We start from the raw sequence: 1,153,433 nt of genomic DNA, 5'->3' as shown, positions 1-1,153,433 counted from the left end.
CTAAATCCATCCCTGCCCTTGCAATGCAAGAATCTAAAGTATCCATGACAGATGGACATCCAACCTGTTTCAAAACCTCCAAGGAAGGAGAGTCTACCATCTTCTGAAGCAGTCTGCTCCACTGTTGAACAGCTCTTGCAGACAGAAAGTTCTTCCTGATGTTTAGTCGGAATCTCCTTTCTTGTAAATTAAAGCCATTTGTTTGGGTCCTACCCTCCAGAGCTAGAGAAAACAAGATTGCTCCATCTTCCATGTGACAGCCCTTTAGATATTTGAAGACGGCTATCATATCTCCTCTCTTTTCTAGGCTAAACATACCCAACTCCCTCAACTGTTCCTTATAAGGCATAGTTTCCAGACCCTTGATCATCTTGGTTGCCCACCTCTTCACATGCTTCAGCTGGTCAGAATCTCCTTTCTTGTAACTTGTAGCCATTAGTTGCAACTCCCTTAACCGAGTCTCCTAAGGCTTGGTTTCCAGACCCTTGATCATCTTGGTTGCCCTCCACTGCACGTATTCCAGCTTGTCAATATCCTTCTTATATTGTGGCACCCAGGACTGGACACAGTACTCCAGGTGTGGTGTGATCAAGGCAGAATAGAGTGGTACTATTACTTCCCTTTAATATACTATGACAAACTAGCCCAATTTGGCTTTCAACCATTGCACTCGTGTCCCGATTGCACATATTTCTCACAGGTACCTGGTTGACCACTAGTACAGGATGCTGAGTTAGATGGGGCTTTGAACTGAACCATCAGGGCTCTTGTGGTTGTCTTGTACTCCAAATTCATGCTGTTCAATGTCACTTTAACTGTCAAGATATTCATCTTGGAACTTGTAGGCTGGTAGCTAGGACTGTGCAACAGGTCTTCCCCTTTCTGTCCCCTTCCTGCCCCTCAAGCCTGTGGAGCAAATTTTTAGGTGTGGGATGGGAGCTGCAGAGGGGGGGGGGAGTTGTGTTGCCCAAGTGGAAGCCTTTTGTGCAGGCAGAATGGCAGCATTAGATAATACAACCCACAGTTTTTAGTTTGAAATCCTGAAAATTCTCAGCTGGAAATCAGAACACAGAAACACCCAACTGAATTTCGGCCATCAGGATTTGTTGGTCAGAGGAAACGGCCTGAACCGACTTGAAAGTTGTGTGAGAGAAAGAAGAATCCTGCTCTTGAGACCTCATTGTCTTTCTTGCACGAGAGGTATTCCTTTTATTTTTCTTTGTTTCATTTTTCCATTTCATTTGCCTTCAAGGCATTATGTAGAGTTCAAAAAGCATGTGCTGCATGCCGATTGAATGTTTGTGAGTTGGGGAGTGGGAAGCTTTCTGCAGGAAATGTTTAACTTGAAAACAGTATTGTCATTTCTTATACACGTTAGCTTGGTATTATGCTTCTGGTAAACAGTTTTAGAATTACTTATGAAGGCACTTGAATGAATGCCTTAGCACATTTTAAATTATTTACCAACTTTAAATAATATGTATGACAGAGAATAGTGAACAACTAGCAAATCAATAGCAAAGCAAGTTATAAATTTAGTGTGGCGCGCAAAACACATCAACCCAAAAATGTATAAATGGAAGTTCGAGGCTAGAAACATGAAGCTCAAAAGCAGAACTAACCACATCACCCAAAAGTGATTATGATTGGCACTGGAGCAGAAACCCAATAGATCTAATGGGGAATATTAATTTGTGGAAGTGGTGTTTGTTTTGAGCTAGCGCTAACTCTCCTTTTATATATAAGGCTGTCTTTCAAGACTAGGTTAGTGCCTTTCAGAATTAACACACACTATTATGTACTGCTGCTAATTATTCCAAGTTGAATTTGCAAGCATTCATTTTGGTCTTTTCATCTCTTCACATCTCCTAAGCAGAATGACATCCCGCTCTAACAGCGTCTCCCTGAAGTAAAAGCCCCAAGAAGGTCAGAAGAAAAACAAAGCATGTTAGCCTAAACGAAAATGAAGATAGGGAATTAAGGAATCGCTTTCTTTAAAAACAACAGCCTTGCAGCTTAAGCTGTAACAGACATGAAAGAGCAAGAGAACAAGATGTTCACCTATGTATTTACGAAGAGAAGAATCACTTTCTTTCCAAAGGGATTATTTATTACAGTCCCAGAAACTGCCGTGATGCACTGACTGCTTGACACGGTTATAGAAAATCAATGGGATTCAATCTGAGAAAGTTGTGTTGCATACATTCAAACCTGACAGTTGCATAAATCAGTATTTCAGGCTTTTTTTCTTTTTCTTTTTGAAAACCATCAACTCTAAATAAAACTAGATTCAATTGTATACTTCCCCCCTCCTTCCTTTAAGGCTGAGGTTGTGACTGATATTTCATTTTTCTTCAGAAAGGCCTCTATTACCAATTGGCATTCAGCTGCCCTGTATGGCTGAGTGATGAAAGATCTTTCTCTCTTTATATATATAAAAAAATCTGATTAGGGAACCTGTCTTCAAAGCATTTTCACTTGTTCAGATTTCTCTGTTTTAGAGGACACTGAGGTGAAAACTTCTTCTAGAGGAACTGCACAGTTACAGACATTCCTTCACCTACGGGTAAACTCAATTCCCTCAGATAGCCTTTGCCCTTTCATGTGGCAAAATACTATCTTGTCATTTCAGTATTTTCTTTGTACTATTACGGTAGCAGAGAGAAGTACCACAAATGCGATGCTATTTTAAGCTTAACCGTATACTTAAACCCATAGACGCATGGTCTGATATTAGTATTTTCCAACTAACACTGACCACAATTGCTGCCATCTTATACATAATGCAAACTTGCTGCTATGTCAGCATATTCCTTGCTTTTACTACTGCTTCCCCAATTTTATGATTGGCCATTTGACATGATTACAGTGGGTGGATCAATGTCAATAGCTCTCACAGTACCAGATGAGATTGTGTGACATACCTAATCGAGGGTATGTGCTTGAATGCTGATATTTTTTAATACTGATACAAATAAATATCAAGAGCAAACACAATGACATTTTTAGACTTTATAAACTAATTCAAGTACTGTATAGGGATAAACATGTAAAAAATATGCATATATTTTTTTGTAAACAAAGCTTGCGTAGAACTTTCACAGTCAGATGAGATATGTGAAATCTCAATGTGACATATATGCTCAAGGGATCTGAACTGACCAGGAATGAGAATTTGGGCTCAAAGCAAATAGCTCAATGAAGATGCTGACCAAGCGAGCAGAAGTTTTGAAAAAGGCAAAAATCATGCTAGTGTCACAATTAAAATGCACCTTAAATTTTCAGATGTGATTTGAGCAAATTTGGCAGTGCTAATAAGCAGAAGAACTAGAGATAACCTAGTAAGTTAACATTTGTTAGACACATTTATACTTAACCATATAATGTTCTTAAAGCATGCTTTTATAACATGTATCTGACCTCTTTATTCTATCCTTTATTTTTTATTTTAATTTTAAAGAGTAGTAAATAAAGTTGTGTTTTTAACTCAGTTAACCTGAAAACCTGTGATCTTTGCAGGGCAAAATGTATCAGCTTTAATCAGAAATAGTTCAAGCCTTAGTGACTGCCTGGGTGGGTGTGAATGGGTTTTGCTTACAGGGAGGCTAAGAAGTAAAGAAGCAGGCTTAATCTTGCTAGGATATTAGAAAGATTTGCAATGTTGGCCATCTGGATTTTTGCTACTTTAAACTTTGGGCCTATGGAAATGCACGTTGTCCCCATGCAGAGAGCAATACTGACACCATTCAAACTAGATCTTCGAATAGAACAATGCCGTTTTCATATTCCATTTGGCTTTCTGGATTTTGCGTGTTTAGACCCAGAGACCTCCCCCTTAAATAAACACACATTTGACTCAAATTTTAGTTTTGGTTTTTGGCAGAATTTAGGCCACAACTTTATTGATTACAGAAAAGTGAGTGGTTGCATAGGCTCTGGTTCGACTAGCTCCCTACACCCTTGCAGGTAGCGCTGACCCAGAGCTCTATCATAGGTCAGCCAAGGGTGAACACCTGAGGCAGGTGAAAGGCCTGGGAACCGACCCTGTTCACTCCCCAGATGCTCCCCTGGACTCAGGCACGGGCACAACCCCCTTTCGGGGGTTGACCAAACCAAGTTGAGTCCCTGGATTCCTTTAACGGAATACCCTTCAGATAGGGATGGTGAGACCGTTCTCCCATCCCTATCACATGAACCAGTGCCTATCCACAACCTTACAAGTTGTGACGAATTGCTACATGGCACGCGAAACCCAAATGGCAACAGCCAATCAGCCAAGTGGGGAAAATTCCTGCCGTGCCCCTGTCCCAACGACAGATGACACACGAAGGCATAGCAAGCTCAATCGCAAAATGCCCTAAAAATAGGAAGAGGTGGGCGGGTGTTCTGATGCATGAGCTGAAAGAGGAAACTCTGGGTCACGTGCAAAGGTATATATAGGTCCCTCGATCCGTTTAGACTGCACCCCATTGGCCAGATTAAACCCAACAATGAGGGACCTACCAATCGGGTGTTGTGGCTGTCCAATATACCCACCCACAACCAGGAGGTCAGTCTCCAGGTCCCACTGCAACACGTGCCCTCTTTTAGGGAGGACACAATCTATGGGAAAGAACTTTCATTTCCCAGAATATGCAACTATAAAAATGTTTTTTCTCAATACCAATTGGGAGAAGGCGACATGGGGCAGAAAAGCCAGAGGTGGGGGAAAAAGAAGAAACAAATGGAACAAGAAGACCAGGAGGAAGAAGCCAACTGGGGAATTCAGAGAAGACTTTAACAGGAGAAATCCAAGGCAGCAACATGTAAATTCAGGCCTCTATTTTTCCAATTTTTGCCTGGCACAGACAGACATTTGATTGTTTTTGCCTGGCCACAGAGCTCCATGAGGAAGAATGAATAGTTTAAGCTAATTCACTCATTAATGCCATGCAGAAAGACACCTTCAGCATTTATAAATTTTCTAGTATTGCTGTAGAGGGCCAAAAGTACAGCTACAATATTGTTCTGACCACGTTTTAATGTCCCAGTGCCCATTTTGACAGCCCAAAAATTGTTCTGTGACAAGGCCTGCTTGCTTCTTATCAAGTGCTCAGAAACTGTAGAAACTGATGGGTCATTTGTTAGGGCCAAGTATGCACAGGCTGAACACTGAATTTCTGTAAAAAAAAGAGGAGCACTTGAGAATAGATCGGTGCTTAGAATTCTAGACAAAGGGCTGAATGAAAGAGCACAGCTAACAGAGGACTTAACCGTTCACAAAGTCATACAGATGACGGTGCAAACTGTGTTGATCGGAACACAGATTAGGGAGCAAAGGCAATTTGGGGATGACCTCTACTCTGCAAAACAGAAGAAGCAGTTTCAGCAGCCATTTTGGAAAGAGCAAAATCACTCTTCATGTGTCTGTAAAAGCAGAACAAAAGAAAGCCGCAGTAAAAAAAAAAAGCAATTTAAAAAGCACTCTGCAGCAAAAAGGCCTTCAGAGAAATGCACACATAATACCTGAAAGCCTTTGTGGTGTGGGTGTTTGAACAGGACCTGGGAGACCAGGGTTCAAATCCCCATTCAGCCATAAAGCTCTGGATGATACTGAGCCAGTCACCTTCTATCAGCCCAACCTACCGCATGGGTTGCTGAGGGGATAAACTGAGGGAGTGCATTTATGGCATCGCCAGCTTCCTGGAGGAAAGACGGGTTATAAATGTAATAATAAATATTTAAAAAAAAACAAATATCAAGCTGACCTTCTGGGACTCTGCCTAAATAATTATGTTATATTGACAGTAATTGTACTATTCTGCTTGAGTTATTCAGAAGTATTGGAGGGTGTTAGAGACTTCCAGCAGAAACAGGAGTGGAGATTGCTGGTGTTTGCTTATTTGTCCCATGGACAGAACAGAAATCCATCCAAAGAATATGAGCATTATTCATTGTTGTTGTTTTCAGTCCACAAACAATATGCACGTAACTGATGATCTCCACAACTTTTTCCATTGTATTTCCTTTGGAATGAGTGGTCTGGAATAGCATGATAATAACAATTCCAACACAGTTGTTTTACATACATTCTCTCAGAAGCCAAACTGTAGTGAAATGAAAACACTGTTGCATGTGACAAACTTGGGTCAGAACAGAAATCAAGGCCTTCTTCCTTCTGTAGAAGCCTTTGAGATTTAGCCATGAAGGGGGGGCACTAGGGGCGCATGGGAAGATGGCCGACAATAACATCTCTCCGACCCACACGAGGTAATTATGAGGCTGTTATGGGAGTATGCAGCCTCCCTTGCCCCCCCAAGGGAATGGGGGGGACTGCCCTTGCCTGCTGTGCCCATATACCACCCCCGAACTCGAGGGGGTGTGGGCACTAGGCAGAAAGCCCTTGTGTGGATTTCGGCTCTCCTGGACGCTGTCTCTGCACTAGCTGCAGCAACTTGATAATAAACAATTAGGAAGAAGCAAATGCACATATTTCAAGTGAAGAATGGGGAGTAAAGACTGCTAATTGAAGGGACCTCTGTGAAAGAAGAGCGGCGGGTTGGATCAACAGGAATATATCATGAGAAGACACATCAAGGCTCGGTATGTCGGCAGCGGGACTGGATCGGGGGGGGGACTTTTTTCTCTTTCTTCTATGTGATTAACCAATAATCCCCCCCACAAGTCAGAAACATCACTTAAATGACCTAAGCTGGATGATTTAAAACTGTGTGAAAATGAACTCTAACCAAAAGCATGTTTTAAGGAGATCGAGGAAAGTACAAGAGCTTTTGGGATGACGCAGTAAAAAATAGCGTCGCCATTTTGGCAAGTTCTGTTGAAAGATTTACGCCTCGGGAGGAGGAATGGACTTGTTTTCATACTGCGGGCGAACGTCCTCAGAGGACTAAAGAAGGCGACAGATTTGTGAAGATTAATGATGGAAAGAGTGCTTTTATTTATGGAAGCGATGATATATGGAAACCATCTTGATATGGTTCTTGGATGAACGGAAAAATTCACACAGGACCACAATTGGTTTTTACCTGCTTATGGAGATTATTATAAGAGGTCACAAAGAGAAAGGAAAAATATATGAAAATAATAAGATGAGATGTGGGAAACAGCAAGATAGGACTGGATAGAATTATGAACATTATTTGGACAGATTTGTGGACATTAACGCAGCAGCAAGAAGATGATTGGATCCCCTTCGGAACTTGAAATATGGGTATCCCCAACAAAAATTTAAAATTCGGCTTTGTAATTTGGAATTTATGTGATGTGATTTGATTTGATTTGATTGGTCGGTTAATAAAAATTATTTATATATATAAAAAAGAGATTTAGCCATGAAGGAATTACCATGAGATGTTTCCACAGTGGTCATTAATTTAATTGCTGTTTCTTTAAATGAAAGGGGGAATATATGTGAATCGTGCCCCTGTATGGTTTATATGGCGGAGAGGGCACTCAATGGCGACAGTCCATGATGGCTCTCATCTACTTCCACGGCTGGAGAAAGCAGTGATTCTGATTACCAGCTGCTGGAAGCCACAGGAGGGCAGAGTCTCCTTGTGATCCTGCTTGGCTTGCTGGTTTTGCACAGGCATCTGGCTGGGCACTGTGAGAACAGGGTCATGGACTAGATGGGGCCCTTGGCCTGATCCAGCAGGCACAAGATGGAAATGGAATGAGTTACATCTGGTTTCCTCTTACTGTTCTATTCTTGTTTAAGAAATGCAACAAAGTTATTGCCATGTTTCCAAGTGGTATGCCCTCTTAGCCTTCCATGATGCTTTCTGCTCAGCCTGGCAGCAGCTCTTCAGGATCTTGAGCAAAGGTCTCTGCCCATTCTCCTACCTGAGTTCTTTTTAACTGAAGTTGCTAGAAACTGGGGTTTCTGAATGCACAATGTTCACAATGCCACAGAGCCTCAGGAGTCAAAACCAGACAAATTGACTTTCTACAGATGTGTATATGTAGCAGTGAGACATTTCTAATCTTATTGACCATCTTGATCCTAAAGGAATACCTTCAGAAATATTTAAAGTCCTAGCCCTTGGTGTTCAAGAAACAGATAACTAAGAAATGAAAGACATATACTATGTTGTTCATCTGAAAAGTCAATACTTCACTAGAGATAATAGACTGTCTTTCACTAATTCTCCTTCAATGCAAATTAAAGTGACCTCAAGCTTAAGATTTATAGACAAAATAAGACTACAGTGAACATTGTCAGGCTAGGCAGAAGAAAGTCATGGGTTGGATTTTTAAGTGTCTCTGACTTACACAAGGATTTAAGGATGTGGGTATGCTTATTTGCTCTACTCTTTCCTGATAATTGCCATGTACTGGTGCATCCTTCCTCAAATACATGCGCCACACACACTTACAGAGTGGTGATGTAACTTAGTAGTTAAGGACATGAACTATGCATTAGGGGACCCAGTTCAGTCATGAACTCTCCAAGTTGCCTCGGGCCAGCCACTCTCTCTTAGCCTCAGAATTGCTGACAGTAAGACAGAGATAATAAGTGCATGCAAGAAAAGTGACTGCCTTTATATCATATATTATGGAGCCTCCAAAGATTAAGATGTCTCACCTTTTCAGCATTCCGTCATTACAAAGCATGAAAATTATATTCATGGTAAAAATAAAAAATAAAGATTTCTCCTCTATCAGTATGAAAACTGGCACACAGAACCTATCTTGTCAGATGCATAACCTCAGAAAATTCCAATGAAAACTTCTTGAGTTATTTGCTTTGAAACAACAGGCATTCCACACTTTGCAGCTATCTTTCCTTTCACTGGAAACATGCTTTCAATTTCTCCTTTTCTTAACCAATGTAATTAAGACATAATATTAATTGATGGATAATTCAGAGTTGTGTTTTTCAGGTTTGGGCCAAAATTCATTGTGGGGAAGTAGGAAGCACTTTTTAAATTTTAATTTCTTAGCCACCTCCTACTAGAAACAATTTCTAGGCAACTACCCATAAAAATGAATAGACAATGTAACTGAAACATGCCAGAAGTTTAGAAAGTTGCTTGAGTTTTAATTTGTTTTAAAATATTCTATTCCAGTTTTAACCTTCTGCATGTTTTAAATTAGGGTTGTAATTTTTAGCAACAATTTTATTGTTTTATCTTTTTGTAAACTGTATATAAATTTTAGGAAATAAATAAATGCAAGATTTAAAGCAACAGAACAGCAAACTGCAATACACCTCTAAATCACATTACCCTATAAAAATGTCTGTATCATAACCAGTAATAACTAGTTCTAAGATAACCAACAGAACACAAAATTAATAAACGACCTAACAAATGCCATTGCAAACCATCAAATTCCTGAGAGTAGAATAACCTCAAGCTGTACCAACTGAAGCCTATCTATCCAACAAAACTGCTCTGGGCAGCGATTCCTCAGGGTCACCTGCTGTAGTGGTGGAATCCAGGTCCTGGCATATATAAGTCATTTCCCCCTCAAAATGCCTCCAAATATCAGAATGCTGCTATGGGGTGATTGTACTTGGAACACTGTGTACAGTTCTGGTTGCCTCACCTAAAAATAACCCCTCTGGAATAGGGCAGCCAAAATGATCAGGTGACTGGCTGGATAAACTTCCCCTTGGAGGAAACATTAGGGCCTTTTAGTTAGCAAGTAGCGGGGGGGGGGGGATAATGACAGAGGCGCACAAGATTATACTTGGCTCCTGCTTGTGGGCCGTCCAAGGGTACATGACTGCCACTGTGAGAAAGGGATGCTCAACTAGATGGGCCTTTGGCTTGGTCCAGCAGGTCTAATCTCATCTTCTGACATTCACTGTCTCCTTTGGGCCAGTATGTAACAGATCCCCAAATACCTAGAAAAGTGGCTTATTGCCAGACGGACATTTTCAAGGTGGACAATGTTCCCAACGCAGGTGCCACTGTGGGTTAAACCACAGAGCCTAGGACTTGCCGATCAGAAGGTCGGTGGTTCGAATCCCTGCGATGGGGTGAGCTCCCGTTGCTTGGTCCCTGCTCCTGCAAACCTAGCAGTTTGAAAGCACGTCAAAGTGCAAGTAGATAAATAGGTACCGCTCCAGCGGGAAGGTAAACAGCGTTTCCGTACGCTGCTCCGGTTCGCCAGAAGCGGCTTAGTCATGCTGGCCACATGACCCAGAAGCTGCATGCCGGCTCCCTCGGCCCATAGAGCGAGATGAGCGCCACAACCCCAGAGTCGGTCACAACTGGACCTAATGGTCAGGGGTCCCTTTACCTTTACCTTTTTATGTTCCCAAATGGCTGCCATCAGACAAGGAGGCATGTAGCTACAGAAATCAGTAATGGGAGAAAAGAAGAGGACTGGTGTGTGGGTGTGTGGGAGAGAGAGAGAGAGAAAAAGAGAGAGAGGCCATTGGTCCATCTAGTTCAATACTGTCTATGCTGACAATGACTTTCCAGGTTTTCAGACAGGGATCCTTCCCAGCCCTATTTGGAAATCCTTGGCACTGAGCCTAGGACCTTTCCCATGCAGAGCACAGGCTCTGCCAATGAGCTTTGGCCCTTCCCTATACGTGTGTGGGTATGTTTTGGAAAGGAGCTGACAAACCAAGGAAAATATCAATATATGGAGACTAAGGGCAGGATTCACCTAACCAGCCCTTCAGTGGAAGCTCTACACAAGGACTTCTGCTTGCAGAGGGGACTTTCTTCCCTCTCCTCCCCCCTTTCACCCCCCAAAATTAGCTTGGGAAGTCAGGAGGAATGTGGGGATTTATTTCCTCTGGTAAGCTGCAATGCTTGTGCAGACAGAATGATTGGAAGAATGTGCCGTAACCCTAAGTTGCAAGTGGGCACAGGATTTAAGCCTGTAGGATGAGTTGCATGGAACATGGAATGGAACTTAAAGAAAAATGCCTTTTCATTTTCTATACTTTCTGATATATTAGTAAATTTGTGAGAACCAGAGCCCTCCTCTTTAATTGAACAGTGTTTTGTTTTGTTTTATATATAAAAAAATCTTAGAATAGGCATATCAAATGATAATAATTTTATAAAATGGTGAATTGTGCGGACAAAGTGAGTATGGGGAAAAACATTCTCTTGCTCTCACAGCAATAGCACTGGCAGCCTTCCAAAAAACCTCCACACAAATACACAACCCTGACTGACAGTAGATCTGGAACACAGAACGGAAGGCCTTCTTCACACAACAAATCATAAACATATGGGAGCTATTGGAATATGACGCTGTTGCAATGTTGTTGTGATGGCTACTTGTATAAATGACTTTAGAAATATTTGACAAATCCATAGAAGTAAGTCTATCACCATCTAGTTCATTTATTTACTAAATATTCATACCCCATCCTATCTGTGAGCTTATATAAATTTGTTCAAAGCTATAGCAATCACTGCTTCCCAAGAAATCATAATCAAAGACTTCAGATTCTGTGCCTATTTACCTGGGAGTAAATCCCATTGAACACAGTGGGCCTTACTTTTGAGGAACATGCAAAGGATTAGGTTGGACATAAATGATACAAACGAACAACAACAATAGCCACAGGCATTGTTTTCCCAGTCCACCATTCTCTTTCTCTCCCATCACATTGCCTAATCAAGGACAGTTTATATCTATAATTTATTATGCAATTTATATCACATTAAGAGAGGCCCTAGAAGTGGAAGAGGCTTTCTTTCACCCAGTCAAAGGCTCAGTTTGGCACACACACCAAGTATTTCTATTGTTTACTTGACTGGGGGGGCAGCTGCCCCTCCCTGCCCACCCCCCTTGGCTAGGCCCATGGCTGACAGCAACAAAATGTGCATTTTTTCGACTTTGCCTGGAAGGCAGTCTTCCCTTCATAGAATCATAGAATCATAGAGTTGGAAGAGACCACAAGGGCCATCGAGTCCAACCCCCTGCCAAGCAGGAAACACCATCAGAGCACTCCTGACATATGGTTGCCAAGCCTCTGCTTAAAGACCTCCAAAGAAGGAGACTCCACCACACTCCTTGGCAGCAAATTCCACTGTCAAACACTCTTACTGTCAGGAAGTTCTTCCTAATGTTTAGGTGGAATCTTCTTTCTTGTAGTTTGGGACCATTGCTCCGTGTCCGCTTCTCTGAAGCAGCAGAAAACAACCTTTCTCCCTCCTCTATGTGACATCCTTTTATGTATTTCCCTTTCTCCTCTCCAAGTTTTCCAACTGCTCTTTTACTTTCCCTCTTGCAAATAAGGTGGGGGGCCTTTCTTTAGAAGACTCACACAGCTGCGAAACCAGACAGGAGATGCCATCTTTGGCTTCATTGGGGATAGGGGAAGGAAGAGAATCGCACACTTTTCGGAATGGGCATGCAAGCAAACTCCATTCTCCTCATTTTCTTCCTCTTCCTCCTCTTCCTTTTCAGGCTCACTCAGTCACTCACACAGAGAGCAGGGAGAGCTGTTTTGTTGGAAGCCTAGACAGTAAAATGGCTGGCAGGCTAGAAGCCTCAATGGTGTCCCCTGGAGGCTTTACCTGGAGCACAAGTCCTTGTTAACTCCCCTAGCTATGGCACTGCAGTGGGGACCAGACTATTATTGCAATGCACATATTTATCAACATGCACAGATTGCCTTTGCTGAATCCCACTGCTTAGGTTCAGGGCTAGTATACTTTAGATTAGTGGCTACCGTTGTGTGGCAAGGTCCCAAACCCTCCCAGGATGTTGGAATAAAGACACATGAAACAGTATTTTGGGTTAATGGGCAAAAAAGGACACAACTTTATTGGTTACAGAATGTGAGTGGTATTGGCTTAGGCATTGGAAACCACACGACTATATCTGACTCCTGCCTGTCCGCAGGAAGCCTTGGAAGGGTTAACCACCGGTAGGGGGAGCCCAGCTGATGCACATCAACTAGGAACTCCCCAGGGTCACCACTAGGGGTCTTGCCATGGCCCTAGCCCACCATCTGGGGCTTCAGACAAATACCACGCCCCTCATAATCCTTTAATGGAATACCCTTGAATTAGGAGGGGTAGGTGATGGCCACTATCTCCCCACACCTTCAACCTAGTACTCCAATGCCTAACCGCCAAACCTTAGAAAGTTGTGACAATTTGCTATGAGGTAGGCAAAAAACCAAATGGCCAGTGCCAATTTGCCAAGTAGAAAAAATTCCTACCAGGCCCCTTCAACAGACGACCAACCGAGGTCCATAGCAAGGTCAAGAGATAAAGAGCCTAACCTTAGGGAGGGAGGGCAGGAGAACTGAGCGAGCAGGAAGGAAAAGGGGTGAGTCCTCAGCCGTGGGCAGTTTAAATAGCCCGTGCCATGCCCCCGGACTTACCAGATTGGTTGGCCAAGGGATGACCCCCCCAAATGGCGCAGGGGCTATCCCCCCTCCCCCCCCCGTGCGCGTGGGTCGGGCTTGCTCCCAGCCTGCAATGTCATTTCCCTGGGATCGGGAAATGGCTTTCCCAGACAACACAGGATGGCTTCATGCTCTGCATTTTGAGAGTGGCTCATCATGTACAGTTAAAAGCAGAATACTGACAATGAGGTACCTAAGTTGTGCTAGGTGCTGGATAACTTAAAAAGATACCTGCTAGCAAATAAAAAAATGTAAGAGGTGGGAAATGGGAAATAAGGGAAGAATAAAAGAACATCATCCCACACAATTTTAAAAATGCCGTTAACGCAGATGAAGATTCTTGCTAATTGAGAAGGACCATAGCTCAGAGCTAAAGCATATGCTTTTTAGACAGAATATCCTGAGTCCAATCAATGGCATCTCCGGGAAGGGCTGCAAAAGACCCCTGTCTCAAGTCCCACTGCTGGTCAGTACAGACCGTGCCAAGATAGATGAGTCTGTGGTCTGACTTGGCGCAAGACAGCTTCCCAGCTTCCTTTCGGTTCAGTTGGGAAAGGCTAAATAGAAAGGGTGGGTTGAGTCTTGAAAGAGGAGCCCATAGCCCAGAGGAGCAACTGAACTAGATGGCCTTTAGTCTTATACAAGGCAATTATTATATTACTGGAGGAAAGAGAATATACAAGACCAAAGAGCACATGAGGTTTGATAATGGAGGGCAGCCTCTTTTCACCTTAGTGCATACATTTCCAAATGTGCAAGGATAGCAAGAAATCTTAATCCACATTTTTAATAAGCTTTGTGTGACCTATTACTGTATTTTTCGAAGGGTGATTAATATTCAGAGTTTGAGACTGAATTTATTCTTGCTGATTTGTGTGCATATTACAAATTCACCTCCTGAAATCCAATCTGCTGAATATTTCCCCTCTTCATTATTATATAACCCCCATTTTATTGGAACTGGGTAGGCTGCTGCTTTGCTCAAATGGATGATAAATCTACTGTATAAAATTCACATCCTGGGTTTCTGAGTTTTTAGTAATAGGTTGCCTTTTCATTTAGCGGAAGGGAATGTTGACTCTAGAACCTGCAGATTTACATCTAAGGTTTCCACCCCCTAATACATATTATTAGTGGTCTGAGATTAGAGAAAGGGATGAGAAATTAATCTTATCTGAGGTTTTGAGGACGAAGGCTAAAGGAAAACATTCGATTTAGAAGTGTTACTCTTTCTATCATTTAAAATAACACAACATATGCTACTATAAGCTACTGATGTTGGTGCACACCTTTGTGAGATCACAGATGGGACATGGGGCAAATGTTTAGCAGTTATAGGTATTGCTTTCCAGTTCTTAGATGGCTTCCATTAAAGTACTTCTATTACACACAGCAAGTTTTTACTTGAACTGATTCCAGAAGGTGGTATTGGGGGACACCTGCTCAGGCCCGTGGGCCCTGGGAGGTATGAGGTCTTGTCTCCAGTGCCCATAAATTCTCTCACAAACTCCAAGTTTCAAACAAAACATTTTCAAAGTTACAGTTCTCCCTCTTCTTTCTCCCTCCTCCCTCTGCTGTGGAGAAAGGGGAGGAAATCCCTGTTTCAGGCTACAAAGGCAAGCACACACACACACACACACACACACACACAAATATATGTTTTACTATCCGGAGGAGAAAGACTGTTCTTTTTGCAGTCAGTTTGGGAGAGTCAAAATGTCTTCAGGATTGCTCTCCTGTACTATTTCAGACACATGGTTTAGATACTTATGTATGTGTTTGCCTTGTACATTTATGAACATTTATTCTATATTTGAGACCTTAGAATTCTTATAACAGGCCTCAGTTTCTGCACTTTGTCATAAACTGGCTTGTGAGCACTTAAGCTGCTGCACGAAAGTTGGATTCAGGAATCTGGGGATTTAAGTTCCTTTTTGTAGGCAGCATTTTTAAATCTTTACTTGTCATTTAAAATATTTATATTCTTCATATAACATAACAAGGTGGTATACAGCATTAAATCAGGGCAAAAGAAAATGAAATGCTAAAAACGAAAACAAAATGACCCCCAGCCCCTATCCACAATTCCGTTGCTCAGGAATGTCATTGCAAATAGGTCTGTTTACACTAACTGGCAGAACAACATTACTGTAGGTGCCATCCTGATTCCTCAGTATGCGGACCATCATGGAGTATGAGTACCACTGCAGTGAATTAGGTTTTTTTAAAAAAACAACAACAAAACTTAAATTCCTTATTTTAGCTAGCAATATGACGCAATTCTGTAATTTGGAATGTGTATGAGCAGATGGCAAACCTTTGCTGGAACAGGTACACATGAATATCACACCTCTTAATATTTTCTTATGCAAACTGTACACATTGCCAAGTGTGTGTGTCTATGTGTGTGTCTGTGTGACTACAGAAATTGCAGTTCAACTTAAGGGATACCAGCTATGTGTTAAAATGAAAAAGAAATGTTTCCACATGATAGTAAAAGAACATTCAAAGCACAATCTAATTGATTTTACTTGCAAGTTCTGCACACCATTGGGGAGGGGACATCTCTGAAATGTGAGATATCTCAAATTTACTGTGTATGTGTTTCAGTTGAAATATCCTTTGAAGATATCACAATATACTGAGCACAAGTATGTGAAGGTGGAGAGGACATATGTCTTGAACTTCAAAATAGGTACCTGACTGAAATAGAAGGAAATTTTGTGGGATCCTAATACTGATTATATTACATAAGAATGCACATAGCTACCAATCCTGGTCTATTTTCGACCAGGTTCTACTGTACCTAAACTTGTTATCATTCCTGCAATCTATCACACTACTATTTTATTAAACCATGCATTTGATAGTGTTTTGTGATTTTAGGTTTCTTTAGGCCATTTGATAGCAAAAGACAGAGTAGAAATGTTATTATTAAATACTGAAATTATATTCAGTGTGACTTCAGTGAAATTTTCCTTGTCTGCATCTGAAACTACACACATTTGAATTAATTTAATTAGAATGTGACAGCCTGAACTATTCTGGATTATTCATTCATTCAGTCGATCACAGGTGTTCATGAAAACCCTGACAACTTCTGATATAGAGCAATAGGACCCTATCTCCTGCTCCTACCTGACATGGTTTTGGGTTCATTACACGTAATCTAATCTGTACTTAGAAGCAATTGTGCTTAAAATGTGTAGATTCTGCTCTGTTTCTGAAGGATCTAAGAGAAAGCCTATCTGTTCTGTTCTGTTCTGTTCTGTTCTGTGTAACTACTGTTCAATGATATCCCCTCAAGCTTCAAGACACCAATTATGTCCCATGTTGGGTCTAAATTGTTTGCATTTCTCATTTTAAGCAGCAGTCTAGCAGCACTGTTCATTTAATTCCTTTTTAGTTCTATAGCATCTAATTCTAGTAAGTGACAATTGTGTTGCAGGCTTGAAGTTATGCAGTGTAATATGCTGTCAGGTAACGTTTGACCTCAGAATGATGAAATCCACCTTGACTTTTTACAGTAAACTGTTGTGTTTCAAGAGACCTCTAACGCTGGCACTGCTTTGCTCATTTCCTTGTACTTCCTTGAGTTTTCTTTTTGTTGTTTCAAATTATCGAAATATTACTAGGCCCAGCTGCAGGCTTGGGGACCCCTGGGCAAACTGTGTTTCTGGGTGGGGTGGTCTGTCTCATTTTGCTGCCTGAGGTAAAACAGGAAGGTGCTACCCTGTGCATATGCCACACCACTCACTCCCTTTGCCACACCAGCTGAAGCCTCATTTAGCAGCATGGTGTGGCTTCTGTGTCCTGGCAAGATCTCATGAGAGCCAGCAAGAGGCCTCTGAATGATTTTGTGGGGTCCTCACAAGATTTCGCTGGAATCCACTTCTCCTCACTTCTGCAGTGGCGGTGGAAGCGCTCACAGAGATGCCGCCTGAGGCGGCTGCCTCATGGATGGACCAGCCCTACTGCTGGGCCTCCCCAACATCTGCCACTAGTTGTGTTGCCTCCTTACCCCACATATGCTCACTCAACCACTTTGATCTGTGGAAATTGCAGTGTTACACATGCCGCTTAATACTCATTCTACATTTGTAATAAATCGACATTTTACTGTAGCAGTATCTACACCGTGAAACTCCCTTCCTATTAACACCAGGCAGGTGCCTTCATTTTACACTGTTTTAGGCACCTGCTTAAAACATTTTTGTTTAGACAAACTACCTAGATATGTAGAACACTGATGTCTGTTTTAAAATGTTTTAGTTTATTGCTGATGATAATTTTTCATAGTTGTTTTTAACTCTTTTCACCAGTAATGTTATTGTTTTATTCTTTTTGTAAACTGCTTTGAGGTTTCTTATGATCAAGCAGAGTATAAATTTTATGAAATAATTAAACTTTTTATTGCTTTCTGTTAACAAGGAAAAAGTTAAATATTGATACTGTAAAATAACAGCTAGGGTGGCTAGCCCCTCCTCCTCCCCCAAATGAAATGACTTAGCCGTGCATGCATGGCGACATACCTTACTAACCATGGGAATAGTTAGGGCTTAGTTAGTCTTTAACTTGTGGGTCAGGACCTATTATGGGGTTGCAGCCTGATCTAAGGTAGATTGCAACAGCAACACTATGGTAAAAAATTAGAAAATTAGAAATGTGCCCCAAATGCATGTTTGTGCTGAAGGCAATTTAAAGGTTGCATACCACCAGGACACTTTTCACTCACTAATTTGGAGATTAAAGATGAGCTTAGACCAGACTATGAAGTACAGTGGTACCTCGGGTTACATACACTTCAGGTTACAGACTCCGCTAACCCAGAAATAGTACTTTAAGAACTTTGCTTCAGGATGAGAACAGAAATCGCACGGTGGCAGTGCAGCGGCACCGGGAGGCCCCATTAGCTAAAGTGGTGCTTCAGGTTAAGAACGGACCTCCAGAATGTATTAAGTACGTAACCAGAGATACCACTGTATTGAAGTATTTACTGGTAGCACCTTGTTTGGCATTGTAAATCTCAGACAACATGAGCCAACTGGGGTGGGGGCTGTGTGGCGGCCCAGAACAAGTTGTCCCCTCCCCACACCACTGTCTACTTTGATCTTATATGTAATGTTCCTGCAATTCCAGCATTGCAGGGGGTTGGACTAGATGACCTTTCCAACTCTACAGTTCTGTGAATCACTTAAACCTGTGGGATAGCCTATCTCTTGACTGACAATATCTAGTTTCACATCTTTTCCCCAAGAATTCCAGCATGTTAAAAATACACAGATGCACATACTTATCATGTGCAATTCGTTTTCTTTGGAGAGCTATTTGACTTCTTCAGCTGATTTCCTTTGAAACCAATCAAAACATGTCTGTTATTACACTGATGTTCTGATTAGTAAAATAAAGTGGAACATGCAATTTGAGAGTGTGTTTCTTAAACTGATGTGTCATAAATGCACACACTGATGATAATTAAAGTCAGGAGGAATCATCTCAGTCATGAATGATTAACAACCAGGTTCCCAACAGAACCAACATCCTTGCCTCATAGTTACAATACTTTGGCAATGGCACTATGAAAGATTTCAATGTGCAGTAGTGTGCAAGAATTCTCAACACTTCCTCTTTGTCAAACACTTTCTCTTTCCCAAGCAAGTAGGCAAACATGCACACTCAGGTTTACATTAGAGCCAAAAGGAAGTTTTGTGGTCATTTTCAGATGGTGTGGAATATATTTTTGGATGTGCTAAGGAAAAGTCAACCATCCCAAAATATGTTGGCCAATAAACCATTTCCTTTGCACCTCTGAGCTTTCCTCATCATAGTTTAGACAGATTCATAGGAGATCCCTATAAATGGCTATAAACCACATAGGTAGTAGATTATCAAATGTGTGTCTCCAGTAATGTGTATGTGTTTTTCCGATATGACTTTTCCGCTGCTAATGCCATTTCTTCCTGTAATGAAAGCAATTATGACATGGAAAGAAACCATTCCACGTAGACTCCTCCCATGCAATCATGGGCATCCAACATAACCAAATGAAACGTTTGAGGGAGATGAGTATGTTTAGCCTGGAATAGAAGAGAATGACTGAGAGGAGATATGATAGCCATCTTCAATTATCTAAAGGGCTTCCATATGGAAGATGGAGCAAGTTTGTTTTCTCCTACTTCGGAGGGTAGGACCCAAAATTCAACTAAACATCAAAAAGAACTTTCTGACAGTAAGAGCTGTTTGAATGGACTCTCTCACTGGAGGTTTTTAAGTAGGTGCTGGGTGGCCATCTGTCTTTTGTGATCTAGTTGAGATTCCTGCCTTGCAGGAACTAGGACTAGATGGCCCTCAACGTCCCTTCTGATTCTACAGTTCTATGATTCCCTGATTCTCTAATTCCAGCAATGGAGGATCCTCAAAAAAGAAGTAGCAACATGTTACCAGAATCGTTATAATCTGCAAACCAACCATCCATTAGTTAAAAATACCAATTAATGGTTTGACACTGTGCTGTATCATTAACATCAGGCTGCTTTTCAATCAGGGATTTCTCTCTCTCTTCCCCCCCCTTCATCAAAATAGATTTACCAGTGTTCATTAACATCATCCTGTTTCCCAGTCGATTTTCATTCTGATAAATGCTATCGACCATTGCAATTTTTATCTGTGTGACTGTTTTTCACTTCTCAGTTTCACTGAATTCTGCTTTTTCCTAAAAAGGTTTCTGGTGGGAAAGAAAGAAGGAAAGGGGTATTTTTTTCCAATCTTGTGTGTGGAAGACTTCTTTATGTGGTCTCCAGCTAATAACTTCACTTCCCATCTCTTAAACATCCTGCTCTTTCCTCCAATGACCTCTTTTTCCTGATACACTTTTCATTTGCTGCCTTTTCATTTAATATCCTTTTTAATTTGGTTTGCTTTCTCCTCGGCCTGTGTTTACATTGCACCTTTATTCTTATCCTTTGCTAATATTATGGATTTCTCTGTCTCCTCAGTCAGACATCCAGAATGGGTTTTTTATTTACAGCGTATTTATCTCTCAGACTTTTAGATAATTGACATATGTTAATTTGTTTTCAGATCTTTTTGAGGTCACCTCTAGATTTATATTCTCTTGGCAATCTTCCCTGCATTCTACTGACACAAACACCCACAAACCATATTTTTCTTTAACTTTATCTCATTCCCTTACTTACCCAGTCAGCTGTTGTACCTTAGGATTCTCATGTTTGCAGCCTCTTTGCACAGACCTGCAATAAGGACACTTTGTGGACCATGAAGCTGAATGGAGCCTACCGTCCATGGATCGTGTCCAGTAGATGCTATGAAAACCCCAGTATACGTCTGGTTGGCCTTATTCAACGTAGTGGATTTAATGTGTGAGAGCATTTTTCCTTCTTTTTAGCAGCTATTGCTACCATGAGGATTCTCCCAGTCCAGTGCTGCCATCCTTAGCTGTTGTTGTTTTTCTAATCAAAAGAGCCCCTGGACTCTGGTCATATTTCAGTGATGCAGAGAGATAAGGGTTCAAAGAAGGAAAATGCATCTGCTGCTACCCCAGCAAGTGTTTGGTCATTTCATGAAAAAGCAGCCTTAGCAAAACTCTAGTATCAGAATTGTGTGGACAGCACTTAACTAGAGAGAAAGGTTGACATCTTCTAATTTCACTTTTCTTCAGGAAACTAATACAAAACCTTCTCTATTCTACTCGCCACAGCTAATGCCTTTGAAACAGAAAGACAAAACAGAGTTGGTGTGTGATGCAGGTTCTCAGGTCTTGGGAAATGGCCTATTTTGGATGGGGTTGAATTCCCCTGGAAAGAACAAAAGCACAGCTTGGTTGTGTACCCCTTGATCCACCTCTGTTGCTTGAGGCCCAGGTGACCACAGTGGCCATGAGTGCTGACCTTAGATATATGGGCAAAAGAGGAACCTCTCCAATCCACTCTGAATTTTTGTGGAAACTATATCTAGGATAGGAATATATATATAGCCAATAGAAGAGAATTCCTTGCCTAACACATTTTACAGTCATAATAAATTTCTGTACAAAGTTCTACAAAGGGAGATAAAGAAGAGGTCTTGGCTGGGCTTCCACACTATTTGAGTACAAAATTTGTGATTCTGGCTTTATAAGCAGAAATACCAGAGTCCTGTCTTACTGTAATTATATTTGGAGAGTTTTAAAAAGGTAGACTCACTTCTCCCTAGATGTTGATTGATTCAGGCTTTTACCCATTTTCCCATCTTAGCATCTCAATCACTCCTCCTGTCCCTACTAATTAAACCTCATGACTGGGCTGATAAAATATAAAAAGGAGACACTATTAAAATGCATGTAGTAGGTGGTCTGTGCTTCAAGTAAATAAATAAATAAATGCACCAAAGAGACCTTATCAACTGCATCTGAAGCATAAAAAAAAGCTGAGACACCTCATAATTTCCATGCACTCTTAATCTACTTTGTGCAAATTACACACTCAGACTTTTCTAAATTTATTGTAATTAGGCCTATATATTACAAAGGGACTGCTCGCACAGCTCCTACCTAATCTCTCATTTATATGCAGAATAGCAGAGCTAAAGAGTTTAGGATTTTCACATGTAATGCTCTTTTTACCTAATCAAGTTATGCAGCTTAGTAGCTTGCTTCCCTGTGGTTCACACACATTTTTAAAATAAATCAGCATAGTCCTAGCCAGGCATTAATGCTATTTTCGGCAACCTTTCTCTATTCGCTGATTGTTCACCGGGGACACAGTAATTCATCACTCAGAAGTAAATGGTGCATGAGTAACCCATTTTAAATAATCAGTTTATAAGAGAAGCACTACAGAATCCAGATTAAGTTTAAATGAAGTTATGTATTTCTCCATTTTCTTCTTTAAACCACATAGCAGTGCCATGGGTAGTGGGAAAGGATGTCTCTGCCTGGGTAATTCTCTAGATTACTCTAGATTTGTGAGTTCATGTTTCAATCACTGGATGAAGTTTCCATTTTTCTGATGTTCCATGAGATTAATGCTGGTTCACTTTCTCTTTCGCATTCGTCCTGTCTCGTCATACCAATCCCAACACACTAAGTGTGCTAGGGAGGCAGCAATCCCATAATATGTTACTTCATCTTTTACATTAATGGAACATAGCCAGATGTGTTATGGGCTGGCCATTGCTGATCTGGCTACACATCTAAGCTTTTAGCCATCAGGAGCCCATGCTGCACCAAAAAAAAAAATAGAACTATAACAGACAACATTGGCTGGGAGAGTCATGGCATACCACTGCTTGGAATTTTGAGACGCTCTTGAAAAATCTAACCAGTTGCATAGTTGGGTAATTTCAGCCTCTACACTTCATAGTCTTATGCCTTCCCTCCTTGAGATTGTAATGTGTAGCACTATCCTTTTTTTTCAAAATGTAGTAAGCTATCCCCATGCTGTTTTTGGGCACTCTCATGCTAATTTGTTGATTTCAGACCCTGGACTTCTTACCAAAGTCTTGTCTTGATAGCACTACTATCATCAACATTCACTGATCAACCTCAGCCCATAATTAAAAGAGCTATGAGTTTATATGGAATTGCACCTGCAGTGCCTCGTATTTTAAAAATCCATAATACTAATTAAATAGTCATTTTAGCTTTATATTATATTTATTAAGACCAAATAAGTAATCATAAAGATGGCTTTTGAGTCAACCAGAATTTTAGTTTTGTTAGGCAGAAGCACTTATGCATTTTTACATTTGTATCAAGCATTCTAATAGATATAAGTTATTCAGAACTTTTGAGAAATTCACTTTTAGTATATAAATGTCCCTTTTCACTATGCAACACAGCCATTATTTTATCCATTAACATAACAACATAAATTTTGTAATGCCAAAAACAGACTTGCTAAAAGATTTCCAACTCTTGGGCTTTTTGAACAAGACCAAACCACGATCTGTTACGGTTATTCAATGTTATGTTTCAAACCAGGGAAATAAATGTGTAACATGTAGGTGTGTGTTATTCAAACCTGCCTAAATGAGGTGGAAGAACTATCAGGAACCTGGAATGGATCAGAACTGTATACACTCTGATCCATCTCTATGTGTGTGTTAATATATATATAAAAATAAAAAAATTTTCCAGTAGCACTTAGAGCCGGGCTCCCCAGGCTTGCGGATAGCAGCCTGCATCCCGAAGCCTGGGGCCTGAGCAGCCTGTTCTGGGGCTTCCCCCGCCCCAGCCCTGCGCCTGGAGGGGAATTTTTTTTTTCCTTTATTCCCCCCCCCAAAACAAAACAAAACTAGGTGCGCCCTATGGGCCGGTGCACCCTATAGGGCGAAAAATACGGTAAGTTTGTTCTTGGTATAAGCTTTCGTGTGCATGCACACTTCTTCAACTGAATACAAAGAACTTTTACCAAGAACAAAGTTAGTTGGTCTCTAAGGTGCTACTAGACAATTTTTATATATATATTTTGACTGTGTGTTAACAGTTGGACCAGCTTATGAGTGGGGATTCAAATGCCACTGAAAGCAACACAGGGCAGACAGCCCAGCAGCCACATCCATTCCACTCACCATTTGGATACACAACAGATTTACACCCAGTTTCAATCCAGCTATTGATCTGCAGAAAACTGCTTGTGAGCTGTATTGCGGTGACTTATTTTGCTTAGACTTCCTTCTGTGCCCGATTCCTTGCAATAATGTCAGGTTCTCTACAGGCTCCCATAGGCGCTTTCATAGTTGTCACCATTTGCAGCAAGACAAATATAAAAGACCTGCTTCCGAATGCACTGTAGTTTCTTACTTGTCATAAAGAAAAATAATACAGGCTTTATGCTCCAATATTAAGGACATTATCTTGCATTCTCCCTAGAGATAAGGTGATCGGAATGCAGGAGACACACAGAAGTTCCCCAATTTGTTTGTTTCCTGTGATTTTACTTGATGTTCTTGCTTAGGGAGGAACAGAAAAAGCCTATCAATAAATGATTTTAATTCAAGACTTAAGGAAGCTTAAAAATATATCTGTATTAAATGTATAGATTAGGGTTGTCAAACTCAAATGGACTAGTGAGCCAAATTCACCATCCACCACTTATTCAGGAACCACACCTATAATTATAAATTAGTGATTGAAAAAAATATCAATTCCATCTGATTTCAATCACAAATGATACATGAAATGCTAAAATTAGATACTAACCTCAATTAGATGCTAAAATTAAACGGTTGCATCTGTTAGTCACTAAAATTAGATACCGGCTTCTATTAGATATTAAAATTGAGAGCGTGGGGAGAAATTGTTTACTGCAGCTGTAGCGAATGATATGTTCTTAAACATTGTTTGGATTTTGGCAAACCGAAACCTTGAAGCCTTGAGAAGGTTACAATAAATTGCAGCACCACACCAGGAGTCCAGATTGGCTGTATACCCCTCACACCAGCAAGCCCACTGCAAGCCGGGATTTCTCTGGCTCCTGCTGTGGCATAAAGTAGCAGCTGCTGGGAGTCAGACCTTTTGTCCTATGAAGACCATCGTCAGCTTCCTGGTCCCTCAAGGGGCACTACATGCTACATTGAAGACCTGCTAAGTGCCTGCTGTAGATGGATTCCCCTGCCCTGTCATGCGCAGCAGGCTGGGGGTGATAACCTGTGACTGCAAATCCCCACCAGCCCCAGTGGACATGGCCAGTGGTCAGAAATAAGCCCAGTAACATCCGAGGGGATCACAGGTTAACCCCTTTCCCTCCAAGTACACAGTGCAATTCTGTACATGTTGACTCAGAAGTAAATGCCATTGCATCCAGAGGGCCTTACTCCTATGCAAGTATGTGCAGGATCAATACCATAATCACTTAACACTGCAAAGACACCATTGATTTTGCATCTCTTTAAATCTCACATGATTTCAAAGGGACCAGGGATATTGTTAGAATCTACATATATGATATTGGAGTCTTTTTCTTCTTCTTAAGCATAGAAAGCCAGCTGAATAGGAAAAAAATGACCAGAATGTTTTTGCAACCTAGCTTGATCTGCAGAAACTAGTGGCTGAAGATTTTCATAAAACATAGATAAGTTGATTCACTTACAAATGTCTGCGAAGAATATTATTTTATAGACAAAGCAGCCGATAAAACAAGAATGAGTAACTGATTTGTTTGATACATTTTAACTCTAGTTGCATCCATGGGGACTATTCACGATAGGCAAAGGAACCAGGGTTGTCTTGCCTCATAAATAAGGCAGAACTAAAGCGATGGGTCCCTTTCTTTCACTTGTCAGGCAAACCACAGTCTGGCTTCACAGCCTTGAAGTTCTCCTTTATGAAATGCTGCACACACAAAAACAGGGAGGAAGAATAAAACTAATATATCTTTGTTTCCTTTCCATCACAACAATGGTATCATTAAGAGGTTATCCTCAGTAGATCTCAGAGATACAGTGGTACCTCGGGTTAAGTACTTAATTCATTCCAGAGGTCCGTACTTAACCTGAAACTGTTCTTAACCTGAAGCACCACTTTAGCTAATGGGGCCTCCTGCTGCCGCCGCGCCACCGGAGCACAATTTCTGTTCACATCCTGAAGCAAAGTTCTTAACCTGAGGTACTATTTCTGGGTTAGCGGAGTCTGTAACCTGAAGCATATGTAACCTGAAGCGTATGTAACCCGAGGTACCAATATAGTACAAAGGGAGACAAGGAGGAAATCTGCAGGCTCCACTATGTGGTCTCCACTTGCACAATAGATGACATGTTCCAGCCTACTATAGCTTTGAATTGCCATTATTGTTTTATGTAAAATGATGCCAGCAGAGAATATTAGAAGTAAGCAGACTTACAAAATTTCAGGCAAGGCAGGAGTCTCTTTCCCGGTCCTACCTGGAGATACCAGGGACTGAACCTGGGATCTTTTGCGTGCAAAGCATGTGTCCCATGACTGATCCATGACTCTTCCCCAGGAGTAGTTTAAAGATAACTAGCCATGTCAAGAAACAAGAGGACGGAAGGAGACTTGGAGGAGGAGAGGAGAGAATTCAGACCCCAAAATGCTCCCTCTATTAGAAACACAATTGAGTCTGAAATGTTCCCCTCGTCATAATCTACTAACGGAGAACATCAGAACACATTTCCTCAAGATCAGCATTGTTACCCTGAAATATATTGGGATCAATTATTTCTTAAAAGCACATGAGTTAACTTTTGCAACTCTCCACCCCCAAACTGAATTCCTCAACAGAAGCAGTCCAGGCTGTGGAGACTTCCGGTCAGCGCCAGCGCTTAATGGCGGATTTCTCCCGGAGCTCCCGAGGGAGATCTGCTTCGTGGGTTCGGGTCCTGCAGCTACGGCGGAGCGGGGACCCTGAAAAATCACAGGCGCGAAGCCTGTGAACCGGAGACTCGGCGGGCACCTTTGCGCCCCCCCCGACGCTGGGAAGGAGCCTTTTTAAAGGCTACGGAACAGCTGAGGGTGTGTGGAGCGGTGCTGAGAGTCGCTTTTACCCAGCCTACGAAGTGAAGCCGCGTCGCCATTAGCGGAGAGCGCTGATTTCTTCCTGAGAATTGGACTAATGAGAAACAACTTTCCGTGAGTAGGATCAAATTTTAAAGACTAATTGGACGCTAAAATTAAAGAAATTGGGCACCGAGACGGACAAGCACTAAAAAGGAAGTCTGCTTTCCGTTCTGCAGTAAGATTAAAGCAAAAGACATTTAAGCTGTAACCTTTGAAAGGAGACTGGTGGGAATTAAGGAATCCACCACCAAAGAAAAAAGAGCTCCCTCCCCCGAAGGCAGGAGGGGGGGGAAGAAAACCTTACAGTATCTTCCTGCCTGTTTAAAAAAGAATTTGGACTGTTTACCGCTGCTCTTAAACCCGGGATCGGACTGCCGGAGAAAAGAAAACCGGCTAAGGACTGTTGCTACATGAAAGCAAAAAGTAACTGAGATATTGACTTTGGCTACTCTCAACTTAGAAACATCTTACTTTGTTACACTGTAAAGTCTTATGCAGGATACCATGGCTTTGGATCTTTTAAAAACTATTTGAAAGGGACTTTGAGGACTCGGAGGGCTTTTGTTTTTCTTTTTTTGGAAAGTGTGGGACTGATTTGAAGGCAAAAATCTGCTCTGCGCCCTCTAGAGGATTTGTGAATAGTTTCAGCAACAAGTGGACTTCAAAATTTTAGAACCTTTGTCTGACAGCATAAGAGTGTGGGAATGACCTTGACTAAAAGATTTTGTTATGGCAGATGGTAAAGAGAAAGAGGAGACACAGGAAACAACTTTGAGATCTGGCAGACAATACAAAATTGATCTCTCTATGCAAAGAAGGGCTTCTGTATCAGGAGCTTCTGGAACTGCAGCTGTCCCAAAGACAAAAGTGAAAACTATGCTTTCAGAAGAAGCACTTGCTAAAGCATTGGGGAAAATAAATGACTCTTTGGAGGAACTAAAAAAGCAAGGAGCAGAAACTAAAGTACAAGTTGCTGAAACAAATAAGAAAATTGAAGAAATCTCGGGGAAAATTGATTTAAATACAAAAAGTATAACTGACCTTGGAAATAAAGTGAACTCTAATGCAGAAGCAATCGGAAAAATATTGGAGGAATCATCTACTACACGACAGATAGCTGAGGATGCTAAAGAAATTGCAACTGCTGCTGAGGAGAAGTTCCCACCGGTGTTCAAGAAACTAGATGAGCATGATTTGGCACTGTCTATGCTGGATATGCAACGGAAGGAGAGGAACTTAAGGATCAGACTTGTGCCAGAAAAGGAAGGAGATAACTTGGTGGACTTTTTGACAAAAGAATTTTCTGACTTTTGGAAGCAGGAGCTGGACAAGGAAGAATTTAAGATAGAGGGCGCATTCAGACTGGGAACAAGGCAGAGGAAGAACAGAGCGAGAGATTGCTTAATAACTTTGAGATCAAAGGAGGAGAGAGATAAAATACTGAACTTGCATTACCAAAGAACCCTTCAGATTGAAGACTTTCATATTGAGATTTTTAAAGATATTCCCAAAAATATTCTAGACGCAAGAGGCCTATATAAGGACTTGGTGATACTGCTGAAAAGGAACTACATACCATTCAGGTGGGAGTTTCCTCAAGGCTTGTCTTTTAAATATAAGGGGAAGAAAAGAAGAATAAAGACAGTGAGTGATAAAGACAAGTTCTTAGGAGAACACGAAGAAGACCTACAGAAGGAGGTGTTTCCGGGACAAGGGCTACATCCTTCAAGCAAGGGACCATTAGACACGGATACGGAATCACCGACAAAAGAGGAACAACAATCAGGAGCTGTAGGAGGAAAGAGTAAATAGCCCCATCATGGCTCTGCAACTTCTAACCTGGAATTGTAATGGTCTAAATATCCCCAGAAAAAGAAAAAATATATTTCATGCCTTAAAAAAAGACCAATTGGACTTGATTTGTTTACAAGAGACGTGACAAGAGCACATAGAAAATTACTTATAAATAAAAGATTGGGACAAGAATTTATATCCTCAGATAGAGTAAAAAAGAGAGGAGTGGTGATCTATGCAAAGGAAAGATTGCAGCCGAAATTAATTTTTAAAGATGATCAAGGAAGATATTTGGCAATTGAAATTCAATCTCAAGGAGAAAAGTTTTTGATAGTGGGAATTTATGCACCAAATGAGGGGAAAGCTGAGTTTTTCAAGAAGTTGCATGAGACTTTGATGGACTACATGGATTACAATTTAATTATGATGGGAGACATGAATGGAGTAGTTTCGACAAATATGGACAAATCACAAAGACAGGTAGTTACAAAAGACGGAAGACTACCAAAAACCTTTTTTGAAATGACTGACAATATGGACTTGATTGACATTTGGAGAACAAAACACCCATTAGAAAGAGAGGGAACCTTCTTTTCTGAAGCCAAAATGACATGGACTAGGATCGACCAAATTTGGGTCACTAGCGGAATGGCATCGAATATAAAGAAAGTGGAAATCTGCCCAAAAACCTTCTCCGACCATAACGCAGTAAAGATGGTGATGAAGCAAACAACAACTGGCTCTTTCAGATGGAGAATGAATGACACCTTATTTGGAGATGAGGAGATTTGCAAGAAGGCCCAAAAAACTTTGAAAGACTATTTTGAAATCAACTTGAGGACTAAAGTAGAAAAAAGAATAATATGGGACGCAAGTAAAGCCGTGATGAGAGGATTTTTGATACAACAAAATACACTAAAGAAAAGAAGTCAAAATGAGAGGAAAGAGAAAATTTTGGAAAAGATAAAAGAAGGGGAAAAGAAACTAAGATCGAAACCAAAATCGCAAGAGATTTTAAGAGAAATTAAATTATATCAAACACAGTTTATGGAACTGATGAATCAAGAAATTGAATGGAAAATTAAACAAATGAGACAAAAGACTTTTGAATCCGCAGATAAATGTGGCAAGCTATTGGCTTGGCAAATAAAGAAGAGACAAAAACTCAACACGGTAACAAATTTAGAAGTGGATGGAAAGAATATATCTAACCCAGCGGAGATTAGGAACTGTTTTCAGAGCTACTTTAGACAACTGTATACACAAGGGCCGCAGAAAGAAATGGATATAGAACAATTCCTCAAGAAAAATGGGCTGAAAAAGATTTCCCAGGAAAGTAAGACTATTTTGAATCAGGAAATATCAGCACAAGAAATAGAAGGTGCCATCCAAAGTATGACGTTGGGCAAATCTCCCGGACCGGACGGACTGACTTCCAAATACTACAAAGTTTTGAAGGAAGGGTTATTACAACCCTTGAAGGAAGTCTGTAATGAAATTATGGAGGGGAGAAGGGCACCAGATACGTGGAGGGAGGCCTACATCACACTTATACCAAAGACAGAGACTGAAAAGACCCAACTTAAGAACTACCGACCCATCTCGCTACTAAATGTGGATTATAAAATCTTTGCTGATATTTTAGCAAAGAGATTGAAAAGAGTTTTGATGGAGGAGATTCACGGGGACCAAGCGGGCTTTCTCCCGAAAAGGCACTTGTCGGATAATGTAAGGAATATAATTGACATTTTGGAAAAGTTGGAAGTGAATATAAACACTAAGGCAGTTTTGATATTTGTGGATGCCGAGAAAGCCTTTGACAATATATCTTGGAGTTTTATGCTGAAGAACCTCCGGGGGATGGGGGTAGGTCAAGGGTTTGAAAATCGTATAGGTGCAATATACTCTGAACAGAAAGCAAAATTAATTGTAAATAATGTGGTTACAGAAGAGTTCAAGATCGAAAAAGGGACACGTCAGGGGTGCCCTATCTCCCCACTACTTTTTATATCGGTCCTGGAGGTTTTGTTAAATATGATTAGGAAGGACCAGTTGGTTAAAGGGGTTCAGTTCGGAGCTAAACAATATAAATTGAGAGCATTTGCAGATGACCTGGTACTTACATTACAAGAGCCAGAAGCTAGTACGAAAAGAGTTTTGGAAATAATTCATGAGTTTGGTCAAGTGGCAGGATTTAAATTGAATAAGTTAAAGACTAAGGTATTGGAGAAAAATCTAACACTGTTTGAAAAAGAAAGGTTTCAGAATGTGACAGGGTTGACTGTGGTAAAAAAAGTGAAATACTTGGGGATAAATATGACAGCTAAGAATGTGAATTTATTTAAAGATAATTATGAAAAAACTTGGATAGAAGTGAAAAAAGATTTGGAGATTTGGTCAAATATGAAGCTTTCCTTGTTAGGTTGAATTGCGGTTATAAAAATGAATGTATTGCCAAGAATGTTGTTTCTGTTCCAAGCATTGCAAATAATAGACAAGACGGATTGTTTCAAGAAGTGGCAAAAAGATATATCTAAATTCGTCTGGCAGGGCAAGAAGCCCAGAATAAAATTTAAGATACTAACGGATGCAAAGGAAAGGGGGGGATTTGCCCTGCCAGACTTCAAACTTTATTATGAAGCGGCAGCTTTTTGCTGGCTAAGAGATTGGCTACTTCTTGAAAATACAGATATCTTGGATTTAGAAGGTTTTAATAATATCTTTGGGTGGCATGCATATTTGTGGTATGACAAGGTTAAAGCACACAAAGGTTTTAAAAACCATATTGTCAGAAAAGCACTACTAAATGTCTGGACTAGATATGAAGATTTGTTGGAAAACAAAACTCCAAGGTGGTTGTCGCCAATGGAAGCTAAGGCAGTTAAAAAGCTAAATATGGAGTCTAAATGGCCAAGATATTGGGAAATTCTGGAAAAGGAAGGGGACAGACTGAGATTGCAGAGTTTTGAGAAACTAAAAGGGAAAGTGAGAGATTGGCTGCATTATCATCAAATAAATGAAGTGTTTAAAATGGACAGTAAAATTGGCTTCCAGGTGGAAAAATCAAAATTGGAGACTGAACTGTTAGAATCCAGCACTAGAAATTTGTCAAAAATGTATAATTTACTGCTGAAATGGAATACACAGGAGGAAACGGTTAAATCAAGTATGATTAAATGGGCTCAGGACATTGGTCATAATATTATGTTTGCTGACTGGGAGAAGTTGTGGACCACCGGGATGAAATTTACGGCATGTAATGCCTTAAGAGAAAATATTATGAAGATGATCTATAGGTGGTACATAACCCCAGTCAAGCTTGCAAAGATTTACCATTTGCCTGATAATAAATGTTGGAAATGTAAGGAAAAGGAAGGTACATTCTTTCACCTCTGGTGGACGTGCCCGAAGATTAAGGCATTCTGGGAAATGATCTATAATGAACTGAAAAAAGTATTTAAATATACCTTCCCTAAGAAACCAGAGGCCTTTCTCTTGGGTATTGTCGGCCAAGGGGTGTTAAAGACGGATATAACTTTTTTTATGTATGCTACAACAGCAGCAAGAATACTCATTGCGAAGTACTGGAAGACACAAGATCTACCCACTCTGGAAGAATGGCAGATGAAGGTGATTGACTACATGGGCCTGGCAGAAATGACGAGCAGAATCCGAAACCAGGGAAGAGAGGCAGCGGAAGAAGAATGGAAAAAATTTAAGGACTATTTAAAGAAATATTACAAAATTAATGAAAGCTAAAATGATGTTGGACTAGAAAATAAATGGTTACTATTAGTAATGGATAAGATAAGGAGAATAAGGAAGATCAAACTAAATTAAAATAAGGGAAGATTTGCTGAATAAATGATTAGAAATTGGAATACAGAAAAGGGAGGCATGAGGAAGTCAGAGAAGCAAGGTATAAGAAAATAAGATCTGAAATGGTACTTGTTTTTGTTTTTGTTTGTTTGTTTGTTGTGTTTATTGTATTGTATTGTTATGTCTCTGTTGTTACAAAAAAATTCTTTAATAAAAAATTATATTAAAAAAAAAAAGAAGCAGTCCAGGCTGTGAATATAACATGATTCTACCCCCAGAGCCACTATGAAAGCCAGGTCTCAGTGGAAAACTTTTTTTTAAAAAAATATCTACATAGAGCTGCAGAAAAGTCCAAAACAACAACACCACCACCACTCGCAAGATAGATTCCTATATATAATAGTATTGCCACATTAGGATGAACTAGAGGATGTAAGAACCAGAAATACAAACTACAATTTACATCCAATCTTAATCCAAACCAGTATAAGGAATTAGATTATATGCCTACCTTAAATGAAGCCCTTAATTTAGTCCTGAATAACATATCTTATTTATTTCAATGGGATCTAACTATAACTATCTCTAACTATTCTTAGGCAAGAATGTGTGAAAACTCCTGCAGTGCTAATCCTGAATTTGCTGCCATATGTCTGAAAAAGAGCCTAAAACTGCTGTGTGCTGCACTTTCTTTCTTGGCAAAAGCTGTTTAGTGTCACCATTTTCTGGTAGGCCCCTCAGACAACAGTTAACCGTGATTTTAAAGTGTGAGACTGATAACAGAAAAGGATAGGTGGTAACAGCAGTAAAACCTGCATCTTTTCCCTTATCACTGTGACAGTTCTTTTTACACTTCACTTCACTTCAGAGTCAGACCACGTTCTTGGTATTGACCTTGTGTGTGGGAAATATATCTGTGTTTGGGGAAAGAAGTGTCAGGCAGAAATGCTTAAAAGAGTTAAAAGGGGGCCTTTTAGAATGTCTGGAAATAATACTATCTGAAAGTCACATGTGTATTAAATCACACAAGTCAGCAGTATTATAAATGAGCACTATTTTCAATTTAACTTACATGCCAGTTCTTTTTTCCCCCTTTTTTCACGTGTGGGTTTCTTTTATTTAAATTTCTGCAAATTAATCCTCTTATTTTATCATCAATAAGAGAGCAGCATGATGTAGATGAGATCCACAAATAAGCATGGGTCCATGGGTGTAATCTGCAATCTTTGACTGGAGAGGGGTGTGGATGTTTGTGTGTTACACACAGGCAGGCAGGCATATGCAAGGTGACAGTGCAATTAATTTTTAAGAAGCTGTCTTGGTCAGGCAGCCAAATCAGGAAGATAATTGAACCCTCAGCGACCTGCCAAAAATGGCTTGGTGGGTCGCAAGTTGTGTAAGCCTAGTCTAGGAAACGTTCTTGCACTATCACAATTTCCATAGAGCAGTGACCCAAATAACATAATTTTGTAACCTTGTTTCCAAGCTGCTGAGCTGCACTCTGGCTTTGGACAATGCATCAGGAGTGGCACCAAATTCACCCATTAAGCTGCCTGTTTGGACTCCCATCCTCTTTTGACTTCAGATTCATTTCTCCTGTGACTGTTCAGTACCTTGATGATCTTGACAATTTTGTTTTTCCTGCACTTTATGCTACTGCATAGCGCTGGAAGATCAGCAGAACTACCTGGTTGCCTAAGCAATGTTTTGCCTGTAATCTTCATAACCAGGCAACTAGCTTGATCTTTAAGGAAAACAACAGTGCAAACAAACACGGAAGAAACATATTGAAAGCACATTGATTGGGGGGTGGGGGGTAGGAGAATTTAACACACAAACTCCTAATCCTCTTCCCAAATTTTCTTCTGACCAATTGGCTCAGCCATATATTACAGTGAGATTATTAACCTGTGAATCTACATACACCCATTCAAGTGACTTCTGTAATTTGTCCACAAAGCCATTATCAGTATGCAAGTGCTGAAAAAGAAGAATGAAACATGCCCCTGACCCAAGGGCAAGAGAGAATTGGTATCACTGACTTATTCCCTGCAGTCAAAATTTTAATATGGTACAAATTGGATACCATTCTGTGATTCATCCATACCAGTTCTGTGTTGCTTTAATGGGCATCTTTACATTTTATAAATTAACATCTTTGCAATCCAAGCTGAGACCATATGCGAAGTGCTCACATTTCCCTAAAGGAGTCCATCTGTAGCAGCTTCTGTTCAACCCCTTCATCAAATCTTGCTGTGATTACATAAACCATTGCTCTGGTGCAGCCAGTATCAAACAAACAGGCTGCAAAGCCCTGCAGAGTTCTCTCCCTTGCTTGTTCATATATCAGGCAGTGGATTTCAACTCTGTTCCCGATTGTATCATTTCCTAATCTGTTCCTCCAGTGCTTCAGCCATACATGCGAATCCAGTATTACAATCTCTCGATTTCTGCCACCATCTTTCCACCAAGGAGACAAACAAAGGGAGCTATTTCCTTGCAGCTGCTAGAAACTTAAACACCCCATTGAAATTCTGATAGTCAGAAATGCACAAAGAACTTGACAGAACTTGAGAGAGAGAGCTGTAATACTGATGGTGTGGTCTCTGTGCCACAAGGTTAGCAACAGAAATCTGAGCCAAATTACCACCCTCTTAGTGATACTTTCCCCTCCTCCAGTTGCCCATATAGAAGCAAAACAGTGTGTGAAAGGGCTGACTTTTGTGGCAAGGAATGCTACATTGTGTGAGGGTCTTTCACTTTCGGTTCCATTATTAAAATAGCACTCCCCAAAACCTATGGCTAATGCCCACTGAAGTTATATCTGGGCTGCATATAGCATTCCTCATGATTGTATGCTGGGGGGGGGGAATGTTTAACCCTACACATTAGTTTGGCTGTGTGGTGTTTGCCTCCTAGGACGGGTCATAAGGAAAGGGTTAAAATGGGTGTGATGTGATTGGCCAGTGAGAATGCAAGGGGTGAGTAAAAGTTAGAGTGGGAAGTTTTGAAAGTCAGTTGAGGTTTGGGAGTTGAGAGTTGAGGTTTGGGGGTTGGAGAAGTAAGAGGGAGGAACAGGCAGCGGGTTGGTCAAGTTGTATTGCGAGAGAGTGAGAGGAATTGTTAGGTTGAGTCAGATAGATAGTTGGAATAATCAGTTTGGAGTTGTTAGGAACTAAGATTAAGAAACTGACAAGAGAAAAATAAACCGAAACCATCCGCTTGTTCCTGCATTTAAAAATAAACTTGATTATTTGTTAATGTTAACAACTGTCTGGACTCCGTGTGTCCCTGTAAGAAGCGGGGTGGTGGCAGCAAAGAAAGCAATCACAGTGATGGCACAGGGTCAATAGACTGTCAAACGTCCGGGGACCCTGTGTGATCGCCACAGGCTGTTTCCTACTTTACATAGGAACATGGGAAGTTGCCTTCTACTGAATCAGACTGCTGGTCCATCCAGCTCAATATGCTGAATGGCACCAGCTCTCCAGGATTTCGGACAGGAAGTTTCTCCCAGCCCTACTTGGAGATATCAGGCATTGAACCTGAGGCTTTCTGCATGCAGAACAAATGTTCTAGCACTCTTTCCCTTACAGAACAAGGACTATCAGTGTGAGGGGACAGTCCTTTGTTTTGAAGGAGCCTCCACTTGAAAGGCTGTAGGGTTCAAGTCTAGTTTAGAGGGGATAGAATCTCAAACACTACTCATGTTGCTGGCTTGCTGGAAATCTCCTCTCATGACCCTATTTCTCGCCCTTCCTCTTCCAGTCCAAAAACATAACAGACAAAGAATTCCACAAGAGGTCACAAAAACCAAGCAAAGGATTAAGAGGAAAGTGTTCCTTGTTGTTGCATTGCAGCTTAGGCTGTGCTTTTTTGATGTTTTGCAATACAGTATCTGGGTTGCAAATAAGCATAGTTTATTCAACTGACAAGGCTTTTAGCAGGTTTAAAGCTGCCATTCTTGTATAATTTGACTCCTTTTTTGCTTTTCTATAGTGGCTACTGTTTCTAGTTTAACCTGCAGTTGAAAACATTTGTTTTTCACATATGCTATTTAAGTAAGAAGATGTCATTGTCTTCTAGATTTCACAGGTGTTCAATTAATACACATAGCAAAGATATAAATAAGTAACACCTATTTTTGTTGGCTTTGGTTGGTTAGAGAAGAGGCATCAGGAAATGGAAAATTATTTGTAAAACTGTAATTTTAAAATCACAGGTGTATATTGCTGAGACACATCTGGCTACAAACGGTTTTGTTGTTTTATGTCATGGTCGGTTAATTACCCTGAAATAAATATGACAACAATTTACATATTTCAGAATGTAGTCCACTGCTGTGAAGGGTGAATGTACGCCTGAGCAACAGTGTTAAAGGAAATGAGGGCATGATCACCTAAGCATCAAAAACTACAGGTATGTAATGAAAAATCCTTCCTGGACTGATTCACATGGTGGAATATCATGAAATAGGAGTAATCTCACCACCCGGCACTCCTGGTGAGATTTCAAAGCCCTGCAGGATTGCAATATCATACAAGCAAGGGCACTACCATTCATATCACACTGATGTCAGGGAATTGAATGCACACCAGACACCCAAAAATATTGGATCATGACCTTGATTTACAACATTCTCATGAACCTGCACTATTGAAGACATGTCCTGTGTTGCTCAGCAGTGTGAGCCCAATAGGTGAGATGAAGTTGTTGTGGGGGATAAACCTGCCATGCAGAGACAAATGTAGATATTAATCAGACAGACAGAGAGAAATCAGGATTGGTCTGACAGTTCCAAAACAGACAAGTTACCACAAGAGTTATTTGGTGTTAAGATGTAAGGAATGTGTGGGGAGAAAAATGCTAGCTGAAATATACTCAGAGTCGAGAGTGGATTTCATGCTCTTTATTCAGCTCATAGTGGTGAGGAGGAATGGAAGTTCCCCCAGAATGTCTGCTTTATATACATTATTTACACAATGAGCCCCACGTGATTGGCTAATTTGGGGATTCTCCTGTAGGCCAATCAGGTTGCAGATTCACTTCCACCTGGAGCTGGATTGGGTGGCTCCTGTGGACCAGTCAGACTACTGCATTTTGGATCCTATTCAACTCACTACATGACACTAGCTTTGTCCCCATCACCACTCCCTTTACTCCCCACAAGTTGTGTGGTGAACTTAGGAAGAAGTGAAGAGTCTCCAGTACTCATGAAGGCCCCCCCTTTTTTTAAGGAAAAAAATTTCCTTTAAAAAGGGCCATGGCCGAGTGTGGATTTGAATCCAGGTCTCTCAGTATTAACTGAATACCCTACACCAGTGGTGGCCAAACTTGGCCCTCCAGCTGTTTTGGGACTACAATTCCCACCATCCCTGACCACTGGTCCTGTTAGCTAGGGATGATGGGAGTTGTAGTCCAAAAACAGCTGGAGGGCCAAGTTTGGCCACCACTGCTATACACATTACTCTACACAGGCTGTGCTACTCTTCCCCCAGTGGTTACTTACAGCTATGCATGTCACAGAAAGCAGCCTGAACATATGATCACATGAATATTAAATGACAAGATCTGGACCAGGGATCTCAGCCAGATGGAGAAACTCCATAACATCATTGCTTTTCTACAACGTCTGTGGCTATATTTAATATTTGTTTTATTTATTTTGACAGCTCAGTCAGGCATCCGTCAATAATTCTTCAGGGACAGGAAAGGAAAGAGATCTTAATTTTCCTTTTAAAACAAGGATTTAAGGGATGGGTATGTGGTCAAAACTGAGCAGTCAAATCCATACTTTGACAAAGAGCTGCAGTCTTTAACTTAGGAGCACAGATAAAATCCACAGATAACATGAGACATGTTTTCTTTCCATGTGGGAAAAGAGAGAGTTATGTATTCCACTAGGCAACTCAATAGTTGTGCAGTGGGACTTCCCAGTCTTTCCATTGTGACTCTCCACTAATCTGTTCTGGTGTGTTGGAAAAACCACGAAAACAGCAGGTGGGGAGAAGAGAGGGGAGATTGCTCTATCAGGCAGGGAGGAATGTTTGCACTGATGAACCAATTTCCTTAGTGCTGCTTTGAATGCAACCCCTTGATTTTTAAAATTCACAATAGGGAGCAGATTGTGGCTGAAACTTTTACCCCTATTACCTGGAAGTCAATCTCACTGAATTAAATGGAATTTCCTTAGTACACATGGTTAGGATCACAGCCTTAGCATATCTAGGCTGCTTCTGCCATCAAACAACACTTGAAACAAGAAAAGCAAAGAGTTACCGGTCAGGAAAGCTGCAATTAAATGTCAATGAATGTGTAAATAATGTGTATTGCAAAGCAATTTATGTATCTATTTTTACACACAATGTGTGCATGTTTTGCTTTGGGTTTTTTTTAAAAGAAAAACAACCTTTCACTACAGAGAACTAAGATGAAAAGTATTCACAGCAAGATCTGAACAGCAACAATGGGCTCAAATGGTAGAAGGCAATCCACTAACAGTCTGTTTTCAATGAATTTCTCTGACACTCGTATGAACAAATATGCCTTGGGTACCTCAAAAGCACAGTAAGGGCCACAAAACCTGCTCCCACCCATGATAATTCCCCAAAATGTTCTCTTTCCTTGCTAATTGAAATGCAGTTTATTTTCTTGTTAATTAAAGAATAATAAAAAATAAAAATGGGGGAGAATTCTTTTGGCACAGCACCATGCCACACATATTTCTTATAGATAACTTAGCATGCTCCAATAGCTAGGCAAACTCTGAGAGTCTTGTGTCAATATGAATGTATGAATTACAAAATACCCAGTGCGGGGGGGAGCACCGCCCCCGGCAGCACAATCCCGGAGGGGGGCCATCGCGGCTGCCCCCGTCTGCACTGGGTGTCACGCCCCTGCAGGTGGCATGCCATGCCCCCAGGACGTGCACCAGCCACGCCCCCGCTTGCTCTCCGCCCCCCAGTGCCAGACCATGAAGCATGAAGGAGCATGAAGGAGATTATCCTTGAGAAGAGCATTCCACAGATGCAACACCAAAACTTAAACCATTTGGATCCCTTCCAGTCGGGATTCAGGCCTCATCATGGGACTGAAACTGCCTTGGTCGCACTGGTTGATGATCTCCGGCGGGCTAGAGACAAAGGTGAGAGCTGTTTCCTAGTTCTGCTGGATCTCTCAGCGGCGTTTGATACCATCGACCATAACATCCTTCTGGACCATCTTGAGGGGCTGGGAGCTGGGGGCACTGTCATACAGTGGTTCCGCTCCTTCCTCCTGGGCCGTGTTCAGAAAGTGGTGGTGGGGGATGAGTGTTCAGACCCCTGGGCTCTCACTTGTGGGGTGCCTCAGGGTTCTGTCCTCTCCCCCATGCTTTTCAACATTTACATGCAGCCGCTGGGAGAGATCATCAGGAGGTTTGGGCTGGGTGTTCATCAGTATGCGGATGATACCCAGCTCTACCTCTCTTTTAAATCAGAACCAGTGAGGGCGGTGAAGGTCCTGTGTGAGTGTCTGGAGGTGGTTGGAGGATGGATGGCGGCTAACAGATTGAGGTTGAATCCTGACAAGACAGAAGTACTGTTTTTGGGGGACAGGAGGCGGGCAGGTGTGGAGGATTCCCTGGTCCTGAATGGGGTAACTGTGCCCCTGAAGGACCAGGTGCGCAGCCTGGGAGTCATTTTGGACTCACAGCTGTCCATGGAGGCACAGGTCAAATCTGTGTCCAGGGCAGCTGTTTACCAGCTCCATCTGGTACGTAGGCTGAGACCCTATCTGCCTGCGGACTGTCTCGCCAGAGTGGTGCATGCTCTGGTTATCTCCCGCTTGGATTACTGCAATGCGCTCTACGTGGGGCTACCTTTGAAGGTGACTCGGAAACTACAACTAATCCAGAATGCAGCAGCTAGACTGGTGACTGGGGGCGGCCGCCGAGACCATATAACACCGGTCTTGAAAGACCTACATTGGCTCCCGGTACGTTTCCGAGCACAATTCAAAGTGTTGGTGCTGACCTTTAAAGCCCTAAACGGCCTCGGTCCAGTATACCTGAAGGAGCGTCTCCACCCCCATCATTCTGCCCGGACGCTGAGGTCTAGCGCCGAGGGCCTTCTGGCGGTTCCCTCATTGCGAGAAGCCAAGCTACAGGGAACCAGGCAGAGGGCCTTCTCGGTAGTGGCGCCCGCCCTGTGGAATGCCCTTCCAGCAGATGTCAAAGAGATAAACAACTACCTGACATTCAGAAGACATCTTAAGGCAGCCCTGTTCAGGGAAGTTTTTAACGTGTGATATTTTACTGTATTTTTGGTTTTTATGGAAGCCGCCCAGAGTGGCTGGGGAGGCCCAGCCAGATGGGCGGGGTATAAATAATAAATTATTATTATTATTATTATTATTATTATTATTATTATTATTATACCTTTTCCATCCAGCTGTTCCATTAGAAGCCAAATGAGAACTAGTTTTCTGAGAATTTTCAGAAAGGTAGTCATATTGGTCTATTATAGCACCTTAGTCTTTGTTAAGACTAAACAAAAAAAAAATGGCATAAACTCCACAAGTTGTCACAAGACTCTAGTACCTGTGAAGTTAACAAAAGCAAGACTCATGTGCAACACATTTAATAGTCTGATGAGGATGTGAAAATTGTATATATTTGAATTCATGTTTCTAATGTAAAAAATTGCCTCAAAATTTACTGCCATTTCTTTGATTGTTTCAAGGGGAGGCATCAAAAATGCAATAGAATTATCACATGCTGTATACATGTAAACCAATTTGAATGTGAATTAATTTAAATTAAGTGAATTGGCTGTCAGAGGACCATATTAGTATCATCTGGAACAGGTTAGGTCATGTCTAAACGTAACTGGGACTGCAATGAAAACTAGTTTGACTGATGTCTGAAAAGCATTTCACAGATATTTTATGAGTCTCTAACAGAGAGATTCATCTCAGATGCAGGCCAGGAAAAACAAGGAAGAGTTCACAACAACAGAGGAAAGATAGGAAAAGAAGTAATTGTGAGTAAATTATGGAGTCTGCATCTTGTTTATATGATTGTGAAAGGAAAGTGATGGTTTCAACAATAGCAAAGGCTATGAAGTATGATCAAAAATACTGTTATTCCATCACAATGACTTGGGTCAAATTTACCTTTTTGTGAGAAAAGAGCTTATATCAACACTTACAGCTCAATGTCATCTCTCCCCCCCCCTTTTGCTTACACTGTAGTTTTACAAAACTATGTCTTAGCTTTTAGGGTGAACTGTACATAGATTTTCAAAGAAATTCAGCCACCTTCAGGTATTCAGGTTAAGTAAATACCCGAGGTGGGGCATGGGCAAGCTGTGCCCCGCCCCCGTCATGGTCCCATTCTCTCTCATTATGTTCATCAAAGGATGCGGTTGAAGAGAATTCAAAAAAAAATGTAAAAGGGCTGTAATATTCATCATATCCCTCTTCAAGCCTATGATGGTGATGCTATGATGTTCGCCTGTCTGTTGTGTTTTGTTAAGTTGCTTTTAACTTGTCACATAGCATCTAAAAACTTCAGGTCTGTGTGCTTATGATTAGTGACAGACCAGATTTTATACCTGTCTACTGGTAGTTGTCATATTATTGTGAAAATTCAGTTGTATCAGTACAGACCCCTTCAACCCTTCTTTAGAAATACATCTGAATCCATATCTTTCCATCATTCAGTATCTCAGCTTTTCTTTCAAATCCACCTCTGTATCTATACACACACACACACACACACACACACACACTTGGGGTCTCTCTTTTTTCCACAATCATGGAAATCAGAAACCATTCACAGATGATTAAATCTGTTGGTGAAATAATAACCAGTGTTTATGAAACACCAGTTTTGAAGATGTATAAATTGTATTGATTGCATAGTATGGCAATATAGCCTAATAAAATATGATTCTGCCTCCATTCCACTTTGCTGCTATTGACTGACCTTACTAGGGTACACAAAATAGTTTCTGCTATGAAAACTGGAGCCTGACCATGGAAGTCTATGCTGTGGTAACAGCTTGAATAGATTAGAAAATTGTAATCTTTATAAGGCTGCTGATTGAATGGGAGTAGCACATGCCCAAACAAATAAATGTTCTCTGTATAATATATGGCCTTCTATATGTAACACAGGGATGAATGAAATCCCAATACTCTTCCCCAAACAATGGGAACTGGCTTTGAGCTGTATCCCTTTTCCCTGGTTCCAATGAACAACCTGCAAGCTGTCCCTGCATGGATTAGCCTGTTAATAAGCTGTGGTTCACTTCCACAGTCCCAAAGAAACAGCAAAAAAACAGAAGGTATATATGTAGCTCTCTGGAATAGCAGGATTTAATGATTTCTTGGTAGGTCAGAACGTTGTGCAGGCTATGACACAGGAAAAGGTGCTTAAAAGTCTTGTTATAGAAACACAGGCTCAAAAAACCACTAAGCCTCATTTGTAAATCACAAAGCATAATCATCAACTTAGAATAAAGTTTCATCTTTGCAAATCGAAACAATATTCAGTAGCCCTAACTTCTGTGGTTTGCTATGGCTAATCCCATCATTGCTGTGTTATGTAGTACCATATGACAAAATTCTCTGGCTGCTAGCATAATTTAATTCATTCAGGCTTCTTTTATGAGGTTGTTTTAGAACACAAAAGAAACTCTTAATGAAGTCTCCTGTGGCATACTAAATGAAAGAATACATTTGTTTGATTGTGCAAATGAGAAGTTGCACTCTATGGTCCATTTCACTCTTGTTTTCCTTATTCCCCACTGTTGCAATATTGAATCTATTATATTACTTTTGTCAATTTGGTTTTGCAATTTAGTATACAGCTGACCAGATAATCTCTAGTTATTTTAATGATAGGTCCTCGGATGTTGCAGTCAAGATATGAAAGCTTGCTGAGCCATACATGTTGTTGTTTTCCCCCAAAAGAAAACCTAATGTAACTTTATTTTAATAGCTATCAATATATTTGATAGTGCTGGGAGCATTTTGTGTCCAAGTTGAACTCTGGTGGGTATTTTTGTTACTTTGCTCTCATCTTGTAGGATAAAGTTTATAGGCCAAAGGGACAAAGCCTTTCTGCTCATCAGAACCCATTAATTATGCCAGAGGTTTTGATAGATGAGCAACAAAGTCCAAACAAACATAAAGCTACACACACACAAAAAACAACAACCCACAAACATATACAGACACACCTTATTTGTATTTTTCATTTATACTTACTACATTTATATACCACAGTTTTCTCTAAGAAACTCCAAGTGGTGTATGTGGTTCTTCCCCATTTCAATCTCACCATGCTAATCTTTTTAATTAGGCTAAAAGATAGTCAATTTATAACTTTGGAAATGGAACCTGCATCTCCATGGTCCAAATCTGACACTTAAACCTGTACACCACACCACAAATTCACTAGGTGGCTTTACGCAGGCCACTATACCTTAAACCCAATTTTGCTATATATATACCCACACCTCCACATGCCATATGCCTGCTGGAATGACCAATATTTTGCTAGCTATTAAAATAAAACAAAAGCAAGAACACATACAAATCCAGAAAGAAAAATCAGGAAAAGTAACTTCACCAAAGTCATGTTATTCCCTCAGACATCCTGAAATGCCTTGTGAATTTTAACTAAGATAAACAAGTATGCTGAATGATGGACTTCTCTGAGGACAGCTGCCCATTGTGGTACCACTACAGAAAAAGTTGCAAAATTTGCATCATCTTCCTTATTTTGCTATGAAGCTTGCAACAGTCCAAAACAGAAATGTAATGGGAGAGAGAAGGGGAACAACAGCCAATGAGGCAAACAAATATCTCTGCTGAGCAACCATGAAGTTCAAGCAAGCATTAAATGCACCAAAGGGTAAAAATAGGGGCCACTTGCTACTGTGGACTTTCATATGTCCTAATCAAATAGTTTGTCCCTCAACATTTCCAGTTTAGCAAAAAAAGAACCACATGAGAAAGGGAAACTGAACAATAAGACCTGTCAAGTTGCATTTTGTGTCAAGAGGTATGCTCAGTGATGACACCTGGGCTTAAGTGCTGTCTGCTCGCATCAGTCTGATCGTGCACTGCTTGAGAATCAGATTAACTGCCGAGGTCAGAATTGCATTTGTAAGCTCCACCAGACATCTGCCATAGGTACAAACAAAAGCAGCACCAACACAGGAGGTTAATTTCTAAAACAGAGGTGCTGAGAAACACAAGAACCCATGAATTGCTTTACTGGGTATGACCAAAGTCCATCTAGTCCAGCATTCTGTTTTCAAATCTGAACAGAGCAGTGACCAGGCCCATGCTCTGGTAGTTCACCAGCAGCACATGACAGTGATAGACCTTCCGCTCTTGCTTATCCCCCTGAGGATAGGGAAGGGCCAGAGTTCAGTGGCAGATTACATGCTTAGAATGCAGTCCCTGGTTAGTGTGATATCAGGAAGAAGCACTCAGAGATCAACTCAATATAAGGCAACTTCATATATTTATCTTTGACATTGATATTCAAGATACATACTGCCAGTCCATTCACTGCCAAGTCTAATTGCCACAGAAGATCATAAACTCAAGAATGGGTGAGCTGCCTTGGGCTATTCATCAGCTAAAGCAGTTGGTACATGTTTGTGAGGACTCTGCTACCACATCATATTGGCCTATAGTGATCTGTGCACGCAAAGCTAGTAGCTATAGAAGTCAGTAAACCCTGGAGTATGTAATGAAAGGCAGCATACAAATTTAGAAATAAATACCTCAAAGACAGGTCTTTATCCCCACACACAAACACATTACGAGGAAAGCATCAGAGATTAGAAGCTGCTTTGACTTTTTCAGCCTCATGACTGGGAATACTCAGCATCTCTTAAAAAGCTAAAAATTCCCCTCCTCCAAATTTGGTATGTGGGCCTTGACCAGATTTGATTGTGCCTCATCACCTAACATTTTGAATCAATATGCAAACTTGAGGCTTCTTCAACTTTGTAGCACCTGGGCCTGTTCACCTCTTCTTTCGCAGTTCTTTCCCTCAGACTTTCCTTTTCTACATTTCTCTGGACCAACACCTCTGTCTTCATTCATTTCCCATTTTCTCAGCATGCTACTCATTTCTTTCATAGAATCATAGAATCATAGAGTTGGAAGAGACCACAAGGGCCATCGAGTCCAACCCCCTGCCAAGCAGGAAACACCATCAGAGCACTCCTGACATATGGTTGTCAAGCCTCTGCTTAAAGACCTCCAAAGAAGGAGACTCCACCACACTCCTTGGCAGCAAATTCCACTGTCGAACAGCTCTTACTGTCAGGAAGTTCTTCCTAATGTTTAGGTGGAATCTTCTTTCTTGTAGTTTGGAACCATTGCTCCGTGTCCGCTTCTCTGGAGCAGCAGAAAACAACCTTTCTCCCTCCTCTATGTGACATCCTTTTATATATTTGAACATGGCTATCATATCACCCCTTAACCTCCTCTTCTCCAGGCTAAACATGCCCAGCTCCCTTAGCTGTTCCTCATAAGGCATCGTTTCCAGGCCTTTGACCATTTTGGTTGCCCTCCTCTGGACACGTTCCAGTTTGTCAGTGTCCTTCTTGAACTGTGGTGCCCAGAACTGGACACAGTACTCCAGGTGAGGTCTGACCAGAGCAGCATACTGGGACTTTCCTAAGTCCCAGTTTTCTCTCCATCTTTAGGACCTTAACAGCTCAACCCAGAGCTCAAACAGTGATGTGCATCTACCCTTTCCTAACTCTCCAACATGGTTTCCATTGCTTACTGCTTTGCATTATCCCTCATTTTAGTATTTTTGCATGATTCTTATATATTTAAATCCTGAATACCCTTTCTTTTCTTTAAAATCCTCAAGTCATTCTGCAAGCATCATCATCACCACCTACCGCTACCTACCTTAGATTAAGGTGCTAGTTTTACTTTAATTTGTCCTGAACCTGCTCCTTGGACAAATTTTTAAAGTGCTTATATTCAACAAGCCAGAAAAGTAACTTGTGAAGCTTTTTAGCATGATATATTCTATGCAATCTAATTTAATTCTTGTCTTTGCAGTCATTAAATCTTCTAGTGTATTTTCATAAGGCCTGTTTGCAAACAGGTGTTCCTTCCTTCTGTGAACATTTATGGATAGCTGCATCCTTGCATTCGCCACACTGGGGGCTTTTGTTTTGAAAAGTCTGTTTTGTTATCGTCACTCAGGTGAACTGGCATCAGGGTTCTGTCTACAAGGTGGGGGAAAAGAGCTTTAGAAAACAGACATGGATTCAGGCACTGGGGTTAACACAGGATCAAGCTTACTTCATTGTAGTCGCTCACAGCAGTGCATGGATCACAGTAGGCTCCCTTATTATCTGCTTTACCTTCCTCACCATCAGAATTCTTGTTCTCAGAGGCAGCCCAATCCTCCCAACACGGGCAAGAAACAAATTCCACTTAAGTATATGGGGTCTGATAACAGCAGAAACCTCAAAAGAACGGGGCTGTTGGTGAGAATTAATAACACCCTACTGTGTGAGTGAAGAGCTACATGAAATAGCCCTTTGTTAACTAAAGAACGGCAGTCAAGATATTTAGCAAGGTTTGAACAAAGACTTGAGTAAAAAAGAGAGAAAAGAACTAAAGGAAAGACAGCAAACAGGTCTTGCAAAGCAGCATGTTGGAGAGTATAGACTCGTCTGACTGCTCTTTGGATTTTCTTGAGTTTGTCCCAGTACTCCCCAAACCCTGCTAGATTCCCATATTTCTTGCACTTCTCTATCACCTCAGCTGTCTCCCTGTTGCAGAGGACCACCAGATGAGCGCTATGCATCTTCACCTCTATGCCTTTCTCCTTTAGTGCGTGTACTTAGCAGAAGAATAACAATAACCATGATCACAACAGGTATAACCAAACAAAACCACCACCATGAAATGTTAAAGCTAGTTGCTTGAGTTAGCTGAAAGCAGAATTTGAAGCAAGTTTAGAGGAGAAATATATGATGAATTCCACCAAAAGTGACATTTGAAGCAAATTTGGAGCCTCCCTCAAATGATTCAAAACATTAAACAGTTGTAATAGGATCACCAACGTTTCTCAGGCAGATAGTCTCAAATCCATAGTTTGGAACTCATGGGAAAAGATGAAGTATATTTCTGAATAACATAGTTATTTGACAGAGAGGTCATTTCCAAATTGTGTTTCCTATCTCTAAGGTTCTGATATATAAAAATCAAGTGTTCAACGTTTTGCTGCCTGATCCTGATAGTATACAGAGGCAACATGAGGCTGATGCCCCCCAAGTTATTTTATGCCTGTACTCGTGAAGAATAACTGCTTGCATACACAAAAGCAAATAAACTGTTACATTTCTCCTTAGCGCTGTAAAAACCTGGGCCATCTGTAGCTCATCCTTTTCTTGGTCAATAATAGATGAACGAAGCCCTGAATACTGAATGGATAATCCATCAAAGACAACCAAGGGCATAATGCTTTCTCAAAGCAATTTCACAATCAAGGTAGGAATTGCACTCATTTGACCGCCTACCTTGTTTTATTTCCCGAAGCATAAATTGTCACATGCAAAAGCATTAGCCTCCTGAGGGACATGATGCTGTAATCCCAGCTCCTTAATTAGAAGAATGGGAGAGTAAGAATTAATGACGTTTCAAGTGACATTGAACAAATTTTAGGTAGGCTGGTATAGTCTCGTCCACAAAGCCTAAAATAATACAGTAATTGGAGCAAGACAAGCAAAGATGAAAACACAATCTTCATTTCATTTAAAACAAGAGAATTTTAACCAAATACACTGCTGGGAAAATTGAATTTACTGCCCTGGCAGCAAAAGCTAATAGGGTCAAGTGAAGAAATGGAAAATTGTATTGTGACACTGTGCATGGCAGCTTTGTTATTCTAAAATTGACAAATATACCACTTTGCGTTTTCAAATCAGAAACATAAGACTCGGTCCTTCAACACACTTGCTCAGGAACAGTCCAGAGCTTTGAAACCCATCAGTAAAATGTGCATTGAATGAAAGAGCAAGGCCTTTTCCGCTGTCTTTCTGAAACTTGAAGTTGGGTTAGTGTGTATCACGCAATCTGTAGATGTTTGCATAAAAGAGTAATCATACTATGAATTTTTGAATTGATACTCATTCTGTCAGGAGATTCTAGAATAAAAGGAAGAAGCAAAAGGAAAAAATGCAATTCTTCATACAACATGCAATTGCCATATTGGCTCAGATATAAGCCACCTTTTTTTTTCTTCCAAATTCTGACTGTGAAAAGTTAAAGTGCAGCTTGTATTTGGAACTGAGCGCTGCACACCCACCTCCTGGCACTACCGCCCTGAAAGGGGGATGGGGGCGGTCAGCGCCGGCTTGGGCAGGTAGCGCCGGGAGGCAATATTGCCAGGAGGCGGGCACGTAGCACACTTGGTACTGAGTGCTGGCGCTGGCTTGGGGAGCAGGGTGCCAAGCACCGGTGCCAGCCACCCCCCATTCAGGGCAGTAGTGCCGGGAGGTGGGCTGCACTCGCAAATAAGCCTTGAATTTTAAAGGTGTGGCTTATTTGCGGGTACAGCATATATTTGGGCCAATTCTGTAATTTATGGAATTGACTAGCACAAAACATGGTGACTATTTATATTAAAGGCGGGGGGAGAGATTAGTCACATTAATGGACAGGCCTACAAACAGCTATAAGGCATGATTACAAGATGGACCCTCCACATTTAGAGGAATGCTATACACCTAAAGGTCATTGTCTTCATGCCGTGATTTTAAACTTCCTGGAGTCATCTTGCTGGCCACTTGGAAACAGATTGGTGAAGGGTTCTGGACCTTTGGACTGATACAGCAGGCTTCTTCTTGTGTTCTTTTTTTGGGGGATAGTAAGTTCAAAGTTCACATTTTTAGGTCAGTTTGTGGGGAACAGTGCAGCTGCTGCTTTTTGGTTTTCCCTTTCCTTTCCTGCCCTGCTGCTTTTTCATTCTGCTTTTCTCTATTCTAAAATTCTGTCTGGTCTACCATCATGCACAATATGACTGGCGAGGTCAAAGGAAGGCCTGGTTATGGGAAAGAAGGCTGGATTCCCAGCCTGGCTGGCACTGCTGCCTTCCTTCTCCCCAACTGGCCTGGAGATTTACTGCTGCTGCTGCTGCTGCTGCAAATCAGATGGCTGTTAGGATGCAGGAAGGGCAGTGCACAGATGAGGCATGTGGGCAGAAGTGGTGGCCAGCCAGCCTGTGAATCCACAGCTGATACTAACACATCTCAGGCAGCGAACATGAGCCAGCATCATGCAGGATGTACCTCAGAAGCAGCAAATGGGCTCAAAGCATCAACACCCCCCAAATCCCTAGGTTACACTTTACCCCTATTCCTGGCCTGCTCCCTATACTGATTGACTATATGTTTGAGGTGGGCAAAGAACGAACAAACGTCTCATGTACTGGCACATATGGGCCAACTCTGGCCACTGCCCACTCCACAGAAAGACAGAGGGGTTTTTGTTATTGTTTGGCAAGTTCTACAGGGGATGGGGGGTTTGGCAAGGTCTGGGGAGAGAGGGGGTTGGCAAGTCTTAAGGGAGTGAGGTGGTTGGCTAGGTATAAGAGAATGGGTAGAGGTTCAATGAGTTCTAAGGGGAGTGTGTGTGGGGTTTTGGACCACCAGATATGTACCATGCCAGCATCTCAGCGAGGCAGAGGGAGACATGTGTGCCAATCTATGAGGGGTTAAGTACCACCTATGAATTATTTTTAGTGTTACTTCTCTGTTCCTCACTAAGATGGATTTGAAAGTGGGGCTGGTGCCATAGTTTGGTGCAAGCGCCAGCATCAATAGTGCAGCCAATTTCCCCACATCATCCTGGTGCCATTTAAGTTGTTAAATTTTGCATCCAAAAGAAATTTGTACAAAGATGAAAATAAGCCTCTTGATTTAGTATTCTGCTTTTTAATTAATGTTTCGAAAAAGGTTAAGTGTCAAATAGCACTCTCTGAGAAAGATTTGCTATTTGTTAAGTTCTGGAATTGGTGGTAGAGTCTCCATGGGAGAGTCTGGTTTCCTCTTTGGTCTCTTAGTTGCTCTTTAGAGATTGGGATTCTATTTACATAGGGATTACAGAGAAGTTTTATACCTTTGACACTCCATCCCCTGATATCGTAACTATAGCATTTATTGAATGTTGACTAGTATACCAAGGGTAAGTGTGGAGATAGTTCAGGAGCTAAGCAAGGTGGCTTTCATGTCCAGCATTTGGAAGTCATAAATAAAAATCTGTTTTGACATTGGGACAGGATCTAAATTTGTTTTCAAAGAACCAAAGACCATGTAATGTTAGACCATCTATTATTTCAGGTCTGGTCTATGGTTTATCCTCATCTTCCACAAGAAGGGGAATTGCATGGGAAATTTAGTTTGTGTTATAATGTAACTCTAGATTTTGAATACTCCATCCGCCACATTTTGTGTTAATGAGTAATAGTTTTGTTGCTAGCCAAGCTTTGTGGCAGTGGTTTTTGATGAAGGACATTTTTTCCAGCTTTGCCTTGTCGTACTTTATTAAGTTGCAAACTGTTAGAGAAATCATTATATCAAAAGCCTTACAGCCAGTAAATTAATATAATCTCCCGCTACTTACTGACAGAATGTTTCTGAAACCTTGTGATAATGGCTAGGGGTTTAGCACTTTTTTTCAAAGAATGGTAATTCAACGAAGCTTAAAAGATATTTTACAGAAAGGCCCTGTTTAACTAAAAGATAACTGTCATAATCAAAACTGACAGCAAAAAATAAATCACTTGTGGAGATTATCAATAGTTTTAGAGCATTGACAGTTCAACTGTCTAAGTGTGTCGTCTACCAATAAGGAATGTGGAAGGAAGGAAGGACTCTGGCCACTATCCAGTAGAAGGTAATGTGCTCCAGGAGCAGATTTAGCTGCTACAGGATTGTGTAAAATAAATACCATCAGGGCATGTATCTGTAGAACTGATTCATGGGAGGACAGGATAGAGCATGAAAGTAGTGTGTGGATATAGTCTTACTAAGATGAAGACTACTGAGCAATACTGGCAAGTGGCAAGGGATCATAGCTCAGTGATAGAGCGCATGGTTTGCATGCAGAAGGACACTGATTCATTCCAAAGCAGCTACAGTTAAAGGGAACAGGTAGGAGGTGACATGAATGACCTCCTCGGAGTCCCTGAAGGTCTTGTGCGTAATGTAGTAAGCAATCGAGGGTTAGATGGGCAAGCAGCCTGGCAAATTAAGCTGGTGACTATGCCGAAATGGCTAAAATGACGAGAAGAATCGGAAATCAGGAAGACCAAAAATTTAATAAGGAATGGGGAAAATATATAATTTACCTTAAAAACCATTGTAAACAGCTAAAATCATTAGTAGGATTGGAATAACACTTGTAGTTTAATGGTGAATCTTGGACATAATGGAGACGTAAAAGATCCGGGTAATCATAAAAGATGCAGGAGTAAATGATTAAAAATAGGACCCACAAAGGGGCGGAGGGATATGTGATTGTATAACTTTAATCTGGAAAACCAAATGAATAAATTTATATAAAAAAAGACAGGCAAGCAGCCCTCCCTGCTATAAGGCTGCATTCTGCGTGCTGGGCAGCATTGCGACAAATCAAGATTAAAGAGGGGGAAAGTAGTACTTCCCCACTCCTCTCAATAAAAAGTGTTGTTTGAAGGCCTTTATTGGTCCTTTAGATGTTATTACCAGGATCCAAAGAACCTTGCAACTAGTTCCCTAAGGTAATGCAACAGAGTGTGGGGAGCCAGATAATGCACCCCCAACCTTCCCACTCATGAAGTCGACATTACATGTGGGATAATGTCTGCATAGTGTTCCTGTGCCATTTTTCAAAATTATTTGCAAACATAGATCAACCTTCATGCCAGCATTTTACAATACATAATACAGGATAAAGTGACAGAAGGTCATTACCAGCATGCATGCAGTCAGCCCTATGCTATCTCTGCTTTTGCTCTTTCCCCTTCTCCTATTTTGTTTTCCCCTTTATAAATATTTTAATGTGAGCGTTTGTGATTTCTTTTATTGATCATGGCAAGTCAGCCCAGAAATGAAGATGCAAAACATGATTGCCTGTGCAAATGGGATAGAGCAGTCCAGAGAGACTCCTTGTGGATTTCCTTTTCCACCTGCAAATAATGTAACAGAAGGACCTTCGTGGCAGATCATAATGAACACAAACCAGGAAGGAAATGACAGTCTCCTCTTCTGGTCTCCAGAGCAAACAAAAACCACAAAATGAGTGTGGCTGTCTAAGTGTGGAATTGATTGGCCTGCATGGGGGGGGGTGAAAACAGACAAGGCTATATCCATCAATATCCTCCACTCTCTTGCTCTCACACACTGCAGTGCACTGGCTTCAATGCTCCCTGCCTCAGAAACTGAGAATAATCCCATATCGCTGCCTGCCTGTAAACTTACTGTGTGTCCCATACAAAGTGAAAATGGAAATATAACTGCCCTTAATCCAAATGTCCAGGTTGAACTGATTTGTGAACCAGATTTGTTCTAGATTGGCAGGAAACAAAACTTTTTTTTCTTTCCCACCCCATTTTCCAGGGTGTTTTTATTTCCCCCCCTCTGCTGCATATTTCTGTCTCTTATACCAAAACAACAACATTCTCTAATTCCTTCTGTTGCTCCTAATTCAAATACTGCTTCTGAATTCATCATACTGTAATATTTCCTTAAATAGTGCAAAAGAGTCTTCCATTCTCCCACAAAGCAATCATCATTAGAGTCTCTTATTTTGGCTGTTAATTATGCCAATTCCGCATAGTCCATCACCTTACTCATGGGTAGGCAAACTAAGGCCCGTGGGCCAGATCCAGCCCAATCACCTTCTAAATCCGGCCCGCAGGTGGTCCGGTAATCAGCATGTTTTTACCGGAGTAGAATGTGTCCTTTTATTTAAAATGCATTTCTGGGTTATTTGTGGGTCCTGCCTGGTGTTTTTACATGAATAGAATGAGTGCTTTTATTTAAAATGCATCTCTGGGTTATTTGTGGGGCATACGAATTCGTTCTCTCCCCCCAAAAAAATATAGTCCGGCCCCCCACAAGGACTGGGGGACAGTGTGGACCGGCCCCCTGCTGAAAGCGTTTGCTGACCCCTGACCTTACTTCTCTTTAGTGGGAACTTCTTCTTCCATCTTTGTGCACAGAGAATCCTATCTGCTTTTGTTACATGCATAAACAACTTAATCATCTTTTTTTTTTTAATCCCTAGAATAATCCCTAGAATAAAAGCTTCAGGTTTGTTTGTTTTTTTGTATAATCACTTGAGCATGCACATATAATTGGGCAAGGTAAGAACAGTCATTCTGATAAAATTCACTTGAAAAATAGAAGCAGTAGCAGAATCTCCCCCACAAACTGGATAGATCCCTACACATAAAATATTACCAAACTTACACAGCACCCCAGGTGTAAATGAATCAAGACACACAATATTATAATTAAACCAATCAATCTATAGATTGGCCCTTTTAATTTCAATACATAATGAATTAACACAAGATAAATGTGAGGGTGCATACAGAAGGAATCTCCTATTTAACCTACTTGTTTTCTCTGCTCCTTTGTCAGACAGCTAGTCTTCAGGTTGTAGATCAGATCCTCAATAGTGATTGAGCGCTTGGAAAGGCTGGCCTGAAAACAAAAAAAACAAACAGTATTTCCACTTCCTGTTTCCAAGTGCTTTGATTTAACAGTTTGGTTTAAATTGTATATTTAAAGGATTTCTACATCTGCACTTCAGCAAAGTTTCCAATGCAGTTTACCAAATCAGGTAAAATACAATTTTAAAATATAATGCATTACATAGTGTTAACATAATACATTAAAAAGTCAGGGGAATAGAAATGTGGTTGTTTGGAAGAATAACTGTGTTGGTGCCAGGTAGGCCTCCCCAGAGAGGGAATACCCAACATCAAGCGGTGGGTAACTTTTCAGCAATTTTTGCAAAGACATTCCAAAACCCCTTTTTGCTTTCTCCTCTCCCCTTTGGTTCCTTTTTCTCCTTTCCTCATTGCCCTGCCAGTGTCATCATTTATCACACTGTCATTTTATTGGAGCTGGGGTGTTCTTTGGGGTTTTTGTTTTTTTTTTGTTGTTGGGAGGAGTTGTTTCTCTTGTAGTTGTTGGTTTTTTTTGTAACTTTATCTTACATCTTGCTATATATGTGGCAATTGTTCAGTTTGATTGTGTATTTTTTTAAATGCTTGATTACTGTTTATGATTTCTTTTGTTATTTTATAGTTAAGTATCATGCGAAAGGCTGGACTGGATGAATCCCTAGCCGGAATTAAGATTGCCGGAAGAAATATCAACAACCTCAGATATGCAGATGACACAACCTTGATGGCAGAAAGTGAGGAGGAATTAAAGAACCTTTTAATGAGGGTGAAAGAGGAGAGCGCAAAATATGGTCTGAAGCTCAACATCAAAAAAACGAAGATCATGGCCACTGGTCCCATCACCTCCTGGCAAATAGAAGGGGAAGAAATGGAGGCAGTGAGAGATTTTACTTTCTTGGGTTCCATGATCACTGCAGATGGTGACAGCAATCACGACTAAACAACAACAAAAACATTTCATGTTGTAAGCTGCCTTGAGCATAATTTGAACTGTGAAAAGGCGGCATACAACTAAAACGATGTTTGTCTGTCTCTATGTAACCCAAGGTTTTTTAGCAATGACGTTGTGATGTTGCCTTTGCTCTAATAGCCTCTCAGTCACATACTTGTTTATTGAAAATGGGCATTGCTTTTTATCAATTATGTCAAAGTGATTTATAAAAAGATAAAACAAGTGAAGCAACAAACAAAATAAAGAGCCCATAAAAACACAATTAATAAAAAGAGCTTAAAATATTGAATATATTCCACACAAAAACCGCTTATGTCCCTTTGGAGATGGCAGTACTGAATCGGTGGCGCATGCCCTTCTGGTTTGCACTCTTTATAAAAACTTGAGGAATGAGATTATCTCCCCCTTTTATTGTTCATTCCGGGTCACCCATCCACTGTCACACTGTCCTTTCTCTTGGCAGAACAAGATGAGCAGGTGACAGCAAAGGTTGCAAGGTTTCTAGGTGGGGCAATCAGAATAAGATCCACTATTTGACTATTGATTCCAAACCCTAAAATGTATTTTATATAATTGACTTTTTATTTCTATCCTTTGTATATCGTATTGTTGTTTTATTGCTATGGCCGGTGGCTGATGCAAATAAAGATTCATTCATTCAGTCGTTGAATATAAGAGTAATATTTTTAAATGGCCGGATGGATAAAATGCTAATAAAAGGTTTTTGCCTGACATCTTAAAAACAGCCAGGGTCAGACATTTTTCCCTGGGAAAGCCATTCAGTAGCTGGAGTGGCACTGCTGAAATGCCCTTTTGCAGTAGATGTGCCAACCCTGATGGAGGAGGTATTTGGAGAAGAGGATCAGCCCTAGAGCTCAGCATGCGGCAGCTTGGTAGGAGAAGAGACATGTGTCAAGTACTTGGATATGAAGCCATTTGCGTTGTTTATTTATTGATTAGATTTTTATCCCACATTTCCCCTCAAAAGAGCCCTGGGCAGCAATCAACAAAAGAGTAAACACAATACGAAGATTTCTAAAGCATTTAGAGCTTGAAAGGCAAGCACCAGCACTTTGAACTGAACCTGGAAGCCAATAGACAGTAAAATTCTTCTCCCCACGCTTTGCTCCCGCATATTAGCTCTGGGGGCTCAAGATGCGTTCCCTGATGGAACAATCATAACAGCGCAACACTGTATTCCACCCTTTGTTTTTCTGAAGTCATAAATTAATCTGCATTATCTTTCTAATTATCTCTTAATCATCTGCATATCTGTAAGGCATCATTTAACACTTGTTACTCTACCGCTTGAAAGTAGCATCGCCGTTGTTAACACGTGTTTTCTAGTCACATAAATATTTAAGTGACAAATCGGGAAATGTTAAAATCACAAATAATGGCACATACAAATCAAATTAACACATAATAAAATTGCCAGCTATTAATGGCATGCAAGGAACACAGCATATTATTAATCCAAATAAAATCCATTAAGTTTTCAAAGGGCTTGCATTCTGCAATACAGGGTTGAGCACTTTCTTCAGGTGGGTGAGATACTTCTGTTTTTTCCTTCCACACTGTGATCAGTATAAGAGATCTGACTACCTGTATTTTGCACACATCCTACCTATTTTTAGAGCAACATTTGCCGAGCCGGCTTAAATTAACTGTGAGCAGGCCCACATAGCCCTATAGTGTCTACTCTGGCAGTTAACATTTCTTATCACCTGTCTAAGAACATAAGGAAAGCCCTGCTAGCTCAGACAAATGACATTTGTTTATTTATATATTTATTTAAAAAATATCCTGCCTTTCCCCCAGAACTGGGACTCAAGGTGGTTCACAAGCATTTAAGCAAACACAGATAAAACATAGGCTGGGTCTACATTGATCTTCTAAACGTTGGAAAAAATAATGTTCTATAGTGCTTAATAGCAGTTTTCCATTGCCAGTGGCTTGCTGCTCTGCATCGCCCTCTGGTGTCACATTTTAATAACGCATTTTAACATTATAAACACCAAGTGTAGATCTGCCCATAGATTTGGTGTTTGTGTGTGTGTGTGTACAGTGGTTTTTTCTCTGGGGGGACGTAGGGGTACACATACCCCCTAAACATGGCCTCATTGAGGGACACTATTTCAATACGAGTAGGAAAATGAAAGTATCCCCTAAACATTTTTTTAAAGAAAAAAAGCACTGTACAGAGAGAGAGTAAGAGAGAGTTTAAAAGTAATTTAATTATAATGGAACTAAAATGATGGAGGGGGACTCTGTTAAAATGCATATAGTAAAAATCTGCTATCTATTCCAGTATCCCATTTTACACAGTAAACATAGTGAAGGTCCACTGAAAGTACCAGTTTGGGCTGGTTAACCCCCCCCCCCAATAAAAATTTGGGGGCATAGCCAACTAAGTCATATTCAGGGGTAGACACACTGAAATCAATAGACAGGTTAGATTAAAGCCCAAATATTTCAGTGGCTCTATCCTGTGTATGACTTGGTCAAACATCACCCTAAGTATTTTATGGATGGAAATCCTATTCCACCAAAACTGGTCATTTCAGTGGAGCTCTGCTGGACGTCCTCCTGGCATTAGGTATTGAAGAAGGTAGATGGAATTTATGGTATATGGTGAGCAACAAAGATTAAGGGACTGCCAAAATACATATCCATAGTGATTAACTCTTTGTGCTCAAATGATAATTGCACATCTGCGTTGTGTTTTTGTGCAAATGCATAGACTTTGGTCTAGGGCTAGATTGAAGTTATTTGGAATTTGTCTGGTTTTGAGGCTGCTGCTGACATGCCATTGTCTTTTGCCATTCTTGATTTTCTTTCAGGTAGCTCCTGAATCTTATTGAAATGACTTGGGGTCACTTGTCATGCATTATGGAGAACAGTAATTCATTCGTGTGTCAGAAAAAGTTAACCCAACCGTCATACCCCTGTGTGGGATTTGTGACTGGTGAAGTGAACATTTCAAGACACCCATTGTTGAAGAAAGCCATGAGCCTCAGGGGAATGGTCCTATTGCCACTTTCTGCCAGAGTGTCGTAGGCTTTTAAGCACACATAAGCTTATTTCTAACTAAGGCTGAAGAATCACCTAGGATTTCTAAAAATAAATATAAAAATCATTTTCTCTGTGGTTGAGTAACACGACGACTGCAAAGAACCAAGCACTAACTATGAACTATCTTCAACAAGGAACTATTTGCTCAAATAAAACAGCACAGATTAAGTTTGCACATGTTTGATCATTTTGCCTACTTAATTCAGCTTCCAAAATTCAGGGGCATGATTCATCCCCTTCCATTCACACAGCTCTAAACATGCAGAAAGAGATTTGAAGGCAGCCTTGAAACAGCTTCCCTGTCTCCCCACCACCATGGCCAGATGCACAGATATTGCCCGTACATTGTATTGTGTTTACCTTTACAAGTGGGTAACTTGCTGGAAAAATTAGAGGAGTGTCAAACCAGAAGGTTTATAGAGAATGAAAAATATTTAAAGAATATTTAAAAATGTACTGTACGAACAATAAGATACATGCAGAAATAGAGTGATACTGGTAACCAAGAATTACATAAAATATAATAGTGGAATACACACACACACACACACACACACACACACAAAATAATAATAAGATGAATCTGTGCAAGGAATACAGATAATATAAGTAGTATAATGAGAATTATTGGAAGTTACACATTTTAATCTGTCATGTAAGTGTAATATATTGTATTTGTTTATGTTTGTTTCTTTATCTTTTCTTATTTCATCGTTTCTATTCATTTGTATCGTTTTCTGTTTTATATGTTATGTAATTTGTGTATCTTTGTCTATGTGAAAATTAATAAAGATTTTCTAAAAAATAAAAAAAATACAAGTGGGTAACTTGCAGTCAGATCCAAAAATCTGTGCACTGCAGAGCACTGATGCAACTTGAGGGGATTTCTAGTATGTCACATTTAGGAATAAATGAGAATACGATAGGAAGAGCTCAAAATGTGAACTTCTCTTGACAATTTGAGTTGGAGCTCCTCCAAACCCTCCAAAAGCCCTTTTTAAGTCTGCCCCAACTCAAACTGGATCTTACATTCTGCCTCCAACATTTCCATTTTAAATCTGAGATTATAAATTCAAGTTCCACCATCTCTGACTGCATATGAATATGATGCTTTTTCTCAGCCAAGGAACCCTGTATTCAGTTGTATTATTTGTAGCTGGGAACTGTAGAACTTGTAGATAAATCGCATGATCTGAGATGCAAATGATAGAAGTCCTTCAATATCTGCATAGTTACCCGCTTCCCAAGGGCTTGGGGGAAGTGAAGGTGGGTTGGCACCTAAATCAGGCTTTTCAAATGTTCCATTAAACATTCAAATAACCTATGAAGGTTGTCCAAGTGTTTGACTGGAGCTGTCAAACGGCCTCATTTACTTTGGGGGTTAGGAATGAGAAGCAGCTTGTGTTTATAGGGATATTCCAAGCTTCCACATACAGCACACAACAAGCCAAGAATATGTTCTACTCACAATTGGTTCAATTTAGAAGCCACATTAGGTGACAGTGTGATTAAATTCTAAGGGAAAGCTGGCAAGTCATGATACTTGCAGATACCAGCTAGGGGTGGGAAAACAGTTCCGGTTTGTGCCACTTTCACAATTTTCATTCTAAACTCCATTCCATCTCATTTCTACAGCCTTAAAAAAAATCTGAAAAAACCCAAACCAAACCAAACTAAAAGAAATATCTTGCTTTTACGAGGTGGTCAAAGAACTGCCCCCTTTTCTGTCTGTCTTTCAAAGCAGCTGTCTTGAGCAGCCAGCTAGCATAGCTGCTGCCACATTAACTGATTTTCGTGAGCGCACCTGTCCCAGGTTGTGATGCGTGGTGATGATGCACCAGGCCACTGGCTGTTGCCATGAGTCCAGTCTGGTATGAAGAAAGAAGAAAGAAGAGGTTCAGGGCACTGGGAGGACTGAAGTTCCTGTGCAGATTAGGTGGGCAACTTTCCAATGTGGATTAGCTGATTTCCAAATCAACCTGAAATGAGCTGGGGAGAGTGGGTACGGGGGGGGGGGAGGCATCAATAGTACTAATACTAATTCTGCTTTTCAAATGTGTGTCCTTAGACTTGCTTAAGTCCTTAGAGCCTGTGTATAAATTTCCCATAGTTGGCTCTGGAAGTGAAATATTTATGGATAAAAATGGTTCTGGTCTTGTTTGCAGACTGTTTTGTTACAGCTGAACATTACAGAGCCCACCCCCAGCCTCAAATGTGTGTGTACGTGTGTTTGCCAATGTTTTCCTTAATTATAAAGTAGCCCTTTGAAACATGTCACATTTTTCTCCATTTCAAAACGCAGCGATGAAAAATTAATTTTTAGGACAAAAATAAAGTAGGGCTGTTTGCACAATTTCACTTGTCTTTACTCTTTGAGTTAAAAAAGAGCAAATTCACTGGTTGATTGTGGATATGATTTTCTAACACAATATTTAAATAAAGTCACTAATTAATGATATAAAAATACCTGTTTGCTATTAAGCAAAAGCAACCAGATGCTGCACACATGTGCCAATTAACATTTGCAACATTTTTTGCAGATTAGCATTCCGGGGGGGAGGAAATGGGCAGGATCCAATTCCATTTTTTTTTTTTTAAATATTTTATTTAGGATTTTCTTGTTTTACAGAAGTGTAATGCCTCGTATTTTTTTTTTTTTCCCATGTAACATTTTTACAAATCCGTTTCATTTGTTGAGGCATTAGGGGGAGAAGAAAAAAGAAAGAAAAGAGAAAGGGGGGGTGGAGAGAGGGAAGATGGATGGGGGTGGGGTCGGGTGGCAGTGTTTCTATTACGCTTAGTGTATGTAGAGTTTGGTGTCAGCGTTGTTTGTGTTGTTCACTTGTGTTCCTTTGGTAGTGAGAGAGTTTGGGGTTGGCGTAGGGTGTGATTGTTTGTTTGTGATTGGCTGTGGTGATCTTTGTTTTCGTGTGTGAGTGAGGTGGGTGGGTGTTTTGGATCAGGTTAGCCATATTGATTTGTATGCTGTTGGTGGATTATTGTCATTGTCTTGTTGGGCCGTGTATGTGATAAAGGGGAGCCATACCGGGGTGAAGGTGTCTTCTTCGGTTTGTCCCCGTGTCAGTTTCAGTTTATTAGTTAATTTTTCCAGTAGGGCTGTTTCCCATACTATTTGGTACCATTGGTCCATGCTTACTCCTGACAGGTCTCTCCAGTGTCTGGTTATGGTGTTTCTGGCTGCTGAAAGTAGGTGGGTTATGAGTTCTTTGTGGTGTAAATGGGCATTGTTGTCTTGGAAGATGTTTAGTAGGGCCAATTCTGGGGTGATATCTAATACTTGTTTAGTTATTTTACATATTTCTCGTATGACTGTTGCCCAGAATAGTTGGATTTTGGGACATTCCCACCACATGTGGAGGTATGTGCCTGTGGAGGTGCACCCTCTCCAGCATTTTGGTGAGGTTCCTGGGCGTATTAGCGCTAGTTTCCTTGGTGTTAGGTACCACCTGTAGGTGAGTTTCAGTGTGAGTTCTTTTCTTTTCGTTGATATGGATTTAAAGGGAGGTTTAGACCACATTCTGGTCCATTGCGTGGGGTTAATCTCATAGCCTATGTCATTCTCCCATTGTTTTTTGATTGCGTCTAGGGGGTTTGTGGGGTTTTGGAGTATTATTTTGTATATTGCGGATACCGTCCCTTTACTGTTTCCCTTTGTTGTTAGGAGGAGGTTTTCGAAGGTTGTCAGGGGCCTAGTTGCTGCTAATTTTACTGTTGGGTTGTTTAAGAGGGCATGTAGTTGGTGTTGTGTTAACCAGGGCATTTGGGTGTCTTCTAGTTTGTCTTGTATTTCTTGTGTTGACAAAGGTTTGTTATTTTTATAAAAGTCTATTAGGCGATATAAGCCTTTGGTTCGCCAGGTTTTTATCTGGAGGTTTTGTGCTGCATGGTGGAATAATGGGTGGTACGCCAGGGGGATTAGTGGGGATGGGGTTGGGGATAGTTTGCCTATTTGTGTTTTCCATGCTTTGAGCATGGTCTGTGTGTACCTGTTGAGTGTTGTGGGAATTTTCTTTAGTTTGTTTGGGAGGAGTGGGTATGCTGTGGTGCAGGTATTTTCAATTGTGTCCCTCTCTAGGTGTACCCATTGTTTTGTCTCATCTTCTAGTATATATGGGATTATATGTCGTATTTGGTTGGCAATGTAATACGCTTCTATGTTGGGGATTCCCCATCCTCCTTCTGAGGTGGGGAGGTGCAGGCATTTGGGGCTTATTCTTGGTTTTTTATGTGAGAAGATAAAAGAGTGTAGTTTCCTTTGCCAACTGCGGAGTTGGGTTGGGGGGATCCAGATTGGGAGGGTTTGGAATAGGTAGGTTAGTTTTGGGAGTGTGATCATTTTGATCATGGCTATTTTGTCTGAGAGAGTGAAATTCATGTTATTCCATCTCTTTAGGTCTTTGTTAATTTGTCGCCACAGGGGCTTGTAGTTGTGGAGGTGCAGTTTATTGAGGTTTCTGGTTATTTGTACCCCTAGGTATCTGAACTTGGTGTGGCAAAGTTTTATTTTGGTGACCTTCGTGAGTTCTTTTTGGGTGTGAGGAGGGGTGTTGAAGCACATAGCTTCTGACTTTGTGAAATTTACCTGTAGGCCCGACACCATTGCAAATGTGTTGAGTTCTCTGATTAGGGAGGTTGCTGTGCTTATGGGGTCTGGTGTTGTGACCGATCCAATTCCATTTTAAGCTATTTCAATTCAATTTTCCCCACATCATATATGGAATAATGTCAAGCTTCAATGTGCAATATGGACAGTATGAATGTTCATTTTAATGCTATGTTTTTGAGCAATGAGGAGTTCCTCAATTGTTGAATTTTTGCTTGTGACTATAGTAAAAAGGTAAAGGACCCTGGACAGTTTTTATAATTTTATAATGAATGATTTTAGAGTGTTGTTTGTGTTGTACTTTTGTATTGTTTTATTGTTGTTAGCCGCCCTGAGCCCGGCTTCGGCTGGGGAGGGCGGGATATAATTTTTTTTTTAAAAAAAAAAAGTCCAGTTGAATTCGACTTTGGGGTGTAGCATTCATCTCTGCTTTCAGGCCAAGGGAGCCTGCATTTGTCCACAGACAGCTTTTCCAGCATGTGGCCAGCAATACCGCTGAACAGGCTCATTGGAAGGTGAATTTTTACACAATCAAATAGTGTTTCAAGAAAAATTGCTCCATCACAAAAACCACCATTTCTGATGCCAAACACTTGTTGCAGCTCTATTTAAATAACTGCCATTAAAATTAAAGGAACTTAAAAGTCCTTAACTCAGTGTTATTAATTGCAGCATTAGTTGCAGTATGAAGCTTATTCTGGCGCACATCATAAGCAAAATTGGTCTGACCAGATTAAGAAGAGAACCACAAAGTTATGAATGTCTCAATAATTAGACATTGTTAACTAGGAAAGCAGAACAGATGTTGGGTGATTGCTGCAATATGCTCCTAATTTCCCACAACTATTTGCAGCAGTTCCCTGAGTAACCAATACATACCAGCACATCTACACATTGATTAAGATTGCATTAACTGTTGTTACGTGTGTACCCTGCCTTAGGAACATAGGAAGTTGCCTTATGCTGAGTCCTGCAGAGTCTCTTTCAGCCCTACCTGGAGATGCTGAGGTTTGAACCAGGGACCATCTGCAGAAGCTCTTCCATCAAGCTCTGGCCCTTCCATCTCCGTCCATAGCCTTCAGAGCAGCTTATGTTCACAACCATGAGTTATTACTTGCAAGACTCTCATTCTGAGTTTTAAAATGTATCTTCTTCATTTTTGTTTACTGTCTTCTGGCATGTTCTGCATGTCTACAAGGGCAAAACCAATCATAATTCCTAAACAGTATAGAAATTGCAATACCCATTTGATTTATTTCCCCTCTGCTTTCATCAACTCTTCTCCACATCTCGTAAATAAGGTCCCAAATAATGTCCTAAATAATGTCTCACTCAGGGATGCTCATATGCCACAATATTTATCAACATGTATGCATGAAATATATGTTTGGTTCAAAATAATGGTACTTTGATCATTTATTTATGTTAAGAGGTGGTCGTTCCACCCCAGTGTAGCATCTGCGGTTTCATTTACGGCACAGAAACAGAGTGATTACTGTATTATGAGGTAACCGCACTCGGGGGTATTACAAAACATGAAATACAACTGAGTTGAGGAAGTTCTCCTAATTTTCCAGGCCTGTGATTATCTCATAGGAGCTCACAGCTTGCAGTTACCAGATGTTTCACAATATCAGTGGCTCTGGAGTTGCTTCCGTGTTATAACAAGAAGATTTTACAGCACAGACGAAGGCTGGCATTTTCTCTGCTGGAAGAAGACAAAATTGGCAATTTAGAACAGCGGTTTTAGCTGAGCAGTTTGGCTAACATCAATTAATCTAATTTATTAAAACATTAAGGAACCAATCACAACCAAGGCCTACCATAGTTCTTATATGTGCCATGTATATCTGTGGGTTAATATTCTTTCATTCAAGCTACAGCAGAAAACATATAGGATCTAAGCCTAAAACATATAGATGCCCAACTTCCGTGGGATTATTTGTGTGTGTGGACTTTGCCCTCCAGTTAGGAGCTGATGGGGCAGGTTCTATATTAAAGTGAGGGCTTCACAACTATGAAACAGAGTAACTTGGGTGACAGGCGTTACATACAAAATGCAAAAAGCCAAGATTGCATTGCAGTGATTTGGTTTGCGTGTAAAGCTAAGCCAAAGCCTGGCTTAGCATGAACAAGTAAACATGTGGGCTTCTAAAGGGAAAATCACAGCCAGTTTGCTCCTTCTCCATTCCTGCTGCTGTTGCACTGCTGTGAGCTAAGATGTGCTTTGGCTTAGTCAGTGTTATGTCTGAACCCAGGCTCATGGTTTATCTTGTTCCAGACAAGCCAGAAGCAGTTGCCAAGGCTTGTTCTACGGCTGACCACTCATTGGGGAGAGAAATGACAAAGCATTGGGTTTGGAGGTAATGCAGAGCCAAACCGTGGCTTAACTCACAGCTGTGTAGCAACAGCAGGACCAGAGGGGTCATGATCTCCTCTCAAGTAGTTCAGATGTTTCCTCATTTGCAGTAGACCATTCTTTGGCTTAGCATTAGGTGCAAAAGGGCTTGCCTCTCACAACTTTAAAAAACCAATTTCTTTATCTCACAAGAGAGCATTTAACCACACCTTAATTAAAACTCAGTTCTAATACCAAACATACATTTGTGGTGATGTATATTGATCTGAGTACTAGTTACATTGTCCACAAATGTTACCCCAGAATGTCCTTCCACAATATGCATCAGCAAGCAACAGGTCTTAAAAATTTATGACAGCACAATCCTAAACATTATATGGGATTACGTTTCATTGTGTTCAGTGAGACTTACCCTCTAGTAAACGAGTTTAGGATTGCAACTGGTAATGGGCTTTAAAGAGAGTCTCTTAACTCTGCAATTTATTTTAAAGCCAGATGTTTATGCACGTCATCAGAATAGAAAGAGATTTTAAAAGGCGTATTTTATTGTGTATAAGGTCCTAGCATCAGGCTGAAAAGTGGTGTAATGGTACAACATAATTGCAAGTAAAAAAACCCAACCACTTAGTACTGAAGCAACAGTAGATCAGGGGAAGAATAGCTGACAATGGGTGTGCAAAAATGTGCAAAAGAGTGGGAGGTAGGTCTTTTTTCACATAACTCTGCTCTTTCAAAGTGGCAATTTTCACAAGGCAAATTGAACATCATGAAAATTTAGCACAGCACTAAATACATTTAATAGGACTATTCAAGGTTCATAATGCGGTGTGCAAGCTATAGAATTACACAGAAGAATTACCGTGGCAGTATAATTCTGAATACCACATAACTGAGACAAACACCAGGGGAAGGCCCTCTCCTTTGTGCCCAGCTTGTGGTCATCCAAAAATTTCTTAGTTGGCTAGTGGTGGTAAGAGAATGCTGGACTACATGGAACTTGGTCTGATCTGGTCAGGCCATGCTTGAAAGTTCTGTGTAAGTGCCCACATGAAAACAGCCACACTTTGCTGAGAGTTCAGGGATGTCCTCTGGTCAGTCAACAAATGGATTATTTGTCCATTTGCTCTAATTTGCCATCACAACCAATTATTAGTGACCTGCTTTTAAGTAGATATTTTGGACAACCAAGCGATTGTGAGGTACTTTAAATCAAATCCAGGGGCCATTGGGGGTGCCACTGGAATCCCACTTGTTTGCTAAACTATTTCTACAATGGATGATCTCTCATTGAAATAGAAGTAACTGCCTCATGATACTAAATTTGTAAAATGTTACAAATTCTTATTGATTAAAGCTCATTCATTAAACAGATTACTGAAAAATCATAATGACTTAAAACCCTTAAATTACATGCAGTTCTGATACCTTAACAAAACCTAAACAAAATTGAAATTAGTGCTAGTGCTGTCTGTTTAGATTATAAATAGGTTTCTTGGCAAGCGTGCATCTAATAAACATAATATATGATGTGTAGGGGGAAAGGAGTATGAAATGAAACAGATGTTCATCTTCAAACAAATACATTCAATATCACATTTGAAGCAAGCATTCATCATTCCTTCACCGAGAAGAATCCCACTGCGGTTAACCACATCTTTAAGAACATAACAGTGATATCTACTTACAAGGCAGCTACATTCATAATGGAAAGGAGTAAAAGATGGAAACAGCTGCAGCGGAGGTTTAGTGGACTTCCACAGATTGAAAAAGGAAATCATGACTCTACTTAGACAGGTTTTATTTGGCTATAATCAGGTTTGGCTGTTCTGCTCCCCAGGGAATACAGTAATTATGGCTCACTAGACTGAAGATAATTACTGCATTCCAAGGGGATTGGCACCTGCTCTCCTCTTTCATGCTGAGTTTAAGAAAAGAAGAATTTACTGCTGGATCCAGGACTGGATGGATCCATAACCTGTCCTGATTGTGTTCTGTGTACATAGTTAAATACCAGTGGTCAGGGATCTGTATGAATGAAACCACTCCTCAGTATGAGCAACTTTTCATTTATTTATTTATCGACCTATCAACTTTTTATCCTGTTATTCTTCCAAGGTGCTGCCTATTGTGTCAGCTCCCTATTTTATCCGCTCAAAAACCTGGCCGTGAGCGCAATCAGGGCACATACACTCAGTGAACCAATACCTTTTTAATCTACATACATTTTCCATACATTCCTGCCTGTTCTCTGAGATCTGCTGGAGGAACAGTGCTAACTCATGGCATCTCTTTGGCAGCTGCAAGAAATGGGGCATTTAGCACAACAAGGATCTACATGGTAGAAATTCATTGACTTAGTCAGGTGTTTTCTGTGTTTAGTTTTAGACTACTTGAAAGGAGGGAGACCTTTCTAGGCCAGGAGACCCAGGTGCAGAAGACAAGGGCAAGACTACTGTATCATTTATTTATTTTTATCTTTTAAATATATTGTAGGCTGCTTTGATAACTTCAGTTATTTGCAGAGTATAAAAGTTCCTAAATAAATAGTATTTATTTATTTATTTATTTATTTATTTATTTATTTAAGGAGAAGGGGGTGACAGAGGACGAGATGGTGGGACAGTGTTCTCGAAGCTACCAGCATGAGTTTGACCAAACTGCGGGAGGCAGTGGAAGACAGGAGTGCTTGGCGTGCTCTGGTCCATGGGATCACGAAGAGTTGGACATGACTAAACAACTAAACAACAACAACAACAACTTTGCCATATGACCCAGTTTTGTGTTCTTCTTCCCTTTGCCTTTTATGCTTTTTACTTTTGATTTTATCATTTTCATGATGTTTTTATGTACACTGATTTCTTGATTTCCTGATATAGAACTGTTTGTATAAATAAAGTAATAAAATAAATTCATAACAAGGCCTTCATTTCCTTGTTTCAGTACTTTGAGAAGTGCATGCAACTAAAACAAAACACAACAAAACACAACAAATACTGAATTGTATAATGACATTTTCTGTTGGCTTGAGCACAATAGTTAAGGACAACAGCCAGTCTTTCAGCAGTAACTAGTGACTGTTATTATGAATAATAGTTTTAAAGGAACAGCTTCACCTTCATAATTATGCTTAGGTCTGAAGAAGAACCTGATAATAAGTTGTTATTTTTATGCATTACTGGAGATGCCCAAATCAATGCCAAAGAAATAAACAATGAAGGAAGGAGGCAATGAAAAACCTAGACTGAAGATTTAATTTCAGAATAAATATGAAATCTGAAAACAATGGTGACCTTGAAACCCAATTGCATTTAGGCAGCTGGAAAGGACTTATTTATTTATTTATTTATTTATTGAGCATGGAAGGGTATTGTTCATCAGTGAATATTTTAGGATTGTCAAGGGAGCTAACAAAGCTGCAACAGGCGGTTAGCAACTATGCTGGGAAGCAAGAGGTACTAAAAGTTGATTGTTAGTGTTCTGCACAGAACGTCAGCTTGTGTACCGCAGAATAGTAATACTGCAGGGCCAGCATAAGTGGGTTCCATCTTACCCACCCAGCTATCCTAATCCTTAAACTACCCTTCCCACCAGCCACCCATTCCTGCTTTTATTGTAAATTTTACTTACTGGGTGGCGAAGTGGGAGAGGTAGTGGGAGCCAGTGATGAGAAACAAAGGAAGAATCTTCTTGTGGCCATGCAAGGCAGCAAAAGCATTTCATTCAAGGGAACTCCAACAAGCTTTTCCTGTGTCAAACAATTGCAACTTTTCACGGATTTAACAAATTAGAAGCCAGCACTTCAAAAGCCTTCAGAACCTCTAATGATCTTTATGGAATCTGCCTTTCTTTTGTCCCAACTTCTTCCCTTACAATTCTACAGAATGAGGATCACTTTACAAGGACCTCAGTGTGGTTGATTTTCCACCATGACTGTTCCCAAGCCATTCCTGACATGTGCTGATTCTTTTGGGATGTGATGCATCTCTCTAAGTGATAGGAGGCGTTAGTAGTAGATGGCTGGAAGTAGTCATGTTAAAATGAAACTAAAACAACAGTAAGGCAAATTGAAGGAAGGAAGGAAGGAAGGAAGGAAGGAAGGAAGGAAGGAAGGAAACCAATAGACCACCACCTTATAAAGGAGCAATATAAAAACAGTGAGTGGAAATAAGAATAAAAATGAAACACATTAGCAAAAGCAATCTCCAAAGGAAATAAGTCTGGGGCCAAAATGATATATCAAAGCAAGACCTAAGTGTGAGAGCAGGCTCATGAGGAGACAAGTAATCCTTCCGATGTCCGGCCATGACAGATTTAGATTGAAAATGGCTTGGAGCCACTGCAGTTGACAAAATACAGGCAAAATGCCCAGTCCTGTTTAACAGTTATACTTGGGACTAACTGCACTTTCTTCAAACAAAACCCACATATAGCAAATTTCAGTAGTCTAATCTGGAGGTTCCCATGGTATGGATCATTGCTGGCAGATTATCTCTGTCAAGGTTGAACTCCAGCTGGTGCATAAGCCGAAGCAGTTCTCCAGTCTGCATCTCCAATGACCAAGTTAGATCAGTAAGCACCCCTGGACTGGAGGGTTGCAAACCCATTCAGCACCAGGTTGAGTACCATCATCATTATTTTTATTAAAAGAATTTATACCACCATTCGTTTCCAAAAGGAAATATCAAGGCAGTTCCCAGACAAATAAAAGTCAAGAGCAAAATAACAAGAATAATGGCAGTTATAAATATGCAACTATTCATAACAAAAATACATAACAAAGGAACTACATTAAAGCAACACACACACACACACACACCAAGCCCATTAATTTAGCCAGTCATGGTGCCTATTGTGGGTTGCTACTGAAAATGGCAACCATGTGCCAAAACTTCCTTTCTCAGTAATATGCATCTGCTGCCAATTCATTTCTTGTCGCAAACTTTTCGTCGGCATAATGTAATGATGGGAGAGAAGCCACGCAGATGGTCTCTGGTACAATTCCTGGCACTTCTAGTTTAAAAGGCCAGGTAGCAGGTGATGGGAAAGACCTCTGCCTGTGAGACCTTGCAGAGTCGCTATCAGATAGGTTGACAATGTACAGGGTAGACAATATTGGGTAAATAACATGACCTGGTATAAGGCAGCTTCCTATATTCCAGGTTGAGGGCTGTTCCTAATGCCACATTCTATGCTTAGCAGCATTTGTGCAGACTTGTGGCTCACAGAACCCTGACTATTGTTCCTACCAACGAATAACATTAAGCTGTCATGGGAAAAGAGAAAGGGCAATATAATTATGGGTGCATTGTTGACTTGTCTTTCAACCTCCCTCTACAGCAGGACAACAGCGTTTATTCATTGTTGTGCTGAATGAAATAGCAAGAGCAGTAATGCTGTACCAGACTTTTATTATATCAGATCTGCAGCGTGAGGATTGTTTGACCTGTACAATAACAATGATGTACAAACCTCCTCGCAGAATCTATTGTTCCAATTTCTAGCCCTTGATGGGTAATGGATTTTGCTGGTTTTCTCTTTGACATTTTGCATCACAAAAACAAAGGAGAACTTAGCTCATTAAAATCAAGAGTCCTCCATTCGGAAGGAATGGCAAATTACTATAGTTTGGAGCTTTTTATGTTCAGAGGAGTTCCTCCTGAAGTTTATCAGAGTTTTCTATTACTCAGAAGTTAAGTGCCAATTGGCCACAGATGCTTAAAAAGCAGTGTAAATCCAGATATGTCAGTATCAATTACTCGATCTTGAGCTCAGCTAACGACATTAGCATATAAATTTGTTAATTGGGATTTTTCAGTATGTTCGGGTGTTTTGTGCCACTCTGAAAGTGCACAGCTGATAAACGTCAGATCCAAACAGTCTGTTGCCTCTGCAAGAAACAATGCCTACATTCTGAATCTTTGTAAAAGGATGTGGCTGTGTTCGATTCTCCACGCAACATAGGATGTCAGGGTTAGGACCCGTTGTCCAAAACTCAACAAGTTTTAGAAGTAATTATGGAAGAGCTGGACTATAAAGCAGGCTGATCACCGAAGAATTGATGCTTTTGAGTTATGGTGCTGGAGGAGACTCTTGAGAGTCCCATGGACTGCAAGAACATCAAACCTATCCATTCTGAAGGAAATCAGCCCTGAGTGCTCACTGGAAGGACAGATCCTGAAGCTGAGGCTCCAACAATTTAGCCACCTCATGAGAAGAGAAGATTCCCTGGAAAAGACCCTGATGTTGGGAAAGATTGAGGGCACAAGGAGAAGGGGACAACAGAAGACGAGATAGTTGGACAGTGTTCTCAAAGCTACTAACATGAGTTTGACCAAACTGCGGGAGGCAGTGGAAGACAGGAGTGCCTGGCGTGCTCTGGTCCATGGGGTCACGAAGAGTCGGACACGACTAAACAACAACAAACAACAACATGGAAATTTACAATATCTGTAATTGTAAATGTTTTAAATCCCGGAGGGATGAGTTTGGTTTGAATATTTTTAGCCTGGGAGTGGGTAGAAATTATGTCTAAAAGCACTGGTGTGAATCAACAGATTCCAAATAAATTTTGCTAGCCTGATCTACTTAATATCCCTCAGTTGTCTACAAAACAAGAGCTACCAAATTTACTTTGAATTACATTGTAGGCAAGGTTTGGGGAAACTTTGTCAGCACCAGTCACATTCCCTTGTAGGAACAATAAACTGCGCTGTCTTGGTTTCAAGTGGTGTCAAGCTTTTAGTCTATAATTAATCTGCTTTTGATTACTGCTTGGTATGGTAGTATATTCTATTAAATAAATTTTGTGGGTGTTGATGTATATATTATATATTGCCTGTATTATTGTATTGGAAATCACACCCAGACTACAGTGTAATGAAGGGCAGTTTCTAAGTCTGGGAAATAAATAAAGGTAGGTAGAGATGGAAAGGAAAAGAAAAGCATATATTGTCAGCATCGTTGCTTCCATACTGCTAAACATGTTTTTGTACTAGAGCATAATGAGAATGTTCAGATTTCCAGGAAGTTAAATCATTTTCACAAATGTACAGGAAAGAAAGTAAATGTTATCATTAGAGGAACTCCATAGGAAGCTCCACTCCAGCTTCTGATTGGATTCCATAGGTCTATATATCTAATAATGAACTTCTCACTCAAAAGGTTTCATGCTGTGGAATCGTTGAAAGCAACACAAACGTTTTCTTTAATGAGGACATGTTAACAAAGAGCCTGCAAGGATGATTCACTAATCACCAAGGATACTTCTGTATCTACACACATAAGGAAAAGGAACGGAAGATTGAATTAGAGGTGACTCATGTTTTACATGGCAAGAATATGTGTCACATATATACCACAACATAAAGTGTAACACAAGGATGTGCGTTTCTTTTTTTAAATAGCTCTTAAAAAATTTTTTTTGAAAGTACGCATTAAAAATAGAACAGATTCAAAGGATGAGTTATTAACACAACAGGCTTAAGATAGTTCAATAGCTATAAATACTAATAATTTTCTTTCTCCTTTATATTTCTTTTACAGAGTTTTCTTTACAGTTTTTCTTTACAGGGTTTTGAGATGAAGAGATAATTCAAAAGTGTATATTGGGGTGGAGGAGCAGGCATAATCCTTTCTTGTTATTGGCATATGTCTGTCTTGAGGGGCAATGGAAGAGTGCACCATGGGAAAACAAAACTCTGAGGCAGTGTGTATGGAGGTCCTGGGCTGCCCAGATGATAAGATTCCCCTCTTGGCCTCACTGATGTAGTCTAAAGGAAAGCAAAGCAGTACATTTGGCACCAGCTAGGCTGCAGGAGTTGCCGAAATGAGCAACTGTCCACTCCGGATTTGTATTGGGTTTACTCCTTAGGCTTTTCTTTTCCTGAAGATACTGCACAAGGCAGTGGATAGATGTCATTATTCAGGGTTTACTCCTGAAGCCTATCTAATGAATGAGTATAATCATGAAGCTGCAGAGGTTTAGGATCAGAGCTTTCCTTCTCCTAGATGGGCTCCCTTCCCATGCTGATGAGCGCTCCTTCTGCCACTCACTTCCCTCTACAGCATGTGCAGAAACCACCGTCTTGATGTTTGAACCTTCTATTGGTCTTGCCCACTTAATCCACTGGAGCATGTCTTTGCATGCAGGGGAAATCTCTAACTCAGCAAGGGTTTGAGACCTATATTCTACCCTCACCTGGTTTAGCTGGCCCAGCAAAGCCGTTTCCCGGGGTTTTGGTGCTGTCGCATGCTGATAGCTTCTAGGAGCCACAGGTGAGAGCTGAGTGCAAAGTGGTGAAAGAATTATCCAAGAAGGAGCACAATGTTTCTCCTCACCAGAGGTACTGCACCTCCTCTAAAATCTCATTCACCTTTATACCTTATTAATCAACACACAATTCCCATGTTTTGTCAAATAAGTCCTTTATCTTTTGTCCCCTTGTCACCCTTAGTTTTTGTGTTAATTTCTCTAAAAGAGCACATTGCTAAAGGTTTTGGCACCACTGGTCAATATTTACTGTATATTTTGAAGTATTTTCCCATTCTGAGCTATTACTACTGCTCGTGCTGCCCAGAGAAAATGACTCAACAGCTCTTTATGACCAAGAATCTAGAAACATATTTAGCAACACAAATGTCAGAAATAGATGTATCCGTTGACCAGTAACCTCACTGATCTCCTGCCATGACAACTTCCAAACCCCTTGTAACAGAGGGAAATTCCACCATGTGTGGAGGCATGTGCTGACTATACCACAACCTCTTCAACATATAGGGAAAATATAAGGGTTGGTTAGAACTACCTTCCTTGGTGTCACATACCATTTGTGCAATATTTTCAATGACAGCTCCCTAGCAATGGCAGATGCTATCTTAGAGAAACCTGTTTCTAAAAATGCATGTTAGGAGGCCCTGATTGGCACCACTCTTGGAAATGCTGCACTGTGACCAAGACTAGAAGGCAATTCACTCTTTAAGGGAGAGATTCACTGAACCAGCCCCATCAGTGAAAGCCCTGTGCAAGTACTTCTGCTTGTGCAATGGGGACCCCCTCCCCCTGAAATTGGCTCTGGGCAGGGTCAGGAGACTCCCCAGAACAGCAGCAGGCAGTGGGGGTTAGCAGAGGACAGATCATTCTATCTGGCAAACTGTAGCACTTGCATAGTGGAACAATGGGAATAGCATGGCATTGAACTCTACCACATGTATGTATGATCTCTCAAGGTGAAGTGTATGGCTGTTGAGGGTGAGGCCAGTGGATGCAATCTCACTCCCATTCCATGTGCACGGTGTACAGGTGGACGTATAACATATGAATGGCTCTAGGATCCATTGTCCAAAACTGTGGCCCATTTCTCTTCCTTGTAAAATAAAGCAATGGCATAAAGGCAGCAAATGTATGATGCAGTATCAGAAATTTCCAGGGCTTTTTTCCAGCTGAAACTCACCGGAACTCAGTTCTGGCACCTCTCAGGTGGGTGCCATTGCCATTATAAGAAAACAAGGAAGGTGTTCAGGGCAAGTTCCGGCACCTCTTTTTCTAGAAAAACAGCACTGGAAATTTTATTGCTATAAGTTGTATGGTAAAGATGAACGCATGACTGTTGTGTTGAGTGGCAGTCTGATGTTTAGTGTTTCTGGAAATATTCTCTTATACTCACATTTTGCAGATGAATCTACAGATCATATAGAATCATAGAGCTGTAGAGTTGGAAGGGTTCCCGAGGGTCATCTAGTCCAACCGCCTGCAATGCAGGAATATTCAGCCTTTCTCCAGTGTGATTCCAAGCCTTCCAAGAATACACTGTGCTGCATCAGTCAGGAGTGGAGGTTTCCTCTACTTCCTGCCCATCACGGTAAGAAATTTGGCTTTTTGTTGGCACTAGGTGGGGGACAAGTGATGCATACCATAGAAAAAATCAAGTACTTTTTTCATAATTAAAGCAGGTATCTCCTCTCATGATAATGTTTGAGAATATCTATTTTAAAACTTTATTTTCAGCCAGGAAATGTTAATACCATCCAGCAGGGCACTTTATGTCCAATATTTCTTTTCTCATCAGCCAAAATACTTTTGGGAAAGTATTACATTAAACAATTGATATATCCATTCTAAAAGTACTTAGTGCCCATTAAACATATGGGTTTCATTCTGCTAAGTGGGGGGGGGGGGAGGGAGAGAAGAATCTTCTGGTTTAAAAGAAAAAATAAGATGGTAACAAATTCACTCATTGACCAAAAAAGCATGAAAATTCTAAGTTGAGTGCTTAAAACTAGATAATGATGTCACCAGGCTGCCTACCATCTAAATTTTGCACCCCCTGGGCTCTGTGCCTTATGTGCCTAAATATGGCACTGCTAGGTGGATAAGCATTGCACAGGGAGGTAGTCACCTCTGCAAAGCCCCATTACAATCAAGAGAACCCCTCAAAGGTTTCCAAGCATTGGATAGTAATGCTCAAGAATCAAATGGATCTTTAAGGTCAACCCCTTAGTGTTGTTCACCCATTTCCACTATACAGTCTTGTAGATTGTGCTCACTTTTATCTTAGCCTTCATACATCTCCCCACTGGTCATTCGGTTCCAATTCAAGCTCAGGATACTATGAGAACCATGGCTACCTAGCTGAACACTGGCCTTCAGCTTCCCCTGTATGTTTTCAGTTAGTGTAGATAAATTAGCACAAAGTAACAAACTTGGGCTGTGTAGAAGAACAAGCAAATGGGTGATGGTGCCAGTGTCTGAGGCTGCACAGAAATCAGCAAAAGAAAGGAGGAGGTGGATAATGTATTTAGGAGTTAACAAACATGGGCATAAAATTTGAATTAAATGGAATTGGGATCTGCTGTAACATTTAATGTAATCCCTTCCTTCTTTATCACTGTTTCTTATATATAATGCATTGGCCACCAGACTATTAGAAGGTTCTGGTTGGTGTGAACCAGTTTCTACAAAGTATCTGGTTGCTGATGATTTCCTGTGGGTTTGGGGTCCTTTGTAGACTTGGTATATGAAGGAAATAATTCTGACAGCCCAGGCTATCATTTGTGGATATGTGGCAGGCCTCGGTTGTGACACGGGACCGATAAGGATAGGTCTAGTGTGGTATAAGGTTGGTGGGCACCCTCCAGTTACGGCATGTTCCCCACTTACCCAACTGCTTTGCCTTTTCACACGTTTTAACTGGCAGGGCACAACATAATCAGGCTACGTAAAATGATTAAATTAATGTACTGAGCATTAATATAGTGAGCGAGTTTTTATAAATCTATTGAAGAATACAACATTAACCTTTGTTATGTTGTAAAAAGAATCATTAGAATTTTGCTGATGAATATTTAGCTGCCTCTAAGTCAACAATAAATTTGAAAAGTGCACATTACTCTACAGGAAAATAGGAGACTACATAACTATAAAAGGAAATAAATACCCCACTGATTGCCTCCTTCCTTTTGGTGTATAGTTATCACATTCTGTCTCTCTATATGCGGCAGGAAATAATGAGAGGGTTTATTTCTTGAGTGATTAAAGCCACAGCTGTTACTGCTTATTGAATTGCTTTAACCCACAAACTGAATTAAGGAGCATGATTCTTTGTTTTATGCCACACGCCTTACATTGCCTTGTGGATATTAAGGGCCAAACTGCACATTACATACAAATACATATGACAATAGATTGAGGGTTCTTTTTGTTATTGTTTTGACCAGTTGCTTTTCCTTCCTGCAAATAACCCCCTATCAGGTTTTCCAGCAAAAATAAAATAAAAATAAAAATAAATTGCTTGCTGTTATGTACATTAACATCTATGGTATACAGTGGTACCTCGGGTTAAGTACTTAATTCGTTCCGGAGGTCCGTACTTAACCTGAAACTGTTCTTAACCTGAAGCACCACTTAAGCTAATGGGGCCTCCTGCTCCCGCCGCGCTGCCGGAGCCCGATTTCTCTTCTTATCCTGAAGCAAAGTTCTTAACCTGAAGCACTATTTCTGGGTTAGCGGAGTGTGTAACCTGAAGCGTATGTAACCTGAAGCGTATGTAACCCGAGGTACCACTGTAGTTTGGCCCTAGGAATGCAGGTATTTTGGCTATGCAACAGGGTGGGGGTGTCTTACTATAGACCAATCACTTTGACCAGATTGGTTGACCATTTGCTTGCACAAGAGAGGGGTCCAGATCTTTTCTTGCCATGGTCAGCCTTATTGTCAACCTGGGAAGGTAGCCCATCTAGGAGAATGAAAACACTGATCCTTAACCTCTGCTGCTTTGCAGGATATCTTCAGGAGAGGAGAAGGCTAAGGAGCAAACCCTACACAAATCTGGAGTCCCTAAGACAGTTGCTTCTTCCAGCAACACCTGCAGCCAAGCTAGTGCTAAACGTATTGTTCTGCTTTCCTTTGGACCACATCAGCAAGGCCAAGAGATGGGTCTTGCCGTCAGGGCAGGCCAGGACCTCCATACACACTGCCCAGACTGCGCACTGGGGAAGCCACTTCAGTGCTGTTAATGTAGCAGTTTGACTTCACCCCCAGAGGCACATTTCATTGCCTCTTGAGACAGATGGATGCCAACAATAATTTAATTTATGCCAACAAGGGCTCTCAAGACAGCTCAAATTGACCAGATCATACAGAAACAAATCCATATGAAACAATGTCGGGTACAACTGAGAAGCCCTGCTCATAGTTGTTATCTGCCTAGTCTCAGAACATAAGCAGTGCTCTGCTTGACCAGGCCAATGACCCATCTAGTCCAACATTCTGCCCTCATAGAGGCCCCCAGATGCCTAAAAGAAGCCCCAAAGCAGGGCCATGTGGCAGTGGCAGAGCATAAGCCCATGCCGCCTGGGGCAGGTGAGCGGGGCATGCCGGGGGGGGGGTTGCTCAGAGGGAGCCTGTTGTGGGGGCGCTTGGTTGTGCACCCTTAAAAAAGGGGCCTGGGGCTATGGTCCCTTCATCTCCCCTCCCACACTGCGCCACTGCCTTCTGGGAAGTGACACCTTGTGAAAAAGAAGCCTTCCCAGGGGAACGATATTAGAGATGTAACTTCAAATCCCATAACACAACCATCACTTGGCATTTACTGCATTGCTCCCATTGGCTTTTCCTCTTTTCTCCTCCTGCTTTGACACAAAGTGCTTTCTGTGAGAGGTGCAAACTTGAATAAAATATTGGGGGGGGGGGTCAGGTAAGCCCCACCCCACATAATCACATGCACAAAAACCACTTGAATGGCCCATCAACTTTGAGGCAATGAATTCTGTATTTGCCTAAGCAGACAATGAGGCAGCCTTACTGTCATTGCTGACAGCAGTCCTCTCTCTGTTATCAGGGATCTACACTTTTAAATAAAAGCTTTGCAATGCTACCAATATTAAGGAAGAAGTGAAGATTCCTCTTCACTCACCCAGTTGCTCCTGGTGAAAAGGAGTTGTAGTACAGCAAGGTATTGATGTAGACTAAATGGTCTAAAGGGGCACTCTTTGGATCAGGGGTCGGCAAGGTTTACTTCACCTGGGCCAGTTCTGGTGAGTTGGGCCCTGAACTTCTGGCCCAAAGGCCTGCCATGGTAGCAAAAATGGATGGGAGCTGGGCGAGAGTTTAGTTTATCCAGAGTATTATTTGCTGGTGCACTATAGGAAACAACTACTTCTAGCATGCCGTAATTTTTCAGAAACGCTTCCAGTCTTTCTTAAGCAAAGTATAGCTTGACACTTGCTTTTGAAACCCAACAATTACATAAATGAGATCTGAGATTAGTTGGATATTCAGATTCTATAAAAAGTTAACAGAATCTGTGCTGCATTGCGTGTTCAAAATCATCGAGGATAAATAGCATGTATTCTCTTGGCCTAAAGCCATGTCCAACCAACCAGTTAGAGTCATACTGATCTTCGAAGTAAAACATGTATGCAAAAACTGTTGGCTTGTTTCAGTGGTAGGTGCTGGCAGTAGCTGGACTCAGATTTTGTTTGTTCTCACAGCTACACTAGAACCATTAATTAATTAATTAATTGTGGCCCTTCATCTGAAGATCGCAGGGCAGTTCACAACATAAAGATACAAAATGAGGACACAAAATACATAATAAAACAAGAACAAAAATAAACCAATAACCCTCTTCCCACAAGCACATTATAATTATCTATTGCCTTTCTTTCTTTCTTTCTTTCTTTCTTTCTTTCTTTCTTTCTTTCTTTCTTTCTCCAAACATTTATTAGGCATTATAGATACAGACCATCTTAAGACATTCACATACAAAAATTTTAAAATATATACAAAGAAGCAGCCATATAAAATATATAGTAACAGAAATTTTCATTGGAGTGTCTTCCCACTAAACGGTGCCATTCACCACTCTAGGAGATACTATTGATGGAAACTCAGCCACCCTTGCAGTTACATCTAGGTTAATCTCAGACAGGTAGAATCTGATATTTTCACTGATTTTTTATTACACTTATATTATTTTTTCCTCCTGATGTTTGGCTAACTGCTCCCCTCAGCTTAACAGAAATTCTTGGCAGTAGTATGAAGAAAACACACTCACATTCACACTCACACATATTGCAGTCTCATACATGTGGAATGTTGTTTCTCATTGCAATGGAGTTTAGTAACCAAATTCAGTGTGAATAGGTAGACTAAGCAGTTCACACATGCACAGTGAAAATGCTGCTGCTGCTGCTGCTGCTGCTGAGCTTTGCTCAATAAAATCTGGCAATGTCTGGTTTTTCTACACACATGAAAATGGCCAAGTAGCCCAGAGGTTAAATAAACACTCATCTGAGCAATTTTTCCTCTGACCATTTGGCATCCTCCACTGAGGATGGTTCAGAATGTTTGTATAATAAAAGCCAAGAAATCATTTACCGGTATTTCCCTTCAGTGGAATAATAGCCTCAGAAAGAGGTTAGCATCTGACTGAAAAACTGCATTTAAGGTTTCCCTACATTCTAACAGAGAATGTTAGAGAGATCAAAAGCTCTTGTGGGGCATATTCATAAAGAGAAGCACAAAGAAATAAATGGGAAGTCCACCAGGGAAAGAAGACAAGTATATGTAACTAACCCTTGCTGCTTTTCACTGGCTCTATTATAGCATTATTACAGTTATTGTGACCCTTTTAATGAAGAAAATGGGACTCACATTGCATTTGCTAATCCGCTGGCAATTCTGGAGTTCATCCTTCTCTGCTGGTGGTTATTGTTATATACAAGGGTTTTTATTAAATCTGAATGAAATTCAAGCCAATCTGCCTCTAATAAGACCTAATCCTCCATTAGCTTTCTCCTTGTTGAGTCATTTATGCCTATATAAAAAGCCTGCATACAATATTTCAGGAGGGCTGTTGAGGCAATATATGTGCCAGAATTTCCTGGGAAGTTAAAAGTATTTTGATAAGATTAGTGATATTTCATGGAGTGGTGTGCGTATGTTCGTACAACTCTGAGGTCATTTTTATGACCATCTACCAGCATGGTAGCAGCTGCTTCCTGCGTGGCAGGAACATGCTCATACTCAAAGACCATGGAGTTATTCTGAGCACCATTACCCCACACAGCTCTCTCACAGACACTGGGAAATGGCCATGAAAAGAAGTTCTGAGCAGCCACCCAAATATCTTCTGAGCTAAATTCTAAGGGATTTGTGGGGTTCATATTTCAGTACTTACTGGAATAGTATCTCCCACCTTTCCACTTACCAGAGTGGTATTCAAGCCAACTAACAACATTCAAAGATAAAACTATCACCAATAAATAAACCATTAAAAACAGTAAAAGCATGTCCGAGGGTGGCAGGCTACCTTAGGGACTACAGGGTAGGTTTCCTGGCCCACATAGCTTTGCCCACTTAACACTTTGCTGTTGTTCTGCAGCCCACAGCAACCACCACTTTCTTGATCTGACCTCCTAGGGAGGACTGGAACCAACATAAAAGATGCCCCTAAGACCCATCCTTGTCTGGCAGTCAGTGGCAGTGAAAACCACTGAAAGATCCAGCAGACCCATCAGGAATGCACACTCTTGCCCAGTTCCTAATGTAGGTTATCAGTCAGTATGACCATAATCACCTCCATCCCAAACTCAGGACTAAAGTTAAATAATCTATTTCATGAAAGAATACCAGACACCAAGATGTCACAGCACATTTGAGCACCTTACCCCAGAAGGAGCATTTGAAACATGCCTATAATTATCTGAATTTGCATGTGATAGTACCTGGGTGGGACCATAAATACCCAAATTTAGACTGGGAGAGTACATTCTCTCTCTTCATCCTAGGTCCTGGTTTGTTACTGGATCTGAGAGCAGGTCTCAGATGTCACTAGGGCAGAAGGGCATGCTGTCTTGATAAGGTGAGGGCAGAGGACCTAGATCCCAGTATTTATACAAGCCTGGCTAAGCCAGGATTTCATAGTGTCTGTCTAAAGCAGCTCAGTTCTCATCCTCCACCAATGAATGTAATACACTGGTGGTGTAGTAACAAAAGGAGGGAAGGGCATAGGGATATGGGAAAATCTCCTTCACAGCCTTTCTGTGGGAACTGCACAGACGCAACTCTCAGCCTCTGCCATATTTGAAAATTTGGGTGGAGGCAGGGAAGAATCATTTTTCTATTTTCTGTTATTAGTGGAAACCATGCCCTTATCCTGACCTGTCTCCATTACACTTAAGGAAACTTGATAGAGAGTGATATCTAAATCAGACTTCCATGCTGAGAAGCAGTATACCGGGAGTGAGAGAGGTAATATGCTAAAATGTTGACATAAATAATCCCATGCTTCCCCTAAACTACCAACTCTGCAACCAAATAAAGATGTCTTGTGGCGTCTCTGATAGATGTTTAGCTTCCATTTTCAAAGAATGAGCTACAGAAATTGAGTTCGGTTAGAGAGGAAAACATCATGTCATAGTTCTAAGAGTCAAACAGGATTACTGTAAAATACATTGTATCCAATTTCAGTACACTTTGCATCTAGATTAGCATCAAATTAGTTTTATTGACCAGTTTTATTTGAGCAGTAAAAATTAATCATTATTATTGGTCTTATTTTTATGATCCCACAAGTAGTGAATAAAATACCACAAATAAGAACATATTTCCAAATTGCAGTGAAAATGGATGCTAGATAGAGTTTTGCTATTTTGACCTGCCTCCATACCATCCAGATTAATACTATTTAGGGAGATTTTTATTACAGGGAAGAAATATTGAGGTTGGGAGAGATGCTATTTTGTAATCTCCCCTTAAAGGGGGGGGGGGAGCAGCTCCTTGCTGGAAATAAGATGCTACTTCACATGAAGCCGGGATGGTATTAATGTAAATGTTACAGTGGTTATTTACATACCGAACATTTCCTCACCGGTTCTCATTTCCTTTAAAGTTCAAGTATTTTTGAAATGAAAAGTCCCAATAATTTACAAGGAAAATAAATGTTTGTAAGCTACTCCAAAAGCACTTGAGTCAGAATTCACTTTTATTTTCTATCAAACTTATTTGTTACAGTTGAGGCTTTATAAACTGGAAGATTTGTTTTAAATGGTAGATTCTACCTGGATGAATATGACTGTAGTGTCTTTGTTGTATAATGTCAATGTAGCTGATTGAATGACTGAACTCAAAGAGTGCTCATTAATGGTTCCTCGTCACCCTGGAAAAAAGTGACAAGTGGGGTGATGCAGGGTTCTGTCCTGGGCCCCTTGTTGTTCAACATCTTCATTAACTACTTGGATGAAGGGATTAAGGGGATGCTCATCAACTTTGCAGATGATACCAAACTGGGAGGGGTAGCTAATGCCACAGAAGAGAGAATCAGGATTCAAGATGACCTTAACAGATTGGAGAACTGGGCCAAAACAAACAAAATGAATTTCAAGAGGGACAAATGTGAGGTTCTGCACTTAGGCAGGAATAACCAACCACACAAATATAAGATGGGGGACACCTGGATTGCCGATAGTAGATGTGAAAAGGATCTACGGGTCAGTGGAGCTGTGTTGCTTACCTGCTCTTTCTCCAGCAGGCTCACTGCTGCATACTGGGTCAAAGAGGGAGAGCACCAAGGCAGTGGAGAGGTTGGCACAGTGAAAATGTGCTGGCAGAACTAATGCAGTGATTCCGCTGACACCTTTGCCAAATTTGCTATTCCCCATCCTGGTATGCAGCAGCAAATCGGACAGAGAAAGTTTAGGTAAATGTGCCATCTGTGAATATGGATGCCGTATACATACAGTACATGCAAATCATTTGTTATGGAGAAGTGATTGCTGGATCATGCAAATAGGGCATACTTGCATATGGATGTACACCCCCCCCCACAAGGACCTGGGTACAGCAAGGCTATTATTATTCCTATTACAGTATTAATATTACAGGCAGTGACCATTTTAGGTACATCCAACTGATGTGTGGTTGCCAATGCGTGAGTCCTTTTGCACCTGGAAGAAGGCAGAACAGGGGTAGAGGGGGGCGGAATGGGGTGAATGGAATGGGAGAGAGGCAGAACAGAGTGTAACACGGCAGGGCACACTGATACATGCTCTGGCAATGCACAGGGGGGCTGGGAATGGAACCCCCACATGAAATGGTTACTGTCTGTATTATATTTCTTTGTACCCCACCTTTTCCCTGAACTGGCTCAATGCAACTTACAGATAAAGATAAGAACAGTTAAAAAATAGAAAAAAACACATCATTAAAATACAATTAAACATTTATCGAATTAAAACTATATACATATACAGTGGTACCTCAGGTTAAGAACTTAATTCGTTCTGGAGGTCTGTTCTTAAACTGAAACTATCCTTAACCTGAAGCACTACTTTAGCTAATGGGGCTTCCCGCTGCTGCTGTGCCGCCGGAGCATGATTTCTGTTCTCATCCTGAAGCAAAGTTCTTCACATGAAGCAATATTTCTGGGTTAGCGGAGTCTGTAACCTGAAGTGTATGTAACCTGAGGTACCACTGTATAATATTTATTTAAGATATATTTACAATAAGATATAATTACAATAAATACAATTAAGATATAATTACAACAAAAACAGCACAACACCAGTCATTTCATTAAAAGCAGTCAGTTCCCCAAAGCTGGGTGTCATCAGCCAACTGGTGACACTGAACCATGAAATTCCGGACAACCTCTCCCAGTGGTTTCATGTAAATATTAAATAGCTTGAGGGACAAATTAAGGTGCACACAAGCTCCATGCTCTACGTGAAGCCTACATACTTGTAAAAGTATGAACTAGTCCTCAGACTCACAGTATTATTTTGGGGGGTTTTTTAGTTATTAAGTTGTTTATTCATTCTTATGTGTCTGGGCTGCACCAGACTGCAACTGGGGTCTCAGGTGGCTGAGTGCTTCTCCATACAAAATGGAAAGGAATGAAACCATGCCCACAGAAACTATCACGTGCCCAAACCATTCTCTCTCACATTTTTCATGTGGAGAGAATACTCCTGCATATAAAAGCATTCAAATAAACAAGTCCCACATGCAGCCTAAAGTGGTATGTGACTCCAGACACAGATTTAGTACCTCAGTAAGAATCAGACCTAAAAAATATTCTAGACATACCAGTCATATTCATGCTGAAATGAGGTTCCGTCCTGTTGTTCTTGGCATCCATCTGTCTTGAGAGATAATGGAGTGTGCCTCTAGGGATAAAGTCAAACTGCTGTGTTAGCAGCACCAAAGTGACCTCTCCAAAGCACAAGCCTTGGCAGTGTGTGTGGAGGTCCTGGGCTGCTCACAGTGGCGGAGGAAGGGGGCGCGGTGGGGGTGGACCGCCCCAGGTGTCACCACTGAGGGGGGTGACAAAATGCTGGGCGGCACTCACTGTGGGGCCTGCAGTGCACCAGAGCCACACATCTCTCCTGGGAGAGACTAGGGTGCACGCAGGCTCCACGCTGCCCAAACGGTCCGCCCTCTGCCTCCCCCCCCCCAGCTGTAGGGCAGCTGAGTGGGAGGAGGTAGACAGACTCTGGAGGCCCCACGGTGCACCCCACCCCTTGGCACACTGCCCCAGGAGCACAAGCAGCTTCCTCCGCTGCTGACCAGACAACAACAACCCCCTCTCTGCCTCACTGATGGCGTCCAAAGGAAAGCAGAGCAATAAGTTTAGCACCAGCTGAACTGCAGGAATTGCAGGATATCCAGGTGCCATCCAGCTGCCTTAGGGACTCCACTCCAAATTTGTGTAGAGTTTGCTCCTTAGCCCTTTCCTCTCCTGAGGATACCCTGTAAGGCAGCAGAGGTTTAGGATCAGAGTTTTCCTTCTCCTAGAATGGGCTACCTTCCCAGGTTGATGAGCTCCATCTGTCCCTCTCTTCTCTCTACAGCATGTGCAGAATCTGCCTTCTGGACTGTTAGCCCCACTATTGGTCTTGTTCGCTCAATTCACCAGAGCCTGTCTTTGCATGCAGGAAAAGTCCCTAACTTACCAAGGGTTTGAGACCCATTGGCTACCCTCATCTGGTTTATGCAGCCAGTCAAAGCTGTTCCCGGGGTGTGGTCACCATTGCATGCTGACAGCTTCTAGGAGCCACAGGTGAGTACAGGGTGGAGATCAAAGATGCACAAACTACCCCAGAAGGAACATGGCATTTCTCCCCTAACCACCTTCCCCCTAACACTCCATACACTCCTTCCTGTACAACAAGGTATCAAAGAAATCACAGGGTCAAATGGGAGGAGCTCACAGTATGAACTCCTCCCTGAGCCAGCAGAAAATGTGACTGCTACGTGCATGCCAATTGCCAGAGGAGTGGGCGTGTCAATCTGTTGAGTCTTGTGGTATCTTCAAGTTTTTAAGGTGACACAAGACTCTTTGTTTCTTCTACATGCCTGTGTTTGACATCGTGAACATGCTAAATTGTTAACAAGAAATGAAGGCTTATAAATACACACTAGGGAGCAACTTCCAATTGAGCCTCTCTAACCACAAGTCTACTATGTGTGCTGATCTCTTGGGAGACATATGTCACAGAGCTCATGGAAAGACTACAGTGTATTGGAAGCTCCTTTCACCATGTCTCCACTGGATCTGCAGCCTTTTTGGAGAGTTTACCTGCACCTTATATCTGTCTCCACATGTTCCCCTCACCTACCAAGGATGTCACTTCCAATTGAGAGCATGCTCATATACCACTGGGGCTATGCTGTCTGCAGGTGTCTGCTGCTGTTTGTCACCATTCACCTCAGCCCCCTGAGAATGTCAATTCCAATAGAGAGGAAGAATATATCTGCATGAGGTAAGGATTTGATATGATGGAGATGACAATGAATGCTGTGGCTGGCATACATTTTGCTAAGGCTGCTCAAAGGATTTTTGAAGAGAAAGGGTTTCTTGTTTTTGATGGATATTTATATGCAAAAAAACCTGCCAAAATACTTGCATATGGATGACAAGTTCCAGTCTATTTAAATGCATCGGTCAGGCTTCTCTTCCTTCCCACCCGCTGCTCTTAGGATAATTATAATTGGTATGCTAATTTGGGTTATGAAATGGCCACTTTAGATAGATATTTCACAATCCCACTATATAATATCAATAGATTGGGGCATCATTTTAACTGTTACTGTGAATTATGAATATTTACTTGCCTATTAGCTTAATTTCAACTCTGCCTTTCTATCCTGAAGGATCCCCAAGGCGGCTTACATAAAATAATAGCAATGTTGAAAGAGTGATCTATGAGTAAGATAATTGCAAGGATTACTGAAATCTGTATGCAAAACACTTTGAGAAGCTACTATATCAATATTAAATAGAAAGTTAAATCCTATGTTAGGTTATAAATGTGGGGAGTAAGTCTAAAGCCCAGCTTTCGTATTTATAAATTGCTGCACATGGGGAGGCTTGGCTATTCCACCAGCACATGGAAATCTGTGTCTTGGAACAAATCCGATCAGGTGTTATCTTCTCCATCTGGGCACATCCTTGAAAATGGTCAGCTTGCTCTGTATGGAGTGATTTTTAACCATTCCAGACTGCCCTAATTATGGTCTTCCTGTGAATCAAACACAGCCCTCAGCCACGTGTAGCAGCTTTGGTATGCTCTTATTACTACTACCTATTTGGGACTGCTAAAACAAGGAGGAAGGTGGTTGAGCTTCTGTGAGTCTCCTGCTACCAAAATATCAGGGGCAGAACTTGGTCTCTCAAATTTCAGTGGCACCCTTGCGATGCCAAAATTAACCCCCCCACACCCCACCTTCCATTCTGTGCAGGCACTATGTCATAGTTGCAATGTCCTACGGTGCCCCCTTTGGCTTGGCACCGCAATGCCCTGCAGTGTAGCCCCTTGGCTTGGGTCATTAAGCTTCTCTGCAGTCTCCTTAAGGTCCTTCAGTAATCCTTTCACACATTTGTCATCTAAAGGTCCAATGACATTTGTGGCTTGTTTCTTGGTTCTGGTGCAATTAATCTTACAAGGAAGAAGGAGCCCACCGGAAAAAAAATATACACAATATTTGTCTTTCTCTTGAAAGCTTCCTTCATATATTTTCTTTTTCAGTACTACAATGAAAGAATTCCAATTGTCTGTCAGTTTACAGTGTATATTTTTCCAGTCATGCATAGTGTGTTATTTTACTATGGCTGGAGATTTGCAGATAGCTCTAAACTCAGCTGCTGTAGGTAGGGTTGTTTTCTCCCAATATTATGCAATTAAAGTATGATTTCATGGCTTTACAACATCCTCCTGTCTTGTTGCTGGAGTGGCAAGTTGTAAAGCCAGAAAATCATTGTGTGTTCGTTCAAAACTTTTTTGTAAAAAAATTACTACTTTCTTTTGAGATATATTTTCAAGAGAAAAGGAAGGTTAGTCACTTTCAGGGGCTTTAGTGGTCTACAAATGTGTAAAGATAATCTGTACTAACATTAATTTTCTGACCCTTCTACCCCTCCTCAAGTTGATTACAGACAGTTTTGAACTATGTGAAAAGGGTTAGAAAAGAAATGACAGCACTATAGCAGGCACTTTGTTTTCATGTAAGAGTAGAACACAGCCACGGTTTTGTATGAATAATTATACAAAATTCAGAGCAGCAAATATTACACAGAGTAGGTGGAAATCTCTTAAATGTAGGTATGTTTTGCTCTGCTCTACTTTTTCCTTCAGCTGAGTATTATCATACTTAAAATTATCTGTTGAATATCCATTTCTCACAGAGAATTCTCCGGAGCTTGCAGCCTTGTGGAGATCATGGTCATGAGAAAACTAAACAGATGAATTTTCAAGAAAAAGATAACACAAGAGACAACAAACTTCCAGAGAATAAGATAAAATCATATAGTATGCATTTCTCAAGTTAGTGCAGGCAAATACTTCATACCACTGAACAATTACTACTGCTGCTCAGCAGTCATAGCCCTATCAAACTCAATAGTGCTGTTATATGCATCTCAATCTCTGAGTGGCGAGAAGTTTCTGGTGTTTCAACACATATTCTGGGTTTGGTCTTTTCCATATTGGGCTCTACAGTCACCTGTCAAGGAGCTGTCAAGGAGCCAGGTTATCCACCAGACATACATGGAAGGCACAGAATGCTATTAGCTTTTTATTAGCAGAAAAACAAGACAGCAATGTCCCCAGTTCGTCTTAACAAAGGCATTGCTGAAACTAAGCTCCAGGCATGCCCTCTCCTCTGGATCCCTCCCAAGCAGACAAAGGTTGTGTTGAGACATGGGCTCCTCCGTTGGGCCTATCTGTTGCGTTGCTCAGCAACATGCAAAATCCTCCTTGAGTAAGGAGGAGGAGAGTCAGCAGGACTGGGGACTGTCTGCACTCATGCTGTGACACTCACCTTCTACTCCTGTCCTGGAGGGTCCAACTTCTCCTGACACACACCTCCTTGATCACTCAAGTCTCCTGCTTCTATCAGCTCTCAGATCATCCCTTCTGCTGACTGCTCCTCAGTGTCCCACCAACAGGCTCCCAGCATTAAGTGTCATCTTCAGAGCCCTCCTTAGGGGGCTCTTGGGCTAACAGCTCCCACCACCACTCCTTTTTATTCAGCCAGTCCCTAACACCACAGCAAGCATTGTAATTCTCCAATGGTTTGACCTCATCCTCAAAGGCTCACTCTTCTGTTGTCTCCCGAGACAGAAGGATGGCAACCAACTAACCAGCCAGCCAGCTGTGCATGAGATAGAAGGGCTCACAGCACCAATGCATCAACACATTCTGCTTTCCCATTAGGTTTCCTCAGTGACATAGCACACTAGATTAATCAGAGACATCAAACCAAATTTCCGTACCTGGCTAGTCCTACAATTACTAGGAGTGATAGGAGGAGGACTGGTGCTATGCAAGTGCCCCTGCTTTTGTGCTTGCACAGAACTGACCCCCCTTCACTTCACACTTTCCCCTCTCACTCCCAGTAAGCAGCTGTGATTCTCTTGATGAAAGGTCAAGTGCACAATCACACCCCTTCCCACCAGCTTATACTGGTAGATATGGATATAAGTTGATTGAGAATTTAAAGGCTTGGCCATCAGGCCTGGGGGATGCAGGGGCAGGGAACAGAACCCATTTGGAGCAAATGTGTCTTGTTCACCCCTAGGTTTAGGGCAGATACCGCAAGAAGGTTTCCATCAACACCTGTAGTGTTGATAATGGGGAGGGGGACAGAATGAACGGGTATGGCATGCCCTAATTCAAGGAAGGGATTTGATGACACCCATCCATCCAAAGAGAGTGTGCCATCAGGGAGAAACCAAACCAAAGTGACCTTTCCAGGGCACAAGTCTGGTCAGTGTGTATGGAGGTCCTGGGCTGCCAAGATGACAAGGTCCTTGCCTCGGCCTTGCTGATGGGGTCGAAAATAAATCCAAGCAAAACATTTGGCATCAGCTTGGCTACAGGAGTTACTGGAAGGCACCATGCAGCCATCTTAGGGATTCCACTTCCGATTTGGGCAGGGTTTACTCCTTAGCCTTTTCCTCTCCTGAAGATCTCCCACAAGACAGCAGAGGTTTAGGATCAGGATCAGAGTTTTACTTCTCAGAGTTTTATCTTCCCACATTGATGAGCTCCATCTGCTCCTCACCTCCCTCTAAAGCATGTGCAAAAACTGCTTCATTTACTGTTGGACCCAATATCGGTTCTGTCCACTCAATCCTTCGCATGTAGAGGAAGTCCCTAACTCAATGAGGGCTTGAGACCCATTGGCTACCCTCACTTGGTTTAGCTGGCCAACTCACAGCTTCTAAGAACCACACGTAAGAGCTGAGTGCAGGATGGAGACCAAAGGTGGACAAACAACCCCAGAAGGAGCATGACAATTCTCCCACCAGAGGTATTACCCCTCTCCTACCACCCCATGATTATGGATAGGCCCCTGTATTAGTAGTGTCTGGCACAGTGTTAGTGATTGTCGCAGGTCCTTTTATGTTGAATAAAGTTGTGGTGCTAGCTAACTCAAAGATAGACATGACTGCAACACTTGAATCTCTGCTAGATTTGCAGGAAGCTGGGTAATACATTCCCCAGCACTTTGGGCACTTCTGGGGACTTCAAGCACCAGAAAGAGAAATGCTGTACTGCCATCACCATTACAGGCCTGGTAAGTGATGAAAGAGTTCTTTCCTGGCTTGACTTATTGTACTATTCAAGTAAGATAAGAACTAAAGGGGAGAAATTGGGCCAATTCAGAAAATGGTATGTTTATGAGCATATCAAATTTCTATTTCAAAGTACCTTATTACAATATTTGACAACTTCACTAGTTGCCAACAAAATTTGCCTAGCACAATGTTATGGAAAACAGAGAATTTCTGCCTGGCTACAATTCTAAGGAATTTTGAAAGAAGTTAGCACAGTTTAGTTGACTAGCATAATCCTTATATTTTAGCTAAAATCAAATTTAAGTTCAAATGCAGGGCACCAAAATTACATGACGGCATTTTGCTGTATCATTAATTGTTTGCACTGTGGGAGAAGTCAGGAAATTAGGCAGCAGCCATTTTTTTTTATTTTTGTTCCTCACAGAACCTGATTAAGATTTCTTCACATTGCCCTTTGAGAAATGCAGTATGTTTCTGAACCTTTGAATGATTAGCCCACTTAGATATCTTCCCTATTCCCCAAAACAGAGAAATAGCACCAGTTTACAGAAGCACTTGGTATGTATTTCCATCTCAATCTGAAGCTTTCCTTTTGAGACCACTTCAAAGAAGAAATACAACCACTGTGTCAATATAGTTCATCAACACGTTAGTGTGTATTCTGTATCCGACTGAAGTCTCATTTTCAAGCCCACAGCCATATAAAATTAAACTTAAATAAAAGCAAAAGGTCAATGCAATTCTCACAACGTAATGAAACGGAGGAAACCACAGAGGAAAGAGCAGGCCAGAATGACTCTGCTTTCTATTCCCAAAGGCAATGCAGGTTAAATTAAGTATCGGCACGAGGCCTGCAGGTAGCTCACTTGCTATATTTCACTAGCATGCTGGCTAGCAAAATTCTTTCTGGAGGAAACAGATTGCTATCACCTATGTGACCGAAGGTTGAGCCAGAAGCACACAGAAGACAGAGAAAGGTAATTCCATTTATTACCCACCTGCCAATGGTTCATGGAGCAAAACCCAATCACTGATGCATAACATATTCAACTAACAACATAAGCGCCAGTTTCAATCAGACAAGCTGACATGCAGCAACTGGTCAGGGGGATTTTAACTTAGGCATTAATCCTGGGGGGAAACACATCAGTATAGGAAAGGAAGTTCTTAGAATATTTCTGAATATCACTGTGTGTCAGTTTCTCATGACACTTGTTGCCAACATCTCACAGGGAATCAATAGGGTAAGAGGGTGGGTCTTTGACTCTTACCCCTACTTTCCCTTGGGGCAGTTGTTCAACAGCCATCTAACAAAGCCATGGAGCAACGTGTCCATTGCATTGCTGACAGCTGCTCTGAAGTGTTGCTTGGATTGGTTCAGGATACATAAATATTTATTGACTTTGGGGTAAACAGCTCAGCTTTGACATGAACAGAGGGGAGCTTGTCCAGCTGTAGTTATATGACTGTGCCATATACTTGCCTTATGGAATCATGAAGATTGCATGGAGAACTCTAGTCCCATTGTACTGGCAACTGTACAAATTCATAATCATCCTATTCAAATAATCTGTATTGAGAACTGTTTCCTTGTATGTATGCTAGATGGCGCAAGAGCACACAAACGGCTTTCGGTGTGTCTGGATTAAACGTTCTTGCTGATCAAGAACAAAGAAGCATGCAAGGTTGTTCAACCATGTTTTATTTCTGACAAATGACTGCAAAAATCTTTCAGCAATCTTTCTCTATAGGTTTATTTCGAGTATCCACGATTATTTTATTTGAAAAAATTAATGGTTTGTCAGCTTTTTCTTTGCAGACTTGTGAACAATAACAAAACAAGACAAAAATGAACAGATCAGCCTTCAATGTTGCCATGTTACTGAATATATTGAATAGCAAAACAAAACAAAAAGGCAGACTTCTCTAACAGCACTCTTACAATGAAACCATTATTACAACTGTGGTCTAAATTCCTCATCTGATATGCTAGTGCTGTACTAAACTCTTATCACAGAAAATGCAGAAATGTGTGAAGTTTTCAAGGTCATGGTCTTCCCACTGCAAAAACATTATGATTGGTAATGCAATAAAAGAAACAAACAAGCAAACAAACAAACAAAAGCCGTTTGGACCTGAGATCCCAACTTATATTTCCAGGACTCCTGTCACGGATGTGCGAACTAGTACTTTAGTGCTGTACCAAAATCCTGATGAATTTAGAACTGTAAAGAATTATTGACATGAGTTGAATGGCAAAGTTCAGAGTCAGATTTTCAGTGCAGAATTTGATGGAGTACATAAACAAGGAATTCTAGTGACCAGTTCTTTATAATATGTAGTGGCAAACTTAGGGCTGTTTCCCACCTTAGAAGTCACCTAAGAATGATGCTACATCATCACCTAGTGGTGTTCCAAATTACTTATGGGGCCAAGAAATAGATAAAAATAAAAGAGTGTCAGTTGGCAAAAGCATGCCATGCTGCTGCCACCATCAGTAATCCCCAAGGTTCCCTCCTATTTCACCTATTTCCTCTGTAAACTTAAGAAATCCTCTCCAGTTTCATGACCCATGAAGTGGGTGTTGAAAAGGGAAATGGGCACTGTAGCTCAGCAAACATGGATATCCTTTGTTTCTTCTCACTTGGCTACTTAGCCCTTGATAATTTGCAATGAAGCATGAACTGGTTGAAAAGTATTTGGGTTGAGGTGTTTGTGAAAGATCTGTTGGTGATGTCTAACCTGCAAAAAGCTCATTTACTGTCAGGGGCTGGGCAGAGGAAGAAGAGGAATGGTGGAGACCGCCTCCCCATCCTGACCCCTCCAGGGAGGAGAAAGAGGAAGACAGTATAGATTTACAACATGGGTTTGAGGGAGGTCACAGCTCAGAGGCAGATGAGGGAGGAAGTTGGGAAATCATGGGAGAGGAGAAGCAGGCAGAGCTGGAGCGGCAGCAGGCTGACATGTTGTCATTAGAAAGCATTCCAGACTCAGAATCTCCCAGAACCTGGTGAGCCTTCAAAGTAGGAGAGCAAAGAGCTTGAAGACAGAGGGCACCTAGCAGCACCCATAGAGATGATGACAATGATGAATGAGGAAGTGGGAGAGAAGGGGGGAGAGTGGAAATTCACTCGGGACAATGCCATTATCCAAGAGGCTGGGTTCTATAGCCTCTCTCTGTAAAGTTTGAAATAAAAAAGGGCAGTAAGAAACTTTTCCTTGTCTTTACACTTTCCTGGGCAACCAGCCGGGAGCTGCTGACAGAATCCTGACATTTTCATATTTAACTCATCACCTGATGCTAAAAGCATGCATACACACACACACACACACAGAGAGAGAGAGAGAGAGAGAGAGGTGACTTAAACTTTCGCAATATGCCACATGCTCTTCTGTTAATGAGGTCAGACAAAACATGACCAAAAGCTATGCAGCTTTTTGGACAACACATTGACTTTGTGCTTTCCATGAGTCAGTTAAATATGGACTTGAGCAGGATACAAGGCTGTTTTAGTAGGAAATCTTAAAAGTGTCTAGATGTACACCAAATGCCACTGTTCTCCTGGAAACAGGCCAGCACCCCTTAGATGTTAGGGAATGGCCGGCTGTTCTTAGACTTTGGCTCAAAACCCACATTCATAAGAATGTTTCAAGTGTATTAAGACTCATACCAAGTGACAGCTATGATTTATGGACAAAAGCGATCTGATCTCTTCAAAAGCCTGTAGCACTGCTGGGGCTGAAGCTGAAACCTAGTCTACTGGTCTATTTCAGGACTCAGAGACCCTTCAGGCACAGACATAGAATGGACCAGGGCTGTTCAGCAAAGGCAGCAATAAGAGCACAAAATCCCTCTGGGTTGTATCAGCCACAATACTCAGAGTCTAACTTCCTATCTTTATCGGGTTAAAATAGTGTTATGTTTTGCCTTCTGTACTTTAGACATCTGATCCATTGATTGATCTCTGGTATCCTGAACTGGAAACCTCTCACTCTGGGTCTGGATTCAGGCATTGCTGCTAACAACCCTGTCCTGGCTCTGAGGGAGCTTTGACCACTTTTTATTTCAAAGGTGCACAGCTAAACTCAAGCTCTTTGCTATACTGGGCGAGTCTTCCTTCTGCATATTTGAAGACAGGAAATGAAATTCAGCAGTCTTTACGAAAGGCTGCAAAATATATTCGGTTTAATCCAAATTTAGATTGATCACAGCTCTTTTCCGTCTCAGCAGTTCAGCTTTGTTTAATCTCGCATTCCCCAGAGGGCTGCCTTTAGTGGACCTTTGCTCAACATCTTTCTCTACCTTGCAAATGAAGCTGCAGATGGACTGGCAACCTTTCTGATTACGTTTGAAAAGGTAACTGAAGGCTTCCCATTCCTAACACAGCAGCATGAGAGGAAAGAGGAAACTACGGTGACAGTTCTAGCACCACTTACATGGGAGTAAGCCCTACTAAGTTCAACAGGACTGACTTCTAAGTAGACATGGTTAGGGCTGCACTGTAAAATCTCAAGCATTAGCATAGTATCCTGTGGGTTTGGGAAGGGTACACACTGTGTGATGAAACCTTGCAACAATTAACATTATTTCAGTGTAGCAAAGTACAGTTGTACCTTGGAAGTCAAATGGAATCCATTCCAGAAGTCCGTTCAACTTCCAAAATGTTTGAAAACCAAAACGCAGCTTCTGATTGGCTGCAGGAAGCTCCGTCGGATGTTTGGCTTCCAAAAATAGTTCGCAAACTGGAACAATCACTTCTGGGTTTGCGATGTTTGGGAGCCAAAACGTTTGGGAATTAAGCTGTTCAAAAATCAAGGTACAATTGTATATAAATAAATAAATAAATAAATAAATAAATAAATAAATAAAGTATTATTTGCAGAATATGGATAGCTATCTTTTCAAAATGAGAGCAAAAGCATCAAGTGAATCTGAGAACAATCCTGGTTGTGATCCAGAATTGCCATTCAAACAGAGAAGACTGGAGAAGACTCATTTAATTCAACACCAGTAGCAGAGTTTGTTTGTCTCAAATTAGGCCTAATATAAATGAGATTACCCATCCAAAGCAAGCTCACACCTCTCATTGAGTTTGTATATATACTTAAGGTACATATGTAAGAGGATAGTGTTTAGTTATATTTTGGGAACGATTCATGTTTTTATGCAGCTTCATTGTTTTATGCTTTCTGGGTGTCCTATGATCATATTATAAAGCAGTTGTGTTCCGTGTTGTAAATCAAGCACTGCTAGGAGTTGTTTCTTTTTGTTTTCCAATCTATTTCTTAAAAATAAAAAATTCAGTATGGCACAAGCAAATTTTTATTCTGAAAGAGTGGCCCACAGAAAAAGGTTTGAGAGCCACTGGTTTAATGAATATTCAAAGACAACAGCAAGGAAATAAAAATAAAATAAAATTGTGGGGCAGGTGATGGTGAAATGGACTAAAATGTATGGTAGCTTTGGTCATACTGCAAAGGGAATACTAAGACCAAAGTGAAATTCAGCTATTGAGAAGACATGTCAGTTTCTCAAGTGAAACTGAGTAAGGGGTAAAAGTAAATCAAGTTCTGAGCATGTATCACTAGCAGCCACACTGGTCTGAGAAATGCTGCTGTGCTGGCACAAAAGGGGGACATCAACTTGATTTAAGACTCATTATGGATTACAAATGCAGTAAAAGTTTCAGGATAAGAGTGTCTGTCTCTTACCACAAATGTGTATTGGAAGCAATGAATCCACAGCATAGAATCATTGGCTTTGCTAATGAAACACACATGCATAGGGAGTGCCTTGGCATTGCAGTAAATTGGTTTCTCCCCCACTGTCTTCTTAGGGGACAGAGAGAATCTTCATTATGGTATATGAAGGTATAACTCCCACTGTAGCCATGGAAACTTCCTCCATTTTGTTCCACAGCTGATCTTAGCCAAAATACTAATGGCAAAACTGAGCTGTTATTTTGTATATTCTTGTGCTGTTCTCAAATAGGTCAGGAAAGTCATGATACACTAGGGCAGCATTTTATACAAATACTTTATCTTGATTCATGTGTGTCTGAAGAAAACAGAACGTACTGCTATATTCCAAACCAATATTAATATACTGAGCAAAACAAAGCCATCCAGTTTGATTATGTCTGTGTTTAGAAACCATCCATTGTAGGCAAAGAATATGTCCATATAATATTGGTTCCCCACTTAGTTATAGTGAGAGTGATTCTTATAACTACCAAATAGGAGCCCAGAAATGAACTCTTTACAGAATGAAATTTCTATTTGAGCATGTTCTGAAGGTGAGAGACTGGGAAAACCTTTTGTTCAAGCTTTCTTTCCCAGATGGTCCATCTGTCTATTTGTTTGTTCAGTTCTTAAATTTGGATCCTGTATTCATTATCAGCCCAACAGACTCTTGGAGTGACTCACAATAAATAATATTACACAATAAAAACAATAAAATCAGCAGCAGCAATGAAAACAAAACTGCAGTTCAGTCCATAGAATCATCAGGAAATGCACCAGTTTAATTCTTTCTCTACTGTCCCAAAGGTCTACACTATTCTAAAAACCACATGAGACCTACCAAGGCATGGTGCTACCTCCACCCTGAGGGACAGAGTTTCAGAGGGAGATTGCTACCACTACAAAAACACTTTCTCTTTGAAAGCAGTTCTTTGAATTGGACCTAAAAACAGTCCGGCAACACATGCAGACCTTGAAGATATGTGTATTTTGATCACTTTGGATAGCATTTGTCAAAAGTCTAGTCACATCATTATAACACAGAAATGAGAATGGCAATATTTCCGTACAGTGACCCATTATTTTCTTCCCTTCATGTGATGTATTCCCTTTATTGAATACATCACATGTAGCAGTTCCACTTGAGACTGCCAGCCTATTTTTCCAGTTCCCAACCAGACATGAAAATAGGAGGTTCATTTAGTCCGTTGTAGTTCACCATACTTGGCTGCTGGTTCAGTGGATCACAAATTCTGCATGGTATTGATTTTATTTTATTTTACTTTATTTTATTTATTAAATGCCTATCCTAAATCTAAGATTCTAGGAGTCTATGATACTCTTCCTCCCCAAGGTGCCCAGGGCTGCAAGGGGTATGGACCAAAGATGGGAACTGGTTCTGTTAAGTAGCAGATTCCTATGTTATATCACTAACTGCTTCGTAAGAAGAATTTCAAAAACAGCTTGTAATAAATTACCGGGGATGGGGCTTGAACTATTGAAGAGAGAGAGAAAAGTCCAAAATTCTATACTGCATAGGCCATTTGATGCACCTAAAATGGTCTTTGCATCCCATGTTTGCATGCATAATGCATACATGGCTGGTACTTGCCAGGTTAGAGGTCCAGAGCTGTTGACAGAAGAGTAAAGCCCTTTGCCAAAGCAGATCATGAAGTCACAGTGAAGAGGTGCTGAGCAGTGAGGCTTATAAAAATATCAAAATAAAAGTCTAGAGTTTTACGAGAGGCAGATTCTGGAAAAGTACCTACAACAATTCATTTTGATTGCTGTTTCTTGGTCTACAGAATAGTTTTTTACCATGTTGTTCTTTAACTTTATTGTTGCTTCTCAATGGAAGGGATATTGGATAATAAAATATGTGCCATCTGACTATGAAAGCAGGAGAGCAGATGTTCTCCATGGCACAGATACCCATATTAACTACTTTCAAAGGTCATACTGCCCTAATAGTACTTTAAGGCTGCAATCCTAAAATGCCTGGGAACAAGTCTCATTGAATTCATATGTAGGATTGCAATGTACAGTAAGCATTTAATACTTCAATCCTGTGCACACTAACCTAGAAGTAAGGCCTACTGGACATTAGTTACTTACTTCTGAGTAAACATGCAGATGATTGCACTGTTGGGGGGAAAACAAGACTCAGTTGCAAGGACTCCTGAGGAGCACTGAAGCTAACACATTTTTTCCATACACTGAGCTCTGGTTGTTATAATAAATTTAATGGGCTCTGTGCTAAAAGGTCCAAAGGTCCAAACCCCTTTCCTTTGGGGGGGGGGAACAAATGAAAGAAAACCACAATGCTTAACCATCAGCTGCTGACAACCGTGCTACAGTTATTAAGGTATACAGCTATTCTCTTGAAATACACACCTTGGTGCAATGTATCTTCCTTAATATATTCACAGCAGGCCTTTTCACTTTGCTTTGAGTAATGCATGACTTGTGTGTGAAATGGGGCCCTGGTAGAGAACAAGTGCCAGATAATTCACTCCTCCAAATCTCTCCCCCTCTTGCTCTACTTACTTCTTTCCATGTCCCACCAGAAGTGGAAGAAAGCCAACCTTTCAAATTGTCCTGAGTAGGCATTTGAAGTGCAGAATGAGTGGGTGAGGGTAGTATCCCCTCCTCTCCTGCCCACCAAGTCTTCCCATAAATAGGTCCCAGTTCCCATATTAGCATGGCAAGGGAATTGCAGGGTAGACAACCAGGTGTTTCCTGTTTTAAAATATTTTTATTCATTTTCCAATACAAAATTATACAATCAAAACATCTTATTTATCACCAATTTCTCCTTTGGGACTTCTCTCAACTTGCCTGGTAATCCTCCATTTTGCTTACTTCTTCCACATTTCTTAAATTAATATTGCACTACGATCATATTTTACTTTTTATCTTATTTTTTTAAACAATATTTCTAACTTATCTTATCACAAAACTTCCTTAAAACTTACAAACGTTATCTGATTATCGCAGGTGTTTCCTTTGTATAGTTTAGTTTCACTTTATGCATCAACAATCAGAGACACAACAGTGGGTATAAGGAAGGACAGGGCAGGCAACAAGAGGTGACCTTGAGAGGTGACAGTTTCCAGTATGTAGACTTCTGTTCACTAGACCACAGTTCACCTGAATTCACATGCTCAGGGATACAGTATCTTTGGCACAAAGGATGTATCATTAGACAGAAAAAAATGGAAGCCAGAGACCACTGCCAGAGACACAGCAACTTCCATGGGTGCCAACTCAAATAAAGTATTGGGCGGGGCAGGTAAGTTCCGCTCCACATAATCAGTCATGACACGGCACACACACACCATTTGAATGGCAATGACCATCAACTTTGGGGGCAGCCCCCTCAAATATTTCATTGGAGGAGAAGGGACCTTGGTCCCTCGGAGTTGGTTCCTATGGCACCTTCATATCACTAAAGAAATACTTTTTGGCTGAGTTCTCACTGGGGTGCTGCACCTGTGTCCATGCTGTATTTTATTATGATCTAGTTGAAATTCCTTGGGGTCTCTTCCAACTCTGCAATTCTATGATTCTATGATTTTGTACCACTTGGGACTGCTGGTGATTTTATCTCCCTACTTGTGCATCTTGTATGAAAACAATTAAATAATATGTTTTTTGGCTTTTAAAAAAGAGCACCACCACTTTGGCTTTCAATGAAAACATAACAGATCCACAGAGTAACACACACAATTATTTTGGCTGTTGCGGGTAATTTATGTATATACAGTTTGGTTACTTTCATTATCTTTATAAATAATTATTTCATTGGAAATCCTGCTATTCTTTACATCTGAGATAATGAATTATGAAACCTAATTATGCATTGTACAAAACTAATAAAATCCCTTTTAAATAGGAAGACTTTTTCATTTAATTTTCATAAACATTTTTGGATCATTTTTTAAAAAGCTATATACTGAAGAAAGAGTAATGAAAGATAAAACTTTTTTCCATTTCAAAGATTCATTTAGATTTGACTATAAATATAATTCTTTCTATTAAAGTCTGTAAAAGGAACACAATTATCTATTCAGATATAATATTTTATTGGAAGCTGATCGTGAATCTGGATTCTACATAATGTGTGAAAAACAGAAAATGCAATATCGATGTTTATTTTTAATTGTATGCATTTTCTACAGAGTGGGTTTTTGGATCTTTCTGTGGTTCTGTATGAAAATGTTATGACATGCTGTTGCAGTATTATGAAAGATTCTTCACAATGGGGGGGAATTCAAAATGTGCAAAGCATGAGAAAAAGATTCTTCAGATTGAGAAATTAATTTTTTAAAAAATCACTATACATGTTCCAATTGCTAGACTTTTATCATCCTGAGAAGGAACAGGCCGAGCGAGTTCAGCAAGCCAATAGTGAATTTGGCTTTTTACACACTGAATAAATTCTCTCTCCTGGAATCTCTGAGAAAGCATGAGCTGGACATTTTGAAAGCCACTAGTCAGAGTCTCAAAGAGAGAGAGGTGATGGAATTTAGCTTTTATGTAGTGTTTTAGCATATGGTGTATGTTGATCCAAAATAAGGCAGTGTGCAAGTGCCTTTTAAAAGGGGAATTTTCAAATAGTACAGGTGACTGTAAATTGTGCGAATAGAATACATCACTGAAACACACCTGTGCCTTGTCCTTGTGTGTGTACTCACATGTCTTGCCTCTTAGAGTCACATTCCATGACATTTCCTACAGAAAGTGGAAGGAAATCCTCACAGCACAACTTTTGCATAACTTTGCTGCACATTCCCCATAGAATTATACGTACATTGTGTCTAGCTGCGTATAGTATGGTTGCATCTTACATGCATTTAACTGGCACAAATTTAACCATACGCAGCTATAGTTTTTCACAATTACATTCATCAAGCACAGGCAAAATGCATTTTCATATCTTACACCTCATATTTTGAAAAGGGAAAAAGAAATGTATGATTAAAGACTGGAATTTTTCTATTTCATGTTATTTGAAAACATATTTCTTATTAGTGAAAATGGGACCATATTTTTTAAATCACACCTTGATTAAAATCCATCAGGGCTACCAGAAGCCTGATAAATTCTCTTTGGGGCTAGATTTGTATGCCATTTGCTGGTTGGTCACTGCTGAGTTAAAGTTAATTCAGCTTTAAATATTCAGCTGAAAATGATAAAGGCAAATTATTTATTTGAGCAGCTTGGTGTAAAGCAGTCACCCATAAATATTTTTAAAATATAATGCTGAAATTTAATACTGTTGCAATCTGTTAATTTATTGGAATCAGGTACTTTGCTGCATTTTTTTAAAAAAATATGTTGTTATTGGTTTTTTAATGAAATAATAAAATACAAGTGCAATTTGGCAGTTTCATGCTTTATTTTCAGAACCACAGATGTGTTTTCTAGCTCAACATCTGTCTGGGTTTTTCTTTTAGTGCTAGTTCATGTTTAAAAATTTATAACTTATATGATTTCATTTTAAAGAGAGAGGAAAATGTTTTTCAAAATTAGATTCTTTTCCCTAAGTAATGTTAAACATATGTTTTATACTGTCATTAAACTGAAATGTAGAGGTGGAATCCAGACCAAGTTTTAGAGAGCAAAGTATGTTCAACTCTCATTGAAATCAGTGGGACCTGCAAAGTACTTCACTATGGCTGGATCATGGACCAATATCCTACCCCATGGCCTAGTTCACATCCCACTTTAAAGCACAGTTAAGCTTAAATATGGTTAAAATGGTTTGAAGAAGTGTAATGTCTGAAGTAATGTCTTGAATTATGGTGCTGGAGGAGACTCTTGAGAGTCCCATGGACTGCAAGAAGATCAAACCTCTCCATTCTGAAGGAAATCAGCCCTGAGTGCTCACTGGAAGAACAGATCCTGAAGCTGAGACTCCAATACTTTGGCCACCTCATGAGAAGAGAAGACTCTCTGGAAAAGACCCTGATGTTGGGAAAGATGGAGGGCACAAGGAGAAGGGGACGACAGAGGACAAGATGGTTGGATAGTGTTTTCGAAGCTACCAGCATGAGTTTGACCAAACTGTGGGAAGCAGTGGAAGACAGGAGTGCCTGGCGTGCTCTGGTCCAGGGGGTCTTGAAGAGTCAGACACAACTAAACGACTAAACAACAAAAATGTCTGAAGTCAGGCTTATGGTGTGTCTTCAAACAACCCAAGATCTGCAACCAAGGTTGTTCTTGGTTTGCTGCTCATGGTTTGAGGGAGACAAACCAGAAGCCCAGGTTCAGACGTAATGCTCAAACATACCATGGCTTAGCTCCCTTTGGCATGGCAACAGGTGGAGTGAGGGGAGCTACAAAGCGGCTGCAGTTTTCTCCTCAGGCAGCATCATGCTGCACAGTAACCTTTAAGTGACATGAGAAAGAGGCCAGTATATAGTATTGGTACGCTATGAAGAGCAACTTACGCCCAAAAGCAACAACTCTTCATGAGGCATGGAACGTACATTAGGTGCTGTCATATTAAGTTCTGTCAACCTGAGAAAATACATGTTCATTAGACGGCTAATTTACAAAGAAAGTGTTTGGAACATGACAGTGGCTGAACTACCTTGCTATTCATATACTCAGACCTTTGGTATCTGATATATAGTAGCCACATTTGCATCAAACCCGCCCCCAAAAGAGAACAAAAGAGAAAACAGAATTGTATAACTTTTGCCCAGGCTGATTAATATGAATAGATACAGATGCTAAAATACTGGGGGAAACGGTGGCCAGGTGACCGGTGTGTCTGCTCCGTCCGCTATCCAGGAGCTAACCCTGATCTCCCTTCTTATGGTTCCTTGACTTTATCTTTAAACTGAGCTTGCACTAGACAGCCCTTCAATTAGTGGGCTGTCTTTCTGAAAGAAGGACATATTTATTATTACATTTACAGCCAACTCCAAGGAGCTCAAGGTGCATAGATGACTTTCTACTTCCTCACATTATCCTCACAAATACCCTTTGAGGTAGGTTAGGCTGAGAATGAGTCAGTGGCCAAAGGTGAGCTTCATGTCTGTGAGCTTCATGGCTCGGTGGAAATTTGAACCCTGGTTGCTCCGGTCCAACACTTTAACCACTACACCTCACAGGTTTTTTTATTTATGTAAAGGTTTTTTTGTTTCAGACACTAGGGAAATTTATCTCTGTTCATTGTTATACAAACTAACATGTTCTGCACCCCACAGTCCACTGTCCTTCAGACCTTGTCGGGGGCTAGAATATATTTTTTTGGGGGGGAAATGAACAAATTCCTATACCCCACAAATAACCCCGAGATGCATTTTAAATAAAAGCAGACATTCTACTCATGTAAAAACACCAGGCAGGCCCCACAAATAACTCAGAGATGCATTTTAAATAAAAGGACACATTCTACTCGTGTAAAAACATACTGATTCCTGGACCGTCCACAGGCCAGATTTAGAAGGCGATTGGGCCGGATCTGGCCCCCAGGCCTTAGTTTGCCTACCCATTCCATAGACTAATGTGCTGATCAGAACTTGACTCACCTGCCAGCTTTCACACTACAGAATGTGTGACACAGCTCTTGGCTCAAAAACGTATCAGTACACATTTTAAAATATCTGTTTAGAGAAATAAGAATTGCAAAGAAAGCATATTTTGAAGTGTGTATCTTCAGAAAAAAAAGTGTATATAAATGTGTAAGTAGAGAGACAGACCAATTTCTTCGTTCTTTTTTCTGTATTACTTTCCATGAAACTATCCTTATGTTCCTGCTCATATTTTGTGATCCAGTGAGGATGCCCTTTCCTGATGGTTTCACATTTGCAAGGGATTCAGTCTGTGGCAACCTGAGAGGTTTGTGCGTTTTAATTGCAAGATTGCCTTTTTTATAACAATTACTTGAAGTATCCAAGCAAAAATTTACTTAAGACCCCTATTAATGTAGATTTTGTTGAAATGTTTGTAGTACCTAGAAATTATTCATAGTTTTGTTTATGTGAAAGTAAGAACATCAACCACCTGGTGGCTGTACAAATTTATTCTGCAAACATACAGTTAAATAAGCAGTACCTATCGCTATGCTTTTGAACTGCTAGGTTGGCAGAAGCTGGGACAGAGCAACGGGAGCTTACCTGGTCGCACAGATTCGAACCACTGACCTTCCGATCAGCAAGCCCAAGAGGTTCAGGGTTTAGACCACAGTGCCACCCGCATGTGGTGGGAAGGTAAACGGCATTTCCATGTGCTCTAGCTTCTGCCACAGTGTTCTGTTGCACCAGAAGTGGTTTAGTCATGCCGGCCCCATGACCCGGAAAGCTGTCTGTGGACAAACACCGGTTCTCTCGGCCTGAAGCGAGATGAGCGCTGCAACCTCATAGACGCCTTTGACTTGATTTTATTCGGGGTCAAGATCGACCGGGGGGGTCCGGCACACTTCCCTCTGCGCAGCTCTGGTCTTCCCCCCGGGACCTTTGACTCAGCAGAGCATAAAACACAGCGGAAGTAGAAGCTTGAACGTTCTGTCGTGTGGTAGCAATAACTCAGGCTGAACGCTGCAGTGTCCTTATCTTAAAGTCTTTATTGCTGTACAAATCAACACATCGTAAATCTTCCCGGTGAGACGCAACTCATGTTGCTCCTTTCTCCTTGAAGCAAACACGCAGACTGAAAAACACACAGAGAAATCCACGCCCCTTCCGTGTTCTCTGCCCGCCCTCAGAATGTGAGGCGTCATCACTCAGAACTCTTAACCCTGTCAGTTCTGAGCCCCCTCAACACCCCCTCTCGAATCACGTTCTGAGAGGACTTCTGAGTGTTCAACACCTTCCCAATTGCCTTCCGCCCCTTCCTGGCATCGTTGTTAGGCACCTGTTGAACCTCACAAACCTCAGGTTCGCACTGTGCGAAACCAACCCACGCATTTGTGACCTGAAACCTTTCAGGTGGAATTCCTTTTGTTGCCCTTGAAGACCGCCTGGGCACAAACTGGGGTTCTTCTCCTGACCCACTGGGGCCAGCATGTGCGTCTTCCTCATCAGAAGACTCCCCCTCTGACTTGACACGTCTGTGAGCTTTCTCCATTATGCGCACAGGAGATGAGGGCTCACTCTTGGACACTCCCTTCACAACCTGTGGAGACGCCCTACTCTGTTCAGGGACCTGGTCTCCACCAGCAGGTTCAGGCTCTGGCTCTCTTTCCTCCTCAGCGTCAGACAGACAATCTGAGTGAACGTCAGAGCGCACTTTGCGCCTAGCCCAGCCATCCTGCTCAAAGAACTCAGCCTGTTTACTGACCAGAAGCTTGGTCTGATCACCTTCTGGGTATGCGAATCTCCACCCCTTGGTCGCGGGTTCATACCCACAGAAGATCATTTCCTGGTACTTTGGACCACCTTCTTGCTGCAACCACTTTGGTACAGGCACCATGGCCCTGCAACCAAAAGTGCGAAAGAAATGCACAAGCGGCTTCTGTCGATGAAGCAGGAAATACGGGGTGTCACCTACCACTGAATTGTAGCACCTGTTCATCGTAAAATTGGCCGTTTTTACCGCCTCCCCCCAAAAACTGTGAGGCAAACCAGAGTCATCCAGTAGAATTTCGGATGCTCGAACCAGGGCTTTACTCCTCAGCTCTGCCACGCCACTCTTCTGAGGAGAAGTCACCTTGTGACGTATCCCCCTCTGGCGAAAGAAACCCTTTAGAGCAGACCCAGTGACCTCAGAACCACGGTCAAACTGGAAACCTTGCACCTTGGTGGAGAACCTCTGTTCCACCTCTGCAACCCAATCTTTGATCAGTTGCGCTGCTTCCTCCTTCGTTCTCAGCGTGAACGCCCATGCGTTCCTTGTAAAATCATCTGTCAGCACCATCAGCCACTTGGCCTTGCCCAGACTTGGCTGTGGCATACTTAAAAGGTCTGCATGCACAAGCTCAAAAGGCTTTGTGGTGACCCTCTCCACTCTGGGATCATTAAACCCCTTGTTTCTGGCTTTCCTGCAAGCCTTGCACTTCAAAGGTTTACCACATTCTTTTACCTTGCAACCTTTGGTGCACTCTGATAACAACTGGACGTCCTCACAGGACCCATGTGACATCCTCTTGTGCCACACGCAAGCACACGACACATGAGTGTGGTCAGTGGCTTTCCCCTCACCCTCGAGAGGTGATTCCAGAACAAAGAGGTTGTTCTGATTTCTTTCAACACGTACCAGTTGCTCTCCACCTCTGGAAATTGTACAAACATTTTTTTCAAAACTCACAGAATATCCCTCCTGTAAAAGAGCAGGTACAGACAGCAAGCAATGCTTTATCTCAGGGAGAACATAAACCTTCAATTCAGCCTGTAAAAAAGAGACAAACAAGTTAGAAATATGGGTTACACGGCCCTGTGCACCTGTAGCAAATCTAACAGTTTTCTCAGTTGAAACAGCTTTGCAGTTCCACATTTGTCCATCAGGTGGCGCTGTTACCAAATGGGCATTCGCAGCTGAGTCAACAACCCAACGTAGGACCCTCCCCCCTCTGGAGTTGTCCTTCTTTGTTGCCTTAGCAACTGACTTCCTGCTCCCCTCGACCTTGGAGCTCTCGCTGCAGGTGGTGTTGTCCAAAACCGCCATCGCCGCAGACAGTTGAAAAACGCTCTCCTCCCTTTCCGGCCGACCCTGGGACTTTCCACGCTGGCCTCTTCTCCCGGGCTGGTTCCCATGGGAAACGACCTTGGGCGCATCCTGCCTTGGCTCTCTCGCTCTCTGTGGGCAGTTGCGTCGCAGGTGTTCAGCCGAGGCACAAACAAAACATCGCCTAGTGCCTTTGGTCTTCTCTGCCCTCCCAACCTCTCCAGCAGCTCTCCTTGAGGCTTTTCTGCTGTTGGGAAAATGGCTTTTGGCTTCTGCTGTGGTTTCTCTGCAAACCCCTCTCAGCTCCTGCCAAACAGCCTGGGCACTCTCAAGACCCTTGGACTGGCCTTCCTGGCCTGCACCCCCAAACTTGGGTGCACAGCCTCCAGAGGAACAGCTAGCCTCTGCTTTCCTCTTCCCAGCTTCCAGCAGCTTTCCAGCACACGGCTGCCTGTCTCTCTGGCGTGTCAAAGCATCGCAGCAGCTTTTAGACACGGCTCCAGCCCACTTTGGGCTTCTAGGGCGTCCCACAGCCCCTCCTTGACGCTCTGGGCGTTCCCCAGCTTCTGTGCAGCTCTTGGCCCCCTCTGGGCGTCCCTCTGGGCTTCTTGGGCATCCACCAGCCCCTCCTGGGCATGGTGCTTCCTCAGAGCAATTCTCAGCCCCCTCCAGTGGTGTGGCTCCCACTCTCTTCAGTGCCTGCCAACCGACCCAGGGCTTGCTCCCGTCCACCTTATCAAAAGGGACGGAGTACGATTCATGGCTGTCTGCCATCTCTCCCCGGGGGCCCAGCTTACTCACGATACAGTAGCACCTCCCGGTCCGGCAGATCCTTCCCAGCGAGCTCCTCTTGGCTGGCTCCAGCTACTCCTTAGCTGGCCTTTGGCTGCTGGCCTCTTTGCCTGCAGTTTCTCTTTCCCAGCGTCTCATCGGCTGGCCTCCTCACACGCACGAACGTTGCTTATCTTTATTGCTGATCTCCATAACCTATTCGGGGTCAAGATCGACCGGGGGGGTCCGGCACACTTCCCTCTGCGCAGCTCTGGTCTTCCCCCCGGGACCTTTGACTCAGCAGAGCATAAAACACAGCGGAAGTAGAAGCTTGAACGTTCTGTCGTGTGGTAGCAATAACTCAGGCTGAACGCTGCAGTGTCCTTATCTTAAAGTCTTTATTGCTGTACAAATCAACACATCGTAAATCTTCCCGGTGAGACGCAACTCATGTTGCTCCTTTCTCCTTGAAGCAAACACGCAGACTGAAAAACACACAGAGAAATCCACGCCCCTTCCGTGTTCTCTGCCCGCCCTCAGAATGTGAGGCGTCATCACTCAGAACTCTTAACCCTGTCAGTTCTGAGCCCCCTCAACAGATTTAACCATCCAAGGGTCCTTTACCTTTACCCAAGCAGTGCTAGATATAACAAACTATAAATATTTTAAATAGTTTTATTCATGATAACGTCTATTTTGGCAGTTATGGAATTTCGTTATGGCATTTTGCCACCAAGTAGGTCAGTGTGGGGTTTGATGGTTGTCAGACATAATCTCAGATCATTACTGATACATAGCCTGCTTCTGTATTTCATGTTCATAGCAGTTATTGCTGAAAACCCTGATTCAAAAAGATGTGTACTAACAAATGGCAGAAACACAGCTTCTGCTTCATCTTCAAGCTTAAGATTCCCAGTGATAACATGAAGCCAAAATTCAGATAACTTCACCACAAAAAAATTATCTTGTAGGATCTTTTCACATGCCAGTTAAAAGAGTTGTTATTTTTGTACAAAGACAACTTTGTGACATCAGCTGCAAATGGTTTCAAACCCACTTCTCTATATCTTCAGTAGGAAAGTAGGATACAATATTTTTTCATTTAGTGAACTCAAATGGCTGGTGATTGTTTACTTCACCTTAGCTTTAATGTCATCTCTTTTATCTTCAACTTAAATAAGAAATTATCTCAAGCATTGTTGCTTGGCAAACCCAAACTGCCCAGAACTCATTTTTTCTCATGAAAGCTATGGCATGTATAAATATGTTTTTGTCTCTACCTGATAGGCTTAAATTCAATTCATTCAGATTACCAAACATGTTAATAAGGCTTGCTGAATTTGTTAGCCAATCTGTGTTAATTAAATAATTTGCAAGTCCAGACCTTTTCTTTGAAAAAAGTACATATACTTCTTGTTTTAACTCAGAGTATACACCACATAACTCCTTGACAACCAACAAGCATGTGTACAAAGTAATAAGTGTACATGTTCAGAATCCATCTCTGAATATAGGTTTTCAAGCACACATACACTAAATTGTCTGGCTTATTTATTTATTATTTATTTCACGAGATTTATATGCCACTTGATTGTAATAAAACCTCAACATGGTTTGCCAAAAGAATAAAATAATAAAATAATCAGTCAAAAACAGTTAAAAACAAGCACTGAAAATACTCAGAAAAATAATGAAAATCAGCAATAGGCTAAAAATAAGATTAAGATACATCTCTCTATTCTACATGTCTGATGTTCAGTTACAAGTGTCAATACAAAAAATTATAATATGACAACAAAACAAAAGATTGTAAAAGGAGCCCCGGCCACTAGCTGAAAAGGACACGAGGCAAAACGCCACATCTGCGCACACATGCAGAGTAGTTTGCACTTCTGCACATGTGCGAAGCACAATTTAGTTCTTCTGCGCATACGCGAGCAGCAAACCTGGAAGTAACCCATTCTAGTACTTCTGGGTTTGCCACAGATGTTCGTCGGAATGGATGCTAGATGAGGTGGATGTTTGCGGAGGTATTACTGTATTCATCGTGCCAGTGAAGGATTCCAAGCTATAATCATTTTCGTTCTGCTTATAAAGCCCACACACCCTCATACAGACTCCGCAACCCACTTATAGGTCATGACCCACAGGTTGCTGCCTTAATGTGACCCCTGCTGAAACTATTCTTCTTCGCTTTTAAAGTAAAGCCAGCATCAAGATGTAAATGTAACATTATGCTGGAATGTAATTGTTTCTCTGAGCACCTCTTACCCTAACAGATTTTTATAAAGTTCTAATGCTCAGAAGCAACGCATCTCAAACTTTAATCCTTGCAGTAAAGGTAATATCTCATTTGTGCATTTTCAGTACCTTGACACCAAAAAAGGCTACCAAAACTGTTTCAGAAGTTCTTTGGTCAGAAAAAGATAACTGTCAGATGTGAAAGAGGTTTACAAAGCTATGTGTGGCGTAGAGATAGGGTAACCTTTCTCATTTTATCATAAAAGCCAAAGCAAGTCAGAAAGACTTGCTTAATAGTAATTGTTGTTGTTGCTTGTTTCTTGCTATCTAAAGTGACTACAACACAGACTGGGTCTAGACTAAGTAAGCTTAACTAATGTCACATTGATTTCAGTGCAAACTAAGTCATGATTAAGGACTGATCTACAGTTCTGCTTGTCCCGTGCCTAAAAAGCATTGAGTCCAAGCGGTTTTGGCTCAGCCACTTTTCCCTGGGAAAACCTGCTCTTTAGCGCTGAATTGGAACAAAGGGCAATCCATGGAATACCCAATGGCTGTTTGTTCTGATTTAGTGCTGAAGAGCAGGTTTTCCCAGGGGGAAATAGTGGGGCAAACAAAAATGAGGATGAGCTGTAATTTTGAAGCATTGACTTCAGCAAGAAATAAGATCAATTAACATAGCTTAGATCCAACCCAATTTTGCCCTCCAACCAACCACTGCACCAAACTACTGTTTTTGAACTAGACAACATTGTGTATTTCCTCCCTCTGGGAAAACAGAAAGATTATATATTGTTATGAACCTGGGTCTGTTAACCAACACCAGACAGAGTGACTCAGGTGGCTCACAGCCTATAGGCTCACAGCATACCTATATACAAGAGTAAAAATAGGAAAGAAAAACTAGCAGTACACACAGATTCATCCTTTGCAGCAAAGACTATGCCAGATCTCTTAAATGATCCTCACCTGCCACAAATGGGTGACAGGTCATGTTTGGCTTGGTGGATCACCCAAGTTGCGTGGCCCTGCTTCAGAGCTTCATACGTTTGTCAGAGAGCAAAGGGACTCCTGCGCTCTTGCTACATGTCTATCTGTTTCCTCTGAATGGACATTTTCTTTCTTTCTTTGATCATATTGAAGAAGCGCGCTGCCTGAGGGGATACATTAGTATTCGGAAAGACTTGACAGAAACTAGAGTAACTTAAAGTCATTGATATATGTATTATTTCTTTTCTTACAAGAAAAACTGCACTATTGATGATTTTTTTAAAAAATAAAAATTGTTCCCATTGTTTCCAATGAGTGTGTGAGTGTGTGCACATGCATGCATGCCTACTCCAGAGCTGGCATACATATCCCCAACATTTCAGAGGTGTGTTGGGTACAAATCACACACACCCAGTGTGCCCCATTCTACCAGTCTTGAAACTCTGACATCATTAAAAGTATAAGAGGAGAAGCCTTACCGGAAGAGGAAGAGATCAAAAGCATCCCCAGGTCCCTGGGATACTCTCCCAGCGCCTATGGAGTCACCCTCTGCAGTAAAAAAAGGATAGATAGATAGATAGATAGATAGATAGATAGATGATAGATAGATAGATAGATAGATAAATAAATAAATAAATAACCTTCACCCCTTAAGGCTAGAACATGTTGGGAAAAGTTTTTCTTGTGAATGTTTTCTTTTCTTTTTTCTGACTTTGTTTTTGAAGCTGATAAATATTAGGATATTTTTCTAAGCCGAACAAATGGCTTCTAGGAAATGCCAAATACCAGCACCGTCAAGAAGCTGGAACAGAACAGCTAATTAAAGCAATTAATTGCTACCATGCTGTGCTTTTATAGTAATTTTAAATGTGAGTTAAAAATAATAACAGCAATAAATAAATACTTTAAATTTGAAGGGAGGTAACCTAAGCTTTTGTGTTCTCCAAATTAATCCAAGTGTTGTCCAAATGGAACAACTTTGACATTTCATCATTTTTCTCCTCTCTTTCCTCCCCTCCCCCAATTATTACTTTCTTACTGAATTTTAAATCATCATTCCAGAATTGGATTACTAATATCAGTTGAACAATTTTATGATTGTAAATTCTTTGGAATGATTACATTATTAATAAGGTACTGAATTTTAAATATTATTACAATTAATATTTTGTATGTACTTAAAAACAAAAGTCAAATATGCTTGTAACTATTTGTAGCTAGTTATTTTAGCTTCTGACTTGGAAATCAGACTTGCCCTGTTTGCCCCCATTCTGGACCTCTCAGTGACTTTTGACATAATCAAACATAGTATCATTCTAGATAGCTTATTTGGGATCATGCTTTAATAGTTCCATTCCTTCCTGACTGTTCAGTTCCAGAAATATACCATGCAGAGAGCCTCCTACTCTGTCTGGTGGCATTTATATTATGGGGTTCTCAGGGCTCTGTTTTGTCTCCCATGATATTTAGCACCTACACAACAGAAATGATCTTCAGAGAAATGAAGATTCATTACTATGCTAATGGCACACACAGGTCTGTGGGCATCCTAATGAGGTAGCTAAAGACTAACAGACTGAAACCTAGCCCAAATTATTATTATTATTAGTATTATTAATCATTTTTATTGCGTTTTTTCTCTTATAACAATGTCTGCAATCATTACATTACATTCAAATTTCAGTTCCCCCCTTTCCCTAGTGAATACCCTCAACTTCCATCCCTGGTTTATTATCTCTCATATTACAATCTGCTCTTTGTATATACTTCCATATTGTCATACTGTTATATTTCTTGTTCTTTACAAATAAAATTGCAAATGTTTATTTAAATCCTGCCAATGACTCTTGTGTATTTTTGTTGTTTCTGCAAATATGTTGTAAAAGGTTCCCATTCTTTTTCAAAGTCACTATTGTCTTTTTCACGTAGTCTGTCTGTTAACTTTGCCAACTCTGTATAATTCATCAACTTCTCTTGCCATTGTTTGTTTGATGGTATTTCTCCAGTCTTCCAATTCTGTGCTATCAAGATTCTTGCTGCTGTCATCGCATACGTAAACAATGTTCGATTTTCTTTCGGTAGTTGTCCCAAAATTCCTATCAGAATAGCTTCTACTTTTTTGGAAAAGTCATTTTAAACATTTTTTTTCAATTCATTATATATCATTTCCCAAAAGATTTGGATATTTCTACATTCCCACCACATATGATAAAAGGTACCTTTCCCTTCTTTACACCTCCAACAGTTCTTCTGCTCAGTTTTATACATTCTTGCCAATTTTGTTGGTGTAACATACCACCTGTACATCATCTTCATCTTTTAGCAATATACAATCCGTAAATTTCAAATCCACTTTCCAAAGTTTGTCCAATCATCAAATTGTATGTTATGCCCTATATCCTGCGCCCATTTAATCATTACTGATTTAACTTCCTCATCTTTAGTTTCCCATTCCCTTAACAGTTTAGAATTATCATCTATGACATCCCTTTGGAATTTGGAAACTGTATAGGCAAATCCTTTTTTATTATCCTCTTTGAACATTTCATTCAGTTGTCTATGATGCAACCAACTCTGAAGATATTCCTTAATTTTCCTTCCTGTTCAATTAATAATTCTCTATATGTTGGCCATATTCCTTTCTTTGAGGACATTTTAAATGACAATGCTTCAACAGATGATATCCACCACAGAGTTTCGGTTCCAGTAACTCTTTATATTTTCCCCAAACCTTTAATAGGGACCTTCTTATTATATGATTATGGAATCCTTTATGTACCTTTGCTTTCCCATACCATAAGTTTGCATGCAACCCAAATCTATTATCATGTCCTTCTAGATCTATTGCCTCCTCTTTTTCTAATTAGATCCAATCCCGAATCCAAGTAAGACATGCTGCTTCATAGTAAAGTTTAAGATCTGGAAGAGAAAAGCCTCCCCTTTCTTTTACATCTGTAAGTATTTTATATTTTATTCTTGGCTTTTCCCCACTCCAGATAAATTTCAAGATATCTCTCTGCCATTTTTTGAAGCAAGCATTGTGTCACTTATTATCTGTATTGATTGGAAGAGGAACAACATTCTCGGCAATACATTCATCTTTATTGCTCAATTCTTCCTAAGAGGGAGAGATTCATCCAATTTCATATTTCTAGATTCCTTTTTATTTCTTTTTTTATAAGATAGTTATTAAGATTTTTTAAGATATTACAATAAATTAAAAAAAGAGAAAAAACAGATAAATAACAAAAATACAGAATAAAGAAAATTTAGAAACACATAAATTTTCAATTGCTTATTTTCCTTTAACTTGTTTCCCGGACCTCCTCATACCTCCCTTTTTTGTATTCCATCACAAATTATTAGTTCAGCAAATCCTTACCATTATATTATTACCTATTTATAATCCTTTTTTTTTTCATATTCTCTTAAAGCATTACAGCTGGAAACCACTTAATTTCAGTCCAACATCATTCTAACACTCATTGATTTTACAATATTTCTGTAGATAGTCTTTAAATTTCTTCCAATCTTCCTCCACCGACTCTTCTCCCTGGTCTCGGATTCTGCCGGTCATTTCTGCCAATCCCATATAGTCCATCACCTTCATCTGCCATTCTTCCAAAGTGGGTAGATCTTGTGTCTTCCAATACTTTGCAATAAGTATTCTTGCTGCTGTAGTAGCGTACATAAAAAAGTTCTATCCTTCTTTGGCACCAATTGGCCGACAATGCCCAGAAGAAAGGCCTCTGGTTTCTTCAGGAAGGTATACTTAAATACCACCTGTATATCATTTTCATAATATTCTCTCTTAAGGCATTGCATGCCGTGAATTTCATACCTGTGGTCCACAACTGTTCCCAGTCAGCAAACATAATGTTATGTCCAACATCTTGTGCCCGTTTAATCATAGCAGATTTCACCGTTTCATCCTGTGTATTCCATTTCAACAGCAAGTTATACATCTTTGACAAAATCTTAGTTTTGGGTTCTAACAGTTCTGTTTCTAATTTTGATTTTTCCACCTGGAAGCCAATTTTTTTGTCCAAATTATATGCCTCCATTATCTGATAATAATGAAGCCAATCTCGCACTTTGTTTTTTAGTTTCTCAAAGCTCTGCAGTTTTAGTCTATCTCCCTCTTGTTCCAAAATTTCCCAATATTTCGGCCATTTGGTCTCCTTATTGAGCTTTTTCTGAGCCTTCACTTCCATTGGTGACAACCACCTTGGGGTTTTATTTTCCAATAAATCTTTGTATCTTATCCAGACATTGAACAATGCTTTCCTGACAATATGGTTAGATTCCTTTTTATTTCATTCCATTTTTTCACAATTAGCTTTATAAATATTGAGAATTTTGTAGTCAACCAAATTCCCAAATATTTTACTTTTTTATGGACTTCTATATTTAAAGCTTCTGATAGCTTTTTCTTATCTGCTTCTTTCAATTTTTTAAATAATAATTTGGTTTCGCTTTTATTAAGTTTAAAACCTGCCACCTGCCCAAACTTTTGAATCTGTTCTAAAACTCTGGGGAGAGAGTTCTGTGGTTGTTCAACGGTAATAACCCAATCGTCCGCAAATGCTTTCAATTTATATTCAGTTTTCTTTAGTCTTATTCCTATTATTTCCTTATCCGCTCTAATATTCCTTGCTAAAACCTCCAGAACCAGAATGAATAGCAATGGTGATAATGGACATCCTTGTCTTGTTCCTTTTTGTATTTCACTTTTATCTGTTATCACCTGATTGATAATTAATTTTGCATTCTGTCCTGAATAAATAGCTTGGATTCCCTTATTAAATTTTGGACCAAATTCCATTTCTTCTAAAACTTTTTTCATGAAATCCCAAGAAACATTATCGAAAGCCTTTTCTGTATATATAAACATCACCGCTGCCTGCTTTTCATTTCTTACCTCCAGGTATTCAATTATATTTAAAACATTTATTATATTATCTTTCATTTGTCTACCTGGGAGGAGTCCTGCTTGGTCTTGATGTATATAATCTTCCAAAATTTTCTTCATTCTATTAGCAAGAATATATGCAAGCAATTTATAATCATTATTTAATAGTGAGATCAGCCTATAATTTTTAACTAATGTTATATGTGCATCTTGTTTTGGTATTAATGTTATGTAGGCCTCTTTCCATGTTTCTGGGATTTCCCCTGTTTTTAGAATCTCATTCATTATATCTTTTAGAGGGATCACAAGCTTTTCACTTAATTTTTTATCATACTTTGCCGAGATTCCATCTGGTCCTGGGGGTTTATCTGTCTTTGCCTGATTTATTGCTTCTGATATTTCTTGTAATGAGATGCCCACCTTTAATACCATTATCTTTTCATCTTTTAGTTTTGAGAGATTACTGCTTTTTATATAGTCTTCCATCATCATCTTCCTTTCCTGCCCTTTTTTATACAATTCTGTAAAAAAATTAGTTAAGGCTTCCCTTATTTCCCTTTTCCATTATACTTTATTTTATTTATGTGGGTTTTTTGCTCATTTTTCAGAAAACGGTAGTTGACTTCCTGTTTGGTTTCTGTCTTCGCCAAATTAGTTTTTAAAGTCCAAATTTCTTAGTTACAAAGTCTTAAAGTTTTGGCAATAATTACCTTCCTTGGAAAATCCGCTTCTTTTGGTGGCGACTTGTGGCATCAGCTGCTGGACTGTGATATTGCCGTGAACAGACTCAAGCCGCTCTTGGCTCCCCCTCCCCCACTCGCTGCTATCACAGCGGCCTGCAACGAGTTTCCCTCCGTTTCTGCTGGTCCTCTCGAGACCCCACTCTTCTGTGGGGCTTTATCAGGGGAGCGTGTAGCCCAGGCGCTTCCCCCTCATGTCCTAGCAGCCTGAAACGGTCACCCCTTATTGCAGCGATCCATTTTGCATCACCATTTCTCCGCAGTCAGACCGGAAGCCCCGAAACCTAGTCCAAATTAGACCAGTGCATTGTTGTTCAATGACCAAGAATTGAAATCCTACCTATTCTGGGTGGAATTGCACTTCCTTTAATACAAGGGAAGGCGGAATGTACATTTTGATGTGCTGGTAGATTGCTGTGGACCAGGAAGGATTTTTTACTCCAAATTGTTTAACTAAAGGAGCAAAAAAATGATTTCACTGAACTCATTTTGTTGCTGCTTTTTGGGGTACCCAGGAGCAGATTTTTGCATGGAAGGAGTATAAGCTTCATAAGGTTATGATACACAAAACAAATCTATAGGCTCAGGATTCTGGTAGATCTCAAAGTTCTAGCAGAAAACAAAGTAGACCCCTACAAGCCTAGATTCTGCACACTGCTGCTGTAAAAGTCAGGGTTAATAGCTGAGGAATGCTAATAGATTGGACCCAGCAAACAGATTCTTAGATCTGAACTAAAACTGAACTGACCTGAAACTGACCTGTTTATCTCGCAGCCTTGTTAATAGGCTGCGAGCTTGCATCTAGTCTTTTGTCAACATTGGGGGGGGGGCAGGAAGATGAACTTTTCCCATTGTGTGGATTCCTATCAGTACAACAAAGCCCCCCCACATTGCTTATGAAACCAAGTGTCTTACACAGTTTCTACACTTCAACAATGGAAAATCAAAGGGAATCACCTGGGGGCCTAAGCGACATGGGGACACTTTCCTGTCTTCAGCTAAGTAGCTGCAGAGAAATCAGCCTTTTAATACTTGGTGGGCAGTTTCCTGTAACTCTTTGCAAAGAAGGAATCTGTTATATTCTTTCCATCAGAGATGAAAGAGAACGCAGGGTGTGTGATGATTGCCTCTGAACTGGATTTTCTGTTTCATCTGATTCTATTTAACTCTGAGGCCAAAGACACAGGTTCAGTATAAGGCAGTGAAAGAGATTTCATTTAAACACTGGAAAAAAAACGTAACAGAACCCAGCAGGTTATCATGGGAGAGACCCTGTTAACATTTCATCTCTTATTCCAGGGCACCGATGACTCATTTTCAATACAATTTTTGTTATCACAAAAAAGATATTTTGATGTTGTAATTTTATTGTTGTTGTTGTTGTTGTTGTTGTTGTTGTTGTTGTTGTTTTGTACCCTGCCCAGCTGACTGGGTTGCTCCAGCCACTCTGGGTGGCTTCCAACATATATAAAACATAACAAAACATTAAAAACTAAAAAAGCTTCCCTATACAGGGCTGCCTTCTGATATCTTCTAAAGGTAATATAATTACTCATCTCCTTGGCATTTGATGGAAGGGCATTCCACAAGGTGGGTGCCACTACCCTCTGTCCCTCAGAAACAATATTTCTGACTTGCCAGGATTCAGCCTAAATCCATTAGCTGCCATCCATCCTCCAACTGCCTCCAGACACTCACACAGGACATTCACCCCCTTCACTGGTTCTGATTTGAATGAGAGGTAGAACTGGGTATCATCCACATACTGATGGGCACCCAGCCCAAACCCCACGATGATCTCTCCCAGCGGCTTCCTGTAGATGTTGAAAAGCATGGGGGAGAGGACAGAGCCCTGAGGTACTCTACTAGTGAGCACTCAGGGTTCTGAATACTAATCGGCCAACACCACTTTTTGGACATGGCCCAGGAGAAAGGAGCAAAACCAATGCATAACAGTGCCCCCAGCTCCCAACCCCCCTAGATGGTCCTGAAGGATGTCATGGTCAAAGGTATCAAAAGCTGCTACAATACCCAGCAGAACCAGGAAACAGCTTTCACCTTTGTCCCTAGCCCGCTGGAGATCATCAACCAGCACAATGAAGGCAGTTTCAGTCCCATGATGGGGCCTGAATCCCAATTGGAAAGGATCCAAATGGTCTGCATCCTACAGACGTGCCTGGAGTTGTTCAGCGATCACCCACACATTTATCTTGCCCAAGAATAGAAGATTTGAGACTGGGTGATCATTGGCCATAATGATCAATGGCTATGATAAGGGATCTCTGAAAACGGACAGGAATTAAGGCCTCCCAATGATAACGCTGAAAGCTCACCCTTGCCTCTGAGCTGATATCAGGGGAGGAGAAAATCAGGTTCTGAGAATGCAGACCTGTAAAATGCACCTTGAAACCCCCCTTCTTGGAATATATTGGTGAATGCACCAATTCACGTCCACTTCTTGGAATATAGTTCAGTAAAGAATGACTGCTCTGCAAGGCCCACCTTTATCACGAAATGACTCTTTACAGAGACAAGAATTTGGTTTCTGTACGAACATGTTCTTGAAGCTCAACCCCTCCCAATAGAGACCCATTTAGCAATAAAGTAGCAGGTCTTTCCCAGGCTCAGGGGCGGAGGAAGGGGTGTGTGGTGGGGGCAAAACGCCCCGGGTGTCAGCACTGAGGGGGGTGACAAAATGCCGGGTGACACCGTGGGGCCTGCAGCACGCCCAAGCCATGCGTCTCTCCTGGGAGTGATGTGGTGGCTTGGGTGCCTGCAGGCTCCACACTGCCCCAAACGGTCCGCCTAACACCTCCCCCTCAGCTGTAGGGCGGCTGAGTGGGAGGAGGCAGGCAGACTCCTCCGAGGCCCCATGGAGCGTCTAGCCCCAGCTCGCCCCGCCCTGTTGGCAGCTGGCCCCACCTCTGGGCGCAGGACACACATACCACCCCAGGCGTCCGATAGGCTTGCTCTGCTGCTGCCCAGGCTGAAGAAAACACCTTGTGTGAGGGGGTGGGGAGCAGTGGACAAGAAGAGCCAGGAGTTCATACAGCCAACACAATGGCCTATGCACTGAAGTCCAAAAACTTGCATCTCTGCACTGACCCTTGCTAACAGAATGGAACATAAGTTTGAACATAAGAAGGGCTGTGCTGGAACAGCCAACCGTCTTTAGATACAGAATGCTGAGCTTGACTGTCCTGCACAGAATATTAATGTGTTGTCCCCACAACTACCCATCCAAATAGTAAATGTTGTTGGATCGGAAGTTTTATGTTTAGATTACACCTTGCTTCAGAAACTATCAACACAGGATAGGTTGTTAAACCATAGATGTGGAGGGGCATTTAGAAATGTACAGGAGTGCGAGTGGTCAGGAAATGACCATGCACATGCTCAAGTACACAAGAATGTCCCTCTTTTCATTTGCAAAATGTGTCAGGGTATGACAACATGATGAAGGCTAGCCAAAAGACAAGAGCTTTAAATGCAATGGGGGGGGGTCATTAACAAAATCAGGAAAGATTCATTGTCTTAATTTCAGGTGCAATGTTACAGCCTTCACCTTGCTACTCAAATAATGGATGGAACTTTAAAAACATATTTGAAAAGACTCTGCAATTTGTTATTTTTGTAAAAACAACAACCCACCTTAATAATCTGTCAGCTTTTCATTGTATTGCATCTTTATGCCACAATAGAAGTGTATGCTGCCTTTATTAGTATTGTAGAAATAGTCCCTCTGGAATTGAACATGAGCTTGCAATTGTGCTAAATAGACTGTTTAAAACACCTGGGGGGGAAGGGGGGGATAAAAATATTGCCTGAAATTTGTGGCTTTGGGGATGGGTGGGGTTAGGCAGATTTTCAGTGGGGTAATCATAATTGTCTTTCTTGGCTCTCAGAAGATGCTCTGCAGATAAACCAAAGCTGGTGAAGGAGAAACACAGAAGGTCAAAAGGTTAATTCCACTTAATGCATTGTGAATTTGAGAGGTGACTCATATCTGTAGTCTGTATTTTTTTTTCTTTAAAAAGAAGAGCTTGGAATGAAAAGAAATGAGACTTTCTTTTGTGGAGATCCAAGCCTTTGAGAAATGCTCCTGGAAATATAGAATAAAGAAAGTAAGAAATGTTGGCACGTATTCTCACTGACTTCTTCATCGTGACTTTCCTCTTCCAAGAGCAAAATCTGATGTGTGTCAATGCAAACAATATTTATCTGATAGACTAATCTCATGTGCCACAGGAACAGCATCACACAGGATCAAGCATGAGAGCTCTGCAAGACCACAAAGGTCTGGCGCAATCCCACTGATCTAGTGGACCACTTCCATACCAGTTGTATCTAGGAGCTGACAGACACTGCAGGACAAACAAGGGGTTCCCCAAGTAAGACAATGGTCCCCTGCTCCTTGAAGATGAGGTTGGCTAGGCGAAGGAGGGAGCTGAAGCAGTTCAAGACAGGGTACCAAGAATCTTCTGGTCCTGGAAAACAGGTGAGTGGAGAGACCCAGTTCCATGCCATAAAGTTTTCTCAGTCAGAGGAACATGAAACTGAGAGAAGCCAATAGGTTTCCTTCTATGCTGCCACCCATCCATTCTCCTCTATAGATATTTGCTGCATCTTCAGGAGTGGGGGCGGAGGAGGGCTTTGGGCAGTGCAACCGGTTCTGCTGCATCGGATGGCGACACTAGAAGATGCTGCAGGGCTGTGCAATTATAACATAGTGAACTGAGCAGAACAGAAGGTGGGGGGGGCTTGCCAAATTTAGGCCTTGTACAGGGTGCTGCTGGAATTCAAAAGACCAACATCTGCCACTAGTGGAGGGGGGAAGGGAAGTGTAGGCACAACATGGCAGTACTCAGACTTGAATGTCTGATGGGAACATTCAGCACTGGCATGGAAAGTCTGGTCTGATCAGAAGGGACTACATGACAAGCAGCTCTCCATGTTGCTACAGAAGTATGGAGAAAATAATTTGAATATCTAAGAGCTGAGGGAGAGCTAGCTCACATCACCAAGTTCACAGATTCACTTTTTCTCATAGAAGAATTTCTGCAGCCACACCACACTGACATTTCCCTGTGTTGCTGTGTATGGAGTTCTATGGAGAAGCAGGGTTTCCATGTCTAAATTGCAAAAGGGGAACTCTGCCATGTTAAAGTTGTGGAACTTCACATCTGCCTATCTAGTGTCCATCCATGCCTGAAACCTTGCATCTGCACCTCTGGCTTGATAGAGAATCATATGCAGAAACATCAGCTGTAAACTGAAAGCTTGATATACCAGTCCCATGCATGTTGCCTGAATAAAATAGGTTGATTACTACTGCTAAAGAAATGTTCAAAAATGGGAGCTGGATGTCTTCTGCAATCTCTTCTCCTGAAAAACAGCTTATCAATATTGTTCAGAGGATTCAATGGGCTGCAAGTACATAAACTTGTAAAATTGGATTTCAGAACCCTGAAAACAAAAGGAAAAGCTAAGAGGAATTTATTCATAATAGAAATTCTAAACTAAGAATGTAACTCCGATTTCACATGCAAAGAAACCCTCAAATTTCCTTCATTTTAACAACCTATGTTTTCTTACTATTCTAAGCATGCAAATATGCAAGGATTCCCAAAGCAAACATGTCATTATCTTTACCCTCTAGGAGGAAAATGATATAGTGTCTCATTCTTACAGACAAGAAATTCCTTTCACTCCATTACAAATAACAAGTAGGTTTTCAGGACATCACTGCAAAATTTGCATCCAACCTCAGATAACCAGTCCAGTTAAAATATTGTTCACCTATGATGAGAAAGGAATATAGTATTGCAGAAGGGGCAAAAAAGTCATACGTTGTAGAAACTACCTGAAATGACGGGCATTTGGGAGCTTCAGTAAGGTAATAATAAACACACACACACACACATACAGTAATAAACTACACACATAAATTCTGAGGAAAATAATGAGGGGGAATTCTCATCTCAGTTCAGAATTGAGTTCAGCAAACTGAGGTATTATCAAAGACATATGTGCACAAACACCTACCTGAGAAATACTTCAGCTGTTTTATGAGCTCAGATCCTGTTTTGAAATCTTTGGTGCTCCTGAGGTACCACCCGAAGCTCCAAATGTCGCTCCACAAACCACTTGTTGCCCATTTACTCTCCCAAATATACTAAAAGTGGTACACCATGACACCAACAATGATGTCTTGCTGGTAAGGCTGATAATGTAAGAAAACAGATAATGTAAGAAAACAATAACCTAAAAATGCGTATAACCCAAAATATAAATTAACATAAGTGTTTCTTTTCCAGGCGACAACAGGCAATAAAGCAAAAGCAGCTATCATTGGAGCAGAGACCATTCACGTGAAATATAAGCTCTGTTATGTTTCTTAACTAGTTTTTGCAGATCCATTTCAGATTGAAAAAACTGAATATGAAATTTATTGAATGAACGAATGAATGAACGAACGAATGCATGAGAGCCCTCTACAGAAAACTTTTGGCTCACACTTTGGAGCTGCATGACATGAAATAAATAATATGTAGATAATTGCTCCAGCTCAGCAAGAGAGATCCAAGTGCATTAGCAAATTTCAACCTGTGTGTTGCCATGTGGATGCCATCTAGGTGCACAGCCCAGTCACAATGTTCATCTCTCTCAGCTCTGTTGGACTGGCTGGGGATGCTGTTTGATGTGAAGCAGATACGCACCCCCAGCTAGGATGTTTGACTAGCTGAGCATGGTGACCTATTGCTCATCACAAATGGGAATCAAGAAAAGCTGCCTTCTATACTCAAGCCTCAAAAGTGTACAAAAATAAAGTAGAGTGAAACTGCAACCAGGGCAAACTTCGCTAACCAATGAACTCTGAAAGAAACCATCAACAAACTTGACATTGCATGGCAGCTGGGCCACAACTATAAACACAGGGGGGACAGGGACAGAAAATCACAAGGCATTCCCTCATGGGAAACCAAGCAAATTATGCAAAATGGGAATAGAATAACTTTTGATGTGAGGGATGTAGAATGCATGTCTTAGAATAAAATAACAATGTTTTATTATTCATAAAACATGAGAACGTATTGTAATCAAATTAAGGCTTGCCACAGGCAAAGGAAGAAACAAAAGAGATTATTCACTAATGTCACATGGTAGTAGGCATACAAGAACTTGTTATCAAGGGATGGGGCAGAGAAGCAAAACATTTTAGTGTGGCTGGCTTGTTGCAAAAATAATACTGCTTGAGTTCTATCCTGATCCAAATGCACGTTCAGTTGAACTACAGCCCTGTGTCAGGTTTTAGAATCATAGAGTTAAAAGGGTCCCCAAGAGTCATCTAGTCCAACCTCTTGCAATGCAGGAAATGTTAAGGAATTGTTTTAATTCACACAGAAATGGAAGACGCCTAAATGTGTATTACTGTATTGCTAACTATGGGGAAATTCCACTGCAATATTCTAATGGACTCTCAGTTTTTACTGAGTTGATAATTCACTATTATTGTTTTCTGCTAGCTAACATGTGAGTGTTTAACCTTAGATCACATGAGAGGTATTGAATTGCAAATTCGCCATCTTGGAAGGGTGGTGGCAGGAGTTTTTTGTTCCCTGACTTTGTGAGATTGAGGGTGTAAATGAAGCTCTTCAGGAAAACAGCAATGTGCAGCCTGGAACGCAGGTTGTGGGAAGAGACAGACCTCTGCTCCCAGGTCTGTTTGAATTATTTCATATTTTAAGATGCCAAACCTATGACTTGAAGTGCCATATGTCTTATGGAGTTATTTGGCTGTATCTTAGATGCTTTCGTTTTGTTTTGAAGAAAGTTCTGCAAGTAAAGTTTTAATTAAACTTATGAGCCTTGACAATGAAGAAGAGCATTGGGTTTTTTGCTGTTGCATCCCACTGTTGACTCATGTTAAGATTCTGGTCCACTAAGACCCCTTGATCCTTTTCACATGTACTACTAGTAAGCCAAGTGCCCCCCCCATCTTATATTTGTGCACCTTACATTTGTCCCTATTGAAATTCATTTTGTTAGTTTGTGCCCAGTTCTCCAATCTGTTACGGTCATATTGAATCCTGAGTCTGTCTTCTGCAGCACTAGCTACCCTTCCCAGTTTGGTTGTCATCTGTAAAGTTGATGAAGCATCCCCTTCATCCAAGTAGTTTATAAAGAGGTTGAACAACAATGGGCCCAGACAGAACCCTGTGCCACCCCACTTGTCACATTTTCCAGGATGATGAAGAACCATGTTCCCCAGCTCTGTGTAGTGGCACCAGAACAAAAGTATACTGGGGGAGGGAGCAGCACAGAAGAGGCAAAATCTATTTCTGATGGGTGAGGCAAGTTTTGTTACGTGTTTGATTTCTTAAAGGAATGGAAAATACTGGGGTGGAGGTGAGCTATTGGACTGGGAGAGGTCTTGACTTCTTTGCCCTCTGGTGCTGCCTGTATTGTCAGCATCTCTCCTTTTGTTCATTTATTTGCTTATTACTTTTTAATTCTCCCAGAAGCACCCAGTTCAATATGTCTGGGCAATTTAGTGTCCACTTTCTGCAACTCTCAGATCCCTATGTTCAATCCTCCTTCAACTGAGCTTCTGTCTCCTGTTCACCTCATTTCCTCTTGCATCTGCTCTTCAAGATCCTATGAGGGAGGTCTCAAACTCTACCCTTTGTACCCTCTGGCCAATCCAGAGCTCTGCATGTATTCATCATTCATGCCAGATGAGTAAATGGATGCTACTCTTGTGGCACATGGGCAGTGGGAGTCAGACCCAAATTCTATGGTCTTTATAAGCCCCTAATGCATTATTTCAATTGAAGAGGTGCGGATCATAAAAAAACCCTAGTGCTGAGCTATTCCCTATCACCCTATCATTCTCACTTCTGTTCCTCTCCTTCCTATTAATAGGATATCACCCCCTTCTGTACTTAATGGAGAAAGGAAATGCAAGAGAGGCAGATTTTTGCTCCAGGCCTAAAAATCACCAACTCATGATCATCAGCTTGCATTTGGGTCTCAGTCGGTTTGACAGTGTGTGAAAATGACAAAGAAGGAATGGTCTGCTGGCATAAGCACAACATTAAAATGGAGCAGTAGTTCAGCAAAGCAGGCCCCACAACAAAGTGATGATCCAGGGGAAGCCAGGGATGGATACCATTATCTGATCAGAAAACAATATCCTGTCCTAACCAGAGGTTATCTGGCAGACAAAGTACATCAGCAGGAGCTGTGAAGTTCAGCAAGGTATCTGGCAGTGAAGTATTCATTGCTTAGAGGCCACAAACTAGGAGAGTTTCTTGTTAATGATGCTATAGTAGCTTTGACCTTGCCTCCAGGAATCCTGATTTTGACATGGGTGTTTGTCTCTCTTCTTCAAAACTAGTTCCAGCCGCAGCCAATAGTCTGTGGAGGCCCTCATGCCTTTCCAGCAGCAGGCTTTACTTTAAGGACGTGGTTGCACAGCAGAAATGTGAGCAACCTGCTCAGTCCTGAGGGCCACATCATCTCCTGTGATAACATTCGATTTATCTGGGAGCCTATGTGTCTGTTTCACAGCCTGATCCTCCTGAACCATTCATCTTCGGCAGGAGCCCGACCTTCATAACAATGACAGTAGTGAAAAGGTAATAATAGACTGTTTTTGAGAGAGTTCAGTCTCTCACTTAAGGAAGTACCTTTCCCTATCAGAAAAAAGTAAATTTTCGTTGTATTGAAGGTGTACATTATTGACAGTGGCAGGGTGAAGCAGGAGTGGGGCCAGGCTGTCACTTCTGCTCCCAATGTCACCTCCGTGGGCTCACTCTGCTCACACATATAAAAACTCCACACAACTCAGATTCATTTGCAGACATAGGTGCTCAACACAGAGACATTGGGCTGTGGATCTAGGTCAGGGACATGATATTGTGGTAAGGCCAGTGGCACACCACTGTTTCATCACATGAGCAATGTATAAGCAGGCCTTTTTCCTGGCAGAATTATTATTATTATTTTTCTTACACTGAGTTTATTTTAATTCATTTGTATGTATTTTAATTCTTATGTAAGGTGTTAGTTATTCCCAGGCACTGCTGCTGATAGGTTTTTTTAAAATCATATCACTTATTTCTTCTTACTGAACTTCCTACAACTTAAACAATTGCCTCTCTCTGCAATGGAACATATCATAATGTCAAATTCCAATGTTATTGGAAGCCACCCCAAAAGAAAAATCATTTCCCAGATATGAACAATGCTTCCATGAAAACTGCACTAATTACTTTAGAACAATTATAAGCAGCATTCCACATTTATATATATATTTCAAAGTAATGAGCGCTGAGCAATGAACTGCATGGGACTAATGCACACTTGGAACTTTCCTAACCTTTAGAGCCTTTGCTGTACTTATGCAAACTTTACCTTGAGCAAAAGCCAAAGTCCAGAAGAAGGAAAGATAGAAGAATTGCAAATCGAACATCTGTCTGGGCCCTGGGGTGCAATTATGAAACATGCCACCTGTCACCTTGAGTGACTGTGTCCCACAAGCACAGAAAATTAAGAAGACTGGAAGAAAGTCATATGTTGGCTGAACAAAAACCGACAGTCTTGAAGACTAATAAACAAATGCTCTAATTTGATCTAGGTTTTTTTAAGGAACAGTTTGAACAGTGAAACACTCTGCATATCAGTTTGCCCTTCAAATTCAACAGCACAGAGAATTCTTATAGCATTGCTCTTGGAATACTTTAAAGTTGGGGGGAAAGCAAGTCAGCAGCAAACATGAGAAAATATATAAGAGTGAAATTAGATACCTCCTCATAACTGTGGGGTGGGCGTAGCAGTCAAATCTATCTTGTCCATGCTCCAATTTTGAAAAATTCATACACACACTCCACACAAAAAATCACAGCATGCCAATGTGGAAACAAGCCTTGGTAGCAAACACTGGAGCTCTTAGCATCCGCCCCACCCCCAACAGTGACATGTGTTACCTGTGGGAACAAAGGTGGGCTCCTAGGACTGGACACACTGCGTGGGATCTGCCTGTCTGTGTAGCACTTTCTTGTTCCGCCTCCCTTCCTTCCTTCCTTCCTTCCTTCCTTCCTTCCTGCTGCTCCATGCAGCACAAATGATATTGCACAAAGCAGGAAGGGACAACTTGCAGCAGGCATTATTGCTACAGTGGCAGTTTAACCATCAATCTTTTTTCATCAGGGAACTCTGGGAATTGTAGCTCTGGAAGAGGAAGAGGGGTCTCCTAGCAACTCTGGGCACCCTTAAAAAACAACTGCTTTCCAAATTCTTTGGTGGAAGGAATGACAGTATCATAGTGCTTTAGATGTATTGTGTGAATATGGCCCCCAGTATGCTATCATGGTGGCCACAGATTTCATTTGAGCTTTTCCTTCCTTGGAAAAAGTAGTTAAGAAGCTATGCTGTTGTTATTTTTAAAAGCCAATAGGCTTTCCCCAATAGGAAAATATGTGACAGTACCACAATCTCATACCACAATCATTAATGTGTGATATGTAAAATAAACACCTCTGTCACACCATCTGGATATAGCCTTAATTAAATATAACCTTGACTCAGCTTGGTTTATTTTCAACATCCAATAATTCTCTAATTAAAAGCACATACCTTGCAAAAATTTCAACTTGATGTTCTTTGTGTGTGGATTGGAATATTAAAGATGATTGTTTTCATAATTTTTAACTGTTTTGAAACTTCAACTGAGAGAAATCTTCTTCTGCATAAATTAATGGTTTGCAATGTTTTCCTTCATGATTGTATGTTGTACCATGACAACAGAGGATGACTGCAGTCCAATACTGAGGTAAATGGTATCAGCCCATTTGCCCATATCCAGCTCTTGTTGCACTAGAATGTATATGAGGAGGTGCATTTAAACGCTATTCATCTAGTTGAAAGTAATACTGTTTTGTGGCCAGTCCACTGCTATGTCTATGTGACTTCTGTTCATAGAATGAGGGAGGGGGCACCATCTTGTGCCTTGCCTCAGGCAGTAAAATGTCTTGGACCAGCCCTGCTTCTGAATAAGTATTTAAAAATTTATATTTCACCTAATTAAACTGACAGTGGTATCTCCAAATGGATTGCAATAAGACAATTCAATGAAATACAATAAATTTATAAAATTCTAAAGAAGGCAGTTTAAAAATCAGCAACAGAAATGAATGTAAGCTGCAGGGTAGAATATAAAACAACATCCATGATTATATGCCATATCATTTCTAAATAGGCGAGTTAGTAGTTTTAAAAGCCAGGTGAATATTTTCCGAAAGAACTTTTCTGGGAGGGAATTTTTTTAGCATTGGCACTTTCACTCAGCAAGCCCTTGCTTCTCATGCCTCCTTTATCTAGGTCAGGCATCCCCAAACTCGGCCCTCCAGATGTTTTGGGACTACAACTCCCATCATCCCTGGCTAACAGGACCAGTGGTCAGGGCTGATGGGAATTGTAGTCCCAAAACATCTGGAGGGCCAAGTTTGGGGAGCCTGACCTAGGTACTCTGTGGCCAAATGACACAGTACTGAAAGCCAGAAGGGGCCAGCGGGAAGAAGCAGGGCTAGCTCCACTCCCTCGATGATTCCAAAAGCAATGGCAGTGCCTCCTAGCAAATATATGATTAGTGGTGTGTGGAAGGACTGGAAGCACAACTTTGAGCACAGGGCCTCCTTCATGGGGCTGGGAATCCTGACTGACCAAGGTTCATATCTCCATAGAAGAGGGAAACCCGATGAGAGTTGAAGTGGCTCTGTTCAGCTGAGCTAATCAAGGGCTCTTCACTGCCAAAGGGATGGGGTTATCCTCTTCACGTCTTAGGAATGAAGAGGTGAACAGGACAAGTGACTGCTTGCACACGTTTATTCACATTGTTCTAAGAAGACTCAAGATGTCAGGATGAGCTGTAAGACTGAGCTGTGAAGCACGAAGTATCCTGATTCCATTGGCAGCTAGCCACCTGCACACACAGCAAAATAAGAGGGAGAGACAGACAGGCTCTTTCAGTTGTCTTCCTTTGACCCACTTGCATTTTATACACTTTCTCTGTAGAATCCCATGATTTTTCAGTCAAAAAGAAAGGTATGATATGATTATAATAAACAAAAATAAAATAATACAACCAAGCATTCTCACTGTCTGCATTCTGTCTGTAGACAGAGGATATTCCCCCTCTTCTGTAGAGGTTTAGTATATTTTCAACTATCTGATAACGCCAAGCCTTCTCTACATTTTACAACTGATTAATTTCCAATTGCACACTTGCTGGCTGTGAGCTACTGAACAGACCAATTAGAACTGAGGAAATTAAATGTGTTGATGTTGCAATTGGTGCTACATAACATGTATTAAATTAAATATGACCTTTGGAGTAGCAAAGTGAGTTTTTCTGCATAGCTGAAGGTGAGCAGATGCAACATGCAACATGCTCTTACTAATTTACTTCAGATGCATGCTAGCCAGAGATATACTCAAACTTTGTATTATTTTCAGACACCTTGCGTGTTGTGTGAACTTATTAAGAATGGTAAATTTCACAAACAAGTAGTACCATCAAAGGGGAGTAAAGTGCCATTTATCAGTGTGGTAATTCTCTTTGCTGTATAGGGCTCTTGGAGGGAGGGATGGGAGACGGATTAATTCAAATGCTTTACCCTACCTGTGTCTCAAGATATATTTCCATACTGTATAGACAAAGGATCCTAGGACCACCTTTAAATTCAATGCAAGGGATAGAGTCCCTGTTGTGAGGGATGTGTGACAAGGCCAAAAATGAACAATGTATGCTCAGAATATTTTTTTTTTCTTTTTAGCATAATAGCTTTTCATAGAATCATAGACTTGTATAGTTGGAAGGGACCCCGAGGGTCATCTAGTCCAACCCCCTGCAATACAGGAATATCAACTAATGCATCCAAGACAGATGGCCATCCAACCTCTGCTTAAAAACCTCCAAGGAAGGACAGTCCACCACCTCCCGAGGGAATAAAGTTCATCCAGACCTACATTCTACTGTATATGTTGCCAGCTTAGTGGATTGTGGGAAAGCTGTTAATCTAAATTTCCTTGAGTTCAGCAAACATTTGACAAAATCTCTGATGGTTAAATATGGGCTAGATGGCAGTACCATCTGGTGTGCTTACAGCTGGTTGGAAAACTGTGCTCATTGATGGTTCTCATCAAATTTGATGGAGGTTTTGAGTAGGATGCCACAGGGCTCTGTCCTGGGCCTGGTACTCTTAAACTTTTTTGTTAATAACTTAGTGAAGAGAATCCTTATTGAATCTACTGTACAGATGACACAAAACCAGGTGGAACAGTTAGCACTTCAGAAAACAGGAATCAAATTCAAAATTACCTTGACAACACAGAAAATGGAAGCAAACACAGCAAAACACAATTCAACAGAGACAAACACACATGGGGGGGGGGTCAAAATCAAAGCCAAAGCTATAGGATGTGGAATACCTGGTTTGGCAGTAGAACATGTGAAAAGAGTGTAGGGTTGTAGTCATTTGCAAGCTGAATGGGTCAGCACTTTGAGGTGGCTGAAAAGAATACTAGGGTTGACACCTGTCCTGTATAACACAGGATTGTCCCATATTTCAGTGTAAAATGCTACATCCTGTAGTGATATAGTTTGGTCCTGTATTTCAGGTCTTCACTTTCTGTCTCTCTTTGTGCCAAGTTAGGAATTCTCTCCAAATGCATGTGTTTGAAAGGGTATGTGAAATGTCATGTATTTAAACTCTGGATAGCCAAGGTCAGACAGATTTACAAATTCATGTTTATGTGTGTGTGCACATAAACAGAAGGGACATCCTGTTCCGCTGCAATAGATTGTAATGGATTGTTTTGAATTCGCTTTAGCACCAGGTGGGGGAGAGAATCACCCCCACACCTGTATTTTGCCATAACAAAGGTGGCAACCCTGATACTAATGTTATTTTGGCTGCAAATTTATAGAACTATTGTTTCCAAGTCACAGGAAGTAAAAGTTTCATTTTATTATGCGGTATTTAGACCTCATCTGGAGTCTGTCCAGTTCTGGATGTTGTACTTTTAAAGGGTATAGACAACTTAGAGCTGATTCAGAGGAGGAAAAACATACAGAAAGCAAGTCCTACAAGGAAAGGTATGTTTAGCTTGGAGAAGACATGGGCAGGCGGGTGGTTGTGGGTGTAATAATACGATTGACATGTTTGAATGGTTGTCATATAGAAGAGGATTTTCCCCCATGTGCTGCCACAGAAGGCAGGTTTAGATCGAATGAGCTTGAGTTACATGAAGCTACATTTTGGGCGAACATTAGAAGAAGTTTCTCGAGAGGCATTTGAACCAATGACAGGAGTGGTGATGGGCTGTCCCTTGCAAGAGGTATTCAAGCAGAGGCCAGACAACCATCTTTTGGTAATGCTCTAGGTTCTCGATTTTCTGCAGCAAGCGAAGAATTGGATTCAGTGACATGCAACGCCCCTGTCAGCTCAACAACTCTGACCCAAATACAGAACCTAAACACATGGCAATGGGCTACATGCCGGAACACATTTTTACTAACTGGATGACAACCCTTATCATATGCAATATGTATTGTTTCTGGAAATGAAAAGATGGAATTGTGCTCCAGAGCTAAAGGCGCCATTTTATTGGAAGTCAAGATTCAGAATCTCCTCAAATGACTACAATCTATCTTGTTGTGGCAAATGTTTCTGCTTGAAATTTAATGAGTGCCTATAGCCACATTGATCCTGCCTAGGCCCCAAAATTCCACAATGACTTTTGAACGGCTTCTCTTACATTTGCAACCAAATAATAAAGGGTTCGTAAGCCTGGCAATAGAATCAAGGAAGAAAAATATTGGGGGTTTGAACCTTAGTCAATCAATGTGGCCTGAAAGAATCAAAGTCCAGACTCTCAACTAACACTGAGAGTAAGGTGCTTCTGCACCCTAATTTGAACTGTCGAACAACAGCAGCAGCAGCACCATGGCCCCAGTTTCAAGGAGGTGGGGAACAATGGCTTCCTCAACAATAGCTACAAAAACAACATCATCTACCTTTACAGTGAGAATTTGGCAGTACATATGTGTCTTACTTTCCTGGAATGCTAAGCTGCTGACCTTTGATCAGAAACGCTTTAAAAAATGTTCATGGAAAAAGCAATGCACATCTTTAAACCACAACAGAAACATGCCTCAGCACTCTGCACATTGCTGCAGGTTATTTGTATTTTTAACCTAATTCAATTTTGAAGCCAAAATATCAAAAGAGACAAATGCAATCTTTTTTTATTAGACCCCTGTTTTCCAAGATGCTATCTGGAAGTTTGTGTGCTCAGAGACATATATAATAAATGTCAGAGACTTTGTTCAAAGTAGGTTTTTTTCGCAGCTGTTTTCCTTTTTATAAAAAGGGAGAGAGAACAAGTATAGCATATAAATATTAATGAGAGACACACACTACAAAGAGCTAAAAGCCATTCTGTGGTAGTTTTCTGCCATTACAAAGAGTACACAGCCTAAATATGAGAGGTAGATTATTCGGAGTTCTAAGGTTTTGTCTTTCTTACTTTCTCTTGAATATATAGAGAGAAAAGTTTCAACTTTCTTTTACATTTGGAAATGATTGGGGTGGGGGGAGAAAGAATCATAAAATTATAAAGGCAATATTAAATAAAAATCTCCCACATATCTATGCAACTTTCAATAAATTGTGCACATGTTTTAAATATGGGTACAGATTGCTTTGAGAATACAGTTATTTATAGGAGGCCATTTTGTAGGAAACATCATGAGCTGTTCCTTGCTGTTTAGCCTGTTTGGAATGAGAGTGCCTCATCACCCGTGGAACACACTTTTCATCAATAAGGGCACATTTTTCCAAAATAATAATTCATATAAGCAGCTTTTTTCTTCTTGTTATCCATGATGAAGGCTCCAGATGAAAAATTATACCAGACATGATGAGCCCTAGTTTCTGCAGCAGGATTAGGCTCTGTAGTATAGTAATTATGCAGATATTTTCACTTTGACCATAAAATCCAGAGCCTCTAACTGAAGGTGTATTTCCCCATTTGGGGTAAAGAATATGCAGGCAGACTTGCTGCTGAACTGAGAGGAAATTATTGTTGAAGCAAGGTCATCTGGGTCCTGGGAAGAACAAGCTATTTGCATTTGTTACTTAAGATGGCTGTTTGGAGTTATAGAAACAATACAATAAGACATGCCCCACAGTTTCTATTTTCTCTGCTTCACAGGTCAGTTTGGCCAGAGATGCAGCTTTGCCCCTGATGGAAACACCACTGCCTCTTCACAGGGCACCACATGAGACGTGGTGGGCTTCCTATGTACTGGAACATGGTTCACATTTCACTTTCCAACCCAAAAATGTGTACAAAAATTACATGTCATTAGGGGAAATTGCTTGGGCAAACCTGCATTTAAAAATGTGTGTGTTAAGAGAAGTGCACAGAAATGGCTGTGTGAATTTTCATGTGGCTTAAAAAAAACGAGGCAAGGTGATGCAAAAATTGCATCACCTTAAGAATGAGAAAATGAAGAACCAAGAATTAGTTCCCCCATCCTTAAATGTACTGTCTTGAGTTGTGCCACACACCGAAGTTAAGAACTTGCATAAGCACACTCAGACATGCTTACTTATTTTTGAAGCTGTATGTTCCTTGTGATCCGGGAACCTGGGGGACCATCTTGTACCTCGTATATCTGTGCACTAAGATTGTCTTCAGGTGCACAAACTTCCACATTTAGGTGAGTAGCAATAGGGAAGGTGGGGTTATTGGTTGTGGTGTCCCATCAATAGATCACCTCTCTTGCTGATGCCCAGTCATGGCTTTTTGATGTCAGACAAGACCTCCTCCCACAACAGACCTTTAAAAAGTTTGCTTCATTAGTTTGACTGCATTGTCTGCATTTGCTGTTGTTGTTTTCTGCTGTTTTAATTTGGTTATTTTAAATAGAAGGCAATGTTGCTGTTGCTATTTTTGTCTTATGGTTGTTATGAAGATTTTTACTTCACTGCAAGGTGCCTTGAAGGCTGAACTGATAGGATGGATTGATTAGATTTTTCTAAACAAATAAATAAACAACTGACTACTCCCACTCACCCATCAGAGAGAAGGAAGATGAGAGGGAGGGAAAGAGAACTCAAATCCTACCATTTCTCTGGCTTGTGCAGTCCTGGAAAGTGACAGTGATAGTTTGTTTTCACTTTTAAACAGTATAGCAATGTGGCATTCAGTGATGATAAATTCAAAGCCCACAATTGTTGCATGCCCAAATGTGGTCATATTTTGGTATTTTTGGGTCTACTTGTAACATTACATCAGAGGATACAAATATGTTATCCTAAATAACACCCTTAAGATGTGTGAAATATAATATAGAACTTGTTTACTGTTTAGGGAGGAAAATGCAGAGCCGTGGAACGGCTTCCAGGAATGTGTCTTACACATTACTGAATTCGCTGGATAGCATCAGCTATCATGAATAGAATCAGCCAACATGTGTCCAGCACATCATGGCATAGTTAAAATTGGCATTAGCAAACTTAACGGTTCCAACAGTTATTCCATATCTGGTGGGGTTCCTGGGAACTATAGCTCTTGTGATGGGAAGGGATTAGGGTTCCTTAACAAAGATTTCTCATCTCCCCTCACAAAACTACAGTTCCCAGGATTCTCTAGGGAAGCCATGGCAACTAGACTGATATAAGCCCTTCGAATGCAGTTCCCTGCCATATGCTGGAAGTGTCATAATGACAGCCCCTGTTGTGACTCCTGAAAAAGCATGCATTTCGTTTTAAAGGCTATGTGACAAGGAGTCCCAATATAATTTGTACTGCTTTTTAAAATATAGATGCTTTTCATTCAAAATTAACTTTGATGAAAAGTATATCAGTGAAAACCAAGCATATGAGAAAGTGCTGCAATAATTCTCAGCTCAGAGGTGTGGTAAGCCTGAGTGCACTTATGCTGGTAACTGCCAACTTCAAACAGAAATGAAACAAAGAATGTATAACCCCTGCAAGCTGTGATGAAGGAGAGAAGGCAACATAAATATGAAATAGAAGGCCATGGCATTTCCCCCCAAAGGCTTCTGCTGATGCAGGTACTTTGAAAATCTGGCCTAGTTCAATTGTAAAAGAATTATACAGCAGACAATAGCCATTCAAGTTCATAGAATCATTGAGTTGGAAGAGACCACAAGGGCCATCGAGTCCAACCCCCTGCCAAGCAGGAAACACCATCAGAGCACTCCTGACATATGGTTGTCAAGCCTCTGCTTAAAGACCTCCAAAGAAGGAGACTCCACCACACTCCTTGGCAGCAAATTCCACTGTCGAACAGCTCTTACTGTCAGGAAGTTCTTCCTAATGTTTAGGTGGAATCTTCTTTCTTGTAGTTTGGATCCATTGCTCCGTGTCCGCTTCTCTGGAGCAGCAGAAAACAACCTTTCTCCCTCCTCTATGTGACATCCTTTTATATATTTGAACATGGCTATCATATCACCCCTTAGCCTCCTCTTCTCCAGGCTAAACATGCCCAGCTCCCTTAGCCGTTCCTCATAAGGCATCGTTTCCAGGCCTTTGACCATTTTGGTTGCCCTCCTCTGGACACGTTCCAGTTTGTCAGTGTCCTTCTTGAACTGTGGTGCCCAGAACCACAGTTGGACCAGGAGCAGTGCAAAACACTCCCCTCCCTTCTCCCACCAGGCATGTAACCCTGGCAGCAGCAATCCATGGCAACAATCTGTCCTCTTAGGCTGCCCAACATGCAGTTCCTGCCTAATGGCAACTTCAAGCCTTGTGTTTGGGGCAATCTAAGATGGCGCCAGGCCACAGTGGACCAGACCCAGCTACTGGCTCATCTCCCATTCCATAGTGCTGCTACTGCCAGCTGGGGATATGTCCAGGGTGAGGAGGACAGGTGAGTGAATGGTAGTTGCAGCAGACGGCAGTACTAGGCAACGGGAGGGGGGCAACAATGCAGTGGTGCCAGAAGCAGCACAGCTTTGCATGAGGTCCACTAAGTGTGGCAGGGCAGTGATGGGCTTCTTTGACCATGTAGCCATCAGCGGTTTTCTGATGATGCTGACCCCTAACTCTTGCCCTTTGTGAAATAACTATTAGAAATGCTTCTTGAAAAATATCAAATTCTGTATAAAATGGTTGTCAGACTATCAGTACTGTGTCAGACAACCCCAATCTCAAGCATCCTCTTCATGCAACCTTGCAACCTTACGAAGCAGCGCTGGGCTGGAAGGCAGTGTGAGTGCGCCATTTGGGCACATGGCTGTGGTTTTTTAAATAATATTTATTAAAATTTTCCAATCAAACCAAATTATATATTCCAATTTATACAAATTATCCAATAATCAAGCAAACCCCAAAGTTATGCCTAATTATAAATTATTATTATTATTTAGCTGACTTCCTATGCTTCGAGATCAGAGAGAATCCTAATCATTTCATATTTCTACTGCATTTCAAAATATTACAATAATTCCCTTAATACATTCTGATGTTAATCCTTCATTATTTTCAACAGCCTCTGCATTCATTCTGCAAGTGAGTTTAAGTCCAAATAAAATGTTTCTGTGTGGATTTTATGTCTTTACTCTTCTTCTTTATAGGCCAAATCTGTAGTCCAAGATTCCCCTCTGTAAATTCACATCCTCTCTTCACAAACTGGTATTTCTGCCTAATCAGTCCAGGAGCCTTCCACTGCAGGTAGCTGCCTGGACACACAGTCCAGATAAAATCAAATCATGGTGTCTGCCCAATGTTGTTCCTTAAAGGTAAAGGTACCCCTGCCCGTACAGGCCAGTCTTGCCAAACTCTAGGGTTGTGCGCTCATCTCACTCTATAGGCCAGGAGCCAGCGCTGTCCGCAGACACTTCCAGGTCACGTGGCCAGCATGACAAGCTGCATCTGGCGAGCCAGCACAGCACACGGAACGCCATTTACCTTCCCGCTGGTAAGCGGTCCATATTTATCTACTTGCACCCAGGGGTGCTTTCGAACTGCTAGGTTGGCAGGCGCTGGGAGCGAGCAACGGGAGCGCACCCCGCCGTGGGGATTCGAACCGCCGACCATGCGATCGGCAAGTCCTAGGTGCTGAGGTTTTACCCACAGCGCCACCCGCGTCCCAATGTTGTTCCTTAACCAGCTGCTATTCAAACATTAGCTTTTCCTGAGGAGGGAGGTTACCAAGTAAACTGGAAGTACAAGTATTGAAAAGTATCGAAAAGCTATTGTGCTCACCAAGGACTATGGGTGGCCAAGTGCGCAGCACAGCGTGGCCCTACTTGACAGCGGGGGGTAGCGGCAGCGTGGGCTGGGTGTGGGTCCTGTTCACCCTCCGCGCCCCGCCCCAGGCACCTGCCACATGCTACACCACTGTTCCTGGGGAGAGCATTCAACAAATGGGGAGCCACTCCAGATCTTACGTTGCCACCATCTGGCATGGCAAGGAGGAAATGCTTACCCAACCTCTCAGCATCTGAGTTGCTTCTGAATACCAGGAAGAGAAGGGGCAAGGTAGTATGGAGGCGAACGAAGTGCAAACATACCAACAGAGCAAATATGATGCTCCTGCTGGTGTGTTTTTATCATGCTTTGACCTTAATTTCCTAGTAAGCAGTAGTTGCTCACTTGCCAAGAGGTCAGGGAAAAGCCTCCTGCTGAGCGCACCATCTGCTGCTGATTGAATCAGAAGAAGGATGAGGAAGAAGAGGAGAAGGAGCTGAGCACATGTGCTGAGCACATGAATGTTTCTTCAAAGGTTCAGCAACCCTTTCCTATTCATTGTCATGTTTTAATGGTATTTTGCTTGTATCATTGTTTAAGCTCACAGAGATCTAACATTCTACAAAAATTGCACTGAATGACTCAGAATGTTAATTAGCAGAAGCAAGTCAGAGGATTGTCGTTTTCAACAGTAGCATCTGCATGGAATGAATTCAGGAAGTGCCACACATAAAAGAAGAACCAGTAAATGTTATAGCTCAATAATTAATGCTTTCAGTTTTGGTATCTTTTTTCTGGGGTGCTTTATCTGCATTTATTCTAATTAAAGTTTTTCTGAGTGCTGCAAATAATTGGGTGTTGTTATTTTTTTAAAAAAAGAAAGCTTTAGTCTAATTATAACAAAGCCTTTCTTCAGGAAGTTCTTCAGTGTGCAAACAGTAAAGGTGATCTTCAAAGCTTTGGAGATGAAAAATATCTAATGCTCAGATAACAGATCAGCCAAGCAGGTATCAGGACCAACCTGAACATGAAACAATGTGAATCACATTGAGCTGGGGTTGTTGGGCAGTCTCACATTTCACGTACCAAACAGGCAATAATATGGTTCCACCAAGAAGCATATTGATTCACAAAGCACAAGACAGAAGACAGAGGTAAAGGGGAGGGAGATGGAGGAAAGGGTGAAAGCAGGGCAAACATGTGATTACTGTGGAACCTCGACTTATGTACAGCTCTGCTTACGTACAATTCCAGTTACAACCTTCAGTAGGTGCTTCGACTTATGAACTTTCCTCTAGATATGAACAGAGGCCTTGCCAGCAGCCCGCAGCTTGCCTGGCCAGCTGCGGAGCTGCACTGAGGCCTCTGCCACTGGGGAGAGGACCCCCACCCCACCCCCGAAGCTGTGGAGGAGGTGCCACCTGCAAGAGGCACAGCAGGGTGCACTGCAGCCCCAAACCCCACCGAGGAACTAACCTGAGGAAGCCCAGAGAAGAACCTGGCCTGGCAAGAAAAAAAGTGACCCTGGCCAAAGTGAATCAGCTCTTTACTGATCCTTGCCCCACCCCCAGCTTGTAGCCAGGTAAGCCCACCCACCCTCAGGGCACATAAGAAAAAAAATAATTTTTTTTTTCATTTGCAATGCTGTCTTATTTATTTTATAGTACATTGATTACTGCCTTCATTTTATGGCTCTATGGTCTTGTTAGAAAGTAAAATCCATGTTAAATTGCTGTTTTAGGGTGTGTTTTTCATCGTCTAGATTGGATCAATTCACTTTCCATTACTTTCTATGGAAAAGTGTGCCTCTACTTATGTACGTTTCTAGTTATGACTGGACCTCTGACAGGATTATGGTTGTAAGAAGAGGTTCCACTGTATTATTGTTAAACACAGTTTGGCTTTGTTACCATAGGCTGAGGGGACAAGGGGCTTGAGTCCAAGGTTTCAGTAAAGCATATACCCAAGTTCCCCAGGTGGTGTTCTTCCTTTCAACTTGCATCCAAGTCTTGTGTGGTCAGAGAGAAGAGGAGAATGCAAATATCTATACCCTCCAGCTTTTCATCACTGAAAAATGTGATATACGCAGTAAGTGCCACACTTTTTAACAGCAACAAAAAGACGTGCCAGAACTGCGTACCCTTGAGTAGCCTCGGGGCAGGGGGGAACCACTGGATATACTCATATGTACTTTTAATGTTCTCTCTCTCGGGGTCATTGCCTGAGTCCCATTACATACTGCTGAAGGATCATAGCCACTTGCTGGATATAAGGTACAGTGGTACCTCGGGCTACATACACTTCAGGTTACATACACTTCAGGTTACGGACTCCACTAACCCAGAAATAGTACCTCAGGTTAAGAACTTTGCTTCAGGATGAGAACAGAAATTGTGCTCCGGTGGCGCGGCAGCAGCAGGAGGCCCCATTCGCTAAAGTGGTGCTTCAGGTTAAGAACAGTTTCAGGTTAAGAACGGACCTCCGGAACGAATTAAGTTCTTAACCCGAGGTACCACTATATTAATTTACCCTATAAAAGCTGCTCTACAGTGCAGACTGCTATAGTAAACGCATCATAACCCAGCTTTCCCTGATAGGTGATCCAGTTTGTGTTGATGTATTAATTTGATTTATTGATTTGTGATCTGTGTTTCTTTGTTATGTGTATGCAATTTTATTGTTGATTTAATAATGTTCACCAACATGATATTTTTTCATAATCTTGATGATACAGATTTCTTCTCCTTTTTTTGCAAATGAATAAAGAAACACATTTTCCCTTTTTTAAAGCTGGTTTTGAGCTGGTTGTTATTGTAGAATGAGCTGCAACTATGTTTAGCAACAATTACTGTCTGGATATAATTTAGGGGGAAGAATGGATGGGAGAAAAAATAAAGGTAAGCAGAATCCTGTCATTTTGTGTCTATGGGTCATAGAATCATAGAGTTGGGAGGGACCCAAGGGTCATCTAGTCCAACCCCCTGCACTCCAGGAATCTCAGCTAAAGCCTCAATGACAGGTGACCATCCAACCTCTCTTAAAATACCTCCAAGGAAGGAGAGTCCATGACCTCTCATGGGAGTCTGTTCCACTGTTGAACAGCTCTTACTGTCAGAAAGCTCTTCCTAATGTTTAGTCAGAATCTCCTTCCTTGCAACTTGAAGCCATTGGTTTGGGTCTTACCCTCCAGGGCAGGAGAAAACAAGCTTGGTCCATCCTCCATGTGACAGCCCTTAAGACAGGCATCCCCAAACTTGGCCCTCCAGCTGTTTTGGGACTATAATCCCCATCATCCCTGACCACTGGTCCTGTTAGCTAGGGATGATGGGAGCTGTAGTCCCCAAACAGCTGGAGAGTCAAGTTGGGGGATGCCTGCCTTAAGATATTTGAAGATGGCTATCATATTTCCCCTCAGTCTCCTCCGGGCTAAACATACCCAACTGTATGGCCCTCAATTGTTTCTCATAAGGCTTGTTTTACAGACCCTTTAATATCTTGGATACACAGTAATCTCACACATTGCCCTGAAAGCCAGTATCCATGTATGTTTTACCCATGCACTTAGTGAGTGCATTCAAATCACTGCCTCCAGCATCACTGCCTGGCCTGCCTCGCCCAGTGTGCACAGACCGTTATCAGGATAGGAAAACAATTAAGTGCACCTTTTTGTATGGGTGCGTGTTTTGATGTTTTAAATTTATTGTTTTGTATTTCAATACTGCATTTTACTTCAGACTTTGTAAACTCCCCAGGGAACATGTATTGATGGATAGCAATTAAAACAAGCCAGGGGCAGAAAAATACCCACGACTAGACAATGTGTGGCATTAATTTCTTGCCCCTACTTTTATTTTTCCCATGGAACTCTGATAATTGTAGCTCTGTGAAGGAAAGTGGAATCTCCAGTGCTTAACAAACTACAGTTCCCAAGATTTTTGGGGGGAAGGCATGACTATTTAATGTGGTATGATAATCCTTTAAGTATATAATGCGGATATCACTCATTCAAATAAATGACTGTCACCTGACAGGTCTTCAGATAGAGGACTGTCCTCTGTAGGCCATTCTGCAAAGGCCCTTCCAGCGTAAAAGATGATGAGTGTCAAATCTCTTTTAACTGGAAATGTAAGACTGATACAATGCAATGCAAGGACCATCTGTCCTGGAACAAAGCTGTTATATTGTTGGGTGTTTCCATAATTGAAAGAGACTCCTGAACTCTGGCTGACCTGGTGTAAACCCATAGCCATTGTCAGTATAAAAAGCCCTATAACGTTCTCATGAACCTGTGTGTACATGGCACTGTAGCACGCCACTTTGAAATATGAACTTTGCAGCATCTGGGCAGCTTGATCCTCAGCTATTCTGACCAGTGTGAAACTCAAGTGAAGATCAGTGGTGGAGAAGAAGTTAAAAGTCATTTTTGAGCACCAAACACTTTATCCTCACAGTATCTTTTGATTGAATTAAAATATATTTTTTCATATTTAATTAGGGGAGGCTAGATAGTTTTGAGGTTCAAGTCAGATGCTCGTCTCAGTTACTTGTCTATTTTCATCTGCTGGTTAAACGTACAATAATTTATCAAGTTCTGCTAATGTGTGATGAGGGAGAGATATGTGGGGACTGGGATGTGCTGAATATCTTGGTAATTAGGTGAGGGGAATTAACTGCTGAAAATACTTAGCTAAAGGAAATGTAAATGGGAAGGTAGTCCTGCTCATTCTCTCCCATCTACCTGCTGAAATGTCTCCAGAGTGTATTTTTGTTGGTGAGGCGGGGTAGGGGGGGAGGATGGTGATATCTCAAAAACACTTAACATTTCAATTCCAATAAAATAAGAACAGATATGAAAATAAATTATAACCCCATGAGTGCACTTGTATGATACTTGTGCTTGCAGACACAACTTTCTCATAGTTACACTTACAATTTTATTTTGTATGCACCTAAAAATGTAACTAGGGATGCGGGTGGCGCTGTGGGTTAAACCACAGAGCCTAGGACTTGCCAATCAGAAGGTCAGCGGTTTGAATCCCCACGACGGGGTGAGCTCCCGTTGCTCGGTCCCTGCTCCTGCCAACCTAGCAGCTCGAAAGCACGTCAAAGTGCAAGTAGATAAATAGGTACTGCTCCAGTGGGAAGCTAAACGGCGTTTCCATGTGCTCCTCTGGTTCGCCAGAAGCGGCTTAGTCATGCTGGCCACATGACCTGGAAGCTGTACGCCTGCTCCCTCGGCCAATAAAGCGAGATGAGCGCCGCAACCCCAGAGTCAGTCACGACTGGACCTAATGGTCAGGGGTCCCTTTACCTTTAAAAATGTAACTGTGAAGTGGACCACACAAAAATAAAGATGTCTCTTTTAAGGGGGGGGGAGTGGTTTCTGGGATATATAGGAATGGTTTTGGGGGGAGGGGGACCTGTTTTTAGGAGTTGTTTTAAAGAGAGGCACAAGTCCTGCTGCCAGCTGTGTGTGCCATTCATGCTTGGCAGAGCACACGCATGCCCAAGTCCAGAATGAAAAGTAAAAACTAGGCCTCACATGGCTGTTCCCAAGTTTAATTCTAACAGACCAATCAAAATAAAATGCGATGGCGAATAGCCCACTTGGATCCTTAGCAGATCAGCTGGTAAAGTGACTGGGCAGAAGCACCACAGCCTCAGTGTAGCAACTGAGGAGGACTTTGGAGACAGACAGACATTAGTGGACATGCTGCATGACTACACTCCAAAGTGGATTATCTTTTTTCTTATTGGGGTAATACCGAGGGGTGCTGAGTGGGACTCCTTCAGGGCCTGCATTTCTCCATGGGGACTCTGATGGTTGTGCCTGACAAACATTTGGTGTAATAACAAGTAGCCCATTTGCTTTCAACAGACGATGGCGGGCTATGAGCCTAGCAAATGAAGTCCAGCCCTTCCTTGCTGCTAAGACAGACTATCAATGAACTCAGTTCTCAGTTAACACAAATTGGTATCATGCATTTTGAAGTCATTCATTTACAAACTGGCACTTTAGTTATCTGCTGATAGCAAATGTTGGTTTCTTTGTCTGGTGTCACCTTTTGCACCTATTTGCATATGTTCTAATGTGTGGTGTCATCTCATCTGACAATTATTCTGCCACCACTGGCATTTCAATGCAAAAGTGTCAGATAGCACTCTTTGCAATACAAGCTGAAGTCCACAGAGTTCAGCAACCTGCACACAATCTCCTGCCCTTTCTGTTCAGCCTCTTCTAAGCTCTGACGTTTCCCCTTTTGAAACAATCAGTCTGATATTTTTCTTCTTCCTTAGTTTACCAAGATTGCAATACCCGAATTGACAAGATAGCAAATCTGGAACATATCACTTCTTGTGTAGTACCAATCTGAATGAGATCTGGGGAAGTAGTATGCACTGGAGCAATACATGAATTAATTAAAGATGTGAAATCATAAAAGGTTATGGCACCTCCAATTCATGTTGCGAAACAATGTTGCTGTCTTTGACATGAATTTCATCTCTCTCTCTCTCTTTCTCTCTCCCCTTCGCTTCTGCCACCATCTCACGATCTGCTCCATAAAAATACCACCTGCCAGGTTCTAGAGTATTTACAGATCTACAATAAATACAGCCTCTTTCTTTAAATTTGCTAGCAGATGCTGAACTATTCCAAAATTAACTGATTCTTTGTGCTTACTTTAAGCAATTATAAGTGTGGCAGTTTTCTGAAGTGTTGAAAGATCTAATTTTTCATTTGCATAATTGTTTCTTCTAGTTAGACAGCAGTTTAAAATCAAATGCAGCAACAACAAAAATGTGCAGCAAATGGGAGTGCAATAAATAAATAAGAAGCTATCTAGTTGAAGTGTGACTAGTTAGAGCTATTTACAGACAACCTTGACTCAAAAGAAGTTCAAGAAGAACTGCAAAAAGGGGGAAACCAATATTTAATTTTCTCAGTTTTCACTTGGCTGCAGGTTTCAGCAAGCACCAGATGTGTGGAGAAAGTGCTGTAGCAAAAAATAACCCTGCAGAATTACATCTCCCCTTGTCCTTAGAAACAATTCCACACACAAACCAGCCTTTCCAAACCTCCAGATGGTTCAGGCTGTAAGTCCCATCCATCCCAGCTGTTGGTCAGGGATGACGGGAGGAATACTTGGAGGGCATCAAGTTGGAGAAGGTTGTGTTAAACAACAAGCTTTTAAAATGTCTGAATTATAGCAATTCAAAAACTGGTGGACCCATAGCCATAAATAGGTTAAAACACAGATAACCAACTTTTTCAGAGCACTTGTCATATTTCAGATTTTGAGAGAGTGCTGGGAGTGCCAGTCACGAAAAGCCTGCCATGGGAGTGTGGCATAACACAATATTAGAGTACCGTTATTACTGTTTCTCCTGCTCCCAATCCCCAGACAACCTCATGTTTCCCATGTGAAATCAGCTATGCCCTCCTGGTGCTGACTGTGGAGAAACAGCTTTTAAAGCCACAAGAACTCTGTTCCCCCCATTCATCCCTAACTAGAAGCCTAAGCTGCCATCCTGTACCCAACTACAGTGGTACCTCGGGTTAAGAACTTAATTTGTTCTGGAGGTCCGTTCTTAACCTAAAACTGTTCTTAACCTGAAGCACCACTTTAGCTAATGGGGCCTCCCGCTGCCACTGTGCCACTGCCACGCAATTTCTGTTCTCATCCTGAAGCAAAGAGGTACTATTTCTGGGTTAGCGGAGTCTGTAACGTGAAGCATCTGTAACCTGAAGCGTCTGTAACCCGAGGTACCACTGTACCTGGAATAAAGCACCACGTTAAAAAAGTAAGTCTCTAGTTCTCCTGGAAAGAAAGCTGTGCAGTGAAATTGTGAAAGCAATTTCTGTGAAATGAACCAATCTGAGACCAGGTACTCTCTAAGAGTCATTTTCTGCTAGTTCTACCGTGGGAGGATGTCAAATAATGTGTCCCTGTCTACACTGGCAACCCCTGGGTTAAGCAGGTTGCCTAGATGATGGTGGTAAGCATGATGGAAAACTTATTTGCCCTAACCGTGGAGGGGAACAGCTACATTGTATAGCTCTCTTCTTCCCTGTTATGATACCTTGATACCTCATACCTAATGTACCAAATTTTGCTGTGCCAAATTTTTGTGAGGTTTGTTTCCGTATGAAAACTGCTCATGGGGAGGAATGGTTGCAAAAATCCATCATATCTCACACATTTCTCCTGGCTCTTGGCAGTCAGTGTTCACTGTGTAAGTGCAATTTATTTTATTATTTGAAGGTGATTTTTCACCGCATGGTTCCAGATAATTAGCAATTACAGAGTGAACATCACAGCATCACAGCGTCAGAATTTGCTAGGTGATGACATCACTGGGTGCAAACTAAGCCCTTCCACAGGGCTGGCTCTATCATTAGGCAGTGTGAGGTGGCTGCCTCAGGCATCAGAATTTGCATGGCATGAAGGGGCAGCAAATGGTGAGCTATTTAATGTATTATCGTTGCATTTTTAGTGTCTCTAAGGAGGAGACCCACTTGCTGGACTTTCTGCCTCAAGTTCCAAATAACTTGACTGGCTTTGGGTACTATGCAATTTAACTTGGGTGGTGAGATTGAGTGCCATTGTTCTGCTTTAGGCAGTTAAAGCACAAACACTTATGACTTGTTTAAGTTCAAATGCTGTCGTTTTAAAGGTTGTTTTAAAGGTTGTTTGTTTTTAAAGAAAAACAACAAGTACAAGCAAGTCTATCCACCACTCGACCACATCTTAATTAATTTAAGGTAAAAAGAGACAAACCCCCGTTTGCTCGCCTAACAGATGATGGAAGGAAGGGAATCCCTTTTACTTTCCCCAACTAATGTAACTGGACCTATTTGCCTGCAATTTGTCAGACTTCATCCACTCTTGAGTGATTGCTGTGCCTGTATATTTCATACACTTCGGTCCAAAATGGGAAATGTTATAACCATTTTTGGGGTTCCCACTATAATGAATAGGGCAACACAAAGCTTCATTTTCTACGGAGTGACTCGGGAGCTGAATTACTGATTGGCGAGATCACAGAGCTACTTGGAAATAGATCATATGTATTTAAACACACAGAGAGAGAGATACAGATACAAGGCAAATTTTGGGACTGGTAGACACTCCTAGTATATATCTAGATTATAGATGCCTCACCGTGTTAATTCTCACTGGCTCTTTTGTCATGCCTCTATCTTTCAAAGTTTCAAGGATGCACTTCCCCACTTTCCCAAAGTTCTCTTCAGTCGTTTGTGTCATCCTTCTTACCTATCCAAGGTCTTCTTTAACTCTGGGGACTTTTTGCTATCTTTTCTCAGCTATCATTCCCAGGGACTGTGAGAGCCTTGATTCTCAGTCAGCAGCAGCAATTTCTGCTTACAATGAAATATAACATTCTTCTGCTCTTTTTATTAAGTGCCTGCCTGGGGCACAACTGCAGATGGCTGCTCCCCTTTGCGGTATGGCCCTAATGACTTTACAGAGTCCAGCTGCTAAAAGTGCACTGGCTGGGAAATTAACCTTTTCCCATCCTCTTGACAAGGAACATGCAGGTTGCTGAATTAAAAATATGTTGTGGTCTGTAGAAAGCAGAGGCTAGAGGAATGCTGCTTATAGTCCATTGCTCAATTTCCACTGGACAGTCCTAAGAGTGTTGTTCTCACTAGCAAGAGCAGCGTAACCTCCCAGCTGGCTTGGGTGGGGATGGGACCACTGCTTAATCTTTGCAGGAGGCAAGGCAAACAAACAGAATCACATGGGGCAACTCCTGGCCTAAGCATCCTTCATTGGTTTGAGACCAAGACATGTGAATCGAGCTTATGACTACCCCTAACATAATGGAACAACTGTCAAATAAATAGAATATTAATTAAAAAATGATAATACACAATATTAAAAAAATATTCCCAGCAATGAAAATATGGAAGATAGATTTGATAATTTCTTATCAATAATGAATGCTCTTCTCCCTCACCTATAATGCTAATGAGTCTATTAGCCATATATAAATTAATCTATATCTCTTTCATGTTTCTTTTGCCTGTGTTCTCTCATAAGTGTGTTCTGTCGTGTGTGGTGTTTATTTTTTTTTAAAAAAATCAAAGATCAATGCTGAAACAACTCCACTAAAAATTGCATTTAAATGTATATTTAAATACAAATTTCTAAATATATTGCCTCCCCAAAAAAACCCCACATATTTTTAAATGTGTTTTTACATGCTTTTCAATATGAAAACTATGTTGGACAATTTGGGAGGAGCAAAAGCAGGTGGATAACTTAAGTTTCAATTTGCACATTAGTCTGGGAGGAACAAAGGACAGTTTCTATCATATATACTCTGTGTGTGTGTGTGTGTGTGTGTGTGTGTACACTTCTCAAGTCTCCCTTGTCTCCATACTCTCCCTAGCTAAACCACACTTCCTGCTAGTTTCCATTCTAGTTTCCAAACCATTCTAATGCCACCCCACCATCACATTATTAGACTTACCATTCCAGGGGTGGTAGCACTGGCAAGTGGTGGTAACGCCGGCAGAGGGTGGTGGTGGTGGCAGTGTGTGGCGAGGGTATTGGGGGCAGCATGTGGCGGCAGGGGGTGGCACAGCAGTAGCGGGGGCTGTGGCGGGGGTATTGGTGGCACTAGCGGCAGAAGGTTGGTGCGGCGGTTGCAGTGGTGCACAACAGTGGAGGGGTGGCAGAGTGTGGGGGCTGGGCACCCGCAACAAAAATGTTGTGGGTGCCTGGGCCCCCTGGAGTTGGTGCCACTGGATCATTCCAGTATATTTGCTCTGCATTTTAAAGGCAACTTGTGAAAACAGAAATCAGCTCAAAGCATTCTCCTGAGATGCTATTTCAACTTTTCCAGATTGTATCACCTCCTTCATTTAAATGCTTCTCTACATATTTTTTCCCCTGTATTCTGCCAAAGTTTTGACATTTTAAACCAACCGCCTTTATGTGCTAGCATATTTTAATACTTCCCCAGAAGCAATTCTTAGCATTCCCACTAGACTCAATTGGCTGGGATATATCCAGTTACTTAAGACATGCTTGCAAATGCTATGTGAAGCTTTAAACAGTGTGTGGCTTTCTTAGTACCGATGTGCTCCAAGTCCCTCTGATACACTTATTGCTGTGGCCTTTGACCTTTGTGGCCCATCCTTTCAGCATGGATGCTGTTGCTAATAGTTTGAGCCATGAAGCCTGCAGCTCAAATCTCATATTGGCCAAGAAGGCACTAGATGGCCTTAGGCAAACCACTGTCTTGCAACCTCAGTCCCCTCCACCTGCGACAGAGGACAATTGTATAGAACCACCTCACATTCCTGATCACTGGTCAGCTGTTTGGAGCTGATGAAAGTTGGTGTCCAAAACATCTGGAGAAGATCTTCATCACTATTTTAAACCATTTTCCTCTTCATGAGGTCAACAGTTTTTTGCTCAGACATCCCTATTTTGAAACCATGTGTCTGGACACACTTTCTCCAGCCACAGTAGGCACTGTAACTCTCCAACAGTTTGACTTCAACCCCCCCCCCAGGGCACACTCTTCCATTGTCTCCCAAGTCAGACGGATGCCAAACAACCAACCCCTGCTTCCTAGCCTATCAGAGAGGCTTTTACTGTTTAAAGGTTTAGTGGAAGTGGTTTCAAAGCCCTGAACCATCTTATATTCCTGTAAGTAATATACTCAAAAAGCATGATCAGCATACTAACATGAAATAATTTTCAATTTACTACCATGTTACAAATCCAATGATACAAACTTGGAGAATACAGTGGTACCTCGGTTTACAGACGCTTCTGGTTACATACGCTTCAGGTTACAGACTCTGCTAACCCAGAAATAGTACCTTGGGTTAAGAACTTTGCTTCAGGATGAGAACAGAAATCATGCTCCTGCGGCACAGCAGCAGCAGGAGGCCCCATTAGCTAAAGTAGTGCTTCAGGTTAAGAACAGTTTCAGGTTAAGAACAGACCTCCAGAACGAATTAAGTTCTTAACTCCAGGTACCACAGTAGTTTTGAAGTATATTTGAAACATACTTTAGCAGATCACAGCCTATGATTAGTGTTGGAAGATACCCTGAGTGGCTGGGGCAACCCAGCCAGATGGGTGGGGTATAAATAATAAAATTATTATTATTATTATTAGTCAATATTTAACGAATGAGAGGAAGCTTAACACTTTCACCATTTCCTTGCTTCAAATGTGCATAGAGCTGGAAGGGAGTCCAGGGACCCTGAGGATCATTTAGTAGGCTAATCCCCTACCATGCAGGAATATGGAGCTGTCCCAAATGGGGATCAAACTTGCAACCTTGCCATTATCAGCTCCACACTCTAACCTAGCCTCAAGACGGCTGATTCCATTAATCTTTGTTACATAGCTTCTGAACCAAAATCAGTCTATGAACTCCGGTAATCAAACTCATTTCCCCGCGGCATAGGAACATTAATTATACTTGTTTTATCTTTATGTGACCTTACCAGCCAATCACTGCCATTCATCGAAAGTACAGCATTTTGAAGTGTTTTGATGCTTTATCAGTTATTTACAGGTTACACTTAAATTTTTGATACCTACAGGTCTGCCAAGTGCCACACAGTGTTTCTAATATTCACACAGTTTGACAAAAGCAAGAAAGGCATACCCTACTTATCTGATGTGAATTAACCTGGAAAAGATGACAAAGAGCTGATCTGATTCTGTCTTATAATCTGTATACCATTGACTATATACTGGTGACTATATATTTTTTTAAAAGCTTTTAAAAGATTATTCCTGAGTACATTGCTGAGGCTTTAAAAATGTGATTTCACACACGCTCTCTCTCTCACACACAGAGAGAGAAATTTAGCTTGCATTCTGCAAATGTAGATAAACATTATTGGCTGCTACTGCAAATCTTTCCAAAGCTAGTTAAAGTTTGTGGAAGGGCAACAGAACTCCTGTAAATTATTCTGCTTGCTCTGCCCAGCTGCTTGGACTGAACAGGCTGGTGAAGGGAGAACTGTGGGAACAAGCCTGGGTTTCCTTTAACCTTCTCGGTTGAGCTGTAGCTTAGAATATCCGGGGCTCTGGCTTACAAGGAAGAATCTTAACATACTGCAAGGCTTAATCATAGAAAATAGATAGATGATAGATAGATAATAAATCGCATTTGGAAGAGCAAGAGGGAACAGTGACGTTTCCTTTGCTACATTACAGTTTCACATTAAGATCAAAACATACAGGTATAAATTGAATTAGTGCCCTAAATTAAAAGGACGATGCTGAATTTAAAATTAAGGGTAAGTGTACTACACGGGAGGGGGAACTATTCAGGTTTTATTGATCATTTTTCAACTTTATGGTTTCATGTTATTCTTTTAATTATACAATCCAATGCATATGATAATCAAAACTTTCTAAAAAGATCTCTGCTTTATTCCTAATTGCTTTTTTTAATCTTGCGCTATAAAAATACACATTAGCTTTCATACTCAATGAGTCAGAATGAAAGATTAATGGCTCTTCTGTTCTCATGAAATATCTTTTAAAACATAATGCTTCTATTAAATATTGTATAACATTGTTAATTACCCAGTCTCAATGCACATTATGCTGAAAGAGGATTATGGGCTGGTTAGGAATATTTTACCCTGTTGCAGTACAGATCAGGCCTGTTGACTCAATTTTTTCATAAATTTTTCATCTTTCATTAATGCACTGCAATGATGCCATCCTTGTCTTACTATAAACAAAATAGAAATGATGTGTAGAAAGGTGATCTTAAGATGGTCCTCATTATGATCATTCATTGTATTCTTTTAATCACCCACCATCAGTCAAAATACGTACAATAGATGCACACTTTCTTTTTCGGGGGGGGGAGAGTTTGTAGTCTGTAATCCTGGGTCTTGGCCATAAACAGCTTATGACTTAGCATGTCAAATGCAGAACAGGAACCATGATGGTCTGTAAATCTCCCTGTTTCTGCACTCCAGGCAAATAAGTAAGCAGCAAAGGCAGGAAGTTTACAACTCCCTGAAGAGCTTCTGTCATGACTACAGGGGCTGGTACAGTTTCCTAGATCACAAATGTCTGGATCTGAACTGTAGCATAGTGAGAAATTCTCTGAAAGCATTATTTGGGGGCATTGCGAACTGTTATTCTCGCCAGGGAACATTCGTGAAATACCCTCCTCCATTTTTGCTGGCCCATTTTCATGTTGCAAATATGTGAGAGTGTGGAACATTTTCAGTATGTTTATTTCAGGAGCGGGAGAAAACATTGTACGGTATTTTTAGGTCCCCAGAAAAATAAAGGAACTCAGTGTGTCAGTTGATGTAAAATGTAAAGATTTGTGGAAAATATCCAAGTTATGAATGATGTCCAGCCTAAACAAAAAAAAAAAATCAGTATTCTGTGTGCTCCCTTATCTTGAGTTGTTCACACTCTTACACATATCCTTAACAACCCCTTGTTCATACCAGTCGAGAAAGAATATTGGGATAGTAAAGGGGAGAAGTGGATGGTGACAGGTGGGAGAGAGTGAAGCAACGTTTGTTGAATGAACATAGAGGTGAGTCATGCTAAAGCTAAACTTGTGCTATTAGCAAACCATGAGTACTTGGGGACACATGCTGAGAAGATATTTTGCCATGTGTTAATGGGATTCAAACACACGGCTATGGAGAGTACAAAGGTCACTTAACCCAAATTTCTCCCCATTTACCATTGGTGTCCCACATAATCCAGGGAACAGACATGAGTCTATTAGGAAGATAGGTCAGAACGTGGCCTGCTACATAATGATTGCTTGTGTTGCTGTTTCATATTTTCTCCAAATGGTGTTCCTAAGATCTTCTCTCTGGGACATGAGCTACATTTCTGGCAGGTAAGGAGGATTGTCACATCCTGCTGAGCATTCGTTCAGCTCTCCCTTACTTGCGTGCCAAGTGCCTTCTAGCCATAGCACAAAAGAGCACCCTCTTTGGTTGCATTAGTCACGGTTAGAAGCCAGAGAGGTTACTGAGTAGCCAGAGTGGATTTCCTTTCCATCTCTGAAACTATTAATACAGCACGACATTCTCATTTGGCATCTCAGCCAGTACTAATCTCTTCTCTCTTTAAAAAAACAAAATCCTCATTTGAAAGCAATCCAGCACTGATGGCCTGTCTTCCTATATGATTTTTTTTATTAAAAAAAATCTGTGTGTGCTGAGTTAGTTAAATGACTTCCTTTTAATATTCTGCCAGCAGGGGGGATAAATTATTTGAAATGGATATGTGAAATATTTATCTATTCTGTGATAGTCCAATCAAGGTTCCAGAAACACAAAGTTTCACATGTTGCCTAGAATCTAGAGATACTTGAGGAATTAGATTTTTGGAAATGTTGATGTGAACATGACAACATCCCAACCAGAATATAATTCTTTTAGATTTTGCTTTTCTCTAATTTTTGTGATGCTATTCTCAGCATAAAGAATGTGCTTATAACTTTATATTTGGAGTATACATTGTATACTCTGTTAGGAAATGCGTTCAAAAACATGGGTGAGATCCACCTAGCATGGTCCAACAGCGGAAGCCCTATGCAAGGTTTTCTGCTTGCACAATGAAGCTTCCCCCTCACCCCCTGGACATTCCCACATCCCTGATATTGCCTTGGGGGTGGCACTGTCAGGAGAACCCTGAGAACGGCACATGGAGGGAGAGAATGGGGGTCATTAAATCTGGCAAGCTGCAAGGATCCAGCCCCCTCACCTCTCTAGGCAGTGAACTCTGCTGCTTTCCTGCCCCTTCTGCTCCTGCTGGCCTCCCTGCTCTGCAGCTGAGGCTTCTTCCTCCTCCTCCTTCAGGCAAAGACTCCTCTCCTTCCTGCAGATCTGCTGCAAGAATCCAGGTAGGCAAAAGGGGGGATCTCTCTCTTGGCCCCCTCCCCAACTGTGATCAGGTGAGGCCCCTGGTGCTGCTGCAAATGGAGAAGCTAGAGGAAAGGTCCATATATACATACTTATATAGGGGCCAAGCCCCACCCCCTCCTTAGGAATGCACCAATCGGTACCCAGGATTTTCCTGCTCTGCCTTTCTTGCCCAATGGCCCAGCTGTATTGGCACCACGGCGTTCTAAAAGTGTATTGTTATCCCTGAATAATGACCCACATGCCTTAAAATGGGCCTAGGTTGTTCTTTTCTCTCTCTTTTTTCAATTCAGATTGAAGCTGATAAGGGGAGAATACATCAAAATATAGCGCTTCATTAAAACAGACAGGCATGCAGACAGACAGACAAAGAGCTGATATAGGATAGGTTGTGGTTAGCATTGTGTGTGCACCACTTTGCAAACAAGTAGCAAGAACACAGTGGATGCAGAGTAAATGTACACAACCGGAGAGTGGGGGTCGGGGATGGATGAGTGAATTGTGGGTGTGTGGATTAGGGTTGTGGGGTTTGTGTGTGGGTGATAAAGAGAATGGATGAGTCAGAAGTTGGTGAATGGTAAGAAGAGGAGTAAGAGAAGGGAGAAAGAAGGGGGTGAAACCTATTGCCATCTCTGTTCTATGATATTTTCAGCAATGGCTGACATAAACCACGAGGTGAACCTGAATCACAAAGGTTGTTTATGGTAGTGAGAATAGCCATACACCTTATCATCCAAAAGCAAACACATGGAATTGTAACCACTCAGAGACTAAGCTTTTCACTATTTGTTACAACACAGCTCGTCACCTGGAGTTTTAGCTCACCAGTCAAATCTCAGCAGAGCCTGTTCTACACTTAGAAGGTCCGTTTGTTCCTGGGGGGATGTGAAAGACTTGCTCTGCTGAAGGGGGCAAGTGTTCTGTCTGCATAAATAAACACACCTGCAGTACCAAAAGCCAACTTATTTCAGAGAATCTTTATAACTTCAGAGCAAGGTAACACTCCGTGGTCAAAACTGTGCACCTGGAGACCTTTTCAATGGTAGCTTTGCTAATCCATTTTGAAAAGTGGAAGTACTTGATTGTTTGCTGGAATGCTGAAGGGAGCTTGAGAATAATTGGGTCCAACATCCATACAATGATTCATACAGTCATTCAATTTAAATCATTAGCCAAAATAGGCTTTTGCCTAAGGAAGGTCATGCCTCAATAAAGTCTGAATGCCACAAGACTATCTTGTTATTCTCACTGCAATGATCTAACACAGCTATTCTTGTAGATTCTTCCACCTAACTGGTCAATCCCCCCCCACACACACACTTTTCACCACAGCTCTAGTGAAGCATCTTTTTTTAGAGGTCTGAAGTCTGGACAGCATGGGGTCATGATAGCAGTATATCATCATCATCAAAAATAAATATTAATAATAATAGTTGTTGTGGTGGTGGTGGTTGTGGTTGTGGTTGTTTTACCCTGCCCATCTGGGTGGCTTACAGCATATATAAAAACATAATAAAACATCAAACATTTTAAAAATATGATACAGAGGATACATATTTGCTGTGCATATTATGCTCCTGTGTTTGTTTGTTTTCAGGCATCCAGGATGTCTTCTAGTAGAACACAGGAAAAAGACAGACAAATTGCACAGTATTTCATAGCAGAAATCTTTATCCCTTTAGCTCCCATTGGCCAGCTGTTCTGGGCTATTAACTAGCAACCTGCCTAACAAATGGTGGTTGGTGCACATAGGAACTCGCTGGGTGGAAGGCAAGGAGTCCACAATAGGTGGATGCAGAGCCACTGAGAGGACAGAGCCAGCTAATTCTAGCTTTGACCCCATCCTTCTGAGGGGAGACTAAAGATGAAGAAGCTGGATTCATTATAAGTTAGAAGGCAGGCAGGTTGGAGGCAGAGTGAGATTGGTAGGACAATGTTCCAGTTGCCCTTATTCATTTCATTTTCAATTTGCATGCTGCCATTCTATATACACAAGGCAGTCTGCAGCAATGAAATATACAACAAAGAACACATACCATATAATAATCTGATCCAATACAGAAAGTTACAATAAAATATAACTTTAAAATAGAATGACATATAAAACAAAGTAATATTCAGTAATCTATTAGAATAGAATAGTACACAATAAATAAACTCTCAAAACATCAGCAAATTCAGCAAATTAAACAGAAATTCACTCTTAACAATTACAATAAATAAAAGCAACTAGAAGTCACAATGCATAAAATACCACAATACGTACAAAACCATGTAACCTTATTCACTATGCTCCACTGCAAAGGAATGGTCAGTGGATGACCAGAAGCCCAACAATACATTGGGGTGGGGTGGGGTGGGGGGAACGGACAAGGCATAGTGGCAACAGTGGGAAAATAAACAATGACAAATGGGGAAATGAAGGTAAGGGCCCACCAACGCAAAGAGCTGCCTTGGCTGAGGTTCACTTCTATGGTGTAGAGATGGACCCAATGGAAGAAATCTTAATTTGGGTCTGCCAAGGGCAGGAGTTGGACACACCCCTGAAGACAGTGCAGACAGATGCTAAGTTCTGGGACCAGTAGGAGTGATGATGCAGCCCACCCCACAGGGACATGCAGCCATGCTTGCAGCCCCTTGCTTCCCTGCATCACTCCACCGTGTGCCAGGCGCAAAGACTGAAAGGTGGGGAGCTTCACTTCTGACAATATTTTCAGAGATCAGGAAAGAACCACAGTGAAGAACCACAGTGTGGCAGCTCCCATCTCATGGCTGTAAGAGAGGGGGAAATGATTCAGAAAGATTGGTAAGAAAGCAGATAAATTTACTAAATTAGAATGAGTGTGTGTGTGTGTGTGTGTGTATTTATGCATGTATGTATGTATTTCCTCCAAAGGAACCAACACCAAAATTAGGTTCAGTTTGACTATGGAGTGCCCTCTAATGAATATTGGAATTCAGATTTAGTGTCTCTGAAATTATTCCCACTACCAGATAATTGTTTAATTTGCACCACTTAATTGGAATTTACTTGTTGAACATTACAGAAAAAGGCTTTCATATGGCCAACTTGGACTTAATTTGCTTCACTAACTTCAGATTGTTCTTAGGGGGAAATGAATGAAAGTGGCACAAGCTAACTTTACAGCGCTGGGGACTTTTAAAAGTGCCTCACACTGCCCTTCAGAGATCTTTCATTAGCTGTGTGGGTGATTTGTCAGTCAATTAAAAGTGGGTTGTGTAGCAGTGAAGTAATAAGCCCAACATTTGTTGGCATTTCATTGTGTGATGCCTGTATTGCGATATTTTGTTATGTATCCTCTGAACTTTTTCAGGATTGTGTCGCCTCAATAAAATAACTTCTAATTAATAATCCCATACCTTCGGTTTCACTCTCACCACAGTCTCAAAGCAGCTATACTATGCCTAATTTTCACCTAACCCTCAAGCAACCCCTTTCCTTATAAAAATAGTATTCCATTATGTGTAGGGCCTTTATTGTTGGGGAAATAACTCATGATTATTGTTAAGTTGTGGGCGAATATATGACGACACAGCGATTCTTCAAACAGCTCTTGTTTATTCAAAGGCCAGAACAGAACTGAACTGAGGAGCTCAGTCAGCCTGCGTATATAGAGCTCCAGAACAAGGTAACTGTTGCAACTTTCTAAAACTATCCAATCACTGAATGTCACTTTCGATCCTTCATTTGCATACAAACAATCCAATCACTGAACGTCACTTTCGATCCTTCATTTGCATAACTATCTACAGTATCCCCCTGCTGACCCAGGGTGAGAACTTCAGTACATAAAAATTATGTTTTGAATTTGTAGGAAGGGGAGATTTACTGCAAGGTTTTAAAAATAGCTTTTGGATGTGTCATAAGAGTATAGAGCAATGCAGCAAGAACCTTCTGGGCTTCTAGGTTCACCCTCTGAATCAAAGTACAGATATAACAGTAGTAGCAGCATCCCCTTTCATACCTGCATAATATGTCCAGTATCTCTGCAGCAGCATTATACGTTTGGGCTAAGATCTGTTATAAGAAAATCCTTGGGCTCACTTGGATTGCCAAACAAAGACGCTAGCCAAGAGTATAGGAGCAAAACAGCAGCCAGTAGGCCTGATCTTTTGCAACAGGACTTCCACCCAACATATGGAAGAAGCAGGAAGACGCCTCAAACAAAGGATGGCTCCAACTTTTATAAGTTTTCCCTTACACCCATAACACCCTTAGTGAAGGATCATGCATACATCACAAATACATCATGGTTATGTCACATTATGGGAGGGGGTTTCTGGCAGAAACCTGATAATCAGGTTTGCCCCCATCTCTCCTTTGCCCTCCAGCTCACACCCATCAAGTGATACAAAAGAAATACCTACAAGTTCCTGGGCTTCACAGTCAGGTAATCACACTTCTTTGTCCTGGATGGTCTGCTATTGCCCATGGGATGACTACCTCTCTGGCCCTCATTTGCCAGGATGCCAGTGATTATCTCTTTCGCAAGAGGCTGCTGAGTACAGTGATCCCAGGTTTCATGAATTATGGCTGTCTTTACCCATTTCCGAAGTCCCCCCCCCCTTCAGTAGCGATCTTTTCCCTGAGTAAAATGAAGTTGGAATGGTATCAATCCGACGTAAGGATGATTTTATATGAATATTTGAAGGTTTTGCTGCAAGAGGGAATGTGAACAAGATAAAGGTAAAGGTACCCCTGCCCATACGGGCCAGTCGTGACCGACTCTGGGGTTGTGCGCTCATCTCACTCTAGAGGCCGGGAGCCAGCGCTGTCCGAAGACACTTCCAGGTCGAAGCTGCTCCAGCGAACCGGCACCAGAGCAGCACACGGAAAGCCATTTACCTTCCCTCTATAAAGCGGTACCTGTTTATCTACTTGCACTTTAAGGGTGCTTTCGAACTGCTAGGTAGGCAGGAGCTGGGACCGAACGACGGGAGCTCACCCCATCGCGGGGATTCGAACCGCCAACCATGCGATCGGCAAGTCCTAGGAGCTGAGGTTTTACCCACAGCGCCACCCGCGCCCCTTCCATGTGAACAAGATACAGTGTAGCAAAACTGGTGGGTTTCATGGGGATATTCACAAAATTGAATGGTGTCAGTTTGGGGGATGGAAACAACCCCCCCAACACACGCACCCCATTATAAAAATTCTGGTAACAGATCTCCCTACCTTCCCCATCCCATGAACTATTTCTTATCACCTGCCTCTCACACGAAGTACATTCTTTCCTCCACCTCACCTACAAAGCTACTCAACACACATTTGCCCCTAGACCCCCACTCATTTCCTTCACCCGTGTTATACAGTGGTACCTCGGGTTAAGAACTTAATTCGTTCCGGACGTCTGTTCTTAACTTGAAACTGTTCTTAACCTGAAGCACCACTTTAGCTAATGGGAACTCCCGCTGCCGCCGCACCACCAGAGCACGATTTCTGTTCTCATCCTGAAGCAAAGTTCTTAACCTAAAGCATTATTTCTGGGTTAATGGAGTCTGTAACCTCAAGCAGATGTAACCTGAAGTGTATGTAAGCCGAGGTACCACTGTATATGCATTATCAGTTAACTATCTGACACATTGTCCCTTTAAGAGAAACAACTGTGACCCAGGAGGCTAGCTCCAAGGTGTGGCATGGCGGGAGAATCTGGTTACTAGTCTATGCAGGCTCCAATGCCTCAACAAGAATAAAGTTTTCTATGCCATTAACTCAGGGTTCATCCACACTTCTGTTTGCCCTGCCGCTTTCCCCAGGGAAAAGCCGCTCTTTACCACTGAATTGGAGCAAATGTCAATCGGGGTTTCTGTTGATTAATGTTTGTTCTGTTTTCCTGGGGAAAGCAGCAGGGCAAATGGAACATTGCTCGGAGCTGTACAAGCAGGAAACCTCTCCGTTCTGTGCTTAAGTGTGGACGAGCTCTCAGGTTTGTAGTGGGTTTCTATGTAATCAGCAGAGGGGAAAACATCCTCACCCTTTCACTAACACTCACTCAGTCATTCACAGACCTACACTCTAGGCTTACGGGCAAAGGAGAATTCAAACCCACCCACTCAATGAATAATTATGTGGGATCTAAGACCCAGGGCCCAGATAAACATCCCGTCCTCGTGTAATTTGTCTGCTGCTAGAACTAGGAGCCGTTCAGCATCCGCTCTGTACTTCGAGGGGAGAACTTGCTCCCTCTGGTCTGCTCCTGGGCTCCACATTGAGAGGCCTGGTCCTGTGGCTTTGATAGGGCTGTCATTAACTTCCCTGCCCAAATTCTCTTTATTGAGCGGTTGCTCTGGTTGCTCAGGTCAGAGTTCCTAGGAAGGAATTGTGCCCACAGCTGCAACTGGGGTTAGTGCTGTGGGGTGGTTTGCCCTGCTCATAGCAACATTTTGCTATGGAAATTACAGGATGGGCACATCTTTAAAGTTGTTAAATGTAACAAATATTATGCCTGAATGTATCCTTTCGACTTGACAGCTCAGGGAAGATACCTAGCTTTATAAATCATATAAAATCAACCCCCTTGCCAAGTTCCTCCATTCCAACGCTATTTTGCCCTTGGAAAAAGGACTGTTTTCCCTGCCACCTCCCCAAGCGTGAAGACATGTATACACACCTCCTACCCCTGGAAATGCCCAGAGGTGACAATTGCTGGGCTCATTGTTCTCCAAGGGAAACCAAATCTCATCACTGGACTTGCCTCAGGCTCCAGACATGCAAAGGAAGTTCTATTGTACTTTTGGGTGGGGGTTACTTAAAACATGTTTGTCTATGCTAATCTTATATTTGGGTGTTGCCCTGACACATTTGTCTATGTTAATCTTGTGTAACCCTCCCCTTTGTGACATGTCAGTGATGTAAAGATGATGTATCAATGATGCTGTACGAACTGTATTCTGGGATATTGTGGGAAGTTTTAAAAGTCGATGTCGCCCCATGCTCTGGGTTCACTTGTTGCTGTTGAACCTGTTGCGCAACAATAAAGGATCTCAGTCTACTGACCGCTGTTTTGCTCCAAATTGCTTGGCTGGAATTTCCTTCTTTTACTGACCACATGGACCCACAGGGGACATGTACCCCGACAAGCTGGGCTGTTGAGTAGTCTCTCAACCCAGAATTTTCCTTAACAGATTACTAATGTACACTTAGGGCTCATCAACACTGCTTTCCCCTGGAAAAACCTGCTCGTTACCACTGAATCAGAGCAAACATCAAACAGGCAGATTGACATTTTCTTTGATTCAGTGGCAAATAGCAGGTTTTCCTGGAGAAGGTGGCGGGACAAATGGAAAACCCCTCGAACCCATGTCTAGAAAGCACAGGGCAAGCAGAAACGCTCTCAGCCCTCTGCTTTCTAGGTGCGGGACAAGTAGAAGTGCAGACAAGGCCTTAGACTTGTTACAGCTTTTCTGGGAAGGTGCTGGAGGCAATGGACTGGGATCCATACAGGAAAGTGGGTGGGCCACTTCCTACAGGGGGCTGAGGCACTGAAGCAACACCCCCAAGGGAATCCCTCCCTGTGGGAAGTGGGGTGCCCGCCCACCCACTTTTTATGAGGCAGGGAGGATGGTGCCACCACCATTAACTTTATTCCAGAATGTAGGTTGGAATGGGGCATCAGCCAACCAGCAAGTGGGCCCTTTGATGACCAGATCCCTGCCCTATGCCATGCCAGACCCTATAAGCTGTAACCAATAAAGTTGTAGCCATCTCAAAACCACTTTGAGCCTATGTGTAGTTATTTGCTCCCACACACCATGCCTTGTAACTCACTGGGAACACGATCAGTGAGCCATCCATAAATATTCTGTATAGAACATATGTTCATAATAAGTACAAAAAAAGCTTTTAGCATTTTAAGGCTTTCACAAGGGACCAGGCATGCCAATTGTCTGATGCAGAAATCTCCTTTGATTTTACAAAGGTTTGGAGTATGAAAATATATACTGTTCTGTGTGTGAGAATCTTCCCACCCTCCCTCATCACTTAGTGACTTCGGCATTTCAGAGCACTAATGTCTAATTGACAGAGATATAGCAGGCTCTAAATCCAAGTGGATGAAAATGAATACAAAATGTCTGCCGATGTTTTCCCTGGCAATAGGCAAACTACCATTTTGTTTAATAATACTTTAATGACAATGTGCAACCTGCATCCAAATGTTGAGCAAATATTGCTCCATTTGCTGCTGAGATTGATGTAATTAGATTACAGAGATCATCATGGAATTAGACGTAGTAGCCTGACCTTTCCAGAAATTCTCTCATTATTCAGGCAAATTAGGCTGTATGGTAATCTTTGTTCTTGATATCTAAACCAAAAGATTATTAAGTAGTTTCAACTAAATTCCATCTTTATAGTGTTTGGCACTAAATCAAGTTTACCTTGAATGTCTGCTTTTCTCCCCCCCCCCCCATTTATTTAATGGAGATAATGGAGCAGATACTGCTAATCTTTTTGTATTTATCTACTCCTAGTCAATTAAATACAAGCATTTTATTTAGTTTATTGTCACTGACCATCATATGTCTTCTTCACTAGAATCTTTATCACGTTGCACTTTTATTCAGAATTTAGCTATCCTAAAAATGCAACCCCTGAGCTCTATCTAGTAGTTGTGTGCATGGAAGGCACCTTGTGGAACAGATCCCCTCCAGAGGTGGTTTTAGGATACTGTGACCAGCCCTATGGAGCACTGTACTGCAGGGGGCGTCACAACAATGCTATAGAACAGAACACAAGAAGCAAGGGGCGCTAATTTTTTGCATAGCACAGGGCACCACTGTCCTACCTCCCAGTACTTCCTAAAATCCCAGTACTTCCTAAAATTGCCACTCCTGAACAGTTGGGTCTGCATAGCCCTACTATTCAAGGGGTGTGCAAGAAGAGGAAGAGGATCAAAAGAGTGAAGCTGACACCTGTCTTCTATTTGCACAACTTCTGGATGTAATCTCTTATTTTCATCTTTACTAAAACCACACAAAATTGGTTCATGGCCAGAATGAAACACTATCTGCCACTGCATGTGAAAGTCAATGAAATGAAGTAAATGAGGGGAAACTTGAAAAGCATTGATGTCATACTACAAATGGGCAATCAGACAGGAAAAACACCATGGAAGATATGTGGTGGACATGTAAAAGGGTGTTGGGAAATGATCTATAATGAACTGAAAAAAAATGTTTAAAAGTACTTTCCTCCAAAACCCAGAGTCCTTTCTGTTGGGGATAATTCAGACTGAAATTCCCAGGTGTCAGAAAAGGTTATTTATGTATGCAACAATTGCAGCCTGTGTTTTGTTAGCCCTCAAATGGAAATCGAGTGAGGTCCCGACCAAAGAAGAATGGCAACTTAAGTTGACAGAATATGTACAACTTGCAGACTTTACATATAGAATAAGAGAACAAGAAGAACATACGTTTAAAGAAGATTGGAAAACGTTTATTGAATCTATGGAAAATAATTGTACACAGCTGAAAACGCTGGCAGCATTAGATAAATTCAACAGTGTAAATAGGTTTTGATGGATGAAATAATGGAAAACTGATTGGTATTGTTTTTGTAAAACATACAGGGATTTAAGATATGAAAAATGAACCATGGAAAAAGAAGAAGGGGAGTCATTGATACTTCAAGGATGTAAAATGAATATTTGAAATTGTAAAACAGAAAATTTACTAAAAAATATTATTTTTTAAAAAAAGAAAAGAATAACAGCATGGGTGGTATTTAAGTAAGTTTTACTCTGAGTAGACCCATTGAAATTATTGGACCTAACGGTCATTTTTATTTATTTCAATGGGTCTACTCAGAGTAAAACTTATTTAAATACCACCCATGTCTTTTGCATTACTACATATTAATGAATGAGGAACAGTGTTCTTTGTGGTAGCAGTTATACATCTCCTATAATCTCTTGTTGCAGACTAAAAGAAACTGATAAATGAGGAAAATGAGGATATAACCTGGGAATTAGCCAAATGCACTTATCTGGCATTGGAATTTACAAGTAAGTGCCAAAAATAATTGTTTCACAAAACTACCATGGGAAATTTAATGTACCTGTTAATTATCTAAAGAAGGGTGAAATTTGGTTACTAGCCAAGCACACTTGCTATTTCCCATAAACTCTGTAAGAGTGTGTGTGTGTAAGCGAGTGCAAAACATTTGTTTGATAGTGATGTTACAGAATGTATTCAGTTGATTTATCCTTCTTAAAAATACTCAAAGCTGCCAACAAGCTTTAAAGTACAATGCAATGCAGTATACAATACAGCTACACAACAGAAACAGAATCCCGAGTTCAGTATAGTGTAGTATCCAAACTAATCTTAGCTACTTATATTCCTTAATCAATACAAACTGTAACATAAAGAACAATATTAACCAATTCTACATTTCTAAGAAATCTCTGAATAAGAACAAATTACAGTATTTCCCAAATACCCACATTCTGTGGCTAGTCAAGTGAAGGAAGCATTTTGCAAACATTTCACAGCCTCCACTGTGAAATGCACAGACACACACACCCATGACAATGTTTAGTAAGGAGCCTTTTTGGCATTTTGATGGGTATCATGGCAGAGAGAAGATGCAACCAAGACACTTTCAGGGAGATGACGCCAGTTCGTTACCAGGCAATGGATGGCAGTGGCAACGCTCCATTGTGAGACTCTTGTCAACAACCCTTCTTCATTCTAGGATCCATGACATCATGCTGTAACCAAGCAATTTCAGCTACATGACTACATGGAATATTACATGGAACAAGCTACATTTGCCCTCAAATATACAGTCATATAACCAGATCTGACTGGCTGCATGATGATATCATGGCTACCATAAAAACGAAACCATATTTTTCAAATAAACCATACCAGTGAAGCTGCAAACTGGCCTAAAAGGTACACATTGGAGATCTTTTGGGAAACAATTCAGGAGTCTCCTTCCCCTTCCCCACTTTTGCCCAATTATTTCCAAGAAAATCTTTGGCTCAGTCTTACCTGTGAAAGAGATGCATCACTTTCGGAAGAGTACCAGACAACATGGGCCATGACTGCATCCTCCTTGCCACCTCCCATACACTACACATTTTGCAAGCTGTTGTATTAATGTGTTGCGTCAAATGACTGCAGTTGCAATTCAGTTCACAGTTTAGTATGTGAGTGCCAGCCAAATTCCACAAATAATGGGGCATAAGTACAAGCCACTGTGAGCTGGCTGGAAGCCCATGTCTTTTATTTTCTCAGTTTCTTCAACTACCTTCTGCCCAGTAAACATCTCCAACATACAATTCTCACTATGCTTGTATCAGTGGGAGCCAAATCAAGCTTATTGCTCTGTAATGCTGGATATGGTGCTGATTCTCCACTTCTGTGAAGCAACTCGACTTCATCCCAGAAATCAAATAATGTCAGATTGAAGTAACTCCTTGACCGTGTAATTTAGATGAGCTAATTTATACATTTGTGTGTGCGTCCTTGCACATGTGCACCATCTTCCAAAATGTAATATATATGAAAAATATATGTGAATTGGTAACCGTGAGAGAAGCCAGCAATGTATTCAGTGCAAGTGGAGTTCTCCCCTGGCACATGGGCTAATCTCTACAAGAGCAGGTCAACTTGGCACCCAAACAAGCCTCATTTGCACAGTGCTGTTTTTATCAGAGAGGGGATGAAGATGTATTCCTCTGATGTGCATGACCTTTTCCATTCCCCTTTCCATGCAGTCCCCCTGGAGCTCCTGGAGATGACATCTGCACATGCGCACTTTTCTATGCATGCACAGTGGCTGCCTCAAATGTACAAAACATTCTGAAGTACAATGTGAATGTGGCTTATGTTTTCCAGTCGGTTTGAAGCTGGAAAACATTTTAAAAAAACAACAACCACAAGACTGATATGGATTGTAAAACAATCATTTAATTCATATTCATTTTTGTTAAGTGGTCACTTCTATGCTACTAGGCTGTTTAATTTAGCACAATGGTGAGACTTCTCTGTTTTTCTCTCCTGGGATTTGCTGTGCCATCCATTCTAGTCCCTCAAAAAGAGGCCTTGTTTTCTCCTGTTTCCCATATATCCCCACAGCAACATTAAAAGCTATTCTTAAGCAGCTGAGATTGTGAGCCTCAGTCCTTACCTACTAAGGCAATATGGAGGAGCCAGGGAGGCCACCTAATAAAACCTTACAAGGCAAGACACAAAATATCAATAACATCTTATAAGTGCACCTTAAATTCATTTTAAAAGATAAATTGGCTACAAAAAAATTATTGAGGGTATTTTTATCTCCTATAAAGTCTACATTAGGCACAAGAGACAAATAGTTCCTAAAGTGTTATTACTTAGAAACGGCTGCTTTCTCCTCATTTTGACACATCTGGGGCATGCAATTATTCACAAAGGTCATTTTCCACAGAAGGAAAGGACAGTGACCAAAAGGCAGCACTTAGGCTACAAATACACTATGACAATTTAATCAATGAGAAAGCCCCAATGTCAAGAACCATCTCACTCCTGGGTTGACGAAGACTGACACCTCATCAGACCTTTGGAAAATTGTCTATGGACACAAGAGGCCTGCTGAATCCCAGTGCAGCTGTTAAAGCACGAAGAGATTCAAACGCATTACAGATATAAATGTTGAACTAGAGTCTCCTCTTGATGTTAGACTTGTAATTAGCTTGGGGAACAAAAGAGGATCATCTGTGGATGGCAGTGGCTGCTCAGCTGTGGCTCATGTCAGAAAGAGTTTCCCATGCTCAAAGGCACAGTGACCTCTACCTGCTCTTTGCAAGCAACATATGTCAGGATCTTTTATTTCATTGCAAAACCATACTCCTATTTATCATATATACAGCAATTTCATGGCACATTACAGAGTTTCATAAAAAAAAGAGGCAGGGAATTGTCCCAAAGGACTTGCAAACTTAGGTCAAGGGGAAGTCTTGAACAAGTGACTAACTCTCATCTTCAGTTCGCCACCTTCCTTACAGAGTGGATATGAAAATGAATTAGAAAAAGACATGGTTGCTCTTAGAAGCAGTGCACTCAGATAAACGGATAGCCACTCATGCTACCACCTCTTTTTAGCTACCTGGAAGTTCAGGGAAGCGAAGAAGTTCTAACAAGAGTCTCAACCCTGTGGTTTGAGGCTACAGTTTCCTCCTCACGTGGTTATACATAGGTATGTGGCTGTCCATCAGGGCTGGCACAAGCCACCTTGGCACTTCAACTAGAGCATGTGAATGGTTTTGTTCTTTAATCATTTAGTCATGTCCGACTCTTCATGACCCCATGGACCAGAGCACGCCAGGCACTCCTGTCTTCCACTGCCTCCCGCAGCTTGGTCAAACTCATGTTGGTAGCTTCAAGAACACTGTCCAACCATCTCGTCCTCTGCTGTCCCCTTCTCCTTGTGCCCTCATTGTTTCCCAACATCAGGGTCTTTTCCAGGGAGTCTTCTCTTCTCATGAGGTAGCCAAAGTATTGGAGCCTCAGCTTCACGATCTGTCCTTCCAGTGAGCACTCAGGGCTGATTTCCTTCAGAACGGATAGGTTTGATCTTCTTGCAGTCCATGGGACTCTCAAGAGTCTTCTCCAGCACCATAATTCAAAAGCATCAATTCTTCGGCAATCAGCCTTCTTTATGGTCCAGCTCTCACTTCCATACATCACTACTGGGAAAACCATAGCTTTAACTATATGGACCTTTGTCAGCAAGGTGGTATCTCTGCTTTTTAAGATGCTGTCTAGGTTTGTCATCACTTTTCTCCCAAGAAAGTAAAATCTCTCACTGCCTCCATTTCTTCCCCTTCTATTTGCCAGGAGGTGATGGGACCAGTGGCCCAGATCTTAGTTTTTTATGTTGAGCTTCAGACCATATTTTGTGCTCTCCTCTTTCACCCTCATTAGGAGGTTCTTTAATTCCTCCTCACTTTCTGCCATCAAAGTTGTGTCATCTGCATATCTGACATTGTTGATATTTCTTCTGGCAAGCTTAATTCCAGCTTGGGATTCATACAATCCAGCCTTTAGCATGATGAATTCTGCATGTAAATTAAATAAGCAGGGAGACAATATACAGCCTTGTCGTATACTCCTTTCCCAATTTTGAACCAATCAGTTGTTCCATATCCAGTTCTAACTGTAGCTTCTTGTCCCACATAGAGATTTCTCAGGAGACAGATGAGGTGATCAGGCACTCCCATTTCTTTAAGAACTTGCCATAGTTTTCTGTGGTTGACACAGTCAAAGGCTTTTGCGTAGTCAATGAAGCAGAAGTAGATGTGGATGGTACATTTCCCAAATAATTAACATGGGAAGATAAGCCTGAGCAAGGCACATTGCAACAAGAGCTATGGAGCTGGCCTTGGGCTGATTTCCATTTCTCAGTCTAACCTAGCTCACAGAGTTGTTGTGAGGATGCAATATGGGAAACTTACACACATTGTAGTCTGACTACTTTAGAGGATTGGTCAAAATACTTCTAATAATAGTCATACTGGGACTCTTGCAGGACAGCTGCAGAGTAGACACTCAGTAGACCAAATCTACAAGTTTCCAATTCTGCCACCTTTAATGGCATTCATAATCGTCCCCCTGAGGTGCTGCTTCATATAGTCTTCTGACAGGGTTGCCTCTGCTCCTGGTTATATAATCAAAACATCTAAAATTTGTGGAGAACTTGATCTTATAATTCACAAGCAGAAAGAATGGGTGAACCTGACACTTGTGTGTTTATGCTTAATGGGACCAAACTTTCAGCCCGTACTTAGGAATGATGACCCCCCCCCGTACCATTTTTCTTTCCAAAGTAACATGAGAAATTCTTCTAAGAACATAAGATGTGCTATACAGTGCCTAACAAGGCAGTCACTCTAGCTCCCTATCCTCTCTGTTCTTGAATTGCGCTCTCTCTCTCTCTCTCTCTCTCTGTGTGTGTGTGTGTGAGAGAGAGAGAGAGAGAGAAAGAGAGAGGTGTTACCTTTACAACTCTATTAGTTTGCTTTAACTTAATCTAGACCCATAGGAATTAGGCGGTATGGATAGAAGTGAAAATGGTTTTTCCCATCCTGACATATATTTGTAAACTAAGCGATAAAAATTAACGTAAAGCCTAATAATTTATGTAAGATTGCTTATGAAATAGAAATCCCCAGTGATGCAGTATCTCTTTATTCACTTTACTAACAGACCTAACAAAATAGTTTACAAGGTTTGTAGCCTTTAATCAACAAGATCTGAAACTAATGTTCCAATAAAAGCCACACAACGTAATTTCCCTTTAGTCCTCCTTTTTAAGAGAATCATGAATTTTAATCTGCCTGATTCATCTCTCCTTAATTTGCTAGACTAGTAGTGTCTATATTTTGATAATAGAAAACAGTATCTAGCTATTAAAGTTGCATGAAATAATAATGAAATAATAATAATAATCTATGTACTTTTGTTATGATGGTATTTTTGTGTTTTTACATTGTAAACTGCCCTTTGATACTTGGATGAAAAGCATGATAGAAATTTAATAAATAATAAAACAAAAATAATAATTTTTCAGTTAGAGGTATATCTGGATATAGACATACAGAAAAGGTAAAATGTGGTTTTATCTCTTAATAGAAAGCAACAGATTTTAGATATACATTAGCTAATAAGTGCTCACAAAATATGTGATGTGATAACTTCAGGTCACATTATAACTTAAGCATGTGAAGCAGCTGTTGATAACGATACAAAAAAGAAAACTGATATTTATTTGCAACTTTCAAACCTCAGAAGTTCAAGACTGAGGTGGTGCTCTGTCTGAATTTACAGAAGGATATGATGGTGCTCAGGACATATTCTCCTATTCTGAAAGCTGCTCTTCCATATTCCATGAATATGCCCTTCTGGAACATGGTGGTAAGGAACCATTCTACACGTTGGTAAGGAACCTAACAGTTCCCTCCTTCAGCCCACATTCTTTTACCAGCTTCTCCACAAGAATACCATGGGAGACTTTGTCAAAAGCCTTACTGAAATCAAGATTCACTATGTCCACAGCATTCTCCTGATCCACCAAGCTTGTAACTTTATCAAAAAAAACTTTATCCCCAAAAAAATTGAGATTCGTCTAGAATGACTTGTTTTTTAAAAACCCACAGCATCCTTTTCTACATGCTCATAGACAGTTAAATTATCTGTTCTAGGACCTTTCCTCATATGATGTCAACTACATATTGATCAGGTGGACGCGGGTGGCGCTGTGGGTAAAACCTCAGCGCCTAGGACTTGCCGATCGTATGGTCGGCGGTTTGAATCCCCACGGCGGGGTGAGCTCCCGTCTTTCGGTCCCAGCTCCTGCCCACCTAGCAGTTTGAAAGCACCCCTAAGTGCAAGTAGATAAATAGGTACCGCTTTATAGCGGGAAGGTAAACGGTGTTTCCGTGTGCTGCGCTGGTGCTGGCTCGCCAGAGCAGCTTCGTCACGCTGGCCACGTGACCCGGAAGTGTCTTTGGACAGCGCTGGCCCCCAGCCTCTTAAGTGAGATGGGCGCACAACCCTAGAGTTGAACACGACTGGCCTGTATGGGCAGGGGTACCTTTACCTTTACATACTGATCAGTAGTTACCTGGGTCTTCTTCTTTTTCCCCTTTTGAAGATGGGAACAACATTTGATCACTGCCAGACCACAGGGACCTCACCAGTTCTCCAAGAATTCTTAAAGATTATAGACAGAGACATTGAAATTACACCCACAAATTCCTTGAGTACCCTTGGATGCAGCTCATCAAGCCCTGGAGATTTGAATTCATTTAAAGTAGCTAGGTGTTCCCTTGCCACCTCTTTAGCTATCTTGGACAGCAGCTCCCTCCATTTATTCTGTTATCACCTGGTTGGGCAGTGTTTTCCTTTGGGGTGAAGACAGAGGCAAAGTAGGTGTTGAGCAGTTCTGTCTTCTCTCTGTCATCCAATAACATTTATCTGTTTTCTCCATGCGGAGGACCTACTAGTTGCCTGCTCTTCCTCTTGCTTCAAGTATAGCCAAAGAAACCTTTATTATTATTTTTAGCCTTTCTTGCAACCCTAAGTTCATTCTGAGCTTTGGCCCACCAGACTTTCTCCCTGCAATTGTTGGCTACTCATGTATACTATTCCTTTGTGATTCCCCTTTTCTTCTATTTCTTATACATGCCCTTCTTAAATCTCAGCTAATCTGTAAGCTACTTACAGCAGTTTCTTTTGATGCCTCCTTCTTTTTTTTCTTGTTGGAATTGTCTGATTTGTGCCTTCAGTATTTCACCTCTAAGAAACTCCCATCCATCTTGGACTCCATTCTCTTTGATCTCACCCAGTAATTCTTTACACTTTTTGAAATCAACCTCCTTAAGGTCCAGAATGCATGTCTGACTACACTTGGCTTTCCCTTGCCTCTGTATCATGAAACCCAAGAGGACACGAACACTTCCTCCCAAGGTTATTATATATTTAATATTAAGGTACCATGGTGCTACCTCTCCCTTTGTACTGTTATCTGTGGGTGACCGAAGAAGAAGCCCCAAACTTTCTTTTTTAAATAAATAAATCTCCAGTCCTCTTAGAAAAAAGGTTATGAAGCAAAATGTACAGGTACCTTACTAAACAATTTCTGTGAAATGAATCAGCTTGGCTACTCACAACTGTCACTGTTTTTAGGCAATGGCATGTATACATGTGACGACAGGCTGCTGTGTGCTTAGTGTCTGATACATCTGCATTTATGACAATGGAGACATAGATGTATATTTGTTCTATGGAAGTTTGGACAAGTTCCAATCTGGCCCTCGGACTGAAATAGGTTCTCCATCTCTGCCACAGACAATCTTTGTTAAATGCATGGAGCTTCGTGGCTGCTTGGAAATGTCAAACAATTCAAATTCCTCACTCTGTACACCACACCGGCCATACGGAAGTTCTGTCTGCAATGTGTGATCTGGAATAACCATTCGCCCTGGTACAGTCAAGCAATGAACACCCATTTTTAAACCAAGCATGTATTTCCCATTTTTGGCAGGTTTGCCAAGGAATGTCCCCTAACATGTTTCAAATAAGGGCTTCAGAACCTATCACCGGAATGTATCCTAAATCTCAAACTCAGATCACAAATCTCATTGGGCATCAAGGAGATACATTTTATTATTGCTGCTAACAGGCAGAAATCAGTAACTATAGCAACAAGCGGGTTAAAGAAGGAAGTTGTGAAACTGGACCTGTAGGTCTAATTTAACTGAATTCTTGTGCTTTCAGGAGTTGCTGCTCATATTTACAGGGTCAAGCTAGTTCAGTCCAGGAATAACAATTAAGGAAATTAAAATATATTAGCCTATATATAGAATTTCAGGGTAGTTAAATTAGAAATATAGCTCAAAGCAACCAATTCATTTTCTTTCTCCACAATTCATGCCAATTTCCCTTAAGAACAAGGGTATTTTTTAAAAAAAAAACCACAGTGGCACTTTCCCCAGTTGTACTTGGGGACAGTCATTCTGTCTCTCTGCTAGTCCAATACATTTGGTGTTTTTCCCCCTTTTCTCGTTGATCTGTCAAACCAAGTTGCACCTTTTCCTAATTCAGAACCAGAATGTCCAATTATCCACTATTTTACTGGTTTGACTGGTCAGACTGCATTTTGGCAGGTTACCAATATGGTGTCTGAAAAACTAGTAGACTCCAAATTCTGGCCTTTCAGTTTTCTAACAGATCTGCTTTCAATCACTCTCTGGTGCTTTTATTGTCTTCTTGTACATGGTGCCCGGAATTATGTCATCGTTGAGATCTGGGCTTCATCAGCCAATTCTCCATAATGAATGACTTGCTGCTACCCTGCAGCCTTCAGGTGATGTTGGTATAAAGCAGAACAGAAAAATATACCACTCCTTTGCTTGTTCTGATTCTGCATCCATTTGTCTTCTATATTCTTTGGTTTGAGCATAGTAAACACTACAATGAACACTAAAACTCTCTTTAGTCTTTAAATTATGGTTATTTTTCAGTGTAGAACAGGAACACATCCATTTTCTCAACAAAAGATGCAATATACTACTAGCTAGAGCCACAGACTCATTATTTGAATCTACAGAGAAAAACTCTTTATTTTCTTGAGCGTATTCCAATATTTCAGTGCTTCTTGCAGCACTTCCAGTTTCTGCTTAATCCAGTCTTCTGCAGAAAAGAGATCTGATTATTTTGTGGACTGAACATATGGATTCAGAATGCAGTGTGTACACAATAAAAGGGAAAGACAGGGTTTGCCATTAAATTTGTGTGGGTGTAATGGGTTCTTCTCTGTTTATTTCTGTTTCGACATTTTTCTCAACAGTGTTTAGTAGCATGTTAATATATTTGCTGTACATAAACACCTTCGTACATTGACAGATCCTGCTGTCCAATGTATTTTCCTTCAGATGTCCCTTTAAAATATTGAATAGTTAGTGAGTATAACCATACTGGGGAATACAAATCTCTGAAAATTTCTCCACAAACCCTTGCACCTCAACAAAAAGTAATATGGTCATTGATCATTATTTAAATAGCTGATGGACTGGCTCTTTCACTGAGCTATAACTCAGAAGAGCCCCCATTAAAATAGCAGGCTAGTATGCAATTTCACATAGTGCCAGGCTGTCTAACATTGCAATTCCCTATTTATTATGGCCAGCTTGCTACTGAACAAGGTCCTGTGCTATTGTGCATTTATCCTCAGGAGGACCTAACAGACTGCCTTCTCCAATACGTACCTTCCTGTTCCTGAAGCTCTTCCTCAGAGTCCCTGTTCCATCTTCCCATGCCATGTTAAGTATGGTAGAGGATTATAGCTTCTTTTGTAGCAACATCAGCATTCAGAAAGGCCATTATGGAGATTTGCTCTTTGCTATTGGTCTCCTGGCAAGAGGTGAAGGCCATATTATTTCTGAAAGCATTTAAAGATCCTTGAATATGATAGTACTTTGCTGCTTATTTGGTTGTTTTAGTTCACAGCTCTTAATAATTTTATAATAAATTAATTGAACTCATTTTGATGTGGTTAGGTCACAATCTTACACCCATTTACCTGGGAGTAAGCCTGATTAAACTCAGTAGGACTTCCTTCTAAATATATATGTGTAAGATTGTTCTGTTAGGCACTTTGAAGGACCTTTGCTGCAAAATGTAGCCCACACAAAGAGCTGGTTTGCACATCACTAAGCCAAACACTTGGCTTAGTGACACTGCATGAATGTGTGGGTTCCTGGAGAGGAGCTTGCAGATATTTTGTCCCTGTCCAGTCCTTTTTGCTGCCTCATTGTGCTAAGATGAGACTTGGCTTAGCATGCCTTTCAAACTGAGACTCATGGTTAATCTCTCTCCTCACAAACTACAAGCTGTGATACAGGTTTGTTCTTGGCTAATCGTTATGGCTAGTGAGGAGAGAGCTTAACAATGACTCCCAGTTCAGATGACACATTAAGTCAAACCTTGGCTGAATTTCGTGTGGCACAGCAGCAAAAAGGGGCCAGAGAGGAGCAAAGTGGTTGTAAGGTCCTCTCCAGGTATCCACATATTTGCATAGTTTTGCTAAGCCAAAATTCAGCTTGTCATGCAAACCAGGCCATAATTTCATAGCTACTATTATAGAAAACAAATAGCAATTGGCTAAATATATTCAACAAGTTGCTGCTTTCAGATCCTTGATAACTTGTTTGATCCCCAAAACATAAAGCACATATATTCAATGCACTGCTATAAGCACAGCACTTTAGCCACTGGTCTTCTTGAGAGCTGTTATCTCACAGAATAGGCTTTCCTGGGAGGGCAATTTGAATAAGACTCACTTTTAATTTACTCACTCACCCTCAGGGACTTCACAGTGTGTTATGACTTCCGTATGGTGGATTTTAGATTTTGGCACCAAGAAACACTGAAGGCCAAAGCTCTCATGAGCTTGGCAAAATAAAGAAGAGTCAACAGATGGACACCTCAGGTAACATACTGAAATCAACATGGTTGATTAATACACAAGCGTTCAGCTATGCTAGGGATGAATGTCAGACCTTCAACATCAGCACCATGATAACTTGACAGATTTTCATTTTCACTAGGGAAAAATGCTAATCGATGGAGTTAATTCACAGATTCTGCTAGAAGACCTATTTCAAAGAACCTTTGCAAAGATTTATTTGCCATGTGCTGCTCAGTTCCTTTGTCATTTCAGCCAAAGAAGCAGAGTCCAGCCTATCCATTTAAAAGAGCCCAGGCTGAATAATTATATACTCCAATTGTTCTCCATCTGCTGCTAGCTTGATCTACAAATGTCGTTTCTTGTACCAGAAAAGTCAATAGCAGATATTCAGCTGTTCAGTCTTTCCATCTGGTTAGCTGAAACTTGCTAAGGTCTGATAGTGGAGCTTATAACAGCATTGTATATAATGCAGACAGAAAGGCTGATTTATATTCAGCTAAGGGTTTACCCAGACAGTAATTTCTAAGGGTGTCCCTATCCAGACCAGTGTCAGACAATGGCAACGTCAGAAGTGGGCTCACTGCTGACCCCTACAGCTCTTTGTCCTCATTCTCCTTGCTGTTGCTGCCTATTCACCTGCTCTCTCCAATTGTGCTAGCCATGAGCAGAGCAGAGGACACACAGACCGCCTTTCTCTCTCCTTCTGCTTCTGGGGTTATCTGATGGGAGAGGGCTCAAGCCCAGCACTAGACTGGGGAGGGCTAGAAATGCGGATTGAGTGCATCTGCATCTGGGTGCATGCTCGTGAGAGTCTATGTGTGTGACCGCATGTATGTTTATCTGAGTGTTGTATGCCTGTAAGTCTGATGAGTGTGTGCTGAATTGTGTGTGTGTGTACATATGCATATATACATATCCATTGGCCATATTCACTACTGATCTATGACCCTCAGAGGGGGTCCTCAGTGAGGCTGTCAAGTCAGAAAAGGTTGGGTGACCCCTGTTCTAAGGCAAAATACTGAATCAAATAGTGCCACTGCAAAAACAACCTATTTGCTACTCTAGGGCACTAATACCAAATTGGAGACTCTTTCCTGGCCAACAGAAGAAAAGAATGAATGAAAAGAGAGGTATCCATTGACAGCTGATGATGAGGTATGTGGTGGTGACTAGAGTGGCTGGGGAAACCCAGCCAGATGTGTGGGGTATAAATAATAACAATGTTGTTGTTGCTGTTGGTGATGATGATGATGATGATATTATTGGAGGATGTGGCCTTACTGTGGAAAACTAGCCATGTTATCAATATGGCTCTGTCACTGCAACTCATGCAGAAAAAAGGAACACTTTGCTTTTGAATAGTTCTAGGATTCACACATCATCCTCAAACACTAGCATCAACATTTAAATTGTAGAAATGAGAGAATATTATAATATTATTATTATTATTATTATTATTATTATTATTATTATTATTCCTTGTATAAACTATTCTTGTTCTAAATGTATGTGAAGTATTTATTTATTATTATTTTATATATTGAATTTATATTCCTGGAGGTCTCAGGGTAGTTTACAAAAAAGTTCACAATATATAAAATCACAATAAAAAGAACACCCCCCCACTCAAAAAAAAGAGCCACATTTTAAAAGGGTATAGGATGTTCAGGTCACCCAAAGGCCTGGTTAAAAAGGAACATTTTTGCCTGATGTTTAAAGGTGCCTAAATGAAGGTGCCAGGTGAACTTTCCTGGGGAGAAGATTCCACAGATGGGGAGCCACTGCAGGAAGGGCCCTGTTCTCATGTTGCCACCCTCTGGACCGCTCAAGGAGGAGGCACATGAAGGAGGGCCTCAGAAGATGATCTCAGGGTCCGGGTAGGTTCATATTGAAAGAGGCGGTTCTTGAGGTATTGTGTTCCTGAGCCGTTTAAGACTTTATAGGTCAAAACCAGCACTAATCGGTAGCCAGTGCAGTCAGACCATGATTGGTCTAATATGCTCAAACTGTCTTGCTCTGGTCAGCAACCTGGCCACTGAATGCCGCACCAGCTGAAGTTTCCGAACCATCTTCAGAGGCAGCCCTATATGTAACGCATTGCGGTAATCTAACCTTGAGGTTACCAGAGCATAGACTACAGTAGTTAGGCTATACCTGTCTCTATAGGGGTGTAAGTGGGCCACCAGCCGAAGCTGTTGGAAGGCACTCTGGGCCACTGAGGCCACCTGCACCTCGAGCGACAGCAAGGATCCAGGAGTACCCCCAAGCTATAAACCTGCTTCTTCAGAGGAAGTGTAACCTCCCACCTATCAGGTCTAGGGAAACACCCGCTAACAGTGCCTCAGTCTTATCTGGATTGAGCTTCAGTTTGTTGGCTCTCATCCAGTCCATTACTGAGGCAAGACACTGGTCCAGCACTTCCACTGCCTCACCTGCAGATATAAAGGAGAAATAGAGCTGAGCGTCATCAGCATACTGCTGACAATGAACTCCGAACCTTCGGATAACCCCAGCCAGCGGTTTCATGTAGATGTTAAACAACACGGGAGATAGGATTGAGCCATGCAGAACCCCACATGGAAGATTCCATGGGGCTGAAAAGCATTCCCTAAGTAACACCCTCTGGAACTACCATTCAAGTAAGACTGGAACCTCCGCAAAGCAGTGCCACCCACCCCTAGTTCAGAGAGTCGCTCCAGAAGGATACCATGGTTGATGGTATCGAAAGCTGCTGAGAGGTCAAGAAGAATTAACAGGGACATGTTTCCCTTCTCTCTCTCTCCCCCTGTCTCTCTCTCTCTCTCTCTCTCTCTCTCTCTCTCTCTCTCTCTCGATAAAGGTCATCATACAGGGAGACCAAAGCAGTTTCTGTGCCAAAACCAGGCCTAAACCCCGACTGAAATGGATCCAGAAAATCAGTTTCTTCCAAAGGCGCCTCAATCTGGTCTGCGACTACTCGCTTCAAAACCTTGCCCAGGAAAGATAATCATAAAAATATTCACAAGATAATCATAAAACCATTCATAATCATGGAATACTTGTAATCTGTTTGAATCTGTATCTTAAAATCTTAAAACATGTTCTTAAGCAGCTACCACCACAATCACCCCCCCCCCCAATTCTGATTGTTAAACTGTTTTACTGTGTTACTGCTCATTATGCTATGTGGGTTGGCTATTTTCCAATCATTTCTGATTGGGTTTCATCATTGTCAGCTGTCTTCAGATAAATCGGCCTTCACTCAGTGTGTTTCATGAGCAGCTGAGCTGAGTAGGGATTTGAACCCTTGCCTCCCCAGTCCAAGTTCTACATGCTAACTGCTGTACAGCTGTTCCCCATCCCAGAGATTGTTGGGAAGCCATAATGAATTCTTGCAGACTTTGTTGTTGTTATTACTACATATTAAATTTGTATACCACCCTATACCCATGGGTCCCAGAGTGGTTGTTTTGACATGTTCACCATAAATGCCTCTTGAATGAAACCCTGCCTTATGTGGTATTGATCAGAATGTTTAGGTGTTGCTGCTTGCGTAAATGAAAACACTCCCCTTTCCCCTTGAATTTGCATGTAGAGTTCTCCAAGAACTGCAAATTTGTCTCAAGTGAAAACAAGAAAAATCAGATTTGATTAAGACGTGACATGTGAGGTGTTGACACACGATGAAAATATACTAAAGATGGTAATTAAAGTGTTCTTATTAAACTGCCTACTATGGCTGTGCTTTGCAGCTTAACTGCGGAAATGATTGCTACAGGTGCTCTGAATGCAAGAAGGCAAGAGAAGCAGCAAAGAATTAAAAGATGAAAATCCTCATGGGAAAGCATTTCTTTACTTACTTTTTGGTTTGTGCTATTACGGAAATTTCTAAGGTAATATTTACACGTTTCACTTTATCCTCCTTTCTCGTCAAACAGTAAAATTTCAAGATATATAATACCACTACCACCTCTAGTTGCAAAAGCTCCATTCACTATTTCTGGAAAAATGAGGAGCTTAGCTCTCCTTAGAGCTGAGCAGAAATTTATCAGAAAACTTTTCCCTGAGGGAACTTCTTTTTCTCATACCACCCCCTAGGAAAAGCAGCAGCTTTTGCAGAATATTCTCTTTATATTTCCCATCATTTGTGTATATCTATGGGGCAGTTGCCACAATACCCTGGTATGATGCTAGATGTGGGGCATCATGAAGGATGCAAAATGGCGGCCAGGTGGCCTCCAGTTGCTGTCATGTCTATACATCTCCAGTTTTCATTAGCAGTAAAGGAATGGCATTCTGAACCTACACAGTTACATTCTGCTCTTTATTTTGTCTTTTCCCCAAGTTTGTGGGACAAGGTTCAGCACTGAAAAGAGTCTAACTTCAGTTAATACCTCACTAGCCAAACAACATAGCTGTGTAGGGGCTTTTCAGCCACCTACTTCCTACTACAGCTAATGTGACAGATGTCTTTGGTATGATTGAGAGTTGTTTATTTACCGTATTTTTCGCTCTATAAGATGCACCAGACCATAAGACGCACCTAGTTTTTGGAGGAGGAAAACAAGAAAAAAATATTCTGAATCTCAGAAGCCAGAACAACAAGAGGGATCGCTGCACAGCGAAAGCAGTGATCCCGCTTGCTGTTCTGGCTTCTGGGATAACTGCACAGCCTGCATTCACTCCATAAGACACACACACATTTCCCCTTACTTTTTAGGAGGGGAAAAGTGAGTCTTATAGAGCAAAAAATACGGTAATTAATTTATACAGTGCCCTTCGTCAAAGGTTCACAGGGTGCTTTGTAGTGCACAATAAAACTGAAAAATGTGTGCCAGTGTCACTGCAAACAATAAAACATCTAAATGTATTAAAATAAAAAATCACAACTCACAAAAACAATGCAGCACCAAATAAATTGGTTCAAGTGGTGCAGCACAAATCACCAGGGTATTCCAAAGACCTTGATAAAATGATGATGCTGATGATGCATTGAGTTAGCTATGAAAGGTTGGCATGGAGTATAATTGACATATCTGCAGGGGCAGAGAGTAGAGTAAGTGCGGTACCAAGAAAATGAGGTCCCTATTCTGGGTCACTGTGCAGTGGGCAATATCAGTTGGAAAGACCATGAGAAGTGTCTTCCCCACTCAGATAGGGAGGTGTCCTCTTTAAATAATTTTGAATGTTTATAATTGACTCTACCCCATACCAGAGGCTTTCATACTTGCAATGTGAGACCCAGATTCCCTTCTTATTCCTGCACAACTCATCTATGTTCTGGTAAAAGGTTAGATTGATGTTGTTGTTGTTGTTTAGTCGTTTAGTCGTGTCCGACTCTTCGTGACCCCATGGACCAGAGCACGCCAGGCACCTCTGTCTTTCACTGCCTCCCGCAGTTTGGACAGACTCATGTTTGTAGCTTCGAGAACACTGTCCCACCATCTCGTCCTCCGTTGTCCCCTTCTCCTTGTGCCCTCCATCTTTCCCAGCATCAGTGTCTTCTCCAGGGAGTCTTCTCTTCTCATGAGGTGGCCAAAGTACTGGAGCCTCAGCTTCACGATCTGTCCTTCCAGTGAGCACTCAGGGCTGATTTCCTTTAGAATGGATGCGTTTGATCTTCTTGCAGTCCATGGGACTCTCAAGAGTCTTTGATTGATGTAGTCCCTTTAAAAACAACAACAATTCAAACCATTATTTGTTATAGATTTTGGCTAGCACAGAAAGACCACCTTTTTGCATTCACAATGTAAAGGTGGCCACGTAAATATTTACATTCTCTTTGCACAGCAACAAGTGGTGCACAGCTTATCCTGATTCATGCACATTGGAATAATAATAATATTTTGCTGTATATTCAATTAAAATTAATTATAATTTATTGATCTGGTATAGATTCCTTATATAATCTAACTTACGTTGACCTAAACCTAGTTTGTTCACTCCATAAAAAAGCAGGTGTCTGGTGCATAAACAATTCTCCTTATACCTGCCATTATATTTGCTTTCCTGCTAATTAAATTCACTTTCTCAGGATGCTTTTATATAATACATGAATAGCAGGTAAAGTCAATTTGTGAACCCATTGTCCTTGATGTTGTGCAGAAGAGTTCCCAGCTGGAACTGATTACGCTCAATCTTCTTTGTGTTATCCAGGTAAGAATAATTCAAAGGCAAGTGTAAATAATTGCTGCTCTCCTTTTATTTAAATCCCAACTGGCTGTGATATCAAACAAATGCAGATAAATAGCAGAAGATTGGTCACATTGTCCGAAATGAAGTTTTTCACTAGTAAGAATAGTCATATCTATGAGCCAGAGTTGACTACAATGAATGAGTGATGTACTGTTGAAAAGCATCTCAGTGGAATGGATTGCTTATTTCAGAATAGTATGTAGTAGGATGGACAGATAGATGGATAGATAGTTTCTTAAATTTGTATACCACCCTATACCCATACATCTCAGGGCAGAGCACAACACAAAGTTACAATATTCAAAGGACAAAATGCATAAAAAGTAATCAAAGCACAAAATACATAAAAAATAATCAAAGTACAAAATACATAATAAACAAAATACATAATAAAAATAAAAATAATCAAAACATTATAAAAATAATCAAATCAATTAACAGTACTAATTTATAAAGGTAAAGGTACCCCTGCCTGTACGGGCCAGTCTTGCCAGACTCTAGGGTTGTGCGCTCATCTCACTCTATAGGCCGGGAGCCAGCGCTGTCCGCAGACACTTCCGGGTCACGTGGCCAGCGTGACAAGCTGCATCTGGCAAGCCAGCGCAGCACACGGAACGCCGTTTACCTTCCCGCTGGTAAGCGGTCCCTATTTATCTACTTGCACCCGGGGGTGCTTTCGAACTGCTAGGTTGGCAGGCGCTGGTACCGAACAACGGGAGCGCACCCCGCCGCGGGGATTCGAACCGCCGACCATGCGATCGGCAAGTCCTAGGCACTGAGGTTTTACCCACAGCGCCACCCGCGTCCCTACTAATAAACAATACACTCCCTAACAAAAGCCCCTAAGCAGTACTCAAACCCACAAATACAAAAATCCAAATTAACATATAACATTTAACAACAATTTAAAACAACCCTACCCACCAAATAAAACAGCACGCACCCAAGTTAAAACCTCATCCCCTTTAAAACAATAATTTCAATACAAGGGGGCTGCCCCCCACCTCCAGGGTGGCAGGCTTTATAGAGCTGCCCCGGCCAGTGCTGCCTGCCTGCCCAGGATCCTGGTCCTTGCAGGACTCTGTAGTCCTCTCAGTGCGGGAGATGGCAGTCCCCAGGCAGCTACTGCAGGGTCCAAGTCCAGATATATATACAATCATATGTCACTAATGAGAAATTGCCACTAAACATCATTTAAAATCTGATTTGAGGTAGATTCAAAGGACACTGAATAGAATAAGCATCCATAGGAATCTATAGGAAAACAAAAGTAATTTCAGTGACATAAAGATGTGGTTTTCTGAAAATCACTGTTTTGAGTTTATCCATGTGGATCTTTTAAATTCCTGTCATGCTCATTGATCTCAGTGAAAAGCAAGTTATTTTTCACCACACAAGCAATTCTCACATATTTTATATGTTATTTTAAAGTATTGTTATATGCATGAATTTATTTAAAATATTAGATGTATATTACATGTACAGTGGTACCTCGGTTTACGAACTTAATCCATTCCGGAAGTCTGTTCTTAAACCAAAACCATTCTTAAACCGAGGCACGCTTTCCCTAATGAGGCCTCCCACCGCCGGTGCCCTTCCACCGTTCGGAGTTCGTTCTTATACCGAGGTAAAGTTCACAAACCGGGACACTACTTCCGGTTTTGCAGAGTTTGTAAACCGAATCATTCTTAAACCGGACTGTTCTTAAACCAAGGTACCACTGTATATACATTAAAATATCCAGCACCTAAAGATACATACATAAGACATATAATCTGCATTAAAATAGCTAAAGATATTTATAAAATTGTGGCAAAAAAAGATGTAGCACTGCATGGGGATTGACACTTTCTCTCTCCTGTGCAGATTTGGGAGCACATCTCGTTGTTGGCAGCCTCCCATTCCTTTATGCAATGGCCATAGTAAGCCCCAATTCTCTGAAGGACTGTGTAGCTCCCAGAAGTGCAACATGGTGACACCCATTTTATTGTATATACAGCCCTCTGTGCATAGAATTACATTGGAAGTGGTGTACGGTCACTTCCTGCACTATTTCAAAAGTGTTCCACCCCAGTGTTGCAGACGTGCCATGGTTTGAATCTGCTCTCAGCTATACCTTGTTAAAAGCAAGAAACAACAGAGGTCCTATTCAATTCAAGGGGTTTTGGGGGGTTTGTTTGGGTCTTTGCCTCTGTGTCTGTTTTGTGTGGGTGGGTGTTGCCTGTGGAGGTCCCCAAGTCACCCCTCGAAATAATTCACAAGTCACACGTAATTTTAGTTTTAGTTTTTGGCACTATTTTGGCCACAACTTTATTAAAATACAAAATCTGTGAGTTGTTGCTTAGGCATTGGTTATGACTATCTGTCCCCCCGCCTGGGACAGAACTGACTATCCGAACTCCATCGGACGCCAGTATGAAGGGAAAGACAGTGTTGGGGATCAGCTGAGCTGAGCGTCAGTCCCTCACCGCTCACCCAACCAGCTCCCCAAGACTTGCTGGCCCTGGTCCCATTTCAGGGATTGGACGAAATCGTGGCAAGCCCCAGGGTTCCTTTAACGGAATTCCCTTCCAGCACCATTGGAGGGGCAGGCACAGCCTATCCTGACCCCTCCACCACCAATTTTTATAACCAATGCCTAACCGCAACCTTAGAAGTTGTGACGAATTGCTAAGTAGTAGGTAAAAACCAGATGGCACCAGCAAATCAGCCAAATGGCAAAATTCCTACTAGGCCCCTGCACCAAGGCAGACGACCCCATGACAGGCAAAGCAAGGTCAACCGGAACACAGGGCGGGCGGGCGGGTGATCCGATGCTCACTGCGAAAGAGAAAGCAGAAGCAGTGAGCCCCAATATTTATAACCTATGATCCCACCCCACAATTTGCTACATACAATTTGCCCCAGCAACCCGGTCAGCCAATTGTTGCGCCAGGCACTAACCATTAACCTGCCTGGCAACCAAGGGCTGGCCTGGTGGCCCCCACTGCAACCCGCACTCTCCTTTTAGCGAGAACACGCTTTTTAAGGATTTCCTTAGATAGAAGTAGGAAGTGATGTTACTACCATGGAGTCACTTGCTCTGGCTGGCTTTGTGAGCCAGAGCGATCTACATTGCATGGTTTGCATGTTAATGCGTCTGATTTTGAGTTATGACAATACATTTACTAATTGTCCTATCTTTAATTATTAGCTGTAGGGTGTGGATTTCACTGCTCAGTGATCGCAAAATATGCCCTCCTTCTGTGTTTGTGATGAACTCCTGGAAGAAAGCTCACTCTGGTGTGCTCATTTTGGAGGAGACAAAGCCCTGTTGTTGGAAGATCTCTAGGATCAACTCTCTTGATTCAGCCTTGCACATAACCAAAAAGAAAATTCAGTATGAATTAGGTGGTTTCTTTTCAGGCAAAAGATCTGAGGAACATCAAGGAAAGCTGAAAGGGTTTTGATAAAGAGCAGAATTTATCAAGGAGATTCTTCACATCCTTAGGCATCCCCCAGGTTTTGATAAAACAAAATTCAAAGCTGGTGATTTCCCTTCTGGCAAAACACGTGATGAAGTCAAAATAGCTTCAACAACTTCAGTTATTTCGATGTAGAAAGCTGCTTCATAAGAGCCTTCCCAGGGGTTGGCTGTTCTCCAAAATTAAATGGGGAATAGTAAAAGCTAAGGGAGTGATCCTATGCACAAGAAACTGACATAAAGCAAGCCAGTTAAGCCAGATCTAAACTCCATTCAGCAGTGGAGCTGCTACTTCTCTGCCTAAGCCTGGGAAACAGAGACAAAGATTTTAAAATAGTGTTCTACATGGGTTGCCAGGTCATGTGACTGAGCTCAATATGCTTAGCATCTAGCCTAAGTCCTTGTCTCTGGTCCTGCCCAGTCACGCCCCGTGACATCCCTTGGGGGGACTTTACTAGGCTTGGTTCAGTCACCTGAGGTTGGAAGATCAAGTTATATTGGCATATCTTTGCCTGAGCAAAGGGGACTTTACACCAGTTGAGCCAGGAATCATGTGGTTGAGCCTGAGAGCCGCTGCATCCTAAGCTACTCATCCCATTGGATTGTCCCTTAAATCTTTTGTTATATTGCTCATGGGTCATATAGTGTATATAAATGAAAGCAAACATTAAGATTGGTGCTGTTTTTCTAGAAAAAAAGGTGCCGGAACTCACCATAAATGCCTCCCTTGTTCTTTTATAATGCAAGGGTGCCCACCTGAGAGGTGCTGGAACTGAATTCCAGCTGAAAAAAAGCTCTGATTAACGCAAATAACTGTCTATTTTAAAAATGTTAAAATTGTTTCAGAAAGAAAAGAGAAACCCTATTTTGAACATCTTTTTTGATTTAAGAAGGTGTATAATGTAACGCGGGTGGTGCTGTGGGTTAAACCACAGAGCCTAGGACTTGCCGATCAGAAGGTCGGCGGTTCAAATCCCCACAACAGGGTGAGCTCCCGTTGCTCGGTCCCTGCTCCTGCCAACCTAGCACTTCAAAAGCACGTCAAAGTGCAAGTAGATAAATATGTACCGCTCCGGCAGGAAGGTAAACAACATTTCCATGCGCTGCTCTGGTTCGCCAGAAGCGGCTTAGTCATGGTGGCCACATGACCCGGAAGCTGTACGCTGGCTCCCTTGGCCAGTAAAGCGAGATGAGTGCCACAACCCCAGAGTTGGTCATGACTGGACCTGATGGTCAGGGGTCCCTTTACCTTTACCTTATCATTGTAATGTATGCATTTGCAATAACACATGTGGCATGTAAGAGTAATAGCTGTGACACAGAGGCATGGTATAGAGTGAGTTTCTGTTCTGTATGGGCTTCAAAGCCTCATCCAAAATAAACTTGATTTACCATTAACTTGGCTTTTCATGAGTCTCCCCACAAAGAGCTGAAGACAAAACAACTGGTGTGTCAAAAGTTCACTTTACTCATCACTGAGTTACAGCTCCCCACCACTTCCTTTCACATACCTGGGAATGAGAGTAAGGGTTCAGTCAGAATATGTGAGCTCCAGACACTTTTGAACCAAGAACCTACCTTTCTAGAAAATAAGCAATGGTCAAGGAGGAGTAAACAGCCAAAGGTTTTTCTTTCTTATTCCCAAGAATAAGAAATATGTCACACATATCGTTTGCCTCTGGCTTGTAGCATGGTGAAGCTGCCCCAATAAGAGCTCTCACTCTTGGCTGTCCTTCAGATTTTGGAGCTGTGGAGGACAAGAGTAAATGTACACAAGGACGTCCCTACTTCTTACAAAAGGTGACTGTATCAAGAAATTGGTATCAAAAGCATGACAGTCCTTGAGGACTGTCAAGGGATCATAATAACAAAAATAGAACTGTTCCTGATATTAAAAAAAATCTGTTGCCCTGGGCTGAATAATTTTGTTACTGATTTGCTCTGTGAAGGAGACAAGAAGCTTTTCCAGAATTTTCATTTCTTGCCAGTTCATTCCTGTTTGTGGTACACAGATATGTAAGCATATCAATTCTCCCTCTAATGGTGTTCAAATTAGTACAATGTCTGCCTGCTTACTTAAAAAATATTGTCATTGCAATAATGTTCCATGCATCTGTAGCAAGTCATTCTTTCTATCTGCCTTCTCTTTCTGAATTACCTTAGATAAGTGAAGATGGTTATGATATATCCTCTCAGTCTCCTCTTTTCCAGGCTGAAACTACCCAATTCCCTCATCTGCTCCCCCTAAAGCTTGATTTCCAGACCCTTGACCATCTTGGCCACCCTCCTATGCACACGTTCCAGCTAGTTAATATCCTTCTTAAATTGTAGTGCCCAGAATTGGTGTCTAAGGAAGAAAATATTAGGCGTGATTAGAAAGCTGCCAGTTATTAATAGCATTTTCACACAAAAGGTGAAGTATTGGTATTTTTAAAAAACAAACACAAAAGAAAACTTAAGCACAACATATCTAGGGGCAGCTTTATCTATCCCTTGTAGTAAATTCAGATGACACACTTGTAAATGTCATCAGAATGTGGTGTGATTGGTGTGCCTTTACAAAGGACAGCCCTCTATTTGAAGGTTTTGCGAAAGATAATGAATGGTGCACTTGAGGGAGTCCTCTATTTGAAAGGTTGTCAGTCCCAAGCAGGGCTGGCCCTGCCCTTAGGCAGTTGCCTCGGGTGGCAGAGGCTGGCAGGCAGGCAACAGCAATGAAGTGTGTTGGAGTGCAGAGCTGTGTTTGTGAAACTTGACTGCCTTGGGTGAGCCTGTTGCCATCAGGTGTAATGGAGAATGCTGTCCCATCACTAGTGCTGAAGTAAGGTTTTACTACCAGTGTGGTTGGCTTCAGTATATGAAATTGGGGAGGGGAGCCATGTGGTTCCTCATTTCAGGCAGCCAAATGACTTGAGCCAACCAAGCCTGGTTCCTGGTCTGGTTAAAAGATAAGGAACCCAAAGGAAGGGGAGCACGTTGCCCATTTCCACTAGACAGCGGACTGAGCATGCACCAGTGTTACAGGGTCACAGTCTTTCCCACTGTGATCAGAGGAATTGTATTTCTATTTACATTATAGTGATTGTTTCTAAAATTTTATCTATACGTATAATGTAGTGTATGCAAAGTTTATGCACATCTGTGTCTTCTTTTGTGCTTTTTATTGATGATGCACAAATGATTCTATGAAATACCAAACTTAGCTCTGGTGGCTGATGCCCTGGGGGAAAGGCAGGGTGGACTAAGTGGTGCCAGAGCCAATGAGAGGTGGAGCTAGAGCCAATTGGTTCTAGTTTTCTCCCCACCCTCCTCCATCCTGCGATGGAGGAGGACGCAGCTGACAGCCACCCCTTGCAATGGATGGATGTGTGCAAGCAGGTGGGGGCTGGCCAAGGGCAGACTATGTTGGGGGGGGGGCTGCCTCATTTGCCGTCATGCACCAGCCTCCACTGTAACCCAGATATTCTAGTTTGAAATAGCCATATATAAGAATCTATTTCCCTTCCCCTTGTATTCCAGTGCATTGGAGTGAAAATGGGATTTTGAGAAGTATTGAAATATAGGTGAGATAATAATAATAATAATAATTGTTATTATTGTTATTATTGTTATTATTATTTATACCCCGCCCATCTGGCTGGGTTCCAGCAGCTGGGCGGCTTGCAACAGAAGACTAAAATATAATAACCTTAAAAGCTTACAAACATTAAAAGCTTCCCTAAACAGGGCTGCCTTCCTACATAACTAGGGCCACAGAGCTTAGGTTTCTTGGAGCCCATTGAAATCAATACACTTTGGCCTACCTATCTGCATTTGACTGTGATCTAAATCTGGGGGGATTTTAAAATTACTCTATGGGATAACATAATTAATCCAGGACAAGTGATTTATTGGAAATGAAATATTTGATCATCTGGTTTGTTTCACTAGGCCAGGCCTGGAGAATGATAACTGGCATTAAATTAGCACCCCTGGGATAATACTGCTTTTCTTTGTGCTGTATTAGTGAGGGCGGGGAGACACAAACCATGACATTGTCTTTACGAAGTGAGTTTATTGGTTTGGATGCATAATGGAAGTCGGCAAGCATCCAGTTTGACAGAGCGGCATGCAAGTTAATGCCCCAGAGCCCCTAGGAGCTGAAGCCCCCAGAGCCCCTAGGAGTTGGCTTCTATGCCCAAGCAAGAACAAGTTAAGAAAAAAAATATTTTTGATGGAATTTGAAACTAGTGCATCTTACCCAATATAAGGTATGTGGCAAGTAATTGACCTAGTTTAGTTTCCCCTTTTGCTTTTGAATTTTGGTGCTGAAGGAGACTCTTGAGAGTCCCATGGACTGCAAGAAGATCAAACGCATCCATTCTTAAGGAAATGAGCCCTGAGTGCTCACTGGAAGGACAGATCGTGAAGCTGAGGCTCCAGTACTTTGGCCACCTCATGAGAAGAGAAGACTCCTTGGAGAAGACACTGATGCTGGGAAAGATGGAGGGCACAAGGAGAAGGGGGCGACAGAGGACGGGATGGTTGTAAAGTGTTTTCGAGGTTACCAGCATGAGTCTGACCAAACTGCGGGAGGTAGTGGAGGACAGAGGTGCCTGGCGTGCTCTGGTCCATGGGGTCATGAAGAGTCGGACACGACTAAACGACTAAACGACTAAACAACAACAACAACAACAAAGTTTCCCCTTAATAATAAATTCCATATACAGTGGTACCTCAGGTTACATACGCTTCAGGTTACATACGCTTCAGGTTACAGACTCCGCTAACCCAGAAATATTACCTCGGGTTAAGAACTTTGCTTCAGGATGAGAACAGAAATCTTGGTCCAGCGGCACGGCAGCAGCAAGAGGCCTCATTAGCTAAAGTGGTGCTTCAGGTTAAGAACAGTTTCAGGTTAAGAACGGACCTCCGGAATGAATTAAGTACTTAACCCGAGGTACCACTGTAATAAGACTACTTCTGAAGTTGACACAAAATATGATTTTAGTATCCTAAAAAGAAAGAATTCAAGAAATGACCAGTGATAGAAATTTTCACCAATTTATTTCCCTTCAGTGAGTATAGAACAGTCCACCCAGCAGTCAATTTGGTATCCAGGAAGCTATGTTAATCTCTAATGTTTCCCACAGTGGTTAAGTAGCTTGTGAAGTTCTCACTTAAGTCACTGATTTCTCCACTGCATATTTGTTTTATGTACATTAACTTTCAGAGAAATCATCTGAGCAAACATCATCAGCAGAATACAAGAGGACGCTCAGGACGATGGAGACATGTAAGTTTGTAGTAAAGTTTGTGCTTGCAGAATGTCCTAGGTTCAGTCTTGAGGCATCTCTCATTAAAGGATATCAGGTAGCAGGACCAGGAACTACATCTGCTTGAGAATGTAGAAATGGGCCAGTTACTGCAGACCATGAAGGCCTTCACTGGGGCCCTTGCGGAGGAGCCCCAGACAGAGCTTTTTATTCTTATTTTTAAAAAGCCAGTCTATAGACCTCCTAGAAAAAAGTTATGAAGCAGAACCTGCAGGTACCCTTTAGGAGGCTTCACATTGGTTTGCACTGTGGAGCAGTTCCGAGCACTGCAATGGCCCATCTGCTTCCACTAAAATTGGCTGGGCAGTCAACTTTTCCTCTCCTGTGGCAGGGATGGCTGCCTACTCACCTTGTGGCTTGCCTTCCTGCTTTTTCCAGCACCTAAATTCATTTTAGGGGTTTTATTGGGGGGGGGGAATCTGTTTATTCTTTGTTATATAGCAGCAACGTCAAACTCCCAATAGACTGTGATCTACTCACAGTATAAAAAAACTGGCAGTGATCGACCCATTGTTGTTGGATGGACCAAAGCGGATCAGCTTTTTTTAGGAAGCCAAAGTTGTTCAGCTTCTTCTAGGAAGCCAAAGTTGTTCAGCTTTTTACTAAAATATTCCCAGTTCTGTGGCAAGCCACACCCTCATAGTAGCCATTTTGTGACAAGCCTTGACCCCTGGCAGCCATTTTGGGACTGGTGCCCACAATACTCTCTCAAGATTCCTCTGGGCCCAGAGATGCTGGCAACCACTGGAGTAGATAGCATTGAACTAGAAGGACCAACAATAGTGCCATCTTATATGTGTTTATAGAAATACACGATAAACAGTGTTTCAGGCAGGTTACCTGTATGGGTGAATCATAATAAATGTTCAATGACAGAGTCAAGTTGTGGAGGTTTCATTTATGGAAACCATGACAAGCTACCCGGAGTTTATTTTATAGGATCTGTGATTCTATTATTTTGAAATGGTAAAAGGCAGCATGTGGAGGCTTAATTCCACCTTTTATTTTGCATATATCAGCATCAGAAATGAATGTTTCCTGCAGCCCTAAAGACTAGAACCTTTCACCACCACCCTTTTTTTAAAAAAATGTTGAAATACTAAAGTAATCATGGTCTGAACCACAGTGTATGCTACATATAAAAGATACAAAATATGAACAACTCTGCCAATAGTATGGTATTGATTTTCTTTTACTTATAGTTTTCCTAACATCTATTCTCACCTCAAAAAGAAGAAATATATATTTCACTGTCTGTTTTTAACATTCAATCTGCCACAGCAAACTACCCTCTCTCAATCTCATTTTCATCGCCATAGTACCCTCCTTGCTCCTGGACAAGTCACTGTGCATGACAGGTCATTAACACACCCAGCTTAATCTACACAAGGCCATGGCTGGCCTTATCTACACGGACAAATTGATTAGTTGCAGATGATGGCTGATGGCAATCAGTCAAACTAAATTAGAGCTGGAAAACAGCTTAACACCTGCTGGGGATGTGATGGCAAAAAGCTGATTTCAGCATCAGTGCAGTAGAAAGTGTTTCTCAAAGAAGTCCATGCTCTTTGTGTATCTTTGGAAAATTACCTTTGCTGAAAATAGCTCTGAAAAAGGAACCCCTTGAACAGGTGCCAGAACAGGACAAAAGGCCCTATGTGCAACATTAATGAAAGTTCTCTTGAAATAAGCTCCCATCACATTTCAAAGATGCTTTCAGGTCTCTAGGGGACAATATGTTTAAACCCCGTGAGGTTTGCTTGCTTTGAGTGCATATCACAGATGCCTTCGGATTATTACAGCACATTTCATTTAAAAAGTAGTTTTGTAAACATGGTTCAAATTGCCTGAAATTTCTGGAAGCCCAGTCCAACCCTGGCAAGTGGAGTTGCCACCGGGTTTCGCTTAACTCAGGCCTGTACAACTTATGACCTTGCAAGGTAAGCTCAGCCTTCCAGCCATGCACTGTAGTCTGTAAAAGAAGGCTCCTATCCAAAACAGGAGCAGACCAGGGAAACAGCACAATGCATGTACAGTGATGCTCAGTGTTCGGGGAATGGGGGTTCAAGAATTATTTCACAGCCCTGGGCATTAACAGTGCCATCCTATACATGTCTATTCAGAAGTATGGTAAGTATCTCTGAGGATTGTGTTCAGGATTGTAGCCTGGCAGACACTAGGCTTCCTGACAGGATCCAGACATCATTCACCAGTGAACTAGACTTTTGTGCACATCCAGTGACTGTGGAATCCATCCTGTATTGAAGCCTAGTGTTATTTATTCATATCGTCTTGGTCATACCTAGTTTTGCCATGTAGAGGACGGAGGTGGGCTGACCTTTTTCCCTTCATGGTCTGCTACCAAAATTCTGCTGCTGCAGATGCTACCCAACCATATCCTTCCCATGTCTATGGACTGGCAAACAATGGGAAAGGCACCCCCTCTGAAGTTCATTGTTGTTTTAGGGGCCACCAGCTGCTTTATATACCTATATGCATAAAAAGTAAGGTGTGGTCATGCTTTGCAGTTCACGTGGGCACCTGCTGCATGAACAATGTTATTCGCCTCACGGTTCACTGTGGTTGTACATAACATACATAATTTATATGATTAATTGCCTATATTACATAATTATGTTACCATTATGTTAAAAAAGTTGTTGCAGTGCAAAGGAAACACAATTCAAATGGTGGGTTGGAACCTAATCAATGTTTTAATGCTTGCAGACTAAAGACCACTAACTCAGCAAAGACTGATCACATTCACTGGATTGATTTCTGTGGGACAAATAAGCTAACATCAGCAATTTCCACTCCGTTTCCATTTTTGTTGGAATTCTCTACTTCCCTAGTTGCGACCCTTCAGTAGCCTGGCAGCTATATGTTGCAGTTACCAAATGCCTACCCACCCCTCCTCCCCCCTCACAGATTTTGCAGTTCTGAACAGACAGCAAAGCAGGTGGCTTATGGAGCCCCTACTGGGCCATCAGACAGGACTGTTGGGTTTTCTTGGCTCAGTAGTTTACAACTTGTGGAAGTTAACGCTACAAATTGTCTTCATAAATACTTTTTTCTTATTCTGTTTAACAACTTTTCAGTGCAAGTTGCGGGGGGTGGGGGGTGGGACTTTAACATATAGCAGTAATATGGTTCATCTTTCATGGGTATGTTCCGTTCAGGTTTTTCACCTTATTATTGATTTCTCCCCCCAAGGGAAAAGCACATTGAGATGTTTCTTCTTTCATATCTTTTTTTGAAAATAGAATTAGCTTTCTTGTTTTAGGATTCTCTTTGTCCACCCATTAAATATTTGATTTCCTCTCCGTCCTACTGGCTGGCCAAATGCAGACATGACGGCGAAAGCAAATGGAAGATGGTAAAGTCAGCAAATGCAAGCATGTCAAAAAATACAAGTTTGCTTCTTGTACTGAAAAAATAGCTTGGCGAGGATGAAAATTGTTCAGATTTCCTGTAATAACATTAAGAAAATAATTATGGTTTAACATGGGAAACTGTGAGGAATAAAAAGTCGTATACACAGTTTTAACTAGAGATACTACTGAAGTTCAGAAACAATGGGTTCAGAATTTTTCTAGCCCATAATGCCCAGATATATTCTGAGAGAGCTTCCTTACCCTAAAATGCATAGTATGCTCAGAATTCAAATCAAGGCTGTTATGAGTATGTTTTGATTTGGGGTCTGCATTGCCTGCATTCAACAGACTAGGCATTCAAATGTGTCAGTTGCTGTTGTTGCGTGACCACTTTAACCTCTGAAACTAGTGATGGGCAAGAGCATCCACACCAACTGTTAGCATCAAATTAGCCGGGAATCAGCCAAGCTCCCCATCCACCCTCAAAGAAAACTCTGGAAACAGCACAGCATATTCCAAGCCAATTCCATTCTTATTCCTGACTGCATTGGTTTGGCTTGGATAAAAGGTCCTTCAACCAGCTGAAATGCTACCTTCAGCAGTTCACAGGACTGCTAATATGAAGTAGGAACTCCATGTAAGGAAAGAAGTACCCACTCTCAGTTTGTTATTTTGCTCATTTTCTCACTCCCTCTATGCTACTCTGTCACACCCAGCAGCAAAATCTGACAGCTTCTTGGTCACCTGATTCGTTTGCCAGAACAAGGAGTGCCAGTCAATTATCTTGGCATTCTGGTGGATGACAACATCACTCATACTCTGAAGAAAGAAAAGTCTTAGGGCTGAACTGATCTCCCCTCATTCCTACTCCACCAAACCACTGCACTAAAAGCAAATACCATGATGTTGAGGGAGATGCACACCTGCGTATTCCCTTCCACATTCCTGGAAGCTTCTGGGATATAGTGGGAGACTCACAACATGACAGTCCTGTTCTGCATAGCATCTGTTGCAAGGACAATAGGATTCCCCGTGGGGCAGGCATTTTTAGTGGCATCCCCACAAAAACCACAAACAAGTGCTCCACCTGTTAGTTGAGTTCAGATGGGCCACTTGCAGAATTTTTCTCTTTCCTTGTCTTGCAAAGTGACTGGAAGCCAGTTCTCATATTTGGCAATAGTGTCCTTGCAACCCCAGTCACGGCAGTCTCTTTGTCATGAGATGCTATGAGCACATTCCTTTTAGCAAGAGCATCTAATTGCTTTTTATTTCCCAATCACCAAAAAACATGTGCAAATTTTGTTGATGGTTTCATTGCACTTTTTTAAAAAAAGAAGAGAACTGACTGACTGTAGAATACACCAGAGTAATGTTGTCTTTCAGATTTAGACAAAAAACCTTTAAAAAAATTAAAATACTCCTGTTTTCCATCAAATACATGTATAAGTGTATGTATAACATGGTCCACATGGCTGACAAGTACCCCAGAGGTTGGTAATTTTTATTCAGTAGCTATTGCTTCAGTGATACATCCATATTAATTTCAACATGCTGTTGTGGGGTTTAGAAATTAAGTGTAAATTGCCAACTAGAAAATGAATGCTGGAACTCAGATTTATGGGGAAATTAGATGAATACAGCTTTGGAAATTAGTGGGGGAAATATGTTATTAATGTTTGCATAACTGTCAGCCATGGATCTCCCAAGGGGGCTCCATTCTAGCCCCTCACCCCCTTCACCCTAGTTATTATTGCTCATCGCAGACAGCAGCAATGTTTTGGATGGGACTTGAGCATGACTTGCCCATAGTGAGCGGCAGGTGGCAGCCGTCTTGTATCTGCCAAAATACAATGGCCAACATTGACATCAGGTGTTGTGTTTTGGGAGATATAATTTGGCAGCTGACCTAGTATGCCAGGTACAGCTCCTGCCCCCCCCGCCCCCAAAACCTCAATGCGTGGTTACCCAAAGCAAGGCTTCAACAGTGGTGGCAGCTAAATTGTGGAGTTCCCAAAGAGTCTCATTTCATCTTAATTTATGTGGTTTATGCTGCAATCCTATACACGCTGACCTGGGAGTAAGTTTCTTTGAAGGGTTTACTTCTTAGTAGGACATGCATGGGATTGCGCTGATAGATGGGAAGTTAATACAGTATTTCAGAGATAATTTTCAGCCTTGAATTGCACTGTGTAAGCTGCTGGTTTGGGGGTTTTCTTTACCAATATTGTTGGTGTTTTTAACTGTATTATTTTTGCTCCATCTGCTGATTCCCACTTATGAAAACGGTGAACAAATATCTTTTGCCACAGCTCCAATAAAACTTGATAAGGACATGTGGGGCCAGGTAAGATTGCTCCAGATGAAAGATTCGTGGAATCGTAGAATCACCAATTAACAAAAAAAAGTTAACTTATAGAGAATTTGTGGAGGCCTTGCAAGTTTCCAGGTTGCACAAAAATCTTCTTTAGCAACCATGAGTCAAGTGGTCTGAAATATAGATCAAAGTTAATGACTGACAGAACCAGAAATGTCATATCCACTTCATAGACAGCGTAATGTCACCTGAAGTAAATGTCAAACTGCTTCACCCTTCACTTAAACATTGCAATAACTTCATACCAGAAATATTACTAACCTGAAAGAACAGAAATAAAGTCTACACAGAGCAGAGTCCAGGGGGTTCAATATGACACATCATCTAGATATGCAGGAGACCTGCTTATTTTGAGGGTCTCCAATTTTCACTCATAAATTGTTGTTCAGCTGCTATTTCTCAGTCAGATGCCATTTTATGTAGCACCTGCCCTTGCAGAATACTTTGCATCATTTCAAATCAAATACAGTGGTACCTTGGGTTACAGACGCTTCAGGTTACAGACGCTTCAGGTTACAGACTCCGCTAACCCAGAAATAGTACCTTGGGTTAACAACTTTGCTTCAGGATGAGAACAGAAATTGTGCGGCGGTGGCAGTGGGAGACCCCATTAGCTAAAGTGGTGCTTCAGGTTAAGAACAGTTTCAGGTTAAGAACGGACCTCCAGAACGAATTAAGTTCTTAACCCGAGGTACCACTGTATAGTCTGGACAATTACAATGTCATTTAGTTCACCATATTGAAATGTTTAAATGCAAATAAGGCTAAATATTAACCAATACATTTAGAAATTAATTGGCTGTATGTGCCTGGCGGCAAATCTCTGTATGACTTCACCCAGTGATTTTATACAGAAGCTAAAAAGTATGAATGGCAAACAGCCTGTGTCACAAACAGCCAAAGGATTGCAGTAGTTCATCAACACCACTTTCTGGGGGTGATGGTGGCTGCCAGCTGTGGCCACTAAGAGGAAATCTGCTTCTGTTACCTGTAGTGGTAGACCTAAAAAGAACCTTGAAAAAAGGACTGCCATTGGCAATAGCCACCCCATGAACTGTGTTTCCCCTTCAAAACTGATCCCCCATTTCAGTGGTTTTTGAATTTTTGCACTCCCAATTTCAAGCTGGAAATTATCAAGTAAGGACATTGGTTGCAACTAGAGTTGGACTAATCTGTCAATTCTGGTTCTCCAGGTTGCTCATTACCCATTCTTAAATACAGTTATTCTGCAACACTTTGCAATAATAATAATAATAATAAAACCTTTATGAAAATTCACCAGCATTTTAGCACTAATTTCTCCTAAGAAACATATTTCTCTATGTTGTTTTGACTACCAATTTTCCCTAATATAAATGCACTATTATATGTTATATTCACATGTGTTTTTACGCTAGTAAAGGTAAAATGTAAAGGACCCCTGGACGGTTAAGTCCAGTCAAAGGCGACTATGGGGTGCAGCACTCATCTCGCTTTTCAGACCGAGGGAGCCATCGTTTGTCCACAGACAGCTTTCTGGGTCATATGGCCAGCAGAACTAAACAGCTACTGGCACACGGAGGACTGTGACAGATGCCAGAGTGCACAGAAACACCATTTACCTTCCCACCACAGCAGTACCTATTTATCTACTAGCACTGGTATGCGTTCAAACTGCTAGGTTGGCAGAAGCTGGGACAGAGCAACGGGTGCTCACCCTGTCCTACGGATTCAAACCGCTGACCTTCTGAACAGCAAACCCAAGAGGCTCAGTGGTTTAGACCACAGTGCCACCCGCTCCCTAGTATATGCATTCTTGTACACATTACACTGCAAAATTTGGACAAGGTGAATTTAAAAGAATGACTGTGTGTTGGTTTGTAAGTAAGTTTGCCTTCAAATGCAAACTGAGCCAGATTTCCACGCCATTGTTTAGAAGTGATCCCTTTGCAGCGCTTGCTGCTGTTTTCTGCTCCTTTGACAAAGAAACAGTTTGACCTCTGGGAAAGCATTTCCAGCATTCTTTCTTATCTATGCCGGACTTCCTTTCTGCCAAGATCACTCACAGATTTTAATTGAATGGAAACCAGAGTTCTCATCCTATGTGTCATGCCGTGGGATTTCGTATCACTGAATTTCAACTCTGGTTTCACTGGGACCTGCCAAGTATCACCGGCCTGCCAAGAATTGTCACCTTCCCACTTTTCTATCTGCATCAGCATTGTTTGCTCTTTTTTTTGGAGGCATCTTCTCTGATTAAATTGACATCATTCTACCTTTTGTGATTCCTGTGTCATTTTCTGTTGATGGCATCAGGTAGCGGCAATGTACCAGTGTCCTTGTGGAAGGGGCAGCTGCCATTGATTGGCTAGCTGTATTAATGCAGGCCTTTCAAATGTCATGCAAGTTTGGCTTTGTGCTAAGTGCCGGCTGAATAGGTGCCAGCAAGATAAGTTATAAATCACAGACAACAGGCGGCACCCTTTCTCTGCTGCCAATGTCACTTTGCGCCATCTGAGGAGCACTGGGGGAGAAGAATCCATTGAAGCAATTAGTTTTCACTCTGCCAGAGAGATTGTTTAACGCGCAGCAATTGAAGTCTCAGGTTTAGTACATCACTGATGCACAGGGGGCCATGCAGCTTCAAGGAAGCTGAAAGCCTTTTCTTTACTGCTGCACAATGCAGCTGAAGTCTCAGTGGGACTATCAGATTTCGTGGTGACATGCATGGTTAAATTATATTTATCATCCACATGGGCTTTACATTTCCCCCCTTCCAAAGAAAACAGATGATTAAAAATGGTCATAACAAGCGCTGGGATTTACGGCTCCAATATCTGTCACTTGGGGTAGAGGAGGCATATATTAAGTCTACAACAGCACAAAGTGGAGTGGCAAATGCTGACACATCCCACAGGGAAATTATTTAAGGTCACAGCACTTCCTGATGACAGATGTTACAGGTAAGTTGTGAATTAAGCTTAGTAGGCTTGACAACCAGTCTTTATTGATCAACAGAGGCATCAATGTTTTCTCAACCAAAATAGATACAGTGGTACCTCGGGTTAAGTACTTAATTCGTTCTGGAGGTCCGTTCTTAACCTGAAACTGTTCTTAACCTGAAGCACCACTTTAGCTAATGGGGCCTCCTGCTGCCGCTGTGCCGCCGGAGCACGATTTCTGTTCTTATCCTGAAGCAAAGTCCTTAACCCAAGGTACTATTTCTGGGTTAGCGGAGTCTGCAACCTGAAGCGCATGTAACCTGAAGCGTCTGTAACCCGAGGTACCACTGTACAGTGATCGTGGCGTAAAACCTCATTTTAGAACACCCATAGGAATGAAAGAGGTCCACTGGATGAAACCAGGATCCTGGCCCAGTATCCTGTTTTCACACTGGCCAACCAGATGCCCATGGGAAGCCTGCAAACAGGACATGTAGGAACAGCACCCTCTCTGCCTGCAATTCCAAGCAACAGGAATTCAGTGTCATACTGGCCCTAAGAACAGCAGAGCATGGCTGTTGTGCCTGGCAGCCCTGATCACCTATCTTCCATGAATTTATCTAGTCTTCTTTTAAAGGTATCCATGCTAGGGGCCACCACTCCCTCTTGTCTGTCTATGCACTGCACACACAAAAAAAATGCTTTATTTTGTCTGTGTTGACTCTTGGAACAGTTAAAAAGGTAATGGACCCCTGACAGTTAAGTCCAGTCGCAGATGACTCTGGGGTTGCGGCGCTCATCTCGCTTTACAGACAGTTTTTCCGGGTCATGTGGCCAGCATGACTAAGCCACTTCTGGTGCAACAGAACACCAAAACCAGAGCAGCGCACAGAAATGCCATTTACCTTCCCGCTGGAGCGGTACCTATTTATCTACTTGCACTTTGATATGCTTTCAAACTCCTAGGTTGGCAGGAGCTGGAACTGAGCAACGGGAGCTCACCCCATTGCGGGGATTCGAACCACTGACCTTCTGATCAGCAAGCCCAAGAGGCTCAGTGGTTTAGACCACAGCGCCACCCGCGTCCTGTCCTTGCAACAGTTAGCTTCATTGCATTCTGAGTATTATGAGAGGAGAGAAAATGTTGTAACCTTTCCTCATGCCATGTTGGAAGTTAATGGAAGTTAATGACAAATCTTTCATGTTGACTTTAGTGGGACATGTGTAACTAATTTGGTTTGGATAAAAGCCTATGCATTTTTTCTCAGATGTACATTTTATTCATCATCTCATCTTGAGGTCACAGTCTGTGATGGTTGGAAATTGGGTTATATTTGACTGTTATGTTTAGCAGGACTGATCTACCTCTAATCACCCCTAGGTGAGAATGTAGTTCCCCAGCCCACATTAACAGATATAGCATAGTTCAACATGGCTTGTATGAGCCTTACTGTGCAAATCCATATCAGAATCAGTGGTGTGAGTAAAATGCTCTTTCAGATGAGAGAAGGGCACATGCAAACAATGTCAAGACAAAATGACTGATTCCCTATCAAGTACACTGAATGTGCATATGGGAACTGTGTAAACACACAGAATTATGGGCTCTGGCATGTATGGAACATGCACATGTACAGTTATGCTGAACACAAATAGATAAGAAGTGTGCTCATTGCCCTCTTGGTGTATATTTGTGTATACAATTAGAACTGTACAATTCTAAGGGCACTTATAATATATTCCACAAACAAAGAGTAGGTAGATAACTAAAGAAAACAATTGACTATGAAATAAGAGCAGATTTACTATTATTTTTAGATCTAATATTTATATATTTTATTATTAATATTTTCACTGTGGAGTTGTTCCTTATGAGGTATATTTTTATTACAGCCTTCCCAGTTGTTGAAAGAACAATTCTCTCTGTGGTGCTCTGTATGATGCATTCGATGCTGTAATTAAATTTGCAAGCCTCCTGTGTACTGAATTTCAGGTTTTTTGTACAATAGTACAGTATTTGTGTCATTTAATTTTGCCTTTTAAAGAAATGAAGTTTTTTGAAACTGGCAAGTCAAAAGTCATGCAAAAATTATTTACTAGATCTTAAAACATGGACGTAGCTTTTAATGCTGAACGTCACATTCTTTGGCCACCCGCTGTTAAATGTGAACAAAAGGCTGATTTCACTCAAATAGCTTTCATTATTGGGGCTGCCAAATGCCTATAGTTGGCCTGGAATCTGGACAGTATAAGAATACACTGCAATATCCAGTAACCATAGTAACCATCGTACAGGATGTATAAGGTCCTGCCTTTTAGTTATAAACATCAGGGGTGCTGCTCATAGTCCAGAGGGTTAAGAGAATTCCCTCACCCTTTCCTCACTGACTTTCCTTCTTTTCTTATTCCTCCTTGCTCTGTTGGAGCCTTGGCCTTGGCATGAAAGGGCTCTGTAGGCAACATGTCTTCAGCATGTTTAGAAAGAAAAAGTGGCATCAATAATAGATCAGAGTCTTAGAGCTGCTTTGGACATTACAGCCAAACACTGCCATACTGCATGCCTTCTCTTCTGCAGTCACGTGGTGATGCCTGCTTAAAACTTGTGTAAGAAAAGGTTCTTGTGTAAGAAAGTTGCACAGGCTGTATTCTGTAGCCTGGCGAATTAGCTTGGAGATAGTTAGTGAGTAGCTCATGACTCCCCAATGAACTTGATGGCTGAGCAGGAGTTTTACCTCCGGATCCCTCTGCCCCAAATCCAACATGCTACACAGAGTCTCTATTATGAAAGCAAGATTGTCCAGCATCTTGGTAGCAGAGAGATGTCTGTATGATTCTAAGTGACCAGGAGCATTAAACAGACCACTTACAAACAACACCTAACAGGCTGGATCCAAAATCACCTTAATTGCCAGAAACTGGAAAAAAGAATTTGTGCCAACAAAAAAGGAATGGCAGGATAAATTATTAGATTATACTGAATTGGCCAGATTAACAGAGACAATTAGGGGACAACCTAGACAAGAATTTCAAAAATAATGGGGAAAATGCAGAGAATAGTTTACCAAACAATGCCCCAAAATATACACCTGGACTTGTTTCGATTAATTTCTATAGGAGACTTTGCGATTTTTAAAGTCATAACTAGGAAAAATTGTAATAATCACATATAAAAGAAACAGCACACAAGAAGTAAATAAGGAGGCCATTTACAAGATAAGGGAAATTTTATTTTTATGGTATGTTTTCTTTGTGTAAGGGGATAGGAGTTTAATTTTGATAATTAAATTGTCAATGGTGGTGGGTTTGTTTGTTTGTATGTATAAGTTATTGTGGACTATGTTGTAAATAAAATAAAATTTTAAAAAATAAAAAATAAAAATAAACAGACCACTTATTAATATGCAGAACAATGAAAGAAAATATTTCACATGCATGATAGAAGCTTTCATTTATGTTCACCAAATAATATTTTGTTTGTCCTGTTTTCTTGCCCCTCCCCTCTCACTAGTTGCATTATATTTTATCTGACAGCATAACCATCTTCTGTATGTAAGGATCAAGGCTCATTCTGATATACTTTTCCTGTAGTAAACTGATATTTCTAAGGAGATGGACTGGAAGGAATGTATAGTAGCGAAGGCAGCCATCAAATGTCTGCACTTTGGGATTCACTGAGCCACATCACATTCTGTGGAGCAATAAGAGGACAAGCTGAAAAATTACACTGAAGCCACAATGGAAGTGCTTAGCATAAAGTTTAGTGCCTACCTCTCCTGGACAGGCAGAAATCTGCATGTTGTATATTTATCAAGGGTCACTGAAGTTAGATGCAGATTTCAGTCATTCCAAGGAAAAATAAGTTAATTTATACCAAGCGAGGGCATGCATGTGAAGGGCACACTTACAGAAATTGCTGCATGAAATATAGATGAGGGAAAGAGCATGATATATAGATGTTCAGGCAAGAGATGAGGTGAAGGTCCCAGGGTGATGCATTGCTGCAGCCAAGTGTGAGACTGCATCAGAGATGATAGGACTAAGAAGTGAGGAGCCAGGCAGGGAAATAATTTAGAGTGGGAATCTTGGCCGTAGTGATGGTCAATTTACGTGGGCCAGCTCAGACACTGAAAAGCTGAACCAGAAATGCAGTTGGTTCCACTGAACACATAAGAAGTAATCCGTGCACCAGTCATATAGACATAGTGATGTGTGCACAATTTCTGTAATGCTTCCTCTTTAGAAAATGATAACACATCCTGTTATATCATCCAGATCATGTTACATGTATTTATTTACCTATCTATTCCTGCTATATCTAGACAGCTGTAGTCCACTCTCAGCCAAAGTTCTCTGCAAAATTAAGGAGATGTGTGCATTTTGCAGAATGATGCAGTTATGTTTCTTGTATTGTTTCTGAAAGCATGAATTACAGTTGACTTCAATGTCTACGCCATACTACACACATATAGCAAGACACCAAGCTGTTGCCTCAGACCTGAGCCTGGAGCCTGTATTGGTGTGCCATGCTTTCCCCATTTCTTTGTAGCTACCCAACACAGGATCTGTTGAGCAGTGGAAAGAAGATAGCTAAAGACCAAGAAAACAGATCCTTTGTTGCGTAGCTACAAAGAAATGGGGAAAGCATATGTGTGTAGTATGGTGTAGAAATTGAAGTCAACTGTAATTCATGCTTTCAGAAACAATACAAGAAACATAACTGCATCATTCTGCAGAATGCACACATCTCCTTAATTTTGCAATGTCATTTCCAACAGTGTCCGGGCAGAAAAATGGGGGTGGAGACGCTCCTTCAGGTATACTGGACTGAGGCCGTTTAGGGCTTTAAAGGTCGGCACCAACACTTTGAATTGTGCTCGGAAATGTACTGGGAGCCAATGTAGGTCTTTCAAGACTGGGGTTATGTGGTCTTGGTGGCCGCTCCCAGTCACCAGCCTAGATGCTGCATTCTGGATTAGTTGTAGTTTCCGGGTCACCTTCAAAGGTAGCCCCATATAGAGCGCATTGCAGTAGTCCAAGTGAGATATAACTAGAGCATGCACCACTCTGGCAAGACAGTCTGCGGGCAGGTAGGGTCTCAGCCTGCATACCAGATGCAGCTGGTAAACAGCTGCCCTGGACACAGAATTGACCTGCGCCTCCATGGACAGATGTGAGTCCAAAATGACTTCCAGGCTGCGCACCTGGTACTTCAGGGGCACAGTTACCCCATCCAGGACCAGGGAGTCATCCACACCTTCCCGCCTCCTGTCCCCCCAAAACAGTACTTCTGTCTTGTCAGGATTCAACCTCAATCTGTTAGCCGTCATCCATCCTCCAGCTGCCTCCAGCCACTCACACAGGACCTTCACTGTCTTCACTGGTTCTGATTTAAAAGAGAGGTAGAGCTCGGTATCATCCGCATACTGATGAACACCCAGCCCAAACCTCCTGATGATCTCTCCCAGCGGCTGCATGTAGATGTTGAAAAGCATGGGGGAGAGGACAGAACCCTGAGGTACCCCACAAGTGAGAGCCCAGGGGTCTGAACACTCATCCCTCACCACCACTTTCTGAACACGGCCCAAGAGGAAGGAGCAGAACCACTGTATAACAGTGCCCCCAGCTCCCAGCCCTTCTAGACGGTCCAGAAGGATGTTATGGTCGATGGTGTCCAAAGCCACCGAGAGATCCAGCAGAACTAGGAAACAGCTCTCACCTTTGTCCCTAGCATGCCAGAGATCATCAACCAGTGTGACCAAGGCAGTTTCAGTCCCATGATGAGGCCTGAATCCTGACTGTTAAAATCCCCTAGGACAACCAAACTAGGTGTCTCCAGGAGAACATCTGCCATGACCTGAAGCAGCTCGGGCAGGGAATCCTTGGTGCAGCGGGGAGGTCGGTACACCAAAAGGAATCCTGTACTGCCCCTATTGCCCAACTCCCAGAACATGCACTCAGAGAACTGGGCCTTCCCAATAGGATGCCTATCACACCTGCTTTCTGTTCTGTGCTTCCATGCTGACCTGGCAGAGTCCACTTGGTTCCATTTTCTGTATCTGGAAGGCTGACATTCTAGGGGCACTTGTTTTGTATCTACTTCAAACTATGTTCCAAATTCTGATCTTCAAAAGAACACCTGGTATCATGCTTGCATTTACTTAAAGAGTCACAATAGGTCCTTGACAGGTTTGATATGTGCGAGTGACTCTGTAGCTAATTGACATCTCCAATGTAATGCAAAATTTCAGTTGAAAGGTAGCTAGAACTTGTTAGAGGGTTTTTTTAAGTACTCAGCTGTCATGGAGGGTTCTTTCTTTATTCCTGTGGTGAGGGAATAAGGGAGAAGCGGAGATTCCTGGAGAAGCACCATTGGGGGTTTATTTGCACAAGCCGAAAAATTACTCCCTAGCTTGCAAGTAGTTTCTACATGCTGGGAATTGCTGTAACCCCACAGCTTCTTTGTCTAGGCACTTGCTCTGTCTCTAGAGTGTACACTGAGCTCTTGATTCCCACATACATTGAAAGGCAGAAATGTGCATTATTGGTTAAGATGACACCTGGCTGGGCTGTTCTCCCCCGTCATATCTGCGGCACCTTCTTGCTTCTTCTTCAACAACAAAAATACCAAGTGCATATTGTGGACATGTGTCAGGGCTGGAGTCAAGAGCAGGCCAGCAACCAAACAATAAATCAACTGAGGACAGTGGAGTTAATTCGAGGAAACAAACCACAGATCTGGCCCAGTGGCCTCAGCAACTCTTGCCCCGATGAAGCAGCTTCAAAGACTGCTTTCCCAGTGCCCACTAGGATTCCTCCTCTCCAGGGTCCTTCCCATGCAGTCTCAGGCTGTGTTCATGCACAACCACACTTTGCTCTGCCTGTTTCATTTCTCGGCATGTTCTAGGAGACCAGGAGGAGGGGAGCTGGCTGCTGCAGGAGGAGAAGACTCTTTGGCTTCTTCAGCAACCTGCCTCTCTGTCTCCTGGCCCCACCCCCTTCCAGCCCCCACTTCTGGCTTGGAGTCTGAATTTAGTTCTGCCACAGCCTCTTCTTGTTACTTTGCAGGGAAAGAATGTTCTTTCTATATATTTGAGCGGGACGTTAGTCTTTCATCTCTAAATGTGTTGCCATTTCCACAAGGAAATGTCTCCTGTGCTTGGATATTAATGTGAGTCTGTTGGGAGGGACTTTAGATGATGATGATGATGATGATGATGATGATGATGATGACACTAACTAATAACAATAACAATATTTATTTTATAATTTAAAAAAGCTACTCATAGCATTTGAGGGTTTTTACAATTCTCTGTTAGTGATTTCTCCATATAGACCCCAAAACTATAGTACCCATGGTTCCTGGAGAAGGAGGCACTGCTTATGCACTCCTGTACTAAAAATGGTCTCACAGAAAAAGGGTTCCCTTCTCAATTATTTCTGCATGACTCCAGATCGCTCATTTGTGTGTAGCTTTCTTTCTTTCTTTCTTTCTTTCTTTCTTTCTTTCTTTCTTTCTTTCTTTCTTTCTTTCTTTCTACTGCTCTCTCCTGGGATACTTTACTTAGTCACCATCTTTCCACTTTCCTTCACTCATAAATCCATATGATCACAGAGATCATCTGGGTGCGTCGGGAAGTCTGATAGCGCATAAATTGGTTTAGTCTGTTTTACCTAGGGTGTTATAAAATTGATGTGAGGCCTGCTGAAGTCTATCATGTGATAATCCCAGGCTGTTTCAATATCCTTAGCTTGCAATGTTAGCCATTTTAAGGGCTGTTGTTAAAAAGATTCCTAGGATTCATTTTATTAAAAAAACTGATAGCTTCATTCATATGTGTTCACATTTCAGGCTTGTCAGTAGATTCTGGTGAAATATGGTGGTTTGAAACGGCTAGCCTGCGGCCAACTATCAAATTATTACTCTCCAACCGAAAGCGCAAAATGGCATTTTCATAGATAAGGGAGACTGGGCCAATATCCAGGCTTTAGTTTGGCATCATACAATGATTAAAATGTGTGCTAAGAGGAACAGAGTGCTGCTCATCACATTACTGCTGCAGAGTTCATGCTGTGACTTTAGGATAGAGAATCCCAAATCTCTGTACAGCACTGACCAAATCTCTGTGCTCAGTTCTACCCTGCCAGCCTTCGGAGCTTGCAGGGACAGCAACCTGTTCCATGCCACCAGCTTTCAACATCCCAAATGCTAAGGTCTGTAAAAGAACAAAGGCAATCTGCCCTTCTATTTGTCCTTCTGTGAGTGTCAAGAAAACATAACAAACTACACCTCCCAGGATTCTTTTGAGAAGCCGTCACTGTTTATAATTCTATGATACAACTTTAAATGTATAGTGCAGGTGTATGGTGCGGAAACTCTTAATGCCATTAAAATAAAACAAAAAAAGGTAAAAAGTATCCAAGGATGGTTCTATTAAAATCTTAATACAGCCATGATCTCGGGCAGGAAGTGGGCAGTTTTGGGGGAGTAAAGGGCCACTAAGAGAACATGAGCAAAGTTGTTGGGGAGAGCAGGGCATTTTTTAACAGCTGATGGGTGGCACTCTGTAGTCTGTTCACATGGGCATGCACATGAAGAGGCCGTTGCTGCAGTCCCAGCCCCAGACATTGCCGTGTTCCTGATATCCAGGCACTGAGTGTGGACACCTGTGAAGGATCTCCTACCTGCTTTTGGTAGGGACTGCTTTGTGGACTCAAAGCGTACACGTCAGGGAGTTGGTCTAGCTTGGGCATGCAATATGTGCCCTACATTTGTGTAATGCATGTAATAGGTCTTCTGAGTCTATGGCAAAGGAGAATTTGAAGAAAGGCCAATCTCTTTTCTGAATTGTACAAATTATCTGCTGTCGTGACTCCTTTGGCAATGTCTACATTGCTAACCTCAAAAAGGCAGGGGGTGAGGGATGAGAAAATATGCATAAAAATTCTTTCTAAGAAGTTATTTAGACATGCCTGATTTAGCTGATACATTATTCAAATAACATCATTTTCTATTTCAACTTTCTCTTCCATCCTAATGGTATTTGTGTATTATGTAACTGCTGTATACTTTCTTTTTCCTAATAAGAGGTCTAGTTTTTCATTCCCCCTCCTCTGTGTCTGTATTTAAAACTACTTCAGGTTCAAGTTTTTTCTTGAATACATGTAAATATGTGTCTATCTTAATATTACAAAACTTTTAATCTTAAAACTCCAGGTGAATGTTCCTTCCTGTTGCAGTTGTACAAGACAAAATATTCCTATAAGGCAAAATAAAGCCTTATTTCCCAGCTCCTCTCCTAAAGCAAGTAGTATTCCAGCTAATGGGACATCTGTTCTTATTCTCTATTTGTGACCAGTGCAAATTATTTGTTGTCTCGCGTGGGGGAGAATAAATACTCCCTTGGGCGCTATGGGGAGCACTATGAAGGATCATTCCCTAAGTTTGCTTTGGCACCAAAACCTATTTATTTTCATGTTGACACAGAAAATGTAAAATCTATAATACCCTTTTTCCAGTGTTCTGATTATGAAAAATGCTTATATATTGTCAAAAAATAATCTCCTTTCCCCAGGCAGCAGTGGTAACGGCACATGCCCTGCTAATAACATAGCTTACTTCTACAACTTCCACAGTCCACCTCTACCATCTGAATCAGCAGCTCAAATAATGGGACCTTTCAGTGTGCACTAAAAGTCACCAGATAAACTCACGCAGGTTCATTGTGCCTCTTTTGAAAGACCCTTGACTTGCCACAGCAAGAAACATTAAAGACTGGAGTTGAACATTAAAGTTACAAGAAAGTTAGAAGAAAGGAGATTCCGACTAAACATACGGAAAACCTTTCTGACAGTAAAAGCTGTTCAACAGTAGAGCGGTCTCCCACAAAAGTGGTGGACTCTCCTTCCTTGGAGGTAGTAAACGGAGGTTGGATGGCCATCTGTCCTGCATGCTTTAGCTGAGATTCCGGCATTGAAGGGGGTTAGACTAGATGACCCTTAAGATTCCTTCCAACTCTATGATTCTATGATTCTAACACATTATTCTGTGTTCCATTTAACCTTTTTTTTAAAAAAAAAGCAACAACAATTTTTAATGAATTTTAACAGGTAACAAACATGAAACATGATCTTCCAAGATATTGGTAATGTTGAGTACCATAATCTTCATAATGCCAAGATAGTCATAAAGATTACAGTACAAGTTAGTGTCTCCACAAGGTCTGCTGTGACTGGGCAGGGCAGGGAGGGGGAAGCAATAACATCTGTATTGTTATTAATCAACAAAGCTTCTAATTACAGTAACAAATAGCAGATGCTGGTGACTATGTTCAAAATTACAAAATTCTTTGTCCTTGTATGCTTTTTCTTCTCTTTTGGAAAAAAGATATAGTGAGGTTTGCAACTTCCCTCTTGGGCAGGAGGAGAGGCTCAACAGGGGAACAGTCAGCGGGCATTTAACCCTTTGAGCAAGGTTGCCAGGGGCCTGGCAAATTGATTTTGGTAGGCACATCTTGTCTGCAAAATACCAGATGACACTCAATCAACTAGGTGCCCCCCACCAGACAATGTGCAAGTATTGACAGAATGGCTGTGTTATTAGGAAGAAAAGAAAGTTCCTATATTAGTTTAACTTTTAACAATTCCTTCCAAGGAAGACTGGGAAGTCAAGGCACCTGCAAAGAGACAGCAGAACATTATCACCTCTAAATGAACATTAGGCTCCCCATAGCATCCTGTTACATTGAATGAAGAATTAGAGCATCAAGTTGCTTGTGAAGTGAAAAAGTGCTTTAGAGTAGCACACAGTCCAGTCCCAATGCATTTCAAATTTATGCCATTTCTTTTGAAGAACAAAAAGGAAACAGATAAAAAATGTAAGCACCTCTGTCATTATATTTTATATTCTATTTTCCAAAGTTTCATTTTTCCTGTGTGTGTTTTTTTGATCAAAAATGCACTTATGAAAGAATGATCACACAACGGAGTTCGATGAATTTTATATTCAAGGCCACACTTACAACAATAGGACAAAATGTCTTTGGCTGCTCAGTTAGATTGGAAGGTGTGGGCAGGGGGCTTATGTACACATACAAACCTGATGCGGGAAACACAGTGGTAGATTTGGGTAGGATTGATACAATCCAAGATTGTTTTAATGAGACTGCAAATAGAGACAAGCAATCTCAGGACTTTGTGCTTTTTCTACCCTGTTCTGTAGCGATCCCAACCCACAAAAAATGGAAATTTCCCAAAACTCTTTGAGGTGTGAAGGCTGCTTCTTACCTTAACATTAACAGAGGTTTGCTAGTAGCTGATTCTTCTTCACTCACAGAAGTGAAGACCTCTCTGTCAGGACTTAGCCCTGACCAGACTTCAAACTTGACAGCTTCTCAGAGGAGAAATAAGGGGGAAAGGGGGGCAGGACCCTCCAGCAGATCTCTACACTTGCACTGATCCTGAAGAGTCAATGGATCAAGAAGATTTTTCTTGGCTTGCCTTGCCTAAACGCTTCATCCAGGTGTGGAAAATGAGGCCCCTTTGCTGTTGTGCCAGACTGAACCTCCCCCCCCAAAAAAAATATTTTAGTCGGCTTTGGGTAGCTTTATGGCACCGACTTTTTGTTTGTTTGTTTTGGGGTTTGTTTGTTTTTAAAGAAAAAAGCAGTTCTGCTGCTATCTTTTTATTTTTTGGAATGTGTTATACAGTATGTTATTTTGATATAATTATATTATAAAGCATCTTGCGTTGATATCTGTGAAATAAATAAATAGCTGACTACAACACATATCAGAGAACACTCTCTCACACACATATATATGTGCACATGCTACAGCATTTTCAGGTTTGCATGCTGAGATAAGGGTTAAAATAAGTTAGTATCGATACTCAGCTGTAGTCCAAGATTAACATCCATTAACTCAAGGAATTGCCCATCCCTGCACTGTGGCCCCCATTGCTCATTTCAAGAATGCACTTCAAATTTCTTGCAAATTGACTTTTTATGTCATGTATAGGTTATAATTCTTTTCATGAGCTGCTAGTTGCAGAATTTCCCCTTTCTAGAGTATGTTTGCCTGAGTCTAAGGGGGGGAATCTTGTATTTTATAAAAAAAACAAATAAGATAGCGAAGGGGAGAAGAAATGGTCTGAGTCAAGAGAATGTTAAAGAGGTGTAATTGCAGGCTGCTTCAAACAATATATTAGATGCATATTTTATGTTTGCAGATAATCATTTGTAATGAATCCGGTGTCAGCTGCTTTCACAAATAAGCAGCTGTCATGGTTGAGGGGCGGGTTTTGGCAGCCACATGAGTGAATAGCAAACACTGAAGGAAGATAGAGATGCTTCCTTCTAAATAAGGACCCAGATAACAATAATCCTGGGGCTCAAACAGACAGGATCAAATTATTTCCTCCACCTCTGCCTTTAGCTTCAGACACAGACTAATACAGGCATAGGCAAACTCAGCCCTCCAGAGGTTTTGGGACTACAACTCCCATCATCCCTGACCACTGGTCCTGTCAGCTAGGGATGATGGGAGTTGTAGTCCCAAAACATCTGGAGCGCCGAGTTTGCCTATGCCTGTGCTGAAGGCTCAACATGATTCCTACCCTGGTGACTCTAGCCATTAGGAATCAAGCCTGTGGCTGTCTTCTTCATAGACCTCCTCTTTCATAGCCCCATCCTTATAGCCTGTTTGTTTCTTGGTCACATAACAGTGTGAAGGCATGTTGGGAAACTGGCCTTTTTAATACAGATACAATATCACAACTCAGTGGGCTTTCAGCGTTGCCTCTTGTTATGTAAATTTGTCCCAACGAAAACACAGCCTGCTTATTATAGGCAAAATTTTCAACCAATTTTTGCCATTGCCAAAAATTATATTGGGCCTGGCTCATCTGATCTGAACCCCCCTGGGCTTGGCAGTGTAACTGTTTGCAGCTTCCAGAATAAGAGAGTTTGTTCTGATTTGTCCCTGTTTTGTCTAATCCAGTCTGTCCACCCATCTGCGCATCCGGCTATCTGTCTGGATTCATATGTTATGTACTTCGCCGCCTACCCTTTTAAACATGTAATGAGCAAACTAATTGAATCATCCATGTAAATTTACCCGGACTGAAAGACTATTAATCATAATTTCTTTCTTTTTGTCTTAGAGCCTTTGTTCTCTGTGGTGTATGAGAGGAAATTAAATGCCTACCATTCATGGAGAGGAAAATACGTTCTATGAATGGGATGCCTTTGTCGCTTCCCTTCAAATTATCTTAAAAACAGCCACCACGTAAGAGCTGAAACAAGTGCATCTCCACCTTCTAAGAGGAGGGCCTCTTCATGGCTTCAGTTAGCCTGGAACGAGAGCCTGGAACGCTCTTCAGGCCTCTCCGGGTGGAGTGAGTTTCTGCCCTAGGGAAGGGATAGAGGACAACTTTTCCTAAGCTCCATATCTGATTATATACATCATACATAGACACAATTCTGGAGATGGGAAAGACATTGTTCCAACCCTATTTACCTACCCCAGAATACTTACACGGAAGGAATGGGTTTCTGTGTAGTCAGTTTGAAACTGACTCAAAACCCTCCTTTTTCTTCTTTCTCCAAGAGAGCATTTCTAAAATGCATTAACTTGAGGTCTTGAGCCAAAACCCAGCTGTATAAACAAGTGCTCAAAGCTCTCTCCCTTATCAGTCCATGAAGGCTGGTAATGACAGATGACCTTGTCCATTCCAAAGTGGAACAGGGATGACACGTCTGGGCCTTATCTTACATCCTGACCACAAAGATCACACTCTGACTCACAGACCTAGTCCGGGAACAGTGCCAGGAGAGTTGGTGACCTTCTTACCCCAAGATAAGAGTGCCGGAACTGGAATACCCTTATATGGTCAGGAGTACAGGAAGGAAAACCCTTTTATGGTTAAGAGTGCCGGAGCAGGAACATCTGTGATGTCAGCCTGCATATATAAGCTGACGTGGCTGGATTCCTGGGGAAGGAGGGAGAGGGTGCCTGGAGGATATATATACTGCATGAAATTCCTCATTTCTTTGGACTTGCTGTGGACTGACCACGCAAGTGCCTTCTGCTATCCGGAGAGCAGAATAAACTCTTTCTTTGAATCAACCTTGGTGTCATTTGACTTCCTTCCTCCCTCCCAGGAGCAACTCAGACCCAATCGGTGAACTCCAATAAGGCTACAACATAAGGAGTGAGGGGAATGAGCAGGTCAGCTCCTGCCCCCCGCTCTTCTGACCTCCATTTTCTTTTCTGTTTTCACATGCAGACACACACTCCATATCTTATATTGCTCTTTGCCATAGCCACGACCATTACTCAAGAGTACTGTACGCCGTACTGGCACTTTTCCCCCCACAATTGTTAAAAGTGTGGCACTTAATGTAACAACTTCATGGTGGAGTACCAGCATCATTTTTTCCTTAAAAAAGAAAAGCACTGGCCATGACTTACAAAAGCTGTAAGAACATTCCTTTTCTGCCAGAATTTTGCAACGAAGAAAGTTGTGTTGTGTATCTTTGAATTCTGCTTTGTTGTTGGATTTAAGTATTTTTAACTGTTTTGGTGTCATTTGATCTCATATTTTACAAGTTTTATTGTTTTAATGTTTTTTTAGCTTACCGTTAATCACTTTACAGTGTAAGGGAGAGATGGCAGGCACTAAGATCCATGAGGATCAGGCACCAGCATTAAGCGCAGCACTGAGCTCTTTTCAGAATAGGAGGGGTGGCTGCCTTGCATCTAAGGACGCAGAAAACACCCATGATTTTCTTCTCCAGTCTCACTGAGAAAATGTCATGTTTTTGGTGCTTCCTAAGTATCACAAACCCAAAGCAAGTTTGGGACTATTGTTGTTACACCTACAAAAAAGAGTTTACTGAATGCAAAACATGAAGACAGTTAAGCAGATGAAATACATGACAATGAATATAATAATAATAATAATAATAATAATAATAATAATAAGCACTTGATTTGAAAATAGGTATCCTGAACATCAAATGCCAGGCAGTGTGAAAAGATAGAAAAGCAAAGGTTTTGCACATTCCCAGTTGTAGCCTGCACAAAGCAGGAGGACTGGCAAGTCCAAATCGTGTATGAGGTGCCCATCACTTGCCTCAAAAGAAAATATATTTATCTCTAGTACAGTATGTCAAGAATAGTATTGCCAATCTACTTTGACAGACGGCAGATTATTTTTCCAAGAGACTTTTTGCTCACGTTTTCACCTGTGCAGATAGAAGTCTTCTACAGACAACCCGCCTGAGGGTATAAATTAAAATGTAAACCGGTGAAATATCAATAATGCTGTCAAAGAAACCTCTATTTCTCCCACCAGGATACATACTTTTCATTTTTTTAAAGAAACATGGCTTTGGGGCAATAGCTTTTGCCTATGGGCTCACTGATGCTATCAACATTCATTATACTGGAAAATTAGTATTGCCCATACCTGTTGAGCAAAGGGTCTCTGAGACTCCAAGGATGTTCAAACATGGATTGGTAAGGTGGTTCCCACATTAACCTGTGCAGATGGTCCTGCTCTTACAGTCCCAAGCCAAAATAGTGACAGTACCTTTGTTGTTGTTGCTCCTCCTTATAGCTGGCTATCAAATCAGCAGCCTCGACCAAGCCCAAAGAGAATGCTAATTAAAAGGGCAGGATGTGTTCCAGTTGTTCTAATCAAAGGGAGCTTAATCCCTCCATAAGCTGTTTGTCTTTGTTGGAGGAAAGTCTGAACAACCTTGTTACTTTTGATAACTGTAAGCCACTGACTCATAGCCCCCTGACAGCTAGCTGAGCATGTAATAACATTCCTCTGTATTTGGGGACTGGCTTAGCTGGCTTTATAACAGATTATTGAGGATGTTAAAGTGAAATGTTAGTCTTTCTTTAAAGCCCTGCATTTTCCCTAGTAATTAAGGTGTTGGAGATATATATATATATATATATATATATATATATATATATATATAACACAATAGAACATCAAGGTCACCAAACTGAGATATAAAAGTCTTTGGTTCGTGTAAATAAAGTATTAGCTGTAGGCTTGTCCTGCAATGTTAATGAGAAGCAAAGGCGTCTTCCATTATGAGTGCCTCATGATTTCACTGAACATTAATTTTTAAAGAACAAACAAGTACCTTTCATGTTAGAGTAGTTGCTAAATAAAAATTAAAGTAGCTATTTGGGGGGGAAACCGGAAAAATTAAGAAGAGATACACAACATAACACAATCGTCCTACCCTTAGCATAGCACTTGTTATTAAACTTTCATCCTCTTTATACAGCAGAAGCCATCTAATTGTAGTAGCAATGGGTGTCAAAAGGTTCCACAATCAACTGAAGATTATCATTCTAGCATTTCCATCACCTAGGGATGGACAAATCTCCCACTTTCAATTTCTCATTTTTACAGTCTTTGGTTCTCCCCATTGCTACACTACCTGGCAATTTTTAAAAAACACAAAAACTCTGCATAAAAATCTGTATGCATTTGCATTTCACTTAATATGTTGCTGTTACCGTTGCTGCTCTTTATTGCCTGTTTCCGGGTGGGTTGCGACAATTAAAAAACTATGTTAAAGGGCATCTTAAAACAATTTACAATCAAAAAGTAAAGTGAGTCCTAAAAATAAACAAAACCGGGTGTCAAAAACCAGGGTAAGAGGTGTGCCTTCAGCATTTGCTGGAAGCTGTATAATGAAGATGCCAGACACACCTCAATGCATGTTGGTTTGGGGTGAGTGAATTAGGTAGATTCACATCAGAATGCAAGTGAACAGCAAATGCAAGAGAAATTATAACAGCAGCAGCAGGAGCAGTAAAAATTCTCAGGAATCCCTGAGATCCCCAGGTGCTCACCAGTTTTCTAAAATGTAGAAGTTTCTCCTCAAGTAAAACATCTGAACAATTTTGAAAGAAGCTGAAACATTTCAAATAAAATTACCAAACTTACTTAGTGGGTTTTTACCTAAGACAAAATAATGATTTTTTAATATTCAAATGAATGGCAATATAATAATAGAGATGTTCATGAAGCAATGACTTTTTAAAGATGCTCTCAAAGACTATTTCCGTGGCAGATCTACATCAGTACCTGCCCTTAGAAATTATTCATATAAAATAGCTATGTGAAATTACACTAAAATCTGTTCATAATAGTGCTGTGAGGGTTTTTTTAGCTTTTTGATATTCCATTTGGAATAAAAGCATTAGATCAGATTTACTAATAATGCACATTTGTTGAGATAATGTAATGTTCACTCTAAGGAGTTAATGGAGAATTAAATGAACCACTCTCAGCTAATAGTTATCTATAGAAAACATATATTATATTTATGACTGAAGTATTCTTATTAGCTAGTTAATAATGATTTTTTTAACCATGGAAATTTAACTAGGAAAGAAAGCATAGAGGAAAATGGTACTGAAACAATTAGGTGGATTTAGTATTCCTGAAGCCACAATTGCCAGTTAAGTAAATTATGAATTGCCACTATCAATGATGTCTGCAGCCTGCTTCTCTTGATACATTTTAAAAACAAGAATGCACACTCAAGCCATGCCTCCATCTAAAAACATGCCCAAAGGCTATCTGAGAGCAGCATCAACTTGCTTCGAAAGACAACTTTTGAAAAGCACACAGATCTGGCACATACAGACCTCTGGAACATGGACAGGGAAAGAGAAGGGAAAGAAAGAATTTGTTCTCTTGCTGGAAGCATTTGAAGGATGATTTGCTGCCTCCTCACAAAGATAATCTTAAGTGGCTGTAGGACCAGCTTTCTTGCTGAGGTAGTCTATGGTTGTGAGGACCATACTTCATATAACGCCAGAGATCTGTGATCAGTTCCCCCAGGATTGGATGCAAGGGGCACATCTGGATCAGGGCCATGGTGTGGTGAGGGGTGGGGAGAGAAGAGGTGGGGTTTAATTCTTCATGCCATACTGATCCTCTCATGCAAATCCCCCCACTGGCAAATCCCAGTGCTGACGCTGCCGGAGTGACCCCACCCCTTCTGGAGCAAAGTGGGGCCACACCGAGCTGCCCACCTGCCCACGCAGGGGGCAGTCTGGCCAGCCGGTGCTACCCTTTGTGGGTCTTCATGCTGTCCACCAGGCCAGAATGTGCTGGGGGCATCTGGTTTGTACCTGCACAAAAATTGTGTGCCTGGGGCCACACACACCCCTTGGCACCTTACAACCTACACCCCTGGCTGTGGGGAACAAGTCCCTCTTGAGATGGCTATGCTCATATGTAAATATGAGAATAAATCGTATTTCTTAAAGCTATGACAGCCTCCACCACCTCCACCATTCTCAAAGGAACACAGGCCTTGGGTGAGAGCCTGGAACCTCCTGGGATCTTGCTACCACTTGTTCTCTTCACATCTGGACACCTCTTCAGATATCGTGACAAACTTTTGCATGATTGCTCCTGAGATCAATGAACATGTTTTCTTCTATGATTGGCTACAATTGGATGCTATTATAACTTTGCCTCCATGGATTACTGTTTTGGGGCAATGACAGAGGAGGAGAGCGCAATGCATCCTATGGTCTGGTCCTATGTGGCCATAGGATTGCATTTTAACCTAGGATCCCAATATTGCATAGTAGGGCATTAAAAGTCTGCCCTCTAAGTGACAAAGTAATTTCTGACTTCACTGGTATGTTTATATATACATTTACATGAAGGAACAAAGGAAGAGTCCTACGTAAAAAGACTTTTCCTATAAATCTGTTTTACGTACAAACTTGGGTTTTACGAGTAAGCACATATGTATACTAGCAAACACTACCAATAAAACATACAATATAAAGCTGGCTCTTGAGTGTTACAGGCACTACAGTAATATTACAGACAGGGAAAAGGAAATCTCTAAAAAGTTATCTATGCTGCTGGTGGCTTTCTATTTTGTAGGTCATTCATAAACAATATATAGGGAAGCCATGCATCCCCAAACCCATTATATTGCAATGCACCTTGTAAAATTTTTACTTGTTGAGCTAACTTTTATGACAAAGCCAATTTCCACACTTTGTCCAACCACGCCATGTTTGTGTAAGAGGAATTAGACTTCCAATTATGTGCAGTTTCCATGCGAGTTACTACTAGAAGTAAAAAAATCAGATCCTAACTTGGCAATATAATTCACCTTTCAGAAAAGATAGGCAACTGGGCTAATACTGGTTCATGGTAAATGTGCTGCACTAGTGTGCATTAGTCGCACAGTCACCATTTCACCAGCAGTGTGGATGCAGGTTCTTGTTTATGTGCCATAGTGTGTCTTTGTTTTGTGGTGCCACCTGAATACCACTTCTTTGAACATAGTCTCTTGGATTCTAGCCAACTAGGTTCTAATAGGCTGTTTCAGCCCCTTCAACTCTAACAGGATCTTCCAACTGCATTCCCAAACTTGCCTCCTATACAGTGGTACTCGGGTTACATACGCTTCAGGTTACAGACTCCGCTAACCCAGAAATAGTGCTTCAGGTTAAGAACTTTGCTTCAGGATGAGAACAGAAATCGTGCTCCGGCGGCGCAGCAGCAGCAGGAGGCCCCATTAGCTAAAGTGGTGCTTCCGGCTAAGAACAGTTTCAGGTTAAGAACGGACCACCGGAATGAATTAAGTACTTAACCCGAGGTACCACTGTACTTTCTTCATACCCTTCAAGTTGCTAAGAATTTTTTAAAACAGCAGGTTGTGGATAACCAAAGCAGTTCCTGTCCTGTTGCTATCTGGTCATACAGACATATGCTCAGATGATGTTAGAGAGTAGAGATCTAATGGGATCAGCTTTCTGGACTGTCTAGATTTTTTTATAAAGATTTAATTAATACAATAGATAAAAACCTAATCTAAATTAAAGCAAAAACAGAGAAAAAAAGAAAGAGAAGAACAATCTACAGTGGTACCTCGGGTTAAGTACTTAATTTGTTCCGGAGGTCCGTTCTTAACCTGAAACTGTTCTTAACCTGAAGCACCACTTTAGCTAATGGGGCCTTCTGCTGCTGCTGCTGCTGCTGCTGCCGCTGCGCTGCCGGAGCACAATTTCTGTTCTCATCCTGAAGCAAAGTTCTTAACCCAAGGTACTATTTCTGGGTTAGCGGAGTCTGTAACCTGATGTGTATGTAACCCGAGGTACCACTGTAATCTCAAAGGGAGCTCTTAAGGCTTGTGACCCACAGAAAGTGGTGGGTCCTTCCAGCTGTCACCTGGGAGCTCTCCTTTCTTCTAGATCTGAAGAAGTTATGACTGGCCAGTACCTCATCTAACTTTTCCAGAAGCTTGGCCCTTAGCATCTGCAAAGTATGTACAGTCTATGACTAGTCCCTCACTATGACTGCATTTTTTTTAATAAAAAGGGGTTATAAGGCTGAATAAAAATAACAAGTGTCAGAATGGAAGGCAAAAGAAAAGGGGACAAAAGAAGAAAATTTCAAAAAGCCTCTTCTTGAACTGAGCATCAGGGATTCCAGACTATACTGAAAATGCTAAATTCCTGGGCAAGTATGCTTTTGTGTGTGCATGCACACACACACACACACACACACACACACACACACACACACTACCTTCCAGATGAGCAGAAGAAAATGGAAGCTTCGCAATAGAAGGAGGAATATATTTTATTGATGTCTCCCCTTCATGCGCTCACTCGCTCAGATATATCCAGCAAAGACAAAGAGGGCTGCACTAAATTATCAAAAACAAAACTGAATAATTTGTGAAACAGTACTGAATAAGAAATATCCAAAAGTGCCCAACAGGTTGCAAGCCCCACACACTGTTCACAGAATATCCAGTTGTTACAAGAATAATTTTTTTCATTCTTTCTGAATGCTTTCTTTGTCCAGCATAAAAATCCTTGTATAGCATGAATGTGACTCCTTCTGAGTAAGGTATCTCAGGAATTTGAAGAAAAGCTAAAGTAGTTTTGATGAGATCTGGAAGTGTTTGTGCAAGGCCTTCCTCTTCCTGTTCCTCCTCTATTCCATTGGTGAATGGCTTCCCATAATATTTTTCAATGCAATTTCACAGTGAAAACATCAATAATAAAAACAATCCCATTTATTTTGTTGTTGTTGTCGTTTAGTCGTGTCTGACTCTTTGGCCCCATGGACCAGAGCATGCTAGGCACTCCTATCTTCCACTGCCTCCCGCAGCTTGATCAAACTTATGTTGGTAGCTTTGAGAACACTGTCCAACCCCCTCATCCTCTGTTGTCCCCTTCTCCTTGTGCCCTCCATCTTTCCCAAGGTCAAGGTCTTTTCCAGGGAGTCTTCTCTTCTCATGAGGTGGCCAAAGTATTGGAGCCTCAGCTTCAGGACCTGTCCTTCCAGTGAGCACTCAGGGCTGAAGCAGGCGTCTTTTAATTTTGTGACTGCTGTCACCATCTGCAGTGATCATGGAGCCCAAGAAAGTAAAATCTCTCACTGCCTCCATTTCTTCCCCTTCTATTTGCCAGGAGGTGATGGGACCACTGGCCATGATCTTAGGGGTTTTTTTATGTTGAGCTTCAAACCATATTTTGTGCTCTCCTCTTTCACCCTCATTAATAGGTTCTTTAATTCCTCCTCACTTTCTGCCATCAAAGTTGTGTCATCTGCATATCTGACGTTGTTGATTCTGGCAAGCTTAATTCCAGCTTGGGATTCATACAATCCAGCCTTTCGCATGATGAATTCTGCATATAAGTTAAATAAGCAGGGAGACAATATACAGCCTTGTCGTACTCCTTTCCCAATTTTGAACCAATCAGTTGTTCCATATCCAGTTCTAACTGTAGCTTCTTGTCCCACATAGAGATTTCTCAGGAGACAAACAGTAGACGCCACCAAACTCAAAGCCCAGTTCACATATTGTCTGCACATACCCTGCTCAGTCTTCCATCAGTACATCATAACTGTTCCTTGAGTCTGCCAGTAGTTCTTTAGAACAACGAGCAAGAAAAGAGAGGGTGTATTTGTCAAATCTCATTTCTTTTCCCAATAATATGATTGAAATGAGTGTCATTATTAACATAAAATGGGAATTGAGCTCTTGAGCTGAGAGGGGCAATCAGTAACAAAGAGCAGTAATAAGATAACAATCATGTTATCATCAGGTGATGACTCCCTGATTGTGATGGATTAAACAATTGCAACGTTTTATTACTTCTCTCCACTTCCCTCCTGCAGAAATATCACAGCGGCAGTCATGACAATTTCCACCCCCAATATAAATTTGACTTCCAGTGATGGTAGATCATTTATTCAGTGTTGTTAAACTGGCATCTTAATGCAGGTGCTCTGTCGCCATTAACATGCTTAATGACCACAAAAGGAATATAGAGAAGGATCAATTAAAAAGAGGGAGTTAGCCCACCCACAGCTTGAAAACATATGTGGGCCACCACTAATGAAATGGAGTTCTCCAGGGTCCTTGTTCTGAAGCTCAAATATGCCAGACAGTTAATCAATTGAGATAGATGTCAACTGGAGCTTGCACTCTGCTGCATCACTCTTCCTCAAAGGGTAAAAAGGAGAGGAGGGGGGAGCACAGTTAGGTGGGGCAAGAGTGAAAAGGGTCCATCAGCTGCAGTAACTAAGGTCATTTATTTATTATTAGTTACAGTTTTGTGTCAGCTACATTGATTCCTCAAGAAGTATGGCTAAAATGGCAAAAGGAAAGAGAAGAGATTTTTATCTTCATTCCCTGGGGTTATGCAAGTGCATTTTGAATTATCCGCGGGCTAAACATCTTTGCTGGCAAAGACACAGCAAGCAGCTTGTGTTGTTTGCAAAACATCCATTATCCCTTCCCGCCAACCATCCCAGGCAGCTTTCCGAAAGCCAGCACTACCCCAGCGGGATTTTCTTTTGATCATTTTGGAGCCTGTTGGTGTGGTAAAGTAACAACAAGATCTTCAGGTACAGTAGGGAGAATTGGGACCATGTACAAGCTGACTCGGACAAACAAGCAAACTCCATCTTGGTGCATCATCCTTGTCCTCATGCCGTCCCCCTAAGATCCCAGGGCAGGTTGCCACAGTTTGAAATATATTATAAACATTTTTTTAAAAATGTAACAATTACAAAAAGAATGCCTAGGACATTTGTGCTTTAGTGTGTGGGCATTTCCTAAACTTCTATTCCCTTTTCTCAACTGCTGCCTTCAGGCTTGACCCTTGTCTGGCTTTGACTGCTTCTGGCCCTCTGAGATTCCACGGTTTACTTTGATCTTGCTGGGTCTGATGATGCATCATCTTGTGCCCCGTCTGATCCTTCTCCCCCCCATCTCTGCCAGCTTCTGGTGCCCTGTCTCAGCCACTTGCTCAGCTCCTGGAGTCCAGTAGGCTGGAGCTTGACCCCTGCAGTGGCCTTGACACTTCAGAGTTGCCACAGAAATGTCAGCCTTGAGCCATAGCCTACTCCCTATGCATCCCTGTCCCGTTAAAAAAAGAGATTGGAACAGAAGAGGGAGGTATTTTTTATTTTAGTTTTTTTATTCAAATTATTTTTAGGCTACTTTTCTGGGCAAATGTCTTTCCAAAGCAGCTGACAGTTAAAAAGATTATACATAAAAATAACAACAATACAGAAAAAATTAAATCCTTACATCCTTACATTCAGCAACACTCTGCATAGATTTTCTTTTAATCAAGCTAGAATATAATTCAGTAGCCAAACCATCATCCAACTGAAAGAAGTAGGCCTGGAAGTTAAGATCTTCTTCTGAGACCAGGGATGAGGTAAGTGCTAACTGTGGAGGGGGCCTTCTAAGCTGTAGAACCCCAATTGTGGAATTTAATTCTTTTAAAATGTTTTTAATTGCTGGTTTTAAACTGCTTTTATTGACTATTTTAATATTTCTTACAACCTGCTGTGAGCTTTTGTTACAATCAAGCGGAAGACACATTTTTGATAAATAAAATAAAAGTGAATTACACCTCACCCACCCCCAGCTGTATGCCTGGCAACTGCTCTGTTCTCTTCTAGGTAGCAGGCAGAAACTTGTCTATTCTTCCAGGTTTTTAGACTACTTTTCATATACTTTTTAAAACACTAGTAGTTTCACTAAGTGGCATATTTGGATGTTGTTTGTGCTTTTTTAAAATTTGCATTTGTTTTTGCCTTATTGTACTTACTGTATTTCGATTGCACAGTAAACTGCTCTGGGGTATATATAATGTGAAAGGTGGCATATAAATGTCCAAATAAATAAATTTATTAATGTATTTAATTGTATTTAAACCACATTATAAATTGTATTAAGGGACTTAAACTGCCAAAATGCTTGTTCTCAGTGATTCGGATCCACCTTTTGCAACTGCCTCTGCTGTTAATGGGTTAATTAATGAACAATTATGCCAATTGTGCAAGCCAGCAAAACAGCAATGATTCAGATCCAGTTTTATTCCGGTCTGTGATTTTGAACATGATGCAAAATATTTTAATATTTATAAACCATCTTTCAACACAGATTCACAAGGTGGTGTACACAATCACAGAACCACAGAGTTGGAAGGCTCATATAGTCCAACCTCTGCAATGCCAGAATCTCACCTAAAGCATCCATGGCAGATGGCCATCCAACCTCTGCTTAGAAACCTTCAAGGAAGGAGAGTCCACAACCTCTCTCAAGAGACCATTCCACTGTTGAGCAGCTCTTACTATCAGAAAGTTCTTCCTGATGTTTTTAGTCACAATCTCATTTCTTGAATAAATACTCAATCCAAAGAAAACTATGGGTGGCATTCAAGTGTTACTCAGAGCAGATTCATTGAAATGAATGGACCTAACTTCGTTATGCCCATTAATTTTAGTGGGGGTGGAGTAGGATCTGGCTGGCCCTCCTGGTCAATCACAAAGGAGCTGGTGCCCTGGCATTTATATCAGTGGTGTACTCTCAATGGTCTTCCTTCTTCTTGCAGTGCTCTCTCTCACACACACACACTTTGGTAAGGTGGGCTAAGGTAATTGCCCACAGGATGCTGGGAATGAATTTTGTTTGCATGTGTTCGAATGGCCATCTGGACTCCATTTTTCACCTCTTCTGTGTTCCCTGGAATTGTAATTGGCGTGTAATTGGTGTGTAGTTTGGTTATTTAACTTGCTGCTGTGGTTACTTGATCGTCATTTAATGTGGGTAAGTGAGTGGATTTAAGGAATGTCAAGGTTAAGCACCCTAAGGCAGCCTTGTGTGAAGAGCATTTTCCAGCCACCTTTCATTATTCTAGTGGGTGCCCAAAAGCCAAGTGGAGATGGGGTGCACAGGTTAGGTATCCATACCCATGGCTCCCCTGGCAAGGGATGGATAATTTTGCTTCCCATCATTCACTCTGGATGGAGACTTGCCTGGCTGGTCAGTTGAGAGGTGTGTCTCTAGCAGCTTCTACTTTCAAAATGTGGTTGATTGGCCACCAATGTTAATGCTATGTAATAAGTATTGCATAGCACACACAGAATGGCAATGCAGCATCAAAAAATTGAAAGACACCTTGCTGTCTTGTTGCCTCATTTAGGTATTGATTTGGAGGACATTTACAAAACAAAAACAAAAAAACAAAGGCAATTAAGCCTATTACGGATAATACTGTAAACAGTTCTGGGCGTCACAATTTAAGAGGGATGTTGACAAGCTGGAACATGTGCAGAGGATGGCAACCAAGATGATCAAGGGTATGGAAACTAAGCCTTATGAGGAGCGCTTGAAGGAGCTGGGTATGTTTAACCTGGTAAAGAGGAGACTGAGAGGAGATATGATAGCCATCTTCAAATTTCTGAAGGGCTGTCACGTGGAAGAGGAAATAAGCTTGTTTTCTCCTGCCCTGGAGCGTAGGAGCTGAACCAATGGTTTCAAGTTTTAAGGAAGGAGATTCCAAGTAAGCATTGGGAAGAACTTTCTGATCCTAAGAACTGCTCAACAGTGGAATGGTCTCCCTCAGGAGGTTGTGGACTCTCCTTCTTTGGAGGCTTTTAAGCAGAGGTTATGTATGATCTAATTGAAATTCCTGGATTACAGGGGGTTGGACTAGATGACTCTCAAGGTCCCTTCCAAGTCTACTATTCTATTATTATATGTATAACATTCTTTCAGATTCATTCTGCCCCAAACCCCCCACCAATTCTGCTTATACACAAAAACAGAGAATGTGGTACCAATGTAGATACAGAGGTGACATATGAAAATAGGGACAGGTTTTTACAAATCCCTACCTGGACTGAGGATTAATAATTTGTTTACTTTGAAAGTTTTTCATTTGACTTTTCTATGGAAAGTCATCCTCTTGCATTCCAATCACGTTCCCTCCTTCACACTCTTTCTTTGTATTGGCTTAACCTAATTAGCGTTCACAGTTAATGCAATAGCCATTGGTGGTGATGGGCTGTGAGCCCCCTGGAAAAAGCTCCTGCCGTCTAATCTCATCAATGTCCGCTATCAATCCAGCTGTGTATGGCAATCATTGCCGAAAGGTCATAGAAGTCCTTTACTGCAGTTTGCCCGTTTTGCAAGTAGCTTCTTTTCTAATCGCCTTCCCCAACCAACATCTTCTGGAATCTAAACCTGCATGCAGAGCATGAGAGGCCAAGATAGGAACCAGAGGCAGTTTATTTTTAAAACAGTATTATTGCATGACGATGGGAGTAAATCATCTGATAAGAGTTACAAACACTCTGCCAGCACGATTTCTTTCCTGCTTTTCTAACCTGCAGTTGAAAAAGGAGTCTGGCATATACAAACAGTCATTGTAGAAGTAGAAATAGCCTCTCTCTCTCCAGGACATTTGAAGGTCACAGATGAGATAATGAAGAAAAGATGCCTACCAGGTGCCGACTGGAGAGCAATGATTAAGAAAGGACAAAGTCTCCAAATGACAGTCGCAAAATGGAAAAGATCTCTCCCTCAAGCGTTGGGAAGCATAAAAAAACCCCCAACCCTATTAAAATACTTTAAATAAGCAGAAATGACTTCGTGATGAGCCACTGTCTCACATCAGACCCCAAAAGAAGTTTTGAACTCTCATTTCTGCCTGAGTAAGCCACCTTCTCCAATAAGTGATTAAAGTAGCTACTTAGGCACCAGTGAAAGGCAATTAAGCGCTAATGACTGCTGCATTTTTAAAAGATATACATTTTAATGCTTTTATTCATTATTTATATTGGAGTGCCACGGCTTGTATAAGTTAATTCAAATGTTTTTAAACACCACACTGAGGAGCAAAGCCCAACAGGTAAGTGAAAATGTCTCCCAGGTGGCGATTCCACGTTCCACCAAGAGTGCTGTTTATTTGTGTGCTCATAAAATGAACAGACTCATGATGGGCGGAGTAAGCAAAGGTGAGGTTTTTGCACTGGACACCTAGGAGAACACAGTGTATCTGTGTGATCGGGAAACAATCAAGCATTTTGTCACCTCTGCAATTCCAGCCAATGAGGCCTGGCCCCCAAACTGTCAAAGGTCAAGAGGACCACTTTTTGTCCACTCTGCACTCTTATTGCAACAGTATCCTCAAGTTCAGCACTTTTTCGGGCGGGGGGGGTGGAGTAAAGGTGTGCATTCCTTCCTCATCAGGAACAAGGGGGAAATCAAATTAGCTTTGCCCAATGATTGAAGTAGAAATCAAAGGTTGTCACAGGGTGGCGGGTGCTGCGGATCATGCCAGGAGGATGCAGAACCCAGAGGACACCAAAGGGCAGCCCCCACCATTTCCTCCCTAGTGGTGTCAGGAGATCAGCAATGCCTCCTATTCACCAAGAGGCTGCTGTAGAGGTGGCATGGGGGGGGGCTGTCTGGGAGGCAGCAGAGCTGGCATCCACAGAGCAGGCCACAATCATTGCTGCCACTGCAGCAGTGGCAGCAGCAGGCGGCAATGTATTCCTTCAAACTCAAATCTGCTATGATATACATTAATCTTGGGAATACATCAGAATTAGAATCTGGTAACTGATAAATTGCAACAAGGCAGGCTGGGTGCCTTATCTCTACTAAGTATAGGAGCAGATTAGTTTTGACTTTGCAATTAGGCATAGTAGGAGATTTCCCCCCAAATATAAATACAGTGAAAGTATACAAAAATAAATATTATTTTCCATCTGACTGTAAGTTTCATTTCATTTCTGAAAATAAAATTTTATTCTATGTTTTTTAGGGTCTCTAAAGGTCTTAATCCGGCCCATCTTAATTGATTTCAATAGGAGTGAGCGAGTTAACTCCCCACTGATTCCAGTGGGCCTTAAATGTGCTTAACTTTGATTGGCTTGTTGCCTCTCTATATTCTGAGCACTGTGTATTAGAATACTGCTGCACGGTACTGTAAATTACAATTATTCAACCTGTCATATAAAATTCTGTTCAAACCGTCATATTACTTCTGTATATGCATGTGCACAGCTATAATCAACCAAAATTAAAATGTGACAAAGCTGTAAAATGTCTAAAGTCATTTTTGGAACTCATGCCTCATTTCACAGGAATACTTGATGGATTGTACAACAAAACAAGAGAAATTTCCATATAATACATGACAATAGATGTTGATTCTACCTGAAGGATTCTAATATTCTCCAGCAGAGATAATAATATTTTTGGCAGCCCATGTTACAACTATCTACTGAAGTCTGGCTCCACAGACTCACCCACATGAATGACCCTTTGCAGGACCAAATGAGGGGACTGGGTGGGCCATGGTCTGCAACAGGGCTGCAGAACTTGTAACCCACCAAGCCAAATCCAGAATGCAAACCTTATTTACAGCCTGAAAGGTACTTGAAAACACCTTGATTGTGGCAGTCTTGGGCAGGCAGCAAAAAAGGAAGTTTCTTCAGCCTCTAATTGGCTTGAGGAACTGGATGTTTGTGAATCGTGATATGAACTGACATGATCTGTAAGGCTGACCATACCATTAGGCCAGCCTCAGGTGGCAGGTGTTGGGTGGCAAGGTGCCAAACTCTCCCGGGATGTTGAAATAAAGACACATGAAACAGTATTTTGGGTTAATGGGTGAAAAAGGCCACAACTTTATTTGTTACAGAATGTGAATGGTATTGGCTTAGGCATTGGAAACCACATGACTATATTTGATTCCTGCCCATCCACAGGAAGTCTTGGAAGGGTTAACCACCAGTATGGGGATCCCAGCTGATGCACATCAACTAGGAACTCCCCCAGGGTCACCGCTAGGGGTTGTGCCATGGCCCTAGCCCCCTCTCTGGGGCTTCAGACAGAGACCATGCCCCTTGGATTCCTTTAATGGAATACCTTTGAATTAGGAGGGGTAGGTGATGGTCACTACCACCTCTCCCCTTCAACCGAATACTCCAATGCTTTGGAGGACAGGATCATGCATGCCGTGTTACCTGCCTTGTGCACCTGAAACTAGCAGAGGGAGGTCTTACATTGGATTTTCTTCTTGGAATGTCTGCCTATGCATTCACCAACTTGCACTTTGTATTGGGCAACAATATTTATTGTGTCAGCCCTGGATCTCCCAAACTAAAGTGTTATGGTGAACTCCTAACCCAAAAAGGCTCAGCAGACCACTGCTGTACCAGAGACATGCTGAGCATGCTGGCAGAGGCAGAAGGATATGTTTGTGGGGGAAGCAAGTCATTGTGTCACCTAGAAACTGGGGCCAATTCCATAATGTGACGGCAGTGAGATTGGTTCAAGATCAAAGTGATCTGAAGCTGTTGCAAGCTCTCCCCACCTTGGAACACCCTTTCTACTGGCTGCTGCTGGCAAAGGACCCACAGGCAGAAGAGAGAGCCCTGTACCAGAAGAATAAATGACAGGCTAAATAACTGTAATTTACAGTACTGTGCAGTGGTATTCTAATACACAGTGTTCAGCATATACAGAGGCAACAAGCCAATCAAAGTTACAGCCATATACAAACAATGATGTTCAAATGCAGAACGTGGAACTAAGAAGTCACCCAGAATTTCATATGGATGGTAGTACTTTTTCGAGCCATCATCATCACTAGCAATTTCAGAGGTCATATATATACAACACCCACATAGAACTGCCACTTTGTCCACAAGCACTGCCTCCAATGTATCCCAGTTGTGAGTCCAATTCTGTCTCCATAGGCTCTGGAGGCAATTGCATAGGGTCACAGTCATGGACAAACAGTGAAGTTCAAATGCAGAACATGGAGCAATACACAGACTCAGCACATAATGGAAGAATATCATGCTCTGAAGTAATTGTTGGGAGCATATTTTTAGTGCTTAACACAAAGAACCACAATTCTTAATGCCTTTCCCTATGACAGTAAAATTGCTATAAAAACAAATGTTATAAATAGGTGTGATCCTGTGCTAAAGAGACTGCTTTAAATTGAGTTGTATTCAATAGAAAGAGCTGGATGTTGAAAACATATTCAGTGAAGCTTTTATTCTCTGAAAACTTTCACTACCATTAAATAAATATAATGTTGATAAATTTTGAAACAATGAGGGGAATCTTCCAGAGGTTCAATGAATTGTTCACATTCCAGATGTACCTTCTGCATGTATCAGTAGATTCCCAATGTCATTCTGTCAAATGCGGAAAGGTTGTGCTGGAATTAAATACTCTTGTTGAAACAGAACACAGGAGAGGAAGTTGATTTAACCTGACAGTTCCCAAGAAATAATCATTCTGACTTGTCAAAGATGGTGCATGCCATGACCCCTTTGTTTTTCAAAGTGAAAGCAACTACAAAAAGGAGGAGTAAGATATCGTAAGACATCCTTAAAATAACAAAATTAAGCAGTTCAAAATGTTTTCCAATATTAAAATAAATAATGCTATGGAAAGCAAATAGAAAGATCCATCTGTACCATATTGCATTTGATGTGAATTGGCTGAACAGGCATGACAGCATGGAAAATTCACAGTTATTTCAACACCTCAGAAAGCAATGGTCACAGCAACATGTTCACAGTTCATTTTTATGAGGGAATGAAAAGTAAGTTTGGCTTGGACTGAAGCCTCTCACAGGTCCTAAGGTCAGAAGCAGCTGTGTATGACAGGCTGGGAACTGAAAAGATTGGTGGTCTTGAAACCTGGAAGTAGTGTAGAATACAATTCTAAATTCAGGCTTAATTCACACATTGCTACAGTCAAATGATAGCCACTTATCTGTGGGTTTTAGACAACTTGCTCTGGCAATATAGGGATAGGACAAAATAGCACAGTTTCTTCCTGTATGAGCATTGCCTTCAATGGGGTGGACAAACAGTTGCATGGAAAGGAACCACAAAGTTGCCTCCAAACCCATGGCTTCTTCATCTATAAATTACTGAACCAGTGCAGAAAGAACTCACTTGTAAGCTGCAACCATGTGTGAATTTAGCGCAACTCACCTCTTTAATGCAGTTCTTGCAGGTAAAATGCTCTTTGCAGAATTTACAACCCAAGGGAGATAGCAAGGGCCAAATAATTGAGATGGCTGAAATTCACAAGTCAAATTCACAAGTCCAGCCAGATGGATAAATACACTGTCGATGGAGCAGGGTTGTCTGAAGACATTTTGCTGCCTGCAACAATCATGGTGCATAGTATTCTAGCACCAACATGATTCACACTGTTTATGTCCATTAAACTTTAATTAGTTTAATGTTAAGTAAACATCCAGTGCGCTTCCAACGCCATAAGTCTTATCTCAGCAGAGAATTTCGTGCAGCGGTTGAAGAAGGCAGGAGAGTCAGTACCTTTCAATGAAGAATCCTGGAGCAAGCACTTTGGAACTCAGGAAAAAACTTTATTTACAAAAGAAAAACCCTGGCGATAAAGCACACATGCTTTTATCTCCAGCATAAAGAAAACTTTACTCTAAACTTAACTCATATCAGCAAACACGCCCATGGCCACAAACTGAGTCTGCGAGTCAGGTCAAGGGGGAAAAACACACGGGTGAACTGACTATTTATACAAACTAACTCACATTCCTGGATGCTTAATGACTTCCAGCTGCTCAGTGATTAGAGCGACTTGTTACCTCTTAACCCTTTAGTACCAACAGTTTATGCTGCCTGTCTCCACTTCCTGTCTCTACTTCCTATAGGGCCAAATACGTCTTTTTTTTGCACACAGCAGTCATCAGACAAGATGTTCTACAAACTGTATTGTACCAAATCTTATCAGCAGTTGGATTAAAATCCTGCTAATAACTTTAAGTAATTAATCCTGGACAATCCGTCTAAATACTTAAGGGCAGTAAATAATGATTATGACATTGGTTATAATGTAATAATTGGTAATAATGATGACCATTGTTTATGTAGTGTGGGTATGGAGCGTTATGAGAAGGGCAGCCTAGTATGTACAATATTTGTAATATGAAAGTGAATAAGGAGGAGCAGATTAGTGAAAAGCAAGCGATCCTACTTGCTGTCCTGGCTTCTGGGATTCAGAATATTTTTTTTCTTGTTTTCTTCTTCCAAAAACTAGGTGCATCTTATGGTCTGGTGCGTCTTATAGAGCGCAAAATACAGTGCTTTTTTGGTCATCGCCAGGTATAGTTTATATTGGGAGCACAAATGCTTTCAATTTTCTTTATTGGTATACAGGCCTTAACAATCAAATACAGTATATGTTATGATCATTTATCAAGACAAGCACATAAAAGAAAAACACAATGATCATGTACACAAGTTTTGCCATTTAAAGTAAGAGTATAACAATGCCTGTGAGCGGTCAGAAATAGTTAAAATACAGACAATTGTGACTTCCCTTTAATAGTAGTGCCCTGGTTTTGATGGTGACAACGAGAAAGTTTTTTTGCAATCTAGCACTGCAACTGAAACTTAGGGCTTGCATACCCTCCAACATTTCTCCAATGAAAATAGGGATGTCCCCTTCCTTAATGATAATTTTACTATTTATATTCCACACATCTTACTGGGTTGCCCAGCTACTATGGGCAGCTTCCAGTTCCTATAAAACAGAAGGAAATGTGAAACTTTTTTTTAAAAAAAACAAACACCAAACTTCTCTGTACTGTACAGGATTAGCTTCAGACAGCTCAGTGGCCAGATAACTCCATACCCTCCAACATTTCTCCAATGAAAATAGGGATGTCCTAAGAAAAAGCAGGACATTCCGGGATCAAATCAGAAACCGGTACAGCTTCTCTAAATCAGGGACGTCCCTGGAAAATAGGGACACTTGGAGGGTCTGGGCTTGTCCACACCTCTGTTAGCCCTGCTGCTTCATCCCTGAGAAAACCCACTGAATTGGACAAAACAACAATCAGGTTTTCTGCAGATTGCTGTTTGTACTGGTTCAGTGGCAAAGATCATGTTTTCTGGGGAAAGCTGTGGGGCAAATGAAACACTACTCAGACCCATGCCTAGGAAGCATTGGACACATGGGAAACCTCTTAGATCAGAGCTTTCTAGGCATAGGAAGAGCCCTTAGAATTCATCTGAATTTCTCATCAGCTGATTGTTATGATCATTTAGGGCAATAGAGGGAAATATGTTAATTGTTCAGATATCCTGGTCCCAAGTTTTTCAGGGCTTTATAGCTCAATACTAAAACCTCTAACCGTATTGCTACTGCCTTATGGCTTCTTTTCCTGTTTCATCCCCTTGCTAATCCAACCCTAATATGAGATGGAGAAGCAGCACTTAGTTATAATTTTCAATGGAGGAGGAGGGCCTAATTGGATGGCCATACCAGACCTTAGCAGAATGGGGAACTGGCTGAAGAGCCTGTTGTTGGAGGTGTCGCACACCAAACATTTGCCGTCCTGAAAGGTGCCTCAAATCCAGTGCTTGAGGTTGCTGGCTTACCTTACCTCACAACAGAGCCCAAATTTAAGTTGGGTCATTCTTGGAAAAGCCCACAATAGGGGAAGAAGGACACGCACATGGCATTTCTTTGAAACTACAGATGAACTTGTGAGCTAGCAGATTTAGAACTTTGTCCCAGGTTCAAGCGTAAACTTTGAACATTACAATTTCACTTCTTTCCCACTATGAATTTCAGGTGAAAACCATCAAATGAACCAATTTATATGAAAACATTTTTCACATTGCCTCATGTTTCCCTGCTGAGACAGTTTTAAATTCTAAAAATACATTTTCTTACATTTTTCATAGGGATACTATGAAATTCTGCAATCAAAACAGATCTCTTGATATCTCTCTTGCTGTTATAGCCAAGCTACTATATTTTTCTTTTGACTTTCTTCTCAGTGGTATCTCTCTCTGTGTGTGTACAAATATCTGAGTAGTATATACGTATATACTTTTAGTTCCTTTTTCTATTGTAGCAAGTGAAACTTCCATTCTTTAAGCATGGCTTCTCCCACATACAAATCTGATTCAAGTCTGTGAATGTATGACAAAACTCCCACAGCCCATAATCCAGCCTGGAGGTTTGGTTCTTTCTGTGCGAGAATGCTGTTCTCTATTGTGAGGTAAAACATATTTTTTAAAATAATAATAATAATAATTTTATTAAGTCTCCAACAATATTTCAAAGCATTTATCATTATATACATTTTTTAAACATACAAAGTTTCTTTTTTTTTATAAAATTTTTATTGGTTTTTCAACATATAATATAAAACAATACAAAAGACAAACACAAACAAACAAACATATAAACATGTATAATTTCATAAATTTTTTCATGTACTCAATTTCAGCGACTTCCCCATGCCTCCCTTTTCTGCATCCCTGTTTTGAGCTTTTTTTTTTCAGCAACCCCTGGTCCAGATTACTTATTAATTCCTTTCTTTAACCTCTTTCTTTCCTCTTATCCAATCATTTATCGCTGCAAATCTGTTATGCTTTACCCATGACATTTTAACACTCAATAATTTTACAAGAATTTTTAAGATAAAGTTTAAATTTCTTCCAATCTTCTTCCGCCGTCTCTTTCCCTTGGTCACGGATTCTGCTCGTCATCTCTGCTAGTCCCATATACTCGATCACCTTCGTCTGCCACTCTTCCAGTGTGGGTAGTTCTTGTGTCTTCCAATACTTTGCTAGTAAAACTCTTGCTGCTGTTGTACAAAGTTTCTTCTTGACTTCCCATCCCTCCTTTCCTTGGTGTTTATTTTTTACTCCTTTTTATTAGCTGTTAGCTATAAGATATACATTTTCATTATCTAAACCATTACATCTTTCATTAATCCACTGCTTATATTTCAAATCTGCCCATGACTTCACATATTGGTGATATTTTGATAGATAATCCATAAGGGGTCTCCATTCCACTTTAAACTTCCTCATTACGTCCTCTTAATTTAGAAGTTTCGCCATTTCAGCATATTCCATCAGTTTCATAAGCCATTTCTCCTTTTTTGGTAATCCTTTCTCTTTCCACTTCTGTGCATATAGAGTTCTAGCCTCAGCTTCAGGATCTGTCCTTCCAGTGAGCACACAGGGCTGGTTTCCTTCAACACTGAATTGTACCCATGGTTGTTCTGTTTGTTGCTGCCATTGCAAAAAAGGAGATGTGGACATTTAAAGCTGATTTGTAATGAATCTGGCCTAATGTTGTCTCTTCTGATTGGCAGTAGATTTCAGACAAAGGTCACATTTCATAGAGTCACATGGGATGTGAGCTTAATTGTGTAAATTATGACTGTCTAACCAGCCTTAGGACTGTGGACAGTGAGGAGGGGGAGTTTAGACTTGGTTTTTTCCATGGTGCCAACAAAATCGCTTGTCTTCAGCTGCTGTTTAAATTGCAAGGGACACTTGCTTAAAGGACTAATAGGAGCAGAAGGCCCAGGAGCATGGCACCATTGCAGCATATGACTGATAAATTAAAATTGGAGCACAGAACCAAAGTACATCCCACAATTGAATGCTACTGGAATGTGCAGGAGGGATGGGGCAACTGGAGAAATGAGTTATCATGTTATTGACAGCAGGAATAGCATGCTGTGTGGTGGAGTACTGCTGCTCATGTCGCATCCAGTCAGTTGTGTTGCTGTTGCTTACTGGAAGGTAGAGGGGAAAGTGGGACGTAGTGGGGAGGTCAAGGGACAGGGGAGGGGCTGATACAAAAGTGAGGAGGTCCAGTTACATACACCTAACACACACTTGGTCACACTCAAAGCTATTTTTCATGGAAATAAGAGGAACGTATTCAATTCTTAGTAATTCCACTCAAGTTTCACCTTCCATTTTCTCCATAGAGTCCCAGAGAGTTAGGTGAATTATGGTGTGGGTCTGGGGGCAGTGGATTTCCATAGTTTAAATGAAGATTGGGTCATATATGGCTTTAGCAAGCATGAACTTTTAAAAGTAAAATGCTCTGGCTGCTGTAAGCCAACTCTCTCTGATTTGTATTACTGGCACCAATCACAAATTCTTAATGAATCTGTCATATATTCTTTATGAATCTATAACTTTAACTAAACTTTCAAGCTACGGAAGACCTGTGCAACATTCATTTGGGTTGTTACACTTCAATAACACACTTTGCTTTTTATGCTGTGTATCACCTGATAAGTGAAGGGCACTCTTTATAGAATGTCTTTGCTCCAAGCTACCCATTCACTCACTGCCTGGCTTTCAACATAGTCAAGAGCAAGGACTTCACAGACAACATGTGTGATCTAACTTTATACCTGCAGGGATGAATAGAAGAGAATAGGTTATGCACTAATGATTCTTATTTTTAATATTTGAAGAAGACCATGAACCTATACATGCTCAGTTAAATATTTTATTTGATGTTGTACAGACCTTAGGTAACTGACTTGTATGTTTTTGTATTTCAAACTAATCCTCTATATCGTTCCCAGTTATGAACAGCAGTTGCTCTACATATGATCAGAGTATTGGCTTCTAAACTAACTCCCATTCTAGGTCAGAATTCCACCCAATTTCCACCCTTATATTTTAAGTTTTCATAGCCTTGAACATTTCACAGATGAAGAAGGCTCTTCTCACTGCAGGAAGATACAGAAACAAATATGGGTTTGAGTTTAGGTTTACGTTTGAGACGGAAACAGCCTTGGTCACATTCACTGATGACCTACACTAGGAAGTAGACAGGAAAGCAAAAATCAGTACCCCCAGCAATGAGATCCTTGGCTAGTTTGGAACCTGGGGGCACAGTTTTGTAGTGGTTTTGATTCTACCTGTTTAATGTACCTAGAAAGTAGTGCTGGGTGAGTAATGTTCAGCCCCTTGGTTTTCTTAAGGGCTCTGTTTTGTCTTCTATTCATTTTTGCACCTACATGGAAGGAATTGTCTAGACATTAGGAATTGGGTTTCTCAAGCACTGATCTCCACAGTGGCAAAGCAAGTCTAGTCTCAGCCCTGCAACTTCTAGTCCCATTAAAATGGGGGTTGCTGGTTTCTCACTGACCAGAGTCTGGGGACTGACAAAATGTCTACAATACGGGCAGAAGTTCAACTTGCATCAGCAGTCTTTCCTTAGGGAACAGCTGGGACAGAACTCCACCAGTGTCCCCTTTCATGGATTCCAGATGCCTCTCAATGCAGAGGAACTGATTAATCAGTTCAGTCCAAATCAACTTGCTGGGATTCCAGGACCTCCTTGGAATTGATCCATGAGGGTTGCATGCAGCCAGTGCAGTCAGAATGCACTGGCACAATCAGACATAGTTCTTTTCCCCTGGCATAAACATGAAATTCTATTATAGTTTACTTTTGAACTATTATATTTTATATGTTTTTTAGCTTTCTGTGTTTTATCCACGTTTGTTTTAATTTTTGTGAGCTGCCTTGAGTCTCATTTCTGGGGGAAGGTGGGATGCAAATAAAGAACAACAACAACAACTGAAGTTTGATAGCAGTCATCCCTGCTTTCCCTCAGATGCCTTTTAGAAATAGTATTGTTCAGACAGCCTGTCCTGCACACACCCAGCCAAGGAAGGCAAACAAATGATAGTTCATTCTTTAGGGACAAAAGCACACACAGCAGCTCTTAAGGTGCACTGGATGTACTAGGTGTACTACGTAGATGGCGGGGAAGTTGAAACAACAGTGGGACTGTGTCCCCGCCCCTCCCAGGCTTATGTACTCTTGTCTGATGGAGTGTGCAAGTGCAACCTGAGGCTTCTCATGCATGGAAGTCGTCCCTGCTGTTCCATCTTCTATTTTTTTTATAAAAAAAAATATTTATTAAATTTTCCAATTTTTTAAACAAACAAACAAAAACATAACAAACAAAAACATTAAAAAAGGCATACAAAACTTGCTTTTCCATAACAAATTTCTCAGACCTCCCCATAATTCTCCTCCTCGTATTCCAATTAAGATTATTTGTTCAGCAAATCCTTCATTTAAAGCATTACAGCTTATATTATTACCTTATTTTTCAAACCCTTTTTTCCCATCTATATTCATTTATAACCTTACAGCTAGAAACCACTCAATTTCAATCCAACACCATCAACATTCCTTAATTTTACAATGTTTCTGTAAATAGTCCTTAATTTTTTTCCAATCTTCTTCTGCCGACTCTTCTCCCTGGTCACGGATTCTGCTCGTCATTTCTGCCAATCCCATACAGTCAATCAGTTTCATCTGCCATTCTTCCAGAGTGGGTAGATCTTGCGTCTTCCAATACTTTGCGATGAGTATTCTTGCTGCTGTTGTAGCATACATAAAGAAAATTCTATCCTTCTTTGCCACCAATTGGCCGACCATGCCCAAGAGAAAGGCCTCTGGTTTCTTCACGAAGGTATATTTAAATACCTTTTTCAATTCATTATATATCATTTCCCAGAAAGCCTTAATCCTGGGGCACGTCCACCAAAGGTGAAAGAATGTACCTTCATTTTCCTTACATTTCCAACATTTATTATCGGGCAAATGGTAGATTTTTACAAGCTTGACTGGGGTCATGTACCACCTATATATCATTTTCATAATATTTTCTCTTAAGGCATTACATGCCGTAAATTTAATCCCAGTGGTCCATAACTGTTCCCAGTCAACAAACATAATATTATGACCAACGTCTTGTGCCCACTTAATCATTACAGATTTGACCGTCTCATCCTGAGTATTCCATTTCAGCAGCAAGTTATACATTTTTGACAAAGTTTTAGTTTTGGATTCTAGCAGTTATATTTCCAATTTAGATTTTTCTACCTGGAAACCAACTTTCTTATCCAAATTGTAAACCTCCATTATCTGGTAATAATGAAGCCAATCTCGCACTTTATCTTTCAGTTTCTCAAAACTCTGCAATTTCAGTCTGTCCCCTTCTTGTTCCAAAATTTCCCAGTATTTTGGCCATTTGGCCTCCATATTAAGTTTTCTCTGAGCCTTAGCCTCCATTGGTGATAACCACCTTGGAGTTTTATTTTCCAAAAGATCCTTATATCTAGTCCAAACCTTAAACAATGCTCTCCTGACAATATGGTTTTTGAAAGCTTTATGTGCTTTAACCTTGTCGTACCACAAATATGCATGCCAACCAAAAACGTTGTTAAAACCTTCTAAGTCCAAAATGTCTGTGTTCTCAAGAAGCAGCCAGTCTTTCAACCAGCAGAATGCTGCTGATTCATAATAGAGTTTAAAGTCTGGCAGGGCAAATCCACCTCTTTCCTTTATATCAGTTAGTATCTTAAATTTTATTCTAGGCTTCTTGCCCTGCCAGACAAATTTAGAAATGTCTTTCTGCCACTTCTTGAAACAGTCCATTTTGTCCAATATTTGCAAAGTTTGAAACAAAAACAACATTCTGGGCAATACATTCATCTTTATAGCTGCAATTCGACCCAACAAGGAAAGCTTCAGATTCGACCAGATTTCTAAATCTTTTTTCACCTCAGCCCAACATTTTTCATAATTATCTTTAAACAAATTCCCATTTTTAGCTGTCATATTAATCCCCAAATATTTCACTTTCTTAACCACAGTCAGACCTGTTTCGTTCTGAAACTTCTCTCTCTCAATCGGTGTTAAGTTTTTCTCAAGAACCTTGGTTTTTAACTTATTCAATTTAAACCCGGCAACCTGGCCAAATTCTTGAATTAAATCTAAAACTCTTTTAGTACTAGATTCTGGCTCCTGCAAAAGCTCTCAGTTTGTATTGTTTTGCTCCGACCTGTATCCCTTTAACCATCCGGTCCCTTCTAATCATATTCAGCAGAACCTCCAGGACCGATATAAAGAGCAGAGGGGAAATTGGGCATCCCTGTCGTGTCCCTTTTTCTATCTTGAACTGTTCTGTAATCACATTATTTACAATTAGTTTGGCCGTTTGTTCTGAATATATTGCACCAATACCATTCTCAAAACCATGGCCTACCCCCATACCCTGTAGGTTCTTTTTCATAAAGCTCCAAGAAATGTTGTCAAAGGCTTTCTCTGCGTCCACAAATATCAAAACTGCCTTAGTATTTATGTTCACTTCTAGCTTTTCCAGAATGTCAATTATATTCCTTAGATTATCAGAAAGATGTTTACCCGGAAGAAAGCCCGCTTGGTCCTTATGAATCTCCTCAATCAGTACCTTTTTCAATCTCTTAGCTAAAATGTCAGCAAAGATTTTGTAATCCACATTTAATAAGGATATGGGACGGTAGTTCCTAAGTTGAGTCTTTTCAGTCTCTGTTTTTGGTATTAGTGTAATGTAAGCCTCTTTCCACGATTCTGGTGCCCTTTTCCCCTCCAAAATTTCATTGCACACTTCCTTCAAAGGTTGCAATAACCACTCTTTCAAAAGTCTATAGTAGCAGGAAGACAACCCATCCGGTCCTGGAGATTTGCCTACTTGCATATTTTGAATGGCACCTTCTATCTCCTGGTCAGATATTTTACAGTTCAACATAAGTTTACTTTCTTGTGAAATTTTTTGTAATCCATTTATCTTCAAGAATCGATCTATGTCCATTTCGTTCTGTGGCCCTTGTGCATATAGTTGTTTAAAATACTTCTGGAAGCAGTTTCTAATCTCAATTGGGTTATGTATATCTTTTCCTTCCACTTCCAGATTCGTAATTGTATTTAATTTTTGTCTTTTTTTCAGCTGCCATGCTAGTAGTTTCCCACATTTGTTTGCTGATTCAAATGTCTTCTGTCTCATTTGTTTAATTTTCCATTCTATATCCTGGTTCATCAATTCCATGTATTGTACCTGAAGTAACTTTATTTCTTTCAGGATCTCCGATGACTTTGGCTTAACTCTCAGTTTTTTCTCTCCTTCTTTTATTTTCTCCAGAATTTTATCCTTTTTCTCATTTCTACTTCTCTTCTTTATTGCATTCTGTTGAATCAGAAACCCTCTCATCACGGCTTTACTGGCATCCCAAATTACTCTTTTTTCAACATTAGTAGTCAAATTTATTTCAAAATAGTCTCTGTTGTTCCATCTTCTAGCCCCTCCTGGTTCTAGGAGACAGTAGGGCAGGGGATGGTGGGGATTCAACCGGCCTGCCCCTCATCTGAACAGCCTCTTCCTCTACTCCCCATACATCCTGCACCTCTGTCTCTGACACCAAGCCCCATAAATCACTGCCCTCCTCTCTGGATCAATCTCTGGGCACCTTGCCTCTGTCACACACTTGTCAGAGCCCTGCCATTCCCTGACATAGGGCTTTGGGATCTTACTTATTTAGTTATGACCAAGCAGTCTTCATTCATACGTTATAGATGGTTTTTACTGCTATTGTTGTGGTTTTATGTTGCACACTGCCTTGTTAAACTTCCTATGAAAGTGTGGTGTATAAATATCTAAATAAATATGACTACATTAATGCATACATGATTTGGGGCCCAGCATTTTACTTGTACAGTAAGCCACTCAAAGTGTGGCTGTTTGACTGCAGGGAACTTGTTTTAATGTGAGAAAAAACACCCTGTTACCTATCGCTGAAGACTCTTTCGCCTGCAGTATCTTTACTCTTCAAATGACTGAGGGCTGCAAAGAGCTCCTCTTCATCTTCAAGGGACTTCCAGAGAAGAATTTCCCAGTGAATTATGCACTCAGGAAAGAGAAAAACAAGTTGTCGACTGCAAGGAAAACATTGGGGCCTAATTTGAATAGTAGAATGTCTGGCATCTGGTGGGCGGGGCTTGTGCATTCTGCTCAGGAATTGGCCCCTCCCTTCAGTGTGTGTTCAGTTCAGTTCAGTTCAGTTAGAGAAGCCAACTGTCACTCTTGCCTCACGATGTTGTTTCAGCTTCTCTCAGACAGTATGTTATTGTGTTACAGTTTTCTTTATTATTGAATATTTGTTTGACATATACGTGAGCCGCTAACTTTGCTGACAGGAAAAGAAACCCCACTGAAGAACGGTGGAATATCCTAAACTGGGTGAGTTAGGGGATATTCCCAGTCTGACAGGAGGATTGGTTTTTTTAATCAGGAAAGAGAAAAACAAGTTGTTGGCCTGCTTAAATCTCCATGTTCATCTTTTATTTAGGTCAAATAAAAGATCAAATATTCAAAATGAATTTAAACTATATTAGAGGTTTGAGTTCTGATCACTGAAATATATCTAGCATGGCACACAGCGTGCTGCCAACTTTGGTCAGGCCGACAAGGTCTAATAGTCCTTAGATCTTGCATATGCCATAGATTCTTTCTGAAGCTGAAGAAAGCAACATAATTAGATGGCCTGATGGGCACAGATCTGTGTGCCTTCCTGAGGGAGGAAATAAGGCCATTGGGTCGAAATCTGGATGAAAAGTAACCAGGAAAGGCTAAAACTGATTATAATGTTTCTGCAGAGCGGGGGCAGTGAATGTGTTTCCCCACTACCATTCAAATATAATATATGGACGTATTTGAATGACTATTTCATTGACATATTGAGCCCCTCTCTACTGTCTACACTATCTGCAAGGACAATTATATAATTCTGTTCCAATGGCTACTACTGGATTTTTGTAGTTTAGCATTTCAAGACCGCAGTAAAAACTTGAGTACAGCAGTTCTGAGCCCATATATAGTATACCTTCCCCCCTCATAATGGGAGAGATGGGGTATTGCAGACCTAAGTATATACCATGTGGTGTTGTTGCAGCTGCTGCTATTATTTTTAATTTATGTATCAACTTTCACAAGAGTCTCAAGCACACCATAAAAGCAATTAAAATAGTTTTAAAAGCAAAACAAAAAAACACCAAAGGTAGGTTTAAAACCAATAGACAATGAACACCTAAGGCTGAAATCTTTCCATCCAGCTGGAAAAGCTTGTTGTAACAAAAATGTTTTTGGGAAGTACAAATATTGGCCACCTGCTGAATCTCATCAGGGATATTTTCCCACAAAACAGGGGCAGCCACAAACAGAAAGCCCTGCTTCAATGTATGTAATGTTGAGAGGGCTTTTGATATTTTAGGTAATTCAAGGAGAAACCCTCCTGCAGAACACAGTTACCTACCAGGTAACTGTGGGTTAAGGTAGTCTCTCAGATAACCTGAGCTATATAGGAACTTGCATGTTAGCACCAAAAGCTTGAACCTGGCCTGATAACAGATTGATAGCTAATGCAAATCCCACAGACAAGGTGCAATATTCTGGCAGTCGTTTTCCCCAACAAACCACTGCATTCTGCATAAGCTGCAGCCTCTGGATCAATCACAAGCGTAGCCCTACATAGAACACACTGTAGTAATCCAACTTGGAAGTTACCAGTGCATCGACAACTATGGTAAAGCTATAGCAATCCAGGCATCAAATTCTTGCAATATCAGCAAGGCAAAGGAGATGGTGTTGGACATTCAGAGGAAGAGAGGGGAACTAGCCCCGTTGTATATCGGGGGGCTGTATGGAGACAGTCTCTTCCTTTAAATTCCTGGGAGTTTACCTTAGTGAAGACCTCACTTAGAAATTCAGTACAACCCAAGTGGTTAGGAAGGCCCAACAGAGACTCCATTTCCTCAGGGTCTTGAGAAAGAACAATGTCATACAAAAATTTATTATCTCTTTCTACCGGGCCACAATAGAAAGTGTCCTTTCATACTGTATTACAGTGTGGTACGCTGGTTTGACAGCCACGGACAGGAAGTCCCTACAGAGGGTGGTGAATACAGCTGTCCCCGGAGTTTGCTAGATGACATCACGGGAGACTGCTGCCTCAGGAGAGCGAGGAAAATTCTTAGGGACGACTCACACCCTGGCCAGCACTTCTTTAATCTCCTACCTTCGGGCAGGAGATACAGAAGTATAGTCAGCCACACCAACAGTTTTTATCCATGGGCTGTTGGGCTGCTGAATGGAAAAAAAAATAGTGGTGTAATTGACTTCTGACAAGCACACAGAGCATGAACAAGACTGAATGTATGGGGGTGGCCTGTTTAATTTCACTGCACACAGGTGTTGTAATGACAATAAAGGTTTATTATTATTTTTTATTATTACTGTTGCAATCTTCTTATAACGTCTAGCTTGAATAGAAATGGGCAGTTCAGAGTTTAAAAAGCAAGTCTTGGCTGACCCTGAGAAACAGCCTGGTGATCTGACCTTCCTGGAAATGACCCATAAGTTGACTTTACAGGATGGGACTGCAGCCTCTGGGGAGCTAGCTGAAATCTTCTGTCTTCTTGTTACTCTCATGTAAATAGGTAGTCTCATGGGGGCCACCATAGCATATAGTCTTGCTGCTCTTCCCCAATGTGCATTAGGCCTGATGGTCTAAGCCAACTGCTGAGAACAGCAGCGAGTGGAGATGGCAGTTCCTTACTGCCTGCGGCTTGTACAATTTGGCAACAGTGCAGCATTGCCAGTGTTGATGGGCCCTTCATGTGTGAGGCCCTGAAAAAAATTGCCCCTTGGGGCCCCCTAAAAAAGCCCTGATTCCAGCACATGTCAGTTTCATTGAGATTTTTCATTTTTGTCCAACAACTGAGAGTATATATATATATATTTTTGAGAGGAATACATATGAAGTGTGTTTCGGAAGAGAAATAGGATGAAACCACCCTCAGGTATTAATCCATCTTGCTCACTCCTCCCTCACTCCTTGCTACATTAATCAATTTTATTTGCATAAAATGGATTGGTTGATTCAGATTCTGGAAAATCCTCTATTTGATGTGCCTTCATCTGCATGAGCAAAATTTGCATGTGCATGTTAGCACATTTTCCTGCCATCACATTCATATAAATTCCCACCTGGAAGCGGTGCCTGCCCCACCAGATGAGATTTTACTTCCTCCATGCAGCAACATCTACAGGGAAGATTTTTTAAAAAAAATAAAAGAATAAAAAATCTGATTGATCTCTAGAAATAGGCAATGAATTCCAATAGTGTTTTCACTAGTGAGAAAAAGAACTGTCTTGGCATGCTAGGGTACCCTAATGAGGAGCTTGTGTATGATCACAGATGTCACCATGTGTGCTGGTCACAATTATCTCCAGAGATCTTTAATAATATATCTTCTGCTTCCAATGCTTCTTTCTTACTATATTCAGAACTGCTACCAGTTTGAAACCAAGTTCAATTTGACAGTTGGATACCAGGAGCTATAAAAATTTTAGGAGTTGTGCAAGTTATTTAGTTAACTGTTAATATTTTCCTATCAGATACCCCTGATGCTAGGCATTATTTAGGAAAAAATGTGTTGAAGCCAATAGTTTGGAGATGTCTGTGACATAGCTGCTATCTGCATCCAGTTAGGCATCATATTGCTATCCAGTATGCTCAAATATTCCATTGTGCAGCAATAAAAAACTTGAGTGTCGTTAATACTCTATCAAACCTCCAGTGCAAGACTAATAATATATAATGAGATTTGGTGTATTAGCAGCTGTTATGTCATTATAGTTTGCTAACGCAGTTTGAGTATGGTCAAATAGGTTTGGGCTTATCTCACAGGTAAAGCTAGAGACATAGAAGGATAACCTAGTGCAGGGGTCATTAACATCATGCCTTTCTGATAGTGCTAAACAACAACTCCCATTATTCCACACTGGCTGGGGCTGATAAGGGCTAGTGCAACACTCCTCCAGCTTGGTGCTCCCCTCACCCCTTGGCCATGCTGACTGGATCCAATGGGAATTAAGTACGAAACCTCAGGAAGCCACCAGGTTAGGGAAGGCTGGTTTAATGCAAACTTTCCCCTCCTAAGGCAAATTACCATAGAAGCCATATTAAAGAATATTCCTATTGCCAATATGTCCACACACACAAACACATGACCCTACGCCTACCAAGCACTCATGCCATCCCAAATGCAATTCTCAAGTCTTACAGCTGCAGAGATGGAGTGGCTAGCAAGCTGGACAAGGATCCCACTCCCCATTCATCCATGAAACTCACTGGGTGCTTTTGTGCCAGACACTCACCACATCTGCACCATACATTTAAAGCACATCAGCTATAAAATGAGGAAAACATTGTTGGGTTTCAGCAATCTTGCATGCCTCCAGTCAGTAGAGGGCAGTGTTAGCACTAACAGATAGTCCAGAGAAAATTCTCTTTGTGATGTTTCCAGTCAAACTCCCAAGCGCCCCCCCCCTCTCTCTCTCTCTCTCTCTCACACACACACACACACACATACACACACACCCCACCCAACATGGCTTGAGGCAGTTGTGAAACTTGCTTCCACCATGTAGGCTATGCATCTGAAGCCATTTTTCTTTCTTAATAGTGTGACTTATGTGTGTTATATTTACTCTTTGTAAGCAATGCTAGTGATGTGTGAATGAGACAGAATGTGTGCTGGAGGGACCAGCTAGATCCAGCTTCCATGCTATTAACTCTTTTATATAAACTATAAACCAGGCTTCCTCAAACTCGGCCCTCCAGATGTTTTGAGACTACAATTCTCATCATCCCTGACCACTGGTCCTGCTAGCTAGGAGTCATGGGAGTTGTAGGCCAAAAACATTTGAAGGGCTGAGGTTGAGGAAGCCTGCTATAAACCAACCAATATGATTATTTTTTCAACAACAACAACTCAGAATGACATCTAGCATTCTTTATAAGAAAAAGATCCAGCAGTTTCTTCATGTACTGTGTGAAACCAGCTTTGGAACTTGTGTCCAGGTGTGCCTATCAAATTGCTGGACTGGTGCATTGTCTTCCATGCCAAAAAAGCCCAGTTTGTTGCACCTTTTGTGCATCTTGGCAGCTAGTTGCCTAAGTAGCATGTGCCATGGACACACTTGCACACCTTACGTAACCTACATTTCACAAAAAGTTCAATTTCTTTTTTTAAAATATTGCAGTTGGTGGAGATATGTTTTTGTGATGTCACAGCATTTCAGCTGGATTTACTATTGTTCAACTGAACCAGGCTGAAACCTGAAAAATAGGGCATTCCCCCAACCAAGGCTGCCCCAGGATATGAAATTATGCATGTTTGGAGGGAAGCAAGAGCTCTAATGAGCCACCTCTGCCATCCTGGAAATGTTACATCTGTTGTCTTCACCCTGATAGAAAGGCAGCACGGTTACGAAACATGTGGTCCATTAACTTCAGTAGCTGCCATTTGCAAAAGCAGTGCCAGCATGATGAATGGAGCTGAGAGTACACAGAAAATAATGATAACTAATGGTCGGGAGTGCCTAGGGACTTGTTTCTGTGACTTGATGTCTCCAGGGTGAAAAGACAAGGAGAGTTTGTATAAGACACAAAGTGGAATTTTTGAATCTGTGATGGATGCATTAGCACCTTTAATGGCTTCATTGCTTGCAGTGGTTCTGTGGCTTGTCAGAGTTGACACACAGCCTCCTTCACCAGAGGTGTGCAGAAGCAATTTAATGAAGTCGGCACATGCATGCAGTATCTGTGTGGGTGGCGGGGGGGGGGATTGCTACTGCTGCTAAAAAGATACATTGCTCTATATTTTCCATTAAACAATGTCAGCCGTTCTAAAAAACCAACACAGCAACTAGAAAAATCAACATCCACATTGTACTGACTTTTCTTTTTAATCAGTTCAACAAATCTTTGCCAAACATTTGCGGAGCGTGCCATCAAAATGCCACTCAAAGGTGGGGGAAAGTGTCACTTTAAAAGTAAATGTCATTTTAAAAGCAAATATCATGAAGTAGGGAAAGGCACTAACTTGGTGGCCAAACTGTTGGCTACATGGAGAATGTGCATGAGCAGACATGGCAGTCAGGACAAAATTCTATTGGAGTTCTCATTTACATCAGTTGCAATAAGCAGATGGGCTACAGAGAGCCAGAGTGATATAGCAGCATGTCAGTGTGGAACGTAGAGTATTGGGCTTAGAATATGAAAACCTGGGTTCATAGCCAGTGTGGGAACCTGTTCACATTGGATAGACGAGCAAGATAGCATGGAGCAAGAAGAGCAAAAAGTTTGCAAAGTATCTGAAACACCCTGTTTATTCTACATCAGCCAGAACATGAGGACCTTTGACTGTTCCAGAAATCACCATTATCAGCTGAAGTTCATTTAAGACCAAATACAGTGGTACCTTGGGTTAAGTACTTAATTCGTTCCGGGGGTCCATACTTAACCTGAAACTGTTCTTAACCTGAAGCACCACTTTAGCTAATGGGGTCTCCCGCTGCTGCCGCGCTGCTAGAGCCCGATTTCTGTTCTCATTCTGAAGCAAAGTTCTTAACCTGAAGCACTATTTCTGGGTTAGCGGAGTCTGTAACCTGAAGCGTATGTAACCTGAGGTACCACTGTATGATTTCATTCTTCTTCACGACTGTTATTCAAAGGCTCAGAGATCTGTGGTGTTTTGAGACTTAGGTCAACTCATAAGGTAAAAAAAAGAGAGAGAGAGAGAGAGTCCTGATGGCTCACACAAAATGTCCCTCTACTCCAATATTCTGTTTTCACCAAAAATGGCTAGTCAGATGCATCATAAAACACTCTTTTAAAGGCTCCCCTGCCCTCTGTTAGACCTAAGCTGGCTCAGCTAGCAGTAGCACCGCTGCTGAACAGAGTTTAGATCTGTGTAATTTTATGCCAGTTTAATTCATTTCGGCTTCTTATGCGTAGGATTGCTCCCTGGTCTTCCTTTGTTTTGTTTTTTAAAAAAAGCCTTCCACATTTTTAATTAGTAACTGTGGCATTATGATCTGGAGAAAGACACTTAATTGGGCTGCCTGTGGTTTGTTTTGCATGTGTTTTTTATTCAGATTTTAATTTTTTTCCTATCTAAATTATGTTGAGTTTAATGTGGAGAGGTTAACATATTTAATTCATAAAAAGCATAATCTAGCCAAAATCCAATATTTTTAAAGACCCACTGATTTTAAAGAGAGTTAAGCATGTGTTTAGCTTCCCCCCATTGAAATCCAAGACAATTAAAATAGTTTAATTTTGGCTGGATTCTGCCCAAATTAAACAGCACACCACATCAATGGTGGGATGGTGGTTTTTATTGGAAATCCAGACATGTTGTCCATCATATTGCAGTTTATTCCCTTTGCTTTTTAATATAAAAAATAAATTTACATCAAAGCAATTATTCTATGGTCACTGATGCGATTTCATTATAATTTTGAGCTGAGCAGCCAAATGATAATGAAATTCAGAAACCTGCCCAAAACTCACAAATTACTCAGTTATCTCCAAGAATCATTCTGATTTTTTTCAACTCCATAACCAATTTCATCTTAAGGATTATTTTATTAAGAAAGGCAAATACTTAACTCACATGAGATGATGGGAGATGTTACTAATAGAACTTTACTTCTGTATTCTTACACCCCCCCCCCTTTTTTTCTTTTTTACAATGCAAGGTACAGAATATCCTGTAAATTTTTGGGGGGTTGTTGTTTAATTTTTTAAAAAAAATAAAATAAATCATAAACGAGTGTGAACTGAACTGAAGTTTGGAAACATGAGAAAACAAAACTGATAAATTTCTCAGTCCCTAGTTGTTCCAAAGTTGTCACTGAACTTTTGCCTCAAGTAGAAGGTCCAAAGTGAATGTTTGAGGTCCGCCACCAATTAAACCTCTCAGGCACAATTGAAACATATGCCTGGCTGAGTTAAAAAAAATTCATGTGTGGCCTTCCATCCTTAAACATGACCTTTCGCCTCTACAGCTGCAGCAGGAGACCACCAGCCTGCAGTATAGACCCCTCATATGCCAACTGTGAAACTGCAGCCAGGCTGAAGCACTGGGCCCAGGGTTGCCCCTCTGATTTCACAAGTGGCATTTGGGCAGTGGAGGGGAGGCAGCAGCAAAAAGGCAATGCAAATACAGTTGTACCTCGGGTTACATACGCTTCAGGTTACATACGCTTCAGGTTACATACGCTTCAGGTTACAGACTCCACTAACCCAGAAATAGTGTTTCAGGTTAAGAACTTTGCTTCAGGATGAGAACAGAACTCATGCTCAGGCGGCGCGGTGGCAGCAGGAGTCCCCATTAGCTAAAGTGGTGCTTCAGGTTAAGAACAGTTTCAGGTTAAGAACAGACCTCTGGAACGAATTAAGTACTTAACCCGAAGTACCACTGTAACTGGATGGATAGGCAAAACTAAAAAAATTCAGAGGACAGAGGTTACCATTATGAGAAAAGGAGACAGAAAGCACGCTTCCTTTTTTTAAGGAGCTAAAAACAAAAACAGAACACTTTTGCTGCTGCTTCAAGCAGCTGTACAGCTGTAAACAGCAGCCCAGTAGCCAGTCAGTATCCTTCTGCAAGATGGAAACAGCACTTAATGCTAAGTGTTAAGATTCTGTCACACACAGCTTGAAAGAGGCGGAAAAGACTATTTCAGGAGGGCTATGCCCTGTGCTTCTTTAAAACAAAACTTCAGGTTTTTTTTAATATTCCTGTCATCATTGCTGAAAGACTCTGCCCATTGATTCCAATGACACAAGTCCAAGACATCAGCAAAGGCTTTAAAGATACCCCTTCCCTTCTTCCCCTGCACCAGATTGAATAGCAACATGGGACTGTAGCCAAGACATCCCCCTTAATGCAGAACAATATCTCCATCATTCTGCACATTGCAAATATAGGGATTAAAATGCCTCTGGCAGCTGGAGCCAAACTGGATGGGACCTAGAAATTGATTAGAGTTCCTGACTTTTTTTTCAAGGCATAAAAGCAGCCCTGAATTGTGTGTGTGCAAATTAGATTGTAGGCTTCCAGCCTCATATAACTTTAGTATGTTTAAATCTAATTAGTGCATGAAGGGGTTAAAACCATAGAGTAAGCTGTCCTGCCAAGCTTAGCCTATGTTGTCACTTCCTTACTTGAGAGGAAATGGGCTACCAAGCCTCTGCATACAGACTTTTGTATGTGAGGAGTTCTGAGCATGACTAACCAGCCTCTTTTGTTTCAGACCGCAATGAAGTCTGAAACTAGCTTTTTTCTCTATCAATTGTTTAGGAACTTTTAAGTTTAGTGGCCAAGAAATGTTTGAAAGTAAACAATTCTATGACTTACCAAATGTGTGGTCTGTCTCTGTGCTAGGGAAGTGGACATTTTGGAACTCATCTGAAGAGCACATTTTAAAGGTTTTACAGCCTATATTTCCATGTTTTTCTTGGCTGCGTGTTTTGCGATGTTAAATCTCTGCTGGGGCTTTCTCACCAAAGAGTACTTGCCCCAGACTCAAGCCTTGGCTCCAGGATTCAACAGAAGCGGCAGGAAAGAAAGAGAGAGGCTTAACCCACCAATGGCATCTCCGATTTAAATTCACACGTGCACCAAAGCTGCTGTCAGATTCAGAAAGGAAGAAAGTCAGGCAATATGGTAGTTATTGTGTGTGTGAATTTAAATCGGGGGAGCCAGTGTGGTGTAATAGTGTTAGACTAGGACCTGGGAGAGCAGGGTTCGAATTCCTAGTCAGCCATAGCTCACTGGGTGACCTTGGGCCAGTCACCATCTCTTAGCCTAACACACCTCACAGGGTTGTTGTGAGGAAGAGAACCACAGTTCACCACCCTGAGATCCTTGGAAGATAAATGAGGGAAAGAAATGTAATAAATAAATAAACCCTCCCCCAGCACGGTATCCCCGAAGCAATCCAAGACCATTGTGGTAGCTTTTAAGTCTTTAAAATGCCAAATTACAGAGCTCCTATGCACATCTGGTTTTGTCCCTTAGGTTGGGACAATGAGACTGTGATGTATGAATATGTGAAAATGCCTTATACTGATTTGAATAATTGATCTAGCACAATACAGTGGTACCTCAGGTTAAGTACTTAATTCATTCCGTAGGTCCATTCTTAACCTGAAACTGTTCTTAACCTGAAGCACCACTTTAACTAATGGGGCCTCCTGCTGCCGCCGCGCCGCCAGAGCACAATTTCTGTTCTCATCCTGAAGCAAAGTTCTTAACCTGAAGCACTATTTCTGGGTTAGCGGAGTCTGTAACCTGAAGTGTATGTAACCTGAGGTACCACTGTATTGTTTATTTGTGGAGTATTTTAACTGGAGGTGCTGGAGGTTGAACCTGGTATATTACAGATGCAACACATGTGCTCCCAATGACTCATTTTCTTCCATTATCAGAGCATGCTAGGAGCCAGATGTGACATTATTGGGCCTTAGGCTTTATGTTACCTATTTTCAAATGTATAATGTAGGGTATTTGGAGTTCCCAAAATGCTTCCATGGGAAAAGGAGAGGAGAAAAAACATCCACAGTGCTTTTTGATAAATGCATTGATAAGAAGAGCCAAGCCAGCACATAACATGATACTAATTGACTCTGGACAAGATTGATCAAGTTCTGTCAAAAGCTGAGAATACTGTTGCCGAAGTCAGGTTGACCTTTAGATGTACCTGATGACAAATGCAATTCTAATTCATTTGCCTAGAACATCACTCTGCTAGAGGACATTTTCTTCAAAAACTACTTCGTAGTAAATAACTGAAACACACGTTATATTTCATTGCCAAATAGCATTAGTGATATATCTCTGCTTTAAACAAATGATTTATATTCATATTGTTATGAATTTTGGGTGGGGCGGGGGGAGGAAGTAGGCTGTAGGCAAAATCCTTCTATCCTTTTGGTCCACCAAGTGTTAAAATATAACCCAGGCTAGCTTCCTGTGTTGAGGTGATAGCCTGGGTGATGGGCCATTAGGGAAGCAGAGGAAAGGGACCCTGTGTGAGACTGCAAATGGGTGGAGCTCAGCAGATAGTTAGAACTCAGCATAGGCACCAGCTCCTCAAGGCTGAAACACTTTGCTCCCCCATTATGGTTTTTTTAAGGGGGCCAGGCACCCTCAATGTTCAGAGGGCATTTGATTCTGCCCCCTGGCTCCTCACGTTGTCACGTGCATGATGTCAGGACGCTGTGTCGAGCCCCCTCGATCATCTTGAGAAGCTGGTGCCTCTAAAGCTCAGAGATAGAAGGACAAAGCCTGAGTTTAGAGTTGAAAGTGTCAGTGATGTAACATAGAAGTAAAGCAACTAGCTGGGGAGACAGTCAGAGCACCATTTGAGAGCAATGATAGATTTCTGTTTGAATCAAAGGCTGTGACTATGGGATAAACAAGGCCCTTTGGGGGTGTTGATGCTGTGAACCCCTCAATCATAGGTTCAGGTTTTATATGTGTGTAAATAAACCATATATAATAAAGACACCATGGTTTCCATTGTGCCTCATTCCAAAAGGAAACATGAACCCTGGGTGAGCACCTGGAACCCCAGGAATCTTGTGCTACTCAGAGATTGGGATGGCGTGCAATGATATCACATCATATTATATTACACACACACACATTATTTCATTGTCCCCACTGGTATGGGACAAGCTATTACAACAACAGATCCATTGTGAGGAGAAAGCACTAGAAATTTATGAGGGTCTGTCACCTCTCATTTATACATACACAAGATTAACTTTTGGCAGCCAGCCCCCAGACAGACAGTGCTAGTTAGCAAAGCATCCTTAGTATATTATTGGAGTGTATGTATACACACACATATACACATACATATATCAACTTTCTGTCAGCCAGTTAAAAACCACAGATTTCTTTCTTCTTCAGCCCTAGTTGAGGTGTCTACCAACTAGTAGGTGCCACCCATCAAAACCCACCAATGCTCACTGGAAGAGTGTCATCAGCTAGCAAAACCTTTACCATTTGCTATCCTGTGTAGCATCACTGTTTTCCCAGGCAGCTGTTTCTTCTTTCCCCATTCCAGTTACTGTATAAGCAACCCTAGCCAACTTCAGGCCATTTGGTAAGCAAGATGATGTCACAATGCTACATAGCTAATAAGATTTGACTGTGTAATAGTATTAATTCTAGTAAGGGAAGTCAGTTATGAGTGAAAGCAAGAGAGGATCAAGCAATTCTGCAATTTCATAATTTCAACACTGCCAATGATGTTCGCAGAGTGACAACCACAACCCTCTGAATAGTTTCAGCTCAACCACATCTTCCCATTGGACAGCTCTTCCTACGATAAATACGCACAATTTATACATTTGTTGCTTTTGCCAGACAAATTGTATGCATCCCAAACCCTTCTCTTTTCATTATTATTCATTTTACTCTGTGGCATAACATGATCCCTCACAAAATATAGTATACTCTAATTAAGTTCAAACAGAAATAGTAAACATGTTATGTGGTTTTTTCCCTCAGATACAAGTCCCGTCCCCCCATTTCCACAGATGTGGAATCTATCAAATTATTTGTGGCAAACAAACACTGGATTTAGTTGACAACTACAAACAGAAAGCTCAGACTACAAAGGATATGTGTCTTGCAGCAGAACAGAGCACACACCTGTCAGTAGCAAAGTCTGCAGGATGGTACCACACAGTCTTGTCATCCTCGCCATCAAAGGTAAACTATTAATATGTAAGAGGCAATAACAAAGCAGCTTCAGATCAAATTAATTATTCACTCAATGCAACACACTCTACAACTCTATTTTTTAAACTAGTAAATCTGCAAAGGGAATACATTTTCTCGATACCAGATTAAAACATTTATGGATGTTAAAAAAGAAATAAAGATAGCTCTTTAGCAATTTTTTTAAAAAACACCTGAAAAAACAACAGTCTTTAATGTTTACTTCCAACCAATTCGTAGCACTAAACCTTTTAGTTAGGTAATTTTAGATTCTGGACTTAGTAGTCTCCAGACAAACACCCCCTTTCTTTAGATGGCCATGTGTGTTGATTCACTTACTTCTATTAATTCCTTTAATAGTGTGTGTGTGTGTGTGTGTGTGTGTGTGTGTGTGTGTGTGTTGAAACACTGCTTAATACAAACCACAAGTGTTTGTTTTCTTTGTGGTGGTAATCCAGGAAAGTGCTTCTATGTTTAATGATTTTTGCCTGAAGCAAAACTCTATGTATATTGAGAAAGTTTTGCTAAAATGAAACATTTGTAGGGATTTTGAGGGAGGACAGATGTCATTGAAGAAAATTAGCAACATTTACCCAGGGAGGGTCACATACTCTTATGCTATCCAGTCATGTTACTTAATGCTATTGGAAGTAAATTTGGAGGCGTCTGTGCTAGCAGAATATGTGTAGAACATTCCCTGGGAAATTAAGGGAAATCCAGTAACACAGACGAAATTTCTCAGGGGGTGGGGAGCTGCACACACCCCTACAAACATCAAACCAACATTACTTGTGATTGCATTCTATAGGTATGGCATTGTTGCAATTGGTATGTGGAGATGATTTGAAAACCTCTTGCACAGTGATTGTTCCATATATTAGCCCTGACCATGGCTAATAACAGATTTGAAAATAAGGGACCAGCAGCCTCAAAAATAAGGGATCAGCAGCCAAAATAAGGGATCAACAATTACTTGGACAAAATACATATTTTGTTGCATGCAAATGGCTTTAGATACCTATTAGGTCCATAAATTACCATATAGCATATATTCAACACACAAAAACAGCAACAATTTGTTGTTGACAAAGCACAGCTGGACATAGAAAGGGCCCCATTACCTTCAGTAGCTTATTTAAGGGACATCATCAATAAGGGACAGCAGCGGGACATGGCGCTGGGATAAGGGACTGTCCCGCCAAATAAGGGACGCTTGACAGCTATGGCCCTGACATACAGCCCAGGTATGGTGGGGTTCCATGTCCCTAGACTGGAGGGAAGAAACTCTCCTTTCAATGAAAGTAATATGCTGAGCTCCTCTTTAAGCTACAGCTGTGTGGAACAGTTGCCACAAGACATCTACAGCCTAGTGCTGTTGCTCATAATTATAATTACAGGACACTATCCTAAATGTCTGAATTACGGAATACTTTTCTACTCATTTCCAGTGTAGGAAGACCAGCTTTTGTTTCTTCTGTTCATTTCTTATATTTCTTACATTGCTGCAGACCCATTCTTTTTTCTCACTTTCTTTTCTGTACACTCCTACCTTGATATACAAGATGCATTGTGCAACTTTTATGACCCCATGGACTTACACTGCTGAATTGGCTTTCAATAATAATGAGTCTGTTTCAGCTCTCTCTATATCCTTTTATTGCTGTTTATGCTGTTGTGTGTGGTGGACTGAAAACACTAATATGATCTATGCCATTGAAGATTTCATATATACCAAGGGTTAGTTCTCACTGAAGTGATAGAACTGTGTATTAGACTGTAAAACTTCAGATTGAAGGTAAAGAATATTCTAAACAAACAAACCAGCTACACTTCTTCAGGCATTATCACCAGAAGAAGGAACACAGGAAGACCAGGGAGTGGGAGGGGGGTGCCCATTTTGCCCCACCCTGCAGCCCAGTGGCTCCGTATACGATTATTGTGAACTTCTGCCTGGACCTTCCTCACTACAGAGATTCACTGTAATCATGGAAGGAGCTGGTGAAAGTCATGCATCCCTGGGGGAGCAACATGTATATCACTGATGTCCCACTCTACCCATGTTTCTAAGGGTTCTCAATTGACCTGGCATGTTAGGGTTATGTTTTTATTTTTTAATGTGCAGTGAATTTATTTGGAATAGAGGAGCCCAAACTACAGACTGAAATGGTACAGCCCCAACACGTCTTTACTATCTTGGTGAGAACGAGACTCAGCTTAAAACTATTCAAGGTGTTTGTCTTCTGAAATGTCCTAAGGCTTTTTAGAACAATCTACAATCTATACGGGAAACAATGCAAAGGAAGATATGTGTTTGCTAGGTTGCACTCTGATTCTCATATGCATGTCCATCGCATAATTTATCATTGTTTAAAGCACAAGTGCAAGTAGATAAATAGGTACCGCTCCGGCGGGAAGGTAAACGGCGTTTCCGTGTGCTGCTCTGGTTCGCCAGAAGCGGCTTAGTCATGCTGGCCACATGACACGGAAGCTGTACGCCGGCTCCCTCGGCCAGTAAGCGAGATGAGTGCTGCAACCCCAGAGTTGGCCATGACTGGACCTAACGGTCAGGGGTCCCTTTACCTTTTTTAATATGCAACATTTGATGGCTTGCAGCTGAATGGGTAAACTGCCTCAAGACATTTTGGGGCCTGAAGTCAAGGGAAGGATGGAATTTGAATCATACCTCATTGCCAATGATGGGACAGCATTGTGCTGCACCTGAAAGTAGCAGAGTCCCTGCCCGCAGGCTCATAAATTGAAAGGACACAAGGAGAAGGGGATTCAGAAGGGAGAGGGAAACAAGCATCTCAATTCTAAATGTTACAAGGCTCTTATAATGACCACCTGGGATGGAAATTGACTACTCACTGTTGAAAAAACAGGCCTTGTTGGCCCTCTAAGAAAAAAACACTTGGTGATCAGAACTTCCTGAAAGTGGTGGTAATATAGTTGGAATTTGTGGTCTTTACAGGATGGGTCTTCTCTGACCACCTGAAAGTAAAGGTGGCCTCCCATGCTCCCAGTAAGGCAAATAAACGCTACCTTATCAAAGGGCTTTCTGCGTGCTAAATCACGGGCCTCATCACAATGATGGCACCATGCCCACACACATACCGTATTTTTCACTCTATAAGACGCACCTTTTCCCTCCTAAAAAGGAAGGGGAAATGTGTGTGCGTCTTATGGAGCGAATGCAGGTGGGAGGCTCTGCTCAGCACTCCCTTTAAAGAGCCGCACAGAGCGTATGTGCGGCTCTTGGGGGCTTTTCCCCGAGGAGGGAGAAGGGACTGACGGGCTGCCTGGCTCCCTCCACAGGCTCGGCTCGGCTCTTTAAAGCTCTTGCTCACTTTTCCAGGAGGTGGGGAAGAGACGAAGGGCAGCCCGTTGCTTTTATAGAGCGAAAAAATGTATACTAATAGACACCACCCTTTTGCATATGCAAACTGTATTACAATGGCTACTAGAGACATAAAATATAATTATGCTAACAATCACAGTGAATGCTTTTTTTAAAAAAATCTCAGCGCGTATACTTCTGTCCCAAATCATATCCCACAAATATATTTTCCTTTACTCCTTCTTGCTACCATAAAAATAGCTGCTAGCTTCTTGCAATATATAAATATTTGGATGACCTGCGAAGGGCACGCTTATATGTATTGCCCTAGAGGCATTCATCTTGTATTTCACACAAGTACTGCCGTTTTAAACATCCCTTATCATTTTCTACTGCTAACAAATGAGGTTCACTGACACAAAGTTGGCAAGGAAGGAGTGAGGATAGAAATGTCCATGATTCGGTGGTAGGGGTGATTTCAAAGATCTATTTCTTCTGTCAGTACACACCACCAATTGCAGTAATTGATGTTTCAGCCATTACACCACCGGCTTTCACAGACAATGTAGATAATTAACCAGGCTCCACTTTTGGATGATTATTTCTATCCTCCGAGGAACTTGACGGTATAATGGACAAAATGTCAAGAATAATTAGGAATAATGATAGTGGCAGATATGCTGCCAGACCTAAAATAGGGTTTTGCCTTGTCTTGGGGCAGTGGGGAGCATGGCTCAGGGACATTAGAATTCAATTCTGTGGTTTATATGTTCCTTGGGAGATTGTTAACATTTTTCAGAAAATACAAAGTGGAAACGAGAGTGCTCTTAACACATCTCAAAATATGTTTGAATGAAATTAGTCAAACAGCTTATGCATGTCTTTAAATTACTAAAAATGTCCTGTGTTTTTTGTGGGTGTGTTTTACAAACTTCAGGACATGCTACCTTATTAATATATTATTTATAAAGCACACATGCACACAGGTCATCATTATGCAACCCTTTGCATCAAAGTTGAAACCTTCCTTCTGTTCTGAATCCAAGAAAATATTGTTTTGCTTTTATGGAATGCAGTATAATCTGTTTATTCAGCCACCATGCAAAAGTGACTATGTTACATAGTTTAAGTATCACTTGTATTCTGCAGGGTTGAAGGACAAGGGAAGAACAGTAAAGATTCTTGGCCCTCTTCTGATGCTCCTGGTCCACTGAGTCTTACTGGACCTCTGCATTTGGGAGGTCCCACTGCCTTATCACTGCTGTGTCTTGAGAGATGCATCACAACAGTTGCACAACAACGGTCTTACCCCTTCACTGGTGAGCCATTACATTCTCTGACGTGCCATAGCAAATTATTGTTTCTCTGTGTATGTTCTGAGACTGGCTTTGTATGTCACCTTGTGAGGACACCTGTCCAGAAAAATGGAATATAAATACTTTAATAAATTAAATACAAAACAAATAGCTGTCAGGCCTCATATGGTAGCTGACCCATGCTGGAATCCTCTATCTGCAGTCTGTCCTTAGGTCTAGCTAGAGGATCAAATCTAAGCAGTATAAGCTCTGGGCACCTGTGTATGCAGGGTGATTTTGGCCGGTGGCAAGGGCACAAAAGAGCAGTCAGGAAGGTCTGAAAGAGTAGTCAGGAAGGTCCATGACGTCTCTCAAGGTCTCGCAGGATCTCACAAGGGGAATGAAGGGTGAGATCTTAAAGGGCCATTTTGCCCACCCTTGGTGTTACGTTACAGCCTCACTGGGCTATTTGAGTTGCTGGTTGACAGGGCCAAAAAGGATTTTGTTCCCTCAAACTTGCCCCTCGGCTAGGGTTTTTGCACTTTTCCCTTGGGGACCTAAGGTCTACGTATACTAGTGGAAATGGCATTGGGAAGGATCAGCATAATAAAGGTGCGGGGGAGAGAGAGAGAGAGAGAGAGAGAGAGAGAGAGAGAGAGAGAGATTGGCCATGGGGCACATGCAAAGCTGAAATTTCTCACTCCTGTCACATTTGAGGCCAAGGCTCAGCACTAGGTGACTCCCATGGTGGCTGTTGGGTTTTTCTCTACTCTGAAGGAGAACTAAGGATGGTTGGAATGTGGAGTGAGATCCCTCCCATACTGCCATGCCATCCACACTTTCTACTGTAGTCGATAAAGATTTGGCCAATCCTGTATCCTGCCTAGTTATTTCAATGCTGTCACAGAGTCTCAAATTGTACCTGCCAGGGCAATCTATTAGCTACCCCAACCCTCAAAAATATATCCTCAGATGTTTTGCTGAGCAGCAACCTCTCAAGAGGGATTACAGTATTCAATACATTTAACTATTGTAGCCTTAATAATTATTTATACCAGTGTACTAAGGTCAGTAGCTAGGCTGAGAGGTCTCCCCTGGTTCATTTTAAAACAACAACAACAACATATTGCATTGGCCATCTTACAATCTGCTTACAGGGAGGACGATTTTAGAGGTAAATGATATATGTTTGTTAAAAAGTCAACTATTTTATGTTCAAGGATTCTTATGTTACTCTGGCATTACTCCATTGACAAGGTTCTCTTTCATTTGCCTGTCCCAAAAGTTCCTAATTTTGCTGCTATTGACATAGCTCTTTCAAACGCTCACCCAGAAAAGAAGAGGAGGACTCTTTCCCCAGTTTTGAAGCAATCAAGGTTCCATACTGTTTTTCATCAGTTGTTGCCCCTGAACCCAAGTACTTCGCAGCTGCATCAGGTGAATATAGATTTAGGCTTTATGGGCACAGCACAAGTTTGTGAAGCTGATGTTGCAGAGGTAAGAGGCTTTCACAATACTTCTATTTTCTTTTCTCATTTGAATAATCTCACTCATTGTTTTGAGAGCTTGTCTTTTTAAAAGACCCATAATCTCATTTAGTGATTAATAACTATCTCCTTGACTTTAAAAAGAGTATCAGCAGCTACCCAGATGCTCCTGTTGGCTGTCTTAATGACTCACACAGTGCATTGCAGGCTAATGCTTCTAACTTGATTTCTGTTAACTTCTTGAGGGCTGGCAGCCTTTTGTCATACCTTAAACAAGGAGGAAACCTATGAACTGCTAGAGGGTTGGCATCCTTTTCTTGTGTTCTATCAGAAAAAAGTCTGTACGGTAGTATTCTTCCTACTGAGAAACACAAAACATCAAACATGTTGTCTCACAACTGCTGAGGATAATAGGGAAATGGCTGGTTCAGTAATCCCTAAAGAAAGATACCAGTTCAATATTTGATAGGATTTTCTTTTCTTTCTGACCATGTCACATCTTCCTACCTCTCTAATTAATGCATTTTACCTTCCTCAGATCACCCTCTGATCTCTCTCCTCGCTATTTCTTCTTCTTCGCAAGGGACAAGGTATTGTACTTGAACACACACTGGAGTGCTAGCCCTGGAATCCATTCATTGCTGTGAACTTTCCTTTCCTGCACAATTTATCAAGCCCCAAAGTAGGCCTAGTGGTAAATACACAGCAGCCAGCTGCAACAGCAGCCTGACTAGGGCCCTTTTCCCTCTGCATGACATCACTGAGCCCCCAATTTCTTTATCCTTCAAGTGACAGACAGTGAAGTTGAGCAAGAACAGAGGAATCACGCTTAAATGTTGTTTGAGACAGTATGGGGCTGTTGTTTCAATACTGATCTAAGGGGCTTACTCACATAAGTGCATCACTTTATTTTATAATTGCTTAAGGCGGTTGCCAACAACAAACACATGCATGCACAATGCCTGGTTTTATGATGGCTAGTTTTTTCAACATGGGATGGCTCACAGCAGAATACGTGGACCAGCCTATTCGAAATGTGCCCTTTCTGAGATGATACAAAAACTCAAAGTAGTGTTTTATTAGATGCAGAGGGGCAGAACACCTAGAAGAGACCACAGCTCATCAAAATAGCTGCTACTTTATGCCGCTACTTTACCATCAGGAAGCCCCGGTGGTCGGTCTGCAACTCCTTTTGTCCCTCACAGCCACACATGGACCCAGATAACCAAAATTCAGCCGGTGATTCTGGTACTTGCATAGATAGGCCACTTCCTTACAATTCTTTTCTTATATCAGGTGGGATTTTGCCATGGCAAAGCTTTTCAAAGTCACAGTGGCTGATTTTCAATGGTACAATACCTTTCAGGATTCATTCTTGACATGCTCACTGGTGAGAAACGCTTGTGCAAAGAACATAAATGCACATCCAAAACAATCAAGACATGACACCTGAAGAGCATTACAATAATCTTCCAGCATAGTTTCATAGTATACAGAGGTCCCATTAAAATTGCTTTATATCATCAGTAGTTCTTATTACCAGTGGCATAAACATCCACACATTTTTAATTGTTACTTCTAATTCCTGGGAATGGTCTTGGCAACAAACCATCTAATTATGACCTTTTAAAAAGTATAGTTGAATGGCTATATTGATTAAGTGGGTGGCTTCTGAGTTAATATAACTAGAGGCTGACTTGGCTGAAACTCTGGTTGCTACAACTGCCAACAAAAATGATGCCCGTGGTGTGAGACCTGCTCCTCTATCAGGCTTGATTAGTCAAAGGCCCAAGAACAGTAGATTAAGCATGCAGTTGGTTGTTGTGCTTGACATAAAACCCTTGGGATGCATGATGCAATACCTTCCATATTGAGAGAGGCATAGAAATTATGTCTCTTTTTTAAAAAAAAATAGTTGACCTGGAACATGTGCTTCAGTGGTTTCAGCTCATGAGTTCAGAATAGGAACCATGGGATGATTGGGAACCTTTAGGTTATCAATAGAAGACATGCTTCCCACCATTAAGATCCTAGATATTCAGGCTGTAGCATACCCAGCTCAAGATTTTAGGTGACAAGGCTTGTGAGATTTTGGATATCTACAACCATCAGAGGAGACAATAATGGGCTAAATGAACCAATGCCATAATGACCCTGTTCACATGAAAATCATGCTTCACCTATGGGCCTTGGCCTGCTGTCTTCACTCTGAAACTGCATGCATTCAGGAAATAGCTTGAAATGTGAATTAAGCTTGTTCAATGTGAACAAGGGTCTCCCTTCACAAATTTGGTACCCGGGACAAGCAGGATAAAGCCATAGGACTATTAAGTTGGATGTAGAATCATAGAATAATTTAACTGTAAAGTTGGAAGGCAACATGAGGGTCATTTAGTTCAAGCCCTTTCAATGCAGGAATGTTTTGCCCAATATGGGGCTCAAACTCACAAGCTTGAGATTAAGAGTTTCATGCTCTGCCAACTGAGCTATGATGCATATCAGGTTTTCTTTGCCATTTGCTCAACACATGGAGCAAACATGATCCCACTCCCACACACCCAGTGTCCACAAATTCCAATGAAAGTGTGAAGAGTCAGGTGTAAGCATTACTGGGGGCACCTGCCAAGGTCCACACACCAGCAGGGGTCTACTCTTCCCCTACTACAGCCCTCAGTTCTTTCACCACTCGTTTTGCCATTGCCAACGACTGGATCAAAAGCAGAACAGAAACAAATGATATGAGAAGGAGCAAGTGATGCAGCCACCTGTCCACTCACCTGACATTTTCCTCTCGGCAGCAGTAGGGAGAGAGTTCAGAGGCAAGTTGAGAGTGAATGGTGGGGGAGAGGAGTGGGACCCTGAGGGTACCCTGCTCAAACAAACTGCCATCCCTCACTATACCTCAGGCAGGTACTGTTGAAGACGAATAGTTTTAAAGCTGCTTCACATGTTCATTTACTGCAGGGGTAGGCAACCTAAGGCCCGTGGGCCAGATGTGGCCCAATCACCTTCTCAATCCGGCCCATGGACAGTCCAGGAATCAGCTTGTTTTTACATGAGCAGAATGTGTCCTTTTATTTAAAATGCACCTCTGGGTTATTTGTGGGGCATAGGAATTCGTTCATTATAATTTTTTCAAAATATAGTCTGGCCCACCACATGGTCTGAGGGACGGTGGACCAGCCCACGGCTGAAAAAGGTTGCTGACCCCTGATTTACTGCAGCTGTTATATTAGAGACCACCCTACAGACCATGTGAGCAAAAGCCACACACAGGAACAGATGAAACTGCCTTATAGCAATTTAGACCTCCCCCCCCCCCCCATATCTAGATCAATACTGTCTTTTCTGACTAGTAGTGATCCTTCTGTGCCTCAGAGGAAGACCTGGAGGAGGATCTCAGAAGAAGATCACTGGAGCTGCCAGAGAACGAAGCTGGGACCAGCATGTGCTTTGCCATTGAGACCATCCCTCCCCCCACCCCCTCTCCACATGCCAACAATTCTCAGACTGAGCATTTAGATTCTCCTTGAAGAATATATGTGGGGTAGTACAGCGATATTCACAAGGTAATACTGTTTTTCCCCCTTTTCTTTTGAGGAATGAAGGAGCAGCTGGCTTGCACAATGGTGTCATTCATTCTGCACTTGCATGGCTTGCAATGTTTGTTCCAAGCACTGATTCATAGACGTCAGCATTGTTACAGATCAAAGAACTTTGCTGGGAAGAGAAAATATTTAATTTCTCACTTTCCTACAAATTAATCTGAAAAACCCTTGGCTAATTATTACTCTTCTCCTTTGACTTTGTCATTCACAGGAATAGCTGGAGATGATAATTAGCAGAGATGAATTAAAGTAATAGGAAAGGCTGAATTCTGCAACAGCTGCTGGGATTTAAAATGGGCACAGTTCTCATTCCGACACGATGGTAGTGTGGTCAAGGAGTTACACTCTTCTTGGTCAAAACAAATAGATTAAAACAGATGTTTAGCTAAAGAATTTAAATACAGGTGCCACATCATATCCATTCTGCATTTGTAAGAACTTGATTGTTTTGTGGGGTAGCATCTGCACTTTGGAACTCCCTGAGTCTTGAGATCAGGAAGGCATCTCCACCACACTCCTTTCCTTGCCTGCTGGGAACATTCTTGTTTAGACAAGCCTACCCAGGACTCAGCTACACAGCTGCAAATAAAACATTTTCAGTCTGTTTTAAGTGCAATATACACTGTGATGGTGAGCCCTGTGGAAAATTCAATGCCTTTTTAAAAAGGCTTTTTAAAAAAGCATTTTCAGAACGGTTTTTATATGTGTGTAGATTCCACCCCAAATGCTTAGAAAGTGGAGGTATTTTTATTTATACTACAGTGGTACCTCGCAAGACGAAATTAATTCGTTCCGCGAGTTTTTTCTTCTTGCGAGTTTTTTGTCTTGCGAAGCACGGTTTCCCATAGGAATGCATTGAAAATCAATTAATGCGTTCCTATGGAGACTGCCTTCAGACTAGGTCCAGGGACAAAGGGGAAAAAAGCTTGCCGTGCTGGCGGTGGGGAGAAGGGCTTTTCTCCCCACCGCCAGCCTTCAGAAGGCTGTTCTGAAGGCTGGCGGTGGGGAGAAAAGCCCTTCTCCCGCCGCCAGCCTTCAGAAGAGGTCCGAGGACAGAGGGGAAGATGCGCTGCGCTTCCCCGCTGTCCCCAGAGATTTCCCTATGGGCTTTCGTCTTGCGAAGCAAGCCCATAGGGAAATTCGTCTGGCGAAGCACCTCGAAAAATGGAAAACTCTTTCTTTTTGCGAGTTTTCCGTCTTGTGAGGCATTCGTCTTGCGAGGTACCACTGTATTTAACTTTTGGGTGTTTTAAAGTAGGAAGGTCAATTTCTTGATTTTCTTGTTTTATCTTTTTGTAAACCACTCTGAGAGGTGTTTGTAAAAGAGAGAGAGAGAGTGCAACGCATAAATTTTATAAAATAAATAAATATACTAACCACCGTGGTGAGTAATTGGTGAAAACTAAGGTGAGATATGAATGGTTGGGGAACTTTATGGATACTACTGCTGAAATTCCAAACACTTACTGATCAGGTCGATTGAAAAATGGGCCTCCTTTTCACAGACATTTCACCCATATTGTGAATGGCTTGATCTCTAACTTGGGAGAAAGCTCAATTTCTTCTGAGTTAAACTTTTGCCCCACTGGCGTTCTTGGGAATGCGATGGGATAGAATTCCTTCTTCTACCCTCGCTGGAAAGGAGGGACATGTTTGGAAGGTTCTGCTAAACTTCCTGCTTCAATGGCAGCAGTGGAACAGAGGCAAAGAATGAAGTCTAACATATTGCACAAGTCTTGGGAAATGTAGTGTCCCCCCTTACTACTGACACCTGGGATACAAGACTTTTTTTTTTCAGACCAGATTTTAAACCAAGCACAAAAAGAGCTGCTGAAGCCATAATGCTCACCTCAGCCTTGAAATTCAGCAGCATTATTAGTAAAAGCAAAAGCTGCTCAGATTAATGTTAGAAGTGACAGTGTGAAAAATCTCAGGGAGTATTCAAAATTTTATGTAGACAGTGTGCACTTTCAGCACTGTCATCCTAGATGCCTGTGTTTCTGACTGAGTCTGCAAACCCATGCGGATCTTATTAAAGAATGTTACTGTTGAGCATATTTGCAGAAAACATATTGAATGCAGATTTTTCAAGCGATTTGAGTGCCATTTGCTAGGTTTGCTGTGACTTCCTAGGAAAGAGTTTCTTGGATTTGGAGAAAAGCTTATCAAAAGCATCAGCTAACTGTGCTGTAGCAGAGAAAAGGCAAAATTAGATGTTAGGAAATGTTTGGAAAGAGGTAGCAAATAAAACTGCAAGCATCATAAAGCCATTATATAAAGGCATTGTGTGGCCACAGATGGGATGCTATTCACAGCTATTTTTAAAAAAGAATCTGAAAGAGCTGGAAAGGGGAAACTAATAGCCTAGTCCCATGTGGAGTTAGATGAGCCTAATTCTGCATTGTCGAATGATCAAGGGAAATGAAGCACCTTCCTAATGAGGAAAAGATAAAGCATTTGGGAATTTTTTGTTTAGAAACAAGAAAAGTAGTGGGACATGATAGCAGTTTATAAAATTATGAACAGTGTGAAAAGAGCCAAAAGAACACTTTCTCCCTCTCATATAATTTTCCTGCTCAGTGAAGTTGGCAATAGCTTCAGGAGAGACAAAAGGAAGCGATACTTTACAAAACTTATAATTTAGCTTTGGAACTCACAGGTACAAGAGGTGATGGCCACTTACCTGGGTGGCTTTTATAAAGGATTAGATAAACTTACGGAAGAGAGGTCTGTCTCATGTTAGTTTTAAAAAACTGCCCGTGATTTTGGGACAGTAGGCTGAGAATGGCAGCTGGATTGCTATTGTTGCAGAGATGTGGACTAGATGGATCTTTGACTTGACTTGCATGCATCACACTTCTTACAGGTGAAACTCAGAAAATTAGAATATCGTGGAAAAGTTCATTTATTTCAGTAATTCAACTTAATCTCTTTTCTGATGAGAGCAGCTTTTGCATCTCATTTGGAAACCAAGGACCCAGAGTCTAGAGGTAGAATGGGGAGGCACACAATGCCACATGCTTGAAGTCCAATGTGAAGTTTCCACAGTCTGTGTTGCTCCACTGTGCTTCATTAAGACCAGGGTCAACACAGCCGTCTACCAGGAGATATTGGAGCAGTTCATGCTTCCTTCCGCAGACGAGCTTTATGGGAATGCTGACTTCATTTTCCAGCAGGACTTTGGCACCTGCCCACACTGCCAAAAGTACCAAAACCTGGTTCAGTGCCCATGGGATTACTGTGCTTGATTGGCCAGCAAACCCGCCTGACCTGAACCCCATAGAGAATCTATGGGGCATTGCCAAGAGAAAGATGAGAGACATGAGACTGAGCAATGCAGAAGAGCTGAAGGCTGCTATTGAAGCTTCCTGCTCTTCCATAACACCTCAGCAGTGCCACAGGCTGATAGCATCCACGCCACGCCACATTTAGGCAGTAATTGATGCAAAAGGGGCCCAAACCAAGTACTGAGTACTTGTGCATGCTTCTACTTCGCAGAGGTCCAATATTGCTCTATTTGCAGTCCTTGTTTTGCTGATTTCATTTAATATTCTAATTTTCTGAGATTGTTAATTTGGGGTTTTCATCAGCTGTACGCCATGATCATCACAATTATAACAAATAAAGGCTTGACATATCTCGCTTTGCATGTCATGAGTCTATCTCATATATTAGTTTCACCTTTTAAGTTGAATTACTGAAATAAATGAACTTTTCCACGATATTCTAATTTTCTGAGTTTCACCTGTAGTTTCTTCAACATCTTCTTAGCAAAACTCTTAAAAAGGTTAGGAGAAGTTCCAACTAAGTAGTCAAGGACATGATCCTCAGTGTGTTTGTTAGAGCAGCAACTGCCTTGTTAACCAAATTAACTGCCCACACTATGGACGAAGATCAATAATCAGTTCTTCTGTTTCCTATTAAGAGTGCTCTGTAAAAGCAGTTTTCTCGCTGCAAGGTCTTCAGTGTAACAAACAGGGCTTGAACTACACAAAGAATGGAGTCCTTTTAAAACTTCTTGGCAGGGACAGGCTATTAATTAATTGGATAGTTTGGAGGGAAGGCTAATTACCTAACCTAGAAACAGCACTGAAATAATTGTGCAACTTTTAAGACCAGAATGGGAACTGTCAGTCTTGGTCCCAGGTTAGCTCTTGGTCCAGCAACCATGGGATTGTATATGACGACAGTCTAGGAAAAGCAGTTACAGTACATGGCTATTTCTACCACTAACCTTCAATTAATAAAAGAAAGAAAGACTTCTTCCGCTGCAAGTATATTGGAGGAGGGAACGTTCTCTCTCTTTTTTTGCTTTGTGTTTTTTTTAATGAGCCGGGAGCTGCCGTGTTCAGCCTCCACCTCTTCCCCGCTGGAGGAGCTGCCCTCCAGCCGCTGCCCACCTCCTCCAGCCCCGCAAAGCAAAGCTGGGTATGTCGCCGGCAGCGCCGTCCTCCCTAAAAAAGGTTGGCAACACTGGGAAGTGGGGGCGCCAGAGGGATCTTCACACCACGATGCCAGATATGCTTAAGACGGCCCTGCTAGTGCCCACCAGTAACTCTTGTGATAGCAAATTCCATAGTTTAACTATGTGCTGTGTGAAGTATTCCCTTTTGTCCTGAATCTTTGCCCCTGGTTCAGTCTTACTACTTTGTCCACACCATTGAAAAGAGGTTTTTCAGAGTTACTTTGCTATAGTTGCTGTCTGCACTTGGTGATAATTGATAACTGATTCATCATTTCAATACAGTCTCTTTTCTCAGTGCCCCTAATACTTAAAAAAAAAAAATCCTATTGAGACTGACAAAAAAAGAAGAAGTTGAATTTGCACCAAAGGTAATCTTTGTGAATGTTCAAAAAATAATAATAATCAGAGTGAAACACAAGCGTCAGGTGATACCAAACCTGGCATTATTATTGTACCCTTTGCTTACTGGATATCCTGAGCTTGTGAGGCTGAATGAAAATTGTGTCCCAGTTCTCCATGATATGTGTAGGGAGTGAAATTGGTCAAGGGTTGTGTGTGAAATTCTCTGACAGTTTATCTTCAGACATTCTTTTTTTATACTGTAAATTTTGGGTCACTGGGTGCTGAACGAACTCTGTTTGTTCGTTCATATTGATGAAGGAAGGAAGCAGCGGGCTAAGAGAACCGGAGTGGAAGGTATAGGAGCTAATGCCATAATTTCCCTCCAACAAAGTAAAATAATATTAAACAATATTAGAACTGGATCTAATATTAAAACTGGATACCCTTATGGCTGCCATTTTTTGACTGCCACTGATTATATTGGTCAGGCATAGGCAAACTCCGGCCCTCCAGATGTTTGGGACTACAATCCCCATCATCCCTGACCACTGGTCCTGATAGCTTGGGATGATGGGAATTGTAGTCCCAAACATCTGGAGGGCTGGAGTTTGCTTATGCCTGATATTGGTCAATACTGGCCCAAAAAAGTTAGTGACCTCAGTCAGAAAGGGAAACCATAATAATTCAAACTTGCCCCATTTTTTATTCCTTTCATTCTCTTATTCCGAATAGGTTTGTTAGTTTAAACCATTATGGTAACATGACATATCTATCCCTTGTGTTTGCAAATACATCCTTGTGGGCAAATTTGTGTTGGAATCTAGGGTTGTACTAGATGATCCTTGGGGTACCTTCCAAATATACGATTCTATGAATCTCAGAAGTCTGGGGGTGGCTGGATAAGATTTCAAATAGATCAGACTTTCTTACCTTTCCCCCTATGGCTAGCCGAAAGAAAATAAATTGTGCAAAATAACAAAAGTGTAGAATAATCCATCATGCAAATCTGCTTACATTGTGTATTATAGACAGCTTGAAGAATTCTACTTTAGTTGTCACAGACTCTGGGTGGAAAGTTAAAACAGGTATCCAACACCCTGCTTGCAATGTTCAGTGCCCTGGTTATGCATAGAGAGCTCTGTCCCACCAGAGCAGTTCCCAGTTCTGCTTAAACCTCCCCAGTTGCCATTTAGGCTCATCCAGACTGGCTTTTGTGCCGCATTTCTATGCACAGGTTCCTATGCACCTTAAAACTCCCACTCCAAGCTTTTTTGTTTGCCCCAACACTTTCACCATGAAAACCTGCTCTTTACTTCTGAATTGGAACAAATGGCAATCCATGGGAACCTCAAATTGCCATTTGTTCCAATTCAGTCTTAAAGAGCTGGTTTTCCCGGGGAAAGCAGCAGGGCAAAACAACAAGCACTTGAGCACACATCAGGAAGATGCGGACCTGTTTCCCACAGTATGTAGCCAGATGCATCTAAAAGTGACCTGAACACAAACCTTTCAATGTGAAGGATAGTCCTTGGGTGTCCACAGAGCCACAGAAGAGGCAGGAGTCCTGCAGCAGCTGGGAGCCTGAGTTCATTTCTCTATCACCACCCTTTCTACCAGAACTGAGAGGAGAGAGAGAAGTGAACAGGCACAGAACCTGAGGATTTACATATCCAAATGGTCACAAGGGAATATTAACCCTGCTCAAGGGTTAACCACGAAAATGTCACAAGAGGAATGAAGCCAGACATACTAGCAGTTGACCTCATGTCCCCAATCCTCCAAACCTACATGGCAAGTAGAAAGTCTGAAGGGTGGATCTTTTCATGTTGAACTGAATGCACTCACGAATCTTCCATGTGTTTGAAATCTCTGTTCACATGAAGGATTGAAGGCATCTTCAGGGAAAACACCCAGGGTTCACCTCTTCAGACATTCCCACTCAATCTACAAAGACTGGGTGTGCTGTTGGGACACTGGGGGCTGGGCTAGTGGAAACAGCCAAACAGGGCTGTCCACCTGCATTTAAGTTTTGCAGGAAAGTCCTTCTGGAACCTTTGGAATTTCACACAGCTTAGAGATTGGGATGGTGAGCAACTATATGTAAAAATGGACTCTGAAACACAGGCAAACGGGAGCCTTGACTGATAAGTATTACTAATATGCCAAGGAGGTCAACATTAGACTGAACCCACAAGAGTAAGAAAACTGTTTTATCCCCCTAATACTTTAAGTGGGTACTGCTGAGAAATCTCACAGTGGTATTTTTCAAAGAATAATAAATGAAGTGTTTTTAGTGCTCCTATAAATAGCCACTTCCTTACTAAAATTTGCTTTGTGTTGTTTCTGTCTGCTACTCTGAATGGGTCCCTAGAGACACAGAACTATCTGTCACAAGTGTGGCAGTATGGCAGCCAGAACAGAGACAGATGTACAAATCTATCAGGCTCCATTTGAGCACCCTGCTTAATTCTTTATAGGGCTGCTGGTATTTTTACCAGACAAACCAACCAACAGAAACCTCTGTGGGGGCTTGCTCAACTGAGCTACCATAACTTTACAATTCTTTATCAGACTTGTATTCATATATTAAACTGTTGATATGCCATTCAGAATGACTTAGCGCCTTTAAGACTTGCTGATTTTAATATGAGAGATTTGATAATTGTTGATAATTCCCTCATTGAAATCTATAGGACTTATGGCTGGATCATAACCATTTAATTTGTTTATTTAAAATTGGCTTGGATCCTTCCTTCCTACACAGTCTTGTCTGGAAAGAGAGGATCCCATAGGGAATTAGCAGCCTTGCACCCACCTGGTTCTTAGATAGACATGTGTCGTGTCAGGCACATGGGACAAGAATCACTCTTTTATAATATGTAGAAGTTACCCACCATCACTGGAGAACATCTTCAGCTTCTGCATGAATCGCTGTTCAGAGTGTGCCTCCTCTGAAAGCAAATACCTACTGCAGACGCACTTCCACTGGAAGCTGACTGGAAGAAGGTGATGTCAGAGTAACAAATCACTATTTTGCATGGTTCAGCAACTGTTCCCTTGTACATTACTAGTATGTCTGACAACACAGTGTGGGAATTAATCTGGCCATAATTTCAAAAAGCCTCTGGGCTTCTATGCATGACTATGACACATCCACTTCCATGGTTTTATGTTATATGTGGAACATACACTGCAAACAAAACATGAAATGACTTTTACTTCTCAAGCCTAATGGATTATTTGGAATTCATGTGGAATCCAAAGGCCTAGGTGAGCACAAGAACACAACAGATGACCCAACAAGCCAATATGTACAAAATGTACAGTTTGGACACCCCTGAAGATATCATCATTCCAATTTGACGTGACAGCATCCGAGAGCAAGGCTCAAGTTTTGCTCTACATTTTTAAATGGTTGGATGCAATCAGGGGTGCCAGCTTCTGGGGGCTGAGCCCTTTTGGGTCCCCCAAATATTTTTTGGGTGGGAGCTGGGTGCCTCAGTGTCCAAAAATGCAGAGGCGAAGTGCAGAGCCGAGCGAGTCACAACTCCAGTGGCTCCTTTTCCTCCTGCTGCTGCTGTGGTGGTGAAGGATGGTTGAAGCAGACTCACACCAGTGGCGGCACCAGGAGGAGGAGGAAGAGCTGCTGGTAATTGAAGTTGTGTGGCTGCCACATTCGGCTGTGCCCCCTGCTCCTCCCAATGTCCTGACATCACACGCACAATATTTGGATGTCACGCGCACAACACTGCCCCCTCCCCAATTGCTCTCGCAAGCTGCTGCCTCTGGATTCAGTTTTGAATTAAAATGACAGACTGAACTGTTCCAAAATGCACCAATTTGGGCACCTCTGGATATATTGTCACCCAATTTAGCACAATACTGCCCAATTTGGAATCTCAGTTCCAAACTGCACCCCGTTTCAGGGTGGCAGTGAATAAGATGGGTCAGGTGACTACTTCTTATAATGCAGTTGTAGTAGTAGCTGGTGGATAAGCAGCAGTCACTTGGCGGATGGATCTGGGTCAGGAGTTCCCTGAGCCAGCCCAGGGTGCAGGGACAGGGTGTACAAATTACATTTTCCATTTATAAATCTCATGTTTTTTGGTTTCTTAGAATTTCCAAGTAAGGCTGGATGCTTTCAATTAGTTCATTAAAAACAAATATGCTGTTGGCTGAAGGTTGCAATTCACTAATTTTACTTGGGCATGAACTTTCATAATGAGCAAAATCTCCAACGGTCATTTACAATCCTTTAAAGCACCTTCTTAGTTCTACATTGTTAGTATTTACTATCTTTTTTTAGCATGAGCTGAACTTTCCCCTATCATGAGCAATACAACCCTTCCTAGCCAGGCTATCAGGAGACTTGCATCTAATGGATTCTGACATGCTCAAGAACAACTCTTCATCTGGTCCCACTGCTTCACATAGTCCAAATACACACAGTGAGTTCTGAGTTCCTTTCCTCTGTGAGAAGTCTGCCAAAGTTTCATGGACACCTCAGCAAGATAATTTCTAAGATCTCTTTGGGGAATTAAAAAAACAAAACTGCCCTATGAACCAGAACTTCTGTAGCAGTGCCATTCTTAGCAGGAAGGATGTAATCCTCTCTTATTGCATGGTACAGGAAAAGCCTTTGTAACATGAAGCAAATTAACTAAGCCTACCTTTCAGATACCAGAATAGTTACTATGTTGATCCTTCAGATGGCTTTCCAAAATAGCAGTGGGAAAGCCTCCCAGAATTAATTGCCACATTTGTTGCACAAATTGAGACCAAAATGTTCTGCCACTTCCCTTTGGAGCAGAAACTATTATTATTTTGAAGTCCTTTAGGGTCGTCTCCAAATTACCAAGGTTAGTTTTCATGATTAAATAACTTGGGACACCAGAGTCAAAATTAAATTAGTATTAGTATTAAATCAGACATGTTAGTATAGGTAGAAAAACAACAGGCCAAAAAATAAGATGGTACAAAGTGGTGGTGCATTGTACTCTCCAATATTTCCCTGTCCTATTCAATAATAATGATAATGACAGATAATAATACCCTGCTCATCTGACTGGATTGCCTCACCCACTCTGGGCAGCTTCCAACATATATAAAACATTAAACATTAAAAACTTCCCTATACAGGGCTGCCTTCAGATGTCTTCTACAGCCTTCTACAAACATTGTATAGTTACTTATCTCCTTGCCTTGGAGGTTGCATAACTCCATAACCTCCAACATTTCTCCAATGAAAATAAAAAGGTAAAGGTACCCCTGCCCGTTTGGGCCAGTCTTGCCAGACTCTAGGGTTGTGCGCCCATCTCACTCAAGAGGCCGGGGGCCAGCGCTGTCCAGAGACACTTCCGGGTCACGTGGCCAGCATGACAAAGCTGCATCTGGCGAGCCAGCGCAGCACACGGAACGCCGTTTACCTTCCCGCCAGTAAGCGGTCCCTATTTATCTTCTGTCATTCTGGGACTGTCCCTGGAAAATATGGACATTTGGAGGGTCCTGGTACATGTGCTGGAGTCCTCCTTGCTGTCCCTCAAGTCCCAGGTTCAAGGGCCACAATGGACTTGAATTCTGACATGTACTTATTCCTTGTTGGTTGATCTATCAGTGGATAGTAGCTTTGACTACATGGTTCTTCCATTTATAGAAACAGAACACTTATGAATATTAATTTGATATGGTTGGTCCCAGAGGCTGGACCAGTCAGCTCTTGGCCCTAGGTGCCCAGAGGCCAAACCAGAGTGACAGGACAGTGTTTTTCTGTGGAAATTGAGAGGCTTCCAGGGTATATAATTCTCATCTCCATTTTACAACCCTCTTTTCTGAAAAGCAGTCATTGCAATGGAGAGAGATGCTGGGAATAGAATGACCAAGTTGGGGTGGAGTAGATGATATCTTGAAAAAAGTACCTCTAAAACCTGTGTTGGGCCTGGAAAACTACTACATGCATGTTCTGCTTACTAGCAGTGAAAGGCTTTCGGCTTGTCATTACAAAAAAAATGTGGAGATAGATGGACCTCAGTCAGATCCAGCAAGGCAGCAGGTCTTAAAAGCTGGGCAGAAAACTGGAGAGGTGTCTCCTGTTAGCAAGGAGAGTGTCTGCCTCATCTCAGTGGGGGCAGGCTTGGGCCCACAACACTTAATGCACAGCTTCTAATAGTTAGGAGCTGTGCATCTAAGCCAAGCAGGAACCACCAAAAGGGACTCCCCCCAAGACCTCAGTGATCAGGCAGACATATGAGAGATCAGGCAGTCCTTAAGATACCCTGTACCCACGTTCTTAACAGCTTTGTAAATTAATATAAGAATCTTGAACCTGACCTGGTAGCATATAACAACACATATGATATAATAGCAAAATGCTATATTTTTGTGTGACTTTGCTGGTAGCATACAGGCAGCCAGTGCAAGCTTTTGAGCCCTTGAGTTGTTGGTCATAGTCCATCCTTATGCTGTCTAGCTGCAACCATTTTGTTTCCAGACCCAGGCACAAGGGGAGCCCCATATGGATGCATTGCAGTAATCAAGTCTTACCAGTGCATGAATCACCATGAACAGGCAACCCCTGTCCATGGGCAGTATTGGGTGGAGGGGGACACACCACCATACCACAAGGAGCATGCGGTCACTTCCCCCGCCCCCACATTGTTGGACTCTGCCATTAATTTTATTTATTTATTTATTTATTTATTTATTTATTTATTTATTTATTTAATATGTATACCCCATAATTCCTGCTTCTGGTTCCACCACTGACTTTGTCCAAGAATTTGACTCCTAGTCACTCCTAGCCACTGAGATTACTTGAGCCTCAAGGAGCCTTCAAAAACTACTTGTTTCAGAGGGAGAGTATTGCCATCCAAGATAGGCAAAAGGCCAGTCTCCTGGGCACAGGAGAGGCACTAACCAACCACAGTGCCTCTATGAGAACAAGGCACCTCTCAGAGAACAAGGGTGAGTTCATAGTGAGTTCATAGAATCATAGAGTTGGAAGAGACCACAAGGGCCATCGAGTCCAACCCCCTGCCAAGCAGGAAACACCATCAGAGCACTCCTGACATATGGTTGTCAAGCCTCTGCTTAAAGACCTCCAAAGAAGGAGACTCCACCACACTCCTTGGCAGCAAATTCCACTGTCGAACAGCTCTTACTGTCAGGAAGTTCTTCCTAATGTTTAGGTGGAATCTTCTTTCTTTTAGTTTGGATCCATTGCTCCGTGTCCGCTTCTCTGGAGCAGCAGAAAACAACCTTTCTCCCTCCTCTATGTGACATCCTTTTATATATTTGAACATGGCTATCATGTCACCCCTTAACCTCCTCTTCTCCAGTTCCGGCTATTTATACAAAAATAGAACTGATCAAAATGATATGAAAACTTCGGAAGATACATAGATAAGTTGTTTCATCAGAGGAATTACTTCTGAATAAATATGCTTAGGAACAGGCTATACATTACATGTCTTTTCAATACCATGTCAGGTGCTATCTCCACCCCATGGTTTTGCAATAAGAAGAAGAAGAGAAATGGCTTGGCAAGAAAATGCATCTAGTAAACTAAATGAGAGTGCCATGTCAGTTTGGCACGAAGATACTATTGGATTGCTCCTCTGATGAATGAATAAAAAGGTTGCTCTTTTCTGCAGCTCAAATGCTGCACCTGAACTTATTGAAAGAGCTGCAAAATTGAAAAAAGGAAATGCTGGACAGATTTCAAGGATTTAAAAACCCCTGATTTCAAACCAACACATTTCAGCAGCATGTTTTCTGTTTACACAGCCTGCTTTTCTCTATTAGACAAAATGGATTCACATCCAAGTGTTGGCCAAATTTTGTGTACACAACTCCATTTTATGTAATTAAAGGGCTAGATTACACATTCAATGAAAAGCGCATGCTAAGGTCCTCCCTAAAAGTATTTTTTTTAAAAAAAAAATCCAAATGATACAATAAAATGAAGAGGATATATGGAAGTTGCAAATTTGATCAAGAGAATGGTAGGGGGAATTGCTTAACCCTTCCTCCTCTGGACTTTATCTACTCAAAATGCCCCCCACCTGCAGGCCACACATCTATGACCACTCAGATTCCAAGGAAAATATCACCACCACCTCTGCCATTCTGTGGTGTTAAGATTCCTCCTGGGTTAGAAGTTCCTGACTGTGTTCCTGACTTCCTCCTGCGCAACTTGTTGAGATTCCACAGGCTGCTGGACCTGAGGGATTTTAGCATTTCTGGTGAGGCTGCCAGTTCCACAGTGGCTCAGGACTTTATGGCCTCCATGACAGCCATTGGGCTGTCCCAACATGTCATCAGCCCAATGCACATGACTGGGAAAACTTTGCTGTGGTTTTCCTTGGTGGGACAGGAGGAGGGTGACCGGAAGGCAGGAAGTCTTACCACCATCCCCATGTCAAGATGAGATGATGTACCAGACAAATAGGTTTTGTTTTCCTGGGCATTTGGGCAGCACCAGTGATTAGATGTTTTTACTCTGTTTGTTTTTAATATGCATACGTATTATTATTTTTTACTGCATCACTGTATTTATTTATTTTTATTATTTTGGGACTTTCTGTTATGGGAAGCAATTTGTGACTTCAATAAACTAAAATAACTTCTGCTACCAGTAGGAGCTGGAGAGTTGTTGTTTTGGGAACCTAGAACTCCAAAAACAGGACAATTGCCAGGTGCTCCACAATCTTTTCCACATAGTTCATGTTCTAGATTGGGCTTGGCAGACCACATTTGATGGAAAGGGCATTTCTCAGCAGAAGTAATAAGGATAAAGAATATGCATTTTCCAGCCTTCTAGGCTTGAAAAATTCTGAGACGTAATTGCAAACATAACACAGCTTTCCTTTTATTTAACGTTCTTAATCTTCTGCAGATTAGCACACCCTCAAGTTATGCAATCTCATTACTACCATCATTAAGTATTATTTTACCCTTCCATTTCCATAATAATGATTAAAGTATGAACACACGCAGAAGTGAATTTGTATCTACCATGTGCTTCCTTGTAACTCTTCAGAAATACAGCAGCAGCAGATAAATCTTTCGCCTTCCTTCCCTCTCTGTATCTAGAAAAGTGGAATAACCTTTTCATGGGGGGAGGAGTAACAGGCATGAGCAAACTCCAGAACAACCATTTTCCCTTCAGTTGTTTTAGTTTGATATAGGGGGAAATCCATCTGCCAACAGAATTTCGGCCAGCCGTTATCATCGATCATCAGCTCATTCAATATGATTCAGCTGACTATTTAGCAAAACGCACAATATATTTTTGTGCATATCAGAAACTGAATCTGAGACCTTCCATATCTTAAACATGTCACTAAGCTAAGACCTCCCCACTTGAAGCTTTCATGTGCACAGAAGGAGAGGGGGGGAAATGTCTGATTAGTTTATAGTCTGCTTCTGTTTATTCCCACTGCCTGCTATGAAGCTCATCTGTCCCTCAGCACAGCATACTGTACTAGGATAGGGAAACTGATGCTGTAGTTACTGCATGAACAACAATTTAATTAAGTGGCACTTTAGAAATACCCATTGTTAAATGGTATTGCACTTGGTCATGTTTCACGTTGTTTTGACAAATGCGCTGGGAGTCTTGCTTTGCAGCTAGTTATGTTTCTGGAACAAGACCGGTTAAGGAAACAGGAAAAGATTTTAGCAATCATACAAGGAGTAATTATGCAATCATTTCAAAGTAGCCTGCAAAAGGCAGACTAAAATTGTGAGGTTTTTCAGCTGCAGCGCAAAATCTGAATGAAAACAATATATGTTTGTGAAGGACATAACATTTTCCTATACACATTTTACACAAAGAATAATTGAAAGTATATATAACAATAGGGATTATTATTTTATGACACATTTTACCACCTACCTCCACAAGGTAATGTGAAAAATCTTCCTTCTTGAAAGGATCATATAAATGACCAAGTTAGGTTGAGCATCTGTACAGTATAGGCAGAATATGACTTCTACTTTGCTACTCATCTTTTGACTGAAGAGGGGAAGATTGCTTTAAATTCTCTACAGATTGTTAAAAAGGAAACACACAGAAATACTTCTCCAACTGCAGAAAGAGAAGAGGAGACATCTGTTGGATAAATGATTTTTAGAGACAATTATGTGTGCTCATCCAGAAATAACAAACACTATACAACATTGGCTGCCATGTTGTAAACTATGAAGAACAACAGAGGTTGTAAAATGGCCATAAAAATAAAATGTGGTGTTGGGTCAGAAATAAACTGTGTTGTTGGGTGTGTGTGGGGGGGGTGTATGGATGGGGAGGGGGGGCATATTCAGCACTGAGTACTTCCATAATTGTTATATTTCCACCCCTGTCCATAATGGAGCAGGAAGGAAGATTCAACATTTAATGCCACAAAAGGTGGCACATTTTCAGCTTTGAGCTTCAAACTCTTTTTATATCTATATCATAATGCAATGAGACCATGTTTCAATCCAAAATAGTTTTATAAATCAATCTAATATGTGCACCTGTTTCCCCACAAAACACTTCAATGGTAACAAAATTTATACCCTAAATAGGAAAGGTCAGGTTTCAAGCATAATTGAACTGTTGGTTTCAAATGGCCCATTTGCCTTTAAATGGTCCACCCCACAAACTCTGGAGGATTTCATGCATGCTCAGGGCATTTCAGCTGTTAGTTTGGACCTAAGTTCTCACCTAAACTCTCACATTCAGAAAAGATTACTGAGTCAATGTACATGAATATTTTGCCATTGTAGAATTGCCACTGAAATATTGTCTAAAATGAATTGGAAGGTTTCTGGAGTGATACCAACAACCTTCAAGAACAGTGAAGTTGTTCTTTTCAGTGCATTCCAGCTCTTTCCTCCCTAGCTGTTCACATCAACATGGCCTCAATTTGTATCCGTTTTTGTACACACCAGCGGCATTGACAGGTCGGGGATGCCTTGTCCCACTGAAATATGTTCCTACCATGGCTAGACACAAATTAGGGAAAATTTAAAGATGGTCTAATTAAATTAGTATGCATACATTGTGGGATTATTTTTTTACTTTTTGATGCTCTGAGAGAGGTGGCAATCAGACAGTTTCCCTTGAACAACCTAAATACAGGGAAGGGTGACGGTTAATTATTAAGTGTACACAACTTAACATGGCATATGCATGTTAGGGTCTCCTAAAAGTTAGTGGGCGGTTCCTTTGCAATTGTTGCAAACATTTCTGGTTTTTTTAAAAAAAACGAATAGTGGAATATACATATTTTTATAACTACATGAGTTATTATAGGTCATAAGGTTAGTTAACATGGACAAAATATTGCAGTCAGTGCATATGATTAAGTCATGCTATAGTCTCTTTTATGAACATTTAATGCATGCTGCAATTCTCATACATGGAATTGTTTACCAGAAGGATGCTGATTTCAGTGGAGAAGATGGTCCATGAGGCCAGCTGGACTTTGTCTAGCTGCTATAAAAGCTCCTGGTGTGGGATATTTGGGGGGAAGTAGAACTCTCTGAAGATTGGTAGTTTTTGGCCACTGCCAACCATCAGCCTCTTCTCCATTAAAAACTTCTGCTGATTCTGCAAAGGCAGTAACTTTGAGCTGGTGAGACTTAGGTGGAATCTCCATACTTATAAAAAACACAGTGAAAATGCTTTTTTTAAAAAAAAAACATTTTGAAAAATACATTGAATTTTGCATAGCTCACTGTCACCATCTAGTGTCACATTTGCATATTGCACTTTACAACACATTTAAATAGTTTTATTTGCCTTTGCTATGGAGAGCTGGGGAACATTGTTGTTGTTTAGTCATTTAGTCATGTCCGACTCTTCGTGACCCCATGAACCAGAGCACGCCAGGCACTCCCATCTTCCACTGCCTCCCGCAGTTTGGTCAAACTCATGCTGGTAGCTTCGAGAACACTATCCAACCATCTTGTCCTCCGTCGTCCCCTTCTCCTTGTGCCTTCCATCTTTCCCAACATCAGGGTCTTTTCCAGGGAGTCTTCTCTTCTCATGAGGTGGCCAAAGTATTGGAGCCTCAGCTTCACGATCTGTCCTTCCAGTGAGCACTCAGGGCTGAGGAACATAGATGGGCACAAAGGTTGACTTTCATTTCCTTTAATAGGGATTTTTTTTAGTACTGCAGGTTTTATGCTGAAAGCCATGTGATTCTTATAAAGAGTGCTTTTGCATAATACGCAAACTTGCCTGATTCCCCCCCCCCATTCACAAATATATTGTACAGTGATACCTCTGGTTATGAACTTAATTTGTTCCAGAGGTCCATTCTTAACCTGAAACTGTTCTTAACCTGAGGTACCACTTTAGCATGATTTCTGTTCTCATCCTGGGGCAAAGTTCTTAACCTGAGGTACTCGTTCCGGGTTAGTGAAGTCTGTAACACGAAGTGTTTGTAACCCAAGGTGTTTGTAACCCGAGGCACCACTGTAGTGGTCTAAATTAAATTAAATACTAAATTTAAATATTAGTAATAAATAAAAAAATTAAAAACCTAGATTGGCATTAAATGCTCTTGTGTGCACCCCGCCCCACCAGCTTCCTTCCTTAGTGAGGAAACCTGGAAAAGGCTCTGTTCACCTCTTTTAGCTTTTACTTCTACAAGTGATAATTCCAAGTTCCAGCTCTCTGTTTCCTCATCCTTTCCTCAATACTTTGCTGGGAATGAAATGAACACACACTTGAACTGTATCACTGCCTAATACATGTAAGTTATAAATGTCACCTAACAAAGCCTTTGCAATAGAAACTGGTCATGATGAAGCATCAAATGCATTTAATTTCAATGACTTTTATATGCAGTGGGGGAAACTAAATGTTAAGGAAGGAGACTGTATTTCACAAGCGGCTGAACCAATGTCTTCAAACACTCATATCCAACACAAACTGGGGGGAGTCCTCAAGCCACAACAGTCCATTATATCTGAAGAAAAAATAAGACATACGTTTCAAATTTAGCACTCAAAAGGGAGGTGAAAGGTACAAAAATTCTATGAGCAAAATTATGCTAATACTTAGCACTAAGAATCAATCTTTCAAAGTGTTTGAAGCACTAAATGTCTGCTGAGAGCAATAGAGCTTTTTCATTAGGGCCTCTGAGCATATAAAACTTGTTCCTGGTGAATACAGGGGAATTGTGTTTCACAAAGCATATGCAGACGTTGCCTGGAAAGACACTGAGCATCAAAACAACTTCACTCTCATCGTATGTTGTGCAAACATCTCATTGATCACCTTCCAACACCAGCTTAAGGCGTTTTTATTCATTTGGGCCATTGGGAGATGGAAATTCTGGCCCATATATGGATAACAGAGTTTTGTGTTCTGAAGTGTAGTGCTATATATATTGCTTTAAGGTTGGTTTTAGAACTTTATATAAATGATACATTTATATTTTTAGGTATTATGTATTCTTTTGTGTGGAAACTTCCACACAAAATAAGAACCTAGTTAGAAAGAGCCTCCTCTCTTTGCTCCTGTATTTTGTGTGTGGATAGGCTTGTGCCCAATCATTGCTCCAGGAATAGCTTAGATTTCTTTATTGATTTCAGTGAGCAGCCCTCACTTCTGCCCTGGGGGAGAAAGGCAAGGGCTGTATCCAGAGCTATCCTGTCCAATTTGGGCATAGTACCCATATTCAAGGTGCATTGAATCCCAGGATATTCTGGATTTCTGTGGGCAGAGACAGGATGGAGAAACTAACCAGACAATTCCCTCAGGTGAGGACATCACTGTCTACTCTCTGCCCACTGCTATGGACTTCAATACTGTACATATTTACCTGTGTGCACCAGGCATATTTGACTTGAAAAGCAGTGAGAAAAAATGAAATGCTGCCTTTTAAGATGGTAATGTATGTACAGCCAAGGTCTCTGCTGAAACCATTTGCTGAGTAGCAGTTTTGTCCTCCTCCTGGAAGCAGCCATTTTGTCTAGAGAAAAGGCTCCACCTGAAAGAGTAAAAGGGGTACTGATTACCATACACATTGCAAAATAACTTACACTTAATATTTACCTAAGAGGGCAAATTAAAATCTAATGCATTTCCAAAGATTAAATAGATTTTCACAAAAAGAAAAGCAAGACCCCTATATCTTCAAGAGGGCTATGTCTGTTACAGTACAGTGGTACCTCGGGTTAAGTACTTAATTCATTCTGGAGGTCCGTTCTTAACCTGAAACTGTTCTTAACCTGAAGCACCACTTTAGCTAATGGGGCCTCCTGCTGCTGCCGCGCCACCTAAGCATGATTTCTGTTCTCATCCTGAAGCAAAGTTTTTAACCCAAGGTACTATTTCTGGGTTAGCGGAGTCTGTAACCTGAAGCATATGTAACCTGAAGCATATGTAACCCGAGGTACCACTGTATAGGGAAAGAACAAACAGCAGAAATCTCTCCAAGAAGAAAAACTATATATTTAAATCTATATCTTGCCATTTACAATACATCTGCCTGATATTAGTCAGAGTATGGGACTCAACATGGAGAAAGTACAAGCCACATTTCGGGCAGTTTGGACAAATCTTACCTTAGTGAGAAATGAGCCACTGCTTCAGGATCAGCCAGGGGGAAGCAAAACAAACGAAACAATGAACAAAAGTTCATGGTGTAATGAGGTCTGTGCTGTCTGTGTCTTCCTGCCTCCTTCTGCCGCAGCTGATGGGAGACAGGAGCCAAAGAGAGTGGAGAATCACATGTCACCCTGAGAGTAGCGGTCTGGATCACCCCTTTCAATTCTTAAGTTCATGGTGTTTGAGAATTCTGCTTCCTGGGGCGTGAGCCAGAGTAATCTCCTGCAAGAAGACATGTATTCTAGCAAGTAATTTAAAAACATGTTTTCAAATTGTTTCCGCTGAATGAACTACCTATTTTCCCCCTCAATAAAAGGAAATGCATATCCTGTCATACTAGGGGCTTTACCCATTTGCAAAATGGAATTTAGTATTTAGAAAGAAGTGCTGGATTGACAAATGGGGGCGAGGATGACAAGTGTTTATTCATAGAAAAATAAACAGCACAAGCTTTTCTTGCTAAACTTGGAAGGTGAGATTACTTCAGTCTGAACTGATCTGTTTGGCTGTCAGGTTTGACAATGTTTTTGCAGTTCTGGAGACCTCTCTGGTACTGGCCTCAAAGAGGGAGAGGAAGAGTCATTAGGCTGGAAATACCTACCCTGATAGAAGAGGAAATTTGTATCAGGGAAGGCCAAATTCTTCACTGTAGCCCCCATTCACCTACAACTGGACTTGGAGCCACAAGTGTGCTTGGCTGCACAACTGATGATCATGTTATGGAGCACCTGCACACAGCTTAATATACATATGTGCAGTTATAGGACATATGTGAGACATACACACATAAACTGAATGGGGGGGGGGAATCCTAAAGAAATGAAATGTGGATCATCTCTATCCCTCCAACTTGAAAATGCCTCCCTGTCCCTCCAATTCATGATTAAAACTGTGCTTAGGGCTTTCCCTATACCTTGGTTAAGATTTGATAGGGAGAGTGGATCCAGATACATTTGCCTAGGAGGAGAGGATCAGTTCTCTGAGCCACCAGTTGGTCACCCTTGCTGTGAATGATTAGCCTGAAGGTTTGTGATGTCCAGCCAATCATATCTATTTGTCACACATTTCTGAAAACAGAAAACATCTGGCAAAAGTATATACACAGTGCAAAAAGCAGTTTGAGCATGCAGAAGGACAATGGCCTAAACAGCTTATATAGACTCCTTATCAGATGCAGAATTTTAAGTCCAAAGCCAGATTGTTGCAGAACGCAGAAAACTGAAGGAGCAGTTGTTTATGAAAGACTGACAAATGTGTGGTTCATATCCAGTTCTTTTACAATATTTGTGTGTCTAATAGCTGGCTTGAAATCTTACCTTGCAAATTTGATTTATCTTTCACTATACCTGAACCAAGGTATATCCTTCCCATGGTCAGTCAATTCTTGTTCTAATGAAGCAGAGTGTCGCCTATAGATTGCCACAATAAATTACCTACTTTCCAAGCCAAACGCAGCTCTTTAGCCATGCATTGTGTAGTGTGTATTTTAGAACCTCAGCACAAGATATAAGGTGGTGATGAGATGCATTGGGCCAGGACCAGGCCCCTAGGTGGACCACAGCCTGTGCAAGTCTTCTCTAAGACTTATGTGGGCATATAAAAATCATTAAGTACAAGATTATTGACTCATAACCCAGTTAAGATGGGGTTGAGTTATACCAGTTTGAAACTTGGGAGCAGAACTGCTGTCGGCTGACTGGCCTAAGCCTAGCAGAGGGAAAAGGTAAAGGTGAAGGGACCCCTGAACACTCATCTCGCTTTATTGGCTGAGACAGCTGGCGTGCAGCTTCCAGGTCATGTGGCCAGCATGACTAAGCCGCTTCTAGAGAACCAGAGCAGCACATGGAAACACCATTTACCTTCCCGCCAGAGCGGTACCTATTTATCTACTTGCACTTTGATGTGCTTTCGAACTGCTAGGTTGGCAGGATCAGGGACTGAGCAACGGGAGCTCACCCCGTCATGGGAATTTGAACCACCAACCTTCTGATCGGCAAGTCCTAGGCTCTGTGCTTTAACCCACAGTGCCACCCGCGTCCCAGCAGAGAGAAAACAAGCCTTTAAAATAGAATTGGAGTTACACCAATCTTTGGCCAGGGCACATGACAAGCTGAATGCACAGGATCTAGTCCCGTCACACTGTGCCCCCTTTTCAGGAATTATGCAGTCTTAAGATCTGTTGGCTCAGCTCAGCTGGCTGATTTCCAGCTGAGACGGGATGGGAGAGATACACCAGAATATCTTCAGCTGAGCCAACGATGAGGGAGTTAAGCTGTCATCCAGTTGAATCTTGTTATAAGACTAGTCCCCAAATTGCCAAGCTTAACAGGTTGTTACTATGGCCTAAAACATAACTTTGTTCTTCGTTACTTTTTAAGCGTGGCCACTATTCTCTTATTATACTGATCACTTCACTGAAAGATAAGTGGTCCTCCACAAAAATAAAAATGCCCTTTGAGTTATCAATTCTTGCTTCTATTTTTAAATCTAATATCCAATTTAAAGCACATTGCTCTCCAGAGGATTCATACGCAGGAACCTCAGGGCTCAATTCACTCCTTAATTTGTTCTACGCTAGCTATAGGCTTGTCACAATCATATGCATATCTCAGAAGAGGCATTGTCCTTCTCAGTGGACCTTTATAACATACAAGTTTAAGTATAATTACGTGTGTCTTCCTGTTTCTGTCCTTGTCTTGCACTATGGCTCTTCATGTGACTTTTGATTTTCCACCTCTATCACCCTCCAGTTGAACTGAGCCTTATGAGGCACATCTGGTGGTGATTTTGAGGGCAACTCCCTCTCTTGTTCTGGTACTTCCTCCAAGTCCATGGACTTATCCCTCAAAGTGAAGAGTCAGACCCCAGGGTCACGGGACACCTGCTTCTGTAAACCTCTCTGTCCTTTCTCCCTTTCTATTTCCTTATGCCTACAGCATCTGCAAGCTGCTTCTTGCTCTCTTCTTTCAAATCCTTCCTCAAAACTCACTTTCCTTTGACTTAGCACGTAGGTCTCTCAAGCTGCAACTAAGGCTAAAATCAGACAGCACTTAAATAGCATGGTTAGCTAAGGGGACAGAACTCTCCACACCACACACACACACACACACACACACACACACACACACAGAAGTTAACATTGGGAAGGGGCACAGAAATGTCCCCTTTGATGCTAATGATTCCCCCCTCCCGATGTTAATTGTTGCTGGGAGGTGGGTAATCAAAACTGTGGCTGGTCCTGATGAAAATCCTCTTGCTCCTAGAATTATTTTAAATACACACAGATGTTGTTGCTAATTATACTGTTAAAACAATATATGGTACAATGAAGGATACATATTTGTGCATATCCATCCCTTGTCCCTTACTCAGTCTTCCTTCCCTGTTGTTGAAATTTGGGTGGTGAGTGCCAAACAGGGACCTGAATCTTATACACTGTGGCACTATCAGAATGTTCTCTATCTACATGCATAGTCCTATTTAAGAAAAAAACAAATCCTTTCTAGTTTCAGCAGTGGTAGCATTTCACTCTGATACATAGCCCTATGTTCATCCTTGGACATAAGGACAGCACAAGGATTATGCATGAGCCCTGCTGGGACTTCAAATTAAAAGTATTTGACTGAATGGAAAAGAAATGCACATGAGTGAGGAGATCAAGAGCAACAGATGGCAATACACCAGGAGTGTAACTAAGGGGAAATTTGACATTCTTGGAAGATAGCATTAGAATGGATGCCAAGTGTAACCTAGCAGAGGATATAAAATAACCATGCTGAGATGAAGATCTTGGATGCAAAACAAGAGTAAATCAAGATAATACAGAAGAGCAGAAGACACTGAGAGAGATCTCTCCCACAGCAGGTGGGTTAGTGGCAATGAGAGTGAAAACATCTGTAGTTCTCATGCACCCTTGTGATGCTGTCATATAAGTTTATGCTGTTTCATCTGAGTTAATTACATGAATTTCAGGTAACTGCCGATTTATAACTGAATGTATGAGCTGACTCCAATGAGAAGATATACAGTCTTGAAAAAAACAATTGGGTCCAAATTAACTGAAGGAGCACCTCATCCCACACATCAAACTGTCTGGTATTAAGGTCAGCAAGAGAGATCCCTTGGGCAGTGCCACTCCCTCTGTGGCTTAAGGGTGAGATTGTGTGAGATTGTGTGAGATTGTGATCCTCAGGTGGAGGAATGATCTCCCCCTTGTGACACACAAATTTACCCCAGAGTTTTGGTTAGGGGTTGTATTCCCTCCTCCTGCATTGATGTTCCTAACTGCTGTTTTGTTAACTTTGTTATTGGTGAATTTTGCAGCTGTATTTTATTCTTTTAATGATTATTGTTTAAAAAAGCCCAAACAATTAACTTGAGATCAAATAATAGGATGTCTGTAAAGTTAAATGCTAAAACTCACCATCAGTCATAACAAATTTATTTTTCTGTCCCTTGAAAAGCAAGGTTATTTAAAACAAACAAACAAAACTTACAAATTCTGCCTATGCAGGCATTTCACATTTTCCCTAGTTGAGGTATTCTATAAGAATAAGCAAAAAGGCATAAAGTTCTAAAACCAGACAATGTTGATATGCAGAGGTTAAGCTGGCACTTTCTACACCAGAGGGCAGGGGATAATGGCATCTCAAACTATAACACCTTGCATTTCACAACTCATTTTCTGCCAGTATATGTAAGCTAAAGGGAAGAACCCAGCTGATAGAGAGAAATAAGATGCATACACTCATATCTCCTTGTGGGCTTTTAAAAATAAACTCTTGTCTACATTCTGCACCCTGTATAAACACAGTTTTTCTCAGGGTATTTCTCACACTGAAATTAGAAAGAGAATGACATCAACATTTAATACCTCCCTGAGGTATTTTACCACAGCAATAAAGTATAGCAGTGATGCAAGAAAAAGCTTGCCTTTGCTTTCCTGTGCTGTTTGCCTAAAGGGGATCAAATTGCAGCATGTGTTTTATTATGTGGAAACACACTGATCTCAATAGCAATGTGTTTTTCCGTTTGCCTACGATTTTAAGAAAGATGCCTTCTAACTCTCGGGACTTTGCAATTTGGAATTAGAGGAATCCACTCATGAAGGCTGTGCCTGTATACTGAGGGCGTACTTGTGTATCACATCATTTTTTGACATGTTTTAGTTCTGCTAGGGTTAGTGCTGGATTATGAAAATATTTGCAATCCAGCAGTGAATTTTGGGGTCTGCCTCCTTGCATTTATTGGACAACTGCTGAAGAGGGACATCAGAATCTTTATTGCTCAACCATTTGGCCATCTATGCATATGACAGGCCTGCACAACTTGTGTACCTCAACTGAATGCAGCCCATAAGATACATACTGATGCCACCTCGATTTTTGCAACCCCATGCTGGCAGCAAAAAGCTTGAGGATTATTCATCCCCTTGTGGGATGAATTTGATATGACCTGGCACAAGTTGTATCAACCTGCACAAACATCATACATTGAAGATTGGGAGGGATCATGTTCCCTCATCATCGACTCAACATGCCAGGGAAAGGATGAGACCCTAGGATAAGACACCTGCGTATTATGGCAATCTCTAAAATGCCGCGCATGGGTGGGGGAGCATGTCTGAATTCAGCAAACCAGGGCAGGGGGAGGCTAAACAAGGGTTGGGCATTTGGACCAGTAGGAAAATAATTCAGACTTAATAATAAACTGAGCATCCAATAGTTGTCTCAAAAAATAATATGAATTCTATACTTAAGGGGCTACGGGGAGATCTTGGAGATAGTGAGAGAGTACAGCAAATCCTGATCCATCCTAAGAGTGAACAGTATGTTAAAGACTACAGAGTGAGGGACAGAGTCTAAGATTTATGTTATCCTGAAAGTATTTGTGAGCATTTAAAGCTTTTTCGACTTGTGGTGTAATGAAGAGAACGCTGGACCTTGACTGGGGACACTACTCAAATCGCTACTCAAATCTCTACTCAAACCATGTCTACTCAGAAATAAGTCCTTTGACATAAACAGGGCTTACTCCTGGGTAAGTGGGAGTTAAGATTGCAGCCCTAGTCAAGGAACTATCTGGATGGCCTTGATGTCCCTATTTCTATCAGCCGGGCTAAACCCCAAAGGATGTTTGTGAGCATAAAATGGGATAACTGTGAATTCCTTGGAGAAAGGGTGATACAAAAATATGATTGCAGATAAATGAAGAACATGCCTCTCTGGAGTGTTTGAATAAGGTAAACTTTACCCTGCAGCAACACAGCAATGTTACAGGGAACACCTGTTACCTCTTATTATAAAAGAATATCAGCTGGTCTGAGTTTTATTCTTTCTTTTTTCAAAAAAGCCAGCTTGTTACCGCGTCAACTGTTTAAACCATAGACTATACAATTTAGCAAATCTTTCTTTCTAGGAGAAACTGTTAAAATGGGTTATTGAACTCCCTCTCTTGTTATTGTATTGTTATAATGAATGTAATTTAATTAAAGCCAAGTTGGAGAGAGAAAGAATGCCATCTATTATTTATTGACCATGTTCTTCTGAACTCGTTATTGAACTCACAATGAAGTGAATTATTAATCAGACGACAGCAAATTAATATGTTGCTAGGTGCCCATGGTAACGTTGGCATCAGCAAAAAAAGGATGACACAATAGCAAGAACGTAAATGATGAGAGCCGTGGGGTTTCTGACATGAAACAGGGCCAGACCAATATACTTTGCTGCCTGAGGCAAAGGACAAGATGGCGCCTTTCTCTGTTTCTTGTACAGGGGCTGAACAGACAGCCAATTGAATCCCACTTCACCCCTAGTGGCAGCCTGGCTTGGGGTGGGAGGCAGACATCTCTGTTCTCCAGCAGAGCAAGGCCTGGGGGGTGAGGAGAAATTCCACAGGACTTGTTTTTCTGTGTGCCTTAAGCAGCATAAAGCTCCTTTCTACAATGCTGTAACATGTCAATACCAAAACATATTCTTAAAGGGCACTTGGCAGATACACTAGCTGACCAGGAAAGCATTTGTGACTAATGCCCTCTAAATGAATGCCAATCAAAAAACTATGTATAGTTTATTCAGTTTGCAGTCCCAAATGTAACATTCGTCCAGCTGAGGTTCAGCTCAGAGGGTTTTCTGCTGGTTCCCTCCCTGCGAGAAGCGAAGTCACAGGGAACCAGGCAGAGAGCCTTCTTGGTGGTGGCTCCCTCCCTGTGGAACACCCTCCCTTCAGATGCCAAGGGGGTAAAGAACTACACAATTTTTGAAGACATCTGAAGGTAGCCGTGTATCAGGAAGTTTTTAATGTTTCATGTTTATTATGTTTTCATATGTGCTGGAAGCTGCCCACAGTGGCTGGGTAAACCCAGCCAGATGGGTGGGGCATAAATATCATCATCATCATCATTTATTCTTGTGGCACAAAAATACAGCAAAATGCATTTTTGCATGTAGAGTTGTCATCTGTCATGTTTGAAACACTTCAATGAATTTAGTCTATTTTTACAATGCAGCTTTGAATTATTTTTGAAATAGCAGTAGTTTTATAGGGTTGCCTTATGTCCAGTTTATCTTGGACATGTATGGGATTCCAAGGGCAAAATCACCATCTGGGAGGATTTTAAAAAATCGGCAACATGTCTGGGGTTTTGCAAACAGAACCAGGAAGTGTGTGTGCACGCAAGTATCATTCTTTGCTTTCTCCTATATGTTTATGTACTGTGAAATAACAGACTGTGTTATTTCATGGTGAGGATGGGAGTGGGGCGGTCCATGCATTAGCTATCCTCTTTTTTTGCTCTTCAAAATATGGCAACCCTACAGTAGTAGTAATAGTTGGCTTAATTGTGTATGATGCTCCCATTCGAAGCATAGCATCTTTTTAAATCAAAGCAGAACTGTTGTTGTGCATCACATATGCTATTGGCTTAAGTGTGCATCCTCTTGTGCATCCAAACCCTCCTTTTTCATATTATTATTATTATTATTAGTAGTAGTAGTAGTAGTAGTAATCCTTTTCACAAAAAGTGACCTGAAGCAACTTACAGAAACATTAATGATAGTATTTTTCAAACCACTCAAGAGAAATGAATATACACTTTTGCATTATGATTGCAAACTCACAGATATTTGAGACACCTCTAATTTTTAGAGGTTAGGCAACAGTAGGCGAGTTCTTTACATTGCAGTTGTTATATGAATATTTGCAAAAAAATGTCTGGCTGATGGCATGTAGACTATAAGAAATGCAGCAAAGCTGTAGTGTTCCACAGTTATCCCTGTAGCGTAAATAAGCAAAGTGGGTTCAAGGCTGGATACAATGCAAACTATAAATCATTCTAGAATGCTCAGTAATAAAAGTCTGCCTGCACGTTTACCATGTCCTTCTCTCTGACCTTTCATCTTCTGCCCAGTTATTAAGTTCTATGTTGTGATGATTATTGGGTAGCTATCCTCTTCTGTGAGACAAAGAAATGACATGGATGGGTTTTTTTTTTCTGGGGGGCTTTTCTGCTTATTTTTATGTTATGTAAAGCTTTGCTGTTTATGGGTTAATTTTGTTTATGGCTATGGCTATGTTTTGTGATGTACATGGTTATAAAGCGTGCACTGCCATTGCACAGCAAGATTCACAGGAGGAGCAGGAGCAACTGGGCTCCACCACGGGAGTCAATCAAAGGGCCCAGTTGGTTCCTGGAGGCAGGTCCAGGCCCAGGCCCTGCCATTGCTGTTACCATCTTCGCTAAAAGATCAGAGAGCACATCCTGGTATTGTGTGGATGTCTTTTCCCTGCTCTGGAGAGGGACAAGGAGAGGAGGAAGAAGCCAAAGAAAATAAATAGGAAAGGGGATAAGGAGGTGGAAATGTGTAGGGCATCCATTAGCTAGTTGGTGTGCTACACTATTGTAGGAAACAGGGTCGGGCCACTGCACCAGGCAGATATCCCACCTGTCAGTCATCTGATGTTACTATGATAGCTGATAACCTTTCTTGTCCTTTCAAAACTCTGTGGAAGATAAGCCTTTCTAGTCACTGTCTTGCACAGTGCTTTGCAGATGACTTGGTAGGCACTGAGAATCCTCTGACCGCTATCAGACTGCGCCAGGTTTTTACCTGGCCTCCACCTGACATCATACACGGCAGATGGACCTGGCTTGGTGGGCCTAATGGCAAGCCTAATTAGGTTCATTTCTTGGAGACTCCAAATGGCTATAGCATCTTAATATAATACAATAAAACTTTATTTTTAAAAAAAACACATCAAGCAATGCACAATGCTAGTACAGTTGGCCTGCCACTTTGCATCTGGGAGCAAAAACAAAATCACACAAAATCAGGACTCACACATTCCGTGTGGTGGAGGGCTGCTTACTGGGCTCTGAGAAGGTCACGGGAGGACCCAGGAACTGTGACCTTCCTTGTGGCCTCTGGGATACCAAGCGAGGAAAACCTGCTGGGTGTGGGGGTAGGTAGGAAATAAATAAAAGGAGATTGAAGAACAGCAGATCTCTCTCCACCTTCATTCATTCATTCATTCATTCATTCATTCTCTCTCCCCCTGCCCTGCCCACCATCTGCATAAGGTTGCAATCATGGATGTAAAGTAGAACTTGCAAGCCCACTGAATATTACCAGTTATAAAACACACACCCTAAAGTCCAGATTGAGTAACAGTTACAATATAATTAAACCTACCCAAATTCTGTGGAGAAGAGAAAACATTTTTTCCTGGTGTCAGAAGTGGATCGGCAATAAATCACACAGAGTATGTGAAGTTAACTTTTTATTTGAAGAAACAAGGTCTGCTCAGGAGTGCCAAGCCTAATGAGTGCAACAAATCTTCTTAGTAGGTCTTGCCCCTATGAGGCAGTTGTGGAGCTGAAGGTCCCCACCTTCCACAGCTCCCTTAGTCTCCTCCTGCTGCAGAGCCTTGCCTAGCAAACTGAGACTATGCCAGTGAACCTGTATTTGCTTCTCTTGTTTTATACCTCTTCTAGTCCTTGGAGATCAGGGGGAAGGGAGCTTGTCACAGCAGAAAGGGAAGACACCCAGGCTTCTTCACCAGCCTGACTCACCCCTGCCTTTTGGCCGCCCTTCTCCTCTGCTTCTGTCTCTGATTCTGGACTTCTCTCTGGCACAGACTCTCACTGCTCACTAAATCCTGTTACCTCTTCAGCTTCCAACGCCACCTCCCCCCCCCAGGCTTCTCCCTCTGACCTCTCATCATCATCCTACCACGAATTCTTGGGCTCTGAGCCTTCTTCCCTTGCAGGGTCCCCAGCTGGTGCTTCCCAACATTCCTCTGTGTCCAGCCAGTTCATGACACCTGTGCCAAAATGATAGCAAGATTTGTACTACCATTCCAAAGACTGGATGCTATTAAAGAGAATGCCTGTTCTCTGATCTTCACCCTCCATGCTTCTTTTGGAGATGGGTCAACAGGAACAGATAGCCTTGTATGGCAAACGCAGTGTCCAGACAGGTGCATATGGGAAGAGGTGATCTTTAATGATTGGGGCCCAGAACTTGAAGACCCCCAAATGGTGGAGTGGGATCCAATAAAGGATCTTTGAAACTCAATAACGGATCTTTGAACCTCTGCATTAGATGTTCAGGGAATACCTTGCCTTGAAAGCAAAAATGTCATCAGAAAGCAAACGGGCTTGTTTTTATGCATCTCCTAATGCTTTGTGTGACACCTGCATTATAAATTTATTGAATCAACATATTTGCATACAAAGGAGAATAGAAAACTAAATGCTAGGGCATCAGAGAGCACAGTGAAAAAGAGGAGAACCGATTGTTGCAAGCATTTGGCTGGAACAAAAAGTGATCGTTGAAGCCCTGTAAATTTGCATTCTGCTGTCGGAATCAGCTGTGGTACAAAATCACAGCGGTAGTTTTTAGTTGCTTCCTTCAAATCTGCCAGATGAAGGGGCTGGCTTGTGATCTTTCCCCAAGTCAGGGGAACCCCCCTGCTGCTAAGACAATAACTCCAGTGCCAGCACACCATTCGGAAAGCAGTGACAGCCTCGCTCAGCAGTGTCTCTGCTGGTAACGGGGGTCAGCAAGCATGATCACTGTTGAGGAAGGAAGCAAAATAGAAGTCAAGCTTCATTTGCTTCTTACAATTAAGAAAAGAAAATACTCTTCCAGAAGGAGAAAAAGCTAGAGAGAACATGTTACATGGAGAGGGAGGAAGGGGAGGACTGGCTGAAAGAGACTTTGTTTTTTTAACTGTGTTGGAAATGATTGCCACACAATATTTTGTTATTTTGAACATGCACTAAAAGTTATCAAATATATTCTAAGCATGAATAACAGCAGAATACCTCAATACTTGAAAAGACAACCAGGTTCTTCAAGAAAGGAAGCAGAACTGAGCCAGCTAACTACAGACCAATCAGTCTATTAAGTATTATTAGTAAACTATACGCTGCTCATTTATGTGATAAATTAGTGGAGTGGATGGAAAGAGAGCATATTCTATCAGAAGCACAAGCAGGTTTTAGAGCAAAGCGTTCAACTATAGACCAGGCCCTTATCCTTCAACACCTGGCAGACAAATACTCTAGAAAAGGGGGGTCTTTATATGCAGCTTTTGTGGATTTTAAATCGGCTTTTGATCTAATACCAAGGGACAGACTCTGGGAAAAGCTTGGCGCTACAAACATAGATAAACGCTTATTACGCCTTATCCGTGGTCTATATGAAAACACCAGGGTGAGGGTAAGATGCGATCGGTCAGGCCATCTAACTAAAGAAATTCAAACGCACTATGGGGTTAAACAAGGATGTGTCCTCGCGCCAACGCTATTTAATTTTTATATCAACTCTCTAGCAGTAAATATGGCGAAAGAAAATGCCCACCCTCCCAATCTGGCAGGTATGCCCCTCCCGGTGCTTCTGTATGCGGACGACGCAGTCCTACTCTCCTTTTCCTGCGTTGGCTTGAGGAAGCTTTTGAGATCACTTGCTGACTATTGTCAAGCGGAACAACTATCAATAAATTACAGCAAATCTAAAATTATGGTGTTTTCAAAGAAAAGAAGGAAACACATATGGAGAATTAATGGTCAACCTATTGACCAGGTAGCAACTTTCAAATACCTGGGAATAACTTTTCAGGAAAGGGTCTCGTGGCACCAACAGATGAAAAACGCCATTGCCAATGCAGGAAGGGCCAATAAAGCCCTTACAAGATTTTTTCACGGGAAAGGGGGTAAATACGTTCCGGCGGCCTCCCAGGTTTTTGCTGCAAAAATACTCCCACAACTCACTTATGGATCCCAGGTTTGCAGTTTTAAAAATTTTGCGCCTATGGAGGCATTTCAAACAAAATTCTATCGGTGTTTATTGGGGATCCCCCCCTGTGTATCTAATATAGCTGTCCGCTTAGAAGTTGGACAACCACCCGTTAACGCGCGGTTGTGGATTCTAAAGATACACTACTGGTTAAAACTTATTTTTTCCCCGACCGGTTTGGCTCCTTTAACACTCTTAGACACCTTTCATTCTACCTGGAAAGCTTCCCTGTTTGAAAAGATAAAAAGCTTGGGATTCTCCCCGCAGATCTTGATAGCGGCAGGATATGAGAGAGCCAGAAGTCAAGTGCTTCAACGCATTAGGGACATAGAACTGCAATGTCATATGGGCAAAATGGATAAATATGCCACAATTAGAGACTTTGGGAGAGGGTTCTCACCCGCAAATTATCTGGCTGATTTACAAATACCTAAGTACAGACACTCCTTTACCCTGGCCAGATTTAACGTTCTACCCTCTGCCCTGCTGCTAGGCAGATATGAGGGCAAACCATATGAGTCACGTGTTTGCCCATGTGGCTCATCGGAAGTGGAAACAAATCTGCATGTATTGCTGCACTGTAGTTACTACGAGGATCTACGCCTGACCTTTATTGCCCCAGTTCTACAAAAGCTTAAAAATGAACCAGAACTCCAACGTATGAGAGCCTTGGTAGAAGATAAGGTTCCTGAAATTACGATCAATGTTGCCAAATTCTGTGTAGCCGCTATTAGGCGCAGGAAACAAGAGCTTTCCAATGCCAATATGCAGGCGAAGGCAAATACTTAATTTTATTTATGCTGTCTAATTTTAAATTGCTGTTATGGCCTAATCTGTATTGAAATTGTCCTTTGTTTTTTCCGGTGTTATGCTTTGCTGACTAGCTGTACGAGTTAATCTGGTCTGTGACCGTTTTTAATAAATTTGATTTGAACCAGGTTCTTTTTGCATCCAGGAGGAAACAAATAAGAAAATAGTGACTTTGTTGGGTCAAATCAAAGTCCACTGAGTCCTACATTCTGTTTTCAACAGGTAGGAAGAGTGCAGAACCAGAGCTAAAACCCTTGCATGTTATTTGTTTACAGCATCTGCTAATCTCAGGTATGCTACCTATGAATGTGAAGGTTTCACTCAACCTATAAAGGCTAATAGCCTTTGAAAGAGCTCTCATCTTTTTTCTTTTTCTTTCGCAAGCCACCTAACCTACAGGCCATCACCACATATTTTGTATAGAAATTCATAAATTAATAATACACTTCACATTTTCTCTGTCCTGAACTTCTGACAATTAATTTCACGGGTTGATTCAGTGGGGAGAGGGGAGATATGCCCCTTGCTAGTTTCTTCAGGTTGTAATTTTATGGACATTGATTGTGCCCTCTCTTTAGTCAACTTTTTGTCTAAGTGTAAATAAATAGATAAGCTCAATACATTTCACAGTCTCCTCCTAGGAAACCCTTGTTCAGCTTATTTGCCATTTTTTGTACCTATTCCATCTCTCTAATAGTCTTTCTGAGCACAGAATTCAGATTTCCCTGGCCCAAGCCCAACAGCCTAGAGACATACATCTTCCAGTAATTGTTTTAAAATAATAATAATAATAATAGATTTTATTTATATCCTGCCCTCCCCAGCCGAAGCTGGGCTCAGGGCGGCTAACAACAATAAAACAATACAAAAGTACAACACAAACAACACTCTAAAATCATTCATTATAAAATTAATTCAAATCAACCATTGGGCCAGAGCTCTGCGAAGATTGCCGAGGGAGGGAGTCAGGCTGTGCCCTGGCCAAAGGCCTGGTGGAACAGCTCTGTCTTGCAGGCCCTGCGGAAAGATGTCAAGTCCCTCAGGGCCCTAGTCTCTTGTGACAGAGTGTTCCACCAGGTCGGAGCCACAGCCGAAAAAGCCCTGGCTCTAGTTGAGGCCAGCCTGACTTCTCTGTGGCCTGGGACCTTCAAGATGTTTTTATTTGAAGACCGTAAGTTTCTCTGTGGGGCATACCAGGAGAGGCTGTCCCGTAGGTACGAGGGTCCAGGGCCGTATAGGGCTTTAAAGGTTAAAACCAGCACCTTAAACCTGATCCTGTACTCCACCGGGAGCCAGTGCAGTTGATATAGCACCGGATGAATGTGATCTCGCAGTGAAGACCCCGTAAGGAGTCTCGCTGCAGCAAGTTATGTTTATTTTATTTTATTTTATTGGTATACCTCTTCATTGCAAATAGAACCTCTAAGCAGTTAACAACAACAACCTATTCATTTTAGCAAATGAAAATAGTCTATAGTCTTCTAGCAAGTGGTTGCATTATTTCAACAATCCAAATGTGGGGATCCAAGAGATTTTAATGCAGTTGTAAGCTAGTCGTGTGGTGTGAATTTACTAAAAGGAAGCAATTTATAAGGAATCACAGCTAATGGAGAAATAAAAGAGAAAAGCTTTAAGTCCCAATTTAGACGTAGCTACAGGAATTTTAGGAGCCAGTTGGAGTAAATAGATACAGTTCCAGAGCTTGTGGCCCGTGTTCACATGCTAAAATGCACGGAATCAGGAGCAAGCAGTGTGAGGGAAGGACCTTAGGTCAACGGCTTTCTTGTGAGATGAACAGAGGCCAAGGCACAGAATGCAAAAGGAGCAACTGTAGTACAGCCTCTTAATAATTGCTATGTGGCCTCACATGCAATCAAACTGAAAGCAAGCCCCCCAAAATTGGCATTAGCCATTAATTTTAATAATGGGGGAGGGGCGCATACAGGAGTAAGATGAATGTGTTTTCTTGTTGCCATTTGTAACATTCCTGTTATGAGGAGGTCGCATTCAACATATTAATGTGTTTGCCTCTGTTCTAATTTACGATTCCCTTCGCACTTTAATGAGATCTGCTCCTCAGCCCATAAAATAATTGTTATGGTAAACTGACTTTTTAGAATTAGCTACACACCAGTTGGTCCAGAAACCTATTCCTCCAGACTATTCATGCACAAAATACCTTTGTGGAGAGCCCTTTCCAAGTGTGTAATGACTGGAGGAGCTCCAGAAGTCAGCCTGCGGAGCCTCTCTGCGTGACTGCCAGGAGACTGGCCTTCCTGCTTCTTTTCTCTGCGATGCCATACAGTCGAAATGACTGAGATGCAGAAAGACTCACACAGCTCTTGACCTGACAAGGAGACGAACTTCAAATCCTGGTGCCATTTCAAATACAGATAATAAGCCTCATCCATGAGGAGGCAGCCCTGCCCCTCCTTCAGCCATTGTTTTTATTTTCAAGAGCCTTTTGTGAGGAATCTGAAGGGACAAGATAGGTTTCCGTAACTTCTGCACGAACACTATTGCTGTCTCGCCCCCGCCCAACCCTGCAAGCTGATTTCAGATAACAGCAGCCACACTGTGGTTTGCATCTGGCAGCTTCCATTTGGGTTAGCAGGAATATTGGCTTATGACATCAAAACCGATTCCTTCCTCGAAAAAGACACAAACAATATGGATTCCTTATTCTCAGAGCACATGAGAATATCGCACGGGCTGGAAAAAGACTCCGCTGCTATGTGAGCTGAGGTGTTCTGTTTGCTTGAGTGACACAAATATTTTGTGATAATTTGATAGAAAAGAATCAATCATTTTAAGTGCAGGGTGTTTTCATTTACTGTCATGTTTTCTACAGTTACTCACCATTGGAACAGGTAAGCACAAGGAAGGTGGGATATGAAGTAAAGGAAAATAATATATATCATAGCATCTAAAATGGCAGAAAGAACCAGTAAAAGCCAATTAGGGTGAAATACATAATTATTTATTTAAATTGTTTTTGCATGAAAAGACTTTCAAATACATGAAATATAATAATAATAATAATAATAATAATAATAATAATAATAATAATACAATTCATTTTAAAATACCACTCCATTTTAATGCCATTAAAACTAAGTCATAAGCATACCTGATGGTTCACAAGCCATCACAGCAGAAAGCTTAAGGATGAAGGTCTCTGCTATATGGTAACCAAAGATGTATAATAATACTTAGCATTTTAGACTATTCCAGCCACTTAATATAAATCATGGGTGGGAAAAATATAGCCCTGCAAAGGTTCCTGACCATTAGCCCTCCTGCCTAGGGCTAAAGGGAATTGCAGTCCAACAACATTTAGAGGTTTTCTACCCCAACACAAGTTTTCACAAGAATCCTTACATAGGTCCCGTGATGTAGGCTGTTATTATGCCCATATTGCAGATGTATGGTTGAGGCTGAAAGCAGGAATTTTGGAGAAATTCAGTTCATATTCAAATATTAACTTATCCAAGCTGCACTTCCTAAAACAAACAACCAAGCAAAATGCCACCATGGTTCAAAAACTGCATTTCTTTGCAGTGCAGTTCTCCAGCCAAGTAATGTGTTCAAGAGTGCATAGATCTGCATGCATTTTGAAGTGTGCATATGAATGCTTATTTCCCTTAGGAAATATATATGCTTGTAAATCTGCTGATGGAGTTTCAAGAGTTTTTTATTTTAAAAACATCATGAATTGGTGCAGAAATGTAGAGAACTGAATTTATGAATGGAAAAACGAGAAACTGAGATAGCCAAAATTGAGAGAATAGTCCCTCCCTAGCTGAAGGGCAATGGCTTGACCAAGACCACCTAGTAAGCTCATAGTGGCTGCTTACCCTATTCTGGGTGGGTAGTGGTAGCAGCCCCTCATGGGATGACCACCATTCCCAGATGCCAGAACTCAAGTATGCAGCCAACCATTGCAGACCACCTGACTGGCCACATTGCAGGGTGGGATTGCCCACCGAATACACTAATTCAAACTGCCCAATCCTGGGCACCTGAGGGGGCAAAACAAATCCCACTTACATCTGAAATCAATAAAGTTGTGGGCATTTTTATCCCAGAGCATTGTCTTGTCAAGTTTGCTCCTTAGCAAACACCTTAGCCTCTGCACAGGGAAGGGCGGCACTGTAACTGTGACCACAACATAGAGAAATTTTGAACAAGGGATAAAGTGATAGTAGTCACACTTGCTGACAAGGGTCTGTATACTTAAAGCTATGGTTTTCCCAGTAGTGATGTATGGAAGTGAGAGCTGGACAATAAAGAAGGCTGATCGCCGAAGAATGGATGCTTTTGAATTATAGTGCTGGAGGAGACTCTTGAGAGTCCCATGGACTGCAAGAAGATCAAACCTATCCATTCTGAAGGAAATCAGCCCTGAGTGCTCACTGGAAGGACAGATCCTGAAGCTGAGGCTCCAATACTTTGGCCACCTCATGAGAAGAGAAGACTCCCTGGAAAAGACCCTGATGTTGGGAAAGATTGAGGGCACAAGGAGAAGGGGCAACAGAGGATGAGATGGTTGGATGGTGTTCTTGAAGCTACCAGCATGAGTGTTGACCAAAGTACGGGAGGCAGTAGAAGACAGGAGTGCCTGGCATGCTCTGGTCCATGGGGTCACAAAGAGTCGGACACGACTAAATGACTAAACAACAAGTCACACTTGGGAAGAAGGACTTATGCACAAGTGAATGCTCAGACACTGCTGGTTTCATGGCTAGTAACCATAATGTTAATGCACCCACAAAGGAAGTGGGCATCACCTTGAATTTAACCACATCATCTGACATAAGCACCCACTGAGATTCCTGGGACCTGCTTTGTTATGGGCAGTTCCAGGATGGCTAGACTAATGTTTTAATTGTCATATCAATCATGGCCCTTTCTGAGGAAAATCAGCAATTATTCCAATGATAAGCCATGAGTTCAGAGCGCAGCCCCCCCAAACTGCATTATATCAGTGCTACCCAACTGTGTTGTAGATACTCTTGGACAAGCCACATCTGCATGGCTCACCTCTGTGGCCGATGTAGCAGAACAGGCATAAAAACAACCACATTGTCAGAATGGAGCCTGTGAAGTATGTAGTCTTGCCCAGAACATTCTCAGTATATATATGTCAGGGAACTGCCATCGGAGCTAGAGGAGGAGGCAAGGCTCCCGAGCGATGCTGGAGAGGGGCCCAGCATGGGGAGAGGCAGCCCATCTGCTGGGGAAGGCAATCAGCGTAACACCAGGGGTGAAGGGGGGCTGATGGGGGAATCGGCGAAGGGGCTCCAGGACTCCTCGCCGGAGACCAGCGGGGAGAGCACGGATCCTCCGCTGCCCACACCCACCCTGCGCAGAAGACTTTTGCGCAGGGAGAGTAGGAGGAGACTTGGCGTCAAAGAACTTCTGTGTTGGAAGAAGTTCAAGAAACGCCCACTGACGGATTCTGCTAGTGACTGAGCAGCCACAAAGCGAATGGCTGTCCAGACAAGAAAGGTTTAACCAGGCAACCTAGCCCAGAGTGGCAGTAACTTACGCACGAGCAACCCCTATAACCATTACAATGTAGGTTTAGGGAGGAAGCCTTCCAAATCTGTGAATATGAACAAAGTTAATAAAATACTCTGAAAACTGAGTTGTAAAAATTAAACTCAAATGTGTTATGCCCCCTGCTTTTTAAAGCGCCTTCCAGCACTCAAAACAAAGGTGATTCAACCGAACATCTGAAATGTTGCTTCCTTGAAGTGTTCAAAAATGTTTTAAACCTATCCAGTGTCAATCTCCTCTTTGCAAGACTCAATGTCAAAATGTTACATAGGGAATAAAGCCCACCATGAAATAAATCAAACAACTCATTGGGGTGGGGTGGCGGGAAGAACCATATCAAAAGCAACCTCAGGCAGGCAAGCTGCACAAACAACTTCCTTGAAAAAGAATTGTAAATCAAAACAATTATAAAAATAGCCTTGATGTGCAAAATCAAGTTCATTAAAAGCAGATGAGGGAGAATGAAGCCCATCTCTCTGTGTTGCTGATGCACACACACACACACACACACGCCAGAATCGCTCTATTTTTTCCGACCATCCATTAATTAGTGGGGGGCAGGGAGCTGCATTTGAAAATCATCAAAGGGGCAAGAAAATTTCGATGACATTATTCTGGGTGGTTTTTACTTCTGTTGTGCTTTACTTTTGAGGCAGCTGAGAGATTTTCTGAATGTCCTTTACTTCATTCTGCACCATTACTGGGTGCCTGCATTTCTTTAAATGATGTCCCTGGCTAAACCTTCCTGTATGGATAAGAAGTTGGGGGGTGTTTCTGTACTGTGCCCTTGACAGGTGTTCATTTTTAAAAGTGAACTTTTTTTCAGTTAAAGCCCAGGGGAGATGTCATGAGGCAGTCCCCGCCCACCCCCCAGTACACCAGTAACCTCTTCTTGGCCTGACCTGTATTTGAAGAGGTGCTAATCATGTCCTAAATTCAGAGGAAGGTGGTCATGTATTAAATAGTATTGAAACCAAAGGGTGATGGTATTATCAGTAAAATATATACCGTAAATAAAAATAACACCGTACAATCAACTCTCAGGCTACTTTCAGACATGGGGTTTATTGCATGAGTTTTACTAGCACTTCCATCCTGATTTCTAACATTCATTGTACACCGCAGCACCTCTTGTGACATCCCCCTGTGCCTTTCGGATCATGTGCTAAATTTCATCCACAAAAGGACGCATGGTGTGACACAACATGCCACTCCCCCACCCTTTCCTCACATGCGCACTTCTTTTTCCCCATGATTCACCGTACAGCATGCCACCCACAATTTTGTTATGTTACCAGTGGAGGCATGTTCAGAGGCCTGCCACGTACATGACAACATCCCCATTTTTGAACACCAGGCAGGCAGGCAACAGAAAAGGGGACTTTATGAGCACCTGGGGTGGTCTCCCATACATGACTATGTTCATCTTGGAGTTATGCAGGCCTCTTATACAGGCTTCCAACATCCAATTGCAGAAGAAGGGTGATTGCCCCTGAGCCTGATGCTTTGCATAGGTCCCATTCTGGATTCCCGTTCATTTCTTGGCCCAATTTAAGCTGCTCACACTAGCGTTGGGGCATGGGCCCCAAACATCTGAAATACTGCCTCCTTCCCTACTAAACCTTTCAAGTGTTAAGAGCCGGGGGGGGGAGGGTAGTTCTTCTACCTTCTGCAGTGGACATTCTCTGTGGCAGCCCCTTAGCTATGCGTTTGACACTTAAATTATGTAGTTTTTGTCATATGCTGAAGAAAACTCACCTTGGCTTTTGACACCTGGGATATTTTAAACCTACCCTATTCTCTTGATTGTAGTTTGTTTTAACTGATTTTAATATTGTATTTTAAATTGTTGTAACCCACCATGTGAAGGTAAGAAATCTAGATTATGCTGATGATAAAAAATCAAAATGATGGTGTTGGCAGTAATTTTCTAAGCCTCTCCTTCCTTCAGACTGCAGTCTCCCTCTGCAAATTGCCCCATCTGCAATTAGATTTAGGAGACAAGAAAAAACCTCATCCATCCCCATCACAGCCCAATTGCTGCTTGTCAAGGATTTTCAGGGAGTGGTAGCTGAGAAGCCTCACTTGTCTATGCACTGCATTACCCCCACCTCCACAAAAACAAACAAACAAAAAACAGCCCTTGTATGGCAATGAACCTTTGGAAAAAAAATGTTTTATTGCTGCTAATGGGAGCCTTTTCTTCAAAGCCTAATTGCTGAGTGGCAGCAATTTGTGGTGGGGTTTCAGTTGGGGAGGAATGAGTTAAAATTCCTCTTCTTGTGCCCAATGCCCCCCACCAAACTGCCCCACAAGAGGCAATTAAGCTTAGGAAAAAATTCTGTTGGCACCAATATGAACTAATCATAAAAATCCAATGGCTGAGGACAGCGGACAGCTGGGGAGACAAAAAAGGAAGAGAAAATGAGAAAATATCGAAGAAACAAAGGGTGGAGAGGGTAAGAGAAAGCAGGAATGGGTGTTTGAGTTACTGAGAGAGATAATTTAGCTATGTCCAATTTTTTGCCTTTGGCCCCATCCAACATTTGGAAATATAGCCATCTTGCTGGGAAGTTCCACTTCCCTCAGTAACTGCCTCTACCATGATGACATAATTGCACTTTCAAAGTCTTAGCAGTTGCAGAAACTGAAAACAAATGGTGTCTCCCCCTCCCTGTCTTTCGGAGAATTAACACAAACACAGCAGCATGCAGCCAAACTCACTTCATTTTGATGCTTTGCTGGTTTGTTGGTCCAGAATATCAAAGCAGGCTTAAGAGCTTTTACTTTGAAAAGGCGTTCTTGGAGGCTTTATGCTGTTGCCAATGTTCCTGTTGAAATGATTGTCCTACTTGAGTGTCAGTGTCAGATTGAATGGTTAATTGCACAGTTGTTTGGGAGCAAAGAGATGTTTTGTCCTGGATGCTCCCCTTCTGGAACAGTAAGCTCAGAACTCTCCATAAACAGACACTTGACATATTAAGAATGCAGACAAATTCATTTACTTTGGGGTTTTTTAAGGAAACATATACCAATTAAATCAGTGTTCATGCATGCATATGATTTGTAAGCTTGCCAATTTCAGCCTCAGTAATGGTCAGATAATATTTTATGAATGGGTAGTTAAGCAACAAATAACCTCAAGATTCTGGTAAGTAAGATGTTTAAATGACTGGGCTCTGAAGATTGGCTGGCTTAAGCGCTCTGCAGTGCAGGGCTGCACAAAAAGATAGATGCTAAACAGGCCAGCACACCTCAAATAGTTGTGCAGTAGGGGGGATTTCAAGGGACGCAGGTGGCGCTGTGGGTTAAACCACAGAGCTTAGGACTTGCCGATCAGAAGTTCGGCAGTTCGAATCCCCGTGACGGGGTGAGCTCCCGTTGCTCGGTCCCAGCTCCTGCCAACCTAGCAGTTCAAAAGCATGTCAAAGTGCAGGAAGGTAAACAGTGTTTCCGTGCGCTGCTCTGGTTCTCCAGAAGCGGCTTAGTCATGCTGGCCACATGACCCGGAAGCTGTATGCCAGCTTCCTCTGTCAATAAAGCGAGATGAGTGCCGCAACCCCAGAGTCGGCCACGACTGGACCTAATGGTCAGTGGTCCCTTTACCTTTAGAGGGGATTTCAGCAGGTGTGTCTTGTATATTCTACAGAGTTATTAAACCTGCAGGAACGTTGTCCTCCTTTGCCTCTGGCTGCCCTAATAAGAACATAAGAAGAGTGCTGGATCAGACCAGTGGCCCATCTAGTTCAGAAGTCTTTTCTCACAATGGCCAACCCAGATGCTCAAGGGAAACCTGCTTGCAGGACCCGAGTGCAACAGCACTTTTCCCACTGCTAGGATCATCTTTATTTAAGAATTTTTGTTGTTGTTCGGCTTTATGTTTTAGCAACGTGCTCCTCAAATTCTCCTCAGGTTCTGCATCACTTGCTGTCGGTCTGCATTCCTTTTGCCAAAGTTTGTGTTCCTCTTCATTCTCAAGTCTTCCATGTTACAATTATTATTAGAGAGAGAGGGAGGTTTAGCTTTCCACACCAATGGTGAGTTGTACCCAAAATGAGAAGAGTTCCACGGCTAAAGTCCTCATGTTCCTCCAGGCAGTAAATGCTGGTGTTATGAGCAGGCACATGGGAATATATATTCAAAACAGGTCTGCTTTTCACACCAATTTCAATGATGGGTTTTTAGAAAAGTGGTTCCCACTTCTGGTATGTTTGGTCGTAAAAAAAGGTTGCGTGAAAGGACCCTACCTGCCTATTGTTCTAGGATCCAAGCTTAGTACATAACAGGATTCAACCTTATATTGTGAAACTTAGGTACTTCAGGTGAACTCAGACAGGAAGAGCTTTAGAGCAGACAAAGAGCCAGGCATACTCCATCAGGCCTGCAGTGGCTTCCTACTCCCACTCAACTCTATAGGAAGCTCCCTGTTCAAGTACTTTTAGGGTTGCCTTATGTCCAGTTTATCCTGGACGTGTCCGGGATTCCAAGGGCGAAATCACCATCTGGGGGGATTTTTTAAAAAATAGGCAAAATGTCTGGGTTTTTGCAAACTGAACCAGGAAGACCTCAGACACTCTTACCTTTTCTCTATATCTATGGACGCAGCTATGGACTGTGGGAGGCAGTGGAAGACAGGAGCATAGCGGTCAAGTGTCCCTTATTTGGCAGGACAGTCCCTTATCCCAGCGCCATGTCCTGCTGCTGTCCCTTATTGATGAGGCTTCATTTGGCTGCTGGCTGGGCTTTCTGCCTTTGGCTCAGAGGGGCTCAGAAGTTGAACATACCTGTGCCCAGAAAATCCCTTATTTTGGCTGCTGGTCCCTTATTTTCAAATCTGTAAGTTGACAGCTATGGACAGGAGTGCCTGGCGTGCTCTGGTCCATGGGGTCACGAAGAGTCGGACACGACTAAACGACTCAACACCAACAACAACATGGATGCACCTGCTCTCTGGACAAAGACTTGCTTTGCAAGCAGAGCCAGAAAGTGTGCCTGCAAGGATCGCTCTACCCCTTTTCCTTTCTCTATGGTGCATGCTGAGATGGGGCAGATCAGCTGATGCCTGGCTCTCCTGTAAGGTCAGGAAAAGCCCCCCCCCCCCTTTCTGGTTCCCTTTCATTCCTTTGGCCATTGCATAATTTCAAGGTAGACGAAAGGCGGGATGTTTCCCTGGTGAGTTGCATTTGGGGCAGGAAAAGATTCTGCAGCTGGTTTGGAGGCAGGGCATCAGGATGGTGGGAAGGTGGTGGGAAATCCTCCCCTGCCCCTTTAGACATAGCTGTCAACATAGCCCTCGAAAATAAGGGATCAGCAGCCTCACCTGCCCCGGAGACAGTCTACGGGATATCTAACAATCCAGGATAGCAGCAGGAAGCAGCGGGAAACGGCGCTGGAATTAGGGAATTTCCCGCAAAAAAGGGGAGGTTGACAGCTATGCCCTTTAGAACGAGTCTCTCTCTCTTTCTCTCTCCCTCCTCTCCATTTTCTCCAATTGATTATCACCCTCCCCCCCCACTACTGTGAAGTTTTGCAAAGCGGGGGGGGGGGTGGCTCTTAAGCTTGCACTCCCCAAGGTGCGAAGTGCTCAGCGTTGCTTCTGCGCCCTGCCTGCCTGCCTGCCGGATTTGCCATGTCTAGCAGCTTGCAAAAAGAAGAAAAGTTTGGCTTGGCTTTGGTTTTGTTTTTTGAAAAAAGGCAACCCTAACTATATAGGGTTTCACTGTTTAAAATGTGTTTGGGAAGGGTGATACAGATTTGTAATGTTGTATATTATTATGAAAATCTTCTGATAAAGTAGTTTAAACAAAACTTTAGTTCCCACATTTTCCCAAGGAGAAAGCCATGGTAGAATTGGGGTTCCTGCTTGTGGGATTTGGGAAAAAGTTGATAGGGTTTTTGACGTTAAGGCAGATTCAAATATCCTTAAAGTGACTTGCTTCCACATCTTGGTTCATCAGACAAGGATCACTGAAGTCCTGTGACCAGGTGAAGTTACTCTGGGCTTGAAAGAGCCTTACAAATTAAATTTCAAAGAGCCACAGATGATCTTCATCCCATGCTGTCTCTTAAAGCACAATGCAGAGTGTTGTTGAACTGCAGTCAGCCTCATTATAGAGTCCGGGGCTGACAAAACAGGCATGCCTTTTGCTTTTCTGCCACTGTGCAAGTTTTGTTCTGGGGATAAAACAATTGTCTCTCTGCTGCTGTCTCCTGTCCCTTTTCATTTGGCTCTTGGGAATATAATGCCACACGGTGGTCCGTTAATTATGCATGGTCCCCATCAATAATATAGTGATAACCTCAAATACAGATAGGAGAACTGCCCTAGGATCCCAAGATTAAGCATTCAAAATCTCAGGCCTGGAATGTTCCCTTTAGAAAGAACGCACATACAAAGAACTTTGTACTATAAAAAGAATCCAATCTATACAACCTGTCCAAAAAGGAGCCAACCTATACAAAGCAAAATAAACCACGATCCTTTAAAATTTAAATCCACAGGTCAGAAAAATATTTCACAAAACTGTACTTGAAGTTCTTTGAAGATGAAGGACTGCACAGTTAACACAAACATTAGGGAATAAAACTGGTATTTAACAATGTAAAATGTCCTTTGAAAATTGGGAGGTGGAGGCAGTGATGAGGAGTCTGCCTCAATATGTCAATGGACTTCAACTTCCATGATTGATTGCCACAGTTGGCAGGGGAGGTCTTGGTGGTGGTGCTGCCTCTGCTTGCTGCTCAGTTGGTGTTGACTTGTGCAAGGCCTGTTCATTGGTGAATTCCCATTTGTGAAATGCTCTCCCTGGTGAGATACGTCTGTTTCCCTTGTTACTGACTTTCAGGAGAAATCTAAAGACGTTCCTGATACATCTTGGCCACGGCATCCTTGAAATTAGTAGCTCTGTTAGGGTATGCATTGCTTTCAAATATTTTAGGATGGTTTTTAATTTTTAAAAAAATGTTTTAGATAGGTTTTTATTTTATTTTATTTTATTTTTTAAAATAAATATTTATTAAGGTTTTACAAATCAAGAAATTCATCATTTCAGATAAATCATTGCCATGAATAAAGTTCACATAAAAAAAACAGAGAAAAACAAATATATATAGCAAAAAAAAAGAAAAACAGAAAAAAGAAAAATCCACTTTTTTAAATTTACAGAGTTCCATACCCCTCTGTCCTGACCTCCTCACATCTCCCTTTTTTGTATTCCTCTTTGTTCCAATCAAATTCAGCAAATTCAAACCCTTATTTAAACCATGCTTAAATTATATTCTTCTAATTATTATGTCCCAATTTTTCATTATTTTAACCCATTCCTCATCTTAAATACTATGACATAATATTAATCTGATCATAACCCCTTCTCCTTTTTAACATTCTTCTTTTCATTTCATTTAACCAGATCCCACAAGCCCTGTTGCCTTCACTTCCCACATCATATTAACACTCAAACATTTTACAGTATTTTTGTAAATAGTCCTTAAACTTTTTCCAGTCCTGTTCCATCAGTTCTTCTCCCTGGTCACAGATTCTGCCAGTCATTTCAGCCATCTCCATGTAGTCAATCACTTGCATCTGCCATTCTTCCACGGTGGGTAAATCTTGTGTCTTCCAATACTTGGCGAGAAGTATTCTTGCTGCTGTTGTTGCATACATAAAAAATGTTCTGTCTTTCTTTGGCACCCGTTGGCCAACTATGCCCAAAAGGAAGGCCTCTGGTTTCTTGGGAAAGGTAAATTTAAATACCTTCTTCAGTTCATTATATATCATTTCCCAGTAAGCCTTAACCCTTGGGCATGTCCACCAAAGGTGAAAGAATGTTCCCTCAGCTTCTTTACATTTCCAACACTTGTTGTCAGGCAGGTGATAAATTTTTGCAAGCTTAACTGGGGTCATGTACCACCTGTAAATCATTTTCATAATATTCTCCTTTAAGGCAATGCATGCCGTAAACTTCATACCGGTGGTCCACAACTGCTCCCAGTCAGCAAACATAATGTTATGACCTATGTCCTGCGCCCATTTAATCATTGCTGATTTAACCGTTTCATCCTGTGTATTCCATTTCAACAGCAAGTTATACATCTTTGACAAAATCTTAGTTTTTGGTTCTAACAGTTCTGTTTCCAATTTTGATTTCTCCACCTGGAAGCCAATTTTTTTGTCCAAATTGTAGGCCTCTCTTATTTGATAATAATGAAGCCAATCTCACACTTTGTCTTTTAATTTCTCAAAACTCTGCAGTTTCAGTCTGTCACCTTCTTGTTCCAAAATTTCCCAATATTTTGGCCATTTGGCCTCCATATTGAGCTTTTTCTGAGACTTAGCTTCCATAGGTGACAACCACCTTGGGGGGGTTTTATTTTATTTTAAAGCATATTGATGCTTGGCAGCCTGGGCTCTTTTGGGAGGAAAGGCAGGATACAAAATTAATTAAATAAAATTGGTTGTGTCAGCTGGAGTGATAGAAGTTGGGAGTCCAGCAACATCAAGAGAACCACAGGTTCCCCATTCTTTCTTAAACTGAAAAATGTTCTAATGCTAAATGCATACAATGTTAATTGTACTCAGACAATATTTTAGATGTACCAAATCAAAGGAATGCATATAGACAACTCCCAATTTATGCAGGTTTTGCATTTCAAGTTTGCACTAGTGGGACATCCCTGTGCCCACCCTTGCAATGCCAAAAACAAGTGTGCTGAACGTACTCAAATGGGGAGTCCCCTGTATACCACACAAAGTTCTGCTCATTTGTGTTTCACCTTTGAGGGGTGAGCAATACATTACGCTAGATTTGAATGTAACATTTGCCCTTTATGTGTGCTGGGTTACAAGTCATGCATGCCCTCAAGCTGTAGTAGTTGTTATTCTGTCAGAGTTCTTCACTGCAAAAAAAGTCCCTTACAAAAATTAACAGCCAAAGGCATGCCATAAAAAGAACAAGAACACATTTCAATAAAATCATTACAATGACACAGCAAAATATTAGCGGTGAGTTGCGATATGAGCAAATGAAGAACCAGACAACTTGTATAAAAGATTAGAAAAAAATTCCATGCAATGTGTTTTTTTCTTCTTCTTTTTAAAAAAAGTTTCTACCAAATGTGCCAGCAGATGAAGCATCTATTGCCCCACTTGGTTTCCCTCCCGTATACAATGGAACAGTCTAGCCTTCCTCTGTGGCCAGCATGGAAATGCAGTGGGAAAGAAGAGGTAAGGTGGATCTCTTTGTTTCTCTTTGGATGCCTTTAAAAGATGATTGGACAAACTCATGGAGGACAAAGCTACAGTGAAGCAGGAAGGAGGATTATAGGTGGGGAGACTTCTCTTGCTTGAAGGCTTCCCATGGGCATCTGCTTAGTCACTGTGGAAATGGGATGCTGGAGTAGATGGCCATTGGCTTGATCCAGGACTCTTCCATTCTTAAGTTCCTCTGCCTTTCCCTTCTGAATGTGGAAGAAGGGGCTTAACTTCCTCCATGATCTGCATGGAAATCAAGCGGGCTGGTGAAGAAAGGACCAACTGAAGTGCAGTTCCTCTGTTCACTTTTCTGCAGGGGATTCCTTGTTTCCTGTGGCATCCAGGCAAGTCCACATCACAGTGTAGCTGAATGTAAGGTTTGCAATGGGGAGGGTGTTTTGGAGAAGAGAGGGTGGAGGGGGACAAGGGGGGGTACTGTCCCTTCCTTGCCAGAAGTTTCCACACAGAAATTTACAGTAGCAGTTCTTCTTCCTCCCATGCCAGATCTAGATTTACCTTGCGATTGTGGCTCTGGATTCCCTCATGGAGGAAAGCTGCTCAGACAGCAATTGTAATGTGAGGAGCGGAACAGCCACTTAGAGAAGGATACCTCCGCAGTTGCACTGTGGGGCGCTTTTCAGCAAAGATAAGGGCTGCTCCACCAACCTCAGGCTGCCTGCCTTCTTCTACAACCAACCCAGGTGGTGGCCCTGCCTGTCGGCTTCCTCCTGCTTAGTCTCTGTGTTGCCCTTAGTAGGGAGGAGGATGAGGACCAAGCTCTTCTTAGTTGGCTCTGTCGGTCATTTACTCTGACTTTGCCTACTCTTGACTTCTCTGCCTTCCCTCAGCCTGAGGGTGACATTTCTACATGGGCAACCTTCTGGGGCGACATACCAGTGGAGGGTGGAGCAATGGCACCCAGTGGGTGGAGCAAAGTGAGGACTGCGCAAGCAGGGAGCAAAAGGGGGCAAGTCTTTGACCGTGGGCAATTTAAATAGCCTAAGCCATGCCCCTGGACCGACCGCATTGGTCAGTCCAAGGGATGATGTGGCCGAGGACTCCAATGGCGCCAGGGCTATCCCCTCCCTGCGCGTGGGTCGGGCTTGTGCCCAGCCTGCAACGTCATCTCCCTGGGAACAGGAAATGGCTTTGTCAGAGTTTGCATACCTGAGGGAGAAGTAAAGTATGCATACTTGCATACTTTATCAGTTTGCGTACATGAGGGAGAAGTAAAAACTTATACTCTTGACAAAATAAAATATAGTTGACTTGTTATTTATTATTTATTTATGTATGTATGTATGTTACTGTTATCTTTTTCAGTTGGAGAACGCAATCAATCAATCAATAATAATAATAATAATACCCCCCCATCTGACTGGGTTTCCCTAACCACAAAAAAGTCTATTACAGTTTCTATTTTCCTATCAGTTTGCAAAATTCTGCAGACTTCTGAGGGGAGGAAAAGGCCCTTGTGTTCCCCTGCTGAGAGGCAGCTCCTGGAAGTGACAGGAGCAAAGCCTCCAGATAGAGCCAAGCAGGCTCACTGTTAATCACCCCTTAATGCCTGGCTCTGGTTCATGTGATCCTAACAAGCATTTGAATGGTCCCTTGGGCTGATCTGCATGTTCATCCTCTGCCGGGGGAGGAACACTGCCCTTTCTCTGCCACATTGTTGAATTCCTGTCAGGATGTAAACTAAGGGCTTATTTAGAGATATATGGGATTTACCCAGCAGTGTCGGGATGCCAGAGGGACTGTGCCAGCCTATTGGCTGGAAATGAAGGTGTATTCACCGAGCACGTATAGAGGGCCAACTGCAGATCCTGTTGAAGTCCATGGCACAATTCCCACTGCCTTTAATTGGATTTAGATCAAGTTCTTGGCGTGCTCCCATATTAAAGCTGATCTCTAAATGCTTTTTCTTAATGAACAGAATTTATTCAGAAGCTCTTCTCAAGGTTTAAGATTACCAGCAAACAACCTTCCAAGTAAACTGAATGGTTTATTTAAAAGAAGAAAATATTCTCTTTCATCTTCCATTCAGTATGTGAGTTGGCTTGCAACATTACTCTTCCTGATTCTCTTGAGTGATTCGTGGGCCTGAATGGAGAAGAAGTGTGGTTTCAGGGGGCCAAAATCATAGATAATACAATGAAACTGTTGCTGGACTTCAGAGTTTGAATGCTGATACAGTACAAAGAAAGCTGCTTAAGTGTAGATAACACCTAATATGAAGGAAGACCTAAGCTAGATGTCTCCCTGATAGCTACATTTCTATGTGCAGGGAATTGTGGGTATGCAGTTGTCCCTGGACTCAGAATTAGTCTTCCACATGTTCTGCTGTAGACTCATTCTCAAACAACACCACCAACTCCCAACAACTGCTTTCCCAAAGACCAGTACAGAACCAGGTGTCTCTCCCTTCAAATCCTTCTTTAAACCAATTTCCCCCATGAATACACATACCTGAGTCTTTATTCACAATAAATTCCACACATATGCAACTGTATTCACTCAGTGATAGTGATGATGCTTATTAATAGACATTATTGTGTTCTAGCTCCAAGTCTTGTCAGCCAGCCAAGTTCCCACAACAGTTCTGTGTGTGTATCCAGCTGCAAAAATGACTTAGGATTTGAAAAGCCATTGCATTGAAGAGTACTTTCTATTTGTCATCCTGTTCCATTGGTCTCAGGTATTTGCCCATTCTTTTTTCATGATCAGCTGATGGTATTATGTGATCAAGTGATTGGTACAATCATCATACAAAAGCATGTACTAATATGGGTAACATTGTTCCTACTCTTAGATGCTGTCAAGGGAAAACATGGGAGAAATTACCTGAGTACACACTGCCATGAATACATCATATGACTTTGTTCTACCAACATTGTCACCATGTGTTTAATTTTTTTGTTCCTGTGTGTGCTCACATATAATAGACAACCAAACTATGATCAAATTTTAATATTTTTCTCCTGGCTTATTGATGTTCCTCAGCATATGCTACCAGGGTCTCAAAGTATTCCACTTCTGGTCTCAAAATATTCCACTTCAAATGAACATGATATGTAGAAGGAAAACAATTTAATAACAGGTTGCCAAGAATCAGATAATAATTCATGTCAGATAACAAAAGCATCCTTTAGTCAGTAGTGTGGCATTAGCCCCAATATTGTTTCAGAAGCCTGGCAGCTGTAGAAAGGTAATAAAGAGGGTGGAAAACCTAACAAAAAGAGTAATTTGAAGGCTCTACTCAGGCAAAATATGTGTATGAATTTCAAGAGAAGCTAAAAGGATTTCTGTTGTGATAGGGGACAGGTGGGTGGTGCGTAACGTGTCTCTAAATTGCCACCAATTTTATACCTGAAATGGACCAGGTGAGACATCTGTAGAAATTTCTAGAAAGTTAACCTAATATTTATAAAGTTCATGAAAATTCTGACAGGGAGCGGAAATGTTTCACACCTCCCTACCATGCAGTTCGACTATGGATAAAGTGACCCATAATTTGTTTGGAGGAGGATTTTAGAAATGGATGAATGGAGCACCATCTCTGATTTCCCCCTCACCAACACTCACAGGTTGCCTGCAGTAACGCCTCCAGGCACATCAAAAGAGAGGCAGGCAGAACGTTCAAATGGAAAAAGAAGATTGGGAACGAAGGGAGGACTGAGAAGGCAGGCAAGTCCACTGTACCCATTAGTGCCCCTTTGACACCCACAATGTTCTGGCAAAGCCAAACAGGCTCAGTTCATCCTGGTCAGCAACTTCTGCCGGTTACATCTTTTTAAATATTGCCTTCTCCTATAGCCTGAGCCATTGCCATCATTTTCTTTAGCTGCCACACTTAAGGTCAGGATTTCTCGACTTTCTGCTTGTTTCCTCTGGCTGTGCCACAGTGATTCCCCTCCCCCTTTCCTTTAATAAGGAAAATCTTAAGGAGGCATCAGGCCAAGAACTCCCACAAGACAATCAGGAATTCAGAACATTTATTGCAAGAGCTGAATAACTGTAAATAACGTTGAACTGGCAAAGCAGTAACAAGGATAACTGTTTAGATATTTATTCGGTCAAAGTCATCAAACACCCCTCACAAACTGACATAAGTACTGCAATAAGCAATGCACCCCTAACCCATTTTATGCTTGTATATTGTGGAGGAAAGAAAATGTGAACTGCTATATACAAAATAACTTCGGTTAGTTTTGGTAAGAACAAATTAACCATCAATATTAGCTACCTTTATTTTTCTGTGTGTTTATTTTAAGACTGATGTTTAACTGTGGAATAAGATAATTTTTTCTTTTGTACTTTAAGGACTCCCCCCCGCCCATGTTGCATGCTATTTGTTTAAATTGTCTGTCATGCCTTAAGAAAAAAACGCCTAAGAATGTTCAGATTAGGATTTATTAGACGTGCAACTGAGATCTTATTAACATTAGGAGTCACTTTGCTGGTTTGATTCAAGTGACACAACACTGGTACCTGCCAGGCATTGACCAACTATGGTAACAAACAGTTAAACAGCAAGAATTAGAGATTGAACCCTTTCATTTCCCCCAACTAGCCTACCAGGAGAATGCTTGGTTACATCATGAAGGCACGACACATTAAATATTTTGTGGCTATGATCTAAAAACACTTGTGTTACTACAACATCAATGCAGATGAAGATCAACACAACCGCTGCCATTTGAGCAATACAAACTGTCTTAGGTATAGACACACACAGCCCAATTGTTTTAAAAAGCAATTGTTAGATATGGATTTACTGGGTACAAAATAACTCAAGAAATGTTCCCGCACAAGCTCCATTGATATGAATGGGCACTTAGGTATCTCCCATTCAGTTCGATGGGGCTTGTATATTGGAACCACTCAGCAGATTGTTCCCCTTCCCCTCCACCTAATTTTGACTAGTATCACTCTCTAGCATGATTGCAGCCAATAATGTCCATTCAGCTGCTGTCATGGTTTGTGTTCTCTTTTTCTCCCCTTTGCTTTGCAAATCAGAAAAACAACAAAAAAATAATAGTGGCTAAAATCTCAAAGCCCTTACTTCAAGTGTTATTTCAGAATTGGCAATAATTTTATTGGCAAATTTTTGTCATATTAATAGTAAAATAAAATATTTCCCTCCCCTCCCTCTTTTCCTCAGTTTTTAACACAAGTGTTTTGAGCTCCTTGGAACATTGTGTGTCAGACAGACTACCAACACAGAAACACCATCACCAAAAGAAACAAAATGATAATAAAAAACAACAGGAAGCAAATGAAATAAAGTAGAAAAAAGCAACTGTGAAACACAGAATTATGCTACAGTATTTTTTTAGGTGACCGTTATAAGTACACAAAAGTTATTAATAATAATTGATTCTATTTACAAGTACTTGAACACTGATTGACTTAACAAGTGTCCACTAACGTTGTTAATAGCACAGTAGGTTTAATGTTTGCAATTTTAGTTGTTTTGTTTCAGTAAAGATGTCAAGTATAGCAGTCCCAGCACAAGATCAATGGTAACAATAACACAATTTCCTAATTGGATATGCTTTCTAAGAATTGCAATCCACCGTCTCTCTCTCACACATTCTCTCTCTCTTTCCTTTTCTCTCTCCATGTGAATCTTCTACTGTTTGCAGCAGCAAGTCCAGGGTCAAAAAACAAAGGAACATAAACAAACCCCCACCCGTTATCCCAAGCAAATTGAAAAAATTAAGATATTTTGCAAACTGGAGAGATTCTCTGTAAGAGTTTGATTATTTCTATTTAACAAAACCACACAACTAGTAGAAATGCTCTTTTGTGTTGCAGTTCCATGGAGCTACCACAAAGTTATGCATATCTCTGCTATGTGACGCATAGTTCTAGAGGTCTACTCAGTACATAAAGCTCTGACACACACACACACACACACACACACACACACACACACACAGTATTAGCAAGTCTAACTAGGCTAAAGTCACTCTTCCAAAGAAGCTTTCCTTATAGCTGGTTCTCCTTCGGACTCTCCACTGGTCCTGATGCTTGTTTATAGGATTTCAAGTTAGCCAAAGGAATGTCAGCCATGGCATTGCCAGGGTTGAAATGGCCTTCCCCCGAGCCAAACTGCTTTCGGTCACTGAACTGGTTTCTGTTGCTGTCTTCTTTCCAGGTTCTGGTCAACGTGTGGCCATTCACCAGTTTGTCTTTCTTAACCCATTCCTTCTGAGGTGCAAAGGTGGAGAGTGGAGACTTTGGCTGCTGGTATGAACCCAAAGAGGGAGGCATCCAACAGTTGTCTGAGTGACCCAGGACCAGGCATTCTTGAGTGCACATCTCAGTAGCTTCAGCTAATCCTCGAGGGCCAAGAGGTCCATCTGTGGCGAGATGTGGGCACAGGCAGCAGACAGAAGGGGTAGGGAGTAGAAGAAAGAGAGAAAAGGGGTGGTTAGATTTTTTTTCTGTCTTTTAATAAAAAGTGTTACTTATTCATTTAAATATATACGTATATTGCCTGCCTGACTAATCTATTCACCTGACTAGGACCATAGGGGTATAAGGTGGGTAATTAACACCAGCAACAACAATTCATAAGCTGTGCAAGCAACTTACAATTATAACAGCAGCCCACACACAAAAAATCCGTATGAAGTACTTTATACTATGCTTTGTCCAGTTCTTCAACAATAAACCATGAAGACCCTCAAAACACCAACTAAACCATGTGAGGCAAAACAGGGAGGGTGAAGTTCCTCACCCTGCTTTACAGTGCTGAAGGCTCTTGCCAGTTCCTGAGAGGGCGAGGAGCTCAAGGTAGCACAGGCATGGCAGGCGGAGCCAATCCAATCTGCCTGCCAAGGTGCCCTCACTTTCCTGGGCTCCTTGTCTATCACTTCTTCCCCTTTCGGGAACTAGCAGCAACACTCTGCATTGGCAGGTCAGGCACTCGTGACACCAATAGTTCCAGGCTTACCCCTAAGCTACACATTTGTGGCTTCAGAGGGAGTATAACCACATCAAGATCGTCCACCCAGTCTAGGGAACCGCCCACTAACAGTGTCTCAGCCCATTTATCTGACCTACTTAATGGAAAGATTTTCTGGAAGCATGAAAACAGAGAAGTGTTCTTTTTTAAAAAAAATGCATTTCTTTTTATTAGTTAGAGAGGTCACTGTACAAGTCCGTTTTTGAATAATAGCTGCATATTGCTGTGAGCATTGTTTTAGAAAGCGTGAATTGTGTAAAAATGCAAGCAGAACACAGTTTCTCCCACATCCCAACCCATCCTGAATTTCTTGCTTAGGACTGCTAGATAGAACCATATTCTGTCAAAAGGACCCACGTGTCAGCGATCACGTGTCAACTGGACGTGTCCAGAATGGTTGCGGCCTGTATGTTCAAAGCGCGAATCTAATGTAAGTAGATCTGACAGATAATGTGTTTCAGCTACAAACTTCATTTTTTTAATATCAAAGCTACAAGCTCCCCCAACCTCCACACATTCTGTGCCAAGCCTACGTGTGTGCAAGGGGTACACATAATAGGTAAAGGTAAAGGGTAAAGGGACCCCTGACCATTAGGTCCAGTTGTGACCGACTCTGGGGTTGCGGCGCTCATCTCGCTTTATTGGCCGAGGGAGCTGGCGTACAGCTTCCGGGTCATGTGGCCAGGATGAGTAAGCCGCTTCTGGCGAACCAGAGCAGCGCACGGAAACGCCGTTTACCTTCCCGCTGGAGCACTACCTATTTACCTACTTGCACTTTGACATGCTTTCGAAGTGCTAGGTTGGCAGGAGCAGGGACTGAGCAATGGGAGCTCACCCCGTCATGGGGATTTGAACCGCCGACCTTCTGATCGGCAAGTCCTAGGCTCTGTGGTTTAACCCACAGCGCCACCCACGTCCCTTCACATAATAGGTACTCTACCTTTTAAAATAAATAAATAAATTCAAAGCCTCTCAAGTGGGAACATAATGTAAAAGCCTTGTTGCACTTTTTTCAAACTCAGGCAGGAAATGCCAGCCACCCAACAAATTCACATAATGGGTTCTGACACACATTACCACCAGTGCAGACCCACGCCTTTTCTCTGCATATTTCTCAGTGGAGTCAAACTGCGGATGAGTTATTGATCTGACCAGTGTGGATATGGTGAGAAACCAAGGAATGCAAAAAGGCACCATTGAAACTGACTTAGCTCTGTATTTTTCAATGCTATCAATCATCTCACTCACACGATTCTAAATATATATATTTCAGTTGCAAATTACCAACAGCAAAGGCAATTTCTTTAAGGCTATTCATTCTCTTGTTCCTAAAGAAACAAAGTTGCTTTCATTACCGTGTGTACAGACAGTCAATTGTTTCTTGATTAAAATCAAGTGACAGGAAGGTGATAGGAAGGAAATTACTGATTTATTTGGAGCACGAAGTTAACTGATAGTCAGGAAGGCTGCAGTCAAAAGTGCTTTAAAGGGCAACCCAAAGCAGAGAAGAAGAAAACACAGAAAGAGGATCTGATCACTGTCACATCAGCAAAAAAAGAGGGGGGGGGAAATGATTTTATGGAATCCCAAGTATGGAAACCAGGAGGAGGGGCTGGCAGAATTTTTTTTTGGGGGGGAGAGTCCCTACATTCTGTAAGCTGCTACCAGTTTTATACTACAGCAAATTTGGCCTTTTTATTGAGGGAAACAGACAAGTAATTTCAAGGGAAGCCAGCAGTCGTATTTGACCTAATCCTACTAAGAATAGCCCCATTCAAATCAATGCACTTAAGTTAGTTAAGACAACATTGGGTCTGCTCTCAAGTATGACTTAGGTACAACTTCAAATGAGCTTCTTCACTAAAGACTGGCAAAAAGTCCCTGGGGATTTGCATACAGATGCACTCCTTGGTGATTCTGGTTTGCAGAACTTTCTGTACAGCATTACACAATGAGCATATCAACAGAGGGTAATCCGACAGCACCAAGCATGTTTAAGGGGGGAAAAGAGTCCTGGCTTCATGTGCCTCGTTTTGCGCTTCCGAGCGCAATTCAAAGTGTCGGTGCAGACCTTTAAAGTGCTAAGCAGCCTCAGCCTTGTATTCCTGAAGGAGCATTTCCACCCCCCGCACCATCGTTCAGCCCAGACACTGAGGTCCAGCTCTGAAGGCCTTTTAGTGGCTCCCTCACTATGAGAAGCGAGGTTACAAGGAACCAGGCAGAGGGCCTTCTCGGCAGTGGCACCTGCCCTGTGGAACGCCCTCTATCAGATGTCAAGGAAATAAACAATGACGACTTTTCATCTGAAGGCAGCCCTGTTTTGGGAAGCTTTTAATGTGTGATGTTTTGTTTTAAAAGCTGCCCAGAATGGCAGAAGCAACCTACTCAGATAAGTGAGGTACAGGAAATTTATTTTTTATTAAATTCACTTGTGTTAAACCCAAGGAAGACAAGTGGGTATAGCCTGAAATAAATTATTATAATTATCACTATTATTTATTAAATTTGTATACCACCCTTCATCCAAAGATCCCAGGGCAATTGACAAGTCAAAAATACAAAACAAGAATACAAAATACATAGTAAAACAAAAACAACCCAATAACCTGCCTCCCACAAAAACAAATTAAAGGAAATGTCATTAAAAACATACAATAATTTGGGACTGGAAGTTTCACTTATTTTTTAAAAGAAGGTCTAAAATTCTGAACTTTACATTTGAATCCCTGAATTTTAATGGAAGAAGAAAAATCCTTTATGTTATAACTCCATCCTGGCCTTTCCTTGTGTCTTTGAGTCCTCCCTGCTATAATCTGACACAGGTATTTCACAGAGGGAGGGGGAAGCAGCTAGTAAAAGGGAGTATTTCCAGCATATTGTTAGCATTTCGAAAGGTTAATCTATAGGTTAAACGCTGATTATTTTCTTTTCTGCTGACAACAGCAATTTGCTTTTAATTAGGTTTTCTCATTTTTTTCTGCCTGAACAATAATACAATCCTATCTTGCTGACCCAAAAGGGAATAGTTTGGCAGGGATTAAATCTTTCAATGCACAATAAAGAGGGAAGAGGAGGAGGAGGAGGAGGAGGAGGAGGAGGAGGAGGAGGAGGAGGAGGAGGAGGAAGAAAGCCCATCACCCTCATTCATGATAAACTGACACATTTCGTGAAATAGACACGGCTCCATTTCAAAGCTTTCAGTGGAATGAATGGAAAGCCTCAGCACCAAACTTGCATGTTTCATGACCTCATCCAGAAGCTAAACAAACTAAACTCAAGTTCAAACACAACTAACATCTATTTTCGTTTGGGCTTTAAATGAGTAATAAGCCGTTTTTAAGTCAGAATGAAAATATGCTTGTGGCCCTTTAAGCCATGTCAAATTAGTCTCTTGAGAGATTTATTTCTCATTTAGTTTGCTTTCCTCAGTAACAGCTCCCGAGATCTAAGGCACTTAATTTTGGTGTAGGGTTTATGCAAGCTTTGCTAGCTGATAAGTTGGTAAAGTTTATATGGGGCTTTGGAACTGTTTGTCAGAAGAGCGATTTAAATGCATATTCTTGGTGATGAAATGCATTATCTGCACATATTCTCAGGGATGTGCCTGGAGCAACCCATTTTAAGTAGATGTATATTTTTCTTCACTCCCTGTTCCCCCGTCAATTATAATACTGGGGACATCCAGCCAATATCAGAAACATTTCTTTTGCTAACGCTGCATCAGTGTTAACCCTGGTTAGTGCTAACTGTGCATTGCCTGGCCTCATGCAACAGAAATGTTTCACAGCAGCAACCCTCTCTAGTGACAGATGGGGAATTTTCAGTCCCCCCCCCCCCATTGCTACAGTTCTTGTGGGAAGGGGAAACCTTCAAAATATTGTGTGTGCATCGTCTGGAATGGGGTGGGTGGGTGGAAATATAGTAATATTTTAGTTGAAAATTGAAGGACTTGGTATAATAAGGGGGTATAATTGCTTATATGAGTCCCATTAGAAAGTAAAGCACCATTCTCCAGCCTAAGGTTGCTACTTGTATTTCCTCCTTTTGGAGGTGACACATATCACAAAGACATATCCTCCAACATTTCTCCAATTAAAATAGGGACATCCCATTCCATAATGATAATTTTACTATTTATACCCCATACTTACTGGGTTGCCCCAGCTACTCTGGGCAGCTTCCAACATATATAAAAACATAAGAAAACATTAAACATTAAAAAAAAAAAACCCTTCCCTATACAGGATTGCCTTCAGACAGCTCTGGAGGCGGATAACTCGATACCGTCCAACATTTCTCCAATGAAATCAGGGCCATCCTAAAGGAAAGTGGGACATTCTGGGATCAAATCAGAAACCGGGATGATTTCTCTAAATCAGGGATGTCCCTGGAAAATAGGGACACTTTGAGGGTCTGGCACAGGTTTGCATAAGATAATTTCTATCTATAGATGCATATTGAGAAACAATGACTGTAATTTCAAAAGAAATTAGTACATCTTGCCATAGTGGGAAAGACCTGCCTGTGTACGTGCTTGATCTGTCCAGATGCTGAATTTCACAGAATAATAAAATCACAGAATTGAGGGCCATTGAGTCCCATGACCTGTGATGCAGGAATCCTGCCCACAACCTTCCCTGGAGGGGCTTGAATTACCAACATTCTGGTTAACAGCCAGACACACTGACCCATCGCACAGTTTCCAGGTCCCTCTTCAGCCTTAAACCTGACTGGACTCAGCAACTGTTTCAAATCAAGGACACCATCAAATAGAGGACTGATGTCTGAAAAGTGGGGCACATCCACCCCATGCCCCGCTGCTTTTCTGAGGGGGCGAGGAGGACGCTTTTTAGTGTGTGTGAGAGAGAGACTGTTAGAAAGGAGGCTGCTGGAGCACACAGCACTAAAGGCTAAGCACTCAAGTATCCATAAAGTGATAACTTGTCCATCTAAATAAACCACCACAGATTTTCTTTTAAAAAATCATTTCAGTCTTCCAAATAGAGTCAAGTCATACACTAAGCTGGTTTCCAAACAAGTATTGATTCCACCCACGTTATAATACAGATCCACAGGATACAGAATGTGTTGGTTATGTTCTAGGCCAGGCATGGCCAAACTTGGCCCTCCAGCCTGTTTTGGGTCTACAGTTCCCATCATCCCTGACCACTGGTTCTGTTAGCTAGGGATGATGGGAGTTGTAGTCCCAAAAATAGCTGGAGGGCCAAGTTTGGGCATGCCTGTTCTAGGCTTTATTTCAGAAATTTCTAGGAGCTACAGCTAAGAGAAACAGGTTGTGACACACACACACACACAGTCACACACAGTCTCTACCCTGGAACATAACAACGAACCATCAGCAACACTGCAAGGGCCTTTTGGGAACCAAACTTTTTTCACAGTTACTCAGACACAAGCCTCGTTGGAGGAAAGAGCAAATCCATGCACATATGAACCTGCCATGGACTAAGGCAGAGAACTGGTCAGTCTTGCCCGTTGCAACCTACTCCAGCTGGCAGTCTCAAGCAAGAGTTTTCCCAGTGTTTCTACTGTACCAAAGACTTTTTAACTAGTGATACCAGAGACCAAAAGCTAAAACCTCCTTGATGCAAAAGGACATGCTCTGCAACTGGCATCTTCCCATCCAGGGTGAGTTCATCCTTTCTGCTCTAATTACACTGCCCCTTCCATCTCAAATCTCTTCCTGGTCGGCACTGTAAGATGAAGTGAGAAATTATGATCATGAGTGGACTAAGTAAGATGAGAAGGGATGCTTTCTGGAATGCACACAGCCTTGGTTTTTTGGCTTTGTTTTTTAATTCCTTTGCACAAAGAAGAAAGCATAATGTTGACTTAATGGTAATTATCTCTTCCCTGCACTGTCACCAAACAATGGCTTTCTCCCAATTTTCTGAAGTTGTTTCATCACCACATACAATGACACCACTTTAAAGCTGTTCCTGCTGCTTTTAATTTTATAATTACATTAATTTGTTTCCCTTTTCTTCATAAAAACGTCACTGAGATCTCTGTATCGAGTTTTTTTCCTCCCACACGCTGAAGTATTTCATTGAATTCTCCTCCCCTCCCAATACCATCCTTCCCCCACCCCACCCCAAATTATTTGTTCTCCAAACAATCCAGAATAAATCTGGTTATCAGTCTTGGCTGCTTGAATATATAATGACGCAAGTGCTGATAAAACTGTACAAGCCATCTGTCTCCAAATTTAAATATTTTGAAGGCAAACACAGTCGAACATAAGCAAGAACTCCTTAAAATTGCCTTTGTAAATATTTATATCTGATTGTGCTCAAAAATAATGCCTTTTGTTGTTGTGTTTTTATTCTGTTAATAGCTGTCAGGCAGCCTCACATTCATGTTGCCTCAAAAGCAGGCAGGTGGAAGACAAGAGAATAATCTGTGCCAGTCAAGTGCCTGCTCTTTCCTAATGGTGGAAATTCTGAGTGGTCTTTTATCTCATTTTATTATACCCAGAAGCTAAACTCTTATTCCATTGATTAACTCACTGCCGCAATTAGTGAGTAGCTTCTGGCAAGCTGACCCACCGCATTTCCACCTCCTGCTTCAAAGGCCTTTTGTTCAAAGGCTGGATAATTATCCTTTGACTCAGGAAGAGTCAAGACCTCAACATTACCAGCTCGCTCCTGCCCCAAAATAAATCCCACTCAAAGATATATATATATATATATATATATATATATATATATATATATATATATATATATATATATATATATTTGTTGCTAGGTATGAGGAAGCACATCCTGGATACAAACAGCCATATAATTCCATACAGCTTTGACCGGAAGGTAGCAAAAGTCATTTTTTATTATTATGACCTATTTGTATTGGATTAGATTGTTATAAGATATGTGAACATAGCTGTATACTTTGTCGTTCCTTTAGCTTCTAAGCTACCTTGTGTTCAGCAATATAGGAAGCTGATATTCAAATTAAAAGTGGAAGTGGTGTGATGGTGGATATTGGGGACCCACTAGCAGTGACCTGAAGCAACGCCTAGGCTGAAAAGGTTAGCAAACTGGACAAGGACAACGTGCTGGGATTTGAAAATGGCCACAACTTTATTGAGTCCAGATCTTGGTTGGATTGGGCTCAGGCTTTGGGTGTAAATCCCTTTGAGACCCGCGGGTGGATGGCTGAAGCATGACATGGGTCCTTTGCGAGATGCAGGTCTACATGGACAGCCCTCCTAAGCCCATCTGCTGCACGCCTTGGATTTTGGACACAGACCTCCAACTAGACCCCTCTAATAGGGTACCTTGCTCTGAAATGTTAAACTAAGGATTCCAGCCCCATTGCCTATATCTGCCATAGTTGTGACTATTGATATGGGGAAGGCAAAACCTCAAACAGGGCCAATCTGTTTGCAGGCATATTCCTTCCCATCTCCAAATATGGGAACCAATATAGAACCACAGCAAAGCCAATAGCACATAAACCTAGGAAGGAAAAGGTTGGAAGACATAATCATAGCATAACTAAATAGGGTGGGAAAGATGTTCTTTGGCAGACTGCTGTTGGGCACAGCCAGCTTTTATAGGCTGAGGGCGGACTAGAGCAGGGGTCGGCAACCTGCGGCCCATGGACCACACACGGCCCACAGGGGTCGTTTAAATGGCCCACGAGCCACCCCCAAATTGAGCCACCCCTTGGTGAGTCCCCACGTGCTACACTAAACCAGTGCAGCGTGGAGCGTGGACTTGCTTCCGCAGCGCTGGAAATCGCGCATGCGCAGATGCCGAAAATCGTGTCTGCACAGATGCGATCTGGCCCACAGGGCAATCTCCGCGGGAGTGAACCGGCCCAGGTGAGGTAAACCTTGCTGTCCCCTGGACTAGAGTGAAGCCTGCTCCCCTCCCCTCCACTCTCAAGCCCCGCCTACTTGCCCCAGCTGGCTTGGCCAGGGTTCAAATGACTGGATTAAGTTTTACACATTCAGCTTTACGTGCTTGGAGATATATATATATATGGACGGATGTCCGAGGGAACAAAGGCTTTGGCAATCCCACCTGCCCTTGCACCCAGTGTGTTTTGACTAGACACGTTTTCTGCTTTATGTGCTATCCCCAGCTTAAGTTGAGAGTTTGTCTGTATTCCAAACTCTGTTTGGAAGCTTTTGGGAGAGGTGGCTGCCAAATGAGCTGGCAGATGAGTGTCGACCTGTGCTTTGAGGATTGAGCCCTGGGTCACGTGGCCAAGAAGAATGGAGATTAGAATATGTGGAAGTTTATCCCTGCCCTGCCTCCTTTTCGGGACTTATGCTGCCTTTAATTCCATTTGTTTAAGTTCCACCAGCTGAGCCAGGGTGTGGCATTTATGTTGGCCGAGGTCCAGGAAAGCCCAAGATCTGCAGAAAATCATGGGGTGTGTGCATAATTCCTAGTAAATGACTGGTGGGCTTAATGCAACTTGGAGGGTCACAAGTTGTGGCAGCTTGACTCAGCAGAACTCAGGGAGGGGAGGCCTCTGAGTCTAATCCTGCCATCTCTTCTTCAACTCCATTGTTATTATTAATATTTATTCTAGGTCCCATCCTATGTTAATATGCATGATTAATATGCATGAGAGGCAAAGGCTGAGGGCAAATCCACTAGCACCTTTTCCATGCTCCAAATTAAAAATACTGCTATAAAAAGGAGTTTAGTTCACGGGCGGAATATCAGTGTTATGTTCTAGATGCAGGCAGTCACCTTGAAAAAAGTGGCGGAGGAGAAACCAAGCAGGATTCTGCAAAACCTTTTGTTAGCAAATAAATGGGGATTACAGTTTTACACATCTCTCCCACAGATTTTATTCTTCGGTCACAGACAAAACGTCAACATTTGGAGATGGAGATGGTCCAAATACAACACACAGGCAGCCAAAGCAGCAGATTCTCTCCCCGGGAGAATATGGTTATTTAGACAGACTTTATAGCTCAAAAAGAACAGATACCAGCACATCTTTGTAAATCCGTACCTTCTATTTCACGACGTGGACCTCATCCATCTTTTTAACTGCTGAAGCTACTGCTGAGGAGAACATTACCACAACTAATTCTGTCTTTTCCAAATTAGCATTTTTGTCGCATTCCCCATCTTTTCCAAATAAATTTTTAAAAAATTTATGCAAGGGATTGAAATGAACCTTCTGCATTTGACATATTTGCTAATAAAAGCAGAGCACCCACAGCACTGGATTAATACCCACTTTATTAACACATATTTTCTGTTATTTAGTTGAGATGTTTTAGCCAGCTGCTAGGGAGATAAAATGAATAGAAATTTATTGAGTTTGCTTATGCTTTTTGCTGAGAGAAATGCAGAACTATCTAGACTAAACACCGAGAACTATTTGGTCATCCAATAGACATACTGAATGCATCTGAGTGCTGCAGATGGAAGTGGTGCCATGCTTCCTTCACTGACTGGAAAAGTTAAAGGGGCAGGATGGTGGATCCCTCTTCAGGGAACAGGGCAGTCACTTACAGACTCCTTGTTAAAACCGTGTTTATGGAAGATAAACATACTCATCTACGAGTGATCGCCAAAGAAGAAGAAGGCAACCTAAGGCCCGGGGGCTGGATGTGGCCCAACTGCCTTCTCAATCCGGCCTGCGGACGGTCCAGGAATCAGCATGTTTTTACCTGAGTAGAATGTGTGCTTTTATTTAAAATGCATCTCTGGGTTATTTGTGGGGCATAGGAATTCGTTCATATTTTTTAAAAAAATATAGTCCGGCCCACCACATGGTCTGAGGGACGGTGGACCTGATCTAGAAGCTTTTGAGTAATAGACATGCAGGTGTCAGTGTCTGCAGAAACTACTATAGTCCAGTGGTTGCCTAACCATACCTTCCACACTACACAGGTATTTGAATCACTACCACTTTGCACCCCTGGACTGCCACGGTGTGAACACTTTGCACATCTCAGTTGCATTTGCCCTGAATGCTGCTGTGGATGCCTGCAGATTTAAGCTGATCAACAGGATAGAACTGATCACCTTACATCTGGGCAGTGCTTTTTTCCAGGGGGCACTCATGGGTATGCCATACCAAACCTTTTTTGTTGCTGTTAAAAAGGGTAGTGCTTGCTGTAGCAATTTCATGGTGAGTACCGACACCTATTTTTCTAGAAAAAAAGCACTGCATCTGGGATAGACTAAGTGATCTTTGCTATTTTCTTAAATTATAAAATAAGTATGATAGATTTTGTTGCATATGTTGCTTAGACATTCATTTGTCCTAAGATGTTCTAAAAAGCAACAATCACCTGTTGTGTAATTTCCATGTTATTTCACATATATTGAAAGTATATCAATTTGTTAAAGCTAATTGCCTGCAGTATGTATACAGATTCCAACATCAGTAGCACAAGAGCTGCAGAAGTTGTCACAGCAGCAGAAATCCAACATTGGATCTCTCTCTGATCCATAGAGGAAGAGATCCATGGAGGAAGAGATCTACCACTTTCTGTTTTTGTTGTTGTTCGGTCGTTTAGTCGTGTCCGCCTCTTCGTGACCCCATGGACCAGAGCACGCCAGGCATTCCTGTCTTCCACTGCCTCCCGTACTTTGGTCAAACTCATGTTGGTAGCTTTGAGAACACTGTCCAACCATCTCATCCTCTGTCGTCCCCTTCTCCTTGTGACCTCCATCTTTCCCAACATCAGGGGCTTTTCCAGGGAGTCTTCTCTTCTCATGAGGTGGCCAAAGTATTGGAGCCTCAGCTTCAGGATCTGTCCTTCCAGTGAGCATTCAGGGCTGATTTCCTTCAGAATGGAGAGGTTTGATCTTCTTGCAGTCCATGGGACTCTCAAGAGTCTCCTCCAGCATCATAATTCAAAAGCATCAATTCTTTGGTGCTCAGCCTTCTTGATGGTCCAGCTCTCACTTTCATACAACACTACTTGGTAAACCATAGCTTTAACTCTACGGACTTTTGTCAGCAAGGTGGTGTCTCTGCATTTTAAGATGCTGTCTAGGGATCCAATATTTTCTAGGCCCCTAAGATAAATATATTATTCTGTCCCCCCACATCTCGGAATCATTCTTTAAGGCAGGTTGGCTAATCCCTGGTCCAGCCAGGTGATTTTCCCTGGCCTTCAGAGACACCAACATAACATCTCCCACCCCCCACCAACTATGTTGGGTACTCTGCTGTTATATGGTGGACAGCATACGTTTCTGCTTCAAGGGAGTGGGGTGGAGAGAGGATTTAAGTCATGGGAAATCGTTCTGTGATTGCCAACTGGGCTCATGGGTTTAAATCCCACTCCCTTGTTGCTGTCATTGCACTGTGTGTGTGTGTGTGTGTGAGAGAGAGAGAGAGAGAGAGAGAGAGAGAGAGAGAGCGCAATACAGTGGTACCTCAGGTTAAGTACTTAATTCATTCTGGAGGTCTGTTCTTAACCTGAAACTGTTCTTAACCTGAGGTACCACATTAGCTAATGGGGCCATGATTTCTGTTCTCATCCTGGAGCAAAGTTCTTAACCCGAGGTAATATTTCTGGGTTAGTGGAGTCTGTAACCTGAAGCATATGTGACCCGAGGTACCACTGTAATTCAGCAACTACAGTTTTTGGTTGGCAAAAATCCTTTGGAGGGAACCTTGAAGGGCAATGTGGCCCTCAGGCTGTAAAAGATTAATCATCCCAAAAGGAAAAGGAAAGGAAAGAAGAAAGATGGACTCTACATAGTAGTTGTATTGTAGTTGTTCAAACTTCAAGAAATGAACTTGACACCTGACCTATGCAAGTAACACCCCCAGGAAATTCCCAGACTGCAATACCAAGATCAAAAAACGGACACAGAATGTTCTGGTCTTCCTTGCCTCACACCAACCACAGTTCTTGCTGTAGGCTCACCAGGCAGTAACTTCACTTAAGTTGAATCTGGCAAGTGCCAATGTAATACACTATTTAAGAGTGCTAGACAAGGACTGGACAGGCCCAGGTTCAAATTCAGATCCCCACTTAGCTAATAAAACTGGCTGTGTGGCCGCGGGCCAGCCACACCTTCTCAGACTAGTCTATCTCACAGAAATGTAGTGAAAGTAAGATGAGGAAAAGGCAGGAAAATTGTCACGAAGGCAAGATCCAAAATACAGTGTAATGAGGGCAATAAACATAGTGTTCTACATGCACAGTTGCCTTTAGTGAATAATTTAAAAAACCTGCTAAACCTGTTTTACCAAAGATGACAGTGAGACAAAGGAATGTGTGACTAAACAAAGGGCAACAATGCTTTAGCCGTATCACTTTCAACTCTCTTTTCTTAAAAAAAAGGACTGTCTCTTTCTTTCCAGCCAAAATTGCATTTCAAGAGTTTTATTGAGACATTGGATATACTTCAGCTATTTTCTATTTTAAAATGCTTCAAGGGAGCTAAAATCCAGTCCTGCTGAATGGATGACATTACATCAATGTCAAGGAAGGCAGTGCTACCTCCACACTGAGTTCATCAGCGTCTCTAATTCCCTCAAACACCTGTGCACCTCAGTGGCTTTATGATTATGAATAGTTCCACTGACTAGAACAGGACTACTCATACCTTTAAAAAGTTACTTGCAAAAACTTCTATATTAGTACACATATTTTCCCACCTTGAAAACACAGTTTCCTACTGCTGTCCCGATGAACACTCTTTTATCTTCACATTTTCAGTCCTGATGTGCAGAGAACCATGGATCTTCTGGTGGAACTCTCTCTTTTTCCAACCGTGAAACATGCCTTAAGAACACCTTTGATGTTCTCTGACTATCTTTATTTCTCACCCTTCATATTTTTGATTTGGTCACAGTGCTCAGTGGATGAAGTGCACTGCAGGTTCTTAGCAACCATAGGGTAGCTACCAAGCATCAGTTTAAATTACACGCAAAGCATCTGGTAATTAATTTGAGGTGAACACTTGTGTGAATGACTTCATTTGCACCTACTGCCAATGAAGGCAAACAAATGCCAAAAAAATAATAATAAATCTCATAGTTTTTAATGGGACTTGCTTCCAATGAAATGTGATTAGAATGAGAACCAAAGGCACATTCTTACCTAACCCAAAAGCAATGGGCAGCTTTTTAAATAAGATTCGTAAAGGAAACTATGAATGTACAAGATGGGGCAAACCTGGATTTATTGCGACATTTATCAGATATCAGCTGGCTCAACTGGCGATCTCCTGAATCCTAAACTGCTCACCCCACTGGATCTTGCCGTAGGATTGCCCACTATGTTAGCTCCACTGATTTCAATGTGACTACTCTGCATAAATGTTAGTTGAACACCACCCAATATTTAGGTCCTCAAAGAGCTTCATAGGTCAAGCTGTTTCAACTGCAATAAATTGGCAATTGAAGCATCAGCCAGACCTGCTACTTTTTAAAAATCACATTGAGATTTCCCCATAAGCAGTGAGTCAGCATTTCCTATTACATTGTTCTCATATATATTTACCTTGAAAAAACAACAATGGATAGCATACTTAAAACCTCAGAAACCATGAACTAAACTAATTTTAACTTGATGAAACCTGTTTTCCAGATGACTAGAAAGAAAGAAACAGTTGAGAAAAACATTTGGAAATGCAATTTGGGAAAACAGGAGATACTTTCTATGGATTTAAGCAGTAATTTATGTTTTATACAAGCTCCATGTTATATAAAAAAAAATGAAGATGCTAGTTATGGTTTACAGATATTTCCCACTGCCTACTGTTCACAATAGTGTGATTATTCAAATCTTTAAAATAATAATAATAATATTTTTTAATCCCAAACTTGTGCCCCCTTCAAATAGCTCTTTGTCTTGTGCCAACAATGTCACCCTTAAGAGACAGACTAATCTAAAAGTGAAGTTGTGAAAAATTTAATTGCCAAATTTAAACTGATGATTATCCATTCACTGGCTGAATTAATGGATTAATCATCAACTTCCAGAGCCTCAAAATGATTTAGACCTAATCATACGCAATCAGTGATGAATACACTAAAATGATCTGTTGGACATCATTGTTAAGGGACCATTATAGAGTTAAATTTAGAAATTCCTATTATTATGAGCTGGGGTCAGTCTCTATACACTTAGACTTTTATTTCTTGTTATTTTAGCTCAGTATTTCTTTCCAGCTATAAAACAGCATGACATTTGGCCTGCAATAACAGTAAGAGTTTGATTTTTTTTTAAAGGGCTCCTATAAATTATATGTACCTCAACACTCCCTAATCTAACTCTCTTTTTACATATATGATGAAGTTCTTTATATCACAGTGTATAGAAAATTACAGTAAGAACAGACATTCCTGATTCTGACCCTAAAAACTCATAAGAGGATAGCAATATCTCAGGTGCACCCAGTAAGTAAAACAACATTGGAACAGGCCAGACTAGCGTAAGTACTACTTCATTATCTGGCAGTCATGTGGTTGCTGTTTTTTTAAAATACAGTGGACGCTCAAGTTGCAAACGTGATCCATATGGGAAGCATGTTCGCAACCCGCAGCATTCGCAACCCGCAGTGCCTCATCTGCACACGAGCGGGTCGCAATTTGGCGCTTCTGCGCATGTGCAAAGCACTATTTAGCGCTTCTGCGCAAGTGCCAAAACCCGGAAGTACCGTATTTTTTGCACCATAACACTCACTTTTTCCCTCCTAAAAAGTAAGGGGAAATGTCTGTGCGTGTTATGGAGGGAATGCCTACGGGTGGCATGCCTATGGATTTTCCTCCTCTAAAAACTACGTGCGTGTTATGGTCGGGTGCGTGTTATAGAGCGAAAAATACGGTAACCTGTTTTGGTACTTCGGAGTTCAGCGCGGTGCGCAACCCAAAAACACACAACCTGAAGCGTCTGTAACCTGAAGTATGACTGCACTGATGATGATAACAGCAACATCTACTTATTTTTCAAATGCTGCTTTTTGAAACATAGTATTGGGCAGTAGTTTTTTTCTAGAAAAAAAAAGTTGCAGGCACTGCGTACCCTTGATTACCCTTAGAAAAAAAGCACTGGAGGCAGCCAGGTTCATCTGTTACAGTTACAGCAAAAGCAAGCAAACTAAATAATCTTGTAGGTGTTATGTACTGAGTTGAATAGGATCCAAAATGCAGCAGTCTGATTGGTCCTAGAACAATGCAGCAGTATGATTGGTCTGCAGGAGCCACCCAATCCAGCTCCAGATGGAAGTGAATCCACAACCTGATTGGCCTACAGGAGAATAGAAAGAGAGAGAGAGAGAGAGAGAGAGAGAGAGAGAGAGAGAGAGAGAGAGAGAAGCCTTGTTTGGGAGAGGGAAGAGGCTGTCTGTTGCTAATGGTGAGCCCCAATGCTAAGAAACTGCTGGAGGATTTGTCTTCCCCCTTAACAACTTCAGTGAAATGGCTGCCCCAAATTTGGCTGCCCACAAATAGTGTGGGAATTTCAAGAAGGCATTCTGTGTACAGTACAGTGATACCTCAGGTTACAGATGCTTCAGGTTACAGATGCTTCAGGTTACAGACTCTCCTAACCTAGAAACAGTACCTCGGGTTAAGAACTTTACCTCAGGATAAGAACAGAAATCTTGCGGCGGTGGCGCAGCAGCAGCGGGAGGCCCCATTAGCTAAAGTGGTACCTCAGGTTAAGAACAGTTTCAGGTTAAGAACGGACCTCCAGAATGAATTAAGTTCTTAACCAGAGGTACCACTGTATTTGCCTGATGTGTCATGGGAAGCAAATCTGCAGTTTCCACATAGGAGAAATGCTTGAGAATTTCAAGGAAGTTGAAACAGTTTGGACAACATGCCAATTTTTTTCAAGCAGGATAGAGCCCTGTAGAGTAATCAGTCTTGGGAAGACACTGCAGTTCTGAAGGCAAATACAATAGCACCATTTTATGTAATCTCATTCCACTGTCAGTCATTCCCCCCCCATTGAAATTCCTAATTTGGATTCAGAGGTTAATGAGATGGAGGAGTCCTTTGACGTTTGGAAAGTGTAGAGTGGAATTTCAACCTTAAAACTGGAAGGAAGAGGCAGCATTATACTTGATTTCCTTTCAGGTTTCAATGTCTTGGTTCAACCTGTATGTTCTAATCAATAAATACCCTGTATATTTTCAGCTGCACAGAGATGAATGCGCTGGATAGAAATATCACTGTTTGCCCTCTACTAAGAGAAAAACAAAGCAGCAGTCAGGTTCTTTTTCTATCCCATTTGCTGACATTGGAAGATGGGTGGTGATTGAAAGATTAAAGGCCATAAGAAAGGCTTTCTTGAAAGCACTTGCAGTTTGAAATATTAAATGGCAAAGAAACACATTCCTTCCACACATTAAATGTACATTATTTTCAGTGCTAATTAAACAGTTTCTGAAACAATTAGGGGCAAACAAACAAACAAACAACAAACTTAGTAAGTATTTGGCAGCAAGATGTCAAAGAAAACCTGAATTCCCTTAGCTCACATATGAATAAGAAAGCTCAAGGAAATCACATAGGCCTTTCAAGAGTGGGTTTGAAAGCAACCCCCATTATCATTGCTTTTGTAAGAAGTAAGCATTTTTTTAAAAGACTCCTGCAGAAAGGATATGATGGAACTGCTGCCTGGTTCCTCATGCAATGAGTCATAGAAGACAATTTGGGTAAAGAAGGACTTGAGTAAAAAATAAAAATAAAAATTTCCTTCCAGTAGCACCTTAAAGACCAACTAAGTTAGTTCTTGGTATGAGCTTTTGTGTGCATGCACACTTCTTCAGATACACTGAAACAGAAGTTGCCAGATCCTTCTATATAGTGAGAAGGTGCTTGCTTTTTCCTGTAAGACCTATTGCAGTCGTTAAGAGTCGTCAACAGGCTCATCACAGCTATCTGCCAATCACCCATTCCCACCACCCTTCTGAGTAATACCCCTCCCCACCTTCTCACTATATAGAAGGATCTGGCAACTTCTGTTTCAGTGTATCTGAAGAAGTGTGCATGCACACAAAAGCTCATACCAAGAACTAACTTAGTTGGTCTTTAAGGTGCTACTGGAAGGGGAGAAAAAAATTGTTTTGACTATGGCAGACCAACACGGCTACCTATCTGTAACTTGAGTAAAAAATGTTAGGAGAAATCCAGCAGGGAACATCCAACTGAGCTGAAATTTCTCTAGGGGGAAAAAATTTCCTGTCAATTTTGAGAGGAATTTTTCTTGAGCAGCTCTTGAACTGTTAGGGAATTGTAGGCCCTGGAAAATGTTCAGCAAAATGGCCTCCCCACTTTCACTATCCATGAATTTTTGGCACAGCCATGAAGCTCCTCAAGCTGTCTAATCATATTGCAATATTGGCCCCAACTCTTTCCAGTCCTCTCTTAACCCATAGCTTCCTTCGTCTATGGCTATGAACTAAGAGCAGAGTTTTGTTCAACAATAAGTGAGCCAAAATTTATGAGATGCGGATTTTCTGAGAAAAACATTTGGAGAATTTCCCCTCACTCTCCACAGAATCTTCAGGAAAATTCCCATCCCCATTCCACCACTCAGAAATAAGGTGGAGAAATTTTAGGTGCAATTTTGGCTCAGCCCTAGGAAGCAAAGGCTGGATGTATCCTCCAACATTCCTCAGATGAAAATAGGGACATTTCTCACTCCCCCTGCAACTAACCCTCCTTGAGCCCCATTTTTGTCCCCCCACCTGCAGAGCATTTCCTATCAGAGGAAAGGCAAGTCCCACCATCACGACACCAACATACCCTCCAACATTTCTCTGCTGAAAATAGGGACATCCTATTCCATAATAAGAATAAGAATTTTACTATTTATACCTCACCCATCTGACTGGGTTGCCACTCTGGGCAGCTTCCAACATATATAAAAACATACTAAAACATTAAGCATTAAAAACTTCCCTACACAGGGCTGCCTTCAGATGGCTCAGGAGTCAGATAACTCCATATCCTCCAACATTTCTCCCATGAAAATAGGCACATCCGCTACATTCTGGTATCAAATCAGAAACTGGGATGGCTTCTGTAACTCTGGGATGTCCCTGGAAAATAGAGACTCGTGGAGGGTCTACACCAACAGGACACAACACACATGCCCCCCACTCTTCTAAGAAAATCCCTTCATCCAGATCGGATCTGATCTGATTTGATTCTTTGGCAGGTTTACAAAATGAAAAACACACACCAATAAATGAATTTTAGAAAGGGGCAAGATTAGACATGGATGCACAAAGCATCTTTTTTAAAAAACAAAACAAAACAAAACCTCATGACTCCATGCATTCCACTCCCCCTTTTTCCTGCACAGAGCAGCCCTGCCCTCTGTCTTCCCCTCAGAGCCGGCGTGTCATGTGGGGCTGGACCTCAATGGCAGCAGCCCCTCCTCCTCCTTGCCCCTTCTCCAGCAGCTACCACAAGCTGCCCAACCTTGCTATTCAGCTACATCCTATATAACTAAGAGAAACCTCCAAGTCCTGCTTCTCCCAAAAATTCACTAGCTTGCCTTAGGCAAATCATGATCTGTCTGTCTCTGTGATGTCTCCATCTGAATTATGGGTATAATAATATTGTCCCACTTTGCATAGAGGAAAGGATGCAAGAGATAAGGAATGTGGTGTGCTTTGGAAACTCAGAAAGCATTATTTCAAAGCCATTAATTATGATTCCTAACAGTTGTGGGCTCTCACTATGCATCTAAAGCCAAGTAAAATAGATTTATAAAGTTTTGATCATAAGGGCTTCCACTGTGAACCTTCTTACAATAGTACCTTGCCCAAATGTTTAAGTTCTGTGTCCTCGTTTCTGCACCTAGTATTCAGTCAACAGTTACGGTAATTGCAATATAGTAAGAAGGTTAATACTTGAGAAAGACACTGTTGTGGCTTTGGAAATAGCGGCAGCTGCTTGTGGGATTTCAGATTAAGTACAGGGGGGAAAGACGGATGTGGGAAGCGCTGGTGGCTTCATGCTGCTCAAACGCCATAACTGATTAAGGAAGCTGGAGGCATCAGCCAGCACAAGCGCCTGCTCAGCGGGTCCTGCAGCAGAGGGCACTGCCCACCAGAGATGCTTGAACATATTGGATATTTACAAACAAGGCAAAGGGCCAAGACTCATACACACACACACACACACACACACACACACACACACACAGAGGGGGGGGGGAACTGCAGCAAAAACAGCTGCTACAAAAAACTAATTTATGGTGGCGGGGGTGGGGGTGGGAAGCTGATGCCTTTCAGGTATTTTCACTTTTAGCTATTTGACGTTAATCATTAGCTTTGTTTATGTAAAAGAAGACTATGGCCAAGCAAAACAATACTAAGTGAGCTATAAAATCTACTTAACGAAACCTCAGCTGTCAGGCAATGCTGAAGTTTGAGCTATGAAACTGAAGACGTAGCAAGAGACGGAGCAAGCGGATGTCCAATAAGAGGGAGTATAAACATAGCTCTCTATTTGCAGTTGACAATTTGAGGCCAAATCAGAGGTTTTCCCTTCTCTGGTATTTAAAAAGGAGTTATCTGTAGCGCACAGGCCTGACTTTGACTCATCTTACGCCACATAAAGCAAATACAGAGATAAGTGTGTTAGAAATTATGGGCTGGGAGCCCCCAGGCATCCCAGGCTCCTGGGGGATCAGGCAGTTTTCACAAAAAGCACCATGCACAGTGAAGATACTCTATTTTGTTCTCGTTGCCTGAACAAAAACCCTGAAATGATAAAAGAGATGGGACCGGGGGGTGGGGAGAGGAAGTTTTGTCACAATAAACAGTGAATAGTCCAGAATTATAAGCTACTTAATCATTTTTAAGTAGAGAGTGAGCCAATACGTGATGCTTTTGTCATTTGAAAGAAGACGTTCATATAAATCTGAAGGCGTCCCTTCAAAGGGCCCCAATTGCCACTTGTGGGGATTTAAAAGGTTTATGTACCAAATATTACACACACACACACACACACACACACACACACATGCCTTTTTGAGAAGAAGGTTGCAGAGTGGCTGGGGAAACCCAGCCAGATGGGCGGGGTATTATTATTATTATTATTATTATTATTATTATTATTATTATTATTATACAATGCAGTTCCAACCTAAACCAAAATTCAAATACAATTTTTTAGTTCCTCCTTAGGCAGAACCCTCAAATAATGTAAGAGGAGTGCAAAGAGATTGGCTAGGGATAGCCCACTTCTCTGGAGGCATTTGCACACAACCCCTGCTGTGTTCTTGGGTGTAAACACCTAAGGGAGCAATGCAAAATGAGAACTGGCCCTAAGTGGGGCAGGGACAGGGGGTCAAGCTCTCAGACACTACTAAATTGTTAGTAAGCCCTTCCAGTTTACCCTAGGAAATTTCTCAGCAGGTAAATCCAAGGATGATGCCTAATATCCTGCTTTGAAATAGCTTAAGGTCTGTGTCCACCTACAAAGGGAACAGCAGATCTCGTTTGTCTAGGTGTGTATTTGTGGAGAGATGTTAAACACGTTTGCTGTATTTAAAAGAAAGCAGCAGCCATAGAGTCAATTCCGTTTTCCAGCAAGCCTTGGATTTCAAACAAGTATTTAAGGAATTCATACTGTGCCTGCATTCACATTTATCCGCCGCGTGCTTATTCTGACAACAGCCTCAAAATAGATATTGGGCTCTTTTCAAACTTTGAGAAAAATACTCCAACAACAGGTAGATCATGGGGCTCAGGAAAGAACAAATTCAATAGTTGCTCTTCCCATGACTGCGCAGATAGAAAATATGTATTTTCCCTGAGACAGGGGAGTGACTATGGCTACTCAAAATCGCAGTAGTCGGTGACTTTTCTTTGAGACATGTTGAGTAAGCTCCCCCTACATGTTCCTCATTTCATCATCTGCGCCTCGACACAGAATCTTTCCAAAATATCACATTGGGTTGTTTCCTGGGGCAGCTACACTGAAGTGCGCATCTAGTCAAGCTATTCAGTAGACAGACCTTTGTTACATTATATAAAACAGGAAATAGAGTAGAGTACTAGGAAGAGGGTTGCTGAATAAGTGTGGGTGAAATAGGCATTGTTTCCTTTTAGGTTATAATCCATGCTTTGAAATTAAAGCTCAGGGGCAGCATATATTTATTTAAAGAATTTTTACCCCATTCTTCAGCTGAAAAGGCTCTCTGAGCAGCTTACATATTAATATAAAAGGGGGGGGGTCAGAGGAGGTGAGGAGCACCAGACACCAGTTATTACAGGAAGGAGGAGGAGAAGGCAAAGCTGTCCTATACTCTAGTTAGGTTGCAGAAAGAGGAAAAGGCAGCACTGCTGCCCCAGCAGAATGGCTACCAAATCCAATACTGTACATGCAAGAAGGAAGGCCAGAAGGGTTGTATTCAACATAGCACAAATGGGAACATGTTGGAGAAAGGATATTTCATGCACAATTGGATGCTATCGTCTTTCCCCCATGAACTCCGCAACTCTACTCTGGGAGTTCCACAACCATCCAGAGCAGATTTGGCGATGACATGGGAAGAGGGATGGAAGGGGAAATGCAGGGACGTCCCCTTGCTCTAGTGCAGGGGTTGGCAACCCAAGGCCCATGGGCCACAAGCAGCCCACGGGGGTTGTTTACTGGCCCATGAACTGCCCCCCAACCGAGCCACCTGCTCGGCAAATCCCAATGCGCTACACTAAACCAGCACTTCCGTGGCACCAGAAATCTGTGCGCAGACACAGACACTGAAAATTGCATCTACGCTGATGCTGTAAATCCCGTGCATGCACACACGATCCAGCCCACAGAGAGATCTCTGCTGGAGTGAACCAGCCGAGGCTCTAGTGCTAATGCTCCCACTCTGGAAAGACCCCCCCCCTTTGGCTCCCTCTTTGATGTCCTTCCACTGGCAGAGGTTGGGAGCGGGAGCATACAAAGCTGCTGCATACCTCAATGAGGTGCAGAAGGGCTATTGATCATGCCTGGGTATCTTGTAGCATACACAGCCTGTACACCCGGCAGACCACCACTGGGGATATGGAAAGGCTTCACAGGAAACAGATGTTGTGCATACCTCTGCACATGCATGAAGGACTGGATCGTGCCCTTGCGGTTGGGCAATTCCATTTCAAGAAAAGAAGTAGCAGCACATTGGAGGCAACAGCTTTCTTCTCGCCCTTTCCCTGCCCTCATAATATACCTAATTAATCTTAGAATAATGTACTGGGCTCTACAATTTTTAAAATATTTATATTTCTCTTCTGCAGTTATGGGAAGCAGCCATCAGAAAAGGAAACGCCGGTTAAATAGCCTACCTAAGGCTGAAGCTGATTCCTTATTAATATTTTTTCAGAATCAGTGCAAGCAACGGGACCTGCTCACACACCACCATCACAGACTCGGTATTTCATTAGCCCAGAAGAAGCATCAAATCGTTACTCAAATATTAAGGTCATGCAACTCACTGCATTTGTGTTTTCAAACAGCAGCATCTGCCGAGTCAGCTTGCTATTAACACCCCTGCGTCTACAGAGGAGATTGCTGACACATGAATGGGGTGCTTTGTCAGTCTGGCACAAAATGTAGATGAAGTGCAGAGAAGTGAAGCAGAGAATTCAAAGGGGCTCTTGATTGCCTTCTTTAAAATGCCAAGAACTTAAGCTGCCCTTTCTTATCTTCCTCTGCATGCATGTGACACTTTAGGAGGTCTGCCTTATCGCACTATAATTCAGCAATTGTTCACTCCATGCACTGCTCCCTTCCCTTGCAAAAGGGCAGCATGAGATATATAATTCTGGTAATGAACAGCTGCATAATTTAGGGGTTGTTCAACTATGAGGGCACTCTTCCCAATTTGTGTTTCTTTAGCAGATGCCAGGATTTCCCAAGCCTATTTAGGGATGCATTTCTCTCTCTCACTACCTTCAATCCCACAATTGAGAAGTGCTGGAATTTCTCAGAAAGCAAATTCAGACCCATGAGCACAAGCTACGCCCCAGGAATACAAATGCCCCCCATTATATGTCTGCTGACAATTGATAGACACTGCAAATTCTCAGAAAATATTTTTTCCTGTAAATATTTTTAAATTAATTTTTCATTAATAAAAATCCAATGGAGGCCACATTAATACAATGCCAAATCACAATATAATCAAAAGAGCCAATTAAACAGTTCTGAATTAAACATTTTTGGAGTCAGAAAATAAATTTGATCATGTGAAATATAAAAGCAAGTTTATCTACCTGGGACTCAGCTACTGTACATAGTTGCAAGTATGACATTATAAGTGTGTTATTAAATGTGACACCAGGTGGCGATGAAGAGCTCAATGGCAAATTGCACATATCTTTTTATAGCGTTTTTTCATAACACTTTCATAGCATTTTTTTATATCTGTGTAGATTCAGCTCAGTAGTCTGAGCTAGCCCCCCACCCCACCCCCCACCAAAAACACCTCCACACTTTTTGTGGGTAGCTAAATTAGTGTTGAGGCATTTTGCCAAATATTGTGGGAAAGCTAAATTTTCTATACAGTTTTATTGGGCTCACTGGATGTTGGATGACACCCTACTGTTAGTTTTTATTGGTGGATGAAGGAAGCAGCAGAGAAAAAAAGAAGAAATAGCACAAGAGATCAAGCCCACAGTTTTCTTCAAAAATGTTAAAAGGATATAAAGCAATACTAAAACTGGATCCACAGTTGCACCAAAACATTCACTGATGGTGAAATGGATGAGGCCACTTCAGATTTCACCAAATTCAGTCCAACTGTCCAGGGAGGAGCTTGAGAAAGAAAAACTATCAAAAATTGGCCGGAAAATTGTTTTCTGAAAAATCGTGGTTCAGATTTAGTATCTAGCCTTTATTCCGAAAGGTGATCTAAAAATACTGCTCAAGTCCTCGTGCCGCAGAGAGGGAGAAAACCAGTCCCTTTCTCTAGCACACATTATGCAGGACCAGACCATGCATTCACCTCCTAATGATGGAACACTTGTACAGTCGTACCTTGGAAGTCAAACGGAATCTGTTCCAGAAGTCCATTCGACTTCCAAAACATTTGAAAACCAAATTGTGACTTCTGATTGGCTGCAGGAGCTTCCTGCAGCCAATCAGAAGCTGCGCAAACACCATCGGATGTTCGGGTTCAAAAGAAAGTTCGCAAACCAGAACAATCACTTCCAGGTTTGCGGCGTTTGGGAGCCAAAACGAGTTCCAGGGCGTTAGACAACCAAGGTACGACTGTATTTTAATCTCCCATTTCTTGCCTTGTCTTCTGCAACCAGCAAGCAGGAAGAGAAAGAGTTGTACCCTCATCCTCAGCAGAAGCAGCAGGCGCAGTAACTTCTAGTTGGAATATTAGTACAGTACATCACTTCAGCAGGCAACTGTTTTTATCCTCTGGTAGGCTAAGTAAACTCAATTATGTTTCTTAGAGTACTACCTACAATTGAGCAGTGTGTGTGTGTGTGTGTGTGTGTGTGTGTGTGTGCATGCACCCACCCACCATGTTAAGAGCTGCTGTTGTTGCCATGGTTGAGGACAGAGGTACTTCTTTTCCTCCATCTCTCTGTCAGAGTACAACCTCAAGCACAACAAGGCAAGCCAGTTCTGGAGTAGAAAGATCTAACTTCTGTCCTGCTAGGTGAGGTCATCAGGAAGAGTCAGCTTTGGATCAATCTTCCTTTAATAAAAGCATAGGAACAACTCAGATCTATTTCTGCTTTCTTAACACTGCATAGTACCAGCAGCTCAGCAGTCGGTGTGTGGCAAATGAGTGCACTGCTTCCCACCCCCCAAGCTGAGCCTCAGGATTTTGGGGGGAGGAAATTGTCTTTTTAATTTGTGACAGCCTCCATTTCAAGAATGACATCTTGTTTTAAGGACTCCATGTGTTTTAAGGAGTCTCCCTGCGGAGGACTCCCTGGTCCTGAATGGGTAATTGTGCCCCTGAAGGACCAGGTGTGCAGCCTGGGAGTCATTTTGGACTCACAGCTGTCCATGGAGGCGCAGGTTAATTCTGTGTCCAGGGCAGTTGTCTACCAGCTCCATCTAGTACCTGTCTGTGGACTGTCTTGCCAGAGTGGTGCATGCTCTGGTTATCTCCTGCTTGGACTACTGCAATGCGCTCTATGTGGGGCTACCTTTGAAGGTAACTGCAATTAATCCAGAATGCAGCAGCTAGACTGGTGACTGGGTGTGGCCGCCGGGACCACATAACACCAGTCCTGAGAGATCTGCATTGGCTCCCAGTACGTTTCCAAGCACAATTCAAAGTGTTGGTGCTGACCTTTAAAGCCCTAAACGGCCTCTGTCCTGTATACCTGAAGGAGCGTTTCCACCCCCATCGTTCTGCCCGGACGCTGAGGTCCAGTGCCGAGGGCCTTCTGGCGGTTCCCTCATTGCAAGAAGTGAAGTTACAGGGAACCAGACAGAGGGCCTTCTTGATAGTGGTGCCCACCCTGTGGAACGCCCTCCCACCAGATGTCAAGGAAATAAGCAGCTATCCTATCTTTAAAAGACATCTGAAGGCAGCCCTGTTTGGGGAAGTTTTTAATATTTAATGCTGTATTCTTTTTAACACTCAATAGGAAGCCGCCCAGAGTGGCTGGGGAAACTCAGCCAGATAGGTGGGGTATAAATAATAAATTATTATTATTATTATTATTATTATTAAGGACAGAAGCAATTTAAGAACAGGACCATCTGAAAAAGTAAGTGAAAAGGCAGGATGAGGTCACAAGAAAAGTCTCCCCAAGTCTGCTCACTCAAAACTCTCCCTGACCAAGGGTAGATTTTCATTATCATATTCACCCTCTAATTACTTAAGTGATTCTAGGGAGAGAGAGAAAGCAAACTATATAGCAGCATGACCTTTAAGGGTCTTCTGTTTTTAATTGCTGTATAATTCTAATAGTATTGTTTTACTGTTTGTTTTAATTATGGATACTGAAATTTTAATGTTTGTGCAACTTGGGTTGTTCTTATTTTGTAAACCGCTTAGAAGCCTATTTTGGCATTAAAATAAAATAATAACACCAAGAAATAACAATAGTAATGTGTGAACTGGCTCCTATTCACGCAAGGCCAATCTTCCAAACATTCAGAATACTGAGGTAGCTAAAGATCTTCAGGAGCGAAGGCGTGTTTCTTATTCTAGAGCTTCAGCAATGGTTCTCGGCTTTCTAACAAGGTTACCTTGCATTCCCCATCTGCTAAGAGGTGAAAAGTTGCTTGGGCAAATGTTTAGACAGTTATTGGCAATTGCATTCACAAAGAAGGCCTTGAGTGTATGGTCATAGATACACTTCTCAGGTGCCCTGAGGAGGACAAACCAAACAAATGGTAATTAAAGTGGAGAAGAAAATTCAGCCGGAAAATAGTCTGCTCATTAATAGCATTCTATCACTTCCAATAGCACTTTGGTTATATTCCTTTCTCAAAGATGCCTGTTTGCAATTTGTTCTTTTATGGAAGATACAGGTTGCTTTACGACATGTGGTGCAGTCGAACACAAGTCTCCCTCACAGGACCTCTCACATAAACACTTCTTTAATTTATGGCTAAGGTTGCACTCCATTCAGATGGTGAATAGCAAGCGGAAGAGAGAGATGTGACAGTACCAGAAATTGTCTGCAAACTGCAAACTGGCAGTCACTGTGATTTACTGATGGCCTGAATTATTTTCCACAACTTTTGGCATATCTCTATTTGCCACACTTGGACAGCTAAAGCTAATGGTATTCAATTAATACTGATAAAAAAATATTTCCTTCTCTCTTTTTTAAGAAGGGACATAAAAATTTGAGCCATATAAAATTCCCAGGAAAGATAGTTATACTAAATTTTGTGCTACAAAAAGGATGGAGGCTAGTTTCAAAAAGAAAGCAAAGAAACAAAGGCTACACTACTTAACTTGTATCACACTCCACTGGTCATTATTCACCTTGGGTTATCTTCTATGCAGCGTATACAGCCAGTATAATATTTATTCCAGACAACAGTTTTTCAGGCAAACTGAATCTCCCCCGTTGTAAATCATAGAAACAGCCAGTGTTCATATTATGTTGCTATGAAAAGCATCAGAGAATGTGTTCTTTGAATACCCATTCATTCTTCAAATACCACCACCAAAATTTGATGTGTGATTGTGTGTTTCTGTGCATGCTATTTTATATAAATAAAAATCTATGACAAACTTTTTTCCAGTTGCAAGTGAGGTGGAGGTTGGTTATTGCAAAAGTAGCAAAACGTTCATGAATCAATATGAGTTTTTGACACTATTATATAAATCCATCCATCACAGCATAGCAATAACACAGCAAGTTGTGTGTATATGACTATGCTATGAGAGCCAGATTTATAAATCTCCTCTATTAATGTCCCCCCACCCCCTGCACCACAGATTCTGGAGATGTAAGGGCCTTGCTGGATCAGACCAGAGGCCTATGTAGTTCAGCATTTTGTTTCCTGCTTGCAAACCACATACCTATGGGAAGCCTATCGGCAAGGCATAAGGGCAATAGGTCTCTGTGCATTGTTGTTCCTAAGCAACTAGTATTCAAAGGCATGGTGGCAGTGAAGCTGGATGCAGTATATAGACATCATGACTAATATCCACTGATAGCCTTACCCTCCATGAATTTGTCTAATGTTCTTTTAAAGCCAACTGGGTTGGGACTATCACCACGTCTTATGGTCCAAGATCCCATTATTTAACTATGCAATTTTTCTTTCCTGAATGTCTTTCTGTTCACCATATCAACACATGCATAATTTTGTACACCTTTACCACGTGTTTCCTCTCTGACTATTGCAATGCATTGTACATGGGGCAGCCTTTGAAAATAGTCACGAAAATGCATCCGGTGCATAGTGGGATGGCAAGGTTGCTAACCGTGAATGGGCAATCCAATTGGGCAATTTAATCATATCACAACAGTGCTTTATCGGCTACACTAGCTTCTAGATTGTTTCCAGGCCCAATTCAAAGTGCTAGCTTTGATTTTTAAAATCAAATTAATGTGTTGGGATAAAGATGCCTGAAAATTACCTTTACCCACATTCAAACCCTGGGAACCAGGTCAGATGCCATACTCTGGGTGACACTGTCAATTGAAGTAAGAAGATTGCCAGGCAGAGGGCCTACTTGGTGGTGGCACCCCAGCAGTAGCACGAATGCCCTTCCAAGAAAAGCTCACCTGGTGCCTTTTTATGATTACTTCAGTACCAGTTCTCACATGCTGGTAATCTCACGGTCATGAGTCTGAGCCCCATATTGTGCAAAAGATTCCTGCATTGCAGGGGGCTGGACTAGATGACCCTCATGGTCCCTTCCAACTCTACAATTCTACAATTCTATGATAGTATTGTGAACTTTAACATGTCATGGTACAATTTCTATTTATTGGTGTTACATGAGAATAAAGCCATACAGTAACTTCTAAACCATTAAATCATTTGCTCTTGCTTATGAATGGTTTCTAAGATAAAGCAATGTAAGAAAATGCCTTGACAGGAACACCTGCTAAGAATAAAGAAAAGTGATGACTGAAGATAACTCATTAGACTGGTGCTCGGTAATCAAAAAGTCATCCAGAGGGGAAAATAATGTCCCCAGAACTTAAAATATATTTGTTGAAATAATACCATGTATATAAGATGACAACAACGTCTCTTCACCCCCATCTCTACAAACACGAATCTAATAATATTTCACAAATCCTGTTGTCTTAATGATAAAATATGAATTTGATCTTGTTACTTATGCTTTTATCATTGCTGTTTTGATCCAAATGCTATTTGTTACAGAATTCTAATAAATATTGACTGAAATAAGGGGGAATGCTAGTATTGAACACTCCTAATTATCTCAGGATGCCAAGTGCTGAAGGGAAAGAGCAGGAGAGCATCATCATCATCCCCACTGGGGCCAAAATCGCTGTGATGGCCAGCAAATGGCCTGCCAGAATGTTGCCTGGTCTGCCTGAGCCAGGACATTTCTTATGTCCTTTTGAGTAAGTCTTGTTGTTGGAATAAATGGGAGTTGCACATGAGAACAATGGTGCTCTTAGCACTACTTCCAGTCATTTGTTCTGTGTTGAGTCCCCCCCCCCCATTAGAAGAAGAAGAAGAGTTTGGATTTGATATTCCTAAGGAGTCTCAAAGCGGCACACATTCTCCTTTCCCTTCCTCCCCCACAACAAACACTCTGTGAGGTGAGTGGGGCTGAGAGACTTCAGAGAAGTGTGACTGGCCCAAGGTCACCCAGCAGCTGCATGTGGAGGAGAGGAGACGCGAACCCGGTTCACCAGATTACGAGACTACTGCTCTAAACCACTACACCACACTGGCTCTCTCTTAGATATTGGACTGGTTAAAATTGACACCAGTGCCCCAGGAAAGCCATTTAAGGTTCACCTCCTCCAAAAACTGTGACTCTTCTTTCCCTCAGTAGATACTGTGACAACAAATGAGTGAATGTTACCTATATTTCTGCTATGGGGGGTGGGGGTGGGGAATCACTCTACAACTTCATTGCAGAGAATTGGTCACAGGTCGCCTATTACCTACAATCTGTTACTTAAACAGAGAGATTAAAGAAACCTGACCAGGATTTTTGTCCATACATTTATACAAGTCTCAAAATGATATATTTCAGCATTAAACATCTAGTCATTTCCACCCTCAACTGTTTGCACACACAAGCTGCTTCTACTTAAATCTCATTCAGTTGTAGTCTATTGGTCTCCTAAAACACAGGCCTGTTATTAGAAGGGGGTTTGCAAAAGCACAACCTTTTGAGTATAGGGACGTATAACATGTTAATTTATTAGCTCTGAAAACAAAGCCTTGTGGAATTAGACAGTGTTTTGAAACTGCCTCTGTTCTTTTCTCCCTCTTTTCCCTGCCTTTGTGGCCTGCTCTCCAGATTTCTCTTTCTCTGCTTCCCCAGTGCCTCATCAGGCTTCTATAGATCATGAGCTGTTAAAGATAATTTTGTTGAAAGGCGCCCTGTTACTTCTGGGCCCTGCCTTGAGAATATGAGGCTGGTATTTGCCACAAAGGCAAGGCTGTGGTAGTATGCACTGGATTTAATGGAAGACAATTACTTTGGAGGATTGTGCTGAGGGATTAATACCTTATCCCAGAGAAGACATTTGAACAAACTGTGCATGGAGATGAATTAAAAAGATGTTCAAATCATTATTATATTTTCCAGAGTTGTTCAAAGGTCAAACACATCCTAAACCTTAATGATAATGAAAAAGCAAGTTTGAAAACACACACACAACCAATAGTGTATTTCCCCTGGCGATCCAGCAGGAAGAAAAAGAGACAGAAATAAAGGCATGTTCCATATATAGATGCTCAAGGATTTTATTTGGTCCACACTTTTAACTGAACCAATCTGATTTGTAGCTTCAGGACTGATATGGGGATTAGAATGTAGATATCCTTAAGTTTTTCACACTTCTCTGAATTCTGCAATATAGTTTTGGGCTCAAACAGCATTCCACAGTTCATTTATACATCTCCCTGCTCTCTTAGCTGACCTGACACTAGGAATGCATGAGCATCCATATGTTGACTAGGGATGGATGATAAATTCAGTTCAGCTTTCACAGGCCATTTAATCTGAACTTCCCAAAATAATACATGAACCAGAAATTCAGAAAAGTTCTCTGAATTTCCAGTGCAGTTCTCCAACCATTTGGACAAATATGTGATAATAGTGGAAATTGCTTGCAAAATGTGCATATGAGGCAAAATTCCATACTAAATTGGGAGTGAATTGGGAGAAAAATGCACACTAAAATGCGGGTGATTTTTAATTTTTTTTATTTTTTATTAGGACATTTTAAAAAAAAGAATCATCAGCTGATGCAAAAATGCGGCAACTAGAAAAATGAGAAACTAAACTGGGCAGATTCATAGATCTATTGTGTTCATCTTGAAAATAGTTGAGCTTTTTTGAGTGTTCTAATTTAACATTTATAAAAGGGGCAAAAGCCCCACCCAGTGTTGCTTCCCCTTTTCCTAAGCCTAAGAACAGGGGTAGGCAACCTAAGGTCCGCGGGCCGGATACGGCCCACTCGCCTTCTCAATCCGGCCCACGGACGGTCCGGGAATTAGCGTGTTTTTACTTGAGTAGAATGTGTGCTTTTATTTAAAATGCATCTCTTGGATATTTGTGGGGCCTGCCTAGTGTTTTTACATGAGTAGAATGTGTGCTTTTATTTAAAATGCATCTCTGAGATATTTGTGGGGCATAGGAATTCATTCTTCCCCCCCAAAAATAATAATAATCCAGCCCACCACATGGTCTGAGGGACGGTGGACCAGCCCACAGCTGAAAAGGGTTGCTGACACCTGCCTAAGAATGTATCCTTAGAGAAGGGAAAGGTGGCTGTGAAGACTTCTAGGGTTTCTGTTTTGTATGGCGTGAACACAGCCCTACCTCTGTAATTTCCCTCCAGGAGAGGGCAAGTTCTTCAATTTGGGGGTGGGGTGGGGAGGAAGGGGAAGGAGTAGTAGAGGTAGCTGAAAAGATTAAGGAAAACACACAGCCTTGTCCACCTTGCTGAAAGGAAGCAGGAAATTGCTGAAAATACTGCTCAAAAGTATTCATGGTGGGGCACTCCCTTTGCAAATTTTTCTGCTCAAACGCTCATGAAATCTCTAGTCTTCCTATCCTCCCTTACTATTTTCCCTAGAAACAGGTAAATGATTACCACATCACTTTCTTGAAGAGTCAGACCCACCGAAGAATGTCTCCCTCTTTCACAAAACTATGACAAAATCTCACTAGTAATAATACTGACTTTAAAAAAGAAAGGAAGAAACTATGGACAGTTGTGAACAATTCCACCAAGCTACATGTCAGAACTTGAATTTCTGACCAGAACTGAAACAGGGTGGAATTAACCAGATGTCAAAATTATGGAGCAATTTCTGAAAACCCTCTCTGGCAGATGAAAAACTGCAATTCCCAAGTTGTCTTGCAGAGAGGCAATAACTATGATGGAACTATTAAAGTTAGTGGTTAACTGAAATAGTGGCACCCAGTTGTCAATTCTTGACATTTCTTAGCTCATTGGCAAAACCTCTAATATTTACAGTTAAAATATTTTGTATCATAACATTATGTGACTAATCACCTGTAGCTCTTGTTTTCTGTTCCCTATGAATACCTTATAATTTATTATTAGATCAAAATGGCCTGGACTCTTAAATAACTGACTATCCATTAAATAGCAATTATGACCTAGTGTCCTGTCCAGATCAATACAAATGTACATACCTGCTGTAAAGCAGCTTTTCTAACCTGGGAGGATAATTCACCATTTTGCAGTCTGAAAGAACTAACCAATTAAACAGTGGGTGAGGTCAAATTTTATTGATTGCAGATTCAATGAAATCTCTTGTGTTGCTTTTCTTTTCTTCCAACCCACCCCCTATAATTGGGCTATGCTTTCCTTAAAACACTTTTTTTTATTATTTCTAGGGGCAGAACAAATACTGCAGCAGAATATGAGTGGTCTTGCAACAACATAATGATTCATTGGCATAAAGATCAATACAACTATAAAACCTTGGAGCCAGAAAAGAAGAGGGTAAAGGGAATGAACCTATTTATGGTTAAACTGCAATAGAATTTTTCAGATGCAACTCTTAATAGGCATTTGCTAAAGCTCATATGTCTACAGATCCATGAGAGGAGTGCCAGTTTTACACCTGGGTCAGCTTACACCTGCACATCCATACCAGTGATTGGATGCATGTGATAGTCAATGGGTCATCACAGATATAGCACAGTGAGAGCTTTAACATCAACTTGCTTCACCTCATATACTTTTTAGCGTAAGCAGTGCGCACAGACAGCATCATATAGCTGGTCAAGTGATGTGCATGCTTATGTAGACTACTCCTTTATCAATACTGAAAGCTGAGGAAGAGAACTTGTATGCATTCTCCTTGCAAATCATATTATATCCATTTTTTTAAATGCATGAGCCTGACACACACCAGGGTGTAGCTAATGTCTTGAAGCTCTCTCAAACGAGACACTATGCGGGGAAATGAGTGCATAAAATTGGGTACAAGGACTGGTGTGGCAAGGCTACGTCAACAATTTGACATTGACACTGGGTACATAAATTAGAATATTTTCACAGTTTATTCCTGAATTATGATGACTTATTGTTGTACCGCACCACTGGTGTACACAGATTTTTGTCATGGTGTTGAGCCAGATTAAACTATTATTTCAGAACCTACTTTCACCTGGCAGCTGTCAGAAGGGAGGGAAAAGATGATCAGTTCAGCAGCCTGAATGGGACCAACTGGTCCTGGACTTCTCCTTTACAGAACATGTCAGTGCATGCACAGTCTCACACATGCATCTTTCTTCTTGGCTGCTCATGAGATACTGTGAAAGTACTCTAAAACCACTCAGTAAAATCACACAAAAGCCACTGGCAATATATCTATCTCACTTCTCAAATTACACACTATGCTGTGTTATGGTCCTCTCACTCTTGCTACAAATCCTATTTTTGTTTTGTATTTTTTTCTTATTCAAATGCATGTTTAGGCTTTGCCAAATAATTTATTGCTAGTTTGCCTTTGTCTAACTCCACAGCCAGCATTCTGGCTTTCTTTGGTTTTCCTTAAGAACACTAATATACAATTTACTTTCCAGCACATTTCTGAGTACTAACAATTAGTTTCAGATGCCTGGCTCTTTACCTGCATGTAGATGATTTGCTGTCAATTTTTTTACCTATCTGTCTCCAGAAAATAAGTAAGCATACACATGGAAATGCCAAGCTCTTGGATAAAAGCCATATGGAAAAATTTAATAACTAGATGGCTCAATGAATAGATCTAAAGGCAGCAGTGTTTGAATTCTCCATTGCAATTGACTGAAAAGGCTCTAGTTTCAATTGAATGGGGAGGTAAGGAATGTATATAAATATTCAAACTGTTCAGAAGTGTGTTTTTTAACACAACAACAACAACAACAACAATTTGTCACCCTAAGGACAGATTGGGGTTGTGTGCTATTGGTTGGAGGTTTTCAGTAGGAAAGGTAATTTGCTGTTATGTTTATTCCCAGCCCTGTCTCAAAGAGTGTCAGGGACTGACTGGATGATGAGGCTCCAGCCAGCAAACTCCCTAGGGAAGCCTCAGAAGAGGAAGGCTCAGGGCCAGGGGAATGGTAGCAGGACACTGAAGACAGGCCAGAGGATGAAGATGGGGCAGGTTGGATGCTGAACAGGCAACAGGCTTGAGTGAGAGAGATGAAGAAGAGGAAGTTGAGGAGAAGGTGGGGGCTGAGGCTGCAACAGATTCACAGGAGTCTGCCAATCCTACTGTATTCAGCACCTCTACCCCCTTGTCTCCAAGGGCTCGGAGAATTTTGCATGTAGCGGAACAAAGAGCACAGAGAGTGCAGCCCCCTCCCCCCCTTCTTGAGAGAGTTTAAGACTGCTGGGAAAACAGACGGATGGGGAGGAGACTTAGGGGGAAGCGAGAAGCCCAGATTGTCAGTTCCTCCAGCTCCTTTACTGGGGCCTGTTATGCCATAGGTTTCTCTGTTTGTATTCTGTTTCCTTGAAGAAAGAATCCACCTTACTGCTCGTATATGAGCCTCTGTGCTGACCTGCAGCTGAACCAGCCTTGACAGAGTTACCATGGTTGATGTTTCATTTTAACAGATACAACTGGGACACCCACACCCACAAAACACAAGATGTAAAATATATTGTACTAGAGTACCTTACATGCTTCATCCTTTACAGTTCCAATTTCCAACTTGTGGAGGAAGCAAACAAGGATTCTGGCTGATTCTGGGGGTTTTTGTATGCTGTATCTTGGCCTCAGGTCTTACAACAAAGTATACAGGATTTCCTTTTAGCAGACCAGGATATCCAAATACTCCTTTAGTTTCTCTCTCATCTCCCCACAGCCCCATTTTCAGTAGTCCCATTTGGGCTTCTACTTCACAACAGAGGAGATTGTTTAGGTTCTAACCTCGTATCCCATCTGCAGTGAACACAAACTGCAGAGAGATGATTGGCTGTCAAATTCCTATCTGTCTCCAGAAAGTAAGGAAGCATATAAATTGAAATACCAAGCTTCTGGCAAAATGTCACCTGGCTCAAATTTAATAGCTAGGTAGCTCAATGTGGTGAATAGGAAGGAGAAAACCTGGCAAGAAGGAAAATCTGCTTATTCAAATCCAGTGGCACATCTGACTGTCACAAAGGAAACGGAAACAAAATATTTATCTTGCTTAATAAATGTCAAGATTGCTTGCCATTTCTCTCTTATTCTAACTCACAGATTGGCATGAGTATCTGAAATTTGTGCTAAGTACTTCATGCCCACCTACAGCTACCTTAAATCTCAGAATTCTGGATGTATTTTAAAGCAATTAATTACAAAGATTTTATCTCAAAAAGCATGCCTAGAACTCACTAAAAATATAAAACCATGCAAAATAAAACTCTATATATTTGGCTTCGAGCTACCAACTCGCATTACGAAAACTAAAATCCCTTATTAGTAAATAAAAGAGCCACATCATTATGCAATTTTATGCTTATATTTATACACATGCTACATATGATCCCAACACATGCTATACAGTATGTCCTTCTCTCTCTCGCTCTCTGGAGATACAATATTCAGACTCAAAACAGTTGCATACCTAGCTCACCAATTCTGCTATCACCCCAACTGCTTGTCTGAATCTCTCCTTAGCAAAAGCCATCCTTTTTGGAATCAATCAGCATAGTGTACATCTAACATACTAGAATACATCAGTAAGAGACTGCCTTGCAATATGTTGAGTTGTCAGGAAAGAGAGCTATGGTAGGAACAGCTACCAGTGGGAAGAATTGCAGTAATTGAGGAAAAGGTCGTGTAATGAAAGGAATTCTGTTTCATTCAATTATTCACTATGGGCTATCACTATAATCATGTGCATATTAAGACACCACATTCTGTAGTTGCAAAAGCTGTTCCTCCTCCTTTGATACTATCATTAGTATCATCATTGCAGCGCCTACTGTGATGCATTATTTTTTCAATGGGGATTCAGCAAGAGCATCTTCCATGATATGCAATTATAGCTGTTAGGAGCATAGCTGTTCAAGAGCAATGCATTCTTAGCCAAGGTTGCCCTGATCTTTATGTCAATCCCAACCTCGCTGTGAACCAGTCAATTCATTTCCACCTATCCTGAGGCATTAAAGAATACAGTCCCAGTACTCATGTCTTAATAAGAATGAGAGCACACACATTTTCACCCTGTTCTTCTGCAGAGCTGCATTTATGCCTTTCTTTGATGTTCCAAGCCTCATAATGACTGGTAGAAAGTATTCAGACATACAATAGCAGAAACAGATATTTAATTAGCACTTTAAAGCAATTTGTTTCACAGTTATGTGAGTTTTCGTAAAGATGTATGAATGACTACTAGGCTGCAATATTTAATCACCATTATAAAGCAAGTAAAATTGTAATTAACTGATCAGTAGGGCCCAGTTATAATCAGTGAGCTGACTGTTCTCTTCTTTCCTAGTACTGACTTTTGAGTAGACGTCTATAAGACTGAACCATAAGAGTAATATGAAGAACACACCTGTTATTTTTTTGGAAGCTATTTTTGTTCTGGCATGTTGCTGTACTAGGAATGAAACCAAACCATCCTAAATACCTTCGCAGAAGCTTACGGAAAGCTTGGCCTATCACTCAATAGATATAAAAAAACCAAAGTGCTGCATCAACAAGCACAAAACTACCCCTCTGCAACGCTACGAATCCAACTTGGTGTAACATTGGAAGATGTCAATCATTTTTCCTACTTAGGCAGTTATCCAGCACTGCCTGAGCTCTGTGAGTGCAGCTTTCTCCCAACTGGAGTGTAGAGTGTTTGATGACCAGGACATTTGCATGGAAACCAAAATGCTTGTTGACAAAGCTATTGTACTACCAACTTTACTGTACACTTGTGAAACATGGACCACTTATGAACGCCATCTCCAACTCCTTTAAGTATTCCATCAATGGTATCTCCCCAAAATTTTACATATCACTGGCAGAACTGGAACTGTCTTGCTGCTGGGTAGTAAGGGAAACCTCTGACTCTTCTTTGTCTCACACTGAGACTCTCAGCCTCCAGCCCTGGAAGGGCCTCATGACCCCCTTGATCACTTAAACCCCTTGCTTCAAGCACCTCCCAGCTTGCCACTTCCCCAGACTGCTCCCCCCATGTCCCACCATGATCTAGGGTCTAAGTCTTATTCTTCTGTGTCTTTCCTGGGGGGGGGGTTCTTGGGCAGGTGATGCCCACCAATCTTCTTCATCTAGCCAATCCCTGACACCTGACAACCTCAGTGGATGGAATTTATATTGTAGAAGGTGGAAACACACAAAAGTTTAGTGCTTTGTAAAGTGGCCTCAGAGGTAGTCCTGTTTATCACATGTTCAATAAAGCAACCTTTCTGCTGTTCTCCGGCAGCCTGCTGTGTTGCATGACTATGAGGAAAGTGTGCAACCATGTGAATAGATGCACAAGGAACCCATTTACAAATATTACACACTTCAGTTTACCTCCGTCCCATTTGTAATAATAAAGTAATACATCATTACTCTGCAACACCACTTTCATAATGGGGACACATCCACCTTGTCAATACAACTTAGGCACAAAGCTTCCTTGAGTCTTCTGTAAACATGTGAATTGCAGAGACCGTATCATCAGAGTTTACTTTACACATGATCACTAGATGTAGACCATTTTCTGGCTCATAATCTCCCCAGATCACTAAAGGGGGATTGCAGTAACAGAAACAGATTGCACTAGTGAAACAATCAGCAAATACAAGTGTGTGCCAAGTACAAGTACTATATAGAAGAGTATCAGATTAGCAGAGAAAAATGAAAATGTTTCCCTCAAGGCCCCTTTTTTCAGTTTCAGCCAGGCAGCAAAAACATGAGATTTGTTGAACCCCCTGGTGGGTTGAAATAAAAGGTGGGCCGTGTTTGGCTTGATGAGTCACAAATTATGTAATCCTGAAATAGCCACTATCATGCGATGTCATAATACAGCTTTGGGTGAAGGATAGCAATTAATAGTAGTTCAGATAGTTGGTAAAGAGATGATGAAATGTGTGTGCGTGAGAGAGAGTCATTCACTGCCATTATACCTGTTTTAATACTTTTTTATATATTAAGTTCCTATCATAATGGTTGTAAGCTTCAGATGATGTACTTGACCAACATCTAAAAATCTCAGTGCTTCCACTTCTTTGTTGAAGTACATTTCACATATCCATAGTACCTGAACCTTCTATTTTCACCAGATACTATTTATTGGAATACTTGACCTGCAAAGCTCAGGAGGTCTATAATTACGTTGCCTTCAGAGGACAGAGGAAAGAAAGCCTATTGGTTGCATAACCCATGCAAAAACACACACAGCTCCTCACATTAATCAGCAGTGCACTGAGAGTGGTACATAATTAATTGTAATTCTAATTAAAATTAAAATGCAACCTAATATAGGCAACATAATTAAATTGCTTACGAAAATTAAAAGTTTAATTTTAACATTAAAGAGTGACAATAGACCATGTTAATTTTCAACACGACCGTTTTCAGTGTGAGGGTAGCATAAGAACATTCATGTGGGCAAACTGCTGATTAAAGAAAAACTACTGTTTAAATTAATTGGAAAAGTTATAATCACTGCCCATGTTTTAATTCAGAATATGCTGCATGAAAGCAATGCCCTGAATGCAAGCAGTGCCACAATCGAGCATGCAATTAACTGCCTTGAAGTTCCATTTATTTTGCTGGTGTTTTAGCATGCGTAAATGTGAGCTGGATCATGCCTGTGTGTAAATTGCAACAGCTGAGCATATTCTAAAACAAAACCTGCAAGTATTTGAAACCAGAAACATGTGTTTAAGTAAAATGTCAACCCAGAGTCATATTCTGCTCAGATTTAATTGAATCCAACAGTTATTTCTTACTTCACTGATGCAAAGGATACTAGAATTATAACCTACACATCTACCTTTATGTTTATTCAAGCACAGAAATACGCTTGACGCATTTTACAGTATCAAATGGAGACAGAATCACATGAGTTTCAGAGGGCAAATGATTTTGTTTGTTTTTAACCATAGAGAACGATAAAGACTAGAATGGAACACAGTCCGAACTGTTTGTAAAAATGTAAAGCTGTCATTGGCCATGATTCTCTCTTACATACTTCGCATGGAATTAAAAATGGGAAACCAGTTCAGCTTTAGAGCAGAGGTAGAGCTTTAGAGCTAAAAACAATGCTTTGTGCTTCCAGTTTTGGTTAATTCCTGTATTTTTTATACCAACAGCTCCAAAACATTAAGAGCAAAACTGAAGCTGGGAGGTTAATGTTGCAGGTTCTCAAATCAACAGTTTAACACATGCATGTTTAATAATTCAACACAATAAAGGAGTAGGACTAATAACAATATTAATGAAAATTCTGCAATGGGACAATCAAAATTCTGCATTAAAAAAATCTGAATTTTTTAATCTGTTGAAATGATGCAAATTGAGATAAAATGCCTAATTGTGGATAATTTCCCATGTCTGAGTCTTACATATTTTTTTCTGCAGTTTTTACACTATTCCAAAATTCACTCTGAGCTTTCTTCTGTCTATCTTAGTAATGAGAAAGTCAGTGGTGTACATGGGGCACTAAAACCCTGCCCCAACCACAGGAAACTTTATTTAGCCATTTCTCTGAGATATCACTGAGCATTTTGCCTATGCGCTTTCAAGTGCATCAGCACAACCACAAAGACTAGAAACTAGGGATGGGTGGCTATTAATCTGCTGCCTTGTAAGTCATTCTTTGCAAGCACTCACAAAACCTTGATGGGTTGGCAAGAATGCTGGTAAGTACCCTTTGCCACTTCACAAACTTGATTTCCCAATCAATGTCACCTCTGATTTCAACAGGCATTCAGCAAAGTGCAATGTTGGAGTCCTCTCACTGTAAAATGGAGTTAACCACTTGACATTGCATGTGGGAGGACACATTTTTGAAATTATGCAAAAACACATTGGAACTAATGGCAGGCTGGTAATTTATCATTCAGATACATTCCCTTATATGTCAACCATATTAAGAAAACAGTGGTTTCTGAATGTGCCCTCAGATCCCATCAGTTCTTAGAGGAATGTTCGGGGCTGCTGCCCCATACATTCAAACAGTTGCATGTTAAAGTTGTATTTTATACTCCTTACTCTCCTGTGATGCATTGCAATCAAAAATTTGAAAAGCAGGGAGTTTGTTTGTACAGCATTCCCCCACTTTGCAGCATGAAATAGTACATTCTGCCTCCTCAGGATTCTTCCACTTTACCTTGCTGCATATTTGAACCACATTGACTCATACTATGGAGTAAATACATTATACATGTTATATATGTTCCATATTTATATAAAATAAATAAAATTCAACTACACATTTAGCTCAAGTTGCTTTTTCTACAATCTGGTTCCTATGTCTTAACAATCCTCCTTTGGTGGTACTATGAATCTGGAAGGAAGCACAATCCATGTAGGAATATAGGAAGAGGGGCAACATTTAATTCTTTATGAGGAGCAGTTTCAGCATTGTATGGTTGGATGGTACTATAATAAATCAAACTATTTGAGCAATCCATAAAAACACATGACAGTTACACTTTTTTCTGTGGGATAGAGAGGTCATCATTCATAATAGTGAAAACATCCAGAAATGTCCCTAAAAATAAAATAGAAACCCCCTTAGGTGTCTTTCCTGAACAACAATAAAAATATTGCTTGCTGTAAAATTTGTAAGAAGGCTCTGTCCTGTCAGCTTGGGAGGAATGAAGATGAATTGCCGTCAGAGAGATGCATTCAGAAGACCTGCAGTCGGGGCAAACTGGTGGAGCCTCCATGAAGCAGGCATTTTTCTTCTACCAACTAAACTTATGAAGTCTTGACACTGGCTCAGAAAGAAAATGAAATGTGAAAAATTAGCAGTGGTTTCTCACTTGCATTACCCCCTGATAGCTCTGCTGTATTAGAAAAGCTTCTAACTGCGACATGTTCAAGAATGTAATAAGTGGCTTTCTTTCAGAGCTAGCGCATAGTATCACCCAGATTCAGCATGTTCTCTCTTCTATCACATACATAACACCAGTGTTTTTTTCTGGGAGGACGTAGGGGTACACATACCCCTAAACATTTTGTGAATCTTTGTACTTTTGTCCATTTACTGTATCTATTTTTCCCGATTTGACCTATAAAATGGTGATTTTCTTGAGTCAAAATGAGAGTACCCCTAAACATTTTCTTTTAGAAAAAAGCACTGCATAACACAACACGACATGCGTTATTTTTGATCAGGTTATTTTTAAACAGGGTCATGCATGCTTTTATCAGATTTATGGCCATATATTTGAAATCTCCATGCCCTTACCTGAGCGACGGAGAGGTTCATTCCTGCTTTCAATTCATGTTTTGCCAAATTCTTCTTCTTTTTTTCGTAAGCCTCTAAAGAGGCTGATTCTGCCTTATGCCATGAGACATCTTTCTGTAATATAGCACTAATGACTATACGTAACCAAGCAGGGAAGGTACTTACAGTATTACCGTTTTGGCCTGAATATGTCTCACTTTTTTTCCAAATTCCGACCATGAAAAGTTAAAGCGTGGCTTAAATTTGCGACCTTACGAAATTTGGCTTTTACGATATCACTGCTGAAACAGACATACGGTAAAACAGAACAGGTGTGAGTGCCTGTGGAATTTTAAGGGAGTGGCTTATATTCGGGTATTGTCTTTTTTTCTCCCCCCCCCCATGAATTTCAAAGGTGCAGCTTATATTCAGGTGCGGCTTATATTCAGGCCAATACGGTAGCTTTTCCTATGGATGTTTTGTTTGTGGGAAACCCAGATGCCAACAAGGAATATGGCAAAAGAACAACATTCAGAGGTACTATAGCAGGTACTATTCAGCAAAGCTATTCGTATGTTTCTTGTGGGGAGGACATTTTTATTTATCATGTAAGTTTATCATGCTTTTTTTAAATCAATAAAAAAAAACTGTGACGAAAAACCTTCAGAGCCACTGAATTTTTCCAATTCAATCTGTATTTTGGCTCCATTAGAACTGAGTAATTTAACCATTTATCACACCTCAAACTTGTGGCAGAGACCAAATACCTAAAAATGTACAAAACAGCTTGTTATCCAATATTAGATTTTGAGAAATGACTTGACCTTTGTCAGATTAATAAATAATGAATCCTGCTTAAACAGTCTGAAAAACAGTGCTACAATATCCATGGAGCATTAAATCTCTGTACAATATTCAATCATAAAAGAGTCAGATCCTCATGCCTTTAATGGCATAGGTCAAAATGAGAGTCTTTACACAGTACAGTGGTACCTCGGGTTAAGTACTTAATTCGTTCCGGAGGCCCGTTCTTAACCTGAAACTGTTCTTAACCTGAAGCACCACTTCAGCTAATGGGGCCTCCTGCTGCTGCCGCGCCACCGGAGCACAATTTCTGTTCTCATCCTGAAGCAAAGTTCTTAACCCGAGGTACTATTTCTGGGTTAGCAGAGTCTGTAACCTGAAGCGTATGTAACCTGAAGTGTATGCAACCCAAGGTACCACTGTATATCAGAAGGAGCGTTTCCACCCCCATCGTTCTGCCCGGACACTGAGGTCCAGCGTCAAGGGCCTTCTGGCAGTTCCCTCACTGTGAGAAGCCAAGTTACAGGGAACCGGGCAGAGGGCCTTCTCAGTAGTGGCACCCGCCCTGTGGAACCCCCTCCCACCAGATGTCAAAGAAATAAACAACTATATGACTTTTAGAAGACATCTGAAGGCAGCCCTGTTTAGGGAAGTTTTAAATGTTTGGTGTTTTACTGTAATTTTATAATTTGCTGGAAGCTGCCCACAGTGTCTGGGGCAACCCAGTCAGATGGGTGACATATAACTAAGAAATGATTATCATTATTATTGTTGTTGCTGTGGCTATTCTCTTCTATTAAAAATCAGTACATTAAAAGGAAGTCAATACAGCATAATAAAGCGCATGCAATGGTGACCTGTAACAAGATGCTGCAGAACTAGTAAGCTGACTGGATACACACACACACACAGACACACCACATACTAGAAAAGCTGAGTTTCTTACTGGTGCTTTGACAACAAGGCATAACACAGGGATTGAATCCATTTCAAATTACAATATTTTTATGAATCTGAAAAATATTGTTCAATTCTGCAAATTGTATAGAGTTTTTTTTTCTTTTACTATTTTGTACTTAGCAATAAAAGCAGCAACCATTTTAGGCCCGTCCGATATGTGCACAACATACGCGCATCACACCAAACCCAAAAGTGACCCCAAAACATCACAAAAAGTCACAAAAAGGGACAGAATGGGGCAGGGCGACAGTGGAACTGGGTGTCTGCAGGCTTTTTCAATGGTGTTCCAAATATAAGTGATTTCACTTAAATGTGCAGTGCCTTGGAACGTAGCCTCCACATAATTTGGGAGTTGCCTATATATAAATATATTCTTGCAATACACCCCTTATTGTCTAATTCTATTTTGCATTTTTGTGTCTCTTATACATATTCCACACTATAGTGTGTTATTAATATTCATTTGTGCATGCTCCTCCTTCATTTGTTGGAATAAACAGCGCAATTCTATGCATGCTTATTCAGAAGTAAGCACAATTAAGTTTAATGGCTTTACTTCCTAGTAAGTGCATATGGGACTGAAGTCTACACAAAAAACGCAGAACTAAATCCAGGGAAAATAATTTCAATAATAAAATCATTTTGGAATTGTTCCTCTGTCCACTGAAGTTTGTGAGAACTTTATTAAGTGTTATTCATGAGAAGATTGATAGCGAAGGCTTAGCTGTTCAGAAAATAAAAGTGCAACTATATGTTTCTTGGACACATTCTTGGGTACACCCACATTTTGAATAAGGTCATAGCAAAACTCAACCAGTCGAACTGGCACTGCCTGAACTATGTTCACCCATAAACTCTCTGCCCCATCTTGGTTTGTTTCTTCTTCCCAGTAGGTAGATACATTTGGAAACGTTTCTCAAAGAGCAGGCATTTTGCAAACCATTGATATACGAGTAAAACTGATATAAAACTGCATTGTGTTTGTAGGTAATTTGTGCCCCAAGATGATTAGTGGACATCATCAAAGAAAGGATTTCCATTTGTGAGAAGGATGCTATTTTTATCCAGAAGGCTCTTTCTGTGCCATCCTCTGCCTGACACAAGGATGCATCAGAAATCAGAAATGGCTGTTTTACATATGTCCTTGCTTCAGGTGCAGAAGCAGCAAAGTAATATTGATACTGGAACAAAGGAGCTGAGGGGCTGGAGGGGGCTGTTTTGTAGGAAGATTATTTTAATGGCAAGTTGCTAATTCAAAACTACACTTCTAATGCGCTGCCTCCATCAAGGTCATATGCAAAATGGCTCTCTCACTCCAGATGCTGGATCCAGGAGAGTGTTTATTAAAGCCAGAAATCCAGATCCTCAGAGGGACAGACTGCCTTTCTGCTGCCTGTCAGACTCTTCGTCTACTTAATTTGAATTTGAAATTCAAAGTTAAATGTGACATTAAGAGAAATTTAACTTGGAATTTTATTATAGTTGTTGATAATGTAACTGTTGGCTTTAAAATTAGGTCCTTTTGTTTTAAGATAGATTGCAACGGTGTTTGCCAAAAAGGTGAATTTGCCAATAGATCTGAACAGGAGCTTACGGCCAATAAGTCTTCCAAGTGACATACAAAAGTGGTGCCCTCTTTTGTCTTCCTTTTTGGTGATGCATTTCTTTCCTTTTTTGTGATGACCAAGTGGTCGCTCTAACCATAGCTGTCAACTTACAGATTTGAAAATGAGGGACCAGCAGCCAAAATAAGGGACCTGCAGCCTCACCTGTTCCAGGCACTCCAATCTTCCTGTCCTCCTGCAGTCTGGTCAAACTCATGCTGGTCGCTTCGAGAACACTGTCCAACCAACTTTGTAACCAGAGGTTCAACTGAATAGAATCTGAATCACATGCACCACAAGGCCTATGCAGCCTCAACTTAAGATGGCTCCCCAGCCTGGCTTTGCACTGCAAAGTTTGCAGCAGCACGTGCAACAAAATGGCGTCCAGCATTCAAAACCCCCCTCAGCTTGCATTAACTAGCCACACACAAGGCATGCAAGCTCCACCCCCCCAGTCGTTCTTAGACTTCTTATTGGGTGAGCAACACAGCCAAGCAACACAGTTGGAGCCTCCCTCCTCCCTGGCCGGCAGGGAGGGAGGGAGAGGAGCTGCTTCCTTTGAAATTTAAGGGACATCATTTAAGGGACATTTAAGGGACATCCACCAATAAGGGACAGCAGCGGGACATGGCGCTGGAATAAGGACTGTCCCTTCAAATAAGAAACACTTGACAGCTATGGCTCTAACTCCTAGCAAGAGATTATGGCAATAAAGAGTAATTTATTAGCATGTTTGTTTTCAGCCCCCGCCTCTCTGATTTCACTTACTGACCTCTCAGCTCTTCCTCTCCCCTCTTTCAGCTTTGCTCCCTTCACCTGCCTCAAACATGACTCTTCTTCTCCCAGTGATGTCACATAATTCTCCTTCTCCCTATTGCCATTAAGCATAGATCAATTCATTCTCCAGAACTGCTGGACATCTTCCCAGTAAAGTTAACAACTTCCTCTTCTATTTCCTACCTAGCAAGGCAAAATAATGTTTTTCTCCTCCTTACCTCCTTGCTTCCCCTCTGCTTCAGATTAGGAGAATGAGATAATATGTATGTTTGGTCTGGGAGGGCAAATCCCTATTTATTCCTTAGCACAGCTAGATATGCTACAGTTTGATTCACTCTCTTCTTAGCCTGTTCACACATTTTCAATGAACTCAGGAAAACTCACCAGAGGCCTTCTTTTCACTAAGGAACACTTGAAGAATAGCCTATAGGCAACACACAATAGGCTTATGGCCTCCCAGCTTGGCTCTTGCTGTTAGATAATTTCCAGGCATAATAACAGATGATGATGATGCATAGTAACTAACTATGGCAGATACCAAATGATAACCTTCAATTATCACATCTATAATGTAATGCCCTGTAGGAGTTCACTCTTAGCCCAACAATTAATGCAGCCTGGGGCAGGGGGGGCGGGGGTCTCCAATGGATACCATATGGCTTCTTGATATCACAAAGTCAGTTAAAAGATCCCCAGCCAATTATCTAATTTCACAATTTGTCTGCACATTTAGACAAATATCTCCTAAAACTGTGACGCAATCTCACTGATAGCAACACGCTATCATGATCAAGAGCTAAAAAGCAGTTTCTTCAAATAGCACTTTCACTCCATTTCCCGTGAAGATCTCCTCTATCTTAACCTTGCCAGTAGGAGGAGATAATCAACATAATAACAAGCCCCTATTGTGTATTTTTGCTAAGTCAGTGGCATACTGATTTAGTTGGAAAATAGTACCAGACTGCATTCAGGAGAACAGAAACTACTACAAGCCCACAATGGCTTTCTCCTTCATAACAAAAGCTTGAGCAGTAATCTCATAATTATACCGCTAGACTCCTCCATTCATTCCAAATTTTGCCTGTTAGAAGTAAAATATGCCCAATGCTAAGCACCCCTTTTCTGTATTAAAATTATACACACTGCATCGGGATGTAATTACTTACTTTTAATAGGGGGATAAGGTAAAATAAAATGACTTCTCAGTAATAAGAACTGCTGATTTCCTTTTGAGTTTTTTTTTTTAATAAAAAACCCCCTATCCTGACATATACACCACACCTGTTCTGGAGAGATATTAGTGAGAGCTTGAAAAACCTTGCACATGGATCTTCCTATTCAGCTTGCATTGATGAATGAATTGAATCTTCAACTGTTAGAACCACTAAAAGACAAATCTGCAGTGGGCAGCAGAGGAATATTATCTACAGGATGGCAAAGTAGGTAGGGATTTTCCAAGTGTATCTTTTAAGAATAATTACAGAACAGATTTTTCCAATAAATATAGCTTGGCTTCAATGGAAGCAGAGGAAGAATTCCCAGTCAAGCAACATGCTAATGATATGATTTTCTGCATCCTTCAAGTGTTTTAAGCACAGCGTTAAAGTCCTTTTAAAAATATTTAGGACTGACTCTTAAGAGCCACCATGGTGCAGTGGTTACTATGCTGGAGTATGACCTGGGAGCCAGTAGTTCAAATCCCCACTCAGTCATGAAACTCACTGGGTGACTATGGGCCAGTCACTTCCTCTCAGCCAAACCTACCTCACAGGGCTATTGTGACTTTTGAGAGAGAATAGAATCACAAAATTGTAGAGTTGGAAGGGACCCCAAGAGGCATCTAGTCCAACCCCATGCAATGCAGGAATCTCAGATAAGGCATTCATGACAGATGACCATCCAACCTCTGCTTAAGAAACCCCCAACTTATAAAACCTCCAAGAATCCACAACTTTCTGAGGAAGACCATTCCATTGTCAAACAGTTCTTACCATAGGAGTGAACTCCTAGGGGCCGAGGTGTCTTTGGGCACCCAATAAAATATGCACCACGCTGAACTTCTTGGAGACAATTTAAATGTGATGAATAAGAAAGAAAGAAATATTTTTTTGCGACCTGACTCACTCCCTGCTCACGTGGGAACTCTTTGGAGTCTGCTTCAAAGAAGCACGTAATAATAATAATAATAATAATAATAATAATAATAATAATAATAATAATTTATTATTTATACCCCGCCCATCTGGCTGAGTTTCCCCAGCCACTCTGGGCGGCTCCCAATCAGTGTTAAAAACAGTACAGCGTTACATATTAAAAACTTCCCTGAACAGGGCTGCCTTAAGATGTCTTCTGAATGTCAGGTAATTATTTATCTCTTTGACATCTGATGGGAGGGTGTTCCACAGGGCGGGCGCCACTACCAAGAAGGCCCTCTGTCTGGTTCCCTGTAGCCTCACTTCTCGCAATGAGGGAACTGCCAGAAGGCCCTCGGCGCTGGATCTCAGTGCCCGGGCTGAACGATGGGGGTGGAGACGCTCCTTCAGGTATACAGGACCGAGGCCGTTTAGGGCTTTAACGGTCAGCACCAGCACTTTGAATTGTGCTTGGAAACGTACTGGGAGCCAATGCAGATCTCTCAGAACCGGTGTTATGTGGTTCCGGCGGCCACTCCCAGTCACCAGTCTAGCTGCCGCATTCTACATCACCAGATTATTTGTATGTATGTGCCAACTCCCCTGTAAAGCAATAGGGGGCTGAGATGAACCTTCTCAAGTGCTAAAGGCATGCAGGAGGCAGTTGTGGCACTGTTATTAAGTGAGGTATTTGGTACTGTTTATTGTATACAGCACAAGAGTCTTGCTTGTGAGTGTCCCAGAGGCATCTTCTCAGCCACTGGGAAAGAATTAGATGCGCCTTTGGCCTGATCCTCTTTTTATAGGATTATGTTATTGTGTCACGACCCACCTTGCAACATTCAGCTGAAGCGCAGGATATAAATACTTGATTTTATAGAAGAAATAAGTAGCTGTCTTGGAGATGGTGCATCAGAGACAACAACCTTAACCTTTTGCCCATGCTGTGATTCCTACTGCACTTGGATGGGGGGGGGTGCTATCTGAGATCTTTAAGAACTTTGAGGTAGATGCCATCTGGACCAGGTAAATTTATATTTAAAAAAAATATTGATCTGCCCTAGAACTTCTGTTACAGGAACCTGTCATACACAGTGAAGATGGATAAAAAGAATTCATTCATCTTCTCTGCAGTCACCTTGATAACTTTTACTCCACTGTCATCCAACTAATTCTTAGACAGTTTCCTGATTCTCATGGATATGATTATGATTATGATTATGATTATTATTAATGTTTTAAATTATATACACTTGGATTTATTTTTCCAGATGCCTTAATGTCTGCTTGCATTTCTTTTATCAAGGTTCGTGTTCCTTTCTTGCCCTTCATTTGGGCAATATTTCTATTTCTGAATTTGCTTGTTTCTTTTCAGGAATCTACACAGTGCCATCCATCAAAAAGATCCCAGGTGGTTTCAGTAAGAGTTTAAGTAAAAATATAATCATCATAAAAGGAAACAGGACAAACCACTAATTAAAAGGATCCATATACTTAAAAGGCCTGAGCGAATAGGAGTGTTTTTCCTGGCAATGCCTAAAAACAGAGTTTTCTTTGGGTGGGCATCCCTGGAGATGAAGCTCCACATCTAAAACTGCCACCTAGACATATAATCTGGAATAAAGTCCAAACAAAGTGGGACTTGCTTCTGTATAAACATGAATGGGATTGCGACACACTGTTTTATAACTCACTTTAATTTGCTTATTAACTTGAACACCAACTGGGATTTGCCCCATGGCCGAGTGCACATTTCGGACAGCCCTGTGTTCTCAGTTGAAGGACTCTGCTAGAGTTTACTTTCTCTTTTAAGAAGTATACAACTAATTGCAGCAGCATAGGTTCCTTTGGAGTCCCTAGGCTACATTTAGGTTTTAGAGGAGACCTGGTGCGTCTGTTGTTCCTCCCTTCAGATAGTCACATACTCTCCTCATTCCTGGGAGCACAAATTTCACAGTCTGACCACCTCATTTCATTAAGACTTACATATTCTCTACATTTCATTTCTTTCTCTTTCCACTGCTCACACCCAGCTGTGAAGTTCTGTCACTCACCGTCTCGGTCTGACTTCCTCCTCAAATTCCTGAATGCTTATATATTTGTTTAGCTTTCCTCCCATGGCTTCCACCAGCTTGTTTTCGTAGGCTACTGACCTTCCCAGATAGTAGAATCATAGAATTGTAGAGTTGGAAGGGATCGCAAGGGTCATCTAGTCCAACCCCCTGCAATGCAGAAACCTTATTGCCCAGTGTGGGGTTTGAACCCATAACCCTGAGATTAAGATACTCATACTCCATTGACAGAGCTGCTCGTGCTGTCACCACACCTGGCAATTTCCAGCCATGCCATGTTTCCATTCAGTACAAAGCCAGAGATGGCTGAAGAGAGCTTTTCCTATCTTTAACAGACTCTTATCCTATCTTTAAAAGATATCTGAAGGCAGCCCTGTTTAGGGAAGTTTTTAATATTTAATGCTGTACTGTTTTTAACATTTGATTGGGAGCTGCGCAGAGTGGCTGGGGAGACTCAGCCAGGTGGGCAGGGTATAAATTATTATTATTATTATTATTATTATTATTATTATTATTATTATTATTTACTTTGAAGGTTGACTTTTGACAGATTTGGTGGATGATAGATTCCTGCTCCCCACCCTTCCATGGAAGGAAATACAGTAGCTTGTGGGAGGTAAGGTTAAAATGAGGCCCGCTACTCAAACATTGGTAAACATGCCATAGGTGCCAGCACACAATAACTGCTAACGGGAAGCAAAAATAATAAAAAATAATAATAAATATTTTTATAGAATATAATTTGAATTTCCTTTCACACGACTAACCAGAAACATTCTCCCTTCTTAGGATTCTATTCTTGCTCTTTATATCAGGAGAATATAATTGTACATCTTCCAAAATGAACTGAGGGCTTAGGTCAAACTGCAACTACATTTTAGCACTTTTAAAATCAAGTAGCAGTTCTGCAAAGTATTGCTTATAATATCATGCATGCCAAATTCAAATCTGGGTGTTGTAAGAAGATTCTCCCCCTCCCCTTTTCCTGTGAGACATTCCAATTGTGTTGCACAATAGACTTCTGTTTCCTAATTGCTCTCTGTAGAATAGATTACTGAAGCCAGCTTGAAAGGATCTTGCTAACCTGTCAATTAAAGTGTGACAAGTCATAACACAGAATAGACCAAGCTTCCCCAGCCTCAGCCCTCCAGATGTTTTTGGCCTACAACTCCCATGATTCCTAGCTAGCAGGACCAGTGGTCAGAGATGATGGGAATTGTAGTCTCAAAACATCTGGAGGGCTGAGGCTGAGGAAGCCTGGAATAGGCCCATCTTGGTTGATTCTGGAATTTGGGCCTTCACCTAGCCCTTCCTAATCAACTTATGTAGAAGTTAGTGAGCATTATCTTGTTTCAATGGGTCCTCAGTGCTGGTTAATTAGTCCTCCTTGATTTAATCACATGGGATTTCCACCCAGTCAGGGGTCACATAATGAATGGAATCATGAAAGCAAATCAGCTTTTGCTACATCATGATGTCATCACAGGTGAGTTAGGTCAACTGAGAGCGAAGCAAAAGAGGACAATGTAAAGGCAGAAGCTAACGTTTTCTGAAAATGCCAAACACACATACAGGAAGAGAGGCATTTATCATGATGCTCCAGGAAGCATTGTTAGCAACAACAGCACAGCCCTACAGGTAGTTATTCTAGTCTATATGTTTTAAAATAAAATACAGACAAAATGCATGAATGTGTCTCATTAATTCAGCATATTCTTTCAGCTTTGGCTTACCTGTTCATTTTTTAGCCCCCTCAAGAATGTGCAAGGGATGTCACAAGTCCAATTTTCTCCATCTCATAGAACAGAATAATGATATATAAGCCTCCTATTTCCTTTTCCATGTACATTGGCTGTATTTCTGACTCATCTATGGCAGCATGAGTGGCAGTTCCTATTGCCAAAGTTGTAGCACTGCAGGTTCCCCCACAGCAATATACCACTTAATGCCACACATAGTCTGGCTGATTGATGTGCCACCTCTGGAGGAAAGAAAAAAATCCCCAGTCATCTTCGTTTATTTGAAACAGTTGGCTCTCTCCCTTCAGACACTTGTCAACGGCTCTGGAAAGATGTTTTAACTGGCACTCTGTCAACCAACATATCTAGACGGGTGAGGCTTACTAACTGTGAAATTTTGTGGCTTCCCATCCTAGCAGGACATAAATGACAAAAAATTCAAAGAGCCCTCTGAAGAGCCCAAGTTGCCCAGCTCACAAGGATGAAGAGGCTCTCTCACTCTCACTCTTTTGACATATTTTAATTGCAACCATATGAGATGTACACATAAGCTGGAGGCAGTGAATATGATTGAAAGGGCTGCTGTGAAATCCTCCACTTCTGGCCTGGCAAGCATGTTCTGAATAGTTGTGTATCTTTACAAGAGCAGAGGCCCGTTTTTAGAGTCTCTTTTGATTAAAGACCATCATCACGTCTCATTTCTTGGCTTTTACTTTATAGATCTGGTGTGGGGAATCTTTGTCCCTCCAGATGTTGCTCTCTCACTACCTATGGCCATGCTTTATGGGGTTGGTGGGAGTTGGAGGGCCAAAAGTTCCTCATGCCTGATGTAGATGAACACTTTCTTAACACATCTTCCTTGTGACAATAGGTTTCTTATACAACATAGAATCGTAGAGTTGGGAGAGACCCTGAGGATCATCTAATTCAGCTCCTAGCAATGCAGCTGTCTCATATAGGGATACAGCCTGCAACCAGGGGACCACCTATAGGGGGCAGAAGCTCCCTCATTAAGTGTGGGTAGGGGGCTAAGCCTCCAATATTGAGGGGGCCACCATCCCCCACCACCTGCCACCAACAGGTGAGTACTCAGGAGTGGGACGTGTGGAGGGGTGCGGGACGTCATGTCTGTGATGTCACACAATGCCAGGTCCCCTCAATGGGGGGGGGGGAGTTGGTGTGCCCACCTGCAACTTTTGTGTTATCACCACCATGCCTTAACCCAGAGAGCTATCCTTTCTGTACTACTAACACTCTGCCCCTTGGTGGCCAGGCCTTTGGTCTGCCCACAACAGAGCCTGATAGATTGCTAAGGCTAATAGCTGGTGAATTATTCAGTCACAAAAATAATATTCCCAAAAAACTGATAAGACGTATATCCATAGCAGGAATTTAAGCCCACACACCATAAGGTGACAAAACCCAGCTTTCTTGATTTTTTTTTCAGTGCCTCATATTTCACACCAGTATGAAAATAACGAATATATCTACTCAATGAAAATAATAATAATAATAATGAGCCTTCCAGTCATGCTATTCATATATTTCGTTCATTAGTAAGAAATAATTGGCTAACGAATAACACAGGTAGCAGATATTGAAATATATTTCTGAACAAAGCTAAATTATCCAAAAATTGTGAATATATGTACCCATTTTGTATTTTAAACTCCTCTTTATAGGACTGATTATGGAAATGATATGACTTGAAAACCCCCAAGAAAGAAGCAGAGAACAAAACTGTGTATTTAAATGAAAATGGATTTGAACATATGAAATGCTGAAATTGTTATTCACATTTTTTTAAAGTAATATTCCACAGAGGATTTATAGTGCAGTCTTCTTCTAAAGAAACAATCCATATCTGTTCTGTTTAACAGCACTCAGCAAGTAGATGCACAAATATGGCGCTCTGCTTCAGGCTTATCACCATTGCAGGCAAAATGAATAGAATTTAAATACAAGATCCAGATTTCTTTGGTGGGTAGTTGTTGTTTCATTACTCTAGAACTGGAAGGGGGAACCTGTAGTCAACTGTGGCTGGACTCCAACTCTCGTTCCCACTGACACTTGCCCATCCTAGCTGAGGCTGGTGGGAGTGGCAATTCAACAACATAGGAAGGCTTTCCAGTTTCTTACATTCAACCCACCCACCTCCACCCCCCTTTTTTTGCAAACTTCAAAATTCTTTTGAGAGTTCTCATTGGGTGAAAACATCTGACAAATTTTGAGGTTAAAAAAAAAATACATAATGTCCCCGGGATGCCTGACAAACCTCATCACTGTCACAATTTAGCCAAAAGTAGAGCCTTACAAAGAAATTTACCATTCTGATGCTGATTTCAGATGGGTGTGTATGTGTGTGTGTGTGTGGGTGTGGGTGTGGGTCTGCTCCTATGAGTTTCTTTTTTTACATTTCCCTTGTTATTTATTATAGTGTTTTTTAATGCCTTTGTCTTTTACGTTGCCCTGAGCATTTCCTTGAAAAGGCAACAAACATTGTATGGAAAACAAATCCCTCTGCCTTTGCTCTCAGCAAGGAAGTGGCTGGCCCTGGGGGGTTACTCGACATTCAGTATCAGAAGGAATCTGTCATCCTCAATGACTTCAGTTGTTGCTAACAATATCAAGGGGGGTGGGGTGGCACTCAAAGGGAATAATGGGCACCTTTGCTGGGAAAGTAGATAATGAAATCTGCACCATCCTGCTAAATGGAGAACAGCATTTTGCCACATTTCCATACTTTATGAGAAATACATGAGAATTCTCAGAACTGGTTGCCTGGCCCATATAGATTTCCAAAGTTGTTAGGAAACAGCTGGTTCACTTGGAGATAAGTTGACAAGTGCAAAGTAGATTTTCACCACAGAGATGTTCAAATATGGTAAAAAATTGTCTCTATGGGCTCAGAGTGCCAACCGAATTAGTTGTCATTTGCACAGTGTGGTACATTACTTTTTGGTAAATGGTCATCATCACTGTTGACACATTCATAGAAAAGCTATTAGATTAGGTGTGAGCAACCTGACACCTAAGGGTTACACAGAAACAGGAAGCTGCCTTATATTGAGTCCGACCATTGGTCCATTGGGCTCAGTATTCTCCACACTGACTGGCAATGGCTCTCCAAGGTTTCAGGCAGGAGTCTCTCCCTTGACAGACTGATGGGTAGGAGGAGAAAGAGGGGGGGAGGTGTCTGAGCAAGAGAAAAGGGTTGGCAGAAAGAGAGAGATGAAATATTATGACAATTCTTTGTTCTGGACCTGTCCATCACTGGCAGGCAACTCCCAAAGGCTTATCTGCCAAGGTGATTCAGCCCACAACAGAACACATTTCCTACCCTTGCAGTAGATGGCTATGTTAAAACCCAAAAGGCATGTGCAGCTAATCATGATATGTGGCACTCTCTTTCTCTTTCTCTTTCTCTTTCTCTCTCTCTCTCTCTCCACACACACACACGCCGCCACTTCTCCTGCTGTAGTCATATCAAGACCCAGCAGTCAGAAACGATAAATCTATAGGGATTCCAGGGTGGGTCTGTTCATTTGATTTTAATTATGCTGAGAGCTCTTATTCCTCTCACTTCTCCTTGAGAATAAATTTACACGATACAAGCCTTCCTCCAAGTATCTCTCCATCAGTATTTTCAAACTTTAGAACCCTTGTGCAGATTCCACTTTAAAACTGCAGTAAATTATACAAGAGTTCTTAAATTGTCACTAAATGGGTATAATTGAATCCTCAGTTAAAAAGATGGTGCCCATTCCAAGGACAAACTACATGTTAAGTAAAGGATGGAGGAGAGAATTATATCAAAACCTTGCCACTTGGCTATATCCCATTGTAAAGAGCATGCATTAGCACTTTGGTATGTATCAAAAGGTGCTCAGGTTAACAGTGAAAACAAGAATGGGTATCTGATTCATTCCTGATAGACCATCATATGATGAAGCACTTGGATGTGTGAAAAATACTGGAAATTTTCAGGAGATCATCAGGAAATGGAAAAGCATAGAACGTTGCTAAACACGCAGTTACTATTATGGGGAAAAGATAAGTGGACAATCCGAAAGTAGTTCTTGTCTTAGTTGTCAGGGGTACAACATATGCAGCCATCTTGAAGCTGTTGCGTAATACTGATAGGGACACAGCAGTGTTTTTTGTGAGCCTCAGTGAGGGGCATTTAACAACACGTTGGGTGATAGTCCACATTGCTTCCTTACTTGGTAACACTGAGGTGGAAGCTAGCATACTACTGACAAAAGCTCATCAGATTTGTATTGCATATAAAAAGGTAAAGGTACCCCTGCCCATACAGGCCAGTCTGTCTGACTCTAGGGTTGCGCGCCCATCTCGCTTAAGAGGCCGGGGGCCAGCGCTGTCTGGAGACACTTCCGGGTCACGTGGCCAGCATGACGAAGCTGCTCTGGCGAGCCAGCACCAGCGCAGCACACGGAAACGCCGTTTACCTTCCCGTTATAAAGCGGTACCTATTTATCTACTTGGACAGTAGATAGATACAGTGCTTTCGAACTGCTAGGTGGGCAGGAGCTGGGACCGAACGACGGGAGCTCACCCTGCCGTGGGGATTTGAACCGCTGACCATACGATCGGCAAGTCCTGGGCGCTGAGGTTTTACCCACAGCGCCACCCGCATCCCCAGTTGTATTGCATATACTCCAGTCCTAATATTTTTTTACTCACTTTACCAATTATTGCTTACTAAGAAGTATTGCAAACTGACTGAATGGGACTAACGTATGAGTAAGTAGACTTATAATGTTACTTACAGAAAAACTGGAAGGTTCCTCCCCAGTTTGCTTCCCTCTACAAACGGTGCCCAAGTGCTTTTCAATGAGAGTGAAAATCCCATAATAAAATTCCAATAGTTGGTGCTTGCCAGAAGTCTGGGAAAACAAAATTGTATTTTCCTGGTACTGAAACAAGAACATTCCCGGGGAGAGCACTGAACAGAAAGGGAGACGAGATCTGTTCTCTGGATCAACATCAGAGGTGGTACACAGAGGAGGACCGCAGATGGCAATCCCAAATGGCCAGGAAAACAAATGGTGATCTCAGGGTCCAATAAGATCCATGTAGGGAAAGGCGGCCTTTAAGTGTACAAGGCAAATAAAGCTTTAAATGCCAAACCCAGAAACAAATTACAAGTCAGTGCAGTCAGGCCAGAACTGGTCTCATGTCCATCCCTTCTTGTCCCAAGTAACCAACTAGCCACTACCCTCTGCCTTTCCTGTAGTTTCTAGACCAGGCTTTCCCATTTTATGTTTTTGGCTTACAACTCCCATGATCCCTAGCTAGCAGGACCAGTGGTCAGCGATGATGGGAATTGTAGTCTCAAAACATCTGGAGGGCTGAGGTTGAGGAAGCCTGTTCTAGACCACCTTCCAAGGTAGAACCATTTACAATTCACTGCAGTAGTCTTTTTAACTGGATTGTTATGGACATACGTAATCCAGTTTCACAGAAGGTGCCATGCCTCCCTTCAGAGGATTCCCACAGGGTTCAAAAGAGCTCACACAGTCCTCCCACTGCCTTGAAGTCCCTGTTGCCCTGCCAGTATGCAGTGCAAAAATGCCTGTGGCGGGTGGGGAGGAAGACAGAGCTCTACGTAACAGAAATCCTCTGCGGAGCTCTACGTAACAGAAATCCTCTGCGGAGCTCTACATAACAGAAATCCTCTGCGTATGGTTGCTGCTCCAGCTGTGGTTCATGCGTGTCCCTGCCTTTTCCAGATCATGGATATTTTTAAAAGCAACTTTGTGCAAGAGACACCAAAACAGGCTCTTGCCTCCAGCAGCTATTGTAATCAAAACAAGAGAGCAGACACTGTCTTTTCTGACACAAGGCAAAACTGGAAAAAATGCCTGCTTGACATTTTATAGTTCTCTCTTTGCAGCAGGCCTTTCGTACCTGCCCACCGCTTTCCCCCTTCACAAGCAGTTTTCAAACTCGGCATTTGACTTTCTAGTACTAATCTGTCTATTGACTGGCCAGATAAATGCTTGCCCTCAATAGGTTCTTTTCTAACAAATTAACTAGTGAATGCCTCTGGTTATCTAAATAAGGTGTTGATTGATCTTGTGGAAATAATTAATCAGGCTCCATCTGATATGATCTCTGGCCACGTCAGAACGTTCTCCTCTCATTATGCTTACCTAAAGGAGAATTTAAATTTGCAGCCGGTGGCAAAAGGTAATGGTTTCTGAGAGGAGCCTGTGACTGAATTTACAAGGAGGAAGTCAGATTTCGTTGTAATAAAGCTTTAAATGAGTCCAATTACATTTTAGTTCAAACAGCCTTGTTTCAAATATTATTCTGTCCATCCAGCAGGCTTTAATAGAAATCAACATCAGATTTTCATACGTTGGGGAATAAGATGTCAGCCTTCTGCTGAGAAATCATATGAAGCAAGAGTCTTTGGTGGACAGGCAGTTAAATTTGTGCAAAGCATTAATTGGAAAGAGAATGCTTTTAGAGCCATGCTCCCTTCCTAATGGAGTCATTTAGTTAGACAATTTAAGTAGTGCAGTGTTATGTACCAAGTAACTAATTCATCATACATGCAGAGTTACTCTGCTGATAAAAGAAATACATATGTAGCAACTGGTAGTTTTCAGTCATCCACGTTGAGACATAGCTGAATGGGTTTTGTTGTAAGCAAAAAAGATGTGTAGTCAATCAATGAGTTAATATTTATAATCTAACTGTCTACCAAACAACAGGCCTCCAGGTAGAGGACAAATAAAATTAACATTCAACAAAAATAAGATTTATATATATATATTTTAAAAAAGAGGAAAGCAAATTGTGGCAAATTACCTTAGGATGCTTAAGGGTGGGAGAGAGAGAGAGAGAGAGAGAGAGAGAGAGAGAGAGAGAGATTACAGCACTCAGGCCCCCACTTCCTTGCCTCACCATCACTCACCACCCTGTGAGGCTCTATCCGGATTTTTTGCCTTTCCCCTCCCTTGTTCAGACAAAGGCAGTCCTAGTTTTAAAAGAGAACCCATAGCCCCAGTGGTGCAGACACTCTTGGGACTACCTCACACAAACAGCCTCACTCTGAAGAAGAATCCCCTTCCTTGGAATGAGGCTGAGAGGAGGGGAGTCCAGCAGGACTGCTGCCATGAATACAGGGCAATGGCAGCTAACAATGCTTGATGCTTCATAACATTCAAACCATGAGCTCTGTAATTCATATACAGGTGACTATTGTACTCTCCCAGATACTGTGGGTGATGGAGTGGGTGGGGTCTGAAACATACCGCAGGGTGAAGCAGGTGATGCCACAAAAGCAAGAGCTGGCAATCTGGAGGATGAAGTAAGGGTTTTAAACATCTTGGCCTCAGCAGCAGAGGGAGTGAGGAGAATGAGCCTTTTGGCTCCACTTCAGGCAGCAAAATGTCAAGTTGGCACTAGATGGAAAGGGGGAGTATTGTCTAAAGCCACCTTAGAGAAGATTTGAATTGGAGGTTTCCTGGCTCAGAGATAATTGCTTGAATCACTACACTATTTGTTGTTGTTGTTGTTCTTGTTGTTTAGTCGCAGCTTGGTCAAACTCATGTTAGTGGCTTCGAGAACACTGTCCCACCATCTCATCCTCCATCGTCCCCTTCTCCTTGTGCCCTCCATCTTTCCCAACATCAGGGTCTTTTCCAGGGAGTCTTCTCTCCTCATGAGGTGGCCAAAGTATTGGAGCCTCAGCTTCACGATCTGTCCTTCCAGTGAGCACTCAGGGCCGATTTCCTTCAGAATGGATTGGTTTGATATTCTTGAGGTCCATGGGACTCTCAAGAGTCTCCTCCAGCACCATAATTCAAAAGCATCAATTCTTCGGCGATCAGCCTTCTTTATGGTCCAGCTCTCACTTCCATACATCACTACTGGGAAAACCATAGCTTTAACTATGCAGACCTTTGTCGGCAAGGTGATGTCTCTGCTTTTTAAGATGCTGTCTAAGTTTGTCATTGCTTTTCTCCCAAGAAGCAGGTGTCTTTTAATTTCGTGACTGCTGTCACCATCTGCAGTTATCATGGAGCCCAAGAAAGTAAAATCTCTCACTGCCTCCATTTCTTCCCCTTCTATTTGCCAGGAGGTGATGGGACCAGTGGCTATGAACTTAGTTTTTTTGATGTTGAGCTTCAGACCATATTCTGTGCTCTCCTAGTAGTTGTATTGATCAGCACTGCATGCATGAGCAACAGGTGATATCTGTTCTTCTTTGGGAACATTTGATTGATCCATACCAGTAACGTATGCCTATACATCCTGGTACAAAAGGTCATGGCCTAATTCAAAAGAGCTGCTTACAGATATTAAAATTCCAGTTTTAAATATTCCCTAGCCTCTTTCACATAGCTGTTTAGAACAAGGCCCATGATGGCTCCAGATCACTCCCCTCTGAAGCTGCTTTTTACCCTAAGGAAAGCAGCTGCTGAGCTGTTTTAGATCTGCCATTTGAAGGAAAGCATCCATTTATATGTTTGATGGTATCAAGTGCTCTCTGGCCTACATCACTTTAGCCTCCAGGTGGAGAGATTAGAAAGTTCTCCATGAATAAAACTGCCTGCATTTAGAAAGCTAACATGACTTAGGAGAAGAGCTCAGCTCAGTTTTCTCACCACTATGCTATCTAGTGAGGTTTCTTGTTCAAGGGGAACATTCAAAATTGTAAACAATTGCTTGTAACTAGAAAAAAGCTAGAAGCCATTTTTATTACATCAAGGTTTTGAACACCGAGGTCTCTTCTGTAGCTAAATCTATGCTGCATTTGAGTGTTTATTTGATTGGAAGGGGTGTTAATTATGCTTGTTTTTACATGTCGTTCTTTATTTTAGCATAATTTGTTAGTTAGCTGCTTTGATTACAGGAAGGTCAGGATACAGATAAATAACTAATGTAGGGTTTCTTTCATATCCATTTATGATTGGTATATTAACATCATCAACCAAGCATTACGAGATTATCATTTGCTCAGGAGCTCCTCAGCTGCATATGATAGAACTCTATTGATTTACAGTGGTGGGTCCAATCCTAAAATCAGCACCTACCAATTTATTTGCATCATAAAGTTCTTAAAGCACAATGAGTGTTTTGATCTGACAAAGTTACTTATGAGAAAATAATTCAGTGCTATTATAATATATTATACTGATATAAGAGAAGCACCTATATGTAAAATGAAGGCATAACACTATTTGTTTTTATTAAAATGGTTATATATTTCATATGCACATATATTTTATCACCGGCAACTGGCAGAAAACAGGACTAGGCAGCTTCGCTCTCTCCATTTTTGCATGCAAATGGAATCTCCATTTCTGTTTTATGTTGTTTTAGAGAGAGTGGTTGGGAATTAATTAATTCATAATTGTGTTGATTAAAAAAGTTAATTGTCATTTTAATGAAACCACCAACTGCACAACTGATGGGCAATTGCAGCATTAAAATCAGCCACCAGACAAAGCCCATTCAGTGCAGCAACATAATGGAAACACTTATAGCAACAAGAAAATCACAATTAGAATTTATTAACAAGGTCAGAATAGCCGTTAATGTGTGTATGTGTGATGTGAATATGAAGAACTTCTCCACTTTTTCAAGAAATATACTTCAGATTACCCTGAACGGAGGGAGACTCCTGCAACTTTGAACAGCCTAGACTCTTTTTATCATTCAGTTTTGACTACATTTTTACTGTAGCAAGGTTCCACAGTTTAGAAACAAAGTCCTGTAATAAGGCCTGTCCTTCTCCTTAAATGTAAGCTTCTGTAAGTCTGAACTGCCTGTGTGCTTGTTAATATGGATGGTGGCAGCACTACACTGGAATAAGAAAGAATGGGTGCCTGGCAGCCTGTCCTACCAATGTATCTTCGTGCTGCCTATAAGTGCACCCACGGAATGGCATGGTGGGACCCACCACTTATGCTGCACTCACTGGAGGGCCCCCCCCGTATTGCAATGGAATCAAGTTTACCTCTGGGATATATTATATCAAATTAACAATCTACCAAACTAATCTCAAATACTGTCGTACCTCGTTTTGTGGCTGGGATCCGTTCCGGAGCCTGGCCACTAGCCAAAAAGGACACAGGGCAAAGTGCAGTGTCTGCGCACATGCACGGAGCAGTTTGCACCTCTGTGCATGTACGAAGCACGATTTAACGCTTCTGCAAATGTGCGAGCGGCAAAACCAGAAGTAACCTGTTCTGGTACTTCCAGGTTTGCTGCGGAAGTTCGCCGGAATGGACGCTAGACAAGGCGGACATTTGTGGAGGTATTACTGTATTAGGAAAGTGTTCAGTCTTCAATGAATTTAAATAACTTTGGTATATCTGACCTCACCTGAACCAGGAAATGTGCCCTCAATCTGCACCATATACAGGATTTGATAACTGTATGCTGACAAAGCTTAGGCTGAAGTAACAGACATGCCAGTACAATTAAAATTATCATTAATATTCATCCCAGAAATGTAGGCATTTGAGAGTCACAATCATTGGCAAAATTGCTGCTGATTACCTGAATTTTTGATTTATTAAACCTAGTTAGTAGATGCAACACAGATGTCACTATTAATACCATTATAAAGTAGGGTTCTTACTCATAATGACATGCTGTGTAACACGGAGCAAGTTAAAATCTATCTGCAACACAATGTATTGCTCCCAAGTGAGCAGTCAATGTGTTGCAAAAATACTAAAAGTATGATCTGCTAGTCTTAATGGTACATCACTTTTTAATCAACTTGTGGAAACAAACGTACAAATCCATGTTCTGAAGCAGGCTTTGACATGGGTATCCCTAGCAGGTCAGTAAACACGTGCACTAATTGATGCTACACTATACATACCATTCACAGCTTCTTCCAGCAGCTGGAGCCAGGCACATGGGCTCCTTTAAAAAAATGTCTTGGATCTAGTTTTTCCCTGACACACACACACAACTCCCCCATATTCCCATCAAGCAACTGATCTGTTCAACTACTCCCCCCAAAAACACTGGCAGCTCTGCATATTCACTGCAGAACTGGGATATAGCTCTAGTGGTAACCTTTCTAAACTTCCATAAAATATATGCATCTCATTTGCCTTGTACTCCTAGCTGGGGATATGGGAAGGTCCTACAATAGGGATTCTTAATATCTTAATAATGATGATGATCACACCAAACTCAAGTCCTTATTGTTGCAGCAGCGGACATGGAAAGTAAAGGATAACAAGGAAGACCAAGGCAGGAGCAGAGGAGAAACCCTTTGGCTACCTTATCTCTTGCCTTTTCACCCATTTAAAGAAAAGTCCAATTTCCCTGCTTTCAGCTTGTGAACTCCAGAGGCAGTGTTCTTTCTTGCCACACTACTGCCCGCCCCCCAAGCCTTGGCATGTCGTTTTTGGATTGCACTGGCTTCCAAATGAAAACCTGGCACTCACCATGATTAGCTTCATTAATGTGCCTCCAGTTAAATCTACTTGCAATAAAATAAATTCCTCTCATTCTGCAAAGTCACTATCCCCTTGAAAGGGTCTGACAAGTGCTTGCATTCAGCTCAGAAGTGAGATCCATATTTTACCTAGAGCAAGAAGAAATATTGCCCCAAGCTATGGAAGCTGATCCTTTAGGGAAAGGGGCACTGCCCAACAACCTCAATCATAAGCCAGCCCCCACTTGTCCGCTTTCCTGCAGGGGGTGATCCTGGCTGTCATCTTTCTCCGCCTTAGTCTCAGTGTTGTGCCCATAGAGAAGTTAGCACCCTCCCCCCCCCAAATGAAAACAGAATCTCACAAAAATTCAACTCATTCTTAGTGAGAATCATTTTCTCAATCTGTCCCTGCTTTCCTCATCCTTTCTCCAATTTCTCACTTGCATACAAAGTATTAGGTTCAACAGGGGACAATATATTTGTATTCACTAATGGCATGCCATCCTGCTTCGTTCCAGATTGCTTATATAACTCTTCAAGAGGTAGAAGCCAGTCCAGTCCCATTGCTGTGCCCTTGAGTGATATTCATTGAATGCAAACAGCCTGAAGACAAACCTTCCACGATTCTTGCTTCCTTGTATGTGATCCCAATCTAAGGGAAACATAATTTCAAGGCTTTGCCACACATCACCGGCTAAATCATTTATTATGACACTTATAGATTTCATAAAAGGGGGGAAATGCTAATTTTAATGCCTGTTCAAGTTCCAAAATAATAAAGTCAACTCCCTGCGGTTGTAACTGATTTCTAGCACAAAACAGCTTCAATCTTCTCCAGCAATCAGTTTTGCTTGAAACCTTCACAAGATTGACAGTGATCCTTTAAGGAGGTAATACAGTGTTTTAGAATTCCTGGCACTTTATCCTTTTTTAAGGCTAGGTGGTTAATTGAATTGGCTGATTCAGTTGACTGCATTTCTCCCCCCCCCCCCAATTAAGTTTAATCTAGGGTTGTACACAATCACCCCATGCCCTGAAAAGGACTGGATAAAAAAAGAAAAAGTAAAGCACATGATATTCATAAAATTCAGCAGCTAAAAGAGAGAAAGAGTTAAATGCAGATAAGGGTATAAAACAGTAGATAACACAGTCTTCAACATTTTCCCACAGCACAGATATTGCTCACAATGCTGTCTTTAAGGGGGAAAAGAGCCTGTCATAAAGCTAAACTTGTCTTTTTATTAAGCTACAGAAAAGATGCATCTTCATACACCATCTGCACTGAAACAAAGCAAGCAAGCAATTCTTTCTTGCAGTTACCATACATTTTTTTACTATCTGTCCCAAATTTTTAAAAACCCACAATGAGGGGCTGGTTTGGTGCAGAATGCTTCCAAAAATAATCATTGCTTGTGTGTGGGGGGGGGGGATGGTGGTAAATGTATAGATTTCAATTCTTTTTCATGTGTTGTAAATGGGAAAATAATTCCAACTCCTGCAGCCTAACATTCCATCCCAGATGTGTTCTGACTTTTCTGGAAAAGCCTGCATACTGAGTGTTCTCAAGGATGATTGCTGTGGAAGAATTACCATTTGACTAGTGCACTGTCACTTCCTGGAGGAGCTTGACAGGAGAAAAAAGGGGACCCCCACATTTATTCATTTCAACTCTCAGCAAATGTTTCTTCTTCCAGGCCGTCACATACACAGGGACCCTTGGGTGGGCAGGTTTCACTAGGCCTGTGACTTAGTATATCCTGGGGTCGTTCTCTATTAAAGAGATAATAATCTGTGTCTTGGCTGCTAACCTCAAAGTTGTTTTTAAATTGCAGAGGGTCACATTTCTTGGTTGTGTCTAATCCTTCCTCTCTTTCTATCTTTTTAAAAATATTGTATTTTTCATTTTTACCTTTTACAAATATTTTAACAAAAGCAAAAAAAACCAACAATCCTGAATCTTTACAAATCTAATTTATCTTCTCCTCAACTTCCCTCCCCTCCTTTCTGTGGTTATTATTTTATATTTTCTTACTCCAGTTCAAATATATTTACCAATTTTTCCTTAGCGTCCCCTTAATTGTCTCTTGCTGCATGTGTTTCTATCAGTCCCACTAATGTTTTGATTGTTTTACAATGTGTCTTCAAATAGTCAATAATTTCTCCCCATTCTGTTTTTAGAGGTCTGTCTTCTTGATTTCTTATTCTTCCAATGAGTTTCGCCATTTCTGCATAACCCATCAGTTTTAATTGCTAATCTTCCTGTGTTGGAACAGCTCCTTCTGTGCACAGCTGAATGCAAAAAGGTTTTCCATGCGAACAGGACCACCAATCCCTGGAGTGCTGTGTGGCATGGCCAGGGAGGGGTGTTACCAAGGATGGGGCAGATCTGGCCTCCACGGAATGAGCTGCAGTTGTTGCTACCTCTGTGCCACCGGCACCAGAAGCCAGCGATTCAGTGTCTCACCTTGCCTCGTGTGTGGACTGGCCCTGAGTGGTCCTATCATATCTCATGTGAAGAGAACTCTAGTGATCAGGAAATCTTGGTATGTATGTATCAAACGTGAGGCTTATATTGCAAGTCGAGGTCCCCAAGCCACCCCCAAATAAAACACAATTGACACATAATTTTTGTTTAAGGTTTTTGACATAATTTTGGCCACAACTTTATTAAAATACAAGCAATGTGATTGGTTGTGACTATCTGCCCCTGCACGGGGACAGACTGACATTTGCACACCCGCGAAGTCAGAAAGGGAAAACATTTTGGGGAGAGAGACGGGACTGGGTACCATGCCCTCACCTCAACCCAAATGCTCCCAGGGGCTCTTGCGTGGCCCTATCCCCTTGACAGGAGTTCGAACAAAAGCATGGCGAGCCCCTGGATTCCTTTAATGGAATACCCTTGCAGCAGCAGCATTGGAGGGGCAGGCACAGCCAGTCCATGCCCCTCCACCAACCAATTCATAAACCAATGCCTAACCACAACCTTACAAGTTGTGATGATTTGCTACGCAGTAGGCAAAAACCAAATGGCAACAGCCAATCTGCCAAATGGACAAAATTCCTACCAGGCCCCTGCCCCAAAAGCAGATGACCCCATGACAGGCATAGCAAGATCAAGCGAACAACCCTGAACATAGGGAGGGAGGGCGGGTGATCCGATCCACGCAGCGAAAAGAGGAAGCTCAAGGCTGCGCGCAGGGCATATATAGGCTATGGCTGGCAATCACAAAATGGCAATATATAAATCTCCCCAGCAACAGGTAGAACCCATTTGTAATGGTGGCCATTATTCTTTTCCTGCCCAGCAACAGTTGGGTGTCTTCTTAACCCCCACCGCAACAACTGCTCTCCATGAAAGAGAACATGCTTTGTGGGGGAGGGAGTGGCTGCTCCCATCCAGAAAACTCGAGACCCTAAATGGTGTATCTCAGCAGACGCATGTGAGATTTGACAAACGCAAAATGCGTTTTTAAAAATGCAAACCACTTGTGCACCCTAAGGACGGAAAGGTGGACTATAAGCTTTTTAAAAGAATAAAATAGAACTGCTCATTTCTTTCCAGGGACAAATTAGAATTTGAACTAGATTATTTAAAACAAACAGGCAAACCAAATCCTGAATTATCTGAGCCCAATGGTCAAACAGTGAGGATCAAAATTAATAAAATGGTTAATTGTCTCCACACAGGAGTGGATAAAGTAAGAGAAGGTACTGAGGTACTTTCTGTTCCTCAACAGCAGTCATGGCATATCTGCTTCTGGTGTAACATGTCCCAAAAGCCAGGAAGTGTCCATATATTATTCACACCGCTGTCTGTGATTCCAGATGAAGAAGGGATTTTGTGGTGTTTTTTTTTAAAGGAATGAATCCACATACATTATTGCCACTGGAGCTACTGGTTCCCTCCAGGAAATGAACTGGTGCTACAGTATTTGGGAATTCAGTAGTGTAATGCAGAAGCAGTAAAGAATAGGTTTTTGTGTGCTACATTCTCTTCCCTCAACAGATGGCTGGTTAAACTCTGCACACACGGGAAATCAGTTTTAGATTTCCACTCAGGCCTCAGAAAATAAACTGCAACAGCAAAGCCTCAGGAAAAAAAGCAATTTCTCCTCCTACCTTCCTTTTTTCCCTGACATCATCAATAAGCATTTTAGCGCTCTTTCTCTCTAGCACACGCAAATCCAAAGTCCTCAAAGGCTGTGTTTTCTAGCATGTAAAACCTTTAGTGTTTTGTTCACAGGACAACTTTCTTTGAAGTGCTCCCCATGTTTACTTTGTGCCTAAAATATTAAAATAATAAAAAAATTCTGCACTAAGGCAATTCAGATTATGCAGCAAGAAAATCTTATACCCTGCAATTTATATAAATTGTGTAAATTAATTACAGTTTGTAAATTTGTTTGTTTTGAATAATTTACCATACTAGGTATTTTATGTAATTTGTTCTTATTCTACTAGTCCCTGTGAGGGCTGAGGATTTATTCAGTCTTGTAGCTGTCACCCTCTGGCTCTTGGGATTTCAGCAGGTCTTGTGCATTCATTTATAACATTTGCCATGAGGGACTCTCAGAAATTCAAAATTTGCACCCAGGGCCAGAAGCTGCGCTCCACTCCAAATGTCAGTTCTGTGACATCAATGCATAGACAGAGCCTTGCCCCAAATGCAATATTCCTGAAAGTGCCTAGAGAAGAAAAGTTAAAACCTTTCAGTAATCAATTGGAAGTAACTGACCTTTTGACCTACCCATATTTTTAAGGCAGCTTATCAGAGATAGGAAACATAATAATATTTTTAAAAAGCAAAACAAAACAAAAACCCACACATTTAAACACAGCAAACTGCTGCAAAATGCTTTCAGAAACAATGCGAAAGCAGGAAAGTAAAACCCCTAGGTGGCTGTCACCAATGGAGGCTAAGGAAGTTAAAAAGCTTAATATGGAATCTAAATGGCCAAAATATTGGGAAATTGTAGAACAAGAAGGTGGAAATGTGAAATTACAGAGTTATGAGAAACTGAAGTTTAAAGTAAGAGATTGGCTACATTACTACCAGATAAATGAAATCTTTAAACAAGACAGGAAAATCGGCTTCCAGGTGGAGAAGTCAAAGTTAGAAACAGAATTGTTAGAACCCAATACGAAGAACATGTCAAGAATGTACAACTTGCTGTTGAAATGGAATACACAGGATGAAATGGTTAAATCAGCTATGATCAAATGGGCACAGGACATTGGTCATGACATTATGTTTGCTGACTGGGAACAGTTATGGACCACCGGTATAAAATTTACGGCATGTAATGCCTTAAGAGAGAATATTATGAAAATGATTTATAGGTGGTACATGACCCCAGTCAAGCTTGCAAAAATTTACCATTTGCCCAATAACAAATGTTGGAAATGTAATGAAACTGAAGGTACTTTCTATCACCTTTGGTGGACGTGCCCAAGGATTAAGGCCTTCTGGGAAATGATATATAATGAAATTAAGAAGGTGCTTAAGTGTACCTTTCACAAAAAACCAGAGGCTTTTCTCCTGGGCATGGTAGGCCAATTGGTGTCAAAGAAAGATAGGACGTTTTTTATGTATGCTACAACAGCAGCGAGAGTTCTACTAGCAAAGTATTGGAAGATACAAGAACTACCCACACTGGAAGAGTGGCAGACGAAGGTGATCGAGTATATGGGACTAGCAGAGATGACGAGCAGAATCCGTGACCAAGGGAAAGAGACGGCGGAAGAAGATTGGAAGAAATTTAAACTTTATCTTAAAAATTCTTGTAAAATTATTGAGTGTTAAAATGTCATAGGTAAAGCATAACAGATTTGCAGCGATAAATGAATGGATAAGAGGAAAGAAAGAGGTTAAAGAAAGGAATTAAGTAATTTGGACCAGGGGTTGCTGGAAAAAAAGTTCAAAACAGGGATGCAGAAAAGGGGGGCATGGGGAAGTCGCTGAAATTGGGTACATGAAAAAATTTATGAAATTATACATGTTTTTATGTTTGTTTGTTTGTTTGTGTTTGTCTTTGGTATTGTTTTATATTGTATGTTGAAAAACCAATAAAAATTTTATATATAAAAAAAAAACAATGCGAAAGCAATAGCTATCAAACAATATGGAGTAAACTTATATGTGTTAAACAGCATGGATCTTCCAAGCCTCTTTTGCAGCATAGTCCTGGTGTCTTGGAAGCAGGTCTCCCAGCTAAGTTTGCACAGGACTGCAGCCTGAATATTAGGCTGGGATTAAGTCTTACTCGAGGGACGCGGGTGGTGCTGTGGTCTAAACCACTAAGCCTCTTGGGCTTGCCGATCAGAAGGTCAGCGGTTCGAATCCCTGCGACAGAGTGAGTTCCCATTGCTCAGTCCCTGCTCCTGCCAACCTAGCAGTTCGAAAGCACATCAAAGTGCAAGTAGAGAAATAGGCACCGCTCTGGTGGGAAGGTAAACGGCGTTTCCGTGCGCTGCTCTGGTTCGCCAGAAGTGGCTTAGTCATGACCCGGAAGCTGTCTGCAGACAAATGCCGGCTCCCTTGGCCAGTAAAGCGAGATGAGCACCGCAACCCCAGAGTCGTCTGCGACTGGACTTTACCTTTAAGTCTTACTAAATTCACTGGAGCTTCTGTTTGAGTAGACATGCACCGGATTGCGCTATAGAGCAATGTTATGCTGAATGGGCAATTCTCTGCAGGGATGCAGTCTCAGACCAGTGCCCCATATGGTGATTGAGTTTATGTATGGGGATAACACAATTTGCAACTTTGAAAAGAGGGCAGACAGTTCCACATAAAATGTCAAGCTGGCATTAGGCAGAACTAGGGGACAGAGGGCAGCTTTGGAAGTGCTGCCCAAGTAGGTGTCTGAAAATCTACTGCCTATTCTAGGAATGCCTGTGTGGCTCCCTATTATTATTATTATTACTCCCCACTTTCCCCCCTGACAGTATTTAAAGCAGCTTGCAGCTAAAAACTCAAATTTCTAAAAACATAGAATTTTTTAAAAAACCATTAATATTAAAACTATATAAATATGTTTAAAACGTACAAGTAATTACAATAAAAACAGCAAAACACCAGCCCTTTCATTAAAAGCAGTCAGTTCCCCAAAGCCTGATGGAACAAGGTCTTTACCTGCCAGCAGAAGGAAATTAAGGAGGGAGGCAGGCTAGCTTCCCCACCAAGGAAGTTCCACAGTCTGCTTTTTATTATAAATAAAGCAACTATTACAATTCCAATTATTACAAAGAAACTAAATGTATCTTCTTTCAAAGGAAACTAAATCCAACAGCACAGTGCTTTCAACCTCTCACCACTCAGGGCTCTCTTTCTCCCTCCTCACCTCTCTCTCACACAATTTGTTTCCCAATTGTTTGGTTTTGCTATGAGTCTGGCTTCTAGGGCCAAACGCCTCAGTTCAGAATGAATTGGTCCCATTGTTGCAAAATAATGGCCTTCCATAGGAACGCTATAATCAGCCAGGTGCTACAATTTCCTCTCCACTGCTTGGTGAGGAGGGCAGCTCCTTGAGGATGGTGTCGTTGCTGAAGATGAAGGCAGATGCTGAAGAAACGATAAATCACTGCAATTTAAAATGTGCTAAAGCGATTAAGAGAGAAATATGAGGTGTCTTTGCTTCCAGAAGTCTAATGGGTGTCTCCATTAGGGTCTCCAAGGGCCGAGATACAAACCAGGCCTATGACAGACTTCAAAGGTATTGCAGTAATTCAGTGAGTTTTGTTTCAACTTGCACTTCTGAAAAATGAACCAAAGGAAAACTTCTCCCTTCACCCCCTTTCCATGTGCTGCCAGTGAAGGGATGCTTGATGAATACGAGCTTTGCGAAAATTCCGATAGGAAATGCCCCAATCTAAAAGCTCTGGGATTTATGTGCAGATCAGAACTTTAGCTGGCCGACCAATTTCTCTGGACGCCAAAATGAAGCTTTTTAGATACATTATCGAAACATATAAATTGCTAAGTGTTCAAATATGTATTTAAATACATATTTTGAGATGGCTTGTAAATGCAGAAATGCAATGAATGAAGTAAATACCACAAAAAGTGACACGCAGTGGAGCAAGACACATTAGCCCAACCCTAAGCTAGAGTGCTGAAGTCAAGACTTCCTGCATAGTTGCCCCTTGATTCAGATTTATATAGCATACAAGTGATACTGCCCTCCTGAGAGGTGTATAACATGAGTGCTATATACACAGGCTATAAAGCTGACCTACAGAAATGGAACCTCTATATGTTCCTGGAGTGAGTCAGTAGCAAAGACAGAGGAGAAAGCAAACATATTGTGTCAAGCGCATATAAAGGGTTTCCAAGAGCTTGATCCTAGCTATGTTGCTATTTATTTATTTATTTAAACATTTCTAAACCTCTGTTCCTCTGATCCCATGTCAGTCTCCAATAATCAACAACAATGAAATCCAGCCAAAGACAATGAAAACTAAAAAGCATGAGCCAAAACAAACAAACAGACAAACAATACCACAAATAAATGTAACCCCTTTAAAAAAAATCTGGATAAATAAGGAAGTCCTGGGAGAGGAGAGATGCCAGACCATCCCTAGAGGACTGATTTGCAGTCGTTGGCCTTGATGCTGGACTTCTGGGTAGGAGGATAAATTCCCAGGCTATGGTGTCTGCTTTTGTGCACCCCAGCCAGGATCAGGAGGAGGCAGGGGGCAGCAGTCAGGACAACTGCAGAGCAGATAAGACTTGTCCCATTTTCCTGCTCTATTTTTGCTGCTGCTTCTCCTGAAAGGAGAGGAGAGAGTCTGGATCAACCCTGGAAAATATGCCCACCACTGATTTACAGCAGCTGGCCCAAACATGGGACTTCTGGCTGGGGTGCAGAGATTAAAAATACAAACACACTGGGTTGATGTCAATGATTTTTGAATTAGTGATAGGTTGTCCATGTTGAGTTTTTGCTTTTATCTGCTAGTTAAGAGTATATGTTTATGTTTGCTAATGTTTTTTGTTTATTAGCCTTGAGGAAGGGCTTGGGGTTTGTTGTATGGAATGGTAAAGTGTTATATGATCCCACATCACCCCCTTTTCTACAGTATAATCTATACATGCATTTCCCCCCAATTTAAGTCACTTGGAGATTCTTTGGGAACAAACAGCTAATAAGTCTCATAAACGCATCATCATCATCTGGCATCAAAGGATTGTAACACTTAGAGATGTGTTCTTACTACACAACTGAAGCTAGGGAGTTTATTCCAAAGCTGGGCACCATTACAGAAATGACCCTCCTTACAGAAGTAGGTTCTCCTGAGATCTATTGGATTTCAAGGTCAAGCCTTCTTCAAGCTTTCTTCTAATCTGGGGCTTTTAATTTCAAAGGGGTCATGTGTGATACTTCCATACTCATCAACCTCCAGTGTATAAACAGCAGCTGTATGAAGTGAGAAGTCACCAGTAGAAAATCAGTCTGACTGTTTCAGAGAGCTGCCTTCAGCTCACAAGAAGATGGCAATGGTGTGTTGTTTTCCCAGATTAGTAGAATGCCTGATCAGAGTTTAAGTCAAGCAATAATCACGGAATCCATTAGTCCAGATGTTATATGACCAAAAGAGCTTGCAAGGCTTTAGGTAGGATAGGTAAAGGTAAAGGGACCCCTGACCATTAGGTCCAGTCGTGGCCAACTCTGGGGCTGCGGCGCTCATCTCGCTTTACTGGCCCAGGTAGCCAGCGTACAGCTTCTGGGTCATGTGGCCAGCATGACTAAGCCGCTTCTGGAGAACCAGAGCAGCGCACGGAAATGCCGTTTACCTTCCTGCTGGAGCGGCACCTATTTATCTACTTGCACTTTGATGTGCTTTCGAACTGCTGGGTGGGCAGGAGCAGGGACCGAGCAATGGGAGCTCACCCCGTCGCGGGGATTCGAACCGCCGACCTTCTGATCGGCAAGTCCTAGGCTCAGTGGTTTAACCCACAGCGCCACCCGTGTCCCTTTAGGTGGCATAGAACCTACATATATTAAATACTATGTTCTCTTATACCCCTTACAATCTGTTAAATCAACCATGAGTGCCATCTTAAGCCCACCATACAAACCTCATAAGAGTATAAGAAGAACCTGCTGGATCAGGCCAATGACCCATCTAATCCAACATCCTGTTCTCACAGTGCCAACCAGTGGGAAACCGGCAAGACGGATTCAACCACAAGAGTCTTCTTACTACCCCCAGCGGTGGAGTCAGAGCACAGCCATTATGGCTAGTAGGCATTGATAGCCTTCTCCTCCATGAATATGTCTAAGCCTCTTTTAAATCCATCCAAGTTGGTGGCCATCTCAAGTTACAACATGCAAGACACAATAGTCATTTCTTCAAGGAATAGTCATCTTTTTGAAGCAATCTCTAATGAAGGATTATGGGGACTCTCAGCAAGCTACTGTTCTTAGGATTCTTTGGAGCAATCCATGACAGTGTCCCTTTTCCTCATTGGCCTCATTTCCCCATAGCTTCTGTGCACAGGGCAGATTATAAATTGAAAACAAAGTGAAAGATAATGAAATCTGCATGTATTCTATCGTGTCCAGAACTTCCGATGAGATATTTACACTTGTCTGGCAGTCACAGATTTGATCCAACCGACCTGTATTTCCCAGAGTACCTGGGAATATGGAATGATTATTCAACCCAGTTACCCTGATCAGCCAACAGATAAACAAATAAACGTGTGACCCTACAAATGTTTCCTCAAAAGTGCACTCCATTGACTACATGAGGCCTGTTCCCAGGTAAGCGTGTATAGGATTGCACACATAGGATCAGATGGTTCAACCAGGAAGAGGGATAAATCTCCCTTCCACACAGTACTGAACTTACATCCTTGTATTTTTTTTATCTGCTTCAACTTTCCTTTCATATTGATCAGGATGTGTTCTCTTGGATACTATAAGCACAGTGAATCCTTAGATACATCATTATGCTCCACAGCTTGGCTTGCTTCCATAGAAACAGAGGTAACACTGTTCTACAGCAGAACATTTTTGAAAGGATTACGTTTCCATTCCTTTTTTAAGGGGAAAAAACCTAATGTAAATGGACAGCCTAAGGAAATACATAAAACTGCACTTCACTGTTCATCTCACTGAGTGGGGAGGGCCAAACAGCAATTTCAACAAAAAAAGAGGAAGCAGATGAATCCTGCATTATTTGCACATTCAACTCCCTGCTAAAAACTAAGTGAGAATTTAATAGTAGAAGGGGGAAAAATAATAAAGTTTCTTACACAGGCTGTTGATCTTCAGTGTTTGCTGGTACAGTACCTTCAGATACCAAAGCTGAGTGGTGAGTAATGGGGAGAAATGTATGGAAAACTACCTGCACGTACAGCTGTGCCTCCACAATTTCTGTAGTTTGCCTCCAGCAAGTCTGTAGTTAGTGCAAGAAAAGCTGAGCTATGAAACTCTTTACCACAAAGAAAATATCATTCCTTTTATGCATAAGCCACTGTGGACATACTCCAGAGCTAGACTGGTCTGCCCCATATTACAAGTGCAATATTTTTCTTTGGCTAGAGAAATGCAATCAAATATGCTGCAGTACAAGGAGGTGGTATTGTCAGGTGTAGGCACAATAAACAAAGAGAAAACAAGTAACATTCAGGAAAGCGTGATTGCTTTACAGTTCATATTCACCGCTGCTCTTGCAGTAAAATGAAAAACAAACACTTTGAGTTGTATCTTCCCAGTAGGAATGTGACAGACAAGAGTGACTGATAAGGCAAATACCATGCTTATGTGTGTAATGGCAGAAACCAAAGAAACAGTATCCTGATGAAATCATGTAACACAAGTACATAATTCCAGGGGAAATCTACTGTCAGCAAGAGAAACAAATGCTGTAGCCTGCTACTACTACAGCCTCAAAATGGTATCACCTTGTAAATAAATTGCAGCATTGTTTTAAGAAGCATAAAGCATAAGTCACAGAAGGATGCTGAAGGCATGGAGCAAAATGATAAGCATGGCTGCGACAGATGTGACTGTTCCAGGGTCATTATTGGATAGTGCCCATGATGAACAGACTTCCACACAAATACACACCAAATGCACAAATAACTTTTGGTTGTAAAGGTTTTGAATGTAAGATGCTATTTTAAAGTTTATGTATGTGAAAACTTGGGTGAATACACACATATTTAGCCATGTAGCACTTAGGTGGCAAACTAGCTGAACCAGAAGCCATTAAAAATTATATCTGACCAGTTTCTCAAATCCATTTATCCTCTATTGTAGTTGTGTTCAGAAAGCTCTGACACCAATTTGCTGAACTCATCTGGTAGTACAAAATGTTCACAAACATTCTATCTGCTTGGGGAACAAAGCTATTTACAGCCCAGGTTTTTATGAAAGAAGGGAAAGCTGCTGGTTGAACTAGACTTAAAACATTGCAACATCACTAAAAATAATACGTTTTTGTTAGTAATGTATATGGTTTCAGATACTATTGGTAACTGATGTCCAAAAACCTTTATTTCATACATGCCACTTGCACAAACCTAGATCATTGTGATGCACACCAAGAGTAATGTCTCTTGAATTAATCTCAATTAATTTGTGGCATTAGTTTCAATAGTATTTAGTTATGACTAATGGTAGCAAGACTGAGGCCATTAAATACTCTGGAATACACTTTGGTCGGTGTAATTAATAGGGACTCAAAACCCTTCATTATCTCCTGTTAAATCAGAACCTGATAATCACTGAGTAAAATTTAAGGCTGATTATTATTTTGCCTTTGAGTAGCATCACTTAACATGTTGTTAAGGTTAATATTTCCATTGTAATAGGTTCTTGTTTAATGGTGACACACCTGAACTGAACTTAGATTTATATCAAAGATAACATATAGGCAAGTACTCCTATGGAATTCATCCATCTGATTCTTAAATACCCCCAAATGTGCAACTTTTATAATTTTGCAGGGATATAACCATCTCTACATTGCTACTCTTATCAGAACTCATGGCCTCTCTCAGAATTTGTTAGCTGTTTCATTTGAGGAGGAAATGAAACTTTGCTTTCAGTTTTGCTTCGAGCAAAATCTGAATACAAGTAGGGATGTTTGGGACTATCCAAGAAGTCTTGCTAGCATTGTTGAAAACATGTTTTGTTCATATGGTAATAAAACATGTTTTATTCATATGGTAACCTGAAGACCCCCGTCTCCACGTCACATTAGCTTTTGGTGAAATTTCAGTGGCATCTCCTGAATGTTGGTATAATATGATTTTAAGAACCATCCTGCATGAGCCTCCAATCTGCCTTAAGAGATAGAATGACAGATAGAAACACCATTGCTAGGTTCTAAGCCAATATGGTCACTGTTTGGTATCACCAAAAAACCCATACAGTGGTAGGGACATGAAAGTTTGCTTTGCATCCTAGCCTCTATTGATCCTTGTTTTATTTGCATCCTTGTTCTATTGATCAAAAGTCTGCAGGGGCTTACTCAGTCACTGATTGGCTGTTTGATTGATATCACACTGGTGAGGTCTTCTTTTAGATTTTTTATCCAATGAAACCTTTGTGTGTTTCCCATCTCCCAGACTATTGACTACTTAATAAATGAGGCTGAAATAGTTCTACAAATTTCTCTGCTTATGTGTGTGTGTGTGTGTGTGTGTGTGTGTGTGTGACTGGTATATTGTACATGAATCATGCCCTAGCATGTTACATATGTATGACCCAAGCTTCTCCAATGTGACCTCATTATAACATGCATGAAACCCTTTCTTCCAATTTACTGCACCTATGCCTGTTTTTTTTATCCTGCTACAAAAAATACTGTGAATCAGGGCAGTGTACCTACCTTATGTTCATCGTATCAGCTCCTTTTAGTAAACTCTACCCTCCCAGCAAACATTTTGCAATGCAGTATGACTACAACAGCTGTATTGCATCCTGATCCCAAACACTGGGCTGATTAATCCATCTGCAGTGCCAATATGACATTGCTAAAATGGCAACATAATGTCACGTTTTGTGCTTTCCCTCATCCTGAGCACTTATTTCCTGGCACAGCAAGTCTTAGGTTCAAGCTGTTAGCTTGTTTGCAAAATGGATTTGTGGGAAGAAATTGGAGGGAACAGAGTCAGCTTAGTGATGCATCGTTGGTGTGGCATCTGGCACTGTAGAACTCTGATCCTAAACACATAATGGAGAAACAAATCTGACTAGAGCAATACTCTGTGCTTTCAAGTAATGTCTGTAGGGGTTGGGTGGGAATAATGATATTTAGAATGTGAGGCTTTTTCTGGCGCAGCTAGAAAAGTACCAGAAAAACTTTGCCTACTTAATTTCTTTGTCAAACTACTGTTAAGAGTGCAGGGAGAAAAGATGGAGAACCCTTAAAAACAATAATTCTAGTGGAAAAAGAATACTGATTATTGTGCCGCTTGGTGGGTAAATGCCATATTTCTTCTGTTTGTTGGTTATAGTTTGGTAGGATTTGAAATTACTTTACAGTAAAGGATTTCAAATGTCTACTTATGAATAGGAAATTGAGAACAATGACTAATTATTGTTGGAACAGTGAATATGTCATAAAATTGGAGCCAGCACTCACTGGAATCAATATGTGCCTTTCCATTAACATCAGCCATGTCACAGAAGGTTGAGAATTATAATTTCCAATGGATTCTTTTTTTAAAAGAAAAAAAATGAATGGAAGAATTATAGCATTCTTGAAACCTACAGAAAAGAAAACTACTGAATATCAAGACCCTGCTTTCAAAAAGAAAACCTCAGTGATCTTGACACAAGCAGTTAATCTTCAGTACCCACAGTTAATGATCTGTACTTGAACGTTAATGTTCTGTACCCAAGCCTAATTGGGATAACTTAGCATAGCTTGGGAGAGAATCATGTATTTAATGTAAATAATGGAGCTGGCCTACATTCGAAGGACCACTTCTCTTTTTCAGCTGCTATGCTGCCTTCCATTTTTTCTTCATTGCACAATAAGAAACCAACTCGACACATTCAATTGGGGAACCTGCTTGGTTACGTCCTCATGCAAATGTTTCTGAGGGAGAAATCTTATGCACAAGAAGCTGGCATAAAGGATGTTCTCCTTCATGGAGAGCACGTGTTGCGGTGGGGTCTGACAGGCCACCCCTCTGTTGCTGGGTGGGGTCATTTAGATGGCCATTGGCAGTGACTGGGCTGTTTGGGTTACTGGGCAAATTTTGATGTTGCCAATTTGTGGGATGGACCAAAAGTTTTATACACAGGGCACACAGCATTGAGCGTTCCCTTTTGCTGTGTGCACCAGATCACCCACACACCCTCCCTAATCTAGGGCTATTGCGTTGACCTTGCTATGCCTGTCATGGGGTCATCTGCTTTTGGAGCAGGGGCCTGATAGGAATTTTGTCCATCTGGCCGATTGGCTGGGCCATTTGGTTTTTGCCTACTGCGTAGCAAATCATCACAACTTGTAAGGTTGCGGTTAGGCATTGGTTATCAATTGGTTGGAGGAGGGGTAAGGATTGGCTGAGCCTGCCCTTCCAATGCTGCTGTGGAAGGGAATTCCGTTAAAGGAATCCAGGGGCTTGCCATGCTTTCGTCTGAATCCCTGGTGTGGGGCTTGGGCCGCGCAAGCCACTGGGAGCATGCGGGGAGAGGTGAGGGTCTGATGCCCGGCTCCATTTTCTCCCCAATATTGTTTTCCCTTACTGCCTTTCGCTGGAATCCGGAAGTCAGTTCTGTCCCCAGGTGGGGACAGATAGTCGGAACCAATGCCTAAGCAACCACTCACATGTGTGTATTTAAATAAAGTTGTGGCCAAAAACCTTAAATAAAAATTCTGTGTGAATTGTGATTTATTTAGGCAGTGGCTTGGGGACCTCGACACGCAAAGCAGACCAGTGTAAGTTAACCTGCAATGGTGTCACACCATTTCCAAACCCTATTCATCCAAGTGCCTGCTGCTGCTGCTCTGCCTACACCTGGTACAGGCAAAACAAGTCTTTAAGATAGTATTTTATGCTGGGTTGCCAGGTCACATGACCGAGCTGAATGGGCTCAGGATCTAACCTAGGTCTCCCCTCTCTGGTTCTGCCCCCACCTTACACCGGCCTCTGCTCTGCTGCACAGCTCCAGCTGAGCTGGGATAAGTCAATGATGCTGTTGTATCATCAACTGAGTCAGGATTGGGAACTTAATGCCAGGAAGCTGTTTGCTGAGCTGGAGATCTGCTGCATCCTAAGCTGCTCATCCCAATGGGTCTTGCCATAGGACTGCTCGCTAAATTAGTATATTTTATTCCTCACTATGGCCATTTCTTCACATAAACCAAATGCTGGAACAAGGCATGCCCCTCAACCCCGATTCCTAGCTCTGCTCTTAGTTCTCCCAAGCTGAACTTTTTCCTCCTTCCTGATGCAGGAACTGTGGTTTGAGGCAAATGTGGGGAAAGGGAAAGTTCCTTCCTCCCCACTCTCAAATGCAGCTCTTGGTTTGAGAGGGAAGTGCCAGCCACATATTGCTTCTTACCCACAGTACTGGAGCTGCTCTTAGGAAAGACCCCACTTTTGCTCATGGCATCCCTAATCTTGATACAGTGGTACCTTGGTTCTCAAACTTAATCTGTTTTGGAAGTCCATTCCAAAGCATTCCAAAACCAAGGCACACTTTCCCAAAGTAATGCAAAATGGATTAATCTGTTCGACTTTTAAAAACAACCCCTAAAACAGCAATTTAACATTAATTTTACTATCTAACGAGACCATTGATCCATCAAATTAAAGCAATAATCAATGTACTGTACTATAAAATAAATCAGACAGTATTGTAGATGATAAAAATTAAAATTATTTCCTCCCCTTACCTGCACTGATGATAGCTTTTATCCATTTCCACAGTCACACAATCAATCAATCAATAGCTGAACTGGGTTTCACACAGTCACAAAAACAAATTAACCGAAAAAACCCTCAAAAACAAAAATGCAAAATAAATAGCAAAAACAAAAGCGCCAAACTTAATCCATTCCGGAAGTCCCTTTGAGTTCCAAAATGTTCAAAAACCAATGTGCAGCTTCTGATTGGTGCAGATGCCCCAGAAAAGATAGCCAACAGCCATATCGGACGTTAGGCTTCCGAAAAACGTTCAAAAACTTGAACACTTACTTCTGGGTTTTTGGCGTTTGAGAACCAAAGCATTTGAGAACCAAGGTGCTACTGTATTGTGGCAATTCCTTGCCAGGGGAAGTGAGCAGGTTTTGTCTACATATACAAAGTTTTACATGGGGCTTAAGTTGCCAGGCATTTTGGGCTCGTCCACACTTCTGTTTCCTCCATGCCTAGAAAGCACATGTCCGTTGAGCTTTCTGCTTGTCCTGTGCCTTATGCTATGCAGTAGGACCACAACTTATGTGGGGGTTATGTTACTGGAGGTTGAGTGCAAAGGCAAAATTGCACAAGGTTAGAATGACCCCTAGAAGCACCCACACTGTCCAAGATCTCGTGTGACTGGGGCAGTCCAGTATCTTGCAGGAGCCTCCCACAGCCAGGTAAGCAAGGCGGAGGGCTTAAAAATAATCTATACAACAGGTAAACCCTTTGCAGAAAGAGCTTTTCAACCCTCCGTCTTGTTCCAGGGCTCTGGAGTGGTCACACAAGGCCTCTGGAGGCTCCTGCAAAATATTGTGAGTGCCTCCAGAGCCACATAAGCAAGGCCCTCCCACCCCTTTTTTGTTTGTTTGTTTGTTTATTGGTGATCTGTGTAAATCTGTGATCACATAAGTAAAATCTGCGTAAGTTGCAGTCCCACTGTGCTTTAAAGTGCAATGGGCACCAATGGTGCATTCTTGTTGGACTAGTTTATCTAGTGCTGGGTTGGCGTAGTAGAGGAAAGGAGAATATAACGTATCCCTGCTAGATAGTCCCGTGATTGCAATTTGCTTTAGCTGTTTGTAATACTGAATTTTAAATTGCTGAAACCCACCCTGGGACTTGCTGAAAGGTGGGTAATACATGTAATTATTATCACGAAATAGCAGTTATTTCACTTTACAGGGCTATGTGTGTGTCCAGTGATTACCATTAGCTGATAGAGCCGAGCTATAACTCTGATAAAAAATAGTCAATAAGAGTAGAAAATGAGCTGTCCTAGATCATTTAACCTCATCATCAATAACCTGAGTTTAAAAGTATGGGCTCTTTCACTGTGATATCTGACTAACTTGGAGCCAGTGAACTGACATCAGGCTATTAATTAGTATTTAGCTCCAATCTTTACAACACTGGTGCATGACTAAAACTATCCAAGACTTTCATTGAATTAAGAGAAGACACCTGCCTAACAGCTGCAAGACAAGGTACAATGTCTATGAAGTTAATATTTGTGAGGGAGAAAACAGAAGGCACAACTTCTGTAGTGTTAAATCTTCATTAAAAAGAATCTGTAAACCTGAAATATTATTTAATTGTACATGTGATATCCAGTTAGTTTTTGAGTGATAGAATTTTGCTGCCTCGTGTCAAGTGTGAACAGCTGCTCATTACTGTGGACCACAATTCTCTTTTTAATTTTCTCTTCACCATTTATACCGCTTGAACTCTGAGCATACCCAACTGTTTTGCCACTGTTCTCTGGGTTGCTGTTAATGAGTCTGAAGGAGAAATGCAGTCATGTCCTATGCATAATTATGTATATATCCAAGTATGTTTCTTTACTGACTTTACTTTTTTGCTTCGGGGGGGCACTTCTTGCAATATATTTTTAGGTGTACAATAAACCCATGTTCCAGTTGCATGTGGAACATACTGGGTCAATGTGAGATGGAACAATATAGATTGATTAATATACCAACGGATATACAGGCAATGCCTGATTTGCAAGGAGGTTGCACATGAAGTGCACATGAAGCAGACATAAGCCTGCCCCACCTTCTTCTGGGTCTGAAAATGGCCTGCACGTTCACGGTTGCGCATGCTTTGAACGCTTGCAAAACAGGGTTGCCTATAAATATCCAGTAGTAGGGATTTGCTGCAGCTACCAGTTCATGTTGTTGTTTATAGCCATCTTCAAATATCTAAAGCACTGTCACATGGAAGTTGGAGCAAGCTTGTTTTCTCTTGTTCCAGAGGGTAGGAGCCAAACCAATGGATACAAGTTACAAGCAAGGTGATTGTGACAAAACATCAGGAAAAACTTTCTGGTAGTAAGAGCGGTTTCTCAGTGGAATGGACTCCCCCAGAAGGTTATGGACTCTCCTTCCTTAGAGGTTTTGAAGCAGAGGTTGAATGGCCATCTGTCATAGATATTTGAGTTGAGATTCCTGCATTGCAGGGGGCTGGACTAGATGAGGTTTGGAGTTCCTTCCATCTCTACAATTCTATGATTCATGACATACCTAGTTTTTGCAATCTGGTGATACATGAAAAGCAACTTTTCCTGGAATTGAGATACAAAATTTCATGTAGTTTCTTCAAACTTGGGAAACTTTGCAGAAGAACAGTTTGTGTAATATGCATTTGCTTTTGGTATAGCAAAATATATTTTATTCCACCATAAACTAATTAGCTTGCCCCAACCCACAGGTCCTTGGGAGCAGCTGCTGAATGTGATGATTTTTCCATCTAACAGATGGTTGTTTTTTTTCAGCTTTGACAATGCTGATCAGGGAACACAGGAAAGGAGGTATCTGGAATAATGCAAGCAAACAGGCAACTGACACTGTCAAGAGTCCACAACACCAAGCCTATTTATCTAACTAAACATAAGAGTTTGAATACAACGATCCTGAAACAGCCATAATCATAGCAGAAGGCACTTGCAGAGAACTAGTTATATCTAACTACAATGGGCTTGAATATGAATGTGAAATTAGGATTGTGCCTGTTCTTCTTGAAAGTCTTTTGGCTCCCCGTACAATTCCTAAATTGCTTCATCTGAAGAGTGTCCAGAATAACCTTGAATTTCACTGTAGGTGACATTTTGGTGGAAACTATGTCAATCCATGCTTCTGTTTTCATATCAACTGTGAGGAACCCTGCTTCTGCAGGTGGAATGCAGTTTGTTCATGCAAAGTAGCATTTTACTTAAGTGTGGGGTCACTTATGTTTCATGAACTGATTCAGCATACTTGCAATAAACAAACAAACAAACAAACAAACAAACAAATAAATAAATGGTAGTTAATTGAGCAACTTATCTTGAATTTGCTATGAGTTACTGAATTGGAATTTAAAGAAGCTGTCACTTGCAGATTTTCCCTTGTGATATTATTAGGAAACAGCAAACTGAGTACTTTATTTAAATAATGAAATCTCATTGTTCAGTAGTAAAGGTCACTCTGCTGTTATGTCTAATGCACACCAAACAAGATCCTATTTTGATCTTGCCTTCACCAAAGATAATCAGAATTAATTCATTTTAACTTAACACAAATTGGCACTGAATAAATGAATTTATATTATAGAGATGGTTGTGGTGTACATGAGAGGCCCAACAATTATTCTCTCCATGTTGATGTTTGGTCTCAAAAGTAGCACTGACTCTCCATGCAACTTCAAATGTGATGGTGCTACACAAGGGCCCCAAGTTCCCCCACACTTCAATCATGCCCAGATTTTACACCATCCAACATGAGACAACACAAACACATCCATGATCTTGCAGCATATGCATGTTGGAACCAGCCAATAATAAGAAACACAATATAATATAGTGGTTAGAAAGTTGAACCTGAACACTGATAGCCAGGGTGAAAATCTAGACTCAGATATGAAGCTCATCTCACCTCGAGCTGTGAGAAATGTGGAGGGAGAAAACCATATATACCACTTATACCACTCTGAGCTCCTTGGAGGAAATATATACAGTAATAATGACAATGATAATTGAGAATAGTAATATCAATTAAAATCAATGCTAAATGTTTGCATGGTGGCTTGTAAGGGCATACATTATGGCAGCTACTTAAAAAAAACAGGGTGATAATAATGGCGGTGGTGATTTATCAATTACATGGTATTAACCTAGAAATGCAAGGTAGAAAATGTTTTGGGAAAGTTTGGGAGTATACTTTGAATATCTTTTACTTTACTTTCTTTTTTTTTGACATTTATAGGCACATTAGCACAGTATGTTCTTATGAAATTAGCAGATAGATATAATTTATCTGTCTTCCAGGAACTGCAGAGTAATCAGGCATCAATAGATTTACGGACTAAGAGTCGCTGTGAGAGCTAGACAAAAAGATTCTTCTCAAATTAACTTCTCCCCATGTTCCTTATGTTAAGTATGATGGTATCATTGACATTCTAATTATCAGAGAGTTCCATCTGCAGTATAACACTCTATATCATATTTTAAGTAGTAAAAAAAGTTATTGAGTGCCTTATGGATGGGCAGCAGTTCATCTATTCTTTATACCAGAGTTTTCTGCCAAGAAAAATGAACAATAGAAGAATAATTCAGAACAAAATGTCCTGCCCTGGAAGTAATAAATTGGTCACAAAATACTTGTATATTAACAGCCTTTGTATCCCATAACCTGTCTCTCTCCCTTTGCATATAGAAATATTTTTTTCCCTAGAATGAGAAAAAAACCACACCAAACAGTTCAACATTCTACATATCGGCTGGATTCTTGTTAATGCAGGAAGCTACAACACACATGCATAGATTTCAAGCTATTATGAGGTGAGTCGTGTTTAAATCTGACCTAACAAATGAAGAACACATATTGCAAAACAATTTGAAGTAATGCTGAAGTGCCCAGTTGTATGAGTTTATATGGAAGGAAAATACCAACATGACTTCTTCACAAAAGGCCAGGTCTGTACATCTTACTATCTGCCCCATCGAACGCAGCCCACCCAAAAGTTTCCAGTGAAACCATTTTGTAACAGAATTCTTCTTGCAAGACACTGAAATGTCAAACAAAATATTAGCTGGCAATATGGTATGCAAAAGGACATCATTTTTTCACAAACTAATCTTTATAGCATGGATCGATTGGGCTTAAATGTTCCCAATAAATAAAATAAATTTACTTACTATGTTTAGGAGACTTTAGGACCCTGAACCACAGCAGAAAAGATAAACCTGGTATGACTCATTCCAAGTGGTCCACATCACAAGTACAGACACTCAGAAAGTGATTGAATAAGATTTTGCCACTGGCTTTTATCAAAGCTGGCAATGCAGTACAAAGGTCTTATCATATTACATGCTTTTGAATTACATTAATTGCCTTTTTATCATATTAGCCAACTCCCCTCTTACTAATACCATGTGAAAGCCAATAATAGGCTAAAACGTTTAAAGGCTTATTTGCATCCTTCAAGTGATCAGTGGGGTTTCCCTCCCCCATTTCAACAAGGATATTAATGCTCTCAGGCCATATGTAGTCAAATACCTTTCATCACATATTAGCTGATTGTGAAATTCATCAAAACAAAAGGCAGATCCAAATTTGGTATACATGTTCTCATCCTTTAAGTCATTTCTGAAAAATTAGAGGCTTCACCATAACGAAGAATGCTCCCCCCCCCCAAACTTTGATCACAAAGCTCTCGCTCTAAATTAAATACATGACTGAATTAACTTTTCAGTGATAGCCAATATTAGAATTCTGACTGATCCAGAATGGTGTCTTCCAAGGGAAAACAAATAAATAAAAAATAATCTGACGGAAGAAAATTGATAGCACCAGACACAATCCTATACTCCTTTGCGACTAAGTTCTGCCTCGTAGCACATTTCATATTATAGAAACAGAGAGGCTGAAAATCCCCTGAGCATGTTAGTCATCAAAAGGCTGTAGGGCTCTCTGGCAGCACTCCCTATGACACATAGATGACTGAGACTTAGATGCCTGTTATGTCTGTAGGTTTCTGAATTCTGGGGAAGCCTACATACAGAACATATGCTTCCTCACTGCAAACATCCATACTAATGGGTCATCAGGGGCTGAAACACAACTCCATAGCCTTTTTAATCACATGATGCTTCTTAACATGACAAACCCATGTTCTAGTAGTCACTGAATATGTACTTGTTTGAGCTGCATAATTTTTATCCAGAAACTATTTGGCTCTCCATTTGGGTCTTGCTATCGTTAAGACAGCCCACAAAATTTGCAAAACAGAGGTCTGCTCACATGTGCATATTAATGACTTCCAAGTGCTGACTTGCATGTATGACTGTGTCATAATTGCACACCAAACAACACAGATAGAATTTTGTATCACTGTATGTAACCTGAAATACAGTGTTTTCATACATTCTATTACAAGTTGCATCCCTAATATTTTCCTCTCGCCAGACCATTTTGTCCAGTAGGATTCGCTACATGTGAAGACATCATGTAATGAATTTCCCTATTTGTGGTAAGGGCTGGAGAAAGGCACAGTGAGGTGGCCCTCACTGAATCAGTGGGTTCTACTAGAAGACTCTACAGAAGGGTGGATGAGAATAAAGCATTGTTTCCTCTGACTGGAAGTGTTTTTGCAGGGTCTCTAGGAAAAGTCTTTCCCGTCACTAGAAGTGTCAGGGACTTAAACTGGGATTTTCGCCTGTCCCTTACCACTGAACCACGAAAACTCACTAGTCCTGCACATGAATATACTATGTAAAATCTAAATCTTAGATCATTTCAAAGTGGAAGTTGTTAATGTTGCATTCTTTGAGCAAAATTCTATAAACTGAGGTCCACTTTTCACTACAGAGAAGACAATAATCTGCTTATTAGTATGATTCTGAATATCTAGTACAGCTACAATGGGAATTCATAATCTACCTCTGTTATGATTACTTTTTAGGTCTGCATTATCTAATCCCTGTTGTACTATAGGATCCATGCCATCCAAATGGGCAGAGAGATTTCTTACCCAACCTTCACCAAAAGGTCCCAGTGCGGGTTCCAGCAATAGAACAGACAAACCTTGATCTGGACAGTATTATAATGTCAAACTCCAAAGTTTCTGCTATTTATCTTGCTTCCTGATATAGTGCATAATGCTCCTGCAAATTACTAGTATCTGATTTGACGATAACTAGTTGGGTCCCAGAGAGACTCACCCATACTCACTCACTACCACATGAAGAATTAATATTTATCCTTCCTAAACCTTTTGGTTGCTTAGCAGAAACGTTAACAAAAGCAGTCCAAATCCCCAAGCACCCTTGCCTGGAAAGATTAATAATAATTCATTTTGATCAGAATGAATTCAGTTGGCTAACGGTGGTTTCCATGGTAATCAGGTGGAAAAGCAGATTTCATCAGTTGTAAGACATCATTAGAATTGTCCTGCACTTCTAATTATGACTTGTAGGGCTGGCTTTTACATACTGTAGCTAAGAGGCACACAAAGAGACAGCTTTCAGCCGGAAAGCGTCCACCAGGAGAGAAATTAGAGTTTCCCCCTTCTAATCAATCAGGACAACTAACTTTTTCTCTTTCTTTCTTTCTTTCTTTCTTTCTTTCTTTCTTTCTTTCCTTTTTCTAAGCTAGGAATATTTGTAAATTAGGGGATTTTTGCTAAAGGATTTCATATGGACCACAGCTGAGAAACAGCTACTATAAATCTTTCTGTGGTAATAATTACACACACTTTCTTAATACAAAATCATTTGCCTTCTGAAAGATATCATACTCCCCACCCAGAGCTCTTACGTCTGTCCTGACAATCTTAGGTTGATTAGGAAAGTGAAATACTAGTCCTAGATAACCTTGCTCACTCAGTAGCCACCTTCCTTGGCTCCTTTGATCTCAAGTAACAGATCTAATGAGACCAAGTTCAAGAAGGTACTCTTTTCTAAAATGTGTTCTCACACACCATCACTCAAAGCTGAACACATACAAACAGGAAGATGAAAGAGCCAGTCAAGAGTCTCCGAGTCATACAAATTAGAGCTTGCCACAAAAATTTCACCTTAGGAAAAACTCAATATGAACTTGGGGGATTCCTCCTCAGGCAAAACATCTAGGGGATTTTGAAGGAAGTCAAAAGGATTTCTAGAAAACTAACAAAGTTTCCTGACACAGGAGAAACATCTCCATACATCTCTAGGATATATCCAAGTTTCAGTGAATAAGCTTGCTTGTTGCTACAAACGTTTTATAGCCTCATATTCATTTTTGCAATTAGGGGAAAACATACAAGAAAATTTGATGGTTCGAGATTTTGGGATTCAGGGACAGACTGAAATTGCAGAGTTTTGAGAAATTAAAAGATAAAGTGCGAGACTGGCTTCATTATTATCAGATAATGGAGGCTTACAATTTGGATAAGAAAGTTGGCTTCCAGGTGGAAAAATCCAAATTGGAAACAGAATTGTTAGAACCCAAAACTAAGACTTTGTCAAAAATGTATAATTTGCTGTTGAAATGGAATACTCAGGATGAGACGGTTAAATCTGTAATGATTAAATGGGCACAAGACGTTGGACATAATATTATGTTTGCTGGCTAGGAACAGTTATGGACCACAGGTATGAAGTTTACGGCATGTAATGCCTTAAGAGAGAATATTATGAAAATGATATACAGGTGGTACATGACCCCAGTCAAGCTTGCAAAAATCTATCATTTGCCCGACAATAAATGTTGGAAATGTAAGGAAAACGAAGGTACATTCTTTCACCTTTGGTGGACGTGCCCTAGGATTAAGGCTTTCTGGGAAATGATATATAATGAATTGAAAAAGGTATTTAAATATACCTTCTTGAAGAAACCAGAGGCCTTTCTCTTGGGCATGGTCGGCCAATTGGTGTTAAAGAAGGACAGAACGTTTTTTATGTATGCTACAACAGCAGCAAGAATACTTATTGCAAAGTATTGGAAGACGCAAGATTTACCCACTCTGGAAGAATGGCAGATGAAGATGATCGACTGTATGGGATTGGCAGAAATGACTGGCAGAATCCGTGACCAGGGAGAAGAGTCGGCGGAAGAAGACTGGAAGAAATTTAAGGACTATTTACAGAAATATTGTAAAATTAAAGAATGTTGAATGATGTTGGATTGAAATTAAGGGGTTTTCAGCTGTAATGTTTTGAGATAAGGATTTGCTGAGTAAATAATTTGAATTGGAATACAAGAAGGGGAGGTATGAGGAGGTCAGGGAAATATGTCATTGAAAATTAAGTATTGAGAACTGTATGTGATTTTTTTTCTTTTTTCTTTTTTCTTTTTGTTTGTATAAAATTGGAAACTTAATAAATATCTTTATAAAAAAAAGAGAGATTTTGGGATTCAGAACAAACTAGAAAATACAACCCAACAACATCCTAATGGGGTCAAATGGGCAAAGGTTAAAGTATGTCCTTGATACAGAAATCTGTTCATAAAGACAGATTAATTTCCTTCTCCTAGTGCTTATTTCTGGGTGATCTCTGCCCCGGGATCTCCGACATAGCCCACTTGCCATCGGTATGGATCCGGAGACGTTGCTTTGTTTCAGTGCACAATAAAATAAATATTAATTAGAAGCAGTAAACAACAACTCCTGAGTTTCAATCAGATTGCCTCAGAAATAAGCCAAGCAATTTTCCAGAGAATGGGAAAATAGGACCACTTATTTCAGATCTGCTCCAAATCTGGTTTCAATCTGGATCTCACCCAGATAGGACCTCAAATCTCATCCTACCTACTCCTTCACTCAGCCCAAACCTACTGGCAAACCTATTAGATCTACCGGCACAAGGGAGGTTTGTAGTAGGTGGATTGCCAGCTGAACCTGTGCTCATCTTGGACTAGGCTGGCCAAAGCCCTTATCCCAGCTCAGTCAGACACACAGTGTGTGAGTCTTCCATACTGGCTCAGACTAGGCCAGGTTAAGTCCCAAAACAATGTTCTCTAGGGGAGTGGTGGGGATAGAAAGGGGATCAGACTTGCCCCTATTCAAAACTACATTCAGTTTGGTCACATGATGTAGCAACTCTATTTTAAAGGCCTGTTTTCCCTCTGGCAGGCTTGGCGGGCTCAGTTGGCAGTAGTCCTGCTACTGAATGCAGTTTGGAATAGGAGCATAATTTACCCCAGCGCAACTTCCACTGGCTTCCTATAGCTTGGATGGCTCTGCTGTATTATTAATTTGCTGCTGAGTGCGAAGACGATAGCTGGGTTGATGTGTGGAGGTGGGGTTTGTGGCATACCGACTGAGAACTGCAGGATGGAAATATTTCCCTAGCCTTGAATTAAAACCCAACAGCGCCAATAACTTTTAGAGATGAGAAGTACAGGTACTGTCTTCTCCATCATTAGTGTGCCCAGAATTAGTCTTATCAAATGCTGCTTGGCTGCCCCTATGGTACACCTAAGACAAACCTCCACCCAAATTCACTTCAAATGTTGCTTTTAGGTAAAATTTAAGTGGCAACTCTGATGCTACAGCCGACAGGTGATTCAACAGCAGCAGGAACTATTTTCGCAAATTTGTGCTGTCAACATCTCAAGTGCTTTTTATTTTCTTTAGAAAGAAAAAAATTATCAGAAACATCCATTAAGAGAGCTTCATTGCAGTGCCCAGCTGGTTCTCAAGCATAGCGGTGGCCAACATATGATGCGCATGCCAAATCAGCACTTAATCCTTATTTTAATGGCAAATTCAAGTGTTGGCTGCTGCCTGTTTAGAATACAAATTATGCTCACAAAAAAGAAAGCAGCTGTAAATAATTATATAAAAGACATTTCACTGAGACAGGCTGTATTTCAAATATGGTGATGTATTAACAAGAAGCAATCTCTACAGTTCTTCTTTTTCTTCCCTAGAGGAGAAACAAAACAAAACAAAAAGATGGTGGCTACAGCCCAGATATTGGGATCCTGGATTTCTTTGTAATTCAGGAAACAAACATAAATTTAAAAAGGGAGTTAATAGACTTTTGGGGACCAATCCAAAACAGGAGCCAAGCAGTTGGCTAAACTCAATCCAGTTTTCGAACCAAGTTGCACATTTTCTTCCATTTGTTGTTATTCATATTTCCCCAGGTGGTTCATGAGAATCAGTAATGGCCACTTTTCCAGCTTTTGTGCAATGAATCAGCTGGCAGAAAAGAATAATAAAAACTGAGAAAATGGTATTGCTAAAACCTGAAGGCATGCAGTCAGTTCCAGGTCTTCAGTTGTCCTTTGCGTCACTGTGCACTCATTTTAGTTTGCAATTGTGGAGATTGGTGAGATTCAGAAAGAAAGGAATTATCAATAATTGAAACATCATAATGGTGTCTAATGGCTATAAGTGCACAGGCTTTCATATATAGAGCTTGATGAGGAATTGCATGTGTAAATGGAAGGCAAGCACACAGTCCCCCAATATAAGCCATACATTATTGCTTCAAAAAAGCCGGATGCCTAATAATCAGCTGTTCCTGAGCTGGAGTAGCAGTGTGGATATTGTCCTCCCTGACGGCTGCTGTACAACTGATTTCTGCTTTTTGGAAGGAAAAAAGATATTATAAAGTGAAAAGACAGGTGTTCTGTCCCTGCACATCAGAGACAACCCAATACATTTGGGTGTTTGTGTGTGTGTGTGTGTGTGTGTGTGAGAGAGAGAGAGAGAGAGAGAGAGAGAGAGAGAGAAATCCAACTGGAATTTTCCATGTTGTTAAAATCATTTTAAACATCTGACAACAAAAATTTGACATTTCATTGCCCATCAATGGTACATGATCCCACCCGTATTTCTCACATTCTCACTATTCTAAATGGCATATAAATCAGGTGGATTAACGGATAGGATAAATGCCACCAGTTTGGAAATGAGGCATGTCTCTATCAGAGCTTCATAGCCTATTAGATTATTTCTGAAGATAGGGTTGCCATATTTCAAACAGTGAAAATCTGGACAGAAAAGTTGTTGAGCAAAAATAGCACGTTTGGCAAATCTGGACGTATGACAACCCTATCTGAATACAACTTACATTTGTAATTAATAAATTTAAAAATAACCAAAATAAATAATCTTAAAATATACACTTCTGCATTTTAATCTTGAATTTATTATGCAACAGGTCTTCAAACTCAACTGTGAATCTCATCCTCCCAAATTATCTTACCCCAAACCCACTGAAACCCTTATCAAGTCCCAGTCTAAATATGGAGGTTTTCCTCACCCTTTAAATAGATGTAGAAGCCACATATTAAGAGAACTCTCTCAGAGGAAAATGGAGTTTCACATGACAAAGGCATTCCCAGAATTTCCACAGTCTCCAGAAGAACTGCAGGGTCTTTTTCTTTCTCTCCTCAAAAGACACAGAGGTGAACTTCAGGGAATAATATCATTCACCATACTCTGTGGGGAAGTCATTGCTATCTCTCTCACTTTTGACAATTTCACATTTGGTATCCCTTATATCTGAGGCTAGATGCAAAATGATGCTTTATGTAACCAAAGGCCTGCCATCTGAGGTCGGAATATTAGGACCCCCAATTCACTAAGATGCTTCAATGCTGCAAACTACTAACTTAATTCTAGGGCTTCATCTCGCCCTACTTTTGCATCCCAACCACTGCTCCTGAGGTTTGGAAGACTTCCCAGGCCAGCATTAGACATTTCACAAAACAGTCAGCAGAAATCATCTGACACTGGCTTCATCTGAAGACAGATTCCTTGGAAATTAAAAGAACAGAACAGAACAGAAAATCTGTAGTGCGGCATTAACGCAAAAATAGGAAAAATCCCTAAAGGTTGAAAAGCGTTTGTGCATCTGTAATGCAGTATTAAACTTTTCAAACCCAATTCATTAGCAATCAAAAGTCATAATAATCCAATGGATGTTTACAGGCATACAGAAATTGATTTTGTGGCTTCTGTTCAGTTCATCTCAGACAAGTTTCCTGCTTGGCAGGGGGTTGGACTCGATGGCCCTTGTGGTCTCTTCCAACTCTATGATTCTAAGTATCAGTTCTTACTGGCCTCATCATTTACACAGCTAATACTGTATAAATAAATGTTCTGGCAATGTTGGAAGTTAGTGTGCAGACCACAATGGGATATTAAAATACTATCCAGTTTTGTTTTGTTTTGTTAGAAAGAGGGAGAAACTTAATGGATAGCTCTAAAATTCATTCATGGACCTCTCTAACACCAGTCCTCCATGCTGATATTTCTCCAGCTGAGCTGTTTCCGAGGACACCACAAAATTTGTTTTCCACACAAAGGGTGTGGAAAATAAACTCTTGTCCTATGCACAAGAAGTGGGAGTAAAGCACATTGGTGTAAGTTACACTGGTATAAAGTTACACCGGATCCAAACCCCATTCAGCAGCAGAGCTGCTGCTGCTCTGCCTGAGCCTGACAGAGGAAAAACAGGCCTTTAAGATAGTGTTCTTATGCTGGGTTGCCAGGTCATGCTCCTACCACACCAACTTCTTAGGCCGCAGCTCACCCAGGCTTGTCTCAAGTCGGTTGCGCCCAGGGCTAAGCCAAGTTACACCAAGATACCTTCAGCTGAGCTGGGACTGGGGACCTAATGGCTGGCTGAGCCAGGTATCCACTGCATCCTAAGCTGCTCATCCTGGCAGTTCTTACCACAGATTGATCATGGTACCACAAAAAGTGCATTGGTTTAAAAGTATATACAGTGGTACCTTGGTTTAAGAACAGCTTACTTTATGAACAACTTGGATTATGAACGCTGCAAACCCGGAAGTAGGTGTTTTGGTTTGTGAACTTTGTCTTGGAAGCAGAACATGTTCCGCTTCCTTTTGAGTGTGTTCCATTGGTAAATTGACTCCCCTGCTGCTATGGGAAAGCACGCCTTGGTTTAAGAACACTTTGCTTTAAGAATGGACTTCCGCAACAGATTAAGTTCGTAAACCAAGGTACCACTGTATGCCCCATTACTGATGCAAAGGAGCTAAATTCAGTCCCAGAGCCTACATTTCATGGCGAAACAGATCAAGCAGCACTAAAGGAGGGGCCATTGTAGGTTAACACTAAAGAGCAAATAAATAACTACAACGTAATCTTCTCAAAGTTATTTAAGTTATCAAGTCGCTTTATGAAGACAAACAAAAATAATTTTAACAACATAAATAACATAACACGTTTTAGAAAAATGCTCACCATTGTTTTCTAAAGGAAGAAGGCAACAAAATCTAGAGCTGAGATGAAAAGTTCTCCAGCAAACAATCTTGTCTTGCCTGGAGGAATTCTGTCTCAAAAACCAGGATCTCCTACCTGAGTGAAAGACTTTTCTCTAGTACATGGGAGGCTACCAGTGTTACTGGCCTCAAATTTCCCAGGGATGAGAAGGTGACAAAAAAAAAAGCGAACCGGCTGTATAACAGACTATTGGTTGGGCAAATATGTTGTGGGCTTTTATATCTTTAAATTAACAATACAGTGGACCCTCCAGATACAAATTTAATTATTCCGGGGGTCCCTACTTAATCTGAAAAGTCCGTAACTGGAGGTACCGCTTCTGCGCATGTGCGCAGCGCGATGGAGCGCTTCTGCATACACTTCCAGGTTTGCTGTGTTCGCAACCCGAAAGTTACATATCCAGAGTACGTAACTCGAGGGTCCACTGTATATTTTACAGTATATTAATAAAACAGGATAGATAAGAAAAAGTCAACAGACCATACAAATATCAGTAGTTCCACCTGACAAAAGCAGCCGGAATTAGAGGACCTGTCCACAACAGCCTACTGATCAAACACCAAAATATACTCCCTGCACATTTCCCCTTATATCTAAGAGGTCACTGGTTTCCTTTTTTTGTTTTTGTAAATGTTGAAGAGGCCTAATTCTGGGAAGAAGTCTAATATAAACTGATGCTCATCATTCCATCTTTTTAACAGAAATAATAGAAAGGAAGTTTCACAGGAAACAAATTCCAGAGTTGCCTTGTAATTTTTAAAAGCTACATAATTAACAAATTACATTTAATGCTGCAAAGGAAAGCAGTGAAGAAGGATGAAAGTGCCACAATTATAATCACATTAGAGCATGAAAACGAAGGATCCAGCTTTGAACCCATTATGTCACTGGCAAAATTATCATTAATGTTGACTGGTTCAAGATAGGGCCTTAAGAGAAAAATAGCTGATGCTATTCTGAAATATATAGAAGCTGAGGGAAATCTCTTTGAAATTCAGTGCTTAGATGCTGTAGCAAGAAAACAATGTTGAAATAAAAATCCTTTTGGAGTTTAATTTTGCTAAGTTCTTTCTAAAATTGTTTCTGGAATCTACACGATGTGAACAGCCTTCATCGGGTATCTGCCATGAATGCATTAAGACGGTGACAGGAGAACAGAGCCATGCCCTCCATATCTGAAGGTCTGGAGGGAGATTCCAAGCATGTTGAACTCAATGCTCTTGGAAGCCTGTCCACAATCAGGAGTCCTGCTCAGCCATTATTACCGCAATTTTCCATCTATAGGACGCCGCCATGTATAAGATGACCCCTATTTTGGGGCCTCAAAATTTAGAAAATAGGGGGAATTGAGCTTTGGGGGAGGTTTATTTGGGGGGAATGCTGAAAATCACTCACCCACTAGAACGCAGCACACAACCGCTTGCGTCGCTTACAACTGCCGCATAAAATATTGGGCTCGGGCTTCGTTCCAGCGGGTGAGCAATTTTCAGCATATCACGGAAAGAGGAAGTGTGCAATTTCTCTTCTCCCACTTCTACAGATTGTTTGAAGCAGATCTAGGATGGAAGCTCTCAAGTTCAAATAGTCCCATATAGGGGTAGAGGACCCCAAGCCAGACCTGACTTTTCCTTGGCATGCTGGTTTCCTATGAGTACGGAGTTTTCTTTCATTCTCTTGGGGAAACATTCAAGTACAAGATGCCCACCTGCAGCCTGGAGTGGTGCAGTCCCAAAAAACCACCCATGTGATCCTTATGAAAACAAAAAAATATTAAGTTTGTGTCCCACCTTTCCTCCAAAGGAGCACAGGGCAGCAAACTTCAAAATATTAAAACAATACAATTTAAAATTACATAAAGACATATTTAAAACATATGATAAATACTGTCTTCAAGGGTACAGGGGTCAGCAAACTTTTTCAGCAGGGGGCCGATCCACTGTCCCTCAGATCTTGTGGTCGGCTGGACTATATTTTGAAGGGAAAAAATGACCGAATTCCTATGCCCCACAAATAACCCAGAGATGCATTTTCAATAAAAGGACACATTCTACTCATGTAAAAACACGCTGATTCCTGGACCGTCGCGGGCCGGATTCAGAAGGCCCCCAAGCCTTAGTTTGCCTAACCATGGTATAGAACATATTATCTAAAGCAGGAGGTCACTACAGCATGGACAACTGAGGCCAGGGTATTCCGCCATAGGTGGCAGACCAGCTTAAGCTGGACAAAAGTACTCGTGGAATACAACCCTGGCTAGAGCTAGACACATCAAAAAAGTGTTTCAAGAAAATACGTTGTAAACCTCAAAGCGAGAAAGCACATTGGTGAAAGACGGTGTCAGTGTTATAACACATATAAAACTCTCCACCCCCCATGTGCCGAGTCCCCTGTTTCTGTGGGGCAGTGCAACCCCTCCTAGAACAGATTGTACAGCTAATTCCAGGACAATATATAGAATGGCCCTTACAGCATGTGGCTATAAGATAAACCCTTGATCTATTTCAGCAAATCCAGTAACTTAAGAATTTATGTACTTAATTGAGGGAACTGCCTTATAAATTGTTTATGGGAAGACATATTAGGAAAATCTCTTATAGGCCCCGACTTTGTAAGAAAGTGCCTAGTAAATTGTTCATTTGAACAGTATAAGTTTCTCCTGATCCCAGAAATCTCATGAGAAAATTTGTTGAGCCATGGAGGGTTCCTTCAAATCACCTAGTCTGCAATTTTCTATTCACTGGCTTATTGATACCAGATGGGATAACCAGAAATACAGGTGTTTTTGGCAGAGAGCGGGGATGCAGGGGGTGGGATGTTATAAAAACTGGGGGGGGGGAGCATAATTTTGTGGAGTTTTGGAACTATAAAAGCCTAACTTAAAGCCATTGCTTTTTTCATAACCGGCAGGAGCAGACACTGTAATATTGACTGCACCTGCATTTGTCCAGAGATTAAGGAGAATGAGTTAAGATGACAGGTTAAAACCACTGACAGTAAAAAAGAGCAACAACAAAAAAGCAGCTTAAAAATTCCATCTATGACCAGGGCTCATTTATGTGTACAGGTTTATATATAGCATGGATGAAGCCGTTCCAGAGGAACCGTAAATTGAAGTAAATTTAAAGACGCATATCTAGTATTTTAGCCAAAGGGGAAATAAATGTTTGGCAATAGCTTTGTTGTGAGGGATATGAAGTTATTTAAGAAAGAAAGAGGTACACAGGAAGTCCTATTTGTGGAGACAGAAAAGATATTATGAAGCATGAGTTCCAATATGACTTTGTTTCAAAGCAGTCATCCATTGCAAAGATCCATTGCAAATACCTTGACCACCAATCTGTCCAGAGTAAACACATCTCAGCTTGAAGGAGGTATTTCTCATTGTTTTTCGTGTGCGCTATTTTTAAGGGAGCAACCCCATGCACAAGCAGCTAGCATAAAACAAGTCAGTGTAAATTAAGCCTGTGTAAAGTTACACCAGATCCATAGGCTGTTCAGCCGCGGGGCTGAATTTATAGCGGCCTCTGCTAAGCCAGGATGAGCAAGTTATGTCAACCTATCTTTGGTTGAGCTGGGAGTGGGGATTTAACACAAATCAGCGGCTTGAGTCAGAGATTTGCTGCATCCTAAACTGCTCATCCCAGCAGATTTTGCCATAGAATTCAGCTTACCTATTTCAACTGACCACAGGAATCCTTACCCTGACATCATACAGGTATATATCTTTAAAACTTTCACCGATATTTTCAGCTGAATCAAAGAAGTGTGAAGCCTTTTTAAAAAGGAAGGGGGAGGGGGAAAATTAAAACGAACCAGTCCTATGTTGCATACATCACTCTCTGGCTGGCTGTTACCTTTCTTTTTCTTTCTTTTTTAGAAAACCTCTTGGAGGGCTGCCGGGCATTCCGGCAGCCCTCCAACACCTCTCTCACATACCTTCATTTTACACAACAGATTCAATTTCTTTCCTATTCATGCATCAAATTTACATGATTTTTGTATTTCCTCCCTCATTCATGCAATTTCCATTCGCACTTAGTGAAGTGGGCGCTGGATCCTATGTATTTGAATTGTATGTTGTTATCTTGGAAAATAAGAGCTGGGTGGGCTCTGAGTGCACAGCAAGGCAGGGGACAGCTGCCACTATATACAGTGGTACCTCGCAAGACGAATGCCTCGGAAGACGAAAAACTCGCAAGACGAAAGAGTTTTTCGTTTTTTGAGTTGCTTCGCAAGACGATTTTCCCTATGGGCTTGCTTCGCAAGATGAAAACGTCTTGCGAGTTTGTTTCCTTTTTCTTAAAACCACTTGAAGAGGTGCAGTTGCGACTGACCGTGCTTCGCAAGATGAAAAACATCGCAAGACGAAAAGACTCGCGGAACGAATTAATTTTGTCTTGCGAGGCACCACTGTATCCAGTTCCTGCTTTCATGCCTGGGAGAGTGGGCCTGCTGCAACCTTAAATCAGCAGAGAGGGAAGCCCACCTGCCAAGGACCTTGGGAGCCATGAGGTCTCTGCTGGGACTGGGCATGTCCTCCCACAGCCAAGTTTAGAACTTTATTTTATTTTGCATGTCCAGATCAGATTTCTGTCTACACTGTACTTGCTCAGGTGTATTTTTTAAAAAAAGGAAAGGAGGCTGTTTGGGTAGAGGAATCCCATCCTCACCAAGAACTGCTGGCCCTTCTTTCTGGCAACAGCTGCTTCTGGGGCTGTAGCTATTTCTCCCCAGATTCAAGCAAAATAATTCAGATTTTATTTTTAAGAATGAAAGAGAAATTCAACTGGAAAAACACCTTCAGAATTATTTCTTTTTTATTTAATTTTTTATCAGGTTTGACAATTTAATATTCAACACATTTGAGACATAAAAGAAGAAAAATACAAAAAGTGAAATTTTCCCCACCCCATGACTTCCCTTAACTTCCCCTTCTGGTTCTTTAAATATATGCTACTTCTGCTTAATTTTATCTTACTTTCTATGAATCCTTTTTTTTTTTACCGAATGCTCTTATATATTACCATTTTTATATCAAATTTTCTTTCAAATTACACCTTACACTTAATTAATTTCCATATTGTTGTTTCTTAAATGTGCGCTTATTTTCTTAATTGTAAGCGTTCACTCAAGCCCTTCTAGTGAGTCCAATTATTTACACTGTTTCTGTAGATACAACATAAATGGTTCCCAGTCTTTTTAAAAATCTCTATTGTCATTGTCTCTAAGTCTTCATGTAAGTTTCGCCATTTCTGCAGAAACTTAGCAGAAAAACCTTCAGAATTATTTCTGATTCATTTTAACTTATTAAATCCAATGAAATATTTGCCCCCCCCCTTTCATGTTAAATGAATACATGCCCTACTGTAATCTGGGTTAGATTACTGCAGTGTGTTGTATGTGGGGCTGCCTCTGAAGATGGTTTTGAAACTGCAGCCGGTGCAGGAGTCCACTCACCTCACTTGGTGGGCGCCACTGAGAGCCAGCACCCCTTTGCTGATTGCATTCTCAAGGGGAACCCCCTTGGCCTGTTTCCCAGGCAGCAAATGAAGTCCATGGGCGGAGCTTGCTGCTGGGGAAAACAGACTCCATCTGCTCACTCAGTTGGCAAATCATGAGTAGGAATAGAATCAGCATCTTCCCTGAATCTTCCAATATTCAGCCATGTTGACATTACGTTTGCAAACTGGTCTTAAATGAGATAGTTATATTGCAAATACATCTTGTTTGCTGGATAGAATAAAGGCTCATGTTCATTCTCTCAGTATGAAAGCACAAAAGATAAAAGTTTTTTAGAGTACAAAATAATGTTTGTTTGTTTAATATACTGCCCTTCATCTAAGGATCACTGGGTGGTTTAAAAGTTATTATTATTATTATTATTATTATTAATTGTACTATGCCCATCTGACTGGGTTGCCCCAGCACAAAAACAAATAGCATAGTAACAAACAAAACCATCCCCCGCCCCCAGCTTAAAAGGACATAGATTGTTTAATTAGCCAAAGGCCTGGAAGAAGAGGGATGTTTTTGCCTGGCACCTAAGGATATGTAATGGAGGTGCCAAGTGAGTCTCGCTGGGGAGAGCATTCCACAAATGGGGAACCACTGCAGAAAAGGCCCATTTTCGTATTGCCGCTCTCCTGACCTCTCGTGGAGGAGGCACATGGGCCTGATATAGTGATGATGATTGTAGAGTCTGGGCTGATTCATATGGGGAGAGGCCGTCCTTGAGGTACTGCAGTCCTGAGCCACTTAAGGTCATATTATATTGCCAGCTCTGATAAAAACTTGCATTTATATGAGCAGCATTTCCAGCTCCACAGTGTGGAATTGATAAATAAAAGAGAGAGTGATGCCCTGCGATACTATCCCTGCACAGACAGTATAGTGCCGTCCCAGGGTCCTTTCATTCCATTTGTTGCACTGAACAGAGGATAGTTGAGGCTTCTGATTCAGAGACATTTACTGTATTGGTATTTCTGGTTGGGGTGGTGACATTTAGAAAGGAACAGCTGGAATTTGCATCCTATTTCACACATAAAGAATCAAAATGTTGAACCAAATGAGGATTCAGTGGCCCCCAAAAGTGTGAAATACTATTTTCACTGCAACCCGAGTAGCTTTAATTGCTTCACTCAAATACAGGAAGGAGGAAGCTTATATTTATTGGGAACGCCACCCTTTAGCCGCTACAAAGGTCTAGCACAAACTGTATTTTCCTACAGCGGTCCATTCATTTATCCACATAAAACTCTACCGTAAATACTATGCAATTCCATTGGATTCTAATAGGTTTGCCTCTTTTGTGACCCTGTCCCCTGAGGCGCAGGAGTCACAGGAGGTTAATCTGGTTTTGTGATTTCTGGTTTACTCCAAAGGCCTTCTATCTTTATTCTTACGTGGGTTTCCTAAGGGCTGTGCAGTGAAGTGGATACAGGAGCAGGCAATAGTTTCTCCGAGGCTCAGGCATAAAGCTGAAACAGAATGAGCTTTGGCCACTAACTCTGTTGCTGCGTCTGATAATAAAGGAATGTGATTGGGTCATAAAGACTTAAACACGAAATTGAATCATTTTGTAGCAAATACTTACTATTTCCAAGTAATTGGAGCAGAGCAGGATGAGAATTCTGACTCGGAATATTTGTTACCTGAAAGACGCAAGCTCAAAAAGGGCAGGGAGATGCTCCCCCCCCCTTCATTCCTGCTTCGTTTCCACCCACCCTCTGCCTTCAACATTAATGAAGCTTCAGTAGAGAAGAAAACAGAGCCAGTGTCCTGGAAAAGGGCCCCCAGATAGAAAGAGATTTTAAAATATATCTACAAACATATATTTGAAAAGTAACCCTCCCCCCCTTTACAAACTGTTCTGTCTCCTTTGGTATACTGTGTGCATCTAACATCTACCAATGTATCTGTTTAAAAAAAAACAAAAAAAGACCAAAGCCAAAACCAAATTCTCTCTCCCACCCCCTCAGTAAGCAGTTCGGTCTTGGTTGGTCCATGCGATATATTAGCAGCCACAGATTTGTGTCTCAATAGTTATTTACAATGAACAAGACTTCTGCAGCAGCATCCCGTGGGGGGGGGAGGGATGGGTCTTCATCAGGCAAGTCAAGAAAGAAATGGTTCCCTGAAGGTAGAAAATTTGAGGACTATGGCTATAGACTACCGACTTCTCTTATGTTTAAGTCACTTCTGTGTTTGTTTACAAATTTAAATAATGTCATCTGTATGTTTGGGACACATTGGACACATTGGGACACATTACTCAAATGTGTGACCCTGTGCCACCTATCTCACCAACCCACCTCAGTATTGGGCATTATTGCATTGACATAAGGATTCATTGACATATGAATTCATGCACTGACATAAGGATGCTGTAATGATGAAGACTACTTGGATGAAGGAACCGAGGGGATGCTCATAAATTTGCACATGACACCAAACTGGGAGGTTTATCTACTGCTGTAGAATACATATACAGAATTCAAAATGACCTTGGAAGTTTGGGGAACCGGGCCCAAACTAACAAAATGAACTTCAATAGTGACAAAGTGTAGGATTCTACACTTAGACAGGAAGAACCAGATGCACAAATATAGGATGGGGGACACCTGGCTTACTAGCAGTACATGTGAAAAGGATCTTGGGGTCTTGGTGGACCACAAGCTGAACATGAGTCAACATTGTGATGCTGCAGGAAAAAACAACCTAATGCTATTCTAGGCTGCATCAACAGAAGTATAGTGTCCAGATCAAGAGATGTAATAGTACCACTCTATTCTGCCTTGGTCAGACTACACCTGGAATTCTGGGCACCACAATTGAAGAAGGATGTTGACAAGCTGGCATGTGTGCAGAGGAGGGCAACCAAGATGATCAAAGGTCTGGAAACCAAGCCTTATGAGGAACAGTTGCAGGGGCTGAGTATGTTTAGCCTGGAAAAGAGGAGACTGAAAGGAGATATGATAGCCAACTTCAAATATCTCAAGGGATATGACATGGAAGATGGAGCAAGCTTGTTATCTCCTGCTCTGGAGGAATGGCTTCAAGTTACAAGAAAGGAGAGTCTGACTGAACATTAGGAAAAGCTTTCTGACAGTAAGAGCTGTTCCATATTGGAATGGTCTCCCTTGGGAGGTTTGTGGACTCTCCTTCCTTGGAGGTTTTTAAACAGAGGTTGGATGGCCATCTGTCATGAATGCTTTAGCTGAGATTCCGGCATTCCAATGCTAAGATTCTATGCTTCTATGCATAGGCCTGTTTGGGTGAAGAAAATGCATGCACACCAAGGGGGTCAGGAAAGATGAGATACTCTCAGTCTCCACAGTGCCTGAGGATGCAGACCTGGATAAGTGCACTGTGCAATTGGATAAGTGTACTGCCTAACCTGGTCCTTTTCTGGCATTTTGCAAGCCATCTGTGATTCAGTTGGCCTACCTGTTGGTACAACATCAGAGAGGCAAAGTCTAACTGCACAATGCCATACCACATGATGATGATGATGATGATGATGATGATGATGATAATAATAATAATAATAATAATAATAATAATAATAATAATTTATTATTTATACCCCACCCATCTGGCTGGGCCTCCCCAGCCACTCTGGGCGGCTCCCAAAAAAATACTAAAATACTGTAATACATCAAACATTAAAAGCTTCCCTGAACAGGGCTGCCTTCAGATGTCTGATGTCAGATGTCATGAACCCTGCACTGTGCAAGAAAAAAGACACATTTATACATAACTAGTGAATCTTTATGAAATCAGTTAGAAAAGCTGTTTTACAACTTGTTTACGAAGAATAACAGATATTTCAAAGTGATGAACCTCAGTTTAAAAGCCAGTTTGAAGCATTGCTCTTGTGGTCAAAGTGGAAACTGTTCCTTTGGACTTACTTCATCAATCTGTGAATCATTACCTTAGTATTTATGTTAGTTTTCTGAACATGTTTATAATTTTACGCCTCACATCACTAGTCCTTTCTGTGGTTGAAAATCATTCTGAGGTCTGAGTGCAAATAGCTCTTCCCCTTGGGCCCCAGTGTTCCCACTTCAAGCTACGTAATAACTGGCGCAGGAAGAGGTAGCTGCAATGGTTGGAAGATCCTGTTAGGAATCCTTTTTACCAATAGGAACAGGACCCAGCAAGAAAGTTTAATAAGATTTGAAAGCACAATGGTAACTTCTCCCAGGCGGCCTCTAAAACAGATTTTCAACACTACAGTTTATCACTGAAAATAATGTAAGCTAATTAGTGTCACTGGATATCACTGCAGTATTAATTTCTATAACTTATACTTGCATAAGATAGTAAGCTGATGATACATAATAGTGTAACAGCAAAACACAGAAACAAGATTAAAAGCCTACGTAAAAGCAATTGTAGGAGTGGGGAGGCAATTTTCATTAAATATCAGCATGGAAACTGTTGGGATGGTAAGATAAATAATTGCAATTATAATAAAGCATTATAATGTGTTTTCCCTTCACCTTTGCTTGATTACATTATGGCCTGGTTATCACAAACAACGAATAAGGTGGCAAACCTGTGGCTGGACTGCACTGCTCCAAATTTCAGGTGGGATGTACATAATTTAATGCTGCTCCATTCGAAATGCACATCCTCTCACTCAGCCATCTCCCTTACATGCCAGTTTTTCATGTGTTGGTATTCCTTCCTCCACCCCAAAAAGGGTAGCATTCCATCATGAAAATTCCCAAATTCAGTATAAAGTAGTACAATCCAGACACATGCTTACTATCTCGTCCATGGCTTATCAGAATTATTTTTGTTTTAAATCATACGTGGTTGTTTTTAGTAGACACCCTGTATTTTCGTGAACCACTACACAGTGCAACATTTTCTATTACTACTCCACAGGATAGCATGCTTTTTCAAAAGATTCAAATTCATTCCATCCACAAGATTCTCTCTTCCAAAATATTATTCAATTAATTATCCTTTAAAAGTGCATTCTCCCCACTGCTGAATGGGATTTGGATCTGGGGTAACTTTACACTGGCTTGCTTTATGCTGGCTTCTTATACATAGGATTTGGTCTTTTAGCAGCAAGGAGTCAGAAGTGAACATAAGACAAGCACTTTTCAATACTTTTCTCAAAACCACAGTTAATGAGAATGTTAAATTGTTCTATTTAGTCTATCTTCCTTCTCAAATGAAATAACACAATTGAAATGGAAGAGTGCAACTCCATTTAATTCCATTTTTAAACAAGTAGACCATATCGCAGAAGCAAGTTTTAGTTCCCCAAAGATATACCTAGTGCTGTGATACTAGATAAAAAAATTAAACTAATCAAACCTTTATAACACTACAGTTGTACCTTGGATCTCAAACGTCTTGGCTCCCGAACAAATCGGCTCCCGAATGATCAAAACCCAGAAGTGACTGTTCCGGTTTCCGAATGATTTTCGGAAGCTGAACATCTGGAGCGGCTTCCGCAGCTCCCAATTGGCTGTAAGATGCTCCTGCAGCTAATTGGAAGTCGCGCCTTGGATTTTGAAGAGTTCTAGGAGTCGAACGAATCCCCAGAATGCATTCTGTTCGAGAACCAAGGTACGACTGCACATTAATGCAGAAGTTGTTGCAGTAATGGTTGCCATTAATTTGATTCTGAATTGATTTTAGAATGTATTTTAATTAATTGACTGTGTGATTTTATGTACACTGTGCAATATTTTTACTTGTTGTTAGCTGCTCTGAGCCTGGCTTTGGCCGTGGAGGGCAGGATATAAATAAATTATTATTATTATTATTATTATTATTATTATTATTATTATTATTATTATTATTATTATATTATCCCTGCTGTGCCTCTGGTCTCTTTGGACTTCCTCACATCCTCTTTGGGCTTCAGGGAGGGTCTCCTCATGAGCCACAAGGATTCTTCAGCTCTTTCCCTCAATTTCCTGGCATGATCCTATTTATTTATTTTCTAGAGCCATGCTTATATGCGGTCGGTTGCAAATCGGTCCCGCGTAAGTGGGGAAATGCCTGAACTTGGAATTGGTTCTGGGAACAGGTTAGAGCTGGGTATAGTTGTTTCAATAAGATAGTTGTTACCTCTATGCAGTCCCTATTAACAGCTGGGCCAATTGTAGTTTATGGACACTTTTCATAGGCAACTAATTATAGTGTGTATTACAGTCTCAGATTCACAGTCTCCAGAATTGGAGATAGTTACCCATCAGCCTATGGGTTACAGTTAGGAACTCCTGGACATAACTGACATTTGGGGATTAAAGGTCAAAGCTGGGTCCAGCATAACTCCCAAAAAATAAACCTGCATTTTCATGCTACCCAATATAACGCAGATTGAACGCCAATCTCTAGATCAGCCCTACAGACAAAAAATTCATCTAGATTAAACCCACATGCAGTCTACTATCTCCTCCAGGTACCAGTTTAAGACCTCAACTATCTCTAGAGTAAGAAAGAAAAGAGAAATAGGGTGTCATCTGCATATTGATGGCACTGAATGCCAAATGTCCAGATTAACTAGTACCATATTGGCCTGAATATAAGCCACACCTGAATATAAGCCGCACCTTTAAATTCAAGAAAACAAAACAAGACAATATGCGAATATAAGCCGCTTCCTTAAAATTCCGCAGGTGCTCACACCCATTCTGTTTTACCGTATGTCTGTTTTAGCAGCGATATCGTAAAATCCAATTTCTGTGAGGTCGTGAATTTAAGCTGCACTTTAACTTTTCATGGTCGGAATTTTGGGGGAAAGTGAGGCTTATATTCAGGCCAATACAGTAACTGGTTTTGTATAGACATTAAACAATAAGGAGAGCAAGATGGAAGTTTGCAGGAATCCATAGAACAATGGCTAAGATATCAAACAGCCCTCCAGCAACACCTTCTGAGAACACACCTCCAGAAAGGACCTGTACCAGCATAACACTGTGCGCCACTGAATCCATCTGCAAGGGTACCATGGTCAATGCAATACCCTGTAGCTGAGAGGACCAGCGAAACCAGCAAGGATGCGTTGTTCCAGTCCAGTTCTCAGGATAAATACAGTACTAGGACAACCAAGAATCGATGCTTTTGAATTATGGTGCTGGAGGAGACTCTTGAGAGTCCCATGGACTGCAAGAAGACCTCTCCATTCTTAAGGAAATCAGCTCTGAGTGCTCACTGGAAGGACAGATCGTGAAGTTGAGGCTCCAATACTTTGGCCACCTCATGAGAAGAGAAGACTCCCTGGAAAAGACCCTGATGTTGGGAAAGATGGAGGGCACAAGTAGAAGGGGACGACAGAGGACAAGATGGTTGGACAGTGTTCTCGAAGCTACAAACATGAGTCTGACCAAACTGCGGGAGGCAGTGGAAGATAGGAGTGCCTGGCGTGCTCTGGTCCAGGGGGTCACGAAGAGTCGGACACGACTAAACGACTAAACAACAACAACAACAACAACAGGACAACCAAAACTATTCCTACCCTGAAACTGAGCCCAAGACCACATAGGCTGGTCCATACTTCTCCTGCTCCTGTTGAGGTATGCCATCAAAACTCCCCCTTCTTGTGCTGCTTCCAGTTCCCACGCAACCGGTTGGTTTTAGCTGTATATAATATCAGGGCCGTCTCAAGAATATCCGGCACCATCTTAAGCATATCCCAGACTTGTCTACCTTCTTTTAGGGCTGGAGGAGGCGGGCAGCGGCTGGAGGGCGGCTTCTCCGGCAGAGAAGAGGCAGAGGCTGGACATGGTGCCTCCCGGCTCAGCTGGCCGCTTTGTGTCGCAGCACACCGAGCAAGTAAGCCTGAGATGAGCGAGCGAGGGCGTGTACGCCGCTCACACCGAGCGTTGGCTCAGTTTTTTCCTTTTTAGCCTTCTGGCGCCACGCAGAATTTGGCACCTGCAGACTAAAAGGGAAAAAAACCGAGCCCACACTCGGCGGGAGCGGCGTACACGCCCTCGCTCGCTCAGCTCACTTGTTCAGTGTTCCCCGGACTCTCGCCTGGCGCCCTCCCGAACTTGGAGCCCTGGCGCTCCACACCACTAGCCTCTATGGGTAAGACAGGCCTGGAGAATATAATATAATGTAATGTAGATGGAAACAGTTCTCAAAGTCCTGGCATGCCAAAGAGACCTATGCAATTCTATGGATGCTCATCAAAAGGAGAAGGTCTTATGTAGCCTGGCAACTGCCACTTCAGCAGGTCTTGCAATTTAACTTGAAGAAGTGAAATAACATTGATGATGGAGACATGTGCAGGCTGTAGTTCCTTGGCTAATGGAGCATAGTCAGTTTTGCCATATTTACTAATCAACAGTGATTGGGGGAAGACTTCAGTGCAGCCATCCTCATCCAGGAAAAACAGCAGGTTCCTTCAGTAGTCTTTTGCATGTGTGTGAAACAGCCACAATAATTTTCAAGGAAGATCCTTGCAAGCTGCCGGGCTGTTCCAGCAAAACCACTTTCCTGCACATCACGGAGATTTAAAGCCAATGCAAATTGGCAGGTGCAGAAAGTCAAGGTAGCCAGTCCACTAACTGAATACATTTAGAAGTGCAGGCATTGGCTCCCCTTCCCCCTTTAACAGGGAAACGAAAGGTGTGTTGAGAATTCCTTTCCTCCTGGGCTGCAGTTGTGTGGGGGATTGTTACATGTCACGTGTCCGTTTACATTCCAGCACTGATTATTGGAGTCTTGTGAACGCAAAGGGAGACACGCTGTTTCCGCTCTGTATAGCTTTTGCTTTTACAGCTCTTTCTCCGAGGAAGAAAGACAGAGAGAGGAGCCATGTTTTCTTTGTTCTGTTACGTTTGATTTAATTTGCAATAAATTAAGCTTAGATTAAGGCTGAGCTTCTGTTTTGAATTCTGCTTGTCGTGTGCTCATGTCCTTGGATATGGGCCACATCAGCATGATGGGAGACCAGAGTGATGAATCCCGGGTGACACTGAGTTGTGGGGAGGCATCACGCCTTGGCGTTATCATCCAACAAGGTGATAGGAGAACCAATATAACCCTGTCTATTCATTTGACATCCCTACTGCAAATATTTATTAGTACTAGATGTAGAAACTGATGGCATTATATATGTTTTCTTGTAGGTTAATGATTGCTATCGGGGGAGGGGCTGTTTTTATTATATATCGACAATAATGTTGCAAGAAAATATTTTTGTAGCAGTTTTGGGATCTTGAGGAATTAAGGATTAAAATTTTTGCACATCTTGATCTTCTAAAGATCCAGCAACAAGCTAGCATATTGTTATACCTATTATATTAAAAGACTAGAGTACATGCAATTGTTCCCTTCCACATCAGTTTTAATTATCTGATTCTCAGCTGATTTTGGCTGTGATACATAAGCCACAACCTGGAGTACCAGGTGTGATTCTGCCACAATCCCAGCAACCCACAGGGAATAAGGCAAAAACCACCTTCAAGTTTATGATTTGAGATTTATTTATTTGTTATTTAGAATTGGCTCTGCTTCTCCAAAGGGAGCCCAGAGTAGGTTACAACAAGAACTACTGTACATATGGATTTGTTTATTTATTTTATACATTAAATTGGGTTTTTTTGTCAAAGCAGTGTATATTAATAATAAAAAATCAAAACTAAAAACTTAAAACAATATAAATCAGAAGAACATAAAAGGGTCATGTGACAGTATATTATTATAATTATAATTATTTTTATTTATAATTTATAATTATTTTATTATTCATTAAAATTAAAGAGAAACAACTAAAAGTATAGAGGAGGCAAACAATAATTTTAAAATTAAACATTATTAAACATTAATGGAGGTAAAATATATAAGGGTAAGCTTGTGTAAATAAACATTTTAGGTTGTTGTCTAAAACTGAACACAGTGGATGCTTTTCTAACAAAGGGAGGCAATGAGTGATGCAATATAGGTGCTGCTGCATTATAGAATCATAGGATTGTAGAGTTGGAGGGGACCCCAATGGTCATCTAGTCGAACCCCCTGCAATGCAGGAATTAAATTATTCATTCCTTGTGGCCAACTGGCCACCATATGGATGTCGTATGGGACAGTGAGGATTGCTTCTAAGCATAGCTAAAACAATTTAAACATAATTTCAACCACACTAAAAGGCAATAGTGCAAAGCCTTCCTTCAAAGCCTCCCAAGGCCTAGATGTATAAAAAGCTTTTGGAAGGAGTTAAAGAGAGAGGCTGCCTGATTTCCCCTGGGAGGTTCATAACAAGGGTGCAGCCACCAAGAATACCCTGTCTTGAGTCCTGGGCCAGCCCCAGACATTTTGGCACCTGAGGCGATTCACAAAATGACACCCCTCTTCCCACCAGGGAAGAAGGGGTGAGTGAATATCTACATCAAGAATGAGGGTGGGAGGAATGAAAGATCTGTGGCCCCTGTGGATCCTGCCACCCAAGGCAGTAGCCTCATCTTGCCTCATGAATGGGCCAGCCCTGCGTGGGTCCTTGTTCTCCATTATTATTATTATTCCTAAATCTTTCTTTCATCTATGAGCTCACTGCTTCATCTCTTTATTGTTTACAGTTTGTTAACAGTTCCTCCTCCCCTGCTTTCTCTTTGCTTTTCAAACAGATGGCAAGAGTAAGTGTTGTACATTTTTTAATGTAATTGAAAATTCAGCACATCACCATATAGCCACATCAGCAGGAGTATGGGACGCAGCTTTGATCCTATCTAAACTGTTATTCTAGAGAGCCTGTATTGCTGCATGGAAGATGAGCTGCGACGTTCAAGGAGTACATTACACATGCCTAGCTTAGGTGAACACAACCAACACAACCTTTTCAGACTTGCTCCGCAGTCCACATCTACTAGCCTGACAGTATCTCTTAGATCACAGTAATGAAAATGACTGATCAATTAACCAACCTGTGATTTAAACTACAAATGCTACAAATTAATAGTGAAGAAGTCATGGATGATCTAAAGTTACATTAATGCTACTTACGCTTACTGTCATCTAAAATATACCGTAACTGTCAAAAGTTCTGCGCAGGGAGCATTAAACATGAAACTAATGCCATCCCCCTTTAATGGCTGTAGCTGGGGATGAAGAGATTTTCTCAGATCTCAAATTCAGGTGTCTCCTTGAATTCATGCTGAGAGCAGAAACATGCATTGCTTCTCTTGATATCCTGGTCCTCATTCCCATTTATTTTGCAGTGATATGAGGGACATCTTACATGTATGGATGACTCAGTACAGCATATATAAGAACTTTATTTTCACATCACACATGGTGGTTTTCAGTTGAGGACATCTGTACATCCAGTTGACTTTCATCCAAAGTACAGAGCAATCTAGTGCTGTATATGAATGCATGTGGGAGCCACCCCCTTGAGATTTCATGGTACTTCCCCATTTCTTAAACAAAATCTGCCTATAGAGGAACCTTCTGTTCTCTCTAACATGTGAGATTTTGGAACAGGTGAAACGTTAAAAGGTGACTCCTTTGAACATGTGCAGCAAGGGAAGTCGCTTACAGGTTTGGAATGGCTAACTTTATTTTATTTTTTTTAAAGTATCGCTCCCAAGTCCACAGCTTTCATTTGGATTGTTGAAGGGATAAGGCAATTAGGCATCTGCAGGAGCTAATTTTTCACCCTGCAACCCTTTTTCAAAGAAGAACCACTTCTCAGTTCCAGACCTTTTAAAAAAATAACACATGCAATACAATCTCAAGAAAGTCACACACAGAGAGATAGAGAATATTCCAAAGTCCCTGGAAAAAACCTACCATTTAGTTTCAATCGGGGGGACGGGGTGGGGAAGGAATGCATATTTTCACACATTTTCCTGCCTATTTGAGTGATAGGCACTTTACTAACTTATAGTCATTTTCCATTTTCCATTTCAGGGAGACCATTCAGTGTCTCATAATGCTGGAGCCCACTAGTGAAACTCAGAGGACAGTTGTTCTGCAGCTACCCTTTTTTGATCTCTCTTGGTGCAAAACCATTCACGTTTTCCAACATGACTACTACCTGAAGCTAAAAGTATTTCACATTAAAGAGTTGAATCTCCTGTGCTTCTGCTGTATAGCACTCACCTTAAAACACACACACACGCAATGTAGCAGCACAAACTTCAGAGCTTTCACATATTGCACAGAAGTGAGTTAGTTTCTTCTAAGTGGCTGCCTTTCCAGAAGGACTGACCTGGAGCAATGCATTCCATCCAGCTGAGTACCACAATAATGCACACGCTCCCAGGACTCAGCTCAAGGGATGGTTCTGCGTCATGCCACTAACCACAGCTGTCAGCAAATACATTAACAGCAAGGAAGGAAGGGTATGGGGTGAAGAAAAATCATTAATGACATGCGGCATGACCCCAAGACAAGTCTCTGTGGCTGCACACATTTGCAGATCTAATTTGTGGGCTCTTGAGTCAGATAAGGCAAGCAAGCCAGATGCAGGAAAAAAAATGTAAGAACAACAAATATATTTGTCAGGCTACCTCAGTTTGTGTATGGCTTTAGAGGCCTAGATTCTTTACTGATTTTTATTTGATGTTTTTAATATAATTTTAAATGTTATTCTTATTTATTAATTCTTCTGTTTATTTACTTGTTTGTTTATTTGTGAACTCTCTAGAGCACCTCCATTTAGGAGTGGAAAGCTAAGGTATAAACTAAGGTATAAACCTTAGTGACAGGGCTGGCACCAGGTTCCAGGGGGCAGACGCAAAACATGAAGCCCCAGGCCACAACTGCACAGTATTTTTCTTCTTCTGATCACTCACCACTCATATATACAGCCACATGGGAGACCGAGATTCCAGTTCCAGTTTGCGCCTTCATGCATTCTTTGAATCCTGACAGAGAGCAAATAACATGGAAAAGCAAATAACTAAAAAAATCTCAGAAAATAAAAGAGAGAAATGCAAGTTCCAGGAAAGCCTGTTTGGGGAGAGCACTCCATATCTGGGGTGCCACCACTGAAAAGGGCTTCTCTCCAGTGACCAAGGGCCTCACCTCATAAGAACAGAAGAAGCAGCTGCTGGATCAGGCCAATCAGTTCCAGCATCCTGTTCTCACAGGGGCCAAACTGATGTTTGTGGGAAACCCAAGCAGGATTTGAGCACAAGAAGACTGTCCCATCCTGTGCCTTCCAATAGCTGGCACTTCAGCTATGTCATCTGGCAAACATCTGGAGAAGGGCCTTTGGTTACAATCTTAAGGACTGGGCACATATACTGTACACAGAAGGAGGCAATCCTTCCCAAAGTCTGGCCTTAAGCTGTTTTAAGCTGTAAAGGTTAATACCAGAAATTTGAACAGGGCCCATCGAGGAACTGAAAGTCAGTGCAGATAACTACTGGTACAATCTATGATATCTAGCAGTTCCCAAGAATATTCCTACTGCTTACTTTGGATCTGCTGCAGTTTTTGAACCATTTTAAAGGGCAGCCTCACTTACGTATTTTTAAGAGAAATGCTTTTACAAAAAGTAGACCAGGATCATCCTGCAAGTATTGCCCTGCTCCTTGATGGCACCTGAGCAGCTAAGCCAATGGCAGCCAGAGAGACAAGGACAACTTTGCTTGCTCATACGCACTAAGGCTCAGGAGATCTGCCACTTGCTGGATAACCACACAAGGCTGATTGTCTGCTTATATACTAGTACAGTCATACCTCGGGTTACGAACGCTGAGGGTTACGCATTTTCGGGTTGCGGACCGCACCAAACCTGGAAGTACCCAAATGGGTTACTTCTTGGTTTTGGCGCTTGTGCATGCGCAGAAGCGCAAAATGACATCGTGCGCATGCGCAGAAGCACCGAATCATGTCACGCACATGCACAGACCCAGCACTTCAGGCTATGAACACTGCGGGTTGCGAACGTGTCTCCTGCACAGATCACGTTCACAACTGGAGGTATGGCTGTATACAATAATTATAACACTTATTAGCAGTAGAGTTTTCAGAGTTAACTGGTACACATTAACTATCCTAACTGAGATGTTTACTTGGGAAATACCCATCGTTGCACAACCTGAGAGAAAAATCAAGAACAATAGGGAGCCTTGGCAACCAATCCAAAACAAACCTATTTATGAAATATTTATTTATTGGAACTTGACTTCAAATGACCTTAAAGTGTGCTACTTACAGAAGCATTTATGATGTGTCTTGAAATGAATAACTGAAGTCTAAAAGAGCACTAAGATCCTAAATTACGTATTTTGAGGACTCCTAAATCTATCTCACTGCACTTTTTTATAGCTCTCCACTTTATATCCTCAGAGATTTAGTGAACTATGCGCTGCAACTAGTCTAGTCTAAAATTACAACCCTTGCATATACATATTTTAAGCAGCATCTTTTATAGGGAGTCACATATATACTTTTTTTCTAAAAAAAGAAATCAATAGATGAACTTGCTAAAACTGGATTAAACCATAAACCTAAATATGAGAGGTGAGAGGAAGATGGAAAGAGGCATAGAGAGGCAAACTGTTGGATAACTTATAAAAATTAATGGCAGGGCCCATTGCGGAGCTGCTGCATTTTCTAATTTCTGGGAATAGCTGAGAGGTTTTGTCAGCTGGCAGCAATTCCAGCAGATGCATGTTGCAGAGAAGTCTAATCTGCTGTTCTTTCCAGTAAGAATTGAACAGCCAGGGGACTTCTTTAACAGCAGTGACACAATGGTGTCAAGTGTGACGGTTAACAGCGCTACCACAACAACTATGGCTATTAGGAAAGGGAATTGCAACGGCAGAAGCTGAGCCAGAGTTCACAGGAAGAAATCAGATTCTTGGGCCTCACTGCTCAAGCAATTCCCAACAACGCTGGTCATTTAAAGGAATACCCAACTGCAGCCTACAACATGTGACTCTATGAAAAGCCAGCCCATGGCTACACATATACACAGCGCGAGAGATATGCCATTTTAGTTACTTGCAGCTCACCCTTCTGCTACACTTAGGCCAGAGTAATACAGAAAATACAACCAGTCACGCCAAATGATGCAGTAAAATGGAACAATGTCATGACACCATCAAAGAGGCACCCAAAACCAGCAGAATAGGCTATAAGGAAATCACCAATTAAAATGTTAAAATGCTTGGTCAAATAAATACGTCTTGACCTGGTGCCAGAATGATTGCAATGTTGGTATTAGCCGTACTCCTGTGGGGAGGGCAATTTCACAAAGTATAATTCACTGGTAATACATGTACAAGCAATGAGAAATCACCAGGTGTTTGGGGTGATCCCAGAGTAAAGTTTATGACTGACACCACAGAGGGGAACTCAGTAAAAGTGGTTTTCTCATATTTTACACTAGATGCTATAAAGTGCAGTGAAGAAATTTCATGCCAGAGAAGCTTGGCTATTATTTCTGACAATGCATTTCACTGCCTTCCATCGCTGGACTTTAGATTTTTCTCTTGATGCAATAAATGGCTATTAGCCTTGAGAGCTACATGTTCATAGCTGGTGTATCCATTGCCAAAGGACAGACAGTGTTGCCTCACTGGAAGCATCTAGCTGGTCACCCATGGAAACAGGATGTAGAGCTAGATAGATCTTTGGCATGATCCAGCAGGGCAAGTTGGGTGCTAGGAAAACAGAGCAAACTGCCTTATGCCTTTGCAGGCCAATGGCCCATCTGCCTCTCTGGAGTCTTTTGCAGTCCCACACAGAGACACTGGGGATTGAACCTGGGACCTTCTGCATGCAAAGCAAGTGCTCCATCACTACGTTATGGCCCTACCTGGCAATGTTCTGGTGTTGTGTGAGGCATAGTAGCAGACAGCAAATATAGGATAGTTCACCCAAAACTGAATCATGGCATGAAGAGCCCTCCCACCAACAGGCAGGGGCAGAGGAAGGGGGTGCAGTGGGGGCGGGTCGCCCCAGGTGTCACCACTGAGGGGGATAACAAAATGCTGGGCGGCACACACCGGGGGGGGGGGGGGCCTGCAGCGCGCCTGAGCCACGTGTCTCTCCTGGGAGTGACATAGTGGCTTGGGCCCCAAATGGTCCGCCTGCTGCCTCCCCCTCAGCTGTAGGGTAGCTGAGGGGGAGGAGACAGGCTGACATCTCGGAGGCCCTGCAGAGCGTCTGGATCCAGCTTGCCCTGCCCCATGGGCGGCTGGCCCCGCCCGGGTGCAGGGCACGCGCACCCTCCAGGCGCCCGTTCGGCTTGCTCCACCGCTGCCCACAGTTCGCACACAGTCTGAGTGTGCCAGCTATTCATGGATGGGAGCGGCCCTCACAAAATCCGTCCACGACAAAAATGGAGGTCCACTTTAAATAGTATGTGCATGTTGAAGAAGGGACCATAAGCCCAAGATTTACAGTCCTATCTCACTATACACAGAACCTATACATATGTTTCGTTCCACCGGCAAGATATTGTCTGTGCTTGCCCCTTCATTTACCTCCTAATACTAGCACTTGCTTCAACTTTCAGTGCTGCTGCCAGTTTGTTCAAGAGAAATACACACAGAGGCCAATGAGCAATTCACTTATCTTTTCAAAAAGTTTGTTAGCATCCTTGGTATGTAAGCACCGATAATAACATAACAAAGATAACTTATTTGTAAATAATTCTGCTATATGGAAAGAGAAAGCTGTTTGCGTGTCGAGGTCCCCGGGGCCACCCCAATAACTCACACATCACATAGAATTTTTTGTTTAAGATTTTTGGCATAATTTTGGCCACAACTTTATTAAAATACAAATTTGTGAGTGGTTGCTTAGGCATTGGTTGTGACTATCTGCCCCCACCATGGGGGACAGACTGACATTCCACACAATGCGAAAGTCAGAATAGGGGAATACACTTGGGGGTTACGCAGAGCAGGGAACCTGCCCTCACCCCAAATGCAACCAGGAGCTCATTGCTATGGCCTGAGCCCCCTTGACAGAGTGGACAAGCAATAGTTAGCCCCCAATTCCTTTAACGGAATCCTTTGCAGCAGCAGCATTAGAGGGGCAGGCACTCAACCTACCAAGGGCAGCCACTCAACCACTGCCCCTCAACCAACCAAACCATAAACCAATGCCTAACCGCAACCTTACAAGTTGTGATGATTTGCTACGCAGTAGGCAAAAACCAAATGGCCCCAGCCAATCAGCCAGATGGACAAAATTCCTACCAGGCCCCTGCCCCAAGAGCAGACGACCCCATGACAGGCATAGCAAGGTCAAAGTGAACAACCCTAAATATAGGGAGGGGAGACAGGCAATCCGATGCACGGGCGAAAAGAGGAAGCCCTAGCCTTGTGCAAGGAGTTTTAGCATTTCTGGCTGTCAATCAACAAATGGCAACATTAACTTCGTCCCAACAACAAGGGAAGCCCCAATCGCATCAGTGGCCAACGATCAATTAGCCCGCCCCCAACTTTGGAGTGTCCTGGCTGCCCCCACCACAACACGTGCTCTCCGTGAAGGAGAACACGCTTTGTATGAGTCAGTGAAGGAATGACTCATTCCTCAAGCCTACCTTCAAATTCTTTTGCTGAAACAACCCCGCCCCTCGCCCCGGAGATAGCTATTTTGTCCTATAACTGTGGCTAGTTTTCACCCATAGCAAATTTCGAAGGTCTTTGGCTATGAAGAGCTTCATTACATCAACAAGAAGACAAAAGTCTTGCTTGTGATTTGTGTGTGATATTGGTGGCCTTATCCCAACTTCTGCTTTATCTGATCTGCCACTTTCAAGACATTTTTAAAAATTGGTTTCCCCCTGAAATGATAAAAAAGTTCCTTCCTTAAATGATCCCTGCCAATCAGGGATCGCGCTGAGATAATATTGTTGGCTGTGTGATTTTGACACAAAGTCAAATGAAAGTGGAGACAAAGCTTCACACTGCCTTTCTAAATAGGCAAAGGTTTAATCCTCTTTCACAGCCCAACCCCAAATTGGTGAAAGACATTGTCAAAGGAAGAGAGGGACTGAAACACGCACATGCCCTATTTTGACTTAACCTTCTATTGCCGTGCGCAATTTGTGAGCGATCCTATAACTGTAGTGTGCAGCAGTCCTATTGACATTGCTGATAAAAATATAATTGCTGTCATTTAAAAACCTATAATACTGTATAGGCTATATAGGCCAATTACCTAAACCTGCTCTTGTCTGGACTGATTTCACCAATATAACACCAACAGAATTGGTGGATTACAGGTAGGTAGCCGTGTTGGTCTGCTGTAGTCCAAACAAAATTTTTTTAAAAATCCTTCCAGTAGCACCTTAGAGCTTAGCCTTAGACCAACTAAGTTTCTTAGAAAGCACGTCAAAGTGAAAGTAGATAAATGGGTACCGCTCCGGCAGGAAGGTAAACGGCGTTTCTGTGCACTGCTCTGGTTCGCCAGAAGCGGCTTAGTCATGCTGGCCACATGACCCGGAAGCTGTACGCCGGCTCCCTCGGCCAATAAAGCGAGATGAGCGCCGCAACCCCAGAGTCAGTCACGACTGGACAAAATGGTCAGGGGTCCCTTTACCTTTACCTTAGTTGCTACTGGAAGGATTTTTTTTATTTTGTTTCAAGAATTGGTGGGATTTGTTCACAAGAGAAATTCTAGTTTAAATACTTGCTTAGCTACGATGCTTACTGAGGAACCTTGGCTAAGGCACTCATCTCACAAAGCTTAATTCTCCTGAAAATAACACCAGAGGGGGATATATCAGAGTTCAGTGAACCTCTAGGATAGGACAGGTGAAAAATATTTCACTGTTTTCCATTCCCTCTTTGTTTGGAACAGAAATCTGAAGCATTGAATAATGCATGTATATCATTTCACATGTATGAATATATGCATGCTAACAATACCTGTGTATGAATGAATAATACATTGGTAGTATTCACACAACTCAAATATTGTGGATAACAAGACTTAAAAACAAAACAAAACACCAGACTGTTAAAAATCCTTCCTTATAGGTCAAAATCTAAATTAGGTTTGACCAGTCAGGAAGCAGAATATGAACAGTTCGTAGGACTAACCGGCTCCTCAAAAATTTCAGCTCAGTGTTGTAGAATGTGTTAGAAGGCAAAGAGAATAGACAAATTGCAATGAGCAGCCTAAATAATGGCCCAATAGAAACCAATAATTCAACTACAGCCTTGAATAATGTGTCCAATTCTGACTGCTGGACTGGAGAAGGTTAGAGTATAAATAGAAAAAATATTTTCATGTGTAAATCCACATCAACAATTCCCTGTATTAGAAATGCAGAGCACATTGCTACAATTTACACAGATAGCGACCTGTTTAATAGGAAGAGATCAATTACTCAGGTTATGCTTCACTTTTTCTGCTGTAAATATAAGATTCTCTAGTTGCTGGAATGTGTTTGCACAGGCCAGTAAGCAAATTCAGAAAGTTGAAGTCAGGGAGTCCCTTGCTTTGCAATGCAAATCAGCCTATTAAGACAGAGGCAGTCACAGTGTTATGAAGCCAAAAGAACAAAGAAAGAGAGCACCTGCTGTAGTTTCATAGTGTGATCAATGGTATTCACCTTCCCGTCTCTGCTTAACTAGAATGCCTATCAAACCCAGAAAATGGAAAGCTTCAAAATGTTATCCGGTCGGGTTTTTCTTAAAAGGTAGAGTCTCTCTTCCCACCTCCACCCTGGTAATAGATATCCCTGCTGAGCAGAACTAAGGAAGGAAAGTGGAATGATAAACCCTCTGCCCTTGTGGTCCTCCTGCTACCTTAGAATGGAAGCAGGGTGTTAAAAAGCATTTGGTAAATATTATCAAGACTAACATTGTTTTGTTTTGTTTGTTTGTTACACTTATATATCCCAACTTTTCATTAAAAAATGCCCATGGCAGCTAACAATACATCACAATAAAACTCTATAAAAATAAGAGTGAATTAAAACAGAAAACAAAAAACCCCACATGACAGTCAATTAAAAACATAATTAAAACAAATGAAACAGATTAAAAACACAGAGCAGCATTAAAAAACAAACAAACCACCTCGACATCCCTCAGTTTTCCCCACATTGTGCACCAAGGCACCTTAATGTGCCACAAGAGGAAGTATGCTGTTAAGAGAGATAAATTCATCCAATAATCAAAGGCTTGCGTGAGTCAAAAGCACTCAGCCGCAGCAGGAAACCTCCTCTAAGGGTGAATAATTCTGGTGTCTATCTGCATCACATGGGACTGAATTATCCAACCACACCTGATGCAGAGGAACAGCAGAGTACTTACGGAGAGAGATAGGATGCCCATTGCAAATTTATGAGTCACTGCTCTGGGCTTACCACCTTGCACTGAAGTGGCACACATAGGAGAAAGATTTGTGCAGAATCACAAGAGAGAGAACCTAATGCTTACTGTTCCACACCTAGAAGTTTTTGTTTTTGTTTTTAAAAGGAGAGTGAAGGGTTCAGAGACTAAAGATGACACTAGTTTGATAATGGCCCTTCTTAATAATGGTCCTGCTGGGGCTGTTGTGAGTAACGCTGCCAGGTCGCGCCAGCCCATGCCATACGACTGCAGCTTTAAATTCCACAAGGAAGTAGGAGACAAGACAGCTGTGGTTTCTTACTTATCCACATCCCCTTTCTGCAATAATAAGCAGGATCCTAGGCATGCCCTGCAGGGCAAAGAGAAGAAAGGCAGGTGACAGGGCTGAGAAGGAGGAGAAGCTGCTGCTCTGACGTCTTCTGTGTCCTTCTCTCACTGCATACATGCACATCCCTCTGTTCTGCAGTCTTTCAGTTCTTATGTCACATAACAAGTAGTGGCAGAGGGCATCAAATGTCATGACAAAAACACTGAACTAACTGCTTTGCAGGGCAGGGGGGTTGTCTCTTCATGCACTGCATAAAATTCAAGTTATTGATTTCAGTTTCACCTCAGAATGATCAGAATTTGGGGGAAATAACCCAAGCAAACAAACAGGACAATACATGCTTATTTTCTGGTGAAGACATCACATGGCCACGTTTTCTGTTTTCTTGAAAATGGTTGTGGGGGATGAGCAGGTAGTTAAACATGAAATGTAGTACTGTGTCCAAATTTCATTCTCTCGTCCCATGCAACATACAAAAAGTGCCAAACAGCGAAGGTAAGCCTACAGCCTCACTTAGCTCAGGTGAGAAATTGTGAAACGGTTCCTTGTTTGCAGCCAAATATTGTTGCACGCTGTCTGGATGCTGTGCCGAAATCGGCAGCTCCAGTGCCTTGCTGAAAGACAGAGGCCTTCAATCTCAGCAGCTGTATATCTGTCATTACTCTCTTAAGTACCAAAATTCCCATTAAAAGAAATAAGATGCCTCTGGGTGTAAAAGTCTGAATAATATTACCTAGATAAAATACTGTAGCCTCCAACCTCCTCCCTCCCTCCCTCCCCCACTGAAATTGATTCATGGTGATTGAAAATGTCCAGTGACACAATTCTGAAGCCAACAAAATAGGATTGCTTAGAAAGCGTGTTGATTCAGAACTCCAAATACATATTTCTTTCTTGCCTAAACCAAGGTGGGAGTGACATATTGTTCTTATAGAAGGAGCAAGACCTAGAGAAAATGGCCTAGTGACCAGAGCTGGCAATTCAGAGTTCAAAGTCAGCTGAAGCATAACTTAACATTTTTGCTCATTGAAATAGCTGCAGGCTTGATTAAGTCTCAATCTCTCCATTTGGCCAACCATTTTAGGCAAACTATGCTTACCTGTCAACCACTTGATGTCATAAGGTGTCCGACACGGTAAAGTTACAAGCGTGTCACACACTGTGGTTAAAAGGAAGTTGGAGCCCCTGCACAAAGACAGTTGGTGAAGTTCCAGTGGCAACTACAGAGACAAAGGGAAGGTGAAGCCTGGGTATGCCAGGAATTGCTTTTGGAGAAGGTCACAGCTGGCTACACGTGTGCTGGCCTTGTGGTGCAGTATGGAGAAGAAACAATTTGAAGTCTCTGAGCAGGTTGCTTCCACTTTGCCAGGAAAGACCAATGCAAAAAAGAGGATTGGCCTGCCCTGCCCCAAGAGAATATTGCTTTTGCCCCACCCATCATTGGGCTGTGGCCCTCAGGTTGGCCATGTCTGAATCTAGCACTCAGGCCTAAAGAGCTTCTCCACCCATTACAGAATGTAGCTGTGGAATCCATGTCATGACTGTAGTGCATGGTGTAGTGGTTAAGAGCGGTGGACTCGTAATCTGGTGAACCAAGTTCGCTTCCCCGTTCCTCCACCTGCAGCTGCTGGGTGACCTTGGGCCAGTCACACTTCTCTGAAGTCTCTCAGCCCCACTCACCTCACAGAGTGTTTCTTGTGGGGGAGGAAGGGAAAGGAGATTGTTAGCCACTTTGAGACTCCTTAAGGGGAGTGAAAGGCGGGGTATCAAGTCCAAACTCTTCTTCTTCTTCTTCTTCTCAGTCTGAGCAGCTGCTGAGTCCCAGCCAGAAGAGGCAAGACTAGCTAGATCAGCCAGTGACATCGAAGGCAGAGATGCTGGCCACAGACCGAGGCCTCATCTCCAAGGCCAAGCCTCAACCAGAGCCTAAGCTGTGGGCCTGAGGCCCTTGGGTCAGTGACCCAAAACAGGGATCAGAGCAAATTACTTTCCTAGAGCTCTCCAAAGTACTTCTGCTCTGGCCTGCCTCACTGCCTGACTCCGGGATTTTTGGTTAAGGTCAGGACAGCACACTTCTTCAGAATCAAAGCATTATTTTATTTAAAGGCATGTATCTAGTCCTTGTGGGTGTGAGGGTACGTTGCATGGGCAATACCCAGTACAAGTACTATTTTTTCTAGAAAAAGAGGTGCCAAAACTCACCATGAATGCCTCCCTTGTTCTCTTATAATGACAATGGTGCCCACCTAAGAAGTGCCAGAACTGAGTTCCAGCTGAAAAAAGCCCTGCCTGGTACATCCACAGCCAAAAGAGTTAACATTTCCAGGGCAACAGGCAGTGCTTCAGCTCCTTGTGACTCCTCAAGATTAGCAAAAGTGAGTGAATGGTGCAAAACATGGAAAAACAGTGACATCATTTGCACAATAGTTAAAGAGAGTATTCAGCTGCTTCTTTTTGTTCTTTTTTGTATAAACTTTTGAGGAATTTTTAAAACTTAGGTAGAAATCAGGATCAAGTATCTCGGAGCAAGGAACAGCTTTGGACTATGCAGTCATTGTAAGTATCAAACTTTTAACAGGAAAAAAAAATGCTAATAAGCCTAAAGTGCATGATTCCACAACATATTTATTAAATATTCAGTACTATCCTTCATCCAGGGGAAAATATATTTCACACACTTCCTTTCCCTTGGCAGTAATGTGTCAGGAGCTAAGTGCCAGTGGGGGGGGGGAGCAGAGCCCAAACTGTCTTCCACCCACACCCAGTCACTAACACCACCTACCAATAAACAACCACCCAAGCTTGCACCATGGCATGGGGACCTGAATGTGGGTATAGGGAGGCTTAAACCTTTTGCTTCCATTATATTTGACCTCAAGCTCCATTGGGAAAAACAAATGAGTCTTTTTTCCAGATAAGGACCGCAGCTTTGGTCTTAGTCCCAAGCCAGGCCCCAAACCAGATTTGGTTGCTGCATTTCTATGCTGGCTGCAAAGAAAGAGAAGTCCTTCCACAGGAAGTATGGAAAATGCGGAGCAGAGGTGAGCCCAAGGAAAAGAGGCATCGCGAGCCAGATGGGAATCCACCCCAGGGCTGGATCTTGCCCATGGGCCAGGAGCTCCCCTTCTTGATTTGTGGTCCAAATGTGTGTTTACACTAATCTAAAACTAGGGACTTGAATCACAATGGTCTAGATTCAGCCAAGTGTTCTATATCAGAATTCAAAGGACACCAAACTTCCAAGAACTTATTATTTTCAGGCAACCTAAGTTTTATATTTGGGAAATGTCCAAGATCTTTTCATGCCACTTAGTTTTGGGTGGCGGTGCTCCCTGTTTTCTTTCAGTGACAAGCTACAGTCTTTCTTGTTGCTGCTAAAGCAATGCAAGGCCCATAGGAGAATATTTCAGAATACAAATGAATTCTGAGCAATGTCTTTCCTCTCCAGTAAGTGAACAGTGGGGAACCTTTTCATCCAGAGAGCCTCGTTCATTCATGGGCGACTGTGCAGGGACCATGTGCCAATATGAAAGGGGCTAGGAGTGGAGATGGCACTCAGATTAAAGGCAAAAGAGATGGAACTTTGTCCTGAAAGCTGCTTTCAAGCCATTCAAAGCCAGAGTTTGCTACACACACATACACAAATATGTATTTCCCTCCCCAATCCAGCCAAGCAAGAGGCATTCTCACAAATCACGGGGCTGAGGAGAGTGAGAAGTGCCTTCTCATGTTCGGCCTTGACCCTGAGGTTTCCCACCTCCTCTGTAGCAGGACAGTGCTGCTAAAGCAATTCACAAGTGCATTTTTACATCTCTAGTGGGCTTATACCCAGTGCTATTTTTCTAGAAAAAGAGGTGCCGGAACTCACCATGAATTCACTCTTGTTCCCTTATAATGGAAATGGTGCTCATTTGAGAGGTGCCAGAACTGAGTTCCGGCAAGTTCCGGCTGGAAAAAAACCCCCTGCTTATACCAAGGCAAAAATTCTGTTAAAGTAAACAGAAATGGAAAGAAACCTGGATTGATACTCTGTGATCCAAATTCTAAGTCTTATTTTCCTTGTAGATTTTCAAAATACCCAATAGATGAATTTCTACCTAGTTTTCAGTTGCTGCGCACAGGCCCAAGGGTTTTAGAGCTCAAATCTTAATTGGTTGTGGGGGGGTCTCTGCTTTCTTCTGTTTAGCCGCCATGCATTGTTCGCTCAGTTGCAATTACACTACTTAGATTTTGATAAAATCTTTCTGAGATAAGCAGGAAAGGGACATTGCACTTACTGTGCATTTTAAATCAGCAAGAACACATTCACCTCCATCCTATTTATGAGCATCTATTACCTCAGTCTGGCTGAAATCTCAAACTCAAATTATCACATCAAATTTCTTGGGAGAAATGCAGTGAAAGAAAGGGGAAAAGAAGCAAGACATGTATGAAAAAGAACAATTTTTCCTTCTGCACAAAACCCCCACAATAAACCCCAAGGGTCTGGAAACTAAGCCTTACGAGGAGCGCTTGAAGGAGTTGGGTATGTTTAGCCTGGAAAAGAGGAGATAGGATAGTCATCTTCAAATATCTTAAGGGCTGTCACATGCAGGAGGGAGCATGCTTGTTTCCTCCTGCTCTGGAGGGTAGGATTTGAACCAATGGCATCACGTTACAAAAAAAGAAATTCTGACTAAATATTCAGAAAAAAATTCTGACAATAAGAACTGCTCAACAGTGGAATGGTCTCTTGAGAGAGGTTGTGGACTCTCCTTCCTTGGAGGTTTCTAAGCAGACGTTGGATGGCCATCTGTCATGGATGTTTTAGCTGAGATTCCTGCATTGCAGCGGGTTGGACTAGATGACCCGTGGGTCCCTCCCCACTCTAAGATTCTATGATTCTACCTTATATGTAATTTCTGCAGAGATCATGAGGTTGAAATAAAGGTAAAGGTAAAGGTACCCCTGCCCGTACGGGCCAGTCTTGACAGACTCTAGGGTTGTGCGCCCATCTCACTCAAGAGGCCGGGGGCCAGCGCTGTCCGGAGACACTTCCGGGTCACGTGGCCAGCGTGACGAAGCTGCATCTGGCGAGCCAGAGCCGCACACGGAAACGCCGTTTACCTTCCCGCTAGTAAGCGGTCCTATTTATCTACTTGCACCCGGGGGTGCTTTCGAACTGCTAGGTTGGCAGGCGCTGGGACCGAACAATGGGAGCGCACCCCGCTGCGGGGATTCGAACCGCCGACCTTTCGATCGGCAAGCCCTAGGCGCTGAGGCTTTTACCCACAGCGCCACCCGCGTCCATATATATATATATATATATATATATATATATATAGTAATTGTATATTGTATACAAGGGACGCAGGTGGCTGTGGTCTAAACCACAGAGCATAGGGCTTGCCGATCAGAAGGTCGGCGGTTCGAATCCCCGCGACGGGGTGAGCTCCCATTGCTCGGACCCTGCTCCTGCCAACCTAGCAGTTCGAAAGCATGCCAAAAAGTGCAAGTAGATAAATAGGTATTGCTCCGGCGGGAAGGTAAACGGCGTTTCCGTGCGCTGCTCTGGTTTTGCCAGAAGCGGCTTAGTCCTGCTGGCCACATGACCTGGAAAAACTGTCTGCGGACAAATGCCGGCTCCCTCGGCCAGTTAATCGAGATGAGCGCAGCAACCTTAGAGTTGTATGCGACTGGACTTAACTGTCAGGGGTCCTTTTCCTTTACCTTTATATTGTATACAAATTCAATGATAATCAAACAAACAAACAAATGGGCCACTGGTCTGATCCAGCAAGCTTTATGTTAACTCCCAAATTAGACTTGAATGTTTACTTACGGGGAACTTGGTGCCAACTTAGACAGGAATAACACCCACCATCCCTGAGGAATTTTACAAGCCTTATCAAAAGTGCCCCACAAAATTTGTTCCATGCTTTACCCGAATAAAAACTCTCAGATTAGCCTTGAAATTTAACATCATCTGCAATGCTGTTCCTGGGTGCTACTTCCTGATTCTTTGGGTAACATCAGAAAATACAGAGGAAGTGGTGCAAAGATTAATATATCATTATGGCAAAGGATAGTGACTAAAATCTGCCATCTATGGTGTTGTTTTTAACCAGATGGATGGTGATATTGCAGTCCCACCCTCCATTAAGAACAGATGTTCTGACAGCGACAAGAGAGGACACATTCAATTTAGTTGCTTCTCTCAAATCCCTTGATACTCTCGCTCTGTGATGGGAGATGCTTTGGTTCCCTTCTTCCTCCACAATGAAAGAAAATAAAGAAAAACACCAGGGATCCCCATCCTGTTGCAGGATCCCTCTGATTATGCTATTAAAAATCTGTCACTAGATTTGGATTTATAGCTTACAAAACCAGTCCACAGTTGCAGTTGTAATATCTAAGCAAGTTGGAAAAGCATCTCTTTGTGGGTAACTTTTGTATACCACTGTAATATTTAATATAATGCCTAGGGATGCCAGGGATGCTGTGTATTTCAGATAACTACGTGCAAACTGTTGCACAATCGAGCTAACTGTGCATACAGAAGCACATCATGGTGTCACCATTCTTTTCGATAGGGAACATGATGTGCAATTAAACACTCTCTAGATAATAATGTGAATAGCAACAATTATTTGGAACTGCACTGCGAAAACCTCATTTTGCAGATAAGAGTTCCAAATATATTATTCAGATTGGGTGTATAGGCACAAATAACTGTGGAAATAAAGGAGGTTGTGTACATCCTTTCTGTGGAGCAGTATCCAAGTAGAAAAAAACACCATTGTCCCAATCTAGTGAGAAGCTCTCCTGCCCAAGTCCCAGTCATTTCCAAGGTGCTTCTACAATAGGAAATTTATGGACAGATTGTTCCCTTTAGCTCTATGATAGCTGTGGCTCTTCAGCTGTTGAGCTGGAGTTAAGCTATTAGAACAATCTTTATAAAGGTGCACTTGAATTAAAAATCCAGCCAATTTGGTAATTTCAAAGTGACTTGAATCCCAAAGCACAATTATTTTATTAAAATCCCATATGTGGGAATCAAGGAAGCCTCTTTGGGAGTAAACAAGCTATTACTATTCCTTATAGCCCTCTGTAACAGAAATTGCACTGATACTCCATGCAGTCCTTCTCCAAGGAAAAAAATGTATATAAATCATTGCAACTTAGAAGTAAAAATACACATTACTCTCCTACTGCAGTCACTCATGCAGGCTACTTCTATGTTGGGGAAAAAGTGTTATCTTCAAAACTGATTTTTGAATATGAAGTATACTCCAAAGCAGTAGTTTTCAAACTTTCCATGCTTGGGAAATCCTTTCAACAAATGTGTTTGCCAAGAGACTACTATAAATTTGCAGGAGAACTAACTTTTATTGCATTTGATCCCGAGGTAACTTTAACTGTGTATGTAGTTATGTAGTATGTAATTGAGAGGTGTCACCACTGTGTATAGATGTGACAGAATTGGTAGGAATTGCCTCTGTCCATGATATGGATGATTATCATTGGATCGGGGATGTGTGTGTGTGTGTGTGTGTGTGTGTGTGAGAGAGAGAGAGAGAGAGAGAGAGAGAGAGAGAGAGAGAGAGAGAGAGAGAGAGAGAGAGAGATTTGTGTGTCTCTCTATGATAGGTTTTGATTGGTATACCCCATACTGACCATCTGAGGAACCCCAGATAAGACCAAGGACAAGGTTCCCTGGAACACAGTGTGCAAAAACCTGCTCCATAGGAAAGATTGATTCAATAGGCTGCAACACACAGAGGAAAGACCCACAACATATTATGAAACAAAATGATAAGACTATCTTCATCTTCATACATCATTGCTGCACTTTTTTGTTCTTTACTTGCCATTATCTTCATTCTATACAGAGGTGGCCTCTCTACAGAAAAGACTTGTGGGCAATATCATTTTTTGTGATGTGACTACAGAGGTTATTTGTACAGGTAGATAGCCTTGATGTGAAGGAAATTGTTGCAAACACAGATCATATATGGTTACTTATAAGGTTGGTTTTGAAGTAAAACTTTATTTATTTATTGAAATTTGTCAATGTTTCCTCTTCCTGTCTCTTAAATAATAACTGTAATAAAGACTCCTATCTTATTGTTAGCTAGCTCTTTTCATGGACCCTGAATCATACCAAATATAAAAGTGAATGCAGTGCTTTTGAACTTGTACTAGAGTGAATTTAACTACAGAGCAGTCCTTGGTGATCTTCATCCGATTCCACCAAACTGTCTGGAAGCAACTGTATGGCAACCCACATCCACATCTGTGGACCATAGTTGTTTCATATGAGCAGCTGCCTGACAAAGATCTGGGACAGAAATATAGGCCTGCACATTCAGTGTCTGAATACTTGCATTGCAGTTGAATCACAGTGGTGTGTCTGGCTGTCAATATTTGCAGCAATGAAGCAGTAGCAGTGCTTAACCAGTCATGTGCAATGAAATTTTCCGTAAGGGAACAGTTAGGGCCACAGGTGCCAGCTTGTGAGGGTGATGAGGAGGCTGACATCACACATGTAAGCATTGTGCCTCCCTCTCTAGGCAGGGCAGAAGCTTCCTAGGCTTTGGGAAGAAGGTGGCAGGACTCCAACAAGATACTGGAGCCCTCCTGCCTCCTTCCCAAAGTCGGGCGGCAACATTTAGGGGACTAGCCTAGTCCCCCATGTCCACTGACTGCACACCACTGTGTTTAACCCCTCTTCCAGCTCTTACTTTCCCTTCCAACCCCCACCTCTCAGCCGCTTTCCTCCATGATAGAGAAAATATGCCTTTGAAAGCCCTTCTGGGGTAACAGAGGAGGGGAAAGACTAGCCAGTCATTTTTTATGACTGTTTGATATTAATTTCAAATGGTTTTAGGTTATCGTACACAGCCCTGTTGTTTGTGAAAGGCAGCATACAAATACTTTTCTAAATAAAGATATAGTGGTGAATGGGTAAAGGATTAAACACTCCCTCTTTCCCACTTCTTCTCTACCCCTCACCAAACTACTTTGCAGGTTTCCCACAAAGAGCCAAGCTCCCTGACCCATTTCTAAGGCCTAACCACAAGCAGACTGAATCATCAACCCCAGGGGAAATGGTTGTCTGCTCTTACATATCTAAGTAGCATATTTGCCTTTGAATTCCCTCTTCCCAATGACTTGTCACACACTGTGGTCTGTTAATACTGAGGAGGAAACACTGCCTGCCCTCCCATCTCTGCCCCACCTCTGCTAATCCTGCTTGCATTTATGTGAATGGAGCTATTTGCTATTTGAAGAGACCAAAGGATTTGTTTCTGCCTTTCACATTGTATTCCAGATTACAATGTTTATTCACCATCATCTAGCTGTACATTTCTGATACTAATTTAGAGACTTCTTCTGAATAATTTCTTGTAGAGATTTGATTTGGTGTTTTGGGATTTATTTTTTTGCATTGTTATTCACAGTGTCGTCGTAATTGTTAACATATGTAGCAATCTGTTTAAAAATAAACACGTGGCACATCAGAAGGAAACAAGCTACAGAAAATAATGTAATGGGGAACAATTTGCATTTAAAAGAAAATGCTTTGTAACTGTAGTAGCAAGCAAGGCAGGGTACTTTTTCATATTGTACCCAGAAACACAAAATTTCAAAGGATTGAGAAATATAATCACTCTTGACATATGTTTATATTAGCATGCACCTATTATTACTGAAAGATTGTGGGTCATATTTGCCTTTATACTTGTTTTAACCCAGGGGTCAGCAAACTTTTTCAGCAGAGGACTGGTCCACTGTCCCTCAGACCATGTGGGGGGCCGGACTATATTTTGAAAAAAAAATAATGAATGAATTCCTATGCCCCACAAATAACCCAGAGATGCATTATAAATAAAAGCACACATTCTACTCATGTAAAAACACCAGGCAGGCCCCACAAATAACCCAGAGATGCATTATAAATAAAAGGACACATTCTACTCTAAAAACACGCGGATTCCTGGACCGTCTGCAGGCCGGATTTAGAAGGCGATTGGGCCGGATCTGGCCCCCGGCCTTAGTTTGCCTACCCATGTTTTAACCTATCAGACGGTATATACAACAGAAAAGATCCAGACTATATTACTATATTTTTAAACAATACAAGAGCTATTATAAGTCTCTTAAACTGTATAACCGACGTATAATGGGTGAGCTGGACTGTGCATGCCCAATTGCTCCTTCCTCCTTCAAATGCATAGGTCCAATTGTGACATAATATTTCATTTCAGGCATAATGCCGAACCACACTTAGGTGAAGAGATGGGGACCCTATGGACCACCAGATGTTGTTGGACTATAACTGCTATAATCCCCAACTATTAGCCATGCTGACTGGGGCTGGTGGGATTTGGAGTCCCACAACCTCAGGCCAGGGTTCCCCAGCCCTAGTTTAATGGTACATTTCAAGTATGTTCATGCCTTGTGCTAGAATGCTCCCTCTCCTCTCTCCTTCTCTAGCATGGCTGCAAGGAGCAGTCTGGCAGTAGCCAAGGATTAATCTTGGCTTGTGTCAATGACTAGTTTACTCAATAGTTTAAACTAACCAGTGTCAGTTGTAACTGCAGAAAAAAGGCAAGTGTGTGTGTGTGTGTTAGCCCAAAGGTTATCAAGGATCATTCCCACAGCAAACAACTATGGTTTGGTGCAGGGATAGGCAGATGCGGCCCATTCTCAATCCAGCCTGCAGACGGTCCAGGAATCAGCGTGTTTTTACATGAGTAGAATGTGTCCCTTTATTTAAAATGCATCTCTGGGTTATTTGTGGGGCACAGGAATTTGTTCATTCCCCCCTCCCCCAAAAAAATATATAATACATGGTCTGAGGGACGGTGGACCGGCCCATGTCTGAAAAAGGTTGCTGACCCCTGGTTTAGTGGTTCATCTGAATGAAATCAATGTGTAGATAGGGCCTATGCATCTATATTAAAAAACTGGGTGGTACCAGCTTGTGGAGTTGATCAAGGCAGAAACCGGCAACACAGAGGAACCTGGCTTTTCAGAGTTCAATTACATACATTACATTACTGAAATGAACCTGTACAATGCAAGCTGGCTGGCAGCCCCGTAAGCAGACATTTACATATAAACTAACTCTTTCCTGATGTTCATGGAAAGATCATCTGTAGCCCCTTGAGCAAATGGGAAATCTAACATGCATAGGTTGACCATGACGAATGGGCAGGTCCAGTGAAAGTAATCTTCACCCATCCCATGCACAGCGCATGCAGCTGACTGTTTTGCATGATCATCTGCAGAGTGATAGATTAAACTGTGTAAAACCACTCTAAAATAGTCTTAAACTTTCCCAGCCTTGTCTTAAACCAAGCCTTTTCATTATATCAAATGCTGAGGAACCAGGGAGATATAATAAATTTCCCTTCTCCCGAACCTTTTCTTTTGAGCAGTCACAGGCTCACTGCTTCATCTGCATCCACTAAGACTTAAGAAATAATTTTCCAGGCGCTAGAACTCTTTTGAAAAATGCTGGCAAATTAAATAATTAGATATACACTCGTGGCTGACAGTTTAATTTGTTTTAATGAGGACCGTAATATACCTGTTTTCAACACAAAGGAACATTGTGCTTTGACAAAACCCACATAATGTTGTCTCACAAAGGAAGAAGAGGAAGGACAATCATTGAAAGAGGAACAATAGAAATTGAAAACATGGCAAAGATCATTTCCAAGTGTCATTATATTTGTGTGCATGAAGCTGAAGAGGTTGCTGGGGGCACAACACATTTATTTTTTTTACCCGTTCACAAAAGGGAATTATCATAACGTGGAAGGGAGAAAAATACTCCCAATGTTCTGCAGTTCTTTCTCCTATGTGTGAAGAATGAAGACCTAATCCCTTTCTAGCTATTATTCTGACTGCTTAAACACCAGTACTTTTAAAAACACACACACACAACCATATTTTTGACACAGTTTTACTCGTTGCAAATAGCAGAACGGTGTAAATTGCCATACGCAGTTTGTTTCTACATTATCTGTGATGGTTGCCTAGGCAACTGACGCAAGGCCAAATTTGACAGAGTTCGAAATCTGCACAGTTAATGCAGAGAGTATAAACCAGGACACAATTTGACCTAAAGGATTAAACCGATTGGGTACAGATAGAGGATGCTGAAACAGTGCCTCTAAGGGAGACATGTTTAGCACACTTGCTGCTGGCTGAGCAAAAGAGAGGTTCCATTTCATATTTTCCACAAGGGATATTGATTGTTCATAAACCTTGTGCTGACTATGAAGGTCAGTAAGGAGTGAATACATACATATATAAATTGGTGCATACCTGCAACAAGTGGATAGTGAGCTGCCTGTTGGCAAATAATAGCTTGAATAATACTCTTGGCCAATACCCCTCAAACACTATAGTAGTCTGCCATGAAGTGTATCAGTGAATGAGAGCCATGTGGGAGCTCATAAAGCTGTCACAACTGCCATGCATTCAAGGACTCATTTGCACAGAAACCTCACATTGTGTGCAGGGCCCCCACCACCCTGCCCCCTATGTAAATAGGATCTTGAATATGAAGATTGGGGAAAGACTCAAAGGAACCATTGTGATCCCCATCTCTATATGTTCATTTCTGTGCTTGATGCACAGAGTTCATGTGAGATGTAGTCTGAAACACAACACACTTCTGTGTGTTTTGACATCATGGGAAACTGTGGTTAGTTGAATACTGAAAGCACAAGCTGTTGGTTTCCTCTTCTGATGCACTAAAAAATGAGAAGAGAAACACATAAATCTAAGCTCGCCAAGGCTTGTAGCAGAGTAAACTGTGATCTCTCAGTACATCTGAACAGACCAGGCAGAGAACACAGAAAGCAAAAATGGAGCAACCGAGACTGCATAATAGTCTCTCTCTCTCTCTCTCTCTCTTGGCAGTAACATGTGAATTCTTGTTAGAATTCTGAGAAATACTGTTGTCATATTTTTTTTAATGGTTCTAGATCTCATATTTTGAAAAGACAAATATAACTATGTGGCAGTAATATATGCTAAGGAGGCTAAAACCAGAAGATGAGTATAAAGAAGCTCAAATTAATGCTTTTTCTAATCTGTCTAAGCCTGTTTAGAAGGCTTCCCCGCCCCCTGAGACTCAGTAGCTTTCACGACTGAAGAGAGTGGTCCCAGAATAAGAATTCTACTCCACCTCTTCATTTGTCCTTCCAGATAACAAGTAGTAAGGGGTTTTGGGGACCCCTGGACACACCTCTGAGCAGAACACCCTATTTTTCCAAATATACAACATATCAGAATTAGCAGAGACCAAGATCCTCAAAGCATACGGCTCTTGGGGCTGCCCCCCCAATAACATGGCTTCCATGGGCTGAAACGTCTCCAGCCTGCTTTCTTTCAGCATATGCAAGGAGCTGAATTCTGACAATGCTGATTAGCTGTGGCTGTCCTGCTCCCAGTCTGCTTCACCACTGAGCAGACCCTAATCTTTTTCATTGAGAATAATGAAGAAATATATAAGGCTCAGGGAAACAACTGCATAGGCACATTTCCCACTCCCTCCAAACTAACCCTCCTCAAACAAACCCCTTTTCATCCCCCCTCCCCACAGGGCATTTTCTATCAGAAGAAGGGGCAAGTGCTGCCACTACTGCAACAATGGGACACAGCACACAGGTCCCCCACCATTCTGAGAAAAACCCTCAACCCCAATTTGATTTGACTTGATTCTTTGTGAATTTACAAAAAGAAAACCACACACCAATAAATAAATTTTAGAAAGGGGCAAGATTGCACACAGATGCACAAAGCCTTTAAAAAATAAATAAATCAAGACTGCTTGCTCTTGGCTCCCTCTTTCTTCCCACCCAAGGTGTCCCTGCCCACTGCCCACCCATCAGAGCTGGCATTTCTTGCAGAGTTGGGCCTCAGCCTCAGCTCCTCAGCTCTCCAGAAGCCATTAAGTGCTGCCCAAGGGAGGAAGTGATGGAGAGGCCATTGGGAGACAACGGCAAGTGACTTCCAGGTTCGCACAGAGAAGCCAATTTCAACAGAGCCCAGGAATGGAAGTGTGTAGCTGTATTGAGGCAGCACCAGGTGTTGAAATTTTTCACCCCCTAATAAATTTTGTGCCTGGGGCAACCGATTCCCCATGCTATGTCAGTAGTCACCATCACAGACACCACTTGGGACAAGTACCAGCTCATCCTCCTCCCTGAGCTCAGCAGCAGATGCACTGGCGGGGAAAATAGGGACATTCCAGAATCAAATCAGAAGCCAGGATGGGTTTCATAATTCCTGGAAAAGCGGGACATTTGGAGGGAATGCAGTTGCTATCCAGCTGCCTTCAGTTTTAGCCTTCAGTTTTCCCAGCTGCCAGGCCCCTCAGTTTTGCTTCCAGCAGCAGACCTTATCAAAAACCCTTAGTGGGGGAGCACTATCGCCTAGCCTGGATTCATGAATAACTTCACACAGTTCTGACCAGGCCCTGATCCTGTGTTGCCAGCTAAGCAGACTGCTCCCCCTCACCCCCCAAAAGCCTGACCAATGAATTTATTTTGGGGGTGAGCAGGAAAGAGTTGGGTGGGTTGTTGAAGATATTGTTACTGTTCCCTCAGCAATTTTTTCCCCAACTGTACCCACCAAAACTCCCTCCCCCTCCCTGATTCTGGACCTTCCATTACCTACTAGGCTGCATTCCTACCAGAAGACCACTTAGCACAGCCATGTGGCTCCACCCTGGGCTCTGTTCCTAGGCATTATGCTGGTGCTGTTTGTTTTGTTTTATTACTCTTATTATATATTTCAGGAGCTGGCACCTCTACTGACTAAGTGGAAATAAAAAAACAAAACAAAACAAGAAGACAACTTATTTTACAACCACATTGTGAATTAATAATTTTCTGTTATAGTATATTCACCAGGGGACTACAGGGTGAGGGATACTAACTCAAGGAGCTATTTTTGACTCTGAAAACCAAGTATTTTTACTCCTGAACCTTTTGTTCACGAGTGAAATAAAGGGGGGGGATACAGGTAATCAGAAAGAGTCTGAAAAAAGTTTTTACCACAATTTTCTCACTGAAGAAAAAGAGTCAACTAACATCTTGAGTTTCCTTCCTGCATTTTCCATAACTTTTAAGCTGTGACTGGCCAAACATAACAAACTCTGCTTTCAGTTTTAGTATCAGACATTTTTTATTAAAAAAATATCTAATGTTTGGTTTTAACATTGCATTATTTGGAGGCTTTACTGATTTTATTGTATTTGCATTCTGAAGAAAATCAACTATGAGCTCTCATCCGATAGGAAAAGCAAAATGTAAATGGATTTTATTAGATAAGTATTCCTTCCTACTCTGGACTATCTTCATTCAAGGGCTGTGCATTCAGAAACTAACGAGGGCCTTCGTTAAATAATATGAACATGACCAGCTTAAATCTTGTTGGAAATGAAGGTGACTTAAGCAGCCCAACAGTATGCAAAACTGCATCCTGTGAAAGGGAGCTCCTACAACCCAAACTTAATGCACACTGGCCACAATCTAACAAAGTGAGACACATTGAAATCAATGGACTTAAGCATGCCTGACTCTGAGTTTGGCCTTTAGTTTTCCCTTGACACACTTTAATTACCATTTAGGGTACTTAGAGAATGGATTTCCCCCACTTATTCAATGCATCAGAAGGTGTGGAATGGCAGCTCTAATCTACATAAGTGATTGTAAGTACAGAATCAAGAAGGCAGTTATTACTGCAGATCAATTATTTCAGAAAAAGAATAGCACTGATTATGTACTTTTGTTCAATTCTTCTCAGTCTCGCCTAAAATTTTCTCTGTGTTTCTGAAATGATTTGTATACGTTTTAAGGTGCTGTTCCTCACCCATAATTATGGCCCACCTATAGTACAATATTGTGTATATATACTAAGAGGTATGTTTCACTGAGCTCATTGGCGCTTGTTCACAGGATTGCAGATATAATAACTTGCCACAGGAGTAAACAAAGTGCTGACTAGGGATGGACGATATATCGATATATCATTCCAAACCAATCTGAAGTCCATATCGTGATACTGGTTTCATAATTTTTGACCTGGCAATATAACATGAATCTAGATGTGTATGTGTGCTAAGAAAAAAATCACATTGTGGGAAAAACCGTGAAGCCAGCAGATGACTCGACAGAGCTCCATCCTTATATCAGACATCGTGATATATTAGTATATTGTGATGTTTAGCTAGTGATATACCCCGATGTTGAAAACCAGATATTGCCCAGCCCTACTGTTTGCCTCTACATAGTTCCATCTTTATTTCAGATATTGTGATATATTGATATATTGCAATGATTAATGGTGATATATCACAATGTTGAAAACCAGATATTGCCCAGCTCTACTGACAACATCTGCAGGGTACACCTGATGCACTGTGGTTTAAAAAACATTTTAAATAGTTTTGTCCACTTCCCCAACTATTCTAGACAACATATAATCCGATTAGAAACATACAACAGCTAGATCAAGCCTTTTGGAAAAGCAACAACAGTAACATTCAGTTCCAAAACAACAGCACCTCCTAAAGGGATGTGCAGTGCGCTACTTAGTGACACTCACCATGTAATCCAATTTAGCCACATGAGTATAGTATATACACATTACTAGAAGTGTATTTTTTAAAAATAACAGCTTATTACGACTATACATAGCAAAGAAAAACAAGCAAAGAAACAATAAAACCTTGGAGCATATATACTTATACATTTGGTTACAGAAAGCATAATAGACAACAGAAAATCTCCCACAAATATACAACCCATAACACACAAACACTTAAGAAAAACAACCAGGGAGCCATATTGTAAGTAATCAACTAGCCAAGCGTAACAAAAAGAAAAAAATCAACTCAGTCTACAATATTATTTCATAAAGTCATATGAGTTGATGGAGGAAGCTTGTTTAATAAAACAAAACCATTTCACATTAAACATCCCCCCTGGACCCTTCATTTCCCTCAACTGACAAGTATCAAATTAGCTGCTACTAATTTCCAGTTTGGAGCTACCACCATAAGAGTTGCAATAAATAAAACTCTAAGTATTGTTTGTCTTCATAATCAAAAATGGACACAAGGAGTGTTGTTTCCTAACTGCAGAATGGCAGCAACCCCTGAACATCTGCCCTGGACTTTGTAAGCACTGCCATCGATTCCAGGGCATCTTCCAGCCAACAAGACCCCCCCCTCTTGGCCTCCCTGATGTGGTTCAAAGGAAAGCAGAGCAAGACGTGTGGCACCAGTGTGGCTGCAGGAATCGCCAAATACTGATAACTTTTTAAGGAATGTATGCTGTACTTCACTAAATATGTGCTCTGAATATGTTAAAACTGGTATTTTGTCCATTAGAATTCAACCAATATCCTGAAAAAACCACCAACCTGGTATTAGTTTTCATCCTATAATGTAACTGGTAATTTACTGCTTAAGATGTGCTAAATGATAAACACTGAGTCCTTCATATGCCTCCTGGAGATCATTAGGAATTCATTGCACATACAGTCCTACACCAAACAACTTACAATGTGTAATATCCTTATAAAAAGAAGACTTCGCTCCAGTTATTATTTTTTAACTATACTAAAATGCAGATCTTAACTTTTCTCTGGAGAGCAGTAATGCTAACGCTCCTTTTCATAGAGCTGCCAAAATAAAAGCACACTTTGATCCATATATTATCCACAAAGACAGGACTTTGGGGCTCCTTCTTCCCTTTTGCAAAGAAGATCTATATTTGTTTGTACAAGCTTTCCTTTAATACTATAACTGAGGTATCAGGAGCAGGTCACAACACAAAGAAAAAAAAGTTCCTTCTACAAATGAATATTTTAAAGAACAAACTGAAATCATACCAGAGCACTACAAAGATTCTCATTCAGACCATAGAAATATAAGAATAATCCTTGTGTCTACAGATGTGTATATCAAGATAGTTGTGAAATACTGTATCCGAATAGGCTTGGTCTAATCATGGTAGTGATTATGGTTTTCTACTGCAGCAGACACATCCCTGATCAGCAACTAGTTTTCTTGAAGTGCCATCTTGTGAAGTGAGGGTTTGTGGACAAGTAGCTCAACCCCAACTCCAAAAATGGATTGTTAGAAAGTTCTGTTGCTTGCCACAGACACAATTTCCTAATTGTTTCTTTTGCATCTACTTTGGCAAAAAAAATACATTGGTTTCCCCGAAACTCTTGATGCATACTCTCATCCTAGTACTTACAGCTTTCTGCATGAAAAATCCTCATATTATTGCATGGATTACTTGCTTGTGAGAAGGCGTTTTCAGGGATCTGTTCTCATTGATCATTCTTATCACAGCAGATAAGAAGACTACGCAGGCTATGACACAGTAATAATGAAATATCCATGATAAAAGTTATGTGATAATGGCTTCACAACAAGCAGTCTTGTGATAGCTGCAGTTCATCACATAAGAAATTTTAAGTACTGCCATATTTACCGAATGCAAGAACTAGCATACCTAGTCCCCCCCCCCAAAATAAGCAGGATTCTGTTGCTTCCTGCAAGGTGGGGTTAAGCCACTCAAACCAACCACTTTGAGGAAATAAAGTCGGGCTCATGTTTAGTGTTTTATTTGGGATTCAGAAATCAGTTGTGTTATTTTTTTCTTTCTGTTTTAAATCTTCTTCTTTTTTAAAAGTTCAAAGCCACTGCAAATGTGTGGAGAGGGGGAGATAAAATGTTTTAAATGAATAAAACTGAAATAGCCAATCAACAAACACATCGTAGCTGTTTACCTCTCTTTTAAGTGACTTCAATTCATGGAACAAATTTAAATAACTGGCAAATTATCAACATCTTAATATAGGAGCATCTCTCAGAAAAAAAAGGGTAATTGAGAATGCAAATCTATACCAGCTTACCTGGGACTTATTTCTGAATAGATATTTATATGCTTACTACATTTATAGCCCTTTCTCTCTCTCCATGAAGCTCTGCTGGTGTACCTGGTTCTCCCCCACTCCATTTTATTCTTGCAACATTATGGTCATACAGTGAATTTAATGGATGAGTGAGGATTTTAATCCTGTCTCCCAGGTCCTAGTCCAGCACTCTTAACCACTGTGCCAAACTGGCTCACTGCAGAGGATTGTACTGTTAATGTCCTTTGTCTGCCCCATTTGCAATAAAACAGGTCTCTCCTGTCTCTCTCTGTAACTCTCCCGCGGTTTGACTTTACCTCCAAAGGCACACTCTTCCATTGTCTTCTGAGGCAGATGGATGCCAACAACAGAACCAGAATACCCTCAAAAAACAAAACAAAACCTTGAAGGCATCACAGTCTTGCCAGTTGAGACTTGTCTAACCTGATTAAGCTTTAGTCAACTCATGAACCAGTGATCAATAGGGCAAACTTTCACATGTCTGTGCAGAAGGAAGTCCCATTGAGTCAGTGGGCTGCCTAGATGCAGAACAAGCCTATGCATGTTTACTCAGAAGTAAGTTCCACTCTGTTCAATGCAATTTCCTCCCTAGCTTGGGACTGCATCCATATAACAGTGTTTCTCAAGCTTAGCTTAGAGTAACTAGAAGCTGAACTTCTAAGCATAGTAACTCGGAAACAAATTCCACCGAATTTAATTGGAATTACTTCCAAGCTAACATGATTAGAATTGGACAGAATGTCGTTCCTGTTTTTTTTAATGTGTCACATTACCCTGCATTTTCTAGGATACTCTACACAAATTATTTGTTTTCTCAAACCCAAAATGTCATTCAAGGGTCCTTTAAAGCACACTAAATTGCAAGTAATATGAGTGTCACAACAATTAGAGGACTGGTATAGCTAGAGCCTCATTTGCACAAGTGTTCTACAGAGGGAGAAACAAAAGGTTTCAAGATGTTACAGGGAACCAGGCAGAGGGTCTTCTCGGTACTTTTTTTGTACACAGCTTTGCTCAATATACACATTTTTGCAAGCTATTTACCGTCAGGATGCATTTTTGTATGTTCTTTTCACTACTATATTCATTTTTATGCACACTTTCTCCTAATATGTGCATTTTTCTAAACACTAGTTGGAGAACTGTATAGCAGATTTTAGATATCTGCAAATGTTGAAGGATGGCAGTGCCTCAGTTATCAGATTGTTTCAGAAAGTGTAAATTAGATAAATTTGGCTCTAACAGAGAATTGAATCGAATCCTTCCCCCATCCCTAATGTGAAGTGATTTTCATTCATAAGTCAAATTTATTGGCTGTTAATCATTTACTTATTCATGGTAGTCGTCCTTTCCCACACAAGGGGCCTCCAGATTATTTGAAATATTAATCTGAGCATTTTCAACATTATTCCAGGCTGATACCTGAGAGGCAAAGTAAGTAGAATGTCTGCAACATGAAAGTGTTTTCTGTCACTCGTCAGTTTTGCATTGACAACACTGTCTCATACTCTAGAAATAGACTGATTGCATATACTGTACATTGGATTGCAGGTGGGATGAGGATTTCAAAATGAAATTTTATCTATTTAAACATTTATACACACACACACACACACACACACATATCTAGCTAGATATATATTTAGAAACCACTCACAGAAAAGAGAAAATATCCTGAACTTTTAAAATGTGTACATATTTATCAACCATGAAATATACTTTATTGTGCTAAAAGATAATGTTTTGTATGGCATTTTCAGGTAATGCTTACAGTGAATTTTTATGCTGACCGTAGGTTTGCTATTTATATAAAAGGTTGCTTCTTTTACAGTTCATCTGAGATAGAACCATTCAGTTTTGCTTCATTGTCTCAAAAGTCAGAAGCAGAACTGCTCACTTGTACAAAACAAGAAAGATTCCCCTTAGGGCAGAGTCAAAATAGAATTGTGTAGGATACACACACACACACACACACACACACACACACACCCCGAAACCAAACTCCAAAGGAATAAGGACTCTTTTTCACACACAAAATATATACATGGGGTGCTGGTTTTGATTTCATGGCTGTGTCATCTGAGACATCAGCTTGGTGACTGAAGGCAGGTGGCACTATGGCTGCAGATTGGGAATGACTGCATGGTGTCTCTCAAAACAAATGAGATGGGAAGGTGATGCTCTAAATTACCATCAGGTGCCACTCACAGAGGACAGAAGCCTCATTATGGATGATGGTCACTGATGAGAACCAGAGCTCAAAGACATTCCAAAAGGATAAAAGGATATGCTTCACACATTGAGTTATGAATTGCAGGGGCATGTTTTAATTAAAGAAGGGTCTAAGGGTCAACTCTGAGATAATCCGATAATCACCTTTAAAAGCTGGGAGAGCCAGAAGCCCAACCATGAGTTTTACATACAGCACAACTCTAAAACCACCCAGTATCTCAGGTGAAGCACTTATAATCTATTCAGCCTCCCCAGTCATCTTGTCCAACCTCCTGCAATGCTTCTCAACTAAAGCATCCATGACAGACGGCCATACATGTACCAATGCCTACTATGCACTGAGCTCAAAAAGTTATCTTGGCACTGAACAAATCCCAGGAATGGGATCCAAAATGGCAGTGATTTTCTGGTTGACACTTAAGCGAGTTTAGGAAATCAACTGTGACATGGCAGTGCATTCTGTTGGAAAAGCAAAGTTCGAAAAGACATCCATATTCCTCCTCTGGTGCAGCATGCACTGAAAGGCCCAGTAACCACACGCCAAACCCTCCGACACTCTACTCAGGCCAATTAGGGTTGCCGCATCTTTTATAGACCAGTATAGGAAGCTGCCTTATACTGCACCATTATTGTCAACACTGACAGTGGGTCTCCAAGGTTTCAGACAGACAGGAGTCTTTCCTACCCATATCCAGAAATGCTAGGAACTGAACACTGAAACTTTTGCATACAGAGCATGTGTTCTGCCATTGAGCTATGACCTTTTCCATTCCTGCCTGAGCATCAAAGGTTGCTGGAGGCTAAATCCCAAATATTCTTGAGGTCTAGTGACAACGGGCCTCCTTTAGATATCTTGCATTTAATAATGGCTGGGAATTGGCTGTCGCTCAAAAGGAGAAAACCCAGCAGTCCTCCATGAGCAAAGAAAAGAAAAGCTGTCAGTTTACATTCATTTCTTTTAACAGGAGTATAAAGTATGAGCCTCCACAATGAATTTTTCAAGAAATCAGCCGAGTTCTTTACCAGCAACAAATATTAAATCCTCAAGCTGCCTCTTTAACAGCAATTACAGAGAAATACCACCAAGAAGCTGTCAAGTTTGCAATCTTTATACTCATTTTAACATTTAGTAGAAGATGGGCCACCAAACCAATCTGTCTTCTTCCACCCACAGCCACTGCAGTCTAGGGTGACCTCAATCCAAACTAACTCTTCCTTTTGTGATTACTGCGCTGTCAGATGCTGAGTGAACTACAGGATATATGTGCCAATACTCCTTAATAGCTTTAACTATGTAAATATTTTTACATCATAATGTCACTACTTGCTTGTCAGAATTAGGATTCATTCCTGCTGAAAGCATCCATACGTATGGTAGACTCAGTCACCACAGGAGACCAACTATGTAAGCTTACTCGTTCTTAAATAGCAGCTACGAGGCCAAAGCTTGCATAGCTGGTTTTAAAATGGAAAGATTATGCAAATGAGCTGTCCACCTCCTGTCGTGCAGAATATCAGATTTTTTTCTCAGCTTATATCTCTCCCTCATCCATGAAGTTATTTTAAACTTTTGCGAGTCGGTCATGATAGGTAGTGGTAGGTAACAGATCTGATGCATGTCAGGTTTTGTTTTCGCTGAGGCTGTTAAAAGCAAGCCCAAACACTGTGGTCTTACGGCACTACAAGAAAATGCTTGAGCGCAGGCCTTGACAAATTTCCAGACACTAGGAATACCCCTCCAGTAGCACCTTAAAGACCAACTAAGTTAGTTCTTGGTATGAGCTTTCGTGTGCATGCACACTTCTTCAGATACTGAAGAAGTGTGCATGCACACGAAAGCTCATACCAAGAACTTAGTTGGTCTTTAAGGTGCTACTGGAAAGAAATTTTTTTTTTTTTGTTTTGACTATGGCAGACCAACACGGCTACCTTTCTGTAACTAGGAATACCCCGTGCATTCTCTTGTTTCTTGAAATTGATGCATGGATGGTAAAGAATGCACTTTCAGTTGATGGTAAAAGATCATGATACAATAGACAAGGCTGTTTCAGAGGTAGGGGCTGTTTGGGGGTGTCAAAGCTAGAGATGTGTGGAACCCCCCTGAGAAATTTCATTTAAATTTTTTAAAAATAGCAATTAGGTCCATGGCATACCTGCATTTTTACATACAACTTTTTCTGAAATCTCATTCAAATAACCAGCAGTTACACAGTTCACTGGCCCTTTTAGCCACAGGTTTATTGTTAGAGGTTTGTGTGCAATGTGAAACTTAATTTCACAATATTTTATGCAAGAACAGTGCTTGCCACTTGACAGTATACTTTTTGTCTTCATTTTGAGCTTCACAGTAATTTTTTTATATATTTAAGAAAAGATTTCTGGTAAGGCTTATGACATACCATTTTGATACGGGAAAGCATATGGTAAGAAATGGATTTTTGCATATCCTAGGGGGAACATTCGATTTCATTAAAGCTTTTTATTAACGCACCGCTTGTTAGCTATATCTAGACATGCTGGGTTAGTGATCATATTCAACGTAATGGCATGCCTACCATAGGGAATTTGGGTACTGCATGTGCGATACAAAATATCTGAGGGAATGCATAGAAATTGCTGTAGCTACACCTCCAGGGTGCATGCTGATAAAGAAATAGTAGTTTTATTTTTTAATAAAATAAAATAAAATACTAAATTGCCTCATTTGTTAGCAGAATGCTTTGGGGCTTTTCTTTTCCCAACCTAAATGTTGAGGAGGGTGGAGTATAAAAGCACTTCAACTTTCAGAGGATTCATGTCCTCTTCCTTTTTATACACTGTGTGGAATTCAGCCAGGTTTAAGTCCCATTAATTTAAAAGGGAAAGATTTTAGCACACTTTCTGATCCAACAGTGTGTATGTGATCAAGCCTGCATGGACATAGCCCATAGCTTCTGATAATGTAGTGTAATGTAAAGTTATTTTCCACAGCATATCAGCCATTATTTCCTGGCATTTATTGCTCTTTCCAACACACCATTTGGGCTCTGGATTCATCTCTCCATCCAGAGGCAAACATCATTATTTAGTTTAGAACACAATCTCTACACACGGCCTTTAACAGGTATAACATCTCGGTTTCACAAAAAAAAATGATGCAGCAATTGAAATGTGGTGCAAAATATGGCAGAAAACATACATAAATTTGATGATGATCTTTAAAACCCATTAACAATGCATTATATATATTCAGCTACCCATGGATTAGCTCTAAAGCTATGCTGAAAGGTTTTATTCCTAAACAGAAGACAAAAATCCACCGTTCCTATATTCTGGAGATTACTTTCCTCAAAGGTTATTAAAACGTATCACCACTAATTCTTGCATTATTCAAAGCTCTGCTCTCTGTTTTCCTTTTGGATTACATGTCTTTACCCACCTTGTAAAAATGTGCAATAAGCATTTTGCTGGAGCTGTCATGTGCATACAGTATCCTAATCAGAAACATTACCAGTTGCCAAGTCAAAGATCCCTTAACACTCTTCACAACACTAATACAAACCTGTCCAGTATCAGAACTCAGATCTCTTATTTTATAAGCAGGAATCTAAACCTAGTTCAAGGCTGGGAACTTCACAATGCAAGCCTATGGATGTTTAACTGAAAGTAACTCTAATTTCATTCAGTAAGGCTTACTCTCAAGTAATTGTGCATATGAATACAGTCTTAATAAGCTTAAAAAGCAGGTTAATCAACTACAGTTTTAGCTGACTAACAAATTAGGAACACAGTTAATTATCTATATATATATATATTAATCTAGGGTTGCAGGTTAGGGACATGTGTTTATTTTCTGAGGTTTTCTAGAATGTGGGATGAAATAGAAAGCAGGGTCCTTAGGGTTTCCTTCCAACTCTACAATTCTATGATTCTATGAAAGACAACCTTCTTTGTCAAATGAAGACATTTCTTAAGTCAGTGCTGTGGTTATGGCAAGCTGCTGTTTTGCTAGATGCTCAATTGGTGAATATGCTTAGAGCATGGATGCCAGAGCTTTTAATATACCCATTTTAATGTGGATAAAAATGATCTTAACTGCAATACTATTATTATTTTTTAATAGACAGTTTCAGCAAAGAGCTATTTCACATCAAGGCTGGAGTCAGGCGTAGGTCAGCAACAAATAAGTCATCTGAGGCCCATGAAATTAACTCTTTATTCAAGCGGGGGGGGGGGGGGACAGCTCTGGCCTAGGCCTCAGCAACTTTTTCTAGGATGTCCTGCCCTGATGAAGCAGCTGTGAGGACTAAAGGTCCCTGCTTTCCCCAGTGTCCATTAGGACTGCTCCTCTCTTTCCCATGCTGTGTCTGTGCACAACCACCTTTTGCTCTGCCTGTTTCATTACTCTGCATTTTCAAGGAGACCAAGGGGGAGGGAAGCCAGTCACACAAGAGGGGGAAACTCCCTGGCTTCTCTTTCTGCCTTGGAGTCTGAACTGCGCTCGGCCATAGCCTCTTCCTATTCACCAAACGCCATCATTACTTCTGCTTCTGACACCTCCTTCTCCCTCTGACCACTCATCCTCCCACCACCAGGATTCTGGGCTTTCTTCCCCTTGGGGTTCCCTAGTGTGTTTCCCAGCTGATGTCCCCCCAGCACACCTCTGCATCCATTAGATGTCATCTGCCCAATAGATGTCATCTGCCCTCTGCCTTTATTTTTCCATATTATAATCCAGAGTCTAAATTGGAAAAGTACTCTTCAAATACCCACATTTTAAAACTTTTTTTTTTAGTATGTTTTACTCTGACTCTGCTCCAAGAAGTGCAGGCAATTAGGTGTCCTTGGTCATCTTCTTATCTACACCAGCAGTCCCACATTTTAGGTTAGGTTGAGAGATAATGCTCACTCAATATTGTCCACAAAACTTTATGCTGAGCAAGGATTTGAACACATTTTTCTCTCATGCCTGAATGCAACATTCTGTCCTCTTCTCATCCATACCTCAATGTGAGTAAATGTTAAGTTGAAAGAAACCACATAAGTAAACATAACTCCCCACATTACAACTGCAAGCACACCTATTTGCAGGGATTTCAGTACTCAAAGTAGAAACCTAATCATGGCTTGAAGCGACAAACAAGTGTGAAGAGTTACCTCGGTTTCTGCCTGGCTCTCAGCCACTTCAGGTCTGGGGGTGTTGAACATCAGACCCTGAAACAGGCAGACATTCAGATGACTCTGGATTGGCCCATTTTAGTATACAGTAAATACCAGAAGCCATTTTACCAATGGCTGTCAATGGCAAAAGTTTCTTCACTTCTATCTTGATCATGATGCATGTTGATTCCATTGACCAGTAGAAAGCTGAAGGCTCAGAACTGGCTATTCTGAGTCAAATCAAGTTGATTAATTGATATAGTTAGATAGTTTAGTGTCATGCCATTATTTTTGGCCAATCTGATTTTGGCCATTAACAGGGGTGAAGGTTGAAAGAGAAATGAGCCCAAAAAGGGAGGGGGGCAATAATAACAGGAGAGTCATACAGAGATTTCCAGAGACTATGGATAATGCATTTCATTATTGTCAATAGCTATTGATGGTGCCTCAGTCACAGTCATTTTACATATGGTGCCTGTTATGATTGGTGTTGACTACTAAGTCAATAGAAAGTTATCACTCAGGCCTGCAGGTCTCCTTGCCACTGCTGTGTAATATTAAAATGTCATTACTGAATCCCCAACTTTTTGCTTTGCCGTAATATTCTCTGTTGATCACTTGCTTGAACTGAAATTTAAAACTGTCACCCCTTGCAGAAGTGATTCAGCTACACTTTTAAGGAAAGTTAAATTAAATATTCCTTCAAGGACTGCATTTCAAGTTCAAACTGACTGATGCTCCTTAAGGCAGAAATATATTTAAGTTGCAGCTGAAGTCCCCCCCTTTTTTTAAAGGGAAGAATTTTAAAAATTCTCCAGGTCTATTTATTAGGACTGAGCAAACAGTCGCAAGATGCATTTATTCTGAGCATCAGAATAGAATATTTCCTCTGTCCAGCAAGATTTTGCTTGGCGCTGTTAACTATGGCTTCAAACATGCAGGACATGTTAAAGCAGCAGCAATTTAGAAACCGGTTTTGATTAATCACAATGCATAGCCAGAAACAAGCCTGCTTCAGCTTCTGAATCGGATGTACATCCCTGCTATTAGATGTACACAACAGTTTTAATTGTAAATATGGGAGCATTAATCTGCAACAAAGCTGGAGAACTTGCGACCCAATATGCATAATGCAGCTTTTTAGCTCCTTCTCAGCTACCCTACTTTTTTTAAAAAAGTTTTTTAAAATGTTAATTGAAGGCGTGACAGGGTCCAATTTTTAATTGAACCAAATGGTATTGGGAAGGAGGATTAACTATTACCTCAGCAGCTATCATCCTAGTGGTTACCATCCTATATACATTAATATTAGACTGGGGCAAAACCATTGATGACCATGGGAGCTTTCCTGCCCACCACAATGCTAACTAACCTGCTGTTTAAGGTTCTTTTATATACAAAAGTGACATGGTTATTAATGCTAATTTGAGTGCCATCTAGTTTGGCCCTTAATGCAACTGCTTTAAGACAGATTTTTCACAAATGTTCATAGTAGTGATCTGGGGAAAATCAATACTATAGTGGTGGCAAGAGATGAAGCTCTAAGCCTTATCGGCAAGTCTGAAAAAATGAGAGATCACTGGGTCTGGATAGCATCTACCTGTGTGTACATAAAGAACTAAAATGTAAAGACTGCTGATCTTCTAAGAAAAATATGTAATTTGTACCTAAGATCAGTGTCAATACCTTAAAACTAGAAGATGAACAATATAGCACCCAATCTGAGAATGGATCCAGGGGGAATCTGGTAAATTACAAACCCGTTATCTTAACTAGAAAACATTATTAAATATAGAATTACCAAGCATATGGAAGAATAAGTCTTGCTGTAACAGAACCAGCATAGCAGATAAGAGTGGGATGTAGTGATAAGGTAGTTTGCCCAAAGGGTACCTGCAAAGCCCTTTCAAGGCATAGGGGAAGATAGTGGCTTGAGAAGCCCCTCTCATTCAAGTGCCTTCAATGGGGTTTCTGAAAATTAGCCAGAAGCCCAGTTCAAAACACTGCAGGAAATGGTTGGCGAAAAAGGACACCTGCAAATAAACTTAAAATTACTTACTTACTTACTTACAATTAATAGCCTTCTCTCCTACCAACAAAACATTTTTATTTTTTTGAACTAGTGGGGATTATCAGAGGAAACAGGTTGAATTGATGGTGCCGGGAACCCTGAATTCAGAACATGTCTCATACAGAAAATCCTACCTATAAAGGTAAAGAAGCATCCTAAATGAAGCAAGAAAAAGTTACTTATCAAGTGATCATTTTGCTTTTCAGTTCAATCATAAGCAAATTTTGTTACAGTTTTGACTTCTATAAATCTTCAGATCTGCTTTTCCGTGCAAGATGCATTTGTCTAAGCTGTTAAAATACCAGGCATATTTCCACACTTGTGAATTTTTTCAAGGGGTTAAAAAAAAAACCATTTTATTCTCTCTCACCTTTCTTTCTACTTGAAAGCTTAAGTCACCACCTAGTACTAAATGTGGTTGTGTTGTAAAATTACTTGCTGATTAAACTTGGCTTCTGGCTAGATAAGTGTCATACCTGAATCATGAAACCAGGACTTAGGAAACTAATTACAGAACAAACATTCTTTTATCTCCATTTATTTCCAATGATAAGCCCAGCAAGAAATAATTATTGTTAAATTATGTTTACTAAAACACAGACAAAAACTATCTTCTACCAAGGATATATCCTGGTATTAACTGATTGATTCAGAGAATACAAATCAGGAAAAGCTAATGCCAATCTGTCTTTGGGGGGGGAATCCAACCCCCCTTTTAATCTGTTGCTATTAATTACAATAGCAATCAATAATTGTTCCTCATTGATCAAGCCTCTTGTATTGTAAGTCAGACAAGAAAATGAGCTACACACACAATGGGCGGTACAGTTCTTTTCTCCCTGGCTGCCTAAGAACAACATGAGAAGAAATTGAACATTATGGTCATGACTCGTGGGCCTCAGGAGAAAGAGCAGGACTTTCTTTTCACACCATCTGTGTGCGACTGACAAAATCCCCATCACTGTGAAGGAGGGAAGGACCAGTATACAGTGGTACCTCTGGATAGGAACGGGATCCGTTCCAGAGCCCTGTTCGCATCCTGAAGCAAACCCAACCAGCGTCTGCGTCTGCGTGGGTCGCGATTCGCCGCTTCTGTGCATGCGTGTGACTTCATTTTGAGCGTCTGCGCATGCGCGAGCGGCGAAACCCGGAAGTAACGCGTTCTGTTACTTCCAGGTCACCGCAGAGCGCAACCCTGTTATGTACTGAGTTGAATAGGATCCAAACTGCAGCAGTCTGATTGGTCCTAGAACAATAGGATCCAAAAGGCAGCAGTCTGATTGGTCCTAGAACAATAGGATTCAGAATGCAGCAGTCTGATTGGTCCTAGAACAATGCAGCAGTATGATTGGTTGGCAGGAACTACCCAATCATGCTCCAGATAGAAGTGAATCCACAACCTGATTGGCTTACAGTAGAATTCCGGAATTAGCCAATCATGTGCAGCCCATTGTGTAAATAATGTATATAAAGCAGATACTTTGAGGGGACTTTCATTCATTCCTCCTCACCACTATGAGCTGAATAAAGAGCATGAAATCACTTTGCGACTCTGAGTATATTTCACTGGCGACGAAGGTGGGATCCCGCTGAGCTGACTGCCACACACAGCACCGCAGCACCGCCACCTGCCGCACCGCTGCCTCGCACCGTGTATCCAGGCTTCAGCTCCGGGACACAAGGAACTCAGAATGGCAACCGACAACAGCTTCTCGCCATTCAACCCAGCATCTGGAGACTGGGAAGCGTACGCCTCCCGTTTCACCTTCCTCCTAGAAGCCAAAGGGGTCATCGACGAAGAAGACGCCAAGAAGAGGGCGATATTCTTCAGCGTCTGCGGAGAGGAGACGTTTGAAATTGCCCGGGCCCTCCTTGCGCCTGAAGACGTCGCTACTGTTCCATACAAAACAATAATGGAACAGCTGAAGGGGCACTTTTCGCCGCAGCCCTCAGTGGTGGCTCGTCGAAATGCCTTCTACGCAAAGCGGCAAGCCCCTGGGGAAACCATAACTGGGTTTGTGACCTCTCTCCGCCAAGCCGCCCGGTTCTGCAACTTCTCAGAGCTGGAGAACATGCTTCGTGACCGCCTCGTCGGTGGCCTGAAGGATGAGAAGCTGCAACGACGCCTCTACGCTAAGAAGGACCTAACGTTCCAGGTCGCTCTGGAGGAGGCCCTGGCAACGGAAGCTGCCGAGAGGTCGACGCAAGAGGCACGGCCGAGCCAGCCGTCCCAACCGAGGGTCCACCACGAAGACCTCACCGATGACTCAGGATCCGACAGGGAGGAGGTGCACCGAGTACAGCAGCGCACTCAAGCAGCCCACATACCACAGCTGCCTCGACGAGGAGGGAACTGCGCAAGCTGTGGAGAAAGTCACGAGAGGAGGACCTGCCGTTTCTGCAACGCAGAGTGCAGGCAGTGCAGAAAATTGGGACACATCGCCCGGGTGTGTCGGGCTCGGCCCACCCGACGCCAGGCATCAGATGACCAATCCAAGAGCCCCAGGTCCCGGGGCCCAACGCACCAAGGCAACTCGACAGAGCTCACGGACTTCCAGGTATACCAGTTGCCCCACCCCAACGTAGAGAAAATTTATGTTGACGTACAGATAGAGGGGGCCCCATGCCGCATGGAGCTTGACACGGGTTCAACTCTATCCATAATCTCGGCAAGGACCTTAAGGAAACTGTGTCCTACTGGGGGTCCCAAACTCAGGCCGGCCCCATTCACCCTCCGGGACTTCCAAAAACGTAAGGTCCCCACAATGGGGGTGGGGACCTTCAGGGTGCAATACCGAGGGCGGACGCGGCAACTGGACTTGCTTGTGGTCAAGGGCCCCTACATTAGCTTACTGGGATTAGCATGGTTTGGACCACTGGGGCTAGCCGTCACCGGGGTGAACCACACTAGCTTACAAGTGGACGTGGACGCCATATGCAAGGAATTTCCGGGGGTTTTCGATGGGAAATTGGGACAGTATACGGGCCCCCCCATTGCTCTACAGCTTGACCCCGCAGTACGACCGGTCAGGCTCAAGGCCCGCCGGGTCCCGTTCGCCCTGAAACCTCGTATAGACGAGGAATTGGACCGGCTCGTGAAGCAAGGAGTGCTGGAGCCGGTGCCTAATGCCCCCTGGGAAACCCCAATCGTCACGCCCGTCAAGCCTAATGGTTCAGTCCGCATCTGCGCAGACTACAAATGTACCATAAACAAGGCCCTCACGGCCCATGCATACCCAGTGCCAGTGGTCAGCCATGTTCTTGCCACCCTGGCTGGGTCGAAAATTTTTGGCAAGCTGGACTTGGCCCAAGCATATCAACAGCTGCCAGTAGATGAGGCCACAGCAGAGGCACAGACGATTGTGACGCACAGAGGAGCATTCAGGGTAAAGCGGCTGCAATTCGGTGTCAGCGTGGCACCAGGCATATTCCAGAATCTAATGGACTCTCTACTTAAAGGGATTCCTGGCGTCACCCCCTTCTTCGATGATGTGTTGATTGCCGGGCCCACACCAGAGGAGTTTGAGGACCGCCTCCGCACCGTTCTGCACCGTTTCCAGACGGCGGGTCTCAAGGTGAAGCGGGAAAAATGTCTACTAGGAGTGCCTCAGGTGGACTTTCTGGGATTTATGGTGGACGCAGAAGGGGTCCACCCAACTGGGGACAAGGTACGGGCCATTTGTGATGCCCCAGCGCCCAAGAACAAGACTGAACTTCAGGCCTTCTTGGGACTATTGAACTTTTACCATTCCTTCCTTCCCCACAAGGCGGCGGTAGCAGAGCCCCTACACAGACTCCTGGACAAGCGGGCCCCTTGGGTGTGGGGCCAGCGCCAGGAGGCCGCATTCCAGGCAGTCAAGGACTTGCTTGTCTCAAACTCGGTCTTGGCACACTTCGATGAGAGGCTGCCGGTGGTGCTAGCATGCGATGCCTCGCCCTATGGAATTGGCGCTGTCCTGGGACACCAACTCCCGGATGGAAGAGAGGTACCGGTGGCATACTTTTCCCAGACACTCAACGCAACCGAGCGGAACTACTCGCAAATCGACAAGGAGGGACTGGCAATCGTGAAGGGAGTAAAAAAATTCCATGATTTCTTGTACGGGCGGCCCTTCACCGTGGTGACTGACCACAAGCCGTTGCTTGGCTTATTTGCCCCTGAAAAGCAGACCCCCCAAGTGCTGTCTCCTCGCGTCCTCAGGTGGTCAATTTTCCTTGCCAGCTACCAGTATGCACTGATTCACCGTCCGGGGAAGGCGATGGGCCATGCGGATGCCCTCAGCAGGCTACCACTACCGGAAACAGGCCCCGACCCAGCACCTGCACAAGAGGTTATGAGCCTGGAGCTGCTTCCCGACCGCCCCATTCAGGCACAAGAAGTTGCACACCATTCCAAGAAAGATAGGGTCATCTCCCGGGTCCTGGACTGGGTGTGGAGGGGATGGCCCAGCAGCAGCCCCGGGCCAGAATTCGCCGGCTACACAACCCGCAAACATGAACTGTCGGCCCACAAGGGGTGCCTGTTATGGGGAAGCAGGGTCGTTGTTCCCCAGCCCCTCCGCAAAAGGGTCCTCACAGCCCTACACGAGACACACCCAGGGGTAGTAAGAATGAAGGCCCTTGCCAGGAGTTATGTGTGGTGGCCGGGGATCGACGGAGAGATAGAGGCCTGGGTCAAACACTGCCAGGCCTGCCAAGAATCCCGCCCAGATCCCCCAAGGGCCCCAGTCCAGTCCTGGGAGTCCGCCCGAGCACCATGGTCACGCCTGCATGTGGACTTCGCTGGCCCCTTTCAGGGGAAAACATTCTTCATAGTGGTGGACTCCTACACCAAATGGCTGGAAGTCGCACTGGTACCGTCCACTTCTACGTCCGCAGCCATCCGGGTACTACGCAGGCTGTTTGCAACCCACGGGCTCCCTGACACTCTCGTCTCAGACAACGGGACTGCATTTACGTCAGGAGAATTCCAAACCTTCACAGCGCAGAACGCCATCCGCCACATCCGTTCGGCGCCATTCCATCCTGCCACCAATGGCCAAGCAGAACGCATGGTGCGGACCACCAAGGACACCCTTCGCCGCATGACGCAAGGGGATTGGGAGTACCGCCTTGCCACATTCCTTCTAGCACAGCACAGCACCCCCAGCTCAACAACTGGCCGGAGCCCCGCTGAACTACTAATGGGTCGGCGCCTTGCAATCAGATTGGACCGCATTCACCCCGATAGAGCTCAGGATGAGGTAGTGGTGGGGGAAGGCAGGAACCCCCGGACCTTCGAGGCCCAGGACCCAGTGTACGCAAAGAATTTTGGGGCAGGCCCAGCATGGGTACCCGCCACAGTCACCAGGGTCACTGGCCCCGTGTCGTACGAGGTGCTAACAGATGGGGGGCAATGCTGGCGCCGCCACTGCGACCAGATACGGCGACGATTCCCGGGAGAAAACCAGGAGGAGGAAAGGTCAGAGGAGTCCCAAGGGAACAGAGGGGCAGTGAGGCCCATAGAGCACGAGGGGCCAGCAGGAGAGGCAGAATCAGTAAATACAGGGAGGACCTGCGAGGCCGAAAGGACACCAGAACCAGAACCACGACTGAGCGAGCCGGTTGCGCCAGACCAAATAGCCCCATCACAGCCAGCATCCTTGGAACACGAGCCAGAACCTGAACCCCGGACCAGGGAACACCCCAGGCCGCAACGCACACGTAGGCCGCCAGCGTACCTCGAGGACTATGAATGCGACCTCCCGGGCAGGACTGGAACTTAGAGGGGAGGGGTGTTATGTACTGAGTTGAATAGGATCCAAACTGCAGCAGTCTGATTGGTCCTAGAACAATAGGATCCAAAAGGCAGCAGTCTGATTGGTCCTAGAACAATAGGATTCAGAATGCAGCAGTCTGATTGGTCCTAGAACAATGCAGCAGTATGATTGGTTGGCAGGAACTACCCAATCATGCTCCAGATAGAAGTGAATCCACAACCTGATTGGCTTACAGTAGAATTCCGGAATTAGCCAATCATGTGCAGCCCATTGTGTAAATAATGTATATAAAGCAGATACTTTGAGGGGACTTTCATTCATTCCTCCTCACCACTATGAGCTGAATAAAGAGCATGAAATCACTTTGCGACTCTGAGTATATTTCAAACCCGAAAACACTCAACCTAAAGCAACTTCAAGCCGAGGTATGACTGTATTGCAAGGGTCCCTGAGAGATGCAATGTATAAATATTTTGCAAAAAGAGATACATTGAACCTCTGAGGCATGTTGGACAGGGCGGTTGTTATTGCTCCTAGCACTGCAAAATGGGCCAGAAATGTAGCTTCTTTTTTCTCCCATTTAAGGGAATAGTAACCATTTGTCATGTAGGATGTATTCCAGAAGACTCTTGAGAAAAGCACTAACCCTGTGTTATGCAGTAAGCTTGGATCCTGCAGGAAAAGACCAATCAGGCTCCAGGAAGGAAGCAGAATCAGCCAATCAGACGGGACTCATTGTGTAAATAATGTATATAACAGCCTGAGGTTTGGGGGGCAATTCAATCACTGCTTTACAAGCTGCAATAAAGAGCATGAAATCACTGCAGGACTCCGAGTATATTTCACCCTGGTAACCCCAAAGCCTGGTATAACAAGAATTATTTGCCTCCTCAGCTGCGTACTGGACCGTGGCCCAATTTCACAGAACTCCAGATGCTTTTCACTTAATTTGCATTCCAAGCCCCAAATTTAATTTCTCACTCTTATTATTTATTAAATTTCTATAACACGCTTCATCTGAAGATCACAGGGCAGCTTACAATATAAAAACACAAAAAATACCATACTGGCAAACAAAAATAATAACCCTGCCCCCAACAGTTTAAAAGGACTACACATTCTTTAAAACCTTCAAGGGTTTTTTGTACTGTTATTGTAACTATTTTTAGCTGTTTTGTGGTATGTTTGTAAATTTCCTTGAGACGTATGTAAAAGGCAGTAAATAAATAATAAAAAGCAGATAGTCGTACATCTGCATAAGTATATGTTGGATGAACTCGGAACCAAACTGATGGACTTTTGATTCAGCATGAAGATGGTTCTAATCAAAGATGTATGAAACTTCCGCAAGAAACTTCACTGTCTTATTGACATTCTGTTAACCTTATTCAAAATCTTAATAGATTGGAGTAGGAATCTCAAAATTTGGCATTGGGTGGAATTTGGTGCTAATGCAGAGATCTGAGAAAAGCCCTTCCCCCATAAATAATCAGATAATTTTGTACATTTCTTCACAATTTATAGAGGTGATTTGTCCTAGAAAGTCATTCAAAAGTAAAAGACGAGGGCTTTCTGCTTTGAAGAAATTTGATGGTAACTTTAGTTCAGCAGGAAGTATTTCTCGTATTTTCATGTCATCTTGGATGGTAACAAGTCTTTTGAGGTCCATTTGTCCTTTATATGCCCACCAGCCAAAGCACACTGATGAGATGAAGAACAGATCAAGTTTAGGGTCACAATATTTAACATATCTGAGATTTACATTCCCTGTCTCAAATCTGGGCACTCTACATAACTGAAAATCAATCAATCTCTTGATGTCCTTGTGAATTTCACCTGTGGAGTTACTTAGCAATTGCATACACCTGAAACCAAGAAACCCTCATTCCATTGTACAAGTATATCTTACTATGCAGAAACCCTTCAGCTCATTCACTTTCAAGGAAGACAGTATTGAAGTAATATGCAATCCAAAAAAGCTGAGGATTGTTCTGCTCTTCAGGTCTAACATGTTTTAACTGTGGGTTTTAACCTACATATCAAAGTAGTATCTAAATTACTTATTGAGCACATAGCCACTTGCTGTTTTAAATATAAAACGACTTAGCAAATTACTTTTCATAAAACAGAGACGTGGTTCCCGCAGGCACAAAGAGGCGCACCAATGCCTCCTATGGCTCATGTGAAAGGTCTCAGTAAATAGCCCCTCAAAAAATCCATAATGCACAAGAGACTGTCCCCCCCCCTGCTCAATTCATGTTTGCAACACCCTCTTGAATATGCCCACATTTAATTGTTTGCCAGGAATGGATACCTTTCCTTCCTTCTGTTCTGAACAGAGGAGAAAGTCAAAGAGCCTCTCTGGGAGCGACTGAGGGAATGAGGTGGCAGCTGATGAAAGTGGGAAGGGGATATGCCCACACTAGTTGGTGGCCCTGTCCTTTTCTGCTCTTTCAGATGTGGAAGCCATTTTGTGTTATACTGTGTTCCGACAGCACCTATTTTGTATTATTGTCATGCCCTGCCCCACCCCCACAGCAGCCATTTTGTGACTGGAGCCCACGGCACTATCTCAAAAATCCAAATTTGCCCAGCAGTCAGAGAAACCTAGTGACCCCTGCCTTAAAGCAAAAATTTTAAAATATTCTATCAGGAAGGGCAAAAATCCCTTAATCAATGAACTTTATAAAGTAAACCTACAATGTAGTCCTTTGAGGATGTTCCCATCTACATAGAAAAAATCAGTGTCCCCAAATTTCAGCTAGTTACATGTTTAATGAACAAAACAAAACACTCTTCTGGAAAGCAGATATAAATGCCCATATAATGTTGCCTCTAAATCCTTTTTTTAAAAATTGATATTGCTGTTTTCCCTAGCCAGTGCAAAGTGTTGTGGTAAAAATATATGTCCCATGGTTGGTTGGTTTCTCTGCAAACAAAAAATTGATTTGGGGAAGCAGACTTCAACTGTAATCCTAATCCTCTAGTGGTGATAGAGCTAGGACAGCCCACAATGTCGGCCCCCAGGCCTTAGATTGCCTACCCATGATGTGGAAGGAAGGAAGGAAGGAAGGAAGGAAGGAAGGAAGGAAGGAAGGAAGGAAGGACCTTCCACCCATGAGCAGGCAGGGCTTCAGATGCAGCAAAGGATCTCATGCTCTACAACTCTTGCCCCCTCATTGCCCTTCTGCTGCATGCTCAGTGCCCTTCTGCTGACACCACAAACATGATTTTTTGGGGGGAGGGCATTTTACTACACTGAGATATGTTGAAATTTGGCCAGGAGTAATAAACTGTCTACAAAATCCATGTGTACAAGGATTAATTTATGACCATCCTCACCATCCTGTTGGCTGAACTGCAATTAATGCCTTCTTTCTGCTAAATGGCCAGCTTGGATACTTGGGAGAAGCTTGTTCACACCTTCACGTTAGTAGGGAAAACGTTGACTAACCAGATATTCTGACAGAAAAGGGGCACACAACTGATTAGGTTTTCATGAAATTAATCCATAATTCTACCATCTGGAACAATGCTAGATTAACCTTTGAACTTCTGAGTACGAAACTTTGCTGAAATCAGTAGGGCATCTTCAAGAATAATAATGGAGAGATGCACAGCTGTCTTTGTAGACTTCTAAATTGCCTTTCACTTTGGAAAGCAATTCCCAAAAGATAATTAATGCAGTCTCAACTTGCTTTGCACTTCTGTCTTATTAAAGAATTTCTGCTCATTGTGGTTAGAAAAATGCCCCTGACTCTGGAGGCTAATCTACACCACAGCTCTTAAGTTGTCAGCCCCAAAATATGCAAAGTTCTGTTTTGATCTGCCAATGCTATGGAGTACATTGTGAAGCATAAAGTATGTGAGGCAGCATCTCAACATGTCCAGGAAGTTCTCCAGCTCCCGCTGTGATGCTGCCTTGCATGTTCTGAGGTTCCCATGTGATGAGTGGGGGGAGAGAGAGCAATGTGGCGTAGCAGTTAGTGTCAGACTAGGGCCTGGGAGAAGGAAATCAGCCCTGAGTGCTCACTGGAAGGACAGATCCTGAAGCTGAGGCTCCAAAACTTTGGCCACCTCTTGAGAAGAGAAGACTCCCTGGAAAAGACCCTGATGCTGGGAAAGATGGAGGGCACAAGGAGAAGGGGACGACAGAGGACGAGATGGTTGGATAGTGTCTTCGAAGCTATCAGCATGAGTTTGACCAAACTGCGGGAGGCAGTGGAAGACAGAAGTGCCTGGCGTGCTCTGGTCCAGGGGGTCACGAAGAGTCAGACACGACTAAATGACTAAACAACAACAACAACAAAGGCCCTGGGAGACTGGGCCACGAAGCTCACTGGGTGACGCTGGACCAGTCACTGCCTCTCAGTCAAACCTAAATCAGAGGGTTGCTGTGAGGATTAAATGAGGAGGCGGAGAACCATGTACATCACCTTGAGCTTCTGGGAGAAATTGGGGTGTGGGGTTAGAAATGCAGTAAGGAAATGAATAGAGCGACTGTCCTGTGAGTAAATGTGCTGCTTAGTTTGGGGCTTTTTAGCTTAGAGAAAAGGTGAGTAAGGGTACATACAAAGGCATATGCCATTATAAAGGCATACAAACCTTTGCATGGCGTGGAGGAAAGGCTTAGAGAGAAGTTTTTCCTCTGTCTCTCATAAAACAAAACTGAGGGAAGCTGAATGTTGGAAGAGGCAGGACAGACTTCTGCAGGCAGCATGGGAATATGTTCCTGCAAGAAATAGCCGTAGCCAACAAACTGGATAGTTTTAAAAGGGGACTGGCAAATTCATTGATAAGGCTATAAGTGACCACTAGCTCCCTCCAGTATTGGACATTTGGTTTTTTTCGCCTCAGGATGCCTGTTGCTGGGAATCACAGCTGAAGAGAGGGCAGCTGCACTCTGGTCTAGCATGCAGGCTTCTCGGATAAATCTGGTTGGCCACTGTGAGAACAGAATGCTGGACAAGAAGAGACTTTGGCCTGATCCACAGGGCTCCTCTAATGTGGGCACCTAGAAACTAGTCTGCTAAAATGGATTAAATCCTGATGGTGGAGAAGCAGGAAGACTTTTCTAAGAACATTAATGCTTATTCTTCCATCTATTCCTGCTCAACAGGCCCTACAACCTCAGTTTAAACATTAATACTGACAAAGGAGACATGGGGTTATTCTGAAAATGAGATATTATGTCAGATATGCTGCCCTGGTCATAAATATATTTCTCATCAGCTGGGGATAGCAGTGATGGGTAAGTGAAAGGGGCAACGCTTCACAGTAGCTTCTTCAACAGCATTTCCTTATCTTCACATATTCCTGCCAATTGAGCACTAAAGTATAATCTGACAGGTGATAATTGCTAGCAGAGCAATTTCTACAAGCAACTGGGGTGCTTATTGATGATTCTAAAAAGTTATGCATGTCAATTAAGGCAGAGAGTTCTATTGACTGAATATGAGTTGAGATTGATTTCTGCCATCCTGCTTCAGGCTCATGGTGAATTGTAGTCCTGAAAAGGCTAGGGAAATCTAAATGCAGCCTTCAAGCCTGGTCATAGTTTCATATGCACTTTACGAGTTATAATAGCTACAAGTGGAGGCCACTTTAGATCATTCCTCATAGGAACTGTCACCATGTAGAAACTTCATGTGTGCATTTAAACGCTAGATAGATTGGGCAATTTAGCCATCCTTCTGCAGAGGCATTGAAATGGCCACAGGAATACAACATTTATTAGGGGACAACAAGAATACAGGAAATAGTTTGATTTGCAAGAGTTCAAAACCTAAAAACTGGGAATAGAGAATGTGCAGGAGATTCTGCAAAAACATGATGGTCTGAATAACAGACAATGATATTTATTGTAAATTGTGCTTATGCAAATTTTCAATATTTTTCTCTCTAATCATAAGGACTAGTAGCTCTTAAAGAAATTTCAAATTGCCAAGATTCCAAGGCAAGTACCTAACCTTACACCAGAGTCTCTGCAGCATACTAATGGCTGTGCAGATTCAAGATGTATGGGATTTTGCAGTAGCTTCCCAGGCATTTAATAAGATTTATTGTACAACTCTGAAAATAATTTGGCTGTAAACTGCTAGGCAGAGAAATTTTAGAAAGTTTTATGGAAACAATATTCTTTGCTTTGTAAAAAATAAAAAGCCACTGTCAGAAGCAATGTTTATCTTATAAACTGACAAATAAGCAGATCAAACCATGACAAACCATGGTGTTCTTTTAAGACTCTAAGTGTCTCTTGGAGACCAGGACTATCAAAATGTAAGGCAGGAAGACCTCTCTCAGGAAATCACGCAGCTGGTAGGGGAGGGAAGGATGTGTCCCTTCATTATTTTCTCTGCCAAGCTGTACGTGTACAATTTTCTCCTTTCCACCTCCCTCTAATCAGTTAAATGCCGGTGGACTGTATACTCGCCCTTACACTGACTAATGACTCTGGGAAGTTCCCTAAGGCTGCCTCCACATTCTTTCTTAAATCATGTCACAGGGTCTAGAGAGTACTTTTTATTTTTTCCTTTTATGTGTCTGTCCTATGACATTGGGAGAAGACGATATCACTGCATGAGACTGCCATGCTTATCTTCTCTTAATGAAATTTCTGGAGGTGTAAGCAAGCCCTACCACCATGGCAGCCATTCAGGATCAGCTGCCGTTTGGCTCCTTTTGTCCCAGGATTGTAATCTATAAAAATCTATTCCACCTGGCAGAGAAGAGGCAAGAAGGCCTGCTCCACCGGCTCAGCTGGAAGTAGCTCTCCCACAGTGGCAATGGCACTGCCTGAATGTGCTTGTTTTTCTGATCTTTCCCTGTTAGATCATATGCCTGTGAGCAGGGGCTGAGTTGGTGGTTTAAAATCTTTGCCCAATATATACAAAATGTGAAGCATATAGTAATAGTAATGACACCCATGGTGACGTTGGTGTGCCCAGCCTACACAACGGTTTCAAGATAGGAACCATGTGCATGGCATCTATTTCTATCCACACTTACTCACCCAGCCCCATGCCATAGTAAACTGTTGATACAGCTGTTGTTTCTATGCCATGGATGGACGGGAGTCACTGACTTTCCTAGGATTAAGTATGGATGAGTATGTTCTGGATTGTGGCCAACGTGTTCTGTGCTTTAGGAGTCCTCAACCTTTTTTGGCCTTAAATCACTATATTCAAGACACACATAAGGAACATCTATGACTGCTGCTGTAATGACTGCTCTCTGCAAAATTCAGCATTTCAATTTAGAAACACATTTAGAGTTTGTAGTAAAAAGGGGTTGCGGTCAGGATGTTGTACTCCATGGTCCCATTACTATCAATCAGATTCCTTTATTATAAATTTGCCACAAGAGAGAAATTAGCATTATATAAAAACCCCGGAATCTATTTTATTAGACTCTCCAAAAAGTATATCTTAAGTTATTCAATTCATGTGTAAAAAAGGAACACATAATGCTAAAAAAGTTAGAAATATACAGGTATTCATCATATAAACAATAATACTTGACACTTATATAGAGATTCACATATGTTACCTCAGTAACCCATTCTCTGTGAAGTAGAAAACATTACAATCCCTAGTCCCAATCCAGAGAATTTTACCATGCTTTAAATCCCACTGAAATCAATAAGCCATGTGATAAGTTCCAAGAACCAAAGGACGGTCTGAACATGTCTCTTGAACTGCAGCTACTTGTGCTACATGTTAAACCTCACTTGAAAATGGCAGGTGTTCAAATTTGTGCTGCAAGGATCTGTCATAGAAAGTTTTAAATTTCAAGGTGGGCCACCTCTGCAGTAAAATGTAAAATACCGTAAAAACTAGTGTTGCTGTTTTGTTGTTGTTTTAGAACTGTCATATTTTATTGTTAGCTGTCTAGAATTTATTCTGAAAAAATCAATAAAGTGTTAATTGGTTTGAATGGATGTAGTGGGTGAAGATAGATATGAATAATTGTGTGTGTGAGGGAGGGAAAAAAAGAAAATGCATAGAATGTGGAATAGAGTCAGAGTACATGGTGCATATGTGCAAATGAGAGGATGTGAAGAGATTTCAAACAAAAATATATATACCTGTGAACTGTTGCAGGACATCACTGCGGTCTTTAAGTTGCAAACATTCAGTGATGCTATTAGGGCCTACAATAATGTCCAAGGAGCCATTTGCTCACCGGAGTAAGTGAGAAGCAGACATCATGCAGGATTGAATCTGGACTACAGCAACAGTCCCATACCCATTTACCTGGGACTAGGCCCCACTGGACTCAATGGAATGTACCTCTGAGTAGACATGTGCAGGTTTGCATTGCAAATTGAGCCCCAGTAAAATCAAGGGATAAGGTTGTCATATCTTAAGTTTCACTTATTTCAATGGGAGCTTTCAGCTAACATGTTCTGGGACTCACCACATAGTTTAGATTGTCGTTCCTTTGAATATTAATCATGGCACAGGCTCTGTTTCTAAAAACTCATTAATACAAGATTGTCATCAGCACCATTTATAGGTCTTCTGTATCTTAAATGGAAAAAAAATATGTTTTGTAGCCTGGCAACGGGATATGTATACAACATTGTCAATTAAGATAAATGCATATGTTCGTATGAGAAAACACATTCATTATTGTATTCTTTATACTTTCTTCCCCGTTTGCAATAACAGATGTACAGATGGGGTTCAACCAACTGAAGTACTTTATGTTAATTGACTCTCTATAAATAAGCAAATATTTCTTCTTGTTATAAACATATCATAAAGCTTTGCTTAAAGTTTCCACATGACTCCAAATGCATGCATTAAACAGCAATGATAAAAGGTTTTTACAGCATTGCCATTCCCTATCCTACTCTATCTGTTCTTAAATCTCCCTGTCTTTTACATAAATTGGTTCTGCAATAAGCATTCCAATGCCCTTGCTCTTCGCTTTAGACAAAAGGGAGGGGAAACCCTACAAACTCAAGGCATATCAATCAAAAACACTGAAGTCAGCACTAAGCCTAATAATGAAACCCACATTTTCATAAATCATTTCCCACAGGTTGCAGGTCATTTTTAAAAAAGACCTTATGGTTATCACAAAAAGCTGACGATTTCTTGGTTGTTCATTCTTCTTCCTTTTAATGAAAACAATAGAAAGCGTGTCAGCATACAAATGAAACCCCTTTTGTATTAAAAATATTCTACAATATTTTATTGTACAAAAATTCTACAACTAACTGTGCCCTTGAAATAAGGTGGCATTATCAGATACACACACACACACACACACACACACACACACTGACAAAAGGTCCTAAGAATGTAAGAAGAGGCATGCTAGATAAGATTTGGTTTGCTGTCATCACTAAATAGCTGTCACAGCTGAGAACCTGGTAGATCTATCCTCTGTATGACAGATCTAGAATAGCATTTGATTGGCATTCAATGATTATATGTAAAGTTCTGAACAAAGGTAGTTTTAATAGAAAAAGCTTACACCTTTAACACTGAAATATTGCCTACTTGTAATAATAGTAATTGTAACTGACAAACTATAGCCCACCCTCCTAACTATTTTTTTCCTTCAACATCTTGTTGATGTATCTGCATCCATGCGCCAGAATCCATAGAACCATAGAGTTGGAAGGGAGCACAAGGGACATCTAGCCCAACCCCTTGAAATACAGGACTCTTTTGCCCACAACCCTGAGATTAATAGTCTTCATGCTCTACTGACTGAGCTATCCCAGCTCCATATATGAAAGGCTGAAATGAAGCAAAAGACAAAGAAATGGAAAAGAAAGGAAAACCCTTATCTATGCCTGCTGAATACTGACATTGTAACATGATCATTGAAAACAAGGGATTCAACAGACTATTCACTCTTTCATGTGAGATACAGAATTTTTAAAATGGTGCCAGGTGTTCCACCTGTTGCAGCTACAATACATTCTGAAGTTCTGAGGAATTCAACCCAAAGAAGAAAACCTAACTGTAAAGCATCATCCACCAACGGGAATTTTCATATGAAACAATTGTTGTTTGGCAGCCCAACTACACTTAGCCATGGAGGTTGCTGAGTGATTCAACCCATTTGCAAGGTCCCAGACAAAAGAGATTATCATTATTGCAAAACTCCTACCTTGAATTGTCATTTTGCACTCCCTCGTGAGTGTACTTTGCAACAGTAAGGAAATGCTATACCATGGGTAGGCAAACTAAGGCCTGGGGTCTGGATCCGGCCCAATCACCTTCTAAATCCAGCCCACGGACGGTCCGGGAATCAGTGTGTTTTTACATGAGTAGAATGTGTCCTTTTATTTAAAATGCATCTCTGGGTTATTTATGTGGTGTAGGAATTTGTTCATTCCCCCCCCCTTCAAAATATAGTCTGGCTCCAACAAGGTCTGAGGGACTGTGGACTGGCCCCCTGCTGAAAAAGTTTGCTGATCCCTGTGCTATACTAACATTAGAAGTGGTTGTATATAGTATGTAGCCTGGCCTCCTCATGTTTACGGAGTCATTATCTAAGAACATGTCATAAACAGAGGCTGATTTGAACATATCTTGTACGAATGTAGCTCATTTTAACTGAATGCACACATTACAAATAGGACAGTTTGGATGCATGGGGTGAATTGGCTTGTTTTATTCTTGTTTTCTATTATGTATTTTGTATTTCTTTCTTGCATTTTTATGCTGTGAACTGCCCTGAGATCTTCGGATGAAGGGCAGCATACAAATTTATTATTACTATTACTATGTTGAACCCCAAAGTCAAGTTCTCTAATTTGACTATGTCCCCAAGACTGCAATAATATATTATGCATCAATATATATAAGACTGTGCTGGATTAGAGTCTGTATCCTATAGGAATCTTCAAAGTATCTTTCTAGCAAATGAAACTTCCTTTGTTTAAATAGAATGATTAGCATCAAACAGCTGAACTCCTTCTTGTTCCTCAAGTACTGCTAACTTGAGGAAGTTTGCAATAATTCAGATTAATTTATACATCCCTAAAGTAGTACAATTCAATAGATATGCGTTCAGAACATTTGCATTAATGTTGCCTTGCTGATGACAAGAGAGAACATATGGTACACAGTAGTTACACTGAACATCAGAACCTCTAACTGAGACACTTATATTTATGATTCTTGTGTCCCATGAAGGAGAGTTGAGGGACCTCTGTAATATACTTCACTATAACTTATCCTTAGGTTACCCCAGCTGAAAAAGGAAATGATTGCTATTAAAAGCTCCTGTGCTGACAGTTGCACCCTCGTAGCAGCATAAACTATTGCATTATGCCGGCATAACTCTTAAAGTGGCGTGACATACAAGTGCTAAGTGCAAAAGTGGGTCGTACCGGAGGCATGGCTGGGGGAGAGGCGAAGCTTAGTCAGAATTCCACGTTTGCTCAGAGGTTCCTTCTACTCCAACTGCAATGTTAACAATACACCTGCAATATTTTTAAAGGATTTGCAGCACAACTCTAACCATGTTTACTCAGAATTGCATCCTCTTGAATCCAATTTTTCCTTGGATATCACTTTAGGCAAAATCAGTGGCAACTCAAGAGCATACAAATCATGTAAATTCACACCTGCCCTGCTGCTGCCTTTCATGCCCTCTGCCTTTTCCCATGGAAAGGGATCTCAATCAGCTAAGATTCATCTAAAACAGGCTGGCTGCCTGATACATCACCTATTCCAATTTATGTAAACTCCACTGGACACTTTGCTGATGTGGCTTCAAGGAGCCTCAGCCGTACGTATTAAGGTGTCTTTTATAAGACAGAAATAACTTTTCGTAATGTGACTGATCTGTGGCAGCCCCATTAAAACAAGAGATATGCTTCCACATTATCCTGACAAGGGATTACATTAAATAAAATGCTTTTGACTGACATGAGTTTCCCATTACTCAGTTTGTCCTTTGCTGCCAAAACAGTAATACAAACAGAACACATTAGGTTGGATGCTCCTGGTCCCCAGACTCCTTCAGGATATGTAGGCAGTCATGCTGTATTGCTCAGCTGCTGCTGAGACTTTGGGACGTTCACGATCTTTTGCATCATAAGCATAACAACACTCATCTTAACTGAAAAGTGAAGAATGCCTCTGATATTTGCAGCAGGGGCTGTTGCTGTATTTTTAAGATGCGGGACATGCATTGTTTCACACCTTCACCAACTGGCTGCTCCAGCAGGACACAGACAGCCCCAAAGTCCCCAAAGGCATAGCCCCAGCACATAAGGCTGCACACTTGCCCCTTATTCAAGGCTTTCCATTCCTCTTCCCCTGCAGCTGCCATGACTAGAGCTTCTCCACTTGGAGGTATTCAGACTCCGAGCACTCCAGTTCTACAGTAAAGCCACAGCTGCCACATGGCTCCTAAAACAGACACGACCCCTTTTAAAACAGAGGCTTCACTTCTCAAAAGAAGCTGCAGTCTTATTTAAGGCATACTCCAGGTTTCTTGGTTCTAGGCTCCCTTGGTTCCACTTGGAGCTATCCAAAGTTCTGCCCATCTTGACTCTGGCCTCTCTTTGCTTGACCCTGCTTATTCAGATTTATCTTCTACTTTGGCTGACCTTTGTTTTGCTGGAACTTGACCTGGGGTTGCTTGGCTTGACCTGATGTTGCTTCCTTAATATGGTGCTAGCAGTAGATGGCCTGGTGTCCCCAGCTAGAACGCAGTCCTCCAACTTGGACCACCGCCTGGGACAGAACACAGTGGTTCTTCCCAGGCAACAGTCATTCTCAGCCCAGCTACCTGGGATCCTATAAGAGGAGCTACCAGGTATTGAACCAATGATTTTCTGTATGTATAGCATGTACTCTGCTACTGAGCTAAGGCCCCAACCACCACACCCGATAAACGCACCACACTTAACACTTAGTCTACCTAAAGGGCTACTTTCTAGCCATTTCAAGTTCTCTATGGAATGTGATCTCCAATAATTCTGTGTGTGTAAACACTGTACCAAAGGCTAAATATTGTATGAAACGAATTTAGAGGAGCACAGCAAGCTTTGAGGTTTGCAGCCAATTACCTCCCCTACATTTGGAAGGCAGCTGCAGTAATGATTCCAGAGATTAATGAGCAATCAGTTCTAAATTAAACCAAGAACCTCCATCGAAAATCTCTTTCCCTTCGGATCTGACTTTGGTACACTGGATATGAGTTACACCACTCAGACATGAAGCACAGTAGTAGGCTTTTCACTTGCTGAGGAATGCTATTAGCCATGAGAAAAATTGCTTCTGAAACATTTCCTTCACATTTTTCCCGTCATTTGTTTTCTTGAGCAATTTGAAGGGAAATGGGCCATGATGAGCTTTGCAGTTTCTGAGACAGTATGCTGAATATGTCTGCTGGTTCTTGATACAGATACTGCACTCTCCTTTCTGATGTCGGGACAGACTGATGTTAGAAACTTTTATAAGTTGTCATGACAGAACTAGATGTGGTAGTTAGGCTATGTGCTTAAACATGTTTCACCCTCAAATACGTAAAAAGGGAAGGGCGGGTCTCCATTTTTAACAACAAAGGGATGGGACGGTGACTTCAGATATACTCAGGTAAAACTTCCACACATAGGGGCAAGCTGGAGGTGATGCTATTGGCACAATGTCTAGTGGATATAAGGGTTTTTAAAATAAATAGCTATGGGAAAGGGTGATCCAGATTGGAAGTATATTAAGGTGTTGGCTTTAACACTTTCCTCCACTGTAGTTTCTATCTGGATTGCCCCTCCCTTTCACAGTTATTATATGCATTGGGACGAACGTTTCCTTCTAGATTGGGGCTATAGTGGCACGAGAGAGTTAAAGCCAGGGCAGGACTCCTATTTACCTTTTAAAAATCCATGTAATTAGGAACTGCATGAATAAAGTCATGTCGAGTTTGTCGCACAGCCCACCCCCATTAAATTGCCACTTCAGCTGTCACCCAAATTGAAAATTTCACTCCTTATTGGCCAAGGGCTAAGAATCTTATGCAAATTGGTCTGCTGGCTGCCTACTGAACCTTACAGTTAAAAGGAGGTCTGTAAAGTCTTATTTGAGCTAACTGTATTAAGCAAAAATGCCAATGCATTTCCCTCTATATTTAAGTGACTTCATTCATTTGACTTTAGGGGATACTCAGGGCAACCCTCCCATGCATTGGAAGAATCTGTGAGGTAGACTGTGGGGCTGCCCAGGACAGCGCCTCCCCTTCCTCTTCCCCATCACTGCAGACATGCTCCTAGGACTCAAACAATGTTTTGTTCAATAAAATGTTAACAATTGCCTTCAAGGAAGAATGATTGTTGATTGTTCTAATGGCACATTTTGTTATTACAAGTCAAGATTCCCTTTGTGATGTGATACTAGCAAATAATTTACTCCATTATAATTCAGCACTTGGGTGTATAAACAAGAAAAATGAAGTGGAAATGAGGAACACATCATAAGCGAGTTCTCAATGCCTTTGCCAGGATGAATGCTCGTCTTATTTTATCACCATCTTGTTAGTGAGATTAGTCTGTTAAATTCAAATAAATGAAAAGTAATGGAAAATGAAAAAGGAGGCAAAGCACCCGCGACACCTCTTAGGAGTTTAATAAATACCGATGTTGCACATTGTTTATTAATTTCCTTGGTTGGATGTAGACACCTTTTTCAGTGGCAGGCATCATACTGAGGATCTTATATTCTTCATTTCATGCCCAGTCAGCAGAGCATGAGATTCTTAATCTCAGAGTTATGGGTTCAAGGAAAAGATTTTGGGTTATGTATCACAGAGGGTTGGACTAGATTACCCTCATGGTCTCTTCAAACTCTAAAAGTCTATGATTCACACGCATCTGTAACTGAATGTGGCATGGTTCTAAAGCAAATATTATATCACCAGTATTGGCTCTTATTAAGAATACCAGTCTTAGTTTGCAAACACACAAAAAACAACAATCCATTGCAATCCCTCCATGCCTTTAGAGAGGGAATAGCTTATTAGACCGTTGACAGCGTGAGAATAACATGATAGCAACACCATTGCCTATGAGACAAACACCAAACTGCTTTGGCAGGTTTTTCAAGCACTACAGAAAGGTGCAAAGCCTGTGAACGAATACAACTAGTGGTGTGCAAATACTCCCAGAAACGTTTTGCAAGGCATCAAACCAGATGCCTCCAAGCAGGATCTGAGTGGGTCAGCACTCTCCCCACTTGCAATTCCTGGCAATTGGTATTTAGAGGCATAATGCCACCAGTGAAAGTACAAGACAATGTGAAAATCCAAAGCAAAAAAATAGTGAGAACCAAGATAAGTAAGAAATGGCTACAGAGCAAACTTGGATGTATAGCATTGAATTTTGTATCTAAAATAGCAGGCAACCTACCAGCCACATGTTATTTCTGAAAAGAGGTTTGATCCCACCCACTCATGGTTTTAAACAGTCCCATGCAGAAGTCCCTGGTCAGTCATTCAGCCTTGGGGGGGCTTGGGGGGGACGACACAAATTTGCAGACTTGCTCACAGCTATATCACTACATGCTGGAGAGCCCATAGCTACAGTAATTTTGCATATACATGGAGTGTATTAATCTTTCCACCCCTTAAAATAATGTTCACTGTGACACATTCTCCACCCATTACCATGGCATTTCATCATGCAGGGGTTGAAAATGAAGTCACCCCTTCATATCAGCCAAAACTGGGACTTTAAGCCAAATGAATCTGTGGAAATGCAGGAATATAGACCCAAAGTGAATTAAATCAAGAGATAAAATCCTCTTAAAATGAAACTTGGGAGCCAGAGTGCCGACTGCTTAGCATGCTCTCCCCTCCTTAACAATGCATTAACTCGTTTTATCTGAAATTGTTCAAAGGCTGTAAAATGGCTATCTTGCTTCTTGTTGCTTAGACAAAAAAAAAATTATCTAGGGACACACTAACACATTAGCCCCTAATTGCTGTGACATCACCAGGATGAGGGGCTGTACAAATAGCTATATATTTTTGAGCAATAAAAAGAGATGAAGACAATGCAGCTTGAGAGAGCGCGAGAGCTTACAAACGCATTCATTTTTCATTTTACAAACGCAGGAAGAACAATTAATCCCCAACCTCAGTGAGTTAAATAATGAATCTGGAAATAAGAGATACCAAGCAAAGCATATAAGGCTAGGGAAAATCTGGTAAGTTGGACATGATCAACCTGGCCTCATTTCTCCAGCCCCCCAGCTAAAATCCAGTAGGTGGGAGGGCTGGGGGTGCTTATTGAGTCTGCACACTCACATACACTCCCGCCCTATTGAAACAACTTCCAAAGGGGCCTTTCTTCCAGAGTCTTGGAGTAAAGGGATGCCAATAAAACAGAGCTTTCCAAAATTTTCGTAAGTAAGTGGATTCAAGTAAGTTTCATGGCTAACGTAAAAAATACACACAACCCCCCAACAAACCCTATACTCCTGACCTATGTCCATGTATGGGCTTGTTTCAGTCATAGAAATTAAAATATTATAGGTCAGGCATGCAGCCTGCCACTTGGCCCCTCCAGAAAACCTGTTTATTGACCTTTCATCCTGATCTGCTTGCACAAAGCTTAAGCAGAGGTTAGAATATATCTGGTATTTATTCATATTCATTCTGATTTGCTTGCAAGGTGTATCTGTGTCTTCCCATTAGTCATTCACTCATCCAGTACTTTTCAATGCATCCATTTCCCAAACATATAAAGTCTGGTTCTTTTTTTAAAAGTGGACTGGTTGCACTATGGCAACGGAGCCCTTTAATCTGCTTTAAACAGTCAACCCTAAAGTTGTGGTATGTACTTCACTCGCTCCCAGAAAATGGTGACCGTCTGAAGGCACCCATTCGAATGCTACCTACTTTCTGTACACACTGATTATCTATGATTAGAACATCTCATAGGAGCCAACTCCTAGGGGCCAAGGTCCCTTCTGCCCCCCGCCCCATAAAATATTTGAGGAGGCTGCAGTGACGTAGCGTGGGGGGTGCAGGGGGGCCGGCCACACCAGGCGCAACATCTGGGGGTTAGGGTTAGGGGGTGCAAATCCAAGGATTAGGGGGCACAAATTACTTGCCTTGCCCCGGGTGCTGACAACCCACGCTACGCCACTGGGAGGCTGGGCCTCCCCAAAGTTGATGGCCATTGCCATTCAAATAGTGTGCGTACACTGCATTATGCGACCAATTATGTGGGGTGGAGCTTAACTCACACCCCCCACAATATTTTATTCAAATTGGCACCCCTGAAACATCTCAAGCATTTGCTTTTGTAAGAGAATGAGAATAAAACTTGCAGAGGGAGAAACAGCAAGCAGGAATGGAGATGTTTAATCCTTCTCCCACATACTGCATTTCACCACTTGACCAGAATCCTTGCTGTGGAAAAAGGAACTAGGAGTGCAGAAGACGAAAGCGGGGTTGGGAATCCCGTGTTTTCTGCCAAACATGGATACAATCTGGATGTACCCCAAAATGGGAACTTGGAGAAACCAACGGAAGGTGCATTGCATGGCTTCTAGTCAAAGCACTAGACTCACATATCTATGCTCTCAAAATGACCAAAGAACCTCCTTTTCTGCGCTCATCAAAAGTGAATGCCAGCAGAGGGAATTCAGGACATTGCTCAAAACTCTCATGCATTTCCACCTATCATTATTACTGCACACCACTGAAAACCTCCTAAGAACATCTTTTTTTTTTCTCTTGATGAGAAAAAGAAATTTGCATCTGATTAATTTGTAAATATTTATTTAGCTTCTCTTAACTATTCTGAAAGAGGCATTTAGGAATCCATTAACCAAGGCCAGTAATTGCAAATGCAGACTGTCCCCCAAACACCCATTAATGCCGTTTCCTTCTGTGTCTCTTCCCCTGCCCCCCTCCTGCTCCAGTAACACTTTAATTTATCTGTGCCAAGCTTTTGTAGCTCCTCTTGAGGTTTCTGAAATGGGCTCTTTATTCTGACAGAATTTCTTCTGGCAGCTCCATCAGTTCCACAGTCTCCTAACTCTCTCAGCAAGGTAGGGATTCAAAGCTACCCTGCAGTCACTCATATTAATTCCACAGAGAAGTGGCAAACTCAGCTGGCATGGCACTGCCAAGGCTTGAGTGGCATCATTCCTGCTTCAGCTAAATCGGGTTCCTGTGGGGAAAGATCACTACCACGGTAGCGAGGAATGCTGCTGCTAATCTCCTCTAACTGCTGTTGACCTATTGCTGCCATCCCTTCCCAAGTATATAATAAATCAAGCGCTTTTTTTACATGAAAAATGAAGTAATTACTCAGTGAATTCAATGGCTAATTGCACTCCAGAACCTCTGGGAGATATGGGACAAATCTCTTGTCAGATTTCAAAATAGCTAGAAAGGGTATAATGAAGTTAATAACGCCTTAAAATGGTGACAGTTTGAAAAAGGCTCTGAGAAAACACACCATTTATTGTCGCAAACGGATTCCACTCACTTCCTGCTAGTCCACCAAATTCATAGCACTAAACAGGGAGGGAATATTACTTGGTTATTTAGTCTATTTTTTTGCATGCCCTTCATCACATGACCCCAGGGTGTGTTCCAAGGTGTTTAAAGCAATTCACAATAGTAAGATAAATAATCAGTATTTGTTATTTATTATGTTATCATAAGGAGCAACAAGAAATGGCAAGACATTTATATCTCACATTCTAATGGTGAGTAAAGAAAGAAAAAATAGGATCACACTAACTATGCAAATGAGCAGGTGGCGCTAATGGGAACCTTCTGGATTCTCCATCGTGTCTGGGATCACCAAGGCATTGCTGCTATTCCAGTGGTGTCCTTGAATGTGTCGGTTAATATTCTCCCATAAAAGTGAATGGTTGGCATTCACTTCTGTGGAGTATTATAAAGCAATCCCATTGGGTGTCTTGCTGGAGCATGAGGGAAAACAGGAAAAAGCCTGCCCTCTATAGTAAGAGAACATTTATGGATAACATAAGTAAAAATCAAATTAATATTCTATTATAAAGCGAATAACCTTGCAATTTAACACAAAGGTTGTTAAAACAGCCAGCTGAAACCCACCAGCTTACTCTCTGATTCTTATTGAAACATTATCCTTATTGACTGAAGGCTGTGTGTGTTGTTTTACATGAATCAGTGGAAACTACTTTTGATTATGAAACTATTTAATTGTTGCCGATAAAAGAGAGCATCAAAAAGTGCTTGCAAATGACATTCATACAGTTTATCTTTAAATGTCCAGCACAACCAGGGCTCCTACAGGCTATTCCTCAGGGAATTCTAAAACTGCTACAAAGACAGCTTCTCTCTCTCAATTCTCTGAATGCTTTTTAGTGCAGTTGTAGAATTCTCCAAGGAAGAACCTGAGGGACTTGAAACACCTTGGCCATTTAAACCAAATTATATTATATTTTTACAGGCATATTTGTTACATGTCTGCGTGTGTTTGTGTGCTTGTGTGTTTGTGTGTGTACTCGTAATAAAGGGGAAATTCAATTTGGTTCAGCTGAAAATGAAATAGAAAAACTGATTAAGTTGTCTCTTTTCTCTGCCACCATGTTGTATTTCCCAAAGGTGATGTGTGGGCCTGATCAGAATAACTGTCTCTGTGTGTGTGTTATAAAGCACTCCTTTCTTCCTATCTCTTAGCCTAGAAACACCCTAATAACAAAGATGACTTTGTATGCTGAGTAGGGTATCATAATTGAAATTGTGATTTAGCTGCATTGTAGTTTACACACTGGGGAAAGTATGAAACACAACCTTCTAAACGACATCACTAACTGGTTGCCTTTTGAAGCATTTGTGTGAAAACAAAGATTTAGAATTGCTTTCTTCTACCTTGCCCTTCAAGCCCTGGAGTACTGCTTCTTCTTTTAATTTACTTTGTCTCTACTTATTAACATGTAGGCAATGTCCTGTGCTCCCTTATAAAGGACATCTTTAAATCACTTGAGATGCTGAAATGAAAAACTCGACCTTGTCTTAAGCACAGCTCTGCACCCTTTGAACCCCCTTTGCCTTGAATTCCTAGCATATCTCTGGTTTTAGGCTCAGGTGGTAATAAGACACTGAGTTCAAGAGACGATAACACACCGAGTCTGACCCACAAAGGATAAATTGAAATTGCTGATAGAGAGCTGTTCAACTTCTGCATCCTTTGAGAGGGACAGAGGGTGAATTTCCATCTCGCTGTCAGACACCTCAAAACAAGCATCCTTATCTCAATGGGTTACTTTCTTAAGCTCTTTAAAAGTTATATATGGAAAACCTGAAATAAGCCGATTAGTCATCGTTGTTTGCAACCAGATATCAGCACACAATAAGGATGAAACATCACCAAGAATAGAAGGAGGGGGAAAAAGGGCAGTGAGCTGTCAAGTTTTGAAATTATCAGATATTTATCATGCAAAGGTCAAGAAATGCCCATACACACACACACACACACACACACACACACACACACACACACACCCCCCACTCTAGCTAGTAATCTGGGAGTTCCCCTGCTTACATAAGGGGAACATGTTTAACTCAAAATTGCAAAAACATAAAAGTAATAGGCATCCCTCATTTTAGAACATGCATGCATGTTCTTTCCTGATCATTTGGATCATTTCAAGGGGTCTTCCCTATGACTAATATTGAATATAAAATGTTTGAAAGTACTGAACAAGTAACTGATATCAATTAGACTGGTTTTTTTTGTTTTTTGATGACTGATCTATATACTGGTCAGGCCTGTCTTCCCTTCCAAATGTCGGTTGGATCAACAAAGGTGCTTCAGGTGAGCCCAAGAATTTGAAGGTATTTTTGACTCTTTAAAATAGCAGATTGCCACAACACCTCACAAACTGTTTTTTACATTTCCCCTCAGTTTTAAAGGTCCTTCCTACATGAGACTTATCCGAGTGTAAACTCTACACAATTAACAATTAAACAAAAGATGGGCTGTTGGTGTGAGCCCACTGGATTGGTTAATAATATTGGCCAGGGTTAGACTGATGCAGAAAAAGTTGCCTGAAGGGGAAAAAATTATACCCACTAGAATAGGAAGGATGCTTTTCTAGAAAATGGGAAGATACATGATGTCTTTCCTCCTTATTTCTGAGTAAAAACTGGCTCCAAACCATTGTTGAATAAAGTGACTATGGCTATGGGGTTCAGAGCTCCCTCCAATGACCCTTTTATGGGGTTGGTGCCTGGAGAGGGTTCTGAAAACCAGACTTTGTATCATGAGAAGAAATCCTCTTCACCTTTCAGTTGCCTTTACCTTCTCTGACAGCAGGCTCCCTCTGAGACAGACCATTGTTAATCCAACTCCTTTATTCTTCCTATCCCTTCAAAAAACCAGCACAGCTACAAATTAGTTAGCAATGCTCCAGAGTCCCGAGTAAATGTACCAGACCAAAAAGAATCCATCTATGGGATGGGGGTGGCGGATCATAGTGCTGGATTCAGATCACTTTAAACTACCATAAGATGTGGGACTATAAAGTCTCGTTTAGGAAAATATTTGTTTTCCTAATACATACAATATAAGGAAGCAACTCCTGTTTCATGTGCACATCATGAAGTGGGACACTTGGCAAATTTTGCTTATGAAACTTACTAACAGAAATGAGCTTGGTGTCTCTATCCTCTTTACCTCCGATTCTGCATGAACACATAACTTCTACACTGAAGTTCCATAATGGGGTGTGTTTGCAGGCGCAGAATACTTCAATTGAAAAAACTGACCTGAAATGGCTATTCATAATCACCACTGCCACATAGATGGTGAAATCGGGCAGCTGTTTCAGCTTTTGCAATGGTTTGTCTGGTCCAGAGGGGCCTTAGCATATGGGGCAGAGGGAGGCTTCATAACTTTTCTCCATTTTAAATCTTTCTAAACAACAAAAAACAACAATAAAAACTAAACTAAAAAAAAAAGTTATTTAAAAAACCCTGTCAGAGCAGTCCTCCTCTCCACACACACACACAAATTCATAAGTAAAACCAACATGCCACTGGATTCCCAACGTGCCACTAGAATTAGGCACAATACTTTTAAATCTGAAGGAGTCAAAGCTTACTGCTGCCCCCAGGAGGTGACAGCTTTTAAAACAGATTTCAAATTGGTAGGCGGTGGGGAGAAGGAAGCTCCACCACACTGTGTTCTGGTGAGAACTCTCTGAATCAGAAGGAATGCTTTGGCCCCAATCCCTGTGTGTGTGTTTTGGAGGGAGCATAACAGGTTTCTAGAGCAAATCCTAAACCCTGGCAAAAGGAAACCCACTCCAGTCTTGAATACAGTGGTACCTCGGGTTACATATGCTTCAGGTTACATACGCTTCAGGTTACAGACTCCGCTAACCCAGAAATATTACCTCAGGTTAAGAACATTGCTTCAGGATGAGAACAAAAATCGTGCACCAGCGGCGCAGCAGCAGTGGGAGGCCCCATTAGCTAAAGTAGTGCTTCAGGTTAAGAACAGTTTCAGGTTAAGAACGGACCTCCGGAACGAATTAAGTACTTAACCTGAGGTACCACTGTAGTCTCAGTGTCTTCTTTCAACCCCTCTGCTGTCCCGAAGATTGATAAATTGGTTGTCTGTATAATATAAAGTGGGACCCCAAATTTTTAGCTGTAAACCTATTCAAATAGCCTTGCCAATCTCCTCAGAATGTCTTGGTTCTTTTGTCCATAACTTGCACCTGGGCCCTAGGACAATGTTGGCCCCAGTCAAAACCAACCAACTGCTCATTTTCCTCATAACTATACTGCTCTCTGTGTTATTTTATGACAGACTCTCCCTCTTCATGGTTTTGTGTTTGCAACTGTTCTGTGACATGGGAGTAGCCTGCAGTAAATGGCATGGGGCTAACCTGCAGCTGCATGCAGAATTCTTCAATAAGTGATAACTCAGCTTCCAGTCTACTATAAAAATAGCAGGAATTTTATGCTACAGCTGATTTGAATAGATTTCAGCATAGCACTGCTCTTGTGGATTTGGGGTACTATTATATATTCTACAGGCAACCAATTTTAAATCCTCACATTGGATGTAACCTGAACTGATTCTGCAGTACTAGAAAGCAAACAGACTAAGGATAAAATCCTCCAATACTTTACTTTGAATGTATTCAAATGCAGCAACAGGGTACAGTAATACCTTTATTAAGAACAACTAAATTGTCACAAAGAACTGGGGTTTTGAGTTCTCCACAAGTCTTTATTACCTTGGATATTAAAGGGTGGGAGCTGGACATGATGGGAAAACCACAAAGTCAGCAGTTTGTAACATTCTTAAGAATACCCCGTGACTGGGATAGCTCAGGCGGTAGAGCATGAGACTCTTAATCCCAGGGTTGTGGGTTTGAGCCGCACATTGGGCAAAAGATTCCTGCATTACTGAGGCTTGGATGACATGATCCTTGTGGTTCCTTCCAACTCTACAATTCTGTGAATCCATGAAGTGCAGGATGCGTTAAACTGATGCAAAACAGAAGGTACCAAACACGACAGATACAAAAGTGGAAGCTTACACCATCCTCCTGAACCACTGATAATAAGAAGACAAACAAACAATAATAGCTGTCCCCACATTGAAAGTATAAAAGAAAGTGATAAATGGAATACATTTATCCCTCGTAAGGCAGACAATAAAGAGAAATGTGACAGTCTCCAAAGCTGGAGATTAATTTCAGGGAGTACACTGAGAGTCAACACAAGCCAGATTTGGGTGATATTAGCTTCTGGTTGGATGGCAACAATCATTTTAGGGTTGTTACAAAATACAGACCTTGAGGCTTTTCTGTCAATCCAAACTTTGTCTCTTCCTGAGTCCTTTCTGTAGTTTTGCCTAATGTCCAGCCTGGAAATGAGCTCTGTTCTTCTCAGAAGCTTGCTCACAATTTTGGAGACATTTTAGTTGGGCTAACAAAGGTACCCCCCTATTGGTTCTTTCGGATTCCTTTCTAATGGAGCAACACAGCAACCTTCAATTTTTAACGATTATGATAAACCAGAGGAACATTCTCAGAATTAAATACTTTTACAGCACAACCCCACACGTGTCTACTCAAGAGTAAGTTCCATGGGGCTCACTTCTAGGCAAGCAGGCATAGGATTTGAACCCCAATGAGTGATGCCAGTGGAGGCGAGTTAAGAGTCAAGAGATATCTCCCTTTGAAGTGTGCTAAGGGCTTTTGTCAGTTAGTTGTTCGGCTCATGAACCACTGATATGGCACCTGTTGCTCAGGATCAACTGTGACTTTCAGTTGCAGAGGTGAAGTCCCTTTGGGTGCAACTGCACAGTATCATAAGTGGCATGAGTCACATTCTCTTGCCTTTCACAACTACACACAGATTATCCTAGCTTCCAAATAGCTTAAGCAAGATATTTCAGCACATTCTTCATTTATGAACATATCGTACTGAGGAGGAACCGTACCTCAGCACTGGTGTGCATGTTTTACATACAAAAGGCCTTGGTTCCATTCTCCGATAGCTCCAATTAAAAGAATCTCAGGCTGGCAGCACAGCTATCTACCAGGAGTTACAGCGGACAGATGAGGCAGCTTCACCAGCTGGTCAGAGATTGACCCATTTATTAGTATTTTTCGTTGTAGACTTAATATGCTCAACACGTTGTCTGTTTTATTTAACCTGCTGCTATGAAAATCCTTTCTGCGAACTGCTGAAGAGTTCATTTTGTTAATCCTCTAGGAGAAGTTTGTCAGATATTCTAAGTACTGGCTCCAAGCTATTGGATGGCTTTGAAAAGAAAAATATTCATTGGATCAATAATTAATCAGTGTTTTCTGGGGCAATGGGTTTTGCTGTGGGTTTTTTTAGAAAAGGGGGAGGAAAAACCTTGTTAACTTTACCTGGCCTTGGCAAATGAGGTTAGAAAACCTGCTCCAGGAATAATATTTGACTTTTAAGTGTCTGTTTGCTTTTAGGTTAAAAGTTCTGAACCTCCTATGACAACATGGTATCAATGTGCCCTCCTGTAAAAACATTGCTGCAATAGTTGTTTCTGAACATTGTTTAATGGAAAGATTTAGAGGCTTTTGGATGAGTGGAGGGATGCAAATCAGCTCCTTTGCAATGATCACAGTCTTGAATTCCATGCGCAATTATGGGCTTATTTCACGGATTCCCAAGACAATGGTCCATCATCACATGAGAAGTTGGCTTTCTATAATTAGCAAATGTGAATGATTCATTGGGTACCCACAATCTATGTTCCACCTGCAGAACACTGACCTGCAATCACAGTGGACTACTTACATCCCAGAAATGTGACTGCATATTAATGATAAGACAGATTCTGACCCAGGTTACAGTAATCAATTTGTGTACCGTATTTTTCGCTCTATAAGACGCACCAGACCACAAGATGCACCTAGTTTTTGGAGGAGGAAAACAAGAAAAAAAATATTCTGAATCTCAGAAGCCAGAACAGCAAGAGGGTTCGATGCGCAGTGAAAGCAGCAATCCCTCTTGCTGTTCTGGCTTCTGTAATAGCTGCGCAGCCTGCATTCGCTCCATAAGACGCACACACATTTCCCCTGGGAGCCAGTGTGGTGTAGTGGTTAAGAGCGGTAGTCACGTAATCTGGGTAACCGGGTTCGCGTCTCCGCTCCTCCACATGCAGCTGCTGGGTGACCTTGGGCCAGTCACACTTCTTTGAAGTCTCTCAGCCCCACTCACCTCACAGAGTGTTTGTTGTGGGGGAGGAAGGGAAAGGAGATTGTTAGCCGCTTTGAGACTCCTGAAGGGGAGTGAAAGGCGGGATATCAAATCCAAACTCTTCTTCTTCTTCTTCTTACTTTTTAGGAGGGAAAAAGTGAGTCTTATAGAGCAAAAAATACGGTATGTAATGAGGGACAAATCATAGACATCTTTTGTCCTGACTTTAACTGGTTTCATTATTTTTGGGTGCTTATAAGCTGCCTTCAGAACCTGGTTCTAGATTAAAGTATATATGCTTTATATGTAAATACATGAATAAATAAAATAGGATTGTAAATTGAGCTGTAAGGTCTAGAAGCCTTCATCAAACAATCATGTTAGGCCTTAAAGCACCAGACTTTGGTAACCTTGGACCATAAATATAGGGTTGTTGTGGTTATTGCCCTCTGCTTGGCACCCTGTGTGGGGGAACCACCAATAGTACTGGGAATTAAAAATGTAGCAAATGTACAACTGTAGCCAACATACAAAAACAGTCCTTTCACCTGATGCAGATCTGACTCCATCATCATGATGTACTTGAAACAATACTTTTAAATTAGATGGACCATTCTGGAATTCATGTCAAATACAAACAGATAAAATCAGTGTTCTTTAGTGATATAAACAGTGTGTGTGTGTGTGTGTGTGTGTGTGTGAGAGAGAGAGAGAGAGAGAGAGAGAGAGAGAGAGAGAGAGAGAATTGCAGAGAGCTCCATTGAGCAACTTGCTCCAATGAGGTGCGGAGCTCAGTGGAGTCCTTTTATTACAGCACAGCCAGATCACCTTTCCCAAGGACTGGAAGACCTTCAGTTAGTTCCTTCCAGTCTCATTGCTGGTGGACAGGCATTTAGCTGCCTGGGCTCCCTGGTGTGGAGGTTCAGGGGTTATGCAGGACCATCTGGTTTCCTCTGGTATCAGTTGTTCTGCTGGGGCCTTGTGGGAGTAAAGGTTTATGCCGCTGCTCAGCATGGGAGTTGCAATATATACAGTCACAAGTAAGAAATAACGCGCTGTCCAGAATTCCTTTTAGGAGTGCTGATAACAGACAGGCAGCTTATATTGTAGTAAATGAATTACGGCAAGCTGATACAGATCCATGCATGGCAAAAGCCACACAGTTTTACCCAGTATCTATCTCATTAGCATAACAACAAACGCGATGGAGTCGGCTTGGCCAAAGCCCTCAGTGGGCAGAAACTCTAGCTTTATTGCAAATGAGATCAAGCAATTACCAGACTGTATGCTTGAAAATCTGGACTTCTTTTACCTTCATCCATAGGGCTATTGGAGACCAAGTGTACTCTGTCTTCCTTGCTTACATTTTAAGGTTACCAATTATTCTCTTACTAGATATGAATACTGTAAAGATTAACCTATGAGAGACAGGAGCAGTTATTTTAATTAAAATAAATGAATGCTTTAGCCTGGATCTCTTTGATCATTGCCTTGTTAACAAACTGAATAACAATGAAGTCTTTGAAATGCAAAACCTACTGGGATTTGTACAGCTAGCAATGTCCAAACTATAGCTAAAGAACCACTAATCCGATGCATCTTTTTTCCTTCTTTTTGTTTCTGCTGTTGTTTTTTTGTACTCGGTTTTATCTTAAACGTAAATGTTATCCAGTGCAGTTTCACATTAAGCAGCATCAACACCTTTTTAAGTCCTTTGTTACTGTCAAAGGCTAATCTGCTTTGCTTTTTATCCTTATTTTTTTCCTGCCTGACAAGGGGACAGAGCAGCATTGTGCGAGGAAAGGTGCAACAAAATGAGTTGGTTGCTCTCGCTCATTAGCGTCACAGTGCTTGTCTAGGTGAGAGACAAAGGTGTGTGAAGAGGAGCATTACTATCCTAATGACACAAGAACACTCTACAGAAATTTGCCTTTTATCAGCTTCGCCACTTACTTGCTGTTCCCTCTTTAAAAAGACTATATAGAAGGAGAGAGAGGCAAACAACGGCCTACTCATAAAAGCAACATTTTGTTAAGGGTTGTTTATTTCTTCTGTCCCTGTGAGCTTTGCATTCTGTACTTGGAGATGCTTACATTTTCCTAGCAACATCTTGAGATCACAGGACAAGTTCTTTATAATGTTTTTTCCTCACATGGAGTTCAGTGAACTGTGATTTCAGCTAGATGTAGATTCAGGAGTACAGTGCAGGCGACAGCAGAAATCGCAGCTGATCAATTAAGACACACACTTCTTTAACGAAGGGTTTTTCCATTTAGAAAGAAAGGCAAATAAGGCCATGATACTGGTATATAAATTCATAAAAATGTGGGAAAAGCAGATAAAGAGGTGTTTCCCCCTCCCCTTTCTCATAGTAGAAAAACTGAAGGTTGCCCACGTGAAGTTCATTTGTAGCAGATTCAAGACAGACAGAGGCTTGTACTTCACAAGGTCACTTATGCATTGCCACAAAAGAGGACACAGATTTGCACATGCCATTTTATATGTATAGATGAGGGGGAAGCGCACAACACTATAGTGAGGGAGTCTGCTCCACTTTCGCCCAGTTTAAGTGCTATATAATAATAGCAATAATTTTATTATTTATACCTCAGCCATCTGGCTAGGTTGCCCCAGCCACTCTATGTATCTACTGAGTTAATGAATGCAGGAGCAAGGAGTGAGGCCATGAACCACCCACAGCATCTCCTACTCATTTCCAGACTTCGGTACATGCAGTGTGAACTATTTTAGGGAGTGGGGGCTCTTGTTCCTATAGCTGTCCACGGGAAGGCTTCCACAGGATCTGGAAATACAAACCAGGGTTCCAGATTCCACAGAAGCCTTTGTTTGTATAACTAATCTTTACAGTCATTCATTCTGTACACATGGACATCGGGGAGGACCTGAACAGGAGCCTGTGACACCAGGGCACATCTACTTGCTATAGCATTCTTCCTTTTCCCACGTTCACCATCCCGAGAGCTATAAGCCTATAGGCCCACTAAAGTGTTAGCTGCAGACACGGTGTGTATCTAGCCTGCTGCCAGGACTGGAATGTGTGGTGGTGTAGCGCCACCTCCCTGACACTGGCATTGTGGCTGCTTACCTGGATGGGACTCTGGTGAGTTTGAACTGCATGGATGCACCAGTGGGAGCAGTGCCGCCAATCCAGTGCGCCCACAAGGCTCCTCCACCTGTGCTGCTGCCCTCCTCAGCCCCACCCTGGTAAGCAGCAGCAATACCAGTGTCGAGAGGGCAGTTGTGCCCCACTCCACTATGGTCTGCTGCTATCCAGGTGCTAATTATTACTGGAGAATATCAAAGCTCCTTTTCTCCCCTTTAAAGTTTTGTTTTTTCTTTAAACCAGATTTTATGCCCTTTAAATATGCCCTTTATATGCGGATTCCCCAATGGTACTTCTGCAAACAATAACTTATGGATATCAGTAGGTTGGATGGGTTTTAATTGCATTGGACACATTCATGTAGGGTTGGTCCGTCAAAAACTACTGGTGTTCCTTTAGGCCCTATCTCAGGACAAAAACTCATCCAGCAGTGGTTCAACAGGTTCCCATGGAGCAAGATATGCAAAAACAGTTGATATATGATAATTGCATTATCACAATGCAGTTGGACTAGATGACCATTGTGGTGCTTTCAAACTCTACAGTTCTATAACTCTACAAAAAGATTGAACACACACAGCTGCCAGAGAGTTAAATGGAGGAATCAATGTGAACACAGACCAACAGTTTGCCTCTCTCCTTCCCTCTTATTTCTGTTATTCATTATAAAATTGAGCTCTTGCATTTATTATGGGCTGATTTTGCTACATGAAAAGTGCTCTTTGGTAGACGTCAGATCATACTACCATCTTCCCTTGAATCTTTGGAGAAAGAACTAAAACACAGTCTGGCCACAGCCAGGAGTTTAGACAGGTTTCATAAAAGGATTAGAGAAAACTCAACACTTATTAGCCACCATAGTCAAATGGAAGCTCCATGTCAAGAGGCAGAATATCACTTGCCATTTGCAAGAAGGCAGAGGCAATAGAAAAATTATGTTGAACTAAATAGACTTTTGGTAAGGGCTTCTTATATTCTCAATATAAGCACAAATGCAATTTGAAAACACGCTCCAAGATACTATTCCTGGAAACAGTGAGGATAAATATCATGATAAATTCACCAACTAAAAAAAACATAAATGCAGTCAACAGGTCCAACAGTTAATGTCAAGAACACTGGCAGGTTAGGGGCAAAATTCCTGGCAAGGCTGTGTTTGCAAAGTTGGTAATTTCAGCTGGAAATTAAATTTGACCTGAACCACATATCAAGCTGTCAGTTCCATTCACCTAAATTAAATGTAACCTACGCTGCCGGAACAATGAAAATCAGCAAATTAGTTATTAGGCATTTCTTACACAGTCACTAAAGCACTTTCAGAAAACTCTTGAGGCTAATCTTATATGGAAAGCCACGAAGGACATCGCTTAAAAGTATATGTGCGGCGGCTGCATTGATGACAGTTGTCAAAGGAAGCAGCGAGAGAGCCTGAAAACTTTAACTACATTTCACCTTCGTAAGAGCAATTAATCTCTATTCCCACAGGAGCAACTAAGAGGAGAAAAAGGAACGCAGAACTCCCTTTGGGGGGAGGGGGCAAAATAACTGCAGCACACATTAAAAATGCAAAAGGCCATTAGGGGTGATTAAAGATTAATTCTTTGTCAAAAGACAGTGCTTGGGATCATTAAAGGTCATGACTTTAGCCTTAATTGTTTGGCTTATTGTTTTTATTTAATTAGCTTGCTTTAATGAGTCTTTGGTTATTGATGTCTGGGTCATTGGAATATTAACCAAGACGAGGCTCTCGTTGGCTGGCTTTGGTTCGACAAAGAATGCAGAGAGCACAACAGAGAATAGGGAGCAGAAGCAACATGGCAGGTGTAGAGAGAAAAACTGGCATGTAGAGAAATCAATTGTCCATTTCAGATCTTGAAAATACTCTGTACCAAATACATTCCTTCAATAGCCGTGCAAGATAATCCACTATATTTTGATATATTCTAGAAAAGGTGTGGCAGATCTGCATACCTCGTTTGTTTGTTTTTTAAAGAAATGGTTCTCCGAGCCTGCTAAAATACAATTCCTTGGAAAATAGTCTGGTAGACTTGGGTCAAAACTAGATGAGATGAAGAAGATAAGGATAAATAATCAGGTTTCATTTCTCTCTAAATTTTGATAGCAAGGCAGGGTAGGGGGCTGATGTGAGAAAGAAGCTCAAAGGCCTAAGCAGTCCCAGACCAACCGGTTGCCCACAGGAAGACCACAGCATGAGCACAATGGACCTCTCCTGTTCATGCTCCCCAGAAACATACTATTTCTTATATTAAGGATATATTAAGGATAATATAGCCATCACAGCTCATAGCCATTGATAACCTTACTGGACTCACAATCCTGAAAGAGGAGGATTTAACCCTTTGTGCTTGTGCCATTTTCCTGACGGAAAGCATTCCCCAAAGCTGCTTTTTGCCCCACTAGGCAAAACTTAACATACAGGCTATGTCCACAAGAGTTTTCCCTAAGATGGCAAACAACAGCTTGCTAGAACAGATTTGCATTGGGAAAATGGTACAGGGGGAAATGTTACACCCCATCCCAGGTCGGATCTGGTCTCAGTGATCCTGTTGCTTTGTACTTAGTCAGCTAATTATACCTTTGATCAAGATAGGCTCCTTCAAAATGCTAAATGGAGAATCAGGATGTCTGTCTAAATCTCAGAACACTTTCTGCCTGGAAATGTCTTCATTCAGTGGTACTAAGAGTAGCTTCTAAGTACATCTAGTGTTTGGGGGTCAGTCCTGGCTAGGCAAAAGCACAAAATGAAATCAACTGCTAAATAAAGGCTTTCCATGCTGTTGATTATAGCATCCCCTGTTAAATCTTTAACAGGCTACCCAAATGCTTTCAGCATATGTTGAAACATGTACAAAGAGATTAAAATCAAACAGGGCAATTCTTTCAGAGATGTGCTGGATCTAACACAATATACGACACAAGACAAAAAACCCTCATATGACTTCTTAGGAAAGCATTTGGCACAGATTTACATGTCTAATCTACAACCAATAGTCATGCAACAAAGTACATCTAGAATTAGTTTGGAACCTTTGGATCTTTAGTATTTAGGGGTCTTTAATTTTGATTTACATCCTCCTTTTCATGGAAGTTCTTCCAGTCTCATTCTTTCGTATTTCATTTCTGAAAATCTAGATTCCTTTAAAATCATTGCTGGAGACAAGCAAGTAACTCATGTCACTTCAGTTATTAAAATATAGATATATCCTACTTGATGTATAATATATAAGTAATAAATTATAGAACAGTTTATCTCAAATTGAAATCTCAGAATCTAAATATCAATACCTTAGGTTGTCAGTATTTCTCAGTGTTTTTAACACTGCTTTGAAAACTAACTTATTAAAGACAAAATGATGAGTTTCAAATAAGTGTATCAATCTGGAGGTCTAAGACATCAGAATTTCAGAGAACAGTTATGTATTCATGAGATTAGAAACTTCATAAGAATACTTATGACATAATCCTTCCTTCCTTCCTTCCTTCCTTCCTTCCTTCCTTCCTTCCTTCTTTCTTTCTTTTTCTTTCTTTCTAGAATCTATCAAGCAATGACCATCTCAAACTGTGGCAGCTTGCAATACTGACCAAATCTGGTAATTTTAATTTAGACTTCTCCTTTCTCCTCTCTTATCCTCACACACTCAGCGTCCCATTACTGAAACTTGTTGATACAATGGACCATATGATATAGCTAGGAGTGCTTGTCTCTACTTTCCCCCCTTGGAGACAAACTAAACCTACCACAAAGATGCACAAAGTTTAAAGTATACAGCCCTGGGAATTAGCTATGAAGCTTCTATTACCAGTAATGGGAATTCCATGGCTCATTCCCCAACACAGCACTGGAACAAGCCCTATTTTCTCCTGATGTTTTTTTAATTGATAACCACATGCTGGCCAAAAGGCTTGATTAGATGTTGCTCTGATTGCTATGCGATGCCATGATGCATTTTTGCTGCGTGTTTTGTTCGTTGTTATAACTCCCATTCAGTCATAAAGCAATTACAAACCCCCACAGTGTTTAATATCCACAAAGCAGGCATATTCTAGCACGAGAGCAGAGCCAGCATCAGCACCCGGTATCCTTGGGCATCTCCCATGGCCCAGGGACCCTGGCAAAGCCTAAAACTGGTGCCAGTCCTCAGCTGCCCAGAGAATGGGTATTTTAATTTCCCATAATAAAACGAGCATTAAAACGGTGGCTACACTTAGCTACCCAACATGGATTGAAATAAAGATACAGTACTCATCACTGCCAGGTAAGCCCAACCCGACTGACTGACAGAGAAAGGCAGCGGTGCCAAATATTGGGGGGCAGGCTGCATAATCGATCACATGACATGACACGCACCCATTTGAATGGCATTGCTCATTAACTTGGGGGGGGGGATAAAGCAACCTCAACATCTAGGAATGGGCTCCTGGAGAAAAGGCCTTCTGTCTAGGGCACTCTCTTTTCTGGATAAAACCCTACATTAGAGAACCACAGCCAAATATTTGACTTGTTATTTCCTCTATTGATTCATTTCAGCTCCAGTCCATCCATAATACTTGTTACCTCTCTTGTCTTATTCACTCCTTATCAGCAGCAGAATATACTAGACCCCTCCAGATCTTGTGTGGTCTAAACCACTGAGCCTAGGACTTCCTGATCGGAAGGTCAGCCATTCAAATCCCTGTGACGGGGTGAGCTCCCGTTGCTCAGTCCCTGCTCCTGCCAACCTAGCAGTTCAAAAGCACGTCAAAGTGCAAGTAGATAAATAGGGACCGCTCCGGCGGGAAGGTAAACGGCGTTTCCGTGCGCTGCTCTGGTTCACCAGAAGTGGCTTAGTCATGCTGGCCACATGGAAAAACTGTCTGCGGACAAACGTCGGCTCCCTCGGCCAGTAAAGCAAGATGAGCGCCACAACCCCAGAGTCATTCGTGACTGGACTTAACTGTTGGGGGTCCTTTACCTTTATTAAGTGTGATGACATTGAGCAAGACCATGGCTCCATCTCCTGGCTGTCACACCTAGAGCACAACATATGTGAGGATGAAGCTTATGGGTGAACAGCGTAACATGTGTCTGCTTTAATGTGATTGGAATCCTTGTGTGACTGGGGAACCCAATGCACATAGGCTTTCTCTTGGCAAATATTGTGCTAAATGTGCAACAGGAATGCAACCAGGAGACACAGTTCAATTTCCCACCTGAAGAACACTAGTATTTTCTGCCCTTAGGCCTCTTTCTCCGTGGTTCTTCAACTTCATTCCACACTCTTCTTGCTCTTAGCCATCTGCTTCCTCCACTTATAATTCCTTATAATCCCTACTTCTCAGCACACCATGATTTTTTCCTACTACTGTGATCTGGGGCCTCCTCACCTTCTCACATCCTCTACCTCCCATTGCCACATTCCACTTTCCTTCCAGCTGAGATTAAGCACATCCGCTTCCCATTGAACTTCAGGCCCCTAACAAAGCCTTTTCGTTTTCAGGAGGCATTGTAGCTTTTTCTGCTTTTATGATTAATTTGAATTGATTTTTTAAAAATTTTTTAATGTCCACTGATTAAAGAGTTTGGTACTTAAGTGGTATATATAAATAACTTAAATAAAACAAAGGCAATAATATATTTTTAGCCACCTGTCTTGCTCTTCTGCTGATGCTGTGAAGTCTTTCCTGGGCCTTGCACCAAGTTGTATGAAAAAGGTGCAAGACCAATACTTTTCACTACATCAGTTCTACATCAATTCTTACTTTACATGAACATTCAGAGAAGACATAATGACCTTGTTTGTCTAGAACAAAACTGTTCAGACAAGAAGAGATTTGATATTCAATTAAGGTGTAAACTGTATTTGCTTTTGCTTTTTTGCACACAAAGTTGTACATCAATGTAAATCCATCGTTTTTTGCAGGGACCTTTCTTCTTCTCTTCACAGATTTTTTTTTTCTATTCCTGTTGCTTAAATGAGATAAAACCTTATTTGTTACGCAGCTTTGCCTAATCGCTCTCTAGTCTAGTCTCTTTCACTTTTTCTCCCCTTTTTTGTGGTGGTGGTTTGTGTCTGTTGAAGCATCACTGTAGGGAAATAGCATTATTATACCCATGAATCTTAGGTGGCATTTTTGCAAAGGCTCATCCATTATTACCTTTCATTAACACCCAAATAATCCAGCACAATTAGCTCTGCACATCCCCTTGAGAACATATTCAAAATGCAGCACTCCGTCCTTAACTACAACAGCTTGCAATCTATGTTGGGGGAAATGAATTAAGTTCATTCTGAAATTATCTACAAACACCTGGTGCCAGGGCTTATCTTGGATTCACTCATTGTTTTCTATAATTATCAGAGCCTAATCACAATTATAAAGGGACGCGGGTGGCGCTGTGGGTTAAAGCCTCAGCGCCTAGGACTTGCCGATCGAAAGGTTGGCGGTTCGAATCCCCGCGGCGGGGTGCACTCCCGTCGCTCGGTCCCAGAGCCTGCCAACCTAGCAGTTCGAAAGCACCCTCGGGTGCAAGTAGATAAATAGGGACCGCTTACTAGCGGGAAGGTAAACGGCGTTTTCGTGCGCTGCTCTGGTTCGCCAGATGCAGCTTGTCACGCTGGCCACGTGACCCGGAAGTGTCTCCGGACAGCGCTGGCTCCTGGCCTATAGAGTGAGATGAGCGCACAACCCTAGAGTCTGTCAAGACTGGCCCGTATGGGCAGGGGTACCTTTACCTTTACCTTTAATCACAATTATGCAAGCCTCTCAAAAGATACCCCAGAATATATAGTGGTATTTCTGTGTATAGCTAGCAGTTAGTGCGTAGAATTAGGACCTGGGAGACCAGGGTTCAAATTCCCACTCAGCTATGAAACTCACTGGGTGACCTTGGGCCATTCACCATCTCTCAGCCTAACCCACCTCACAAGGTTGTTCTGAGGACTGAACGGGAAGAGTAGAAACCATGTACGCCACCTTGAGCTCCTTGGAGGGAAGGCAGGACAGAAATCAAATAAATCAATACCACATGGACTGCAAAGCTTCCTTATTTTGAGGAAGTGCTTCGCACTTACTCAATTATATATATAAATAGCTTATGTAGTCTGATGCAGAACGTGGTGGAAAGTGCACTCTTCTACATGATTTGAGAAAATACCCCAGAAAGAAATATTTCTACATGAATAAAATGCTGCCATTTTCCAAATTTGCTCATATTACTGGATTGTTAAGGTTACCAGCATTCCTAGTAAAATACCTGGTAAACCAGCAGCCTAAACACTTATAATTTCATTGAAATGCCCTAATTGCAGTGACCGACTCTGCTCACATCTCTGTCAAAATAGAAACAATTCCTTTAAAAAGTTAGGATGATAATAACATATTGAGCCAGGAGAAAATGTTTTATTTATCGAACTGATTCATTGCTCTTCCTCTAGGGCAGGGAGGTGGAACCTGTACCCTCCAGATGCTGTTGTGCTGCAACCCCCCTGGGGTGTATAGGGTGTTAGGGGAGGGGTAGTACCTCTGGTGGGGAACACATTGTGCTCCTTCTGGGGCAGTTTATTGACCTTTGATTTCCACCCTGCACTCAGCTCTCGCCTGTGGCTCCTAGAAGCTGTCAGCATGTGGCAGAGGCTGCACCTTGGCTTCAAGTGACCTCCTAAACCAGATGAGGGTAACCGATGGGTCCTAAATTCTCAGTGAGTTAGGGATTTCCCTTGAATGTGGAGAAGGCTCTAGTGGATTGAGTGGGTGAAACCAAGAGTAGGACCAACGGTCAAGAAGGTGGGCTCCACACATGCTGTAGAAGGAAGTGGGGGCAGATGGGGCTTGTCAACCTGGGAAGGCAGCCCATCTAAGAGAAGGAAAACTCTGATCCTAAACCTCCACTACTTTGTGGGATATCTTCAGAAGAAGAAACCCCCCACAAATCCAGAGTGGAGTCCCTAAGACGGTTGGATGGTACCTTGTATGCCTCCTTCTAGCAACTCCTACAGCCAAGCTGGTGCCAAACGTATTGCTCTGCTTTTCTTTGGACCACATCATTTGCAAGAGGGGAGTCTTGTTGTCTGGGTAGCCCAGGACCTCCGTACACACTGTTCAAGCTTGTGCCCTGCAGAGACCACGTTGGTGCTGCTAACACAGTGGTTTGACTTCAAACCACCCCAGAGGTACACTCCATTTCCCTAGAGACAGATGGATGCCAGCAACAACCTTCATGATTCTTGACTACAGTGGCTGAGGCAACTGGGAGTGGAACCCAACAACGTCTGAAGGGCAACATGTTCCCTGCTCAAAAGTTTTAAGAGGCGCTTAGATACCATTTTATCCTCAGAGCAACCCTATCCATGGCCACAGCCACTCAATGAGCTTTATGGCTCAGCAGTAGGTATTAATACATGGCCAGACAGACCAAGTGCAATAATCTACATAGCACACTACACTGTCTCTCTTTTAGTATTGTTTCATTCTGACCTGTAGCTGTGATAGAGATTCCTCTTAAGAGTAACACTCATCAGGAATATCTATCAAAACTCAGCAAGGTCAAGATTGATACCTGTCTGATTTAATATATATCTATGTATGTCTTTACAGGAGAAATAAGTTGTTGGCAAAGCTATCAGGTATAATTTGTACATATTGCACTGAGTTATTTTCGTCTAAAAATAGTCAGGTTTACTTGACAGCTCTTTCATTGTTAAGGCAGTCTGAATGACAATCAGGCTCAAATGTGTTTGATTACTTAATCATTAGCTGTGTCTGTATGACTCTTCATTTGTCACCCCATAATGAGAAGCGGGCCACTATTCATACTAAAGTTACTGCCAAGTTCTTCCCACATTTTCTAGCCACTGCCTAACCTTAATAATACCCATAAGATACATTGAGTGAACTAGTTCCAACATGTCACAGTTGCCGGTATGGGACCATGAGTTTGCTGGAAAAATCATTTGCAATAACGAAATGAAGAACATTTAGCTAGGAGATGGAAAGAGAAGCAAAATAACAGCAGCAAAAATAGAAGCCTTTAAAGAATCCATATGTGCATTAATTATGCATTAAGCACAACAGGCAGCGCGGTTTCGGCGCAATTACAGAACACCTTAGGTGGTGCTATAATGCATACATTTGCAGACAAACCACTGCTATGGTTGAAACAAGGAGTTTTGTAGGGATCCTCTCCCCAATCAGTGGTTTTTTTGGACACACACACACACAATAATAGGTTCCTGTTTCAGACTATCAAATGCGGCAGTATTTGTCCTACTAACTCAGGGAAAAGCCACAACATTTATACTGGAAAGTCACGTGCAAAATAAGGAGGATAGCTTAATTTGCATAGTAACACATTGAGCTCTAAGAGTGGTTCGTGTAGCTAACTTTTCACTCCTGAATGAAGTTAAGCATCCCTGAAGTTCAATTATTTCACTGGGATGATGGGTACTGTATCATATTTTTGGATTATCAATGCTCCAAATCCGAGTAATGGTCACCCAGCCACAAGATGCATGTTCGGCTTGCTGATCCCTCTGCTGATTGCTACTACCCAACAAAGAAACCTTTATCATTCCTTTCAATCAGCAGAAAATTCAGGGGTAGGTGAAATTCAGAGGACGTTGGGGGGAAAATTATCCACATTTTTATTTTTTGAAGTACAGGGGCTTAACTTTGGTGGCGGCAATGGTCACTAGATAGATATACTGATAGGCTGATAAACAATTTGACATTTAGTCACTACTTTTCTCAGTGGCCATTGGCCACCATCATCCATGCCCCAGAATATTTCGGTTAAGACAAAAGCAAAAACATGGCTCTATTATTTTACAGTGACACAAGGCAGAAGTGCAGATATCCAACAGTTCCTAGTTCTAGCCAAGGCATGTTGTGATACTCTGCTTCCATATATGTAAATAAACATTGAAATACACCATGATTCTAGTGCACTGTACCTCAGCATTTTAGTGACATTATTATAAATAGTAGTCTTAACTACGGTACCCAACTTCACCCTCAGGTCCCGGGGTGGGTTGAAACATTACAGTAGATAGCAAGGGTTAGAGACAATTGAAATGAATTCATTCTGGTGTGAGATCACCTCCTCCTCACTAAAAATGTGTACATTTCCCATTCATCGTGGCTACCGCAGACAAAACTTTGCCATCTCCTTGGTTGGACAGACATATATCTAGTAAACACTTTGGTCCTCTAGGCCTCTTCAGTACCTCAACATGAATGGATTGCTAGCAGAGAAGTCCCCAGGGAAGTGTGCTTGGTGTGCCAATCTAAGTGCTCTGAAAGATGCTGCATGAAAACTACTCCTGAGAATGCAGCAGAGAGTCTCAAAACTGAAAGACAGGAGGGCATCTCAGCTTTCGACAATTGTCAGCTATTCTCGGCTAGTTGGAACAATTCTCCAGCCTTTGCAGTTCTCAGCTGCTGTCAGCATCTTCAAATGCCACAAAAAGATTATTTCCACCTGTGTAGAGTATCAAGTTCAACTAGATCCACGGAAGGTTGGGAAAGCAGAAAATAATTCAACCCATCCTCCTTGCCACCACCCCATCTCCACTGCAGGGCAAGGTAAGGATATAATGAAACAGCTGCTTTAGGAGGCAGAGTCTCAGCAATGCATGGGTCCAACCCTGAACACTCTCCTTCTCTCAGCTTTAATTGCAGTGAATGATTCTTGTATTTGTGCGCCCCCCCCCCCGCCGCTAGCAACCAAATCAGCCTTACAATTCCATGGTATTAAGTATCTGATTTATTGTACAATATGGTGGGTAGTAATCATTTCGAATTGAAAATAGCCATTATACCATATGCCAGAGAATGGAAGGAGGGAGACAGCTGGAAGACAATAATCACCAAGTAAATAACCATATATGTCATCTTCCTGAAAGTGAAGGACAAGGGCATATGTGCCAGGAATAGTTGGAATAAGGACAACTCATTGCAATATGGAGCTCAAAATATACTCAGCACTTGCGTGTCAGTAGCAGGTTCATTTATCACTCAGTTGTCATTGTATTGGAACAATACTTCAGTATGCAGAAACCAAAGTACCAGTGAAGGGTCTATGCAGCTGGAATAGGGTGGTCAGTCTACTGAGGATTAAATTTTGAGAGGGTGAAGCCTGATGAACTGTCACATTCCGCAAAGTGACACAGAGCATTGGGCTCAGGACATTGGTCATAACATTTTGTTTGCTGATTGGGAAAAGTTGTGGACCACCGGGATGAAATTCACGGCATGTAATGCCTTAAGAGAAAATATTATGAAAATGATCTATAGGTGGTACATAACCCCAGTCAAGCTCGCAAAGATTTACCATTTGCCTGATAATAAATGTTGGAAATGTAAAGAAAATGAAGGTACATTTTTTCACCTTTGGTGGACGTGCCCGAAGATTAAGGCATTCTGGGAAATGATTTATAATGAACTTAAAAAGGTATTTAAATATACCTTCACTAAGAAACCAGAGGCCTTTCTCTTGGGCATTGTCGGCCAAGGGGTGTTAAAGACGGATATAACTTTCTTTATGTATGCTACAACAGCAGCTAGAATACTCATTGCAAAGTACTGGAAGACACAAGATCTACCCACCCTGGAAGAATGGCAGATGAAGGTGATTGACTACATGGGCTTGGCAGAAATGACGAGCAGAATCCGAAACCAGGGAAGAGAAGCAGCGGAAGAAGAATGGAAAAAGAGCATTTTACCAGAATGATCTTCCAGAATACTGACCAAGAGTATATATTTGGTAAAATTAACTTCTAGGCCCGATTATTGCAATGCAGTTTATGCGAGGTTACCCTTGATCTTGTTTAGGAGGCTCCAGCTGTTGCAAAACGCTGTGGTTAGATCATTGGTAAGACCACACTATCACCAGAGCTCCTGGGCTTGGTTCAAGGCTCCCATATTAATTTACAAGGTCTGTAATGATGAGTTCAGGATACCATAGGAACCACCTGATCTCTTATTACTGTATATCCTTGCCCTATCACTGAGTTCTTGGGGAGAGGGACTGTTAGTGGTCCAGTTTTATGGAACTGCCTTCCAGTGGGGGCAGACTAGCTCCTCCTCTGTTGAACTTCTGGCACCTACTGAAGATGTTTTTATTTCAGCAGGCATTTTAATTGAATTCTGATTTTATAGTTCTAGCTCATATTTTATTTTATTGTACTGAGTTTCTTGTGTGCCGCTTAGTTATAATTGGAATTAAATGGTAAATAAATAAATAATAAACAAATAAATATCTAACAATCAATTGCAAACTAATGTACATACATGAGGAAAAACAGCCGTCTACAACAAAAGGTGTTTGTGTTCTACAAGGATGTCTGCTTATTTGGAAAACTAAAAAATAATATACAAATTGTAAAGGTTGTGATCCTTATGGGAACTTACATAATTAAACCACAGTTGATCAAGGACTACTGTAGTGAATTTGACCATCTGGGTCACTGTGGTCAGGGCCTTGACAAAATAATTTTATTGTTTCTTAAGAACTGTGGATGGTCTCCTGTTTGGGCAATTAACCTGGAGAGACAGGGTCTTACAGCAGGTCAGTGTTTGTGCTTATGCCGGGAGAAGGAGGTGGACTTTAAGTAGCTGTTAGAAACTGCAAGCCTTTTACACATTTATGGAAAGTGTGCTGATCACATGTTGGGGGGGGAGTGGGATCACAACGCGGCCCCCATTCTCAACCTCCATGAGTTGATACTTACACAGTTGGCAGGCAGACCAGGACTGATGATAGCATATGCAATCCTGCTCCATCCCACAGAAATTTAGCATGCAGACATTCAGAACATGAGCAAAGGAATAAGGAAAGGCAGAATTTTGAGGTGGAGTTACTGAGCAGTGGGAGTACAGTCTTGGAGGGTGATGTTCGAGGAATTGCTCCCTAGGGATCTCTCCTCACCCACCCTTAGGAGGCTCCTTACTTCCAGCAGTCTTTGCTTGTATATTTGTAAATAAAGAAGAAACAAAACAAAACAGTTTCCTGAACACTTGGCCATCCAAGAAAATGAATTGTGTAACTTCTTGTTGCTTGCTTATATTTTCATCCTTTCCTCCTCCCAAAATATGAGACATTTCATATAGATATAAGCAGTGATCAGGTAGGTGGACAGGTATGCATGGTACAGGGAGGTGGGGGGAGGGCATTAATATTTGTGAATTTTTACCCTTATTATTACAATTATGTGCCGGGATTAAGACATAAAACAAATTGGATCCACAAGCTAGATTAAGTGCTAGAATCTTGTCTTTATTTATATTACAACTGTGATGCATTTTTGAAGGTAGGATATATATTTAATAATAAAAAAATATGTGCAATGGGTTATGAGCTGAAAATACCAGTGTTCTTTGGAAGGGACCCCGAGAGTCATCTAATCCAAGCCCCCGCAATGCAGGAATCTCAGCTAATGCATCCAAGACAGACAGAGAGCTCCTCCCCCACCACTTACATGCGACTACACCCCGCAGTCTTCTTGCAGCAGCCTCCTCCTTCTTCACCATGCTGTTGCACCCACCATCCTGCACAAAGCAGTGGCAAGTCCAAAGAAATGAGAAATTTCATGCAGTATACATATCCTCCAGGCACCCTCTCTCCCCTTCATCCAACCACGTCAGCTTATACACGTAAGTTAACATCCATGACCATAAACAGATATTCCTGTTCCGGTACTCTTGACCATAAAAGGTTATTCCTGTTCCTATACTCTTATCTTTGGGCAGGAGGTCACCAACTCTAAGAGCACTCCTGGCGCCGTTCCCAGGTCTCTTGTCAGACCTGACAAGGTCTGTGCGTCTTTGTGGTCAGAATGTAAGACAAGACCCAGACATGCCATCCCTGCTCCACTGGAACTGGCAAGGCCATCCATTGCCGTCATGGACTGATAAAGGAGAGGGCTTTGAGCACTTGTTTATACAGGTGGCTTTCTGTTTATACATTGATCAAAGAGCTCAAGTTAATGCATTTTAGAAATGCTCCCTTGGAGCAGGAAAAATGAGGATTTTGGGTCCCGTTTCAGACTGACTGCACAGAAACCCATTCCTCCCCCCTTCACAAGGAAAGAGTCATTTGCTGCCGTTGCATCAGATGGTGGCAGCAGGGGCGCTCTCTGATGACTTCCCCTACAAAGCCTCCTCCTTCCTCACCATACTGTTGCACCCACCATCCTTTCTCCCTCCCGGGAGCAACGCAGACCCCACCAATTGGTACAGTCTAAGAAGGCTACACTTGTAGCAAACGGCAGCACTGCAGGCACTTTCTGGTTAACCTCACGCACAATGCCTCACACTGTGGATGAAGGACCTCTTCCACAGAGAGAGGCAAGGAGGGCCTGCATCACCCCCACTTTCTTGGGAATGAGTGAATGGGACAGAAGTGAAGCGGCGGCGGCGGCTGTGACAGCAGCCAGCAACATTGTGTGGTTGTAGTAGGCAGCTACCTGGGATGGAATGGAACTTGCCTCTGCTTATTTGCTAAATATGTTAACATTGAATAACAAATTCAAACTAAGTTAAATAAATAAAAAAAATCATTGAGACATTGCTCCCGCCTCAAGTCAGAGCAATGGAATTCCATAGTTAATTTACAGCTTTCTCCTGGATATATGGTAAATGTTTTTTTCAGGAATTCAAACACTGCATCATGAGCAAGCAAAGATCTGTGAAACCTGGTCATCTTTCTTTCTTTTTATTTTGTGCAGCTGCTTCTGCCTTCCAGAATACTGGCATCACATGTTTGGGACACTTTTCATGGTAAGCTGGATATACAGATATATGAATCTTGCAATTCCCAAAACATTGTGCATGAGCAATCAGCTTAATCATGCATCATTCTCCATTCTGCTTAAATGCTTATTGTTACCCATTCATGAGCACAGACTTCTGGCTTAACTGCTCAATGTTACTCATTCAGAAGCATTGGCTTCTGGTTTAATTATGCTCTGGCTTAATTGTACGCCATTCCCAATTCTAAAGCACAGACCAAAGCAGTATAATGCCGATCTGAATGTTTGTATCACAACTGACTTAATTGTACAAGATGAGGAAAATGCTGGGAAAAGACAAGAAGCACTGGCCAAAGGGAACTTAAAAAGAAAACACTAATTAAGCTGAGTTTTGGATGCCCTATTTCTTTGCAACAGGTTTGTTTCAAAATAATAATTGCGTTGTGATTTTTAAAAATCAATTCCACATAATTTGTCCAGAAATTGAATAACCCACATTTTACATATACACTTTGCTTGGGCACAGTATGTTTACTACAGCTAATATGATCTTGCACTACTTCATAATTTCCAGCTCCCTGCTGTTTCTCCACTACTCACATGCATTGATTTTGTTTTCAGCAGGTGTTTAAAGAAACAAGAGACAGAATTCTGAAAACAGATTGTGTTTCATTCTGTTCTCATAAATGCATATATAGTCCCATCAAAATTAGCTTCAGAAAAAGCCAGAAACAAGCAAACATCTCAATTACATAAATGAGAAAATGTACACTTTGAATGACCTTGGAAAAAACTCCACTCCATTCTAAACGGCCATCTGGCAAAACTTTTTGAGACTTTACTTTCTTACTAGGTATCCCACAAACCACCGTTGGTCATAATCCATAGCCTCACTACTCAAAGCTCAGTTGAAGGGGCATGGCATCGTCTTTGTTGAATTCACTATCAGCCACAACCAACCAGTTCCAGTAAGCGTAGAACAATATTTTTCCATGATCAGCTACTGTGGAACAGAGGAACCAGGTTGCAAAAGATGACACTGTGTCAGACTTTCAATGTGCCCTTCATGAACTAAGTTTCACAATGAATCTATGGCAGGCATAGGCCAACTCGGCCCTCCAGATGTTTTGGGACTACAGCTCCCATCATCCCTGACCACTGGTCCTGTTAGCTAGGGATAATGGGAGTTGTAGTTCCAAAACATCAGGAGGGCCAAGTTGGCCTATGCCTGATCTATGGCATATGTACTAACAATGAAATCACTTTCAAAATACTGACAGTAGAACTGCTTAGGCCAGCTCTGTTGTATTCAATCTAACCATCAAAGTTTTAAATATTTTTGCATTACTCATGTGGCCCACATGCCATTGTCATTGTCATTTCTGACTCATATTTGTGTCAATGCAAACTACTGAGGTCTCCTTTCATTGAAAACATCCTAGCACTTTAAAGACTGACAAATTTATTATGGCATAAGCTTTTGTGGGCTCAAGCCCACTTCATCAGCTACATGATAAATTATCCACTGAGTGAAAATAGCATCCACACAAAAGGAAAAAGAAACCAGTCCCAAGGCAGGTGGCAGTAGCAGCACCTCCTCTAGCCTCAATTAACTTAAACTGATCCAAAATAATCTGAATAGATTGTGCTGTGGAAACATCCATAGGATGAGCTCTATCTGTGGTATCCAATTCTGTGTGAATCTGGGCTTTTCAAATTTGTCATTGATGATTCTGTAACCTCCATCTTCCAGCCCATTCATTGCTGGCAAAAGTCTTGCTGGATGACTAGCAGAGGACACAATGGTGGGAGAGAAGTACGGTACATCTTCTTTGGTGCCAGCATTGCCACATCACTCCATCACTCAGCCAGATTCATATCAAGATCTGCACCAACTTACATTCCACCTTCCTGTTTCATTGCCTGCAGCTTTCCAGAGTACCAGGAAGCCCAGTTCTTCTCATCCTTTAATAACTACACATGTTAATAATGCTGCATAAAAGATTGTCAGATTTTAGACAGGCAGGCAGGCAGACGGATACAGACACACACCTACATACAGAAAGAAACATCTTTCTAAATTGCCCTCCTCGGCAATCCCCATACTCTCCTCTCAAAATTTAAGTAGGAAAGTGATTTTTAAGGTTTTCTATTCGCTAAGCGTAGCAAAACTTCAGAGATTAGTAGTAAGCAAAGTCAAGAGGACATTTCCAGCTCAGGAGCAGATAGTGTAGGACAGAGGAGGAAGTACACAGTGTGTTTGTTCCCACATTGAGCTGTACTTTAGGGCCTTCATAACCTTTCTAGTGAAGTTGCACTAACTGCTAATCAATAGCAATTATTTTCTTCACCATAGAAACAAGATTTAGTTAACCCCTTGAGTGTATTATCCTTCTGAAACAGAGCATGCTGTAAAAGGAAAGTCAGTCCTTCATGAGGACACAACGTAAGCCGTAATACAAGAATGTCTCTTCCAATACTTTTCAAGTTACTGTGAAAGGAAGACTATATAGCGTGTCCCCTATTTGCCCCCAACCTCAACAGTAAGGCTGGGGCTTCTGAATGAGAAGGCACTAACTATGCTAGTGAAGATTCAAGTGCAACATGCATAAACTAGACATGTTTTTACTGTTAGGTAAAAAATAATAATCTACTTGTTTCAAAAGGGATAGAAATCTCTCTTCAAAACTTGAACAAATATTCAAAATTGGGTACGCTACCATTTCTTCTCCTGGCTGCTGCTGCTACTTCATTCCTGGATTAGTCACACCCGGTCAGGGAACATTTCACAAACAAGATGACATCACAGAGTTTCATAATCAATCAAATTTGGTTACCTGCTGAAATCAGTGAAGTCAACAGCAATGAACTAGTAAACACATGTTGTCCAAAATTATTCAGGTGAAAATACATTTCTCACTCCTTCTCCAACTGACCCTCCTCAAGCCCACATGTTTTTGTGATCCCCCTCCCCCACAGAGCATTTCCTATCAGAAGAAGGGCAAGTGCCACCATCATCACACAAATGGGACACAGCAAACTCTCAAACAGCCCTGAGAAAACCCCTTAATCCTGATTTTATTTTATTTTTTGGTCTATTTACAAAAAGAAAAACACACACCAATAAATACATTTTAGAAAGGACAAGATTAGATGCAGATGCACAAAACTTTTTTTTTTTTTTTTAAATAAAGACTCATTGTGCTCTGCTCCACTCCCCCTTTGTTCCCTTCTCTAGGTAGCCCTGCCCTCTGCCTGCCCCTTGGAGCTGGCACGTCACAGGGGTTGGGCCTTCGTGGCCACAGCCTCTCCTCCTCCTCACTTGCTCTCCAGAAGCTGCTATGAACTGCCCAGGGTAGGAGGCCAGAATCCGTGGCCATTGAGAGTCCAAGGAGAGGCCATGGGATGCTGCTGTTGCTCAGGACAACCGTCGGCCCATCCTCCACCCTGAGCTCGGTGGCAGCAGCACTGGCGTGGGAAATAGGGACATTCTGGGATCAAACCAGGAGTTTTGACGTCTTTCATAATTCCAAGAAATGTCCCTGGAAAAGGGACAAAAAGTGCTGAAGAATAACCAAAACAGATGGTAGTTTTCAGAACTGCCAGGAGTGCTCCTGGGAAATTTCAAGTAGTTATGGCTAGGCTGAGAAAATGGTTTTAGTGTGTCAGTTCAAAGTATAACTACTACTGGTCTTGGTTATTCAAGAACAACCTCAACATGACATCAACAATAGTACCAGCAGGTTAACCCAGCTGAGTCAGAGAGAAGGCATTCCTAGCCAAGAACAAATATCAGGGCCTTTGGTATTTATGCTAGCATTGCAGGGGTGCGCCACATAAACATGCCAGCTCAAATATTTAGGTTTAGGGTATAAAGATCACATCAATGAGCAATCAACACAGAAGCTGTTTTGCAAGCAACCTGGCTTTCAGTTTTGTTATGCTTTGTATAGCATTTGGCTGGTGAGAACATGGTGGATGTTTAGAGTACCAGTACTAAAGATGGTTTTTTGAGTTCTTTGTCTTACTTCACATATTCTAACACATTGGAAATTAAATATGTATTAATTTTTTGCAATGATATTTTAGAAATTCATTTGTCATTTATCACAATATGTCACCATATGGGAATACTTGAAGAATAAGATGTATTAATTAGAGGGGGGAAATAAGACATAATGAGTCTCTGAAACAGAAGAGCTCTGAATAAAATATTTCAAAGTAATGCCAATTATGCTAGTTATGGAATAGAATCATTCATACAACAGAAGCTGGAATATATTTCTGCAAAGCCATACTTGATCAAACAAATTATGGCTATGTATTTGTTCTTCATGAGACAAATAAGGATCAGGGTTGTGAAATGACAGGCCGCCCTGATATTGCTAGCCCAACAATGGAAAGAAGAAGAAGTCCCCACAGCGCAGTCAGTCCCAGAGATGCATTGGAGAAGGACATTGAGGAAGACCCAGAGAGAGGTGTGTCGTGGGACAAGTAGGCAGCGTGGCCTCAGAAGGGCAGAGTACCAGCAGCAAGGCACAGGTCACCCGAGCCAAGTGCTGGAGTTAGCCACTTCAGGATTGTTTAACCCTCGAAAGGGTTGAAAGCGTCTAGCGCTTTGGCTGCAGCGGATACATTTCGGAGGAGTGCTGGGCAAGGGGCGCGATCGCCAGAGTTGCCCCAGCTAATTATCAGTGCTGCTTGCACCTGGCCGGCACATTATAATAAGCACTTTTACAGCATTAGTTATAATTAGTAGTAGTTTTCTTTCAGAGCACTACCCTCATTGGATACTCATATGGTTGGGAAATGCTTGCTTTTCTGCGAGAGTGGGGTTTGCATGTTGTTATTAGCAAGAGGTTTATGGGTGAATTTCGCTGGTATAGAAAGCGCTCCATTTAGCAGCACAGATCAATGGTCAAAGACAGATGTGCTGATCTGCTCCTTGCATACCTGTATGGTGTTAGCATGTGCACTTGGATAGCTCAGTCTGGGCATTATGAGTCTCTTAATCTCAGAGTTGTGGCTTCAAGACCCACGCTGGGCAAAATGGTTCCTGCATTGCAAGGGGTTGGGCCATCAGACGACCATTGTGGTCCCTTCCAACTCTACAATTCTATGATCCTTTGTAAAACATGGGTGTGTGGTTCCCCATATGGAACAACCGCACACCCGACATTGCAGGCAGGATAGCTCAACAGTAGGAGCATGGTACTAATTATGCCATACACAGGATATTACTGATACCCACATAGGATAACGTATCATTTCTGGCGCTACAGGCAGAAATAGCTTAACGCTGCCTGGCTTGAGCGGTTGGCTAGAGCGTGGTGCTGATAATGCCAAGGCTGCAGGTTCAATCTCTGTGTGGGTCCAGTTGCATATTTCCTGCATTGCAGTAGGTTAGACTAGATTGTCCTCAGGGTCCCTTCCAACTTAAGGTGTGCTGGGAGGTTGGGCTAGATTATCAAGGGGCCCCATCTAACTCTAGCTATAGTTTTAAGAAGGGACACAGATAGTCTCAACACTCTAGGCATATACAGGTATGCATGAGCTTATACATGTTTGCGTGCGTGTATGTATAGTGTTCTATATATGCGTATAGATGCGAACTTAATATACAGATATCTGTGTATATTGGGGATGGGCTAGATGACCTGGGCTCCCCTTTCAACTCTTTAATATTATGGAAGGAGACAGATATTCTAAACATTATGTGCGCTGTTTGTATACAGGCATACACATGTACACATGTGTATTGTATGTTACGTATGCTGCATGCATTCAAATCATGGTACTTGGGTGGTGGTTTTAGGCCTTTAGAATCCTTTAGTCCAGCAATCGAAGAAGGGCTGGTGTGGTGACTCACCCCTTTTGCAGTGGCGTTATCAGGGTTCCATGTTAGAGGGGTCCTGAGGGGAGTCTCTGACCACAAACGCACAGCAGTGGGCCACACAGCTCCCCTCAGCAACAGGAAGGGGGCCAGCAAACACACATTTTGCAGTGCCCCCATATTCCCAATTGACTCTGTCTTGCCTCAGACCCCCAGCGAGGGGCTGAGAGGGATACACGCCCAATGCCTAAGCCAAGTTTTCCTACAAGATGGCAGCCCTCCTGAGTCCCTGTAGCAGGCAAGCACAGATGCAGACCTCCTTCAGTGGACTCCTTTGCCTCAGCCCCCCAGGAGGTAGGGCTATCCTGGAAGGGGAGAAGGCTGGTGCCAGAGAAGGCAGAGATAAGGTTTCCAGACAAGAAACTGCTGGCCAGAGAGCTCTTGAGTGGAACCACTGGCTGACACTTGGGGAAAGAGGTGTCTAATACCCCAGTCTAGAGAGGCTGCCCTAATGCCCCGGCAGGTGTCTCTCTGCCATTGCTAGCGGTAATTATTAGAGTGTGTGGTAAGACTTAATCCCTAGTAAAAGCTATGAACGTAACATTACATTGACTGGGGCCATTTGTGTAAAGGAAGCGAAGGGTTGGGGGAAGGGGCCTTGGAACTTTTGGTGTGCTCAAATTGTGATCAAGATTCTATTCCATTTCAGAAGCAGATTCCCATGGATCATTATGCTGGAGAAAGCCTAGCCCCCAACCCCTTGCATGTAGGACGGGGGAAGCAACCTAAGGCCCACGGGCCAGAAGTGGCCCGCAGAGGTCGTTTGACCGGCCCCCAAACTGAGCTGCCTGCTCTCACACTGCGCTAAACTGGGACTCACTTCCGCAGCACCAAAAATCATGTCTGCAGAGACGCAGATGCCGAAAATCACAGGCACACGTGTGATCCAGCTCACAGAGGGATCTCCACGGGACCGATCCGGCCCAGGCAAGATAAACCTTGCTGACCCCTGATGTAGGAGATAGTTGCACTTTTATGTGGCTCTTGTCAACACTTGGTTTATTACTTTCTTTAACAGTCACAATCTGCACCCAATCTACTATATTTATGATGGAAATCAATTTCCGTCTTCCATAGGATCAAGGAGGCTTCACAAATGCTCATATATACTGCCAATGAGCAATGCAGCTATTTCCTGATTCTCGTTTAACAGATCAATTGTACAGAAATTGTTGTTTGCTATTGGGGAGATTGTAATTTTACTGTAATAATTAAGGAAGATCCATATTAATTTATAGCTAAGATAAGAGGAGAACAGTTAGTGAATTGAGTGCTTGGCACTGCTGTTGCCCCTGCTTTAATTTTCTACTTGTTATTAGAGATAAAACTTTCACTAAGACAAGCGCATAAAGCATCTAAGTGGAAATTAGAACTAGTGGTTTTTTTGTCATTGTTTTTTTTAACCATTCTCCATCTATAAATGAGAAAAGAAAGTGCATTTGAGAATTATCAAAGGATAATTTAATAGTGATATTTTCAAGGGAGGGATTTGGGTGCCCTTACCTGACTACTGAGGTGGCTAAGGGCCTTTGTGAGTGCCCTTCCCTTTCTTTTATTCTACAAATCATCTCACTTGTGATCTCTCTGAACTCTACAGCCTTCCAGAGGGCATTCATTTCCTGACACACCCACCCCACCAGCCTCCTCAGCTGGCCATTCTTCTAAGCTCAGCAAACCAGGGAGACTGTTCACTCTACACCCAGCAGGTATCTGTTGTTGTCATTGTTGTTGCTGTTGTTTAAAATAAAAATAATTATTTTACTTAAAATACTTCTGTGGAACATTTTCAGATCACGAGTCATAAGCAGCTGGGAGTGCTGGGGAAATATTTAATAGACAGCAAAACACACACCACCCTTACCACTTCTAATAATGCTAATAATTGCGCTCAACCCTGCACCCACCAAAGTCATAAATAAATTCTATAATGACCCAGGTATGAGCCAGAAAAACAGAAGCCTATTTCACAAAGGAAGGAAAGTTGCAAGAAATTGGCAGGCAGGTTTTGATACAGCATTGCAGAAAACAAGTCTGAATGCAAAAAGGCTTTTTCAGAAATGTGAGTTCTTTACCATTTCTGAATTAATTTGTGTTTTAAAAAATCAACATGAAAATTTGTTTTCAATTATGTATTCTAGGCTCATTTTTTCTCAAGATACATAATTTTAAAAGCTTTATAATATGTTTCTTGAGCCAAAGTGTGAATGCTTCTGGATAACTATGTTTTCAACTGCACATTAGTCCAGATAGTCTGGGTCAAGTCAGCTTATTGTAGAATTCACAGTTATTGAATCCCTGAAGAATCCCTATATGCATATTTTTCTGATATGGAGGGAGGGTGGAAGGTTCCTAACTATGACAGAAGTCAAAGGATCATCTACTAATCTATTTATAATTTGGATCAATTAGCCAAATACCAGCTTGAAATGTGCATCCTTTCTCATGGTCTTCATTCTGTCATCCAAAAGCTTAAGGCAAATAACATGGTCATTAAAAAAAGAAATCCAGTAATGATCATTTAAAAAAACAAAATTCCGCTGACAGCAATGCAGCTTCACTGTGCCACTTTCAGACCTTCAGCCTCCAGTAACATCACCCATAGAAATTTGGGAGAGCGTATGCTGGGAACTAAACTAATAACATGTGTGACCCAGGCTACCAAAATGTATATTAGTTGCCCGATCAGTGTGATGCTTCTGTTTAGAAGGGAAGGGTCGCACATATCAGGCAAGCGTATGATTGTAGGCAAAATTTGCCCAGCTTACACTTAATTTGTGTGGCATTGTTTATTTATTGATTTATGTCCTGCCTTATTCCTGACAGGGACTCAAGGCAGCTTACAGATAAAAATAAGAACAGCTAAAACATGATGAAAAAACAATTATAAAAAATTAAACATTGATAGAATTAAGCAATTAAAACATTTGGCGTGCAGAGTCTCCAAGGCGTGGCCCAGGCTTCTACCATGAGAAGGATTCTAACACCAACTACACTGGTCCAGTTCAGATAGTCTATTTCTAGTGTGCCTATGGAAGCCGTTGTCCACATGTGTTTATGGCAATGATCTCTCAGTCTGTGGACTTCATAGAATCCTGAGTGAAAGTGGTAATATTTACAGTCATAGATGTGAACAACGCGTTATCTGGAAGCTTATCTAACATCCCTTTTCATACCAAAGACCCAGGGTTGCCCCTAGCAACTGGTGACTTACATTCTTATATTCTTTAAGAGATATAAGTATTAGATGGGATTCCAGCTGTTATGTTTAAATGCCAACATAGAGGTTTCCTTCCAGAAAACCTCATCTTCCAACTACTGGATGAGAGAAATGTGGTGGAGGAAGAAGGAGAAACACATAATCGTACACATGTCTACTCAGAAGTAAGCCCCACTGAATTCAAGAATATATACACAATAGACAGTATGTATAGGATAGCAGCTGGAAAGGAAAAATGTCACATGACAAATTACACAGATGACAATGCAATCAGCCATTGCTGAATAACAAAGTGTTAACACGGCAAGCCTATCTTCATAATGACATATTTTCTTAGCAAATACTCTAAACAACTGCAGTAAATGTTCTAGTATTTAATTGAAACCAAGTAATTGCCAAGGTAATCACAGGGAGTAAATGTGTTGTTTAGAATGCTCCTTTTATATATAAAAAAGTGTATTTGCTAAAATGACAAAATTCAGCAGTCTATTATTCGATGTAGCATTTGAGGGAGAAAGAGGAGGATCAAGACACTCATTTAACTCTCAACCTTTAGTTTCAGCACTTGTTTTCTTGTCGTTATGTGTGTGTGTACACACACATATTATATATATCTTGGGAAAAGGCATGTATACTTATAGAATACTCTGCTTATAGAATATTCATAAGCGAACATCTTCCTTATATAGACTGAGTAAAAAATAGCATCCTTAATCATCTGAAATGTAATATTTTTCAAGAACATTTTGGCTAAGTTTCTTCCACGCATTCTGCTGCATGAATAACACTAATTACTTGGCAGTTGCTATTCAACCAAAATAAAGCTTTTCAAAAAGATTCTAGACCTTATTGAGTATTAAAAGCTATTAATGAAAGAATGGAGCGATTTGTTTTCAAGATCAAATTACAGGGCAATCCTGTCAGAAGTCTATTCATTTTAAAGGTGCATACTCCCAGATAGACAATTTGCTTAAAAAGAGGAGATGCAAAGCTGTATAGATTAGCGCAGCTGTGACTATTGTAGACATCCCAGGATTACTGGCCAAAGTCAGAGGGAAAATAACATCCTAAAGGCAATACAAAAAAAGGTGTTTTGTCTTTCAAAAGCAGAATAGCCACTGAGAAGCAGCAAAATTAGGAAGTGTTCCCAGTGTCACACATAGCCCTGAAACAGCCTACACACATGCTTTGGAAAGTTTCCACTTACTCCTTAACCACCTCAGAATTGATGAGAAGAAAGTGAATTTCCTGAACTCACACAGGAATAGTAATGGTCACCATTTAATCTCTTCACTTCTCGACCGTGCAATATGAGGAAATACTACTATAAACTTAGGAGCCAGGATAAGTTGGCTGACAATTGGGCAATGTAGTGAAATAGGAGTATTTGACCACTAGGTTCTCCAGAGCCCAATATATGTTAAAACATAGGAAGGGGGTGGGGAATTCAAGGAACACACACATATGGGGTTTCCATTGCGCTGGTACCTTAGGCCTAGTACATGCAAATGTGGGAAGTCTCTGCCTGGGCTCTGTACCACACACAGACAATTTCAGGAAAAGGGAGCATGCAGAATTTCCTCAGCAGACAGGATATTATGGGAAGGTTTTCCCTGGAGCAGAAAGGAGACCTGAGTATGTACAAATAAAAATAATAAATTAATAATTGTCTAGTAGCACCTTAGAGACCAACTAAGTTTGTTCTGCTATAAGCTTTTGTGTGCATGCACACTTCTTCAGATACACTGGTTGATGGACTTCCATTTCATGTGTTTCAGTGTGGTGCCTTCCATGATTCTAGATTAAGGTAGGTAGCCGCCTTGGTCTGACGCAGTTGAAGAAGTGTGCATGCGCACAAAAGCTTATACCAGAACAAACTTAGTTGGTCTATAAGGTGCTACCAGACAATTTTTTATATTTTATATTTTTATTTCGACTGAGTCAGACCAACACGGTGACCTACCTGAATCTGAGTATGTATAAATTGGCATAAAGACTCAGCAGGTGTAAAGTACACACTATATTCAACTAACTTATGGTAGCAGAAGCCAGTGCAAGGATTCCCACTAGCACAACAGGGCTTGCCCCCTCAACACCTTTCCCAAATCTGCTCCAGAGGGTTGGAAGAACCCCCAGAACACCATGCAGGGGGAGGACAAGAGAGACTGGTCCACTGGACAAGCAGAAATGCTTGCACTGGTGGAACAATCTCCTTATCACTATGCTGAATGCAATCCTATGTTTAGAGGGACAGCAAAAACTAAAGAAAAAGAAAGATGTAGAAGGTCAAATAGGAGGGTCAATATTCCTTGTGAGACTGCTAGGATGTGTGTCTGTGTGTATCTATATCTATATATATCAGTGACAATCCAAATTAAGAATGTTTACAGAAACACCATGGAAATCTTGTTTAGAATTAGAAAAGAATTCACAGTTACAGTGAGAGCATCTGCGACTCATTAACTGAAAACACTAATAGGCTCTTGCTTTCCATCATACATGTCTGCACAGAGGCAGCTAGACCAAAACTGCAAAGTAATCTGTTCTGTTTTGGAATCATAATTACATATTGACAAGTTAAGCTGTGAGACTGAAATCAAGAGGATTTAGGCTATAATGTGAATATTCCCAGGAGGAAAGCTAAAGGGACATCCATTATTTTGTCAGAAGCTCACACTCTTTTTCAATTTCCCATTGTTCTATGACATGATATCCTGGGAGAAAAGATATTCTGGAAATACAAAATGTGAATTTATAGTGTCATTGCTCACATAACTCACTTTTGTTCTGTAGGTTTGGAGAGGAGTGGAATTTAGTGACAGAAATCTAAATATCCACAGATCATTTTGAACTATTAAATGAAGACAGATTAAATTTTCTCAAGAGAAAATGCTCACTGCATGTCAAGATATTCCAGGTCCCCAGTAGCATCTCATGCACTGATCTCAGGGAAGCAATGTCAGCAGTCCTGAATGTTCAGAGACAGAGGGAGAGAGTCGGTCTCATGGAGAAGAAGCAGATTGTGTACTTTTAGATGGAAGACTGGTCTTAGGAATGCAGACCAACTGAGGAAGTATCTTTAGTCCCCAGGGGAGTCTGCACACAAATACCCATAACTTATCAGTCCCTTCTGATCCATCTCTTTGCCAGGTATGCCAAGAAGAGTGCCAATGAAAGCAAGTCTGTACCGGAGTGCAGCCATTCTCCACTGTGGAACACGGTTTGGAACATGGCCTTCACTCGGGGGTGGGGGGAGCTTTCATTTTTGGGTTCTGTGTTCACCAGAGTGCTTTGTCCGCTTGCCCTTGGAGCTGCCCAAGATACAGCAGATCCTCTGTCTCTCTTTCAACAGTTTCTCCATAACTTGCCAACTTACCATTATAGAATCATAGAATCATAGAATCATAGAGTTGGAAGAGACCACAAGGGCCATCGAGTCCAACCCCCTGCCAAGCAGGAAACACCACCAGAGCACTCCTGACATATGGTTGTCAAGCCTCTGCTTAAAGACCTCCAAAGAAGGAGACTCCACCACACTCCTTGGCAGCAAATTCCACTGTCGAACAGCTCTTACTGTCAGGAAGTTCTTCCTAATGTTTAGGTGGAATCTTCTTTCTTGTAGTTTGGATCCATTGCTCCGTGTCCGCTTCTCTGGAGCAGCAGAAAACAACCTTTCTCCCTCCTCTATGTGACATCCTTTTATATATTTGAACATGGCTATCATATCACCCCTTAACCTCCTCTTCTCCAGGCTAAACATGCCCAGCTCCCTTAGCCGTACCTCATAAGGCATTGTTTCCAGGCCTTTTACCATTTTGGTTGCCCTCCTCTGGACACGTTCCAGTTTGTCAGTGTCCTTCTTGAACTGTGGTGCCCAGAACTGGACACAGTACTCCAGGTGAGGTCTGACCAGAGCAGAATACAGTGGCACTATTACTTCCCTTGATCTAGATGCTATACTCCTATTGATGCAGCCCAGAATTGCATTGGCTTTTTTAGCTGCCGCGTCACACTGTTGGCTCATGTCTAGTTTGTGGTCAACCAAGACTCCTAGATCCTTTTCACATGTAGTGCTCTCAAGCCAGGTGTCACCCATCTTGTATTTGTGCCTCTCATTTTTTTTTGCCCAAGTGCAATACTTTACATTTCTCCCTGTTAAAATTCATCTTGTTTGTTTTGGCCCAGTTCTCTAATCTGTCAAGGTCATTTTGAAGTGTGATCCTGTCCTCTGGGGTGTTAGCCACCCCTCCCAGTTTGGTGTCATCTGCAAATTTGATCAGGATGCCCTTGAGTCCATCATCCAAGTCGTTATGATTGACAATGGGGCCTAACCAGCCTAAATATGAGACTCAAAAGTTATTTTAACTGTTAAAATAACCCGTCTTACATTTCTTGTTAATGTTGGTTCTGAACGCACTTTAAGATTATGATTTGTTGTGTGTAAGTGCAGTCCTTGCATGGGTAAAGCTCACTGGCTTCAGTTAGGCTTACCCATATGTGGCAGTGGCTAGAACTGCAGCCAAAGATAAGAACAAATAGCAGAAAATGATTGACTTGAGAAATTGCTTGCAAATAATAGGTCGTCATACATCCATTTCCTCAAGCATACATGGTGCAATGGGATCTTTATTAATGAATCAATTTAACACGGCTCAACTGTCACCAAGGATCAGTTCTGATGTAATATTTTCTTCCAGGCGAACGCTTCTGAAATCATTTCCCTTGTTGCTGAAATGTCGCATTGAAGTGGATAATTCACATAGATTTTTTTCCAGAAAGTATATGTGAGCAGACTAGATCCCAGACATTCCTGCTGGAAAAGCTTTCCTTAAAGGTCCACATGAATCTTCATCTTCAGCGAAATGTTTCCATATATTTTCATAGAATCATAGACTGGGAAGGGATCCTAAGAATCATCTAGTCCAGCTCCCTGCAGTGCAGAAAAATGGGGCAATTTGCAGGGATCAGCGGAATCATTCCAAAATTTTACATTTCATTTGAATTTGAATGTGATGTTTTACTTAAGACCATAAGAAATGCCTATGCTGGGCCAGACCGCGTATACATCTCATACACCACTTTATCTCCAACAATAGTCAATCAGATGCCTTTGAGAGCTCACAAGCAGGGCATGGCGGTAATATGTGTTGCCTCAGGTTTCTCCCTAGCATCCAGGATTCAGGTGTAAACTGCACCTAAACATAGACATCATAATAATAATAATAATAATAATAATAATAATAATAATAATAATTTATTATTTATACCCCGCCCATCTGGCTGAGTTTCCCCAGCCACTCTGGGCGGCTCCCAATCAGTGTTAAAAACAGTACAGCGTTACATATTAAAAACTTCCCTGAACAGGGCTGCCTTAAGATGTCTTCTGAATGTCAGGTAATTATTTATCTCTTTGACATCTGATGGGAGGACGTTCCACAGGGCGGGCGCCACTACCGAGAAGGTAGTGCATTGCATTGCAGACTTCAAGTTGACTGTAAATTCTCATTTCCAGGTGAAACTATCTAAGGGAGAGCCTATCACAGCTTCTCCTGGTAATAATCACCACATGCTAAACATGTTTTATAGTATTCTTTCATACCCTGAGAATATAGGACAACCACCTTGACCACACTACTAGCTGTTATGTCTGTCAGTGGATGCTTCCTCCTGTGGCTTTAGAGACATGTGCCTCCATTGTTGTGCTAATGAGGAATAACAGTGAAAACACCTTACCATATATATGAACAGTACACATGATCTTACCTAGGTTCCCCACCTCCACCCCCACACTTTATTTCAATTTTGTTTCAGACTTTTCAACTGTTTCAGTTTCTCCATTGCTTAGTGGCTTTGGCATACCAGTTGTGGCATTCTTCTTGCTCAGATTCCTGAAACAAATTCAGGAAACTAACAGCACAATCGTCCTCGCATCTATTCAGAAGTGCCTGCTACTGAATTCAATAGGCAAGTGGCGTTGGGATGCCAGCCTACCTCGGTTTCTCCTCAGGTGGTTTGCTTTTGTTGTGCCACGCAATTGCAGGTGGTTTAAGTTTAAGCAAAGAACCACTGAGTAGAAAGGGGGCTATTAACCTTTCCTTCTCACCCATTTGTCCATTTAAATTGCCCCCTCTTTTCCCCTTCCTGTTTTTTAAAATTGTGTTTATATCTTGTCTTTCTTCCATGATGGAATCCAAGGCATTCTACCTGTGACTCCTAGGTGGGCATCCATACTCATACAACCCAGATTGCTTAGCGTCAAAAACATGGTGTCCTCAAGTGCCTTCAGGCCAGCCCCCACATTTTTCATCTCTCAGGGAGAAAAGCAGTTGGGGTGGGGGCAAAGTGCAGGCAGACAAATGGTCGGAAGGAAAGGGATAATCTTCCTTTCCTCCACAAGACTTTCATTTAACCTATTCTACATGCTAAAAAGACAAAAATAATTAAAGATAGACAAGAAGAAGAAGAAGAAGAAGAAGAAGAAGAAGAAGAAGAAGAAGAAGAAGAAGAGTAGTAGTAGTAGTAGTAGTAGTAGTTTGGATTTGATATCCCGCTTTATCACTACCCAAAGGAGTCTCAAAGCGGCTAACAATCTCCTTTTCCCTTCCTCCCTCACAACAAGCACTCTGTGAGGTGAGTGGGGCTGAGAGACTTCAGAGAAGTGTGACTGGCCCAAGGTCACCCAGCAGCTGCATGTGGAGGAGCAGGGAATCGAACCCGGTTCACCAGATTACAAGTCCACCACTCTTAACCACTACACCACACTGGCTCTCATGAGATGTGTACCTTAGAATTACATTGAAAATCCTCAAACATTTGCATGAGCAAACATTATAAAAGACTTGGGCTGCCATCCTACAGTCCCAGGGAAGGAATCCCAAAGGCCATAGGGACCCATCACCTCTCCATCCTCAATGGAAGAGATAGAGGGCTGCCTTAGGAGACAGAGGCCCTATATCAGATGCCTTCTCACTGCAACTGTAAAAAGATATGCAGCCAGTTTGTCTCTGAAGTTGGCCAGAGCAAAGTGATGGCATTTCAGAGGCTCAAAGTAGGGGGACTTTTTTATTTTCTTTTTAAAAACAGAATGGGAAAAAACCATGGGAAAATAATCATGCCTTTATCCCTCTCACCCACATCACACTTCTTTGGATCGTTCTGTTAATCTGTTTTTATACAGAAGAGGATGGGGAAGATGAATTGTTATATACATAAGATTTGATTCCATTACCAGAACTCTTGAATTATCTTTCTTTCTCCATACCCTTGAGCTAAGCAAAGCCAAATCAATAGTATTTCCACACAAATTCAAGGAAGCAGTGAGGTAGGGAAGAAAACTGAGCAGGTGGTCTTGGAATTTTACCAAGTACACAAATTAGTGTAAAGTAAAAAGACTTAAAAAGATAAGGGCCAGAGGCCAGGAGCCCCTGAACACTAGGTTAAGCACAAACATGCTGAAGCTTCCGTAATGTTTGGTTCCTAAAATGAGAGGGCCATGTCTGCCTGAAAACCACACTTTCTGATCTAGGCTGCCACTTGAAGCATGTTGACTAGCAAGTAAGGTTCACAAAATTCTTCCTTCCAAAGAAACATACTTTAGGATTGCACTGTTGGAAGATCCCCCCCCCCCGTGCTAAGGTATGTAAACCATTTGCAGTTTGGTGGGGTTGGTTCCCGCAGATTAATGAATGACTTTCACACAATCATGTGGGTCATGTTGGAGAAGGCTCTCACAGATTTCTAAGATGAACGTGGCACCACAAAGTGTCACCAGAATTGTGAAAAGTATAGCAGGAATGCATCCTTAAAAATAGAAGCTCACAGAAGTGCCTCCCTTCCATTACACATGCAGAAGCAAGACAAGAGGTGGATTTTCTGCAACACTAGTGACAGCATATTCCACCATGCCTGAGGGCAGCACAGGTGCCCTCTGTTATTTAACATCTAACTGCCACTCTTTGCCCCTCAGAATCTGCTACCTGAAGTAGCTATTTAGCTCTATCAAACAGCTGGCCATAAATTAGGAAAGATTTGCTCAAGCCAAAACTTGCATTTTAGCTGTTCTAGGGTTGTGTTTTAACATTTTAAAATGTCATTGGCTTTATCTGGCTTTAATTTAGCCCTTGGATTTATTTCTTTTGTTCTTTACAAGCAAAGATTACTGGTAATTGTGCAAATGCAAAGGGAAATCCTTGTGTGCATGAAGAGCAATTTTATTCACTAAAAGGAAGTAAAATATACTTTGCCCACAATACTTTTCACCATGTCCAATATAAACATGTTGGGTTTGATTATTAATTTTATTCTAGTTAAACAACTGTATTTAAAATCTATCTGTACAAGGCCTTTCATGAATATATGTTTTTCCACTTCCCGTGTGGAAACCACATATTCAGTATTATGAATAAGTGTTCTGAATCGGAACCATCATCAGCCTATTGGTGAGTCTGGGGGACAACTGGATGAAGAGACTGTTGTATAGCAATTCAATTCAAAGGTAAATATCAATACATGTGTAATGCACAACTGTTTAGAATGGGCAGCATGATACACAAGAAAACTGACTGTGTTTAATAATAAGTAAGCAATGAACAACTTCCTGCACACAAGTGTCGCATGGTTGGGATGCTTGCAGGTATAAGCCCACTGAATGCAGTGAGAATGGCACAAATACTCTTGCACTATAAGCACCCCAAAAATATGATGCCAGTGTGCAGGAAGGCAGAAATAATAATGAAAATAAAGGAGAAGGTTTTGCATGTCCCTGAAAGACACTAAGCAAAGTGAATAGTTTGAATTAAAATCTTACATAAAGTTGCCTATGTACAAAATGTACTGCACCTAATGGTTCTTACATATGAATAGCTGAGCAGAACTGCAGCCTTGGCTCTTTGCACATGAATTTTAGTAGCACCTTGAGCAGTCTTTCCCTCCCTCCCTCCCCTCTCTAATACACTGATGCAAAATTTCCTTGATCAGCATAAACCGTTCTTTCATGTATTGACACTTGCAATTCATTACTAGTGTGCGATTTCAAGGTGACTTAAATTTTAATAGCTTCATGTTTTTTAAGATTTGAAAAGTCTAGGGTGAATAAAAACCTCAGCTAGGTTTCATTGATTTGGAGGTTCACGGTGTCTACCTATAGAACCCACAAGGCACAGTATGTAAGAGTTAATACCTGCAACTTCCTTGTGCTTCTCCATAGCAACTGAAATAGAAGAGATAGAATTACTTCTGTATTTATTACTTCTGACTGTTCCACTTGAGTTTTACAGAGTGAGGTACTGGTTTTTAATGTGGGAAAGGGTATACAGAAGATTAAGATTTTACCATTTCCCCCTCCTAACATTGACATCTCACATTTTGCATTCTGCAAAATTGTTGCAAAACTTTAAGAGAACTGTAAAGCAAGGCCTTACTTACACATTGAATTCTCCATGACCCCAACCGACTTTCCTGTTCCATTGGCAGCACAAGACTAATAAACATCTCACCTCAAGGCTCCTAAAACTTGATAGTGGTTAAAAGTGTTAGGGGAGGCATAGTGCCTCTGGAGGGAGACATAATGTGCTCTTTCTGGAGTAGTTTGTCCACCTTTGGTCCCCACCCTGAACTCAGCTCTCACCTGTGGCTCCTAGAAGCTGTCAGCATGCAAGAGTGGTCCCACCCCACGAATGGTTTAGACTGGCCAGTTAAACCAACGGTAGCTGATGGGTTTCAAACCCTCAGTGAGTTAGGGACTTCCCTTGCATGCAAAGACAGGCTCTGGTAGATTGAGCTATTAAGATATGATACCATCTTAAGGGCTGCCACATGGAAGATGGAGCTTGTTTTCTCCTGCTCTGGGGGGGTCGGACTCAAACCAAGTGCTTCAAGTTACAGAAAAAGGAGATTTCAATCATCAGAAGAACTTTCTGACAGTAAGAGCTGCTTGACAGTGGAACAGACCCCCTTGGGCAGTTGTGGAGGTTTTTAAGCAGAGGTTGGATGGCCATTCATGCTAGATGCATTAGCTGAGACTCCGGCATTGCAGGGGCTAGAATAGATGGGCCTTGTGGTCCCTAATTCTATGAGCAGGCGAGACCAACAGTGGGTCCAATGGTCAAGAAGGCAGTTTCTGTAGCAGGAAAGTGGGGGACAGATGGAGCTTGCCAACCTAGGAAAGTAGTCCATCTAGGTAAGGAAAGCTCTGGTCCTAAACCTCACCTGCCTTGTGAAGTTCCTAAGACGATTGGCTGGTGCCTTGTTTGCCTACTTCTGGCAACTCCTGCAGCCAAGCTGGCACCAAATGTATTGCTCTACTTTCCTTTGGACCAAATCACTAAGACCGAGAGAGGGGGATCTTGTCTTCTGGGCAGCCCATTCACACAGCCCAAGTTTGTGCCCCAAGGTCACTTCAGTGCCGCTAATGCAGTGGTTTGACTTCATCCCCAGAGGCGCACTCCAGTGTCTCTCGAGATAGACAGATGCCAACAACTCTACCTATTGCCGTTGGTCATAGGAATACTACATTTTATATATATCACATATATTTCACACATATATAAATCACATCTCTCTCTCTCTCTCTCTCTCTCACACACACACACACACACACACACACACACACACCATCTTGATACAACTAAGTCACAACTCCCATTGTCAAAAAGTACTGTCTGCTGATTGGATTTTTTTCATGCATAGTCACTAGCACAGTAATTGTCCCTGGGCAATATCACAACTGAACAATTGCAGCAGAGTTGCTATAGGGCCTATGAAAGTCTACTGTATGCTTTTTCTTGAATGTTGCTTCTTGATAAGCATAGGATATCAGCTTGAATAGTAGTCATGCTTCTTAATTTCCAAATGCTAGCAGTAGCATGCACACACCCCACCCCCTGGGAAAAAAGTCCCCTCCATGCAGCAACATCTATTCAATGTCCTGGCTTTTCTGTGTCCATGCCAGGATATTTTTCTGTGCAGATTGTGAATATTGTATTGAATACAGGAATTTCTCTGCTTCCAAAGGTATAAGGTTCAAAGGACTTCAGAGCACACTTCAATTTTATGAATGCCCCCTCTTGCTTCTCTATTCTATAGCCCACTTACCCTTCGATGAAAGAATGGCAGTGGTAAGTCACAGTAATCACTATGGGGGGCAGGAGGGGCTAGCCAGGTTTTCTGCCCCGGGTGAAGCCTCCAGAGGAGTGCCATTGAGGCTCCCAGCCTATGTGAGTGCACGCGTGTGCATGCACCCATGCATGGGGGGGGGCAAACTGGGTCTTTGACCCGGGTGAAATAAAGCCTAGTTTTGCCCCTGGGTAAGTGATGGCAGGCAGTGGAGGCAGCTAGGAGACTAGATAGTTACCCTTCAGCAGACTAGATGTAGACCCCCGACTGCCAGGGATTCCACCCTGATATATATTATCACAGCCACTTTTATTGATAACATTATTTCATATCTTCTCTTGTGAAAAGCAGTCACCACAGATATGTAGGGTGGTGCTAAAAGGACCATAGTTCATAAGAACCAGAAATACATCTTTCCCCAGTTTTACCACAATGCATATATTACTAACATGGGTGACTATTTCAGAAATCAGATCTATCCCAAAGTTGCTAATGTTTCATAATTGTGGACTAAAATTTGCCATGGTTACATAGCATGTGTGTTGCCTTTGAATTTCATACTAGTGACAGAACCTAAAAATTAGGGTATGAGAAAAAATGGATAGAAAGAATGTAGTCAGCCATAGAGTAATTAATCACAATTTATATACTGGCATGTGTAGTAAATACTGTAAATGAAAGCCTGTTCTAAAGCAATTAGTTTTAAATCAATATAAGACATTTTGAGGGGTGGGGGGCACAGATTAAACTCAGATACTGCATCATTATTAGTGGTATAGCATTTATATTGCTATTTATTATCAATAACTGCAGCCTAGTGACATTTTCCCCCCTACCGATGCTGATGTCAAACATTTTCACTTATTTCAACGTCAGCACGGAAGTGCCTCTTGATGATATTTGGCTTGCTGCTACCCAGATTAATGGGATAATGTACTATATGCTTAATGCAAAGTTTCACAGCAATACCAGCCTGGGACAGGATGTTAGCCTTCACAGAACAGCTTTCATCTTTGGCAGATATCATTTTGAGTGATTGCTCCTTTTAATAGCAAGGGAATGGTCACCTCTTGAGCATTACTTTGTTCGTTGCAAGCCTCCAGAACTCCCACAGTTCAATCAGAATTAAGTAGCCTTAATATGTTTGATGTTAAACATTTTCTGAAACTACAAATTACATCTAGAGCCTCAGCCTGCAAGCCTATGAATGAAGCCTTCATTGCTTCTTTTATCTTTCATTCTTCATGCAGAATAACTGTTTAAGTACAAATGATGTCCCAGCTCCATACTGCCCCACAGCGTCCTCCAGGGCTTGCTGAGTTAACACATGTTCTTAAAAGTAATCCTTCCCACCTCCTCAAATTCCTCCACAGTATTTGGACCTCCCCGCCACCTCTTAAATACTAAGTGCTAATACACGAGCTCATAAAGTGAGACATTGAGTAACCCAGTCACCACCTCCCACGCTGTTCCAAATACCTCCCCAATGCTTTGGAACAGAATTGGAGGGTTCTGGGGGGCTTCAAGAGGGGAGGAGAATTTGCAGAATTACCTTTCTCCCCATTCCACAGAATGAAAAGTTGCCTCTGTCCACCAGGAATGCAGCGCAACTGGATACAGCTCATAATATTTACGTACTAGACTGCAGAGTCCATGAAATGGGGTGAATAGCTCACCTTAAGTGGTGGAAGTGCAAGAGCCAGTGCTCTGCCCACCCCACCACTTCTGATGCCAAGAGGGAGATGCATGGCGACAATGCTTTGAGGAGTGCCCTGGCTCTCACCATGTTTGGCGAGAACTGGGGCGTTCCTGTGCACCAGGCTGCTGCTCGGCTTCCCCCCAGGGCATGGAGAAACCAAGCAGCAATGCTTTGAGGAGCAAAGAATTGTAGAGTTGGAAGGGAACCCAAACATCTAGTCCAATCCCCTGCAATGCAGGAATCTCAGCTAAAGCATCCGTGACAGATGGCCATCCAACCTCTGCTTAAAAACCTCCAAGGAAGGACAGTCCACAACCTCCCAAGGGAGATCATTCCACTATCAAACAACTCTTACTGTCAGAAAGTTTTTCCTGATGTTTAGTTAGAATCTCCTTTCTTGTAACTTGAAGCCCTTGGTTTGAGTCTTACCCTCCAGAGCAGGAGAAAACAAGCTTGCTCCATCTTCCATGTGACAACCCTTGAGATATTTGAAGATAGCTATCATATCTCCTCCCACTCTCCTCTTTTCCAGGCTAAATATACCCAGCTTCTTCAACCATCCCTCATAAGGCTTGGTTTCCAGACCCTTGGTCATCTTGGTTGCCCTCCTCTGCACACATGTCAGCTTGTCAACATCCTTCTTAGTGGTGCCCAGAATTCCAGGTGCCAGGTGAAGAATACCTTTTTTTATTTTCATTAGCATCTTAGTTACTACTTTTCAATGTGTTTTTAATCTGTAATGTGATTTGATTGTATTTTAGATTGTTTTGTAAACTGCCCAGATAACTTTGCTGAGTGGGTGATGTATAAATGCTGAAAATAAAATATGTACCAAAGGCACAAATCATTTTTCTCTCAAGTTTTGCTAAACCCATTAATACTGGTGAGTTTTGGCTCCATATATGCCCTGGCACCTTGGTTCTCTGCTCTGTCTGGTGCATTCTCATTAATTCATTATTGCTGGGACTGTCAGCAGAGGTTCCCCTAAAATCAAAGACTTGGACTTCCCCTATCAGTGTTAAATTGCATTTAATTATCATTAGAAAATCTAACAGAAGTTCCAAGCATCCCTGAGAAACTATCATTAAGCCGGCAGTACAGATGGTCCCAAGATCTGGGATAACTCTTTCTGTTACTCCTAGACTGAAACAGTTGGCTAGCCAGTGCAATCTTCGCAAATGCAGCATTCTCTATACTCTATTATCTACTGCAAGGGAGCATAAGATAGTCATTCCCTTCCCCTCATGAAAGCGAGGGAAGGATAGAAACAATGCAAGTGGGAGTAATTGTATCAGAAATAACACAACATGCTGATGTTAACAGAACCACTGTAGCTACCACTGAAACAAAATCAGACGTAATGATGTTAGAGAGAAAGTCAGCAGAAATTAATCCTAATTCTGGGAAATAATGTGTCAATGCAAGACAAGAAAACATTCAGGACTAAGAACACCACCTTTACTTGAGTAAATTACAGTATGGCCGTATCTTATTGAGAGTCCGTTTTCTGTGTGTAGTTCTCACAATGCCGGGGGAAAGGTTTTTCATTTTAATGTGGCAGGGAGCAGTGACATGGGCAGTCAACAGATGGATACCTGCACAATCAGCCCCAGCCCATGTGAATGTGTCATATTTATCCAAGCTTTATGAGAGTCATTGGTGGAAAACCAGCTCCCACACATCTAGGCCAACTTATAAATGCCCCCTAGATTTCATCCTGATCCATTTTACCATGCAAAGTAAGTGCTATCATAAACTAAACTGTCCTGCCAAAGCTGGGCATCTTAGTGGAAAGACCTAGTGAAAGACCCATTAGTGGAAATTATTAGTGGAAATATTAAGCATGATCTTAAGTACATTGAACTCTGTGGGACTTTAATGTGCATGACTTTGGTGAGACTTAACCCCAGCATTGTAAACTCAGTTTCTGTACTTGGTGCTGCCTACTATTATGTTTATGTACTTATGAAAATGCCCACTTGAGTAAAATCTATATTATATATAACTGCCATATGGCAAAAGCAAGAGTCCTAGCATATCTTAAAGTATAACACATTTCTTGTGACAATACATTTGCTAGACTTTATAGTGCCATGGGAATCTTAGCTGCTTATGCTGCAACAGACTAATATGGCAACTCCTCTAGAATTTGTAACTGTAATGTAAAATCAGATTGCAGCTAATGGTTTGGTAATGGCAGGCAGGAAAGAACAAGTGAAACCTTCTTAGTCTTAACAAATTGATGCAAACCTATCAGTGTGAGAAGCCTCTGAAAGTGTTGCTCAGTGAAATGTCTGCCTATTTGTAGCAGCACCTGATCACTGTGATGGAAACGGGGTCTAGTCCCCCAAAAGGAATTAAGGCCCACACCAATTTAGGAATACTTCCACAAAACCATGTATTATGACACTGTGCACCACTGGTAGCAGCAGAGAAGTATCAAACTCAAATTAGATTATGAATCACCCTTGTTCTTTCCCAGAGGCAATAAGGTAAGGCAGGTGCACATTTGCAACACAGCAGGGTATTTAATGCCCACTATCCATGTAACAGGTCAGCAAAGAAACGTACTTCCAGCTGTGAGCATGCATATGGCTTTTTGCAACTCTCTGTCTCAGGGCTCTTTGAAACAGGAGCCAGAAGGATATGATGGTATAATAAGGAAGTGGCAAGCAGAGACTAGAGAAGCAACATTTCATATATTTGCCTTTTGTCAGGTGCCAGTGAATAGAAATGAGAGTCCAAAGCTGCCGCTGAAATTTCTCCTCCATAGACAACAACACATTACATTGACACCAGGTAGCTTAACTTGTAGGCTTTTAACAGAACCCCAGAGATCCTTTTTAATTATATATAAAAATAACAGAGAGAGCCTATAAACCACTGCCAAGACAATCAACAAAAGGAGTGACTCAGATTTGAAGAAAGCATGCTCACCACTAAATTGCTAGCACACAGCAAGCATGCAACATGGATGGAACCAAGTTGAGTGGACTGGACTGCGAAGCTAAATTTATTATCTTCATATGTTGATAAAAAACAACAACTAGGGATTACTTAAATGCTGGGAGAAAGGGAGAAGATGCTGAAGCTATACAGATGAGAATACTATTTATGTCCTTCTCTCTCTCTGTCTCTTTCTCTCTCTCACACACACAAACTGCAACTCCATGTCAAATAAGCAGTGACAAAAAAAGTCATTTTCATGCTTGACATAATTTCCCTGTGGCATTGTGCCACCTCCACAAAGTCATCCATAACTCTTCTCCTGCTTGAAACAATCTCTAACATGCCAGTCTCCTTAATGACGGAGGTACCCCCTGACGGTGCTTAACATTTAAGAGTGCTGGAGCACCACGTTTGCCCAAACAACCTTTTTCCATTTACCGTACCTCAAAGGCCTTCTAATTTTTCTTCAGAGACAGAAATCCTTTAAGCCCATTGTATCCTTAGGCTACAAATTTACTGAGATTTAGGTTTCCAATAAGAGCGTTGAGATGAATGCCACCTTCTCATTTATGAATCAATTTTTGCCCATCGGCTTTTCAACGTTATTACTTTTTATTTTATTTTGCACTCAAAGGGCCAAACCTCAGGAATATCTATATGCTGAAAAAAACACAAGAGGACAAAATTTGAAACCTGGGCTGAAGGAAACCTGTGACCCATTTTCTCCTCAATAACCTATGTTCTGACACCTTGCCAAATATGTACTCTGCATTATAATCTCTTTTCCTCATCTGCAGTTCTGTTTTAACATCAGCATTCCACCACAATCACAAAAATTTATGTCGTATCAATGGCATGTACCATAATATTATGCTTGCAACTTGTTAAAAGGTTTCATTTTCCTTATCTGATGCAAACAACACAATCTAGCTGACTCCTCCATCTATCTTTAGGAAGGATTTGGTTTTAATGGAGAAGACTTGGCAGCTGGCAAAACCTTGTAATAAAATGATAAGACAATAAAAAACCAAACATTTGCTTGACTGGAAAAGGCTGCAAATCTCCATGGTATGGAAAGAACTCCTTCACTCAGCTGCATTTCCATTTAGGAAGATTTAGGAGAGATAAAAGAAAATACTTCTTCACATGCCACATGGTCAATCTATGGAACTCATTGCTCCAGGAAGCAGCAATGGACACCAGCTTGGATGGCTTGGAAAGGTAGATGAATGCAAGGCCATTTCTCAGGCTAGATTTGAAAGATGCTTGCCTTTTTTTTAGGAGTCATACTGTTGCCTAAACAGGCATGAAACTTTTAGCTCCAAGATTGCAAGGGGTGAGGTCCCCTCCCAACAGCACACACACCTAACTTTTATTGGGGTGTTTTCCTTTCAACTGCAGGTTACAAATTAGCCCCTTTCTTGTATTAACTGATTGTCAAGAGTGGGGCTGCACTGCTTGCCCTTCCCTGAACGCCCACTTGGTAGTGTGAACATCAGATACAAGGGAGGATATGGGTGAACCACCACATGGCCCCATGTTGCAGTACCCACATGAAGTACCCTTCACGTGATGAAGGCATGAAGGGGGTGATTGTAACACAAACATATATGCTTAAAGTGGGGTTGAAATGGAGATTGAAATGCAGAAGGACATACTGTAAAAGGCATATGCAGACATTAGATTATTATGCTCTCAAATATTATCCCCCATAGTGCTCATGCAATTATTTGCCTGATCTCCAAAACATCCACTAATTACTAATACAGTATATTCAGCATTCAAAACAAAGTTATGGCGGAATTCAACATCATGCTCTTCCAGTTGTTTCATTGGTGCAAGCTTTTCAGTCTCTGCATTGCTGAACACAGCAATAGTTTCACAGACTTGATAGCTATTGTAGTAAACAATAAAATGGAACTGTGGTGTCACAATGGTAGATGAGGCCATGATAGTACTGGTAAGGGGTTTAGCTGTTGCACTACTCTGTGGAAAGCTGCTTAACCCTTTCCCTCCATGCTGCTTATTCACTCAAAATCACCCACCCAGCTGCTTTTCTTCCGTTAGGGAAAAACTATAGGAAACACATAATGTTCCTCTCCTTCCATAAATGAAAAAAGCGGCTGAGGGAGGGAAAATCTGAGGAAATGAGTAGCAGGAAAGGAAACAGTTCAGCAGCTCACCACCACCGCCCCTCCCCTGCTTTCAGTTGCAGTTATTTTCTTTAAACAAACAAATAAGCAAGCAAACAAACAAAAACAAAGCATTGAAGGAAACTGCATAAGATGTAAAAGCATCACATGACCTCCGACCATGCTCTGAACCCCTCCCTCTTCTCATCATTAGAATGCGCGCTGGAGTTAGATGAGCAAAAGGGAAAGGGATGAATAAAAATTACCAGGACTGCCAGATCTTGTATCTGAACACACGTGTTGCATAGTAAACAGGAGGAAAACCCATTTTCAAAGGTTATCTGAAAGCATGTTAAATAGTTGACTATTCAGCGAAGCGAAAAATAGATCCAGCGGATGAAATAATAAAACTCCTGGGACAACAGATCCACACACTATTTAGCAGAGAATGAGGTTCTGTATAAAAGGCAACAGAAGCAACATTTCCTATGGTACTTATGGAAAATGATGGCATGCAAGCAAAGACTAGTGAAACATTAAACTATTCAGCAACAGCTGTTTAGAGCTTTTTCTTAGAAGATGCACACAGCTGCATTTCAGGGTGGTAATGCATCTTTATTTTATTTCTTTCCTGAAGCTGTTTCCCATGCAGGATTTCAGAGGAAAATATTATGCTCTCTTGAAAAATATATTAAAGCTGCATTGAGAGCAGTTGTTTTGTTAAGAATGTGCACTCCAATGTAATGAAACCTTACACTGATTTTTGTTCAAATGCACTTTACAGGTTTAGCAATACACCAGCACTTAATATTCAAAATGAATCTGCATGTGTGTGTGTGTGTGTGTGTGTGTTCAGATAAACTGCTTAGAATGGTAATTTATTATAGACTCGTACATGGTAAATCTACAAGTTTCGCCGCCTTTCCATCAACAAAGAGGGATATTTAATTTAATCCTTCATCCACTCCTTGTCTGAAATAAGCAGATAGTAAGTCTTCTTCTCCTACAGTTATGCACTTAAAATAATGCCACTGTCAAGTGCCACCCCAGCAAGCCAGAAAATTACATGCTGCCACACTCTTCATGTAGCTTTTGACATGCTAATATTTTTATTTCATTTTATGACCATATAACAGACTTTTTGCCCTCCTATAAAAACATTGTTTGACAAGAACTAAAAAAAAATAAATCCTAGGAAATATATTACATAAAGGGGGGTTCGTGAATAAATAATCCACCAGTATGGGGAAAGCAGACATTTCTACTTGTGACTATATCTCTCTAAAAATTTGGGAAGTGTACAAAAAGCTATAAAGGACTGAATGAGCCCAGGGATATTTTTACATCATGTGCCTGTCAAAGGGGTGGGAAGTTGAAACTTGTAACTGAACAATGTCCCCCCCCCCCAAATTAAACAATATTTTCCTGAATTATAGCAGAGGTGGGCAACTTCCATATACTTTGAGACTATTTTAGGCTCCAGACAGTGGCCCAGAGACTGGCGGTGTATTTTACTGCAGAACCTGACCTGCTCCCAATAGCTTAGACAAATGTTGTTTTTAAAAGGCTTCCTTACATATCTTTGTTTGCTTTCTGCAAATTGCTGCAGCACTGCTTGCAAAGTGTGCAGGGTCATACCACTGTATCTGTAGATACATGGAGGGAGCAGATGCCTTAGCCAGCAGCAGCCTTTTGCTCCAAGGTTAACATCTCTCCTAATTTATCAAGTGAACTGAAATGCCTTGAATTCCATTACAGACAAGTTCACACTGGAGTCTGTGAACCAGACCCCACATGTACAGAAGCCTCTGGCTAGCTGTAATAGCTATGGATTCTAGAGTTGCTGCTGGCACTTGGGGAGTATTCCTGCTCAATCCCTCTACTTCCACCACTCTCCATCTTCGTAGTGACTGCCTTCTTTGGGCAGCAGAGAGGAAGGATGAGGAGATTTTTGATGACAGGATTTTGTCCAGCAAGGATGAGCAAATGGTAAGCAAGCTAGAATGATGAGCAGTTGGTGAGTGAGAGTTAATGAAATACTGTCCAGGACCAGATGTGGGGAGCTGGTGACTAGGATCAGTGGCTGTGCTGAAGAGACTTTGGCAGGCAAAATGTGGAACGATGGGATTTATTTACAATAGTCTTAGAAATTAAATACAGGTGTTTATACTGACCAGCTCTCCATCAAAAGGTGTGCCCCCTTGGCAGCTGTGGGTAGGTATTTTAGGGCTGCACTGAAATTGAGATTGTTGCATAGCTCCAATAATAACAATAACAATAACAATAACAATAACAATAATAATAATTTATTTATACCCCGCCCATCTGGCTGGGTTTCCCCAGCCACTCTGGGCAGCTTTCAACAGAATATTAAAATACAATAGTATATTAAATATTAAAAGCTTCCCTAAACAGGGCTGCCTTCAGATGTCTTCTAAAAGTCTGGTAGTTGCTTTTGTTTTTGACACCTGGTGGGAGGGCATTCCAGAGGGCGGGTGCCACTACCGAGAAGGCCCTCTGCCTGGTTCCCTGTAACTTGGCTTCTCACAGCGAGGGAATCGCCAGAAGGCCCTTGGCAATGGACCTCAGTGTCCACGCAGAATGATGGGGGTAGAGACGCTCCTTCAGGTATACTGGACCGAGGCCATTTAGGGCTTTAAAGGTCAGCACTAACACTTTGAATTGTGCTCAGAAATGTACTGGGAGCCTGTGTAGATCTTTCAAGACCGGTGTTATGTGGTCTCGGCGGTTGCCCCCAGTCACCAGTCTAGCTGCCACATTCTGGATGAGTTGTAGTTTCCGGGTCACCTTCAAAGGTAGCCCCACGTAGAGCGCATTGCAGTAGTCCAAGCGGGAGATAACCATAGCATGCACCACTCTGGCGAGACAGTCTGCGGGAAGGTAGGGTCTCAGCCTGCGTACCAGATGGAGCTGGTAAACAGCTGCCCTGGACACAGCATTTTCCTGCACCTCCATGGACAGCTGTGAGTCCAGAATGACTCCCAGGCTGCACATCTGGTCCTTCAGGGGCACATTTACCCCATTCAGGAGCAGGAAGTCCTCCACACCTGCCCGCCTCCTGTCCCCCAAAACAGTACTTCTGTCTTGTCAGGATTCATCCTCAATCTGTTAGCCACCATCCATCCTACAACCGCTTCCAGACACTCCTACATACATGCCTACAGACATATGTACAAACACCTCACAATTGAGTTACAGCTCAGCTTATGGACAAAGCAATACTGAAATGCTTTTACTTTACCGAAATGTTCTGACATTAAGGTAGAATTAGTAGAGTGGAGTTATCAAAGAACTGACAAGTCTGAAACCAAAACTTATGTAAAGCACAAAAAACGGAATTTAACGTGCAGGCACCTTTTGACAGGCAACAGGTTGATAAAAGCTTAATGGAAGGGTGATGCCACCAGCAACCTGGCAGTTGGACTTCCAGAACTCCCCCTTCTTCCAGTCAAGGCTGTGTTGCAGCCTCCCCCGGCATGTAACATGGAGATTTTGAAGCCTTCTAAGGACAACTGTTCCTTTCAAACTCATACAGTTGGCAGAAAGATTCATGGACATATTTGAGCCATAAATAAAATAACTTTCTGACTTTCAAGCTGCACTACAATTTTTCACCGGAGAAGCAAGAATTGCCCAGACAGCTGCCAAGTCCCTCAGAGATGCAGTTTCTCTGGTTAACTCATTCCTTCCACAGGTTTCACACTTGAAAATCAGATGCCTCTTTTGCTGTTCCATACAGCCACCTTCAATTTATGCCTTCAAAAGCGAAGACTCCTGTCAGGTGCGGTACTTGTGAGACAATGTTTCACAGTCAACAAATAAGCATGTGAGCAGGAAGTCTCCTATTTAAGCACTCACTTCACCAGACAGCCTTAGGCAAGCTATTTTCCCAGCCTCAAGCTCCAATTGTGAGCAATAATATAATTTAGGGTATTGTTATGGTTAACATTTATTGATATGGTGCTAGCTATGCACATGGTTCTGTACACAATTAAAATAAGAAATGCTAAACCAAGGGGCACCCAATCTAAATCAATGGATATAGAAAATACAATAAAAATTAATAGTTTAACATATACACTTCGAAAGTCATTCTATCAGGCATAACAAAACCAGCTAACCAAGGCTTCAGAAAAAGCTAAGTTTTCAAGAAAAAAAATTAATATATGGAGAGAGGGGGCAGCCCACAAATGTTCCAGAAGGCAATTCCAAGCATATGGAGCAGCAAGAGAAGAAAGACAAAGATGCAATAAAGAACAAAAAACCCTTGGATGAGGAGGAGAGAGACCAGACCTTTAGCACGACCCCAAGGCTGAAAGATAGGAAGGAGACTGACTGTGAAGAGGAGTTTATGAAGCATTCTAGAGTTAGTAACCAGCCGGTGGAGAGGCTACAGAAGATGAGAAATTGCAGAAGAGGGCCCAACTCCAGGAAAGTCATAACAACAGTAATAAGCCTGCAAGCTGTGGTAGGAATTACTGAGATAATGTACATATCAAGTGCTATGAATCATCAGATTATTATTGTTAAACCTTAATTTGATAATGAATAAAACATCATCCTATGCACACTTAGGTCACAGTAAGACCCATTCAAATCAATGGGGCTTACCTCTGGGTAGGTCTGCATAGGATTGTACTGCTAAATGCCAGAGAGCTGCTCTGCACATTCCACTGAGAGACAAAAACGATACATACTAGAATAAAAACTAGTAAAGGACAGTGTTAAAGAAGCTTTGTTAGCTCCTTGCTCTCGGTGTAAAGATCAAGCTTGAGTTGGAAGGTGCATTTATCATTGTTTCTTAGATGGATACGTCAGATTTCACTCTCAGTATCTGTGGCACAGTAGGTAACCTGTGGTTCTTTAGCTGTTGTTGAGACTCCAGCTTCCATCAGCTCCAGCCAGCATGGCCAGTAGTCAGGGATAACAGAAGCTAGAGGTGCCAGCTTCCGAAGGAGAAGGGGGGGACAACATTGTGCAGTGTGTGGCATTGCATGCATGACATCTGGATGTTGGTGGAGCCGAATACAGTGGCAGCACAGCGGCTGCACAGGAGCTGAGTGGTTTCAATGGCCAGCAGCTCCTCCTCTTCCTGCCGCCACCTCCAGCCAGGGGATGCTTTTGTGCTCCTTTTCCTCTGTGGCAGGAGAAAGAGGAGGAGGTGGTGGTGGCAGCCATTAAAGCCTCCTCTGTTGCTTTTGAACATTGTGGGGGGTGGCCCAATCCCAAAAAGTATTGGGCGGGGCATAAAGGGCTCAGCTCCTAGGAGATGGCCCCCCTGATGGAGATGGGCTGTCCCCGGAGTCTGCTAGATGTTATCGCAGGAGACCGTTGTCTCAGAAGAGGGCCACGGGTTAGCAATCTCTCATCTAAGAGATGTCTTTTGCGTTCTATTTCTATTGGTAGTCCAGTGTGGATGAACCAGTCATTCAAACATCAAACAGAGAGCTGTAAATAAAATAGAAATAGAACAGAAATAGAAATACCTTATTGTCACTGTACCACTTGTTTACAGTGGGATTAAACGAGCCCCCCCCCAATCTCTCAGTCCTTGTTACACTCTGTGTGCTGTCGTACAACCACCAACCCCAAACGTCAGCTGCAATGTTGCTGTCTTCTATTCAGCAGCCTCATGACCCACGGGTAAAAACTGTTCTTTAACCTGTTGGTCCAGCTTATCATGCTTTTATATCTCCTGCCCGAGGGCAGGAGATTAAAAAGGTGCTGCCAGGGTGTGAGTCATCCCTGAGAATGTTCCTCGCTCTTCTGAGGCAATGGTCTCCTGTGATGACATCTAGCGGACTCAGGGGAGAGCCCATGATATTGTGTGCTGTCTTCACCACCCTCTGTAGGGACTTTCTGTCCATGGCTGTCAAACCACCGTACCACATCGTAATACAGTATGAAAGGACACTTTCGATTGTGCACCAATAGAAGGAAATCATCAGTTGCTGTCTAACATTGTTCTTTCACAAGACCCTAAGGAAATGAAGTCTCTGTTGGGCCTTCCTAACCACCTGGGCTGTATTGACCTTCTAAGTAAGGTCTTCACTAAGATAGACTCCCAGGAATTTAAAGAAAGAGACTCTCTCCACACAGTCCCCCACCTGATATACAACGGGGCTAGCTCCCCTCTCTTCCTCCGAAAGTCCAACACCATCTCCTTTTTGCCAATGTTTAGGTGCAGATTGTTCTCTGAGCACCATGTGGATACCTTTTGAACCTCCCCCTGTATGCAGATTCGTCTCTGCCTGTAATTAAACCCATTATGGTTGTGTCATCAGCAAACTTAATAATTGAAGTAGAAGGGTCAGATGAAATGCAGTCATATGTATACAACAAATACAGGTGCTTCAGTGAGATGTTACACTGCAGAGTGCGGGGTAGATGAGCTCCTTTGGGAGAAAGGGTGGATTATAAACTCAATAAACAAACAAATAAATAAACAAACAAATGGACCCTGTGGAAACAATGCAGGGGTGGAGGAGGAGGAGTTCGTTTTGGAAATGTAGAACGCTCCTTTGAATGCATGAACCAACTTTCATTCCAGCAGCTCAGTTATAAACAGTAGCCAGCTGGCAGTGTTTCGGTGAATTTTGAAATCTGATCCTAGCCTGCCTCACAAGGTAATTAAGAGGATAAAATGGGGTAACCCACAGACACGTCTTCCACAGATAGATGGAAGAACAGTGGGATGCAAATGGCGGAAGCATGGAAGTACCATGTAGCACAGAGCCTGCCATTTCCATGCCAGCGAGGCTCATTCTGTTATAAGGACAATTGTCTTGCCTACTAACATGGGTTTAATGTAAACAACAGACACCTTAGTGAATTTTGAAATCCTGCAGGAAATCCTTGCCAGAAAATGAAGGAATGCAGCATGTCCTGTATACCAACTCTCCAAGCTTAAAGCACTGGCAAGTAGCACTCCTATAGAAGTTGTTGGCACCTGTCTGTCTCAGGAGACAGTGGAGGAAGTTTGATAGATGACATTGCCAATCCTGCTGTGGAAAACGTACTGAGGCTGTGCTGCCTCACACTGCTGTCGTACTACGGTGCATTCTGTTTTACATCCTTTTCTGCTCCTCCTAAAAATACCTTTGGGGTGGGGTGCCCCAGAAGAAATTGTGCTCAAAACACACAAGAGCGTCCTGAATGCACACATGAACTTTCATTTTGATATTCAAATCTTGCATTGCATTGCACATTTCCCTCTCTACTTCAGAAAGAGTGCAGGGGCCAAGCTTCTATTTGAACTAGAAATGTAGATTTGGGCCTTGCTCATCATCAGCTGACAGTGGGGAGGGGGGTTGTCCCTGCAAGGCACACCTGACCTTAGCTTGGCTTAGTCACTGCAGCGTACTGGGGCAGAGGGGGGAGGGGTGTGGCAGCAAGGTTGGTGTGGTGCTAATGTGTTTGTTGGAGTGCTGAATTGGCCCATGTGGGTGCTTCCATTGCATCAACCTCCTCACTGTTGTGCTCATCCCTCTTTCCATCCTGGTAGATTGCAGAAAAACAGCCAGAAAATCAGGTGAGATGTGCAACCTACCATGCTATCTGCTGCTGCTGCCCATTAATATCAAATTTCATTCCATTATGCCAGTCATTATCTCATATCAAGTAATTTTGCTACAAATTGTAGGGCCATAGCAAACTCCCCAAAGGCCTTTCTGAGAAATGAGAGGTCCGTCAGGAGAACAAGGCTGGCATTGATGGAACAGGCTCAAATGTTTATTATTCAAGCTTGTAAAGAGATAAGCAAACTCAGGAATGCAGATGGCCGTGGTGTAGTGAGGCCACGGCAGGAAGGAGGGGGGCAAGACCTTACATGGTAATAGGAACTTACTATAACATTCGATTTCCCAGAAATCAGGTGGTTTACAATAAATCAGGTGTCATTGTATTCTGCAAATGTATAAAAAGCTGGCTTGCTTAGAATTCGGGGCCAGACTCCGAGCATGAGCTGGTCTGTGCCTTTGTGTCCAAGCAATTGCTTCACAATATAAAAAAATCCTTTTTCCTGCTGTCATTTGACTCTTGCAGCATCCTTGATGCTCCTAGTAACAGATAAGCACCTACCTAGATAGGTAGGTCCTTCAAAATGAGCATGTTGAATTCCAAATGTGTGTGCTAAACCAAAGGAGTCGCCTCTCTCAGCCAATAGGCTCTTTTAGTGCTGTGATTTTTGGCAAGTCGTTCTGTTAAATTTTGCATATATCCAACTTGCAACCATTTTACCAAGCTTGGATCTTGTAGACATGTATGTCATGTATCAAGAATATTTTGGTGGCTCTCTTAATTTCTCTTGTACCCCTGCAGTCTAACACAGCGTTTCTCAACCTTGGGTCCCCAGATGTTGCTGGACTACAACTGGTCGGACCAGTAATCAGGGATGATGGGAGATGTAGTCCAACAACATCTGGGGACCCAAGGCTGAGAAACACTGGTCTAACGTATCAAGGCGAAACAGGAGCCCAGTTCTACACAGTATTGTAAGTAATGAGAACACCAGACTAGTGAATGCAAAATGGTGGAGTGAAAGGTACTATTGGGTGACGCAAGGACATTTGGTGAAAACTGGAAACAATGCAGTACTAATGAAAGAAAGGCTGAAATGTTTGCAGATTGAGGTTAAAAGTCTGAAACAATTTTGAGAAGTACTTGCTTGCATTAAAAATGTGTGGAATCCCAAGCTACATAAGTTTTTATTTAAACAATTACTTTCCGTTCTGCTTCCATAAGGGCTGACCATGTAGCCCTGAACAAGAACAATTTTGTAGTGGTACTGCTGACGTGCCCAGTCTCTCAAGTTTTTGGATGAGTTTTCAAGGTTAGAAAATGCATAGGGCATGCCAGTTTGATAATCTTTACTTCACCTACAGGTTTTTTTTTAAAAAAAAGAACAGAGACTTGGACAGTGGAAAATATCCATTAAGAGGATTCTGGTTAAAAAACAAAAAACAGCTCATCTAAAAATAAGCCAGGATTGCAGACCTGTAAGTATTATGTTGTGACTTGCCTTAATAAACTGCTTTAATTTATTTATGTTAGTTATTGTGGGGCCAGCTGCTTGCCCTTCAGCCAAAGAGTAAATAAAACATAATAACGGTAAGGTACTTTGGCAGTTACAGTACCCCTTATTATTTATTGAAGACTTTCATTACTTAGCTAACTTGGTTTTCCATATAGGAAAATGTCTCCCAGACATCAAAAGAACTTCTATTCACCAAATGCCACCCAAACAAAAAACTGAGATGCACAATCTAACATACCTCTCCAACTAAAGAGGTTAATCTACAAACGCAAATATAGGGAAATGATCTTCCCTTCATTTTATTTATTTAACCAATCTATATAGTCTATCTTTCTGACATTTATATCATTAAGGCAGCTTACAAACACAACCCGCCAGGGGTGGGTTTCTGCATGTAGATGTTACACCCTAGAAGTCAACATTTCCTTCATCCTATGCCTTCGGTCAAGTGGCTACTATTCAAGCTTTCTTTCAAAATCATGTTGTGGGCGAATGGCGATACTAGAAGCTCTGAGTTCGAGGGCAGTGACATCACTGACAGCAAAAATACAGAAATCTGTGGGGCTTTCTTTAGCACAGCGGAGCATCACTCAGGCGCCAGAGCCCAGTAAAGACAGGGAGGGAGAGGCTACAGTGTTTGTGTGTGAGAGAGGAGGGGAAGGTCTGTGTGATAAGTATGTGTGTTTGTGTGAAGTGGGGTAGGAATGTTTATTTCAGTAGATTTTTTTCAGTTTTGGTGTGTTTGGGTATGCCTGCAAGTTTGCAGACCCACTGCCACCCACCAAATGCAGCCTTTGGAGCCAAAAAAATGTTGTCGACCCCCAATGTAAGCAATGCCTTCAACCATTAGGTGATGCTGTTCTTTCTCCTTAACACTTAGCTAAGGTTCAGTATCATTCCCAGGTTTTGTGTTGGGAAAGTTCCTGTGAAAGTGCAAATCTGTGCCAGACGCCTGTGATATGAGAGTACCGGTAATTTGCATGCCATGTAATGAAGTTTGTTTCTCTAAGCAAGTATAATACAATAGCACTTCAGCTTCTGTTCCCATAGCTCCCTCACATCAGAATTGGTTGAGGAAGTGGGATTATATATAGACTTTTTAAAGAAGGTACCAAGATAACAAGCTCAGTCCATCTCTTAATCTGAGAAGCTTTTAAATGTCAAAATCTAAAGAAACATTCAATAAAATTGAAGCATCAAATGCTGATTTATCTTAATCTGAATGTTATTGGAGGAGTGCTGAATCATTGATTTTGAATTATTTATTTGTTGTTGTTGTTGTTGTCGCTGTCATAGAAAAAAAAATACAGACTGCAGTACATAGCACATACTGGTGGGTGAAACTTAAGACCCAAACTTTTAATTTCATAAGCTAACCTTGAACTGACTTTAAAATTGCTGGTTACACTGAGACTCTTCTACTAGCCACCCACCAACACATTTTTATTGAAAGGCTGCAGCTATAATCCATTAGTTAATGACTAAGCTGCACTTGCCAGATCACATTCACGCTCCCAAGGACTGGAAAGTGGCCGGATTTTCAAGGGCTTTGCAGTCAGTAATGATTGAGCCAACCTCCTTTTGTTCAGTGTTTGCAAAACCAATATGCTTAAAAAACAACACTCGAATTTTATTGGCTTCTCTATTGAAAATGCAAGCCTTATCTTCTAAGGCCATTGCTTTGTCACAGTAAATTTATTTTCTTCTCCTGAACTGCATTGTGCATATTATGTTCAACTCTCCCTCCTCAAACATGGCTTTAACCTAGGTAGAGCTACTAACTTCAAGATTTGTTCAAGATAAAAATCAATCAGAGATATACCAGCAGAAGATTTATCACCTCAGCAGTATGGTAGAAACAACTATTACTCAGTTAAAGCTTAAATGTCAAAACTAGTCAATTAGCCCAAGTTACTGTGGCAGTGATGGCGATGTCTCGTTGCCAAGTGTAGCTTTGCGTGTGTGGGGGGGGGGAGAGATACTACAAGACGGTGATAGAAAACAATAAGCAATGATTCTTACTTCAGAAACCACAAACCCCCATATCCTACTGTAACTAAACTTAAAGGTAAAGGGACCCCTGACCATTAGGTCCAGTCGTGACCGACTCTGGGGTTGCGGCACTCATCTCGCTTTATTGGCCGAGGGAGCCGGCATTCAGCTTCCGGGTCATGTGGCCAGCATGACTAAGCCACTTCTGGCGAACCAGAGCAGTGCATGGAAATGCCATTTACCTTCCTGCCAGAGTGGTACCTATTTATCTACTTGCACTTTGACGTGTTTTCGAACTGCTAGGTTGGCAGGAGCAGGGACCGAGCAACGGGAGCTCACCCCGTCGTGGGGATTCAAACTGCCGACCTTCTGATCGGCAAGTCCTAGGCTCTGTGGTTTAACCCATAGCGCCACCCACATCCCGTAACTAAACTTAAGTATGAACAAATGAAATAAATATATATATATTCGCTGAATTAAAGACTGTATGCTCCTTGGGGCAGGAACCTGTCATTTAGTGCTGCAAAGCGTGATGCAGATTGACAGCCCCATAAAAATAAACACATTCCATCACCATGGAATCTCAGAGCACAGAAACAAATCACTCCCAGGGGATGATCTGAGACATTTTGCAGTCAACGGTGGTTCGAAAATAGTATAGTAAGAAACCCAATGTTGAAAATTTGCTGCCTTTATGAGCCTTTTGCTGTCTGGGGGAAGCTGCCTTATCCTGTAGGGATGACACTGCCCAATTCAACCAATGTGAATTGTGTAGCAGTGGGGATTGAGGCAAGTTCACCTTGTCAAGCAACAGTGAGAAAACGTGTCCTCTCTTGAAATTACCTCTTCCACAAAAACTAATCCAAGATAAAAGAGCTCTCTTTCCTTTGTATCTTGTAAGTATCTGTTTTGGATTTATTTTTCTCCTGCAAATTCTGGCCTTCATTTAGATAAAATTATCATTGTGTTTACATCTCACTGAAATCAGTGAGACAGGTTTGTCACAACCAATTTCAATGAAAATTAGGGACCACTAACTTTATAGTTGGGCATCTGCCGTCAGTTCAAAAATAACAAATGCACAGATGCTAATGGTAAATGCCATTTTAGACCCACTCTTGTGGGTCATAATCCACAAAATTACAACCACTGGTTTAGGGAGCAACCTGATAGACCAGAAGCAGGCATAAAGCAAGCCTGGTGAAAGTTAAAGTAGCACCAAGTATACCAGATCCAAACTCTGTTCAGGAGCAAAGTTACTGCTGGCTGAGCCAGCCTGAGCCTGGAGGGGTGGCAGGGAGTCTATTTTGGAATTATTCTGGAATTACACCAGAGTTTTTGCCATCTTAATTTATGGGTTGCCATGTCACAGGGACTGAACCTGGGACCTTCTTCTTGAAAGACAGACACTCTGAGACTCAGCTATGGCCCTTCCCTTACAGCAAGAACATCTCGGTGTATGGTAACCAAATACTCTTCTGAAAAGACAGATTCATCCAAATCATTTCATCCATTCCACAAACTGTTTTTGTGAGGAAATTCCCACCTTCCTTTTCTCCACACCCCCAGCTGAAGAAGATAATACATGTTTATTGGTATTATTAGTGTTGCATTAAAAAAATGCTACTGCTATTGCTACTGCTACTATCATCATCATCATCATCATCATCGTCATTATCCATACTGATTTCATTTTTTTTCTTCCAGTCTCGAATAAACCCTCTGAACTAAAACAAAATAAGTGCCAAGAGCTTTAAACACTGATTGATACCAATTATTTATTTATTTTACTTCAGATAAGCAGGGAAATTTATTTGCAAGTTTGTTCTACAAGCTTTCTCTAGGATTGTCACATATATAGCCATAAATATAAGAATATGTCACACTATTTAAAAATACTGGCGTGCTGTTGATTTCTTTATGATTAAAAATATCTGCTTACAGGAGGAGTTGTTTGATGATGGCTATTAAAAAAACACACTTACAAGACTGCTATGAAAGCTATAGACCACGTGAGTAAAATAAACTTTAAATCCAAATTGCAAGAAAGCCAGTGTAATTTACACTGGGGTAAAATGCACACTGGATGCAATTTGCCTGTATTCCAAATTCCATTCAGCAGTGGCTACTATTGGCTGAGCTGGCCTCAGCCTGGCAGAGGAAAAGCAAGCCTTTATAATGCTATACTTTTTGCCAGTGTAACTTCTGGCATTTTGCTAGGTCACATTACTGAGCAGAATTGAGTCTGGAATAGGCATATGGATCTCTATCTCCTGTCCCACCCCGTCATTCCGCTGAAATCTCCCAGTGTGAAAGGAAAGCATCCAAAGTACACCCCTACCTCAAACACACCGTACCTAACAACAGTCGTACAACCTCTATATTAGCACAAAAGACCAAGAGCAATAACCATTTCCAGAATGAGTAGTTAAATACTTAATACTTAACTGATTGGTTCAAAATTGGGAAAGGAGTACGACAAGGCTGTATATTCTCTCCCTGCTTATTTAACTTACATGCAGAATTCATCATGCAAAAGGCTGGACTGGATGAATCCCAAGCCTGAATTAAGATTGCCGGAAGAAATATCAACAACCTCAGATATGCAGATGACACAACCTTGATGGCAGAAAGTGAGGAGGAATTAAAGAATCTCTTAATGAGGGTGAAAGAGGAGAGTGCAAAATATGGTCTGAAGCTCAACATCAAAAAAACGAAGATCATGGCCACTGGTCCCATCACCTCCTGGCAAATAGAAGGGGAAGAAATGGAGGCAGTTAGAGATTTTACTTTCTTGGGCTCCATGATCACTGCAAATGGTGACAGCAGTCACGAAATTAAAAGACGCCTGCTCCTTGGGAGAAAGGTGATGGCAAACCTAGACAGCATCTTAAAAAGCAGAGACATCACCTTGCCAACAAAGGTCTGTTTAGTTAAAGCTATGGTTTTCCCAGTAGTGATGTACGGCAGTGAGAGCTGGACCATAAAGAAGGCTGATCGCCGAAGAATTGATGCTTTTGAATTATGGTGCTGGAGGAGACTCCTGAGAGTCCCATGGACTGCAAGAAGATCAAACCTATCCATTCTGAAGGAAATCAGCCCTGAGTGCTCAATGACAGATCCTGATGCTGAGGCTCCAATACTTGGGTCACCTCATGAGAAGAGAAGACTCCCTGGGAAAGACCATGATGTTGGGAAAGATGGAGGCACAAGGAGAAGGGGACGACAGAGGACAAGATGGTTGGACAGTGTTCTCAAAGCTATTAACATGAGCTTGACCAAACTACGGGAGGCAGTGGAAGACAGGAGTGCCTGGCGTGCTCTGGTCCAGGGGGTCACAAAGAGTCGGACACGACTAAACGACTAAACAACAACAACTAAATGTATACCACTGTTGGGGAGCCTGCAGCCTCCAGATGCTCCTCAACTCCAAATCCCAGCCATTTACATTCAGTGGGGATGACTAAAGAGGAAAGGGTGCAACACTGAAAGTGTTCATCCTTTACTTTTACCTTTTATTTTATTTGTTAGTTGTTGCTGGCCTCCTGATTTTGCAAGATAGAAAGTACAGACTGACCAATGTGCTAAGTCCATCAGCTTCAAGTGGATGCTAACATGGAAGGACCAGCTGAACCATACAGTTCCCCTCTGCAGATGCTACTAGAGTAGCATAGACTGAACTTGTCGACACTGCAACATGCCTCTGGAGGAAGATCACACATTTGTTCTCTTCCTACCTTTCCTAAACATCAGTGTGGGCCTGGGAATTTCAGATGACCTCCTGGACTCATAGATGCCACCACAGCTGAGCTGCAGGAGCTGCCCAGACCTTGCAGAAAATGTATGTGCATCTGTTTCCCAAGTTTTTCTGTAACGTTATGACCTTGCTCCTTCAAGAGTTTTCTGAGCAGTAAATGCAATAAATGATCATGCTGTGGGAATTGCAAGCAAGGTTAAAGCACCATTACCCACTGGCTTAGTGACAGTGACAATATAAACCAAAGTTCTTCACATGGAAGGATTAACTTCCCCCTTTGGGGCTGGTCATATGACCAATGTAATAGAAGACACTCTCAAACTTTAATCATAATTAAACCACTGCCACAAAGATATTTCTACTTATTACTGGAAATTGTATTATGATTTAACTCCCCTGACATCATTTCACTAAACCACTACAGCATTAGGTTTATTAAAATGTGGGATATTTAGCAGCTACATTTATTCAAATAATCTGTAGTGTAGTGGGGGGGGCAGTGTAGCCTGAAGGTGGCTATTTTAGACAACTACTAAAGACAATTTGTAACAACAGTAAATTCCTTAGTTTTAAAAATCAATACCAAGGAATAATAAGGCTACATTTTAAATGTGATGTCCAGATACAATCTTCTAAGGACAACTGGGGTTTTCTCCCAAGCCTGATCATCAACATGGCAGCCATTATTTATGTTGCTTACTACTCTCAGTAGAAGTTAGATAAACCTTTACTTAGCTTCATATCCAAACGCTGATGGACATAAATATAATTCTACCCCCCCCCCTTCTGGCTCTTACATCAATGGAATTATTGTGCATATTCATCTGCCATGGATAGGAGGCCCTCTCCCTAAAGCAGTTCCTACACTCCTTTAAATATATGCTATTCCTATTTATCTCTTTGAAGAAGAATGAATCACATCTGCTGCTCGCAGCTATCAAAACGTAATTTCATCAAGCAGGCTCAGGAATGTACACATTTCCACAGCTCTACACTAGGAGGCAAGTTTTCCCCACACACCAGCCTGCTTCACTCTTAGCTGAATTGTGTGTAACCAAAAGATGTTTTGCAGCTTACCGCCATTGTCAGACAGTTTCCTTACATCACAGTTAAGAAAAAGCAACACACATACCAGTGTTAGGCTGAAATCCTTCACACGGGCTTCTGATACTGTACTGAGAGCCTAATGTTGATTTAAAAGTGGTTACAGATATTAAAATAGCGTATTTCCAAAGTTATTCACATAACAGTCTCGACATGATTACCCCTCACTAATTTGATTACCAGATATGTAAAATCATAACACTGGATTGTTTCAAATGGCCATTTCAGTGAACAAAAGCTATGTGTGAATAATAATAATAATAATAATAATAATAATAATAATAATAATAATTTGTACCCCACCCATCTGGCTAGCAATTATCATCATCATCATCATCATCATCATCATCATCATTATTATTATTATTATTATTTGTACCCTCGCCCATCTGACTGAGTTGCCCCAGCCACTCTGGGTAGCTTCCAACATATTTAAAAACATCCCTTCATCTTCTTGGCAACTGATGGGAGGGTGTTCCACAGGGTGGGAGCCACTATCGAGAAGGTTCCCTGTAACTTTGCTTCTCACAATAAGGGAGCTACCAGAAGGCCCTCGGAGTCCAGGCTGAATGATGGGGGTGGAGATGCTCCTTCAGGTACACAGGGCTCAGGAAAGACGCATGTCTATTGCCTGGCAGTACCCATTCTGCTTCTAGGCCCACTTGATGCATGCAATTCTGCATAGGGCCAGCCCACATTATTATTTCAAAATACTGGAGAGGAGTGGCTGGAGTGGCATGATCAGTATCCAATATGCAACCTGAGAGTTGACCATGACTTTCAGGCCTACACATATTGCTTATGTCTAACTTAAATCCCCTTAATTTCAATGAACCCAATACAAGCATGGCAAGTCTGGCTCTAGCCCAGGCCAAGTTTTACAACCACTCGTATTCAGCTGGAACACCCGGAGAAAGGACAATTCCATCCAGTGAGTAAGATGGATAGGGGCAATATCACCGTCATGCACAGCTATTAAATTTCAAATTAATTTGACACAACTATTTAATTTGGGGGCAGGGAAAATTGAGATGATTCCATATATCACATCACTCTGACCATATTTTTATTATTACTGTTAACCAGAAAAATAAGTATATCAAAAATTTAGAATGTTTTCCTGAAAATTTAACTATGTAACTATGAAAACATTTCCACTGGAAAGTTTTCTTATTATTCAAATACATATGGAATGCCCTTCTTCAAAATAAATTGTATATATTTCCAACATGTTTTGGCAGTAAAACAAAATAATTCTGTCTTCTGCACATTAGATCATAAACACAATGTGAAGCTACAAATTGCAGAACAGATGCAATAAAGTCATATTGTCAGTAAGCAATTAATCATGGGGTGTCATGCTATTTGCTAAGGCAGTTAATATTTTATGCAATTTTGAACATGCAAATTTGAGATAGTGAAACGTAATGCACAACATTAGTCAAACTTCTGTGAACATTTCCCCCATTAAGATCTGAACAGAAAATACAATCAGGAATAATATTTCTAAAATCTGATCATAACTTAGCTAAACAGAAGAACCTTGACTTCAATAAGATTGTAGATCTTTAAGTCAGGAGTGGAGAAATTGTTGATGTTGAGGGCCACATTCATGTAGGGCTAAACAGTTAGGGGCCACGTGCTCCATTTCTGGTCTCTCACCAATTATACACTCCTCCCCTCTCAGATCCTTAATAACAGGTTGGCCTTTGGGTTGCTCTGCATGCCTGCTTACCTCCCAATCTGTCATTCTCCTAATAGCAGCCACCACTTTTGCAGAGAAGAAAGAGAGAGAGAATGAGAGATAGGTTGTTTGCTGTGAATGGAGTTACTGTGGAGGGAGCAGGTCAGGTGAGGCACCCACCTTGAGCAGCAGAAGCCCAAGAAGTGGCACCTGCCTTGCCTCCACTGCCTGCTCCACTGCATCCAGTGCCAGCAGTGGCACCAATCTCTGGTGAAATCTTTCAAGATCTCACAGACTGCATGAGATCTCATGAGATCTTGTGAGAACGCAGAACACAGAGCCGCAGAACAAAAGGGAAAGAGGTGTGGCACTGGCAGCATGGCAGGACCAAGAGGGGATGACAGCAAGGGGGAGGTGGAAGGCTGTAGGAAAATGGGATGCGCCACCCCCGGGGAGGCAGTTACAGTGGTACCTTGGGTTACAGATGCTTCAGGTTACAGACTCCGCTAACCCAGAAATAGTACCTCGGGTTAAGAACTTTGCTTCAGGATGAGAACAGAAATTGTGCTCCGGTGGCGTGGCAGCAGCGGGAGGCCCCATTAGCTAAAGTGGTGCTTCAGGTTAAGAACAGTTTCAGGTTAAGAACGGACCTCCAGAACAAATTAAGTTCTTAACCCAAGGTACCACTGTACTCAGAGAAAGGGGGTGGTGCCTAACAGGAGAGGCCACAAGCCAGATGAAAGGCACCAAGGACTGGGTGTAGCAATTTCCTATACCCAAATTAACTGTATTGGTCTACACCAGGAATGTCCAAAGTCTGTTTCGGGGGCCTAATGTGGCCCGCTGGTCAGTTTAATCCGGCCCCTGTGGCAGTCTACATTGGGTAAAATCCTAAAAAAAAAGGTCAACAACTTTGGTCGGCCCTCACACATGTTCACTTCATCAAATCCGGCCCTCTGTGAAAAAAGTTTGGGCACCCCTGACTCTACACATATACTTCTGGTGGTGATAACAGTTCTTAGTAAGTGTGGTGTTCCTAATAGAGTGGTACCTTGGTTCTCATACGTTTTGGATTACAAACATGTCAAACCCGGAAGTGCATGTCCCGATTTGCAACCTTTTTTTGGATTAAACCCCTTTTGGGGACAATTTTTTTTGGGGGGAGGCCCGATTGGTGAAAGCACACCTTGGGTTACAACCTGTTTTGGTTTACAAACAGACCTCTGGAATGGATTATGGTTGTAAACCATGGTACCACTGTACTACAAATAAGTCTGCAATCAAAGCCCTTCTTTCCTACCTCATACTTAAAGTAACCTAGTGTAGCTAATCAGCTACACGTAGAAAGCATCTCAAAAGATTGATTCACAAAAAGAAGCAGCACCCAGTTGTAAGACATAAGCTGTGAGGTCAGGCTGGAAACCCTATTTCAAAGAAGAAGAAGAAGAAGAAGGAGGAGGAGGAGGAGAAGAAGAAGAAGAAGAAGAAGAAGAAGAAGAAGAAGAAGAAGAAGAAGAAGAAGAGTTTGGATTTGATATCCCACCTTTCAGTCCCTTTAAGGAGTCTCAAAGTGGCACACATTCTCCTTTCCCTTCCTCCCCCACAACAAACACTCTGTGAGGTGAGTGGGGCTGAGAGACTTCAAAGAAGTGTGACTGGCCCAAGGTCACCCAGCAGCTGCATGTGGAGGAGCGGAGACGCGAACCCGGTTCCCCAGATTACGAGACTAATGCTCTTAACCACTACACCACGCTGGCTCTCATTGCAAAGAACATTGCATAAGTGCAATTCTTCCTTAAAATGCTTGAATTGGAAGTCCCCTTCGTCACCTTGTTAAGTTCCTATGGTCAGTGCCACCCACTGCTGCTGCCCAGTCCCACAACATTTCTAAGAAAGTTCTGCACGCACCCTTTTGGGAGGCATCTGTGCTTCACTGCAACTCCCTCAAATGGCCAAATTTAATTCACTGCAAAATCTGGCACAACTTTAGTTCTTAATGCAAATCTGTAGGGAAGTTGAGACCAATAAAGACTGAGGGCCAAACAGTGGTTAAGTGACTGGGTAGAAGAATGCAGAGATACAAACGAAATGAAGCAGCAGCAGCAGCAACAGAGGAAATCTTCCTGATCATAAATGATAAGTTGTACACCTAGAAGCTGGACACAATGGTCTCTCTGTCTGTCTGTCTGTCTGTCTGTCTGTCTGTCTGTCTGTCTGTCTCTCTCTCTCTCTCTCTCTCTGAACCCCGGGGGGAAAAGTAATAATAATATTATTTATTACCCAGCCTTCTCCAGAATGTCCAAGGGAAAAATGCAACAAATTAAAATTCAGAATTGAGAATGGTTAAAACAGATTACAGTCACAGGAATAGGGTGGGCCCTTAAAAAGCAATTTCAGACGTCAAAGACCAGGGTCAAGGATCTCTTTAATAAGAAACTCCACTTTACTAAAAACAATATCCAGCCTGATTTTCATCCGCTTGGTTGGCCCTCAACTACACATTTTAAGCCAGAAAATTATGAAAACAATAGCTGGGAAATGAATATTGTCATGCTGGCTGCACTTCTTTCCTTGTTCATACAGTGAAGAAGTGCACAAAAATACACAACAAAAATATTGGGAAACTTTTGCCACATCAGATATTAGGCCGCATTCATTAATGGAGACGATTTCATTTATAGCAACTCTGTCACTTTCATGGTAATGATTGATAACTGACCGCAATTAATTCAAAGTGTAAATGCAAAAAATAAAAAAAATCAAGCTCGTTAGCAAATAGTTTATGCTGTGATTATGATGGTGAATGGATCAGAGGCTAAATGGAGCCTGGCCTAAACTGAAATGAAGTCAACCACCCCTCTGCCCCATATTGTATATTTGGATATACAGCTGCATGAAAAAACACAAAAGAAAGAAAAACTCCAGTGTTTACTGCAAGCAACTTATAAAAGGATAATTGCTGCTGTTTTTGTGATCATTGCCCACTGCAAAGTTAGGGTTAAGCTTTTCAACAGTTTTCATCTGTTGAGGCAAAGTCAAGGGATGCAGTGCATGAAAGCATCTAACACACAACCATAGAGCTGTCTCAAGGCAACCCACCTAGCTGCAAACTCAGTGGGATGAAAGAGTGCCATGTCAATCCCCCCCCTCTCTGTGTGTGTGGCAAATCATTGTCCCCCTACCACATAAATTAATCAAATTAAGTAATAAAAATATAAACAACAACAGCTTTTCAAGTACAGCCATCAGGAGGCCTGTATGTATGATGCCCTGGTTTTTGTGATCTTTGATCTTTTAAGCGAAAGAAGAGAAGAGTTTGGATTTGATATCCCGCTTTATCACTACCCGAAGGAGTCTCAAAGCGGCTAACCTTCTCCTTTCCCTTCCTCCCCCACAACAAACACTCTGTGAGGTGAGTGGGGCTGAGAGACTTCAGAGAAGTGTGACTGGCCCAAGGTCACCCAGCAGCTGCATGTGGAGGAGCGGAGACGCGAACCCGGTTCACCAGATTATGAGTCCACCGCTCTTAACCACTACATCATATGCATCTGGGGGCTCTCTTTGGACCATCCACCTCACCTGTGATGTTCTGCTCTAGCAGAGTGGCAGAGTTCATGTCATGAATTGCATAAATTATACTCCCATCAGGATTCCCTGCACATCAATCACATTAGGATTAAGTACCACGCATGGTCAAAGCAGATGCCAAGTAGTTACCACCAAGGATGTTATCACAAGAGTACAGTCATATGTAATTATTCCAGAAACTGAGGTAAGTATGAACTGTATCTTAATAAACAGGATAGCGGTGTGTGAATAATAAAGCTAATGCTGAAAATCTCTCTCGCACTCTCACCCAGCATGAATGATTGCTGGCTTTAAGATTAGCTGGATGAATTTTCTCTCACTGTGCATGCCTTTTCATTAGGCTAGGGTAATTGTATAACTCTCTTGTCTCTTTGCAGGCTGGCAACACTTGGAAAATATAACAATGTATCTCTGGCGCACTGGTTCATTAAGCCTGGAGAACATTTAACTCATTCTAGAACACAGTAGGCTTTTGAAACCTAAATACTAAACTTGGTATCAGCAGCAAAATACCAATATCAGGAGGCATCAACTACTAGATGCTACGCAGCTATTAACCAATGATTCATGTGAACCTGGAAACAAATGGCCCAAATTGTTCTCACCATGGGGCAAAACACTCAAATCAAGGGAGAACATCAGCAGCACAATACATGAAAGTGAGATTGTATCAGAATTGGCATTTAAAAGGCAGGCAGCACGGCTAGTTCGGCTGCACATTTAATGTTTGCAAAGCTACAAACAAATTTATATAAAAAGTAATGCCCCTGTTCTTTGTTTCTGAAATGAAAACAATTTTTTCCATACCAACTTAAAACATACACTCACACCTACATAAACCTTGAAGCATCTGCCACAGAAAATGTGCAGAGTGATTGCTTGTTAGATAGGGGGGAAATAGAATTTGCCTATAACAAACAAAAAAATGAGCGCACAGGAAAATAACAAAAAGAAACAGGGTGGAAGTTGGATAGCTTTTCCCGTTTAAAGCTTCTCAGTTCACAGCATGAAAATATCGTTCCATATATTGAAGAACAAACCATTGTACTTTGTTAAATGCCACTTAAATGTATAAGTAGCATTTAATAGAGTAAGGGGGGGAGCAAGGGGGCAGGTCTTTGACCTTTGGATTATATTCCAGAGGGGTTATACCATCAGATAACAACATCACCATATCAGGGCAACACAAAGACATACATTTTGGTGGACCAGAATCCATTTTGTCAGCTGAAAGAAACTCTTTCCTGACACAAATGAGTTGAAGACAGAGTGGAGAACCTTTACAGCAAGCTGGGGACTTGCTAACGCCATTTCAGAAATTGAAAAGAACGAACCAAATTTCAGCTATTTAAAAATAAATGAATGAATGAATGAAATCAGTATCTCCCTCTTGCATATTCCTGAAACTTCAATTTTCGTCCTGCTTCAAGAGCACATTGCATTCAATTGTTTGAAATTTCAGAATTTCAAATTTATTCCAGCTCCTCAGCATACATTTTTTTCTGTGCTGATATCAGCACCAATGTGAGTACAGTTGCACTAATTTTCATCTTATTTTAAGGACATGGTGGCATGGAAATTATTGAGGCATCATGGATGTGTTGATACAAAATATGTGATCTGTAATCTCTAGATAGTTTGAGTGGCAGATTGTGAAAAAATGGTGAAGTCAACATAGATTAGAGGGCTAACATGGTAGGAATTATTATTATTATTATTATTATTATTATTATTATTATTATTATTATTAATTTGTACCCCGCCCATCTGGCTGGGTTTCCCCAGCCATTCTGGGCGGCTTCCAACAAAGATTAAATATACATTAAAATCCACAAATCATAGTGCCCTTCCCCACCCTGTGGGTACTGCTTCTGAGATATCACTGTGTAGTAAGATAGCACACCTAAAGCCTAGACGTCTCCCATTCCCTAATCCTTATGTGAGTCAAAAGCATCTGTCTGTTCAGATTAGTCTTTTAGCAAAACTATATTAGCAAAGAGTCCATCATTTGTGATTAATATTACATGTTCTAATTCATTTTACATGACACATTTGGAATTTTTTCTCTAACGCAGAAGTACTCACACATGCAGTATCTTCAGAAAAGGACTACAGCAATTGGGACCATTCCTTGCTGAGGACTCAAATTTATTTCTGGATTTGTCACACAGTGTTAAAGCCAGTACTCAACTCTGTGCCATCAAGGCTAAAGGGAAAGTCTACACAGGTAACATCGCTGCAAGACTGTCTTTTTGTCGCTTAAACCGTCACCTCTAGTACATAAAAACACAAATACTGGATTGTTCCATCTAAGTTGCTTAAAGAGATAATAGGGTTTGCCTGGGAATCCATAGACTTTATTGACATTCTGGCAATTTAATTACTTGCATTTAAATAAGGTTACCACCATTTAGAAAGTGTTGCTTCCACTTTCTTGGGTTATTATTCTAATAACATCCAGAGGTGGTTTAGACCAAGGGTGGAATTGTAACTCAGAAAGAAAGAAACTGTTTGTGGGCCATTATCCAGCTTTTACCACTCTGGTCAGAGGCCAAGCAAACATATGGCCAAAATGAATGAATGAATGAATGAATGAATGAGACATTCTGGAGTCTGCTGCAGCGATGGTGTGTATACATACAATCTTTTGATAAAAATAATGTTTAAAATTCTAAATATTTATGCTGTTTTCTGGTAATTAATACACGTAAAATATTCATAACTATACACCCCCTCGAGTTCCACCCTAGTTTAGACATTAGATTTCCTAACGTGTTCTTGCCATATCATACAGTACCTCCTCCAACTTATCCTCTTCTCTCTCAACCTGAAATGGAAGCCCTCTTATTTTAGTTGCAAAACCCACAGCTTTCCCTTCCTTGAAGCATCTGGGGGGTAGGCGCAGGGAAGAGGTATTTTATTTCTGCTAGCACAAGGCTGCTGCCCCTTTTTGTACACCGTGTGCCAATTTGCACAATGACCGCTCCCCACATCAAATGGGGGTGCCTTTTGCGTGGTCGCGTGCAGCCCCCCGGGATCCCAGTGTGACTCATGGTAGTTTGGGCTGGCTTCATCCTCCCTAGGCTGGATACCTGGAGGTCTCCGCCTACCTCAGCCAATCGCCCAATCCCGCCTGGGGAGGCGTTGCCAGGGGATCAACCAGGTAAGGGGAGGGACCATCCTGCCCACACAACAGAAGGTGAATCTTACCTGCGAAGTGGCAATCGGCTCCAGAGCTTCTCCCACCCTCCCCTCCCTCAATTAAGTCTTCTTTTGCAGGTTAACCTCTTCTCCACAGCTACGCAGGTGCTGCTACGTCAGGGTCGCTGTTGAAGGGCCAGAAAGGAATTTTCCTGCATTGGCAGGTTTTGCTTTTCCCGCAGCAAAACATCACAACTTTGGCGGTTTCAGGCCTTGGGTGGAATCCTTTAGTCTATCTTCCTAAATGGAGCGGTGACCCATGCCCCCCTTGCGGTTGTGATCCCAGGGTTCCCCGTTAAAGGGGTCTTGAGGGAAGGCATTGGCCATACGCTGAGAGGTTGTCATTGCTCTCCCCTCCAAAGGTGGCAAAACGGGGGGCAGGCAGGCTCTCTGCTTGAACATATGTTCTCCAGAGCCAGCCCAGCCCAACATTCTGGATACTCCTGAAGTCTCCCAGATCCCCGGCTGGGGACGGGGAAGAATAAACGCCCAATACCTGAGCCAAGTTCTCCCTACATCTGAAACTTAATAAAGTTGTGGCCAATTTTAACCCCATAGCATGTTGTCTTGAGTCATTATTCCACTCGGGGGTTGCCTGGGGTTGGGGGGACTCCATTGCCTGTCCATGCAAAGTGTGGGGAACCTATGCCCCTCCAGCTTGGACCCTGGCTCCTATAAGCCCCAGTGGACAGGGAGGTTGGGAATTGTAGTCTGACAACATCCTGAGGATGTCCCCCACTCTGGACCACATTCTGCACAGTGCCAGATTTACGTATAAGCTAAGCAAGCTATAGCTTAGGGCCTCACTCTCTTGGGCCCCCCCAAAAAACTAAAGGAAAAAAAGTGGCTGTACATTTCCAAAATATAAGATACAAAACAAATAAAATAAAATAAAACCTACATACAGCAACAGTGTTTTGTGTTGTGTAGGTTCCTATGGTGTAATTAATGGGCCCTGCATATACCATATATTCAACACAAAAAACAGCGACAATTTGTTGTTGACAAAGGACAGCTGGACGTATAAAGGGCCCCATCAAACCTAAGGTAAATCCAGCCCTAATTCTGCAGGAGCAATTGTCTTATCAAGCCATTTAACAACACTACAAGAATTCAAGAGCAGGATATTAACATGTTTATCATATGTAAATCCCACTGAGTAGAACAACAGTTACTCCTTAGTAAGTCTGCTTAGGACTGCAGACTTAGGTTTTCACCTTATTGATCCTAATTCTCCATATGCTCACCATGTGTCTAGGTGCATTATTTCACAGTTTCAAAAACCACAATTGTTCTCAGGAACCAGACCTCCACGTCTGCCAGAGCATTTGAAATCGATAGCCAAATCTATAACATCAAAGAGCTTTGGAGCTTTTATGTCTGCAGTAAAGAAGCAGCTTCTTACAACAGTAGCCCCACCCCCATGCCACACAACATGCTACTTTAGAAACTTGTAAACTCTTCAGTAAACTCTTCCCTAGTGCAACAGCAGGAAAAGGTGAAGCCATGTAGGAAATAAGTAAAGTATAGTGAGTACACATATGAGCTCTTGTACATGCATTTTTTATTTCTTCACATTCCAGGCTATGTGCAATTCTATATTATCAAGGTCAATGTTACCAGGCCAAGCTCAAGGTGCTGATACTAACATACATGTCCCTATAAAGCTCAAGACTAGGTTTCTTTAGAGAGCGCTTTATCCCTTCTACACCCAGCTACAGTCTGCTGGAGTCTCTCCTGCAAGTTCCAAAGGTATCTAAGCCTGCTCTGCAGTAACTGAGAGCAGAGCTTTTAGTGTGGCTGCCCCTGTTCTGTGGAATAGCAGTCCTGGCGAGATCCAAGACTGCACTTTCTGGAAATGGCTGAAGACATTTTTGTTACAACAGGCTTTCCCAGCTGGATAGATGGGTCTTTTCCACTAGTGTCCATTTGTTTTAAATCTATTGGTTGTCTTTGTATTTTTAATTGTTTTAATTGCTTTATGTAAATCACCTGGATATGGTGTCTTAAAAGGCAATTAGCAAATTAATTGTAACAATAATAATGTCAATGCCTTTAGGAAACACCACTGTAAAGTGATTGCCCTTTAGATACTTATATTTTTTACACTACTAATCTAAGTACATAGCTTTTGATTGGAATCAGAAAAACTATTTGCTTTAAAATTAGTCTGCTTCTTATATTATGAACCACGTGTAATATTCATAGGGTGGGGGAAATCTAAAAAGAGAGAAAATGCATGTGTTACCATTGCTAGCGGAAGGATCTTCAGTAACCACACCACAGAAAATAATTGTGTCTGAATACAATAATAATGAAAATACGGTTGCTGCGGCTTTCCCTCTGCCTTTCCTGGATGTCTGCTTGTTTGGCAGTGACTTCACCTATTTCGCTGAGAAGCGCAAGCCATCATCGTTACACCTGATGCTCCGTGCCATTTTATATGCCGCCACAGATGCGGAGGACGCACACACAAAACAATACAATACAGGCCTACCTATATAGAAGAAGCAAAACAAAAAAGCCATGTCGGGATGGGTGGGCAGGGAAGGCTTGAAAATGCAACTCACCAGAGTTGGGATCGGAGTTGCCGTCCGCTTCGGTCCTCTTGTCCGGTGAGGCCTGGTCGTAGAATTCGTCCTGCGGCTGAACCAGAGGGAGAGGGTGTGAGATCAGGGTACCACTACCCACAGGCTCATGATCTCCTAGACCACTGTCACTGCAGCTTTCCTGGGAGCCATCGGGGAGGTGAAACGTAACACGGCGCTGGGACTACAAAGAAGAGCACAGGACACGCTGGATTAGTGCTCTTCTTTTACCTACTGCAACTCTCTTTTAAAATGTATCTTATTGTCTTTTTGTCATTCCCCCCTCCCTCCCCAACCATCACCTCTTTGCTGCAACCCAGGAAATAAAAGAAAGCAGGTTGTCATGGGCAACTTCACTTATTTACTGCACTTATTGACTCCACCTGGTCTTAACAGTTTCGACAGTACCTCTCTCCTCCCTTGGCTGGACAGTACCTGCTCATATGCAGCCAGTGTGGAAAGAACAGAGCCCTTCCATAGGCTCCCCTCCCAAGTCTAGAAGCCCAGAGACCTCCCAAGGGCTGCAGGTCAGAAAAAGAAGCCTAGAAAAACAGATCCAAGAGCATAGCTGTCAACGTTTCCCTTTTGAAAAGGGAAATTCCCTTATTCCAAATAGGATTCCTTGCAAGAAAAGGGAAAAGTTGACAGCTATGTCTGAGAGGGAGGGAGGGAGGCAGACCAGGAAAACCTGCTACGGATGGCAGCTAGGGAGCGTAAAGGGGATCCAGGAAACAAAGACAAATGGGGGGAAACCAAGAAACCTCCTACCAGTGGCGAAGGCAGGAAATGGAACTGGGGCAGGTTTGCCCCTCAAAAGTTTTTTTTAACTTCCTGGGTGGAGACAACCTACATCATGGATCCCAATTCTCCCTTACAGAAGAAGATGCTTTTCATTCAAAAGGCACCTTGTTTGACCCCAGAAAACACCTGGTAGTGGAAAGACTCCTTCCACAAAGCCTGGGGAGTCACTACCAGTCAATGGAGACCGGGCTTTGCAAAAAAAGTGAATGGACTGACTCCCCATGAGACAGATTTGAGCGTACGGGATCTGAACCCGATTCAACTTTACTTGCCAGCTAAACCTGTCTGGGTTATATACCGATTTATCATGGGAACTGGCACCCCTGTGGAAAACTTCCTGCTTTTTTGGCCACATTCTTTCAGTGGCACGTCATCTGGTAGTGAGCTTCCCAGCCTCTTACCATGGGATAGCTTGAATTGTATGGCATGTTCTACCAAAGGAAATGGCCTGGGCAGATAGGAATGGGTCAGAAGGAGGGAACATTTAGCCCAGGCCTTTCTGGCACAAATCCTGTGCAACTTATTTGAGAACCGTATCTCACAACTTTGCTAGTGTATCCTTATTTTTAAACAACAACAATAAAATTCTGAAATTGTTAGTAGTTTAGGGTAGCAAGATGAAATGTGACATGGCAAGGCAAAAGGGTTATCTAAACATGAAAATGTGCTTCTAGGAAGTATTAGTTTGTAGTTAGCATTTCATCAATACATAATATTTCAAAAACTCTTAGCAACAGACACATGTAACAACAATTTGCCTGCAATCTGCTGGAGGAGAGGAGATATCTATCTAGACAGAACTACGTAAACCACTTTGCGATGTATAACGCAAGATAGATCAGATTACTTGAAAAACCAAATAAAAGTGCTCCTCTTATTCTCTACTAGCATTACATAGAATAAATTAGGTTTTGGGTTTTTTCCAGGCACTATGGGAAGGATTAAAGGATATGTAGAATAAATTGTGTCATTGCTGGGATATATTCTAGTAGTTCAGAAAGGCAGCTTTAAAAAGAAAAAGAAAGAAACTCCCAGTGGGCCTTAATATCAAGGATTTCAGTCTTAGTCAGGAAAACTTACATATATGGCATCAAATTTAACTTACTTATCACAAGGGGCAAAGAAACAGCACAAACGCAGCAAGCTTTGGCTTACTTTCTTTGTACAGAGAAGCAATATCCATATTATGAACACTGACTTGTGTCACTTTTTGGCTTCCCAACTCCTGAAGGCTGCAATCCTAACCCCTGGTCAGCATTAGCAGGGCTTAATGGATTGGTGTGGAAACTGCCACAGCTACTGTCTTGCCACTTATGCTAGTCAGGGTGGAAGGTGACTGGGGGTGGGTGGTTGTTCCATTCACTGTGCCAGGACTCAGACAAGGGCAACAGCTCAGGATCCAATGGATACTGTGCCATGTGCCACTATGTGCCACTGTTAGCACCCCAAATGCCCATTTGGGGTGTTCCCCCAGCCTAATACTGGCCGTACCTTCTGCCTATCCACCATTTGGGCAGACATGTTTGGTTGCCCCTCACCAGCAGGGCTTCTGGTTGCAGAGGCTGGCAAGAGTTGGCCAGGGCAGAGTTGGCCATGTAAACCCATTCCAACATGGTGGATTGGATTGGTGTGTGTGTGTGTTGGATATCTCTGTTAAGATGCTTTCCCTGCCCTTTCCTTTTTTAAAAAAAATACCAACTTTATATTCCATGTGTATGCAGGACAATATTTTTAGTCTACCTGCTGAACCAAGGGCCAGATGACATGTGACATTAACTGTGTTGTTTGCTCTTGAGTGTTTTATTTTTCTTTCAGAAACAGCGCAGGTCTCCAGTCTAGACTGAGACTCTGGCGTGGGATATGGGGAACCTTTAGCCATTTGCCCACACACCACAAACCAGCCCAGCCCACAGTCCTGCACTTTGCACGAAGATTGTGTTCATTGTCGGACTGGACAGAGTTTATGAAATAAGACGACGTGCTTAATGGCTCTCAATCCCTTTAAGTCTCTTTCCTTGCTTTTCTATTAGAAATGTGGTAAACACAGCATCACATGTCAGAGTGCGAGCCATGAACTTGGAGCACCCTGGTTCAAATCTCACCTAACGTAGGAACCTAGCCTTATCACATCTGCACTATGGCGATAAGAATACTAACTAACCTTACAGGAACAATGGTAAGGATTAACTGGGATTATGTATGTGAAAGTGCATTGCGTACATTAAAAACAGCTATAACAATAAATAAATAAATGCTCCTTTATTTTGCTATCTATTGGACAAATCAGAAATGTGTTTTTTTGGCTGGACTTGAATAATAGATTATCCTTCTTCTGGAGATTCGCCAAAGTCAGAGTCCAAGCATCTCCCAGAAGCCATGTAAGTCACTTTTTATTTGCATTGGGCTGAGGAAAAAGGGATAAAGTAAGAACATAATTATAGATTATGCGCCGTTGAGATCAGGCAGATAAAGAAATTTGATCAACAATTCTATACCTTCTTACTCATGAGTAAACCTAATGGAACTCAGTTGGGCTTAATTCTCAGCAGACATGTATGGGGTGAGGACATAGGCTGGATCCTAATCCTGTTCAGCCAAGTCTTGTGACCTGGAAACCTGACATAAATTAAGATGGCAAAAGGGGTGATATCACTCCAGGCTTCTCCACACCTCCTCTTGACCTGCTGCTTACAGCAGGCAAAGACTACTCTTCAGAGTTCAGTTGGAGCAAACAGCAATTTGGGGGTTTTCCAGGCTTTCCCTGGGAAAGAAGCAGTGGGAAACGGACCATACCTGTAATTTCTAGGCATGGGACAAGCAGAAGTGTGAAAAAGCCCCCCAACGTTATTTTAAAAGCATGTTTTCCATCTGCTAGAGTTAGGTCACTTCAAGCATCATTGGCCTGCTCCTGGATTGAGTCTGTATCTGGTGTACATTTCACCAGATTACCTTATGCTGGGCTTCCTTTACACCAGCTTCTTGTGCGCTAGATTGCTCTCTTAAATGTTTACAAGTAGGATTTCTCCCTTAAATGTCTAAATGCACATTTTTTAATGTAGTATAGTGTATATGTGTGCTCTTTTCTTGGAAAATATTGCTAACATTGTTTGAATAGGGAGTTATTATGCTCTACTTGTCAGAGCATATTAGATTTCATGAAAAGACTGGTTTTTGTTATTAGCTATTGTGAATATTTAAAAGGATGCTCCTTAACTTATCTTCTTCAAGTTATGTCACACTTATTGGTTGCAACACAGAATTAATAAAATCTCTCTCTCTCTCTCTCTCTCTCTCTCTCTCTCTCTCTCTCTCTTCTTACAAATTGTCTATGCAATCTTCTTCACTATACTTGGAATCACGAAAAGTGGCAGATCAAACCAAAATCCACTCTCAGACTGGAGGGAGACAAGCAATTGTTAGTTTGAGTGTTATTGTTCGAAAAAGTTAGGACTGTATGAAGAAAGCATTGTGGTTTCTATGTAAACCTTTCTAATTTATAAAAAGTTTCACATACCATTTCCCCCCAAAAAGAGGGGTCATGAAGTTTTGTATGTGCCAATATCTCATATCACTTCACATCTTGTATATTTTTTAGATTGCAACTAGAGATATGATGTGGGCCTGCGACAAACACACATTTGCAAACATAAATATGTAGAGGTCAGAGTGTTTGGCTGCAGATTCCTAACTAAGCACCCATGGGTAAACCTGTGTTTGTTGCTGTACGTAATCACATAAAGCTTGTTGGGTTGGAGATTATAGTGTCAGCAGAACAAAAATGTATGTGTACACCATAGGAAATGATGTCTATTTGCTATACCCTCAATGTTGGTAACTATTGACCTGGGATGAGATATAATCCACCATCTGTGCCATTTCCTAGTGATTCCACCCTGGCTCAGAACCCCAGAGACCTTAGAATTCCTGGCTCCCTACAATTCACACACAGATAGATGCCAGACTAAGTCACACACACACACACACACACACACACACACACACACACACTTACATACACACTTAAAGCAATAAACCCAGAGAAGGTGAGGTTGGACCTCAAAGGTTTACATTTCCATATTCTCCTGAGCCAAATACCCCCCAAGGGTCTGGTCTAGAAAGAAGCCTTTCGCCAACACAGATGCCTTGGGGTGCTTACCTATGCAACTTATTTTAATATTTTCTAACCTCCCCCCCACTCTGATACATTCACTTAAACAGTGACCCGCTAGTTCTGCACTGTATCGGGGGGGGGGTGTATCCTATTAGGAAGAAAGGACATTGGGAGGTGGGATTTTATATTCTTATGCAGCTTGACCTGACCATGGGGCTGCCTGCATGAGGCCACTTCTGGCATTTTAGCCAAGCATCTACTTGTCTCCTTACATACATAATTTTATTTGTATGCTGCCTTTCCACAGTTCAAACCATGCTCAAGGCAGCTTACAACATGAAAAATCCATAACTACTGCATAACAAAAGTAGTCATGAACAATAAAGCATTAAAACTTTGAGTTTCATTCACAAACCACAATAGTCGAGAAAGGTATCCATTAAACAATTAAGAAACAATGGATATCATTTTCTGTCTGTGTGTGTGAGAGAGAAAAGTTTTGTTCTTTGCATCAAACTTCTCTGAACTGTTACAATTCCCAGTCGAAAGGTGACACTTCAACTACTGACAGGGAGAGTAATATTTTATATTTTATTCCAGCTCTTCAATTAGCAGGAAATCATCTTTTTTCTTCCTTAATAAAACACCCAGTATCTATCTACACTTGTCTCAACTGCAAAGTGAAATAAATTTCCCTTTAACAAGCAAATAAAGTGGTACAATTTAATCTAATCTAACGCCTTCCTTTATCTTACTCAACTGGGAGCCAGCTAATGCTAATAATTTCCTCATTTTAGCCTTTTAAAACAAGAATTAATGTGTCTGAAGCTTAGGAAATCAATTCCAGTCTTATGCTTAGGTTAAATTAGCATTAGGTAGTGATGGGTAAGATCCTGACCACTTGTGCCATATGAAGAAAAAGTGAGGATGCAATAGAACACCCTGGTTTTCATTCTTTCATTCGTGTGAGAGTTGTTTGAGCTAACTGGCTGATTATTTTGAAGGAGTCTAACATAACTGATAACTTTTGATAAAACATAATTCAATGGGATCCTGTTCCTATTACCCACAATGCAGCATAGCTGGAAATTTGGTTCATGTCCTCTGGTACCTGAGAAATTTCATTCCCTACCTCTGATGCTTGAGGTACCCTAATTGTTTTGGGTTTTTATTTAAGGATTCATGAATGTTATAAGAAGCCATTACAATAACATGCACATATTCATATTTGCTGAAAAATGTCCACCAAATTACACATAGTGGGAGGAACTATTTATTGCAGCCCCCGCCATCCTGCATCTCTCACACACCTGAATCCCTGAAGATGGAGGTTCAGCCACCAGCTGTTAGGAACTGCATTTTGGTCTATACTACAATGTTATCCCTCAAATTTAATACCTTAGGACCAAACCAGGTATAACTTAGGATCGTCCCATTTTATATAGGTTTCACTCTCTCCCAGAGTATGAGTTCCATGATCTTCAAACCAGGCAAGCTAATTCACCTCTGCATGCACATACCTTCATACATGCACAAACAACCCATGGGGCATCCTAACAATAGAATGACTTAGCTTGGTCTACGGCACATAGTGACATAGTGCAATGTCTGTCACAGAGTGGTAGTATGCAGAAGTAATTTGGTGTCATAGTCCTGTGCTGCCCAGCCACAGCAGAGCTCAGTGGAGGGAGAAGCCATCCAACCAGCCACGGCTCAGCGGGGTCCTTGCCTGGAGGCAGAGTCCATATGCAAGGTTCAGTCGAGTCCTAAGGTCAGGAGTATCTAGGTTCATGTAGTCAGATGGTCCAGGGGTCAAGCAAGCCGAGAGCCCAAGGTCAAGAAGAGCAAGAAGCAGCAAGGTCTGGCCAGGAAGAACAAATGTTGTTTCTAGCCACTGACTGAGGTTAGAAGCAAGAAGGCTGATCCGCAACAGGTGGAGTCACTCTGCCTTCTGTTCCTTCAGGTTGCTGCTCAGCAGGTAAAGCCAATTCCTGGCCCATGACACTTGGATGAATAGGACATTCTCAGAATGCTTTGGTTTTCCTTAAAACACCCACATTTGGGGGTTTAGCACTGGTTGCCACTAGCAGGAGGGACACGGGTGGTGCTGCGGGTTAAACCACTGAGCCTAGGACTTGCCATCAGAAGGTTGGCGGTTCGAATCCCCGTGATGGGGTGAGCTCCCGTTGCTCGGTCCCTGCTCCTGCCCACCTAGCAGTTCGAAAGCACGTCAAAGTGCAAGTAGATAAATAGGTACTGCTTCAGTGGGAAGGTAAACGGCGTTTCCGTGCACTGCTCTGGTTCACCAGAAGTGGCTTAGTCATGCTGGCCACATGACCCGGAAGCTGTACGCCGGCTCCCTCGGCCAGTAAAGAGAGATGAGTGCCGCAACCCCAGAGTCGTCCATGACTGGACCTAATGGTCAGGGGTCCCTTTACCTTTACCACTAGCAGGAGAACAGCCAGGGGAAGCCTGCTCGGTGAAGCTGGGGCTCTGTAAGTAGTCTTACAAACAATACTTCACAGGATAGCCCTACAGCTTGATTTAGGTGACAGCATGAAGAGGGACAGATGTAGACAGGAACTGATGTCTCAATAGTATTTGCCCTGTAGGGAAAGCACCACTTAGACTCCACTTCAAGCAGCGAAATGTCACTGGCTAACAGTGATACTTCTATTGCATTGACCTTGTTGGAGTGAGGCACTTGAAGCACAGCACAGCTTAAGTTAATGACTTTTAAGTCCCACCAGTTTTAGCGAGAAAGAATTAAGGAATATGCTTAAGGAGTCAGTGGGATTAAACACCCTTCCCTTCGGCTGGACTGTGCCCTACCTCCACCTCAGGTTCGATCATCCTTTCACAATCAACTGCTTATTAAAACAGTCCAGGAATTTCCCAGCGGAAAGTCTCAAAGCTACAACTGATACCCATTTAAATTCCACAGAGCCTTCCATGTCTACTGATAGCCAACAACAGCTCATATATGAATTTGTAACTTACTGTAAGTCCTCTGGGTAGTGTATAATACAAAAGTCTTTTTTTAAAAAGCAAGCAAACGCAAATACATATAGGTGCAGAGATAGACACAATAAAAAATAGAAGAGATAAAGGCACCACCAATAAGCCATAGATAAAATATCAAAAATAGCTTAAGCATTTTAAATGCCTGGGAAAACAAAAAGGTCCTCACACAGGCAGAAGGCAAGCTTCTTTGGAAAGGGCATTTCATAACGAGGGCACCAGTGCCAAATAAACCCCCATAGCAACTGTGCTAATAATTTGACTTAACTGGTCAGTTAAAAATAAGCTTTTCTGGTATGGTTGGATACTAAAATGAAACTTATTTTTTTTAAGAAATGGGATTCATTTTTCCCATAGTGAATAGTCTTTATAGGTCAAGAGGATAAGATTCAGAGCAACCATTGCTTCTTGCCATCTGTGGGACATTCATAATCTGGATGTTGTTTTATAAACAACTTATTATGTGCCTCTAAATGTCACAATATGGAGAAAATGTAGAAAGTAGCATTATTTGTAATGAGAGTCATATTTATCAATACAAATTGTGGTCATAGCGATTTAATTAGTCACAGTGCAAAATTACAAATCCTGCCAATGGGAGTTTGCTAATTATATTAAATACTAGAGAAAGGTCCATGAAATTGCCTAAGCAGGAGGGAGGAGAGGGAGGACTTCAGCCTTTTCCACTTACCTATGTTATTCTACATCCCCTCACTGGAAATATTTCCTTTACTCTCTTTCTCCTCCTCCCTCTGTTGCCATTTCATTCTGGCTTCCTCCTCTCAACGCCTGGCTTGTTCTTTCGCCATTCTCTCCAATATCCCCCAGGCCAATTTATGACTGGCCTACAGGGCCAACGGCAAGGGTTGGCATGGTGGGACAGCTGTCAAGGGTCCACACCTCAGCACGGAAGCCCCTGGACCTGTTCCTCCATTGCATGCTTCTTCACCTGCCTCTTGCTATGGTTCAAATAGCAAGAGTCGTGAGAAGGAGGGACAGGAGATGCCGCTGCTCACGGATGCTCACAGGTTCCGTGCCTGGCAGGTGACAGCAGTGTTGATGAAGAAGAGGAGGAGGAACAAGATCAGCCAGTGATAATGGTGGTCAGGAGGTGGATTCATGGAGGGAGGGGAGCATGGAGGTTTTCTTGCCAAAAGGCCCTCTGAAAACTGAACTGGGACAGCTGAAAACATAGCCATTGCGCCATTCCTCCTGCACCCACCCACTCCCAAGTCAAGATACACAGCACCCAAGACCAGATCAGCATCTGAGACAGAAAATCCCAGACGTTCCTGTCACTCTGACAGTAAATGTGTCTACATTTACTACTGCTGCTTAAGGTTTTAGTGCTGCTTCATGATACCCAAAATCAGCTTCCTAAGGCAAGCCCCTCACTCTGCCTTGCCAGGCCTTCTCCTCCCTGTTAAGATTCCTGCTCTGTGTTTGCAGTCATGAGATTGTTGTCTATCACGACGGTGTATGTTTTCATTCCACAGTGTGGGAAGTGACGGAGACAGGATGTTTTCTGTTACTGCGTTCCATGAAGTGGGACTATTGTCCTTTGTTTTTTCTTTCTTTGCTGTCTGATGAGAAAGAGGAAGGAGCTAAGTCAGAATGTACTATACGTGTGTACTATATGTAAATAAAAGTAGATTAGCCAAAATGCTGTGCTACTGAGTTCTGTTACACAAACTGCGAATACTCTGCAGATCCCTAAGCGTGCTAATGCCTTTTGGTATCAGTCGCTGTGATGTTCGGGTTGAAGAAAGTTTTTGAAGCTCCTGAACGACAGACCAGGAGGAAGAGAACCTGCCAGTTGGGCATGTGTCTCTGCCAAGGTCCTACACGAGAGTAGGACAATCCTAACACTCCCTTTCCCCAATGCTACTCTGCTTTCACCCCCTGTCTTTCTCTCCCCTCCCCTGTCCAAGGGCTGTGCTTTCTGTTTTCCAATAAGAATGTGACAGCATCCACTTATGTGTGTGGGGGGGAGAAACTTAAGCAGGATGCGGCAGCATTCAGGAGTGACCAGGGTAGGCATAAAGCCACCTCCTGCCTACACAGCCCCATCCTGAGTTGTGTTTTGCTGCCCCTTGAAAATGTGACAGAATGTTTGGAAGCGGCTTTTGTATGCAGGAGATACACGGAGGTCTTCTGCGGTCTCATGTCAGGAATGGGGCTTGATAGAGCATCCCTTCAAATAATTATTCACTTGGAAAACAGGCTGCATTTATGCTTTGCTTAGTGTCACTCACACAAGCTGAGATTAAAGTTCATGTGGGGATAAGAAGGTAGGAACCTTCCAATTGATCTTTAAGGGATTCTTTTTTTTAAGAGCCAGTGAAAATCCCTTTAGTATTCCATTCTGTTAGCTTTCTTTAGCACAGCGTATGACCTTGGCAATCTAGGAGGCCACGGCCCTTGTGTAAAAGTAGCAAGCTTTTATCTAATGGGACGTGGCCCTCCCTGTACATTATGATTAACCTCAGGTTTCAAACACTTGACTTACAAAATTGTTCACTTAAAGAGAGTTGTGGGTTTTTTTGTTGGGTATTTTTTTTTAAAGCATTTGAAACTTTTGAAGCAGACTAGCTTAACAAAGCAAGACCAGAGCTAGCCCACATAGTACTGCATGTCACTTCTTTTTTAAAAAATGAACTAATTGCCAAACAAAACTGTTTGACTGCATAGGTTTCATAAGAAGAGCTTTAGTAAACCCTGCAGCATTTTACTAGTTCCAAACCCTTTGAGATACACTAATAGATAGTGTAACATAGTGCTAAGGCTGCAATCCTAAACCCAGTGACCTGGCAGCAAGTCTCACTTGAACCCAGCGGGCCTTACTTCTGAGTAGACATGTATAGCACTGTACATAGAGGATGAGCAGTGAGCCAGAAGCTGTTGGTTAAAATCATGCTTCAGCCAAAAATTCACCAGGAGACCATAAGCGAGCCATATTCCATTAGCTTCATCTCCCAACCTGCAGTAACAGAGGCTCACCTTCCAGGTGAGAATTGCAAGAATTACAGAGATAAGGTATGTGGCATGGTTGAATATCCAAATACGGTATGCTGTACACATTGATAGCCTGTAGTTCATCCAAGGAACCCAGGGCCTTGTGAAAAGGGTTATCCCAAATTGTTCCTCATCAGGCAGTTTCTCCCCTGCCCTGCTCCCATCTTCTGTCCATTTATACACTAAACATGCACTAAGTGAGCCAACCTTGCACCAATTCCCACCTGTTTGCTGCCTGAGGTTGCTTTGCAACTCAAAACTAGGTAATCCGATTCAAATAAACATCTCTATGACATTCTGGTCAGCACTATAATAGTGTAAAAACAATTCCAATGAAGGTTTGAGGAAAGTCTGATACCTAACTCTCCTGTTTTATGACTATATTTTACCTGAAACACACTATGAAGGGAAAGAGTTAAAAACTATTATTTCAGTCGTAATGAAACAAATAAGAAACCTGTTGTTTATAACCCCATTTACCTGGAAGTAAGCCCATACTGAATTCAATTGGACTTTCTGAGAAGGCATGCTTAAAATTCTTTTGTAAATTGCTTAACTATCAAATAATTTGCCAATGTGGGTGAATATTTATGTGTGTGTATACATACCCACAAAACCCCATAATGCTGAAGTGGGGGAAGAGTCTAAACAAGATGTTTAGAACAAAATTGTTAACTTTAAGGTTAACAATAATGTTATTGGGACTGATACTTGGGGGGTGCATCTTGAAGAAACAGCTGATGGATTTTATGAAGTGCATATGTTCATTTGGGTGTTTCTGATTTTGTTTATCTTATCATAAGAATGAGAATAAGAATGGTGGAGGGATTGACTTTATCTTCTCATATTTCCCTGGCAATATCTTCACTCTTTATATGCTACATTCTTTAGGCTAAAATCTCCCTTTTTGTTTGTTGCATCTTCAGTCTCCTCACTTTACTGCAAGACTTTGTTGTACAAGATTACTTATATAATAAGAGTCTAATAAACAGATGAACATATGGGGAACAAGGGGCAGCAAGAATGCAGAAAGAGCAATCACACAAGTACAAATTCCTATGCACAGCCCTTAATTAAGCATACATTTAACAATATTATAAGAGGCGCACACACATTCCTGTGCAAAAGGGTGTGCTTTTTTAAAAGCAGAGTCTCAATAGAGGGCTGCTGGAGGGGGAATAGCACATTAGAAAATTGCCTCCTGCACACAAGTACTAGCGCGTGTAATGGATATCTGTCACTGACACCTCGCTGGGTTACAATTAATTCTGAGTCATCAGTCATGCCTTCTCCTGAGAGCACAAAAAAGTAGCAGCAGCATCAGGATTGCCCTTTGAGGATAAGCTTTTGTAACATGCTAGGATTCTAGAAGGCAGCCATACATCTACTAAAGCCACAGACACCACAGCTGTCAGCTTAGATAAATTGAGCCTGTGCTGAAAAGCAGAAAGTGGACATGGATTGTCAAAGATAATATGGCTAACTTAGTACATCATGTGCTACATATGACTTATCCCAGTGCTTAATTCAAATATTTTAAGTCCATTACTCCAAACTACCTCAAACTATTGACTCTAGTATTGAAACCAGCGATTTCAAAAGCATCATTTAAATTGGTTTGTTGGCTTCAAGGGGCATACAATGTGCACCTAAACAGAAGATGCATCTATTTAGATACAGTTAATGCTATTTCTCTAGACGGAGAGGTGCCAGAATTCACCATGAACACCTCCCTCGTTCTCTCATAATAGCAATGGTGCCCACCTGAGAGGTGCTGGAACTGAGTTCCGGTGTGTTCCAGTTGAAAAAAGTATTATTTTTAGATAAACTCCACAGATCATTCAAGCCATCCATGGGGCTCTGCCTTATTGCTGCTCTCAAGGAGCATGGCTTTTTCTGCTGTGGGACCCAAGTTGCAGGATTCACTGCCAAGGAGACAGGGTTGGACACGGATTGAAGAACAGTCTGCAGCTCTATTTGGGAATGCTGCCTGTGTGCGAATGCTATTTGTGAGCAAGAAAAGCAAAGATCTGTGTGCTAAGCTCCATTCCTTGTGTCGCAGGAACAACAAATAATCCTCAGAAATGTAGGTTCGAAATCATACGGGGAGTCTCCAACTTGTGGGTGGGGATGGGCTTAGCCCCTTATGGGAGGACCTTATCCCCCATCACCTGCTCATGCCTGAATAGGGTTTATATAAAAGCCAGTTCTCAATTTTCCATCCCATTGTACCAAGAAACAGATGGGATACATTTTGATCTTCATTTGGATTATTGAGTTTATCCCAGGGATTGCTGGTGCAGAGAGCAAGTTTATATCCTATCCCAATGGTGTCCCCTTTACTTTTCATTTAGGGATTAATTGCAACTATTCTATTATTACTATCATTATTGCGTGACCAGGCAGCGACAGCCCCAGCCCCCAGGGATCATAAGGAAGGAATAAAGACTCTGACAATGTTATATGGAATTAAAATTAGGCCACAACTTTATTAAACTTCCAAATGTAGGAAGACCTTGGCTTAGGCCCTGGGCATGTATCCCTCCCAGCCCCCCAGCTGGGGGGAACTGGGGCTCATCAGGGTAAATGGGATATGGGGGTGCTCTGCGAGATGTACATGTAGCAGGCAGCCAAGCCCATATCCCCCCACGCAGGGTAGTTCACTGATGACCTTTCAGCATATGGCCAGTGACACCCATATATATAACCCCTAAAGGGACCCTGGAATCGCCACCGCGGGGGGGGGGTGTGAGTCACTACTTCATGCCCACGCCCCCATATAGGGAAGAAAAGACTAAAGGATTCCACCCAAGGCCATAGCCGTCAAAGTTGTGACGAATTGCTACGGGGAAGACAAAACCTGCCAACGCAGGAAAATTTATTCCCGGTCCTTCGATAGCAACCAGTCAAAGACCATAGCAGTGCCTACTAAACAGGAAGAAAAAGTTAACCTGCAAACAAGAAACATTAAACAAAGGGAGAGGAGGGAGGGTGAATCTCCAGAGTTGACTGCCTGGCTGTTGTCGGCTCCACCCCCTATTTATAAATGGGGCTGGCCCCACCTCCCAGGAAGAAACTTGATTACTGAGGCTAGGCGTGAACTACCAAAAATTAACACTGTCAGACCCTGTTTGCCAGTAAGCTCCCTGGGAACTGTAGCACCATGCGTGATCCCGCAAAGGGCACCCACAATGTAAAGTGTGAGTGATAATGATGATGATTTGGGGGGAGGGAATATAGTGCTGCAAACCAATGTCACTGCAGTAAGGGCAGAAACCACACTTCATCTCCTCCTTCACTAATAGGGATCTGGCTATGTGTCTGAGCACACATGTGCATGCACTGGGAGGGTATGCACTGAAACACACACCCATGCAGAGGACGTCTCTCCAGTCCACACCTCTTACAATGACAGACATTTGAATGAAGACTGGAGAGAAGGCAAAGAAACAAACAAATGGAAAGGCACACGGGTAAATAGATAACAAACAGAAAGGCATCAGGTGTCAACGTGTTCTAATGCAAGGATGGGGAAACCTTTTTGGCTCAAGGGCCACATTCCCTTCTGGAAAACCATCTAAGGCAGGGGTCAGCAAACTTTTTCAGCAGGGGGCCAGACCACTGCCCCTCAGACCTTGGGGGGAGCGGACTATTTTTGGGGGGGAGGGTAATGAACAAATTCCTATGTCCCACAAATAGCCCAGAGATGCATTTTAAATAAAAGGACACATTCTACTCATGTAAAAACATGCTGATTCCTGGACCACCTGCGGGCCGGATTTAGAAGGTGATTGGGCCGGATCCGGCCCCTGGGCCTTAGTTTGCCTACTCATGATCTAAGGGGCAAAACAGTCTGGTGGGTGGGATCAGAGGCACTGCAATATCTGCAAATGTTATCTTTGCCCAGGAGGCCAGCTTCTGCAAACACCCACATCTCTACCTTACATCTAGCCATGCAAAGAGGCACTATCTGAATTCAAGGATACATTGTAGCAAGGCAAACCACCACCCTCAGGGTGTAAAGCAGGGTCAGTGAGTGTGTTGGGGGGGCGGGGAAGTTTCAAGAAGAGAGTCTTGTAGGACCGCATTTGCCCTCTGGCCTCAAGTGCTGTCTTAAAATGTCCTATCAGGGCTTAAACAAAGAGATCTTCTTTAAATTTGCTGCCACAGAGGAAAGAAGACTCTCACAAAACATGCTAGAAACCTTCTGAGCTGGGGAATCAGGGGGCACCAGAGGGACAAACTGGAGCCACAGTGTCATAAAATGTTCCAGATCCTCTGCCTTCCAACATGTTACTGACTGAGACCACCAGGTTGTTCCCTCCACAGCTATTCTCCAATTCTCTGGCCTCCCTTGGACCTGATTTCTGCTAGACTTTGACCTGCCAGCCATACTTGCTTGCTATTAATTTTGTGTCTGACCCTACCCAATATAAGTGAATTTTGATTGATTCAGAATTGATTGGTGTGTGTAGTTTCTTTAATAAAGAAACAATACTCCCCCCCTCTAACCCTCAAACGCACACCCCTCCCACCTTTCAATATTATATTTTGCCTGCACTGGGCTGCAGGAATGCCAAAACATTTTAAAGCAAATTTGCGCCAACTTAACTACAATATGATGAAATCAAATATTTTTCATATCACAAAGATTTCTGATCTGAAACATGTCTTAGGCTGAACGATGGAAGCAAATAAAAATGGCAGTACTTTGGGATTTAAGGTGTTATCTCTCCATGGAATATATCATAGAACTTAATGTTTGTAGAAGTCATCTTATCTCAGACTTCACAGGCTGACAAAGTACACAGAAAATGCAGTCAGACTCCTGGTTTGATCCTTGACTTTGACAGATCACAGATATGAAAATCTTAGCAATTTTCCAATGGGGCCTGTAGGCAGGTTGATAACTGATGATGAAAAGGAGCAGGTATCCATAATCAGCTTCAGAAGTAGCCCAACAGGAGAACTCCTTTTTCTGCACAGGAAGCATAAACAGACACTGCCTGCCTCAACTGCATAATCAAGATTTAGACAACTACGTCTAACTTTGCTATTGGAGAGAGAGAGAAGTGCACAACTGCACATTTACCAGCTTCCATTTTAAAGGCAGCAAGAACGTTTAAATACTTTAGAATACTTTGAAGCATCAACAGCATGAGAGACAAAGTTACTCTGCATGATGTGGCTTTACTTGATTACAACAAGGTTGCTGTCTCTGTGTGAGTGAAGTGATTGTATGGCAATAAAACTAGCATCCTCTTGGTATCAGTAATTTGAGGACTCTGCTCTGAACACTGTTCACTGAGGCCATCACATTTCTTCTTCTCTAAGACTGGCTTCATACACCACAACTGCATGTGCACAGGTACAAGAGCATCACACCACTGCTTCCTGCAGCAAAGACATCAAGTATGAATGACAGGTGCTGGGTCCTTCTGCACTTCTCCTGTTTCAATAAGCCAGATCCAATCAGGGCTCTCAATCACACTGGTGCTTAAGGACACAAAGGTACTATTCCTTTTTTAACTTAATTACTGAAAGAAATGCATAAGAAAACATTATTTTAACTGTACACATTGCTTGTTGTCCTATTTAATACTTGAAATAATTAAAATGTTGCAACAAGAAAACTACCTATCATTGCTTTGATCTTACTTCTTTTGTTCTACTGACACTGAACAGTTGGACAGCCCATAATTTGCCTGGTTGACCATTTAAATTGGATATATAGAATAAAAAGCAGGGAAATGGAGCAGAAATTTACATTGGAAATTTCAGTTGGGGAGGTCTTCAAAAATGACCCCAGTGCATTCTTCAGTCCAATAAATCCTCATTCTTTTAAAACAGCCTTTTGTGGCTCCAAACCTTCAGTTACAATTAATTCGATCCAAATTAATTGCTTTGACAACGCAGTAATTTGTGTCAAAAGCTCCCCATTGCATTATCTGCACTGGATAACTACTGGCTTATGTATCACTCCCTGGTGACACAGCAGCAGGTTGGTCCTAGGATGGTTTGAACAGATTTAATTATATCTAGATCAATTTTTATAGGAAGTCACTTCTTTACATGATGCATATCACTTTCGTTCTCACACACAAACACACAGTAAGTTCTCTCATTCCTTCTCTGCCTGACATTTTGCTGCTGAGAGAGAAGTAGAGAGGGGACCCTTGGTTTGCTTCATAGTGCAGTGTGGGTTTACATTGTCTAGCTTTTGAAGATCACTTACTTTCACCATCAAGAACCCCATTCAGTTTCTGCCATGTTCACAGCCACAGCCAGGCTGCAAGCTTACATGGACTTATAAAAGAGTTAGGGCTGTTTTGTTTACCTTTGGAGGTACAGCTTTCCCCCTCCAACTTTGTTCCTTCTGAGCTCACCTGGGGATGTCATCAGGACCATTTATACACCAGTGAATATCTATATATATTAAAATCCTTTCTATACAGTCCCAACTATTTCTAAACCAAAAAAGAAAAAAGAAATGATGCGGGGGGGGGGGACTTTCTCTGTTAACAATCAAGTGCAGTAAAAATCTTCCAAACTGTACATGATCTATTTCCAGTTTACCCTACTGTTCTGCCCAGTAGGACCCTCAACATTGGTCCACAATTGTTGTTGTTTAGTCATTTAGTCGTGTCCGACTCTTCGTGACCCCATGGACCAGAGCACGCCAGGCACCTCTGTCCTCCACTGCCTCCCGCAGTTTGGTCAAACTCATGCTGGTAACCTCGAAAACACTATCCAACCATCTTGTCCTCTGTCGCCCCCTTCCCCTTGTGCCCTCCATCTTTCCCAACATCAGGGTCTTCTCCAGGGAGTCTTCTCTTCTCATGAGGTGGCCAAAGTACTGGAGCCTCAACTTCACAATCTGTCCTTCCAGTGAGCACTCAGGGCTGATTTCCTTCAGAATGGAGAGGTTTGATCTTCTTGCAGTCCATGGGACTCTCAAGAGTCTCCTCCAGCACCATAATTCAAAAGCATCAATTCTTCGGCGATCAGCCTTCTTTATGGTCCAGCTCTCACTTCCATACATCACTACTGGGAAAACCATAGCTTTAACTATACGAACCTTTGTTGGCAAGGTGATGTCTCTACTTCTCAAGATGCTGTCTAGGCCTGTCATTGCCCTTCTCCCAAGAAGCAGGCGTCTTTTAATTTCGTGACTGCTGTCACCATCTGCAGTGATCATGGAGCCCAAGAAAGTAAAATCTCTCACTGCCTCCATTTCTTCCCCTTCTCTTTGCCAGGAGGTGATGGGAACCAGTGGCCATGATCTTCGTTTTTTTGATGTTGAGCTTCAGACCATATTTTGCGCTCTCCTCTTTCACCCTCATTAAAAGGTTCTTTAATTCCTCCTCACTTTCTGCCAAAAATCAACTTGGAAGTGCATGAAGAAAATGAAAACAACTTAAAACTACATTTAAAATTGAAGAGGCCCAGCCATTTAATACAGGATTTTTTATTAGTAGTACTCTGCATTTAGAAATATATATGTTTCAAAATTTAGTTCCAAATACAAAAGGTGTCTTCTTCTGAATCTCTAGCCTTGGTCATTGGACTCATGAGACCAGTACTGTCTACTTTGAGTGGTAGCAGTTTTCCAGATCTAGATTATTTTGTGTCTAAGATGTTAGAGACTGTGGACTAAGATGTTAAGAGACTGTTTATTTGTAGAGAACATGTTTCATCTACAGAAGGTCCAAGGTTAACTCTTGGCACCTACAGGCAGGGGTACAAAAGACTGATACCCTTGGAAGATCTTGCCAGTCAGCGCAGCAAGAAGAAAGACGGAGTAAGTACCAAGGAATCAGAAACAAAAAGGAGGCATTTCTTGGTGATTCTGGTAATTAATTATTTTAATTTAGCTTGGTGCAGAGAAGACTCCTTCGATGGGAAGTGTATGAACACTTCAATTTCTCAACTCCATCAAGATCTGTACCTGTTAGTCAAAGCATGAACACTTTATTGCAGATAACTCTAATCACAGGGTAAGACACCTGGTCAATGTGGACAATACTGGACTAATGAGCCAACAATCTAGAGACTGAGTAGAAGACACTTTCATATGTATTATTAGATGGACCTGTGGTCTGACTCATAATAATAATGCAGGTTCCTACTACCTTCCTATGAACCAGGGGACACCTGCACAAAATATGTGCTCTACCACTGAGCTGCACTGAGAAAACACAAAACATATTTCGTGATAATTTAAATGAGCAATATTACTCCCCCCCTTTGTGCTGCAGGATTATAAAAGAAAACAGGAAAATAGCAGCAATTGAGATGCAAACACCACATAGTTAATTTCATTATGAAGGATCCAAACGCTTGCATGTAATAAGGGGAAAATATGATCAAGTGTATGGCCTGAATTGACAGATGGAAGGAAAGAGGAAGGCAGATGTGCTCTAATTTCTTGATTTTTTGAAAGATGACTAGCGTGCACAGATTAAACTGCTTGCTTGGCATCACTGTCTGAAGTTATACACCAGAGCAATAATGCAGATTTTTATGCCCCCACTCAGAATTTTACTCACTAGTGCAGTTTGACATGGAACTCAGGAACAAGTCAAATGCCCAACAGCTGGCACTCTGCAAGGGAACAGGGGAACACCAGCCAGGTCCAGCATGCATATCCCTTGAACTAAGCAGAGCCATATGGGAATGCTAGCCTGAATCTTAACCATGGAAATCAAGGGCCAGGTCAGACAAGCAGCACTTTTCAAAAATTTATGATGCTGAGTTTCTAAGCTAAACCAAAAATGACAGATGAGTTAACAAAGACGGAAAAATACAAGTCGGTCCAGCTTCTTTCCCCTGCAGAGGTAAAGGTGGCTGTGTGATTAAAGCTCAAGTCAGGGAACTGTGGCCAAGCGGTTAGAGCTCTGGCTTCATCAGAAATGTCTTGGGTGACATTAAGTAAACTTCAGTTAAAGACAAATCATGACTTAATTCAAGTTGAGGAGGAGATAAAACCACCCCTGGACTTTGGACCCCTTAGATTATTGCAATGTGTTCTTACGCATTGGAGCCCAACATTAAACAAGGACTGTAACAAAAACAAAACAAGATCTTCTTTTGCTACCTGCATTCTTGCTAAGGCTCCTTCTTCTGTTTCTGCTAACTACAACCAGTTGTCTGCCATTAACTTAAACTACCTCAGTAGGAAGAAATCCACATATTGCAGGTACTGTGGCCAAGCTGACTTCTGCCTGTGGAAGTAAACAGTCCCTGGCCTGCTGTCTTGAAACACAGATTATTTAAAAAGCTGCTGATAAACTGGTTTACTTTAAAAATAAAAATAAAAATTTTGCCTACTTATTTTTCTAGGCTTCACTGTAGCTTTTGATACCATACATCACAATATCCTTCTGGATCACCTCTCTGGGTTGGTTATTGATTATCCCTACCACCAATCTCTTCCCCCCTCTCTTTTCTCTTCCCCCTTTCCCTCCAGAACATTAGAATAGATTTCAGAAGCTACTTTCACATTAATATTTTAAATGAATTCTTAATTTAGTATAATCTCCATGGTCCATACTTCAATTGCTCAGCTTACCAACTATATAAACTTTTAAAAATATGCATTATGAACTGAAACAATAAACCTGTGCAGATATGTTCAAACAAATTGTGCACTGATGAATATCTGGAGCCACGCCTTTAAGATTTCATCTGCATGGGCTTCTACAACTGTAGATTCTGAATATACCTGGCTTTATGTTCAAGATATGCCCTCCATTTTTCAGGGTACAGACTGAATGGACTCAACATTCATGAATGAAACTGATATGCATATACAGTGGTACCTTGGGTTAAGAACTTAATTCGTTCTGGAGGTCTGTTCTGGAGAGCCAGTGTGGTGTAGTGGTTAAGAGTGGTAGATTCATAATCTGGGGAACCAGGTTCGTGTCTCCGCTCTGCAGCTGCTGGGTGACCTTGGGCTAGTCCCACTTCTCTGAAGTCTCTCAGCCCCACTCACCTCACAGAGTGTTTGTTGTGGGGGAGGAAGGGAAAGGAGAATGTTAGCCGCTTTGAGACTCCTTTGGGTAGTGATAAAGCGGGATATCAAATCCAAACTCTTCTTCTTCTTCTTCTTCTTCTTCTTCTTCTTCTTCTTCTTCACCTGAAACTGTTCTTAACCTGAGGTATCACTTTAGCTAATGGGGCCTTCTGCTGCCGCCAGGCCGCCGCCATGCGATTTCTGTTCTCATCCTGAAGCAAAGTTCTTAACCCGAGGTAATTTTTCTCGGTTAGCGGAGTCTGTAACCTGATGCGTCTGTAACCCGAGGTACCACTGTACCCTTGTGCCAGAGCATTGGATATTGAACTTTACTCCCCCACAGACATACACATGTGACACGTTCAGCTGAATGTGCTTTGAACATCTGTACTGCTCTACTGTCTTTAGTAAGCAAGGCCTCAAATTCAGGTACTGAAGAATCTAGACTGTACTTTTGCATCTTCTAAAAAGCAGTAAATGCAGAAAACATCACAGTAAAGACAATGGGATTCAACATCCTATCCCCCAGCAAGAAAACTGACTCATCACATCCTCGTCAGTTGCAAAAGCAGATGTGACAAATGTTTGTGCTGAGCCATTCCTCCAATATCAATTCTTCACCACTGTACAAATGGCAAGTTTTGCTGGCATCAAACAAACATTCTGAGTGTGTTTCCTTGCGATTGCCTTTAATTTCGTATTGCAGTGATTAATCAGAGCAAATGTCTTTATTTTCTGCTGTTTTAACTACAAGAAATGATCGCTTCAGTTTTTATCCTATTATAAGGATTGTTGCAAAAATGGGAAACAATTAACACTGGGTTTAATGTGCAAGGGCTATAGAGCTGAAGTAATTGCGCTCAAGCTCTGCTAACTTTGTAATCAGGCATTTGGTTGCAAGCTGCTCACGAATGATTCTCAGAGAGGAACTAACACTTGGAGGAAGAAGGCAGGTGTGCCAGAAAAGCAGACATGTTGGCAAAACAAATTAAGACTCTGACGGGGAAAAGAAGCAGAAACCAGAGAACATTCTCATCAGGAATCCGCTGCCTAAGCTCTGACTACAGCTGATTAAACCAATTTGTAGCCAGGCTATTGCAGAGTGTGAGACTGCACATGCAAATGTGTAAATTTGAGCTGTGTGCAGAAATCTGCATCCAGAAAAGCCACAATTTCCATTTAGAAAACAAACAAGCCTACCACCACCACATTTCTAGTCTTTGCATAGCCCATCAAGGTAAATATAGTTGGCTGCCTCCTAGGGATTGGAAAAAGAGTGAGCGTCTTTCACATGGTTCACACATCATGCCAAGCTAAACCATGAATTAGCACAAAAGCATGAGTGTGTGTGAACATCACAGCTGCTTCAGACCACCCTAGTTGTGTTGCTGCTACACAATGATAAGCTCAGGCATGGTTTGGCTTAGCATGCCATCTGAACCAAATGTCATGGTTTAGCTCTCCTAGACAAACCATGAGCCATAAAGCATAGGACAACCACAGATTAGCCATCTTGTGCCAGAAGGGGCTGAGCAGAGCTTCCGTGATAAGTTTGGATCAGATGCACATATATAAAGTGGTACCTCAGGTTAAGTACTTAATTCGTTCTGGAGGTCCATTCTTAACCTGAAACTGTACTTAACCTGAAGCACCACTTTAGCTAATGAGGCCTCCCACTGCTGCCGCGCCACCACCGCACAATTTCTGTTCTCATCCTGAAGCAAAGTTCTTTTTTTTTTTATAATATTTTTATTAAGCAATTTTTATATTCATACATACAAAACATACATAAACAAACAATAGACAAAAAACAAAACAAAAAACAAGTACCATTTCATGTCCTAATTTCTTAAACCTTTCTTCTTCGACTTCCTCATGCCTCCCGTTTCTGTATTCCAAATTCTAATCAATTGTTCAGCAAATCTTCCCTTATTGTACTGTAAATTTAAACTAATCATCTTTGTTCTCCTTGTCTTAACCATTACTGATAGTAACCATTTACTTTAGTCCAACATCATTCTAACTGTCATTGATTTTGTAATATTTCTTTAAATAGTCCTTAAACTTTTTCCATTCTTCTTCCGCCGCTTCTTTTCCCTGGTTTCGGATTCTGCTCGTCATTTCTGCCAAGCCCATGTAGTCCATCACCTTCATCTGCCATTCTTCCAGTGTGGGTACCTGAAGCAAAGTTCTTAACCCAAGGTACTATTTCTGGGTTAGCGGAGTCTGTAACCTGAAGCATATGTAACCCTAAGTACCACTGTAATACACATATATATTTGGTTAATTTATTCAGGTCAAAGGAATAAGCTTTTGTTGCCACAGAAAGTACTCTCTACTGTTCTGTGTTGAGAGTACTTTTTTAAAAAAAGCACAAAACACACAGACCAATAATGATTTCAAACATAACTGTAACACAAGAGTGAATCAACTTAATTAAAGGAAGAAGAGGTGATATTTCCATAAGCAGTTGGAATACACAAACCAGCAGAGCTTGGTAGACATGTTCAAAGTAGATAATTACTAGGGATGTTTCAACTGCAGTTCATCCCACATGGAACAATTGACCCATTTGCAAGAGTTACACTTACAGTATTTGACTTCACACAATGAAATTTGAAGACTTTAACTTCAGATTTTGAAAGCTTATATCTGAATCCTATTTCTCCTAGAACTGGCAGAACAGAAGGAGAGACTAGTCTGGCTTACTTGCTTATTTAGCTTAAGGCTGGTTACTGATTTTCCTTTTTTGTTTTTGTTTATATCTAGAAAAAAATAATGTAATGTGATAATGTATTCTTTTCCTTTTAAAAATCAGAATAGTTTCAACGGCACAAAGTTTCAGTTACATCACAAGCCGAACTCTGATTTGTTCTGACTGTGAGACTTTAATTAAAGCGAACTGCCTGGTCCACCCAAGGTTTTCACACCATTTCTAAGCCAAAGGGATATAAGATGTGATAACTGATGACAGCTCGAGAACAGCAACAAATAACAGTCTAATTTCTGTGCACCTGCCCATCATGTATTCAGCTCAGTGTTCCAGCTCTGTCCTTTGCCTAAAACCACCAATCTCAGTCACCCTTTCCCATTATCTGTCGCCTAGCCAAAGGGACATCATACAAGCAAAGAAATGTGGATGACATGTATATGAGCACACACATGTGCACTCATATTCAGAACTTAATCATCTGGCACTTTCAAAGCTCTCTGAACTGGGAGCAACAATTGAGGAATGATGCCGAAAGGGTGGAGAATGACCATGTCGGCAGCTAAGAATTTCTTGGGAGGCAAACAATCCCATTTGCTGAGATAGCTTTCACCAGACGAAACAGGCATGCTCTCTTTTAGACACTTAATAGAACTCTAAAATATTTCCCCTCTGCACTGGGCAAAATTTGACCAAGGCTAGGATGGCAAGCACACGTTTCTTCACATGTAAGATTCCAATGGAGCCGTCTGAGTAGACAGCTGGTATACTCTGATGCCAAAACACTGAAATCAGTTTGGACCACACTGCTGATCTTCAAAGGTCTCAGAAATCCCCTTTCAAAAAAGGGGAGGGGGAGCCAAGAGACATTCTAAACAAAACGTATTTGGAGAGAAATATACTGAAGTTTTTTGTGGCTTCCTGTATCATAACAATTGCAGGGCATCACCCTGTTTCACCTTAGTGCTTATGTACCCTGGCTATCAGAACCAATGGAATAATCAAAAGCACAGAATTCATATCCTCCAACATTTCTCTGATTAAAATAGGGATGTTCTATTCTACAGCAGGAAGCTCCTCATGTGTTTGATCTCCTGCACACATAGACACATCAACATTTGTCACCTTGAGCCAACTGCAACCACTCTGCCTCACCTACCCAATAGGACTGTTGTAAAGAAAAAAATGTGTGAGTGAAGGGATCATGCACAACACCTTCTACAGATAAAGGAAATGAAATAAATTTTGGTGGTAAGCTGCCTTCAGTCTCTGTCAGGGAAAAAGGAAGAATAACATAGGAACTGTGAGAATAATGAACATGCCAGAGAGCAAATCCTATTGAACTCAGTGGGACCTACAGTAGTTCTGAGTAAAAATGCTTAGGACTGCAGTGTAAGGCTGCCCAGTCTTTAACCAGTTACCTGGGAGTAAGCTCCACTGAATACAGTGGGACTTCCGAGCAGACAGTGTAAGGCTCCATTTACAATAAAGGAATCAACACTCCATATGTTTCACTTAAAAAAATCTAGCTGCTGAGGCAATGCAATTTAAGGTGGATTGGTGACATTTTCCTTCAAAATTATAGGAAGGGCTCTGTATACCAGCTTCACCATTTTCTTCATTTGATGCAGGTATTTTATTTTCAGTATAAACAGAACTCTGTTTTTGCACCTACACAAAGGAACACACCACTTTTAATTGTTCTCTGATATGTGGAGGGAAAGAAAAAGGAATATTGGGACATTCCAGGGTCAAATTCCAGTGCGGAGCTAAGTTTTGACATGTTAATTTTAGAAGCACAGATCAAGTCATTTTATACAGGAATTTGCACAAATTTAAATCTTCAAGAATTTCTAATGTCTGCACCATTTGCAGTCCATGAATTATCATCCATCAGCCATGTACTGTGGTCCATCAAGGCGACATTGTGTTGTTGTTTTTTAATTAAAGATTTTATTGTTTTACAGAAGTATGTGTAATGTCTCTCGTATTTTTTCCGTGTAACATTTTTACAAATCAGTTTCATTTGTTGAGACATAGGGGGGAGGGGGGAGCGGGGAGATGGGGGGGTCGGGTGGCGATGTTTCTATTTTGCTTAATGTATGTAGGGTTTGGTGTCAGTGTTGTGCGTGCAGGTACTCTGCTGTTCATTTGTGTTTCTCTGGTGGTGAGAGAGGTTGGGATTGGCCTAGGGTGTGGTTGTTTGTTTGTGATTGGCTGTGGTGACCTTTGTTTTCGTGTGAGAGTGGGCTGGGTGGGTGTTTTGGGTCAGGTTAGCCATATCAATTTGTATGCTGTTGGTGGATTATTGTCATTGTCTTGTTGGGCTGTGTATGTGATAAAGGCCAGAATGTGGTCTAAACCCCCCTTTAAATCCATATCAACGAAAAGAAAAGAACTCACTCTGAAACTTACCTACAGGTGGTACCTAACACCAAGAAAACTAGTGATATTGTTTAGGTAGCCTCCTGCTTTGCTGAATGCCTGGGACTGCAAAATAGGGGCGGGTTGCAGCTACAAGGCAAGGCAAGTGGACTGCACTGTTGGACTTGGAGAGTCACAAAGTTGTGGAAGCCCATTCTAGACCTACTAATCCTTACTGAAGAAGGAAAACAAAATCATTCTGGAAAAGAAATACTTCAGCACAGTCATTAAGAAATCAGAAAGCCCTGTGAATGGAAGTTCCACTGTGACATGCTTAAGAAGGATTTGTTCTGAATGTAAAGCTCTAGGATTATTTACTAATTAAAACTGTTTTAGCACTGAGAAATCCCTTGAGATTTACCTCCTGTTTCCAAGGGTGCAGGAGTGTGAAATTATGGATGAACAAACTATAGCACTATAATTCCCTTCTGCCAGTCTAATGAAAAGGTTTGAAGTGAACTGGCAAAATTAGTTCCTAGCACTTTTACCCACCAGTGAATACAATTTATGTTTTTCTGTGAAAAGGTAAACATGCTTCTAAGACCATTAATCTGAAGGAAGAAGATAAATATAGCTACTTTTCCTATCAAGGTCAGCGCCCATTCTTCAAAAAGTGGTATTGATATTCCTGTTGTTGTTGTTGTTACAGATTATATTTTTATATATATATATATATATATATATATATATATATATATATATATATATAACAAAATACATCAACAAACCAATAAAACTGCATGCCAGAGAAAAATCCAACAACTACAGTAGCCTGGCAATTAACTAGCATAATATTTTTTCAACATTATGTGTCTTATATAGAGGAAGACAATAACCACTATTGTATTTGCTAAACAGAGGGACTTAAGCCAGCATAGACAATATCAACCAATTAAATATTTTTCCAAATTGTCACATATTGGACTGGAAGTGTCCTTGTTCTGTCAGTCTTATTCGTAGGAAAAATTAACCTGCTCTGCAAAAAAAACTGTCCTGCTTTGCTAGCCCCTTGATGACATCAACATGGATGTAATGCATAGGTTCAGGGCTGGCGAAGACATTTTGGCACCTGAGGCAGACCCCAAAATGATGCTCCTCTCTCCACCAGGGAAGAAGGGGTGTGGAAAGACAGGGGTGGGCAGAGAGATCACATCGTTATTTGCTGCCCCTGTGGATCCTGCCACCTGAGGCAATCACCTCATCATGCCTCATGGGTGGACCAGCCCCACATAGGTTTCTACATAATAACTGTTTTCCAAAGTTTCTTGTTCCAGATATTAACATAAGCATCCTATTGTTCTTTCATAGTTGTGTTATCACAAGTCCAGTAGAAAAAACACACAAATCAAATCAAGCCCCACCATACTATATTCCGCCTTTTCTACAACAAACATTGAATGCAACATTAGTTTGGGTGTTTTAACAATAGTATTCCCAGTTATGACATGGATTTCCTTGAGTACCTTTCCCCCCAAACTCACGGCTTACAGACATTCCCATCACATATGAATATAAATACCTTATTGATGCCAACGGTCTGGGGACATTTTATCGAACTCATGTATCAATCTTGCTAAAGTTGAATACACAATCTTTGGATTGTTTTTAATATATTCTCTCTAATATATGCAGAAACAGATTGAAGTGGTTGCACCTTCCAGATTCTGTCTCTTTGACTAGGTGGCATTTCCTCTCCAGTTAAATATTAAATAGGGCAAAGATGCCAGAAAGCCTAAAATTCTATATTTGAAATACTAACAACTGAGGTGTTGTTTTAAAATAGTAAATGTGGTATTGATTGCACAATCCTAGGCTTCTGCAATCTGTATTGCAAGTCAACCACAGTGCGCCAGTAGCAAGATGAACTCACTGGTTTTGATGTCAGTCTGGAGCTGCAAAGACTGAAGGATGGCAAGTATATTGCAGATCACAAGGGTCAGCAATAAAAAACACAGTCTAGTCATCACAGCAACTCTTCTCAATAGGTCTTGCCCTAATGAGGCAGTTGTGAGGACTGAAGGATCCCCTCGTCCCAGCATATGAGTCTCCTCCTGTCTAGGGTCTTTCCCAAGCAATTGCAAACTGTGTCTGCACACAACCAATCTCTGTTCTGCTCTTTCGATTTCTCTGCATGTTCAAGGAGACCTGGAGGGAGGGGACCTAGGTGCAGCAGGAGAAGTTCTTTAGGAGCCTATCTCAACTCTGCCTCTTGACTCCCCTCCTCTCCAGCCTCTGCTTCTGCCTCTGATTCTAAACTGCTCTCTGCCAGCACCTCTTCATGCTCACTAAAGCCTGTTGCCTCTCCTGCTTCCGACACCTCCTCCTCCCAGGCTTCTCTCTCTGACAACTCATTGTCATCCCACCACCAATCCCCTGGCTCTCAGACTTCATCCTCTGGGGGCTGCCTAGGGCTTGCCGATCAGAGGGTCAGTGGTTCGAATTCCCGCAATGGGGTGAGCTCCCATTGTTCGGTCCCTGCTCCTGCCAACCTCCCTGCTCCTGCCAACAGTTTGAAAGCATGTCAAAGTGCAAGTAGATAAATAGGTACCACTCTGGCGGGAAGGTAAATGACGTTTCCATGCGCTGCTCTGATTTCACCAGAAGTCATGCTGGCCACATGACCCAGAAGCTGTACGTCGGCTCCCTTGGCCAGTAAAGCGAGATGAGCTCCACAACCCCAGAGTGGTTCACAACTGGACCTAATGGTGAGGAATCCCTTTACCTTTACCCAGATGCTTAGAAAGTTGAGGTAATTTTAATCAGTTTAACTAGCTTAACTTTTGTATGCTTTAAAGCAGGCACCCCCAAACTCAGCCCTCCTGATGTTTTGGGACTACAATTCCCATCATCCCTGGCCACTGGTCCTGTTAGCTAGGGATGATGGGAGTTGTAGTGCCAAAAGATCTGGAGGGCCGAGTTTGGGGGTGCCTACTTTAAAGGACCCCCCCCCCGCTCTATTTTATTGTTTTATCTTTTTGTAAACCACTCTGAGGTTGAGGGAGGGTTCCAATCAAGTGGTTAAACAAACCAACAAACCTGAGACTCAAAGGGAGGATTCTGGAAGAGAGGGAGTTGTGTGTGGCATGGGTCTGGGGCATTTTTTGTGTGCCCCCTTTCTGCCATAGGATGGCTTAACAAAATCTATTAAAATCATTTATGCCTTTGTACACAATCAGGAACAATAAAAGCTGCAGGTAAATAATCAGCAGCAGACAGATCAACTCGGCAAGACAAAATAACAACACAATTTACCTTCCAAAAGTTCAAGTAAACAATCCTCAAATCTGAACATAAAATCTTCAAGTATTAGCTGCCCTTTTCTCTACTTTGATTATTGGCATTTCTGAGCCAAGTATAAACTTGTCAAGTTGTTAGGTATATTGACAATGCAGGAAAGCATATATTCTCTAAGTCTAATATGCACATTTTAAAAAATATGCTTTAGTGTTAAGTCAAAACTAGGTATATTTATTTAGTAAGCAAATTGCTGCTACTATTAAATAAACGTAGTTGGTTGGTTGGAACACTTTCAGCACTATGGTTCAAGTTAATGGAAAGGAGGGGCAGAAAAAGCCCACTCACAAGATTTGTCAGTTTAAATGTGCTCTCACACAGCAATTGCATGCTTGGAGGATCAGAGCCAAACTAATTCATTCATTGTTCTCATTACATATGAAATAATACGATTCCTTGGAATTGCAACTCTCCAAAATAATTCCATTGCCTCATTTCAGAATCTAATCCTGAGCAAACTAGAATCATAACCCAATTATCCAAGCACTAGTTTCATCAAAAGCACATTTAGCGGGTAAATATTTCTCTTCTTCTCACAGATTTTTATTTACAAATGCTTAAGTGGGAAAAGCTTCAAACAGCTAATTGAGAAACACACACACACAGAGAGAGAGAGAGAGAGAGAGAGAGCATACTGATGTATCTGTTGTAATAGAAATATTAACATGCCTACTCAGAAGTAAATATGTTTGCTCCTAGGTATGTGGGGTTGGGATTGCAGCCTAAATTCTCATTCCCTTATAATTTGTCAAAAACAATTAGGCAGCACAGGTTGCAGGTACATGCAACCTCCCATTTCCTTCTTCTCCCATATCCAGAATGTTGCCCAATGGCCACACTTTCATCCAAGAAGATCATAAATAAAATCATGGTACCCAGTTATTATTATTATTTTCTTCTTCTTCTTCTAAGAATTCTAATAATCAGTTCCTGCAGCAGGGATGAGCAAATATTTCTGGCCCATGTCACTATTGCATGTTTTTACCCATAATTCAGTTCCATTTCATTTTTGCATTAAGGTTTTGAAACTATTGACCATGGTATCATTCTTGACAGGTGATGCGGATCCCACCACTTCCACCAAAATGTAGAGATCCCCCTCCCTCCGCTCTGGCTACCAATTGCAGCAGTTCCCACCTACATATACTCTATATAACCACCACGGGTTATCTTATGGTTTTTGTGTGACGGAGACTCAGGCAGAAGTTGAACAAATAAGCCATATTTATTTAACAGAACGAAGCTGATAAAAGAAAGATGTGTCAGGAGATAATGTTCTTTCGGAAAACAGTTAACTTATTAATAACTGTACTAAATCTAGTGGGTGTTAAAGGCTTCTAAACAAGGTAGTAAACACACAGCTTCTTTTAAATGTTGGTTGCTTAATTCAGTTATGACTCCGCAGTTAGATGTTACAGGTTTCTAGACTAGATGGTGAATGCTTAGCTTATTTCCAGTTATTCTGCTTCAGTTCCTTAGCTTAGTTGTTGCATAGGTGTTACAGCTTAATCCTTAGGTTCTTAAACAAGGTGTATTTCTGTCTGTTACCCAGCCTTTTGACATTCACACTCCTGGGGTATTTCCAAATAGTACAACAGATCCAGGGGGTCACCACACCCCTCTTAACTGGCTTGGGAGTCTTCTCTTCCTAGAAGATATTTTCCCCTCCTGAGTGGAGATGGTACCCAAGGAGACAGTGTCCTCACAGTTTCTACTTCTCCTGGGTCAAACTCAGCCCTCCAGTTCACTCCTGTCTTTCTATCTAAGCTTAGAGACTTCCTTCTCTGGCTACAGATATTTTCCTCAGAGTGGATTTTACACACATAGATCCGAACCAACTCTCCCTCCCTCCTGCTCTCACTTAAACCATCTCCCTCTCTGAACTCTCTCAAGAAACAGCTCCTTTTATTTTCTCTCCCAAACTGCTGGCTCCACCCCCAGCCTGACTGTTGGCCAATCAGAGAGAGGCTCCAGCCCTCTGGTGGAATTCTGTGGGACTGCATAAACTATCCGTCACACAACAGGCTGTCTGAGTTGGAAAGTGGGGCACTGATTCTGCTCTTGTTTGGGGTCCCACTGGGCTATAATTTATTCTTCACCATTTTTAACATCTATATTAGGTCATCCGGAGTTTCAGGGGCAAGGTGTCATCAACATGCAGATGATACCTAACTTTCTCACTTCCATCAAATTTAGGGGAGACAGAGGAAATGCTAAACCATTGTCCATGTGTTGGAAGGGATCAGATGAGGGCCAATAGGTGAAAGCTTAGTCCAGACAAAACAGAGGCACTGCCACCAAGTGTGCTTTGTCTGCCCAGGCGAATGATGTGTTCATCCACTTTTGGAGCAGGTCATATTACACCTAAAGAACCAAATGCATAATTTCAGTTGCATCTTTGTCCCTATGTTGCACTGAGCACTTTCACCAGCTTAGCCTGATGTGCCAGTTATGACTATACCTGGCTGCAAAACATTGTACATTAGTGCACCTGGTGAATAGCTAAATTTCCATCAGCACTTATTCTGGGGGTGTGGATTTGGTGATTTGATGTTGGGATTCACAAAGATTCTCAAGAATCCCTAACCTGGAGTAAATATATCCAGTTATAGTTTCAGAAAGCATGGGGAGCAGAAGAAAGGAACATACAGTGGTACCTCGGGTTACATACGCTTCAGGTCACATACACTTCAGGTTACAGACTCCGCTAATGCAGAAATAGTGCTTCAGGTTAAGAACTTTGCTTCAGGATGAGAACAGAAATTGTGCTCCGGCAGCGCAGCAGCAACAGGAGGCCCCATTAGCTAAAGTGGTGCTTCAGGTTAAGAACAGTTTCAGGTTAAGTACAGACCTCCGGAAAGAATTAAGTACTTAACCCGAGATACCACTGTATTCTAATCTTTATGCTGCATCTATCTTCCAGACATGTAGAACTCACAGCTCATGAACTCAAAGGCATTCTAGACATATAAAGCAAGGCTACCAAAGTGACTGATCAACTTTCATTTTTCTGTGTATGTCTGGGATTGAGAAAATGAAAGGGTTGTCAAGCCACAAACCGTCATTGGTGGGGTTAATCTGGTTTAGTGGGTCAAAAACTGTGCAGGCTTATCAGAGAGAGAGAGAGAGAGAGAGAGAGAGAGAGAGAGAGAGAGAGAGAGAGACATATTTTAACATTGGTGGGTTGATTCTTATCATACATATTCCTTCCATCATGTGAACAGGTCTCCCAAAGTTAGGTGCCCTTTGTTTCCAGCTAAGCAAGTTAAGTCTGTCAAGAGCTTGGTTTGCAGGCTACAATCATGAAATGATACTGCATTGTTAATAATAATCGCCTGTTAATTGTACCACCAATTGAAAAGCTCTTTGCAGCTTACTAAATGAATCACTCTATCACCTCTTCTGCCTGGTTAGTGCCTACCAGCTACTAACAGTGTACAGCAGGGAGACTCTAATTACTGGCACACCAAAGGTCACCTAATCCCAGGCAATGCAAATACCCTAATTACATTGTTTCTTAAGGACTCTTCTGGGCAAGTGTCAATCAACAAAGGCAGCAAACAGAAGCAGAGGCAGCATTCATAATGACAGCACAATTCAACACATCTCCCCAGAGCTCAAGCAACAAAAATGACACCACATGAAATGGGCTGATATGGAATTTAATTACTGTGGTTTATAATGGACAAACTATAGGGTACTTGAAGCATTAAAAGGCAAACTGTTTACATAAAGCTTTAGTAGCAGCTTATGGCTTCCTAATTATGCACACACACCATGATTATTATGGTTATGTAGAATTTTTGGATTCATACTACTTTTTTCATTTTAATAAAAATGTATGGTAGTTATGTCTAATCACGCTGGGAACAATGCACTACTTTTTGTTTGTTTGTTTACATTTTATACATTGAAAGCGGTAAACAGAGCAGAAATGTTCACTGTTATTCCAAATGTTTTGGAAGGAAAAGAGTTGATTACTGCCATGATGGCTTACACATTGTTTTGCATTTTTTAATCAATTTTTGATGTACATGGAACCAAACAAACCTGCCATGAACACACTTGTTCATGTGTTACTTCAATGTGTGCTCTATAAGCTGGTGGTATGGACTCAGTGTGAGGCGGGTTTTTAAAAAAATGTACAGAACCATGCCCTGAATATTGTGAGATTGTTGCTGGTATGCAGAATTGACTCTTGAGGACCCAGGCTAGATGTTACTCTGCCCCTAGGGACTGGTAGCCCCACAGGAACTCCACCAATCCCCTTTTGTCCACTGTTTTGTTTAGTACTTGTTGTTGTTTAGTCGTTTAGTCGTGTCCGACTCTTCGTGACTCCATGGACCAGAGCATGCCAGGCACTCCTGTCTTCCACTGCCTCCATTACTTATGGAAGAACAATCACTTCATGACGTTCTTTCCTGAATGGATTTTGGGTGATAAAACTGATGACAGGATGACCCTCAACTCACATAGTCAGTAAAACAAAGCTGTGTTTGGGGGCAGGATAAAAGTCTCTTTGAAGTGGCTTGCTAAAGTCTAAAGACTCAACAGACACAAACAGCAGTTATTTTGTCCCCACAAGTGCATTCTAGAAGGCTCTTTCATGGGAGTTGCAAGGCACAAATGAGCAGGCCTTTGGCCAACAGGAATTAAAGATGTGCTGGATCAAGAGAAAAGCCCACAGAGCAGGGCTAAGGGAAGCTGATGTTCCCATTCCCTCGTCTTCCCAGTAGCCACCAGCCTCCTGGAAAGCCTCCCCCTGTAGTTGGGAGGGAGACCCTGTGAAATTGGGAATGGAGGGTTGAGGCAGGAAGAGGGGAGCCCTGACGGCTGGTACTAGGCTGCATTTTGTGGCCAGTCCCAAGCTGTGCAGCCCTCAATGGGATAGATATGAGGAATGATCTGCCCCACACTTTTTTCATGGGGGAAATAAGCTACATTAGAGAGTAAGAGGCCCAAAGACCAGGCTCTACTTTACTTTTGTTTAAAGTTCACAGTGTGAGCTTAACAAGGTGTTTAGAGAGAAACTACATTTAGCAGCAGTATCTCTCCCTGGCTAGGAATGGGGGGCGTGGGAGAGAGACTTGGATGTAATGCAGGAACCCTCCAGTGTAAATAAGCAGATGGAGGGAAAGCTTTCGCCAGCTCAATAATCAACTTAACAACCCGCTATGCAATGCTACATAACAGGGGTGTGTCTGATGATCTAGTACCCAACATGCCTCCAGAGGAATTGTATCAGCTATGATGATGACTCTACAAGACACTTCCAATTTGTTGAGAACCACGTCTGGCCCACCAGGCACTCTCACTCCACCAGCCTGAAACCAGTTTAGTCCAGACACAATGTCAATTTACATGGTTAAACTGACAAGTCATGCTTGTCACCAGTCATTAGCTCCTGTTCTCTGCAGCACTACACAATACCCCGTTGGATACACGAAGCAAGAAAGTGTAAGAGTGACAGAGACATTCATTCCAGATGATCAGAAAGATAAGGAGAACAGCATGTACACTGCAGAGCAGTTTTAAATCACATTGTGCACGCGCGCGCACACACACACACACACTCGAGGGGCACTTTTGGTGGTGGTGGTATCCTTTGCCCAGAACTTATTTCCTTAGCAATATATTGCAGTCAATTACTTGCATGGGGAAAAATAAAGACATGTTCTATGGGACACCTACTAAGCCTGCCTCAGGCTCTTCAGTTACTTGGGGAAACATACTTTGATCCTTTCCCACACATGTGTCACATTGCCCCTGTCACTGAGGGGGCCATGGCTGTGCAACATCAGCAAAATTTGCACACATGCCCCGCAGCATGCACGCATGACATCAGCAGGCCCCTGACATCACTCAAGCACACTACAGGGCACACTGATGTGTCGTGCAGATGCCCCCTGGTTTGTGTGTGTGTCGCAAGCATGCTCTGCAGCATGTGTGCACAGCCACCACGGAATTTAAAGGGGACTCGGGCCCCTGATGGATTTGGGGGGGCTCCTCCCCAAGATGGGGGGCCTGCTCTTCCAGCTGTCATGCCCACTGAATCTTGTTTTGTCCCTTTTAGCTTAATGGGGGGCTATTAAGAATCAGGACACCTCTTATCCGTTTAGTGTGATGTTGGCCATACCAGGGAGGTCTGCACAAGGCCTGGCTGGGAGAGCTCAGCAGAGGCTCAATAAGCCTCAATTTTTCTACTCAGTAATGACAAAACACATGGCAGGCCACACAACTCACAACCATTGTTAGATTACTAGAGTTGTGCAGGCTTGTGTTCAAGAATAAGGTGTGTGAGGCAAAGAATTTGCTTTAATATATATGATAATGATTTTCAGTGATGAAACCTCAGCATCATTAATGTTTGTAGTCTGAGGATGAGAAAGGGCAGGAGAAATGATGTCCTCTACTGCCTTTTGCAGGGAAAAGAAGTGACACACCTCATCACTGTGACTGACAGGTAAATGATTTTCTCCAACTTTGTGCAGTTATTTATTCACCTGTGCAAAGTGCAAGGTGGTGGAGAATTGGCAGTTTGCAAAATGCTACTTTTATTTTCCATCTAGAAACCTCAAAATCACTGTAAGAAGAGTAGCAATTAATTTCAGGGTGTCAATTTTGCTGTATGTTATTAAACAGAACTACTTTTTTTAAGCACTCTGTTGAATCAAACCTTAGTACAGGTATCCCTCAAAACTAGGCTTATTTATTGCAAAAGTGCAACAAGGTTTTGCAAGTGCAAAATGTATTTTGGGACTCAGATTATCTGTTTGCGATCTGCAGCTCCCAGACACTAATGGACCTTGTGAATGAGTTGGTTTTAGAGTTGAGGTACTCTTCATGCCTCATATTTGGTAGACTGTTATTTTCCCCCAAGGATCTACAGTCAGATAACGCCAGCATGACTACTGGCTTGCTGCCTCAGTGCTAATGTTGGGGTCATAGTAGATAGCTCAAAGAAGATGTTAAAAGCAGTGTGCAGCAGTTATAAAAAAGACAGGTTCTATGCTAAGGATCATTAAGAAATGAACGGGAAATAAAACTGCTGATATCATAATGCCATTGTACTGTACAAATCTATGGTGTAATCACATTTCAAATACTTTGTACAGTTCTGGTTGCCTCACCTCAAAAAGGAGTGGGAAAAGCTTCTTTTTGAAAAGGGCAACCAAAATGATCCAAGGAGACGGCGCAACTCCCCTATGGAGTAAGGGGACAGCGTAAAGCTTTAACCTCCACTCTCACAACACTAGAAGTCATGGACATCCAATGAAACTGAATGTTGGGATTTTCAGGACAGAAAAAGCAAGTAAATTTTCACACACAACAGAGTTTTAGAAGAGCCCAACAACTATCAATATTATGTAGCCTGATTAGGCGAAGAAACACACAAAACACGGAAAACTGGACTATGAGGCATAAAGTGGGGTATCCTGGATAAGAAAACAATGGCCAAAAGAATTTCTGTTAGGAGGCGAGGAAACGCTGCAAATTTTGTTGCTGGTCCCAGATATGTATTTGGCCAATCTTGATAAGCCAAATCTGAAGCTAGGGAGTTTTTTAAAAGAACAAACAAACCATTAATCTGGGCATGGCACTGACTCAGTGTAAAGCAAACTCTTCTGACAAAAAAATCCCCACTGGGATGAGGAACCTGTGGTCCTTCCATCAATATCTCCACTCCTTCCCTAGTAAATACCTGCTGAGGCGTCCTGCTGAGTCTTGACCCTTATGTGGAAGTTCTCCTTTTTAGATAAATCCAAACAACAATTAATTCAAAAGGGGGAGGGGGATGACTGCTCTATTATATTACAAAACTAGCATTAATGTGACATTCTTCAAAATATACAATTGTAGTACAACCAACTTTGCAAATGTGACCTACATTCTGGAAAGATAATGTAGCTTCTCTCTCCCCCCTCCCCTTACGTTGCAGTACTATTTTGTTTCCTTTTATTTTTGATGGTAGCACAAGTTTGTCGCATTTTCCACCTGTCTTTTCTGTGCTTGCTTTATTCAACAAAGTGTATTTAGAAAGGCAAACCCTTTTGGATGTTCTCTCTCTCTCTTTTTTTCTAAGCTGCTTGTTTTATGCTCTGCGTTATCATTGCTGACATCTGGAAAACCAAAGAGCTGTTGGAAAGCTGCTGAATCCAACTCTTTATTGGCGACTTGCTATAGTTTTCTTTCCCCCTCTCTTACAAGACTAAGCACACAATCAAAACAGCCACATGGTATAGCTTGTGAGAGGGCATGTATCATTTTCATCGGGGGGGGGGGGCACATCACAGCATTGCAGGTCTGTATGACGCCCTCCTAACGCACAGGCATACGTACAAGACTAGTAAGTTTGAGAGATGGCTTAGGTTAAAGCACATCAACATATATTACTTTAGTATGTGTAGGAATCCTCAAGCAAATATCTTTATCAGCATAACATGCCTCACAGAACAGTTAAAATTGGATATTCCCACTTTTTATACACAGTATTAATATGCACAATACCTACATATCATTCATAAACATACACATATATCAACACAAAAACAAAAAGTTGACTTAACAGTGCAGCTTACTTCCTCTCTATTAAGATGGCGTGCTGACATATTTCAAACCTCAGAGGACGTGGCATGCTCATACACATTCCTCAATAAACATATCAGAAGCTGGTAGGAAGGGATGTTACACTGAGCCAATAGGCTGGCGAGTTTCAAAAATTACAGCCTCTTAACCTCAGGGCTTTTCTCTTTCATTATCTGTTTTTGGTATAACTTGAGAAACCTACTTTTGTGTGTGCAAATCTGTGTGTTCTATACTTTAATACAGTATCTCATTCATTTCTCCACAACCAGACAGGCTCAACCATTCATCCTTGTGGTAAGTCTTGTACAAACCGTGTGAAGAAACCTCACTGTGTTATGCTCTAACAAGTCACATAAAATTCTATTAAGTGTACTCACAAGTAAGATTTTATAGGCTTTTTATATGATCTGAAGAGAAACCAGAGTATATGCTGGTATGTGACTGAAATAAAGTTTGATGCTGATACTGATTATTGGCTTTCTCAGTCTTTGTTTCTATTTTCGGAATCACCTGGAAATATGGGTGCTCTGTTTAGGGACTGGAGCTAACTGGACACAAACACAGATGATGCTAACGTACAGGTTTTAGGGCTGCCCTTGCAATATACAAGCATTTGATGTGCCTGACTAGCATAAGAGCAACAGACAATTCCAGAGATATTCAGAGTTAAAGCCAGGGTTCAGTCACAATCCTGCCCTAGCAGTAAACTTATCATTGAAGGAAGATGGCCTCAGCACATTAATCTGTCCGTTCAAATAGCCTGCTCCAAGCATGTAGGATGTACCTAGCTTCTGGTCTACTGATCCCTTCTTCAAGGTCGCTGCTGTGCTTTGCTCTTATGTATGGAAGGCAGGTCTTTGACCACAAAAGTAGCACATAAATAAATGAAACACTACTTCTATCAAAATTTTGTAAGAATCACAGTATCTCTATCAAGGGCCAGGGAGATCAAAGGGAGGCTTTGTGCCTCTGAAGCGTTTCCCGCCTTGCATCTTTGAGCTGCTTTCGGCTCCTAGTCTAGAATGTTGTATGGCTTCATTTGGGCTGCCCTCAGGGCCATTGCTCCAGGTACAGGGTCTTGTAGGTGCTGGAGAAAGAAAATTGCAGCGACAATACCACCCAAAGGTTGTCAGGACCATCCACATCTGTAGCATGGCTAGGTTTATCTGAGTTTTAAGCAGGCAACAACTGCAACAAACATGCAACTCTCTCCTGCATCTGAGTACATATCTAGCTTCCCTTTATTACTAGTTATGAAAAACAGAACTTGCTATGTAATCGTGCAGTGTTCATGCAAAAGGGTAATGTATGAAACAGTTTTGAAAGCTGTTGTTAACTTCCCTATTCAAGACCCACCGGTATAGAGAATGGCTTTTGCTAATTTGTAGCATCCGTGCTGTCAGTGAGATCATCAGAAGTACAGTGGTACCTCGGGTTAAAAACTCGTTCTGGAGGTCCATTCTTAACCTGAAACTGTTCTTAACCTGAGGTACCACTTTAGCTAATGGGGCCTCCCACTGCAGCCGTGCGACTGCCACGCCATTTCTGTTCTCATCCTGAAGTAAAGTTCTTAACCTGAGGTACTATTTCTGGGTTTGAGGAGTCTATAACCTGAAGCATCTGTAACCTGAAGTGTCTGTAACCTGAGGGACCACTGTACTTAAGCATAAAACCTCTCAACACACAGGAGAAGAAATGGATGTCAATTAGCTGAACTCTTGAGGGACGCTTGATTTTAGAATGCAACCTCTGCCAAGCAGAAAGGGGCCTGTAGCCCACAGCAGCTGTGGTGATGAGTTACTCCTAAGTGTGGAAAGGGAGCAAAGCAGAAATATCCTCCACAGGCCCTGAGTCTTTGCCTTGGAAATAGCTAGCTTGGTCGTGGCTTTATTGGTTTCTTCTCTTCTGCAGTTTGACTCCAGCCTGTGTTTCCATGTCTGCTATCCTTTTCATGCCACTTCCAGACACCTTGGATATACAGTTCAGCTTCAACAACAAACTTATTTTGGACTATTCTTTTTTATGAAGCTTTGACTTCCTGGGAAACAGTTTCAGGGGTAGCCTGAAAATGTTGGCCTACGGTTCTTGTCTGTGTCCTGTCCACACGACTTTGTCTACCAATGCTGACAAACCACGTTTACTGCTGGAAATCCTAAGAGGCACTGAAGTCTTTGTATTTGAAAAGTGATAGTATGATGTTAAAACACTACAGAAGGAGGACCCACCAATTGTTTATTGATCTACCCTGCCCCCCACCCCAGAACAGCTTAAAAGAAAAAGTTTAAATGAAAATATTTCTGTCATCTGCCTGCAAGTTTCTTCTTTAGAACTGTGTGTCATTCATACCCTCATAATTCGATATGAAGGAATATGGAAAAGCATGTTTTTTCAAGGGTGGAAAACAAAGAGAAGCACAGAAGTGTGTTAATACTAGGAGTTGTAAATTTACTGCCATTGCAAAGGTACATATCCCTACACACACCAAAAGCTGAAGAGGGAAAAGAGAGTAGCAGGAAAAATTCATTTCATTGCCCATTGTGAATTGCATTTCAATTATCTGACAATAATTATTTGACAAGGAGACCTCAAGGCTGGAACAGGCATAGAATGATTAAGTTCACAGACAGCAGATGGCCATGCAGTCTAAATACCAACAATGAACCTAAATGATCCATGTTTCAGCACTGGTGATAAACAATATGAAATCTGGTATCTGGGAGTAGGAGGAAATTTTTAAATAATTAAATAAATACTGGCTTTCATGATTGCCAATAGAAACATTTGAAAAATATTTGGGCATAATCTCTTCAAGCCTCGAAGGCAACACTGCACCTTGAACTTTCTGGCGACTTAGTTTGATGTAGAGAATATACAGACATCCTATGCCCTCTTTTCCTTCTTTGCCTCTTGTGGAAAAATTCATATTCTGAGACAAAGACAACTCAAGTGTTCTAGAACAAACAAGTTGCACAAAATGTGCAACTCTCTGCAAAGCAAACCTGCACAATTACATTAGCTTCAGGCTTTTGTGATACAGAATTAGCAGTTTGTTTTGTTACAGAGGACCTCCAACCATATAGCCTTCTCAGAGCCAAAATACTGTACTTGTGAATGACAGAGAGCTCCCTATGTACAGTAATTGTAAAATCAGGTGGGTGGAGTAGGGCACAAAGAATCATAGAATTGTAGAGTTGGAAGGGACCACAAGGGTCATCTAGTCAACCCCCTGCAGGTCTACAAGGCAACCCCTAAAGTTACCATTAGCCATGAAGGGGAGAAATTGCAGGTTGAAAAATTAAGCTCACACATTTTCTCTTCTATGGTTAACAGCAGCTCTGATAGTGCTGCCTTAGGGGAAGCAGGAAGCATGTAGCAGTCTGTTCTTTGCCAGTTATAGAAAAACACAGGAAAAGCTGCTGGAAGCTTTTCTTTATCCAGGTTTGCCAGATTGTTGAGCGGTTATCTTACAGGCTGCACTGCAGGACTCGTTTTAGATTCTGCTTAATAAAGTAATTAATGATGCACAAAATTTGTAATCTTTCCCCACATATATTTCTGATAACCCTGGATAAACAAGCAAAAGGTTTTCAGGAGTATCCAACTGTTGATGTCTATTCCTATGAGCATGTAGGGAAGGAGGACAACCTGTAATATGCAACATTAACGTCTAGGGGTGCCAACTTGAATGAAATATCGGGGGGGCTTACCCTGCATAATCAGTCACATGATGCAGTGCATGCACAGCATTTGAATGGAACTGCCCATCAACTTTGGGGGGGGGGGTTCATGGCCCCCTCAAATATTTTACTGGGGGTCCCAAAGACCCCTCTTCCCCTAATTGTTGGCTTCTATGTTACCGCCTCCCAATGCAGCATTTCCTGTCTTCAGCTAAATACAAGAAAAAACAGTGTGTCCATCTATCCAAGTTGGTTTCCAGCCTACAAACCTCATGCTGTTCTCCATACATAGTGAGTGTGCAATAAGCAGGCACTCTAAGTAAAGGTAAAGGGCGACTCTGGGGTTGGGCGCTCATCTCGCTCTATAGGCTCGAGGGAGCCAGCGTTTGTCCGCAGACAGCTTCCAGGTCATGTGGCCAGCATGACTAAGCCGCTTCTGGTGAACCAGAGCAGCGCACGGAAACGCCGTTTACCTTCCCGCAGGAGTGGTACCTATTTATCTACTTGCACTTTGACGTGCTTTCGAACTGCTAGGTTGGCAGGAGCTGGGACCGAGCAACGGGAACTCACTCTGTCGCAGGGATTCGAACCGCCGACCTTCTGATTGGCAAGCCCTAGGCTCTGTGGTTTAGACCACAGCGCCACCTGCGTCCCTGCACTCTAAGTAAACCCAGTCAAATGTTTTTGGGAGCTGTTTGTTGTTTGAACTTGACTGGATCTGTGCACAGCAATTTTTGGCAGAGTGCTTATAGCCAAAGCAAACTGTTCTGGAGGAAAACAGAAGGCACCCTGTTACACTTTCACCACTCTAAACCTGTTTTGAGTAAAAATAATTCTACCCTGTTTGTTCCTGCATGAGTCACTGTTCTGAGTCCTGACTGGGATGATGCAGTTACACTGCAATGCAGAGATATGGCAGAATTGAGCAAAGGCTAATCTAAAAACCACATCCACGAGACCCTTGAGCCATTTTAAAATTAGCAGATGGACAGCACAAACATACACATGCCATGCCAACTCAGTAGAAAGTCTGAGCATAGGATTACAGCCTTATTGCAGAATAAACGTTTCCATCAGATACATTAAGTGTCACCCCCAAGTTGTCAAATATTACACACACACACACACACTCTAAGGTACACAGGGGGCAATTTTCAGAGTCAGGGAGAAAAATGCGGAACAGAGGATCACACTAAGATTCAGTAAGCAGCATCCTCTATGGCCGGGTGCTACACAGCAATCCTAAACAGACACTAGGGAATGACTCCCATCAGGACTTAATTCTGAGAGGATATTGTTTCTGAATAAACATGTATAGGCTTGTGCTATTAGACTCAATTTAAGTATTTTATTTAATTCTCATGGCACAGTAGATTTCTCAATGTATGCCATTAATTCCCAAAATGAGGACTAGGGTACACAGGTGTGTCACAGGAAAATTGGTGGCATGCCACGTGAAATAAATTAAATACATGCACACAAAGAGAGAGAGAGAGAGAGAGAGAGGTACTTGAGCAATCGTTAATGCTCATCAATGACAGAGTAACATAAATGACTGAGACAAGGAGAGCCCTGGATTTTAGACCATATATGATGAAACAAACTACTAAGACCATATATTAGCAATGTCCGTGCACAGCAAAAAGAAATGCTGACTTAGAACCGCTCCTTTAAGAAAGAGTGGTGCAGGATGGGGGAATGGAGAAGTTATTGCTTGCAAAAGCATTCCAGCAATTAGAGCTACAAAATATATTATTCAAGGCTGAAAACGTATATGACAAAAACAACAGATGATAAAACTGTTCTATACCATAACATGCATCTTTCTATAGCTAACCTTCTGAGTATGTTTGCAGCACAAAATAAACCCTTACTCTGTTACAGACTTCTACAGCCCTCTAGTGTTCTAAAACCAAAGACCCCAACTAAAAGCATCAGGAAATGATTCTGCTCTTTGCAGCTGATCTTTCCTCTCTCATTCCACACCCTTGTCTAAAATGAACATCTCTGACAATGATAACCAGCTAAATGGGAATTTGAGAGAGAGAAACTCTGTTGATTCAGAAGTTGTGTTTGCATAAGATGGAAACAGTGCCACAAGCAATTCAGATTTCTGAATGGATGCCTATGGCACACAATTGCTTCAATTCTAGGTCAGGTTGACAGCATATTTTGACTAAAACAATAAAGAGAGTTTTTGCAAGAGTAGCGAATTTCTGTGCATTTGTATTAATTTTCCACCAAGTTTTACTAGTGAAATTTGGAATCCTCTGCTTGGGAGAAATGCCTGGAGGATGTCTGAGTGAAGTTTCAGATCAGTCAAAGTTCTAAGGGCGTCTGCACAACCCTAGAGACTTCTGAAATATCTGTGCCACCCTACAGGTGAGTTGGGAATATTATTCATAGGTAGCACCCTGAAGGAAATGTAGAAAATGTGGGAGTGGGGGAAACTCCTCCATATCATTCTTTAGGAACTTCATCTCCCCATCATCTCTTTCTCTCTTTCCCAGGTATTTTCTGTTGACAGACTCTAAACTGGTCAAAGCTAACCTGGCATCCTCAAGATGTTTTATGACTTCCATCATACCGGACCGGACCTTTGATTTGCTTCTGCTGCCTTGATACTAAACATATTTACTTCAGAAATAAGTGTCAACTTGTTATAGAAAAGAAACATATATATTTAAAGTAAGCATAACAAAAGGAGCATCAACAACTAGGGAATGCCCAGCAGACCATCCTCTGACTATGATTTTTAATTTTTAAAAATAGATGTAAGAAGGTCTGTAGAGGATTTAGGTTCAGTATTCAGCATCTCAAGGTAGAGCTGTGAGTCACACCACCTGAACCCCTAGAAAGCATCTGCCAAGCAGCGTAGACAATGGTGAGCTAGAAGGACCAAGGGTCTGACTTAATATAGCACAGGTTCCTATGCTTCCTAATCAGAATCAAATTATATTGTATTATACAATCACAAACCCTTTTTTTAAAAAAAAAGAAGGGAGAAAGGATGCCATGGCAGCCAGTCTTGACACACCTGTGTTGTCACAGGTGCTGCCACTAGGTCTGTTTGGCACCGTTGACATTTGAGAGCTCCCTGGTCTGTAGGACCCTGGACTAGCAAGACAGAAGGGAAAGGCAGTTCGATCCCCCTGTGCTTACAGGTTGGAAAGAGCCACTAGCTCTCCTTGCACAGGGTTGGTCAGCAATGAGGCCTTGGGCACAGCATACAACAGTCAGTCAACACAAGGAGAAGATGAGGTTGTTCTTGGCCTCTTCCCCTTTAGACAGCATGTTGAGCGCCTCACGTCTGGATGGTTCTCAAGAAAGGGAACAAATAAAACTGTTCACCCAGAACACTGGAAATCATGCAGCAAGCAAGGCAAGAATGGTTCTCCTTGACACCTCCTTGAATATACGAAAGGAGCTTTTTTATATGGGAGTGCATTCAATTACAAATCTTACATGTATAGTCTAAGGTGGTACAATCTAAGAACAGTTTTACCAACCTAATATTGTAAACTGATTTTACTACATTTTTACTGTAAATAAACTGTAATAAATGCTTTAAATAAAATTAATAAATAAAATCTACAGTTGGTATGACCTAAGAGAAGAGCAAAGAATAGGATCACGCAACATGTTCAAATGCAAATCTCTTCAGTTTATGGAATTAGCATACCCTACCAAAAAATTTAAAATAACGTTTCCTCCTTGGAGGAATCATGAAGGTTTAACCATAGTGACTAAGTTTTGTGATTAACATTTCATTAACTGCCCCAGGCTAGGAAGAGGCTAGGAATCAAATCAGATCAAAATATTGAAATGAAAAAGTTATATTTAAAATACCAGTTCATAAGAATCTTTTGTTTTCTTTTTTGCCTTCACGTGAAATGCCTTTGGCACCTCCAGGACTCATACATGTCTGCCATTGCATGGAGGTTAATGTGAAATGTGCTATATACTGTCAAAGCAATGTCTATCAAAAGTCTGCTTTTAAAGATTGTGGACATTCTAAGATCTCAAATGGGAGGAAGGATAGGAGGTATCTATGAATAGCAAGTATCTCCTGCCCTTTCAGAATGATGAAAAAATGAAAATAAACAAATGTGCAGGCCAAGTGTTCTGCAGCTATCCTTCCGTCATGCCATCTAGCAAACTTAAAGAGCAGTCTGAGCATTGACTTAGGACCAAAGAAACAGGCATGCATATTTTACTAATGCCCAGAAATCGGCAAGTATGAGCATTCACATGAGAATGTTGACAGCAATCCCCATTTTGAACAAAGAATCACATGTCAGGGATTCACAGTCACAAAAACGTCACTGACAATTTTTATGACTGGTTGAATGCAGAGTGCGGAAGAATATTTTCAGAGACCTACAAGGTCATCTGCTCTTGTCATTGTTCACGTGTGACGGTGTTAATCTAATCATGCACCAAAATCTTTAGTCCTGTTTGGGAATTCCTCATGTGTAAACAACTGGGCCAACGAGAGTGGGGTCTGCTGCCAAGCCCTACCCTTTCTGCCTTGTCACCTTTATAGGGTTTACAACCCTCTGTAGGTTTGAGAACGAAGGTCTGAAGTTAGACTCCATTAAGCTCCTTTGTGGGATTTCAGAATTTTAAATCACATGGGAGCATTGATGAGTAGAAGAGACCTCCCACAGCAAACCTTCACCCTCAAACTCATATGAATATGTAAAGTGGGTGACAGTGACACAACTGTGCACACAAGGAGAACAAAATGCCCCAACAGGGTGGTAGTAACATATACACAATTAGAGAAATGAAGATCAAAGCCAGCAATTAGCAGACGGGGGGGGGGGGGAGACACACACAGACAACTCTGCATGAAAGAAGATGTGATTGAAGGAGATTGCCACCACATAAGTAGTTTTTAGGGCTGTAAGGGCTGCCAAACAACCAACTAACTGCACAAACCTAGGTGTAAGAAATCATGCATAAATCAAAATTTCCTTTCTCAAATTATCACTGGAACAAAACCACAACAGAGTCCTTTGAAAATTAAAGTTTAGGGTGAACAAAAAGGGGAAGTCAAATCCAAATGGTTCTCCCCACAAAAAACTGCTTATTGAACAGAATAGGAAAGATCAAGTCCACAGGCAACAAAAGAGATCATTTATTTCCATGTGACCACCACAATAATGAACAATGCATTCCATTGTTTTTTATTTTAAAACTCACAACGGGAAACAGATTAAGGCTAAATCCTAACCCCACTTATCTGGAAGAAAATATGATCTGGACATTGCATTGCCATCATTACATTGCAAAGTCCCAATGGCCAGGAACCTGGAACACTAGGAGGAGTAAAGGCTGATAGGGAGAGCAGGGAATAGTTTGTGGAGGTGGGGAAAATGGTAATAGGTAAAAGATTAAGCGCTTCCTTTCTTCCGATTCCTTGTCTGGGGGAAATCACTTCTTCCATCAAAACTTTGTTTCACATGGCTTGCAGCAAAATGTGCTGTTTGCCCTTCAGTTACAAAACACTTTTAGGTAAATGAAATAACTATAAGCCATTTCCCACCCAAAATCTCTGGCATTTCTTAAAGCACCCATTAGCAGTATTACAACTGGATCGAAGGCTTGCCATGTGTGCTTGTATACATTACCACTTAGTGCAGCCGCAGAACCATTGCTGTGCTGTCTGACTGCCGAAGCACAACAGTTTATTTTGCACTTGAAATTTCTGATAACTGTTGCCTGGGGGATCTCTGCAGGGAGCTAACAGAAGGCCAGCTGTTATATTTACTAGTGAGGAGGCTCCTTGTGCTTCCTCTGGACAATTCTACTAGAGTTATCAGGTTTAATAAATTGCAAAGCTAGGTAAGGGAGGCAACACAAGGTGTAGCATTATTAATGTGATCCGCACCAATAATAGGTATATGCTGGGGCCTGTCCATGCAGTTCCTTATTCTGATACCATGAGGCTTTTTGAGTGGTGACCTTCCTTGCTGAAACATCTGAATAGACTTCAGGCTCCTCTATGTTCCACAGCCACGCCCTTGTCACAAAAAGTTGCCATTGTTCTAACCAAAACCAGCATGAGAATAAATCATGTGTGAGGGGAAGGGGTCTTAGAGCCTAAACCAACTGATGGAAATTTTGTCCAAACCTTCATTTTCAAATAATGTTTCTAAATTTGCACTAAGCAATCTTTGGGCCGGGGTCTAATAGAGTCATACCTCAGGTCAAATATGCTTCGAGTTGAGCGCGTTCGAGTTGCGCTCCTCGGCAACCCGGAAGTAACAGAGCGCTTTACTTCCGGGTTTCACCGCTTGCGCATGCACAGACACTCAAAATGACGTCACGCGCATGCGCAGAAGTGGCGAAAAGCAACGCACGCGTGCGCAGACATGCTGTCACTAGTTACGTTTACCTCTAGATGCGAACGGGGCTCCAGAACGGATCCCGTTCATATCTAGAGGTACCACTGTAGTGGAGGGAGGCAGAAAGAGGGAGGGTCTAATAATGGAGGGAGGCAAAAAGAGAGAAAAGGGAGGTGTCCCAGCCATCACTAGTATATGAGCCTCAACAGATAACCTCTGAGAGAAAACAAGCTCTCTCCCCACACAAGCAAACACACACACAAGTTGCCTACCACTGGTTTTAGATAACAATGATAATAAAAACTGGTGCTTGAAACCTCCTATTTCAGGCAAACAGAAAAAAGCAGAAATTGGTGCATTAAGTGTTTGTGTTTAGTACTTAGATTTTTAAAAGCTTGTGTAAATTTTAGGAAGTCCAAGTGCTGTTATGTTAAGAATAAGTCAGAACACCACTAGCTGTTTATTGATATTATGAATTTCTTTTATGGTACCCAAAGGAAAGCTATTTGCTCGGCAACAACACGCAAGACAATGTCTCAGACCCTAGGAGATTCTGCCCTAACTTTTCAGATAGGACATAATGAGTGGGTGCTATTAACAGAGGAACAACAACAACAGATTACCACAGGATATGAAACACTTGGATTTTGCATTTCTCAGATTCTATGAAGTTACATATATAATTGCAAAGTGATAGTACTGAAATCTCCATTGTTTCTAATTGGGGGGGGGGACAACCGTAAAAAGACACAGCTAGGGAAGTATGTGCCGCTGTTCTGATCACAAACAAAATCTAAATTTTAGGGCAACAAGCCCCAAACAGTTATCCAGGCTTACGGTCCCCTAATGAATGACCAGATAACTGAACTACTAGCATAGGGTAGAGTCCACAAAATCCCCCAGCCCTTGGGAGCAAGGCAGTTGTGGGGCCCCTGATGTGTCGCAAATGCACTGAGCTAAAACCTAAGCAGAATCTGTTCATAGCAGGAGTGGAGAACCAGTGGTCTTCCAAATGTCGTTGCACTACAACTTCCCTCAACCACAAACCAACTGAAGAGTTGGAAGGGACCCCAAGGGCCATCTAGTCTAACCCCCTGAAATGCAGGAATCAAAGCCTAATAATCCCTTCCTCGGTAGTATGAAGCACCTTTCCATTGACCTGTTCATTTTCTCCTGGTACATCTGGGCTGCGGCAAAAGGCAGCTACAGATGCTCAGAGCAGCATCAGATAAGGAGCAATGCCCTCTACCTCTGGTACACTGTCTTCCAAAAGTTACAAGAAAGTGTGTCCTTGTATATACAGAGGATATATTTTTATTTAAATGCCACACTTTTCATAGAAAAAGACACAGCAAGGTGGTGTATAACAAACAAAATTGCAATAAGAGCAATAAAAAATCATTATAGGATAGGAAAAAGGAAATAATATTTCAAAGGCCCATCTGAAAAAACATAATTTCCAGGAGACATCTAAAATTTGGTAGGGTTTATTCCAGATTCCTGCTGATCCCCTACTGGCAGGGAGTTCCACATGACGGAGCCTGCCACGCTAAAGGCTCAGTCCTGAGTAAAGGCTTATAGATCCTCAGATCAGACAGAACCTCAAAATGAAAGCTCAGGGTGGTAAAAAATGGGAAGTCAAATCCAGGTGTTCTCCCCACATTACAGAAAAGTGCAAATTTAACAGAATAGCAGAGATCAGTTTCACAGGTAACACTAGAGATCATTTATTTCCATGTGAACACAGCAATAATGAACAATGCATTCAATTCTTTTTTTGGGGAGGGGGATCACAATAAGAAAGCACAAAAAGGCTGAAATCCAAACCCTACTTTCCTAGAAGAAAATTAACTCAAATTGATGGCATTTACTTCTGAATAGACATGGTTAGCATTGTAGGCTTAGTGCACATAGGATGCTTTTGGTGACAAACAATACTGCAGAAAAATTAAATGCACCTCTCTACATTAATAACTATGTTACTAGCATTACTGCAAAGCAGTTTTCATATCTATTTACATATGTGTGCATGTTTTAAGAAAGTTTGTTGTAGACAACGGATGCAAATAGCTTTCACAGCAAGAATCTGTGCCACAGTGGAAGTCCAATGGGTGGAGAGACGGAAACTCGCCTGATAATGTGTTTCCAACAGATTCCTCTGACATCCCTAGTTCCCTTATCCCATGGCATTTTCCCACAGAAAACTAGTGGCAGATTTTTAAAGGGTCAGGGGTCAAGGCTAACATAAAAGCAAAATGGACAAATTAAAGATAAGGTCAAATATAACCAAGACCTACTAAAAGAGTTCTGCTCAAGGGGGACAGAGAAGGGTTTTCCAATATGTTGGACAAGAAGAAAAATGGTATTATGACATTGGGCTTTTTACCTGGATAAATGCAAAATGAATGAATACAATTCCACATACTGTGGGGATTATAGGAATACTGAGGGCAAATTGGTAGCAGGGAAAGAATACAAGATTAAAGCTTGTTTGTAAAATAAACTATCAGGATCTCTGTACAGAATGGATTATATGACACAAAATGTGAACCTAAGACATTACATTGCTTGGGTGGAATTAACTTAAAATAGCTCAAATTCAGAAAGAGGTAGACTGCATCATGGTGGCAGGGGTGGGGTGGGAGAATGCCAAAGCTCTGTCTAGTGAAGTTGTATGGGATCAATTTCACTTGTTATCTCTGTGTAAGTAGACAGGCTGTTTGGTGAGTGAAATCAACCACCTGTCTCCTTGATCCTTGCCCATCCTGGATCATAAAAGCGAACCAAACTGGCCTGGGCAATGGGCTCTGTGGATGATGAATACCTCCCTCTGTGTGGAATCCTCCCGGACCCCCTTAAAAAGCCATATTTGGACCCAACTATTATGGCCAATTATCACCCAGTCTCAAATCTTCCATTCCCAGGCAAGGTGGTCGCTGAACAACTCCAGGCACATCCGGAGGATGTGCAACATTTGGATTCCTTCCAATTGGGATTTAGGCCCCATCATGGGACTGAAATCACCTTGGTCATGCTGATCAATGATCTCCAGTGGGTTAGGGACAGAGATGTTTCTGCTGGAGCTTTCAGCAGCTTTTGATCAAATTGACCATGGTATCCTTCTGGGGTTGGGAGCTGGGGGCACTGGTTCCGCTCCTTCCTCCTGGGCTGTACCAGAAAGTGGTGTTGGGAGATGAGTGTTTAGACCCCTGGATATTTACTTGTGGGGTGCCTCAGGGATCCACCTCTCCCCCATGCTTTTTAAGGGTGGCTATTTACCAGCTCCATCTGGTATGTAGGCTGAAACCGTACCTCCCAGAGTGGAGCATGGTCTGCTTATCTCCTGCTTGTATTACTGCAATGAGCTCTATGTGGAATTAACCTTTGAAGGTAATTCCATACAAGCTAGACTAGTGACAGGGAGTGGCTGCCAGGACCATATAACACCGGTTCTAAAGGATCTACATAATTGTGTGTGTTTTTTTAATTGGTAAATATTATTAATTAACTAATTTATTTTCAATGCTTGTCTAGAACTGGGCTTTAGTGGGCTTTAAGACTGCATATGAACAAATAATTCTTGTCTATGCAACTGAACTATATTAACATTATTTGGCAATGCATACATTTAGACCATAGGAATTTATTTGGACAACATTCAGATTTTGCCAGTTGTGTGCCTGCCATGGTATAATAAGAACTTCCTCATTTTTTATTTTTTATTTTCATTTCTACACCCAGAATGTAGGGACAGGAAGGAGACTGGTTCACACATGCTTGTTCATCAGTTATCAGATGCAACATCAATTAAAAACTATTAAGTACAGATGAGCCATCTCAGTTCAAACGCCTCAAGTTTCAAGGCCTCTGTTACTTCAAAACAATACTTTCCAGCCGTGTCAGGTCACAAATTCAGCTACATCCATTGCTGACTAAAAAGTCCCCAATTAAAATGTGATTGTAGGTATGTAAGGAAAACTTCTCTCTTTAGCATTCAGTGCAGCTGGTGTCTCATTTAAACTGCAGCATTAAGTACTATGTGTGCAATGTTAGTTAGCATGCCAACTTAGAACCTGCCCAGGCCACAACCTGTGGCATGTTAACTATGCAAGCATAGGTAATGCACTCCAATTTAAATGTGATGTCCATTGAGAGTAATTCTGCACAGGTAAATGCTGATTATACATGTAGCATCACATTTGAACAGGGCAAAAGGGATGAAAATTGAATGATGTACATGCCATTATTAACAAGTCCCGGATTTTCTTGTCTTTGCAGATTCTGGAATAAGCACATGGATACAACATTCTCTTATCATTTATTAGAATACAATAATGGTGCAGAATCTAAGCAAAGATTCAAATGGAGCAGGCAGGCTAGCTTCCTGGTGAGGTACGGTATTAGCTCTAAGTAACAAAGGAAGTGGCTCAGCATCAGAGGGCAAACAGGTGAGCCTCCTTCCATCAACTTGCTGGTGCTTTAGAAAGACAACGGCCAGAGCTCAGAGGTGTATTATGTGAGCTGGAAGCTAGAAGCCAAGCTGTAGGCTGGGCAGTTGAGATAGAGCCATGCCTGATTTCTGCTTGAATCCAATTCCATAGCTATGGGAGAAGCAAAACCCTCTTGGGGTGTTAATGCTGTGAGCCCCTTCATTGCTGTGAGTCCTTATTGTGTAAATAAACCATACATCATAAAGACACCCACTGTCCCACATTCCAAAGGAAACACAAACCCGGGGAAAGAAACTGGAGTCATATATTTCATAAAATGTTATTTACCATATTTTTCGCTCCATAAGGCACACCGGACCATAAGGCGCACCTAGGGGTTTTTTTTTTGGGGGGGTCAAGAAAAAAAATCTTATTTCCCCCCCAGCCCCCCAGAGCTTCTGGGGCTGTCAGGGGAAGCCTGCGTACAGCTTCCAGGTCATGTGGCCAGCATGACTAAGCTGCTTCTGGTGAACCAGAGCAGCGCATGAAAACACCATTTACCTTCCCGCCGGAGTGGTACCTATTTATCTACTTGCACTTTGACGTGCTTTCGAACTGCTAGGTTGGCAGGAGCTGGGACCGAGCAACGGGAGCTCACCCCATCGCGGGGATTCGAACCGCCGACCTTCTGATCGGCAAACCTAGACTCTGTGGTTTAGACCACAGCGCCACCCGCATCCCTTCAAAACTATACATGTCGTTTATTAATCAGTTTAGTCATAAGATGGAACGACAGATTGTGTTCACAATCTGGATGCCTCAATAAGTGCAGCAAAGAACGTGCAGCAAGCAAGCAACAACAACAATAAAGTAAAAATAGGAATAATAAAAATCACGTATGGCCACTTTACATGAGAGCATGCCATAGTTGCCTATTCAGATAGACACAAAAGGCATCAATTTGTACAATTGTTTGCTATGTTCACAAAATGACATCAATAAGATAGAAAGGGCTTATTGTTTAGCAACTCAAAGAATCTCAAACATAAATGAATAGAATGCTGCACTGTGAATGAAGTAATCGAAAAAGACACAACCCATTGCAAAGCCTACTTGCTCAAGTGTTCCTTGTCATAAGGGCCGAGTCTTAAAAGAGCAGATTAGCAGGATGTGTCCAAGAGACAGGCAGTTGTTCACAATTAATCAATGCCTCACTTTCATTCATAGAGAATATCACTTTGAGATGAAAACCAGCTCTTTGCTGTCAAGCAAAAGCTAAAACAATGCAATGGCTTCTCTTTAGCTTTTAAGGAATGAATGATTTTGCCCCTTATTATTCATTACATGAGCATACGAAACTGTCTTATGTGGAGTCAGACTTACCTGGGAAGAAATTCCACTAAAGACATTGTATGCATTCATGGATCAGGCTGTCAGATTTAGTGGTTCATCTTCTAGTTCATGGGTAGGCAAACTAAGTCCCGGCGGCCAGATCTGGCTCAATCGCCTTCTAAAAATCTGGCCCATGGATGGTCCGGGAATCAGCGTGCTTTTACATGAATAGAATATGTCCTTTTATTTAAAATGCATCTCTGGGTTATTTGTGGGGCATAGGAATTCGTTTATTCCCACCACCACCACCCAAATATACTCCGGCCCCCCACAAGGTCTGAGGGACAGTGGACCGGGCCCCTGCTGAAAAAGTTTGCTGACCCCTGTTCTAGTCTAATACTGTCTGCTTTGACCAGCTGCTGCTCTCCCAGGTGCCATTTGGTAGTTTTATCATTCCCAGCTACCTCAGTTCATTGTAACTGGAGGCCCAGAGTCTGAACATGGGACCTTAGTTTGTAAGGCGTGTGCTTTGGCTTAAATCTACACAAGTGTGGGTGACATGTCACAGTGCTTGTTTCATTATGAATCAAAAACAATTGCTCTTATATTTTTGGTAACAGAATTTGACATCTTTCTGTCTAAGAGGGGGTGGACATTGACAAACATTAATTACAGATTGGCTCTGGATTTAAACTGCCATTTGAACTTGCTTCACAAAGGTGTACAATTAGCCTTGCTGTGCATGGAATAGCATCCACATATTGGCTTAAATACTATGTTTTGTATGTTCACAGGTGTATCAGAAATGGAAAAGCCTGATTCAAGTATTCTATTTTATTTTCTAAAAATCCTCAATTTTTCTTCGAAGATTTCCCAGTAGTTTATCTAGTCTATTTTTAATGAGTTCAGCTCTGGGATCTCTGCTACTTCTCTTGGCAGGCTATTCCACATTTTAATAGATCTTGCCATTAGAAAGCTTGTCTTTGTACAGACAAGAGAGCCTGTCTTTGCTTAATTTTATCCTGTAGGCCAACTTATTCACCTTGAAGAAGCACCAATTTCTCTTGTTGGACAATTATCACTGTCTACTAGAAATAAGGTTGTTGATATGGTCAATTCATCTACTGGTAGGTCTGAAATAGTTGCTTGCTTGGAGCTCGGAGACCATCTCTTCAGACTGGACTCCGTTTAAGAGCATAGTATTTGAAAACAAGCAAGCATAGGCTGACAATCACATCAGGGAGAGATCTCTAATTGCATCAATGCCCATTTTGTACTTCTTCCACAAATGTAATACTCAAACGCCAGTTGGCTAAAAAATGTCTCCTGTTTGTCCTTCCTCTCTTGTTGTATTTAGTATGGGAATCTTGGTAGTTTTCCAGATCTTGGCCACTCATTCCTTAAAGGTAGCAGCACCTGATGGGTGTCATTACCTATGATAGTTTTAGTATTAATCAGTAAATTCCATATGACTTAATGCACCTCTGAAGGTGCATATCCTTCTAGGCACCTGAGTGAATCTACCAGCAGGATGGAGCTTCTCCATTATCACAGTGTGGAGTGTAAGTTGGGGTGGGGGCATGTGGGCAAGTTACTCATCAAAGTATCTAGCAAACAGGTCACAAGCCAGGTTATTTAAGAGACTGCCTTATCCCTTATATTCCCAGTAGGTCACTCTGTTAGGCAGGGGAGTGTCTTCTTAAAATCCTCTAAGTATCAGAAGCCCACTCCATGTTTTTAGAATATGTTGATAAATTTCTTTGAGATGAATTTATTATTATTTTATTTATTAAATTTTTATACTGCCCTATATCCATAGATCTCAGGATAGTTTACAACATAAAATCACAATTAAAAAAACACAAAATGCATAATAATAATGAAAGCAAAAATAACCCAATAATCCCCCCTTCCACAACAAATTTTAAAAGGGCCTGGTTAAAGAGGCCTGGTTAAAGAAGAACATTTTTGCCTGGTGCCTAAAGATGTATAATGAAGATGCCAGGCCAACCTCTCTGGAGAGAGCATTCCATAAATGGGGGGCCACTTCAGAGAAGGCCTATTCTTGTGTTGCCACCCTTTGGACCTCTTGAGGAGGAAGCACACAAAGAAGGGCCCCAGAAGATGATCTCAGGGTCCAGGAAGGTTCTTATGGAGAGAGGTTGTCCTTGAGGTGCTGTGGTCCTGAGCCATTTGTTGCGGTCCTGAGCCATTCAGCACTTTGAATTGGGCCCACAAACTAAATGGTAGCCAGTGCAGTTGGACCAGGATCGGTGTACTATGTTCAAACCGTCTTGCCACAGAGAGAAATTCGGCTGCAGAATTCTGCACCACTTCAGAGGCAGCCCTACGTATAGCATGTTGCAGCTATCTAACCTTGAAGTTACCGAGTACAGACAGTAGGTAGGCTGTTCCTGTCCAGATAATGGTGCAGCTAGGCCACCAGTTGAAGCGGATGGAAGGCAAGAACCACCATCTTTTGTAAAGAGACATTAACTACCTCCTGGCCCAGCCTGCTGGCTAGAAGGGCAAGGGTTTAGAGCACAAGTGGTTCCCGTACCGATACAAGTACCTTGTCCACATCCTCAAGCCTTACCAACAGAAACTCATCCAACGCAACATGACTAGACAGTGCTCTGAACACCCCATCATATTAAGATAGTCAAGATCTCGGTGGATGCAAGATATTTTGGCCTCAAAATGTTTTGCGAACAACTCACAGCGAACTACCATTGGTTCCACTGCCTTCTTTGGGTTAGACTGTAATGGTGATCATGTCAATGGCCTGAGCCATTTGGATGTTCCAGAGGTTGGCCAAGGCTTCAACAGGGGCACCAGTCATCTCAGCCAGAAACGCCCCCCCCCCAACCATCTGGAAGTCCACTGGATTCATCAGTTTTCCACACACCACTTAGACATATTTTAAATATATTAAGCGGTATAGAAATTAAATCATCATCATCAGCCTCTGAGGATGGACCACCCTACCTCCGCCTTTGCGGAGAGGAAAAGGTGCTGAAATCCTAAATCTCAACAGGAAGTGATATGACCATGACAATGGCCTGATGTCAATGTCCCCCAATGAATGTAAAAGCCGATTCATAAATTAATAAAACTAGCAAAACCATGCCACTATAAGAATTAAAAGAACAAGCCTGCTGGGTTGGACTAAAGGGGTATTTAGCCCATCAGTCTACCTCTAACCACAACCCACCAGATACCTCTGGAAAGGGCATGCACATAAAGGCAACAACCATACCACTTTTGTCCTCTGATAGGAATTCAGGCATCTGATAGTATGCATGCCATCTCTGAAGATGAGGGCCTATATGGGATTCATTTAGAATTGTTTAGTTACGTAATGCCAGAAAGAATTTTATTCATGTTTCCCATCCATCCCTCTAGTTCTTGCTGCAAAAAATAGAAGCATTTAGACAAAAGAATGGGAAACAGAATGACAACACCCACAATTGTTCTACCAGTACCAATGCTAAGTGTGTGTAATTACCATAAAACAGTGGATAGCTCTCTTCTTAAGCAATGGCTCTTTGATACAGTTTGACAGTACTATGATGGAAGCTATTTGACCATATCAGGGCCTGGCACCTGCATTGCGGACACTCATCAAAGCACTCCTTCAGAAGGGTGAAAGAATCACCATTTGTAATGCAATAATTAGGCTGGGTAGAAGGGCCTTCAAAAGAAATTCAATCTAGCCTACTCTCCACATCTGACACTGCTCTCCTGGCAGATTGTTAAAATAACAAGAGCACACCTGGCAAGAAGTCCCACAAAACACCTGTCTCTCCTTTCCTTACTCTTCCAGCTCTTCTTAAAATGTAATTAGTAGAGATGAGGTACATGTAGCAGAAAATTCCTTGGCTACCATGGCTACATTTCAGTAGTTTCTGCCCCCAATCCGCGAATGACTGGAGGCTTCCAGTGCAGTGAAACTGCTTCAATGATTCAGAGCCCTTAGGGCAAGTGAGGCTGAAGTCGAAAATGGTCCAAAGGGCAGCACTAGATGTGTGTGTTGCACATCCCAGAAGCTTGGCAGTATAGAGGGGGGGGGCAGGGATTTTGGCCAACTTCTCACTGCCTATAAGGTTTCATTTCCACCTATAAGGTATGTAATGTAACAAACCATTGACATGTACATTGTCCCTGCACTATATTGAGTTGAGCATGCCAAGGGAAGCTTCTCAATGCTAAGCCTATTTGAACATGTCCGTGGTGAAGCTAGAAGCTATTCTAGCACTCTGAAAAGTTTAATGCATTCATTCTCTGTCAGGGCCCTGGAGAGGAGCTACCCATCCCTAATGGTAATTATGGGCAGTTCTGTCTAAGGTCACCAAATGAAAAGCAGCAGCTTCAAGGAAGTTCATGAGAAATTACCAATTAACAAGATATCATTTTGGCCATAGTTATATGAAGGCTACATTTTCACTCACTCACTGAAAGAGTAACTGAAATACCAAGTATATTTTCCAGCTGTAACAGAAAATGAAATGAAGTTCTGTTCATATGTTCTTTTCAGTGTTTGGTTAAGAGTTTTCTTTTTGCTTGTTTGGAATTCTGAGGAAAAGTATTGTGTGTAAGAACTGGCTCTCTCATATTTCCCCAAAGGAGGAGACAAAATGACTACGCCACATCAACATGTCTGTCTCAAAAGTTGTGGTCATCTTTCAAAACTTCTCTGCCCAACCTGGTGTCCTCAAGCTCTGGCCTGTATGACCAATGGTCAGGGTCCAACAAAACATTTGGAGGATATCAGTTCGGAAAAGGCTGTTCTGAAATATGTGATTCCTCATTTGCACCAGTAACAGACACCTTGTCTAGGGACAAATTGGAAACAGCTTTGTTTAAAAGAGGCGAGGAAGGTACAGCAGTATTCTCCTTTCCTCTCCAAAAGAGCATGGAACAGAAAACTAGCTCCTGAACATTTTTCTTGTCCTGCAAGTATGGGAGTCTCAGAAAGTCAAAACATGGAGGACTAGAGCTGCTTAAGAACCCATACTTCCTTCTGTCAGTATAAGAGAAAGTTTGCTGCTACTAAATATGTGTATTACCTGCTGATTCCAAAAGTTAAATAAGCTTTGCAATACACATTTTAGTTCCCGAGTGCAGAATTTTCCAGTACTTCTTGTTTCTCTTGAAGTGTGCTATCCTTAGTAGTTATGCCTTTTGTTCAAGCTGCTGAGTGTTCTGAATTTGTCACCTTGCCAATAAATATCTGCCTTTCAGATGTTAAATGAGTTCCCTGAAGTTTTCCTCATGCTTTTGTTACAGAATATCAGCCAAACCTTTGATCTGCACCATTATTATTACCTGGGATAAAGGGAAAAGAAGGCAGTGCAGAAAATATTCCACCTCGATATCTATTAGTTAACACTGCAAAAAGAAGAGTAACTCTTTTCTAAATTAACCCTCCGTTAGGCCATTAATTTTGTTTCTGAGTCCCAGAATTGGTTCAGAACTTATTTTGGCTTATATCCTACCCTACTGCTGAGATGTAGTGTGGAGAAGTGTAGCGCTGTTCACAGTCTTTTATTTCTGAGACTTGGACAGGTATAATAGGGAAAGAGGAATTGGCTTTCTCTTGCCGTACTTACTCATAACATCAAAAGTGCAATTTCCACATTAACCCCTGACAGTGAGATGTGCAATCTCATGTGCCTCACCTAATGGCATTATGGAGTAGAATGGACACAAGAAGCATGATGCTTCAAGGAAGTGCTACTGCAACTCCATCATGTGCAGTGATCTTATAAGTTCTTCATATGTTTAACTGTGGAAAAAATGTCATTTGTGGAAAACCTGTACTGGAGTACCATGGTTGCATCTTTCCTTGCTTGCTTAAATCTGGTTTGGGCATCTTCTTGAATGCTTCCTGATTATCCTTGACAAACACTTTGAAGGTGACTTGGAAACTAAAACTAATCCAGAATGCGGCAGCTAGACTGGTGACTGGGCGTGGCCGCCGGGACCATATAACACCAGTCCTAAAGAATCTTCTCTGGCTCCCAGTACGTTTCTGAGCACAATTCAAAGTGTTGGTGCTGACCTTTGAAGCCCTAAATGGCCTCAGCCCAGAGTACCTGAAGGAGTATATCCACCCCCATCGCTCAGCCCAGACACTGAGGTCCTCCTCTGAGGGTCTTCTGCTGGTTCCCTCACTGCGAGAAGTGAAGTTACAGGGCAACAGGTGGAGGGCCTTCTCAGTAGTGGCACCCTCCCTGTGGAATGCCCTCCCTTCAGATGCCAAGGAGATAAAGAATTATACAACTTTTAGAAGACATCTGAAGAGAGCCTGTATCGGGAGGTTTTTAATGCTTTATGTTTTAGATATGCTATAAGCCACCCAGAGTAGCTGGGGAAACCCAGCTAGATTTGAGGGGTATAAATAATAAAGTTGTTGTTGTTGTTTGTTGTTGTTGTTGTTGTTGTTGTTGTGTTGTTGTTGTTGTCGTCACTACTACTTCTACTAGAAAATACCAAAGAATTGATAATGAAAGCTGAGACAAAAGGAGTTGCTTTTGTGGACAGTTTTCGTAGCATCAAAAAGTGTAGTTTCATTTCATTTTTTACAAAGGTGTTGAAAATTGTTGCTGACTGGGAGTGAGGCTGAATTTGGCAATCATATGAAACTAGCTACATCAAGTCTTTGTGATGCCATCTGATTTGCTACATGTTCCCTGACTGTTTTGAATCACCTGCACTGTTTTCACAGGAAGACCGTCCAGTAAACATGAGAAAACAGTGCTGAAGCAGGGCTAGGTTTCGGGGCAGGCTGGAGAAACCACTTGAACAAATAGAGCAGAGAAGGAGTGAATGTTCTTAATATTAGGAACCTGAGAGGGGAGTAAATCATTTGGCTTTCCCCCAAAGCAGGCAAATACAACACAACAGTGAAATAATTAGATACTTTAAATCATCATGCTCACTCCCCTCATCTAGCAGAAGAGCAGCTTTTGCTCTTGGCCCTACATGTGGGAAATAGTGTTCAAGGGCTGCCTGCCAAACCTCCTGTGGCCGGTGGGCAGGGCTTTGGGGAGCAGCCTATATATGTCCAGGCTTCCCGCTCAGTTTTGTTCATATTGGCATGCACACATCTGCCCCTGGCACAGTGTGGGTTATCCTGGTTGCCATTTTCATTTAGAGCCACAAATATATTTTTTGCTCATAACTGGCTTTGGGCCAGATATTTGTTGCCTTTCTCACCTTATATCACACTGGTTTACCTTACAGTGCTAGGTTTGTAATTTTGGCAGATACACTGCAGGGATAAGGCAGAGGCGCACATGGACAAATATATAACAACAACAGGGGTTTTCTGATACCTAACCATCAGTGCCTCATGGCCCGAAGGTGCAAACAGGTGACCCCCTTGAAGTCTGGCCAGCTCATCCAACTCAGTACTTCAGGGTTGGGCATGTGTGTTTCAATAAATTTTGTTGCTTATTTAAATATCAGGAACTATTCTTAAGTCCTATTTGTGGGGGTTCAGGGACAACAGGGTGCGTGGGAGAGAGAGAATAAATAAATGGCATGTGTTTAAAAAAAACACAGTTTGAAGAAGACTGGTTTTTTGTTTTTATTTTAATAAAGGACAAAGAATTGGTAGACTTGAATATACACACATTTTAAAATAGCCTGTTATATGTGTTTAATTTGTATAGTTTATTTAGCCTTAACTTTTTCAAAAGTAGAACTGATCCAATTCAAAGTTAGTGCTGCCAAATACTTTAAATATTTATTATTATATTGTTCCCTGACAAAAAGGAGCTATTTTTCCAATACTTACTTATAACTGTTTTCATTGTAGACATTGAGGACAGAGTTGCACGTATTGCAAAAGGACATTTCCAAGAGAGCAGATGGTAGATTTGCTGCCAAATGTCACCTAAATCAAAATCTGAAGGCAATCTGGAGATTCCTGAGAGAAATCTCCATGGAATGTCAAGAGAAGCCAGCTTTTACCTGGCCAGCAACATTTCTCCCGAGACTTTCATTCATCTTTACATTGCCACCAACTTCCACCAGAAGCAAATTCTGAGATGGATTTGAGGAGTTTTGCTTCCATAAAAGCTCTCAAAAAATGTCAAGGGAAGCCGTAAGAGCAGCAACAGCCCCCAGGAGAGTTTTGCACATTCCTAACAGAACAAAATAAAAACAAATTCAGACAGTTCCTGATGCGTCTCCTTAGAAACCTAACTTAATTCTGACTACTTGGAAGTTGGCCCCATTGATTTTCATACATTGAACTTACTTCAAAGAAGAACACGCTTGAGAACACTAGCCTGGTCTGTTCAAGATTGTGTAAGATGCGCAGGAGCAATGCTAGGTTTGGGGGCAGATTCATTCGTTTCAATGCAGCTTGTTCAGAAGGGATTCCAGGTGGATGCTGCCTATTATATTCTACCTGTCAGGCACAGAATTCATTCTGTGATATGGAGAGAATACAAATAAATATGTTTAAAGTATAAATATGTGGTTATACCTACAGGCATTGCTCTTAGGGTGACAAGATCAAATTAGATTTAAGCTTTAGGCATGATATCCATCAAGTGGAATGAATGCAGACTTTCTCCTGCACACAGAAAGATCTGCCTGGCAGCTAAGCCCATAATAGCAAAATACTGCACACTGTGTGTATATATAGATAGATACTGTGCAGTCTTTATTACGACAGAGATTCAGGACACATCACTGAATTTCTTTTGCAGGCCACACACAAAAAAAAGGTAAGCACAATCCTGGTTTTTATATATGGATGCTTCTACAACAGCTAGAGATGTATCTCATGTACAGACAGTTACGCCAAATTAAGTGGCTATAAGTTTTTTTTAATGAAACAAATGGAGAACCAAACTGATCAGTACAACCTACAATAAAAAGTGGGTAAGTTAAAAGTACTGATGGGTGAACTGACTACATCATCATTTATTATATAATCAATTGTGGAGAATTTTAAAGGAAGCCAAAAGATTTGTTTCCGCCCCACTCCCGCGCAAAAAAAGGCCAATTCTTAAATCTGAATTCTAAAGTTTTGCCACTTTTCAGCATTGCTGCCTTGACTCTTTGTTTTCAGTTTTTGACATACGGGAAAAGGAAGCTAGCTATCCTCATTCTCTGAAGGGGATAAAAGAAGAGTAGTATTTGACCTTGGACCCATTTTTGTAGCAATACACGAAGCAACATGAGAAGGATGTTGTATTTGTCAAGTACAAAGTTATGCTCTCAGCACAAGACAGATAAGTGTTATCCATCTGCAAAGACAAAAATCTATCTCTTGCTGTTCGCTTTGTAAAGAGGTAACAGACAGCAACACTTCATGCTTCTGGCTCCTCTATTATCCAGTTTGGGGTGTGTTTTAAAGCAAACAATAAAAATATGATTGACATTCAAGTCAATAGTAAACGTTATTCTCAAAAAAAAAAAAATTCTAGCTAGACAACTGTATAAAAAGTCATAATTACAGTGGAAACCTGCCTGTGGTAAATTTAGCTTTATGGAAGGCTGAGGAAGTTGTTTCAGAAAAAGGAGGGAGAATCAAAACAACTGCTGTCCACTAAGAACATTTATGCAACCTGAGGGGAAAGTGGACCAACTTCTCTTCTAGTCCCAAAGAAACAGCCTGAACAAATGAAACTCAGGTTTCAAACTGGTGTAGCATATAATCATAGAATTGTAGAGCTGTAAGGGGTCATTTGGGTCATCTAGTCCAACTTCCTGCAATGCAGGAATATTTTGCCCAATGTGGGGCTTGAACCCACAACTTCTCCATATAAACATTTCCCTACACTTGGAAAGCAAGCATGTACGAGCATAACAGTTTCTCTGATGTCCATTTCTTGGCATAGGGCCTATCCAAGCATCCAATTCTCCACCTGCTTTTTGCTGTGGTATAATCCCAATATGACTGTACCATTTATTTCCACACTTACAATTAACTTTTACTATATTGAGTCTGCAGTGATACCCAACACATAACGAGACGTTTGCCAGATCATGTTGACGGTATGTAAAAATTGTTGGGGGTTTTCTGCTTTACATTTGAAGATATTAGCTTTTATTTCACAGTATTTCAAATATGTGGGCTGCGAGGAAGCTGAGGTTTTCTTCTGACATAGCTTGTTCTCACTCTACTTGATATTTCAGAAATCTGAGGTCCTGTGTGAGGAGTCCATGCCATACCCTACTAAAAGATAATGTCAGCGTTGGCCCAGGGACAGTTAGTGCCCACTGGAGGGACCAACGTTGTTCTATTACAAAGCACCTAATAATTGCCAAGTATTAAAACAAAACAGATGATTATGTTGTGGAAATATTGATATTCACAAAGGATACACATGAAAAGGAAGGTTTGGACTAAATTTATCATGTGGCTCCTCTGTTAAGAGCAGGTGTGAATACCACCTGCTCACAGGAACTTTGTGGCATGTTAATGAAATTCACAGACGACACTCAAATTAGAAGGTGATAAAATAGCAGCAAGGGGCACAGTCAGTCTAGAAATGTGAGCAGAACAACATAATGAGATTTGTTTTTTGTTTTTGTTTTTTTTAAAAATGCACCTTGTCACATCTAGAGGGGAAATACTTCACAACACAAGTTGCCATCAGTGAGATGAAACACATTTACCAAACAAAAGGAAGCACTTGTGTGTCTGTATACAAAAAAGCACTTTCAATTACTTACCATATTAACAATGGCCAATAAAATATACATCACAAAAGATGAAATATCCTGACAGTTAATGAATGCATAACAAATACTGGGTCAAGTACACTAAAGTATGGATCCTCAGAAGGGCACAATCATGGAACTCTTGCATGCAGAGACCCAGGCACTCATGACCTTCCAATGTGATCACTGCAATGTGGGCTACCCTTTAGAATGGTACAGAGACTGAAGCTGGTGCACAGCAGCACATGTTGTGATTTGTTTGTGCAACAGAGAACAATCATCATACACCAGCTGTTCCATTTGCTACTGGCCCAATGTGAAGTGTTGTCTTTAATGTAAAAAAACCCTAAATGACCAAAGACCCAAATAATTGATGAAGTGTCTCATAACATCGTCAGTGCAGTTTTTGGCACAGAATTAAAATGTACTATTAATAAAATGGAAGCTTTAGGTACCAGCCATTGGAAACCAGGGTGCTAAAGAGATGACTTAATGAGGAACGATGAAAAGATCTGACAGAAAAATGGCTGAACCCTAGAGCACAGATATAGGAATGGAGGGAATGTTGGGCCTTAAATAAGGTTACCAGATTTTTTTCAATGAATCCAGGGACACTTTTCAACTTCGGTCAAATTCAGTGGATTTTGTCAGGGGACTGATTTGTAAATCCGGGGACCGTCCCCCGGGAACGGGGACGTCCGGTAACCTTACCTTAAGAACTATTTCAAGCATGTTGATAGTAGTTTACCTTTGTCACTCACAATATGTTCTTCAGTCGTGCAGGAATAACACCCACAGATTACTATGTAATGGCAAAACTCAATTCTACACATTCCCAAAAGGTGTCAGTGCTGGCTGGAGCCGCATGGAAGAAATGGTATTGGGGCAGAGGCTAAAAGTAGATGGAACAACAGGTGGATGTTGCACATAGAAGCCCAGCTATACCAGTGAACATATGTTTAATAAATGTATAGCCCTTACAGCTAGGTGACACCAATTTTTGTGTTTACAAAGTTGGGTCATTCGTGAGGCAATCAGCTTATCTGGTTGTCAGACCACTGTCTGGGGAAGTTGCTTAACAAAACAGGGGTCAGCAAACTTTTTCATCAGGGGGCCGTTCCACTGTCCCTCAGACCTTGTGGGGGGCCAGAAGAAGAATGAATTCCTATGCCCCACACATAACCCAGAGATACATTTAAAATAAAAGTACACATTCTACTCATGTAAAAACACGCTGATTCCCGGGCCGTCTTTGGGCCGGATTTAGAAGGTGATTGGGTCGGATCCGGCCCCTGGGCCTTAGTTTGCCTACCCATGCAATAAAAGGTCTCTAGTTCTTTGCTCCCAGCATGACTGGGGCTGCAGTTACAATGCAGACATCCAAAGGAATATATATATATATAGGTAAAGGTAAAGGTACCCCTGCCCGTACGGGCCAGTCTTGACAGACTCTAGGGTTGTGCGGCCATCTCACTCAAGAGGCCGGGGGCCAGCGCTGTCCGGAGACACTTCCGGGTCACGTGGCCAGCGTGACATTGCTGCTCTGGCGAGCCAGAGCCGCACACGGAAACGCCGTTTACCTTCCCGCTAGTAAGCGGTCCCTATTTATCTACTTGCACTCGGAGGTGCTTTCGAACTGCTAGGTTGGCAGGCGCTGGGACCGAACAATGGGAGCGCACCCCGCCGCGGGGATTCAAACCGCCGACCATGCGATCGGCAAGCCCTAGGCGCTGAGGCTTTTACCCACAGCGCCACCCGTGTCCCATATATATATATATATATATATATATATATATATAAACAGAGAGAGAGAACACAAATAGATGCAAGAGCGACAGACTGATATGCAGTATTAAGTGAAGTTGAGTGCAGTATCTACTATTGATTAGTGGAGCAGTTTGCATTGGCATTTCTTCTCAGCTTGTGAGTAATTCTCCCTAACAGTCCAGCAAAGATTTCATCCAGGCTTAAAAAAGACACATTGCCTTTCAGTATGTCTTTCTCCCAACTCCCACCTTCAATACATTTCATGATCACTTTCCAGCTCACATTTTTCCTTTAGTGTTTATGTTTCCAACAGAGTAGTGCAAGCTGGAGTGGCAACTTCTCTGAGTGGTGCATTGTGGGGATCTAATAATTTGGATAAGCTTTCCAGGCTCAGGGCTGAAAAGTAGCAATGACACAGCCGACTCTGACGAGGTGAGGTTACCTCCAGTCCCCAAAGATTTCGCAGCTGTTCTACTGCCCAAGCAGTAAATGCCTGTGTCTTTAATGGAAGCCTAGACTGCAGAAATTAAACAGGTGACGCTTCCCTGACATGGAGATTGTATAATGGAAAAATATTTTATTAGGAATAAGATTCATCAGGAGCATTATCCAATCAACCACAAATGGTTTTGAATTATTTTTTAATTATCCAATTCAATTTCAAACAGAGGCTTAAATAAGGAAGGGCCAAAGACAGACAAATGTATTTGTTCTCCTATTCCATGTGTCTTTCAATCCATCTGGCTATTTAAACAAAACTTTTTTTCACAGATCATGTAGTCTGGGGGCAGGGACAGGGACTGAGAGTTGTCCACTTATCACCATTTAAATCCAGTTTATCCTTTTATAATGATTATAGAGTTGAATCACACAGGCACATGCCTTAATTGCAAGGCCTTGCAAACATGTAGAGATGTTTTAAGCTTTAAAGGTTTTCCATGCCATCAAAGCCTAAATCCTCTTTAAGACTTTATCTCTAATGATATTATTAACAGACCTAATCATCTTATTACTTGCGTTAATAATCTTGACAAAAGCCATCTAGAAAAAAGATTTGTATCTTCAGGGTGCACTGTCATGAATGCTAACAGCACAAATGGTGAGCAAGAAGTGTTATGTCATAGATAAATGCGCACTTAGTTTAACCTTGCTTTCAGACAACTATAGATCTGGGGGGGGGGGGACAAATTCCCTTGATTTTTCTTAACTTTTGCATTCAAGATCATTATATCACTGTGCAGAAGATATTAAACCTTTAACTTTTGCTGGAAAAAAACCAATCTACTTCACTTTAAACATCAGTATGTGTTCTTATGTCTTCAATAAGGCTGGCATCAGCAGAGAGAATCACTGTACACTTGCTGGGGTTTGAGGCTCCCAGCTGGGATGGCCACCAGTTTTCCGACATGGTAAATTATATGTTATATGGTAATCAGCCTGCTGATTAGGTGCTGCTAACTGTTGATGGGCAACTTCAAGACCCCTTTTTGATGGCTTTTTGTCTTTAAACCAGGTTCAGGCTGGGCACCTCTCAAACAGAAGACACTTTCAATTAGAGGACTGCCCTCTGTAAAATAGGACAAGTGCCAGAAGAACTCCTGACCATTTTGCTACTCCTATTCCATGCTGTTGTTGACTGTTCATTTGCTATCTTCGAGGATGGAGTGCGATAAGTTGGCGGATGACCTATTTGATGGGAATTTTATTGCCGCTGATTCTTCTTTTTTGGTTTGTTTGTTTTTAGATATAGTAGTATTGAAACTGTTTTATTGGAATGCATTGTCTTTGATTTCATGCTATGCATTTTTGGCTCTTAATTCTTGGAAGTCGTTTAGTGGCCTCTCTAGAGTAAGTGACAAGCATGTGAAATAAATAAATAAGCAAGTGGTGAGAGAAGGGAAGAAAAGGAGGAGCAACATCTGTATGCTTTGCTTCCACCACTAGAAGTGTGGGCTGGGGCCAGAGGGAGAGGCAAGGAAGTGGGTGATGAAAAAGGAAGAGGTGAGTCTATTTGAGAAGCAGGGCCCACTGAGAGTCCAAGGTGTCTCCTGCCTCCAAACCCCCCTCCACACAAAAAATGTAGGACTGGCATTCTGTCTCTAAATTCTGAGGTATTGCCATTTTGGTTAAACTGCAGTGGAGGCTAAAGTTCTATTTATTCCAGTTCCAGGCAAAGCTATCTGTAAAATGGACTTGGGTGGAATTGTGGAATCATACCAGTCCAGCCATTTAGGTTGTTCTCCTGTATGCAGTTTCCAACTGGTGCCCACTTTACTGGTTTCTGTCCCTTGTGAAATCACCTGTCTCTATTTATCCCTACTTTTTGCCTCTTGAATTGGTTTGTGCAAGTCAGTCTTTAGGATTCAGCTTCTTCCCTGGAGAAGTAATGGCAGCAGTCCTAAACACACTCCCTAGTGAGAAAAGCCCAATGAAAACAGTGGGATTATTTCTGTGTAAACATGCATTAGATTTAACTGTAAATCTCCGAACATGTGCATAAATGCATTTTGGCTTTAGTGTAGGTGTATATGCATGTGTGCTGAAGTGCCATGCAGTTCACAGCCTGCCATTTCTGTCAATAACTGTTAATAACATTTTGCAGGACAATCATGTTTTTTCTGGTATAAATTTAAGCAAAAGAGCAATCATGCTTTGGCATGTAAACCAGTGGAGAATAGAGTCATTGAGAGATAAAAGTACAGCACACAGCCAGATGGCATGAAGAGACTTCAACGACAAATAGTAACAGACAGAGTGGGGTTCAGAAAGTACAATAACAGGGTTGTTAAAAAAGATCTTGATTTATTTTATTTACAGTGGTACCTCGGGTTAAGTACTTAATTCGTTCCGGAGGTCCGTTCTTAACCTGAAACTGTTCTTAACCTGAAGCACCACTTTAGCTAATGGGGCCTCTTGCTGCTGCTGTGTTGCTGGAGCACGATTTCTGTTCTCATCCTGAAGCAAAGTTCTTAACCCGAGGTACTATTTCTGGGTTAGCGGAGTCTGTAACCTGAAGCGTCTGTAACCTGAAGTGTATGTAACCTGAGGTACCACTGTATTGAATTATAGTATTCTTCTTTTAATCTGTGAAATGTTTGACTTTATGGCATTGGATGAAATATGCAAGTGGCAGAAATATGTGCAAAGTCCGGTGTGCCTAGGTTCAATAAAATATAGTCCTTTGTCCTCTGATTTTGCTGGGTAAGGACTGTGAATTATGAGGTCTATGTATATGTGCTCAGGGATGGAATGGAACTGGGGCGGGGGGAGGGGAGGGGTATCCAAAAATCTGTGTTTGCCTCTGGTCATCTTCTGTTCTGAAAATCAGAAACCGAAAATACACATTGGAAACACAGTAAAGAAATATTGAGGCGTTTTCTACTTGTGTGGCTATGTTGACAAAAGAGCTGGTAAATATTCTTATATTCTGCCCTTGGGGGAATACTGAGCTAATTTTTTATTCCTTCTCCAATGCTTATCAGCTTGACGGCTTGCAGACGTACTGCTATGTAAGACTGCAGTGCTCTATAAGGCTGATCCCTTCCACTTACTCAGTGTCACATACTGATGAGGGTCCCCTAGGAATTTTCAAATACGGGGGAAAGAGGTCAAGTATCCACTTCTTGGCCTATATTTTATTCATCAACTATTTCAGAAAACTACACCTGTTTGGGACATAAGTTGAAAACACACCTAACCATTGCGTTGGGCATTTGGTGTTCAGATAGTCTTCCCCATGTGCAAACTATAATGATCAGTGTTTTAAAATGTATGATGATGATGATGATGATGAATGGTCCAGTAACACCATTTTTATGGAGACTCCATAAAAATCAAATAAAGATATTGATATCAGAAGAAAGTCTACTCTGTGATGCTGGGGGCCAGGGAGGAAACCCACAATGCCCAAGTCTTGATCCTCCCCACATTTTTATTAACATGCCTCTCTTTGAACATCTTTCGAATAGTAGCTAAGGGGTTTGTCACCAAAGGGAAGAGTGCTGGGACCTCTCTGTCCCATCACCTGCAATTTGATTACTAAGCAGCTTTTTCACGCTTTCATTCTTTAAAAATTGAAATTTACATATATTTTAGAAAAATAAAGAACACTGCTTTTGGGGTCAGAAATATAAAAAGAGCTCCAGTTTAACTAAGCCATATATGGTTTTTTAATCAGTCAAGAATCTTTCTATAGTTTACTGAAGAAAGGAGGAACTGTAGTGAAAATGCAAAAATTAGCAATAAAACAACAGGGTGTGCTGTTGCAGGGTAAAAACAGCCTGCCTAAGTTTTCACCTTGTGTCTGCAGCTACCCTGGGGGTGCACTTAATTAATACACATTGAAGTCTCATATAATGAGGGAAAATAAAGAGGAAAAAAGGCTTTTGCCATGCCTACTTTACTTCCATTTATAGCAACAGATTTTCATAAAGTGTGACCTTCTGCCAAAGAAGCAGCTGTATGAAAATAATGACCTGCCAAAACTTTAATTAGAAAACAGCTCTGTTATTTTAGTTTTTTTAAAGTTTCACTTCAATGTGAACTATTAGCAGGAATGGAGCAAAGCAGCTCTGATCACCTTCTATCCTACAAACAGTGAAGAGAGTTCTCACTTCTTTGGATATCTGGATAGTTGTTTCATGTATTATTTTTAACATGGTCCATTGTCCCTATGAGATGACTATCATGTCCTAAATACTAAGATCTGGTTACTTGCTTGTTTGCTGGCCTAGCTCCAAGTTTTGACCTTTAAAGCAGTGCGTCCCCATGTATGCAGTACTTCAGATAGCGCCTTTTGGTCAGCTGTACGGGTGGCGCTGTGGGTTAAACCACAGAGCCTAGGACTTGCCGATCAGAAGGTCAGCGGTTCGAATCCCCGCAATGGGGCGAGCTCCCGTTGCTTGGTCCCTGCTCCTGCCAACCTAGCAGTTCGAAAGCACGTCAAGTGCAAGTAGATAAATAGGTACCGCTTCGACGGGAAGGTAAACGGCATTTCCGTGCGCTGCTCTGGTTCGCCAGAAGCAGCTTAGTCATGCTGGCCACATGACCCGGAAACTGTACGCTGGCTCCCTCGGCCAATAAAGCGAGATGAGCACCACAACCCCAGTCGGTCACGGCTGGACCTAATGGTCAGGGGCCCCTTTACCTTTACCTTTTTACCTGAGATAGTGACTACACGGGAAGTTTTCCTTCAAATATGCCCCTGTTCTTTCAAGTCATCTGAGGACATCTTGAGTGTGCCCTGCCATCAAGTATCTTGTACCTCTTGCACTTGAGCGGTAGGACCTTGTCATAAGTGCAGCTGAAGCAAACAAGCCGGATGATAATATTTCATCACACAGCAATGACAGAGTGGTGTGTGGAAAACCAATTTCCTGGAGGTTAGAAGCATCTCTACAGGGAATATGGATGAAGATTGCTATAGTCCCTTGTTGGTAGTTTTGGGGAGTTATCAGGTGTGCTATGCAAAACCCTGTCTGAGGCCAACGCCACTGTTCCAGCTTTGGGTTGCCCCTGCATTGTGAACACGCCAGTGTGTTTGCAGGGCTTGTAATAAAGTGTTTTTGAATTGCAAACACACACTAAGCCAGCAACTGAAGATACTTTCATGATTTGTTTATTCCAGGTGAAAATGTATTGGGTATAAGATTTCATTTATCAATATATCTAACCCACATTTGATTTTATAATCAACCCTCCATCTCGTAAATATTACCTGCTGCTGACTGGGAATGCATAACAAGCCTACACAGTGCTAGCTTTTAATTTATGTTATTTTTATTATTTCTATCACTTTTTATGGTTGTAAAACACTTCACAGTATAATTAACTAAATATGTAAATAAATCTTCTCTGGGCTTGATCAGATTCTATCACCCGATACAGGCATAAGTAAGTTATAGCCAAAAAGTGGCATTATGAAGAAGTACAAATGGTGATGGCTCTTAACTAGAAAAGGAGGTATGTTAAAGTGCTATGAGAAATTCCGGCTAAGCAAACAGAAATTGCATGTTGTGAAAAATGATTAAAAGAGTCACAGTTTGTTTCACAACTAGGCATGGAAGAATAATCTGTTTTAAACAGTTTTATGCATGGGATTAAAGGTTCTGACGTGAACAACTTTGACCACATCAGACTGCCAATTGTATCAACTTCCTGCTTATATCTGAGCTGCTTCCACACTATTGGGTTTTTAAAACATTTATTTATTTATTTATTTATTTATTTATTTATTTATTTATTTATTTATTTTAAAAGTCTGATTTATTAAATGCAAAAATATGTGCAAATAGTAACTATATTATACATTCAGTAAATATATTATACAACAAGCCCCATGCAGCAGTATATTTCTACAGCATAATTTTGTAAGTACTAATACATAAGCATTTCTATACAGCTATGTGAATTGCTATATGTATCTGTTTATGTGCTAGTTGCTGTAAGAAATCTGGAGTGTATATTATTTAATACCAAAGTAGGCTCCTAAATTGTATGCAAGTATATGTGTGTGATATATGTATAATATTATATGCATTACGATAATAATATATGCAACACAGTGCATATAATTATTTGTCTTTTTAGCAGACTCGGTAAAACTAAAAAGTACCAAAATCTTCATCAATATCTTAAGTACCAACAAGTACCAATATCAATATCTTAAGAGCAAAACAAGATATGTTGCTAAGCTTAATATTGAGATTTGCAGGAAATTCCATCCCTGTCTGCAGCCCACGCAGTGGTATGTTCTGTCATGTGCAATTTATGTATTTAAATCTGTATACCACCCTTCATCCAAAGATCACAAGACAGTTCACAGCATGGGTCAGCAAACTAAGACGCGCTGGCCTTCTGGATCTGGCCCACAGATGGTCCGGGAATCGCCGCGTGGATCGTCAGCGTGCATGTTCTTTCCCTCTCCCTCACACGGCGCCTCCTCCCTCCCTCCTCCTGGCTTCTCCCCGCCCTGCCTAGAGGAGGAAGGCGACTGGGCTTTGTTGGTGCCAGCAGCAGCAGCACTTGAGCGGCCACCATTTTAAGCAGCCCCTCTCCTGAGCCCTTTTGTGCGCTGATCATCGTCCCACCACCAGCCCCTGCCGCTCACAAGACACAGATAAGCTTTTCCCTTTTTTAAAGGGAATTTCCCTTATTCCGAATAGGATCCCTCGCAAGAAAAGGGAAAAGTTGACAGCTATGGTAAGCAGCCACTGGGGCTCGTGGTGCTCTTGCATCACCCCCCCCCCAAAAATATAGTCTGGCCCCCCATAAGGTCTGAGGGACAGTGGGCCGGCCCCCTGCTGAAAGTTTGCTGACTCCTGGTTCACAGCATAAGAATACAAAATGGGAGCACAAAATACATAATAAAACAAAAAGAAACCAATAACCCCTCTCCCACGAACTCATTCCAAACAGAGTGCACCCAATTACTGCAGAGAGAATAATTGGGTGCACTCTTCCCACCTTAGATCAAATCTATGCTGCCAGGTGCCATAAGAAAGTGGCAGAGATAGCGCAGGATAGTGCGCACCCTGGAAATGATCTCTTTCAGCTTCTGCCTTCTGGAAGAAGGTACAGGGTTATAAAGGCCAGGACTAGCCGCCTGAGAAACAGTTTCTATGCAAATGAAATTCTGGTTCTAAACGCAGCATAAGGGGTCTCTATAGTATAGTGTATTTTAAAATGGGGTTTTAGAGTTTTTAGGGGTTTTTGATTGTTTTATGTAGTTTTGTAGTAGTTTTATGTAGTTTTTATGTAGTGTTATGTAGTTTTTCAATTTCATTGTTCTGCATGGCACAATGACAATAAAGATATCTAATCTAATCTAGTCTAAAATAGAATGTTAATCAGCCCAAGGCCTGGCAATAGAGAAATGTTTTCACCTGGCACCTAAAGATATGCAGTGAAGGGGTCAGGTGAGCCTCCCTCCAGTGCAACCTGCATTGGAAGCTGGTCAGATAGTAGAAGAGAGGGGGGCACTAGCATCTCCTCCCCTCATGGTGATGGTCCGAGTGATCCCTTTCTCCCTTATGCATATTGAATTCAGGGATTGCCTGAGTGATGTAATGAGACGTCACTAGGCAACTATGCCACTTCAGAAACGTAAGTGAAACTGTTGTTTTGTGGCTATGTTTCACTTGGATGAATAATATAAGTGGGACAGAATGAAAAAATATCCTATCTGAGGCCATTCTTGCCTTTTCCCGGCATTTGTTACATGATAAGCCCACCCAAATCCGGGGGTCCTTTAGTCAACATGAGGACATCAAAATGATAAGTTGTCAGTCAGTTTTGGTTAACATCCCTGATGACAAATGCACTCAACTGAAAAGCAAAGCATGAGAGCATTGTGAAAAATTGTAAGCAACTCCAGAAAATCAAAATTATACTCCTTTCTTGCTTGTATATACATGTTAAAACGTCAAAAGTGGCACTGAAGTTAGATAATGAACGTCTTGGTTGTTAAGCACCTGCCTATTTCCTGGATAAAAGTGCATGATTTGTAGCACAGAATACCCTTGATGAAAGCCCTTTGCTCCTTAACTTACATTGCCAAGGTAATAATTTGTTCATCCCCAATCACTGAGATACTATAATTGCACTAGGGAACTATGGTGTTGTTGGTTTTTTAAGCCACAGAAGGATGTCTTAATTTGTAAAATAAGAATTCTGCATGATGTGGGATTAACACTGAAAAATGAATTACCAAAGTTTCCTTTCTCTCTTTTTCTATAGAGATACGTACATGATTTCCCTCTGCCAGACTTTGGCACAGCAGCAGCAGCCCTGCTGCTGAACGGGGTCTTAAGCTGATGTCACTTTGTGCTGGCTTAACTTTCACCAGTTTGTTCTGTGCTGCTCTCTTGACCATAGGAGCATTCTCTTGGTATTGCCCGTGGATCATGGGGCATGATTCCCAGGAATATCAGATTCAAAAGCATGACTTTGCCTACAGCTACAGTCTGCTTTCACCTGTAGTCTGACTCCCTAAGCTTGGATTCTTCAAGAAGTGAACTACTTTGGTAATGACTGTGGGCTTCTGAGATTGAGGTACCCAATCCAGCATGAGCTTTCATGCTGGATTGGGTAACTCAGTGTTAGAAGCCACCCCCCAAAACAAACTTGTCCATAGTACAAGTTTAAGGAAGGGCAGAGAGAAAGCAAACACATTAGGAAATGGTTTTTAACTCCTCCTTGAGGGTTCTTCATTCTAATCTTGTTCCTGATCTTTAGCTTTTCTTTCCTGTTGGACAATCAGGCACCTGCAGCACCTGCTCACAAGCAAATATTCTTTTTTTTAAAAAAAATAATAATTTTTATTGGGATTTTATTTACAACATAACACAAACCGCCCACCCCCAACACACAAATCCACCCTCATTAAACGTCAACATAACATACGGTGAACATAACATACAATACAAACAACCAAATAAAAGACTTCCTTTATCCTGTACCTGGCCTCCTTATTTACTTCTTATAAACTGTTTCCTTTATGAATAATTATTAAGATTTTTTTCTATCTTTATAACTAATTATAACAAGCAAATATTATAATCTTAGCAAAAATAGTTCGGTTTTCATCAAAATCCTCATGACCATGATTATATTTTTGCCTTAAGAGTCTCCTCTAACTTCACCTTTGCATAAATTTATGTGGAGACTCTACGCTGCACTACAGCTCCCTGAAATAAAATTAATGGTGATAAGAAATCTCAGGAGTTTTTGGTTCCAAACAGAAATGCATGTTCTGAGCTCTGTCAAACATTCCACCAAATTTTGAAGACCAACCTGATATTTTTACAGCATTATTCTTAATTTTCAGCATGACTTCATTAGCATACCATAGATTTTATATCCAGGGTACCTGCTAGGCACCCCACCCCCACAAATTACTTCTGGTTAATCAATGTCTTGATAAAGCTCTTGCTTCTTCATATTAATTATTCCTTTGGGCTTCAAAATTGCTCCACTAGCCTCAAAATATGAGATAGGGAGCTCTTCAGTAAACTTAGGTTATACAACATTTTCGTCTGAAAAAGAAAGACAAATCCTAGTGTTCTTGAGGTAAAGCAAACACATCCCATCAAGAGAATCGCATCAGCCAACCTGGGATCTGGAAAACCCTTCAAGCATTCATAAGAAGCATGCTGTGTACTGACAAACCTATTAACAGTAAGAGGAGCTTAAAATGCACTTCTTTTTTAAAAAACAACAACTTTCATTTCCTTTGTGGTATGTTAAAAATATTGGTGTGCCACTGGAAATTAGAACACCATTAAATTAGGTCAACAAACATAAATGAAGTGAGGACAAATGTTCCTGGGTACTCTTAATGTCATACTTTATTTCCAACTGAACAGATGAAACTAAGATGAGTACAGCCTTCCTCTCTACACTTTCTGGCCAGAGGCACTCCAAGAGTTAAAAGGACATTATGTCCAGAGGGCTTTGTTCTATTTTCTTTCCTCTGGAAGAGCAATGAAAGCCAAATTGCCTTTTAAAATTCAAAGAACGTCAGCCTCCATTTTACTTGCTTCTTTCAACTTTCCAGTCAGATTCTGAGCAATAGATTATTTGTCCTGCTTTCCCGCCACCCTTTAACGCAATACACTAAATTTTGGCACTGTCACCATTTTGCATATGGCGAGCCTGAATGAAAAGGGGACAGAAAAGGGCAACTAAAATTATCAAGAGACTGGAACAGAATCTCTGTGTGGAAAGGCTAAAACATTTGGGATCTTGTTAGTTTAGAACTAAGTGGTGGGTGATATATCAGAAATTAACATTATGAAACAGAGACATTTTTACTAGGGCTTCGCTGGGAAGGAGACGGAAAATTTAGTATACATTTTCATCAGTGTTAGAAGGTGCACCCCTTGGCAATTATTTAGCAGTAGGAAAATGAGATGAGATTTTACTTATTCACAAAGTATTGTTCCCGCTCTAAAGACACTTCACTTAACCTTAGTGATCTCTGATTAGTTAGATTCACCAATGTGACTAGCACTGTCATTGGTCGACGTTCATTTAATCTGCCATTAGTAACATCAGCCCCGAGCAGTTGGCTATGTAGCATTGTGACACCATTGCAACAACTATAAGATATCTGAGGGTCTGGGACCGAGGTGAAGGAAGGGGGAAGTTTTTCAGCAATCCTTTCTGGGCAATCTTCAGTGCAGGAACATGGCACACGGCAGTGGTGTGGGGGGCAATATATGTGAATTTTACCTTTCTACAATAGGTTGGTTTCCACACACTCACACACATCATTTGAATCCTCCAACCAGGCAAGCAAGCAAGCAGCATTATCAGAGGTCTGCACCACATTCCAGCCAGACTGAAACACTCAAGGAGTGCGCAAAGGAGAGCTGGTGATGCCTGCAAATATGACATTTATGCATGACATGGGTATGAACCAACCCCAAGATCCACTTTGTATTTGTATCTCTGTGCTTATTTCCTCTGTGGTTATTTTATGTATTTTTGTGTTTTTACACTAAACCACCCTGTGATCCCTGGATGAAGGGTGGTATATAAATTTAATAGATACAATCACTGTGGCCTTTCTGGTGCCTGTTTGCATCCTCCAATAGGCCTCACATGAGGCTATATAGAACGCTGCCTATGGAATTCTATATAGCTCTGTTTGTTTGTAAAAGCAACACAAGATTTTTTAAGCAGAGCTTTTAACTTAAAAAAAAGAAAAATGTTCTGCTGCTGTGTTTTAACAAAAACAGAACACGGCACTCTAGAGTGCTCCGCAGGCAACATTTAGACCATTCTGTTTCTTAAAAAGCACATACTCCGAGAAAAAGGAGACTATAAAGCTATAACAGACAAAAAGTTTTGGGGGTGGAATGACAGAACACTGCAAGGCTTTGTGGTAGGCCCTGATTCCACAGGACACTACTACCATTGCACTTTGAATTGGGGAGAAGCAAAGTTAACCCAAATCACCCCACTTCACCCTATTATACATTTCTGTAGCTGAAAGACTGAGTTCAGCTTGGTGGGTCATAACCTGTGCTTGTAAATTGGTGGGTGATGACTTGCAATGACCATATCTAATTGGGCCACCCCAAAAACAATAATGCAGACTATATTATTGTTACATTGAAAAACCTCCCTCTAAATATCCATTTTACACAAGCTTTCATGGTACATAAAATGAATTGGATAAGCATCTGAGGAATCTTGGGGGAAGCCAGATGGGTCTTGATAAGACCAGTAACATTTCTTAGGGGACTGCACATTTTTCAGAACTTGGTAACAAAATATTCAGTTCCGCGTCACTCAGACTTCTATTTAAAATCCATTTTAAGTTTCACTTTGATTTTTCCTTCAATCCAAGCATTATTTCCAGCTGAATTATATTAATCAGCTTTCCAAACAGACTTTCACCAAATTGTCATAAATAAAATTCCATACACGTGGAAAACTAGTTGTCCTCCAGAGGGAGAAGGCATTTGAATACCCCAAATGGGAGAACCTGTGGCTCTCCAGGTCTTGGTGGACTACACTTCCCATAATCCTTGACTGTTTGCTATGCTAGTTGGGATTTATGGGAGTTCAAGTTGAACACTATATGAAGAGTTACAGGTTCACCACTCCGGTAATCCCAGACAGTTTTACTATCTCAACAAGAAATAGCCCTTCCACATTTCCCCACAAATGGTAGTGGGGAATATGATGCATTTGCATTTCAAAAGGCATGTTCTCAAACTCTTCCCTGCCTGGATAGGTTTGTGTTCTGAATATCCGTATGAACTGCTCTGAGAGTCCTGGTGGAAGTAGTAGGTAAGTGCAATAAATAAACTGTTCATCTGCACTCAAATGCAATTCACATATACAATACAAAAGGGGCATTAAAAGTTTATACTTTTTATCCCTCAGCTGTGATACCTCACTCTATTAGGTTGCAAGGCAAACAGCACCAAACGACTGTGATTGGAACAACACTATTTACTGAATAAAATCCTAGCAACTTTTACATGAAAGAGGCTTCCAGTTTTGACTTTTGGATACAACCAAGCAGGAATGGCACAAGCCCACCATCTCAGTGCAACACTCACCATTTTAAGATGAATTAATAGGAATGATACAGGCTTGATTTCAGCAGCTGTTGGGACCAGCAGGGTTCTTTCAGTCAAGCACAAAGACACTCTGCCATCGCTTCCCAGACAGATGCATTAGGATCAAGCAGTTCACACAGACATTCTGTCTACAATATTCCTATGTTAACAATGATTAATCATATTAACGAATAGCAGTCAGCTGTTCAGTTCCTCTGTGCATGCACAGATTCTGAAAAGTGGGGGGGGGGGAGGGGAGAGATTTGTTTAGCCAATATAAGAATCCTGGAAGCTACCTCTGATGTTATTGAGTATATTTGTAAGAAAAAAAGAGGAAGAAAGAATAAAGCCCTTCTGGATCGGATCAAAAGTCCATCAAGTCCAACATTCTGATCTCAAAGTGACCGATCTTTTTGAGGCAAGGGGACCAGAACTGTTCACAGTATTCCAAGTGTGATCTCACCATAGATTTGTAGAACAGCATTATGATATTGGCAGTTTTATTTTCAGGCCATTATTAAATGATCCCTAACAAGGAAACCACATTTTTCACAGCTGCTGCATACTGGATCAACTTTTTCAGTGAGTGATCCACCATGACCCCAATATCTGTTTTCTGTCAATTCAGACCGCATCAAGACCAGATCCAAAAAAATCTTACAATGAAGCCTTCTACTTCCGCCTTAGGCCTACAATGGAAACACACAGTCTTGGAAAGAATCATATTATGATTCCACTAGGAGCATTTGAGTAACCCACCATGTGATCAGAGGTTTCCAGTTGACTATCAGCTATCAGAATGAACAGCTATGCACACTGCAGCCTGCCATTTTGCACTTGCTGGCTCACTCACTCCAACCTCCAGCAGGACTTGGCTTCTTCTGAGAGCAGAGCGGACATAGTCACAGCAAAAGGAAGACTATCTACCTTTTGCCTCTATGTTGTCAGCAGAAGCCATATACTGAGGATGCATGAGTGGCAGCAATAGCAGGCTGAAGCACCATTGTGCCACATACTCTGTGCTATATGTGTGTGTGTGTGTGTGTGTGTGTCTGAAATGCAATACAAGTATTAATGTTGCTGCAAGTTCACAGATCAGTATTCTGATGTCCTAGCAATGCTGACTTTTAATGAGCACAGTAATAGCAGCCCACTGTTAAGCACTGGAGGGGTCATCTCATCAATGCTGTGGTCTATATTAGTCATCTAGAATAGATAGATCTTAAAGCTTCAGGTTCCTCCCCTTCATATCCAAGTTAATTTGGTGCTCGACATCTGCTTAAGTCATTACAGTACAATCAGTACCTCTGCGACTGAAGATTCACAGTCCACAATTGACTGCTCCCTTCAGTGCTTTGGGGGCACAGATCAGCAGCTCACTCTTTCTGCTTTGATGTGCATGCTCTGTGCCAACAACTCCAAAAGATGCAGATCTAATGAATTGGCTTTAATGGTCCTATTTCCCACTTAAATGGCTTTGTTTTAATTGGCTGTGCTACTCTGTGTCCAGAACTACATTGAAAAGTTCACGGCATACATGCTAATGGTCCCTTTCTAATTACTGCATAATGTACAAAGGTCTGACAGAGCAATTTCAGAGGTTAGGCGCCATCATTAGTAATTCTCTTTATATTTAATTCGACAAAAATCGCTACAATCATGCACAAGGAATGTAACCGAAACAATATATATATATGCAATCTAAATATATTTTATTATATAACTGTACTTTTACTGTGGGGTTTTTTTTTAAAGGAGTTGGTTTTTCTTACTTAATTTAGCCACATGCAGCTGCAAACTCAGCTACTCATACGATCCCCCAAAGTGTACTTAACTTTCATGGATCACCTCTCTAGGGTTGAACATAACTGGTTTTCTACCTTCATTTACCGGATGAAAAGAGTAACGGCTGTACCATTTACTAGCAAATATGCACACAGGGTTCCGTTCATGAGTAAAGGCAACAACAAATCGGTGAACTAGAATTACTGTCTATATGAGACTTTTAAAGTTTTTGCTATTCTTCTGGCAATGATATCAGTCATAGCTGGTGATATCATTTGTAGCTAGTGCAAAATGCTAAGGCTAGTCTCCTTAGAGAGACCAGCCACAGGGAGCACATCGTTCCTACTCCAGCTCATCTGCACTGCTAGATTCAGTGCCCAATTCAAAGCACTGGTAATAATGGCCTAAACGGTCTAGAGCCTGCATGCTTTAGGGACCACCTCCAAACATATGTATTTCCTTTGTTGGATTACCACTAATTAACTCCTAAAGCAAAAGCTTAAGGGGAATTTGAACATATGAAGTTGTATTACATCAAGCCTGATGCAGCCTTAGGATGATGCAGCTGTTAAATAAATCTAATCTATATTCAGAAAGACCATTGGCACAGTCCAGTATCATACACACTGAGAGGCAATGGCTTTGCATGATCTCAAACAGAGGCTTCTCCTAACCATACAGATTGAGGTTGTTGTTTTTTAGTTGGAAGTGTTCAGCACTGAAAATGTGCCACAAAATATGCATTAACTCCAACCCATTCCTCTAAGTTACAATACCTCCCCAATGATGTTTTTGTTCAGGCAAAATCTTTGAGGAATTTCAAGGAAGCTCAAAGAATTTCAATAAGGCCAATGCAATTTCTTTGGGGTATTTTACATGTTCTGATTAATAACACAGCTTTTTGGGGGGAGAATACCTAGCCTTTCAACCGTGGGATGATAAACTAGAGGAAGGAAATCTTATACTACTTGAAAATTGGATTTGTTTCTTTGAGTGAACATTTCCTCAACTACTAGCCAGCTCAAGTGCAATATGAAACTTTCAAGGAAATATACCATGGATCCAAGCCTCCCACCCCAGCCACCTATTTTCATCCTCTTCACCCTTGTTTTGTTTACCATATAGTTTCACAAGGAATTCTGAAAAACTCCAAAGCTTGCACACTATCAAATTTTGCACAGGGATGTGGGGTGATGATGATGATGAAGATGAAAATATTTTCAAATGTTTCAGTAGCACACACACTTCAACAACAGAGTTAATTGGCTTAAGCCCATAAATTTATTGATTTACCGTAAATTGGCTTCAGCTCATTTTTGTTTTGAATTGTTGCTGTCATATTGAAATGCCACCCCCCACCCCTGGATATGATTGATCCTGGACCCTGTGGAGTGGGGGTGGAAGTTCTCACTGTCCCACTAGTAGACTTCCTCTGTTGTGACTCTGTGATGGTGGAACATCCTCCTGCTAGATGCTCAGGCAGCAAACACTCCAATGGGTTTCTACCATCAAATTAAAACTTTACTGTATTGCAGAACAATCCAAACTCCAGCCAGCCAGGCAGCAAGGAGCATGATGGAGTTGGCTCATTTTTTGTCCAATGGCATTAAGCAACAGCAGTGGGGCTGGACTGACTCAACTGCTAGAATGTCCTCGGCCACCACCAGCGCAACTCACAGCCACCTGCACTTACTGGGTGCAGAACAGCAAGTGACCCCCATCCAGTTACTTAAGCCTATTGATTTTCATGGGCCTAGTCTGAGTATGATTAATGCTGGATACCACCCATGGTGTTTACACACTTTGTATTCTGTCTTTTCTTTTCTTCCATCAAAGTGCTTGAATTCTCCCTATATCATCTTTAGAATGGTGCAGTGGTTATCTTTAGTTACTGTACAGCATCTTCCAATCAAAGGAAATCTTAGATCCATCATTGCATTCTGTTTTGAACCAAATTCATCAGCAACAGTATTATTTACATTTAATCTTCCTTCTGAGAGGGTCTGTGTTCCCCTCCCCAGCCAGAACTTCTATTGCATTGTGCCGGGTAATGAGCAACATCTTCATTAAGCATCAATTGGCAATCAAATAAACAAGAAGATCTTAAAGTATCATTCCCCAACCTGCAGGGTTCCAGTAAAGGAAATAATAAAGTGAAATATGAAGAATAAGCCTCCTCTTCTAGAGGAAGAGGTCTAATTAAAACAGGACTTAACAACTCTATGGATTAATTGGGAACCAGCTGAGAAAATTAGACCTTGGGGAATAAGATTACACCCAACACAAACCAATTTTATTCTCAAGTACAGGTTATGTGCATAATGCTTTGATTTTGGAGTCAAACTGCATGGGGACGTACACTTTAAAAATTATACCAACTTCCTATTACAAGTTCCTGAAATTACTAGCGACAGTGAATTCTGAAATCATGAAAAACTTTCCTACCGCTATACCAGACAACCCATCACCAGGCTTAAAATGCACCTCTTAGTTAGCTGCTAGCCAGTTTGAGGACTGGGCTTAGGGACCTGCAAAGCCCTCCCTGATAATCTTTTTCTAGCTATTGATGCTATTTAAGTCACCTCCAAAATTTCTCAGATATTTTGCCTGAGGAAACTTCCAAAATCACCTTTAAATTTCAATATTCAATACCCAGTGCCAACTCTATAAGGAATACATACAGATTAATGGTTTTCAAGTCCATTCTCAACCATGGTTTGGCTGCAAATTATGCTACTAACCTTACACAGACACAGCTTGACCTATATGCCTGCTATAGTTTATTCTACACATTAGGAGTTCAAGTGTACTTGCAAATTAGGGTTAAAATGAAGAGAATCTTAACCAAGCCACCTTGTCCTTTGCTGCATACATATATCAGGATATTATATTTTAGAGTGGTAAAAACATGTATTTTGAGAGTGCTAATATATTGGAAGTATAGTGGATAACAATAGGTTGGTAAACGACTTAAAATGCTGCCAAGTTGTGTTCACGCTGTAGGTAGGACCCAGGGCTGCCAACTTTGCCCTTTGTAAAATACCTTGCCAGTGAGCTGAAAAAAGCATGATGCACTAGGGGAGGGGGGCCTAGCTTCTCAAATGCTGTACCCTGCTAATATACAGTAGCAGCATCAGGGAACATTTCCCGCTAGCAACAGTGAAAGGCCTCTTTTCTAACTGTACTGTAATTGCTGGGTGGGTTGGAGTGATTTTTTATCAAGATCCCCTTTGAGGAGGAGAGGAAACCTTTGTGTCCCACATGCTCTCAGGTCAGCATCCCCCTCATCCTGCCTGAGCTTGGTATTTAATTTTTAAAGCCTATGATGCAATTCATAGAGTCATAGAATTGTGGAGTTAGAAGGGACCCTGAGGGTCATCTAGTCCAACCCCCTGCAATGCAGGAATCTCAGCTAAAGCATCCCTGACTGATGGCCACCCAACTTCTGCTTAAAAACCTCCAAGGACGGAGAATCCATCACCTCCCGTGGGCGATCATTCCACTGCTGAACAGCTCTTCCTGTTGGAATGTTCTTCCTGATATTTACCGTAGTAACAATCTCCTTTCTTGTAACTTGAAGCCCTTGGTTTGAGTCCTACCCTCCGGAGCAGGAGAAAATAAGCTTGTTCCTTCTTCCATGTGACAGCCCCATAATGTCTATCAGATCTCCTCTTCTACAGGCTTAACATAGCCAGCTCCCTCATAAGGCTTGGCTTCCAGACCCTTGGTCATCTTGGCCACCCTCTTTGCATGTTCCAGATTGTTAATATCCTTCTGGTAGAAGTGCCAGCTTGAATCACATATTGGGGGCTGCAGGTGCAGCACATGCACACCATTTGAATGGCAATGCCCATCAACTGGGGGGTGGCCTCTGGCCCCTTCAAATATTTCATGGGGGGGTGCAGAGACCCCAGCCCCTAGGAGATGGCTCCTATGCCTTCTGATCAGACATCTCTTTCCTTGTAACTTGAAGCCATTGTTGTGTGTCCTATCCTCTGCAGCAGGAGAAAACAAGATTGCTCCATTGTCTATCATGCCATTAACATTATTCATTATCAGTTTTAATTAGACCCTTGGCGGGGGGGGGGAGATCTACATTTGTATGGAGAGTTTTGGATGCAATCATCAAGTCTCTAACCCCAGCTCTGCCAAAGATAAAGGTAAAGGTAAAGGGACCCCTGACCATTAGGTCCAGTCGGACGACTCTGGGGTTGTGGCACTCATCTCGCTTTACTGGCCAAGGGAGCCAGCGTACATGTCATGTGGCCAGCAGGACTAAGCTGCTTCTGGTGAACCAGAGCAGTGCATGGAAACGCTGTTTACCTTCCCGCCGGAGCGGTACCTATTTATCTCCTTGCATTTTGACGTGCTTTTGAACTGCTAAGTTGGCAGGAGCAGGGACCGAGCAATGGGAGCTCACCCCGTCACGGGGATTTGAACCGCCGATCTTCTGATTGGCAAGCCCTAGGCAAAGGCAAAGTTGGCTGAGCTAAGGCTGGCGTGAGTCCCCCAAAAGGGGTGACATGGGGCATGGCTGGGACAGTACCAGAGAATAGGAACTTAGGCGGGATTCTAAGCCTGTTCAGCTCACTCCCCTGACCTAGCAAACCATCACATAACACTATTTCAAAGGCTTTTTTCCTTTGAAAAAAGGCAGAGCCGCAACAGCAGTCCCACCACTGAACAGCTTTTGCAGCTGGTGTAACTTTATGCCATGTTCTTGAGCATAAGATTACTCCCTTAGTTTGTGGAGAGGAGAAAAGGTCCAGAAGTATAATTTGACTCCTATGAATTGCTCTTTTGGGAATGTATATCACACTTCAAATTCTTCCTCTCATCTAAATGAGTACTATTGTGTGCAACTAAAGTAGTGTGGCCAATCGAGATATATACACAAGGAATGTCTGCTGTCCAAATATCTAAGGCGTACAAATATCATGGAGTACACCTACTACAGGTTGAACTCAGTAGTAAAAATTCACAGGCTGGCTTTGTTGAAAACCCTAACTTCTATTTATGTCTTCAAAATATGCCTAGAATTACTGCCGATATCCCCCTCCACCTGGCAAAACAAATTGTGAAACTATTTATAGGTATCTTGCTTTAGAAGACAGGGGTTGTCAGAGGCGTATAAGCACTTCAGGCTACATTCTGGAGGCAGTAACCAATGAATCAATAACTATCAGCAGGGCTTCTGCCGATATACTGCTGCATTAATGAGCTTAGATCAGACACACAAACTGGTTACTAACAGAATTGTCTGCCTGAGTTTTGTTATGGATTGGGAGAAAGAAAAATACTGTACCATCTTGTTTGTCATCCCTTTCAATTTTTGATGGTAAGCCTGCCTTGCTTCCTCTTCTCTGCAGGAAAGAAGCGAGTTTGTATTTTCCCCTTTTCAGCTATGCCTATACAATATTATTGACGTCATTAGACTGTACTGCAAATGATGAGTAAATTTGTCTCAAACATTTTATGTCAATGTGATTCAAAACTAGCACCGATCATCTCTTCCACACTGCAGTTTTACATCCTCCGTTAAGGCTGTGACAGTCTCCAGCAATAATAAAAAGTAATATGCTATGAAAATAACTAGGGTGATAATTTGGAAACAAAGAAGCAATAGGGATTTATGTACAAAATTCCTGGAAATTAATCCTTTCACTTGTCTTCTGTATAGCTCTTCCCCAGAGCATTTGAGTCATCCACCTCTTGTGGAATGAAAGCTCTCTGTATATTAAATCTATTATAGAAGCCACAGCCAGCCTATGAATCACTGAACCTTCACCTGGGCTCTCCCTGTATGACTCACTGTCTGTGACTGAGACAAGATGAAGATGGCATGGCTTTAAGCAGATGACTAGTGACAGTGCCTTAAGACAAGGAACTGATTGCTGAATTTAAACCCTAGGAATGGGGGATTAGGAGCACATTCTAATATATGTTCCAGACAAAACTGTACCAAGAAATGTACACAGCTGGACAGAAGTAATGCAAACATAGTCACCTGCTTAATGTAGGAAACAGGTGCATCCATCATGCTAAGCCAAACTCCAAGCCCCTGGGCATTGCTCAACTCTGGGGTTACAGAAGAAATCCCCTGAGGAGCTGCCCCAATGCACCAAGTGACGCACTGATGTTATTCCCGCAAGCACTTAAAATTAACCATATTCAGCTGTACTTTACTCAGTGGGCCCCAAATCTGTTGTGTATAATTACCAGCATCTTTCCCCATCCTAATATTGTGTTCACATTGACAAAGTCTCATCTATGGCACTTTGTTTAACGACACAGAGATGATTTTCCAGCTGGACCCTAAATTAACTCCATGTAAATAAACAGATGGCTTTTTGTCTGTTTTCCTCCCATATTAGCCTGAAGCTAGAGATGCCACTTGGTTTCACCTAAAGCAAAGTTTGAAGCTAATTTTGCCATTTATCTTTGGGCAAAAACATTTAAAGGGGCATTTAAATTACTTGTTTGGGGGCATTTCCCACATCCATAGTTGGAACCACAAGGCCAGCTCAGGGAACTGAACAGCCCTATACAGTGGTACATCGGGTTAAGATTCGTTCTGGAGGTCCATTCTTAACCTGAAACTGTTCTTAACCTGAGGTACCACTTTAGCTAATGGGGCCTCCTGCTGCTGCCGTGCCGCCGGAGCACACTTTCCGTTCTCATCCTGAAGCAAAGTTCTTAACCTGAGGTACTATTTCTGGGTTAGCGGAGTCTGTAACCTGAAGCATCTGTAACCCGAGGTACCACTGTACAGCTGTAAACAACAGTTGTAAACACTGCATCAGAAGTGTTTCCTTTAATTATGTGCAGATTGTTATTCAGGGTAGCTAATGATGTAGTGGGTAGCGGCACTGGTACCACTTCCAATATTCATTTGTTTCAAGTATCTGTTTGCACAAAGGCCTAGGTATGCAAAGACAGATTCTCTGCCCCCTGCCCCCTCCCTCCCTACAGCAATGGCATGTAATAGATTGTGCAATGGCTCCTGAGCAGTGGACTGGGAACACATGAATCTGTGTGTTATGTATTAAGCTTGGATCCTAGAACAATAGGCAAGTAGGATCCTAGAATGCAACAACTGATTGGCTTGCAGGAAAAGACCAATCAGGCTCCAGGAGGAAGTTAATCAGCCTATCTATTAGGCTGGTAGGATCATAGAATGCAACAACTGATTGGCCTGCAGGAAAAGACCAATCAGGCTCCAGGAAGGAAGCGGAATCAGCCAATCAGACGGGACTCATTGTGTAAATAATGTATATAACAGCCTGAGGTTTGGGGGGCAATTCAATCACTGTTTTACAAGCTGCAATAAAGAGCATGAAATCACTGCAGGACTTCGAGTATATTTCACTGTGGTCCTCCAGGTGTGGTTAAACTACAACCTCCATCACCAGAGACCATTGGCCATGCTGGCTGGGGCTGATGGGACCTGCAGTCCAACAACTCAGTGCAGCTCAGAGACTCTTAATCTCAGGTTTGTAGGATTGAGTCCCAAGTTGGACAAAAGATTCCCGTATTGCAGGGAGTTCTCAACCTGTGGGTCCCCAGATGTTGGACTACAACTCCCATCATCCCTGAGCTCTGGCCTTGCTAGCTAGAGGTGTTGGGAGTTGTAGTTCAACAACACCTGGGGACCCACAGGTTGAGAAAGGCTGGACTAGATGATCCTCAGAGTACCTTCCAACTCTATGGTTCTATGATTCTAGGACTCTTTCTATCACTCTAAACATCCTGAGAGCCACAGGGTCACCACCAATGACAAACCCTTCTTCAAATGTTCATTACTCTGCACAGGGTGAGCATAGTCTCGTTTGTGACTCTAAAAAGTATTATTTTTTTAAATAAATGCTTTCAGCAGTGTGCTGCCCCCCCCCCATAGCTTCTGCAAGTGCACCTTCTTCAGTTTCTGACTTCTGGGTAAAAAACTCAGAATATCTAACCTGTGGATATACCATAGATGGTAAATAACAAAATTTATTTAACTCTGCAACCATCTACAGTGGCACTTCGGTTTAAGAACAGCCCTATTTACGAATGATTCAGTTTACGAACTCCGCAAAACCGGAAGTAGTGTCCCGGTTTGCGAACTTTACCTCGGTCTAAGAACAGAATCCGAACGGTGGAAGGGCACTGGTGGCAGGAGGCCTCATTAGGAAAAGTGCAGCTCAGTTTAAGAACAGTTTAAGAACGGACTTCCGGAATGGATGAAGTTCGTAAACCGAGGTACCACTGTATTCCATTCTTGCTGGCAGAGGGTTCTTCTCACCCTCAGAACCAGGAAGCCTTTTTTTCTTTTCCAGTGATATATGGTAGATTCTGACAATCGCATGTTGATGTTTGCAATGTTCATAAGATCACAACTGAACTAAATGGCATAATGGACTCCAATAACACTTTGCTTCCAATAGGCTATGAAATTCATATGTGCACATTGTTATGGGGGGGGTGGGGGGTGGGAGAAGTGTCTGTATGAAAATTAACCTTATGGAGCAGTGGAAAAACTATTTTTGTGAAGAGGCTTCCTGTGCAGTTTAGGTGTGTTGTGGATTACATCTGCAGTTTAAGCTGTTTCACATAATTCTGGGCTGAATACCTTCAACCATACCCTGCCAAAAGTGGTGGGAAATTACTCTGACGATGACGGTGGTGGTTGTGATGGTGATGGTGATGGTGATGATGATGATGATTAGAGCTGGTGGGCAGTGGTTTAGATGTGATTGGCAAAGGTTTCTTGTCCTCTTTAAACATTAAATGCAAGGCTCTCCACAGCTTTCCATCCATGTTTCCTAGGTCAGAATGCCCATAGGACTGATGTTCCTGCTTGTTTGCCAGATGCCTTCACATAGTTGCCACTCAAATAATCTTGGTATCTCATTTTATTTATGAGTTAGACTTTAAACATTGCTAAAGGAGCAAAATCTAAACATATTTAATTTAACAGACTAGAATACTGATGAAGCATGTTTATTTTAATACATGCACGGTGTAGGATTTATTACAATTTATACAGCACCTTTGATGACTCACAGCTGAAGTGCGCATTCATTACACAGAGGGAAATGTGTGTTTGAGTTGCCAATGTCTCCCTGGGCAAAATCAAAGCTTTGTCTAAGGTCACTTATCGATGATCCTTCACTTACACATGCAGGTCATCCTTAAAACCATCAAGCAAAGCAGATGCATGTATGTGTGAGCTATTATATTACCAGTGGGGAAAGAAAGCGAAGAAGCAAGCAAAATTCCGGTAAACAAAAACAGGACATTAAAAGGCAATCAGGAATATATTCACCTTGGCTGTTGTGTTCATACTTGAAACCGTATCAACACGAGAAGTACAGCAGGAAAAACAACCGTAAACACAAATGTGGAGCCTTTTTAATTGGTCCTGCTTGTCACACTTAATTTTCCCCTGATTTCATTTCAGACTATTATTAAATTCAAATGAATACATTAAAAAAGGCATCCTGTTAACATTAGCTTGTGCATTCCATTCCACATCCAGCCCTTATATGAACAACTGCTTCAGCTTTTTGTGTTTCTTTCAGGGCAAAGGCAAAACATGGATTACATCCAATTTTTAATCAGCTGTACAGATGGGTTTATTTCACAAATGCACTAGGCTGCACAGATGGAGGTTCCTGAATGCATGACAAGGTGTAAAACTGTTACTGAGATTACAAAGGAACAAAAAGGAAGCAGTGGAAAATTATAATTAGCAGGGACTTGGTCTCTTAAGGGTTTATTAGTTCAGAACTTAAATTTTGTCATTGGTGTGCACAAAACAGTTTGCTAAGAAAGAAAAGGAAAGGAAAGAAAAACACATATCAGATTAAGTATGAAAACTGGTTGGGAGTCCCTCAAGAGCATATGCAATCTTGCAAGTATCTAACTCATTATGATACTTGATACAATTCCCCCTGAAACCATCCAAAAGCATGATACAATAAATTCAGCCATCCAATCGCAGAACAAATTGCAGCGTTTTCTGAGGGGATTTGAAAAGGAAGGATTAGCTGAGGTTAATTTACAGGTATAAATACTGAAGGTGCTCATTAAAAGAATGGAGCACGATCTCAAGCAGGCAGCTTAAAGCCGATAACCTTCTATCCTTCAGCAACTGCATCTGAAATTCCCAAATGTTTGTGCCTAAATAATAGGACGTTCTGGTGTGTTGGACAATTTTCTTGTGGGTATCCGCATTTATTAACTATTTTTTGGTTTTAGCAATAAACTCATTCTAATACAACGAGGACGAGCTGCAGATCAGGGGCAGAGCAACTGTTTTGTATATGAGGAAGATCTCGGGTTCAGTCTCAGGCATCTCTGGGTGGACATGGGAGCCTGGAGAGCTGGAAACCCAGCTCTCAGAGCAGAAAATTCTGAGCTAGATGGATCAATGGCCTGACTTTCATACGGCAGCTTCCTACATCCTGACAATGTCACAGAATTTTGTGTGTATTGTCAATGTTATCATATTGGACATAAATACTAAGTGCTTCTTGGTTCCATGGCTATGGGTGCATATCAGTGGCTGGGCTGTTGGAGAAGGGGACGACAGAGGACAAGATGGTTGGATAGTGTTCTCGAAGCTACCAGCATGAGTTTGACCAAACTGTGGGAGGCAGTGGAAGACAGGAGTGCCTGGCGTGCTCTGGTTCATCGGGTCACGAAGAGTCAGACACGACTAAACGACTAAACAACAACAACAACTGGTAGGAGCAAGTATGCTGAGAGATGGCTGTGAAGCTGGGGCATTGCAGGACTAGAGAAAGCACTAAGATGTTGTGAGGAAAAGGGGAAGAAGCACGTTTGTCGATCCTCCTCCAACCTGTCAAAAACCTGGTTCTCCAACCAGCCCAAAGGCCTGGGGTTTATGAGCTTTGCCAGTTTAAGGCCCAATGTGGGCCCCACAAACATGTACACACGACAGCACTTGTAACAGCGCATGAGGGAAATGCTTCAAGTGTTGTTATTTGTACTGTGCTAGGATCACGACCCTAGGCCTGATCTCACTATGCAGAAGTCATCGCTATATTTCCATATATTTGTCTTAATTATTCCAACTGTGACTATCATTAAATAAAAGACATGACTCACGGACTGCTACCTGTAAATGTACATATCTTTGTAAATTAAGCATCACCCTGCTGAACGAACTCATGGCTTCTCTCCCTCACCCAGACGTTCTACTATCCTAACAAAAAAGGCTATCAGTTTACCCAAACTAACACAATCTGGGGGCATGACCTCATTTCAGAGAAATAGCTATGTAGCCCATTTATTGTTTACCTTCTTGATAGTGTTTTCCCCCCTTCATCATTTTTAGGTCAGAGTGAACAGATTTTGTTTGAGTGGATCATATGAAGCAGCTTTTATGGCTTCATAACTTGCTTCCACCTATTCTAAAAATAAATAGGTATTTCATAATTTAAAAGTGGGCAGAAAAAAAGAAAGATAGGAACTCAATTTCGTTTGGAAAGAATTGCACAGCAAAATTTTACCATCTGGTGGTGTCCGATTATTGAAGGTCTATTTTTGACGGCTTCTGAAATGTGCAACCATGGTCAAGCAAGTAGATAAAATGTTATCATCTTTAATACTGTTTTAAGCAAAGTAGATTGTTGAAAGTGGTAGTACATGTTAAAGTATATTCATTAAATTCATTTTAACACCATTGTGGTTTCTCTTTTGGGCCCCATGAATCTCTAAATTTGACACTGCTAATTGCACTTGTAATATGCATTAAGTGCACCTGATTAACTTCATGCAATGCCCAAGGCAGCAGACGATTGTGATCAAATGCAATGTGAATCGTGAAAGAATCGTTTATACTGTAGTGACTATCTGGTGCATGTTGATGCACAAAAGTCATCTGGGATTCTCAGTGTTCACATGTGAATGTCAACATTCACCAAATTTTGGGCAATCAGCTGCATCATTATCATCATCATCATCATTATTAAAATTTGTATATTGCCCTTCATCCAAAGATTCTAGGGCAGTTCACAAAAAATACAAAATGATAACACAAAATATATAATAAAACAAAAACAAAACAATAACACCCCCCTCACAAACACATTTAAAAATTGAGAGATTGTTAATCAGCCAAACACCTGGTTGAAGAGAAACATTTTTGCCTGGTCCCTACGATATGTAATGAAGTGCCAGGCGAGCCTCCCCGGGGAGGGCATTCCATAAATGGGGAGCCACCACAGAAAAGGCCCTCTGGACCTCTGATGGAGGAGGCACATGAAGAAGGGGCTCATATGATAATTGCAGAGTCCAGGTCAGTTCATATGAGGAGAGGCGGTCCTTGAGGTATTGCGGTCCTGAGCTGTTTAAGGCTTTATTGGTCAGAACCAGCACTTTGAATCAGGCCCAGAAACAAATCTGTCTTGCCCCAGTGAGCAACCTGGCCACTGAATTCTGCACTAGCTGAAGTTTCTGAAAGGTCTTTAGAGGCTGCCCTACATATAACATCTTGCAGTTATCTAACCTAGAGGTTACAAGAGCATAGATGACAGGCATTAGGTTATCCCTGTCCAGATAGGGGTGCAGCTAGGCTACCAGCCAAAGCTGATGGAACACACTCTGCACCACTGAGCCGCAAGTGACAGCAATGGATCCAGAATTACCCGTAAGCTGCATACCCGCTCCTTCAGAGGGAGTATGAAGAGTGTGAAGGGAGTATGAAGGTAGTATGAAGGGAGTATGAAGGGAGTATGAAGGTAGCCCATCAAGAGTGGGCTACCTCCCATCCATCTGGTATAGGGATCCACCCTCTAACAGTGCCTCAATCTTATGGGGAATGAGCTTCGGTTTGTTGGCTCTCATCCAGTCCATTACTGGGGCAAGGCAATGGTCCAGCACTTCCACTGCCATGCCTGCAGATGCAAAGCAGTAGAGTTGTGTCATACAGTGGTCCAGTTCTCATGTAATGCAAAGGCAAACTATGATTCAGCATGCAAGGACTCAAGAGTAGAAATTGTGGTTATACAGTGGTACCTCGGGTTACATATGCTTCAGGTTACAGACTCCGCTAATCCAGAAATAGTACCTCGGGTTAAGAACTTTGCTTCAGGATGAGAACAGAAATTGTGCAGCGGCAGCACAACAGCAGCAGGAGGCCCCGTTAGCTAAAGTGGTGCTTCAGGTTAAGAACAGTTTCAGGTTAAGAGCAGACCTCCAGAATGAAATAAGTTCTTAACCTGAGGTACCACAGTATATTACACATTGTCAAATTATTGGTTAGCGCCAGGTACAGTAGGAGGAGGACTAGGGAAGGAGGGAAGCAGTCAAGATTTTTGCTCTGAGTTCATACAAGTTTGGCTTAGTGTTACATGTGAACGAAGCCAATATGCAACTTGCAATTTCATAGCCACAGCCTCTGCAGCCCTTGAACATGAGACTCCATAACGTATACTAAGCTAACAATTCTAGAGTTAACAGAAAAGTATGACAGATCACCCCATTTACACATTTTAAATGTTTTTACCCAGCCTCTCTAAGTATTTGACGCAGCTTGCAAACATCATGAAATGTTAAGCTTGCCTAATATAGTGGGCCCTGCAGAGTTTTCTGAAATGGGCAAGGAGGTACAATGACATTTCCTTCCCCTTCCTAAGATCTTATGCTGGAACATCAGGATGACTTCTGAGAAGGCTTTGATCTCCCTGTCCTAGATGAGGAAACTTGTAGCAGAGTCCAACCTACCCATCTTAATTGGCACGTACTTTGCATCGGGAAAACTCTGATGACTGCAGGTCATAAGCAGTGAAGGACTCTTACCACCAGCGCCTTGAATAGGGTCTAGAAAGTATCCCTTTCTCATTCTACAAATTATTAAGAATAACAGATAACTGAATAATTGACTCCTTTTTTCCATAATAAAGAGAATGTTTTTGTGCATCCAAGTGCACACGTGTTAGAAGCACCTGTCCTCCAGTAGATCTCAGTATCTTGCCACCAACGCAAACACGACTTACACAGTTACAAGTGTCTCTCAGTGTACCATCTGTTCCATTAGACAACTGTCTTTTCTATCACCAAACTTCCACCAGAGGCTATCAAAATGTCATGGATTATGGTTTGGATTGAGAGAAGGAAAATGCTAACAACATCCCTCTTGGCAATTCAAGGGTAATCTGACCTTATTTCTAACATACCCGTTACTGTATGGACTTTTTCAAATCAATCTAAATATATCAACTGAGGCCTGACATTAAGCAGGTGACACCATTAGAACTGTCAATGTAGCCTTATATTTTTATAAAGTATTATTTTACACAGGAGCATCTGCTCTGTGTTTAAAGTCTACAACACCAGCTGTTGGGAACAATACCTTTAGCAGATAAGGAGCAAGGCAGCCATTCATTTAATTTAAATTCCACTGCTAAGGTTGGCTGTTAATTAGATAGTGTTGCAAATGGGTTACATTGAAAATGACTGGTGTGTGTGTGTGTGTGTGTGTGTGTGGTGGGGGTTATCTATTAGTGATCAAGAGAGTTTTACTGACATCTACTAGGGTAAAAATAGATGTAACAATAATGAACACTTTTGCTCTCCACATGCATGCCCAAATAATATTTAAAATGGTTTGTGTGTCTGTGTGCGAACAGTGTACTTTTAATAATAAAAGGGGCATGTGGGTAAAGGGATATTTTCTTTGTGTGTCACCACATTTTCTAATATATGGAAGGCAACATTAAAGATATCCAAAGACATGCCTCACTCCTTCTGCATTCCACTGCAGTCGAACAGAGGGATGGAAGAGAAGGTGGATTGTGGTTGAGGTTGCAAATTGCCATGCATATGAACAAATGATAACATGGTCTAGCAGTGGAACAGTCTTCCTGTGGTAAAGAAGCAGAGGAGACCCCACCCATCAAGCAGATGGCATCATTAACAATTTGCATTCTTTTTCCTTCTCAAATAAAGAAAGGGGATTTTACTAACAGATCCTTTGGCTTCAGAAAAGATCCCGGAGAGCTATGGGATTTGAGTTTTGGGCCACTGTCACTGTTGAGAGCTGTTGTGTGTTTCCTATTTGTCTGGTTTTGTCTCTATGAGAAGAAACCAGTATCAGCCTGGCATACGGCAGAGGAGGAGGGGAGAGGGAGATGCATGCCAGGGCATCTGTACCTCCTGGAGAGCAGTAGTTCAGATGGCCCTGCGGCTGCAGTGTGTGTCTGCTTTATAGTCCCCAATGCCCCTTAGAAACGAGATGAAAATCCACAGCTGCTAGCCTACTTACCTCCAACTCTCAAATGAAAGCTTTCCAAGCCAGTTATCAATCACATTTCAAAAACATTTGTAAACCCAACCTTCAAAGTTGCCCAAGGGACTGGACTTAAAATACGTCACAGACAGACAGTGGATGGTAAACTGATGTATACGTTCTACACACAGTCTTATGCAGGAGCTTCTCTGGAACACCTCCAAATGCAAAATGCTTTGTTTTCCTACAAGAGGTGAAGGCTGCTGTCCAGTATTTTTGCTGGCTTTTGCTGTCATTAAACCTATAAAGGAAGACTAAAAGCTTACAACCAAAGGATTGAACTAGCTAAGTTAAATCAGGAAATGAATTTCAGCCTCCCGGAAACATAACCTTGGTCCCAGACCCACTATCATTACCAACATTCTCTCTTCACCCACTGACTAGACAAGCCATTGCTTTCTTTCTAGCCTCTTGCTAGTGTTTGTTTCCTTTCTAAAGTCCTTCTGCCTGCATCAACCCCCCATGCTAGGGGGAATCAAAGTAATAGCAGGCCTGGCCACCTCTCGTGACATTAAGGCAGATTGCATTGTAACTTCTTTAATCACCACCACAAAATCCCTAGCGTGTTTATAGGTATTTTTGCAAAGGCAAGTTAATGTAGCATTTTCCTATTACTCTGAAATTACTAGTGCCTATATGAGGGCATCTTGTTAGTTAAGGCTACATGGTTGAGCAGAACTCCCAGCTGCACTTAGCCAGCAATTTCCCCCCTGGCCCAATTCACTCCCAATTTGAATGGGCATGGAAGGATATCCCAATATCTCTGCCAAGTCAGCTTGTATGATGTGCCATTAGAGTATATCTGCTGTTTTTGACTGGGGGAAGCTGAAAATGTATTTTTGTCAGAGGTGTCAGTGAACAGAAAGGTAACACCAATGCAGTTGTCCCCCTACTGCAGAAATAATACCTGCAGCCATAACTATATTCTCTACAATTAGTGGCAATGAATTAAGATGGGCCACTATAGGTGGCTGGAAACCTTATTAGCTAGAACTTTTTGGCAATTTCTAATGCAGGGGGAAGTTGCTGCTTGATAGCAAGCAATTTATAGATCAACATGTGGCCTTCTAGAGGCATGAGAGGACAAATCAATCCCCAGCTTTAATGCAAACCAAAGGCTCATTCATATTGTCAGATTCCATGTAATTATGTATGTGGGTTCACAGCTGCGTGGAGAAAAGCTAGTAGGAGGACAGCTGTACTCATGGGATTTCAGCAGTCATCTCTGATCACAGCTGCTGAAAACAGCACAACCTGAATCATGGCAAGGATTACCCTGTGTGTACAGCCTGGTTCATACTACTACCCATTCTCCGTGCTGCTATTTATAGCTGTGGAACTACGTGAACTGGTACAAAGACCCAAATTGGTAATTGAAACAATTCCACCTTCACTCAGTAGTACGGGGCCTGGAGCTAAGGCAACAATTGCTAAGAAACAGAGAGGAAAGTGAAACTAAACTAAAGCAATTGCTTTGCACCCCTGTGCTGTTTCCAATGCAGTGGTTGGTCGCTGCTGGTAACCAAGAGGGCCTGGGGCAAAATGGTGAGGGTCTGTTGAAATGTTGTGTTTTAATGCTGTAAAACAACCTGGGACCTTTAGGGTGAAGGGAAGGTAAACAATACCAGGAATAATAATACAGTAATATTAATTCATATTCACTCTGCTGCTGCGTCCACACTGCACTGATCTCCCTGCAGCCTTGTCCCTCCTTTTCCAGGTCACCAGCAGCAACCACTGTAGTGGGAAGTCAGGTAAGCATATCACTGCACCAACTCACCATGCCCAGCTGGCTACTACTGAAACTGTATTTGGGAAACACCCCCCCCAAATTCCCAAATGCCAACAACACACACACACAAACACAAACCATGACATTAATAAACCTGGTTTCTGGCCAGGGATGCTCCAAGAACAGCCATGCTCATGCTTGTGAATGTGCATTTAACTGCAAGCTGGAGAGGCATGTATGTCTAAATCCATCTGTTCACACACACACACTGGTTACCATTAACTCCATCTTATTTTGGTGGGGGTGGTATGAGCAAAAGCGAACATACCAAGCTGTGTTTAATCAAAGATGAAGTGCTTTGCACAATACCAAATTTTCCTGTTCAGCAACAAAATGTTTAAATTAGTTATGTTGTATCTAAACTGTGTCCAATGCTGCAAACCTAAATACTGTGTGCCTACTAGAGAGAGAGCATAAGCCCTGTTAAACAAAGTGGGATGTTTTATTTGAGTAAGCATGCACAGAATTGCTCTACCTGCCACTCCGGGGAAACAGTAAATAAGCCTGCTAATCAACGGATGGCTGTTCTAACATGCACTTTTGATACTGGCCTAATTAACAGAGCACATGACTGCTGAAAAGGGCGATAAACATTAAAACCCCATCTCAATACAAATATTCTAGTGATCGAGGAGAATAGATTGTGTCTATCACTATCGCTATTTTTATGAAAACCGTACCTAGATGTCTTCATTCACAACGTCAATCATTCTTTCTTCAGAAATTTACTTCTTTTCCATTCTCCGCTCCTTGTGTGGTTTCTGGTTACTCTGAAGGAACAACCTTTTAAATTCCCTGTTTCTTTTTCTCATTTTCACTGAAACTCCTAATCAGCTTGCTTGTTTTAGACTAATTGGCTCTGGCTGCCATCCCACACAGCCAGACCAGCTCTCCTACGGACAGGCACCACCGTTTCACACATCATGCTTCTGCCACAGAACATACATGGAGTAAGGTTGCCAACTGACTGGGGCGGAGGGGGAAGCAAATGGCCTGACCTGCTCTTGTAGCTTTAACAATGTGATATGCAGAAACCAGCATGTGCAGCTTTCCACGGCATCACCTGCTAATAACACACTTGTGATACAGGTCTAACAAACAGAACAGGAACTAGCTGCTGTTCAGGATGTATCTGCAGAGAATGCACAGTTCGCCAGCTGGTCTTAGAATAATAGAATTGCAGAGTTGGAAGGGACCTGGGGGGGGGTGTCAGTCCAATGCACAAATCTCAACTAAAGCCACCATGACAGGTGGCAAAAAAACTCCAGTGAAGGAGAGTCCACAACTTCCCAAGCGAGTCCAGAACACCAATCAGGCAAATGCAACCAATCAAAGTTATGAAACATCCTCATATGATGCAGATATTTGCTAATCAGTTTCTTGCATCACCACTTAAATATATTAAGGTATACACTCAGAGCATGGTAATAGTTCATGTGAAATTGCATGCAAACGCATTCAGTGCTGCAGCACAGAGGCAGGAATATAAAAAGTTGCCTTATACTGAGCCAGGCCATTGGTCCATCTAAGGCAGTAGCTCTCCAGGGTTTCAGGCTGGAATTCTTCTTCCCAACCCTACCTGGAGGTGTTAGGAATTGGACCTGGGACCTTCTGCCTGCAAACCACATCCTCCAGCACTGAGCTACAGCCCTGCCTTCTACAAACATGCACCATAAACAAACCATTTCATGCTCAATCGATCTCTGAGGACTTACTACAATCTCTTGTAAGTAAATCCAGTGGAGGCATGTGGGATTTATTTCTGCGTGAAACAACATGCAAACTGATAGGGCTGCTAAAATCCAATTGCGGACAGAACCAGCCATACCATTGGGTAAAGAAAGGCAGCTGTGTCAGGCAGCAGGAGGACAGAGCTGTGAGTCTTTGTGCAATGACCTACATTCCCTTAAGTTAGCCTGCTGTCCTTGGGTGCAGTGGAGGGTACTGCCCTATCACCAGGGTTGAAGTAAGATCTGCCAGTACACTCAGCTTCTGCACATGGAATCAAAATGTTTTGGGCTGGCGCTAATCACATACATGACTAACAATAGGTTCTCCTTTAAAATCTCTCTGCAAACACCAATTAAAGGAAAATCTAAAGGTCCACTGGGACATGTGACCTTTTCAAAGTTTGTTTCTAGTTGAAGAGAAGGCCCATGCTGCAAAACCCTTATTGCTACGTCTAAAATTTTTATTTCCTTTCTGCTTTTGCTGTGTTGTTCCTGTAGGTGCTATTCTCAGCCAAAGGTTTCAGGCAATTGTTTATCAACTGAATGGCTTATGAAGACTGGTCAGCACAGGGTAAACAAGAAGCCTTTTGCTAAATGACAGATGGTTGTCAAGCTAAAGGGAGTTCGTGGCTGGAGGCGCTTTGAAAAACAACACATTAGCAGCATGCAGGTATTAACAAACTCTGCAGCTTTCGAGGCCACCTGTGGGCATCTGACCTACTTCAACCATGTCCACCTATGGTGAAGCAAGCATTGCCTTTCCTCAGCAGGTAGTAATCTTTCAGGAGGGCTTGCTGGGAACTGCAGGCCTCGCTGTTTGCTGACTTCCCAAATAGTTGCTTGGTAGTGTTGTAGGATGAACAACGCAACCATGTAGTATTTCTAGCTGCTTCTTAATCTCCTCTCCACCCACCCACCCCCACCGCCACTTGTCTCCCATCCACCTAATAACAGGAGGCTCCTTTTGTGGAAAGGAAATAATCAGGACCAACCCTTCATTTAATAACGCTGCCACTCCAAACACTTCTGACTTGAAATAAAGTGAAGCCTCTGCTCTGGTGCGTTCAAATTGCCCAGCATGGCGTTGTAGCGGGGAGCCTGACAGCCTGACATTTTCAACCATTGGGTTTTGATTCCTATTAGCTGACAGACCTGCCATCAAGCAGCTTTGCTAAAGCAACGTCTCTCAGCCACGCACAGTTCAAGACAATCTGTGAGACTGTAAGGTCTGGTTTTCAGACACTGGGGTTCCAAGAGGCACCTTTGCAAAAGGACGCAGCTCCTGGACCTTTTCCAGATGCAGGGCTCACTTTAACCCAAGATGACATCACAGAACCCACTCCTGATCCCCTCCAGTTGTATACCCCATTCCTCTTTCTCTCCGAGAACCAAGGTGACCTGTGGGTGGCAAATAAAACACTTGGCTCCTGAACAAAACCTCATTTTTTATTTTTTTTTACATAACTGGGAATTTTGGCATGGCCAATTCTGCATGCAGGGTTGAGAACAAGTTATAAAATTCTACTGCAGTTCTGATCTTTTTTACATCTGGTCCCCATGTGTGTGTACGTGCTTTTTCTCTTGCTAATCCTGTCAGCCACCCCTTCCCAAAAGAATATCATAATGTGACTCCTAGTGTGACCAACATTGAATTGAAGACACCCATATGACCCACCACTTGTTGACAAATTGTGCAGCAGAGGGAATTTCATGACATGCAGCTTTTCTCATCCCTATATAGTAAAGCACACCTGTAAAAAAATCTCCTCTTATTTGAAATTAGAACCCCATACCCTGGTGCGAGGAGTTTTCCTTAGCTGGTGTGCTGACGTTCCTGAAGTTTCTTCCTTAGGCTAGAATGAGGAAGTGGCACACTTCCTTCAAGTGACCACACACTCCTATGAGTGACCCACTGAAGCCCCTCTGCTGGATCAAGCCAGCCCAAATCGCTGCAGCAGGGGTGGCATACCTCAAGCCTGGAGGCTGGATGATGCTAGCTAGATTTAATGAAGAGAGCCCCCTTCAGTTTCTAATAGTGTTCCCTGTCTACTTTCTCAGTGTAACCAGATTCACTTGGAAGTGTGATCCTGTTTATCCCAATGGAACTTCCAAGCAAGTATGTTTAGAATCAAAGAATAATCTCAAGATTCCCCCGGATCTTCTTACTCCACAAAGAGAAAGTGATTACAAGAATATTGAATGTATGATTAAAGGCAGCACTAAATCCTTTGATACTGGACAACTCAGGTGAGGCTACAGGCCAGAAAGAAAGGAATTTTATAGATGTTTAGCTCAAATACTCTTTGGGACTGATTAATACAATTATACATAGTTATATTTGCACTGTAACAAATTTCCATCTAAAAGCAAAATGAAGTTTACAATAGCTCCAGGCACTGCGCAGATTAGCACTTAGTTGCATATTAATGAATTACTCCTTGTGACCAATTGTTATGCAAATTGCTCTTGTGTCAGAATTTATAATAATATTTAGCTGAAGATAAAATACATGAACATTTAAAATTAAAAACAAAATAAGACTCCCACAACAGAGCAAATTAATCAACTGAGTTGAGCGCACAGTTTACAATTATTAAATTAGTGATTTCCATTCTGATTTTGCACAGTGAGATGGCGCTGGTATTTATAGTCTTAATAACAAAACAAAAGAAAAGGCAATATATTTTAAAAGTATGGGGATTCCAGCTATTTTCACATTATAGGCCTCATCTGCTTCTTTAGTTTTTAAATTTGGATAAACATCGTTATGTGTATCTAATCAGTGCAAATCAATTTCTCATTAAAACCTGTTAACTTCTCTATGCATTTCATTAATACAGGATGAGGAGACATCACCTCACATTAAGAGTAAGGGATCCCCTACAAACTTCTTGGGGCAGGAGTTCCCGCATGTTGTGATAAGACCCTACTCTGTGCTACATATGAGAACCCAATGAATAGGAGAACCCATAAGGCTACTGTGGAAATGCTCTCACCACGCTGCCCCTGTGCCTCACCTTTGAGCATATGGCTTCATTGTCCATAGCCCTCCTTCCCACCCCACCACAAAACCACGCGCATATCAACCTGTAACTCAGGACAACACTTCATGCATCTGATGAAGTAAACACCGGTCGATGGAAGCTTATGTCGTAATAAAATAGTTAGTCTTTGTGTTGCCACAATTCCCTTTGTGGTTTTTGCTGCCACAGGCTAAGAGCTCATCCTGACTTCCTTTTGTGCCACATTTCAGGACACAGGTCCATGCTTTGAAGTGCTGTGTGTGAGCATTTCCTCCGCCTCACAAGTGCCTCCCCCTTGAAAACCTCAATCTGTGGAAGAATTGCCAAATTGCCATTTGTTCTGATTCAGCATTAAAGAAGTTTTTCCCTGGGGAAAGCAGTGAGGCAGAAAAAGAAAAGCCCTTGGACATGGACCAGGGAAGCACCGAACTGTGGATGAGCCCTAACCTCTCTGAAAACTGCTACAACCAAAAGGGAGATTTTTGTGTGTAATTGTGAGTTTAGCCCAGAAAGCTCTGGATCCTTTGGTCAAAGGAACTGTGCAATTCCTGCCCTTCTCTGACAGCACTGGTAAGTTTGCCAACCTAAACAGAGCTGTCAGAACTGCAGGTCCAGCTCTGAACACAACTGAAGGGAGTTTGCCCAGCAATACACCTGAGTCTTTGAGAAGTCATTCTTCAGTCTGCTCCTCATGCACATGGAGTTCAACAGAACCCCCACATGCTCCCAAGTAGCGAAGCCCAAACAGCCACCCAGAATGCAGTGTGGTCATAGCCCTTGCTTTTGAAAATGACATTGCCTTTACTTTTCAATGTTAGTTATTATAGGCAGGATATAAAACCCAAGAAGTAAAATGTTAATATGTTTCATCGCTGTTATAAAGCAGGTACACATCACAACTACTTCACTGCCCTTCTTATCCGCATATTTTCAGTCAGCTTCACGGTTCTGAACAAAGAACAGGCATTAGCAACATCTTTTGGCTTGCTCTCACGCCTCATGCGAGACTTAAAACGGATGCATTTTTTCTTAATGTTCACAAGGCACTTTGCATGTATCATCTCAATAATCCCTGAAACTACTGCATAATTAGTCTTACATGGTCAGTATTATTATTCCCCTTTGTGGTTCAGGGGCTCAGGATGAGAGAATCACAGCTTCCCTCATGCCACCCAGACAGTTCATAACTGCAGTGAGATTTGGGACTTCTTGCCTCACAGCTCACACTGGTAGCTACTGTACTACAACAGCTCTACACCTGTTCCCATGACAGTGCAAGCTGTACATATTGTCTCACCTGAAGCAAAAATCAAACACACGAGGGGCTGGAGCTCAAGTTTGTTCGTTTGTTTTTCCTTTTTAAAACGACACACAGAGAAACAGGTAGAGGAAGGGAAAATTGTATCCCCAGTGGAATTAGCTGTCTAAGCCAGACTGCTTGATGGTAAGACCAGCAGTGACCCAGACAATCACATGATCCAGTTTGGCAAACTTGCTGTAGAAAAGCAGCCTGAATTATTGAAACTGAGCATCTAACATTTTAAATCTGTGGGTCCAGACTTACCCCTGCATAGAACAGACCAAATGAAATCAATGGGACCTAATTTAAACATGAGCAGCTTAAGTCACATGGATTTCAGTAGGTTTACTCAAAACATGACTAGGTCTGGATACAACCCTGTTTACTGATACAAACAGACTTACTTGGGGTTGAGCTGATATTTCTCTGATCCTCTTCATTTAAGTGGAAATGCTTTTATGTGAAATGCTACTCCTAGTTAATGAGACAGGTTAAAATAAAAAGTATGTTTTGCCTCTTAATTTGGGTGAGTAGTCTGATTCAATATGCTCCTTTAAACATGCCAGCTAACCAAGAGAGATAAAATGTCTTAAACTGAGGGGGTTTTAATGCATCAGATAAAATAGCAAGCCTGTGATTTATCTGATCCACTTCAAAGAAGCCTAGGCAATAATTGTATTGTATTAAAAATGAGATATGAGCAACTTGTGACTTCACAAGCCAATCAGGCACGAATGGCAGGTCTGCTCACAAGCTGATCTGATCTAAAGTTGGAATGTGATTTATAACAGCCCATCACAGATTGGGTAAACTTCTTGGTCTAGCTGCCTGCCAGGGTGACAATCAAAAGGTGACAATCAAGCACCTGTTGGGCCACAATTAATCAATGGTGGATTCTGACCAGCTGGTGGACCATAAGTTCTGCATGCCTTGACTGGATATCTACAACTTATGGTGGTTTTATATGTTCATTTCACATGCAATGGTGCATAGAAACCCAGCATAATATTGTTTAGATGTGTTATGTTCATATGTTGTTGATAGGTTTATTAGGTTTATTTGTTGCTGACATTTATTTTAAGCCCTAAGCAACCAGGTAGCAGAGTACATAGCAGGCCACTTCCTTGAGAATAAATGAAGCCAAACATTATGAATTTCCAAGGACTTCCTTCTGAACATCCACTACCAGCAAACTATCTGGACTCTGATTCCTAATACGTAAACTTTTCTTGTTATTTCTGTGCACAGCTCACTTTTATCTGTGATATAAAGTTTATTCAGCTTTTAAAACATTTTATTGGCTTGCTGTGCTTTATGAATTTACATTGATTCCCCCTCCACACCCAATTATATTTTATGCGCACCATTTGGATATTTCTTTCAAAAGTAAGCAGTATATAAATCTTACAGGTGAATTTATAACACCACTATCAAACTGTTGTCTGAAACCATCCTCCCTTAAGCCAACGCATTGATCAACTTAAGCCCAAATGCTTCAATTTAATTGCATAGGGGATTGGAAAAACATTTTGCCAGAAGACACTCAGTAAACCGGACACAAAAATATTTTTGCATTAAAAGTACACGATGTAACTTACATTGTGTAAGAAGGGACAATGATCACCGTATGTAATTACCAGGAGGCAGGGTTTACCATAGCATCTTCAAAATAGGAGTTAGATGCCCCATAAGGGTATAGCAGAGCTGAATGTGGCATGTCTCTCCCCCCCCATACGCTACTGACATGCTCCTCCATGTTCAAAGTACAAGAGAAGGAGGTCTACTAATACAGTGGTCCACACTCGTCTATCCAGAGTCATCCCTCACAATATGGAACTCTATGCATGTATATTAGTATGAAAAAGGGAACTTCTTGACACAGCTCAGCATGCAGATGTTGAGACTGCCTGGCAGTGAGGCCCTGAGATCTCCTCCCCCCCCCCCACTTCCCACTCCCCCCCCCCAGAGAGTCTACTTCATTTATCACTGACCCAATGGTTTACAAAAGCACAAACTGAAATCCAGATTAGGCCACCAAATTAACAGCATGAAGCCCTTTTATTTCTACAGCAGTATTTTATCTCCCTTTCCTACACCCTTAATTTTGGATCAGAGAGGGTGGTATGCAGGTCAAATATTCATATTTTAAAACCACTCTTCTGTTCAGGGACACAGAGAATTAGTTAATGTGTCAAGACACTCACACAGTATAGAATCGGTTCCTAATCTCATGGTACACTTCTGGTGTTCGAGTATTATTAAGGTGAGCTATGTAGTTTTACAAATGGGATCAACTCTGAGCTCACAGGAAAGCCAAGATTGAATTTTACTTCTACTAAACAAATGGATATAATTAATTATGGTGTCAACTTCTCTAGAGCAGAGTACATTGCCAACAGAGGTACGGATGCACTGTGGGTTGTTTCTCTCTCATTTTCAACAATAACTGAAATTGTTTTCCTTTTAAATTCTCACCTTTCATGTAAGTGTGTGATGACCCATGCAGTCAACAGCAGAAATAATAAATCGCTTATTTAAAAAGCCATCAAAAGCAGCACACACACACACACACACACACACACACACACACACACAGAAACGAAGCTATGAAGCAGCCTTATACCAAACCAGACTTCCACAGGCATTGAACTATGCCCCTTCCCCAGTTAATTTCCCACAATGGAACCAATGCACCCTGCCATTGTACACTCACTCACACCTCATTGGTGAGCTAGATTGTGTACAAAGGATTTCCTCTACCTTTCCCCATTCCTGTACCTTAAGATTCTGGGGTGCTTTCCAAGCATGCACGTAGCAGTGTGGGGGCTCCTTGAGCATGGTACAATCCCAGGTGTGATGAGGGACGGGGGAGAAATCCAACTTATTTTGCATTTCATGGGGAACCCACCCAAGTCACTCTTTTCAAAAGAACATGAAAACTGAAGCACACCCAAACCTGTACCCTGAATTTTGCAATGCAATTCTGCAGACAAGTAAGGTATACAGAAACACACACGTAGGGGTAAAGTTTCCATTAAAAATGCATGTCTTGGTGGAAATAATATTTAAGAATGCAATATTTTAGGGGAAATAGCTTTGTAGAAAATGTTATATTGGGCAAAATAGCATACAAACATGTTTACAGGAGCAATTCACACCTAATTTTCAGGGGGAATTTAAAACTATTTAAAAAAAAATCACATACTGATGTAGGAATGTGAAGAACTGAATTTAAGACTGAAGCTGAGAGAAACTACTATTGACGGATTTGCCCACCCCTATGTGTGCCTAACACAACATGTGAGTGAGCCAACGACCTCAATTTCTCCCACAGAACTGGCATCTCTCAATGGCAGTGGAGCACACCTGAAACCTCTCCACTGCTCTCATTTGTGCACACAGAGCCAGGTAATGTGCTCTTGTACCGCTAGTCCCACACTGGAAACCTTTGCCAATATCAAGAGATGTTTATCCTGAGCACAATGCAATGGGTGGGTGGAATTCCATGCTGAGAGAGATCAGCCAGATCTGCTGCACAGCAATCCACCCCCCCCCTTTTCTGTCAGCTTTTGTGTTAAGAACTATTTCTATCCCCTGCTCTCTGGTTTTATTGTTGTTTTAATTTTTAAAATTGTATTTGTTTTGAACATGTTAATAGCCCCTTGGGGGAATGTGCATGATGAAAACAAGGTACATATACAAACCATAAATTAACTTTAAAAAACCAGCAAAAAACCATCACAGCCAAATCATGCATATTCCCCATTCGCTAGCAATCTTATGGTACCAAGCAGGAGGAGGTGGTTTCATATTAAGCTTCCTTTGCCGCTTGACCTCCTCCTCCTGTGTTTAAAATATGATTACTACAATGGTTTCTTCATGTGCATATTACAAAGGGCTACAGTGACTGCTTCATGCAGATGTTAGACATTAATTTCACTCAAGGAATACTTCCTTATGCCAGCTGGGTAAGGAGGGACGAAGAGAGATTTTTAAACACTACCTGGAAAATTTTGATGTCTAATCTTTCAGTTGCACTGGCTCACAGTATAATTCCACACAAATGTGAATTCACTTTCCATCTGACTGGAGTGAGCATACTATTCAGTGATTTGAGCAATTTACCTGGGATAATAACCAGTTGTCTCTGGCTCACTGGGTGCCAGAAACTTCTTTTTTAAAATCTATGCCTGTTGGCCTCATACAGTCAGCTGAGGAGCCACAAAAATATCTCAAAAAATTACCACTTTTGCTCAATTTAAATCAACAGACTCCTGTTGCAATAGCATCTTTTGGCAAAAACACCTCTGCAACTATCATCTAGAGCTCACCTGCTGGAAATTTGAATCTGGCCACATTGAATAGTCTATAAATTTTGATATTCCCTTAGCAATCAGCACATTTAATGCATATATATATATATGGGGACATTTGTGTTGATTCTAGTTTTTAAGCTTCATTTGTTTGCACTGTGCTTTAATCTGGTTGTGGTGTGGTCTTATTTCTGTTTCTGTAATATCATGGCGCTGTAATGTCAATGGAATCACAGGGGCTTCCATGACCAGCTGGATTAAATTACAATGTGGGACAGATAATGAGGGAAAATAAGAAGAACAGCACCAAAAAACAACAACACATGGATGTCTTCAACCACTTAAATTAACTGAAAATGCAAGAGACTTTTTGACACTCACAGAAATAAGGAAAGTCATTTTCCCCTTAGCTCTTTTTTCTCATTTAGCCCTGCAACCTACAGAAGGTTTGGGTCATTCATTTGATATTTTCTTGCTAAAGATGCTCAGAACAAAAATTAGTACTGTGATCTGTGCACAGTAACTTCTCTGGGGCTGGAACAAAGTTGAATCATGGTTATTCCCTCCCCAAAGCTCATGATCCCATTTCTGTTTTTTTGGTGTTCTTTAAAAATAGAGGATTCATTGGTGTCTTTGAGTTCTTTGAGTTCCCTTTGTTTAAGCTCCTTATGCTTCTGGCAGTATGACATTTAGTGACAAATGCCCTTTAGACTCTGCTCTTGGTGTCAGATCTTTTATGTGCTCTGGAGACATGCTCACCATAATAATCAGGATGCTTGTAGTCCCAGGAGAAGCAAAAATCAGTGCTGGTGAGATGATCTTCAGGCCCAAGAACCTGTATCACTGTTCCCCCTTTCCCTGGAACCAAAATGTCCTGATAATTATGATGTGCATCCCTCCTCCCTGCTGCCAAACCCTGCCTGTCCTACCACAGGAAATGGCAGCAGGAACTAAGGTACTCTGGGAGCTTGAGAGAACATCACATAGGGAGGCCTGTGTCTGTCTAACCATCTTCAAGTGACTCTCCTCTTGAATCATTTCAAGCTGCTTTAGCCCTGGTTTTGGACTCTGCTGGATGATCTGTATCCGAAGGTGGACCAGGGGATCCAGTGTTGTTTATTCTCTTTCACCTCTTTTAGCCATGATCCCCATCATGTGGGTTGGGAGCTGGAGGCATTATGTAGTTCTGCTTCTGTCTGAAGGAATGGGAGATGACTTCCCTTGGAGAGCCCTTGGAAATTGTGCTGTGGGGCTCTATTCTGCCCCCCTTGCTATTTAATACCCCTACGATGGTAACCCTTGCAGGCAGCCACCAGGGGTTTCAGTGCTCACTATCACCAGCATGTGAATGACACCCAGCAAATGACACTATTTCACACACTTTACATCTGTCTTTGATAAATCCTATATTATTGCTTCCAGGCAATTCTTCAATCTATCAAGGTTATTCTGGATTCTAATCCTTGATTCTAATCCTATCTTCTCAAGTGACTGAAATCCTGCCTGCCCAATTGCTTTGTGTCAACAGCTCCAGCAAGCTTTCTAAAAACTTCTGACATAATGTTGAACACATACCATATTTTATTGACACATTTGTTTATATTTTTCCCTCCCATTATCTTGAATACTTTACATCTAAAGCATAAACTGTAAGAGAAAAATATGTTTATTAAATACTGGCTTTACCTTTTTCAAACGTTAATGATGCTGAGAAGCTCTTGAAAATATATGTCATTTTTGCAACTATTTTCTTATTTATTTAATAAGATATTTACACTACTTGATTGTAATAAAATATAAAAATCTCAAAGCGGTTTACAAAAAGATAAAACAGGAAAATAAAGAAAAAAACACAACCATACTTTTGAAACATAGTAAAGTTTAATTTTCTAAGCATCTAGGCTTATCTAAACAAGAAGGTTTTTAGCAGGCATGGAAAAAAAACTACAGTGAGACTGCTCTCTTGACCACACTAAATGATAAAGTTCTTATTATTTATTTCCTTGTTTTTTAGATAAAAGGACACATTCTACTCATGTAACGCTGATTCCCAGACCTTCCATGGGCCAGATTTAGAAGGCGATTGGGCCGCATCCGGCCCCCGGGCTTTAGGTTGCCTGCCCCTGATATAAAGGGTATAGAATCATAGAATTAAAGAGTTGGAAGGGACCACAGGGATCATCTAGTCCAGGGCGATCCAACATGTGGCCCCCAAGGCCTTTTTTGACAGCCCTCAACAACACGTGATGCTGCGCCCCTGGAGCCCTCACATTGCCTTCCCAAAGCTGGGTAAGGAGGTGCTGGGCTTTGGGAGAGAGGCGTGAGGGCTCTGAAAGGGACCTAGAGTTAGCACTTGCCCATTTAGGGAAGGAGGTGGGAAGGCTCTGGGACCTTGCCAGAGCTTTGCACCTCCTTCGCAAAGCCTGCCACCTCACTTAGTCAGCATTGGGAAGGCCACAAGAGGTCTGGGGGTGTCAAATTTTTTACTTTCTCCTCTCTCCCCACATGGCAAGGCTGTATGAGGCTCACAGGTTCCAAGTTGCTGCCCACTTGGTATGAAAAGTTGGATTGTCCTAATCTAGTCCAACCCCCTGCAATACAGGGATCTTTGGCCCAATGTGGGGAGATTAAGGAAATTAAGAGTCTCTTTAAGAAGCCTTCCCTGGATTCGAGAAATCTAACTAACCACCGACCACTTGCTAATCTCCCTTTCCTGGCCAAGGTACTGGAGTGAGTGGTCGCAGACCAGATCCAGGTGCTTTTGGCAGAACTGATTTTCAGGATCCATTTCAATCAGGGTTTAGGCCCCATTTGAGGACAGAAACTGCTTTGGTCACCCTGTATGATGACCTCTGTCGAGAGACAGAGACCAAGGAAACATGTCCCCGTTAATTCTCAACCTCTCAGTGGCTTTCGATACCATCAACCGTGGTATCCTTCTGGAGCGACTGTCCGAACTAGGGGTGGGTGGCAATGCTTTGCAGTGGTTCTAGTCCTACTTGGATGGTCGTTCCCAGAGGATGCTGCTTGGGGAATGCTTTTCAACTCTGTGGGATCTTCAACTTGGGGTTCCACAGGGCTCAATCCTATCCCCCATGTTGTTTAACATCTACATGAAACCGCTGGCTGGGGTTATCCGAAGGTTTGGAGTTCATTGTCAGCAGTATGCTGATGATGCTCAGCTCTATTTCTCCTTTACATCTGCAGGTGAGGTAGTGGAAGTGCTGGACCAGTGTCTTGCCTCAGTAATGGACTAGATGAGAGCCAAGAAACTGAAGCTCAACCCAGATAGGACTGAGGCACTGTTAGTGGGTGGTTCCCTAGACCAGATGGATAGGAGATCGCCTGCTTTTGATGAGGTCACACTTCCTTTGAAGGAGCAGGTTCATAGCTTGGGGGTACTCCTGGATCCTTGCTGTAGCTTGAGGCTCAGGTGGCCTTAGTGGCTTCCATCAGCTTTGTCTGGTGGCCAGCTATGCCCCTATCTGGACAGGAATAGCCTAACTACTGTTGTCAATGCTCTGGTAACCTCAAGGTTAAATTACTTCAATGTGTTATACGTAAGACTGCCTCTGAAGATGGTTTGGAAACTTCAGCTAGTGCAAAATTCAGCGGCCAGGTTGCTCACTGGAGCAAGAGAGTTTTAACATACTACACGATCCTGGTCTGACTGCGCTGGCTACCAATTAGTTTCTGGACCCAATTAAAAGTGCTGGTTTTGACTTATAAAGCCTTAAAAGGCTCAGGACTGAAATACCTTAAGGACTGCCTCTCTCCATATGAACCTACCCGGACCCTGAGATCATCTGCTGAGGCCCTTCTTCGTTTGCCTCCTCCTTGAGAAGTCTGGAGAATGACAACACGAGAATGGGCCTTCTCTGCAGTGGCTCCCCATCTGTGGAATGCTCTCCCCAGGGGAGTTCGCCTGGAGCATTCATTACACACCTTTAGGTGCCAGGCTAAAATGTTCCTTTTTAACCAGACCTATGGTTGATTGGGACGCGGGTGGCGCTATGGGTAAAACCTCAGTGCCTAGGACTTGCCGATCGCATGGTCGGCGGTTCGAATCCCCGTGGCGGGGTGAGCTCCCGTCGTTTGGTCCCAGCTCCTGCCCACCTAGCAGTTCGAAAGCACCCCTAAGTGCAAGTAGATAAATAGGTACCGCTTTCTAGCGGGAAGGTAAACGGCGTTTCCGTGTGCTGCTCTGGTGCCAGTTCGCCAGAGCAGCTTTGTCACGCTGGCCACGTGACCTGGAAGTGTCTGTGGACAGCGCTGGCTCCCGGCCTCTAGAGTGAGATGAGCGCACAACCCTAGAGTCTGTCAAGACTGGCCCATACGGGCAGGGGTACCTTTACCTTTACCTTTATGGTTGATTGGATTATCATCCTATGCCCTTCTAAAATGTAGGTGGGGTTTTTTGGGGGGGTTGAGTTGTTGTTTTTATTTTTATTATATATTATGTGGTTTTGTATTTTGATTTTGTTCTGTGAACGGCCCTGAGACCTTCAGGTATAGGGTGGTATATAAATTCAGTAAATAAAAAATACAAGTAATAAATAAGAGTCTGATGGCACCTTTGCATCCATCATGGCAAGTTGAGTAGACTTTCCTGTTTCCATTCTCACTACAACCCTGAAACGTAACCATTATTGGCCCAAAGTCTGCTATTGAGTTGGGATTTGCACTGTCCACAGTCAGTCCAAGACCTTTTGGTCCAAAATATAGGCGTCACCCAGCACTTTTGAGTGCACAGCAACATTTGATAATAATAATAATAATAATAATAATTTATTATTCGTACCCCGCCCATCTGGCTGGGTTTCCCCAGCCACTCTGGGCGGCTTCCAACAAAGATGAAAGATACACTAAAATGTCACATATTAAAAACTTCCCTGAAGGGCTGCCTTCAGATGTCTTCTGAATGTCAGGTAGATGTTTATCGCTTTGACATCTGATGGGAGGGCGTTCCACAGGGCGGGTGCCACTACCGAGAAGGCCCTCTGCCTGGTTCCCTGTAACTTGGCCTCTCGCAGTGAGGGAACTGCCAGAAGGCCCTCGGAGCTGGACCTCAGTGTCCGGGCAGAATGATGGGGGAGGAGACGCTCCTTCAGATATACTGGACCGAGGCCGTTTAGGGCTTTAAAGGTCAGCACCAACACTTTGAATTGTGCTCAGAAACGTACTGGGAGCCAATGTAGCTCCCAGTCACCAGTCTAGCTGCCGCATTCTGGATTAGTTGTAGTTTCCGGGTCACCTTCAAAGGTAGCCCCACGTAGAGTGCATTGCAGTAGTCCAAGCGGGAGATAACCAGAGCATGTACCACTTATAAGTAAGAAAGATTTAAGGAAGGGAAATCCAGGTCTCTCACCCTTTGTCCCTAGATTTGTCTCACGTCACATGGAACAGTGGCTGCAAGTCAGAACTTTAATCAATCTTCACTAAATGGAGATAAATGTTGGAGCGCCTTAGGCAGGACAGATGAGATAGCCCAGCACAAATGGTTGCTGTCTACTCTTATGCCCCTTGAAAGACTGCTGTGTCCTTTGCATCTTTAAGTACCTACATGAAGATGTTTTAAAAACAAGGCATGCATTTCTCTGAATTATCCACTTCCTCCAAGCTGCAGGAAGTTTCAGGGTAGCCTTTTATAGGATCAGCTTTCTTGTGAAGCTACATGAGACTTATTATAAATGCTATGTCTGTTTATATACCGATATACAAGTTGAGTAGCAGTGATGCATGCAGCCAAATACTAGTCTTCAGTCAATATCTCTTCCCCAAACAACAAAGTATTCTTCTCAGACTGTGAATAGGGCCAAACTTTATCTCACTTACTAGCTTAAAATAACCAAGGTGGTTTCATTTGGTAAACCCAGGCTGCCTCTTTCTTCTGTTCACTAGCATCTCACTAGGCATAGGCAAACAGTTTGTTTATGATCCTTATAATCGATATAACTTTCACATATGTTCACTCATATGTCTGTTCTTGTTTCATATACATTTACCTATATCTCTATAGATAGATACAGATATTCACATTAAATTAATATTTCTAAATGGGTTTACCCCCTCAACATATGCATTCCTAAACATATGCTGTCTCAAAACATGCATTTTAAAAGTACATTCTGATGTGTTTCCTGAGCCAAGAATTGCGTCAGAACATTCAGGGAAACTCAGTTCCATTCTGCATATTTGTCTGGCAAGTGGGGATTAGGTCTGTTCATATAAATATCAGATTACTAAGCCGTAACTACGATGATGTCTCTTTCAAGCCCCTTCTCAAACCCCTTTACTAGCAGTAGTCAACTTTTGGGGGCACATGAGCAAACTGAATAAACTTGTTTTGGTCACTTCCCTGACCTGCTCTAGGATCCTAGAAGGCAGCAACTTGATTGGTCTGCACGAGCCACCCAATCCAGCTCTAGGAGGAAGTGAATCAGCAACCTGATTGGCCTGCAGGAGCAGCCCAATCAGGTTCCAGGAGGGGAGTTGAATCAGCCAATCACACGGGACCCATTGTATAAATAATGCATATATAGCCAGAGTTTTTTTGGGGGAACTCACTCACTCACTGATGACCATGAGCTGAAATAAAGAGCATGAAATATATTTCAGTTTCCCTTGTGGCAGCAGCTGCTGAGGGATCCTTTAACAGGATAGAGGCAAGTCCATCCTTCTGCCCACCCTGTTCCTGGTTGTCCTGCCAGCCAAGCTCCTGTTGCTGATTCCAGAGGAGCAGGCAAGTGGAAACAGCTGGAGCTAAATGACTTGCATCCCATCCCCTAGTTCGGCAGCCATCTGTCATGGATGCTTCAGCTGAGATTCCTGCATTACAGGGGGTTGACCTAGATGACCCTTGGGATCTCTTCCAACATATAATTCTACGATTCTATAAAACTAACTCCATCAAATTCACACTTTCCAGAACAATATGTGGAGCAAAACACAGCTCTCCTTCAAAATTTGCACTTATGAGAATTTTGCCAATGCTGTTCTCCAACCAATGTTTACAAAAATACAAATGCATAAAAATTAAGATATTGTTGAAAACAGCATACAAAAATGCATTTTATTGTGGAAATCTGCATGCAAAAACGTGTACAAAACTGCACTTAAAAATATGGTTGTGAAATGAAATTAGCACTAAAAAGCCCAATGAATTTTCATAAGGATTTTTTAAATGGGTGGGGTATAAATAATACAATAATACAATTATTATTAAATTATTATAAATATATCACAAATTGCTGCCAAATGCCAAGAACTAATTTAAGATTGGAAAAACAAGAAACTGAGGAAATGGAAATGGGTAAATCCTTCCATCTTTGTTTCTGGGATCACCTGACGTAATCACCCTTTTAATTTTGTTCTGTTGGATGTATTATCCAGTAGGAGAAAGGGAGCAATGTATTATTGGTTGGTAACTGGAATCAAATTTTTCAGTAAAAATCATGTTTTTACTGAGACTGGGTTGTAATATATTTCTGTGTTTTAAAGTTGCTTAATATGAGTCAGCGTGAGAGACGGAACGGGTACAGAGAACAGCCCTAAGGAGGGAGTAGTTCTGTTGCTGCTTTTATTATACTAGATTGCCCTAGATGGAGGTGGGTGAATGAGCTGGTTGTAAATTATGCTTAATACTGCTATGGGGTTTTGTAGACCAGATGCTTGCTTTGAAATAAATGGTTGGCAGAGGAATAACTGTGTTATCCATAGGGTTGGTGGGAATACATGAGAGCTTTGCATGGGGAGTATTTGGGAATGGTGACTGTTTCAATTTCAGTTACTTTGCGTAGTTGCTAATAAGAGTTTTTGCAGAGTTCTCTTGCATTTTTGAGTTTCATTTTTTTACCTGCAGTGTTTACCTTTCATGTTTGAGAGAGTATTTTTTGTTTTCCTATTAATCATGCTGCTTTAAACATGAATTTTGTGTTTGACCTTTATCTGTAAAGTTTTATGTAGGTATTACTGCAAAGGCTGATTTGGATGTTTTAAGCTAAGTTGTAAACGACTTTGAGATTTATTTTTCAAAATATAACACGGTATAGAAATTATTTAAGTAACAATGCACTCATACACTTCCATTATGATGGTCACAGTAGACTGCTGCTTTCAAACAGGGGGAAAGGATCTGGTGAGAACCAGAGAAGGTCTCTATGGGAAACTGCAGGCACCACATAGGTGAACCCTTTGTCCTTTTCACCAAATGAAAGTAGACTAAGACTGTTATCCTAACCCCATTTATCTGAGAACAAGCCCAAATGAATCCCATAGTACTTACCGTATTTTTCGCACGATAGGACGCACCGGTCCATAGGGCACACCTAGATTTGGGGGGGAAATAAAGGGGGGGAAATTTATTCCCCCCCCCCAGGCGCGGGGCTGGGGCGGGGGAAGCCCGAGCTTCCCCCTCCCCCAGAATGGGACCCAGAGCCATGCCGAAGCTGCGCGCAGCTTTCGCATTGCTCTGGGAGCTTGCGGGGCTGGGGGAGGAGGAAGCCCTCCGCCAGCCTCCAAACCATGTCGGGGGACAGCAGGAAGGGCGCGCTGCGCCTCTCCCACTGTCCCCCGAGTTTGCGGGGCTGGCGACGGGGAGGAGCAGGCTTCTCCCCGTCGCCAGCCTTCTAGCCAAGTCGGGGGACAGCGGGAAGGGCGCGCTGCGCCTCTCCCGCTGTCCCCCGAGTTTGCGGGGCTGGCGACGGGGAGGAGCAGGCTCCCCCCCCCGCCAGCCTTCTAGCCAAGTCGGGGGACAGCAGGAAGGGCGCGCTGCGCCTCTCCCGCTGTCTCCCGAGTTTGCGGGGCTGGCGACGGGGAGGAGCAGGCTTCTCCCCCCCGCCAGCCTTCTAGCCAAGTTGGGGGACAGCGGGAAGGGCGCGCTGCGTCTCTCCCGCTGTCCCCCGAGTTTGCGGGGCTGGCGACGGGGAGGAGCAGGCTTCTCCCCCCCCCGCCAGCCTTCTAGCCAAGTCGGGGGACAGCAGGAAGGGCGCGCTGCGTCTCTCCCGCTGTCCCCCGAGTTTGCGGGGCTGGCGACGGGGAGGAGCAGGCTTCTCCCCCCCCGCCAGCCTTCTAGCCAAGTCGGGGGACAGCAGGAAGGGCGCGCTGCGCCTCTCCCGCTGTCCCCCGAGTTTGCGGGGCTGGCGACGGGGAGGAGCAGGCTTCTCCCCGTCGCCAGCCTTCTAACCAAGTCGGGGGACAGCGGGAAGGGCGCGCTGCGCCCCTCCCGCTGTCTCCCGAGTTTGCGGGGCTGGCGACAGGGAGGAGCAGGCTTCTCTCCCCCCCCCCCCGCCAGCCTTCTAGCCAAGTCGGGGGACAGCGGGAAGGGCGCGCTGCGCCTCTCCCGCTGTCCCCCGAGCTTGTGGGGCTGGCGGTGGGGCTCTCCTGAAGCCTGGAGAGCTAGAGGGGTCGGTGCGCACCGACCCCTCTCGCTCTCCAGGCTTCAGCGAAAGCCTGCATTCGCACCATAGGACGCACACACATTTCCCCTTCATTTTTGGAGGGGGAAAAGTGCGTCCTATAGTGCGAAAAATACGGTACTTCTGAGTAGACATGGCTTGCATTGTAAGCTACCTGCAATAAGAACAGAAGATGAATGCATAGCCTTTTTCTGGTCTGTGTTGATACTGGTCTGGGCTAATGGGCATCTTGGAGCCTAGCTGTCCATAGGATTTTGCATTTCTGCTAATGTTGTGACACAGTTTTTCATTTTAAAATGAATACTTGGAGATAAAATTTGTTTAGAAATGTGAATGAAAATATATTTAAGGACTGTGTTTAAATATGATTTAAGTGCAAGACTTAGAGTTTTTAAACAAAAATCACAGATTAGTGCATAAATGGGACAGAACAGACTTACAAATGTAAACTTGTGAAAGTGATATGGGCTGGATATACACTGATTTGGAGGAGCCTGTCAGTTTTGCTTAAAACATCAACTACTTCAATGAGGATGGAGAAAGCTGGCATACAGGGCTTTTGAGGACGTGGAAAGATGGTGGTTTTAAGACAGAGATGAGTCTGTGGAAGTTTAAAACATCACCTTCCCAAGCTTTCTTCCAAGCCAGACTCAGGGGAACCTCAAATTGCATAGAAGAGCACCATTGTATGGGAACTAAACCTGTTCTCTGCCTGTAGGCACTCATCCATTGCTAGTCAAACTTTGTTCTATTTGCATAATCCCTGCCCACCAGCGTAGTCTCATCCTGGGTTCATTTTTCTAGTTCATACAATAGTACAATAGAAAATTAAAAGCAGACACGTAAAACAAGTTAGATTGGCTGTTTTCTGTAAAGCGTTTGCCCTATTTAAGAAATAGTTATTAAAAGTTTTCATCTGGTTTTTTTCTAAAACACAACTCAAGACTCTCTGGAAAAAAACTCTGATGTTGGGTAGGATTGAGGGCATAAGGAGAAGGGACAACAGAGGACGAGATGATTGGACAGTGTTATAGAAGTGACCAACATGAATTTGATGAAATTCCAGGAGGTACTGGAAGACAGAAGTGCCTGGCGTGCTCTGGTCCAGGGGGTCACAAAGAGTCAGACACGACTAAACAACTAAACAACAACAACAGAGAAGTTAGACTGGCTCCCTCTTTGTTTTCCTTCCTCTTGCAGCTGAAAACCATCTTGTTCTTACTGGCTTTTGGAAGCTGACTGCTTTTAATGAAAGAGAGGGTGCCCTGCTATGTTTATGGAAGTTATCTGTATGCTTTTAATAGATCTTTTACATTTATATATCATTTAAATTCTATTAATGCTTGTTTTTTAATTATTGTTTCCTTCCCCACGATGTTTTTAGCTGTTCCTATTTTATCTGTAAGCCTCCTTGAGTCCCTGTCACTGCAAAAAGGTGCAGAACAAAGAAATATTATAATAATACTTTGCAAGTTTTAATGTCAAAATATGCACTCACATTTTCAATTTCTTTTTTAAAAATGTGAAAAATAAACTACCAGCCCCCCCCAACCCTGAGCAAAGTCTAAATATGAATAATAGCATTATAAATCAGGGATAATTAAACAGAAAAAAAGTTTCCATAAGTTTATCCAGTGCTAACACTATAGCCTATGGGCACAGCTTGAATTTATGGCAACAATAATTCTGATTTCAATTAGAGCCTACTAGTTCCCCTGTGCCTCATTTTTTTTAAAGGGAAGAAATTAAGAAAGGCATTCCTCTGATCGGCTCCTGGAGGCACCTTTTCTGAGTTGGCTGGAGTGACTGCCACAGGGGTAAAAATGATTGTACTAAAATATCTACTAATGAGGCCCCTGTAGAAGTGCTTCAAGAAGGACCATTACATGCTACATTTGTCAATTTCTTTCTCTCTCAATATTTTGTTGTCATTGGGGAAAATACTGACAAAACTCCCTTCCCACACACACACACAAACACACACACAAGGAAAAAAACTTGTTTGCTTGATTTGGGGACATTATAGTCATTTAACCTTCATTATTAAACTCATCCTAGTTTTGCAATGCATAATATTGCGTTACACAGCTATGCTTGTAATTATGAACATGATGCTGCCAGCCTCTCTAGCAACATGGTTTGCTTAGGCAGATATGTATGATACTGAAAGACAGCAGCATTATCAGTTTAATGCGCATGCAGGGTAGAGCTTTGGTTTTCCACCACTGATGGGCAAATGTCACAAATATGTCACTATTGTCACAGTAATGTTGCTTGTATATCTTATTAAACATTGAGATTGTCCAGGCTGGCTCATATGACACATGGAAGCATTTAATCCATGGGTAGGCAAACTAAGGCCTGGGGGCCAGATCCAGCCCAATCGCCTTCTCAGTCCGGTCCACGGACGGTCCAGGAATCAGCGTGTTTTTACATGAGTAGAATATGTCCTTTTATTTAAAATGCATCTCTGGGTTATTTGTGGAGCATAGGAATTTATTCATTTTTTCCCCAAAATATAGTCCCGCCCCCGACAAGGTCTGAGGGACAGTGGACTGGCCCCCTGCTGAAAAAAGTTTGCTGACGCCTGATTTAATCCTTGTTTAGTGTAAAGCGTTTGACTGTTCTGTATCTTAGGGAATGGCCTGACAGACATAATCACATAGGGTTGTATCCAGCTAAGTATTACTCAGAGAATACCCACTGAAAATTATGGCACCTAAGTTAATCATGCCCATTAACTTCAGTGAGTAGAACTCAACATTAGATAAAAACCACATGCAAAATGGCTTCCACCACAGAGTCTGCTGAAGCAATAACTGCACTCTTGAAACATATAGAATTTCCCCTCCACCAATATTTTTGCTGCTCTTATGTAGACTAACTTGTCTTCCCCAGGAACCTAGCACCGTTGGACGGGGCTCCTGGGTTGGGCCCTTCTTCCTGTCCTCCTCCTCCAGTTTAAATTTACCAAGCGCTATAATTTATATGCAGAATACATCACGCGAAAGGCTGGGCTGGATGAATCCCAAGCTGGAATTAAGATTGCCGGAAGAAATATCAACAACCTCAGATATGCAGATGACACAACCTTGATGGCAGAAAGTGAGGAGGAATTAAAGAACCTTTTAATGAGGGTGAAAGAGGAGAGCGCAAAATATGGTCTGAAGCTCAACATCAAAAAAACGAAGATCATGGCCAGTGGTCCCATCACCTCCTGGCAAATAGAAGGGGAAGAAATGGAGGCAGTGAGAGATTTTACTTTCTTGGGCTCCATGATCACTGCAGATGGTGACAGCAGCCATGAAATTAAAAGACGCCTGCTTCTTGGGAGAAGGGCAATGACAGGCCTAGATAGCATCTTGAGAAGTAGAGACGTCACCTTGCCAACAAAGGTCCGTATAGTTAAAGCCATGGTTTTCCCAGTAGTGATGTATGGAAGTGAGAGCTGGACCATAAAGAAGGCTGATCGCCGAAGAATTGATGCTTTTGAATTATGGTGCTGGAGAAGACTCTTGAGAGTCCCATGGACTGCAAGAAGATCAAACGCATCCATTCTTAAGGAAATCAGCCCTGAGTGCTCACTGGAAGGACAGATCCTGAAGCTGAGGCTCCAGTACTTTGGCCACCTCTGGAGAAGACCCTGATGCTGGGAAAGATGGAGGGCACAAGGAGAAGGGGGCGACAGAGGACGAGATGGTTGGATAGTGTTTTCAAGGTTACCAGCATGAGTTTGACCAAACTGTGGGAGGCAGTGGAAGACAGAAGTGCCTGGCGTGCTCTGGTCCATGGGGTCATGAAGAGTCGGACACGACTAAACAACTAAACAACAAATGTTATTTCCTGAATACTATACTTCCCTCTTTCTTCTACTATTATACACAGAGAAAAAGCTCTCCACACTTCATGTAAACACCACTGCATAATCATCCTCTCTCATATATGTCAAGCTATTAAAGTTTTATATCTACACCTGTTTAAGGAGATTGTGACTTCTTCCCTGGCAGTTGCGGAAGAAAGTGTTCAGTTTTGCGAGTAATTTGAAAGGAACTCAGATCAGACACGCAGCTAAGGGTGCAATAGTCTGTTTTAATAGGATTCTTGAGCTTGAATGATGCCCCTGCCAAATGATTTATAATTAACCAAGTCAGATGCAGTGCACAAGTCATGATGTGGTCACATGTTTGCATCCAGTGAAAAGGGAATCACAACTCTCCAAAGACTGGAGAATGTGGCAGAACTGGACCCATCAGAATAGGCTGCCCTGAGTGCTCACTGGAAGGACAGATCGTGAAGCTGAGGCTCCAGTACTTTGGCCACCTCATGAGAAGAGAAGACTCCCTGGAGAAGACCCTGATGCTGGGAAAGATGGAGGGCACAAGGAGAAGGGGGCGACAGAGGACGAGATGGTTGGATAGTGTTTTCGAGGTTACCAGCATGAGTTTGAGCAAACTGTGGGAAGTAGTGGAGGACAGAGGTGCCTGGCGTGCTCTGGTCCATGGGGTCACGAAGAGTCGGACACGACTAAACGACTAAACAACAACAACAAATTGGTGGGAGGTTAGGAATCTACAATTTTGATGTTCCCACAATGCCACAGTGATGCTATAGGAGGGCTTCTGGGGAGTGTCAGGATGGGAGGTGACTCATGGATTGTGGATATTACATTGCCTATTTCACCACCAAGTAAGCCCAGTTACATTGGAGGGCACTTTGCTTGGAGGCCTGTCTCACCTGCAGCTGGTCTTGCTCTTCCCACAATTTTTTCAGCTTCTAACTGCATTCAGCTGGATATGGTCACAATTATTTGACAAGTCATTAAGCAGTGACTAGGCTGAAGGACAGCCATAAATGCTGGTCCCCAGAGATATGCCATGCCTACTCATTATCTGGGAGGTAGTACTCAAAGTGGTACTCATTATCTGGGAGAAGTGGCAAACTGCTACCAAACAGGGATTTTTGGCCACAGCAAACTTGGATCTTTCTATACTCTTAAATTTGTCTGCGGGAGAGAGCATTATTGGTTTGGTTTGTTCTTGTTTTCGTTATGTATTTTGTGTTTTTATCTTGTATTTTATGCTGTGAACCACCCTGAGATTCTTGGGTGAACGGCGATATACAAATTTAATAAACCAATAGTTCAGTCTGAAGCAGAGATGGGGGCAGTTTAAAAACTGGAATGCTCCCCCACAAAAAAATAAACTCCTCCACACACATACAGAAAAAACCGTATCAAGGAAAGTTTACTATGCATTAGCAGGTATTGGTGGGGTAAGAGTGCTTGTTAGTTAATAAATTTTATGTCTGAAACAGAACTGTCCAAAGTAGCTAAATGAAACCAAGTATAAAAAATGAACAATATGCCAACAAATTGGTGAGTGGGGGAGATGTCTAAAAACAGAACAAAACAAGAAGAATAACACTACTAGACTATGGAATGCAGCTATAAAACATCAATACTATTAACTTAAAATATCCAGGAGTTGGTAAAATAAACCCATGCCACATGTTTACTTGTAAGGAAACTTAATTGGCAAGTAGAAATCTGCCTTTCTCTACACTCCTGCTCCTTTGCCATGGTGGGTGCAGTGCCTGTTTGAGAGGACAGCAGGGGGTGGACAGGAAGACATGTATTTCATATTCCTGTGATACTGTTACACTCTCTTAGTCTCTGAGACAAGGAAGGCTACAAATACAAATAGGAGGATTGATTACTTCTAAGGGATTATCACACACACACACACACACACAGAGAGAGAGAGAGAGAGAGAGAGAGAGAGAGAGGAGATGCTTTTCTAATTTTGGATGTTTACACTTTCTGGTCACTCCCATAAGTGGGACTTTTTTAAAAAAAAAATCGGCATACTAGAAAATTGACAAATAATTGTGAAACTCTAATATGAGGTACCATAAGCAGAATCAAGCAAATGCATTTGGAATCTGAATTTAAATAAATAAATAAATAAATAAATAAATAAATAAATAATAAATAAATAAATAAATAAATACATGAATTAATGATTCATTTAGCCGCTCTTTGTCCATTTTCTATTCACCACCACACCTTGCCACCCCTCACACCATTATATTAAACTGGGTGAAATTGAGTGTGATAAATAAGTAAAAAATGCAGGGGAATGCAATTCTTTGAATACAATTCCTTGACCTATTTTTTTTTAAGATAATGTACAGCAAGAGCTCATATAGCATACATATCATTTAAGGGCCAACATGTATATTGAAGCCCCATCACAATTACATCCATTGCAAAATGCCCACAGACAAGGTGATAAGCTAGGGTGAAATCTGAACCCATCTAAGATGGAACTTCCTGGTGCTTGGTCTGAAAACTGCAGTGTATGCAGTGCACTGTAGCATGATGGCTAACAAGGAGTAAAATCCTGTTATCATATTACACCCTTCCTTAGAGAGCTGCACCTGGCTTGACAGTAGTACATGTGAAATGGATCTAGGGGTCTTAGTAGACCACAAGCATAATGTGAGTTAACAGTGTGATGAGGCAGCAAAAAGGGCTAACGCTCTTCTTCTAGGCTGCATCAACCGAAGTATAGTGTCCTGATCAAGGCAACTAATTGTTGTCGTTTAGTCGTGTCCGACTCTTCGTGACCCCATGGGCCAGAGCAAGCCAGGCACTTCTGTCTTCCACTGCCTCTCGCAGTTAGGTCAAACTCATGCTGGTAGCTTCGAGAGCAACTAATAGTAGCACTCTATTCTGCCTTGGTCAGACCACATCTGGAATGCTGTGTCCAATTCTGGGAGTCACAGTTTAAGAAGGATGTTGACAAGCTAGGATGTGTGCAGAGGAGGGAGACCAAGATGAACAGGAATCTGGAAACCAGGCCTTGTGAGGAAAAGTTTAGGGAGTTGGGTGTGTTTAGCCTGGAGAAGAGGAGAGAGAAGATAGGAAACCATCTTCAAATATCTAAAGGGCTATCATGTTAGAAGAAAGGAGATTCCAACTAAACATCAAGAAGAGCTTTCTGACAGTAAAAGCTGTTTGACAGTGGACCGGACTCCTTCAGGAGATGGCGGACTCTCCTTCACTGGAGGTTTTTAAGCAGAGGATGGATCTGGGCATCTGTCCTGGATGCCTGGTCCCTTACAACTTTTCTCATTTTCTGATGAGGCTCTTAATGTCAGGGTCATGGATTCAAGCCCCATGTTGGGCAGAAAGATTCCTGGATTGCAGGGGTTAGACTAGATGACTCTCAGGGCCTTTCCAACTCTATGATCCTATATGATTCTATAATTATAAAACCTAATCTGTCACAAACAAGCTTGAAAGTCTCATTACTGCCTCATTCGCCTGCCAGAGCAAGGAAAGGGCACTTTGGGTGCTTCAGCTAACGATGTCTGTGTTTCTGGTTTGAAACAAAATCTCACAGCTGGGCTCCTCAGCATCCCCCAGTCTCATTTATTTGAATGGAAACTCAAAGAACAAAGAGCATTGTGACAAAACAAACACGTTTATGACGGCGTAAGCTTTTCTGGACCACATTCTCTCCCCTTCACCATATGTGTATGAGCATTATACTGATGTATTTGGTTTGGGAATGGGAGGAATACTGAAAGCACCAAAAGTGAATACCTTGTTGTTTACAATTCCACCCCACAATATTATGTGCACATATACCTCTACAACTCAGGATCACACTCATGCATCTGATGAATTAGACTGTGGTCCACAAATACTTGTGCCGCAATAAATTGGTTAGTCTTCCTGGTGCTACAGAATCACATCCATCAACACATTTTTCACTGTTTTGTTTTCTGATTTGCAAAAAAGGTCTGACTAAGGGAGATAAGCTTAGTTTGCTGTTTGCCTGTCTGTTGTTATTTGCTCTTAGTCATCCCCCCTCTAAGCTGGACCAGTTGCAAAACAAGTAGGCAGAATGAACCCACTTTCCACATAGGCCAATCCTGCCAACATTCAGATATTATTTAGAGGAGAGCCAGGTTCAGATTACCAGCTCCTCTGGATCACCTCGTTTTTTGTTTTGTTTTCTGCTCAGCATCCCTGCAGAAGCAGCAGGGAAGAAAGTACAGTGCAATATAAATAAGGTCCTTCTGGGGGAGCACAAACAAAGTGCAGAACTTTGCACTATACACACAAATTTGCTTTCATTGATGTCTCTGAACCAAAATGGGCTTTAAATGCTTTAAAATAGCAGTGGCAGATCGACTGGCAATAGCCAGAAGCTGTAAAGATGGTTGCTGTAGTAAGTTGCTTTGAGTTACTTTCTTTTTAAATAGTGCCCAATAAATCTAGTTAATCATCATCTCACCATCAAAGTTTGATATCTAAGAGTGGGGCACATACGCCTATCAGAAAAAGTTCACACACCAAAGAAGACCCTCTAAAGAACAGGCCTATGTAGACATGATATCCTTTCATTTAGAATGTCAACAACACACCTCATTCAATATGTCAGCAATAGTCCTCTTGTCTCTTATGACCCGAAGAGGCAACATGGGTATAATCAGGCATACAGTGAAATGTGTGATGCTCCTGCACATACCTGTATAACCAGATCACAGGCAGGGGTCCGTGCCACATTTGCATGTGCTCACTTGTACACTCACTCTGTCCTATTTTCACATCCATCTGCATTGGGAGGCGGCCACAATTTAAATAGTACTTAAACAGGTGTTGTCTTATCACCACCCCACCCATTTTAAAATGTGCTTCAATCCTTATGAGCTGAGAAAATTGCACTGCAAGTGTGAAAGCCAGCAGGTAGCCAAATTACAATCTGCTCATTAGTCCAAGACATGCAGATTCAGTTTAGTTTATTTTTGAATTCTCAAGAATAATTTTTTTCTAAGTATACGTAGCATGGCTGGGACATGCAAGTGTTCACAATTTCCCATGGAACAGCTGCATTTAGGTGAGCACATAACCAGATATCACATTCCCAGCACATTTTTATCTTCAAATTTCTCTTTACTTTGGGTTTCCTGCAACTGTTGACTAGTTTTCACGTGACAGGTCAAAATTAAAATTAAGAGACTTCCGGGTTAGCGCCATCGCCTAATGGCGGATTCCCTCCGAGCTCCGGAGGGAATCGGCTCAGCAGGGGTTGGGTCCTGCCGCGGCGGCGACGCGGGGACCCTCATAAACCACAGGCGTTGAAGCCTGTGGACCTGGTGACTCGGCGGGCACCATTTGCGCCCCCCCGACCAGCAAAGGAGCCTTTTTAAAGGCTCCGGAACGGGGGACGGAGAGTGGCGTGGTGCTGTGAGTCGACTGCTTCTCCTGCTGAGTGAAGCCGCATGCCATGGACGGAGAGCGCTGACTTCTTTCTTTGAACATTTGGACTAAAAGTAACAACCCGTGAGTAATACGGAAATTGGACTTAAAAGGGAAATTGTCTTTGGGAATTAGGCACGATCGGGTGAGGTGTAAAAAGGAGGTCCGCTCACCCGACTTGTAAACATCGTAAAGCAAGGATTTTATTACTAAGGTTGTGAGAATACCTTTCTTCTTTGTGGAGAAAAGCAATTAACTCTACGTTGGGGCAATTTAAGTGATTGTGCTGGAGGATAAGAGCTAACATTGAAAGCGAAATTCATCCCCCCCCCCCAAGACCCGGGAGCGATCGATGGGAGAGCCTGCGGAAGAGAAATAAAGACTTTGACAGCTGTCAAACTAGCTGTCAAAGTTGGGGGGGGAAGAGAACTTTGTTTTTGCTATCTTTGCTGGTTATTTTTGCTACAATTTGGTAACAAATTGTTAAAAATAAAGAGAAAAGACTAATTTGACTTTTGGGTTGGAACTGGAAGATAACAACAAACTAGAATCCCTCTAGAGGGGATTTAGGACATTACAAAAATGGCTGTAAGTGGAAAAATACTGGCTGAGCTGGAGAGGTCTTTTTTTCTCTTGGGAGAGTTACAGAAACAGAGTGATGTTTTGACTAATAACGTCACAATACTGAAGGGAACAGTAAACAAAGTTGCTGAGCCTGGGAGGGACTTGACTCAAGTTTTTGCAGATGAACAAGAAAGTCTTGCAGTTGTCCTTAAAATTTCAGCAGCCGAACAAGAAAAGAAATTTGAGAAATCTGAGAATGTGATGGAAGAGGAACATGATGATTTGAAGGAAAAAGAAGGAGGAGCTATAATGCCACAGATGGTTGAGGAGAGCCAGAGGCCGGCCAAAATGGATATAAAGGAAAATAAGATCAGGATGATGGAAATTTGGTTTGAATTGAAGAATGTGAAATGGAGAGATCTCCCTATGTGGAGATCTGAAGATATATGGAATACAAACCTGGTTAAAGTGGAAACTGGAGCTTTTGGGACATTTGGACTTAAGAGAAGCAAGAAACAAGATTTTGGCTCCACTTTTAAATATGGAGGCCTGGCTGGAAGAAACATGGACATTATTGGGACAGAGCTTCTTCGAGATTTGGTGTTTAATATAAAGGACTATCAAAAAAACCGGCAGAGAGGAACTGAGAGAGAATTGAGAGCCTCGGATGTGAGGTCGCCAGGCTGACTGCAGATGGACTGATGGATTTTTTGTTGGGGTTCGAAACCGGGAAAAGGGGGTGGTGGGGTCCTGGGAATCCAAAGGGTGTATAACTATATATTGTTTTAATTAATTTGGTTTTGCCACTAACATAAAAATGGGGATTTTAGGGAAGGGAATTGGGGCCGACCTTAGAAAAAGACTTTTAAGAATAAGTATTGACGTATAAAGATTGAGGTTCTTAAGTTAAAGTTGGTTAATTACCGTATTTTTCGCACTATAGGACGCACTTTTTCCCCTCCAAAAATGAAGGGGAAATGTGTGTGCGTCCTATGGTGCGAATGCAGGCTTTCGCTGAAGCCTGGAGAGCGAGAGGGGTCGGTGCGCACCGACCCCTCTCGCTCTCCAGGCTTCAGGAGAGCCCCACCGCCAGCCCCACAAGCTCGGGGGACAGCGGGGAGGCGGAACGCCGCCATCCCGCTGTCCCCCGACTTGGTTAGAAGGCTGGCGGGGGGAGAAGCCTGCTCCTCCCCGTCGCCAGCCCTGCAAACTCGGGAGACAGCGGGAGAGGCGCAGCGCGCCATCCCGCTGTCCCCCGACTTGGCTAGAAGGCTGGCGGGGGGGAGAAGCCTGCTCCTCCCCGTCGCCAGCCCCGCAAACTCGGGGGATAGCGGGAGAGGCGCAGCGCGCCATCCCGCTGTCTCCCGACTTGGCTAGAAGGCTGGCGGGGGGGGGGAAGAAGCCTGCTCCTCCCCTCGCCAGCCCCGCAAACTCGGGGGACAGCGGGAGAGGCGCAGCGCGCCATCCCCCTGTCCCCCGACTTGGCTAGAAGGCTGGCGGGGGGGAGAAGCCTGCTCCTCCCCTTGCCAGCCCCGCAAACTCGGGAGACAGCGGGAGAGGCGCAGCGCGCCATCCCCCTGTCCCCCGACTTGGCTAGAAGGCTGGCGGGGGGGAGAAGCCTGCTCCTCCCCTCGCCAGCCCCGCAAACTCGGGAGACAGCGGGAGAGGCGCAGCGCGCCATCCCCCTGTCCCCCGACTTGGCTAGAAGGCTGGCGGGGGGGAGAAGCCTGCTCCTCCCCTCGCCAGCCCCGCAAACTCGGGAGACAGCGGGAGAGGCGCAGCGCGCCATCCCACTGTCCCCCGACTTGGCTAGAAGGCTGGCGGGGGGGGGGAGAAGCCTGCTCCTCCCCTCGCCAGCCCCGCAAACTCGGGGGACAGCGGGAGAGGCGCAGCGCGCCCTTCCCGCTGTCCCCCGACTTGGCTAGAAGGCTGGCGGGGGGGGGGGAAGAAGCCTGCTCCTCCCCGTCGCCAGCCCCGCAAACTCGGGGGACAGCGGGAGAGGCGCAGCGCGCCATCCCACTGTCTCCCGACATGGTTTGGAGACTGGCGGGGGGGAGAAGCCTGCTCCTCCCCGTCGCCAGCCCCGCAAACTCGGGAGACAGCGGGAGAGGCGCAGCGCGCCATCCCACTGTCTCCCGACATGGTTTGGAGACTGGCGGGGGGGAGAAGCCTGCTCCTCCCCGTCGCCAGCCCCGCAAACTCGGGAGACAGCGGGAGAGGCGCAGCGCGCCATCCCACTGTCTCCCGACATGGTTTGGAGACTGACGGAGGGCTTCCTCCTCCCCCAGCCCCGCAAGCTCCCAGAGCGATGCCAAAGCTGCGCGCAGCTTCGGCATGGCTCTGGGTCCCGTTCTGGGGGAGGGAGAAGCTCGGGCTTCCCCCGCCCCAGCCCCGCGCCTGGCGGGGGGGGGGATAAAATTTTTCCCCTTTATTCCCCCCCCCCAAATCTAGGTGCGTCCTATGGACCAGTGCGTCCAATAGTGCGAAAAATACGGTAAATTGATGGGGTGAACTTAGAAAAAGATTTTTAAGAATAAGTATTGATGTACAAAGACTGAGGTTTAAAATTGGATAACTAAAATGAATAGAGAAAATATGGTAAAGTTTGGGGACAAGAACTTGCTGAGCTAAAATTGAAACTGGAATACAAGAAGGGGAGGTGTGGGGAAGTCAAGGAAATTGGTCATTGAAAGTAAGATGTGAATTTTAAGTGTTTTTAATTGTAGTTCTTCTTTTATGTTTTTTTTTATGGTTTTCTTTTATTTTTTGAAAATTTCAATAAATATTTAAAAAAAAACAAAATTAAAATTAAGAAACAATAGTTTCTTAAGTTATATTTGTTGCCCTTCAAACAATGTGCTCAGTTCAAATCATCAGTCATGAAGTATTTATTTTAATCTTAAGAGTATTTTCTCCCAATACCGATGCACAAGCATTTGGAACTAATTATATATAAGTTCCTGCAGGTACAGATAAAAACAAAATCAATCTTGAATTCAGTTGCTGTTTTCCAGTTTGAAACTTGACCTTGCAAATCATCTGTGAGCCTACAGTGCTTATGAGTTACAGCTGTCTATCTTTCTTGAGGCATAATTTGACATGTCATAAAAAAATCTTGTAAAACCTCAATAGACTTAACACAATTATTCTGAGATTTAAGCAGAGAGTAGGAATAAACGGACAGTTTCCACAATGCAAAAAGTGAGGATTTGTATTGGGACAAGGGCTTTTAAATTTGTTTTTAAATTATATGTAGTTGAGGTGAGTGGTGAAGTGGTCAACTTGCTGATCATACCAAATTATTCGGGGGGGGGCACAAGCATATATGGCATACTGTTGGTCTCCAAACGTCAAGGAGGATACAATAGAGCTGGTAAATTTATCGCCTCTGTGTTTACCTTTAGACACCAGCTTAAAGCATTATTTATTTACCGTATTTTTCCGTCTATAAGACGCCCCCATGTATTTGGGGGGACTCAGATTTAAGAAAATGGGAGATGTATCCGTGTATAAGATGCCTCCTAATTTTTGACATTATTTTTTTGGGTAGTCTTATGCACGGAAAAATACGGTATTTACTTATTTGCTTCCTTCCTTACTTACACAAGTTTTGTGTTCTGAGCTTTTCCTTTTTATGGTTTTTTTTATTTTTGATTTCATGTACCCTGCTTTGAGGAGATATTTTTCTTGGTTTAGCACATAGAAATTTATGTTTAAATGAATAATAAATAAAAGCTGCAGAAAAGGGCAGCCAAAATGCATATTTAGATTTACTGAAACTACTAAGAATTGTTGCAACATTCAGGGAAATCTGGTAGATGGCCAAGATCTGATCAATAAGTGTTGATCAGATAATTTTATATAGGAATTTGAAAAGATTGAATTGTTTAAGGCTCCCCTGATTATCTGACACTTTCCAGCCCTTTAGAAAGAATGTTAAGATCATCCTTTGACTTACTGAGGTTTGAAATTTGATTCCAAAAGCGGATGAACAACTTTGACTTTGCAAACCGTCTGCCACTCTCCTGCTGTGAGTCCCACAGAAGTGCTGGTGTCTGACTGCCAGGAGCACTGCTTCAAGACACTTGTGCCCCCAAACCTTACAGAAAATGAGGGGATCATCCCTGGGAGTTGTAGTTCAGCAACATCTGGAGGGTCCCACACTTGCCTTAGGGTACCATTGTTTGGTTTGGCTTTGGTTTCTACATGCTGGAACCATTCTTAGGGCTCAACCACTTTCCCTTGACCTGTATTTTGATCACCAATAAATTCCCATGGATCCAAGAGCTTTTCTTGTTCTGTGACTGTGCCTTGTAAAAATCTGATCTTACTGTCTAGAAGCCTAGTTAAGCAAAATCTCTCTTTGGATTTTCCATGCATCTGATAAGATTCGATTCAGTGGGTAAGATCAGATTTCCTCAATGCACAGCTGCTGAACAAGCAAAGCTCTCGGACCCTTGGGAATTAATTTGGTACACAATGCAATCAAAATATAAGTCAAGTGAAAGTGTGAATCAGCCCTTAGTATTAAAAGAACAACAACATACTGCTTTCACAAACCAGTTAAGGCTGAGTATTAGACATATAGTTCTCATTACATGGAAAATGTGGCCTCATCTTAGGAAGAAAGTTGGGAATGTTTTAGCAACAAGGACCACATGGTGTTGAACTTTTGTTTTTCAAGGTGACATGTAAAATGGTTGGGCAGATCCCTTTTCCCAGCATAGATTAGTTTCCTACGCATCAAGCACACTGATTAATTTTTGTTGGTATGTATCACCGTGTTGTTTAAATACATCTGTGGCCTTTTATGTTACAACAATGGTGCGATTTAATCACTTATTCAATTTAAATTGGGGGCAGGAAAGGGTATCGGAGCAATGGGCACCTTATTGAGAAATTCAGAGTGTTTTCAGAAATTTGACTGTTCTTAATATCCTTTTCAGAGACACCACCTCTCCTTGTTTGATATTTGTGGGATTGTAAAATGATAATGTATGGTAATTCATGATGGTGTGATAAGCATACTAATAACCTCTGTAGCTAGTGCTGGATAGCTTGGCACTATGTGATCTGACTACAGGCAGGGAAAATAAGAGCAGTGGAAAACAACATAACAAAAACGAAAGGGGGAGGAAGGGTGTCAATTTGGCATCAAATCAAAGCTGTCGACTTTTTACCAATGCAGCTGTCTAGGCTTTGGTTAACCTCTCATTGATCTTCCCAAATAGGATTTCATCTAAAGCACCAAATAAAAATAAAAAAACCCAAACACACACAAACACGACTGAGAGCTGGTTCTGCAAATTGAAAAGTGTAAAAATGAATTGCTGGCAAATGCCCTTGGCAGCTTTCAGCAGTTTTAAGCATATGATCTGAATCCCTAGTATTAGATTGAAGTTTCTGGCTGGGGGAGGTGCCTGACAGTATAATCTTATGCATGTTCACTCAAAATTAAATCCCACTGTGGGGCACAAGTGTGCCTAGGGCTGTAGTCATAATAAGGTAAATATATTATTACTATTAGTGGGATGCGGGTGGCGCTGTGGGTAAAACCTCAGCACCTAGGACTTGCCGATCGTAAGGTCGGCAGTTCGAATCCCCGCGGCGGGGTGCGCTCCCGTTGCTCGGTCCCAGCGCCTGCCAACCTAGCAGTTCGAAAGCACCCCCGGGTGCAAGTAGATAAATAGGGACCGCTTACCAGTGGGAAGGTAAACAGCGTTCCGTGTGCTGCGCTGGCTCGCCAGATGCAGCTTGTCATGCTGGCCACGTGACCCGGAAGTGTCTGCAGACAGCGCTGGCTCCCGGCCTATAGAGTGAGATGAGCGCACAACCCTAGAGTCTGGCAAGACTGGCCCAAACGGGCAGGGGTACCTTTACCTTTACCTTATTATTACTATTATTAATTTCAAACTATGAAAAGTATTCCACACCAGCGTACTTGGAAAGACACAGCTAAATGGTTCCCTATTCCTCAGCTAAGCAGAACAATATACAGGTGAGATCACATAGAGTCCGTCAGGATTAGGCCATGCAGCATGCTAGAGAGCAGAGCTCCAGCCAGGGCGGGGTCCCTGTTGTGCTGTAATTATCTAAACATGCTTCTGTGTGGTGCTGGGTCCTTTTCTCAATCCCTGCTTGCTTGCTTGCTTGCTTTGTTTGTTTGGCACCCTCCAGGGCTTAATTTGTGCCAGGGACCCTGGCATCTGTTTTCAATTCCAAAGCTCAACCTTGTAATTTATAAAGTAAGAATGGATTAACATTTCTCCAAGTAGGTGCAGAGAGCATGCTGTTTGCCACCGAGTAGCTACAGTAAGACCTTAAATGTGAAGGATTAGAGGAAGAATTTACAGATCTGAGGATTTGACACCAGACAGATTCGAGCCCCACAATCTCTTTCCTAATAAAGTTAAGCATTGGCACCATGACTAGGTAGGTGCCCTTGCCTACCTCAGATGGCTATGGCACTGAGTCTGACTCGATGCTTTCTGCCATGCTCAGCAGGATGAGGTGGGTGCCCTTCCACAAACTGAATGCATACTCCCAAAAGGCTTTGTCCCTTTATTTTGCAACACCCTATCATAACAGAATACAATTGTAAGTTGGATCCTCCTAACAGAGGGTCCATGTTGTGCTCGGCCCTGGAACTCTCCCCTAACCGGCTTATGGGCTGGGCTTGCCCCACTCCAAGCCGGTGGTGCCACAGTTATGCCACTGGCCTTTACCCAACCAGCAGCATTGGCAAGGTTGAGGGTTGGGGGTATTTATTTGGCAGCGTGACACAGGGACCTGCTTTTGCTTCGCACTGCCGAACACCCGCCCACCCACCCATTAAGTCTGGCCTTGCTTTGGACTTCGGTTGGTCACCTGTTTTGGAACGGGGCCTGGGTAGGAATTTTTCCCAATGTGGCAGATTGGCTGTGGCCACTTGGTTTTTGCCTACCTCTTAGCAATCGTCACAACTTTGTAAGGTTTGGTGGTTAGGCATTGGCTTAGGAGAATGTGGGGAGGTGAGGTGCGGCCATCACTTGCCCCTCCAATGAATAGGGTATTCCGTTAAAGGAATCTGGGGGTCTGGATCTCGTCCGAAGCCTGGAGAGGGACTAGGGCCATGCCAGGACCCCCGGGAACCCCAGGGGTGAGCACCAGTCAATATACACTGACAGAGATCTCCCTGCTGGTTGTTTACCCTTCCAGGCTTCCCGCAGGGTGGGGCAGGAGCCAGTTATAGTTTTGATACCAATGCTTAAGTCAATGCCAGTCACACTTGTGTATTTAATAAAGTTGTGGCCAAAATTTGCCCATTAACATTTAAACAAAATTCTGTCTCCACTGTGTCTTTATTTCCATGGGTTAATGGGTTTTGGGGCTCGGAGCACAATCAGATCTTTCTGGCCTTCACTGTCAACTGCATGCATGCCTGGGGAGTATATATTCCCAAGTTCTCAAGGAGTTAAAGAAGAAATCATCTAATGCCATTCCTAACAAGGCAACTCTGTGTGTAAGAAACATTGCAGATTGGTACAAACAGGGTGGTCAATGTAGCTGGTTGACAAAAGATTGATTGTTTTAATTGGGCCCTGATGACACAATTCAGGGCATAAAACTCTTTCTCCCATCTCCCCCTCCCTTAAAGTTCACCAACCGCTGGTCTTTGCTGTGACTGTTCCCTGCACCCATAAATCACTAAATGGCTTCTAGAGGCTGATAAGAAATTAAGACTCAATATGGGTGCTGGACAAAATAGATCAGCCTTTGCAAAAGAGGCATTTTGTTTAGCTCATTCCTCCTCTTTTAAAGCAAAACAATGAACAAAACATCACAACGCTTTGTGTATTTCCAAGGGAAGGCAAAGTATTTAATGAATACAAAGCTGACAGAAGGCTGCCCCCAAACCAGGCGTATGGCACTTTGCAATATCACTCAGTAATACTTATGTTACCTGATAATAAGAACTATATCATGCCAGAGTTGGGTCAAGAATTCAGGATCAAAATGGTGCCCCTTCTGATCCAGTAATTGAAAATTATTGCTCCAAAATTTGCCTCCTGATGCAGGCTGCCTCACATGATTCCTAATGATAGGATTGCTCCATTATGCTTCAGTGTATGAAAGTATTGTGTCCTGTTCTGGGTGCCACAATTTAAGGAGGATACTGACAAGCTGGAATGTGTGCAGAGGAGGGCGACCAAGATGGTCAAGGGTCTGGAAACCTAGCCTTAGGAGGAACAGTTGAGGGAGTTAGGTATGTTTAATCTGGATAAGAGGAGCCTGAGATTGAGTTATGATGGCCATCTTCAAATACCTAAAGGGCTGTCACACGGAAGATGGAACAAGCTTGTTTCCTTGTGCTCTGGAGGCTAGGACCTGGACCAGTGGCTTCAAGTTACTAGAAAGGAGATTGTGACTAAACATCAGGAAGAACTTTCTGGCAGTAAGAGCTGTTTGACAGTGGAACAGACTCCCATGAGAGATAGTGGACTCTTCTTCCTTGGAGGTCTTTGAGCAGTTTGGATGGCCATCTGTCATGGATGCTTTACTTGTGATTTCTGCATTGCACGGGGTTGGACTAGATGACCCTTTGTTCCCCTTCCAACTCTACTATGCTATGATTCTTCCTTAACAGCTATTCTAACTCTATACCTGTGATTCCATCCCATTCACTTTGTCTTTCCAGAATCTCTCCACCTGTCACTCACTTGAATTCCACCCAACATTCCATCACACTCCCCTGCTGTCCAGCATTCTTCCACTCACTCTTCTGTTACAAGCTTCTCTTTCAAACCATCATCCATATGTGATGTCCCACAACAACAAACAGAAGACAGTTTTGTAGGGATGGACAGATCAGTCTATTTCTATCATATGCTAGTTTCATGCATGCACAAAACCTTTTCCATTTTATCCCATTTGCAGGCTGAATCTTTCTTCTTTTTTGAAAAATTCTTTAGAACAGCAATGAACAACTCACTGGTTTGTAATATCCATAGTAGGAAGCAAAGTAAGCTGCAACCCCATTTACCTAGGCATAAGACACATTAATTTCACTGGGACTTACTTCTGAGTAAACATAGTTAGGATTGCTTTCTTCTTGCCTATGGACTACCTTTAACATACAACCTGTGTACATAAATCAACCAAGAACTCTTTCATTGTGGAAAACGAATACAAAAAACCCACTAAAAGCAAGAGTGTGCACCATGATGGGTGGACAGAAATCTGCTTAATAGTCCATTTTCAACTTATTTCTCCAGTTAAGTGAAAAGCCTTCAGTGGCAAAAGCCTTCAAATAAATTGTCAACAGTCAAAGATGTTTGCAAACAAAGATGTTTGCAAAATAAATTCCTCCTCCTCCTCTACAAGGCTAGTCCCTTTGTACTTCAAGGCCAAAACCAAACAGTATGCGTTGCTCAACTATTTCTCAAGCCTGCTAATCTTAATCTTAATACTACTACTACTACTACTACTACTAATAATAATAATAATAATAGCATTTTAATTTGCTTACCGCCCTATACCTGCAGGTCTCAGGGCATTTCACATGATAAAATCATTATATAAAAACACAGAATACATAATCAAAATAAAAACAAGAACAGCCCAATAACCTCCCATCTTTCCTGGCTGCAGTTTTTGTTCCATTTCCGCCAAATGACCCTGAGTTTCTTTGTTAGCATCACCTGCTTTCTACAACCCTTCCTTACTTTTTGCCTCCAATTCATTGGCACTGCTGCTGTATAAATTAGATAACTTAGTATGGATTTTTAGTTCATTGCAGAATCTCTCTCCCCAACCAGCTTGCTTCTCTTTTGCCTCTATTTGTTCCATTCTAAAAGAACTACCACATGTCCCTGTACCTTGTCCACTGACGTACCCTTTCATCCTAGGAAACCTCCTCTTTCTTGTTCTCAAGGTTACACAAGCTCCAAATCTCATTTCCTTTTTCCTGAGCAAGGGCCAGGTGTTCATAGCCATGGGGCTTCAATTCTGTAGTCAACCAAGTGTTTTGATTCTGAAACAATTCCTTTTCTTCCCCCAACCTTTGCTCATAATATTGTACTGATGTCCTAAGCTCATCCATGTTTAATTGATAATCTACCTTTGCAGTGATTAGTCCTGTGGTTCCTCATTCAGGTATATAGCTCCAACACTTGAACTGGCTTCCATGGCATGGCTTTGAGCAGCCTGGTCACCTCAGTGCATCCCAGGATCTGCTTATCCTTCCCGCCAGTGGGTAAAGTCCTCAGCTGGACTTGTTTGCCTTCTAGCTACAACCAACACCTGGACCGCTTGTCCCTGCTTCGTTGCTTTTGGGAGCACCTGTACTTCATGCTTCTGCTGCACTGTCTTCTTCAGAGCCAGCTCTTTCTTCTTCTACTCTCTTTCAAGACAGATCATCTCCAGCCTGTCTTTTATATTCCAAAGCTACAGGCTGTATTATTATTTTTGGTCAGCTTCCTTTAACTTGGGCATCTTCTTATAAACCATTCCATTCCCTACTCTGCTGTCTCTTCAAACCAAAATAAACAAAATAACAAACACTTGACGGTACTTGTCTTGCACTTGACTTGCAGCTCTTCAACTGTTATTCTCTAACTGCTGCTCATTCTAAGTCCACACAACATCCCATCGTATGCCCCTGCTCTCCAGCATCCTTCCAGTCACTCTTCTGTTCTATTCATAACCTATTTTAACAATATTGGGTGCCATTTTCAGAAATGCACGGTGGCATGAAACAAATGGTTTGCCTTGAACACCATTTCAGGCCTTACTTTGCAATTGTGAGACAGCTTTAAATGCCATTTATGCATTGCCAAGAAAGGAAATGCATCACCAAAAAGAGAACAAAAAGCAGTAACAGATTTGCATAAAATTTGCATGTGATAATTTGTATTCATGTAGGCAAATTTGGAAATAATTACTATAACAAGTAGGGGTGCAATACTTTTCATCATTGTGCAGAAGGCTGTGACCAGGTGATCTGTGTGCCTGCTCAGTCTGCTGTCTCTTGATGCTAGCCACTGAGCAGCGATGTCAAAGCTCCTGCTCACCCTTCTCATCTGCAGGAACACAGGAAACTGCATTATAGTGAGTCTATCTCCCTCACTGCTGTTGACACAACTGGTAGTGGCTCTCCAGGGCTTCATACAGGGGACACTTCCAAGGGGTTGAATCTGGGACCTTCTGTTCGCAACACAGAAGCTCTCTCATGCAGCTGCAGTCCTTCCCTAAAGATGACTAATTAACTTGAAACCTGACTTGGACTGGAGGATGACTCTTTCAAACAGAGGACCCTACTCCCGAAAGCAGGGCACATAGCTATTAATTAAATGGTGATCCATTTGGAATTGTATTTTAATTCTAGATTAGGAACCCTCAGAGACATTGTGATAATGCAGTGCGAGGAGTGGGTAGCGGTTTGTTGAGCCTAATCGTTTCAAACAGTTTGAATGTTTGTGATTTTAATGGCAGGAGGGTGGGGGGCCGAAATTAGACTGCTGCTTGACATTAATGTTTTGTTAAAGATAACAGGCAAAAGTGTTGATTATTTGTTGCAGTAATGAGTGGGGCGAGGTGGCGTTGATTCATATATGCGGTTGAAATGTTTGGCAAGGAGAAAGCTGGGTGCTTATGGAGGAAGACAAATCTCGAAGAAATTGAGCATCTGTGTATGCTTTGCTTGGGATTGTTTTATAATGATAGTAGCGCATAAACGGATTGTCATGGAGCAGCAAGAATACTGGAGGCATTAGCATCTGCTGTTGGTAAGGAAACACAGTCTATTTCTGCTTTCCTCTTTGTGCTTTATAGCTCTCTTTAACTGAAATTGTTAATGCCCTCCTCGCTCACATGCACGCACATCCCCAGTGTGTTCAGATCATCTTCTGCAAGTGCAACAGCCACCAGAAGCTCAGCCAGAGGTCCTAAAGAAGGGGTTCTTCTTCAGGAGTGGTCCCCACCCTGAATTCTCTCCCCAAAGAGCCTCCTCCTGCTTTCTTACAGCTAGCTTTTTGGCAGATGAAAGTTAAACTCATTTTAAAAAGTGGGTAGGGTATTTTTCATTATTTATTCTGATACTGGTTTCTGAGTGGTTTTGTTTGTTTTAGCATTTTTGCTTTCGTGTGTAATAGCTGTAGCTCTGGTTTGGGCCATAGTAAAAGGCCAAGGTATAAGCAAATCTGTTAACAGGATAAGCAAACAAATATTTAACATCTTTCCAATACTATCAACCCCCCCAAACACAATAAAAAAAGAAATGAAAAATTATTTAACTTATATGCAGAATTCATCATGCGAAAGGCTGGGCTGGATGAATCCCAAGCCGGAATCAAGATTGCCGGAAGAAATATCAACAACCTCAGATATGCAGATGACACAACCTTGATGGCAGAAAGTGAGGAGGAATTAAAGAACCTTTCAATGAGGGTAAAAGAGGAGAGCACAAAATATGGTCTGAAGCTCAACATCAAAAAAACGAAGATCATGGCCACTGGTCCCATCACCTCCTGGCAAATAGAAGGGGAAGAAATGGAAGCAGTGAGATATTTTACTTTCTTGGGCTCCATGATCACTGCAGATGGTGACAGCAGTCATGAAATTAAAAGATGCCTGCTTCTTGGAAGGAAAGCAATGGCAAACCTAGACAGCATCTTAAAAAGCTGAGGCATCACCTTGCCAACAAAGGTCCGTATAGTTAAAGCCGTGGTTTTCCCAGTAGTGACGTATGGAAGCGAGAGCTGGACCATAAAGAAGGCTGATTGCCGAAGAATTGATGCTTTTGCATTATGGTGCTGGAGAAGACTCTTGAGAGTCCCATGGACTGCAAGAAGATCAAACCTCTCCATTCTGGAGGAAATCAGCACTGAGTGCTCACTGGAAGGGCAGATCGTGAAGCTGAGGCTCCAATACTTTGGCCACCTCATGAGAAGAGAAAACTACCTGGAAAAGACCCTGATGTTGGGAAAGATTGAGGGCACAAGGAGAAGAGGACGACATGGTTGGACAGTGTTCTCGAATCTACGAACATGAGTTTGACCAAACTGCGGGAGGCAGGTTGCACATGCAGTCTCGTGACCCTACAGGTTTTACTGTGTACTAGTCCTGAATTCTGGATATGGATCCCCCCCCCCCCTACTGATTACACCACCCTTTTGCATGAATTAATCACCATCCAGCAAGGCTGCTTGCATGTAGAACCCTTCTTAGGGAATGTCCCCATTACTGATTTGGAGTGCAGGAGAGGGACTAAAGCATGGGTAGGCAAACTAAGGCCTGGAGGCCGGATCCGGCCCAATCGTCTTCTAAATCCAGCCCACAGACAGTCCAGGAATCAGCGTGTTTTTACATGAGTAGAATGTGTGTTTTTATTTAAAATGCATCTCTGGGTTATTTGTGGGGCATAGGAATTCGTTCATTTTTTTCACCAAAATATAGTCCGGCCCCCGACAAGGTCTGAGGGACAGTGGACTGGCCCCCTGCTGAAAAAGTTTGCTGACCCCTGAACTAAAGCAGCTCATGGTCTAAGTTGGTTTGTTCCCTCTGATACACAACAGAGGCCTGGCAGAATTAGTGCACCTTGAGCCATTAAGGAAGGTTTTTCTGCTCTGATCTCTCTCTTGAGAGAGTTCCACAGTTAGGGTGCCACAACTTAAAAGGTCCTATTCCACTTCCTTGCTAAACATGCTTCCCCGGAGGTGGGAGGCACTACAAGGACATTTTAGATTAATGTAACTCCCAGGCAAGTTCATGCCTAACATTGTGAACTGGGACTGGGAACCAATGGGAGTCCCTTCATTTTTATTCATTTACTTGCTGTTTGAATTAAAAACAAACATGTAAATTAGAAATATGAAAAATATATTATGTATACACAGCCATGGGGCTATGCATATACCCCCACTCTGATAATTTATTATATATACTCAAATATTCAATGTATATGAATCATTCATAATTACATACATGCAAAGACACAGTTCATCATTGCTGCTCATAGGTTGTAAGGAACACGCCTTGCAATTATTAGAGCTACTTAGCTTTAATATACTCAATACATTTTACTGCTTTTTTTGTTCTACTTCATTAAAACTGAGTGGCTAATACTGCAATTTTCTGAGCCTAGCCTGGTTCCTACAATACATCAGCATCAGGGTTCCTTCATGGCATTTCATTTACTTTGAATTATTAAAATACCATTAATTTTAATATATGAGGTTGCATCTCAAGCCTAATGTTTATACCAGGCCAAAAAAATAAATACCTTTGATTTTATGACTAATGGGGGGAAATTACAAGATTGGATTAATTGTACTCCACTGGGGACTGCTTCACATACAATGAATCCCTGCACTGGAAACACTTCCTACACAGATTTTGTTCCTGCGTAGGAAAGCCACTTCTTTGCAACCAGGACTGGAGTTATGCCGATGCACCCTCAGGCCATTGCCTCAGGCTGCAGGAGTGGCAGAAGCAGAACCTGCTGCTGCTGCTGCACCTGCTGGTTGCCTGCTGGGGAAGCAGCTGCTACAACTGCCTCCAAAAGGTGTACATCTATCGCTTACGCCAACACAGATCCAGACTGCAACTGGGCAAACACAAAACATGAACGCAGAGTAAATAACTCAAAGCAAGCGACCCCATTAACAGACTAAAGGTCAAGTCATGTGTGCAACACACACATGCATTATTATTATTATTAAATTAATTAAATAATTAATGATTAATTGTTTGCCACCCTATACCCCCAGGTCTCAGGGAGGTTCACAGGATAAAATCACAATATAAAAACACAAAATACATAATCAAAATAAAAACAAGAACAACCCAATAATACCCCCCCCAAAAAAAAACCTCCACATACACATATTGTTAAGGATGTACAGCCTGAGATGGCATTAGAGGGGGGGACCATTTGCCCATTTTACAAATAAGCAAAACTGGGACAGAATTTTTAGTGAATCCATGGCACAGAACTCAACAACCCATGTAGATCTGGTAACCTATAAATCTTATCTTGGGCTGTCCCTGTTCTTACACTTTCGGTAGGTCAGTCCTGATCTATGCTAGTTTCTTTCTGTATTTTCAGGAGCACAAGAAGATGAATCATAATAGAAATTGCTACGTACATTTTCCTTGTGCATGCAATATATTTAATAGTATTTGTAAAAATAAATAGATAGATAGATTTGGATGCTGGGGTTGCTCTGCCTGTACACGTTTTTCAAGTGGCCTCCCAGTCCTCTTGTCTCTGGAGACAAGAAAAGGGAAAACACGTATATCTTTGAATGATAGTTAATGTCCTGAATTACACCTCAGGGCCCAAGGGGCAAATAGCTTGATTTTACCACCCTGAGTTGTTGCCAGTATCTGACGAAGCTGACTCATAAGGGAACAGTGTGCAGAGCTCCTTTCAAGCAGAAATTTAAGAGTGCACAAGAGCCTTTGCTGTGATACTCTGCTGACAGCTTCTCTTTGACATCTCTGATTTATGTCTTATGTGCTCTTTTTTAAAAAAGGATCAAGACTACAAATAATCTGGGCCTTTAAACATATAACATGAGATAGCATTAAAAATGTACATATATTATTGCCGATCACAGAAGTCAAAGATAGAAAAAGTTCTGTGTGAAGACTGACTCTTTCCCTTGCCAGTGCAGGCTTATTCTAGAGATGGCAGGTGTCAAACTGATCCCAATCAAAATACCAAGGAATAGAAATGATTTTTAAATGGGGGGGATTTCACCCACTCATAAGAATTAAACAGATTCTTCCTTTTAAACAGATAACATTGTTTTGCATCCGTCTTGTCTGCATACAAGAAAGGTCTATGAAGCTTCACTGACTGAGATAAAACTATGAATGTATTCAGTGAATGGCAAAATCCCAAATTAATCTAGTAATGTGGACTAATGCATGGAATGTCCAAGCATTATGAAAGGGGTGGGGAACTGCTTCAATTACCTAAATGCCCCCCCCGAAAGCCCATCAATCCATTGATTTATATGTTGGCTTGAATGACATGGGAAATATGACCCAAAATAAAATAATAGTCTCTAAGGCAGCATATTTTGTTAAGAATTAGTATTTTCCTGAAGGAAAGGAGGGCAGAAGCAGAATACACCCACAACATTACTAAGTATAAGCTTGGTCATTTTTGTGGTCAATTAATACATGGTTTCTGTATGCATAAAATATACTGCTACCTTATATTTTTTGTTATGTTTAGTTTATTTCAAGATCAAACCTCCCAGCCCGTTTCTGCTGTCCAGGCAGGAAGCAAAACAGGAGGGACTCTTGAGCACCAGAAGGCTATGTTATGGCTTTGTGACTCACAAATTCTGCAGCAGGTATAATTTAGAGTTATATCCTGCCCCATCCTGAACACTTTAAGTAGGCAGTAAAAACCAACAATCCTCCACCACAGTAAAGCATCTTAAAAGTTTTGTTTTGTTGTAGTTGTCACTGAAGGGCTCTCACCCTTTGCCAGTTTGACCCCGGTGGCCAACTGAAACAACAGACAGATCTTGCAGCACTTTTGCATGGTGTTCAGCTGGTCTGTGCTGTTATGTGATGTGCACTGCATAGGAAAGTGCCTCATACCACATTAAATCATCTCTCCCATCTAGTCTAGTATGGCCTGCCCTAACTGCCAGCCCTTCTTGTGGGGCTCAGGCACAGATCTTTCACATCACCCACTACCTGATCTGTTTAACTGGAGATGTCAGGAATGGAACCTGGGACTTTCTGCATGCAAAGCACATCCTCTGCCACTGAGCTATGCTTTCTCTCCTAAACCGCTTTCTCTGAGACTTCTGGCAGTGATTGGTTGCACTGCTGAAAGGGAAGGGGACGTCTATAAGTATTCCAGCTGCTCATGGAGCAAGTGGCCCAACACAATATTCATAGCCTGTCTTGTGAAAGAAGTGAAAACTTTCAATTCAGCTGGGATTAAAGCTTCTGAAAGGCTTTATGGCTACAGGCAGAGGGCAGGGTAAGTAATGGGATGGGATGAAAGAACCTGGGGAAAAGGCAGGTAAGAGGAGACAGAGCCCGGAGGATAAACAAGAGAGATTACAAGGACTTGAGGGAAGTGGAGGCTAAGGAAAACAGGGGCCATGGATAAAACATATATAGAAGTGTTATTCAGGGTAACTGAATGCATGTAGGGCAAGGGCTACTTCACACATGCAGCTGAAAATACACATGCAGCCTTTGCATGTAGATTGGGGGTGGGGTCTGCTGCCACAATCCAACCTCCCACTGCTCTGTCACACATGCACATTTCCTCATTCTGTATATACCTTCTGAATGTTTCAAGGACAATGGAGGCTGCATCAGTCTGTCATGAAGAGGAAGCGATGCAGCGGTGCTGCACAGGCTGAACCAGGGTGGCTAATGGGAACTTTAGGGTGACTTTCAGTATCCACTGGGAAAGACAGGCAGGGTATACAATTAGCAAATAATAAAAATTAACAGTCGTAGACCTGGAGGTAAGGCAACCCCTGAAGGCAGACATTCTGGCATTCAGAACAGGTTCCCACTGGGATGTGCGCGGTCCTGACACGGTGGATACTGGGAGCCCAGACTTGCTGTAGGAGGCAGGTATCTGGGGGCTTCAGCTACTGAAGTAGGCAAGCAAGACAAGAAGGCTTGCTGGCCCAGTCCTGTACTTTCCTCCCTAGCTCCTTCCGTCCTTCGAGGCTGCAGCCTACTTACAGGTGATGAAGCCTGCAGGATGACTGTGTAGATATGCACAGCTGCATATACTCTCATCTTATCTGTGTATTATCACCTCCTTGTATAAACAATGGTGATGCAAAATCAAATTTCCTTTCATGGTGGTAGGCCATTCTTTTGTCCATATGCTGCTTTGCATGCATACGCCATACGTCTGTCTCATGGCAAACATAAAATGGTTGAATTCACTATCAATTACAGGTTGGAACAAGTTGGATTTCAATTACAACAGGAGAGCAAAACAGCTGGGAAATCCCCAAGGGGAGGCACAAGAACCAAGGGGGTGAACGGTTCATTAAACAGTACTAATTAGGGAGAGATGAACTCAAGATATAAAACACATCTTGTTGCTCTGCTTTCCTTTACTGAGACGGTGTCAGGACGAAACAGAATAGCACCTAGTTGGACTGAATCTATTTGAATCTCCCTATAATTGCTACCTCATTTGTAGCTTTAACAACTGGCCTAACTTTTAAAAAGTAACAAAAAAGGAAATTAGTGCCTTTCTAGTTGCCTAAATTACATTCAAATTAAACAGCTGCTTTGAGGGCAAGCATGAGTCAAAATGAAACAGAAGCTGGGGAAAAATACTTTATAGCTAATGATGTGGCTTGGCTAAATGGGAGAAACTTCCAGACTAGTTCTGTTGAGTTGTTTGAAAGAGTCACTACTTTTTAGTGAGATTTATAAGCAAAAACCACAGTTAAAAAATACCAAGGTCTACATACATATCCAGCTTTACATTCTCAAACATTATCAGGGATAAAAACCAGCCCCTAAAACACACGCAAAAACAATACTGAGCCCATTCAATAGGCCCTGCTCAATGAATACTGTGATAGAATTGAACATGCTCATCAAAATATCATCGGCATCCACATTAGCTGTGGATGCACTTTTGCATGTAGAGATGTCCTGTTCTGGATCAAGCCCTTAGTGACCCATACATGATAAGTAACAAGAAAACACACGAAGACCATGATCCCAAACACAGTCAGGTGGACAACACACATTTCACTAGTACTTCAATGTGCTTAAGTGCCCCATTAAAGTGCATTGCATAAACATCGATAAGCAAATTATCAAAAGCTTAATATATTTATTAGTAGCCAACAAAACTCCTGAAAGAAATAGTCTGAATTGAAAAGTGTAATCTACAAAGCTCTGCAATAAAACATTGTGATTTCAAACGTAAGCAATAAAGTATAATGACAGAATTGTAAAAGACTTGCATGAAATACAAGCTTCCAATGAGATATAATTGGAAGCTGCTTTTGCATGCTTAATTTCCTAGTAACAAAATCAGAGCAAAAAAATTTTTTCCTATTGAGTGATAATATGAAAAAAGGAATGACACTATTCAACCAAAGCTGAGTAGTTTAAGTCCCATTGGTTTCAGTGGAAGACTGAAACATCTGCTTAAATCTCTCCCATCAAAATCAATGGGACTTAAAACTGCTTCCCTTGCCTGCACCTACAAGTTATTTTTCAAATTTATTTTTTGTTAAGCAACAAATGTTAAATGAGTATTTTGTGTGAATTTGCCTTTAATGCAAATATTTTACAGTGGAAAAAATTATATTTGCCATGTCAGTTACAGGGTCTGTGTTTCCTACTTCATAGAAGACTCTATTTGAGGGAGTCCTTTTTTGAAATGCTACCTGGTCCAAGGTTCTCTAAAGATAGAGAACCTTAAAACAAGAGAGCAGTGTGTGTGTGTGTGTGTGTGTGTGTGTGTGCGCAGTAGAGCATTTTTCCATACTACGGTAAGGTGAACTGTGCTTCTACTTAAATTTTTGTAATTATTTCTAAAATTGCATCCATACATAGAAATTAGAAAATGCTATTTCTGTGCAGACTTGTGTCTTCTTATGTCCCTTTTTGTGATACATTTATTTATTTTTCATATTTCTGGCAACGCATGTGGTCAACTCCTAGACAGTTATAAGAAAACATTTGTTTTTTTTCCAAATCTCTTGGAATTATAGAGCACCCTCATTCAATTGAAACAAATTATTGTTTACAAATTTCAAAACATTTTACTCCAAGAGAGTGGTAGGGATTCCTCAGATTGAACCAGAAAGTTCAGGTTCTGAGGCTGTGGCCCAACCTATTGAGTTACCAAGGACTGTGTCCAGAATTGGACACTATGAAGCCTATAGATTGATTAGGCCTGGTCTTTCATGTAAATCTAGACACCCAAGAAGTACCACCTTCTGTTTGGTGCTTTACTCCTCTCTAGTTTACAGCTAAAACTACTGATCTCAGGGACCATGACCTGGCCCTACCCCTGGGGTCCTACTGAAAACAGAGACTTAGCACAGTGGCATCATATAGTATATACAGTTCCTCTTATACTATGCCCTATAACGATCCCTTTAAGCCCCCTCCCAATATAGTATGTTGGTGAAACATGTTGGTGAATGGAGCTCCCTAGGGGAGCCTGAGCACTGGTTTCAATGGGAAGCTGGACCCACAATACTTGATTTTGAAGAAAACAAACAAACTGGTTCTTTTGCTGTTGTTGAACAGTTCTGATATCTTACCACCCATGGTTTGTCAGGTACCCAAATCTCCCACAAGTACTTCGGCATATCTCCAAAATTCAGTGCCTAAAAAGCAAGTAATAGTTGAATAAAAAGATTTGTCACTTTTACTGCACCTTAAGATAACCCCCGCCCTCACAGTCTCTGGCACAGCCCATATTAAAGGTCAACTCACATGCTGTTACTGGGCTTCTGAGTCCCTTCATGTGATTTATAAGAGGCTGTGTGTCCCTCCCCCTCCACAAGACCTCTTTTGCAATACAGAGAACTCCCAATTTACATGGTGGTTACGTTTCAAGGCACTGCGTATTTAAGTGGAATCACATATATTTGAAACACCATTGAAAAAGCCTGAAAACATTCCAACCCCACCCATTATTGTGACGCACACAGTTGCACAAAAAAACAGTCACTGCCTATACATGATGGCCTGTTTTACATTATCTTTTCTAGCCCCCTTTTCGCCTTGAAGAAGAATCACACAAACTAAGCTAAGCGTGTTGTACACACAAATCCCTCGTGCAATGTGCTGTGGGAATATGCGGTAGACAGAAGAGACATAGGCAATACATGAATCAGGCCAATGAAGACTCTACATAAACCACCTGAAGTGCTTAACTTGCTTTAGTCTTAATTTCATTCATGATTGAGGGGACAATCTAATGAGGAACAAATCAAAGTATGGATTTCTTTGAATACTTTTTTTTTGTAGCACATGAGATAAAGCCCATATCAGACATTAGCTGACCATAGCACAGATTTCTTCAGCCTTGGGTCCCCGTATGTTGCTGGACCACAACTCCTCAGCCAACTCACCAAGGGAGTTGCATTAAAAAACAAGGGAACCAAAAGGTTGCCATAGCAGATGCAGCTTCCCTGTGCTTGTATCCCTTGTTGCTCTAGTAATGTAGTGAAGAGATCATAGGACAGGGCTGAATCACATGGTAAATTCACAGCCTAGCATCTCCTGTCCATCAGCAGTACCGGCATGGGGTCATAACATGTGGTTGGCCTCTTCCAAGTGACTTTCTCATTCTTATATTGACAACAGCCACATGGAATGAAACCTAACAGACAAACTGGATCTGTGCAAGCAATAAAGCACAATATTTGTATGGATACCTTTTTTAATGAATATAAAAACATCCTGCAAAAAGCACATGAGGAAGAAAGGCTTCTAGCCAGGCCTGCTAAATTCTGTATAGCACATTTCAAGTGACTTTCATTGGTTGATATCAAGTAACTGAGCTCCCAGTCAGTCTGTATTTAAATGGTTTGATCAGCACAAGTATATTGTTTGAAGAAGCAAATCCGGAGGTCTGAAATGCCAGTAAATGCCAGATTTCCCCAGGTTCCATTCATGATCTGCCAAGCTCTATCAGAATATTTAACCCCATCCCACTCAGCTCCTCCACTTTCTTACCAGATTGCATCCTGTTCCCAATTATGACAGGTTTTAAAGGGTCAGGATTCCCCCCCCCCCCACAAAAGTTGGCAATACTAATAAAGAAGCAAAATCTGTGTGGGATACTTTTGCCTAGTGTGACGAAATTAGCATTCTGCTCACAATTATTTGCCCCCTCTTTTATCATGATTTGGTGAGCAAAGGTGGAAACATCAAAAATGTTTACATCAAACTATGATGTCAACCCCTATGGAAAAACACATGTCTGTTCCACAGTTCTCCCATCAGAAGCTTCTGATATCTTATACACATCCTGTATGCTTACAGAGTTACATCACAGTTCTTTTTACCTAAGGATTGGTCTTGAAAGGAGCTTCTTACTATTTATATTCACCGCAAACATTCTCCTCTGATATCAAGTCAGAAGCTTCCAATTGACTTGGAAGAATTCCTTTGTTTGCCAGCCGATACCTTATTTCAAAGAGAAGCACACCTCAAAACAACAGAAACCTGATTTTTGATTCTTCCTTACTTTTGAATCAAACCTCCAAGGGTATTAGCAAATGCAACGCCACACAAAAAGAAAAGAATACAGTAAGCTGATTCACAGACGTATTAAGACCACCCTACCTGTATCTTAAGGATATTTTTATATGCACCCAACAAATCTTGCAGCATTGATGTTGAAGCTAAGGGAGAGACGACACCCCCCCCCCATGCCAGTTACTGTTACCCATATATAATGAAGAAGATGCACAACTGAAGATTCAGATAATTCCTCTGTGGTTGAATCTTACTCGCTAAAACACAGATACCTGGTTTTTGTTTGTTCTTTGCTTTGCCATTTTTCTCAGCAGAAAGTTAACCCAATAACAAATCCTTGCTTGGCTTAGCTTACAGCCAAAGCACAGAAATTTTACGCTGGCATGCAGGAGTGATCCTTGAACTTGTGTGCCCTCCCCACTGTGCAGTGCTAGCTCATAGACATTGGTGGCCTACAAACAAACCCCGTTAGTTGAAAAAGCAGTAGGGCCTGCATATTAAGAGTTCTCTTGGGCTGCTGCTGACCTAGTTGGGTGCTCTGTGAAAAGGAAGCATAGCAGTACTGCTAGACATGGGGTGGGCTCTGGGCTTGGCCCGCTCCCACTTCCACTCACTCCGGAGCTGGCTTTGTCACCATAATTGATTATTCAGTGTGGGTTGTTTGGTGTGCATTAAAATCTGCAAGAGAGGCCCTTCTCGTGGTCCCTCCAACTGGTGTTCATTATGCTGTGAATGAGGATAGAGCGTTCAAGTTGCAGAATTCCACTTTCCTGGGGTATGATTGGCATCATCATTGCACATCTTACAGTGCCAATTACAAACATATCTATCCAGCCAGGCTTTCTCTTGAGTTGAATCGCAAACCAGTTAGTGTAAATCTGCTGTGCTTACTGTAGTATTGTACTTTAAATTGCTGCATGGTTTTACCACTTTTATGTAGTTTTTGGGGGGTTTTTTGCTTTCTGTAACTCCCCATTGGGATTGATAAAGGATGGAACAGAAATGTAAATATTAACTAGTAACAATTGGAGGAGACAGTGTAAGTCCCATTTCTGTGCTCTAATCACCCAGTTTTGTTGAAAGTTCTACGCATGGTGCAGAGAGGAGATACTGGCTTTAGGCTTGGCCCCTGAATGCCCTGCATCTACATGCCAGGGCTTTGTGTGAACCAGCCCTTGTTCTCAGTCTGCAGGGCCAACATCCTTCTGGACTTCTTTTACAAAAGCTAAGATTATTGAGATTTAATCAGGTTTCACACCGCTGATGGCCTGTGAAATACACATACATGAAAATGATGACCCCAAACCGTCATCTCTGCAACTCGCAAGTCAAGTCAGGATTTATTTTTTCTTGATAATAATTTGGCATGGAATTGCCTATGGGCAGGTTAGGTTGAGTTATTCTGCATGCAACCAAGTGCTGCACTTTCAGGTGCTATCCCACAGATGGGACAAATTGGCCCTAAAATTCATCACCATACTTACATCGATGTAATCCTACATATTTTGAGTCACAGGAGACTTGCAACCCCACAATTTGTGTCAGGGCTCCCCTTCTCACCCTTCAGAGAGCAGACTCATCAAATGCAGTGTGTTTTGGCACATGTAGTGTTCTATATCTACCTCACGCATGAAGCTCTTACTTCTGGTAACACTCTTGATGACAGCGGCTACTTGATGATGTACCATTTTAAGCATGCTAGTGGAATCAGAAGCTTCACAGGTGAATCTAAATGCATCTCCGGGAGCACCATGCATTCCAATAAGGCAAGTATACCTGTTGAATCCACTATTATTTAGGAAGATAGACAAATATAGGTCTTCCCTGTGTACTTGCTATCCTTTCTTTAGGACCTGATTGCTTGGTGGTATTTCTAAAGGCTCTGCTCTACTAATTATAAAGGTAAAGGGTCCCCTGACCATTTGGTCCAGTCGTGATTGACTCTGGGGTTGCAGCACTCATCTCGCTTTATTGGCCGAGGGAGCCGGCGTACAGCTTCCGGGTCATGTGGCTAGCATGACTAAACCGCTTCTGGCGAACCAGAGCAGCGCACGGAAATGCCGTTTACCTTCCTGCCGGAGCGGTACCTATTTATCTACTTGCACTTTGACATGCTTTTGAACTGCTAGGTGGGCAGGAGCAGGGACCAAGCAACGGGAGCTCACCCTGTTGTGGGGATTCGAACCGCCAACCTTCTGATTGGCAAGTCCTAGGCTCTGTGGTTTAACCCACAGCGCCACCCATGTCCCCTACTAATTATACTTGAGACTTAAAACAAAGGGCAGAAAAACCTATGGCTAGGCTGTACCTAGTGGGTGACTGAATATCTCTTGCACAAAATACTCCTTACTCATACAAAATTAGCATGTTATGGGAAAGACTAGCATTCTTCCTAACAGTCTGAATTGTGTAGGGAAAATTAATTCACTGCCCTGTTTCTTTATCCAACCATCAACGTCACATGGGGTTTGCGTGTTTTCACATTTATTCTCCTTCATTCCTCTGTGACAGATGAGAAATGAAACAGACAAAAACAAAACCAAAAAACAAATCCTTGAATGGCTGAAGTGATTATTGTAAGTGTTGCAAGCTGGGGAAAAGAGGTGTGCAAAATACCCTCCACGAGACACGTTGCTAGTCCTACTGCAACTCTTTTAGACCCACTTAAAATTCTTCAAATGCTTTTCCAAAGCAAGAAACTCCAAATTCACCTCAGTGTTTTCCTTTAAGCAAAATCTGGTGGCAATTCCGAGAGAAAAGAATTGCTGCTGTTGACACTTGGGTTAAAATAAATGTAAAATCCTGAAAGGGATATGGTAGCCATCCCACACATGCCTGCCTCAAAACTAGTGACTGAAGAAAGAGACAAATATCTGCAGTTCCTTTCCCAGCAGGGGTCTAAAAGTCAACATAATTTAAGATACTGTAAAGTCGGTTCCCTGTAAACTAGAGTTCAGTTTGCTAATCTTTCTCTCCACCTCTGCTTGTGTTTCTGTCTCATGCACTGACACCACCAAAACGGTTCTGCAGAAACAGAGCTGGGCAATTCATTTCATCTAGTGCTCTCCATCAAGAAACAGGGGGCCAGGTGGAAATTCCTCAACAGAATAACACTAGGGAAGCAGAGGGAAGAAGGGAGAGAGAGCAACATAAAATCAGCAGGTTTGGTGATATATTGCAATCCAGCAGCAAGAGAGATAACAACTGGGAATGTAGACGATTGCTCTCTTCCCCAATAAAATAAAAGCAGATTGAACTACCGACCTACACACAGTAATGGAAATGGTCTACTGTGTTGCTGGTTCCTGGAGAAAAGCAAAAGGAAGGTCAACCTGCAGCCCCCATACTATTTGAGAGTTTTCTTTTATTCCTTTTTCAGCTGACTAGTGCAATATATTGGAAAGATTTTCTGTGCATTTAATTAATATGTATTCTTTAACAAACATGCAATACCTTGTTCCTGCAGTCCAGAAACTAGCAAAATAATGAGAACCATAATGATTACACACAAACACACACTCTGAAGCATTTTAAATATTCATTTACCATGTATGGATGTGGTAGCCACTGGGCGGATTCACACATTGCATTAAGGGGGCAAAGTGGACACCTTAAAATATAATGTGTGGAGATAGAGATAACACATCTCCTGCAGGCAGGTTTCAGAAAGTGTGCTGGCAAGTGTGCTTTCTATATCTGTGCTGGTGTTCTGCCTGACAAGAATTCTGCACACACAACTAAATAACTTACAGCACATCAAGGGCAGAGCAGAATTGTACACGCTGGCCCTGCTCCCTGTCTCCAAATCTTGATGGAGTCTTCTGCACAGAGCACCTAGCCTTAGCCATCACTTTGGGCACCTTCAGTTGAAAAATGAAAATATATAGCAGGATTATGATTATTATCATGATCTGTATTACCCGCCCTTCACCCTAGGGTCCTAGCTGTTTATATGAAATCCACATTTCTTTCTTTTCTCTCTCTCTCTCTCTCTCTCTCTCTCTCTCTCTCTCTCTCTCTCTCTCTCTCTGCTTTCCTTTGCCTCTTGCACTGCTCTTCAGTATCTTCAAACCCCTACTTAAAGCGCTTAGTAGCCTGACCTGCTAGTCACAGGTACTGCACATTAAAGTGGAAAATGGAGATGTGGCACCTTGCTGTGTTCAGCTGCTTGGTTTTTGGTTTGTTTTGCTGCAATGTTTTATTCCTGGGTGTTTCTAAGAATTCAAAAATAACACATTGTTTACACATATATTTTGTTAGGAACTGTTTACATTTATGCCAATTTAATCTTTGTTTTATTGTATCACAGCTCTATTCTTTTGGATTATATATTAGTAAGGTCCAACATGGCAAATAATATGCTGATTATTTGTTAAAGGAAGCATCTGGTAGGTACACCAATGCCAACCTACGTTTATGACAGGAACAAAAATAAACCTTTTAAATTAATATTTCATTTGCCAACTGTTCCTCTTGCTCTGCTGCAAGCTGCAGTACCAGATCTGGCTATGCCATATTTCACATAACCAGGAGAACGATAGTCCCTCCCTGCTCCCGCCAAACCCCACCACCATCATACTGGACCACCAAGAAACCAAAGCAAATGTAAGTCCCATTGAGTGCAATGGACCTTACTTCTAAGCTGGTGTGTATAGGATTGCACTGTGAGAGACTCAACTCTACCATTGTCTCAAATGTGGCTGGAAGCTAGTGAGAGCCAATTAACACAATCCAACTGGCATGCTGGTGATAGAATTCATTAAGGCGCTCCGCAGAAGATGAAGTCGTCAGGGAATTGCTTTACTACATGCTTAATTCACAACTCAATCCACATTTACAGTGCCACAGTCTGAAAGACTTCCAGGGGTGCACAAAGATCGAATTTCTCAAGCATTCCTATCTGTTATCCTTATTTGCCAAAGCAACCTAAGTTTGCACGTGCTTTTCAGTGCAGAGACCCAGTGCATCTCAGGCATTGGTCTGCTACTGGGGCTGCCAGCAGCCTCTGCCAATCCTGTCACGGAAACATAATCTTGCAGTCAATTGAAATAAGTACAAAATTAAACCACTGATTTAAATGTATTGTTTCACCTGAATATATTCATACTGAAAACAAGTAACCTTGGCAAGAGGTTCTCTATAGAAGTAATGTCCAAGCATAGGATTCCAAGTGAGAAAACAGCAATCCTTCAGCTGGGGCTCAGTTAAGGACAGAGTTGTTTAACTTACAGTACTCACTGATACAGAGTACTGGGACCTCTTTATTTGCTGCCCATGGCAGACATTTTGTGCTGGCACCCACATGAGTTTTACCGAAGAGACCCAAAATAAAAGTGCTGGTTAAGGCTCTAGAAAAAGACTCCCCATTTATATCCTAGACACACATGGTAAGATGCAGCCACCCTGCGGTGGTCTTATTCCCAAGAACAGCAGCAGTGACACTTAATAGTACTCCAGTCTAAGCTCACAAAGACCAGTGCGCTGATAGAGACATAATCTTGTGGCATGTTACCCAATGTAGTGGTTGCAATACAGATGAAAATGCACACCCTCATTCTTACCATGTCTTGGGCTGTCATTGTTTGCATCCACCTTCAGCAGCTATTCATACATCCCCATTCCCTTTTAGTACAGTATAGTGTGAAGGTAGAAATGGATCATGTCTGCCAACCTCCTTCCCAACATCTGTGCATTTGGTAGGTTGCAGGAAAAGGATGTCTGTACACATACAGCTGTGCATGTGCAGGGTCTCTATGCAATAGGTCACACAAGATTCCCAATTGTGTGGAGAGTCTGCACGTGCAACAGTCATAGGCATGTACGCTCCCCTTTTCACCTAGTGCAGAGAACCCACAGACATCAAGGATTGGGTACAAAGCATTAGGACTGACAAGTGTGGTCCTGCTCCCCATTTCATGCATAAGCTATGTGGAAGGAAGGAAGGAAGGAAGGATACGAATAGCCTTTCACATAATGGAACCAAGAAAACTGCATGAAAGCTCTTTTGCTGGATCAGGGCATAGATATCATGATGAGACTTGGAATAGCACCACAGTGACGGTATGAAGTAACATCAGGTATAGCTGCATTCGAAAACTAATCTTACCTGATCCCAGTTAACTTCCTGTATCACTATGGTAACAATGGAAGATCTAGGTCAAGAGGGAGAAGTCTACAATGTGGATCTCTACCATTAAGGTGTGTTGAAAAATGAGGGGTACTAAAAAGTTGTAACAACTTGGAAATTCAAAATATATTTTGGTTAAATTAATATAATTTAGTCTTACTTGTTAAATAAGATGTGTGTTAAATTACACAGAAATAATTAAAAATGACTGTCAAGTACTTGCAATTATGTTATAGGTTATTATTTATTTCGCATTACCTGACATTTTCAGAAGGTAAAATTAAAAAAGTTTGTGCTTCTTCATCAAACGTAGACTTCCCAAGCTCAGTGTTGCCCAATCGCAAAAAATAGCAGGTTTTGAATTCCTCACACCCAAAAATATATTTTCAAGACCCCATCCCACAGGAAAAAAATGCAAGAATTATGTTTCAGCCCCTAAAATGACATGCCCTATGCTACTCCACAAGCATTTTGCCTCTTCGGAGAACGCCAGCATAGTAGCATTGCCTGCTGAGGGCTCCTCCAAGGCGGCCTAAATATTCTGACGTTACCCAAGTGGCTGAGAAAGGCTTTCTGGCTGCCGATGGTAACATTGGAAGGGCCCTTTGTTGTTGGCAGCAAGGAGGATGTTGAAGTATTTGCCTCTTGAAACCATGTCTGTGAAAACATTTCATGAAGATGCTTTGGCAGGCTTTTCCCCAGGCCTGTGTAGAGCTGCTTCCTTTAGAAGGAACGGAGTCCGCTTCCCACGGCTGTGTCAGGGCTGCCCCACCGTAGCACCCCAGAGGTCAGTAGCTTCACCTGAAACCTGGAGGCTTAATGTCCGGCGAATAAAGAAGATTCCACCTAAACATTAGGAAGAACTTCCTGACAGTAAGAGCTGTTCGACAGTGGAATTTGCTGCCAAGGAGTGTGGTGGAGTCTCCTTCTTTGGAGGTCTTTAAGCAGAGGCTTGACAACCATATGTCAGGAGTGCTCTGGTGGTGTTTCCTGCTTGGCAGGGGGTTGGACTCGATGGCCCTTGTGGTCTCTTCCAACTCTGTGATTCTATGATTCTAAAGGGTATGGCTCTAGGGAATTGGCAGGGGCCAAACTACTTACTTGAGGCAATATTTATTTAGACCTAAGCTTTGTGCAGAGGCCAACACTGCACAGTCCTCTTCCCCTCACTTGAGACGAAAGCCACACAGCTCCTGGGGGCTGGGGGCTGGCCTCAGGTGGCCCCTTAAATGGCATGGGAATGCCTTGCCAAATAAGAGGTCAAGGGACACAGATCTGAATAAGTATTACCAAAAAAACAAAAAAGGGGGGGGGAGTGTGGATGCAAATTTAGAAGTCATTACTATAACACTCACGCAGAGTTAGTGACTGACGCCTCCTGAAGATGTGGACAAGCTCCTTAAAGAAAGGAGGCCAACTACCTGCCGTCCTGGCTGATTCCTGTCGTGGTTCATTTGGGCAAATGGGACAATGCTCCACCAGCCTCAGTCTGCTCCAAGGCAACACCCAACGTCCCGCCTTCATACTGGCCAGAGGGCAGCATTGCTCCTTCGCTTCCTCCTCCTTGGCCTCCATGATGCCCTTGCAGATCTCAGCTGGCAGAAGGAGGAGCTTGAATGAGCTAAAGGCATTTCATGGCTCCTGGCTCCCCCCCCCCCAGTGGGTCTCCCTTTCTTTCCCCTGCCTCTCCCAATAGACACTGTAGTAAACCAAGAAACCTGTTTTAGTTTCACAATGGCACTTTAAATTACACATGCATGGGGGAAAGAAAACCCTCCCACAATTAAATCTCAACTTAGAAAAGAGCCCTAGATAAGACTTTTGCCACCTGGCACAGCCTGCTTGGCTTCATGGTGCCCTTGCCTCCGGTTTGCCCTTATTTCTGGTAGAGTTAAGAGCCAGAGACTGAACTGGAAACCAGTTGTTTCAAAAGTAATTAAAAACATTACAAGCTTGAATGCCTGATACACACACACACACACACACACACACAACACCTATTAGTGTGGACTGCATACCTTGTAAAAGATCACTGACAAAATGCAGCACAACAGCCAAATGACCACAAATATATAATTTTATCTCCCAGCTCCCATAACTCCTTAATTACTATTTATTATTTCATTATTATTTGCTAGTCACTTTTTCTCACAGTGATCCAAAGCAACTTCCATTAGAAGCAATTAAGTAAAACCCCCAAAACACAGCTATACTGATAAAAGGCAGCACTTAGAAATCCTGCCCAGCTGAATTCCAACTTTCAAATCAAGAACCAAAATAAAGAGAAAAGTATTTGCCTGATGCCTAAAAATAGATAAAGATGGCGCCAGGCAAGCCTCCCTGGGGAATGCATTTCACAAGCAGGAAAACCAGCACTGAAGAGGTCTGTTCTCGTGCTGCCACCCTTCCAAACCTCTCCTGGGCACTTGAGGAAGGGCCTCAGATGATGACCACAGGGTCTGGGTCATTTCATGTTGGGAGCAGCGGTCCTTGAGGTACTGGTGTAAGGCCTTATAGGCCAAAATCATCGTTTTTAATTGAGCCTGCAAAATACCGTATTTTTCGCTCTATAAGACGCACCAGACCACAAGGCGCACCTAGTTTTTGGAGGAGGAAAACAAGAAAAAAAAATATTCTGAATCTCAGAAGCCAGAACAGCAAGAGGGATCGCTGCGCAGTGAAAGCAGCAATCCCTCTTGCTGTTCTGGCTTCTAGGATAGCTGCACAGCGTGCATTCGCTCCATAAGACGCACACACATTTCCCCTTACTTTTTAGGAGGGAAAAAGTGAGTCTTATAGAGCAAAAAAAAAACAGTAATTGGTAGCCAGAATTAGTTTTATACATTCAGACCAGTCAACAATCTGGCTGCCAAATTCTGTGCCACTTGCAGTTTCTGAACTATCTTCAAAGGTAGCCCAGTGAATAATGCATCACAGTAGTCTAACCTGGAGGTTACCAGAGCACAGATGACAGAAGTCTGGACAGGGAGTGTAGTAATAGATCCAGGAGCACCCCCAAGCTGTGTACCTAATTAAAGAAGGTGTTACGTTTCCTGACAAATAGAGACAAAGTGTGGTTTTGCACAAGCCACTATACCTTCCAGATAGAACAAACTGGCAGCTCAATCAAAATCCAAGGCAATGTACCTCACATACCAGTAGCTAGAATTTGCAAAATGATGTACTGTACTTGCCAGTGCACGCAGCCAAAATCTGTGCTTCTTTCAATCCCCAGTGATTAGCTCCTAGCTAGGACTTAAGATAAGAAGCCTGTCCTGCTTCCTGTTATATTACATCCATAATCAGAGAAGCTCAGCCACAAGGCTTGTCCATCTGTCACCTTTCACTAGCATAACATTGCTTTTAAAATAGAAGTAACAGAAGCCACTGAAGGTTTGAAAGTCCAGAAATATAGGTATTCGGGCAGGTTCACTTTCAACCAAATCCTAATGCCTTCAAATGAAAGGGAGACCATACAATCCTTCTCACCCCCAGAAGTGTTTTGCTCATGCAACAGAGAAAAGGCTCCCCTTTCAAAGAAGCAGGAAACTCTTCCTCTTCAAAATGAACAGAAAGTTTGCCACAATGGAGAGAAAAGGTCAAGCTGAACAGGCCTGAAGTGTTAAGGAAGTCTGTCAGACATAAAAAGTAGGTTTTGCCATGTCTCTAAGGAAGCTATGATTCAATAGTTTTGCTGGTTGTATGATTCAACAGTTCATTTGAACCACTTTAACACATGGCCTCTGTCTACCAATGTGATATCAAATCCCAACAGAGGAAAAAGCAAGAGGGGGAACTTCCTAGGAGCATTTAAATATATCTATGGCAAATGGGACTCCACAGCCACGAGAGAGCAACCTTCCATTGATGAAAACAACATGGGATTGCTAGAACGAAATGATCACCTGCCATGTAAAAAACACATAGCCATAATGGTGCAGTAGATGACGTGTTGGACCTGGGAAAGCCTGGGTTGAAATCCCTACTCAGCCATGAAGCTCACTGGGGGACCTTGGCCCAAGCACTCCCTCAGCCTAGTCAAGCTCACAGGGTAACCGTGAGGACAAAACGGGGTGACCCTGTCAGAACACCTGAATTCACTGAAGGACAGGCAAGAGATAGTGAAAGAGACAGAGGGTAAATAAAATGATAATATATTAGATTTAAATGCTAGGAGATTGGCCTAAATAGTTCATACATAATGTAATTGTAGTATAATGAAACAGATCAATAACCATAAGACTTTTAGAAGACATCTGAAGGCAGCCCTGTTACAGGGAAGTTTTTAATTGTTGATGTTTTATTGTGTTTTTTATATTTTGTTGGGAACCATCCACAGTGTCTGGGGCAACACAGTCAGATGGGCAGCATATAAATAATAAAATTATCACTATCATTATCATTATTCTGCTGTTAGATAATAGCCAGAACTCAATGGACTTTCCATGCTTACAGGCAGAATAGCTCTGAGTACTTGATACTGTACGGAGAACAGGAAGAAAAGGCTGTTGCCTTCAGTTCCTATTTGTGAACTTCCTAGAGGCATCTGTTGTGGTCAGAATGTTGAGCCAGAAAGATATTTAAACTGCTTTATCAAGGCAATATGACTTCCAGGTGATTATGGCATATGGATGTCTTTATGCCATATTCTGAATCACAATAAAGCATGAGTGCTTAGTACGAGTAGCTCAACTTCTGCTGTCTTCAACTCTACTCAACTCTCAACTTCTGACCCAGTTGTATGTGTCCAAAACATGTAGCTGGAAAACACAGTTTAGTATCAAAGCAAGCATAAAAAGAATCTTTGGGTGCCAAGAAGAGTTGCCCTTGAAATTTAATTTAAAGCAAATCTAACACAGGTGAAACATCTAAGAAATTTTAAAAGGAATCCAAAAGTGTTGGGGTTTTTTTTTTACAATTTTCCCAGTGCATTCTTCTCATACATATGCTGTTACTAGATTTTGTCTGCAGTGAAATTTATATCAAATGTAAAGAAACTTCCAACAAAACATCTGATGATTTTGCGGGAAGCTAAGACAGACTCACTAAAGATGAGCAAATTTTCTCAGGTGGGTTTCAACTACCCTTCAGTTCTAAAGAACTTTGGAGCTTCACTCTGTATATTGTACTTTCTTAATATGAAATAGAGATTTCCCTCCAACAAGTTTTATTTAAAGGAGTTGCAAATGCTAGAAACTATCCTAGTCAAAAATTATTCTGTATTTGCTCTCTGGTATATCTTCTTCTTTGTTCTTTCTGAATGCCTCACATTCTGCCCTGGTGCTTGTAATGATGGTACTGTTTGAATAGAAGGAGTTGGGGAAGGGTTGTGCATAAGTTTTATAGGCTATACATTTAATAATACAGTCAATAAAGCTGACCCACTTAATCAGTCAAATGCTTTCCATAGTGGATGTTAAAGTGCCGTAGGTCGGCTATGAAGACACCATTAAATGTGATTTAGCCATTATTTCTGACCCCGTAAAGTAGATGGAAGGGACAGTTAGCACCTTCCAAACTGGACCTTTTTCATAATTGTCCATTGGCAAAGTAATGTTATCTGCAGGCCTATAATATAGATAAGCCCTATGTTATTTCCTATGTTAGACAGCATCTTAAAAAGTCGAGACATCACCTTGCCAACAAAGGTCCGTATAGTAAAAGCTATGGTTTTCCCAGTCGTGATGTATGGAAGTGAGAGCTGGACCATAAAGAAGGCTGATCGCCAAAGAATTGATGCTTTTGAATTATGGTGCTGGAGGAGACTCTTGAGAATCCCATGGACTGCAAGAAGATCAAACCTATCCATTCTTAAGGAAATCAGCCCTGAGTGCTCACTGGAAGGACAGATCCTGAAGCTGAGGCTCCAAGACTTTGGCCACTTCATGAGAAGAGAAGACTCCCTGGAAAAGACCCTGATGTTGGGAAAGATGGAGGGCACAAGGAGAAGGGGACAACAGAGGACAAGATGGTGGGACAGTGTTCTTGAAGCTACCAGCATGAGTTTGACTAAACTGCAGGAGGCAGTGGAAGACAGAAGTGCCTGGCGTGCTCTGGTCCATGGGGTCATGAAGAGTCGGACACGACTAAACAACTAAACAACAAATGTTATTTCCTGAATACTATACTTCCCTCTTTCTTCTACTATTATACACAGAGAAAAAGCTCTCCACACTTCATGTAAACACCACTGCATAATCATCCTCTCTCATATATGTCAAGCTATTAAAGTTTTATATCTACACCTGTTTAAGGAGATTGTGACTTCTTCCCTGGCAGTTGCAGAAGAAAGTGTTCAGTTTTGCAAGTAATTTGAAAGGAACTAAGATCAGACACGCAGCTAAGGGTGCAATAGTCTGTTTTAATAGGATTCTTGAGCTTGAATGATGCCCCTGCCAAATGACTTATAATTCACCAAGTCAGATGCAGTGCACAGGTCATGATGTGGTCACATGTTTGCATCCAGTGAAAAGGGAATCACAACTCTCCAAAGACTGGAGAATGTGGCAGAACTGGACCCATCAGAAGAGGCTGCTTTAGCATAAGCTATAGGGAGTGGCAACAGTGAGAGGTGAAAAGGGAACAGAAAGTAGAGCTAGGGAGAAGAAGGTGAAGACCTATGAAGGACCAGAGACATCTAGGAAACACAAAGAGAGGGATGGAGGAGAAAGAAATGGTGTGAAGGAATAGGGTGTACAGAGACAATGTCCAGGAAACCAATTCCAATTCTAGTTAGTAGCCATGTTGATCTGTTCTAGCTACACACACATAGAGTCTTTTGAAATATTAAAAGACTTCCAGTAGGACTTAATTTACCTAATGATTTCCTCTACTGGAAGCCAGCAAGTGGTTTGCTAGTGCCATGGGCCTTTTTTCTCCCTCCCCACCCCCGCCACATGCCCCCATATTGGCTCAGGGCAGGCTAGGAGAACCCTGAGGATAGCGCACTGGGGAACAAAAAAGGAGATTGTTCTGCCTGGCAAACTGAAATGTTTATCCTGATGGAAAAATCTCAATGCTCTGTTGAATTCCACTTTAACTGTGGCATAAATTGGGTTGCAACATTTTGTTAATTAATTGGTAAGATCAATTTATTTAAAAAACAACACTTTAATTGACTAAAAACATGCCTCTGATTAATCAGTCAGCAGATTTTTTTTGGGGGGGGGTTAAGATCATCTTTCATAAGTATATACTTACAAAAATTGCAGAAAACAAACACTATTTCAGAAGAAACCTTTCTCTCCTGTGTGTGAGAGTAGGAAAAAAGGCTCTTCTAGGGGGGCTCTAGTTTCAGACAATCATCCTGCAACTTAGAGAAGGCACCTGGGACAAGGTTGGGAGGTGGAGCCAGCACAGTTGTTCCTCTGCTCCATCCTCACACCTGTGGTGTGGTGGCTAGAGTGTCAGAATGAAACCTGGGTAACAGGGCCAGATTTAAGTTTGATGAGGCCCTAAGCTACTGAAGATAATGGGGCCCTTTATATAGCAGGCGGGGCCCATTACTTACATCATAGGAGCCTACACAACACAACACACTGTTGCTGTACGTAGGTTTTATTTTATTTGTTTTTTATCTTATATTTTGGAAATGTACATCCAGTGGTTTTTTTTCCCCTTTAATTTTTTTTGGGGGGCCCCAAGAGAGTGGGGCCCTAAGCTATAGCTTGTTTAGCTTATACGTCAATCCGGCACTGCTGGGAGACCAGGGTTCAGATCTCCACTCAGCCATGAAGCCCACTGGGTGATCTTGGGAGCAGACACTATATCTCAGCCTAATTCATTTCACAAGGTTATTCTGTGGATAAAATGGAGGGTGTGTGTGTGAGGTTGTATGTCACCTTGAGCTCCATAGAGGAAAGGTGGAAGAATGAATGAAGAAAGAAAGAAAGAAAGAAAGAGCGAGCAAATTAGTTTCCTGAATCTCTGAAGAGGACTTTTGTTGTTTTCATAATATGTGTAATGTCTTGAAAATTCTGCCCTTCATTGTAATGAAAAAGAGGAATATGTGAAGCAAGAATAAACCCATTTTACCATTTTAGATATCTAAGCCGTTTTTTCCAGTTTACAATTAGACACAAAAGAGTTGAACAGTATACGAAGCATATAATCAAGCTACCTTTGCTGTCACAAACTAATGTTGATGTTTTCTGGCTTTTGAGTCCTATCAGTGAGTATAAAGAATCTAATGCAATTAATAATGGCAACACTCCTGCAAATGGTAGGAACAGCCCTGCTCTGATGCCTTTAAATTAGCCTAATAGGTATGCTGTTAATATGCCATCACACATCAATGCAGACTCTTGACAGCCTCAGCAAAAGAAGGTGCAATTTTCCTCACATACGGTTATCCTTTAAAATACATGTTTTCAACATTCCAATAGTTTAGGGCATGGATGGAGAATCTTTTCCTGCCCAAGGGCCACATTACCTTCTGGGCATTACCTTCCAAGGGCCACATGCCAGGAGTGGGTGGGTCCAGAGGCAAAAGGGAACAGAGCAAAATGAAAATGTTGCATTTGTCCTGCAGTAAGTTACTTTCCACAAACACTCCCCCACTCCTTTCTATCCTCCATGCAGACAAGCAAGAAGTATGATCAGAATTCAGGGATATAGTCCAGCCAGACAAAAGCACTAGAGATGTGAAGGAGGCCAGTGAGTGGCAAAGTTCTCAGGAAAGTTTTGAGAGCCAGACACGTTTGGCCCCTGGGATAAGCCCAAAATTTGGAGCATCAAATCGTGATTGTGGGCCAGTTGAACATATGTTTGGCAGTTTTTGTAGTCCACATGAGGTTACCAGTCTTGTTCTATACCAAGGATAGGGAACTGGTAGCCCTTCTAATGCTGTTAGATGGGACTCCAAGTCCCATCAGCCCCAGCCAGCATGATTGATGGTCAGTGATGATGGGAACTGGAGTTCAACAACATCTGGAGGGCCGCAGGTTCCCCCACCTGCATTCTGTTTGCTTTGCGCATCAGAACTGGATGGAGCTCACATTCCTTCCCCAGAAAAATGCTCTCATGGTTACCCTCGCCCCAAATGTCTTCATTTCAGTAGCATAGTTAGAGGCAGAGCCCTTTTTGTTGATGCAATTGTTAAACAAATGGAAATAATAAATCCTTGCTAAATCTTTAACACCCAGATATCTACGAGTAGAGCCCAATATGCCTTTTGGCCACCTGAGTTCTAATACATGATGAACAATCTGTTGCAGCCCTAGCTCAATCTTCCAAGAAAATAACCAGAGTAATCAGGGATAATTTCAATTATTATTCCCCTTCCACGCTTAGTGCCGATACTAGCCCCAGTACAATCTTTTCATACTTTTACATGTTCAAGCAATTCAAGGTACTTTACAGTGTAGCCAGTAAGATTTGGTTTGCTGTTACTAAGAGGGAAACCTCTTTATAATTTCTATATCACTTAAGCAGCCTAGGAATTGCTGAAGGAACCCCTCCTTATAGCAGAAGTTATGGTGCAAAGATAGTATTTTTTCTGGAATTACTGGATGCTAGTTCTCAAAAGCAGATGTCGGTACCTGAGAGTCTATCTGTAAGAAAGCACTTGGCATGCCTTTCCCAAAGTTCTTTTCCACTTTTAACTCAGACAGCATGTTTTATTTATATGGCACTTTTTAGCTATATAAAGCATATGCATTAAATCTGTCCCAGCAATGTTCTTTGCAATTCCTGGAATCCAGGAGCAGCCATATTGTCGCAATTAAAACTTTTAAGGGTCTGTAACTATAAAATAGATTAAACTGATTTTTGACAACGGTTTCATATCTCTCACCTTTCCTGTTTCACTGAATGAATGGGGGATCTGTTTGGGTTCCCTTAAAAAGAGGGTTCAGTGTTTCTAACTTGATAAGGTATAAGAGTCACGCTCTGTTTCTTGGGAGAAGTGGTTTGTAAATGTTACCTTTGTACAGGAGATGAGTTTCTACATGCACCCACATGCATTATGATAGTTCAAGAAGGCAATTCAGTAAAATCATGGGAGGGGAGTTTCCAGCTACCCCACCTTGGAAGGCCCTTGGAAGCCTTATAAGAAGCTGCTGCAGGACAGGACTGCTGGCAACATCATTTTTGCTACTGGAATCTGCATGTTTTATTTATCTACTTATTAAATTTATATCCCACCTTTTTCTTCCAAGGGTCTCAAGGTGGTGTTCATGGGTCTCCTCCCTATTTCATCCTCAGAACAACCCTGTGAGGTGGGTTAGGCTAAGAGATGGTGACTGGCTCAAGGTCACCCAGTGAGTTTCATGGCTGAGTGGGGATTTGAACCTTGCTCTCCCAGGTCCTAGTCCAACACTCTATTGTGCCGCACCGGCTCTCAATGTTGTTTAAGCAATCTTGTTCCATTTATAGTCTCAAAATGTGGCTTTGTGTAGGTTGTTTTATTTTTGCTTTGCTATGTTATTATGAAATTGTTTTGTAGAGTTTATTTGACATGCACCCGTTTCTTTGTTGCAAGCTGCTTTGAGCAGGGTTTTGTGTATGTCTGTGTGGAAAAGCGGCATACAGATTAAAGGAACGAATGAATTTCAGCCAAGCAAAACATACGGGATGTGAAGCAGGGCCAGGGAGGGGCATGGTCTGAGGGCCAGATGGAGATGTTTGCAGGGCTGCATTTGATACCCAGACCTTAGGTTCCTTACCACTCCTCTGCAGGAGCCACACGTGCTGCAGAAAGTAACTCTAACTCTGCTCTGTGTTTGCACGTTACAAGTAGAGATAGGTTTTCTCTCAAAATATGTATTCAAATTCATATTTTCTCCCAGATATTATTTAAATGTGCATTTGGATAGATTTAAGCTGCAGACAACTGTGTTGCAATATTGAAAGAGGTGTGACATCTGGCAGACGGTTAAATTCTGAGTTGGACTTTACTGCAAGTAATGTGCAGAACATTTCACAAAGGGATTTGCCGGACAAAAGCACATTGCAAGCACACTGCCTACCTACTTGTTGAAAAACATCCCTAGTTGCAGGAGAAATGTATACATTTAATTTCAAAATTAATCAGGGATTATTGGTATATAACTGTGTTAGGTGCAACATTGCACCAGTCTGACAACAACATATAAAATGAGTTGAATCAACAGCTTTAAAATCCATTGTAAGAGCTGCCCCCCCAACATACAATATGGAGTCCACTGAGTGTGGTGTGTGTTGGGCGCTGTGCGTTCACCTCAGGAGAACCTTCTTAGGGATTCTGGTGGAAGCCTAAGGAGTTTCAAATAATCTAGCAACATTTTTCAGAAAGACTCTTCACGTCCCATGAGCCCTATTTCAGTTAGGGTTATCCTCACTTCTGTTTGCTCTGCCGCATCCCCCAGGAAAACAGCAGTTTAGCTCTGAATTGAAACAAACAGCATTCATGTTTTCCATGAATTTCCATTTGTTTAATATGGGATAAGCCACATTTCTGATTTTTTTATCAAATCTTGGAAGTTGCCTTATTCATTTTCATTTAAGAATTCTTAAGGAGCTCACAGATCCATGAATGGGAGACTACTCTCCATAAACTATCCTCATTCATCTGCCTACTTCATGGAAACATTCAACCTTATCAAAAGACCATTCCACCAAAATGTGTCTCAGACCTTATCTGGTCCCAACAAAACCAGAAAATAAAATATTAGGTGGTATATAAACAATGCCCCAAATTCATTGTTTCAAACTTACCTCTTACTGAGGAAGTAAGAGTTTGAGAAAGCTCTTTGCAAAGCTTTACGGCTCAAGAATAGCAGGTGAATTCACAACCATAATCCTAACTTTCAGGAGAAAAGCCCTTGAAAGTTTATCCCCCAAGCTGTTTAAATGTCTTGACAGAGGTCTAGTTTTATTGGTTTTCCTCTGTGTATGTGAAAAATGAACTTTTAGGATAAACTGCTGTGTGGGAGATAAGCTGCAGTAATGCATACATAGCAAATTCTTGGACATTTCAGTTTTGTTATGGGCTAAACTGAACCACAACAGCTAAATAGCAATTTTGGAGGTAGAGCCTTCCACAGTGCTCTGAAAAAGAGGGTGGGTGTCTAATCACTTTCCCCCCCCTAAACCAAACTTACATTTCCTCCTATATTTTATCTGCTGGAGAAAATCAGTATTGCTTGCACTCTACAATACCGTGCAATATCTGCTTGGACTAGTCTGCTTGGACTTATGAAGCTTTCTTAAAAGGAAGAATTTAGCTCAAGTTTGGATGCAGAAAGTGGATATGAGCCAGTCAAAGTTAATCACTTTCAAATCCCACTTATTTACATAGGGCAGACTTGAGCATTTTACCTGACCTTTCAAATGAATGGAACTTAAAAAGTATTAAATTTTGGTTAGTTCATAGCCCAAATAGCAGCAATATCAAATTCCTCGCAAACATATGTTGTTGTCTTATCTGTGGTTCTCCACGGTGTCAGGCAGAGGTCTTTCCTAGTCCTGCAGATTGGAATCCTTTAACTGCAGGTGCCAGCAATCACACCTGAGGTTTCTGCATGATCTACCCAATGAGCTATGCTCCCTTGCCATATATACCAGTTCTAGAAACCGATTATTTCTCTTACATGCACTAGTTCCTTTCCCACACCATTCAGTAGCAAACATTGGCATGCTCCATAGTGAAAGTTTCCAGATCTGCTTGGGGAGTGCTGCCGAGTTGGCATTTCTGCAAAAATGTACTTGGCATAATAAGACCGGCAAATAATTATCCGAATCAGTTTAAGATTAATTTTCCTCCCTGTCTCATTCATTAGAGAAAGGCATAGAATGGTCTTGCATTTTAAGGGAGACTAGGTATTTACATATGGGACGCGGGTGGCGCTGTGGGTAAAAGCCTCAGCGCCTAGGGCTTGCCGATCGAAAGGTCAGCGGTTCGAATCCCGGCGGCGGGGTGCGCTCCTGTTGCTCGGTCCCAGCGCCTGCCAACCTAGCAGTTCGAAAGCACCCCCAGGTGCAAGTAGATAAATAGGGACCGCTTACTGGCGGGAAGGTAAACGGCGTTTCCGTGTGCTGCGCTGGCTCGCCAGATGCAGCTTTGTCACGCTGGCCATGTGACCCGGAAGTGTCTCCGGACAGCGCTGGCCCCTGGCCTCTTAAGTGAGATGGGCGCACAACCCCAGAGTCTGTCAAGACTGGCCCGTACGGGCAGGGGTACCTTTACCTTTACCTTTAGGAATTTACATCAGGATTATCTCCACAATGTCTGAATGGTAGCTTTGCTCACACTGAAGCTAATGGAACAACAGCAGAGGGTGTAATAACTACCCTTGTGCAATATTATTATTTTCAAATGCCTGACCTCAGTTATGGTAATTGGAGAGTTTACAGATTCTGTTAATATCTTTGACTTTTGTATTTACAGTGAGAAAAATGCATGCATGTTGTTGCACAGGAGCAGGGAGGGGTACTGCCACAGGCTTGGCCTCCCTGAAGCAGCAGCACTGCATACTAGGCTGGCAAGGGGTCATGGCAGGGTGGTGGTAAGGTTAGGGTGGTTCAACAGTACTAGTGGGAGCACTGGATTGGCTCTGCTTAGGTGCCTAAACTGCCTCGACCTCCTTGCTGGCCACAGCTCATCATCCCACTATACAGCAGCTCATTGCTCCTGGTTGCAGACAAAATGGCAATTTGAAGAATACCAGTGATAGATCCAGAGTGTTGAAAACCAATGACTAGACATGTCAGAAGCTGCACAATAAGGTAGACTGTGGGCAATTTCATACAATATGTCACAATGATTCAGATCTTCACTACACTGTGCCATGGTCAGATCACTTCCTGGTGCAACTGGACTTCTCCGCGACCCTTCCCCTCTGCAGGGAGGTGGGACCAATTCGGATGGTCCGCCCCCGCCACTTAATGGATCCAGATGGTTTCCAGAGAGTGGTAGGGGATGCTTTATCCCATGTTGATGGCCTTTCAGCTGATTCCCTGGTGGCCCACTGGAATGCGGAGTTAACCAGGGCTATCGACTGTCTGGCTCCGAAGCGCCCTCTCCGATTGCATGGAGCCCGGACAGCCCCGTGGTTTTCTTCGGAGCTGAGGGCGATGAAACAATCGCTGAGACGGCTAGAGCGTCGGTGGCAAAAAACTCACTCCGAATCTGACCGGACACAGGTTAGAGCTCAACTTCGAGCCTACCAAGTGGCGATAGCGACGGCGAAGAAGACTTTCTTCACCGCCTCTATTGCATCTGCAGAAAATAGTAGCAGGAGACTCTTTCAGGTGGTTCGCAATTTAACGGAACCACCTTTACCACCGGGGCCTTGTAAAGACCCCAAGATCTCCTGCAACGATTTTGCAAAGTTTTTTGCAGATAAAATCACTCATATTCGGAAGGAGCTAGACACCACCGTGGGAGCAGGGCTGGGGCGGGAGAGTGCTAGAGCTCTGTCTGGTCAAGTTGCATGGAATCAATTTCAATCCGTTACCCCCGAGGATGTGGACAGGCTGCTTGGACGCGTGAAACCAACCACCTGTCTCCTTGATCCTTGCCCATCCTGGCTAATAAAAGCAAGCCGGGAAGGGCTGGGCGATGGGCTCTGTGGGGTGGTGAATGCTTCCCTCTGTGAGGGAACATTCCCAGATCCGCTGAAAGAAGCGGTCATTAAACCGCTTCTTAAAAAACCATCTTTAGACCCGGCCAGTATGGCCAACTATCGCCCAGTCTCAAATCTTCCATTCTTGGGCAAGGTGATTGAGCGCGTGGTTGCTGAACAACTCCAGGCACGCCTGGAGGATGCGGACCATTTGGATCCCTTCCAATCAGGATTCAGGCCTCATCATGGGACTGAAACTGCCTTGGTCGCGCTGGTTGATGATCTCCGGCGAGCTAGGGACAAAGGTGAGAGTTGTTTCCTGGTTCTGCTGGATCTCTCAGCGGCCTTTGATACAATCGACCATAACATCCTTCTGGACCGTCTAGAAGGGCTGGGAGCTGGGGGCACTGTTATGCAGTGGTTTCGCTCCTTCCTCCTGGGCCGTGTTCAGAAAGTGGTGGTGGGGGATGAGTGTTCAGACCCCTGGGCCCTCACTTGCGGGGTGCCTCAGGGTTCCGTCCTCTCCCCCATGCTTTTTAACATCTATATGAAGCCACTGGGAGAGATCATCAGGGGGTTTGGACTGGGTGTCCATCAATATGCAGATGATACCCAGCTCTACCTCTCTTTCAAATCAGAACCAGTGAAGGCGGTGAAGGTCCTGTGTGAGTGCCTGGAGGCAGTTGGAGGATGGATGGCGGCTAATGGATTGAGGTTGAATCCTGACAAGACAGAAGTACTGTTTTTGGGGGACAGGGGGCGGGCTGGTGTGGAGGACTCCCTGGTCCTGAATGGGGTAACTGTGCCCCTGAAGGACCAGGTGCGCAGCCTGGGAGTCATTTTGGACTCACAGCTGTCCATGGAGGCGCAGGTCAATTCTGTGTCCAGGGCAGCTGTCTACCAACTCCACCTGGTACGCAGGCTGAGACCCTACCTGCCCGCGGACTGTCTCGCCAGAGTGGTGCATGCTCTGGTTATCTCCCGCTTGGACTACTGCAATGCGCTCTACGTGGGGCTACCTTTGAAGGTGACTCGGAAACTACAACTAATCCAGAATGCGGCAGCTAGACTGGTGACTGGGGGCGGCCGCCGAGACCATATAACACCGGTCTTGAAAGACCTACATTGGCTCCCAGTACGTTTCCGAGCACAATTCAAAGTGCTGGTGTTGACCTTTAAAGCCCTAAACGGCCTCGGCCCAGTATACCTGAAGGAGCGTCTCCACCCCCATCGTTCTGCCCGGATGCTGAGGTCCAGCGCCGAGGGCCTTCTGGCGGTTCCCTCATTGCGAGAAGCAAAGCTACAGGGAACCAGGCAGAGGGCCTTCTCGGTAGTGGCGCCTGCCCTGTGGAACGCCCTCCCATCAGATGTCAAAGCGATAAATAACTACCTGACATTCAGAAGGCATCTTAAGGCAGCCCTGTTCAGGGAAGTTTTTAATCTGTGATATTTTAGTGTATTTTTGGTTTCTATGGAAGCCGCCCAGAGTGGCTGGGGAAACCCAGCCAGATGGGCGGGGTACAAATAATAAATTATTATTATTATTATTATTATTAGAGAGATAACCGTACTTTTGAACAGGGAAAGTTAATGCACAACTAGGTGTTTTGTATAAAACATTATACATAATGTAACAAAAACCAATTTGACCTGTAAAGCAAAAGCTGCATACCCAGTTTTGCAGATAAACATCTCAATCAGGCAATTCCAGCATGGTTACTGTGTCCAAATTAGCGTTAATTTTGGTTTCTGTCAGTTTCTCAGAATCTCATTTTAAATTCAGTTCTTCCCATTCCTACATAATTTTGTGATTTTTTTTAAAAAAAATCCACAGTTCACTCAATACAAACTTTTTGTACATACTTTCCCTTAAAATATGCTTTTCGTATTAGTTTCTGGTTGGAGATCTGCAAATTTGGAAAAGTGTGGATTTTGAAAAATAGCTGTGTTTTGGTTTGCACAGTAGTTTGGGAAATGAAAATGTATTTCCATTAAGGGTGGGAGAGAAATTAAGGAACATTTCAATTAAGATATTTAAAAATTTAGGAAAAGTGGGGTACCTTATATCCCTGTTTTGACACCAGACACCAGATTTCACCCAAATTAATTTGGCTATTCCTCCTTAGCCAAACACGTGGATTTTTTTTAAAGCCTAAAAAATTCCTGTGGAACATGGAGTGCAGTTTTACATACCCAAGTGCAGTATTAAGTTATTTAATACTGGGACATTTAATGTATGTTTAAGTTGAACCTTCATGTTCCAGTTCCTCTAAATGTCTTTCTCCTCCAGCCCTTGCTTACTGTTTTGCAATGGCAACGTTTCTAGAGATGATTTGCAAAGAAGTGTTGCACTGTTGCATAGTCTGGCATCAGTTCTGCATACAAAACAGGCTAGCACTATACAGTCATACCTCGGGTTACAGCCGCTTCAGGTTGCATTTTTTCGGGTTTCGGACTGCCGAAACCCAGAAGCACCAGAATGGGTTACTTCCGGGTTTCGGCAGTCGCGCATGCTCAGAAGCGCTGAATCGCAACCCGTGCATGCGCAGATGCGGGTTACGAACGTGCATCCCGCATGGATCACGTTCGCAACCCAGGTGTCCAGTGTATTTCTAATAAAGTGCTGGGGGTTGGGAGAGAGTTCCTAAGCCTCCATACTGTGATGACGAAAAGAACAAAGCATCTCACAGATGCAGGGGCCCTTGAATGGCCCCATCTTTCTGCACTACACAATTATTATTTTTTAGTCCTATTACTTTCTTACACTATTGGCCACAACACATCACACCGCAGTGGGGGAGGGGGAGAGAGAGTTCATCATATTCCTTGGAGACTTCCAACAGCATTTGTATCAAACTCATGAATGCTGATTTCATTTATTTCCTCTATCTGCACAAAATATATTTTCCCTCATAAACACAACCACATCAGAAAGAATTCCCTGCCTTTGCATTTGAAATGGGAAGAAGATGACAAACGGCGGACTTTCCTATTTATTGGGATCCTTTATTGTTTTATTGGATGGCAATAGTTACAACATATGGGCGAAACAATTTTATTTTAGAAACAGCGGCTTTTGTTAAATCACATGCCGGGAGATCATAAGCAGGTAGGTAGATGGAGATTCATACAGGTATGTCTTCCCTTCTTCTACCCTTTATCCAGAATCAAGCAACATTATCTATCTTGAGTGCGTGTGTGTCATCTCTCTGTGTGTAGTAGTGATAGAGAGAATTTTGTTTAGCCTGCATTTTTAAGCAAGCACAGCTAAGTTGCACCTCTTGCACTAATATAAGGACTGGAATGCAATTTCCCTTTGAATTTCCTATTTCAATAAATTATGTGAAATAATACTTGCCAAATAACAAAAAGTGCCAAAATATGTTGCATTGTGTATTTTAGGATGAAATACATTTTGGGGGTGGGGAAGACAAATTATTTAAAAGAAAGCATTATCACCTATTGATGCAAAAGAGGGCAGAACAGAATTGTGAATGAACACCCTCTGGCGTCTTGAGCACAAATAAGATGCTTGCCTCTGAATTTATTTATGCTGTGACCCACTCTGTGTTATGCATGCATGCAACACATCCACACCCCTCCATTTGCACAGGAATGTAACACATAAAGGGATCACAAGTGGAAAGGGACTTAAATTAAAAATGGCTTCTTTTTACATTCAATTCCGCTGAAGAACCTTCAGCCCAAAGCATCTATGTGAAGATGCAGACTTCTGTGTGTGCAATTGATATAGATACACATTCACAGCTGGATATGTATCCAGTCCTCAGCGCAGGGCTCTTCTAGGCCAACTGAATTGGGTGTGTCCTTTTATGTGTCTCTGGCACTAGTTGTGCAGGAATTAATTGGGTACTATATCTTCAGTTTGTTTGCTTGCTTATTTGTTAAATCTGTATATCGCCCTTCATCAGTAGATGCCAGGGCAGTTCACAACATAAAATTGCAAAAAAAATACAATATAAAAAGCACAAAATACATCATAAAAATAAGAACAAAAACTAATCCACAACACATTTAGAAGGGTGCCATGGAGGAAGCACCCAGTGAAGGAACTCAGAGGATGATCTCAGGGTTCACATGGCAAGAGGTGGTCCTTGAGGTATTGTGGTCCTTTATGTTTAAGATTAATCCATCCCATTTCCTTTCCTCCTCACATGCTTCAAGCCAAGTCTAATTTGTGCTTTTAGTTTTCTCACAAAACACACATTTATAAAACAGTTGTGAGATCACTGCTGCCACTGCTGCAGCATCTTCTCAGGACTGGCCGGGCCCACCAGACAGGCACTCTTCTGGTGGTGGCTTGAATTGGCTGTGGCCCCCACCAGCTGTGCAGGGCTGAAAAGCCCAAGAAAGCCAAAGCAGTCGGGAGGCTGGCACCCCCTGCCAGCCAGCAGGAGGAAGCAGAGGGCAACCAACGCCAAAGGGCAGCTGCCGAACCATCCACTGCCACCACACACGTGTGGCAACCCCTGGTTGCAGCACTGTGGAGGAGCAGGAGGAGGCAAGATTCCCAAGGCAGTGGCAATGGACTGAACAAAGTCCTTCACATCCATAAATTCTTGAAAAGCATTTATGCAATTCAGCTCAACTCAAGATAGTGGGACTAATTGTGAGCCTTAATCCACAGAGAAACTCTACTGCAAAGGCTCATAAACAAAGAATAAGTATGAAGTACGGTGGTACCTCAGGTTACAGACGCTTCAGGTTACAGACTCCGCTAACCCAGAAATAGTATCTTGGGTTGAGAACTTTGCTTCAGGATGAGAACAGAAATCGTGCTCCGGCAGCACAGCAGCAGCAGGAGGCCCCATTAACTAAAGTGGTACCTCAGCTTAAGAACAGTTTCAGGTTAAGAACGGACCTCCAGAATGAATTAAGTACGTAACCAGAGGTACCACTGTACCTAAGCAATCACAATTTGGGAGGAAGAAGTGGACATGGAGTCAAAATGTGCATTATTAGTGAGCTTCTAAAATGTTTGACACCAATGAAAATGACAATATATTTTCAGTGATGAGCTTTTATTCCAGTTTATTGCAAGAAAGCCAAACCAGCCTGCTGGAAGATGGAAAGATAGTGAGTGCAGTAACATCTTGTCACATAGGATGCGTTGCAAAACTGGACGAACAACAAGAATAGTGAAATGAAAGCAACAAGACTGAATTATCTGTGCAATCAGATCACATTTAGAATTAAGTCCCTCTGAATTCAATAGGGTTTATTTCAAATTATGTAGAGGATTGCCGCCTAAATCTAAGTACAAATGACTAGTGTTTTGGGTTTCAAACGGGAAAAAACCCTTAAACATGAAACAGGAGAATAACAAAGCAAACAAGGATAAAGAAGGAACCCTCAGATCCTAATAGAATATTTTTCTCTTGTTACCATTACTCATGTTGGAATATTTTCTTCCCATTTTCTTTCTGAATAGCAGGTAACAGCCTGGCTGATAGTTCAAATTTATTTTTAGGAATACATAGTCAGTTGACATTTTTGCAGAAAAAATGAGACGGGGGGGGGGAGTTCTCCACAGTGGGGAGGATGACATGGCAACATGCACACAGACGCACCCATAGATGCCATTGATAAACTTTACAGCTAAAAATTTAATATGTTTAGAACCATGATGAAATGCTTATCAGCTCCCTGCGTTGCCTGGAGTACTGGCTGATCTCAGCCTGCTCAATGTGTCCTGGTAATGAAATGAAATAGCATGGGCTCCGTGCCTGAAAAATAAAATTCATTTCATTACCGTTCTTCCAAGGTTTTTCTTTCTTTTATTCTTAGACACAAGGCCTGGAGGCATAAAGATCATCAGCCTTTACAGAATTCATCTTTTTTTAAAAAACAACCCTAATTTTCTGTGTCACGCGAAGGGATATTCTAGTATCGGAAGGAAGGAACTAGAAGAGGAATAGGCAGCCAAAGGGCTCAGCCTGAGCCCCCACGTAATTCACAATATCAAGGCTGTCCCTGATCCCACCTGTCAGCCACGTTCTTCCCATGGAAGTTGAGCACCGTTCCTGATTTCAGCAGCAAAACAAAACATTTTGGGTGGCGGCGGCAGAGAGGGATAGCAAGGCTCAGAGTATTACTCATAGATATTATCTAAGGGAAATGTATCGTAGGTGCATGCGTTGTGGCTTAAAAAAGTACTTCACAGAATAAATAGCAGCATTATCAGCAAAGGGCAAAGATGCACAGAAACAACAGAGATCTAGGTATTCCGGAGGAGGAGTTCCATGGGCTCTGAAACACAGAATATGCTACGGAGGGAAGACGTGGGCCAAGGGTCCGTGATACTTTTCCTCCCTGGTGTAAAGGCTCTGTCAGAATGTCCTATGTCTCGCTGGTCTGCCTACATCTCAGAATGATATAGGAGTGTCCTATAATAAGGGCAGACCATACTACCCCCCCCAACACATAGCACATAGCACAAATTACTATTGTGTTTGCACCTAATGCATATAGACAAAAACTACCCTACAAATGAACGGGTGTGGTTAGTTTAATGGACAAGTGAGAGCGTTGGAAAGTTCCCAGTTCAAAAGTTGCCCCTGCCATGAAGGGTAAAGAAAGATACACACTTTAATTGCTCTGAAATATGTGCTGCCCTAAATGGAAACACCTCACTCAAAGTGTAGTGAATTCATGTTCAGATAGGACCCGATTGGAACACTCCAAAAAGCTGAACATTCTCCATGAAAGCTAGGGAGGAGCAAATTTGTATGAAAACCAGGAGGGTGTTTTGGGAGGAGCAAGTAGCATTTCTGAAGAGTTTACACTGGGGACAGAGGGTGGAGTGGAGACTGTGGGAGATTTTAGCAGTCAAACATAACAATGCATATTTGTTAGTTAGTATATAAAGAGGTTAAGGACCAAGCAGTTCTAGTTGCTAGAGTAGGTTTTGAGGTCACATCCCCTCTTTTCGTGAGAAGAAGTAAAGCCTGCTTCCTGTTCCTAGTCCCCCCCCCACTCTGTAAGCCATGGGGGTAAAGTGCTTCAACTTAGCTCAGACTCATGTCTGAGGCTGCTTTACTGTATTTATACTTAAGAGTATTTTACCTGCATTGTTTTATTGCTGCTGCATCAAGAAAATGCACGTCTGAGTCCTAGAAACTATAATTTTAATCTTACTTTACAGCCTGTGGTCTTATTTACTGAACAGTGGGTAAAAGGAGTTCATCTGTTTCACACAGTTGAATCAAATAAGTAAGGTTTAATAGCCTATATTTATGATGCCAAAATGCTGCATAAACTTGTGAGTTTCAACTCTGCTAAAAGGGCCTTCTCCCACCAAAGTGATTGTAAAGCCCCACATTTTAAAAACAGGGACCAGTTGTTAACCCACACATGTGGGTCTCTAGAGGATTAAATATCATTAATATATTCTCTTGTCAATTCCCATCAAAGACCACCATTATTTTGTGCTATATTTAGGGCATTCTGGGAATGAACATGGTTGCCACCAGATGGCATTAGGGATTTCTGTCAGTAATTAAGAAAGAGTTAATAAAAACACTCACATGACTGCTGGTACCTAGCAACAGCAAGTCCATAAGCTCTCTTTTTTTAAAAAAATGCTATCCCTCTGAAAAATCGCTATTGCACCTCTAAATTAAGCCCCCTGAAAATGGGGGAGAGCACTTTTGACAGAGCCCTAGTTGAAATCCCACACACTTTAGAATGTATGTCTTCCTTTGCCCAACTCACCAGATAGTTTTGGGCAACCTGTGTCTTATCAACCTCAGAGCATGCATTTTAACTGCAATATGATATTTGGTGCTTACTGTATGAATTGTTGTTGTTGTTGTTAAGTACTTCTGGCATACCAATGAAACAGAAGCAAAAAGTTAATGCTGCAGCAGAATCAGAAAGTTTAACAAATCATTTCCTTTAAAACCTGCCCCTCTCTAATTCCATCTGCCTGTCATTTTCTAGGGTAAAATCCATTATATGAGGCTCTCATTAGATTGAACGCTGGAGGAAGGTTGAAGGCAAAAAGTTAAACACAGCCAATTTGGCTTTGTGTGAATGCAAAGCACGGCTGAATTTCTTGCAGGGGGGGGGGGAGGAAGGGAGGAAGAATCCTTAACACTTTCAAAAATAGAAGCACATTCAGCAAAAGGTGTTGTGGAAATTAATTGTTCTACAGGACAGGGTTAGTGACCTCATTAAAAAACCCAGTGGCAAACAACCCTCTGAATTTTTCGCCAGTAGGCACCTGCTGTCCTGTGATAGCACATCTCTTGTTGGTAAATTCAACAGAAACCTTTTGGAGCTGCTGCAAAAAGTCCCGGCAGCCTTTCGGGGCAGACGTAGCTACTTTAGTTTGAATATCTATAGCACAATATTTAATAATTTGCTTCTCATTTTCTATTCTAGTATGCCAGTGCTGCTTCTCACAAATATGGATGGACCTTTAAATGATAAATTAATGATCAAATACAAAATACACATTATGATGGGTGTGTGCATGTACAAAGCATTCCCATTTCTATAAAAAGTATTTAGAAGTTTTGGGTGTGAAAGGATCAAGTCCCTATTTGCATGCACAGTGAAACACAAAGCAAGTGGTTCATCCAAAGCCAACTGGTGAGTTTATAGCAAAAGTCGAGCCGGACTTTCTGATTTGCCACTCAGTATCTTAGCCACTACTCCACATCAGTCTGATGCATTGCAGGGGCTTGGGTGAGATTACTCTCAGCATCCCTTCCAACTCTACATTTCTATGATTTTAAGTGAAGCTTATGTTGCAGTATCATCATCCAAATAAGAAATATTATATCAAAGTTAGGTGATAGCTGTCTTCATCTTGCTCTTGTTCAGTTTCCCTGGGGCTCCTGATTGCCCAACACTGTTCTGGTAAATTTTGAATTGCAAAAGTTCATTGTGGCAACTTCCATAGGCCTCTGAAGACTGTCCCTCGTAAAATACCCCCAAACACACACACACTACAGTGCACCGAATCATCACAACCTATTTATTGGGACCAGTGCGACTGTAATCCCATGAGTAGTTTCTTGGGAGTAAACTCAATTAAATTAAGTGATGCTTACTTCTGAATGCTTTTTCAACTTCTAAAACACACAGGGCTTTAACAAAAAATAACCAGAAATGCAACCACTACCTTTCAATTATAGATGCAAACAATATTTCAAATATTACAGTTTAAACTGCTAGCATAAAGTAGAAAACCCATCAAAGAAAAGATAAGAAATACCCAACCTGTACTTGATAGTTTTCTACATTCTCTGACTCCCTGTATGCCTACTGTTGTGACGTGGGGTTTGTGATTTCAGCTCTCTTGACATAATATGCTGGAGACAGTTCTGTAGTAACACTTCTTTATTAAAGCAAACAAGACTGAGAACTGAGGAGGGGAGAGCTACATTTATAGGGACAGGGAACTAGCTAGAAAGGATACATTTTGGAGGGAACAATATCAGGCAATCACAGTCCTGCCTTTTGGAGGAAACCAATAAGACAGAGGATCCAAATACAGCAGCTTAAATGAACCAATAGTAGCTGTACCCTCTGGAACCAAAAGGTAGTTACTTTACCCTAATGCAAATACAGACAATAATAATACAGATATAAAATCCTTTGACTCAATACACAACACCTACCTTCCCCAACCTGTTGCCCTCCTTATGTCTGGAGCTACAACTCATATCAGCTCTATCCAGCACAGCCACCCAGTGTGTGTTTGTGCACTGGCCAGATTCAGCACGAGAGCTGGTTGTTACTTTACTGCAAACAGCTGAATACCAGAGGACTCAGATGATGCCCCTGGCCAGTATCACTTCACACTGCTAATGTGAGGACTGAATCTGTGAAACCTCCATCACACTCTGGCTCCATACAATGCAAACCTGGCATGTCAAGCTAAAGGCTTGCTTGGTCTGTAACGCTGAGGTCTCAAGATGTGCAATCTCTCCCCACTTTTTTGAGAATTTGTAAATCAGCCATTCACACATGCAACCCTAATGTGTGGAGTCATTGCATCAGCAGTACCAGGCTGTGTGCATGGAGGAGCAGGGGATACCCCCTACTGTACCATGCCAAAAGGATTCACAGGTTAGATATCTGTATGAATGAAGCCACAGGTAGAGAGAGCAATGCTACTTTCAGTGCTAGCCTTAGTACATCATTTAATAGCATTATGAATTAAGGCAGCATCTCTGCCTATAATGGGGTACAGATGCACTGTCCGTAAAGAATAGCTGTGGTATACAAATAACAAAGCTCGGTTTCAAAAAGACTGCATCTCATGTGCACATGAGATGTGTTCCAAATTAGTCTCAAGGGAGATTTTAAAAATTAGAAGCACTTTGCATCCCCCCCCCCAAATTGCCCCATTTGTGAAGACTCCCACTCCTGCTGATGGCGATTCATCTGCATCCCTGAGAGTGAACTACCAGGAGAAAGATTCTGAACTGTGAGAAGGAAATCCAGGCTAAATGATTCATGTTCCTGATTGCCTTCCTTCCACTTGCATTTGATGAGCTATGCTGCCTCTGGAATGGTTATCAATAACCGCCGCAGCCTCCAGCCATAATCGAGTGTTGATAGCCATAAAGCACAGAAGTGTTGGGCAAGCGAGTACAGTAAATACTGTGCTGAGCTTTATTGAGAAAGTCTTGATTACCATGAAGCTGAGTGACTTCCAAGCCTGGCCCAACGCAGCGCGAGTTAGTTACAGGATTTATCGACTCTTGTTTAAACCAAACATATATCTTGCCTTACTCTTCCATTTTTATTTTTCTTCATCACTGGCCAGCCCATAATTTTGGGGGGTTTATCACCAAACTTCTGTCTGTTCCATCTCCGAAGTCATTTGTCAAGCTCTTCAAGGTCACAGGGGAGCCACACTATGGACATATTAGTATTGACTGATTGGTCTTCCTATGCTCAGGGCTGCTGCCTGGCAGCTAAATGTGCTCTCGGATTTGCTTTTGTGTTGTTGTTTTTTAAGCAACGAAGTGATGTGGGGGGTGGGGGAGGCAAGGGTGAACAGAAACCAGTATTGTGATTCCACTTACCAACACCCATAAAAAGCACAGAAATTGAGATTATAAATATTCTAAGACCTACCATGCCAAAACATAAATAATAGTACTTGCTGTTTATCAATAGCACTTCACGGAGTCCAAAGGGCTTCACATACACTACCTTACAATAAAGCTGCTATACATCCCCATTAGACCAAACTAAACATGCTATGGGAGTCCCAAGGAGAATCTCATGGCATTTTATTTTTCACTGACATGCTGATTAAATTTCCAATGGTGAGTGTTTAAGCAAGAAGTGACACTCGCTTAACTCTTCTCTGATGGGCTCTTCCTCCCCCCCCCCCAAATAACCTGTTTCCCCGATACTACTTTTTTCTTTTGTTCTCAGCAATGGAAAATATATACATCAGTTTAACCAATAACAAAGATAACCATAGCTGAGAACAAGACAGTGGGAAACATTCAGCTGTGTTCATCTAAAAACCTGCTGGCACCCATTACACAGGCCACCCATTCTTGGCCCGTTTCTGCTTCTGGTCTCATTCTCTCTGACATCCTTCTTCTGTTTTTGATCTGGGGAATTGGACTTAGATGTTGTTTGGGGTAACCCATGAGCTTCCCAAGCATACGTGTGTTTTTCTTTTCCTCTGTTTTCTACCCTCACCTCTGAGACCTACAGGTCTATCTTTCCTGGCCTTCTGGCCCACTTCTAATTCTCAGACAGCTAATTTTGGGTGTTGGGAAAGAGCAGCAAATCATTATTTGTTTAATTTAGTATTCATTGTATTTTTATTCCCAGAGAAAGAAAGTTTGGAGATTTTTTATTTTATTTTTTTTGCCTTCGGTACCAAAATTGTTGTTGTTGATAGTATTATTATTATTTATTAAATTTGTATCATGCACAAAGCTCTCATGACGGTTCTCAGCATAAAAAGACAAAATACAGAATAAAAAAGAACAAAAACAAACCAAACCCATAACCCCCCTCCCAAAATCACATGGTCTGCTTTCGGTACTATGCACCTTGATGGGGAGGGCTTGCCATTTGTTATTCCACTTCACGCAGCAAAATGTCTTGTGCTAGACGTAGAGTAAGTGTATGGCTGCAGTCTGAAGAACCACAGACAAAGAGGCTGGTCAGTAGGTGGTCTTGAGAATTGTTCCTTTCTTTGGGGTGGCAATCTAGGAATCAATTTACCCTGTTGTCCACATGACACATGTCCACATGTCCAACATAGTGGAGCTGCAAGCTCCTTTAAGAATCACAAAAATTACAATCTAGCTTTCCAGTTCACAAATCAGAAGGTCCAACATGCACTGCTCCAAGGTTATACAATGTTCACAAGGATATATTCTTTACATGAATAGTTATTAGTGAAACTGAGCATCTGGTTGATCATCAGACCTGATTATGAGGAAAAGCCTATTTGTACAGGAATTCAAAATGGCAAGGGTGTAAGGAAAGAACGGATAATATACCTGTCACGAGTGGCATTACTGGACTTAAATGGGGATTTCTACTGACCTCCTATCCATGCAGTGCTCAAATCTACAAATTTGACAAATTCAGTGATGTTCAAACTACAGAACTCTCTGGGCTCCTTCAACTTATTTTAAAGTTGTATCATTTCCCTTTATGGAGCTCAACATGACTAATCTGACCACGCATTGACATTTTGACCATCAAGTCCACCAGCCATGTATGGTAGCCCACCTGGGGCTTGACAGATCTCCTCGTTTTGCTGCCTGTTCAGGACTACAACAGCAAGGTCTACAACAAGCACCTAGCAGTTGATAATACACAGCTGGTGGATTTGACTTGGTGGGTCACAAATTGTGCAGGCCTGCACTTGATTGCAGGCAGCATCTATCCAGGACATTAGATTAAAACTTATGCTGTTCCAAACAACTTATTGTTCGTCTGTTAACAGACTCAATAAACAGATAGGTATGCCAGACAAACAGATTGCATCTCCTACATCCAGAGGCAGTCTTTTAATTTCACAGAAAGGATAGATCCGATAGCTGCTGGCTGCAGCCAGTGCCAGGGAGCTGTGGATTATCATATTATCTTCAATAAAAGATCATAGATTAAAACAAAACAAAGCCTTGGGGAGAGCAGAAGTAGACTCTTCCTTGATGTTGCATGGGTTGCACTAATAAATATGCAGCACATACTTCTGTCCCACCCCTTCGTCAATTAACTATTTCTCAGTTAAAAACAAACAGTAAAACTATTATGTTCAAAGGTGTTTGAAGGGGAGGCGAGGGGGGCATTTTCTGTGTATTTATTTTTTTTAAATAGTGGCATCTTCAAAGTGTGTCAGATATGGATAGGGAAGAAACTCAATTCAGTTTGCACTGATGGGCCAACCAACCTAATTCTTACTTTCAGAAACATTACATGAACAGAAACACAGCCATTCTTCAAAATTTGCATTCCTCCAGATTTTGATCCTATCTGGTTCTTTGTTGTTTGATTTTGCTTTGTTCTGGGTACTCTTTTGTATACCTTTCATTAAAATCCCCCAAATACTTATTACAAAAACAAAAAGGTGTACAGAAATGGTATATGATGAAAACTAAGAAATAATAATAATAATAATAATAATAATAATAATAATAATAATTTTATTATTTATACCCTGCCCATCCTCCCATGTGTGAGTATTTTTTCTTGCGGGGTGGGGCATTCACAAAGTGATGTAGAAATCTAGAGAACTGAATTTAAGATTGGAAGTTTGAGAGGAGCCCAAACTGACAGCTTTCCTCATCTCTGGTGTCAAATAACAACGGGACAGAACAGAAGCAGAATGTAGAGCTAATGCTTTCAAATAAACTTGCTGGTTGGAAAAAGTATCCCTATGTGACCCATGCTGTCCTAGACTAGCAGTGCCATAAAAGATAATAAAGTAGCATATGTTATATGAGAGAGAGCTCTGACAGAAAGCTGCATTTCTTTTCTCTGGCACAATCCCTGCCTCTATAAGTCCATAATCATTGCAGGTGTTTCCTAACTGAGTACATTCCATTGTTTCCTTCAGTATGCTTTAAAAAACACACAATCAACTGCCTTCTTACCTGGTCTCCAAAGAATCAGATCCAGAGCATCTTGTATTATTCTGGTGTGATTCATATCTTGTAATAATATGTGTCTACTTCCTGGCATACTTCTTCTCTTAAAATAAAATAAAATATGTGGGCATGAGGAAAACATGCTGAAAACCTTGACTATCTCTGTAAGGAAATCCCTGGGCCTACGGTAATCACAAGTGTATATAGCCCTAACTTTTGTACAAAATTCTCATGAGGGAAGGTTCCCTTCCATTTCTGCGGCTCTCTCCTTTACACTCGTTTTCTGTCTACATTCTGATTCCATAAATTTTGATTCCTACCTTTTCTATTTTCCACTCTGGTTGTTTATGATCGCTCAGGACTGCTTCAGTTCAAGACACTGGGACTGTCACTAGTTCTAAATCCTCCTCCGCCTCTCCCCTCCTCCCTTCTCAATATGCCATTCTCTTCATGAACAGTTGCATCTCAGCTGTCAGTGTGAATGGGAGAGATGTCCTTTACTGATAAGACTCTGCCTGTGGCACAGAGAGTTCCTCCGAACAGCTAATTAGCAGGAGATAGGCCACTACAAGGTTCAATGCTGTCCTTCAAGTTGGCTGCCAACACAGACACCGTCAACTGAACTGTCGTGTTTCGCTCCTCACATGAGGCAACAGGTGAAGGTTTGGGGGACTGCGGGAAGATGATGGCACCCAAGTGTGGCAAAAAAATAATATCACTGAAGACAAGAGCAGACGGCAAACTACCATTCCATGACACGCATGGGAATGGATTTATTACTGCTACTACTACTACTAATAATAATAATAATATGAAGACACAACCTAGGAAAAGACCTATTTTGTTGCTAAAACCAAGTAGTTACATTTTAAGAGTGCTGAGCCTCACATTTTAAAAAAGAAGGTGGTCTTGTAACAATTAGTTCCTTATTATACCATTATAAGTTTTTTTGGGGTGGGGGGAGGGAACTCCCACTAAACCCAGAAAAGTAATGAATGTCAGAGTCTAGCTAATATTTGTGATTTTGAAGGGGGAAATACAGGCTGCAACAATTCTCCCGAGCATAGCCCATGCAAACTAGCCTGGCTGGGCTAGCTGAATGTAAGTAATTATGAAAGCATAGACAGTCATCATCACTTCAAGAGGAATCTCCCAGGTCTGTGCAAAACGGAAATTACCAAGGTGAAGGGGCTGTGTGTGAAGTGACAGGAAGGAGGTTTGCGCAGAGTTTTCTAGGAAGAAGAAAGGAATTAGACCAGGGGTCAGCAAACGTTTTCAGCAGGGGGCCGGTCCACTGTCCCTCAGACCTTGTGGGCAGCTGGACTATATTTAGAAAAAATATATGAACGAATTCCTATGCCCCACAAATAACCCAGAGATGCATTTTAAATAAAAGGACACATTCTACTCATGTAAAAACACACTGATTCCACGGGCTGGACTGAGAAGGTGATTGGGCTAGATCTGGCCTCCAGGCCTTAGTTTGCCTACCCATGGATTAAATGCTTCCACGTCCCATATGAGCCAGCCTGTATAATCTCAATGTTTAATGAGGTATACAAGCAACATTATTGTGACAATAGTGACATATTTGTGACATATTGTGACAATAGTGACATATTTGTGATCCACCCATCAGTGGTGGAAAACCAAAGCTCTACCCTGTATGCACATTAAACTGATAATGCTTCTGTCTTTCAATATTATACATTTCTGCCTAAGCAAACCAGCTGATTCCCAGACCGTCTGTGGGCCGGATTTAGAAGGCGATTGGGCTGGATCCGGCCCCCAGGCCTTAGTTTGCCTACCCATGAAGTAGACAGAACTCCATGTGGGGGCCGAAGGGCAGAACCATCTTGGGAGTCTGGGAGGAAGGTGTGTGTAGTAATATCTTAAGACTCACAATGTCTTCACACACTAGAGTAGAAGTGGTTGTGTTACAGGTTTAGTTTTCTGGTCTGCAAGCCTCGCTCACCATCACAAATCCAACAAGCCTCAAATCTAGTTAAAGCAGAATCTGCTCCCTTTCCAGAACCCCTGACTTGAGCTTACTCTGGCACGTGGAGTTCTCCTGACTTTGATTTTCATTTGGTTTTCAAACCTAGTAATTTAAAGTATGGGAAGATTTACTGTTTCTGCTGGAGAGCTGGGCAGCAGCATTTCAAATGGAAGTAACTAAAAACAGAAGGCCAGCTCTGTCCTTCAGGAATAGCATGCTTTAATACTTTCCCACCATATGAGCAGCTAATCACTCCCTACACACGTAACCATACTTTTGTTGAAACTGAAAAGAAATGTTCCCACTTAAAGTTTGGTTATTAGTCTTTAAAAGCCCCAGTCTCAGCTTATAAGCATGCACTTAAAGATTGCTGTTTGCATCAACAGAATTCTAAATCATTAAATTCCAGAGCAATCATTGCAGGTCACTTTTGCAAAAATGTCCCAGGGATTTCTAAAATGGGAGAAAGAAGTTTGCTTTTAGTAGTTTATTCAGTGCCCTAAGATCCACATTTTTATGGTTCATGTTAAAAGACAAAGTTACTTGAATAGAAGCAATTAAGCTTGATGCTTCTTTAACTGAGAAGTAATTGGAATGCAGTTATCATCCAGTTTCACAAAGGTGCAGGCAAGAACCTAATTTCCTTTACTTCTCTTTGCCAGCAAAGCTTCTCCTATAAATTCAGGTGAAGAGATGGGGATTTGGGGAGGGAGAATATTTCTCATTCCTCAGAATGCTACCTTGTTTTGATTTGGGGCTTTCTTTTCTACTTCACTAACTTTGATATATCTTTCCCTGCCACCTGTGCCCATGAAATCTTCTATCTTCCAGTGTTCTAAAAGCAATGTCTAAAATTCACGGTCATTTTGAAAGATGCCTACCAATTCCAGAAAATTTAGGAGCTTAGATTTCCATCTGGTGTTGATTTTAGGATTAAGGAATCTTATCACACAAATTCATACACACTTTGTAAAAAACAATTTCAACCAAAGCATCCAGGGCAACAAGGAATTTACCAGGATACGCTGCGGAGTTTCTAATGACAGCAGTATTCTAACTCAAGATGTTCCAGATGCTGACTTTTGTTTAAAGGAAAGCTCTTAGGCATCATTTTACTGAGGATTTTGAGGTTCTGCACCAGATAAAACATGTGAAGCAACAAATATTTTAATGAAATAGAAACATTACACAGGGAACCCACCCACAGCAGGGGAGCAGGAAGTAATAATACAAATTGTTAGCTAACTTGTAGGTGGGTCATCATCAGTTGCCCATGAACACTGAATATTCTGCTGGGAGTTCAGAAGAAGAAATGTTGGTGCACTGGGCAAAGTTTGTACATAGGAGAATCAGCTTAAGAGTTTAAAAGGAAAGCAATCTAGCAAAATTTCTTAGGGGTTCCATGAATACTTGCCTGTTGAGTATGTTTACATTCATCAAATCACATTCCTAAATGTTTTATAAAAATGGAGACACAAAACATTTCAAGGAAATTAGTGTGCATATTCAGGGTGTGTTGGACTTCTTAAAATGCTTGTCTTAGCTGATGTCCAGGATATTTTTCTAAGCTATTTGAAGCTAAAGTTGTTTTTTGTAATTAACTTAAAGAGGATCTATTCTTTTGTAGACAGTTCTAGTTTGATCTAGCAGCTCTTGCAAAGTTCATCTTCCTTTTCCCAATAGCCAATAACATTGATTGGGAAGTTTTAAAAGAACAAACACTGAGTGGCAATTTAGATGACCTGATCAAAAAGAATGCAAACTGCCATTAAAAAGGATGTTTGCGTTTGATTGTCTGCCTTCAACTGAGCTAAATTTGGAAGTTTTCCCGTCTTTGATGGTGATGGATTGGGAAGGGGAATCAATATAATGTTATGAGTTGGGGAGAAGGCTGTATGCCAAGACCCTTCTAATGCCTCGGCCCCCTTAGTTTCTTAGTGAGGTGATAGCCTAGGTAACGGGCCATTAAGGGAACAAAGGAAGTGGCTCTGTGCCAGATGACAAATTGGTGGATTCCCTCAACTCACTGGAAAGACAAAGACCAGAGTGGAGACTTCAGTGATGTGAGCTACAAGCTGGAAGCAACAGGCTGCAAAGCCAGAGCGTCAGAATGATGCCTGATTTCTGTTTGAACTCAAGGCTGTGACTTTTGGGGTGTTAATGCAATGAACCCTTCCACCATAGTCTTAAGTTGTATATATGTGTAAATAAACAACACACCATAAAGACACACGAGTCTCTGCTGTCCCTTGTTCTGAGGAAACCAAACCCCGGGTTAGCACCTGGAACCCCTAGAATCTGGCACCACTCAGAGATTGGGATGGCATGCAACAATAACTACTCATAATGGCACCTGTAAACTAACCACCGGTTCAACATTTGCCTCTTAATGAAATATCACACGTCTCCCACTCTCAGTAGCTGGTTTCCAAAGGAATGTCTTGAAGTCACCCAGGGCCAGCTTCCAGATATGTGTGGTCCATGGGCAAGAGATATGTTCATAATATGTTCATACATATTAACTACTGAGCTGGGGTTGGTAGCGCCTACTCTTACACCAACTGGTATTTGCCTGCTCACAATCAGATCAACCTACACAGTCAGAGAAACCAAATCAGCCACTGTGATGAGTCTGTAATAGCAGAGCATCTGCCCCAAAAGAAACACAGCTTTTTACTCCACGTACTGGTCACTGTAGGCATTCCCACACTGAGATTTTAAGAAACTCTGTCAAACTGATCTACCTGGGATTTCCGCCCCCCCCCGGGGGGAAAAATAATAATTCCAATCCCTTTAATGTGAGTTCCCCTCCCCCTAGCTCCACTAAAAATAAGAACAATTTTCACATGTTATATGCATTATTATTTCCATTATTGTTTTTAAGTTGCTGTGGGTTGCCTTCAGCAAGATGAAGCAGGCCAACAAATTTAATAACCATAATCATATGCATATTTTAAGTACATGCTCTCCAAGTTTCTTAAAGCAACAAGAATATAAAATGATATATGAAACCGTACATAAAACTATATTAAAATACATAGGTTTTAATGTACTTACAAAATCATGCTGCAGAAATATAGCACAGCATAGGCCTGACTCTTTTATATGTAGTATGCATACATATAATGTACACATTTTTGCATATAATTAGACAGGCTTTTTTTAAAAAAAGACAGTGCATTAGAAACTTGAACATAAGCGGATATGCAGTGCAAGAGCTGACCCAATGTGAGAAAGGTTCAATTGTATCTGAACTGCCAAACCCCAAGTATAAATGGGTTCCTTCTCCAACCAATTTCCCAGCCCAAAGTGAAGCTCCTTAATTGACATTTTCAGCGCTAGCGAACATAAGTAGTGTGAACCTGACCAACAAGAGTAGAATTATGTGTGTGTACCTAGTTTGTGTCTGGATAATGCCATTCTACTGAATATGATTTCTTGGACTTTAATGAGCCATCTTTGTCTATTCACATCACAAATATTTCCATTATTCCTCAGCTCTGTGAGCCTTTCTGTGTTCTCTAAGACAAACAGAGGCACAAGGACAACAGTACTGGGTACAAAGAACAGCAAGAGAATAGCAGTACCGTGACAGCTGCCATCATTTATGAGAACAGCTCTTCTATGCCCCTAATAAATCAAAAGGCAGTCACTGGAATTTGCCCACTGATTCTCATTTCTAAGAACTATTTTGCAGTATTTTACAATGGTGGGCTCCAATGCATAGCCAAGTTTGGTATGAATCCCCGATTTAAACCTTCCCAGGCAAGATTAGAAAGGTGCTGTGATGGAAAACAGCATCTGAGTTAAGAAAATGATGCAGTAAAGGTATGTATAGAGTACTGACATCTTTAATAGACAATGGACAAAAACATCAGAAAACTGCTGAAATGGGGGAAAAGCTATCTTATTTGGTTTTGCTGTGGGGCAAGTGTGAGCACAGGGCTTATGCAACTGAGCATGCTCCAGAAAATATATAAACAAACACATCCCCAGCCTTGTCCCAGGGTGACACCTCTGGAGCGGGAACAAGCTGATTTGACACTTTCCCACCTGCCAGTGTGACCTCATGCAACTATGATGTCAGATGGAGTTTTCATTTGAAGATCAGCTTGAATTCAATACATTCCGCAAAGGGGGAAAAAAAAGTTCCTTTACCTCCTTGGTTTGTTTTCAAACCACCCAGGCAAAGGAGACATTTCTATACAGGGCTTCCTGCAAAAAACCTTTCCTCCCCCTAATAGCGTCTGGCAATAAGAACCACATGGGATGACACTATTACACTCTGAAGTTCTCCCACTCTCCCCCCCCCCAAATGCTCAAGGCTCTATTTTGTCCTTTGTGAAAAATGGTAACTAATGGCAGAGAACCACTGCTCTTGGGATCTTACCCAATTCCAACTGATTTTTGTTTTTAAAGGATGCATGTACACAGGTACAGAAATAACTGTGCGTGCTCAGAAGGTGGTAGAGCAGGGGTGTCAAACTCAAATTCATCGGGGGCCACATCAGCAGTTTGGTCACCCTCAAAGGGCCGGTTGTATCTGTAAAAACAAGTGGAGGTTTCCTGAATGCATGTAAAGTGGAGGTTTCCTGTGTAGAACGGCCGGCGCCGCTAGAGGGCAGACGTTCTCTGGCTTGTAGGCTGCCATGCATGCGCTGAAGAGGCGGCTTTCTTGTGTCAAAAAAAAAAAAGCGAGAATAAAAGGTGAAGGTTGGCGGCTGGCGGCAGCTACACGGGCCACATGACGAGGTCTGGCGGGCCGGATTCGGCCCGCGGACCTTGTGTTTGACACCCGTGTGGTAGAGGGTGGGGAGATGCATTCTGTCAGGTTCCGCTCACTGACATGGAAATAGCAGAAACAACAGAACAGTGACAAATACCTATGCTGGAAAAATGAAATATGTGGAAGCTAATGTGCCCATTGCAGGTGGATATGGATCAGAATGACTTGGTTGTGATATAAAGCCCTTGCCTGGAAACAACCTAAAAAATGCAGTAAGCTAGTTCCACTAAGGGGTTTCCTTCTAGGTCAGGCTTCCTCAAACTCGGCCCTCCAGATGTTTTGAGACTACAATTCCCATCATCCCTGACCACTGGTCCTGCTAGCTAGGGATCATGGGAGCTGGACCAGAGCTCTCTTTATTCCTAGCCACTGGCCATGCTAGCTGGGACTGAAGGGACTTGCATTCCAGCAACATCTGGAGAGTGCCTACTGCTGCAGCAAGCAAGCGAAAATGAATCTGATCTGATCAGCAAACAAACTCTGGGGGCCTACAGCCTCAGTTTGACTCATCATAAAATGTTTTTTGAATCAGAAAGTGTTCTCCTTTCCCTATGCACCTCCCACCCCTAAAATTATTTCCACAAAATATATTGCCTATATTTCCCCAAAGCACAATTGTATTGGTAAAGGTCATTTTGCAACGTTCTGCTGTGAGACACACACACACACACACACACACACACGCGCATCAACAGACCTGAGAGCAGTACACATGAACATCCATTTGATACAAAGAGTTATTTTCTTGAAAAACTATATGCTTTCTTTCATCTGAAGGAACTGTTAAATGCTAACAAATGGGAAAGCTTAAAAGTCACAATAAAATATGCAGTAAAAATGCCAAATTTTCTTTAATTTGTCAGTTTCTACATGGTTTTTACTCCCTCATGATAGGTATTACCTAGTACATATTTCACAGCACATTGTGAAGTCTACAAAAGGCAATTTCCGCGACATATTAACTCAGTCAAACCTAGTTATGTTACACAAAGGAACTGTTCTCATGTAAATCAATGAGCTTGCTGTCGAGAGCAAAGGGACTCACATACAAATTTGTGACCCCACTTTCTCTCTCAAACAGGCCCACACCTCTTGCGCTGCATGGAGCTGACTGCAGTTCGAAAGTGGCTCAATACACATCCTGTTGATACTACCCTGGGACTGCAAACATGGGGAAGAGATGTTAAGCACTTGGCTGGTGAGCTAAGGGATGCTTGATGAGTCACAAGTTCCACACTAGGCTGCACTACATAGTAAGCTCATGACCATAACCTTGAAGGAATTCAGATGTGTTGTTTCCACATAACGTAACACATTTCAGTCCCATTTCTAACCCCATTTAAGAACTAAAACTGCCTTTCCTGTGCTGGTGGCCAAACTATTTCAGGAGAAAAACAGGGAGAGTATAATCCTATCCAATTTTCCTGGACGTCTCATAAGCTTTCGACAACACAGGCCATGCTGTTCTGGGTTGGGCATTGTCTGGTTGGGTCTTCTGCACAACCACACTCCAGCGATTCTACTCCTACTAAAATGTAGATGTCATTACGTAAAGGGGCTCTGTTTAAACTGTTATGGGAGGCTGCTTGGAGATGCACAGTAAAATGTCACTGATATGCTGTTGTCACCCAACCCTGCTTCCCTCGTGCCTACCAGAAATGTGAATTAGGACATGAGGACCCACAAGGTAATGGGCATCTCTTCACAGAATCAGAGACTTGTAGAGTTGGAAGGGACCCCAAGAACCATCTAGTCTGACCCCCTATGGTGCAGGAAGCTCAACTAAAGCATCCATGACAGATGGTCATCCATCTGTCATTCAGTCAGACATACACAGCTTGTAACCTATGATTACAACCCACGGTGGGTTTCTGTGATGGCAAACTAGGGGCTTGAGAAGCCTTCTGCTTCTGTTTCCTGGCTGTGCATTCAAGAAATGCAAGCCTTGGGGTGTCAAGCACCTGACGGGCGGTGATGCCTGGCAGTGATTTGAATGCAGCTTGATGGGCCAGAAATTGGGCAAGCCTGCTCTACACAGTAAGTACTTCTAAATGTCACTCCCGATCAGGGATAGGCTATATTCCCCACCCCTCCTTTCTATAAATCATGACATTGGCAAAGTAGCCATTTCTAGAGCTTGACCTGAAATTATTTATATGATATGGGAGGAGGACTTGGGGACATTAAGGAGTGTGTGTCTATGTCCGTGTAAGTAAAAGGGCTTCCCAGCTGTTGAAACTGCCAGGCTCTTATTATTATCATTTTTTAAATGTGAATAAAAAGGGCAAGGGTCGACACCAGTGGAAGCTGCCATCTTTCTTCTCCAACAATGCTCTTTGAATGACACTAAATCATCACACTTTGTTCTAGAGATGCATTGTTTGGGGGCACTGTTGTCACTTGAAAGCATCACTAGAACAAAAGAAAGAGCTAGTCCTATTGCAGCTTCCGGAATGTCCCCATCCTCAAACACTTCTTAAAATGCTTCCCCTTCTTGGTGAAACTGAACAGCAATTTTTGTTTCCTTTTACTCCCTGGCCAACCACAGATATGGAGGGTAGGGCGGGGAGAATACTCTGAAAATCTTCAGATCACAGTTAGGGGAACACCCAACAACTTAATATTTAGCTGTGAAATTGCATTCTAAAATACAAAAAGGATATACAACTGCACATCCAGTAAACAAAAGTAGAGGGATAGTCTTCTTCTTTTGCTGCTAAACATATAGGCAGAAACAGACTATTCCCTTTGGGGGGACTGGTTCCTCTCTTTAGAAGGATTCATAAATAAAAGCAATTGTCTCAGTCATATCACAACTGTGCCCTGGAACTCCGCCTAATGACAAGTCAAACAATGTCTCATTTTGGGGCCTGGTGGTGTAGATAGATAAAGACTCTATAATCACTAGGTTAGTGACAACTTTTTTTTTTTTTTGCTTTGGATGGCTTTGGAATTAGAATGAAGATAGTCAAAGACTTAGAGCGGGCATAGGCAAACTTGGCCCTCCAGATGTTTTGGGACTACAACTCCCATCATCCCTAGCTGACAGGACCAGTCGTCAGGGATGATGGGAGTTATAGTCTCAAAACACCTGGAGGGCTGAGTTTGCCTGTGCCTGGCTTAGAGGAACAAACTATGAAGCAAAGACAACAGCAAGATGGCTATTTATTACAAGTTAATCACAGACACCCCAAGCCATGTTGCTTGGAGAACTGGTAAAGGTAAAGAGTCGTGAATGACTCTGGGGTTGCGGCGCTCATCTCGCTTTACGGGTCGAGGGAGCCGGCGTACAGCTTCCGGGTCATGTGGCCAGCATGACTAAGCCGCTTCTGGCGAATCAGAGCAGCACACGGAAACGCCGTTTACCTTCCCGCCGGAGTGGTACCTATTTATCTACTTGCACTTTGACGTGCTTTTGAACTGCTAGCTGTAAAACAGTAGAGACGCAGAAAGAGAAGTGATTAATGCTTTCCCTGCTTACTTATTTCCCCTCCTACCAAGCCACATTCCCACACTACCCAACAGGGATGCCAGATACATTACAGAGAAAAGCAATAAGGGAGGGACCAAGCAGCTCCCTGATACCCAACACTTCTCTGTCACACACTTTGTTGCTTGTGCACTTGTCCACAGAAAGAGAGAGACAGAGACAGGGAGAGCCCCCAGTCCCTACACCCAAGAATGCTGCCAAGTGCCTAGTTTGGCTGTACAGTTTGATATCACAGAGCTCTTTTCTCTCCTCTTTCATCAAGCTCTAACTCAACCTTTCAAGAATTTTCTGTCCTTGTAACATGGTGCCACTATTTTTAATTTTTGGCTGAAGTTCCTCCAAATGTTCTCATCAGTATTCCAGGGACAATCTGTCCTGCATACACAGCATTACCTCATCTTAACAGCTTCCAAAATCAGCTGTGTTATCTATCTATTGAGATACAGATACATATTTTGGACAAAAATTCCCCTGAATTATAGGTGCTGATAAGGCATCTAAGCCACAGAGTCAATATCGAGAATATATGCCGTGCCAGTTGGTAATAAATAACTAGTTGATCCTTGCAATGCAAAGTTTTCTAAGGCAACCTTCTTGTTGAAACGTAAAAAGCTTGGGCTGTTTTTCCACTGACTTCTTTCTTTTCCCCAACATAATTACCATTGTTTTCAGTGAATCAATGGGACCGTTATAAAATGTGTTTGCTATAATCAAGTTCTTATTTTTATGCTGCTGATAATGTTAAAATATGATCCTACACAATGACTAATTAGCGTTCTAAACCCCCCACCATTTATTTAAATACAGAAGCACATGCACTTTATCAGTTCTGATTTGGCCTCTCTCTCTCTCTCTCTCTCTCTCTCTCTCTCTCTCTCTTTCTCCTTCTCTCCTCCCCTCTCTCCCCCCCCCTTTCTAATATTGATTCGTTCTTTCCTTTCTTTTATTCCTCTCATTGTTAGAAGTTTCCCATTAGCTCTTAGGGAAAGTTTTAGAATGGTAAGATGAGGGTATTTTGTTGCGGCTGGATTCTCTTTCTCTCTCTCTCTCTCTGTCTGAGTGTATAAGCAATAAACTACAAGTAAAAACCGAGCCGTACCAGAAAGTGAGCAGGATAATTTGGCAGAGTTCCTCACAAAAGAATTTTCGGATTTTTGGCAAGTGACTTTGAAAGAGGAGGAATTCAAGATAGTTACGGCCTTCAGACTGGGAAGAAGACAGAATAAAAAGAAGCCAAGGGACTGCCTGATAACTTTGAGATCTAAGGAGGAGAGAGATAAAATACTGAATTTACAATATCAAAGATCTCTGGAGATTGAAGATTCCTTTGTTCAGATTTATAAGGATATTCCTAAATATATCTTGGAAGTGAGAACCTACTACAAGGATCTGACTACCTTGTTGTTGAAGAACAACATAATATACAGATGGGAGTACCCACAAGGCCTGTCTTTTAACTACAAAGGGAAAAAAATTAAAATAAAAACAGTGCAAGATAAAGAACAGTTTTTGGAAAAAAATCAAGAAGACCTCGTGAAGGGAGTGGTGGACCTGACTACTGAGGCAAAGGACTTAGCGGATATATCGAACTTGACATTTGGACTTCAGACCCCAACAAAGGAAGAACAACTGCTGGGGGCAGTTGGAGGAGCAACAAAGTAAACAACAATATGGCTCTACAATTTTTAAGTTGGAACTGTAACGGCTTGAACCTTCCCAGAAAAAGACGTGAGGTTTTCCATATTTTGAAAAAAGAACAACTGGATTTGATTTGTTTGCAAGAAACCCACGTGACTAGAATACATAGAAAATTACTTGTTAATAAAAGACTGGGACAGGAATTTATTTCATCAGATAAAGTGAAAAAAAGAGGAGTGGTGATTTATGCTAAGGAAAAATTGGCCCCTAAGTTGATGTTTAAAGACGAACAAGGAAGATATTTGGCAATTGAAATACAAGTCCAAGGAGAAAAATTATTGATAATTGGGATCTACGCTCCGAATGAAGGGAAGTCAGAGTTCTTCAAGAAACTACATGAGATATTAATGGACTATTTGGATTACAATATAATTATGATGGGAGATATGAATGGAGTGGTCTCTACAAATATGGACAAAGCACTAAGACAGGTGGTTTCTAAGGATGGGAGACTACCTAAGACTTTTTTTGAAATGACAGATAATATCGACTTGATTGACATCTGGAGAACAAGAAACCCTCTGGAGAGGGAGGGAACTTTTTTTGCTGAAGCAAAAATGACCTGGACCAGAATCGACCAAATTTGGGTAACTAGTGGAATGGCACCTAAGATAAAGAAAGTGGAAATCTGCCCAAAGACTTGCTCCGACCATAACGCCGTAAAGATGGAAATGAACACAACAACAGCTGGTTCCTTCAGATGGAGGATGAATGACTCCCTATTTAGAGATGAAGAGGTGTACAGAAAGGCCTAGAAAACTATCAAGGACTACTTTGAGATAAATCTGAGAACAGAGGTGGAGAAAAGAACAATTTGGGATGCAAGTAAAGCCGTTATGAGAGGATTTTTGATACAACAGAATACCTTAAAGAAGAAGAGGCAGAATGAAAAGAAAGATAAGATTTTGGAAAAAATAAAAGAAGGGGAAAAGAAATTGAGATCAAAGCCAAAGTCTCATGAAATCTTAAGAGAAATAAAGTTCTACCAGAGACAGTATATGGAGTTGATGAACCAGGAGATAGAATGGAAAATAAAGCAAATGAGACAAAAGACATTTGAATCGGCAGATAAATGTGGGAAACTTCTGGCATGGCAATTGAAGAAGAGACAAAAGTTGAATACGGTTACAAGCTTAGAGGTTGAAGGAAAGAACATTTTTAGGCTAAATGAGATTAGAAACTGTTTTCAGAGTTATTTCAGGAAACTTTATGCACAAGGGCCGGTGGAGGAAAAAGAGATGGAAGAATTTCTTAAAAAGTATGGATTACAAAAAATATCTGACCAAAGTAAAATGATTTTAAACCAGAAAATAACTGAGCAAGAAATAGAGGGAGCCATTCAAAACATGAAATTGGGAAAATCTCCAGGACCAGATGGCCTGACTTCCAGATATTACAAAGCTTTGAAGGATTGGTTGATTCAACCGTTTAAGGAAGTCTGTAATGAAATTTTAGAGGGGAAGAAGGCACCTGAATCGTGGAAAGAAGCATATATTACACTTATACCAAAATCTGAGACTGAAAAGAACCAGATCAAGAACTACCGCCCTATATCATTGCTTAATGTGGATTATAAAATTTTTGCAGATATTTTGGCAAAAAGACTGAAGAGGGTTTTGGTGGGTGAGATTCATAAAGACCAGGCTGGCTTTCTCCCGGGAAGACACTTATCTGATAATGTGAGAAATATAATAGACATTATGGAGTTACTCGAGAATAATATTAACACTAAGGCAGTATTAATATTTGTGGACGCTGAGAAAGCCTTTGACAATATTTCTTGGAGTTTTATGAAAAAGAATCTCAAAGGAATGGGGGTAGGCCAAGGTTTTGAGAATGGTATAGGTGCAATTTATTCTGAACAAAAAGCAAAACTAATTGTAAATAACGTGGTTACTGAAGAAATTGCTATTGAAAAAGGGACACGACAGGGGTGCCCAATATCCCCATTACTTTTTATAACTGTTCTGGAGGTTTTATTAAATATGATTAGAGGGGATCAGCTGGTAAAAGGGATTCAGGTCGGAGCTAAACAATACAAGTTGAAAGCGTTTGCAGACGATCTAGTTTTAACTCTGCAAGAGCCAGACACTAGTACAAAAAAAGTTTTGGAGATAATACAAGTCTTTGGTCGAGTGGCAGGTTTTAAGTTAAATAAACAAAAAACAAAGGTACTGGGAAAGAACTTAACAGTGGAGGAAAGAGAGAAGTTTCAGAGTGAAACTGGATTAATGGTAGCAAATAAGGTGAAATATCTAGGGGTCAACTTAACAACTAAGAATGTGAACTTATTTAAAGTTAACTATGAGAAATGCTGGACAGAAATTAAGAAAGATTTGGAAATATGGTCAAATTTGAGACTTTCCTTGTTAGGCCGAATTGCTGTTATTAAGATGAATGTTTTGCCAAGAATGCTGTTTTTGTTTCAAACATTGCAGATTGTGGACAGAATGGACTGTTTCAAGAAGTGGCAGAAAGATATATCGAAATTTGTCTGGCAGGGGAAAAAGCCCAGAATAAAATTTAAGATATTAACTGATGCAAAAGAAAGAGGGGGGTTTGCCCTGCCGGACTTAAAACTCTACTATGAAGCAGCAGCTTTTTGCTGGCTGAAAGACTGGCTACTTCTTGAGAACACAGACATTTTGGACCTAGAAGGGTTCAATAATAGATTTGGTTGGCATGCATATATATGGTATGACAAGGTAAAAATTCATAAAAGCTTCAAAAACCATATTGTTAGGAAAGCATTACACAATGTTTGGATTCGTTATAAAGATTTGTTGGAGAATAAAACCCCCAGGTGGTTGTCACCAATGGAGGCCAAGGAAGTTAAAAAACTTAATATGGAATCTAAATGGCCAAAATATTGGGAAATTGTAGAACAAGAAGGTGGAAATGTGAAATTACAGAGTTATGAGAAATTGAAGTTTAAAGTAAGAGATTGGCTTCATTATTACCAGATAAATGAAGTTTTCAAACAGGACAGGAAAATCGGCTTCCAGGTGGAGAAGTCAAAGTTAGAAACAGAATTGTTAGAACCCAATACGAAGAACCTGTCTAGAATGTACAATTTGCTGCTGAAATGGAATACACAGGATGAAATGGTTAAATCAGCTATGATTAAATGGGCACAGGACATTGGTCATGATATTATGTTTGCTGACTGGGAACAGTTATGGACCACCGGTATAAAATTTACGGCATGTAATGCCTTAAGAGAGAATATTATGAAAATGATTTATAGGTGGTACATGACCCCAGTCAAGCTCGCAAAAATTTATCATTTGCCCAATAACAAATGCTGGAAATGTAATGAAACTGAAGGTACTTTCTATCACCTTTGGTGGACGTGCCCAAGGATTAAAGTCTTCTGGGAAACGATATATAATGAAATTAAGAAGGTGCTTAAGTGTACCTTTCATAAAAAACCAGAGGCTTTTCTCCTGGGCATGGTAGGCCAATTGGTGTCAAAGAAAGATAGGACGTTTTTTATGTATGCTACAACAGCAGCAAGAGTGTTACTAGCAAAGTATTGGAAGACACAAGAACTACCCACACTGGAAGAATGGCAGACGAAAGTGATTGACTATATGGGACTGGCAGAGATGACGAGCAGAATCCGTGACCAAGGGAAAGAGACGGTGGAGGAAGACTGGAAGAAATTTAAACTTTATCTTTAAAATTCTTGTAAGATTATGGACTGTTAAAATGTCATGGTTTAAGCATAGCAGATTTGCAGCGATAAATGATTGGACAAGAGGAAAGAAAAGGGTTAAAGAAAGGAATTAATAAATATTTCAGACCAGGGGTTGCTGGAAAAATTTAAAACAGGGATGCAGAAAAGGGAGGCATGGGGAAGTCGCTGAAATTGGGTATATGAAAAAAATCTTTGAAATTATACATGTTTATATGTTTGTTTGTTAGTGTTTGTCTTTTGTATTGTCTTATATTATATGTTGAAAAACCAATAAAAATTTTTTATAAAAACAAACTACAAGTAAAAACTGAAAATAAAAAAGTTATACATAAAAGCAGCTCACTAGCACTAACTGCCTGGCAGGTGTGTTGTTGCCACTTGCCAGAAGGGAAAGTGGTCAAAGGGAAAGGCTGTGGTGTGAGCACTCCAAAGGCAGCCACTTTATACCAGCTACCTTATATCAGATGGCATATAGGACATCAGGTATGGGGCGGGTAAAAACATGGCTCCCTGCCAAAATCTGTGTTTGAAGGGATCGCAGATCATCTGCAAACCTCTGCTGCTTTGCCTGCTAGCTTTAATTTCAAACTACACAGGGAAAGGAAAATGCTTCACCTGACATCGCGGTGACATGAGGTGACTGACCGGTGAGAGTCTGTGCTCATCTGTCAAAACAGCCCACGGGGGTTGGAGGAAGGAAGGACTCGGCCGGCTGGCTAGGAAAGCTTTGTCAATTAATTGCAATTTCGGTGACACATTTCTTTCAACAGATGTTGAAATGTACTGGTAAATGATGGAAATGGGGATGAAAATAGGACATTAGCCAATGTAACTTAGAAATGTAATGGATATTTGCTTATAAATGACCAAACACAGGCAAGTAGCTAACTACTCTGAGGTATCAGACCCTTCCAGTGTCCCTATTTTCCAGGTACAGTCCTGGATTTACAGAAGCCGTCACAGTTTCTGATTCGATCCTGGAATGTCCCACTTTTCCCTGTTTTCATGAGAGAAATGTTGGAGGTTTATGGAGTTACGCAACCCTCCTGAGCCAAGTAGATACATAACTATACAACATATAGAAGACACCCGAAGACGGACCCGTACAGGGAGGTTTTTAAATGTTTAATATTTTCTTAAGTTTGTATATATGTCGGAAGCCGCCAAGAGTGGCTGGGGCAACCCAGTCAGATGGGCAGGGTATAAATAATAGAATTATTATTACTATTGTGGAATGGGATATCCCTATTTTCATCGGAGAAATGTTGGAGGCTAAGGGACGCGGGTGGTGCTGTGGTCTAAATCAGTGAGCCTCTTGGGCTTGCTGATCAAAAGGTTGGCGGTTCGAATCCCCGCGACAGAGTGAGTTCCCGTTGTTCGGTCCCAGCTTCTGCCAACCTAGCAGTTCGAAAGCACGTCAAAGTGCAAGTAGATATATAGGTACCGCTCTGGCGGGAAGGTAAACGGCGTTTCCATGTGCTGCTCTGGTTCGCCAGAAGCAGCTTAGTCATGCTGGCCACATGACCCGGAAGCTGTACGCCGGCTCCCTCAGCCAGTAAAGTGAGATGAGCACCACAACCCCAGAGTCGGCCACAACTGGACCTAATGGTCAGGGGTCCCTTTACCTTTACCTATGGGGTGTTAAGATCAGCAGTGGGGACTCTTCGGTTGTTCCGCCTCCAAAATGTGTGGAATGACACCTCAGGAGAGAGTTTACTCTGTGGCAGCCCTTTAGTCATAGATCTCCCTTAGGTGCATCCAGCATCTTAGTTGTATAGCTTCCATTTTGCCCTGACATTTGACAGCTAATGTATTTTGTTTTGTGGAAGTCAACTATTTTATTGTATGTATAGCGTTTTGATTCAGCTGAAATGGTTTTGCTTGCTTTTATAATACTGTAATAAGGATGTTTATAATCCCTTTAAAAATGATTATATTGTTGTAACCTGCCCTGGGACCATATGATCAAAGGTGGGTAAGAAATTGTACAGATAAATAAATGTTGCAAATCATTGCCTTACCAATTCTTACTTTCAGCATTTACCAATAAAGCTTGATAAGTGTCATCATAAATGGCAGAAATAATAGGGATATTACAGGGTAATTAATCAGAAGCATTTAGTGGGCCTTGACATTCAGCAGGAATTGTCAACAACAATTATTTTGCCATGCATTTGCCAATATCTCTTGGCAAATATTGACATTTCTTGGTAAATGATAGACAAGTGGAAAAATGTGTTTCTTAGACATTTGAAATGTAGAAATTATCAAAATATTCTGACATTTTCCAGTGAGCTCAAAAAATCATAAGAACTACTGGTAAATAACATAATTCCCCAGTGGGCCATTCATGCTTTATGCATAATAAACATTCATTTGCCATCAAGTATATACTGTATGTGGAGCTGTAACATATCTTTAGTTAGTATATATGGATAATACCCATTTTGTATGGGTTTTGCACTTATACTTTTCATTTGTTTCCAGCATTTAGTTTAACTGTAGAAGCACAGACAAGAAAGCATTATAAACACCTTTATTTAGCTTATCTTATATATGTTACACATAAGACAAGTGAAATACATATTATGTAACCTGATTGTTTATGTAGCAAATGCTTTTTAATATATGCTTCAGTTAATTTGTAAACAGCTCATGTGTAAAACTGCTTTGAACCATACTGTTAGATTTCAGACTTGCAAAGTTAAGACTTATGCTTTCACTCAGCAATTCAGTGCCAAAAACAATACCATGCTAAATAATAATAAGTTTTCAGGATATTTTAGATAAAGCTTCTTTACAAGACGGACATTAATTATGATTTATGTATGCTCACTCAGGTTTGGCTCATGTTGAATTTGCTTGGAACACATCCAAGCCAAATTTAACTAAGCATTCAATTATTGAGAGAAAACACTACAAAGATGTCATGGCAGGCTGAGCGAACACCACAACTGAGAAAAATTCAAACATTTGTTGAACTCTTTGAATATATTTTAGGTTAACAGCGGTTTTCAAAGTGAGAGGTTTACAAATGTTAACTTCCTGTATTATGCTGATATTATACAGCAGAACAGCACACATAAGAGGTGAGGAAATATGTCAAACATTTTACAGCACCCAGTACTGACATTTAAAACAACATGAGAAGTGCAAATGAAGCGATGTATTTTTATTTTAACTTCTGGTGGTCTAATCTAATAACTACATCAGAGTGGTTACCAGATTTTCTAACTCCAGAAACACTTTCCAACACTGGTCTGTCTGATGGTCTCCACAGAATTCCTATGTGTTGTACAGAATGTTGTGGCATATATTGGAGCTCACAATCTGTTTATGCTGAAAAACATCAGTCAAGGCAGCTCACATGAAATGTAGAAACAAAATGTGGAATATTTAAACACAATCATCGATAGAGAGAATCACAGCAGGGTTTTTCTTTTGCTTGTCTTGCTAGTAGCTTGTCTTGGCTGCTTTATTTATATTTGCAATTTATAATATAATGGAATTTATTTTTCTTATTGTTATCAACAGCTACTGGCAACAATGTTGGAAGTATCCCTCTTCATACCAGCTTCTAGGAACAGCATGTGTGGAGACTGCTATTGCAGTCAGGTCCTGCTCTCAGAGGCATCTGAGTGGCATCTGGCTGGCCGCTGTGAGTGCCGAATGCTGGTCTAGATGGGCCTTTGGCCTGATCCAGCAGGGCTCTTATTTGAATATTTCTATGTAAACCGCTTTGCAAGGTCTACCTGAAAAGTGGTATATAAAGATGTTAATAGATAAATGCTCCAGTCGAGATATGACAAAGACATGTTCTTCTCTGGCTGGTGATGAGGTCGGTTCACCTGGAGTACAGGCAAAGATCTGTTTCATCTCACCATTGCCTCCTATAAACTAAGAGTGTGCCCTACCAAGTCCTGTCATTGGCATCTCAGTGAAATGGATCTTGAGTAGAAAGGCCTCTGTCGTGGCTTTTGGAGAGCCAGTGTGGTGTAGTGGTTAAGAGCGGTAGTCTCGTAATCTGGGGAACCAAGTTCGTGTCTCCGCTCCTCCACATGCAGCTGCTGGGTGACCTTGGGCCAGTCACACTTCTTTGAAGTCTCTCAGCCCCACTCACCTCACAGAGTGTTTGTTGTGGGGGAGGAAGGGAAAGGAGAATGTGAGCCGCTTTGAGACTCCTTCGGGTAGTGATAAAGCGGGATATCAAATCCAAACTCTTCTTCCTGCTAGTCCAAGTACTATAGGTAGCCCAATGGTCTGGCATATGCCTGGCACCTTGACCTGCTATTAGGATATGCACATTTCCCAATGCCTAGTATAAACTCCTGCATTTTCAGGTTCCAGGGAGTGGAGTGAGGATGATGCTCTGGCATCACTGCTCTTGTTACTCCTGGGCCCCCGGCTGTGCCATGACAGCAACCACTCGGCAACCAAGCTACCTACCGCAGCATGCTCCCTTATAGCTACCAGCATACTTCCATTCTGGAAGAAGAGGCATCAAAATAGACTGGAAACTTTTCCTATTCCACAGAGAGCTCCCTTGCTGCAGGCATAGCTATAGGAAACTGGGCCATATGGCCAACCCACTGGCTGAAGACCTATGATCTAGATGCTGCAGCCATTTCAAGGCTCCAGGTCTGCACATAGGACTGAGGTGCCCCTCTTAAGATATTTCCAGAACGAAGTCTATTGCAAAGGGTAGCACAGCTGTCAGGGACTGGTTGGATGCAGAGGAATAGTGGGAGGAAACAGCTGGTGAACTTCCAAAGGAAGAAGACTCAGAGCCTGGGGAGCAATGGTGGAAGCTGAAGAGGTAACAAGGCCTAGTGAGCTCAGAGAGTCTGTGGCAGAGAGAAGACCAGAATCAGAGACAGAAGCTGAAGCAGGGGTGTGGGAAGAGGGAGGCCAAGAGGCAGAGGTGAGTTGGCCATAGGTGTCTTCCCCTCCTGCTGCAACAGGTTCCTCTCCCGTCTGGTCTCCCAGAACCAGAAGAGGCATGAAAAGGACAGACACAGACTCTGATTGCTTGTGGAAAGCCCAGCGGGGGGCGGGGGGGCATAGATGGCTGTGAGGATGTGGGGACCTTTCATTTCATCCATGGGGCAAGACCTGCCGGGAATGAGTAGTTGTGCTCATTAGGCCTGGCATTCCACCAAGTCTGTGCAGATTGCGTTTTTGCTAATAAAGAGTTAACTCCAATGTGGATAGTGTGATTTACTGCTGGCTCGCTCTCAAGAGGTGGAAAGTAGGGGCAACTGGCGGGTCTTGTTTCTCTGACTAAGTACACTATTTCAGAAAACAATGGCATTAGAATATGGAAAAGTTTAGCAAGAAACTAAACCAGTTAATGGTGAGCAAACACCACAGCAATAGATTTATTCTAAAAGTTCAATACAACAAACTGCTTCTATAAAAGAAGTCAAATTGAAATGTCTCAGGAAGAGTGCTGCGGCCTACAGGTGCCTGAAGAGGCATTTTGCCTATTAGAAAAGAGGAAAATTTATTTCCCCTGTATCTTCTGGGGCTACAGACATCATCCACTTTGTTTGTAATGAGCACTTATATGACAGTATTCATGAAGCTCATTTAAGTACTGGCCAAGGTAGCATTAAAAACAAAATGCTAAAACTGCCGTGATCTATTTAAACCTCTGCTCACCATGTCAACAAAAATCTTCAGCTCCCTAGACAGGCCTAGCAGGGGAACTAGCCCTGTCCTCAGAAATGAATTCACATTGCTAGGTTGAGTTAATAGACATGCAAAGTCAGCAGGATGGAGAATATCAAATTATTCTTGTATATCAGGACCACTTAACCAAGTCTGTCATCCTCAGAGTCTTAGCAAGCAAAGGTGCAAAAGAAGTTGCAGACAATCTTATGGAGGTTTTTACTACTTTGGAGCTCCTAGTATTTTACAGAATCATGATGGGCATGAGTCTGCAACAGAGTGATAGAGGAGAGATAGATAGATGATAGATAGACTAGATAGATAGATAGATAGATAGATAGATAGATAGATAGATATAGATAGACAGATAGATAGAGTGGTACCTCGGGTTACATACGCTTCAGGTTACAGACTCCGCTAACCCAGAAATAGTGCTTCAGGTTTAAGAACTTTGCTTCAGGATGAGAACAGAAATCGTGCTCCGGCGGCGCAGTGACAGCAGGAGGCCCCATTAGCTAAAGTGGTGCTTCAGGTTAAGAACAGTTTCAGGTTAAGAACAGACCTCTGGAACGAATTAAGTACTTAACCCGAGGTACCACTGTAGATAGATGATAGATAGATAGATAGAGTGCATGGTTCCCTCTTCATGGACACCTCTTTGATGTTTGGTGAATGTGCACTATTGACAGCTGTAATATATATTTGCCCCTCAACTTCGATACACCTCACATATACCTATATGTCATACATGATCCACACAGGTGGCTAAAGGAGCTACATAAGATAAGAATCAGGTTGTTATTAGCACCTTATCCATTTCAGAAGCCAGAGATTGCAAAGATCCATTACAAAAGCAAACCGTCCAAGTGTTCCTATTTTCCAGGGATGTCTCCGATTTAGATTTGATCAAAGAATGTCCTGTTTTTCCTTAGGATGTCCCTATTTTCACTGAAGAAATGTGGGAGGGTATGGAGTCATCCAACCCCCAAGCCATCTGAAGGCAATCCTGTATAGGGAAGTTTTCTTTAATGTTTAATGTTATATTATGTTTCTGTATATGTTGGAAGCTGCCCAGAGTGGCTGTGGCAACCCAATAAGATGTGTGGGGTATAAATAGTAAAATTATCATTATGGAATGGGACGTCTCTATTTTCATTGGAGAAATGTTGGAGGGTATGCAAAAGGCTACTGTAGACAATGCACAGTCTATACAAGATAAATGTTATATTTCATACCATCATTTTATTCAATGTTGGAGGCAGTGAATTATCTATATAAGGATTGGGCATTCTTACCTAGGAGTAAGTGTGACTGAGCTTAGTGGAGCTTTCTTCTAAGTAGCCATGTATAGGATTTCACTGCTAGAATCCTACTGCAACAAAACTCTGCAAGAAATTATTTTAAGATTGTTGCAATTGGCTCCTCAGTTGCCCTTCTTTCACGGCCTGCTACTGCAGCTCCTTCCTCAGTTATTAAAAGTTTCCTCCTCCCTTTAACAAGCCATCTTCTTTTGATGCTTCGAATCAGCCGCTTCCCAACACCTCTTTCTCCTTCCTCCCCATCTCCCCCCCCCCCATCAAAGCTGGTCAAAATATTGAACCTAACTTTGTGGCTGGGAATATTTCCTTTGCTTATGATATGTTAAGAGTGTCCTCCATGTTAGGAATACCTCTACCCAAATCAGACCATTGGTTCCCCAAGCTCAACGCTGTCCCCACTAATTGGCTGGGTTTTCAGACAGAGGGTGGTCTTTCTAGCCAGGAACTGAACTTTGGACCATGTGCATTGAAAAACTTGAGTGACAGCCCTTCCCCATTAATGGTGCTGTATAAAAGAAGATCAAACGCATCCATTCTTAAGGAAATCAGCCCTGAGTGCTCACTGGAAGGACAGATCGTGAAGCTGAGGCTCCAGTACTTTGGCCACCTCATGAGAAGAGAAGACTCCCTGGAGAAGACACTGATGCTGGGAAAGATGGAGGGCACAAGGAGAAGGGGGCGACAGAGGACGAGATGGTTGGACAGTGTTCTCGAAGCTACAAACATGAGTCTGTCCAAACTGCGGGAGGCAGTGAAAGACAGAGGTGCCTGGCGTGCTCTGGTCCATGGGGTCACGAAGAGTCGGACACGACTAAACGACTAAACAACAACAACAACATAAAAGAATAGCAATATGAACAACAACGAGTTTTCAAATTGAGGAGAACTCTTCAGGACTGTGATTATCTTGGGAAATCCAGCCCTTCTCTCTCTCTGATGGATAGCATTTGTGGTGCAACTCTGGATTTACAAAGATATTTGATAGGGACATTTGGACTGTATAAAAGAAGGAGAAAATTGCACTGATGCTGTGCCGCTGGTTGCTTGGTTACTTCTTTCGGTATGGTATCTATGCTGCTTTTATTTCCTTTCCCTGTGACTCTGCGACTTTACATTTATTAATATTGAATCTATCAGTGTTGCATGTAGCCCTCACAACTCTAATCTCTTTAGGTTGCTTTGCGGCCTTATTTCAGTCCCCTGTGTGTTTTAACAATTCTGTTGTCAGATGAAAATATTACCACAGTTGGGCTTATTCCAAAGAGTCATCCTGCAAGAATGGCTATATAAATCAGCTATGCAGAATGCCAGGGGACTGTGGTTTATTTAGTTGGAAACTGGAAACTAAAAAAGAAAAAAGAAAAGGGAGGGGGCTCCTAAAAATTCTATATAGGGTACCAAAGCAGCATAGAATGTAATTTTTTCCCAGCTTTCAGTATTCTGTGGAAGAAACAACTAAAAGGGTTACAAAGGAACGCTCTCTGGCCGACAAGTTGAGAAATGTCCATCTAATATGTTGGAAAGATAATATATTAGAACGATGACTTCTTTCCATAATTTGTTTCTTTCAGGAAACTGCTCTGCAGTTATTGGTAGAAATATTATGTTTTATTGATATACTGCTTTTTGGCCCTGAAACTGGTAAGCAGCATATTAATAAAAAAGAAAGATATAACTAAAGTACAATAAACACAATAAATCCATCAAACAATATATAAAACAGCAAAATCACACAAAAAAACCACCAACCACACTGGATATGTGTTTTTGAGCTGCATTCATGTTCTCAGTACTGTACAAGTGCAGTTCTCCTGTTTTTTCCCTCTCACTGGAAGCCAAGTTAAGTAACATCTACCACCCTCTGGCTAGTACAATCAATCACCTAAGGAAATCCCAATCCACAAAAAAATACGGGGGGGGTGGCCTTGCCCTTGTCTCACCCTGAAGGAGTGACCTTCCCTTTGGTGTCACTCCATTTGAGGTTGGCCCACCAGTGGCCAGCAAATATAGATGCTCTGCCCCTAGAAACCAGCCACAGATGGGGCAACGTTCTTGCTCTTCGTGGGCAGGGCTGGCTGGCAAACCTTCAAGCTTCTCCAACAGACTGCTGTTCTCTAGGTGCAGTAGAAAAGGGCTGTGGAGGCTAAAGTTGGCATGTACCAACTTTACTCTATTCTCACATCAGAATACCTATCTGAGAACTGGGCAGCCCAACAAACCTATTTAGACATTCTGCTGTGTGTAAAACCTACAGGGAGAAGTACACAGAGCTTCCACTATTGCTCTTGCTGTTTGTGTGTTGGTTTGAAGCATGACCATAATAGTCAAATATGGCTAAAGACTCCAGAAAACCTGGCCAGATCCCATTAAGCTCCCCTAAAACCTCAAAAGTCAAAGTAACTTAAAGGCCAGTGATTATGTTATGGGGCAATTATGAGCAAAAGAGGACAATGGTGCCTAGTGCAAATGCTTTTTGTTTCCACGAGATCATCTGCTTATGGAGCCATTAGCAGGCTTCCATTCTGGCTGGACAAAAGCCACTGGAACAGACACCTTCACTGTAATTTCTGTGTTTTCAAGCTGCTGCATTTGTACAAAAAGGCTGCCCCATTTACACTGTAAGGCAGAAATGTAGATTTCTGGTAGTTTTACTGGAAATAAATATCTGCAGAATACCACAAACTTATCTCTAGCAACTATCCTACATAATCAGCAACCCAAATCTCCAGCAGGGTGATTCTCTAGATACTAACTTGGGGACTGAAACTCTCCAACTACCCTACAGATGGTCAGACTCTACCACCCGTGGTCCTCCAGATATTATTGGGACTACAACTCTCATATGCCCCAGACAGCATGGCCAGTGGTCTGGGATAATGGGAATTGGATGCCAGCTGGAGGCCACCCCTTCTGCATAAATCATGTGTGTGCATTATAGATTCACTGTACTCCATGAAAGATCCACCAAAGGGTCAGATTCCATAAATTGCAGGATTTGGGGACTTTTTAAAAAAAAACCAACAACTGCATTTTCATTAAAATTTGGTACAAATTCCAGGAATATAACAAAGTTCCTTTAAGAGCCTCACCAAGTGGCCTACCGGTTGGTTATATCTCATATACGGTTATAAGAATGTGTTTAAGCTTCCCGTTCCCGAAGAAGAGTCTTTCAACCTCCAGTAATCCAGCATGATTTTGCTAGTTACATTCTGAAACACCGCATAATAGTATTCTTGATAATTTAATTAAGAACCGAGCAACAGGCCCCATGTGTGAAACTCAACGCAGCAGGCCTCCTCTGAATGTGCTGCAATGTACAAGTGCATTCTGCCGGCGACATTGCATCAAAGGCTGAGCCAAGGAAGCGAGGGAGGAGCAGGTGGAAGCTGGGCAAAGTGAAAAGCAGCTCCTCTTAAAAGGACATGCCATTTGTTTCACAAGCCCAACTGCTCAGCCCATTCATATTCAATCCCACGCCTCTATTCTAGCGTAATATATTTGTGCCAGATGCAATTTCAAGCTATTACTCACAGCAGGAAGGCTAGAAACCCATTTTTGATGGGGGACCACACATTTTCAGTAGTTTGGGGCACATTACTCTTGCTGAGCCTAAATGGTTCATGGTTGTTAAATTTGAATTTTATTCACCTGTGCTGACCTAATTGCATTTAAACAAAATTCCTTTCAAAGTATCCCTTTAACAATGGGAAATACCTTGATATTTCTCCGTTTGTCCCTGTGCCCAGTTCCCCACTGTTATTGCCTTGCCGAAAATCCATTTCAGGGCGGGGGGGGGGGGGGAGGGGATGGAAATGCTGAAAGGTTTTAAATTATAAAAAGGAGAATGCGCTGGATAGGCTCTCTGAATCTGCATCACAGGTCACTGTGGTTTTCCAGCTTTCACGTTAACATTATGTTTAAATAAATTGATGCAGGAAATATATAAGCATTTGTAACTCACAACCAGCTGAATACAAATGCCATTTTGGGCCAGAGACTGCCTAAGGAGGAATACATAAGACATTTTCATTAGCAGATAAAGGAATTCGTTTGGTGCTAGCTGGATGGCCTCTGCTAAAGAATTCAAGTACTGCAAGTGATGCTTATGTATAACTGCCCTTTTATTTTACAATCTGGAGTTTCCCCCACATTCAACTGCATTGATTCATTGCAGTCTGAGCTTTTCAAACTACAACCACCGACAATTTTTACGTGCGAAAATCTGAGGTTATTTCTTAGACAAAGCCTTTGAAGAATTTCAACAGAGGCTAAAAAGAGTTTCAGTAAGACTAGCAAAAAATACTTTTTGGGGGAAGTGTTGGATGGGTGTGTATATGAAGCCGGCAAAATGTTATCTGAAAAAGCCATAGGTTTATATCTGTCTTCAGAGCTATTCACCACATTTGTTTCCTCTTGCTGCCCATATAGCAACTGCGACGATGTCCTCATGTCATGATCTGGGTACATTATAATGTCACTGGGAAAAAGCAAACTAAAACTAAATGCTCAAATTTAAAACTTACGGTGACTATCATTACTCTTAATAACTCAGCTACAATTTTTCATATCTTTGTAAATGAGCTTATTCTTTTGATTATTTATACATTATGTATGTCTACAGAAACTGTAATATTCCTTATAGTATTTCAAATTAAAAGAAACACTATTTTTTTAAAAATGTCCCACTCAGATTGACTGTCCTCAATGATTTCAGTTCTGTTAGATAAACCAGACCAGCGTTTTTCTGCCACAGAGCTGTTGCTCATCCAACAGGAGTGGCGGCTGTAGAGCAGGGCGTACCACTTCCTGGAATGGAACAGGGCTGCTGGTGGTGAACTGGCTGCTGCAAAACTGCACCTGTGGGAGCACCAGGCAGGCTTCCTTGGTGCACTTGTGCAGCCCCAACCCCACTGCCACTCCTGCACCATCCTAGTGAGTGGCAGCAAGGTGCCATCCTTGAAGTCAGCTGCTCCTGTCTCAATGTAGAAACTATTGGACAAGATGGATGAATAATCTGACCTGGTATGGATCAGATTCCTACATTTCTGTGCCCTTTTCCTCCTCCTCCTCCTCCTCCTCCTCCTCCTCTTCCCTAGTTCCTCCCTGCTTCTCTCTCTCTTTCTGTCCCTCCCTTCCTCTACTTACTGCAGTCATTGCAGGGATTTATCAATCAGTTCCTCTGCGTGTACAGGGTTGCTGAATCTGCAGACTACAATATTTCATTTTCTGTCTGACTTTGTAACTGCAACTGAAGCTAGGTTCTGACTGAGAAGCAGGCAAAGGTTCACGGTCACGGGGCTGCCATGCCTACACACACTTAGGCTGCCTCTGAATTATACCTATAATAGCATCTGAGAAAAATATGGAGGTTTGAGCCTGAACTAAACATCTGAAGGATTTGGGGACATTTCACTAATTCCAACTGGATACACTCCAGAAAAGTGGGAAAAGATGTAGCATTTAGTACTTCTTCTCTATAAGTTACCAAGTCTGGTGATGCAAATATGCTTATATGTTGGGTACGGAGTTTAAGGATGCACTGTTGTCCATGCTCACTCCAAAAGTGGTCATGGTTTTTCTGCACATGCATGCAAAGCCCTTGAGGGGGCTCAAGAAAACCCGTCCCTGCTGTTACACCTCCTCTTTCCCCTTCCTAATGGCAAAGAAACTTACTTTGGAGCAGGTGAAGATGAAGGCCCTCAGTGCAGCATCTTTTTCTGCTGGAGAATGGGAGTCATAAAGACCAGTCCTGGAATTCCTGGGGGAAGCTAATACTGCAGATGCCATTCCCACCAAAGAAAAGTATATGCAGTGGTACCTCGGGTTAAGAACTTAATTTGTTCTGGAGGTCTGTTCTTAACCTGAACCTGTTCTTAACCTGAGGTACCACTTTAGCTAATGGGGCCTCCCGCTGCCGCTGCGCCGCTGCTGCGCAATTTCTGTTCTCATCCTGAAGCAAACTTCTTAACCCAAGGTACTATTTCTGGGTTAGTGGAGTCTGTAACCTGAAGCATCTGAGGTACCACTGTATAGCCATTTGGCATTTGGGACACATGTGGTGCTGTGGGTTAAACCACAGAGCCTAGGGCTTGCCGATCAGAAGGTCGGTGGTTTGAATCCTCACAATAGGGTGAGCTCCCATCGCTCGGTCCCTGCTCCTGCCAACCTAGCAGTTTGAAAGCACGCCCAAAAGTGCAAGTAGATAAATAGGTATCGCTCTGGCGGGAAGGTAAATGGTGTTTCCGTGCGCTGCTCTCGTTTGTCAGAAGAGGCTTAGTCATGCTGGCCACATATATGCTATATGTTGGCTCCCTCAGCCTGTAAAGCGAGATGAGCACCGCAACCCCAGAGTCATCCGTGATTGGACCTAACGGTCAGGGGTCCCTTTACCTTTAATATTGCTGCCTGTATCAGAGTTGGATATAAGGGAGCACAACAGGTTCAGTTGCACTGGGTGTGGAGCCTGACACAGAATGGAAGGTGAGAGGTAGGGGGTATAAAATTTTGGTGTTGCACAGGCTGCTGCTGAAATTTGAGACCCCAAGGTTCAGCACTGCAAGTATCATTCTTCAGCTAGTACCCCAGGCCATGCAATATGGCAACTAAGCCTAGCGTTCCATAGAAGAGAGAAAGAGGCACAAGTCGGGGGAGGGGCCATATCTACTTCTCATACTACAGCTTTTCCTCATCATATCCCTACTTCCCCCAGAGTAACAATCCACCAAAAAATGCTGAATAGCTATGCTAGACATACTGCTGAAATATGTGTATTGACTTTGTCTCACTGAGAGATTACTGCATTTCTTTTTCTCTGACCACATTCAACCTCTGAATCATAAACATATTTAATCAGCATTAATTGTACATGTTTTATCTTTTTCCAGAATACCGATGAAAAGGTTGTCTTGCAGCAGACCTGCATCAGTTCCTTCGGGTATCCTATCTTTCACAGAAAGTGATTGCTCATTAGAATTACTTGCTGAGATGTACTTACAGATTTAAATAACCTAGTAAGTGCTTTATTTATATCATGTCCTGCTACTATTATTACATTTTAAGAATTTTTTTAGTTATATGCTGGGAGGGGTGGTAGATTCCTCTTCCAAGAATTAATCACCTGGTAGCTTTATTGATGTACCAATAATGGATACTCTCAGATGATACAATTATGTCCTATACAGATGTCCTTATCTGAACCCCTGCTACTTCCACATAGTGTGCTGAGAGAATCCAGTCTAATGTCTACAAATGCTCATCACAATGTGTTACCACCATTGTCCACTGCTGAGGTGGAGAAGGGACAGGGAATACCACTTTAGATCAGGAATGAAAAATGTGTGGCCTTTAGTGCATTCATCTCCAACCATTGGACAACATTGGCTGCAGCTTAAAGAAGTAGGACTATTAATGGTGACTGTTAATATAGACTCTACAGTGCAGAAGTGGAAATGGGCCACAAGGAAGTAACTCAATGGCACGTAAAATAATGTCTAGGGTACCCCTTAGTCATCCAGGGAAGCTAAACCATCAAAAATACATTTTTCAATTCTGCTCATTAAAAATATGAGATCAGATTTGACATGACATTTTTTCTATAATATCCTGCTGAGACTGGCATTAATTACATTCCTTCTGTTAAAGCTTTATTGATTAAGTTTTAGGTTTTCCTGTTCTATTTGCCTGATATCTGTGTCTGGTTAATCGGTCAGTGGACAGACTTTTCAGCATTGCATCCTTTTCCTAACAAAGCATGAACTTCATTCTCAAGAATGTTAAGGTGTACTCTAATGTTACACTAAAGGTGCATCTAAGAGAGGTATGAAATGCAAATGTCTATCAATTCATCTAGCCTCAGCTGGAGAATTACTGATTACTAGCTTTAAAACGTTTATTCATTTTGGCACAGACCATTAGGGGAAAGGGAACTTGCCAGATTGGATCACCACAGGCAACTGGAAAAAACCTGGACTGGAAATCCAGCAGATGCAACATTTAGGATACTGAACAAGGAAGTCAGGAAAAAGAAGAGTTTCTGTGAAGTAGTGCACTTTTTTATTCTTTTGAGGGGGCGGGCGGGGGCGGGATAAGACAGTTCTTCCACAAACCTTCCTTTTGCAGATGTATATGAAAATCTCTATCTTGAGAGAACCTTTGTCAATAAATGTGGCACTACTACTTTAGGAAGCATAATGATAAATTATGCTGTGTGTCAATTTTTGTAACTCACCCCTCCACTATTTATATGGGCAGCAGGGTGTGTGGGTATTGCAATCATTACAATACTTTACCCAACAGGGCAAAAGCTAAATTTTAGTACGCTTGAAGGCCAATGCACTCTGCTTACTAGAAGACAGGACATGTTTACTCCATCTCCAGAGCCCATGGCCTGAATTGTGCATCATAGCAGTGCACATCCATCCTGAACAGAACAAAATGAATCAAAGAGTTTCACATTCGCACCGTTGAATGCATAGTGTGATACTATGCATAGTGTGGGTTTATTTTTGCTTCTGCAAGCATAGGGAAAGATCCCAACAAATTCATAAATCGAATATTAATATCGCCTTCCTAAATTGCTGAAATGTAACTACAAGAATAAAAGTTGGGAGAAATATGTTCCTCAACAAAGTCTCAGTTTAAAGTTATTTATTCTTGCACTTCAAAATTCCCATCAAGGCCAGAGGTCTTGTATACACAGACATGGATTGAAAGTTTACCTTCACAATTACAGGCTCCTCCCATATAGCTAAACCTCTTTCAAAAGTGCACTAATGGATTCAATGGAGCCGTTAATGTTTTTGCCAGTTGTGTGTTTATTACAGCAACCTAGAATTCAAGGTGTGCTTACGCATTCTTCTTGAACCCTTTTGTAGACAGTTGTTCAATATCTCTTGTGTTACGATTGCCTAAGGAACAAGACAGCATGATCTTTGAGGCAAGATCCTTATCTAGCGTCAGACAGAGACTACCTTTGGCTGCAAGTAAACTCTTATTAAACTATGATGTTCAGAAAGCCTTTGAACATAATCCCCCCTTAAAAGCTCTGTATCTCTTGAGATACAGCAGATCCTAAACACGTGTGGGAGCACCTGGCTTTTCAAAACCACTAAACTAATCTGATCTTTTTATAAAGATGGCTGGGAAAACTTTGAAAGTCAAAGAGTGTTTGAAAAGGCACCTATGGATTTGGTTGTAGCTAAGTAAAATATTTCAAACTTATTTCTTTGTTGGTAGAAGAGAAACCTCTGTACAGCAACTTCACAGTTTATCCTTGAAATCCCAGGTTACACAGGGCTAGAACTTAGTTCATTTTCAAAGGGAGTGAAATTGCTTTCTGTTCTTCCCCACAAAATACTCTTCACTGTCAGTAGCATCTGATAACATGTCTGAAAGTATGCATCACAAAGGGTGCGCTGGATCTGGTCTCTGGCACAGGCTGCATTCTTTCTTTTTAAAAGTCTCCAGGCCTCAAGGAGAAGACATTTATATAAGTCCAAATGTTAAAGTGTGTTAAATAAATGGATTTTGTACAGGTACATCCAAAGATATGCACATTTGAAGGTTCAGTGATTTCAGTTGCAAAGTTAAGCACACACTTAGACCTCTACTAATCCAAATGGGACTCTACTCCTGTCTTCATGCCACTCCTTGCAAACAAACCCAAATTTAGGGTTTCAAGCTGAACTATATACTAAACATCATAACAAACCAATGTGCATGGATTTTATTTAATGCCTGATGTAGGGCAATACTAAGTAACTGTATGCATCCCATTCTGACTTCAGGGTTCTAGAACCAACAAGAAGAAACAATGCCTATTAGAAAAAGTATGTAAGAAACTGAAAGGTTAAATACTAGAAGTGTCCAATAAGAGTGCAGGGCTCTGTAAATCAATGGATAATATTGCCTTAATATTGTCTTTTCTGACAACCCACCGTTCCCTCCATCCCTCAGCAGTCATAATTTCAGAGAGACTGAAGCCATTCTGGAAACCTTTCTAATCTTATGTCTTTTCTGAAACATGATAGTTAATTAGTTATTTGATTATGATAATCAGAAAATCTAATCACTGCAGTCTTGATGAAAATTCAGTGATTATCCCATGAGAGCTCTGGTCCAGTAAATGTGTTGACAGGCCATTTATTATGATGGCGATGCCTCCCAGTGATGGGTAGAAGAAAACAAAGGCAGGCAAATTTCGCAAATATTATGTACAGGTCTCCAACTTAAAAAAGGAAGTTACCACCAGCAGCAGCTCTGCTCTTTGGATGCAGAAAAGGAAGAAGAAGACCATTGCCAAATAAAATGTAGAGTTTTGCCCCATCACAGGAGGATTTTTAATCTGCAAATTTTCCTAGTAATAAAACATACCCAAACCAACTGATCTGCTTCATAACAACAACTGAACCAAACAACTGACAGGAGAATAATGCAGCAAGAAATTTGCCCCTATATTTCTGACTTCACAGTGCAATCAGACATATTCAATCGGACATATTCTGGGTTCTCAACACTCAATGGAAGTTTTGTTTGCATACAGACCTTTTTGCACACCAAGGATGCTTGAAGAACTCAGCCTTTGCAGATTCCACAAGGAACTGACCTGTTCTTCACTTCCCGATGTGTGAGTTTAACTCAGATACCCAGGGCAGGATCCAGCTAAAGAGTTCCACTAGTACAAACACTTTTAGCTGCACAATGGAACTTTCCTGCCCAACCCTAGTGTAATTTTCCCCAACCTCTAAATTTAGAGGACCCCCCGATTTTAATGATTTAAATGAACTCAGTAGATTTAAATTTAAATGAACTCAAAAGATGGTCTTAGGCACATCATTATTCCTTCAGCCTCAATTTCCCAGCTACAGTATGGAGGTAATAATCGCAACTCATCTTACATGTATGTTACAAGGATTGCTCTAGTCACTATGTGATACACTATTAGCATTCTAAGTGCTAAGTAAACACTAAAGATTATCATCATTAAAAAAAAGTGTGGCTACAAACACATAACTTTGGTAATCTTAGCATTGCCTTTAGAAACATCAAAAACTTGCAAAGGTAAAGTCTGGTAAGATACTGGAAAATGACTAAGTGTGCAATCATATGTATATTTACTAAGGAGTAAGCATCACTAAGTTCAGGGAGGCTTATTCCTGTGTAAGTGTGCACAGAGTTGCAGCATAAAGAAATAAAAACCTAATAATACTCTTCACTGATGTTGCTGCATGATAGCAGCCTGCATTCTGTGAACCACTTAGTAAATAGATGTTCTCCTCTGAGCATTATAAGGGGGAGAAATATTGTTCTGGCACAATCGCTATTTCCCAAGAGGTTACCGTTTTGTCAACACCTACAGATGTTTTTCACTATTCCATTGGATGCCCAAGTTTGTAATTTCTCACTTCTATTTTCAACTGAGCCAGATGCAATTTTCAAGCATGTTCAAAGTGTTGAGAAGTCACAATTTTTGCTTTAAAATTACTGATTATCTTCACCTGCCGAAATGTGTAGTAATCACTCCCCACTACACAATTCTTTTCTATTATTGATGCATGTATTTATTGAGGGTGGAGAGGGCAGATGTCATAAGAGTGCTATACAAATATCAATAGTAGTGTGGGATTTTTCCAGTATTCCTCCCTCCCTCCTCTATCTTGTTTTGCTTTGCTTTCCCATTACTAGCAGCTGCCAGACTTTGCGACTGTCAAAACTGGCAGCTGAAAACTTTTCTCCATACCTGCCAGAGGCAGATGATTGGAAATATGCAAATCTTATCAGAAACATTAACTGTCATGTTCCCAAACGGTCTGTAGATGAAGAAACGCCATTGCCCGCTTCCCTTTGCATTGCTACAAAAATCATTTTCCTGGGCCGCCCAGTAGCAGCATAATTAGAACACAAGAGGCCACAGATGTCATTGGTTTCTCTTTCTTCCTGTAACTATTGCTCTCGAGTTCCATGTGCCATTGATTTGTAACTGTCAAGCCAAAGAATATTTTCCTTGGCTGGTTATTTTTCAGCTGCGAAGGCTATGCAAGAATTAAAAACTTCAGCACTTATTCACGAGTCTTCTTTTATTCCAACTCAGGGGGCATTTTGAAAAGCTTTTTCAAAATAGGCACCTTTACTGGCTACTGACCACTGAGGTACATGCCTAGCATAAATATGTGGCGCCATCCTACACACGGAGCAAAGGGAAGGCATCTAATAACTAGTCCTAGTTTGCATTCCATTTTTTTATTGTTATTTTGAAGATGCTCACCTTGCGAATTAAGATCAAGTCCCTTAGGAATTGCAGCTTTGTAATTTTTTCTACCAACTGGTAGGAATATGACCTCATATCTCTAAAGAGTAGAAAGCAAGGCCAGGGAAAGCAAGATGAATGCTAACAATATCGAATTCTAGGAGAAATGATTTAGGCTTAAAATGAAAAATTTAAAGAAGTAAATGCATAGAATGAGAAATGTACCAGAGAGAGCAAACATTTGCACTTATTGATGTAAGGCTGGACAATTAGCTGTTGGTTAACTAAGCAATCTATGGCCTTTTAAACTGGGGGTATTGTTTTTGTTTGTTACTAGCTTATGTATTTTTGCGTTTTTATATTGTAAACTGCTCTTTGATCCTTAGATGAAAGGGGGGAGAGAGAAATTTAATGAACAAAACAAACAAACGAAATGCAAATTTATGTTTAGATAAATGCACATTTACCCAGAAATCAGCACAAGTAAAGAATAAAAAATAGATGGTATTGCCATGGCTCCTGCCTCTAAACGTGCAAGCAGAGGATCTTACTTCTGGCCCTCCATATTGGACTACAGCTCCCATCATCCTTCACCACTGGCCATGTTGGCTGGAGCTGATGGAAGTTGGAGCCCAACAGCTTCTGGGATGGGGACAAAGGTGCCTAATGAGGTAAGCAGATGATCATCAAAGGATATACAAAAGTGTCCACATGAATTTCACTAGTTTTATAGACCCTTAGTTTCTCCTGAAATTCCATAGATGTTCTGGAAATTGGAAATTGAATTGATGTCACTGTTACAATTTGGTGGAATTCAGTGGCAGCTATCATCTTCACTTTTATGCATCTTTACACAAAAGTGAGACAAATGTGGAGGAATGTTTTGATCAAAAAATCTTTTGATAAGATGTTGGCAAATATTCTCAGGCTGGTTTCACATATTCACAACCCTTCTCCCCCTCTCTTGTTTTTGCTTTATTTACCACCACAATCAGCCCCCCCACCACAAATTATACGAGCATATCTTTTCTTGGCTTTGCTGTGTTACATTAAATCAAATTACTTGAGTGTTTTAGAAGCATGTGTGATGGTGCAGCTGGATCTGAGCACATGACAGAGCCTTGGAATATTTTCCTCATGCTAAAATTTAAATATATTTAACAGTTGTGAATATAATTGTGGTGGTGAATATAATTGGAATGTAATATATGTAACATAATGGTTTGTGTTGGACAAGAGTTGGAGAGACCAGGACTCAAATCCTCTCTCAGTATTAAGCTCACTAGGTAACTTCAGACCAGTCACTATTTCTCCTCCTAATCTACTTCACAAAGGTGCTGTGAGGAGGCTGAGAACCATGCAGAACTTCCTGAACTCCTATGAGGAAGGCTGGATATAAATGACATGCAAAATTGCAATACCATTTATTGATTAACTTCCTGTATTAAAAAATAAGATATCGTCAATGTAACTCTATTTCCCCAGAAATGGGGTGGTGTGGGGGGAGAATAAATAGACTAAAACTAGCAACTATAAAATATGGAGGATTTTCCATACTCTTAATAGAAAATTATTCTTTAAGCCACCCAAACTTACTGTATTTTCTGGTTTGGACAAATTTGTTGGTAGATAAACACCAACGCAGTCTCATGCTTGAAAAGTTTTGAATGTAATTGACTGTCAGTGATATGATGATTTATAAAGCAATCTGCTGCTATGTCTGCTGCTGGAGATAACTCTAATTTGCTTCTATTGTATTAGATATTATGAACTTGACAATCACACTCAATTTTCCAGTTGGGCTTTTATTCAGGTTAATGGGACACATAAAAGCTATTTTCCATTATTTTCTACCCAGCTTCCAAAAAAACAAGTGGGGCAATATCATATCTAAATTTCTACACTTGTGTTCAGTGACAGAGGGAGTAATCCTTCTAGGGTTGCCATATTTTGAAGAGCAAAAAAGAGGACACATGGGGGGAGGAGGGGGCACACACTATACAAAAACAAGGACTTGGTCCTTTCCTGCATGATGCAAAATTCAGCATGTCTATGTTTTGCACTTGGTTGTCTAGTATTGCATCTGCAACACTGAAAAGTCGCCCACTCCCGCACCCACAGACATTTTGGCAAATTCAAAAAATCAACCCAGCAGAAATTTTCCCCCTGAAAAAGAGGACGTGTCCTGGAAAAAGATGACAAGTGGCAACCCTTCCTTTACACAAGAAGCTGGTGTAAAGCAAGCCAGCGTAAGTTAAGCCAGTGTAAAGTTATACCAGATCCAAACTTTGTCCACTAAGCCTGGCAGACAGAAAACAAGCCTTTAAAATAATGTTTGAGTTGCACCACCCTGTTTACTTAGGCCAGGCTGCCAAGCTGAATAAGCTGAGGATCCAATCTGAATATCCACTCTCTGGTGACTCTTCTTCAGCGCTTTCACTGCGTTAAGATCAGCCAGTTTCAACTCACACTCATAGAAACGTAGAATTGGGAGGGATTCTGAAGGGTCATCTAGTCCAACCTCCTGCAATGCAGGAATTTCAATACATAATCCGATTTGAACCCCATCTGATTTGAAACTATACCAAATCCTGCTTAGCTTTGCAAACGTGCTGACAGTTTTATCAGTTAGAAGAGATATGTCACCATATAGTCAACAGGGCTGTGGATGTGGGAGCCTGTGCTGGGAATCTCCCAGCTCAGCCAGAGATCCACTGACACGGCGGGGGGGGGGGGGGGAACGAACCACCCACACTTCCCTCTCAGGTCACTGTAAACTGGCAAGACTGTGCTCGAGGCGAAAGCTCCAATATGGATTTCTTCTCCCTGTCCCCCTGCCCCCATATTTAGGAATGCCCTGCCATTTGCCCATCCCTACTTGTGTTCAGGGACGCGGGTGGTGCTGTGGTCTAAACCACTGAGGTAAAGGTAAAGGTAAAGGGACCCCTGGCCGTTAGGTCTAGACGCGGATGACTCTGGGGTTGCGGCACTCATCTCGCTTTACTGGCCGAGGGAGCCGGTGTACAGCTTCCGGGTCATGTGGCCAGCATGACTAAGCCGCTTCTAACCCTAACTAGAGCAGCGAATGGAAATGCCGTTTACCTTCCCATCGGAGTGGTACCTATTTATCTACTTGCACTTTGACGTGCTTTCAAACTGCTAGGTTGGCAGAAGCAGGGACCGAGCAATGGGAGCTCACCCCGTCGTGGGTATTCAATCTGCCGACCTTCTGATCAGCAAGTCCTAGGCTCTGTGGTTTAACCCACAGCACCACCCACGTCCCACCTTTACCTTTAACTGCATTCAAATGGGGGAAAGGCACAGAATGTACCAGTTTGACAATGGCCCAGACACTGATAACTAATATCTGAAAAATGAAACTGATTAAAAAACAACAACAAATGAAATGAAATATATTTCCTCCAAAATTTGCAGAGCTAAAACAGTACATTAAAACAGAAATAGTCATCATATTGCAGTGCAGTCCCAGTGGGTGCCTTCGGCAAGGCTGTCACATTTGTGTTGCAAGGCTACACTTTCCAACAATTCACAACTTGCCACTTCAATATCATCACTTTAAATGCCTGGTGCCACCTTGGCAGCAGCATTGTGTGTGTGTGTGTTTGTGTGTGTGTGTGGCATTTTGTACAACTAATTTTTCTCCTCTCCTTACGTATTTGAGGAGGAAGACTATCTTCTGCTGATGCTGCATTTACAGGCTGGGATGTCAGCATCACTGCCAGCTTACTTCCCCCAGTAGGAACCCGTTTTTGAGTAAGGATTACCTTGAACAGGTTTCAGCAGATTAGGCAAGCTATAAAAGGCAGCTCTGCTCATAAACAAAACAGTAGGCAGTGATAGGGATGGCAGATACAAACCGAGACATCAGCAGTAACTAGCATATATTTAAACCAGCGTGAGTTTCAATAGTTTTCTGCTCTTCTAATTTGCTTTGTGACCCTTGTAAATCCTTAGGCACATGGAAGGTGGCCCCTGAACTCTTCCAGGAGAGATCAGCTACAAACTTCATAAATGCAGGCCATGCTTTGTTTTTTCTGCAGTGGTTAGTACTGAAAATTAATGCTACGGTCGTGAGTTAAATGCCCAAGTTGCCTATCATGGTCTTAAGGGGATACAAAGTGGTTATGAAAGCAATTTGAAACAATAAACCTGAAATCAAATGTTAAAAAATGGTGCAGGACAGTCAGGCAGAGTAGCACGGTGCAGCTCCTGCTGCATTGCACCACTTCGGGCTGCAGGCAGGAGAACACATATTGGAATCCTCCCCATATGAAGAACACACAGCACATAGGAGAATAGCATGTTAGTCTCCATGGTTTTGGATACCGATTATCACACTCAGAATTCACGTGTTTAGAAAGGGGCTGCTGAATCTTCAGTTTTTATTCACAGGTCATTGTGATTGAATAGTGTGTGTGTTTATGCACATCATATTTGAATGAATCATGAATTGTAGGGTGAAGTGGGGCATTTTGGGCTGCCAAATTGCTACAGCTGTGCCTTTATAGGAAAACCATTGCAGCTATTGTTAAAAAAGGCAGAATCCATGCCCCCAGAAGGCAAATATCACCCCATTCTGCCATATTTAATTCCATTGTGCCAAAAATAAAAAAGTAATTGATTTAAAAATATATATAAATTTGAAGCTACTCGGCACAAAAGCCCCAGGACCTATTTATTAGTGATCTTTTAATAATTTTTATTGCAAAAAAGTATACACTGCAAACATTAAGAAAAATATGCTAACAAACAGCATAAAACCAACAGCAACATATGCCCATAAAAAATTGCATTATTTATTGCAAATTGGTATATCAAATTATTACATAGTATTCAGCCATTCTTGCCCACCCAATAGAAGAAGGGACAGGGAAGTCGATTTGAAAGGTCCCCAGGCCTATTTGGGCAGCCTACGAAGCACTTTGGAGCAAGGCGGGTTGTTTTGTGAAATGCTGAATTGTACTCTAAAAAGACACACCACTGTGCGTGTGTGTGTCAACCAGTTGTCTCTTTGGAGTCATTTCTCTACAGCTGCTATTCAGAATTTCCAGAGCAATCTTACGCATCTCAAGTCTCAAGTAACAACACACACCTACCCACACCTACTCAGAAGTAAGTCTCACTTGATTCTAGGTTGGTTTTCATAGGCTTACAGCCTCAAGTCACCACTGGATATTAACTTTTTAAGAGAAAAATAATAGAATCCTATTACTCAATGCAATACTTCTACTCATATGAAAGCATTTGGGGGGTCACTACAGAATCCCATTTGTAAGAGGTAGTTAAAGTGAATGCAAAAATTCATATTGATTTGCCTGAACTCTCTAATGTATAGCTATAGATTGATTCTGGATACCTGGATAGTCTGCTTTCTTCACCGATATGGATTCTATTAGAATCATATGCATGTGAGGTGAAAGCAAATTGCAAAGGAATATTGAAAGCATAAAAAACCAAGGCTAAAAACTCTTGTGCTTGTCTGCAAATTTTGTGAAGCCATTAAACCTGATATGAAGACATTCCCAAGATGCACTGTCTTTATGTTAAAATTGAATCAGTTTTGCATGTTAAATTAGTGTATTTTTCTTAATTCCTTTGCATCCTTCAGAGACCAAGGTAACTACCAGTGTTAGGCAACCAAAATGCACATGGTACAACTCAGCAAATAATGGCAAAAGCAGAAAGTATCTGCACACACACACACACACAGAGAGAGAGAGAGAGAGAGAGAGCGCTGTTAAGCACAGAGCGTAAGTAATATAAGGTTGAAAATATTACATATATATGATAAATTCACTATGTGCATTTGTGTTCCTGTGTTATGCCTGCTTTCATATGTGTACGACAATAAAGTGGTAGCACCCAGTCAACACAGCAGTGTTATATGATGTGATGCTGAATTCCTCCCAATAATAATATTGGGTCGAATTCAATGTCGCACTAATACAATTGTATTATAAATCATCCCTAGCTAGATGTTTCTGTGGCAACAAATCCATCCATTTGACCAGCTCTTTAGATATGTAAAATGGATGCTTATCAGTCTTCCAAGGACCATTGTTTAATTTAAGTAGGCCATTCAGTCCATTCCTAATCTGATGCAATCTCTGAGAAGACTGTAGCAATATGGGCCCTTTGGGCATCATTCCAATCATAAAAACAGTCATACTATCTAGTATTAATTTGATAGAGGATAGAATTCTGCCCCAGCTGGGAGCCAGGCTGGGACCATGAAATCCATACTGGGCAGATGCAATTCCAGAATTGACCCAGATTGAACAGCTTTTTACTCTCCAGCCCATCCAGAAATACATGGAAGCAAATCCAGGACTAATAAAATCATATCATTAGCAGTATATATTATCAGCTTATGGTTTATGCAATTCAAACAGCAGATTGACTAAGGCCCTGACTATATAAGACAACTGTACTGTGTGGGTGGCCAAGTCCACAGAAGAGCTATTTTAAATCTTTGTTTAGTACTTCTTCTTACTGTGCAGCTCTTTAGCATCTTTGGCAAAGACCGCTTGAAGATACACTTAATCAGAGTCTGAAATAAGGACCTTGAGCTTTCTTGTACTTTCCCACTGAGCTATGGTCTCTGTCACATAAACAGTGAGTGACAGTGAGGGCCACATTCCATTTGATATAACCCCACATTGCTTGGATGTGCATGTGAATTCAGCAGTCACTTGGAAAGAGCATTCAGTTAGAAATATGCACAGGAATGGGAAGACTTCAGGAAAGATCCGTGTGATTGTGGTTTCAAGACATTCTTCAGTGGCTAGTGTAAGTAAAGGGTAAAGGGACCCCTGACCATTAGGTCCAGTCATGGCCGACTCTGGGGTTAAGGTGCTCATCTCGCTTTATTGGCTTTATACAGCTTCCGGGTCATGTGGCCAGCATGACTAAGCCGCTTCTGGTGAACCAGAGCAGCGCACGGAAACGCTATTTATCTTCCCGCCGGAGTGGTACCTATTTATCTACTTGCACTGGTGTGCTTTCGAACTGCTAGGTTGGCAGGAGCAGGGAACGAGCAACGGGAGCTCACCCCGTCACAGGGATTCGAACCGCTGACCTTCTGATTGGCAAGTCTAACCCACAGTGCCACCTGCATCCCTAAAGCTATCCATTTATGCCACCTACCTATATCAGAGATCTGAGCCATATAGGGCAAAGGAGTATAAGATCTAGGTAACACTGGATGCACAGCAGTCATGCGAGAAGTTACAAGGAGCACTATACTTCTGCTGATCAGTGGTTATGGACTCCCTTCTTGAATTGGACACATGGGATTTATTCACACTGCACCTATTGATCTACTCTAATCCCACTGAATTTACTAGGCTTTTCTATTACCGCCACCACATTTTTCTGTTTACAATCATTAAACAATGTAAATTAACCACACAAGTAATTTATATCTTATACTGAACAAAGACTGCTGTTAAACTAGGAAGGGGAATCATATAATGTGTGCTGGGAACAGACCTTAAGTCAGATCTCCCATTCCATGGCTGCGCCAAACAGTGTCAAAGCTACAATTGCCACCAACATTTCATAAGAAGTGAAAATTGAAGCCACTTTGGGGATAGCCAGTGCATTTTTTTCTGAGGGTATTCAAGGGTACACAGTGCTGGCTCCCCTCCCCCCATGTTAAAAGTGTGGGATTTACTTTAACAACTTCATGGTGATTACTGGCACCTCCCCCCCCCAAAAAATAGTACTGTGGGTAGCCCTTTAGACAAAACATTTGAGAAATTGTGTTGGAAGTGAAAAGTTTAGATATGTCTAACAACATTTCTAAAGATGGGACACATACTTCCCTAGCTTGTCACATGGTGTCACTTGGTAGAGAAATTCAAAGTGAAAGTGCAGATTCCTTCTCAGGTGGAGAATCTGAGAACTTCTAACGGAAGCCCAAGGGGATTTGGCAAGACTCACAGAATTTCTTAGAGGAGTTTCACAAATCCCTCATCAAAGCTGATGTCAAAGGGGTTGGCGTGCCGTTTTCCTGCAACAGATGCTGTCAGGACCTTGAAAGAGTGGGAATGGATCTGCTGGTGATGAATGGTGCGTTCCTTGCTTAATTGCTAGAACTGTGTGAGTACATTTTATTATTATTATTAGTAGTAGTACAACACAATTTGTGAATGAGTTGAGACTGTGGACTCCCACAAGGTGTTGAATTTGGATTTTGTTTTACATATCAGTGTTGGCTGCACATAGGTAACAAACTAGCTTGAATCAGACTAGCTTGCACATCTTAGCTGGACTCACAAGACTGGGATGGTCATTAAAACATACTATATAGATTTACTGGTATACTGGCTGTAACCAAAGGTACAGAAATGAGAACAGGAATAGTATAGGTTTGTGTTAGATAGATAGATAATCACAGTCAGACACATATAAGGAGAGATTTGCAACATATTTTCTAGCACCCTTGATTTGGAATATGTTACGATGACTGCAGGGTGACGTTGTGGGTTAAAACACAGAGCCTAGGACTTGCCGATCAGAAGGTCGGTGGTTCGAATCCCCACGACGGGGTGAGCTCCCGTTCCTTGGTCCCTGTTCCTGCCAACCTAGCAGTTCGAAAGCACGTCAAAGTGCAAGTAGATAAATAGGTAACGCTTCAGTGGGAAGGTAAACGGCATTTCCGTGCACTGCTCTGGTTCACCAGAAGTGGCTTAGTAATGTTGGCCACATGACCCGGAAGCTGTACGCTGGTTCCCTCGGCCAGTAAAGTGAGATGAGCGCCGCAAACCCAGAGTCGTCCACGACTGGACCTAAGGGTCAGGGGTCCCTTTTATGGTGACTGCAAACATGTGTGTATGAACATGTATCTTACATATGTATTCACAGAAAAGCTGATAGTGGATAATTAGTAACACTGTTCTGGGGATCTTTACTGCAGACAATTGTGCTTACAGACACGCTTGCACTGGCTGTTATTACCTTGCTTATTTTAGGAAATTAAAAACAATCAATATTAGGCTCCTTGCTCCAGAGAACTAGAAATAACCAAACTGTACTTGCAATGGCATTATTTATTTATTAAAAAATAAAGATTAAAATGCAAGAACATGTCAATACACAATGATTTAAAAGCAACAAAACAGGTTTGTGGCTTGAAATGCCATTACAGAAACTTGATGAATTAAAAGGTTTAATGATGCATTACGCAGGATACCTGACCTGTGTAATACATTATTTGACCATATGTTTAATAACTATGTGGGGGGGGGAGAGTCTAGATGCAAATAATTGTCAAATATGGAGTTGTGAAGCAGTCTTCCTGACTCATTTTTGCTATAAGAGAAACTGAAAGAATTAAGAAGGGGAAAGTTACATGCAAAGTAGTAGTTTTTCCTATCTTGTGAGAGTCACAGAAGGCTGTGATCATGGCAATAATGAAAAGGGAAGTAGTAGGAAAAAGCTGAGACGCTAGTATTTACAGTATCTGTCTGGTGACAGAGAAATTGGAAATAAAAAGGGTTTTGATGGGTACCTTTCCGTTGAGGAGTCACAAATACTCCTGAAGCAAAGTAACAAACACTGTTCAGAGGCCAGGTCAGTAGTCTAGCTAAAGTTTAAGAAGAGGAGATGTGGAAGAACCAGTCCCTGCAGCTGTCACTGAGGGCAGATTAGCTGAAAATGAGTTGTGTGAAGCAGGCTCCCGGCATGATCCCAAAGAAGTGAATAAACTCAAGATGCAATGTGAACTCAGTTACAGGAATTCTTTTGCCCTGAATGTGAAAAAGTTTTTCCTCACAAGGAATCCAGACTTCAACGTAATTGTCATTACATAGCAAAAGATGTGGGTAGAGAGTTTTCTGGGACAGACTAGCTCATGCTGAGTCAATTAAGTGTCATGTTGCATGGCTAAAGCCAACTCCTCCATTCAAATCTAGTTTAAATAACAATAATATTATTTATAGGATATAAGGTGACCTTTGTACTTGGATCTTTTGGGAAGTGCAAAAAGGTTATACAGTTCAACTATGGTGGGGCACTCCTGTGGCTGGCACATTTGAAAACCATGATTTACCCCAGGGGCTGGCAATGTTTATCAGCTATGGGCTGGATCACTCCCACAGAGATCGTCCGTGGGCCAGACTGGCGCAGTGCGACGCTGGAAATCGCGTCTGCGCATGTCCGCGGTGCCAGAAATAACTTCTGTGCATGCCCAGATGCCGAAAATCGTGCCTGTGCAGAAGCGATTTTTGGTGTCTGGACATGCACAGACATGATTTCCGGTATCTGCGCGTGTGCAGATGTGATTTTTTGTGCTGCTCAGCGAGTCCCCGTGCCACACCAGTTTAGTGAAGCATGGGGGGGGACTCACTGAGCAGGCTGCTCTGTTCGGGGGCAGCTCGTGGGCCAGTAAAACAGTCTTCATGGGCTACATCCGGCCCATGGGCCACACGTTGCCAACCCCTGATTTACACCATATGGACTTTCCCTGATTTACCCCAGTGATACTCTTACCGCTCACAGCAAAGCCAAATCACACTTACAGTTCAAGGGCATGCACAGAGTTCCAGCAGAACCAAGCTGATGCAGTCAGTGCTTTATCACTTCGTTTTACTATGCAATTACTTTGCAGCGGTCCCATTCATTTTAACAGCATTGTTCTGCAATAAGTAGGTTGCGGGTTTGATCCACAGTGAAGCTTTCTGAGAACTATGCAAGTCAAAGCATACTGCAACTGGTTTGGTGGAGGAAAGATGAGAGAGTGGATTTTAAGAGATTGGGAACAGATGGAGATAAAAAGTATAAGATATTGATTTTCAGGCAGATGAAACAAGTACACATTTGGATCCAGACAATATCTGGTCTCATTCGGTTTCTGCAAAGATACTTCAAACTCCAGGTTATACAATCAAGCGCCAAACGTGCCAGGTGAAGCCACAATTTCTCTTTTGATAAGCTGTCCCCTCCTGCCACCATGAGATGAGCAAATTACTCCACCTGTCTCACTGATCCCCAGCATTCAGCTTGACAATGACAATGGCAGTGCACCTGTTAGTGTGATGGACAAGTGATTGGCAGCCTGGTATTTGCAGTCTTCTACAAGAAGTTGGCTATTATACAACAAGGCATGATGATGTAAGAGCCAGCATATAGGAAAGTTCAGCTAGATGCAAACTTAGGGTGGTGGAGTCCAAGGTCTCCCCCTCCCCCCGTTGCTTGTAGTGCATTTGATTTCTCTGTTTTTGAAAGTTATTCTCTTTATTGTGAAAATATATTGACCCTGTTTACATAAGGCTGCTCGGTGCATTTCCCCTCTGCCAGGATAAATGAGAAACTATTTGAAAAGCTACCACCATCAAATCTAAAATGTGTGGAAGGAACAGGGCTCCAGCCCTAATTTAGTCATGAGCTTGGGTCCATTAATAAAAGCTTGAACTGACGTCATTTAAAAACCCCAAACACTTCTTTTCTTACTATTTGAATTTCATTTTCAAAAAGTGGGCATCAAAATTTTACATTCACATTTCAGGATAGTAATGGGACACCTTTTTTTAATTAAAAAAAGAACACGCAAGTTGAGATGGGGTTTCCCCCCCCATTCCAAGGGCATTATTTCCTGATTGGTCAGAAATAAATGAAAGTACATGAAGAATATAATGTTGCCACATACTGTCAGATACTAACTGCTGCTGCCCTTTCTCTACCTGTTGATTTCCCCCCTACAATTCACCACCCCATTTGCTTCTGCACCACTTTGTCAGTGTAATATGTGGGATCTGCTAGTTGTAGAGTAAGTGCAGTTAACGTTAATGTCACTGTTTGGTGCTAGTGATAATACAGCTATATTAGATATATGAAATCTTGTGTTTGCTGCCATGTGCAAAGTGTAATTACAAGACCAGCTTTGTCCTGTTCTGGGTGCTACAATTTAACAGTGTGTTCAGAGGAGGGTGACAAAAATGATGAATGGTCTGAAAACCAAGTCTCAGGAGAACAGTTGATAGCGGGGTAGGAGAGCTGGGTTGGGGGGATCACAACCAATTTGCCCCTACATGGGTAGATGAGTCTTAAAAGCCCTGGACATAAATTTTCACGGCCCTCTAGGAGGCTTAGTTTGGTCAGAATTGGAGTATACACTTCCAGAGCTACTACTAGAGGACCATGACAAGCTAGACACGACTTAAGGCCAATTGTTTTCAATGGGAACTAAGTCTAACCCTTTGCGTGCACTTACAGAAACTTGTATGTTTAGGGGGAAAATATTTCTCTACATGATATTAATAAAATGAAGTAAAACCCAATTCAACTTTCAAAGAAGGGGAGCTCAAATTATCTCAGACTTCTTTCTGTCCTCAGAGACTACAGCTATGGGGTTTGCATGTTTATTTGTATATTTTGGGAGGGTGAATTCTTACCTGCTTTCATAGCTTCACTCAATTTCCTCACATTAGTTTGTTTATTTTTTTCCCCATTTAATGGATTCTGGTGGGTACTTTATCCAGAGCTTTCTAAAAAGCCAGGTCAAGCATACCTCCAGATGCATTTTTATGAAACTGCTCAAAAAGTAGAACAGTCTACAAAGGTATGAATTTTCTGTTCAGATGCTAAACTGTTTTGACCCCATCAAATTATTCTTATTCTTGGCACAGAGAAGTTACATGATTTTCTTTTCAGCAAGTCTGTGTTCTTTGAGGAAGAATTTTCTACTTGAAATAACTCCTGAGAAGGTACAGGGGAATAAATGAAAAAAAATGTGACATTTGGGGGAACTCAACTGTTGGGCCTGAATTGGAAGTTAGATGATTGTCATTTTTGGAAGATATGAAGCGCAATTAAAAGTAAAGCCGTGAGTTCTTTTTTACCCTTAATCATAGAGCTCTGCCTGAATGGAAAATAGAGGGGGTTGTCTGAGTGCAAGGAAACTAGCAAACTATACCAAGGTAAAATATATATTTATTCCTCTACTCACTTTTGCCTCTGACCTGTCCACCACTGTCATGTGGTCTCCAGAAGATTGTGCAGAAGTGAATATGCTGCCCCCAGGCTGAAAATGTTTCCCTACCCTTGGGCTAACCAGATGCCACAGAAAAGTCCAAAAGCCAAATGGAAAGGCAACTTCCCTGGTATTCTTCACTCCCCCAGCAACTGGAATTCAGAGGTACACTGCTCTGAACTTTTGACAGACTCTGCCCACCAGGAATTTTTCTAAGCCGCATTCCAATTACCTCTGTGCTCTTTCCACGCAGGCTCCACACTTAAAAGCTCCACGTTCATCTGTCGGAGCAGTCATTTGCTTTTTGCCCTGGAGCTTTCCCTGTGAAAACCCGTTCTATAAAGCTCAATCAGTACAAACAGCAATCCATGGTAAACCTGAACTGATGTTTGTTCCAATTGAGCACTAAAGAGTGAGTTTTTGTGGGCAAAACAAAAACAAAATGCTTGGCCATGGAGCTTTTAAGCTCCAACTGTGCCTGGAAAGAGAAGGACAAAAGGTAAGTTTGGATACTGTACGTCCCTAGATACACACAATTGTGTCATGGCAGATATCATTGTTTTTCCTATAAATGATGGAAATGAAGATGAAGTTTGGTCATGTACCTAAGACGTTAAGTCCCAGGATCTGGTTTGAAGGCATATGAAGCCACCACCTTGTTGAAGCTAAGCAGGTATAGGTCTGGTTAGCATCTGGATGAATGATCACCTGGGAACCACATGTATGCCACCTTAAGTTCCATGACAACAAGAAAGGTGGGATACAAATGTCAGAAAACAAACAATCAGATCTTTCCTACTGGCTCCTAAAATCTTAAGAATTATTGTAAATGTCAATATTCATTACGTTTCTGACAACTATTCATATTTTTATCACACCTGAAAAAATGCTGGGCATGTTTACACTTTCAAAAAGGCGTTGATGAAATAATTACAGTAAGATCATTATGAAACAAATAGAAAACACAGCAGAAATATAGCTCTATAGGAAAACTGAATTGGAAACTTGTGCATGATAGAAAGCTACAACATAGAAGATTCAATTCTTTCTCTGCCTCTCTCTCTATTTTGTTAATCCCAGTGTTATTTTTCAATTCATTGGGTCCCAGCTTCTCCAGCAAACTGGATCAATTTGAAGCTACTCATTCAAAAGCCTTCTTAACAGCCAGTTCTAGAATTCAGCGTGACAGATGAGACAGGGAGTCAGCTTCATTCCCAGTCACAGTCAGCTGCAGGCAAAACACTCTCTCTCTCTCTCTCTCTCTCTCTCTCTCTCTCTCTCTCTCTCTCTATATATATATATATATATATATATATATTTGGGAAACTATTGCTCTGGTTTAAAGGAAACATTCAAAGGAAACAAAACAGTACCCAGTATTTTGAATACATTAATGGTTGCCTACCACAATATAGCTCATTAGTGCATACTTCAGTTTCTACAGCCAAACTTTCACCATACAGAAAATTCTACCCTTAATCCACATCTTGGCTCAGCAAGCTTCCTAGTAGTGCATGAGGCTGTTTCTTCACTATTTAAGCCTTTCCTTAAGAGGCTAAGATCAGTGAGTGGTTTGTTTGTGTGCATCCTTCACGGCCTGGAATAGCATAGCGACATGTCTGTGTATGGACAACCACTGTACCCAACACGGAAACAGAAGCATGGTATCTACTAAGAGTAAATATGCTCCACATTTGCAGCAACAATAGTGGGAGAGATGACCTTTCACCTTCACTCCCAGCTCCCCCAAAGTGGACCCACTCAACCTGCAGGGTTTACTGAGAGCGGCTCATCAGTTGGTTCTGCCATGCCTTGGTAATGATTACCAACATCCAGCAGAACAGGTATTGTGGGGTGCTACCCACCGGGACGCGGTGTGGTGCTGTGGGTTAAACCACAGAGCCTAGGACTTGCCGATCAGAAGGTCGGTGGTTTGAATCCCCGCGACAGGGTGAGCTCCCGTTGTTCGGTCCCACCTCCTGCCAACCTAGCAGTTCAAAAGCACATAAAAGTGCAAGTAGATAAATAGGTACCGCTCCGGCGGGAAGGTAAACGGCGTTTCCGTGCGCTGCTCTGGTTCGCCAGAAGCGGCTTAGTCATGCTGGCCACATGACCCAGAAACTGTAAGCCGGCTCCCTCGGCCAATAAAGCGAGATGAGCATCGCAACCCCAGAGTCGGTCATGACTGGACCTAATGGACCCTTATGGTCCCCTAATGGTCACGACTGGACCCTTTACCTTTACCTTACTCACTTAATAGGAAAAGGAATGTCCACTTTTCACTTCTTTTTCCTTTTCTGTTTCTTATTTCAATAATACACAAACATTTTGCCCTTATTTCATACCCCATTAAAATTAGCATCCACTGATTAGTCAACTAGTGCAAGTGTTGCCAGCCTTTTTGAGTCCATGGGCAGATTTGAAAACTAGAAAAACTGACACGAGCAACACACAAATCCTGCAACAGCACTTGCACACTCCCTCTCCCCCTATTCCACCAGCATTTAGGCTTGGGACAAGTGCTTTTGCTTTTTAAAATTCTAATTTCTTAGGGGGTACAGCTATGGTGGCAGGAATTAACCTCTCCTCCCCAGGTGAAATCTCCAGGAAGATCAAACCATTAGGCTTGAAAAGAGATTAATCTCTACCTCCTCAGCTGAAACCCCCAATATTTCCCCTTCCCTAGCTGCAAGTAGGCTTAAGACAAATTGCATTGTATTGACTACAACAGAAGCCTTTTTTCAAACCTAATTGCAGTGGGAGTCGGGGGCGTGTGTGGAATCACACCTGGGTTGAAGCATGATACCCTGCTCACAATCTGTTCTCCTCTGTTGTAAACAGATCGCTTCAAAGAAGTCTGCCCTTGGCTACATTTGAAGGCTTGTTTCAAGCCCAGTTTCAGAGGATGGGACACCGTGGGTGCCCATGAAAGCATCTGTGGGTGCCAGGGTGCCTGTGATCACTGTTGGCAGTCCATGAACTTGAGCATTCAAACATTCATTGATTAACCCCGTTGAAGAAACCTGTAGCCCTACTGCGGTTGTTTGTGAGCAGGGGAGAAAAAAGCAAAACAAACTCAGTGGGCTGCAAACCGACTGAAGCTAAAACAGAGTTTAAAAGAGCAGAAAACACAGACAATTATGGGAAAGGGCACTGCAGCCTTCTGCCAACATGACTTCAGCATATCATGTCTGCAAGCACTTTACCAGGGGGGAAAGGAACATTTAAAAATGTAGATCAGGGGAAAAGGCACACAAAGGTATTCTGGATTCTAAAAGAGGGCATTAAACAAGACTTTGCTTCACAAGCCATTAAAATGGTCTATATAACCTCCTGGTATGCAAGCACTTGATGTGTTAATAGCTTGTTACCTATTAACCTTGACTGCATTCTATCATTCTCAAACATCTTCTGTTGAAGTTCAGATCCAACCTTTTCATTATTGCACTAGGAGCTATAAAGCCAGTGTGCTCCTTCTCATCAGTGGAGGCTGGTCTACTAACCTACTTTGTCTCCTACCTAGTCATCAGCATGTTGCATGCAGCTCATCCTATGCACTTCCAGACAGACTGTCTTCCAGAGATAATGAATGGAGCTGCCGAACCAGGAGGAAAGCAGTGAGCTTTGAAAGCATAGTCTGTCTGTTTTGAAAGAGTAGCACATTGAATATCCAAGCCCCTAAAGGTAGAGCAAATTTATCTTCAAATAAAAAAAGGCATGAAGATCTAGGACTGAGGAAAAAGTAGGGTTAGGAAGGCATTAAACAGTGCTTCTTTCCATAAGCAAGATCACAGACTATTCAGCAGTGACAACAGTGAAATGTTAATGAGACAAAGATTTGAGAGACTGAGGAGAGCTATAGAATCACAGAATCGTAAAGTTGGAAGGGACCCTGAGGATCATCTAGTCCAAACACCTGCAATGCAGCAATAATAATAATAATAATAATAATAATAATAATAATAATAATAATTTATTTATACCCCGCCCATCTGGCTAGGTTTCCCCAGCCACTCTGGGATGCTTCCAACAAAATATTAAAATACAATAGATCTGTTCTGGAGCCCCGTTCGCATCCTGAAGTGAACGTAAGATGCAACTGCGTGTGCGCAGGTTGCATTTCACTGCTTCTGTGCATGCGCGTGACGTCATTTTGAGCGTCTGCGCATGCGCGAGCGGCAAAATCCGGAAGTAACGTGCTCCATTACTTGTGGGTCGCCGCAGAGCTCAACCCAAAAATATTAAAGCTGAAGTGTATTCATCCCAAGGTATGACTGTAGTTGCTTTTCTCTGACATCTGGTGGGAGGTAATACTAATAATTTATTATTTATATGCAACTGTCCCTTACAGCAACCTGCAACCTCAGCACCATGCTCTAACCAACTGAAAGGCTATCCAGCCCTTTTTTCAACATCTCCAGCCCCACTCAGATAAGTTCATTTGATTTGTCCCATAGAACTAAAAGAACCAAATGAGAGCCACTGAGAACTGAGTTCTTGTCTACAGAACTCTGCTAGAGTGTGACTGAGGAAGTGTGGTAAAAGGTTTGAAGAGTGTGACAAAGAGAAAGAATTTGGGAAACCTGCTAATATTGTATGATGTACTGAATTCTGAAAACAACTGAAGCTATATTTTGCACAAGCCAATATTTCAGAGAAACAGCTACTGATTTACTGCATTTTCTAATTCATATGCAACAATGCTTAGGTTTTTGGGGTTTTTTTACGATAACAGTGTGTGCATGCACATACAGATTTCTCTCTAGATAACAGAAATGTAAGAATCTCATCACATAGCCCCCATTAAAGGATTTGCAGTGCCACGTCACAATCATGGATTTGCATGAAGTCAGCAAGGGGTAGGAGAGCAAAAATGATGGCAGACTGCACAGCAGCAGTGGCCATGGCATGAAAATGAGAAGGGAGAGACACGGAGAGGGGGAAAGTGGTGATTTTTTTTAAAAAAAGTTAGAAGTTTGTGTAGAGTGGACAGAGGAAGACACTGAGGGGGAAAGTGTCTGTTTAAAACAAGGTTCAAGTAAAGTAAGAAGGAAGTTTGGAAAGGGGAGGGTGAGGCATGGAAATGGGGGTGGTTTGTGTGCAATGGAGATGTAAGAAAAGTAAGGAGCAGTAGGAAAAGTAAAAAGGGAGTGAAGGTGAAAAGCAGGGGGCAAAAAGAGTAGATGGCATGAAAATGTGGGTGAAGATGAAAGCAGAGGCATGAAAGGATTAATAATTGGGTGGGAGGTGGAAAGGGTGCTTAGTAGTTGCTATGTGTAGGAGGGGAAATATGTAGATGTTTCCCATGGGAGTAATTTGTGTACAAGTAGGATTGCGTGGAAGAAAGGGAAGAGGCATAGGGATGGGGTGAAGAGGAAAAGGGGTGTACATCAGGGCTGCAGAACAGAAGAGAGAAGTGGCCTTAGCTGCATGTGGTGGGAATGGAAGCTTTGGAGCATGAATGTGGGAGGAATGGAAGTGGAGCTGGTGAGCGGAAGCAGAAGGGGCACAGACCTCAGGTGTATTATACACAGAAATACGTGGACACACGAGTGCTTTACGTTCAGTCTAAAAGCCTAGTCTATTGAATGACAACCTCACCTGTCTTCTAAGTGCAGAGAAATCCCAATGAAGTAGAAAACACCCTGTCACTCATGATACTGTGCCATATCATGGAAAGAACACAAACAGAACACCCACAACATGGACGAGACAACTGAAGGGGGGGAAATCCACCGAACAGAAAATATATATTTCAAAAACAATTGGTAAAATTTGGCATGCTGGCCAAGTGACAGGTATCTTATAAGGGCAAGAAGGTTAGATTAGCCCTTGTTAACCTCTATAGTCCTGTTTTCTGCCTGTCATGGGTTCAAGCTCCATGTTGGCCAAAAAGATTCCTGCCTTGCAGGGGGTTGGGCTAGATGACCCTAGGGGTCCCTTCCAACACTACACAGTTCTATGATTCTGTGTTAACCTATAACACTGGTGATCAGTGCAGACATCTGCTAGGTGAAATTGCTGGAAGCCACTGCATGGTGATGCAGGGAGCCAACATGACCCTACCAAGGACAAGGACAACTGTCCAGCTGGCAATTGTAGGAGGGAGCACACTTCAGTGTTTGTGTGTGTGTGTGTGTGTGCGCGCACACACACACGCCCAACTAGATATTCAGAATAATATTAATTGCATGTTCTGGCTGATGGGCTCTCTGAAACGAGTGTAAAATGAGAAGAACTCTTGACATTACCCTTTGAAGTGTTTATATTCTGTAACCATGTAAGAACAAACCATTTTCTCTAGATTGCATATTGCATTTAAGGAAGAACTGGGGGACTGGGGGGGTTATAATTTACTTAAATCATTTTAAAGTTTTTCAGCAGCAAACATGGCAATTATTCCTCTCAAGCAACGGTAACAACTTCCTCCTTATCAGTACTAGAACATTAGCCCCAAACTAGCAAGAGAGGCTTGATAACTGCTCAAGTGTGATATTTTGCGGGGGAAAGGGGTGAAGCTGAAGAGATGAATCTCTTTGTTGGAAGAAAGGCTTCTTGTTCCATTTTATTAATTCCCCAAAGCATCTCCTAGCCCCATGCAAGTTGAGTCATAAACTAGCTACTGAACTAGTCGATACCACTCCTAAGGAACACATACATATACAGGGATACTGAGATGGCCTTTGATTTATGTGGATGTGCATGCACATCCATCCTTTTACACACAGCAACACTTTTAGATAGGTATCTTTAATAAAAAAAAGAAGTGGCTCTATGATTACTGTGTAGCTGTGGGTGTTATTCATCATGGGCACTATTAACCCTACAATAACCACACAAAAATTTGAACACATCAGCACTAGTAACCCTCTCCCCTAGAAACAATATACTGTATATCTCCAACATAGTTCTCTTCCACAATGTTTCCGCCTGGCAACCCTGTGAGGTAGGTTGGCGGACAAGGAGTGACTAACCCAAACTTCATGGCTGAGTGGGGGTTTGAACTGTGGTCTCCAAGGTCATAGTCCAACACTCTAAACACTGCATTGCACTGCCTCTCAATATAATGAAACAGTGGTTTTCAACCAGAGTGCCGTGGCACCCTGGGGTGCATTGAATGATGGTCAGGGGTGCTGCAGGCAACAGTGACCTTTGTTCTTCTTTCCTTCTCTCCCTCCTCTGATGCCCTCTTGCATCTCTGCATCCCAAATGCTTGTGCATCTGTTTGTTACAGCAGACCTGGCTACAAGCTCCCCGGGCAAATGGTGCCTCTGGGGCTGGCCAGGGGGTGCTGGTTGACAGGATCTGAGGTAGCCTTGCTGTCAGCAAGCAAGTGGCCAAGGGAGCCTGGCCAGCCAGTCCACCAGCCTTTGCTGTTAAAAATGGACAGACTAGGGCTGGGGTCAGCAACCTAAGGCCCATGGGCCACATTTAACCAGCCCATGGACCCTTGCCTCAGGGCGCTCAGGGACCCCCACTGCCCACTAGGTCGGCTACTGTGCGCTGCGCTAAACTGGCACAGAGCAGAGCGGGGACCGCCTTCCACAACACTGGCCGTCTTCCCATTGGCTGCAGGCAGCTCCTGCAGCCAATGGGAAGCTGTGCACGCCTCCTCCATGCCTGAAAGAGCACTGGAAATAGTGTCTGCACATTTGCCCGTGCGTGCACACACACTCCAGCCCACCGCAGCATTTATGGGACTGTGAACCAGCTCCAGCCACAAAAACTAGGGGTAGGCCAGGCAGGCAGGCACTGCTCTGACCTTTCTTGTGCTTGCTGTGTGCAAGGCCTGCCAGAGAGCTGAGTGCCCACTGCTGCCACTGTTGCCTCCCAAGGTAAGATGCTGGCCTCACATTTACATCTGGCCAGTCTCCATTGGGCCACTAAGGCTGGGGGGTATCCTCTTCCCAGGCCCCTGTGGGGCAGTGTGAAGAGGCACTCCTCTTTGGAGTGGGGGGGGCAGCTCAGAGACCAGAGGACTCCCAAGGAGAGGGGAGAGGAGAAGAGGCTGAGGGAACACTCCACAAGGGGGTTCAAAAAAGGGTGAGAAGCTGCCAGTTCTTCAGGCAAGGGGTCACCTAACTGGGCTCCTGAGCCCCACAGGGGTGCCACGGAAAGAAGGTAGTTGGTCAAGGGAGCTGAGGAATCTAAAAGGTTGAAAACCAAAAACCTGTGAAACCAGTTTAACCAGAGAAATAAAAGAAAAAAATGTGTAGAAAAGCCAGCAACAGTACTACAATACTACCTTCAAGTCTCTCAAGAGATGTCATTTGTTCACACTTTTTTGTGAGAGGGACAGTCAATACAAATGGCTCCCTCCCTCCTTCAAGCTGTGCAGGCCAGCCATTAGCATGCATGCCATGTGGCAGCTGCACCAGCCAATAAAGATACCCTTATTATTAAATCCCCTGAGGGTTTGGCATCCCCAGAGGGGGCACTATTATAATGTATTTATTCTGATCATTTTGTACCATATCAGCCAAAAATAAGAGCCTTAGCTCCACTGTCTGGTACATCGGTTTGCTGCTGCTCTATGACAAGGCATCAAAACCCATCGGCATCCCTGACCAGAATCTGTCATGAGCCTCAGAAACCTCAGCACTGTTTGTCCTCTGTCCTCTGGAGACTCAAAGCACTGTTTATTTCCTGACACTTTCCATTGGAGAGGATTTCTCCTTTGAATCTCCTTTGTGGCGCTATACAACAATTTACGGCTAAAGGCCCAGGAACCTTCTCTACGTCTAGCTTCAGTAAAAGAAGTTGTTTGAAGGAAATGATATGTGGCTGTTTGTGGGGTGAGTGGGGACGATCCAACAGACACCGGGACATATGCATCAATTATGTGGCTCTTTTAGGCAGCTAAATAACCAACTTACGCTCCCACGAGCAACATAAAATAAGGACAGTAGCCATGGCACTGTGTGGGCTGGGAGTGGATAAGCCTCCTGTGATAATTGAGTCTCCTTCCCTTCTAACCACTCAATCAGGAGAAAAGACTTCTCCTGCCTTCCTGTGGCAATGGGTGGAAGAAACCAGGATAATTGTGGGAATGAGCATATTCCTTCAACTTCTCCTTATCATCATTCCACGGTTGTTTCATTATGATTTGAGTTCTGCTCCAATTATCTCCTGGAAGAAAGATTCAACTTTGGCGTGAAGGGAAATGGGGGAGGCGGGGCTGTGGGAATGTTTATATAATTTAGCAGAGTTTAAACGATCCCCTGGCCTGGCGTGCTCTGGTCCATGGGGTCATGAAGAGTTGGACATGACTAAATGACTAAACAACAACAACAAACGATCCCCTGTTTCAGTTTACGCAACAACAAGCTGGTTGCTAACTTGTTCGAGTTCTATCAGTAATTATACAGTGGTACCTCAGGTTACACCTCAGGGACATGGGTGGCGCTGTGGGTTAAACCACAGAGCCTAGGACTTGCCGATCAGAAGGTTGGCTGTGGTGGCCTGGGAGTCTGATTCAGAGGCTGAACCGGAGGAATCCCAGCCTGCACAGGAGTCCCTGCCTCCAGGGCCGGCTGAGCCGGGGCAGGGCCTTGAATCTGAAGCGCCTGCACCTGTGCCGGGTCCTCAGGAGCAGGCACCAGGTGAATCCACTCTGGCTCCAGAGGTGATTGAGGGCCCATTGCCTGCAGGTGCGCCTCTCCCAGCCCTGTCAGGGGAAGGTGAGCCTCCCCCTGGATCCAGTAACCCTCCAGCCTCTCCTGAGCTGCAGAGGCTCAGGGCAGAGAGGCGGAGGGAACTGGGTTCTCTCAGGAGGAGTGCTCGCCTTAAGGCCAGGAGAGGCGGGTCTCCTGGGGGCCGGGACCACCCCTGGCCAGTCAGCCCGGTCCCAGTTTGCGGGAGCAATGTCGCTGGAAACCTGCTACTGCCAGCACCCAGACCTGTTCTTCCAGAGTTCCCGACCACGCCCGGCTTCTTGCTTCGGATCCGGCTTCGCCCTTTGTGGACTGTCTCCAGACCCTTGACCCAGGACCGGACTCTGACCACGCCTCATGGTAACCTCCCCCCGGGACCAGCACATTGGCGGTTCGAATCCCCGCAATGGGGTGAGCGCCCATTGCTCGGTCCCTGCTCCTGCCAACCTAGCAGTTCGAAAGCACGTCAAAGTGCAAGTAGATAAATAGGTACTACTCCGGGGGGGAAGGTAAAACGCATTTCCGTGCGCTGTTCTGGTTTGTCAGAAGCGGCTTAGTCGTGCTGGCCACATGGCCCGAAAGCTGAACACTGGCTCCCTCGGCCAATAAAACGAGATGAGCGCCACAACCCCAGAGTCAGCCATGACTGGACCTAATGGTCAGGGGTCCCTTTACCTTTACCTTACCTCAGGTTACAGACGCTTCATGTTACAGACTCCGCTAACCCAGAAATAGTACCTCAGGTTAAGAACTTTGCTTCAGGATGAGAACAGAAATCGCACGGTGGCAGCGGGAGGCCCCATTAGCTAAAGTGGTACCTCAGGTTAAGAACAGTTGCAGGTTAAGAACCTCCAGAGCGAATTAAGTTCTTAACCCGAGGTACCACTGTACCTTCCTGGTTGATAATCCCTTTCTGTCCCTCTTAAAGAAAACACACATGAATCTGAATCATATTAACATTAACTACTTTACTATTAGATTCATACAGGTTTACAGAGTTGTTCCTGAAGGCAGGCTTAGGTTACGTAATAGATAAACTATATACTATATAGTAGTGAATCATGAGAAGACTGCATCTGAGCAGTTACCAGTTAATACTCCTTGCAGCAACCGACCAACTGACAAAACTGCCTGCCACATAGAGGCAGTTAGTCCTCTCCGAATGTTGGACTTGACTGACAGCTTTATATCCCACCGGGGTGCGGGTTGTGCTGAAAAACTTTCAAACATGCCCCCTCCCACTTCCTACCAGTGTTCCTGCACAATATAAAAAACATCAACAAAAAACAACCCACTCCAAAGATAGCCACTTTGTTATAAAATTTGAATAATAGAATCATATAATTGAAGGGCCCCCGAGTCGTCATGTACTCCATCCCCTGCAATGAAGGGATCTTTTGCCCAACGTGGGGCTTGAATTCACGACCCCAAGATTAAGAGTCTCCTGCTTTAACTACTGAGCTATTTTAAAGGATTCTCATTTTAAAACAACAGCACATGTAATGAAATGTTTCTTATGGTATGAGAAATAGGGCTTTTTGGGTGGTGGCCCCCATGACTATGGCATGCCTTCCCGAGTTATGACACCATCAATAGCAGCTTCTAAACAGTCTCTTAGATCACACTTGTGGGCCACTTCGTCTCAAATGACTTACTTTTAGAAAAGCTTTGAGAATTGTTTTAGCTAATTTGGAATAGTGTAATGCTGGCCTGGGTATTATTCGTTGGGTATAAGTTGTTGAAACCAGCGGTTTTTATTGAAATGTGACTTGCATTTTATGATTGGCTTCTGCAAACCTCCTTTCAAGGACTTTGCCCTAAAAAGTAGCTTAAAATTGTTGCATTAGAATGCTTTGGCATTGTATTGCAAAGTTGCTCTGCTCCTACAGGAAGAAAAAAGACCTCTCACAAGTGCACATCAGTGCTCCTGCATAACATAAAATCACCACAATCAGCAACAAGCAACGCTTCAAAAATAAGCACTCTGGGCTAGAAAGGGCTATGTTTTTGGTTTTTACAAAAAAAATTATTTTTTATTGTGTGCATTCTGGAAAGACAATTTGGAAAGAACTCCAGATGCAGCCGTTATGAAATTTGTTCTGGTAAACCCTCCTGGTTATACAGAACACCAAAATCTCAGAAGACGTTCAGCGGAAGAGAATTTTGTAAACATCCCTAGATGACTGACAAACAAGGGAAGCAGGAATGTCATGCTTCATTGCATATATTGACAAATGAAGGGAGAAGGGGTCGGAATTTGTATGCTATCTTCTATTCACAATTATATTCATGATTCCATCCCCCTTCAGTTCACCATGGTTGCATTGTGTTTATTCCCGATGCACACTAAACAATGCTTATCCAGGCTTGAGAACAAAGGGTGGATTTAATAAATAAATAAATAAGTTTAATTAAAACCTACCCAACTATTTGTGTTTAGGGACTGCAGTTTCTTGTTGGCTTTATCCTGAATTAGTCCACAAGTTGCCACTGTCAAATTGTGGGTAGAACAAGCGGTACTGCGGCACTTCTAATTCCATCTCAAGCAATGAAACAGGACATGCCATTCCTGCTTCTAGCTATAAAACCCCCAAGGGCTATTTGGGAGGGGATATTTGTGGATATCCTTTATCTTCTCCTCCGCCTTCTTTTCCTCCCCTCCACATCTCAGAGATCAATTAAAAGTAGTGATCAGACCTCCCCCTCCGATCCACTTTAAATTTTTTAATTGCAATGGCTCAGCAGCCAGCATTTCTTTCTTAGGAAACTCATGGAGTGTTTAGTCCAGGCTTCCTCAACCTCCACCTCCAGATGTTTTGAGACTACAGTTCCCATCATCCCGACCACTGGTCCTGCTAGCTAGGAATCATGGGCGTTGTAGGCCAAAAACATCTGGAGGGCCGAGGTTGAGGAAGCCTGGTTTAGTCCTTTATTGTAAATTGAGTCTTACAATACAAGCCTTTGCACATCTACTCAGAAGTAGACCTAATTCATACAAAGTAGCTGCCATGTAGAGATGGTTTGAGCTTTTGTAATCATTTGGCAGCTGGCACGCATGGACTGTCCCTGTATATGCAACACATATGCAATGTGATTCAGCTGCCACTCATTTTTCTTCACACCAATACAAACCACCCATGAGAATGTTTATGGTGGTGTGGATACAGAATGTGTAAAAGGCACATTGTTCCACACGAACAACTTCTTGCATGCAGCAAATGCCATGTGACTTTTGTTTCCTTCCACATGAAGGCCATTTTGTGCAATACTGATGTGATAGAATGAGCACATAGAAGAGTCTGCAAAGTACTTAACAGTCTAAAGAAAGTTTTGGATCAAAAGAAAGCAGTAAGAAAATATTACTTGCTTTCTCACAGTGCCACTCCTATTAAAAGTTACCATTTTCAACAATTTTTCATACACTAAATGCTAAATTTACACTGCTAACTTTCTGCAAACTATAACACAGGAGTGAGAATAATTTATTATAGCCATATTCCAATAAAAATATTGACTCCCCAAAATTAAACTATATGGCCATAATGGGCCAGCTGTATTGTTGATTTAAATATAATTGAATGTCAGCTGGCAAAGTAATAGTTTTTTAACCAAAAATTTTCCACCCACCACCATGTATACTTCAAATGAGTAACACTGCAGTGAAAACATGACATTCCCAGACAAGTCATTCATATTGTGACAACTTAAATTACCCCCTTCCAAATGTGTTGATGGAAAACAGATTTATGTTTGTTCCAAGAATCACACTTCTTGTTTGAGAATAGTTTAAGTTCAGCTAGATTCATCAAAAAGTGAAAACAAGGGAAATAAAGAAAGCAGATATTTCTAAGGTTTACTTTCACTACAAAATCCATATAATGTTTAATCTGAAAAGTCATGACACCATCCAGCTTTGCCCTCTGGTGAAACAAATCTTCATGTAGTTTGTGAATGGGAGAGGGAGCTACATCCAGAAAGCTTGCCTTCACACCTCATACTTACACTTTCTCTTACACACACACACACAGCACAGCACAACTCTAAGAGATTTCTGAAACCACTGCCCTCTTTAAATGTTCCCCCTCATGCATTGACAGAAGGGTCAGGGCATCAGGGGTGCAATGGTGGGAATGGGACCTGTGGATGCAGACCTGTTCCCTTAATTATGGGAGTGTGAATGCATAGAAGGGGCTAGAATCAGATAATAATAATAATAATAATAATAATAATAATAATAATAATAATATATTATTTATACCCCACCCATCTGGCTGGGCCTCCCCAGCCACTCTGGGCGGCTTCCATAAAAACCAAAAATACAGTAAAATATCACACGTTAAAAACTTCCCTGAACAGGGCTGCCTTAAGATGTCTTCTGAATGTCAGGTAGTTGTTTATCGCTTTGACATCCGCTGGAAGGGCGTTCCACAGGGCGGGCGCCACTACCGAGAAGGCCCTCTGCCTGGTTCCCTGTAGCTTTGCTTCTCGCAATGAGGGAACCGCCAGAAGGCCCTCAGCGCTGGACCTCAGCGTCTGGGCAGAATGATGGGGGTGGAGACACTCCTTCAGGTATACTGGACCGAGGCCGTTTATTGTGTATTTTAGCAAGGGTTCAGCTTCTGCCCACCCCCAGCCTCTGGAAAACTTTGCATATAAAGTTGTCCATTGTTTTTCCTTTGACCCAGAGTAAATCAGATACAATTAAACATAAAAATGTCTTCTTATCATAGCCACGCCAATGAAGCAACAATATCCATGTTGGAATTTGAACCTGATAGATTCCCATGGCACCTCTAGTCGCATCTGAAGCTATCTTAAACTCATGCACTGTGGTTTAACTGCTTTCCTGCTCAAGCTGAAAACAAGTTAGATTCTCAAACATGCCAAGATCCAGGCAGGCAGTCCCTGTATTTTCAAAAGAGCACAGCATGCTGGGTAAGTCAGAGCAGAATTCTTTTGAAAGTATTGACCTAGTTGTGGATGCTGAGCTCTCTAGAAAATGTAGCATACAGGTATTGGAAAAATTCACCTTGAACAACTTTAGCTGCAAGCAAAAATAAAAAAGGTATACAAAATAACATTTGGATCAAGAGAATGGGGAAGATATTGGTAAGGAAGGAATCCACTTACGTGATTTTAGTACGGAAAAGGTATTTCACATTATTCTTTACACATTCTTTAAGAGTTAACTTCCTGGGCCTTGTGTGTTTTAGGATAACCTCTCCCCCCCCCCTTTACCCCACTATAGTTGTTCCAAGTCAATCATTGGACTGGGCAACAGCTAGATTCTGGTCTTTCTCGTGTTGTTCTAGCCTTTTCTACGAATGCCTCTCTCCTGCCTTTTTGACTCTAGCTAGCCTGTATCCGCAGCCAAACTTCTTCAGATGGATTCCCATGTTTGTTATTAATCCTGGGTCGGCACTGACTCTCATTGACCAACTCCTAGGTTCTCCTGGTGAATTTGAGTGGGGAAAGATTTGAGCATGTAAAATGCATTTGGCCCAAATATATAGCAAAACAACGATATTGTAAAAACAGATTCACAAATCAACAGTACATCAAAAATTTGAACAACTGGATGGGTGTAAACTCATTTCAAACTAAAAAGCTCTTCAATATCTATAAGTTCAATATCAAGTGTAATCTAAGCATTATGGCTTAACTGGATCATGCTGCCAAGTCCTGCATAAGCAACTGTTTTAGCACACCAGAGTGGCCTCTGACAATATGACCACCAATTTGGGGTCCATTCTTTGGTCATTATTTAGCCAGCTTACAGACGCTCATTCTCCAACTATGCACTGTAATGAAACTTCCGCTGTTCTTGACTTCTACTCCAAGAGGTCTTCAAGAATCAAAGCAAGGGCAATGGGGATTTTCATTTAAGAGGAACATTCACTTTGGATTTCTATTAAATCTCTAGCAATTTTTCCAGACAGATCAAGGCTTTTTGCAAGAAAGCCAGGTAATCAAGCCCTAAATTTATAACTTAGTGTAAGAGTGGGCAGCTAGCAGCATTTAGACCTCATCCACGCCCTTAAGCAATTTATTTAGCCTGGAGACTCCTGATGAAATCATGCCAATTTCAGTTCTCTTTTTAAAAAATGTTTCTAACCTTTCAAAATAGTGGGGGAAAGCTTGAGAACACAGAGCCTGCAGGCACACAAAAAAATTGGAAGCTGGCAATACTAAGTCTGTCAAACCAGCTGGTGCTTATAGTGCAGCTGCCAGGACCCAGTTTGAATATATCAGAGACTGTCCTGTTGCAAAAACTGCAATAAGCTGCTAATTGAAAGCTACAGTGTTGACTTAAAGAGTTAACCACCATCGAAGTCCTTGACATAACTTCAATACACACAGCTCCGGTGGGGGAAAAGTGGCCAGAATAACTTGTTCCAGTCTGACCACCGTCCTACACAGTGGGGCTGCTTTTAAAAACAGTTTGGAACAGTCACTTGGTCCAAAGCAGGGTCACAGGATGATTATCTGGGACAGGGCAGTTTGACCATATTATGCCTGTCCTTTGACACATGTACTGGATCCCAGTACATTTCCAGGCCCAATTTAAAGTGCTTTTGAAAAAAGAAGGAAAAAAATTAGAAGCCCTAAATGGCTTGGAGCCAGACAGGGGCATTCTGAGGTGGGGGCGGGGTGTGTGACAAAATGCCGACCCCAGATTGGTGGCACCCACTGGGGCACACGCCACGCTCCCTGGGAAGAGCACCGCTCTGGGTACCGGAGAGGGTTGCTCCACTTCTGGAGCCAGACTTTCCAAAAAAACGCCTTTTCCCATATATTCCTACTCAACTTCAAAATCCTCTTCAGAGACCCTGCTCTGAGTGCTGCTGCCAAATGAAATAAGGTGGGAACCCACCAGGGTGGTTTGGGTAGTGGCACCTCAGTCCTAAATGGTGCCAAGAGAACTTTCCTAGAGAGATTTTCCTGGCATCATATTTTTGTGGTCTTTTCAACATCAAGTGACTATCTTTTTTCCTCACCCAGAATTTTCAAATACATTATGTCTTACAGTATGGTCCATGTAGTTTTTAAAACCTGTGCTTAATTATGCCCTCCCCCCCAAATTTTAATAGCTTTTACTTCTTTATATTGCATGTTAATTGCTGTATTTGTTTTATGAGTCACTTGAAGATCTTACATTGTGGAGTGGCTATATAAATTTTGCTAATAAATGATACGTAAATTCAAAAAAAAAAAAATGCAGAGTTATGTTGTCAGTGTGCATTTGGTCCAATCCTGCAGTGTATTCAAATGTCAAGCTCCCTGTAGCTTCAATCAAAGCCAAATTCGGGATGTCTTTTTATGTACATATCTTGCTTATCACCTTTCTATATCACTCACCCCAATCATTCTTTGTCTTGCATGTTTGGCATGCAGTAAGATGTCAACCATCTAGTTGTGATTCTGATGCAGTATCACACCCAGACAACGGTAAATGTCTGGGAATCTTAAAATTTAACACATAGAGTTGAGAAATTTCAGTTTCTGCCACTCTTTCAGACTTACCAGCAACTTTAAAACAACTGGGAAAACAGACAGCATAGCTATTACTAGCTGCATCAGGAAGGTAGGCTTGCACTTAGTTATCTTAGTAATACAGTGGTACCTCTGGTTGCGAACGGGATCCGTTTTGGAGCCCGTTCGCAACCTGAGCAGAACGCAACCCTGTGCATGCGCAGGTCATGATTCGCCACTTCTGTGCATGCATGTGATGTCATTTTGAGCATCTGCGCATGAGCAAGCAGCAAAACCTGGAAGTAACCCTTTCTGGTACTTCTGGGTCGCTGCAGGATGCAACCTAAAAACACTCAACCTGAAGCAAACGCAACGCGAGGTATGCCTGTACTGAAGTCAAAATGACTTAGCCATTCTAAGCAGAAGTTCATTTTGGTGTGTGGCTTGTGGACCTGCCAGCCAGACTGCAGTGGTGGGGAACTTGTGGCCTTCCAGATGCCACTGGAGTCCAATTCCCAACAGCCCCAGCCAGCAGAGCCGATGTCAGGCATAGCAGCAGTTAGTTCAGCAGCATCTGGAGGTTCTTTGCGTTCACCATAACACAATGCAACAAAAACCCTTTGCTGCCTTCACATTGCCAACTGAATACTGTGCTGCAATATTAGTTCAGTTCAGATTCGAAATGAGCAGTAGCTTCAGCTTTGCAAAGTTTTCAACAAAGCTCTGCCCAAACACTGGTTAACCCTGACCCTCTTGAGTTTCGAAACAAGCCAGTGCACACGGATATTTGCAGACCACCAATCCTCAGAGTGACTGGATAAAAATGAATGCAGAGTTCTTATCTCTGTGTCCTACATCGGCATGCTATTCTGAACAGCAGCATTCCTTTAGTATGCTGTGTCTTCCCACCACCTGCCTGCCTTGATAAGCTCGGTACCGCAATCTAAATCTGTCATCAAAATATGTTTACTTCACATCACCAAACCTCATGTGTGTCTTGCAACTTTGTGTGTGTGTGTGTCAAAAGTATTTTCAAAGTTTGCATACCAGTATGAAGAAGAATGAATGCATTGATTTTCACAACAATCCTACCCTCACTGCATGTGCGGAGCAGGATGGGATGGCTCTGCCTTTACCCCCACCCCTGTGGCAACAGAGCACAAAGCAACACTAGTTGGGGAGGGGAGGGATATGGAAGGGGAGGGGAGAATTACGCCAGCGTTGAAATGCTATAATTCCATGGATAAGGACATCAGTGGCTAGTAGCCATGGCTCCAGCAGGAGAGGCAGTATTGCACCATGCTCAGCATCTGGCTGGCCACTGTGAGAACAGAAGGCTGGACCTGGTAGATCCGTGGTCTTATTCAGAAAAACTCTTCCTACAGTTGTATGACTGGTCCCTGTCTGTGCCATAAGAAATCTGGCCAAATTTGTAGGTATGGTTGTTAGTCAAAATCCTATGTTCATTTTGGGATTTGGCCATATCCCTAGTGGCAGCAAAATATTTAGCCTAAAAAAGGGGAAATGTGAATTGGCCCCATCCTGTATCTTGAACAATTGCGGCTAGGAGCTGGGTGGAGTCATAGATCTAAAAAGTAGTGTAGACTTGCACATGCTGGCCAGCTTCTGTTTTGACTTGAAATATTCATTTTGGGCTTCTCAGAATTACATAAAGGCAAGAAGCAATTGGGGGAATGCCGGCCCACAATGGCACCCACCTGAGAGGTACTGGAACTGCACTCCGGTGCGCCCTGGATGAAAAAGATGCACTGATCACCATCCTCATTAAATTCAGACGGCATGTCCTGTTTTGCAACTCGAGGAGAACCAGGAAATGCTGCCTTGCCCTGCCTTGTTGCTCCTACTGGTGCCGCCATACCTGCTGCCCCTGATGTTACTTTCCCACCTGCAATCCCTGCTTCTGTGCCAATTGCAGGCGAGATCTCATGAGATCTGGGGGCTTCAATCATCTCAGTCTGTCAAATGGTAGAGCCGGCTCTGTCATTACTTTCCCGCTCTTCATCCTAAGGTCCCAAGGCAGGTTACTGCATTAAAGCACAATACTAAAAACAACATAGAATTATAGAAATAAGGTGGGACCTGAAAATATACAGCTCAAGTGTCAAAAGCAAAAGGGGTGCCTCTTCCACGTTTTCCAGAGGTTATGAAATGGAAGTGCCAGAGGCAGCTCTATGGGGAGGGACTTCCGCAATTTAGGAGCTGCCAAAGAGATTGTGCTTTCAATGACTGCTACGCCCATCCCAGGTTCTGAAGGCAGAGGAACTACCAAGAAGGCGGCTTCTCCAGATCTGAGCACCCAAGAGGGTCTCCTGCTTGCAATAGCATCCAGGTTATCCCAACTAGGGTGTAAGAGGAAAACCAGGTTGGCAGGTACCAGAGACAGAGCCTTTTCAGTAGTTGCCCCACTCTTGTGGAATTCTTTCCCCTGAGATCTCCACTTGGCCTCTCTCTTGTGCCCTTTAAGTTGACCTTACAACTTTTTTAATTCCTCCATGCTAATTTTGTTTTGTTTTGCTGACCCCTTGTATACGACTTCATCTAGTGCTCTTTTTATTATGTAATTTGTCAAAGCTGCTTTGGGATAGCTTTCAGGGTTGAAATGTACTAAAGAAATATATTGTTTCTTTTTTAAAACTTACATATTACCTTTAAAATCTGTTATGTTCCCAAGGAAGTTCATAAAATAACAGGTTTGCAGATCATATGGCGCTATATGAACTTTACTACGATGCAGCAACAATCTGAATGACATTAAATAGGCAGTTCATGGAGTTCCTTCTATGTAATGTTTGGGAATAAAGCATCTTTAAACACATTCCCCTCCCCCCCCAATAAAACCGAATGCAGCTGTTCAATGTTTCGCTGCACTGCCATATGCTTACTCATCACTAGCAGAATGAAATTCCTGCTAATGATGATTCAGCTTGACCAGGCCTTCATGTCGGTGTAAAATAAAAGTACCTTTGAGTTCTACTGTCCTGAAACTTGCAAAATAGATTACAGTGTGTAATCAAAGCTGAACAGTGACATTTTCCCAGTGTTCTGCACTGTTGCCATACCTTATCACTCATAGTAATATCCCTCCAAGGCTTCTGCTCATGTATGAAGGGAGGAACAGATTGCCTTAACACTTCATGCATTGGCTGATTCACTATTTTTTCATGTTGAGCTAAATATGAACCTGCAGAGGTTTGTTGTTGTTGTTTTTTAAGCTGTTCCAATGAATTGCTGCTTGCTTGAGCCTTACAACAGCTTGGACATTACAAAGAAGCATTGCCAGATGAATGAGCTGGTGACTGAGAGCAGTTTTGAGACCTATTCACATATTCAGCTAGCCGTGCAAACCAAGCTCGCACTATTTGCAACCTACTATGCCAAATGCACTAGTCATGTGCTGTGGAATGTCAGGTTCTCAACAAGAAACCCCTTCCTGTTTGAGAGCTCCACGAAGACAGAAAAAAACAAGATGCTCATCCAGACCCTGGTGAACTACAGTCTATGACTCATGAACTGGGTTCAGCTTGGTGGGTCACAATTTGTACACTAAGCACGTGTTTGGCACAGAATCAAGTTGAAATGGGAAAGTGATCATCTCCTGTTAAATTGCAAGTTAGTTTTGCAGGCTTAGCACCTAGCATGCTGTTGGCAAAAATACAAATCCAATCACAGTTGTAATAATGTGCATGAGTAATAAAGGTCAAAGGTTTCTCAATGTCATAACCAGGCGCAAAAAATGAACATGAATGTTCCTTTAATTACTGAGGACAGTTGATACACTTTAAAAGGAGAATTCTTCTGAGTTTTCTAATGATTTACAACCAAGAAGATGAAGAATGTACATCAGGTTTCTTTGCTTTTGTAAGCAGAATGGAAAGTACTGATGCTTTGAAATTTCAGAGTTCAATCCCCCCAACAGTTTTATAAAAGCCACTGGTGTCACCAAGAGGCCAAAAGCTAATTATACACCTACAAAACTAACTGCAGGCATGAGGCTTCTCAGGATTTACCTTTATGGGTAGTGTGATAGTTGCTTGACATTCTAATATAATGCAACCCATTACTAAAGGCCTCTGACATAACCTTTCCATGATATAACTGATACAGTTTTATTTCTTCTCCTTTTTCTTCAGAAATGCAAGGTGTTTTTAAGAAGATTACTACTGCAAATACCAATTATATCCAATTACTTACTACCTGAAGTGCTTGTGTGCCAGCAATGTACTTTCCTACTTTCTTTGAGCATCTGACTTACATGCTGCATTGCAGTGCTGTGAGCATGTAGGATCCTGAGCTTCTGAATATGTAGGATTACTGCCACACTAATTATCGCCTCAACCCAGGGCCTGCTTTTCTAGAAAGAAAGTTATGACACAAAATGTGCAGGTAACTCCCAGGTGAATGGGTACAAGGTGGCCATTTAGTCTTTGAGTTAGGATTGGCATTGAAGAAAACAGGGTTTCTGTGCTTTTGACAACTGTTTCTCAATAATCAGGAGCAGCACCACATAGCTGACTTCCTGCAATAAACTTGAAATTATCTGAGGGTGGGGAAGGGAGCGGCAATCCATTTTCTGTTATGTCATGCTTCACATGGCAGCCATTTTGTGTTATGCTATGCCCCATGGCAGCCATATTGTGACTGGTGCCCACAGCAATCTCTCAAACTCCAAAATGTGGCCACTGTTGGTGACCCCTGCCTCAGCCAGTCCTGAGTTGATTACTTCTGCCATCTAACTACATGGGAAGTAGCTAAGCTTGCAGAACAAGATTCCATTTCACCCAGGAAGCACTACTTTCATAGTAGTTTGTGTTCCAGGTGATTAAAGGTTTTATTCGTCATAAGAAAATCCATTTCTGAAAGGAGGGGCGAGCCAGGTTTCCCCATAGAATCATACAAACAATATACAGTGCAAACTGTTTTCAGTTCTGCTATCCTTCCAAGTTCTGTTGTGCAGTGCAGATGCAAGGCAGACATTTGTGCATATGTCCCTATTCTAGTACCTCTTGGCCAACCAACTGGGAAGATGAGGAATGGCTCAAGACAAGAATGGTAGAATCTGCACCCCTTCAGATGTCGTTGATATACAGCACCTCAACATTAGCCCAACATGCTGAGTGTCAGAAGTGGGTGTAAGGAATAAAGTGGGTGTCAGCAATAAATTGTATGGCTTTGGTGAAGTTAACTCTTTATTCAAGGAAACATGGTCGACTCAGGAGCATAGCAACTCATCTCAGTTGCTCTTACCCCTATGAGGCAGTTGTGCGGACTGAAGGTCCCTGCCTTTTCGCAATTGCCTGTCTTCTTATCCCCTGGGTCCTTCACAAGCAATCCAAGGCTCTGTCATCTTGCCTGTCTTTGCTCCACCCTTTTCATGCCTTTTCCGGTTCTTAGAGATAAGGGGGCAGGGGAGCTAGTTTGAGCAGGAGGGGGACACATCCTGCCTTCTTCACCAGCCTGACTCATCTCTGCCTCTTGTCCCCAGCTCCTCTCCAGCCTCTGCTTGTGGTTTGAATTCTGGACTTTCTCTTCCACAGACTTTTCCTGCTGGTTAAGCCCTGTTACCTCTCTAGCTTCAGACACCTTCTCCTCCCAGTCTTCTCCCCTTCTCCCTCTGGCCACTCATCGTCTTCCCACACCAACCCCCTGGCTCTGAGCCTTCTTCCCACCACTCCTTTGCACCCAACCAGTCCATGACATCGGGGCTGATGAGAGCTAGAGTCCAACAATCTCAGAGGGCTACAGATTTCCCATCCTGGGATCAGTAGTTGCCACTAAGAGAAGTGAACGGCAGAAAATGAACTAAGGGAAGTAGATAAGGAAGTGTCCCCCCCCCCAATGCTCTACTCCTCTTTTCTTCTGCCTTCACATCCCAAGAGCAATTTGGCTTCAAAATTTGAGAAATCCCACTTCATCTGTAGTCCTGGCACCACCACCATCAATACATTAAGTAAGGTAATACGTATAATATTGATGTGTTTTCACCACAGTGTTTGAACATAGGTTTCAAATAAAATCTATATTGTGGAAAAAGCAGAACATTTACTTTTTTGTGTTTAAAGAAAACACTGTCCATCCTTGCTTTTATTTCTCAACTTCATAAAACTAAGCATAGTAACTGACTCAGTATATAAGGATATGTTTAAAAATGCGAATTTTAATTTCTTGCTATCTTTTAAGAGAATGATTTAGTAGCCTCTCTTGTTTCTGTCTTCTTTCTGGAGAAGAATGTCATGTCTTTGTGAGAAGAAAACTATGCAAAAAGAGCAAAAGAACATTGCATATATATTCACCTTACAGTCGTTCTCCTTTAGAATATTTGTTTATCTCCTTATTGTGTCCTAATTCATCTGACTGGCTGCTTTTTGTTGGACCCATTCAGTGCACACACTTTGTCTGACCTCACTGTCTGGAGATTGCCTCAAAATGACAAATGAAACAAGACGCAGCAATACATGGCATGTCATCCCTGACTTATGTACTGCCAGAAACACAAACGGAGGCCTGTAGAATACAACTGAAAAGATACACCCTAAAATGCAGCGTAGAAATCAACAAGATAGTTTATACTGAGGATGATTTAGTCGTTAGCGATATACATTGCTACTGCATAACATAATTGATGCCAGGCCCGGAGCAATGACTCAGGGGGCCCTCAGCAAAATGTCATTTATTTGGTGGGTTTTTCAAACAATGGTGGCCTCCCATAGAGTCCAGGGGATTTCCTGAAGGGGCTGCCTTCGTGGCACCAACAGAGCTGTAGTACTGCAGATCTAGGTGCTATATTTTTTCAGCATGGAAACTGAGTCAGCTTCCAGGGCACTTGGGGAGGGGAAAGTGGGGTCAGACATGAAACATGTACAACAGCCGCCATGTCTTTGTTGTGGCTTTTTGTTTTGTTTTGTTTTAACCACAATGCCCCCACCCCGAAGTCACCTCGCTGTCCAATGCATGGCCAAAAATGATAGCCACCTGGAGTAGGCATAGGGGGACACTGACTTGGTTTTTACGGAAGGCCTAGGTCTGGCATTACTGGCCGGCAGGGCTGCTAGGGTACTTGGACCTAGTGTCAACTCTAATTCATGTACTTCAATGAGAAATTAAAGGAAAGGATAGGTCCCTGCACTCAGGATTTTGTTGTCTGAATTTTGAAAATAGCAGAAGGAGGGATTGGTGGAAGAAGGCAATAGCGAATTCATACATATACATGCTGCGATGCCTATCTAGACCTAATTTCTGAATACAGAAAGGATTAGAGGTCAAACTAAGGGCTTCTTGTTCCTCAGATTAAGTTTCTCCCCCACCATTTTACAGGTAAGTATGACTGTGCACAAAATAATTTGAATCTTCTTAGTTCTGCTTCACTTCCACTAGTTTTGTACAACAGGGAGACCAACTGTATTAAGGTGGTTCCAGAAGCGCACTTTCCTTCACACATTGCATATTTGATTTTTGATTATTATTGTTTTTAGAAATGGGTTGCTTTTTAAAAGGCACTCAAGCAGATAAAGAATGCCTAAAATATCAATAGCATTAAGAATTAAATTTGCAATTAAATAAATTAATCAGAACCTTACCACAACAGATAGAGGTGATGAAAACGACAACATGGCCACATACTGTTCAGCTGGGATGACCCTGAATCTTATCCAGGAAGGACATCTGATAGTTCTGCCATGAGCTGCTATATCAAAAGGTGTGCATGGGTTTGTGACACACCACCCACCTTCCACACTTTCACACACAGCCTACAATCATTGTTTGTTTCCTAATCTGCTGCTTTGGTGCCCTTCTAAAAGAGCTCCTTCGCAATGGAATTTGAGGCAACATTACATTAAGATAATGTTTTGAATAGTAACCTGCCTTGAGTACTTTGACACCAAGTGAAATGGCGTATAACTTAAGTTTACGGATTTCAGTCTATGATTTAGTCACATGCAACCCTATTAATGAAACACAGACATTAACCTCCCAAGGCTTTCACCAGAAGACTCTTAGAACTGGAAGGGTCTTCTGCTTTAACCCTTTGCAATGCAGGAATCTTTCGCCCAACTGGGGCTCAAACCCAGGACCCTGAGATTAAGAGTCTCATGCGCTACTGAATGAGCTATCCCAGAATATAGACTTGCAACCCATTTCCCTTTCCCTTTCCCTTTCCTTATTTGTCAATAAGACTAATACTGTGCTACTACAGAGGCATGATGTGGGACGCGGGTGGCGCTGTGGGTAAAACCTCAGCGCCTAGGACTTGCCGATCGCATGGTCGGCGGTTCGAATCTCCGCGGCGGGGTGAGCTCCCGTCTTTCGGTCCCAGCTCCTGCCCACCTAGCAGTTCGAAAGCACCCCTAAGTGCAAGTAGATAAATAGGTACCACTTTATAGCGGGAAGGTAAACGGCGTTTCCGTGTGCTGCTCTGGTTCGCCAGAAACAGCTTCGTCACACTGGCCACGTGACCCGGAAGTGTCTCTGGACAGTGCTGGCCCCCAGCCTCTTAAGTGAGATGGGCGCACAACCCTAGAGTTGGACACAACTGGCCCGTACGGGCAGGGGTACCTTTACCTTTATCTTTACAGAGGCATGATAATGGTTATATAATGCATAATATATAATGTATAATATAAAACACCTATGATTATCAATAAAGATTAATAAAGAGGGCTTTAAAAGAAAAGTGTTCATCATCACTCAGGCTGCAATCCTATGCATTTTACCTGGGAGTAAACATACACTTGCACTGTAAGTTTCTTGTTCACTCCCTTGTAGCCTGCAGAGCTGTGTCAATATCCCGTCAGCTGGAAGGATATACTGATCTCAAATGCCTGTGTTCTTACCTTCTTTAAGTGTCAAGCAGATTTGATGAATAGGATTAAATGCATGAAACAATGCTGTCAGCGCAGGTTTTTGTTTTTGTTTTTTTGCACACTTTCCAGTCTGAAAGCACTTTCAGAGGAGAGGGAGGGAGGGAGATGCGGACTATGAGAAGTGTCCACCTTACAAAGCAACACATATGTAAATATCAATGCTTTCATCAGCTGTATCCATCAGGGTTATATTTTCCGGCTGATCACAGCTCTACAGTGCTACAGCTCTAATAAAATATACACCACCAGTTACAGAATAGGCATCTGCTCTAAATATTGACTATTGGGCTGAAATGCACCTGCCTACTCTGGAATTTACAATCCCAGATGAATACTCTGTATATCTGAAAAATTCTATGCAGTTTGTCTCTAACTACTGTTTAAATAACTAAGAGCTTTCTGAAAATTAATTTGAGAAGTGGGGCAGGGAGAGAGGGGGGTGGGGAAAAAGAGAGAATTATTGATAACACAGAGGACTTCTCAAAAACCTGGCACTGGAGATGAGGAGAATATGATTTTATTACTGGAATCTGATGAAGGAATTGTTAAAATTCATCCAAACAGAATTTGGTGAGATTTGGATTTTACTTTCTGCTCCTTCCCTGACCTTCCGTTGCAACTTCAAGTACCTCTCCCTTGCCTTTCCCTTCTAGCCCTTCGTCTGTCTTGTTGATTTATAGTTCAGTAAAAATTGTTGGACCAGCAACACAAAACTGGAAAGGTCACTGACCTCCTGATGGTGCAGGACTATGCACACTTTGCAATTGTGCTGAACTTTTAAATAAGGAAAACACCCTTTGCAAGGGCTTTGTACTGCCTGCAGCTAACAGTACTTACAAGTTTGTACAAATATGAAGCAGGGGTCATGTGGCACCTGTTGTAGTGCCAATTCTGCCAATCAAAGCAGTCAGGTGGGCACATGTGGGCAATCTCTAGGTAAACTGGTCCCAATTTATTAAGGGCCTTATATACCGATAACAACACCTTGAACTTGACCCAAGTTCAAGTAGCAACTTGACAAATAGTGCAGATCTCTGAGCACAGGTGTTAAATGCTGACAAGGCCTCACTTCTGTCAGCAACCGTGCTGCAGCATTCTGCACCAACTGCAGTTTCTGGATCAAGTGTGTGAGAAGCCCCGCATAGAATGCATTGCGGTAATACCATCTAGAAGCAACCAGTGCATGAACTCCTGTAGCAAGGCTTTCCTGGTCCAGGAACAGCCATAGCTGTCAAACCAGTTCCATGTGGTACGAGGCACTTCTAGCCACTTAGGCTACCCGAGCCTCCAGTGGCAGAACTGCATCTAGAAGCACCCCCAAACTGTGAGCCTGCTCCCTCATAGAGTGCAACCCCATCCATAGTAGGTGACTGACCAATTTCTTGCACAAGGGAGCTACTCACCCATAGTGCCCCAATAGATATTAAGTAGCATGAGGAACACCACAGCACAATTGCCATGGGGCTGGACAGGATTCCCCGCCCCCAAGCTCCTTTCTTATAGTGGCCATGGAGGTAAAAGCAAAACCATTGCAACACAGTGCCTCCAATCCAAAGGGGTGCTTCAGGAAGCTAGTGTTTGATTTGATAGGCTTTTATTGTTTTATTGTCCCATTTTCTAAGGATTGTTTTTATGCACACAACCTAGAAATGCAAGTAATTGATATGGATATAATCTTCTTAAATAATAAAATAATAATAAATAAATATTGTGGTCCATTGTATCAAAGCCACTGAGACAACCAAGAAAAGATGGCCTGGGCAGCCCCCTCTTGATCACCTTACCTCAGGAAAGAGGCATCCACAACTCAACAGTAATTATCTGGACCTCTAGGTCCAGGGAGGACTTCTTCAAGTGGGGTTGTACTATTGCTTCCTTCAATGTGGATGACACCACTCCCTCTAGTTAAGAGGTATTAACCATGCCTTGAACTCACCCAATCAATCTCTCTCAGCTAGATCACAAACAACCAAGATGGACAAGGTCTGTTGGGAATCTCAGGTGAGATACCCACACAGTGGAAGTTGCTCCCAGTACCAGTCACCACACAGAAGCAGAGAAAAGTTCAGATAGTTTACTGTTGCAGAAGATAAGGCTCAGTAAAACAGTTATGGACACAGATACAGTCCAGACATATGCAGATACATACAAGTAGAAAGTTGCTCCAAATAAACTCCAGCAATTCATGACGTATCACCAGACAAATAACACCAAATTACAGCAGACCAACTACCCACAACTAACTAACTGAGCTGACATACATTAATCTCATACACATACAGTTGGGGCACTGAGTCATTACTATACCAACTGGAATGGCTGACCATACACCTGCAATTAGCTCATCCATAGGGTGATCTTTGCTCATGAAGGAAATTGACCCCTTCTCATTTCCACTTACTCCAGCAAGGTCAAGGAGGCATATGGTCACTCATACCCCTGTAAGTGTCTTGTCTATATCCTCAGCCCACAATGACTCAAACTTCCTGAAGACATTCCTTGACAGTGCTCTTGGGATATTACCAAGATTTGCTTAATAGTGGGGGTCATTTGGAGTGAATACAAGCAATATTGCTCTCAAAGTGAAAAGCAAATTTGTCACAGTATGCTTTAGATTGGCAAGATGCCCCCGTTAGTGGGCTGAGCCTAGCAGCCTATTTACCACCTGAAGCAGCTCTGTTGGACAGTTTGATGAAGTTGGCAGAGAAGAACACTAGATGCAATTGTACAAACCATGCTGTGAACTTATATCACCAGGAAGAGCTACTGTTCCTGCTGTAACTAAAAAGGATGAGTTTTTTTTTTAATAAAAACTCCACCCCCTCCCCCTAAAAGGTGGTGGTAGGAGAAGGAATCTGCCAATCATCCTAAACCTTCTCTCAACCTGAGAACAGTTCATAAAGTTTAGATCATCCACTCTGAAAAACTATAAAATTGTGCCCCTGATTCACCACCTAGGAAGAGTGCTGATGAATAGGGGAGGTCATGCAGGTTAGCACATATTATCTGGCTACATTTTTCACACATAGCCCTGTGGAATCACATCAAATCAACATATGAAAGGCTCCATATATCTCCCATGTTCTAAACATAATGCAGCAACTTTTATACGCATGTGCGCACATGTTGGGTTGCTGCCAGAGTAATTGCAAACATCCAAATGGAACAACCCAAAAAAAGATGGAGATGTGTGATGTGTGTAACCATCCATGAAGAAACTTAAAATAACAGTGTTCTTATTATGCTAACATTTTACATTATGCAAAGTAATACACAGACACCAGAATAATACCGGCTTCTTTTAGCAGTTAAGATCTAATGCCTTATATAACCACTTTGCAAAGAGCTCCCTCCCTCCTCCTGCTTGCTGTTCTTCATACACATCTATTAGGTTGAAGAATGTGACTTGAATGCATTGGTGAACCAAATGTCTCTCCCTATTTATTTCCTTTTGAAAATGTGGCTTTTTAGAAATAGACGTACTATTCCATATATATCACCACTCTGGAATTACTCTCTTCCAGTGTAGTAAAGATAATGGGATAACTGTCTAATTGTCTAAACGAATCCACAAGAGATTTAAAAGACACTTGCATGTGCATATGTGCACATGAACACCCAGAGAGATACTTTTGTTGTGACCTTGAACAACTGGTTTCATCTGATGAAGACAGCCATCATCAAGAGAATGAATAAAAACAAACTAACATGGGGGTTGAAAATCGCAGCTCCCAGGGATCCTTCTGCCCTTATCTTTCAAGTTCTCATGACAGCTTGGTTGCATCTGCATTGCAAAATTTTACCTTTGGGCAAAATCAATGCTAAACGCAAACATTTGATGACTGCATATAAATTTTGCCACGCCTGAGATGTTACATTTTGCATGTATGGACTAAGAAATTTAGTGATGCTTTAAATCAATAGTCCTGAATATCAGTGGTCCTGAATATGCAGTTGAAAGATGTGGATACCAACCAAACAGCAATTAATAGCATCCTGTCAAGGAACCAATATGGGACTCTGAAAAGGCAGGAAGTGCCAGATTCTGTCCACAGTTCATCATCATATGGCAAATTCCACCCACAATCTGCCATGTCAGGGATAGGGAATCTGTGGCTCTCCTAATGTTAGAGTATAACTCCCATTGCCCCTGACCACAACCCATGCTGACAGGGCCTAAGCAGAGCTGGAGTCAAACAGCAGCAGGAAAACCATAGGTTTCCCATCGTTGTACCAAAAACCTGACGTCCTCCTATAACGAAGTAAATGCATCATCTAACACTTATCATACAACACCTTGGCATATGTTTATTACATGTGCAATTAATATTTGTGGCAAAACGGCCTCTAGAGAAAAACACCAACGGTGCATTCTATATTGCTAACACTACAAAAGCTTGGACAAAGTGGACAAAGGAACACTTAACATCATTAATACACAGGGTTCAAGATACCCCTTCAAAAGGTGTTCACACTTAATGCACAGTGCCAGGGAATTGTGCAGGGCCAGTGACACAGCCCAACTGATCCTTTACTTGTGTGGAGCTCCTCCTTGTGATGGCTGTTGAGAAGATAGCATTGGGGGTGGGGGAAACTGTGTGCAAATGGCCTCTCAAAATTCTCCACAGAGAAGCTGCCAATACCACTTTATGTAATTTTCACCATTTTGAGAAAATTTTATTGGGAGTGGGTGTTCACAATTGCAAAGGCACAGCTTCTTTCTTATTTCCTAAAGTGTTTTTGGTTGGTAGGTGCTTTTTGTTTCTTTATTTTGGCTGCAACTGCAGGTGGCAACAGCAACAAGTATGTTGGCAGACTGGCCTCCATTTTGTATCCTTCCCCAATCTTTGGGATCTACTATCATTCCAAGGCACTTTTGTATAGTGGGTATGAGAATAAATGGTGGGCCTCCACAGAAACATGGTAGAATATATTCTGAGAAAATTCTGTGAATGTGGCCTTTTTCTAGGGGCAGTAGTGTGAGAGAGAAACTTTCTGAAATTTTATAAATAGAAAAAAGATTTATGGGAATTTTCAGCTCAGCTCTAGGAAAAATGCATATACACTGCCCTGAGCTTTTTGGTGAAACAGCAGGTACATACATATGTATCCACATAGTAGTGTGAACTCTTTAAAAGGTAGCAGAACTCAGTAGTTAAGCTTATCTACAAGTTATCTGCGTGCTTTTTTGCTTCTCAAAATGGTGGTATAATGCCATGGGAGAGAAGCATGAATTTCAATTAAAAACAACAACAAAACTGAAATGTAAGTTTCCATTTTGTCATGTGTAAACTATTTTACCAACCCAACATTGCTATTTTCTGAGATATAATTATATGCAACCGCACTAATAATCTAACATGAACGATTCACCTTTGAATTGACACCAGTGCCCTAGCTTTAATAGTGGGCAGCTGCAGGCCACCTTTGAGTTTCACAAATTAATATCCACTTGCATTTTACAATAAATATATACTAGAGGCAGGTCAGGATGAATCCAGCTATAAATATACCAGCTTAAGTTGTTTGTAGATTACTGCCTGTGCTAGAATTGATTATTCAACACAGAAGGCAACTAAGCATCAAGTCTAATTTTTGTACAATTTTGCACAGAAAAACTGATGGAATATGCTGAAATGGCAAAGTTAACTGGGAAACAAAGAGATAAAGACAATAGATATTTCACAAAGGATTGGGAACCATTTATGTTGTACTTACAAAAACAGTGTAAAGAAGTGGACTCACTAGCAGGGTTTGAGTAAACACTTACAATTAAGAAAATAAATATAAAAGTTAAGAGGTAAAAATGATGAAAATAATAAAGTGAAAGATGTAGTTTGGAAAATGGGGTATAAAAATGATAAGAATACAATAATAGTTAATTAAAATATTACAAAATTAAGGTAGATTAAGATAGGCAGCAGAAGCAAATATTTAAAGAACCAGAGGATGAAGTTGAGAGAAGTCATGGCGGGGGCGGGATTGGGATTTATATATGTGCATAATAATGATGTTTGTGTTGAATATAAAACTATAAAACTTAATAAAAATAATTTTTAAAAATAATTTTTTGTATGGTTTGTATTAATACAGGTAACACAGCCATTGACAGTTATGCATATGGAAATGTACAAGAGCAACATATGCAAGCATAAAAGCTCCCTGTCTTAAATAAATTAAAGATTTAGAATTAATAGTCACATCCTAACTTTGCAAGTAAATGTTGGGGGATGGGGGGAACTGCCATTTTCACATGAGCTCCACGTGATTAAAGAGTAGTTGCAGAACTGCTCTTGCCCTCAACCTTGTGCCCACTCGGCTGGCTCCACCCCGATCTCTGTGCTCCAAATAAATGTAAGAAGGGGTTGGGCAACCATAATAATGGAGGTTCTTCCACTTGAACTGATCACACAGGGGCCCCAGTCCCGTGGAGGAATCTCCAGCAACAGAGCCAGCTTTCACTGCATGCTTTCACTGGGAACACTCCAAAACGCAATACAGTATGTAAGGATCTTTAAAAAATATCTAACTTGTCATGGTATAAACAATTGCACAGCCAAATATAAGCACACGGTAGGATTGTACACATACATGCATGGCCATTTGTGTATGAAACCACCATCTGTGCAGACAAGCACATGACAGACAACATGAGCTGCATTTTTAGTGCATGTTCCATTTCCTTTTCACAATATCCCCCACCCCACCCCCGTTCCAAGTGCAGGCACTTATCTGAAAGTGAACAAGGACTGAATCATTCTGAAGACAGGAGTAAATATCACATGAATGCTGATCTGTATGACCCAGGAGATTCCAGAAAATGTATTGGATCATAAAGCCTCAGTGTCTAAGCCTGAGATTTATTACAAGACTCCGCACTTCATCCACAATCAAATGAGCTGACCAGCAGATTTTCTCTTCAACTGAATCCCCTTGACAGGAACACTTGTTTTAGCTGCATTCAGGGCCAACAGACAGTGTTCAATTCTCCCACCCCATCCCGCAAAAGAAAAAGAACAGAAGGCCAGGGCAGGGAACTTATGCCATCAGCTCCCAAACATATTGCCAATAGCCTGGCTGAATCTGAAAGGGAGTATAAAGTTATGCATGAAACAGAGTGAGGGGTCCCTTTCCCCTCCATCTCTCAGATCAATCTGATCAATGATGGACAATGGCTTCAAGGCGGACAAAAAGAACAACTTTTTTACACAGTGGTTAATTAAGAATTGTGGTGATGATAATCAAAGAGAATCTTTACATTCAAAGACTGGATGTTGGGACATCAGTTTCATGCCCTGCTTATTATGAATGCCTCTCGTTAGCCACTGTGGGGAGCAGGATGCTAGGGTAGAGGGACCTTGAGCTGATCTAGTGAGGTAATGCTTATGTTAGGGTAGGCAACCTAAGGTCCATGGGCCCGATGCGGCCCAATCGCCTTCTCAATCCGGCCCGTGGACGGTCCGGGAATCAGTGTGTTTTTACATGAGTAGAATGTATCCTTTTATTTAAAATGCATCTCTGGGTTATTTGTGGGGCCTGCCTGGTGTTTTTACATGAGTAGAATGTGTGCTTTTATTTAAAATGCATCTCTGGGTTATTTGTGGGGCATAAGAATTTGTTCATTCCCCCTCCCCCCAAAAAAACATAGTCCGGCCCACCACATGGTGTGAGCGATGGTGGACCGGCCCCCTGCTGAAAAAGGTTGCTGACCCCTGGCTTATGTTCTTTCAAGCAAAGCCATTAGCTAGTTCAGAGGATGGAAGGAAAATGCACCCTTCTTTTGTGTAGTGAAAATGGTAAATAGGAGGCTGCTTTGCAAAGAGGCTGCTTAGCTCAGGCCATCTGCAGCCAGGAGTGAGTCTGACACTTCAGCAGCTTTCCCCCTTCCATACTGGTTCCTCCTCGCTCTTTCCTCTGTCACTCTATAAAACAGATTCCCACATCTTCCTCTGGGTAATACTTCAGCAATAATGCATGCCTCCTCCTCAAGACTGCACAGATGTTTAGATTTAATGTATTCTAATGTCTCTCTTATTTCCAAAGTTAAAAGGCAAGCATCATTTGGGGAGCTGACAGGCTATTTGCCAGCTTTAAAACATCCACCATCCTGCGTTATAGACCATGCATTTTACTGCAGCATATGAAGAGAGGAAATCAAACCAGCGGGGTGAGGAAACAGTGCCTAGATCACAGCTTGCATGCCATGTGAATCTGAGTCGTTCAGGACCTGCACCTGTCTCTTTCACTGAAAACATGAAGTATGACTACTTCAATAACGTGGTCTCTAAGATTTCACTGAATTATTACTCAGAAGTAGCGGAAAGGATGCTTTTGATGCCATCTGCTTGCCAGGACCCTGTGGTGATTCATCTCCGATTTCCTCAGCAAGTATTCTTTTGAAGTTTTTTACTCTAAATGGAGTGCAAGTGGGAGAAAGCAAAACGGCCACCCCTGACAACTCTCCAAAACAGGCCCCAGCGTGAACTGCAGCTAAGCGGAAGGTCCCTCTCACACACAATCTCAGATCTTCCTAGTAATAACATTATTTCTGCTAGGCATCCAGCTTCCACTGGCAAACATTTACATTTAGCATGTATTTCTCTCTTACCTTGATCTCTTTCTGTAATAATATGATGCATTGCGCTAGGCCTAATAAGCTTTTTAAAAGAACACAGTGCTGAAGGTTCTGGGGCTCTTGAGAAGTGGATCAGGAATTCCTCCATTAGAGAATTGTAATGGCCAACAAGCTTCTCTGAAAGATATTTGCCTGCTGTTACCCACCTTCCCCTCCAGTGACCCTGGACTGAGTGTTGGGCAAAGGGTAAGCTCAGCGGGCCTGGTCAGCGCTCTGCAAGAGCCAGTTGAGCACCCTTACTCAGCTTCCCCGCGTTCCTCTACTACATGTAAGAAGTCAAGGAGGAAAATGTTTCCTGGATACAGAAAGTGAAAGGTGCGGAAGCATTTTGTGTGTGTGTGTGTTACTCCTAAAAACTTTATCAATTATACTTGCCATTTCTGTTTAGCAATGGAGTGCTTCACGTTATCTCACTAATCCTTCCCACAACTCTGTAAAATAGATTGGCATCATTATCTTCATATTGCAGATAGGGCAGATTAGGAGGAAGGGCGGGGATAACAGCTTGGCTTGGCCACCAAGTGGGTGTGAGGGTGGAGCAAGTTTTGAAGCAGGGACCTCCAGTATAACAATAGAGAGATTGTGTTATGAAAGAATGAGCGCATGGTACATCAGCCTTTGGCTCAAAGCAAACAAACATCAGTGCCAGCCTGTGCCACATGCCATCTCCGAGGAGCAGCACACGAAATGACAACACCATCATAATTCATAGTGTGCTTCTCCTTGTGGTCTTGCATAGGAAACACGGCATGTAGCTGACAAGATGTTTCCTACATCAGGTAAAAACCCCTGTTTGTGCTCATCAGTTTGAGTGAAACACTGCACATTACTTATTACATGTGTGAGAAACAATATGTGAGTACAGAACAATGATAGTCGGACCGGCCATAAATCCTCAGCTGATCAATAACCACTATACTCACTGCCTTAGCTTTGAAAATGATCTGAGAGAGGTGTAAATTCACCCATGGTCTATTTTTCAAGGAAAAGCTCCCCCACAGGCAGATCACGGTGCACATGGTATGACAATAGCACAAACATTTCCACTCCCATCTATTAGGGCCTGCAAGAGCTATTCCTCATTTGGTGGGGGAAACAATAGCTGTCCAAAATGCAGGGAGAGCGAAGAATTTTAGTGACCTTAACTTTGGCTACTGAAAGCAAATAAGGCCCCCTTCAGTGAACCAGCTTCAGAATAACCGTAACTAATACAAGACTTTGTCAATTTTCAAAGACACTTCTCATTTTTTTCCCCTTTCGAAGTTAAAGTTTAAAGGAAGGGAAAATGGAATACAGTATGGCTACTGGTTGGATTTTTCAGACCAAACTCACTGAAAAGCATATTAACACTTGGCATCGACCCACAATCTTTCAGAAGAGTGTGGCTGACAATTAGTGTGTTATCAAGTGATTTGCCCTATGGTGGGGGAGCAGCATTCTAAAGGATTTTAGTGCCTTCAAATTGATGCTAAGCCTTGTTCTGTTGCATTAACGTGCACAGAGTGTTAAGGCACTTATTTGTAACGGCTCTGTTCCTGGACAAAAGCCTGCCTGGCTTGTTAATGATACTTGAAGCTCTTAAGATTACTAAGAGGGGGAGAAATCTACAGGGTGTGTTCGGTGTGTGTGACACAAAGAATGCTATTTTGAAAAAAATGAAAATTGTCACTTGCTATCACTTGCTTTGAATGATAGGCACCTGATAATTCCCCACCTAAGTTCCAGTACAGATGAAGAAGAAGAAGAGTTTGGATTTGAGAGAGAAATGAAAACCTGCAACCATAAAGTAGCTGCCACTATGGCCAAGTACTCAGTCAAATGTTATATTGCTCAAGGAAATGATCAGAAGGGCCTTTCTTCTCCTCCACAGTCATCTGTTGAACTGGTTGTCCTTACCAGCCAATGCCTCTGGAAGTTTAAAAACAATTCATAAGGATGTCCTCTGTTTTTTGTTTGTCCTGCATCTAGTAGTAAATCCATTTGGCTGTTGATAGATCTATCCTTCATGAACTTGTCAATTAAAGAAGAATAAAACTAAGTTGGTAGTCATTATTGTATAGGAAGTTGCATGTAATCGGAACTCTTAATGCAGTTAATCGTAACCATGGTTAGTGAAAATAAACCAGCTTCATAAACTACCAGTATTTAAACTACCAGTATTTAAAGTTACCAGTATTTAAAGTAATCACATTTGCCTGGTTTCAGAAAGTGTAGCAAGCTGCAGTTAAAAAACAGAAACAAAGGCTGCACTGTAGGAGGAAGGAGAATTCAGGCTCATTGAGCAGTAGGTATGTATGAATATCAGGATACAGTCAAACCTCGGTTCTCGAACGGGTCCGTTTTTTAATGTTTTGGCTCCTGAACACTGAAAACCCAGAAGTAATCATGACATTATTGTTGTTGTTGTTTAGTCATGTCTGACTCTTCGTGACCCCATGGACCAGGGCACGCCAGGCACTCCTGTCTTCCACTGCCTCCCGCAGTTTGGTCAAACTCATATTAGTAGCTTTGAGAACACTGTCCAACAATCTCATCCTCTGTCGTTCCCTTCTCCTTGTGCCCTCCATCTTTCCCAACATCAGGGTCTTTTGCAGGGACTCTTCTCTTCTCATGCCATGGCCAAAGTATTGGAGCCTCAGCTTCAGGATCTGTCCTTCCAGTGAGCACTCAGGGCTGATTTCCTTAAGGTTAGGTTCGATCTTCTTGCAGTCCCTGGGGCTCTCAAGAGTCTCCTCCAGCACCAGAATTCAAAAGAATCAATTCTTCAGCGATCAGCTTTCTTTATAGTCCAGCTCTCACTTCCATACATCACTACTGGGAAAACCATAGCTTTAACTATACGGACCTTTTTTGGCAAAGTGACATTATAGGATAGTTCAAAACATTTTTTAACTTGGAAGTAAGGCTCCCTAAACCCATATGATTTCAATGGGATTTTAAAAATCACCCTAAGTGTTACTGGAGTATGATCTCTATATCTAGTGAATCACATGCCCAAGTGATTGTGTTTGGGAAACACTAAAGTATATACCATCCACATAAATCACTGCATAATTCCACCATCAAGGAACTCTGCTCTTCTATACCGATAGTATATTACACACTCACATTCAAAAATATGACCCCTGTGTAAACTTCAACAAGTAAGAGGTAAGAGGTTGCTCTTCAGTCATTTGAAACAAGCACCTGCTTCACAAAGACATAAAATGGGGGGAAAGCTGATTAAATTATTACCTTTCATTGAAATCACAGAACTTTTGCTCTATTGTCATGATATTGAATTTTAAAAGGAGGACTTGACTTTTTCATTCTACCGAGGGGCAAATGTCATCACTGAGGAATCATTATAAAGAAGGTAGTGAGGAAGCAATTGTTACACCTGGCAAGATTTTAAATGCAAATGGATGTACAATGTCTCAATGCACTAGCATTTGAAAATAGATTTAATTAAAGGGGAAATCCTCAGAAAAAAAGTGTTTATTCAGTTGTGAACACTATGCATGCTGCTGTTTTAACAGGACACCAAATATTAGCAGGACAGCAGTCAGTAAGGTCAGCAATACAGGTGAATGGGGGTTGCTGCTCACTCCTGGTTTATCATTACCAAGACAATAGGTGGTAGTTAAGGAGGAGTTTCAAAGTTTCCATCGTCATCATCATCATCATGATTGGCCAGTCTATTTCTGGTTTGTGTCACTTTCACATACATCTAATATATATTGGAATGTGGTTTGTCTGCCTGTCTTCTTTAGCTTCGGACATCTCTCAAGACATTATTACCAAACTAGCCATGAGGGTAACTGAGGTGTCAGGAGGCGCCATCAACACCTCACTGGCTATTTGTTTAGTGAAATCAGAGGTGTACAGAGCTTCTTTCAGTTCTTTTATTTTAATCCACAGAAACACAGGGAGACATGGAATGTACGCCCTCAAGCGTGAACCAAGGTTGCTCAGAGTGCTGCTCCACATGCACACACGCGCGTGCGCACACACAGCAGTTACTTCCTAGCCCTCAGACCCCTCCTGCTATCCTCGGTGGCTCCTAAGGAAATCCCTCTGTCTCTGTTTGGCATTTTGCTCTGAGACACGAAGGGCATGTCTGGTTCTTGGGGAAGGAGGGGGCTCTAGCATACTCTCCAGAGACGCTGTGTCACTTGGCCTCTGCACTGTTTCAAACACATCTGACTCCTGACTCCATTCAGGGCTGGTGAACCTGCTGTCTTGCTCCTGTTCTTCATCACCCATTATATCCCAGCTCCTTTCTTTTTCTGGGTGTGTCCTGTCTCACACCACCATGATTCTGGTTCCATACTCCCTCCCCCCCCCCCAGAAGCCCCTTGGAGTGGCGGTCTCCACCACTCCTCATCTGCCCAGTCCCTGACATGAGGTGGGGGCAGCAGTCTTCATTGATGTTTGGGTGCTGGGTGCCATTTTGAATCAAGATGGCGATCAAAACTTGAACCAATTTCTGGTGTGATGGGTCCAAATTTACAAAAAAGCACTATTGGTTTTAAAAATACAATATGTTTTGGTTTATACAAATTTCCAGAAAGTGCCCTGCACTCTCTGCTGATTCACTCAGAAATCTGTATCATCTCAGTTCCTCATTACTCCGAATATACTTCCTTCATAACTCATATTATGAAAGGTGGGCAGTCTCCATGTCCACAGGCATTTTAAATAAACATGGGAATAGAGTTGACAGTTACTCAAACTTTTCCTCCCATCATGGCTAGTTCTAAGCATTCAGGGGCAGGTTTTCTCTCCTGGTGCAATTCTTTTGAGGACTGAAGTCTTAACCTTTAAACAAAATCAGGAAGGTACTCATTGACTTTCCAGGACTCCACCACCATCTTCAGAGTTTTATAATTTCATCTTCCCACTTTCTGCTTTTCTGAAACTTCAGACCTCTATAAACAATGGTGAAGACCGTCACAGGAACTCTCTAGTATATTTGGCTGTGTGCTGTGAATGTATCACCATCAATTTATGTCCAGAATCTTCACTATGCAATAACGATAATCTACAGTTAGCTTGTACATTTCCTTGACTTTGCACTGAATATGTCACCGTTTTCCCTGAGGCATTTTCAAAACAGCCTATTAAGAATTTCATTTTGTTTAAATTATTGTGCCACAAACAATGCTGTAAAACATAATAATGCATCGTGTGGCTTATCAAGGAAACAAGAAAAGTCCCTGTAGCAAAACCTCTGTAATCAGGGACTCTTGGGATTACTTCTCACATTTTAGCCTCAAGACTGAGGATGACGTTTCATGTCTTTGGGAAGGATTTCAAGGGCCTTGTCAGTATGGGTAATACACGCTTGGGTCTTCGCCAGACTTGTGAACTGCCAAACCCTTTAATGGAATTTGGAAGCTCTGCAGACTGTCTGGGAGCCAGACATATACACTATCCATTCTGACAAGACATCTGCCTTGCTTTCAAGTCATCCCATGTCTCTAGTCTATAACATAAGATGCAGCCATTAGTTATTTTAATTCAGCCTTTTGCCTGCCCCCTAAAACAACTCCATGTCAACCTAACCCGATGTAAATTATTTTTCCTTATTATCTAAAGCACTTCACAAAAGTTAAGAACACCATGAGAACACAGGTTGTACTTCTGACACATATCTGAGACATTCTCAGCCATTGGGTTGAATGAGGCTGCACTAGATCATGTTTGCATGAATGGAAATGATATAAAACGCCTCCACCCTCCTCGTCTAAACTAATTTTAGCTAGTAATTGAATGCAACCTTCTGATAGCCTGGAAGTAGCACTTTAGAAAACTACTTTGTGTATCTCTGAAGCCTCATTCATGCTGCCACTTCATGAGGTATTTTCATCTCTTAACTCTCCACTCTAAGCCACAGTACTCAGCCATAATGAGCTAAAAGCCTGTAACATTCAAGAAGCAATTTGAATGCCTAATTTTTATTTGAATTTGCTTTTGTTCAATGTCCAGATTTACCTCTGCTGCACAGGACTTAGCACTGCAACTAATTTACCTCTGAAACACAGGATTTGGCACTGTGGTGTTTTCCCATCACCCACCCACAGAGAATATGCAATATGTGGAAGGGGTGGAGAGAGGGAAAACATATATTCCCAGAACAGTAGCATTCCTGAACTATCAAGGAGATGGAAACAAAAAAATTCTACCATGTGCTGAATATAAAATGCTTTTTCCTAACTGGAATAAGCAGAACATTCCACCGCGTGAAGTAAAACACTGGAAGCACTTACATGCCAAAACACCATATATAGTATCTTCTTAAATGGCACTTAGTAAGCAACTCAGAACTAATTTATACAAGTGTGTTTTGCTACCTGTATGGGTGTGTGAAGCAGAGGTGTTCCATAGGAGCTTTTTAGAGCATGTTCTCATTGTGTTCCCATGATTTTGGGGCCAGGTGTCTCATATTTTATGGCTTCGGGTTGCCAAACACCTGAGAATAGGTGGCTGGGCAATGTGTAAATCAAACCTCAGAAGCCAAACTATCTGGCACCACCCAAAAAACAAACACTGTTTCTGATTTAAATGATTTAAAGCAATGCAATGAGTATGCACAATGATGTTTAGGATGTTTCTTAGTTTGCATAATGATGGTGCTGAGAATTGTGTGTGCATATTGGTGCACATAGCACCTTACAGTGTTCCAGAGGCAACATAGAAAATTCCCTGTTCTCAGGGATTTTGCAAGCTAAAATAGATAGTGGGAAATTATATTGCTTGGTTGCAGAGAGGAACAAGGATAATATGCAGAAAAGATGTGTTCAAAGGAAGGATATGAGGAAATGAAACCCTTCTGACTATCCAAATTTAAGAAATCTATCTTCCATTTTTAAAAGGTGAAATGATATTTCACAGTGGTCAACGTCATACTATATGTTAATATATATAACATATTATGCTATTATATCAAATTATGCTATTATATCAAATTATGTCAAATATTATAGTCTTATCTAATTCTAAACCATGCCAGCAATCAATAACTCTAGTTCTGTGCAAATCTCTTAAATTTTTGTCTTCCTTCTTTTTCACCTATGCCGCCGGTATATACCCTAATCATAATGTACATAATATACATTTTGCTTTCCATTCTAGAACTTAGATCTGATTCTTTCCCCTGTATTTTGATGCTATTTTAAGGTAAAATCCCTCAAAAGGTGGCCAGGAAATAAAATCATGTTTCCTAGAAGGAGTGTTTCCACATAGGTTCTGCCACTGGAGTTTATGTGGGGCTGAAGTTAGACACATATGAAAGCTAATTTCTAGGAGATAGGGGTGGGGTGAGCAGAGTTTTGATAGAACAAGAAAATTTCTTAGATAGTTTTCATACAACTCAGACCTATTTCTATATAATGTGATGTCACATACCTGCACAATCTGAAAACATAAATGCCCGCTTTTAAAAAAGTATCTGAAACTACATAAAAACCTTGCTAGCACAAATCCTGAAAACACATCAGATCCTTTCTTTTGTATTTTTCTAAAATTAAAATTAATACTGCAAATCAGTAGCTTCATTGTGGCTTTAAAAATGTTAAAGGTTTTTATATAAATTTTCCAGCACAATGGTTTAGCCATTTCCCACTGTTACAAAGATTAACAATCTAAGTCAATGTTTGAAATGTAAAAGTGTCTTTCCACCTATCCATCCATTTTTTTATATGGACTAGTGTCATATCACACTTTCTTATTCATTTCCCCAAAAAGCTATTGCCCTGAATCTGTCCATGGCCCCTAAATGATCTATATATCTGACTTGAATCAAGCCTGAGCTGGTAGCTATCAGCAGGTGTAAATTCAATATTGCAAGACGGATCCATTAGTATCTGAACACTATTAATGGAGCCAAGAGGATGAAGCCCATTTTTCCCATTCCAGAGGACAAGGAACAGTTCTCTTGCAGAAGGAAAGCATTCAGTCACATCTGTCAGCACCAAAATGGCATCTATGGCCCTGTTTGCTGCTGAATGAAGATGAGTGCTCACCAGCGGACACTGGCATCCTCTTATCAGTGTGATTCTCTCTCTGCCCCCTTCACATTGCCCCCTTACAAATATAAGAAGAATTACCGTACATCGTACAGAAAGGGTATTGCTTTATTTCTAGAAAGCAAGTTCACATAAAACATTGGGAACATAAAGGCACACTGCCTTTTGGTAAAATTAATTTAGACTGGGAAAAGCACTGCCAGACCAATATGCATACAGAGGCACAGAATTGAAACATGATGCTAAAGACGATGAAACTGAGAGAAATGCAAACATTGTCACTCTGATTCAGGACACACAGGGTTCTTGTACACTTGGAATTCTACCACAGTTTCCGTAATCACTTCAGTGGTTGAGGGTCCTTCATGACATCCCATGCCCTTTTAAAATGTGGGTTTTTTTGGGGGGGGGTTATTGGATTGTTGCTGTTGTTTTGATTGCATATTTTGTGGTTCTATATTGTGATTTCATTCTGTGAACAGCCCTGAGACCTCCAGGTACAGGGCGGTATATAAATTCAATAAATAAAAATTGAGTGCAGTGGAGATGCATGTGGGCAGGGACTTCACAACACTTCCAAGAATGGGAAAATTCCTGACGCTGCATAGTCCATATATATGAACCACCAGCCATGAGGAGCAGTGTACAAGAACTGATTTTGTATGGCATTTATTAGTGTTAAAGGGAAATCTAAAAATTAATTGCAATGATGTCTACTCAGTACACAGAATAAAGTAGTAGAATTCTGGGCTGCAGCACATTAAAATACAAAGAGCCATGTTTTCTGAAAGCTTACTACATACAGTAGGTGTCTTTGATTTGATTTTTTTTAAGGGATCATCTGAAAAATCTGGAAACACTTCCTTGCACCCATCCCTACCCCCAGCAACAGGCAGCACAAAATGTAGGCGTCTTTTTCTGCTATCCTACACTAGAGAAGGGTGGGTTTCATTTTGTTTTTTACCACCCTAGTACTGCTGCCAGGGTGATGGTGATCATGCCATTAATGTGCACTGTGATTTACAGAGCATGAGCAAGAATGTCATGTACTTACCCAAGGGAGCTTATTAACTAAACTTTGACAGTATGGCCAACAATGGAAGGGAGCAAAGGTAAGGGAGATGCATGGGTAACAAAGTTACTACAGGTACTTGTCTGTTCAAAAGATATCACCTATTTGTAGCTATCAAGGGAGAATCATCAATTATATGGCAATTTTTTTTCTTTTAAAAACCTCCTTTTTAAAATGCAGTGCCTGCTTTTGTGTGTGTGCGCGCGCGCACACACACACACTTCTGCTTTGCTTTAGAAAGAACACACTAATTTCTTACCTCCCATTTTTCCCTTGTGACTCTAAAATTGTTCTTATCCTACATGTGATCTTATGCCCTGTCATGGAAAATAACAACTCACTCTTTTAAAATAATAGTGTAAAAGCTGCAGAAGAGAGAATCTAAAGGGCAGACTCGCAGAGATGCCTGCCCACATTTGTGTACCTGTGTTCATTCTCGAGATAAACCAGTAATAAAGGAGGAAGCTAACTGCATCTGTATGCATTCCCATTTATCTTGATGTCATCTTGTCATCGTGAGATCCAACTTTTAATAAAGTTGTCTTAGCTTCTGGCGGAGGGAAGAGTTGCTGAATGCTCATATTTACTGTTAAAGAGCAGAAGGTTAATAGGTTCAGTGTTGTCATTTTCTGCATGTCAAGGATGAAATTTAATATTGTGCTGAGGGTGGGCTCTCTCTTATCGGAAGCCTTCCGTAACCACAATGCTGTCTCTTGGAAAGAGCACATCTAAGGTTGCTCTGGGCTTAGTTAGTGCAATGGGTACATCTGCTACAGACATGAGTTTGCCTCTAGGTCAGGGGTGGGGAAACCTTTCTCAGCCTGAGGGCCACATTTTCTCATGAGTAACTCTCCAGGGGCCACATGAACAGTGGCCAGAGCAATGGATATGACTTTTTCCTTTGGACAATAGGCTGCATTTCCACCACACACACCACAGTTTTCTATATGTGTGAATATTTCTCCAGCCTTCATCCATTTCAAGGAAGGAGGGGAGCAGGTTGGCAAGGTGTGTGGCCTCAGCATGGGACCCAGACATTGATTGCCCAGGGACAGACAAGGACTCCTGGAGGGGTTCATTTGATTCCCAAGCCTAAGGTTTCCCACCCCACTCCACATGGTCTTAGTGCAGTTTCACTAATATGAATGAAATCTGAGAGTTTCCACTGTCCCTTTTATTTTAACCTTGGGATACAAGCTAATGCACACATAGGGCTGCTATGCATTTTACAGAAACATACAGTCCACATGCTTCCTGTAACATACAAGACCAAGCCATATTTATTTTTCCTGATTGCATGTTCAAGCTGCAGATAATCACGATTTACCCTGAAACGTGTATATATTGTCCTATGTACCCTTGGTGTGCAAGAAGGGTAAATTAATGTGGATAATTTATATGGTCCACATATACTATGGGGAGTACACATGGATTACTGTAAAGTATCATTGTTTTTTGTCTTTGCCATGGAACACAAGTTCACTTGGGGCCACCTGAGCTCTTTTGGGCTTCCAGCTCTTTGTCAGCAAAATGAAGTTGTGTATGCTGGTCAGCATCTGCTGTCTAGAGACCCATGCCTGGGACTTGAACCTGCTTGCTTTCTTTGCCTTGCTCTGCCCTGCCTCTCCCTGTCTCCCTGTCTCTATGTGGACCATGTCTCAGCTTGCCTGCAGAGAATTATAAGCATGTCCCTCCCATTTCTGTGGTATGTGAAGGGGCCTATCACAACATGCCATGAAGCACATGGTGCAGTTCTCATGGCAACTGGACTGCCTCCATTTTGCACATGTGACTGTTCCGCCGCTACCGCAATGCTAAAATGTCTAGGAACATACTAGTTCTTTAGCATGTCAGGAAGAAAACTGAGCTCAAAGTCTTTTTCCTTACATACAAATATATTTTAACCTGGTTTTACATCTGCACAGATGGAGTTGTTACAGCCTGTACAGACCCTGTTTTATGACTGGGTCAACACTTTCTTGGAAGTACAACTCAATTAAATTAAGCATCAGGAAGAACTTTATGGTGGTAAGAGCTGTTTGACAGTGGAATGGACTCCTTCTGTAGGTGGTGAAATCTCCTTTATTGGAGATTTTAAAGCAAAGGTTGGATGGCCATCTGTCATGGATACTTTAGCTGAGATTCCTGCATTGCAGGGGGCTGGACTAGATGACCCTCAGGGTCTTTCCAACTCTACAATTCTGATATTGCCATGAGCATAACTGGACTGATGCAATTCCTTTATTTTCTCCCCCTTAACATGCAGTATTTCTGCCATTGTGAGAAAACATTCTACACAGCTTTGTCTTAACAGGAGGAAAAGGAAAACAGCTCTGTGATGCATGCAATGCAGAAAGATCAAAATGCAATTCTGTTTCTTTATTGTTCCTCTTATTTCATTTCCCAACATAACAGTAGCTGCTTCAAGCGACAACAGCTGTGACATAATTACGATTTAACATGCCACTTGATATGCTTGTCATATCTGCAGATTATAGATTTAAATTAATTCGACAAGAGAAGCCCCAGCAGAAATGCGAGAAATCACCTGATACGCCTACTGGTCACACCCATAGAAGGTACTACTACTATTATTTTAAAGAAAATAAAATGATAGAATAGACGTAGTACAGTTCACTGTCAAAATGCAGAATTCAGGATGCAGGTGGGCGATTCACGCGGTTGAATGCTCGTCCATTAAAAGGAATTCTACTTCCACAAATAAAAACTGGATGTCACAGGGAAGGCTTGGCTACATAGCAAGCTTTCTGTGTTCGGTGCTTGTTTTTGCATGGAGAGGCATTTAAACCATGTTGCAGCTCCCCACCTGCAGTCTGACCTGCACAGAGAACTGGACCTAAAAAAAATTAAGCTTGGGGTACTTCCTGATAAGGGACCTACTTTGCTCAGATGAGGTACCTACTTTCCAGAGCTCAGAAAATCTGATGCTAAGCCGAAGTGTTTCACTCAGTTAATTTTGGCACATTTAGGCAGCTGTTTTGTGTGTGTGTGTGTGTGTGTGTGTGTGTGTGTGTTTGAGTGTGTGAGAGAGAAGCATCCTCTGAACATTGCCGAATTTTCATTGAGGGAATCATTTGACTTTGTTCTGCAGGTGCTTACTTATATTTGATGAGTTAGCTGTGAGTGTTTCTCCTCCGCTTCCTTTATTAAAACAAAACTAAGTCACTACTCCAAGCAGCAGCATGGCTGCACTCGGCGTGGCGGATGGGCCATGAAGGCAAAGACTTGGAACGGGAGCTGATCTTTTTGTAGGTTAAAAGAAAGAAAGAAAAAGAAACACTTGGCCACCTCAGTGAATGTAAGTAACCCCTTGGAGAGTTTTTGGTATCACCCTCCACACACACGCTTGCATTTGCGAGGAACAAATGGTCCAAGTAAAGTGGTGCTGGGGGATTAAACTCTGCCTTAATAAATTCCCCCTTTTTTGTGGAAATGGCAAAAGAGTAGCACAGTTTCCTCAGGAGCAGGTTCTTTCCCCATAGCTTTTAATTTTACAGTTCTACTTGGAACATTAAAAAACAACAACCCGCGTGGCATGTGAGCTGTGTGCATTAACAAGCACTTTTGCCCGTATCAGCCTGCCTGTGCATTGAGTGCCCCGGCATCTGAGGTGAACTGGATGAGCCTTTTTGGTAGGGAAGCCCCACTTAGATATCTCCCTCCCTAGGGAGTTTCACCAGGTGCCTGCTCTTAACTTTTTAGCACCAGGAAAATACTTTGGTTTTTGTTCCATTGCTTGTTCTCCCAGGCTTTTAAAGTGGTTTAACTTATTTTAGCAACTGTTTTAATGCTGGCTATATAATGATTGATTTGCTCTGCTATGTTTTATTCACTTGCATTGATTTTATCGTATGGATTTTATTGTTGTTGTTTCTACTTTACAGTGATCTGCTCAGGGAGCTGTCAGGTTGAAGGGCGGTATTAAAATATAGCAAATAAAATAAATAAACAGCTCTTATTCTACTAAAACACCAAGCTCACCAGTTACCTTGGGGCAACAAGGCTGGCCCATCCATGAGGCCAGGTGAGGCAACTGCCTCTGGTGGCAGGATTCATAGGGGCAGCATATCCCAATGTAGATCTTTATTCCCCTCTCGTTCCTGACTCAGCCTTCTCTCCTGGCCAGGATGTGGGGAGGCACCATTTTGTGGTTCGCCTCAGGTGCCTAAATTTCTTGGACCAGCCCTGTATTTTCCTACTGTGGATATTAAAATTAAACTTTTATGATAGAAACAAATGTGTTTTTAAAGATGCTTACATTTACCAGCTGAACAAACCAGTCAGAGGAAAGAAGGTGAGAGTGGAAGCTCCACATCCAGCATCTCCACTCTGAAGAAAGGCTTAATGAATTTTGACCTCAAAGTACACCACTGCTCTTCAAATGGGGCTGGGGCAGGGGTGCCAGTTCCTGGGGGCCCAGCACTTTTGAGCCCCCCTCCCAACTAATTTTATTTTTAGGGCCACCCCCTCATGTCAAAAAAAGCATGGGGCAGAAGAGGCCAAGCACAAGTGTGGCATGGCTTCAGTGGCCATCTCCATCTCTTCCTCCGCCTACCACAGAGGGGAAGTAGAGGGAAGTAGCTCCTGGCTGGTGGTGGCGGCAGCAGGAGGAGGAAGAGGACGAGGAGGCTGCGCACCAGAGAGAAGAGCTGCGGCCATGGAAGCTGCACTGCCGCCATGTTTGGCTCCACCTCCTGGCTCCTCCCGACATCCCGCATGTGGTGTCACATGCGCGATGTCACAGGTGTGACATTGCACCCTCCAAATCTCGCTCACAAGTTGGTGCCTCTCAGCTGGCATGGGTTTTCCCTTGCAGAAAAGCGTAAGCCAATATGGGCAGTGGAGTGTTTTTCCTCCGTATCCGCATGAACAAAAGCACCAAGTGGACAGGAGGTGCTGTGTGCTAGAATAAAAGACAGGGAAAGAGGTGTTGTGAAGTGATGGTAAATTCACCTTCCTGATATGACAGAGCCCATGCCAAAGCACAAATGTCTGGGGAGCACTGTGGCTGCCTACTCTTGTGGAGATTGCACTGCTCTTCCGTGGTTGTAGAACCATGATAGCACCATAAAAAGCCAGTGAGCCAAAGAGTGGTGATTCCCATATCTGGGAACTGTTTGGCACAAAGGGATTCCGCCTCACTTGTTTACAAGTACAGTGGTACCTCGGGTTACAGACACTTCAGGTTACAGACTCCTCTAACCCAGAAATAGTACCTTGGGTTAAGAACTTTGCTTCAGGATGAGAACAGAAATCGTGTGGCGGCAGCGCAGCAGAAGACCCCATTAGCTAAAGTGGTGCTTCAGGTTAAGAACAGTTTCAGGTTAAGAACGGACCTCCAGAACGAATTAAGTTCTTTAACCCGAGGTACCACTGTAGTAAGTGTTCTGTGGTCTTCCTTCCCTCCCATGTTAGGAATGGCTTATTTACTTTATGCACTTATCAGGCTAGGCATAAATGTCAATTTGTTTGTTAAACATGCCAGTGGGGAGGGGGTTGGATGTTAAGCAGTTAATTCGGGTCCCTATCCAGAGGCCTTGCCACTCAGGCCCAGTATCTGTGTGAACAGAAGGCCTGAAGCTCTCAATTTTAAAGCTCCAAAGGGTGATACTGAACATGTCACAGAGTAATTTACATCCGTAATTTAAAGTCTGTTCTATATTAGGTGGAATACTCCTTTCCACCTCCCTCCCAACGAACAGGCTCCTCAGACGCTGTCTTAATAAATAGTTGGTGCTCTCCTTGTATATAAATAATGGTTAGAGCTTCCTCAAGGGCATCAGAAACACTGAAGCATAAGACACCAGTAAATACAAAAGGCAAGAGGTGCCCACATTGGGTGGCGATATATTCTAAAGCACTGCTGTGGATGAGCCGACACTTTCTAGATGCTGAGGCTAACAAAACAAGGGCAGCACGCTCCCAAACTGGGAATCGTAGCTGCCGCAAGAGGCTGTGCTTGAGTGCTGTTGCGTGAAAAGTGGCCACTATTGAGAAAGCCAGCAAAGGGAGTAGTAGGTTTATCACCCTGCTGCTACTATATTTCAGGATGTGTTTGTACGTTTAAAAATTCATGGGCACCATCCATAATTTATTTCACTTTTGTGCTTTAATTTTCCAAAGCCGGAGTCAGACAGACAACACACTGCAACGTCGCCTCCCTCCTCTGTGTTCTCATCGAGTATCTGCTCGTCCTCCCTGTACTGTCCCTGGAGAATGGTTGCCAATATCAGGATGCTGTTTAGTGAAGACATGCAGCTGCAGTCTCCACAGTGAGGCTCAGAGAAGTTCCAAAATTTTCAAAAAATTCCAGCAAGAATCTCTGCCAGAAAACCTGTGGGGTTTGTTGTACTGATGGAGAGGAGGACAAGGTTTCCAACAAATCATGAGCACATTCCTACTGCTTTCGGGATTCTCCCCCCCCCTTTTTTATTTAGCAGATTACATGTCCTTGGTTAGTTTCCTCATTACCTCTAGAAGAAAAACACATCATTTTCAAGCAACAGTAGGAGGGGGAATGTTTCAATGTTTCCTTAAACCTAGCTGCATCTTGTAGATGAAGATACAAGATGAACTGTTACCATGCTGAAAATATAAAATCATGTGAATAGAGAAAAAAGTATTATTATTACTATTACTATTATTATTATTATTATTAATGTGATCAAGTCCTGGGTGGGTTATTTTTAAGTCTCCTTTATCTTTGGGGAGGTCAGTAGATGAATAGCACATATGGGGGAAATGTATGCTTTTCCTAATATTTCCACAAATGCATTGCACAAATGACATAGGGCATCATATGCATGAGACACATGTCTGTCTGCTAAAGCAGCTATCAAATTTTCACCGAGAAGGACTTTCTGACCTGTTATTTCACACATTGGTCCACTGTGGCTTAATTTTGCATGGCTTCTGATTGTTTCCTTCAAGTCTAACTTAATCCTAACCATGTTTGCTATTCAAAATATAGGGGTTTCCTATGGCGCATTATTTACATTTCTGTTCACTTACTTTATTTTACAACATCTTGAAAAACTGTGAAAATTTTACAGGTTAAGTATTACTTCCACTCAGTAACACCTCTGTCCACCTGTAATTATCCTTTCAGCTTTGCATAATAGAAAATATATAAATAAAGAAAATTCGTGGATATTCAGTGTATCCCTGAGTGCCACTAACAAATGAGATAGAGTAATTTTGAATTATCTAAATAGAGAGACACTGGCAACCACAGAAAGGTCAGCATTAAATGCCCCTTGCCCTTGGTTATCACCTCTTTTAGGTTCTCTGTTGTTGTTTTTTACAGCTGTTTTGAATCGTAATTGCCATTTTCAGGACTGCTATACATTTAATGCTCATATGCTGCCAGGGTCATAGCCAGAGATTTATATTTTAAAGGTTTTTTTTCAAAATAAAAAAAATCCCCACCTCCAATGATTCTATAGTATTTAAACTTTCAACATTCATAGAGACACTATGCAGTGAGCTGCTTTGCACATAACAGTGCCGTAGTGCAATTGCACAAGTATGAAGGAAAGGAGATTGTGTGGCTACTTCTCTTCTGGTCCTCCTGCTGCTTTGAGCTAAGTCTTGGTTTGCCGTAGTATGTTATCCAAAATGGGATTCATGGTTTGTTTCACTCCAGACAAACCATGGATTTTAACCTAGGTTTGTTTTTGGGGTTTTGGAGGAGACAAATCATGAGGGTGCGCTCAGATGACATGCTAAGCCAAATCATGGGGAGAGTGCAGAGGCCGTGGTCTCCTTCCTGGAAACCAATGCACTTGTATGTACATTCTTAGCCGTACATGTGGATCAGCTCTCTGTATGTATACAGCAGTAAGGTAAGGAGGTATAAAAACAAAATCTTACCTGTAGGAGATTTTGAGTTCGTAATAAATAAATAAATAAATAAATAAATAAATAAATCTTATTTTCTATTGGATAGGGGATCATGAACTTTTTGCCTGTTATCTGTTACTTCTAGTTTACACGTGCAATAATATGGCACAGCACTTCTCTTATGAGAGAGAGGGAAATGGAATGAACTCCGTTGGTTAACATAAACCAAGTAGCTTAAATAATTACTAAATTTTAAATAAAAATGGGCATTTTCAGAACTTACTGTAATCAGCAATGACAGTGACCAATCCTCAAACACTTGTACACATCAAGCTCTGATAACTTCAGTAGACTTATGTATATTATTTGCGGCAGCCCAATTCTTCAAAGGGGTCCATTTATACAGTCAACAAAGTAATTTGTTATTGACAAGGCTTTTTTCAGCCAGAACTCAGTTCTGGCACCTCTCAGGTAGGTGCCATTGCCATTATAAGAGAACAAGGGAGGTGTTCATGGTGAGTTCCAGCACCTCCTTTTCTAGAAAAATAGCGCTGATTATTGATAAACCTTTTCCGGGACTGCCTCACTAAACACTGCTGGTGATAAACTGTGCATGCTTGAATGCCCCTCCATGCAAATGAAATAAATGTCCCCTGCATGTAGAAAGCCATCCTGTAAAAATTAACAGTTCAGCTTGATAACTTTCTATGGCATGATAACTTTCCACATTCAGAGAATTTCGTTGTTTTTTTTCATGGGGGGCTTATTCAAATGTGAACCATCTTTCCACCTGTAGCCTGAAGTGGCGCAGTCTAGGAAAAGCTGTATAGTGTACACCATGGGTAGGCAAACTAAGGCCCAGGAGCTGGATTCGGCCCAATCTCCTTCACAATCCGGCCTGCAGTCGGTCTGGGAATCAGCGTGTTTTTACATGAGTAAAATGTGTCCTTCTATTTAAAATGCATCTCTGGGTTATTTATGGGGCCTGCCTGGTGTTTTTACATGAGTATAATGTGTGCTTTTATTTAAAACACATCTCTGGGTTATTTGTGGGGCATAGGAATTAGTTCTCACCTCCCCCCCAAAAAAAAATATAGCCCACACACAGACCCCACAATGTATGAGGGACAGTGGAATGGCCCCCTGCTGAAAAAGGTTGCTGATGTCTGGTGTACACATTTGGGAAATGATTGTGTAAAAATGGGTTGGTGCAAATGCTTTTGGGCAGGGTACACAAACTGCAGCATTTTCCTATCCACACCTCAGCAGGACCACCATAGGACACTTTCCAGGGGGAGCATGTTCTTTCTCAACAATGTAATGTTCACAATCAGAGAAAAGTAGTGAAAAGTCAAGCTAAACACACTTCCCATTCACTGCAGCTTACTATTCAGATATTCTTAAAACAGTTGAACTTGAAAATTATCAGGCTGTGGAGTGTAGCCCTTCTGTGCTTTTTGTAACCTTTAGTCCAGAAGATGAAAAATTGTGATTTGCTATCTGCTTGTACAGTGAGTAATGATCCTATACATTCACACAAAGTCGATTTCAGAATTCCTGATTTATTTTTTTAAAGGAATCTAATGAAAAGGAATTGTTCTAATTATAAACATAAGACGACACATAAGTATTGTTAACGGAACTAATTTTGAAATATGGGTGGCCAATTGCTCACCTAAAAGGAGAACGAACTTGATTACAAGAGGCGAGAAAGTGAAATGGTGGGCATTGGAGACAATTGGCTTTATTAATAAACAATGCTTAGCCTGTGCATAGTGCTTTTAAAGCCCATCCCATCCCATACATTTTCAAGGATCCTCAGAACAATCTTGCAAGGTAGGTCAGTATTATTACTATCTCCTGTACTGCAGGTCAGAAGCAGAGGCCGAGAGCCTATGGCTTGCCTAGGGCTATGTAGGAAGGTCACAACTGCAGTGAGACATCAGCCCCTTAAGTAACTTCCCACCACTGTACCACCCTTGAGCAGCCAAAATACTCTTACAAGGTCTTTAAAAAATAATAATCTGAAACGAGAGTGTAAAGTAAAATATTTTGGACAGCCCACTCCAGCTTCCTCTGTGTTTCATTCGCTTTATGCCCCCCGCCCCCCCTTCTTCTACTTCTTGGAAGACCTGCTGGGCAAGGAGTTCATCTTGCTATGCATTATTCATGGAATAGCTAACATAATGGGGTCTCCTAGACCTGATACAGTACATACACACGCACTTAAGTGTTCTTGTGAAAAATATTATACCAATGGTGCTGGAACTAAAACCTATAATTGTTATCTGTCTTATTAAACAACTCACTATTCATTTGAGGAGGAAGGGTAATGTTGCTTCTGTTGTTTTCAAAGTTCACCAGAGAATCACCTCAGCCTTCTTAATGGACATTTCTTTTTCTTTTTTCCTTCTCCCCCTTCTTCACCCTCTTGTCTACCACTCTTATTCCTTTTATTTTTTCACATTTTCATACTCTCAATGTGAAACACCCTCCAGTGCTGGTTATCCCTACATAAGAGTCTTCCTGTGTACCTCAACCCCATTGACTCAGAGGCATCACCTTCTTTAGTATCTCAAGAGAGGGGACACTTTACACCTGAACTGCAGCACTGAATTTCTCACTGTCCTTCTCTCCTTGCAGCCACTTGACAAAAAAACGGCAGATACTTTGTACAGTTGATTTTTTTTCTTTCAGAAATAGCTGTGTGGGGTGGGGTGGGGTGGGCATATTGGGACCATGGAGTAGGAGGAACATTTAAACCTGTTGTCTGCACCATAAGCCCAGTCAGAATCCACATCTGCCATTTGCAGTAGGGGAAAAGCTCCCTCCACTTCACAAACATGTTGACAACCTTTTAGCCCTTGCACACACTTCTGCCGTGTCCCACACAGTCTCAAATGCACACCCCACATATACTCTCCTATCTCTTTCCGCCATATAACGTATGTTGGCTGCAATGGGGCAGACACCAGTTCACCATTTCTTCCTTCCCCTTGCCGTTCCTGAAACATGAAATATCTGCTGGAGAACTGCCTGCCTGCCTCAAGAGCTTTGCAGAAGCACACAAGGGCGATCACCACTAGGAATTAATCATTACTACAGAAGGCCTCTGTACAGCCATTAGTGGGGGCAAAGTCAAGTGAGCTGAAATGGGGACCACACTGGGAACGGATGATTTGCAGGTGCTTGAGAGGGAGGCAGAAGCAGAACCCGGCGTTCAGAGGCAGTCTTGATATGAATCCACCTGGCTCAGAGATCTTGCCCTGTCCCATCTCAGGCAGATTGTGGAAGGATGAGCCACTGTAAGCTACAAGAATGAACCAGAATGCTGAATCCAGCTCTTCAATTCAAGCAGCAGAGTACAATTAATTTCTGATTGTCTGTGTTGGTCTGGACCATTTCCCCTGAAGCTACATATTACATGCATCCATTTGAGATCATCAGAAGACTGGCAAAGGCTGTAATATTGTTGGCTTTTGGTGGTGGGTCCTAAATGCAATTCTTGCTAATGCTTTAAAGAGTGATTCATAAGCTTCCTTTGAAGGTTATATTTGCATGATTATTATCTTATATATTAGCAAACAAATGCATACCATGCATTTGGAATACTTGAGTGGGTACATTTCAAGTGGATTCACATTGGCACATATATACACCAATTTTATTTAGAATTAATAATTTTAAATGGATTTAAATTGACTCTTTTTCTTCTTTTTTTAAAACAACCATATGCTATCACAGCCAGACCGAAGAGCAATTTTAATTGGAAAATAACCCACGGCTCCCTGGCATATTTGACAAACAACATTCCATCCCAAAGAAACAACAGAGGAAATTGTGTTATCCATTTATAGCAATTATAATATAGCCACTTTCCCTCAAATAGGAGAGTTTATTTCACAGCTACAAAATTGCATAATTAAATGTGCTCTTTTTTTGCTTCAGATAAGATTCATGACGAAGCACTTTGCAGATCATGTTTCCAAAAGGTTCTTTTGTGACATCAGATTTTTTACCCTGCCTCTCAAAAACACACACACCACAATTAAATATCTATATTTAGTTATAAAATAAGCCACAATCCAGATAACCACCATTTCAGTATGTACACAGAACATGAGGCCAGAATTAGAGGTTCATTTAAAATTTGCCTAGACACAATATAAATCTATGGGTTGCTCTTAAAAATGAAAATCTGAAAGACTGCAAGGTAAATGTTGTGATGCAATTTTCAGATTATTCCAGACAGGCCTCACACAGTCAGTCCTAAACTGTTCATCAGACTGAAGTAAAATTTCAAGCAAATCTTATTTTTATCCTCATGCACTGAGGAAAACCAAGAGAGTGTGGATAGGACAAGTAAATATTCTCTCTAGGAATGTGTACTCATAGTCATGTTTGCATATCCCTGGTTTTTAAGGTAACATTTGCATCAACTCTGTTTGCTCAGAGCTAGATTCCTCATACTGTTGTAATTTGTGGTATTTTATTTCAATGGGTTGTGTGACCCATATGAAGAAAGTGTTCTTACATGAGCATACAGAACCACTCCAGAAGCCATACTGGGGTGCCAAATAATTCAGTATAAGGCTACTCAACGCTAACATAACTTTGTGTTATGTTTCTTGTTGTTTATTTTATTGTGAAATGAGTCCATTCCTGAGCTTCTCTAAACTTAGCAGGAAAAATACACTTAGTAACAATTGGAAACATTAGTAATTTTGATTACCAAAGCTGGCATAACCTAGTATGTATGAGAGGTGTTCTGTGAATGAGAAGCAAATAGAAAGTTGGATCTGAAGCCAGGAGATCTTGGTTTAGTTGCTGGCTTTCAGCAAACCACCATAAGTCAGCCTGACTTAAGGGTTGTGGTGTGTGGTCCATGGAGAATAAACTGGGCAGTGTATTTAGGAAGGAACTTCACAAATATTTTTAGTTTAAAGTGGTTATGTAATCCAAAGACTGACTAAAGACATTAAGAGTTTTCCTATGTGATGTTGGGTTGCAGCCATTTAGGATGCTCAAAACTGGACTGGATGAAAGTTGCATCTTGTTCTGCTGCCAGCACAGTGACTTGCCATGTGCTCCTTGGAATCTTACAAGTAAGGCTAATGCAGCAGCCCCCGCAAGTTGTCTGTTGTTCCCACCAGCTAGTACTTGGACATACCATTTCATTGTCATCCCTAATAGCAGTCGAGAGAACTATCCTCCTTGAGTCTGTCCAATATTTTTAAATAGAAATGGGCCACCTTAGGCTCATCCTGAAGAGCATGATAAGGGCTTATCATGAGAAAGTCCTTAGAATGCTCTCTGAGTATTCAACTTGATGCAGAAAGCATCGGCCATCCTTCAGCTGCTACCCATCCTGCTCTCCAGAGCGAAAAGAAACAGAAAGCCATGGAAGGAGGGAATGAAGGATGGACTGGTAGAGAGGTCTACCCCAGCAGACCATCTTTCTGGTCAGAAATGGTATCTTCTGCCAAGGAATCATGGGGTTTGCAATCCAGCTCTGTGAATTACTGTCTGCAAGGCAAGCAGCCCATGCAAACCTTCTGCCTTCATTGGAGCATTCTACTGGGTGGCTAAACCATGTATTGTGAAATCTATAAATTAACTGCCTGTTGTATTGTCTGCCCTGAGCCTACTGGCCAGTCTATTTCACTGGCCAGCTTAAAAAAAAAAGGGTTGGGGAACCTGTCTATACAATTCAGCAGCACCAATTATAGTTAGGGAAGGATTCCTTTATAAAAGTGCTTTTTGTGCGTTTTTAACTACTTCACATACATTGTCTCAATACTAACCACAGGCTAATAGATGCACAAATCAGAGTTACAGGTTTTCATATGTTGCTAAACTGCTAGGTAGGCAGATAGAGGGGTCACTGTTCCTGAGTGCAAGGAAGAACTACCTAAACATGCCTGAGAGACTCCAATAAATCTTTGACATGACTACGTCGGTTCTGATGAATGCTCATTGCACAATGGAGAAGAGAAAAATGCACCAATTTCTTTATTTCGTGGTATAAAAATGTGGATTTATTCCATGAATGAGAATCAGCCTCAGACAACTTTCTAGCTTTTATTTCTTTGATATATTACACCACAGTGGATTTACATTTTTAAAAAGGGGGTTACAAGCACCACTTAATGGTTGACAGCTTTCTAGAAATGCTGATAAATACTATGTGATTATCCCCCCCCCCTCAGAAAAATGCACTACATAAAGTATAGTCATACTCTGTGCCACTTTATTACAAATATTTCTCACAAGATCTAATCAAGCCACAGGTATATACCAATTTTCAGTCCAAGCCAGCAACAACTCCAGGCAAAGTTTTACCATTGATTCTTGGGTGGCTTCCCAAGTGAAAAGTGGTTGCAAGATTAAGCTGTCATTTGGCTGACTATGAATTATTTTCTTTTTCCCAGGTGCATGGACTAGTTATTACAATTCAAACAGAAATATTTTTAAATGAATTTGATCACTTGACAAGTGCCTGTTGATAACCCACTGCTTTACTCTTTATTGCAAGTAGATATTTGGAACCTATTTTTGTGCTGAACAATTTGAACCAAACAGTGAAATGCTTTTGGTCTCTTACAGAACAAACTAACCTAAGGCTACCTAAGGGCTTGGAGCAATATCCGGCTCCCTGAGTGCATGCACAGGGGACAAGCTGCAGAAGGAGGAAAAGTGTTCCTGCCCAGTTCTGTGTGAGGGCCTAATCATGTGCAAAACCTACTGCCACCCCAGAATAGTTGTGCCACTGAACACATGCATGTTGTCAGGCAGGAGGGTTTGGCCACAGAAAACCTGTGGTGACAGGGAGTGTATTTCCTGCTGGAAGGTATTCAAAACCCCATCCTGAATCCCATGAACTGGCACTTAGAACAGAAGGGGTGGGGGCTGAAGTAATGCACTCACCCACAGCCCTATGATGGCAGAATAAAGGATGGACATAACATGCCAGTCTGGGCAACTTTTTCACTCTTTGCTCCCAGCTCTGCAGGACCAGACTAACAAGTGCTGGGAAACGTCCTCTCCTGGGGATGGGGCAGGGCGGGGGGGGGGGGAAGAGCATTCTTTCTCCCATGATTTATTTTAGCACGGGGACCAGTGCTCTGGTGTACATTCGCAATATTAAACCTCCACATTACAGAACTGGATTGTGTCCCTACTCTAATACATTCTGGCGTATATATAGAGCATGTCTACTGTTGTTGTTTTTTATGTGCCTTCAAAAAGTGAATATAAAGCAAGGTGATTAATATTGATCAAGTAATATCAGATCTTTTCCATCGAGTGAGGAAAGGTATTTGCCTTTATTTTATTTACCACCAATAAAACTGATGTGATCTGTATTGTGAAGCACTCATGGAAGACTATTTTAAAACTTTCAAAATTGGCATTGCAGTACAAATATATGCATTTCCCAATATTTTAAAGACAGAAAACGTGCATTCATCAGCACAAATGTTGATATATTATTGGGGATGGGGTATCCCTGTCTAAAGAGAGTATAGAACATCATCAGCAAACAGATGCCAACTACTCCATAACCGTGTCTTTTAAAGGAAGGAGTATTTTGTTACCTAAATGTGCAACGCCATTAGGCTCTTGAGAAATGTGTCTTGGGTGGTAAGATTGGGATTTTTTAATGCCTTTTTCAGATGCCAGCCAAAGAAATGTTTGTTTTGGTCTTCATTTTCCATCTAAAAATTTTGGACGGGCCTTTAGTTCTTCACAACAAAGAAGACCAATTCAAAGAGAGGAAACGCGGAGAGTTTCTGTGTATAGTCTTTGGCTCTGCATCCCAAGACATCTTCTTGGATGCCCGCACCCTTCTCAGCAGAGAAGGAAGGAAGAAACGTCTTCAGAGAAAGCAGTGCTGTGTACCACATTGGATGTTGCCTCCCGGTAGTCAGAGATGGTGAAGCAGGCATTGATTCTCTCAGGGAGAGGGTGGGGAGCACTTGAGAGAAAGAGAGAGAGAAAGACAGAAAGAGAGAGAGAGAGACCAAAGAGATAAGCAGACCTGGGGGACTTCAGGACATTTACAACCTAAATATAGATTCCCCATTTTTCCCTAGCTGCATAATTGACTATATCGGTATCATATGTCAGGGCTGCACAATGTATGACCTACCATATAAAACTCAGTCCACCAGCCATGCATGGCAGCATTTCATGGGCTGAAGAAACTTCCAGCTTTTCATGCCCGCCTAAAACAGTAGACCGGGGGATTTACAGCATGCAGCATTCCACATTGCAAGACTTGTTGGCTGCTTTTGTTTTGGTGTACCACAAATTGTGCAGGTCTATCATATGTCATATATACTTGTTTATATAAATGTATATTCTAACTGCATAGGATAGGTTACAACATTTCAAAATTTGCCAACATAATGAATATTTTTATTGTTGTATTGTGCTAAGAAGCATTTAGAATAAAATAAAATAACAACAACAACAATTAAAGCATGCTAAAGTGAAACTTGTGGCACCAAATAGGATTAAAACCAATCCCCAGCACACCTCATCTTTCTTTTTTTCCAAAATACTTCACAAAATTATATTCTACTCTTTTCCACAATACCCAAGAAAGATAACAACTGTTTCTGAAGCTGTAAAACAAAACAAAATGTCTACAGATTTTACAGTTAAGTGGAATCTAATGTTGTTACAGAAGCTCCAGCAGCACCAAAATTATAGGGAAGGAGTTTCAGATCTGAGGTGCTAGGGCTGAATAACCACCCGTCTAACCTGTGAGGGCAAAGCAGATGGCCCAAGCCACCTAGAGCTTTAAAGATCAACACCAGCATGTGGCCGGCAAATGAAGTTGCAGAAATTATCTTGAGTAAGGGAAAATAATGTGAAGGAAACATCCAAACAGCCTTCCATTTAGATCTCTTCCAAGTTTTTATTTTAGCAAGTTGGATCCTCCTAACAGAGGGTCCATGTTGTGCTCGGCCCTGGAACTCTTCCCTAACCGGCTTATGGGCTGAGCTTGCCCCACTCCAAGCTGGTGGTGCCACAGTTATGCCAATGGCCTTTAGCCAATCGGCAGCGTGGCAAGGTTGGGGGTATTTATTTGGCAGCGTGACATAGGGACCTCCTTTTGCTTCGCGCTTTGCACCCACCCATTAATTAGGTCGTGTTTGGCCTTGCTTTGGACTTTGGTTGGTCACCTGTTTTGGAATGGGGGCTGGGTAGGATTTTTTCCCAATGTGGCAGATTGGCTGTGGCCACTTGGTTTTTGCCTACCTCTTAGCAATCGTCACAACTTTGTAAGGTTTGGTGGTTAGGCATTGGCTTAGGGGAATGTGGGGAGGGGAGGTGCGGCCATCACCTGCCCCTCCAATGAACAGGGTATTCTGTTAAGGGAATCCGGGGGTCTGGATCTCGTCCGAAGCCCAGAGAGGGGCTGGGGCCATGCCAGGACCCCCGGAAACCCCAGGGGTGAGCATCAGTCAATATACACTGACAGAGATCTCCCTGCTGGTTGTTTACCCTTCCAGGCTTCCCGCAGGGTGGGGCAGGAGCCAGTTATAGTTTTGATACCAATGCCTAAGTCAATGCCAGTCACACTTGTGTATTTAATAAAGCTGTGGCCAAAATTTGCCCATTAACATTTAAACTAGATTCTGTCTCCACTGTGTCTTTATTTCCATGAGGGATGGGTTTTGGGGCTCGGAGCCCAAGAAGTTTGGTACACAGCTATGTTGTGTGTTTGTGTATAATAATTCATACCCCGCCCATCTGGCTGGGTTTCCCCACCCACTAAGGCATATGGACAACTAACCTGGTATTCCAGTCTTAAGAACACTGGCTGCATCTGCACAAATCTGGAAGATTCACTTCCATATCAGTTGTCATGATATCTGAACCTAGACAGACTCCAGCTAGTCTTATCTTTTGTTAGTGGAAAGAAGTCACCTTCAAACCATAGTTAAGATTAACCACAGTTTAGCATTCGGTCCTACCATTTTGTGGTTACTCTAAAGTGGAAGTTGTAGCTTCAGATCTCACAATTCAAAAAGCGCCTCAGAAGATATCTTTCTAGGAATCATCCCTCCCATTTCACCATACCCCCCCTCAAAAATAATGATTTCTTAAACCAAACAGCCAGGGTTTGGCTTTTGAAGGGGGGAGTAAAAGAACAGATAAATGGTCCTTGTCAATTCAGTCCTTTGCCACGAGAAAGGAGAGAATGATAGATACTTTACACCACCCCAAGAGTGCTTAGAGCTGGGGCCCAATTTTTGGTCATGATGACCATGAAGCTTTGCCTCTACCATGTTCTGACTTGTTCTGTACAAGGTTATTTCGGCAAACATTTAGCCATTTACGTTGTTCAGCTCATTTTTCATAAAATAGGTTTTCACTGGAAATTCTGTAAAAAATTAAAGGATGTAAGGTGTCTTGGTTTTTGCATTAAGAGCATTACAGTATTAAACAAAATTCCAGAGACCAGATGTAGTAGTAGGACCATCCATTCATTTCAGTAGTTATAGTCTCCTCCATCCTCTAATGCCTGCCCTGTCCTGCATATTAGCCTTTAAGCTCCTGCTACAGAATAAGCAGGGGTAAGCAACAGTGATTCTTATTGGCTCTTCCCTACTTAATTTTGCAGCAAAGTTGCTCTCAAGGAACCAGGCCTCACATAGATCAGCAGTCCGCTGATTTGATCATAAGTGCTGACTTTATAAGGAAGAAAAAATAATCCCCTTGCTGGGTGTAAACTACCAGCATCTTTACCTTAGGGTTTGTCTTTCCACATTTCATTTTCATGCTTCCTACCATGTGCCTCATAGCCTGAAGAGCTTTATGCCTCTATTTATTACCTTAAGGATTCCCCTTAGCATACTAGGAAGGATAAATTAACTAACACAACTTCTAAAGGCTCTACAAAACTGCTGGGGAGAAGGGGAAAAAAACAAAACTCCAAGCATTGAAAAAGCTAATGAAACACATACATCAGAAAAGGCAAACTCCCCAAAGTGTCTGGCCATCAGAAATCCGTGTGTATGTGTGTCCGTCCATGCACAGGTTGAAACACAACCACACATCATTTTGCTTTCTTCTTTCAGAGAGGCTTTTAAAAATACATACATATTGAGGACTTTTATTAAATGAAATGGCACTAATTTATTTAATTATATGACATTTTCACATGTTACATTCAGCGGCACCAAACCTACTCTCTCCCCACCACACGCTAACATGCAAACATGCCTGCATATTTTACTGAAGGTGACATTTCAGTGAAAACCCTCCTCACCTCTGCACATACTTTTATAGCTCCAAAGCAAAGGGTAAGCACATCAGAGTTGAATGAAGGGGAAAATAATGCTTGATGAAACATTACCTAGGTGGCTCTAGCCAGTCTGGAGAAATATTAACACTATAGTGTAGCATACTGTAACCACAACGTCCCATTTTCATCTTTGCACCATGTTCCTATGTATGGAAGTTTGCAATATCCAAATTCATTATAAATCAAGACTGCTGGCAAACAAGCCGACATTCTCTTTGTGACAGAGGATGTTCACAGATAACTGTTTCACAACAAATTTGTGTCTCAGGTGCAGTGCGATTCTCTTTGCCATTTATTAGGATTTTGACAGACAACCAAGCTACCCTTCTGGCTTGACAGAACCTACCTTGGTATAGTTTGGGTGATTGTGAACCCAGTCACAGTATTTTCAACTTCTGGCTTAATATTGCTCTCCTATATATAATCACACTTTCTTTAATTGCAATGTGAGTAAACAAAAGTCAACTGTGAGTCCTCTTGAATCCATCACATACACATGCACCTTAGAAATAGGTTGACCATGCACACCTTCCGCAAGATCAGGTTGAAGTTTCATGCTTTGAGCAGCTAGTCTGATCTGGGAGAGGGATGGAATGGAGAAGGGAGATGTCCATGCTGACTTGGTCATGCCCATACAATGGAAGATGGCAGGATCCCCAAGCATCTATGGGTAGCTGGCTTCAGGAACCAGGCCTGTTGGCAGACCAACTCTGCATTACAATCAAGATGTCTGCACATGTGCTATGAAGGCTGGCAACATTAACCCCACCAGTTGGGAATCCCTTGCAGACAACTGCAGCACCCGGAGACAGGCCATCAGGTCATGCATCTACAGCAGTGACCATAGGAGTGATGAGTGCTAGGAGGGGCACACAGAGAAAAAAGGCCATGGTGAACCTGCAGCAGCACAACCGGGTACTTTCATCTGCTACAGTTGCAACATGCCTCTCCCCTATTGGTCTCTACAGCCACAGCAGGTGCTGTAAATCTCCAATGGTTTGACTTCACCCCTGAAGGCACTCTCTTCCATTGTCTCCCAAGACAGGTGAATGCCAACAAATGATGAAGCCCTTGGTTTTCAACAAAGGGCACAAAGCACAGATGAGCTGAAAGAGCAATGGGGAGAATATTCCCCCATTCAGACTATCTTCCTCCAAATCAGCCATTCTCATTTCCTGCCCACAATCCCTACTTAACGCTCCGCCCTCCCTACCATCTGACTTTGCTCACCTGTTTTGCTTCTCCATAAGTGCCCTGATCTTGCACTTACTGGAGACGGTTCAAAACGTTAAAGAAAAAGAAAAACTAAACACTTGCCAGTGGAGTTCCCAGACTTCATTGATTCTCATTAAAAGGCACAATTGATTGTAACAGATGGAGTCAGAGTTAGAATTCCAAAAGTGACAAGCTGCTCGACATTTGCAGAAGAGATTTTCATAATCGAAAGTTTACCACCCAAAAAGTCACACTTCCTTGCTGTTGCACATAGCAGACTTTGCAATCAGAAATATATGCTTGTTCATTATTGTACAGCACCACACCTAACACAACCTTCAGTGCTTTATGAAAAAGTGCAATAGTAGTTTCCAGGTGTTGTTGTTTTGTTTTTGTTATTTTTAAACATATTAAAATATTCCCTTTATGTACAAAACATTGCAGGTTCTCATCCTTACCCTACAGGGAGAAGTGTCAGAGTGGCCACCACCAAATCCACAGCCATACAAACCAAACCAGGAGAGAGGCAGAATCGTGCTCTGTGTGATCAAGCGATGATAGTGGGACTGACTCAGTTTCCAGTGGTTCTAGGCCAGCTCAGCTTGTCCCCCGCAATGCACCACTTGGGGGCTTTATGTGGGCTTCCACTGTGGGAACCCTGTGGTGGTACTTGTGTTCACCTGCTCTTTCAGTGTGGTGGGTGGAGGCAGGTGGAGATGTTTTGATCTCCCCTACACAGCAGGTTGGGGACGCGGGTGGCGCTGTGGGTAAAACCTCTCAGCGCCTAGGACTTGCCGATCGCATGGTCGGTGGTTCGAATCCCCGCGGCGGGGTGTGCTCCCGTCGTTTGGTCCCAGCGCCTGCCCACCTAGCAGTTCGAAAGCACCCCTAAGTGCAAGTAGATAAATAGGGACCGCTTACTAGCGGGAAGGTAAACGGCGTTTCCGTGTGCTGCGCTGGCTCGCCAGATGCAGCTTTGTCACGCTGGCCACGTGACCCGGAAGTGTCTCCGGACAGCGCTGGCTCCCGGCCTCTAGAGTGAGATGAGCGCACAACCCTAGAGTCTGTCAAGACTGGCCCATACGGGCAGGGGTACCTTTACCTTTTTTTTACACAGCAGGTTGGATTGCTGCTTTAGTCTTCTCCTGAATCATGACAGGACTAACACCTTGCAGTTATACAGCGCTGCCTCTCAAACTTCCCGGATTGCTTCACATGCATTGTCTGCATAGCATAGTCTATATCACACTCTACAATATTACACTATACTATGTGTGTTCTGAGAGGAACTTGATTCACAAGCTTACCAGGTGGCCACAGGCAAACCAGTATTCCTCAGTCTCAGATCATGATTCCCATCTTCAATATGGAGAACACATATAGCAGTGGCAGACCTTATAGGTTGTTTTAAGGTTTACTGAGATAGTGTATGAGAAGCATTTTAAAATGCCTTTGCATCTTACATTTGTCCATCTTCTTAAACACACAGTGCATGCACTTTCCTCCTACATTACAGTATTTGGAACAGCTGCTCTCCACCCCTGCAAGTTCTGTTTCCTCTCAGAGGGATAGCTAGGCATTCATGAAAAATACTGACAAGAGATGGGGGAACGATCCGAAAGATTCAAGTCTGTCCATTCACATTTGCACAACTCGGATTCACAATATGCTGTAACTTGGAAGCAGTGGTGAGAAATATGCAAGGAATTGCACAAAGTATGCAAAACAAGAGCATGCCAGACATACACCCAAGACTTCAAATATATATGTGATATAAAACGTAGTTTTAAGGCAATTGGCAAAATAGAGGGTTTATCTATCCACTGGTGATTCATCATATAAAGTTGATGACCTGTGCTTGGCTTTGTGAGGAGGTCTGACCCACCCTATACCTGTACGCACCCTACACTTGAACGCACTAAAATCTGAATCTAGAAAGATCAACCTTCTGAGATATGGCTCCACAGGAAATAAACAAGGCTCCAATATAAATACTGGAATAATGGGTTGTAGGTCAGAAAGGCTTGATTAGGATGAAGGTTGACAGGATGAAAGTTCAGTTTATAAAGCGACAGGTTCTGTGGCTAAACCGTTCCTGGAATCTTAGCTGTGGCTCAAGAATAGTAAAGGGAAAATGTTCTGTTTATGCCCCTAAGTCCCTTCTTTCATAACATCCTTCCTCAATGGCATACTGATGTTTGTTTTAAACTTTTTGCTTTTTACTGCTTTTTAACTTTTTATGCTTTTACTGTATGCGTTTATGTTTTTATTGCTGCAAATGGCTTTGATTTTTTTATGATATAGTGGTATACAAAGATATTTTTCTATATAAAAATGTGGGAGGGTCAAGCATGGACTGCCTTCCGCTTGAAATACAAATACTGGGTCCTTGGTGAGATCCTGACTTAGATGTGATTATAAAAAAAATAAAAATCAGCAGGTGAAGTTTCTTCCTACATGGAACTGCACCAGCTGCTTATTGTTGCAAAATAGCTCTTTAAGGAACAACAGGAGCGCTACAGAAAAAGATCCTCATTAGAAGCCACTATGATACTTACTTTCTTCAGCAACTTACAGTAAAGGGCACATGAAAAACCCTTTGCAGAGCAAGCAAGGGGTGAGTCTGTCAAGATGTGAAATTAAGCAACCATTACCTTTATTAATAAAATACGTAACACCAACAACAACATAAAGAGATTCAATTGTTCTACCAATTTCCATGGGTAAAATGGTGATAGGTTTCTATACAAGCACATTGAAGCCAGAGGATGATAGAAAGAAACTTATCCAGGATATTTCAAGCAATGTGCCATGTTTAGAAACCAAGACAGGCAGCAAAACAAAAAATTGTCATCAGTCTTAATAGAGTGCAATCTGTAGTGCAACTTTGGTTCCTTAATTGTCAATGGATTCACACATACTTATTTTTTAGGGGGGAAAGCAAGTGTTTAATTCTGCTGTTTTATTTCTTTGTTGCTGTTAGTTTTACATGTTTGTTTTTATTGTTACAGTGGTACCTCGGTTTATGAACTTCATCCTTTCCAGAAGTCCGTTCTTAAACCGAGGTGCGCTCTCCCTAATGAGGCCTCACGCTGCCGGTGCCCTTCCACTGTTCAGATTCTGTTCTCAGACCGAGGTAAAGTTCACAAACCAGGACACTACTTCCGGTTTTGCGGAGTTCGTAAACCGAATCGTTTTTAAACAGGACTGTTCTTAAACTGAGGTACCACTGAATATCTGTTTTAAATCACTGTCAGTGTCCCTAGAAAGAAAGGCAACAAACGTTTTAAAAACAAACAAACAAACAAACAAACAAACAAATATTGTGATGCTACCTTTCTCCATTTTTTCCCCCATTTTACAGAGGTGAGATTGATGGGGCCACTCAGTAGAGAACATTATTGTTGCTGTTATTGTTTGTAGAGATGCGTACCTTATGGAATCCCACGCCCAGAGCAGTGGCACCATTAGCACCAGATTTGGGGGCATAGGTCCAGAAGCCACCTAACACTGCCAGATGTGTGGTGATGGCCATTGGCCAGCAGATGCAAAATGTGGGATAATATGTCACCATACAATTAACCAAGCTTTCCTCAAAGTAACTAGGGTGGCCATGAACCCAGCCTATCCAATTCCACCTTAGGGTTTATGAGGCTAATGAAAACTCCAGAGAAGCTAAGAGGCAGAATGGGCAGCAACTTCTTCTCCCCTCCCCAGCCAGAAGATACATCACCCAGAACCTCCGCAAAGGTAGCAGCACCTTTGGCCCTGGAAAACCCACCACAAAACAATATTTGGCTTCCTTTCACCAGCAGATGAAAAACCCTTTCTTTCAGTAATTCCCAGCTACTGGTCAATGTGAACCTTCATTTTTGTACGTGGCTCAGACGCGAGACTTTGGCATTTTACTGTTCCGATGTTTAAGGTTCCATGTCGTTATTAGGGTTTGGCTGTTTCCTAAGTCACATTGAGAATTGATTTTTTTATTTTAAAAGGCAATTAATACACTGGATCAATAATAGTTGGAATTAGTATAAAAATATCAGGCACTTCTGTGGCTGCTACCACCTCTTTTTACTAGCACCCCAGCAATAACTTTTCTTTTGCCAGGAATTCCAGAAGATAATGGCAGATTCCAGTGACAAGCCTGAAGGCAAGGGGAATCAGGTCCAGAACCAAATGCCACCACAGACTAAGCCAACAAATCACTGAAGCTTCTCTCAACCCCAAATGCTGCAGTTCAGTATAATACATATAGTCATTCAACCTCCAGCAAGGAAAGGCAGCTAAGGCAGGAGATAAATCTCTTACCATGAGGCAGGCATGCCTCAATACTTGCTAACTCTAGGTGGTATAGCTGGCAAGTAGTGTTGCTGGAACACGCCATTTTAATTTACTTATACTGTATCTGGGGTCCTAATAGGGCAACACTCCAGATGGTTCCATGCTTTTCCGGGACCCCAAAGGCATTGGGAGATTAAAATGGCAAGTGCTATCAAGCAGGGCCCCGCCACACACCTGCCTCCCTCAAGGGAAGGCGGTGCTGCTTTCAATTTCACCACCAGGAAGCAGGCTTCACCAGCTCTGCGTCTGCCACCCTCTCCACCGGGCCATGCTAAACCTGGCACCAGTCCTACACTACATGGTCAGGTTCTTTCAGATGAGTAACTATCTGAGGCTTAAGGCATTTCTGTTCTATCGATTATGGAAGAGCAGACAGTGCTACTCTTTGAAGCATCATCGGTTTCCCAAAGGGAACACTGTCTGCTCCAAACCATGCAATATTATGGCTCTCTGAACATCCTGAAACCCAACTGCAAAACGCAGGCTGAAAACAGACACGGCACAAAAAGAGGCCTTAAAAGACATTTCCCAGTCACCCTGAGAGCCTGCCTTCACAACCGAGCTGTCAGACAAATAAATAATGGTGGATCAACCTGTCAGCTTTGCCTTTGCTTACATCACCGCCTCCTCCACCTCGGGCTGGGATAAGTTAATGGCGGACCACATCGGCAGGTGCTTGATTTGGGAGGAGTTTGCCCCACTCCTGCTCCAGACCAACAGTGGGAGGGCACTTTGCTAACTTTGCCCAAGGGGAAGCAGTAGGGAGGGAAGGAGCTGGGATGGCAAGACTGAAACATCTGAACCAGCGCTGGATTAGCTGGTATGCTTGTCTGATGGTTCAGCTGTGAAAGCACGCTCACAGTTCTCCTGACAAGCAAGCTGCCATTGCTGTGGGCCTTATTTTTACATGACATCAGTTTGGATTTCAGACTTTCACTTGCTGTAATGCAACTTCCAGCTGTTTCTCTCCAGCCCCTACCCTGGCATGTGGGGAGCACCCCACCTTGCCGCCACCAACCATGTGAAAATCACTGAGTATCTTTGGCTGGTTCAAGGAAGATCTCTTGCTATCAGGGTCTCACTAACAAGGAATCAGCCTACACAGAAGATGCTAATCTCTGCTTGACACAACACAACAAGATCTCAGAGCAGCACTTTGAAATGTATTTGCTCCAAGCCTTCGTGAACACATCTTTGTATCTACAATATCAGTGTTAGAAAGTTCACAAAAGTGGAAGCACAATGGGCTGCCCAGATGCCCTCCAACGAGTCCCAGCAGTGTCTCCTCCTGCCCTTATCGCTGCTGCAGCATGTGCTTCAACTGCCAACTAGATCTGTGGACGCCGATTTTCTTCCATGCTACGAATAACACAAAGGCTGCAAACACACACACACACAACACAACACACTGCAAAACAAACCCTGCAGCATCTGCAGAAAGTGTGGCAGAGTGCTTACCTGGAAGGCCAACACTATTCACCCTGACAAACAGCATAGGTTCCCAAAATAAGCATGAGCTTTAATTATGCACTGACATAATCACACATCCAACCTGTTCCCCTCCTGCACTGTTACATCATATGTTCTAAATTAGCAGAGTATAATTTTCAACGTACTGGGAAAAGAGCACTCTGTAGTTCCAGCTTCCAGTCATGTTTAATAAAGCTTAAGTCCTTTTGGTGCATGAGCAGCAGGCTCTGGACTCTTTCAAAAATAGCCAATAGTGAACAGCTGTAGCATTCTCTGAATTAGTAAATGTTTGCCGTTCTTTCCCAGAAGCAAGCAGGCAAATTAAAACAAAACAAAAATCCTTCCCTACTATTTTAAGTGGTTTTGTTACTACTACTACTACTACTACTATTGGAGCAAAGAAATACCATAAGATTTTAAAAATAATAACTTTTTGCAGTTATAATTATTGTCAATAATAGGAAGATTGTTTAAGACTGGCTGCATCAGGGTTGTGGATACTGAGTGTGACAGAATCTGAAGCTGTACAGTGCTTTGCCTATTGATACAAATTGAATCTGAAAATAGCAATTTATTCACCAAATCAAACCAATCGCTGCACCACAGTTCTCCTCTTTCAGCTCTCATTTCCCAGCTCACTATTCTTAAGCACTTTACTGTGTTTGGCTCCACAATACACTTTTTGTTGGCTGCCAAGGCTGTTGAGGGAAGGATGGTGGACTTGGAAGTGGAGGAGGTTTTGCAAATGTGTTCTAGTGAAACAAATTCATACCCACAAAATTCCAACTTGCATTGCCACATTGAAATACACCAGGTTGCTTCATGCATTCAGGCAAAGAAGCTTAAATATTTTTAAAAGTAGAACATGGAGGCAATACTTTTATGCCAGTTTCACTTATTCCCTTTGAACTTATCAAAAGTATCCAAGAACCCATAGTTTGATGAAGGAGCCGGTGAATTCTTTGTCAGAAACCATTAGCCCAATCATCTATAGAACTGAAGTTCCCAGACTTCTCCAGGGATAGCAAATGCCTATGAAGACTTTATTCTCTGCATGTGACCCTGAAAACTATGATTCTGTAGTGGATTCTGTAGTGGATAGGGCTGGAGATCTCTAACAGAGAATAAGTGCAACCAGTGCTTTTTTTCTGGGGGGACGCAGACCCCTAAACATTTTGTGAATCTTTGTACTTCTGTCCATTTACTGTATTTATTTTTCCCAATTTGAACTATAAAATGGTGCTTTTCTTGAGTCAAAATGAGAGTACCTCTAAACATCTTTTTAGAAAAAAAGCACAAGTCATACATTTTACTAGCATGTAGATGTAACCATGGATGTGTTGCAGACAGTAATAATGAAAAGGTGAAATTGGGGGAAAAATTGGGGGGGGGAAGGTGAAATTGGGGGGGAAAGCACAGTGTATATGGTTGTGAAATGCCCACCCTCATCCCAACCAATGGAAGCACCCGCTGAAATTAATAGGAAATCTGTTCTAAAGTCAGACTCACAGGATTTGGAATTTATTTGAGGTGTGGGTTTGGAATGGACTGTGGTGGCCATTGTGAGGTGAACTTTATTGTTATATCGTTTGAACATTTCCTAATTTTTGAGATTCACTAGGTTTCAAAAAGGTTGTTGGAACAAGAACACTGACTGGAGGTTCAAAAGACTTCACCTTTGCTGTGCCTTAGTCCCTGAACTGCCTCCTCAAAAGCAGCCTGTGCACAACCTTCTAGGCCTCATGCCCTACTCTACATACATCTAAGTACTGTATATGTCACTGTAATAATTCATATCCCCCCCAAGTTATCCTTTGCCTCCACTTTCCTGCATTCCTCTGTGTTGCTGTGTCAGATCATAGATAGTAAACTCCTTGCAGCAAGAAACCTGTCCTCTTGTACTCTGCAAAATGCCATGCACTTGATGATTCTATATAGATAATAAGATGCTAAATGTCATAGTAGTGCACACAGAGCCAGATGCATAGGGAGGACGCACAGTTCTGTTCGAGAGCCCCTAATTACCCAATGGCTCGACTTCTCACTTTTAGTTTAATTAATTTCCTCTTCACACACACCGGTCAGAAATCAAAAGGCGTTTAGGGTAGCTGACTGTACACAGAAAACCTTCAGATTACTAGCTTGCTGAGAAAAACACATCACTCCCAAGGCATTCTGGGAAGTCTGGCCAGTGAAAAGTGGCACAAGGGCTCTCTCTGGAACTCGCCACTAGCTGCAATTCCTGGCAAAGGGCTCTGAGGAAAGCAGAAATTCTCTCCTGAAATTTTTTGGGGAAGTTATGACCACCATCGAGAAAGCAGGAGAATATCAATCCCTATTTTTACAGGGGGAGAATGTTTTCAGGAAAGGTGATGGCAGATTTTGGCTGTGGATTCTACAAACAGTACTTGGCATTGACATACTCATATATAATCTTATAATTTTTTTATAACCTCCCTCTAAAATGGGCCTGCAAAAATACCTGAAAGAGCACCTTTCCCAGTATCTACCATCTTAGACCCTACAAGTAGCAGGGTTGGTCCTGTATAGGTTGCCCTGTTGGCAGTTGTTACCCACGACAGCGCCTTCTTGGTGGTGGTTCTCACTTTGTGGAATGCCCTCTCTAGTCTTGCTCATTCTTAACTTTCAGGAAGAATCTAAAAACATTCCCCAGGCATAAGGTGGCTGAAAAATTTTGGCCACTGTGATATTATTAGCTATGAGAGCCGGTGGTTGTCTATGTGTAGTTTTATTTTTTAAAATATCTTAACTTTTAAAGAAAATGTTAACTGCTTTAGAATATTTTTTAAAAACTGGTTTTTTAAACTATATTCTTTTATGGATGTGTTTGCTGTTCTGGGCTCCTTTGGGAGGAAGGATGGGATCTAAATATATTAAAATAAAATATATAAATATTCACCATGCTGTGTAGATGTGGCTAATGCCAGCCTCACAAAGCAACCTTTAAACTTTACTCTCTCGCGCCACTCCATATTTATGCTTGCTTTTTTTTTTTAAGTGCCTGTATGACTTTAATGAAAATAACTACTGCCAAATTGGGAATTAGAAAACTGAAAAGGGACCTGGGCTGACCGACACAAATGAACATGGGGGGAGAAAAATCTGCCATTTCAAGGAAGGCAGCAGCTTGGCAACCTCCAGAAGGAAGAGATCTGAGGTGCTCTACTGTGCTGTGCTAGTATACAGTGGCGGATTAATAGCTCACCTTGTCAGGGATCAAATATAAGGATGTTCCTGCTGGGCATCCCAGTCTTGTTGCTACCTGAGTTGGTTGCTATGGTTACTTCAATATGGTGACAGGTAGCCCGCAAGAAAATGATTTAAGAAAAGAGGTGGGTAGAAATAAAGGTGCTTTAAAGTTTGCAAGCGCACATGTGGACTTCATTCCCTGAGGACTTCTGGCAAAGCAGCAAGAAAAGCACCCGGGAAGTTGAGTAATGATACTATTAATTCTCAGGTATATGGCTAAAGAGCTATGTGTGCATGTTCTCATACTGAAGGAAACTATCCCCCACCCGCCGGCCACTGATGTGCCATTTTTCCAGTGACTAGGCAAATTCAGCGCAACAGTCAACCACTAGGAAGCTGCATGGACCTTTGACTCATCTTGACTCATCTGAATTTTGGGCTTCCACTCCCTTGCTTTAAATCACTAAAGAACAAACACACCATACTGCAAACATCCAAATCAATCCCTGGACCCTCCAATCTCTCACAATGCCAATAAAAACAAATAACTATATAAATAAAGGACCTACCTGTGAAACACTGACAAAAAAACAGCACAAAAATTATGCCATAAAATGAAAACCAACCCTCTCACTCCCCCCTCTCTTTCCCCCTCAAGTCCATGACGATGGTGTGTCATATCAAATGTAAACAAACTGTGAAAAAAGACTATGAATTGGAAGTGAAGACCCCATATGTACTTTTCCTAGTTTATTTTTTTGGTTTGTATCACAAAAAAATCTTTAATAAAAACTAAATTAAAAAAACAATCAAAGAACAAAAAAGCCAGCGAAAGGTTGCGGGTGGATGGGTAGTAAAGCTTTATAACAGGGGTGCCATTATATGTTTCTTTTTGGGGGGGTGGGGGGAGTTATAGCAAAGTTTAAAGAATGGCAAAGTAGAATGATGAAAATGGAAGAAAGCTATATATTGACAATATATCCAGTATCCGTACTTTTCTTTGTACATCTTTGAAGGGTTTATAAATTCTCTAAATAAATACAATACCATCCTTTTTTAATTTTTCATTTTGAATGAAAGGGATTTGTGCCTTTGATATGCCCAGTACATAACAATAACAATTAACAAACCAGGAGAACCAATTAATTGGTCAGAAATATCCCAGAGAATAATGGCACAATAGCTCAAAAGCAAGGGGCACTCCCATTTGCTAGGCGGTTCCACTTCAGCTGCAGGTAGGTGATTTGTATGTTTAGTGTCCCCTCACATCTAATATATTGCTAGGGGAAATATCAGGGAGAACATGAGGCTGATCTCTTCTACTTGCCAAAAGTTGTTTGTACAGGCAATGTGTTGGATGGATGCAGGGAGCAAGCAGCTGTATGATTGTCCATATTGAAGTTGAACAAGCAGAAAAATAAAATAAAAGGCTTTGCCACTTGATTTTGGTTGGCAAGGCTGGCCCTACAAGGCAGCAAAGTGGAGTAGGTCACTCCAGGAAGTGGAATTTAGAGCAGAAGTACAGCTCCCATCAGCCCTAGCAAGGTTGGCCTATGGAAGTCAGAGCTGAGCCGCAAGCACCCACATCAGATTTAGATCAATAGACATAAGCAGGAAGCAAGGCCTGTATAGCACACTAATAATAATAGTGATAATAGTGATAACAACAACAACAACAACAACAACAACAACAACAACAACAACAACAACAACAACATTTGGGTGCTGCTGCTGCCTGGCTATATAAAAACGCCCTTCACCACCTGGCAATAACAGGAATTCTTGCAGTGGGTCAGGGGAGAGAGCAAGGTAGCACAAAGAAAGAGGAAAGTAGGCTAGTTTCTCATAAATGATAAATAAGAGTTTCTGTATATTTTGCCTTCTATTTTAGGTTCTACAAATCCATTTTTTTAAAATGAAAGGTGGGGATCTGGGGGTCAGCTGCCCCGCTGCCCCCACCCAGTAGGTGCCCATGCCTTTATCCTTTTCTAACAAGCAGATGGGGAATTACCATGTTTTTTAGCCAATAAAGATGTATAAACGACATGGGAAAATCAGCTTTTAAAATGTTTACATTTTATTTCTTCTTGAAAGAACGACAGATGCATACTGACGGTCTGCTCAAGAGCAAATGTTTAACTGGCTGGTTAGATCTGTATATTGGTATTTTGTGCATTGTGGTATCTATGCCCAACTGAGCAGCAGGGCAAGGAAGAAAGGGTTTCGTGTGGCACTGTCCTAGAGAGATAGTGGCAGACATGTATGCAAGAGTAATGACGATTATTGCTGTTTACCCGCTGTGCTATCGGAATGGGATGCTACGAAGTGCAAGGGGTCTCTCTGTGTGTTGTTTAGGAATCAGTGTGTGTTCCGTATTATCTTATCACAGCGCCTCATCCTCCCCCCCACCGCACCCCAACACACTCTTGCTAGAGCACTGGCAGGAAGAGATAAAAATGAAGAACTGAGCTTGGGGGGGTGGGGGTGGGGAAACACAAAAAGTGCTGGGCTGTACTTTTCTCCCTACAGTGTAGTGCATATCCTTCTGGTGAGAAAGGAGTTGTCATCATTCACTCCAATAAATACTAACAGCCAGCATTAGCAACAGAAAAAGAAGGAAGGTCAGCCTGCTGCCTGAAAACTGACATGGGATTTTCTACCCTGCATCCCTATCCAGCTAAAACGACTTACATGCACATCACTTGCTGAATCAGGAATCACGGCTGTAAATCAGGTTTTATTCAATGTACTTCTCAGCATGGGTATCCACTTAAAGCATTGGACTGCTTTCTGTGGGATGCACAATTCCAATGTGTGTCACATTTCCATTGTGCTCCACCTAGGCACACATGTACTGTATTTATTCCGTCGATAAGATGCCCTCATGTATAAGACGCCCCCTATTTTGGGGGGCTCCAATTTAAGAAAATGGGGGGAGATCTATCCATGTATAAGATGCCCCCAAATTTTGTACATTGTTTTTTAGGGGAAAAACCTAGTCTTATACATGGATGAATACGGCAAACTGTTCAAAATTGCCATTAATGCTGGATGGGAAGTACAAGTTTGCACAAGTGAATCTGAAGGAAGTTCAGGGCTTTGAAGTGAAGCACAGTAAGAAAACATGCGCCTTTATGTGAGAAGCACAATGTAATGGAGCATAAAGAAAAGTGAGAATACGGAATGTATGACAGCCCATTCAAATGACACATTTGGCACTTTCATCACGACAATGTAGCCCAAAAGGCTCTTGCTAGACACCCAACTTGAAGGAGTAGATAACGTGTTGCAAAGATCCAAGAATTGAAGTCCTGGTTCAGCCAGGATAGTCAAAACTCCTTAGCTCAACCCCACTTACAGGTTTTCTCAGAGGATAAAACGAACTCAGTAAAGGAAAGATACAGATGTAATAGTTAACTGGTAACAATAGGGAAGCTTGTGTGCTTACAGGTATCTCAAAACTAAAGCCACACGCACACACAAACCATCTTTATACCCAGCTAAATACTACAATCTTAAACATACTTACAGTACTAAGGAAAAAGCTCTATTGAACGCAGGGAGAGTTAACTCAGAGGAAGCGTGAAAGGTTGCACGTTAAGTATCTATAACTGTGCACCCAACCTTTGCTGCCTTTCATCAGATTGTAACTGCATTGAGGCAGGGACTTGTATTTGCGTACATTTGCATGTTAGCAATAAACTTAAATTAGATTATCAGTCAAACAGAAATTAGCTAAGTTCCCATTCACTGCTTCTTCCCTTATAATAATATATTCATATGGTAGAGACAGACAGAGACAGAGATGGAGAGATATAGATTCTACACACGTCATAGGAAAAAATGCTGACTGGAAGGGGAAAACGAGGCAGGACTTAGTAGCAGACTTAAGATTGTCTCAGCATTTAAAAAGTGCATCATTTCTTACTGATGACATTCACTACAGGTATTGGAATAGAATTCTCTCTTTTTTTCCCCTGAAGCAACTACATTTTTGCATATCCAATGGACTCAAATGAGTTTCTAAAGTATATAGATAATACATACAACATTAACCTCAAACTAGACCCTTGTTCACACAATTGAGTGTGTAAAAGGAAAGAGGGATTGTCTTGATGGTCCCATTTCCTGACCTCATTACATTTATCTAGAGGTAGTCATGTACAAACAGCCTCCACATGTAAGTGCTTTACACGATAGGCTCTCTCCAGTTAATTGGGGGATCCAAAACAGACAAAGTCATTGTTTGTGTACCCAGTTGCATGCAGTTTTCTTACCTCTGGGTGGGCATGTGTATGTTGTGGGTGGAGACAGATTTGATGTGCAACTGGAGCTGAAGGGGCAAATTTCAGCAGCATTTCTTGGCTGTAGCAAGATACTTGACCAATATGGATATATACTCTTATAAATCTGACATACCTAAGCGGATTAAGGGGGTCAGTTGCAAAAGACGGCAGGGCTCTTGAGCTTTTAATACTTGTGTAGAAGGAGGAATTTCAACAGTTGCACTTGTTAGAATTCTCTCTTCTGTACAACTATTAAAGAGCCATCTCCTCTTTTGCACATGGCTACCCTAATATAGAAAGTAGAACTGGTGAGGTTGTGTGGGACCATAACAGCTTAGAGCAGGGATCACTCAACTCATGTGCCATGGTGCCCGTGAAGTCTCTGAGCTTTTGTTTTAAGAAAGCAAATCTCTGGCCCTCCTAAAAAGATAGTTATGGGGCAAAATGTGCCTCCCAGGCATTTGTGCATATGTGTGTGATTTCCATAATCAGGACCAGCAGGATGTAGCTGACGACCCATAGTAAGAATAAGCTTGTCACAGGGGCTGACACTAAATTTGTGTTACTGCCTCCATGGCAGCCATTTTGTGGCTGGTGCCCACAGCACTCTGAAATGTACCCCACTAGTCCCAAAAGATGGATGACCCTTGGACTGGAGGACTGGCATTTCATAGTCTAATGGAAAAGTGGAAGCTCCATAGAATGGGGAAATTTGTAAGATAGGAGAGCTGCAGGACCTAGGCCCAGATGTACCCTATATAAGGCAACACTAAGAAAATGGAGAGCCTAGTGTAATGATCATGCCAACAGTTTTCTCTCCCAAATTTCAACCTCAAGCCTTGCTGGATCAAATGAAAGGCCTATCAAGTCCCGCATTTTATTTTTCCCACAATTAATGCCCATAGGAAGCCCCGAAGGAAGGATATGAGTGCAATAGCAGCTCTCCCACGTGCCTTTCCTCATTGGGAAACCAGGGTGCAGGACTCTGACCTTAGCTCTTTAGTGTTAACAAGCTTGGCCGTGGGGTGGGGTGGAAGTTTAGAAACATAATTCTGTATACCATTTGACCCATCTTTCTTTCTCTCTGAAGTATATTCAAGAACTGAACTTTCCTTTGCTTCCCCACAGTTCCTTAGGGTTCCGTCAGCATGATGTCAGTCACTTCAAGTGATTAAAATGATTGCTTAAGTTATTATAGACCTCAGGACAAACTGCTGGAGAAAAGTAATTCTATTTAGAATTGGCATAGCTGGACTGACACACTGTTTAAAGGGCAAAAGGCTGCAGGGTTTAATCTATCAAAAGAAGAAGAGGAGGACGAAGAGGAAGAAAATGCAACAACTGAAGCAAGTACAAAGGCTTCTAATGCATAACTGGAGAAGGCTTACAGAGAAATCTTAAGCACATGTATTCAGAAAGCTTTTCTAATTAGCCACCAGTCTTGTAAAATCTAAGCTATTAAAACAAGAGGTGAGAAAATCTGAGAAGAAACATACCAGTGATCTTCAAAGCTGTTAATTTCAGGGGCAAATGTTTGTTCTTGCTAAGCAAAAGTAAATGGTTTTGGCACCTAAAATTACATTTGTATGACTTTTTTTGCATGCATGTACATCAATGACTTTGGAATGCTTTTGGCTCTGCGCCCTGATACTTTGTAAAGTTGTATTTTCACAACTCCTCAGAGGTATTGGTGTGCGAATACTCCAATAAAACCTGCTCCCTTCCTCGTAATGTCACAACATCCCCTTCCTTTTCACACACAGGATTGGGGCAGCTGTTCATGTTCTATTTTATATTTGAGAAACAGGTACTAGCTGGCATTAGTAACACAGGGTCTACGTGCCAGAAGCTCATTTTAAAACCAAACTTTTTCACACTGATCTTAAATTAGTCAGCTTGTCTCACTGTCACATTTAAATAAGGACATAAGGAGAGCTGGGCCAAAGGCCCATCCAGTTCAACCTCGGTTCCCACACTGACACAACCTGAAGCCTGTGGGGAGCCCAGGCAGCAACAGGCATTCAGAGGCACATGTGAGTCCTAGAGCATCAAGCCACTGCTTCCAGGAAGCACAGGAGCAGGATATAAAAGCAACAGCCACCCCCATTGCTTCTCCCACAGAAACGGGTTTTCAGTAGTATACTGGTATGAAATATACACTGCCAATATACAGACAACTTGGATTCTATACATCATTTAGGACTGGCCATACAACAGAGGTTATATCATAATAATAATTGCATTTTTAATAAATGCATATTTCAAGCATTTGAGGTATCTCACTATACAGTACTCCTTGCAACATCCCTGCAAGTGCTATTGTCTTCCCATTACTGATGTGAAACAGACCAGTGGCTTGCCTAAAGCTCCCCAAATAGTTTATGGATATAAGCAAGACTTAAACCTGCAACTTTCCCACCTCAAATCTCACTTTCTTAACTACCACATTACATCACCTTGTGAGGCATCATGGTCACGCAACAACCAATTTAAGGCACAAATCAATTTAACTCTCACATTTCAAGGCAGTGTGCATGGCTTCTCTTCTCTCCGTAAGGATTACAGCACAGGCCAAGCATCATGAAACCTAGTGTGCTCCTACCCCTGCAACTGGATTCAGCTTGACAGACATTGTGCCACACAGGGGGGCCAACCTGAATAAAATATTGGGGGGGGGAGGAAAGCCCCACCCTGCATAATTGATCACATGAGGCAGCACATGCACACCATTTGAATGGCAATGCCACTCATTTTGGGGGGCCAGTCCCCTCAAATATTTTATTGAGGGGGCCAAAGCCACTTCAGCCCCCAGGAGTTGGCTCCTATGGTGCCACAGCAATGCACAGTTGGTGTGGGCACAAGCTCCAAGATTTGCCTGGTACCTGTGCTTTTCAAAAAACCAATCTGTTTCTAAGTTGCTCTGTACTCCCTCGGCTTCAGGGTGTGATTTGTGTTCCAAGCCACTCTGAATAAAACCAAGTTCTGTGTTGCACATTCACTCTTATGGGGAATCTGAAAAAGGCTTTGTGAGAGCTTGGATCCTTCCTCTGGTGCCATGCAATCCTGCCATGCAATCCTCTGTGTAAGCCTTGGAGCGTATAACCAGGGCTGATCCTAGACCAAATGACATCCCAGACAAGGTGCATTTTCAGCACCCATTCTCCATTTGTTCGACTTCTGAATGTCCTATTTTGACTGCATGTGTAGCCCATTTCATGGCTTTGATGCACAATTTGCATGCATGGCTTATCTCTGCCATATAAGATGAAACATTTGCACATAAATGGTTCTGACTAGTCACTCAAAAGAACACCATTTGTTGAATGGGCACTGATATTGTAACATTTCCCTCAAATAAGAAGAAAGAAAGAAGGTGAATGCAATAATGGCCAGGCAGGTCAGTGTGGCTAGCTTTATAAGTGACTATTAACTGTTACTATTATTTGTTTAAACGACTGAGTGGGTAGTCTACCCCACCTCACATACCACCAGGTCTCACACCACCACTGCCCCTGGATCTGGATTCTGGAGAGACAGAGCAAAATTATATGCATGTCATGGAGGTTTATTTGCAGTTAATAAACTCCAGAGCCATGCATCACACAGAGTCAGAGCAGGCAGCCTCTCCTCTGTGCATGGTTTCTTTGGGCACACAAAGGCTATTAATTATGCAACTAATTTCCTTCTTGCCACACGCAAGCATTTCTCTTGCAGCAGGCTCATGTGCGCTGCCACACAGTTGGGGAATAGCTAGTATGTGACACTCTACTTTTAGCACAATGTAAAAACATCCGAGTCAGCTGCATTCAGCTAAATGAATTTCCATTTGTTTTCCAGCCAGCCAAAGCCATGCAGTTTATGAACCTGCTAATCGGATAGTCTGACCCCTGATAAGTCAACTTTATAATCAATAGCTTGCTGCCTTTTTTGCTTTGGCTCTTAGTGGCACCTTCTGATTAATATCTGCCTTCCAGGAGAAGGATATGAAAATGATATCATGTGTAAATAGCTTGAACTGCCACGATAATACGGGGCACTGAACTACCTGGGGTGGGGGGTGGGAAGGCTAAAATCAACTAGGGTAGATAAATGTCAGTTCCTCATGTGTGTGTTATGTGGGTGAGTTTCAACGTTACATTTAAGTTATAAGGGGACATTATTTTGAGTTCTTCCCTTGCTCAGAACCTGCTGGGTCTCTTCCTCCCCCTTCGCCTGCCGGCAGAAGATTCTGATAAAATATGTGATCACTCTCTGCCAAGGCTCTCAATTCCTCTTCGGTGCAGACGGCAGGGTTTATATGATAAAATTTTAATGACCATGGACCTGCATATCAATGTGAGGCACCAGAATATTTTCAATAATGCTCCCACGTCTGTGAAGACTGGCACCGGGTGATATTCCTATAACAGAATCCTACAAGTCCTGAGAGGCAGGCTTAGTGGAGATAGTGGCAGCGCCGGTGAAAGCTCCATTATCATGCAGCTGTTGTATGGATGAAATGGAGATTTATGAATCTCCCTGCCAAGGAAACTATATTATGGGCTTTAAATTAAAAATAGGGGCTTAACTCATACCAAACTACATGTTGGAGAGGCCTGGTCCCAGATTACCCTATTCTGTTTCAAAAGAGCCTGAATCCTCCCCAATCACAGCCACAGATTCAGACAACTTGCTTTTTCGGGGGGTGGGGGTGGAATAGGAGAATCCAAGTTAAAAAAAATATGAAGCTCTACATTGAAATGGGCATGTGTGTGATCAGGACTGTCTCACACTAAACTAGCCAATACATGCCTTTGCTTTTAGTAAGGGTAGCTCCAGAAAGTCACAAGGTGGACTATTTGCTAGGGTCCCAATGCCAGCAGAGGGCCCACCAGCCTAGCACTGTTACCATGTCTATGTTGCAGAGATGTACAACAGAAGAAAATCCACACCTCTTCTGGATTACTGTGTGCCAAGCCTGAGAATCCCCCCAAATCTTGTAGCTTTGAAGACTTGCACCCTATCATAGAACTGCTAACATAAGGATCAGTTCCAGTATATGAAGAAAACAAAGTCAACACACACATATGAACCCCCCAAAAATGCACAGACATGCTACATATAGCCCACATCACTCTAAAATCTCAGTTATTCATTGGGTTATTTACACAAACTCGCCAAGTTCTGCTTAACTACTCTTTCACTGCTGGTGTAAGTATATATTTTCATTTCTTTGCTGCCAGACCAGATCCTAGCCTTCAGAGCGAGCTTCACCATGGCTGAACAGGAAGCAGAGTACAGTGGTACCTCAGGTTACATACGCTTCAGGTTACGTATGCTTCAGATTACAGACTCCGCTAACCCAGAAATAGTACCTCGGGTTAAGAACTTTGCTTCAGGATGAGAACAGAAATTGTGGTCTGGCGGCACGGCGGCAGCAGGAGGCCCCATTAGCTAAAGTGGTGCTTCAGGTTAAGAACAGTTTCAAGTTAAGAAGGGATCTCCGGAACGAATTAAGTACATAACCAGAGGTACCACTGTACTCTATCAACTATGTGGCTCTCAGTTTAAATGTTTTTACATCTGAAATGAAGGAATTATTCAACAAGCCTGGAATTCTCTTCTTAGCCTGATCCTGTTCATCTTCTAAAAACTGTGCAAGTTCCCCCTCTCCACACACACTGGCTTTTGATGCCAGTGGATAGAGAAGAAGAACACCACAGTTAGCAAATTAATAAACATGCATTAACTAGTGGAGCAAACACTAACCATTGTTTTCTTTCATATTCAATGTTTGAGTTAGGTCATAGAAACTCAGAAGAGGAAAGGATCTTGCTAGCCACCTAGCCTAACCCCCAGTGCATTGTGGGGAATCCAGTGAATACAACGTCACTGTCTTGTGATAGGGTACAGAGAATGCTATTTGCACACATCGTTATATAATGTATGTAGCCCTAATGGGGAAGGGGAACTCTCACCATTCCTTGATGTGGCTGGGGCAGGGGGTGAGGAGCTGGCCCTGCCATGGGGAAGAACAATACAATCCGCATAGTTCCATGTGACCAAAGCTCAATTTGTTACCAAGGCAACATGAGGCTGAGTTACTGGGAAGCAGGTTTTGTGGAGACTACCACACCATCTGAGGAATGTAAGAAAATTGAGCTGAAACATCTGATTATTATTATTTTAGCAGTACGAAACAGAGGGTATATATCATTTTCAAGATAACATTAGAACCACGCATTGTGTTTCTCACTTGTATCTAGCATATTAAAATTTGCAGTTGTCATTTTCAGAAAGCTGGTTAAGCGACAGGCTTGGATTCTGCTCCCACCTTCATTTGCATTTGAGCCATGTCCTCCAGACACAGCACAAGCCTCTTAATTATTGCCACATATGTATCACTTCCCAGGCCCTAAGCAGTGCTCTGCTACGCAATGCTGCACTTCAAATGCTTTGCTGGAAATAGTGGGCTCAGCTTGTGAGGTAAGGCCTGTGGCATGCCTTTGGGCATGGCACTTCAGGGGCCTAAAGAGATAAATGAGTTTCTGCTTGGCTGCCCCTACCTACTTCAACACTGAAAAGAAGCAGCAAATTTACACTTTAGACAACTACAAAATGGTCCATATGGAACCAAGCAGGTTCTCTCTAAGCAAAGGTATCTTCTGACTGTTCTGATAGCTGAGGTGCTTTGTATCGCTACTGCTATTCCTAAACTAGCAAAACAACCAATACAAGCGAGCCATGTTTGTGATCCAGCACAAAGGAACAAGAAAGAGATTTTGTTGTTACTTCTCTCCCTGAGATCTACTTTATTTATTTTTTGCATAATATTTTGGCATTGTTCAGCCAAATTTGAACATTATTTAAAAAGCTTAAACTTGTCTGGATAATTATTTCCAGTCCCATCTCATTTACTCTGGGAAGTTAACAACACTAGCAGAGCATGCTTATGCTTATTTACTCAGAAGTAAATCTCACGGTGCTGATCAAGGTTTGTTCCCAGGAAAGTGTGCCCAGGATTTGCAGCCTAAAACACACAAGACCACAATCCAGGACAACTACTAAATAAGCCCTTCATTAGTGTATTGAAGTATGGTACTGAATTAATACTAATCCTGCTCTGATTAACCCCAGCTGTTGAAAGCAAGCCCATGTTACCACAGTTCAAGCTCCAGTTTTGGCAAGCAGTGCTGTGAAATGGGAACAGGGCAGTGGGAAGAAAGCCACCAGAGATGCTGACTTCATGCAACCAATTCTGCAGACAAACAGTATAGCCAAACGGGCACTTGCATCTGATTCTAAAACTCATGGTGGATCATATAAGCCGTCCACTTGCAAAGAACTTGTCCACACAGGTTTGACTATGTATCCCTGTATATCTTGTACAGAAACTCTCAATGAGGGAAGAATTATGGGGCATTTTTAGCATACACCGTCAATTCACGAGAGGTACAGGTCAGCCCTACTGGGCATCACTCCCAGAGGGGAATAATGTCGCCCTGCTGTGTGCACCGTTCCCACATCAGAATGAAGCATTCAGGGAAACCATAACATGGAAACATCACAAGGCCAACAGAGTTTTGAAGAGCTCTGCTCCACCCCTGAAACTTGTACCCTGAAAATAACTGAAATGCCTCTCATTCCACAACACATTGGAGTCCAAAACAAGAAGACATTTCAATGACCCTTAGACCCAACCATCTCCTGCAGCTGCACATTGGACGAAAGGATAATTTACAGAGGGCAAACTGTCTTTCTGGGAGGTTTGTCTACCATGCGTGTTCTTGTACACCCCAACAAGCTCCCCACAAGCCTCCTGATGTGGTTTGAAAACCACTGCCATTGGAGAAGGGGCTGGCAGAGATGATACTAATAGATCTACCATACTAATATTCAGTCTACAAATGAAAAAGCTACATTTTGACAATAGGGTCCTAAAGACAATGGGTAATGATAATAGCTTACCCTTTACTGTATTATCTTTGGTTCTGATTAAATTGTTCCATGATTTTTGTCAGTGCACCCTGCCTACCCCTCTAGTCCATGGGTGAGGAGCCTCCATTTTGGCCCTCCAGGAGGTCCAGTGTGGCCCTCCAGGCTGTTTTCCTCAAACCACACCCACCCACTCGTCAGCTGATGTCTCTGGTGAGAGGACAGGGCTTAATCCTGATTTGGCCATGCCACCCTGTTCCCATTAGCAGAGATGAAAACTTGAGTGTGAGATTGGAGATTCAAAAGAAAAGTCAGAGAGACTCACAAAGGATTTGCAAGCCTCCTCCCTCTTCCCTTTCAAATGCCCAAGATCAGGAATTCCAATCTTAAAGGAGGTGAGACTCACAAAGCCTCCTCCCTGTTCTCATGTCTAGTCATTCAACAAATTCTTTCATTCACACGCTTTCTTGGCCACACTATTGTACCACACTGAGCACCCTTGAATTCTTATACATTTGTGTACAAGGATGTAAAAGACCCTCGATTCTCCTGTAATAATTATCACCAGAGGTGCTTCCTGGTTTGACGGGGCCCTGCACAACATACCTTGAAGATACTCCACCTTCTACCATGGCATTACCACCCTATATTTTAACCTTTGGGCACTGCAGTGAAGCCATTCTTCTGTCTGCCACTAATGTGCACTCCCTACCCACCATTCTTGCCATAGAAGTCTTAGCCAACTTTTCATTGTTATGGTGCCCCCATTGGTCCCTCAAACTCAAATGAAGGTGTCCAAGTAGCTAAGCTTGCTGCCACTCTCAGTCCACTCTGGGGAAGTCTTCAAAGTTAAAGTAAAACGGCAGGGTGATTGCATAACTGTTGGGCACAGGGTTTTCATAGCACACCATCAATTGCTGCCAATGACTCACTGCCACATGTCTCCCATTCAATGCCCCCCCTCCACTAGCCAGACTGCAGGCTCTCCAGACCAGTAGCTGTTGCACCAGAGAGAAAGCCCTACTTTTCTGCAGTCAAAAGCCAAAATGTAGAAGACCATTCCACACATAGTTGGGTGTCACGAGACGACTCGAACTCACAGGCAGAGTATACAGAAAAAGGTGGTCCCCTTAAAGTTCTCTAGACCCAAACTGCTTAGGTCTTAAACATCAAAAACTGCATTCTGGATTCTATCTGGCATTTTTGCTCTGTTGAGAGGCCATGCCTGTTTTTCTTCTATTGAATTCAGTTTTGTTAGGAGTGTGCAAAGGAGAAAAACTACCCTACAGAGTATCATTTTTCCCATCAGTATTGAGAAAGCCTGTGTTACTTTGTGTTAGTGAATAAAGTTCTTTATGGCAATGATATTCCTTCCTCTCTCCATAGTGGCTTGCGCCCAGCAGCCTATTATACTGCTGAGAGGGAGAGACATGTGAAGAGGAGAGATAACCTTTGAACCTGCCTATCTCAAGCAGTGTTAGCAACAACTCTCTCAAGATATTTGGCTATATTCCACAAACCTTTCCCACTCAGTTCTTTTACACTCTGTCTCCAATTGTAATCCTTTAACAATTGTTTGGCTAACCATATGCTTGTATTAAGTAAAGAGCTACATGGAACAACCATTATAAGGGCTATCACTATGCACACTGTTTGACCTCTAGTAAGAACAAGCACTTTCAACAGACAACAACCATTTTAAGTCAGGAAGGGGTGAAACCAGCAACAGTGGAAGAAATCCTAGAGCTATAATTGCACACCCACATTTAAGTGACAGACTTCCTTGGAATTTTAGCCCTCTTCTGGTGTTGTGTATCCAAGTTAAGTAGACCTGAGGCAGGCACTTAAATGGGAACCAGTCACCATTATGTGTTGGGGGGCAGACATCTGAAGAATAGAAGCTCCTCTATTTGTGAAAGCTCCCCGTGTGTTTTACAACTCTGGTTTTCCAAGTTTCTAGAAAACACAGTGGATCTGTTGATTTTGATTTCTCTCAGTTTTTCCTTTCCCCAGTCTTAGGTTTAGCTCTCCACAGTTCCATCTCATTCTGCTACTACTTATTAATTTTAAAATCCTCATGAAACTTTATCAGCATTTTAGTGTGAAACTCTCCTTATGTACACAACAGCATTTCCCCTAATATTATGTATGCTATTTTCCACAAATATATGCATTTTTTAAATGCACATTTTACCCCAGTATATGCATTTTTGTGCACATTGCTTGGCTGGAGAACTAGGCTCCAAAATTTGAAGAAGTGCGGATGACAGCTTTGCTTTGGTTCATGCCTTGTTTTGGAAAATGCAAATCAGGGTGGTTCACCTTTAAATGTGCTCCACTTTAATTGGCTATAGAACACCTGGAGAGAGAACACAGATTCTGTGCAATCCATTTCTCTCTCCAGATAATGCATTGCCTGTGAGTTCAACGACAGCAGTTACACCTTCCACTCTCCTTAAAACCAAAACTCTACAAGTTAAATGATGGCAAGTGACGTTTGTGTGTGCTTCTCTAAATTCTATTTTAATTTCTCATTACTGTTGCTGAGGTTGCTTATACAGGGGTACTTTGCAGTGTACACATTTCAAGAAGTGCCATGTAAACAATATCAGCAAACGAAAGGCTTTGACATTTCCCCGCCTCTTGATCATAAGAGAATAAACAACTCTTAAAGGTTAAATTATTCAGCTGCTACATGTATCGGTAAGAATGGGTTTTTTTCTTCACATCCAATTACTTTGTTGCTGCTTGTGTCTTTTAATCCTACCCCAAATCTCCTGCCTACTGCTTCAAGGGGAAGAAAAAGCTGAGACTTGTGGCAACTCATTTGCATCCACTGATAGCTATGCAGCTGAAGAGCCTTGCACAAAACTCCACAGAAGCTGCTCAACTGTACAACAAATCGTTGTAGGACAGGGTCTGAAAGCATTTCAAAATGTCTTGTGCACAAAGAAATTTTCCATTTGAACAAGTGTCAGCGTTCCACTTTCGAGGGTCAGACAAAATATGAACAATGTCAATGTGGGAACATTAAGGGAGGAGAGCACCTCTGACTCAAATGGTATGTACACAGCTTTCTCGACTGACAGAGTATAGCAAGCAAATATTTGGATTCTTCCACAAGGCTGGAACTGGGCAAAACATGAAGTCTAATTTCTTTTTTCTTTCTTTTTTAAAAAATGTGCTTATAGCCTATTTTATTCTTCAGGAGAAAGTTTGCAAAGAACTTTTCTTCCTCTAATTCACTTTGACTAATAATGAACAACTCAGTCCATCTCCAAGCCATGCCACTATCTGGATACCCATAAATCAATTTTGTCCATTTTCATATTAATCTGCATTAAAAAAAATCTGCATGAAAATTTGCATGTAAACACACATTTTAAACTTAATTTTATCTCAGAACATAAGCTTACTACTCCCATTCCAGATGGGTCCCAAAGATTGTAAGTTATTATTATCATTATTAATTTTTATGTACACATTTACAAATATGTATGATCTTGTATAATAATAAGGAAATAAAGACAACATCCGTCTTCCAAAGAGCTGACAATCTAGTTTTTGGCAGCAGGGACTGAACGGAGGGGTGGGAGGGGGTAACACTGAAGGAGTGTGTGCAAATACAGTTCCTTTTCGATTCAACTAAGCCAAGTGTTGAATGGGAAAATGGGGTTTTGTGGGGGTCCACAAAATACCCCCTTTCCACAAACACTTTGTTTATCTGAGCTCACAAGGCTCCAAAAACAGCATGGTGGCTCTACATAGGTTGGGGTGGCAATCTGTGGCCCTCCAGATGTTGCTGGACTTCAGTTTCTATCAATCCCAGACAACCTGGCCTGGCCAATGGTCAGGGATGATGGGATTTGTAGCCCAACAAGATTTTAGAAAATCACAGGTTGCCCTCCCCTGACCTAAGTGTTCTGGGAAGGAGTGGTAAGCATATTGAACAGCAAATGAGAACAAGTAAAGCTGTTGAGCAAAAGCAACTAGTTACCTATGACAGGAAGAATTCAACATATAGAATCATAGACTTGTAGAGTTGGAAAGGACCATGAGGATCATCTAGTCCAACCTCCTGCAATGCAGGAACCTTTCACCCAATGGGGAGCTCAAACCAACAACCCTGAGGTTAAGAGTCTCATTCTCTGCTGACTGAGCTATCCCACCTGTGGTGAATCCATGATGACTCATTCACATATGGCAGCTGCTCTCAACAGGGAAGATAAAAATGGATTTCTGAACCAGCCCTGAGATCAATTAATTGTTTCCACAAGTAAGAGTACTTCATACACATTTTGTATATTCATAATAAAGTAAATAACCTTTTTCTGCTCTCTCTTTCTCTCTCTCCTAGCTCTGGTACTACTGAGGGAAAATGCACTGTAGACAGGAGAGAGAATTAATCAACTATGGCATGAAGACTCCAAGTGTCAACATGAGAGGAGAAATGGAGCGTGATCAGATTTCTATGAGAGCAGGGTCACATGCTGATGCCCATTCATTGTGAACTGAGTCCTCTGTGTGGAGAGCGATTGTATGTTGCAATGTCATGTCTCCGATACGTGGTGTGACAAATTCTGCTTGCCCAAAAGAACATATTCTGTGAGATGGCTATTCAAAGTGACCAAAGCTGCCAGTTCATGCATGTCTCTGGAAAGGCTGAGGAAAGACCTCTCCCAAATTATCTTCTTTTTCTCCCTCTCGTTTTAATGTGAGTCAGTTTCCCAATGAAACCCATTTGCCATCACTTGTTCTGGACCGCCCCAGGGACAGCTACAGCTTTTCTTTTTGCCGAGTGTGTGTACGGGCATCACCATGTCACTCTTCAGGGAGCCTGCAGGAGGAAGGGCCAGGAGCTGCACCATGAATGCCACCTGGAAAGCCTTTGCAGAGGCCTTATGGCATGGCAGTGGCTCATAGGCAGCCACTTCACATACTGTGACCCAACAGTTACATCTTTTGCATCCCACTTGCATTGTGCGCTGTACATTAAGACCACATCACCATAAAGCTGCTGATTATCACTTCTTTGGAAAGCAACAGGAGGTACCCTTGAGGAATTACAGGAGTGGCTTTCTAAATTTCTGTAAAGTTACTGTAACTCTTAACTCATGAAAACAGATGCTACCTGAAATATTTAAAGCTTTGGTCTTGTTTATTAATTTTAAATCTCAGTGTAAGCAGAGATGAAAACTCTCCCCTTTCCACAGAAAGGGAGGGGAATTTTCAAGTGGAAATCAATCCTAGTATTTTGGTCCCCTGATAAAAAATATTTTCAGTGTGATCTGAGACTTTGCATGTTCATTCAGAATGATGCCCCGCTGAAGTCAAGAGGGTATCTTCCCAAATAAATCTCTGCATAGAGTTGACTTACATCATTTATATTTGTTGCAATTTTTGGAGAGACCCATAAACCATTGGGGTAGTAAGTCTTTGAAGTCAGGGTGCATAAAAAGAGCTGTATATAAGGAAGGAACCACGGTATCTTACAATCACATCTTAATGTATAGACGGACAGCACCATGTCCTATAAGAGACATTGCCACATTTAGCCAAACCATCTCTCTTTTTCATAAACCTTGTTTTAAAGCATTTGCTCCATTTATAGTAACTCTGAGGACTAGGAGCATGCTGCTTTTGTTTTAATATGAAAGAACCATATTTTGTGCCAGGAGTCTTGCCAGGGTTAATACTAATCAAAGGATACATGCATAATCCTGCAAAGTTAAGAATGACACCAGCCTTTCCCCAGTATCTAAGTGTATGTCTTTCCCTAACAGTCAGCAGATAGGATTTGGACTATCACTCTGCAAGCAGTTTTTTTGTGCAGCCTGGTGGGAATCTTTTTAATTTGCATGCATTTAAATAAATTAGCATTTAGGGATGAGAAATGTTTATTGTTTCACCCAGTCGCTATTATCATGCGCAACCTGGGTGTCATTACACTGAAACTATAGTCTGCGGTTACCTTTTTTGCTTTTTTTTGAACGAAACCCCCAGGATAATTTCCCAGGAGCACCTGGGGTTTTGTACATGCAGAGAGACATCAGAGCTATGGCAGATGTAAAGAGAAATCACTGTTAAATGTCATTGAGGATTTGACAGAGAGAGGGGGTAGGATGTAGGATATATTTAAAATGAGAAAAACCAGCAGGGATGAAAGGAGACCATCGAACCATTCCCCTATCAAATAGCCCCAGCGTCCCCCGTTTATTCGGATGTGTTGAAAAAATATGTCTATCCACCTGTCAGCATCCCTCTAATGTACCCTCAGGCGATCTCAGCTGAAAGTAATGGAAAGATTCCCTCGTGTTTGCACATGGGGCAACATGAATTGAATGTGCAACAGCTGGAAGGATCAAAGAGGCAGGACAGCATCCTCGCCTTTACAAAGCCATCATTTCATTTTGCTCTTGACCCAGGCACATTGCTGAGATAAATCTGACTGTGCATATATATATATATAAAATGATGGTTAGGTGACAGCTAAGGAGCACACTGTAATGACAACATAAAATGCAAATCATGAATAGCATTACTTAAACCAGCACCAGCCCGTTGAGGAGCTTTCAAGTTCTTGAGGGTTTGCATTCTTAACTAATCTGGAAATGCATCAAACTAAAAACATGCTGTCATAGAAGACAGGTGCAGATGAAGCAGAGGTTATGACAAAGACAACGGGTCAGTATAACTTTTCATGGCACATTGTTGGCACAAAAGGTCCCAAAAAGCCTTTATCCTCTGCACATTCAATGTTAGCATTGCTTTCATGCCAATAGTGCATTACATATTTGTGGAACTGCTTTGTTTATTACATTAGCCAACTGGTAGTTCATTCATGAAACCCAGATATCTGCTTCCCGTTACATGACATTATTGGGCTATCTGGAGGCAGACAGACAGGTTGTGTATCCACAACAATGACCGGAAGAGAAATGACTGGTGAGAGAACTGGTGAGAGAACAGAGAGAAGAAATGCCGTGGTGCATCTGCACCAACGAAACCAGACGACTTCATCTGCCCTAGATGCAACAAAACACATCTCTCCCATATTGGTCTCTATAGCCACAGCAGGCACTGTAACTCTCCAATTGCTTTACTTTATCCTCAATGGTCATCTCTTCCATTGTCTCTTGAGGCAGATCGATGCCAACAAGACATATTTACACACTCCATTTTTGTACCACCTCTTCCATATAAAATGTATTCAGTAATTTACAGTGGGCCATAAACCTGCAAAGCAATGCTCAACAGCACAGCTGTCAACAGCTAAAGATTTTAAAGAATCACAGCAAACATGAAAAATGAAATACCATTGGTCAACATTTTGAGGGCGGAGGGAGGGGAATGTCCCCTGGTGCAGAAAGGACATGGAGCTGGGTATCATCAGAATACTGAAAGACACTGTGGTCAAAAACCCCTCATTATCTCTTTCAATGGCTTCATATCTATGTTAGCTAGCAGGTGTTGCCCTGCAGCACCCCACAGCATGCCGGCCTGGGGGCCAAAGAACAAGCCCCCAGTTCTACTCTCTGAGACCAGTCCCGTAGGTAGGGAAATACCCTGTCAGTGTCTCCAACTCCCAACCCACTATAATAAAAACAGCAATGCTAATAATAATTTCCAGAAGCATTTTTGGTGTATGGGTTAGAGTGCTAGACTGGGTCGAGGGAGACCTCAAGTTAAAATCTCCTCTCAGTCATGAAGCTCATGGAGTAACCTTGGGAAGCCCATGAAACTTTCAGCCTAACATGCCTCACCTGGCTGTTGTGAGCATGAGGGATGGAGAATAATGCATGCCAGTGGTGCCAAACTCGGCCTAGCTAACAGAACCAGTGGTCAGAGATGATGAGAATTGTAGTCCCAAAACATCTGGAGGGCCGAGTTTGGCCACCACTGATGTATGCAGTCTTGCACTCACAGGAAAATATATCCCTTGGTGGGATATAAATGTAATTAATAAATACCATATTCCGGATGCAGAATTATAGTCCACAAGTGGCTCTGACGCAAGAAACTGGCAATGTTTCTGTCTAATTCATTACCCTTGCCCATCATGGTGATTGAATGCTTCTGCCTAATAGAACAATTTGTCTGTTTCATAACTGAGGGAAATACATTGCTGATTTCATAATTAGGTGAGAGCATTTAGGTATTGCCTAATTTGTAAATCAGGCAGAGGCATTGTGCATTTCGTGACTAAAGCAATACTCTGGTGTGTGGTTTTTCTTCTTCTTCTTCATTAATGAAAAATTACGTAAGTGTGGCAGTGGGACTTCCAAAGTAAACAAGCATATGATTTTATGCCAATGGAACTATACCCAATTCACAATCAATTACTTATGTGTGGAGTGTGACAATACTATATATTTGAAATACCGACAATGAACCTATTGGGTTGCCTGGATCCCTTTAACTTTCTTCCAGCCTCATCTGATTTTAAAAGGTTTACTAGCTGTCAGCATTAGTTGGAATCTCAATTTAAAAATAGGATTAAACTAGCCTTGTCCTTAAGCACACTGGATAGGACAAGCGGGTTAGATTGACTACCTCCATGCACTAAAGGCAATTTGCAAGAGTCTCTCAAAAAGCATCTCTTCCACCATCAACCCAATCATGATGCATGGAAAATTGCTTCTAAAAATGGGACTACTTTATTTCAGTAAACGTTGACAAGGGGATCAGCTGTTGAAGAGAGGCAGGGAGTAAAATGCTACAAGACATGGTCAAACTGTTGGCTGTGTGAAGGGTATCTCTTTGAGTTAAGTCTGGATTGAATTTGGAAGGGGGCATGTTGGGAGAAGAGTGCAATAATACCTGAAGAGAAAAACAAAAATGCTCACCAACCTTCCACTTTCCCCTTGCACAACATGTATGCCTTGTCCACAGCTGATGTTCTCTCAAGCTGATAGTCTTGGAGTGATGAGGACAAGGGGATACATACACACTGGCAAGAATCAAAACTGCGGCAGTGCACCCTTACACTGAAAGTTTTGCATTGCAGACTAATCACATCCACACTGGTGTGCGTGTTTCACAAAGCAGTGCAAAATTTAGGAAACTGCCGAAAAGGGGTTGAGTCACTTGCAAAACATTTGCACAAAATCCACATTTTGCCAGTGTGCAGCTTTGAATCCTAGACCTGGAAAGTGGGCATTTTCTTTTCCCCTGATAGAATTTTCATTTTATTTTCTACCCAGAACAAAATAATTGGTTTTGTTCATTTAAGTTGCTCTTGACCATGCGGTAGTTTAATTATGGGATAGGACCAAGCAGGTAGGTTTTGAGGGGGGTGGGGATTTCCTTTTATATATCAGCTTAATGCTATGTGTATATATAGTTTTAATTTGCTGAGCCAATGAGGTATGCTCTGCTTGTCACAGTTCAAACAGATTTCCAGGTTTCGCAATGTAAACATATTGTTCCTCCACATAAGAGGAGACTGCTTTAATTCAAGCTTAGGCAGCTGTATCAAGATTCCAATGCAGGTAACCGTAGCTACTCATTAGAGATGTGCAAGCAATTTATTATGGCCTAGTTCTAATTTGCGCATTTTTTCCTCTTGAATGAAACCTCCCCCAGTGGAGCACCAGTCATCTATCCCACATAAATGCAGTTCTGAGGAGCCTTTGCTTTATGTTTGCAAACTTGCACACAGTCTAGGAAAGGAGGGGGGGCTCTCCCTCTTTTTTCCCTGTCACCCCCACTAGGAATTAGATGCAGTTTCTGTGGTCAAGCCTGTGTCAAGCTGGTGGGTATTAATCCTTCAAAAAACAAAAACAAAATAAAAATGAAGATGGTGTGTATGCAGGAAGGGGCAAAGAGAGAGCGAGGAAACATGTAATCAAGATTGAAGTTATTGAGTTTACCTGCGAGCAAGCAAAAGGCAGCTACAGATCCTCATCTTAAAGAACTATTCCTTGGAAATTGTGACATTTTGGCTCACACTTAATGAAAGCTCAGGACAGGAACTTTAATGATTTGAAGTACCGTATCTAGAGGAAGACACAGAAGTAATGAAGCCGGCGAGTTGTCTCCTTTGAGATAGCAAACGATCTGCTTGTAAAACCAAGCTTCCATGACAGGCGAGGAGGGAGCACTTTTCACAGAGGGGATCACAAAAGTGTTCAGTATTCTCTCTTCCCCTTTCCCCACATCAAATAAGGACACTTCTGTACTTGGAAGACTTCTGTCTTGGATCACTGTCTATGCCCCGCCTTCCCCACTATTAGCACACTGCCAAAGGCTCTTTTCTGCCCAATGTTCATTTACTGTGGAAACAGCCTGTCTTGTACTGACTTCTGAGGCTGTGTGTGTGCGTGAACAAACTGACCACGTTTGCTTTTGCTTTGCAAAAATGCAAAGATGTTCAACAGAACTTATAATGTCACAATGGATCTGCTTGCAATGATGTAAAAGAATTGCAGCTACAACTATTCAACAACACTTTCTGCATGGACTTAGAGAGGTGGCGTCTGGGCAATAGAAGGGAAGGTGACAGGCACTTTGTACTTTTATGCACGTACAGTACAGTGCTACCTCGGGTTAAGTACTTAATTCATTCCTGAGGTCCGTTCTTAACCTGAAACTGTTCTTAACCTGAGGTAACACTTTAGCTAATGGGGCCTCCCACTGCCGCTGCGCTGCTGCTGTGCAAGTTATGTTCTCATCCTGAAGCAAAGTTCTTAACCTAAGGTACTATTTCTGGGTTAGTGGAATCTGTAACCTGAAGCGTCTGTAGCCTCCTGCTTCACTCTGAAGGTGGTCAAGTGGGATGTTCTTCAAAGCACAGCATTCTGGGAGAAGCAGCCAGTACCACAGTTTGCCACAGCAGCTAGAAATGCTGTTTAAAGTTTTTGGTTTTTTAAAATTGAAAGTATTTTTGAACAGCATTTGTAGCCACTGATAAGCAGTAGCAGAACAAACCTTCTTACCCTGAATGCCTCACTCTGAGGAAGGAAAACCCCACCAACTTGGCCCTTTGTCAGAGGGAGGCGGGGAAACAGCAAAACATGAACAAAAAAGTAAGCAGTGCCAGAAGAAGAGGAAGTGGTTGGGAGCAGAGGAGTGGGTAAGAAGAATTGTAGAACTGTAGAGTTGGCAGGGATCCCGAAGGTCATCTAGTCCAGCCCCTCTGTAATGCAGGAATCTCAACACGCAGTCCCCCATCCAATCTGAAACCATACCAGGCCTTGCTTAGCAAATGTGCCAGCATGTATCGCTGCACCACTAGGAGGACAGGAGGAGTGAAGGTGCCACAATAATTTGCAGCAGGCTTAGATCCAGCATTTTGTTTCCAAAAGTGGAAAGCCATTTTCTTCTAAAACTCACAAATAGCCCTGTTGTCAGAGGTCCTCTGCCCTTGAACATGGGATGTTGCACAGTGTCGTAAAAAGATGGGCAAACCTAGAAAGCATTTGCTAACGGCCAAGTCATGTGACAAATTCTTGCATAAGTCTTGGATAATGCATAATGTTCAACATATACCATTACAGTGGTACCTCAGGTTAAATACTTAATTCATTCCGGAGTTCTGTACTTAACCTGAAACTGTTCTTAACCTGAAGCACCACTTTAGCTAATGGGGCCTCCTGCTGCCGCCGCACAGCCGGAGCACGATTTCTGTTCTCATCCTGAAGCAAAGTTCTTAACCTGAAGCACTATTTCTGGGTTCGCGGAGTCTGTAACCTAAAGCGTATGTAACCTGAGGTACCACTGTACTTGAAAAGAAGACAACATGAAAGCCTCTTTTGGCTTTCCACTGCAAAACTATCTGCCAGTTCTTATGAAGGAGCAAAAACAAAGCCCCAAAAAACCCTGAATCACCACACAGAACTAATGTTTTTACACACAGAAACCACAAAAGGTAGCAATGCTTCATCTCTGCTGGGAAAGTACAATAAGAATAAATCAGAATGAGTGAAAATGTTGTGGTTAATATATATGACTGGAAAGCAAACGAAAATAAAAGAATAAGATATAGGCCTTTGATCTCCATTACAAGTTTCAATATCAAACTGTCTGAAGTTGTGCAAATACTAATTCCACAACGTTTAATAGACTGTCCAAAGGAAAAAGGAAAAGTGCAGGGGTGAGATCCAGCACAGTGTGGACTGTCATCCACTCATACAAACCTGCAAACTTGCTCCTTCCAGGGAAGTGTAGCCCCATCCAGAGCAGGCCACATTCCCCAGCTTCCGGACATGAAAACTCCGAGCACGAAACAATCCTGTCTTTCCAGGATTCAGCTTCAATCCACATACAGCCCATCACTGCTTCCAAGCACTAGTCGAACACCTAACCATCTCTCCTGATTCAGATGGAACAGGCAGATGGAGCCGGGTGCCACCTCCATATTGATGACACTTGATGTTACACTTCCTGCACTACATCATCTGTGACCATTGGCCATGCTGGCTGGAGCTGATGGGTATTGTGGTCCAAAACAATGACAGTTTCAACAATGAGAGTTGGAGCTCTTTTAATCAGTACTGTATGTTTATTCTCCATAGTCTCAGTGTTGGGGGGGAAACATATGGTATAAAAACAGTGGTTTTGAAAATACACTAAAAACCACTACAGTATTTTCATACCCAAATCCCCTGACCAAGTTGGCTCTGCTCACACTGTGCTCCCCTTTTGCCCCTCTCTTACCAGGCACATGTCCACACATAGCTCTGTGTCTTCTTTTACTCCAGAACTTCCTCGTGAAAACCTGCTCTTTAGCATTCAATCGGAGTAAATGTCAATTCAGGTTTTCTGCGAATTGCCATTTGCTCCAACTGAGCTTTAAAGAGAGGGTTTTCAAGGGGAAAGTTCCAGGGTAAAAGAAAGGGCAATCAGTGTGGCCCTTTATTTGCAAAGAGATGAGGAACGGTGAGTGTGGATGCCTGATCAGCTTCCAGGTGGAGGCTTTTTCTCTACTGAATGGAGTACAGCTTTGGTAGAGGCATCATTACAACTCTGCACTGTAAAGTTCTCTTCCTGCTGCCCGCAATACTTTCAACCGACACTGTTTGCTTAGAGTAGTTTTTATTTTCTGGTATCTGTCCCTATTTTATTTTTCGTTGGTGCCATATTTATATTTTTTGCATGTAAGTTGCTAGGGCTATCATTTTTCAGGCGCAAGTTACCCCACCAAAAGATTTCTATAAGTTAAATCTCTATGGAATGCAATGCATATTGGGTCTAGTGGCCATTCCTATGAATCCAGATGTGTACATGGTCAAGAAAGCACGGGCGGGGTATAAATAATGAAATCACCATCATCATGATGCTGAAAACCTCAAAGAGACCCTCTCCAGCTACTGTGTCAAACTGTTTCAAATGGCAAGAGTTTGTGAACATGCTACAGTTGCATATGAGAGATCTATAAGATAATAAATAAAATCTACAGAGTTCAATGCAACTGGTTTCGTGGTAAATGGGGTAAACTCTTACCCGGATGGGTGTTTGTGCCATCACCACAGCTTGTGGTAGCAAAGCCTGCAGTTTAGGAAGACAGTGACCAAATACAGTGGTGCCTCGCAAGACGAAATTAATCCCTTCCGCGAGTCTCTTCGTCTTGCGGTTTTTTCGTCTTGTGAAGCACGGCTATTAGCGACTTAGCGGCTATTAATGGCTTAGCGGCTATTAACGGCTTAGCGGCTTTAAGAAAAAGGAAACAAACTCGCAAGAACTCGCAAGACGTTTCGTCTTGCGAAGCAAGCCCATAGGGAAATTCGTCTTGCGGAACGACTAAAAAATGGAAAACCCTTTCGTCTAGCGAGTTTTTCGTCTTGCGAGGCATTCGTCTTGCGGGGCACCACTGTACAAGGAAGGACAGTGTTACTGTACCTTTAATACTTGGATGAAATCCTCCTTCACACCCTTGTGAAAAAGGCAAGTCTTTAGCTTCTCAAGACAGGCAATATTGCAAGCGTAGAGCAACAGAATGAAATGGGACTGCCAATGACGAGGTTATTTTAGGCCCATGAGTGAATGGTCTCCCTCTCCCTGCAATGACCCTCATCTCACCTGTGCCAAATGTTCAAATCCCAGCTGTAGATTTAAACCCAATTTACTTGCCTGTTTCCATTCCACTACCAGAGAAGTCATTCTTCACTAAGCTGCTTGAGCCAGAAAAAGACTGAGGGCTAAGATAGACTAATAAATAGTGACTAAAAGAATCTGCACTTGCATAAGCAGTTCTGTCTTTCTCTCTGTCCAGTGTTAGGCTGTTATAAAATACCAGATATTTCAACACACTGAGCACAACTGAAAAGCCATACCTTCATATGATTAACACTGAATTTGAAGAATTACTCAGTCACAGTGTGTTTATACTGTTTCTATTTTATTCAGTCAGAAAATAAGAGTGACATTTCCATTTGCAAGCTGCGTAAGCAGAAGGAAAGTAAGATAGGACCTTGTGCAGTGGTACCTCGGGTTACAGACGCTTTAGGTTACAAACTCCGCTAACCCAGAAATAGTACCTCGGGTTAAGAACTTTGCTTCAGGATGAGAACAGAAATCGTGCTCCAGCGGTGCGGCGGCAGCGAGAGGCCCCATTAGCTAAAGTGGTACCTCAGGTTAAGAACAGTTTCAGGTTAAGAACGGACCTCCAGAACGAATTAAGTTCTTAACCCGAGGTACCACTGTACTGTTAATAGTCATATAGCTCTTTTTTCACTCTTTCATGACAAGCCACGCTTTGCAAAATTCGTGGGCAGAGCAATTCAAACTATAGGAAGCCAGAGTAATTCATACTGGGATAAATTACGCAAATGTAATTTGCTCCTATTTCAAACTATGCTGAGGAGTGGGGCTACTGCAGACTGAGCTGGCCTAAGCCTGGCAAAGGGAAAACAAACTTTCAAAAAAGAGGTTGACTTACTAGCTCACAACAGCAGCAGATTGGAGGAGGAACACAGCAGTCACAACCTCTTCTCACACTCACACATTTGTCCTCAGGCAGCCATGCTTTGGCTTTGCATTATATGCAAACCAGGTCACAGAGAGTGTTAACGGCATTGAATGAATGAATGAATGAGTGAATGAATGCAGTGTTGTTTCAAGCACAGTTCTGCCTAAAGGTACTGAAGCTCTGGATCCCATGTGACCAGGAGCTAAGTAAGTCTGATTTATGACAACGTCTGAGAGCCCAGGATGCTGATGCATTGTTAAACCAGGTCTGCAGCCTCGTGAGTGCCAGCCTGGGCAGGGGCCAGAGGAGGATGGAAGGGCAATAAATGATTAAATGCAAGGGGGTGAGGTAATCTCTGCTGAGTAATTCAGGACGACACCATCTGTGCCACCAGGGTGGTTGCCAGTGAAAACTGCTTGTGTTTGGCACCATCACGGTTTGGGGCATGTGGAAAAAAATTCCACCAGGCACCACTGTCCCACCTTCCTTCTAAACCAGAAAGTGGGCATGTCTCTTTTGTAATGTTTTACAAAGCCTCCGAGAAAGGAATAACTTTCTACAAAGCAGGAGCGTTCTTATTGCTGTAAAGCTTTCTGAATACAGTGGTGCCTTGGGTTACAGACGCTTCAGGTTACAGATGCTTCAGGTTACAGACTCCGCTAACCCAGAAATAGTACCTCGGGTTAAGAACTTTGCTTCAGGACGACAACAGAAATTGTGCTCCGGCGGCACGGCCGCGGGAGGCCCCATTAGTACTAGAAGATGCAGGAGAGGACAATGAGCCAATAATCTTATGTCCCCTGCTACAAAGATCGCTATTTAACCAAAGTTAGTTTGGTGTCAACCCTCTTCTGCTGCCTAGCTTAAAAATCTAGCCTGTTTTGTTCTATACCAAGTTCCAGACATTTACAGGTGGGTGTTTCTTATATATTTAATTGCTATGATGCCTAATCAACAGCAGATAGTGAGCCCACTAGGCAAAACTGCTGCTGGCTGTTGAGGGGTGATAAGGGGGAGGGGCTTCCTTACTTTTTGGCATCAGAAGGGAATGGTGGAGACAGGAGTGACCGTCGTCAGCACAGTCGCTCAGTGGACAATCAGCCGAAGGTCAGCTGCCTACCCCATGTCTCAGCAACTGTTCCCTCAGCACCCTGCAAGCACATGGTTGTATCCAGTAGCGCCTCTCAGCACCATTGCTTCCACCTGGGCCCAAAAGGTAAGGCCAGAGAGCTCCTTTTCCCACTCTACAGACATGCAGAGGCCATTGGCTATTTCTCTTCACCAGCCACCACAGTGTGCAGTTAAGAACATCTTTTTTGTGATCACCGTTATGCTTCTGTTCCTTTTAAAAGCAGTCGTCAGCTCTCATATATAAGCTCTCAGACTGAGAGCTGCTTTAACTGCTGAAATAAGAACCTTTAGGCTTCCAAACTCAGCCTTCCCGGGCTGGTGGAAATGAATGGGGGAATGAACTGATTTGATGGGATAGCTCAGTTGGTAGAGCATGAGACTTTGGCTGGATCTACACACAGGAAAAAATCTATATATATAAGTCATAAATTAAATACCCTCCCCCCCTTATAACAATGTAAAAAATCACATAGACAAAGTTTTGTGTTCTACATCGCCATCTGGTGTTCCATATTTATAATGTGGGTATAGGCTTATAACACGGCTAATGTAGCTGAGTCCTCTTATTAATCTCAAGGTTGTGGGTTCAAGCCCCACACTGGGCAAAATATTCCTGCACTGCTGGGGGTTGGACTAGATAACCTTCATGGTATGTTTCAACTCTATGGTTCTATACTAAAATAAAGCAAATGAGGCTTTTTTGCAGGCCAGGAGATAAAAGTGATGGGGGAAGCTTTATCTGTTTCATTTCAGCATGCCATACCTCTGTTGATGGACAAGAGAAAGGGCCAGTAAAAAAGCAAAACAAAACCCAAAACCCACCTCTAGAAACCTGGACTCTAGAAACTGGGCTCTGTGGCCCAATCACAGGTTTGAAATGTGGGAGTTTTCTCACTTGGGATTTGGTTTCTCTTGCTATTTTTTTTTTGGGGGGGGGGTGAACAGGAAACAGGGGCACTTGGGATGCAAATAGGCCTGCTGGCCAATGTGAGCTCCACATTCACATTCCCAAGTGACCAAAGCACGGAGCCCATTTAAGTTCCTTGTGTGAAACTGATCCTACTAGAGCGGTTTGGCACCTCAGCCCCCCATGCCCTCAAATTTCTATTTTCAGCACAAAATGAACAAAAACCTTATTATTCAACAAAGGCACAATAATCACATGTTCCTTGACGGATGCAGCACAATACTTCCCTTGCAACCCTGGCCTTGCTTCTTTGCACGCACGCATTCTCTCATCAATTCTCTTCACGATGCTTCATTGCAGACCGTTATGGCTCCTACAGATCACAGTAATGCTAGACGGGACTATAAAAGTTCTTTTCCAGCCTGTTCTTTGCGCACAGAAAAAGTGTCATTCATTAAGCATCAGAAGAGAAAACATCCCTTGGCGAAAAGAGGAGCTGGCACTCGCGATTCATCTGCAATAACCCAGAGAGTAGCACTAAATGGAGTCGGAGGCTTTAGGGTACTCAGCCAATTGACGGCATTTGCTGTTGCCCAAAGGAGGCCTCTAGTAGTCAAGCACTGGAAGAGGGGAAATACAAAGAGAGAGAGAAAGGCTTTCATACATCCCACCCCCCAAAGAACACGATATAACTGCATGCACCGACTCAGCTTTGTCTCTCTTCTCCTCATGCCCAGTGTTCCCTGCCTAGCATTAAACTCAGAAAGCAGATTCATCTTGTCCCAACTGTTGAAACGCGCCGAGGCCTCCTCTCAGCCATCTCTCCTTCAAAATTGCAAAGTGCTTTAACTCCTCTAAATTAGAAAACAGTAGAGTGGAAAATTGCAAGAGACTGCTTCCCATAGACTCTGTTTACAGAGGTAGCCTGTAACAAGACAGCTACGACCAGCCTTGCCTGTGGCAAGAGAGGAGGGACGAAGCCCTACTTAGCCGGCTGCATATCCGCAGGAGCAAGACAAGACTCAAACTTCCACACACAGACGCCCCCCCTGCCTCCCTTCCAAAGTCATTACATTTTGCTCTTGTAATCAGCAGTGAAAACAGTGGCCTTGTTTCTTTATTTTCTTTCCTAGAAGAAAGAGACAAATAGAGGAAAATATCCTGGAAGTAATCATATAAGGAGATCCCAGAGGAAGCTATCCAAGAACAATACAGTAGGTAGTTAGTAAGAGAACCCCACCCTCATAATCAGATAGTGGTTTTATTGCATCAACTGCATTAAACTTCTCTCTCGGCTGATGTCCTTTTCATCCTAATGCACTAAATTAAATATCTGCTTCTTGTAGAATTTGATTAATCTAGTATAGATTAAAATCAAATCATGTACAAAATCAATTTCACTTAAAGTACAATAATCTGAGCCCACTGAGGTCCCATTCTAATAATAACGATAAAGGCTTGCTTTGCCCACTGCACCTCTTTTATATGCTTTTTTTTGTCTTTACTCTTTTACTGAATGTTTAATTTTCAGACTGCATTATGAATTATGACCTTGTATATCTTATTCATATCTTATTACAGAAACTTGGCTAAGGAGCTGAAGGAGGGACAAACTTATTCAAGAATCCCTCTGGGGATTTTCAGGTCAAGTCATTTAAAAAAAAAAATCAGATTGGTATAAACCTCAAGGGATTTCTTGATTTAAGAAAGAACTACAAATATTTAAGCTGTCTTGGGGGGGATTATGCTGACATTGGATCATGGGATTACCTCGCGCATAAAAGTCAGAGGATTTGGACTGGTTTGTTCTCTCGTCAGGAAATAAATTGGGCAAAAAGGGGTCTTACAGAATGTTAATCACATATTCAATCATTCCTTACTGTAAGTACGCCAAAAGGTAGAAAACAACACAGGGGGAAGGGATTGAAGGGGGTGGTGGAAAAAAGTTGTAACAAACCTGAGTGGTGTTATGTGATTGGGTAGCCTTGGTTACAATGAATGAGGGGGTCAGGTATTGGGTAGTGATAGTTGGATTAGACTATTTCTGATCCATGCTAGTTTTGCGTGTCCTTGATTATGTTTTGCTTATTAAAAAATGCTGCATTGGAATTTTGAATTTAAATTCTATGCATTTTCCCATTTTGTATACATTTTTATAACACACATGTTTCTGTAAATTTATATATTTTTCTGTGTATTTTTGAAAAACTGAAACTGTCTTGCAAAATTTGGTAAACGTGTAATCCAGTTGATAGTTGTTGTTGGATTGGCATGGAAGCCTGGGAACTAGCAAATTAAGTCAATTTGGTTTAAAATGTAGTCCAAGTGAATTTTTTATTCCTAAGTACTGGATAAAAGAAATGCCATGTTCCTTGATGGCCCTGAGCATTCATAATGTTTGACTGACTGACTGACTGACTGACTGACTGATTGTATTTCTGTGCCTCTTCATTTGAATGAAACTCAAAGCGGCTTACAAACAAAAAATAACAACAACATAATAAAATAAAATAAAATAGACTAGAAAATCACGAATGCAGCATAAATCATGCAAAATAATTATCAAAATTTCAGTCTATAAAGCATTATTAACAGAACAGCAAGTAAAAATAAGCTGAATACCACAATTATAGCAAAGGTAATATTATATGATAAATAAATCAATATGGCATTTATAATCTATCAAATAATATTAACAACATTAACAAAACAGCAACTACAAAAAATAAGATAAGCACTATTAACATCCATGTGACATCCAGAATTTTGTGGGAACATCACAAAGACAGCTGTGGATGAGATGGCAGCTTGCATTTGGAGAGAATCATAGACACAGAGAGTGGTGAATAAGGTACAGAGGCTCTCTCTAGGAGCCTGGTACAAGATCAGTGAATTTGCTGCCTGCTGTAAAAATGCTGATTAGCGGTCAATATCTAAAATAAAATGATGCAAGATAAGCACATCCAAATGTACTACAGAAGATTGCCATATTTTTAAAGTATCCATATAATATATAAAATCAGTATGTACTGTAAATATGGTCCCTTGCGGTGAGCCAAACTATGACTTACTGTGAATGGGCAAGCAGGCTAGTGAACGCTGCTAACATTGCATTTCTCCTGCTGCTGTTTCCCAAGCAAACCATGCAAAGAAGACAAGCAATCCGACTCATTGTCTAAAATGAGCATGTATATATTGTCTAACTAAACTTAATCAGGTGATAAATTTTGATTGAAATGGCAAACAGACTGTTTAAACAGTCTTAAATCAATAATCAGTGTGTGTGTATACACACACACACACACACACACACACACACACACACTGTGATAATTTGATAAAGCAGACATTGTTGTAAATAGAAAAGACAATTTTAACACTCACAAAAACAAGCACAAAATATTCATTCAATCCTATGGCTCTCAGGTCTAATACAATCTTCTTTAACCAGAAATACTAGATAATGGAATGTAGGTTCTTAAGAAGGCCTATTGGATGAAGGGTTAATCCTCCAGATCATTCTTGGATACAGGTCTGGAAATGCCAGCTCTCCTCTTTCTTCCCACATTATGGTGATAGAAATATAGCTCCTTTAAGAAAGAAGCTACACACAGAAAGCAAACAAGCACCATTATCAGAACGCTGAACAACACATTTTTCTCATTGCATGCATGCAGCTCTGTCTACCAGATAGATAGATAGATAGATAGATAGATAGATAGATGATAGATAGATAGATAGATGATAGATAGATGATAGATGATAGATAGATAGATAGATAGATAGATAGATGATAGATAGATAGATTAGATAGATAGATAGATAGATAGATGATAGATAGATAGATGATAGATGATAGATGATAGATAGATGATAGATAGATAGATGATAGATAGATAGATAGATAGATAGATAGATAGATAGATAGATGATAGATAGCTTTATTTAATTACTGGTGGGGGGGTAGAAGTATGGCTCACATTGGTTCCAATGGAAATTTTTTTCATAGCTCTGAGTTGGCATGTGATTGTTATTCAGATAAGAATAAGGAATAAACCTCTTTGTCAGTGTATGCTGCAGTCCTGGTGACAGACAACCTCTCTATATACCTGCAAAAACAATCACCTACACACACTCCAGCAATCAAACAAAAATTAAAGACATAGCTGCCTCTTATGCCATTAAAGCAATATCCAATGTGTGTTCCGGTATTGATCTGAACATGCAAACACTCAACTCACAAGCCCCATCCCTGAGCCTTCCTGCCCGGCCAGGCCCCAACCTCCGTATGTTGCACATATAAGGTCTGTATGGAATTTCTGCTTGTGTTTCTTTGAATGAGACTGCAAGCCCCGTCTCCCCCCAGATGATCGGGAGCCCTGATAAAGTGAGTACAAACTCAGCACCAACCTTCTTTGCATAACCCAGGGAAGGTACAGGACTGGGACTGTGGCAGGGACTTCTGTGTGACCCCCTGTCCCCATTCAAACTTGCGTATGCACTGGTTCAGTTGAATGCCGACACAGACGTAACTTGGACCAGAACTTCCAGTTACGTGTACTGTGTAGTGCATATCTTAATAAGGGTTTCTTCTTTTATTTCTCCCGGTACGTTTCCGAGCACAATTCAAAGTGTTGGTGCTGACCTTTAAAGCCCTAAATGGCCTCAGTCCAGTATATCTGAAGGAGCGTCTCCACCCCCATCATTCTACCCGGACACTGAGGTCCAGCACCGAGGGCCTTCTGGCGGTTCCCTCATTACGAGAAGCCAAGTTACAGGGAACCAGGCAGAGGGCCTTCTTGGTAGTGGCACCCTCCCTGTGGAACGCCCTCCCACCAGATGTCAAAGAGAACAACAACTACCAGACTTTTAGAAGACATCTGAAGGCAGCCCTGTTTAGGGAAGCTTTTAATGTTTGATGTACTACAGTATTTTAATATTTTTTTGGAAGCCACCCAGAGTGGCTGGGGCAGCCCAGCCAGATGGGCGTGGTATAAATAATATATTATTATTATTATTATTATTATTATTATTATTATTATTGTCATAAGGTGAAATACCACACTGTGGCAAATGAATATTACGTCATAATATCTGGTGCTGTGACAGATGGGGACTGGTGAGTGGGATCCGTGGTCAGGGAATCTAAAGCTAACTCCTGCTTATAGAAATAGCCAATAAAGCAACAAGAGATTTTGTGGTATCAAAACCAAGTTTGATACATGTACTTCACTTGGCGGTCGTTTTCACCTTACAGCTGCAAATTGGCAGGATTCCTCCACTTCTCTGTCACCCATATAGTTGGCAATATGTATTTCATAAAGACTTAGAAGGTCACACAGAAACTGTGCAGAGTAAAAAATGAAGCAGACCAGGCTGCTATGTTGATTCCTTAACACTTCTGCATGAGGAATGTACTCTTTAGTGCACTGAAATCTCAACCATGAAAACTCCCTGCAATAGCTTTGCTGCCCTGTGAGTTGGTCTGTTTACAGCTAGCTAAGGTTTGAAGGACATCGGGCAAAGAAGAAGAGCTACTCTGGAAACTGGAGTGGTTAAAATTTTACCTGGGCGTGGAAGGGCATTTTTTAATTCTTTTAGGAAGAAATTCTAGGTGCCCCTGATCCCAAGGGGCTTATGATATAAGTAAATAAAAAGTGACTGATATTAAGCAACCTCAATCACTATCTCATATAAAGGCAGCATGGCAGAAGTGAGGGGGCTGGGGGGATTATTGCTCAGTAATATTATTAATTACACTGCACTGGAAACAGAGCACTTTTCCAAATTATGCATTTGCTGCATCTGCATCCTGCCCTTCCGCCACGTAATTCAAAACGGCACATTTGCTACACAACAACCCTGTGAGCTCGTCTGGGGTGAGGTTGACTTCAGGCTCTGAATAACATGAGACCTGGGAAGCGTGAATGACCCATGCTTCCAGTTCTTCACACTGCTTTGTAATCTCTGAAGTGAAGCATTCACATTTCCACACATGTTGAGTTGTGCAAGATCTCAAAATGGGAACAGCTTACACATCTCACTGTAGTGGGGAAGAAACGAAAAAAGAGTTCCATGTGGTGCATTAGATAGAAGCCAAGAAGCAAGTCACTTGCATGGCATGGTGTATTGTCCCCAAAACCCCAGAAGAAAAAGGCCACCCTAGCTGAATGAGATTTACACCTGAATGCCTCATATCCAATTTCCCAGATGGGTGCCTTAGGCTGAAATTATTATGTCTGTAGTGAAAACCTGAACTTCCTCAGCTTGCCACTATGCTTGGCAAGCCTTTCTTGTCATCACAATTGTATGATGCATCAGCACAAGACATCCTGGGCATGCTGCCACTCAATTCATGTTTCAGTCAGGGACAGAGGAGGATCTGAATTAGGAGGTGAAAAACTGGGTGTTTGAGCTATGCAACACCACCACACACCCTGTGTGCCGCTGCCGCAATTCACAACTCATTTAGCATTTAGGAGAGGACAAGATGCTTTTTAGAGCAGAGTGGCAGATTTCAGTATTCTTCCTGATCAGAAAATGGAATGACATTTCAGGATGATTCCCTAAGCCTAGGCCAGCCCTATGTGTGAACCATGAGTCAGTAGCATTCCACACACCAGAGCAATGCTGAGCTCAAGGATCGCATATAACTAAGTTCTACTCAGAGTAAATCCATTGAAATTAATGAACCTACATTAACTTCAATGAGACTACACTGAGTAGAGCTAGCATTGCATACAACCCCAAGAACTTTTTTTAAAGTACCAGAACACAGTTCACTGTCCTTCTACATAAAAGATCTATTCATGCTTACCCAAGTTTTCTTCATTCAAACAGTATATGTTGGGGTGGGGAGAAATCCTTCTGTAGCAACTATTGCTCAACAATTGGGAGGCAGACATCCTGGCCAATCCAGCAAAGATTGCCCACAGATCTGCAAGTACAGTCGTACCTCGGGTTACAGAGGCTTCAGGTTGCGTTTTTTCAGGTTGTGGACCCGTTGAAACCCAGAAGTTCCAGAATGGATTACTTCTGGGTTTTGGCAGTCATGCATGTGCAGAAGCCCTAAATCGTGCTTTGTGCATGCGCAGAAGTGCTGAATCACAACCAGTGCATGCGCAGATGTGACACTGTGGGTTGCGAACACCGCAGGTTGCGGACATGCCTCCCGCATGGATCATGTTCGCAACCTGAGCGTCCACCGTGGAATGAGATGTATCTTCTGCCCATCCTTGCCATACTAGATGAGTCAATGAGCCCAACACAAACTGTCCATCACACTGAGAACCTGCAGAAATTGTTTTCCTCTTGAAAAAAATGTCTGCACAATCTGTTCCTTTTCCTATGGATGAAGAAAGCTTTGTTTGCTTTGAATGTCTCAGTAATTTTATGAGCACATCTGCCTGAACAAATGCATTATGAACGCTAAGCACTCTCTGCATAACTTTTTGCTCTCACAAAAGAAGAAAGAAAAATGGCAATGGAATGTGTAGCATGTTTAACTAACACAGAGATGAAAGTTCATTGTTAATGCTGGTTGTAAATATTTGCTTCCACAAACAGAAAGGGGCAGCTTCTGCCACTGATTCTGCACCCTGGAATTCAAATAAACATGCTAATGAGCTTTCTTGTTGTTGTAACTACTGGAAATGCAGACATTTCTTCAACCACAATAAAATCATACACCTCAGAGACGAAAATCATTGGTTCTTCAAAAGGAAAAAAAACAACCCCAAGTATTCAAAAGAAAGAGATATTTTAGCTGGAACAGATTGGTATTCTGTATCCTTTTAATCTGCTAGTGAAGGATGCTTGGGCCTGGCTTTTGGCCAGAGGAGCAGCACACCAGCATATTATCCCAGAATTAAAAGCTGGCAAAATTCAAAGTAGCTATTCTTGCTAGTGTATGAAGCCCCAAATGGCGGCCAGAGGTTACCTGAAGGACTGCCTTGTCCCTTATACAGCAGCCAAACCTTTCTGACCATCTGGGGAAGCCCTCCCAACTGCCCCACAGTTAGCTCATATTTGTTTCACTTCCACACAACTGAAGGAGAGTCTTCTGCTTCAGACATTTCTCAGGGAACCTTAGTGAAACGGCAGATAAATTCAGTTTGTTAGAGTGACACCTGATGAAGAACGATCATCCAGGTGAGCTGCATACAAAAGCATTGTGCTCAGTAGGGGCATCATTTGCCATCATTTGCCATCCAGTGATGCCATCAACAAGGGCTGAGCTGAAACACCCTGCCTCAGTTTACCACATTTGTTGGTGGCACATGGGGGAGGAGGGCATTTCAACATTTTTTATGGAAGGCTAGGTGGTTTGTTGTGGGGAAAGGGGCAATTATACAATTCATATAACACTAGCAGCAGCAAGGTGCCCCCCCCGCCTTGGCCACCCGCCTGCCCTTAGTTTTGATTTGCAGAAATGCAGCTGATGGCAGTGACTGTGTTTTTCTGCTGGTGAATTGCAGGTCTAGCGCGACAGGCCGTAGCAAAAGGCAGAAAGCCTCAACCCGCAGCAGAATGACATTTCAAATGGCAAGTTGAGCACTATGTGACTCTTCTATACAAAACAGGCCTCACATGTAGAACATCTGATTTCAGATAACAGATTTCTAACCTTGTTATTGGCCCTGATGTCCAGCATCACCCCTAAACGGTGCTGTGTCAGACACTTCAGGGCATTATGAGAAATGTTCCCAGATTCAGATACCTGCTGCTGAGGTCCAGCAGCCCAGGGACTGATTTTCAGACTGAAGAAGACACTACTTCCCTGTTATTGGAAAGGTGATGTGTGTTCTTAAGTACATTTAATTTTTTTTTTAAAAAAATCTCTAAATAAATTCTGATCACCTACAGTAACAATCTGCAGTTAATTTTCCAAATGCTTTGTTAGAATGCTACAAGTTGAGTGTCTTTGATGTTGTCTTTTTATGATCATGCATGGTAAAAAGCTGTTCCTTTCACACTTCACACTTGCTTTGGAAGGCATATAATCCTGTTAGCTGGTAGCTAATTTGATTCTGATTGTTAGAATTGCACTTTCAAAGTCCTGCTAATCATTTTCTGACAATGTTTTCGTTTTGCATCTTGGCTGTTTACAAAGCAGAGCAAAAACAAAACAAACAAAGGTTGATCTTCAGAAAGATTGTTCTTCCTTGCTGTTCCTTCCTTTCCCCTTTAAACGAAACAGCTTCCAATTCGGTTCACAGTTCCTTGCAAAGAAAAATTACACAATATGCTGTGCACAAATGGCAAAACAGAGTGACAGTTTTAATGGCCAGGAAATTACTCTTCCATGTATGAACAAAAGGTGCTTCTGCATGTATATGGGGGGGGGGAGGGTACTTTTTGGAGAAGCTTTTCCTGACCTCCCAACCAATGAGAAAAGAACATTGTCCATGGTACTTTCAATATGAACAATTTTTGACTGTCTTGCAAAAAGAGAAAGAAGTTTACAGAAGATTAAGAATATGAGCGCATGTGTGTTGAATATATTTGGATTTTCCCTCCCCTCAACCTGATTGCATACATACATAGAAACTGGTAAATATAATCTCTCTCTCTTTCTCTTATTAAAGATTTGTGGGACCTACTCCTGCATTTGCTATGGATAGTTTCACTTTCCCATGCAAGTGGCCACACATATTTTGACAATTCTTTGCACAAGTGGAAATCAGGTTCTTTCAACGCCGATCCAACTTTTAGTATATCACATGCATGTTATTATCAGCAAAAGGCTAAGCTGTGCATTATGCTCCCCATTCAAATGTCCAAACATGGTGCTAAGAAATAAAGCAACTGAATCACTCTTGGGTATCATATGGAAACTGATTTGAACCATGTATCATCGTAGACATCCAGTCATTCTTTCTTTCCCTTTCCTTTCCTTTCCTCTCCCTGTCCCGCCCTACAGATGATAATATTCTCAAAACCACTACCTCACTGGATGCTTATCAACAACAATGAATATGCAGCTCTCACCGGGGAATGTGGCAGATCTGAAACACAACATTTCCCTTTCTCATATGGACACAAACACACATGACACAAATCTTGAAGCTGGTTTAAGTCACCACATTTTACAAACAACAATGTTTTGCGATGGGCAGGTGAGTGTTATAGCACATATACTCACGTATATGCCAACCTAGCAGTTCAAAAGCACACCAGTGCAAGTAGATAAATAGGTACCACTGCGGCAGGAAGGTAAACAGTGTTTCTGTGTGCTTTGGCTTCCGTCATGGTGTCCTGTTGTGCTAGAAGTGGTTTAGTCATGATGGCCACATGACCCAGAAAGCTGTCTGTGGACAGACTCTGGCTCCCTCAGCCTCAAAGTGGAGATGAGCGATGCACCCCACACTCAGACTTTGACTGGACTTAACTGTCCAGGGGTCCTTTACCTTTTCTTACCTATAGTTGTTACACATTGTATAATTATAACAGTTGTATTTTGTAAAAACTGTATGGTGAAAGGTGGGAAAAGCAAGCAAACAAATCCCACTGGATATTGTAGTGAAGATGTTAACACAAGTCTGCAATCTCTGTTTAAGGAAGTTTTTAATGTTTGGTGTTTTTATTATTCTGTTGGGATAATAATAATAGAGCCAAATGCTCTATCACACCGCCAGCTCTTGTATATATTAGTTTTGCCCCTTCCTTCTGCAGAGTCTAGCAAAACACACCATATTCAGTCAGAATACAGAGCCTTTCCTGTCCCTTTTTTGTACTTCTATGCCATATACAGGTCCAATAAAATATATCTATACAACTAGTTTGTATCTTTTTCTCTGAAACCAATGCAACAACAAATGTCAACCTCAAACTATCTTTCACAGGTCATTAGTTTAATCTTTAGTCAGTTCAGATTCCATAATGCTGGATCGGTGACAGAAGAAACAGAAGGTTTTGACTTTAAATATGATTTCAGTGTCTTAAAGGTAAAGGGACCCCTGACCATTAGGTCCAGTCGCGGACGACTCTGGGGTTGTGGTGCTCATCTCGCTTTACTGGCCAAGGGAGCTGGCGGTTGTCCGCAGACAGCTTCCGAGTCATGTGGCCAGCATGACTAAGCTGCTTCTGGTGAACCAGAGCAGCGCACGGAAACGTGGTTTACCTTCCCGCTGGAGTGGTACCTATTTATCTACTTGCACTTTGAGTGCTTTCAACTGCTAGGTTGGCAGTTTACGTCCTCCCAAATAGCAAAATCTCCAATTCAGTTAGCTGTTGCTGGCCAGGGCGCTGTCAGATCAAGATCAAATTCCTTTGTTCCTTAGAGCAGGCTTCCTCAAACTCGGCCCTCCAGATGTTTTGAGACTACAATTCCCATCATCCCTGACCACTGGTCCTGCTAGCTAGGGATCATGGGAGTTGTAGGCCAAAAACATCTGGAGGGACGAGTTTGAGGAAGCCTGCCCATTGTTCTGCCCAGACACTGAGGTCCAATGCCGAGGGCCTTCTGGCAGTTCCCTCACTGCGAGAAGTGAGGTTACAGGGAACCAAGCAGAGAGCCTTCTCAGTAGTGGCACCTGCCCTGTGGAACACCTTCCCATCAGATGTCAAGGAAATAAACAACTATCTTACTTTTAAAAGACATCTGAAGGCAGCCCTGTTTAGGGAAGTTTTTAATGCTTGGTGCTGCATTGTGTTTTTAATATTTGATTGGAAGCCGCCCAGATTGGCTGGGGAAACCCAGCCAGAGGGGTGGGGTATTATTATTATTATTATTATTATTATTATTATTATTATTATTTTGTTGTTGTTGTTGTTGTTGTTGTTGTTGTTGTTGTTGTTGTTACCACCAAAGGTCATGCAGCTTTGTAGCTGAACAGAGATTTGATCCCAAACTTCCAAATCCCAAGAATTGAAGGAGGCGAAGCTGCATAAGTAACCTCTCTGGGTGTCCGAGCGGTCATAACATAGCCACTTAAATCAATGGCAGCATATTGATTCTGATGGGGCATAGAGGCTGAAGCAGTCTCGTTTACCCAGGCTGCTTTGAATTCTGTAGGTCATCATATAAAACCATAAAAAAGCCTTCACATAAAAATGACCATTTTGAAGAAACATGAAGGTGAGTCTCTTGCTCTAACCCAAAGAATGCACTGCTTGAGTTGGCCAACTGATCATCGAGAGCAATTCATGGTGTGTGGTGAGGAGCTTCTTCGTGCACAGATTGTCCCTGGACTGAGCTTTGTATTGGAAGACAAAACCTCAGAACAATCCAGAATGCAGCCCTTCGGGAGCCAATTCAATGTTTTCTGATAGATCTGAAAAACTCAGTAGCTGAGGGTCCCACATATAAAGCCAGATTATAGTTTGCAAAACATTTTCCATGACAAGATTACACTGGGCACTGGAAGGACTGCCTTTCATCCATTATTCAATGAGTGAAGCCACACACACCTCAAAATAAAAGGCTACTGCCGTATGTCTATGTCAGTGGCAGGGTTAACAATTTCAAGAGCCTAATCACAACTGTTAGCAACTGATTAAAATAGGGGCTTTTGGGCAGCATGAATGATTCACTTTGAAGTGAAGTAGGTCTCTCAGTTAAATGGATGTGTGGTACTATCTGCACAGCAGCCGTTAGCAACAGGTAGAGGTTAACTACACTAATTGGTAGCTTCCCCCCAATTTCTATTTAGAAATAGCCTTATAAAGAGGTGATATTGAAAAGAGCATGGTGTACTGGAAGTACATTAGAACATGACTACTTTCTTTATACAGTATATAATATATTCCTCTGAGCTGTTGTTGTTACCATAGAACGTAAGTGTAAGAACATGCAAAATTCATTAATATTTTTTGCATCACATTTGGGCACTTGGTGCAAAATCGAGCATGTTATTTCACATGTTAATACAAAGCCTGACACTATTTCACACTGAAAACACAGAAATGCCAATTTGTTGCATTCCTGCTTACAGGAGAACCAATATATGTACTACTTTACATTATATGCAAAAGGGCGGGTTCTTGGGCCAGGGGCCTGAAGTGTCAAAACAGACACACAGAGAGAATGACATGGAGAAATGGAAGACACAAGAGTACAAAAAGATGGCTGTAAACAACTGTGCATATGCTTTGGATGAATGTTTTTGTTGGTGTGTGTTAAACAAGGGTTCTAACAATGGGGAACGGAGGGTGGATTTAAAGGAAGGTGAATATATATGAGTTTGTCCCAGATCTTCAGGCAGGGCTGATGCCAGAGGCAGGTGCTGTTGGGCATCTGCTAAGACCATGCTCTTGCAGGGGCCCAATGCTACTCTCTTCTAGTTCTGCTCCGCCTCTTTGCTGTCATTACCCTCTCTGAGCATGGAAGCAATGAGGGAGCCATTGGAGCAGCTTCCTCCACTTCACTTGAGCTATTCCTGGGGATGAGCATACAAAGAAGTCCCGGACTGAAGGGGCATCTGAATGGGCAGCAGTGCCTTGGAGAGGAGGAGGGTGTCCAGAGACAGCAGTGCCCAATGAGGGCACCTTGTTCAGGCTCCTCCCTCCGAAGCTGAAGCCAGCTCCATCTACAGGAAATCAGTAACCCTGGCTATAGACCTTTGAAGAATACTGAAGGATGGTGTGAGAAGGGATTCAGAAACATTTGTGTCCTTGTTGGGGGTTTCAGATATTAAGAAACTTTTGAAAAGAATGGGATATTTTCAGAAGAACCAGCTTTGGGTTGGATTCCAAAGGTGCTATGTACATTGCAGGCCCAGGAACAGTGAAGTTGCAATAATAACAGGGCAACCACGGGATTTAAACAGGCCAGCACTTTACTGATTACAGATGTCAGAAGGTTTTGGTGCAGGCACTGGGTATGCATCCTGAATCAAGTAACCCATCTTCAGGTTGATTATTTGGCTGGTTGATCCTTGGCCAAGCTTAAGGATTGCCCTATGACATAAATCAAATCAGGGCAAACTCCCCTCTGAGATCACTATTTGGGGGCTCCGTGGCCCATCAGCCTCCATCTGGGCGTCCAGACAGAAGCACCTTCCCCTGGATCCCTTTAATGGGATACCCTGATTCCTTGGAGCGGAAGGGAGGGCTCCCAATGCCATCCACCTAGACTAAGGCGTAGACTGAAAGGCATCCCCTATCAGAATAGGCTTTGTTTATGTTCTCAGGACGTCAATCGCATGAACCATATCCTACTGCATTGTGGGCAGTATGAACAAACAAGGGATCAACTGATCAAACCCTTACTAGCAAATTTGCCGGGAAAATCTGAAGCCTCCCATATTAAATACCTTCTGGAGGATAGGTCAAATGATATTACACTGATCGTGGCAAAGTTTCTTTTGGAGATCACAAGAAACTAAGACCATCATGCTCTAGGCATAACAAAATGACTACCTTGGTCTCTTTCACCTGTTGTTTGGTTGTCTTAACTATATCTTGTTTTGAAACTGTTATGTGGGTCCATGGACCACAATAAAGATATATATATATATATATATATATATATATATATATATATATATATATCTTTAAAACAATGCTACAAAGCTCCAGAAGACTTTCTGACCACCCCTGCACAAAATCAAACCACTGGAGAATCAAAGCACCTGCTGTGGCTGCAGATGCTGGTAACTCATAACTGCTGCTTCCCAAGTTGATTTTGCTGTGTTAGCAACACAGGGGCGCAAGGCTAGGCAGTGCGTATGGAGGCCATGGGCAACCCAGACAACAGGAACCCTCTCTTGGCCTCGCTGATGTAGTCCAAAGGAAAGCAGAGCAATACGTTTGGCACCATCTTGGCTTTAAGAGTTGCTGGAAGGAGGCATACAAGATGCCATCCAACCACTGCAGTTTTGTGTGGGGTTTACTTTTTAACCTTTTCTTCTCCTGAAGATAGTCCACAAGGCAGCAACCACTACATGTTAAGGTAACCAGGGATTTTTTCTCTCAACCAGAACTTGCCAGAACTCAGTTCCAGCACCTCTCAGGTAGGTGCCATTGCCATTATAAGTGAGTTCCAACACCCTTTTTTCTAGAAAAATAGCACTGACTGTAATTCATCAGCCCCACCATAAGCTTTAGAGGTCAGTCAGAGATCTCTTCAGTTGCTTGTGGCATACAAAATGCAAAAATCAGAATACAGTCCCAGTGGTTTGTTTCTGGAGCTCTAGGGACTGTCCCCACCCAACTCTGCATCATGTTTCCAACCCAGAAAGGGTGATAATGGGGCTCATCATATTTGTTACCCCAGGCAAATGTATACTTTAAGAGTAGAAAACTTTATAATAATGTTTCCTTCAACTTATTCAGTTTACTTCCTTTCTGGGATTTTCAAAGAGACAACAGATTGTACAGATGCCAGTACGGGGAGGGGTAAAAAAGAATAAAGGAACATTTCAACATACATTCCCACTGCAAACTGCTTTCACCTTATGATTTAAAAGCCAACATTTCATTTTCTTCTAGCCTTTAGTGGTGAAACCCTCTCTTATTGGAATCAATTTACTCTTTCCCCTCTCGCTCTCTTTTCTTCTTAGCAACAACTTCTTGGTGCCTCAGGAAAAGTTCAGTTTGGTACACTGATGCTTTCTCATGAAAAAAGAAAACACACACACACACATATATATATATATATATAAAAGTTATTTCATTCTGCTAGATTGGGATTTGAAAGGGATTTCTCCCCCCTGAAGCACAGCACCATTAGATTTTCTAACTGTGCTGGATTCTGTGTTCGATTCCTAGGATGTGACAAATCTTGCATTAATACATTGTGTGTTGTTTTGAGAAGAAGAAACAAATGGTGGTAAGACTGTGTATGTGGAATTGTTATTGAGTTCTCTTGTGAATTTTTAGATTACATTAGAGGGACCTTTTCAGAGGTAAAACCCCTGTAGGAATTCTGAGGGAAGCTAATATAATTCCAATAGAATTAGTGAAAGATCTCAAGGCAATTAGGCACCTCTAAATTAATCCAGACACAATATGTAGCGGAGCCTTCTTGGGTGAAAATTATCCGCAATAAACTATTTTCAAATACAAAGTCAGTTTGGAACAATCTTTCATGCTGCTTGCTATGGTTATAGAGACACAAATGTGGTTAAAGCACCAAGTGCTTAGATTTGAAGGAAAGCGGTTTTGCAAACACACAGGAAAAAAACTAGATAAACAATCAATCTCCCCCAAACCCAGAAAAAAAGCAATTTTGTCTGCTCTCCCACTCCACACACAGCGATGGCTGAGAGTATCTTTCATATACTAAAATGAGGCTTCTTAGCTCTTTCTGTGATTGCAGAGGTGTCCTAGAACATTTATGAACCTTATCACTGCCCAGAAGTTTGCTTTATTTGTTTTCACACTGTCAACACAGTAGCCCTAAGGACACAGAATAATCCTTTAGCCTATGTCCAACCATTCTGAGATTGCAGGATTAATATTAAATCATTGCCAAGACTTCAAATCTTTAAAAGCTCCTGCAACAATTCTTCCCATGCATGCTGAGGGAGAGGCAGCCTGAGTCAGATGACTCTGAAACTGCCTGAAAGCTGGCATCAAAGTTGTCACTTCTCTTCCTGTCTCCGTGTGACTTTAGCATTGGCCTTCTCCATACCAAATTTACCTACCTGTAAGAAGTGTCTAACAATGTGAAGCTCACAGGGGAAATGGGTTCTTCATTCATTAGATGTTATCACAATAATGAAAACGATGGTCTCTACCTAAGTATGAATCATTGTATTTCATTTGCCAGAGTATGTGGACTGAATGCTGATCTCTGCCCAGAAGAGGGAAATTCAGAAATGTCCTGCTGACTGAGAGACTGGGGGTCTTCAATGTGCATTGCTTGATTCACACAGCTCAAGCCAAGAGAATTCTCCTGGCACCTGCTCTGGCCCTGCGCTGTGAACCTGACTCGGAAGCAGAATTTGCTGTTTGAAAGCAAAGACATTTTGTAGGTACCATGTGTGGTCTCTATGGAGGAATGAATCAGTTGTCATGGGTACTTTCTGTTTACAATCCCATGGAGTAGAGCTGGCATCTGATACAAAAAGACAGCCTTGTCTGAAAGCAAAATGCTTGGGAGCAGCTATTGGCTGGAGAAATGACTGAGAAGCAAGTGGATAAACCATCTGAGAGGAAAGGAATGTAGGTATATTGGTATGCAGAAAGAAAAGTGAACAGGGAAGGGGACATGGGGAGATTCGGTTTTCATCATCTCCAAGAAAGAAAGAGGATAATTGGAGCACTATGCCAGCATTGGCTCTAGCAAACTTATAGTGTACAGGGTAGAGTGTTAGATTTGGCAGTGGGAAACCCAGGAACACAGTCTAGAGGAGGACTCTATAAGCTGCACCAACTCATTAGTTGAGACAACTAAGGGGAGGACAACACACATAACAGTCCTGAGAAGAGGCTTATCATTAGGACTCCCCAAGCTGCAACCCAGAGATTCATTCTGTATCATTAGGACCGCCAATTAAGCAGAAGGCAAAACAGCTGCAGCTTCTTCCACCTATCCTCCCCCCACCTCAGGCTTTGGTCTGCCCCTCCCTCATACACAGTAACAAGGAAAGCTCCATAGTTGCGATCCAGCTGGTTGGAGAGGAGAGGCAGCCAAAAGTAGGGTGGAAAGAGCAGGCAGCACAAAAATGGCTGCTACTGGCACATGTTAACCGCAGCACAAATAGTCTGGTTGGGGGATTATCATAGTAAGATTTAAATTGCAAAGATAGGAAAACAACAAAGAGAAAACATAATGACAAGAGAAAACAAAAGGGAGGTTAAGTTGCGGAGGTTTATTGCTTTTTTAATTTTGAGGGAAGCACCTCTTACCCACCCACCCTCGTACACAACGAATACTCTTGTCCGCTTAATGATTCATTAAGGTTCGTCATTTCAGACTTGGGTTTGTGTTCCTGGCTCAAGCTGGGACCTAACAGTCAACACATTTGTACAGCAAAACCACACAGCAGTAGCGTCCAGGACACTTCACTTTGCATTGCAATTTTAATTTTACGGTTAGGCAGACTGGATGGATTCCATTCAGCAGTTGCTAGGGAGACTGAGAAAGAACAAGAGTGAGGGGAGGGGGAGTGTACAATTGAAAGGCTTGATTCTGCCAAAAATACCCAATGCCTTCCAGGAGACATTAAAACCCAGAAGACCACAGATGTGAATGAAAGAGAAAGTTGGTCAACAGCAGGAGGAAAATGAAAACCTAACAAAAAGAACACTTCCCACACTATCATGTTCTTCATCTATTCCTGCTCACCCAGCCACAGACCACAAAGTCCATGTGATGCATCTGTCAAATTTATGTAGGGAGAGCTTGGAAACTAGCTGAAATTCTGCCTCACGAAACATCACCTTGTTCAACCTCCAGCACTAAATCAAGATGCTCCTCAGAATAATATTCACTATTAATCCCTTCTCTTTACAAGTGACCCCAGATTTTTGGAGTCACACAAATATAATTCAAGAGACAATAAGACAAAGGCATAATTCAAGGGGAAATATTGGGGAGGGGGGACTTTGTTGAATTGTGAGCTAAAGTCACTTTCAATACAGAAAATGAGAAAGAAGGCGAACAATAGTGAGTAAAAGCATGAACCAAGAGCGATAGACCCCAAGCTAAGTTCTCAGCTTTTCTACAAACTCTCTGGGTGGCTTCAGAGTAAATCACTATCTTCCAGCATCTGCAATGAGGGTTAACAATACTGGCCAACCTTACTGGCTCTACTTAGGGACAAACAAAATATTACACACAACTAGTTGGCAGGTAAAGCATTAACTATCCCTCTAGCCAGTACTTTTTTTTTCTAAAAAAAAATGTTTAGGGGTACTCTCATTTTGACTCAAGAAAATCACCATTTTATAGTTCGGGAAATATAAATACAGTAAATGGACAAAAGTACAAACATTCACAAAATGTTTAGGGGTATGTGTCCCCCTAGAAAAAAAGCACTGTCTCTACCTGCTTCTCCACTTCACCTCTCTCAAAGCAGCTTCTCTTTCCAAATTTTGCTGTTATGTCTTTGTTGTGTGTGCAGGTTCATGAGCCCCCAAGGGGCCACTCCGGCCAAAAAAGTTCTGTGGTAAATCTGCTCAAAGGGCTTGTCCACACTTCCTCTTGTTCCACAGCTTTCCCTCATGGGAAACCGCTCTTTAGCACTCAATAAAAGCAAACAGCAATTTGGGGTTTCCCTGAATTGCCATTTGTTCCTATCTGCTGCTAAAGAGTAGTTTTCCATTGGAAAGGAGTGAAGTAAGGGGGAAACCGCTTGCACCCATGGTTTCTAGGCAAGCACAATTGAATGTGTGGATGAGCTCTTACGTTGCACCACTTCAGCCCGCTTGTGGGCTACTGCACTACAGAATACTCCACCATGTAAAAATATGGTCTGCACATTTTTTTAAAAAAACAGATGCTACGAAGATAGATGCTAGTTTAGCCCTTCTCGCTGACACACTTCTTTAGTATGGATATAGCTCTTTTTCATCAGAGAGATTTCAGCAATTATATCTCTCCCCTAAAATAGCACAATCCAGAAATAGTTCTACATTAGATAACTGGACCCACCAAGGGCCTGTCATATCACAAAACATGGCTGGTTACTTACATCCTGCTTGTCCGGACAAAACTGTGTGGCTCTGCTGGCATGGAAGCTGAACCATGGTGTTTTGCACAAGCTCCCCAATGAACTCTTATGGCCAAGTCAGGATTTGAAGGTAGAGCTCCACAGTGAACACCTCTATCCGCTATCCCACAGTAGCTCCTCAGTATGTAAGATTTGACAAGACTCCACCACAAGGAACAAAATCACTAGGTAGCTCCAGACTCTACCGCCACTTTAGCATAGCTCATAAACTTTAATGGCTTGGCAAACAGCCCAAAGCAAGATGCTCCGAGACAAACCCCAATGCCTGCCAAAACTAGGCAAAGGGACTATTACCTTTTCAAAAGAAGAAAACAATGATCTGCTGGCATGACTATAATGATACTCTACAGGCAGGGCAGAGTGATATGGATTGCAGAAGAAGAAGAGTTTTGTCCTCCTTCTGTGAAACCATGTTTAATGAGCCAGTGGGGTGTAATGGTTAGGAACAGAAGCATAGAACTAGGGAGATTCAGGTTCAAAGTCCTACTCAGACATAAAGCCCTCTCAGTGACCTTGGATCAGGCCCTAGTATCTCTCAGCTTACTCTGCTTCACAGGGTGGTTGTGAGGTTGATAGGGGTAGAAATTCATGTACACTGTCCCGAAGTCCTTAGAGGAATGGTGAGATGAAAATGGAATAAATAAACAATCAAACCCTGTGTTCCTACTAACCTATAATCTGGGTAAGAACCAGCCTGTAAAGCACTGTAATTGCGAACACCTCCCAAGCCAGAATGGAGAATGCAAACTGTGAATCAATTTTCCATGCTAACGTCAATGAGACAGCGCAGGATTTAAAAAGGTGGGCCCTTTGCTATTACAGAAAGAAACCCACATGATTATCTGTGCTTTGCAGATTACAGCACAAGTACTCAGGGGTTGGAGTTGTTATACATAACTAGGGATTTTACACTAGGACATTTGCATTTAATTCTATGGAAACATCAGTGCTTAACCCATGATGAATACCGCTCAGTAGGGTTAATAAGGTCCCAAATCCTTAGTAAGAAACTGCCAGAAACCCATCTTCTTACTGTTGTTGTTTATAGATGGTGACACTGAAAGAATTTTTTTTTAACCCAACACCAGCCATAAAACTGCTTTTTGAATGAAGTGCCCTAGAGCAGCCAAACATTCAGCAGTCAGCTGGATCATTTCATTTCCTCTTGACGAAAAATCTCTCCAAGCTCTGATATCAGAAAGCAAACAGTGAATATAAAATTTTGCAACATCACTCTGCAACAAAACCACCTTCATGATCCAAAAACTGAACAATTACGAAAGCACCTTTTTTCTTTTCTTTTAAGTCATGAATACACCTCTGGTTTTTTGGTCCCATGTCTGGTCAGAAGTGTCAACCAATGTAACATTATGCAGATAGAGAAGCATGGCTTCCCTAGGGCTTTCTTTGAGTTCCACTTACACATGGATCTTTCTTGCATGGGGAGATTATATGATGGAACTGGAAACACGTGTGATCTTATTAGGAGAACATAAAACTTAAAATTATATTTGCCTCTAACCTGCAAGCTTCTAATACACATCTTGGTCTGTATGATGATGATGATGATGATGAAATAAAACAAGAAATAACATCTCTCATCATGCCTAGATCATGGAAGCATCAATACACAGTTTAAGGACACAATTAAAACTAGCTCATTTCAGATTTATTAGTGTTTTTCAAAGGCAATCTAATTACTTGAGGAACATGCCAGCACCTAACAGTCTTCTATTCTAGGTAGCTGATAATAAAACACTGATCAGTTTAGCAGGATTCATAACTGGACTCCAGTTATGGAGGAATGGTTTTCACAGGAAAGGGAAGCAGCAGCACAACATACCATTGGTGCCACGGTGCCACCCTGTCCTGTCTGCTTCTGTCCTTCAATGTTATTGGGGGCCAGTAACATTGCTGCCTCATACTAGAAATTTCTCCTAAAACCTGCATGATTTGGGTCTATGCAACTTCAGCCCCTCCAAGTGTCCCTATTTTCCAGGGACAGTCCCGGATTTACAGAAGCCGTCCTGGTTTCTGATTTGATCCTGGAATGTCCTGCTTTTCCTTAGGAGAAATCCATGTTTTCATAGGAGAAATGTTGGAGAGTGTGGAATTATGCAACCCTTGAGCCAAAGAGATAAAAAGCTACAGTATACAGTACAACCTTTAGAAGACACCTGAATGCATTCCTGTACAGGGAAGTTTTTTTAATGTTTAATATTTTCTTTTGTTTTTATGTATGTTGGAAGCTGCCCAGAGTGGCTGGGGTAATAATAATGAAATAGGACATACCTATTTTCATCGGACAAATGTTGGAGGGTATGCAACTTTCTTGCCTTTGGATACCACTAGCTAGTTTTCAGATGCTGCTACAGCACCATCTTGCTGGGTCAGGAGAGAAGCATCTATTCTCCCTCCCTCCCGGTTTCTGGCAGTTCTGCTCACTTTATCTGGTGGGCGGTGTTGTGGCTGGACCACAGGCTCTGCGGTGATCTGGTGAAGGGGCTGGGGCTTGGCTGACCTCCTGCCAGTGATTGGCCAAACCAGCAGGCCTTGGGTGGGCCTCTCCTGGGCAGCAGGGCCAGCTGGACCATCAGCGGTGGCTGGTCCTGGTCCGGGGGTGGGGAGGGGAGATAAACTGCGACCTGACCTGGCGGTAGCCCCTTCTGCCCTTCTTTCGCCAGAATAGAACTGTCAGATATTGTAGACCCCATGATAGCTGAATGCAATATAAACTTTAATAGCTTGGCAAAAAAACCCCACCCAATTAATAAATTAGGTAAACCCATCCTAAGTACAATACTACTAGGGTAAAGTCATGCCATTTATTTTAGCTATACAACAAAGAACACATATTTTAACACACAGTGCCTTTGACAACCAAGTTTGTTCTATTTAGGGTAAGAAATTTCATTGGACTACCCCTCTCACTACCCGCACCATGAATGGAAAAGCATAGTAGTCTGTGTCTTATTCAGATGACAAGTATACCGATTAATAACTTATATATTATTAAAGTGCTCTTATTTCCTCTTCTGTAGCTAGTTATTTAGCTGGATGCATAATTAATGGGCTTGCTTTATCTTGTTTTCACAACGGCAGCAGCCACAAAGGCCCTGCATAACTGGCTTATGTGCTGCCGACACTGTCTAGTGGGAACCATTTCTATATACATTATCAATGAGCAGAGAGATAGATCGCAAACGCTGTCATGGGTACAGTTGAGGGAAGACATTTTGTGCCTGCTATGCTGATGATAAATAGGAGATTCACACATGCATATAAAGTTGCTTGATACCACCGGATGACCTATCCCACGATGACTTGCAGCTGAATGTGTGAACTGCATTTGAGATGTGATGAGGTGGCATGCAAATCCTCTCTTGAAGTGTTTGATCGGTAAAGGGTCATTCACACATGCAAGTCACTGCTTGAATATTTATGTGCTCACTTGCGCTCAGGAGGAGAAAAAAAGAGAATGGAGGATTTCAGTTACTATTAGTCATAAAGCCTGGTATCTCGGACCTGGTGTATACATGCATGCACAATATCTTATTACAGTGGTACCTCTGGATGCGAACGGCATCCATTCTGGAGCCACGTTCGCAACCTGAGCAGAACGCAACCTGCATCTGCGCATGCGCAGGTCGCGATTTGCCACTTCTGTGCATGCGCGTGACATCATTTTGAGCGTCTGTGCATGCGCAAGCGGCGAAACCCAGAAATAACATGTTCCATTATTCCAGGTCGCCATGGAACGCAACCTGAAAAGAGGTCATCACTGTGCACATTTGAACCAACCTTCAGATTTGCCAGGCCTTTTATTTCTGCTAAACGATCACCAAAAGTAAAAGTTACAGCATTAGACAAATGAGCAGTGGGAAAGGATGGAATACTCTGAATGTATTCTGAACTTGGCACTAGCAAAAAGGAAGAGCCCCAAGATTGTTGTTGCTTGTTTTCATTTTAGAGAGCAGAAAATACTAAAAAAGTTGGTATGCCCTCAACTTTTGTAAAGACGAGACAAAGCCTATACTTAGGGTTGTACTGAAACAGCTTCCAAATATCACAGCCCATTTGCGGGCTCAAAATTAGTAGGCCATTTCTCTAATTTTGGGGAAGGAAACATGCAGCATAGATCCTACCTCACCTTATGCTGTGGTGGAAAGGAGCTTCGCTTTCTTTTTTTGCACAAGAAACAAGGGCACCACCATTTTCCTAACCCTATGTGAGGCATTCTTCAATGGTATTGGGGGAGAAAAGTCCTCAGAAAATCACAGGGGCTGCCATCTTTTTATGGCAACTCCCATCCTGCCCCTCCGCTGGCTTAGAAAGGTGGTGGGTTCAGGTTATTTGGAGATTTTAAAAGTGGCAGCAGAGCCACTGAGAGCAGAGTTGCATTACTGCTGCTACCACCAGCAACAGCAACAGCACAGACAGCAGTGAAATAAAGTGGGGGGGGGGAGAGAGAGAGAGACCAGAAGAAATTGCCTAGCACAGTTTGAAGTAAGCGGCCTCTGGTAATGTTTGATGCATCTGCTGCATTACTGTGAATGCAATCTTCTTTCAGGGGCCTAGAATAAGGTTACCAGACATCCCCGTTTCCCAGGGACAGTCCCCAGATTTACAAATCAGTCCCCTGACAAAATCCTATCATTCTGACTCATTTCAATGAAGTGTCCCTGGATTCATTGAAAAAAATCTGGTAACTTCAGCCTAGAATCCCTGTCTGAAATCCCTAACCAGGACTGCCCAGACAATAATTTTCAACAATCCTCACCCCAAGCCTTCCTACACCTGCAGTTGGCCTTCAGGCTAACACACTGCTGTTCATACTGTGATTTCTTATAATGGAATAATGAGTCAACATTATTATGCTATGGATAGATCTTGGTATTATTTATTTATTTATTGCACTATATTGGGAATGAATGGCCTCTCGATGCCAGATGAGATTTGTCAAATGCTTATAACATTTTTTTTAGTCTACAGCAGGGGTCAGCAACCTTTTTCAGCCATGGGCCAGTCCACTGTCCCTCAGACCATGTGGGGTGCTGGACTATATTTTGGAGGGGGGGGGGAGAACGGATTCCTATGCCCCACAAATAACCCAGAGATGCATTTTAAATAAAAGCACACATTCTACTCATGTAAAAACACCAGGCAGGCCCCACAAGTAACCCAGAGATGCATTTTAAATAAAAGGACACATTCTACTTATGTAAAAACACACTGATTCCCAGACTGTCTATGGGCCGGATTGAGAAGGTGATTGGGCCGGATCCAGCCCACAGGCCTTAGGTTGCCTCCCCCTGGTCTACAGCATATATATACTGTATATTGTGGACGGTTAACTTTGTACCACTCAGCTTCCCCAAGAATCCAGTAAATTCCAGTTTTGTGTAATTCACTGCCAGCAATCCCTAGCATGAGCCTCACCTCTCGGCACGCAACAATTTCCAGTGTTTCATAGGCCAGGAAAATAACTATTAAGTCTGTTTGTTATCTGTAATGCAGAAAAATATTTCCAAGCAACGTGCAATAATTTTCAGGATTCAGTTCAGCAGAGGTTTTCTTGCAAATGTTATAGAACCTTAAAGATTTGAACTTAATACATTTGTTTTGCATCATTTCATAAATTAACTATGGGAACACTAGGGGCTACTCAGAAGTAAGTCCTTGTCATTTCAATAAGACTTATCTTGAAGTATTTATGGTGAGGATTGAAGCCGTAAACATACATACCTGGATGAAGAATAACCTCCAAAATTGGGAAAGAGGCACAAACGATTTAAAGTGTGTCTCTGTTTAAGGCTGAGGCCATGTATTCCAGATTTTACCCCAGGTTTATCTGATAAATGATTTTTAAAATCTGAGTAATGTCTGAGGTATATAAATAAATCTGTTTAGAATCCATTATATCAATGCTGTGTGCCAGAGAACCTTTCGAAGATTAATACCTGCTGACGGTTTAAACATTCTAATCTTCTTAAAGGAACAGATATTTAATACAATGGGACAAGCCGTGAGCACTTTATGGAAAGTGTGCTTAAAAGGGGCTGGTTTTGTATAAGCTTCTGTATTTTATACACTTCAATAACCTCTTACAAAAACATATTATTACTGCCCTTGGGGGGGGGGAGAATTATCAAGCAGATGTCATTATCTGGCCTTTCCTCCTTATTACTTTTCACCTTTTCTATAAAAAATACTCTTATAATTTGGGTAAGCCATATTTGACAGTGAAATTTACGACAACATATCTGGGTGCAGAAACACAGGCCCCAAAGCTGCAGTTTAACTTTCCTTCAAGTTTGAAAAGCCTATTTTAAAAATAAAAATCCCACCAACTATTCTTTTGAAGATAAAGACTTATTTAGCATACTTTAGGTTAGGACTTCTACATCAAAGTATTTGCCTGTTGTTTTTTTAAACAGCTCTTGGATGTTAAGTTAACCCCATGCCTTCATCACAAAGACATTTCCCACCCTTGTTAGGAAATGGGTGGCATTGCATGCCTCTACATATTTCCTCCATGGAATATATTGTAGAAGCACTGTGGAAACACAGGTTCACCACCTGCAGTTATGCTTCTCTCACCAATAACAGCAGAAGATCAGTTGTCCATAAAACATTGGCCTGATCCATGTGCCATTTTTTCATCCTACTGTGGGAACTGGTACCCTGTGTGCCAGGCCCTTTTAGCTCTGGATGGACAAACCATATGGGCAAGTTGAAAAATGCACTTCTTCTCCATGTCAGGATCACCCTACCTGGGAGTAATGTGATATTTAAATCAAAGGGAACCTGCATCATTTACTTTGTGCTATTGGTTTCACATAATAGAGAAGTCCCTCTTGTGCTGCTGCTGCTGCTGCTGCTGCTGCTGCTGCTGCTATGATATACACAAAAGCACAAGTTATTGAGGTCTATTATACAATGGTACCTCGGGTTACATATGCTTCAGGTTACACACTCCGCTAACCCAAAAATAGTGCTTCAGGTTAAGAACTTTGCTTCAGGATAAGAACAGAAATCGGGCTTCAGCGGCGCAGCGGCAGCAGGAGGCCCCATTAGCTAAAGTGGTGCTTCAGGTTAAGAACAGTTTCAGGTTAAGAACGGACCTCCGGAACGAATTAAGTACTTAACCCAAGGTACCACTGTATACCCATTCTATGTTTCTGAGTACAGGATTTCATGTTTACTGCTGGCAGAAGATGAGATTTATTCCCTTACATTGGTGCTATGGTCCAGTCACTGCCATGTGTAGGAACTGCACCAGAATTATCAGCCCTTGTGTACCAGAACTATGTTCAGCTTGCACAGCCCCACATCTCAGCGCAAGAAACAAGAAACATTTTTATACCGATTCACTCACCTAAGTGGATCCATATGCCCTCAACAAGATCAGGATTAATGCTGCGAGTTGCCAATTCATTTTGTGCAATGCAACATTTCAATGTAAATTTGGGGACTGGCACTCAGGCGAAACACCAGGTGAATCGCCACAGCTGGAGGGAAAATGTGCTTATATAATTTTGTAGTGAGTGTCATACACATCCTTCTATCAAGTGACCACTGTCTGACCACTTTTAGCAACTTCAGTGTACAAAGACAGTTTTCAGTTGATCAACACCCCCATTTATAAGGAGGGATAACATGGTTTGCACCCTTCTGCAAGAATTGCTGGGGAGATTTCAACAGCAGCATTTCCCAGTGGTTTATCAAAGGGAGTCTGAGGATGCCAGACCAAAAAGGGGAGAGGGAAAAAAGAGAGAAAGATTTACGGCAATAAAAGCAAAAGGTGGCCAGCACATGAACAAGGGTTTTTGGCAGCAGAGACCTTGAGTAAAACATGGATTTTTGATTTGTTTAAAAAAAAAAGAAAAAGAAAGAAGCAGTTTGTCTTTGCAGGAGCCTGGATATGCAGACGGAAGGAGAGAGCAGTCAAAGATTACGCCAAGGTTATAGTCTCTGGAGACAAGCAGGATAGTGAAGTTGTAAATGGAGACAGAAGAAAAGGGCAGGAGAGAGAAGCTGAGAGGGAAGATAAGGAGTGGTTTATGTTTACTATGAGTCTAAATGTCACAAACACCTTTTATTTTATTTTTTATTTTTTTGGTTTGGTGTTTTCCCTGCCACATTTTTAACAAGTGTTCTAAAAAAAAACCCCACAAACTACACTGAAAACAGCAGAAAGGTAAAACCTTCCCGGGGGAACACTGTCAGGATTGCTGGACATGTTTTTCTTTTGTTTTGTGTTTAGCTCTACCAGTGCTGACAAGTGTCCCTTTATTGTTCCTTTAAGGATGATAATGCTTTAAAGAAAAATCCAGTTGTGTTTAGCTGGAACAGAGGATGAGTTTGAGGGGTTCATAAGACATTCAGACATTGAAAGAACATGGAGAAGTCCCTGCAAGGCCATACAGGCCAGCCTCCCCTCCTGGCAGCCAACATACTGTTGGTGAACTGATTAGAACTGTGTGCAACATCACATTTCTGTGAAACCCACCTGGCTGGAAGCCAGTCATAGAAAGCCGGTCTATGGTGTTGTGAGCACAGGGCTTTCCTAAATGCTTTCAGGATTGAAGAACAATCTTTTGGCTACCTCCTCAAGCTTAAAATGCAAATTTGCTCCTACCCTACAGGGTCCTTCAAACTTTATTTTTTCACTGAGATACATTGCCCAATACCTGTCCTTTTTGAAGTGATTTTTGCCCTAGCATTCCTTGGAAAGGCTGGAAAAGTTCAGCACAGCACTTCTTCCAGGTAGGAAGTAAAATCAACAGGCTTCTCTAGGCCCTGGTGGTCGTCTATGTATGACTCTGGGGCTGTGTTCATCTTGATGCATAACAGTTTGAGCAAGTCTGATCTGTATTTAAGTAAAGATAAGTATGACAGAAGGGACGCGGGTGGCGCTGTGGGTAAAAGCCTCAGCGCCTAGGGCTTGCCGATCGAAAGGTCGGCGGTTCGGATCACTGCGGCGGGGTGCGCTCCCGTTGCTCGGTCCCAGCGCCTGCCAACCTAGCAGTTTGAAAGCACCCCCGGGTGCAAGTAGATAAATAGGGACCGCTTACTGGCGGGAAGGTAAACGGCGTTCTGTGTGCTGCGCTGGCTCGCCAGATGCAGCTTTGTCACGCTGGCCACGTGACCCAGAAGTGTCTGCGGACAGCGCTGGCTCCCGGGCTATAGAGTGAGATGAGTGCACAACCCTAGAGTCTGTCAAGACTGGCCCGTACGGGCAGGGGTACCTTTACCTTTAAGTATGACAGAATGCCCACTGCTCCAACTTTGCACACATGTAAACTATCCTAGGTCTGCAGGGAAGTAAGTAGCAACATGTGGGGACAAAATCCATTTTTAGATGGACCTCTCCCTTTTTTAAATAACACAATTTTGATTTCTGGATTACCCTTCTCATCCTATAAGACAGCCTGCCTGTCATGATGAAAGGCTTTGTGCCAACATCTGGTCCCAGGAAATAGGCTTAAAAGTTGCACTGTCTAGCAGGGCCAGACGCTTTCATCAGGAAGACAGGACAAATTTCCACTTTAACCCCCCCCAACACACATACACCTTGCGATATTCTGTGCTCCTCTGCCCTCCCCACACTATGCCCCTGCACTTGCTACTTCTAGAAGCCCTTTATTCTACCCCTATTCTCAAGCATACATTTTGAATTGGTTGCAATCAGTATATTGGTTCAGACACAGAATGTTGCCTTTATGAGAAAGAATGAGGTAGTGAGAGAAAGAAACGCCAACTTTGTAATATTGTGGCCACTGCTGTGACATACAGACAGAGCTCCCCTTCCGCAGCCAGAACTCAGTTCCAGCATCTCTCAGGTGGGTGCCATTGCTATTACAAGAGAACAAGGGAGGAGTTCATGGTGAGTTCTGGCACCTCTTTTTCTAGAAAAATAAGACTGCATACAGAAGTCCATAAAACAATAGAAAGGATGACAGGCCTGCCATGGACCTGAGTATTTCCTTTCTGGCTCTGATTTTGAATCACTATTGACCTGCATTTGGCTCACTCCTGCCTGCTGATGTAATCTTAAATTTCCAGTCCATGACTTTCACTTCAGCATCTCCTGCCAAATGCTGCTCCATTACTGTTGCTGTGGAGTTTCCTGAGACATTCACAAGCATCAGCTCCACAAGTATCATTAGCCTATTTCACCAGCCTGCTGGGTAACATATACACATACAACTAATTCATTGTACATAAACAATTGAAAAAGGAAACAAGGCAAGTATTGCTCTTATATGTTCAGAGAATCAGAGAGTTGGAAGGGACCACGGGGGGGTCACCTGGACCAACCCCCTGCAATGCAGGGATCTATTGCCCAACGTGAGGCTTGAACCCATAACCCCGATATTAAGGGTCTATGCTTTACCAACTGATTATCACAGGATTTATAATGCCTTCCTTTTATGTTGAACCTGGATTTTTCCAAGTAAAAAATTAACCACTCCAATGGCATGCCACCCTTAGTACTATTCGGTTGACATCTATTTATATATTTGTTTCCCAAGTTGAAGCAATCCAGTGTCAAAATGTTGATTAGTGAGCAAGCTAGTAAGGGAAACTCAAATACAGTTTCCATTATCCTGAAAATAAACTGTTCCTACAATTTACGACAAGAATAAACATTTTAACACATTTTCCTTAAAGTCGCATTCTTGGTGGAGCTGCATACTGATATTAAATGCTGAGGGCAAACACTGTGAAAATGAGATGTCACAATGTCCACCAATCAGGCACACGGTCATGCGTGGGGTTGAGATGACCTGGCCCTCCAGGGAGAATCCAGAGTCTGTCCTTGAATTTTCAGCTCTCATGCCTTCTTACTTACAGAGATACACCAAGCGGGGTGGGGGTGGGGATCACAATCTGCAGGCACTATTCTACCCAATTGCCCAGTAAGAAGTAAACCTTCATCACCCTTATTTATTTACTGTATTTGTATCCCTCCTTTTCAGGTAAAACCTTGCCAAGGCATCTTAACAAAACTCAGTAAAATAAGTTTATCAAAGGAAAAAACACCATTGAAATAGGAACAATAGAACTCAAACAACATGAAACCATCAGGCAAACACATAATGGAAGAAGACATTTTTTAAAGGCTCTTACAAGTGATGGGGCATATGAATTTTCCATGTTTACTCATTGTGTTCAGCAGTTAAGTGCATGTACGTAGGATTGCAGCATCAACATCTGTGTGCATGCAAGACATAAAGAAAGTCTTGCTGCCCCACCTGAAGTGGAGCCAAAATAAGGGCAGTAATTTAACAATGACAAGTAGGAAAATAAATAAATGGGGAGCTGTTCTGAGTATATGGGCTTATCTAGTAAACCAATGTAATATATACCTTCATATACTTTCCACTGAAACATTGTAGACTACCTGTATGTATGTTTTTAGTATTTTGCACTGAGGAACCATTGTACCCTTAGCCCACTCATCCTCAAAAAATCGGGAAAGGACAGCCTAGAGGTTTCATAACTGCAAACATTTAAAATGAGATAGGTTTCCAATCCATTTTAAAATGAGGAATATTCCGGAAAGCACTCTCAAGGCAACAACATTTTTCGGCAGATTTTTGGAACTTCAATTTAAGTCTTCCTTTGGTAGTTCACATAAAATCTCTGACGGCTCATTCAGCAGGGAGAAATAATGCAGCGCTGGCTTCTTTTCATAAGCACTGCAAAATGGTCTGCACCACTCCCCTGGCTCCTGCTCTAAGTGGTTCCTCTAATGTACAGGATCAGATTGGTTGGGCTGATGCTCTGTCTTCACACATTGAGAAAATTTAGAGAAACGATCTCTTAAGAATAGTTGGAGGCAGCAGGCATTTAACCGTTTGATATCCCAACCATTCCCCTCATGATAAACTTCAATTCTGCAGAAGCAAAAGTCTTCACCTGGGCCTATAGCCCATCCCTTGGTGTCCCTGAACTTGCATACTCTGCAGCTGGGGACTAGCAGTTGAATGTGCAAAATGAAAAGCCTTGTGTTTCAGGTGACATCTTGAGAGCTAAAACTTTTGCCTGTTTCATTTTACCTGTGATGACCCATTCACAAAGGCAAACCATTCCTTGGTTCTTCACTCATCGGTTGATAAATACATGCGTGTCAGCCAGTCTGTCATTTTTCAAGTTTATACTTTCGATCAGCATGAATGCACTTATTCCAGCTACATGTCTTAGCAGTTTACACACATTCTACTTCATGTGTGTGCCAGCTGGGGGAAAGGTGAATGCTATGCTAGGCATCATTAGGGAAAGGAATTGAAAATAAGTCTTCTAATAAAATTATGCCGTTATACAAATCTATGGTGCAAATACACTTGGAATCCTCTTTTAGTTGTGTTACCTTGCAAGGGATATGGTAGAGTTGCAAACGGCTCAGAAAAGAGCAGCCAACATGATCAAGGGGGTGGAGTGACTCCCCATGAGGAAAGGTTGCAGCCTTTGGGGTGTTCAGTTTAGAGGAAAAGCAAATAAGGAGAGACATGGTAGAGATGTATAAAATCCCTCTCTCATAACACATCCAATAGAGCTGAATGTTGGAAGATTCGGGTGTCAAGCTATGGAATTTGCTCACAAAAAGTAGAGATGGCCATGATAGAGATGGGAAGGCCTGGGGATAAAAAAACAGAAAAAATGGGGGGGACGGGGGGGGACTGTTTTTTCCCATTTTTTCCTGGTTTTTTTCCAGGCCTTCCCATCTCTAGATGAATTTGGATGGACTATATGTCATGGAGGATGAGGCTATCAATGGGTGTTAGACATGATGGCTATGCTCTACCTCCACAGCCATATGTGGTATGCCTCTGAATGCCAGTTACTTGAAATCACAAGAGAGTGTTCTTCCCTCGGGTCCCTGCACTTTCATAGGCATCTGGTTGGCTGCTGTGAGATCAGGGTGCTGCACGAGATGGAGCACTGGCCTGATCCAGCAGGCTCTTCTAATGTTCTTATGTAGAATACAGTGGTACCTTGGGATACATACGCTTCAGGTTACATATGCTTCAGGTTACAGACTCCGCTAACCCAGAAATAGTATCTCGGGTTAAGAACTTTGCTTCAGGATGAGAACAGAAATCATGCTCCGGCGGCACGGCAGCAGCAGGAGGCCCCATTAGCTAAAGTGGTGCTTCAGGTTAAGAACAGTTTCAGGTTAAGTACAGACCTCCGGAACGAATTAAGTACTTAACCCGAGGTACCACTGTAATAGATGCCAGTAGAATAATAGATGCCATAGAATCATAAAATTGTAGAGTTGGAAGGGACCACAAGAATCATTTAGTCCAGCTCCCTGCAATGCAGGAGTCTTTTGCCAAATGTGGGACTCGAACCCACAGCCCTGAGATGAAGCGTTTCATGCTCTACCGAGCTATCCCAGCTATGTGGCACACCTCAAAGGCTCACAGCTTACATAGGTAAGTGACACAGGCCCAGACTCAGAGTCCCTGAGCAGTAGTAGCTGAGATGAGGACACTCTCTGGTCCATCCTAGTTAGATGCACTAGAATGAGTTTCCACATCTAGCCCCTGAACTCCAAGGATCTACCTTTGCCTATGGACTTTAAGAAATTGATTACGGACTCCCCTGAGGGCCAAGAACACCTTGTAGATTGTCCTGTAGATGAAATCTCTGCAGCCCCAAATCCAAAGGCACTGACCTTGGAGGGCAGAAGAAGTAAATATGTGCCAAAACGACATGGACCAAAAATAGAGCAAGCTGTACTATATATTAGGGTTGCCATACGTCCGGGATCTCCCTGACATACCCGGAATACTGCAGTTGGAAGCAGTGCCCAGGTGGAAATCGCCTAAATGTCCAATTTCAAGGGAATATCCTGACGCATGTGAACCATTTTCCCCTTAAAAATATCTCAATAGCGATTTTGCCAAACACATCTATAACATTAATTCTAGAAAATGAAAAAGCACATATCCTAGGTACCATCATAGCAGAAGCTGACACTTTTTCCTTTGACCCCTGCTGCTAGTTCTCATCAGACATCCATCATCTGTACTTATTTACCTCTATGCAAAAAAGGAATAGAATAGAATATTACGCTGTACTGTACTGTGATAAGTTGGCATTTTGCATCTCATTTACATGGGACAGGGAACATTCCCAGTGGGAAATATTTGTGCTAGAAAATATGATCAAAATAAAATTAAAAACCTTGCTGACTTTAGGTGATATATATGCTTAGAAGTTAACCTAATCAAAATGAAGTACGCAATATGTAAATTACATAAGCAATTTCTTTTTGGTTTAGAGACAGCTATTAACATTCTCTGGAGTTCCTTGTTTTCTCTCTGCACCCCCTCCTTCTCTTTGCTTGCTTATTCTTCTTTTGCTGTCCTTTTAAGAGTTGCTAACATCAGCTGCTTCTTTGTGGATTTCTCTTTTTGCTTGGTTGCCTACAAATTGCTCTAAGCTTTCCATTCCCTCTAAACCTGTTTAGCTGGGCAACAGCTGCATGTCTCTGGAAAAATGTTTGGGTGCACTAGGACATCGCTAACAAGCAGAACAGTCAAAGGTTGTCTTATCTTTTGGGGTCGCATGTACAGTATTATGCTGTTGTATTCAAAAATACTATTGGGGAAGAAAAGCCATCACTTGGAAAATGAGCATTCTCCTGAAAATAGCTTTAAAAGTTCAGCCCATGCTTTTCCATGCCCCAAGGTGCCAGTGAATGCCTAGCCATGCCCATTAGACTGAAAACAACAACAGCAACACTACATGCTGTTAATCTGGCCCTGCTAGGCTCAAGGAACCACTGAATTCAGCAAACAGCAGATTGAGCATGAAGGCCTAAAATGGATGACAGCTACAGAAAAGTTCAGTGGTGAAAACTGAGCAGCTGTGCTGTTGATAAGGATGAGAAAAATATTGCACATGATGTAAAAGTCGTGAAGACATTGTCAGGCATAACATACATGCAAGTCCTGCTATCCAAACACTAATGTACAAGTGTTCGCAAAATGAGTCAACAATTTCTATTGATCCCTATGGGGAATTTCAAATGCATTCCCTGCCATGGAATTTGACCCCGCAATGATGGGAAAACCCTCTGGAACCTTGCAAAGGGCAAGGAAGGAAGGAACTAAGGCTCTCTTAATTGTACGGTCTCTCCCCCTTCCTCCCATCATAGTTTCTGGCGAAATGGCTGCCACAGATGAGCCAGGTCTGATCCCATCTCTGATCGTTATAAAGATGGCTCCACTCACTATACTCGATCTTCAATTTTTTCCTCCTCTTCCACTATATTGTTATGGATGGATATTTTGCTTATGTTATTGTATATTGTATATTCATTTAGGACTACAGAATTAATACTCTGTTATTCACTGAACACTATCAATAAATTGTTTGATTTGTTTCTGTTACAACACTGAATCTGTTCTCCTTGTCCCTTTCTCTGCTTTTCCCAGTGTGATGTTACGTAAGCCTATTGATTTCAGTGGGTCTATGACTAACATTGGATTATCAACTTAGATGTTTGTTTGAATAAGCTAATGACAACTTTTTGAAATATTTTGCACTCCATTTTAAAATGAGGAACATACCGGAAAGCAGCTTGCTATAATTTACAGACATTATCATGATTGTTCAGCTTGAGCCTTTGAATTTGGGTAGTCTATGCATTTGAATAAATAAATCATAAACATAAATATTGCATTGCAGGGGGGAAAGCAAGCATCCGAAAATCAAGTGTGTAACCAGCATCTTCTCCCACCAATCTCAACTCTAATAAATCAGTAACTCCTGGTTTTCTCGTTAGCTTTCAGGGTGTACAAACTTTAGTTCTTAACAGAGCACTATGCACTTAGAAATGCACTTCATTTTTACTCGCTTCAAGTCTGAGAGCAGATTAGTCCTCTTCAGTAATGTTATAGTTTACCTTCACTATCAAAAGTGTTCACCAGGCCATGTTTTATTCAACATTGGTCCATAACTTGTTTAGGCACATGCTTGGCACTGATTTCATTGTCTGGGCTGTACATTCTGTTTCCTGCTTATTTTATTTGTAGGCTCCGGTTATTGTTATTGTTTCTGTCCATATTTATGCTCTTATACATTTGTTTTTAAAGTAATTTTATGTGCATAAAATGTTTAAAAATAATTTACAGGTTAAGGCTGTAAAGAAAAGAAGCAATCTCTAAAAGACAGGCTCTTTCAAGTTCTTTTTTAAAAAGGCCTAAGTAGATCAAGATGGTAGAGAGCATATAATGGCATTAAACAGCATGGTTTTATATTGTGTACAAACTTTGTAATGCAACATTTTTTCATTAATCCAAAGAATGGATGAGGAAGAAATTTGATTCAGTTTGCATATAAATGTGGGCATACGTAACTCACACTTTCTAAAACAATATAAGAACCAAAACACAGGCACCCTTCTCAACTCACACTTTTCCGGATTTTGCAATGTACCGTAGTTTTCAAGGCAAGGAACATGTACAAGAATGCAGATACTGAGGTAGAATTTGCAAAAATGCATATAGTAACAACATGCATTATATTAAGGGGAATTGCTTTGTAAATATGTGTATATTAAGCAAAACTGCAGACACGTGTATTCACACTAAAATGTTGATGAACTTTCCTGAGAACATCTCTAAAAATAAATAAATCACAAACGGATGTTGAAATGTGGATAACTGAAAAAATGGGAGACTGAAATGGACATCATATCACTAATTGCAGTCCTACACTGGTACAACCTACCTGGAGCCCTGCTGTACTAGAACAGCAAGTCAATGGGAACCCGCATGAACAGCAGTTTGGCAATTAGAAATAATAGAAGCCAAATGCTGTCACCTATGAGCTGGTTTTCTGTCACAAGACTGAATATGTAAGTCTGAATTACAGTCATACCTCAGGTTAAATTTGCTTCAAGTTGAGCGCATTCAAGTTGTGCTTCGCAGAAACCCGGAAGTAATGGAGCACATTACTTCCGGGTTTTGCTGCTTGCACATGCGCAGACGCTCAAAATGACGTCATGCGCAGAAGCGATGAAAAGCGGCACGTGCGTGCGCTGACGTGCCATCAATAGATACGTTTACCTCTAGATGCGAACGGGGTTCTGGAACGGATCCTGTTCATATCTAGAGGTACCACTGTAGTGCTGATCTACACAACAGCAAACACACAGTAAAAGTATTCCTAGACATAACTGGATGCTACTTTAAATTAAAATTCCACATGGTAAACTAGATTGCCAGGGCGGGGGGCAGGGGATTCTATCCAGCTCTCTCCTCAATATGCTTATTTTGTATGTTTAGGGACTGTTTTGATTCAGGTTCTCCATTCTTAAGTCCATAGTAATCCAGGAGCCGTTTTGCCACATGACCTGCTAATTGTGTTTCTAGCCTAAGACGAATTCACACATTCAATCCAATGACAGCAACCAGCTCATAAATGGCAGCCAATCCATCTTAGTTTGGCTCCCATTATTGCTAATTGCCAACAGTGGCATGGCTGAGAACTCTGAGATGATTATCACTGCTGTTATGCTGTAAATTCTTGTGAACAACTTCAGCTTTTAATACGGCCAAAATTATCACAGCAGCATCGTGTGTGAACCAAAATCCAAGACTTGCTGAATCAGGAAAGAAGCAGAATGCTGCATAGTAATATATATGAAGCAGGCCGGGGTGGGGGGAGAGGGAGAGAGTTTATTGGCTTTTCAAATATAAATAGTTACAGTACTGCTATAAAAATATAATAAAAGGTATTCATCCTGCCATTTTCAAGAATAAGTTAATTATCCAGGAACAAACAACATGGTAAATGCAGCAAATTCTCAAAGTGCTACTCAACATATTTTAAGACAAGCTGCTCTCAACATATTTTAAGACAGGTTGCCATATTGAGTAGTAGTATTTATCTTTAGAGTTTCTTCTAAGCTGGGCATTTTTTTGTCAGCTAAATAAAATAAGAACAGATTTAACTTTTCAATTTTATGATATAATTATTTAAGCTGTTCCTGATGCTCTTGATGCGTAGATTCCCATCAATGGAAATACCTGCTTAAAAATATTTTGGGGAGATCAATTAATTCTTAATAATATTTGTTGTTGGATGAATCTCAATCATAAATCAATAATGAATTTCCGTTGCTTGGTGGAATTTAGAGATTGTCACAGTGATATTGCAAAAAAAAAAAATGCTGACTAGATTTCTCATTCTAGGAAATACTGAAGTAGTCTAGATATGGTTGCATGATTTCTAAGATGCAGCTCTGAATTATAGCTGGTCTTGAAATAGGTTGTAAGATTTTAGTTTATAAGGCATCTGTTGTTTTTGCTGCAACCAATTCATGGCTGATTTACATGCTTTCCTGGCTCAATATCTATTTTCCTATGATGAAAAATGTGCACTTGTGTGCCTTTCATAATTACATAATGGCAAATTACAGTAGGATATGCACATAACAATATATGTCATGGGTGCATGATGCAGAGCCCAAAAGGCATGAATGCTCTCTTTGCAGGACCTTCGCCTCTCAAAACAGGAGAAAAATATTGTCCAAATCAAGCCTCTGTATGAAGTACCAGCATCAAATATTACATTATTTTCGGGGGGGGGATACATGTTTGCTCTTCCACAACAAGGAAAGGTCATTTGGCCAAGCAAGCAAGAGACCCAAACCCAATATAGCTACTACTCTGAACAATGGATGTTATATATCTTGTTCTTCAAATAGGTATTAAGTGGGAAATCCGAGACTGTGACTAGTTATGGGATCAAGAGCTCTGTGAGCAAATATTTCACTCTGCTTGCTCATTAAGATGTACTGAATATTGAACCAGAGTAATGTGAGTGACATAGCACTACAGATTATTAATGCTGTGAAAATTACATGAGGAGCAAAGAACGTAAAGCAAATGACTTAGTGCCTTTGCTCATCATTTGGATAGGCTCACTACTTCTTTTACTTTGATTCCACAGGATGTTTAATACGTGTTCTCCATTTATAGGAAATCAGTGAACGTGCCCCAAGGTGGGGGTGATAATACCATTTAAGGTCAGTTCCCAGTATAATAAATGGCCAGCTGCCTATGGAACTTAATGGTGAAGGATAAAGTCCTTGGCATAAGGTTTAATTGGCACACTGAATCAGTATCAGCCAAAATGAATGTCTTCAATTTCACAGCTCCTGAAGGAAAACAATTAACTATTCTATGGGCTCTCCTCTACTAGCCACTATATGGAACTGCTGCTGTCCAAACACGGTGGTGCTGATCTATAGCTGCATGAACTGAATCTTAGATCATGAGCCTAAGCATGTTTACCACTAAGTTCAAAGGGACTTATTCCACAGGACTGCAGGAATAGTTACCGTACATCTATTTTGCAAGTTGCTATATCAAATGAATACATCTTAGGCAGTAAAGGAAAAAGTTTAATGCAACATGAAATCTAAAATCACCAATAACCTGATTTTCAAGAGACCTTTAGCAAAAGCCAAGAATATAGTTGTTGCCATTAACTTTTGCTTAAAGGAAAATGTGAGGGAGCTTCCTCTTCACACCAAAACAAAGCAAAACAAAACACTGCATTTCCCCCTGTAATGCACTTACAGATAAAATAAGAACAGCTGAAAACCCTATCATTTTATATATATCACAGCACAGCACCAGCCCCTAATTAAAAGCAGTCAACAGTCAAAGCAGCCCAACATCTTTCGTAAAAGGGTAGAAAAATAGGTAGATTCTGCATGTTGCAATTGCACCTGCTTGGATAATTATCAGATTGTTTTAACTACTTCATTTCATTTTCCAATTTCACTAATGGTATTCAAAGCAACATTTTGATCTGACTTGATAAATACATAGGTATTTGATGAAATCTGAAACACAGCCATTGTGCAGCTCTGCCTTTCTTGGCTACTGTTGGGATTATCTTTGGGAGATTCATGTCACTGCCTTGTAAAACACAGTGCTGTGATGAATTAGTATCAGATGCATATGAAATTTACCCATGTGAAGCTAACAACTGTTAGCTGTCTCAGGATGCAACAGCATTCAGCTCAGTCTGTTGCCTCCGGCAAGTTGGCTTCTGACAGCACCTGACCAAGCAGTTGTGTGCTCTTTGTGGGGATTAATCCAAAATTAAATGCGCTGTGGGTAAAAGCCTCAGCGCCTAGGGCTTGCCGATCGAAAGGTCGGCGGTTCGAATCCCCGCAGCGGGATGTGCTCCCGTTGCTCGGTCCCAGCACCTGCCAACCTAGCAGTTCGAAAGCACCCCCGGGTGCAAGTAGATAAGTAGGGACCGCTTACTAGCGGGAAGGTAAACGGCGTTTCCGTGTGCGGCTCTGGCTCGCCAGAGCAGCGATGTCACGCTGGCCACGTGACCCGGAAGTGTCTCCGGACAGCGCTGGCACCCGGCCTCGTTAGTGAGATGGGCGCACAACCCTAGAGTCTGTCAAGACTGGCCCGTATGGGCAGGGGTACCTTTACCTTTACCTAAATGAATTAAATGAAGAAATTACTCAAAACTGCTGGCTGTAACGTCATGCTCTGTAGGTACTGCTGAGTGAAAATCCTTTCGGTTTTTTCACATGAAGGTTGCAGTTGGTATGCAAATTTACCTTGAAAAAGTGGGTCTTACTTCTGAGTAAATACACTTAGGATTGCACTACACACCTACACACAGTTGTAAGATGTAAATAAACTCCCAATTTTTAATTTATTTTTAGACTTCTCATTCTAACAGTGCAATTGACTTACAGACATACCCAAATCATTTCCATACCCTGAGTACAGAAATTCATTTTCTTTTCATGTATTCCGGGGGGGGAGGCCTTAAGGAGTAAAAAGTTGTTTACTCATGCCATGGTTAGAAAGATACAAATTGAAACTGCTAATGTTTTAATGGCAGAAAATATCATGCAAACCCCCGTAATATGATTCTTATTATTTCACTTAGGAATCACTGTAACATTCTTTTGGCTGGTGGCTTTGCTTCCCTATTATGCTTCAAACTCTTTTTCTTACACTCTGTTAACCATTTAGTATCCTACAGGTAGTACTTTGGTGGCTTCTCTCCTCAATGGCTCACTTTCACTTTTCAGTTGAAACTCTTTTGCTCACTTTGAAATATTTCCTTGTCTCCTCTTCTTCCTTGTCACTCTTATGTCTCTCCCTCTTCTCCCAACCCTTCTATCTACACTTTCTCCATCTCTTTGCTCCTCTGGGATTAATCTTCACACAAAGCCCCAGTGCGACTCTACTTTCCCTGTGTTCATTTCCCTTTGCTGCCTCCTATCACATATTCCTGCCTCTTCCATTTCTGCTACTAAAAGTGCAGGGGTTTGTCTTTCTTTCTTTTTTTGATGGCTTTCCTGAGTGATCCTCTCTTCTGTTTCATCTGTTCTATCTCTTTTCCTCCTGTGTCTTCTCTCCCTGACATTACAAGCATGTGGAGACAAACACACTGTATTTTGCTTGCATACAGCTGAGCTCAAGGCTAGCCAATGTGGTGTTCTCCAGATGTTATGGACTACAACCGCCCTCAGACCCAGCCACCCACTTAGGGATGATGGGAGCTGTAGCCTTCAGTATCTGGAGAGTACCATGTTGGATACCCCTAGCCTAGCTATGCATAGCAGCTATGTAAAAACTGTGGGCTACCTACACAGCTGCCATAATATCATTCTTATTCTAATGGTTAGATCCATTTGCTTCTGCTCATGAAAGGTAATTTCCACTCACTTGAGCAAAGGAACCTCATTTTCATTGGTATAACTCTCCTTTCGTGCATGAAAGCTTCTGTAAATGCAGCAGAAGCTTATGATCAAGGTGTCAATGATAATAATATTACAATATCAATGTGCACAACACATAAAGTTTTTTAAACAAATAAATACCCCTACCCAAAGGGTCTTTCAATATGAGGAGTAGGGGGCAACTACATCTGCCATGGAACAAAAAATACTTCTTTCATTTAATGGAAGTGGGGTATCACCACTGTTATGAAAGAAAGCACTTTTTCCGCTAAAATATGTATTTTTATCACGAGTTGACACCTGTGAAGCTAACATCATCCACATCATTTGGCCCTATTATTCAACCAGCTGGCCAGCCTATGAAGCTGTGTATTTTCAATGCTTCTTCCAATCTTTGTGAAATTACCTATGTCACAACTGTCCCCCAGCCCAGCCTTCTGACATATTTTGAGTCCATGTCAAATACAGTACCATATCTTATGTCGGCAATCTCTTAATCTCTTTAACATAGCTCCAGCTCCTTTTCTAGCTGTTTGTCATCAATAGAGATGCTGTTTTCTACCACAGCCTCCAGTTCCACTCACCTGACCATGAAAATTGCCTCACTGTTCAACTTAACTTGCAATTTCACTGAAGACATGCAGCCTGCCTGGGAAGTTGAGTGGCATCTGGTGGGCCAGAGCCCGGTTGTGTCTGGTGGCTTAGGGTGTAATAGCAAAATTTTCAAACCAAGCCACAAATATTTCTGCCCTTGGGTTTTGTTTTCCCAGAAAACGGAAGTCCCAAAATGCCAAGTGAAATTCTGAGATATGGCAAACCAGTTGTTTTCACTTTGAATTAGTTCATCCAAACCACCATTGCACACTGGATGAAGTGTGGATAGCTAGGAAGCACAGTTTTTGATATGGAGGTTGTATACCACTCCCACCCTCAGGGTAGTGAAGGTTGATTCATTAGGGCAAATGGAGTACTGCCTTGCCAACCTCAGTCCTGATTCCTTCCAGCCCACATGCCTTCTTTCTTACAACCAGTCTTGCAAATCTCAATTTCTCCTTTCCCGCACGCTCAGCCTGCTATCTTCTCCCACTATCAGGTTAGTTTGTAGGTAAACCAGAAACCAGGGGCCTTTGTTTGCTCATTATCTTCTTTACCCACTGCTAGAAGAGTAACTGCTTCTGCCGGTCACACGAACCATGGCATTATTATTATATTAAATTTGCATACCGTCCTGCATACAAAGATCACATTATTGACATAATCCTGCAAAGTCACAGCTATGGCTGAGTTCTGGGCCTTTGCTTCAGACCTCAGAGTTAGGCAAGGGAAATTCCCCAACTAGCAGCTCGCATGGTACAGTACCCATGGCTGAGATTGCATGAGAAGAAAATGGCCAACAGTTGTGTTTATATTATTTCTCTAGTATACACAAGAAACTAGTGTGCTCACACATTAGCTGTAGCCAAACTAAGCTCTTTACAAAAACATCTTGTGAGACGATTTTCATCAGAAGCATGACCATGTGTCACGAGAGGCCTTTTGGGATGATAACTCACACTAGGAGGCAAGACCCACAGAACGAAGACTAACTTCTCTTTCAGCGCTCCCTGTGCGTCACACCATCATTACATTTAGCATTATAAATTGCTCTAGCATAATGACAAAACACATTTGTCACCCGAACCGGTTCTCCCATGTGCCAAAGCCCATCAAATTAATGCCCGCTACATGAAATATAGTGACAGCCAGGCCTCCTGCATGTGCGAGGCTAGCAAATGAATTTATTCTGTTTTGTAGGCGATTTACATCAATATAGCACCAGGCTGTGTTCCTCCTAGTCAGATACCTGAAAAATGATTCTGTTAAAAGAAGCAATTGAGTATGCAGCAAGTCTATGAACAGTTTTCCATTGCATTTGTCACCACAATAAATTAAAAATAATAGATCTTTCAGATCCCAATATTCCCACAACAGTCAGCATGAAACTTGAACTGCAACATTTTATGATATTGAAAGTTACTCTGGATAAACAGCAAGCATTCTAATTGCCTTGCCTTTCAGACTCAGTAATTACTTTTGTTCCATATGGTGACAAGCTGAGTGCCTTCTATTTGCTTGCATGTAGCCAAACAGTTTGATCTTCTGATACTCGACCTGCTATCTTTATTTTTCTAAAAAAAAACCAACCCAAATTATAAACACAAATATCTTTTCCCAATCAGTCATCAAAAGTTCAGCACCCAGCAATTGACTAAGGATGGTCTCCTATGGCAGAAATTATTTCCTAACTGCCCAAACCACTTGATTTAAATTGGCAAGGTCCACTAATCAGACAATAAATATTTCACCGAAGGATTTTGTGCCATGTGCATTCTGCTCACCAAAGGCGAATAGTAATATGGCATGCAGTAGTACAAGTGTGCATAAGTAACCATCTCCTAAATACCCTTCTCACTGCGCCTCTAGTATTGGAACATTCACTTTTCCTATCAGTCCAAATATATTCTCTCCGGGATGATAGGATATTTTCCATCTGTTCATCACTCATTGTTTCTAGCATCAACTATGATCGCATGTGTGAACAAGCCATTACTGATTTACCAAATTCCTTCTGAGGAACGATGGCCGTGTGTGGAAAACCCTCCCAAAGTATCTGGGAGAGGGACTATGCCATTGCGTACAGGGTCATTACAAGATTTTGTCTTCTTTACAGACTGATCACAACTTGGAAGATAGCAGGAAAAATCAAAAACAGGGAAGGCTATGTATTAATGTTTAGCTTGCCAATAATAATATACAATCGTAAATCCCAATAACTGTAAGTGCTTCCTATAAATGGGGGCTTACAACATTATTTAATGGGCTAGATGACAACAATATGCCATTAGATATTGTCATTATTCACACTCAAAGACTTCAATGGATTTTTAAAAATAACCTGAGCAGATTTAACACTGGCAATATCCTATGTTTAAGAGACTAGGACTGAGTTACAGGCTTTTTAGTTCTACAGTGGCCTCTCTGAAATGTAAAATGATTGGCCGCAGGAAAGGAACAGGGGAGGAGGGTTACTCCAGAATAGGAGGAACACTGCAAACCATGGTGCTGTTTTATGTCTACAATGGATCTTTCTTAATAATATGAAGGTGAAAATGGGGGGTGGGGGCAAAGAGATTAATATAAAAGTTTACTATATCAACAGATATTTTAAAATGGTAGAAATTTGAAAAGTGTGGGGAAGACTGTTGCTCTGATCTTCCTTTTCCCCTTTGATGCAGGAAAAAAACCTACAGCCATTAGTGAAGAGCACTGTATTCATAATGGGGAGGGGGGTTAATTCAACATTCCATGGTTTGTTGAACCCAATATACACGATTCCCCCCAAGCAACAACAAATGCACCAAGAAAACGCAATCAAAGTATCAACCCCACTCCAGCAAACATGTTATGCCAACCCATTATTAATGCTGCCTCTCGGCAAAATTCTACCTCAACACAAGCTCGACCAAAATGTTGCTCCCAAGCTTCACATTATCTGGCTTCCTTTACATTATGCGATCACAAGAGCAAATTAGAAAAGGATGCATTCCGATAACAGAACTCATTTGAAGAGCAAAGCGACTGGACAAAATCTGTGGAAGGCTTATTATACTGACACTAATTGGTGGGAAATTTGACAAGTTATAGATAACTGAGTTGTCTTTGCGAAGAAGAGCTCATTTTTCGGTATTCCTTTCCATGCCAATCACAGGCAGAGGAGTGAAATACCGGTGAACAAGCCTTGTTGAATTAAGCCATTCAGTGAGGAAACAAGGAGCTTAATTTTGTTTCCTTGCATCTTTTTCTACTGCCAAAGAAAAGCCCCCATTGTCTTTGCTGTAGGCTTCCCTTTTACGCCTCCAGGTTCTCTGCCAACTTAATTGTGAAATCACGCTGCATACCCAAGTGAAAGTGAGGTGGAGGAAAGGGGAGAATCTCATGTCTGATTTTTTTGGCAACGGCTTTTGAATTTCATAGGCATCAATGAACACACATTTAAAGTTTCTTCAGCAAAAGTAACAGCATCAGAAAGCATCGTTTTAATGGGTTCAAAGCAAACCTACATGGAATGCTGTCTAAGCATGCATGCAACAAAAATAAATTACATTTGTAAATTCATCATAGACTCTGGACTACAAGGAGGAAATCTTATTTGGAAGCAACAATATAAGCAAGCATTTCTGTAAACTGTGGTGGGATGACACATGTTAATGCTATCTGTGAGTGAGCATTGTAAAGGGTGGTTCATGCTGATATGAACTTATCTCAACAGATTTTTGTCTCTTTAAGGGTCTGTCCATCCCAGATCCTACCTACAGTAAAACTGGCAGAAGACTTCAGACTACTCACTGCCCTCTTCCTACAATCATTTCAGAACGTACTCAGTAAAGGACTGAAATGAAGACACTATGTGTTTAAGTTCTGTTCTAGTTCTTGAATTCTAACTCTCTCTCTCTCTCCCTCTCTCTCTCTCTCTCTCTATATATATATATATATTTAATTAGCAGTTCAGGTTCATAGGAATGTAGAGTTCCAGAATTGTGGGGCAGCCACTGCGAATTCTTCTCTAAGTATACATGAAAGGTGTAGAAGAATGCTAAACACGCTACTGTTTTCATCAATAGTTGAATTCCATACTTAACTATGTGCAAAAAGCAATGTACAATAAAAATGTTAAGCCAAAAAACTCCCAGACTCACAAATGGCAGAACGCAGACATGACACGTGGGTTTTACAGATTACTGAGTATTGCTTCTTGCTACTTTTCCTATAAATATTGTCTTTAAAAATGAAAATTAATAGATGAAAAGGGCCATTTAGGTCTCGATATAGCTTAGAAGTATTTGTTTTTTTCGGTGTTCAATCCCACATTGATGAAGTAAATTTCATCCTGTTTCTAGAATGGATTGCACATTTTGTAATGATGAAAAAAATATGCTAGATCTAATAAATTCAGCAATACAGACAATTTAAATAAAAGTGAACACATACAATTTATTACTGAATATTTAGGTGTCACATTTCCCACCTATTTTAGTTATGTAGGGTAATTATTCTGAATAATTGGGAATGGTAATATAATTTTTGCATGCAAGCAATATGGAAAAATAAGAAATTTTTGCCAATGACTTTTTGGTTTTGTTGCTTATATCCAGGGGAAAAACACCTCAAAGCAACTTACAAAAGATAAAACAGCAAATTCAAGGAAAATTTACAACCAGCCTCGGGGTTGATGGGAAGTGGAGTTCAACATCTGGAGTGCCGCAGTTTCTCCATCCCTGCCGCACAGGGTATAGTATGCACACTAATCTGGGAAAAAGTTGCATTGAAGTCAATGACATCTACATCTGAGAGCTGTAGGTCCCAGTAATTTCAGAAGGAGACTTCATTATACCTTGTCCTTCATCATATGAACTTGGGATGGGGTGCAACAAAACATATATTAAACAAACAAGTACATTATACCAAACACACCTTGTGCACTAATCATTTCCAGAAATCTGAGTAAGCAACCGTGTTTTAACCTAGTGCTAAAATGGGGGTGGGGGTGGCCTGTGCCAACCATATGCCAAAAAGAAGGACATTCAACAACTCGGGTGCTACAAACAGAGAAATCCCACTCATGCACAATAGGTCACGCATTTCTCTCCTCCACTTACGTCAGTGGGACCAACACAGCAGGACTGTGCCTTAAGCCTTTTACAATCCTGTATGCTGTAATAATTGCATTATTTATATAATGGAATAAAATGGAGCATTTGCAGTTTAAGAAAAGCTCTGTTAGCTTTGTTAGAATTGTGGCAACTGGAGACCTTGGGGGAGAAGATGTGTTTTGATAAAGGTGCTGCAATCCAGTGTGATACTGACCTCATTCTTCTTTCACCTGCACTTAAAAATAGCAGAGATGTAAGAAGAAAATGTGCACTCCCCTGTGGGCATCTATGAGTAGAAGACAGAAAGTTGTGACATGGTGTTATATAGGGTCACTGTGCAGCGACTTGAGATTCATATGGATGTCAGCATATTGCAAAGCGGAGATTACTGGTGCCTCCATCATAACTTGTTAGGAGATAAGTGTGAGAAAGAGAGAGAGATTTATAAAGAAAGCCTGCAAAATGTGTAAAGCATTGCCTTGAAGGAAGCCTTCCACTCATGTATGCAGGCCTGAATCCCGACATTAGGTCTTGACAGCCTGTGGCACATCACATTTTATGCACCACACCAGCCATGAATTGTTGTCCATCACACACCCTACCACCTCCCTGTTTTTGTAGGTCCGGCCTGACAGCCAAAAAACAAACAAACAAAAAACACAGGGTTATAGAGCCTCTAGCTAACCTATACCCAGGGATGATTGACTTCATTTGGCGCGCCACAAAGTTCTGTCCTATGTACTAACAAATGCAAAGTAAATAAATAAATGTATTGGCACAAGCACACATGTACACATACTGGAATTCCATATTAGTTTCCCACAAAAACTTTGCCTGCTTACCAGCAGTTTCATTTTTTAACTTGAGGAACATTCTCTCTGCTTGATTCTGTTATCTGTAGCCCTAATTTATTAGTTTCTACTGTCTATGCATGATAGAACATATTTGTACATTATGCAAGCGTGAGCTTCTTATCCATCAGCTCTGGTAATGCTGAGAACTGGGGCATTTCTGAAAAATAAAACAACAAACCTCAATTATCTGTGGCAGTATTTCTTTTCCTTAAAATAAGCAGAACACTTGGATTAGAGATCAGCTTACTGTGTAATGCAGAAGCATCACTGTTGAGCGCAGCATTTATTACATAATGAAACTTTTTCCTGAAATATCCCCTAATAATTTTTGCATCTGCTCCTAAAACTAACAAAAATCTGTGAAAGGGGAAGTGGGAGGTTCTTTTTTTCTAGTCTTTTCCACTGGCTTTATGGCCGCTTAAGCAGATGGGCTACTCTCTTTGTATTTATCGTCATTACAAGTTCTTTACAAGTTCCCTAGCTATGTTACACATTGAAAAGAAACAGCAAAATGGTCAGATACAGACGTTCATGTTTTGAAAAACAAAGGTGTTCTGAATGCTTGATCTTGGATTTATAGACCAAACTGTTCCACATTAAACATACCCATCAATGGCTTTACATAAGCATTCCTGGCTTCTGTTTTCACCCAGGAATGCCCTGTTTCCCCCCTTCAGTGCCACCTCTGAGCACGGGAGGAGGGTGAGCCAGTGCTTGCAGCTGTCTCTTGCGCTTTTCAGTGGAACCTCAGTGTGTGGGGAGTCATGTCCCCACTGGAGTGGAGACAGCGGATGCACGCAATGCTCCAGCTGAGAAGGGCAAACGTCTTCCAGGGGTAAGGGCAACTGGAAGGGCTGAGATAGTTGGAGGGATAAAAACGTGAATCTGCCCCTGGGGGGGGGAGATTTAATGAGTGGGGGGAGGTTGGGCTTGCATCCCAATTCTTATCTCCGGGATGTTGGAGGGTTTGTGTTGGAGTGAACATGTGCAGAGGAGGGCAACCAAGATGATCAAGGGTCTGTAAACCAAGGCTTATGAGAAACAATTGAGGGAACTGGGCATGTTTGGCTTGGATAAGAGGAGACTGAGAGCAGATATGATAGCCATCTTTCAAGGGCTGTCATATCGAAGATGGAACAAGCTTGTTTTCTCCTGCTCTGGAGGGAAGCTCTTGAACCAATGGATTCAAGTTACAAGAAAGGAGGTGCTTCCTAAACATCAGGAAGAGCTTCTGACCGTAAGAGCTGTTATACAGTAGAACAGACCCCCTTGGAAAGTGGTGGACTCGCCTTCCTTTGAGTTTTTAAACCAGATGTTGGGGGCCATCTGTCATGGAGGCGTTAGTTAAAATTCCTGTATTGCAAGGGGTTGGAATAGATGACCCTTGGGACCCCTTACAACAGTGTATGAAATTGGTTATATTGGCAATAGTGGGGGGGGGGGACAGATCATATTGGAACTGGGATTTCATTGATTAGCAGGCAGTACAAGTTTGTCATGTGACATACATGCTGTTTTTTTATTTGATTTTAACTCTTTCCCACCCAGCTCCAAAGAAACAACAGAAGCATCACTTGCCCAAAGGCTTTCTTTTGATACTTCTTTTAAATAGTGAAACGAAGCAACACCATACTATCATAAGGGGATGAGAAGAAGTAAAGATTTAAAAATGGAAACAAGGGAAGAGAGGGGACAGTTGGTTACCCTGAAACTTTTCCACCACTTCAAAGTTGTCAATCAAAGCCAAGACAATACAGGAATATCTGAGTGACAGTTCAAGCTGCATTCATAAGCAACCTGCCTCTTTCAAAGTCAATGAAGAGACAGGACTTACAAGCCCATGCCGAAAAGTTATTGAAATGTGACTGACATCTCAAAAGAAGGGTGTCAACAGAATACCATGACCCCGTGCTGAAACACTGCAAGGTTAATCAAAGTTATTGCAGTGGGGAGCCTCTAAGACCTCCTTAAGATTGAATTTTCTTATTCCCGTCACTCCATAATCTCCTTTTCCCCTTCCACTGGCATTTACTTCTCACACTTGTATTGTTGTTGTCAACTTGTTCCTTGGCTACAGTTTGCCAGGGGTGGAGGAGGAGGGGGTCGGTAGATACGATCCACCAAGGGAAAATTTGCAAAGGTTGCAAAGAAAATGAGAGTTTGCCAGGAATATTTCCACATGCAAACATGCCCCACTAGAAGGTGATATGATACTGCCCTGGCAGGAGGAAAAAGGCCTCACATCAGCACCTGGGCTAGGATAGGCATGCCAGGGCTCACCTGGAAAAATGATTGCATACTTTCCTCCTCTTTCTCTCTCTCCCCACTTTTTAAACAAAAATCTTTTACAGCAAGGGCAGCTGGTATACATGCTTACAAATGCTCGTTGTATTAAAGGTAAAGATAAAGGTACCCCTGACCATTAGGTCCAGTCGCGGACGACTCTGGAGTTGCGGCACTCATCTTGCTCTATAGGCCAAGGGAGCCGGTGTTTGTCCGTAGACAGCTTCCAAGTCATGTGGCCAGTATGACTAAGCCGCTTCTGGTGAACCAGAGCAGTGCATGGAAACGACGTTTACCTTCCTGCCAGAGCAGTACCTATTTATCTACTTGCACTTTGACGTGCTTTCGAACTGCTAGGTTGGCAGGAGCTGGGACCGAGCAACAGGAGCTCACCCCATCGTGGGGATTCAAACTGCTGACCTTCTGATCGGCAAGCCCTAGGCTCTGTGGTTTAGACCACAGTGCCACCCACGTCCCTGCTCGTTGTATTACTTTTACTTTAAATATGTGTTACCCTTTTCTACAACAAAATGGTGATTATTTTCAAGTTTAGTATTCTCAAGACAGCAGAAGCTATCTCGGTTTTATTTCTGCAGTCATTGTGGTGCCATTTTTAAGTGAGTTTAAGATGTGAAACGGCATGTGTTCAGAGTATTTCCCTTTTTCTCCAGGTTGGCCAACTTTTTATTTTTTGTTCTAATATATCAGGGGTGTAGAAGTAGTTGTAAAGCAAGAAATGGCGGGGGAAGGAAGGGGTGATAATTTTGTGGTTCACAACTGAAATAATGCACATGGATGTTTCAAGGGCTTGCCATAAGACCACTAAGCTGCACCACTCAGTTTCATGTTTCAGGGCCAGTTTTGCACAACAGACCAGGGATTATGCCCTCCAGATGCTGCTGAACTTCAATATCCATCAACCACAACAACTATAGCCAGTGGTCAAGTACTGTGATAATTGTATCCAATAACATGGCAGGCACACCATGTTCACTTCTCCTGTAATAGAGAACTAGGGCCAGAGCAAATTTAGGACTGTGCAAGCAGTGCGGTTACACAGCCGAGGAGGGTGCCTTCTCAAAGCCCAGTAAGCGCCTGCTCAGCTTTGGGAAGGCGGTGTGGGGGCTCTGACATGGCCCTAGAGTCCTATTTCCTCCTTTCTAAAGCTAGACAAGCATTTGCCAGGCTTTGGGAAGGAGGCCCGAGGGTTCCAAGACCCTGCCAGAGCCTCACGCCTCCTTCCTAAAGCCTGGCTTAAGCTAGCACTGTGAGGGCTGTGGGGAGGGCATCAAATGGCCTTGCACAGGATGACATATTACCAAGCTCCACCCTTGCTAGAACTGTTTGGGTCTGGGAAACTTTGGTTCAAATTCCTACCCTACTCATTTTAGAGAAATGTCCTTTGTCTACAATATGCTACGTATATGGATTTCTTCTCACGTCCCCTGTTAATGGAAAGCTATGGCACAATGTTTAATTCTGTCAATTTATACATTCAAAAGGTAGAGAAGAGTGTGTTTTATAATGCATATGATTAAATATTAAAAACTCAACTATCTATTTGACTCCACATTCCTTTATTATGAAGAGAGTGTTTTTCACTTTATTTCTCTTTCTACCCAAAGCCCCTCTGCAATAAAATAATTTTGAAAGGAGCATGATGCTACCAGGGGAAACCTAAATCAGGGGAAGGAAAGGGGAAAGTTAAATATAGAGAGAATCTTTATGGCACATACAGGACTCAAATGCAAAACCAAAAAGCTGCAGAAGGTAATCTCAGAACAAAAAATGTGATGTGACCAAGGGAGGCAATGGCAGGTGAAATTTAATGTGGAAAAGTGCAGCATAATTGCACACTGGAGCAAACAATTTGAAACACTCATACACAATCATGGGTCTTAAATTAACTGCAACAACTCAGAAAACAAGTCCAGAACTGTATTGCTGACAATTCATTGAAGCTGTACTTCAATGTTCAGGAGTAAATAAAACAGCTGAGCCTTTTAAAAAAAGAGACAGTCGTTTGCTGAAAGCCAAGTGAAACTGAAAAAGCAAACACCTGAGGAACTGTGATCTTGAAAAAGTGAACTCTCAGAATTGAAAGAAGGCAATTGTTTGGGTGCAAAGAACTACTAACATAGGACTATTGGTTTGCATGGTGTCGCTCCCTAAATGAGGAATAACCAGACAAGAAAAAAAATGGGCTCAAATAGGCTACAACTTTATTTATTACAGATGTGATTTTTTTCACAGAGTCATTAGGTATAGCCATTTATTCCACCCCAGCCTATCTGCTGGGAGTGCATCTAAGGATAAACCACATTTTGGGGGGCCCATGACCTACACCAGATAGGGGTGCACCCCGAGGGATCCCCTTTGGAGGAGTTCTATGGCCACTCTGGGCAGCTCCCAACAAAATATTAAAAACACATTAAAACAACAACCATTAAAAACTTCTCTGAACCGGGATGCCTTCAGATGCCTAAACTCACCAAGTTGTTATGGTGGCTATGAAGAAGGTATAAACCAAATGGCTTGTGCCAATTTCCCAAGTAGAAAAATTCTTGCCCAGCCCCAAATATGGCAGCCAACAAAGTCCATATCAAGGTCTTAGCATCAAGGAAAAGCATAGATCAAGGGAGGGAAGGTGGACGGGAGATCCAACGATGAACTGGGTAGGAGGCCTAGACAGGCCTCAATTTATGCCCATGGGAGTGGACCCAAGTGACACCTATTGGCCAGTTGGGCCTGCCCCCTGGAGAATGCCTGCACCTAAGCTTGTCTGCCATTGGCTGATCCGCAGGCAGGCTGCAATCTTCCTCAGCAGGGTGCCGGATAGGGGACATGACCAGGCCACAACACCACTTGACCATTAAAAGTAAGCAGACCTACAGTATCTCCTATTTGACTCATGGGAAGAAATAAAAAGAGAGGAAGTGGCAGAAGACAGAAGGGTAAAGCAATGAGGAGTTTGCATGCAACTTAATGGCAAGTCACAGAAATACTACATTTGGAAGAAGTATTTTGATAGGTAAACCACCAGTTCTCACCAAAATTCATGTAATGTAAAATTTCAAGGTGAATGTAGTGTTTCGGTTTTGTGTAGTTCTTGAAGATTTTTGAGGAGGAGAAGGAGGAAGAAAAAGGCTTAGATGACAGAATTTTCTGTAAGGGGTTGGGGTGGACACATTCCTAAACTGTCACTAAAGTTTGTTTCCAATGAAATTTCAAGGCAATTAGGAAAAACTCCCAAGCTACTTTGAATGTAGCAAGAGAAAAGAAAAAACTAATAAGATTAACGAAGTGTTTCAGGATGCCCACTCATCCTTATGAAAATCAGCAGCTGACTGAACAAGAGGGCTGTGTGGAAAAGAAGCTAGGAAACTATTGTCAGCAAAACTAGCAAACCTAGAATGGCTGGCAGTGTTTTGCAGAGTCACATTCAGGTACTAGAAAAGCAATACAGTGGTACCTTGGGTCACAGACGCTTCAGGTTACAAACACTTTGGGTTACAGACTCCGCTAACCCAGAAATAGTACCTCAGGTTAAGAACTTTGCTTCAGGATGAGAACAGAAAACACACGACGGCGGCGTGGCAGTAGCAGGAGGCCCCATTAGCTAAAGTGGTGCTTCAGGTGAAGAACAGTTTCAGGTTAAGAACGGACCTCCGGAACGAATTAAGTTCTTAACCAGAGGTACCACTGTACAAGGTTCCTGCCTTGAACCGTTAGCAGTTACACAGCTCCCTCTCCTTCCATCTTGAGGCACAGAATATGACAACACTAGAGCCAGGTAAAGGTCAGGTTGAAATTTGGCCCGTATACTTGAGACCCTGACTCCTGAGAATTGATGCAAGAACTGAGATAAAGATGCAACTCTCTCCTATCACAGCTAAAGTGGGCACAGCACCTGAACATATTAAGGGAGTAAGGAGACAGTAAATAATCCTGCTACCAGCAACCAGGTTTCAGGCTGCAAAACTCACAAGCAGTTGGTAGGCAGGATGCAGACATTTTCCTAGAAATGGCTGGGTATCTTTGCAGACCTTCTACCTCATCCTTTGCATACTTATCCGGCACACAGACCAAGGTCCCCACAGCACCTTAGCAACATCAAAAGCACAGGATATTATAGCAAAATTTGTGGCCATGAGAGAGAGCTCAAATATGAAGACAATATAATTCATATATATGTCTCTATAAACCCTGAGACATAGAGCATAATTGCATGAAATCTCAGCAATCCTGAGGCAAGCACAGCCTGCTTCTGGGGCTGCTTCTTTCATGCTAAGGGGCTCTCATAGGGACATCACTCCATTAAAATACTATGCATTCAAACACCTCAATCTATGTGTACCAAGAGCTGCACAACAGTCAATATCTGAGGAGTCCATTGCCTGCTGATGCTGTGGGGGGGGGGGGCTATTTAAGATGCTACTTTTCACACCACCTTTTGCCCTCTGCAACCTTATATGGAAATAGAATTCGCAAAACAGAAACAACCCTTTAATCCTTGCTCCAATTGCTTTACATTGGGGGTGGGGCTGAATGCTGTGGCCTAGCTGAATTCCAGAGGTTTGGTGAGAGGGGGTAAGGGGTGGCAAAAGTCCCGTGGGGTGGATTTCCAAGGACAGCACACAGTTTGAAGGTTTTCCCTCTCACCCACTTTCCCATCTGTATTTTCTTTAAAGATGGGATCTTTGTGGGATAAAGGCTGTGCAAGTGTGAACAGAGCTGCTGGATTGCAGACACAGCAAACAAAAAACAAACCAACAAAAACATAGTTTAATTGTAAGGGCTCTCCAGGACACAAGTAAATGCACACAGTTTAGAAAATTAGATTGCCAAAGCGTGGCAATTATCGTTACTAGCTTTCTCAATTAAAAGAAATAGGAAAAAGAAATCCCAAGCAAGGTTTGTTATTATTGCCAAGGAGCAGAAGAAATGGCTGGCCTCCTGAAGTCAAGGAAATGTGTGGGTGACGAGGTCCCTGGCTGCATTTGCTCAGCTACAGCTTGCAAGTGAATGAAACAACATTCAGCATGTGAACCAGAGCTGTAGCCATGACATGCTGTTGTATCACTGCCAGTGCTTCGCCAAGCTTTCTACCATCAGAAAATTATTTACCTTGCTGTGATGTGTCTGCTTTGAGCTACTTCCACACTGCAGAAGATCCTGGGAGGTGGCACAAGATCAACCTAGGTGGAATGCTCAGGCCGTGCACACACAAAGTGCTTCAAACACATAGGGCTTCTTCCCCCTCACTCTCCCAGGGCTTCTATACCCATCACTTTGCAGTTGTCCATACCTGCACAATACACTTGAAGGAGCAGCTCCATCGTTGCTATATGTACATCCAGGTGGGTGTGTATTTTGCAGGTAGTTCACATCAACATTCCCTCAGTTAGGGATTCCATGCCAACAGGTATCTGTTTACCTGTGCATGGGTCCAATTGTAACTTTTTAAGATGTAAGTTTTCTAGTATACCATAATTCCACAGAATAATGGGTGAAAAATTGTATGCACATGTCACCCTGCCCCTCAGAAACCCAATCTGGAAACATGCAGACATGCCTTCCTGTGAATGTGGCCATTTTTGTTTGTTTGTTTCTGAGATACAAGATTTCTGATATATCCTACCGTCACAAAATAAAATATGTGTGCGGTGCCCAGTGCCACCAGCAGTCTACTGGTAAAGCAGAAACTAAGATGTTGTTGAAATTAATGAACCACTAGAGACCAAGTGACAGTCCCAAGGGGCAGAAAGGAAGTGAGACGCTCCACTGCCATGTCACCATTGTGGGGAAACACCCCAAGAACATTATTATTTGCACCTCCTTTTGTACACATGAGACTGAAGTATGAATTTATGTGGTTTGATAAAAGTGGAAAAAACACATTAACTCACTGCAAGATAGGGGTATGTGTGTGGATCAGGGCTGACACTCTGTACAAGACAAAAAAAAAGCAATTGCAGCACACACAGTGCATTAAATGCACACTAAACTGTAGTGTGTACACAACCTTAGACTGAAACTTCTTCCTTAAGAAGGGTTGCCTGGCACACACACTGTTTGCTTGAGATAACAAAAAAGGTATGTCAGGATTTTTAAATGCTATGTTTTAACCTATTTCAAGTATTGCTTTATTAAGGTTTTCATTATGATTGATTTGATCCACAATGTTTTTATTTGCTGCACTGCTTGTATTGCCAGGATTTTACTGTTGTTTGTATTTTACTGTCAGCTGCCCCATGAGTTGTTTGGCTGAAGAAATAAATAAATAAATAAATAATGAATGAATGAATGAATAAATAAATAAATAAATAAATATCCCCCTATAGTTGTGCATAGTAAGACAAGACTGGTCGGAGTGGACAACCTTTTTCTAAAAACTTTTTATAAAATAGTTCAATAAAAGTTCTCTTTCTGCTTTCACTGTAGATCAGGAATAGGAAAAATGTGGCCCTCCAGCTATTGTAGACTCCAACTACCATCAGTCCCAGCCAGCATGACTAATGGTCAGAGCTGATAGAAGCTGGAGTCCAGCAGATTTTGGAGGGTCACAGATTCAGCAGAAGATGGTCATGGGCTAACATTCAGGGAGACTTGTCTGCCTTGATGGACCTTCCAATATGGAAACCAGTCTTACGTTTCCAATGAATTTTTGGGTTTCACAGGACATACTCAGGCAGAAACTGGAGAGGTCAGAATTTGGTCATTTGCCCTTGCTTTATTAAAGTGGAAGTCTAACATTTTTCCGACTCTGATTTTGTGAATCTGTCTCAGTTTTGCATTTAATTTTATTGTCTTATAAAAACAGTCTAGTTACTAAGTGCAGGTGTTCTAAATTCTTTGGAAAAGCATAGATTAGAAGGCTATATCTGGCAGTATGATTTTCATATGCATCATGAAAATGAGAAAAGATACAGATAAAGACAGACATCAAGGTTTCTTTTATTGTTTCCTCTGATTATTGATTATTTCTGTGCTCAAAAGCCTACTAAATACTTCAGATGCATAGCCTTGCATCTTAATTAAATTGTATTCAATTAAAGCCTTAATAACTGCCCCCAAAAGACTTAATTGGTCCAGAAATACATCAGTACCCTTTTTATTTGTCTGATAAGCCATTGATTGAAGAATACTTTCAGCAAGAAACAATTCATGTAAAATGTTTATTACAAGATAGTCTCCTTGGACTGTCACTGAATAGAAGTTCACGTTAATGCTATCAGCAATTTCTAGAATACTACTACAGTGGTACCTCGCATAACGAATGCCTCGGAAGACGAAAAACTCGCAAGACCAAAGAGTTTTTCGTTTTTTGAGTTGCTTCGCAAGACGATTTTCCCTATGGGCTTGCTTCGCAAGACGAAAACGTCTTGCGAGTTTGTTTCCTTTTTTAAAAAAAAACGCTTGAAGAGGTGCAGTTGCGACTGACCGTGCTTCGCAAGACGAAAAGACTCGCAAGACGAAAAGACTTTCGTCTTGCGAGGCACCACTGTAGTAGTAACACAGGGCTAACTAGCATGCAAGGTTGCTCCTCATTTTGAATGTCTTGAGATTGTTATCGAGAGCTGCAAAAATATGAGCAAACAGGGTATGGGTATTGTTTGTCTTATTTTCTTATTCGCATGGCATTCTTTCACTTAAGAAACAAAACTTCCATGGACAACAACAATAAATACGGCAAATAAATGAACAACAGTGACTGTCACATGAATTGCTTTGACAGACTGAACTGAAGGATAAATCCTCTATCGGTGAATAGTGCTATCTGCATGGCCACTGAACTCATGCCATTTTGACACAATGCTGTCAAATAAGGAAGCTTCCCATACTCTGTGAATTTAAGTAAAAAATGTGGGGTGGGGGTGGCCTTGAAATTTTCAAGTTTCAATAAAAACTAAGGCTGTCCATCTTGGAGTCTCTGTATGTATATCACTAGGAATCCTTGATTGCACCGTGAGGAGGGGGGCAATAGCTCAGCGTTAGGAGCATACACTATACTTTGTATGCAAAAAATTGCACGGAATTCAGATGTGGGAACCTTTTGCCCTCCAGATGTTTCTGAACTACAACTCCCAACATCCCTGGCCAATGGCCATGCTTGCTGGCACTAATTTGTAGTGCAGCACCATTTGGAGGAGCAAAGGTTTCTCACACTGGAATTAAATTGGTCTCAGGTAGCAGGGCTCAAAAACAACTGCTGTCAGAGCAGATGCCTATGTTAGACAGGGCCAATGTGCAGACTTTGCATAAGGCAGTTTTGTTATAAGGCCACAACTATGACTCTAAGTTAAGGGTGAGTTTGCTGAATTGCATTCCACCATTATAATGACAATTGAAGATAGGGAGCAGGAGTAGGCCCTATGTCTTATAGGTAGAAAATGGTTTAATGGACTGATTTGAAACTTGGCAGTGTAGGAAGGATAATTGTGAGAATGGCTGCTATTAGACTATAGATGAAGGAGAGGACCCCCAGTGGAGCTGGCCTTTCTGGAAAGCTGATGAAATGAACCCTGTTTCTCATTTCTCCCACTGAGTTTTCCACTGAGCTTTTCTTTTTAAATTTCTAGTTTGCCTGGGAGTTGTCAGCATAGCCTTCTCAAAAGTAATCAAATTCAATTAGCAAACAATGTCTCAATTTAACATGTTGTGTTAAGGGCTTTCCATATTCATTCAAGCTAAAAAATGCCAGGAAACTATTAATGGTCAATCCCTTAACAGATGTATTATTTAGGAAATACTATTATGTTATAGTATCTTATCTCGTGGTTTTGTTTCAGCTGGATGGCTGCTAGTGCGAGAGTGGTGGACCCAAGTCCCAGATCTGTCTGTTCACTAAAACATGGCGTTTATGTAACTGAGTCCATCATGCAATTGAGGCAACCATGTTACAAGCATGTTACTGTAATTTCCCAGCACTTTGGAATTTGAGTTAACATGGAAAGCTCTTACACAACATGTTAAACCTGAAGTTTTGTTGTTGTTAATTTATATGTTCAATATTGTGAATCTGGTCGTGGATGTGTTGCAGGGGGTTGGACTATTTGACCCCTGGGGTGACTTCCAACTCTACAATTATATGATTCTACAATTCTGATTTCTCTGATGTCCTGTTTGTTTTGCCACTGTTGTGCAGTACCTGGCTTGATGTGCCATGTCATATTGGTGTTGGCATCTGTCTGCCTTGAGAGACAATTGAGTGAGCCCCTGAGGATGAAGTCAAACCTCTGTGTTAGCAGCACCAAAGTGAACTCACCAGGGAACAAGCCTGGGCAGTGTATATGGAGGTCCTGAGTAGGGCTGGGTGATATCAGCTTTTCAACATTGCAGTGTAACACCAGCCAAGCATTGTGATATATCGTGTCCTCCCTAAAAGAGGGCATGTGTTGTGGTGAGACCTGGAGACTGACTTCCTGGTTGGGGTGGGTATATTGGATAGCCACAACACCCGATTGGTAGGTCCCTCATTGCTGGGTGTAATCTGGCCAATGGGTGCAGTGTAAAAGGATCGAGGGACCTATATAAACCCATGCACGTGTCCCAGAGCTTCCTCTTTCGGCTCGTGCATCGGAACACCCGCCCACCTTTCCCTAATTTTAGGGCATTTTGCGATTGACCTTGCTATGCCATCGTGTGTCGTCTGTCGTTGGGACAGGGGCACGGCAGGAATTTCCCCACTTGGCTGATTGGCTGTTGCCGTTTGGGTTTCGCCTGCCACGTAGCAATTTGTCACATCTTGTAAGGTTGCGGATAGGCACTGGTTCAAGTGATAGGGATGGGAGAACGGTCTCACCATCCCTATGTGAAGGGTATTCCGTTAAAGGAATCCAGGGACTCAACTTGGTTTGGTCAACCCCTGAAAGGGGGTTGTGCCCGTCCCTGAGTCCAGGGGAGCATATGGGTAGTGAACGTAGTCTGTTCCCAGGCTTTTCACCTGCCTCAGGTGTTCACCCTTGGCTGACCTATGATAGAGCTCTGGGTCAGCGCTACCTGCAAGGGTGCAAGGAGCTAGTCGAACCAGAGCCTATGCAACCACTCACTTTTCTGTAATCAATGAAGCTGTGGCCTAAATTTCTGCCAAAAACCAAAACTAAAATTTGAGTTAAATGTGTCTTTATTTAAGGGGGAGGTCTCTGGGTCTGAACACGCAAAGTGATACCTCGTGATGTTGAAAAGCAGAGGGAGGAACGCGTTGCATCAGCCCTGGCCCAGTGAGGCTCTAGAGTGAAACCACCTCAGCTCCCCCAACGGGAGCAGCAGTGGTTTCACTCTGGCACCTCGTAGGGCCAGGGGTGATGCAGCTCATTCTTTGATATATTGCCCAGGCCTAGTCCTGGGCTGTCCAGATGACAAGACCCCGCTCTTGGCCTCACTTATTTTGTCCAAAGGAAAGCAGAGCAGTATGTTTGGCACCAGCTTGGCTGCAGGCGTTGCCAGGAGGCATACAAGGCACCACCCAACCATCTTAGAGACTTATTCGGGATTTTTTTGTTAAGCTATTAGATAAGCACTGGAATACCCAAAAAACAAAAGCAGATTAACAACATGTGACAGTACAAATTTCTGGATCGCTTCTACAAGACTGAAGAAAAATGAAAATAAAAATGGGGTAGGGGATATGCTTTTATTTACACCTGACCACTGGATGGAAAGGCTCACAACATGAATAGCCCGACAGATCATGCTTCTCCATTAGGTTAACAGAGAAGCCTAAACTCAGCTTTGGATGCAGCAGAGAGAAAACATGTCTTTGTGTCCTCCAGCTTCCAGCATCACCCCAACTCTCTCACACAGCTCACATAACACAGCCCACTTAACCTTTCATTCTCCTCTCTAGGAAGATGGGGAAAGGCCCAGCCATGGGTCTCTATGGCAACAGAGCAACCTCTCTCTAATGTTAAATCACAGTACTTAACTGGCCAGCCAAAGCCATTATCTGCCAAAGAAACTTGTCTGACTGGTACAGTGAAGGGAGCCACAGATACCATCCAGAATGGCACCCCCACTCAAACACATAACAATACAGTAAAGAAATATTGTTGGCTACAAAAATAAATAAATCATTGTATCAAATGTAAATGTTAATGATCAAATATTCACAACACATCTAGAATATCCCCTATCAAAGTATTCGTCCAGAATACTGCCTATCAAACATATTTTGAGGGCAAATTGCTGACTTGTCAGTGGCCATTAATACTGAACAGAAGAAACAAGTGACAGATTGGGGCATTCAAATGTATGCTGCATCCTTGCCTGATTAAGCAGAAGCCAATGAAATGAAACTCAAAAGTAAATCCAGCCAGACACAGACTAAAAGAATCATTATTTAATATATTACTCTTGTAAGTTAGAGATGAGTTTCTGACGGCATTGATCCCAGGAAAATTACATAAACTATAATATATTCACAAACCTGATTGAGAAACATCAAAACACTAACAATGTAATTCTAGACCACTTATCTGAGCAAGTATATTTTATAAAAATAATATGTTTGACTCCTTCACCCTTCTCTTTCTGAAATTGTGTGTGTGTGTGTGCATGCACGCAGTAAAAGATAGAAGTTGTAGTCTAATATTTAATAATGGTAATTAAAAATGAAAATGACATACCCTCCCACATTTTGTGAGAAAAATTCGGGGCAACCCCCTACCACCCCTCATATCTGTCACTGACCCCTTCCTTGCCTGCCCCCTCCTTCCCTCCCCGCTCTTACCTTTGTTTTCTTCAGCCTCCTGCTCACCAGACGCTGCATCTCCAGGTGATGTGAGGCTGAGCGGCCCCAGGAAGGCTGTGTCAGACCTGGGGGTCACCAGAAACAACACGAGGCCTAGAGTGGCCCCTGGCAGGTTGCCCCAGTCCGCACTGCATCCCTCACTCCGGCGGCTGCCGGCTGTGTCACAAACAAATGGTATAAAAATAAAAACGTGGACATTTGGTAAACTTTTAAAAAATCTGCCCGGATGGTGATTTTACCTCTGAAAAAAGAGGACACGTCTGGGAAAACCTTACTTACTTTAACACTGGAGATGGAAGAGCAGCAAGCTAAAGAAGGCAGACCTTGTGACACAGCTTTCTAGCCACTTTACACCCCTCAGAATTTGCTGCCTGATGTATCTACCTCACTCTGCCTCATGGAAGGGCTGGCCCTGTGTGTAGGGAGAGCTCCTTGAATAAATGGCGGGATCCCTTTAAGCCTTGCTTACAGGTTAAGCCTATACTTACCTCTACCACCTAAAGTTGCTTATTCTGTCAGTCCATGCCACTGAGTGAATTTTCATGCCGCTGTTCTCTGATGAGCACTAGCCATGATTCTTAGAATAATCTTACACATTTCCTCTTTTCCATTTGTGCTCAGAGAGCACTGCAGGAAAAAATAAGGTGCAGAAGGCACTTTGCATCAAGATTCTCATGAAGGTTATAAACACAGTTATTCCTCATGTTATCTTGCCTTCCTCTTTTTAATGATTAAAAAAAGAAAAGGGGGGAGAAATGATGGAGTGTGGTTAGTTCTTTTATGGGTTCAGAAGCATGATGGGGATGATAAAGGATTTTAGTGCTCATCAATTAAGGTGGTAAAAGCTGAAGACTTTTAATTAAGACAAAACACTTTAAGTACCTTAACAGCTAGCAATGAACTGTCATCCTTAATAAGAACAGAGTCTCATACTTTCTAATGCAAATGAGACTCAGACACGTAGAATCTGGTGCCTCACCAACAACCTTCCAAATGACTTTGACGTGGACCTGATGGACTTCTCTAACAACCCAAATAAAATTTCTCCTGCACGCTGTAGAGGCATAAATCCAGTGCGTGTTGACCATGAAGCTCTAATACAATAGATGGCACAATGCCGTAGCATTACATCAGTTTTATCACAGCTGCAGCGGCCCTCATTTAACAGTGTTCTGAGAATTCAAAACTCCATTGCCAAATACGCCTGTGCTCTTCCGCAGTGACCCTGTACACCTTTCCAACAAGGCAGTGTACTTTAAACACTTTCAAAGCAAGCTCAGAAGAGCAGGGCAGACGTTTACGGCTTTCCTTTCCTTTCTCCTCCACCCAAAGGCTTCTGTTATATATTGGGAAAGGCAAATCAAATCTGGGATAAATCAGGGGACATTATCCTTCTAGGGTGGGTGATGGGGCGGGGAGGTATAGCAAGGAATGAGAGACAAGTATTTTGAATTTTTTTCCCCAAGATGTGCAACTCCACCCTGAGAAACAACTCTTATTATAATTTTCCCACACACTTTCCCTACATATATTCTCTCTGAGCAGGATTCCCCTAAAATGTCACTTATGGCATTATTTGCTGGGAATTCTAATGGAAGTTTAAGGTGTCAAATGGCCCGGTTCAAATGTACTGTACTAAAAGCCAATCAAATGGCAGTTTTTTGAAGTCATGAAACTGTGTGGAGGAAGAAGCATCTGGCTTGATAAACCCACTCTAATTGGTGCTGCTTCCTAGCAATGCTTTGTTCAATTACTGTACTGTGCCACCAACCATGTTTATCTGCCATGCTAAGCTGAGTTGCCACCAGGCTATGCTTGCACCAGTCAGAAGTTACTCCCTCTGCAAATGACTCACATGGAGGATTATACTCTGAACCAGATCCTCTCTGTCCTGTATTCTTAGTTGTGGTTAGTAGTGTACAAACAATGATACAGTATTTATGCAAATAACAGTAATCACTACAAAAGCATCAGACAAGGGACATGCTTTAGGTTCTGCTGCCAAAACACCAGCATCTGTGTGCAGCAGCGTCCCTTTCTACAAAGTTCAACATTGAACTGTGCTCACTTGAACATTGCTCAACATTGTACTTTTCCACACAGGACAGACCTCATGTTCTAAACAGGTTATCGGTATTAGCACTGCTTTTTTAATTTTAGGGGGAAAAGGTGTTGATACTGGGCACCTTTGAGTTCCCCCAGAAAAAAGCACTGTGTGTTAGTCAATGGTTGACGCTTACAGGCAAACAGCCCAGTAGAAAAAGGTACAGAACGTCTCCCTTTCCTGAGGAAAAAAAAATCTTATTGACAGCTCACTCTTCCTGTTGACAATCCATCACATACAAAGAGGATGTAGATGAATTAACTTTTGTCCCATTCTATTTATACATATTTTGGGGAAAACTCATTTCACAGAACAAGAGCCTACAGACCATCAAGAAAGTGTAATGGAAAGAGTTTAAAGAGCCATTTTCACTATCTCACACATGAACTAAAAAACAACCAGTCACCACTTCACACCACAACAGAGCATTGAGAACCATGTCCCTGCCTACCTGGATGGAAGCCAAGGAATGTGCTCTCCCAATATATTTGTCAAAACACAGATATTATGAAAATAAATCGAGTTTTGAGTACTTTCTCCTTATCAGGAAAGTCACCACATACAGGTGTCCTGGAAAACCCTATTGCCCTTGGAAATGGGGGAAATTACATAATATAAAATAATCTGTCAGACCAGAACCAAACACTGCATACTGCTGGGGGGGGAGTCTCATCAATGCCAGCCAAATGTATTCCGCTGGTTCTCATACCACCTGCTAGGACAAGCATTTTTTAAAGTGTTCCTACACTGTTCAGACACCAGCTCCTGCCTCCACCTATTCCCTTCCCCACATTTCTGCCTGAAACAAGCCCATTTACCCTCCCTGTGTGACAGAGAGGGTACTGAGCCCCATATCCCCCCCCCCGCCCCACTTACCGTTCTCCTGTAACTTCTAGTCATAAACTGTCTTCAGGTATTAAGTATGAATTTGTGAGTGGGCTACATTTGTGAGTGGATAGCATGAGTGGGCTACCCCTGCCTCCTAGATATCAATGCTCACATTGCATCAACAGCCAATGTGCGCACATGGGGTTCTCTCTCTCACAATCCTTGGTCAATCAGGAGCATAAGACCAGAGGACCTCCTTCAACTGATGCTGATCACATGTCAGTTGAAAGCATGACTGATGTGTGAGTCACTGCCTCAGGCCTGGGGCTAGCCTGCTTGTGCACTGGAGTCCCTTCACATGTTCATATCAGGCAGCTAGAATGAGATATAGGGAACACATGCTTTGATCATGTTGAACTGGTCATGTTGTTCAGATGCCTGACTATCATCTTCCAAAGCAACTACTCTATTCTGAACTTTAAAATGGAAAGCGTAATGCTGGTGGCCAGCAAAAGAGGTTTAAATACTTTCTCAAGGCAAAAAAAAAGGTAGTATAAACACTGACAACTGGGGAGCACTGGCCTGTGAGCGCTCCAGTTGGAGAACAGCCTTTACCAAAGGTGTTGTGGGCTTTGAAGACACTCAAACTCAGGATGAAAGGGAGAAACGAGCTAAGAGGAAGGTACATTTGGCAAACCCTCACCATGATCAACTCCCACCTGGAAACCAATGTTCTCACTGTGGAAGGATGTGTGAATCCAGAATTGGCCTCCACAGTCACTTACGGGCTCACTGTTAAGATCGTGTTCATGGAAGACAATCTTACTTGACTATGAGTGATCGCCAAAGTACAAGATGAAGACGAAGACATGCTCTGATGCCACTGCAATTCATTGGATATTCTACAGTTATGGAAGACAGGAAAATACAGTGAAGTGCTGTCACATCCATCACCTTTTGTATTATTAGATATCACATGGGGAAGGGGAGGACAGGAGAGGAAGAGAGACAGGGTTGTTGCTCTTGGCAGCCACGGATCTTTTCAGTCTCATACAAAAATCTCCCATTTCTTCTTCTTTACAAAGTTTATTTGAATGAACTAAAGGTGCCATTCAGTGATTGATAACTGGTAAGCAACAGGCAGATAGAAATTATTCCAAATTTTGTTACTTTTCTGCATATATGGCTATTAATGTACAACTAATATTAGATGCTCAAGGAGCCAGTTTACTTTTTAAAATATGAAGTTTTTTGCGCATAACAGTGTGTTTAAGATGAATATTTAATCTCAAACCAAATAGGAAAACAGAAAGAGTGCTTCTTCAGGAAAAACAGTAGACATACTAGCTAATTTTTGTTCACTTCATGTAGTACCATTGGATATGTTTATGCCATCCATGAAAGCTGAGAACATGCTGTCTACAAGAGGTTTTTAAACACTTAGGAAGTCACGGGGGGGGGGGGGGGAGTGCCACAAGTGAAAGTCACACAGTCCAAAAGGAAATGGAGGAAAATTATCACCTATCAGACTACTTAAATAGGTGTTCACTAAACACGATGGTGAGACGCGGGTGGCGCTGTGGGTAAAAGCCTCAGCGCCTAGGGCTTGCCGATCGAAAGGTCGGCGGTTCGAATCCCCGCGGCGGGGTGCGCTCCCGTTGCTCGGTCCCAGCGCCTGCCAACCTAGCAGTTCGAAAGCACCCCCAGGTGCAAGTAGATAAATAGGGACCGCTTACTGGCGGGAAGGTAAACGGCGTTTCCGTGTGCTGCGCTGGCTCGCCAGATGCAGCTTTGTCACGCTGGCCACATGACCCGGAAGTGTTTCCGGACAGCGCTGGCCCCTGGCCACTTAAGTGAGATGGGCGCACAACCCCAGAGTCTGTCAAGACTGGCCTCTACGGGCAGGGGTACCTTTACCTTTACCTTTTAAACACGATGGTAAACTGCTGTGAAGTCAAGTTATAAATAGCATATTTTGTATTTCAGTTTTGTGTGCCAGATGTTACTCTGGTTTTGAACCACATATAGTCCTTACACACACACACACACACACAGAGAGAGAGAGAGAGAGAGAGATGCAAGTTTTCTTTATAAATAATACAGAAATAGGCTGAAATATTATAAATACAAAAGTGAACTATCTACCCTAAAGCTTGGGGTAGATACATTGGACTAGCCAAGGCCAACATCCTGATTCCATACCATTCCCCATTCCAGGTTCCCAAAATATAGGATTTTCCTCAGTATCTGTAATGCTGCACAACTTGTGACACAGCAAACATGTTTGGATGATATCTTGATTCCTCTTGCATGTGGTGGGGAAGCAACAGCATGGTTTTCTCCCTAGTCCACTTGACCCCATTTCTGAAGCCACTGGACATCCGCACATGGGTGTACAATTTGAATAGGGTGCACACATCTGCTGTACATGTGAATCATACAGTTGCTGCCTGGGCACACTGGAATTTACACATATGCACCCTTGTTCAATTGCTAGTAGGACAACTACAGCCACTGGGTTAGGCATGCCACAGCACAACATCTGAGCTGAGACCTTGTCCGTTTCATGAAGCTGCTTGCTTCTCCTTAATTTTGCTCCCTTTCACCTGAAGCAAACATTAAAACCATCCTGCTTCTGACACTGCCACCACCATCAAGACATCAATCTCCTCTTATTCCTTCTCAGAGGCAAGATTCTAAAACAATATCACACACACACACCCTTCAAACAAATGTTTTTTTCCAAAAACAGCATACAGCTGCAATGACTTAATGGTTTTGCTGATCTGGGCCTTTTATACTGAAAGCCTTTGTTAGTGACTTTATGGGAAGTTGAGATCAGCGCTTCTATGCAGGTCTAGGGGCGGGTGAGACTCTTCATAAAGACATATCATTCTCTGTATTTCAAACTGCACATGCCATTGCTCATGCAACCAAAACAGCACTATTCACTCACATAAGAGAGGTTGCAGCAGGCTTGGGAAAACTCCAAGATTTGCAGAAGTACACACACAAACACATTTTTAGGAAAGAAGTCTCTAAAAGCAGCAGAAGAAAAGCAACCACAAGCAGCTCAATGAGGACTGAGTATGCTCTGTAGTTGTGGAATGCTGACTGGCGGCTGCAGAAGCAGAAAATGGCTGGGAAGAGAAATGAAATGGGAGTTGCTGGAATGGAATTCCCAACAGGCAGCACTTTATTCTGCAACATTGTGTTGCAAGACCCTCTTGTTTGCTAATATAGAGTAAGCCTGGATCTTAGGCACATTTAACCTGTGTGCATTCAGCTTCACACACATAGCAAAAACATTAAAATGGGGGCAAAGTTCTGTGAAAAATGACTTTGGCACAATGTGTTTTGACCACAGTGGTACCTTGGGTTAAATACTTAGTTCGTTCCGGAGGTCTGTTCTTAACCTGAAGCACCACTTTAGCTAATGGGGCTTCCTGCTACTGCCACGCCGCCGTCGTGCGTTTTCTGTTCTCATCCTGAAGCAAAGTTCTTAACCTGAGGTACTATTTCTGGATAAGTGGAGTCTGTAACCTGAAGCGTATGTAACCTGAAGCATATGTAACCCGAGGTACCACTGTATACACAATTTTGGCTTTAACCGCAAACCCAGGAACGTAACCCCGACATAAGTTGCAGGCTTAGTGTACATTTACAAGTAAATGTATTTAAAAGGCATTTCCCCCAACATCTTCCAAAAAGGCAGAATAGAAATAATACGGGGATGGTGATTTTACCCAAGGCAGGTACCAGAACATAGGGACAGTGGAGCATATGAGCTACTAAAACAGAGACATTTGCTACATGCAATATATTTGCTTTTCCCCAGACAGTTACAGGCCAATTAGAGAAATTTCTTGTCTCCTTTGAATTTTTACAGCTGAAGTGCTTTCGTACCTCTGCAAGATAACAAGCCCCTGCTGCGGATCCAGCATCAACGAAAGGCAATCAAAGGTGTTTGTGTCCATTCTAGCTCAGAACAAAGAATCCTTGTGGCATCAGAAAGCAATGGTTTGTTATTCAATATTTCTTTTCCACAGTGAGTGGGCCTGAAAATGCAGGTTCTTCTCGTAATTTTGTAATCTAAGAGGACCTAATACAATCTCCATTCTACCTTAGCTCTGGGCCCTCAGGCAAGCAAGCTGATAGTGAAAGTGTTCCCTCCTTCAGAAGACACGCTTTGCAATCTTACCTCCCACTGAGACTCTGAAACGATATACAGTATGTGACAAGTGTGACCTTGTCAGACCTCATCAAGTTTGGGAAGTAAAGATTACTGTTCTCAAATGAGTCCAGTCATACTTTTGGATTCTTTGCTTCTGAAACATGGCATTCCTCACTGAGGCTGCAATCCTATACAGTGGTACCTCAGGTTAAGAACGTAATTCGTTCCGGAGGTCCGTTCTTAACCTGAAACTGTTCTTAACCTGAAGCACCACTTTAGCTAATGGGGCCTCCCGCTGCCGCTGTGCCGCTGGAGCACAATTTCTGTTATCATCCTGAAGCAAAGTTCTTAACCCGAGGTACTATTTCTGGGTTAGCGGAGTCTGTAACCTGAAGCATCTGTAACCTGAAGCATATGTAACCTGAGGTACCACTGTACAAACTTCATTAGGAGGAAGTCCTACCTAATTCAATGGGGCTTACTTCCCTCAGAGCTGGTGAGGGAAAGGTTATACCCCACTGTGGAGTCAACCCCACACAGTTCCTTTTGAGTAAGAAAAAAACCACATACATAGCTACAGGCAATGTATTAAATGTGATGTTTAGTTTGACCCTTAGTTGATGTTGGCACAAGACCAAAACCAGCAGTATGAGACCCAGAACCCCCTGAAAATCATCCACAGGAGCTTCATGGTTTGAAGCTGGGGGACTTAGCCTACCAAGCAACCACAGACTGTTTTGGCCAAGGTTTCTCACAGAAGAGAACGGGGCTATGCAGCATCATCCCATTGGGCTGAAACCTACCAGTTGGCCAGATGAAGAATAAATATCAGGAAACAGCTGGCCTTATAGCCTTGCCTGGTCAAGATAGCAGAACCTTTGCCTGCTGCACACATGTATTTTAAGCACCTTGAACACTCTTAAGCAGCATACAAATGCCTGGAATTATATCCAGTTGTTTGAGTGCTATGTTGGGGGTGGGGATGACTAGCAATTTAAGGCTTGTTTGGCAGAGTCTATTATGCTTCTCAGGCAGTTACTGTACTGAAAGACACCCCAAGAACTGATAAAAACAAACTGCCCATGACTGACATGGTGTCAAATAGGAGCTGCAGGAAGAGAGTTTCTGCAGGCTGGTAGACTGCCAGGAAAATATTTGAGCAACCCCCTCATGTGAAATGATCAAGTCGGTTGTTGACTGGATTGTCAGGGTGTGGGGTAGGGGTTTCAGAGATAACTTTACGCCTTGGTGCTTGTCTGTATAGCCACACACAAACTGGGAGATTAACAAAATAAATAAATAAATAAATAAATAAATAAATAAATAAATAAATAGCAGCAGTGAATAAATATTAAAAGCAGGTTCTTATTATGACTCTCTGCAGCAAGAATAAACATATTTAATTAACTTTAATGGTAATCAGCTCTAAAGAAAATGTAAGGAACAGCCTAGCAGTGAAATCTTCCACCTGCACAGGAAGCCAGCCTGGCTCGCCCCTGATGGGAAACAGCTCTCTGCCAAGCAAGGAACTAATGAATTAGTGTCTTCCGGAGCTCCATGTCTGATCTGATTCTCTTTAAGTTTATAAAATTAGCAATCTACTGCTCACAGAAAAACTGCCAAGATCCAAAGTCAGCCTGTGCCACACAGTCAGCAAAAACAGCTCATTGCTAGAATTCAGATTTGCTTCTGTCAAGAAAACAAAGCAATTGGCTGTGTGTCTCTTTCACTACCATACATCTGCAATAATTCTGATTTAATTTTACAGTGGAAATGTGATATCACTCAAAAAAGGGGGTCCTCTGTGTTCAGTTAAAAGGGTGGTTTTTTAAATCTCTGATTAAATCAAGGTTCCTTCAATATGAAAAGACCTGAGCATCTTGCAGAAAAAATATCACCAGCTTCAAAATGATTGATGGTCCCTGCTGGATGGAGAGACGAGGATGCAATGAACAAGCAGGCACTTTGCAGGTAGTTTTAACCCATGAAAGAAAAGGAAGGGAGGGGAGTCTTCCTTTAAAAATACATGCATTTATCTTCTATAAAAGCATTCGCCTTTTTGTTTGTTCCAAGGGCACCAAGCGAAATTATACTGAAACTAATCAAGACTGCAAAGTGATAGTTAAGAATAGCTTTTATTAACACTGTTACACTTCCACAGGAAAGTGAGAAAAGGAAGAATGGCAGAGTGCCCATCCCACAACGAATATCAAATGAATATGAAAAGGAGCATCAGAATTAGGTGAGACAATTGTATTTTGCTGAGCAACTGTTGCGGTAGATTAGTATAAGCATGGGCAATCTGTTCAGGATCTGCAAAGTCACTTTCTTCCCTCAAGGTTTAGGGATATATCTATATCTATATCTATATCTATATCTATATCTATATCTATATCTATATCTATATCTATATCTATATCTATATCTATATCTATCTATATCATCTATATCTATATGCATACATACATACATACATACATACATACATACATACACACAGTATATATATCACATATAGCCTAAGGCGCATATAGCCACACATAGTTAAAGGTTCCTCCTATATATGTGCTGTAGAGAGGAGGAACCTCTAACTATGTGTGGCTATATGTGCCTTAGGCCATATATGCAATATGGCTTACAAAATCCTGATGAATAAACAATAAAATCAATGCATCTAACGTCAGCAAACCAAATCCAACCCCAGTAAATAGATGAAAAAAACCACAATCAACAAGCAAAAACAGGAGCAGGCAGAAAATTAAACTCAAGGCAGAGTTCAAAACATGCGCCATTTTGTCCCAAATCTTATAGGAAGATACACTGATTATTTCAGACAGCAGCACCTGCCCAGGCTTTGACCCTACCAGTCATTGATCTCATCCCCCAATAGAAGGATTTGCAGCAAGACTCTCCCAGCTGATTTTAACAGTTGTAAGGGGAGGGTAGCCAATGTGCCACTATCCACAAAACGGCTAGTTAAGATTTAAAATCCCATTGGCATTAAGGTAGACATCCCATTAATTAGAATCAATCTCAATTAGAGCTAATGAGAACGATAGTTCTGCAATGATAGGTTAGGTGGATTTCCTAATAATTGCTATATGTCTAAAAATCCAATTAACATCTATGGAACCAGTTTTTGACAACTTAAAATACATTCTTCCAACATCATCTCTCTCTTTGTGCCCCCCCAATGCATAGCTGTATAAAAGAACTGTGCTTGCATGTGACAAATTGCCAAGCCACATGAAAAATTAATTTCTCATGGATCTTTGGCTGCATCTGTTGACCTTTGGTGACTAATGTACCACTTTGGGATTTAGTGCAACATTCCAAGTCCCTGTACAGTTTTAAAGCTCCAGTTCATATAAAAACAAAAGGTTTGAAGACTGCCTCCTCTTTCTTTTCTGGAAGTAAATATTCCACTCACATAATAAATATTTGTAGCAGATAAATCATCTGCCTTTTTAATCAATAAATTGATTTGCAGATCACTAAACCCTCAATATTTGCACCTCTGGGGAAATAGTAATGGAAGCAAGGGATAATTTTTAATATTAAAAACAAAAGCCTCCACTTTTCTAAAACAAAAATAGCATATAGAATAATACAGCTTTATTCAATATAGTGATTAAACAGATTGTGCTATGCAATCCTAGGTGGAAAGAAAGTGCATCCTAACATATCCAAATTATTGGATCCTCCCTCAGTTATAGAACATATATTCTCTGTTGTCTGAGAATGAATAATATTAGAACTAACAAAAGCAAATTATATGTTTCAGCATTCATAGTTGCTTTTATCACCAGGTGGTGATCTCAAACACTTCATTTTGCAAATGAGGTCTTTTGAAATCAAATTTCTGTTTTCTTCAACTATGCCTGTTCCGGACTATGGCAGTATTTATATACAGTGGTACCTTGGGTTACATACGCTTCAGGTTACAGATGCTTCAGGTTACAGACTCCGCTAACCCAGAAATATTACCCCGGGTTAAGAACTTTGCTTCAGGATGAGAACAGAAATCATGCAGCAGCAGCGCGGCGGCAGCAGGAGGCCCCGTTAGCTAAAGTGGTGCTTCAGGTTAAGAACACTTTCAGGTTAAGAACAGACCTCCAGAACGAATTAAGTTCCTAACCCGAGGTACCACTGTATTAGTTTTAGACAGCCAGCACGATGCAGTGACTATAGAGGTGGCTATAGACTGCAACTGACCAGACTCAGGTTCAAATCTCACTTGGTGACTTTGGGCAATCCATTCTCTCTTAGGCAGAAATCCTATGCAGAAGAACCCAGCATAAATTAAGCCTGTGTTAAATAAACTGGCTCCAAATTCCGTTCAGCAGTGGGGCTACCATGGGCTGAGCTGTTCTAAGCCAGGCAGAGGAAAAAAGAATATCTAAAATAGAGTTAGAGTTACGTCATCCAGTTTGAATTACACCACCTGTATTTCTGCCACCTTCATTTATGTCGAGTTTTGAGGTCATGTGACTGAGCTAATCAGGCTCAGGATCCAGCCTTAGTCTCTCCTCTCTGGTTCTGCCCCTATGATGACATTTTTACAGGGCTTAAACACCGGCTTAAAATCACCAGGCTTAGGTCAGCAGGTTGGGTTGAGCTGGCTGAGCTGGAATGGGCGAGATATGCTAGCATATCTCCAACTGAGCAAAGGATGAGCATTTCGCTGCTATAGCTCAGCTGCGCTATGAACTTTCCAGCTCAGCCAGAGATCCACGGCATCCTAACCCTGCTCTTCCTGGTGGATCTTGTTGCAGGATTGTTCAGGGAGTCTAACCTTCCTCATGGGGGTGGTTGAGAGGTTAAAATGGATGAAACCATGCCTGCTGCCCTATTATGAAAGAATATGGTTTGCATTAACCATGGTTAATATCAGTGCACACATAAACCACAATTGAAACTATCAAGGAAAAAAGGGGTGGAAATTTGCCCCAGAGCTGGGAGGAAGATGTGTGTGCATGCATTCCTCATGCTGTATCACAATTTGCAAACCCTGATTTTCAGGGAGTCGGTGTTGAGCCTTTGCCTTTCATATCAATAGACCTAGAATCACAGTTTGCATTAGCTCACATAGGCTTTTAGCACTGCATAAGAACAAGAATAGTTCAGGAAAATATGAGGAAAAAGAACGAGAGAAAAGCAAATAGTGATGGGAGAGTTAAATACATTAATGCTAAAACAACAAGCTTAAAGTGCTGCTGCAAATGAAGGAAAATGAGGTGTGTGTTGCTACAAGACCAGAAGTCGCCTAGTTAGGTATCTGAGTAGATATTCATGGTAAACCAAAGTAACAGAAGGAAGTGAGAAAATGGGAAGGCAGGTGAAGAAACCAGAGGCAGCAAAAGGGTCCATTTTAAAAAGGAGGTTAATTTACTTACAGTCTTTTCAAACCACTTTTCAAGATAGCTTGAAGCAATAAATTATTTCCTTAAAAGAATGGAATATAGTCCTGCCCTGTAGGGGAGCAGAGAACCAGTCTTTGGCTCATCTCTGTGAAAGCCCTTCAGGTATCTGAAAAGTGTTATCATGTCCCCTCTCAGTCTTCACTACTCTAGGGGAAAGAAAATGTTTACACCACTTTTTCACCCAATTGCATATACCACAGTCCTCCATGTTTCCCGGCGCTGGCCCAGAAAGTCCTTAAACAAGTACCATGTTTAGCATTCTTGCACCTGAATTTTCCTGAGATGAACAACTGCCACTTAATCATTCCCATCATTGCTGATCCTCTCTTTCTTGCTCCACCCCCACCCACCAGCAATGGAACATAGACCTTCCTGGAGATGGTGACCATCTGGTGCCTAAGGTGCACCCAGAGAGATCTGTCCTTCAGTCTTTGCCACCAGCTTCTGAAGTCTCTGTGTTGATAGAAAGGGCTGCTGTATTGCCCCGTTCAACTGAGACAGGATAAATTTTCATAGGGATTTTTCTTCTGTTTTCTCTGCTTAAAAAAAATGCAAAAAGATTCATCCATACCTCTCTAAAAACCTGTGCAATTGAATTATCACACATCTAGGCTGAGTTCCATTTCTTGAGAACATCAGTATAACATCCCTTTGTGAGGGACATGAAAACAGGCCACTGCAATGACAGTCTAATATTGCCATTTGCATTTGACAACTGAGTTGCAGAGAGCTGACTAGAAGACAGCTGGTACAAAAGATGTGAATCTCATCTAGAGTAACGACTAAATTTTCACTACAATGAAAATTCAATTTAGAGGTTTTCTCCTTGGGCAAAGGATCGGAACAATTTCTAGGAAAGCCAAGAATTTTTATTTGCAGTAGACTCCAAGTCCATTCCACAATCAGTTCCTCCCCAGCTGAAACCTAGGATTCTGCACTGCTTTCTGTAGAAATATAATGTCAGCAAAATCAACGAACGCCATTTTTGTCCTGCAATTGAATACAGAATTACCCTGATTCTCTGTTCTTGCTGAAGCTCTAGGGTACACATGCAGCTCCTATGACCATATGGACATTCTCAAATGGGGATGTATATCCCCATTTCATTTGCTTTATTTATACATAACCTCATTGCATTTGGAGAGCTGCTCCAATTTAGGAATGAACTGGATGGTTTGTACTCATTAATAGCTCCCTGTATGCCTTAGTGCTCCTGCCAAACGTTCAGTTTGGGATAATGATCTTTTAAAACATTACTTGAACTAAATAAGCTAGAAATAGTTAGGAAATCTTTCCCATCCCCACCAATCCAGCTCCTAGAGTATCTGGCAGGTGCTATTTTTTTTCAAGGTTTACTTTAAACAGCAGGTCTCCCAGCACTGGCCAAATACCTTAAGCATCTTTTTCAGATGCTAGATTTTGAGCTTACTTTGCAGCAATCAGTCATCACCGCTCCCAAGCATGCAAGAAGAAAGGGTGGAAGGTCCTGACCTAGATTTCAGTCCACAGGAGTCAGGATCAGAACACAGACATTGGCCTTTCTAGACAGAAATTGCATGCCAGGGTGAGTGAAGAAGGTACTATAGAACTTTAACATATTTTCATATTTTTTTTAGCCAGGGACAAGGCAGTGGACAAGGGACAAGACTTTCCTTAATCTTTTGTCTTCATTGGTTTGTGTAACAATAAACTCCTAACAAAAGAAAAAGTAGGGGTTTTTTTTAATAAGAAGAAGAAACTGCTGCTGTTAGCAGAGAAAGTAGCTATATTATGGCTTATAATTAGTGAGAAAGAAAGTCACCATTGAATACACCATTATTTTTTATTGACAAAGTCTGGGGAAGTTAGCCTATGTGTTACTATTTCTTAATAATATTTTTATGATAGTCCACCCCATCACACACACTTTGGGGGGCATAGATGAGTGGGAGGAGATCGTAGACTCAGCATACTGGCCAACAAATGTAGACTATTCAATTTCCATAATTGATTGATAAATTCAAATGTATACCACCAGCACGATATCTGAAAAGATAATGCATTTGTATATATTCCCACAATTACAGGAATAAACCATCTGCTTGCACACTCTCAGGTTATAATTCAAGTCTATTAAAATTATTATTTGTGATTACCTAACGCATGTAGTCTTTGAATCATTCTATCAACCTTTTCTGTATTCATTCAACTTCCAGATAAGTTTTCATTAACTATTTCTCAGAAAGTAAATATGTAATTCTGCAAAATGAGCACGTTATATTGCTGGATAATTTATCCTCCTACCAACAGCTGCTTCACAGTGGTAAATGACAAACCAGCAATTCATTTGAGTCAACAATAAAAGGAATAGTTCACATTCAAATTCATCTAAAGCTGTTAATGGGCATTGTGTAATGGCAGAGACCAGTGTGTGTGGTTGATCCACCATCAGCCACATAAGATGGCAAGTAAAACGAGACCTTCCTGCCAACCTAGCAGTTCGAAAGCACATCAAAGTGCAAGTAGGTAAATAGGTACCGCTCCAGCGGGAAGATAAACGGCGTTTCCGTGTGCTGCTCTGGTTCGCCAGACATGAGCCAGAAGCTGTACGCTGGCTCCCTCAGCCAGTAAAGCGAAATGAGCGCCGTAACCCCAGAGTCGTCCGCGACTGGACCTAATGGTCAGGGGTCCCTTTACCCTTTACATTTAAGATGATACCTACTGGATCAGACCAAACATCTACCTTCTCACACTGGTCAACCAGATATGTATGTGAATCCCATAAGCAAGACATGAATGTGATAGCACTAATGTATAACTCCCAGAATAGGAGGCCTATCAACTAGAGACAAAACGGCATGTGTAGGTAGATCACACTTCTGTTTTCCTTTATTATCACTATCCAGGAATCCTCATACTGTCTTGCTACCTCAGTTTTGTCCAGGGATTTAAAAAAGAAACAAGCTATAGGCTTCAAAATAAATAACTAAATTTAAATCTAGTTTAAATTTGTCATTGGTGAACTCAGGCCACTTTATACCTTAGATATGAGTCTATCTACATATGCAAAGTGAATTCAACAGCCAGCTGTTTGCAAACACATGTGCAAACAGTAAGTGACCATAGGTCCCTGTTGGGCATGCTCAAGGTGACTTGGGTTCTCTGCTGTGCAGTAGTCTTGCATTTCTGAGATCCAAATTAAAAGTTCTACTGAAACCTCTCTGACAACAAATAACTTTGGATTGGCTGACATCTCTTCTAATCACCACTTTGCCTTTCGGCACTTGGTGATGGGCATCTGACTCAGTGAAGTGACTCCAGTGAAATGTGTTGCATTTGAGGTGACTCTGGGTAGTGTGAAGGTTCTGCCTGTGGTGATCTATGATGACTTGTTCACAATGCAAGAATCACCACTTCATATTTGGGCCACCAAGTGGAGAACATGCATCTGTAAGGCTTTTTAGTTTGCATGAGTCTTTAAGAAGGAAAGAAATATTTTCTCTGTGTTATGTTAGATTTGGCTTTCTTTACTCTGCCCGCCCGCCATGTGATAAATTATCAATGAAGAGAGATATGCACACTGCTTGTGATAGGTGCATAAATTTAGTAAATTACAGATTGTGCAAACAAAGCTGCCTGGCATTGTCATATTATAATTGAATAAAAGCTTCCTAATTTGGACACTTGTACTTGTGTCCCAACAGAATCTTCTCCTTGTTCCCTGTTAGAACAATAAATTTAAAGCAAAGAGCTTAATGGTATTCTTTTTTAGTCCAAACTGATGGAGTGAAGTAATTGCCTTTTTGGTGCTCACATATCTCCAGCTTAGATGGCTTTACAAGCAAAGCACTTTAGCCTAAGAACAAATGTATGAATATGTAGTAGGCATTTGCATTACACTTAACATCTCTGATACACAAAAATCAACTTTGGCATAACATGGCAAGCAAATAACTAACCAACTATCACTTCAGGTGGAGAGCTGTAATGCAAAGTGGCAGAATGCCTCCTCCCCTTCTGCTCTAGGTAAGTACACTCATGAAGCAGCCACCACAATCCATTTGAGGAGTTAAAAAGTGAGAGGTTTCACATGTTCATTGTCAAACTGGAGAGAGGCTTCTGGTGGAGTGCTGTTAATCTTCAGCGTTCTTGATGATTTAGATGAAGGGGTGGAGAAAACAACTTTCATCCAGCATATTAAATTAACAACCTGCATGTGCTAATATGTCAAAAAGCCTTTGCGTCTGCCAGAATGAATGCTTTGCTTTCCCAAGTCCTGCTAGGAAGATACTGTACAGCATTCCAATGGACTCCTATGTAATGAACTTCAGGTGAAAACAGTGGGACATGCCTCACGTCCTGCAATTTGTACTATGATATTCGTGAACATCTAATTAACCCTCTGCCGAGCTCTTTACCATTAATTATGTTAAATATCTACTGATAATGACCCATGCATCTCTCAAGCAGTTGCCAAGTTTTTAGCATTAGCAGAAGAGAGCAGGAAGCAGTTGGTGGGCTGAAGGATTGTCTCTATGGTTGCCTTGGTATGTCAACTCTGCAAATCCCTGAACAGCCATGTGCTGCAAATGCTCCAGCTCTGGGTCTTCTTCACTGAGCACTGAACTGAGTTAGATGCTTTACAAGACCCCCTCTAGCTCCAAGATTCTGTGATAGTGCAACTTTCTCCATGTCCATTCAGAAGGGGACCTCATTAAGTTTGATGGGACTTTCTCCTAGGTAAGCCTGAGCCAGCCATCTGTTTTGTTTTGGCTCCCTTCCCTTCCCTCCACACCCAACTCTTCTCATTATTCCCCAATTATAGGGTACTACACCACACTTGCTGACACTAACATCTTTTGTTTCAATAGTCTTAATAATACTGTTAATGTGTCATCAGCAAAGCTTTCAACAACTAACTATGCATTAAGAATCTGTTATTTTCTCAAATGCCTGGTATTTCCATGAAACAAGGAGGCATTTGGCACAGGACCTGGTTTGCCATCTTGAGTAAACAAATATGTTGTGGATTAATTGAAGGGCTGATTCATGGAATCAAGTCACTCATTAGCCCTTAATACACTTACCATTTAATTGCACCTAAAGCAAAATCTGAGGCATTTTGGGAGGCGGCTCCTCAGGCAAAACATCTGCAGTACATGTTGAGGTAAAGAGAAAGGACATCAGCAGCTGTCAGCACATTTCTTTAGTTTTCTTCCTACAGTGCTAAGCTAGTTTTCTGGGATAGCTCAGGGTTGTAGGTTTGAACCCCACACTGGGCAAAAGTTTCATGCAATGCAGGAGGCTTGGACTAGATGACCCTCGTGGTCCTTTCCAACTCTACAGTTCTATGATCCTATGAGTCTTTCATACCATGGAACTCTGTTCATGTGCCATCCAGGTCAATTCTGTGTCCAGGGCAGCTGTTTACCAGCTCCATCTGGTATGCAGGCTGAGACCCTACCTGCCCACAGACTGTCTCGCCAGAGTGCTGCGTGCTCTAGTTATCTCCCGCTTGGACTACTGCAATGCGCTCTTATGTGCTCTTGAAGGTGACCCGGAAACTACAACTAATCTAGAACGCGGCAGCTAGACTGGTGACTGGGAATGGCTGCTGGGACCACACAACACCGGTCCTGAGAGATCTGCATTGGCTCCCAGTGCATTTCCGAGCACAATTAAAGGTGTTGGTGCTGACCTTTAAAGCCCTAAATGGCCTCAGTCCAGTATACCTGAAGGAGGGTCTCCACGCCCATCGTTCTGCCCAGACACTGAGGTCCAGCGCCAACGGCCTTCTGGTGGTTCCCTCACTGCAAGAAGTGAGGTTACAGGGAACCAAGCAGAGAGCCTTCTCAGTAGTGGCACTGCCCTGTGGAACACCCTCCCACAAGATGTCAAAGGAAAAAACAACTACCAGACTTTTAGGAGACATCTGAAGGCAGCCCTGTTTAGGGAAGCTTTTAATATCTGATGGACTATTGTATTTTAATATTTTGTTGAAAGCCGCCCAGAGTGGCTGCGGAAACCCAGCCAGATGGGCAGGGTATAAATAAATTATTATTATTATTATTATTTTCTGATTACAGACAAGTTCAGCACTAAAATCAGGAAAAAGGCTAGAGCTTTATTATGAAGATGTGAAGGTGCATTGATTCAACTACCATCCACTCAAGCAGATACTAATCTAACTAACAACCACTTGAGTAGATCAATACGTATATACTCTGACTGGCAGCAGCCCAACATTAGTTTTTTCTGAGACATGCTCACCTGTGAGCTTGCACTTGAACTTGCATTGAACAAGTAAAACTTGTGTTCTGTCACTGAGCTATGCCCCTTCCCCTGAAGATGAAGAATAGTCTATAATGATGAATCTGATGGGTAATTATAATGTATATCAAGTGAAATGACTATGTATAGCCAGCCCAATTTACTACAGATAATACGATTCCTCCTAACAGTATCAGACAAATAGAGAAACATGCATCCTTGATTTTAGATGTCGTTAGAGATAACAGCTTTCAGTTTTAACAAATATGCTTTGAGGTACAGTAAGAGATCATGAATAAGAAAAATATGACTGTATGTTAACAGTACACAAACTGATAAGCCAATGAGGGGGATTACCACTGCACGCCATCACTTTATCACCCTATAGTATTGCATGCAGTAATCCATCTGTGACAAGTCAGGACAAATCCTTTATTCTTACAGATTCCTTCTTTTTAAAGATATCTTAGGAATCATTTCAATACATAATCCCCTTGCTAAGCTTCTGAATGATAGCAGTATCTGGCACAGCTCAAGTGCAACAACAAGAGATTCAGACGGCCGATACTGCCTTGATCTCAGCTATGGGGATTCAAAGAAACAAAGAGGAGACAGAGAATGCAAGAGATAAACAGACTGAAGTGCAAATAGCGCATGCAGCGCCAGGTGCAATAGTAGCACCACTGGAAAATGTGGGGTAACATCATGACAAGCAAATCTCCATTACGAGAAAGGAGATTCTGAGTAAACATCAGGAGGAACTTTCTGACCAAAAGAGCTGTTCAAAAGTGGAACGGTCTGCCTCGGGTGCTGAGGGACTCTCCTTCATTGGAAGTCTTTAAGCAGAGTTTGGATGGCCATCTGCCATGAATGCTTCAGCTGAGATTCCTACATTGTAGAGGGTCTGACTAGATGACCTTCCAACTCTATGATCCTATGATTGAAAGCCACATTTTGATATGACTGCACATATTTGTGATTAGCTATTATATCTAATATTTGAAGGGACGCGTGTGGCGCTGTGGATAAAACCTCAGCGCCTAGGACTTGCCGATCTCATGGTCGGCGGTTCGAATCCCCGCGGTGGGGTGCGCTCCCGTTGCTCGGTCCCAGCGCCTGCCAACCTAGCAGTTCGAAAGCACCTTCGGGTGCAAGTAGATAAATAGGGACCGCTTACTAGCGGGAAGGTAAACGGAGTTCCGTGTGCTGTGCTGGCTCGCCAGATGCAGCATTGTCACGCTGGCCACGTGACCCGGAAGTGTCTGCGGACAGCGCTGGCTCCCGGCCTATAGAGTGAGATGAGCGCACAACCCTAGAGTCTGGCAAGACTGGCCCGTACGGGCAGGGGTACCTTTACCTATTATATCTAAAGGGAACCTCCATGTTCAGAGGAATTATACCCGAGTACCAACAGGGAGTACTGTTCCATCCATATCCTTCCTCAGAGTTTTTGGGTGGCCACAGATGAAAACAGGATGCTGGACCTTTGATCTGATCAACCAAGTCCCTTGTTACGTCCCGAGGCACAGCTTACCCTTCATAACATTCTGCATGAGCAACTCCATGTCCTTAGAATGGTCTTGTAATATATAGATCAACATTAGCTTTCTTTCAGAGAAGGGGAATGGAAGACAGCATGACAAATTGTGGGCTTTCCCCTCATATAGTGCTTGAGTTCATATCACATCTTTACTCAACATTGAGTGACTAGCAGCTGAAGGCCCAACTAAACATGCTATGGGAGACCCATGATCAGGATCCTTCATGCGTTGCTTTGGGGTGTCTGTTGTTGTTTACTTCAAAGCAGGAGTGTGTGTCCAACCCTTTCCTTCTGCACCACTTCCCTCCTCAAGCTAATCCATAGAAGGGTGGAGGGGGAGCGGAATGAATGGCGCAGGAATTTATTCCATTGAAATGCATTGCATTCAAGATGACATGAGATGAAATACAAGTTCTACAAGTGATGATTCACAGGCCATGGCTCATTCTCACATGCAAATCAAGTGCTGAATGTGAATGTGTGAACCAGCTTTTCCAAATCTGCTCTACAAAAACCGGTGATTGCACTCATGCCCCAGCCCAAAATCAGCATTTTGTTCTCTGGGGCGTCACAGTGACAAGATGGTTTCCATGTTACGGGAAAGACTTCCCACACCACTCCAAAAGAAAGCGTAACAGAAGAACCATAATCAAATTACTGGAGAGGTGGGAGAGTTGAGGGCACCTTGATGAAATGTGTACACACACACACACTGCCCCCACTTTCAATCAAATTGTGGCCCCTTATTGCTCCTAAAAACAATAGCTTACAGGAGACACAATTTAGATAGTTGTTTTTTATAAAATTATGTTATGTATAAAAAGGTTGCTTGAGGAACCAAATCCCAATCCCATATGACATGCATGTAGTGGTGTATGCAGATGACCATTTTATCACCCATCAGAATCTGATATATTGTTTTTAAAAATCTCTTTACCATTTGACAGGGTGATACTGGAGAATAAGCTATTCATGGGTGCAAGCAAATCAGTACAATTTGCAGCCATTTTTGTGCCATTCAAAGTAATCACAAAAAACCAACATTTGCAAAACGGACTGCCGTGGAAGAGGAAACAGTATGTTTAAATTGAATATGGTGAGGTGAAGGATGGACGGATCAGTCTATTTCTGTACTGTGTCAATTTCCCACATATTCATTCAGAAGTGTTTTCTGTCCCATTTTTTAATTTGCGTTAAAAAAAAAGCATGAAATTTTGTATCTAAATATTACCAAAATATTTTATTGCAAAATATGCATTTAAATACATATTTTATGCCACTGTACAGATGTGTTGTATACTAAAATGCATTTGGTCCTTTACTTTTAGTCAATACTATTGCAAAATTTGAAGACGTGCAAAATCTGAAGAAGGGTTATGCTCCAATCTGCAAATTAGTCTGGCTATTTCTAAACCAGCCTCATTATGTTGCATCTGACTTTACTCAAAGGCAATTTTTTTTTAAGACAACATCTTTAATTTCCTATGTCAAATTACAGAATAGCCAAGCTTTTTAAATATGGCACTTTCCAGCCTATGTCAACAACGTACATGAATTCACATAAAAAGCAAAAGAGAGGTTCAAAGAGCTTTTTAAGCAACGTATGTGAAAACACTCAGAAAATAATTTAGACTTTACAGCAAAAGCAAAGTCACAAGTTAAATGATCAGTGTCACGGACAGTCTGTACAAGAACAAAATAAAGAAATAATCAGCACACATTTTTTCTCTCACACAAACCCATTAGGGCTGTGGTGAAAATGTCTTCCATTCCCCCCACTCCTTGACAACTCTTCATTAGTGTAGTTAATGAGAAAAGAAACTGTATTCAAAAATTATCAAAGGAGGAAATAAAAACTTTTTGGGGAGGGGGGGACCTATTTTGTGGAATTTTGTTGTTGTTGCATTCTCCTTAATTTAAAAGTAGCCGAGAGAATTTGTGACTTAATTTGCAAATCATCTATCTGGTAGTCTGCATTGTGAAGCCTTCCTTCTCAAACTTCCTGAAAATGCCATTACATCCTTGGGTGTGAGAAGTCTATCATGTGCCTAAACACCTGCTCCTTTCTAAAGAAAACAATGCAGATTTCTTAAAAGTTAAAGGGAGCACTTCCCTTAAAAACAAAATTAGCACCCTGCACTCAGGGGGTTGGTAATCAGCTGCCCCACTTTGCAATGTCCCAAGTCCAGGGAAAGACGTAATGAGGCAACTCATTGAGCCATTTCAGGTCAGGAAGTTTGGGCAGTCGGCGAAGCTACAGAGCACTGAGCACTACACAAATATCTGGCTGGCACCCATCTGCCTCAGGAGACAATGGAGGAGTGCGCATTTGGGGATGAGGTCAAGCTCTTAGAAGGTTACAGTGCCTGCTGTGGTTCTAGAGACCCATACAGGAAAGACATGTTTTGTTGCAGCTGGGGCAGATGAAGGCATCTGGATGTGCTGCTGCAGATGCACCACAGTGTTTCTTGTCTCTGTGCTCCTCCCAGCAGTCATTCTTCTTCTAGTCACTGCTGCGGATGCAGGACCTGTCTGTCTCCAGGCACCATTGTCTTCTGCAAGGGATTCCTACATAGTGGGATTGACGTTGCCAGCCTTCATGTCATGTTTGCAGCCATCTTTATAACACAGAGCTGGTCTGCTAATGGGCATGGTGCCAGAAGCCAGCTCCCCATAGAGCACATCCTTGGGAGATCCTGACATCATTCTGCAGACATGACCAAGCTAGCATAGACGTCGCTGAGACAGGAGTGTGAACATGCTGGAAATGTGGGCTTGGGAGAGCACATCATTGTTTGGAATTCTGTCCTGCCATGTGATACCCAAAATCCTCCTGATGCAGCACATATGGAAGGCATTGAGGCATTCCTCCTGACTGACACATAAGCCTTGTAGACTTTCTTCACTTTGGTATTGGATGTTGGCACCACATTCTTCCATACCCTTTGGAGACGTGAGCCATTGCCACCGCTGCTTTGCGGATACACTTGTCCAGCTCAGTGCCGATGGAGAGATTGCTGGCTATGGTGGAACCCAGACAGACAAAATGTTCTACTACCTCAACCATGTGGTCACCAATGCTGGTGACATCCTAACCCAAGATGTTGGTCTTCATCAGGCTGGTGGCAAGGCCCAACTCCTTGCAGGCTTGAGCAAAATGGTAGCTGAGTCTCTGTAGAGTTTCCTCAAGTCTGCATCATCTGGAAACAACATCTCTCAGATAAGGATGCACCACACTTTTGTCTTGGCGCAGAGACATGCCAAAGACCAGGACCAACAAAGAATCTCTTCTGAACACTACAAAGAAAAAGAGAGATGAAAGCCTGCAAACCATGTGTGAAAGAAAACACATGTATCATCTGCAGCAAAAGGTAATGATAAGATAAGCTCAACCCCACCAAACTCACAAGAAATTATAAAAAAATTCTTGTGCCATTTGAATGAGGAAGAAAAAGAGAAGTCTCTTTTGTGGAAGAAGAAACTTCTGAGAACTTGTAGGTCAGGTAACACAGCACTTGAACACACACACATGGTTTGCAGGGTTTCATCTCTCTTTTTCTTTGTATCATCGATAAGAGATTCTTTGTTGGTCCTAGTGTTTGGACACAGAGATTAAGAAAAATGAGCAGGCTGATATTTTCATGTTCATCTAAGTATACAGAAGCGCCTGTATGTGCTTCATTTTCATTTGAAAAGGAAGTGGCTTCTGTTCTGGTGGGATTGTTGCTGGGAAGTTAATCCTTGTTTTCACAGCTTATTTTGGCCCTTATGACTGAAACTTTACACAGCTTCCAAAAGGTTAATTTTTATTGTAGTTATGACAAAGCAGCTATCGTGTCTATAAGTGTCTTGCCAGCTGAGCTATGGCTTATCCTGGGGCTTACTACCCAGTTATTGGAATGGGCATGTTCATGTCAAGCTGAAGTCACATCTCATCAAAGGAAGGGCATTCAGACACTTTCTGGGACTAAGTGTTTTCTCCTTTTTGAAAGACAGTGAGATTTCCATTGAGTGAAGAGAGATCAAAGGTATGGAGAGCAAAATGGGTATTTTTGCACTAAAGGTTTGCCAATGTATCATATGGAGCAGCAGCAGCTAGCCTGGGGGGCAGTAAAGGTAAAGGGACCCCTGACCATTAGGTCTAGTCGTGGCCAACTCTGGGGTTGCGGCGCTCATCTCGCTTTATTGGCCGAGGGAGCCGGCGTACAGCTTCTGGGTCATGTGGCCAGCATGACTAAGCCACTTCTGGCAAACCAGAGCAGCGCACGGAAATGCCGTTTACCTTCCCGCCGGAGCGGTACCTATTTATCTACTTGCACTTTGAGGTGCTTTCGAACTGCTAGGTTGGCAGAAGCAGGGACCGAACAACGGGAGCTCACCCCGTCGCGGGGATTCGAACCGCCGACCTTCTGATCGGCAAGTCCTAGGCTCTGTTGTTTAACCCACAGCGCCACCCGCATCCCTAGCCTGGGGGGCAAGTGTGCCACAAATCAGCTCTGAGCATGAGACTAAGCTTCTCAGCTGCTCTCTGTAGTTCAGATACCTCTGATGTTTTCATGTAGTTTTGCCTCTAGTCTACTGATCTGGACAGCAGGCAACAGCATAGCAGGACACAAGTACATGGAAGTGCAGGACTGATTTTAGGCCATAGCTTGGATGCTTCTGCTTCTGTCCACCAATGCCACAAATACCTGCTACCTGTGCCATTTTGACCACTGATGCCACAGAATGGTCCACCATGATATAGGCCTAGGGAAGAATTCTACCTCATGCTAAGTTCATCATTTCAGCTTGCCAGAAGGAATGACCTCCCTCCCCTCACATGCTGTTCTGAGGGGTCTCGCAGACTCCCAAAACCAATTTTGGTATATGAGGGAAGAGGACGGAGAAAGCCCAACTGCATGAGTCCTTGTGCAGGGACCTGTTAGGTGATTCCTGCCCTTTGTTCTTTCTCAGGTGCCAAATCCATATCTGGCATATATCGCTCACATTGAAGGTGGTGGAATAACCCTCCCTAAATAATAAATAAGTTCCTGTACATAGAAACCTAGCATGCTATGTAGACAGCGAGGCTAGAATGCCTCCACATTTCTTCCATACTTCTCCAGTTCCTATGGAGAAGTCTCCCTCCTCTCTCTTTCTCGCTCCATCTTGATCTTGTGAGCACACCTCCTGCCACACAGGTTTGCCACTTCACTGGGAACCAGGCCATAGGACAGGAAATTTTTTCATTATCTGGTGAGTAACCTTCCAGGGGCCACATACCAGTGATAGGAGAGGCCAGAGGAAAAATGGGTGGAGCAGAAGGTGTGGTGCTTGATATAGGTAAAGGTAAAGGTACCCCTGCCCGTACGGGCCAGTCGTGTCCGACTCTAGGGTTGTGCGCTCATCTCACTTAAGAGGCCGGGGGCCAGCGCTGTCCGGAGACACTTCCGGGTCACGTGGCCAGCGTGACGAAGCTGCTCTGGCGAGCCAGCACCAGCGCAGCACACGGAACGCCATTTACCTTCCCGCTATAAAGCAGTACCTATTTATCTACTTGCACTTAAGGGTGCTTTCGAACTGCTAGGGGGGCAGGAGCTGGGACCGAAGACGGGAGCTCACCCCGCCGCAGGGATTCGAACTGCCGACCATACGATCGGCAAGTCCTAGGCGCTGAGGTTTTACCCACAGTGCCACACGCATCCCTGATGCTTGATATAGTAGGCTGTAATCTAGCCATGTGGAAGTCAGAGGCTTCAATACACACAACTGTTCATCTAGGACGCAGGAGGCATTATCACAGATCAAGGCCACATTCGAGGCAAAAGCTCTTAAGGATGGTCTAGAGTATGGCCAGTAAGAAGTGAAGCCTTGGGAGCAGGGATTGGTCTGGAGAAGAGGTGTTGCCGAGGGAGACCCCCAAGGGCTCAATACAGGGACCTAGGCTACATTTGGCCCCCAAATCTGGGGTTCCTCGGTACATTTTTTCACCTTTGGTGGACGTGCCCAAGGATTAAGACTTTCTGGGAGATGATCTATAATGAAATGAAATGAAAAAAGTATTTAAATACACTTTTCTGAAGAAACCAGAGGCTTTTCTCCTGGGCATAGTTGGCCAAACGGTGTCAAAGAAGGATAGAACTTTTTTATGTATGCTACAGCAGCAGCAAGAATCCTTATTGCAAAGCATTGGAAGACACAAGACCTACCCACTCTGGAAGAATGGCAGATGCAACTAATAGACTATATGGAAATGGCGGAAATGACTGGCAGAATCCGAGACCAGGGAGAAGAGTTGGTGGAAGAAGATTGGAGGAAATTTAAAACTTATTTACAGAAACATTGTAAAATTTTTGAATGTTGATGGCATTGATTTGAATTGAAGGGTTCTAGCAATAAGGTTAAGATTGGATTGATAATAGATAATAGATAAATTAAATAGGATTGATGAATTTGCTGAATTAAATTTTAAAAGGGATACAAAAAAGGGAGGCGTGAGGAAGTCAGGAAAATAAGTTAATCAAAGATGAGAAATTAAAAAAAAGAGGGATTTTTGTTTTCTTTTGTATGTGTTCTTTTTTCTTTTTATCTTTTTCATGTTTAATGTTTGTATTTTTGTATTTTGTAATTTTGTATTTTTGTGTCTTTGTATTTTTCTTAAATCTTTTTATTGTTAAAACTTAATAAAATATTATTAAAAAAAACAAACATATCTGGGGTTCCCCACCACTGGCACAGCGTTATGCTATGACACTCTTAAAAGATGAACTACGGCTTCCTCCCATGGATCTACTTTCTACTCAACTATTGCTACTCTGGAATAAAGTGGCCAAGACATAGACTGCTGTGGCCAAAAAATGTAATTGGTAATTTTTTGTGTCGGGTTATTTGAACCAAAACAAGATTTCGCCAAACCCCCTTTGTAATAATTGTCATTCTCCTGAGGATGAATAATTAAGAGAACCTTGGAATGATCCAATAAACCATAAACAGTAAACCAGAAGGATTCTATTACCTGCTGTAAAAGTCAAATTACATATGATTTTTAGCATCAATAAAAGTGCCACAGTTTTATGACAGTTGCTTCATGACATTGGCAAGGGAAAGTGACTTTTATCATCAAAATCCCTAAAGTATAAATGTGCTCTTTAAATACAGTTTAATGAATTCCTGCATCTTTGACAAGCACAGACGAGTTTTCTTTTTACAAATCTGTTGACTGCTTTGTGAATTAAGGCTGAGTCCCTTTCCCAACAAATCTCAACACTGAACAGTGGCAAAGGTATTAAATGTGGGAGGGAACTGGTTCATAACAGAAATGTGTCAAATCTGTGTAAAAAAAATACCTAAACTAGGATGCATTATAGTAGGAAAGCAAATCTGGATAGAACTGCCTAGTTTCCACTGGGGATCAACACTTTGCTGTCTTCTGTGGCAAAGGATGTGTTCACAAGAACAAAACAAACTGTGGGATCTGTTCCTACCACTGTATCACTTCTTTATTTTATAGCCTACTTTTCTAGTATGAGGTACTCCAAGAGGTTTGTGCACAGAAACAACAGAAGGCATCACAAAAATATTAGAAATCTTTTCATTATATTTAAAGTACATCAAAGCATCCCTTTTTTTTTATTTTGTTGGCTTCTATGAGCCCTAATTCTGATTACCGTATATTGAACATACATGAAAGACAGGAAGGCTATATCATCTTCACACAGGATTTCAGGACTGCCTGTTTCTTTGGCCAACTTGCTGGTTCTGTGAACTGAATGATCAACGAAAATCTATGGACATGATCTGAAGGAAACCAAGAATTAAAGGAGGAAATCCTTTGGCAATATCCATTTACAACTTTATTACCAGCTTGCCTTACACCAGCATTTTGTGCATAGGCTTGTTCCCAAAGGCTGCAATCATATGAGCACTGAAATGGGAGTAAATCCCACTGAATACAAAAGGACTTACATCTCAATAAATATGCACAAAAGTGTGCTGTTAGACAAATGCTTAACTCTTCTATAAAAATCATGTGTTCAGCTTTGGCTAGACTGTGTACCAACATTTTTTGCTCTTGTCATTAAATATCCACTCTTTTTTACAAGTGCTTTTTCAAAGCAAAATGAATAAAGAAGAGTTATTACATTTAATTTGCACAAGAAAGGATTATGCTATTAAACAGAGCATAATATTAAACTATAAGAGGAAAATAACCTCACAGATTCATGAAATTTGTTACAATTACCGCACCTTAATAATCTTCTTGATTTATAACCAAAGACCCGATAGAGAGAGGACGTTAATGTATTTGCTGCCCTCTAAAACTGTATTATACTGGGTACTTGTTTTGTGTTGGCAGCAATTTAAACTTTCAATAAAGCCCAGCACAAAGATTGGTCCTCATAGACTTAAAAGGAACATACAACCACAGCAGGCACTGTAACAATGGTTTGACTAAGGTTTTCTGATGTTCTTTCCCACATGGTTTCCAAAACAATAGGAACAATCCAAAAACTCTTGTTTGTATATGCAAAACTCCAGGGTTCTTAAAGAAATTGCACAGCGAAGCAAAAACTTAAAATATGTATACATGTCTCTATTTGACCTGAAGAAATTTGTATCTTACCTTTCTAATAAAAAAGCTTTAAATGCAACTCTCAAAAAATAGTATATTAAAACTCGAAAGAACAATAAACTAAATAAAAATACATAACATAATAGCAATGAAGATATGTGGTTAATACCAGTGGGTGGTAGTCAACTATATTTTATTCAGAGTAAACTCACTGACCTAACTTAGTGACGTTCATTTTACTCTGAGTAAAGGTTAGTTAAATATCACCCAGCTTAATTTAGGGAGCAATCCTACAGCAGTATGAGTGGGTTAGAATCCAATGGATCTCTGACTAAGCCATAAACTGCTTGGCATAGCCAGAATATGACGGCTTAAATCACTCATCCTCAATTCAGCTGGTATATACAGGCAGCCGCCAGTTTAGGTGCATCTAATATGTGCGCAACTGAACATAGACACATCACGCCAAACCCAGAATGACCTGAAAAAGTCACAGAAATGTCACAAAAAGAGCGGAACGAAGTGTTTACGGGCTTTTTCAGTGGTGTATTTCCAATACGTTCAGTGCCTCAGAACGTAACCCCCACATAAATGGGGAGCTGCCTTTCGTGATTTATCCCTCCCATCCCAGCTCTGCCAGCCCCCAAGTGGATGAAACAAGTTAGGTGGCTCTTAAGCTAGTGTAAACCCTGAAAGGGGGTGTTCCAGGGGTGTGATGTGGTGGAACCGGGGGGGGGGTGTTAATTAGGTTGGATCCTAAGCCTGTTCAGCTTGGTCACATGATCTGGAAATCCACCATAATTTAAGCCAGCAAAAAGGGTGGCGTAATTCAAACAGTATTTTAGAGGCTTGTTTTTTGTCTCTCTGCCAGGATTAGGCTGGCTCAGCCAGCAGAAGTCTCGTTGCTGAATGGAGTTTGGATCTGTTATAACTTTATGCTGCCATCTCTTACACTGACTTGCTTTATGCCAGCTTCTTGTGTTCCCAAAATCTCAAATTCAGGCAAACATTATAAACTGCATTTGGACTTTGCCAGTAAACTATAACTGGGATAAAAACACTACTGTTTGAGAGACTTGAGAGATGCTTCTGCATACTTAAGCAAAGATGTGAAGAAATCATTAAATCTTAATACTGTAATGTGTTACTAAATGCAATCATTTCAAACAACTATCAGACTCAATATGAAATATTGCTGTGAAGAAATTTAGATAAATGATGCATTAGATATAGTTCAAGCCTGGCCAAGCAACCAGTTCAGGTGTTTTCCCAAGTGGTCATCCTGGGAGAAGATCAATGGATGTCATCCCATGGTGTTGGAGGATGGAAGTAAAAACCATTTACCTTTTCACTGGCTACTAAGTCCTTTCAGATGGATAAACTACAGAATGATCTCATGTATTCTGATCTTTGGCAAGTCCCTAAGCCAGAGGATGTAACACAATTTTTAGTAGTAGCTGCTGTGGTGTAAGCAGTCTCCCTATGGCAAGAGATGTGAGTTAGGGAGCACTTGATAAAATCAATTTCAGCTTTCATGCTTGCTTTCCAAATTCTGCCTACAGAACATGACTGAGGATGGGCCTCAAGAGCGGAGCAAAAACAATCACCAGATAGGGCTAGTTGCTATAGACAAGTAGCTCCTGTCCTAGAGGAGAAGCCACAATTCTCCCAGTGTGAGGTTGTTCTCCTACGGATTGCAGGTGGAGGAAACAGAAGCCCCCCTTTGACCCGGTAGGTGAGAAATCTATGTCAGGATGTGACCATCTCACAGTGAGAAACCTATATGGATGAACAACCATACGTTACCCCTGACTTTGGGGGGGGGGGAGTTTCACTAGGCTTTTGTTAATCACTAGGCTTTCTGAAATGCCTTTTGCTCCCTAAGGAAGTTCTTGTATCTCCTCCACCCTCTTGTAATCAGGACCCTCCAAACTCATTGCAAGCATCACTTCAAGCTAAATTACCCTTCGGGTGCTTGTCCTCACACAACTGTCATGCCTGAAGTGGGAAAGTGGAGCCATGGCTGCTAGCATCACCCCCTTGAGTTCTCACCTTATGGAGGAAGCGAAGAAGAAGAAGAAGAAGAGTAGTAGTAGTAGTAGTAGTAGTAGTAGTAGTTTGGACTTGATATCCTGCTTTATCACTACCCGAAATAGTCTCAAAGCGGCTAACCATCTCCTTTCCCTTCCTCCCCCACAACAAACACTCTGTGAGGTGAGTGAGGCTGAGAGACTTCAGAGAAGTGTGACTAGACCAAGGTCACCCAGCAGCTGCAGGTGGAGGAGCAGGGAAGCAAACCCGGTTCAGCAGATTACGAGTCCACTGCTCTTAACCATTACACCATGGCTCATGCACAGCGCTGAGTGACAAGGGTTCTAAATCACAGGGCAGATCTTCTTCCCAATGGGTTGCTAGCAGGAGGAGGGGCCAGCAGAGACGTATGGGTGGTAGTGTAGCCCCTCCATGCCCAAAGGGGGCTTAAGACATTTTGTCTTCCCTCAAAATTCATCCAATCCAATCCAGTTTTTACTACATTCACTGGCAAGCACCCTCCCCCTGATCAATCTTGGTAAGAACTGTTTTATATCTAGTATTCTGACAAGCAAATTTTCTCCATTCCTCCTATTACCTCCACCCAAAATGCCAGATTAATGTGGATCTGTTGCATTTGCGGCAGCAGGGCTTCGCAACAGACGATTGTGGGTGTCGAATTGTGGCCCTTCACAAATGAGTTGCCAGCTTGAAATGCAGTGGTTTGTGTTAATGTTCATTCCGAATCGTAGTTAAATGGCATTCATATGGGAAACCTCCTGACATTATCAGCAAGATTCTAGAGAGAAGTTCTATAGTGCAGCACAGTCTAGTCTGATACTACTAGAACTCTGCTTTGATTGTCAGATCCTCTGATCATCATTTCATTACTGCAAGGATCTGGCTTTGCCACTGGCTTGAATTCTGTACTTTGCCACCTTTTTCCTCAACCCCTCCCTCCCCCACTTCATTTCATCACAGGTCCTTTGAAATGACATCTATATCACAGCTGCAACCTGGTGTCTGTCAAAACTAGAAGGATTTTTGATACTCCTGCTGAGAGGCAGCCCTGGTATGTGCCTAAACGAAGCCCTCCAGAACTACTCCACTGGTACAAAGGTTCCCTTTTCTGGTTTTGTTCTTTGGGATTCAGTTTCATGGCCTCAGGGTTCTCTCCATTCTTTGTGGAGGTTGAGCTTTTCAAGAAATCTTAAACTCTGTTTCCTCTGCAATTTATCCATTTGTTTATCCCCCCTTTCTTTTAAGAGGGGGATTGGCTGCCTGTCAAAGATTGTTTACAATCTGATCAAGCTTATTTCAATAAATTGTTCCAGCTGCTAGAACACAATTTGTTTACAACTTCTGAAACGGCCTCCTTAATATGTGAAGCCAAAAACACAGTTGTCATTGAATTTTTTCCTAAGTGAAAGCATCCGAGGGATTCTTGGGGAAGTCAAGAGTTCTGATAAATTCCTCAGAGGATATTTCAGATATCCTTAGCCAAGGGTCGAACTAACTCCCGTGTCGTATCTTGACTAATGCCACTCCTCTGGAAACATGCATGCAGAGGATTCAGAAGAATCATTATATTGACTGCTTATTAGCTGTCAAATTCAAAGGGTAGAAATTCAGTAAATAAATGAAGAGGAGTACACAAAAAGAAATCTGCCGTGGAGCTGTTCATTGCCTTTACTTCTGCCCAACTTCTTGCTGAAACCTGAGCTAGGTAATACAGTACCTAAAGTTTGAATTTGTGTTATTTTGACCACCCCAGCTGTTCCATCAATGCTCTGAAACCTGACTTCAGAATTGTCCTATTGATTCAGAAACTGGGTAGCTGGATGTTTAAGCGTACTTCACTTTGCACGCAAAAGGGTAAAGCCGCTTGCTTCTGATCCAGGGAATTCCTAGAGGAACTCAGGCTTCTCAACTGCCATTCTTTCAGAGCATATCGCATATTGTTCTCTTTGAACAGGGCTAATGACCTATCATTTCAAGGGCTGCTTTTTATCTCTTCAGGAATGCTGCTAGACTGAAGCCACCTCTACCAATATAACTATTCTAAGCTTCTATTATCTCAGAGAGGAATCACTGCAGCTCATTGCAGGTTTGGAGGATACCTCACTGTTCTGGATGGTTCGGCCGCTCTTAGAAAATCCATTGGCCTTAATGGTTTCCTTGTGATAAAAACTGACTTAAAGTTATATCTTGGTAACAGTATATACATTAGAACAGGCACGTCCAACAGGTAGATTACAGTCTACTGGTAGATTGCATGGTATTCCTGGTAGATCCTGTTAGATCTCTGGCCCCTCAGTGATCCCCTTACAAACAAACCCCCCCAACTTTGGCTTCCTAAAAAAATCTCAACAACTTTGGGTAGATCATAGTCAGTCTTTTTATGACAGTGGGTAGATCACTGCCATTTTTTTTATACTGTGAGAAGTTCGCAGTCTATTGGGAGTTGGACGTCCCTGCATTAGAATCTGAACATCTATTTGAAAAAGCAACCTTCTTGTTATGATTGCTGGCAGGGCCACTACAGACTCCAACCTACACAAGCTCCAAACAGCCATCTATGTGCCATTTTAATTTCCCACCTTGCTCTGTAGTGACACTTCATCAGGGCATTATGGGAAATTAAAATGGTAGCTAGGCTCAGCCACACAGCAAAGATTTGAATGCTGCTACCAGCCACTGCTAGCCCAGTGAAAATGTGGGTATCCCTTAAACTAGTCAGATTAACTAACCAGAAATATGCCCTAACCTAGAATATAGAAATATCTTCCTACTCAAGGAGTGTAACAGAACACAAAGGAAGATAAACTGTATTCCATTCCTAGTTCCTTGCTGTGGAAACAAAGTCAGAATAAGAAAGCAGGCAAAGACATATTTTGCCCAAGAGATCGATAGATTGATTTTCTTTCTTTCTTTCTTTCTTTCTTTCTTTCTTTCTTTCTTTCGAAGTACCAAGGAAAAAACCCATAAATAAAGATTTACATATAAAGTCTAAATGCAGTGTCAATAAATATATGGTTTTTCCAAGATCACAAATTTCATTCAAACTAAAATACACAGATTTATATAGCACCTCTAACTGTCTACATAGACCAGCAGAACCTCTGAGATAATTTCCCACCGGTCCCTTCCTGAAATAGGGGAGGTGCAGTGGTTGTAACAGTTGCAAATTTTGGCTACCTACGAATACCTGCCAAAAAGTTATGACACTGCTCCCACATACTACTTTTGATGTCAAATTATATGAAATCTGGTAAGAAAATTAAATTTTAAACAAAAAATCCACCCCACAGTAAATACTGTAGTGGTGGTGGGGGATATTTAATGGTCTTCTTGCGTCATCAGTGTGAGAGCCAGTGTGGTATAATGGTTAGAGTGGTGGACTTGGATCTGGGAGTTTGAATCCCCACTCAGCCATGACGTTCCCTGGGTGACCCTAGCCAAGACACTGCCTCTCAGCCTGATCTACTTTATAGGGTTACTGTGGTGATTAAATGAGAAGGGGGGGGGGAGCGAGTAACCATGTATGCAACCTTGACCTCCTTGGAGAAAAAGGTGGGATATAAACACAACAGATAAATAAATAATAGGAGTAGTTCAACATGAAGGATTTTTTTTTAAATGGCATTTCCCAAAATGTCAGATGACGAATCAATCTTGATGTGATGCTAGTAACTGTAAAAGTGTTTATGCTGCCTGATTGTGAACTGCCATTGTCCATCAGGAACAAGCGAACAAAACAACAATAACATCATTCTGGCCACTGAACTTAGCTCATTTTAACATTTGAAGGCAGCTTGATCTGCCTGGCTCAAAGCAAACAACAATCCTCTAAGAACTTCAGTAGGCCTGAAAGTTTACTGATATCCGAAGCAAAGAGAAATTGTCAGGGGACTCCAGAAGCTGCTATTAGATGACATAACCCACATGGAACTGCCGTCCTCCCAGAAGTGCCTCATTCTTTCCCACCTAGAATTCGGCAGCGCAACTGATCAGTGTAAACATGTTTCCTCCCAACGGCTACCCTGGGCCTTTGGTTTTCACCTATCCCCAGCTGGCATCTCCTTCTGATGCTGAAGGCAGACACCGGCCATGCTGTTCACTGCACAATGACAGGCGAACAAAAGAACAAACAAGCTGGAGAGATTTGAAACATGGGAGCTTGGGGACCCGTGTGAGTTTCCTGTGCCACTGTGAACCTCCCACTAAATATAAAAGCTGTTCTCTTCAGTGAAGGAAGCCAATAACAAACGGCTTTCCTTATGTCTCTGAGTAAACCCTTTGGGAGTCAGGAAACAGCAGTGTGTAGAACTCCGCACACACACACACACACAGACACCCTTGGACAGATTTGATATCCATACTGCCAGGTGCCATAAGCTCTGTTGAGGCCAGGTGACACCTGGCAAGCATTTAGCTTGAGAAAAGGGTGTTGGGGGGGAGCTTTTTGTTTGTTGATCTGCCAGATATTGTATTTCAAAGGGCTCCTGATCATTGAGGATTTTTAATACATCACTTGTCTGTCCCCTGTCTTGCATACGTCTTCATGATTTCATGTCAAGTTAGGTACCGGAGACAGATGGAGCAAATCTCCCACGAGTATTTGGCAGTAAATTCCAAAGTGCTAATGCATCCAGAAAAAAATTTCAATACTGTTTTCCCCTTGCTGTTGAGAGTGCTCAACAACTTATTGGTTCTTGTATCATGTGAAATGATGCAACACACATTATGTTGAAATTATCAAGCAAATTGTGGTGTTAACATTAATCCTTCAAGAAACTCCACCCCTTTTGCATGCTAATCCAAAAATCAGCCCATGCAATCCTTTTTGATGTGGCAGGATGTTGGAGGATGGAAGATGCTCGGCTGAGTGTTCCAAAATTAAAGTAAGGTGGCAGTGAAGAGCAGTGAACCTCAAGCTGGTGCAAAATGGGGGGAGGGGGTATATATAGGTATTGAACAATATCCTTCTTCATGGACAACAATTCTGTTTTGTTGCTGCCTTTGTTGTTCTTAGATTGTTGCTGACATTGCATTTTTATATACTGTGAGCCACTTTCAACAGCTGTGCCCCCCAAAGTGACTGATAATTTTCATTGAAAACAACAACATTGCAGCACTTCCTCCTTAAAAGAGAAACACCTTAAAAGGTGATTCCTGAAGAGAAGTGTCTCTAGGGAAGTCCATGTGTTTCATTATTACCTCAGATCGTCTCAGGGGAGACACAGATGAGAGAATCTGAAAGTCAGATTGCTGCTCAGCTGCTGAAGATCCCTGATTGACCTTGGGTCTGTTATTAACCCTAAACTACCTCAATAATTGTGCTTGTGAAATGGGTCAACCCCATATACTCCATCAGCTCAAGTCTTCCAGGGAATAGTAAATAAAATTATATTCTGACAGACTTCAGCAATCAGATGGCAGAAATAAATTAAAGTGCAGATATAAATGATTTTAGGATGAACTTCATAAATGTATCCTTGAAACAAAAAGCCTCTTACAAGGACAACAAAGTATTTAGTCAGTTGTAGCATGCTGCAAAATACTCTTCCTTGTTATACTGGTTTGCAACTACTGTAACATGCTTTCCCCCATTCCTATAGCAGTTTCATTTCACTCTACTACTCATGAATAATGAAGTCAGCATATACTGATAAAAATAAATCTAACAATTCAGGGAAGAGAAAAAGCTAACAGACAGTCACGAAGAGAAGGGGGGAAAAGAGGCAAGTCTGTGCTTTGCGAAAGTATCTATAGTATACAGTCACTGAGAAATGCAATAAGATAATAATCTTCCCAAACAATTTGAAGGGACATATGCTTTTAAAAAAATAAATTCTTGCACATCACTCACTCCCATTCATTTAAAAAGCAAGGCAAGAAGAAAGGAATTTACTCCTGCCTCTCTTAAAATACACAAACTGAGTACAAAAAGTAACCTGTAATCCTAATCTCGCATTCTTTAGAAATCTTCCAATTTGCAGATCCCAGTTCTGGAGAGGAAACTCAGGAGGTTCAAATGACTTCAGGGAGATGCACAGAGACGATCATCCGAAGCACAGGTGGCACAGCCAGGGGGTGGTGGTCATGCAAAGGCCAGCCAGAAAAGTGCCTTGTAGGTGGGGGTACACGCACACAGGCCGAGATCAGTTGCCAACTATGCTGATTTTCTGGGATGGCAGCTAGAATAACTCAAGGAGCTTGGAATAATTTGCTAAGCGGTATATAACCAAGCGCCTCATTCCCTTGATGATAAACCACTTGCTACATTCTGCCTTAGTTCTTGGTAGTCTGGCCATTGCTGGGATTCATGCAGAAGATACCAAATGATGCTTCAGGAAAGTGAGCTGGAACATTCCCTCTTAAGTCCCTTGGGTTTGCTCTGCTCAAGAAATTAGGAGGTAGAGAGGAACACATTCTTGATACTACAGGGACAACAGAAGAGAGTCAACATTTGCCAAAATTATAATATCCTAGAAGTCCAAGAAGTTGCGACTCACTTATTTCAGCTGTGGTTCAAGATTTCCTAGCCTGGCTTTGCCCCTTGTCCTGGCCTAGTAGCCTGCTTTTTAGACTAGCATGTTGCTTTCCAAGACAGTTGGGGGCCTCTGAACACATTAATGAAGAAGAGGTAAATGTGTGTTGCTAAAGATATACAGTTATTCCATGATATGATGCTGTGCAAGAGTGACTTTTCTCCAATCCTTCTAATGTTTGTTTAACCCTGACACTGACACACACACACGTCCATCTTCCAGGGTTTTCCCCCAGCTCAGTATTCCTGAAAGGGGGGAGGTGTCACACAAATCTCTGCATGTACTAAAAGCGCAAGAGGCAGGTTGTGGGATTGTGCCCCAGTGAGCCCCACCCTCTGCCAACTAGTCATGCATACTGTACAGCCATATAAGGCACCTCCACACAAGGGAAAACTTGACTGGCCTGGGATTCCTCCTTGTGCAGATAATCCTTGTTCACAGTTGGCTAGTGAAGGCTGCGATTGGCATGAGACATTGGCAGGGCCAGGGATAGCTGATGTCACCCTCCAACCTCACATGGTAGGGTTTATGTGTGGCCCCTTTTCTGTCTTTGAATTGGATCTGGATAGATTTTCGTGTGTCCAGGTTACCATCTATCGCTTATTGAAAAACAGAGAAAGAGGTATATAAAGCCCCAAGCTGTTATACTAAAGTAATCAACTATAGTAATCATGTATTATTACATGTAAGTTGCCCGACATTCTCCCAAAGGGACACTAACTGACTCCGTATATAAAAGTAAAAATGAATCTTAAATGCACACACACAAAAGTATTCAAGCAGAAGTTCTGTACAAGTATATATAACGATCAACTGTCATGCAATGCAACACCATATGTCCTGTAGCATCCACATTGGGTTGGGGGGACGTGGAAGGATAAACAGTGATTAAAAAAATATATAATGAACAACTTTAAAAGGAAACATGTCCTCCTAATTATAGCAGATAATTACAGAAAAGCAACTGCATTAAAAACTTCAAAATGTTTTTGTTAAAAAGCCAACAACGCAATGAAATAGAACGAGGCATTCAGAAAGCAAGTCTCAAGGTTGCTTGATACAATACATGAATGACACATGAGATAGAAAAGCCACGGAGGTGCAATAGATATAAAGAATGCAAATAAAAGTCAAGCAAGCAGCCTGCTTATGTTTTATAACAGATCTTGTATGGGGGGGGGGGAGAATCTATCCACAAGGCATAGTAAAGAGTGTATATAGCCACTAACAGAGGGCTAAACATATTCCTCTTAGTTGCTACTCACCCCTACAAGGAAAATTAAAGGGCTGCAAGAGGAACACACTTGAAGGAAAAACAAAGCCTGTCTTCCAATCCTGATACTGGGCAACTGGGCCGCCGGGACCACATAACACCGGTTCTGAGAGATCTGCATTGGCTCCCAGTACGTTTCCGAGCACGATTCAAAGTGTTGGTGCTGACCTTTAAAGCCCTAAACGGCCTCGGTCCTGTATACCTGAAGGAGCGTCTCCACCCCCATCGTTCAGCCCGGACACTGAGATCCAGCGCCGAGGGCCTTCTGGCGGTTCCCTCATTGCGAGAAGTGAGGCTACAGGGAACCAGACAGAGGGCCTTCTCGGTAGTGGCGCCCGCCCTGTGGAACGCCCTCCCATCAGATGTCAAAGAGATAAATAATTACCTGACATTCAGAAGACATCTTAAGGCAGCCCTGTTCAGGGAAGTTTTTAATATGTAACGCTGTACTGTTTTTAACACTGATTGGGAGCCGCCCAGAGTGGCTGGGGAAACTCAGCCAGATGGGCGGGGTATAAATAATAAATTATTATTATTATTATTATAACTTGGTCCCCAATGATAGGATTCCTAAGAGGCAGAATGCGCTCAGAGAGTATGGAGATAGTCTACAGTCCCCAGGAACTCTTAAGAAGGCCCTACGTCCACACATTCACACATGACACACACATAATAAGGATGGGTATTTTGCTAGTATAGAGCTGGTGCCATACCTTGACTCTCAGCTTCAGGATAGTAAGAACTAGAGTAGGAATTGCAGTGCCTAGACCCTGAAGTATCTGTGTGAATGCAGATGCACTGGAAAGCCACTAGAAGCCCAACTTCCTCCACACCCACATGATGACTTCTGCTAGGAAATAATACTGTACACAATATTACAATATGCTCCCATGTTCTTCCTGAAAACATTGTGATTGATGTGATTACCATACTGCTGGCATTTTAACACACAGTTCCTGTCATCACAAAATGAAATGATGGACAAATCATATTTTGATGTTTTCCTTATGCCCCGAAATATTTTGTTGTTGCTCTTCCATTGGAAAGACATGCCTCAACACCCTCTCCTACTAAGAGTTATTCTGAATTAAATATAAAGACCATATAAAACACTTGAAACGTTTTCTGTTTTAACATTAGCAATGCTTATGAACAACACAGCACTTCCAAGGATGCTGTGAGGTTTTCCATTGTCCTTACAGCAACATATGGGTGAGAACTGCAGACAGAAGGTACCATTTTGGGATTTTCATGTGAGTGAACAGAAAAGCTAAAACAGTCAACAGTTCATTGACACACCATTACTGATCACATTTACTGTATAGGTATTAGGAGTTGAACTGAAATGCTCTCTCAACTGAACATCCCAATTCACTTGTGATAAATTTAGGTGGGTGTTCCAGGGGCATGAACGAGGGTGGGTGGGACTGAACCAATTCTTCTCTTTCAACCTTGGAGCTTATTGCAGCATCAGATTTGGTTTATTTATTTATCTTTTTAAAAAACAAATAAATGTCAATCTGTATGTGATAGGCAGGGAAATTCTTCCCCTCTCCCACTGGTCGCCTACAGTGTTTAACTGGGTTGAGAGACTGGATTGTCGCTCCAGTCAATGCCCTGTTTCTCCACTCCCACAGGTTGAACCAGGCATCCCAGTTCAGCCCACACACACCTCAAAATGGCTGCCCATGTTTGCTGTGAGGGGCGGGGAAGCCTTGAAAAATGAACCCTGAAATTGGGTAAAATATTATTGGTGCTAACATAGATGGTACAAAATTAACTCTTGGGGTGGCTTATGCACAGCCAACTTGGACTATTACACCAGTCTTGTTCCTATAGAATGTAGAGATTTAATATCCCCCAGGATTAGGTAATCATGTGAGATTCTTGCATTTAATTACTGCAATGTCTACCTGAAAGACTAAAAATACTTTGAAGAGTTGAATAATTGCAATGTCTGTATAGAGGTTATAAAAGCTACCAGGTCCAGTCTTTTCATTAAGCATGCCAATGATTTCTAAAAGGCTCTTGTGGGGTGATTGTATTAATTGTTTTACTGCTCCATAATCTCTGCTGTATTCGATTTTGGAGGATATAGGCTTTTAAAGATTTTTATGACTATCTTCCATTGACTCGTTTTATATTTTTCTTATTTATTAGCAGGGTGGGGACTCTGGGAAAGACAGAAGATCCAAGTGCAAGAGTTTGCAGGTAGCTGCCACCAACCCTATCTACTCCTGTTCCCAAACAAGCTGTACCTGCGATGAAAAAAGAAATAATAAGGTATTCCAGTTACATATTTTTCCATTTTGTTACCTGAATATGTATCCATGAGGACAGTTCTAGATGCTCCTGTTGCTCAGCAACAACATATCAGCTTTACAAAAGAACATGGTGGAGGGTCTGTGAAAAGAAACCTGGCTTTGTTCTTTTTAGTTAGGCAGGGAAAGAACAGCTCTGATTCAAAGCTTTGAAATGCTGAAGTGGAAATGAGGGATATAAGCGAAGTACGAAGATGACATCAGAGGGAAAACCATAATTTGTTTATCAGGCCCTCTTCACATCCAGATTCTATTTTACCGTATGCTATGCAAGAATGGGGTTTATATTTTAAAAGGCAACTCAAGAAAACCTTGAAACAGTTCAGTGGAACTCACTCCCAAGTGTGTGTGAAGACGACTGCAGCCCCAAGGTCTTAATTTCTTTCATTCTTTCTTTTAGAGCATATTTACACCACAGAATTAAAGTAGTTGACTATTTATCCCCAAGAAACAGGAAATGAAGAGGGGGTCCAGGTGTGCTAGGGATCTCTAACAAGAAATTCTCAGCAGGGCTCTGAAATACACATTTGAATATATGAATTTACATGTATAGTAAGTACTGTATACTGAGTATACAGTCTACTCAGAAGTGGGTGCCATGGAATTCAATGAGATTATACCCAGGCAAACTGGTATAGGATTGCAGTGAGTTAGAACTATCCTATGGAGTTTGGAGTTGTGAAGTCTGTGGCAGAGGAACCATCATTTCCAGCACCCCACAAAGCTCATGCAAAATATGGTAAAGGTGAGAGGAAGGTTTTTCCCTCGCACCCTGATATAACACTTCTTATAAATAAATCTTATTGGTTTCAGGGAGACTCTGCAAAGCTTAGTCCATTTCCCTCTTTGGTACTAGGCTTTCAGCGTTTGTGCACCTTGTAAACTTTATTCTTCATGCACGAAGGAGATTTATCTCTTTAGTTTAAAATAATGGTAAGTTTCTCTGGAAGCTGAATTCTGCCCTTTGCCCAGACAAGCAGAGTACATAGCCCTTTTGTCATTTAAGGTAAAGGCAGTAAATGAAACTGAAAATAATGAAATCTCTCTCACAAAACCTGTAGTGTTCCTACTCCTTGGAGAAGACAATGGAAAACTCTCATAATATATTAGAATTTTACTCTTGATATATAAATTCTGGAAGTCTGAGCAGCATATGAGTACAAAAACAAACAGGTATCTAGACAGCTCCATCTCCTACAAACTTTACAAAATACTAGCTTCATTATTACGTACACAAACCCCTTCTAGTAAGAATCACTTCAGTTTGATAAATAACAAAAATTCTGTGTTGTTTACTTCACAGACACCAATTTGATTTGTAACTTTAGAGCAAATTTCATTGTTTAAGAGCAAGGCTTTTTCAAAGGCAGGCTCTTTTCAAAATTATAGTTTGAGACTTCTTGTTTCCATGGAAATGACCTTTTACTATTCTATGGAAATGGAAGTAGTTTTATATATTTCTCTTCTTCCGGGCTTTATTATACCAGCAAAACTATAATTCAGAATACAGTCCTCATGGCACAGCTGCCCACTCACCTAAGAGAAAATGGTGAAGCAACTCAGGAGCTTCCTGAGAATATAAAATTTCTGTTCATCTTTTCAACATTGCAAGAGTGCCAGGAGATCATCTAGTGCATGCCGTGAGTGGAGGGAATGTGATTTTTTGTCCATTGATAGGTTCCTAGGGGAATATTTGGATCTCGATTTCTTTCCCTCTTTTCTAAGTCACTCTCTTGTGCCTTTTTATCTGAAGAACTGTAGAAGAGGTTTTAAGAAGTGCAGGACAATGGAGTTAGTTCATCTCCAATAGCAATATAAGAACAGGATCCTCATTCAGAATCAAAATTTAGATTCTCCCTACCCACCTGGTTCTCTCTGCAATTTTTCTTAGAATAAAACTCTTCAGTAGGCAGTGTGGTTTCTCGCCTGGAATACCACAGAAGATAATCCCCACAGTAGAATACTCTTTCCAAGCAAATGTAAAGTTCCACCCACCACTCTGTCAAGTTTGCAGGTCACATTTATTGCATTCAGCATTACACCTTGTGCAGCAGACAACATTTGTGCTAGTACTGTATAGGGAAACTCACCGCTGCAAAATCCCATGTTGAAATTGTTCTGTAGCAAAATCCTGCTCCAGATTAGGGCTGACCCAAAACTGCTTATCTATTTTCAAATTCTGTTTAGAGCCTTCTCTCCTCTGTGCAGGAACCTGCTCGCTCCTTTTAGATTTGGGGTGTGCGCATCTCATTTCCTTGGTCCTTTTCCTTTCATGTGATTTCCCCTACTCTGACTTAGCTCTGATTCCATGTTACATCAGTAGTAACAATAACAACAGTTAATACTAATGACATTCCCTTTTAACCAGACAGAGAGCTTCAAATCTTATTTATTAATATATAACCCTTCATCCGAGGATCACAGGGCAGTCTACAATAGGAAAACACAAAAATACACACCAAACAATAACGCTGGACTAAGAGGAGGCTGGATGAGCCACTGGCCTGAATCAACAGGCTGTTCTTAATTTCTTATGCTCTTATCATGAGCCACTGGCCTGAATCAACAGGCTGTTCTTAATTTCTTATGCTCTTATCATTTTGTATGAGCCACCTTACGTACTTTTGTAGAAAGGTGGAATATAATTCAAACAATAACAACAATTTTAGATAGAATCTAACATAATGCTATCCATTATGATCAAACCTATCCATTAAGATCAAACCTATCCATTCTTAAGGAAATCAGCCCTGAGTGCTCACTGGAAGGACAGATCCTGAAGCTGAGGCTCCAATACTTTGGCCACCTCATGAGAAGAGAGGACTCCCTGGAAAAGACCCTGATGTTGGGAAAGATGGAGGGCACAAGGAGAAGGGGACGACAGAGGACGAGATGGTTGGACAGTGTTCTCGAAGCTACCGACATGAGCTTGACCAAACTGCGGGAGACTGTGGAAGACAGAAGTGCCTGGCGTGCTCTGGTCCATGGGGTCACGAAGAGTTGGACATGACTAAATGACTAAACAACAACAACAACATAATGCTAAGGCAATTGTGCTGCCTGTGCAATGATTTCTGCTTGCACAAAGAAATGTTATCCCACTCTCATTCCCCCATGCTCCCGCTGTATCCTGTAATACTTCCATAATTTCACAGGAGTTTTCTGTCTTATAACAGCAACTCCTCTTTCACACATTTATCCACTTTCTGGCCACTCTTCTTGAGTACGGGGATTTAAAATTAGAAGCAGCTCAAACATTGCAATATACTGCCTTGTCACATCTCCAAAAACATTTCACAATCATTTACTTAAACTGCCTTCCACATTGTCATCTGCCATATTGTGATTAATGCAATCATTAATCAGAACAAATCAGGAAAATATATTTGACTTCTGAGGTCAATGTCTGATGATGTCACTTTGTTATTTCTGATGAGATGGCAATTGTGTCACAGTGGGGGTGGGAATAAAGAGAGTACAGGTCTAGTGAGGCAAGATTATAGCGCTAAATACAGACAATATGAAACTATTTCTCTGAACAGTTTTGCAAAAGCCACATCTTGTATTCACATGCCATGTTCTGGTACTGTTATGAGAAGCAACAGCCTTAGAATCATAGAACCGTAGAGTTGGAAGGGACCCCGAGGGTCATCTAGTCCAACCCCCTGCAATGCAGGAACCCCAGCTAAAGCATCCATGACAGATGACCATCCAACCTCTGCTTTAAAAAGCCTCCAAGGAAGGAGAATCTACCACCTCCAGAGAGAGTCCATTCCCACTGTCAAACAGCTCTTACTATCAGAAAGCTCTTCCTCCTTTCTTGTAACTTGAATCTATTGATTCAGGTCCTTCTTTATGCAACCATCTTTCAGAGCCACAGAAGAAGCTATTTATCATAAATAATCCCCTTTGTTAGTGTTCACTGAGAGGTTATGCTTCTGTTCTTCCATGATCCTGGAATAGCAAAGAAGAATGGAGATATCCACTCTCTCACATACATTATGAGCTCAGTTCAAGAGAAAAACGTTGCTTTGATCTAAGGGCACCAAAGACAGACAGGACAACATTTCCTGGTGCCAGTGGTGAATTTTCCGTCACTATGGTAACCTGATTTCCAGTACTGTATGTTTCAATCCTGAATAGAAGGCATCATGATAAAGAATTATAACTGGCGTGATTATTACACTTAACCACTCTGAGTATCTCACTTGTGTTAATGATATATTTTAATTCAATTCACTGTGTTAACTGGGGCTGCATGAATTGCTACCCTTGCTAAGGGATGGAGGAGAATTTTGTTTGGTCTGCATACAAGTGACGGGTAACAATCAAATTTCACACTTCTCTAACTTTGTAGTATCATTTCAGAAATATATTTTTTTTCTGGGGGGAAATACAAACAAAATGCATATTTTGGGGGAGATTTATAGAATAGCAAACAAAAACAATATTTTATGGGTAAGATTGTATACAACAATATGTACAATTATAATGCAATTTTATGTGTGTGTTAAAAAAAGCACACAGAAGATGGATGGAATAGACTTATCATTGAATGTGTGAAACAAGCATGGAATGGAAAGAGACTGCTCAGTGTGTCCCTACCCTCACTCAATGTCACATCAAAGTCTAGATACATCATGTAATGGAATTTCCTCACACTCCATTCTTCCTATTTTTGCTCCTTCCCCAGGCTTCCTTGGAATGTCTCTGCACCATCAACCCTTTTGTGGCACGCTCCTACCTTTACAATGATGGTGCAATATTAAGATAGATGCTTTAGCAGAGTAACTAAAGCTTGGTTCTCACTGAAGTTGTATGCTTTTGTCACTGACTGCTTTGCCACACAAAAGAATATCAAGTCAGAGAGAGGTTCTCTAGCCTAGTCTTCTCCTGACATGGTAGTCTTCCATGTGCAGCCCATGTTATGGAGGAGCATTCAAAGGCCAGGGCAAATTGTGTTGCTGTAGCTCACTCCTAACCCAGACTCTGTGTAGAAGCGGGGTACTGCTGGCTCAGGGGCTGCTCTACTATGAAACTATGAATTAAGCTTAAGTTTCAGGGCTCTTGATCCCAGAAGCAACTTTAGTCCACATTGCAAATTTGAGTTGCACGAATCAAATGGATCAATCTTTTGATGTATATATTTCAACAATCCCGAAGTTTAAGAGCACAGTAGCACAGACATTGTAAACAACCACACTGAAGAAGATGACAGGGGTTACCCAGAGCTGGTTGCTGGTTGCGAAGGGACCCCCATAACAGTTCAAGCTTCACCCCCCCCCAATGTAGGTCTGCCACTGTGCTGGCTGAGCTAGTCTGAGCCTGGCAAAAGGAAAACAAGTCTTTAAAATCGAGTTTGGTTTGCAGCACACTGGGTTGTTAGGTCATGTGACTGACTGGAACAGAGTTTGAAAGTGGGCCAAATCTCCCCCTGCCCTGACCCCAGAACTTGGCTCAGCTACTTAAGCCCCAGCTAAGGAAGACTTACACCTCTGTGCCTGTGGCTGAGCCAGGATGATGGACTTCAGCCAGTGTAGCCCCAACTGAGCCAAACCTCAGCCAGAGATTTGCCTGCTCCAAACTCCACACTCATTCCAGCATCATCTTGGGTTTGGAATGCTCCCTGTGTGAGGGCCAAGTTTAGGTGCTTTCTGTAAGCCAGAATTCCCTCAGAGAAAATCTCATTGCTACGTAGCCTTAAGGAAGCCCCTTTATTTTAGAGTCAGACACACCTACTTGATAAGGTAGCAGGAGCAAGGATGAGATAATGTACCTGAATTGGCTTAAACAATCAAAAACATAATGTGAGTATTATTTATGAAATAGGGAATTTTGTAGAGGTAGTAGTGAGTAGAATCACTCACTGGTTTATAGTTAACATATTCAAGATGAAGGATTAAAGGACTAAAATACATCATTAAAATAATGGCCTGACTTTAAAAAGAAAGGGAGACATGACATGCCTGGAATAGGATCCATCAGTTGTCACCATCTTTCTCAAATATATTTTATGATCCATCTAAACAGCTTTGTCACTGGGTAGAATCAACCCCGTACTTACTTACGCTACAAGCTGGCAGAGCCACTTGGATTCAGAAAAAAAGGATTAGGTTCTTCTCAATTTTTAATTACCACATTTCTGGCTGCAGTCAAAGCAGCACAGAGAAGTTTCCATTTAGCATTTCTCATGCAACTGAATCTTAATCCACCCACTCTTTTTGATAAGACAGTGAATTGTGACCTAAAAGGGGGGGAATGTGGTAGAAAAAAGTATTATGGAAAAAGCTTGGATGTATGTTATTTTTTAAAAAAATAGCACTGAAAATATTGTTAGGTAATGGTTACTAATTTAAATGGCTTATTAACAGAAACATTTTGTTTTTCTTAAAGGGTTTTGCAAAAAAGGAAATGAAAAGTACATTAAATGGCTGGATCTTATAGACATGAATAGGTGGTTTCAAATTACTCATGTCTTTCATGCTTTACTGGTTCCTGTTTTCATTAATGAACTACCAAATAATCTTAAAATTATTTGCATGTAAAGGATACAGTTATAAGTTGGAATAATGTGCATGTGTACCCACTGATTCTTATGGGGAGGAAAAAGGAGGTACCATCCCTGCCAGATCATGATGGGGAAGGAGCGAGATGCCTGTGCAATTTTGTACCAGGCTTGTGCAGCAGCTACTTCCGTGGGAGCCACTGCTACATTTTTATATTAAAACCATGAAGAATAGGCCCATCACAGGGGTATTTCCATGTCTGCTAAGAATTTACACAGAGGCAGCTTATCAAACGGTAAGGGATAGCCATCACCTTCAGGCCTTGCCAGTGTACTCCCAAGAGCAGAGGGCGTATGGGATATTAGGGGAGGGGTAGCACCTCTGGTGGGGGACACGTCATGCTCCTTCTGGTGTAGTTTGTCCACCTTTGGTCCCCACTCTGCTCTCACCTGTGGCCCCTAGAAGCTGTCCACATGCAACAGTGGATGTACCCTGAGAAACTGACCAGCTAAACAAGGTTCCTACACATGCTAAATAGGGAAGTGAGGTGCAGATGGAGCTTGCCAACCTGGGAAGACAGCCCATCTAGCTGAAGGAAAACTCTGATCCTCAACCTCTGCTGCCTTGCGGGATATCTCTGGGAGAAAAAAAATGCTAAAGGGTAAACCCTACACAGATCCAGAGTGGAGACCCTAAGGTGGTTGAATGGCTCCTTGTACACCTCTTTCCAGCAACTCCTGCAGCCAAGCTGGTGCCAAATGTATTGCTCTGCTTTCCTGTGGACCCCATCAGTGAGACTGGAGGTGGGCGGGTCTTGTCATCTGGGCAGCCCAGGACCTCCATACACACTACCCAGGCTTGTGCTTGGGGAAGTCACTTTGGTGCTGCTAACACAGCGGTTTGACTTCATCCCCGGAAGCAGACTCCATTATCTCTTGAGACAAACGAACGCCAACAACAGCAGCGGCCAACAGGGATGTGGGGGTGGGGATCCATTGCTGTACTGATGCCCCAGCGCCCTGCGTCACTTCCAATTACCAATGGGGCTGGTGGGCAGGCAGTGGGAAGCTCAGCACTGTGCAGGGAAACCAGTAGATCAAGGCTAAAAGACAAAAGACTGCTCCCAGAGAGTTCAAGATGTAACGTGTGTGTGTGTGTGTGTGTGATATAGACCACCGATTCATTACTTACTTTCATTCATTACTAAATCTGGACTAAGGGCCACTACCAAGTGCATCTGGCTGACAAAGTTTGAAATATAATACAGGTTTGACCCTTTTTAGGTCAACTAGGCTAACTAATATTTTCCACAGATTCCAAGTGTGTGCATATAGTTTTATAGAGAAACCCTGGGTTCACAAATCAAGTTTCTCTTTGTAATATACATGTGTGGCCCTCGGACTTAGCCCCATATTTTTAAGTCATAACCATAACAATAAAGTTATTGATTAATGTACAGAAAGCAGAAAACAATGGAAAATACATTTACTGGGATCCTGCAGCAATGTAATAATAATAATAATAATAATAATAATAATAATAATAATACAATAATAGTTGTGCAACCCTATAATGTGAGATGACATCTAATTTCCCCATAAATTTCTATTTAAAAGTTGTAATGTATGTTTCTTGTCAGGGGTTGCCAAAACACACTGTGTTTTCCCCTATTGCCACGCTGTGACAAAAGTCTGCTTGCCAGTGCCTGCAAGTACAAATATTCCCCCCTCTATGAAATGAAAGTGAACAAGCGAGAATGAAGAGGATCATGCTCCTGCTGCAAATACTCTCCATGCATTCAATCTAGGAGAAACAGTTTTCAAAGATGAAAACATTTAAGTTCCACTTATGAAGCACATTCTGTCATGAAAACAGTTGCTGACGAGTTCACTTGAGTTTCAAACTGTTTTATCACAAACAGTGCTGCACATACTGTATTCCAGCACTCTGAAAGGTAAAAGACTCTCCCCTTATCAAATGTAACACAAATAATTAATTTACATAAAACTGCCTAACTGAACAGTATTTAGTTGACCTCTAATCTGAGGGACAAACAACCATCTCCTGATGTAGATGAATATACATCATCAAAAGACCGGAAGTTAACAAAGTGACTTTTGCTTAAAAGATCAAGTAAGTACTTGAATTAGAACCCAGAAGGTCCATAAAAACATGGAGGGCTTTTTTAGAAGACCGCCACATGTTCAAAGATTGCATTAGGTGGGTTCATGGGGTTGTACAACTAGCCCCACCTTGCTGTCCACGAGTTCCCTTTGCATAAAAGATGCTCTACATGTATATTCACAAAGATACATAGAGATAGTCCGTGCAAGTGGTGACCCTGATTCGGAAAGGTGCATGCACAACTTCTCATTCTCATAAAACACCAAACACACAAAAATTGGGATTGTGGTACCAAACCGTATTACAACTTTCTCAGGAAAGAAAAGAGATATCTTAGATTTTATTCTCCAAGATAAAGAGTTCTTTCCACATAAACTATGATGAAATAATAGTAAAACATGTGGAGCACACTCTTGTTTGTTTGCATAGATTGTGACATCTGATTTATTACCCCATCTGTCAAATTGATCTGAGGAAGAAATCTGATATGTATTAAGGCAATACTAAGCCCACTTCAGATGAAAAGAATGAATACAATTCTATAATTGTTGTAAATAGCTAGACATTTTTCATGATCCCAACACGTTTGAGAAATAAATGTATTAGTAGCATGAATATGTCAATGGACATTAACTATAGTGGTTCAAACTAGAAATTATTTTTTTTTAAAATTGAATCAGAATTTTAAAAGGTTTGCTAACATTTCTGTTGCCTTAGGGTGCTTCCAGATGGGTGTTTTGTATGCAATCACTGTGGTAGTCATGCATACAGTATACATTTTTCACAATATCCCCATATAATCAGTGTCAAAATGCCAGTTCATAGCTTTTCCCTTCATTTATTCACAGTTTACACCTCCCATGGAAAATCTGATACATTAAAAAAAGAAAACCATTCATTCACATTTTCTCAATGATCTGTTTGTGACATCAAGCCCCTATCTATAGGCACTCTTACAGATTATTTTTTTTAAAAAGAATGGTTTAAAATGAAATCTTGACTGAATACAGGCAAACATGATGAGATATATGCTTTCAGTCTTTTAAAACTGAATCTGTAACCCTTTATCAAACACCTAGATAGCTTTTCTATGTATAAGGAAGAACCACAAGGAAAATCTGTAACTTCTGAAACCAAGCCTTATTAAATGATACTATAGATCAGAGTGACTATCTTGTGGCCCTACAGATGTTGCTGGACTACACTCCCATCATCCATGACCTCTGTCTGTTCAGGCTGGGACTAATATGAGTTGTAGTCCAACAGCATCTGGTGATCCACCCATCATAGGTCATGTATTATTGTTGAATATTCCAAGTATGTATAACTATCACTCAAACAGCTCATATGTTTTCTTTCTGTCACATGGTTACCCCAGTAGCTACTATCCCTAAATTCTGGGATACTAAATTTAAAGTAAACTGTCCTGCTCCGTATCCTTGCATATATACAGAGTCAAGAAGGAAGGAATCTGCTAATTTCACATTTTCCCCTCTTCTCTCTAATCAGGTAATTGCATAACTGTGTATGTGGATAGCATGGTCAGAGATTATAGGTCATATTTAGTTGCAACCCAATAGGTTTCCAGTGTTATAGCAACCAATCTGTAAGCTCGCTTGTTCAAGAAGTGAATGATAAGATGGTAAACTCAATTGGTTCTTTTTATTGGTATTTTTTGCTGTACTAAGGAAGGCGAGATTGAACGCTAGTAAGTAGCAATGCATTACCTCAGAAGCAGGTCAGGCCCTGTTTAAATGCAGTGTTCCCAATTCCTCCCCCAGGCCACACCTTTCTCTATATCAAGGATAAATATGCCTATTCTGTATTTTTATTTGGGTACCATTTGTGTGTTAGCACTAGGATTACTGATTGGCTGAAAACATTTCTTTCCCACCTTCATAAAACTAAGGCAACTCCCAACAATCAGGATAGCAGCTTGAGGCTAGGTCACATTCTGCTCCTTAAAAGCTTACGTTTTTCTGGGTCTCCAACAAGCAAGGAATGGCAAGGTTTTCTATGAAAATATTTCCAAAGAACCACAGCACCTAGCATAAAGAACTCCCTCTCTACCTCTCCTGTATCTATGCAGGTTGTGTGGTGCAGCTTCTGTAACAGGGCCAAGACTGGTGACATTAATAGGAAGGTGGAGGAGGCTCCCATGGTAAAAAATGTTTCCCAGGTGGTAATTTTGATAATAAATTCTGCTACTATAGTGAACTCAATGAAGGCATAACTTTTGCTATTAAAGTGCATATTTTAATTTATCTTATTAGTCAGTTAAAAAATGAAATTTAACCTCAGATTCTTAAACCTCACATCAATCTTGCACGTGGCTCACCAATCCTGTCACCTTCACTCCAGGTACCTTGTTAAGCTCTAACTATTCATTTAGTGAAAGAAATCTTACCATTAAGGAAGCTGCCTTCCCACAGGAATGGACTTGACATGCCTATGGACTTTCAGCCATAACCTCACACTCCAGATGTCCCTTTGAACCCCAGGGGGCAGAGGTCTCTTCTATGGACATCTTCTCTTGCTTCCTCAGTGCTTACTTGGCATGGACAGTGTCTTGTACCCTTCAAACCTCATCCACCTCCATTGGGTTAGAAGGTGCTCAGTTTCACTAGGTCAACGGTACCACTTCGTAGGTGTATACCATCACTGCCATTTTTTACTTTATACTCTTAATCAAACAATAGGTGATAGCTAACTAGGACATACTCAGAGCAGATCCACTGCAATCAATTACTTAGGTCTATTATTTCAGTGGGTATACGCTGAATATGACCAACACTGGATATCATCCAATGAGTCTGTAAAGGTTGTAAGATTATATCCAACAATTATTTATCCTCACTTGTTCTATATTTCTGCTCTGTTGTGGGTATTCCCCATAATACTTCAGATGTGTGTTGTGTTGTGATAGACACCATCGCTGAACACATTTCCAAGTCTTTGTAACAGGTCAAACTTATGTGTGCAAATCCCCCAGTCGCCCCATGACCACTAGATACCCCAGCTTCTTATTCTGCTTCGGAAAATATAACAGGTCCATGTGTGAACTAGCCCTAGCTCTAGAATCTTTCCAGCCCTTGTGTAGTTAGAGAAAGTAATGTGTGAACCAGGGCAATTTTGTTGGCAGGGCACCACTTCCTATCAATGACTCACATATGGGTGTGGGCTCAGTATGTGAATCCACACGCTCACACAAATGGCATAAATTTGGCCATGAACGTAACTGAGCCAGCCTCATGTGTTACGTTCTCCATGTGACTGTATCTACAAGGCTGTTCCACCTGGGGAATTTTAGGTTATCTGAAGGAGCTCACTCAAGTGTTGAACGATCAAGTAAAGAGAAAGCAAGTGCTGTACATGGATGTGGGGGGTTTGTCTTTAGATATGGAGTTCTCTGGGTTGCATCCATTGTGACCTACATCAGAAACCCAGCATGATTTTGTTCTGAAGATGCACTGGGAGCATCGACAACAGTTCTATCGTAGAGTTACAAGCAGGTGTGCTCATACTCTTGTGTATCTCAACCCATGCACCTTGAGCTACAAAGAATTTTAGGTTATGACCTTTTGCATTTTCTCAAAAAGTGCTGTTGGAGTCAAGAGGTTGCCAGGTTTCCATACGTAAAATGAGACAGCGCTTGACTGAATAGTCAGTCATTGTATGACACACCACATTTATGCCATTTCAATATCAAGTTATTTATGTATGCAATTCAGAAAAGACTGCTAGGTCTCTCCAGCCCATTGTATCACACCAACTCAAATTCTCAAAAAATAAAAATAAAAATTCAAGACAAAGCCTCAACATTGTACAAAACAACTTCTGAAACTTTATTGTGAATTTTTCCCCAAGGTACATTTAGTAAATGATCATAGCCTTAAAATCATCAGTTAAAAAATATAAGTTGAAAGAAGTCCACATTTAAGCAAAGTTAAGTTTCAGTACAGACTTTAAAAGTCACAGAATATAAATATATACAATTATATGAATGAGATAAAATTGCAATTACATTAGGTTATATATAGATATAGAGATATATTGTAAATAAATAGGGTTTTGTTTTGACAGGCATGAGAGGCATACTGCTTTACATTTAAAGTGTTCAACAAAATGAAGCAAAAAATGGAATGTAGTACAATTTGTAAATACAGTGATTTTTAAAACCTTATATCTTTTCTTCTGTCAATATTTAAATTATAATGTACAAATATCAATTTTATAAAGGTCAGTCATTAGCTTTCACCAGCCTTGCAAATAAGTCCAGGAAATGTCCTAATTCACATATATGGGGTTTGTTTTGTCTTGTATCATCCCACCTACCCACACATTTGTGGTATAAAAGAAGCAAAGTTTGTCATGTTTTGCTGTGCAACCACCTGCAAGCAATTCCAATTCATCAAAGGCAACTGGGCAAGTCGGTATTTGCAAGCCTGGCTTTCACCATCCAAACTGAAGCATTACTTTGCTATACATGTGCTTAGTGAATTTCCAGCCGAGTGGTAGATATAAAGTAGACAAAATATCTCAGATAAATGCATAGAATCTTTTTATCTAAACTACTTACATGATAAATACATAGCAACAGGATTGAAATAGAATGAATATCTGAATTTTGCAGCTTTTTCCCCCCTTGTAAAAGAATGTGTTGAGAAAATGTATTCATTCACCAGTCCAGTGAACATGTACATACCTTTTTGTAAAATATTGCCTACCCTGTACTGGTACATGGAAGGAGTACACCCCCAGATGAACTGTTATTATTTATGCAATGCTTTCAAACCATATTATTATTAATCCATAGTGACCACATCATACACACATAGCAGGAATATGTGCTTACTAACTACTGAGGAATAATAACTGTTGAGTAGTAAATAATTATATTGGAAATGTTCCAAGTGAGCACAACTGTCTTCTTCTTCTTAATATTTTTTACATTAAGTAACATCATGGTGTACAAAATGCAAGTCATGGGCCAAGGGAGGCTGAGGTGGCAATCCTATGTGCACTTACCTGGGAGTAAGTTCCATTGAAGTCAATGGGCTTACATCTCAGGAAGATTAGACTGCTAAGTTTCTTTTCTATCCCCCGCCCCCCGTTTAACTGGCATTGGGTAAACATGTAGATCAATGTTTCACCTATCCATGTCAAGCAGGTGCTTGTATGGCCTGTTCTTCCCTCCACTTATCTGCCCCAATCCCATAATGAAGATCTGCAGTCAGAAATAGGTTTTGATATATGCAGCTAATGTAGATGGGTAAGTCCATCTTTATCATAATACTCACTGGGTCTCCATTGAACTGGCTAGACACATCTTTGGGTGCATGTGGGCATTATCCAACTATTGCATGCAAGACTAGAGCAGGACTATTTGTTCAGATTGTCAGCAGGAGCAAGGTTCTGTTTTCCACACACTTTTTTCTTCCCAAAGTTGATTTTTCAATTCTGAAGCACATTTCTAGACTTTGTCATTCTAATTCCCACCCATGCCCCTTCTATCAAAGTATCCCCAAATCGCCCTCCATGTTCTCAGTTTGGTGCTCACCTACTAAATTAGAATGAAGGATGAAGGATGAGCTCACAAAATAATCTTAAAAATTGTGTTTATGTCTTTCCAAAGACACAGCATGTATATTCAATTTAACAATTGTTCTCTTCCTTTTCTGCCACATTAAAAAAATTAAGATGCACTTCAGACTGAAAGACAGGGACAATCCAATGTGGTTGAAAACACTGCACTTTCAAGATTTTTTTTAAACCTTTTTAAAAAGGAAAGTAAAAAAGAAACAAAATTCACTAAATCTATAAATTAGCATACCTGGGAGCAAAGTTTGTAGCCTCACCCTCTTCCCGATTGCAAAGAATTTGTTTCTGTGGGGTAACATTCAACATTTTGCACACTTGCACTTTGAAATAATATTGCGTGTCTTTGCACTGCATAATTTTACTGTAGAGTTTTGGTTTTGAGTCAAGTTGCTTATTCAATTACCACCAGTGAAGTTACTGAGTGTCTGGCTCTGTGTGAAGGCAAATATGACTTTTCGAAGAGAGATGGAGGTGGCTTGCTAGTGCTGCTACTCTCTGGGGTGTGTTCTCTGTTAGACCTGCTTTGAAGCTCCTCACATTGTACAGAGTAAATGAGATAAAAACTACTTGTATTGGTTTTACCAATAATATCACCAACACAGTGCATGCATTCAGTTCTGCAACTGTTTTTAAAACGTTTATTTTATGTAAGATGTAAGATGTAAGATGAATGCATTGTCACATCTATCCTCTTTTAAAACTGGGAAAATAAATGGCATGCAGCTCCTCTGATGCACAAGGGAGAAGCATGGAAGAGGGCTGACACATCGCCTTGTCAGGGAAAGCAATTTGCTGAGCCGGCATTTGACTTGCTGCTATATGTATGTCCATAATGTAACAAGTGGCGAAGGGAGCGTTTGCGCATGCGCAAGCGGCGAAACCCGGAAGTAACGCGCTCCATTACTTCCGGGTTGCCAAGGAGCGCAACTCGAACACGCTCAACTCGAAGCATATTTAACCCGAGGTATGACTATAATGGTCTTACTTGGTTGGTGGATCATAGCAAAAAAGGCATCTGGTTTGAAAACTTTCCAAAAATACAACTGGCCATTTGAAGAAATTCCCCCAAGGTATATGTATGTATTAAATATATTTTTTAAACCACCTCATTTCTATACTGCCCAGCTGCTGAAGCTCTTTGGGCAGTTCAAAAAATAATGCCAGTGTTCACCTTTCCAGAGATACACTGCTGACAAACCATAGTTCTGTTATTTGTGCCTCAGAGGGCTTATGCTTATCTGATATAAAAGCTCAGCTACCCCCATCACAGATATTTTCACAATAGTGCTGCATTCAGTGGAGAAGTTCTTCTCTCTAAGCACAACTGAAATGAACAGGAACCATGCAAGAACACTACCATGCACTTGTGCAGAACATGCCGACCTTAATCATCTTAAATTGCAACCTGGAAAACAGCATGACCCCCTGGATCACAGGCAAAATAATAGAGAGCTATGCTAAATAACAGGAGGAAGCACTGAAGTAGTAAAGTAATCACAATAAAAGCTTATTTCTTCAGCAGCTCAAGCTATTTCAGTAGAAAGCTCAAAAAACCCTGTTGCTATGTCCAAGATCTCCTCTCATTTATATACAGTGGTACCTCGGGTTAAGTACTTAACCTGAAACTGTTCTTAACCTGAAGCACCACTTTAGCTAATGGGACCTCCTGCTGCCGCCGCGCCACTGGAGCACGATTTCTGTTCTCATCCTGAAGCAAAGTTCTTAACCCGAGGTAATATTTCTGGGTTAGCGGAGTCTGTAACCTGAAGCGTATGTAACCCGAGGTACCACTGTACACACATTTTTCCATGTTTGGGTCCAGAGGACAAGTGTGGCAGCTGGATTTAAATTCAGAAGCCTTTCAACACCGTCCCATATGATGACTGTAAATTGATAAACACATTTACATGTTGGCGTGGAGAATATGCACAATGTGATGACACCAACATGAGCTTCACACATTGCACAGCCTAGGAAAATATTTGCCTCCACATATGCACTGGACAATGCCTCAGGCAAGCTGCACATTCTCCACATAAAGAATGTGGCCAATAAATACACAATCCAGTTGATAAGGGCAAAAGGCAAGATTCCCTCTTCATACTTACTTTGGCACATTCTTCATGTTTTCATGTGAATGCACACAGTAGTCACAGTGTTTCTGGACCTGATGCATTCAACTGGCATTAATTACAACTTATATCTGATATTAATCTAAGGACCCAGCTATACAGCTGCAAATGAAATGTTTTAAATTTGCTGTAAAGTGCAATAAACAAATGTGACGTTAGCTGGTGACAGTGAGCTATGTCAAATTCAATGTATTTTTCAAAATGTTTTTTTAAAGCATTTTCACAGCCTTTTTTTATATGCGTGCAGTTTCCACCCAAATTTTTGACCCTAGATTTAAGGATGCAAAATCTACAATTATTGAATTCCCGCATTGAATTTGTGGCAATTGTGCTCTTCTACTCTTTGGGTCATACCTTGGCTTATTAGAGTCTGCAGAGGTCTGTAATGCGTCTAATAAAGGATCTGGGACTACACACTTAATGATGTCATTTTGTGTAAGAGGGCTTATAAATACCCAAGCAGGCACAGTCCTGAATACCCCTTGCCAATGCCCCTTCCCCATATCATACGACTTTGCAGCAGCAGTGCAGATACTGGAGAGGCACTGTCCCCTACTACGGTATTTAGGTCACAACTAACTCCAACATGCGTGAAAATGCAGAATTGTCACCAACTAGTTTCTGCTCAGGGTAGACCCAGTGACTTCAATGGACATGCATTAATTAGGTTGACCAATTTAAATAAGTCTACTCTGATTAGAAGATCCTTGGATACAATCCTTAGCTATATGTAGAGAGGCCCCAGGCCTTAGAGAAGATTATGTGCTGAAAGGCAAAGATCAAGGCTTCGCTGCAATCACCTCTCATCTCAGATGACTCTTGGGGAGTAAAGCAGGGGGCAGAGAGGCCATTCTCTGTCATTCAGGTGAGAACATACTCCAAAGTGGATAGCACTTTTCAGATGTTCTTACTGCTGAAGCTCAATCTTTGGGAGGGAGGGAGGGTGCACAGCATCGAGAGAGCGGATTCCATCCCCAAATACAACATTTAGCCTCCTGTGACTAAAATAAGCCAACACATATATGCTTGCCTCTGCAGGGTTCTCAACCACTTGAGGAGGCTCCATGTGCGGCAGGTATCACATCCCTGCAGAGGGCCCAGTGCCACTCTTTGGAGACTCCTGGTCCTTCTCGGCCTCTTTGCTGCCATTTCTTGTCTTTACCTGACACCTCTGAGCATGCAAACAATGGCAAGAGTGAGGCGAAACCGCACTCCCCCCTATCCTTGTGCTCTCCCTCTTGAGGGTTCTTGGGATTGGACCCAGTGGACAAGCAGCAAGGCACTGGCATCCTGAAGTGAAGGAACGGGCCCGCAGGTGGCACCTTGCTCAAGAACCTACTAAAGCCCAGAAGCAGCATTGATCATAAGTTCATTTCGGACATGGAAATGAATATGTGTAGATCAGATGTAGATCCTCAGTCCCCCTACAACTCCACAATAACAGGATCTGAAAAGGGCATGCATTTTAACACATTCCTCATAATGCCTATAGGCTGTTCATGACATCATTTGTTCCCTAAGTAAGTGTGAATTAGGAAAGTATTTGCTTTTTTAACACAGCTGAAATCAACTTGAGTAATTCCTCTTAGTACAGTGCGGTGTTTATCCTTTTAAAAATGGAATGCAGCTTAAGACCACATCTCCTTTCTGATTTATAAGAGTAGCTGTGACCGTTGAAGTACATGATAGAGATTATTAATAATTACATCTGTATTTTTCAGCCTAATTGGATTTATAAATTGCACACTAGCCCTCAAGCAAACATAAAAAGAACAATGTAAACAGAGCATCTTAGAACACTTCTTAACCCAAACAACAACAGCTAAGAACAGGATGGCTGATCTGCTTGTTATTGTTATTTTCATCTTTTTAAATCTTTTTCATCTTTTTCATCTATTTAAAATATATTGTTGAGGTTGAGCAAAACGTAATTTGGGGGACGGGGAAGCCCATGCATTAGATTTCAGCTGATGTTGGCACATATTTCATGTAGTGCCCCCAACACCCAGATCTTTTTTTAAAAAGATAGCATCATGCTTGCAACACAACTGAAACACCTGTGACTTTTTGCTAGCTGAATTGTGTCACAATTCATGCTCTTCTGCGCTGGTGCAAAATGTTCTATCTCCCAGACACTTCATAAGATAACCTTATGGCAGAAGGTTGCCTACACATGATGCTTCCTGAAGAGTGAGCTCAGGGGAAACCCAGTGCTGCACTACTCAAATTTATTCTCAACAAATGTTAGGCCTTGATTCTCCGTTCTCAAAGTACAGTGGTACCTCGGGTTAAGTACTTAATTCGTTCCGGAGGTCCGTACTTAACCTGAAACTGTTCTTAACCTGAAGCACCACTTTAGCTAATGGGGCCTCCTACTGCTGCCACACCGCCGGAACCCGATTTCTGTTCTTATCCTGAAGCAAAGTTCTTAACCTGAAGCACTATTTCTGGGTTAGCGGAGTCTGTAACCTCAAGCGTATGTAGCCTGAAGCATATGTAACCCGAGGTACCACTGTACGTCCATGAGAGAGGTCTCTCTCAAAAGAAGCAGGCCTTTACTTAGTAGCACTGCTGTCCAAGTATAAAATGTAATTCTGCCTAAATGTTCGCTTACATGCCAGGTACACACTGATGTGAAGAGACAAGAGAGCCCTATCTGAGGATAAAAGGAAAATATCCATCATAGTCCCCAAGCTGTAAATCTTAATAGAGAGACTAAAGGAATAAAGTGTTACGTTTCCTTTTGCAGTACTGTAATGGGTCTCCCTGTTGCATGGCTGGAAGAAATCCGTGATTTGATTTACTAAAGGTGAAAAGTAAATATAGACATCACACATAGATTTTAGCATATGATTTTAATGTGTCAAAGCTGGAGTGCAGCTTTGGAGTGGGGATCATAATTCCCTTAATAAAATCAATGTCTGCTGTCATGAACTTGGGAGGGAGGGAGGGAGGGAGGGAGGGAGGGAGGGAGGGAGGGAAGGGGAAATATTTGGTTGGGTGTATGGAGAAAGCACCGAAAGCAAAAGAGATGATGCATTGATAGGTAGGCTGTCATCAACCAAAATGTGTTGGCCATTTTTACTGCTTTGCAAGGACTAGTCTTATTTATTTTTCAGAACCATTTGGGAGCTTTGCCTCTTCCTTTGCTATCTTTTTGGAGACCCATAGCCAGCGCAACACAGAATCTTCTCTGTACACTGAACGGAAAAAAGCACAGTGTACCTCCCATGGCGTCTCTCTTTGTGGAGACTGAGGCGCTCAGGTTCAGGGGTGGTGAGTGGATTTTGCCCTTATTGCCAAAATATCCCCACTAGGGATACAGTGCGGTGGCCATTCATTTGCATGGGAAAAAAGTATGTCCTCTTTAGGGCACCATTGGTATAGTGGCTAAGCCTGTTTTCTGTTCCAAGTATTCACACTTTCTAGGGAGGACCCCCAGCAGTCTTGCTGATTACAGCACATTTAGTATTTCCCATAGAATTTAATGGATGCTCACAGAGTTTCCTTCAATCTGCACAACCTTGCTCCTTCATCTGCCTTATGCTCCATTTCCATGGTTATGCTCGTGTGTGGCAGAACAGCTGGAAAGGAAATTGGTAGCCCATGAGCTCACTTTAGCCCTCCTCCCACCAATTTGCGGTTTAGCTTCTTTCCCCCACATAAAATGAAACACAACAGGGCAAGGGCTCTTTCTCACTCTGCCCACTGAATTCAAATTGAGCAAAAAAATAAATAGGGCCAGAAAAAGCCTTTGCACACTATTTATCTCCCAGGTCTCAGGCAAAGGGCAATAGAGGGTTTGGCAGAGGTTCTTGTATCATTCGTCATATCCGATGCCTCATTCCATTTGCCTGCTTCTCAGTGGTGGAGCTTCATGCTCCAGCACCGGGGGGGGGGGGGAGAGAGCAGGCGGGGGCGGGGCTGGCATGTGTCCCGGGGGCGTGGTGTGCCACCCGTAGGGGCGTGGCTCCCAGCATGGGCAGGGGGGCAGCCATGATGGCACCCCGCTGGGATAGAGTTGCCGGGGACGGTACGCTCCCCTGCACGCCTCTTCCTGAAATTCCTTCCACAGCCTTCGTTACCTTTGGAAGCAGGCAAGGATTAAAGCATCCTTTGACTGTGAATCAGGAGTAAACTGATGGGCAGAGCCTATTCACAGTCCCTTGCCTAAATCAAAATGTGGCTTCTGTAAAAACAACAAGTGGTTTGGAATGATACTTAAGTATAATTGTGCTTTGAGAATTGGTATCTGATGGCTGAGAATTTGGGATATATGTGTCGAGCCAATGCATGACTATGGAAGGGGCTCCTTGAGGTACTGATCACATGTATCCATCACCAACTGATCTTTGTTAGTGGAACCTGGGGTACACAGTAAAATAGGCAAGATTTGATCTCATTATTATCAACCTCAAAATCAACATTTAGTGTTAATGGCAACCATCATCTGGGTTCAGAACATGTTTTGCCCTGTCTTAGCTGTGTTCCAAATTTCCTTTACCACAGATAAAGCTACTTGGAAGTGACAGAGATCTTAATCTGCCCTGTTCTCTCTGATACTGCCCCAAGTTCTGTTTCTTTGGTCATATTATAATGCAACAGGATGTTCCAAATTGGCTGAGAGAGACATTATCCCCAAAGAGACTTGTGATAGTCCTTCACATTTTTGAGTCTTGTTTCTTAAGATCTCATTGAGCTGGGCATGAGAGGTCAGGACAGAGTGCAAGATTGTTTAGTGCTGTGCCCACGGTCTAGCGATAGTTAACGTACTCTGATGTTAAAATACTTAAAATGATAGCATTAAGCGATTTGTGTGTTGGGTGACATAAGCAGCTGTGACAGTCTTAGCTCCACTGTTGCTTCCCAGTTGACTTTGACACACTTTATTTGAAGACATGCATGTGTAAAGATCAGTAGCAATTGCCAATTTGCCTGGTCTACCACATTACCATAGAGCTACTGCTACAGAAGATTTCCCCTTAGGTGCAATTTTGTCATACTCCATTAATCCTCTCAGTCCTCTCCCAATCTTGCGGACTTGTTACGTAGTAATCCCCAATTGTTGTGCTGCAGGAACACTGGAAAGTCTCTGCTGTCCTCTAGGCAGAAAATTACAGTAGTAAGTCTATTAAATTTGGCTCCTGCAATGTCCACTCAGATCACTCCCGCTTGTTGCAGTCATAACCCATAGCCACAATGTCAGAACAAATTATCAGCAGCATCCAGAATGCCGATGCAAAATTAATTTGGTGCCTCCCACAGCCTTGTTGATTCAGTCCCCAGATGATGGCAGAAATCTAGCTGTATTTTAAAGGATGTTTGGAAATTAAGTCAACACATCGTGAAAACTGGCTTCATTCTTTGTGCATGTCAGGTTTCAGGTCCCACTGGGGACCTCTATCACATGATAGTATGCAATTTATTATGTAACGTGCTGGCATTCTTCCACCTGAGTCTGTTCAAGTGAGATTACTTTGGTTGCTCCTTTTTAAGGCAGGACTAGGACAGCATTCAGAAAATGTAATTCTTCTTTGTCTATACAGTCAAGGGTTCTTGAACCCCTCTGAAGTACCAAGTCCGTTTCCTGTCTTTTGCAGCTTGTCTCTCTCACAGAAATATACAAACACAATAAATTCACCAGCTAGGCAGAGTTTGATCTCTGTTAGTCTTCAATACTGTTATAAACCAATGTAGCCTTCCTAGTTCCCTGCACAATGCCCACACCTGCAACCCATCAGGGAAAAACTGATTTTCCACTTGAACAACTTGACAAATAAAATTAGTAAATCTTTGCTTTAAATTCAGTAGCACTGAATATTAATAGTTAGCATCATAGGGGGTGTATTGCCCCTGTTGTTGTTTTTCATCGTATTTTAAATTGTAGCACTTTGCAAAAGTATTTTAGTTTTAAGAGGATGCCCACTCAAATAATGCTGCTGTGTGTTTGGCCATCACTGCTGTAAGCCATTTGAAGTACTGTAATTGGTATAAACATGCTTAAAGATTCACACAACTGTAGGGCAAGACATATCCCGCTCACAAGAGTACATGTCACTAAAGAGAGCTTCCGTAAAATCAGTGCTTGGCTGTATAGTTTGTGCAGCAACCACAGCAATTTACCCAGTTTGCAATTGCACCCACAGGTCCAAAAAAAGTTGGTGACTCCTGCTTATTCCATAGATTATCCCTCAAAACAGAATCAATGAAGTAGTGGTGCCTGCTGAAATCCAGGAGCTCATCACCATAAGGCCCTCCCCCAGCCCCCACACAAAGTCTCATGCAGAAACTGGATCTGTTCTAAATGAGCATCAGCTGACAGTCACATAATAGTAAACTGGCCTTATTCTCTGATTTTCTATGCCACTATGTCACAAACAATGGTAATTGGTCACAAAAATGGTAAAACTTGAAAGCCTTGTTATCACCTCATTCCACTTGCCAGAGCTAGGAGAGTCAGTCCATCAATAACCCTGGTGATTCAGAGATGACATCATTGCTTTTGCTTTGAAACAAGACCTCCTTCATTCTCTCCAGTGCACATCTGACTTCAGGTAAAGATCAAAAACGCCACAGCACATTATTTCGTATACATAGTAAGCCCACACATACCACTGAGGAAGGATAGCTAGGCTACCTGCCATACAAATAATTATTTCATGAATTCTAATATGAATAATGTGCAAATGAATAATTTCAAGCACAGCCCATCCATCATCGCCCCTATTCCACATCCCCAAGGGAGGGAGATCGTACCACTTTAAGCCTGTAAACCCAGTTTCATTCCAGTAGCATGATGAATTTGCAACTCAGACAACTATCTAAAATCTGTGATTGATCATCTGGTGAACTCTTTAAAAATAAAACACTTGTTTGCTAATTAACTACAGCAAGGTCTACAGTCGGTGACATGCTCGACAGTGCTCTTCAATTAGGCAAAAAAAGCTTTTTCCCTACATGAAGCAGAACTCAGTAGGAAGCCTGGTCCTGAAGTAAACAAAATAAATGAAGAATAGGAGGGGAAGGGAAGAAGAAGCCCAAACTAAAACCAACAGAGTTAATTTATCCCTTCTTTTACTATATTCCGCTTCAGTCCCAAAGGATGCCTACATCACAGACTTAAATTGCTTCAACAGCCATGCAGTCCCTCCCAAGGGAACCCCTGGGAATTTAAAGTCATGTGCAGAGAATATGGGCTCTCTAAAAGAGAACGTTCAACATCCTTACCTGACAACAACAATCCAGGTATCTTTGGGGGGAAACTGTGACTGTTAAGATTGGATGTTTAACCCTCTGTTGATACAAATTTGACTGGGTCAATTTGGTATCAGGATCAAACTAACCCCCACCCCCCAAGCCATGCAAATAAAATACCCAGTGGAGGTTATTAAGCAAGACACCATTTGCAAGTTTTAAAAAAGCCTTCAATAGAACTTTCCTTTTCCATTAAAACAACATACTTGCACATAAGTCATTGAGGTTCATATCCCACAATGTACAGTTACAAAAACAGGCAAGAATATGATATGGCGTCTAACTGACCTCATCATTTTTTATCATAGAAATGTGTCCTTAACATATGCATAACTATAATACTTGGACAAGCATAACAGTGGAATAATAATGAGCTGTGAAATACTTGCAGCAACAACAAATTCCCCCAGACCTCAGTATAGAATGAACCTGGGGGTTGGAGAATAAGGATTGTGCCCACAGCACACAACATGCTCATCAAACTTCTGTACAGGACCTGTGCTAAAATGTCTTCTTCATTATTATGTCACATATTTTGTGCTTTTATAATGCCAACACTCCTATGATCCTCAGGTGAAGGGTGGTATATAAATTTAATGAATTAAAATAAACGCTTTGAATTTGTGGGTTACTGGGCAGGTCCAACAGATGCAATCCTGCTACGCTCCATGCATTCATTTTATGATACATTTCTCAACAGGGTTATGGTTTGACTCTGCTGGTTATGAAGTTGTCAGTAGTAATGGTCAATGGCTATGCTTCAATAGGCACAACATGAATGCAAATGACTAATGATGGAAGTACGCAAGCAAAGCTTCACACAGGAGTCTGTAATCTACACCATATATAAATTTGAAGAAACTGGCCGGGTAATGATGTATCCTGGTTTGTTCTATGTGAAGAAGCTTTGGTGAGCCTTAGGCTTGTGTATTCAAGCGTTTGTTTCCAACTTTAAACTAACCAGTTACCCACAAAACCCACAAACTGCATTTCTTTAACCAGTGGTTTTAGGAAGAGCTCAAATATGGAACCACATTTTGATCCTGGTTTGTTTTCAATAACCACAGGTTAAATAAACCACAGCTCCCCACATTTGGATCTCAAAAAACTGTGGGTATTTAAAATCAGAAGCTAGAACATCTCTTTTCAGGTGAGAAAGGGAGTGTGGCAGCCCCTGGCTCACAGTGATTTAGTCACATACCATGAAGCCATGGTTTTCCATTATGTCTGAATTGGGCCCATGTACGTGCTCAAAGTGCCTTGACTGTCTCTTTAGGAATTAAATACACCCCACACCTCCCTAGATAGCATTCTGAGGACAGCATTCACAAAGCATTCATGGCACTTTAAGATATAATAGTTTATGGTTGCATCCCTGGACCATTGCAAAATATTATGCTATTACACTACTCTGCATTCACTCAATTTCAGCGCTATGCGGATCAACAAAATCAGGCAAAAACACAAAATATTTTCAACTCCAGAAGAACAGGGAGTGGGGGGAATCCAGACCCTGCAGTATCTTTGGCATTGGTTTGCCACACAACAGTTCCGCCAGTTTGCAAAATTTACAAACATGGCAGAACACTCATTACCTTAGAGAAACTCTGCTTTGCAATTAGTGTAAATAACATCCTGACAAAATGGGCTTCCACATAGCTTCCAAGAGAAAAAGGCTTGGAGGAAAGATTTGGAGAGATTTGCTGTGGCAGTAGGAGAAGAAGGTCAAATCATCTGGCTGCTTTCCACACACTCCTTCCCTGTTCACACCATACTCTGCCCAGAATTTGGACTGCAGGAGAAAAGAAACAGATTGTTTCCTGCTTTCCTCCGTTAGTGCCCATTCTCCATTCCTCATGGAGCCTTCCGACTTGGCTCTATTTCTGATGTCAGGTTTTGTCAAATTATCAGTGAGGTTCAAGAAAATTATCTGGATCCAGAACTTGTCTCATGCTTGGGTTGCTGACACTGATGGTTGCAGTGGAAAGTATATACGATTGCATGCCACATTTTTTGTTGATTTTGTTGGTCCAATACTAACCTTGAAAAAAGTATTTGAATTTTGACAAGGAACTCGGATTGTAAATACTCTTGATTTCAACAGACACACACAAGATTTCCTGTGGAGAATTCCAAAGTGGGTTCTCATTAAGGAATATACAGTGGTACCTCGGTTTAAAAACAGCTTAGTTTATGAACAACTTGGATTGAGAACTCTACAAACCTAGAAGTAGGTGTTTTGGTTTGTGAATGTTGCTTTGGAAGCAGAACATATTCTGCTTCCTGTTGAGTGTAAATTGAGTCCTCCGCTGCGATGAGAAAGCACACCTTGGTTTAAAAACGCTTTGGTTTAAGAACAGACTTCTGGAACGGATTAAGTTCGTAAACCAAGGTACTGCTGTATATCAGTGCTAGAAACTAGATTGTACACACAACTTAAGTTATTTGCACCCAAGAAACTAATCTACTTCTGTATATGCTTGAAAATATCATATATAAAAACTGCAAGTAAAGTGAAGCCAGTGGTCTCACATCCTTCTTCATATAATTTAAGGCTCTAGTCCTAAAATATTTAATACTATGATATTTCTACTGAACTCATTGAGATTGAAACTTTTGAGTAGCAAGATTTCCCATGACTGTAGCATTTCAAGTTGCTGGTGTGGAGATGAAGGTGGGGAACACTCCCCAATGAAAAATACTCCATAGAGAAACACACCATGTCAAGGAGAATTGTAGACTAAACCCCTCAGCTTGGCAGGTTAGATTTCTGTGTGCAGCGATTTTTGCATAGGAGAGCATTCAAACAACCGCTGTGCATAAATGTCCCTCTATCCTGTTTGTTGGTGGAGAACTAGGGATATTTAAAATAATAAAACAGAGAACAAAAATAATTTTTGCCACTTACTATGGAAATGGCAGTGGGGCTGTTCTTGACAGCCGCTGACTGACAGATGACAGCTTTCTCCACAATGCCTCAGACATCAATTTGTTCATGGATATTTGGGGTGGGTGGGAAGGATGCCATTCCACCATTTTGTAAAACTGCACCTGCTGTTTCCCCTCCCCAGTGGAATACCCCAGACTGACACCCCACAAGGGAAATGGTGGCTTCCAGCCTGCAAAGAACCCTGGGAATTGTAGTTTGTTAAGCCTTGTTAGGAGACCCTTAACCAGCTACAGTTCCCACAATTCTTCATTTCACCCCCTGATACATATGAGTGTGGAAACTGGCCCTCAGAACGGAAACTGGTCCCATTTTTGTGGAAGCCAGTGAGGTTACCCCTTGAATAAAAATTAATCTGAGCAAATAAGGCTCATGAAGTCAAGACTTAGCATCAATCGGCCTTAAGCACATTAAGATGAACATTAGGAAATAACACTGAGCTAAACTTAGACAGAAAAAGGGGCAAGCCAATGCAGAGAGCAATTTAATTTTCACATCTCACAACAGGAGGACTTTGGCTTCTTGCTGCTTCCATGTTTAATTGGCCATTTTTTATGTAGTGAATGAAAGCCAGCCAATTTTCTCCTGAGAAGCTGTACTATAATCTTGACTCAGTAAGAGCTATATGCTTCTTATTTGTCTATAGCACCATGGGGAATGAGATGAAACATCAGAACAAGGATTTCTTTTTTCTTTCTAATCTGCAAAATTAACTGTTCAACTCAAAAGGGGGCATTTATATACCATCAATTTAGTTTTGAACCAGAGCAAACAGACTTCTCAAGGAAGAAAAGGGACCAAGGGGAATGTGGAATGGTACCTGAATTAATTCCGGGAAGCTTGCTCTAATAGTAGATGAGCTTTCTTTTATGCTAGAGTAGTTTATGAGATTCATTCTTCAGTGAGCATAGGTTTGGCACATTAAAAGGTATCATAGCACTTAACCTCTGAAAAATGTAAAATATAAAGTTTGATCTTCTTTTTCATTATACTACAACTAAGTGCAGGAATTCCAGAAGAATAGTTATGGATTATCTGACTCAGAGGGGAGCTACACTATCTGAAGAATCATTTAATTGTGCTTTCACAGGACTATACCAGAATGCGGGGTGAGATTAAACTTCTGTACACAGAAAACAGTAATGTCAGAGAGAAACGTTTAGCCTAAATGCATGGTTCCATAGCATACTTTTCTATGCACAATTTTTAAAATTTTAAATATGGGGCATACTCAGACAAAAAGGCTCCCACTTGAAATATGAAATGGTACAATCCATCAACTGCACTAGAAAAATTTGCTGCTCATGTACTTTGGCTCATTCTGCTTTGTGGTCTTCCAATTTCAACCACATGAAGATCCAGGACTATCGTTTCAATGAATACACCCAAGAATATGTTTAATTTCATGTGATTATGATAATAAAGACAGCCCATCTGGAATCTCAGAACAAAAGTGTGCTGCCAGTTACGTCTAGCGCCACATTTCCAATTCCACCCCCCCACCCCCCAAAAAAATCTTCTGCTTGCAAAAACAGCCTTGGAAGCAATCATCTTGCACTCATTAATCCATAGACATTTGATTTCAAATCAGACTGCCAGCAGACACAACATCTTTGCATTGTTACAATAGAGAATTGATTTGATTAATGAAACAGCTTTGATTTTTCTCTCTAATCGCTGTCCTCGACAATGCCATGCAAACACCACTGATGCAATTTCCGACACTAGCGTGCTCATCTCCCTTGCTTTGCTAAATTCCCCCCTTTGAAAACATCAATTTTATATCTTATTCAATTAATTATTCTGCACCGCATGGCATGCACAAACTCTGCATACATTTTAATATAAATCTGTGTTGTGTTCATGGCTCTGAAATGGGCTGTCCCTGTGATGAGACATTCCTTTAGTCTCCTACCCTATGTGAAAAATAAAGACAAAAATAGTTGCAGCCCTTTTTTTGGAAGCCTGTTGAGATGGGTAAGTAGTATGGGGAAAACACTCAAATGCTTCAGAAGCCTCAGGAAGCGATCCTATGCTTTAAAAATATGAGCGTTCTGTTGCCAGCTAATCACAACACTAATGGCTGTGATACACAACAAGTTAAGCACTTTTAATGCCAATTGGTTTTATGCGCGTAACTCTCCAGTTGGAAACAATTAGAATACAGTCTACTCAGAAGTAAACAATCCAATCTTGACGTCACCAAGTGCCTGATCTACTGTGATCAAACTCTCCCAGTCTATCAATGGCCATAGCTGTTGCACCAGTTGCATCTGGTAACAGGTGCTTCTAGCCACTGAGGCAAAAGCACCCCAAACTGGGTGCCTGCTCCTTCAGGGAGAGGCAACTCTGGGCAGAACAGGCAATTCACCAGGAACCACTCAGTCACAGTGTCTGTATCTTGCCAGGATTCAGACACCGGGCAGGACCACTTATTCAGAAAAGCCAGCTCAGTTTGTGCTATTGTCTTTCTGCTTCCTCTTATTAAAGGAGTGCTCCGTGATGAGTATTCACAGTAATTCTCATATTCAGTGACAACAGGTGTTAAATATAGCCATGCCAACTCCATCTATATTGTACTGCATTGTGCTTGTGGCACTGAAGCCTCTACAGAGGCAGATATAGGGCAGCGTGAGCAGTCCTCCCCCCAGGGGCCAAGGGGGTGCCTTTCCACCTCCTTCCCAAAGCCTAGTAAGTGCTGGGCTTTGGGAAAGAAGTATGAGGGCTGTGACAGGGTCATGGAGTCCTCCTGTCTCCTTCCCAAAGCCTAGTTAGTTCTTTCCCACCTTCAGGAAGGAGACAGGAGGGCTCTAGGACACTGCCAGAGCCACACGCCTCCTTCCCAAAGCCCAGCACTTACTAGCATACATTTCTGTGCCATAGAAGAGTTGTGACTAGACTGTGCTACCCATAGATAGATCATTTGCCATGTTCTCCACTAAGGTAACAAACACATGTTTTAAGAATCAGCGAGGAAAGATTCTCGGTGACTCTCAAGACTCTCACTATAATTCAAATTAAGGATGAAATTATGAATTGTTTTCTCTTTCATTTTTCATACAATCTATTGCTTTTCATGATTTATGGAACTACCTAAACACAGAAACTCTGCTCTATTGCCTCGGCTATTCCATTTTAAAAACAAAACATTGCATTTGTTGACTGTATATTTTGCACTAATTTTGGATCTGTTTCCAATCATTTCGTGTTCAAGCAACCAGTAATAATTTATTACCTAACCAGAATAAAAACCAAAGCATGTATCAGATTACTGCAATGTGGTTTGCAATCAATATGCATTAACTAAGAAGCACTATTAGCTTTTGCATTGCTTATTTGTTTTCAGTCTGAATAGATTTTGCTTTATCTTCTCTCTCTTAGTTTCATAGCATTTTGAGCCATAGTGTGTGCCCAATGATAACTGCTACTACAAAACAGTTAGAGGCATCTGCTCATACATTGCCATGGATGTAAATGATTCATCACCAATCTGCATGTGAAAGTGCAAAGAGACACACATTTCTGTTAAAATTCAAGAGTTACTTCTTCCCCCACCTTCCATGGCACAGACCCATTGCCGAATATATGAGTGGCAAGGGACAGAAGTAGACAGATTTGGCCATCACACAGTATATTAAAAGTCCCCCAAGCACCCTATTAAGACAACATGAAAATGGTGGTTCAGACACGGGTATACACAATTATTCCAGATTTTTGTACATCAGTTGTTTGCTATAGGGCCATGGCATTGTTGTGAACTATCAGTACTAATCTGATAAAAGGCACCACAACTTTCACATTGTTCACCATGGGTTCAAACCTGAGTTAAGTTACATTGGGGGCGAGGAGAAGACTTTTACATCCTACTCTTTGGATCTTCTTCAACCTAAGATCTAGGTTGTCTTCTGTGTTCTACGTTCAACCTTGGGAGGCAAACCTTGAGCCTCCACTCACAAGGTGTAAGAATGTTGTTGTGGCATGTGTATATAGGAGCGTTCCTATTTTCATGTGCACTTTTTTTTGAGAGAATGCTTCTGTATTTAGGTCAATCCCAAGTCACTGAGTGCATGAAGGCAAAGGAGGAAGTGTGTCTACTTAGCCCCTTTCTTTACCTCCACATAGGGTTACTCTGGCCTTGTGCAGAGCCTGTGCGTGTATAAACTAAATGTATGGAGTTTCTCTACAAACAGCCCTCTGCCTCATGACCCAAAGAGGCAAATCAGTGGCAGGCGTGTGTACCACAGAGATGCTGATATCCATTGCCACCATATACATTAACTTGGTGTTTTTTTAGAACCCACTGTTTGGAACTAAAGGCCTTCAAAGAAGCTCAAAGCTTTAAACTTGTAAATAAATAAGCTGTTATTTATTTGCGTATTTATTCACAATATTTCTATACTGTCCATTCACAAAGTATAAAAATAAAGCACAGGCAGAACACCTTAAAACAGCATCAGAATAAAATCAGCAACAGAAAACAACAGCGCAAATGTACATTAAAAGCACTAGGACCAAAACTAGTAAGATCAGCAAAAATTCAAGATGAAGAGTTGCGATTGATAGACTCAATCCAACAAACATATTAAAAACAAAAAATCCTACCAGGATTAATATACCACTCATCATTCAGGCCTTCAAATCCTTTCTATAAAAAAATAAATAATGTATGAGCCAGCCATACAAACATAATTGGATACATTGCTTGGCAGTCTTTAATTGTGCATACAAAGGTATAAATGGTCCCCACATGACGCTTTTCCATTCTGTGCTTCAACTCTCCAGGTTGGCTGAAGAATCTATTGCTGACACATGTTGCACGTTACAGATGGAAAAGCCACTGCTGCCATCCAGACTTCATGGGCAAGACCTCTCTGCTGGCATAAAGTCCCCAACTCCAGCTCAGCCAAAGATAGGTTGGCATAAGTTGGCATACTTTGCTCATCCTGAGACCAGTGAAAGCCCTCTAAAAGGAGCATGGAGGGAATGGGGAGATCCAAAGCACATTCAACTCGGCCATGTGACTACGATCCAGCACAAAACATTATTTTAAAGACTTGCTTTCCATTTTCCAGGCTAAGGCAGAGCAGCAGCCTGCCCTATCACCTCTGCTGCTGGAGAAGGAACAGCACTGGCATCAGTACTGACTTCAGGTGAGAATGTGCCGATTTCTGACAAGATGTTGCCGAAATCGTGCAAGTTCTTGCAGAGCACATGAGATTTACCAGAAAATGGCACAAAGTTGTAAAAAAATGGCACGGATACAGGTGCTACTTCTCTGCCGGAATCGATGGAGCAGGTGGGGTAGGCAACTGTCACAAGGCACATTCCCATTTCACCTCAAGTGGCAAAATGGGAGGCACAGCCCCTGTATAGCTGGCTTCTGCAACACTTCTGGTTCCGTAGACTTACTCCTGGTGAGAGTTAAGAATGTAGTGTGTGGGATTCTACAGTGCAGAGACTCTTATTTTTATGTGTATCTCTAGGGTCTCTTATTTAGCTCATTTACCTACTATGCAGGATTTTGGTTTTGGTTTTGAAGGCAATGTTGCAAATAATGCTTATTGCAGCCTAAGCTTTAAATAACATTGCATGAGTCAAATGAAGTACCATGTTAAAAAAAAATGGGAAAAAATTGCTGCATTTCCTTTCCAGCTCAGCTTTTATTTCATGTTCCAGCTGAAGGAGTTTGCTGTTCTTTACAGGATGAGAGTCAGACTCAAAATTGCTTGTCCATAAAATCTGCAGATTATCAACTATTACTGTTGTTCTTTCTCTGACATATCCCTTAAAAATCAGGAGAACGTATAGCCTAGGAAAGGAGAGGATCATTCAGCCTTCAGCTATAGAAAAAAATCCAATGCATCAGAACATTTATTGTAATCCTCAAGGAGGGACAGTGATATTTAAAAATAAGAAACAAAAACATTCTTCACAAATTCCTTTAATGTTTGGCACCACAACTGCTTGAGATCACAGCCTCCACTGAAGCCACAGTGGTCAGCAAAGGAGTTTCTCTACAAACTCAGCAAAGGAATATAAAAAGCTACCAGCCAGCAAGGGCCAAAGGTCCATCCAATATTCTGTTTCCAAAGTGACTTCTGGAAAGAACAACATTATTCTGCTTTTCTCTCTGTTTAGGTCCTACTGTTGTAACAGAAAGCATATTGCACTGGCAACTGCCTTTTGCAGAGTGAGTCCATTGGGCTGTCTAGCTCAATAGTGCTGTCCACAATGATCATGAGTGCTTCTCTGGGGTTTGGGTTGGAAAGGAGTGTTTCCAAGCCCTATCTGGAGATGCCCAACTGGATCAGACCTAAGAGCTTTTGTATGCATTGTGCTCCACCACTAACCTTTTCCCCAAACCTGACAAAAACAGGTTCCTCCAAAAAGAACCATCAAGAAACAAGGACAGGAGCATCAAAGGCCAGGGCAAAATTTGGATGAGGAGAATTTTAAAAACATCCCCATTATCCACTATTAAAAAGACCAGGCAAGATGAAACATGAAGGCGTATGCTACTTAATTTCCCTCTTCTGCTGGTTCATATGTTACACTAGAGTAAATGTGGATCATTTGTGGGTCCTTCGCTGTTCTGTAAATAATAGGAGAAGTAGAATTTTCAGTGAATTTTGCTAAAGGACAAATTGGGAACAAACATGGCGGTCCTGTTCAAGGGTATAATCTGTGGGGGCTTCAAGGAAAATTAAAAGAATGCCGATGAGGATAGGAAAGAACTGGCATATTAAGAGCAAATGGAAGTTGGTCTGGTGTTCCTATCCCTGACATTCATACATTCCTAATCTCTGTACACAGACCCTACATGTTGTATGTGCAATAGAGGAGCCTGCATTTTACAGGTTACCAGATTGTGATCCAAAGTCTAGACACTTCTGAGAGAGATGATGAGCTTTTTTTTTTAAGGATTGAAGTTGTTGAACTTTTTTTTAGGATTTTACTCCAGTGGATGAACTGCCACAGAGGCCGGATAAAAATGGACCAGTGGGCCAGATTACACCCCCAAAGCGGACTTTGAACATGCCTGCTTTGGAGGAGCACACTTGGAAATACATGGCACAAGACAGTGGGGCCATTGTAAATAAAAGGTGGCAACCCATCCTGCTTTTTATCTTTCACTTTTAACAAATTGTAACCCATCACTTGCTAAGTTCAGAACAAGGTTTTGTTACTAATGATGAGAGGAATCTTGAAAGTTCTCCACCTCACAAGAGAAGCAGAAGGAGTGGAACATGAGCCCAAGGCTCATTCCAGCTCATTCATGTAACAACAAAACATGGTTTTTGTTATGTCTGAACCTGGGCATTGTCTTCTGTCCTGCTTTTTATCATTATGACCTCATGATTAATAAATAACACATGATCAGCTCTCATGCAGACCCTAAAATATATCTGAGGATTACATGGTAGCAAGTGGATGAGTGCCTTTGGGTCCACCATATATGGCAACGAAACAGGGAAGCAAGAGGAAAATCTAAGACACAAACTTAGCAACTGAAGTAGTCTGATTCATCACGAAACTCCGTTACCTCAGCAGTTGTGCTTCTAGTACAGGGCATAATTGGAAGCAGCAGCCAACAGTATCAGATATGAAGAGGAAATGACTCCCACTGTGTAAGTACTGACTGCAAATCAGATTTGCTGTCTTGTAGGCAGTTTTGTTTTTAAAAAGATGTTATAGAGGAGAAGATCCTCAACCGGATGGAGCACCCTTGGCAGATAAAGAGGCAAGCAAATTAGTTCGGAAAAGGGAAGCAATGTTAAAAATGGCTGTGACAGAGATCAAAAGTGAAGAGAAGGGTATTATAAAAGAAATTATCAAAGAGGTAAAAAGGAAGATGAAAGAAAAAGCCTCTTCACAAGGTAGAAAAACAACTAATGTGTCTAACCTGCTTGCTTTTTTCACCATGTAACTGTGGAAATAGCCTTATTATTTGCTCGCAGTGTGAAACCAATTTTTGGGGGGGGATATTGACACTGAAGCTGAAGTCATTAATTTAAAAAGACACTTTCTGATGCAGTTTATGTGCTTAAAGGAGTAACAAAGTCCTTTGGTAGAGCTGAGAATATGACCTGGCTAAACCAGAGAACTTACAGAATACGGACAAATTCACACCACAGACTTAATATTGGTTTATTAATAACCATTTCTCTCTTCTCCAGCAAACATAAAAAGGTTGGAGTCTCTTGGGATTGAACCTGGAAGCTTCTGCTTGCAAGGTAGTACGTTTCCCAGTACATTTCCGAGCACAATTCAAAGTGTTGGTGCTGACCTTTAAAGCCCTAAACAGCCTCGGTCCAGTATACCTGAAGGAGCGTCTCCACCCCCATCATTCTGCCCGGACGCTGAGGTCCAGCGCCGAGGGCCTTCTGGGGGTTCCCTCATTGCAAGAAGCAAAGCTACAGGGAACCAGGCAGAGGGCCTTCTCGGTAGTGGCGCCCGCCCTGTGGAACCCCCTCCCACCAGATGTCAAAGCAATAAACAACTACCTGACATTCAGAAGACATCTTAAGGCAGCCCTGTTCAGGGAAGTTTTTAACGTGTGATATTTTACTGTATTTTTGGTTTCTATGGAAGCCGCCCAGAGTGGCTGGGGAGGCCCAGCCAGATGGGCGGGGTATAAATAATAAATTATTATTATTATTATTATTATTATTATTATTATTATTATTATTATATGCTCTTCCACTGAGCCATGGCCCCCTTAAAAACTAAACACAGAGCATAACCAAATTTGGTTGTCTGTGTCTAGGGAGAAAGATGTTAAATATACAGTCCTTCTCAAAACATTCTGAGTGTAGAAAGTCTAAAGCAAGAGGAAATCATGTTTTTCAGCACAAGGATCACATTTCCTTTGGGGCCACATGCCACTGTTGGGCAGGGCCAGAGGTGCTCATTGGGTGGAGCAATGATTCTGCTCATGGCAAGCTATATGCAGGTCTCCGCTCAGGCAAGCAAGAAACATTATTACAGGGCAGTGACATATTCCAGACGGGCAAAAGCACTCAAAGAGGATGCAGAGGAGGGCTGTGGAGGAGGGCGGCCTACGAATAGTCAAGGGCCAGACAGTGACAGCTGGAGAGCCGCATCTGCCCTCCACTTGGAGGTTCCTCACCCCTCATTCAAAATCTGATTAAGATTTAAGGAAGCTTAATAGCTGAGGATCTGAACTGCAACCTTCCTTCTAAAGAACTGTTATAAAGATTACTGAGATAACATAAATGATGGTCTTTGAACAGTCCAAGGCACTGTATAAATGCTAAGAATTATGATAATCATCGGGGCCTAACAATCTAGCAAGCTGCAGCTGTCACATTTTGAATGTGAGATAATCACAGAACTGGCATAATAGGATAATTATTAGGGATTCCAAAGCTGTCTGTCAATAATGCCCTCCCTCCATAAGCTGTTGGTAACCCCCCTGCTGGCTGGCAAGTATTTTATTTGTTAAAAGCTTTGTGAGTAGGCCACTATTTGAAATGATTAACAGCATCAGTCAGTGTAACTAATCCTTGGTCTTAAGAGCTGATAATTTGCCAGTAAAAACTTGCACAAGGTAGGACCACAGTACTTCAGAAGGTTGCCAGTGAAGTTTGCATGTTTGAAAGCTCCCCAGGTAAAATAGTTCCAGCTGGATTGAAAAGCTAGGCTGTGCACATGCCAGAATGCTAATGTACACTTAGGTTTGATGTACAGTCATACCTCATGTTGCATCCGCTTCAGGTTACGTGTTTTTGTGTTGCGTCCCACAGTACCGGAATGGGTTACTTCTGGGTTTCGCCGCTCACACATGCGCAGAAGCACTAAATCGCACCATGCGTGTGCGCAGACACAGCACTTCACCTTGCGTCAGTTCCGTGTTACGGATGGGCCTCCAGAATGGATCCCGTCCATAACACGAGGTTCCACTGTACATGCAGAGGTTCGGTTTTTCTGTGTGTGCTTTGGTACAAATTTGTCCCCAGATAAGTGCTTCCAATTGAACACTAGCTCAATGTTTCTCGCCCACAACTGTGCACTTGATGGGGTATATTTGCACTGCTTCCTGTCACCTCAGTTATCACTTCTTTCCCCCAAATTTCTTGAAACCCAAGGGTCATTGTGGGCATGCAGACAGGTATTTGTTTACATAAGTTTTCCAGTGTATCAGAATTGCACAAAACAGTGGATTAAGAAGGTGTGTGTGTTGTGCAGCCAGGCATGGAGCACCTCACCCCAATGGAAGCAGGCGGTGTAGTGATGGACTACACCCTGCAATGCGTCACCACACACATAAAAAACAACAACACTGCCCATCCCTGAGGACATCCAGAGTTGGGTAACAGGCAATTTTGTGTTGGATTTCCCCCTTACTACTTTATTCAGGGATCAGAATTTTGTTTTTAACTAAATGGGGGGGAATATGATATAAATGGGCTGCCATTGGATGAGGAGATCATGGTGATACAATATCTAAAGTGCTGTCCCATAGCAGATGGAACGGGCTTCTTTTCTAAGAAAGGGCGGGGACTCGCCTCCATTGGAGGTTTTAAACAGAGGTTGGCTGGGATTATTTTGCTATCATTCCTGCATCGCAGGGGGTTGGACTAGATGACCCTTGAGGTCCTTTCCCACTCTACAATTTTATGATTCTAGGTAGATGGCGCAAAAACACAGGGGAGTTCGCAAATCCACTTTAAACTGCCATGTGTACACAGCCCTAGCCCTTTCCCTGACGTGCGAGCTTTACATGGCAAGATGGGTGTTGTGTTGTTGTTTTTAACATAGTAGAATATTTAAACACTCCACCCTGTCTGCTTTTGAAGCAGTACAGTCTCAGGATCGATGCGCCACATGATATTTCTGAATACGTCATTCAGCTACCATTAATTTCCTTGTCTTTACCAGCAGTAAAGGTCACCAGGTAACAGGAAAATGAAGTGACCAGATATGTTGATGACAATTTATGAAGATTTGGCTTCCCCAGGTTTAGATATTAGCCCATACAGATATTTTGTTTGAGAGATATACCTGACACGTCCTGTTTCCCCAGGGAACACAGCTCTTAGTGCCCATCAGTTCTGCTCCATTTGTTCTGCTCTATCGCTAAGGAGTGGGTTTTCCCTTGGATTTTTATTTTTGGGGGGAGTGGGGTTACAAAGCTTCATTGGTTGAAAACTGTATAACAAAAATGATCAATAGATGTTAAAGACAAAATAAAAATAAACAGTCATTCATTCCTTAATTGGTACTTGCTTTGTACATCATTTTGTAATTAAATTTGACATGACCTCCAATCTTCCCATTATGTTCCCAGAGTAGATTCCTTGAATATGCACTTAACTTTATTTTTTCCATGCTGTTTTAGCTTACTTTAAATTTTTATAAAATTATCTTATTTACACATAGAAGTTCAATCAAAACCTGCCAACGGATTGATATTTTGACAATGTTCTTTTACATAAACTCTGTATATGTCCCACTCTCTTGACAAATTTTTCATCTGTAACGTCTTGTAACCTTGCTGATAGTCTCACCAGTTCAGCATACTCTCTTAATTTATTTTGCCAGTCTGATTTGGATGGAATATCCTCTCCCTTCCAGCCTTTTGCAATTAAAATTCTGGCAGCAACTGTAACATACATAAAGGCTTTCCTGAATTTTTGGAGGATTCCGTTACCCATAATTCCTAGCAGGAAGGCTTCAGGCTTTTTAGGGAAAGAGCATTTGAACATTTTCTTAAGCTCATTGTAAATCATTTCCCAAAACTGTCTGACCTTTTTACTGTTCCACCACACGTGGATCCATGTGCCCCTTGGAAAGGAGCAGGGCAAGGGGGAAACCACTAGCCGGTGTCATTGCTGCTATGGTGCTGGTTTTAAATGTATAATTATTTATCGTTGTTTGTTAGATTTGTTAGTCACTTTTTATGCAAGTGACTTAGAACATTGTTAAAAAACACAGTGGGAGGGAAGCCATACTTGTGCCATAAATTGTATCGAGCTGCAACCAAGCCTAAGTTTAGCTACCACCTATAGTATGATGACCTCAGGGTCCATTTCAGTCACTGAAACAAGTAACTGATCCCTGCAATGGGCAAGCAGTTTGGCAAGATCTTGTGTCATTAAAAGCCAGGCCTTCTGCCATTTCCCAAACAAAAGAGAAGTCCTGTTTGCACACTGCAGTGCAATGCTCCAGACCTAGCTCATGGCTCAGCTCAGGCCACTAACCCCACACACCTAGATTTTGAGTATAGTCACCTGTGGCTCTTGCCTGGCTCTGACACCGGAACTAGTTCGCCTCTGAAGCTTTTTCAGATCTCCCTTTGCACAGGTGTCAAGACTGCTTATCAGCTCACCGTGCCAAGTCAGTCCTGCATATTCTTACTGGAATCTGGCTGCAATTGTATTAGAAGCAGGAAGTCAGAAACAAAAACACTGGATGCAGAAGAAGGTGTGTGCGTGTGTGCTGTTTTAAATGTAAAATGTGCTAAAAACAGGCTCTTAAAATATTCTCATTCCCAACTTTTTCAAGCAAGAACTTGCTACATCAGGGGAAAGTACTACATTTTTAAGGAACCTGTTTCCAGTAAATTTTCCCCAAGATTTGGGTCTTAAAATAATGCATGATGCACCCACCCACTCACACCCCATACTGATTTCTGGTTTTCTGTTTCTTTGATGGTGCAGTGCTTGTGGGTTGCTACAGCATTAGGACTTCCATGCTTCGCTGTCCATCAGCTGAATCCTTCTTTGCAGCCATCACAGTATAGCTGGCTCAGTAAAGTTATTGTCAAGAGTTGTGCTGCTGTCAATTCAACACACCAGGATTTGTTATTATGACCTCACATGAACAAGGCAGTAGCTATTTCCTATCTCTTGATAGTGATAGGGGGACTTTTGGCCTCCTAGACGCTGCTGAACTGCAACTCCCAATGCCCAGTGTAGCCATTGGCCTGGGATGCTGGCAGCTGGAGAACAGCAACGCCTTGTGTGCCAAAGGTTCTCTCAACCCTTGTTCTCTCACACCCGCAGGACACCCAGATTCCTCCTCAGTTTTCCGCAGGTTCAACCACCGGCATCTCATGTTTCTCTTCTGTGCTTATAATGCTGCTGAGCTGATGAAATCATAATCCGCCCTGTAAAATGCCAATAAGCTATAATGACCTGTGGTTTCAAAAGTCCTGCTTTGATGCTGCTTAGGGATTTGTCTGTAAGGTTGCCAGCAATCAATCCTCAATCATAAAACACAAAGAGACATCACACCTGTTATGGATTGCCAATGGATTATGCCCTTTGCCAGAGTGGAATGTGGAATGACTTCTCAAAGTGATCGTTTTGCAGGCTTTTGCATATTTCCATAAATATGACAAATATAGACTAGATTTGAGCAAAGATATAAAAAGAGCCCTCCTGGCCAAGGGTTCAAATGTTGGTGAGCTGCAATAAGCAGTAGCAGCCTGGAGGCATTCAGTAGGTCACCTTCAGAAATATAATAAATGTATCCCAACTCACTCCAAGTCTCCAAAAATGCCCCTTTACACTTTGGAAATGTGATGCAGTGGGGTGAGGGGGCATTTTTTGTTCCAGAAAAATCTACTGCAGGAGTGAAGAAGGCAGCAGCCAGACTGCATGGCAGTCCAGCATAACGGCAGTACCTGCCCAAGTTTGCTTCCTCAAGCAGAGACCAGGTAGTGCCCGCTTCACTTTGAAAAGTCTTGCTGTACCCGCCAGACACCAATTCATGTCTTCATTTATCCCTTCACTCTGGGTGTGTCCTGAAGTAGATCACTGCCCCTGCTGCACAACAAGACCAGGACTCAGCAGGGGCTTCACATTACCCACCTCTCCTGACCCTGCATCTGTAGCAACAGCTCTTGTCTGCAAGAAGTCGAGGTCTCACTGCTGGCAAGGGAGATTGGCTTGGTCTCCAGCCCTCAGGGCCTTCCTTCTTCTGGCCTGCAGGCCACAGACAAGCTACAAGCCTCAGGCCTCCAGTACAGTTTCGTCCAAAAGCCTCCAGGCAGGAGATGCTTTGCCATATTGTCTATGAAGCAAACCCCGCACTCAGTTTCCAAAACACTCCTCCTCATTATTCATTCCTTACTGAAAAACACAGCCTGGAACCTTTCATCCGGGATTCATCTCCCCGTGAAGCCCATTGACTTCAATGTGTGTTTTACCTGAACACACACCATGCAACCTTCTGCCTTTGCCTTGCTCCTTTTGCTAGCATCGCTGATTCAACAACTGCAAGTGGCACTTGCTGTCCTGTGCCTTTGAAAGCCTTTTCCCGAAACCATTTCTATAAATACAAGTGCTCCCAACTGTTTGAAGTATAAAGAAGTGACTTGCTTTGTTTCAATACCGATTTGCTGCGGTGCTCTACATTTCTAGGGCTCAGCTGTGCTAGACCAGATCCCACACAAGCTGTCTCAGTCTCTCTCTGCTCTGTGATAATATTTACTAGGGAGGAAATCCCAGATTTCCGATACATGTCACACATACTTCTTACCAAGAATAAATACACGCGGGGAAATTAAGTGGGAGGTGATAAAAGGAAGCAAGGGGGAGGCAGGGGGCAGGGAGAGAGAGGAAGCAGCAACATCTATTTAAAGGAGAAATATAGTTAAACATCAGCCAAATGACATCATTTTCATACCATCCACACTGGAAGCTTAAAGACCCAAATACTCCACAAGCCATTAGTTTCTCAGTGCCCTGCAAGGGATTAAAGTATGTCTTAATCAACTGCTAAAGCAGAGAGGAAGGCCAAATCCTAGATATTAGCAAAGCTTGGTAACAGTGGAATTTGTAGGGGCTTTGATTTCACTGCAATATAGTCAATGCGAAAGCTCATTGTTAACAGCCATGGCAAGGTAATGCCCAATTGTACTGTTCTGTGCTTACACATCTGGGAAAACACAAACACACAATGCTGTATGTGTTTGTTAGTGGACGCCACACATGACCGTCTTCTGCAATGCATTTATTTTGTCTGAGTTTCCGAGTGCATGCAGACATCTGGAATGATCAGCATAGAAAACATGAATTAGGGAAAATACTGGGAAAGACAACCATGCAGCTTTTCTGAAGGCCTTTCCTCAAGTCTTGTCTATATTCAATGATATGATTTCTTCGCCCAGGCTAAGCTCCCACTTCTACACACCATCCTTCCACTTGTGAACCTTTAAGAGTAAACAGCACCTGGTGAAATTCTACCTTTCTACTGCTTAGATAGACGGGACTTGCCCTTAAGTCTTCCTGCAAAAAACCTCTTGCTGGTTGCTACTGCCCAAAGGAACACACCACCAGTCTTCCCCTTTCCCTCTGAAACCGCAACACAGAAGCAATGCCACTCTGCCTAGGCTACTAATTTTACAAAGCCTGTCTGTGACTTTAAAAACAAACAAACCACCTTATCTAGGGTTTCCAAAAGGAAAGGGAAACATTTCTTCATTAAACTTTAATTTAATAACTGACAATATAGAATTTGCACCCCTGTCCACAAGCTTTTTAGGCTGCCATTGAATAGAAGAGTAGTATTCTGCCTGCACAAACCCTATTCCGTTGGTTTATTGGATGAACAACCTCTCTGTTGCAGAAATTCTGGCACATCTTCTAGCACAGGGGTAGGCAACCTAAGGCCCGGGGGCCAGATGCGGCCCAATCGCCTTCCCAATCCGGCCCGTGGATGGTCTGGGAATCAGCATGTTTTTAACATATTTAAAATGCATCTCTGGGTTATTTGCGGGGCATAGGAATTCGTTCATATTTTTTTTCAAAATATAGTCCGGCCCACCACATGGTCTGAGGGACGGTGGACCGCCCCACAGCTGAAAAAGGTTGCTGACCCCTGTTCTAGCACATTCTCAATTCACACAGAGCACTGGCCATTCCTATTGGGTCCCACTATTGCCCCAAATAAGCAGCAATGGCACGCTCGGTTCACCTGCCCTGTATTCTGTGTGTGCTGTTAAACATGAAGGGAAATAAGCGATGGCAAATAATGGGCTTTTGGAGAACATTATCCATTATTGATCTTTTCACTGAGCAACCCAGATAAGCTTCTAAGGAGCTGCAGGATTCTGCAGAACACAGCTCAATCATCACTTGTTGCAGCCCCCAAACATGGTACCCATTAAAAGTCCAGCGTTCTAAAGCTGGAGGTTTCTGCTTGGGCAAAACATCTGAGGATTTGTAAGGGTAGAGAAAAGAGTTCCTCTAACATCTATATTTAACCACGTTATAAGTTCCTTTCAGACATTTCATGAACACTTCTTCCTGCAAAAGCAGAGGTCCTGGTTCTGGTCACGTGGAGAAGACCTCCCCACATAAAATTTGGTGCACACCATCTCTTTTCAGATCTTATTATGAACATGATGGAGGCTGCAGATGCAATCTCCCCCATCCTACCCCAAAACACATTTATATTAGCATCTGAAAGGGGACTCCGATATTATTATTTGTCGGTTTTCAAATTAATCTTTGTTACCAGGAGAAAAGGTAGGGGGGTGTTAAAAATGAAACTAAAAATGCACCATATATCACTCTCCTCATTCTGGATTTCTGGTGACTGACATTCTGCTTCGTTTGTAGCATACAAATAACAAAAGAAAAAAATTGTGGGAGCGTTCTTTCAAACTGAAATGTTTGACAGACTTAACAGCTTTTTGAAATAAAACCTGATGAAATCTCAAATAGAAAAAAAAGTCTGTCTCCACAGTACATGAGAGATTACATTTCAACAGGCCAGGTTTACTATCCTTAGACAGATGCAGATGTGGGTTTATTTATTTATTTCCCTGGCACTTGGTTTCGCTCATACACACACACACACACACACACACACACATACACAGGTTCTACTGCTGTAGCTTTTTACTGACATCTAGTCTACCTCCTGCTACGGTGAATTTTGATAGCTTGAGTATGAGAGACATTTGCAGGTTACTGTTGTCACATTCTGAAAGCAATTTCAAATCTTGCCCATGCACCAGGTTGGTTCCAGACATAGACATCCTTAGAGGAGACCCATAGAAAACCAATGCCATTTAAGTTAATCATGACTAATTTATCCCACTGATTTTAATAGGTGTATTCGAAACATAACTCCATCTGGATCCAACCCACTGAAATTTGTTCCTGCCACCAGTAGCATTTGAAATTGAAACAAATTAAGAACAGGTTCTGGAAACCTACCCTTCTGTAGAAACCAAAGGTCAGCACATATATGGTTTTTATGTGATATATGGACCTTCCACACAGCAGGAAAACGTGCTAGTGGACATGCTCTCCAGCATCAAGGTGCCCGAGAAGGCAGCCTGGGAAGGCTGCACGCCCGTCAGCCACAGAGGGCACAGCTGGCGGGCGTTCAGGGAAAGGGGAGGCTGCCGGCAAAGCCACGCAGCTCCCCCACTCACTAGGGCGCCCCTGAGAGCCAGCACCCTGGCGCAACAAACCACTAAGACCAATGGGAAAGACGGCTCTGTCTGTATGCATGAAAACCAGATTTGTACTCCTTCTGCCTCTGTCTGAGGGGAGAGACTAGCACAAGCTTTGTTTATGAGCCTCCTCATGGAGCATCCCATGTTAACATTACCTGGGCAGTGTTGGGGTGAGGCATAAACCTGCTGCTATGCTGTACAGATGTTATATACCCTCATAGAATCAAGTTGGAAGGGATCCCAAGGGTCATCTAGTCGAACCCCCTACAATGTAGGAATCTTTTGCCCAACATGGGAATCAAACTCACACCCTTGAAATTAAGAGCCTCATGCTCTACCTGCTGAGCTATTCCAACTCAACAAGGCCAATGCTTTTTCAGTAGAACCAATTTACGAGTCTAGGTATCTGCCATCAAGTGCTGGAGCAAAAGCGAAGAGAAATTAACTGACATGTTTTCATGTGGCATTTCGGATTTTGTAGCCAAGAGCAAAATGCACAACTCTTGCGTTAGTTAATAATGGCAGGCGGACTCATCTGTTCCAGAAGAGGGACCATCTCCCACTGAGCTGTTTGTAGTGGACTCTCCTTCTCTGGAGGTTTTTAAGAAGAGGTTGGAGGGCTACATGGGGGCTGGACTAGATGCCCCTTGGGTTCCCTTCCAACTCTACAATTCTGTGATTCCATGATGTTTCAATTCCCTCCATTTGGAAGGATCAGGTATTAGATTATATGCTGTAGCTCTTGAGCGAGCCTTTGTTAGTGCACTACTGGGCTAGATGGAGAGTCTGACAACTTCCTATGCTCCTGTGTAAAGTGTAGGGTTTTCATTTCAAGCATAGATGAGGAGAGCCTGCTGGACCAGCCTCTGTTCCAGCATCCTGTTCATCACAGTGGTCAGCAAGATGCCTATGGGAAGCCTGCAAGACAGACCTGAGTGTAACATGTGATTCCCAGCCACTGGTAGGAGGCGGCACATTGCCTCTGACGCTGGAAGAAGATCTTTCCCCCCCTCCTGTGCATTTTGGAAGAAAATATTAGAGTTGCTACTTGCCTGAAGCAAAATGTCAAGGCAAATCTGTACAGATTCCTGCTTGGGCAAAAAGGGAGCTAAGAGAGTTTCAGAAGACTAGCAGAATTGTCAGGATAGGGCACCACTCACATATCCCTTATTTTATATCCCCACTTTTCCCCAAAGCAAAATGTAGAGAGAGTTTGAGCCTTTGATGACATGGAGGGAAGCTAAAAAGAAAGACGTTGGTAAGTCTAATGACATTTCACAAGGGAAGTTGGGTTAGGGAAGTGGCACATTCCTGCCTCTGATTTCTAAGGTGAATTCGTATTTAGGAATTACACCGCAAATACAAATGTCTGATGAGGTGTCCGTGAGACTCACACAATGCTAAGGCATTTGTTCGAATACCTATACTTCTAAGTAGTTATGCATTTCCCCAACCCTGCTATATTCATTTGTCTTCTCTCTCTCTCTCTTTGTGTGTGTGTGTGTGTGTGTGTGTGTGTGTGTGTGTGTGTGAGAGAGAGAGAGAGAGAGAGAGAGAGAGAGAGAGAGAGAGAGAGATTTCCAGGCACAGCAGTGCTGAGAAGGACTGATCAGCCATAGGTCTTTCCACAGTTCTCACAGCACCTTCAAAAACACTGCTTTTAGAAGAAATTATAGCAGCTGCAATGCAAGGACCAACTTCTGTATTCACTGTTCAGATCAGACAGGCAGCTTCCCGTGGTGGTTTTTTGCTTTGCCCTTGGCTGCAGTTGTGCATACAAGAAAATGCACTCAGCTGTAGATGTATGGTTTTGCCCATCTTCTGGTTCCTCCGCTACCAAGGCAGGTATCTGACACATGCATTAATAGCAGGTGGGTGGGGTGGGATTGTCACATTGCTCATTGCCTTAAAATAAGTACTGGTGTGCCCTGGCACAATTATTTCAGTGACTCTATGGAAGATCCTGGGGGTCTCTCAGAAAATGGATCTCCTGGGGGCTGAAACTCTGTGTCATTTCTGGGAAAGGGAGCCCCACCCCTCAACTGCTTGTGATCATATCACACTGTGTGTCACTTTTGTCTGGAATTTTGATTATCACCTTCTATTAATAAAACTCACTGTAATCGAGCAAGATGATTTTTCAAAAGGTATTTGTTAATCAAGGAGGGAATTTGAGGGGGGAAATAGGAACTGGGTAGAGGAAGCAATTAACTGGGGAAGTGGAGGCGGGATGACAATTGACGATGGGGATTGAGAAAATACAATATATGGAGGGAGAAACTGGGGAAGGAGCAGTTCATTCAGGGGAAATTTGGAGGAAAAGCATTTGTGGGAATTGGGGAGGGGAGGTAAATTCTGAAAGGGGAAAAATAGAGTAATGAGAATGTGTGTGTGAAGGGGAATCAGGAGAAAGCAATAGCATGGAAACAGAGCATGACGCTCTGGGGTGGGGGGGCAGAAAAGCAGCAGAAAAGAGCTTAAGCTGCATTGATTTCAGGAAGGGAGATGGGCTTGACTTACCTATTGAAATTAATGGGACTTACAAATGCTGCACTTTGGCTGGACTGCGCGCTGCGTAAGTAAATACTTCCAGTGAGGAAAAGCCTCCCTCCTTGCTGTACATGCAGAAAATCTAAAACAGGCCACCTTAACAATGCACTGCTGTACTACAGGGAGAAGGGAGAATGTAGGACGGAATACTTGCACAGGAGGAACTTGAGCTGGTCAGCTTTTTTCTCAGCTGAGGTCCTGACCCCAAAACCTCTATTATTGTTGTCTGCATTGCAGCCTAACAAAGATTTATTTAATCACTCTGCCAATACTGCGTGCACATTCCAAATAAAACATTATTCCAAATCAGCACTACTTTAGTTAACTTTCGAATCTCAGGCCACGCTACAGTGGAATTTCAGACAAACACAAAATATGTGATAAACAGGCAGTGTTTGTAGATCTGATTCAACCGTACTAAGTTCCTTTGCTTTTCTTGTTGCAGAAACACAGAAAGGGGGGCTATTATAATTAGAAGTCACTGCTTGAAAACACAGCTACTTGTATTTACTATTGAATCTTTTTTTCTTTTTATTGTTAGGATTCTAAGGAAACCTTCTGTTACTAGGTGCTGGAATAGAAATACTGGCTGCCGCTTTCAACTATGGTGCGCAACTGAGTAAAAGGTGTGCCTAGGTTCCTTTGAAAGTACAGTGGTGCAATTAAATTGCATAGTGTAATACTTAAGTTTCAAGAAATTCAGTGGTAAGCTGCAGAGCAACCAGCTTTTAGACATCAAAATAACTTTAGTTGCAATAGTTATATTTCACAAGATGGTGTTGCTATACAGTACACATTACTGCATGTTCTGATTAAAAGAATACAATGGACGCTGTTTCTTTGGTATATGCATTAGGCCTGAACCAGGTATAGTAAGGTACCATAAGTACATGCACAGCGCAAGACAGCGCAGTGTTTCAAGACATGCATTCCAATTCACATTTCAAATATAGATGGAATCCCTTGCCTACTAATCAGGTGACTCACATCTGAATACAGTCACACATCCGGACACACACACAATCTCACATAAATTTTAAAAAGTAATTCACGCATGCCCCACTTTGTGAAATCAAGATTGTTTGAAGGAGAAATACTTATAATTCTCACATTATTTTTCTTTTTAGAAAAGCACTGCCAATCCAGAGACTGCCCTCATGTTTGAATGAATGTGAACAGTGCGCAATGTGACCCAGAAGTCGTTTGCTGTGTCCACTGTGCTGATCTTTGTCAATGCCAAGTGAAAACCCAAGATTGCAGAAACTGACATTTCTAAGCGACCAGCTCAAGTTATAGTGTTCACACGCACTATGGAATACGCATAATACTTGCAAAAAATGGCCCAGTGTAACATGAGAACCAATTTTGGTGCATCTTGATACATTTCAATACAGGAGGAAATTCATCATGCCAACTGCAGCCCATGAAGCATATAAGGTAGACCTCCAATGGTTCAAAAATGCTATTGATTTTGCTGCAAAAACAGGAAGCTTGTCATGCACCTGGTTACAAACAATACAAGCCTGCTAGGCTACATCATTTGGTCTGATGAATCAAGAATAACCTTAGAGTACCTAACGGTCAAGGGTACCTTTACTTTTACCTAGGAAAATGCATGAGCTCTCCAATCCAACCCAATATAGTTGTTCTATCAAAGCAACGGGGCATCAGGCAATACAAATTCATTCCCTTGGTTTAGATGCTGCCCAAAATGCTGCCTGTTTAACTGGTGTTAGTTCGCTGGACTTACTCCAAAGTAAGGGAGCATAGGATTGCCTTAGGCTGAAATAATAAACACATTTCCAAGAAAGCAAGACTTACTTCCAAGTAAACATGCATAAGATTGTGCTGTTAGTTGGTACTAACTTTAGCTGCTTTGGGCTCAAGTCCTGTAATGCATAAAGGAGTGTAATAAATACACCTCAAGTATTATTTCCATCTTGAGGGTAGGAATTGGGCAATTGTGCTTAGTTGCTGCCTGATCAATTTGCTTGCAACAGCAGGAAAAAACTTCATGCATCACAAAAATGCATGTTTTCTATATGTGGAGATTCATCTTACAGGCATTATTTCTAAGTAGGAAATGTTAGCATATAAAGTAGTCCTCAGTGTTCTCCTGTCCCACTGAGAATTGACTGAATCAACAACTGCGCTGGAGCAAAGGAGCAGAGGGATCTTTGAGTCTGAAGGACGAGGATACTTCTGACTACAGTGTGGAAAGATCTTTGGGGGATAATAGATGATACATCTTATATGAATTACTATGGTGTCTCTATGTACTGTGTTGGGGTTTGCAGTTTATGCAGGCTGAAAAGTAACTGATACATAAAGAAAGATGCAGAGCAAGAAACAACGTGATCAATGGATTACACAGGAATTATTGCCGTTTACTCCCAGATGAAAAATACCTAAGTGCATCTCTGCCTATTATTAATAATTATACATAAGCAAAACATGAAAACCTATCAAGACGCTGATCCCAAGATGTTTACGATCTAAAATTGGCTGTGGGAAAGATAGGGCAACAAAGGGAGAGGAGGTAATAGCTGTCTGTCTATAGCAAATATAAACATCAACTATGAACATCACTTTTCACAGAAATATTAAATCCTAGAATTCTGTTTTGCTGTTGAGGAAAACAGTTCGTCCCAGAAAATGTTGAACATGTTGGATCTCATTCTGCCCCAAACCAAATTTCCGCTTAATTTTAGGCCAAGTAGAACTGTGTATTTAAAAAGTTGTCAAATGTAAATGGGTCACTGTTTTCATATCTTAAACATCTGTTGTTTATACCCAAGAAAGCACACTGGGGGCAAGGAAATTAATTCCTCAATTGCTGTCAACTGAGTTAGGGAACAGCAATAAACAGCTTACTGTAAAGCCTCCAGCTACAATAAAACTGCTGTCAATAAAGTGTGGCTGATATGGTTTTGCTGTGCCAGAAAAATATATCCTTTGAAAAAGAAAATCTGAAATGGTAACTAGAAGATCCTTCCTTGTCCCTATACACAAAGGAACTCTATTACAAAACTCTGATAGCGCTGAACTCTTAGCATCTTACTCCCTCCCCCTGACACACACACATGTGATGCGATTTAAGAAAGTTATACATTGCACTTCAATGGAAAAACAAACCTTAATGATTCATACACACAACAGAAAAACCACCACATGCATAAAAAAATCCCCAGTGAATTAAAAAAAAAGGGAAGAAGGAAGCTTCTTGCAGTTTAAACTGAATGCCTTGCTTAGCATTTCTACTGCTGCTATTGAAAGTAGTATTATCGCTTAAGGTTATATTCCAATTTCCATTACAACCCCCTGTTTTCACATGCTTTTCACTTCGTTTAAAAAAAAGAAAAAAAGAAAATCTTTTCAGCCGACATTTTCCATGCTTGGTCTCAGCTCAGAGATGAATTTCTTTAGACAGCTGAACAAAACCTGCTACTTTTTTTAAAAAAAGAAGAAGTTATATAAGAATGGGGCAATGTACGGCATTTTCAGTCTTGCCACAATTTTAAAATCTTTACTTCTTACTTGCACATATATATATATATCTGTGTTTGTGCGCACACGCACACATAGATTATATATATGGAAGTAATGAGTAAGGTTTTAAAATTGTGGCAAGACTGAAAATGCAGTGCATTGCCCCAGTCTTATGCACACACACCAGCAACACAATGCAAGAACATATTTTTGCCATTCTTCACTAAATACTGTGGAACTGGAACAGTTGTGGCTGCCACATAATGGTTGTTCCACGGCTGTAAGAAATCAGCCTTTTAGTGTGGCAACACTGACAACCTTGGGACGTCCTGCCTATATGAGTCATGCAGGCGCCTTTGCTGTAAGATTTTTGGGCCCCACTTAAACAAATTTAGTTTAGGCAACCCTATCTATCCAGACATGTAGATGCTGAAATGCTTTAATCTTTTTTTTTAAAAAAAACTCCATTCTTTAATTTTTTTGTTTTTTTTTTACTGTAAGTTTTATTATTCCATGTAATCTGCTTGAGAGGTTTTACGACAATCAAGTGGTATGTAACTTTTGCTAAACAAATAAAATAAGCAAATAGGCAAAATCATGAAACCAAAATGTTTTGATTGACGGAACGTGTGGGCCTGCTTCTTTACACAATGCGGTTCCACTGTGGTTTTCCACAACTGTTCTTTCTGCCTACAATCTTAGTTTTATGAGAATGCTTAACAGAGGTTTTGTTGGTGTTTATCAGCTCTTATAGTAAATATAAGGAAATAAATCACAGTACAACAAGCCACCTGGGAGGGGATTGTGCCTTCTTAGCTTAGTTAACTACAGCACTAGCTTCTTGTCAGGAGTTTTCTGCATTGCTTAAGGGAGCCCTATATTCATTTTATAGTTTCCTCTACAATTATTTAAGGTTCTATCATATATATATATATATATATATATATATATATATATATATATATATGCACCCCATCATATCTTAAGAGAGACAACATTGCTCAAGTACTCCGTTGGCCCAGTGCCAATAAACATGATGAAGACTAATTAATACAGTTCCTAATCATTGTGGCTCCGCTCCGTGCTGGAATCCTTGCTTTGCAACCTGGAGGATTTGCACTCAACTGCCCATGAGCCGTAAATCAAGGGAAATATTCCATCTCAGGCCCTGCAAGATGGTTTTGCCTTTCCATGGGACTAAAATCAGAGTGTTCAGATTAGCCTTATCCAGTCTGAAAAGCTTGGTTCATCTTTCTGTTATTTTGCAGAATTTATGTAAAACTTAACAACAGTTCTTGACAAACTGTGCTTAAGATGGAAATGGAAGGAAATGCTTCTGGTCTCTCCCCCACAGCCAATGTGTCCAATTGGTACGGCTTCATCTAAGGCAGCAATTCATATCCTTCAGGACCTGTTCTACTCAAAGCATTCATCTTCTCCTTTATGACAACAGAATTCTTTGCAGCTACCATGCATCTGCAGGGCCACAGGTTCTACTCTTAAACTTACACACTTGCATTTAACATTATTGGTATACCAGTTCTAAATACCTTTGCTGACATTTCTGTTAAGGAATTCAGAATAATATTCTAATAAAATAATAATAATAATAATAATAATAATAATAATAATAATAATGATGTAACATCGCAGCTCACGAAGTTCTATTGTTAAATATTCTTTATCCTGAGTATTTATTTGCTAGTCTTGCAAATCTTAGGATCAGTCCATTACCTCAAATTAATCAATGTCATCTAGGATTCTAGGCTGGGCTTTTCTTTTCTTTTAAATGTTTTCATTTACAACAATCCAATAGACCAAGGCTCAGGTGGAATCACTAACAACCTGAACATTGCCTGCTTCAAGGCAAGACTTATTTAAAGGAATGTGGGGTAAAAAATATAAAACCCAACAGTACTAAAAAAATCTTCCCCCTTCACAATAAGGATGATTTTCAAATGTTAGGTTCTTCAGAGCAAAACAAACTGCATTGTCTCCTAGTCTTTAGCTATACTCAGACTGGTTACTTAAATCAAGGCTACGTTGTTGAGCTTAACCCAGGCAAAGGGTGTGTTCTTGCATATTCCTAACAGAGCAACTGTTGAAAAATGACAGCCGATTTTGGGACTGCTCCATTTTTTTATTATACAGCTCACTTAAAGGTGGGTGCAAAGATATAGCACAATCTATGGTGGTGAATTCTCCTTCACAAGTCTGAACGAAATAAACCTGATCCACACAAGAGTGCAGCCGTTTTCTTCTATAGCTTCCATACACTTCTGCAGAGTTTGCATGGGAGACTCTTCTATGGCGCTACACCCCATATTTAGCCACCTAATGACCAAAATAGAAACTATCAAGAATAATAATGAAGCAGTAAGGCTGCCCTCCAACAATGCAAGATATTCTTCTTCTGATAACAGTGTATAAAACGTGCCAAGGTCTCCCGCAGAAACACCATTGAACTAAAACAGGAGCTATGCAATAGCTTCTTCATTCATTTCAATGGGGTTTGTGCACTTCAAGGGGACTGTGCTATTTGCCAGTATTTTAGGACCACTAACCATAAACTGATGAATGGCCTGAGCAAAATCTTTTGAAAACAAAACTATCTGTGGAGATTTGCATCATGAATTGCAACACTCAGTGAAAACCACAGTAACAGTGTACCAGTTTTGATCTATAGCCCAATACTGATGGTTCTAATCGCGTATCAGCACAGAACTTTTATGAAACGGAGAATCTAGCGTTCATATCAAGCCTTGACGTGTAGACCAACATCCATTTAACTACTCACTGGGAAGTATCGACACCTCAAACCATATGGTCACCTTTCCATTGGTTAAAATGAAGGTTGCCTAGTTGCTGCTGACAAAGAACATTCAGGATCCCACTAGCTTAGAGAGCACCCTTATTTGGGACTGTATTTATTGATAAGGCAAGAGTTCTGTACCATTTGAAAGCTTGCTGATCTACCAGTGAAAGAAGGTGCTGTCTGAATCACTTTGGATCTTATCCATCCCTCATCACAATCCAATTATGCATCATTAAAAATAGCAAATCCACATTTACAGTTGTGATGCAATTAAAACTGTAAGTCAAGTGTTTATCCTCTCTCTTTTTTACAATAAAGAAGATACAGAGGAACACTTTGCGTTTAATTTTCCCTCACCCTGAATCCTTGAGTCTCTTGGGTGGTGCTTACATGCTCTGCCAGGTAAATCGGTTTGGATTTGTGATCTTAATCTCCATTTGACTCCTCAAAGAAGTTAAGACTCATTCTTGTAACAGAGCCCAGGAAATGAAAACTAAAGTGGAACAGAAGCGCTTAACATCAAAATAATGTGAGAAATCTGAGTAACAAAAATAAAAGATGATAAAGAGGGGGAGAGCACAATCTAATCTCAAATTCTACTGATATCCAGAGGTTTAACGGTTGGTGGGTGTCATGATTCTGTTGCTGTTGTTGTTATCTGGAGGGAAGTGCATAAATGACTGTGGATGTTATTTTAGGAGCCTAAGATGCTTTGAAATACTTCTGAAGGAGATATCTGTGTGAAGATTTCCCCCTCAAATGTCTCTTACGGGATTTATTGAGTGTTCTGGTGACCATTACTTCAACAAGATACTTCCTAAGTGTGGGCTTTAAATACAGTGCCTTGTTATCCAAGATACATCCAAAAGTCAAGATGCAATTTTGAGAAGCATAACATACAGCTGGGGAAATGACTCAAGCTAAAGAATGGTTACCATTCACCTCTCCTGGCACAAACCTATTAAAAAGTATCTTGCCCTGTTCTCTTGACTATGGCCCCTGTGATCAGCCCAAACAATCCACCAAAACGCAAGAGAATATAATGCCAACAGCGATATGTGCTTGACAGCTAAAGCCTTAGACAATTGATGCAATGAAAACTAAGCGCTAAGGAGCCACTGCAAAACACGCTAGCTTAACTACCGGTCGCTTCAGTGCGACTGTCATTAAATAAAAGGTTTCTTTGGCTTTAGTACCAGTTTGAACCTTCCCTCCCCCATTTCTTATCTGCTGCAGGACTGGCAGCTAGCCAGCCCCAAGCCACATAGTACCTTAGTGCCATCTACAGGCCGATCCTGACATTCTAATTTAGTGGCAAAAGACAAGCACCAGTGAAATGAATTAGACAGCACCGCATTTAAATCTTTATTAGCAAGGAATTATTTGACCTAAGAAACAATACCCCCACCCCACCCCCCAAAAAAACCCTAATGCTGGATTTGGTTGAAATACGAATTTTCCTAACATCCTAATCCTTTTTTCATATGGCATGTTTCACAGCTTAAAAATGAGTAATGACAGATCACTTATGCACTATAGTATGAGAACATATTTACAATGGAGTGATTTCTCTCTCTGCATAATTCATGTTTTATTCAAAGCAAAATGCATTCGTTCTGAAAGTGTACTTTGGCCATTTTTTAAAAAACAAAACAAAACACAAACAAAACAAAAATCCTCTTGTCTAACAGACACACAACTTTACTACTGTACAACAAAAATCGTTGTAATTCAAAACAGAGGAAGACTTCCCGATAGCTTAGTTATAGCCTGCCAAACAAACACAGTGCAACACAATCTTTGAGCCTTTGTGAGGACAAAAATTAACCCCCTGAACGACAATAACTTACAAATGTTCCAAATCAGTTTGAAATAAACAAAAACAAAAGAAACTTAAGCCAGCCTCGTGTGTAACCAACTTTTCTTTTTATCAGAAGCTAACACATTTAATCCTGAAAAGTTCAATATATATGTAGATATATATTTTTCCCTTTGAATTGAAATTGGCAGACTGAAAAATATGTTTTCTTCTTCAGTAAACCTCTATACTAAGATGTTCTTGACAAACTTCACACAATTGCCTTTAACCTCTGACTAGGTAGGTAGGTGTCCGTGTGAATGCATGAATGAACTTGTACGTGAGTGTGTGCATGTCATTCTTTCTAAAACAAAAAAGTTGGCAACTTACAACTTTGGACCATCATATTCATTCTAAAAATGCATAGTCCTGCCCCAGAGAGATACTAAAGGGGCAGGTATTTCCCCCGCTTTGCTCTATGCATATTATAACTAAGCTAAAATTACAGTGAAAGAAAATATATCCTGGCACTTTAGTACTGGTTGAGTGGGCACTTGTATGCAGTACTTATAGACCAGTAAAAGTGCTCGTTTACCTGTCTGGTGTGCAAGGGGCCCTTTGTCTTGAAGCCTCCTTGGGAACTGCACTCTGAGGCACTGAAGTGATCTGAACTAGTGGAAGAGCGTTTGGAAAGGGTATCACAACCCCCAACAAAGGTGTTGTCCAAAGGGAGTTCCTGAATCACGTGGTGCTTTTTCACCGAGACGGGAGTGTCAGGCTTAAGATGGAAAGCGGACTGTGGAGAGGCAGATTTGTAATGCTTAGCAAGATCAGGGCTGTTAGGCTTAAAGGTGGTGGGTGGGGCCGTGCCCCAGTCAAATCTTCCTATACTTTGCTCCTCCAGCTCAGCTGGAAGGCTAATGGTCCCATTGATAGGTTCATGAACGGCATCCTCCGGTTTGGATTCCTCAATGGTAACAAAATTCAACAGGGAACTCTTGGGAGACTTCCTTTTCTTCCGCTTCTTTTTCTTGTTCTGTTTGTTCTCCTGATTGGGAGACATCCACTCGGCCCCTTGCTTGCTCCTTTGGGCAGCTTTGAAGCGGGAGGCGTGGCGGCAGCGGACCAGAACAGTGACAAAGATCACCACAATGACCACCATGGCACCTGCCACAATAGCAATCATGATGGTAAGGTAGTCCTCGTTTTGATAAGGCTGGCTGCTGTCCCCGATGTTCCTGTCCAAAGGTGTTTCCATAGTCCTGCGGATCAAGTCATAAATATAAGAGGCGTTTCCAGCCGTGTCATTGACGTACAAAAACACAAGGACAAGGGTATGCAGAGATTTAGGATAACCCAGGTCACTGATATTGACCACTAATCGATGCAGCCCTACATCAGTAGGAGTAGGTTTTTCTTCCAGGGTAATGTTACCCGTCACCGGATCAATACGGAACAAACCTTTGTTGTTTCCACTTACGATTGTATATTTCAGCTCAGCGTTCATTCCCGTGTCAATGTCAACAGCAAACACTTCAGCCACAACAGAGCCAGGGATAGCAGAGAGAGGCACCAGCTTAAAAGAAGTATTTGAAGGTGGGTAGATGACCACAGGGCTGTTGTCATTAACATCCATGACATTTATAGTGACTTTTGCGGTAGAAGAACGAGGCGGTTGTCCTCCATCGATGGCCTTGACGTCAAAGGTGTAGGAACTCTGCTGCTCTCGGTCAAAAGAAACGTTGGACTTTATAACTCCAGAGTAAGGATCCAGAACAAAGTTCTCATTGTCATTCAGGATGGAGAGAGTGACAGCTTTATTTTCTCCTGCATCTGCATCAGTCACTGTGATCACTCCTACGGTGCTATACTTTGGTAAGTTCTCCGACACAAAAAACTGAAAATGGTTATGAGTAAATTTGGGACTGTTGTCATTCTCGTCCAATACTGTAACGATTACAGCAGCCTGACTTTGCAGGGGAGGGGTGCCATTGTCTCGGGCCGTAACAGTAAAAATGAACCTCTCCTGCTCTTCTCTGTCAAAGACTCGGGAAGCTGTCAAAACCCCTGTCTTTCGATCCAAATCAAAAAAGGAGGCGTTGGGGCCAAGCTGATAAACAATGTCTGCATTTTTCCCACTGTCCTCATCTGTGGCACTAATAGTTGTTAAGTACAGACCACGGCGGTTGTTTTCGGAAACGGACAGCTCAATTACAGGCTGGCTGAAAATTGGAGGGTTGTCATTTTCATCTTCCAGCTTAACTCTTACTAGGGCGGTCTGGTTCAAACTGGGCTTGCCAGAATCGGAGGCAACTATTTTAAAGCTGAATTCTTTGGTGCCCTCATAGTCCAGCAAGGAAGAGGTCTCTAACAAGTACTGGTTGTCATAAACAGCCTTCAAGTGGAACGGCACTTCTCTCTCAATGAAACAGATCACTTTGCCATTCACATCAGTATCCTTATCTGAGACCGTAATTAGGGCAATCTTGGTATTGATGGGGTCTTTCTCAGATAAGTACACTGTGCCATTGATGGGACTTATAATGTACCTGAGGTCTATGTTAGGGGGGTTATCGTTAACATCAGTCACATTGATGGAAACAGTTGCCCGGGCAGGTGTAGAGCTACCATCACTGGCCAGCACCGTCACCTTGTGGATGGCAGTTTCCTCTCGGTCTAAGGCCCTCTGAACTGTCACCAGCCCAGTTGTGTTGTTTAAAGCAAAGAGTCTTTTAGTTGCAGGAGCAACCTGGGCACCAAAAATATATCTGATTTCCGCATTGCTTCCTATATCTGCGTCTGTGGCATGCAGCTGAATGACCGAGGTACCTACAGGGGCATTCTCTGGTATGTGAACCTCCATCTGACTCTCTTTAAAAACCGGCCTGTTGTCATTGACATCACTTACTGTGACCTGGAGGATAGCTGTGCTGGATTTCTGGGGGGTTCCTCCATCCTCGACTTTGATTTTCATCACATAGGTATCTTTGTGCTCCCTGTCCAAGTTCTGCTGCACAATCAGCTGAGGCCACTTCTCCCCTTCTGGAGTTTCCACGATATCCAGCCCAAAGACACTTTGCCCATTCAAAAGTTCATAGTGCTGCACCCCATTGAAACCAGTGTCGGGGTCTGTGGCTGACGGGATCGGAAAGCGGCTGTTGATCAGAGTGTTTTCAGGTATGGAGATGTTGATGACAGGGGAGGGAAACATGGGGGCATTGTCATTGGTATCCTTCACAATTATTTTGATCTTGATCAGCCGAAAGAAGTCGTTTGGGAGAATCACCACCTCCAGCTCAAAGAAGCACTCATTCTCTTCAGCATAGGCAGCTCCTGCACAGAGTCTCTCTCTGTCGATTCTGTTGGAGGTGGTAAAGATCTCCCCTGTGGTGCTGGACACTTTCACCAAAGGGGCATCCCCTGCTTTGGAGACCAGTCTGTAGACAAGACTAGCGCTGGTTCCTGTGGCGGCATTGATGTGAGAAATGTTCAGATCCTTTGGTATGTTCCCAATGGGGACGTTTTCCGGTAGCTCCTCTCGGATGGTGTAAATAAGTTCTTGAGCCACAGCAGAATCCAGCCTTAAACAGGCAATCAGGGCAGCCAACAGGTAAAAATCCCTCAGGTCCATGGTAATGTGTTTATAGCTCCTTCTCAGGGTTTTAGGGTTTCAAGGTTTCCACGATGGAATGCTGCTGCCTCGTTCGCAAGGGGAGGACTGCAGGATGCATCACATCAGAGCTCTTGCTTCCAGACAGCCACTGTCAACACAATCACAACAACAACAACAATAAAAAAGAAGTGTTATTGACTCATTTTAACTGACACCAGATGCAACTGCCAAGCCCTGCTCCACGTTTCTGCAACACACTTACAAACACCCGGCACCTGCTTTTCTCCCTTCCTTTCGTTTGTGTGTGCAAGCAGTTCCTCTCCATGAATGTGCCAGCATACCACACATTCAGAATGAAATTAACTAGTTACAAGATTGATGGGAGAGAAGCCGTTTTCTTCTCTCTCATGCACACACACATACACATGTTTGTTCAAATCAGTCCATTGAACTGAGCATACCATGCAATGCTTTCTCCTTCCATGCCAAAATTTAGTGGAAGTTCTTTTTTAAAAAATGCATAGCATGAATTGTATGCCCACTGCAATTTAAAGCATCATGCATCCTGCCTTCTCCCAATTAAATTACCCAGCTACATTTTCCTCCCCTTCCTCTTGCTTGTGTGTTTTATCCTAGGCTAGTGCTGTAAGATGGTCTAGGATCTCTTAACGATTCAGACAAACTGCTCACACTGCTGCTTCTGCAGTAGCTCTCTGGCTACTTCCCATCTCTATTAACTAAGGAAGACAATAACAGGACCTCTAGTTTCTTCCCCAGAGCCAACCAAAATGTCACCTTTTCCAGATGTTCCAGTGTGCTAGTGTATGTGACTTGCATCTGCCGGAGAAGGTTCAACTTCAACATAAACAGAAGATTTGGGGAGGAGGCAGCCTTGAACCAACTCAGAAGCAGCAAGCCTGATGTTTACAAAGAAAATGCAGAAAGATGCTGTTGGGGGTTGGTTTGTTTTTTGTTATGAGGGTTGTATTGGGGGGGGGGGGTGATGCAGTCAGTGACACTCGGCTGCCCCTCCGGATGTGTTATTAGCAGCAGCTGCCACACATAAATACTGCAGTCTAATAGTGCTGCTTAAGAAAGAGAGAGAGAGAGAGAGACTTCTGCTCAGATGCCCTTATGGGAGCAAATAAAGCTCCAGGCGTCCTTATAAGATTGGGGGAGGGGGAGGCGGAGAGAGTTTGGTCAGAAGCACTGATCTGACATCTGCATTAAAAGCTACGCGTTGATATCCGTGATCCTTTCCATTACACTGATGCAGGCAGGTAGGGGCTGCAGAGCCAGCAAACTCAAGCCCAAAGCAACGCGGAGATCCCCCCTCCCGTCGGAATAGATATTAAAATCAATTTTATTTTTTAAAAAATGCCTCCCCTCCCAAAAAAGAGAGGAGCATATGGAACTTTGCACTTACGTTGCCGCTTTTTCGTGTGCCGATGAACTGCAGCAGCAGCAGCAGCCGAGGAAGGATCCGATCTCCCAGGACCGACACGGAGGAAGCCCCGCGCAATGCATCGGGCACCCAGGTAGCCACCCAATTCGTCTTTTTTGGAGGGAGAGGAGAGGTGGAAGGGGAATCAGCAAGCAGCCGGCCAGGCAGGCGCTTCCTCCTCCAGAGCAGAGGTGTTGTTCCTCGGTGGCAAATTCACAACTCCAGAGAACAAATTCACAGTTCCGTCCGGGTTCGCCATGCTTCTCTCGGCGCGTCTCTCTCGTCCTCCCTCCACCTTCTCTCCCGCTCTGCCCCTCCCTTATTTACTTGCTCTTCCTCCTTACTCGGAGGATGACGAGGAGGATGCTGATCAAAGCAATGCCGATCCCTCTCGCGGCGGCGCAGGCGACACCGCCGGCTCCCCAGCCCCGGCCAAGGCGGCCGCGCAGCCCGGCGAGCGAGCCCCGCAGCCCGGCGCGCTGCTCCTCCGGATCAGGGCATGCCCCGCTCTGCCCGATGCCCGCGCCCGGCGCTGCGCTCGCCTTCCGCGCCGCCGGGAAACTGAGCGCGCAACTTCTTTCCGCAGAGCCCTCGCCTTGCCCGGGACCTCCTGGCGGGGGGCGAGGCTGGCTGGCTGGCGGGCTGTTGCTTGGCCGCGGAGGCAAGGCAAGGCAAGGCGGGCGGCGCAGGCTTCTCCTCCCGTCTCCGGCGCGCGCTCGCTCTCCCCTTCCTCGCTCGCTCCGAACTGGGTTTCTTGATATAACTCTCAATAAGCCCACAGGGAGGGCGGGCGCAAAGCCTGCATCGCCCTCCCCCTCCGCCGAGCCGGATTGGCCGGCGGCGCGGGGGCGGGGCCGAGGGCGGGGCCAGCGCGGCGACGGGCAGCCGGGCGAGCGGGCCAGTTGCTCCGGCTCCGCGGGCCGGGCGGCGGGAGAGGCGGCGGGCGGCGAGGCTGCCGTTGTGCAGAATGGCTGGTCGGGCGGCGGGATGAGGCGCACGGGCGCCCGCTCAGGCGGCTCTTTTCAGCCAGCTCTTTTCCTTTTTCCTGATTGTTTCCCATTCTTACCTGCCTACCTACATGGGGGGAAAACATTCAGCTCCTCTGAGCGCGTGCAGAGTACCCTTCGCCTCGGACGGCGACATGGGGGCCGGAAATGGCAGGTTAAAACAAAGCCTGAGCGCAGCCAGGAGGGAGTTGGGAAAGGCTCTGTTGCATTAGCTTCTTGGTGTTAGTCGCTGTGTGGGAACCCCCTCTGCTACTTCTCCTTGTTAAAACTGGTTTGGTTTATATTTACATCAGAACAGCTTCTCGAATGTCCTTCCATCCCTGCTCTGCTCAAACTTCTTCCATAGTCTGAGTACAGCAAGGAGGTAGAGTCAGGGGTGGGACTCAAATGACCCGGGTCTCTTCCAATTCTGCAGTTCTGTGACTCAGATACTAAAAGTTTGGGGTCTTTTGTTGTTGGCATCCGTCTGTCTCAGGAGACAATGGAAGAGTGTGCCTTTGGGGGTGAAGTCAAATTGACGGAGAGTTACAACATCTGCTGTGACTGTAGAGACTGATACTGGAGAGAGATGTTTCGTTGCAGCTGGGGCAGATGAAGGCGTCCAGTTGTGCTGCTGCAGGTGCACTAGGGCATTTCTACTCTCTGCACTCCTTCCAGATGCCATTCCTCCTCTGGTCACTGCTGTGGACGCACAACCTGTCTGTCTCCAGGCACTGCGGTTTTCTGCAAGGGATGCCCACACAGCAGGGTTGATGTTGCCAGCCTTCATGTCACATTTGTTCGGGTTCTGAGCCCCCACATTTGACATCTGGGGTGTGTTGGGTGGTTGCCCCTCACATCCTTCCTGCTGCACTGACCCAAAGGGCCCACTAGGCTGGTCCTGAAGCCTTCTCCATAGCTTGCTGCGAATGGCAGCGGTGGATTTAGGAGAGCACAACCAGTTGGTTGGGCACTGAGCCAAGAGGGTGCTGCAACAATGGCTTAAAACAGAAGAAGGCAGGGGGAGGGATTTTGGTGTTGCCCAGGGCACTGTTGAAATTCTAAGCCCAGAGTCTGCCACTGTGAGTGAGCATCAGAGGTGTCCCATTGGCCAGCGCAGCAACTGGGATTGGGGCCTGAAGTAGAGACAGCACCTGCTGCCCTGGGAGCTGTGCCCGCCACTCACTTGCCAGAGTGGGTGACACTGCAGTGGAGCTGCAGGCTGGGTGTTGCCATGCTAGGGGCTGGACCCACCTTGTCAGAGGGCTAGCTTCCCCAAAGGGAAGAGACCACTTTGGCTGATGCCTCCCCTGCTGATGCAACCATGTTGGTGCCAGAGGCATACCTAGGCTCCCTTGTGCCCTTGGCAAGGAGCTGTCTTGGAGCTTCTGAAGCCAGGAGACACCATGGACCAGAAACTTAAAATATTTTATTTTCGTCACCTTTTGTGCACCAGTGAGTTCCTCCATGGTTATGCGGGGGGGGGGGTGTCGGGTCTACTCTGCCTTCCCTTCTCCTCCATTGGTTCCTCTGTCTGCCTCTGGCCTCCTCCCACTTGCTACTTTCTCTCCTAGCCATTCCAAGCCAGAGTGGAGAAGGGTGATTTTGGTGCCCTCTTGGCCTTGCACCTTGGGCGGGGCCCAACCTAACCAACCCCTATGTATGTCCCTGTTGGTGACTGAGCAAGTGAGATGTTTGTAGACCAAATCCTTCACGCATCCAGCAAGATTGGCAAGTAGAGGCCAGCACAGCTCCTTGCCACCATCACTCGCTCCCAAACCCAAGGAATAGCCACCATCCCTCACCTGCCTACTCACTCAATGTAGAGCCCTCTGCCCAGCAGGGAGGACAAGCAGATAAATGAAGGCAGCTGCTCCAGTAGTCCTTCTTCAGCCCTAGTTGGCCTTCCCAAAGTGTGACAGCCTAGGTGTGCCAGCCCTGGAGGTATTTTTCAAGTGACTGGCTGGTTGCCGTGTGTGTGTTTTAAAATGGTGCTAAATATATCTGGATTCAATTCAAATTTACTCAGGCATAAGGTCAGTTGATGGGCTTACCCCAGTAAGTATGCTTACTATTTAGGCTACAAAATAGGTTGTCAGTCCCATTGAACTCTGTCAGTCTTGCATCTGAGTGGTGCAGCAGTGAAACAGCTAGCTCCTTTGCAAAGGTAAGCATGGTCAGGTATGGTTTCAAACAGGATGGAGGATCACATGTTGAGATTCCTGCATTGCAGGGGGTTGGACTAGTTGACCCTTGGAGGTCCCTTCCAATTCTAAAACTCTTATGAATACACATCTTGGGCTGTGAATAATCTGTCAGAACCTGCTAGGCTTTCCACCCATCCACCCCAGCATTGGAGGGCTCGGGTTGCAGTCTGCATTTGCTAAGGCACATCTGTGACCCACCAAGCCGAGCTGCAGCCCACAACTGCATTCTGCAGCCTGAGGAGTGCTTGACAGCCTTTCTTGTTTCCCCAGCCTACTCTCGACTTGCTTCCAGCACACTTTGGCTCTCCAGTTCTCACTCAGAGCAGGTCAAGATAATGCTATTTATAGGGCCCACTGGTTGATGGAAATGCAAAACAAGTGAGCTTTTTGGCTTTTGACAGCAATATCCTGAACATGACATTCCCATATGTCAGCTGGAGAAATGCAGGTTAAAAGGTGGTGGAATAGATTAGGTGTACAAATGGCTGAAAAGGAGCACTCAAGGAGTACCAGTTAATGGATTGCTCTCCGGGTAGGAGGAGATAAGGAGTGAAATTCCACAGAGGTTTGTCATGGGTCCGGTAGTGTTCGGTATTCCACCCCCTCCCGTTTAATGGCTGGGGTGAAGAAGTGGGGAGAGTGCACATACCACGTCTGCAAGACTGGTTCCAAAGCATGATGGAATTGTTAAAGGGCATGAAAGAATTGTTATGCTGCATTACATGACCCCATGTGTGTTGCCTGCTATGCTTTTCCCCAGATCCTGCACTGTTTCAGAGGTAAAAATAGGATCATACTTTGAACACTCCTGCTCTGATTCTTACCTATTCAAGAGGGTTGGCGGCTCGTTTCCATTGTTGGATGCACTATTTTCATTTAGAATAGTTTTGTCCTCAAAAAAAGAAAAGGGTTCTTAGGTTAAAGTTATACTGGGAGAAAAAGAACAAAACATGAATTGTCTCCTGTAAACAGCAATTCAGAACATCACCAGTTGTAGTGTGTGATGCTATGCACTTCGTGGTAGTGGTTGAAAGATACCATGTGTATACAATTGGGGCTCACCAGCACTTCCTTTTTTGCCACACAGATCCAGGTTTTCCAGGTCCAAATTGGAGTAGGATTTTGTTTGTCCTGGTGTTTTCGCTGGGAAAACCCATTTGTTACCACTGAATCAGAGCAAGTGGCAACCAGGTTTTCTGTGGATTGCTGTTTGCTCCAATTCAGCAATAAAACCTGGGTTTCCCTGGGGAAAGCACCGGGGCACGGGGCGGGGACACTGTGTCCACTTGGACACAGACCTGGAGAGCCTAGATCTGTGCACAGAAAGTGCAGACCAAAGGCAAGTATGGATGAGTCCTTATGCTATGCATATAGAGACAAAATGCATCCCCCAGTAGCTTTTGGCCATGCAGAGATTTCAAGGAGGAGGCTCAAAGCTCAGTCTAACACCATTTTTACAAGACAACTCCATAACCATTCCAAAAGGCAGAGGTGGGTAGCAGATACCTGAGACTGCTGCCAGTATTCAAGGGATTCCTGAAACACATGCCTTCCAGATCCCAGGATCTGTTATTCTTACTTAAACTTACTTGTTTATTCATTCGTTTTATTTTCTTTCCAATTCAGGTGGGCCCTAGGTGGATCACAGAAATATCCCTAAAAATACAATAAACTCTGTCCTCATTTTAATTTTGAAACAGGACATTTTCATTCCAATGAAGGTAGGAAGACTGTGATCTTGTCTTGCAGACATGGCTTCACTTAAGATTTTCTTTCAGTGTGGTTCTGGGAGAGTTCCTCTTAGTTTGTAAGAGGTTCTTTTGTTTCTGCCTGGCCTCATTGCAGCCTTCAATAGCAGGTCCAGCACTGCAGGATCCCCAAGGAAACAGGCAAATTCCATGTAATAGACCCAGTGTTAGTGCTTGGGAGAACTTGTAGCAATCTCAGTCTGAATGTTTCTGGACTACAATGCCCATCAACTCTGTCCATTGGCCATGTTGGCTGGAGCTACTGGGAGTTGGAGACCAACAACATCTGAAGGACCAAAGGTTCCCTGTCCCTGCCCTATATCCTCCGAAGGTGCTGCTGGAGGGGCTCCATCCTGACCACTGCTGTATAAAACATGGTTCCCTTGCCCTCTTTAACTTATTTCAATGTTATATTTAATACATGCCTCTTCATCTATAATTCATCTTTTTCTGACTCCAGCTTCAGTCTGCGTCCCATTGACTCTTGCACACCTTTCTCATTTTCCTCTTAAGGGTCAGTTGAGAATTCTCTCTATATATAAAAAAAGGATTTGGGTTTGTATGTTTGTTTCTTTAAAAACCACATGAAACAGAATGAGACACTATCATTTACTCTGAATTTTTAAATACCTGTTTATTCTCTGGAGGAGTCGGGTGCATTCTTCATTTATCAGCAGAAAACATGATCAATTAGTTGCCTTCCACAAGGTGGTATCAGAATAAAATGGTGCAAGAGCCCAAGCATTGCAATTTTCCCAAAAAGGGAAAATCAGGGTTCTAAAACCTAATGAGGAACTTCCATTGAAAGGCTATTTAAGAATAGGAAGTTGTCTTTATTCATTTCTGTGTGTCTCTATTCGTTTCTGTTATAAACTACACAAAAACACAGCAAAACAGCCCTATCGTCCAATTCCAACATTCTTTTGCACCTCTTGATTTGAGCAATTTGATCAGTCAGCCTACTTTGTATTATGGGTCTTGGACAACGTAGCAAATCCAGGACAAAAGGGCAAAAGGAAAGTTTTTGCTTATTTTTGCCATCTGTGGCTTTTGCATTAATTACATTTTACTGTATCACTATGTAAATAATTGCATAACTAAATTGCCCTCCCCTTTGGCCCATTTAAAATAATATATACACACATATGAAGCAATAAGATTAATATATGAAGCAATAAGATTAATTTGGAATGCCAGTGTAAGTAAGAACTCGTGGTGGTAAAAACAAGCTCAATGAATATGCTAGGAGTAAATAAGTTGAAATTCATTTACCATATATTATTCATCAAGATCTGGTGTGTGTAGCAAATGGAAAGTTCAGTTTAGACTAAGGAGATGAGACGCGTTGGAAATTTCACACACACAAACCCCAAATATCCACAAAGGACACTGCGTCAGGCATAGGCAAACTCCGGCCCTCCAGATGTTTGGGACTACAATTCCCATCATCCCTGACCACTGGTCCTGTTAGCTCGGGATGATGGAAATTGTAGTCCCAAACATTGAGGGCCAGAGTTTGCTTATGCCTGCACTAGGTGGTCTTGGGCCAGACATTCTTAGCCAAACCTACCTCCCAGGACTGATGAGAAGAGAAACTGCTATGTAAGCTACCATGAGGCTGGATCCCAGTGTGACAAAGACGAGCGAGACAAAAGACTCTTCCAAGCAGCTGGGAATTCTGTGGGATCTGGGGTTCTGCTAATACGTATGGCGCCTACGTGCAGACTCTTGTATGCGTGTGAAATTCAGTTTGCCCCTTCCAATGGATGTGCAAAGATCAGGGGCAGGCTCGCAGCCATGATCCCATTCTCCGCACCATGTACTCAGTGAAAGAAGCAAAGAAGGTTAGAATATCAGAGGGGATAACAATGCCCAGACATAGAGTACAGGCTGCATTCAGGCTGTCACAAGTCTGTTTTATTAATAACACTTCGATGGGAAAGTGAGGCATGGCAAGAGCTTCTTCTGGGTAATTAAAATGTTGGAAAGTAGTAGTATGGGAGATGTTTGCCTATTCTTAATTTTTATTTTTAAATAAATTATAGGAGAAGTAGAATCTATTGTTGCCTCCGTTGACTCTTAACAACGAAAAGGCATCTCCTCATTACCATTTTCTTGATGGTGTGTGGCTGGTTTCACATTGTATGAGTTAAAGCACTGGCTCTCATGCCGGGGTGAGAGTGTGCAGCACACCAACAGGAGGACATGAAATCCTAGGGAAGGACAGTATCCCATTCCCAAGGCAGGTGATGCTCCCCTGACAAATTAAAAGTGGAGCCAATAGGCTACAGAGCCTGTCTGCCTCTGTACAACCAGTCAGGAAGTGGCTCTATCTGTCAGTGGTCTCTTACCTACTGCTGATCACTGTGCCTTCCACCCTGTCGCTCTGAGTGAGCACCATCCACTACTGCAAATGTCTCTCACTGGGGTCAAGTGCCTTCCGCACTGTTTTCTCACCCTAGTCTGGTCCGGGAGAGATGGGAGCACAGATATTACTGCTGCTTTGTTCTTATTGTGGTGCTCAGTGGGGAGGCTTAGAAGAGGCCCCAATTTTTATAGTTTGTGTGATTGTTGCTGTCATTATAATTTCAGGTCTTAACATTGTGCAGACATTAAATGCAACATAGGCTTCCAGTCTTACCGACTGCAAGAAAAACAAGGCAGATTAGAGGGGGCAGGAGAGGGAAGGAGGGTCAAGTCTCCTATTCCTTATTTGTGCCCTAAATCCAAATATCTTCTGGATGCGACAGTGGCAGTGTGCACATGGCTATGAACTAGGATCTCTGCACATATTACCTGTGGGCCAAGTGTTTCGCTCTCAGAAGTGTTTCAGAAGGGGATTCTGAGTTCAGAAAGTTAAGAAAGTCTGTGCCATCGTATAGGGAGCATAATGTGCAATGATGCAACTTGCAGATAATAGTGTACATCTGATTGTAAGGAAATGGGAGATGGAACTGTTTGTGACAGAGATTTCCTTACAGTGATTTGCAGCAATGGTTTGTATGAGAATTGCAAGGATTTTATACCACTATTGTTGCACAATAACCATTTATCCCTGCGGTCTCCTATTTACACAGGCATACTTATGTGAAACTTTATAGATTAGAGCACATGTGAATGGCGTTTGAGCCTGTTCTTATTAGCCCAATTCTTATTATTACTGATACCAGTTTGGCTTTTTAGTTTATATTTGGTAGTGTTAAGGAGCTCTCTGCTAGGCATTGTGTGAAAAATTCTTACTATGTCCTACCCTTTTGCCAGTGGAGATGTTAAAGAATACCAAATATATAGGTAAAGGTAAAGGGACTCCTAACCATTAGGTCCAGTCGTGGCCGACTCTGGTGTTGCGGCGCTCATCTCGCTTTATTGGCCAAGGGAGCCAGCGTACAGCTTCCGGGTCATGTGGCCAGCATGACTAAGCCGCTTCTGGCGAACCAGAGCAGCGCACGGAAACACCGTTTACCTTCCCGCTGGAGCGGTACCTATTTATCTACTTGCACTTTGACGTGCTTTCGAACTGCTAGGTTGGCAGGAGCAGGGACCAAGCAACGGGAGCTCACCCCGCCACGGGGATTCAAACCGCTGACCTTCTGATCAGCAAGTCCTAGGCTCTGTGGTTTAACCCACAGCGCCACCCGCGTCCCTTACCAAATATATAGTGGACACTTAAAGAACATCATTCCACTTGGAGGGTGATCATTAGGACATAGGAAGCTGCCTTGCACCAAGTCAGACCAATGGTCTATCTCACAGTGGCAGAAGTTCTCCAAAGTCTTTCCTAGTCTAGCCAAGAGATATCAAGCATTGGACCTGGTTCCTTGTGTCTGCAAAACATGTGACCTACTCAGCTACAGTCCTTCATTCAACTAAAGGGCCACTTAGCTTGAATTTTGTTCATTCAAGTAAATGTTATTGGACTCATTGCGGTTTTTTCTAGGCCATAATTCTCAAGCATTCTTGGATGGGTAAAACATGGAACCATGCTCAAATTCTTACTGAATCAGTTTGTTTCCCCCCATAAAATGTCTCCATCTTTTATTATTGTAAGTAAGGAAAGTGAATCAGCCAGACCACTGAAAAGGAAGGGACACAAGGAAGCATTTGTTTCAAAAGTTTTTATAACCCCCATAAACCAAGGTTATAAAAATAAGTTCCTATTCAGCTTAATTATGTATCAAAGTCAAGTAGAAAATACAATGAAATCTAATAAACAAGGAAGAAAAGTTCGTTGATAAGGGTCAAACTCAAAAGTCAATACACTGACAAGAAATTGTTAACCTTTACAGCTAACCACTGGAAATATTTCATCCTGAACCCAGTAGTTACCTGGAGCCAGGTGAAAAACTGTGGGCTGCTTACAAATCTACATACAGTGGTACCTCGGGTTACGTACGCTTCAGGTTACATATGCTTCAGGTTAAAGACTCCGCTAACCCAAAAATAGTACCTCAGAGTAAGAACTTTGCTTCAGGATGAGAACAGAAATCGTGCCCCGGTGGCACGGCAGCAGCAGGAGGCCCCATTAGCTAAAGTGGTTCTTCAGGTTAAGAACAGTTTCAGGTTAAGAACCTTAACGTTTCAGGTTAAGGACCTCCGGAACGAATTAAGTACTTAACCCGAGGTACCACTGTATTTTAAAAACTCTATGGACAAAACGTGAGTTGACAGTAGAATGTGTTTTGTTTGAGGTGATTTTTAAGCTCTTTCTGTCATTGGCTCATTCGCATATGCTTTCTTACTAGTAGCATGTACTTAAGCTCTTTGCGCATGATTAGAACCCCTGAATTGATAGATGCTCCAATCACACCATCTTTTTCAGACTTTATACTATATGTACCGTAAATGGGGGCAGGGCTTGTGGACACGATCCTGCTCCCTAACTCAGAATGACATCTGAACAGCTCTAGGTAAGTCATCACTTTTCCCATTGTAAAGGGTGGGATTTCTATTTTTTTAAAAAAAGATATTTATTGAGTTTTTCCACCTTTATACATTAAAAAATCAAAAAGAAAAAACAAAAAAGTTAAAAAACACATAAAGTTTACAATCCTTATTTTCAATAACATATTTCCCTGACTTCCCCACACCTCCCCTTCTTATATTCCAATTCAAATTGTTAATTCAACAAGTTCTTGTCCCCAATTTTTGACCTTTTTATATTTAATTCATTTTTTTAAAAAACCAATTTTAACTTATAAACATCAGTATTTAAACATCAGTGCTCATTCTTAAAACTTTTTTCTAAAGTCGACCCAAATTCCCTTCCACGAATTCCCCAATTTTCATACTAATAACAAAACAAAATTAAAAAACCAGATTATTATTCTGCACCCTTTGGATTCCCAAACCCCACCCCCCCTTTCCCGGTTTCAATCCCCAACAAATGTCCATCAGTCTTAGTCTACTATCAGCCTGGAGACCTCACTTCCGAGGCTCTTAATTCTCTCTCAATTCCTCTCTGCCGGTTTTTTTGGTAGTCCTTAATATTAAACACCAGATCTCGGAGAAGCTCTGTCCCGATAGGGTCCATATTTCTTCCAGCCAGACCTCCATACTTAAAAGTGGAGCCTGAATCTTGTTTCTTACTCCTTTTAAGTCCAAATGTCCAAAAAGCTCCAGCTTTCACCTTAATCAAATTTGTAATCCATAGGTCTTCAGATCTCCACATAAGGAGATCTCTCCATTCTTCAATCTTCAATTCAAAACAGATTTTCATCATCCAGTACTTATTTTCCTTTGTAGCCATCATGTCAGGCCTCTGGCTCTCCTTTGTCATCTGCAACATTATATCTCCTCCTTCCTTTTCCTCAGAAACAACATATATCTCTTTCTCCACACTCTCAAATCTTTCAAGTTTCTCTTCTTGTCCAGCTGCATGGACTTCATGAGTCAAGTCCTTATCAAATTCAATGGATTTGTTTACTGTTAAGTCCAGAGTTGCAACACTAGTAGCCAAAACATCAATTTGGCCTTGTAACTTTCCCAAGAGAAGAAACACTCTGTCCAATTTAGCTTGAATTTTTCCTCCTTCAGCCATTCTTGTAATGTCCCAAAATCCCCTCTAGAGGGATTTTGGTTACTTTATCTTCCTTCAAGTTCAAATCCAAAAATCAAGTTAGTTTGTATCAGTTCTTCCTTGTTTTCAACAAAATATAACCAAATTGTAGCAAATATATCCAGCAGAGATAGCAGAAACAAAGTTCTCTTTTTCCTTCTTGACAGCTAATTTGACAGCTGTCAAACTCTTCTATATCTCCTCAACAGGCTCTCTCGCGGATCACTCCCGGGTCCGGGGGGGTGGCACTTCAGCTCTCAAAATTAGCTCTTATCCTCCAGTGAAATTACTTATACTGCCAAATCGTGAAATTAATGTCTTTTACCCAATAAAGAAGAAGAAATTCTCTCGACCTTAGTTAGCTAGTCCTTGCTTTAGATTATTTATAAGACGGGGAGACGGACTTCCTGTTTGCGCCTTCCCCAATCGTGCCTAATTAAAAAAAAAAATTTCTTTACAAATCCAATTTCCGTATTACTCACGGGTTGTTGCTTTTAGAGTCCAATTGTTCACAAGAAGAAGTCAGCGCTCTCCGACCATGGCATGCGGCTTCACTCCGCAGGAGAAGCAGTCGACTCTCAGCACCGCGCCGCTCACCCCGTCCCCCGTTCCGAAGCCTTTAAAAAGGCTCCTTCGCGGGTCGGGGGGGCGCAAATGGTGCCCGCCGAGTCACCAAGTTCACAGGCTTCAGCGCCTGTGATTTCTGAGGGTCCCCGCGTCGCCGCAGCGGCAAGACCCGGATCCTGCGGAGCCGATTCCCTCCGGAGCTTGGAGGGAATCCGCCATTAGCCGATGGCGCTAACCCGGAAGTCCAAGGGTGGGATTTCTATCTTTCTCATTCATAGAGCAGGCATTGCTTTTTGTGTTCGCTGTTTCTGTTATGCCAATTAAGAATGGACAGGGCATGTGTGCAGAAAGCTGTTTGTGCATATTGTTGGTTTTTTTGAAAACACACAGGCCGGTGTAGATTTTCAACACACACTTTTGCTGTTTTCTCATTTTGTGCATATCTGAGGGATCAAAAGAATATATATAAACACGCTCCTCCGTGCAAGAGTGTGTTGGAAATAGTTATGAGCAGGACCAAGAAAGAAATGAAAACAATTGTAAATTCTCAGCACAAGCTTTTAGATTGCTGCACATTATCTGATGTAGAAATTTTTAATGTGGTTCATATGCAGTTGTCTGTGACCTTGAGTGGAAAAGTTTGGAACCTGGTTTTCTCAATTTATCAGACTATCCTACATTTACAGGCAAAAGGGATAAAGGCTGGCCTTGTTTGTGAATAGCATCATACGGACTCCGAAAACTAAATAGGCGTGCAACAGCTGCAAATGTTCATTTAACATTGTGTGACCAAGCCCCTCTTTATGTTATACTGCTTCCACCAGTGCAATCTCACACTGCATAGGTGTGCAGATGTACATAATTTCAGCAGTGAGCCCTTTTGGTTAAGTGCACCACCTGCCTGACAACGGCCTAATTCCAAGGAGTAATCTTGTAGGAACCAGTTCTTCTAGTTTCCTGAATTTATTTGCATGGCACTGATTGGCCAGCCCTTGTGTGACCATCACAAAGCAGCCCCCCGCTTCTCAGCCGTGTCCCTGTCAGAGCAGATTCCAATGAACGGGGGGGGGGGGGCTTTAAAATTGAAGTACTAAACATGCAGTGTGCTGGGGGCGGGGGGAAGCAAAAACAAAGTGGGCCCCCTACCAGAAATATAAGAGCGTTCAGGGATACTCTGAGATCAGAAATTCTGTGTGTGGCAGCTGAAGAGTGAAAACAGGAAGGAAACAAACCTGGAACAGGTGCACCCAACCACTCTTTGAAGGCACCTCTTTATGGAGCCTAAGAGATTTGAAAGGTGATATTTTCACTACATCAGCTTCTGTAGATCAATGTGAGCTCTCACTGTAAAAAAGAAACGTTGCTTGCTAGAGGTCTGTGTAAACAGAACGATACTCTGATGCCAACGGACATAATCCAATAACAGATATCGCCCAGTTGTAGATTAATAGGTAGAGGGTAGGACTGATCAACACATCAACCTCTAAAAAAAGAAGCACAGGAATGTGAGGGCAGTGAGGGATATATGCTGACCCAAATGGTCTATGGGATGCCCATGAGTAGCCCTTCAGATGGACAATGGTTAGTGAGGATGAGAGTCTGACATGGAGCACACATATTGGTTATTGTGGTCTATACTCTTTCCCCAACTTACTCTCCTCCTTTATATCAAACTCTTAAGTGTATTTATCAGTGATTGGCGTTAACAACCATTTTCAAGTCTGCCCTGTCTTTTGGAAATGGTGTCTTTCTAGGCGTTAATAATGTCGTTTTTCCTGCTACTGGTAATATCAGGGAGCTCTGGCATCCTTCTTTTCTGGTATCATCAAAGATGCATCACATTCTGATTCTAATCACATCCCAGTCATTTCAAAGTCACATTGTAGTCACATCACATAGCTCGGTAATAATTATTTAACTTTATTGCTATGCTGAATAGTTTTCTGTTTGCTTAAGGATAACTTTAACTTGTAGTCAGAACTGATTACCCTATGCTCACAAATGAGCTTCTTCCAGGTACACAAGGTTAGCCTCACGGAGGTTTGAGGAGAGAAATAATAATCAAATTGGATTAAACTAACTGCTGCTGGACTTAAATTCAACACGTTCCCAAGTAGGGAACTGTAAAACATGTCCTTGCTCTTTATAGAGGCCGCATACGTTAGAGAAGCAAGGCTGTGTTTGCTTGAAACGCAATCGATCATGTTAATGTTTGCATGCTTGCCGCATTTTTGTTAACCTCTCAGAAAAGCCAGGCTTGGGACTAAGCTCTTTGCATGGCCCTCACACGATAAATTGCTAAACCATGCCTTGTAGCACCCAAGGGGTTAGATGCTTTGTGCTGGCTTTATTAATTTTCTAGAAGGAAAATTAATACTCGTCCAATATGGGGGACTGGGAATAGGTTTGTCCTGGATCAATAGGACTGTCATGCCTGAGTGGAGGAGTGCCATGGTTTCCCTCTGGCTGAAGTGTCAAACCCAGAGAGCGGGGAGGGAAACGCTGGTCAGAGAAGCAGGTTGTGGTCAGTTCTCAGAAGACCGTTCTTCTAGACATGGAGAGGTGACGGAGTTATTCTGATAGTGAGGCTGCTGGGAAAGAAGGAGATGACAATACAGCAGGAACAAACTGAGGTGGAACGTGGAACACGTGCCGTGAACTAAGACTTCTGAAAGCCAGTTGCTGGAAACGGCAGCAGGGGAGAGTTGCTCTTGTACTCGTTCGCCACAGGCGTCCTGTTGGCCACTGTGAGAGCAGGATGCTGGCCTAGATGGGTCTGATCCAGCAGGATCTTCCTATGTTCTTATGAAAAGCATGTAGACATGCTCTTTTTGCAAAGAAGAAGTCAATAGACACAATGGGGAAATTAGGTAAGGGCATGAAAGGGCAGGGAATGTTCCTGGTGGGGAGAAGTGGAATAAGGGAGAAAGTCCATCAAGACGTGGGCCCATCAAGGATTGTTGTCTCTCAAGGAGGAAGGCTCCAGCATCTGGACAGCTTGTGGTTCAAATATACCTCTGATTATTACCTTGAAAGGACACATGAGTCTAAGGCTGCCTTATCTCTAAAATGTCTGAGGGAAAGCAGATTGTATAATTTCCAAAGGATGCTTGTTCAAGCACAGAGCAAGCCCTACCAATGAATCAGTGACAACATTCCAAGAATCTTGACTGAACCCTCTTGAGGCCTGGTCTGGACAAAGAGATGCTTTGTATTAATGCCTTTTCTTGGTATACCACAGTATGAAAAGCTTAATCATGCCATAATCTATTCTTCCACTTCTAAGTTGTAGGAAATATTAGCTAGTCTTGCATATCTCCATTTCTTGTCATTCTCACCACAGCATCCTCCACCCCCATATAATATTTGATGTGACAATATTTGATGGACTTCAGAAAATGGAACAAGTTCCTTTCTCTAATTAGTCGGTCCGAGCACATGTCAAACAGAACTAAAGGGAACTGCTTACATCTTATCATAGAGGCTCAAATGGTATAAATACATAATACATGAAAATGAGTCATATTATGCTTTAATCATGGAATTTTGAGCATAAAACATTGTGATCGTATTGTTTTTTGTTAAGGAAACAGATGAATCTGCACCTCTTCCAGCAGGCTTTCAGATGAGTGTATCAGTGACTGAAATAACTTATGAATAATTTGACACTGTAGCTTATTATGAATTCTATTGCTATAACTGTTCTTTAATGTTTGCATTGTATTGCTATTACATTATGAATATATGTTGTTTATTGTACAGTAAACCGCCCTGTGACCTTTGGGTGAAGAACAGTAGGTCTTATAATAAATAAATAAAGCACTTCAGAATACCTTATGATCAGCTCATCATTTCTCACCTTGTATTACTCTGACCTCTCTCTTAAAAGTAGAAACTGGAGCTAAACATGCAGAGATGCCTTGGGTATAGGGCTGATTCACTCTTGCAGGTGTAACAATTAATTCCTCATCTTCTGGGTCACATCCACATGACTGTAGAACATGTGACTTCTCTACAGCTGATTACCACACCTTGGGGACTGGTTCACACATTCATATCTGAGTTTGGGGGGTGGGTAGGCTCGATCCAGTGTGGATTCACTTCCTGGAATAGCCAGGCTATCTTCCTGGTGAGGTAATGGCCCTCTAAGTATGGCCATATAACCATATGGTTATATCAGCTAGCCAGACAGCTAAAATGGGCTGGGGGAGCACAAATCTGCGCAGCTCATGCTCACCGCATGGGCAATTGCTTCATTTGCTGGCCCTGATCTCCGAGAACTCATTTACATGTGCACACCATCCCTCGATAAATATACATTTTGGAATTGGCAAAAGCTTTAAACTGAATGTGTGAACTGGTTCCATTGATTAGCATTGTGTTTTAGGTAATATGAAATCTGTGGTGGCTATTTCACACATGGAAGTCCCACACTGGAGGTCCTCCACACAATTGTCACATAGGGGATTGTATCATCTATGTATCTTCAGTGTGTTTTAACGGTGGATGGGGCACAATAGACTTATATATCACTAGATCATTCAGCCCTTCATTTTACCCACAGATTCATTAGTCTTGCCCAGACGTGAACTGTCTCCATTGAGAAGCAAGGTGTTTTAAGCTGACATCCGTCTCTGACAAATGATTTGAGGGTGTGAACCAAGCTTACCTAATACAGATCTATACCCAGGCTTGGCTGGAGTCACAATCTGGTTATTACACCGAATTCCTGAACCTGCTCACATATGTGGTTTTGTGATTCATATCACCTTGCCTCTTCTACTCCTCAAACATGCCATTTGCACCTCCCTTCGCAACATGAACATGAACTCTTGTGCATGCATGTACAGCACATCAAAGGATCCACCATATGGTTTTTCAATGGGGCATGTAAAATATTTATTTATAGTGGCCATGTTGATGTAGGTCCATGTGCAATCCTGCACATCACATTCAAACTGCCAGGGGCAGGAGGCAGAGTACATGGCATATGTGGAGAATTGAACCACCAGATCAGAAATAACGGATGTTTGTATTTTCAGGGACCACTCTAGATTGTGGTCTGGAGATGAGAATTATAGACTGGCACACACACTAGTCCCTTCATGGGAGATCAGTATAAAGTCGAGGACAATTGCTATTAAGGGTGTCACTGCATCAAACCAAATCCTTCATTTCACAGAAGAGACCCTGATCCCGTAGAGGCTCCTGCCAGTGGAAGGGGGAGAGGCCATTTCCCTTGCAGCTCCCCATGGCTGTTTTAGAGGGTCTCCCAAAACTCCAGAGCAGTTTTTCAAGGGGCAAAGCACTGCAAAAGGAAGGAGGAATCACTTTCTGACTTTCTGCCAGTGGGAGACCCACACATGGGATGTCTGCACCCAACCTAAGTGTGGAGTTTCTCTCCTTATGACATTGGGAAATAGCCGCCCACTTGATGAATGAAAATGTGGCACACATTTTGCAGCACCTTGATTTAATTGCAGCCGGGTTGCCAGGGGTCCTGATAAAGTTGCTTCCTTTGGCCTGAAGCCTTTCCCTGCCCTAGATTCCAACCTGAATCCACTTACCTATTCCCAGACCTAATATTTAATGGTTTTACAGACTATTAACACGTTTTAACTGAGTAGCAGTGATCATATATTGATGAATGAACTTTTCTAATAGATGTTCTCACAGTGCTCAGTCTTGGCCTTTCTGTCTTGCACATGCTAGTAACTGGCATTTCTTACCATCCCAGTGCAGGCATGAAGATTCACAATTAGAACCAGACAGCTAAAACGGCCCAGCTTCCAGTTTTTCAGAGGCCTAGAAGAAAAGGAGGGAAAGAAAAATAAGTTTGAGTTGTGCCTGAACAGCTTAAAGATTTATCCAGATCTAATAATCCCCGCTGCTGAACAAGATTCATTCATATATGTGCATATATATGCTTTCACACACTTTAGGGCAGGTAAGTGGCCTATAAAGACAGAATTGTATTGGCTGGCTCCATATTGATTCACAACATGAGACTCCTCAGCTCCAAGGCAGGAAGCTGCGCGTTGCCTTGATCATCTGATTCTGTAGCCACAGCTGCTTATTTACAAAGCTATTGTACTGCCAACCTTACTATATGCTTGTGAAACATGGACCACTTATAAACGCCATCTCCAACTCCTCGAAAGATTCCATCAACGGTGTCTCCGAAATATTTTACACATCACTTGGGAAGACAGGCGAACTAATACCAGTATACTGGAAGAAGAAAGATCACCAGTGTTGAAGCAATGATTCTTCAACATCAGCTTCGTTGGACTGGTCATGTTGTGTGGATGCCTGATGATCCTCTTCCAAAGCCACTACTCTATTCCCAATTTAAGAATGGTAAGTGTAAGTAATGCTGGTGGTCAACAAAAGAGGTTTTTCTCAAGGCAAATCTAAAAAAATGTAGTATAAAGACTGACAACTGAGAAACACTGGCCTGCAAGCGCTTCAGTTGGAGAACAGCCTTTACCAAAGGTGTCATGGGCTTTGAAGACACTCAAACTCAGGATGAAAGGGAGAAAAGTGCTAAGAGGAAGGCATGTTTGACAAATCTACACTGTGATCAACTCCTACCCGGAAACCAATGTCCCCACTGTGGAAGGACGTGTGGATCCAGAATTGGCCTCCATAGTCACTTATGGACTCATTGTTAAAACTGTGTTTATGGCAGACAATCTTACTTGGCTACGAGTGATCGCCAAAGAATCCTCGGTTACAAACAGATGCCCCAAACAGGCAGCAGGTTTGTGAAGTGGTCTTTCTGGTTCCCTACCAAAAGCAATGGTGGAGGCTGTAATCCAGTACTTTTACCACTTGAATTCTGAGCAGTCATGTAAAGAATCGTGATCCTATTTATGCAGGTTATTGTCCTTGCAGTATGTGCTGCATGTGCTATTGAATGGAGTGTTTTATGCATGATATCCTGTTTATTACACATAATGATTTGTGCTCTGGATGCTACTGAGGCAGGCATGTGTGATCCCACATTCAATACTGTTTCTGCCTACAAACATTTCAGAACGGCCACACCGCTTTACTTCCAATCTGTGCATTACTCTGTAAGTCCTGTAACTTTTTACACCACAATCTGGAGAGGTCCAAAGGCAGTTGTTGGTTAATAAATTGCAAATAAAAGCGTGCGTGTCAAGCACAACAATCACTTGCATCCAATTTGGAAAACAACAACAGCACAATTTCCAACTATTTCTGGTAAGTACTTAAATATGTACTGCCGTCTTGCAAGAAGGTATAAATAAAAACACACAAAAATGTAACCTAGCATCTAAAATCAGGTCCTAGGCCTGGGGTTGTCAACCTGGTCCCTACCGCCCACTAGTGGGTGTTTCAGGATTCTTGGTGGGCAGTAGGGGGTTCTACGGCACAAGCTGAATCCTCCTTCCACTGAGCGCTGGTGGGCGGTAAGGAAATTTTACTATCAAGAAAGATGCATTAGTGGGTGGTAGGTATAAAAAGGTTGACTACCCCTGTCCTAGACAAAGAACTTATGTTCAGTATCAGCTGTTTTCTCAGCACACTTAGACTCTAAACCAATTCGACCTGAACAGATCCACAAATGTCATGTGTGCTGAGTGGGGAGGGCAGGGGCTGCCTCCCCTCCCCAAAAATAAAGTGAAGCCCCCCCCCCAAGTTCTGCAACAGCTGTGCATGCACACCGCTGGGTGAGCTCACGTCAGATGTGTGAGCTGTGGGACGTTCGCATGCCACATCAGCTTTCCCTGTAGCGTGTGTGAGAGATGTCAGCATGCTGCAGAGGGTGCCCATTCATGGCGCAAGCGTGCTACAGGGCATGCTGACATGTGTACATGCCACAGGGTACACTAATATTGTGCGGCCCGGGCCCCCTCAATTGCGGGAGAAAGGGAGCATGCATGACAAACGTACTAATCGAGTGATTAAATCAAGGTTGGTTCATCACCAAAATGGACATATTGACATTAGCATTAGAAAATGCAGAACAAATATTGACTGTTTTTACTCTAGAAAAAGAAGTGCCATAACTCACCATGAATGTCTCCCTTGTTCTCTTCTAATGACAATGGCACTCACCTGAGAGGTCCAGGAACTGAATTCTGGTACGTTCTGGCTGAAAAAAGCTCTGGTCCCTTTATATCAAGGGTGGGGATTCTGTGCCTCCCCAAATACTTTGGACTTCTCCATCCGCCTTTGCCACCTGCAGCATGGCCAATGGTCAACAGTGATGGAGTTGTATCCCAACTACATCTGGAGGATGACAGGTTCCTCTTTCCTGGCATATAGCGTCTCCAAAAACCTCTTTTAATATACTTTAAGTAGTTTAATAGTAATTCTCTTTTTTTCTTAAGGAAGCCTGCTGATTTTAATTTGGCAGAACATCTCAGCTCCTCACTGCTATGGTAACTGAAATTTCCTGTATTCTTTTGACAATACCACAACAGTAACGGGGATTTCTTCCTTAAGGTTTTCATTGCTTTTAGAACGAAGTCCTGTAATTGAAAAACAGGTGACGAGACGTAGAGTTATTCTAGGCCTGTGGTGACAAGACTGTATGCTCAGTAGTAAGTCCCTTTGAGCTAAATGACACTTATTGCCTAGCAAGTGTGCCTGGGATTACAGCACCCTTCTTCTGCTCACAACCCTAGAGCTCTTCACAGACCATAGAGCAGCAAGATCACCAATGGATCATGTGGCTCAACTCCATCTGTGAGTTGACATTCTGCAGCAAATGTATCTGCAGTATATATATATACCCAATCAGCTGAAGGGGAACTTCATCTTTGTCCAAATTCTGCCACTTCATTCATTTTCGTTTCCTGTTCATCGTTGTGCACAATGTTCCTTTACAAATTTGCCTTTTTGCCCCTCTCTTTTGGGCCAATAAGCACTTACTCACCAAGGACAGCTTCCATTCCAGTCACTGCAAGATATATGGTGCACTATAACCACATTAAATTATATGCCTTCTAAGAGGTCAGATAATTGCATTATAAATATACAACTTGCTTATTAGCATGTTTTTTTCCTCCATTTCAACATTGATTTTCAGTGTTTTACTAAATGGCTATCTGTGTGCTGGCGGCAGGGTTGCAGGGGAGGGTGTACACACACTTAAACAAACAATATTCAAGTCTCTGTTATTAATCTGTTCTTCTAAATAAGCAGCACTAATGAAGTCAATGAGTGATGAATAATTGAAGTCCACAGGACTGGTCAGTTGAATAATGGCTGTAGGATTCCAAACTATCATCGGCCTGAATGGTAGCAAAGTCAAGTCACTCATGGCCAGGTCTGCAGAAAGAGAGAGGCATCGGATGCTTTTGGGAACGACAAATAGTGGAATGATGTAAATCTGCATGGTTTGTTGCTTCTGGCGTAATTGTTTGTAGGGCTAGTCCAAAAATAATAACATTTGCAAAAATTAGAATCGCGAACTTTATTTATTTGACTTTTTTTCTTCTTATCAGGGCTAAGTTAAAGCACAACTAATGTATCACAACCAATCAATACAAACACCAGCCTTTCTCTTTTAGCAGTTTGAACAAAGTTCAGCTGAGTAGAAGTGAAGGGAGAAGGGCCACAGCTCAATTGTGGAGCATCGGTTTTGCTTGCAGAAAGGGTCAACTCTCAGGCATCCCCAGGAAGGGCTGGGAGAGATTCTCCTTGCCAGTCCGGGTAGACAATACTGAGCTAACTGGACCAATGGTCTGATGCAATATGAGGCAGCTTCCTATCTTCCTGTGTTGTGTGTCGAGACCACCAGCCCCTGAAACAATGACACAGTGAGACATAATTTAAGTTCATGGGCAAAATTTAGACCACAACTTTATTGAATAAAGAATGTGAGTGGTATTGGCTTAGGCATTGGCATCCATACTAAACCAGACTCCTGCCTCCCTTGTAGGAGTCTGTTAAGGGTGAACCACCAGCAGGGGGAACTCGAACAACGGCAGTCGTCTTCAGCTTACCTGAGTGTGGTTCCCTCGGGGTCCTGGCATGGCCCTAACCTGCCGCGGGCTTCGGACGAGATCCAGGCCAACCCCTGGATTCCTTTAACGGAATACCCTCCATGAGGGGCAGGTGATGGCCACACCTCCCCTCCCCCACTGCTTGCTGATCCAATGCCTAACCGCCAAACCTTACAAAGCTGTGACGACTGCTATGCGGTAGGCAAAACCCAAATGGCCCATGCCAATCAGCCAAATGGGAAAAAAATCCTACCAGGCCCCTGCCACAAGACGGATGACCAACAACGTCCATAGCAAGGCCAAACACAACCTACCAAATAAAGAAGGGAGGGAGGGTGATCCGCTGCACGAGGTGAAAGTGAAGGAGCTACATTGTGCAGAGGCTTATAGCTTACTCCCTTGCCACCTCCCCGCCCGATTGGACCTAATACTAGGGTGATTAAATGAGCAACCAACCAGTGCAGGACAGGGCATGGCCCAGCCTGCGCTGATGGTGGGTGTCAGGTGATCTGTGCCCTCCTTGATGATGATACAATTTCCCGTATAATTGGCCTATGGAGAATCAGAAGTGGAAGCACCCTCCTAACTGACATTTTCAACATTTAGTCCTGCTCTTGCTTAGGACTCAGATATATTTAAATCAGGCATAGGCAAACTCGGCCCTCCAGATGTTTTGGGACTACAACTCCCATCATCCCTAGCTAACAGGACCAGTGGTCAGGGATGATGGGAGTTGTAGTCCCAAAACATCTGGAGGGCCGAGTTTGCCTTATTTCTCAGCTAACCAAGTCTGATAAACCAGTCCTAGGAGCAAGTACACTGAGTTTCTCAACCTCTAAGGTCACATTTTCTCAGCTTGATCCGCCTCACAGGGCTGTTGTAAGGATAATTATATACATCTTTTGGTGCCAGGCAGAAACTTCCCTCTATAACCAGGCCTCTATGTATCTGTGGCCTTTTAGAAGTGGGTAGGAATCATGGGGTGCTTTTAATGTATTTCTCTGTCCTCTTGGTTTTAACGTACCTATGCGGGGTTTATTCTCCGTTTATTTGGTTGTAAGTTGCTTTGGATTGCCCTGGGCAAGATAAAGGTGACTGACAAATTTAAATAACGACAACAACAATAATAAACGAGGCAAGCATTGGGCAGACCTTCATATCCCACAAAGCACTACAGATGAATATTAATAACTGTAAGCTTAATTTGGCCCAAAATATGAATGTCCAGTTATAACACAGTAAACATCTTAAAAGGATTTCTCACTAGAAAATATTTGACAGTGATGTCTGATTAAAAAAAATGAAGTAATTTCAGTTATCCTCAGTATCTTCACATGGATTAAAAGGTGGGTGGGGGAAGCGGTGGAAAAGTTGTGTGAGAAGGAGTCAACCATGAAGAGCAGAATTCTTTCCAGTATTTTTGTACTTTTCCACAACTGGAGCCCTGTTCCAAGAGCAGCATTAAGTCTCTTGTAACAAAGAAGAAAGCAAAAGCTGCCAAATGACATCTCTGGACATGAATTTCCAAAGGGGCAGATGATTCAAAGCAACGAAGAGCCTTGCGGCACCCTAAAGACTAACAGATTGGTGGCAGTTCCTGTTTAATCATGAAGATGCCACAAGTGTTTTTTCTTTCTTTGCTTCTGCATATGAATATCATGATTTGGCATGGGGGCTTTCCCCTTCATTATCGGGGGAGATGAGTGCAGTTGCTCTCCTGTCCTGCTTATGGCCTTTCCATGGGTGTCAGGTTGACCACTCCTAGAAAAAAAATGCAGGACTAGATGGGTTTTTGGCTTCTTCTTATGGTGTTCTGTTCATTTCAGGTTCCTGCGCAAGGCTTTCATAATTAATGTTTGCAAGGAGAGGAGTCTGTGGTGAGCCAGATGTCAAATCAGCCACAAAGATACCCTTAATCCCAGCACTGTGGACCAATTCAGCAATTTACTGGCTAAATTCCTAAAAGGCATTAACTAGCCAAAGGGCTCTGATAATCATCAAGGTAAACAGAGATATTATTGACCAAGACTAACAAAGGCCACAGTAAAGACGCAGAGCAAATAGTTTGTGTTTCTGGGAAGCTTAGTCTGTTTAAGGATTTTCTTAGCTGTATCCCATGTCTACTGATTACGCATTGAGCCAGCCTATAAAGGACAATGGATATTTCAACAGACAGTCAATAAAAAGTAGTCACTTTGTCCCTTTTCTTATCAGCTTGCCCTGTACCCTTTGTGCTTTGTGGGTGCCATAAAACATCGTCTGCTGGGAGCATCGTAAGTACTTCAGACGGCAACAGTGGGATGAACAACTGGTCATCCTATCAAACTTCTAGATCTCACAAGAGGGAATGCAAAACAGAGAGGGCATCTTTAAGTGAATTGTGATGCTTCGTAAGTCGCAACCAAACAGAAAAATATAACAACTTAATTGCAAATATAGGAACTTTCCGGGAGGAACTTAAAGAGGGTTGCTATTCAAAGATCCGTGTAGCGTTGATAAAGAACTTAGCAAACAATGGATGTGACCCAGACTTAGTCATGCTTAGACCCACTGAAATCAATGGAATATATTAGTCACAAACAACTAACTTATATCCCCTTGGTTTCAAACATGGTGCTAAACATGGCTAAGTCTGGAGCCAGGAAAGCATCTAGGTAGACAGAGAAAACCACAGCCATTCTGATAAGAAAGCCTCTGTTGCTGGACTGTGCTACTCTACGCTGTAAGGTTGTGCAGGTAGTGAGTTTGAGGAGAGGCGGGTCAGCTGGTTGAGTTCTTCCCAGTGAAACGAAAGGCAACTTCCTGAATATCATTGTCAGAAGAGTGTCGCCATTGCACATGGTGCTTTACAGGTAACAAGAGAACAGCTTCCTGCCCAGAGAGGGGCTTAGGCTCTATAGTTCAACACAAGGAGACGAGAGACGAAGGGCTGGGAAGTGGCAACTGGGATAAAGAGCCTTCTGCGAACCGGCCTTGCTAGCTATGGAAGCAATTCCCGGGCTATCAGTTCATTTCCAAGTCCAATTCAAAGTGCTGATTCTAACCTTTAATGCCTTTGGCTTGGATTCCCAGCACCTTAAACTTCTGCATCCTTGGCAAGCTGCTGAGGTCCCCAGGTATGTCCACCAGCAGAGGTAAGCTGGGAGCTGACCAGGAAGAAAGAGCTATCTTCCATCGAAGGGTATCTGGCACCTACTCTGCTATGTCTGTTGCCTTTAGAGTACAGTTGTACCTTGGAGCCCAAATGCCTTGGTACTCAGATGTTTTGGCTCCCAAATGCCACAAACCTGGAAGCAAATGTTCCGGTTTGCAAACGTTCTTTGGAACCCAAACGTCCGACGGGGCTTCCGCGGCTTCTGATTGGCTGCAGGAGCTTCCTGCAGCCAAGCAGAAGCCGCACTTTGGTTTCCGATCATTTTGGAAGTTGAACAGACTTCCAGAATGGATTATGTTTGACTTTCAAGGTACGACTGTATTTCTATTCTCCCAGGCTACTTAAGTAACTTCTTAGAAACTATTTTAGCACAGACAATTTTATTGTGCACCTCACTCTATCATTCTACAAGTGCTTCCACTGAATTTGCCCTTATTCAAAAAACCTATATTTTGTTGTTTTTCATTTGTATAGTAAACTGTCCTGGGTCATAAAGTGCTTTGAAGGGTGCAGACATTGAAAACAAAAAAACCCTATTCGCTAACAGAAAAGGAAGGAATATAGGTTATTGCAGTGACATCTATTTAGGCTTAGTTACAGCAAGGCATGGGGTCTAGAGAATTGCATTGAAGGGTTCGTGGAAAAGGTAGGTTTTGAGGAGTCATTTGAAGGGAAAGAGAGTGGAGCTGTGTTTGATGGACAGCCAACACAGGGTTCTCAAGATATTGCTTAACTACAATTTGATTCAGCCCTGACCATTGGCCATGCCAGCTAGTAATTATGAGAGACAGTGTCTAGCAATCTCTAGAAGGTACCAGTTAGTCTACTCCTGATGTTGCAGGCATATGAAGAAGCCCAGAGAAATGATGCAACTGTTTGAGGGATCAGTAGATGTTTGGGCAGCTGGTGGGGAAGGAGCTGGGTAAAGGCAGGTCTATAAATTGTCTGTATGACACCTGGTTTTCTGTGAGCAGGGAGGTATTTTTGAGTATACTGGAGCAGGCAGGCAGGCGATCTCTTCACCTGGGATCTGAAGTGAATCATTCCAAGGTCAACTTCACCACTGCACACACGGTTTGTGTGATTGAGGCTTTTCTGGTCCTGGTGATGCATCACAGATTGACGATGGCAGACCTCACTATGCAAGAACGTAAGAAGAGCTGTGGTGGGTCAGGACAAGTTGGCGACCATAATCCTGATTTTGCAGAGGTGAATCTCATAGTTTAATTATATGTTGACTGAATAAGGACTTCCCTTTGTCTCTCCTGAATCTTCCAACACTTGCCTTCATTAGACGGGCCCCATCTTCTAATATTATCGGGGAGGGGGATTCCTCCCAATCCATTTGCTCTACACAGCACATAATTTTACACAGCTCTGTTACGCAACCCCCTTACGTGTTGTATCCTCTGATCACTTTGGTTGCCCCTTTGGCAGCTTTTTCAGCTCTACAATATCCGTTTTGATATCTATACTGCACATAGTACTCCAAGTGTGGCTGTATCATAGTTTTGTATGCAGGCACTGCAAAGTTTTAACCCCTTCTCACCAACAAGTTACACCTGCTGGCATTCCCCCTCCTGCACAGCTCATTCGGGGGCCTCATCCGGAGGAATGTCCCCTTCCGCTTAGCTCACTTATGGCGGCTCACTTGGAGCCAGGCTCTGGCAGGCTACAGTTTTATCTCCATTATCCTTCCCTTCTCTAAAGGGAGAAGGAGCGAAAGAGAGAGAGAGAGTGGCAGAGTTGTTAATCCTAATTTAAGACATTTACATCTAAATAGCTGTAATTGATCTAATGAACACAAAATAGCAGTAATTGATGTAATGAAAACATTCAGAGTGTTTTCGTGTATGAGGCTTAAATCACCTTTGAGCCCTTCTCTCGCTGCTTAGGTTAACACAGGGTAGTTATGAATGTGGCAGAAAGTCGTTCGTAAAGCAAACAAGCATTCTGTCCAAAGCAGCGTTTGCATTTGCGGCACAAACGACTTGAAGCACCAAGGGCTTTGAAAAGAGTGCACTCCTAGACATTCCTGCTTGCTCCCAGCTAGGTGAACTCAGTTGGGGCTTCCTTCTGGGCTGGACATGTATAGAGGTTGCATTGTAAGCCTCCGATGAGGGAAGGTCCTTGGCTTTGTGAAAGCTCTCTTGTGGCTGCAGTCATAAACACCCTTACTCGCAGGGAGGAGACCCAAGTAGTGCTCTGAGTGTGCTGTGTTGCAATGCAGACTCATCAAAGCAACATGGATGTAGCTCTGCTGTGCAATTAAACCAATCATAATAGCTAGCAGAAAAACTGAACCCCCAGTGGACACTGTGAAATATCTATCTATATATATCTATATATAGTGAAATATCTATAAATTTTGATAGTTATTGTTCAGTTTCTTGTTACAACAAGCAAAACGGTTGCAAAGAGCAAGTGGAAAATACAGCATCCTGTTTCTGCAGAAGCCTTTGAGAATTTGTTGACATAAATTTAAGGCAGGATTAGGTTGTGACAGTACCGTGTCAGTTCGCTGCTGATCCTCCTTTAGAAAACAGAAATTTCCAAGCCTTCTAAGGACAGTAAACAGTGCCATCTAGAGGGTATTGTCATGTACTGCAAGCCATTGACAAAATCTCTGCACACGATTCGACGTGCAATATGAAACCGTTCTAAGAAGTGGATTACAATTATGCCTACAGAGAAATTCAAGTAAAAAAGCGGGGTCCCTCCTCTGCCAATATGCCTGAGGAATATCAAGGGGACCGAACTGTTTTAAATGAAGATTAGGAGGGAAATCTCATCTTGGCTCTGCACATCCTTGGATTAATTGCTCTTTTTATTTTTAGTATAAGGACATTTTAGAAATTGTCCGAAGTAACAATGGCTTGGATTTAAATAGTGGCAATATTATTATTATTATTATTATTATTATTATTATTATTATTATTATTATTATTTTGGAATTAGAGAAAAAAATGATTCGAAACCAATGAACAGAATTGCAACATGGCATGTTTTGAAATATTTGTGTTCTTTTGAGACAGTCGTCACAATCTTCCTAAGGATATTTGTGTACTGGAGCATGATTCTCAGTATGTATCACTAGGTCAGGTAGAGCAATGGCTCAGATCAGACATATAAGCCAACACTAATCAAAATACATGTTTCCCATTTCTGTCCTGAATACGGTCTACCTACCTGCACTTCATGGGCCTCAAATGAATGTAAATTAAAATATATGACTGGGTGGACAGTCTCAGATGCAACTAGAGCTTTCAGATCTCTCTAAAGCACACTCTTCAAGAGCTGGATAAGGACAACTGTCTCCTAAGAGCTGGCTTTGGTGACTTGCAGTAATCTAATAATGTTCACATGCTGAAATGTAAAGTGCCGTGTGTATGAGGGAATTCATTAATTAACCATTTTACACAACATAATTATATGTTCCTATAATAAATGAGAGGCATAAGTGATAGTCGGAGTTCTGGAGATTCTATTTTTTACCTCAACTACAATCTTTGTTTCTGAAATCTCAGTGGTATGAGGATAAGCAGCCACTTCTGTGATTTTCAGACATATTTGCATATGAAACAAGTAAATTACTTGCTATAGAGCCCTGATCGCGCATTCTCTTTGTAGTTTTATCACAAACATTCTCTGTCCTAACAATCAATTAAGGACTGATTCATCACTTGGTGGCTGGTAGCTCATTGTGTAAAGTGTCTCTTTTGAACTATGTTCTGTTTGTCCCTGGGTCTCTCTGTGTGTCGCATTCTCTCTCTCTCTCTCTCTCTCTCTCTCTCTCACACACACACACACACACAAACAAACACACACACACCCATTCATTGCCCTTCACAAAACAGTGGTGCTGGTGAGCTTTGGAAACTGGTGGTGAGGTTCATAATACCAGCTCTCCAACATCAAAAAACCCAGGCCCATTATGCCTCTGAACCTGATGCTTTCAATGGTAGAAATTGTGTTAATTTCACAGAATTAGGGAGGACTCACAATTTAAGATGTCTGCCTGCCTGAATTAGCTCTCACAAATGCCGATTACAAAGGCTTATCAGCGAGTCCACACACACGGGTCTATCTTAAATGCACATGAATCTGGTTATTTCCCGGTTCTAAAATCCCAACCTTAATTAAATTCTAGCATTAACTTAATATGGAATTCAGGGTGTTTTCCACTCACAGATTCATAACAATATGTTACTTTAATATTTCAGTCTTGGCCTATAAAGCCCTTAACAGCTTTGGATCACCAGACCACTAGATACCACTGTGGTCATCAGAGAGGTACTTCTTGAAGTCTTTCATGGCCCCTGTTTTTTGCATATCACTTGGAGGTTATTTTGAATTTAAAGCAATTACGACATTTTCAAAATAAATAATAATAAATAAGTGGCTGACTTAGCCCATCTTTGTCACCCATCATGCCTGCTGCTTGAAGAGTTCTGGCCCAATTGGTAATGCCTTGACACCTGGACTACTGCAATGCGCTCTACGTGGGGCTACCTTTGAAGGTGACTCGGAAACTACAACTAATCCAGAATGCGGCAGCTAGACTGGTGACTGGGGGCGGCCGCCGAGACCATATAACACCGGTCTTGATAGACCTACATTGGCTCCCAGTACGTTTCCGAGCACAATTCAAAGTGTTGGTGCTGACCTTTAAAGCCCTAAACGGCCTCGGTCCAGTATACCTGAAGGAGTGTCTCCACCCCCATCATTCTGCCCGGACGCTGAGGTCCAGCGCCGAGGGCCTTCTTGCGGTTCCCTCATTGCGAGAAGCAAAGCTACAGGGAACCAGGCAGAGGGCCTTCTCGGTAGTGGCGCCCGCCCTGTGGAACGCCCTTCCAGCAGATGTCAAAGCGATAAACAACTACCTGACATTCAGAAGACATCATCCAGAAAACATCAGGGAAGTTTTTAACGTGTGATATTTTACTGTATTTTTGGTTTTTATGGAAGCCGCCCAGAGTGGCTGGGGAGGCCCAGCCAGATGGGTGGGGTATTAATAATAATAATAATAATAATAATAATAATAATAATAATAATTATTATTATTATTATTATACCAGTCCTCACCCAAAGCCAGTCTTTCCCAATCCTGTTTTTTGTCCACCTCTCGTTTATCCTATTTGCCAAGTTTCAAAAGGGTGGGTGGGGGAGAAGCAGACAACAGAGGTAAAAGTCAAAGACTCATCCTAAGTCCCCAAATTCCCACTGGCAATAGAGGCTCTAAGCATGTGCAACAACGTTCCTTGCAGACAGGAGCCACAGAGACACAGAATACCGTATTTTTCGCTCTATAACACGCACCCGACCATAACACGCACGTAGTTTTTAGAGGAGGAAAATCCGTAGGCATGCCACCCGTAGGCATTCCCTCCATAACACGCACAGACATTTCCCCTTACTTTTTAGGAGGAAAAAAGTGAGTGTTATGGTGCAAAAAATACGGTAAGTTCTTGGCTTTTGTCAGGCTCCCTCCCTCTTTTGCAAATCAGATTGTTGTGGAATGGGCTTCTGTCAGGAAGGAGCCCAGCAACAGAGGAATGAGACAGGGGTTGTCGATATGGCACTAGTGGGTGCATGAGATGTTGAGGGCGGTTGCTTTTTTCTCCTTTGAAAAGTGCAATGAGCTGACTTCCGGGTTGGCGCCTCCGGCAATGGCGGAGCTCCTCCGATCGGGAGGAACTTGCTCCGTGAAAAGCAGGGTCTAACCGCCACGGCGAAGGCGGAGACCCATAGAAATCACAGGCGGGAGAAGCCTGTGAACTTGGGATTCGGCTGGCACCTCTTGCGCCTCCCCTACTCGCGGGGAAACCCTGTTTTGGGGATCCGGAGCGACGTGGGGTGAGTGGCACGGTGCTTTGAATCGACTGCTTCTTTCACGGAGTGAAGCCGCATTGCTGCTGCCGGAGAGCACTGACTTTTTCCTGTGGACAATTGGACCTTAAACAACTACCCATGAGTAGACTGGAAAATTTGGATCTTCAAATATCTTAATTTGGCAACGAAGCGGGAAGGCTCTAAACAGGAAGTCCGCCTTCCGCTTTTGTAAACAGACTGAAGCAAAGACGTTACAAACTAAAGCCTCTGAAAGTTTTTGACAAAGGTTTAAAATTCCATCGGTTAAAAATACAAAACCCCCTTGGAAGCAGGAGAAGAGGGGGGAAGTCGTGGACCTAGTGAGAACCTGCAGAAGAGAGTGAAAAGCAAACTACCACTGCTCTGAACCTGGGAACGGTCTGCCTGATGACGTTTGGGGAAGGTTCATTGACAGAACGGATTTGACAGTTACTTAAAATTAGAAAGATACTGTTTCCATTGATCTCTTCTGAGTTTATCAAAAGGAGGAAAAAAATAACTGAAAATCGAAACTGTTTTTGTGCTTGAAAGAATTGATACAAGTTGAGACTGTTTCCCTCTAGAGGGAGCATGTGAAACTGTTACAGGAGTGTAACAGGGTAAGCTCCAGCTGCAAGATAAAGTTTCTGAGAATCAGAGATTGACCTTGGACTATTAAAAATGCTGATAGGAGATGTTATTGTGACTGTACTATATAAGATAAATCATTCACTTGAACAGCTGCATAAAAAGGCAGATGACATGATTTCTAAAATTGACAGCTGGGAACAGAAAGTGACCAATTTGAATCAAAAAGCAAGCAACAATACAGAAATAATTCAGGACTTGGTACAGGAATATACCTTGGTAGGACACATGGTGAAGGAAAAGGAGAAAGATGCCGTTGTGAAACCTAAAGTAGTCCAAGCAGGATCCTCAGTGCTACAGAAGCAAATCTAGGATTATAAATTGAGGCCTTGCATGATTGACTCTAGCAAAAGCCAGATTTTGAGGATTGGACCCTGGCTTGGACTGAAGAACGAAAGTTGGAAAGATCCCTTTATTCAGGGACCAACTGACTTTTGGGACATGGGTTTGGGCTTGGAGGAGCTTGAAGCTTTGGGGGCCTATGGATTTGGAGGAATCCTGAAATATGTCCTGAAATACCCTATGGACCTTAGTTTCAATTATGGAAACTTGGCTGAGCTGTTCAGAAGGAAGAAAAGTTTTGTTTGGTTGGAGTTTTCCCAAGATTTGCTCCTCAGCATTAAAGAATATGAAGAAGATCCGCAGAAGGGACTTGGAAAAGAATTAAGAGCCTCAGATATAAGATCTCCAGGTTGATGGACTATATGGATCTGACAGAAAGGACTGGCAGAATCCGAAACCAGGGAGAAGAGAGGGTGGAAGAAGATTGGGAAGTTAAAGTTCATATTTAGAAATTTTATAAAATTAATGACTGTTAGAAAAATCGTGGAATGATATTATATGGATTTAGTAGAAATGTTAGAAGAAGTTAGGTATAGATAAGTAATTTAGTCTTAAAGGGAAATAAGGTTAAAAAATATGTTATTTACAAGATGATAAAAAACAGAGAAAGATGGAAAGGATTTGCTGAAACAATTAGAAGAACTGGAATACAAAAAGGGAGGTGTGAGGAAGTCGAGGAAACAAGGAAATGAAGGATAGAATATGGAAAAGGAGAGATGTATTTTAAACTGTTTTTTTAATTTATGTGCTTAGTCTAATGGGTTTGGGTTGGGTTTTATATAATTTGTATACTGTATTGTATTTTTTTTTTACTTTTTTGTTCCTTTTTTCTCTCTTTCTTGTCTCTTTTTTCTTTTTTCTTCCTTTTCTGTAACCTTTAAAAGTAATAAATATTTTTTTAAAAAAAAAAGTGCAATGAGCTGAAGTTGCAAGAGTGATGCACTTTCCATGCTTTTCAAGGCTCCGTTTAATTCCACTGGATCTGAATTTTATTAAGATTATTCTGTGGGGAAATGATGCACATGTGCACACACTTTCTCTCTTTCTATCTCCCCACCTGTGTGTGTGTGTGTGTGTTTGTTTGTTTATGTGTGATCCCAAAAAGAGAAGTGATCTGAGAGCACAATGCTCAAAAAGTCCTACAAAGGCTGGTGCCTGCTGATCCAGGGTTAACTTGCATGTGTGAATCAGCTCCCCAAATCAGCTCTATCTTTGGTGCACGATCTGTTGTGGTTGTGCCACACGGGCAAACACGGAGCAGTAACTTATTCACTTCCAGTATTCCTGGTGACCTCTGTGCCCAGTTGTCATTAGATCCTGATAGAACCTCCCATTCATCTCTTCAGAAAACTCATCAATAGTTAGGTAAGCTCCAAGTTGCCGGAAGAGCCTTTGTCTGCCAAGGACCATCTCCCATTAGATCAGATTGTTCCTCCCTCATCGACAGCTTTGCAGATGTCTTCCTTGCATGGTGATAAGCAATGGGACAAGCTTCATCTGCTGTGCTGTTACAGGCAGAAGAACAGGGCTCCTAAACCTGAATGTGACTTCAGCCCTTGCTGTGGCTCTCACACCTCTGCTTTTGAAAGAGGGCTGTGATTTAGGCAGAACCTACGCAAGAACAGAGCTCACTGTGGATACTCGGCATAATTGATCCTCCCCTTCTCCACCAGCCTCAATCCCCCATCCCCTAAAGAGCCATCCAGCTCACTCCCAGCACCTCCTCTTCCTCTGGAATTCCAATTAAATGCCTGCAGTTTACTGTAATTTGTTATTTATTTTAATTGATTGAGTGATTTGAACACCTGCTGCCAGGGAGCAATTGTGCATTTAGTCGAATGGTTCCACCTCCTTTAAGTGTCTCCAGGTGCTTTGCACACACAGTGAGGATTTGATGCGGTCATTTGGTCCAAAAGCCTTTGGAACTGATTATCCAATTATTCCTTTCCTGGACCATAATGAGATATTTACGGGCCTGGGGCAGGCTACCAATTTTACGCCTTCTTTCCCACCTTGGACTCATCATAACACATGTATAAATAAAGGAACCTTTAGGAGAACACATGTCTCAGGTAAAGATGTTAGGACAGCAGGTTTAGCCTGTTTGACTGGTGTTGTTAGCCTGCAAAGTCACTACCAAGCAGGGCAATCTTAAGGCTGGCCCTACCGTTAGGTAGGATGAGGCAGCTGATATTGGATACCTTGAAAGGACAGCTACTTTAATCTATTATTATTATTTATTTTATTTTGCTGCCAAATATGAGGTCCTTGCAAAATAACTTGACTGGCCTTCCTGTAGCTTTTGCAGCTCCACATCCTTGCAGCATCCTGCATTTGCAAAGGGTTGGACTAGATGAACCATAGAACTCTAAGATTCTATGATTCTAGACCACGAAAAGTTCTGGGCCAGCTCTGATCTGTCACATGATTATTTTCACCAGAGATTCCAGGGGTGGAACCAACATAAAACCAACGTGCTTCTCTACCACTGAGTTATGCTGAAAAGTCTAAAATAGGAGTTGTTCCTTACTGTCTCCTGTGAGGAGCGATTGGTTCCCTACATTTCTGGAAGTTGAGGTACATTCAAAACTGGAGGCAAATTCACACTGAAAAAGCCTGTGCAAGGGCAAGAGTGGTCTCCCTCAGAGAAGGCTATCTCCTAGTATTCTGCTTTTGTTTTGTAAAATTTATATATTGCTTGGCTCTAGGAAAAAAAACACCTGTGTATGAGTCACTGATCTGGGCATTCTTCCTAATTGGAAGAGCAAGAGAGTTTCCCACAGATGCACCACAGATGGTTTTCTCCGGGTTTGGAAATTCTGTTCTCTCTCTGCATTAGGAGTAATTCAATGATCTAGTGGAGGAATGCGCCAGAATTATTTTTATTTATTGATTTTAAATATTTCTGTAGCATCCTTCAGCAGAGGTTTGAGGGCACTTTACAAAACCAAGATAAAATACAAATAAAATACAAACAATGTATTTGTTGAAATTATTGGTATATTAATTACATTTGAAAGCTTGGGAAAATAAAAAAACACCTTTGCAGAAATCGCCCTCCCTTGAAGTTGGCACTTGGTGGGCCACTCTGGGAAAAGAATTCCACAGAGTGGGTGCCACCACTGAAAAGGCTGTCTCTCTGGTCACCACACGCCTTACTTCAGAGGGTGGTGGGACCTGAAGGAGAACTTCTGACGATGGTCTCAGTACATGGACAGGTTGGGAGGAGAGCAGTCATTCCTTTTTGCAGGCTTTCTACAGGCATCTGGTGGGCCACTGTAAGAACAGGATTCTGGACTTGATGGGGCTTTCCTTTTGTTTTTCAGGTATCTGGTACCTTCACGTATCAGGGTCCTCAGTCATCTAGGGCAGGGGTGAAGGAACCCCTTTTTGGCTGAAGGGCCAGATCCAAAAGCGGCCAACTTTCTACAGACCACTTTGACAGACAAGTAGGGCCACCCACCTGTCAATCACCTGATGTCATGTGGTGTCATGCATGTTAACATTCTCAGGCTTCTGCAGGGGTGGAGGGGATAATTTTACTGCAGTACTACTATGGGTGTGATCTGAAAGAGGCCTAGACAATCACAACCAGTGATTCATGTAGAGAGACAGCAGGCTAGCCTTTTCCTTAGGTCATAGGTAGGCAAACCAGGGCCCAGGGGCCGGATGTGGGCCAATAGCCTTCTAAATCTGGCCCGTGGATGGCCTGGGAATCAGCGTGTTTTACATGAGTAGAATGTGTCCTTTTATTTAAAACGCATCTTTGCGTTATTTTTGGGGCATAGGAATTCATTCATTTATATTTTTTTTCAAAATATAGTCCGGCCTCCCACAAGGTCTGAGGGCCAGTGGACCAGCCACCTGCTGAAAAAGTTTGTTGATTCCTGCCTTAGGGGGTCATTTGGAGCTCACAAAAATTCCATTGCTATTTCTTGAGGCCTACTAATGTGCCATGGGGCAGTTGCATGACACTTAGTGGACACATGAGCTTCTGTGATAACATCAGGGCACACAGTCTCAGGAACTGCACCCCTGTCTCCTGAACCATTCCAGCTGAGAGTTGCTGCACAAGTGGTCTTGACTGGATCACTTGTTCAGGAAGCTGAGTGGGAGGCCGGATTCATTTCATTCCCCCTTCATTCTCCCCCTCCTGGTCATGTAGGGCACCCCTGCCCCCACTGAGTCAGGGTGGATTAGCTAATCTGGGAAGGCTGTTCTCAAGTGGTTTTGAATTATTATCTTTGGCCTTGCTCTTAGGAACTGTCTTAAACAATTGTGCCACACCGAAATGGTTGTAAACAAACAATGCCTTAAATACCAACGCCTGATATTGGTGATGCCCCCACAAAGAATGGCTCTCAGAGACCTGGATAAAACATGCCATTAGCTTGTTTAGCCATGACCTGGCTGAAAACCCACTGCAGTGTTTAATGAGTCCATAATGCCAATTAAATGATTTTCCCTGTTTAAAAAGTGGTATAAAATAATATCAAACAAGACAGCTACATGCTACAGGAATTTAATTATCCAGAGTTTCAGTAAATTTGTCAAGTTAACTAGTTCAAGATGAAATCTCTGACAAGATATTACTGGCTAAAAAGCAATTTTCTTTCCATATTTTTTATAATTACAGTGACCATCCATTATGAGGCCTGACATCACCTACTTTCCACTGATGTGAGTACAAATTGCCAGGGCAGTGAGAATAGTCAGAGGAGAGCCAAAGAAATCATCAGCAATATTGCACTGAACACATGGCATTGCATCTATCAGTATACTGAAATAATCACAACATACAATGACTGCAAAGATTCAACAACTAGTTGGCAATGAGCTAGGGTGATATTCCACTGTGATGTCTTTTTTCTGGAAACTGAATTACCAGTGGATGAATTTCGCAAAAAGAGCACACTGTATACCTCCCAAACTCCACATTCCCCATATTAACACAGCATATGGCTTGTTCACATTTCCCTTTTAAAACTCAGGAATGATTAGTTGATTTTAAATGACAAAACATATGTGTTGTACATGTTCAGTTTCGCATGGAGAACATGCTTTAAAATGGGAAGGTTTCCATGTAATCAAAACAGAAGTGGCGTTCAGTCTTTCTTGAGTGGCGCTTCCCTGTTTAATTACCGTATTTTTCACCCTATAGGACGCACTTTTTCCTCTCCAAAAATGAAGGGGAAATGTGTGTGTGTCCTATGGGGCGAATCCAGGCTTTCGCTGTAGCCTGGAGAGTGAGAGGGGTCAGTGTGCACCGACCCCTCTCGCTCTCCAGGCTTCAGGAAGCTATCCGCAAGCCTTGGGAGCCCGCGGGAGTTCCCGCTGGGCTCCCTAGGCTTGCGGACAGCAGCCTGCAGCCCAAAACCTGGGGAGCGCAGCAGAGCGCACCCCGGGCTTCGGGCAGCTCTCCGCAAGCCTTGGGAGCCCGGTGCGACTTCGGGCAGATATCCGCAAGCCTGGGGAGACCGGTGGGAGTTCCCGCCAGGCTCCCAAGGCTTGCGGATAGCAGCCTGTTCTGGGGGCTGGGGTTGGGGGAAGCTCGGGCTTCCCCCGCCCCAACCCCGCGCCTGGGGAGGAAATACAATTTTTTTCCTCCCCCCCAAAAAAACCTAGGTGCGCCCTATGGGCCAGTGCGCCCTATGGGGCGAAAAATACGGTATACAGAAGCCTATGCTGTAATAGCACACCATGTATTTCTCCATTTAAACTAGGGTGTTGTTCAGACCTTAGTTTGAAAAGCAAAGTATGAAGTGACTTTTAGAAGTTAGTGGAACCTGTGAGTTCAAGTGTGTAGGGCACTGGTCTCTTCTGATTGGCACCAAATCAAATATTTACTGTGGCATTTAAAAAACTTACACTGATATGTGGATCCATCCAGTGAGGCTGATTTAAATCAGACGCAAGGGTCCCTTTGATTCACAGAGGTTTTCATGCAAAGGTCTCATAGACATTTGATTGTACAGCATAGGGGACAACTGCAATGCCGCAAAGCAAAACTAAATACACCCAATGACGCAGAAATGCAGACAATAACTTTTAATGCGTCTCTCAGTCCATACAGATAATCCCTTCTATATCAGAAGGAGCTCTGGGCTGGTTTGGTTCTTTGTATTCTCCCACCAAGTTGTACGGATGGCTTTATCACACATCAGATGCATGGTTGTCAGGAGCCCGGAGCCCAGAGCAGATCAGAAATTAAGAAAACACTGGTGTCCATAAGGGAGCTGTTTCCAGAGGAAGAGGTGTGAGGGAAAAGTTCTTCCCCTCATTGGGTGGTTGGTTTCACCTGTGCTGAGGAAGCTTCAGAAAGGAGTTGCTGCCAGAGGAACAGCTGTGAGGGGTGCTCCTTGGCTGCCTTGATGTGACCTATGGTAAACTGCATGCTTACTTGATTCACAATTTTTAGTGTTATGTTGCAGTGTTACATCTTCTTACGTACAGTCATACCTCGGGTTGAATGTGCTTCAGGTTGAGTGCTTTAGGGTTGCGCTCCACGGCAACCCGGAAGTAACGGAGCACGCTACTTCCAGGTTTCGCCGCTCACGCATGCGCAGATGCTCAAAATGATGTCACGCGCATGCACGGAAGCGGGAAAATGTGACCCGCGCACGCACAGACGTGCCATCGCATCTTACGTTCCATTCAGGATGTGAATGGGGCTCCGGAACGGATCCCGTTTGCATCCCAAGGTACCACTTTATTGTTATTACATTACTGTAGTTATACTTCGTTTTTTTGCATGATCTGCTTTGAGCACAGATTTTCTTGTGGAAGAAATGGGCAGGGACAATGAACTGGAGGCACATGCAAAATCTTTGCACTAAATGTCCATCTGCAGCCAACTGCTGTGCATCTGGGAATGGGAGAAATTCTAAGAGCTCACACTGTTTGTATTCCAGGGCAACTTGATCTCCAGATCCGCTAATTTTGGAAATCAAGCAGTGATTAGAAGGAAATGAATTTGAACATGAGAGCAGATGCATGTGCTCTGATCTAGTTGTTCTTTTCTTAAAATAAGTTGTCCAAGCCTTCCTCAAAGCAGTGAGGCAAAGTAATAACATAAAAAGTGTGTTTCAAATCCATCACCAAATATGAACAAGACAGGATTGTAATATCTCCACAGAGGCGAATATTTCAATTTATTTAGGCAGCCTTTGGACTGCTTGTAAAATTCTGCATTTTATGAAACGGAGAATTATTGCAGCTGGAAGTTACAGCATAAGACTGAAATGCCAGAACAAAACATCAGCCAGAAATTTGCTTTAGGAATGGGGTGATGTGCAAGCTGATGTAGTTTAATTTCTGTTTTGCAGAAAGGAATTTGCTCTGAATGAATCAAATCATTTGCATATTTGTTCATTTAAAACATTTCAGTAAAGATTTGTATCCCACTTCTCTTCCCCCTTTGCCTGAGGAATGAACAAATCCAGCATTTGGCAGTCAAAGATAAGCTGCCTCTGAACATGGCGGGGCTATTTAGCACCATGTCCTCCATTTAGCTAGTAGCCATGAATAGATACATCATCCAGTAATCTGTCCAGTCCCTTTTAAAGACCATTTTAGCCATCATCCCTATTTGTGGCATCAGTTCCATGTAGTCACATCTTGTGTGAAGAGAGATTTCCATTTCCCCCCAGTCCCCAATCTACTACCAATCCATTTCATCCATTCATTTGGACAAACAATGACATTTGAAGGCAGCCCTGTACAAGGAAGTTTTTTTAATGTTTCAGGTTTTATTCTGTTCTTAATATTTTGTTGGGAGCTGCCCAGAGTGGCTGGAGCAACCCAGTCAGATGGTCAGCATATAAATAATAAAATGATGAATATTATTAGGGAGAAATCAGTACAGTCCCCACATGACTGTTGCTGAATCAGTCTCTCAGCATCCTCCAACTGCATTTGCCCTAATCTTTGTTTACAGCAGTCTGTAGCATGGTTGTAGCTGGCTAAGCTGCGGAGAGCTTTGCTTCAGTGCTGAGACGTGTCTTTGATGGCCATTGTATGCCATCTGGTCTGCCCATGTTGTGCTTTCCCAAAATTAGTATGTTTCCTAGGTGTCTGCATATGCTGTCTCAGTAATGCTTGCCACTGGCTGGTGAAGTAGGAGAGTGCTAGCTCTATTCATTAATTCACAATAACGTATGAGGACTCAAACATGTGGAGTGAGAAGGTCTGAAGAGGGCTTGGGAGTGCATTTGCTTGAATGCACTTACAAGCCTCCCTTCATATCTTCCCACTTAATGCAAGAGTGGAGTTGGGTATGCCAGGGAAGCACATACGTAATTGCTCCCCTCCTCCAGTTGCAGCCCCCCATGGCAACATACTTCTGAATGCATGAATAGAAATATACAGTGGTACCTCGGGTTACATATGCTTCAGGTTACATATCATAGAATCATAGAATCATAGAATCATAGAATCATAGAATCATAGAGTTGGAAGAGACCATAAGGGCCATCGAGTCCAACCCCCTGCCAAGCAGGAAACACCATCAGAGCACTCCTGACATATGGTTGTCAAGCCTCTGCTTAAAGACCTCCAAAGAAGGAGACTCCACCACACTCCTTGGCAGCAAATTCCACTGTCAAACAGCTCTTACTGTCAGGAAGTTCTTCCTAATGTTTAGGTGGAATCTTCTTTCTTGTAGTTTGGATCCATTGCTCCGTGTCTGCTTCTCTGGAGCAGCAGAAAACAACCTTTCTCCCTCCTCTATGTGACATCCTTTTATATAGTTGAACATGGCTATCATATCACCCCTTAACCTCCTCTTCTCCAGGCTAAACATGCCCAGCTCCCTTAGCCGTTCCTCATAAGGCATCGTTTCCAGGCCTTTGACCATTTTGGTTGCCCTCCTCTGGATATGTTCCAGTTTGTCAGTGTCCTTCATATGCTTTATATGTGTGCAGATTCCACCTTAGTTTTGGTTGGAAGGGAGTTTGCAGCCTCCGCTTGCCCCTCCTTGGTTAAGGGTATCCCATTAAAGGGATCCGCGAGGAGTTGCTTTTGTTCAACACCCCCCCCCCATGGGGCCTTCAACAAAGTACCCCTATTTGATGTAGGTACATATGCTTCAGGTTACAGACTCCGCTAACCCAGAAATAGTACCTCGGGTTAAGAACTTTGCTTCAGGTTGAGAACAGAAATTGTGCTCCAGCGGCGTGGTGGCAGCGGGAGGCCCCATTAGCTAAAGTGGTGCTTCAGGTTAAGAACAGTTTCAGGTTAAGAACGGACCTCCAGAACGGATTAAGTACTTAACCCGAGGTACCACTGTATATATGAATATAGAGACATTTTGTGACCAGGTGAACAGCATAATAAGCTCTCTCTCTCTCCTCGCCCCCCGCGTGTGTGTGTGTGTTTCTAGGCCAAGCCCCCATGACCCAGTCACTCCCTGTGTAATGAAATAACCAGACAAGACAGCAGCATATAGGTTTTGGGTTGAAATAGGTCACAACTTTATTGGATACAGATGTGAAAGGTTTGGCATAGACATTGGGTAAAGCCATTTAATCAACTCTAGCCTGTCTGCTGGGAGTATATCTAAGGGTAAACCACAACTGGGGCGGGGGGGGGCCCTATGACCTACATCAAATAGGGGTACTTTGTTGAAGGCCCCATGGGGGGGTGTTGAACAGAAGCAACTCCTCGCGGATCCCTTTAATGGGATACCCTTAACCAAGGAGGGGCAAGCGGAGGCTGCAAACTCCCTTCCAACCAAAACTAAGGTGGAATCTGCACACATATAAAAAAAACCTTTCTGAAAATGCTTTTTTTAAAAAAAACCAACTTAAAATGTTTTATTTGCAGCTGTATAGCTGAGTCCTAAGGCTTACCCAATGACTAACCGCCAGTCGAGCCAAACGAGGCCTGCTGCCAAACCTCTCGTGCTTGCAACCAACCCTTATGCCCCCAACTAGGTCACTTAGCCAAACCTCATTGCTTCTTTCAGACTAGTGCACCCCACCGTTCTGACAGAAGGCCTCCTGGTCAAATGTAATGCAGAGGGGCCAAATCACCTACCATCCACACACTGCACCTTATGACCCACACCACAGTTGGCTTTATTTCTGGCCCAATTCATTCACTTGACCCCTGTGAGACATTTTTGGTCCCTCGGAGGCTGGCGCAGGTTATGGGATGGAAGGAATCCAGTGACATTTGACCTCCTCTGTAGTATACACAGGGCACTGAGAAATGGATGCTGGTCAAAGTAGGAAAGCAGACCATTTAGCTCAGGGTATGCCATGGCCTGGGGATGTGGGTGGTGCTGTGGGTTAATCCACAGAGCCTAGGACTTGCCAATCAGAAGGTCGGCGGTTCGAATCCCCACAACGGGGTGAGCTTCTGTTGCTCAGTCCCTGCTCCTGCCAACTTAGCAGTTCAAAAGCATGTCAAAGTGCAAGTAGATAAATAAGTACCGCTCCAGCGGGAAGGTAAACGACATTTCCGTGCACTGCTCTCGTTCGCCAGAAGCAGCTTAGTCATGCTGGCCACATGATCCGGAAGCTGTACGCCAGCTCCCTCGGCCAATAAAGCGAGACGAGCGCAGAAACCCCAGAGTCGACCGCGACTGGACCTAATGGTCAGGGGTCCCTTTACCTTATGCCATGGCCTTCTTTGGGTCCCCTGAGTCCCCAAAGTGCGTAAACAAGGGCAGTGGTGACGCCCTCTTGAGAGGGCTATTACTTCAGGAATTAACACTGATTTACTTGGAACTGGTGATCTGGATCCGCTCCTCCAAAATCACTGACTTGGGTAAAGGCAGACTAGTTAGACTGGCAACATCAAACCATAAAGGCCCATGACCACTAATGGACTTAAGGAGACAACTAGATTTTAGACCCCCTGGGCCAGACCCTCTCCTCATTCACGAAGATCATTTGTGCCTTGCCAGGCATCCGTTTACCAGGTGCTGTGCAAGGTGATGGAGGCATGCAGTCTGTAGGCATCCGAGTTTGCTGCACACTCTTTCAGAACAGGGGCAGCCACAATGGCAGCATATTGGGGTCTCCCATGGGCAGAATAAAAGCTATTGAGCAATGGATATCTAAACCTTACAAATAAATATGTTCATCACAGCCTCCAGGAACTTACCCATTCTTGTTAAATCCTTAGTTTCAGGTATGACGGTGATGAAGGTTTGGAGTTGTGGGCACAGTTTTGTCCACTTGGTCCAGGCCAGCAGAAGAGGTAACAAACTTGGTTTTCCAGCAGATGTCCAGAGTTCATGTTTGGCGTGGAGGAGCATGAAATATCAAGATTCGTACCCACCATGGAATCCTCAAAGTCGGCCCTCCTGATGCCACAGTCTTTCAACTGGGAGGGAAAGACCTAGGCTTACAAAAAAGGCATCAGCCTGACTTGGGCCATCATAGAGGACTTTGACAGGCTCCTTGCTATATACCCAGGCATGGCCATTGCTTGCTCAGAATTGCTTGAGAGGTGTTGCTGGCACGACAGTCCGGAACTAGTGGCAGACACCAGCAGTTGATTGCTGGCGGCCACCATCTAAAGTGAAGGGGAGTCACTGCGAAAATCCAAGGAGGAATGGTGCGTGTGAAAATGGCCCTGGCCAGCCACGTGCTCCACAAAGAGCGATCCAAGCTGAAGATCTTGATGGAAAAACCAAGGAGGAGTGCTAGGAGCAGCGCTGGCTTCCTTTTATGAGTGGGGAGTGGACCTGAGTGAAGACTGCAGCCTTCAGGTCAGCTCCCCAAGCTCCGTGCTCAAGGCTGCCGTGAATAGGCTGAATTTGAACAGTGGGCCTGTCAGTTGCCCACGATGCTTTGCGTCGGCCAGGAGGATGCAGCAACGACTGAATACCAAAGGGCAAGGCTACGTGGGGTTCAGAAGGCGCTGCAGTGGGTCGCAACAACTGCTCACCCTGGAATCAAGTAAGTGGCCATTATTCTCGCCCCCTGCCCCCTGGGGTGGTCCCAAATGCTACCAGTTGCCCATAGAATTATAGCAGCAGACTGCTTGTTACATTTTGCAGCTGCATCACCTGAAGAACTCCTAGTTAGAAACCCTTTAAATGTTAATCATTGTCCTGTTTGCAATTTTTTTTGCAAAATGGTCTGTCCCCTGTAGCGGTCAACTATAGACATACTGTTTTATGTAATGTTACTTTTCTTTGTGGATTGGGTGTTTGTAGGTGTCTTCCACGTATGCATATGTGTGTGGCAATTAAACAGTCTGTAAATGGAAGAAGCAAACAAGCAAACAAATAAATAACTGTCCCAATGCCCATAACAATTAATTCTAGATAACTGGAGAGAAAAGAAAAGTTATTTCCAACTATCTTTTAATTGTTAAGCTCCTCAGAGCATGGAGACTTTTCTTTTAGCCACAGATAATGTCACAGGACCGTGTGTAAAAACACACAAAGCGTGACCCAGCCAGAATTAAATAGATATTTAAGTCCCATTGAGTTCCGCATATATTGAACTCACTTTCTTGCTGAAATCAGTGGGGTTTTAGTGGTGCTCCCAGTTACTTGAGAGTCTGCCCATGGAGGTCAATGGGACTTGCCTTTGAGTAGGCCTGCACAGGATTGCACAGTGTATGAATTTATCCAGCTCTTTCCCACATATGTTTATTACTTTATGGGCTGCTGAAACTGGTAATGAACTGATGTTACATCTGCATATTAATCCACTTAGCGTGAGCCACTATACTTCTCATCTTTGGAGAGTGATCCCCAAATAACAATGACAGCATGAGTAATGTTTGCATGAAGGCAGAGGGCTACTTGAAACAGGTTGGCAGCTAAAGTGCAGCAGGCACGAAGAGGAAGATTAATGTCTGGCATTTATAAAATGTTGATTGTGGTCATCATGTCCTTGCTAAGGTAATATAGAGCCCTCCGCCAATTAGGCCATATTCATTTAAACTGGGTAGCGGTTGAGGGTATTCAGCTAGCAATTTGAGTTTGAGGGACATTAAATCCAGAACACCAGATTATATTTTCATTGCTGTTGTTACTGCTGCTGCTTCGTTGGTCTCCTGAATCAGGGGGAGTCAAATGGCTGGAATAAGAAACAGGTCCATATGAAATCACTTGTCCCTGGCAGCGTCGTGCTGGAGGCACCTTCAGAATTGTACAAAATTGGTTTCCACAGCCCAGCTGCATCTTTACAAAAAACTCAGCCAGGTGTGGAGTTCAAATCTGTGACCTTCACATGTTCATGCAGCTTAACAACTGCAGATTGCTCTGCTGAACAGAGCTCTTGGACTAAGAAGTCTGGGTCATGTTGCCTCCAGTGACAAAATGCATGATTTTGTCCTTGGTGTGTGTGTGTGTGTGTGTGTGTGTGCGTGTGTGTGTGTATTTGTCTGTTTTGATAAGGGCTGGCTCACACTTTATGTCACAAAGAACACACAATGTGCCTCAAAAAACAAAGCACACTGGAGTGTTTCTTAGTTGACTTTGGCATTCATTGGTGGTATGGGTAAAGCTGTTTTTTGTTGTCTGTTACCCTAAATATGGCTTGCCTTTTTTTATGGGGTGCAATAGGTACAAATGGACAATTGTGAACTAGCAGAGTGCAGAGGGTTGAGGATTGGACTAGGGCCTGGGTTCAAATTCCCACTCAGCCACCACCAAACTTAATAAATAAGTAAAACCAGGCAAACATTAGTGTAAATGAACCTATTAATAACCCAGATAATGTCAAACCAAACATAGGAAAGTGAAATAATAAAAGATAACCAATGGTCACCAAATACTCAGAGCCCTTTGGAACTGTTGCATGGAAGGTGCCTCCCACCTATTGGTGCAGAATCAGGTAAGACGCCAGTTCTCTGAACCTCATATGGGAACAACGATCACTGAGGAACATAGTCCCCACTCTGCTCACTCGATGCCCATAGGAGATACAGTAAATGCATTCTCACAGAAAGTTTTTATTGTGACCAAATGAATGCCCAGTAGGGTTTCCCTTTTATCTGCAAGGAAAGGGTTTTTCCAAGCCTTGTTGCTAACAAATGGCTAGATGGTTCTCTCCCCTACACTCACAGTAAATTATTGTTAAATGTAAAGAGAGTGTAATAGAGCAGATATAATGTTGAAAATTCTGGTTTTTTATCTTGATGGAGTCACAATTTGACTTGACATAACAGGCCACATTACCCCCACGCAACTGGAATGAAGCCATTGCAGCTGCTTACTTCTTATATTAAAATGGCCGACATTTTCTTAATGAGATTGACATATAAATGACCATGGCCTCTCATTGTTTCCAAGCCACAGACCTCCCTGATGGAAAGTAGCCACCATTTAACTAATGTTTTTGTCACAAAACCTTTCATCCATTGCATCTGCTAATGTGTGATATGGCCTCTTGAAATGTGTGAAAAATTAGGAAACAGCAAAACACCTATGGAACTCTTGCCAACCATTCACAAATGACAATGCCATTAAACTCTAAAGTGCACTTCAAAAGATGTTTATTTCTTGCCATGGTAATTTTATCCATTTTTAATTAACTGAGAAAGCAGCATGACTTCTGGGACTGTGGCAGAAGGGGTGTGTGTTCTGTGAATGTTTTTGGCAGCATCAAAAAAGTCTCCCCGGTACTTTGGGGTGATGTTTAGGTTTACACCAAAAAGGAGCAAAAAAGTGCTCATTCATGCAAAGTGATCATTCAGGGGATTGATGCAAGACAGCATTGGCATCCGTTGCAATTGGCTTTGCTTGCCATCAGTGGCACCATAACATATCCAGATCTCATTGGCTAAGTAAATATTATGTACCATATTTTTCGCTCAATAAGACACACCAGACCATAAGACGCACCTAGTTTTTGGAGGAGGAAAACAAGAAAAAAAATATTCTGAATCCCAGAAGCCAGAACAGCAAGAGTGATCCCTCTTGGTGTTCTGGCTTCTGGGATAGCTGTGCAGCCTGCATTCGTTCCATAAGACGCACATCCATTTCCCCTTACTTTTTGGGAGGGAAAATGTGAGTCTTATAGAGCAAAAAATACGGTAATTATCATGTCCAGTCCTTGATCCCTGATTGGCCAGCATCACTTTAGGAAGGTGAAAAAAACTTCTAATCCAGGGAGGAGGGATGGTGTTGAAGTAGCAGCAGAGAGGAGAATTTATTTATTTATTTACTTGCTTACAATATTTGTACACCACCCAGTTGAATGTTCACAGAAAGATTTTAAAAAGTAAAGCACCAACCACTATATACATCTAAGACAAATGAAATTATTGGCAGAAAAACATTACTATAGCCAAGCAAAAAGCACCTAAAGATAATAAAATCACAAGCTTAAAACACAAGGTGCCACCACCCATAATGTCCTCCCTGTTTATTTGTTTTCACAGTTTGTCTTCCTCATGACAACTATAGCTATCTCTCTCTCTCACACACAAACATATGTAAAGTGGTTCATCCAACCCCAGTCTTTACACATCAAGCCTATAATTTAAAAATTGTCACTGTTTATTTTTATTTTTTACTAGCAAATTCAGGCTTATCTATACATGCCATTCTACACTTGGTGACTGGTAGACTAGTGCTAGTCTGCATATGTGGCAGTGAAGTGGTATTTTTGAGATAGTGGAGTCGAGTTGACCATTTCAGACTGCAGGTGGGGGGGTATCAGCTTTGAGTGTTTATGCATATAAAAAGCTATCTTACGAGAAGAAAACCAGCACGACACTAGCCTGTTCTTGGCTATGTGAGTTAGTTTGTTGCAGGCATTTTTTATTTTTGTGTTTTTCACAAGAATGTGCCTGCCCCAGCACCCTCAGTCAGAGAATCACCAAAAGCCAGTCAAGTGCCTCAAGGCTCTACCACCTCATCCTCATGAAATTCTTGCTGTGTATATACTGAACATGACCGAAAATCTGTTGCCATGGAAAGGCATTGTGTTTGAGGGTGAAAGAAAACCTTTTATTGGTGGTGTTATATATTAGTGATGTTCCACTCACACTATTGCTTCTTGTTACAGTCACCAAGCAATGCTGTGACGTACATATATGAGCCATCCTTTAGAAGCTGGGTGTTCATGTCTTATTCCCCATATCATAGAGGCTATATGCCTGCACACTGGTTGTCAGTTTCTTTCTGGGCCCAACTCAAGGTGCTTATGCTAATGTTTAAAGCCCTAAATGACCTAAGCCCCAAATATCTTAGAGATAGCCTTCTTTCCCACAACCCCTCTTGGGTGCTATAAAAAGCAGAGGGGGCCCTATTGGTAGCTCCAGTGAACTCAAGAGTTTGGAGAGTGGTGGCCTAGAAGAGGACATTCTCCATGGCAGTCCTTAAATTGTGGAAATCCCTCCTCACGGACAGAGGAGGCACTTCACTGTACAGCTTTCAGTGAATGCTGAAGATGCACTTCATTACCCTGGCCTTTTGACACGTGAAATGTGTGTTTTCAGGATCCACCCCATTCCTGTCACTGTAATTTGCTTTAAATGTTTTAAATACTGAGTTTTAAATTGTTGTAACCCAACCTGGGATCTGCTTGTGATTGTTGTTGTTTTATTTTCATATAGATAGAGGACGGGGAATCTCTGACCCATAGCCTAATTAGGTTCCTCAGGCCTCTGAATTTAACCTATGGTGCCAGTTTGGAAAAACCACACCCACCCATCTGTCATATGCATTAATCTAAGCATTAAGGTTAGAGATAAGAAAGCTCTTATCTCTTATCTTAGTGCTAAGTACCACAGTGCTAAGAGCAAAGAAAAGCTTCTGCTTGCTCTTTAAAAAGCCAGCCAACAGAGGCTTAACTCTGATCTAAGTGCTTCAAAGATCTAAGTCTTTGCTGCTGTGGTAGCGGGTGATTGACATATGCTCACCAACTAAAAATGGCCATGGAGTGTGGGTCATTCTAGATCTGGCTTTAGCCTGAAAAAGGCTTCCCACCCCTGTTTTAGACCATGATAAACAATATTTGTTCCCATGATACAGTTCTATGTTCTACTTCAGTATAGACGAAACAAATTAGGCAGGAAGGATTCAGGAAGACATATTATGATTCTCTATGTATATATATTTTCACCCGCCTTGGGTACCCTGCCTTGGACATTGTGATAGAAGGCCTCCCTTTTCAGCTTGAAGCCTAATTCCCTAGAGCCATATAAAATCTTCCTACAAGGCCTATGAAGGAGTTATGGGGAAATAAAATGGAATTTTATCAGCTCTGCAATAATCTAGGATTTAATTGACTTCAACTGCTGCAAAATTTCTTATTTCTAAAATAAGGAAAAAGTAGAAAGTCAGGGGTCTTAAATTTTGTGCTAATAATTCTTGGTGAAAGAAATGAATCACCCCAAACAAGATATCCACATTTAGCTATTTTAATCTATCACTAATATACATTTTCCCTGAGAGGCAGTGAGTTTTTTCAAGGTAGTAAAAAGTAATATTTTATACACTCCTTCCCCCCCTCCAATTTGATTTAATTGCAAAAATGATGCAAAAATTAGGATTTTCTTGCCATGATCTGTACTTCTAGGAATATGACAATGGGTTGATTCTCCAAAGCCTTTCTTATATTGATTACTAGTTCTCTTTACAAGGGCATAACAAGAGCAGCTGTAATAATATCTCTGTAGAGTAACCATGCACCAGTAAAGTGAATGATGTGTCTCATTCCCACATCAACGTTACTAACCAGCTGAATGTGGGATAAATCCTTAACATTTTGGCATGCCGGTCAGGTGTTACCAGGGGGCTGTAAGACTGGACTTTGGGGGAAGCATTTTTCACACCACTTTTCTTGTCTGCGATTCAAACCTTGTAGATGATTCTTGACAAAAGATTACCCTGCACTTCTTCTAAGAAGGTAGAAATATACAACCCACCCCCGGGTGGTTGTGGTTGTTTTGGCTACTCCTGCGAAATATTTTTTGGCTTCCAGAGACAATGACTCAGCTGTTTTGTCAAAGCTCTGAGCCATGTTGGTGCCCCATGTATGCCTGCTCCCATTTTCTAAAATCAGAAATAAAGACAAAGATTAGATTACCAAAATGCTACAGAGAGCAATTCTGAATGCAGTGGTACCTCGGGTTACATACGCTTCAGGTTACATACGCTTCAGGTTACAGACTCCGCTAACCCAGAAATAGTACCTCGGGTTAAGAACTTTGCTTCAGGGTGAGAACAGAAATCGTGCTCCGGCGGTGCGGCGGCAGCAGGAGGCCCCATTAGCTTAAGTGGTGCTTCAGGTTAAGAACAGTTTCAGGTTAAGAATGGACCTCTGGAACGAATTAAGTACTTAAGCTGAGGTACCACTGTACAGTATTACACCTCACCACTGATTACTGCTGGAAGTATAACTGCAAATGTGCCCAGAATCCTGTTTTGGTTTTCTGGAGACGGGATCATTCTTGGCTGGAGGTATTATACTTTTATGTTGAATGTGATTTACTTAACCAGAAAGAGTTCCACAACTAGTTCCGAGCATCCATGAGAAACCAGCATTAAAAGTTTTAAAAACTGTTTTTAACATTGTGTTTTAATTGTTGCAACCCCTCCTGAGACCTTATGGTGAATGGTAGGACGATAAAGAAGAAGAAGAAGGAGGAGGAGGAGGAGGAGGAGGAGGAGATAGTGCAAATATCTCTTGAATTCACAGCAACTATTTCTGCTGTTCTCAACATTTTTCTTTAGGATATTCTTATCAAATGCACCATTCACCCATATCCCATGTTTCCTGCAAGGGAATATGGGACAAAGTAAAGGCAAAATCCTTCAAAGTACAAATTGTCCTGCTTTGCATGTCACAACAAGTCCTAGTCTAAAATGAAGTATGGCTTAATTTGAACAAGCAGTGAACTAGCTCACTGTGCTCAAGTTATACTTGCCCTACTCTTCCCTTTATCAAGCTTGGGGGGGACAGACAAACCATAGTGCTGTCCTAGTATGACATATAAGCCAGCACTCATGGTTTGTGGGGTGTCACTAATGCCACAGTCCCCCAGCTAATTTGGGGAGTAGGGAAGGTAGCAGGTTAGGGCTCAGGGGCTGAATCACAGGGTATCTGGTTCTCATCACATTTCTGATAGTGTCACTGGGAGTAAAATGGGACCCCAGAAGCATGTTTCAGCTGAGCCCATCCCTAACTGAATGAGTGGAATTTGCACATCACTGACTGCTGCTACCAGAACAGAGGTGGCCTTAACTCTGCAGAAAACAGCTCAATATGTTCAAAGCAATGCTTAAGCTTAAGCCTGGCATAAACGGTTGCACTTTTATGGATCCCAAGAGAGGGGCACCTCATGAAAAGTTTGACCCTAAAAGTCAGCAGAACCAGCAGTTGCAATTACTGCAAGTAAACCACACTCTCTCAAAAGGATTACTTTCTGTGTTGGTGCCATATACATTATGGCCCTGCTTGTAATGGCTGCCCCTTGAAAAACAAAAATTTCTAACTTACACTGCAGATAATTACAGCGAGGGAAGTGTGGCTCTAAATATGCTAATGAAGTTGGAATTTGTTTGTTGGAAAAATAGGTGGATCACAGTCCTTTAATGTGTAATTGAGGGTTTGCTGTGATATTCATAGCGTTTTATTATCTTGAATAGAAATCTTTTGGAGCAACCTGCCTCGAACATGGAAACTGTTTTTAAACTGATATAATTAGGTTGCTCAGCATTAACAGTTAATTATCACATTAATAAATAGCTTTACTCTGCTTCTACTCCCAACCATGGCAAAGTGGTATGATTATGCATACATTGCTTTTGGGCAACGTAATTGTCCTTAAAGGAAATCATTACAATTTAAATGAAATGGGGAGATACTGGTTAGGGAAGGCTGGAGGGCATGCATAGCATATACTAAACAAGGAACTGTAATTTCCCCAAATCACATCTTTCCAGTAATTTCACATCACAGGACTATGTCTGTTTTGTTAGAGAGAAACTGGCTCATTTTTGCTTTGCAATTTTACAAGGGCATCGCTTACCCAAGGACACAAAAGCAAATGTAGTTTAACAGCATCCAATTGCTTCGGCTGGGCTGGCAACTGTTTCCAAGGTTATTACTCTCAAAGTTTAGAATTACCAGCAGTACATGTTTTTGAACCCTCAGGAACATACTGTTTTGAGCCATGCTGTCCTGTCCTGTTTTGAGCCTCTCTTTAACATTGGCACAGGCTCTTCGCTCACTAACAATAAATACTAATTCAAGTGTCATCGGTGAGGTAGCTCACCTAGGCAATTTTGGATGTTCAGCAAAACATTCACCTGCAGGGTAGGTGGAGGTGATGCAACTGGTTTGAGCTGTGGGTCAAGAGACCTGAAACTATGAATTTGGGAAATTGTCAAGACATCTAATAAATATGACTGGATGTGATTTGTCTATGGATCCTCTGATCCTATTATTGGGCTGTTTAAAATATGTGGTGTTGGAAGTTGATTTGGAATTTGTTGTTAATATACTATTAAGATTAAAGTTGCATATTGCTGGAAATTAACCAAAACTCCTGTGGAAATAGATCTTCTGTGGAAGATTTGAGACTTTAAAGAGATGAAGATGTTAACCAATCTGTTCAGAATCCAAAATGGTCAGACATGGGTAAATACGTTTGGTGCTAAATGGGAACTATTTCTTAACTGTTGGAAGAAGACAATTTTCTTCTCTTCAGTCTAGCTCCAAGGATTCTTTTTGTATTCTCTCCCAGTATGCAACTGGGAGCCCTCCACAGCTTGCAATGCATGCCAAAACAGGCTTCTGGTGCTGCTGCAGCCAACTGCAAACCTCTCTTTCAAAAACTGTGTTGTATTTATCTTCTTCTTTTTATTATTATCTTCTATCACAAATTACAAATCTCATTCCAGCTGGCCAAACAAGATAGGTAACATACATTTGAACAACCAAGTTGTAAAACCAGGTCTAGCTCCAGGTTTAAAGAAGCCCTAAAGAAAGTGCCTCTGGTGAACTCCAGCAAAGGCTAGCAAACCACCACTTCAAGATTCAGCATAGCAGCAGTTAAGCTCTTATGGAACTAGATGCAATGGAGAGCTCACCCACACTTACCTTTCACCCCACACTTTCTAGACGCCAGGTCTGCACTTTCCTGGTCCATGTCTATGTGCCCCCCTCCGCACTTTCCCCAGAAAACCTGATTAGAGCAAACAGCAATTTGGGGGTTTCACAGGATGTTGTTCGCTTGGATTCAGCAGTAAATAGTGGGTTTTCCTGGGGGAAGCTTGCGGGTGCAGTGCGAAATGCTCAGACATGGACCTGTGCCTAGAAATGCAGAACAAAGATAAGTGTGGCTGAGTCCTGGGTCTTCCTGCAACCAACTGTCTCTTAAATCTTCAGTTCACACAGGAAGAGAGTGGCTTCTAGTCTTAGTCTCTGTTCTGTGCTCCCAGTGCCCTGTGTACTCAGATGAAACAAGTCCTTATTTTTCCTATTTACAGAGGGTGGCAGGAGGAGACACAATGGTCCCAAACCATTTGTTAGTTAACATATTAAAACAGTTAAAATGAAGCATGTGCTGGCGCACCACCAGATGAGCAAATTAGGCTCTTCCAAAGTGATGCATCTTGAGTTCCTTTCAATAACAGTGCACTGCCAGTCTCCACCACTTAATAGTTTCTTTTTTCCTGCAAAGGCTTTACGTTTAATTAGCAAAGTTACCGTATTTTTCGCTCTATAAGACGCACCAGACCATAAGACGCACCTAGTTTTTGGAGGAGGAAAACAAGAAAAAAAATATTCTGAATCTCGGAAGCCAGAACAACAAGAGGGATCGCTGCACAGCGAAAGCAGCGATCCCTCTTGCTGTTCTGGCTTCTGGGATAGCTGCGCAGCTTGCATTCGCTCCATAAGACGCACAAACATTTCCCCTTACTTTTTAGGAGGGAAAAAGTGAGTCTTATAGAGCAAAAAATACGGTACTTTCTGAGGAGTTGTCCTTCTACCTGAATAAACGACCTTTTCAGTTAATGGGTGTTCTAACTAAAACATTTGTCAGTACTTTCCACTGCTTCTCTCAAATGTAGGATTTGATTTACATGGCTATCCTGCAACCATAAGTCTACATTTTATTGATTGGACATTTGATGGCATATCTGGGTCTGAAAATTCATGTCACTATAAATATGCTGGTGTTTCGTAATAGCAACACTCAGATGATCTCCGGACAGCTGAGTTGCCACTGTTTAAAAGGAAGCAGAGGGGGGAGGCAGCAAGGATGTTGGTGCAGTGCAAACACACTGGCAGAATCGCTGGATTAGCTCCACCCAGCACACCGTGCTGACCTCTCCACCATCTCCTTTCTTCTTTCCCAGCAACAGAAACTATAAGTGGGAACTTCAGCTAAAAACAAACACCTGAGGATGGGGAAAACACAGATAATTGGCAGGTAGGGAAAAGGATAAGTACCCTCCCCTCTCCACTTTTTTGATGTTCAGCAGAATCCTTTTGCTCCTAAATATCTAGTTCTATCCCTTGGATGTGCCCCATGCCCTGATATGTCTGTGTTTTAAATCTTGCACTCTCTGGGGAGAGAGAATTCATAATTTGGAAACATTCCCTTACATGCGACATGTGTGAAGAGTATTAAGGCAATAGTCATTTGATAACATACTCAAAATTCACTGGGGCCTGTCAGATTAGAGAAAGCTTTGTACCAGCTGGTTAGTCACTCTCTAAGATTAAAGTCGTGCTTTTAAAATCGCAGTTCTCATTCCTTGTTGTCTGCATTCATGGATACGAGAAACATTACCCTCTGCACACATTCTCACACTTAAGTGCAGAAAGCTTTTTTCCTTCTGCATCATATTTTCAAACCTTTAAAATGATTTACGTTGCTTCATTTGGTTTAATCTCCTTGCTTTCATTTGAACTGTGGAGTTTGAAATATCTAGCCTTTTCTTTGATTGGGAATTAATGAATGCTTTACACAGCCTTAAATTGCTCTTTAGTTTTAAGTGACTGACTCATGTTAAAACCAAGGTTTCTTTTCCCTTTCCCCCTTTTCCTTTCTTAAAAATGTGTGGGTGTTCATTATTTTCAAATTAATTAGTCCACAGCTGAAGGTTAACTTTATTAATGGATAGTTTTGTAGCCAATCTATAATGCTCAACAGTTTTTCTTTTCCTTAAAGCAAAAGTGCTTTGATTCCCCCTCCGCTGCAACAATGAAGCGATAAACAAGAAAGCCTTCTCAAAAGAAGTCGGCACTTGTTGTGGAATTACCGGTACATGTATCTTCTTTTAGATAAAAGTTTATCAAAAGGTTGGTCCATCATGTGGAGACTTCTTGAAATATTGTCTGCAAACAATACTGTCAACTCACTTACTTCCCCCAATAGCTTGGCATTTTTAAAATGTTACATTTTATTTTGCTTTTAGGACAGTTTTCAGCTGAGAAGTAGTATAATTTAGGTAGCCAATGTGTGGTGCCCTCCAGTCAGATGTTGTGGACTATAATTCCATCAAGCCCAACGAGGAATGTCCAAAATGTCTAGAAGGCACCATGTTGTCTATCCCCCCCCAGCTGAGCCTTATTTCTGGCTCTGCCTCAAGCCCAGCCAAAATGCAATTTTCTAAAAATTAAATAATTTGGCAATTTTGGCAATTTCCATGGCATAACATCCAGCAGTGCTTTTCATTGATGTCTGAGGCCCAAATTATATGTTTGCTTCATACATAGTATTTTTCTTTAAATTTCTATTTTTCTTTACATTTAGGTATGTGTTTTATCTTGCTATAGGGATGTGGGTGGCGCTGTGGGTTAAACCACAGAGTCTAGGGCTTGCCGATCAGAAGGTTGGCGGTTTAAATCCCTGCGACAGGGTGAGCTTCTGTTGCTGTGTCCCAGCTCCTAGCAGAACCTAGCAGTTCGAAAGCACGAATGTAGATAAATAGGTACTGCCCGGTGGGAAGGTAAACAGTGTTCGCCAGAAGTGACTTAGTCATGCTGGCCACATGACCCGGAAGCTATACGTTGTCTCCCTTGGCCAATAAAGCGAGATGAGCGCTGCAACCCCAGAGTCGTCCACGACTGGACCTAACGGTCAGGGGTCACTTTATCTTTACCTTATCTTGCTATATAATATTTTTGCAACAAAAAGGTTGTCATGCTGCAGTTTGCATGGATATCTACTGATGGCCAGTCAAGCTGCAGCATTGCAAAAGCAGGCAGAGCAAGTGAGCAAAGCGGGGCAGAGGCACAAGTGAGCAGGTTGGCAAATCAAGTAGGCGGGCAGGTGGGTGGCCCAGGCCTTCCCATGTTCCTCCTGTAGTCACTGCTGCTGCCGCCAACCACCTGCCCCCTTGCTTGCTCACTCCCATGTGCGCACAACAGGGCAAGCCAAGCCTGGGGTTGGAGCAGGCCTTCACACAGTCATCATCATTGTTGTTCACTGTCATGGGTTGAAGTCTTCCTACCCCTTCAGTATTTCAAAATGCACTCTTTTTCTGTTGGTGGCAGGAGTGCAGGGCATAGACTCACCCCTGTAAGTAACAATGTCTGGAGGATGTTGGGACCGGGGTGAGCTACTGAGGAAGAGGAGGTGTTTAGGACAATCAGGGGAGGGGAAGGGAGCAGTTATGGGCTTGCAGTTGTGGAGTGTGGAGTTTGGGGCACATGGCTGGGGGAGTGGGGACTTTTGGGTGAAGTGGGCAGAAGGGGATTGACAATGTGGGGCAGGGTAGGTGGGGATGGGGGCAGGGTAAAGTAGCAGAGAGCAGATGGGCTTGAAGGAGCTGTGGAGGATGGAGCTGGGAGGGTACGGGGGGTTGACGAGGGGCGTTAGCAAACAGTGTGAATTGGGTGGAAGTTCCTAGGTTTTTTATTAAAAAAAAATTAATCTACTGTTTTGTTTTGTTGTTTTGTGTGCCTGTGTTTAGGGTGAGTAAACTTGAAAGGGTGAACAGAGAGCTAATCTTCTGATGTGCGTTGAAGTTTGCATAGGGATTGACAAGAAATATATTAGAATATATATATATATATATATATATATATATATATATATATATATATATATATATATAATGTATGTACGCACACTCACATACACTGTATATATGTATCAGAGCCATTCTATCAGCGACATCCATTATCACTAGCTGTTATTGGTACTTGCAAGCCTATTATTTCCTGCTGGCATTAGGAACTGTGACCTTACCTTGTGCTCCATAGAGTCTTCTTTTTGTGTCTGTCTGGAAAGGGTGACAATCAAGGCAAGTGCTGAGGGGCTGTGCCAGTTACAGCTGGCACAAGCTGAGGGGGATCAAGACCTTACTATTAAAGGGCTGCTATCGCTGAGGGAGGATGTCAGCCAAACTGAGTTCAGAGTATCCATTTCAAACAGAAAAGAGGCCCCCTGACTGTACACTGGTAATCAAAGTAATGTGTACATTGTGCTTCTTAATGATACAGCGTTAGGTGCCTATGGAGATGTACAAACATAGTCTCAGGGCTCAAAACAGAGTTCAGGGACATCATTTCAGATTTCTGTAAAGCAAGGCAGAGAGATTTGAAGAGGAGCAGATTTTCAGAACAAATTAACTTGTCCCAATGGTTATAGAAATGTTAATCAACTTAGGCCAGACAGGCATTAATTTTAAACAAAAACATGTGAGTCTTTGACATGCATATCTTAGTTAGAATCGTAGTGTTAGAAGGAGACCTCAAAAGTAATCAAGTCCAGCTCCCAGGCCAATAGAGAAAATCCACCACAACAGCTCCCTGATGAACTAGGTGGCCATCCAAATTCTGCTAAAAATCTCTTATGAAGTCCACCACCTTTCAGTTCCACATTCAGGCAAATTGTACCCTCAGGAAATTCTTTTCAATGTTTAGTTTAGAAACCTTGGTCTTAGATCCTTGGATCCCATCCTCTGGCCCAACAGAAAACAAATCTGCTTAATAAAATATGTCAGAGCCTTTCAAATATATAAAGGTTTTGGAGTATTCTCAAATGCAATTGTCTCTTATCCAGGCTAAAATGCACCAAATATCTCCAAACTTTATCTACAGGACTTGTCCAGACTCTTCCTCATCTTTAGTGATGAACATGTTCCAGCTTGTGAATATCCTTCTATGGTGCCCAGAACTGACATTGGTCAGGTGAAAAGATCTGACCTCAATAAAATAGAGTGGTCCCATTACTTACTATGAGCTGAAATTCTGTTGATGAAACCTAGAATTGCATTAGACTTTTAAGCTGCCACATCACACTGCTGACATAGTTAAAGTATGCTACTCACTCTCACAGGAGGCAGTCACCAACTTTGATGGCTTTAAAAGAGGATTAGAGGAGCCGGGAGCAGAGCCAAACACAGCGGCCACACAGCTTCAATGGCCGGTGGCTCCTCCTCTATCTCCTCTTGGCACTGCCATTGGTGGGAGGCTGCTTTGACCCTTTCTCCCCTCTTTTCCAATGTACTACCAAGCCAAGCCCCAAGCCAGTGTAAAGAAGAATTTTGAATACACCTCTGTTGAAATTCATTTTGTTTTGGCCCAGGTTCTGTCAAGAATTCTCTTTTGTTCTCTGGTATCATCTGCAAATTTGACAATAATTCCTTCCACTCCTTTGTCTAAGTCATTTATATAGACATTGAGCCCAGGACAGAACTCTGCAGTATTCCACTTGTCATTTTTCTCCAATGTCATGAAGAGCCATTGATGAGTTCTCTTTGGGTATGGTCTATTAGCCAGCTACAAATCCAATTAACAGTAGCATTGTCTAGCACACTTTTACCAGCTTGCCAACAATAATACCGTGGGAGATTTTGCTGAAAGCTGTGCTGAAATCAATATAATACTTTGTCCACAGCAGTCCCCTGATCTTGTTGGCATTCGTCTGTCTCAAGAGACAATGGAGTGTGCCTCAAACCACTCTGTTAGCAACACCAAAGTGACCTTGCTGGTTGGAGTTGTAGTCCAAAACTTCTGGACTGGATATGAAACAGGAGACGGGGAAGCACTTTCCCACCTACTGTCAGGATTCTGTCAGTGGCTCCCAGCTGGTTGCCCCCGGAAAGTATAAAGACAAGGAAAAGTCTCTTACAGTCCATTTTTATTTCAATATTTACAGAGATTGGCTATAGAACCCTGCCTCTTGGATAATGGTGTTGTCCTAAGTGAATCTCCACCCAATGTCCCTCCCACTTCCTCATTCATCATTCTCATCGTCTCTTCTAGGGTGCTATGTGCCCTCTGTCCTTGAGCTCTTTGCTTTCCTACTTTTAAGGCTCGCTGGGTTCTGGGAGATGGAGTGTCTGGAATGCTTTCTAATAACAACGTGTCAGCTGGGTGTTGTTCTGGCTCTCCCATGATTTCCCAACTTTTCCCCACATCTGCCTCTGAGCTGCAACCTCCCTCAAACCCCTGTTGTAAATCTATACTGTCTTTCTCGTCCTCCTCCCTGAAAGGGTCAGGATGGGGAGGCGATCTCCATTATTCCTCCTCTGCCCAGTCCCTGATAGCTACATTGCAATACTGATGTCTATCCAAAGAGCCCATCCTACCCAGTACTCAGTCTCTAGCAGTGGCCACTCAGGTGAAATCAGGGAGAGAGACCCGTGAAGAAGTTTGCATTGTAGCTCTCAGGATTTAAAAAGCTTTTAACCACAGAATGTGCTTTGTGAGAATTTCTGAGAAGTGGTTCATTTTTGCCAGCATGACTTTTATTGCCGTTATTGTTCCAGCATGTATTGATCTATGATGTATGTTATATGGATTGCTGAAGTTCTGCATGGGCATTTGTCCTTGATAAAGATTTCTTGAAATAGGTTATATTACCAGCTACCCCCTCAGCCCATGTAGTTTTTCCATGTGTATATTGACACATGAGGGCTTTCTCTCAGAATTCTTCACAGTCTAAACCTTTGCCTGTAGTGGTAATAGAATTAGGACAATTTCTAGCGAGGTATCCTTGTTAGCCTCTTGCAGAAAATACGTTGTAAATCCTGGCATTGGTAAGCAAATAAATACAAGTAGTGTGCTAAAAATCCACCGTGGTAATTCAGTCCATAAGTGATAGCACTGAACCTCTTGATAAACTCTAATAATGTGGACTGTTGTGCACAAAAAGCTTTATTCCATAATAATGTATTAGACTTTAAGGCACCACAAGGCTCTGCAGAATTAGAACAGTATTTCATCCAGTATATTTTGCCTATTTTAATTCAATGATATATAACTACAGCATGATGCTGTATATTTTCATTGCTGACTTGTTAATCCCAGTGGTTCAATGTTTCCGTATCTTGTTTCATTTGAGATTGCCTCTTTTGTGTCTGGGTATGCTACTCCTTTTTTCTTTTTTTTTAAAAGCATTATAAACTAAAGGTCATGGCCACCGCCTTGGCTGGTAATGAATCCCATATGTTAAGCCTGTGTTTAGTGTAGCAGTGCTATCTTTGGTCAGTCCTCAATGTACTAAAAACGCAACTCTCTAAACATGAAAACATGGAAAGTTAAGCAGTTGGATATATCGTTGGATTACTAGATCAGGTATATTAAAAGCAAACTCAGTGTCAAATGTTTTGAGTTGGATCTAGACATAGCCATGCTTGGGATAGGCCCACTCAAGTGAAATATGGCTCCAACCCAATATTTATTTAAAATATTTATATCCTCCCCTTCCATCTGACAATTGGTTTCTAAAGTAGTTAACAATAAGTGAAAATGAGCATGATAAGACAATGGTGATTTATGAGGGCTCTGAGGTAAAGAAGGCATTTTGGTATATAATCAGTGTATACATTCTTATATAATGAAACAAAATTTTAAAAATCCACTTCCTAGGCCTGTTTTCTTTGTTGTTACCGCTATGGTTGTTCCAAGTCTAGTATAACAATATAAGAAAGCTAATGTTGGCTCCAAGTGCAAGGAGGGCATTTAGTGCTACTCATTCCATGCTGTGGAATACGTTTCTAGCAGAGATTCAGCAGACAGCCTCATAGGATGCTCATAGCTCTATCCAAATTATTATTTTTTCCAAGATGAAACGATCATTTTGACAATTATTATCATGTTGTTTTTATGGCATCTTATGCACCTTTATATTTCATTGTACATGGATTTGATATTTTATATGATTGGACAGTTTATAAATATCTTTATAAATAATTATCACAAATTGAAGGGACAGAACCTACACGCTAATAAAATACAGCAAGTAAATATGTCATTTCTAACTGTACAATCCACAGACAACAGAATGATGATCCAGTTGGTATATTATATTGCTCAGTGGGAGGTTGGTCAACAAGCCAATTTCCTAGCAACTACATGGACACAAGGTACAACAGTTGAGCAAATCCTGCAGTCATTACTGGCTAATGAAGAGGGCGGCTTTGAAGCTGAGTTGTTGGTTTGAGCAGTGTAATCATTTCAGGTGCTGGAAAAATTGCAAGGTTTTCCAGTCTTCTAATGTATTTGAGTAAGCTGGAGACCTACAGGATGATGCTTGTCACCCATTGGCTCTCTTAATCATGTTAGCTCATTATTGAGATGTTATGAAATCAGCTACTAGTTGCGTCATCCTGCTGCTATTAGTGGACCTTGGCACTACAACTGCCATACTTTCCTGCTGTATTTTATTAATTTGCGAGTAATGCGTTTGCAATTTGTGCTACTCTGTTTCCCAAATTATCTGTGTTGCATACAGGGTCTTTGTAACATACCAGATCTTGTAACACACAAATGCGTTATCTGATTGGTTTTCTCATTAAGGTAACAGAGCTGTGTTTTTGGCCCCTGATTGTGAGCACTTCTCTGGTCCTTCCAAACAGTTTTGGAATGAGAAAAGGAGAGAGGAAGCCAAATGCAGATTTGAATCCCATCCACACTTGACCTACATGCAATCCTTCCTAGATCAGAGTAATGCATTTTAATAAATATTCAACGGATATGCAATTTGCATCTGATCCAAAACCAAAGAAAACTATGGCCTGTGACTGGAGTATCTCATATCGGGGGGGGGGCACTTCACCATGGTATTTAAGGTGTCCATTTATGAATATAAAGTGGGAATGTAGTAAACATTTGAATGAATATCTTAAATTATGTTGTGCATTTGATGAAAATTGCCCCAAACATACATGTCTTCAAATGATTGAGATGAATACTTTACTCTCAGTGTATCTTCAAAGTGCCATCTTCCTTAGCCTTTAGGGTAGAGGGTGAGCATGCAAGGTCTACCCTCTGCTGCCCAGCCCACTCATGATGTCGCCTACCAGCTCTGCATTAGGTAACCATGAGACCAGCTCCTTTATATTTTTCGACATATTTGCATGGCACTGCTTTCCTCCACCTGGTGCCCTCCACTTGTTTTGTACCACAACTCCCATTAGCCCTATGCAATATAGTGTTCCAGATATAGCAAGAACTGTCTTGGGCAGAGGCCAGGAGAATCTCAAACCTCTGCTGTGCTGCTGCTGGTGAGTGCCCAGTCCCACAGCGGAGGTAAAGCAGCAGTTGCAGGACCATGGATAGCTCTGAGTCAGTACCTAGCTGCAAGAAACAGCGAGAGCAGACTTTCAAAGCTCCTGCTCTCAAACTGCCTTTCTCCCTTGTGACCCATCTCTCAATCCTTTTTTTTTAAAAAGTGATATTTATTCAAAGATTCAAAAATACATAAGTATAGAAAAAAAACCAGAAAAATACAACAAAAAATAAAAAGAAAAAGCAAAAGCAAAAAAGAAAAATACAGATCCCATATTGCATCTTTTCATTTGCTTGTTTCTTGGACCTCCTCACGCCTCCCTTTTTGTATTCTAGCTTAATTCGTTATTTCAGCAAATTCTTCCCATATTTCTCAATTTTTGTTTAAATAATTTATCTTAACAGTCTATCTTATTTAATTAACTCAACATATCCTTTCCATCTTTTACATAATCTATTATTCAGTTTACCTTAATTTCTTTAACCTTATCTTACCTTAAAAACCTTAAAATTCAAAATTTAAACCATGTTTCTACATAATTCCTTAAATCCTTTCTACTAAAGCCAGTTAGTTCCTTTCCAGCATAATCCCTAATATTTCATTAGTGTTACACTAATTCCCAAAATAGAAAGAAATTTTTCTTTTTATAAACTTTTCCTCTTCTCTAGTTTTTATCCAACGTCCCTTCTTCCTGGTCTCGGGTTATGTCAGTCCTTTCTGACCATTGCATCCAGTCCATCAATCTGGTGATCTTATGTCCGAGGCCCTTAAGTCTCTTCTATGCCCCTTCTGCAGATTTTCTTGTTCTTGTTTGTGTTTACGCTCTTCTTTATCCTTTGTTGGTTTCTTTCGTAGTTTCTTTCCTTTCTCCTTGAGGAGTCGGTCTCCGGGGAATTCCAACCGGTGATAATCTCCGTTTTCCTTCATCAAGCTAGCCCATTCGCCTGAGTCCCACTCCCCGTCATCGTCATTGTAATCCAAAAAGTAGTTATCCAAAAAGTAATTGTCAACCTGTTTCATAGTCCCACCAGAATTGAGAGCTTCCTTGACTCCAGATACTTCCAAACACACTCCAAGTTCAATCTTCCAATGCAGCAGCTTTTGCTCCTGCAGGTATTTAGGTCTCACCATTTTTATTTGTATTACTTGGGATGCAGTCGCAACCTCTTCCGTCTTCATCTGCCCTTGGACTTGCCCTGTCAAACCAGTTTCCTGTATAATTTCTTTATCCTTGTTTCCTGTTAATTCATATTCACTGGCTACAGCAGTCATCAAGTCCAACTTTTCATTCATCAAGTTCATTTTCTCATGCAACTGCTCCAGCAAAGCATTTGTTTTGCCAAGGGCAGACACCAAAACTTTCTCCCAACACATTTCTGTTCAAGGTCAAACGACTGGTCCCACGATCTCAATCTCGCAGCTGTGGAGTCTCCGAGTAAACTGCAACAAGAAACTGACAGGCTTCCTCTAGGGGACACAATTTCTATTTCTATCCATCTTTGAAAAACGTATCCAACAAAGGAGAATTACTTTCGATTTTCAAATACTTTGTTTCTTTAAAATGCAGAAATGCAGAAAGCAGCTTTGAAGTTAATTTGTTTCTCTTTTTTAACTATCTGTCAAAGTGCTCCACTTTTAATCAATGGACATCTCCAACCATTTCTGTCCTGACACCCCGTTCCCAGGTTTGGGACGATGGAAACTTATATTCCTTTACTCTCTCTCCTGCAGGCTTAAACAGTCAGATTCCCCCCCCCCTTTCTCCTGCTTCCAAGGGGGTTTTGTTGGTTATAGATGCAGGAAATTTCAATCTTTAAAACAACTTTCCAGGCTATTAGGTTGCAGGGTTTTTGCTTCAGTCTATTTACAAAAAGCGGAAGGCGGACTTCCTGTTTACACCTTTCCGCTTCGGTGCCAAATTAGTACTTTCCCCCCTTATTCCCCGATCTTTAAACTTGACCTACTCATGGGTAGTTGTTTGATAGCCAAATTGTCACAGGAAAAAGGTCAGCGCTCTCCAGCAACAGCTGTGCGGCTTCCCTCCACGGAAGAAGCAATTGACTCTCAGCACTGCGCCAGACACCCCGTTTCGCTCCGGAGCTCGTTACCGGGCTCCTTTGCAGATTGGGGGGGCGCTGAAGGTGCCCGCCGAGTCCCACGGTCACAGGCTTCACCCACCTGTGGTTTCAGAAGGGTCACCGCTTCGCCGTAGCGGCAAGACCCGATTTCCGCGGAGCTAAATCCCTCAGAACTAGAGGGAATCCACCATTGCCGGTGGCACCGCCTCCGGAAGTCCCTGTCTCTCAATCCTTAAAGGACCAACTCCCTGGCCTGAAGATGGGTCCTCCTCTTCCATTCCCCTGCCTCCCTGTGATGCTGGACAGGTGAGGTCCTCAGGAAGGCATCTGGCTTCTCAAACTCAAGGGAAGGTGCCTGCGAGGGCCCAGTCTCTGGCTCTACAGATCCAGGAGGTTATAATGTAGTCACTACCATGTATGCTCATGCATAAATGAGGGCTGTTTCATGGGGCTGTTTCCCCATGATTCACCCATGAGAATGGTGTGAAAGCACTGTATGTTGTAACATCACCCCCAATTTCATTGTGTGCTTGTGATTCAGGTAAATTACAGCACAAAACTCTTGTGATTTTCCAGGTTAACAGGGTTGCAAATGTATTTTTTTCCCTGGAAGCAATTAACATGGAGATGAGTGCTAAACATCCACTCGATTCCAGTAGATTCCCAGAAATAGCTTTTGCATTGTGAAAGATGACATAAAGCACATAAATTATCAGGTAATAAACATCAATGAAATGGCATAAAGTGCTGTCTGAATGCAGCCTCTGCTGCTGTGGGCCTCTAGGGTCATGACATGCTCTCTCCCTACCTCACATCTTCCCCCTTTACGTACTCCATCAGAGAGCATCCCAAGCAGCCAGTTGTTATCACTTGATGCCACTGACATTCACACGTCATCTGTCTGGGCCTGCCAGTATGTAGAGGCTCCACCAGCCTCCAATAAGTACAGCAACCACAATACATGATAAACATTTTAATATCACTACATTATAATGCTAACAATTAACTATTCATTTATAATATATTAAAATTTTAAGTGGGCATAAAGTGGGCAAAATGTAAGATGCACAAAAGTTTACTTCATTATATCCAAAACATTCATATCTCAAAGTAGCCCCAAACTGATGGCATTAATGCTTAGCAAACTTCCCCGCTCCCCAGTGGGAAAAAAATAATATCCTCATTTTTATATCTAGATCCAACTGGCCAGAAAGACCCATGAGAGTTCTGGCAGGAGTTTCCTTATGAAGACTCCTTGTGCTGGAAGATGGCAGCTGCAAAGAGAATGACTGGTCCAAGCTCACACAGTAAGCTTCATGGCTAGGTAGAGATTTGAACTCGGTTCTCCCTGCCTAAGTCCAGCACTAACCATCTATCGGCCTGAGTGCGTGGACTTCATTTAGCAGCATTGAATAGCCATTGATAGTAATGGCGGCTGGGATCAGTCTCTTGCCGCTGGGCAGATGTAGTTGTGTCGTCTCAGGAAAGGGAGAACAGAATTTCTCATCCAGCACTGGGACAGAAATCACACACTCATGGGGAAAAGGCTGAAAAGGAACTGAATGAGATTATAGTTATTTCCAAATTGCAGATGGTGTTTTCGTACAGAAATTGATTTCCCAAATGCCAGTCATCAAACACTGAAGTCATCAGTTGACCCCAAGTCTCGCAGCTCAAAATTCTCTTTCTTGGACAATGCACAATGCCCTCTTCATGCTTAGAAGAAGGAAAGAGGCACCTCCGGCATTCACAGTTTCCTTGTGCATTATGCTTCCTTTTGCCCCAAACCGTCTATCTTTCAAAGGAATTCATTATGTTTTAAAGCGAGTGCTCTTTAAAATGCAGGATGTGTAAACCGAAATTAAGAGTCTGCCTGTACCTATAATGCTGCTGCTTTTCACTGGGATTTGAAATACATAATGATAACATTGATATTAATAGAAATGGTTTGAAAAAGATGTGCCATACTGATTACATAGGAAAAAGAAATATTTTAAAGCATAATGCATCAAAGCTTCCCCCCCTTACAAAATATATGCATGGTGAACAATCCACATTCATTTCAAGAACACACATTTGTGCACATCAGAGGCCAGATTTTTCCAAAGATATCTGACTTCCACACAGGCAAGAAATTCAAAGTTAAGTGACAGATTGATGGGTTCTCTGATGTACTCAATGTCTCACCTCTGGCTTGGTTCCTCCAATGTATTAGATGGGTCAGATAAATGGAAGATCAACTCTTTTGTAAATCTGTCTAGATTTGACCTCCCTTTCCCTCTGTGTCTGAATATTTTGATGAAAAGTTTGCCCCAAGTGAACAAATTCATTAACTATGCTTTTAGAAGGCAAAGGTGCCAGTTGCCCAACTACTCTTTTATTCTCTTAACCCCTCAGTCACCCAAAGCTGCCAACACCAGAGGTGACAACTGAGAGTAAGTTTTGCAATTCTCTTCCTTTCCTGTATGGGAGGGGCATATTTGCCACAGCATCCTCTCCCGTAGGAGTAATATGGGCAGCCCCTTAGGGATGCTTTGCCCTGCAGAGGAGATGTGGGGATGAGGCTCTTTTGGTCTGCTTCACCCCACACTCTCCCCTCTTCTTCTTGAGACACCCACCCTCCCATCCTTTTGCAGTGTGGGCTCTACTAGTTGCCTTCTTTGAGGGGGCTGAGTAAGAACTTTGTTCCTCTGAAAGTGCAGGGGCAGCATGACATTACAAGAGCCAGTACCTAGTACTAAAAGGGCTTTAGAATTAATCTAGGAGTTTGGTCATGTAGCAGGTTTTAAGTTAAACAAGTTAAAAACTAAGGTTTTGGAGAAAAACTTGACACCAATGGAGAGAGAGAGGTTTCAGAAAGAGACAGATCTGACATTAGTAAAAAAGGTAAAATACTTGGGGGTGAATATGACTGCTAAAAATGCAAATTTATTTAAAGATAATTATGAGAAATGCTGGTCAGAAGTGAAGAAGGATTTAGAGATTTGGTCGAATTTGAAGCTTTCCTTGCTGGGTCGGATTGCTGTTATTAAGATGAATGTATTGCCGAGAATGTTGTTTTTGTTTCAATCATTACAAATCATTGACAAGATGGATTGTTTCAAGAGGTGGCAAAGAGATATTTCTAGATTTGTCTGGCAGGGCAAAAAGCCCAGAATAAAATTTAAGATACTTACTGATACTAAAGACAGAGGGGGGTTTGCCCTGCCGGACTTAAAACTTTATTATGAATCAGCAGCTTTTTGCTGGTTGAAGGAATGGTTACTTCTTGAGAACACTGACATCTTAGATCTTGAAGGTTATGATAATGTATTTGGATGGCATGCATATCTGTGGTATGGCAAGGTTAAAGCGCACAAAGCATTCAAAAACCATATTGTCAGGAAAGCACTATTTAATGTCTGGACAAGATATAAAGATTTTTTGGAGAACAAAACCCCAAGGTGGTTATCACCTATGGAAGCGAAAGCTATGAAAAAACTTAACATGGAGGCAAAATGGCCAAAGTATTGTGAAATTTTGGAACAGGAAGGTGACAAGCTGAAATTGCAGAGTTATGAGAAGCTTAAAGGGAAGGTGCAAGACTGGTTACATTATTTTCAAATAAGAGAGGTTTATAATCAAGATAAAAAAATTGGTTTCCAGGTGGAAAAATCAAAGCTGGAAACAGAATTGTTGGAACCCAATGCTAAGATATTGTCAAGAATGTATAATTTGCTGTTGAAATGGAGTACTGAGGAAGAAACGGTAAAATCTGCTATGATTAAATGGGCACAAGATATTGGTCATAATATTTTGTTTGCCGACTGGGAGCAGTTGTGGACCACTGGGATTAAATTTACGGCATGTAATGCCTTAAGAGAGAATATTATGAAAATGATGTATAGGTGGTACATGACCCCAGTCAAGCTTGCAAAAATATACCATTTGCCCGATAATAAATGTTGGAAATGTAAGGAGATTGACGGTACGTTCTTTCACCTTTGGTGGACGTGCCCGAGGATTAAGGCTTTCTGGGAGATGATTTATAATGAAATGAAAAAGGTATTTAAGTATACTTTCGTGAAGAAACCAGAGGCCTTTCTCCTGGGCATAGTCGGCCAATTGGTGCCAAAGAAGGATAGAATTTTTTTTATGTACGCTACAGCAGCAGCAAGAATACTCATTGCAAAGTATTGGAAGACACAAGAATTACCCACCTTGGAAGAATGGCAGATGCAAGTAATCGACTATATGGAAATGGCTGAGATGACTGGCAGAATCCGAGACCAGGGAGAAGAGTTGGTGGAAGAAGATTGGAGCAAATTTAAAACTTATTTACAGAAGTATTGTAAAATGTATGAATGCTGATGACATTGAATTAAAATGAAGGGGTTCTAGTAATAAGAGATAAGAATTTGAAATTTGGGAGGTAAAATAAATAAGGATAAAGTAGTAGGATACGAATTTGCTGAACTAATTGTTAAAAAGGGATATAAAAAAGGGAGGCGTGAGGAAGTCAGGAAAATAAGTTAATTGAAGATGAATAATTGGAAAAGAGTGATCTGTGTTTTTCTTATTCTACTTTTTGAGTGTTGATTGTCTTTTTTTGTTTTCTTGTTAAATGTTTGTATTTTATGTATCGTGAAAGTTTGTATTGTTGTGTTTTATATTTTCTTTGTGTTTTTATTGTTCTACTTTTTTATTGTTAAACTTAATAAAATATTATTTAAAAAAAATGAAAGTGCAGGGGCAGCAGAGGACTAGTCCTGGATGGACTCCACCACAAACTGCTGAGACAGGGAGGTGCTGTATGACTACATGTAACTCCTTCATGCAGTCCAACTGTTTCAAGGACTGGCTGACTGTGTGCCAGTTCTTATGTTACCAGCAACTACTTGGTGTAGTTTATGCAAACCATAGATGACTATGATTTTATTAATTTATATATGGCTTATTTGCCAGGGGGACAACTGTCTCTAGACTGTACCACTTTGGGCAGCAGGTGGGGAAGAAAATATTCTTTCTCTGTCTCTCTGTCTCTCTGTCTCTGCCTCTCTGTCTCTCTCTCTCTCTCTCTCTCTCTCTCTCTCTCTCTCTCTCTCTCACACACACACACACACACACACACACAACCTTCCCCACAGGTAGAAAGCTAGATATGAGGACAAAGAGTTATAGTCTAGCCATTTCCTAAGATATGTAAGTTTTGTGTATGCAGGGAATTACTTTCATGGGGAAGGATTCGGCCAGATGAGGCCACAGTTGCAGTCAGAATTGGGTACAGCTGGGGAAGAGTTTTACTCTCTTGCCTACTGTTTGTGTGAATTCAGCGACGCGGACTTATAAAAAATATTGGGGGGGCCCGGGAAAGCTCATGAATAATAAATAAGCTCATGAATATGCAAATAAAGTGGCGCCGCCTCCTCGTGAGCGAATAGGGGAGAGCGTGCTGCGCCTATTAATCAGCTCCAAAGGAAATTGGGTGGAGCTTTTGCTCGGGAGGGAGGGCAGGAGGCATGCAGCCCGCCCCCCCTGTGCATTTTGGGCTGGGGGAGGGGCGGCGATGGCGCTCTGCTGGAGGGGCGCCGGAGATTATTGGGGGGGCGGAGCCCCCCCAAACGAATTTTTGAGGGGGCTCGGGCCCCCTCAAGCCCCATGGAGTCGGCGCCTATGTGTGAATTGAACTAGGCCTGAATGTCACTTCAGTGAATTCAACTTGCTGCAGATGAACAGCGTGATTAAGAAGAAAAGCACAGGGATATTTATGCATTCAGCATTTGACTGAAGACATAAACCTCAGTCAGCAGGCCTAGGTCTCACGGAAGGCCACAAGCGCTGTTAAACAGTGTTAATCCTGACTTCGATCATTCCTGATGAATTGTCCACTGCACAAAGAAAATGTCATAGGCACTGACACATGCGCTTGCACTCAGAGGTGTTGCTGATATTTTTGCTGTTCATTTTGTAAGCTGTTTACTAAGCTCTGACAAGAAGCAGACACTTTTTATTTTTATTACAGGAGAGAGAGAGAGCGCGCGCGCAAATAATCACACTTTCCAGTCAGTGTTTCAAGACCTCAGCCCAGGCTTGTTCCAAGGGTGAGGGTGACCTCTAAGAACAACATAGACAGATTCTCACAGATAAAGTTACTATGCTGAGTGCATATCAGAGGTCTCTTTTTGAAAGAGATTGTGGGACATCTTCAGACACAGGAGAGATAAAACTGGATTGGGAGTGAGAGCAATACTAATAACAGCTACTCACTTAAAGAAGTGAAGACAATTTCCTTTTTTTTAATCTCTCTTAATTCCCTATCATGGAAACTAACTATATAAAGCAGGTGTGGGGTAATCTTGTGGGCCTCCAGATCTTGCTGGGCTTCAACTCTCCATCAGGCAAGCCAGCATGACAAAAGGTCCAATAACACTGCAATGCAGCAACATTTGGAAGGCCATAGGTCCCCTAAATATAATGGAACACAGTGGCTTTTTGGGGGGGGGGAGATCCACATAATCTAACTGACCTGCTCATCTTCCAGATGAAGTCTAGTACAATATTTTTCACAGGTTTGAATACAGGCAACAATTGATTTATGCCTGTTTGATATGTACGTTGCTGCACACGCACACGTTGTGGTCACCTGGAAGTGGCCAGAAAAGGGGCAGAGCAGGCTTGATATTAGTGCTGAGAGCATTAAAAAATGGGATGAATGTCATGAAGTAATTTGTGTTACTGCTTTCTGGATCTAGCAGCCTACTGTCTTGCTGCAACTCTAGGGACAGATCAGTCTATTACTAGCCCATATTAATTTGTGATTATGTTTTAAAAGACATGCATTTGAATGTATTTTCTCACAAAATATGCATTTCTAAAAACCTTTCATCATAAAATATGCATTTCCGCTGCATTCTGGTATTTATTTTGTTTAGCATTGCAAAATTCAGAGAAGTGTGAAATCCAGTGGTTGATCACATCCTGGTCTGCGTACTAGTCTGGGAGGTGCAGTTCATGTTAGCTTGTAGTGGAATTTCCTCAAGCAACATTGGCTGATGGGTGGAATTCTTATTTTATACATGTTAAAGGTAAAGGGACCCCTGACCGTTAGGTCCAGTTGTGGACGACTGGGGTTGCGGCACTCATCTCACTTTACTGGCCGACGGAGCCGGTGTTTGTCCGCAGACAGCTTCCAGGTCATGTGGCCAGCATGACTAAGCCACTTCTGGTGAACCAGAGCAGCAAACGGAAACGCCGTTTACCTTCCCGCCAGAGCAGTACCTATTTATCTACTTGCACTTTGACGTGCTTTCGAACTGCTAGGTTGACAGGAGCTGGGACTGAACAACGGGAGCTCACCCCACCGCGGGGATTTGAACCACGACCTTCTGATCGGCAAGCCCTAGGCTCTGTCTTGTATGTGAGGGACCTGCTTGACACCTGCTTCCTAGAAAAATAAACATACTCTGAACTGAAAATACAGTTGTCACCAAGTTTTGGGTGGGCAAGGTCCTTGAGCTCAGTCATCTGAACAATTCTAAAGGCAGCGAGAGGAAAATTCAGAAAGACTGTCAACACTTCCATGTAATTTTGCATACCCCTTGCTCATCGCCAGATTTTGCATGATGGAAGGTCATAAGCAAATGTGTGGGTTAGATTAGGGAAAACATCAGAGGAGCTTTGAAGCAAATGAAAGATTTTTGGTAATAATGTAAAATGAGATTCTATCCATGTGCAGTTAACTTTAAAACTGATCCATCTGCTTTACGGGTACGTGTCCAAAAGGCTGCTCAGTGAGGGAGAACCTTTTTGTTGAATGGCTAAGCACTTGCACAAAAGGGATCTGCTTTTAGTTTATTTATTTATTTTTCTAAATGCTGGACCTTAATCATGAATCTATGCACCATCTCCCAAAGGATTACTTTTAAGTGCCTAGGGCAATGATGGGGATCTGGATTGAGGTTGCACACCTGTTGATCACCTGACATTATATGACACAGCTGCAAAGGAAGATGGGGGGCCACTCTTAAGTGTTAATGTACTCCCTAGTCTTCCTTTCTTCTTTTGCAGCCACAGTGTGAATTCCTTTCTGACTTGAATTTAGTGCTTTTTGAATTCACCTTTTCCTACAAATGCTCCAGTTGGTGTGTGTGCCTGTCTAGAAATAGTGGTGCAGCCCAGGCAAATTTATTAGCTCTGTTGCTCGGGCCTTAGGAAATGTAAGTCCACAATGACTCCATTTCCCATTTTGCTAGGCAACTGGGTTTCTCCTTAATTACATTTAACAGAAATAAATAAAAAGCAAACACACTTTGAAGAAAAGGAGACGATTAAGGTTCTCTCCATTATTTCCTTCTTAAGAATATGAGCTACAATTATTCCCAGGAGGCAACAGTTTATATTTCAAAAACAAGGATTTGGCACAGAGTTTCTTCAAGAGCCAGTCAGCCGCCCAATCCTCCCCATTTCAGACCATACATGATTTATTAAACCAGTAATAAGGAATTAAGGAGTTTTGTTTCTTAATTCTATTCAAACTGATGAGTCATAGAGCTTGTGTTAGAACATGGAATCCACTAAATTTTGAATCCAGGTAACAGAAGCATCTTTGATACTTCAGGAGATCTTAATAGTTGTGTTCTAGGATAGGTTGAATTCTAGGGATCTTTAAAGCTGTTGAAGAACATAAAATGCCAGCTATGGGGAAAGAGCCCACATGATTTTTTGTTTTGTTTTGACATGTGGTGGTATCTTTCCATTAACATGACCTGGACTTCCAATTGCATCACAGTGTAATGCCACAATCTTCTCTGTTTACACAGGTACCTTAAAGTGGCTTCTTATTTATAGGCTGGGCAAGAAAAGTATTCTCCTACGACAGGAAGTGGAGCTCCCCTTCAGAGGGAAAAGTGTTTAACGCATCCAAGGTGTGCAGGAAAAGAGAAAAACTGGAGCTCATCTGACCTATTGTCAGAAATGGGTGCTTCTTCATCTTAATTTAATGAAGAGCAAAAAAGTAAATTAAATACCCAAGTATATTTGGTGGCTATTGCTGAACAGCTTAAAGAAAGGGATTCAATTTTTAAAACATATTTTTCAAATGATGTGCAGTTTTAAGCAATTCCGATTTCTCCCGCTAACTTTATTTCTCCCTTATCTGATTTTTCACTGCCATCTGGTTCCATGCGCCGAAGAGAGAACCGTAAGTGAAAACCCGAGCTAATTTTTATGTCAGCTTAACAAATTAAAACTTGCACTCCATGGATAGCAATCATTAAAAGGGATCTATCATAAGAAATTGATCTGAAATGAGTTTTCTTTGTCAATGTTTTGATGTGAGATGGTAATTAGGATGTTTGAAGAGAGATAAGTGTTACTCTGGAATGAGGTATGCTGTATTGATTTAGCAACATATTTAACCCATTCAAAGTCTCTTTTAAAAAACATTTAAAACAATTTTCTCCCATATATCATGCAACACATCATCTTTGCTGAAATATGTATATAACCAGGATTGTAAAAAGGGCATCTATTATTATTATTATTATTATTATTATTATTATTATTATTATTATTGACATGGTGCTATGATGAGATCAGTATGAGTTACAATTTACAGAGAACCCAAAAATTGTAAATAAAAGTCATAAAATGGACTGTAGTGTAGAAGGAGATTTTGTGTACTGGAGATGGCGGTGAGGAAAGCTTTGGTAGTGACTGGCTGGATTCTCATCATGTCGCCAAGAGGGGAGGAGCATGTGAAAATAAGAAGAGCCTAGCTAGGTGAGGGAAATGGTCCATTTTTTCTAGCACCCTGTTTCCTACAGTGGCCAAAACAGAAGTCTGAGAGAAACACGCAAGCAGCTCAGGAAGACAACAGTTGCTGCTTGGAGAGGTTGCCACTGAATGGGCTGCTAGATCCTGGTGAGAACAGGGGAGACAGAGGGGTGAGAGGAGGTCCCAGAAGCCGAGGACAGAATGAATAAAAGGGTCAGAAGAAGTGGGCTGGAGCGGACAGTTTTAGGAAAGGAGGGCTGGAGCAGAGAAGCTATGAGGAAAATAGCCAATGATAGTCTGGTCACTGTGCTCTATTTTACAGAGGACTTTTACTAGTGCGGCATAATGGCTGCAGTGTTCGGTGGAGAGCCTTGGGTTCATGTATGGGATAATTGCAATACACTGATGTTACAAAAAAATGTGTGCTTCAAAACTGCCAGTATGCATGGTAGGAAACACAATGCAGGTATAAACCCAAAGACCTTGGTCTTGTATTTATGGGCAGAGCTTTTTTGGGGGGGGGGTACTCAAGGATACGGGACGCGGGTGGCACTGTGGGTTAAACCACAGAGCCTAGGACTTGCCAATCAGAAGGTCGGTGGTTCGAATCCCTGCGACGGGGTGAGCTCCCGTTGTCTGGTCCCTGCTCCTGCCAACCTAGCAGTTCGAAAGCACGTCAGAGTGCAAGAAATAAATAGGTACCGCTCCAGCGGGAAGGTAAACGGCGTTTCCATGCGCTGCTCTGGTTCGCCAGAAGCGGCTTAGTCATGCTAGCCACATGCTGGCTGTACGCTGGCTTCCTCGGCCAATAAAGCGAGATGAGTGCCGCAACCCCAGAGTCGTCCACAATTGGACCTAATGGTCAGGGGTCCCTTTACCTTTACCTTTACTCAAGGATACACACTACTCGCACCTTTTTTCTAGAAGAAGAGCACTGTTTATGGGTCTAGAGAACTGCCCTACATTCAACCTTTCTAAGAGTGACTGAGAAGCTGGTATAATACAGCCAGTATAAATGAAATGATTTATATTTTTATAAGCATGCATTCCCCCCCTTTTAATCTTCACAACAACCTTGTGTGGTCAGGAAGGCTGAGCAAGGATCTGAAACCCAGTTTCTGCAGTCTAAGCTCAGTTCTCTATTCAGCACACCAACTTTCTTGACTTGTACAGATGTGATCAAGAAAGTAATAAAATAAGATAAGATAAAAATACACCAATGTAGAGAAACCTAACTGTAAAAATCTACCTTCTCTATTCAGACCTTCCTGTACTCTTTCTTTGGAGGAACAGGCTTATACAAAGATAAGGCTGCCAGCATCTTATCCCTTTAAAATGGGAACTTGAAGAAGAAAGCACCCATAGTGCATATGGAAAAGTGATTCAGATAAGCTTTGAACATGCTACTTGACTATGAGAGGAATCTCAAGTTATCCTTTATAAATCTGTGTACCGTCAATAGAGATGCTAGTTTATTTTGCAGCTGTCTCACGAATCAGAAGACAGTTTCTCATCCCTTGTAGTAGTACAGTAAAAATAAGTTGTAATTGATGTTCTAATGCTTAATGTATAATTTATTCATTCCACACTTCTGTTGTTAAATCATTTAAGAATTAATGAAAACATTGTAAAATGAATGTCATTTTAGCTAGATCATTACTGAGTTTCCAAAAATAAGAGAGGAAAGAAAAGGTGATGTGCTAGGATGAGAGGGTTTTTTGTTGTCATTCTTAGGCTCCCATTTTCTTACCTCATTCTCCTGTCATCTTTATCCCTTTATTTGCTCCCTTTCCCCCCTTTTACAGCAAAACATGTGAAAAGCATCTACTGCTGTTCCATTACAGTCAATGAATGGACATAGGCAGAGGGTTAAAAATAAATCCACATATATAAATGCTTTACTTTATGTTTGAAGGCTTCAGTGATGTCTCAATTTAGCATCTTCATTGAAAGCAAGCAACAGAGCTCTCAACACATCATGTGCATAGAGTTCAAAAGCTGAAAGCTGAAATGACAGAACTCTCTGCACTCCATGCCCAAAGGCTTGCCTAGGAATTGCATAGCAACCTCACAGTGGCCTCCAGGACTTTGTTAGAGATGAAGGCTGTATAGTTTATCCTTATATCAATTAGGCTTACTCCCAGGGTAGGTGGATACAGGATTGCAACCTTAGACTGCAGTCATAAGTTCAGTTACTAGCGAGTAAGAAAAAGAAGGACTTACTTCTGAGTAATCATGCATAGGCTTGCACTAACAAACAAGGGCTGCATTTTGACTTAACAATACATAATGGTTTATCATTATTAGAACAACCCTAATCTTACTCCTCTAATCCAGAATTCCACATTGTACCCCCTTATCCATGTGAGGAAAAGATTTTAAAAAATCACTTCCGGATACAATAAACCACAGCTTAGCATTCAAACAGCTATGTTTAATTGAAACAAGCAAGCAACCAACCAACCAACAAACCAACCAAACGATAAACCATGTGTCCGAGCTGCCCGAGGTTCCAGCTCACAGAGGACCAACGCCGCTTCGTTGTTAAGTATAAAAGTCTTTATTGAAGTTCAGTTTCACTTTTACAGCCGCAGCGTGCAACCCTACGTCTCAAACTCTAGACCGCTGAAGCTCCGTCTGAATCTCCTCCCCCCTGACACCAGTTTAAGACTCTAGCCTTGCTCCACCTCTTCCTTTGTTCTTTCCTCCTCTGGGTCCGCCTGTCCGTCGGGGTCTCGCCCTTCCTAGACTCTTCTGACGCTGAGTCCCCTGAATCTTCCCCCTCCCTCCGGCGGGCTTTAGGACCTGGTTCCCAATCCGGGTTTCCTGCTGTCCCGCGCGCCTGTACATTTGAACTTGGTGCGCGCGCCCAGCCGGCAACCTTCCTTCTGACCGTTACACTGCTGCTGTCACTGCTCCCCCCTTCGTGGAGGCTAGCTGGAACTGACGTCCCCTCCATTTCCCCACTTTCCGATGGAGGCGTGGTCAGCCCTGACTCATCTTCTCTCCCCGCTGGAGGAGACGCTGGTCCTGACACATGTGACTCTTCCCCCCCACTACGCTCTGGTGGGGAAGCTGGTCCTGATCCCCCGCTGCTGCTTTGGGAGTCCCCGCTGGCCCCTTGCTTCTGGTGCGTCCCCCCTGGGACCCCCCTTGCCCTTACCATAGGCGCCCCCTTCTGGGAATCTTCTGATTCGCTGGAGAAGCTCATGGAATCTCTCGGGTCACTGTCATACTCCCCTACGCTGCCCTCGGATTCCTCCCCTTCGCTCTCCATTTCCTCTCTCCCCTGTGTTTCTGCTCCTGAGCCCCTGACACCATGGTTTGTGGCTCTGGTTTGTTTCAATTAACCCATAGTTACGATTAACTACAGTCAGGTTCAGCTGTATTGCTAAACAATGGTTATCTGAACTCAGAAGCAAAAGTTTTCAATCTCCACATGCTGAGAAGACTTGTGCCTATATGTTTATTGTTATGTATGGACCAAGACAATGTTTGAAGGATCAGCCTTGTACGCAACAACTGCATCTTTTTGCATATTCAAAAATAGAATGTCAGGTTAGAATCTTCTCTCTCATATGCTTGTTTAGTATGACAATTCAAATATTTGCTCTCCAGGATACAGCAGTGTAGCCTATCACATGGGGCTTCTAATAATGAGACTTGTCTTTTATTTTCTTTTGAACCACAAAGGTGAGGGGAAATCAGTTACAAAGGCAACGTTTTTATAAAGCTTTTATTAGAAGTTTTAATAAATGCGCAACAAATAATACCAAACCCATGGCAATTCTTAATACATTCTTCATAAACTTACTCCTTTCTCCAATGAAATCTCCCTGGTATTAGAGTTCAGTCTTATTTTCGGAGAACACACAAAGCTTCAAAAAGAAAACCAACACCTTCAGCTCAATACTATTGTAAAGATGGATTACCTGATTCAGGAAAAGCAAGCCTGAACAAAGTGAGACGGATCCAGAACTCTGAGGTAGAAGTGAGTGTTAGTCCAGCACCAAGAGAAGTCAACATTTAGAAAAGTTGTGACCCCACCACACCAAATGAAACTGACCTAAATGGGAGCTATCCACCTATTCCAAATAGCAGGAATGGGACAGCAGATTCCAAATGGTACTGCAGAGAGGACAAAGGGTTAAAGTAGGGATGAAGATCCTGAGTGCCAATCAACATAGCCAATGCTCAAAGAGGATGAGATTGTTGGCTAGCAACATCAGGGGTGTAGGTGGGTGGATATCAGACAGACAGACAGACAGACAGAGGCTCCCAGTTACTGGATTAAAGCTCATTGTGTCCTCCCTAAAAGAGGGCCCATGTTCTGGTGAGACCTGAAGACTGACCTCCTGGTTGTGGGTGGGTATATTGGATAGCCACAACACCCAATTGGTATGTCCCTCATTGCTGGGTTTAATCTGGCCAATGGGGTGCAGTCTAAACGGATCGAGGGACCAATATAAACCCATCCACATGTCCCAGAGCTTCCTCTTTCAGCGTGTGCATCAGAACACCCGCCCACCTCTCCCTAATTTTAGGGCATTTTGTGATTGACCTTGCTATGCCGTCGTGTGTCATCTGTCATTGGGACAGGGGCACGGCAGGAATTTTCCCCACTTGGCTGATTGGCTGTTGCCATTTGGGTTTCGCCTGCCATGTAGCCATTCGTCACAACTTGTAAGGTTGCAGATAGGCACTGGTTCATGTGATAGGGATGGGAGAATGGTCTCGCCATCCCTATGTGAAGGGTATTCCGTTAAAGCAATCCAGGGACTCAACTTGGTTTGGTCAACCCCCGAAAGGGGGTTGTGTCCATGCCTGAGTCCAGGGGAACATCTGGGGGGGTGTGTGAACAGGATTTGTTCCCAGGCTTTTCACCTGCCTCAGGTGTTCACCCATGGCTGACCTATGATAGAGCTCTGGGTCAGTGCTACCTGCAAGGGTGTAGGGAACTAGTCGAACCAGAGCCTATGCAACTGCTCACTTTTCTGTAATCAATAAAGTTGTGGCCTAAATTCTGCCAAAAACCAAAACTAAAATTTAAGTCAAATGTGTCTTTATTTAGGGGGGAGGTCTCTGGGTCTGAACATGCAACTTTCCTTGAATGACACTCCCAATCTGGCTTTCCCAACTCCACTGCCCTTTGCTGGCTGCTTTCAAGACAAATGAAGAAACAAAGAATGAAAACAGCTATATAACACCAAATGATGTGACAATTGCATATGCCTAGTTTGTCCTTTAATTACAATTTTTTTACTTATTTTTGATACATTGTGAACCTGAAAGCTCTATGAAACCTTGTGGGCAGGGTAGATAATAATAATAATAAAATGCCAAGGACACAGGGATTGGGAGGCCATGAGCCGGAGGGTGGGGGTGGGGAACAGTTTTGTACTTGTTTCATTTCTGAGTCAATAAGGTCTGCTTTATTTCACAGCTACCCCAAGAGGATTGTGCACACTGCAGCACAACAGACAGAAAGTTTGTATTTTAAAAGGCAGGTACTTAAGCCCCTCTAATTAGGAGTTGATAAGAAAGCAGCCAGTGGCCAGGCGCTTGCCTAAGAGCTGTGGCAGAACTCGTGCCATTGTGAACTGCAGGGGTCAGATGCAATCACTCATCTGACTTTCCTGTTGCTAATTAAATGAGTCTATCAGCATCTTGAAACATTGTCAAAGTAATTATAACTGGTAAAGCACATATTTAGGAAGCACTCATAGAAAGTGGATTGTCTGAATAATAAATCATAGCAGGAAAGCCAGCGATTTACATGTGCCTTTATGATAATACCTTTTGAACTCGTCTCAGCATCTTATGGGCTAATTTACCATTGGTTTTCTGAAGCTGCATGCATGAGCTAATTTGCACATGCATGCACATCACTTAAGTTCTCATCTCTTTGTGGAGTAAGGTGGAGTTTTGCCCAGTGAGAATCAGAGCAAGAACCTAGGGCTCTGGCTAGAATAAATTTTATTTGAACTTGCCAGGCTCAGCAGGGGTGTAACCAGGTATGACAGGACTACCCCTACATTCCAGCCTAAGGCTCATTTGCAACATCCTTTGTTCTCACTGTGGCTTCTTGAGAAGGACCAGAAAAGCAACTTTGTTCAAGATGGAGATTTGCAATTGAATACCCTCACGTGATCTAAGGTTAAACACTCACATGAGGACTAACAGAGAATAACAACAGTTAATTATCAACTCAGCTAAAGCTCAGAGAGGGCTGTTTCTAGCTTAGTATACTCCAATGGGTTTTCTTAATGTTAGCAACATACATACAGACATTTTCCATTTCAGTGTCAATTAAGCAATTTTACTTAACAGTGCAGCCAGCCAGTGCTGTAAAGAGAAGCGTCTTTCAGTCATTGCTTTGCTCTTCCAAAGGCCTTCTCCATTGCCATATGGGAGGCTTTCAGACATGCAAAGCAAGGTCTAATAGCTGAGGAAATCGCTTCTTGTGGACGCAAATCCCCAAATTTCACGTGGGGTGGCAATCTTTATAGTGCAGGCTTTGAAACTCAGGGCTACACTGACTGGGTAGTGTGTCCCAGACCTGGACCTGTTTTAATTCTTTGTATTACCTTTTTTAATCTAATGTGCCGAGCCTATTTGGGGGCCATTATATGTTTTATATACATCTGCATTTTAGATTCCCAGCGCTGGCAACTAAATTTTTACATTATTGTTTTAGGGTACTTTAAATGTCACAATGCCAGTAATATCGTTTTGAATTTTGTTAGGTTGCTTCTCTCTAGCATTTTTGTCTTATCCTGCTATGGCTGTATGCTAATGCAATAAAGGTTTGATGATGATGATGAGCTGAGGAACGTATAATCTATATAACAACATTAACAAAATAGCAACAGAAAAGTAAACTAAAAACAGTTAAGTTCACACACACATTGGGAGAAGGCAACTAGGTGGGGCTGCCTGCCATCCATCCAAGACCAGCAAGAAACCAGTATCCCTACCACTGGGGTACCAGCTTGGGAGGGTGGAAACAGCCATGGGGGCTGACACTCGCAACTTGCTGTCTAAGGTGTCTGTGCTGTACTGTGTTGTTCTTTTACTCAGCTATGGGTTCTTTCATTGATGTCAAGCCCATCCTTCTCAACACTGAAGCCAATGAGCAGGGAAGTCTGCTGCCAGGGGTGGTTTTTAGCATCAGCAAATCTCAATTTGTGGCCCATAATCTGCTTCTAATCTTCTTAATAGGAAACTGGCTAAAAACAGTATCACAGTCTGCTGCAGCACAGGGCGTTGCGGGGAGTCTAGATCTGTGTTTGGAATGATTGAGAAAGAAACTGAAAATAAGGCAGCAAGTATTATAATGCCATTAAATATATCTGTGGTTCATCCTTGCTTGGAATACAAATGTCGTTCTGGTCACCCTGTCAGGAAATAATCTTGGCAAATCTCTCCCTGCCCCCTGCTGCCTCGAGTTGTTGGGTTAAGGGTCTATCACAAACATCCTATTTATACTGGCCAAAAGTGTGTGCTCTTCCCAGTTCTGACTACTGCTGGGAACTCCAGAAGTTTCTGGGATTTAGCAGCTAGAAAAATCCTCGGACATTATGTTAGTTGTCCTGGAAAGTGACAGGAAAGTGGATATCCCCCTCAGTTTCCCAAACTGCACACACTCATTGTTCTTTTTTAAAGCAGCATCCCACAGAAAGAAAATGCAGTTGGAAATTTCAAAACATAAAAGTCTGTGGTTGCCTGAAAGAAAGATATTTCCTATCAACAAAGTAAATATAAACAACGTTTTGGAAAGACCAAATGTCCATAAGTACCGAGGTTCATAACTGAGTGACATAGTCTGTCGAGCCAGAAATGGTAAAACAACAAAAGAATCCCTCTTCTGGAGTTAACAGGTTAATTGCTTTAACACTGCAATTTTGTGATGTATGAAAAAGGTCGGTTTTATAAAATACAGACCTTTTCAGGTTGCGATTGCCTGCCTGGAGGCTTGATGGGAAAATATCATTTAGATGATAAAATGAATTGCATGCAAATGACAAGTAAGCTCAGGGTGCATGGAAAACATTCAACTGACAGTGACCTGTGATCGTAAATTACTGGCACAGTGCATCAGATCCTAGACTTGTAATTTCATCAAGATCAACAAGATGCAATCTTGAAAGCTGTTTGCTTGGTGTGAGGACAAATTGATGCCCTTGTCCTTCCAGGCTTCTCAGTTTTGATGCTTGCAAGTCTGTCTCTAAGTAGCAGCAGAGGGCCATTGTAAATAATTAAGTAGAAATTTGTTACCCTTTTGTCAAGTGTATTTCTGATGTTGCTCTTCCTTAGCCTCCATTAAGAAATCCCTTGATTAAATTTTAAAGTCTCAAGCCATTTGGAAAGGCTGAGAGCCCAGGACACAAACTACAGTGTGTGGGGTGTTCTTTTAAAAAAAATAAAACACAGGAAAGTCATACCCTCTTTGGGAATAAAGAGAAAATAATGTCATGCATTTAGTATGCATTCCCATGATTTCCTTTCAAGACACAATGTTATAGATTTGATAACTGACCCTGGTGCTGGTGCTTGTAGGTCATTTATTTTCCTAGCTCCTTTTGGTTTTGCAGCTTAGGAAATTTTCTCTTGGAATATATTTACAAATCTTTCCATTGAGAAAAGGACGGGCGGCTGCATATTTAAACTGCTGCAATTGTATAAGGGGTTGCAGAACATATAGTAAAAGGGGGGGGGGGGCTCCAAACAAATGCTCTCATTTAGAATCTGTGATCCAGTGATAGAAAACGAGTTCAAAGTTGTAGGGGAGGGGAAAGAGGAGAAGAAAAGTGAATGTAACACTGATGGATGCAATGCCCTTGTCTTGCTTTCTGCATCAAAATGGCATGAATAGTGGTTTTGTTTTTCAGTAATATCCTTCCTAAAAGGCATATAAATTCATAACACAAATGTATGATTATGCAGGGCTTGAGGCAGTTATATAGCTTATATCTTGGGGAAAAGCTATATACTGTAAATTGAACAAGAAATGCAATCTCTTCTCCGGGTGGGTGGAGGCAAAGGGGGTCATAAGCATGACAAGAACGTACATAGCCCTTGAGCCCAGGGGCAAGACTGCGGAGCAACTGGACACATTTAATAGTGACACCAAGTTGTTGCACCAATGCAAATCAATTATTAAGTGCTCCCTTTTGACTCCTTGCCTTGCTTTAATCATCAGTTGCTTAGTAAAGCGGTGACACTGTCCCTGTTTTTCTTCCTTGCTCTGGGAAAGCTTTAAAAATAGAAGAAGGGGAGAGGAGAAAAAAACACACACCCTACCCTCAATACTCTGCTGCAATGCATATCAAAAGCACTCATTCCTGTGACTGACAGATTCCCCATCACCCGACTACAATTACACTCCCCAGGAAGAAATTTATGAAAATGAACAACTCCCTGGTTAAATTCTGATTATAGAAATAATGTCTCTCCAGAAGCAGCAGGGATTCTGTATGGAGGTCATTACTTAGACATTGTGTCGCGAAGGGGTGGGGAGCCCTGATGGCAATGACGAGTGTGGCCAGAGAGAAAAACGGATGGAGTGAGGGATGCCACTCCTTCCTTTGAATGGTAGGCTACATCGCAGCCACACAGAAGCCAGAAAATTTTAGATTTCACCTCCACATCTCTCCATCCTTTATCCAGGCAAAGAAGAGCCATCATCACGGTCTGAGGACACACTCCTGGCATTTAGTGAGACCAGGGAGGGGGGCGGCTTGGGGAGAAGGCATGACCTGGGTAGTGTTGCTGCAGGCTGAATAGGGAGAATAGACGGTCACATTTAGGGTTGTGAAAATGTACCTATGAAAACGAATTTGTTGTCGGCCATTTGGTCAACATTTATTAACTTCTGTAAAGCGAAATTTGGTGACGATCTAGGACCAGCTGGAGTGCTGAAGCTGAGGCCTGTTGTTGGAGCTGGCCTGCTCAGCTGTTTTTAGTGGTCACAAATTATTTTTTCTGTGCTGGCCCTGGAAAGGCACCTCTCCTCCTAGTGTCATGGGCCAGGAATTGGCTTTACCTGCTGAACAGCAGCCTGAAGGAGCAGAAGGCAGAGGACCTCCACCTGTTGCTGATCAGCCTTCTTGCTCCTGAGATAAACCTGCTGGCTCCAGCTTTCTTATGCTGGGTTTTTAACCTCAGTCAGCTGCTGAAAACAACACTTGCTGTTCCTGGCCGGACCTTGCTGCTTCTTGCTTCTTGCGACCTTGGGACTATCTGACTACATGAACCGAGATACTCCTGACCTTAGGCTGGACTGAACCTTGCCTATGGACTCTGCCTCCAGGCAAGGACTGAGCTCTGCTGTGGCTGGGCAGCAGGGGACTATGACACCCCGTTGCATACGTACCACCACTGTTCACAAGTCGTCCTCTTTCTGGAGCACTCTGACATGCTAGCAACAATGGCATGCAAGAGGGAGAAGAGGTGACTTTCCCAGTGCTGAGACGGAGGAGGAAATTGCTCTCTATTTACAGATAGCTTTCACAGCCTTGCTAATGAGCAAATTTATTATTATGACTTCCACATCAGTTTTTGGTAACTCTGAACAGTTCGACCTGGGCTACAGCAGTAAAACAACCACCACCACCTACATTTATACAAATAAATAATTTCAAAAGGAATTATTGTGGAAAAAAAATTTGGGGGCAAATTTTGTCCTCACTCAGGGTGCCATATTACCAAAGCCCACCCCTGGCTACTGCCAGTTTGTGTGGATGTACCACAGGGACATGGAGCTGATGTCAAATCCTGTGTCCCATTTCCCTGCAAAAGGCAGGTCACCCTTGAGACTGTCTTCACACCTTCCTGCGCTGCCTCTTATGGAGATTAAGGATGGTATAGCAATGTTTTTTGACAATGCAGCTGTAGCTGACTTTATATAATGGAGAGCTACTTGCTCAAAACAACAAATGTGCCCTGTTCTTAATTCTGCATTTCTGTCCTCAGTTAAAGTAATTTATATTGTCATGTTTTATGAACAATACACATTTCCCAGAAGAACCTTAAGTGATTTTGTTGATCTGATTTGCTTGCATTAATTTTTAATACGACAGAATTTCAAGTTGCTTGGCATAGAATATGCTATCAGATACCCACAAAAATAAGCAAAACATTGAGTCACAGAAGTGAAATCCTAACCATGTTTGGTGGCCACTAAAAAACCACACTATTCTCAGATGACTGCTGTATAGAGCTAGTTCCAGATTTCAAAGAAAATCACTTTATGCTTACCAACACATCTCCCTATAGTGCTCATCCTTCCTAGCACACCGTAATTCATATTTTTATATGATAATCCTGGATAACAAGGCCTGTGTTATCATAAGCTGTAACTAGACTTGTAACCTTTAATCAATAGATTAATGAAATGGAACCTAAGTTGATTAGTCAGTGGAGGCTAATTTTAGCTGGTGGGATCCAATTTATAATTGCTTGATTTAAAATATATATATGTTGACCTTTCCGAAAGGCATCTGAGGAAAGAGTTGTTCTTTGGTCTGATGCAGCAGGGCTCTTATGTTTCTTTGTTTTATATCCCATATTGTGGTTTTCCATCTGAAAGAAAGTTGCAGAGACTTATCCACGCTTACTTTTTGTTCCACTGTTTTCAAGCAGAGGTCTGCACTTTAACGCTCTGTGTCTGAGTGTGCTCCCCCAAGCTTTGTCTGCAAAAAACAACTCTTTAAATCTGAATTGGAGGGGCCAGTCATCCACACTTCCATTTGCCCTGCTGCTTTCCCCTGGGAAAACCCATGGTTTAGTGCTTAATTGGAACAAACAGCAATTGGGTTTTCTGCAGACTGCTGTTTGTTCTGATTTAGTGCTAAAGAGCAGGCTTTCTGGCTGAAAACATTGAGGCAATTAGGACCCGTGCCTAGAAAGCATGGGACAAGCAGAAAACCCATTGGACCCATAATTTCTAGGCACAGGACAAGCGGAAGTGTGGAAGAGCCTGGAGCAAATGTCCATTTGGGTTTCCATGGATCGATGTTTGCTCTGATTGAACTTTAAAGAACAGGTTTTCATGGGGAAAGCTCCAAAAGGAAAAAAGTGCTTGTGGGCCTTTGCCTGAAAAGCGTGGAGGAAAGGTAAGTGTGGATAAGCCCCAAGATCAGGTGCTGGGTTTGCCATGGCTGTCCCAGAAGGGGATATGTCTCTCTGCTATTATACGTTGCATTTTTGGTGTGCGTGTCCACCAAACTGTTTGGCACATATCCTGAAAATTTCCCTGCTGCAGAACATTCTGCTACGGGATCCATGCTTTTTTCAAGACCCAGCTAAAATGCAGACAAATGGGGCCAGCATTTGATGCTATGCTGCTGGTGGCAGGATATATCCCTTGATATGATAGCAACCCTCCCCCCCGAGCCATAGAATCAACATGATGCTATTTATAGGTATCACACAAATGCTTATGCATGTTTTGTTTTTTCATTGAAGCATTCCCTTTTTTGGATCATAGAACCTTTCATCAAATCAAAGGGTGAGGAAAACTGATATTTTAAGGCTGTTTTTGGTTTGCGATTTTTTTCCTGCCTTCACAATGCAAAATCTTGATGACAAGCCCAAGTTTTTTGGTCTTCAGATTATGAGTCTTCACCAAAAGCCTTTGGCCTCATTCTGAGCCAAGCTGCCTCATATTGCTGGTGAGGGCATGCATGATTGAATGCTCCTCAATACAAACAAACAAACAAACCAATCCGTTGCCACCGAAAAAAAAGCTGATTGGGGAAAAGGCTGAGCTT

The 1,153,433-nt window shown here is 42.0% G+C and overlaps 1 protein-coding gene and 2 long non-coding RNA genes across 12 annotated transcripts; all 3 read right to left on the bottom strand.

Annotated features, from left to right (window-relative positions):
* Positions 1 to 64,217: 64,217 nt before the first annotated feature.
* LOC128412395 (uncharacterized) lies at positions 64,218 to 68,930 on the bottom strand. Its single transcript, XR_008330085.1, has 2 exons — positions 68,818 to 68,930; positions 64,218 to 64,539 (listed from the first exon to the last, which is right to left on the bottom strand). It is a non-coding gene; the product is annotated as an uncharacterized LOC128412395 (long non-coding RNA).
* A 223,247-nt stretch (positions 68,931 to 292,177) lies between these two features.
* LOC128412001 (uncharacterized) lies at positions 292,178 to 297,891 on the bottom strand. The gene is made up of 2 exons (XR_008330008.1): positions 297,702 to 297,891; positions 292,178 to 293,487 (listed from the first exon to the last, which is right to left on the bottom strand). It is a non-coding gene; the product is annotated as an uncharacterized LOC128412001 (long non-coding RNA).
* Positions 297,892 to 314,314: 16,423 nt separating this feature from the next.
* PCDH9 (protocadherin 9) lies at positions 314,315 to 1,067,340 on the bottom strand. 10 transcript variants are annotated; one of them, XM_053384695.1, is made up of 6 exons: positions 1,066,873 to 1,067,340; positions 1,062,429 to 1,065,594; positions 717,248 to 717,313; positions 569,155 to 569,356; positions 429,674 to 429,745; positions 314,315 to 316,702 (listed from the first exon to the last, which is right to left on the bottom strand). In XM_053384695.1, the coding sequence occupies exons 2-6, from the start codon at positions 1,065,462 to 1,065,464 to the stop codon at positions 316,329 to 316,331; spliced, it is 3,750 nt and encodes a 1,249-aa protein (XP_053240670.1). In that variant the 5' UTR covers positions 1,065,465 to 1,065,594; positions 1,066,873 to 1,067,340; the 3' UTR covers positions 314,315 to 316,328. The 10 variants fall into 10 exon arrangements, with proteins under 10 accessions (XP_053240670.1, XP_053240674.1, XP_053240671.1 ...); XM_053384699.1 differs by having other exon boundaries at positions 569,155 to 569,230; XM_053384696.1 differs by lacking the exon at positions 1,066,873 to 1,067,340 and adding an exon at positions 1,066,242 to 1,066,260.
* Between the last annotated feature and the right edge of the window lie 86,093 nt (positions 1,067,341 to 1,153,433).

The sequence above is a fragment of the Podarcis raffonei genome, chromosome 4 (genome assembly GCF_027172205.1).
Source record: "Podarcis raffonei isolate rPodRaf1 chromosome 4, rPodRaf1.pri, whole genome shotgun sequence".
In the NCBI taxonomy this organism is placed as follows: Eukaryota; Metazoa; Chordata; class Lepidosauria; order Squamata; family Lacertidae; genus Podarcis; species Podarcis raffonei.
The sequence above is the reverse complement of the archived record's forward strand: the minus strand, read 5'-3'. Positions and strand labels throughout refer to the sequence as shown.

Bases quoted from the DNA above. Each gene is read 5' to 3' on its own strand.
- PCDH9 (XM_053384695.1), bottom strand. From the start codon at position 1,065,464: ATGGACCTGAGGGATTTTTACCTGTTGGCTGCCCTGATTGCCTGTTTA. The intron at 717,314-1,062,428 runs GTAAACGAGCAC...CTTGCTTTTTAG, and splicing joins GCCCCTTGCACACCAGACAG to GCACTGAATTTTGGAGATAT. The intron at 569,357-717,247 runs GTAAGATATCAG...TCTTCTTTGTAG, and splicing joins TACCTGACAAACCATGGGTG to TCCCAGCGCCGTGTTACGTT.